The sequence below is a fragment of the Schistocerca nitens genome, chromosome 3, assembly GCF_023898315.1.
Source record: "Schistocerca nitens isolate TAMUIC-IGC-003100 chromosome 3, iqSchNite1.1, whole genome shotgun sequence".
In the NCBI taxonomy this organism is placed as follows: Eukaryota; Metazoa; Arthropoda; class Insecta; order Orthoptera; family Acrididae; genus Schistocerca; species Schistocerca nitens.
The window spans coordinates 478379077-479419459 of record NC_064616.1 but is presented as its reverse complement, the minus strand read 5'-3'; the positions used below and the strand labels follow the sequence as shown (position 1 = coordinate 479419459).

At 43.0% G+C, this 1040383-nt stretch overlaps 4 protein-coding genes, 2 non-coding genes and 2 pseudogenes across 16 annotated transcripts in view; 5 read left to right on the top strand and 3 right to left on the bottom strand.

Moving 5' to 3' along the window:
• The window catches only part of LOC126248409 (uncharacterized), a 410584-nt gene extending 410050 nt beyond the window's left edge, over positions 1-534 (top strand). Inside the window, exon 23 of the mRNA XM_049949365.1 lies at positions 1-534. This exon is cut by the window's left edge and continues 412 nt beyond it. The gene's annotated coding sequence lies outside the window, so the exon portion shown is untranslated.
• Positions 535-70420: 69886 nt separating this feature from the next.
• Positions 70421-226987, top strand: LOC126248408 (autophagy protein 5). 3 transcript variants are annotated; one of them, XM_049949361.1, is made up of 7 exons: positions 70421-70853; positions 95912-95997; positions 164834-164950; positions 165042-165166; positions 166404-166601; positions 222072-222120; positions 226757-226987. In XM_049949361.1, exons 1-7 carry the CDS (start codon positions 70698-70700, stop codon positions 226875-226877), a joined length of 852 nt encoding a protein of 283 aa, XP_049805318.1. In that variant the 5' UTR covers positions 70421-70697; the 3' UTR covers positions 226878-226987. The 3 variants fall into 3 exon arrangements, with proteins under 3 accessions (XP_049805318.1, XP_049805320.1, XP_049805319.1); XM_049949363.1 differs by lacking the exon at positions 226757-226987 and having other exon boundaries at positions 70424-70853; positions 222072-222637; XM_049949362.1 differs by lacking the exons at positions 222072-222120; positions 226757-226987 and adding an exon at positions 200792-202511 and having other exon boundaries at positions 70428-70853.
• Trnas-uga (transfer RNA serine (anticodon UGA)) lies at positions 215183-215257 on the top strand. Its single transcript has one exon. It is a non-coding gene; the product is annotated as a tRNA-Ser (tRNA).
• LOC126248405 (uncharacterized) lies at positions 225907-673529 on the bottom strand. Of its 9 annotated transcripts, XR_007545479.1 has the most exons (7): positions 475120-475445; positions 474687-474908; positions 309199-309291; positions 240505-240633; positions 231323-231430; positions 227178-227340; positions 225907-226326 (listed from the first exon to the last, which is right to left on the bottom strand). XR_007545479.1 is itself a non-coding variant. In XM_049949358.1 (6 exons), exons 1-2 carry the CDS (start codon positions 578369-578371, stop codon positions 309270-309272), a joined length of 1245 nt encoding a protein of 414 aa, XP_049805315.1. In that variant the 5' UTR covers positions 578372-578703; the 3' UTR covers positions 225907-226326; positions 227178-227340; positions 231323-231430; positions 240505-240633; positions 309199-309269. The 9 variants fall into 9 exon arrangements, 2 of the variants coding, with proteins under 2 accessions (XP_049805315.1, XP_049805316.1); XR_007545482.1 differs by lacking the exons at positions 474687-474908; positions 475120-475445 and adding an exon at positions 673467-673529; XR_007545480.1 differs by lacking the exon at positions 240505-240633 and having other exon boundaries at positions 475120-475441.
• On the bottom strand, positions 241429-241546 carry LOC126250564 (5S ribosomal RNA; annotated as a pseudogene).
• LOC126248407 (uncharacterized) lies at positions 468212-472462 on the top strand. Its single transcript, XM_049949360.1, has 2 exons — positions 468212-468585; positions 470042-472462. Exons 1-2 carry the CDS (start codon positions 468433-468435, stop codon positions 471116-471118), a joined length of 1230 nt encoding a protein of 409 aa, XP_049805317.1. The 5' UTR covers positions 468212-468432; the 3' UTR covers positions 471119-472462.
• Trnaa-cgc (transfer RNA alanine (anticodon CGC)) lies at positions 516824-516896 on the top strand. Its single transcript has one exon. It is a non-coding gene; the product is annotated as a tRNA-Ala (tRNA).
• An 11164-nt stretch (positions 673530-684693) lies between the features above and the next one.
• LOC126250220 (5S ribosomal RNA) lies at positions 684694-684811 on the bottom strand (annotated as a pseudogene).
• Positions 684812-1040383: the final 355572 nt, after the last annotated feature.

Genomic DNA, 1040383 nt, shown 5'->3' with positions numbered 1-1040383 from the left:
CTGAAATGAATGGAGTAGTAGTAATAAAGTGAAAGACCTATCTATTCAGTGGTTGATCTTAGCGCAATAAAATATAAAGCTAATGCTGCAGTGCAAGAATTCGTTTTATATTTTTTTTTGGAGCGATGAATATTTAAAAATGTGATAATTGTACATTTTTGTTTTTGTAAATGAACAGTGGGTGCTCAGCAATGAACATTTGCTGAAATGAAACTGTGATCAAAACTGCCAATCCTGTTTCTGTTTCTTCCACCCCTCCCCTATTTTGACAGTAACTTACCTTTTCTGAAATTTCTTTCTTGAGCAACAAAATGATACTAAGATTTTGAAATAATTTATTTTTACTAATGTAACAGACATTTTTACATTGTGTATGAGGAGAAAGAGAGAAAATGAATATGAAAATCTGTGTGCAAATGGCACTGCTCAGTGTTTGTGTGTGCCAGCATTCCCTAATTTAAACTGTGCTGGTTTGTGTATATTGTGTATAATAATTGTAAATTATACAGAAAAGCAGTTTAGTAATTTTTGAAACTGATTCTTGGTTTTTTATTAATTTGATACCTCTATTTCAAACTATAAATAGTCAGAATTGCTCCACACAGAAGCGTATTGTGTAAGGATTGCAATTTAGTGTAGCATTTTTCTCTGTTGTCGACTTTGTCTATCAAAAAATTTAATAAATTTCCGCAAAACTAATATTTTGTTCTAATGTTAACATTTTAGGGCTGCCTTGTACTCAGTATATTTGCAGGTAGCTGCTAGATGTGTTTGAAACTCAACATCATTAAAGGAAAACAATATCAGGAGGTGAACATTCACACATCTCAGCAAAACAAATTGCACATAATTATAATGTCACTTAAGTATAGGGATGGATCAGTAATCAAAAAAGGAAGTGTTAAGTGCCAGATAGCCACGTAGAAGGGACAACTGCAAAAAGTATCTCAGCTCTTGAACATAGTCCTTGAGAGAGAGAGAGAGAGAGAGAGAGAGAGTAATTTAAAAGTATGTTCATGTGTGTTTTGCTGTTAGAACTTAGTATAGCAAATGTTGTGCTTTCATTTACTGATACAGAGTGGTGAGAAAAAGTCTGAAAAGCTTGTAATGGAGACCCACACATCTCTGTACACTACTACATCATAGCACAAGCAAGTGCTCGGACTTGCTTGCACAAAAACCTGATTGGCTAACTTTATTGCTAAAGAATTGAGAAATGGCACAATGTATCAAATTTTTCTCTTAACAATTCTTTGTCAGCAAAATCTCTCCTGCAATGCCCTTAAAAGTTTTTCAGACTCTTTCTGACTACCCTGTAGATCACAGCTCTAATGTCAATTTAATATACCACTTCATGTACTGGAAGAGTGAAAAGAATGGGAGTGGAGCTGCTTCTTTTACTTTTGCAAAACCTTTATTATTTGTAATGAAAAACTGAAATTGTTTATACAAGTGAATATAACATAGTAAGCAAAAAGGTGACAAAACATCAGTATTACCCCTTTCTAAATTTGTCATGTATTCTCGATTGTATAAAGTAATAACTTCACAATATTATTAGTATTCTGATATGTGTGAATACCTATAATATGATAAATATATTATCTCTTGAATGATTATGATTCCTCCACTCTGTGTAAGTAGAGAAAATGTTATTTTGCACTAGCTTCATAATCTAAGCAGCAGAATTTGATGTTTGCATGTGAAGTCACAATGATACAGCTGTTGATAAATTGTAGTATTGTATCTTGAACAGGATGTACCATGCCACTGGTGCACCCCTCACAGTCTTTTAAGATAAATATTAAAAAAAAAAAACTTCGGAACAAAGAGGGGTGGTCTGTGATCAGGAAGTGGCATGCAATACCAGAAGGCATAACTGAGGTAAGACTCTCAGTCATTAGGTAGTGAAGTTTGTGAATTACTCAAGAGAATGACAGTTGATGAGATAGTAGCCATTGATATTGAGCGCCATAAACAGTTTCACCATTTCTTGAGTTGTATGGGAGATAATGAGAATGATATAAGGGGGGATGAAAGGTGCAGTAATGTGCAGTAGTTATATGCAAACTGTCCCAGGAGTCATGCTGAAGCATTTTGATAGAATTAAAATTTGAATGAAATAACTTTGTGCTTAACAGACGACAATGATTGGGGGCTGTGTTGCCAGTTCTGTGAAGTACGCCACAAGCTAATGTGACAGACAGGTGCATATGGATTAAAAATTAAATAAAACTGTTTCTTGTGCCTTCGTCCTCTCCCCTCCCCCTTGGTAGTTGGTAGTGAAGAGGCTAGTAGTGGAGGTGGCAGTAGGGGTTGCAGTCAAAACAGCAGCAATGCAGACATAAGTATTGTAATTACGCATTTAATAGCAAATAACTGTTATAAGAAGAGTTGCTGTCTCTCACAGCAAATGTTACAAAGCAACAAATCCCCTTATATATTTTTTGTTCAGTGTGAAGACAACAGAATTTTTAGCACAACAGGCTATAACCCCTAACAAATGCATGCTAGTTGTGTTGTGAATCACCCTTCATTGTTGTTTTCCTGTTCAGTAGAGCTGCTGTCAGAATTTAACAACATAATATGTCACTCAGTGCTCTTTGTGCTACTTGTTTATGTTTCCACATTTCCATTACTACTTTGTTTTTGTGTTCACAACATTGTACCTGCCTTGGAAAAGAAGCTTGGTTTAATAAGTCTCTTTCCAACTGTTCTACTTCTTCTAGAAACATTTTTTTTTAATTTATTTTTACTCTTTGCTGCACAGCTTTGAGCTCGTATAAGCTTTATTCAATTATAATGACAATGATGAAGTGTCACTCTCAAACCACTATTCTTATGTTTCTTTTAACCTGTTGATCTACAACAAAGGGGGACAACCGGTGGCCCACGGGCTGGTGTGGTATATCAGAAAAGGGGTGCCATTCATATCAGTGCATTACCCCATAAACATTAACATCATAGGCACTATGGTTCTGAATTTGTGCACTAGGAGCACTGCTGTTGTGTCATGTGATAAAGCCAGCCCATGAGCTTAAAGAAGTATGTGAATCAGGCCCACTGGTCCCCAAAGGTTTCCCATGCCTGATCTACAACATAAATATTCTGTGTGGTTTAGTCCATGCCACAAAATCCAGTAATTTGCTGTTTACGCAGTTCACTTGTAGAGGAATGTTTTTCATTTCAACTGATCAATAATGAAGTCTATTTTGGAGGTAATTCTATATAATTCATCAACAATTATTGAATCATATGAGATCATTGTCCTTTACAGTTATGAAAGGTTGGTTAGTTTAAGTTTTCAACTGCTTGTCTTCAGACCCCCACTTATGTTTCTATTCACTTCGTCTTGGTAGTTGGTGGTTTCCTTCATATGAACTATAACTAAAATAAAATAACTTCGTGGCTGACAGATAGCAGTGGCAGAGGAAGTGTTGCCTGTTGGCAGCCAGCAACACTTGATAAGAACTGCGTTTACTCACCAAATGGGCAACAATGTGCAATGTGTCAGTTGAGAGAGAACAATGATTGGCTGGCTCCTTCCAGTTGACTTGCTGAAAAGTCAATCACAAAGTCATATTATCTGATGTATTCACACAATTAGACTATAATCTAAAACACTATTGCCATTGCCCAATATGAGACTGAATGCCATCAAGGTGGCGTTATGGGCACATGACAGGCTAAGGAAGAGGTATAAGCAGAGCAGAGATAAATGGTGAATCATTCTAGTGACAATACATGCCTCAAATGGGGAAATTCACAAGTTTGAAGAGGGGCAGATTGTAAATGACCCAGTACCTGGGAACGAGCATCTCGGAAATGGTGAAGCTGGTCAGTTGTTTGCATTCTACTGTCATATCTGTGGAAAGTGATTGAAGGATAGCAAAACCACTAGTAGGTAGTAAGGCACTGAACATTGATGCCTTGTCACAGAACATGAACATTCGAGACTTGTCCAGTTACAGCAGGACACGCGCAGCCAGTGGTAGATTTGATGACAGGGTACGATACTAGCTGCAGACATGTGTTTGAGAGAAAAGCATTCAGCTCACATTGTTGAACATAAGGCTCTGTAACAGATGACCCCTAATGGTTCTATATTGACTCAGCAACATAATTAGCTACAATTGCAGTGTGAGTGTGGTATCATTCAGATTGAACTATGGATAAGTAGAAACATGTTACCTGGTCAGATGAATCACATTACTTGTTGCACCAGGCCAACTGTTGTGTCCAGATAAGTCATCATACATCCAAACAAGTGCAAGAAACACGCACTGTGCTACAGATACAGGATGGGGGGGGGGGGGGGGGGCGGTCATTATTATGCTGTGAAGGAAATTTACCAGGACTTCCAAGGTACTTGTGGTTGTAATCGAAGGCACCATGATAGCTGTGAAATATGTAAACATTTTGCATATCACTCGCATCCCTTCATTCTCGATGTCTTCCCCAACAACGATGATGATGGAGTCTTCTAGCTGGATAAATGTCGATGTCGTGAGGCCATAATTTTGCTACAGTGGTGTGAGGAGTAGGGTAGTGAACTGATGTTGATGTGCTGGACACCAAATTCACCTGTGGTTTGTGTGCCAGCTTCGCGCACAAAACAAATAGCCCATAATTTCCAGGAATTGTGCGACTTGTGCATAGACATCTGGTACCCCATGCCTCCCAGAGTCACTGATGTACTGCATTCCAAAATTAGACTAACATGCTAGTAAGCTGGAGGCCATAATGCATCAGCTCATCAACTTACCTATCAGTGTCACTAACATACCTGCATAAAGAACAACCTATTCCAGTAGGCAATGTGTTTCTTTCTTCTTCTTCTTCTTCTTCTTCTTCTTCTTCTTTTTTTTTTTTTTTTTTTTTTTGAGGAAAAGAGTGAAAATGTATTTGGTGAACCCTCTTGTCTCAGCAAATTACAGATTGGTTCTATTGTAACTAAGAAGGAAAATTGCACACAGTCCCAGACATTACTTTCTTGTGAACAACTTCATGATTTACCTGTCACCATCACACCCTGTACAAACCTCAACATAGTACAGGGATTAATTTTTCACTGATCCCTAATGTGCATTTTCGTTGTGTATGTCGAGGTCTGCCTGACAACAAGGTAGATGCTGACACATTCACCCTCATTTTAAAGGAAGATTCACTTCCAGAAAAGGTCAAAATCATGTGTTACCAGTCAGTGATATAGCATTACCTGTAGAAACATTTACTGGTTGAACAGAGTTTACAAGGGTATAACTGTCTTCAGAGATCAGTGCTGTGCTGGTAATGGTAGCAGGGCAAGCTCAAAGACACCCCATCATATGCTCAGGTGGAGACTGCTGACTGTGGTCCAGGATGCCAGTTGTCGTGAAGACTAGATAGAGCCCAGTCACCCACCAGGGATCACTCAAGACTGCAGCAGATGCTCGTGAGTCGGCCAGGGGACAGTGTGGATGTCCTCGCCTGGTTAGCTCAAAGATGGCACCTCGCACAACATCTGCAATGACCAAGTAGTTGAGGAGGGCTGGCTGCTCACCAGTCTCCTCATATGTGCTGACTCAGTAGGCAGCAGTGGCAGACCATGGCTGTGGTATGCATCAGGAAGGCTGCCTCTCAGTGTTGAAGTCAGCAAGCAAGTAGCAGGCTGACCATCATCGATCAGTGTTTTGTGGTTTCGCTGAAACTCAATAAACCGTCATACTCTGTGGTTTTAGTGGCACGTACAGAATGGTAGCTCAACAGAATGTGTTTTCAGGTTCAAAAAGTCTGTGTATTTAATGGGTCGAGCCTGCATCTTATAACATAGTGGCTCTGGTTGTAGGAGCGCGTTTGTCCCCGTTTATCGGATCTATCAGCAGTCCTTGCATTGCTGTGGTAATTTCAGTAATGACTCTGGGTCACTGAGCCTGTTTGGTTTTGTAACGAGGCTTAGGCATTGAAATTAGATGGCGTTAACTCGGAGTGCTTTAAGTCTGCCCTGTTCTGAAGTCAGTTCCACCTACATCTACATCTACATAGATACTCTGCAAGGTACCATACAGTGCGTGATGGAGGGTATGCTACGCCACTACTAGTCATTTTCTTTCCTGTTCCACTCACAAACAGACCGAGGAAAAAACAAGTGTCTATATCCTATCTTTGTGGTCCTTACACGCAATGTATGTTGATGGCAGTAGAATCATTCGGCACTCAGCTTCAAATGCCAGTTCTCTAAACTTTCTCAATACTATTCTTCGAAAAATGTTGCCCTCCTTCCACGGATTCCCAGTTGAGTTATCAAAGAATCTCAGTAACATGTACATGTTGTTCGAACCTACTGGTAACAAACCTAGCAGCACGCGTTTGAATTGCTTCAATATCCTCCTTCAATCTGACCTGATATGGACCCCAAAACTCAAGCAGTATTTAGGACTAGGTCACAGCAGTGTCATATGCAACCTCCTATACAGATGAACCACATTTTCCCAAAATTCTCCCAATAAACTGAAGTCAACCATTCACCTTCCTATCGCAGACCTCACATGCTCATTCCATGTCCTATTGCTTTGCAATGTTACATCCAGATATTTAAATGAAATGACTGTGTCAAACAGTACATTACTAATGCTGTATCTGAACATTACAGGTTTGTTTTTCCTATTCATCCGCATTAACTTAATTTTTCCCACATTTAGAGCTAGCTACCCTTCATCACACCAACTAGAAGTTTTTTCAAAGTCATCTTGTATCTTCCTACAGTCACTCAACCTCGACACCTTATCATACACCACAGCATCATTAGAAAACAACCACAGATTGCTGCACACCCTGTGCACAAAATCATTTATGTAAATAGAGAACAACAGCAGTCCCATCACACTTCTGGGGCACTCCTGACGATACCCTTGTCTCTGATGAACGCTCGCCATCAAGGACAACATTCTGCATTCTATTGCTTAAGAAGTCCTTGAGCCACTCATATATTTGTGAACTTATTCCATATGCTCATACCTTCGGACAGCCTGCAGTGGGTCACCATGTCAAATGCTTTCCGGAAATCTAGAAATATGGAATGTGCCTGTTGTCATTGATTCATAGTTCGCAATATATCGTGCGAGAAAAGGGAAAGCTGAGTTTCACACAATTGATGCTTTCTAAAACCGTTTTGATTCATGGACTTAAGCTTCTTTGTCCCAAGGAAGTTTATTGTATTCCATTTTAGAATATCTTCAAGAATTTGTCAGCAAAGCAATGTTAAGGATGTTGGTCTGCAATTTTGCGAGTCTGTTCTTTTATCCTGGTTATATAGAGGGGCCTCTTGCACTTTTTTTTTAAGTCACTTGGACTTTGCATTAGGCAAAAGATTCATGATAAATGCAAGCTAAATAAGGGGCCAATGCCATAGAGTACTCTTTGTAAAACCGTTGGGACTCCTTCCGGACATGGTGACTAATTTGCTTTCAAATCTTTCAGTTGTTTCTCTACACCAGAGATGCGTATTACCATGTCTTCCATACAGAAGTCTGTCTCATGGTCAGATGACAGTATTTGTACGATTCTCCTGAATGAATGATCTCTTGAATGTGAAATGTTGTAAGCAGTGGGGGATGCTCCAACCCCAACTGCCCCAACGCCAATCACCCCATGCCCACACCGAAAGTAGTTTTAAATGTTATATTTGAGAATGAAAACCACTTTCATGGAGAAAGCAGATAACTAGTTCAACTTCCATTGAGTCTTCCACCAATATTAGAGGCATAGAATCTGGAAGACAGTGCTTAGTATGTGGAGCTAGGAGGGGGGGGGGGGGGCATTCCATGAGGATGCGAGCTACAGTCTGTGAAGCTCCAAAACCACCATGTGGGAGTATCTTCAATGCTGAATGGATGTAGTAGCCTGCACGGTAGTCCCCTTGATGGCGTGGAGTTTATTAGAGGGACAGTAGCCCACCAAATGTTTCATTTCTGAGTGACCAGAGGTCTTATATGCACCACAAATCAACACCTGGGACCATCAAAGCAATGTTAAGTGAGTGATAGTTTCTCTAGCCCAACAGATGCCCATTTCATTCTTTTGGTTACTGACATGACTTGGGACCAACAGTTGAATGGGCAGTACGACTAAGATCAAAGGGAAAGTCATGGATAGCAGGAACCACAGAGTGACAACAGTAATGTCTGTCAGTAGCCCGGAGACTGCTTATCAAGTCACTACAAATTAAAACTCAATCAAGGGAGACCAGAGGGCAGTGGCAGATTTGCTGACAGATCTGCCATCTATTTTAAGTGATGGTCAAATAAATGTGGTGAAAGTTTTAAGGTTTTGTGATACATCCAATTTGTTTGCTAAAATTTTAGGGGGATGTTCTTAATGTGTTAATATGGTGACTGGTTTACCAATTTTTTTTGTAAGTGGTCTGCTAGTCACATTTCTCTCTCTAGATCTTTTGCAGTACATGACATAGTGATTGTATGGGTTAACACGAATGAGGTGGAAGTGAGTGAGTGTCATTTCGTAGGTTTACTCCTCACAATGTTATAACCTTTTTAGCTATTTTATCCACATTTGTTTCTTTTCATATGTGTAAGGTTGGAGATGTAACAGCAAATCCCAACCTATCCATGGTCATAGAGTCATCAGTGCAGATGACAATAGTACCCTGATACTACAGAACAACTAAGAGGAAATTATGCTGAAAGCTCATGGCAGTGACAAACTGTAGATCTGTGAATCAGATTGGTCCTATTTTGTGGTCAGAGCTATAACCAATGAGGATTGTGAGGGAAAACACATGGAGCACATTCTAAGGAGCCTAGGCAAGGATATCATGGCAGAGAGCCTCAAGGTGCATTCCAACTGTTAAGCCCACCCAAGGGTAGGTGTCAGAGGATCAATACCCTCGTATGGAAAAAGAATTCAGTAAGTTGCATGATTAGGAAATTGTCAGATGGTGACTGCATAAGTGAGCACAAGTTTGTGCCATCAGAATTGAAGAGGGAAGATCCCACTTCGACAAGGAGTCTGTCTGCGTCCTGTCCTATGTCACCTGCCTCAGTCACTTCTCATGTTCTCTGTTCTAAATGCTTTTAAATGTCATTAGTCCTTTTTTCTGTCACACCTTCTTCTTCTTCTTTTTTTTTTTTTTTTTTAAGGGTAGCACTTGAAGGTAAGACCTTAAGGATACCGTACCCTCGATGCTAGCTGATGTCGTATGAACAGTTGAACAGGTTTTTGTGCTTCCCCTGAGATAGTGTGTGGTGTTCGCATCTTTAAAGCTCTTGACTATAACGGATTGTGGATGGGTAGACTGTTGGAGGGCACCGTTCACATGCAGGGCCCTGGGGAACACTCACCTGGTCCCATTCACATACTGACATGATAATTAATTATTATTGGTCCAACTGGTGTCTGTTGTTTTTAGCCTGATCACTTTTATCATTATGAATCTCCCAGTTAAAAGGCATTCTTTACTTCTTAACTGTCTTCATAATTAATTAGGGTAGTGGGACGTCAGATGCAGATGGGTCTTATCCCACCACAGATGAGCCCTGGCAACCCTTCATCTGCTCTGATCTATGTGCCAGCTGAACCCATATATTTTTTACTTCTCCTTGAATTAATTCTCAGCTCTGGCATCAATATCACTTTCAGTGCCTCAATTTTACCACACTTACATACTTTAACAATTTGGTCAAATTTCTGGCAGACGTCATTAACTCCAGATGATCTATCTCGTGGGCAAAGGACTGTTGATCTCGCTGTTTAGTTCCTTAACTCAAACCGACCGACCAATGACCAGTCAATCCAGTAGGCAGTGAGATGATGTCAGCTACGAGCCTGTCTCCAAACCACACTCTTCTCCATCTCCCTCATCCTTCTGTCCAGTCCGTATGAAGTTTTATTTTATATATTGGTTTCTTTACATGAGTATTGTTCTATAGAAAAGAAAGTAGTGTAGGTGTTTCTGTATCTAAGTCATAGTTAGTTAAAATTTGTACGTATTAACCTATGGCATACTATTGTTTTCCAACAATCTTGTTTTGGTATCTCCAACAAGTTACAAAATATTATGGGTATTATAAATTAAGTGACTTGTGCTTTACATAAATAGACCACTGGATCTGTAATAATGTGTCTCTGATTGACTCCAAAAGAAACTGAAAAAGCAATTGTTAATTCATTGTAAACATGTATTATGACTTTCATCATTGTAAACAGTTTATCAAGTCACACAACACAAAACACATACATGAATTTTGTATGGCACAGAATGGTCAGTTTCAGTGCTGCATTTCTGCCATTATATACAATATTTTTACTCCACATTAGAGTGTGGTATGTCTCTTATTTCCGCTCTAAAAACAATTTTGATATGTAAGCAACATGCAACATAAAGCTCGCCAGAGTTCCCCGCAATCTTTTCCTTTCTTCCTGCAAACTCTCCAAATTAACAGTGGTTTCTGATTTTTTTCAGATGCAGAAAGGAAATTTCCACAAAGTAATTAGTCAGTAATGTATATTACCAGCCTTTCTTTGAATATTTCTTTTAGATAGATGCAGTATACACAAAGGCCTCGGTATGTGGCTCACCCCTATCTGTCCCATGCAGCCAGTCACATGTGTAAGATTCTGCATGTATCTACAAACCAGGCAACACAGTGAGTATATGGCAACTGAGAAAGAACTACAGCTGGCTGTGTGCTGGCCCTCTATATACTCATTGAAACATCAGCCATAATGTCATTATCAGGGTATACCTTCACTACCAACCAGGTTCCAAACCTACAGAGTTGAAGAGGAGCACAAAATTCAGTTTCCCCAAGTTTTAAGCTCTCAGCTAATATATTTGTTCGTAATTTTTAACCATTTTTTTTCTAATTGTTAATTTTTCAAGGAGCAGAATGGTGAAATTTCTGGTCCTCATTTTCCAGCAGAGTTCTGCTACCAACTCTGGTGGCAGTTGACAGCAATTCTCTCAACATTTTTAAATGTTTCAAACTTAATTAGCTGACTTTGAATTTTTTGATGTCAGTTGTATTTGATACAGATCGACCACCCAAAAGTGACGTGAAAATTTATGCCAGACCAGAACTCCAACTCGGGTGTCCTGCTTATCGTGCAATATTGTGAGCATTACGTGATGGATTTAGTGGACTATGATACAAGGATGCAGACAGTGTGACATGTGGAAGTTTGAGTCGGTGTGGAGAGCATGCATGGCTAGCTGAAGTGGTTGAAGTGACCATTCAGGATAAGTGAGAAACCCAGGTTCGAGTCCCAGTCTGGCACAGATTTTCATATGTCGCTATTGGGTCGTAAATGTACAGAGTCCGTGTGAAGTGCCGGAAACTTCCCCCCCCCCCCCCCCCGATGATAGGGGATGTGACCTTAACAGAAATAAACTGCCAGTTGCCATTGAGCATTTGTTCAGGTGAGGTCGTGTTTTTAGTGGAACCCTGTCAAGTGACTCACTGCAAGCATGAAATGCAGTGAACAACTGAAGAATGGTACACCATCAAATCGAGTACAGAGTCATTGGCCATGATTTTCCAAGTGTTCGAGGAGGAAAGCAGGTTGAACTCCATGCTGGATGGCTGTTGACATCAATCCCCGAGTACAATGTGCAACATGTGCGTAAAGTGCCAAATTCAGACCAACAGCTACGTGTATGTGTGGTCACAGATGCAATTGGCATTAATACTAAGGTGACAGTGCACACCATTGTCACTGAAGATTTGGTGATGTGGAAGATCTGCACTAAACTCATATCGACGGTCTTGATGGATTAGCAAAAGCAGAGGTGAGTGTCTGCTTGCAAAGATCTTCTGGAACACATTGAAGAAGACACAAACTTTTTGGACAATGTAAACACATAAGACAAAGCTTGGATATTCAAATATGACCCAGAAACAAAGCACCAAAGTTCCGAGTGGCACACTGCAGCATAACCTCATTTGGAAAAGGCTTGAATGAGCAAATACAGAGTAAAAGCCATGCTAATTGTTTTCTTTGGCACCAAGGGGACGGTCCACCACAAATTTGTGCTGACAGTGAATGGTGCTTTTCACGTAGAAGTGCTAAAAAGACTGAAGAGAAGGGTCAACCGGGTGAGACCAGCCATCACTGGAAATTGGAAATAGCTCCACAACAATGACCCAGCCATACCTGCTTAAGGTCACTGACTACCTGATGACAAATGGCATTGCGACAATTCCCCAACCCCCTTACTGTACCCGCAGGGTACCAGCAGACTTTTTCCTATTCCCAAAAGTGAATTCCTTCCACAAAGGACACCATCATGGAACCCTAAGTGCTGTGAAAGAAGCTTGCACATCTACACTTAAGGTCATTCCGGACTCCACATGCCAGCCAGGCTTTGAGTAGTGGAAAAGCTGCTGGCAAAAGTGTATTGACACTCAAGGGCTGCACTTGAAAGAATTTTGATGTCAGTTGTATTTGATACAGATCGACCACCCAAAAGTTTTCTGGATACATTTTATACAAACCCTGTATACCTAATACAGCTGAGGTCAACAAATTCACAGTCAGTGAATTAATTTTGAAGTATTGTGTACAGCTGTGGATTGTCAACAGTGTCTGTTCTTTCTAACAGGCAGGAAAAAAAAATTAAATTTTTACCAACTGGTCATAAGGAACTGGGCAATTCAGTTTAGGCCATTTTTACAGACCTTGTTTTTTGCACCTTTGTTGTTGATGTGTGGTTTAGAAATTCCCTGCCCATCATACATGAAATATTAAATGCAGTCCCTCAAGAGGAAATTATTCTAGTGATGCGAGTGTTTAGGACTCCCCAGTCTCTGTCTTTACACTGTTAAGCTTCCACTTACCAAGTGCCAACTTGTTATGGTGTGATAAATGTACAGTACATTTTGCATAACACACTGGTGTCCTCCCTTTCATGGAACAACATTTTCAATAAACATATGTCAGCATTGAGATTAATACAAGAAACAGTCTTTTAAAAGCAAATGTGGCGAATTTGTCACAAATATCTGTTTTCAAGCTTCCAGGAAACAACTATGTGCACAACAGAAGTATTCATCAGTTAAATACTTTGTATTATTGAAACTGAGATTGCTGTTTGTATTGATTGACATGTCAAATAACTGTCTCACCACTCATTTTCAAAACAGTCTCAGTTAAAATAGCACAACAGTATTCACAACAGTGACAGCACAGCTCAGCAACAATGCAGTCAATACCAGTGAATAGTATGCTGTACAAGTGGCAACGAACATCTCCAAACCACTGCGGTGTGAAGCCTCCTGACTGCTACTGAGTACTGGAGTACACGCACCATGTTATAGTTATCAATTAGTTACGTGTTTGTAAAAAATGAGTGCAGCTAGACACAGCAAAACATACCATTTCCATGGTGAGTGGAAAGAACAGTTTGTTATTACAGTGCATAAAGGTGTTCAATATGTAATGCTACTTTAGCCATACTGTGAACCATGTATACTTTGACTGCTGTGGTTACTTTGGCCTATCATGTTCCAAAAGTTTTACAGCTCACTGCCGGCTCTCAGGTGGGGGTTTAGTATATACTGCTTGGTAGTAAAGTTCCGTCTATATGTGCTAAATGGCACCATGTAGTGTCAAGTTTTCTTGTGCAACAGTTGGTCAACCTGTTGTGACTTATAATTGTATACAAAAAAGTGTGTTAGAATCTGGTTGCACAAAATCCATCAATGTCATTTTACTGCAAATTGATCTGTATTTTCATCTATATCGTGTTTGTTACGTGATTCTCTCAAAACAGACCACCGATTTGGGTCTGAGATGGACGAAATTGGAGGTATTATCCTCAGCTAAATTAGGAGCTGTATGTGTTTTATTTCATCCCAATACCTTTCATTATTTTCATAATTTTGATATTGGGTCATACTGTTTAATTTATGTACCATACTAAATTTTTTTTGTTTATGGGTTTTAATAAAGCACTTAAGAAAACTTTAGATCATTGTATTTATTTCTGGGTGGCCAAAGTTTCATTGTGTTTTTGAAATATTCACCACAAATGGAATGCTAGCTGATAGTTGTAGTGGAAGTTTAGGCTGGTCACTGTATCACCAAATCCCTGTTAATTTATTCCATAACTTGCTCTGCATTTTGGAAAGTGTATTGTGCTAACTAGTGCTTTCCGGCACCTAAAGAGTCTTTATTTTCCACATTTAAAAACATGTCAGAGATAATATCAGCCATCAGAGACATGACTCTGTGAAGACTGACTGAAAACAGAAATGTGGAATTAATGGTGGCAAATACAAAAAGTCAACAGTTTTTCAATCCTGCTTGTGTTTCTCTTTGGTGTTAGATGAATCGGTAGATTAAATTAATTCACATTCATTTATGATTTTTGCAAGATTGATATTTTTGGATTTCAGTGTAAAAGATGACTTGCTTACAATTTTGACATTGAAAGACACTACATGAATATGATCTGCCATTTCAGAAACTTGCATCCATTTCCACAGATGGTGCACCTTGCATGCTAGGCAAACACAAACAATTTGTTGCCTTGTGTCAAATGATGACCCTTCTGCGCCTTTGTTTATGATCAATTGTATCGTGCATCAGGAAGCACTTTGTGGACATATTTTGAAAATAGCACATATTAGGAGTACTGTCACAAAAATTGTGAATTCAGTTCGCTCACTATCAACAGAGAAGATAGTTAAAGAGACTATTGAAAATTAAGGGAACTGGTATGGTAAAGAATGAGGACATTCTCTGCAGAATCGGTGAGGAAAGGAATGTATGAGAAACACTGACAAGAAGAAGGGATAGGGTGTTAGGACATCTGGTAAGACATCAGGGAATATCTTCCGTGGTACCAGAGGGAACTGTGGAAGGTAGAAACTGTAGAGGAAGATAGAAATTGGAATACATCCAGCAAATAATTGAGGACATAGGTTGCAAGTGCTACTCGGAGATGACATGGTTGGCATTGGAGAGGAATTCATGATGGGCTGCAGTAAACCAATGAGAAAACTGATGATATTATGTAATGCATAAGGTACTTAAACCTTTGACTACCTATCAAAAACATTTATGTATGGTTTGTTTAATTACTATTTTAGTCAGAAGTTTCAATATTAAAAGAATGTTTTCCACCATTTTGTTTTCAAACGGGGTTGGAGGATAAGCATGTAGGCAGCCCACTTAGCAAATATGGTAATTGAGTTACTTATCTGCAGGTGCAAACTTATTTGATGTGACTATACAGATATGAGGGTTGACAATGAAATTTGACAACAGCACAACCTACAGATGTAATCTGTAATGATAAGGATTCTGCTAATCATTAGTAGGCCTCCATTTACCTGTGGGACATTGATACACAGCTAAAAGATGCAGCAGTTCTACGATAACATACTGTGTGACATACACGTCCCAATGGTAGTCAAAGGGTTAAGTTAAAACAATTGATGTAATACATAATAATTTACAAGTAAATATTTATATTCTACAATAAGTTTAATTAAGTTAATAAATTAATACATAATTACATTGTCATAATTAATCTAGTTGATTATTTTTTAAATAATTATGTGACAGTATTATTCTCTATCAATGATAGAACCCTGTAATTCATTTGATAAATGTATGGATTAAAATAATCCACTAATATTAACTAAATAAAATTTATAATAATAAATTAATATTAATACATTAAAGATGTATTTATGTTAACCAAAAGAAAAGACAAAATTGTGTAGTTTAAAGAAAATTATACTCCAACAGATTCTGTATAAACGTCAAGTAGGAAAAAAGCCTATAATATTTGGTTGATATATGCTGCTGAGTAGACAATGGTGAATGGTGAATGCCATCAGGTGAATAAGCTCAATTTTAACATCTGAGAACAATTGAGATGTTATACTGGTTGATTTTCCATGTGGATGAGATTTGTCTTTCGTGACAAAGTCTAAATCACACCTGTATTGGAGGTAATATTGTCTTCCTGGAGCTGGTCTCTGTGTCTGCACAAAGCCAGACTTTTCATGACAGGCATTTTATGCAGCAAATGACAGTTTTTAAGGTGTAGTGCCAATTGTCCCTTGTGTCCTCGATCTCTTTGTGAAATTATACGTCAATCAGCCCTTTATTCTCAATGAGAGTTATCTCAAAATGTTTCCATTATGTGAATCACTTGCTACGATTTTTGCATTTTCCTGGTAGCTCATTTGTTTGTGTGCTTTAGATTGCACTATCTGACAAGGGATACAATTTGATGAACTAAAGGCAATGTACACAAACCTGTGTCACTTCTTCATGACTACCATTGTCCATTTACCAACATTTGCTCATTGTTAGATTATTTGTTGGTGCAATGGTCCTTCACAATTTTGAAAGCAGCCTACTTTCATCTGTGATTCACTGCTTCATTCTTTGGTTCGTCAGAAAAAACTATTCTTCGGGTCACTTTGTTTATCCTCAAGAGTCCAAAATAATGCTGTGGAACCACATCTACATCTATTCTTCTCAACCTACCTAATGGTATGTGCCAGTCTGGTACCACTATGTGATCCCCCCTTTCCTTGTTTCATTCTTGGATGATGTTAGGGAAGAAGTATTGTCAGTACATCTCTGTATTAGCTCTAATTTCTCGATTTGCTCATAGTGATCATTTTTCGAGATGTATGTAGGGGGAAGTAATATGTTGTCAGGCTCTTCGTGAAACGTACCCCTCTCGATGGTGTACGACGACTCTCTTGTAGCGTCTGTCACTAGAGTTAGTTGAGCATATCCGTAATTCTGTCGTGCCAACTAAACTATACCATGACGAAATTTATCCTTACACACTCGTGCTGTCTAAACAATCCTGTGACGAACTCACCACTCTTTGTTGAATATTGTTTACATCTTCTACCATTTCAGCCTTGCAAGGGTCCCAAGTTGATGAGCAATACTCAAGCATTGGTTGAATAAGAGTTCCAAAAACCATTTCTTTCGTGGATGAATTACATTTCCTTAAGATTCTTCCTATGGATCTTAGTCTGGCATCTGCTTCCCTGTATGATGCAAACAGTAACAGTGCTGTCACACTTGGGGTACCCCCGAAATTACCTTTACATCTCTCGATTTTCTTATGTTGAGAGTGACGTTTTGAATCCAGTTACAAATCTGGCCCCATACTCGGTAAGTTCGTACTTCTTCCACAAAATAACTGTGCGCAATCACATCAGATGGCACCCTGAAGACAGGGAACATGTCGTCAACATAAGAGCCAATTTCTACAGCACTCTGGATATCGTGGACAAATAGAGTGGACTGAGTGTCACAGGATCTCTCTTTCTGGAACCCATCTTGATTTATACAAAGAGGTTTATATTTATATGCATATTTCCTACAACCCATCTTGAAAACGGGAATGACCTGCATTTTTTTTTCCATCCTATAGTTACCCTTCCTTGCTCCAGCGACCTACAATGAACTGCTGTTCGAAGGGCAACAAGTCTTTTTCTGTAATCTCTGTACAATCTTACAGATATAGTATCTGATCCAGATGACTTTCCACTACTAGGCGATTATAATTGCTTTTCTATTCCACAGTCACGTGTCTCGATATCTGCAGTTTCAGCATTCGTGCAATGATTGAGAGGAGGGACCATATATGATCTTCGGTGAAACAGTTTCAGAAGACCACATTTAGTACTTCGCCCTTATCTGTCGTCTTCCGTTTCAATGCCAGTGTAACTGAGTGATTGAATAGATGATTTACAAAGGAGGCCTATATTTAATATGCATATTTCCTACTAACCATCTTGAAAACGGGAATGACCTGCATTTTTTTCAGACCCTAGTTACCCTTTGAATTTTACTTTCCAAGTTCAAGATTCTTTCATTGCTCTCCGTACGTTCATTTTCACGTCGTTCAGCATTTGAATGTCATCTATGTTGTAACATCTCTTAAATATCTTTGCTTGTGTAGCACGTTACTAACACAGCCACAGTTCAACAACAGTCGCGACAGTTCGCCTCGAATCTGTTGTGGTCAGTAAGTAATCTGTTGGGTTCGGTGCGATCGTGAAAGAGAAAGTGAATAGTAGTTATTTATTTTGGTTTGTACAAAGGTTTTCGACAAATAGTACCATCTGAAACGCAAACAACAACAACAATAAGATACCACATCTGGCTTTACGTTACAAGGACCATGAGAGGTATACACCGTCATGTTACTAAAGTGTATCGTCAGGATTCGCTTGCAAATTACGTGTGTATTAATGATTAATGTTTCCTTTTAGGAGCAGAAAATGACTAGTGAATAGCAGACAAGAAGGTCTTATGAAAAAGGATCCTGTTTACCTTTATTATAATGTTATGTTCGCTACACTTCGAACAAAACCAGTTCACTAATGCAGACAGTAATAAACTCGTGTGGAATGTAGTACTCAGTTTGACATCTTTAATAAGCTACCTCAACTGACGATGAAGAGGAAACTACCACAAAGGTTCGGCAACCCATCTAAAGCTAAAACACTTCTGTGGCGCAGAAGCAGCCGGTTCAATTCTCCATATATCAGTTGCAGTTTTATCTGAATCAACAGAGACCTGCTTTGACGATGAAGGGGTGAGACTGAGTGCAGTTATTCGTGTCTTGCAAAAGTGTATGTCAGAATGTGCAGATTGCTAGACTTCGTGCAAAACTATTACGGGACAAGGAAACTGCCTATTATTTTAAGTACCGACAACAGAAACTGTATCAGAAGGATCAAGTGAAGGAGAACAAACAAATTTTGAAGACTATAGGCCGATTTTTTTAATGCTCTTGACTTGTTAAACCAGATTAGCATGCCACTGAAGGAGAAACGTCCTGCAAGATGGAAAGACGAAAATAAGCTGTTCGCTCCTAATTTATTATATTACAGCACTCAGACATACAGGTTTTGTCAAAATGTTTTATGTTTCTGTCATTGCGTACATTACAGAAGCATGTGGTAGGCATACAAATAATATGTGTGGTAAGTGACAACATATTTCACCTTTTAAAGCACAAGGTACAGCACTTCTCCGATACTGATAACCTAAAGAATATGTCATTGGATAAAAAACAACCACTAATGGCACATTTAACATACGACAGCACTTCTGACGTTATTGGCTTTGAGGAGATGCACAGCATATTTCTCCCATGATATCAACGTGGTAAGCTGCAGTTGTATCCAACGTTACAAGTGTTTGTTCACGAATGTGTTGTAGCTTGCCATTGGATTCATGATTTTTATCCCTACTTGTGCTTATTTTAGAATCATTTTTAGGAACATCTATGTCTTCTGATATTACACAAAGCTTGGAGGCAAAACAGTAATTAAAATATTTCGTAAATTACGTAGGAAAGGGATGTGAAACAAACATTATGTTGAAGACGCATTTGACGTTCCCCTTTCTCGCCACTTGGAGCCAATTATCAAGCGGGAACAACATTTACAGCAGTGAGTGTCGCGACTGTTATGTTAGACTGTGAACACAGCTATTAAACAACACTGTGTCTTTTCCATCCCTTAAAACTTTGCTTAAAACATATTTGTCTAAGGTGTACCGAATGATGCGTTTGAATTTTACCCATTTATGTTCCATTTTTCGTCCACAGCACTGCATATTTGCTGTTCAATAGTCATATACGAAGGGGCTGCCACAGGAGAGGCTTTCGTGGTGGGCTGCATCAAACCAGTCAGAAGATAGATGACAAAAAAAAAAAAAAACTCATATACTCTGCAATCGGATTCCTGCCACTCTAGCTAAGCAAAAATATTTTCCTTCCTTTCTTAACAGCCCTTGCAATACCTGTAGTCATGGTAACTGATTCAAATAAATGACATCTGTTTGTTGCTAGGAGGTCTACGATGTTACCGTCACGAGTTGGTTCTCTATCTACTCAAAGTAGTTTTCGGACAAGACATTCAGAGTAACGTTATACAAATTCTCTTTCTGGCACCAGGTTTGACCACATGACCCTTTCATTCTATAGCTGACAAATTGCAGTTTCCCCCTGTTACAGTAGAATGATCAGGAACTTAACGAAATTGTAATAAACTGCATCGTTTGGGTTGTGAGGTAGTCATGTCCAGTAGACCCCGATCTAATATGCATCGGGCCAGTTGTGCAATCTCTGGTTAGTAGCCGATTAAGCTCTATTCTCAGAATAGCTCGAGAAACATGTTGTGCGAACCCATAATACCGCCTAACTGGAGAATAAAATCGGGTTAACTTAACCGGCGATTTCTAGCTGGTTAGCATGCTTAACTGGGGAATAAGTTTTCAAAATGGCAGGAACAGTGGCAGATGCTGACAGCGATGATGAGATTTTAGCTGACTTGTTCATGACAATGAGGGAAGAGAAGAAAGTGAAATGACGCTGATTCCGAATTTATATCCAGATTTCACTTATCAAAGGAAGTTGTACTTTCTTTTCGATTTTGTACATGAGAAAGTGGAGCATGAGACGGACAGGTGAGACTATTTTTCTGTTTTCTTAAATAATACTGTTTGTTTGCAGTAATATACATTTCATTTCAGTACTTCGTGAATTCCGTCGTGTTATTTATGTAAATCAGGCACATCAAAATGATGATTCTTGCAAAAAGAGTCTCGTTTCTCTGGCGTGTGTTACAATTGCTGCAGTAGTGGAAATGGCTGTTTCGTTTTATTTAGCAGGCAGTGCCATAATAGACTTAACCAGATCGAAAAACTACACCAGTTACGTGTACTGTTAGACGAAACATCGATTTTTCGTGTTGCAAAACGTTTTGGTAAAACAGTAGTTCCCAATTTCGCTCAGCCACTTAACATCAATAGCAGAAAATGTCATTCCATTGGTGAAAATATGAGGATCATAGCCCCACTTAAGGCGAATTGACACTGGCCGTCATATCACCTCACGTCTCGTCCGTCGAAGCATTCTGAAATGTATTTCAAATGGCGACATCCAGACTGGCTGTTCCATCATGGCATCGTCGAGGTTTCTCTGGAATAAAGTTCTGGCATCTGACGTCATCCGTTCGTTGCTGCTCACGCGACCTACAAGCTCATGTCCTCCAGATAGATGGCCATGCGCTGATGTTTATATTTTATTTCATCGTGGTTTTCGTGGGTGATATCAGTTGTTTCCTATAAGTCGTTTCATTTCGTTATTTCTTTTGTTAAAATTTGTAATAAATGATGACAGATTAATTGAAGCAATGAGACAGCAATCTGAACTGTACGACATAAGCATACTAAATTACTTGTCATCTACAACATTTATAAAGTGGATTTTTATAGATACTGGTACCGCATTTAATATTTTACAATGAAACAGATAGCAATATGGCTGCAATCTGAAATGAAATAAAGTACTGTGGGTAGTCAGATTGATTCATTGGTGAATTTATTTGCATGTTGTCAGGCATTTGTATGCTACACAAAGAAACCTTTAGAAAATGCAAGTTGTTTGTGTCAAGCCTATTTATTGTTAAGTGGCTCTCTGACTTGTTTGTGAAACAGTTTTGTAAGCATCAATGGTCATATCTATGGGGTTTCACTGGCTAACCCCAGTACAAATGAGGCACTTTAACTATTGAAAGCCAAATACACCATGTAAAGAAAACGTATATATCTTGAAGGGAGGGGTATTGAGGCAGACATGACTGTTGCACAAAAATTTGGGCTGGACTAGCAACTAAAGTTAGCTTCAAAACAAAGCACATTTTCACGGGATGTGATGGCAGCTCGTCATACTGCGTTCCTTTTAGTAATTCTGTGTGCAGTTTCATGTAACAAATGAAAAAAAACTTATACTTCGACTCTCCGAAATATAAAATGCAGATTGCACTTTCTCACGATCTCTGTGTAGTGTGTGAAATTCCACTTCGGTACCACGTAATGACATTTTTTCGAACCCACGAACTTTCTTTGTGTTGTTTTGCACTCCTGCCTCCCTTCTCTAATACACAAGCTATTCCTGCAAGCTGCAAACCATTTGAGTCCAGTAAATTTCATTTTCATACAAATGTGGGCTCCAGCATCCATGTACACTCCTGGAAATTGAAATAAGAACACCGTGAATTCATTGTCCCAGGAAGGGGAAACTTTATTGACACATTCCTGGGGTCAGATACATCACATGATCACACTGACAGAACCACAGGCACATAGACACAGGCAACAGAGCATGCACAATGTCGGCACTAGTACAGTGTATATCCACCTTTCGCAGCAATGCAGGCTGCTATTCTCCCATGGAGACGATCGTAGAGATGCTGGATGTAGTCCTGTGGAACGGCTTGCCATGCCATTTCCACCTGGCGCCTCAGTTGGACCAGCGTTCGTGCTGGACGTGCAGACCGCGTGAGACGACGCTTCATCCAGTCCCAAACATGCTCAATGGGGGACAGATCCGGAGATCTTGCTGGCCAGGGTAGTTGACTTACACCTTCTAGAGCACGTTGGGTGGCACGGGATACATGCGGACGTGCATTGTCCTGTTGGAACAGCAAGTTCCCTTGCCAGTCTAGGAATGGTAGAACAATGGGTTCGATGACGGTTTGGATGTACCGTGCACTATTCAGTGTCCCCTCGACGATCACCAGTGGTGTACGGCCAGTGTAGGAGATCGCTCCCCACACCATGATGCCGGGTGTTGGCCCTGTGTGCCTCGGTCGTATGCAGTCCTGATTGTGGCGCTCACCTGCACGGCGCCAAACACGCATACGACCATCATTGGCACCAAGGCAGAAGCGACTCTCATCGCTGAAGACGACACGTCTCCATTCGTCCCTCCATTCACGCCTGTCGCGACACCACTGGAGGCGGGCTGCACGATGTTGGGGCGTGAGCGGAAGACGGCCTAACGGTGTGCGGGACCGTAGCCCAGCTTCATGGAGACGGTTGCGAATGGTCCTCGCCGATACCCCAGGAGCAACAGTGTCCCTAATTTGCTGGGAAGTGGCGGTGCGTTCCCCTACGGCACTGCGTAGGATCCTACGGTCTTGGCGTGCATCCGTGCGTCGCTGCGGTCCGGTCCCAGGTCGACGGGCACGTGCACCTTCCGCCGACCACTGGCGACAACATCGATGTACTGTGGAGACCTCACGCCCCAAGTGTTGAGCAATTCGGCGGTACGTCCACCCGGCCTCCCGCATGCCCACTATACGCCCTCGCTCAAAGTCCGTCAACTGCACATACGGTTCACGTCCACGCTGTCGCGGCATGCTACCAGTGTTAAATACTGCGATGGAGCTCCGTATGCCACGGCAAACTGGCTGACACTGACGGCGGCGGTGCACAAATGCTGCGCAGCTAGCGCCATTCGACGGCCAACACCGCGGTTCCTGGTGTGTCCGCTGTGCCGTGCGTGTGATCATTGCTTGTACAGCCCTCTCGCAGTGTCCGGAGCAAGTATGGTGGGTCTGACACACCGGTGTCAATGTGTTCTTTTTTTCATTTCCAGGAATGTAGTGGCAGTTCCCCAAAAATTTAGGGTAAGATACGATAACAACAGCCTCCAGTTTAATATGTGCTCACTTATTGTTAATGTTGGCATTTTATTCTTCATCCATACCTCAATATAATTAATAATTACATCATAGAAACAGGATTAATGTATGTCCAAGAATAAAAAAGTGGATGAACAAATGTTGTTGTTGTTGTTGTTGTGGTCTTCAGTCCTGTGACTGGTTTGATGCAGCTCTCCATGCTACTCTATCCTGTGCAACCTTCTTCATCTCCCAGTACTTGCTGCAACCTACGTCCTTCTGAATTTGCTAAGTGTATTCATCTCTTGGTCTCCCTCTACGATTTTTACCCTCCACACTGCTCTCCAATGCTAAATTTGTGATCCCTTGATGCCTCAGAACATGTCCTATCAACCGGTCCCTTCTTCTTGTCAAGTTGTGCCACAAACTCCTCCCCAATTCTATTCAATACCTCCTCATTAGTTATGTGATCTACCCATCTAATCTTCAGCATTCTTCTGTAGCACCACATTTCGAAAGCTTCTATTCTCTTCTTGTCTAAACTATTTATCGTCCATGTTTCACTTCCATACGTGGCTACACTCCATACAAATACTTTCAGAACCGACTTCATGACACTTAAATCTATACTCGATGTTAACAAATTTCTCTTCTTCAGAAACGCTTTTCTTGCCATTGCCAGTCTACCTTTTATATCCTCTCTACTTCGACCATCATCAGTTATTTTGCTCCCCAAATAGCAAAACTCCTCTACTACTTTAAGTGTCTCATTTCCTAATCTAATTCCCTCAGCATCACCTGACTTAATTCCATTATCCTCGTTTTGCTTTTGTTGATGTTCATCTTATATCCTCCTTTCAAGACACTGTCCATTCCGTTCAACTGCTCTTCCAAATCCTTTGCTGTCTCTGACAGAATTACAATGTCATCGGCGAACCTCAATGTTTTTATTTCTTCTCCATGGACTTTAATACCTACACCAAATTTTTCTTTTGTTTCCTTCACTGCTTGCTCAATATACACATTGAATAACATCAGGGAGAGGCTTTCTGTACAAATTGTAAATAGCCTTTCGCTCCCTGCATTTTACCCCTGCCACCTTTAGAATTTGAAAGAGATTATTCCAGTCAACATTGTCAAAAGCTTTCTCTAAGTCTACAAATGCTAGAAACGAAGGTTTGCCTTTCCTTGTTCTTTCTTCTAAGATAAGTCATAAGGTCAGTATTGCCTCACGTGTTCCAATATTTCTACGGAATCCAAACTGATCTTCCCCAAGGTTGGCTTCTACTAGTTTTTCCATTCGTGTGTAAAGAATTCGCGTTAGTATTTTGCAGCTGTGGCTTATTAAACTGATAGTTCGGTAATTTTCACATCTGTCAACACCTGCTTTCTTTCGGATTGGAATTATTATATTCTTCTTGAAGTCTGAGGGTATTTCGCCTGTCTCATACATCGTGCTCACCAGATGGTAGAGTTTTGTCATGACTGGCTCTCCCAAGGCCGTCAGTAGTTCTAATGGAATGTTGTCTACTCCCGGGGCCTTGTTTCGACTCAGCTCTGTCAAACTCTTCACGCAGTATCGTATCTCCCATTTCATCTTCATCTACATCCTCTTCCATTTCCATAATATTGTCCTCAAGTACATCGCCTTTGTATAGACCCTCTATATACTCCTTCCACCTTTCTGCTTTCCCTTCTTTGCTTAGAACTGGGTTTCCATCTGCGCTCTTGATATTCATACAAGTGGTTCTCTTTTCTCCAAAGGTCTCTTTAATTTTCCTGTAGGCAGTATCTATCTTACCCCTAGTGAGATAAGCCTCTACATCCTTACATTTGTCCTCTAGCCATCCCTGCTTAGCCATTTTGCACTTCCTGTCGATCTCATTTTTGAGACGTTTGTATTCCTTTTTGCATGCTTCATTTACTGCATTTCTATATTTTCTCCTTTCATCAATTAAATTCAATATTTCTTCTGTTACCCAAGGATTTCTACTAGCCCTCGTCTTTTTATCTACTTGATCCTCTGCTGCCTTCACTACTTCATCCCTCAGAGCTACCCATTCTTCTTCTACTGTATTTCTTTCCCCCATTTGTGACAATTGTTCCCTTATGCTCTCCCTGAAACTCTGTACAACCTCTGGTTCTTTCAATTTATCAGGGTCCCATTTCCTTAAACTCTCACCTTTTTGCAGTTTCTTTAGTTTTAATCTACAGCTCATAACCAATAGATTGTGGTCAGAGTCCACATCTGCCCCTGGAAATGTCTTACAATTTAAAACCTGGTTCCTAAATCTGTCTTACCGTTATATAATCTATCTGATACCTTTTAGTATCTCCAGGGTTCTTCCATGTATACAACCTTCTTTTATGATTCTTGAACCAAGTGTTAGCTATGTGCTCTGTGCAAAATTCTACCAGATGGCTTCCTCTTTCATTTCTCTCCACCAATCCATATTCACCAACTACGTTTCCTTCTCTCCCTTTTCCTACTCTCGAATTCCAGTCACCCATGACTATTAAATTTTCGTCTCCCTTCACTACCTGAATAATTTCTTTTATCTCATCATATGTTTCATCAATTTCTTCATCATCTGCAGAGCTAGTTGGCATATAAACTTGTACTATTGTAGTAGGTGTGGGCTTCGTGACTATCTTGGCCACAATAATGCGTTCACTACGCTGTTGGTAGTAGCTTACCCGCACTCCTATTTTTTTATTCATTATTAAACCTACTCCTGCATTACCCCTATTTGATTTTGTATTTATAACCCTGTATTCACCGGACCAAAAGTCTTGGTCCTCCTGCCACCGAACTTCACTAATTCCCACTATATCTAACTTTAACCTATCCATTTCCCTTTTTAAGTTTTCTAACCTACCTGCCTGATTAAGGGATCTGACGTTCCACGCTCCGATCCGCAGAACGCCAGTTTTCTTTCTCCTGATAATGACGTCCTCTTGAGTAGTCCCCGCCCGGAGATTCAAATGGGGGACTATTTTACCTCCGGAATATTTTACCCAAGAGGACGCCATCATCATTTAACCATACAGTAAAGCTGCATGCCCTCGGGAAAAATTAAGGCTGTAGTTTCCCCTTGCTTTCAGCCGTTCGCAGTACCAGCACTTCAAGGCCGTTTTGGTTCATGTTACAAGCCAGATCAGTCAATCATCCAGACTGTTGCCCCTGCAACTACTGAAAAGGCTGCTGCCCCTCTTCAGGAACCACACGTTTGTCTGGCCTCTTAACAGATACCCCTCCGTTGTGGTTGCACCTACGGTACGGCCACCTGTGTCGCTGAGGCACGCAAGCCTCCCCACCAACGGCAAGGTCCATGGTTCATGGGGGGGGGGGGGGGGGATGAACAAATAGTGTTCAATAATTCAGCAAGGATATTTTCTGTAGAACACCCATCGCTGCTGTAATGAATTATTCATTATAAGACACAAATACACTACAAACTAGTCAGTACATCTATCAGATTTTTCATTCAAATTAATTTCCATCATGTTGTCTGTGTTGTAACAGTATTTCACAAACCAGACCGGATTTCACAGTTCCTTCTATATTATATTTGTTTGGTTTGTGGGGCGCTCAACTGTGTGGTTATCAGCGCTTCTTCTATATTATGCTCCTACTTACAATTCGCCATTTACCATGTAGCTACATTTTATGGAATACTATCGTGGGTAGTAATGTTGCATCTGAATCGAACTGACTGTGGCGTCCTTCCGCTGACAACTTCATCAACCCGTGTATTTCATTGTATACAATTTCCAACTTACATTCCATGTATGAGGCGCCACCAATATGTAGCCTCTGCTTACTTTCCTGGGCATAATATTTACGTGTTTGCTTCTTAAAAAAGATCGTACGTGTGTTGTAGGCTGCTCTGTTGCTCCACGTGATGTCGTTTGTGAGTGGAAACTGACACTTTTTTTTTTTTTCATTCTTACTCGGAAGTCTAGAAAAGCCTCTTACTGGTCAAATAACAAATACCTGATCCTTTAACTAATTTCATGACTTATCATTATATTGTTATACATATAAATATCCTACCAATTTAGTTAGATGTTTTGCACTAATATTTTCTTTGAATGAGACTGCAGCAGTTTTCGTGTTTTCTGCTACACTCTTTGTTGTGGCGTAACCACAAGCACTGGAACGAAGATGCGGAATGCCTGACCAGAGAAGGCGGTGAGGAAACGTCGACCAATGGTGCACGGAATTTGACCGAACCGTGCCAGGAGCGCCCCCTGCAAGAAGTGAATATAAGCGCCGCTCCTGCCAGCCTCGGCGCTCAGACCGGCTCAGTGTACTGACAGTAGAGGAATGTATTTTACAAGAACAACTAGTTGTGATCCGTATCAGTTACTAGTCTGGACTTTGTATATTGCGAAGACTATTACTGTTTGCATGTTACTTGCAACAAAGATGTAACTCCGAAGTTAAGTGTTGTCAACTGATTTATAGAAATAAAACTACTAATGTTATTTGTCTGAATTGTTGTATAGCATTCCGGAGAACACAGCATCCTTTAGGCACCCTATAAGCGACGAGTGGGCTAGATCCAAGGCTCTTGAACGCGTAATACGTTTGTTTGCGTGGACGTCTTCCTCAGCAACTGTTAAAATATGTTAACATTGGTTATCCGACTTGAGCTGACTACAGTTTAATTAAAAAGAATTACACCAGTCGCGTTTCGCTTTTAGTTATAAAGCCTCTTCCATGCTGTTGGTGTTTCTTTGCATATTCTGCTCCACACCTCCTTGCTAGTAGCAGTTGACGTTGAAAGACTTCGATTCACATTTGCACTTGGCAGTTTTTGCCATTCTGCAGTATTGCTCGCGCTGCATTATTTACAGTTCAGTTTTATAAACTGTTTCGCATTCCGCACAGCAACAGAAACACTAAAACCACGGAAGATGTTTTATAAATAAAAGCGAAATACGTATGGCGTAATTATTTACAGTCAGCTCAAGCTGGATAATCAATATTAACACTCTTGAACTCATTTGCAATATCCAGTAGCCTCGAAGTATCCTCAAGCAAACAGTTTTGCGGCATGGAATGCTTATCACTCATTTTTCACATGCTATTTCTGCAGACAACTACTACGTAAGTACGAAATGACGTACGAGCAAATACCCAAAGTGATTTTATTTTCAGTCATTTCCTACAAAACTGGACATGAATGCTATTCCAGGAATAACTAACCACAGAATACAAGGGCGTCGTACAACGCGCATTTCATCTTAATCTGCAATCTAAGTTAGTCTATTCCGCAGGTAGCTATCTCTGGATTTATCCCTGGATTGTGCAAACGACTCTTTTTTTTTAAATTATTGCAAGTAATATGCTTAAGACAGATTTTTTCGTTGCTACAGTCATCTATCTCCATGAAGTATTCAATGAGTCTCTGTTTCATTTGCAGTTCAATTGTGGTTGTGCCCGTAATGCAAACTACCACTTTGGTTCTTTGATTGGGATATTGGTATCTGCTGCAGTTTATACTTTACCTATACCAGTTTATACTTTACTGATACTGGTTTATGCACAGGACATTTGGTCTATGTCTGTTGTCAGTTAATGTATCGTCATGCGTGAGTTTAGCATTTCTCATGACTTCACTAATTCTGTTCTGTGTGTGCTTGTATGCGATACGATTTTCAGGTTTAGGTTGTAGTTTGCATGCCCAGTGTCCGCACCTCAGTTGCAAGATAAGATAAATTAATGCATTTGAGGTCCCAGTATGTTGTCAGTTGTGGTTTCTTTTCTGGGACATTCTAGTGAATACATCATGAAAATTATGTCATGTCCGACAAGCCAGGCGTAGATATTTTACAGGCACGAATTACAATGTAAGGGAGTTTCGCTCTGAATATATCTATGAGACTGTGACAACTGGTCATGTGATGGGTAGGCACGAGTTGAAGTAGAGTACCATTTGAAGAAGAAAGCACGCAATTAAATTTCACACTATAGGGACTACTGGGTAGAAAATTTATGTTAGGATCTCCAGCTATAAGTACATGCTTCTATGTTGATTCAAGACTTGAGAGAGCAGTTTTAAAGCAGACAAAACCGCCCACTTCAGGAGGATTGTAGAGGATGCAAATTAGTCGCTTTCTGTTAAGGGATTTGAACTCTGTGAACATATATTCCACTTGTTTATCTTCATTATTGTTGGATGTGTGTAGCACAGTGGGTGATAAATCAGCGCATATATGTGCCCCTCCTCCATCCCCTCGTCTGTTACACCCGTCTTGTCTTAGAAATACGTAGCATCTAGATTTACCGAACTTGTGGAAATACTTGGTTTGAGCCAGGTCTCCAACTGAAGTAGGCCTATTACGTGGACGTACATGTCCTGAAATACAGGGTGTTACAAAAAGGTACGGCCAAACTTTCAGGAAACATTCCTCACACACAAATAAAGGAAAGATGTTATGTGGACATGTGTCCGGAAACGCTTAATTTCCATGTTAGAGCGCATTTTAGTTTCGTCAGTATGTACTGTACTTCCTCGATTCACCGCCAGTTGGCCCAAGTGAAGGAAGGTAATGATGACTTCGGTGCTTGTGTTGACATGCGACTCATTGCTCTACAGTACTAGCATCAAGCACATCAGTACGTAGCATCAACAGATTAGTGTTCATCACGAACGTGGTTTTGCAGTCAGTGCAATGTTTACAAATGCGGAGTTTGCAGATGCCCATTTGATGTATGGATTAGCACGGGGCAATAGCCGTGGCGCGGTACGTTTGTATCGAGACAGATTTCCAGAACAAAGGTTTCCCGACAGGAAGACGTTCGAAGCAATTGATCGGCGTCTTAGGGAGCACGGAACATTCCAGCCTATGACTTGCGACTGGGGAAGACCTAGAACGACGAGGACACCTGCAATGGACGAGGCAATTCTTCGTGCAGTTGACGATAACCCTAATGTCAGCGTCAGAGAAGTTGCTGCTGTACAAGGTAACGTCGACCACGTCACTGTATGGAGAGTGCTACGGGAGAACCAGTTGTTTCCGTACCATGTACAGCGTGTGCAGGCACTATCAGCAGCTGATTGGCCTCCACGGGTACACTTCTGCGAATGGTTCATCCAACAATGTGTCGATCCTCATTTCAGTGCAAATCTCCTCTTTACGGATAAGGCTTCATTCAACGTGATCAAATTGTAAATTATCACAATCAACATGTGTGGGCTGACGAGCATCCGTACGCAATTGTGCAATCACGTCATCAACACAGATTTTCTGTGAACGTTTGGGCAGGCATTGTTGGTGATGTCTTGATTGGGCCCCATGTTCTTCCACCTACGCTCAATGGAGGACGTTATAATGATTTCATACGGGATACTGTACCTGTGCTGCTAGAACATGTGCCTTTACAAGTACGACACAACATGTGGTTCATGCATGATGAAGGTCCTGCACATATCAGTCGAAGTGTTCGTACGCTTCTCAACAACAGATTCGGTGACCGATGGATTGGTAGAGGCGGACCAATTCCATGGCCTCCACGCTCTCCTGACCTCAACCCTCTTGACTTTCATTTATGGGGGCATTTGAAAGCTCTTGTCTACGCAACCCCGGTACCAAATGTAGAGACTCTTCGTGCTCGTATTGTGGACGGCTGTGATACAATACGCCATTCTCGAGGGCTGCATCAGCGCATCAGGGATTCCATGCGACGGAGGGTGGATGCATGTATCCTCGCTAACGGAGGACGTTTTGAACATTTCCTGTAACAAAGTGTTTGAAGTCACGCTGCTACGTTCTGTTGCTGTATGTTTCCATTCCATGATTAATGTGATTTGAAGAGAAGTAATAAAATGAGCTCTAACATGGAAATTGTTTCCAGACACATGTCCACATAACATATTTTCTTTCTTTGTGTGTGAGGAATGTTTCCTGAAAGTTTGGCCGTACCTTTTTGTAACACCCTGTATATTACAGAACTTGTCTAGATGAGCAGACAGAGATTGGACATTTGCATGTGCAGTGTGGAGCGTGGTGTGTTCGGGTGTAGGATGTTCAAGGATACTTCCGATTGTGGGCCAGTGCTGGTGAGGGAACAATACATAAAGGCCAGTTCCACACATTGGGGCCAACGTGTGTGCCAATAATGTTCGTCAAACGTGTGGATCGATGAAATAGCATTGGAACCAGCAGTGGTGCCGATGTTGATTCGACTCAGTTGCTTGTCGGTATTTCAACCAAACATCAAAGGACATTGGGCCAGTATCGATACGCTGACCACACAGTGGCACCAGCGTTGTTTGTTTTCTGTCTTTGTCGTCTGAGTTTGGGTGTTCGCTCGTTCTTCGTTGGTAACTGAGTTTATTTGCTCGCTTGTTCTTTGTCATATTTCTTTCATTTTTTTTTTTCGAAATGGCTCAAATTCAACAGAGGAGCAGTTCTCAGGTACTTGAGTTTCTGAAACTGAATCAACAGATGCATTTGTGGAATGCAGCTTCAAGAAACCATTCAAATCGAAATACCAATGCTGATGCATGGCAACACATTTTAAAAAAATCGACATGAATTGCTCCATTACGACTTGGAAAGGAAAAAGAATGCTTAATGTTTGGTTTATCGTCGCTACCAAAACGAGACGAAACAATCACAGAGTGACATAGCACAGTGGTTAACACACTGGACTCACATTCGTGAGGACGACGGTTCGATTCCACATCCAGCCATCCAGGATTAGGTATTCGATGACTTCCCTAAATTGCTTCAAGTAAATGCCAGGACAGTTCCTTTGAAAAGGGCATGGTTGATTTCCTTCCCAATTCTTCCGTAATCTGAGCTTCTGCTCCATCTCTAATGACCTCACTATGGACGGGACGGTAAACTATAATCTCCCTCCCCCCTCCCGCCACAAAACATTCTGACAGTTCAGTGACAGTGGCAGATGAAGTGTATAAAAGCACATTGTTTACTTACGAATTAATGAACAGTTTCCTTGGACACGTTTGTAGCAAGAATGGAACTAACACAATAAATACAGAGGTAAGTGAATTGAATCGAAGCTACTTTATATTCTTCTTTATTATCATGTAAGCTCTTATACATACTTTCATATTTAAGATTGGACTGAATAAAAGTTACCTACAATTCTTCAAGTATTTCTCTCGCATTTTGTGTTGCGACCTTGGTGTATTAGTAAGAGTAGCGAAGTTCGATTTTCCTGTAAGATACTTTGTATTGTACTTTCCAGGCATGTACATACTATGTGAAGTTCTGCTCCCTTTTAGAAAAGTTGTGCAATACTTCACATGTGAGTGTTACAAGTGGTGCCAACAATAATGGTGTTTGGAACATTCTAGAGACAGTAGTCATTGCACTAAATGTACATTCAAGTACAATGATGGCAAGTGATAACTGCAAACTGAATATTCTCTGTTGATTATCAGTGGATGGTACTTATGGATAGGGCTTCATAATTCTGTCCGATAATGCAAAGCCAGCACCTGCCAGAAAAACATAAAGAACTGGCAGATACCACTGTCCAGAAGTTTGCAGTGGATCAGGCTTTCACGGATAACTCCATCACTCATCCAGCCATGGGTACCAATATCCGCAAATAGAAAGTTTTAGTCAACGAGAGCTAGAGCTTGTAGCATTATGCTGAACCTACTTTTATAATTAAAAAACTGTGATCCATTATCGATAGGAGCCTGTATTTTGACACGTTTTCCATCCAAAGCCTCCAGACAATGTTGGAATTGCCAAGTGTTTTCAAACCTTTGTGCTACAAGAAGCCATTCTACACTACCTGCAGGTAACTGAAACAGAAAAAAACAGAAACAAGTTGTTACTTTCATTAAAACAGTATAAAATGACTGTGGTACGCATTAATTATATGGTACAGTTTCCATTAACTGACATCGCATGTTTCTTTCAGACTTTTTCAATAAAAATGAGAGTGAAAACGTAGATGCTAAATCTGTGGGACATGAGTTTACAGACATGCCTATCACATACAAACTTGCAGACTGCCAGAACCAGAAAACAGAAAGAGACAAATGGATCAGGCAATATCTATTTTAAAAACATTATCGGAAATGGAGGAAGTAGAGCCCGATTCTGTAGAATTGTATTGCCAACTGTTGGCAAAAAAATAAATAAAACTAAAAGTTGATGAAGGAAAATAGAGAGCAAATAATGCACACTGTAGACAGTTTTTTGTACGAAAAACGGCGAAAAAACAATATGTAACACTCCATCCAAGTTCAGCTGTCAACCAGTATTTACAATACATGCAACAGCCACAAAGCAAATGACACAACAAGAAACAGGTTATGCCTGTGCTGACAGTCTTAATATAAAGGGCGTTTTTAATGTCTGAAGATAGTGGCTAAGTCTTATTTTGTATTCTTAAATTTTATTTTGTAATAAATGTCCTTAAACTCTGTGATGGAATTTTATGGTATTAGAAATATTGGATTTGTAAACTTCATACACTATCAATGACATCACCTGAGTTGATATCTAAACAAGAAACGTAGGCTTTTCAAATTTAATGGTGCTTTTTACTACTGAATGTAATTTTGAAAGGAGACATTACCTTAACAAAGTCATTCAAAGTCTCACATATTGCTTTGCAGACTTCAGGGACTGTCAGTGACATCCCTTGAGAGGACATTTAAAAAGGAAGTTCGTTTGTATGATGAATCCTAATGATGTGGAATGAGTCATATTACATTCACATCACAAATTAATCTGCAAACATGGCTACATGCGGAACATTTAAAAGTTTTTTAAATATACGGATGTGAGTTAGTAGCTCCTACCCACCACTTTTACTCATCATACAGAAATTCTTCTATGGAACAGAAGGAACAATCAATGAGAAACTTTTTCACTTTTTTCCAAATTTTACTTTGCTGTGTGTCAGACATTTTATATCACTTGGTAAGTAATCAAAAATTTCTGTGCAGAATTGTGGACCCCTTTTTGTGCTAAAGACAACCTTAATATGGAGCAGTGAACGTCATTTTTCCTTCTGGTATTGTAATTATGTACATCATTGTTCCTTTTTAACTTCAGTGAATTATTTACAACAAACTTCATGAGGGAATAAATACACTGTGAAGTAGTAATCAGAATGCCCAGCTCCTTAAATACATTTCTACTGAATGATTATGAGTGAACACCACATATTATTCTTACAGCACATTTTTGCAGCATAAAGACTTTCTTTCTTAAAGATGAGTTACCCTAGAACATTATACTGTATGACATTGTTAAATGAAAATACTTTCTGATTTAATAAAATTCTTCTGGGTTTGAGGCCGCATTGTCAACCATAAAATTCCGACCTTTCGGCGACTGTTGCAAGGGGCCTTCCTCAGGGTCAGCAATACACCCTGAGGAAGGAAACTTGCAACAGTCACCGAAACGTCGGAATTTTATAGTTGACAGTGCGGCCTCAAACCAGAAGAATTTTATTGACTGTGACAACAGCCTACGTTTACATATACTTACTGATTTGTCTCTCTCCAACATTTGTAATGATTTGAAGTGGAAATGTAGCTGAGTAAGTTGTTTTAGGAGTTCCAAAATGTGCTTTTTCCAGTTTAAAATTTCATCAATATGGACGGACACCTAAGAATTTTGAAGTTTCCACCCTATTTATTATTTCCTTGCCAAGTATTACACTTATTATTGGTGTAGTACCTCTAGATATGCAGAATTGAATATGTAGTTTTTTTTAAAACTGAGGTCATTTGAAAAAAAAACACTCAATGATACTTTTAAGAATTTTGTTTACCATTTCTTCTGTTTCTGTATGTATTCTTGGATTGATTATAATACTTCCATCATCTACAAACTAACTATTCTGTTTGTTGTATATTAAACAGAAGATCGTTTACATAAATATGAGGAGCAGTATTGGAATTAAGAATGAGCCTTGGGGAACCACATATATGTGACTGCTTCCCTGTCACTATTACACCTCTAGACTATTTTGGTTGAACTGCTAGGCACAACTTTCTGCATTCTTTAAGTTAAAGATGACATTAGCCATTGTTTGGCTAAATCCTATAAAAGTTTAATTTATCTTGGAGAATACTGTGTGTGATTCACACAGACAAATACTTTATCATATCTTACAGGAAATACCGACTGGTGCAATTTTGTTATTTAAAGATTGTAAAATCTGGTGAATGTAAATGGCATTCTAAATAGAGCAACCCTTCTGTGATTTGCTGAGCTTATTATTGTTGCTAAGGTGAGATGCTATTCTGGAATGCACCAAATCCACAAAAAGTTTCGAAAATGTCAGCAGTGAAACATTTTGGTAGTTATTAACATCTCCCATATCAACTTTCCGAAAGAGGAGTTTGAAACTAGCATATTTTAGTCTGTCTGAAAAAATGCCTAATGTCAGTGATGCATTACATACTTGACATAAGACTGGGCTTATTATATTGGAAAAAATCTTCGGTAGTCTAATGGAAATACCATCCCAACCGCATGAGCTTTTATTTTTTTAGAGAATGCATAATTTTCTTAATTTCAGAGGAAGAAGTTGGTGATGCATTCATATGAATGAATTTTATTGATTTTGGCAGGCAATTCATCACTTATCCCAAGTGCAGCCCGAGGAAGTGGGCGGAGAGGGGAGGGGAGGGGAGGGGAGAGGAGTGCATGCCACATGTTCTCTACCGCCACAGTAGCCGCTTCCTTGTGTAGTGCACACCTGACCTACTGAGGGGAGCCCAATAATTATCCACACAGTAGTGGGGGTCGAGAAATGAGCATCCAGTATCATTGCGGAATTTTCAGTGCATTGAGTCAAACCTTCCACTCTGCTTCAAATGAGAGGACTGGAATCAGCTCTGGGAACTATCTATATGTTGTCAGCTTAACCTGCTGCCTCCATGCAATGCTAGCTGCTGTTAGATTACCCAACCGCTGCAAGGAACAAAGAATGGCCTCATAATCCATGTGGCAGTTGTCATTCGTACTGACGTGAGCCACAGTTTGCAGCTGACTGCACCCAGTGCTTTTGATGGCCACTGACTGAGCCTCCTTTATGTCTTGGATGAGCCCTCCGAGGAGGCATACTGAGTGCACACCAGCATTCTTTCCTGATTTGTTTGCTATTCACCTGAGGGGCTCCACTACCCTTCTAATGTCGGAGCTCTCAATGACTCTACACGTGTTCAGACTGGGCAGAAAATCAGCCACTAGCCCAACAAGAGAGGCATCCCATGCTGGCTTAGATGTTTTAGCATTTCTGGGAAGCACCTCGTACCTGCTGCTAAGAAAAAAATGGTTCAAATGGCTCTGAGCACTATGGGACTCAACTGCTGTGGTCATCAGTCCCCTAGAACTTAGAACTACTTAAACCTAACTAACCTAAGGACATCACACACATCCATGCCCGAGGCAGGATTCGAACCTGCGACCGTAGCAGTCGCACGGTTCCGGACTGCGCGCCTAGAACCGCGAGACCACCGCGGCCGGCCCTGCTGCTAAGATGTGAAGAGCGAGCTATGTGCCCAGTTTCCAATCTTGCCCTCCACCCAGAAATATGCAAACCCACCAATCTTCTCCACTCTCCCTTAAGTGAAGACAGATTGGTCATATGATGTGTTCTGGAAGATGCAGTGGCATCAAGGTTACCAGGGCTTTCCAGAAGCACCAAAGGAATTGCGGGCTTTGTCACTGGTGCTTGGCTCTTGATGCAGCTTTGAGCAATAGCCAACAGAGCATCCTATTATTTCCGGATTGCGGCCAATTCTCTTTCTGTCTGCACACAACAAGCATAGTTCTAACCATAACGTAATATGTAAAAAACAGTATAAAATCTAAAAAAAATACAAACGAAGCAATCAGGACTAATTGAGAAAGAACAAAGAGACCTCAGAAAAACCTAAAATTTCCCAACTGTGGCGCTACTAAAGTTGGATTGCACACAGAATATAAACAAGAAGAGCCGGCCGCTGGTGGCCGAGCGGTTCTGGCGCTACAGTCTGGAACCGCGCGACCGCTACGGTCACAGGTTCGAATCCTGCCTCGGGCATGGATGTGTGTGTTGTCCTTAGGTTAGTTAGGTTTAAGTAGTTCTAAGTTCTAGGGGACTTATGACCTCAGCAGTTGAGTCCCATAGTGCTCAGAGCCATTTGAACCATAAACAAGAAGAATAAATAAGCACTAAAATCTGCTCTGCAAAGTTTTTACTACACACTAAGGTAGCAATATCTAGAAGCACTTACAACAAAAGTAAGTTAACAATACTTAAAGCAGATATATGAACAGTTACTTTTCAGTGAAAAATCAGCTCACACAAAAGTTAATGCACGAAAGAAATACCAGATTCTCAGATAACGTAAATAAGCACTAATCAGTCCAGATAAGCACACACATAATATTCCCTTTCATGACAGATGATCGACTGTGAGAAAATCACTGAACGAAATGCTGTGTACAAACACAAAACTGCTGCTGCTGGCCGGTGCTGCCTGCTGGGTAATTGGATTTGGGAAGGGAATCGGTAGATGTGATCTGAACATACAGACAAACAAACGATTGCAATTTCAGAAAAATTGGATGATATGTTCAAGAGAAAGAGTTTCACAAATTAAACAAGCCAATAACACGATGATCCATCTTTGGTTCTTATGTTAGCAGTTATTCAGGTTGGCACTGATTGATACTGCTGTTGGCTGTCCTAGTGAGGGATGTTGTACCAAATTCTGTCCAACTGATGCTTTAGAGTGTCTAAATCCCGAGCTGGATGGAGGGCCAAGTCCATAATGCTCCAAACGTTCTCAGTTAAAAGTGAGACTCATCACTGAAGGGAATTCTACTCCAGGCAATGAGATTTCAGGTCCCCAGTGAATGGTGATAACGTGTCTCAAGACATCCCAGACAGCGGTGGCATACCAACCTCATTGTCACTCGCCATAAGGCCCAACAACCAGGAGTGATGGTGTGGGGTACCATTTCTTTTCATAATTGGATCCCTGTGGTTGTCATCAGCAGCACTCTTACAGCACAGCCTTACATTGGCAATATTCTATTCCCCCTTTTGTTGTCCTTCATGGCAAGCCATCCTGGGCTTACATTTCACCAAGATCACGTGCTGTTCATTTTTGGAACATAACCTACAACCAGCCTGAAGGCAGGAGTGATGACACTTTCAGCAACACCTGACCATCATTTTGCAGGACAATGCTCAAGCACATACAGTGCAAGCTGTTACTGATTTGTTTGACTGTTGGGGCTACTAAGTGCTATACCACCTACTGCACTCCCCTGACTTAAGCCCTCGTAAATTCAACTCGACTTCTAAACTGAAGGAAACACTTCACGGTATTCACTTCAGAACTGCTACAAATTCGTCGGGCAATAGACCGCGCCGCTCGAACTGTCAAAACAACTGGCACTGCTAAGAGTACCCTCCGACCTCCACATGGCTGGCAACGTGTTATATACAATGCTGGTGACTACTTTGAAGGTCAGTAAAACTTTGAAACACGTATCTACACTCCTGGAAATGGAAAAAAGAACACATTGACACCGGTGTGTCAGACCCACCATACTTGCTCCGGACACTGCGAGAGGGCTGTACAAGCAATGATCACACGCACGGCACAGCGGACACACCAGGAACCGCGGTGTTGGCCGTCGAATGGCGCTAGCTGCGCAGCATTTGTGCACCGCCGCCGTCAGTGTCAGCCAGTTTGCCGTGGCATACGGAGCTCCATCGCAGTCTTTAACACTGGTAGCATGCCGCGACAGCGTGGACGTGAACCGTATGTGCAGTTGACGGACTTTGAGCGAGGGCGTATAGTGGGCATGCGGGAGGCCGGGTGGACGTACCGCCGAATTGCTCAACACTTGGGGCGTGAGGTCTCCACAGTACATCGATGTTGTCGCCAGTGGTCGGCGGAAGGTGCACGTGCCCGTCGACCTGGGACCGGACCGCAGCGACGCACGGATGCACGCCAAGACCGTAGGATCCTACGCAGTGCCGTAGGGGAACGCACCGCCACTTCCCAGCAAATTAGGGACACTGTTGCTCCTGGGGTATCGGCGAGGACCATTCGCAACCGTCTCCATGAAGCTGGGCTACGGTCCCGCACACCGTTAGGCCGTCTTCCGCTCACGCCCCAACATCGTGCAGCCCGCCTCCAGTGGTGTCGCGACAGGCGTGAATGGAGGGACGAATGGAGACGTGTCGTCTTCAGCGATGAGAGTCGCTTCTGCCTTGGTGCCAATGATGGTCGTATGCGTGTTTGGCGCCGTGCAGGTGAGCGCCACAATCAGGACTGCATACGACCGAGGCACACAGGGCCAACACCCGGCATCATGGTGTGGGGAGCGATCTCCTACACTGGCCGTACACCACTGGTGATCGTCGAGGGGACACTGAATAGTGCACGGTACATCCAAACCGTCATCGAACCCATCGTTCTACCATTCCTAGACCGGCAAGGGAACTTGCTGTTCCAACAGGACAATGCACGTCCGCATGTATCCCGTGCCACCCAACGTGCTCTAGAAGGTGTAAGTCAACTACCCTGGCCAGCAAGATCTCCGGATCTGTCCCCCATTGAGCATGTTTGGGACTGGATGAAGCGTCGTCTCACGCGGTCTGCACGTCCAGCACGAACGCTGGTCCAACTGAGGCGCCAGGTGGAAATGGCATGGCAAGCCGTTCCACAGGACTACATCCAGCATCTCTACGATCGTCTCCATGGGAGAATAGCAGCCTGCATTGCTGCGAAAGGTGGATATACACTGTACTAGTGCCGACATTGTGCATGCTCTGTTGCCTGTGTCTATGTGCCTGTGGTTCTGTCAGTGTGATCATGTGATGTATCTGACCCCAGGAATGTGTCAATAAAGTTTCCCCTTCCTGGGACAATGAATTCACGGTGTTCTTATTTCAATTTCCAGGAGTGTATTTTGTACGAGCTCTAAATAAATAGTTGTCACTATTAAAGTTCCAACCCCCATATACAGAGATAAAGTAATGAAATAGATCCCTTTTTTTCCGATCGTGAGAGGAATACCATCACGAAATCAATGCCAACATAACTCACTGAACGTAATCTTCCAATCGTGTCTTTGCACTGACTGCAAGACAAATCTTCCAGGAGCTGCACCAGCCAGGCCACTGCACGCCTCCGCACAAGCCACCTTGTGAGCCAAAGGTACACCAATGAGTTTGAGAGAAACGCATATGGAATTTAGTGCATACAAGAAACAGTTATTCAGGAAATAACTAAAACTAAACTAACTCCGTCTACAGGCCGCAAGCGACCCATCGGGACCATCCGACCGCCGTATCATCCTCAGGTGAGGATGCGGATAGGAGGGGCATGGGGTCAGCACACCGCTCTCCCGGTCGTTATGACGGTTTTCTTTGACCGGAGCCGCTACTATTCGGTCGAGTAGCTCCTCAATTGGCATCACGAGGCTGAGTGCACCCCGAAAAATGGCAACAGCACGTGGCGGCGGGATGGTGACCCATCCAAGCGCCGGCCACGCCCGACAGCGCTTAACTTCGGTGATCTCACGGGAACCGGTGTATCCACTGTGGCAAGGCCGTTGCCACAGTTATTCAGGAAATACTGTAAAAAATGAATCAGTTCAATTGTTGACGTATTGCAGCCTATATATCATTGCTGGCATGTTGATTATATATATAAAATAGCAAATCTGTGTTGTTTTTATTATTTAACCACCCTGTCATAACATAATTTAAGGTGTAGCCATTTTAGTTCAGTCGGTAAGATGATTGCGCTATAGTGGCTCCATATATTATTATTATTACAAACATTTATTTTTCTATAAAAGCCCATTGCACACCAAAACCTGATGTAATCAGTATCATGGGCAAGTGGGTGAAGTGTCAGGACTTTGTTGTAAGTGGCTGGCCCTGTGATGGTGCAGAAGGAGACCGGAACAAGAAGAGGCAAAGGAATGGGGTACTCCTACCCGATAACATAAAAGTGATAACTGTAGGTCCATTCAACTGTGCCAAGACATATGCCCTCATTTCATTACAAACGCACTCGGGTGGATCTCCGTTTAGAGTATGTTTGTGCATTTTCAAAAACGCTGTTTCAGCCCAAATACCAGCTACTGCAAAAGATACTGCAAGGTGCTGATGATGTACCATACATGACTTTCAGTCAAAGCAGTCAAATTCTTCCACCAGAAAAAGAAAAGCCAAACATAGTCTTCATATTTGACAATGTTGCTTTTGAAACTGACGTGGAAAACTGGAAATTTGTGGGAAGGACTATGGGACCAAACTGCTGAGGTCATCAGTCCTAGGCTTACACACTACTTAATCTAACTTTAACTTACGCTAAGGACAACGCGCACACACCCATACCCGAGGGAGGACTCGAACCTCCGACGGGGGAGGAGGGGGGGGGAGGGGGGAGAGCCGCGCGAACCGTCAAGGCGCCTAAGACCGCACGGCTAACCCGCGCGGCAAACTGACGTGAGTGACTCCATTTTCAGCTAGGTGGTCTCCCAGGTGGAATGAAGACTCGTAACAAAATAAACCCTGCACGTATGTGCGACATTACTAACCACGGGAATATCCGAATATGGTATGTAATTTAGATTAGGACCACGTCGATGATTGACTACATCTGCCAGACATGTAACTATCGTAGTAGTACAGCGTGGCATCACTAGAGGATTCACAAATAGATGCCGAAATAATCATATACGACACTGCCACATGTAAAAGAGACACAGATATGGTCAGAGTGCAGCAGAAAAAATGAACTCTTCCAACATTCGAAGTCATAGACTCACACAGGTCACGATACTATAAAAGGCGGCCTTAGGGATCGGGCACCATATACCGATAAGCGTATCCTCCAAAGACCAGTTACCAAGACGATTAAAAAACGTGAACAACACAAGCACAATGATTGCTGGAAAAGAGAGTTACACGTCGGAAGTTCGATGCGGCTTTTTGCGGATGATGCTGTAGTATACAGAGAAGTTGCATCAGTAGAAAATTGCAGCGAAATGCAGGAAGATCTGCAGCGGATAGGCACTTGGTGCAGGGAGTGGCAACTGACCCTCAACATAGACAAATGTAATGTATTGCGAATACATAGGAAGAAGGATCCTTTATTGTATAATTATATGATAGCGGAACAAACACTGGTAGCAGTTACTTCTGTAAAATATCTGGGAGTATGCATACGGAACGATTTGAAGTGGAATGATCACATAAAATTAATTGTTGGTAAGGCGGGTGCCAGTTTGAGATTCATCGGGAGAGTCCTTAGAAAATGTAGTCCATCAACAAAGGAGGTGGCTTACAAAACACTCGTTCGACCTATACTTGAGTACTGCTCATCAGTGTGGGATCCGTACCAGGTTGGGTTGACAGAGGAGATAGTGAAGATCCAAAGAAGATCGGCGCGTTTCGTCACAGGGTTATTTGGTAACCGTGATAGCGTTACGGAGATGTTTAGCAAACTCAAGTTGTAGACTCTGCAAGAGAGGCGCTCTGCATCGCGGTGTAGCTTGCTCGCCAGGTTTCGAGAGGGTGCGTTTCTGGATGAGGTGTGTAATAAATTGCTTCTCCCTACTTATACCTCTCGAGGAGATCACGAATGTAAAATTACAGAGATTCGAGCGCGCACGGAGGCTTTCCGGCAGTCGTTCTTCCCGCGAACAATAGGCGACTGGAACAGGAAAGGGAGGTAATGACAGTGGCACGTAAAGTGCCCTCCGCCACACACCGTTGGGTGGCTTGCGGAGTATAAATGTAGATGTAGATACCTGATAAGAGTGCAATCACACCAAGGAATTGTGAGCACCATCATCGCCAGTGCGAACCTGCAGGCAGCCCTGGGAATACGGCGGCATTCAACACCTCTCTCGCTCCTCCCGAATTCAGATACTGGTTGATGGAAAGCGTGGAAGCAGTCCGCACAAAGCTGATAAATGGAGGGGAATCACCAACCTGTGCCCGACTAGGAGTAATGGACCAGAATTATTTTCCAACAGCTTCTGTCTGTTAACTAGCGCCACCTTGGTCACAATGCAGCAGTTGAGCCGAGGATCACCCACGCGCTGTCGCTAATCTCCAGAGACCTGCTTGGTAAAGCTACCAGCGTATCGCTTGTCGAACGCGAAGTAGACAGCAGAGACTGTCAGAATAATAATGTTGTAAAATTAAATTAATATTACACGTCTGTGCGCTGCTGTATATAATCTTATTAACAAAAAAGCATCGTTTAATAGCAAAAACAACCCGTACTTGTACTGGTTACAATAATATCAGCAGATGTTGGACGTTAATATTCTACCACGAATACGTCTCTCACATATCATTAGAGCTCCGAAAAGACAATGTTGTCCATGATGACGCATAAATTGGGTAATTTCAGAGCCTAATACTTCTGAGAGGAGTGGTAGCAGAGTCTACCTGCACAGTGATATTTTACTAAATCGAATGAGCTAGGAAAAAACCTTCTGAGACAAATATGCCATGATGGGTAACTGTGACAATGCGTTCTGACAACGTATGTAGTATTAAATTACGATCGATGTATCACAAGCCAGTCTCACACACTGTTTCCTACAAAGAAGAAGAAAAGGGTTCTGATGAGCGAATGTGTTTTATAAGGTTGCTGCTGACCAGCGTTATAGCAGTAACTCTTGTAGCTGTAACGCACTCCTTACTAAGCGGATGACTTCTCCTATTTCTAATATTTCTTCATAATTATACGTATGTAAGCACTGGATTGTCAGTAAAAAATAGACTTCTATGGAAGTAGCTCTCGCGATAATTGTAGCCTGTAGCCATTAGTCGAACCTGGTAAGAGTCTCAGACTATTGATGAAATTTCGTATTTTGTTGTAACACACCACGATAATCCTAAATATGTTATCTAAGTGATAAATTATTGATTCAGAGACCAGTCGTAGCTACCACCATACTGACATTGTCACTGTGTAGTGAAACCGTGACGTGTGGAAAGACGGCGCTTCTATCAGCCACAGCTGCAAGAGCATAAGAGAGCTCGTTTCACAATCTTGATTCTGTAGGATGTAATGTGCCAGACTAAATTACTTCCAGTCATCCGGCAGAGTAGCTCCGAATTCCGCTGTTAGTTCAGGTGCCAATATAGCCGTTTTGTGTGACTGATTTCCACATTAAAACTATAGGCATACAGCATTTTTTTATAAACCATTATAGGTCCTGATTGTCATGTTTTAAGTAGAGTATCAAGGTGTTGCATCCTATCACTATGGAATAAGCCATTAAAAATACAGTCTTCCACAACATGTACACATCCAGCTAAAGACGCTGTCTGCAAGTAGTTACTGCACACTGACATCGAACATAGGGGGTATCACATTATTGTGACTGGATCACGTGTTAACCACTCTTTGGAAATGAATGGAAGTGCGGAGGCATGTTGCCTGAGGTCTTACAACCGTGCAAAGAAAGCGGCACATCATATGTGGGTCAGCGTGCCTATAGCACCAAACGGAGCTGGCTCCACAACGCGAGGCAGTTGAAGGAATGGGAAAAGACAGTGTGTGTCGAACAGTGGGCCAACAGTCTTGTCACAGAGGTAACGCCGGTCCCTGTCAGATCACAGAAATTAAGCACTATCGGGCTTGGTTAGCACTAGGTTGGGTGACCGGCCAGTCTGCCGAGCTCTGTTGGCAAGCGGGGTGTACTCAGCCCTTGTGGGTCAAGCTGAGGAGCTACTTGATTGAGAAGTAGCAGCTCCGGTCTCATAAACTGACATACGCCTGTGAGCTGAGGGTGACATGGTGGCTTGTTGGTATCGTTGGGCCTTCATGGCCTGTTCAGGCAGAGTTTAGTTTAGTTTTAGTAAAACAGAGGATACAACTGGCTGGCCTCCAAGGGCTCCAGTCTTACGTTCCACAGTCGTAGGGCGACTATGTAGTGGGGTTGGTCTCAGGCATTGTTTGAAATGGTGTCGAGAGTATAGGGACAGCACCAGTGGGGAGAGTGGTTGCTGCATGCTCTTCTCAAATGAGAGTGGATCCAGCATGATTAGTGATTCTGGATGTATTATCATACAGCGAGATGTTGGAACACTTAATGCACCCAGCAATATTATCGAACATGATCGTTGATCATTTTGGTGGTCCATGTGTTACGCTGTGGTGATCCTTAACATTGCATAGTTGTCCTGACAGCCAAATCTTTGAGCACGGTACATTCACCAATTAACAATGAAAAAAAAAATTGAAATTTGTGGTAAGGTCTTATGGGACCCAACTGCTGAGGTCATCGGTCCCTAAGCTTACACACTACTTAATCTAACTTAAACTAACTTACGCTGAGGACAACTCACACACCCATGCCCAAGGGAGGGCTCGAACCTCCGACGGAGTGAGCCGCACGGACCATGACAAGGCGCCCCTGACCGTGTGGCTACCCCGCGCGGCTGAACATTGTTATGACATAGTACCCCTTTGAAATGCATGTCTTTTTCAGAGGTGCTTTCAGGCCCGACTTAAGTTTTATGGATTACAATGCGCAACTGCGCCGAACAGCAGAGGTGGAGGAGCTCTTGGAACGAGATATTTGGGGAAATGACTGGACTGCCCACTTGCCCAACTTAAATCCCATCGAGCATGTATATTATGTGTTGGGATGACACACAGCAGCACTTCCACGTGCACCAGCAACCATCCATGAGTTGTCAACTGTGCCGTTAGAGGAATGGAATGCCTTACCACAAACCGAGTGGGATAGCGCAATGGTTAGTATAATAGACTCGCATTCGGGAGGACAACAGTTCAAACCCATGTCTGGTCATCCTGATTTAGGGTTTCCGTGATTTTCCTAAATCACTTACGCAAATGGCACAGCCGTTTTCCTTCTCCATCCTTCCATTATCCGAGCTTGTGCTCCATCTCTAGTGACCTCATTGTCGTCAGAGCGTTAAACACTAATCTCCCTCCTCCTCCTCCGCTTTACCACAATAATTTCTTGCCAAACTTGTGGCCAGCACATTGCAGAGCATGTATCGCCCTGTCGGTCTGCAAAAGTGTCCATAAAAATGTAGGGCAGACACTGGATTGCATCATAGCATGGCAACATAACCACCAACAGGAAATGCTTTTTACTAACGCTGTTTATTCTCTGTAGTAGTAAAAAACTACTGAGTAGCTATCGTTATCGACGACACTTCCATTCACATGATCTTCTAACTGTGATAGAACTAACACTATATCTTGTGCGCCATGACTTGGATACTCCAGAGTCATGAGGTGGGGGCCAGCAACTACGATCTACATGAACATTGCTACTCAGCGCACCGAAAACGCATATTTGGTGGGGTATTTTAATTAAAGTATCAGCCCAGATGTCTATAAAAATGAGGGATACAGTTCCCAAGACCGACAACAATATGTAAGAACATGATAATGCTACCCACCTATCGTTATAAAATATGGATGGCTTTGATATCATTTTAAGTAGAACTAAGACTTGTGTTTTGATAAAATCATACGCATAATCCTATGCGCCAGCTTAGTATTAGTAAACAGCTCAGAATACGCTTTATTTTGTAAGAGCACACATCAGCAGCACGATACTGAGTAATCGATATCCACTTTAAATAATTAAAAATTATAGAGAGATAGACAAACACAGTTAGTAGATAAATTGTATAAAACATCTGGGTAAAGGCATAAAATCCTTTCAGTCATACCTTCTAAATGCAGTTGTAATTACTCTTTTATACGCATACTACAGGGCCATCGGGAATGATGGATGCGATTTTATTTTTTATATGCAAAACGGCATATTATTGGATGAAATTCACTTTGAAGACACCCAGGCACCTTATAGCAAGAGAGTAGTTGTTTATTTAAATTATAATACCATATGACGGTAAAACACATAACAGCAAATTGCTACAGAAGACTTCAGGCAGGCAAGCACTGTCTTGTCGACAGTGTTAATTCAGATGTGTGATTGACATGACCTACTCCACAGGTCGTAGTCGCGGGTAGGCGTCCAATCGCGACTGACAACATCTCAGGGCCCTCTTAACTCTCCAGCGATCGTCGCTTCTTCTCCAAAACACTATATTGTATATGCGTCGAAAGCAGTAACGCCGCACAAATGATATCACCGGAGAGAATAGTTCGAAACATGTTATATGTACGAAAAATCGGATTTTTTTCTAAGTACTCAAAATCCATACTGCATGACATCTACGACGAGCTTGCGGTGTCAACCTTTAGCACAGATGTCAGTCAATTAGGTGGCATATTGCTCAGTGATACTAACAGATCACTCATCCTCATAGCTTACTACGAAAGCATCCAAGAGCTCTCCCCCAGACGATTTGACCTGGAGTTTATGTCACGTTCCAATTACATTCTAAGTATAAATGAAGATATCCTGTGTGACTATATCGTAATTGTTATCGAATTTTTTGACATTTCCAACATTTTCGATATTTATCGATTTTTTCCATATGTAAGCATATAAGTATAAATACGCTCTTATCGCCTAAACGACCAGACGGGGCTTGCTTATTTTTTTTTTTTTTTTTTTGTGCCGTCATACATTGATACGAAGTCCCAACCCAGCCAGGGTATATATTTGTTCCTCCAAATGACAATACTAAGTTCCAAATCCAACGCTAAAACACACACATGTACATGGATTGCTTTTGGAGATAGTGTCTCGACGTCATTTAAGGATTGTTTGAAGATATCTGTTATAGTGAATCAGTAATAAACTTCATGTCATTTGGGCTGTGATGCCATCATTTCCAGTAGTTGCTGATCTAATACCCATTATGGCTTATTTGACAGTAATGCAAGTAATATGCTGTAATTAGAATTTTATGTGGCTGCAGTCAACTATCCCCATAAGGTAATCAATAAATCTCTCTTTCGTTTTCGGTTTGGTTGTGGTTGTAAGTAATGTAAAGTATCTGATCAGTTATTCGGCTGAGACACGTGATCAGCTGCAACTTTTACTTTACCTGTCTGAAGATCACATAGGTTTTTCCATAGGACATCTCGTCTATGTTTGTTGTCATTTAATATACTAGCATGTCTGAGTTTAGCATTTCTCATGGCTTCACTGACTGTTCCGCTTCTGTTTGCAAGTAATACGATTTTCAGGTTAGGTCATAGTTTGTATGCTCGATGTAGGTTGGTTGTTGATTTGGGCGGAGGGGACCAAACAGTGAGCCCATCAGTCCCATTGGATTAGGGAAGGATGGAGAAGGAAGTCGGCCGTGAGCCTTCAAAGAAAGTATCCCAGCATTTGCCTGAAGCGATTTACAGAAATCATGGAAAACCTAAATCAGGAGGGCTGGACATGTGTTTGAACAGTCGTCCTCCCGACTGCGAGTTCAGCAAGCTGACAACTCCATACGCCTGATGTGCACTGTATCTGAGTTTCATGAGCTGTTTCAGTTCTTCAGTTAACCTAGGTACAGTTTTCCTCCTCAGTTTTGCGGTCTTTAGAGGAGCATATTTGTCATAAGGTTGAGTAAATTTGTTAGTGAATCCTTCAAGATTTTTTTTATGTCCGAGAAGAGAACAGGAGCCGTCCCCCCAGCTATTTCTTGTGCCTTAGTTGTAAGGTCAGATAAATTAATGCATTTCAAGTCTTGGTGTGTTGTCAGTTGTGGTTTCTTTCTGGGAGATTGCAATGAGTACATTATGAAAATCATGTCATGTGCTGGCATTCCAGGTGCATATATTTGAGAGGTACGAATAACTCTGCTTGGGGATTTCGTTCCGAATATATGTATGAGAGTGGGACTATTGGTCATGTGATAGGTGGGGACGAGTTGAAGTAGCATCACATCTGAAGAACAAAGCATCCACTTAAATTTCATATTAGTAGGACTACTGTATAAAAAAATTATTTTAGTTTCTCCAGCTATAATTACATGCTCATACACTCCTGGAAATGGAAAAAAGAACACATTGACACCGGTGTGTCAGACCCACCATACTTGCTCCGGACACTGCGAGAGGGCTGTACAAGAAATGATCACACGCACGGCACAGCGGACACACCAGGAACCGCGGTGTTGGCCGTCGAATGGCGCTAGCTGCGCAGCATTTGTGCACCGCCGCCGTCAGTGTCAGCCAGTTTGCCGTGGCATACGGAGCTCCATCGCAGTCTTTAACACTGGTAGCATGCCGCGACAGCGTGGACGTGAACCGTATGTGCAGTTGACGGACTTTGAGCGAGGGCGTATAGTGGGCATGCGGGAGGCCGGGTGGACGTACCGCCGAATTGCTCAACACGTGGGGCGTGAGGTCTCCACAGTACATCGATGTTGTCGCCAGTGGTCGGCGGAAGGTGCACGTGCCCGTCGACCTGGGACCGGACCGCAGCGACGCACGGATGCACGCCAAGACCGTAGGATCCTACGCAGTGCCGTAGGGGACCGCACCGCCACTTCCCAGCAAATTAGGGACACTGTTGCTCCTGGGGTATCGGCGAGGACCATTCGCAACCGTCTCCATGAAGCTGGGCTACGGTCCCGCACACCGTTAGGCCGTCTTCCGCTCACGCCCCAACATCGTGCAGCCCGCCTCCAGTGGTGTCGCGACAGGCGTGAATGGAGGGACGAATGGAGACGTGTCGTCTTCAGCGATGAGAGTCGCTTCTGCCTTGGTGCCAATGATGGTCGTATGCGTGTTTGGCGCCGTGCAGGTGAGCGCCACAATCAGGACTGCATACGACCGAGGCACACAGGGCCAACACCCGGCATCATGGTGTGGGGAGCGATCTCCTACACTGGCCGTACACCACTGGTGATCGTCGAGGGGACACTGAATAGTGCACGGTACATCCAAACCGTCATCGAACCCATCGTTCTACCATTCCTAGACCGGCAAGGGAACTTGCTGTTCCAACAGGACAATGCACGTCCGCATGTATCCCGTGCCACCCAACGTGCTCTAGAAGGTGTAAGTCAACTACCCTGGCCAGCAAGATCTCCAGATCTGTCCCCCATTGAGCATGTTTGGGACTGGATGAAGCGTCGTCTCACGCGGTCTGCACGTCCAGCACGAACGCTGGTCCAACTGAGGCGCCAGGTGGAAATGGCATGGCAAGCCGTTCCACAGGACTACATCCAGCATCTCTACGATCGTCTCCATGGGAGAATAGCAGCCTGCATTGCTGCGAAAGGTGGATATACACTGTACTAGTGCCGACATTGTGTATGCTCTGTTGCCTGTGTCTATGTGCCTGTGGTTCTGTCAGTGTGATCATGTGATGTATCTGACCCCAGGAATGTGTCAATAAAGTTTCCCCTTCCTGGGACAATGAATTCACGGTGTTCTTATTTCAATTTCCAGGAGTGTATATTGATTCAAGACTTGAGAGACCAGCTCCAAAGCAGGCAAGCCCACCTGCTTTAGATGGTTTGCAGAGGACACATATTAGTCACTTTCTGTTAAAGGATTTGAACTCTGTTAACATATATTCTACTTGTTCATTGTTGGATGTGTGTTGCACAGTAGGTGATAAATCAGAGCATATGTACCCCCTCATTCCAGTCCCCTGTCTGTTATAATCCACACAGAATGCTGTGGGTAGTAGATGCGTAGATGGCAGGACATGTGTGGGTAGAGTGATAGTGGCAGGGGTTATGGGCAGGCATTGTAGGGGAAATGTCGAGCGCTGGAGGGGAAGTGCTATTCTAAACTGAAGGCTACACTCACATTGTAAATATTAAGTGGAGCCCCTTCATGCGCACACTTGCACGGTGACCATTCAAAAAGATCTACTGTCACATCTGCTTTGGTTAGTATCTAAAAAGAATTCAGCCAAAAATACAGCGATTTATTTTCGCCTGGCTTGTTAACCATTTATATCTTTCAGAGAAGCGTCATGAGTGGTGAATTTTGAGTAAAACTTACATATTTCTCTAGCTTTCATGTTAAAATTTGCTTCTTTAGCCAAAACACAGCAGAGTTTAGACAGTTCGCCTCATTAACATTTTGTGCAGACACAATTGCGAGAGAATTCTGAAACAATGGTTTATTAAGTTTGTTAAGTAAGGCGCTGAGGAAAAGTAAGGTCAGCAGGTTACGAAAAAGAAAATCCTTGGTACAAAAAAAAAAAAGAGTAATATATTCACTTATGTTGTTTCAAAACCCATAGCATTTCACCAGCTATCTATCGCCCTTATAAATTACATTCTTTCATCGAAAAGGTCTGTTTTTCGTGGAATGACATGATAGATAACGAAGTTTTACATAACAACTGTATAGCAATATACTCTTCTCTTTCTGTGCTATCATTTACAAAAATCTAATTTCGATATCCAAAACCGTTTATGAAATATGAAGAATGTTATGGATCTTTCACGTTGGCTTTATCGCTAGTGTGGTGCTATCGGGAATGAGTGTGCTATGTCAGATCAATTTTCTCTAGACTGGTGACAGATAGGTACCTCTACCCAAGTGCCACGAAAAATTCAGTATGTTACCTAAATTTCATACGCAACAACATACACTGAAGGGCCAAAGAAACAGATGTAGGCAAGCGTATTCAAATACAGAGATATGCAAACAGGCAGAATACGGCGCTGCGGTAGGAAACACCTATATAAGACAAGTGTCTGCAGCACTTGTCAGATCGGTTACTGCTGCTACATTGACTTCTTATCAAGATGTAAGCGAGTTTGGACGTGGCGCTATAGTCTGCCCGCGAGCAATGGGACAAGCATCGCCGAGGTAGCGATGAAGTGGGGATTTTTCCGTGCGACCGTTTCACGAGTGTACCGCGAATATCAGGAATCCGGTAAAACATCAAGTCTCCGACATCGGTGCGGCCGGAAAAAGATCCTGCAAGAATGGGACCGACGACGACTGAAAAGAATCGTTCAACATGACAGAAGTGCAACCCTTCCGCAAATTACCGCAGATTTCAATGCTGGTCCATCAACAAGTGTCTTGTGCGAACCATTGAACGAAACATCATCCATATGGACTTTCGGAGCCGAAGACCCACTCGTGTACCCTTGATGACTGCATGGCACAAAGCTTTATGCCTCGCCTGGGCCCGTCAACACTGATATTGGATTGTTGATGAGTGGAAACATGTTGCCTGGTCGGACGAGTCTCGTTTCAAATTGTATTGAGTGAATGGACGTGTACGAGTACGAAGACAACCTCATGAATCCATGGACCCTGCATATCAGCAGAGGACTCTTCAAGTTGATGGAGGCTCTGTAATGGTGTGGGGTGTGGAGTGTTCTGGGGCCCCTGATGAAGTGTACAAAAGTACATGGACGGTTTTCTTGGGCAAGTTTAAAGCAAGGATGATACACAATAAATAAAGAGATAGGTGAATTGAAACAAAGCTGTTTTATATTCTTTTTTATTATCATGTAAGTTCTTGTATATGTTGCCATATTTAACATCAGGATTTTGTGTTGGCCACCTAGGTGTATTAGTGGTAGTATTGAAGTTTGATTTTCCTATAGGATATGTTGTATTCCACTTTAAGGCATGTATAAAGTTTGTGAAATTCTGCTTTTCTTTAAAAAGTTGTGCAATATTGCATCAGTGAATGTTGCAAGTGTTGCTTTTTGTGGTACAAACAACAATGGTTTTTGAAACACTCTAAAAACAGGAATCCTTATATTAAATGTACATTCAATTACAACTCTAGCTGACTGAATATTCAGCCGGCCGGAGTGGCCGAGCGGTTCTAGGCGCTACAGTCTGGAACCGCGCGATCGCTACCGTCGCAGGTTCGAATCCTGCCTCGGGAGTGGATGTGTGTGATGCCCCTAGGTTAGTTAGGTTTAAGTAGTTCTAAGTTATAGGGGACTGATGACCTCAGAAGTTAAGTTCCATAGTGCTCAGAGCCATTTGAACCATTTGACTGAATATTCCTTGTTCACTATCGGTGGATAGTATTCCTGGATGGGCTTCATAATTCTTCTGATAATGCAAAGGCAGCCTCTGCAAGAAAACATAAAGAACTGGCAGATACGAGTGTCCTGAAGTTTGCAGTAACTCAAGCTGTCACAGAAAACTCCTCCATCACTCATCTGGCGATAGGTACCAATATCTACAACAGCTATACCTAGTAGTATTATACTGAAACAACTTTTATAATTAAAATACTCTGCTCCACTATTGATAGGAGCCTCTATTTTAACATGTTTGCCATCTAAAGCCCCTAAACAATGTGGGAATCGACAAGCATTTTCAAATCTTTGTGCTACAAGAAGCCATTCTTCACTATTTTCAGGCAACTGAAACAAAAGGCGAGGAACTTTCAACATTCTTTTGATTGGATATGACATTATCCATTGGTCTGCTATGCCATAAGTCCCATAAAACTTCAAGTAATTAGGAGAATAGTATGATTCACACAGATAGGTTGCAGAAAACACCAGCTGGCGCTGTTTTATTATTTAATGATAGTAAAATCTGGGGAGTGAACATGTAAATGGCTTTCTCAGTAGAGCAACCCTTCTGAAACCCGACCTGTGATTTTTTGAGGATATTATTGTTGCTAAAGTGAGATAAATCACCTTCTCAAAAATTTTGGAAAATGATGCCAGCAATGAAACGGGTCGGTAGTTATTGACATCTCACTTACCACCTTTCTTAGAGTGGTTTAACAATGGCATATTTCAGTCTCTTTGGAAAAATGGATTGAGTTAGTGATGCATTACATATTTCAGATAAGACAGGGCTTATTACATGGGAAAAATCTTTAGTGCTCTATTGGAAACACCATTATGGGAAACGGGAATACGAATAACTGTATACGCAACAAACTGTTCCCATAAATGTCTATACATACATCTATTTCAGCACAAAGAAATATACATGCGTACACTGTACAAGGTACAAAGGCTGACTGGAACATTAACATGGTGGCTTGTCAGAGCAGTTACAGTTCAAAGATCATGCTTTACGCGGTCGATGATGTGACCTATCGACGCCACACAGCTCTGCCCCCCCCCCCCCCCCCCCCCCGCAGTACGGAGTACGGCCTGTGAGGCCTGAGGGGAGGTCGTGTGGGCGTCGGCGTCGGAGTGAGTAGTGAGAGGTGGCAGGCGCATGACTGGAACCTCCATCTCAGTCAGGGCGGTGTGCGAAGGCACAATGACGGACTGCAGGTCCACATGGTAATCAGACAGCCAGCAGGGGCGAACGATGCGTCGGCAGACCCGGGAGTACAGCTGTGGGGAGGGGTGCGGCATGGGAGTGTGCCTGCCCCTAATGAAGATCGAGCTGTCCAAGGAGATGAATGCACTGACTCTTGATGGATCGCACTCTCGGGGAGGGGACAGACTATGCACTATCTTGATATCTAGTTCCTCGTTGAATGTCGAGTCTGCAGTGTCTGTAAGGTGCACGAGCACACAGTCATCGAAAGCGACAATCGACACATCGTCGACGCAGTTAGTTGGTACATTGCAGCGCAGGTTGAAAGTTGGGGAGCAAGTCTCTCCAGTAGATGAAACGTCATCAAAACCTGCACATGGGGTTGATGACGACATGCTTGAGAAACCCGCGAACTGTGGTGACAAATCATCAGAAGGAGAAGATCCTACCATGGGATCAGCTAATTCATCATCGGGCTCAGCAATAGGAAATTGTCCGGGTGGTCCGACTGGGATGGCAGAGGGGCGTCGGAGTCCACAAAAGTAGGCTTGAGCCTGTGTAGCGAAATAGTCTGCGGGCGATCTTTAACCAAAATGTCAAACGTCGTCTCGCCCCTTCGGAGTACTTCAAAGGGGCCGAGGTATGGGGATTGCAGGGGTAGTCTAACGGAATCGTCCCTGAGCATAACGTGAGAGCGTGTGTTGAGTGTGGTTGACACATAAGTATCCGGTGGGGAATGACTGACAGACGGGTGTAGCCGTGCATTTCTAAAGTGGGTGCGCATTCTAATAATAAAGTCTGGGGGGTTAATCCTTGTGTGCTTGAGGCAGGATAAGTTCCCCAGGTAGAACCGGCTTGTCGCCGAAAACGAATTCGGAGATGGTTCCCTGCAAGTCGGGTTTAAGGGTCAAACGGAGACCGAGTAACACATAAGAAAGTGCCTCAGACCAGAGGCAGTCATGGCACCTGAGTGCTGTTTAAGGGTGCGGTGCCATCATTCGACTAAACCGTTGCTTTGTGGGTGGTAGACTGTTGTATGAATCTTTTTTATACTGCAAAGGTTACATAGAATCGTGAAAAGTGCAGACTCGAACTGTCGACCCTGGTCGGTGGTGATGGTGGACGGGCAAATGAACCTAGCAATTCATGATGAGATGAATCAAAATGGTTCAAATGGCTCTGAGCACTATGGAACTTAAGTTCTGAGGTCATCAGTCCCCTAGAACTTAGAACTACTTAAACCTAACTAACCTAAGGACATCACACACATCCATGCCCGAGGCAGGATTCGAACCTGCGACCGTAGCGGTCGCTCGGTTCCGGACTGAAGCGCCTAGAACCGCTCGGCCACCCCACCTGGCTGAGATGAATCCTTTGGCCACGGTTTCTGCTGTGATGTTGGGTAAAGGAACAGCTTCCACCCAACGACACATGCGGTCGATTGTGGACAGGATATATCTGTGGCCCTGTGATGATGGCAGAGGGCCGATAAGGTCGATATGTACATGAAGAAAACGTCATTGTGGAATGTCAAACTTGCCAAGGTGGGAGAGGTGTGGCATCCGATTTTGTTGCGTTGGCAGGAAATGCAGCTGCGTGCCCAGGTTTCACAGTCCTGCTTAACATTTTTCCAAACAAAACGCTCAGTGATGAGGCATGTGGTGGTGTGGACGCCAGGGTGGGCAAGGTTATGCAAGACGTCGAAGGCTTGTCGGCGCAACGTGGGAGGGAGTAACGACCGCAGAGTGCCGGTAGAAGAGACGCATCACACCTCGTCCGAAACGCCGGGGAACTTGGCTTTGGTAAACACAAGCGATGTCTGACGATCCGTGAGAAGAGCTTGAGGTTCCTCGTCAGAGGCCTGGAGAGCGGCGAGGTCTCCACGCCTCTGACGAGGAATCTCAAGCTCTCCTCACGGATCGTCAGACATCGCTTGTGTTTACCTAAGCCAAGTTCCCCGGCGTTTCGGACGAGGTGTGATACGTGAGACAGTATTGATCTGCGAAAAGAAATCTGCGGGAATGTTTTCTGTGCCTTTCATGTAGCGTACGTCCGTAGTAAATTGAGAAACCAGGTCGAAGTGCAGAAACGCCGAGGGGGTGGGTCCTTGGGAGGGTTGCAAAAGGCGTCCGCCAGTGGTTTGTGGTCGGTAAAGATGAAGAAAGAACGGCTCTCGATGTCAGGGTGTTTCAAGGCTTCAAAGACCCCCAGAAGTTCTCTATCAAAAGTGGAATATTTCTTCTGTGCTGTAGACAGTTTTTTAGAGAAGAAATGAAAGGGTGAAACCGTGTCGCCTTTGCGTTGCTGTAATACTGCCCTGACCGCGATGTCGCTGGCGTTTGTATTGACGAACAACTCGGCAGACGGAGCGGGGTGGGCGAGTACGATGGCGTGAGCTAACGGTGTCTTTAGAGCCCTGAAGGCCTCTAGCATAGGTTCAGTCCAACGGACTGGCTTAAGTCCCGAAATCTGTTTGCCGGACAGCAAGTCCGTCAGAGGAGCCTGCACGGCGGTGGCAGATGGTAGATGTCGGCGGTAGTAATTTATAGTGCCCAGGAAACGTGTTCGGATGAGGGCTGAGTTGGCATCCCTTCGCTCACAGCTGCAAGCGGCGCTGACTTCGGTCGCGCAGCTTGAGGCTGTTGCCAATGGGCACCACTGTGGGGAGCCGGACTTGGGTATCACGGGGATATCAACCTCGTCCCGTCTGTCCCCAGATCGGTCTACCGCTGTGGTTGCCCCGGTTGCTGTCCGCAGTGGGGCTGAGCCCTCGCCTGTGGTTGATTTGGAGGTCGTTCCAAGGCGTGGCAGGCAGCGAAAGACGTCCCCGGAGGCTGATCAGAAAGCCTCCCCAGTGCGTCTGACAAACAGGTTTCAGGCACTGTCTCTGGCTGAGCCAGATGCAGCTGCCTGCCCTGTTTCAGAGGATGATTCTCAGTCTTCAAGGTCCGGGGAATCACAGAGGGTGGGCTTATTGGTAGTTGGGAGCTCCAATGTTAGGCGCGTAATGGGGCCCCTTAGGGATATGGCGGCTAAGGAGGGGAAGAAATCCAGTGTACACTCCGTGTGCATTCCGGGTGGAGTCATTCCTGATGTGGAAAGGGTCCTTCCGGATGCCATGAAGAGCACAGGGTGCAGCCAGCTGCAGGTGGTGGCACATGTCGGCACTAATGGCGTGTGTCGCTTTGGATCTGAGGAAATTCTCTCTGGATTCCAGCGGCTATCTGATTTGGTGAAGGCTGCCGGTCTTGCTTACGAGATGAAGGCAGAGCTCACCATCTGCAGCATCGTTGATAGAACCGACTGCGAACCTTTGGTGCAGAGCCGGGTGGAGGGTCTGAATCAGAGGCTCAGACGGTTTTGCGACCGTGTTGGCTGCAGATTCCTTGACTTGTGCCATAGGGTGGTGGGGTTTCGGGTTCCGCTGAATACGTCAGGAGTTCACTACACTCAGCTAGCGGCTACACGGGTAGCGGAGGCTGTGTGGCGTGGACTGGGCGGTTTTTTAGATTAGAAGTCCTCGGGAGAGTACGGGGTGGGCTGCAATCTCAAAGAGTGCATGGCAAATACAGGACGTGCTTGGATCAAGGAACAGTCGGAATTGTAGTTGTAAATTGTTGTAGTTGTGCTGGGAAAGTCCCTGAGCTTCAAGCGCTAATAGAAAGCACAGAAGCTGAAATCGTTATAGGTACAGAAAGCTGGCTAAAGCCTGAAATAAGTTCTGCAGAAATTTTTACGTAGTCTCAGACGGCGTTCAGGAAAGATAGATTAGGCAGAATTGGTGGTGGAGCGTTTGTGTCTGTCAGTAGTGGTTTATCTTGTAGTGAAGTTGAAGTAGATACTCCGTGCGAATTGGTATGGGTGGAGGTTATACTTAACAGCCGAACTAAGTTAATAATTGGCTCCTTCTACCGACCCCCAGACTCCGATGATATAGTTGCTGAACAGTTCAGAGAAAATTTGAGTCTCGTAACAAATAAATACCCCACTCATACGGTTATAGTTAGTGGGGACTTCAACCTTCCCTCGATATGTTGGCAAAAATACTTGTTCAAAACCGGTGGTAGGCAGAAAACATCTTCCGAGATTATCCTAAATGCTTTCTCCGGAAATTATTTCGAGCAGTTAGTCCACGAACCCACGCGAATTGTAAATGGTTGAGAAAACACACTTGACCTCTTAGCCACAAACAATCCAGAGCTGATAGAGAGCATCATGACTGATACAGGGATTAGTGATCACAAGGTCGTTGTAGCTAGGCTCAATACCGTTTCTTCCAAATCCACCAGAAACAAACGCAAAATAATTTTATTTAAAAAAGCGGATAAAGTGTCACTAGAAGCCTTCCTAAGAGACAATCTCCATTCCTTCCGAACTGACTATGTAAATGTAGACGAGATGTGGCTCAAATTCAAAGATATAGTAGCAACAGCAGTTGAGAGATTCATACCTCATAAATTGGTAAGAGATGGAATTGATCCCCCGTGGTACACAAAACAGGTCCGAACTCTGTTGCAGAGGCAACGGAAAAAGCATGCGAAGTTCAGAAGAACGCGAAATCCCGAAGATTGGCTAAAATTTACAGACGCGCGAAATTTGGCACGGACTTCAATGCGAGATGCCTTTAATAGGTTCCACAACGAAACATTGTCTCGAAATTTGGTAGAAAATCCGAAGAAATTCTGGTGGTATGTAAAGTACACAAGCGGCAAGACGCAGTCAATACCTTCGCTGCGCAGTGCCGATGGTACGGTTACCGACAACTGTGCCGCTAAAGCGGAGTTTATTGAACGCAGTTTTCCGAAATTCCTTCACCAGGGAAGATGAATGGAATATTCCAGAATCTGAAACACGAACAGCTGCTAGCATGAGTTTCTTAGAAGTAGATACCTTTGGGGTTGCGAAGCAACTCAAATCGCTTGATACGGGCAAGTCTTCAGGTCCAGATTGTATACCGATTAGGTTCCTTTCAGATTACGCTGATACAATAGCTCCCTACTTAGCACTCATATACAACCACTAGCTCACTGATAGATCTGTACCTACAGATTGGAAAATTGCGCAGGTCGCACCAGTGTTTAAGAAGAGTAGTAGGAGTAATCCATCTAACTACAGTCCTATATCATTGACGTCGGTTTGCAGTAGGGTTTTGGAGCATATACTGTATTCAAACATTATGAATCACCTCGAAGGGAACGATCTATTGATACGTAATCAGCATGGTTTCAGAAAACATCATTCTTGTGCAACGCAGCTAGTTCTTTACTCGCACGAAGTAATGGCCGCTATCGACAGGGGATCTCAAGTTGATTCCGTATTTCTAGATTTCCGGAAAGCTTTTGACACCGTTCCTCACAAGCGACTTCTAATCAAGCTGCGGGCCTATGGGGTATCGTCTCAGTTGTGCGACGGGATTCGTGATTTCCTGTCTGGAAGGTCGCAGTTCGTAGTAATAGACGGCAAATCATCGAGAAAAACTGAAGTGATATCAGGTGTTCCCCAGGGAAGCGTCCTGAGACCTCTGCTGTTCCTGATCTATATAAATGACCTGGGTGACAATCTGAGCAGTTCTCTTAGGTTGTTCGCTGATGATGCTGTAATTTACCGTCTAGTAAGGTCATCCGAAGACCAGTATCAGTTGCAAAGCGATTTAGAAAAGATTGCTGTTTGGTGTGGCAGGTGGCAGTTGATGCTAAATAACGAAAAGTGTGAGGTGATCCACATGAGTTCCAAAAGAAATCCGTTGGAATTCGATTACTCGATAAATAGTACAATTCTCAAGGCTGTCAATTCAACTAAGTACCTGGGTGTTAAAATTGCGAACAGTTGGAAAGACCACATAGATAATATTGTGGGGAAGGCGAGCCAAAGGTTGCGTTTCATTGGCAGGACACTTAGAAGATGCAACAAGTCCACTAAAGAGACAGCTTACACTACACTCGTTGGTCCTCTGCTGCGCGGTGTGGGATCCTTACCAGGTGGGACTGACGGAGGACATCGAAAGGTTGCAAAAAAGGGCAGCTCGTTTTGTATTATCACGTAGTAGGGGAGAGAGTGTGGCAGATATGATACGCGAATTGGGATGGAAGTCATTACAGCAAAGACGTTTTTCGCCGCGGCGAGATCTACAGTATTTACGAAATTTCAGTCACCAATTTTCTCTTCCGAATGCGAAAATATTTTGTTGAGCCCAACCTACATAGGTAGGAATGATCATCAAAATAAAATAAGAGAAATCACAGCTCGAACAGAAAGGTTTAGGCGTTCGTTTATCCCGCGCGCTGTTCGGGAGTGGAATGGTAGAGAGATAGTATGATTGTGGTTCGACGAACCCTCTGCCAAGCACTTAAATGTGAATTGCAGAGTAGTCATGTAGATGTAGATGAAACGTCGGACTTCACGTAGCTGGGGGTGGTGATGTCATGATAGCCTGCATGCAGGATTTGGGAGGCTGTATTCCGTCTGCGGAGACGGTGTAACCCAAAAATGTCACAGAAGTCTGGCACAATTGGAATTTATCTTTGTTGACCTCAACACCATTGGAGTTCAAGGTCTGGAGGACCTGGGATAAGTGATCTTTGTGGTACTCGGTCGACTTGCTGAAAATGAGTATGTCATCCAGGTACGCAAAGCAGAACTCGAACTGTCATAAGAGTTTAAACCGAATGGCATAAAACTGTATTGGAACAAACCGAGCAGCGTGATGATAGCAATCTTTGGAATGTCTTCCGGCGCTACAGGAATCTGGTGATAGGCACATTTACAGTCAATCACACTGAAGATTGTGGCACCCGATAACATATGGGTGAAATCGTTGATGTTCAGCACTGGGTAATTGTCTGTGACGGTACGAGCGTTTAAGCGTCTGTAATCACCACACATTCGAAAAGAACCGTCATGTTTGGTGATGAGGTGAATCGGTGAAGACCAATTGCTGTCCGATGGCTGTAGAATGCCTGCCTCCAGAAGTTCGTTAATTTGCTGCCGGGCCTCGCAATTTAATGGGGTTGAGGCGTCTAACCTTGTGCCTAATAGGAGGGCCAGGAGTGGTACTTATCTTGTGTGTCATTTCGTCAGTGATGGAAGAGACTGAGAACTGCACACGAGGCTCAGTAATATCCTGACGTGAAGTTTTGGGACGAGAGGGCCGCGATGACGCATAGCCGTTAGTGCGAGTCGGAAATGGCAACACGAAAGTCACATGCCTATTACGTGAGTGCGGCGTGCGCTTGTTTGGAGATGTTGGCTGCGCACGCGGCATGGAGCAAATCGGGGCGTGCAGCGACTGTCTGTTGTTAGCTTTGCCTTGAGTAACCGGTGTGGGCGAGAGAGGCGCTGGCGTCGCATGGGGAACGGCGATGGCCGCTGAATCACGTGGTTGGCGCGCAAGAGAGGGGAATGTTTACCAACATGTGGGGCGGCTGCCTGCGCAGTGGGTGTGTTCGCATTGTGCACACGACTGTCATTAGAAGCACTGTCTGAACACATGGCGGATTCAGAGATCACTGAACGTGAATTGTCACATGCAATGAATGTTTTTGAACTAACCTGATGAGTGTTCGTGCTAGTGTCTGCTGATGAAGGTCGATCAGGTGAAGGAACTGTGGATCACAGTTGCAACAGCGAGGTTCAAAAAAATGTTCAAATGTGTGTGAAATCTTATGAGACTTAACTGTTAAGGTCATCAGTCCCTAAGCTTACACACTATTTAGTCTAAATTATCCTAAGGACAAACACACACACTCATGCCCGAGGGAGGACTCGAACCTCCGCCAGGACCAGCCCCACAGACAGTGAGGTACGAGCCGCGGTGAGCTCGTCGAAAGTGTGTGCGATGCTTTGTTTCAACTCGTCGTTTTGCCGATGTAGTTGCGCTGCTGCATCATACTCTGACAGTAGATTAGTGATGCAGGTAACAATTTTGCCCGTGAGGGTGGAGCACTCGCGAACCAAATCACATGTCGCGACGGAAACAGAATGACGAGCATAAGTGCCTGCACACGGTATCTGAGTGTCAGAAGGGTGGTGTAGCACTGAACATTGGACTATATTCAGGGAGAGTTTGTAATGGGACAATAAATCCATACCGAGAAATGGTTCGTCAACGTCGGCGATGTAAAAAGTCCATAGGAAACGTAGAGAAGGAGAAAGATGCACCATAACACTAACAGAGCCGATAGTTTGTAATGTTGATTCGTTGACAGCGCGTAGAAGCGACTTCGTCGGTGAAAAAACGGGAGGAGCCAACGATGTAGATATGATGCACACGTCAGCGCCTGTGTCGACTAAGAATACAAGCCCCAACGAAATGTCGGTCACGTATAATCGACTAATCGCCCAAGAGGACGAGTGGACGGAGGCCAATGTTTGAGGATGCCTATGAAGTTCCCCACAGTACTCGGCGTCTTTTAGATCCTGCGTTTGGCGTTTGGGTTCTGGGAAGGTAATCTGCACTTCTTGGCCTCATACCTGAAAATCTTGTGGTACCAACAGTATGGATGAGCCGGATGTGGCGGTGGCAGTGATTGTGACAGTGGAGGAGGTTTGTCCCCGCTGATCTGTTCCGGAATGTAAACCGGGACGTAAGGTGTGTATACGAATCTTGAGTACTCGGAAAGAGGAGAGAGCGAACGAGTACTGCCCGGTGGTGTAGGTGGCATGGAGGCGGAACTAGCCCTGCCTCTGCCCGCAGACGGCCGGTAAACAGGCGGCGTAGTGTCAACCAGCTGGTTGTTATTGTTGCAGTAGTGCATACAGCTGATCTGCAATGCGTAGGCGAGAGCCGATAGACTCGAAGGAGTGCGGAAGCAGGTGTATCTGCAGGTTGGTAGGTAACTTGGCAGACCATACTGCTGACAGGGTAACGTCTGGCATTGTGTGTTCACTCACAAGTAGTTGATGGCAGCACCAGAGTTGTGACGGAGTGCGGTCCTCCAGGTGTTCCTCGTACAGGATCTTGATTATTAATTCCTGTGGCGAGTAGGCGAGTCGGTCCAATATTGTCTTCTTGGCGAACTAGTATTTTGGTGGCGGCAATGGCGAACGGAGGAGGTCACAAATTAAATCTGAGTGGTCACAGAGGTGCGTGATGAGACATAGAAATTTGGAGTTGTCATTGGTCACCTCATGTAACTCAAAAAGGTGCTCCACAAGTGCGAACCATGAAACGGGGTTGTCCTCTTATAAAGGAGGTGGCTTCACGGCTGGCGGAGGGGGGTGAGGGTGAGGGTGGCTTCGGCGTATCTTGGAAGGTCTGCTGTCACGTGGTAGGATAGGCTGCCCTGTAACCCGCCACTACTGTCGTGGGTGTGTTACTAGCAAACACATCCTGAAACAATGGCCGGTTGCAATGTCCCTGAAGAGTCACGGTAGCACGACATGGCAGGCATGGTCGATATCGTGGGAACGATTGGATGAGCGGCGCGTGAGATAAGCCTGTAAGCTGGACCGGAGGTTAAAGGCACAGTACTTAAATTGTCCACCTTGGAAATGACAGGGAACGCTGGCGCGGCAGGTGCAGATGGTACTGCGGAAGGAGGGAGCGCTGTATGGTCGGAATCGAGGCCCCCCGTGAGTGAGGAGGGGAAGGGGGGGCGGTTTTGGTACTTAGTGTGGCAACAGCGAGAGTTTTCTGTGCACATCGGAAACGCACCCCATGTGGTAGGACCATAAATCACTGGTGAAACCTGTCATTGTCATGGTACAATGTTCCTGGATGGTGAAACACCGTCATGTGTTCTCGAACCAACGTTGCCGAGAAACTGGGCGACAGATCTGGTGGTTGAGCCTGGCGAATCTGATATATAAAAATGTCCATTATTAAGTTGTGAGGAAGGCAAAACTGGCGTAGCTTGATAGCAAATGGTTCAAATGCCTCTGAGCACTATGCGGCTTAATGTCTGAGGTCATCAGTCGCCTATAACTTAGAACTAATTAAACCTAACTAACCTAAGGACATCACACTCATCTATGCCCGAGGCAGGATTCGAACCTGCGACCGTAGCGGTCGCTCGGTTCCAGACTGTAGCGCCTAGAACCGCACGGCTACTCCGGCTGGCGCTTGATAGCAGCTGACCGCGCGTGCGTTTTGTACGAATGGCGGCGTTGTACATGGCACTACTGTAACCGATGTTGCGGCTCATAGAGGATCAAAGCACATTTGCGAATTGGGTCCCTTTGAACATTACACGAGTGATCGATCGTTACACGATTCTAGAAAGCGTACACTTCACCTTTCACATGGTGGTGAGCACAGTCCGGCGACATGAAACCTGAGTCCATTGTTTGAGGTAACGCCTTAACACTCGGCCGTTGTAGAGCTGCAATGTTTGACTTTAACTTCGTTGGAGATCGCGAATCACTGTCCGTTAGCGGCGAAACAACTGTTGGCAGGGGATTGGAGTGGCCTGGTAGTAGTACCTGATCCTCCAAATCCTCGTATAAAACGTTGGGTGAGGCAGCCATGGCGTCGAACGTAAAACCTGTTAATTCCACACAGCTATTATGCAACAAACTGTTCACATAAATGTCTATAGATACATATATTTCAGCACAAAGAAAGATAGACGTGTACACTGTACAAGGTATAAAGGCTGACTGGAACATTAACATGGCGGCTAGTCAGAGCAGTTAGAGTTAAAAGATCATGCTTTACGTGGTCGATGTGACCAATCGACGCCACACCATCAGAACCAAATGAGCTCTTATTTTTGAGAGAATGTATGATTTTCTTAATTTAAGAAGGAGAAGTTGTTGATACGTTTATATAATTAAATTTTATGAGAGTAACTTTTGCAAAATACTACTGTGATTTTTCTCTTGAACTGCTTGTCCCTAAGCTTCCTACTATATTTAAGAAATGACTATTAAATATATTTATACCTATGACTCATCATTTACAGCCCTCCCATTTAGTTCAGTAGTGATACTACCCTGTTCTGTTGTTGGTTGTCCTGTTTCTCGTTTCACTAGATACCATATAGCCTTAAGTCTGTTGCTGGAATTACTGATTTCTGACATGCTTGTTGCCTGATGTTTTAATAACTTTCCTGGTAATCTTGAGTGGCTTTTGTGCTGTGCAACTGTTGCAGGATCCCTCCCTACTCGTTCTTGCCAAAAAATACATTTCCCTTTTCCTTTCACAGTATACTGTAATCCCTCTAGTGATACATGGTTTGCTTCATAGCTGTTTAGTGTCTGTTCTGATAAGCTTATGTGGAAGCTCTTTTTCCTGTTAGCATATGTTTCATCATAAATTTCATTCTGGGTCACCTACTGTAAACTGTTCTTAAAAACATCTGTAGTGGAGTCATTAATTATTCTAACTGATTTCCACTGAGTAGTATCCATACTGTAAGACACGGAGTTATTTATCCTTCTTCTTAGGCTTTTCAAACCGAATCGTATTTTTGGTTCCTGAACGTTGTTTTAATAGTGGACACCGCCGTAGCATAGTCATTCAACGCCTCATGTACTGTTCTGTAAACTTCGTGCACTATTAGTGACATCAAAGGAAAGGCAGACTTCTCAAACTTAGTGGCGTTTTCGGTTATTAAATGTAGTTTTAAAAGTGGACATTACCTCAAAATAATCGTTCAAGGCCGCACTTAACTACTTTGCAAACTTCAGACGCTATCACTGTTATCACTTGAGTGGATCTTTGACAAAAGAGATGTAGGCTTTTGAACTGTCTCCCTTAGCACGAAATGGAAGCGTCACTGCCGAGTGAACTTAAGGCAGGTATAGCTTCCCTCCAAAACTTATCTTTCTTTTCCTGGAGTTCACTCATTTGAAGGAGCAGCTCAAAATCAGTTGTTGACATATGAGAAAAGTTATCAAATCGTTCTGAGGGTTCATACATGAACTGGTCTAATAATAATTGGCGTCTGTCATACCTGCAAGAATAAGTATAAATAAAATCAGGTTGGAGAAATTTTAATACGGTAACTGATAATTTATAGCATTTTTAAAACTTACTGATTTCGAAATGTATGAAGTGATTTAGCCCACCATCTTCTTTTACGTGTTTTCCTTTCTTTGTTTTGCAATGACAAAATATAATTATTCACCCCCAAAACCGCAAATGCACCTTCAACAGTCTGTGTGTTAGCCATGTTTAAGGTGGCTCTAAACAAATTCAACTGAATGTTGGCTCCAAGGTGTGATCACTGTCGCATAAATATTGGCCTGCGTTAGCGCCAACATTGGAACCAACGTGTGGACGAAAGGTAAGAAATACACAAGGGTGGAGCAGCGCAAGTTCCAGGAAGTGAAAGCACTGGTAGCTTCAGGAAGTAGGGTGGTTTTGTGGCCAAGTCCAGTAGGATCTGCAACAGCCATCGAATAGCTGAGTGGTGACAGGGAAAGAATCTCGCTAAGCGGAGCTAGAATAATCTGTGCACAACAGTATTGAAAACAAGATATGTGAAATAAAAACAGTGTGCACAATTAATGGCACTAATGATGAGTACTGTTATAACAATAATGTGATAATAAATTGTTAAGTAAAAATGGAAGTAATATTAAGCTAGTAAAGTAACTGACAAAGTAAATTAGAAACAATGGAAAAGCAAGATTTAATGATGAATCGAAACACAACAATTAATACTTTAGTTAACTTATGGCTAACTATAGTCTACAATAAAAATATAAACACACAAAATGGAAGTGGCAAGCCTTAATATGTTCTTAACTCCTAAACCACAGGCTTCCCAATTCATTTGCATTGCAAACTGATCTTTTTCCATTTTCGGTCTTCACAATTATGCTGCCATCATTTGCCCATTCCTTTTGGAGCCCAAATCTCGAAAGCGCGTTATTCCAAATGTTAAATCTTTCAGAGGTGAGATCCTCTCGTATTGTCAGCGTTTCTTCCTAGCTCTGAAGATTTCAGACTTTTCCTGTACGACACTAACTTCATTATTATCGGTCTAGGTTTCGTATATCCTGAAGTCCTACGTCCCGCTCTGTGAGTTCTGTCACCGTGATTCAGTATCACCTGCAGGCCTAGCTTCTCGTGGGCGAGATCCATACTTAATTCGTCTGTGTTCTCATCTACGGTTCCCTGGAATACCTAACAGCCTGCGATAATTGCGTCTCTGATACTGATCAAGCTCGTCATACTTCTCGACCGGTTTCTGTCCGAGTAATTGCGCTCTTTCTTCAGTTTCTTTTAATGATTTTTTTCAGAGCATGAACGTATTCGTCTCCTGTTGAATACAGCCCTGTATTGTTCGAATTCAGCATTGGTAATGTGCTGCTTGATATAGTCACTTCGATTAAACATCTAGGCGTAACGTTGCACAGCGATTTGAAATGAAACGAGCACGTAAGAGTGTTAGAAGGGAAGAAGAATGTTTGACTTCGATTTATTGGGAGAATTTTAGGAAAGTGTGGCTCATCTATGAAGGAGACTGCTTATAGAACACAAGCGCAACCCATTCTTGACTACTGCTCTTTGGGATCCCCACAAAATCAGAATAAGGAAAGACATCGAAACAATTCAGATGCGAGTCGCTATGTGTGTTACCGATATGTTCGATCAGTACTCGAGTATTACGGAGATACTTCGTGAACTCAAATGGGAATATCTGGAGGGAAGATGATGTTCTTTTCGCGATACACTGTTGAGAAAATTTACAGAACCGGCATCTGAAGCTGACTGCAGAAAGATTCTGCTACCGTCAACGTAGGCCTGAGTAGGGACTACTAAGATAAGAGAAATTAGGGCACGTACGGAGGCATTTAGATAGTTATATTTTCCTCCATTATTTGCGGCGTACCAGGAAAGGAATTGACTAATAGTGCTGCAAGATTCCCTCCGCCCTGCATCATACAGGGGCTTGCGGAATATGTATGTAGATGAAATAACGTGAAAAACAACTGTTTTTGTCTCAATCAATAGAGGTGACTTTTTGCTGTTAAAACAAAATTGTAGAAGAACATGCATGGCGCATCGTGCCTCTACGGTATGTTGACTGCTGATGTTAACAGATGTCCCCCCTCCGCCTACTGCTCCGCCCAGTAGCACAAAGCAAATCAATATGTTTCCCATAAATGATTCTTTCCATACAGTTTCTTTGACGGTTTGTGTGAATGCCGCCAATCGGTCGAAATGTTTTCGCGTTTCGTTCCATTCCGTGACGTTCAGTGTTAATCGAGTTTTGCATGTTTAGTCGGTGCTACATGAAATAAATTACGATTATATGTAGAGCATTAAAGAATGGACAGGAGTTTTAATTTTTAATGCAACTTAAGTCTCTAATATTTCTCTTCTTCTCTAAGGCCGGTATTACACTATCAAATTTCTTTGTCAAAGATTTGATCAAAGATGTGATCCAATATTCCGTCCAATATATTTGACAAAGATCTTTGACGTAGCGCTACAAGGGGTATTACACTGTCATCAAATTTTTCGTCAAAGTTCAAGATGGCTGACAACAACTTGTTATTAACCGCAGCAGTTCTACGTACTCCAATTGCATTGTGTGCACATGCGGAAAAGAAGTGGGGGAAAAAATGGAACCATACATACGAAGTTGACAGTCTTAAAAGTCCTGGGATTACAACTTGATAATAAATTCAGTTGGGAGGAGCACACCACAGAACTGCAGAAAGGCCTTAACAAATCTGTATTTGCAATTCGAGTGTTAGCAGACATAGGCAACATAAAAATGAAAAAGCTTGCATACTTTCATTCCATAATGTCACATGGGATAATATTTTGGGGTAAATCTTGAAGTCAAACAAAAGTTTTCAAGGTCCAAAAGCGTGTAATACGTATTATTTGTGGAGTAAATTCACGGACCTCCTGCAGAAACCTCTTCAAAGAACTGGGTATACTAACTACTGCCTCTCAGTATATTTACTTCTTAATAAAATTTGTCGTAAATAATATATCTCTTTTTCCAACAAACAACTCAGTTCATACATACAATACCAGGAACAAAAATGATCTGCACAAGGACTTAAAAGCACTTACTTTAGTTCAAAAAGGGGTCCACTACTCAGGAACACTCATCTTCAATAATTTGCCAGGAAACATAAAAAAATTTAGTTAGAAATAAAGATCAGTTTATCAGTTTAAAAGGAGCCTGAAAGACTTACTACTGGCCAACTCCTTCTACTCCATTGGCGAAATTTTTAATAGAAACAAATGATGTATTTATTCATACTATTAGTATTTTTATTTCAGCTTAAAAAAAATCGACATGTTCCACATTCACGAGGATCTCCTCAGCACGGATCTATGGAACGAAAAACTAATCTAATCTGGGTGAAGCCGTGGGTTTTACGACGACACTATAAAAGCATTCAACAAAACTTGTTACGTGAGCTTACAGTGGAAGACGTCAAGTCGTACATCAATTACTTAAGAATGGATGAGCATACATTTCTGTATGTGCTCAATGAAGTGTATCCTCATATCACAAAGCACAATTTTCACTTAAGAACTGCTACATCTTCAGAAGACAGGCTCACTATAACACTCCGATTCCTTGCTAAAGGAGAGGGTTATGTTAGGTTAGGTTAGGTTAGGTTAGGTCTCCAATCTTCTTAATCTATTTTTGTATTCAGGGTGCCTCATGTTGTAAAGCGCCTCGTAAGCTTCAGACATCTCTATTAATTCTGTAGTTGTCGGCACACACCAATTGTATTTACCGGCAATGGCTATAAAAACACTACAGACGACAGAACGCTGCAGCGATGCTAGCGCTCCGCGTGGTAACATATCGCATTGCAGTGAACAGAAGACAAGCGATTTCTTTGATCAAATATACGGCCTCGGCCTAGATTTGATCAAATATTGGACGACATTTGTCAAAGATCCCTATTACACCATCAAATATCTTTGACAAAGATATTGGACAAAGATATTGGACAAAGAAATTTGATAGTGTAATACCGGCCTAAGCCACTGAAAACATTGTGTGGTTTGATTCCATGAGCTCGTATAAACAGTCGTTCAAAGATCTTCATTTCGGAAGCTGACGGCTGCGATATTGCATCTCTATGTTTATGTTACAGCTAGTCTGTTGTGCGTTACGGTTATGTTTAGTTGTAGATTAGTTAGTTGTGTGTAACATTACTGTTGCAAATGGCGAATGATAGAGAAATACTGAGAGAGATTTGGAATGGGCGGATACCGACGTGTTTTCATTTAAATTCAGAAGAAGTGCATGACGTTCAGGTTCCTGATCCAGTGTACCTGATGATACCCAGGTTAAGCTATTTCCCATTAGTGACAGACAAGGTGAGTTTCGACATACATTCTGAAAAAACATAAAAACTCCTGAAACTGATTTGATTCTCGTTTTCTTATGTAAGATTTTATTTAAAGTACTGATCATGTACAGTTCAATTTTGTTGGAAGTTTTATATTCATACTATGTAGCATTCATTTTCACACTATAGTGTCAGGAGATGGTTTTCTGCCCAAACTTTTGTGTGAATATTTTTAACATTATCTGGATCGTACCAGAAGACAAAATGATTTGCAATGTAGCACTGTCAGTACATCTCATATAGTACGATAGAGCTAGAGGGAGAGAGAGAGGACTGACTGATATATCGTTCTCTGGCCACAGGAAATAGTTACCATCCACCTGTGTTATGGAGATAAAAATAAAATTTAGTTTTCAGGGCAGTTCAGTAGAGCGCCTTGTCTCTATAGTCATGAACGTGGCGTGAGTATACGTCTCAAACGTTTATTTCAAGCTTAAATTGTTTGCATATTGCCACTATTGCGGCAAAAAGGATTGTCAGCTAGGGAAAGTGCCTGTGGAATGGGCATATAACACAGCGATAACATTCGAACTTTCAGCTAATAAAACAAGGTACAAAACATTGAAAATGTGCCCTTTCTGTGGTTATTAACACTTAATCCTGTCACCTGTTGCTTGCTGCTTACAAAATATTATATGAAGCTAACTTGAGAAGAATGTAATTTGTGCAGCTGTCCAATACCTCTTATTGATATCAAGATAAATGTTGTTCATAGGTTTGTGTTGCAATATGATGATGTACAAGCATAATCAACAAAATGGAATGACCTAAGGTATATGCTGTCGTGATGTGTACATGCAGGGACAATTAAGCTTGCTGTGTTTAGTTTAGTAAACCCTCCTCACACACTGGATGATCTCAGGATGGCCGACATACCAAGGAAGACCCAAATGTTTTAAAATGCATGGGGGATGGGGTGGTGGGAAGGAGAGGAACACAATATTATTACTCACCAGCATATAATGAGTTCACAGGTATGCAAAACAGACAACTTTCAAATAGGCTGCTTTTAGTGTGGTTATTGTTTGCTTTATTTAACAGTAAAGTTCCTTTTAATTTCTCAAGATTTATTATTTCATCCCTTACTCCAAATGTGTCTAAATTTGCATGTTTGTAGATGTGGAGGTTGTGCAAAACAATTTTTGAGCAGTTGATTTCATCCTGTAATGTAATGATTAGTGTGTAACATCACACATGTCCAGAAAGGACAAAACACTGAAAATACTTCCCTTGCATCTGTATTGGTTTTTTGGGTGTAGTTGGTGCTGTCTAAGACCGATCTGTCCCATAGTCTCAGAGGTCTCATTTAAGTTGAAAGCTAACAGTTGGGACATCAGTTGGTGAAGCCAATGAATGTGAATATGACATCTTAGATGTGGTTACATACTGATCTGTAGTATGCCTGAGGACTAAGTTAGTGGAAGGTGGCAATTTGGTTGTGAGGTGCTGAAGTGGTATTGAACACTTCGGCTAATCTGCTCAGTTTGCCGTAATAGATGACATGAATTGGAGGGAGTGAAGCAGATGTTCATGGGCTAAAGACCAAGATGTTAGTCAAACCAGTAGTCCTGTAACACTTCCTGTTCATCATTTGCTCTGATGATCTCATAGGTTTCCTTAGTTAATGGTCCTGTGAAGCTAAAGTTATAATGTGCACAGTAGATGTTGGATGGAGCAATGTTGCTTGTGTGCGCTATGTAAATACTTTATGTGCAATGACTCTAGACTAGTTGTGAAGGATAGACGAGTTAATACTGACTGCCAGCTTTATGAGTAATGTAATGATTTTGGCAACACTTATTTTGTGCCTGGCCCCAAGCATTTGTATTTTTTATTTTGCTCTGTGTATACATCTCATCCTTTGTCTCCTCATGATTCTTTCACAGTTTTGTGTGTCCGTAGTAATCTTTGGCTGTCATTTTTCATTCCAAGCTTTCCTTGGATTATTTTTATGGCCAACCCTACACTCTTGGACTGCTTTTACAGGCCCTCTAGCTCTGAATTGTGAAGAATTCTCCAATCCTTGAAATTAGCTTTCATAGTCCATGGATTTTTCTAAGAACCTTCCTCACAAAAAAGAGAAGGTGCTTCAGTTTTTGCACTGTTATGCTCAGTCTGAAATTTGTAAAGAAAAACAAAGAATGTTAATACCTTGTGAGCTCCTTTGATGCAGTCAGTGTTTTCAGTGGTGTTTTGAGAGTATAGAAGTGTCTATTACCCAACTGTAGTATGACTTTTATATCTTTCACATGGTTTACTTTATGTGGTTCTGTAATATTTGAATTCCTTGACCCACATATATTTGTTAACATCCACTTGTAACCTTGTGTTCTCTACTTTTGGCTTTCTGTCGCAATGTGGAAGGCATTTATTTTCAGCCCAGATTTCATTGCTGCTGTTTGTACAGTTTCCATAATATTTTCCAGTACTTTTGTGTGTGTGATACAAACATAATATTGTCTGCAAAAAATTTATGTGGAGGGTTTTTCCTTCAAATTGACGCCAATATAGTTTTGCTTGTAATTTCTCATGTGATTTTTCTCAAGTGCTAGATGAAAACAGACTGCTGCTAGCCCTGTGTCCTGTCTCAAGCTTTTTACAACTTTAAAGTTAGTGGTAACTTTATAAATGTTTGTTTCCTCCTTAGTATTTGATCACCTCCCCCATTCTAATAAAAAAAGTGCTTGAGTTTAACAGGAATGATTAATGTTGTCCTGTGGGTACTAAAGTATAATAAATCTTCTTGAAGTCCACAAAACTATATTGTTTGTCAGTTGTTTTAGTGTATTATTTCCCCAGTGCTTTTTCAGGACAAAGGTGATGTCTGTTGTGAACTTAGATTACTGGAATCCCCCTTGCTATTCACCTAATGTCTGTTGCAGAAGGTTTTATACAAGCTGATAGGTATACACAAAATACTTTGTCTATAGCTTTTGTTTAATAGTGTTAAACCTCCACAGTTATTCACTACCATCTTGTCCTTCTTTGTAGGTAAAGCAATGGCAAAAGTGACTTTCCATTCTTCTGACAGTGTCTGCTCTTTCGACATCTGGTCTAAAAGTCTGTGGGTCTTTGAGACAGGTATTTTCCCTCAATCTTAAGCAGATTGGCTAATATTCCTTCTTCCTCATCACTTATTTTTCCTTAACAGTGTTATTGCTTTTCTCATTTAGATAAGACTGAAAATGGGACAATCAGGATCAACACTTGTGAGCTCATGAAAGATTGTAAGGTTTTTCATTATATTTGGACCATCTTATTGCTATCTCTGATTTGCTAGTCAGCATTGTTCTATTTGTGTATAGCAGAAATTGATTTTACTTGGTCTGTCTTCAAACAATCCAGTTTCTGTTTGCAGAACGTAATTGCTGTTTCTGTGAAAGTCTTCTAGTAACTCTTTACCAAAGCTATAATATACCTTTTTCATACTCTTATTGAGAATCCAACAGTTTCAAGTAAGGAACTTTAGACATATTTGAAAATTCATGCAGATATCTTTGAATAAAGGTGTTACTGTTTTTCAGATACTTCATTTTTATTACTGTAGTAGGGAAGTTGTGATAGAATGTAAATACTTTTGGAGTAAAGGAGACCACTCAGGGAATGTAAATACTTTTGGAGTAAAGGAGACCACTCAGGGAAAGGCCCAATATGAGAGTCCTGGTACTTGCCCCCACAGTATTTCTTTTCGTACAGTAAGTAATATTTGTATCAAGTTCGGTTGAAATCAGTGTAGTGCTTTAGAAGGTGCTTTTTACCCCTGGATTTGCCTGCACATGCACATGTCACACACATTTGTATCTGGTGAATTTTGGCTTGCGGTTTCATTTTCCTGCAGTTCAATATTTAAGACAACACATCTCCTGAACTGTGTGTCTTACAATGATATATAATTTTACATATACATCCAGTGGTATATGTGGGGACTGCCTTGAAATGGGTTGCGAATTGAGTTATTGCTGAAGAAGTAATAAATTAAAAAGTCGTGAGTAATGTAGCAGTTTTACCACATGAACAATGGAAATGTTGTAAATGACAAACTTTTTCCCCCTTCATCAAATTACTGGGGACGTGATCGAGTATAGGATGAATGTAGTCTGGCTGTTTGTGCTTTGTGAGCTACACTCCTTTTTCATCCCTACTACTTTGAGAAGTAGATGGTTCTTACCCCCACAGTAATTCATTCCAGACAGTAAGTCATATTTGTACCAAGTGTGGGTGGAACTGATCCAGTATTTTAGGAGGAGATGTGGAACACACATTAATAAATACATCCGCTTTTATAATATGTATGGATTCACATTTATTTTTCCCCAGAATGGTTTTGTTGCAGATGAATCACAATGTGTTATTTCTTTGTAGTGCAGATGTGGGGAATTGGAAAAATCCATCTAGCCTCCTCATCTCCTCGGAGAATGTTATTAACAAAAGCTCTCGTGTTTCAATGATAGTATGGCTGTATTGATGGAGACAAATTTTGTCTTCTGGATGAATGTCACAGATCCCTAATAAAATTAAGGTTACTGCAACAGTGGTTGTGCTCATGTTGTTCTTTAGTCTTCATTCTGAATATTAGTTTTAAGTAATATTTATTTTTTGTTCTCTAGTTTCTTGCCTTATTCCTTTTAATTCATTGTACTTTGTTCTAGATCTTCATTGTGATTTGTGGCTACTGTCTGTAATAGACCACCATCTCAAAGTGTACAGCCTACACATCAGTTGTACAGTGTGTTAATGGCAAGTGCTCCATTTTCTGGAGGACCTGTGTATGTTTTGTCTCTTTGCCTATCCACAGTATCTTTAAACATTTAATGATGGTGCATTGTAAAAAGTGTCATTCCCTTTTGTCTGTCTCCCCCCCCCCCCCCTCCTAGCTTCAGACGTCCATGTTTAACATTTGTAAAAGGGGGAAAAAAATCTCTTTTCTCATATTGATCTTGTTTGAGGTGAAGAGGAATGTCTTGGTCTTCAAGAGCTTTTAGGACTTGTCTGTTGTTACCATGCTTCAGAGAGGGGCAAAATGTCTACATAGGCCAGATGATGATGGTCTGAAACTATATCAACTCTTTTACCATGTCTGTTCTGTTTGTGAAACATTTTTTACATCTAGTGTGTCATGCATGGAATTGGCCCATTATTTATTATGTATTTTTGGGTGTGTTTGATCTCTCAGCAGAGCACTGCACATCATTGTGTGACCACCATCATAGTTTTTCCATTGCCTGCCCCAAATGGTGACATGTGTTTCAGATTTTAATTAATTAATTAATTTACTTGAACATATGTGGGGCTGTGTCGAACCCTTATTGCTGTCACTGAACTGCATTTACATTGTTAAATTTGCAGCACTACTGCAAAATAGTTCTTATTCTGGAAACTTATTTTGTATGTTTCCAGATGGCAATAACAACTTTGCAGTTGTTGACATAGTTATAGACAGCACACTTAGTTTGGATTTAAAAAATGATGATGGGTGAGTGCAGTTTAATGGCACTATAGCTCAGTATTCCCCATCAGATTGTTATGTTTTGCAGCTTTATGTTTTTCTTTTGCTGTATTGTTTTTATTGTCAGTGTGTTTTCGACACTTTTCTATGGGAGTTAATATTACAAACAGTTCCCAAAGAAATGTATGTCGATGTTCTAATGTATAACAACTCACTATGGCTACATTGGCAGAAGTTCAGTGCATTTATAGTTGGTGATGATCATCACGGCTATCCATTTGGTGCATTCCATTCAAATGTGAGTTCAAACATCATCTCCTCAGGGATTACAGAAGCATTCGATTCCACCCATCTGCTTTGACCCATGACGTCATCAATGTGGCATTTATGACCATTCTCCAATATGACTCCTATGACGCACTAGATAAACACGACGGCAAACACGAAAATAAATATAAATACGACAGTAACATCTACCTCCAAAAATATAATCAAAGTAACGGGACAACTGATGGAAATTGGAGTTTTAGGGTGGGGTCAAGCTAAATATTAACATAAAAAATTCATATCAGGATCTCAAACAATGTCAAAAAAACGAAAAAAACACAAAATTACCACATTCTGCTGCACCTACAAAAAATCCACAGGAATCTGATACTTCCCTTGACCTATATAGCTCAACCGAAACTATTGATACTGCAGAACCAACACATAAAGCAATAAAAACTGGAATCGGGCACTTGCCTTAACCTATATAGGTCAACCACAGCTGACGATACCAGAACACAGCTACAACAAAAATTGGAATTGAACATTTCCTTTGATCTATATAGGTCAACCGCAGCTGAAGATACCAGAATACACACACATAGCTACAATGACAAAAACTGGAATTGAACATTTCTTTTGACTTATATAGGTCAACCACAGCTGACGATACCAAAACACACGCACCTACAACGACACAAATTTGAATTGAACATTTGCCTTGACCTATATAGGTCAACCACAGTTGATGATACCAAACTGCGATAAATAAAACCAAACCCACAACACTTCAAAAACACACAAAACATCACAACTTGTGAACAATAGACCCAAAAAAGTTACTAGGTACTAGCAATAAATTACAGTGCTACACACTACGTTGGCCAGCCCAATCTCTCTCTCTCTCTCTCTCTCTCTCTCTCTCTCTCTCTCTCTCTCTCTCTCTCACACACACACACACACACACACACACACACACACAAGAAAAAACTCCCAAACCACTCACAACCTACCAACACCAACCCCCTCTCCACTTCACCCCCACCCCAAAAAATCAAAACACCGCCAACAAATAAAAAACACAAAACAAATGAAAGGCAGTCACCCATTACAACTCAAAAACAGCTGCAACAGAAAAGGCCCTCTCCAACATAATCATAAAACAACCCCCCCCCCAACCCACCCACCTAAACCCACAACGCCCCTCCTTCCCCGCTCCGCCCTCCCCCCACGTAGCAAACCCACTCAACAAACCACCCTCGGCCTGTACATCTTACTCGCTGCCCTCAGAAAAACACGAAAAATGCAATAATTCCCAGGGACGCTCTTCCGCCAACAATGCTCATGTAAGTGAGATTGCAGGTTAGAAGAGCGCCTCTTCCCCCTCTCTATGAATGATTTAACTCTCCCCCCCCCCCCCAAACCCCTGTATTGTCTTAGTACATGCCCCAGTTTCATAATTTTTAAACTCTAAAGTACGGCTTACAACAACGTAACCCATCTTCCCCAAACCCTTGTATGACGAAAAAGAATCTGCAACTACAGTAGTCCCTTCCTCAATATACTCTTCAATCAACCCCACCAATTCCCTCGTAGTATACCCCTCCAAAACACTGAAAACACAATCAGCATACCCACCTCCCAAAGTATCAGGCCCACCACACCCATAAACCAACCGAAGACTTAGTGCTCCCATACTTCCTCTTCCAAAACTGTGACTGGTCTATCTCAACCACCACCCCCAACCCACCCAACTTACCGCTGTACTTCACATACTCAGAACACACCTCCTTACAAAACGAAAACCAATCTAACGCCGTCCTCTCACTCACTCCAGCCGTATGTGCACAAAAACTAATAGAGGATCTATCACAAAAATAGTAAGTAATCAGAACACTCTCTGTCGTGGTGAACCTAGATTTCTCGAACCAGGAACTGTGTCTAATGGAACACCAAAGGTAGTCCTTCAGTCACCGCCACATGTATCCGTCCCTGCTCTGAGATGTCGGAACTCTTGCCAACCTCATATTCTCTTGGCAGACCCTATACCTCACAACTTCTGCTATTAAACCAAACATCTGCAGGAACTAAATCATGGACATCATGTTCTCCCCCATCTCTGCCCGCAACATCGCACTATTGAACTTGATTGTCATATCTATACCTAACAAGAAAAGCGACACAGTAAATTGAATGTCTTACCACACCACAAACAGCAAACCAATAACACCTATCGAAAACACAAGCACATAAACAAAAAAAATTAATTGATATCACTGAAAACAATTTCAATCCTTAAGCTGTGGACACTGCCAACAACTCCGCTCTACCAACACCAAAGCTCAAATGAACCCAATACACCACATAACACTCGGGGAAAAAAAAAAAAAAAAAAAAAAAAAAAACCACACACACACACACACACACACACACACACACACACACACACACCTACAACAACAACACCACCACCACAACAGCCCCCCCCCCCCTCCCGCCCCCCAGGAGGTCCACAACTCTTTTGTGGATACGTGCGTAGCAACTCTTTTCCTTACCTCTTCTCTTTACCATTTTCTCCGCTGCGGCGTTTGAGACCTCTCTTCTTTCCTTTCCTTTTCTTTGTTCCTCCCTTTCTCTTTTTTTCCTCCCTGTGTGTGTCTGAAGGCATTCCCACGTGTAGCCGTTGATAGGGTAACGCGTAATTCCCCACCCCGGGTATACAGGTAGGACACGTACGTACCCCCTGGTAACGGCCAGGCCCAGGGAGGGGTGATAACCCGAGCTGATACCTTCCGAAAGCGCCGATTGGTCCTTCCGTCCATTTCTCGGGAGGTGTGACGTGACGTGTGAACAATCACCTAAGGCGTGAGTGCCCTCAGAGAGGGCCCCAGCAAGGAAGGAGTGCGCCATCAGAGATGCCGGTAATCATGGGGAATACTTCCGCAATGGTTTCCTCATCGTCTACTATGTCTGCTCACAAGCGAAAGTTAAATGAGTCTCAGCCACGAACAGTTCTTCCATCGTTGACACAGTTCCTTGTTGTTTCTCGGTTGGACGAAGGTCAAGACTTCTCCACAGTCAACCCTTTCATTATTCAGAAAGGTGTCGACACCATTGCAGGTCCTGTAAAGTCTTGTTCCCGATTACGAAATGGCACCTTGTTGTTAGAAACAGTCAGTGCCCTCCAGGCACAAAAATTGCTGCATACTGCACTGCTACACACTTTCCCTGTCCGGGTGGAAGCGCACTGCACTTTAAATTCATCATGTGGGGTCGTTTATACATGCTCCCTCGACGGATTGTCCGACGAGGAAATTCAAACCTACCTGTCTGACCAGGGCGTAACGGCTGTTCATCGAGTCATGAAAAGGGTTGACAAGACCATCATTCCAACCCGTGTTGTCTTCTTGACATTTGACAGAGTTCAACTTCCATCGAACATAAAAGCGGGCTATGAGATAATTTCCGTTCGCCCTTACATCCCAAACCCTATGCGTTGCTATCGGTGTCAGCAGTTGAATCATACCAGCCAGTCATGTTCCAATCCAGCCAAATGCGTTACGTGTGGCAAGCATGCCCATGAGGGTGCTTGTCCACCTCCATCCCCTCATTGCATCAACTGTATGGGTGACCACGCTGCTTCCTCTAGAGATTGCCCCATTTTTAAAGACGAATGGCTCATTCAGGAAATCAGAGTGAAGGAAAAGGTGTCGACCTTAGCTGCTCGAAATTTATTCGCCAGTCAAAAGCCCACTGTGCCTCAAGCAGGTAAATACGGCACTGTCCTTGCCTCTCCTCGGCCAACAAAAGAGGCAGCCACGCATACTTGTGATCTCACCTTTAGTGCCACAATTGTCAGATCGGCCAGCGCAAAGATCGCCTGTTCAACCTCCCCACTCTCACCTGCTCACTCTATGGCTCACCCTTCATCGGGTTCTGCTAAATCCCGAGCCCCAAAATCAGACACCCAGACTTCCGTAAAAGAGCCTACTCGTGAAGATTTTTTATGTACCCCGACTTCACAACCATCGATTCCTCCTTCATCTCAATGTCATGTTTCCAAGAAGGCTAATAAGAAACCCAGTTCCTCTCCTTCTCCGCCACGGCGTGTCTCATCTACAGCGCCACCTGGAGGTAACCACCCTCAGCCGTCTTCTGTGTCGCCGAGGTGCACTGCTGGTGGCCGATAAACCAGCTGATCGCCGGTGGCAGGAGCTGCTTCCGAACAACCTATGGATCAGGATCTTCTGCCTTCGGCTGAATGCCGTTCCACGCTGTTTGTCGCTGGCTCTGAGCAGTCGTTGAGGGCAACCTTGGACGCATTCTTCCCTCTTCTATCCACCCTATGTCCATTATCCATTGGAATATCCACGGAATTTGAGCCAATCGGGGTGAATTGTCAATCCTCTTATGATCCTACTCGCCGGTCATCTTCTGTCTTCAGGAAACAAAGCTGCGTTCCCACGACGGCTTCGTTTTCCCCCATTTTCAGTTAGTCCGATTTGATCTCCCCTCTGTTGAAGGCATTCCAGCACATGAAGGACTCATGATTCTTCTCCATGATACTCTCCATTATCATCCAATCCCCTTAAACAGTCCTTCCAAGCTGTCGCTGTCTGTCTTTCCCTTTCTGGATACACCTTATCTGTTTGTACTGTATACATTCCATTGTCCACATCACTGGCAAGAGCTGATCTCCTTCATCTTCTTGGTCAGCTTCCGGCCCCCTATTTGCTCGTTGGGGACTTCAATGCCCACCACCCGCTTTGGGGATCTCCGCGTCCTTGTCAGCGCGGTTCACTATTGATAGACGTCTTCCACCAAGTGGATCTTGTTTGCCTCAACACTGGGGACCCTACATTTTTGTCTGCCTCCACGACGAATTTCTCTCATTTGGACCTTTCGGTTGGTACTGTTCCGCTAGCTTGGCGCTTCGAATGGTTCGCTCTTACTGATACACACTCGAGTGACCACTTTCCATGTGTCCTTAGATTGCAGCCACAACTGCCATATATGCGCCCGAGACGCTGGAAGTTTGCCCAAGCCGATTGGACACTCTTTTCGTCTCTAGCGACATTCGATGACAGTCACTTTCCTAGCGTCAACGATGAGGTCACTCATATTACAGAAGTTATTCTTACAGCTGCGGAACATTCAATACCTCACACCTCCGATTTGCCCTGGCGCCCCCCAGTTCCTTGGTGGAACGAGGCATGCCGTGACGCAATACGTGAGCGGCGGCATGCTCTTCGCGTTTTCTGGCACCATCCTACTTTGGCCAACTGTATCCAATTTAAGCAGTTCAGTGTGCGATGCCGTTGTGTCATCTGTGATAGCAAGACGGCAAGCTAGGACTTCTTTACTAGCTCATTTAACACCTGCACTCCCTCCTCTGAAATTTGGAGTCAGATTCGATGGTTATCTGGCGCACCTAGTTTCTCCCCGGTCTCTGGGCTCACTGTCGCGTATGATAAATTAGTGGACCCCGTTGCAATTTCTAACTCATTGGGTCAACACTTTGCTGGGATTTCGAGCTCTTCAAATTACCCGACAGCTTTTCTCCTGAAGAAACGTGCAGCGGAAGTGCAACCTCTTGCTTTCTCCTCTCAAAATCGCAAAAGCTATATTACTGTTTTCTCCATGCGGGAACTCCAACATGCACTCTCTTCTTCTCGCTCTTCCGCCCCAGGACCGGATGGTATCCACATCCAAATGTTGCTGTATTTATCATACCATAGTCTGAGTTACCTCCTTCGCCTTTATAATCGAATTTGGACCGACAGTACTTTTCCCAGAAGATGGCGGGAAGCTATTATCATTCCTGTTCTGAAACCTGGAAAGGATAAACATCTCCCCTCTAGCTATCACCCCATTTCTCTCACAAGTAGTGTCTGTAAGGTTTTGGAGCGTATGGTGAATTACCGTTTAGCTTGGTGGCTGGAATCCCGCAGTCTTTTAACACCTGCCCAATGCGGTTTCCGATAGCATCATTCTACAGTTGACCATCTTGTTGCTCTCTCCACTTATATCATGAACCATTTTCTCAGGAAACGCCAAACAGTAGCAATATTTTTTGATCTGGCAAGAGCATACGATACCTGTTGGAGGACAGGCATCCTCCGCACACTGTTTTCTTGGGGCTTTCGAGGTCGGCTGCCCCTTTTTCTTCGTGAACTTATGGCAGAGCGCACATTTAAAGTGCGGGTGAACACTACTTTCTCCCGTACTTTCTCCAAAGAAAACGGGGTACCCCAGGGCTCCGTGCTCCGTGTTGTACTGTTTGCCATTGCCATAAATCCAATTTTGGATTGTCTCCTTCCTGATGTCTCGGGCTCCCTCTTTGTGGGCGATTTTGCGATCTACTACAGCTCTCAACGGACCAGCCTTCTTGAACGACGTCTTCAAGGAGGTCTCGATCACCTCCACTCTTGGAGCATTGAAACCGGCATCCACTTTTCTCCCAGTAAGACTGTTTGTGATAATTTTTGGCCTCGTACGGAGTTTCTTCTGCCTTCCTTACATCTAGGCCCTGTAAACCTTCTGTTCACAGACGTCGGTAAATTCTTGGGTCTTATGTTTGATAGAAAACTGTGCTGGCCCTCCCACGTTTCCTATCTTTCGGCTCGCTGTCTGCGATCCCTCAACACCCTCCATGTCCTGAATGGTACCTCCTGGGGAGTGGACCGAGTGGTCCTTCTCCGCCTCTATCAGGCCTTAGTGCGCTCGAAATTGGACTATTGAAGCATAGTTTACTCCTCTGCTCGGCCGTCTATTCTTCAGCGTCTCGACTCTGTCCACCACCGTGGATTACGTTTAGTGTCTGGAGCTTTTTACGCCAGCCCTGTGGAAAGCCTTTATGCTGAGACTGCTGAACCTCTGCTGTCCAATCAGCGAGCAGTCCTTCTGAGTCGTTATGCTAGCCATCTGTCTTCCATACCTACTAATCGGGCCCATGACATTTTTTTCGACGGCTCCTTGGATTTAGGGTATGCAGGCCGCCCTTCCTCCCTACTACCACCGGGAGTCCGCTTCCGTCAACTGCTACGTTCTCTTTCCTTCCACTTTCGTAAGACTTTCTTGACAACTTGGGGTACAGCACCGTCTTGGCTCCGGCCCGGGACCTGCCTGCTTCGTGACCTTTGTCAGTTTCCCAAGGATGGTACCCCTTATCTTGTTTATTGTCGGGCATTTGCTGGTATATGCGCACAAATGAAGGATGCCACATTTATTTACACTGATGGCTGAAAAACATAGTTTGGTGTTGGGAGTGCCTATATTGTTGGCGACACCCCAAATCGATTTCAGCTTCCCGGCCAGTGTTTGGTTTTTACTGCGGAACTTTACACTGTTCTCCAGGCTGTCGAATACATCCACCGCCATCAGCGGGTACAGTATGTTATCTGCACAGATTCGCTCAGCTCTCTCCTGTCTCCAAGCTCTCTACCCTGTCCACCCTTTGGTCCACCGGATTCAGGACTGCCTCCACTTGCTTCACTTGGGGGGTGTCTCTGTGATGTTCCTCTGGATCCCAGGACATGTTGGTATCTGTGTAAATGAGGCGGCCGATATAGTGGCCAAGGCTGCAGTCTCTCTTCTTCAGCCTGCTATTCGCATGATTCCTTTCGCCGATCTACGGAGTGTTTTATGTTGTCGTGTTGCTCTTTTACGGCACGCATGTTGGTCGTCGCTTCCCAACAATAAATTGCAGGACGTGAAAGCTCTTCGCTGTGCTTGGACCTCTTCCTCCCGAACTCGTCGTCGGGAGGAGGTAATATTAACTAGACTCCGGATAGGGCACTGTCTTTTTAGCCATCGACATCTTTTAAGTGACGATCCTCCCCCACTCTGTCCCCACTGCTCTCAACTGTGGACGGTGAGACACCTTTTACTTGAGTGCCCCTATTTTACTCCATTACCCGCCCGTCTACAGCTGTCGCCTGATATAACTTCCATTTTAGCAGATGACACACGCTCAGCCAATCGCGTTCTTGAATTAATTAGTGCCTGTGAGATGACGTCAGTCATTTGAAGCTCTTTTTGGGGGACAAACAACCCCACTTCTGTAGTGGTTTTTTAAGCTTTTCTTCTGTTTTTAGTTTCCCCACTTTTCTGAGTTTCGCTTCCATTGCTGCTGGTTTCCAGTTTTGGTTTTCTTTACCTTTTCCTAAGGCACAGACCGGGCGCTAATGACCGTATCAGTTTTGCGCCCTAAAACCATAACAAAAAAAAATAAAAAATAAAAAAACCAGAGGGCACCATCAAACACAACAAGATGACATATACAAACACAACCAACTCATAAACTAAACTCCTTGCCATAATGACATCACACACCCTTACATCACGGGTCGGATCAGACGTTTCCATTGACCCCAACATATCACGAACAAGTGGGTTTGTAGAATGAAGCCTTTTTCACAGACTTACTATCTTCCTGCTGTCTTTATTTATATTGAGTTTCTTTCATTCCTGTCTGATATTTTGCAGCCATTCTGATCAAGAATTTCATTACAACTCTTCTGATAGCTCTTCTGTTCTCCCTGTTTAGAGGCCAATTCTTACAACCATACAATAGAATAGGACATTAAGCGTTGTGTTTATGGGCAATGCACAAGTCAGAATTTAAGTAATTTCTCATTTCTTCATATTGATCGTGGGTTATCAAAAATCCCAAATAATTAAATGCGCTAACCTGTTCAGGAAAGACTGAAGATTGCAGTTTGATTGTGAGTTGTTGAAGCCAACAATAACGGTCAGTTTTTTAACACTTTGTGCATTGTGTGATGGTGTTTGTGTTACTCCTCAAAATCACTACTTTCTCAGTATGGACCAGTATTTACAATTTTTTATATGATTACAGGAATTAAAAACATAAACATTCCTGCCATAAAAACTCATAATTTTGCAGGATTCCTGAACTTTCATAATTAAAATATGTGTGATTGCATGAGATCAGGCACCATACTTATTGATAGCATTGTTAGTCAAAACTGACACTGTATTGTATGTTTCATTACTTCCCTCTTGAATGTGATAGCAGTTAAATTCCAAAATTTGAAAAGGTACATGAACTGTGTGAGGGGAATGGGAATCCACATGTATCACAAAAAAACATTGATTATTCCGTTTTAGTTGCTGTTATAGTTGCCATATCTGTCACAAGATGATTTACTGTGAGTACCAGCATTTTCAATGGGAGCACAGTATTTGGTGCAGGCACACAAGATTGAAGGACATTATAAGAAAAAAGAATTTGCAATTTTTATTGAATTAATGAATTTGCCCATATTAATAAAAAAATATCTGGTTTGCTTTGCCTACATACATGATTTTTCTCCAGCTTTTGAAACTCAGCAGGTTAACTTACTTCCATCTGCTAGCACTATTTACCACTGGTCAATAATGGGTCTTGAGGTGGTGAGGACAAGGTGGCAGGAACTCATATTGTGGCAGCTACAAAGGACCTGTCCACACCAGACTTTTTCACTGTAGTGTCCAGAATAGAAATTTTGTACAGAATCTTCCCATCAGAAACGCCAGAGAAAATTTCCTGGGCAATGTCTAATCACACACACACACACACACACACACACACACACACCTTTTGCACTATTAGTGTTGTAATATCTTTAATGATTTTATCTTAAAGGTGGAATCTGTGCTGTGGTGACAGTTTTCATTATGCTTTTGCTGCAGAAATTCTAAGATGCCGCAAAAGCATAATGAGAACTGTGTTAAATTATTTATTGCGTTTGTCTGTATTTTCTCTTGCAAATGAAGGGTTTCTCTGAAAATAATGTTACTTACCCTGTAGCACCCTGTGTTTTAAGGTTCGTGGTACAATAAGTACTTAGTATTTCTCTCACAATTGGAACAAAAACCTCATTACTTCATTATCTAAGTGAATCAGCTGTTCTGCTATCTTAGCTTCCCATGACAACATGTGAAAGGCAATACCAAGATACACTTGGAAGTTGGAACATGGACAACCCCCCCTTGTAAAGTTTTACATACTGTCACAACCACACTTACAATGTTAATCAAAATACATAAGGGTCATTCCATGTCAAGGGGGCCAGGGGTCCCCCATTCGACCATCTCCAAATCTAATGAAATTTTGTTTGAAGGTTCTGTATTGCCTTCGATGGTTATATACCAAATTTCAGTTCAGTATCTTCAGTAGTTGAATTTTTAGGGGCTTTTGAAGAGAGGCTACTCACCTTTGCATCATGTACAAAGTGCAAATGTGCCAAGTCTGTTAGGTTTTTTTAAAAGTTCTAGCAAACATTGGTCATTTGCTTTAATATACATAGACAACTTTTTATGCTGAATTACACCGTGGCAAAAATTAGGAATTTAGCCACACCTAAATATAGATACAGCTCTCTAAAGTGGCTAAAAAATTCATCGCGCTGTTCTGAGAACCAAAGTTTGACCAACCAATACTACTTTTCATATGAAACCATCACACCAAAACTTCAGGGGGTTATTCCTACCTATGATGTCTTTATATGGATCAAATTTAATTAACATTAGATGCCTAGATGAAAAGATATGCATCTGCACACCTAGATGAAAAGATATGCATCTGCACAGTTGACCAAAATTTTCTATGAACAAATTTTAGGGTATTTTTGGGGAGTAATATCTCAACTGTGTCATGTTCAATCCTGTTTTTGTAGCCATAGCTGGAAAGAGCACACTTAAAGCTTTCAAAGTTGTGTTGTTTAATTTCTGAATCTTGCATTTTGATGTGCAAGAATATGTTTCAAAAGTTATTACTTTAGCACTTAGAGAAGATTGAAAAATGAAATATGCTCCACATTAAGTTCCATAATTAAATTGTATGATCAGTTTCAAACCTTAATTTAACACATGCCATAAACACAACTGTAATACACAACACAGCAAATTTCCAAAACAAAAATGCCAGAAAGTCAGTTTCATTTTTGGTTAACAGTTCTAAAGGACATATTGTGGATAACTATTGTCTTCCTGATTATTACGTTGATGGTGCTTCTGAAGTCATGAAAATATGTTGCTCAGGAATTTAGCAGGTGGCCAATGGAAGGAATGAGCAGAACCATGTGAGTGCATAAAACTGCTGAGGACATTTCGTTGTTCATGTGTAACTTCACACACATTTCCAACCCACCAAAAATTGTCATACACACATGCAATATACTGTCCTGATTGTAAACATGCAATTGAGATTGTTGGAATTTCTTTATCTGTGTTGAAGGCATTAACTGGGAATGCTGTAACATCATTGGAAACTCTCATTTACTGTGAGCTGATTACAACTAATTGGCTTAAACTGATGATTTTCTCTTCATCTAGAAATTGTGTCCCCTGGCAAACCTTGTTTCTTGATCAGGTTGAATTTTTTCCGTTTCTTCTTTTGGTACATAAAAAACTTTATGCCTGGAATGCTAGAATCACAGAATTTGAACAAATCATATGGGGTCAATAGTTGGTTATCTAAGGGTCTATGCAGACTAACGTGGGCAGTTAGTGTTCTTGCTGTTCCCCCAAAACCATCACAGAGCAATTTATTGTGGCTTTTTCCAAAAAAATTCCATTTGCCAAGTGATGCCAAAATCCTTTTTGTGCAGACATAAATTGATGAAATTTTTGAGATTCTTAAATTGAGCAGCTGAACTATCACTAAAGCAATAAATGCTCATAATGTTTTCAGTCTTTGTCTTTAAATATGCTATTAACTTTGTTTGAAAGGCATTGATAGCAATGGTATCATGATGGAGATAGTTGTTGATAATACAAATGCTAACACTGACATTCTTTGCCACTAAAATAGACAACAAATAGATGTAATGTGGCATGATAATTCACCCAATGAAATTCTTGCACAGCACCTTGAACAACAAAGGAATAATTCTATAATTCTCAGCAGAATCCTTCAGTATAACTAATTCATTTTCTGCAAGATTTCCTTTGAGCTGTTTAAGGTATGAACTTAAGTGTTGTGACACAATGTGATGGCTTCTTACAATGGTAATTTTCAGAATCAGTGCCTCCATGACATCTTCAGTAGTTCTGACATGTCTCCAATTTGTGGCTATCAGTATGGATCAACTGCTTTTATTTCATTGTTTCTTCAGGGTCATAGTCAAGAGAAGCCTCTAGTTGCATTTTTCGTGGGCATTCCTCACAACGTTTCAGCATACAGTCTTTTGATTCCAAACCGTATACAGGTTTTTCATCAAATCCTTGTAATCATCTTGGATTGATATTGCTGAAGCCAACATTAATTTGACATTTTGATGAGTTGCACACATGTATACTGAATGTGATCCACAAGTACCAACTGTAGTACACCATTTTGGCCTAAGCTCAAACAACTTTGAGAAGCTCAGTTGATTTCCATATTACTTGCAATAAGCAATGAACATTTCTTTCAGATTAAAGAGAAGCAGACATTTCTGCTTGTGAATCTTTCCCTATTTATTCTTACTGCAACACAATCCTTTTTGCCCGGGCATAAATGAGAAAAATCTTCAAAAAAAGGGAGGACATTTTGTTTTACTTCATCATTGAGCTTTTTCTCTTTTCAGTTTTCAAGATTTTGCCAAAATCCCATCTTCCATCTTTAGTGTCATAGTCTTCTTCACCAATTTAGTTTAAACAGCAAATTCTTTAGCCATATTTTCAATAGTCTAGCTATTTAGGGCCAGGGCCAAAATTTGAACTTTACTGCAGTTGCTTGAAATTTGAAACTTAATATTAAGTTCTTCAATTAAGAGGTCCATATCTTTACATTTTTGGCACTCTTCCATTTGTATTTGAGCAATATCTACTTGGCTCACACCAGCTGCCATGGCAATTACCTTAGTAATGCTGTCTTGGGCTTTCAGAACTTTGTGCTTTTGTATCCCATTGAATCACTTTTGCTGATCAATTGACACTTCAATGGTGACTCTTCAAGTTATGATAATGAAGTATTAGCAGTAAAGCTAGCATCAACAACATCTGTCTTCAGTGGATGGTGATTCTTATTTATCCTGGTCGGGTGATTCCTTTTGGGCCACTTCGTATCTAATAGCATCAACAACATCTGTCTTCAGTGGATGGTGATTCTTATTTATCCTGGTCGGGTGATTCCTTTTGGGCCACTTCGTATCTACATTTGGTACAAATTTTCTGACCAGGTTTAAAAACTTCATTAGTGAGTAACTTCTACCTATCAGACATTGCAATGGGTACAGGTATTAAAGCCTTCTTGGTTATGTGTTTTCCCGTACCAAATGAGTTGCAGCTAGTCCTCTGCAGTAATTGAAATTTTGTCAGCAAAAAGGCATTATGGTATGAACAAATTTGAGCATCTTCAATAAAATCAACTCAGACCTACATTGTAGATGCTCCTTGTCCATTGGTGACATTTCATTGACTGGTTGTAGTTTACTTTTTAACATAATAGAATGGTGATTGCTTATGACAGTCAGCTCCATCTGATCCACTAAAGTAGCAGGGTGTAAGGGTCTCTTGGTTCATTTTAGACAATAGTTTATTAACCTATAACAAGCAATTTTGAAAGCTCATGATTATTCTGGTTTGAAGCACAATGTAGGATGCTGTACACACGGTAAAATCTCACAGTTTTTGTAAATTACTTGTGACTGATTCAGTCTTGTTTGTGTATAGAATATACAAATTAGGCTATCAAAACATATTGTTTTAGTGTTTACCTTCAGCTACAACAATGATTACTGATTATTCAAACACTCAGAACTCGACACTAAGATTGTACAATGTCAACACCAAAGATAACACTGCACAGAAGACTGCCACTGGGAAAACTGCCAATAATGAAAGCAACAGGTGATTCGGCACTGTATCACTGCTGTGATGATAGAACCTTAAAAAACTATTGCTGCTTTATAATGCCTGTGGAAACTGAGTCACAATGCAGATATGCGCCACCATGCATTGTAGAGTTAAAACGTTCTGACGTAACATAGTGCTCCATTACCATCTTCTAGATTTTATAGTCTTAAGAGCATTTTCTGAGGTTTTATTATATTTGTATTCTATACAATAAGTAATATAAACACTTCTTATTAGCACAGTTACATTCCCTAAACCATAGGCAAATCTTATCCTATTAAAGGACACTACAATCATGCGTATTTTGATTTACAAGTTCAAATTGTATTAACTTTTGTATCCATTGATAATCCATATTCTTTACTTTTGATAGGCATTTTTATTCATCAAAATGCAAGATCCAGAAATTAAACAATATACCTCTGAAAGCTTAAAGCGTGCTCTTTCCAGCTGTGGCTAGAAAAAGAGGATTGAACATGACACAGTTGAGATATTGTCCCCCCCAAAAATACCCTAAAATTTGTTCATAGAAAATGTTGGCCCACCGCGCAGATGCATATCTTTTCATCTAGGCATCCAATGTTAATTAAATTTGATCCATTTATAGGCATCATAGGTAGGAATGCCCCCCCCCCCCCTCCAAAGTGTTTTGGTGTGATTGAATCATATGAAAAATAGTACTGGTTGGTCAAACCTTGGCTCTCAGAATAGCGTGATGAATTGTTTAGCCACTTTAGAGAGCTGTATCTATATTTAGGTGTGGCTAAATCCCTAATTTTATCCATGGTGTGTTTCAGCATAAAAAGTTGTCTACGTATATTAAAGCAAATTACCAAATATTTGCTAGAATTTTTAAAAAAGCCTAGCAGACTTGACACATTTACACTTTGTACATGATGTGAAGGTGAATAGCCTCTTTTTAAAAGCCCCTAAAAATTCACACACTGAAGATACTGAACTGGAATTTGATATATAACCATCAAAGACAATATGGAGCCTTCATATAAAATTTTATTAGCTTTGGAGAGGGTCAAGTGGGGACACTTTTTAATATTGGTCCCTTTGATGTGAAATGTCCGATAATTGACATTATAGGCTTGATGGAGTTGAAATTTTCTCTTGAAATGAACATCTGCAATGAGTTCTTTCCTTAAAATATCTCCTTTTATGTCTTGCTGATCTGCTGTCAGTTTGTGACAGGCAGTTACCAGTGACCTTCTGCATTTATTTTTAAGAGGCATCAGGATCTAGTGGTTTTCACTTTCCATATAGTAACTGAGTACTTTTAAAAAAAAAATTACCCTTTGTTACAGCAAGATTGTCTTTTTTGTTGACTGGTAAGATGGAAGTAAATGCCATTAGGTCCTATTTCCGGTGAAGTGATATGACATGACACTCCTCATCATGGCTAGGGGTATGAATCCCCAAAGGTGACCAGTATAAGCATGGACTGAAAAAAGGCCAGTGTAAGCCATCTCCTCCTTCATGACACTGTGAGGAAGTTATGGCAATATCTTGTTCTGTTGTTGAGAAACTGAAAGTTGGGTGAATCTCACTGACGATCAATGGCAGGAGAATGCTGAAGGCAAATACAAACTGCCACATTAAAGGTCCTTAAGGATATCTCAAACTCTGTGACCAGAATGGAAAAGGAGAAGGGAATAAATCACACCACTGATAATTGGAATCGGAGCCCATGACTCAGCAGGGGAAGACACTACTGCAAGGCCACACAAGTCATCAGTCAGTAAAATCTTCACAATACTAAATGTAATAAAAAAATTGAAAATCGCGGCATTCAGTGTGAAACTCTGTTCAGAAGTTGTAAAAGTGAATAATTAGAAGAAATCATGAAACATACTGAACTAGATGTGCTTAGGTGTATTGGAAACTGGGTGGTAATGTGTGGTCTCTAGTGGTGGAGCAAATGTTCTCAGGGGTAAAAATGGAAGAACAAATGTGATTAATATCTACCATATTAATGATTGACTACTGATGGTAAAGCCAAAGGCTTCTTCCATGGATAACAAGTTTACTTCCCAATGGCAGAACAATTTCTACGAGTAACAAAGAAAAATGATGTTATAATAATGGGAGACTTTAATTCCTTTGTGGGCAGCCACAACAATTCAAAAAGGGTTGGCAAATATGTTTTGGAAAAAGTGAATAGCAGAGGTGAAAGACTATTAGAATTCTGTTAATACTATGAAATGGCCCAAACAAACACATGGTTCAGAATTTGAAACAGAAAAAGCACCTAGAAAGCGCTAGGAGATAATGCTAGATACAAAATAGACTCTATTCTAGTCGAACAAAGATAAGAAACCAAATAAAATCCAATCATTGTCACCATGCTTTTGACTTAGATAGTGATCACATAATAGTTACAGTAAAGTGCAGTATTATGTTTAAAAAACCATCAAAGTACAAATTAGATTAAGTCAAATATATAATTGCGAAGTATTAAGACACCACTGAGAAATTTCAAGTGGAGACAGACTAGATAAATTAGGAAATTCTAAGCTGTGAGGAAATAAGGAAAGAGCATCACAAGAGTGCAGGATATACTAAGTAATGAAAAACAGAAGACAAGGAAACCGTGGGTGATACAAGAAATACTGAATTACAGAAAAGAATGAAAAAGCTTAAAAAATTAATGAAACAGAAAAATCAAAAACTAAATAACTCTATTCATCATACAAAAAGATAAATGGGTGAGACAAATAACTAAGAAGATACAAGACCTAATGAAAGCTGTAGCAAAATAGTGGATAAAGGTTGCATGCTATTTGAAATAACAGATAGGTGGAAAGAGTGCATCAGAGAACTATGTGTCAGAGATTAAATAATCACAATGGATGAAGTGGAAATGAAGTCACAGGCTCACCAGTTACTGGATCATAACAATGTTTTAAACAACTTGAAAAACGTCAAAGTGCCTGCAACAGGTAATATCCTTGCTGGGTTGTTAAAGAATGCTGGAGATAGGTAAAAGAACAGTTGTTCAAATTGTGTGTGTGTGTGGGGGGGGGGGGCGCACTTGCGCATTTTTCGTGAGGCTGGAACACTGCCAGTGCAATTAATGCAATTAATAAGTGAAACAACTATTATACTTCAGAAAGGAAATGCCAGTGACTGTTCAAGTTACAGGACCATGGCATATGTAAGCCATACTAAAGAATTCTACTAAGTATTGTTAAAGAGAGCTTAAAAGCTAATAGTAACCAACATTCAAGAGAAGACCAATTTTAATTTAAGAGAAGAGCTGTGGAAGCTCTAGTGGTACTACAGATGATTTTAAAAACAATAGTTGAGATGAAAAGGAAAATGTGTGCTATGTTTGTTGAGCTAGATAAGCTTTTTGATAGGATGGACAGAAAACTGAATAAAACTGGAATAGACCAAAGAGATGAAAGATTCATTCAATATATACAAAAATTGGACTAGAGAAATAGGTATCAGTTGCTTTAAGAAAGTGTCGTCAATAAGATGATCTGTGAGGCAAGGCTATCCTTCGTCTCCATCTTTATTAATTTAATTTATTTATAGAAAGTGAAATACATAAAATGAAAAGGGGCATCAAAGGGATAAAAATGAGATTTAAGCACATAACAATGCATTTGATTTGCTGCTGATGTACCTAGTAGTAACAGTGGGATCCTGAAAATCATGAGCTGTATGTTAAATATTCTTCTGGTACCTTAAACACCCACAAATTGAAAATAAATACAAAACTTCTAAAATGATGATATATAAACCAAACAGGGAAGGAAATACACCACTAATGCAAGTAAATGAATTTTGCTATTTCAGAAGTACAGTAACAGATGACAATAGTAGTACAGTGGATTAAAAGTGATAGAATGTGGACGTGGAGAAGAGCCAAAAAAACATCCTTTACTGAAAGAAAATCCAATGAACAAATATTAAAAGAAATTAAAGGGAAAATGAGAATCATTAACATTATATAGAGAAGAAAAACTAAATCAGGCATTTGATTTGACATAAGTTTCATAAAAAACATTAGAAAGAGAAATCCTGGTGATAAACATCTGTATTATAAAGAGGTATCACCTGAATGGACTGCAGTAACTGCAACTGAATAGTGAGAGGTGAAGGAGGACGACTGTATCAACAAGGCATTGCTTTTAGTGTCCTTTGATACTTGAATAAGTCATCTGTTGTTATGTTTAGTGCTGGTTCGCTACTCTTCTTCACCTGAACAGGACTCGGAAGGTCCAACAGTACCGACTGATCACTGTGTCATCCTCAGCCAGTAGGTGTCATTGGATTCAGATATGGAGGGGCATGTGGTCAGCACACTGCTCTCCTGGCTGCTGTCAGTTTTTGTGACCAGAGCTGCTATTTTACAGTCAAATAGCTCTAGCTCCTCAATTGGCCTCACAAGAGCTGAGTCCATCCTGCTTGACAACAGCGCTCGACAGATCTGGGAGGTCACCCATTGAAGTGCTAGCCAAGCCCAAGAGTGCTCACCTTTGGTGATCTGACTGCAACCAATGTTACCACTGTGGCAAGGTTGTTGGCTTGATTCACTACTCACTATTAGAGATAGAGTAGCCTATGGTGCGACATTCACATAAGTAAAGCATAAATTAACAACATTAAGACCAAAATTTGTGGTACACTGATCAACAGTATCTAAAAGTGAAGAGTAGAAAATACCATCTTGTTTCTGTTACCAAGTTTTCACTAATGCTGTTCTGGTTTTGGTAAATGATTTTGAAATATTGGGCTACTTTGTGTGGTATACCAAACACATCCTAGTTTCTGTGTCATTGAATCAGATATACAATGTGATAAAATCATCGTAGACTGTATCCACCTAAAGATAAATTAAAAATCTGGATACTGGGCATTGAATTCTCTGTAAGTGGTCCACAATTCTGTTACTGGGAATGGAAATGAGGGACTTGCCTTAAAATAAACCAGGATAAGCACTATCAGTGATTTTTTAAAAAATTTACCTGTTTTATTGGTGTTCTGTGAATTATTGATTTGTCTGTGACTAAGTAGCTTTGGCTCACGTGGTCTCATGGGAAGTGAGTAAAAAAGTCCATAATTTTAATTAAATAATTGTGTGGAAAGGAAGTGGGAAGTGAAATTTTGTTGTGCATTATTGTACCCACATGCCGTATGAAGAATTTCAAAATAATTTACATTACGTCAATCTACATTTTCTATCAGTTAAAGGTCATTACTTCTGATTTCCCAATTTATAAATAAAAAAGTGCATACTTACCAATTCATAACAGCTGATGTAACTAAAGCAGGGATCTCAAAAATCAAAAGAATACATGATGCCCTGTTGTTTTCTAAACTGCCATAATGATATATATGCTGTAGAAAGAGGGTGGTGGGCCTCAATAAGTTGATCTCTCTTATGCCTTCATTTTTGACCTCGGTGTATTGAAATTGACATTACATCTTGTTTGCATTAACTGTTACAGATACGTAAACATTTCATTCGTCATATACATCCAGATAAACAGAATGCAGAAATGTGGCTGGACTACAATGGTCAAGCTCTGAAATGGTATGAACTATTTGCTATTATCTGGTTGTTTTCTGCATGTAGCTGTGATTAGTTTTTAAGATTTGGTATGTAATTATTTCTTTCATGTAAGTAAAACATTGTAAATCAATCAAATTTCAATGTGGGTCTATTACTCATATACTTGAGACATTATTGAGTAATGGTACCACTGCTATGCAATGCCATTTAATGAAAGTGCATGCATGATCTCTTGGGTACCGTGGGGTGGATTTCTATGCAAAGCTGAATATTTATGTCCTCATTTACTTGAAAAATAAATATATTTTGAAGATTTTACCTCAAGAAAGACAAAATTTCTTGTTATCTATTTCCCATTTGTTTTTAGTGATCAGTTCATTGACTTTCTCTTTATTTTGCTGTAAAACATAACTGAGTATAGTCAGTAGGTTAGCCAAACTTTTTCTCTAAGAACATATAGCTGAACCCCTCAGAGATTACTCAAATCTTCTGTGAGTACATGCATGGGAAGCATAGGGCTCCAGCCATTGTAATACTTTTTCCTTTCCTGTGTTGCAGTCTTACTCCTGATTGTATATTTTCTCAGGCGTGGTCTGTAGAACAGATTCCCTGTTGACAATCTGACTTGTTTGTAGGATGTAGAAAATGGTTTTCTTACTTTATTTATTTTACAACTCTTCTCTTAGTTGGCTACATCTGGATTTTACCTCCAGTTTCTCAAAATTTTTGTCAACAGCAGTGGGAGGAAGGTCATCTGATACACAACTTTATAGCCAGCCCAATGGGAGGGTTTTCCAGGTACCTGTGTGGTAGTAGACTCCCAACTATGCTGAGAATGCACTATTGATGCCTGATCAGTTACCTCTCTGCATGTCCCAAGGAGCAGGTACCTGTCCATCTGGGGTGCTCAAGGACTGTTGCCAGTAGCTTTCAGGCCAGGTGGTCATTGCTCCGGCTCGGTAATGTCCATGGGGAGAGCCTTCAACTGAAATAGGCAGCATCGCAGATATCACACAGAGTGAAAAGAACAAAGTTATCAGCTGTTGACTGTGAGGCTCGAGCAGCCTCTTCAGATAGACCTGAGTTCTTTAGTGCAGATCATTACAATCCTAAGAACTTTCACTCTTTGGCCATGCCATGAGGGGAAAGAAAAACCGAGGAAACTGCAGTACTTACTCCTGTCAGTTCCTGATTTGTGCTCAGACTGATGGAGAGCCTTTTCTGTCTACTACGACAATGTTCTTTGATGAGAATATTGAAAATGTATTTGGAGAACTCTATTTTCTCAGTCAATTATGAATAGGCACTGTCTTAATTAAAACATCAAATCCTGTTCAGTCCTGAGCGTTCCTCTCTTAAAAAAAAAATCTACTTGTTACTGTAAATCCCATACAAACATAGACATTACACAGTGTTTCATTTTTCACTAAGACTCAATGCTACAGATGGACAAGGAATTCCGCGGAAACTTGGAGAAGCGAGGGGCGCACTTCATACACTGAGGCTCGCCAAACAACAAGGCTGATACCAAAGCATTAATCATCACTTTTGAAGGGTATTCGCTTCCTGAAAAAGGCAGAATCATGTGGTCTACCATTGTATGTGAAGTCGTATTGTCGGTGTGTGAAGAATGTCAGAGATGTATTTGCAATAATTGGTGCCACTGGAACTGCTGTCATCTTTTCTATGGGCTCCCTCCACTCTCCACAGGCACTCTGGTGGACCAAAGACCTTGCAACAGCTATTCATGACTGTCTCAAGTCAACGTCCTTTGCATACTGCTCTCATTTCTTTTAAGTGACTCCCTATCTGACTAAACACAGTAAGAAGGAATGCAAGAGGTACTTAAGTCTCCTTCTGGGAAATGTTTGCCTGTGTATCCCAAGTGTGTGCCAATCTCCTTACTCTGCTTGGCTGCCAAAGATTAACAACTGTTTCGTTAGTAATATTTCTACTGATGTATTGGTTCGTACTGAGCACTTCCTCAGCATCGTCTTTTTACCCATCTATCTTAAAAACGCATAAAAGTATAAAAGACAAGTCGAAGACATTCTTCTATTCTTTACTACCCCTGCCCCCTCTCCCAGTAACCCTGAATTTGTGTAATGAACTTTTCATTGAGTAGGGTTTGCTTCAGCCTCTTGACTCATCACCCAATATGGCACCAGGCCCTGATTGATTCATGATCTGATGATCCATCATCTGAATGCAACTCACAGAATCAATCTACTCAGGAGGATGTTCAACATTATTTCACAATGGAGATGTAGTTTCATCATTTCGACCATTAAATCAGCGTCTGTCAACAACTGCTGACTGATTAGTCTCACCAACATGCTCTACAAACCTCTTGAAAGGATGGTAGCCAAAAATTATACTGGAGTCTTTCGTCACCCTACTAGGATTCTTTCTGGAAGGGACAATCCACAACCAACCATATGTTTACTCTGACAGTGTCATTGTAGTACTTTTTTGTGTATTTAAGACATACAACACTGACTGCTGCAACACAGTTACCCTCCCTGAGTGGGGTTTTAGATGCACTCCACTGATTTTTATTGGTCAGTTTTTATTCCTCTGATAATTTCAGGTTAGAGTTGATATTTTGCTCAGCTACCCACAGGTCCAAGAGTGTCGCATCCCTCGAGGCTCTGTGCTGAGTGTTGCACTCTTCCATATCACCATCAATGGGCTAATTAACTCTGTCAAACTAGTGGTTACTCCTGTGCTGTATGTTGACAACTTTTACATTTGGTATAGCTCCTAATTTGTAGCCTCAGCTCAACCCCAGCTCCAGGGAGGCCTCTCAAGCACTTCTACTTGGACATACTACCATGACTTCCAATTTTCTCCCATGAAAATGGAGGCCATGCATTTCTGCTGTCATACAATAGTTCAGAACTCTGGGTACTCAGCAATAGGACAATGCAATGCAGTCCCAATTTTTAGGACTAGATACATGGGAGAACTTAATCTCATGTTCTTCCTCTCCCACACAGGTTGGGGTGTGGAACACATTACTTCACTTCATATTTACTACACTATGATCTTGTCTCAGCTGAACTATAGTTGCCAGATTTATGGATCAGCAGCATCGTTGTATCGCCCCTCTTCAGTTTCAACAGTACCAACTCTTTCTAACTTAGGCAATCATCATACAACAATTTCATAATTGTGCAACTTATCAAATTTGTGATGGGTTTCTGAGTTGGAATACACCTTGAGACCCTCTGCCGTAATGTCTGGTACTACCCTTAGTGTGCTCCCCATGTATTATTGTGCACCTTTTCTTAGTTAGTACCCAGACCACAGATTAGGAGTTATCTGTTATTTCAAGAACCTAAAGTTTGTCAACCCGTGATGTTTCGGCATCTTTTCCTGTTCGTTCTTCATGAGTATGAGAGTGCTACCGTCATGTACACAGACACCTATAAAACCATAGATAGCATGAGTTTGCTTTTATGTTTTCTGCTAGTTAGGATCAACATTCATTGCAAGGAACACTTTTTTTTTTTTTGAGCTAATAGCCAGTAACAGAGCCCTACACATTATTGACCAGACCTCCCGTGACCATGTTGTAATGTGTAGTGACACAGTGAGCAGTCTCTAGGCTATTCATCGATGTTTTTCTTGTCACCCTGTGATGGCTGCTATTTATAACCTTTTCTCTGACCTTAGTCATACTCCCTGCTCGTTTGTCTTTCTCTGGGTCCTAAGTCATAAGTACCTGTGGGAACAAACGGGCTGACTGTCTAGTGAAGCAGTTACTAGCCTAAAATTAACTTCGACGATCCTGTGCATAGATTTGCAGGTGCTGGTAAGACCTTGACGCACTCTGAGATGGAACATGATGGGCTTCTGTTCCTTCTAGTAAACTCTGCACTATCAAGGAAACCACAGCATTATGGCATTCCTTCTTCCATTCTTCCCAGAAGGAATCCACTGCCCTGAATTGTCTCTGCATCAGCCATTCCATATTAACCCATAGTTTTATTTTATATAAGCAGCCACTGTACGTTGTGGTTGACACATCCTGCATCTGCTGTTGGCAGATGGTGTATGGACAGTTGAATTTGTCTTTTGTTTCCTCAGAGTCGGTGATCTTTCTCAGACCTAATGTTTTAAACTGCATTTGGGATGGTTAGGTTAGGGGTGTCTCCTGTTGCATAGTAGGTCCGAGGACCTATCATCTATATCTCCTCCATCAGCCACCATGTCCATCCCTTTTTTTACTCTGTTTTTAGTTCTTTTAGATGTGGTTAGCCCTTTTCTCTGTTGCACCATATTTTATGTATTTGTAAGAGGGGCCCCTTCATACAGCACTCAGATGATAGCAAGACATTAAGCATTCCTTATCTTTGATACTGGTCAATCATGACAGGACAGTTGAACAGATTTTATGCTTGCTCTGGAGAGAGTTTTATTCCCATCTTTTTACACTTTGTATCAGATGGGGTGGGATGGTTGTGGGAGGCGCACTGCCCGTCACGTCCTGAGTTGTGAGGAACATTGGACAGCACACACCTGCCAGACTAGTGGGGAAGGTGTCTCTTGCCTCAGATGAGCTGTGGGGGTACCTGGTCTGTTTTATGCCTTGCAAGCCGACCTGAGCTATATTATTTTATCTCAGAAGCAATTATTTCCCATCTCTGGCCTATATATTCCTTTTAATGCCTTGATTTTACTACTCTTACTTACTATCATAATTCAGTCAGATTTCTGGCTGATGGAGCTAACTCCGAATGGACTGTCCAATGAATGAAGGGACTGTTTAGTCCCATAACCCTTTAACCAACCAACCAACCATACTGCTTAACATCACATTTCATGATTCATTTTGTATTGTATTGTTCAGTACATACAGAATTTTTATACAGTTCATCAGCTGCAACACACTCTTTCCCAAGGTTTGTTCTATCACACAGTATCTGGTGTTTTTCTGGATTTGGTAATTTTATTTTAATGTTGTGGCTGGATGCCCTTCATGTTGCCACGGTTATTGGTTAATTTAAGTGTTGGAAGCTGTGTGGGCTGTCCGTCTCTGAATAGTGTGAACTTTTTTTCTGTACGTTTAGAGTAGCCAGTATTTTAAATCAGTGGTCATTAGACGACTATGTGGATTGGTTCTGAATTTGGTTGACCTTTTTTTTGTGCAAACCAGTATGCTTCATGTTTAATTATATGAGCATCTGTGTTTATCAGCTGCAAATAATTAGAATAATTTTTTTTTTTACTTTGCTGTACTTTCTATGGAACAAAAACATGTCAAAAATGGATCTACTAATTTTTTAGTGATTTTTGTGACAGGTTTAGACATATGTTTTCATCTCATAGTAAGTATAGCAAAGCAAAAAAGAAGTTCCTCTAGTTGCAGATAAAATAACTGTTTACACTCATTATTTGACTGCTCAAGACAGACAGTAACACTAACAACAAAAATACTGTTAAGGCTTTTGTTGAACTAATTTTATAAAGCTGTTGACTGTTATCTCAACCTTACATTTAGATACAATGTGAGTTATGTTTTACTATTAAATGAAGAGAAACTCACTGGTGATTGTGTAACAGCACTGGAACATTTAGGTTTAACATCTCATCACAATGAGGCCATCAGAGGCAAATAGTTTACAATAATAAATTTGGTTTTATTTGTGGGCACCAATATTGCACTGCTTTGATTTCATTGCCTTTATCTTTCTAATTTTCTGCAGCTGCTAATGCCCTATGTTAAGCATAAAACATTAAGAATTTGTGGAAACATTTTCCCTGCTCTAAATAAAATTCGGGGATATATTATAATGTGCTTATAGGACTTCACTCATAGCTTTACAGTTTTCTTTAATGTGAAAGCCAATCAGTAAATGGAATCCTTTTCATGTTTATCTCATGTTTCAATTTGGACGTACTTCAGCTTCCTATTCAACTTTGTGATAATGTTGCCTAATTGCACCAAACAACCATGCATAACAATTAATGCCATCTAGATCACTTGATGTTCTTTTTATTATACAGTTTCCTTGAAATATAATAAATAATAAAAACTTGGTTCAAGTGCAGTTCTTCTGTTGCATTCTGCTGTTAGCGGTTCATCATCATTGGCCATAGTCAATCGGATGGTAGTATATGGTAGCCATTGAGAACCACACAGTCTTGTAATCTTGGTTGTCCTGTTTTTCTTTTTCTTTTTTTTCTGAATACGTCACTATTTCTTAGGTTTTGGTTAGGTTGGTACCTAATAGCAAAGCTTAAATGACTACAAATGAAACAAAATACTAGCTAACTTCATTTATGAATCCTAGGAAATTACGAACAGGCAGTGTGATTGGCTGTCCACTTTAGACTCTCAATTCTTCCTGTTCAGTTCCTATCGTTCATCATGCAAAGTGCACTTTTATCGAACATCATTAACCTCTTCAGTCCCAGTGATAAAATAAATAAAGAAAAATGTTTTCATCATTTGTTTTATTGTTGTTACACAGAGATACATTTTTTAAATTTTCATTTTTTGTATTTTCTAAAATATTTAAGGTACACATGTGTACTTCAGGTCTCAATCAGCAGAAGAAAAAAATTTTGTAACACATTTTAAGATTTTGGTTCATTTAATTTTAAAAAGCAGTTATTTTTAAGTACACATAAATATAAATTACACTTCTTGCAAATCGTCTTGTTCATAGTGACATTTAGATGCATTCTGTGGCTCTACATATTAGGGAAGATTTGCAACCTGGTCATATCGACAAAGGTGTCTTGGCTGGGGGACAATGATTCTTCTCTTGGGTGTATTGATCAGCTTCATAACTGTCAGTGCTCTCCCACTCGTTCTCATATTTCTCTGGAGAACTGAGAGAAATTTTTCACATGAGAGAACTTTTATTAGCTCATTGCCCAAATTCAATCTGAAATTTAATACAGACACATAGTTAAATTTTGGTACTCCTTCTTTTGCACAAGACTTTTTGTACACAATCAAATGATTAACAATAGTGAAATCAGGAAAATGAATAAACAGTATAACTGGTCACATTTTTGTCCTGGTGTTTACACTTACAACACAGGAGGAATAAGACATATCTTTTCATTTAAGGGCACACACCTTTTTGTCTTGCCTTACGTATTTGTCCTAATCCCCTCTATTCAAATCACCATCAACTCTTTCAATTCTGAAACCACCTCAGAAATTCTGTTTTTCATGACAGTTTCTGTTGGAGACATATTGTTATCTAACAGCTCAGTTGACTTAATGCCTGTAAAAAATCTGTCACTGTGTATTACACGCTGTCCATTTTTTGGGAACTGTCACAGTCGAAAGTGTAATTAAACCTGCTCATAAATCTATTTCTTTTAATTAGATTCAGGCAATGTTCCTTTCTGAATATAAATAGTGAAGTCAAGAACTAGACCACATGTGGAACCTGAAATAAAGTTCTTTAACCCAAGTGGATTAGGCTTATGTGGAACATGTGTTCTCATGCCACATGTTCCAGAGAAAGGGACCACCTGAGCATCATAAATTAAGAAATGTTTTAGATTGTGGCTACGTGATTCACTTTTTCTTCAAAGAATTAATTATAGGCCTTACTACCCAGAGTTTATTAGTCCTGTTGTGGTCATCTACATTATTTACAAAATTTAAATTCTTTCATATACCTATCCTGTGTCATAATATTAGTGATAAGAGGCATATCAGGTGACGTACTCCTGTACATTCTGGCTCGTGATAACATGAGTGTGCCCATAAGGATCCCAAGGCCAATAAAGGAAAGAGTTCCATTAATGTTTGTGTTCAGATTTGCAGAATTCTTTTGCACATGATAGATATTTGTTTGTTCTGCAGCAATGTTCCAAAAATCGAAGGAAATTGACGGAGATCTGAAATGTGAAATAATTTGGGTGAAGGTAACGGTTAAAGCAGGCTCAAACATGGTAATTGGATGTGTCTATAGGCCCCCTGCCTCAGCAGCTGTTGTGGCAGAACATCTGAAGTAAAATTTGGAAAATATTTCTAGTAGATTTCCGGACCATGTTATAGTTTTGGATGGAGATCTTAATTTACCAGGTATAGACTGGGAGACTCAAATGTTCATAATGGATGGCAGGGACAAAGAATCCAGTGAAATTTTTTTAAGTACATTATCTGAAAACTATCTTGAGCAGTTAAACAGAGAACTGGCTCGTGGAGATAACATATTAGACCTTCTGGTGACAGACCCGAACTATTTGAAACAGTTAATGCAGAACAGGTAATCAGCACTCATAAAGCGGTTACAGCATCGGTGATTTCATCCGTAAATAGAAATATTAAAAAAGGTAGGAAGATTTTTCTGTTTAGCAAAAGTGACAAAAAGCAGATTTCAGAGAACTTGACAGCTCAACACAAAAGTTTTATCTCAAGTGCAGATAGTGATGAGGATCAGTGGACAAAGTTCAAAACCATCGTACAATATGCGTTAGATGAGTATGTGCCAAGGAAGATCATAACAGATGGAAAAGAGCCACTGTAGTACAACAACTGAGTTACAAAACTGCTACGGAAGCAAAGGGAACTTCACAGCAAACATAAACATAGCCAAAGCCTTGCAGACAAAAAAATTACACGAAGTGAAATGTGTGAGGAGGGCTATGCGAGAGGCATTCAACGAATTCGAAAGCAAAGTTCTATGTACTGACTTGGCAGAAATTCCTAAGAAATTTTGGTCTTATGTCAAAGCGGTAGGTGGATCAAAACAAAATGTCCAGACACTCTGTGACCAAAATGGTACTGAAACAGAGGATGAAAGACTAAAGGCCGAAATACTAAATGTCTTTTTTCAAAGCTGTTTCACAGACGAAGACTGCACTGTAGTTCCTTCTCTAGATTGTCGCACAGATGACAAAATGGTAGATATCGAAATAGATTACAAAGGGATAGAAAAACAATTAAAATCACTGAAAAGAGGAAAGGCCGCTGGACCTGATGGGATACCAGTTAGATTTTACACAGAGTATGCGAAAGAATTTGCCTCCTTCTTGCAGCGGTGTACCGTAGGTCTCTAGAAGAGCATAGTGTTCCAAAAGATTGGAAAAGGGCAGAGGCATTCCCGTTTTCAAGAAGGGATGCCGAACAGATGTGCAGAACTATAGATCTATATCTCTAATGTCGATCAGTTGTAGAATTTTGGAACATGTATTATGTTAGAGTATAATGACTTTTCTGGAGACTAGAAATCTACTGTGTTGGAATCAGTATGGGTTTTGAAAAAGAAGATTTTGTGAAACCCAGCTCGCGTTATTCGTCCACGAGACTCAGAGGGCCATAGACACGGTTTCCCAGGTAGATGCCATGTTTCTTGACTTCCGCAAGGTGTTTGATGCAGTTCCCCACAGTCACTTAATGAACAAAGTAAGAGCATATGGACTATCAGACGAATTGTGTGATTGGATTGAAGAGTTCCTAGATAATAGAACGCAGCATCTCATTCTCAATGGAGAGAAGTCTTCCGAAGTAAGAGTGATTCCAGGTGTGCCGCAGGGGAGTGTCGTAGGACTGTTGCTATTCACAATATGTATATAAATGGCCTTGTGGATAACATCGGAAGTTCACTGAGGCTTTTTGCGGATGATGCTGTAGTATATCGAGAGGTTGTAACAATGGAAAATTGTAATCAAATGCAGGAGGATCTGCAATGAATTGACACATGGTGCAGGGAATGGCAATTGAAACTCAATGTAGACAAGTGTAATGTGCTGTGACTACATAGAAAGAAAGATCCTTTATCATTTAGCTACAATATAGCAGGTCAGCAACTGGAAGCAGTTAATTCCATAAATTATCTGGGAGTACACATTAGGAGTGATTTAAAATGGAATGACCATATGAAATTAATCATCGGTAAAGCAGATGCCAGACTGAGATGCATTGGAAGCATCCTAAGGAAATGCAGTCCGAAAACAAAGGAAGTAGGTTACAGTTCACTTGTTCACCCATTGCTTGAATGCTGCTCGCCAGTGTGGGATCCGTACCAGATAGGGTTGATAGAAGAGAGAGAGAAGATCCAACAGAGAGCAGCATGCTTCATTACAGGGTCATTTAGTAATTGCGAAAGGGTTACGGAAATGATAGATAAACGCCAATGGAAGACTCTGCAAGAGAGATGCTCAGTAGCTTGGTATGGGCTTTTGTTGAAGTTTCGAGAACATACCTTCACCGAGGAGTCAAGCAGTATATTGCTTCCTCCTACATATATCTTGTGAACAGACCATGAGGATAAAATCAGAGAGATTAGAGCCCACACAGAGGCATACCGATAGAGGTACTGAGGGTACCCTCCGCCACACACCGTCAGGTGGCTTGCAGAGAATGGATGTAGATGTAGATCCTTATAATATTCAAAGAATACCATGAATACACTGTGGGTCAGTTCTTCATAACTGTCTTTTCCTGGTTGCTGGTTTGCCATTTTTGATTGAGTCCACTTTAACTTATAGCCATGTACTTTGTTCTTCAATGTGTTAGATTTTGTGTCTTCAACTTTGATTTCTGTAGGCTTCAATAGCCACTGCAGATTTGACAATGTCTCCTCATTTGAGTTTTTTCAAAACTCGTTGTCTGAGGCTAAACTGAAATTGCTCTCCTCCAGTGTGTGAAGTATTTCTTCATCTCCGATAACTGAAAATAACAACATAAATTAATTCTCGATTTTATAATAATCTGTTTCCTAACAATTAAGTTAAATATGGCTAAACATTAGATAATGGGGAGAATTTTCCTCATGCAATGCCATAACAACTAAAACTTGAAATGAAAAACTATTTGCACTGACTATGAAATACAGGTTGTGACCTGAAGTACTTGTATATTTACTTAGAATTTCATCATCTGCTGTGCTCAAAATAAGAAATAATTGTAAAAACATATATCAATCAAATATGACTTTTTCATGTGTTAAAAGCAACAGATAAAGCAAATCTAAGGTGTACAAAAATGTATTATTTCAAACTACCTTCATAGCATGCACTGTGGGCAGCCACTCTGCTGAGCAATATTTTCAAAATAACATAAGTGGCACTAAGATTGGAGGGTGGTGAGGTCTAGTGGCAAAAAGTAAGACTATGCAACCTACACAAATGTGTAATATAGGTCCCATATTGGTAAAAACAGTTCATTAATTTTGCAAAGTGAAGACTTGAAGTCCACACATCTGTACCCATGGCTTGAAGAGCCTGAACAATATTGTCTTTATAGTCTCTTTTATTAATATAGTTCATAATGATCTCAGACTCATACCAGGATATTTTTTCCTTTATTGACAACTATGCCTGAGTGTTCACAATTATTTACTTTTTATACTCCTTCTTTTTCCCATTCAAATTTTGGCATGCTTAATTTTTGATAGTATCAAAGATGCCTCCAAAACAACTTTTCTAATGTCCTATGAGGCATTGTTTGCCTTTTGCTTCTTTGTAAGCATGTGTTGTTGATGTGCCTTATTCATCAGGCTGGCAGTTGTGTGTACTAGAAAACATACTCTTCTATATGTAGACATTGGTAGATCAGAAATAGAAATAACTGCATCCTCATTGTTTCTGTAAACTAACATTTTTAAGCACTGTTAAACTAATTTTGGCATGCTACTGTACAGATTTCAATGTGTTTGCATGATATGTTGTCTCTGATAAATTGAACTGATTTCTTCTCTACAGAAGCATCTCTTAACTTTATGATTGTGTCATACATTCATGTGATTGTTTTTCTTATATTATTTATAATTTTCTAACTGCCTGTAATTTGTATTGTGTTGTAACTTAGAATTTGAAACTTCCTGGCAGATGAAAACCGTGTGCTGGATTGAGACTCTAACTTGGGACGTTTGCCTTTCACAGGCAAGTTCTCTGCCAGCTGAACTACCCAATCTTGAGTAGCTCAAATGGTAGTGGACTTGCCCATGAAAGGCATTGGTCATCAGTTAGTCTCCATCCAGCACACAGTTTTAATCTGAAGGAAGTTTCATATCAGCCCACACTATGCTGCAGAGTGTAAATTTCATTCAAGTTAGAATTTGTTTTTAAAATTTATACATTGAATAGAAACACTTTGTGTTAGAAATACTGTGCGTCTGTTAACTATGCTATGTGATCAAAAGTATCCAGACATCACCCAAGCAGTGTGGCATAGATGCGATGCATCACTTTTCATGTGGAATGTATGGACAGCATCCAAATAAGGAACAAAACAGTAAATGAAAATTCTGTGCACCTCATGGAACATTAGAGTGCTCGCATGAGGGGGTAACAAATAAAGAGAGCTGAAATCTCGCAGAATACAACCATGTCAATTATGCTGATACCTTAAAAACTGTGCATAGCCAAAGAAGAATATCCTATTTCCTAATCTGGATATTGAACAATGTAAGGAACCAGATGAAGCGTGATCAGACATTCCCTATGGGGTGATTAAAGTGCTCGATTGATAGTTATTGCCTGTCCTGGGAAAGAGAGCAGGAAGAATCCTTATCCAGTTTTTTTGCATATTCTGTAGATAGACCTTGTTATTCACATGCTGTAAAATAGGAGCTTAGAAGGTGATCATGGCCAAATTTTAACATAACATAGTCTGCCAACATGTGGTGCTGCTTCATAAAATTTTGTGGACTGTAAGCGAATAAGTGTTTCATAATATTTTAATCACATTGTAATTATTGTAGCAGATATCTGCAGATGCAGACACAGATACTCACATTACTGCATGTTCTACATGCAAAGTAATTATGGCTACAATTATTCACAGTTGTGTATTCCTCTTTCTATCTGATTCAAACAGGGACACATCTCAATAGTCCTCCTTTTCATATATTCATCTGTTGGAAGTATGTCCCTTAGATAAGCTCGCTGGCGATTGATATTATCATTCATGGAGAAACTGTACATCTGAAAAAACACGTGTTGTTGCATCCCCTTGTCTTTGTACTCTCATGCAACATGGTGTCTTCCCACACTAATGCCGATGACACCAACACCACCCGACTGGCCTCTCTGCACAGTGGTCCAATGGTTTTACCAGTTGTCACTTCCTCTTGAAGTGAGTATCATTTTGCAAAGTGGAATGGAATTCATTTGTGAGAGCACATTGATTCATGGTCCAGTCTCAATTTTGACAAGTTTGTAGTAAGTTAATGCATCTGTGCACTGCCATAAGCAGAAGACACACTAGAATGAAATTTTCACTCTACAGCAGAGTGTGCGCCGATATGAAACTTCCTGGCAGATTAAAACTGTGTGCCGGACCGAGACTTGAACTCGGGACCTTTGCCTTTTGCGGGCAAGTGCTTTACTGGCAGAATTAAAGCTGTGAGGATGGGGTGTGAGTCGTGCTTGGGTAGCTCAGCTGGTAGAGCACTTGCCCGTGAAAGGCAAAGGTCCCGAGTTCGAGTCTCGGTCCGGCTCACAGTTTTAATCTGCCAGGAAGTTTCAGAAGACACACTGTTGGACATCTCGTATACATACTAACTGCTCTGTGTTCTGTGACTTGAGCCAGCTGTGTGTTACACCAACAGTTTTCAGCAAACATCAGTAGGTTTTGTCAACAAGTTTTCTTCTTTAGGGCAAGCAGCACAATATATGTTAGATAATGACATGATTATTAGAAAGATGCACCAGCGAAGCTGCTCACAATAGTGAATATTTGTTAATGGGAGACTATTTTGGCATTTATCACCATTGTCAGTTACCTGTGAATACAGTTTTGGTGAGAATGTGTATAAATGTGAACGTCATTCACATTAAAGTGACTGTATTGTATTCACATCTAGAATGATGTGACTTCCATATTATGTCATTAGTGAACTGTCTTATAACTTCTGTGTTTTAATTATATGGCAGCTGACATAAATATATCGAAAAAAATATATTGATTATGGTTTGACAGTAGTGTGACATGTCTACTGTTATGACATTATATTTTTATCTTTGGTTGTTGCATTTGTTATTTCCAATTTATCAATTTCGACATAAATACTACCTCAAATACTTTATTGAACTTTCATAACACGAAAATGGCTAAAGGAGATGCAATGACAAAAGATAATGGTGACAAAATTTAGTTAATACAGTGATATCATTGTTCGTCTATGTAATCTCTGTAAACATATAATGGCATAAGAGTAGAACTGCCAAACCATAATTAACATATTATTTTCGATATATTTACATCAGTTACCATCTAAGCAAAACACTGACAGTTGTAAGACAGTTCCCTAATGACGTAATATGGAAGTCACATCAATCTAGTCATGAATACAGTTGATCATGATGTTGTCTTCAGTCCTGAGACTGGTTTGATGCAGCTCTCCATGCTACTCTATCCTGTGCAAGCTTCATCATCTCCCAGTACCTACTGCAGCCTACATCCTTCTGAATCTGCTTAGTGTATTCATCTCTTGGTCTCCCTCTACGATTTTTACCCTCCACGCTGCCCTCCAATACTAAATTGGTGATCCTTTGATGCCTCAGAAGATGTCCTACCAACTGATCCCTTCTTCTTGTCAAGTTGTGCCACAAACTCCTCTTCTCCCCAATTCTATTCAATACCTCCTCATTAGTTACGTGATCTACCCATCTAATTTTCAGCATTCTTCTGTAGCACCACATTTCGAAAGCTTCTATTCTCTTCTTGTCCAAACTATTTATCGACCATGTTTCACTTCCATACATGGCTACACTCCATACAAATACTTTCAGAAACGACTTCCTGACACTTAAATCTATACTCGACGTTAACAAATTTCTCTTCTTCAGAAACGCTTTCCTTGCCATTGCCAGTCTACATTTTATATCTTCTCTACTTCAACCATCATCAGTTATTTTGCTCCCCAAATAGCAAAACTCCTTTACTACTTTAAGTGTCTCATTTCCTAATCTAATTCCCTCAGCGTCACCAGACTTAATTCGACTACATTCCATTATCCTCGTTTTGCTTTTGTTGATGTTCATCTTATATCCTCCTTTCAAGACACTGACCATTCCGTTCAACAGATCTTCCAAGTCCTTTGCTGTCTCTGACAGAATTACAATGTCATCGGCGAACCTCAACGTTTTTATTTCTTCTCCATGGACTTTAATACCTACACCAAATTTTTCTTTTGTTTCCTTTACTGCTTGCTCAATATACAGAGAGAATAACATCGGGGAGAGGCTACAACCCTGTCTCACTCCCTTCCCAACCGCTGCTTCCCTTTCATGCCCCTCGACTCTTATAGCTGCCATCTGGTTTCTGTACAAATTGTAAATAGCTTTTCGCTCCCTGTATTTTACCCCTGCCACCTTCAGAATTTGAAAGAGATTATTCCAGTCAACATTGTCAAATGCTTTCTCTAAGTCTACAAATGCCAGAAATGTAGGTTTGCCTTTCCTTAATGTAGCTTCTAAGATAAGTCGTAGGGTCAGTATTGCCTCACCTGTTCCAACATTTCTGTGGAGGCCAAACTGATCTTCGCCGAGGTCGGCTTCTACCAGTTTTTCCATTTGTCTGTAAAGAATTCGCGTTAGTATTTTGCAGCTGTGGCTTATTAAACTGATAGTTAGGTAATTTTCACATTTGTCAACACCTGCTTTCTTTGGGATTGGAATTATTATATTCTTCTTGAAGTCTGAGGGTATTTCGCCTATCTCATACATCTTGCTCACCAGATGGTAGAGTTTTGTCAGGACTGGCTCTCCCAAGGCCGTCAGTAGTTCTAATGGAATGTTGTCTACTCCCGGGGCCTTGTTTCGACTCAGGTCTTTCAGTGCTCTGTCAAACTCTTCACGCAGTATCGTATCTCCCATTTCATTTTCATCTACATCCTCTTCCATTTCCATAATATTGTCCTCAAGTACATCGCCTTTGTATAGACCCTCTATATACTCCTTCCACCTTTCTGCTTTCCCTTCTTTGCTTAGAACTGGGTTTCCATCTGCGCTCTTGATATTCATACGCAAGTGGTTCTCTTTTCTCCAAAGGTCTCTTTAATTTTCCTGTAGGCAGTATCTATCTTACCCCTAGTGAGATAAGCCTCTACATCCTTACATTTGTCCTCTAGCCAACCCTGCTTAGCCATTTTGCACTTTCTGTCGATCTCATTTTTGAGACGTTTGTATTCCTTTTTGCCTGCTTCATTTACTGCATTTTTATATTTCTCCTTTCATCAATTAAATTCAATATTTCTTCTGTTACCCAAGGATTTCTACTAGCCCTAGTCTTTTTACCTACTTGATCCTCTGCTGCCTTCACTACTTCATCCCTCAGAGCTACCCATTCTTCTTCTACTGTATTTCTTTCCCCCATTCCTGTCAATTGTTCCCTTATGCTCTCCCTGAAACTCTCTACAACCTCTGGTTCTTTCAGTTTATCCAGGTCCCATCTCCTTAAATTCCCACCTTTTTGCAATTTCTTCAGTTTTAATCTACAGTTCATAACCAATAGATTGTGGTCAGAGTCCACATCTGCCCCTGGGAATGTCCTACAACTTAAAACCTGGTTCCTAAATCTCTGTCTTACCATTATATAATCTATCTGATACCTTCTAGTATCTCCAGGGTTCTTCCATGTATACAACCTTCTTTTATGATTCTTGAACCAAGTGTTAGCTATGATTAAGTTATGCTCTGTGCAAAATTCTATGAGACGGCTTCCTCTTTCATTTCTCTCCACCAATCCATATTCACCAACTACGTTTCCTTCTCTCCCTTTCCTACTGACGAATTCCAGTCACCCATGACTATTAAATTTTCGTCTCCCTTCACTACCTGAATAATTTCTTTTATCTCATCATATGTTTCATCAATTTCTTCATCATCTGCAGAGCTAGTTGGCATATAAACTTGTACTACTGTAGTAGGCGTGGGCTTCGTGTCTATCTTGGCCACAATAATGCGTTCACTATGCTGTTGGTAGTAGCTTACCCTCTCTCCTATTTTTTTATTCATTATTAAACCTACTCCTGCATTACCCCTATTTGATTTTGTATTTATAATCCTGTATTCACCTGACCAAATGTCTTGTTCCTCCTGCCACAGAATTTCACCAATTCCCACTATATCTAACTTCAGCCTATCCTTTTCCCTTTTTAAATTTTCTAACCTACCTGCCCGATTAAGGGATCTGACATTCCACGCTCCGATCCGTAGAACGCCAGTTTTCTTTCTCCTGATAACGACGTGCTCTTGAGTAGTCCCCGCCCAGAGATCCGAATGGGGGACTATTTTACCTCCGGAATATTTTACCCAAGAGGACGCCATCATCATTTAACCATACAGTAGAGCTGCATGCCCTCGGGAAAAATTACGGCAGTAGTTTCCCCTTGCTTTTAGCCGTTCGCGGTATCAGCACAGCAAGGCCGTTTTGGTTAGTGTTGCAAGGCCAGATCAGTCAATCATCCAGACTGTTGCCCCTGCAACTACTGAAAAGGCTGCTGCCCCTCTTCAGGAACCACACATTTGTCTGGCCTCTCAACAGATATCCCTCCGTTGTGGTTGCACCTTCGGTACGGCCATCTGTATCGCCGAGGCACTCAAGCCTCCCCACCAACGGCAAGGTCCATGGTTCATGGGGGTATGATGAATACAGTATAGTTGCTATAATATAAGTGATATTCACATTTATACACATTCTCACCAAAACTGTATTCACAGGTTCTTGACAATGGCAATAAATGCCGAAACAGTCTGCTTTTAATAAAAGATGAATTTTCATAAACAGTTATTCTGGTGCATCTCTCTAATAATCACTGGGTTTCTTCATGAAGTTAAGATGTCTTCTTACACGATATGAAAAATATACATGGACAAGGATCTGGTGATGTTGCAGCTTAAAATTCTACATTCCACTACATAATGAAGTGTGAAATAGTGTGTCTGTTTTGTCAGATTTTTGCCTTGTGGAGAGGAACATGGCCAATGAAATGCAGCATCGGTTTTACGTCACAAGCAGAACATATGAGCTGCCATATTATATGGAGTTAAGCTCCGTATTGGGTGTTATAGAGTAGTAGGTAGTATGCGTGTAATCTGTTTCAAAGCATCAGCACATTGAGGATCACCTGAAAATGCGTTGTTTTAGGTAAGATGTGTTAAAATAAAATGATGGTAGACTACATGTCAGTAGTTCAGGCTTTCCATATTTGCTGTTTTTAGTGTTGTAACTTGTGTGCTGTCAAAGTGTGCCAATTCAGTCCTATGACACAATGATGATATATCAAAAGCATATAATTTTGGATATGATTTGTCATTGTTTAATATGAAATTATATCTGTAGATGCAGCCATTACACTGTGTACGCCATATGACTGAGGCAATGCAGCCATGCCAAAACTGTAGTGTAGTTTTTAGCATCGTGATCTTCAAGAGGTTCGCGTCTAGCTGCTTCAAACGTTTTTGTCACCTTTTACTTTCTAAAAGATTCTAGCTAGGCCTTTGTTACTAATTTAGTAGACATATTATCTGTAGTAGTCAATGTTCTTTATTATAAATAATGCATTTGTTGCAATTATAGTTGCATAGCCCAGTGACTGGAATGTTTTCTCAGTGGCCAGAAATCTAAACGTGACTGCCAGCTTGTGTCAGAAAGTAAACACAAATTATACACAGGAAGTTTTTGATAATCTGCAAGTTTGTGTGAAGTATCTATACCTATCTCTTGGTTTTATATACAACCTCATGCTTGTAATTAAAAACCTTTTTCAGTGATGGTGAGCAGCTTTGGAAAATCTCCTCTTTCATTGGAATGAAACTACAAAATTAATACCAGTCTTGAAACATATGTGAAGTACATTATTTCAGAGTGATGATAGTCAGTACAACATTGAGAATATTGATATTATACATGCGGTAACTGACATTAGACACTTTAGATATATCACTGGCCAACAAAAAACAATTTTTGAATGTTTCCCACACTTCATGAGTCAACAAAAGCAAAACGAGGATAATGGAATGTAGTCAAATTAAATCGGGTGATGCTGAGGGAATTAGATTAGGAAATGAGACACTTAAAGTAGTAAAGGAGTTTTGCTATTTAGGGAGTAAAATAACTGATGATGGTCGAAGTAGAAAGGATGTAAAATGTAGACTGGCAATGGCAAGGAAATAGTTTCTGAAGGAGAGAAATTTGTTAACATCGAGTGTAGATTTAAGTGTCAGGAAGTCGTTTCTGAAAGTATTTGTATGGAGTGTAGCCATGTATGGAAGTGAAACATGGACGATAACTAGTATGGACAAGAAGAGAATAGAAGCTTTCGAAATGTGGTGCTACAGAAGAATGCTGAAGATAAGGTGGGTAGATCACGTAACTAATGTGGAGGTATTGAATAGGATTGGGGAGAAGAGAAGTTTGTGGCACAACTTGACTAGAAGAAGGGATCGGTTGGTAGGACATGTTTTGAGGCATGAAGGGATCACAAATTTAGCATTGGAGGGCAGCGTGGAGGGTAAAAATCGTAGAGGGAGACCAAGAGATGAATACACTAAGCAGATTCAGAAGGATGTAGGTTGCAGTAGGTACTGGGAGATGAAGAAGCTTGCACAGGACAGAGTAGCATGGAGAGCTGCATCAAACCAGTCTCAGGACTGAAGACCACAACAACAACAACAACAACAACAACAACAACAAGAGTCAATTCTTAGCAATTTCTGTGATACACATTAGATGGAAGTATTTTGTATTAATTGATTAAGAGAAAGAGACACATTTTAATTACATATGCTAACAACATTGAAAGTTTATTTGAATTTTTTAAATGGTAGCTACATTTTAAAAGTTCTAAATTGCTGGAAGAAATCCTTGTAGATGGTTGGGTCTGAAGAGAATCGTGGTGGCTGCATGAGATCATTGGCTTTTAGCTTTCCTCTTGTAATGGAGTTCAGGGGCATCCCTACACAAAGACCAACAGTAATCCGCAAACATTTCTTCATTCCAAGGGCCCTGATATCTTTGTTCCATAACAGAAATGTCCTGATGGAATCTTTCTCCATGCTCATCACTGTCAACAACTGAGTGTAGTTATCATCTCTTTTGTTGCCTAAAAATCCATGAACAGCTCCGTTGAAAGCTTTCCAAGCGTCCTTCTTTTTCCCCCCCTCCAAAACTTCGTCAAATGCTGGATACTTTACAAGTTCTGGAATTTGTGATCCGATAAGAAACCTTCCTTAACTTCTGCATCATTCAATTTTGGAAATTTCTCTCTTACGTACTTGAAGGCCCATCCTTCTTGGTTCATACCTTAGACAGAATTTTGCATGAAACCCAGCTTGATATGCAGGGGTGGAAGAACAAGGTGTTTTGGGTCCACGAGATGCTCGACAACAACGTTTTTCTCACTGGGTTAAAATTTCTTTCAGGCCAGTCTGTTTTAATATAATGGGGTTTCCTATCCGTGCTGTCCCACATACATAAGAAGCAGCAATGTTTTGTCTACCGCAGTTTCAGTCGTAAGAGTGTGACAATGACTTTTAGAATACCCTAGATTGCCCATTTGTGTTCGTGATATGTGACTGAGTCCAAGAGGGCTGTCATTTGTGTATGTCACCTTTATGTGAACTGCATGACCAACAGGAATGAAAGGAAGATAGTTGCTGTTGTGAAGTAATACAGCTTTCAAATTAAGCTTGTAAGAGTGTATGAATAGCCTCCATTCAGTTAGATCATGGTTCAAATTCAAAGATTTCATTAAGCTATTAATATCACAACAAACAACAAGATTGTTTTTCTTCTCCAAAAAGGAAAGCAGTTCCATGTGATGTTTTCTGTACTCTGAGACAGTCACATCACTTTAGAGAAGATTCCATTGCTGTAGGTGAGACCCAAGAATTTCTGCCTTCTCCTTTGACAGGTCAAGATCTCTAATGAGATCACTCAATTGCACTTGACTCAGTCTGTGCGGTTTATCATCTTTTCCCTCAAAATCAGGGTCACGGGATGTGGAAAGCTTGTTTGGTTATTATTATTATTATTATTATTATTATTATTATTCCACTTTGTCTTCATTTTCTACTTAAAACACACAATTTTCAGGTGGAGTAGGAACTGATAAACTATCTGAATGCAGAATGGGTCGATTAGCAAATCGAAGATTAGGGTACTACACTGTTCTTCTTTTCTTCATAGACAATCCTGCCTATATGTATGGAGTCGAGCAGAAATAGCAGTCATCTGTATGATTTGTAGGCTCCTGCAAGCCATAGGCACAGCAAAAGTCGTAGACCATTTCTTATTTTTCAGCCATTCTCGCAGTGTAACTGAACAAGTGTTGCAGCATATATGTGGAGCCCAAGACATATCCTGGTGCCCTACTTTCATATCAAAATAATACTGATAGGCAGCCTTTACAAGAGGCATCAGTTTGCATTTCTGCGAGGAAAAAGTTAATTCACCACAAATATAATAAAAATTATTCACCTTGTTTACACATTTTTGTGGCATTTTTACAAATTTTGCGCTACAAAAGCACTCTCAAACCAGAAATTCTTCTTTAATTACTGCAGAAACTATATGAAACTCAGTCACAGCAACAATATTTATTTTTATGACTTACAAACAGCTTAAGAGCATTTGTATTTTTTTTTTATTGGACAGTTGTGCCAACTCCGAAAACAAAATTTCCCCCAAATTTAAAATGTTGACTATAAAAATGAAATGTCACTGTCTCCAAAGCAAGAGCTAACTTGTCATTTTTATGGTGATTTTTTAATTCAGCAGATGGAAATACATGAGAATTAACTATTTTTGAGCCTAAAACATTTTCATTGTTAGCCAGTGTATTCAATTTAAAACTGATAGAGATTTAATTGAGTTGATGAATAACTTCTACTAGTACATGTCTCAGATCTTTGTACAGTATTGTTTAGTATTCCTCAACCAGCAATTTGCTGTTCAAGACATTGGTGAGCCAAGAATCTTCTTGGCAATTTTCTCCGCTCTTCTTCAACAATCATTAACAGAATTAACACAGACATTTTACTCACATCCATTCTTGCAAAGAAAGTTTGTTCATTTATGTGGACAGTTGCAGACTAGAAGTGCTGCTGAGAGCACTGTTATTGCATATCACCATGAGGAGCACATTCTGTGGGATGTAGCAAGTAATTTCAGAGCATCCGGCAACCATGATGGACACCTCACCTGGCATACTTTGCAATACGTCCCATGTCATGACAGCTTTAGGTCAGATATAAGTCCTCTTGTGGAGTGATTACTCTTGTTTGTCTGTTGTACTGGTATGTGATGAAGATTTTTTTTTTTTTTTTTGTTTTTCAATATTGGCACCAAAGCCTCAAGATGACACTTAGTGACACATCACATTCAGTGTTGATAAGACTGTTGTGGTTTGTGTGTGATCTGCTTGAAGCTGTGGGAGCATTTGCCAGCAGACACAACTGGGACATTATGGCTCAGATGCAGTGCTTTTTGTTGTTCTTGAATTGTAAACCTGTTCGGAAAAGATGTGCTACTTTCCTCTAGAGACAAAGAAATTCTGGTTTGTGGATTGATTTTACGTCATTTACAGTAACTGCACACCTTCCTTTCTTCATTTAATTGCCCTACCCCCCCCCCTCCCCCTCCTACCTCTCCCCCCTGTCCTCTACCCACCATTTATGCTTAACTTTTGGGCACTAGTGTGTTGTTGATATCTCGGTGACATGATCTGAACTTCTAAAGGAACAGAGGCTGCTGCATAATAGGTGTTTAGCAAAGCATAGGACTATAATAGAGATGCTGAATGAAACGCATTTGGCGGTCAAGATGGCACTGCGTGAAGTCTTCAGTGTCTACCATACCTGAATATTGCCAATGATCTTTCGTAAATCCCAAAGAAATTTTCATTATATATAAAAGCTGTTAGTGGCACCAACGTTAGTGTCCAGTCCCCAGCAAAAGAGACAGGAACAGAAATTGAGGGTAGGGAAGCAAAAGCTGGAATGCTTAGCTCTGTTTTGAAATGTTTGTTTACGAAGGAAAATCCAGGAGTATTGCCCCAATTTAACCCATAAACCACTGAAAAGATGAGTGAGGTTGAGAGGTGTTGAGAAACAGCTCAAATTGTTAAAACTAAACAAAGCTCCATGACCTGATGGAATCCCTATCAGATTCCATCCTGAACTTGCAGCTGAGTTAGCCCGTCTTCTAAATATAATCTATCATAGATCCTGTGAACAAAACACTGTGCCCAGTAGTTGGTAGGAAGCACAGGTAAAATCCGTCTACAAGAAGATTAGTAGAAATGATCCACAAAACTGTCATCCAATATCCTTGGCATTGATTTGTTGTAGAATCTTACAACATATTCTGATTTCAAACATAATAAGGAATCTTGAAAAGAATGACCTCCTCCATGCCATCCAGCACAGATTCCAAAAACATTGATCATGTGAAACCCAACTCGCACTTTTCTCACAGGAAATACTGAAAACTTCGGATCAAGGCAGTCAGTAGATGCAGTATTTCTTGATGTCCAAAAAGCATTTGACTTGGTACTACACCTACAATTATTGTCAAAAGTATGCTCGTATGGTGTGTCAAGTGAAATTTGTGACTGGACTGAGAATTACTTGGTAGGGAGCACACAGCATGTTATCTGGGAAGGAGAGTCATCGGCAGGTGCAGAAGTATCTTTGGGTGTGCTTCAGGGAAGTGTATTGGGACCATTGCTGTTCATGTTGTATATTAATGACTTTGCAGACAATAGTAACCTCAGGGTTTTTCCAGGCAATGCAGTTATCTGTAATGAAGTATTGTCTGAAAGAAGCTTCATAAATATTCAATTAGATCTTGATAAGGTTTCAAATGGCTCTGAGCACTATGGGACTTAACATCTGAGGTCATCAGTACCCTAGAACTTAGAACTACTTAAACCTAACTAACCTAAGGACATCACACACATCCATGCCCGAGGCAAGATTCGAACCTGCGCTGTTCCAGACTGAAGCGCCTAGAAACGCTCGGCCATAACCGGCCAGCGATAAGGTTTCAAAGTGGTACAAAGATTGCAACTTGCTTTAAATGTTCAGAAATGTAAAATTGTGCACTTCACAAAATGAAAAAAATGTAGTAGCCTATGACTATAATATCACTGAGTCACAGTTGGAATCAGCCAAGAAATACCTGGGCGTAACACTTAGTAGGCATATGAAATGGAATGATCAGATAGACTCGGTTGTGGGTAAAGCAGGTGGTGGACTTCAGTTAGTTGGTAGAATACTGAGGAAATGCAATCAATCTACAAAGGAGATTGCTTACAAATCACTTGAGTGACCCATTCTAGGATATTGCTAAAGTGTGTGGGAACCGTACCAAATAGGACTAAGAGGGATATTGAATGTATACAGGGAAGGGCAGCATGAATTACGGGTTTGTTTGACCCATGGGAGAGTGTTACAGATATGCTGAAGAAACTGAACTGGCAGGCTCTTGAAGATAGACATAAACTATCTTCCAAGAAAATCTACTAACAAAATTTCAAGAACTGGCTTTAAATGTTGACTCCAGGAACATACTATGACGCCCTCCGTATCCCTTACAGAGGGATGGTGAGGACAAGATATGAATAATTACAGCATGCACAGAGGCATTCAGTCATTCATTCTTCCTGCACTCTGTACGTAAATAGAATGGGAAGAAACCCTAATAACTGGTACAACGGGACATACCCTGTGCCATGTGCTTTGCGAAGTATGGATATAGTTGTAGATGTAGAATGAAGAATGGAGATGTAAATTTGTGGCTGTTATAGTGACTGACATTGATTGCCTCTATGGAGGAATTTGGAAGTGGAGTAATTACAGTGTGGTCTTGTTTCTTATCTGAAGGGCTTAGGAATTTTGTTGTCCTACATTGAGTATCAGTGAAGAGATTTACTTGAACATTTTTTGTACTTAATTGCTCTTTGCCGGTGAAAAAGTTGGAGCAATATGGCAGGGCACCCATACAAATTGGGTAGATGGGAGGTGAGGGGTACACTAGTGGGATATTTTTCAATGCAGGCTTCACACCATTTCAGAGCCACCCACCACACGTTGATACTTTCCCTTGTTGCAGCTCTCCAAGAAGAATTGTCTGCCATTCCCCAGGAAATGTTCCATCACCTTATTAAATTAATGACGTCAGGAGTGGAAGCTGTTTTAAAGGAAAGGTAGGGCCAAACACAGTATAGACACTGCCACCCGAGATGGACTTGTGCCCAGACAGTTGAACTGGTTCTCAGATACCATTAGTCTCCTGTTCTGTGAGACCACATTTTCTATTTTATAGGTATCACTATGTTGAATAATGGTTGCTCTTTAATACCTTGACTACACCGGAGCAGGGATGAGAAGGCTGTGGTGGGGCAACTCCCATTGCATCCAGGGTCCCGGGGACACCCACCTGCTGCTTTACCTATTTCTCTCATCTACTTTTTATTATTGACACTCCAACTGATGTCCATTACGTGTTTGCCTTCTCACTTCTACTGTTCTCAATCTGCCATCTTGGACATTGTTTGCTGTGTAACTATCTTCACCCTTCATCGGGTTGGTGGGGGTCGGATGCAGGGTGGGGCTTTTCTCAGCATTTCCCCATTTCTGTTCCATTTGAAAATGGTGTGCAAGAAGAAGACTACAAGTAGGCCTCTACATAAGCTTGAAATTGGTTGATTTTTTCCATCATGATCATTTTGTAAGGAGGAAGTGATATATTTCCTGACTTCTTATAACATACACTCTAGGAATTTTAACAGGATGTCTCTCCATTATAATGCTCACCACCTCTCCTGTACCACCCACAGCTGTAGTTTGCTCGGCCTCTGTGGCATTCTGTCACGTTTACAAAATAGTCATGACTAAAAATGTGTCTTTGTATCTTTTTTATAACCTGTATTAATACTACTCAGTATTGATCCCAGGCTGATGAACAATACTCGTAAATTGCTCAAATGAAGATTCTAGTTGGTTTCATTGAGGATGAATTATATTTCCTTATCATTCATCCAGTGAATAATAGTCCAGAATCTGCTTTTCACACAACTAACTATGTAATCATTTCATTTTGCGTCACTCCAGACAGTTACTCGGTAACGGCCCTACAATACGCATTCAGATATCACCAAAATTACCATTATTTTGAAGCTTTCATCCCAGCAAGAATAATGTGTAGATTTTTGTCCATTAGAATGTCCTAAAGCCAATCACAATACCTGTCTGACATTCTGTAGGCTCATAGTGACTAAGCAGAACTATGTCAAACACATCCCAGAAGGTGAGGAATATGACCTCACACTGGTCACCATCCTCTGTTGTTTTCTGCAACTTGAGAAAGAACAGGGAGCACTTTGTTCCATAAGATTAATGTTAGTGGATTCTGTGTTTATATCTGTAGAGGAGATTGTCATTCACCATAGAAGTTCATGATCATGAGCATAAAATGCATTCCATAATTCTGTAGCAACAATATAGGCCTATAATTATATGTATCTATCTGACAACCATGTGTTTGCAATTGTGAATAACCTATTTATTTTTCCTATTGCTTGAAGTACCGAGTGTATCAAAAAGAATCATCTGATTTGGCACATCTATATATCTGAAACTAATAAACATACATAATGAATTTTGTTTTTTGATGAACAGGAAACTCAAAAAGTTCTTTTTCCATGCTTTTTCATAGGTTTTCAATATGCCTCCCTTTAGATGCATAGCATATATCAATGTGGTATTCAGATTTTTCCCACACTGCAGTGATCATGTCTTGAGTTACAGCTTCCACAGCAAAGTCATAGTTCATTCATTGTTGTTGGTAACAGAGGCACATAAACAGTCTTTCATAAATCTCCACAAGAAATAATCACATACAGTCAGGTCCAGTGACCTTGGAGACCAGTAATGTAAGGCTGAATCATTTGGACCATTGCAACCGATCCATTGTTCAGTAATCCTTTGATTTACAAATTCCTGGAGTTCCAGATGCCTGGGTGACGGTGCCCCATACTGTTGGTAAATTAATCACTCTGCAACTGTCTGAAAAGAGAGTTCTCAAACATGTCGAGATTGTGTTTCCTCTAATAGCATTCTCGGCAAAGAAAAATGGACCATCCACCATTTCCTGTGAAACTGCATAAAATACATTAAATTTTTGGAGAGTCCCTCTCAGGCTATCATCTAATGCCCTGTGCTGTAGGAGGATCCACACCATACCTAGTACGAAAGTCACACTGAACAGTTATTAATGACACACATCGTGCAAAATGTAGAACACAAAACACTTTCTGTTGTCCTGACCTCATTCTTACTAGAACTGAAGTGGGCGCCACTACTGCTACCCAGCGGGAACCATATAAAGCTTGAGAGTTTGCTCTTTCCAACAGTATGTTGTTATGCACATATCTCAAATAACATAATAGTTACAAGTTTTTTAAAAATTGGATGATTTTTTTATACACTCTATACTTTGGTCCTCCAGCAACACATGATAAACTGCTCCTACAAGGGAAGAAAATTCTTTCCTATAATCTATAGTTAATTTAGTCAGTTATTCAATCATACTTGTACCCCTTCTGGTCCTGTAACATTTCCTCTCTTCAGGTATTGTAGTTGATTTTCTGTTCCATATATCAGTTACTGTCGTTCCAGCTTTTGCTGGATGATTGAAAGGAGGGACTGAATTTCAGAATATAAAATTCAGCATTTCAGCCTTATTCATGTACTGTTCTGTTTTGGTGCCAGTATGAACTCTCAATGACTGTACAGATGACTGATCTGTTTACTGACTTTATGCAAGGCTAAAGCTTGTAGAGATATTTTAGCAGGTTGATAGCCAAGATTTTGCTTTATAGTTCATCAAATGCACTGATATTGCTCTCCTGTGTTTGGTTTTGCCTCTTTCAGCATATATTTATAAACACAATTTTGAACTCATTAAAATCTTTTATGAAGCACTCTTTTCTTTTGTAGCAGTTTTCTAATACATTTACTTGCTAACCCTTCTGGGTACACACATTTGTCATACCCTGGCTCTAAACTAGGCAGGTCACTGCCACGAAACTATGTAGAAAGTGGAAACCAAGCACAATGCCGATAGCAGAAAAAGCAGTAGAAAGTGAATGTTACAACAACAAGTAACATGAGCCCAAATTAGTACTGGTGAATGAAAGCTGGAACTGTCAGCACACAACTCCTTGGCAACACCCTCGTCTTCAACATTGTACCAAGTCTGGTGGCACAGTGGTTAGCGCATTGAACTCACATTCAGGAGAACAGTGGTTCAAAGCCACATCTGACCATCCTGATTTAGGTTTTTCATGATTTCTCTAAATCCCTTCAAGCAAATGCCGGGATGGTTCCTATGTAAGGGCACGGCTGACTTCCTTCCGCATCGTTCCGTAATCTGATGTGACCGATGATCTCTCTGTTTGGTTCCTTCTCCCAAATCAACCAAAACCTCAACATTGTGCAGTGTGCCTCGTGTAGTAGTTTGAGGATGAGGCCTGAGTGTAGTCGCCATCACCACGTGGCACATGGACACTCATGTGTTCATCTGGAGGACACCTGATGATCTTTGAATCTGTGATACGTAGAGAAATAGTCCTATAGTTCCAGTTCTGTAGCTTTTGGCAGGTACTCGAACCAACTGAGATGTGCATAATGTGCTACATCGCTGAGTGTCTGGTGGTGATATGAATGAGTGTTTGGTGAGCATGGGGCTCAAGCCCTTGCAGTTTTACTTCATTTCCTGTGTCGCAGGCTTTTCTCTTTCTATTCTTCCTAGAATAATTCTTTCTTTCTTTTCTTGTCCACTGACTTCTTGCATTCTTTATCCAGTGCTGCATTTGAAGTCTTCCTTTCAGCTCCTCTTTTTCTTCCTGTGTGTTCCCGAAGGCTGGCTGGCATATTTGACATCTAAAGTGTGACTCGGTAATGCTAATTCCCAGAACATGGGTCAACAGGTAGGGCTCGCATGTACCTGCTGATAAAGGCCAGTCCCAGGTAGGGGTGACTGTGCTGGTGTCTTCTCAGTGGTCAGTTGGTCCCTGTGTGTGGAGTTTGAAATGTGTGAATGATAACCCAAGACAGGTTAGTACCCTTTCATGGGGAAGCCTGAGCAGGAATGATTATGCCATTGGAGACATGACAGTCAAATCACAATGTGCACACCAAACCAATCCTTTCAACCTCCATCTCACAAAGAGAACTGGGAAGAAACCAAAGGACTAATGAACTTTCCAGCTGCACGTCACTACTTGGTAGTTGTGACACACAGAAGAGGATTAGAGTTTTGTTAATGTAAACCCATTCATCACTCACCAAGAAGTAGACACAATTGCAAACCCATGCTCTAACTTATATGACGGAAACCTTCTATCAAGACCAAGTGAGGTGGCACAGTGGTTAGCACACTGGACTTACATTTGGGAGGACAACTGTTCAAACCCAAGTCTGGCCATCCTGAGTTAGGTTTTTTTTTATGATTTCTTTAAATCGTTTCAGGCAGATGCTGGGATGGTTCCTTTGAAAGGGTATGGCAGACTTACTTCCCCGATGTGATGGGACTGATGACCTCACTGTTTGGTCCCCTTCTCCGAAATCAGTCAATTGGCCAACCAGCCTGCTGACCACAACAGATAGGGCATACCAGACACAAAAAGTGTTGAAAGCTACACACCTCCATGGATACGTCTTTCGTGTAGGCCCCCTGCGGGTCTGAGGGTTAAAATAGGCCCGAGGTATTCCTGCCTGTCGTAAGAGGCAACTAAAAGGAGTCTCCCACATTTCAGCCTTTATGTGAGGGTCCTCTGTAAGGTTTGACCTCCATTTTTCAAAATTTTCCTGAAGAGCGAGCCAGTTGGGGAAGAGCGCCTTACATGGTGCATTGTGTCCGTCATGCGCTGAGACCTATCGCATCCTTCATTGATGTGGATCTGCACTTTTGTTCATTCTCCAACTGTTGGGTGAGGTCACTCTCCTTGTTGCATATTTTTCCATCAGCTGTGCAGTATCATTTTCTACGCTGACTTTTTTGCTTGGTTCCACCTGATATCCAGTACGGTAGCCAGTCCATTGTAGTGTGACCGCCATGTACCCTGTTGGTTGTAGCCCCCTGACAACACAGGGATCGCTCTGGTGATGCCTGTGCTGTTAACTCCCCACATATGCCAAGGAGTAGATTTCCGTCACCCTGGGGCATCGGGACTCCCAGCAGTGGCCATCCTGCCAGGTGGCCCGTGCGAGGCCCCTGGTCAGAGTGGGTGGCATCAGGGCAGATGACGTGATGAAGTGTAGTACATCATCTCTTGCTGGTGGTCAAACACCAGCAGCGTGTAATTGTTCATAGGCTCAATTCAACGCACAGAAGTATGACCCCAAGTCGTTCCCTCCCTGTCCACACCATGGGAGGAAAATCAGGCTAAGGATGGCAGTGGCTCTTATTCGACCCGTTACCTTGTATGTTCGAGGGCTGATGGGGAATCAGTCACGACGATGGAGCCTCTGTTTTTTGTTGAGCATTTAGAGGAAAAGTTTGCAGAGGTGGAGGGCTTCTCCAAAATGAGATCTGGATCAGTCTTGATCAAAACAACATCCTCGCCCAGTCACGGGCGTTACTCGCATTTGACAACCTGGGGGATGTTCCTGTAACCATCACGCCCCATAAGAGCTTAAATATGGTCCTCAGTATCATATTTCACAGGGACCTTCTTTTGAAGTCTGTCTGTGAGCTTTGTGCCAAGTTAGAACGGCGAGGTGTAAATTTTGTTTGGCGTGTCCACCGGGGTCCGAGGGATAATCAGGTTGCCACCAGTGCCTTCATATTGGCCTTCGAGGGTGATACATTACCCCAGAAGGCCAAGGTGATGGTCTACCACTGCGATGTAAGGCCCTATATCCCTCCCCCAAAAATGCTGGAAGTTCTACCATATGTCTTCCCTCTGTACTTCCAGCATCACATGTCGAGATAGCAGACGCCCATCGCATACTCGATGTGCCCCGCCTCCCATCTGTGTCAACTGCAGAGAGCACCATTTGCCTTGTTCACCTGACTGCAGGGTTCTCCAGAAAGAAAGGAAAATCATGGAGTACAATACCCTGGACCGACTGACCTACACTGAGGCTAAGAGGAAATTCGAACGCCTACATCCTGTACGTATGACATCGTCTTACACCAGTGGTACAACAGTTCTAGCCCCATCAGCTCTGCCAACCCCAGTCACCTCTCAGAGCCAGAAGACTACACCTGCCCCTTGATGGTGAGGGGTCACTTCCCTCCCTGTTGCTCCTGCACCACCTACTTCGGCAGGAACACCTCCCCCTCCTCCCCCCCCCCCAACCATCGGGGATATCAGTCCCCGCTTCTGTGCTGGAGAAGCATAATCTTCTTCAGCTCCTCTCACTTGGAAGGGGTCCTTTGGGTCACTACCTTCCCAGGTTTCTGCTAGTAGGAAAGATTACACCCGCCACTGGCTGAAGAGCCCAAAAGCAGCTGGTCGTAGGGCTTCACGCTCATCCTCAGCCCCGGAGACTGAATCAGTGAAGTCCTTCGAGCCAGGAAAACCCAACGAGCAGCGAGAGAAATCCAAAAAGAAGATCCCCAAGACCAAGGGAATTGCGATGGCTCCCACACCACCACCACTACCTACGGGCTCTGTGTCTGCAGATGAGGTGGAGATCCTGGCGTCCGCTGAGGACCTAGATCTCACCGGACCCTCAGGCGCAATGGATATAGACTGCTCAGGTAATAAGTCAGTGGCAGCAGATGACGCTGAGCCATAAACTGCTTCATTGAATGTTCCATGTCATCCCTGTCTCACGATCACATCAGGGATGGGAACATCGATGTGATGGTTGAGCAGGTGACTACAGCACTCCTTTCTGCAGCAGAAAACATGATACCTCGCTCTTTCGGGTGCCCTGGCAAATGGCAGTCCCTTGGTGGTCGCCGGAAGTCGCTGAAGCAATTAAGGAGCGTCAGCGAGCTCTACAGTGGCGTAAGCGGCACACTTCCATGGAGCACCTCATAGCCTTTAAATGGCTCCGTGCTCGCATTCGCCAACTTATCAGAGGATGGAAGCAGGAGCGTTGGGAGAGATACATGTTGACCATTGGGTGCCATAAGTCACCTTCCCTAGTCTGTGCGGAGATTGAATGAGTTTTTGGGTACCAGACCCCAACACGTGTTCCCAGTGTTGACATAAATGGCATGTTATCCATTGACTGACACAGTAGCGATTGCCAGGCACTTTGCTGAGTCTCTGTGTCTGAGAACTACCTCCCAGCCTTTCGCACTCTCAAACGGCAGCTGGAATGGAAAGTCCTCTGGTTCACTACACGCCACAGTGAATCCTATAACACCCCATTTACAGAGTGAGAGCTCCTCAGTGCCATTGCATAATGCTCCGACACTGCTCCTGGGCCAGATCGCATCCACAGTCAGATGATTAAACATCTCTCATCTGACTACAAGTGACGTCACCTCGTCATTTTCAACCAGATCTGGTGTGATGGCGTCTTTCCATCGCAATGGCAGTAGAGCACCATCATTCCAGTGTTAAAACCCAGTAAAAATCCACTTGACGTGGATAGCTATTGGCCCACCAGCCTCACCAATGTTCTCTGTAAGCTGCTGGAACGTTTGGTGTGTTGGCGGTTAGGTTGGGTCCTGGAGTCACGTGGCCTACTGGCTGCATGTCAGGGTAGATTCCACCAGGGTCGCTCTACCACTGATAATCTTTTGTCCCTCGAGTCTGCCATCCGATCAGCCTTTTCCAGATGCCAACACCTGGTTGCCATCTTTTTTGATACACAAAAAGCGTATGACACAACCTGGTGACATCATATCCTTGACACATTATACGAGAGGGATCTTCGAGGCCCGCTCCCGATTTTTACCAAAAATTCCCTGTTGCTTCGTACTTTCCGTGTCCAAATTGCTGCCTTCCATAGTTCCCCCCCCCCCCAAATCCAGGAGAATGGGGTCCTGCAGGGCTCTGTATTGAGTGTATCTCTATTTTTAGTGGCCATTAATGGTCTAGCAGCTGCTGTAGGGCAGTCTGTCTCAATTTATCTGTATGCAGACGACGTCTGCATTTCGTACTGCTCCACCAGTACTGGTGTTCCTGAGCGACACCCACAGGGAGTCATCCACAAGGCACATCATGGGTTGTAGCCCATGGTTTCCAGTTTTTGGCTGCAAAGTCATGTGTTATGCGCTTCTTCTGGCGTCATACCATTCATCCAGAACCAGAACTTTACCTTAATGACGATCCACTCACTATAGTGGAGACATATCAATTCTTAGGACTGGCTTTCGACACCCAATTGACTTGGCTTCCTCACCTTCGTCAGCTTAAGCGGAAGTGCTGGCAGCACCTCAACACCCTCCACTACCTGAGCAACACCAACTGGGGTGCAGATGGCTCTTTGCTGCTGCAGATTTACAGAGCCCATGTTCAATCCCGCCTTGACTATGGAAGTCTGGTTTATGGTTCGAAGGCACCCTCAGTGTTGTGTTTACTCGACCCAGTGCACCACTGTGGCGTCGCCTAGCGACAGGAGCTTTTAGGACGAGTCCGGTGGCCAGTGTCTTGGTGGAGGCCGGAGTCCCTCAATCACAGGTTAGGCGTGCACAACTGCTGGCCAGTTACATTGCATGCGTTCATAGTTCTCCGGTGCATCCGAATTACCGTCTCCTTTTCCCACCTACGGCGGTTCATCTCTCACATCGGCAGCCCAGGTCAGGGCTTCCAACTGCAGTTTGTGTCAGATTCATTCTTTCCGAACTGGAGTCCTTGCCTTTACCACCTATACTTGAGATCCATTCACATATGCCTCCAAGATGTACATCTAGGCCGCAGCTTCACCTGGACCTTTCACATGGCTCTAAGGACTCACTTAACCCCGCGGCTCTCCGCTGCCACTTCCTCTCAATTCTTGATATGTACCAAGGCGATGAAGTAGTTTACACTGACGGTTCGATGGTTGATAATCACATCGGCTTTGCATATGTCCATGGAGGACATATTGAACAGCATTCCTTGCCTGATGGCTGCAGTGGTTTCACTGCCGAGCTGTTGGCTATATCTTGTGCTCTTGAGCACATCTATTCGTGCCTTGGGGAGTTGTTTCTTCTGTGTGCTGACTGCTTGAGCAGCCTACAAGCTATTGACCAGTGCTGCCCTCATCATCCTTTGGTGGCAACCATCCAGGAGTCCATCTACACCCTGGAACGGTCCGGTTGTTCAGTGGTGTTTGTCTGGACCCCAGGTCACTTCGGAATCCCAGGCAGCGAACTTGCCGACAGGCTGGCCAGACACGCTACGCAGAAACCACTTGTGGAGATCAGCTTCTGTGCAACTGACCTGCGTTCAGTAGTACGCCGCAAGGTTTTGCGGCTTTGGGAGACACAATGGCATAACCTCAGTATGCACAACCAACTGTGTGCCATTAAGGAAACTACGAATGTGTGGAAGACCTCCATGTGGGCCTCTCGCAGGGACTCTGTGGTTCTCTGTCGGCTCCGCTTTGGCCACGCTTGGGTGGCACACGGCTACCTGGTGCGTCGTGATGACCCATCTCAGTATCAGTGTGGCACCCGGCTGACAGTGGCCCATATCTTGATGAGCTGTCCTCCTTTGGCTGCCCTGTGACGGACTCTTCAGTTACCGGACTCGTTGCCATTAATTTTAGCTGATAGCACCTTGTAAGCTAATTTAGTTTTACGTTTTATATGTGATGGTGGGTTTTATCATTCTATATATGTCTTCCCGCATGTCCTTTGTCCCTTTGTGTTCTCCAGTCTAGCGCTTTTAGGCTGGATGTTTTAATGTGTCGCAGAGTGGCTGGCTTTTCCTTTTTATTCTCATGGTCAGCCAGCCACGGTCATCTGCTCTCTTGTTTTTATCCATTCTACTATTTTCTTGCCTCTCTGTGTGGTTTTCTTTTCCTGTTTTGTACATAATAGTGTTGGTTGTCCTTCTGTCGTTCTTCCATTCACCTGTTATTGTGCCCCCCTGCGGGTCCGGGGTAAGAATAGGCCCGAGGTATTCCTGCCTGTCGTAAGAGGCGACTAAAAGGAGTTTCAACCGTTTCGGCCTTCCATGTGATGGCCCCCCTTGGGGTTTGACCTCCATTTTTCAAAATTCTACAGAAGTATGAGCCTTTTGGGGAAGGACACCTTACGTGGTGTACCACTGGTCCTAAGTGCACTAAGACCTTGGCACTCAGCATTGTACCGGCGTTGAAACCATACCCATTATTCCTCAAATTGGGCCTAAACGCCTGATGGGTTGTACAAGTTACGCCCATAGTGCATCCCCATCTGCACCTACGATCATGATGGACTTTCCATGGCACCAGAAATCCAGCACGGTAGCCAGCCCGTTGTGGTGGGGTCGTCATGTACCCTCTAGGTTGTAGCCCCCTGACAACACAGGGATCGTACTGCCGATACCTGAGCTGCACCCTCCCCACGTCGGCCAAGGAGTAGATGCCCGTCTCCTTGGGGCATCAGGACTCCCGGCAACAGTCATCCTGCCAGGTGGCCCTTGCTGAAGCTGGGTGGCGCCCGTGGGGAGAGCCCCTGGTCGGAGTGGGTGGTATCGGGGCGGACGTTTCGCAGATGAAACGTCAACACGTATCAGGTTGCTCTGCGGCCGAGTCCTTCAAAAGAAAAGGTACCGTTTCTAGTTCTGGTTCCCCTGCCCTTTCCCCCTTGGCCACTCCCTGGGAGGAGGGACAGGCCCGCCGGCTTGGGGCGAAGTACTTCCCCCGCTATTTGGTCTGTTCTCGAACCGATGGGGGGACGTTCGCCACCTCCAAGCCCATGTTCTTTGTTCAGCACATTGAGGACATCTTCGGGGAAATCGAGGCTCTCAGCAAGATGCGTTCAGGGTCCGTTCTTATCAAGACCACCTCCGCCACACAGTCGGCGGCGCTCCAGGCGTGCGACCGCCTAGGGGACATCCCAGTGTCCATTGTCCCGCATCTGGCACTAAATAGGACGCAGGGGGTTATTTTTCATCGTGACCTCCTGCTACAATCTGATGAGGAGCTCAGGGCCAACCTGGAGCGCCGAGGCGTGCATTTCGTCCGGCGAGTCCAGCGCGGCCCCAAAGACCGTCACATCGACACCGGAGCCTTTATCCTCGCCTTCGAGGGGGACGTTCTCCCGGAGAAGGTAAAGGTGATGTGCTACCGGTGCGACGTGCGACCCTACGTCCCGCCTCCTATGCGCTGTTTTCGGTGTTTGCGCTTTGGGCACATGTCGTCACGGTGTGAGGCTGAGCCCCTTTGTGGCGATTGTGGACGTCCTCTTCGTGAGGAACATACATGCACCCCACCACCTCGGTGCATTAATTGTCCTGGCATCCACTCGCCTAGATCCTCAGACTGCCCCGCATATCAGAAGGAGAAGAAGATACAAGAACTCAAAACTTTGGATCGGCTCTCTTATTCTGAGGCCAGGAAGAAGTATGACCGCCGCCATCCCGTGCCGTTGACCACTTCGTTTGCCTCAGTTGTGTCCACTCCTTCCGCGGTATCCTCACCCCTATCCTGTCCCCCCTCCGCCTCCTCCGCCCATCAGGGGGCTCTGCCTCCGCCTCCCAAATCCCTCCCTTCCAAATCCTCCTCCCCCGTGGCCCCCGCCCCCTCTGCCCAGGGGCCACCCTTCCTCCTCCTCCTCTCCCCCCGCCACCTGAGAAGCGATCCTCTTCTCAGGCATCCATCGGGGAAATGTTCCGGACCCCAGCTTCCGAGGTCCGGCGTTCCAAAACGGACCCCGCGCGTGAGGACCTTCTTCGGGTCCAGCCCACCATCCCTGTGCCTCCTCGGCCTTCCAAAAAGGCCTCCAAGAAGAGCTCTCTATCCCCCTCTCCGCCCCGGTGCATTTCGTCTGACGCTCCATCCGTGAGTTGCTGCTCCCGGCCGTCCTCAGTTTTGCCGGGACGCTCTGCTGCCAGGCGCTCAGCTGGCCTCTCGTCGGCAAATGATGCTGCCCCTCCTACACAACCAGGGACAGCGGCCGCAGTTGGCGACAACTCGATGGAACCGGATCCGCCTCCCGCCGGTTGTAGCGTTGTCCCCTCGCAACCTGGCCCTCCGGGGCCGTCGAGGTGACCAGCTCTTCCCCCGTCTCGTTCCCCCAACTTTTTGACTAGCGATGGCCTTGTTACATTGGAACATAAGAGGTATTCGATCTAATCGGGAGGAATTACAACTGCTCCTCCGCCTGCACTGTCCGCTCGTCCTTGGTCTCCAGGAAACCACGTTGCGCCCGACTGACCGTATTGCCTTTACCGACTATACCTCGGAGCGATATGACCTCACCCCTGTGGACGGTATCCCAGCTCATGGTGGGGTCATGTTGCTCGTTCGGGACGATGTCTATTACCATCCCATACCATTGACCACCCCACTCCAAGCAATAGCTGTCCGTATTACTCTTTCTGCTTTTACTTTTTCAGTTTGTACCATCTACACTCCATCGTCATCTGCTGTTAGTCGGGCTGACATGATGCACCTGATCGTTCTGCTTCCCCCGCCGTTTTTATTGTTTGGCGACTTCAATGCCCATCATCCCCTTTGGGGCTCTCCTGCATCCTGTCAAAGAGGCTCACTCTTGGCGGATGTCTTCAACCATCTCAATCTTGTCTGCCTCAATACCGGCGCCCCGACTTTCCACTCGGACTCTACTCATACCTACTCGCACTTGGACCTCTCGATCTGTTCTACCACTCTTGCCCGTCGGTTCGAGTGGTATGTCCTTTCTGACACCTATTCGAGCGACCACTTCCCCTGTGTCGTTCGTCTCCTGCACCACTCCCCATCCCCACGTCCTTCGCGCTGGAACATACCGAAAGCTGACTGGGGACTTTACTCCTCCCTGGCGACCTTTCCGGACCACGATTTTCTCAGTTGTGACAGTCAGGTCGAATACCTCATGGCTGTTATCATCAATGCTGCCGAACGTTCCATTCCTTGTACTACCTCTTCTTCACGTCGCATTTCCGTCCCCTGGTGGAACGAGGCTTGTAGGGACGCTATCCGTGCTCAACGACGTGCTTTACGCAACTTTCGCCGCCATCCTACGTTGGCGAATTGTATTGAATACAAACGACTCCGAGCGCAATGCCGTAGAGTCATCAAAGACAGCAAAAAAGCTTGTTGGGCCTTTTTCACCAGCTCCTTTAACAGTTTTACTCCCTCTTCCGTCGTTTGGAGTGGCCTGCGCCGGCTGTCGGGCATTAAGGCCCAATCCTCGGTACCTGGCCTGACCTCAGGTCATGAGGTCCTTGTTGATACTGTGGCTGTCTCCAACGCCTTTGGCCGCTTTTTCGCGGAGGTTTCAAGCTCCGCCCATTACCACCCTGCCTTCCTTCCCAGGAAAGAGGCAGAAGAGGCTCGGCGACCTTCCTTCCGCTCGCTGAATCTGGAAACTTATAATGCCCCCTTTACTATGCGGGAACTCGAACGTGCGCTTGCACTGTCCCGGTCCTCTGCTCCGGGACCAGATGCCATTCACGTTCAGATGCTGGCACACCTTTCTCCGGCGGGCAAAAGCTTCCTTCTTCGTACCTACAATCGTGTCTGGACCGAAGGTCAGGTCCCCATGCGTTGGCGTGACGCCGTCGTTGTTCCTATACCCAAACCCGGGAAGGATAGACACCTTCCTTCTAGTTACCGCCCCATTTCTCTTACAAGCTGTGTCTGTAAGGTGATGGAGCGCATGGTTAATGCTCGGTTAGTCTGGATTCTTGAATCTCGACGGCTACTTACTAATGTCCAATGCGGCTTTCGTTGCCGCCGCTCCGCTGTTGACCACCTTGTGACGTTGTCGACATTCATCATGAACAACTTTTTGCGAAGGCGCCAAACGGTAGCAGTGTTCTTCGACTTGGAGAAGGCTTATGATACCTGTTGGAGAGGAGGTATCCTCCGCACTATGCACAGGTGGGGCCTACGCGGTCGCCTGCCCCTTTTTATTGATTCCTTTTTAACGGATCGAAAGTTTAGGGTACGTGTGGGTTCCGTATTGTCTGACGTCTTCCTCCAGGAGAACGGAGTGCCTCAGGGCTCCGTCTTGAGCGTAGCCCTTTTTGCCATCGCGATCAATCCAATTATGGATTGTATTCCACCTAATGTCTCAGGCTCTCTCTTTGTCGATGACTTCGCGATCTACTGCAGTGCCCAGAGAACATGCCTCCTGGAGCGCTGCCTTCAGCGTTGTCTAGACAGCCTCTACTCATGGAGCGTGGCAAATGGCTTCCGATTCTCTGAAGAGAAGACGGTTTGTATCAACTTTTGGCGATATAAAGCGTTCCTTCCGCCATCCTTACATCTCGGTACCGTTGTTCTCCCATTCGTGGAAACAACTAAGTTTCTAGGGCTCACGTTGGACAGGAAACTGTGTTGGTCTCCACACGTCTCTTATTTGGCGGCCCGTTGTACACGTTCCCTTAATGTCCTCAGAGTTCTTAGCGGTTCATCTTGGGGAGCGGATCGCACTGTCCTGCTTCGCTTGTATCGGTCCATTGTCCGATCGAAGCTGGATTATGGGAGCTTCGTGTACTCCTCCGCTCGGCCATCCCTGTTACGCCGGCTCAACTCCATCCACCATCGGGGGATACGTCTTGCGACCGGAGCCTTCTACACTAGTCCTGTCTAGAGTCTTTATGCTGCAGTTGCCGAATTACCATTGACCTACCAGTGCGACGTACTGCTGTGTCGGTATGCCTGCCGGCTGTTGTCTATGCCCGGCCACCCCTCTTACCAGTCCTTCTTCGCCGATTCTCTCGACCGTCAGTACGGGCTGTATGTGTCTGCCCTGCTGCCCCCCGGAGTCCACTTCTGTCGCCTGCTTCGACAATTGGATTTTACCCTCCCTACCACCTTCAGAGAGGGTGAGAGCCCGACACCACCTTGGCTCCAGGCTCCGGTTCATATTTATCTCGACCTCAGCTCACTCCCGAAGGAGGGTACTCCGGCTGCAGTGTATTGCTCACAGTTTGTCGACCTTCGTGCTAGACTTGCCGGTCACACCTTTATTTACACCGATGGCTCCAAAACTGACGATGGTGTCGGCTGTGCCTTTGTCGTCGGGGCCGCCACCTTTAAATACCGGCTCCTCGACCAATGTTCGAGCTTTACGGCCGAGCTTTTTGCTCTCCATCAGGCCGTTCAGTATGCCCGCCGCCACCGCCATTCATCGTATGTACTCTGCTCTGACTCACTCAGTGCTCTTCAGAGCCTTGGAGCTCCCTATCCAGTCCATCCCTTGATTCACCGGATACAGCAGTCCCTCCATTCTTTCGCTGATAATGGTTCTCCTGTCAGCTTTCTGTGGGTTCCCGGACATGTAGGAGTGCCTGGGAATGAGGCTGCGGATGCTGCAGCCAAGGCTGCAGTCCTCCTGCCTCGGCCAGCCTCCCATTGTGTCCCGTCATCTGACGTTCGTGGGGATGTATGTAAGAGGCTTGTGTCGTTGTGGTGGGATGCTTGGTCATCCCTCCAAGGAAACAAGCTCCGGGCAGTAAAACCGCTCCCAACTGCTTGGACAACCTCCTCCCGACCATCTCGGCGAGAGGAGGTCCTTCTGACCAGGTTGCGGATTGGGCATTGCCGGTTTAGCCACCGCTACCTGCTCTCCGGTGACCCAGCCCCGCAGTGCCCTTGTGGTCAGGCATTAACAGTGCGCCATGTTTTATTGTCGTGTCCCCGTTTTAGTCAATTTCGTGTTGTCCTGTCCCTGCCATCTACTTTACCGGATATTTTAGCTGATGACGCTCGAGCAGCTGCTCGTGTTCTGCGTTTTATAACTTTGACTGGCTTGTCCAAAGACATCTAACCTTTTTACTTATTTTATCTGCATCTTTGTCAGGTCTTTCTGGTGTCCCCCCCTCCCCTTGAGTTTTACTAGATTCCATGTGCTCTAACAACAGTGACTGGGCACTAATGACCTCAGTAGTTGAGCACCCTTAAACCCCACCAAAAAAAAAAAAAAAAAAGTTATTGTGCTGTTCGTCTCCTTTCTTTTCTTCTTTCCCTTGTGTAATTATTTCACTGGGAACAAGGGACCAATGACCTTGCAGTTTGGTCCCCCCCCCCCCCCCCCCCTCGTTTAAACCAACCAGCCAACCAACCATCTTTCGTGTAGAGGCCCATTGAACTCCAAATTGCTCATGGGGAGTTGTTACAACCTGGCTGCTTGATGGTATGGGTGAGGGACAAATACAAGGTTACCAAGTTACAAAGAAGATAGACATTGAATTAGTGTCTGCCTGTACGTATTCCTTATATTTAATTGAAGATCGAGACAGACTACAAGGCAATCAATGTAAATCCTGTATATCAAACACAATATGTTGCTACCAGTGTCAACATTTCAGTCATATTCTATGTCTTGTAAAAATTTAGCAAAATGTGCAGATTGTAGCAGAGATGTACATGAGAGAGATTGCACACACCCTTTCTCCCCATTGCATAAACTGCAGGGGAGACTACGTTGCTTCATCCTGTGAATGCTCTCTATACCTCACTGAGTAGGCTGTACAGGAGATTGAGGTGAGGGAAAATGTTTCACTTACGGTTGCTCAGAAAAAATTTGCTACCTGAAAGCCTTTTATAACACCATCTGGCAGCTAGAGCACTATCGTGGCTACACCATGACCAAAACTGGATACGGCCATGCAAACCTATGACTTACATTTCGGCTCAGCTCCACAATTGTGAAATCCCCAAGCACAGAAGTAGTATCCTCATCGACCACTACTTTTCCTGCACAACATATTATCAAACATTAACCCTCAAAAGAAGTGTCTTGTGACTCCACAAAAGGTGGGAAATTTAAGAGGGAATACTCCAAGAAAATTTCCTGCTTACCTCTAGTCAGTGAAAATTCAGATCCTTGTCTGACAAATACAAAAGAACTAAGAAGACAAAGATAAACATTCTTCCCCTTCCCCAGCTCGGAGATCCTCCTTGAAGGCAAAACTGTGAAAAAACATTACTTGGCCAACCTGCACTTCACCAGCATGAATCATCAGTCGACCGTCTACTTTTGAGATAACTTATCGACACAGGGAGGAAACCCGTACTGCTGAAGAAATAATGGAGCAGGATCTTCCTGCTTCTGAACATTGTAGTCCAGTGCATACAAAACCAGGCACTCCAAAGCTGCCAGGGTGATGGCTACTAACACAACTGCCATCTCTAATCCTTAGTTGTAGCTATCCTTCAATGGAATAGGCGCAACATTAGATGGAATAGGGCAGAACTGCAGCTGCTACTGTGTTCACTATCCCCAGCAGTTACATACCAGCAAGAAATGAAAATACAGCCTCAAGACAATTTTGATATTTCACTCTTCACCCCAGTACATAACGACCTTCCTCCTGAGGCTGTAGCTCGAGCTGAGGGGTGTTATGACGCTCACCTGAAACAGTGTATCATTCCACTAAACACCCTGTTGCAAGCTGTTGCTGTTTGTATTTCCCTTTGTGAAATTACATTTTCTGTTTGCAACATTTACATATCCATGTCACTTGTTCTTGCCAGGGCAGACATACTACAGTTTATCACCCAGCTCCCAACACCTGTCTTGCTGCGTGGTGACTGCAGTGCTCACCATTCCATTTGAGGACTCTCCCAGAGTCAGTGCAAGGGATGCACTCCAAGCAGATATTATGCACCAGCTGAATATTGTTGCTATCAATGCAGGTGAACCTATATTTCTTACAGATTCAACACATTTATCATCACACCTGGATCTCTCATTTTGTAGCACTCAGCTTACTCACTGTCTAGAGTAGTCCATCTTCTCGGGCACACTCGAGCAACCATTTACCGTGTGTAATTCCCTTGCTGAACTGCTAACAGTCCAGGAATAAGACAACTTGACAGCTTTCTAAAGCATAGTGCAAGCTTTACGCCTTAGGTGTGCCAAACCTTGACAAACAAAATTCGGCAGCAATGATGACTAGGCAGAGTACCCTGTAAACATCTGCATCTACATTTATACTCTGCAAGCCACCCAACGGTGTGTGGCGTAGGGCACTTTACGTGCCACTGTCATTACCTCCCTTTCCTGTTCCAGTCGCGTATGGTTCGCGGGAAGAACGACTGCCGGAAAGCCTCCATGCGCGCTCGAATCTCTGTAATTTTACATTCGTGATCTTCTCGGGAGGTATAAGTAGGGGGAAGCTTGTAACAAGCTGGGTGTCGTACTGGTGACTGTCACTACCAATGATTGTCTAAATATGGTTCAGGGCATCATTTTCCACCGAGACCTGCTCTTGCAATCCGATGATGAGCTATGCGCCAACGTCGAGCAATGGGCTATACACGATGGACAAAGTGCATGTAGGTGCCAAATGACAACAGCGCGCTAACAGTGCCTTTATCTTGGCTTTTGAGGATGATTCATTGCCTGAAAAGGTCAAGGGGATGGTGATGTGAAACTGTATGTCCCCCCCCCCCTCCCCCTCTCTTGTGCAATGCTTAAAGTGTTTGAAATTTTGACATATGTCTTAGCATTGCAATGTTAGCGCAACCTGTAGACATTGTGGATGAGCACTGCATGTGAATGCTCCTTGTGCACCTCCACCCATCTGTGTCAATTGTGGAAAGTGCCATTCTCCCTGCGCGCCAGATTGCACTATTTTCCAGAGATAGATGGAAATACAAGAATATAAGATTCTGGACAAACTAGCTTACCAAGAGGCCAAGAAGTAGTATAAGCAGTTGCATCCAGCACGTAAAACTGTCATATGATACATCTACTATGATGCCACCCACATTGGTAACAGTATTCCCACCCATTACATCTCCTACAGTGGGCCCTCAGGGCCACTCGGCCATGCCCCCCCCCCCCCCCCACCCTGATGGTTGGGGGCTCTGCTCTTGCTGCTTCCCCCCTCAGGGGCTCAGCATTCATTTGCTGAGTACGGGCTTGATGGCCCTGGGGTTCCTGAGTTGAGTACTGGTAAGCGCTGCCAACCCTCTGTCACTGTAAGCTCTGGGCATGCTGCTTCAGTGACCACCATGTAGCGCAGTGGTGGAATGTTGTGTGTTTTTGAGAATGGGGTCTTGGCTTCACCACCTGGACCATGAGGAAGGTACACACCTCTTTAAAAAAAAATCCCTTAACCTCAAGGTATGCTACATGCTGATGAGGTGAATGGCTGTTGAGGTAAAACAGTCTCTAGCAGGCCCCTCACCCAGTTGTATAAGGCTTGCTCAGGCATGCAGGGCTTTGCCTGAGTTAACAATTGTTTTCCTAGTGTCTTGTGGATCCCTATGGAATGGCCTCATCAAACTACTACTCTTGATGGGATGGATTTACCATCAGTTAGTACCTACACCTACTCATCAAAGAGCTCGGTTGGTTAGCCCTCCTGAAAAGAAGTCTCAGAATCATAGTAACAGGGCATTAGTGTGCCACAACACTTTCATTGTAATCAAGTGAACAGGGAGAACCTTTGAGAAGGTCTCCCCTTTCTATATTCCCAAGGCATTGGAAGGTATTGCTAGGTCTCTAAAAAGTGTCAAACGACTTAGTAATGAAACAGCTGTAGTTGAAACTGCTAATTCAAACCAAATATCTAAGCTTCTGGGATGTAAGACCTTAGATGACTACCCAGTTGAGGCTGAGTTGCATAACACCCTTAACTTTAGTAAGGGTGTGGTTAACTGCTCCGATATAATGGAGGTGGACAGTGCGGAGTTACATGAAGAATGGAAAAATATGGGTGTCATGGAAGTGCAGAACTATATGAGGAGAGTCAATGGCAAATTGGAAAAATCTGCAACATTTATTTGTACTCCAGAATTACCTGAACATTTCCTTGTGAGCTATATCTGTTTTAAGGTTCGCCCATTTGTTCCTAACCCAATGTGATGCTAAAAATGTCAAATATTGGGCCATATCACTATGGGATGTAATGGGAGGGCTACGTGTGGCAATTTTGGAGACTCAGCTCACGAATCGGGCAATCCTTGTACACTTCCTCTGAAATGTGTAAACTGCTCCTGGGATCACCCAATGTGGAGCAAAAAAGTGTCAGGTTTACAACAATGAAAGGAAACTTCAGGAGTTGAATGTCAAGAGACACATACCCTATGGTTTAAGCTAAAAAATATTGCACAGCTATGGAACTTCTGGTTCTTGCTACTTCTTTTGCATCAGCCCTTAAGATGCCAATCACTAAGTGCAAAGCCTCCGCACAAACTTGGACCACAGATTCAAGTACGAGCTCGTGCACTTGGTGGTGTACCTGTGAGGGAAACGCTCCACTTGAAACAGCAGTCATTTGGAAGCCGTCAGCAATGGGCTTACTACCTAAGCCACATACCACTACCCACTATCAGAAGCCAGCTAAGCCATCTCCACAACCCAAGTAACCACCTCCTCCCAAAAGTAAAGAAAAGTTAAACCTTCAGATTGGCGAGCTCTCTCACTCTCTGATGGGTACTCTGCTCTTGAGGATATGGATTTCCAGTCGGAGGAACTGGAGAGCTGGGAACTGGCTAATGTTCCCCCCGACTTCCCTGGTAAATCTCCACCTTTGAGGGGGAGAAAGACAAGAATAACCTTCTCCAAACAATGGCTTCCACTGGGACTTCGGTATTGCAGTGGAATATAAATGGATATCACTCACATTTGGAAGAATTACAGCTCCTGGTTTAGGAGAAACCGTTCTGCATGTGGTTACAAGAAACCCATCTTAAAGTCACCGACACACCTGCAATATGGAGTTACCACCCATACAGGAAGGACGATACTGCTGGAGACAGGGCTAAATTTGGAGTGGCTGTTTTTGTTGGTGACAGATGCCACTCCTCTCCTGTTCCTCTTACCACGACCATGCAAGCAATTCCCATGAAAGTTATAGTACCTTTTAATATCACCGTGTGTTCTTTTTACCTTCCACCAAACGATGCTTTGGATGCAGATGCACTGGCAGAACTCTTCCTGGCATTCCCATGCCCATTCCTCCTTGTGACCGACTTCAATGCGCACAATGTGCTGTGGGGACTCGGCTACCACTTGCTCCAGAGGTCAGATGATTTGCATAGCTACAGGGGTTTTATCAGTCATTGACCATTGTTTTTGTTCCCCAGCTGTTGCAGACTCATTTCAGTGGGAAGTGGCTACAGATTTACATTCTAGTGACCACCTCCCGACTGGGACGGTGGCTGACAGGAGACCACGCAGATGGATGATGCGAAGGGCAAATTGGTTGCAGTACAGTTGACATGCTGTTTTTGAACAAAAGGATTGTGCACAGGAGATGGTGGCCCAGATCACTTGTGAGATCAAACAGGTTGCTTGCTGGAATGATGACTGTTGATTGGCAATTGGGGCCAGATGAACAGCTCTGTGGAACTTCAAACACTGTCCAACTATAGAAAACCTTCATGCCTTCAGATCTGGGAGAGCACATGCTAGGTAAGTGATAAAAGATTGGAAGAGGGCTTCCTGGAAGGAATTCACAACTTCCATTAATTGGTCCATTTCTACTGTGCAAGTTTGGGACTCAATATGACAGATTTGCGGCAAGGGCAGTACACATCCCATTGTGGCCTTGTCAAGTAATGTGGTCTTGGTGGACATGCCAGAAGACATGGCTCAGGTTTTAGCTGAACACTTCTTTACTGTCACAACCTCATCCAGACAAGCTCCTGCTTTTAAGGTGTTCTGTAGGACTGCGGAGATGAGGAAGCTCAATTTCTTCTCACATAATGAGGAAGTCCACAACATTCCATTCTCCATGTGGGAACTGGAATCAGTTTTGTCTGCAGCCAGACATTGCTCCAGGACCTGATGATGTCCATTATGCCATTCTTTGTCATCTGTGCCCTGAAGTGAAAGGACAGCTCCTCTCTTGTATCAATCAGATCTGGTTTGATAGACAGTACTCCACGACTTGGAAATAGGAAATATTAATTCCATTCTGGAAACAAGGCAAGGACCATAGCGCCCCTAACAGTTACCTGAGTGTAGCTCTTACCAGTTGTATGAGTTAGACTCTTGAATGTATGGTCAACCTCCGCCTCGTCTGGCTGCTCAAATCCCGAGGTCACCTGAGACGCTTCCAGTGCAGTTTCAGGCGCTACTGTTCCACCCTTGACAACATTATTCTACTGGAGACGGCGGTACAGGAGTCCTTCTTCTACCAAAACAGTTTCATTTGTGTGTTTTCTGACCTCAAGAAAGCATGTGACACTACTTGGAGGTACAACAATCTTCGCCAACTTCATGACTGGGGATTACGTGGACACCTCCCACTTCTTATCCAATCCTTTCTCAAGGACTGGCATTTTCGACATCACGTTGGAGATGCCTTGTCTGACTGCTGTGTTCAAGAAAATTGGGTCCACCAAGGCAGTGTCCTCAGTGTCACATTGTTTGCCATTGTTATAAATGACATATCCTCCGCACTCAGGAGCCCTGTCAAATGCTCTTTATTTGAGGATGACTTTGCAGTCTTCTGCTGTTCCTCTGATCTTACGACGACGACAACGAGGCAGCTACAGCTGACCATTAGAAGGCTGGAAACATGGGCCAGGACAACTGGTTTTCAGTTCTCACCAGAGAAACCTACATGTGCAGTTTTAACTGTGCTCATTGAAGTTATAAGCAACCAGTGCTCACAATAAACTCTGTCCGAACAGGCCTTGGAAGGCCCAGTGGTATCAACTGGCTGCCATGTCATCCTTAGCGCACAGGTGTCACTGGATGTGGAAATGGAGGGGCATGCAGTCAGCACACCGCTCTCCTAGCCGTATGTCAGTTTGAGACCAGAGCCACTGCTTCTCAGTCAAGTGGCTCCTCAGTTTGCCTCACAAGGGCTGAGTGCAGCCCACTTGCCAGCAGCACTCAGCACACCGGATGGTCACCTATCAAAGTGCTAGCCCAGCCCGACAGCGCTTAACTTCAGTGATCTGACAGGAACAGGTGTTACCACTGCGGCGAGGCCATTGGCAGTGCTCACAATGGGGGACAATATTTTACGTTTTCAAGAAACTGCGCTTTTTGGGTTTAATATTTGATTTGATTTGAATTTAACTTGGCTCTTACACCTGAAAGACCTACAAACAAACGACTTCCAGTCATTGAATATTTTGAAATGCCTTAGCGGAAAAACATGGGGAGCTGACAGGTCCTGCCTCCTGCAGTTTTGTAGGGCACTCGTTCAATCATGTTCAGATTATAGCAGCATTGTCTACAGATCAGCCCATATTTCCTACCTCAAGATGTTAGATGCTGTCTATCATGAGGACATTCGGATATTGACTCGAGCCTTTCGGACTAGCTCAGTTGTGAGTGTGTGTGCAGAGGCTGGTGAACCACCACTCTGGATTCGGTGATGTATCCTTTTGGCTCAACAAGCACTGAAAATCTCTGTGTCACTTCAGTCATTAGCATTCAGTGCAGTGGTCCAACCCTCCTTTGAATGGCTGTTCAGGGCTCAGCCCCATGCGACCAAGCCATTTGGGACACATGCTACAGACTGTCTCAAGGATCTGGATCTATCAGACATTAAAATACACAGCGAGGGATGAAACACATTGCTGCCTTGGCATCTTCAGAGGCCCAAAGTGATTTTTAAGCTTGACACAATCCAAGAAAACTTTTTCTCGAGATTATGTTTTTACAACTTTGTTTTCATCCATATTAAGTAGGTACCACAGTTTTATCATTGTTTATACAGATGGATCCCAGCAAGTGAATATCCTCAGTTGTTCTGCTGTTTTCCCTAATAGGGTTTTTAAAGTGCATCTTTCGGAGCAATTTACGAATTATGATGTGGAATTATTTGGCATTCTGATGGCACTGGAGATGATTCACAGATGTCACCATACAAGGTTTCTTGTCTGTTCCGACTCACTTAGTGCACTGCATGCACTTCACCAAAGTTATCCTGATTAAGCTCATCAATGATGCCTTACAGTGGCTCCAACACTGTGGCAAGGTGGTGATCTTTTGCTGGGTACCTGGGCGCACATTGGGATACAGGGAAACAACATGGCCGACAAAGCCGCCGGAAGCATGTTGAGATGGTGCTGTCCATCAATGTCCCATCCTGTTGCACGCCATCATCTCATTTTCTGACAGATGCATCATGTGTCAGTGGGAGACTGAATGGTTGCAGGTGACAGAAAACAAACTATGGTCACTCAAATTGACCACACAGGTATGGAAGATTTAATGTCAGCCTCACCACTGGAAGGATGTTTTGCTCACCAAACTGCGCATAGGACGTAATCCTTTAACACGTGGCTTCCTCCTCTGGCCGGAGGATCCACCACTCTTCGGAGGGGTTGGCAGAACGCACTGTTGCCACCTCTGCACAGACCAGACTTGGTGGTTCAACCCAGTCCTCACCCTACCAGCTATTTTCCTCTTCCCTCTTGCAAGGTCTGTTAGACTTGCTTATCTTTTGTCTCCCTGTGCTCCCCTTGCCCTGTCCATGTTGATAGACTAAATCAATTTGAGTGAAGTACCTCTGCTTTCAAGAGCTTCCAGATGCTCCCTAGGAGGGACACCTTGCATGCCTTTCTTGCTGTGTCTCCCTTTCTTCTTTTTATGTTTTACCTCCCTTTCACTGACCTTCCGTACGCCTTGGGTTTCTCTTGCCACAGGTCTTGCGCAGTAGACTCTCTCTGATCTGCAGTCATGTAGACCTGTCTAGTAGATTGGTCCCTTTAATCAACCAACCAACTGATCTTATAGCACAAGGAATTCTCCCACTGCCCTTACTTTTCAGTCACACTGCTCTTTTGTTTGTCATAACCATGAAATTCTTGGGGTTAACACTCAATAGAAAAGTATGTTCGTCCTCCCATGTATCTTCTTGGTAAACTAATTGTGTCCATTCTTTGTATGTCCTGTGTTCTAAGTAGCACCTCAGACTGGACAGTCCTTCATTTGTATCAATCCTTAGTCCAATCGAAATTGGACTGCAGATGCAGTGTATACTCATTTGCTCAATTGTCCATTTTCATCACCTTAACATGATTCAATACTGCAGAATCCGTTTGGCTACTGCTGTGTTCTCCATCAGTCCATTTATGAGCCTCTATGCAGAAACTGCTGAATTATCCTGTCATTCTGGTGTGATGTCCTCTGCAAATATGCTTGTTGATTGTGAGACAAGCTCTGCCTTTTGTTGCCTCCCAGAGTTTGCTTTCAAATGCTATTATGAAAACTTCATCTCATGTGACCTGCTATGTTCCCAAGGAGTAACGGTTTACCACCACCCCCCCCCCCACCCCTCTTCGCTCCATGCAGAGCTCTGTGCACATCTTCAACTTACTTTGCTTCCAAAGAACACTACTGTAGCTTCGGTCATTTGCTCAAAATTTCTGGAGCTTTGTATGCAGTTTAGGGAGAGCACATATGCTTGTACCAATGGTTCCAAGGATCACATTGTTGTCAACAAAGAGGTTTTTAGGTATCACCATTTAGACGAGAGCCCAATTTTTACTGCAGAGCTGTTTGACACCCGCATCTCGTGGTCGTGTGGTAGCGTTCTCGCTTCCCACGCCCGGGTTCCCGGGTTCGATTCCCGGCGGGGTCAGGGATTTTCTCTGCCTCGTGATGGCTGGGTGTTGTGTGCTGTCCTTAGGTTAGTTAGGTTTAAGTAGTTCTAAGTTCTAGGGGACTTATGACCACAGCAGTTGAGTCCCATAGTGCTCAGAGCCATTTGAACCATTTTTTGAGCTGTTTGACCTTTATCAGGCCACATTCTAAATTCAATGAAATCTGTCGTATGCTCTGATTCTCGGAGAAGTCTCTTGATCTTGTGTGTGACGTACACTTACTACGCCTTGTTAAAATGCATCCAAGAATGTCTTTACTGTTTCATTGATGCTGACATCAGAGTGTGATTTGTGTGGGTCCTTGGACATCGGAGTATGTTGGGGAATGAGGCTACTGCCAGGACTGCAACTCTGTTATCCAGACCTTAAAGAGGTTCTGGCCCCTGGACAATCTCATCATTGATATATGTAGGAATGCTCTATCACTGTGGTACAAATACTGATTGTATCTCTGTGGGAACAAGCACAGTGATGTTAAAGCCCTCTGTTTGACTTGGGTGACTTCCTCTCATCCATCTCATCACAAGGAGATGATTTAAGTAGTTAACGTGTAGGCATCAGCTAAATCTGTCTTAGCAGATAAATTGCCTTATTAACCTGGCCACTAACTCCTCTGGGTGTGTAATCAGATGGCCGGCCGGTGTGGCCGAGCGGTTCTAGGCGCTTCAGTCTGGAACCGCGCGACTGCTACGGTCGCAGGTTCGAATCCTGCCTCGGGCATGGATGTGTGTGATGTCCTTAGGTTAGTTAGGTTTAAGTAGTTCTAAGTTCTAGGGGACTGATGACCTCAGATGTTAAGTCCCATGGTGCTCAAAGCCATTTTTGTGTAATCAGATGAATGTGAGAATAGGTGAATGATATAAATTGCCACAAATCCAAATAGTGCCTTAATCTTTGCAGTTATAACCATGGGTGTCTCCCAGTGACTAGATGCTATTGGTGTTAAAAATCTGATGCTTGTAAAAGATTGCATTCCACCTTAACTACTTGCTTCATAGGAAAAGGCATAGACGTAGGCCAGAAAAAAGTGAATAGTAACATTAGGTTTTAATGATCTGTCCTTCAGAATGTGAGTAGACCCTGTATCGTAGCCAAATTGTTCATTGATAACCCTGCTGTTGAGGGCCCATAAGCTCCTCAGAATTGTTAAACAGGATACTATTAGAGATAACGCTAACTGAATCTTGTATTAGAAAGCCACAATCAGTAAAGACGTCCAGACAGAAAATGTAGGTTGCTGCTGGTGAAAGCACAGCAAAAAAAAAAAAAAAAAAAAAAAAGGGTCATGAACGTACATACTCGTTGGTAGCTAAAATTGATAGCTACTAGGTCTTTTAAAGCGATAGGCTGATTACTGTGGGTTACCACACAAAATTTGTTGCCTTCAAAGATGAAGAGCTGATTTGCCTATATGCGTCAGTGTTAATTAGCTTCCATATCCACTTGAAAATATGCTTCCACAGTCTTTGACTAGTGGGGTGGACTTCTGGTGTCAAGTAATGGTACCAGCCTGAAGCTGTTCATTGTAGTATCGTACTATGGGAGAGGCCATGGGTAACTCCAACAGACGGGGGCCATGTGTTCACACTTGAGGCACTCAAAATATGGAATGTTGCACAGTGAAAAATTGTCCCTGCTGTGAACACAGAAACACTAAGTAAAGGATTTATTTGTGTCTGCTACAACCACCACCACCACCACCACCACCACCACAATGACCACGACCACAACCACAACCAGAATTTCTATCTAGAAATGTTGCCTCTTGGCTTGAGCCAACATTGAGGGGGCATGTTCAACTTCATACCTAATCAACTTACTTGCACGTTTGTTCAGAATTTGCAGATGATGTCATTGTTTTACCATAATTTGATTTTTGGGAACTGTGTTATCTAGGATGGGCTTTTTTCACACCTAAGTCAACGTAGAGTGCAGTGTTGCATGTTCAGATGACTGAGCTATGTGAAAAATCTCACATGAAATAAGATCAGACTTTGTAAGAGTGCTAGCTCTAACTTCCTGGTCAGTTGCTGTATGCACAACCACTTCTTGAATTTAAGTTGTGGCAAAATATGTGTTACTCTATGAGCACTAAAAATTGCAAGGTTTTTATGTGACTGTTTGAGGGCTAAAGGCACACACACCACACAGTTCTTGAGGATGCTCGTAACTGTCACCATCTCATAAATGCTGACAAACTGCTCACATTGGTAAACATGAATACCCATTGCAAAATGCATTGACAGCTGGGCTGCTGACCAACTACACATGGTAAAGCGAGAGTGGAAAAGCTGTTTAACGAGCTGAGTATCAGAGAAGGCGTCAGTCTTTCTCAGCTCAGACTGGTGAGTTTCGATAGTCCGTAATTGTGTGGGCCAGAGCACCAGACTCAGTGATGGTCTGTTGGCATAGTTTGCATGTTAATGTAATGTGTATGTGGAAATAACTTGCTTGATGTTCACTTATCTGCTCCTTACAGTTCCAGTGCATATCTCTGTCTAATAACTAGCATGTAGTCTCCTTAGCTGAGGATAACACATTGTAACTGGTTTACTTTCTTCTGACACTGGCTGAAACTTAGTTGAGCAGCCAGTACTTGTTTTAAGTCACAAAATTGCAGACAAGACCTTGAACAACAAACTTCTGTGTCATACAAATGGTCCTAATTTGTGAACCATCTTGTAAATGTGACCAAAGATAAATATCAAAAACATTACTAGAGTTGTCAAACAACTGACACTATTAAAATTTTTCTTCAAATCATAAGTGTTGGTATTGACAACACTGCCATAGATACCAGAATGATTGGAGTTCAGGCAGCAAGTACATATAACAGCACAATTCGCAATACCTGAATAAGACAACTGGGTCAGTTGTTGAAAATATTGTACATAAAATGGGAACAACAGCTCAGCTGTGTATCCAAAAGTAGAGCATCAAGCATAATTCATGCAGTTAATGGATATACGAGGGCTATCCACAAAGTACATTACGTTTTGGAATTAAAAATAAATAAAGTATTGAAAATTTTTTTTATTATGTACAGATGAAAGCCACACTTAAATACTACTTTTCTACATAGTTGCCATTTAAATTAAGGCACTTATCATAGCGATGGACGAGCTTGGAAATTCCTTCATCGTAAAATTCGGCCGCCTGCACCTTCAACCACGTGGTTACCTCTTCTTGAAGCTGTGTCATCAAAACGCTGCATAGCCAACCGCTTCTTCATTGCTGGGAGTAAATGGAAGTCGTTCGGTGCCAAGTCGGGACTGTACGGCAGATGAGGAAACAACTCCCACTTAAAAGATTCGAGAACTTCACGAGTGGCATTTGCCGTGTGGGCGCGGGAGTTGTCGTGAATCAGCAAGATCTTTGAGCCCAACTTTCCCCTGCGCTTGTTTTGTATTGCTCTTTTGAGGTTATGCAGAGTTTGGCAATACCTTTGAGAGTATATTGTAGTGCCTCTTTCCAGGAAATCCACAAAAATCACACCTTTTCTGTCCCAAAAGACAGTCGCCATCACCTTCCTTGCCGACATTGTCTGCATGCATTTCTTGGGTTTTTTGGGGGAATTTGTGTGCCCCCACTGCATTGACTGCAATTTTGTCTCGCAGTTCACATGCTTAACCCATGTTTCGTCACCAGTAACGATGCAATCGAGTAATGAGTCGCCATCTTTCTCATAAGCGTCCAAAAACGTTAATGCTGCAGCCATTTGCTGATTTTTGTGAATCTCTGTCAAGATTTTTGGTATCCATCTTGCACAAAACTTGTGGTAACCAAGCTTTTCGGTAATGATTTTGTGCAACAAACTTCGTGAAATTTGTGGAAAACTCATAGAGAGTTCCATTATTGTGAAATTATGGTTTTCACGGACCGCGGCATCGACTTTTTCGACAAGTTCGCCAGTCACTATGCTGGGTCTTCCACTTCGCTCTTCGTCATGAACGTTAGTTCGGCCATTTTTAAATTTTATGACCCATTGACGCACTCCACCTTCAGTGATTGTTGTCCCCATACACTTCACAAAGCTGCCGATAGATTTCTATCGGTGTACATTTTTTTGCAGTCAGAAACCTTATTACAGCACGCACTTCACACTTCGCGGCATTTTCAGTTAACGCTGACATTTAAAACTGTCACAGTAACTCAACGGAGTACAGCACGAACCTCTCACTAGCACGGCAGGATGCCGACTGAGCAGTGGAATGCCATGACACCAAGTTGGCCGCACTAGCCCCGCCCCTAACGGACACAAACGAAAACGTAATGTACTTTGTGGATAGCCCTCGTAACTTGCCCAGTCAGTGGGAATTGCTCGCACTGTGATACTCTAAATGGTTCAGTCATTAAACACATCATTTGGGTATCTGGAGTTTCTGCCTGTGTATTCTGCAGTCTTGGATCTGTTGTTCTACATATCCCAGCAAGCAATCTCATTTGGGATAGAAGTGGTGCATTGTATTGTGTATCAGACAGAAACACGTACCAGTTCCACATTTGGCCCTACCTACCAGCAACCATGTCATCCTCTGCCAATGGTTTCATTTGGATACAATACACTGAAGTGACAAAAGTCATGGGATAGCAATATGCATACATACAAATGGTACTAGTATTACATTCCCAAGGTATAAAGGCGCAGTACATTGGTAGCGCTGTCATTTGTGCTCAAGTGATTCATGTGAAAATGTCTCCAACATGTTTATGGCCACATGACAGGAATTAACAGACTTTGAATGCAGATTGGTAGTTGTAGCTAGATGCATGGGACATGCCGTTTTGGAAATTGATAGGCAGTTCAATATTCCGAGATCTACAGTGTCAAGAATGTACCAGGAATACCGTGTTTCAGGCATTACCTCTCACCACAGACAACACTGTGGTTGACGACCTTCAATTAATGATCAAGAGTGGCGGTGTTTGCATAGAGTTTTCAGTGGTAACAGACAAGCGGCAGAGTGTGAAATAACTGCAGAAATCAATGTGGGACACCTAACAAACGTATCTGTTAGGACAGTGCGGTGAAATGTGTTGTTAATCAGCTATGGCAGCAGAAGACCATCACAAGTGCCTTTGCTAACAGCACGATCTCATCCGTTGCACCTCTCCTGGGCACGTGACTATGTCAGTTAGACCTGAGGTGACTGGAAATCTGTGGCCTAGTCACATGAGTCCCAATAAATCTGTGGCCTAGTCAGATGAGTCACAATTTCGATTGGTAAGAGCTGATGGTAGGGTTAGTGTGGTGCAGACCCTACAAAGCCATAAACCTAACTTGTCAGCAAGGCACTGTGCAAGCTGGTGGTGGCTCGATAATGCTGTGGCTGTGGTTACATGGAATGGACTGGGTCCTCTTGACCAGCTGAACTGATCAGTGACTGGAAATGGTAACTTTCGGTACTTGGACATCATTTGCCATTCATGGACTTACTGTTCCCAGACAACAGTGTAATTTGTATGGATAACAGTGTGCCATGTCATCAGGCTAAAATTGTACGCAATTGGTTTGAACAACATTATAGACAATTCGAGTGAATGATTTGGCTATCCATCAAACATTTATGGAACATAATCAGGAGGTCAGTTTGTGCACAAAATCCTGCACCGGCATGGACAGCTATAGACACAACATGGCTCAATATTTCTGTGGGGGACTTCGAACAACTTACTGAGTTCGTGCCTTGTCGAGTTGCTGCATTGCATTGGGCTAAGGAGGTTCAACACAATATTAGGAGGTATCTCATGAATTTTATCACCTCAGTGTATAGTGGGTATGAGATCAGCACCACATTTGGCAGCCATAGTCAGTGTCCCTGACCTTGGAACTGCTATGTCTCACTCAGTTAACTCCTCACATAAGGCTGAGTGCACATAAGGCTGAGTGCACCCCTTTTAAGTCCAACCACCAAGGAAAAGTCTCTGGCAATAATGTAAATAAAACCTGGGTTGTCTGTGTGGCAGTGAGACATGCCGACCCCTCTGCTGTGGAGGCAAAGTGGTGTGAGAGTGTTGACACGAAGTTGTAGCAACTTTTCACTCTTCCCAAGTACATGCAAAATTTGCATTTTCGGTTAAATTTTTTTTCTCAGTTGTGTGTGCCTTTCGACAACTCAATGCTTCTGCTGTTCATTCAGTAGTCTACCGTACTCCTAAATTATTTACATTTCATATTGTAATATTAGGCTCACTTTATCTTGAATGAATATCAACATTTTAGTGTTGTACTTTGATGACCATTCTGGGATGGGTGTTAAATTAGTGGCTTAATAATTTATGCAGATTTTGTTGCCAATTTTCATTTACCAAATTGATTCACAATAGTTGATGGAGAGTTCAACATGATGCTGAAAGACACTGGAGGTGATGATGTGTACTACTGCTTCATGTGTACTACCGCTTCAAATTTCTCACCCATTCACAGTGTGTTTTTGCTACACAGGCTGTCAAAACATGTACACAAAGTCAGAAAAAGCTAGTAAATCAGAAATCTTTCCTCCAATCTGTAAATATGATGGGACGTTCAAAAGGAAGTGCACATTGTTGTGGCAGGCCAAGTAACTTTTATCGAATGCTACATTACACTTCAAAGTGACACCAAAACTATCAACATTGTCACGAAGTCACTGTAAACAGTCGTCGGAATATTCTACCAATCATTCTGTTCGACGACAACAGAAACCTGCTCCTTGGTCACAGAGCCATTTTAGAACCACTGTGTGAACATCCTCATTATTGAAAAGTCTGTGGTCGATGTAGATTGCCTTCCTTCCTGGTCAGCAACTCTTGGCTGTGTGGCCTTGGTCAAATTGTTGGTATCATTTCACTTCAGCTGGATGCAACATTGCATTTGTCCCTTATACTGCTTGAATTTCATGATGAATCTGTGTGCAGTTACCCACAAAAATCATACTGTTCTCCATACTTCAACTTTGGAGTAAATTTCCAGTTGCCGCGCCATTTTGCTCCCACTCTGTGATGTAACTGTTCACTTTAATGCAACAGAACTCTCTCTGTAGTCAACCCAAACTCTCTTCTGACAGGAGGTGTATAAAGGTTACCTTCTGTGTTTTTCTTGAATAATTCAAAAACTGCAGCTTCAAGGAAAAATGTTTCCTGATACAGAATTAAACTCCATTACATTTCTTACAAAAAAGGTACTATTCGTTTTTCTGTGGGATGGATAGTTTCTGCTTTGCAGGAGATTGAAAAATAACATGATTAGTGTTTTACTGGTATAAAATTTATGGTCAATTGTAAATATTAAATGTGTGTACCACATCTAAATGCAGTAAGGTATAAATTGTGTTATGTCGGTGGAGGGAGGTGCATGAGGGAAGGCAGGTGACCAGGCTGTGATCAAGGTTTGCAAGTTGAAGAGTGAGCAGGCGAGTCCCCAGTCCACCCCACCACATCAAAAGAAGCAACTACAGCATGTTTTATAAACGGATACAAGCTCTTCTGTTTCTTGCCTTATAAATAACTGGTGACCCAATGCACAGAAATATCTGGGATTTTTTATTTTCCACAAAGTGCATTAACTGGAATAGAGGTATGAGTTACTGATAATACTAATGCATATGGACAGATTCTATGGAAATCTCTGCACACTGTTCTACACTGCTAGAGGGAAATTGATTCTTAGCCATCCTGTAGAGTGGGTGTGGTCTTCTTCTGGGAAAGGTGACTTCCCCCACCACAATGACAGCTTGCATTTCAGTTTACAGAGAGACAGAACCTTCCCAGCATTTCCTGTCCAGTTCTCATATGTAGGTATAAGAAACTTCACTGAGCTGGTGATTATATACTAGTCATTTTGAGTTCATTAACTGAATACTTAATTTCTGCGGTTAAGTGAGTTTTTGTGTAAAATAAGTTTCTATAAACAGTGGCTGAGAAGTAATTATTTAGTAAGTGTATTGATGTGAGTAACCTATGTAGTGCTGGTGGGGAGGGGATTGGATTGGTAAGTGTGGTGTTGTAGTCAGTTAATAGTGGATTAATGAATGATAAGAAAGTTTCTTCACTTCTCTCACCAGTAACTGTTACTGGGAGATTGCATAAATCTCTTCCATTCAGGGATTGCTGGCACTTGGAGAGCGGGCTGCATTGAGTGGAGCCAGTTACCACACATCCCCACCACATCTAGTAAGGTGAATGTGAATATGACTAATGGAATGGGACTGATCATGTTCAGTCTAGAATACTAATCTGGTGTAATGCATTACTGACCTATGTTGAAATATCTGAAGTTCTGTAACACATAAGTGCCCTACTTGTGTTGCAGAGGGAGCCAATTCAAGCCTGTTGGCCTCTTCATATGTTGTGAGAGCTGAGGCTAGGGTGATGCATTTGGTACACCTCATGCTGAGAAAAGTATTGCAGCCAGTAATAGTGGCACAGTGAAACTGACTTTGTCCAAAACATATTGACAGGCTCTTCAACATAGAGTTGACAGCTACAGCTGATGAGCCTTATTATATAATAGCTCACTTAACAACTTCAAATAACTATGTGTAGACTAGTGTGCTGAGATTTATGTAGATTCTGTCGATATACATTTCTTGCATTAGTATTATTAGTTACTCACATCTGCATTCCACATAATGTTAGCACACATTGTGGAAAATAAACACCCCTGGTCGCGTCTGTAAATTGTATCGCCAGTGATTTGTAAGATAAGATGCCAAAGGGTCAGTATAACTTCGTGAAATACCGCGTAGCTGCTTCTTGTGATGTAGGAGCATAGAGAGAATGGGGAATAACCTGCTCCCTCTTCAGTTTGCAGACTTATGAAGGAGGGAAATGCATGACCACTATATCATGACCTGCCTTCCCTCACATGACCACCCAACACCTCATCCCGCCCCCTGCGGGTCCAGGGTAAGAATAGGCCCGAGGTATTCCTTCCTATCGTAAGAGGCGACTAAAAGGAGTTTCAACCATTTCGGCCTTCCATGTGATGGTCCCCCTTGGGGTTTGACCTCCATTTTTCAAAATTCTACAGAAGTACGAGCCTTTTGGGGAAGGATGCCTTACGTGGTGTATCACTGGTCCTCCGTGCACTAAGTCCTTGGCACTCAGCATTGTAACGGCGTTGTAACCATACCCACTATTCCTCAAATTGGGCCTAAACGCCTGATGGGTTGTACAAGTTACGCCCATAGTGCGTCCCCATCTGCACCTACGATCATGATGGACTTTCCGTGGCACCCGAAATCCAGCACGGTAGCCAGCCCGTTGTGGTGGGGTCGTCATGTACCCTCTAGGTTGTAGCCCCCTGACAACTCGGGGATTGTACTGCCAATACCTGAGCTGCACCCTCCCCACGTCGGCCAAGGAGTAGATGCCCGTCTCCTTGGGGCATCAGGACTCCCGGCAACGGTCATCCTGCCAGGTGGCCCTTGCTGAGGCTGGGTGGCGCCCGTGGGGAGAGCCCCTGGTCGGAGTGGGTGGTATCGGGGCGGACGTTTCGCAGATCAAACGTCAACATGTATCAGGTCGCTCTGCGGCCGAGTCTTTTAAAAAGAAAGGTACTGTCTCTGGTTCTGGTTCTCCTGCCCTTTCCTCCTTGGCCACTCCCTGGGAGGAAGGACAGGCCCGCCGGCTTGGGGCGAAGTACTTCCCCCGCTATTTGGTCTGTTCTCGGACCGATGGGGGGACGTTCGCCACCTCCAAGCCCATGTTCTTTGTTCAGCACATCGAGGACATCTTCGGGGAAATCGAGGCTCTCAGCAAGATGCGTTCGGGGTCCGTTCTTATAAAGACCACCTCCGCCACACAGTCGGCGGCGCTCCAGGCGTGCGACCGACTAGGGGACATCCCAATGTCCATTGTCCCGCATCTGGCACTGAATAGGACGCAGGGGGTTATTTTTCATCGTGACCTCCTGCTGCAATCTGATGAGGAGCTCAGGGCCAACCTGGAGCGCCGAGGCGTGCATTTCGTCCGGCGAGTCCAGCGCGGCCCCAAAGACCGTCGCATCGACACCGGGGCCTTTATCCTCGCCTTCGAGTGGGACGTTCTCCTGGAGAAGGTAAAGGTGATGTGCTACCGGTGTGGCGTGCGACCTTACGTCCCGCCTCCTATGCGCTGCTTTTGGTGTTTACGCTTTGGGCACATGTCGTCACGGTGTGAGGTTGAGCCCCTTTGTGGCGATTGTGAACGTCCTCTTCGTGAGGAACATACATGCACCCCACCACCTCAGTGCGTTAATTGTCCTGGCAGCCACTCGCCTAGATCTTTAGACTGCCCCGCGTATCAGAAGGAGAAGAAGATTCGAGAACTCAAAACTTTGGATCGTCTCTCTTATTCTGAAGCCAGGAAGAAGTATGACCGCCTCCATCCCATGACGTTGACAACTTCGTTTGCCTCAGTCGTGTCCACTCCTTCCACAGTATCCTCACCCCTATCCTGTCCCCCTCCACCTCCTCCCCCCATCCAGGGTCTATGCCTCCGCCTCCCAAATCCCTCCCTTCCAAATCCTCCTCCCCCGCAGCCCCCGCCCCCTCTGCCCCAGGGGCCACCCTTCCTCCTCCCCCCCCTTCCCCCCCCCACCCCCCCCGCCGCCTGAGAAGCGATCCTATTCTCAGGCGTCCATCGGGGAAGCATTCCGGACCCCGGTTTCCGAGGTCCGGCGTTCCAAAACGGACCCACTCCAAGCAATAGCTGTCCGTATTACTCTTTCTGCCTTTACTTTTTCAGTTTGTACCGTCTACACTCCATCGTCATCCGCAGTTAGTCGGGCTGACATGATGCACCTGATTGTTCAGCTTCCTCTGCCGTTTTTATTGTTTGGCGACTTCAATGCCCATCATCCCCTTTGGGGCTCTCCTGCATCCTGTCAAAGAGGCTCCCTCTTGGTGGATGTCTTCAACCATCTCAATCTTGTCTGCCCCAATACTGGTGCCCCGACTTTCCTTTCGGATTCTACTCATACCTACTCCCACTTGGACTTTCGATCTGTTCTACCACTCTTGCCCGTCGGTTCGAGTGGTATGTCCTTTCTGACACCTATTCGAGCGACCACTTCCCCTGTGTCGTTCGTCTCCTGCACCACACCCCATCCCCACGTCCTTCGAGCTGGAACATACCGAAAGCTGACTGGGGACTTTACTCCTCCCTGGCGACCTTTCCGGACCACGATTTTCACAGTTGTGACAGTCAGGTCGAATACCTCACGGCTGTTATCATCAATGCTGCCGAACGTTGCATTCCTTGTACTCTCTCTTCTTCACGTCACGTTTCCGTCACCTGGTGGAATGAGGCTTGTAGAGACGTTATCTGTGCTCGACGACGTGCTTTACGCACCTTTCGCCGCCCTCCTACGTTGGCAAATTGTATTGGATACAAACGACTCCGAGCGTAATGCCGTAGAGTCATCAAAGACAGCGAAAAGCTTGTTGGGCCTCTTTCACCAGCTCCTTTAACAGTTTTACTCGCTCTTCTGTCGTTTGGGGTGGCCTGCACCGGCTGTCAGGCATTAAGGCCCACTCGTCGGTACCTGGCCTGACCTCAGGTAATGAGGTCCCCGTTGATCCTGTGGCTGTCTCCAACGCCTTCGGCCGCTTTTTCGCGGAGGTTTCAAGCTCCGCCCATTACCACCCTGCCTTCCTTCCCAGGAAAGAGGCAGAAGAGGCTCGGCGACCTTCCTTCCACTCGCTGAATCTGGAAACTTATAATGCCCCCTTTACTATGCGGGAACTCGAACGTGCGCTTGCACTGTCCCGGTCCTCTGCTCCGGGGCCAGATGCCATTCACGTTCAGATGCTGGCACACCTTTCTCCGGCGGGCAAAAGCTTCCTTCTTCGTACCTACAGTCGCGTCTGGACCGAAGGTCAGGTCCCCATGCGTTGGCGTGATGCCGTCGTTGTTCCTATACCCAAACCTGGGAAGGATAGACACTTTCCTTCTAGTTACCGCCCCATTTCTCTTACAAGCTGTGTCTGTAAGGTGATGGAGCGCATGGTTAACGCTCAGTTAGTCTGGATTCTTGAATGTCGACGGCTACTTCCCAATGTTCAATGCGGCTTTCGTCGCCGCCGCTCCGCTGTTGACCACCTTGTGACCTTGTCGACATTCATCATGAACAACTTTTTGCGAAAGCGCCAAACGGTAGCCGTGTTCTTCGATTTGGAGAAGGCTTATGATACCTGTTGGAGAGGAGGTATCCTCTGCACTATGCACAGGTGGGGTCAACGCGGTCGCCTGCCCCTTTTTATTGATTCCTTTTTAACGGATCGAAAGTTTAGGGTACGTGTGGGTTCCATATTGTCCGATGTCTTCCTCCAGGAGAACGGAGTGCCTCAGGGCTCCGTCTTGAGCGTAGCCCTTTTTGCCATCGCGATCAATCCAATTATGGATTGCATTCCACCTAATGTCTCAGGCTCTCTCTTTGTCGATGACTTCGCGATCTACTGCAGTGCCCAGAGAACATGCCTCCTGGAGCGCTGCCTTCAGCGTTGTCTAGACAGCCTCTACTCATGGAGCGTGGCAAATGGCTTCCTGTTCTCTGAAGAGAAGACGGTTTGTATCAACTTTTGGCGATATAAAGCGTTCCTTCCGCCATCCTTACATCTCGGTACCGTTGTTCTCCCATTCGTGGAAACAACTAAGTTTCTAGGGCTCACATTGGACAGGAAACTTTGTTGGTCTCCGCACGTCTCTTATTTGGCGGCCCGTTGTACACGTTCCCTTAATGTCCTCAGAGTTCTTAGTGGTTCATCTTGGGGAGCGGATCGCACTGTCCTGTTTCGCTTGTATCGGTCCATAGTCCGATCGAAGCTGGATTATGGGAGCTTCGTGTACTCCTCTGCTCGGCCATCACTCTTACACCGTCTCAACTCCATCCACCATCGGGGGTTACGTCTTGCGACCGGAGCCTTCTACACTAGTCCCGTCGAGAGTCTTTATGCTGAAGCTGCCGAATTACAATTGACCTACCGGCACGACGTACTGCTGTGTCGGTATGCCTGCCGGCTGTTGTCAATGCCCGACCACCCCTCTTATCAGTCCTTCTTCGCCGATTCTCTCGACCGTCAGTACGGGTTGTATGTGTCTGCCCTGCTGCACCCTGGAGTCCGCTTCCGTCGCCTGCTTCGACAATTGGATTTTGCCCTCCCTACCACCTTCAGAGAGGGTGAGAGCCCGACACCACCTTGGCTCCAGGCTCCGGTTCATATTTATCTCAACCTCAGCTCGCTCCCGAAGGAGGGTACTCCGGCTGCAGTGTAGCTCACGGTTTGTCGAACTTCGTGCGCGACTTGCCAGTCACACCTTTATTTACACCGATGGCTCCAAAACTGACGATGGTGTTGGCTGTGCCTTTGTCATCGGGTTCGTCACCTTTAAATACCGGCTCCTCGACCAATGTTCCAGCTTTACGGCCGAGCTTTTTGCTCTCCATCAGGCCGTTCAGTATGCCCGCCGCCACCGCCATTCATCGTATGTACTCTGCTCTGATTCACTCAGTGCTCTTCAGAGCCTTGGAGCTCCCTATCCGGTCCATCCCTTGGTGCAACGGATCCAGCAGTCCCTCCATTCTTTCGCTGATGATGGCTCTCCTGTCAGCTTTCTGTGGGTTCCCGGACATGTAGGAGTGCCTGGGAATGAGGCTGCTGATGCTGCAGCCAAGGCTGCAGTCCTCCTGCCTCGGCCAGCCTCCCATTGTGTCCCGTAATCTGACGTTAGTGGGGTTGTTTGTAAGAGGCTTGTGTCGTCGTGGTGGGATACTTGGTCATCCCTCCAAGGAAACAAGCTCCGGGCAGTAAAACCGCTCCCAACTGCTTGGACAACCTCCTCCCGACCATCTCGGCGAGAGGAGGTCCTTCTGACCAGGTTGCGGATTGGGCATTGCCGGTTTAGCCACCGCTACCTGCTCTCCGGTGACCCAGCCCCGCAGTGCCCTTGTGGTCAGGCATTAACAGTGCGCCATGTTTTATTGTCGTGTCCCCGCTTTAGTCAATTTAGTGTTGTCCTGTCCCTGCCATCTACTTTACCGGATATTTTAGCTGATGACGCTCGAGCAGCTGCTCGTGTTCTTCGTTTTATAACTTTTACTGGCTTGTCCAAAGACATCTAACTCTTTTACTTATTTTATCTGCATCTTTGTAAGGACTTTCTGGTGTCCTCCCCCCCCCCCCCCACCCACCCTTTGAGTTTTATTAGATTCTATGTGCTCTAACAACTCATACCACTGTACAAACATTTGTGATCACATGATTATTTGCTAATTTTCATTTGTTGACTGGACTATATTGCACAATAGTCATAGCATAGAACTTGGGACTAACTGTTTTAAGTTCCTCCAAAGAATACATCTGCCTGCCAGGTAATAGAGCATATTAGAAAACAGGTGGATAGAGTGACCAAAATTCTGCGAAGAAGACATTTGCATTTTTATATTGTCACAATATTTTCTCCAAAACATTTTCCTAGCTGTCGAATATGGTGGCATGCGTTCAGCAGGTGGTGGTGGTGGTGGTGGTGGTGGTGGTGGTGGTGGTGGTGGTGGTGGTATGGTCTTCAGTCCAGAGACTGGTTTGATGCAGCTCTCCAAGCTACTCTATCCTGTGCAAGCTTCTTCATCTCCCAAGTACCTACTGCAACCTACATTCTTCTGAATCTGCTTAGTGTATTCATCTCTTGGTCTCCCTCTATTATATTTACCCTCCATGCTGCCCTCCAATACTAAATTGGTGATCCCTTGATGCCTCAGAACATGTCCTACCAACCAGTAAAGTTGTGCAACAAATTTCTCTTCTCCCCAATTCTATTCACTACCTCCTCATTAGTTATGTGATCTACCCATCTAATCTTCAGCATTCTTCTGTAGCACCACATTTTGAAAGTGTCTATTCTCTTCTTTTCTAAACTATTTAGCATCCATGTTTCACTTTCATACTTGGCTACACTCCATACAAATACTTTCAGGAAAGGCTTCCTGACACTTAAATGTATACTTGATGTTAACAAATTTCTCTTCTTCAGAAACACTTCCCTTACGATTGCTAGTCTATATTTTATATCCTCCCTACTTCAAACATCATCAGTAATTTTGCTCCCCAAATAGCAAAACTCATCTAATATTGTGAGCATCTCATTTCCTAATGTAATTCTCTCAGCATCGCCCGATTTAATTCGACTACATTTCATTATCCTTGTATTGCTTTCGTTGATGTTCATCATATATCCTCCTTTCAAGACACTGTCCATTCCGTTCAACTGCTCTTCCAGGTCCTTTGCTGTCCCTAACAGAATTACAATGTTATCGGTAAACCTCAAAGTTCTTATTTCTTCTCCATGGATATTAATTCCTACTCCAAATTTTTCTTTTGTTTCCTTTACTGCTCACTCAATATATAGATTTGATAACATCGGGAATAGGCTACAACCCTGTCTCACTCCCTTCCCAACCACTGCTTCCCTTTCATGTCCCTCGACTCTTATAACTGCCATCTGGTTTCTGTACAAATTGTAAACAGCCTTTCACTCCCTGTGTTTGGCCCCTTCCACCTTCAGAATTTGAAAGAGACAGTTCCAGTCAACATTCTCAATGGCTACAAATGATAGAAAAGTAAGTTTAAGTTTGCCTTTCCTTAATCTATCTTCTAAGATAAGTTGTAGGGTCAGTATTGCCTCACATGTTCCAAAATTTCTACAGAATGCAAACTAATCTTCCCCGAGGTCAGCGTCTACCAGTTTTTCCACTCGTCTGTAAAGAATTTTTGTTAGTATTTTGCATCTGTGACTTATTAAGCTGATAGTTCGGTAATTTTCACACGTGTCAACACCTGCTTTATTTGGGATTGGAATTATTATATTCTTCTTGAAGTAGGGCACTTTGCCTGTCTTGTACATCTTGCTCACCAGATGGTAGAGTTTTGTCAGGGCTGGCTCTCCCAAGGCTGTCACTAGTGGTAATGGAATGTTGTCAACTCCCAGGGCCTTGTTTTGACTCAGGTCTGTCAGTGCTCTGTCAAAGTCTTCACACAGTATCATATCTCCCATTTCATCTTCATCTACGACCTCTTCCATTTCAGTAATATTGTCCCCCAGTACATCACCATTGTATAGACCCTCTGTATACTCCTTCCGCCTTTCTGCTTTCCCACCTTTGCTTAGAACTGGTTTTCCATCTGAGCTCTTGATATTCACGCAAATGGTTCTCTTTTCTCCAAAGGTCTCTTTAATTTTCCTGTAGGCAGTATCTATCTTACCCCTAGTGATATATGCCTCTACATCCTTACATTTGTCCTCTACCCACTCCTGCTTAGCCATTTTGCACTTTCTGTCGATCTCATTTTTGAGACGTTTGTATTCCTTTTTGCCTGTTTCATTTACTGCATTTTTATATTGTCTCCTTTCATCAATTAAATTCAATATCTCTTCTGTTATCCAAGAATTTCTACAGGCCATTGTATTTTTACCTATTTGATCCTCTGCTGCCTTCACTATTTCATCTCTCAAAGCTACCCAGTCTTCTTCTATTTTATTTCTTTCCCCTGTTCTTGTCAATTGTTCCCTAATGCTCTATCTGAAATTGTCTACAACCTCTGGTTCTTTCAGTTTATCCAGGTCCCATCTCCTTAAATTCCCACCTTTTTGCAATTTCTTCGGTTTTAATCTACAGTTCATAACCAATAGACTGTGGTCAGAGCCCACATCTCCCACTGGAAATGTCTTAAAATTTAAAATCTGGTTCCTAAATCTCTGTCTTACCATTATATAATCTATCTGTAACCATCCAGTGTCTCCAGGTCTCTTCCATGTATACAACCTTCTTTCATGATTCTTGAACCAAGTGTTAGCTATGATTAAGTTATGCTCCATATTTACCTACTACTTTTCCTTCTCTTCCTTTTCCTACTGTTGAATTCCAGTCACCCATGACTATTAAATTTTCATCTCCCTTCACTATCTGAGTAATTTCTTTTATATCATCACACATTCATCAATCTCTTCGTCATCTGCGTAGCTAGTTGGCATATAAACTTGTACTACTGTGGTAGGCGTGGGCTTCGTGTCTATCTTTGCTGCAATAATGCGTTCACTATGCTGTTTGTAGTAGCGTACCTGCGCTCCTTTTTTTATTCATTACTAAACCTACTCCTGCAGTGCCACTATTTGATTTTGTATTTATAATCCTTTATTCAACTGACCAGAAGTTGTGTTCCTCCTGCCACCGAACTTCACTTATTCCCACTATATCTAACTTTAACCTATCCATTTCCCTTTTTAAATTTTCTAACCTGCCTGCCCGATTAAGCGATCTGACATTCCACGCTCCGATACGTAGAACACCAGTTTTCTTTCTCCTGATAGCAACGTCCTCCTGAGTAGTCTCCGCCCGGAAATCCGAATGGGGGACAATTTTACCTCCGGAATATTTTACCCAAGAGGACGCCATCATCATTTAACCATACAGTAAAGCTGCATGCCCTCAGGAAAAATTATGGCTGTAGTTTCCCCTTGCTTTCAGCCATTTGCCGTACCAGCACAGCAAGGCCCCACACGTTAGTCTGGCCTCTCAACAGACAGCCCTCCATTGTGGTTGCACCTACGGTATGGCTCTGTATCGCTGAGGCATACAAGCCTCCCCACCAACGGCAAGGTCCATGGTCCACGGTTCATCACTTACGTCAACATTAAAACAACTTATTCTGAAGATAAACGTTATCACTCAGACATTAAGTTCTGAAAGCTAAACACCTACTCTTGTACATGCAGCTGTAGGTTTTCATCCCAAATAAACATGAAGGTATGTCAAGAATAATGAGTAGTTCAGTTATTTCCCAGTAGGCAGATAAGGCAAAGGATATTACATCAAATAACAATGTGCCCCTTCATTCTCCAAAAGCAAATAATGTGATTTAGAGCAGTGACAGGAGTGTTAGAAATAAGAATCTAGCAATCTGTGCAGTTCTACTGTAAAAATAAATATGAAGTGTAAACTAGATTGAATCACAAAAATCCATGTCAGTATTTTTAGGCCAGACAGATACACAATGGCAACGACAAGTTGAGGAGCTTTGTATCTCAGACTGTACAGCCTAAGACGTAAAATTTATGTTGGTTTGGAGTTTTAAAACTTATGAATGATGATTTGCTAGTTTTCTCTTCTACAGTTTCTAAATACGAGTTTGCCATTGTAAGTTGAATATTGATTACATTTGTTTCTATTTTCTGTAATATCACTTGCAAGTCAAAAAGGATTTTAATAGCAGCTTATTGCAAAGCAGCATGCTTTTCTGCCATTTCCCCCTGCTGATAATTTTTTTCTTTCCAGGCATTATCCAATTGGTGTCCTTTATGACTTGTACGCATCTGAAAGTAACTTGCCTTGGAATATAACTGTACATTTTGAAAAATTTCCTGAAACAGAATTACTTCACTGCCCTGGTAGGTAAGTCCATGTTATTGTTTAGTTACATAAATAATTAGTGTCATATTTAACATTAAACTAGTCAAACTATGAACAATATGTTGTCTTTTAGAGAAGCTGTGGAATCACACTTCATGGCCTGTGTGAAAGAGGCGGATGTTCTAAAACACAGAAGTCAAGTTGTATCAAACATGCAAAAGAAGGACCATATGCAGTTGTGGCTTGGACTGCAGAATGGTGAGTGATACATATATCTCATTACAATAATGAAATTTCTCTCGAGAAATTGAAATAATGACGTTTATTTGCTTTGTTGTGTATGTAACGTTGACATCAATCTACAGATGAAGTACTTCAAGATAAGTAATTTAAAATAGAGCTGTTCTCATGCTGTTTTATGTGGAGTATAATCTCCTGTTTCGTTAGTGAAGTACTTATTTATTTATTTATTTATTTATTTAATTTTAGAGGTGCTAAGTGTGCTTTACTACAAATGTCTTCTCCAACATTCTTCATCATATTTCACTTTTGTATCAGCCTTCATTTATTTTTGTTGAAGTGCATCATTGAAACACTTTTTGGTCATGCTCTCCTAGAACAAAAGGGTAATAAAACAGAAACAGTGTTCATGCTTGGAAAGACTTACCCCATGATCTCGGGGTTTATGTTAGACCTTCAGCCATCATCTGCCTATTTGCTATCACTGTTTTAGGAGAAGTAGATATTTACTAGTTCTGGGAGTCCCTAGATTTCGTTGTGGCTGTTGAACAAGAGAAAGGTATGAATATTCTCTTTTAGCATGAGAATTGACAACTTCCATGAATATTGGGATGGGTAAGCACGAGGTGGCTGGGAGCAAAGTGGCATTGAGTTGTGAACTGCAGGACAGTGTTTATCTGTGGTCATACTAATTTTATTTGTTCCTTGAAATCAAGGACCATTCTTCGGCATATGTGGTCACAACAACTAGCTGTACTCGAGGGATATGGGAACAGCTTTCTATCTGTAGTATCATTTCTGGTGTGTCCTGGGGATATCTGGTCTGGAGCTGAGTGAAGAGCCTAAACCAACAGCTTCGTTGGTTCTGTAACATTGTTGCTTATAAATTTCTCAACTTACACTGTACTGTGGAGGCTTTTAAGGCTACCCTGGGTTTTTTAACTCCAGAATGCACTTAGTTATTTTTAATGATGGCTGAAATTCCTAAAATCACAAGTGAGAGCTAAGCTTAAAATATTGAATATATAATTGATGTGGAAATTTGGGACATAAAAGCATGTCATAGATGAATTTCTGTGAAGCATATTATTAACAGATGTTGAAGATCAATCATAGTTTAGTAGTGGCTAATAGTAAGTGTAGGTTTTTTGGTTGTTAAAGGAATTAATACTTTACTTCCCTTTATTAGTTCCTCTTGTAATGTCAGAATTATCTTTGAAATGAGTATCTATGTATGTATTTTTGTTATTTTCAGATAAGTTTGATCCATTTTGGGCAACCAATAGAAAACTCATGGAAGTTACTGGTGATGAGACATTTAAGTATATACCATTCCGCTGTTATAATAGTGAGGAGCCATTCCTTCAGAAACTGGTGAAACCTGTGACAGAAGAGGGGCAGCGCAAAACCCTTCAGCATTTGCTACAAGAAGTCTACCCAAATTTACCCAATGGTATGGGCATTCACTCTATGTAAACTAGAATTTTAATGTGATTATTCAGTTTCTCCTGGCGTATTTGTGATCAAACAGTCCACGGGTATACCACCAGTTCATAGTGTGAAACGAGGGCAATACTTCATAGTGCTTATTCCCAAGCCATACTGAGATTGTAGCCATAGTTTCGATTGATAAGATGGTCCCTGGTGCGAATTTCAATGGCCTCTCCAACGATGCTGTCCCAGTATTTCAAAGTCGATGCTAAAGTCCTGGTATATTTGTATTCTATCACATGACTCTCAGATATATTGTGCTCTGTGACCACCGACTTATGATACATTAGTCAAGTGTGCTGCTGGTGTTCTCAGCATTGATCTTCAATTGTGGGCCTGTTTTCCTATATACGTCTTGCCACATTGGCACGCAGTCTGATATAGAGCAGCCTCCTGCAACCTAGGTCATCTTCGATACTTGCCAATAATGCCCATGTTTTATTGGGCATGCAAAAGAATGTTTTTACTCAGTGTTTTCTCAGTATGTGTGCAATTTGTCTTGATAATGTGCCAGTATGTGATATAATAGACAGTGGCTACCTCTTCCTCCATGGCTTCTCCACAGGTTGGATGAAAGTTGGGTGGGCATGCCTAGGAGCTCAGCTCATAAGAGCACCTGACATTTGCGGCATGTCAAATTGCTAAAATACTGTGTCTGTACGACCCTATGAAATAGTAGAACTTTAATATTGGCGTGTTCTGTTTTCTTGGATTTTTTATAGTTAAGTGCTTGGTGATGTCTTTATATTTAAATGTAGCATGCAGTTTTGGGTCTCTTATAATGTGTTATTAAAGTGTGACTTGTTAAATGTACATACAGTAATCAGTGTTGAGTGTTGTTGTTGTTTCTGAATTTGTACAATAGAAAAAAAAAAGTTTTTGAAATTAATTGTGACACCAGTGATGTGCGTTTCCTAAACCACCACCTCTCAACTTAGACTGCAATAATTCTGAGGGTACCTTAACAGTCCCCATGATCTTATTTCATTATAGTGTTTAAAATCAGTTTGGTATAAAAGTTGCTTAGTACATTTTTTGCAGTTGATTGACTCATAACTTAAGCATACCTGTGGCTCTTTGACTAGATCATCCTCTATCTGGTAAACTTTGTGGGGACTGTTTGTAACTAAATTAACTGTTTCTGAAGAAGAAAGTGAAATATTGTAGAAGAAAATTTTATGGGAACGTGCAAAAACATGGAAAATAGGGTAAAATTCGATCTGCTGGTATATGGACAGACATCGTGAATTAGAAGATTCTTGAAAATTGCTATAACTCTGTACTCAATACTTAGATACCTGCCATGGCAACAGGCCACTGGCATGCTACATTTTGAATATTCTGCCACTGGCTTCTGCAGAGGTCGGCCACCACAGGCCACACGGGGTGGGCGAAATGACTTGTGCACACGACACGGCATCCACTGTGCTCGCTGCCAGAGCCCCACTCTTCATAAGTGCAGTGCTGCAGATGCTTGCACTCATAATTTAACAACATACTTAAGTTAATGTAACAACTTTTTTATTTTTTTGTGTGTTTTTATTTATTTATTTATTTATTTTTATTTTTTTAAAATATATATATATATATATATATATATATATATATATATATATATATATATATATATATATATTCTTAATTTATATCTAAAAATTCCTCTATGGAGGAGAAGGAGTTGTCATTCAGAAATTCTTTTAATTTCTTCTTAAATACTTGTTGGTTATCTGTCAGACTTTTGTTACTATTTGGTAAGTGACCAAAGACTTTAGTGCCAGTATAATTCACCCCTTTTTGTGCCAAAGTTAGATTTAATCTTGAATAGTGAAGATTATCCTTTCTCCTAATATTGTAGTTATGCACACTGCTATTACTTTTGAATTGTGTTTGGTTGTTAATAACAAATTTCATAAGAGAGTATATATACTGAGAAGCTACTGTGAATATCCCTAGATCCTTAAATAAATGTCTGCAGGATGATCTTGGGTGGACTCCAGCTATTATTCTGATTACACGCTTTTGTGCCATAAATACTTTATTCCTCAGTGATGAATTACCCCAAAATATGATGCCATATGAAAGCAATGAGTGAAAATAGGCGTAGTAAGGTAATTTACTAAGATGTTTATCACCAAAATTTGCAATGACCCTTATTGCATAAGTAGCTGAACTCAAACGTTTCAGCAGATCGTCAGTGTGTTTCTTCCAATTTAATCTCTCATCAATGGACACACCTAAAAATTTGGAATATTCTACCTTAGCTATATGCTTCTGATTAAGGTCTATATTTATTAATGGCGTCATACCATTCACTGTACGGAACTGTATGTACTGTGTCTTATGAAAATTCAGTGAGAGTCCATTTACAAGGAACCACTTAGTAATTTTCTGAAAGACAGTATTGACAATTTCATCAGTTAATTCTTGTTTGTCAGGTGTGATTACTATACTTGTATCATCAGCAAAGAGAACTAACTTTGCCTCTTCATGAATATAGAATGGCAAGTCATTAATATATATTAAGAACAACAAAGGACCCAAGACTGACCCTTGTGGAACCCCATTCTTGATAGTTCCCCAGTTTGAGGAATGTGCTGATCTTTGCATGTTGTGAGAACTACATATTTCAACTTTCTGCACTCTTCCAGTTAGGTACGAATTAAACCATTTGTGCACTATCCCACTCATGCCACAATATTTGAGCTTGTCTAGCAGAATTTCATGATTTACACAATCAAAAGCCTTTGAGAGATCACAAAAAATCCCAATGGGTGGTGTTCGGTTATTCAGATCATTCAAAATTTGATTGGTGAAAGCATATATGGCATTTTCTGTTGAAAAACCTTTCTGGAAACCAAACTGACATTTTGTTAGTACTTCATTTTTACAGATATGTGAAGCTACTCTTGAATACATTGCTTTCTGAATAATTTTGGATAAAGCTGTTAGAAGGGAGTTTGGACAGTAATTGTTGACATCAGATCTCTCCCCCTTTTTATGCAAAGGTATAACAATAGCATATTTCAGTCTATCAGGGAAAATGCCCTGTTCCAGAGAGCTATTACACAGGTGGCTGAGAATCTTACTTATCTGTTGAGAACAAGCTTTTAGTATTTTGCTGGAAATGCCATCAATTCCATGTGAGTTTTTGCTTTTAAGCAAGTTTATTATTTTCCTAATTTCAGAGGGAGACCGCCATTTTCACAGTTCCACCTCGCCCTACATGTGTCAAAGAACTCAGTGTTTTTAGGTAACATTGCTTAACTGTCACAAATTTATTTCAGGTACGGCCACGTTCGCTCATCCCCTCCACGAGTTATTCCACAAGAACATTCCTTTTCAATGGACTCCAGCCTGCAAGCCCACGTTCACATTTTTTAAATCTAAATTACATTCTGCTTCGTGTTAGGCTACTTTCCACGTTGGCCACCACCTTGTTCTGTCTATGGACAGCTCTCAGTATGGACTTGGGGAAATTCATGCACATCGATATGAGGATGGTTCTGAAAGCCCATAGCTTATGCACCAAAAGTGCTCAACTCAGCGCAGCAGCTCGAGTTGCAAGTTGAAAAGGAAGTTTCATATGTTCTTGTATGAGTCTGAGTTCCACCGCCGCTGACCACAAGCCCTTGGTTTCATTGTTTAATACTTCTGCTTCATTGCTCAACAAAAATAGCATTGCCTCAAGTGTTGGGCATCGTTTCTGTCATGCTACAACTGTGAAATACATTTTAAGCCTACATCGCAACATACCAACATCAATGTGCTGTCCCAGCTTCTTCCCATCACTGCCAGTCCAGTTTTACATGCTTTTGATCGTCTGTACAACTGTTTTTCCCATCATCTCCAGCTTCTGGTATTAGGTGGTGTCTTAGTTACGGACGAGCTGTCACGTAGGTATGTGATCCTGGCCACCCACAGTGGAACGACTTCAGCTCCTACAACAGGGACTTTGGGGGGAAGGGGGGGGTAGTATTTTACGTACCAAGTTATTGGCCTGTCAGGACATGTTTTGGCCCAGTATCAACGGTGACAATGTACATCTCCTCACGGCCTGCTCTCAGTGTGCTACCCAACAAGCGGTGCTCTCTCCGTGGACAACACCACAGTGTCAACGGGAATGCATCCGTGTTGATTTCGTTGGATCCATCCTAAATTATTCTTCCAGGTTCCTGATAGTCAATGCTTTCTCCAAATTTCCATATGTTATCCGCTGTCCTTCGACATCGGCCATGGCTATGATTCAGGCGCTCTCCAACATTTTTTTCTATTGAAGGATTGCGTTATAAGCATGTGACGGAGAACAATCCACAGTTTGTGTCCCAGGTCTAATACTATTTTCGCACTCATTAAAGCATTTGCCACGTGACTGCTTGTCCTTTTCATCTTGAATCTAATGGCAAGGCAGAAAATCTTGTTCGTATGTTGAAGTTTCAGATGAAATAGTATATCACAAACCACTCCATAGATGACACCTGAATTCATTCAGGTTTACGCTGGTGTGGAAGGATCGGAAGCTAACAAAGATGCTCCATGGTAGCCAGCCAAGCACCCTTCCTGTATCTGCTCATGCCGCCCCACCAACATCTATCAGCGTGACCATCGTCGCTGTTCACTACTGACTCTGCGATAAGATCTCAGAGGTTTGGTTGCTGACTGAAGTGGAGTCCAGCCACAATCCACAGCTGCCGAGGCTGCCACCTCTGTATGGTACACACCATGACCAGCTGTGTCCTCACTGCCACTACCACCTCATCCCTCAGCACCTGTCCCATCTTTGCGGGGCATCGTTGCTGCAGGGGCAGACCTGCCCTCCTTGTGGGTGTTGCCACCTCCTGCTTTTCATCCGGGTCCAGTTGTCTGGCACCTGCTGCTGGGCCCTCCCATGGTGCTTTGTCACCTACGATTCCTTCGCTGGCTGTAATGGCGCCTTCAGGCTCTTCAGCACCGGTGCCCCCGTTTGAGCCTCCCAGGACGCTCACCACTCTTCGGTGAGTTCATGCTTGGCCCCAGCCTTCGCAACACCTTTTTCCTTTCCATGCTGCATGCCTCTCCTCCTCCTATTCTTTTCCCCCTATCCCTTGGGGGAACATGTCTTGGATAGTTTCGGAAATGTGCATTGCAGTTTTGATAGCCCAGCATCAGAACAGTCGTCCCTCATCTGTTTTTCTTTCTATCTTTGTTCTCCATCTCCTCTCCTTCCTCTGATTCAATGTTTGAGGTTTCTCTTTGTTCCTTCTTCCTCCCTTTGTGCTCGTGAAGGCTGGCCCATGTGTTTGATGCCTAACCAGTGACTACGTAATGCATAATTCCCAGCCCCGGGTCAACAGGTGTAGTTCACATGTACCCCCTGGTACAGGCCAGGCCAAGGGAGGCATGATTGCCTTACCTGTTACCTTCCCACTTGCCAGTTGGTCCCTCTGTTAAGAGTTCGTGGGATCTGCCTGAGGTGTGAACAGTAACCTAAGGTGGGTGAGGCCCCCTCTAATGGGAGCCCCCAGTTGGAAGGAGCACACCATTGGAGACCTTGGAAATCATATTTTTTTTTTTTTTTTTTTTTTTTTTTTTTTTTTTTTTTCCCCCACAGTGAGCCAATCACCATCTCGGACTATATCCACTAAATGTAAGAGGAATGGGGCTAAAGATTTCATGACTCCCCCATCTGCACCTTGGTTCCTCATGGTGTCATTTTCTGAAGGAGGTCAGTCATTTGCTACAGTTAATGAGTTTATAATTTAGAAAGGTGTTATTGCAGTTGCTGGCCTTGTGAAATCCTGCTCTCATTTGTGTAATGACATATAGCTTTTGGATACCAATTGTGATTCTTAAGCTCAGCAACTGCTTGCAGCTTCACTCCTTGACAGCTATCCTGTTCGTGTTGGGACCCATCAAACACTGAATTCTTCATGTGGTGTTATTTACACTTGGGTGCTTGATGGTCTCACTGAGGGAGAAATCCAAATTTACCTCTCTGATCAGAGCACCACTGTGGTCCTTTGGGTAATGAAAAAGGTTGATGGAACCTAAGTGCTACACACTCTTTTTCCCATGTTTGATGGAATAGTGCTTCCATCGAAAATCAGAGCAGGTAGTGAAGTCATCATGGTCTGACCATACATTCCAAACTAAATGTGTTGCTACCAGTGTCTATGTTACAACCACACTCGCATGTCCTGTCAAAACACGGCCAAATATGTTACTTGTGGAAGGGATGCTCATGAGGGCGATTGCTCGCTTTCTTTTCCGCGCTATTTCAGTTGTAATGGCGACAGAGCCACCTCATCCCCTGTATATTCCGTGTGTCTCATTGAGGGGGCCATCCAGGAGATCCAGGTGATGGAAAAATCACCTTACCCTGTCACTCGCAAGTTGTTGGCTAGTTGAAAGCCCTGCATTTTACTATCTGGCACCTACAGTACTGTTCTTGCTATGCCTTCCTCCACGAAGGGTATGGCCACGTAGACTTGTGACCTCTATTTCAGCACTGCTGTTGTAAAATTGCTCAGTATCATGGTAGCACCCCATCTCCTTCTCCTACACTGCCCAAGAAGCCACCAAATCTTTGCCCCAGGCAGCGAAATCATCTGCTACACAACCAGCAGGACAGAAAGGATAAAAAGAATACTTCCGTGAAGACTTTTTATGTCCCTCCAACCAACAATAGTGTGAATCTTCATCTGCCAACTATAGAGGCCCTAAGAAATCGAATAAAGGCAAAGTGTCTTCTCTTTCCCTGACGTGGAGATCCTCTTCAACTGTTTCGCCGCGTGATACCCTCACCTGGCTGACCTCCATTTTTCCAGTGCATATCACCTACTGTTTTTCTGCCCTGGAATCCACAGGTCAATCCAGGGCCAGTGCCACTGTAGATCTCGAGGAACAGGATCCTCCAGCCTCTGTGCCATGCAGCAGTGAGTTTTTGGAGGCTGGTACTAGACAGCTGCTGATGTGACTACCATACATTTGTTCCCCCCCCCCCCTCCTCCTCATTCCCTATTATGACTCTTCTCTGCTGGAATATTCATGGCATTAGATCCAACAAGGAAGAATTGAGACTGCTTTTGGAAGCACCATGTGAGGTTGTTATCTGCTTCCAGGAAACAAAATTGCGTGCTCATGACTGCTTTGACCTCCCACGTATCCTTCCAGACTGCCTAGACTTTCCCTCTGAAGATGGCATTCCATCGTGTTGGGGAGTTTTGCTGCTCATTTGGGATGATATCTATAGCCGAACGATCTCACTGAACACCTGGCCGTAAGCTATTGCAGTCCGCATTTTCCTTCCTCTCTCCACCTTTCCTGCCCTCAGGGGCTCAGCATTTTTTTGCTGAATACGGGCTTGGTGATCCCGGGGTTCCTGAACTGGGGAATGGTAAACGCTGCCAATTTCCTGTTACCATAAGCTCTAGGCATGCTTCAATGACCACTGTGTGGTGCGGAGTGGAGCATTGTGTGTCGCAGTGAATGGGGATCTTGTCTTGACTGCCCAGATTGCGAGGATGGTAAACACCTCTATAAGAAACTCCTGAATCCACAGGAATGGGAATTACAGGGGATAGTGGACATAGAGCAAAGGATGCGTAGAAATGATGGAGAAATTGAGAAGACCGGCACTTTCATAGTGACCTTTAGTTCTCCAGCGTTGCCTGATCACATCATGGTAGGTTTCTCTGACTTGGGGTTAGGCCTTATGTACCTAACTCTAAGCAGTGCTACAAATGCCATTGTTTTGGTCACACAATGCTGAGTTGCGGGGGTGAAGCGACCTACGGGAAATGGGGAAAGGCAGCCCACGAAGCTGGGATAGACTGTCCATCTTCAGCAGTCTGCGTTAACTGATCTGGGAGCCCCCAGTCTGGAGCTGCGACTGCCCTGTTTTTGCAGACGAGAGAAAAATTCAGGACTCCCCAAAAACATACATTTTTCGTATTAGGTGCATTGTGGTGCCGCCTACTGCCAAGCACTCCAAATCAGTGACCTCAGTAGTCATTGGACATCATTAGAGAGCAGAATGGGGTGCTCCGCAGAACTTACGGACTGTAGGTGATTGGGTGTCACTTGTGCCATACATTTGTACGCGAGATTTTCACACTCCTAAACATCCCTAGATCTACTGTTTCTAATGTGATAGTGAAGTGGAAACGTGAGGAACACGTACAGCACAAAAGTGTACAGGCCAACCTCATTTGTTGATTGACAGAGACCGCCGACAGTTGAAGAGTGTCGTACTGTGTAATAGGCAGATATCTATCCAGACCATCACACAGGAATTCCAAACTGCATAAGGATACACTGCAAGTACTATGACAGTTAGGTAGGAGGTGAGAAAACTTGGATTTCATGGTCGAGTGGCTGCTCACAAGCCACACATCACGCAGGTAAATGCCAAATGACGTCTTGCTTGGTGTAAGGAGCGTAAACATTGGAAGATCGAACAGTGGAAAAGCATTGTGTGAAATGACACATCACAGAATACAATGTGGCAGGGTGTGGGTATGGCGAATGCCCGTTGAACGTCATCTGCTAGTGTGTGTAGTGCCAACAGTAAAAAATTCGGAGGCAGTGGTGTTATGGTTTGTTTATGTTTTTCATGGAGGGGACTTGCACCCCTCGCTGTTTGCTGTAGTGCAATTACAGCACAGGCATACATTGATGTTTTAAGCACCTTCTTGCTCCCCACTGTTGAAGAGCAATTCAGGGATGGCGATTGCATCTTTCAACACGATCAAGTCTCTTTTCGTAACGCACTGCCTGTGGTGGAGTGGTTACATGACAATAACATCCCTGTAATGGACTGGCCTGCATGGAGTCCTGACCAGAATCCTACAGAACACCTTTGGGATGTTTTGGAACGTCGACTTTGTGCCAGGCCTCACCGACCGACATCAATACCTCTCCTCAATGCAGCACTCCGTGAAGAATGGGCTGCCATTCCCCAACAAACCTTCCAGCACCTGATGCCTGCTTGAGTAGGCTAAGGGTGGGCCAACACCATATTGAATTCCAGCATTACCAATAGAGGGCACCACAAACTTGAAAGCCATTTTCAGCCAAGTGTACAGATACTTTTGATCACACAGTGTAAAAACCACCAAGCAGATCCCCTATGCTGAAACCAAAAAGGAATGTAAGGCGACGAACCCTTCTGTCTTCACCACTTCTTATGCTTCCATGTCGCAGAAACCTTTTCCTAAGGCAACGCCTTGATGCAGATGTCATCCGGTTACAACTATCCATCATCAGCACCTGTACTTGCATGTGTACATGCCAAGGCAACACAAGTAAGGATAAAGCAATACAAGCAGCCACCACAGAAAAGACCAGCAACAGTTCTGTAGTGAGAGTCAAGAAGGCACATAACAAGCAGAGTGCCTCTAAATGCCCTCTTTCTCCCTCATGTCGAAGGGACAGGGTGCAGGAAAAGATGCACGGCAAAAGCTGTCTCGAGCGCCGTCAGACGTCATTCTTTCAGGTCTGACTGATGAGGAGGACATCATGGAGTTAGATGCCTTGGATCCAGGTGACTCCTCCACTCTCCCTCGTTCTACAAGTGCTTCACCTCCACGGCCCAAAGATAGGGTTAAATTAAAACTGCGACGACGAAGTGGCTCCCATCCTACAGTGGAACTTGAAGGGGTTCAGGACGCATATGGAGGAACTCTGTCTCTTATCTCAGGTTAGACCACAGTGTCTGTCTCTCCAGGAGACTCATTTCCATCAGTCGTACATCCCTGAGCTACGAGGCTATGTAATTCACAAAAAGGATGACCTGAGTGGAGAGAGAGCTAGAGGAGGCGTAGGTATTTTCATCATTACCAACAACCACTCCTCGCCTGTCTCTCTCTTATGACGTCTTTACAAGCAATTGCTATATCAATGCAGATGCATCATCCGTTGACAATATGTTCCCTTTCCTTCCCCCACATGATGCACTTGATAAAGAGGCCGTAACGACCTGATTACACAGCTCCCTTACCCCTTCATCCTCTATAGTGATTTTAATGCACACAATGTACTTTGGGGCTCTGCAACTACCTGCCCTGGGTGTAGAGGAATTGAGGCACTTCTTGTGTCATGCACATACTTGCTAAATGCGGGACAGAGCACTCACTTCTGCACAGCAACTGGATTGTTCTCTGCCATTGATCTCTCACTTTGCTCTCCAGCTCTTGCTCACACTGCTCAATGGGAAGTGGTCGATGACTTGCACAGAAGTGATGTCTTCCCAATCCGGATTCACCTGCCAGATGGGGTGGAACCCAAAAGGAAACCACCACAACGGGTGCTCAGTAGAGCCGACTGGACACTTCATAGCCAGTTGGCTCAGTTCGAACATTGTGCCGGGAACGGCACTCTCCAAACCAATCTGTGAGACATTGCCCAGACTATGGCAATATATTTTTCCACCGTTACTGCAACAGCTAGTCAGGAACCACATTTCCAGCGCCGTAGAGTGGTTGCTGAGAGGTGTATTTTGGGCTTCAGGTCCACCTCTGATGAAGAAACAACTGCCCATTTTTTCCATGTGGGAACTGGATTCTGCATTGTCTGTTGCTCGTGACACATCCCCTGGTCATGACAGGATCCATTACAGTATGCTGTGGCACCTCACAAGGCGAAGCAAAGATATCCTCCTCGCACTTCTTAAGGGGCTCCGGAAAGGCTCAAAATCATGAAAAGTTCAATTTTTACTTTTTTGCGTTTTCTGAATCTGCAGACTATTACCTTTTAATAGATATATAATTTATTCAATTCCGAAGACTACAACTATTTTTAAATTTTTTTTGAAATGTGTTCTACATGGGCGTGACCCACTGTGGCGCTGTTAAACTGCTGTCAAATGGTGTTATTATTAACGTCCTTGTTCATCAGGTACATTTTAGTGATGTGAGAAAGTATGTGTTGTGGCTAACCTGTGATGGTTCAATATATATCGCTGGTGTGATTGTCGATTGTTTCATGTTTATTTACTCTGTCGTTATCTCGAAAATATTCGTAATTAATTCTGTTTCTTGAGTCTCTGTTTTGTTGAAGTATAATAATGAGTAAAAGTAAAGTTATTAGAAATCCTCTGAAGGCTTTTAAGAAAAGGAGAAATATTGGAAAGCCAAAGGTATGTGTTATTACTGTAAACAATAAAGACGATAACCAAGTGAGTGAACCTAACCTCTCAAGTACACCTGCCCATAGCAGTCAAAGTGGGAAAGAAAATACTTCACAGAAGAAGCTTGGTTCAATGAGTGAAAACTATGAATGTTTTATGGGCGAATCGGATGTGAATGAAATATTTGATATGTCGGTTCTCAAAGGAATTTTTTCAAACTGTGTAAGATGTATTCATTGTAGTGAAGTTGGTCTGGAACTCTCCATAATAAAGCACGTAGGACTTGCTAGTGAAATACATCTGAAATGTGATAAGTGTTCATACATGACCACCTTTTGGAACAGTGTTGCAGTAACTGCAACTGAAGAAAATGGTAGCAAAATCTACGAACACAACAACGAGCGATGCTTGCTTTAGACAAGGAACGCCTTCGGGCTGCAGACAGGGCTGTAAAGAGTCTAGAAATACAAGCAAGAGTAAACAGGAGGAGGAACAAAAGGAAGCTGGAGGAGGAGTTTGCAGAGGATGAAGATAATCCATCCTATGGACCTGGAATGCACTAAAAAGTTAATCCAATCTTTGTCGCTCGATTCCCAAAACTTTTATTTTCTCATACTAATTACATGTTTTCTAAGGATCTTCCAAACATATTTGTTTCAAACTTTCAGTAAATGTTACACAGTACCTTCTGCATAATTTAACACAGCCTTTTTCCAAAAAACTGTATATTTTTCAATATATAAATAAAAAATTGCAAGAAAATGTTGTGAATTTTCATTACAATTGAAAAAAAATAATCTTTAATAACTGAACTAAAATTTTGTAAAATCCCTGTGTTAAGTTGTAGCCCATATTCCAATAAATAATCTGTAAAAAGTTCAACTTCCTACCTCAAATACTTTGTGAGGAAAGATGTAATTTATAAGTGTTATTTTAACATTGCAAGTATAGGGCGTTCCGGAGCCCCTTAATGCCATTTGGGTGTCAGGTCACTTTCCTGGCTCGTGGCATGAGACTATTTTAATTCCTCTTTTAAAACATGGGAAAGACCATACATGCCCAAGTAATTACCATAGTGCTGCCCTCACTGGCTGCATGAGGAAGACCTTGGAGAGGATAGTCAACTGCTGTCCTGTCTGGCTTTTAGAATCCAGGCAACTCTTTAGACACGTTCAGTGTGGGTTCAGGAGGTATAGTTCCATCTTTGATAACCTTGCCTCCTGGAGGCAGCTATACAACAGGCTTTGCTACACCAGCGTCACCTTCTAGGTACATTTTTTGACATCGAGAAGGCGTACAATACTACTTGGAGTCTCTTATCCTGGAGCAGCTTCATGAATGGGGTTTTCGTGGTAGTCATCCCATTTTTATTCAGTCCTTCCTCTCGCCATGATATTTTAGGTACCATGTCTGTGACGTCCTGTCTGATTGCTTTGAGCAGGAGAACGGTGTCCTTCAAGGTAGCATTTTAAGTCTGACTGTCTTTGCCCTAGCTGTTAATAGCGTTACGTCCATAGTGAAAAGTCCTGTCCAGTGTTCTTTGTTTTTGGATGACTTCTCTGTGTTTTGCTCTTCTTAAAGCTTCGCAACAACAACACGTCAGTTGGAATTAACTCTTCAACATTTGGATGAGTGGGTGCAGAAGAGTGGTTTTAAAATTTTCCACCAAGAAGTCTGTGTGTATTGTTTTTAACCGTTCTCTTTCCATTTTAAACTTTCTGGAGTTACTTTTAAAGACACAGTGAGGTTTCTGGGCATCATATTTGACTCTAAGCTTACATGGTTACCACATCTTAAGGACCTGAGAAAAATGGTCTCTTAAGGATTTGAGTATTTTAAAATTTCTTAGTCACAGTACATGGGGAGCAGATAGGATTTGGCTGCTGCGATTTTACAGGGCATTTGTGTGATCTCGGTTCGATTATGGGTGCATGGTGTATGGGTCTGAGAGACAATTTTATTTAAAGATGTTGGACATGGTGCACCATGAAGGAATTCGGTTTGCCACTGGAGCATTCAGAACAAGTCCCATACCAAGCCTCTGTGCAGAAGCTGGTGAAATGCCATTTCAAGTCGGGCAACGGCTACTTACGGTGTGCCAGGCTTATAGAACACTGTCCACACCATACAACCCACCTACCATACCTTTGCTCAGCCTCCACTGGAAAGGCTTTTTCATAACCGGCACCAGGCAACTAGACCCTACAGGATTTGTGCAAGATTGCCATCTAGAGATGGGAGTGGCCATTAGACTTGACGAATTTTAAGAAAGATCATACGTCAGGTTTTACATTTCAATCACTGTTTTTTAACATTTTAGATATGCATCACAATTTCATGGTAGTGTATACAGATGGCTCCAAACAAGAGAATTCCCTTGGCTGCTCTGTCGTGTTCTCCGACCATTTCACCAGTATTTGCATTCATGACAAGAATACCATTTTCTCAGCAGAGCTCCACGCAATCCTGAAAGCACTACAGCAGATGCATCATATTCAGAGCAAATGGTTGGCCTTAGCACCTTACAATCATTACAGAACTTGCACTTGTTTTGTTTTTTTTTTTTTTTTTAAAAAAAAAAACACGTAAAACTTCATTCAATTCAAAGGTATATAGTAGATACAAGTTAAGTTTTAAAATTCATTACATTTTGTTTACAGTTTTCCATTTTCATAGTTATTGTTTTTATTGCATCACTGTGTTGAGTTCGTTTATTTCATTTCTAAAACCTTTTCCGTTTGTATTTAATTTTTTTTTTCAAATTTGAGTCTTTCTGTGTCATGATAATGGACTTGACCATTTTTAATTATAAGTTTTTGGTAGCGATTAATGTGGACAATATTTTTCTAATGTATTAGAAAACACAAAGACAGAGAATTGGCAATTGATTATTTGCTTATTATTGATTTGGTGTAAGAAGGGTGATCTTGCTTTTGCTTTCACTTTAACTATTCCCAGCGAGGGCATTGGTGTATCACTAAACACAAACACTGCACTCGACACTGAAAGAGAACTTCACAGAAGCACTTCAACAGTTTTTCTGGGATGGCTGGTAAGTGTGGCGCGCGCTGCAGTGGTGGGCTGGACCGGCGGTGGGTGTTGCCGTGGGCCGCTGCCCTCCCTCAGCTGGGCTCCGTCCGTGGCGGTCAGCCTGGCGGTGACGGCAAGCGGGCTGGCACGGCTCTCTTGAAGGCTGCTTCTTTGGCAATTCTGAGGAAGTTCGAGAATTCTGTTTTGTATCCTTTGGATCTCCTGGCTTTATTGTTTCCCTCCCATAAGTACGAGAGGTATTCCATGATATCTTCTTGGTTTTGTTCTATTACTGCATACACTGTTTGACCTAAAATCCAAGTGATGGTTTGTTTCTTTGGTCTGGGGAATGGTTTTATGTCCGGGATGGTTTATCCTTTCAGGTGTACTTCTGTTTATCAGTGCCAGCGTAGTTTTGCATATCTCCCATATTTATTTCATTTCTCCGCATTAGAAACGATGTTGCAAGGTATCATTTTCATGACAGGTCTGACATTTTCCTGATGGTCTGAGGTGAATTGCTGGTAACCTTTCATTTGTGGGTACAGTGTTGTTTATTGCTTTGTACCACGTCGCTTTGACGTTTGTATTGAGTGTGCTTTTGTGCAGGTTGAGCCACACTTGTCTCCAATTGTGCGCGAGTTTCTTTGATTAAATCTTGTTCTGTTTCGCTTCTTCTCTCTGTTACACGTAGAGCTTTTTGGTCGTCCTTGTTCTTGTGTCTAGTACATAACCTTTTTGGATGGAGTATTCTCTGAGGTATTTTAATTTGTAGGGTACTGCTGATACGTTTACCCAGCTGAGGAGTTGGTCCAACTGATGTGTGACCAACTGTACTTGCTCCAACGACAGGGTAAGCAGGTTTTATTCTGCTGGGGGCCAGGTCATGCAGGGTCATTGGGAAATGAACAGGCCAATCGGGCTGCCAAGGAGGCCTGCAGAGGACAGGATGTGGCACAGTGTCCTATTCCCTTGCAGGCTGTCATTTCTGAACTACGCAGGGAGTGCATGCAGTTGTGGGATGAGGAATGGCTGGCAGTGATGGCCAATAAGCTGCACTTGGTGAAGTCAACAACCCAGCCATGGTGTTGCTTGTGCCAGTTGCTCAGGCAGGATGAAGTGATCCTCACGCGTCTTACAATTGGGCACTGCCCTCTCACACACGGCTTTTTACTACAGCGAGAGGATCCCCCGTTTTGTGATGCTTGTGGCGTGTACATCTCTATCCGCCATATTATAACAGAGAGCATTTTATATTGTGATGTAAGGGCAGAAGCAAATATTGGTGGGGATCTGCCCTCTAGCCGTGCAGAGTGGCCATGCGGTCTGAGGCACCAGGCCACGGATTGCGTGGACCCTCCCGCTGGAAGTTCGAGCCCTCCCTCGGGCATGGGTGTATGTGTTTTTCTTGGTATAAGTTAGTTTAAGGGGGGACGTTGATGAAAAACACACACTATTTCAAAAATGCACCAAATCCACAGTTTCGAAGATATGGCAATGAAATTTTGTACTGCGCTTTACACGAAAGTAACACATTTACATATAAAATCCTTTGATTATATATATTCAACTTTTTTTTAATGAAACTTGAAGTTTCTCAGAAAGTATTAAAGAGATTTCTACAAAAATTTCTGTTTTATCTGTTTATATGTTGTAAGCTTCTCTCATGAGGTTTTTGGAATAGGTCAAATAGGAGAATTTTCATAATTTTTTAATTATAATTCCACAAGTACAATTTTAAATTCATGCAAAATTCCAAGCATTTCGCCCCATATCTCAGTTTGCAATTAGAATTTCAAAATTTGCTCTTGAGACAAATTTATTAGGTTTACTTAAATATGTGTACAAAATTTCATAATTCTAGAAAATTCTAGACTTCATAGAATCTGAGGAAAAGGTACATAAACTTTAAAAAACAAACTTTTCAGGAAACCAATTTAAAGTTTAACCTTACTGTTTTCCTTGTGTCACTTCTCTAGAAGGCACCACATTTGTACTCTGGGTCGTCTTTCCCTTCAAGGCTTCTCTTCTGGTTTCTTGTTGTCTGTCTTCTTTCCTTTACCAGGTCTTCAACTTACTTTTCAGCTGCAGAGACGCACTGTAAATCTATTTTTCTTCGGATGTTTTGAGTAAAATTTCCTATCTTGAAGCTCATTCTTTCTAATACCTTCATCCTCCCAACTTTCCCATCATTAAATACAATAACTGCATCATAAGTTGCAATTCTGACAACTGTAGCAGATGCAAATGTGTTTTTAGGGCATCGTTTCCATATGAGTGAATTTAGAGACTCAATTGGATTTTTGGTTTTGCCATGAACACACTTTTTGAGAAGTGCAGGATCAGCCAGAAACCTGTAAGTGGGCTTAACAAGATCCAGGATACAATTTGGAAGCCTCTTCTTGTGAATGTAGGGGTTGTTATTGAAAGCAATTAAAGTGCTGCTTCAAAACGTGGGCGTGGCAGGGAGGTCGCATCACACTTTCAGTTAATTTTCAGGCACTTCGGATGCGATTTCAACATTGAAACTTTGGGAACTTATTATCCATGAGTTGTACTAACAAATAAAAAATAAATTGAAACATGACATTTTTGGTCAGTTTCATTGTGTGTAAGTCTAGGGACCGATAACTTTAGCAGTTTGGTTCCTTAGGAATTCACACACATTTGAACATTTTTGTTCTGCCCTCTGTTTTAGCTGATGATGAGACTAGTGTGACTAAGGTTTTAAAGTTTTGTGGTGTGTCTGGACTCTGGTCTAAACTTTTAGGCTGGAGGTTTTAGTGAGTTGTGGAGTGGCTGGCTTCTCCTTTTTTTTTTTTTATTCTTGTGGTTAGCCAGCCATGTCCATCTGCTATATTGTTTTAGCTCCTTTTACCACTTTCTTCCTGTGTCATTAATGTTTTTCTACTATCGCAGTACTTCGTTCTGTGGTTCTGTGTGGGTATGCACATAGTTTTCCAGCTTTTGTTACCCGTGTTTTACATGCTGTGTTGTCTTCCTGTTTAGTGTATTTTACTGACACTCATCTCAAACTGTCGTTGTGTGGGTGCTGAAGACCTTGCTGTTGTGCACCCATACAAACATGTCCATGTCCACCTTTTTTGTTTGTAATGTCTGTATCCCTCCGTCATTTGCTGTCACCAGGGCAGACTTCCTCCAGCTTATTGGTCAACTCCCTCACCCCTTTTTGCTGCTTGGTGACTTTAACGTGCACAATTTATTTGAGGCTCTTCAAGAATTTGTCAGAGAGGTGCCCTCTTAACTGACCTCAGTCAACTCAACCTCATCTGCCTTAATACTGGAATGCCCAATTTTCTTTCAGACTCCATGCACACCTATTCCTGTTAGGAGCTCTTGTTCTGCACTGCCCAACTTGCCTGTCATCTTGAATGGCCCATTCACTCAGGCACTTACAAGGTCGACTGGAGGCTTGACGCCTCCCTGGCAATATTTGATGAACAACATTTCCCCAGTTGTGATGACCAGGTAGAGAATGTGACAAATGTTATCCTTGCTGATCCAGAACATTGCATACCTTGCACTTTATCATTACTGTGCCATGTCACAGTCCCCTGGTTGACTGAGGAATGCTGTGATGTGTTTCGCTTGCATAGGCATGCTCTCCCCGTTTTTAACCATCATCCTACGATGGCGAACTGCGTTTGTTATAAACAGTTGCATGTACAGTGTCGTTGCATTCTTTGGGATAGCAAAAAAGCCAACTGGATTTCATTTACTAGTTCTTTTGACAGTTTCATTCCCTCTTCCGTCGTGTGGGGCAATTAACGTCAGCTCTCTGGGACCAAGGTCCATTTCCCGATTTCTGGCCTGACCATAGCAGATGTGGACCCTATTGCTATTTCCAAACCTTAGGCCACTATTTTGTGGGGATGTTGAGATCCACCCACTGTCACCCCTCCTTCCTCCATCAGAACCAAGTTGAGGAAGCTCATGTGCTAAACTTGTCCTCTCAGAACCATGAATGCTACAGCTGCTTTTACTGTGAAGGAGCTAGACAATGCTCTCACTTAATCACAATATTTCGCCTCAGGGCTGGACGATGCTCACATTCAGATGTTGCAGCGCATCTCTCTTGTGGGCAAGCATTTTCTCCTTGATACATATAATTGCACTTGGACAGGTAGCACATTTCCCAGTTGCTGGTGTGAAGCCACCGTCACACCCATACCTAAGGCTGGTAAGGACAAATGCCTTCCTTCTAGGTACTGTCCCATTTCTCTCACTGGCTGGGTTTGCTGAAATACTGCAATCTACTAACCACGGCACAATGTAGATTTTGAACGTGCCATTGTGTAGTTGACCGTGAATGATTTTCTGCAAAAACACCAGACTGCAGCTCTGTTTTTTAATTTGGAAAAAGCGTACGACACCTGCTTGAGGATTGATACCCTCCGTACTCTACACACATGGGACTTCCGAGGCCACCCGTCCCAGTCCCTTCAGGAGTTTTTAAAAGACAAAAGTTTTCAAGGAACATGTGGGTTCAGACTTTATCAACATTTAACCATAGCCATTAACCCTGCTATGGCCTGTCTCCTGCCAGGTATATCTGGCTCCCTTTTTGTTGAGGAATTTGTGGTGTATCACAGTTTTCCACAGATTTCTCTCCTTGAACGGTGTCTTCAGAAATCGTGGAACATTGACTGTGGCTTCCACTTCTCCTCTGACAATACTGTTCGTATGAATTTCTAGCAGTGCAATGGGTTTCTTTCACCGTCCTTACTTCTTGGGCCCATTGCTCACGCATTTACTGAAACCACAAAGTTCCTGGGACTCATGCTTGATAGGAAACTTTGTTGCTTGTAATGCGTGTCTCATGTGGCCGCCCGCTGTATGTGGTCCTTCAGTGTCTTGCGTCTCTCAAGCAGTACTTCCTAGGGAGCGGATCAGACCACCCACCTCCAATGGTGCCAATGCCCTCTTTTTTGATGATTCCCTTGACCACCAGTATGGGACTTGCCCTTCTTCTCTCTTACCTCCTGGAGTTCACTTTCTGCTACTGCTCCGGTACTTGTCTTCATGTTACCTAACATGTTATCAATGAATGTTAATCCTTCATCACCTTGTCTTCATGTGGCGGCCTGTGTTCATCTTGAACTTAATTCGTTTCCCAAGGAAACTATTCCAGATTTGATCTATCGCTGTTAGTTTCTCGACCTTCCCATACAACTTAGCAATAGCACCTTCATGTACACTGGTGGTTCCAAGACTGACCGTGGTATTGGGTGTGCCATCGTCACTTGCACCGAGCATTTCTGGTATCGACTTCCAGAACACTGCTAAATATTTACTGCAGAACTCTTCATCCTGTATCAGGCCACCCAGTACACCCGGCGACACAGGCTTTTTAATTGTTATTTGCTCTGGTTCTCTCAGTGCCCTTTGGAGCCTTTGTGTGCTGTACAAAGTTCATCCCTTTGTGAAACAAGTTCAAGAAAGCTTCCACTTGCTCGCAGTTGAGGGAGTCACTGTGATGTTCATGTAGATACCTGGTCACGTCAGTTTGATGGGAAATGAGGCTGTTGATGCTACTGCCAAGGCTGCAATTCTCGTGACTCGGTCCGTTTGTTCTTCCATTCCCTCTGATGATCTTTGTTGCCATCTGTCAGCAGGTGGTGTCACTTTGGCATCACCACTGGTCCTCCCTTCATGGGAACAAACTCTGGGGAATTAAAACTCTCCCAACAGCTTGGCCAACCTCCTCTCAGCCCTCTCATCACAAAGAGATCATTTTACCTAAATTGTGTATTGGGCACCGTCTTTTTAGCCATTGCCATTTGTTAAGTGGTGGTCCCAAGCTACTTTGTGCTCATTGTTGTCAACCCTTGATGGTTCAACATTTCCTTACTGAATGCCCTTTTTTTAAATTGCTTATGTTCTATTGTATGTTTGCCACCTGAGTAATCAACCATTTTAATGAATGACATGCGGGCTGTCAACCATGTTTTACGTTTTATCTCTCATAACAATATGGCAGAGAACATTTAATTTAATCTTATCTTTGGCTCAGGACATCCGCTCTCTCTACACCATATTTTGTGGACCTTTCTCCAAAAGGAAGACCTTGTCTTTAGTTCTCTTTCCTTCCATCAATTGGGCTTAACGTGTAGGCAATTTGAACTTCTTTTCCTTATTAGTGTTATAAGATTATGACATGGGCACCCTAAAACAAAACAAAACCTCCATTTGAGCGGGTGACACGTTCACTGCTGGCGCAGTTCCACTATGCTGAGGAACAGGGCGCAGTTCCTCTATGCTGAGGAACAGGGAACTGGATGTCAACATGCCAACATTGCCCTTGCCACCGGGCTTCTCTTACGGTTCTTCATGGGGGAGTGACTGCTGAGCGTGTCCACGGCCACACCACTTCCGCCCATACTCACCGGTTCTGGCCTCGTATCTCCTTCCTCCTGCTACAGAAAATGTGCTCGTTTAAACAGTTGCCCTGACTCCAGCATTGGCAGAGCTCTCATTCTGCAAGGGAAGGGGGGGGGGGGCACACTATAACCCTGTACTTGGCTACACACTGTGGTGCAAGACCACTGGCATGCTACGTTTCAAATATTCTGACAATGGCCTCATGACTTGCGCACACGGTATGGCTTCTGCCATGCTATCTACCAATTGTGATACACTTGTTGTCAGCAACTGCTTGTATCAGTGCCTGAATTGTTTCTGTGTTTGTGTGTATCATCAACTGTTGTTTGCTTATATGTGGAAGAAGATTAAACTTGGGTTCAGTGAGCTGTGCTTTTGTTTGTCACAAAAGTTATCTGAGAAACAAAATTCTGCAGAAATATCTGTGCATTGTATGCAGCGGTATAGGAATCGTAAGTATTGACTGGCAAAGTACTAGACACAGGTTCAGTTCCCGCCTCCTGCAGTTGTGCCCTTTCACTGGATTGGAATTAACCTGTTGGTGAGTTTTTCCATGTTGACTGCCTCATACACTTACTGTCAAATGGTTACACGGCCTGTATTGACTGCTGAAGCTCCAGAAACCACCAGGTTTCTTGTGGGAGAGAGAATTTTGAAACATGGGACACCATTTGTAATGCTTTCTGATCATGGAACTGTGCTTTGGTCAAGACTGATGTCAGAATTGAGTCATTTCAGTGTAGTTTTGTAACATTTATCATCAGTGGTGATCGGGGACAAAATCTGGTCAAAATTGTAACTTGTAGAATGATTGTATTGGCAAGGATAGGTGGGAATTAGTGAAGTTCGGTGGCAGGAGGAGCAAGACTTTTGGTCAGGCGAATACAGGATCATAAATACAAAATCAAATAGGGGTAATGCAGGAGTAGGTTTAATAATGAATAAAAAAATAGGAGTGCGGGTTAGCTACTACAAACAGCATAGTGAACGCATTATTGTGGCCAAGATAGACACAAAGCCCATGCCTACTACAGTAGTCCAAGTTTATATGCCAACTAGCTCTGCAGATGATGAAGAAATAGATGAAATGTATGACGAGATAAAAGAAATTATTCAGGTAGTGAAGGGAGACGAAAATTTAATAGTCATGGGTGACTGGAATTCGTCAGTAGAAAAAGGGAGAGAAGGAAACATAGTAGGTGAATATGGATTGGGGGGAAGAAATGAAAGAGGAAGCCGCCTGGTAGAATTTTGCACAGAGCATGACTTAATCATAGCTAACACTTGGTTCAAGAATCATAAAAGAAGGTTGTATACCTGGAAGAATCTTGCAGATACTAAAAGGTATCAGATAGATCATATAATGGTAAGACAGAGATTTAGGAACCAGGTTTTAAATTGTAAGACATTTCCAGGGGCAGATGTGGATTCTGACGACAATCTATTGGTTATGAACTGCAGATTGAAACTGAAGAAACTGCAAAAAGGTGGGAATTTAAGGAGATGGGACCTGGATAAACTGAAAGAACCAGAGGTTGTAGAGAGTTTCAGGGAGAGCATAAGGGAACAATTGACAGGAATGGGGGAAAGAAATACAGTAGAAGAAGAATGGGTAGCTCTGAGAGATGAAGTAGTGAAGGCAGCAGACGATCAAGTAGGTAAAAAGACTAGGGCTAGTATAAATCCTTGGGTAACAGAAGAAATGTTGAATTTAATTGATGAAAGGAGAAATATAAAAATGCAGTAAATGAAGCAGGCAAAAAGGAATACAAACGTCTCAAAAATGAGATCGACAGGAAGTGCAAAATGGCTAAGCAGGGATGGCTAGAGGACAAATGTAAGGATGTAGAGGGTTGTCTCACTATGGGTAAGATAGATACTGTCTACAGGAAAATTAAAGAGACCTTTGGAGAGAAGAGAACCACTTGTATGAATATCAAGAACTCAGATGGCAACCCAGTTCTAAGCAAAGAAGGGAAGGCAGAAAGGTGGAAGGAGTATATAGAGGGTTTATACAAGGGCGATGTGCTTGAGGACAATATTATGGAAATGGAAGAGGATGTAGATGAAGACGAAATGGGAGATATCATACTGTTTGAAGAGTTTGACAGAGCACTGAAAGACCTGAGTCGAAACAAGGCCCCGGGAGTAGACAACATTCCATTAGAACTACTGACGGCCTTGGGAGAGCCAGTCCTGACAAAACTCTACCATCTGGTGAGCAAGATGTATGAGACAGGCGAAATACCCTCAGACTTCAAGAAGAATATAATAATTCCAATCCCAAAGAAAGCAGGTATTGACAGACGTGAAAATTACCGAACTATCCGTTTAATAAGTCACAGCTGCAAAATACTAACATGAATTCTTTACAGACGAATGGAAAAACTGGTAAAAGCGGACCTCGGGGAAGATCAGTTTGGATTCCGTAGAAATGTTGGAACACGTGAGGCAATACTAACCTTACGACTTATCTTAGAAGAAAGATTAAGAAAAGGCAAACCTACATTTCTAGCATTTGTAGACTTAGAGAAAGCTTTTGACAATGTTAACTGGAATACTCTCTTTCAAATTCTGAAGGTGGCAGGGGTAAAATACAGGGAGCGAAAGGCTATTTACAATTTGTACAGAAACCAGATGGCAGTTATAAGAGTCGAGGGGCATGAAAGGGAAGCAGTGGTTGGGAAAGGAGTGAGACAGGGTTGTAGCCTCTCCCCGATGCTATTCAATCTGTATATTGAGCAAGCAGTAAAGGAAACTAAAGAAAAATTTAGAGTAGGAATCAAAATCTAGGGAGAAGAAATAAAAACTTTGAGGTTCGCCGACGGCATTGCAATTCTGTCAGAGACAGCAAAGGACTTGGAAGAGCAGTTGAACGGAAAGGACAGTGTCTTGAAAGGAGGATATAAGATGAACATCAACAAAAGCAAAACGAGGATAATGGTATTAAGTCAGGTGATGCTGAGGGAATTAGATTAGGAAATGAGACACTTAAAGTAGTAAAGGAGTTTTGCTATTTAGGGAGTAAAATAACTGATGATGGTCGAAGTAGAGAGGATATAAAATGTAGACTGGCAATGGCAAGGAAATCGTTTCTGAAGAAGAGAAATTTGTTAACGTCGAGTATAGATTTAAGTGTCAGGAAGTCGTTTCTGAAAGTATTTGTATGGAGTGTAGCCATGTATGGAAGTGAAACTGGACGATAACTAGTTTGGACAAGAAGAGAATAGAAGCTTTCGAAATGTGGTGCTACAGAAGAATGCTGAAGATAAGGTGGGTAGATCACGTAACTAATGAGGAGGTATTGAATAGGATTGGGGAGAAGAGAAGTTTGTAGCACAACTTGACTAGAAGAAGGGATCAGTTGGTAGGACATGTTTTGAGGCATCAAGGGATCACAAATTTAGCATTGGAGGGCAGCGTGGAGGATAAAAATCGTAGAGGGAGACCAAGAGATGAACACACTAAGCAGATTCAGAAGGATGTAGGTTGCAGTAGGTACTGGGAGGTGAAGAAGCTTGCACAGGATAGAGCAGCATGGAGAGCTGCATCAAACCAGTCTCAGGACTGAAGACCACAACAACAACAACAACAACGTGTTATCACCAACACAGTTTTCAAGCAAGTCTCAAAACAAAACCGGCATTGCGAATTGAGCATTGCCATCTTTTTCAAAGTAGGTGGTCATGGTTAAAAAAAAAACTGTAGTCTGTACCATGTAGACTGACTGACCTTGTTAAATTTTTATAATATAGGCAATCCAACTCCACTTGCTATAAACATATGCAGTGCGTTAAGTGCCACTATGGATGTACATGTGTGGGAAAGCTTGGAAGAGAATGAATGTGGCCAGATTGCATACATCATACATTAAATGTAATCACATTTGTGAATGTGGACTTCCATCAGCTATATAATGAAATGACAAGAATGAACATGTGTGCTGGAACTGGACTTGAACCAGGATTTCCCATTTTTTGCCAGCGTTCACCTCACCATCAGGCTATCTGAGCATGATTCACAGCCAGACCCAGACTTCAATTTGTCAGCCATGTGTCTACAACCTGCACTCATACAGTCAAATGTGTATTCCCACACAGGATAAACATTTTTATTGAAAGTTGCTTGCCTGCATGTCTGAAGGAACATTGTGTGGTATTTCTGAATAACACAGGCACTGCAATATCGTATTTATTCACCGACACCCGGCAAGCGACTTTCAGTTAAAATGTCTCCATTGTGCAGGTGTAGACATAAGAACGTACACGTGCAGGCTGTAGACAAATGGTTAATGAAATGTGGAAGTTTGGGTCTGGCTGTGAGCCACGATTGGATAGCCTTCAGGTAAGGTGACTACTTCCAATAAACGAGAAATCCTGGTTTGAGTCTAGATCTGCCACAAATTTTCATCGGCATCATTCCATTATACAGATGTGAATAGCACAGCACAGGCACTGCAATATCGTATGCATTCACCATTGTCATATGGATCCAGCATTTGGTGTAATGATAGTGGGTGCCATTGGGTACATAATATGGTTTCCCATGGTTTGTATAGATGGTAATTTTCACAGCAGCCATTACATTTTGAATGTATCTAGGCCTGTGGCTGTAATGTCTCTTCAAGGTCTCTGTGATGTTATCTTTCTACAAGATAGTGCGAGACCAAATGTTGCCTATTCTCTCTCGCCCTACTTAATGTACAGAGGTTGTCAGGAGTGTTCCCTAGTCAGCATGTTATCCATACATGTCACCCACAGAAAATATCTGGTCACGGACTGCAGACACACACACACACACACACACACACACACACACACACACACACACACTGACACATACCAATCATTGGTGAACTCTGGATAGAGTTGAAGCAGCATGGAATGGCATAACTGTATCTCTTGATGTTCACCACTAATGTTGTAATTGGATACTATATTACTCTTCCTCTTTGTTAGAGGCATTATTTTGCGTTTTTTCCACATTTAAAGAGAGCTGCCTTTCATTACACTGAGTGGAAATTTTGTCCAAGTCTTTATAGAATTCCTTACGATCGTCCAAAAATGATACTTTCTTGTACACAGCAGTATTGTTAATGTATGATCTTGTAGCGTGTCTGAATCTACGTGGTAAATTGTTTATGTATACTAAAATTAATAGGGACTCTATTGCATGTCCTTGTAAATAACTGCAGGAGGGGACTGATGACCACAGCAGGTTAAATCCCGTAGTGCTCAGAGCCATTTGAGCCAACTACAGGCATGTTCATAGACTCTACGTACCTAGATTTCTTAAAGGCATTAGGTATTTATCACATTGCCATTTGGCAACAAGAACAGGATAATACAAACATTTTCCCAATTATCTGATTGACTCAAAAAATTGTCTGATGGTACTGATATGGAAGCCCAATCTTTAGTTCAAACAAGAGTAACATCAGGTATACTTCTAGGACCTGTAATGGGAGCACAAATGTTCTCTGTGTACATAGAGTAGTCAGCAGTGCTGGTTTTCTCTGATCATGTCTGTAGGGTAGTAACGTTGCTGGATGATGTAAGGAAATGCAGAAAGACTTGAACAGTATTTGTCTGTGATGTTATGCTTAAATGCACATAAAAACAAGATAAACACCCGAAACATGAAATAGCTCTGTAGTATCGTATTACTACTTGCAGCTTCACTCATCCACAGCTATTCTGTTCATGTTGAGGCCCACCAAATGCCGAATTCTTCCCATTGTATTATTTACACTAGGCTGCTCGATGGTCTGACCAAGGCCTAAATCGAAATGTACCTCTCTGATCAGGGTGTCATTGCAGTCCATTGGGTAATGAAAAATGAAGATGCATCCTTAGTAGTACCCACGCGCACTCTTTTTCTCACTTTTGATAAAGCAGTCTATGAAATTATCACAGTCCGACAGTACATTCCAAACCCATTGTGCTGCTACCAGTGTCATCGTTACCACCACACTTGAATGTTCTGTCAACACCCGGCCAAGTGTGTAACCTGTTGTAGGGATGCTCACGAGTGTGATTGTCTGCCTTCTTCTCCCCGCTGTATCAGTAGCGATGGTGACCGTGCAACCCCCTCCCGAGATTGTCCCGTGTATCTCAATGAGCGTGCTGTCCAGGAGATACGGGTGAAGGAAACTGTGCCTTAGCCGGTTGCTCGCACGTTGTTGGCTAGTCGGAAACCGTGCGTTCTACCATCCAGAACTTACAGTACTGTTCTTGCTACAACTTGCTCCGTGAAGGACACGATCACACAGTCGTGCGACCTCAAATGTAGCAGTGCAGTTGTAACATCGCCCATTGTCACAGTAGCATCCCCGTCTCCTCCTCCAGCTGTCCAACAAGCCACCAAACTTCTGCCCCATGGAGCAAAGTCACCTGCTACAGGACTGGCAGGCGGGAAACGGCAGAAGAAATGCTCCCGTGAAGACTTTTTATGTCCCTCCAGCCAACAAATATCTGAGTCTTCCTCTGCCAACCAGAAAGGCTTCAAGAAATCAAACAAAGGCAAACAGTCTTCTCCTTCGCTGGCTTGGAGATCCTCTTTGACGGTGTCGCCACGTAATATCCTCACCCAGATGACCTCATTGCTGCTATTGTGCACTGCCACGAGTTTTTCTGCCCTATACTCCACACACTGACAAAGGGAGAATGCTGATGCCTCTGTAGACCTTGTAGAGCAGGATCCTCCAGCCTCTGTGCCCTGTACCTGTGAGTCTTTGAAGGCTGGCACTTGGCAGCTGCTGAGATGGCAGCCCTTCATTTGTACCTTACTCCCCTTTCCTCCTCATGACTCTCCTCCAATTGCAGCCTTAGAGCCAACAAGAGAACTTAGGCTGCTCTTGGAATCACAATGTCCACTTGTTCTCTGCCTCCAGGAAACAAAATTGTGTCCTCGTGACCACTTTGAGCTCTCGCATTTCTTTGTGATCCACTTTGACCTTTCCACCAAGGATGGCATTCCATCTCATAGGGGAGTCGTGCTGCTCATCCGGGATGACGTTCATAGTCAAACCGTCTCCCTGACTACCTGCCTTCAAGATGTTGCAGTCTGCATTTTCCTTCCTCACTTCCTTTGTACTGTTTACATCCCCCCGTCATTCGATTTCACCAGGGCAGATTTCCTCCAGCTTATTGGGCAACTCCCTCACCCTTTTGTGCTGTATGGTGATTTTAATGCGCACTATCCCATTTGGTGCTCTCCCAGGACCTTTCGGAGGAGTGCCCTCATGGCTGACCTTTTCAATCAACTTAACCACATCTGCGTTAACACAGGAGCAGCGACGTTCCTTTTAGACTCCGTGCACACCTATTCCCATTTGGACCTCTCCTTCTGCACTGCCCAGATTTCCCATTGTCTCTAGTGGTCCATTCCCTCTGACATGTACTCGAGCGACTATTTCCCATGTGCTATCCGTTTGCTGAGTCCTGCCCCACGTACATGCACTCCCAAATGGCAGCTTTCCAAGGCTGACTGGAGGCTTTACCCTCCCTGGCGACCTTTGATGAACATTATTTCCCCAGTTGTGATGACCAGGTAGAGACAAATGTTATCCTTACTGCCGCAGAACGTTTCATTCCTCAGACTTTCTCTTTACTGCTCCGTGTCCCAGTCCCTCGGTAGACTGAGGCTTGCCACAACGCAATTTGTGCGTGGAGACGTGCTGTCCGCATTTTAAACCATCGTCCTACGATGGCAAGCTGCATTTGTTAAAAACAGTTGCGTGCACAGTGTCGTCGCGTTCTTGCAGATAGCAGAAAAGCTAGCTGGATTTCATTTACTAGGTCTTCTATCAATTCCAGTCCCTCTTCCATCGTGTGGACCAACCTCCGATGACACTCTGGGACCGAGGTCCATCCCCCACTTTCCAGCCTGACCATAGCAGATGATATCGTGGACCCTATTGCTATCTCCAACACTATCTGCAAGAATGTGACGACACTGTGCACGCCACTGTTTCACAGAGATTTCAAGCTCCACCCACTATCACCCTGCCTTCCTCCATCTGAAACGAGTGGAGGAGTCTTGACAATATCCTTCGCTTCTCAGAATCCTGATCCTCTGCCACAGGTCCAGACGATGTTCACATTCAGATGTTGCAGAACATTTCTCTTGCGGGCAAGCACTTTCTCCTTCATATGTACAATTGCATCTGGGCAGATGGCACATTTCCCAGATGCTGGCATGAAACCAGTGTAATACACATACCTAAATCTGTTAAGGATAAACACCTTCCTTCTAGTTATTGCCCCATTTCTCTCACCAGCTACTATTGCAAGGTGATGGAATGTATGGTTCATGCCCGGCTGGTATAGTGGTTCGAGTCTCGCAATTTACTAACCACTGCACAATGTGGATTTCGAACACACAGCACCGTTCTGCAGTTGACCATCTCGTCACTTTGTCCACCCACTTTATGAATGGTTTTCTGTGGAAGTACCAGACTGTGGCCATGTTTTTCGATTTGGAGAAAGCCTATGATACCTGTTGGGGGACTGGTATCCTCCATTCTCAATACACCAGGGCTTCCATGGCTGCATGCCCCGTTACCTTCAGGAATTTTTAAAACACCAAGTTTTCAATGTACGTGTGGGTTCTGCCTTGTTGGACATCTTTACCCAGGAAAATGGTGTGCCTGAGCGTTGTCCTCTTTGCTATCGCAGCTAACCCAATAATGGCCTGCCCACACCTGACGCACAGCTATTTATTGCACCACGAGGACCCACCTTTATGTCGCTGCGGGTCAGCTTTGACTGTGGTCCGCATCTTGATGGACTGCCCACTTTTAACTCCACTCAGGCAGACGTTTGAGCTGCCTGATACGCTTCCTGCACTTTTATCAGATGACACTGCATTGGCAGATGTAGTTTTGAGTTTTATTCATGCAGGGGGTTTTTATCACTTGATCTGAGTGTTTGTCCTTTTTTTGTGTTGAGTCTGGCCTTTGGCCTACGATTTTAGACTGGAGTTTTCAGTGCGTTTGTTGGTGGTATTCTTTTCCTTTGTTTTGTTTCTATGGTCGGCCAACCACTGTCACACTTGTTGTGATTTTAATTCCTTTTGTCTGGTCTCCGTCTGTGTCTTTCTTGCTCTGTGTCGTCTCTTGTCATCTCCATTGTTTGTTTTTATTCCTTGTGGGTGTTTCAAGTTCATGGAAAAAGGATCCAATGGCCCTAGTAATCTGGTCCCTTCAATCCCACAAACCAACCAACCAACCAATAATGGCCTGTCTCCCGCCATGCATCTCCTACTCCCTTTTCAGTGATATGATTTTGCTATCTATTGCAGTTTTCCACCGACTTGTCTCCTTAAGTGTTGTCTTCAGTATTGTCTCGATCATCTTTACTCATGGGGCATTGACAATGGCTTTCTCTTTTCCACTGACAAAACCGTTTGTATGAGTGTCTGACGGCACAATTGGTTTCTTCCACTGTCTTTACATCTTGGACAGTTGTCTTCTGTTCATTGAAACTACAAAATTCCTGGGGCTCATGCTCAACAGGAAACTTTCTTGGTCCCCCCACATGGCCAGCTGCTGTATGCAGTCCCTCAATGCCCTGTGTGTCCTCAGTGGTACTTTCTGGGGCACAGATTGGACCACCCCCCGCCATTTGTACTGGTCCCTTGTCTGTTCAAAACTAGACTACGGGTATTTAGTTTATGCACATGCACGTCCGTCCCTCTTATGGCATCTCAATACTATCCACCATCGTGGTATGTGTTTGGCCACTGGCACCTTTTACACTAGCCCGGTTTAGAGTCTGTATGCAGAAGGTACCGAACTACCACTGTCATACTGTCGTGATTTTCTCCTCGGCAGATACACATGCTATTTGTCTGCCTGGCCACCCATCCTGTGCCTCCTTCTTTGATGACTCCTTTGATCAGCAGTAAGGGGCGTGTCCCTCTTCTCTGTTGCCTTGTGGAGTTTACTTTTGGCTGTTGCTCCAGCGGCTCAACTTCACACCACCTGCCACTTTCCCAATGGGTGTGTACCCTTCACCACCTTGGCTTCGTGCGGCGGCCCGTGTTCATCTTGGCTTTCATTCCGTTCCTAAGGACACTACTCCAGTCTCGCTCTATCGTCTTAAGTTTCACGATGTTCACATGGAACTTCGCGATGGTACCTTTGTGTACACTGATGGCTCTCTGACTGATTGTGGTGTTGGGTGTGCCTTCGTTGTTAGCACAGACGTTTTTTGGTGTCGGCTTCTGGAACACTGCTCAGTATTAAGCAGAGCTTTTCACCCTGTATTAGGCCAGGCAGTACATCCGGCGACACAGGCTTTTCAATTGTGTCATCTGCTCCGACTCTTTATCAGTGCCCTTCAGGTCACCTGTGTGCTGTAAACCATCTATCCTTCGGTGCAACAGGTCCAGGACAGCTGTCACTTACTCACTCTTGATGGAGTCAATGTGATGTTTATCTGGGTCCCTGGTCACATCAGTCTTACGGGAAACAAGGCCGCTGATGCTGTTGCCGAGGCTGCAGTCCTCGTGCCTCGGCCCATTAGTTCTTCCATTCCATTCCCTTTGATTATCTCTGTGTTCCCATCTGTCCACAGGTGGTGTCACTTTGGCATCACCACTGGTTCTCCCTTCATGGGAACAAGCTCTAGCGAATTAAACCTCTCCCAGTGGCTTGGACAACCTCCTCCTGGCCCTCTCACTGCAGTGAGATCATTTTAGCAAGGTTGCGTATTGGACACTGTCTTCTTAGCAATCACCATTTGTTGAGTGGTGCTCCCCCACCACTTTTTGCTCAGTGCCCTCAATCTTTGATGGTTACGAAATGAGACACACAAAGTAGTAGATGAGTTTTGCTCTTTGGGGAGCAAAATAACTGATGATGGTCGAAGTAGAGAGGATATGAAATATAGACTGGCAATTGCAAGGAGAGCATTTCTGAAGAAGAGATATTTGTTAACATCGAGTATAGATTTAAGTGTCAAGAAGTCTTTCCTGAAAGTATTTGTATGGAGTGTAGCCATGCATGGAAGTGAAACATGTATGATAAGTAGTTCAGACAAGAAGAGAATAGAAGCTTTCGAAATGTGGTGCTACAGAAGAATGCTGAAGATTCAGCGGGTAGATCATATAACTAATGAGGAGGTACTGAATAGAATTAGGGAGAAGAGAAATTTGTGGCACAAATTGACTAGAAGAAGTGATCGGTTGGTAGGACATGTTCTGAGGCATATTCTCGAATATATTCTCAGTTTGAATCTAATGAATTTCCGTGAGACAGAGAAGTTGCTGTCCATGCATCAGCATGGCTTTAGTAACCATCGCTCCTGGGAAACACAACTCGCTCCTTTTTTCTCATGATATCTTGTGAACCACGGATGAAGGGTATCAGACAGATGCCATATTCCTTGACTTCCGGAAAGCGTTTGACTCGGTGCCCCACTGCAGTTTCCTAACTAAGGTACAAGTATATGGGATTGGTTCCCAAGTATGTGAGTGGCTCGAAGACTTCTTAAGTAATAGAACCCAGTACGTTGTCCTCAATGGTGGTGTTAATCGGAGGTGAGGGTATCATCTGGAGTGCCCCAGGGAAGTGTGGTAGGTCCGCTGTTGTTTTCTATCTACATAAATGATCTTTGGGGTAGGGTGGATAGCAATGTGCGGCTTTGGGATAGGGTGGATAGCAATGTGCGGCTGTTTGCTGATACAAGATGACTTGGACAGGATTTGTGATTGGTGTAAAGAATGGCAGTTAACTCCAAATATAGATAAATGTAAATTAATGCAGATGAATAGGAAAAAGAATCCTGTAATGTTTGAATACTCCATTAGTAGTGTAGCACTTGACACAGTCACGTCGATTAAATATTTGGGTGTAACAGTGCAGAGCGAAATGAAGTGGGACAAGCATGTGGATAGTCGTCTTCGGTTCATTGGTAGAATTTTGGGAAGATGTGGTTCATCTGTAAAGGAGATCGCTTATAAAACATTAATACGACCTATTCTTGAGTACTGCTTGAGCGTTTGGGGTCCCTATCAGGTCGGATTGAGGGAGGACATAGAAGCAATTCAGAGGCGGGCTGCTAGATTTGTTACTGGTAGGTTTGATCATCATGCGAGTGTTACGGAAATGCTCCAGGAACTCGGGTGAGAGTCTCTAGAGGAAAGGAGGCGTTCTTTTCGTGAATCGCTACTCAGGAAATTTAGAGAACCAGCATTTGAGGCCGACTGCAGTACAATTTACTACCGCAAACTTACATTTCGCATAAAGACCACAAAGATAAGAGAGATTAGGGCTCATACAGAGGCATATAGGCAGTAATTTTTCCCTCGTTCTGTTTGGGAGTGGAACAGGGAGAGAAGATGCTAGCTAGTTTTGGTATGAGGTACCCTCTGCCACACACCGTATGGTGAATTGCGGAGTATGTATGTAGATGTACTCAGAGATGAAGAAGCTTGCACAAGATAAGAGTAGCATGGAGAGCTGCATCAAACCAGTCTCTGGACTGAAGACAACAACAACAGCAGCAACAACAACTCTCTCATTTATGTTTGCCTTTTGATTTATTGGCTGTTTTAGTGAACAACATGCAGACTGTTGACCACGTTTCACGTTTTGTCGGTCGTAGCAATATGGCAAAGGACACTTAATCTTAAGTTCAGGACCTCTATTTCTCATGGTGTATTTTATGGACCTTTCTCCAAGTCCCTGGTTTTAGTTGTCTTTCCTTCTGTCAGTTGGGCTTAACGTGTAATCCTTTTAACACCTTTTTTCTCTTTGTGTCCTACGTCTCTGACATGGGCATTTATGACCCTAGTTGTTGTTGCACCCTAAAACAAAACAAAACTGTATCATATTACTGGATTAGTTGTAAACTTCTAAACTGCCAAAGGTTAAAGGAATGTGTAATGAAACTATAACACCATAGTGGGGAAGGCAAATGGAAGACATTTGCTTAGGTGCACTATACGTTTTTATAGGAATGATGCATAAGACTCTAATGTAAGCATTTGTAAAGTATTTCTCAAGCTTTTAGCGTCCATATTACGTTGAAGTGAAGGAAGGCATTTAAAGAATTGTGAGAATTGTTACAGATCAGAATAGATAATACAGAAGTGTAAACGATTCTCAGTGAACATAAAGAGGAATCCCTGAAAGAAATGTTTTCTGAAAGAAGTTTGTCGGGAAAATTTAGAGGAGTGATGTTAGAGGTTGATTGCACTACCATTTTGCTAAATTTGTGAAAATCTCGAGTAGGGACCACGAGAATGAAATAAGAGAGGTAAATCACCGAATAGCAGAAATGGTGTCATCGACAGGCACACAAAGAAAGAGAATGGATGAAAACTTCGTTAGCTTATGGAGGAAATCAGTTAATGCTCAACATTGAAAACCTAGGAAATGGCTTTCTAAGTGTATAATTGTGATCAGCTTAGATATTTTAATTCTGTTTACTTTGCACAATTGTTCTAAACAAATTTTAATAATATTTAAATGTATTGAAAAATGAGGACATATGATAATAGTGACAGTATTTAATGTTTATGATAAGATTAGTAATTTTTTTTTTTAAAGCAGGTGTATGGTTTTAGATTAAGTCATTGGCATAAAAAAGCTTGTCTTTATTTTCCAGTACGAGTGGTAACCCACGGAATTGAACCTCCACTAGACACTCCTCTGCAGTGGATGAGTGAACATCTCAGTTACCCAGACAACTTCCTGCATTTGTGTGTTCACACATAACATTTAAGCATATAGCTTTATTTTCTTATTAATTTATGGACTTTATAAATTTCATGTTATTTTCTCTGTGAGACTAGTTGTTTTTGTTTTGCTGTTTATTTTATGTATTATTTTATATTTTTATATTTAAGATACCTGCCTAGTCCACTATCATGTATACATTTTGTGGTGCAATGGAGCAGTTTTCTGTTCTCTTGTCCATGTTGTGCAAAATTGTATTAGCTCATAATGTCTTAGGTTTGGTTATAATTATAGAGTACACAGGTGGGAATTCTTAACATGTACATTTTGAGTGTAATTGTATTAAATGTATTGGAATGAAAGTATGCTCTTTGAAATGCTTTACTAGATTATATTGCTTTGTAACTGGGTGTGTAAAATTGTGTTATGAATCTCATTTAAAATTCTTCATTTTTATTGTCCATGATATAAGTGAGGCACATATTCTGGATTGTTGAGTAAACTTGTGTACATTTTTGTGCACATTTGTATATTGTCACTTAGTCTTAACAGATAACCTTATACAGTGGATCAAAATACCTGTTTAGAATTTCTTATTTTAGAAAACTAGAATATATATGGTTGCTTGTGCATAGCAGTATTTTCAGTAATGATAGACTGTGGAAATTTGTAATTCATCCAGAATTTGATTAACAGTTACATTCTATAAAGTGAGTTATTTGAGATATAGTTTGCAGTCGTAATGTGCTTCTCTTCACATTGCTGCTTTTCTACTCAAAACAAAGAAAAAAACTTGTCTGATATTCTCTGTAGAAGTTTATGAAGACACCTGCTCCAAATCAGGAATACCAAGTTGCTATTGGTTTTCTTAACATCAATATCCACCCAGTAATTCATGCATTTTTTATATCCCAGTTGTACTATGCTCTTACGTACCGTGTTTTATGTATACGAGTTTATTTCTGTGATAAGTACATTTTAAAGTTAGCATTATTGCAAACAGTAAACAGAGTGACACAGCAGTTTATAATTTGTGTGTGTGTGTGTGTGTGTGCGTGAGTGTGTGTGCGTGCGTGCGTGCGTGCGTGTGCGCGCACGCGCACGCGTGTGCGTGCTTGTAAAAAGTTGCAGAAATTTGAACTTAATGCACTCCTCAGTATTGTTACAAATGGAGTGCTGTGACACACAGTGTGGATAAATAATCTCTCAATTGAGTCCCAAGTTGCTTCAAGAAAAAGGAACAATTTGCCACTGTCATTGAAAGATATTTCAGCAGAAGATGCATAAAATACTGTTTTGTAAGGCCTGAAGGTGAACCTCGCATTATTTCCAAGTTTCAGAGTTATTTGCTTAGGATTTTAGTCTAGACTGCTGTCAGAGATGCTTAAAACATTTATCATGCAAAAGGCTGTGTATGCTAAAACATAAGAAGCCACAATTAAATGTTGATCAGCAATATCATTTGGTATTAGAAATGCACATTGTCATTTGGCCATCACTTATTCATTATTTGAGGTGGAATTTATAAGGAAAAAGCTGTACGTTTTTGTCAGGGTTGGTGTTTCTTGAATGAATTTTTTACCGTGCAGAGAGAGAGTGTGTGTGTGTGTGTGTGTGTGTGTGTGTGTGTGTGTGTGTGTGTGTGTGCGCCAGCAATAATGTGTTGTAATCTTTGCAAACTCATGTACAATTGATGTAGTTCACCAAATTACAAAGAATAATGAAACAATAGCCTGGCACAGTGAGTCTTGACACCAGTTATGCCGAAAAAGAAAGACATCTCTGAAGACAGCCTTTGTGTCACTCTACATACCAAACTGCTTTAGACCTTATTTTTAACAGCATTGTGATTCATATTTCATCTGTGTTTAACAATCTGAAATTTGAGTATGATGATAATCATACCCCAAACTGTTTTACTGAACATTGTTTGCAAGAAATACTGCGAGTAAGTTATCTTTTTTATATGCTTCAGAGGATAGTTAACTGTATTCTTCCAGACAAGAACTTGCTGATGAATTTCTCCAGTAATCAAACTCTACACTGCAAAAATTGTGCTCAGCATTTTCCTACTTAGATTTCTTTTGTGTCAGATTGTTTGAGTACTTTTAACTCTTCATTGTGCTTATTGCATTCGGTGGAAGCCTTATAACATATTGTGCTGTAATTACAGTAGTGCTTAGGACATGGCAATTCTGCTGATATTGCACACATGGAAGGGGGGGGAGGGAGAGAGAGAGAACTGTGAACTTTACTGGTGTATTGTCATCTTCAATGACACTTTCCTGGGTATGTGTCTGTGTAGTCATGTTTTATAGATCATATGATGATGTTACCATTGTTGGGTTTCTAAGAGACAAACTTGTTTTACAACTCTTCTTGCAAAGCTTCAGTACATTTACTATTTGTTTCTATAGCAATGAGCATACTCAAATATGTTGTTATTATTTGGTGACAATCATAAAGCAAATTACTCTATGATGATATACCACAATGTTATTTTTACGAAAACACACTGGTTTCAATGGGTATCACATGTCAGGTTTTTCTTAAATATGGTCCAACATTAAAATAAAATGTGCTGATAATGCTGCAGTAAAAGTAGAAAACTCATTTGTTACATATATCAGTTTTTTTTAAAATTACTTTCGTTTGAATACATTGATGTTCAAGCTAGAATTTTTTTAATTGATAAAAGTATAAAAAGTTTAAATTATGGCTTATATTTTTAATAGTATAAATATCAGTATTTCTTTGTGTTGTTGATATATTGGAAATTAAAAAGTAGGAGCAACTGACATTATAGTCCCCATTGTGAGTCTCTCCAGAAAGCTTGTATAATAATTTGAACATTCTGTAATTTTGATTGGAATTATTAAATGCTCTCAGTTGACTGTTGAATAAATGTTCATATGTGGCCAATAATTTTGAGATGTTGGAGAGTATCTTACAGGGGCTGTAAAAAAATTTAAAAATATGATAACTTGCCTCTGTCCTATGTCATTTATAAAGGCACTTAAATGTTCAGGAATGTAATGTTGCCACACTATATTAGTGTAGCCATTATACATCACAGCTTTATTATACATGGTCACCATTGATTTGTTAGGATTTTTTGCTTTGTCTGACAAAGTAGAGTACAATTTTCTTCCAGTTCTGTACTTAAGTGAATGGTAAAGCTCTAAGGCTTAGGAAGCAGGCTCTCATTTCTGTGACTGTAAGAAGAGATTTAGATTTTACATATTGTTCTCGAATCAGTGTTGTTACCGTGTGTACTGAATGAGCCAAACAGTCTGGAGTATCTAACATCTTGATAGATTTGGTAGTAAGTGTTTTAAGTTTCCAGTGCAATGTGGAAACATAATTAACTGAAATGAGCTGACAAGAAAACAAGGTGGTCAGAGTGACCTCTTCTGGCACCCTTACATTTAGTGCATCATTGTACATTAGTCATGTGGTACATACATTTTCTTGTATTAACTGCCTGAAGGGCTAAGATGTCTTCCTGAAAATGCCTTTAGTTAAATTGCATGAGTAACTCTAGGTTTTGTAATATATTTCATGAGAATGCTGGTTGATTGCAGTTTCATCTCTGAGTATTTGTTGCCAGTAATTTCAGCAGTCGAGCCGTTTTAAAACTACACATGTATGTTATGAAATAATTAGTTTTGTACATTGGTCTGCATACTTAGTTACATGACTTTACCTTTATGTCCTGTGCCAGATAACATGGAGTTTGCAGCCCCGTAAAGATGTTTTATTTTGAAGTAGACTAACTGCCACTGAAATAACTACATGACAAAATAGGCTAAGTGTCTCGTGCATTGTTAAATGAAGAATGTGCCTTAAAACTCCGTAGTCTGCTGTGTCATTTCTTCCCTTCTGTGCTAGGATGTAGATAGAGGAAGAAATATAAGGAAATGTCTTTAAATTAGTAATTGTTTCTCAGTGCAGAAATGTCAAATAGTTTAATTATGCATGTCATTTATATTAGATTAAAAATACAACAGTTTTGGCCTCAGGATAATCAATAGATGTCTCCCATGTATGGATTATTATTTATGCTTTCATATGTTGTTATAAAAATTCTGTAAAGCAGCAGAAGTCATATTATTGCTTCTTTTAACTATGTTTATTGCACAGAATGAAAGGAATACATTCAAGTACAGATGTAAATACTGTGTGCCAATAAAGTAAATTTGTTTCATTTTAGTGTAGAGTATTTGGGCCTATTCGTATTTTACATTTAACTTGGTATCCTAAATGATTCCACAGTTATTAAGCAAAATATCATTCCTAAGCTGAAGTTCAATTTCACTGTTGTGATTTATGTGATCTCATATTTGAAAAAGAGAAACCGTCTAAAGATGTCCAGTGTAGCTGTATTTTCAAGGAACTTTGTGTTAATATCTGTAGTAATTTATTTTAAAAAGTCTTAAGTATTTCATTCTGTACTGTGAATCTGATTCCATGAGGTACTTAATGTTGTACGTAGTATTCATGTGCTTCATTAGTCACAGTGATGGAAAATGTATTTCACATTTTAGTAAGTACTTATTATACATTGTGTCAACACTACCAACTGTGAATATTTGTTTTCAATGGTATCTGAAGTTGTGGGCTACATTTGGGCTTCTGTTGTATGTTTTGTTGTATTTTCAGTGTGACAAATAAATGTGTTTCAAAATAAATTTTTGTGTCTGTAATTTTGCAATAGTAAGTCTATGATTAGAGGTTTTTGTATCTACTGTTACATTGCTACATGGAACAGTAGTTAAATTTAAGGGCATTACACACTGGTGTTGTGAAGGTTTCATATTCCTTTCTTTCCAGCAGATGTTGGTAGTTATGTCTCCTTGTACAAAATATTGATGTTATCAGATCAAAAATAAAGAATTAGCTTTGATTTATCAAAAGTGTGTGGGGATCCCAAGAAACACTGGATTACTCAGAATGGAATGCATTTCTGGAACTTTGACAACTCAGTTCAGAACACACTAAATGAGCCATGATTACTTTGTGGCAAACTGATACAATTTCAGAAGGGCCGTACTGCAGCTTCACTACAGTCACTAGAAAACACAAGTTCGTAGACACTTGTTGACACTTCTGATAGTGTTGGCATTTAGGCACAGTTTACGGGAGACGTAAGTCTCTTCACTCCCTGATGGCTGACACGGGCTATGTCATGGCGAGAAGGCAGCGTGACGACATTACTCCAATAGGAACTTCATGGAAGTGGGCAGGATCTGACCTCAAACAGAACTGCCCTCCTGGCCTCTGGCAATGCTATTCCAGGGCGGAGGTGCCTCGGAACTACGGTAGACCCGGCTTCTTCCTAGCCTCTCATTGGCATCTCATGATACCAGTTTACTGTACAGTATCTCTGTGGTGGTCATTACTTCTTGCGCTGCTCTCGATATTCGACCACACAGCATCAGTAATACGTGTAGAAAAGTTTTGAATGATTCTTATTGACCCTATTGCTTCATAGTGAATTCATAACTTTCTTAGTCAATTGCAGACAAATTAAACTACTCCTGTTAACTATCACATAAGCAGGAAAATTGCACACAATGTTTTTAAATGTTCTCACTATGTACTTATATAATGACACAAGATTGTAAAGGAAACACCTGGAATCAATTTTTAACTGACATTTGATACTTCATTTATAAAGCAACAACAATAAAATCCTTCACAAGACAGTTTTTAGGTAAACAACAGGTACAGTATTTTGGGATGAATACCAAGAGCATGAGTTCTCTTTTGTGCAATACAGCTTCAGAAAAAAGTCATTGTCCAACCAAATTTTAAAACAACACAAAGGAACTTACGGAGTAATTTTTGGATAAGAAGCATGTAATATGGTGTGAAATCTTTTTACTTTTGGTGAAATTGATGAAATATCCACTGTGTTAAATGTACATAAAAATTAAAACTGGCCAAAATTCCAGCCCAGAAGTCACTTTTGCAAGCAGTGCTTTTCCAGTTGACTAACCTGGAGACATACAGGCAATCCAACTCTCTCTCTCTCTCTCTCTCTCTCTCTCTCTCTCTCTCTCCCCCGGCCGGGGTGGCCGAGCGGCTCTAGGCGCTGCAGTCTGGAACCGCGCGACCGCTATGGTCGCAGGTATGAATCCTGCCTCGGGCATGGGTGTGTGTGACGTCCTTAGGTTAGTTAGGTTTAAGTAGTTCCAAGTTCTAGGGGACTGATGACCTAAGCAGTTAAGTCCCATAGTGCTCAGAGCCATTTGAACCATTTTCTCTCTCTCTCTCTCTCTCTCTCTCTCTCTCTCTCTCTCTCTCTCTCTCTGCAAACAGGTATCAGAAGATCCAAGAGCTCCGACTGACTGCCATGTCATCCTGAGCTGGTAGGCATCACTGGATGCGGATATGGAAGGGGGCGTATGGTCAGCACACAGCTTCCCTGGCTGTCATCAGTTTTTGTGACCAGAGTTGCTGTTTCTTAATTGATCAAACGGTTCCTCAATTTGCCTCACAAGGGCCGAGTGCATCCCACTTGCCAACAATAAACAATGCTCGGCAGACCCGGTGGTCACCTATCCAAGTGCTAGCCAAGCCCGACAGTGCTTAATTTCAGTGAACTGATCGAAACCAATGTTACCACTGCTGCAAGGTCATTGGCATCCCACAGCTTTAACCTGTTATTAACTTTTCTCTTCCATTCAAACCACACACACAGCACAGTGATTAGATGCTGAATCCTTATTTGGGAGTGCCAGAATTAAAATTTGGCCATTTTTCTGTGATTCCCTTAAATTGCTTGAAGAAAATGCTGGGATCGTTCTTCTGAAAAGGACACACTCAGTTTCCTTCCCCAACAACAGCTTATGCTCTATCTCTATGAAGCTTTTCATCCACAATATAAATTCCTAATCATCCCTTCCCTTCCTTTCGCCCTAGCAATAGGGCTAGTCAGCAGTTTTGGGTAACTTGGAAGTAAGAGTTCCAAATTGTTGTTCACTCACTGTAGTTGTCACTGTCTGACAATCAGTCCAGCTGGAGCAAACAGAAGGGGCAGTCATTTGAGTGGAGTATAGCTAGTTAGTGGATCTGGTTAATCAGAGCTTCTGACAAGTTCACTACCTCAGCTTTCTACTGTGCTATCACAGGAAATTATGAGAATCTGGGTGAGTTGGTCTTTTGACAAAAGTCAGCACACTGATGTTGACACTGTGTGTCGTGCTATCAGTGCACCAGACAAAAAATTAGGCACCCTCAAGAAGCATCACACTAATGCTGTATGACACTGTGTCTAGCCTCAATAATGGCGAGGAAGTGAGCCCAAAACTATCTTCTGCCATATCTATCCAGATGAAGCCACTCATTGATGATTAGATCCCATTGTTGTGATCTTCAGTCCAAAGACTGGTCTAGTGCAAGTCTCGGATGTTAGCCTGTCTTAGTGTGTCGCTCCGCCTCTGCGTAACTACTGTAACCTATATCCAATTGAACCTGCTTACCACATCCGAGCCATGGCCTTCCACTTTTTTTCCCCATTTCAGTTCAGTACGTCATTAATATTTGATCTACCCATCTAATATTCAACATTCTCCTGTAGCGCTATATTTCAAAAGCTCACATTCTATTCTTGTTTGAACTGTTTATCTTCTACAGTTCATTTCTGCACAAGGCTAAATTCTAGACAAATGTCTTCAGAAAACAGATCCTAACATTTAAAGTCATATTTAATGTTAACAAATTCCTCTCTGTCAGAAATGCTTTTCTTCATATTACCAGTCTACAGTTTAGACCTCCTCTACTTTGACCTACATCAGCTACTTTGCTGCCCAAAAAGCAAAAATTGTATACTACTTTTAGTGCACCCAGGGGGATCACAACTCACTTTGTTAGGCAAGATGGGGTTCAAACTATAGTAGTAATTCTTCCTTTTTACTCTCTGAATCTGTCTTCTCGCAGACCTGCTCCCTAGGATAGTTCACTGCTGACCACCTAGCTTGCTCATACGACATCGGTTATGGCTTTTCCCACTTTGAAAAGTGTCATGATTACCACAGAGTTGCTGATAAAATCTTTATTTACACAACCAGTTTCGGTCAACTAACCATCAGGTCTTTAAAAGCATTTACAGTATCATATTAGCAAACATAAAATCATTGAAGTCAGACAATAAACCATGAATTAGTCAACCATTGTCACATCATAATGCAAATTACATCACCAATAAATAAACTGTGTTATGTAGTGCACTATCAACAAACAGTGTTCACTTCCACACACCAGTCATACTGGCGTACCACATTATCGTGAGGTCCACTTCCGACCACCAGCATAACACGGTCAGTCACTTCTGATGCCAGTTGTAAAGGTCAACCTCTCAGGTCAGGCGGTCAGTGGGCATCAAAGATGGACAGCTGAGGCAGTGATGTTACAAGTGTTGGAGACGGAGCTCCAAGGGCCGGTGAGTGTTACAGTTTTATGCCAGAAGTTGTCAGTGAAACGGCAGTATCTGTAATAACATTTTGTTACCGTGATTGTTGCAATGAATATTGTCTTCCCCGGCACTCGGCAAATGGGCCAAGCTGCTTGCTCAAGTGTCGGCGAGGAATGCTAGATGCAGCACCCTGAGGGCTCAATGTAATTTTGCGGCGGGTCTGACACACTGCGTGGGTGTGGGTTGTGGTAGTGATGCCACGCGAGGTGGCGTGCGGACGCAACTCTGTGGACATGATGGCTTCAGCACTCTCAAAGAGGGACATATGCTTGAATCTGCATCCTCAGTGTCTTCCAGCATCCAGGTCTCCCCCAGCACATACAGGCTACAGCCAAGAAGGCGATACGTCTACAGCCTGGGAGGCAGCAGTCGGGCACCCATCCAGCTAGTAGATGATGGCGGCTTGCAGTAAATCAGTTTGGCCCTTTACCAGGGGAAGGCCCAGTTGGTTTGTATCTTCTATCAGTCACGGTTGCGACACATCAGAAGTGATGGCATGGAATGATTAAGTTCACCCACAGCCAATAGACTGCAGTCTCATAGTTGAAGTCTTCAAACAGACGGCAAGCAGCACATCACAGTTTGCCTGCAGAATTAACCTGTAACAAGTAAGACGGTTATTCCGTCGGGATCAGTGAAGCAGATGGAATGATCAGACGTTGAGGACAAGATGTCCAAAACAGGGGTATTTAAAGCCAGACATCATGTCATTATAGCAGGTTAGGTGGCCAATAGCCCTCACTTAACCAGAGGTGTCAGTGGTCCTGTCGACACCATGGTGTCTCATCCACTAGAACACTTGGAGCAGAGCTCGGATGTTGCCTGTTGTTATTCCATGTTGTAGAGTTTGCAGAACAATGTTGTGGGTCTGTCATACTGCACCATTTGCTCTCCTTACTGTAGCTCTGCTCACTGAGTTATGAGTGTTACCTAACTTTTGCAGTACTGATACTCTTTGCATGCTTTTGATTTTGATTGTGGCACACTGTCCGAGTCGGACTTGGGTCTCTTACTGTCTGTGTTGAGCAATAGTTTCAACAATTTATCGGTGCACCAGGACAGGGTTGCCGGGCAACAGTCCTCCTTTCTTCAAGAAATTCTCCCTAAATTTTGAGTTAGTGTCACACTAGAACAACTCCGTATACGTAGGTTATATTTACAAAGTATTATATTTAGCAATTATTGTTTAACAATTCACAAGAGTGGGTTTTACTGCTCATTACCACTTTGTTCCTTAAAATCTACACTCATGCTCATTAATTAAGGATAATGTTGATACATGGTGAAACAACGCTGAGCACATCTGGGATGCTCTCGGTCGACGAATCGCTGCGCGTCTTTAAACCCCTAGGACACTTCAGGAGCTTCGACAGGCACTGGTGCAAGACTGTGAGGCTATACCCCAGCAGCTGCTCAACCACCTGATCCAGAGTATGCCAACCGATTGTGCGTCCTGTGTATGTGTGCATGGTGATCTTATCACCAATACCGTGGACTTACAGACCTGTGTCATGTGTGTTCCCTATGTGCCTATGCTATTGTCGCCAGTTTTGTGTAGTGCCACGTTGTGTGGCACCACATTCTGCAATTATCCTTAATTTATGAGCATGAGTGTAGTTCTGATCTCAAATTATTAAAATATGATGATAAGTATTACAGCAAGTAAATCTAGTTTTTATTGTTTACATATGGTGTCGAGCCATTCCACAGGTATCTGATGCAATGGTAGGTCTGACGTACTGACAGCTTTACACCTTGAGCATAGGTAGAGCTTACAAGTTGCTATGAGAAATGTGGTTATGCTAGTAGTTCAAACACTTACAGTAATGACATTTCTGTGATACTGTTCTCAAAAATTTTGAATATGCCTGAACATTTGTTCCATAATAAATTGTCCTTTTTCAGCACTAGTGTTAACAACTTAATCATGATCATACCAGTAATGGCTGCAGGCAAATGATAGTTTCACTTGCTATATCACAAATCGTGCCATTGATCAAGATGCCACTGTTCCATAGTTTCATTCTTTCCCTGCCACTAGGTTTTCCATCCTCAAAACAGTTGATTATTATAGTTTCTGGTGAACAGACTGAGTAAATCATGTGGATTTTTCTGAAAATGTGATTCAGGTTTCAACACTTCTCTGTGACACTGCATGGTATCATGTTCGCCACTGAACAGTTGTACCTCACAGAATGTGTATCCATTTGTACAAATAGTACTACACCCTGTTGTACATTCCTGCAGATCCTTTATTTATAAAATAGTGCTAAATTCCTTTGTGTCACCTTGATTACATTCTGAAGATCTGGCAGAAAATCTCTCCGTGGTTTATATAACCCTTCCAAAATTTTTTGCGGCGGCATCAATGCCAAAATTAATTGCTCACATGCTGCATGATGTATGGCTTCTTGCACTTGTGTAACTTGAAGTCTTGCATCAGTAACACTGTTGGCCAGCACCCCTAACATTATAGCAATGGTCGTCTTCTCACCTAAGGTACTCATTCATTGCCTTGGATTGCGCACACATTCCCTGAGTTCTTTAGCTACCTCCTGTATCACTCTAATACTGCTCAGTAAATTATGTTCCAGGTTCATTAGTTGAATGAATTACCACTCTACTGTGGTTTGTGCACATTCTATGGTACCTTGCACCTGCTTATCGCTGTATTAAATTCTTGCACATCTACTTCATTTGCTGTCCCAAATAATGTCTCACCTGTGTTGATCCATCCCCTCTTTCTACTTATAGCTGCTTGCGGCACTACATCCAACACTTACATTATCTTCCCTTAACATGTCATATGAAGGTTGCAGCTCCTGGTATTAGTCTTTAATCGCCGATACAATGGCTTCTTTCTGTGCCCCCTCGTGTAATTCCATGAATATCTCTTGTAGCCTGCAAATCTCACTTCTAACTTTCCATACTTCAAAATGTAGCCTCAGTGATGACTAGTCAGTAATACATCTGGCTGTGTTCAGAAAACAACACTCCAGAGTTCAGTGGTTGGTTCAGGATTGCACTTCCTGCTTCCCACTTCACCATAAATATAGTTATTCTTTGGTGTGTCCTTACTGTTATGCCACGTAGGGGAAAGGAATGCATGTCAATTCCCCTACCTTCTTCAAAAGTATGCCCACCTGATAATAATAATAATAATAATAATAATAATAATAATAATAATAATAATAATAATAATTATTATTATTATTATTATGAATGACTTATGTTAATATCTGATTAAACTCTAACATACTCTACCAATATAATATCTAAAAAAAAGTGGAAAAGTACATTGTAAACTAGTACCTCGATCTAATTTTTTTGCAGTTCCCTGTGCATGGCAAGAATATTTGGTAGCACATTCTTCTTAAGGAGACTTGCACATGAATAACTGTCAAAACATCAATTTTTTTCATTTTTCTCTTAAAAAATTCTTTGTAATTTACTGACTGAGGAAAAGTTTACCTCAGGAAAATGGACTACAGAAAGTACCAAAACTAGAGGAATTCGAAAGTGGCTGCACGCACCACGACGTCTCTATGGCACACAGTCAGCCCTGTTAAAAATAAAGTTTTGCTCACATTTATTTCATTTTTATGACTTTTTAGTCCCTTAAGTTGGTTAAACTGCAAAAGCTTTACAGTTGCTTAGCTTTTGTTTATACAGATAGTTTAGTCATTGTTTAGTGTTGTTTTGGTGTGAATATTTTGTTTGTAGTGAAGTAATTGTGTGTGCGAGTTTCTTATTTCACGTGAAAGCAATGGAAAGAATTAAGAAGATCAGTTTAAACAATGCAAATTTTATGGAAATCGGTTCACCAAATGGATTAACTCTGATAATACTGAAATACAATGTGATGCAAAGCTTGAATCAGCTTCAATTACTGCAAGTGCTTCGAAGCTAAAACTGAAATATTTGGACAATGGGCTTGACAGTATTACTGCTAATAATATAGACACTAACTATTGATTCAGGTTGTGTTATTGTTGAACTCTATGCTTTAGCTGAACCAATAAATAAAGCTTTGTAGTGTAAGGAATGTGGCAACAGTGGTGTGAAGGTAGTTGAGGAGACACATGCTAGAAGAGGTTGTGCAACAAAATTAAGAATTGTTTGTAATTTTTGTGATTTAAGTGAATGTGGTTGTATTTGTGGCATAACTAAACAGAGAGTGCATAACACAAATATTAAACGTGCTTATGCTGTGAGGTGTATAGGCAAAGGGTACCGAAGTGCACAAATTTTCTGTGCACTTATGGACTTACCTCCCCCTACAAGGTTTACCTCCCCCTACAAGGTTTGACAGGTACAATGAAATTATTCTACAGACTTTAGAAGAAGTAGCAAATGATAGTATGAAAAACGCTATTCAGGGAAGTTTAGACAGGAATGACAGCAATAAATGTATGTCTGCAGTCGTAGATGCATCCTTGCAACGAAGAGGCTATAGTTCCCTAAATGGTGTAGTGACAGCTACCTCCTCAGACAATGGTAAAGTCATTGATGTGGAATGTATTACAAAGTACTGTCATGGCTGTACTAGTGGAACTGAAAATCATGAATTTTTGATTAATTTTAGAGGTTATAGTAGAGGGATGGAATCAGAACATGTTGTGAAGATATTTCACAGGTCAGTGGGGAAATATGATGTGATGTATACATCATACCTAGGAGATGTAGACTCAGAAGGGTACCAAAAAGCATGTGAATACAAAACTTATGCGGACACAAAAATTGAAAAAATGGAATTTGCTGAACATGTTCAGAAAAGGTTAGGTACAAGATTGAAGAACATGAAGAGGAACTTGAAGGGAAAGAAATTAGCTGATGGTAAGTGCATTAGTGGACATGGTCGGCTTACAGACGAAGAAATAGGCAGGTTGCACTATTATTATGGACAAGCGATAAGACAAAATAAAAATGACCTTGAGGGAATGAAAAATGCAGTTTGGACAACCCATTTGATGTACTCTGCCCACCTGGCAGTGATTCATGGTGTGGCTACCAGAGGGCTGTTACTCAAGCTGAGACCAACAACCATAAACACTCTTTGCTATTTGCTACAATGGAAGTTATAAAACCTATACATAAGGATCTTAGTGACACAAGATTATTAGAGAAATGTTTACATGGTAGGACTCAAAATCCAAATGAAAGTTTCAACAATTGTATATGGGAACAGTACCATAAACTGTTATAGTACGACTAAATGCTTTGAAAATAGGTGTGCTTGATGCTCTTTTATGTTTCAATTATGGTGCAGTGTCAAGGCTTAATGTTATGGAACTGATGGGAGTGCCTAGTGGACTAAATATGTATAGAGCTCTAATGGCCATTGACACTCTTTGAAGCAGAAAAATCAGTCCAAAATGAGATTTTCACTCTGCAACGGAGTGTGCGCTGATATGAAACTTCCTGGCAGATTAAAACTGTGTGCCGGGCCGTGACTCAAACTCGGAGCCTTTGCCTTTCACGGGCAAGTGCTCTACCAACTGAGCTACCCAAGTAAAGCTGTGAGGACGGGGCGTGAGTCGTGCGTGGGTAGCTCAGTTGGTAGAGCAATTGCCCGCGAAAGGCAAAGGTCCCGAGTTCGAGTCTCGGTCCGGCACACAGTTTTAATCTGCCAGGAAGTTTCATATCAGCGCACACTCCGCTGCAGAGTGAAAATCTCATTCTGGAAACATCCCTCAGGCTAAGGCTAAGCCATGTCTCCGCAATATTCTTTCTTTCAGGAGTGCTAGTTCTGCAAGGTACACAGGAGAGCCTCTGTAAAGTTTGGAAGGTAGGAGACGAGGTACTGGCAGAAGTAAAGCTGTGAGGACGGGGCATGAGTCGTGCTTGGGTAGCTCAGTTGGTAGAGCACTTGCCCGTGAAAGGCAAAGGTCCCGAGTTCGAGTCTCGGCCCGGCACACAGTTTTAATCTGCCGGGAAGTTTCAGAAAAATCAGTGTTGGAAGCCACAAAAGAAGCAAAAATAAGAAGAAGAGTGAGAAAGAGAAGGGAGGAAGAGCAACACAGGAAACAAGATGAACGTGCACCTGAGATGTATTAGTGCCATGCAAGTTTAATAGAAGAAGCAAGTTTTAACTTTAACTTAAATTTTAGTATTAGTTGAAAACAGTCGTGGTTGCAGTTTTAGTTTTCTTATTTATCAACTACATGTTTCACCTTATTTAGGCATTTTCAGCCTGATCTACATAGAAGACAGAGAACAAATACATCTATTTAAGGATCGCAATCATGATCGCGTTTTTAGTGGCAACGTATATCTAGTTTACAATCTCTCATTCTTACCGGCAGCTGCGTGACAGTGCCATCTAATGAGGTGATTCTATATTAGGCATCAGTACTAGCATACGATGCTGTGGTGCGTTATGCTAACTACTTAAGCCCCATCTTATTCTATTATTTGCTCCTGTGAACATGTACGCATTATGTAGGTCTTGGAGTCACTCACGTCCATCATATCATAAGGCTTCGGCAATATGATTGCATTCTGAATGTTCGATCATTGGTCAATTCTCTTATCCATTTTTATTATTTTATATTTCTAGTATTTACTGAGGTTAACAAAGGCGATGTTGGCCTGATGTACTCGACGATGCCCTTTAGCAACACTGTCTAAAGGATCGTCCTAAGAAATACCAAATTAAGGTATTTGCTCTTTTGGTATTTCATCTGTTTATACATGCTTTTAGGTTATCCAAGAATGCGCAACGTGATCGCGATCCTTAAATAGATGTATTTGTTCTCTTTTTTGTATGCAGATCAGCCTGAAGATGCCGAAATAAGGTGCAACGCACAATTGATAAATAAATAAACTAAAACTGCAACCAAGATTGTTTTCAACTAATACTAATAAACAATTGTTAGCTGATTCATGCCACAGATGGATTGGGGGAATTTTTAACTCGAATTTCCCGAAAGTTAAATTATTTCATGTTCTGGTACATTTTGGGTAAAAACTATTGAAGATAGAGAGCTGAAATTTTGTATACTGTCTTAAAACATTCTTAACTAAAAAGTATACTAGTCTTGTGACTTAACTTTGAAAATAAAATGCTTCTTTGAAGAAAAACCCTGAATTCATTTCTATAATTTTTGATAATCTTACTTAAAATTTTTTGTACCACAATTTATGAATGGTTCAAATGGTCCTGAGCACTATGGGACTTAACATCTGAGATCATCAGTCCCCTAGAACGTAGAATTACTTAAACCTAACTAACCTAAGGACATCACACACATCCATACCCGAGGCAGGATTCGAACCTGTGACCGTAGCGGTCGCGCGGTTCCAGACTGAAGCGCCTAGAATCACTCGGCCACTGCGGCCAGCACAGTTTATGACAGCAGCATCTTTTCAAGAGTCTGCTTTAAATAACTTACAGGAAAAAAAATAGACCTTCCACTTTGTTTGTATTTTGAATAACTATGATGTACATAAATAATTAGCATGATTTATTTCACTTGCAACAAAAAAATACAATTAAAAATAAGTGTGAGAGCTAAAGCTGTTGTTCATACACAAAAATGTTCCCAAAAGATGTCTTAAAAGTTGGTAAGCATTATATGGGCTTACAAATCTTATACTTTGAGTTACACTGTTTAGAAAACTGACAATTTTTTCAAGGTCTCCCCTGGTATTCACAGACCAGTCCCTATAACATTCCTTGGTTTGTTGCTTTGTTGTGGTACTGTTTCCAGAATTTGTGGTAAGGCATATATCACACCATCAAATCGCTTTACTCTGCTAATATGTACAATAGAAGTTTTGGTAGGTAATTGGATCTTTGCACTGACTGGGGAGGTCATCTTTATAGCCTTTATATTTCGTTAAAAATTTCGTGGTTTGCCCTTTTGACATATATGGGTTGGTAACCAATATGGAAACTGACTCGCTCACTGTCCCACACATTCTTGCCTTACCAGTACTTTTGTATTGATTCATCAAACTGTTTTCTATACCTTGTGTATTCTTTCTGCATATTTCTTCTCTGACCCAACATCAGATCTTAACTTTGGTTTCAGTACATTAAATGCAAAGGCATTTTTCATCCATAGACCACCTTGTAGAACAAGAGAGCATTACTAGTATAGAATTGTATGCACTGATGGCATAACTAAGGTATGTGTTCCAGTGGTGTTGGCTGTTGGCACAGTAACTCACCATCTTCAATATTGTCCAGTGAATTCATTCCATAGATCCATCTGCTTGCAAACTGAATGGGCTTGTCCGTAACTTGTGAACACAAAGTACATGACAAAGGTTTTTCACCAAATCAGATAAGCGGTTATTAATCAGTTATTAAGGTTCCCAGCACACCAAATTCAAGAATACAATTATTCACCAATTCCATGGCAACTCAGTGATTGTTAATATGTATTTATTACCAGCTGGAGTCCTGTTCAACAGACCTAAATTATCAAAACCTATTATTTGAAAAGGTTTGGACATCTCTGATCACATTTGAAGAGGAATCTTTTTATGGCTGAGATCTTCCCGCTGTGCACATGGTATGCAGTTCCTCACATATTGGTGCACATCATGTTTCATTGTACACACCAAAACTTTTTGTCTACTGTTCTATCAGTCACTTTTCAGCACCCTGAGCTGACAAAATGCTGTCATGTGCCTGTTGTAACACTTCATTCCTTAGTGACAAAGGAACAACTATGAACAGTCCACATTTTCTAGATCTGCAAAGTAAGGCTACATGTGTTGTGAACTGTGCCTGCGACCTAAATTCCTGACAGTTCATGTCAGCTGCCTGTTCTCTCTGCTGGTCACACTTTTCCCAAGTATTTGCAATATTGCTACCTTGCAGTTTCTGCATTTGTTCCTCTTCTACAAGATTTGTGAACAACTATATAGTCAAACTCACTCAACTTTAGGGCCCACTAGATTAATTTGCTGGAGGGATCCTTTGAGCCTAATAGCCATTTAAACGAAGCATGATCAGTTATTACCCTAAATTTCTGCCTGTATAGGTAACATCTAAAGTACATTATCCTCTAATCACCACTAACATTTCCTTCTATGTAGCAGAGTAATTGTGTTCCAGTCTGTCCAACTGCCGAGAAGCGTATGCCACAGGATACTGTATTCCATCAATATCCTGACTCAGAACATAACTGATAGCTGTATTGCCTGCACCATAGGAAAGGATAAATTCCTTATCAAAATTGGGAAACACCAGTAGTGGGTGTAAAGTCTTTAATAAATTTTCAGTAATACTTTCATTTCAAAGCCCCAGAAAAGATTGTAACTGTTTGGTTGTTTATGGAGTTGCAAATTCAGAAACTGTTTATACTAAATTGGAATCAGTTTATACACTCTCCTCACTAACTTTGATTGTGTCTGGCAAGGTTATATTTGTCAATAATTAGTGTAAGATGCATTGGTCTTAGTCAATCAAATACTTCCTTTTATCATTTCACATGTTCACCTATATCTTCCAAACAAACTGTAATATCATCGAGATACACCATGCACTACCTAGGTTTCAATCATTTCAAAACTCCATCTAGTACTCTTTGAAATGTAGCTGGCACATTTTAAGCCTGAATGTTATCCGGTGAAATTGAAAATGCTCCTTCTGAACTGAAGACACGCTGTTGTAGGTCTATCTACCAGTGCTACTTTCATCTGGTGGTACCCACTACACAAATCTATTGTAGAGAAGTACTTGCCTAAATTGTCAAGTGTGTCTGTAAAATTCAGTATTGGATAGGAGGTAGCGGAAGTTCATGTGTTAAAATACCTATAGCCAGAATAAAAGCGATATTTCTTGGTGCCATCCACCAGTTTCTTTGGGGCTATGGACCATCACTGGTTTCTATATCATCTCCTGCCAGCTGTTGGTCAATAAATTCTTCCACGAGCGGTTGTAAACACTTCAGTATATGATATGGCCTCTTATAAACTGGAGCATTACTCCCTGTCACTATGCAATGGGTAATATGAGTCATGGATAATGAACCTTGTGCATTAAATAAATCCTTAAACTGTAACAGTAGTGTTTCCACAACTTGCCAGTCACTGCCTTGCAGACGGCTCACTTTACTTTGTAATGCAGAATCACTGATGATATGCTTATGGTTTTTGTCAGTATATGACCCAGCTGTACCTGCTTCCTCCAAAATATCCAATGTGGTGATTACTGAGCCCTATGGTAGACTCACATTGTCCATACCAAAATTGCCTCATTTGTCGCAGCACCTCCACATGCTCAGAACAGGTCTTAGCCTCAACACTAAATATGAGCCTTGTTGTCCCCAATGAATCTACATCATTTTTATCCACTCCATGTAATCTATAACTACACTATGTGATCAAAAGTATCTGGAAACCACCAAAAACATATGTTTTTCGTATTATGTGCATTGTGCTGTCACCTACCGCCAGGTACTTCATATCAGTGACCTCAGTAGTCATGACATCGTGAGAGAGCAGAATGGGGCGCTCTGCGTAACTCGCGGACTTCGAACGTGGTCAGATGATTGGGTATCACTTGTGTCATATGTCTTTACGCGAGATTTCCACACTCCTAAACATCCCTAGGTCTATTGTTTCTGATGTGATAGTGAAGTGGAAACATGAGGGGACACTTACAGCACAAAAGCATACAGGCCGACCTCATCTGTTGACTGATAGAGACCGCTGACAGTTGAAGAGGGTCATAATGTGTAATAGGCAGACACCTATCCAGACCATCACACAGGAATTCCAAAGTGTATCGGGACCCACTGCAAGTACTATGACAGTTAGGTGGGAGGTGAGAAAACTTGGATTTTATGGTCGAGCTGCTGCTCACAAGCCACGCATCATGCTGGTAAATGACAAACGATGCCTCACTTGGTGTAAGGAGCGTAAACATTGGACAATTGAACAGTGGAAAAACTTTGTGTGGAGTGACGAATCACGGTACACAATGTGGCAATCCGATGGCAGCGTGTGGGTACGGCAAATGTTCGGTGAACATCACCTGCCAGCGTGTGTAGTGTCAACAGTAAAACTCTGAGGCGGTGATGTTATGGCGTGGTCGTGTTATTCATGGAGGGAGCTTGCACCCCTTGTTGTTTTGCGTGGCATTATCACAGCACAAGCATAAATTGAGGTTTTATGTATCTTCTTGCTTCCCACTGTTGAAGAGCAATTCGGGGATGGTGATTGCATCTTTCAACATGGTCAAGCACCTGTTCATAATGCACAGCCTGTGGCAGAGTGGTTACATGACAGTCATGACAATAACATCCCTGTAATGGACTGGCCTGCTCAGAGTCCTGACCTAAATCCTATAGAACACCTTTGGGAAGTTTTGGAATGCCGACTTCGTGCCAGGCCTTTCGACGATCATCGATACCTGCCATGAACTTGTAAGACATTTTCAGCCAGGTGTCCAATTCTTTTGATCACATAGTGTATGTACTCCGAATTAGACCCTTGAGCCAGTTCATACAACAAATGCTGCTTTTGATACAGTTGAGGCAACATTGGTCACTTACACTAACACAGTCTATTGTTATTTATTTGTAAATTCATTGTTTTTGAACAATAGTGACATCAAACTGTACTGTTTCTCTATACAATATGCATCCCAGTACCCATTTCAATCAAGGTGCTTGTCACTTGGGTTTCTTTCACATTTCAGTCACTGAGCTATTCATTCATCCACCACTGATCATGTACACAATGTGGGTTTTACAAGTAACTCGATAGGTAAAAAAAAACGTAGTCATCAAGTGGTTTGTGTCTGTTGGTAATGTTGCATCTTTCAGTAACAAGGAGGAAGTTACTGCCTAGTGCATTTTTATGATAGAAGTGAATGGGAAGAATCATTCATTAATATCTTTGTCACTGTTAATGAACTGGACCACTCTATTGGTCTCAATTCTTTTCTCATTATTTCAGTATTCTTTTCATTGAGGACTCTGTATGTAGTTAACATCTTGGAAGTATCAATAGGCCATTTTCCAGTGTTTAGCCATATGCTGTCATGGTCAGATATTCCTAATTTGGAGTCACATTCCACTTGATTTCTGCATGCATTGCTAATTAAATTGTCAAGCCTTGTTTCCAAATTCATTGATCATAACATATATAGTAAACAAATCAATTTTTTTTTCTCTTTACCCTTGTATCTAGGTTAACATCTCCTGTGATTAAAATATTTTAATGCTGATATTTAGCAGTCTTTAAAATTAAAGCAGAGAGGTTTTCTGTGAATGTTCTTTCATCAGAAGCCGGCATTCAGTAAACAGATTCAATAATAAGTTTTTGAGTGTGTACTGCCACAGCATATGCTTCAAAAACACCTTCTACAGAGAGTTTGGTGAGATTGATAGTTGCATATTCCAAATTCATATTCTTATTGATATAGATTGGCAATATTTGGTCTACAGTAACTGGTTGCCAGAAAGTAACCAAATATCACAAATAGGTTTATTTATGTAGTTTTAATCCAGTGTTCATTCACACAGAGAATGCTGCAATTAATTTGATCTAGTCAGTAATGGAGTTCAGTAACTTTACTTACATTTATGTGTAACAAAATCTACTCATTTTTGTCACAGGGAGGTACAGTGATTATATTGAGCCCAATTTGTTTGTTTATTTTTAGTGTGTCTTTTGTGCTATGCTCTGATGCTCTTTGTTTTGACCTAGATCACTATATCTCAAGAATGTCTTTCACACTATACAAGACAAATTCTTATTTTTGCAGGTGGTTGGAAGCTGGGCTTGATTCCATTCTTGTTTGGAGCCACTTCCAGGTAGGGCTGTGAATCTGACTGAGATAGAATTAGACACAGCATTTCTTCAGTTCTCACCAAAGTTATGGTCTTTGCTGTATCAACCAGAATACTGCCAAAATGTGATATCACCAGTAGAGTGAAACAAGGCATAAGGTGACTTCTATCTGAAACAGCTGAAGAAATCTGTCAAACTGTGTGCCACATTCTTACAACCATTTGAGCTTTCATGTCTAACATCTCAGCATCTGAGAAGAAAGTCCCCAAGAAATTACATCATGGTGACATAGTCAGTCTTACTGCTCACAAAGAGAATGCCACTGTGCGCCAAATAACTGACTTTGTCTTCATACATACTTTGCGAGCTGCCATACGGTGCATGGCAGAGGATACCTTGTACTACTGCTAGTAATTTCCTTTCCTGTTTCACTCACAAATAGAGCAAGGGAGCAACGTCTGTCTATATGCCTCCATATTACATAAGATTAGATTAGGGATTAGATTCAGTTTTTTTCCATAGACTCAAAAATTAGATGCTTCTTGCAGTGTGGAAATGTCAGAAAGTGTAACATAAAAAATATAAAAGATTTGAATATAATACTCACTTCCCTGATCATTTCTCAGAAGATTCACAAGATATGTGAATACATTACAGTAAGTTTGAACTGATATTGTTTACAGAATTAACAAACTGTCATATTGAAACATAGTTATGCACTTGTAATAAATGTACTGTACAAAAAATAACTGATCTTGATTGTTGTGACCAATGCTGTCAAAACTGAAATCTAATAGATATATTTACCTAACCTGATCTAACAGTCCATGTTAAGATATTCATATATAGATTTGAGGAATTGCCTACCAAAAAGTCTTTCAAATTGTGTTTAAACTGTGCCCCATCTGAAACCAAGTTTTTAGCAGTTTCTGGCGACATATTGAAAATGTTCTTGAATATTGGACTCCTTTTTGGACCAAGGTAAATTGTTCTTATTCCTAGTGTTGATAGCATGTATTTAGCTGTTGGCTGGATACAGAGACATAATTTGCAACAAATTTCATTAAGGAATAATTACAGTGAGAAGTAGCAGTTAGAATGTCCAGTTCCCTGAACAGGTTCTACATGGTGTTCTTGAATTTGCACCACAAATGAGTCTTATTACACACTTTTGCAAAAGTAAGCAAAGTATGCAAGTTTTTTTTATATTTATGAGCCCTAACTTCTCTTATCTCATATTCACAGTCCTTACTTGAAATGTATGTTGGCAGCAGACCTAAATGATCCAACTTACAAGAAAATTGACAAGGAGCCAACATTTGGCATCACATAGAAGACAACTATATTGCTGGACATTTCTGTGTTACCTTAAAAGATCATGAAGCATTTGCAATGATAGGAACCAATGCCACCTCATCTGCAGTGTCTACCAAAGGTAGACATGAGTGACTGCAATTACCACATTAAAAATTCAGCACAGTTTGTGGCCATCCTAAGGACACTAAAATTGGATTCAGGTAATATATTTGTGAGTTTTAATGCTTCACTGTTCACATGAGTTCCTCTGAAAGAATTGCTCCTCATAGTGAAGCAAAATTTTGAACATCATGTGTTAATGAGTTTGTTGCTACAATACAATGCAATCTATGGAAAAACTTCAGGATGAGAATGTTATTATTTCAAAAGTAGAGAAGGTCTGGATAGCTCCGTTGGAAAGACTACTGTCCCCAAAGAGCAAGGTTCTCAGTTTGTATCTTGGGCTAGCACATAGTTTTAATGTGTCAGAGACTTTCGTAACAGTGCACTTCCTACTGCAGAGAGAAAGATTCATTTCAGAAAACACATTGGTTGATGCAGGAAAAATGAAACTGAGGTAGAAAAATCCCACTGTGCCCACCCTCTGATGCCAACCAAAAACCCACAAGCCATACACCTCGAGACAGGCAAACTTCAGAAATGTCCCACCTACAAGCTTACAAGAAATACACTGTAGTGCCAAAACATTACCACAATGAGAATGCCACTTAGTGGTGTTGGGGGCATGTCAAGTGATTAGGAAAGTGTATAAGTGAAGCAGATATGAATGGGGAATCATTCTAGCAATGACATGGGCTGAAAAGGGGGCAATCCATTGACATAAGTGACTTTGACAAGGGGCAGGTTGCTAGAGAACGGTGTCTGGGAATGAGAATCTGGGGAAACAGTGAAGCTGGTCTGCTGTTCACATGCTACTCTTGTGAGTATCTATGGAAAGTGGACAAAGGGTGGTAAAACCACCATGAGTAAATAACAAGATGTTAGATGTCCACACCTCATCAATTAATATGGTCATCAGAGGCTTATCATGTCTGTAAAGTAGGATAGGCAGCACTCTGTGACAGATATGAAGTCAGAATATAACACTGGTCCAGGCTCAAGCGTTTCAGAGCACATTGTTGACCATGGGACTCCACAGCAGAACACCCCTATGTGTTACCACATTGACCAAATAAGATTGTCAATTGTGACTATAGTGGGAACAGGATCATAGAAATTGGACTGTGGGTCAGTGGAAATGTGTCACCTGGTCAGATAAGTCATGTTATATTTTCATTTTAAAAACTACGACCAGTTTCAGCTCCAAGGCCATTATCCAGTGGTATATGTGAGGCATCCTGAGAGAACACAGGTCAAATGGCAGTATCTCAGGGCACGTGACATATGCTATTGGATAACAACCTCAGGGGGCAAAACTGGTCGTGGTTTTTAAAATAAAGAGAAAAGTGTGACTGATACTGGAATTTTATTCAAAACCAATAATACAGCTGCAGAACCTGCATCAAGGTGCTCCACATGCCCAACAGGAAATAACTCGTATTTCTTGTTAGAACAGGTCAATGGTTGTGTCCAGATAGGCCATAATACAGGCAAATATCTAGTCAAAACGTTCACCATGCCACAGACATAGGCCAGTGAGAACAGTATTATGCTATGGGAGACATTCTCTGGAGCTTCCATAGGTCCTGTGTTAGTAATCAAAGGCACTGAGACAGGTGTGGATTAGGTGAAAATTACTGTCGACCACCTGCACCCCTTCATGCTTTATGTCTTCCGCGATGTAGATAGCATCTTCCAGCAGGATAACTGTCTGTGATACAAGGCCAGAATCATGCTACAGTGGTTTGAGGTGCATGCTAGTGAACTCACATTGATGTCTTGGCCACTGGACTCACCTCATCCAAACCCGATGGAACATATCTGGTATGCTAATGAGTGATAACCTCAGCCTAAAATCAAAAGTACGAACGAAGCCCTTAAGAAAAAAATAAAGGAGGAAATGAGTGGCCACTGGACTCACCTGATCCAAACCCGATGGAACATATCTGGTATGCTAATGAGTGATAACCTCAGCCTAAAATCAAAAGTAAAGTACGAACGAAGCCCTTAAGAAAAAAATAAAAATGTAATTAAAAATGAGATAACAATGTTAACATGACAGACTAAACATGCTAATAAGATTATAAAGGAAGTGAAAGTTTAACAACGGTTGTGATTTAGTTATAAATTAGCAGAAATTCAGACACAAGACACAACTGAAGATTAATCTCTGTTTACAAGCCTTTATTAGGTATGTATAATAATTACTGCTGTCACTTACACTTACAAAGAAAACCTATAATTACAAATAAATTACATCAGACACATAAACTGGATTGCTGATTGAAGTAAAACAGGTGAAGAAATAGAAGTAAACTCACTGCAGTGAAATTAATGCTATCCTTACTGGCACAAATTTGAAATAGTCATGACATATCAATAAAAGAGATGCATCTTGCAGCACTTTTCTTTAATGTGATGTATAACTTTACATGCAACAAAAAGTTACAGTTCAGTGCCCCACTGAAATTAAGGACAAGGATGCAGGAGGAAACGAGTAGGTAATGGTCTTGCAGAGGGAATCTTACTGAAATTTGCTTGGATCGCAATACAGAAACCACAGAAATACTAGATCCAGAGGGCTACATGGAGATTTGTAATTGCACTCCTACTTTGTGATGGCACCACCTTATTTGGTTAATTCTGTACCAAATAATGACCATGTGTTCACAAAAATGTTTGTTTGTTTGTTTGTTGAAATGTAAGTCCATTTTGCAATACTGTAGCTTTATTTTCATGTTATACTCCATGTTTTGTTATTGTAAGGTGTTTATTGTAGACTTTCTCTCTTCACTGATGGTTTTTTTTGGTACCTGAAACATACAATTCTACAGTTTTACTATGCTAATATATTTAGTACCTCCTTATTATATACATTACATCATCAATGCTTACTCTTAGATACCATAAAATTCAATAATAAAACAATCTTAATTTGCTTTTGAGTGTCAACTAGAAGATGGAGCTATGGGTGATGAAAAGGTAATAATAGAATGAAGAAAACAGTTACCAAATTTTCATGCTCTGTTAGTTCTTGTTTGGCATGCTGTCTAGGAATGTTCATGCTCTCTATCACTCATAATTTTAGCTGCAGTGCTTTTCATCAGTGTATTCTCTGTTTTCAATCAGTAATCAATAATTTATTTGTCTGGGGATCATTTTACAGTGATATAGGATCCACCAGCTTAATACAAGAAAAACATAAGTTATATATACAAACATAAGAATAAACGCGTGTTTAAGGTGGAGAAGACAGCAGAGGTGGTTGGCCGTTGCCTTGTTGAGGAAACCATTCTGGCTTTACCCTGAAATGATTCCAGGAAACCTTGGAAAATATAAATGTAAATGCCCAGACACAGTGTGAATCTCCATCCTCATGAATCCGAGACCTGTGTCTTAGCAAATGCACTACATCATTTGCTTATACCTAACACATAGTTGTCTCAGGTTTGTATGTACTTGGAACAAGTTAACTTAATAACATATAAAATAGTCATGCATTGTTCATTTAATGTAATGAGATAAACATAATTATACACTGTTCATTTAGCTTCTACAAACTTTTCAAAAAAAAACAAAAAAAAAACTGCAAACTTACAGAACAGAGACCACAGTTTTTAAAAATCCAATAATATCATATAATCTGAAATGAGTAATGACTTACTATTTTTATTTCATAGAAGTGCACACATCTGTGTTTTATGATCAGCACTGAAAGGCTGTTTGACAATAACAGCATGGTTTCCATAATTACTGTGTTCAGCTGTCCGTCGGCTTGTACCAAAAGACAAAAAGTTGTTCTCCTGCTGGGAAAGTTTCTGCTGTTCCTAAGAAAATTAAACTTCCTTTATTAATTTAATTGTAGTACATTTGTTTCTATTATTCAGTAGACAAAGAACTTAGTCATAAACTAATACAGTAGTTATTCTTTGTGTGAGTTACAGAAAAAGAGAAAACGGGCAGCAATGAAAGACGAAACAAGTAAACAAAGACAGATGGCAAAATAAGGAGAAACACTGAAAGTGTGTTTTACCAACAAGTATACAGTTGATAAATGTAAAATCCACAAATTTCTGGCATTCAAAGTTTCAGAGAATTAATTAAGAGTTCTTATTTACACCATTAGTTACTCCAAAAGTTAACACGATGTATCAGGGTGCCTGGGAACATTGTTTTCCTCTTTTTTACATTTACTATGTGTAAAAGTATTGGGAAATGCTGAATAATTCAATTGATTTTGCCTTGTAAAATAGGCAAACAGCAAAATAAAATGGCATGCCTTAAAAAGTGAGAATCTCAGGGTACAATGTGGGTAAATGTGAGGTTGTGCACATTTGTGCTGTTGTGAACAATTTTCTGATCTGTAAAACACGAGCAGTTGTAAACTGGTTATTTCTAAATGGTATTAACAAAGTTCTCCTTCTAGCCTATAGAGGAGGCATCCATCTTATGTTCATTTGTGTTGTGAGGAAATTTTAAATATATTGATAAATAAACTTCTCACAGGAAGTTATGCTGTATACTGAAAGTAAAAGGAAACCTGTAAACCTGCATTCTGAGAGCAGTTCAGTAAACAAGACACCAGGGCTTTTGTATACTCTTCAGTTAGGCTCTCTCCACTGACTAGTAAAAGACGATCCAAGAATGTTACAATGCATGATGTGGTGCAACACAATATTTAATAACTTTTGTTCTTTGGGGCATGCATTGCGAACTATGTCTTTTAATGACATGATTATTATGAATATCAGCCAGCTACACTGCTCTTTAAATTTTATTTTATAAATTACTCACAATGAGGCCATTTCAGCGTGTTGCCATTATCAGGTGCTCTTACACGTAATATCATTGCTGCCATGTCCTGTCTTTTTTAAGAATTATTAGTTTCTCTTCAGACGTACACTGAAGATACATATCTGATTTTAGTTGGTTTTAATGTACACTATTTTTCTTGACACTTTGAATGTATTTTGCTACTGCTTATTATACCATTTTGATGTACCTATTGTGTTACGAAGTGCTATTGGGTAGATTGATTGTAGATTGTATTTTATTGGTCCTGTTGTCTACATAGCAGCTTATGCATAAGACATTGGTGAAACATAATAATGCCTTAACTGAGAGTAAACCTGTAAAACATGGTTATGCCAAAGCGTCTAACTTCAGAGACTGATGTAGGTACAAGTACTTTGTACTACGTGATCTGAAGATGGCAATTGTTGAAACTAGTTATCATTGTACCAATATTTGCCATCTTGCCTAATAAAGTGTTCCCATAAGAAGACTACTGCATTGACAATATTGAATGTTACCCAGCAGCTGATTTTGATTCTGCAGAAGTGCAAATATTTGCATTTTTTAACAGACTCCCTTTATTTTGGTTATTGCATTCATTTTTACTTCATGATAATTTTTTTTTTTATGACACTTCAAACATATCATTCTCTGTACCCCTTGAATGTAGCTCACAGATATTTGCAGATATGCAGTTTTTGTTCAACTTCTTTTTGAACAGTTTTTGTAAGTACGTGTTTCCTTATGATAGTGCATTTGTTGAAGAGACAAAAAATAAGTTAACTTGGATTGTAACAGTAGATACGTTTATCACAGATAACTTTCAATTTCAGTGCTACATTACAATAACCACCACATATGCTACACCACCCCTTCTTATTACTCTTCCCATCATTGTCATATGGTCAATGGTTTTGTTTTGTGAATTAGTATTCACCATTTGGTTCAGTCCAATGCATTTTCTAGACGTAGGTCTTCAATACATATATCTTCATTAATTATATCTGTCCACTATTTCTTTGGTGTTCATTGTGGTATTCTTCAATCCACATGGTGCTGTTTTGCAGACTTTATCACATGCTCTGTGCTGCTATCAGTACATCGCATCTTCTCATTTCATCTGACATAAGTATTACCATTAACCATGTGTCATATTACACACAGATGAGCTGGGACACATGACCGTCACCTCTGGAGTTTAAAGGCTAGAAGAGACACTTCCTGGAGTAGTGAGTTGCTTTACAAGTTGGTAGAGGCTGATGGTGTGGTGTGATTGTGTTGGAAAGAACAGAAAGAGATGGATCCCATGTTCATCAAAGTACGTTTATAATTAAATGGGTAATGTTGATGTAGTTTGAAATGGGACTCCATCAATATTTACAGTCGCCCTTCACAGCATCTTCGAGCACACTGGGCGGTCAATGTATCTACTGTGTCTGTTTGTTACCTGTTAAGCCAATATGTTCCTCAGTTTATCTACTAATCATGCATATTAAGTTAGCCTTTCTGTGGCAGATGCTAAGCTGCAGATGCTTGCAATTGGATTATGGCACATTGGTTGCAATGACAAGCCCTGCCTCCTTCTCTCAGGGCAGCTAACTTATAGCTTCTGAAATAAATGAATTTGTATTGCTATGACACACAAAATTGTTATGTTGCGAACATTGGCAACAAGAGTAAATATTCCATAGTAACCCAAAGTCAGCCAAGTTTCAACAATCAGAAAAGAGCTACATTAAAGTATCTGATTATTACTCAACAAACATGATTAACGTACTGATAGATTATGCAATACTATCGATATGCCATCCTACATCTGGTGAGCCTGTTGTTAGAGGGAAACAACACAGCTTCTCCATTTGGCAGGTCATATGAGCCCATAAGCCAGCCAATTTAGGGCCAAGTGGCCACTGGTCTAGTCTCACTTCTGTCTGCAAATGAATGTGTTCATCTCCACCACCAGCTAAAGTACTGACAATGCCTCTGCATTTCACTGATTATTCTTTGGGTTGTGCATGTTACATCTGGACCGGCTTGAGATCTGAGTACACAGACATCAGACTACTGCTGTTACATTCTTCTTTGATGGACTGTGATACCATTTGGCTAAGTGATTAATTTTCACGTCGCCTGTGAGTGGTTTCCACCGCCAAAATTCAAGTGTGTTATTGTTGATTGTTTTTATTTGTAGTCTCGAAAATTCACAGCATTAGTAACACTTATGAATGATACATCATATTTTTGTTTGAGTGTAATAAACAAGTGTTAATAAATGACTTTTGAGATCTAAATGGGGGACTACAAAAATAAGATGTCACAGCAAGTAATCTAAGTGTGTCCTACAAAAATTAATACCAGTGTACCATGATTTGATAATGAGAGGTACTTCCTTAAAATCATGTTCAATACCTGTCTGATCTGCTGACTTTGATGCATTCCCTGATACTTCATTGAATTTGTTTGTCTTTGCATCTGGATATGCTTGGCTGTGCATTGGGGAACAAATGAAGATGGCTATTTATACTGCCAAAACATGGATTCTTGGTTTTCCCTTATTTCCTTCCAAGCTCTTAGTTTCAAATAGGAAATGAGCTGCAAAATGCTGTTTATCACATGATTATGCAATGTCTGTTAGAATTTTTTTAATTATTTTTTTGTATCTCTCAAAGTTTTCAATGAAAACTTGATACACTCTCATGAAACAACATACTGATACTGAGAGCAGATCTGTGGCTGTCATTACATCAACACAATGTAATGGGGGCTGACAATTTACCTTGTTGGTAGCAAGGCAAGATGTTTACAAAAAATGCTGCTACTATCACACAGGAACTGGTAACTCAAGACAGTTCTACAGATGCTAGATGCTGCAGTATAATCGGAAAAATAGAGGACAAAGTTGGTGCATTAATGACTAGTAAAAACAAAATTCACAAATGAAGTGTTTATGCTAAACTGTTTACCTGCTTTGTATAAAGATATGTGGGACAAGTTTGCTGATTCAGGAATGCTTACCATGAAAATAACAAGAGATGTATCTTTGTATCGCTTCCTTATTTCATCTGCTGCATCTTCTTGTCTGCAAGGACCATTCTGGCGCTGCATCGAATTTCAGACGTTTAGCTGAAAAGGCATACCCAGTGATTTTCTTCTACAGGAAACCAAGGTTGTATACATACAAAAATCTTTACTTTACCTCTGTTACTAGCTTAATTAACAATCATAAATAATAATAAGAATAATATTATTTACTTCAGACTGGGGTATTCCTGAAGCAGAAACAATTACAACAATTCCACTGGCAAAATAATAAGTTATGCTACTGGGAATAACAATAGCAGCTAAAATGTAAAAATAATACTAAAATAATAACAATATTAATAATAATAATAGTGATTGTGTATAATTTTAATGTAAACATGAGGAAAGCTAATGAAGGGAGAAAATGGAGTTAAAAACGTTTTGTATGAAATGCATTACAGTTATACCATTTCAGGTATGGAGGTGTATCTTGTTCTGCAGTACCATCACAGACATGAGGGTGCTTCGTAGAACACTTAAACTGAAAGAAACGAAGAAGGATGGGGGTTAATATCTTGATGATGAGGTCACTGGGGGCAAAGCACCAGCTTGGATTGGAAAAGGAAATCACAGATTTTGTTTTCAAAGAAAATTTCCTGTTATTTGTCTTAAGAGCTTTAGGTAGACTGTGGAAAGCTAACTTTTCAGACATGGACACACCATTGATGAGTATGTAAATGATTAAAATTGCAATTCTCTGTGACAGGTAGAACAGCCACCAGAGTGCATTAGTGGTGTTCATATTTATTGATGTTGCCAGAGTGTATATGACGGGTTTTAACAGTAACAGATGTTGAGTAATCTCTATGAATGACATGGAGATGTTGTATATCCGTGTGTGACAGTGTTACTAACATCTGACAAAGTTTTGACAGAGGCCTCACTATGGGAATCCATTTGGCCAGCTGATCGAATCATGAAATACCCAGATTCGTGGGACATTCAGATGTGATAGCTGTGCAGTGTTGAAATGCATGGGAACGTGAGTGCAGGCATACTTATCTGGCTGCCACAGGAGGATCACCATATTGTGATCCAAGCACACTGTAACTCCTTCACACCTGCTGCCTCTATAGCCATCCATAATCGCAAAAACGTTGCCAGTGCAGGATTTTGTGCACGAACTGACTTCTTGATTATGTCCCGTAAGTGTTTGATGGGATTCATGTCTGGGCGGCCAAATCATTCTCTCGAATTGTCCCCGAATGTTCTTCAAACCAGTAGCATAAAATTGAAGCCAGGTGACTCGGCACATCGGCACTCGTAAAAATTCCATCGTTGTCTGAGAACATGAAGTCCATGAATGGCTGCCAATGTCTCCAAGTAACCGAACATAACCAGTTCCAGTCAATGAACGGTTCAGTTGGACCAGAAAGCGCAGTCCATTCCACGTACATGTAGTCCACACCATTAAGGAGCCAGCCTCGTTGACAACTTGAATTCGTGGTTTGTGGGGTCTGCACCACACTCAAACCCTGCTATTAGCGTCTTACCAACTGAAATCTGGACTCATCTGACCAGGCCACCATTTTCTAGTCGTCTAGGATCCAACCGATATGGTCACGAGCTCAGGAGAGGCGCTGTAGGTGATGTCGTGCTGTTAGCAAAGGCACTCGCATCGCGTGTTTGCTGCCGCATTCCATTAACGCCAAATTTCGGCTCTCTGTCCTAACGGATGCGTTCATCCTACGTCCCACATTGACTTCTCCGGTTATTTCACGCACTGATAACTCTACCCAGATGCTGCTGCTCTCGGTCGTTAAGTGAAGGCCGTCGGCCACTGCGTTGTCTGTGATCTACATCTACATCTACATCTATACTCCGCGAGCCACCTTACGGTGTGTGGCGGAGGGTACTTATTGTACCACTATCTGATCCCCCCTTCCCTGTTCCATTCACGAATTGTGCGTGGGAAGAACGACTGCTTGTAAGTCTCCGTATTTGCTCTAATTTCTCGGATCTTTTCGTTGTGATCATTACGCGAGATATATGTGGGCGGTAGTAATATGTTGCCCATCTCTTCCCGGAATGTGCTCTCTCGTAATTTCGATAATAAACCTCTCCGTATTGCGTAACGCCTTTCTTGAAGTGTCCGCCACTGGAGCTTGTTCAGCATCTCCGTAACGCTCTCGCGCTGACTAAATGTCCCCATGACGAATCGCGCTGCTTTTCGCTGGATCATGTCTATCTCTTCTATTAATCCAACCTGGTAAGGGTCCCATACTGATGAGCAATACTCAAGAATCGGACGAACAAGCGTTTTGTAAGCTACTTCTTTCGTCGATGAGTCACATTTTCTTAGAATTCTTCCTATGAATCTCAACCTGGCGCCTGCTTTTCCCACTATTTGTTTTATGTGATCATTCCACTTCAGATCGCTCCGGATAGTAACTCCTAAGTATTTTACGGTCGTTACCGCTTCCAATGATTTACCACCTATGGCATAATCGTACTGGAATGGATTTCTGCCCCTATGTATGCGCATTATATTACATTTATCTACGTTTAGGGAAAGCTGCCAGCTGTCGCACCATTCATTAATCCTCTGCAGGTCTTCCTGGAGTACGTACGAGTCTTCTGATGTTGCTACTTTCTTGTAGACAACCGTGTCATCTGCAAATAGCCTCACGGAGCTACCGATGTTGTCAACTAAGTCATTTATGTATATTGTAAACAATAAAGGTCCTATCACGCTTCCTTGCGGTACTCCCGAAATTACCTCTACATCTGCAGATTTTGAACCGTTAAGAATGACATGTTGTGTTCTTTCTTCTAGGAAATCCTGAATCCAATCACAAACCTGGTCCGATATTCCGTAAGCTCGTATTTTTTTCACTAAACGTAAGTGCGGAACCGTATCAAATGCCTTCCTGAAGTCCAGGAATACGGCATCAATCTGCTCGCCAGTGTCTACGGCACTGTGAATTTCTTGGACAAATAGGGCGAGCTGAGTTTCACATGATCTCTGTTTGCGGAATCCATGTTGGTTATGATGAAGGAGATTTGTATTATCTAAGAACGTCATAATACGAGAACATAAAACATGTTCCATTATTCTACAACAGATTGACGTAAGCGAAATAGGCCTATAATTATTCGCATCTGATTTATGACCCTTCTTGAAAATGGGAACGACCTGCGCTTTCTTCCAGTCGCTAGGTACTTTACGTTCTTCCAGAGATCTACGATAAATTGCTGATAGAAAGGGGGCAAGTTCTTTAGCATAATCACTGTAGAATCTTACGGGTATCTCGTCTGGTCCGGATGCTTTTCCGCTACTAAGTGATAGCAGTTGTTTTTCAATTCCGATATCGTTTATTTCAATATTTTCCATTTTGGCGTCCGTGCGACGGCTGAAGTCAGGGACCGTGTTACGATTTTCCGCAGTGAAACAGTTTCGGAACACTGAATTCAGTATTTCTGCCTTTCTTCGGTCGTCCTCTGTTTCGGTGCCATCGTGGTCAACGAGTGACTGAATAGGGGATTTAGATCCGCTTACCGATTTTACATATGACCAAAACTTTTTAGGGTTCTTGTTTAGATTGTTTGCCAATGTTTTATGTTCGAATTCGTTGAATGCTTCTCTCATTGCTCTCTTTACGCTCTTTTTCGCTTCGTTCAGCTTTTCCTTATCAGCTATGATTCGACCACTCTTAAACCTATGATGAAGCTTTCTTTGTTTCCGTAGTACCTTTCGTACATGATTGTTATACCACGGTGAATCTTTCCCCTCGCTTTGGACCTTAGTCGGTACGAACTTATCTACGGCGTACTGGACGATGTTTCTGAATTTTTTCCATTTTTGTTCCACATCCTCTTCCTCAGAAATGAACGTTTGATGGTGGTCACTCAGATATTCTGCGATTTGTGCCCTATCACTCTTGTTAAGCAAATATATTTTCCTTCCTTTCTTGGCATTTCTTATTACACTTGTAGTCATTGATGCAACCACTGACTTATGATCACTGATACCCTCTTCTACATTCACGGAGTCGAAAAGTTCCGGTCTATTTGTTGCTATGAGGTCTAAAACGTTAGCTTCACGAGTTGGTTCTCTATCTGCTCGAAGTAATTCTCGGACAAGGCAGTCAGGATAATGTCACAAGAGTCTCTGTCCCTGGCTCCAGTTCTGATGATGAGAGGTAATACCTGAAATTTGGCATTCTCGGCACATCCTTGACACTGTGGATCTCGGAATATTGAATTCCCTAATGATTTCCGAAATGGAATGTCCCATGCGTCTAGCTCCAGCTACTATTCCTCATGTTAATTCCCGTCGTGCGGCCATAATCACGGCGGAAACATTTTCACACGAATCACCTGGTTACAAATGACAGTTCTGCCATTGCACTGCACTTTTATACCTTGTGTACGCGATACTATCGCCATCTGTATATGTGCATATCGCTATCCAAGCTTTTGTCAGCTGAGTCTAAGCAGAGCAGAGACGAATGGACCGCAAGTAGGGAAATCCGGTGACACAAGCGACTTTGATTAAGGACAGGTGTCTATGGCCTGGCGTCTGGGAACGAGCATCTCGGAAACGGGGAGGCTGGTCGGCTGTCTGAGGACGGTGAAATCGCAGAACAAGGAAGATTAGGATTTAACATCCCGTCGACATCGGGGTCATTAGAGACTGATGTAAAACCACGAGTTGGTGCGATAGGGTGTTGGACGTCCAGGCCTCATCACAGATCGTGGAGGTCGGAGACTTACCTCCTTCCTAACCAGGTTAGGTAGTGATCCGTGGCAGATATAACGACAGAGAACAATGCTACTGAATGCAAAAACGTTTTGGAGCACGAAGTTCCACACATATTTTTAAACATCAAATTCCGTTGTAGATGTCCCCATTGTGTCTCTACGTTGACTCAGTGACACAAGAGGGCACGGGACGATCGGGAAAGGACTGTGAATCAATGGAAGCGTGTCATCTGGTTGGATGAATCAAGTTTCTTGTTACATCGTGTAGATAGTCGTGCCCTGATACACCAACACCCAGGCGAACGCCTGCTGGAAACTTGCATCGCGCCACGAATTCAGGCCAGTGGGGGCAATATTAAGCTGAGGAAGACATACACCTGGACTTCCATATGACCTGTGGCAGTAATCGGTGAACATTACTGCGGACCATCTGCATCCCTTCGTGCTTTCTCTCTTCCCCAGCGGTGATAGCATCTACCAGCAGGCTAACTGACCCTGTCACAAGGCCAGAATCATGCCGCTGTGATCTGAGGAGCATTGTAGTGAACTCACACACAGGTAACCTTCTGTGACCTATGTAACGCCTTCGACTGTGTTCACCACCATGTTTTGCTCTCCAAACTAGAATACTATGGAGTTTGTGGCAAAAGTCTAAGACTAATGAAATCATACCTCGATGACAGAAAGCAGGTGGTGAGTTCAGGAGGTCACTTATCAAACACACTCGATGTTCAACATGGGGTGCCACAAGCATCAAAGTTAGGACCTCTTCCATACCTGATACAAATAAATAACTTACGGGATAATATAGATGTAAGCCGGCCGCGGTGGTCTCGCGGTTCTAGGCGCGCAGTCCGGAGCCGTGCGACTGCTACGGTCGCAGGTTCGAATCCTGCCTCGGGCATGGATGTGTGTGATGTCCTTAGGTTAGTTAGGTTTAAGTAGTTCTAAGTTCTAGGGGACTGATGACCACAGCAGTTGAGTCCCATAGTACTCAGAGCCAATATAGATGTAAATACATATATGTAGCCGGCCGGTGTGGTCGTGCGGTTCTAAGCGCTTCAATTTGGAACCGCGTGACCACTACGGTCGCAGGTTCGAATCCTGCCTCGGGCATGGATGTGTGTGATGTCCTTAGGTTAGTTAGGTTTAAGTAGTTCTAAGTTCTAGGGGACTGATGACCTCAGAAGTTAAGTCCCATAGTGCTCAGAGCCATTTGAACCATTTGAACCAATACATATATCTACGCAGATGATACTATTTATCTATGTATTTGAAGTCGTTTTCAAAAGAACGAGTTTTGTGGGAGAAAGTGCAGCTTCCTGGTTTAATGCCCATGGTTAACTATTAAACGTAAATAAGTTACAGAATATGATATTCAGTCTATCAAAGAGTGCAAAAATAGAAAAATGCAACAATTTTAGGCATAACATTTGTCAACAAACTAACATTGAACATGTAAAAGTTAGGTTATCGAGAGTAATATACTTGCTGAAGAGACAGATGGCGTGTGTCACCTTTGACTATGTAAGGATAGCGTATTTTGCCTTTTTTAATCACTTTAAAATACGGATTAATACTCAGAGAAAATAGCAAAAACATAAATGAAATTATGTAATTCAGGATAAGACAATTAAAATAATGGCAAAATAAAACATCCAGTCAGTATGTAAACAGCATGTTCAAACGCCTCGGGCATGGATGTGTATGATGTCCTTAGGTTAGTTAGGTTTAAGTAGTTCTAAGTGTAGGAGACTGATGACCTCAGATGTCAAGTCCCATAGTGCTTAGAGCCATTTGAACCATTTTTTTCGTTGCAACTTTTAGCGCCTCTAAAAGATTTTTTCTGTTATGCCAGAGTTTCAGAGCGTGCCCCACCCGTTGCTCGTAGGACACCGAGTTCTGTCCATTCACGGGTCAATATTGCAGCAGTAGCAGTTCTGATTGCCCCATTGATTCGCGCACGAAGGGCAGCAACGTCACTGCTGGTGTGCTCACGCGATCCTCGACGTAAACTCGCAAAACGAAATCTAACGGCGTGACATCGGGAGAACGCGGGTGCTATGGGATGCGACCGTCACGACACGCCCGCTTTATGGACAGTTTATCTCGCTTCCTGAAATTCACGATATGCAGGACGAATTGTCTTCTAGGGGCTGCGCTGAAATGCAGCTTGCATTCTGCCAGTAGGTACTGGAAACATAGAGTGACGTTTACTTCGAGGAAGGTGTCTGGCATTGCCGTATCTGTAAAGTTTTTGAACCACCACATGGTGCTTGCTTTCTTCCAGTGATGCTCTCCCATACTGGCGTCAATAAATCCACAGTCCCATTGTCACAGATTTGTATCCTGCATACCAGATGACACGTTTCGCCTTCTTCAGAACTGTCGCCATGTTGATGCACTCTAAGTCTAATCTGCAAAACAGGACAAAGAAAAAATACTTTGGCAGTTGCTAAACGGTTTACTACAAACCGCGATTCTCTATCTCAAATAGTTTCCAACTAGAACAGACAGCAAGAAGTCATTCCCCACAGTGCTGAGAATGGCTATGATGTGGGGTAGGAGTGGGGTATGGTTAAATGGGGAGTGCCCCTGGGATCAGTTCTGGGGCCATTCCTGTTCCTTATTTCTGTAAATGGTATGCCTTCTAGTATTATAGATGATTCTAAAATATTTCTGTTTGCTGATGACACTAACTTGGTACTAAAGGATGTTGTGTGCAACGTTGTCACTGTTTCAAATAGTGCGGTCCAAGACATAAGTTCGTGGCTTATAGAAAATAAATTAACGCTAAATCATAGTAAGACTCAGGTTTTACATTTTCTAAAAATGGTTCAAATGGCTCTGAGCACTATGGGACTCAACATCTTAGGTCATAAGTCCCCTAGAACTTAGAACTACTTAAACCTAACTAACCTAAGGACATCACACACACCCATGCCCGAGGCAGGATTCGAACCTGCGACCGTAGCAGTCCCGCGGTTCCGGACTGCAGCGCCAGAACCGCTAGACCACCGCGGCCGGCTACATTTTCTAACACACAATTAAACAAACCCTGACGTTTTAGTTACACAAAATGAGCATATGATTAGTGAGACTGAACAGTTCAAATTATGGTGATCAGATAGATACCAAACTGTCGTGGAAAGCCCATGTTCAGGATCTTGTTCAAAGACTTATTGCTGCCATTTGTACTATAAGAACAATATCCGAAGTAAATGACAGTTCGACATGAAAAGTAGTTTATTTTGCTTATTTTCATTCGCTTAGGACGTATGGTGTTGTATTTTGAGGTAACTCTTTCCATTCTCAAAGGGTATTTTTGGCTCAAAAACGGTCGGTTCGGGCAATAAGTGGTGTAAGTTCGCGAACCTCTTGTCGATCCTTGTTCATTAGTACGGATATTCTGACACTGGTCTCTCTTCTTTATATATATTATTTAATGTCGTTATACGTTTCTTTTTATTTAGTGTCGTTTACTGTTAACGATATCAGCTTATTCTCAAGAATTAGCAGCTTTCATTCAGTTAATACTAGGTAGAGATCCAATCTGCATTTGGATAGCACCTCCTTGACTCTTGTACGGAAAGGCGTGCAGTATTCTGCTGCATCCATTTTCATTAAGCTACCACAAGAATACAAAAATATTAGCAGTAATCGACGCGCTTTCAAATCACAACTGAAGAGTCTCCTCATGAATCACTCCTATTCTGTTGAGGAGTCCACTGAAACATTCAGCTGATTGCCATGTTATATTACTGACTGCGTTTATATAAACTTATAGCTTGTCGTCTTTTTAGGTTTCATAAACATTTTATTTTATTTGTTATTACTTTTCTGTTCTAATTTGGTGTACTGACTCCTTCTATGACCATAGAGATTTGTTCCTCAATTTGGTCTACGGAACTAGACGTGTAAAATAAAAAAATTCCGAGCCATGATTTTTTTGAAATGATAGGGGTTTATGGGCACCCTGCTGGGAGACTTGAAAAGATTCGTGCCAGATGTTCTGTTAGTAACTCCAGATATTACTCTCACTGCTCATTTTTTAACTTTGAAAACGTTTTCAATTTCTGCAGTATTTCCCCAGACTATTATACAATAGAGAATCCGTACTGGAAGAAGACTGTGTGGCTGTTATGTTGCCACAAATATAGGACTATATAATGTAGCGTAACGTGAATCAAATGTGAGAGAGTTGGGCGCATACAGAGCCATATAGATAGTAATTTCTCCCTCGCTGAATATGCGAATGCAATAGGAAATAACGTAAATAATATTGATAAGATATACCCTGCGCCACGTACTGTACAGTGGTTTGCGTAGTATATAATTTTATAGATGCAGACGTGGAAGAAATGAGACTGTTACTAAAAGTAAAAACAGTAGTTAAACAAGTTTACCTGTACCTTTTAGAAACATTCCTTCGCATTCTTGAAGGATTTTAGGTCTTTTTTGTAGCCACCCTTGCTCCTGATCTTCATTACGCTAGAAAACGGTACACTTTTTTCTGGGTCATAAAATGCTGCTGGCACGTCCTGCTGAAACGTAAGAGTGAGAAATGGGAGTAAAATAATCGACAACATATGCATTTATATCTACCGGATGATACTTGTTACCGTTTAAAAACTACCGAAAAGACGTAGGTGACGCTGAGACAAGTAAAATAATATAAGACACATGGGGTCGCAAATATCGGGAAATTTGAACAAATGGCTCTGAGCACTATGGGACTTAACATCTGAGGTCATCAGTCCCCTAGAACTTAGAACGACTTAAGCCGAACTAACCTAAGGACATCACACATCCATGCCCGAGGCAGGATTCGAACCTGCCACCGTAGCGGTCGCGCGGTTCCAGACTGAAGAGCCTAGAACCGCTCGGCCACATCGGCTGGTCCCCCCAAAAATGGATGAGAAATATTGAACATGTGACGCCACCAGATGACGTACATCTCCGTACGTGCAGCGGTTGGGCTTGGGCGTGAAAGGGTGATTTAGTGATGCAATACTTGCATTCGGTCAGATGGTGCATATCTCGAAAACCTTTTGTAAAAGTGGTCCGTTGTAAACGTATAAGTTACGAAAGTATTTTCTTCGCTATAACCAAGTAAAACTAAACTTAACTCCGCCCGAACAGGCCACGATGGCCCAACGGTACCGTGCGGCCGCCGTGTCATCCTCAGCCCACAGGCGTCACTGGGTGCAGATATGGAGGGGCATGTGGTCAGCACACCACTCTCCCGGTCGTATGTCAGTTTCCGAGACCGGAGCCGCTACTTCTCAATCAAGTAGCTCCTCGGTTTGCTTCACAAGGGCTGAGTGCATCCCGCTTGCCAACAGCACTCGGCAGACCGGATGGCCACCCATCCAAGTGCTAGACCAGCCCGACAGCGCTTAACTTCGGTGTTATGACGGGAACCGATGTTACCACTGCGGTAAGACTGTTGGCTATAACCAGGTAAAAGCTGTTCTAGATTTTGAGTTTCTTTCCTTTTGCCCCTTCTTTTTTCGTTTACAGACATTATAAAGAAAACGTAGGTCATTTGCTGTCAACGACGCAATTCGGAAGCTTACTTATACTAATTATTTACATGTGACGCAATACAGTAAGTTTTTGCTTTACTGTGCTTTACAATAAGCCAGCGGATTTCACGATACCAACAAAATAATGAATCTTACCTTCATGTATGCATATAACTGTCTAAAGGAATGAAAAAAATACTGCCTGCCAGAAGTAAGACTCGAATCCTCAGCTCCACGCGCGTAGGCTCGGAGCCACACTGAGATGTGTACTTGAATTGGGCTGGGATGAGCAGGTGCGACAGACCGAAAGGCTCAACTGCCGTATGTGCGGCGATGTACGTCATCTGGTAACGTCGCATGCTCCACATCTGTCAGCCACTTTTGGGTCATTTCCCGACACTTGCGACCCCATGTGTCTTATATTAAATTACTTGTCTCAGCGTCATCTAAGTCGCTTCCGAGGTTGTTAAACGTTAGTAAGAATCACCCTGTATGCTCCACTAGCGAACTTTTAGCGTGTGGGGCGGATACATTGGTTACAACTGTCACTACCTCCTTTCTAATCCATTCAACGAAGATGAAAACAAGTTGAATAAGGGAAAAAATATTGCAGTCGTAAATTTTACACTACTAGGAGGGAGTGCCATGAACAACATACAGGTAGGATGTGAGACTGGTGGTGGGGACACGTTCAAAGATAACTTTTTTATGTTTTTATTGAATAATTCGTAATCCAAGGCTTCTAGGGAAAAATGTTTCCCAGTAGAGAATTAAACTACATTAAATTTCCTGCAAGACAGGTACCGTTAATTTTTGCTCTAGGACTTACAGTTATTGTGTTGCTCGAGATGGAAAAATAGCAAATTACACTACTGGCCATTAAAATTGCTACACCACGAAGATGACGTGCTACAGACGCGAAATTTAACCGATAGGAAGAAGATGCTGTGAAATGTAAATGATTAGCTTTTCAGAGTGTTCACACAAGGTTGGCGCCGGTGACGACACCTACAACGTGCTGACACGAGGAAAGTTTCCAACCGATTTCTCATACACAAACAGCAGTTGACCGCCGTTGCCTGGTGAAACGTTGTGATGCCTCGTGTAAGGAGGAGAAATGCATACCATCACGTTCCCGACTTTGATAAAGGTCGGATTTTAGCCTATCGCGATTGTGGTTTATCGTATCGCGACAATGCTGCTCGCGTTGGTCGAGATTCAATGACTGTTAGCAGAATATGGAATCGGTGGGTTCAGGAGGGTAATACGGAACGCCGTGCTGGATCCCAACGGCCTCGTATCACTAGCAGTCGAGATGACAGGCATCTTATCCGCATGGCTGTAACGGATCGTGCAGCCACGTCTCGATCCCTGAGTCAACAGATGGGGACGTTTGCAAGACAATAACCATCTGCGCGATCAGTTCGACGACGTTTGCAGCAGCATGGACTATCAGCTCGGTGGCCATGGCTGCGGTTACCCTTGACGCTGCATCACAGACAGGAGCGCCTGCGATGGTGTACTCAACGACGAACCTGGGTGCAAGAATGGCAAAACGTCATTTTTTCGGATGAATCCATGTTCTGTTTACAGCATCATGATAGTCGCATCCGTGTTTGACGACATCGCGGTGAACGCACATTGGAAGCGTGTATTCGTCATCGCCATAGTGGCGTATCACCCGGCGTGATGGTATGGGGTGCCATTGGTTACACGTCTCGGTCACGTCTTGTTCGCATTGACGGGACTTTGAACAGTGGACGTTACATTTCAGATGTGTTACGACCCGTGGCTCTACCCTTCATTCGATCCCTGCGGAACCCTACATTTCAGAAGGATAATGCACGACCGCATGTTGCAGGTCCTGTATGGGCCTTTCTGGATACAGAAAATCGACTGCTGCCCTGGCCAGCACATTCTCCAGATCTCTCACCAATTGAAATCGTCTGGTCAATGGTGGCCGAGCAACTGGCTCGTCACAATACGCCAGTCACTACTCTTGATGAACTGTGGTATCGTGTTGAAGGTGCATGGGCAGCTGTACCTGTACACGCCATCCAAGCTCTGTTTGACTGAATACCCAGGCGTATGAAGGCCGTTATTACGGCCAGAGGTGGTTGTTCTGGGTACTGATTTCTCAGGATCTATGCACCCAAATTGCGTGAAAATGTAATCACATGTCAATTCTAGTATAATATATTTGTCCAATGAATACCTGTTTATCATCTGCATTTCTTGTTGGTGTAGCAATTTTAATGGCCAGTAGTGTATTAAAAATAGTGTTTCAACGATATAAAATTAATGTATATTGTTACATGAAGTGGGTTAGGAACAAATATTCAATGGGTGTACCACAGCCAAGTGCAGTAGAAATATACGAGGGACAAATTGTGTTCTGATGTGCAACAGGCTGAGGGGGGGGGGGGGGGGCACGACAGGGGGAGAGGTGGTGGTGAAGGGTTATTGCAGGGGGGAGGCAGGTCGTTGGATTTGGGTCCTGCACTTCCTTCCCTTGTGGCTCTGCAAACCAAAGAGCGAGAGGACGAATCCCTACTATTTCTACCTCACTACGTCACAAAACGCATCTACAGGGTCTTCCACAAAGCTGCACCAACCCTTCCATAGTGCACCTTACAAATCACTTGCAAAGCCGTGTGCAGATGGGAGTTTTCCACAGGGTGTGTCAACACTACACGGGATACAGGTACGTGTAACAAATAATACTAAGGCAATAAACACATGTGGCCAGACTCTACGTAAACCTGTGCACAACGTTCTACTGTGCGAGGGTAAATTTATTATTAGTTATTCTATACGGAACCTTCACTGAGCTCAGGTTTATTCAGGTTGTCCCAGCGGGAAGGGTAAATATTCACGAATATGACAGGAACGTTCATTTGAAGCAAAAAGCCTCAGATGGGCATATTCCCTATTCCGAGTGGTTTCCAAGCTACCAATTGTTTTTGGCCTAATGGTGCATATATATGTCTTACCCACCCAGCCAAACACAGTTAACTGATGCTTCTCTCTAATAACTCTGAAGCCCTCGCACTAAATCATTCGCAACATACCATGGACAGCTGCTTGTTCAGTGGGCCAATTGAATGGCGGAAAGACATCCAGACCAAAGAGGCTGAAAGGAATGGGGTAGGTGTGGCTAGAATCATCAAACAGGCTCGATGGGTAAGACATGTATGTATGCATCACTGTCTCAAAAACAAATGTACTTTCAATGCGTTCTATGTCGCAAAACCACTCAGAATAGGGTATCTGTCGATCTGACTTTTTCGCTTCAAGTAACTCCTCAATTGGTTTCGCAGGGGCTGAGAGCACCTAGCTTGCTACCAGCACTCGGCAGACCCGGATTGTGACTCATCTAGGTGCTAGCAAAGCCCGACAGCGCTTATTTGGTGATCTAACGGGAACAGGTGTTACTCCTGTGGCAAGGCTGTTGGCCACTCCCTCCTCCTACTGCACAACAATTTACGACCACAGGAACTTTTTCCCCTAATATCCTTCGTTACTGGACTATTTCTATCTCACCCGCAAATGGTACACGAGAATAACAACTGCTGGAAGCCCTCAATTGATCTAAAATCTTTCTGATTTTACGTTTCTGCTCTTTTCGCGAAATATATGTAGGAGGAAACAATATGATGGTTAACTGCTTTAGAAATGAATGCCCTCTGAATTTTAATAGTTAATCACTCCATGATGCACAATGTCTCTCCCGTAGCATCTGTCGCTGGAGAGAAATGAGTGTATCAGTGACGCCTGCAACAGGCCGATGTCAACGATGTCAGTCTACTATTCTGTTCTTCCTATCTGTTACCCTTCTTGTAAACAGGAGTGGACCGTGCTCTTCTCCAGTGATATGGAACTATTCATTGGGCAAGTCGGTCTCGATAAATGTGAGTTAAAACATCCCCCAGGAATACCTTCAGCAAGACACTGCACCACCCCATCGCTCCCAGTTAGTAGTAGTACACTACTGGCCATTAAAATTGCTACACCAAGAGGAAATGCAGATGATAAACGGGTATTCATTGGACAAATATATTATACTAGAACTGACATGTGATTATATTTTCACGCAGTTTGGTTGTATAGATCCTGAGAAATCAGTACCCAGAACAACCACCTCGGGCCGTAATAACGGCCTTCATACGCATGGGGATTCAGTCAAACAGAGCTTGGATGGCGGGTACAGGTACAGCTGCCCATGCAGTTTCAACACGATACCACAGTTCATCAAGAGTAGTGACTGGCGTATTGAGACGAGCCAGCTGCTCGGCCACCATTGACCAGACGATTTCAATTGGTGAGAGATCTGGAGAATGTGCTATCCAGGGCAGCAGTCGAACACTATCTGTATCCAGAAAGTCCCGTACAGGACCTGCAACATGCGGTCGTGCATTATCCTTCTGAAATGTAGGGTTTCGCAGGGATCGAATGAATGGTAGAGCCACGAGTCGTAACACATCTAAAATGTAAAGTCCACTGTTCAAAGTGCCGTCAATACGAACAAGAGGAGACCGAGACGTGTAACCAATGGCACCCCATACCATCACGCCGGGTGATTCGCCAGTATGGCGATGAAGAATACACGCTTCCAATGTGCGTTCACCAAGATGTCGCCAAACACGGATGCAACCATCATGATGCTGTAAAGAGAAACTGGATTCATCAGAAAAAATGACGTTTTGCCATTCGTGCACCCAGGTTCTACGTTGAGTACACCATCGCAGGCGCTCCTGTCTGTGATGCAGCGTCAAGGGTAACCACAGCCATGGTCTCCGAGCTGATAGTCCATGCTGCTGCAAACGTCGTCGAACTGTTCGTGCAGATGGTTGTTGTCTTGCAAACGTCCCCATCTGTTGAGTCAGGGATCGAGACGTGGCTGCACGATCTGTTACAGCCATGGGGATAAGATGCCTGTCATCTCGGCTGCTAGTGATACAAGGCCGTTGGGATACAGCACGGCGTTCCGTATTACCCTCCTGAACACACCGATTCCATATTCTGCTAATAGTCATTGGATCTCGACCAACGCTAGCAGCAATGTCGCGATACGATAAATCGCAATCGCGATAGGCTACAATCCGAACTTTATCAAAGTCGGAAATGTGATGGTACGCATTTCTCCTCCTTACCACGAGGCATCACAACAACGTTTCACCAGGCAACGCCGGTCAACTGCTGTTTGTGTATGAGAAATCGGTTGGAAACTTTCCTCGTGTCAGCACGTTGCAGGTGTCGCCGCCTGCGCCAACCTTGTGTGAGCACTCTGAAAAGCTAATCATTTACGTATCACAGCATCTTGTGCCTGTCGGTTAAATTTCGCGTCTGTAGCACGTCATCTTCGTGGTGTAGCAATTTTAATGGCCAGTAATGTAGTAGTAGTTTTATTCATCCGTATACGTCCGCTTCACGGACATTCGAGATGTCTCAGTATTACAATTTAAGAACAACAAAAATAAAGTAATTCACATACATAGACATTTACATACTTACAGGTCTAGTACGACAAGGATGGGGCAGATAGTCGGCTGGAGTCTTACAATAGAAACTATCACGGCATTTACCTCTAGTAATTTAGGGAAACCATGCAAAACTTAAATATGTGTGACTGGATGAAGATTGGATCTTGCACCCTCCCATGTACAAGGACGCTTTGTTTAAAACAGTGCTGCCTCATTCGGTTTATCCCTAGGGTACAATACAGTTTAAGAAACAAGTCACGTCAGAACGATGTATCACTCTACGACATGAGAGTCCGTGTGTGACCTGTCATGTTACCAGACCCCAATCATTTTGAGGTCATCTGGGACGCCGAGGAACGATGTATGTGTTCACCTTGGAAAAAGGCACGCCTGGTTTATAAAATGCTCACATGGAAGAACAATCGTTTTTCTAGTATAATTCTCTATCTGTTTGATACTTCACATGAGCCACTTATCATATGAAAATTATGAGTTGCACCCAAGACGGTTGGCTCGAAAATGACCGCCATGTTTGTAACAGAGCATCACAGGCTTTCCCCCCTCTCCCATCTCATACTACACTGCCGGAAAAAAATTAGTACACGATTTTAAAGGTTTGCAGTTCACTCAAGATTTGTTGTTGCAGTAGTGGATATGGAGTACATGAAATGATTACATTCACAAATCAAAAACACAAGCCATTCTGAGATTCTAGATATCGACCCATGCTGAAACACTCATATTAGAAGGCGGTATAGCCTCCACAGGCGGCAATGTAGGCGCTGACTGTCATTCAGATGGCGAATACTGTCCTCGGATAAGTTATGCCGCCCTGCTCGACACGTTCATGTAGTTCTGTAAGAGTTGTTGGTTGACGAGTCACAGGAGTCACTTCTCGTCCCATCACATCCCACACGTGCTCGCTTGGAGACAAGTCCAGAGATTCTGCTGTCCAGGTAAGTTGCTGCACGTCTTGTAGAGCACGTTGAGTTTCATGGGCAGTGTGAGGGCGAGCATCATCTAGTTGGACCAACAGGATCTTCCTGTCTCAAGAATGGCAAAAGAGAATGGGTCTAACAACATTCTTCCCTCCAGAAACACCAAAGGTATGGGGCCAGTGTGTTCTGGACGAATGGGCTCTACGAGACAGCGCTCACCAGGTCTATGTCGAACGTGCAAACGACCATCACTTGCGTGCAGGCAGAATCTGCCTTCATCGCTGAAGACCGTGGCGCGCCATACCATCTTCCAAATGATCGTCTGACGGCACCACTCGAGACGTGCGTTTCGATGCTATGTCTTGACTGGAAGGTGGGCTACAGGTGTGCGTGCTCGTAGTCTCACTCCTAATAACCAGTTCGCAACAGTTCGTGTCGACACATCTGGTCTCACAAGCCCTCTTATCTGTACTGTGATAGCTGTACGATCTGCCACTGCTGCCCTTACAATACGACGATCCTGGCGGACCACTGTGGTGCGTGGACGTCCGGAACCTCGTCTACGTGTCTGAGAATGTTCACGTGATCACTGATACCAGCATCATTGCCCAACTGACGCAGCACGTCCAACTTGTGTGGCAATTCTCCGAAAGGACCAACCTGCCGCTCGGAAGACCGTAATCTGATCCCTGTGAAACTCGCTCATCTGGCTGTAGGAAGCACGAATGCGTCTCTGTGGCATGGTTGCCTGCTTGCACCACACTAGCCTTCTGGCTGTCAGCATTCCCTTTATAAGGGTAAACACAAATGGCGCTCTGGTCGCTATGCCACTACGCTATATGGTGGCGGACGACGCTGAAACCATTATCAGTTCAAGTGGCTCTAAGCACTGTGGGACTTAACATCTGAGGTCATCAGTCCCCTAGAACGTAGAACTACTTAAACCTAACTAATCTAAACAACACACGCATCCCTGCCCGAGGCAGGATTCGAACCAGCGACCGTAGCAGCAGCGCGGTTCCGGACAGAGGCGCCTAGAACCGCTCGCTCACAGCGGCCGGCATTATCAGTACATCAACTATCCCCCTGCTGGCATATGCCGTCATCGAATCAAAATCGACGTTGTCTTTACAGGTATACTTGTTTTTTTTTTCCTCCAGTGTACAAGGGTCAGTAAAATAGAAACGAGACAGATGGAAAAATGTAAATAAACTATTCATTATTTCAAAGGTAATCGCTATAACTGTTAATACATTTATCCCACTATAACACTAGACCAAGGTCCGCCCCTGGTAGGTGAGTGGTCAGCGCGACGGAATGTCATACCTAACGGCCCGGGTTCGATTACCGGCTGGGTGTGAGCTTTTCTCCACTCGGGGACTGGGTGTTGTGTTGTCCTTATCATCATCGTTTCATCCCCATCGACACGCAAGTCGCCGAAGTGGCGTCAACTCGAAAGACTTGCACCAGGCGAACGGTCTACCCGACGGGAGGCCCTAGCCACACGGCATTTCCAGTTTTACTACACCAGGGTTTCCCAAACTGTGTCCCGCGGAACACTGGTGCATCGTGGGAAGTCAATAAGTGCTCCGCGAAAAACTATTACTAATATGGTGGTTTTATTTTTCGACATTTTGACGGAACTAGCTATGTTTTTAATTTTGTTATGATTTCTGAATTATTATTCATGATTTAAAATTAATCACTGAATAAAAGAAGTTTTCTAATTTTTTAAAAAATTTACTGTCCTTCAAAATAAACGAAGTGTTCCGCCAAATCAGTAGGATTCTCAGAGAGCTCCGTCAGAGGAAGAGTTTGGGAACTTCTGGACTAGAAGGTCAATTTCTTCACGGAATAATGTTTGCAGTTGCTTACGGAAACACAGTTGTAACTATGTGTGCACCTATTAGTTCGAAGCAAATCGACGGCCACGAATGTCTTTCTTCAGGGCTCTAAAAATGTGGATATTGAATGTGGACAGATTGTTTCGACTAGTCTGCAGAAGTTTCTCTGGGAAACCCTTACACATCCTTCATACAGTCCCCATATCGCCCCATTCGATTCCATATTTTTAAGCCCCGAAGAAAGTCATTCGCGGCCGTCGATCTGCTTTGAACGAAGAGGTGCACGCCTGAGTACAATCGTGGTTATGTGGGCAACCACAAACATTTTTTCATGAAGGCATTGAACATGTTGTCTGACAGTGGCATAAATCTATTAAGAATTATGGAAATTACTTTTGAAATAATCTGTCTCGTTTTCATTTGACTGCCCCCTATACTTGACTTTAAATTTCTATTCATCACCAATTTCCTTTTACAAGGCTGGACCATCCCGCAGAGCTTTCAGTTCACCCAGTGTCTTCATGTATTATATCAGAAAGTGAGAAATTAAAAATGAATTATTATTTTCAGGGTGCTAATAGAAAAAAATCTATTTTAAAGAAACATTAACTTCGAATATAAGTTAAGTGTTGGGAAGCCTTTTCTGAAATTATTTGTCTGAGGTTGTAGTCTTATGGAGAAATGAAACGTGGACTTTAAGCAGTTCACACAAGAAAAAAACAAAAGCGTTTGAAATATGGGTCTACAGAAGAATTTTGAAAATTTGATGGATAGACTGCGAAAATAATCAAGAGGTAATGAATCGAATTGGGTAGAAAAGTTAAGGGGTCGGTCGATAGGACAAATCCTGAGGCATCAAGGAATCATCACTTTGGTAATGGAGTGGAGTGGGTGGCATATCGGATTTGACTACAGTAACTAGGTCGAAATGAATGTAGTCTGCAGTAATTATGCAGACATTGAGGCGATTCCACAGGAAACACTAGCATACAGAGATGCATCAAAGTAATCTTTGGACTGACGGCTACCACAACAACTTGTTACTTAATAAATAAAATGTCATCCATAGTCACATCTAGCTTTTTATTTCGCTTTGAATTTTCAAGAAATTCAACAAATTTCTTATGTGTTTGGAAAGGAGTTGTTTAACAGATTTATTTATTCGTGTTCGAACTACATCATAAAATATACAGGATGATTCTTATTAACGTTTTAAAAACCCGGAAGTGGCGTAGATGACGCTGACACTATATTCCAAAAGTGGATGTCAAATGTTGAACATGTGACGTCACCAGCTGACGTACCTCGCCACACGTGCGGCGATTGGGCTTGTCCGTAAGGAACAGTGCTACGCATTTCTCTGCTAGGCTACTCTCTTTTCGAACACCTTTTGTAAATCTGATCTGTTTGTTGTAAACGTAGAAGTTACAAAATTACTGCCCTAGCTGAAACCAAGCGAAAGCTGATCTAATTTTGTGTTTCTTTCCTTTTGTCGTTTCTGTTTTGTTTACAGACTTTATCAGTAAAGAACACGTAAGTCATTCACTGTAAGCGATGCAATTCGGAAGTTTATACTTGTTTACTTGTGACTCAGGTTTTCGATGTACAGTACTTTGCAGTTAACCAGCGGAAACCGCGAGACCGGTAAATACAATAATACATTTTACTTCAATGTAAACACATAACTGTCTAACGCAGAGCAAAAAGAGACGCAAGACTCGAATCCTGAACCCCACTCGCTACAGTCCCGCACGTAGGCCTGGAGCCACACCGACGTGAACACTTATGACTTGGGTTTGATGATTAGGTGGGACAGGACGGTAGCCTCCACCGCTGCATGTGCGACAAGGTACGTCATTTGGTGACGTCACACGTTTAACAGTTGTCAGCCACTTCTGGGGTATTTCCCGACGTTTGCAGCCCCATGTGTCTTATATGAAATTACTTATCTCAGCGACATCCACGCCGCTTCGGGGATTTTTAAACATTAATAAGTATGACAAACTGCCTATTGGCTTCTGTCTCGGGTTCTTCGTCCAACGTTCATCTAATGATTTTTCTGACGTTTCGCCAGCACGAGTGGCTGGCATTGTCAAAGCTTCACCCTCCAATGGAGGTGATTCATGTGAAGAGGATTCCAATGTGTTTATGGCCGCATAAAGCGAACTAACAGAGTTAGAATGGGGAATGGCAGTTGTAGCTAGACTCATGTGGCTAGACTTCATACCAGCAATCGTTATGCAATCCAATATTCCAGATCCACAGTGTCAAGAATGTACCGAGAACACCACATTTCGAACATTATCTCCCACTACAGACAATGCAGTGGCCGACGACTTTCACTTAACGACCGAGAGTAGCGGAGGGTGAAGCTTTGACAATGCCAGCCACTCGTGCTGGCGAAACGTCAGAAAAATCATTAGATGAACGTCGGCCGAAGAACCCGAGACAGAAGCCAATAGGCAGTTTGTCAACAAGTGGCCACGAAAGCCTTAACAATTTTGTATTAATAAGTACCATCTTAACATATAAAAATCATATCGAGAAGCCAAAAGCTAACATACAATCACGTAATGGCATACTGAACGAATTGACAACTGCAAAACGGTGCGTCAACAAGAACGTACTCTGTTCCACGGCACTCACCACCTGCTTTTCAGTTGCTAAGTATGGATGTACGGTTTGGGAAAGATCTCGTTAAGCTGGAAAAATATACGCGACCCTAAACGATACCTGCAGGAAGATAACTGGCTGCCTCAGACTTACCAGAGAGTACCATTTATATTCATTATCGGATATTGCTCCAGCAGATGTCAGAAGATCATTCCTGAGCTTGAAGGAAAGGAACAAACAGATAAATGACTAGCGCCAACAGCTACACAAAAAACTGAACAACTGAAAATAATACAAGTACATAGTTTATACGCTGAGGTGATCAAAGTTATGGAATACCTACTAATATCGTGTCGGACTTCCTTTTACCTGGCGTAGTGTAGCAATTCGACGTGGCATGGACTAAAAAGGCGTTGGAAGCCCCCTGGAGAAATATTGAGCCGTGCTACCTCTGTAGCGATCCATAATTGCGAAAGTATTGCCGGTGCAGGGCTTTGTGCACGAATTGTTCTCTTGATTATGCCCCATAAATATGCGATCGGATTCATGTCTGGGTGGCCAAATCATTCCCTATAATTTTCCAGAATGTTCTTCAAACCAATCGCGAACAAATGTGTCCCAGAGACACGACGTCGTTGTTGAGGAGCATGAAGTACGTGAATGGCTGCAAAAGAGCTCGAAGTAGGCGAACATTACCATTTTGAGTCAATGATCGGTTCAGCAGAACCAGAGGACCCAGCCCATTCCACGCAGCCCACACCGTTATGTGGTCTCCACCAGCTCGCACAGTGTCCTGTTGACAACTTGGGTCCATGCCTTCGTGGGGTCTGCGCCAAACTTGAGCTCTACCATCTACTCTTACCAACCGAAGGTGGGACTCATTTGACCTGGCCACGGTTTTCCTGTCGTCTTCAGTCCAACCGATATGGTCATGAGCCAAGGAGACGCGCTGCAGGCGATGTCGTATTATTAGCAAAGGCACTCGCGTCGGTCGTCTGCTGCCATAATCGATTAAAGCAAAATTTCACCGCACTGTCCTAATGGATACGTTCGTCGTATGTCCCACATTGATTTCTGCGGTTATTTCACGCAGTGTTGCTTGTCTGTTAGCACTGATAACTCTACGCAAACGCCGCTGCTCTCGGTCGTTAAGTGAAAGTCGTCGGCCACTGCATTGTCTGTAGTGGGAGATAATGCTCGAAATGTGGTGTTCTCGGTACATTATTGACACTGTGGATCTGGAATATTGGATTGCATAACGATTGCTGCTAGCCACATGAGTCTAGCTACAACTGCCATTCCCCATTCAAACTCTGTTAGTTCGCTTTATGCGGCCATAAACACATTGGAATCCTCTTCACATGAATCACCAGAGTACAAATCACAGCACCGGCAATACACTGCCCATTTATAGCTTGTGTACGCGATACTACTAACATCTCGAAATGTGCATATCGCTTTCCCATGACTTGTCATCTCAGTGTGTAGAACCATACTAGTGAAACACAGAAATACACAATCATAAATATAAGCTGTATCATATTTCGCTCATCCAGAATTCGGTGTAAGCTGCAGCTGTCTCGGTACAATTCAGGAGGTCCTCTTGAGTACACTCTCTCGGTGTATCTACTAACGGTCATTTTGGAAGGTGTGCCATTGTTTGTATTTCACGACACTCACACTTTTCAGTGTCTGTGTAGCCCCAACTTTTCATAAGTTGTTTTCATCGCCCTGTACCAGTACGAAGTCAGTTCCATCACGTTTTCCGGTCTCGCCAGTCTAGGTAGGAACCTTGGGTAGAGCTTGCTTTGTGATAAGGGCTTCTAGATAGTCTCCTCCCATAGTGATATTATGGAAGTTTCAGTTGATTGTACTAAATATACGTAACTTCGTCTACGAGTATATTTAAGCCTTTTAGCATGGGCTAATGGTTGTGTAGCTGTTGGCACTAGTCATTTATCTGTTTGTGCCTTACCTTCAAGATCAGGAATGATCTTCTGACATCTGCTGGAGCAATATCGGATAATAAATATAAATGGTACTCTCTGGTAAATCTGAGGCAGCCATTTATCTTCCTGCGGGAATCGTTAACGATCGCGTATATTTTTCCAGCGTAATGAAATCTTTCCCAAACTGGACATCCATACTTAGCAACTTAAAAGCATGTAGTGAGTGCTGTGGAACGGAGTCCCCGTTTTGCAGATGTCAGTTCGTTCAGTATGCCATTACGTGTTTGTATTTTAGCTTTTGGTTTCTCGATATGATTTTTATATGTTAATATTCTGTCGAGAGTGATGACCAGATAGGATGCATAGGGACAGTTGTAGAATGTAGATGTAAAATTGGTATTATGTCTAGTACAGAATTTTAACAGAAGTCAAACTGTTGTTATAAACGGTCTTTAGTTGAAATAAGGTATAATTTGAAGTCACCAATAAGAAAAGAGCTTCTGCATTGTCTATTTATCTTAGATATTCATTAACTCGAAAACCAAACAATTTCTTATCGTACTGAGATTTAAGCATTTTCTTGAAGTTCTATATATACATCCACATGACTGCCCTGCAATTCTCACTTAAGTGTTGATCGAAACACTGAAAACGCCTGTACAAGAACTGTCATTCTTCTCTAGTTCTTCAACAGGCAAGCTAGATATAAGAATCCTTAAATTCATGGCTTGAAAGGTAGCCCCCTAGTAGATGAAGAGGCCAATGTGTTCCTTCGGTCGAAACTGTGGTCACACGTCCCAGGTGCGCCTTGGCGAGTGTGTGCGTGCGGGGTGCTTGTGTGTGGGTTCCGCAGAAGTAGACTGAACAGGGGAACTGGAGGTGACAGTGTGGTCGGCTTTCCGTGGGCCAGCTGTCTTGTGAGTGGCGGTGATCCTTGGTTATTCGGCGCCGGCAGTGGCGCCACGCGGACGCTGCCAAGTCGCCGCTGGACGGCCGCCAACAACACAAAATACCCCAGCGAGCACACGGCAACACTCTCTCCATTTAGGCTGTCGCAACTCATTACTGTCGCCAGCATGTGTCCTCACTTGCGCAAGATAAATTTTGCATCTACAATAAATTGAGCGACGACGGAGAAAATTGGTAGGAGGTGTCTACATCTGCACCTACATACGTATTCCGCGAGCCACCTACGGTGAGTGGTGGAGGGTACCCTATACCATTACTAGTCACTTCCTGTCCCGTTCCACCTGCAAAAAGAGTGAGAGAAAATCGACTGTCTCTGTGTCTCCGTATGATCCCTAATATCACGTATCTTCGTGGTCCTTGCGCGAAATGTATGTTGGCGGCACCAGAATCGTTCTGCAGTCAGCTCCAAACGCTGGTATTCTAAAGTAATACTTGTGTGTTGTTCGAGCAACCCGCCCTTGATTTTCTTCGATATCTTCCAATAGTCCGGCCTGGTACGGATCCCAGACACTCGAGCAGTACTCAAGAATAGGTCGCAATAGTGTCCTATACGTCGTCTCCTTTACAGATGAACCACTCTTTTCCAAAATCCTCCCAATAAACCGGAGTCGACCATTCGCCTTCCCTACCACAATCCTCACATGCTCGTTCCATTTCATATCGCTTTGTAAAGTTACGACGAGATATTTAACCGATGCGTCTGGGTCAAGCAGGACACTGCTAACGCTGGAAATAAATTTCATTTATAAAACCAACTAAAAATTTTGTCTAAGTCATCTTGTGTTCTGCTACAGTCACTTAACTTCGACATCTCGAGATCGCTGACCACCCTGTCCGCCAGATCATTTATGTATACAGAAAATAATAGCTGTTCTACCACATTTCCGTGGGGCACTCCTGGCGGTACCCTTGTCTCTTGAACACTTGTCGTCGAGGGCTACATACTGAGTTCCACTACTTAAAAGGTCTTCTAGCTCAAATGGTTCAAATGGCTCTGAGCACTATAGGACTTAACTTCTGAGGTCATCAGTCCCCTAGAACTTAGAACTAGTTAAACCTAACTAACCTAAGGACATCACACACATCCATGCCCGAGGCAGGAACGAACCTGCGACCGTAGCGGTCGCGCGGTTCCAGACTGTAGCGCCTAGAACCGCTCTGCCACTCCGGCAAGCAGTTTTCTAGCCACTCACATATCTGGACACCTATTCCATATGCTCGTACCTTTGCTAACAGACTGTAGTGGGGCACATGTCAAATGCTTTTCGGATATCCAGGGGTTGGTTGGGTTGTTTGGGGGAAGAGACCAAACTGCGAGGTCATCGGTCACATCGGATTAGGGAAGGACGGTGAAGGAAGTCGGCCGTGCCCTTTCAAAGGAACCATCCCGGCCCTTTCAAAGGGACCATCCCGGCATTTGCCTGGAGCGATTTAGGGAAATCACGGAAAACCTAAATCAGGACGGCCGGGCGCGGGATTGAACCGTCGTTCTCCCGAATGCAAGTCCAGTGTGCTAACCACTGCGCCACCTCGCTCGGTAGGATACCTAGGAATATCGAGTCTGCCTGCTCTCCTTCATCCATATTTCGCAGGATATCATGTGAGGAAATGGAAAGCTGAGTTTCACACGAGCGATGCTTCCTAAACCCGTGCTGATTCGTGGACATAAGCTTCTCGTTCTCAAGAAAATTTATTATATTTGAGCTGAGAATATGTTTAAGAATTCTGCAGCAAACTAGTATTAGGGATACTGGTCTGTAAATGTGCAACTCAGTTTTCTTATCCTTCTTATATGCAGGAGTCACTACGCCTTTTTCCAGTCGCTTGCGGCTTTGCACTAGGCGAGAGATTCGCGACGAATACAAGCAAGTAAGGCGCCAATACCGTATAGTATCCTTGTTAAATCGAACTGGGAGTCCATCCGGACCTGGCGACTTATTCGTTTTCAACACTTTCAGTTGTTTCTCTACACCAGGGATGCTTATTACTATGCCGTCCGCACGGGAGTCTGTTCGATGGTCAAATGAAGGCACGTTGTACGAATCTCCTTGTTGAACGATTTCTTAAACGCGAAATTTAAAACTTCGGCGATCATTTTTCTATCTTCAACTGCCACGCCAGAGTGCTCAACGAGTGACTGGATGGAAGCCTTAGGCCCGCTTAGCGATTTTACTTAGAACCAGAATTTTCTCGGGTTCTGGGCCAGATCTTTTGCTAAGATATGACGGTGGTAGTAGTTGTATGCTTCGCGCATAGATCTTTTCATAGATACACGAACCTCTAACAACTTTTGTCTGTCGCTATTTGTTGCCTTAAACTGTTGCTGTAGACTGTTTAGGTTAGAAGGCTCGCAGGAGGACGTGGCAAATCAAACTCCAGTCGTGTCAGGATGGTCGTCCACACAGCACGTAGGTGACTTAATATACTGTAGCACGCAAGGACACACTCGCAGTTTTTGACAAATGGGAGAGTGAATGAGGCCATAGGCTACCTTTCACATTGTACACACTGAGACCATTCTCACTAAATACACTGTTGTTGTTGTTGTTGTGGTCTACAGTCCTGAGACTGGTTTGATGCAGCTTTCCATGCTACTCTATCCTGTGCAAGCTTCTTCATCTCCCAGTACCTACTGCAACCTACATCCTTCTGAATCTGCTTAGTGTATTCATCTCTTGGTCTCCCTCTACGATTTTTACCCTCCACGCTGCCCTCCAATACTAAATCAGTGATCCCTTGATGCCTCAGAACATGTCCTACCAACCGATCCCTTCTTCTAGACAAGTTGTACCACAAACTTCTCTTCTCCCCAGTGCTATTCAATACCTCCTGATTAGTTATATGATCTACCCATCTAATCTTCAGCATTCTTCTGTAGCACCACATTTCGAAAGCTTCTATTCTCTTCTTGTCCAAATTAGTTATCGTCCATGTTTCACTTCCATACATGGATACACTCCATACAAATACTTTCAGAAACGACTTCCTGACACTTAAATCTATACTCGATGTTAACAAATTTCTCTTCTTCAGAAACGCTTTCCTTTCCATTGCCAGTCTACATTTTATATCCTCTCTACTTCGACCATCATCAGTTATTTTGCTCCCCAAACAGCAAAACTCCTTTACTACTTTAAGTGTCTCATTTCCTATTCTGCCCGCATCTCGTGGTCGTGCGGTAGCGTTCTAGCTTCCCACGCCCGGGTTCCCGGGTTCGATTCCCGGCGGGGTCAGGGATTTTCTCTGCCTCGTGATGGCTGGGTGTTGTGTGATGTCCTTAGGTTAGTTAGGTTTAAGTAGTTCTAAGTTCTAGGGGACTGATGACCATAGATGTTAAGTCCCGTAGTGCTCAGAGCCATTTTTTCCTATTCTAATACCCTCAGCATCACCCGACTTAATTCAACTACATTCCATTATCCTCGTTTTGCTTTTGTTGATGTTCGTCTTATATCCTCCTTTCAAGACACTATCCGTTCCGTTCAACTGCTCTTTTAAATGCTTTGCTGTCTCTGACAGAATTACAATGTCATCGGCGAACCTCAAAGTTTTTATTTCTTCTCCATGGATTTTAATACCTACTCCGAATTTTTCTTTTGTTTCCTTCACTGCTTGCTCAATATACAGATTGAATAACATCGGGGAGAGGCTACAGCCCTGTCTCACTCCCTTCCTAACCACTGCTTCCCTTTCATGTCCCTCGACTCTTATAACTGCCATCTGGTTTCTGTACAAATTGTAAATAGCCTTTCGCTCCCTGCATTTTACCCCTGCCACCTTCAGAATTTGAAAGAGATTATTCCAGTCAACATTGTCAAAGGCTTTCTCTAAGTCTAAAAATGCTAGAAACGTAGGTTTGCCTTTCCTTAATCTAGTTTCTAAGATAAGTCGTAGGGTCAGTATTGCCTCACGTGTTCCAGTATTTCTACGGAATCCAAACTGATTTTCCCCGCGGTCGGCTTCTACCAGTTTTTCCATTCGTCTGGAAAGAATTCGCGTTAGTATTTTGCATCCGTGACTTATTAAACTGATATTTCGGTAATTTTCACATCTGTTAGCACCTGCTTTCTTTGGGATTGGAATTATTATATTCTTCTTGAAGTCGGAGGGTATTTCGCCTGTCTCATACATCTTGCTCACCACATGGTAGAGTTTTGTTAGGCCTGGCTCTCCCAAGGCTGTCTGTAGTTCTAATGGAATGTTGTCTACTCCCGGGGCCTTGTTTTGACTTACGTAATTTTCATAATTGAGCTAAAATGGCTCTGAGCACTATGGGACTCAACTGCTGAGGTCATTAGTCCCCTAGAACTTAGAACTAGTTAAACCTAACTAACCTAAGGACATCACAAACATCCATGCCCGAGGCAGGATTCGAACCTGCGACCGTAGCGGTCTTGCGGTTCCAGACTGCAGCGCCTTTAACCGCACGGCCACTTCGGCCGGCATAATTGAGCTAAAACTACAACCAAATGTAAGAGTACTGAAACATCGTGTTACACTGCGGGCATATCAGGCGCAGCTTGTAGTTCAAAGGTCTGAGGCAAAGCTGCCCGAAAAAAAAAAATATTTTTGAGTGGTGTATTACAGAATTTAAATTATCAGGACTCATTTAGATTATTTTCTACACGGGATTTAAATAATAGGAGTCACTGTATTTATAACTGTTGATACCGAGTGATGTTTTTGAAACAGGTAGTATCTAGCCTGGCTCTAGCCTGAAATGCGGGTTAGGTCCATGTAGCAGATTTTTTTGCGAGGCGAAGGGGGAGAAGTAGCTTTCACGGAGAACTGCTCTTATGGGTTTCTAGAAGGCTTAGCAAATTCAGTCTAAGGGATTCGTACCAACCTCGATTCGATTTTCATGTTCCATTGCTTAGAATGAAGGGAAATCCTTAGAGTGGTTGAACCTTCACTCTCAAATCCTTTTCACTTTATCTCTCTGTTATGCTTCAATGCGTCATTAATTGATATTTAATATTAATGTTTTGGCAGTTTTAAAGATACTCGTTTGTTTCTAACATTGACAGTTCTGTACTCATCACCCAGCGAGAGTTCCACGAACGAATAAATGAAATAAGAGAGGAAAACATGTGTCAAAAATGGTTCGAATGGCTCTGAGCACTATGGGACTTAACATCTGAGGTCATCAGTCCCCTAAAACTTAGAACTACTTAAACCTAACTAACCGAAGGACATCACACACATCCATGCCCGAGGCAGGATTCGAACCTGCGACCGTAGCGGTCGCGCGTTTCCAGACTGAAGCGCCTAGAACCGCTCGGACACTCCGGCCGGCAAAACATGTGTCGTTACTTTCAATTGCTAAGAAATTCCTTGATTGATAACAGCGTTTGCTTGATGAAGTGCGTTATTATCAAGTTTCTTTTTGTTTCTTGAGGTGCGTTTTGACTGTTCTCACAACGAATGAGTTACAACTGACAAAAAGACGTATTTTGAGAAAATTCCAGGGAACAATAAAATCTCTACAACTCTCTATCGTCAAATGTCGATTAACGACGTGTCAGCGGTCAAAACTTCAGGAGATCCTAACATAAATAATAATATTGTTAAATGTTGCATGTTTTCAGCGTGGCGGTATGACGTTTAGTTACAGAACTGAAGGAAGTAAGTTTCTATCCTTTTTATTCCTTCTTCGCGTTAACAACAGATTCTGGAATCAGCAATGACATTTGTATTCTCCTTTGTCACAAATATTTGGCCAATTTATCCCAGTATGCTGTGAATTACTTGGGTGTGGTTAGGCAGAAGAACTGAGAAGAGCATGGTAACCAACATTGAGGTTTCAGCTCCAAAGTCATAGCTAAATTCTACAGCAGAAAACAGCGACATGTGGTCCTCACTCTGTGGTACTACTTTTTATTTTAATATATTTTTTTGTGAAATTGTTTTCTGTTTATTTTTTTAATATTGCAGCACACTGGAAACTGCGTCGCCACAGCCGCCGCATTAGAATCGCATCGTAATGCCCTCCAAGCCCCGAACCATTTGAGTGATGGTAAATTCTTTGAGAAGGCAACAGTGGGCTGGAATTTAAATGTTTGCCAGGCGACTCGGTGACACGTAGCGCCGCGAGTTGTCGTTGTTGCCCTCGAGAAAAGCAGTTGTACAAAGGAACTCAGCCCAAACCGAGCGAGGTGGCGCAGTGGTTAGACACTGGACTCGCATTCGGGAGGACGACGGTTCAATCCCGCGTCCGGCCATCCTGATTTAGGTTTTCCGTGATTTCCCTAAATCGCTCCAGGCAAATGCCGGGATGGTTCCTTTGAAAGGGCACGGCCGACTTCCTTCCCCATCCTCCCCTACTCCGATGAGACCGATGACCTCGCTGTCTGGTCTCCTTCCCCAAAACCAACCAACCAACGAACTCAGCCCATGTCAGCGACTTTTCCACGCCGGGCAGTCGGAGAGGCGTTAAAGACAGATATCGCTGTCGAGCGTAGAATTTATGACTGCTAACTCGAGAATTACATTCTGAAAGTAGAAGGGAGAAATGCAGGCGGTGAAAGGTTATCTACAACTCGTACAGAGACAGGAATGTAGTTAACAAGAGTCGACTGACATGAAAGAGACGCAGTAGTTGACAAGGGAACTAAATAGCGTTGTAGCCCATCCCCGACGTTTTTCAATCCGTACATAGACCCAGCTGTGAAGGAAACCAAAGAGAAGTTTGGAAAAGGAATTAAACTTCGGAAAGCCGGCCGGAGTGGCCGTGCGGTTCTAGGCGCTACAGTCTGGAACTACGAGGCAGCTACGCTCGCAGGTTCGAATCCTGCCTCGGGCATGGATGTGTCTGATGTCCTTAGGTTCGTTAGGTTTAAGTAGTTCTAACAAGGGAACCTCCCCATCGCAGCCCCCTCAGATTTAGCTATAAGTTGCACAGTGGATAGGCCTTGAAAAACTGAACACAGACCAATCAAGAAAACAGGAAGAAGTTGTGTGGAACTACGAAAAGTAACAAAATATACAAACGGATTAGTCCATGCACAAGATATACAACATTAAGGAGTACGTAAGCGCAGGAGACCCGTTGCTGCGTGGTTAGCGTGAGCAGCTGTGAAACCAAAGGTCCATGGTTCAAGCCTGCCCTCTAGTGAAAAATTTTAATTTTTTATTTTCAGACAATTATTATCTGTCTGTCCGGTATGTTTTCATCACTTTTTTGGGAGTGATTATCACATCCACAAGAAATCCTAAATCGGAGAAGGTAGAAGAATCTTTTTACCCATTCGACAACATATTCCTGTCATGTGACGCACATGCCGTCACCAGTGTCGTATAGAATATATCAGACGTGTTTTCCTGTGGAGGAATCGGTTTTGCGGTGCGGTCGCAAAACAGTCACTAAACTTATTACAGTGAACAGAGACGTCAATGAACGAACGGACAGATCATAACTTTGCGAAAATAAATAAAGTAAAGTTATCGCTTGAGGAAAGACTTGAACCAAGAACCTCTTGTTCCGCAGCTGCTCACGCTAACCACGGGACCATCGCGTTCCTGGGCTCTGACTATCCTTAATGTTGCCTATCTTGCGCATGGGCTACTTAGTTTGTATATTTTGCTTATTTTTTTTTCATAGTTCCACACAACTTCTTCCAGTTTTCTCGATTGATCTGTGTTCTGTTTTTCAAGGCCTATCCACTATGCCAACTTATAACTAAATCTGAGGGGGGTGCGATGGGGAGGTTCCCTTGTAAGTACTCGGGGACTGATGACCTCAGAAGTTGAGTCCCATAGTGCTCAGAGCCAAACTTCGGAAAGGATAAACAAAAGCTCTAAGGTTTGCCAATGACATCGTAATTCTGTCAGAGATGGCAAAGAACTTGGAACAGCAGTTGAGCTGACTGGATACTATCTTGACAGGAAATTATAAAATGAACTTCAACAAACGTAAAACAAGAGCATTGGAATAAAGTCGAATTAAATCAGGCGATGCTCAGAGAATCAGATAAGGGAATGAGCGATTAAAGTGCAGACTGGCAATATCAAGTAAAAACATTTCTGAAAATGAGAAATTTGTTAATATCAAATATAAATTTAAGTGTTGGCTACTATTTTCTGAAGACATTTTCCTGGAGTGCAGCCTTGTGCACAAGTAATACGTGGAAGATAAACAGTTCAGACAAGAAGTGGTGGTACAGCGAAACCTTGAAGATTAAATAGGTAGATCGAATAACTAAGGGGAGGTACCGAATCGAATAAGGCAAAAATCTATGGCACAACTTAACTGAAAGAAGAGATCGGTTGATAGGACGCAACCTGAGGCATTTAGGAACTGTCAATTTGGTAATGGAGGGAAGTGTTTGGGGTAAAAATTGTAGAGGGAGACAAGGCTTGAATACAGTAAGCAACGTCAGATCGATGTAGTTTGAGATACAGAAGCTTGCATCAGATCAGTCTTTGGACTGAAGACCATAACAACAACAACTACTTTTAAAAATTTTTGAAAGCATTCTTGACTGGTGCATAGCGATCGGTATAAAATGCTAAAAGTCAATAACAACAGTCTCGATCGCGTTTTCAGATTTTTTTGTTTGTTAGCATCCGGTTTCGGCCCTTTCCTCAGATCACCACCATTATGGCTGCTGGTGGCGGCAGACGGAACGAGATTCGTAGAAGTACAGCTATCACTGCTCAACCGTACTTCTACGGACCTCACTCCGTCTGCCGGCCGAAGTGGCCGTGCGGTTAAAGGCGCTGCAGTCTGGAACCGCAAGACCGCTACGGTCGCAGGTTCGAATCCTGCCTCGGGCACGGATGTTTGTGATGTCCTTAGGTTAGTTAGGTTTAACTAGTTATAAGTTCTAGGGGACTAATTACCTCAGCAGTTGAGTCCCATAGTGCTCAGAGCCATTTGAACCTCACTCCGTCTGCCGCCGCCAGCAACCATAATGGCGGTGTTAAGCCTGAAGCTGGTATGAGGAAAGGGCCGAGACCGGCTGCTAACAAATAAAAAATCTGAAAACGCGACCGAAACTGTTTCTTTTATTTTTAACATCGGCTGTGTTTCTCTCCGGACTCTTCGAATGTTTCAACAGAGAAAATGGTAAAAACCGTATGGAATTTACTTAAATTTATCCATGTGATAGGGAAGCGGATGATATCAGATACTGTCGTACGAATTATATAAACACACTTTTTTGCTTCACTCACGTTTTAATATCGATATTTAGTTTGCCGCTACTCGTTTCGGCAGTACTGCGCCATTCTCTGACGGCAATCTAGAACGTGAACAATATTTTGTCCCATTACAGTTGCCATAAGTGTGATGTTTTTGTTGCTGATGGGTGTGGTTCAAATGGTTCAACTGGCTCTGAGCACTATGGGACTTAACTTCTGAGGTCATCAGTTCCCTAGAACTTAGAACTACTTAAACCTAACTAACCTAAGGACATCACACACATCCATGCCCGAGGCAGGACTCGAACCTGCGACCATAGCTGATGGGTGTGCCAGTGAGGTTAGGTAGCCAAGGTCTGTTAGATTTGCCCAGAATGTACCAAGTTAGAAGAGAATATTTTGTGCCTTTATATGTCTTAATTTAAGTAAAATAAACCTTAAATTACGTCTGGGAGAAATATATATTCCAAACTGTGGCACATGATGCACTAAAGAAAATAAAAATATCGCTTGGACTCACACAGAACCTCCTTTAAACTGCAGTGGTTGGAACTTTCAAACATGATCACACTGTTAAGATACTGCACTTGAACTCGTCTATTACTATACTTGAGTGACATTATGAGACATGTTAATAGAGGAAATAACTACCACATACCACACTCTTTTCAACATCAATACCCCCTGTTTCATAGTTGTAAGTTGGTGGCTCATCACACGATCCTCCTAACAGTATGTTTTGAATTTTGCCGGCCTTTGCACTAGTTTTCCCTGCAATGTTTTCTCTTCGACTTTGGCTGGATGATCATCTTTTCCGAGTTATCTTCCTGTCGTTGAACTATGTGACCAAAGAACTAAACGATTCGCTGGATACAAATACTGGCCTACCTAATCTCTATCCTGAGTTCTTGAAGGACTGAGTTGTTAGTTTGTTTGTTCATCCATGATATTCTCAGTAACCTCCTGAATGTCCACATCTCAGAAGTATCAGTTCTTTTGGAGTCTCCTTCAGTTATCGTCCAAATTCCAGTCCCATAAAGGAAAACTGGAATGTAGTCTGAATGTAGACGTGGTTTAAAAGGACTTGAAATAGCTTTCTCCAGTCTGATAACTGCTTTACTAACAGAGTAGAGTTTAATGATTATAAAAAATGCGCCTCGATTGCAAACCGGGTGTTTACCTAGGTTTCGGCGCGGATAAACACGCCTTCTTCGGAACACTCTAAAACTACAAACTGCCTAAAGAGGCATGGTCTAACATTAATACAGAACGCCCTAACGGGCAAAAGACTCGCATAAAATGCAAAATAAGCGGTACGTGTGCACCATGTCAATAGCTGTACTTAGCTCAAACGTCGTACATAACCGATAGCAATATTCAAAATGACCTCTGTCGGTGATTAGATATTAAGGGCGATGAAGGCGATGTTGCACGCCCTTTCACGCAATTCCATTAAGCCTGTCATACTAATTTGTCCCTTTTCTGGTCAATAGCGCTTAGAATTTAATATAGTAACTTTACACGCTTATCTAAGCGTATTCATCAAATACTATCACCGACCCCAAGTAATTGAAAAATGGGTTATTCTTCCCCCATATTTTTATCCTGCTTCTAGCGGATGGTATTTTGTCTGTCCTGCGTGCATTCGTTTTGACCATCCGTGGAATTTGCTATCCCACTTATATAGTTTCTATAGTTCTATAAAATTATCCTCGAGCTAGGACATTATACATACACACGCATTAACTTCCTGCGCCTTTGACCCGGCCATAGGATCACTTTCGTAACACACTTTATGCCAATCACATGGAAGAAGACGATTTCTCAATTTGCGCATGCGCGTTCCTTTCTGACATTCTCACTGCCTAGCTGCCGGCGCCACCTCAGTGTACTTGAGAGCCCGTGGCTCACCGAACCTTGGCTGGGGTGAGGAAGCACGCTTCTGACGTTTGAGCTAAGTACAGCTATTGACATGGTACACACGTCCCCTTTATTTTACATTTTATGTGAGTCTTTTGCCCTTTTGGGCGTTCTTTAGGCAGCTGGTAGTTTTAGTGTGTTCGAAGAAGGCGTGGCTATCCGCGCCGAAACCTAGGCCAACATCCGGTTTCTATTTTCAATCGAGGCGGATTCTTTATAATCATTAAATTATTCAAGATTGCTGACGCGCTGCAATGTTAAAAGTTCTCTACAGTAGAGTTTTCTGATAAGGGCAATAAGGTGACCAGAAACTCTCATTTCCGCTAGCACGCTCCACATTTCTTTCCACTGAATGTAGTCGAAAGCTTTGCTATAGTTCCAGAATCAACGATCTGAAGGGGGATTGAATTCTCTACACTTTTAATTAGCTGTCTGACATTGAGAATGTGTTCTCGTCTTTATTATGCACAAACCCAGGTTGCTCTGATGGTATTTCTTTGTATAAGTGGGTTCTCAGTCGTTCATGGATTACATTTAGAAAAATCTTGTTGGTATATGAAATCAATCAATTAGTTCTGTAACTATCACAATGCTGTGCGTTTCCTTTCTCATGAAAAGGAATCATTACCAACATAATCCAGTTTTCTATCCATGTTTCGTTATTCCATATGCTGTTACAAATTTTATGGCTGATTTCCAAACCAAGCTCTCGAGATGCTTTGATCACTTCGGCAGTAATAACGTCAGGTTCAACTGCTTTGTTATTTTTCAGTTTAGCTGTAGGTTGGCGGACTACTACTTTTAAGATGTTTGGTTCCTTTCCAAGTGGAATGTTAGCACGATCCAGTTTTCCATCGTTATCCATTTACATCTTGTTGCAACATATTCTCCGCTTATCATCATCTAGTTCTGTATTGGTTAGAGGTGTGCCATCTTCGCATTCTATAACCTTTGTCCACATGCATATACAGATAAATGTTTTTTCAATAAAGCTAAGGGAATTACAAAATGTTTATGTTAATGAAACAGGCAATCTATTGGGAAGAACTTTTTTGAAAAAATCGTATTATTGCTTTCTAAATTGTCATGTATTAACTTGTTTCGCTATTTTTTACCATTTATGAAGCTTTCAAGCGCTTCATACAAATCTGTTTGTAATCTCTTGTCCGTTTGTTAAAGTATATGTAGATCATACTATCTTGGAGAGGTTTCCCAGCGTTACTGACGGCACTGGGTATTGCAACTGTTTGTGTGATTTGCATTCATACGATCACTGCAGCGTTTGTGGAGATTTTTGCCAGGTTGCCGTATACATCGTGAGGAAGCTAGGAGAGGCCAACAAAAATGTATTCACGAGTAAACGTACGCAATTAATTTTTAGCGTTTAGAGCTGCCGATTACTACACCGACATCGTTTTTTTTTATCGAAGTAAATACTTTTTTCTATTGCACTGGAAAGAGCCTTCGAAGAGGACTTCAGCGACATAACGTATGCGAAACTCGATCAAATAGTAACAAGATAACAGGAGAAGAGGTCCGACAAACCTCTGCTCTTGTGTACCAAATGTGAACAGGCACAGAACTCATGTACGGTCGTATGTTTATTGTGCCACGTTATACGGCATTCCATGTCTTCGGAGGTCGTCGGTGTTTCTTTGTAGACTTCTTGTTTTAATTTTCCCCATGGATAAAAAAATCCGAATGTGTTAAGTCTGGTGAGCGTGCGGGACATTTTAGGATTCCCGAACAACCGATCCAATGATCTACAGACGTTCTGTTAAGAAGATATGGACCTGTTTATACAGAATGGATGGGATATCCGTGATGTTGCTACTAAATGGATTGCTTTATGTCCTGTGGGATGTCTTTCAATAACTGTTAGAAACTGTGCACGGGGTATTTGTTTTAACCTGGGACAACTAAAAATCTCGAAAACGACGCATCGTACAAAAACAAAAAAATGTTTTAGGAGAAGAGCTAAAATTAGTAATGGGGAGAAATGTCTGTGCTACAACCGACCACCTCCGAAGCACTCCTCCTGCGTGGGCGGATCAACATTGTATTTTCAAGTGGGAACCGCCCCTCCTCCCCCCTCCAAATTTTATTGCATATTCGGTGTATGGGCAAATAGGGGCCAGCGGGACACATGCAGCCCGCTAATGGTTTTTGTGCGGCACACCAAGCCGGTCAGAAAAATCCGCATTGTACCGAGATTTCCTTCCCTTACGCGAGCGATTTCCACGAGGACGGCCACGTCTACACGCATGCGCAGTGTAGATAGTATTCACGTAAACTAAGTTGACAAACGGCGCGGTGACTTATGGGAGCCCTGAGCGTCAACTTGATTTTTGCGTATAGTATGACACGTAGCGCTGTTCCGATTGATCTGGTTTATTTCCCTTTTGACTGTGCAACAGTAAACACATAAATAACCAGCTTTAGTGGAACCATGAACACTCCGAAAAAACGCAAAATCACTGATGCATGTCGTGTTTGATGAAGAATGGACAAAAACATATTTCTTTTTTGAAACTGGGAGTAAAGCAGTATGTTTATTGTGTCATGAAATGATAGTCATGTTTAAGGAGTACAATCTGAAACGTTACGAAACAAAACAGAGAATTTGGCCTCAAACTTTCCACGGAAGAACGCAAAATAAAAGGTGCAGAGGGTGTGAAAGGGCTGAAGAAGCAACAAAATTTATTTACAAAGCAATCAACACTTCAGAATAGCACTACAGAAGCAAGTTTCAGGATAGCTTATAACGCTGCTGAACGCAACAGTTCATTATCTGATGGCGAGTTTATTAAGCAGAGTACGGTACAGAGTGCAAGTATTTTGTGTCCTGATGTTGGAAGCAAATCTGAAAGCATTTCATTGTCAAAAGAAGGACCATAATGTAGCGCATTCATTTAATTAGTGGGGAACTCACAGAACAGCTGAAGACTACGAGAAAAGATTTTGTTTGGGTTTTCTTGGCAATGGACGAGACCACACATAACGAAGACGCTGCAAAATTACTGAGAATTAATGAAAATTTCGTCGTCACACAACTAAAGATAATCACTGGTCAGGACTTTCTTAAGTGTGCTGTGAATTGTGTGGAGAAAAGTAGGTTACCCTGAAAAAAATTTTAAGCGTTACAGTAGTGGGGGCAGAGCTTTCTTTGGGAAAAATGCAAGTATGGTGAAGCTTTTAAAAAACAAGTTACGAGCACAAGACACAGACATGATATCTTGTCCTTTCATTGCATTTTGCATCAGGAGAGCCTTCGTAAAGCTGTACTGGATTTAAAGTATGTGATAGATCCTACTGTTGATGTTGTGAACACAGACAGCATGGGCACTCTACCATCGACAGTTCAAATCAGTTCTTGAATATGTGGGGCCAGAGTATGAAAACGTAATTAACCACAACAGTTTAAGGTGATTGAGCCTGAGCGAAGTGTTGAAAAAGAGTCTGGGCATTGCAGAATAAAAGTCTCTTACTCCTGGACACAAAGGAAATATTTCATGATTTTGTTACAAAAATAGGATTGAGGAGTGGAGATATGAGATGATGATTGCAGCTGATGTATCTGAGAAATAAAATTAACTGAATGTGACATTGCAGGGAAAGGGGTTATTTGTACATGAAATGAAGATACATGTAAAATCATTCAAGGCAGAAGTAGGTCTATACAAACAAGCAATCTCACTCCAGATTTAAAATAAATAAAACTACCAAAGTGTGACAGGATCCATTTGCCTGATTAAACTGGTTCTAATATTAAATGTGATTGCAGATGTCGATGATATGAAATCAGCAAAATAAGTAGATCGACTAAAACTATGACTATTTTATTTATACTGATTGATTTTTATGGTACAATTTATAACTCTTCTGAAATGCAAAGTTAACGAATGACTACAATCATTTTAAAAACAACTGCCCATCCCTCGCATATTCGGATTCTACGGCAAAAAAGTACGTACAGTTTACTCAAACCATTATTTTCCTTTCGTGTAGATGTCGCTGTAATCGACAAACAAGTGTGCTTGTCTTTGCAATTAAAATCCGACGCATCTGATTCTACATTTCATTTACGATATAAATGTAAACTTTTGTGTTCTAACGGTTGATATTTACGTTCGAAATTTAGATTTGCAAATTTGATTGTACAGTGCGACATGGTTGGCTGTTTTAATATCTAGTTAGAAACTACATTTAGCGGGATCCGGGAACAGCGACGTGGATTAATAATTTTCTGTTCCCAGCGGGATGCTTCATATTGATGAGTCCCCTTCCCTCTCACCATAGGGGTGCCTCATTCCAATGCCTCTCATCATAATTGTAATTCACAATGCTTTTAAGTTGTGTACATGGATTTCACGCACGAATTAATGAATGTATCGAAATGGAAGGTCGTCACATTCAGTATTCATTGTGAATTACAATAATGGTGAGAGAGGACGGCATTCAGCGATATCAAGTATCCCGATGGGAACCGAAAACTATTACATACATCTCGCTGTTCCTGGATCACGCTAAACGTAGTTTCTAATCAGACATTGAAACAGCTAACCACATCGTATTGCACAATCAAATTTGCAAGAGTAAAGTAAATTTTGAGCATAAACATCAACCGTTAGAACACAAAAGTTTACATTTACATCGTAAATGAAATGTAGAATCAAATATGCCGGTTCTTAATTATAAAGACAGCCACATTTGTTACTTGTCTATTACAGCGCCGTCTACCGCGAAGTGGAAACAACGGTTTGATTAAACCGCACGTAGTTTTTGGCGAAGAATCCAAATATACAATAAAAAAAGGGGAGTTTCCACTTTAATATGCAAAGTTGACTCCGCCCACGCAGGAGGGGTGGTTAGGAGATGGCCAGTCGCAGCACAGAAAGATGTCTCCTTTTCTAATATCAACTTCTCACCTAGAACATTTGTTTTCGTACGATGTGTCTTTCCCACGTGGACACTCAAGCTGCCTTGTAGTGGCATTGAAGCCTGTGTTACCACTTCTTCTTAACGTGTGACGAGGGCCTCCCGTCGGGTAGACCGCTCGCCTGGTGCAAGTCTTGCGATTTGACGCCACTTCGGCGACTTGCGCGTCGATGGGGATGAGATGATGATTAGGATAACACAACACCCAGTCCCTGAGCGGAGAAAATCTCCGACCCAGCCGGGAATCGAACCCGGGCCCTTAGGATTGACAGTCCGTCGCGCTGACCACTCAGCTACCGGGGGCTGACCACTTTTGAAATGTTAATTGCATTTCTCTCATCCGTTTCTATGCTTTTTCGTTAGCGTGTTTCGTTCCTCACACTTCCAGTTACTTTAAATTTTTGTGTAACATTTGCAAAGACAGATTGTAAAGGCTTTGCACAATCAGGAAACTCTTACATTTCAGCATTCAGTCAATGTCTGCAAAAATTGCCGTAAACGAAACCCATAATCACTTATTCGACTGTCGTATACATTATGGCAGTCTGAATATCTTGACGAGCAAGTTTGTTTAGCGCTACAACAGCAATGCACGGGCTATGAAAAACGAGTGATGGTAGGACAATGAAACTCTTTGGAAGCGTTTGTAAGGGCACGAGACAGAGAAATAACGAATAAACCAATGAAAGAAACACATTTTAATTTCTATATGAGAGGGTAACCTTTGTTAATTGCGTACCGTGTTTACGTTTCAGGTTGCAAATCCTCAGTGTGACGACCATCTGTATCCAGGACACCCTGGAACCGAACTACAGATACCATTTCACAATTGTTCACAACAATTTTCGCACATTGGACCATGGAAGCATTCTCAGCCATGGGAACAGTAACTTTTTAAACAAGAAGAAGGTGTAATTAGATGAATGACGAACACTAACTTCACTTAACGAAGGTTTATTCAGCACTTGCACATACAAGAGCGCGGAGCGAACTGCCTCCGGCCAGGACATATGCAGTACATATACAGCTACAGAACATGATTCTTGACATTTGTGGATACTTCTAGAATGTACTCGAACAGAATATAGAAATTAAAATTGTTCAGTCTAGGTGAGTGTTGAACTCGCGACCCTCCATGCAACACTTCAGTATCATAATTACTTCACCACGGTACGACACACCTTCTTCCGCCACAGCTTCTCGGTGTTACATCGTCCCAGTCCGGGAACGAGTCATCGGTCCTGCATACTCCGACTCCCGATGACTGATGCTCGCCCTGGCGGTGATCTTCTTAGAACTTCTTTTGCCGCTACGCTCTTCGTCACCTTTCAACTTGTTGCCTGTCGCTGGAGCTTCGAATTTACCTTAGCTGGCAGGATCCTTGTAGGGCTTCATTCGAAGGACGTGGACCGTATCTCTGATCTTTCGTCGTCTTGCGCCTGAGGAACTTCTCAGAGAGACCAACCTTCCGAACAGAAGGTTCCTGTAATCAACACAAAAACGCCAACTGCCATCCTTCTTCCCGACGAGAACCACTGGTGATGACCATGGGCTCTGCGAAGGCTGAATGATGTCATTCTTCATCATTTTCTCTACCTCGTCGCGAATTATTCGACGTTCCGCTGCTGACACACGGTATGCTCTCTGGCTTATTGGTTGATGGTCTCCAGTGCTAATCCGGTGCTTCGCCGTCGATTAGGTAATCACTGGAAGCAACATAAGTAAGGAGAGGAAGCTGAACAACGGATTGCCTCAAGGATCAGTTCTCTCATCCTTACTGTTCAACCTATATCTATCTGATCTACCTGACACTTCGTCCAGAAAATACTGCTATGCCGATGACCTGGCTCTAGCCGTCAAACACCAGGAAATGAAGACAACAGAAGAGATTTTAGCCAATGACCTATCTGCATTAGACAATTACTTCAAAATTTGGAGACTCCAACCCAGTGTGAGTAAAACAGAAGTGTGTTGCCTCCATCTAAATAACCAGTTGGCGAACGTAAAACTGGAGGTAAGTTTCAGAGGCAGAATTCTTCGTCACAACTGGAACCCAAAATATCTTGGTGTCATCCTGGATCGTACACTATGCTTCAAACAACACCTTCTTAACTTAGCTCAAAAGCTGAGGACTCGAAACAACATCCTCCATAAGCTATGCGGAACTACCTGGGGATCTTCAGCAACCACCCTGCGAACTTCAGCTCTGGGCTTGGTATACTCAAGTGCTGAGTATTGTGCACCTGTTTGGATGAATAGTCATCATACAAGGCTTGTTGATACCCAGCTGAATACGACAATGCGCATAATATCTAACACAATCAGATCTACTCCAGTTTATTGGCTTCCACTGTTAACCGGTATAATGCCGCCTGATCTACGCAGATGTACTGCCCTTATGAAAGAATTCCACAAGATCTCCAGGAATTCTAACCTACCCGTGCATAGCGACCTGCCACTTTTAAATCGCAAGACTGAAATCACGTCATCCAACTCTGTGCGATGCTGCTGACATGGTTGCTAAAAATTTCAAACCTCTTGAAGAATGGAAAGGTCGGTGGGAAGCAGTGACAGATGTGCACCTGCATAACATCTTCTCAGGTGCTAAACTTCCAAGTGGATTCGACTTACCACGCAAGACGTGGTCTACTCTCAACAGAATCCGTACCAGCCATGGGCGATGCAGGGATGCTCTCTTTAAGTGGAAGAAGCTGCCTGATCCAGCTTGTGACTGCGGGGCTCCATATCAAACTGTTCACCACATTGTCAGTGAATGCAGGATTCGAGCCTATCACGGCGCCAAAGAGGACTTCCTGCTAGCAACTCCAGATGCAGTGCGCTGGATTGAAGGACTGGATATTCAGTTGTAAAGACAAACTTAAGTTTCTTGTGTGTCAATATGTACATATGTATATGTAATTTCATGATATGTCGGTATTAGCCATACGCTAAATAATAAAATAAATGTGTAATTTACTCTTCACCTGTGGATTGAAGCATTCAGAGAACTCTGGAAGAATGGCAAGTAGCTTCTTCTGTTGTTCCTTAGTTAGATCTGGTGATAGTCGAGCTATAAGGTCTTGTAGTGGTAGCGCCAATTTCGCTCACAGACTCGGCATGAGAGGTTTCTATGACGCTCAGCTGTTTGGCATTTAACGGCTCAGCTTTTGCTACGCACATGCGTCTTGGAAGAATCTGCGGTTCTCGGCGACAGTTAACTATCCACAATCCGTCCTTAGAGACGACAGAGGCTGGGATGACCAAATTATTCTTCAGTGGTATGCTTCTTTTACATTCCACGATAAGATCCATGGGTTGATTCATGGCATGGCACATGACAGTTACTTTCCTAGCGCTGACTGCAGGAATGATCACTTCATCCAGCACACATAGTCTCCACACACTCGGATGCGCATCGTCCTCTCCACAGTATCTCATCTCGTCTAACATAATCTTCGAGCGACCACAATCTATAATTGCCTGAGAAGCTTTCAAAAAGTCCCATCCGAGTATGACGTCATGACTACACTCTTGTAAGACTATGAATTCTAAGGGTTGTGTATGGCCACTTACACCCACACGAATGACATATCTTCCTGTAGGTTTTACATATTTCCCATTGGCCACCTTCAGCAGAGATGTTTTGTTGTCGACGAATACGGTTTTCTGCAACTCGCGACGGTACTTCTCCGAAATGACTGAATATGATGCTCCAGAATCCACAAGAGCTTGGGCTGGTCGACCATCCACGAGGATATCGAAGTAGTATCCTATCATTTTTGTAGTGATCGACAGCGGAGAATTTTTCTCTTCGGCGGCCTCACCTCCAATGAAGGTCGCACCCTTTAGTTTTCCAGGTTGCGGCGGCTAGGTGATCGGCTGGAGCTTCTAAACGGCGATGGAGACCTTGATCGGCGTGTTGGGGAGAGCCCTCTCCAGCGGCTAGCTTGCGGCAATGGTGACCTACGTCGTCCTGCACCCACATCTTCTTGTTCATCTTCGTCGTTCAGGAATTGGCGTCGGCTAAGATCGGTCTGCTGTCTTCTGGCGCGGGCGTCATCAAATTTCCGCCGCCTTTCTGGACAATAGCGCACCACATGTCCCGGTCATCCGCAGTGGAAACATACTGGTTGATTATCCTGGGTCATCTAGACGTCAGTCTTCCTTGATGCCCAAATAGGTTCCTCATGCGGCATTGTAGGGACGTAACTTTGCCTGGGTCTCGACTTTTTCACCGTTTGAAAGGAAAATGAAGGACGAGAGATTGGGTTCAATGTCTGTTCTACTTCCTCCCTTATGAGCTCTTGAAGCGTTTCGGTTTTTTGCTCGCCGTGCAATCCAAGTGCCTTCTGAACTTCCTCTCTCACTATCTGACGAAGAACACTTGTGAAATCAGTTCCTTCCTCCATCACAGACATCGATACGACGTTTGGAAGCCATTCAAACTTTTTGCGTGTAATTCTTTTTTGATGCATTGTCTCGATATACTGTCACCATTTTATGAAGTCGTCTGCTGTCGAAACCTCCTTCAGGAGTAGGGCTTGATACATGTCCTTAGCAACACCCTTCACGAGATGTGCAACCTTATCTTCCTCCTTCATTCTAGGATCCACTATTTTCCACAGCTCCAAGACGTCTTGAATGTAGGATGCTATAGTTTCTCCTGGATGCTGTGCCCTGCACTTTAATTTATCTTCAGCCTTGTACTTCTGTCGTTGTGTGTCGCCGAAATACTTGCGCAGTTCCGCCTGGAATACTTCCCAACTTGTGAACTTCTGCTCGTTGTTCTCATACCAATGCTTGGTAGTGCCCTCCACGCAGAAAAATACGTTAGTCAAACACACAGTGTCATCCCGTTTGTTAAATTTGGCTATTCGCTCATATACCATATACTTGTTTGGATCTTGGCCATCGTCACCAGGGACCCCGGAAGGATGTCTCATGTGGTGGCACACAGTTGCTGTCATCGTAACGTCCTCTTCTTCTTCTGTCTCCGATAGATTGCGATCTGTTGAATATGGTTCGAACTCGGGTTTCTCGCCACGTAAACGGCGGCTCCGTCGTGACCTGATGGGAGTCACTGTCTTGTCGATAATGTGCGCTATCACAAGTTCAAATACCCAGTGCCTCCACCAGAATACTGTCACGTAGAAGAAGGTGTAATTAGATGAATGACGAACACTAACTTCATTTAACAAAGGTTTATTCAGCACTTGCACATACGAGAGCGCGGAGCAAACTGCCCCCGGCCAGAACACATACGGTATATATGCAGCTACAGAACATTCCAGTACAATGATTCTTGACATTTGTGGATACTTCTAGAATGTACTCAAACCGAATATAAAAATTAAAATTTCACATCTCAGGTGAGTATTGAACTCACACCCCTCCATGCAATAGTCTACTATCATAACCACTACACCAGAGTGACTGTACTACTGCATTTATTCTTTGACAATATTCTCACTTGAAAGGAATGAAACAGAACAACGATAAGGGTATAAAAGTAGTTCGATTTGCGTTATCACACAGATAGAACACCAGGAGAGGCTGGTCACCTGAAGTGACCACCTAAAAGCACATAGTTTAACCATAAATAAATCAAAAGTGGTTGCCATGACAATTAGCAGCCAGAAGAAAAAAGAAAGATCACGCTTGAAGATACACAGCTGGAAACAGCAGACCAGTAAAAATATCTTGGATGCACCGTTTCAAGCTATAACAGGGTAGAGCAACAGATCGATAAACAAGCTCAAAAACCAGATCAGTTCTATCACCTATTCTGAAATGAACAAGTCCCCTTAACATCTAAATAGGCTCTCCCTCAGCCATACGTTATCGCCATAATAACAATGGCTGAGAAATCTGCACAGTGAGCAGTCAGTACGCAGACTGCCATGCGGAGGATCTGAGAAGAAAAGATCATGGTAGTTGTTGCGGGCAATAGAACAAAAGTGCTTTTGATTTGTTACTGACTAGAAAGAACAATTCTTTTTAAGTTTTAGCTGCTATACTGCAACGGTATCGAGAGGAGAGGGTGAAATAGTAGGGGCGGTGATAGTTTTCCCCTCTCTACTATCGTCCTCTGAAAACAGCGCAGTGGTCACAGTACTTTAGATGGGTCTTTGTTTGCTGTTAGAGTAATCAGATTATCTTTGTGATGAGGAAGTGTGTTGATTTCACCCTGGACGATGAGGCAGGCAGTAATTCAAAAATGGTTCAAATGGCTCTGAGCAATATGGGACTTAACATCTGAGGTAATCAGTCTCCTGGAACTTAGAACTACTTAAACCTAACTAACCTAAGGACATCACACACATCCATGCCCGAGGCAGGATTCGAATCTGCGACCGTAGCAGGCAGTAATTGTGAAACTGTTAGTAGAGTACTTTGGTATTGCAGAATATGTACGTATAGGAGAGAAACGTGTTGTTTATGTCACAAAAAGTAAAAGTTGACAGAAGAGGATGCCGTAATAGCAGAGGTTTCTACACTTTTAATAGATGAAGAGGCATCAAGTCAAGAGTCATCATATGAAGAGGCATCAGATGAAGAAAATGACAGTGCCATGACAGTGAGCAATGAAACAATGTCATCAGCGGCGGATTTCCAGGGAAGCAGCGGTTCATCTAATCAGCCATCACCTCCAAGAAAACAAATGAAGTTTCCAGAAGGATATCTGGCTGATGTGTACAAGACAAGGACAAAACAACCATGGGAAAAAGATGGAAATGTTGATCCTCCCTGTCTGCGTCGTCCTCGATTATCATTTGATATGACACCGCGCCTGAAAATTACAACAGTGTTGGTACAGAAAAGGAAAATAAATATCAAGAATGTGTTGCAAAATTTTGAAAACAGGCTAAAACAACGCCATTCGTCGAACCCAAAAATTCTGCAGGATATGATAAATCGTGAATTACATGATAATTTTACTGGAAAGAGACAGGAAAACGCAATAATACGTGACCACACATAGAGACTTTGGGCACTGAAAACAAAGAGGAGAATTTACCCTCACAATTCACTGCACTTCGGAGCTTCAAGCTCGTGGGTAAAGAAATTTAAAAGTAAGAATAAGATTGTCTGTCGGAAAATAACCCAAATATTAGCAAGTGGTTGCTTGAAGGGACTGCTGATATTCAACAGAAAGGTCATAAAATCGTCATCAGAACAAGATTTGATGAAGAGTTACGATCAATACAAGTCTCGCAGTAAAGGGAAGCAATCATGTCTTTGGTGCGGTTGGATCCTTATCGGCAAACACACGCTCTTGTATGATAATGCCTGGGATCTTGATGGATGATACCCTGCTGTCCCATTTGTAGGTCCTTGTATCGGAGCCCACCGGGCATTTTCCTGCAAATATGAATATAAATTTACCGAACATCAAGGCGTTTGCTAACAAATTTACTGATATAACGAAGAGGGATTTAAAAATCTTCCCAAAACAAGTAATATGGCCAGTTACATAAGAAAAAACTAAAGCTCTTCTTTTTGTGGACTCGTAGACAGCCAACAGAGATGTGTAATCTGCTGACGCTTCCTTCTTCGATCCATACAAAAATTTTGTGAAATTTATCACAGATACAATTATGGTAACTTGTACAGAGACATTAACATGTGGCGTAATGGCCACTTCTTACGCCTTCAATCGTTTGTGTATTTTCAGTTCTCGACTCTGGTGTCTACAATAGCCAAGTGGATGAGTCCCCTGTCCTGATTGGTAATAATTTGTTACATCAGATGTACTTTGCTGTTTAGGTTTTGTAAACAGTTATTTTACCGTGTGATGGTCTCACAGGTCTACATTTACCTAATTTTCACCTGTGGCTATGGAGCCTATGGGTCGTAGAGATAGTATTTCATTATGCCTCATGGCCTTTCAAAACAATATTCAGTCGTTCTTTTAAATGGCTGATGCTCGCAGAAAGTGATGAACAGGCCGATCTTTTATACCGTGTACCAACTCTAGGGATTGATCGATGGGAGGATACGGAACAAAAAAGGTCTAATGAACTTATGTCTGGAAATACATGGTTTCCATGTTAGAGACCATTTATTCAGTCATACTTTGCTACAGAGTCTGCGGTGTAATAAGCGCTGTACCATGCAGCCACAGTTGCAGTATGCATGGTTTCCTCCTAGAAGGTGGTACTGTTCCTCATACGTCATGCCCTAGCGCTCTCTCCTGCCATAGTAATTGACAATGTCGTGTCCGATTCACTTCTCTTGCTGACTCGCCTTGTAGTGGGTGTGATACAGCGTTGTACACAGTGGTTCCGCATTCCAGTCGAGAGCTTGCCGATATGGTGTTTATTTACGGAAAGGCAAATGGTGACGGGCGGCGGGCAGCAAGGCTGTATCAGGAGACCTACCCCGCCAACAACAACCACAGTATTCAGTGTTTGCAGCTGGGTTTCGCCGTTTGTCTGAGACAGGAAGCAGGATATCACGAAGGACCTACCAGAAATGTTCGGAGACCAGACTTCCAGTAAAATGTGATTAACACTGTAGAAGGCGACCGCCGTGTCAGTACTTGGCAGTTGGCCCGCCAGTACAGGGTAAGCCAGACGACGATATGGAACATTCTCCATGACAATTGTTACTACCCTTATTACTTACAGCTGTGCAGGGCTTACTAGCGACAGACTTTCCACATGGGTAGCAGTTTTGTCACTGTTTTCTTCACCTGGCAACCACGATTCAGGGATCTGTGTCATCCATCCCATTCACAGATGAGGCCACCTTTACGCGGAGTGGTATCTTCAACTTTCGTAGCAGTCATCTGTGGGATAGTATGCAGAACCCACATAGTGTGGTGACAGCGAATCATCAGCATTGGTACAGCCGGAGTGTGTGGACCGAGATAACTGGCGATCGTATTTTGGGGCCAGTCTTCCTTCCACGTCGCCTAACAGGCCGGATCCATCGGCGTTCTTTGCTGGCGCCTTTGCGTGCCCTGCTGGAGAAGTACCACTGATGATTCGAAGGGCTATGTGGCTCCTACATAATGGTGCTCCAGCCCACTTCGCCATTAAAGTCCGGACGCCTCTCAATCGTGTCTTCCCTGGTCGATGGATCGGACGAGGTGGTCCTATTGGATGCCTTGCTCGTTCACCAGATCTCAACCCGTGCGATTTCTGGTTATGGAGCCATCTCAAAAGTATCGTGTATGCAGCGCCCATTCCAGATGTGGAGACACTGGAGCAGAGTATTCATTCTGCCTTGGATACTGTTCGGATGCAGCGTGGCCGATGTGAACGTGTGAGACAGGAAATGCTACGGTGCGTACATGCATGCGTTGAGGCACATGGAAACCATTTTCACCACACACTGTAACCGTGGCTGCATGGTACAGCGTGTATAAGACCGCAGTCTCTGTAACAATGTATACTGAATAAATGGTCTCTAGCATGGAAACCATGCATTTCCGGACATAAGTTCATTAGATCTTTTCTGTTCAGTATCCTCTAATCGATCAATCCCTAGAGTTGGTACAGGGTGCAAAAAATCACCCTGTATATACTTCCACTCAAACGGTTTAAATTTAGATTTAAATAAACAATATATAATAACACTAACCCATGTAAAATAAAAACTACCATCGCTAAATACTGGGATTAAGACTGAGAATCATTGAAAATTCACGCATAATCACATTTACTCACAAGAACTCTAATCCTGATTTTAGAACCGGTAGATGTCCCATTGCCCGCCCCCACCCTCTCCAGGGAACCGTGTCCCTTATGCTGGGGTGTTTTGCAGGCTTCATCTGATACAGATAGCCGCGTCGTAGGTGCAACCACAACAGAGGGGTATCTGTTGAGAGACCACACAAACGGGTAGTTCTTGAAGAGGGTCAGCAGCCTTTTCAGTAGTTGCTGACGTAAGTCTGGATGGTTGACTGATCTGGCCTTGTAACATCAGCAAACGTCAACATGGTTTTGCTTTGCTGGTACTGCAAACTGCTGAAAGTAAGGTGAAACTACAGCCGCCATTTTTCCCGGGGGCATGCAGATCTACTGTTTGGTTAAATGATAATGGTATCCTCTTAGGTAAAATATTCTGGAGGGGAAAGTAGTCCCCTGTTCGGATCATCGGACGGGGACTACTCAGGGGATGACGTCATTAGAAGACACAAAACTGGCTTTCCACGAGTCGGAGCGTCGAATGTTAGACTCCTTAATCGGGCAGAAAGGTTAGGAAATTTAAAAAGGGAAATGAATAGTTTGAAGTTAGATATGTGAGAATTAGCGAAGCTCGCTGGCAGGAGGAACAGGACCTCTGGTCAGGTGTGTACAGGGTTATAAATACAAAATCAAGTAGGGATAATACAGATGTAGGTATAATAATGAATAAGAAAATAGGAATGCGATAAGTTACTATGAACAACCGAGAGAGATATGAACCCAACACCCACCGCAGTAGTACAAGTCTATATGCTAACCAGCACCGCAGATGATGAAGAGACTCAGTCAATGTTTGATGAGACAAAACAAGTTACTCAAGTAGTTAAGGCACAAGGCCCGACCCGGCGAGTGCAGCAACTCGACGTAACATGGACTCAGCGAGTCGATGAAAGTCCCATGCAAAAATACTGAGCCTTGCTGCCTCTACGGCCACCCATAATTGCAAAAATGTTGCCAGTGCAGGATTTTGAGCACGAACTGAACTCTCGATTTTGCCCCATAAATATTCGATGGGTGGCCAAATCATTCGTTCAAATTGTCCAGAATGTTCTCCTAACCAATCGCGAACAATTGTGGCCTGGTGACATGTCACCCATAAAAATTCCATCGTTATTTCGAAACATGAAGTCCATGAATGGCTGCAAATGGTGGCCAAGTAGCCCAACAGAACGACTTCCAGTCAATGATCGGTTCACTTGGACTAGAGGGCTCAGTCCATTCCATGTAAACACAGCCCACACCATTATGGAGGCACCACCAGCTTACACAGTGCCTTGTTGACAACTTGGGTCCATGGTGCGTGGGGGCTGCACCACACTCGAACCCTACCATCAGTTCTTACCAACTGAAATCGGGTTCAAATGGCTCTGATCACTATGGTACTTAACATCTGAGGTCATCAGTCCCCTAGAACTTAGAACTACTTAAACCTAACTAACCTAAGGACATCACACACATCCATGCCCGAGGCAGGATTCGAACCTGCGACCGTAGCGGTCGCGCGGTTCCAGACTGAAGGGCCTAGAACCGCTCGGCCACTACGGCCGGCCTGAAATCGGGACCTATATGACCAGGGCACGGTTTTCCAGTCATCTAGCGTCCAACCGACATGATTACGGGCCAACGTTCGGGGTACATGAAAGGAACCTCCACGAAGATTGCAATAAGAAAAGACCAAGAAATGAGTAGCAATCGTGTGTACCCTGGGCAACGTCAGAAGAAGCGTGCTGACGGCAAATCCTTTCACAGCCGGTCTCCATTCAAATGGGAAATGACAAGCTATCACAGCTTCTATTTTTTGGAAATGCTTACTGGACTGGCAGTACCTGGACCGTGCACTGAAGAAAATAAAAACCATTTCTGCAGTCAGATGCTATTTATGTACAATTGAAAAATCAGTTAATCCATGTTGAACCGTCCTGTAAACAAACGTATGCTGCGTCATTGTTCATTGGCTACAATGCTCAAGCATCTGGCGTTGTAAGACCACTGAAAGCAGCTCTTATTTATGCCTCAGTATTTTGTTGTTATTCCAGCGCGAATGATTTTTTACCGTCTTGTCTTTAGACTTCAACACAGCTGGTAAACCTGATTCCAAAAATAGAATCAATGTCTTTGTCTCGTGCAACGTAAGGAAATGAAAAGTACAATTATAAGAAAAAAACTATTCCTGGAAAAGGATATTTTCTCATTTCTTAATTATAGTCCTTCTGCTTTTATTTCTAAATAATAATGTATGCACTATTAATAATTTATGAGGCTCAAATAAAATATGTTCTTTTATACAAACTTCTAAAACCTCCCCATCATCCACGTACCGCTTCCAGGGGGTGCATCCTTCATTGGACCAAACAGATGGAAGTTGGAAGGTTCGGGCTGTAGGGTGGATGAGGAGCAACAGTCCAATGAAGTTTTTTGAGTTCCTCTCACGTGCGCAGACTTGGGTGGGGTCATGTATTGTTGTGGAGGACGAGAAGTCTGTTTGCATTTTTGTGGCGACGAACAGGCTGAAGTCGTTTCTTCAATTTTCTAAGGGTAGCACAAAACACTTCAGAGTTGACTGTGGCACCTTGGGGGAGGGCATCAAACAGAATAACCCTAACAGATGACTATCGCTATGACTTCACCCGCTGAAGGTGTGGCTTTGAACTTTTTCTTTAGAAAAGAGACGGTGTGGCGCAACTCTAGGGATTGCCGTGTTTATCCGGTTCGAAGTGATGAATCCATGTATTATCGCTTGTGACAATGTTCGACAGAAAATGTTAACGATCAGCCCCGGAACACGCAAGCAGTTCCGCGTAGATGGTCCTTCGCTGCTCTTTATAGTCTTACGTTACGCGCCGAGAAACCCAGCGGACTCATACCTTTGAGTACCCCAATTGCTGGACGAGTGTGACCAATACCAACAGAGACGTCCGGTTTTGCAGTGGGTATTTGATTGTGATGCGTCGATCACCTCGAATGAGAGTGTCTGCACGTTCCAACACTGCAAGAGTCACAGTTGTGTGCGGCCGGCCGACACGCGGGAGATCGGACAGGTCTGCGCGACCTTGTTGCTATGATGACAGACGCCTCGCCAACGACTCACCGTACTTTTGTTCACTGTCAGGTTTCCGTAGACATTCTGCAAGCGCCTATAAATATCTGCGATGCTCTGGTTTACCGCCAAAAGAAACTGCTTGCAACGCATCTCCGTTACAGACGCCATTTTGAAGGTTACGTATAGCGCCGCCACCTATCGGAACTTGATGAAACTATAGGTACTGATGCAGGAATATTCTACGATGTCCCACAACAGACTCTGCATTTTTCAACCGAAATGGGCCGAGAAAAAAATTGTGTTGCATTACTCATTGAACGCACCTCGTAGTTCCATAAGTGCAGACAGAGTTCGGCTACCCGTCCCTCCAGAAATTGCACCGGAAAGCGTAGCCTGCTACTGGACAGGGAGCAGATTTTCTATAGTCGGGAATTTCGTGCCGCTTCAGTGAATGACTGACTTCCTGCGGCTGACCGTGAAGCATGGATGGAGCTGCCTGCCTTCCGTTTCTGTCGTAAGTTATTGATATATTTGCACATAAACAACATCAGAAATTTTCGTGTTTGTGAGTGATTCAGTGGGGTTAGAAATACAAAGAACGAGAAGAGAGACTCAAATCTATTGCTATTTTTCAACATAATATCCAAATTCGTAATAGTGAATTCCGTAAAAAAAAACATTTAAAGCTCTAAGGCGTTATTTTCGTGTACATAACGTGGTAACTAATGTCGTGTTGTTGTTGTAGTCTTCAGTCCGAATACTGCTGTGGTGCAGCTCTTCACGCTAGTCTATCATGTGCAAGCCTCTTCATCTCTGCATGTCTACTGCAACCTACATTCATTTGAACCCTCTTACTTATCCGAACACTGACCTCCGTCTACAGTTTTCACCACTGGCACTTCACTCCATTACCAAACTGACGAGTCCTTCGTGCCGCAGGACGTGTCCTGCCAACAGACCCTTCGTTTTAGTCAACTTGTACTATAAATTTCTGTTCTCCCTAATCCGGCTCGGTACTTCCCTTATTCATTATTTGATCTACCCATCTAATCTTCAGCATTCTCCTGTAGCAGTACATCTCAAAAGCTTCTATTCTATTTTTGTCTGAACTGTTTACAGTCCAACATTCATCTCCGTACAAGGCTACATTCCAGAAAAATCCCTTCAAAAAATAATTCCTAACACTTAAGTTTATATTCGATAATGACACATTTCTTTTTTTTTCAGAAATTGTTTTCTTGTGATTGCCTGTTTGAATTTTCTATCCTCTGTACTTCGGCTATCTGTTATTTTGCGCTCAAGTAGCAAAACTCATCTATTACTTCTAGTGTCTCATTTCCTAAGTCCCCCAGCATCACCTTATATAATTCGACTACATTCCACGACATGGCGGTCAAAAGCCAGGTAGCTATTACTGCCACTGACAGAATCGATAATCGATATCCTGAAGCCAGCTATATGTCTGCATATTGGAGTAATACTGTGAATGTTTATGTGCAGTTGCAAACCGAATTCTGCAATGAATTTGAGAAATTGCTCCAGGAACCTGTTTAGTTCTCAGTGCTTGTGATGTAGTGGTGCAATTCTGCAATATAACGTAATGCTTCTACCTGTCAATATGTGGAAATGAAGCTCCCAATCAATAAATCGTTGGTAAAACCTCTGGAATGCTGAGAGATGGTTCAAATGGCTCTGAGCACTATGGGACTTAACATCTGTGGTCATCAGTCCCCTAGAACTTAGAACTACTTAAACCTAACTAACCTAAGGACATCACACAACACCCAGCCATCACGAGGCAGAGAAAACCCCTGACCCCGCCGGGAATAGTACCCGGGAACCCGGGCGTGGGAAGCGAGAACGCTACCGCACGACCACGAGATGCGGGCAATGCTGAGAGAATGTGAAACAATTAGTGCAACATAATAATATAACAAAACAGTCCATTCCGCCGCAGTTCCTCACACCTTTTCCTTTCCAGTGCGACCGCAGCTTGCATGAGGTCGAAGAACGACATATTGTATTTCAGATACAAGTTTTTTGCTGCACTATTTATTTATTTACTCGTAGTGATACAAGTTACATAACGAGATCGTTACGGCGTTTTGCCGTTATCAAGTGTACCTGTGAAGATGGTGTAACAGGTATAACCACGAGTAAATAAATAAATAGTGCAGTAAAAAACCTTGTGCTTAAAATACATACACTTTGCTTTCTCAGAAGAAGCAAGTGAGACAAGATTATGGCTCAAAATGGCTCTGTGCACTATGCGACTTAATTTCTAAGGTCATCAGTCCCCTAGAACTTAGAACTACTTAAACCTCACTAACCTAAGGACATCACACACATCGATGCCCGAGGCAGGATTCGAACCTGGGACCGTAGCAGTCACGCGGTTCCAGACTGTAGCGCCTAGACAAGATTATGTATCCATAGTTTTCAATTTACTGAATCATTAATTTTATATTATATCGTTAACTTATGTTTTCAAATGCATGTAATAAAAAAAGTTTGACACCGAGCAGAGCATACTGGAAAACGTATTATTATTATTATTTTTTAAAAGATAAAATGCTCCTGTTAGCAGACAAGATAGTTTAGAAGAAGAAAATTTATTTCATTTCGTTTTTAAGGACTACAATGACCTACAAAGTGAATTGCAAATGAACTTTTCGATCCCTGTTCAGACGGAGTAAGAAAAGTTGCCAGGTATGAAAACAAGATGCGATCCGGCGGATGTAACAAGAAAACTTATTAGAATTAAATGCGTAATGAACGAAATAAACCATAGAGAACTAGACTGGTTTGTCCATTGAGATCATCGGAAAAAACTACAGGGGGAAGATCCGTCGTGGTGTTAGTAACTACGGACGCCGCTAGCCTGAGATTTGACGAGCTGTAACATAAACAACGCGAGCCGTTGGTAGCTGTGGTGCTCACCCTGGTGAAGCAGGAGCAGCCAGCATCCCACGTGCGTACCGCTGCCGGCTTGCGAGCCACTGGCCAGCAGCGCATTGGCAGCTGGGAGTCCCCACCTCCACACGGAAGGGGCGGAGCCGCCCTCTCTGCATACTTCTCGACACGTTTCATAACCGCACTGTGCTGCAGCGATTTTCTCATTAGGAACGAAGCGAGAACTCTGCCCACGGAAAGACCACGTCAGCAGTTCCCAAAGTGTTTCCACGACGGCTCCAAAGCGTGACTCATCTTTACGTGGCTAGCACAACTTTTAATATTCTCACCAGTGACAACTCGTCTCTTTTTGAGCTCACGGACAACCCTAGCAGATGCCTGAGGAGTGAATTTTATTTGCGTTTCTGGCGCTACGGCCAGTCAGCTAGGGCACTGGCCGTCTTTCTCACCTCATGACGCACGTTGGCTCCTGGCCATCCAGCCTCTCTCAAAATTTCGTCACCCGCATTCTTCTCAATATCCACAGCACCACTCAGTCGGTTCCGAGACAAACACAGTACAATCTTAGCGTGCTTTTCAGTATCACCATTATCATCAGCAGGAGCAGCCATTTGACTACTGCTACATAAGGACCTCCTGTTCATATTTTCATGCATTACATCCACATATACAGCATGCTTGAGAAGGAATACCAAATATTTCTACACATGTTAGTGTAGAAAAAATGGTTCAAATGGCTCTGAGCACTATGGGACTCAACTGCTGTGGTCATAAGTCCCCTACAACTTAGAACTACTTAAACCTAACTAACCTAAGGACAACACACACATCCATGCCCGAGGCAGGATTCGAACCTGCGACCGTAGCGGTCGCGCGGTTCCAGACTGTAGCGCCAAGTCCTGAGTATGCCGATATGGTTCTTGTACACGGATTCTTTATTGGAAAAGCTGCTGCTCCTTGTACAGAATATGGCAGACGATTTCTTAACCTCAAAGTAACAGTCAAGCTTATTTTCACTAAACTGAGTGAAACTAGTGCAGTGCCCACCTGTCAAATTTCATCTGACCGTGCAAATGAATAGACTGTGGATGAAGTAGGAGACATTATTCCTTTGATAAGACATAGTTCTGTAAGAGGCGCACGTAGAATTTCTGCATGTGCCGGTGTTCGACACAAAAATATAGCGGACATTACACATGCGTTAAAAAACGTCAAAATAACCTCAGAAGAGCTACACGTGACGCTGTAAAGAGAATTCGAAAGTGTGTTGAAGTCGGAGGTGGACTTTATGAAAATCAACTTTGAACTTAATCATTTGCCTTTGATTAGCATCTTTTGTGAGTATTTCTTTGGGTTACAGTATAACACGTACACTATCCTATCAAAACTACACTGCTGGCCACCGAAAATGCAACACCAAGAAAGACAAGAGGTAGCACAACAAGATTTATTTTGTAGATAACATGTTGACCAAGTATCAAACGATTACGTTTACAGACGTCTGTGACATGTGGTTCCTGCCAGAATCAGTAGCCAGAGTAGCCGCCATTGTTGGAGATCACCGCTGCCACACGTCTCGGCATTGAGTGAAAGAGACGTTGGATGTGTTCCTGGGGTACAGCAGCCCAAGCAGCTTCCACACGTTGCCAAAGATCATCTGGTGTGGCAGCTGGGGATGTAATCTGGGTCACTCGTTGAGCAACCATGGACCACATGTTTTCTATCGGCGAAAGATCCGGAGTGCGAGCCGGCCAGGGAAGCAATTCAATCTGGTTATTGACGAAGAACCTTTGGACAATGCGTGCCACGTGTGGTCGCGCATTATCCTGTTGAAATATGGCTGTGGCCGAGCCCTGAAGGTAAGAAAGGACAACTGGCTCCAGCACCTCGGATATGTAGCGCCGGCTATTTAAAGTACCGGCAATGCGTACTAGAGGCGTGCGAGAGTAATATCCAATGACGCCCCATACCATAATACCCGGTGCAAGACCAGTGTGGCGGTGCATAATGCAGCTGTCCAGCATCCTCTCTCCACGGTGTCTCCACACTCGAATCCGACCATCGTGGTGCTGCAGACAGAAGCGTGCCTCGTCAGTAAAGACAACGTCATTCCATTCTGCCGTCCACATCCGTCTGTCATCACACCATTGGCGACGGAGACGTCTGTGGTTCTGCGTCATTGGTAGACGAAGCAATGGACGTCTTGCGGACAGACCACTCTGCTGTAAACGGCGTCGAATGGTACGCGCAGACACTGGATGATGCGTTACAGGCGCAATGTGCTGTGCTATGGTTCGGGATGTCACTGAGCGATCCGTCACTGCCATGCGCACAATTTGCCTATCAGCACGTGCAGTGGTGCACCGAGGTGAATGCGATCGACCACGTCGGTCCGTCGTATCCTCCTGCATCCAACGGTCACATATCCGCATTACAGTTGTTTGGTTTCGTCCAACACGACTAGCGATTTCTCTGTATGATAATCCACAATCTCGGTAAGCCACTATCCTTCCTCTTTCGAACTCGGATACTTGATCAAAAGATGTTCGCTGTTGTCTACGAGGCATAACTGATCGTCTTGTGAAACAACCACAAGGTAAACACACGTGCCGAGCGTACACTCGTCGAAATCGCCAAGCCTTAAATGGCGCTATGAGGTGGCGCCACAGGCGCGCGTGATGTGCGTCTGCGCTGAAATTCTAATCAGTTGCATATCTCATCGCTGCAAACCCATGGTGTAAATTTCACTTGATTCGGATGCTTCCTTCAGGGTGTTGCATTTGCGGTGGCCAGCAGTGTATATAACACCCCTGCATAATTGACCACTGTATGTCACGAAAGGTGGGCCGACCAGTATAAAAGGAGGCGGGGAGTATTGGGTTGTCAGCAGAGAAGCAGAAACAGAAGGAGAGTTTAGTGACTTCGAACGTGCACTAGCCATTATACGTCGCCTGAATAACAAATCCATCAAGGACATATTTCAAAAGTTCTCAAGTTGCCCATGTCGAATGTTGGTGGCGTGATTGTGAAGTGTAAACGAGAAGAAACAACCAGACCTAAACCACCACCTGGAAGACCTCGTGTATTGAGGAGCAGCACCGTCGGGCATTGCGGAAGGTGGTTGTAAAAATAAATAGGACATAAAGTAAGTGGGAGGAATGATTAGTGAGTTCGAAAGTGCCACCAGCAGCCCAGTTTGAAAGAGTGCAGTGATGGTGAGAAGCGCATCGTCCAAATTTGGGGGAGAATAGGTGTGATATCGCAGGGCGATTTAATTGAAGAGTGCCGTGGAACGTTTGCCAAGAGTGTCATACTCAGCTATTTTTCTTCCGAAATGCAGGAAAGAGGATCGGGCAAGTCACTCAGCCGCGTACTCCAAGTATATCACACACGGTATAAATTTTAAGTTGACAAACCAGAATAACTCGAAAAATAAGCTGCACACGAAAAAATTGAAAGTTGATTATTTTCGAAGGGGACATCTCCTGGTGCTAAAATTAGCTCGCCACTTAGGGGTGGGGCGGGAGGCAACTTTAAAATTTCAAATTGGAACCCCCATTTTTTATTGCAGAATCAGATTCTACATAAAAAAACTACGTATGTCTTGTCTTGAAAATTTGTTTTGATTCTTGATAGTTGGCGCTGTAAGTCAAGAAAACCCACGTTCTCATTTTTGCGTGGAAAATGGTTACGGATAAATAAGAAATACTTATTTACTACGTAAATGAGTTCACTCGTTAGTAAGTAGGATGTTTGGTTAGTTAGTTATCAAGTCAGATGATGTGTTTGATAATTAAAAGATGTGTGGTCTGATGACCACGAAACAAACAAAACTTATCCGAATATGCGGAAAAAATTAATATTTGGGTCAACATTTGTAAAACCAATTCCTCTCTCTCAAACCCCACCCTATGGGGAGAGACCGAGAGTAAATAAGTATTTTTTATTTATCCGTAAGCATTTTCCACGGAAAAATTATAACATGGATTTTCTTGAATTACATCGCCAACTACCAATAATCAGAAGAAATGTTCAAGACAAAATATATGTAGCTTTTTTATGTAGAGTCTGATTCTGCAATAAAAATTGGGGATTCTCATTTGAAATTTTAAAGTTGCCTCCCGCCCTACCCCGAGGGGGCTGGGGTGGCGGGCTAATTTTAGCACCAGCAGATGTCCCCCTCGAAAATAATCAACTTTGGATTCTACACATTTTTTCGTAGGATGCTTATTTTTCGAGTTATTCTGATTTGTCAACTTAAAATTTACATCTTATATATACATATATACTTTCAGAAAAAGTCGCAACACCAAATAATAATTTAGAGTAATGACATTTTGGGGATACATTTACCTAGGTAACACATTTAAATCATTGACATTGCAATATCACAGGTTAATGTAAGCGAGGGATCAGCCATTACAAATGCGAAATGTTGGTAAATAAATAAGCGATGTAGCCGCCATAATGTTGAATGCAAGCATGCAAACGTGCATGCATTGTTTTGTAAAGGTGCCGGATTCCGATTTGTGGGGTGGAGTTCCATGCCTGTTGCACTTGGTCGATCTATACCGGGACAGTTAATACTGGTTGTGGATGACACTGGAGTTGTCCGATGATGTCCCATACGCCCTCGATTGGAAACAGATCTGGTGATCGTGGAGGCCAAGGCACGACACTCTGTAGAGGATGTTGGGTTACAACAGACGTACGTGGGAGAGCGTTTTCCTGTTGGATGCTGTTGGAATGCTGTTCACGAATGGCAGTACAACAAGTCGAATCACCAGATTGACGTACGCACCCCAGACCATAACTTCAGGTATAGGTCCAGTGTGTCTGTCACGGAGACAGGCTGGTTGCAGGCCCTCAACTGGCCTCCTCCTAACCAACGCACGGCCATCACCGGCGCTGAGGCAGAACAGCTTTCATCAGGAAACACAACATACCTCCATCCTGGCCTCCAATGATCCCTCTCTTGACACCACTGAAGACGGAAATGGAGGTGGTTTGGGGTCCGTGGAATGCACGTTACGGATCGTCTGCTCGCAGCTGTCCTTGAAGTAATCGATTTGTAACAGTCCGTTGTGTCGCTGCGGTGCGAACTGTTGCTCATGCTGCTGCTGCAGGTGCTTGCGATGCACCGGAGACGTAAGCCGAACACGATGGCCTCCATCTTGGTAGTGCCAAGTGACCATCTGGAGACCGGTCTTCTTGCAACCGTACATTCTGGTGATCACCGCTGCCGGCAGGCACGTACAGTGACTACCAAGTCTTTCTGAGATATCGCAGAAAAACGCCCGGCTCCTCGTAGCCCTATTGCACGACCTCGTTCAAAATCAGTGAGGTGTTGATAACGGCGTCTTTGTCGCCTTAAACTAACATCAGCTCAACACGTCCAATCTGAAAGGCAACTAAAGCTCACTATCGTTACGGTGTGTATTTAAAGCAAACTCGATTTGCGTCTTCATAGTGGCGCTACTAGCGCCTCTTATGCGACTGGCACGAAATCTGAATAGACATCATCTTTCGGATATAAAAACATGCCTACCAACTTTTCTTGGAGTTGCGATTATTTCTCCGTCACGTTTCATTAGACTTTTTCTAAAGCACACAGTCGTATCGTCTGTATAATTTTGGCAGCGTATACCGTTTACACCCTATATATACATAGTACACGACCTTGCTGTGTATTACCGACATCGACGTTGCGGTCAGAGAAGGGAACGGACGAACCGGAGTCATGTAAACATCGGACGTGTACAACGACACGGCGCGCCGGCTAGCTACTACCGAAAGAAGCAATGTAAACAGTTACTGGGTTTTCAAGAACATGTAATTCGTTTTACGGAAACAATGAATTAAGTACAACCAGACGTTTTCTCTTTTACAACATTACCAGAACGAAGGTCGTGATAGAAAAGAAAAGTTAACATAAAATACAATGTGTTTCCGTTAGTACAAACTCAACCAAATAACACGTAATTTGTTGTGCGTTAATTACGATCAACATTTTCCGCTTTATACAATACCTAACGAGAATTAAATTCAAATTATTTACCGTAACGAAAATGAAAGCCACATTACTTTGTTTCGTGTTACGCCAATACTGCAATAAGTGTTCAAAATGCCCACCATTCTATTCGACACATGATTCATTACCGCGAACCCAGTTTCTTCGCACTTGTTCACACGCACGCACATTTGCATTCATGGCCTTGACAACATCAAACATCCTCCATCCTCTGCTTAAGTTCCTCCACGTTATTTACTTGCCGATCATAAATACGTTCCTTCATATTGCCCTAAAAGGAAAAATCCAGTGGATTTAAATGAGGGCTGAGTGCTGGCCATCTACGTGGACCACGTGTTATCCATCGTCCTGGAAATCGTCTATTCAAACATCTTCGTGCTCTGTGACCAATGTGGGGTGCAGCACCACTGTGAAGGAACCACATGTTATGACGTACGGCTAACAGAATATTTTGTACAAGTTGGTAGCAATATTTCCCCTAGAAATGTTCGGTAATTGTTAGCAGTCAATCGTGCAGGTAAAACGTAAGGACTAATACTGTAATCATCGATTATACCCGCCCATACATTTACGGAAAAACGGCGCTGAAAATGTGTTGCTACTACGTGTTGCGGATTCTGGACACTCCACGTGTGCATCTTATGCAAATTGGTTATACCGTCGCGAGTGAAACACGCTTCATCTGTGACGAGTGTTTTGTTTACAAAATCATGCTGCGCACTTTGTAACAAAAACCACTTCGAGAGTTCTCGTCGCGGAGAAAAATATGCTCTTCCAATGCTTGTACACGTTGAACGTGGGAAGGCTGCAGACACTCCTCTTTCAAGGTGCGATGAAAGACAGTATGCGATTTACCCACTTGGCGGGCGATGCTTCTAGTACTATAAGCACGATCTTCGTGGATGCGGTCCATCCTCAGCCTCCAAAGTACGTTCTTCGCGTTGTGAGCCTCTGCCTTCCGAGCGGGGTAGTAAAGAGCCAGTATATTTCAATCTATACAAATTAAATACGTACTCGTAAGATGTAGTCTGTCATGATTTACTTAATAATAAAACGAAACCACATCATAACAGACATAAGTTTCGCATACAGAATTAAAGATAACTACTGTGTATTTTGTTACAAATGAGTCGCAAAATAATCGAGCAAAAGTAGAGAATTATGATGAAACAAACCATTGGTGAACACCAACAGATGTCGATCGTTCGGGAAGTCTTCGTTGTGGGAAGTGCTCTTGATAAACTCGTACAGCTGCCTCGCAACTCCTTTTGCCTTGCTGTAAGTTAAATGAATGCCTTTCTTTGAACTTTTTCGATGTACTCCGTCAGTCCTATCTGGTAAGGATCCCACACCGCGCAGCAGTATTCTAAAAGACGGACAAGCGTAGTGTAGGCAGTCCCCATAGTAGGTCTGTTACATTTTCTAAGTGTCCTGCCAATAAAACGCAGTGTTTGGTCTGACGTCTCGTCAGCAACGCGTCCTGTCCTGGAATATAAAATCACAATGGCGGCAGGTAGTGGCAGGCGTTCTCCAAGGCTCAGTATTAGGTCCTATACTCTTCTCTCTGTATGTCAATGATGTCATCGGTGCTGACCTACTGCAAATATCACATGTATACTGATGACCTTCAGTTGTATCTAAGTGCAAAACCAACCAATCTTAAGAAAGCTACTGAAAATTTCAATGCTGACCTCGAATCACTATCAAAATGGGCACAGAACATAGGACTAAAACTCAACCCATCTAAAACCCAAGTGGTACCTGTTGGTCACTCTAAGCTCATTAGCCCAAAACGTAAGGAATCCGTACCATCTCTAATCCTAAATGGAACAAATATCAACTTCTCTCCCTCAGCAAAGAGTTTGGGAGTAATAATAGATGAAAATCTAAATTGGACAGAGCACGTAATTGCAGTGTGCAAAAAAGCATCAGCAGCCCTTCATGCCCTACAAAAATATAAAAAACTCTTCCCTTTCGATCTGAAAAAGAAATTAGTACAAACGCTTGTACTCCCATCATTGACGACAGCGATATTATCCTACAAGGTCTCTCTCAGGAAAATTCGCGAAGTCTGGAACTGTTCATGAATGCCTGCGTCCAGTATCTCTGTGACGTTCGACTTTTTGATCACATTTCACCAGCTTATGCACAATTGTCCTGGCTGCGTGCAGACAAACGCAGAGATTTCCATACACTCTGTCTTCTCTACTGTCTTATAAATGTACACTGTCCCTCATTCGCTCCTCGTCCTAAACGCTCATGTCTGAACATGACAGAAACACACGTTGCCATCATAATAAAATCCTCTCTGTTCCACTACATCTGTCACCTTCTCGAAATCCTTTACAGTAGCAGGAACCCGCCTCTGGAATAACCTCCCCCATTATATTAGAGAACTTAAAAACATGTCTGGCTTCAAAAAACAGTTAATGACGTATCTTCTTAAGCAACAGCAATGCCTTCCTTTGTACATGAATGCACTTCACCCCATTACTTCCTTCTTTCCCACTTGATCTTCCTCAGTTTCGTGTTTTCTTAACTGATGTGGCCTCCTTATATCTCCCTTCCCCAAAACTCGCTATACCAGTAAACATGTACTTTATACACCAACATATTAATGTACATCTGCACAAATCTTCATTACTATCGCCAATTTTTCTCATGTTTACCATTACTATTTCATTTTTCTTTACTTTTACTGTAATTATTATTATTATTATTTTCATGTATAGCAGCTGTTGTAAAAATACTGCCAGTATTTACTTTATTAGGTCTTAGTCATTACTCTTTATTCATATTGTCACTAGATTAATCTATTTTTCTTATTTCAAACTACTGTCACGATGTAACTATGATGTGCAAAATGCTGCATGTGTGGAACACTGGTCCGATGTAATAGAGAGCCTGATGGCCCTGTTCTGATCAGGTTAAATAAATAAATAACTCACGAAGGCTTCAGTCAGGGGAGTGCAGTAGGTAGTATAGCACTTAGCAGCCCCATCAGTCAAACAAATCAGTAAATGTACGTGCTTGAGCATTGTCCTGCAAAATGATGGTCAGGTCCTACAGAAAGTGTCATCACTTCTGTCTCTAAGCTGGTCGTAGGTTGTATTCCAAAAATGATTCTTTCGTTTAACTGTCATTTGAGACCACAATACACACTTTTTTTTCTCCTGCGCGTGCAAGAGCACCAAGGTAATATTTGCGTTATCACCAACAAAAGCAGTACATTGAGAATTTGTGTAGTTATTCTTTCTCATAGTATCTATAATATAGTTGACAATACTTTCTGAAGCTTCGTTTGGACAACTTTGCAAGGGAAAAACCTTTGTTTGAATAGCACTGTTTTCGTAATCAAAATACTGAATCACAATTGGGAACGTTCTCAATGCCCCATGATTACTTGCATTTGTCCCCAGGCCAAAATATGGAACTTTGTCATTCAAAGTTTTGATAAAAAGATCTACAGTGTGAGGTGAAATGACATTATTTATAACAGCTTCTGTTTTCGTTCTACCACAAGGTAAATTTTGGTCAACTTCAGGTTTTGAAAACAGTTTTTTATTTAATTTGCTTGTACAATCCACCGATTTGTACGACTGACGGTGGAAAACCGTGTGATATGCCAGTGTGGCTTCTACATCTACATGCATAATCTGCAAGCCACCTGACGGTGTGTGGCCTTCACTACCTCTATCAGTTCTCCCTTCTATTCCAGTCTCGTATTCTTCGTGGAAAGAAGGATCATCGGTATGCCTCTGTGTGGGCTCTAATCTCTCTGATTTTATCCTCATGGTCTCTTCGCGAGATATACGTAGGAGGGAGCAATATACTGCTTGACTCCTCGGTGAAGATATGTTCTCGAAACTTCAACAAAAGCCCGTACCGAGCTACTGAGCGTCTCTCCTGCAGTCTTCCACTGGAGTTTATCTATCATCTCCGTAACGCTTTCGCGATTGCTAAATGATCCTGTAACGAAGCGCGCTGCTCTCCGTTGGATCTTCTCTATCTCGTCTATCAACCCTATCTGGTACGGATCCCACACTGCTGAGCAGTATTCAAGCAGTGGGCTTCTGTGACTTAAGTGTTTGTAACTACAGGCGTATGCTTTTTACTCACAAAATGGAGCACTTAGACAGATGTGGAGCTGGTCCGTACCTTCCTTTTATGTTTATCTGTGCTAAGACGCCTTTGCAAGTCCATAGCACCCTTACATCAAATATTAACTTAACTATCACACACTGCACATTTAGCTTCACTTTCATTTAGTCCAAATACAAAACATTGGTATTTTACTTAATCGAGATATCGTATACGTCGACTGTGAAAATAACTAGTCAGTGCTAGACGAACTAAAATATCTCGAATCGAGACAATTTATGTCGCCTATGAATGCAACGTTTCTCCGACAATTACACCATTGGTAGCGACCCTCGTGAAAGAATATATAGCCAAGTGAGTGCAGCTTATAATTCAGTCCAGTTACAAATGGTTCAAAAGGCTCTGAGCATTATGGGACTTAACTTCTGAGGTCATCAGTCCCTTAGAACTTAGAACTACTTAAACATAACTAACCTAAGGACATCACACACATCCATGCCCGAGGCAGGATTCGAATCTGCGACCGTAGCGGTCGCACGGTTCCAGACTGTAGCGCCTAGAAACGCTCGGACACACCGCCCGGCAGTCCAATTACACTACACTGAAATTCGTCACATCATAAACTGCAACTTTATAACCAAAAAGCTGGAAGTTCTCTAAAAAACAAATGTTCCGGACGGGCATTATGAAAAATCATCGAAAAGCCAGACGCGTTCGGAAAAAAGCCGGACGGTTAGTAATCATTACGTGTGGTTGTCTTTGAAGTATTTCATTCGCTCCGTGGACTCGAGCAATAAGGCGATCCACTGACATTACAGGTGTGCCATATACCGTGGCCGTGGAACTGGTCCTATCCTATCAATGCATCGATTGGGATATGCCACGCTGAGATGATTCCAAACATCGACATCAAAGTGTGCTGGAGCTCTGTCGTGTTGCAGCCATATGTCCATCCAAACATTTAGTGGCATTACATCCAATAGGGTAGACAAAACATCTCTAATAAATGAGAGGTAGATCTTCCCTGTTGGTATATTTGGTAGTAGCTATGGATCAATGATACGGTCACCAATTATCCAGGCCCAGATGTTACTACCGAGCCTACGTTGATGATTTTGAATCATCGACGCATTCCGATTTTCGTAGTCCAAACATGCATGTTGTGGAAGTTTAATATGACGTCTCTAGTAAACGTCCATTCGTCCGCGAATAGCACCAAGGTCGGGAATAGTGGCTGGAGTATGCATTACTGTAAATACCACTGCACATGATGATCGGATGGCATTGTTGGCCAGGAGGCCCCTGTCGGGGGGAGTTCGGCCGCCGTATTGCAAGTCATTTTTAGTTGACGCCACTTCGGCGACTTGCGAGTCAGTGATGATGAAAATGATGATTGACACACAACATCCAGTCCCCTGCTGGGAATCGAACCCGGGCCCCGTGCGTAGTAGGAGGTAACGCTACCGCTACGCTACGGAGGCGGACACCAATGCACAAACTGTACCCGACGTGGAAAGCCCTGCTCCCATAACGCCTGCACTTTCTGCTGATGATATGGTTGGAGCGGGTGTTCATGGGCAACACGCCAACCCCGTTACGTTTCGCCACCTACCAGAGGAGAAACAGTAGACGGGAATAGTATTCGCAGGTACCAAGCACCAAGTGCTCTTACTTTATTGTACAATGTACACACCTCAGGCATAAAATACCTACGTGCAACTTTCCGGCTTCTCTGAGGCATCTCTCGATGAGTGTTACGTCTGTTTGGGAAACGTTCGGCATAAAAGCTTGCAGCAGCTCTCCCACTGTAATCTGTTGCGCCGTATGTAAGCACAAAGTCAGTCATTTCTGCAGCCGTGTACTGGTACACGTCGCATTGCTGTCAGCAACGTCACTACACTGACAGACCACTCAAGGTCCACAGTAGGATGCGCACGAGGGCCGTGTGGAGAAATGTGGCGCATGCGCAGGAATCTCATTAGGCTCAGGTCGTCAATCTGCAGTACACACATAGCTAAAGGATTGCGTATCTTCCGTATTCAGACACCAAACAGTCACAACCGTTCGTTCTCAGGCTTCAACGCTCTCCAGCGCCAATACTTACGAAACATCTAATATCTGTGGCATTATAAATTCAAAGGCACCTCATGCCTCCTAAAGCCCCAGGCCCTATCAAAATTCATGCGGAAGAACCCAAATTATTCCTAGAAATAGATGATGATAGCAAGCTAGATGGTGGTGACCATAAGCACACTGTGCAGGAAGAAGTCAAGCGTAAAGCAGTTGGAACCCTCTACTTTTCTACATTTGTCGGTTAATGCCCCAAACACGTAGATTTGTCACTTTTCTCCAAGAGTGGGAAGCAAAACCTACATCAGGCTCAGAAAAAAATCCCACCTACTTTCCGCCCAACTGTCGAAACATGACATTGCAAAGTATTTTTGCTGCAGATGCCTCAACTCTTTAACCAAGAGCAAGTGTCTAGAAGGGCATCTGATTGATTGCTCTAGCCATAAACCAATGCCTGCGCAAATGTCTACCGAGGATAAAAAAATTTTAGAGCTAAGAATGCCCATCAACAGGAGTGCTGTCCCTTCATAATATAGGACTGAGTTTGTGACCAACTCACAGGAGAATGATGCCTTGTATGAGCATGCAGCATGTCATATTTGTGGACTGCCACTGGACAGAAAAGCAGAAACTCCACCTATAGACTACTGTCATCTAACAGGAAAGTTCTGCGGTGGAGCCCACAATGCCTGCAACTTGAAATTCCAACTGCCACGATACGTACCCATCTTCTTCCACAATTTGACAGAATTCGATGCTCACTTTCTTTTTAGGCACTTGAGTGATTTCAGTTTGAAGGACAATAAGGAGCCGGCCAGAGTGGCCGTGCGGCTCTAGACGCTACAGTCTGGAACCGCGTGACCGCTACGGTCGCATGTTCGAATCCTGCCTCGGGCATGGATGTGTGTGTTGTCCTTAGGTTAGTTAGGTTTAACTAGTTCTAAGTTCTAGGGGACTGATGACCTCAGAAGTCCCATAGTGCTCAGAGCCATTTGAACTTTTTTTTTTTTTTTGACAAGGTCAGAGTGATTCCTGACACTGATGATAAGTATACTGTATTTTCTAAGAGGATCACGCCAATACTAATGCTCTCCTTCCTGTCTTTGCTATGTTTCATGCATGTGCCCCTTCAGAAACTTGCTGAGATGATATATCAGGATTATATGCATATCACCTGCACTGCATGTCCCGATGATGCAAAGTTTCAGCTTGTGATGAAGAATGGGGTCTTTCCTTACAAATACCGGGATTCGGAGGATACTCCACAAAACTACACTCCTGGAAATGGAAAAAAGAACACATTGACACCGGTGTATCAGACCCACCATACTTGCTCCGGACACTGCGAGAGGGCTGTACAAGCAATGATCACACGCACGGCACAGCGGACACACCAGGAACCGCGGTGTTGGCCGTCGAATGGCGCTAGCTGCGCAGCATTTGTGCACCGCCGCCGTCAGTGTCAGCCAGTTTGCCGTGGCATACGGAGCTCCATCGCAGTCTTTAACACTGGTAGCATGCCGCGACAGCGTGGACGTGAACCGTATGTGCAGTTGACGGACTTTGAGCGAGGGCGTATAGTGGGCATGCGGGAGGCCGGGTGGACGTACCGCCGAATTGCTCAACACGTGGGGCGTGAGGTCTCCACAGTACATCGATGTTGTCGCCAGTGGTCGGCGGAAGGTGCACGTGCCCGTCGACCTGGGACCGGACCGCAGCGACGCACGGATGCACGCCAAGACCGTAGGAACCTACGCAGTGCCGTAGGGGACCGCACCGCCACTTCCCAGCAAATTAGGGACACTGTTGCTCCTGGGGTATCGGCGAGGACCATTCGCAACCGTCTCCATGAAGCTGGGCTACGGTTCCGCACACCGTTAGGCCGTCTTCCGCTCACGCCCCAACATCGTGCAGCCCGCCTCCAGTGGTGTCGCGACAGGCGTGAATGGAGGGACGAATGGAGACGTGTCGTCTTCAGCGATGAGAGTCGCTTCTGCCTTGGTGCCAATGATGGTCGTATGCGTGTTTGGCGCCGTGCAGGTGAGCGCCACAATCAGGACTGCATACGACCGAGGCACACAGGGCCAACACCCGGCATCATGGTGTGGGGAGCGATCTCCTACACTGGCCGTACACCGCTGGTGATCGTCGAGGGGACACTGAATAGTGCACGGTACATCCAAACCGTCATCGAACCCATCGTTCTACCATTCCTAGACCGGCAAGGGAACTTGCTGTTCCAACAGGACAATGCACGTCCGCATGTATCCCGTGCCACCCAACGTGCTCTAGAAGGTGTAAGTCAACTACCCTGGCCAGCAAGATCTCCGGATCTGTCCCCCATTGAGCATGTTTGGGACTGGATGAAGCGTCGTCTCACGCGGTCTGCACGTCCAGCACGAACGCTGGTCCAGCTGAGGCGCCAGGTGGAAATGGCATGGCAAGCCGTTCCACAGGACTACATCCAGCATCTCTACGATCGTCTCCATGGGAGAATAGCAGCCTGCATTGCTGCGAAAGGTGGATATACACTGTACTGGTGCAGACATTGTGCATGCTCTGTTGCCTGTGTCTATGTGCCTGTGGTTCTGTCAGTGTGATCATGTGATGTATCTGACCCCAGGAATGTGTCAATAAAGTTTCCCCTTCCTGGGACAATGAACGTACGGTGTTCTTATTTCAATTTTCAGGAGTGTACATTGCCCAACATAATTGCATTCTCTAGCAAAGTGACGGGCACTGCCATAACTGACGCAGAGTATGAGTACACGGTGATTATTTGGCAGAGTTCGATATCCATGATTTAGGGAAAAATGCAAAATTGTACATGAACATTAACGTACGCCTATTCGTAGATGTCTTTGAGGAGTTCTGTACCGAATGCGTGGACACGTACTTTCTGAATCCTGCTTTCTATCACACTGCTCCAGGGCCTTCATGGGACACGATGTCAAGGAAGACGCAAGTCGACATCGAACTACTCCCTGATGTCGATATATTGCTCTTCTTCGAACGCAGAATTCGCATGGGACTTTGCTAGTGTGTACACAGATATGCCAAGGCAAATGACCTATGAATGAGGTACAAGGACCGCAGAGCATCTCACAGCTTCAGTTAACATCCTTTACTTGGATGCAAAGAACCTCTACAGGCAAGCCATGCAGCAATCTCTCCCAATTGGAGAGTTTCAATGGATAACCAGATGGGAAATGGATGCTGAGGATTGTGGTGACGGACATGTCCTTGAGGCCGACGTAGAATATCCCATCAATTTGCATGATGCACTCAGTGACTTGCCGCTGTGTCCGGAGCGCCTACTCCCGTGCAAAGGTTACGTACCAAACTGATGACAAAGGTGGGAAACATGGAGAGAGATATTCTACACTACAGAAACCTCAAGCACTGTCTCGGGTGGGTGACGAAACTTTCTAGAATCACCCGCGGAATCTCCTTCAACCAGTCATGCTAGTTGAAGGCGTACATTGATTTAAACACCGAAATGATTGCATCCATGACGTATGTTTTCGAAAAATATTTTTATAAATTAATGAAAAATTCACGGGAAAACAATTGAAAATATTAAGGAATACCATAAAATACATGTAGTTTACTGTTGGGATTGACGTTATGGTGCAAGAGATTTCATCACCCGGCCAAATTTCAAGTGGGTCATCATCTTCAGTCGGGGACTAGTCGCTGCGGAGATGGCTAAGATGCAGCGCAGTTCATGAAACTTATCTACAGGGTATCCATAATTAAAGTTCCAGTTTCAAAACGCAGTAGAAAGAGAACCAATGCTCAGAATGACGTCAAATTGGAATAGCTTATTATTGACACAGGGAGAACCGTCACGGAACAAAAAAATTAACGAAAATTTTACTAAAAGAGGACGCTATAAGCGTCTTTAAATGGTGTCCGCTACAAATGACAGATGACTCAGAATACGATGGCTGTCGTTTGAGTTGCACATTACACCGTCCGTACTGTTCAATGTGCGTGACTGCACAAGTTCAGCAATCAACAATTGTGGCCCTGTTGGTTTGATAAGCCCACTCAGCACGGCAAGGTCGTACCACATCGGATGGAAAAAATCAGTGACCAGAGGCCAAAAACCGCTTAGAAAGCAGAATGACCTCAGCTTTTAATTGTTCTGGGGTCAATAACTGCATGAAAAGCAAAATGATATTGGTTTTTATTGTTCTGGGACCAAAAACCGCATAAAAGGCAAAATGACACCGGTTTCTAATTGCCGTGAAAATGGCGCAAGGTATATTCAGTATGCTGTCCACCGTTTTCTGCTGCAAGTTGAAATCGAGAAAAAGCATGTTCCACAACAGATTGTCTCGGGGGCCACTTTCAGAATGTTTTGCGCAATGCATACCTTCGATTCAGCTACTTTCATAATTGGAGCACTAAACACAACATCTTTCAGATAACCCAACAGCAGAAGTCACACGCATTAAGATCAGGTAATCTGGACGGCCAGAATGCACGGAAATGACAGCTGATAATTCAAGCATTTCCGAAATGTCTCTGCATCAGCCGCTTCACTGGCTGTGCAATGTCCGGAGGAGCTTCATCTTGCATAAAAACGATCCTACCCACACATCCACTGGTTGGAATGACGTTGGTGGGCAAAAGACCCATAGCATTTACCATTGACGGTACAGGTAACATGACCTGCATGACCGAGCGAGGTGGCGCAGTGGTTAGCACACTGGATTCGCATTCGGGAAGACGACGGTTCAAACTCGCGTCCGGCCATCCTCAGTTAGGTTTTCAGTAATTTCCCTACATCGCTTCAGGCAAATGTCGGGATGGATCCTTTGAAAGGGCGCAGCCGACTTCCTTCCCCATCCTTCCCTAATCCCATGGGACCGACGACCTCGCTGTTCGGTCCCTTCCCCGAAATCAGCCAACCAGCCAAACAATGACCCACAGGACTCATCTGCTTGAGAAAATATGGCCCTACAATAACAATGCCATCAAACCATACCACATCTTTGCAGAGTGGTGGTGGTGATGATGATGATGATGATGATGATGATGATGATTGGTTTGTGGGGCGCTCAGCTCTGCGGTGATCAGCGCCTGTACACAGTCCTAAGTTTTACACAGTCCAATTTTGTTACACAATCAAATCTAGCCACTGTCACGAATGATGATGAAATGGTGAGGACAACACAAACACCCAGTCCCCGGGAAGAGAAAATCCCCGGCCCGGAATCGAACCCGGGACCCCACGATCCAGTGGCAGCAACGCTAGCCTCTAGACCACGAGCTGCGGACTTTTGCAGAGTGAAGTGGCACCCGTTGATGAACGTGCGGATTTTCCGTTGCCCATATTCTGAAATTCTGCGTACTGACATGTACTTGGAGATGGAAATGGGCTTCGTCTGTCAACAGAATGTTCTATGGTCGTCAACTGTCGACTTCCGTGCGAGCAAGACATTCGAGAGCGAGCGTTTGTCTTGCCGCAGGAGTGCAGGAAGCAACTCCTCAACATGGCTGATTTTGTATGGATAGCAATGCACAATTTTCGAAGGATTTTATGCACCGTGCTCGCAGAGATGTCCACGTTCAGGCAATTCCTCATGCTCTGCATGTTTGCACACCCCACCTCCAATGCTGTGGTCACATCTTCGACAGGCGTCGAATCAACTCCGTTCCTCCCTCTACCACAGTGCACCTCAAAAGAACCTGCCTTTTCGAAATTTGTAATCATTTTCTCCGGACGATTAGCAGATATTGGACCAATGTCTTTTTCCATACCGTTGAATGTCCGAAACTTCTGCAGACCTACTGGCACACAACAACCTTTCTTATAAAAGAGCTTTTCCTGCAGTGTGCGGTCCTTAATGGAGACAGTCACGTCGGGCGTCTCGGGAGCAGGCTGAGCAACAGTCAAGTACTGCGCATCTGTTGATGTGCACATTCTGATGCTTACAGTGCCATCTATTGATCAAATTTTCGTTCACGTTTTGCATGTTCCATGACGTTTCCACCTGCGTCAATCATACGCTGTTCAAATTTGACGTCATTTTGAGGAGTGGTTCTCTTTCTACAGCGGTTTGAAACTCTAACTTTAATTATGGACACCTCGTATATCGGTATGTGTCTTCTGGACCTCTCCAAACTGCTCATGTACTGCTACCACTATCAGTTTGTGAAGTCAAACTTCGCTGTTCCCAAATTACTTTATATGGATACATAGAGTTTCATCTACTGGATATGTCGTCGAAAATCCTTATGGAATAATACCTAAAAACAAGATGGCTGTTGGCCTGATGAAAGACGAGACGAATACGTCACAGACTGTGGAGGTTGTGGGGCTCACGTCAAAAATGTGCACTTACCACAAAAATGCAGGTGCCACTCAAAGACAGGCTAACAGAGTACATCATGCGGTCTGAAAGACTCTCACGGTAGAGGATTACAAGATGTGATTGTTAGAGAGCGTTGGTGCTGCTCTGCATATGGTGCACCAAGTACACTGCTGGCCATTAAAATTGCTACACCACGAAGATGACGTGCTACAGACGCGAAATTTAACAGACAGGAAGAAGATGCTGTGATATACAAGCATTCACACAAGGTTGACGCCGGTGGCGACACCTACAACGTGCTGACATGAGGAAAGTTTCCAACCGATTTCTCATACACAAACAGCAGTTGACCGCCGTTGCCTGGTGAAACGTTGTTGTGATGCCTCATGTAAGGAGGAGAAATGCGTACCGTCAAGTTTCCGACTTTGATAAAGGTCGGATTGTAGCCTATCGCGATTGCGGTTTATCGTATCGCGACACTGTTGCTCGCGTTGGTCGAGATCCAATGACTGTTAGCAGAATATGGAACGGGTGGGTTCAGGAGGGTAATACGGAACGCCGTGCTGGATCCCAACGACCTCGTATCACTAGCAGTCGAGATGACAGGCATCTTATCCGCATGGCTGTAACGGATCGTGCAGCCACGTCTCGATCCCTGAGTCAACAGATGGGGACGTTTTCAAGACAACAACCATCTGCACGAACAGTTTGACGACGTTTGCAGCAGCATGGACTATCAGCTCGGAGAGCATGGCTGCGGTTACCCTTGACGCTGCATCACAGACAGGAGCGCCTGAGATGGTGTACTCAACGACGAAGCTGGGTGCACGAATGGCAAAACGTCAGTTTTTCGGATGAATCCAGGTTCTGTTTACAGCATCATGATGGTCACATCCGTGTTTGGCGACATCGCGGTGAACGGACATTGGAATCGTGTATTCGTCATGGCCATACTGGCGTATCACCCGGCGTGATGGTAGGGGGTGCTATTGGTTACACGTGTCGGTCACCTCTTGTTCGCACTGACGGCACTTTGAACAGTGGACGTTACATTTCAGATGTGTTACGACCCGTGGCTCTACCCTTCATTCGATCCCTGCGAAAACCTACATTTCAGCAGGATAATGAACGACCGCATGTTGCAGGTCGTGTACGGGCCTTTCTGGATACAGAAAATGTTCGACTTTTGCCATGGCCAGCACATTCTCCAGACCTCTCACCCATTGAAAACGTCTGGTCAATGGTGGCCGAGCAACTGGCTCGTCACAATACGCCAGTCACTACTCTTGATGAACAGTGGTATCGTGTTGAAGCTGCATGTGCAGCTGTACCTGTACAGGCCATCCTAGCTCTGTTTGACTGAATGCCCAGGCGTATGAAGGCCGTTATTACGGCCAGAGGTGGTTGTTCTGGGTACTGATTTCTCAGGATCTATACCCCCAAATTGCCTGATAATGTAATCACATGTCAGTTATAGGACAATATATTTGTCCAATGAATACCCGTTTATGATCTGCATTTCTTCTTGGTGTAGCAATTTTAATAACCAGTAGTGTAGTCTTTCCAGCGCAAGGCCTTAAGGGCACGTACAGTGCTGATGCTGAAAGTCAGGCTGCCATGTCATGACAACGAATGGTTCATCTGCGAAGACGTGATCAGGACTCTCCCGTACTCACACTATACAGTTGAGAGTGATTGAGTGTGTGGTTGAGTATTTATTTGTAAATAGTGGATGTGTGTATGAGCATGCATGAATGACTGCTCACTAAATGTGTGTGCAAATTATGTGCACACCCGTGTGTAATATATATAACATAATTTGCACACACATTTAGTGAGCAGTCATTCATGCATGCTCATACACACATCCACCATTTACAAATAAATACTCAACCACACACTCAATCACTCTCAACTGTATAGTGTGAGTACGGGAGAGTCCTGATCACGTCTTCGCAGATGAACCATTCGTTGTCATGACATGGCAGCCTGACTTTCAGCATCAGCACTGTACGTGCCCTTAAGGCCTTGCACTGGAAAGACTACACTACTGGTTATTAAAATTGCGATATATATATATATATATATATATATATGTGTGTGTGTGTGTGTGTGTGTCTGTGTGTTTTTTTAACAAGTGTATATGAGTGATTTTTCTTCACCTGCTGTTGCTAGTCTCCGTTTCTCATATATTGTATATATAAAAATGATTAAAAATATAAAATACTGTATATAGAATGAAAAAACAATGAAGCAAAGATTAAATACGAAATGTAGTATTTTAATTAGTAATAACCAATCTTGGCTTGAGCTGGCTGTACCCCCAGAGTGTGGGTAGGCATGGAGGGGGAGAGGATGGGGGATGACCTTGAATATACCTTGCTCAACTGCCTCAGCTGATAGATGATATCCCTTCTCAAGGTCAAGTGTAACCTGGCACTCGGCCTTGTCAGGTGATGGAGGGGAATGGGGCTGTAACATAATACCCCCTCTCAAAGACAAGTGTAACTTGATGCGAGAAATCTTTATCTTATCTGTCAAGGTCATTTTTATCTAGTATGCCTAAGGTCAAATGTAACCTGACACTGGAAATTCTTATCTTATCAGTGACCTTGAGATAAGATCGTTATCTGTACTGTATGACTACTATCCTATTACCAGAAGTGTTCCTTTAAACCGTGTTATCCATCCCTTTAAAACCCGGTATCTTGAGTTAAATGCCCCTTTAAATCGAGAATTGTCATTGCACAATGACGAATGTGTATCTCTGTAATCGGTAAAAATAGGAGACACATTACATGCAATGTTTTATTCGAATTAGTGAATACTACCAACTCCTAAAATATTGGCAGGTACTCCTGAAACACCCTGTACACACTGGAAGTCAGTGTTCAGAGCATGCCAGAGGGTACTTCATACCAATATTACTGATGTGCTGACCTATTTCACTCACGTATTGTGCGAATGAAAAATGACTGTCTGTATGCCTATGCATGAACTCTAATCTCTGCTCTCTTCTTCTCACGATCCCCTGTCGAGATATAGGATGGTGGTAGCAGAAATGTTGCACAGGTTTTTTGGAATAACAGTTCGTTAAATTTTCGCAATACTGTTTCGCGAGAACAACGTCGCCTTTCTCCCAAAGCCATCTGGAGTGGCCGTGCGGTTCTAGGCGCTACAGACTGGAACCGAGCGACCGTTACGGTCGCAGGTTCGAATCCTGCCTCGGGCACGGATGTGTGTGATGTCCTTAGGTTAGTTAGGTTTAATTAGTTCTAAGTTCTAGGGGACTGATGACCTCAGAAGTTAAGTCGCATAGTGCTCAGAGCCATTTGAACCATTTTCTCCCAAAGATTCCCTTGGTAAGTGAGTCATCCATCGATGCTTGACAGATCGCTCCAGAAATAAACAACTAATTTAATTTAGACTGTAGAGGCTTCTGGCCGCGGTCGCCCGTGAAATTTCACGTGACGCCACGGCATCTTTGCGGACGAAGGAATATTTCATGGTGTGGCTTAAAAACAGTGGAGTATGGTGTATAGAAAACTAGCGACTGTGGCATAGCTCTGAAACCAATAGCGGATGCAAGCAGAACTAATGTGAACAGTACCTGGGAAAACTTCACTGCCGCCCTGCCGACACATCAACGGGGTGAGTCGTCTTTTGATACATTCACCGTAATTAACTGAGTCGGGCCAGCCACCTGAAACATAAGAAACATTGTCCGTCGTAGTCATACAAAATAATCGCTATTCAATATGTGGAAGACTTCCTGAGCTAAGGGTGAGCTTTGCAACAGCGCCTTGTATAATACTAGGTGGCTAGTGCTGGTATTGCCAACCGTCCTATTTTTGTCCTTCCCTGAAATGCCAGTTGTCTTTTACATATTTATCTGGTGTCCTGTAACCCTGGATGAGAACGTCTCTTTAACTGGTTTACACTGGAGCAAACACCAGCATACGAGAATAAGTGGTGTGAGAAATCTCTCCGCGTAGCCTGTTGACAAACACTTCGGTTCGCGTTCGATCATGTTCCACCGATTGTCAGGGTTTTGCACGCTCTCCGCTTCCGCATTCGTCTCAGAGTGGGTGGGAGCGAGCAGTCGCTTTTCGCTGTCAGTTGCTTGTGTGTGCGACAGAATGGTATGGCAAGGAGGTTATGTATTGACAGAAAAATAACGGAGACAAGGAATTCAAATAATGCTCCTGATTCTTGATCGTCACTTAGCAAAACAAAAATATGCATCTATTTTATAACATTTGGCATTGTAATCTGAACAGTCGGTAGCACTACTTCACATCCATTTCACTTTCCTGCTCTGCCTCCACGCAGACTGCGCTGCATTTTTATTTATTTTGTTCGTTCTAAAGTATTTGATGGACCTGACTACAGTTTTTACTGTTTCAGCTTGGTACTTTTTTGTTAAACATTATACATATACTTTTTGTGTTTACTGCATTCCATTTTATTACGTGCTATTAATGAGATGGCACAAAACACATTCATTAAAAATAAATGCGGTGCATTATCACCAAGTTTGCTAATATTGGTGAAAGCTGACTCTAAAGAAGAAGATATAATTGTTACTTCCGAAATAACTCAAATGTACTACGTAATTAAACACAGTCACTTTTATAGCTCACTTTACTGCAGTTCTAAATTGAACTGAACAAATTGGCAAGATTCTAAAGTAACTGCAAAACTATGTTATGGTAGAACGAAACTTGAAACACTGTTCTGGACATCTAGGGTAAAACAACACGGGGAGTAGTCTTGAATTTGTTGGGAATGCAGGAGAATCCCAACAACTAGTAATAAAATGATATTTATTAAATATGAAGAAATACTCAGTTTAAATCATGCTTCTTCTTGTAAAATTTCCAGCACAATTAGATGTTGAAATTATTACAAGTCCTCTAAAACATGAAATTCTCCTCACTGTGTCTCTGAGTGATGCCTACGCAAAGTCCACAGCTGGCCTACGATGCCTTCGGAGCCTAAGCCTCTGAGACGACGGAAGAACACTGCAGCTTGTAGACTTGGCGCTAACTGGAGGCTCTACACGTCTCCGCGCACTGAAGAGAACTGTCCGCCGTAGCTCCGGTATTTAACGAGGCATCGACTGATCGCTATCCACACACGTGATGCCCATCGGTTGGCAGCATAGACCATAGATAATATAGACTGCGTATGACGTCATTACACTTGAACCAAAATCTAAGTCACGTGGTTCGGGGCAGGAAACTGGGTTACTGGTGTTACGCGCTGTATGGACTGGAGTTGACATTGGCAACTTTGCTCATTTATAGCTGAAATCAAGAATTGATTTTAACAATAAAACACCTTGACTCATTGCTATTACACGTGTAGTAGTACAGTTGACCTAATTTCTTCGAAACTTTTAATATTAATGGGATGGTTAACGTTATTACATGGCTTCAGGTGAAACATACTGTCTGTTCTGTTTACAAGCAATAAAATTACAGTTCTTCAGTGAATACCTGTTTTTGTTCAGTGCGACTCTTTTGTTCGACGCTTCCACAGGAGTAAAAGACAAAAATCATTATTGCAGGCAGCATTAGTTTTCTTACGGTTCCTCGTAAGACGCGTGAAATAAGAAATGAAATCCGTTTTTACCTCTAATGTCCACTTTTTACGCAAAATAAGCGTTTATATTTTATGACTTTTGCCACATAAAGTAAATTCGATTTGTAAAGCAAGTAAAATATTGCGAGTTTACATTAAAAGAATCCCCTGACGAAACTTCACTGGTTTCCTCAAAGAGAACTGGTTTTACAGGTGTAATTAACAGTCCATATTCATCTTTAGTTGTATATAACGCTGTCAGAAGCAGATTTCTACGACGACTGATTTTCGTACTGACATATAAACACGGTCGACACCAGCTGGAAATTTTTTTCTGTGTCGTAAGAAGTCATGGAGGACCTGTATAGCAATACAGCGGCCTGCAGCTGCTTTCAAGAGATTTTTGGCACACGTTCAGACTGGTACAGCTACCATTACTAATTCTTCTGTCACTGTAATAAATAACTGCTATGATTATAACCCATGTGATCAAGAGTATCCGGACACATGGCTGAAAATTACTTACAAGTTTGTGGCGTCCTCCATCGGTAATGCTGGAATTCAGTATGGTGTTGGCCCACCCTTAGCCTTGATGACAGCTTCCACTCTCGCAGGCACACGTTCAATCAGGTGCTGCAAGGTTTCATGAGGAATGGCAGCCCATTCCTCACGGAGTGCTGCACTGAGGAGAGGTATCGATGTCGATCGGTGAGGTCTGGCACGAAGTCGGCGTTCCAAAACATCCCAAAGGTGTTCTCTAGGATTCCGGTCAGGACTCTGTGCAGACCAGTCCATTACAGGGATGTTATTGTCGTGTAACCACTCCGCCACAGGCCGTGCATTATGAACAGGTGCTCGATCGTGTTGAAAGATGCAATCGCCATTCCGGAATTGCACTTCAACAGTGGGAAGCAATAAGGTGCTTAAAACATCAATGTAGGCCTGTGCTGTGGTAGTGCCACGCAAAACAACAAGGGGTGTAGGCCCCCTCCATGAAAAACACGACCAAACCATAACACCACAGCCTCCGAATTTTACTGTTGGCACTACACACACTGGCAGACGACGTTCACCGGGCATTTGCCATACCCACACCCTGCCATCGGATCGCCACATTGTGTACAGTGATTTGTCACTCCACACAACGTTTTCCACTGTTCAATCGTCCAATGTTTACGCTCCTTACACCAAGCGAGGCGTCGTGATGTGTGGCTTATGAACAGCCGCTCGACCATGAAATCGAAGTTTTCTCAAAAATAGTTCAAATGGCTCGGAGCACTATAGGACTTAACTTCTGAGGTCATCAGTCCCCTAGAACTTAGAACTACTTAAACCTAACTAACCTAAGGACATCACACACATCCATGCCAGAGGCAGGATACGAACCTGCTACCTTAGCGGTCGCGCGGTTCCAGGCTGAAGCGCCTAGAAACGCTCGGCCACTCAGGCCGGCCAAGTTTTCTCACCTCCCGCCTAACTGCCATAGTACTTGCAGTGAATCCTGATGGAATTTGGAATTCGTGTGTGATGGTCTGGATAGATGTCTGCCTATTACACATTACGACCCTCTTCAACTGTCGGCGGTCTGTCAGTCAATAGAGGAGGTCGGCCTGTACGCTTTTGTGCTGTACGTGTCCCTTCACGTTTCCACTTCACTATCACATCGGAAACAGTGGACCTAGGGACGTTTAGGAGAGTGGAAATGTCGCGTACAGACGTATGACACAAGTGACACCCAATCACCTGACCACGTTCGAAGTCCGTGAGTTGCGCGGAGCGCCCCATTCTGCACTCTCACGATGTCTAATGACTACTGAGGTCGCTGATATGGAGTACCTGGCAGTAGCTGTTGGCACAATGCACCTAATATGAAAACGTATGTTTTTGGGGGTGTCTGGATACTTTTGATCACAATGTGTATTTTGGATTATTTTATTTTGTTTCGCAGGCGGTGGAGCAAGAAGTTGCCAGCGGCTGCAGTTCTACATCTATGTCTACATCCACATCTACATCATACTCCGCAAGCCACCTGATGGTGTGTGGCGAAGGGTACTTTCGGTACCACTATCTGATCCCTTCAACCCTGTTCCACTCGTGAATAGTGCGTGGGAAGAATGATTGACGGTAAGCCTCTGTATTGGCTCTAATTTCTCGAATTTTCTCCTCGTGGTCAACACGCGAGATGTATGTGGGGCGAAGTAATATGTTGTCCTACTCCTCCTGAAAAGTGCTGTCCCGAAATTTCAATAGTAAGTCTCTCCCTGATGCACAACAACTCCTCTCTTGTAACGTCTGCCAGTGGAGTTTGTTTAGAATCTCTGTAACGCTCTCTCGCCAGCTAAACGATCCCGTGACGAAACGCACCGCTCTTCGTTGGATCTCCTCTCTGTCCTACCTGATAGGGGTCCCAGATAGACGAACAATACTCAAGAATCGGGCGAACAAGCGACTTATAAGCCACTTCTTTCGTGGATGAGTTACATTTCCTTAAAATTCTTCTGATGAATCTGAGTCTGGTGTCTGCTTTTCCCACTATCTGTGCTATGTGGTCATTCCACTTAAGGTCGCTTTGGATAATTACTCCTAGATACTTTGCGGTAGATAATGTTTCCAGCGGTTTGTCATTAACAGTGTAGCTGTACTGTAGTGGATATCTTTTCCTATGTAAGCGCAATATGTTACATTTATTTACGTCAGGATCAACTGCCAGAGCCTGCACCATTCATCAATTCTCTGCAGGTCGTTCTGTAAATCTCCAGGCGTTGCTACTTTGGTATAGACAACTGCATCATCTGCGAATAGCCTTAAAGAGCATCCGATGCTTTCTACTAGATCATTTATATATATTGTAAACAGCAAAGGGCCTGCCACACTCCCCTGTGGTACTTCGGATATTACCTTTACCTCTGTCGATTTAGTTCCGTTAAGAGCGACGTGTTGAGTTCTATCTGCAAGAAAGTCTTGAATCCAATCGCAGGTCTGCTCCTATACTCCGTAAGCTCGTATTTTTTTCATTAAAAGGCAATTCGGTGGGGTGTCAAATGCCTTGCTGAAGTCAAGAGACACGGCATCAACCTGAGCGCCGTTGTCCACTGCTGTGTCGATCTCACGGAGGAACACAGCGAGCTGAGCTTCGCAGGGTCTCTATTTGCGGAATCCATGTTGATTTTTATAGAGGAGATATTCATTTTCCAAAAACGTCATAATTCTTGAGCATAAAACATGTTCCATAATTTAACAACAGATTTACGTCAACTATGTAGGTATATATTAGCGTGGATCTGTCTTGCGGCCTTTGTTAAACACGGGAATGACCTGCGCTGTTTTCCAGTCGTTAGGTGCCTTTCATCGCTCAAACGATCTACGATAAATTACTAATAGAAGGGGAGCACTTCTTTCGCACAAGCTTTATAGAATCTTATAGGTATCTAGTCTGGTCCTTACGCCTTTTCACTACTAAGCGATTGTAGCTGCTTTTCAATTCCGCGATCGGTTATCTCAATATCTACCACTCCGACGTTCGTACGACGATTGAAAGGAGAGATAATGTTACGATCTTCCGCGGTGAAATAACTTCAGAAGACCGAATTCAGTATTTCGGCCTTCTCTCTGTTATCTTCCGCTTCGGTGCCAGTGTGGTTTCTGAGAGAATGGATAGATGAATTTGACTCACTTACTGATTTTTACATACGATCAAAATCTCTTGGGGCATTTTACTCAGGTCGGTTGATCGGCTGACAACGTCTTACTTTCAGAATCACTAAACACTTCTGTCTTGCTCTCGTTACGCTCATTTTCGCTTCGTTCAGCTTTTGTTTGTCAGCTAGGTTTTTACTTCTCTTGAATCTGAGATATGGTGCTCTCTGTTTACGTAGCGCTTTTCAAACACGGCTATTAAACCGTGGTGGATCTTTTCCATGCCTTAAAACCTTACTCGGAACCTACTTGTCTACGACATATTGAACGATGCCTTTTCTATTTGTTCTCCACATCTTCATCCTCATCACCAAATATTTGTCCGCCCCCGGTAGCTGAGTGGTCAGCGCGACAGAATGTCAATCTTAAGGGCGCGGGTTCGATTCCCGGCTGGGTCGGAGATTTTCTCCGTTCAGGGACTGGGTGTTGTGTTGCCCTAACCATCATCATTTCATCCCCATCGACGCGCAAGTCGCCGAAGTGGCGTCAAATCGAAAGACTTGCACCCCGCGAACGGTCTACCTGACGGGAGGCACTAGTCACACGACGTTAACATTTTGCCAAATATTTGATGCTGACTGCTGAGATATTCTGAAATTTGTATCCTGTCACCCTTGCTGAGCAAATGCACGCATCAAAAAATGTTTTGCATCACCTCGGTTCAGAGAGTTCCGGAACTTGCACAGAAAACTGAAATAGAGATCAACATAAACGTCATTTTCGCCATTTTTATTGTTATGAAAACCACACATTGCACCACCATACAGCGAGACCTTCAGAGGTGATGGTCCAGATTGTTGTACACACCGGTACCTCTAATACCCAGTAGCACGTCCTATTACATTGATGCATGCCTGTATTCGTCGTGGCATACTATCCACAAGTTCATCAAGGCACTGTTGGGCCAGGTTGTCCCACTCCTCAATGGCGATTCGGCGTAGATCCCTCAGAGTGGTTGGTCGGTCACGTCGTCCATAAACAACCCTTTTCAATCTATCCCAGGCATGTTCGATAGGGTTCATGTCTGGAGAACATGCTGACCGCTCCAGTCGAGCGATGTCACTATTCTGAAGGAAGCCTTGCACAGGATGTGCACGATGGGGGCGCGAATTGTCGTCCATGAAGACGAATGCCTCGCCAATATGCTGCCGATATGGTTGCACTATCAGTTGGAGGATGGCATTCACGCATCGTACAGCTGTTACGGCGCCTTCCATGACAACCAGCGGCGTACGTCGGTCCCATATAATGCCACCCTAAAGCAGCAGAGGAAAACTCCATCTTGCTGCACTCGTTGGACAGAGTGTCTAAGGCCTTCAGCCTGACCGGGTCGCCTTCAAACACGTCTTCGTCGATTGTCTGGTTAAAGGTATATGCGACACTCATCGACGAAGAGAACCTGATGTCAATCCAGAGCGGCCTGAGCGAGGCATGTCATCGACAGTTCTTGTCTCTCTGTATCTCCTCCATGTCCGAACAACACTTTGGTTCACTCCGAGCCGCCTGGACACTTCCCTTGTTGAGAGCCCTTCCTGGTACAAAGTAATAATGTGGACGCGATCGAACCGCGGTATTGACCGTCTAGGTATGGGTGAACTACAGACAACGCGAGCCGTGTACCTCATTCCTGGTGGAGTGACAGGAACTGATGGGCTGCGGATCCCGTCCGTCTAATAGGCGCTGCTCATGCTTGTTTGTTTACATCTTTGGGAGGGTTTAGTGACATCTCTGAACAGTCAAAGGGCCAGTGTCTATGATGCAGCATCCACATTCAGCGTCCATCTTCAGAAGTTCTGGGAACCGGGGTGATGCAAAACTTTTTTTGATGTGTGTGTATCTTCATACATTTCTTAACATTCCTTGTAGGACCCGTTGTCATAGATGCTGTCATAGCCTTATGATCACTGATACCTTCCTCTACGTTAACTGATTCGATAAGTTCAGACCTGTTTGTTCCCAGGAGGTCTAAGACGTTACCCTCACTAGTTGGTTTTCTAACTATCCGCTCAAGGTAATTTTCGGACAAGACATCCAGTACAATGCCAGACGAATCATTCTCCATGGCACCAGTTTTGATGGCATAACACTCCCAATCTATACCTGGCAATTCGATAATGCGTTAACGCCACCGGATATTTTTCCCCATCAAGTCAGCAGCAATATGGATGCTAAATATGCTGAAAGTGGGAAGTTCTGTCTACGCGTATTTGTTGTTCAAAATGGTTCAAATGGCTCTGAGCACTATGGGACTTAACATCTGTGGTCATCAGTCCCCTAGAACTTAGAACTGCTTAAACCTAACTAACCTAAGGACATCACACACATGCATGCCCGAGGCAGGATTCGAACCTGCGACCGTAGCGGCCGCGCGGCTCCGGACTGAGCGCCTAGAACCGCTAGACCACCGCGGCCGGCGTATTTGTTGTAACAATGTAAAAGAATGAAAGACATAATTTGTATTGAAAAGTTTTCAGCTGATCTTGTAATCGAGAAAGATCAAGACTTGTGTTGCCGAGCCGGCCGCGGTGGTCTAGCGGTTCTAGGCGCTCAGTCCGGAACCGCGTGACTGCTACGGTCGCAGGTTCGAATCCTGCCTCGGGCATGGATGTGTGTGATGTCCTTAGGTCAGTTAGGTTTAATTAGTTCTAAGTTCTAGGCGACTGATGACCTCAGAAGTGAAGTCGCATAGTGCTCAGAGCCATTTGAACCAAGACTTGTGTTGTGGACTTGTTATTGTGTTACACGACTCCGTACGTATTGTGCGGAAATGAAAACTTGGGTGAAGTCGTTGAAGTTAATTGGAAGGTATTAGTCTGCTGAATTTTTGTGAATATCTTGTAAATAGGCTTTTGCGGAGAATTGGTACTGAAAAAAGTATCTCCACTTTTACAAAAGTTCATAATTAAATAATGGCACCATCAGTCCTGGTTGTCGGGCGGTATGGCGGAAGATATTTAGGTTGGCATCCCACCGCTGTCCGGGGCGTTTCCAGACACGTCTTCGTCCTGGAACCTCGTTAGCTGGAGTATAATTGTTTCAATGATGAATCCCGCTTCCAATCTACTTTTTCCTTCTCATAATTAACAAATTTAATGACTTTAAAAGCAAGGCGTCGCTGCTGCAGGAGTCATTTCTTTGCTGGGTCCACTGCTCGTTTTGCCGAATAAAAATCAAAAACCACATGAAGTGACGCATCGCATTTGTCAACAGTAGAGCTGGTCAGCGGATTCTGTTAACTTGAGACCAAGTTCGAGTTACCGACTATACCGTGTTCAATATTACTTCAGAACTGACAGCTGCGAAGGGAGTCGTGTGGTATAAACACCATTGTCTTTCTCGCGTCGTTCATTATGTTTTATATATAGAAGGTGTTTCAGAGTCTTTGCATCAGAAGTCTAGGGGTGCTAGATCGTGTCATGGGGAACAACATTTGTTAGACACAAAATGCTTACTGACGCTTCCCGATGACACGAGGCATCCTTTTGTGTTGGTCATGCCTCTGAGAGGCAGTAGGGCATAGGCACTCTGCTGTGTAAGTATGAGTTTTGTGTTGCCTATAATACAGTTATCTGCTTCATATTGCCCGCATCTCGTGGTCGTGCGGTAGCGTTCTCGCTTCCCACGCCCGGGTTCCCGGGTTCGATTCCCGGCGGGGTCAGGGATTTTCTCTGCCTCGTAATGGCTGGGTGTTGTGTGCTGTCCTTTGGTTAGTTAGGTTTAAGTAGTTCTAAGTTCTAGGGGACTGATGACCATGGATGTTAGGTCCCATAGCGCTCAGAGCCATTTTTTTGCTCCATATTAATGGTGGTAGGCCCAGTAAAACTGTAGTACAGATTCGCTTCTAAATATCTTTCTACGCTTAGTGGCACTCATTGTTAAGGTTTTTTTGTTGAAAATTATTCTGTCATTTTACTGGGGTAGGCAGTATGCAGCACACCTGGTCAGCAACAGAAGTTGTTCCGCATGACGTGTTCTGTCACACCTAGACCTGTGATATAAAGACTTTCGAACACCCTTTATATCACATGACCCACTTTTTATTTGAAAATTACGAGGTTGTATTCAAAATGGCCACCATGTTGGTAACATAATCACATACGTTTTACCCCTTTACTATCTCATACCAAACGATTATAAATTACTTGCATACATTTAAAATGGCCACCATGTTGGTGACAAACCACATAGGTTTTACGCCTTTGTTATCTCATACTAAACTACTTTACCTGTTTTTTTTTAAGTGTATATCCAACCCTAACGACCTCCCTACAGTTTTTCTCCCATAGTACTCAGGTGGCCAGTTTGTTTACAAAAGAGAACTCACTGCCCAGAATCTCAAATTGGTATGCGGAACACTGGTCGGTCATGAAGGTGTTTTGTAACCGTCCCTCCTACCTCCGGCGCACCTAGTGAGCAAGTCTGGGACACTATCAAGGTAAATGTGTTCGCCTTGAACGCAACCCTATAAATCTGTATAAGTTACAGGTCGCAGCTGAACGGTCATGGAGCAGGATGGATCACCAAAACTCTGACTGTCTCGTGAGAGAGAGTGCTACACGCTACTAACTAGCTGTCTCAAATCTAACTGCGTATGATAGTATACTCAGTGGAGTAACCTAGCTAACTGCCAACCGGGGTAAAAATCGAATTCGCGAACCCCTCTCTCCCTCCACTGCTGATATTTCACCATTTTTATTTAGCCCCTATCGCTGCTTAGCCCGTTTCTTCTTTCATCGATATCAGTCTAACTTTACAATAAAGTTGAAGGTAGACATTTTAAAACGTTCCGTCTGGTCCTTGCCTCTGAGAACTGTAGCGTCCGTCGAAGACACACTCGAGGTCGCTGCCGCAGCCAGTATCGACACAGTCGTGTCTATTCACGGATCACGAGACAAATGACGTGGCGTACTGCTGTGCAGACTTTCTCGGAACCGTTTATTGGCGGACCCGGACTACTTCCCTGAACTGCCACACACGTACTATTCGTTTCAATAAGGGTCGCCAGCTATGCTTTGACACGCAAAACAGGGTTAAAATTTTCACTACTCCGACACCACAACGCCCTGTAGCAATCCAGCTGCTTTCAGAAGACTCAAAGATCTGACCACTGGATAGGAAAATGAGCACCGCAAATAGTAACTACGCGGTTTCGAACCGCTGTTTAGCATCTCCTCCATAAACAAAACAGGATAACATCTTAAAGTTAAAAACGGACACACGTAAAAACACCACAAGTTTCCATCGGACCAAATGGAATTTACTGTTTTCTATAAGATCTCCTCAAGTTCGTATTGTTGTTATGAAACGCTACCGCCAGCTAACTGATGTCTCCAAGTTATAAGAGGAGACCTCTGTCCACTTAGCGAGTGTTAAGTGCAAGTCGAACCCCTCCTCACACAGACTGGCCCATTACCTCCAGTCTGCAGAATAGTCCTCGTCCCTCAAAAACTGGAAAACCGGTTACGGCGATCACAATAGGAACCAGAACTAGCCAATGGTGCGGACAGGAAATATGCTATTATCTGAATATTTATTTTCTGTACTATAAAATTCAGAGCGTGGAAAATATACAGTTCAACTGATATTCTTGCAACAGTAACGCGATTTCTTTTCATTGTTTCAATGCTGATCGTGCAAAGCGGTAAAAAAGGACGCAAAATATATTCTTTAAACTCTCGTTGCGTTGGCTCACCTGTCATAACGAGAGTAGCTCCAACTAGTAGTAGAAAATAAGACACAAGCAGGGAGAGGTAGGTCATAGGGAACAGTACAGTAAGAACCTTGTCACGATTTCTTTTATACGTTACAGCCCACTTCCGATTTTAGTGCCTTCCAATTACATCAATTCTCCTGCTTCTTCTTCTTCTTCTTCTACTACTACTACTACTAATACTACTACTACCACCACCACCACCACCACCACCACCACAACTTCTTCTTGTCCTTCTCCCCTCTACTCCGCTATCACACTCCCCCTTTCCTTTTGCTCGTCTTCTTTTTGTCCGTCGCAAAATCGCGCTCCACAGAAACGGCGTCTGTTTTAGGCGCCCCGGCTGCAACACGCTATTTACATCAATATGTGTCCGCCCCCGGCAGCTGAGTGGTCTCATCCAGGTATGAAAAAAAGGACAAAAAATGCCGGCACGGTAGCTCAGCGTGTTCGGTCAGAGGGTTTAGTTACCCTCTGTAATAAAAAAAACTGAGCAAACGGATCAACGTACAACCTGAACGAGTGACATCGGACGTCCGCCACGAACAGTTTCAACGAACAATATAGAACAAAAATGAGATTAAAAAAAAGTGGTCAGCGCGACAGAATGTCAATCCTAAGGGCTCGGGTTCGATTCCCGGCTGGGTCGGAGATTTTCTCCGCTCAGGGATTGGGTGTTGTGTTGTCCTAATCATCATCATTTCAACCCCATCGACGCGCAAGTCGCCGAAGTGGCGTCAAATCGAAAGACTTGCACCCGGCGAACGGTCTACCCGACGGGAGGCCCTAGTCACACGGCATTTACAGTTACGTCAGTTTGTATACTATGACGCACTATTACTCAGCTCCTCATTCATCTAATTTCATCAACGTTTGCTCTTCGCATAACTGCTTGTGTTGGAAACAAACAAATCATATCTTCACATATATTGCCTATTTCCACTAACTAATGTATTACGGTATAATTTCCGGGGTAAACACCACGCAGAAGGGAAGTGTTAAGTGCATAAAAGCGAGAAGAGAGAATACTCTTTGGCGTCCATCTACTGTAGTCTTGCAGACTCGTCTTCAAGGAGTGAGACATTTTAACCGCTCCTTCCAAATATATACACTTGTCGACGAAATTCTTCATAAACAATATACCACAAGTTGAGGAGAGTAGCTCCAACTAGTCCCCAATTACAACACTAGAAGCTGTCAATGGATCAGATAGGAGTTCAACATGCACCAGTAACATAAAATTCCTGTCAAGTAGCAGAGAAAATTTTATATCTAGCCTACAATTGTTTCTTCTACACAGCTTACTTTATTCCATACACGAATTTTGAATTGAAACTAGTAGTATGTGTAGCTAAAACAAAAAGAAAGATACATGTGTTACAAGCTACATGAATATAAGGAGCCATCAAAAAGTTTCCGTTTGAAAGCGTTGCTGCAGCGTATATGCAATGTAGCGCGACTTCGATGCGGGTATATAAGCACTGGCAACTGGCAAGGGGTTCATGTGGCATTCGTTTCTTTCCGACGTGCGTGGGGTAATAGCGGAAACGAGAACAATGGCGACGTTATTACTAAATGCATCCTGACAGGACCGAAGTTCTGTTACTTTTTTCTTGGCTACCGAAGGACAAACGCCAGTTGACTCCGCCGGACAATGGAGAATGCGTATGGGGCAGAATGTCTGCTGAAAACCACAACTGTGAAATGGTGCGCCAAGTTCCACGCTGGACATGACCTGACCCAAGACGCCGGTCGATCTGGAGGCCAGCCTCATCCAAGTGGGAGACACTCGTGCTTCCACCCTATAGTCCTGATCTTCCGCCAAGTGCTAATCACGCCTTCATTCCCTTAACAAATGCCCTGAATGATAGACGATTCCTGTCGGACGAAAATGTACAGCAGGCACTAAATTCTTCAAGCAGCAGGACACGGTGTTTTATCAAACGCGAATGGTGAACCTGGTTCGTCGATGGGATTGTTCCCTCAATGCTCACCGCGATCTTGCCTGATTGGCATATCGATTCTAGACTGTATAATCTTCTAACGAAAACTTTTTGATTGCCCCTTATAGTATTAAAGACTAATAGGCAGGCGGAACAAAAAATGAGTCACTCTCAGAAGGCACATACTAACACCGTATACCGTCACGTCTAGCCCCGACAAGGGCCTCATTTAAACAAATAACAGAGTTCACGAGTTGCTTCAGTTATTTCATATCCTGCTAAATTAAGGCTTCCCAACTGCAGCAGTGTTCACTTCTAAATTGCACCGACTGTTCCATTTTCTGTGGGGTTAAGACAGATTGATCTGGCGACACAGTCGAGATGCAATTGGTAGCCTGAGTGTTCGTCAAACGAGGAATGTATGGGTGCAGCCGTATGAACACAGCTATTCCCATCTTGGACGAATGAAGTGTCCACAGCATACTCATTAACGACATAGAGAAGAACGCGCAACACTTGGCCTTCGAGAGTGCTTAAATAAAAACCGCGCTTCTTGCTCACGGTAACTTGAACGAATGAGCTGAAGCCATGGTACAAAAAATACCACCAAACATCACAGAATATCCTCTGACCCGAACTACACCCCGCATTGAGCAGTTCTAGGCGCTTCAGTCCGGAACCGTGCGACCGCTACGGTCGCAGGTTCGAATCCTGCCTCGGGCATGGATGTGTGTGATGTTCTAGGGGACTGATGGCCTCGGATGTTGAAGTCAATGTCCATTGTATGCATGTTGTTGTTGTTGTGGTTGTGGTCTTCAGTCCTGAGACTGGTTTGATGCAGCTCTCCATGCTACTCTATCCTGTGCAAGCTTCTTCATCTCCCAGTACCTACTGCAAGCTATATCCTTCTGAATCTGTTTAGTGTATTCATCTCTTGGTCTCCCTCTACGATTTTTTCCCTCCACGCTGTCCTCCAATACTAAATTGGTGATCCCTTGATGCCTCAGAACATGTCCTACCAACCCATCCCTTCTTCTAGTCAAGTTGTGCACAAACTCCTCCCCAATTCTATTCAATACCTCCTCATTAGTTATGTGATCTACCCATCTAATCTTCAGCATTCTTCTGTAGAAACATATTTCGAAAGCTTCTATTCTCTTCATGTCCAAACTATTTATCGTCCTTGTTTCACTTCCATATATGGCTACACTCCATACAAATACTTCCAGAAACGACTTCCTGACACTTAAACCTATACTCGATGTTAACAAATTTCTCTTCTTCAGAAACGCTTTCCTTGCCATTGCCAGTCTACATTTTATATCCTCTCTGCTTCGACCATCATCAGTTATTTTGCACCCCAACTATCAAAACTCCTTTACTACTTTAAATGTCTCATTTCCTAATCTAATTCCCTCAGCATCACCCGACATAATTCGACTGCCTTCCACTATCCTCGTATTGCTTTTGTTGATGTTCATCTTGTATCCTCCTTTCAAGACACTGTCCATTCCGTTTAACTGCTCTTTTAAGTGCTTTGCTGTCTCTGACAGAATTACAATGTCATCGGCGAGCCTCAAAGTTTTTGTTTCTTCTCCATGGATTTTAATACATTCTCCGAATTTTTCTTTTGTTTACTTTACTGCTTCCTCAATATACAGATTGAATAACATCGGGGAGAGGCTACAACCCTGTCTTACTCCCTTCCCAACCACTGCTTCCCTTTCATGTCCCTCGACTCTTATAACTGCCATTTGCTTTCTGTACAAATTGTAAATAGCCTTTCGCTCCCTGCATTTTACCCCTGCCACCTTTAGAATTTGAAAGAGAGTATTCCAGTCAACATTGTCAAAAGCTTTCTCTAAGTCTACAAATGCTAGAAACGAAGGTTTGCCTTTCCTTAATCTTTCTTCTAAGATAAGTCGTAGGGTGAGTATTGCCTCACGTGTTCCAATATTTCTACGGAATACATACTGATCCTCCCCGAGGTCGGCTTCTACCAGTTTTTCCATTCGTCTGTAAAGAACTCGCGTTAGTATTTTGCAGCCGTGGCTTATTAAACTGATAGTTCGGTAATTTTCACATCTGTCAACACCTGCTTTCTTTGGGATTGGAATTATTATATTCTTCTTGAAGTCTGTATGCATATCCCTTCGCAATGTTCGCTTGAAAACTGGTTGAGAGGGGCCTGCGTTCACCGACAATAGTAATTCCTATTAGGCTAGAAACTTAATGGCACTGACAAGATGTGACACTTATCTCCAGCTCCTGTCGGTAAGGACATTCTTGCGATCACTGTTCTTACATTCTGTTATATGGTTGCGCGTGGTACACCATTTCTTGTAGACACGTAGGACACTCCACGTCGATACCCCAACAGTGCAGGCGAATTCACTGACGGTATTGTGAGAGCTGCAGCGCTCCAGAGAGACCTGTCTGATCTTTTAAGGGGGTGACTAACATATTGTCTAGTGAACTTCCGTTCATTTTAAATTTGAGCCAGTCGTAAGGTAACCAAATCTTCGGAAACCTTCGATATCACCTCACATTTTACTAACGGACAAAGAACTAAATTTATTGACAGGTAAATGAATTCATATGTCCAAACTGGACTCAGTTTGAGTTCTATGTAGTAGCTTCATAAGAAAAAGCGCCAATAAGAAAAGGAAATCGTGTGGAACAATGTTGTACACATCGGTAGGTCGTATGAAGCCATGTGGTGCCGATCTGTGAAAAGATTCGCATGTGACGCCAGGATGCAAAATCGCCGAAGAGAGGACGCTAAACCAGCGTCAGTAGCGCCCGCACAGAATAGAGAGACTTAGGACGTCGGGGTGTTGGATATACGAGTGATGCCGGCGGAAGATATGGGAGTACTGTACATATATTGAGATTATTAACAAGTGTAGACAGAATACTGAGGGTAGCAGATAGGTGTGACTATTGTATAAGAAAGTTATTGAATAAGTTTTATTTTAACAAAGCGGTAGACATACTAAAATAAATTAAGTGCATCCGCAGTTGCGAATATGGACAATAACCATGGCGCTGCCATAGGTCAAACTGATATCAACTGCGTTTTTTTAAATAGAAATACCCATTGTTTATTACATATTCGTGTAGTAATTAAAGAAATATGAATGTTTTAGTTGGGCCAGTTTTTTCTCTTTGTGATAGATGGCGCTGTAATAGTCACAAACGTATAAGTACGTGGTATCACGTAACATTCCGCCAGTGCGGACGGTATTTGCTTCGTGATACATTACCCGTGTTAAAATAGACCGTTTACCAATTGCGGAAAAGGTCGATATCGTTTTGATGTATGGCTATTGTCATCAAAATGCCCAACGGGCGTGTGCTATGTATGCTGCTCGGTATCCTGGACGACATCATCCAAGTGTCCGGACCGTTCGCCGGATAGTTACGTTATTTAAGGAAACAGTTGTTCAACCATATGTGAAACGTCAACCACGACTTGCAACAAACGATGTTGCCCAAGTAGGTGTTTTAGCTGCTGTCGCGGCTAATCCGCACATCAGTAGCAGACAAATTGCGCGAGAGTCGGGAATCTCAAAAACGTCGGTGCTGAGAATGCTAAATCACCATCGATTGCACCCGTACCGTATTTCTATGCACCAGGAATTGCATGGCGACGACTTTGAACGTCGTGTACAGTTCTGTCACTGTGCACAAGAGAATTTACGGGACGATGACAGATTTTTTGCACGCGTTCCATTTAGCGACAAAGCGTCATTCACCAACTGCGGTAACGTAAACTGGCATACTATGCACTATTGGGCAACGGAAAATCCACGATGGTTGCGACAAGTGGAACATCAGCGACCATGGCGGGTTAATGTATGGTGCGGCATTACGGGAGGAAGGAGAATTGGCCCCCATTTTATCGATGACAATCTAAATGGTGCAAAGTATGCTGATTTCCTACGTAATGTTCTACCGTTGTTACTACAAGATGTTTCACTGCATGACAGAATGGCGATGTACTTCCAACATGATGGATGTCCGCACATAACTCGCGTGCGGTTGAAGCGGTACTGAATAGCATATTTCATGACAGGTGGATTGGTCGTCGAAGCACCACACCATGGCCCGCACGTTCACCGGATCTGACGTCCCCGGATTTCTTTCTGTGGGGAATGTTGAAGGATATTTGCTATCGTGATCCACCGACAACGTCTGACAACATGCGTCAGCTCATTGTCAATGCATGTGCGAACATTACGGAAGCCGAATTACTCACTGTTGAACCGGCCGCGGTGACCGAGCGGTTCTAGGCGCTACAGTCTGGAACCGCGCGACCGCTACGGTCGCAGGTTTGAATCCTGCCTCAGGCGTGTTTGTGTGTGATGTCCTTAGGTTAGTCAGGTTTATGTAGTTCTAAGTTCTAGGGGACTGATGACCTCAGATGTTGAGTCCCATAGTGCTCAGAGCCATTTGAACCATTTGAACTCACTGTTGAAAGGAATGTCGTTACACGTTTTGCCAAATGCATTGAGGTTGACGGAAATCATTTTCAGCATTTATTGCATTAATGTGGTATTTACAGGTAATCACGCTGTAATAGCATACGTTCTCAGAAATGATAAGTTCACAAAAGGTACATGTATCACATTTGAACAACCGAAATAAAATGTTCAAACGTACCTACGTTCTGTATTTTAATTTAAAAAACGTATCTGTTACCAACTGTTCGTCTAAAATTGTGAACCATATGTTTCAAGCTAGACAAGTTTCGTTCTATGTAGTTTTTCCGTCTGACGCTTATTTCGTGAGATATTTGGCCCGGTCACGGTCAATGGACGACCCTGTATATTCCCGTACAGGTGAGTCATTTAGTAAAAGTCGGTAGCCCGGTGTCGGCGGATAAACGCGACATTGTAGTGCCTGTTATTCTGAATTACGGTGCAAAGTTCCTCAGAGGAACAGGCACTGTGGCGACTACAGCCGTTACGAACTACATTAAATGAATTCGCATTTACGAATATGGACAACCATCAGCTGTAGAATGGAATGACGACAATGAAAACTTGCGCAGGACCGGGACTCAAACTCGGATTTCCCGCTTATCACGAGCGGTCGCCTTATCATTTGGCTAGCCATGCACGACTCATGACCAGACACAAACTTCCATATGTCGTCAAACATGCGTGTATAGCCTGTTGTCGTACATCCATTATGTATATTCCTGTACAGGCGAGATATTTTACTTGATAGTCACTGGTCCGGTGTCGGCGGATAAATACAGTATTGCAATGCCTGTGTTATTTCACAATACGATGCAATGTTCGCATGTCCGAACGAACTTTGCATCGCAATTCAGAATAACACAGCCACTGCAATATCGTATACACTGAAATAATGTTGTACAATCAATAGTATGGTTCTGTGATAACAGTCCGGCCTCTCCCGCCGTAGGTTCGAGTTCTCCGTCGGGCATGGGTGTGTGTGTTGTTCGTAGCATAAGGTAATTTAAGTAGTCTGTAAGTCTAGGGACCGACTACATTAGCAGTTTGGTCCCTTAGGAATTCACACACATTTGAACATTTGATAACAGTCGGTGCCAAAACAATATTGAAAATAATTAGTGATAACTCAAAAGAAATAACTGTATGTGTGTTATTTACTTTAATCACGTACATATTAACCAGTGCCAAAAAAAGATCGACGCCCTCAATTTGAGCTAACCATAATCTTTAAGGTAATAGAGAGCAAATTACTCATATATGCATGTGCAGCAGAACACTGTTACAAGATAAAGACTCGAGAATTTCGGTAATTAAAAGTGAAATTTGTGATCTGCAGATTCTCTCATTAGCTGGAATTCCAGTATCAGGTACGTTATTCTTGACTTCCCATGTCAGGATTTTAACAGACATAAACAGCATAAGCAGTTTATAACGAAATGCCACGTTATACAGCGTATTACTTTGTAACCTGCAGATGGCCAGCATCTAACCATTGTATTGTATGTTAACCGGGGACCTAGAAACGACGGAGAGGCTCCGTCCCCGCCGCAGCCGCAGTGGTCCACAACCCCACGACGACTACCGCAGTCCACTTCACCCCTTCGCCGCCCCACACCGAACCCAGGGTTATTGTGTGGTTTGGCCCCCCGGTGGACCCCCCCCCCCCCCCCTCCCAGGGAACGTCTCACACCAGACGAGTGTAACCCCTATGTTTGCGTGGTAGAGTAATGGTGGTGTACGCGTACACGGAGAACTTGTTTGCGCAGCAATCGCCGACATAGAGTAACTGAGGCAGAATAAGGGGAACCAGCCCACATTCGCCGAGGCAGATGGAAAACCACATAAAAGCCATCCACAGACTGGCAGATTCACCGGACCTCGCCGGCCGCTGGTGGCCGAGCGGTTCTGGCGCTACAGTCTGGAACCGCGCGACCGCTACGGTCGCAGGTTCGAATCCTGCCTCGGGCATGGATGTGTGTGTTGTCCTTAGGTTAGTTAGGTTTAAGTAGTTCTAAGTTCTAGGGGACTTATGACCTCAGCAGTTGAGTCCCATAGTGCTCAGAGCCATTTTCACCGGACCTCGACACAAGTCCGCCGGGCGGATTCGTGCCGGGGACCGGGCGCTCCTTCCCGCCCGGAAAGCATAGACCGCACGGCCAACCGGGCGGGCATCTAACCATACTCACAAACAAATCATGTACACGGGTCTCGAAAAACTGACTTGTTACACATTATTTCTATAATAATTGTCCGAATGATCTACAGAACATGTAACTCTTTCACTCACATGAATTCGATATTATAGGCACCATTCTATGCAGCTTGGTTCGCTACTCCTCAAGAAGTCTACTGACAGTTTTTGAAGAAGAGTTAAAAGAAGGGTCCTCTGGGTACTGGTTAGCTCAACACTGCCCAGTGACAGCACAGTTTGTATTAGTAACAACACTGCAGTACAGTATCTTCCTCATCTGCTGCCTGAAACAGTCTCATCATGGAGGACTGGTTTCAGGAAATTTGAAACGTGACATATGTGATGGCCGTGTTTAAACCATATCCTGAAATTTCCCTACAGGTGATGGAAATGAATCGCGAATGCGTGGAACAGTACATCACTTCAATAACTGTTGCATGCTTGTTTCGTTCCTTTCCAAAATGTCTCTTTATAAAGATGGCTTTTATTATGTGAGGTCACTGAAGTGTGTTGTCAGCCATGTGACTTAACTTAAGTGGTTTTGCCTGAATTTTTGACCACTAACGACGTGCACTTCATGGTAATTCGGTACGATTTACTCCATCTTATTTTTATTTTTCATAGCCATTCTATGCATTTTTATGTCTCTTTAGGACTAAATTTTCGCTTTCGTACCCTCTTTATCTTTCCATTTTTAGAAGGGTACAGTACCGCCCGACATTGAAAATAGGTACAACATACTTCATTATTCTTGTCAGAACAACACATTTTTTGTAAAAATAACTCAATTTCAATTAATACAGCGAAGCCGGATACCAGTGTGGGAAAGAATGACAATTTATTTATTTAATTGATCACATGTGCACTCCCACAAAATAAATCCCTACATCCAGTTTGGTGAGATCTGTGAAATGAATGAATGTATGGTCGTCTGCTAACCGCAGATAGTGAATTTGAATATATGACCATCTTTGAGACGGTACTTGGGTCACCTTTGGTGGGACCAAAGATATGAAATTTACCTGAGCTTTGCGCACCTGAAATGTGGCTGACCAATACAGTAGCAAGGTGCTCCCCCACTTCGGTAGAGGTGAGAGAGGACCTGAAGAACGGCCATGTTTCGGCACTCTGCCGCTGGATCTAGTGTTGGTAAGACCTGTCTTAGGCGTGCTCCGTAAGGACAAAAGAGTGGACACATGGTATGCATGTGAAATACTTAAGAGTAGTTTAGAATAATAATTTCTCTATTTCAGGTACTTTTGTGGGGAGAATTAAATGTCAGGCAGGTAATATTAATGGGATCGTAGTAATCTTCGGAAGTGACCAACGGTCACAATGAAACCACGTGTAGCAATAAGTTGAAATACTTCCGAGTGCTTAAGTTAAGCTGAATGACTAGCGTGTGTACTATAAGTTGGAAATATTTAAGAAATGGCGTGTGCAGGACTTGAAATTAGAGACGAGTACTTCCACGTGGTGAGTACTGTGTGAGTCTCAATCTGTGTATGAGACAAAGGATAAAGAGAAGTACTCGTCCATGGTATCAGTTGAGGACTCGCGTGTGTGATGAATATGTTCTTAATATTACTTTGCGTGTTATGTTTCCGTGTGCGCTTGATTCAAACTATAATACTCTGAGAGAGAAGCAAGGTGAGTCAGCCGTCTATCCAACAACGCCACTTGGCTTGCATTGCACAGGAAGACGTGCATATATCGTCCAGAGTTCGTAGTAGGAAAGAAAAGTTACGAAGTGGGGCAGTGTCGTGTGGAACTGGGATGGATACTAATTGAAGTGGGAAAGCTGAAAGTGATGGGATTATAATGTTGAGACTATTCCTATGTTGTATTCCATGTTGCAGTGTGGTGTATGTCATGTAATTTAAGTATGTGTGGTTTGCATGGGAGAGTAGCAAGGTAGTTTCAGAGGTAGTGGGTTATGCATGTTCCTTTTGTACCGCTCGGTCTGGAGGAAAGTTTCGTGATGATGGTTGTGAGAGTTGAAGTGTGAGATATAGCAAAAGATCCACCATCCTATCCAGAAAGTGCACTGTAGCATTAAATAATTACGAGACCATAAGATAGAGAATCACCAATGTAAAGCCATGCCCACTGGGCGGAATTTCTCATGTGTTATTGTTGTAGGTTATAGAATTTGTGTGTTTAGGTTATAGAATTTATCGGAATAAATAAGATAGAGAGAAGAAAAAGATTGGTGGCCTTTTCCTTCGAATTGTATGTTGTCATGATATCCAGAATTTATAATGTGTGCGCTATTCATATTCAGTGCGATGGCCACGTGTTGATAAAAGCCGTTAAATAAAAAAAGAAAATGTGGTATTGCCAGTGCGTAGTTAACAGTCAGAGTGGTGTAAATTACTAATAGTCAGATGTGCGTTTCCGTTGCGTAATATTCATACAGGAGAATAATTTGTAACTTAATTGTGAGTACTAGAGTTCATGTTATTCGACAAATAAGAATGAATCCACTCGCTTGGCAGACCACTCATCTTGCAGGCCTGACTGCTTGATGCCACAGTATGAGCAAGGTATGTGGGTGCCTCTCAACCGATGTATCTGATAATCTACAGTTAGTGGAACCGAACCTGATTTAGGTCTTCTTTGGTTCTCACAAACATAGTTCTTGCTAATATCAGGACGCTACCTTCAACATAGGCTATCAGTCATCGGAACCACTAACAGTAAAGCATCTACGAGTATGCGTCTGGAGCGGCCGAAAGTAGAGGATCCGCATAAAACTAGATGTTGGAAAAAGAGATGATAGGCTCAGATTCATAGGAAGAATTCTGAGAGAAAAAGCAGCTTACAAAACCATCGTTCGGCCGATTCTTAAGTACCATTTTGAAATTAAAAAAAGACGTGCTAAGATATCTCAATAATTTTATTTTTACATGAAAGCCTGTACCTTAATCTACGCACTGACGCCATTACAGTCTGATTATTTCCTGTTTACGTTGTGTACTGAGTGTTTAAGATGCCTCCGATAATAGTGAGTCCCGCCGACTGTGAAGTACGAGCTGTTATAAGATATCTTAGTGCTAAAGGCCTAAAAGCGGTCGATATTAATCGTGAGATCTGTGCAGTTTACTGAGAAAACATTATGAATGACGGAATGGTAAGAAAGTGGATGAGAGCATTTAAAGATGGCCGCACAAATGTGCATGAATAATAACGGAGTGGGCGTCCTTCGGTCGTTAATGAAAGTTTGGTCCAGGAAGTGGACAATAAGGTGAGAGAAAACAGGCGCTTTACGATTTCCTCCTTGCAGGATGACTTTCCTAATGTTTCTCGTAGTGTTTTGTATGGCATTGTGACCGAGCACTTGAATTACCGAAAATTGTGCGCACGTTGGGTACCGAAAATGTTGACGGATGTGCACAAAACCAAACGTTTAGATAGTGCATTGACTTTCCCTGAACGGTACCACAACGACGGTGATGATTTCTTAAGCCAAATTGTTATGGACGATGAAGCGTGGGTGGCCTACGTCACAGCAGAATCAGAGCAACAGTCCATGGAATGGCGGCATTCAGATTGACCCAGAAAAGTGAAGTTTAAGCAAACAATTTCTGCCCGGAAAATCATGTGCACAGTTTTTTGGGACAGAAAAGGAGTATTGCTTGTGGAATTTCTGCCTCGTAATAAGACAATCAATGCAGCGGCTTACTGTAAGACATTGCACAATCTGCACCGTTCAATGCAGAACAAAAGACGTGAGAAGTTGAGCAAGGGCATCGTTTTGCTGCAAGACAATGCCCGTCCGCATGTGGCGAATCAGACCAAAAATCTCATCTCATCTTTTCGATGGGAAACTGTAGATCATCCTCCGTACAGCCACGATCTTGCGCCCAGTGACTACCATCTGTTCCTGCACTTGAAGAAACACCTGGGCGGTCGGCGTCTTCAAGACGATGACGAAGTCAAAACAGTGGTGATGCAGTGGTTAACAAGTCAGGCGGCCGACTTCTATGAGGAGGGTATTCAAAAACTGGTACAACGTTATGCCAAGTGCCTCAATATTGACGGAAATTATGTAGAAAAGTAGATTAAGGTACAGGCTTTCATGTAAAAATAAAGTTATTGAGATATCTTAGCACGTCTTTTTTTAAATTTCAAAACGGCACTTACTTAAAAACCACGCCTCGTATATCTTGTGAGTCTTGGAACACTTTCCACATGCGACTGAGAGAAGAAGGGATATGAAAGATCCTAAATAGAGAGTTGTATGTTGTTAAGGCTTCATTTATTAAGCGCAAGTGCGTCACGAGAATGCTTCCAGTGGCAGACGCTACAAGAGATGCGTTGTTTCTGTTAAAATTCCGAGAACGTACATTGCAAGAGGAGTCAGGCAACATATTACTTCCTCCCCACAAACACCTTGCGAAACGAGTATGACGACAAAATCATAGACATAGTAGATTGTACAGAGGATTGCCGACAGCCTTTCTTACCGCACAGAGCAGAAAAGAAAGGGAGGGATGACGGAGATAGCAGAAGTATCCTCTGCCACAGAGGATGTATCTCGTTCTGTCCAAAAAGCCGGTCGCGGTGGCCGAGCGGTTCTAGGCGCTTCAGTCCGGAACCGCTCGACTGCTACGGTCGCAGGTTCGAATCCTGCCTCGGGCATGGATGTGTGTGATGTTCTTAGGTTAGTTAGGTTTAAGTAGTTCTAAGTTCTAGGGGACTGACCTCAGATGTTAAGTCCCATAGTGCTCAGAGCCATTTTGTCCAAAACGCTTCGGGACTGGAATAATAAAAAACAGAAAAGTTAAGAGGGTGGTATTAAGGCTTCATGTGTTCTACACAGTATATCCCCCACTTGAATTCAATACACAAAACGCTCATGCAACCATGCGAAACGGTCAGAAGAGTCCTTCTTTTGGATATTGCTTAACTCGCGCGTAACATTGGTTTGAAGTGTTAGCGTTTCATGTGAATTTCTGCACTTTATCGTTTTTTGGTAGATTCGTATTGATAGCGCCAAGACTTGTCACCGCGATTATTTTTTTCGAGAAAGAACTGCCCTCGTTTTTCGTTTCAATTAAGTCGCTGCAGGCGTCCACGAGTACACATTTGTGTTCGGGAGTCAAAGTGCGCCGTACCAACTTTGCACACACTTCTCTATTCTTGTAAATATTCTGGAGAATGTCTTTTTGCTATAGTGCTATAGAGATGTCGCTCCATAGCGATTTGTGGCACAACAACGTTGAGACACTACGGCCGCCGGCCGAAGTGGCCGCGCGGTTCTGGCGCTGCAGTCTGGAACCGCGAGACCGCTACGGTCGCAGGTTCGAATCCTGCCTCGGGCATGGATGTGTGTGATGTCCTTAGGTTAGTTAGGTTTAACTAGTTCTTAGTTCTAGGGGACTAATGACCTCAGCAGTTGAGTCCCATAGTGCTCAGAGCCATTTGAACCATTTGAACACTACGGCCGCGCGTCCACTGCGTAACACTGGCTACTGACAACGAACTGGTCGAATGCATATCTGTTGTTTACATGTTAGTTCCAGCTGCCAGCGTAGTTTCTGCGCTGACGTAATTTATACGCCAGGAAGAAAAAGTCTCGGAACTTGTTCGACAGAGGGTGTATGTACATATGTATTGCTAGCACTGACGATTCGCCACCAGATATTACTAAATACAGCCAGCTTCTCCCACTTTGATGACTTGACTACTGACAAATCGTTAAACTGCATAAAAATCTGAAAAGGACTATTTTCAAAGATGTGTAACTGCGTGAATTTCGCGACTGGTATGTCGCTCGTTAGTCGAAAAAAATGCGTGTGAAATCTTATGAGACTTAACTGCTAAGGTCATCAGTCCCTAAGCTTACACACTGCTTAACCTAAATTATCCTAAGGACAAGCACACTCATGCCCGTGGGAGGACTCGAACCTCCGTCGGGACCAGCTGCACGTTAGAGTCGACTTGTGTAAAAAAAATTATAAATTTGTGGTAAGATCGTATGGGACCAAACTGCTTACGTCATTGTTCCCTAAGCTTACACACTACTTACTCTAACTTAAACTAACTTACGCTATGGACAACACACACACACCCATGCCAGAGGGAGGACTCGACTTGTGTGACCGGGGATTTATACCAATGTGCGTGTGAAATCTTATGAGACTTAACTGCTAAGCTTACACACTTCTTAATGTAACTATCTGTAAATCATACATACAGGATTACCGTTTCCATAGGTGGAATATGTACTTTCTCCGTCTGTATTTGTACTGAGTACCGTCGTACGGCACAAAACATACGTGAGTAGTTTAGCGCGTATGTTCCCCTTTAGCTGGCAGCGACATATTAAGTAGCGGGAGAGCGACAAAAGCACGCCATAACAGGGAATGCGATATGAGAGCTTTTCTGGAATCTCATTCAGAACTCGATTTGCACCCTGTTATCTGATCATCACAAACGGAAGTTGTCAGTCACAGGCTACTAAATATTTACACCCGGAACTCTGAAAATCCAGAAGCAGTTCCCGAATGCAGAGGGGAACACATCATCTGATCAATATGTATTTAGCGCGTTAATGAATTCGCCACAGGGGAACAAAAATATTTTCGTGGGCGAAGAGACACTGGAGGTTGAAGTACGAAAGATGGCAGACGGAGGCAATGATTCACTGACAACACTGAACACAAAAGATTCGTTATAACATTGTCAGTTTTATTTTAAAATTTATTTATTAGAGCCTTGTAACCAAAACGCAAGGTTCCATGTTCAGGTCTCAGTAAGAGTACAGTTTTCACCATCCATTATAAACGGAGACAAGAAACCAATGGTTCATAATGCCCATTCGGGTTTTTTATTTATGTTAACAACTTACAGCAACAACTACAGTTAGTAGCAAATGTTTAAAGTGATTACCGACAAGTTGACTAGTGATTATCTATGAATATTATCACAAACGATTCACCACCATCTCCTGTAATTATACTGAGTGGACAATATTTTTTTGTCATGAACCGTGACCAGCTGACTGTGACATGAACGATTAGCTACTCCATAAGTTTCTCTACACGGCGATAAATTTCTTCCAGTAAGGATGTCGCCCGCAGAGAAAGTTTTTTCTCTAGGTGCTTCGGCTTTTGCCCTTACATCTTGCACTATCATTTACGCTCTTGGCCATTAAAACTGTAACTCCAGGAACGATAACAAATGAGAAATTTTAGTTACTGTGCGCGTCCAGTACACCCAGGGAAAACAGAATATCAAATTTGTAGGTGATGTAGTGATCTGGGATGCCCAGAATGAATTTACACTCTGCAGTAAGTGTGCGCTGCTATAGAACTTCCTGAGATAGTAAAACTGTGTGGCGGACCGGGACCCGAACTTGGGATCTTTACCTTTCGCGAGAAACTGCTCCACCGACTTAGCCGGCCGCTGTGGCCGAGCGGTTCTAGGCGCTTCAGTCCGGAACCGCGCTGCTGCTGCGGTCGCAGGTTCGAATCCTGCCTCGGGCATTGATGTGTGTGATGTCCTTAGGTTAGTTAGGTTAAAGTAGTTCTAAGTCTAGGGGACTGATAACCTCAGATGTTAAGTCACTTAGTGCTTAGAGCCATTTGAATTTGAACCACCAGCTTAGCTATCCGAACATGAGTCGGGACCCCTCCTCGAACTTTCACTTCCGCCAGTGCCTTATCCCATACTTTCCCAGTTTGTTAGTTAGTTACATGACATAGAACTAGTCAGTTCATGGGGTATGTATTCATAATTAGTGTTAGCATTAATGAACACATTATCTTTTAGTCCTACTCATGCATCTACTCTTAAAAACAAATTATTTTCTCTCTTTTTTCCCGGTTACCAATGGTTAAGTGAGAAGTTACCCACTAGAAATGATTATTTAAGTTAGATTTAAAACTCGCTTTGTTACCTGTCAGACACATTATGTTACTTGGCAAATAATAAAAATCTTTGCTGCTACATACTGACCTCCTCACTCAGCCACTGGCTGCTTTAATAATGAATAATAAAGGCCAATTTTCCCTCTAGTGTTGTACGTGTGGACATCACTATTCTTCTCAGATTGTTATGGATTATTTACGACGAATTTCATTAGTGAATGCATGTACTGCGACAGCGCAGTTAAGATGCTTTGCTCCTTGGAGAGGTACGTACATGACGTCCGTGGGTGAACACTAGGTATTAGTATTACTGCTCGCTCTTGTGCAATCAATTCTTTGTTTGTAAGTGATGAGTTACCCAGAAAATTAATCCGTAAGATTTTATTGAGTGGAAATATGCAAAATATGTCAGTAGTTTGATTCGAGTGTTTCCAAGATTAGCAGTTATGCGAAGAATAAAAGTAGCTGAATTTAACTGTTTGAGAAGCTCTGTAATATGCTTCTTCCAGTTCAAGTTTTCATCGATTATGTACTCCCGCGGTCTAACGCACGGCTTTCCGGGCGGTTAGGAGCGCCTGGTCCCCGGCACGAATCCGCCCGGCGGATTTGTGTCGAGCCGGCCGCGGTGGTCTCGCGGTTCTAGGCGCGCAGTCCGGAACCGTGCGACTGCTACGGTCGCAGGTTCGAATCCTGCCTCGGGCATGGATGTGTGTGATGTCCTTAGGTTAGTTAGGTTTAAGTAGTTCTAAGTTCTAGGGGACTGATGACCACAGCAGTTGAGTCCCATAGTGCTCAGAGCCATTTGAACCATTTGATTTGTGTCGAGGTCCGGTGAACCGGCCAGTCTGTGGATGGTTTTTAGGCGGTTTTCCATCTGCCTCGGCGAATGCGGGCTGGTTCCCCTTATTGCGCCTCAGTTACACTATGTCGGCGATTGCTGCGCTAGCAAGCTCTCCAGTGTACGCGTACACCACCATTACTCTACCACGCAAACATGGGGATTACATTCGTCTGGTGTGAGACGTTCCCTGGGGGGGTCCACCGGGGGCCGAACCGGACAATAACCCTGGGTTCGGTGTGGGGCGGCGGAGGGGTGAAGTGGATTGCGGTAGTCGTCGTGGAGTTGCGGACCATTGCGGCTGCGGCAGGGATGGAGCCTCTCCGTCGTTTCTAGGTCCCCGGTTAACATACATACATACATACATGTACTCCCAAAAATTTGGAGCAGTCTATCCTATTTACTGACTGCTCTTCAAGTGCTATATAATTTGTTGGTAAGACACCGTATGTCGCACAGAAATGAATATATTGTGGATTTCTTTTTTTTTGGAAAATATCATTTACCATCTTTTCTGTTGGTTTCTCTCTATTGAGGTTTATTATAACGCAAGTATTGTCTGCAGAAAGTACCAGTTCCGCTTGTTGAATGTTTAGTGTAAGGTAGAGTCCCGATCCGCTACACAGTTTTCATCAGCCAGAAAGTTCCATATCAACGCTCACTCCACTGCAGAAAGAAAATACGTTCGAGAAAAAGTCCCCAAGGCTGTGGCTAAGCGATGTCTACACAACATCCTTTCTTTCAGGAGTGTTAGTCCAGCAAGGTATACAGTGCAACGTCTATGAAGGTTGGAAGGTAGGAGATGAGGCATTGACGGAAGTTAAGCTGTTAAGGCGGGTCGGGATTTACGTATGGATAGCTCAGTCGGTAGAGCACTTGCCCACTAAAGGCTAAGATCGCAAGTTCGAGTCTCAGTCTGGCACACAGTTTTAGCCTGCCAGGAAATATCATGTCTGGGGTGACTTAACCTCTACAGTGTGCGGAAGACTCGTTGTTCTGAAGATCACGATGCGTTAGACTCTTCGCCCTGGGCGTGGTTGCAGGTCTGTGGATAGGAATTGGGTGGTTGTCTTCTGATAATTCAAGAGGATGACAATATTATATATTCAGAGGTTTACAGCGATGTGTTGTAGCAAACTGTGGTCACGGTCAACATTGGCCCTGGTGGGTCCAGTAGAGTATGCCTGCACAAGGCAGCTAGGCAGACTCAGGTGTGAACAACGGTCCCACATGTAAGAGACCTGCAGTTGATGGAAATCAGCCAGCAGGTGGCCGTCTGTCTACAGAGCACCAGTTCAACTCCCAGCGGCATCCGACCACGAGCACACACAGCTGAGTGAAGTCAGTATCTATTTGAGGCAGCTAGATAACCCACTTCAGGACGGTGACTTCCTCTCGTAGCTGGGTGCAGGTTAAAATGGACAGTATTTATGGCAGTTTGACGCATCATCATTTTGACAGACTCGCACCCCTTGCCGCGTAGGACATCTAGGAGCCTGATGTCGGGCTAGGCTGTGTGGTTATCCCGGTCGGGGTTACTCCAGCATATCTTTGTACTTCTGCTGTGTCAGCGGTGGTCGTCCCTGCCAGTGGCGGTTAGACCTAGAAGTGTGGTGGCTTTGTGTGCACATGGCCTGGACGGCGACTCTTGCTGTGTCAACTTTGCTCATTCTTCTCAAAGAATGCCTCGATGGCATCCGTCTGCCCTGCTTCCCTGACGCTTCTTGCGGCAAGTCATTATTACATCTCCTGTTACCTCAGCCACATCAAGCAAAAGGGAGCTGTGGCGCAACAGTGATAAGAGCGTACAAGGGGTGCGAAATTTAGTATTCAGTGCTAGCACCTCTGGTATAAACAATGGATCTATCCCGACTGAGCCGGCCGGGGTGGCCGAGCGGTTCTAGGCGCTACAGTCTGGAGCCGCGCGATCGCTACGGTCGCAGGTTCGAATCCTGCCTCGGGCATGGGTGTGTGTGATGTCCTTAGGTTAGTTAGGTTTAAGTAGTTATGAGTTCTAGGGGACTGATGACCTCAGAAGTCAAGTCCCATAGTGCTCAGAGACATTTGAACCATAACCCGACTGTGCATAGAGTCGAACTGAGCTTGAATGACTACGTAATTCCATACTGTTTCAGTACCATGTTGTAATTCATAATCTGGAATGGCTGACAAGTGGTGGCGCGCTAGTTCCCCGCAATGTAGAAATTTCTGGCCAGGGCTGGACAACACGAGCAACATACAACCTTGCAGTATCTTGCTGGAAGATAACATGCCGTGGACACAGCAAAGAATTGGAGCATGCCAAGACTGCAACGGTTGCTGTCCAGTTTACCACCCACGCATACCAGACGTAATTATGTGCCAATAAGACAACTGCAGATGCATTCTGACAACGTTCGGACTTCTTGGAGCCTCCACAGACGGACACGTCGATTGTGATGCTGTACGCAGAACGGACTCGTCTGAAAGGACGAAGTGGCGCTACTGTGTCCAGCGCGGTCGTACATGGCCACGTTGGCGAGCCTCTCCCCACTGCCGCATAAACATAACCCACAAAAACGGTCGTTATGCCGACAATACGTTGTGCTTCAGACGCCATCGCACTGTCCGTGTGGGTATCTACCTTGCAGCAAACATATCCATTTCCTGACTGAAAGTTCCAAATGTGGCTGTATGATCCTGAATGTCAAAATGTTAAAATGTGTGTGAATTCCTAAGGGACCAAACTGCTTAGGTCATCAGTTCCTACACTTACACACTACTTACACTAACTTACACTAAGAACAACTTACACACCCATTCCCAAGGGAGGACTCGAACCTCCGGCGGGAGGGGCCGCGCAGTGCGTGACATGACGCCTCAAACTGCGCGGCCACTCCGCGCGTCCTGCATGTCGAACGAATAATATGCCTGTTATCTCTTTCGTTAGTCGCGTGGAATCATTGAAATCCTTCTTGACGCTCATTACGGACTGCCTGAACCGATCGATATTTGTCTGTCATGGGATCCCGATCGACGCAAGGAGGAATAACACGGAACGATAAACCATATTCTCGATAGGCCACGATCCTGCCTCTCTCCAGTTCCAACACGTGCTGGTAGACATTCCTCAATCTTACATGAGGCATAACACAAACAGACAATATTCAAATGCGATTTCTGAATGAGAAACCCGCTGCATGCTCGCTCTGAAACTACGGAATGTAGACGATTGTACTCCTGCGTCCTTTATGTGTTTGCACTGAAATTACAAATGGTTCAAATGGCTCTGAGCACTATGAGACTTAACTTCTGAGGTCATCAGTCTCCTAGAACTTAGAACTACTTAAACCTAACTAACCTAAGGACATCACACACATCCATGCCCGAGGCAGGATTCGAACCTGCGACCGTTGCGGTCGCGTGGTTCCAGACTGTAGCGCCTAGAACCGCTCGGCCTGAAATTACAAACCATTTGCATGTTCAAGCAACTACTGCAATTCATACCAGTTTGGCGTTGTTGCATGCCGCCTTCATAATGTTGCCATTTTAATAGCCAGCGGTATGTTACGTGCATGTTTGCAGTTCCTGCGCGATTCGTGCTCCATCTTCGTTAAATAATCATCATCAAGTTTTATTTATCGTTGTGGCACCATCATCATCGACGCGGCGTGAAATTGTCTCATATAAAAAATTCGCATGTTTTACACTCTAGGCCTTGAACCAGTCGAAATCATCGTTTCCAACGATTCATTCCAGATACCGGAACACGTCGTTACGATGCTCTACCGCCTGTATTATATTGATACCTAAGCTTTGGGACGAATGCATTAAAGCATAAGCCAAGGGAATAGAAGCCAACGAGAGCTGGCCACGGGGAGCAGATTTCGCTCAAGGCAAAGTACACGACGAAGAAATACGGAGAAGTACCCAAGGAACCTTGAGGAGAGCAAAGAGAATGTACATCAAATAAACGATACAGGAGGCTCAACAAAATTATTTGGGGAAAGGGAGGCAAAATATGTACCGTAAATTTAACTTCTCTAAGAAGGGATACCAGACTAGCCAAAACTGCGGCAAGGACAATTATGGGACCATACTCACCAGTGAGGCTAACATTGCTGAGAGATGGAAACATTACTTTAGAGAGCTCCTCAACTGTGATGAACCTAAAGATCTGTTTGAATTACAATCTCATGACATCGTAATAACAGAAAGAAAACTTTTTACGCTAATATCACTAAAAAAGCATTTTACTTATGACATGATTCGGCAGAGCTATGCTGGTATCGCCTGATCTTATGCTTTAAAATATATATCATGACATTGTAGATCTATATTATCGATCACTTACAATGGAGGAAATAAAGATTCAGATAATGAAGCTGAAGAACATCAAACGTCCAGGAGAAGATGGAATCCAGGCAGAAGTCATTCAAGCTAGAGGAGAGAGACTCCACAAAGAAATTCACCAATTAATTAAGCGTATCCCGATTTTGGAGGATATATCAGATGGATTGAAGACAGTGGTCACCTGATTGAATGAAATCTACAATAGACCAAACATGGTAGGCTCGACAGGAAGCAAGCAGCTAGTAAGGACAGGAAATATCTCTCGAATGAATAAACAACGATGGCCTCTGAAATCTGTGGATTTTACTGTCTGTGCAAGAAGACCACTAGGAAGACCAAAGAAAAGGTGGAGAGACTGAATCCACGAGGACTTGCTGCAGATCGGCATAGAAGGTGATTATCAACAGAAGGCACGAAACAGAATCCAGTGTAAGAGGAGCCTTGTAGCTATGTGCGATTTTCTGATCCTGAACACGTGAAGTAAGTAAAGCAAGCTTTAGGACACTTTGTAACTTTCTGGACCCGGATAGTCCGTGCAAAGCAGCATGTTTCTCTGAACGATGCGTCTCGAGGCTAATAGCGCCCTAGCATCAATATCTACATCTGACATCCGTATTCTGAAAACCACTATGAAGTGCATAGCGGATTGTACATTCCATTGCACAATGTATTGGGGTTTCTATCCGTTCCATTCGAACATGATGCGCGGAAAAAGTGATTGCTTCGTTGCCTCTGCAGTGATACGTAGGGCATTTCTGGAGATGGTTGGCGTCTATCTTCAATCATCTATACGAGAAGGTTATTCAGCATTTTCGTCACACTCTACCTCGGCTCAAACAAAATTGTGGCCAGTGATGTTGTCTTTCTTTGTACTCGTTAAATATCTCTGTTAGTCTTACATGGTATGAGTTGATTACGCTGGAGAAATATTCAGCGATGGGTCGCACAAATGGATTTATAGCACTTTCGTTTGTAGACTGCATAAATTTTATCAGTATCCTATCAATGAACTGCTTTACCCACAACTGACCTCATGCGATAATTCCATTTCACATCCCCACAAACTGTTACAGCCATACACTGAGGTGACAAAACTCATAGGATTGCGATATGCACATAAACAGATGGCGGTAGTATCGCTTAAACAAAGTATGAAAGGACAGTGCATTGGCGGACCTGTCATATGCGCTCATGTGATTCATGCGAAAAGATTTACAACAAATTATCACAGCACGACGGGAATTTGCGAACTTTTAACGTGGAATGGTAGTTGGAGCTAGACACATGGGACATTCCATTTCGGAAATCGTTAGGCAATTCAATATTCTGAGATCCACAGAATCAAGACTGTGCTGAGAATACCAAATTTCAGGCATTGTCTCTCACCACAGATAACGCAATGGCCGACGGTCTTCACTTAACGACCGAGAGCAGCGGCTTTTGCGTGGAGTCGTCAGTGCTAGCAGACAAGCAACACATCGCAGACATCAATGTGGGACGTACGACGAACGTATCTGTTAAGACAGTGCTGCGAAATTTGGCATTAATGGACTATGACAATTGACGACCGACGCAAGTGCCTTTGCTAACAGCACGACACCGCCTGCAGCGCTTCTGTCGGGCTCCTAATCATATCGGTTGGACCCTAGAGTACTGTAAAACAGTGGCCTAGTCAGATGAGTTCCGATCTCAGTTGGTAAGAACTGATGTTAGGTTTTGAATGTGGCGCAGACCCCACGAAGCCACAGACCCAAGTTCTCAACAAGGCACTGTGCAAGCTGATTGTGTTTCCATAACAGTTTGGGGTGCGTTCCCATGCAATGGACTGCATCGTCTGGTCCAACTGAGTGGCTTATTGACTGGAAATGGTTATGTTCGGCTCGTTGGAGACCATTTACAGCCATTCATGCACTTCATCTTCCAAAACAAAGATGGCATTTTTACGGATGACAATGCGCCATAACACCAGGCCACAATTGTTCGCGGTAGGTTTGTAGACCATTCTGGACAATTCGAGCAAATGATTTGGCCAGCCAGATCGCCCGATATGAATCCCATCAAACATTCTTGACACATAATTGGGAGGTCAGTTTGTGCACAAAATCCTGCATCGGCAACAGTTCCACAATTTGGACGGCTATAGTGGCAGCATGGCTCAGTATTTCTGTAGGGGACTTCCGACGACTTGTTGAGTCCACGCGTTGTCGAGCTGCTGCGCTACACCGGACAAAAGGAGGTCCGACACGATATTATGAGCTATACTATGAATTTTGCCAACTCAGTTTATGTGGGTTCAAAATGGTTCAAATGGCCCTGAGCACTATGGGACTTAACTGCTAAGGTCATCAGTCCCCTAGAACTTAGAACTACTTAAACCTAACTAACCTAAGGACATCACACACATCCATGCCCAAGGCAGGATTCGAACCTGCGACCGTAGCGGTCGCGCGGTTCCAGACTGAAGCGCCTAGAACCGCTCGGCCACTCCGGCCGGCAGTTTATGTGGGTACACTGAAATGATAAATTATTTGCGTGTTTGAACATTAGTATAATTAATGTTAGTTTGACGTTTGTTGCACGTATGTATGTATGATATTCTGACTTACGGCAGGACTTGTCATGCGTTAAGCCTCTTCCACTTTTGTCTGTCAATGGCCAGTGTTTTCATTTCTGAATATTTGCCTCGTTTGATATTGTCCAGCATTTGATACCTTCTTTTTCCTCTTTCCCTCCACCATTCCTTCTATTCCTTCCTTCAATAAACAGTCCCTCCTCAAACAATGTCCAATCCAGTTCCGTTTTCTCTTTCTGATGAGTTTCAGCATGTTTCTTTCTTCTCCAACTCTTCTTAATACTTCTTCATTCCCTACTCGGCCTTCCCATTTCACTTTTTCCATCCTTCTCCATATCCACATCTCTAGTGCCTCCAATCTTATTTCATCTTCCTTCCTCAATGTCCGGGTCTCAACACCATATAGTGCAACGCTCCAGACGTAACATTTGGCAAGTCTTTTCTCAGATGCATGCCGCCTTCATAACGCTGAAATTTTAATGGCTAACGGTATGTTACATATATTCCTGTACTATTCATGCTCCACCTTTGATAACTTGTTATAAACAGTAAGAAAGAGCAGATTCCATCTTGGACGTATCACAGACGACTAAACATTGTTTATCAGTGTGGCACCGCCAACACCGACGCGACGTGCAGATGTCTGATACCAACATTTCGCGTGTTTTACACGCATTGCTCACGCTAGACCTGTTCCGCCTGAAATAGTCATTACCAAAGATTAGTTCCTGATGTCGGAAAATTTCGCTACGATCCTTTCCCGCGTTTATTATATTTACCCCTAAGTTATTGGACATTTTGAAAATTTCTGCACCTGAATTTCGTGCAACGCAGCTTGTTTCTCTGAACGAAACGGCACGAGGCTAACAGTGCTCTCCTATAAATATCTGTATCTAACATCCATACTTTGAAAACCACTGTGAAGTGTATGGCAGGTGGTACATCCCATTGTACAATGTACTACAGAGTTTCTACTCGTCCCATTCGCATATGACTGTGACTGCATAATCTCCTCTAGAGAGAGACAGCGTATGTGCAGGTTAACGTCAGTGAGGAATACGTGAGGCAGATACGGAAATCTTACAACTTTCTGGGCAGTACGTTGGGCACTTTCTGTAGCATATGGTTCATATGGCTCTGAGCACTATGGGACTCAACATCTATGGTTATCAGTCCCCTAGAACTTAGAATTACTTAATAAGGACATCACACAACACCCACCCATCACGAGGCAGCACTTTCTGTAGCCTTAATGTGTTATCACCAGACGTTGACTTCTTCTATACAAAATGCAACGTAACTTGAAAATGAAGAAAGCTATCCTCAAATGAAAGACGTCTTTGCTTTTCTCGTGTAATTCTCTATCTGTTTGATAAGTCACGGCACCCTATTTCCATTTAAAAATTACAAGTAGCGTGCAAGATGGTGGCTGCCAGAATGGCCTGAATGTTTTCTGCCTCTCCATCTGACACTACCTCTTGATTTCTGTTTCTGTTTATTTGCCTGTTTTTGTTCTAGAAGGGTGGCTCCACGTCTGTGGATCACCTGCAGACTGTCGACTCCGGTAGCAGCCGATGACAGGATACGTGTTAAGACATCAGGGAATAGCTTCCATGGTACTAAAGGATGTAGTTGAGGGCAAAAACTGAATGCAAAGACATAGGTGACGATATATATCGTTTTTATTGACAGTAGCCGGCCGGTGTGGCCGTGCGGTTCTAGGCGCTTCAGTCTGGAACCGCGTGACCGCTACGGTCGCAGGTTCGAATCCTGCCTCGGGCATGGATGTGTGTGATGTCCTTAGGTTAGTTAGGTTTAAGTAGTTCTAAGTTCTAGGGGACTGATGACCACAGATGTTAAGTCCCAGAGTGCTCAGAGCCATTTGCCATTCTTGACAGTTGTCAGTTTTCGCTCCAGCGATGCTTTAACTTCACAGAGGAAATTATCTTGCGGAAGTTCAGAGATATTGTTTTGAGTTTCAGAAATTGAAAATTTCTAGATATGCGAATCTTAACGTTATCTATTACTTTATTTTATGTAAATTTCGATTTCTTATAAGATGTTCATAGGATAACCTTAAGGTATTTTATGACCATCTATATAGCTACTCCGCCTGGCAGACGGTTCAGCAAACCCCTTCACAACAGTTCTCTGTAATTCCACTCCCGAACAGCGCGCAGAAAAAAATGAACACCTATATCGTTCCGTACGTGCTCTGATTTCCCTTATCTTATTATGATGATCATTTCTCCCTGTGTAGGTCGGAGTCAACAAAATATTTTCGCATTCGGAGGAGAATGATGGTGATTGAAATTTCGTGAGAAGATCCCGCCACAACGAGCAACGCCTTTGTTTTAATGATGTCCACCCCAAATCCTGTATCATATCCATGACACCCTCTCCCCTATTTCTCGATAATACAATACATGCTGTACTTCTTTGAACTTTCTCGATGTACTCCGTTAATCCTTTCTGGTAAGGATACCACACTGCGCAGCAGTACTCCGAAAGGGGACGGACAAGCGTAGTGTAGGCAGTGTTCTGCCAATAAAACGCAGTCTTTGGTTAGCGTTCCCCACAACGTTTTCTATGCGTTCCTTCCAATTTAAGTTGTTCGTAATTGTAATTCCTAGGTATTTAGTTGTATTTACGGCCTTTAGATTTGACTGATTCATCGTGTAATCGAAGTTTAACGGATTCCTTTTAAGACTGATGTGTATGACCTCACACTTTATTATTATTTACGGTCAATTGCTAATATTCGCACCGTACAGATATCTTTTATAATTCGTTTAGCAATTTTTTTGATCTTCTGAAGACTTTACTTGACGATAAACGACAGCGTCATCTGGAAACAACATAAGACGGCTGCTCAAATTGTCTCCTAAATCGTTTATATAGATAAGTAACAGCAGAGGGCCTATAACACTAACATGGGGAGCACCATAAGTAACTTCTGTTTTATTCGATGACTTTCCGTCAGTTACGAAGAAGACCTCTCTGACAGGAAATAACGATTCCAGTCGAATAACTGAGACGATGTTTCATAAGCACGCAATGTGATTACAAGCGGCTTGTGAGATACGGTGTTAAAACTCTTCTGGGAACCTATAAATACGGAATAGATTTGAAATCCCTTGTCGATAGCATTCAACACTTCGTGTGAGTAAAGACGTAGATGCGTTTCACAAGAACGATGTTTTCTAAATCCGTATTGACTATGTGCCAATAGGTCGTTCCCTTCGAGGTATTTCATAATGTTCGAACATAATATATGTTCCAAAATCCTGCTGCACATTGACGTTGATGATGCGGGCCTGTAATTTAGTGGATTACTCCTATTGCCTTTCTTGAATATTGGTGTGACCTGTGCAACTTCCCCAGTCTTTGAGTATGCATCTTTCGTCGAGCGAGTGATTGTATATGATTGTTGAGTATGGAGCTATTGCGTCAGCATACTCTAAAAGGAACCTAATTGGTGTACAGTCTGGACCAGAAGACTTGCTTTTATTAAGTGTTTTAAGTTTTTTCACTACTCCGAGGATATCTACTTCTAAGTTACTTATTTTGGTAGAATTTGCAAAGCATTTTCGATTTGTTCTACCTTGTGTTTTGGCTTCTCAAGTGTAAGTAAAAAACTTGATTGGTTACTTTCACAGTGCCTTGTATTTTCTTTAAATCTGATTCCAAAGTTTCTTCTTGGTTGTCTGATATATAATTCAGCGCAGTTGCCGCAAGAAATTTTTACAAAATTACATCTGAAAAGCCAAAATCAGAAGGCAGAACAAATCAAAAATGCTTTGCAGATTCTACATGAAATACGTAAAGGTCATGCCATGAACGCCTTAGAAGAAAAGGAAATTTACACACATAAGAAAAATGTCCGAACAACTTCCATAATGAACAGACATATGTGAAACATAAAAATTGCTTAGAAAATTTTATTGAAAAAACAGAAAAAGGATAAAAATGACACGACGCATAAAAAACAATAGATAACCTTAAGATTCGCATATCTACAAATTTACACTCTCTGAAACTCGGACAACATCCCTGAACTTCCGCAATACAATTTCCTCTGTAAACGTAAAGCCTCGATTCAGCGAAAACCGTCAAATAACTGTCAAGAAGTAAGATATGAAATCGCCAAGAGTCTAAAACGTAAGAAACTACGTGACTCATAATAATGACATTTTACTAGACAGAAAGCTCATTCCATGTACATCATTCCACCTAGACGTAAGTACAATATAATTTGATATTAAATAGAAAGTACGTAGCCGTAAGTATATTACAACAATTATTACATCTTAATAGAAACACTTGAAAATGGCAGTCTCGCCGATACGAGCCTATTGTGAACCAATGTAATCAACATGAGTCATATAAAACAATCTGTAGGTAACACTGTACTTGTTGAAAGAAAATTTCACATCGTGTTGACCTTACGTACGCTGCGGGCCTATTATAGAAGAAGTTATTAAATTGTTAGATGTTGTCGCCGTTGTGGTCGTTAAATTAACTGCATGATACATATACTTCTCAAATTTTCGAACGAATGCTTTCAATTGCTGTATTTTTCTGAACTGCAACGTCCTGGACATAATGCTGAAGCTAAGTTCTAAACATTGGCGTAATTAAATGACTACTATTATGTTACAATATTTTATATACTTTATCGGTATTATTATTAGAATCTATAAGTTAGGAATTCTTCAGTCCAGGTGGCATGGCTATACAATATCATGTAGAACTGATGAAAAGATGTCCATGTTGGTTTTTTCGTAGGCTGTTAAGAGTCGATTCACTGGTTAATTTGAAGCTTGGTTTGCGGGGTTCGGATGCCGGCGGCGGGTTACAGTAACCCAAAAAACCCAGAAAAGTAGCTTCTAAAATAAATTTCGTTCAACTTTGAAAATAGATTGCATGTAAATAATGTAATAAATCCAATAACATGCTCATACGTGCAGGTTTATAAGCAAGCAGTGTTATATATTGCACCAAAGTTAAATAAAATTTATTTTCTGTTTCTCGAATTTAAATAGCAATTTGATCGTTAGTTTTGTAGATAACCAAGAGGGTCCAGAATGAGATTTTCACTCTGCAGCGGAGTATGCGATGATATGAAACGTCGTGGCAGATTAAAACTGTGTGCCGGACCGAGACTCGAACTCGCGGGTCGTGAGTCGTGCTTGGGTCGCTCGGATGGTAGAGCACTTGCCCGGGAAAGGCAAAGATCCCGAGTTCGAGTCTCTGTCCGGCACACAGCTTTAATCTGCCAGGCAGTTTCAACGAAGGGGGTTTTCTCAGTCAGCCTCGTTTTTCTCTGCATCAGATTTTTAATGTTAACATTAATGATATATGAATAGAAATATATTCAGTAAACTCTTTTTGCCTCATTTCCCAACTCTAAATGAATAAAAATATATTAGGAAATCTTTTAGCCTAATTTCGCAACACGTCGGATACGCTCGATTTGGTCACGTGAAGTCATTTCAGAATGTTAAACTAAAAAGGAATAGCATCCCTATTCATACTGATAGTATAAAACGATCTACGTTGCATATTCTAATGTGAGTACTGGCCTTTTAGGTATAAAATACTCTGTCTTTCAGAACATATATACGAGTAGAATGATTCACTGTCAATCCTTTTGAGAAAGCATAAAACAGATTTATATCCTCTCAAATTACATTTTCAAACTCACCGAATGATTTATATAAAAATGGCAGTTTTAAAATATTGCCTCTCCTTGGATAGATCTCTGCGGTCGCCCATGTGTCAAGCAAATAATCGAGGACATTAGGTCTAACTACAGCTGAAGAGGCTGGCACAGCAGAGGAAGTCGTGGCGGGCTGCGTCATAACAGTTTGAAGAATGATTTACAAAAAACAAATGAAAACGAAACCAAGTACTGAATGAACATTGAGTATGACTTACGATGTGCACTGGCCGCCACGGAATCAAATATAATGCAAAAATTGAAAAACCCAGAAGAGGAAGAGGAAACGAATTAAAACTTCGCGGGTTGAGATGATATACAATGTTATTTCGGTGATTACAAACTCGAGCCGAATTTACAGATTACTTGGCAGTATGAGTCGACTTATCAGTACGGCGTTGCACCCCGTCTGGCCTGGATGCATGAACTGATTTGCTTGGGAAGGGCGTTGTAAAACCTTTGTAGACTCTCCTGAGGCAAGCTGGCCGACAACTGTTGTAACTGGTCCTTGGTATGGATACTACCACTGGGACACAGTTGATGACCGCGCTTGTCTAATACATGTTCTATCGGAGACAGATTTGGGGAGCTTACTGACAATAAAAGTACCTTAACATCACTCAGGCAGTTCACAGAGACAGGCGCCACAGGTGGAACAGCATTGAAAAATGGCACTGCGATGCTGTCGCATGAGAGGTAACAACGAGGACGCAGTATGTCCGTGACGCACCGTCACCACTAGCCATGACCTATAGTAGTATCCGACGGCTCCCCACACCATCTACATCTACGTGATTACTCTGCTATTCACAATAAAGTACCTGACAGAGGGTTCAATGAAGCACCTTCAAGCTGTCTCTCTACCGTTCCACTCTCGAACGGCGCGCGGGAAAAACGAGCACTTCAGTTTTTCTGTGCGAGGCCTGATTTCTCTTATTTTATCATGATGATCATTTCTCCCTATGTAGGTGGGTGGCAACAGAATGTTTTCGCAATCGGAGGAGAAAACTGGTGATTGAAATTTCATGAGAAGATCCCGTCGCACCGAAAAACGCCTATGTTTTAATGATTCCCACTCCAATGTCTGTGACACTATCTCCCCTATTTCGCGATAGTACAAAACGAGCTGCCCTTCTTTGTACTTCTTTGATGTCATCCGTCAGTCCCACCTGATGCGGATCCCAAACCGCACACCAATACTCCAGAATAGGGCGGACAAGCGTGGTGTAAACAGTCTCTTCAGTAGACCTGTTGGACCTTCTAAGTGTTCTGCCAATGAATCGCAGTCTTTGGTTTACTCTACCCACAATATTAAATATGTGATCGTTCCAATTGAGGTTATTTGTAATTGTAATTCTTAAGTATTTAGCTGAATTTACAGCCTTCAGATTCGTGTGACTTGTCGCGTAATCGAAATTTAGCTGATTTCTTTCAGTACTCATATGAATAAGTTCACACTTTTCTTTATTCAGGGCCAATTGCCACTTTTCGCACCATACAGATATCTAAATCATTTTGCAAGTCGTTTTGATCATCTGATGACTTTAAAAGACGGTAAATGACAGCATCATCTGCAAACAATCTAAGACGGCTACTCTGATTGTCTCCTATATCGTTAATATAGATCAAGAACAATAGAGGTCCTATAACACTTCCTTGGGAAACGCCGGATATTACTTCTGTTTTACTCGATGACCTTCCGCCTATTACTACGAACTGTGACCTTTCTGACAGGAAATCACGAATCCAGTAGCACAACTGAGGCGATACTCTGTAGGCACGCTGTTTGGTTAGAACACGCATGTGAGGAACGGTGTCGAAAGCGTTCTGGAAATTTAAAAATATGGACTCAATTTGACATCCTCTGTCGATAGTACTTATTATCTCACGAGTATAAAGAGCTAGTTGTGTTTTACAAGAACGATATTTTCTGAATCCGTGCTAACTATGTGTCAAAAAAACGTTTTCTTCGAGGTACTTCATAATGTCCGAATACAGTATATGTTCCAAAATCCTACTGCAAATCGACGTTAGTGACATAGGCCTGTAATTCGGCGAATTACTCCTACTTCCCTTTTTGGGTATTGGTGTGACTTGAGCAATTTTCCAGTCTTTAGGTACGGATCTTTCTGTGAGTGAGTGGTTGTATATAATTGCTAAATATGGAGATATTTTATCAGCACACTCTGAGAGGAACCTGACTGGTATACAATCTGGACCGGAGGCCCTGCCTTTATTAAGTGATTTAAGCTGCTTTGTTACACCGAGGATATGTACTTCTATGTTTCTCATCTTGGCAGTTGTTCTTGATTGGAATTCGGTGAAAGAGTTTCGGAAAACCGTGTTTAATAACTCTCCTTTAGTGGCACTGTCATCAGTGACTTCACCGTTGTTATCGCGCAGTGAAGGTATTGATTGCGTCTTGCCACTGGTGTGCTTTATGTATGACCAGAATCTCCTTGGGTTTTCTGCCAGACGCTAGGAGTACAATAACACTTCTGTGCCTCTCAAAAACATTGAAACAATGGGACATCTCCCCAGGTTGGCCGTAATCACCGACAGTGACCATCCAGGGTAGTGCAGAAGTGCGATTCGTCGCTAAAAACAATGCGACCACATTCGTGAGCTGTTCATGCTTTCCGGTAACGACACCACTCCAAACTCAGCCGCTGTGTTGTAAAGCCAACGCCAGTCTACGAATGGACGGTAATTCCCTAGTCCAGACGTTGCTAGTCAGTTACCAATGGTGTGGGAGGCATGATTGTTGGAGGGAGTCCATTAATTGTTCTCTGATGCCAAGAGCATATGTGAAGTGGTTACGACGAGCCTGGGGCACAATACGACGATCGTCCCTTGCGGTGATCAGACTTGATCGACTGGAACCTTGACGTCTAGTATACCTGCCCACACGTTCCTATGCTGTCTAACATCGGACAGCTTTCACATTCGAATGCCCCACGAATATGTATATTGCACAAGTTGACCAGCCGGCCAAACGAGACCCACAACGAGTCTCCTTTCCAACTCTGTCACGTGCTGATGATGCTGTCTCACACGAGCACGCACTGTCTAAGTGTCTTTCACAGTGACCACTCAGCATCTGACGCTGTTCCTGTTGCTTATATACCTTGCCAGCCCTGATAGCAGCACTAGACACGAACAACGCTAACGCACTGTGGTGCCCTTCCTATCTGCCCCAGATAATTGCATCTCAAATTATTTCATATCCTCCGATGGTGCCTGCGTGTGCGAAGTTATTTTGACAGCCGACCATGTCTTCTGTATGTGTCACTTGTTTCAGGCAGTGTATAAAAAATGATAGTTAAAATTAAGCAGAACCCTCACTGACACCCGAGTTCCTCGTCCTACATTAAAAAAGACGCCTACATCTATACTCCGTAAGCCATCTCTTGGTGTGTATGAGAATGTTAACAGCAAATCACACCATAATGCAGAACGCTCTCCCGCAACATCTGCCCTTGGAGATGGATGTGCATCTCTGCGACGCTTTGGTGCTTACTAAATGGACCTAAGGCAAAATGCACTGTTCTTCGTTGAATCTTCTCTATTTCCTCTGGTTAATCCTATTGGACGCAGATCCGAATATTCGAATGTTCTTCGTGGATAGGCTACGTTTCTTCAGAATTCTTCCAACGAATCTCAGTCTGGCTTTTGAGTTACCTGCGATTAGATTTATGTTGTCATTCCACTTTAAATAGTTTGAGTATCCCTACTCCCAGATGTTTAATGGATGTGACTACTTCCAGTGATGTTTTATAAATCGCGTGATCGTACAGTAATGGGTCTTTCTGTTTATTCATAGGTAATACATGGCATTTTTACGCTGCATTCCTCACCAAATGTTGATCCTGTCGAGGTATTCCTGCATTTCGCCACTATTTTCTAGCGTTGCAACATCTCTGTTTACATCATCATTCGCGAAGAGTCTCATGGAATTTCCGACGTTATGCACTACGCTGTTTATATACGAGTGCGTGCTGGAAAATAATGCCTCATAATTTTTATATGTAAACTCTTAAAGCTTTTTAGCTGAAACAAACGTTATTAACGTTCTAAATCTTTATTCCTCACATCTACGTGTTTATACTAAAGAGCCAAAGAAACTGACACACCCGCCTAATATCGTGTACGGGCCCCGCGAGCACGCAGAAGTGCCGCAACACGACGTGGCATTGACTCGACTGATCTCTGAAGTAGTGCTGGATGGAACTGATACCATGAAACCTGCAGAGCTGTCCATAAATCTGTAAGAGTACGAGCGGCTGGAGATCTCTTCTGAACAGCACGTTGCAAGGCGTTTCAGATATGCTCAATAACGTTCATATCTGGGGAGTTTGGTGGCTAGCGGAAGTGTTTACACTCAGATGAGTGTTCCTGGAGCCACACTGTAGCAATTTTGGACGTGTGGGGTGTCACATTGTCCTGCTGGAATCGCCCAAGTCCGTCGGAATGCACAATGGACATGAATGGGTTCAGGTGATCAGACAGCATGCGTATGTACGTGTCGCCCGTCAGAGTCGTATCTAGACGTATCAGGGTTCCCATATCACTCCAACCGCACGCCCAACACCGTTACAGAGCTTAGAGCAGCTGACATGCAGAGTCCATGGATTCATGAGGTTGTCTCTACACTCGCACACGTCCATCCGCTCGATATAATTGGAGACGAGACTCGTCTGACCAGGCAACATGTTTCCAGTCATTAACCGTCCAATGTCGGCGTTGACGGGCCCAGGCGAGGAGTGGAGTCATCAAGGGTACACGGGAGGGCCTTCGGTTACGAAAGCCGATATGGGTGGTGTTTCATTGAATGGTTCGCACGCTGACACTTGTCGATGTACCAGCATTGAAATCTGCAGCAATTTGCGGAATGGTTCCACTTCTGTCACGTTGAACGATTCTCTTCAGTCGTCGTAGGTCCCGTTCTTGAAGGATCTTATTCCAGCCGGAGCGATGTCGGAGATCTGATGTTTTACCGGATTCCTGATATTCACGGTACACTCGTGAAATGGTCTTACGGGAAAATCCCCGCTTCATCGCTACCTCGGAAATGCTGTGTCCTAATTGGCTAGGCGCAAATTGAGACGCGTATAGCGCGTGTGGCGCGACGCAGCGCAGCGCGCGTTTTTGTAACATCACAGGTTCAAATGGGACCGCGCAAATTGCGACGCGACTTGACGGGGACGCGACACGCGCCTGCACCAGGTCGCGCGGCGTTGTGGTTGAGGCACAGTTTCTCGCGCGGCGTTGTGATTGAGGCACAGTTTCTCGCGCCGCGCGTCGCGCGTGCCCCGCTAGCACCGTGGGAAATTTGAGGAGGGGAGCGGAAAAGTAGCCCGGCCATATGCTCACATCGGAACGGCGCATATCAGCAGTGGTAGTATTGCCAATACGATAAATTTTGCCTTACTGTGTACTAAATTTCATTGCCTTTGGGTAGTGTTTCGTTTTTCGTCATTTAAACGCTCCAGCTTTCTTCGTTAATACATTATACTTTTCTGTTATTTATATCTGTATAGTTTCGGTTTGTTTTTCTTCTGTCAAGAAAAATACATACTACAGTAACTGATGAGCCATTGGCCCTTGGAATTGTATGATATGCCTCCGCGATGTTTTCAGATCGCAAGAAGGGACAGAGGGTAGTGAATAAGCAAGCAAGGAATATTATAAAATCATGTGATGAAGAATCAAGGCAGGAAAATAAAACAAGGTTATATTCTCGCTGCCTAGTACGCTAGCGTATCTGTACGATCTGTTACAAAAATTTACAAAGGGATAATCTCTACAGGTGTGATCCCTTTGTGCTTGTGGTAAAAAGCGTCCAAGATCTGAAGTATAGAAGTTTCACTGTGATTACTCTGATATGGATGTAATAATGTAATACAACACACTGTACTACATGCATGTGAAAATCACATTTCCACCGCAAGCTAGAAACAGTCGAAAAGCAGTCACAAATAACAATGTTTTAATTGGTTCGCCGTGATGAGAAAAAGCATTTCAATTGTTGCATGCACATTATCAGCATTAATAAATTAATTATACAACAGGCTACACAAATGAAGAAAATGGTCGGTATTATTACGAAATTAGGAATATCCTAAAAGAGTGTTACGATTAGATATATTTAATTTGTTGAAATGTACTGCTGACAAAGGCAGATCTACTTTCATGACAATGTTTTTCGAACTCCAACTCACAAGGCACACATGGCTAGCTTGTGCATTCCTGTCGCGCGCATTATCCCCCGTTGCTGACAGCACACTGACCATTGTGTTGTGCGACAGATCAATTGTTTATTTCTCTCAATAACAACTATTTTATTCGCGATCACGCATTGTCAGTTTGGCAAGCCGTAGGTGAGTAACAAGTATCTGGCATGAGCCTATCATTCCGCCTGAAGGAACGCTCGTCATTATTTAATACTGCTCAGATCAAGAGAAGGAATAAAATCCTTTTGTAAGTTTCCATTCCAGTCGCTCAGTGTTAAAAATACGATGGGTTACGGGGATTCCTCCAAAATCCCAATGGAATTGCCAATCTACTTTTGTGTCAGTTGTTAACCATTTCTCATTCGAAGAAGCATCACTGTTTGTGAGAAACGGCCACATTTCTCTTGGTGACTGGTTTAATTGTACTTCCTTTGTCACAGTGTAATTTGCTAAACTCATCTCACAGCAGCTATTGAGACAGAATTCCGAAACAGAGTGCCTCATTAAACAAGTAATTGGCAATCACAGAGCTCAATAGTTTACGAAAAACCTGATAGTGTCGGCTTGCAGTAACATAAGAGAAGAAATTTTATGTTTATTTTCATACTAAGAAGCTCTTGTTTAGCTAGCTGTCGATAACTCTTAAAAACTTAGTCACTGGAGTGAAATAAATAAAAAGGGAAGTATAGGTATTGATATATCGCCATAGATAAGAAAGTTCCGTGTGTTTAAGAATTGGCAAAAAAAACTCCTCCTTGTGTGCTATCATTCGCCAAACTTTCGTTTCGATGTCTCGAGCGGTTTAGGAGATATGAGAGATGTTGCGAGTATTTCATTCTCGCCAGCGTGAGATCGGAAGTGAGCGCGCTACATGGGATCCATTTTCTCGAGATCGGAGGCAGATAGAGACCTCCTCCCAAGTCTAAACAAAAATTCAGCATGTTAGCTAAATTTCATACGCTGCAACATATGCTGTAATACGCACAAAACGCAAAATCAGAGCGCCCCCTAATTTTCGTTGCAAACTTTTTGAGTTTTGCATAGTGTCTTACTAAAATGTGCACAGCACAATAAGAATGGTAATTAGCGAGGTGACGGGCACTTCGTCACGAAGCTGACGTATAAACACTACAAGTAAGGCAAAAATCATATATTTTCAGTGAATAGTTTCTGTAAATTCGTTTGAGAAAGGTAACAGGTTGCGCACACTTCGGTTCTGTCAGCGCAGAGCGTCGCCAGTCGGCGTGTGCGAAGTATGGTGTACGCGTCGCAATATGCGCTGCACCCGCGCGACTCATTCGCCACGTGCGTGTCGCGCTGTAGTCTCATGTCACGTCACACGTACTATACGCGTCTCAATTTGCGCCTAGCCTATCGCTCGTGCGCCGACTATAACACCTCTTTCAAACTCACTTAAATCTTAATAATCTGCCATTGTAGCAGCAGTAACCGATCTAACAACTGCGCCAGACACTTGCTGTCTTATATAGGCGTTGGCGACCACAGCGCCGTATTCTGCCTGTTTGTGTATCTCAGTATTTGAATGCGCATGCCCATACCAGTTTCTTTAGCGCTTCAGTGTATTACTCAACATAGTCACCCCGGTGACGAACACATATCTCCTACCGAAATACCTGTTTGTTGATATTTTCACTGTAGAATGATTGGCTTTCCTAACGCTGCCACAACCTCGCCTCTCCTTGCATCACATCATCATCATCATCATCATCATCATCATCATCAAAGTGAAGTCCTCGAAGGTGTTCTTTTTAAGTTTTGGGAACAGATGAAAACCGGATGAAGCCAAGACGGGACTGTATGGAGGATGGTGAATGACAGTGGACGCTAGGCGTCTTGTTGCAGATGTCGTAACGCTCGTGTGTCATCTGGCATTGTCATGCTGATGGAGAGGGTGCTCCACGTGTGGACGAACTCATCGAATCCGAATCTCGATTACGGCACGCTGTTTCTCACGCACCGACATAGTTACGTTACACACCGCCATGTTACATGCTTCTATCGGTGCCCTTGAGCGACAGAGCGCTGCAGAATGTGGACATGAAGAATAAATATGTACAATGTTAATAACTTTCGTTCCTTTTAAAAAGCTTAAAGAGTTTTCACATAAAAAATTCGGAGGCATTGTTTTTCAGTACGTCCTCGTATATTGTGAAAATTATTCGTCCTATAACACTCCATTCGTGTACTCCCGAAATTACATTTGCGTCTGACGATTTCTTTCTGCTGAGAATAACATGCTGTATTCCGTTCTCCACGACGTCTTCAAAACAACCACACAGCTGGTCTGATATTCCATACGTTATTCATTAGGTGACAATGCGTAACAGTATCGAACGCTTTCTGGAAGTCAAGGAACACGGCATGAAAAATCTACGAGCCCGCGTGAGATTTGTTTGACTGACATTAACTAAGTATTATTCTTCATTCACGATTTTTTTTAAAATCTTAAATTGAGCTAGGTTCTAATTTTTTGGGCTATTCGCCGATATCTGCTCTCGTTCAGGCATAATAGCCTGATACAGGTTGGAAGAGTGTCTCTACTCGCTAAGGGCAACACGTTTGTGACGCGGCTGCAGGTGGTATCTCGCCGCCGCCTCCATCACAAGACTTCGCTGCCTCGCAGGCGTCTTCTCGCCACTCCCTCTGCTGTCAGCAACACAAGCGGCGTGCCTATGCACTTCCTTTGAAGGGATTTATTTACTCGGAAATTCCCCATTTGGAGTAAGTGTGCTCTCATTCTGAACTTAGCTCGTCCGTCAACATCGGCATAAATACTGCGCCTCACAGAGCCCATGGACGCAGTAGGGAGTAGGATGCCGTTACTTATTTACACTTGCGAGACGTTTGTAGAACATTCGTGCAGAAAACACTGAAAATCGAATTATCCTCCACGAATTTCATGTCTTACGTTATGCTGTATATGTTTTGGTGTGATGTGGTGATGATTATGATGGTAGAATGAAGACACAAAGGAATTCAAGGCATTAGCTGCTTGTGGGCATTGATTTATATCAATGGGGCAAGTTGTAAATTTGTGCCGGACCTGCGTCTCCTGTTTACAAGGCAGACACTCTGACTAATACGCCATCTGGACACAGTGGTCACCGCAAATGCAGGGACTACCATAGAACGTCTCCCGTCGGACCCAAATGCTCAACCTATACCACACACTGCTGATACAGTGCCCCCGCTCATTAGCCTCATTACTCGTGGCATTTCGCCGATTCCCCTAAGAATTCGAGCTCGCGGTTGTGGTGACAATTGTGTCCGGATGGCGTAGTGGTCAGTGCATCTGCCTTGTAAGTAGGGGACTCCGGTTCAGAATCCCGGTCCGGCACAGATTTTCAAGCCGACCGCTGTAGCCGAGCGGTTCTAGGCGCTTCAGTCCGGAACCGCGCTGCTACTACGGTCGCAGGTTCGAATCCTGCCTCGGGCATGGATGTGCGTGCTGTCCTTAGGTTAGTTGGGTGTAAGTAGTTCTAAGTCTAGGGGACTGATGACCTCAGATGTTAAGTCCCATACTCCTTAGAGCCATTTTGTGAACAGATTTTCAACTTTCCTCACTAATATAAATCAATGTCCACCGGCAGCTAATATTTTCAATTCCTTTGTGTCTTGATTCATAGTGGCTGCATAATCGAAATGGTGTCTGTTCTTTAGGACATATCTGAAAGAACATCAACCACATATGGATGATATAATTGTTTGGGACACGACATCTAGGTCTTTAGCGCCCATCCAGAAATCTGACGAGGCGAATATGGTTAAATTGAGTAAGAGTTAAAAATTCTACTAGAATAAAAAAATATTTTTTTGTTAAGTTCCTTCTGTGACACTAGCACACCGGATAAAAAATTAGTCACCCTCGGAGGCCAGACTGTAATATCGTATAACACCGTCTCTGGTCGAGGAATGCGCCACATCCAGCTGAAGCTACTGATTGACGCTTACATCCCGCACAGTAAGCAACCTGCGAGTATGCCGATTGTTTAGTTCCACCACCTGCTGCTCCATATAGTCGCATATGTTTTCCGTGGGATTAAAATTGGGTGATCGAGGCGCACGTTGTGACAGGATGACTGAGTGATTGCCAGACCAGGGACGTACGCGTACAGCTCTGTGGTGAGCATGTTTCTCATCTTGGAAGACGGTAGTTTCCACATCTTACTCATCATGATTGTGTAGAACGAAATGCAATATCTTATTTCACGTTCACGGTAATCTGAATGAGCGGGCATCGACGAGTTAAAATTTCACACCGTGACTAACACACGATTTACAGCGCTCATTGTGGCAACCGACGTAAGCCCAGCTGACATCTCCACTATGATTGGAACATTAAGAAAAGCCCAACGATTTAAAATCGGGCTCGTCAATACTCGGTTATGATTAAGTATGTCGACAGTGATGGATACTGATAATTTCTATTTTTTTATGCAGTAAAACTATTATTATAATCTTATGGTGGAATTTCATTCTCTTGGTGCCTAGTACAACTGTTTAAGATGTCAAAGTTACTGTTTTGCATGTTCTAAACAACTGAAGGCACAATGCGACAGAGTTCAAGCAATGAATGTTCTACTGAAGAAGCGTATAAATCAATTTAATGTGCAATACAAAATAACAGTTGTGCAGTTAGAAACTTCAGTTGATGGTTTGGAAAAAAAGATATGTAATACAGTTTCTGGTATGTTAAATACTGAAAACGTAGCTGTTTTGTTGAAGGGGCTGTTGGAACTTCAAGCAAGTGGTAAAGTATCGTAATATTCTCAGCAAATAAGGAAACAGGCTCTAACTACATTTTTGTTCTGCTATGGCATAGCGTACAGCCACTTACGAAAATTTGTGAATTATCTCACTCAACAACACTTCTCTGCGTTTTCTGAGATAAAATAAACTCAGCCTGAGCTATTTTAAGTAGGTTAAAGGTAATTTCAAGGGCTTGTGACAAAACAGACTACGGCCTCGAATACAGGAGAAATTTTCTTCAAATTGACGGCGTATAGTCACTCTATGGAATTCAAACTTGTTAGTGGGCACAAATCATGATACGAGAAACACCGCCAAACATCACTGAACCACTTCAGGACTGAACTACAAGCTTCAAATACTGCAGGTACACGCCTCATTGGACCATCGGTGAACCATGACTTATTAGAATGATTTTTCGGTAATATTCGAAATCATCAGCACCTACCTTTTTTGGAATTAAAATAATTACATCCTTCTGGTGGACTGCAGGTATCTTGCCTGTCTCGTGTATCTCGGATACCAGGTAGAATAGTTTTGTCGTGGTATGCTGTCCCAGTGAAATTCTGACGGATGTCGTCTATGGCAGGGGTCTAGTTTCGACGAAGGTCATTCAGTGCTCTGTCACATTCTTCTCGCAGTGCTATATGTACCACGTCCTCTTCATCCACTTCCACTTCGATTTCCATAATAATGCTTAACACTGGCTCCCCATCTGAGCTCTAGATATTCATCAAGTCGCTTCTCTTTACTCCAAACGTTTCTTTGATTTTCCTGTAGCCAGGTCGGCCGCTGTGGCCGAGCGGTTCTAGGCGCTTCAGTCCGGAGCCGCGCTGCTGCTACGGTCGCAGGTTCGAATCCTGCCTCGGATGTGTGTGATGTCCTTAGGTTAGTTAGGTTTAAGTAGTTCTAAGTCTAGGGGACTGATGACCTCAAATGTCCCATAGTGCTTAGAGCCATTAGAACCATTTGAACCTGTACCCAGCATCTATCTTTCCCATTACCAATAATACACTCCTGGAAATTGAAATAAGAACACCGTGAATTCATTCCAGGAAGGGGAAACTTTATTGACACATTCCTGGGGTCAGATACATCACATGATCACACTGACAGAACCACAGGCACATAGACACAGGCAACAGAGCATGCACAATGTCGGCACTAGTACAGTGTATATCCACGTTTCGCAGCAATGCAGGCTGCTATTCTCCCATGGAGACGATCGTAGAGATGCTGGATGTAGTCCTGTGAAACGGCTTGCCATGCCATTTCCACCTGGCGCCTCAGTTGGACCAGCGTTGGTGCTGGACGTGCAGACCGCGTGAGACGACGCTTCATCCAGTCCCAAACATGCTCAATGGGGGACAGATCCGGAGATCTTGCTGGCCAGGGTAGTTGACTTACACCTTCTAGAGCACGTTGGGTGGCACGGGATACATGCGGACGTGCATTGTCCTGTTGGAACAGCACGTTCCCTTGCCGGTCTAGGAATGGTAGAACGATGGGTTCGATGACGGTTTGGATGTACCGTGCACTATTCAGTGTCCCCTCGACGATCACCAGTGGTGTACGGCCAGTGTAGGAGATCGCTCCCCACACCATGGCCGGCCGCTGGTGGCCGAGCGGTTCTGGCGCCACAGTCTGGAACCGCGCGACCGCTACGGTCGCAGGTTCTAATCCTGCCTCGGGCATGGATGTTTGTGTTGTCCTTAGGTTAGTTAGGTGTAAGTAGTTCTAAGTTCTAGGGGACTTATGACCTCAGCAGTTGAGTCCCATAGTGCTCAGAACCATTTGAACCACACCATGATGCCGGGTGTTGGCCCTGTGTGCCTCGGTCGTATGCAGTCCTTATTGTGGCGCTCACCTGCACGGCGCCAAACACGCATACGACCATCATTGGCACCAAGGCAGAAGCGACTCTCATCGCTGACGACGACACGTCTCCATTCGTCCCTCCATTCACGCCTGTCGCGACACCACTGAAGGCGGGCTGCACGATGTTGGGGCGTGAGCGGGAGACGGCCTAACGGTGTGCGGGACCGTAGCCCAGCTTCATGGAGACGGTTGCGAATGGTCCTCGCCGATACCCCAGGAGCAACAGTGTCCCTAATTTGCTGGGAAGTGGCGGTGCGGTCCCCTACGGCACTCCGTAGGATCCTACGGTCTTGGCGTGCATCCGTGCGTCGCTGCGGTCCGGTCCCAGGTCGACGGGCACGTGCACCTTCCGCCGACCACTGGCGACAACATCGATGTACTGTGGAGACCTCACGCCCCACGTGTTGAGCAATTCGGCGGTACGTCCACCCGGCCTCCCGCATGCCCACTATACGCCCTCGCTCAAAGTCTGTCAACTGCACATACGGTTCACGTCCACGCTGTCGCGGCATGCTACCAGTGTTAAAGACTGCGATGGAGCTCCGTATGCCACGGCAAACTGGCTGACACTGACGGCGGCGGTGCACAAATGCTGCGCAGCTAGCGCCATTCGACGGCCAACACCGCGGTTCCTGGTGTGTCCGCTGTGCCGTGCGTGTGATCATTGCTTGTACAGCCCTCTCGCAGTGTCCGGAGCAAGTATGGTGGGTCCGACACACCGGTGTCAATGTGTTCTTTTTTCCATTTCCAGGAGTGTAATAATAATAATAATAATAATAATAATAATAATAATAATAATAATACTGAAAACAGAATTGACAGCAAGAAACAAGACAAAAGCTATAAATACTTATGCCATACCAATATTGACCTACTCATTTGGAGTAGTGAAATGGAGTAACACAGACCTAGAAGCACTCAATACACTTACACGATCACAATGCCACAAATGTAGAATACATCACATACATTCAGCAACAGAAAGATTCACATTAAGCAGAAAGGAAGGAGGAAGGGGATTTATCGACATAAAAAACCTACATTATGGACAGGTAGACAATTTAAGAAAATTCTTTCTAGAACGAGCAGAAACTAGCAAAATACACAAGGCAATCACTCATATAAATACATCGGCTACACCACTGCAATTTCATAACCACTTCTACAACCCTTTAGATCACATAACATCAACAGATACGAAGAAAGTAAATTGGAAAAAGAAAACACTTCATGGCAAGCACCCGTATCATCTAACACAGCCACACATCGATCAAGACGCATCCAACACATGGCTAAGAAAAGGCAATATATACAGTGAGACAGAAGGATTCATGATTGCAATACAGGATCAAACAATAAACACCAGGTATTACAGCAAGCATATTATTAAAGATCCTAATACCACAACAGATAAATGCAGACTTTGTAAACAACAAATAGAAACAGTAGATCACATCACAAGCGTATGTACAATACTAGCAAATACAGAATACCCCAGAAGACATGACAATGTCGCAAAAATAATACATCAACAGCTTGCCTTACAACATAAACTTTTAAAACAACAAGTTCCTACATACAAGTATGCACCACAAAATGTACTGAAGAATGATGAATACAAATTATACTGGAACAGAACCATTATAACAGATAAAACAACGCCACATAACAAACCTGACATCATACTCACCAATAAAAAAAGAAATTAACACAACTAATCGAAATATCCATACCCAATACAACAAATATACAAAAGAAAACAGGAGAAAAAATTGAAAAATACATCCAACTGGCTGAGGAAGTCAAAGACATGTGGCATCAGGATAAAGTTGAGATCATACCAATTATACTATCAACTACAGGAGTAATACCACACAATATCCACCAGTACATCAATGCAATACAGCTACATCCAAACATATATATACAACTACAGAAATCCGTAATTATTGATACATGTTCAATTACCCGAAAGTTCCTAAATGCAATATAACACATACCGTACAGTTAATAGGAAGTGACGCTTGATCAAGGTCCGCGTCACTTTCCATTCTTAACCAGACTTAACGTCTGAGAAAGTAAAGAAATAATAATAATAATAATAATAATAATAATAATAATAATCCCCGTGGTGGCCCGGGAAAAGAATAGGCCTCCGGTATGTTCTGCCAGTCGTAAAAGGCGACGAAAAGAACAAACCACTAATAGGGCTAACCCCCCTTTTAGTGTGATGAGTTGGTTCAGGACAGAACTAAAGAAGCCTCGGACAAGCGCCGTCATGGTCGGGGACGACGCTTGAACCCTATGCCCGCCCACAATGGTAACGACACTGCTAGCCAACTGGAAAATGATTTAAATCCAAATAGAGGTGTTTTGCAGGATATGCTTCCTACAACCACCCTAGAAGGAAAACAAAGGCAGAGATGGTCAGATGAAGTTAATCGACACCTCATGTTCTGTTATTACCAAGCAACAAACCTAGGAACCAACACAACTGGATACAGATCACAAGTATACACAACATTTATTACCAGATACCCAGAATTAAAATTTTTAACAGAACAACGACTAGCTGATCAGATCCGTGTAATAATCAAAAATAACAGGATACCCCAGTCAGAATTAGAAAACATCAAACAACAAGTACAACAAATACTGGAACAAAATAATGTGCAAACAGAACAAGAAGAAAATAGAGTAATGGACTCAAACATCCCAGAGCAAACAAACAAAGAACAACACGCATCAATTAAACAATCAGAGGAAAACGAAATCTTGCGACAGCCACCAGAACAAGCACAAATAGAACACGAAGTGACACACATGTTAGATATAGAAGAAAAATTTCAGCTGACATATATAGAATACAAAGACACAAATACAGACATTAGACCATTCTTGCATAGACTGCCAAGTAACCCACAAGTCGAAACAACAATAAAAACTATCAACACAATCATACACAACAAAATAAATGAATATACAACTATGGAAGAGTTACAACTACTGGTTTATATAGGAACACTCACTACACTAAATATACACACTAGGCAGAGATCAGAACCAACCAACACACAGAAGAAACCCACAAAACCAGCATGGCAACACAGGCTACAGATCAGAATAGAAAAACTGAGAAAGGACATCGGACAGCTAACACAATTTATAAGAAATGAAATGTCAGAAAAAAAACGAAAAAGGTTAGGTAAAATCTCACAACAAGAAGCGATAGAGCAATCAGATGAGAAGAAGCAGAAATTACAAGCATTGGCCAAACGACTTAGGAGATACAAAAAAAGTGAAAATAGAAGGAAACAAAACCAAACATTCAAGGCAAACAAAAAGAAATTTTACCAGACAATAGATAACACACACATTAAAATAGACAATCCACCAAACATAACAGACATGGAACACTTCTGGAGCAACATATGGTCAAACCCGGTACAACATAACAGGCATGCACGGTGGATACAAGCAGAAACAGACACATACAAGATGATACCACAAATGCCTGAAGTGATAATTTTGCAACATGAAGTCACCCAAGCTATTAATTCTACTCACAATTGGAAAGCCCCTGGAAAAGATAAAATAGCAAATTTCTGGCTAAAGAAGTTCACCTCAACACATTCACATCTAACTAAATTATTTAACAGTTACATTGCAGACCCAAACACATTCCCTGATACACTTACGCATGGAATAACTTCTCTGAAACCTAAAGATCAAGCAGACACAGCAAACCCAGCTAAATATCGCCCCATAACATGCCTACCAACAATATACAAAATATTAACTTCAGTCATTACACAGAAATTAATGACACATACAACACAGAACAAAATTATAAATGAAGAACAAAAAGGCTGTTGCAAAGGAGCACGAGGATGTAAAGAGCAACTGATAATAGATGCAGAGGTGACATATCAAGCTAAAACTAAACAAAGGTCGCTACACTACGCATACATTGATTACCAAAAAGCTTTTGATAGTGTACCCCACTCATGGCTACTACAAATATTGGAAATATACAAAGTAGATCCTAAATTGATACAGTTCCTAAACATAGAAATGAAAAATTGGAAAACCACACTTAATATCCAAACAAATTCAAATAATATCACATCACAGCCAATACAGATTAAGTGTGGAATATACCAAGGAGACTCATTAAGTCCTTTCTGGTTCTGCCTTGCTCTGAACCCACCATCCAGCATGCCAAATAATACAAATTATGGATACAATATTACTAGAACATACCCACACAAAATCACACATTTGCTATACATGGATGATCTAAAACTACTGGCAGCAACAAATCAACAACTCAACCAATTACTAAAGATAACAGAAGTATTCAGCAATGATATAAACATGGCTTTTGGAACAGACAAATGTAAGAAAAATAGCATAGTCAAGGGAAAACACACTAAACAAGAAGATTACATATTGGATAACCACAGCGACTGCATAGAAGTGATGGAAAAAACAGATGCCTATAAATATCTAGGATACAGACAAAAAATAGGAATAGATAATACAAATATTAAAGAAGAACTAAAAGAAAAATATAGACAAAGACTAACAAAAATACTGGAAACAGAATTGACAGCAAGAAACAAGACAAAAGCTATAAATACCTATGCTATACCAATATTGACCTACTCATTTGGAGTAGTGAAATGGAGTAACACAGACCTAGAAGCACTCAATACACTTACACGATCACAATGCCACAAATATAGAATACAACACATACATTCAGCAACAGAAAGATTCACATTAAGCAGAAAGGAAGGAGGAAGGGGATTTATCGACATAAAAAACCTACATTATGGACAGGTAGACAATTTAAGAAAATTCTTTCTAGAACGAGCAGAAACTAGCAAAATACACAAAGCAATCACTCATATAAATACATCGACTACACCACTGTTATTTCATAACCACTTCTACAACCCTTTAGATCACATAACATCAACAGATACGAAGAAAGTAAATTGGAAAAAGAAAACACTACATGGCAAGCACCCGTATCATCTAACACAGCCACACATCGATCAAGACGCATCCAACACATGGCTAAGAAAAGACAACATATACAGTGAGACGGAAGGATTCATGATTACAATACGGGATCAAACAATAAACACCAGATATTACAGCAAGCATATTATTAAAGATCCCAATACCACAACAGATAAATGCAGACTTTGCAAACAACAAATAGAAACAGTAGATCACATCACAAGCGGATGTACAATACTAGCAAATACAGAATACCCCAGAAGACATGACAATGTACCAAAAATAATACATCAACAGCTTGCCTTACAACATGAACTTATAAAACAACACGTTCCCACATACAAGTATGCACCACAAAATGTACTGGAGAATGATGAATACAAATTATACTGGAACAGAACCATTATAACAGATAAAACAACGCCACATAACAAACCTGACATCATACTCACCAATAAAAAAAGAAATTAACACAACTAATCGAAATATCCATACCCAATACAACAAATATACAAAGGAAAACAGGAGAAAAAATTGAAAAATATATCCAACTGGCTGAGGAAGTCAAGGACATGTGGTATCAGGATAAAGTTGAGATTATACCAATTATACTATCAACTACAGGAGTCATACCACACAATATCCACCAGTACATCAACACAATACAGCTACATCCAAACTTACATATACAACTACAGAAATCCGTAATTATTGATACATGTTCAATTACCCGAAAGTTCCTAAATGCAATATAACATATACCGTACAGTTAAAAGGAAGTCACGCTTGATCAAGGTCCGCGTCACTTTCCATTTTTGACCACACATAACGTCTGAGAAAAGAAAGAAATAATAATAATAATAATAATACTTGTAGTAATATTGCTATTATTGTTGATCTAGTTGCTACTAGTTGTTAGTACTGTTATTCCATATGTACGTACAAATCTTGTTTGAAGTCATCTTGTCACTTCTATTATGAGAGTTATTATTATTATACGTAATACACTACCTGACAAATATATTGAAGCACCCAAAATGGCAGGAGGAAACGAAATGAAACTTCACGGGTTGAGATTGTAAAAAAACAACTCCACCCCAACAGACCATGAAGTCCCAACAGAACCGACCGACCTCCAGTCGTCCTCAACCCACAGGAGTTACTGGATGCAGATATGGAGGGGGTATGTCGTCAGCACACCGCTCCTCCGGCCGTACGTCAGTTTACGAGAGCGTATGTGACGTTATTTCAGTGATTACAAAACCAGGTCAAATTTACAAAGAACTTGGCAGTATGAGCCCACTTATCAGCATGGCTTTGCACCACCTCTGGCCTGGATGTGGTTGGGAAGGGTGTCAAAGCCGTTGTATCCTCTCCTGACGCAAGCTGGTCCGCGACTGTTGTCACTGGTCCTCGATATCCAGCATACTGGCACTGGCACTTAGTTGACGTCCGAGCAGGTCCCATACAGGGTGTTACAAAAACGTACGGCCAAACTTTCAGGAAACATTCCTCACACACAAATAAAGAAAAGATGTTATATGGACATGTGTCCGGAAACGCTTACTTTCCATGTTAGAGCTCATTTTAGTTTCGTCAGTATGTTGTACCACGTTGGAATGAAGCCTCATCCGTAAAGAGAACATTTGCACTGAAATGAGGATTGACACATTGTTGGATGAACCATTCGCAGAAGTGTACCCGTGGAGGTCAATCAGCTGCTGATAGTGCCTGCACATGCTGTACATGGTACGAAACAACTGGTTCTCCCGTAGCACTCTCCATACAGTGACGTGGTCAACGTTACCTTGTACAGCAGCAACTTCTCTGACGCTGACATTAGGGTTATCGTCAGCTGCACGAAGAATTGCCTCGTCCATTGCAGATGTCCTCGTCGTTCTAGGTCTTCCCCAGTCTCGAGTCATAGGCTGGAATGTTCCGTGCTCCCTAAGACGCCGATCAATTGCTTCGAACGTCTTATAGTCGGGAAACCTTCGTTCTGGAAATCTGTCTCGATACAAACGTACCGCGCCACGGCTATTGCCCCGTGCTAATCCATACATCAAATGGGCATCTGCCAACTCCGCATTTGATGAGGCTTCATTCCAACGTGATACAACATACTGACGAAACTAAAATGAGCTCTAACATGGAAATTAAGCGTGTCCACATAACATCTTTTCTTGATCTGTGTGTGAGGAATGTTTCCTGAAAGTCTGGCCGTACCTTTTTGTAACACCCTGTATATGCTAGGCCTGTATCGGGAACAGATCTGGCGTTCTTACTGGCCCTGGTAGTACCTCATCATCACGCAGGCAATTACTAGAGACACGTGCCATGTAGGGACGAGCATTGTCCTGCTGAAAAATGGCATCCAGTATTGTCGCATAAGGACACACGAGGACGTGCGTGACATACTGTTGTACCATCAGAGTTCCCTCAGTCACCTGTGACCAGAAGTCAGACCCGACGGCTTCTCACATCGTAGCGCCATGAGAACAGTGACAGAATGGGAGCTCTTCCCACGTCGCCGCCCTACTCGTCAACGATGGTCATCCGGGATAGCGCAAAAGCGCGAGTCTCGCTGAACACAGTGCGACGCCATTCATCAGCAATCCATGATTCCTGGTCGTGGTACCATTCTCCGTTTGTGTTGTGATGTTAACGAGAGTCTACGCCTGAGACGGTAATTCCTTGGTCCGGTTGCTACTACTATTCTACCAGTGGTGCGGCATGCCACAGAATGTTGCAAGGACTCCATTACTTGTTCTCAGGTGTGAAGCACAGATGTGAACAGGTTATCACAGAATCTCTTCCCTAGCCGACCGGTTGCTACTACTATTCTACCAGTGGTGCGGCATGCCACAGAATGTTGCAAGGACTCCATTACTTGTTCTCAGGTGTGAAGCACAGATGTGAACAGGTTATCACAGAATCTCTTCCCTAGCCGGCCGAAGTGGCCGTGCGGTTAAAGACGCTGCAGTCCGGAACCGCAAGACCGCTACGCTCGCAGGTTCGAATCCTGCCTCGGGCATGGATGTTTGTGATGTCCTTAGGTTAGTTAGGTTTAACTAGTTCTAAGTTCTAGGGGACTAATGACCTCAGCAGTAGAGTCCCATAGTGCTCAGAGCCATTTGAACCATTTGAGCCAATCTCTTCCCTAACGTTCCCGTGTCGTCTAAAATCGAGACATTCACATACGAATGCCTCAAAAATCTTGATACTGTACGATCGACCAACCGGCCAAATCCAGGCCCACAACGAGCTCCCTCTCAAACTCTGTCACATACTGATAACGCTGTCTCACACGAGTAGGTGGCATCTCTGTGTCCTTCAAAGTGATCACTCAACATCTGACGTTGTTCACGCCCCTTATACGCTGATAAGCCAGAACATTATGACTACTGCCATCGCAACGTTGCGTGCGTTGTGGGCACGGGACGCGGTAACTAAAGTATGGGTCGGCTGTGGTGGCCGAGCGGCTCTAGGCGCTTCAGTCTGGAACCGCGTGACCGCTACGGTCGCAGGTTCGAATCTTACCTCGAGCATGGATGTATGTGATGTCCTTAGGTTAGTTAGGTTTAAGTAGTTCTAAGTTCTAGGGGACTGATGACCTCAGATGTTAAGTCCCATAGTGCTCAGAGCAGACACGGACGGGGTGTATCGTAGAGAAAATATGGGCTGAAAATGGGAAAAATCCATTGAGATAAGGGACATTGACAAAGTTATTAGGCAGAGCCTGTGAATAAGTATCTCGTAAACGGCGAAGCTGGTCGATTGTTCACGTACTACCGTCGTGAGCATCTACGAACAGAGGTAGAGGGACAGTGAAACTACCACTAGGCGCTAAAAGGTTGGACGTCCACGACTTTTCACAGAGCGTGATGTTCGGGGGCTTGTCTGCTCTGTAAAGTAGGAGAGATGGCGATTTGTGGCATCTCTGCCGAAAGAGCACAATGATGGTGCACGTACAAGTGTTCTAGAGCACACCATTTACCGTACATTATGGAACATGGAGCTCCACAAGCAGACCATCCCTGAGTTTTCACATATTTCATTATTTTCAAAAATGGTTCAAATGGCTCTGAGCACTATGGGACTTAACTTCTAATGTCATCAGTCCCCTAGAACTTAGAACTACTTAAACCTAACTAACCTAAGGACATCACACACATCCATGCCCGAGGCAGGATTCGAACCTGCGACCGTAGCGGTCGCGCGGTTCCAGACTGTAGCGCCTTTAACCGCTTGGCCACCCCGGCCGGCTTTCATTATTTTCATCATGGCAGCGACAACAGCAACCGTTACGAAATTGTCTCGAATGAAAAACAGCCCACAGTTGCACTAAATTATGTTCATTTTAAACGTTGACCATGATTTCTGCTATAATAATATAGCCTTCTTTATAAGTCCTAAAATTTTTGAAGTTTATGTGTAGATTGTATCACTGGTCTAGATGTTATTTTGACCATTTTTAGGACTTCTGAAGAAGGCTATATTATTATTACAGCAGAAACCATGGTCAATGTTTAATATAAACATAATTTAGTGCAACTGTGGGCTGTTTTTCATTCGAGACATGTTCACATATTGACCAACGACATCAACAATTACGACTGCAGTGGGCATGGGACCATAGGGATTCGACCATCGATCAATGGAAACATGTCAGCTGTTTGGGTGGAATACATTTATGCTACACTAGGTTGATGGTCGTCTACACAAATGCCATCATCGAGATGAACGGCGGCTCGAAACGTGCAGTGGGCCAAGGACGAAGGCTGGTGGCAGCAGTATTATGCTATGGCAGGCATTTTCCTGCACTTGTTGACAGCTGCGAACCACCTGCATCCCTTCATGCTTGATGTCTTCCCCGACGGCGATGTCATCTATCAACAATATAACTGTCCGTGCCTCGGAGCCAGAGCCGTGCTGCAGTGGTTTGAGGAACATTATACTGAACTCACGTTGATGTCTCAAATTCGCCTGACGTATATCCTCTGGACTCAATCCGAGTCGCTATCGGGCGCCATCACCGCGTACACAAATCAGCGGTCTGCTATTTACGCGAATTACATGACCTGTGCGCAGACATCTAATGCCACATACCTCCACAAACCCAACAACAAACTGTAGGATCCTTGATACGCAGAATCAGTGATGCTTTTCGTTCCAGAGACAGGCAAACAAGCTATTAAGCAGGTGGTAATAATGTTTTGGCTCATCATTGCAAACCCTACCAGGAATGGTAGGAAAGCCAAACACGATCAGTAACGCACTCTGGTGGGCGTTCTACCCGTTACAGAGAAATACAACACGAATCATTTACGTCTATGGCGATTTTCGGTGCTTGGCGTAAAGGGTAATCCATCTGTCTGCAAATCAAGAGGTTGCACGTTCGCCTCGTGGAACCCTCATATATTTTTAAGGTTTTAGACTAAATACGAAAATAACCTTAGCAAGAATTGATTGTAGCAGTTGTTTCGATTGTGGGATGTGTTATACATAGAGCTTCACATTAGTCTTAGACTGAGAAATGGACAATGGTGGATATGTGCATGTACTTTGCGAACAAACAACTCACTTTTTTGGAAAGCATTGCTGGTAGTGAAGAAATCACCATACGCCCCCAGAACAATTGCGTGCGATACGATGAGGTTATATGGAGAGAGATAAAGCGTGTACAATGAAACCACATTTTATGCATCTTCTCATTCTCTGCAAGATTGAAGAACAACTATTCAGGAGTTTTTATAGATGTGTTTGTACAGTATGGTACTATACACCATTTGTAACCCATTTACCCAACCGTAAATTCCAAAACGAGACAGCACTGTGAATTAGCATTATGACAGCAGCAGCAGCAGCAGCCAAAAAAATGGTTCAAATCGCTCTGAGCACTATGGGACTTAACATCTTAGGTCATCAGTCCCCTAGAACTTAGAACTAATTAAACCTAACTAACCTAAGGACATCACACACATCCATGCCCGAGGCAGGATTCGAACCTGCGACCGCAGCAGTCGCGCGGTTCCGGACTGAGCGCCTAGAACCGCGAGACCACCGTGCCCGGCAGCAGCAGCCAAGTAGCCAGTGACATCACAGCATCACATGACTCGACTGGAGCGTTTTAGCGGGCTTTCAAATTATTTGAATTTCATTTCCGTTTTTATAGAAGAATACTGAAACTCAAGAGGAAAAAAATGCATGTTAGGAACATAAAATGACATAATTAATCATTTAACACAATTTCCAGAAAATTCAGTCAAATACCCTATTGCCCTGTGAGAGAGGTCACAGTTCGTAGTAATCGACGCAAAGTCATTGAGTAAAACAGAAGTGATATCTGGCTTTCACCAACGTAGTTCGCAGGCCCTCTGCTCTTCCTAATCTACATAAATGGTTTGTGAGGCAATCTACGCAGCCCTCTTAGATTCTGTTTTGCCGAAAACTGACATTCTGAGGCCGTGGCTGTGTATAAAATATAGGCTGATTCTTTCAAAGAAGAAGAAGAAGAAGAAGAGAGTAACTAGCCACCACTGATAACGCTATTTATTTTCATAAATAGCATCGTAACTGGTTACGAACCGACAGTCATCTTCAGACGGCTATTCAATTCAAAATACGTATTTGTTAAAGTTTACATAAGTTTTTGGCTCCTTATTCTACCTTATGGTAAGAGGTCCTTAGGGTGGTGGTGCTCTACGTTAAAAAACGGTGTTAGAAAGGACCTATTTAAACGTAACTTTCCTTCGTAACGATCGAACACAATGTACAAAATACTCACGTAAGTAAAACATAAGTAGAAGTATCCGGTCTTAAATATTTCTTTACACTGAGTTACACCGTTATGAAGGATAATTACGTTTAAATAGGTCCTTTCTAACACCGTTTTCTTACCGTAGGTCACCACCAGCTGGCCTTCATCTGCTGGTCCTGGTCCTCCATATCCCGGGTACGGGCACTGCGGCAGCATGGACGTCTGATCCGATCCCACACATCTTCTATTGGGGACATATCTGGGGGATCTTGCTGGTCAAGAGACCTTCTCAACGTCACATAGACAGTTCACAGAGACATGTTCCACGTGTGGACGAACATTACCATTTTCTGAGAGATTGCACATGAGGACACAGGATGTCCGTGATATGCTGCTCTGCTGTCCGAAGTCCCTCAGTCACTACCAGCCTTGACCTGAATTGATACCCGACGGTTCCCCACACCATGGCACCTGGAGTGCACTTAACACCGCTGTGTTTCACCATAACATTGCAAGAACGAGACCTCTTCCCAGCCACTAAACCCCTCGACGATGATCATCCGTGATAGTGCCGAACCGCAATTCATCGCTGAACACAACATGACGTTATTCATCAGCAGTCCATGCTTCCTGTTCATGGCACCATTCCAAACTCAGCCGTTTGTGGTGTGATGCCGGGCGCTGAGGCCGAGCGGTTCTAGGCACATCAGTCCGGAACCGCGCTGCTGCTACGGTCGCAGGTTCGAATCCTGCCTCGGGCATGGATGTGTGTGATGTCCTTAGGTTAGTTAGGTTTAAGTAGTTCTAAGTCCAGGGGACTGATAACCTAAGATGTTAAGTCCCATAGTGCTCAGAGCCATATGAACATTTTGTTTGGAGATAGTGAGTGGAGCTGTGGGCGCCAGTAAATGGAGTGTCAAGTTGAGAAATCGGAACATTTATGACATATTCTTCTGTTGCGAAAGTAGCCAGAAACATTTGAGCCGTGCATGGGGATAATGCCATTGTACAGAGCAGGGAAAGATAATGGTTCGTTTTGACATTAGTGACTCCCCACGTTTAGGAAAACCTTGGGGGTGTGACGTAGATAGTTAAAAGTCATTATCCACCATGATCCAAGTAATTGTACTCTAGAACTGGCAAATGTGTTGAGCTGTGATCATTCTACCACAGTGCGACATTTGCATGCAATGGGGAAGGTTCAACAATCATGTGTATGGGTCTCGCATGCTCTAAGCCAAAATCTCGAAAATCAGCGGGCGGTCAGATGTGCATCTCTGCTTGGCTCCTTAAAAACACCGACCACTCCCATCCTGTATCGTTATTGGTGACGAGAAATGGTGTCTTTATGCTAACACTAGAAGAAGAAAGCACTGGTTGAGCCCAAACAAAGCAGCAACTCCTAGCGAAAAGACCTGCGCTGATCCACGAAACATAATGTTATGCATCTGTTGGAAAAGCGACAGTTTAGTGTACTACGAATTGCTTCCCCGAGATGTAACCATCACTGCTAACATTTATTGTCAAGAAGTCACTCATTCCAAGAACAACGACAAGGAAGATTGCGTGAAGTGATGCTATCCACGATAACGCCCACCCCCATTTTACTACACTGACAAAAAGCACTGCAGAGGAACTGGGTTGGGAAGCCATTCCGCACCCACCTTATTCACCTGATCTTGCGCCCTCAGATTTTCACCTTTTCCGCTCTCCATCGAACAACCTTCAAGGAACTTCCTTTCCGGACGAAAATACGCTCCGAACATGGCTCGAAGAGTTGTTCGCCTCAAAACCACGTGACTTCTACAGTCACGGAATCGAAAAGTTACCTCAGCGTTACCAGACGGTTGCAAATAGTGAAGGACAATATATCACTAATGACTAAAGTCTCTGTTACGCGTATTTCTTGCGTTTATTAAACTTGTCGAAAAACGCTACAAATTTAGGCACCAACGCATTGCTTTCTTAGTCGCTTGATTGCAACAGACCCGATATTGTGACAAGACTGACATCCACAGATGAGTGATCTGCTCTTAACGTGGTGGTTTGTGAAGTTGTTGTTATGGCGTCGATTGATTTATATTGTAGTGTGGCTTCTGAGTCAAATTTAGTTTCATGTAATTTTAAGTTATGCTCATGGTCAACTAGTTGTACAAATCAGTGCAGCCGAATGATATTCGCAGTCCCTCACAAACTGACGATTCAATTCCCATGAAAATCGTATTTATAGAATGTTGACTAAACCAGACTGAAAGGAGTATGAAAAGGCTAAAATATACAAAAACAAAAGTCGATAGCCAAAATAAAAATCAAATACGCTGTAGAGCCAAAGAAACTGGTATCCCTGCCTAATATCGAGTAGGGCCCACGCGAGCACGCAGAAGTGCCGCAACACGACGTGGCATGGACTCGACTAATGTCTGTAGTAGTTCTGGAGGGAACTGACACCATGAACCCTGCAGGACTGCCCATAAATCCGTAGAGTACGAGGGGGTGGAGATCTCTTCTGAACAGTACGTTGCAAGGCATCCCAGGTATGCTCAATAATGTTCATGTCTAGGGAGTTTGGTAGCCAGCGGAAGTGATTAAACTCGGACGAGTGTTCCTGGAGCCACTCTGTAGCAATTCTGCACGTGTGGGGTGTCGTATTGTCCTCCCTGAATTGCCCAAGTCCGTCGGAATGCACAATGGCCATGAATGGATGTAGGTGATCAGACAGGATGCTTACGTACGTGTCACCCGTCAGAGTCGTATCGAGACGTATCAGGGGTCCCATATCACTCCAACTGCACATACCCTATACCATTACAGAGCCTCCACCAGCCTGAACAGTCCCCTGATAACATACAAGGTCCCTGGAATCATTGGGTTGTCTCCATGTCCGTAAACGTCCATCCGCTCGCTACAGTTTGAAACAAGACTCGTCAGACCAGGCAACATGTTTCCAATCATTAACAGTACGATGTCAGTGTTGACGGGCCTAAGCAAGGCGTAAATCATCGTGTCGTGCAGTCATCAAGGGTACACGAGTGGGCCTTCGGTTACGAAAGCCGATGTGGATGATGTTTCGTTGAATGGTTCGCACGCTGACACTTGTCGATGGACCAGCATTGAAGTCTGCCGCAATTTCCGGAAGGGTTCCACGTCTGTCACGTTGAACGATTCTCTTCAGTCGTCGTTGGTCCCGTTCTTGTAGGATCTTTTTATGGCCGCAGTGATATCGGAGATTTGATGTTTTACCGGATTCCTGATAGTCACGGTACACTCGTAAATGGTCATACGGGAAAATCCCCTCTTCATCGCTACCTCGGAGATGCTGTGTCCTATCGCTCGTGCGCCGACTATAACACCACTTTCCACTCACTTCAATCTTGATAACCTGCCATTGTAGCAGCAGTAACCTATCTAACAACTGCGCCAGTTACTTGTTGTCTTATATAGGCGTTGCCGACCGCAGCGCCGTATTCTGTCTGTTTGCATCTCTCTGTATTTGAATATCCATACCTATACCAGTTTCTTTGGCGCTTCAGTGTAGAATATAATTGAAATGTATATCAACTGATTCCTTGTCATCAGAGGATTGTAAAACTGAAATTGAGCTTTATCTATGCGAAGAGTTACGAAAGTTACCACTTCATCTTTATGATGTTTTAATAATTATTAAAACATCGTCTGTTAAGTAAAACTCGTATTTATTAGAATCGACTTGTTTTGACGTGCTCATTTTCCTCAAAAGGCGTTTATATATAAAAAAAGTTCCTGGTAGACGGTTCATAGAAGCACTTTCACACAATTTGTGTGCCGATTCAGTCTCGAACAACGCTTGGAAAAAACGAACACTTACATACGTTCGTGCGAGTTCTGATTTCTCGTATTTTATTACGATGATCATTGTCCCTGTGTGGGTGGGCATTTTAAAAAATACTTTCGCCATCGGAGGGAAGTTGGAGATTGAAAATTCTTGAAAAGATCACGCCACATCGAAAAACATCTTTGTTTTAATGATTGCCACCCCAGTTCGCGTATCATATCCGTGACATTATCTCCCCTATTTCGCGACAGTATATAACAGGCTACCCTTCTCTGAACGTTTTCGATGTCCTCCGTCAATGTTGTCTGGCAAGGACCGCATATCACACAGCAATCTCCATTTGCTACACCATAGCAAAATATCATATCCGCCAATTCACTTGTCGAGTATTAGGCTTCCGTTGCTAACAGGTGGTGGAAGAGAGAACATGTAAATTTACTACACCATTTGTACATACAGACAGAGCAATAACAGTAAACACTTACGTATACCCGTGTTTGAAAGAAGGTAAAACACCATGACATTTACCCAGGGTTGACAGTACTATACAATAAGGGACACAGAAACGACGAAAACTAACATAGCCTTCAACACGACTCGAACAACACAACTGACTGAAGACCACCTAATGATAGGTAGAGTTCTTGGAGTAAGACGACATAGTACCCTGGCGACTCATTCGACGGAGCGCCAATGTAACGACTGTGCTAATATCCACAACCAAGCCTCGCGCAGCCCTCCCTATAAACATGCGCTTATCTCGGAAAGTATGCATTTCCGGACCCATGTTTGTTGGACTCATTTTTCTATTTTCGATGAGTACTACCACCTCTCAAAGTATTCGACACATTTTTGAACGCCCTGTATAAAATACCTGGTAGGTAATGTCGGTAGCTCCATGAGCTGTTCACGGATGATGCCACAAAGATAGAAAATTTTAGGAAAATGCAAGACGATCTCCAGAGGATCGATGCTTGTTGCAAGAGATTGGCTCTTCATCCTCGACACAAACAAATGTAACGTATTGCGCATAAACGAGAGGAAAGACTTGTCATTACAAGCAGCCTGATTTATTAAATAGGTAGGAGTATGGTGTATGGAGCAATTTAAAATGGAACTACCACAGGAAACTAATTGTACACCGCCGGAAAAAAATCGCAACAGCATGAAGAAACTATCGAAAGTTGGTAGGCGTGTTTCTACATCTGAAAAACGATGTCTATGCAAATTTCGCATAAGAGATCCGTCGCACCCGCCAGTGTAGCCGAGCGCGCTAACGCGCTACTTCCTGGACTCGGGTAAGCGCGCCGGCCCCGGATCGAATCCGCCCGGCGGATTAACGACGAGGGCGGTTTTCCACATCCCACTAGGTGAATACCAGGCTGGTCCCCACGTTCCACCTCAGTTACACGCGTCGCAGACACTTGAAACACGTCCGCACTATTTCACGATTTACACTAGACGCAGACAGTTGGGGTGCACTGATTCCATCCTGGGAGGTATGGGGTGGTGGCAGGAAGGGCATCCGGCCACCCCTAACACTAACATTGCCAAATCCGTAGTAACCACGCCGACCGTGCGATCGCTGCGGGACTATGGCGAAACTGAAAGAAAGAAAGCCTAAGAGATCCGCTAGCAGCGCCTCTGTGAGGATGCAAATCAGGGTTGCTTTAAATACACACTATAACGGTCATGAGGGATAGTTACCTTTGAGATTGGATGTGGTGAGTTGTGATGCTACCGACACATCAGAGTTTGAACCAGGTCGTGTAATAGGGTTTCTGGGATATTGCAGAAAGACATGTCAGGAATGTAGCCGCTGTACATTATGGCTGGCAGCGGCGATCACAGTATGTACGGTTTCAAGAAGACCGGACTCCAGACTGCTACACGGCACTACCGCGAGCGGAACATCATCGTGGTCAGCGTATGGCTCTGGCGCATCATACTACATTTGCAGCAGCAGTTGGCACCATAGTGAGACAACGAACTGTTACGAATTGGTTACTTCAAAGACAGCTCAGAGCCAGAGACCCCATGGCATGCATTCCTCTGACCCCAAAAAATGGTTCAAATGGCTTTGAGCACTATGGGACTTAACATTTGAGGTCATCAGTCCCCTAGAACTTAGAACTACTTAAACCTAACTAACCTAAGGACATCACACACATCCATGCTCGAGGTAGGATTCCAACCTGCGACTGTAGCAGTTGCGCGGTTCCGGGCTGAAACGCCTAGAACCGCTCGGCCACCGCGGCCGGCGGTGCATACCAAGGTCGTGCAGGGATATGTGGTTGTATAGACCCCACACCACCGCCATTGTGACTTTATTGGTGTCAAACGAGAGCTCATTGGGGAGCAGGGTGGAGGTCTGTTCTGTTTTATGATGAAAGCTAGTTCTGTCTCAGTGCCAGTGTCGGCTGTGTGTTGATTAGGATGAGGCCAGTTGAGGGTATACAACCAACCCATCTGCGTCCTAGCACACTGGAAATTCACCTGGGCTTACGCTGTGGTGTGCGATTCCCACGGACCCTGACTGCAAATCTGTGAGTCAATCTGATGATTTTACCTATGCGCTGCCATTCATGAACAGCATTTCAGGGGGTGTTTTTCAAGAGGATAAGGCTTGCCCACATGGCGCTGTTGTAACAAAACATGCTCTACAGAACGTCGTCATTTTGTCTTGGCCTGCTCGATCACCAGTTTTATCTTCAATCGAGCACGTATGGTACGTCATCGGACGACAACTCCAACATCACCCGCAAACAGCATTATCTGGCCCTGTACTGATCGACCAAATGCAACAGGCATGGGACTCTATCTGACAAACTGTCATCTGGCACCTTTACAACACAATGCATGCACGTCTGCATTCTAGCATTCAACATTCTATTGGTTACACCAGTTATTATGTACCAACAATTCACACTTGGAACGGCTCACCTCGCGCTTACATTAACCTGTAATCTTGCGATGTTAATCACTTAAATATGTACCATAGACAAATATATTGGCGAAATTTCATTACTCTACATTAATTTTTCTTGGTATTGCGATTTTACACTACTGGTCATTAAAATTGCTACACCACGAAGATGACGTTCTACAGACGCGAAATTTAAACGACAGGAAGGAAGAAGATGCTGTGATATGCAAATGATTAGCTTTTCAGAGCGTTCACACAAGGTTGGCGCCGGTGGCGACACCTACAACATGCTGCCTGGTGAAACGTCGTTGTGATGCCTCGTGTAAGGAGGAGAAATGCGTACCATCACGTTTCCGACTTTGATAAAGGTCGGATTGTAGCCTACCGCAATTGCGGTGTATCGTATCGCGACGTTGTTGCTCGCGTTGGTCGAGATCCAATGACTGTTAGCAGAATATGGAATCAGCGGGTTCAGCAGGGTAATACGGAACACCGTGCTGGATCCCAACGGCCTCGTATCAATAGCAGTCGAGATGACAGGCATCTTATCCGCATGGCTGTAACGGATCGTGCAGCCACGTCTCGATCCCTGAGTCAACAGATGGGGACGTTTGCAAGGCAACCATCTGCACGAACAGTTCGACGATGTTTGCAGCAGCAGGGACTATCAACTCGGAGACCATGGCTGCGGTTAACCCTGACGCTGCATCACAGACAGGAGCCCTGCGATGGTGTACTCAACGACGAACCTGGGTGCACGAATGGCAAAACGTCATTTTTTCGGATGAATCCAGGTTCTGTTTGTAGCATCGTGATGGTCGCACCGGTGTTTGGCGACATCGCGGTGAACGCACATTGGAAGCGTGTATTCGTCATCGCCATACTGGCGTATCACCCGGCGTCATGGTATGGGGTGCCATTGGTTGCACGTTTCGGTCATCTCTTATTCGCATTGACGGCACTTTGAACAGTGGACGTTATATTTCATATGTGTTACGACCCGTGGCTCTACCCTTCATTCGATCCCTGCGAAGCCCTACATTTCAGCAGGATAATGCAGGACCGCATGTTGCAGGTCCTGTACAGGCCTTTCTGGATACAAAAAATGTTCGACTGCTGCCCTGGCCAGCACATTCTCCAGATCTCTCACCAATTGAAAACGTCACAATACGCCAGTCACTACTCTGGATGAACTGTGGTATCGTGTTGAAGCTGCATGGGCAGCTGTACCTGTACACGCCAGCCAAGCTTTGTTTGACTCAATGCCCAGACGTATCAAGGCCGTTATTACGGCCAGAGGTGGTTGTTCTGGGTACTGATTATTCAGGATCTATGCACCCAAATTGCATGAAAATGTCATCAGATGTCAGTTATAGTATAATATATTGGCCCAATGAATACCCGTTTATCATCTGCATTTCTTCTTGGTGCAGCAATTTTAATGGCCAGTAGTGTATTTTTTCGCCATTGTATAAGGAGCGATCAAAAGTTTCCGTTTGAGGGCGTTACTGCAACGTATACGCAACCCAGAGCGACTACGATGCAGGTATATAAGCAATAAGATGTGGGCGAGGGATTAGAATAGGCTTCGGATGAAAACGTTTTGATCACATCTTACAAGAAAGGCAATATCGAACTGAGTGAGGCTGACTCGATGCGTACTCCACCCACGCAGGAAGTAGTTTACAAAATCCTCGTTCGACCGGTACTTGACCATTGCCCCCCCCCCCCTCCCTCTCCAGTCTACATTTGTTACTAGTCGGGACTCACACAAGAGATAGAGATCCGAAGAGGAGCAGTACGTTTCGCCCCACGCACATTTGCTGGTGCGAAAGCGTGTTGCAAAACCTTATTTAACTCTAGTGACAGACACCACAAGCGAGGAGCTGTGCATGAATTGGTTTCCTGTTAAATGCCAGAGAGCGTGCGGTCCTAGAAGAGTCACCTCCTACGGATGTATGAAGGTAAAATTAGAGAAATCCAAATTCATACGGAAGTTTATCAAGAACCATTTTCCAGGCATCATTCGCGATCGAAGCTGGGAAGAGGGAGCAATAATGATACACGAAGTATGCACTCAAAAGCGCACAGTTTGGGCAAGATCCTCTGTTTTCGAGGATTCTAATGTTGGCAGAGTAATGCTTTACTAGCAGTTGCTCGTTTCTGAAGAAACTTGCGCCACTAGCATATATCGTTTATGATATTTCGCCACTGTGTCACCGAATCACAACTGTCTCGCACCATTCATATTTCATGACAGATTACATGAATACGGTAGCAGATTTAGACATTCGAACGGATACACCACACATGGAACCTACAGTATTATGGGTCCTGCAAAGATTAAAGCACTTTTTAAATGGTTGGAAACGTGCGCACCGTCTCTGCACAGAGAGATTCCGTACTGCAGATAGCGTTGAAAGCGCATATTACGACAAACAGACATATCACAGTGCCCAATTCCAGCTCCCTCCGAAAACATCTTCATTCACACGGGAGCTCACCACAATACTATAGGGCCTTAAATATGCTGACGGCTTAGATAAAATACAATCAGCAACTTAGCACCCGCTGCGTCGCTCGCGTAGTCTTTATGTTCTGGTCAATTTTTTTTTTTCTTTAATCAAATTTTTATGTTTTTCACAAACTGCAACACCTTCTAAACTTTTCACGCCAATTAAAGCGATAGTAGCATAGTCTTTTCGAATGTACTGACGAAAAAGCGATTCTGGTAGCTGGAGTCCAAAGTTATTCTTAATCCTGCCTTTTTGTTCTTGTGGTGATATTTCCGTAGGAACTTTTATTCCCTAACACAAATTTCTTTATGTCGAACAGAGAAATGAAATACAGACTTTCATAGATTTGGCTTTAAGTTTTTTTTAATGTAACTAGATATTGTCTTGAAAATTTTCATCCCCTATTTCACCCCCTAAGGGACTGACTGTCCAAAAATAGGTATTTTTTAATTCCTAACAGAGGAGCCAAATACAAATTTGTATAAATTTAGCTTTGAAAATGTTTTCATAATGAAATAATTTCATACAACTTTTCATCCAGTACAACACTCCCTTAGAGGGCAGAATTTCCAAATACAGGGTGTTTCAAAAATGACCGGTATATTTGAATCGGCAATAAAAACTAAACGAGCAGCGATAGAAATACACCGTTTGTTGGAATATGCTTGGGACAACAGTACATTTTCAGGCAGACAAACTTTCGAAATTACAGTAGTTACAATTTTCAACAACAGATGGCGCTGCGGTCTGGGAAACTCTATAGTACGATATTTTCCACATATCCACCATGCGTAGCAATAATATGGCGTAGTCTCTGAATGAAATTACCCGAAACCTTTGACAACGTGTCTGGCGGAATGGCTTCACATGCAGATGAGATGTACTGCTTCAGCTGTTCAATTGTTTCTGGATTCTGGCGGTACACCTGGTCTTTCAAGTGTCCCCACAGAAAGAAGTCACAGGGGTTCATGTCTGGCGAATAGGGAGGCCAATCCACGCCGCCTCCTGTATGTTTCGGATAGCCCAAAGCAATCACACGATCATCGAAATATTCATTCAGGAAATGAAAGACGTCGGCCGTGCGATGTGGCCGGGCACCATCTTGCATAAACCATTAGGTGTTCGCAGTGTCGTCTAAGGCAGTTTGTACCGCCACAAATTCACGAAGAATGTCCAGATAGCGTGATGCAGTAATCGTTTCGGATCTGAAAAATGGACCAATGATTCCTTTGGAAGAAATGGCGGCCCAGACCAGTACTTTTTGAGGATGCAGGGACGATGGGACTGCAACATGGGGCTTTTCGGTTCCCCATATGCGCCAGTTCTGTTTATTGACGAAGCCGTCCAGGTAAAAATAAGCTTCGTCAGTAAACCAAATGCTGCCCACATGCATATCGCCGTCATCAATCCTGTGCACTATATCGTTAGCGAATGTCTCTCGTGCAGCAATGGTAGCGGCGCTGAGGGGTTGCCGCGTTTGAATTTTGTATGGATAGAGGCGCACCCACAGACTGCGTTGTCTTCTATATCTTTCACATCACTTGCAGCGCCATCTGTTGTTGAAAATTGTAACTACTGTAATTTCGAAAGTTTGTCCGCCTGAAAATGTACTGTTGTCCCAAGCATATTGCAACAAACGGTGTATTTCTATCGCTGCTCGTTTAGTTTTTATTGCCGTTTCAAATATACCGGTCATTTTTGAAACACCCTGTAGATTCAAACATGTATTTTTTTTTATTTCTAACCGAGAAGTCACGTTTCAGTTTTCATAGATGTAGGTTTAAAAATGCTTTAGTATTTCTTTAACAGTGAATTATTTCCAAATAACTTTCACCCACTATTTTACCCCTGAATGGTTGAATTTCCAGAAATGCTGAAAAACGCATTTTTTTTTTTATTTGTGACTGAGAAACCGAGTACCAATTTCCGTTGTTCTATCTTCAAAACTATCTTAACAGAGACATATTTTCAAAAAGCCTTTCATTCCCTATTTCATACCCTTTAGGAGTACAATTTCGAACAATCCCTTCTTAAACGATACCTACAGTATAAGATCCACACCCTTTCCAAATTTCAAATTTTCATCCTTAGTGGTTTCGGCTGGTTGAGTCAGTAAATCAGTGTGGCCCTGTTTCACTCTGTTAGTGGTTGAGTTTCCACAAACAGTGAAATACGTGTTTCTTTCATTTCTAACCGAGTAGCCAAATACCGATTTTCATAGGTTTAACTTTAAAAATGCATTCACAATGAAACATTTTCATAAAACATTTCACCCCGTACTTCATTTCATTAGGGGCTGAATTTCCAAAAATAGTGACATGCATACTTTTTAAAATTTCTAATGAAGAAGTCAAGTACAATTTTTCATATATGTGACTTCAAAAATGCTTGCACAATGAAATATTTCCACAAATAATTTCATCCCCTATATCAGCCTCATAGGGTTTGAATGTCCAAAAACAATGACACATGTATTTTTTATTTCTAATCGAAAAGCCAAATGCAAATTTTCAAAGATTTATCTTGCAAAATGCGTTCATAATTAAATACTTCGGAGTCAAATTTCCAAAAGTACTGTAACCCGTATTTTTTTACTTGTAACGGGTAAGTCAAACACCAGTTTTCATAGACGTAGCTTTAAAAATACTTTAATAGTTCTTTAATAATGATTTATTTTCAAAAGAGCTTTGGTCCATAGGGGTTAAATTTCCAAAAATGCTGAACCAGTATTTCTTTATTTCTGACCGAGAAATAAACACCAATTTTCGTAGGTCTGACTTCAAAACTGCCTTAATAGTGACGTTTTTCAAAAAAACATTTCATCCCCTATTTCACCCACTTGGGGTAGAATTTCGAAAAATCTCTTCTCAGACGACGCTTATGGTATAAGATCAACATCCTACCCAGATTTCAGTTTCTGTTCTTAGAGGTGGGGACTGGACGATGATGAGTCAGTCGGGACATTGCCTTTTACATCTGACAAGACTCGCGATCAGCGTTGACGCTCTTACGGAATCAAACGGTTCAAATGGCTCTGAGCACTATGGGACTCAACTGCTGAGGTCATTAGTCCCCTAGAACTTAGAACTAGTTAAACCTAGCTAACCTAAGGACATCACAAACATCCATGCCCGAGGCAGGATTCGAACCTGCGACCGTAGCGGTCTTGCGGTTCCAGACTGCAGCGCCTTTAACCGCACGGCCACTTCGGCCGGCTCTTACGGAATCATGTCGTCAGTAATACAGACAATTACTTGGTGTACTAGGTCGTAGACTGAATTACAGCACTTCACGGTCGTAACAAGAGAATCACCATGCTGTGGGTAAACGGGCACCATGTGGTCAGGGCAACGAAATTGTCGAGGGTCTCGCTGTAAGTGCCGTCCACAATTGTGTACGCACATATTCCTTACACAAGCCTATTGGGAGACGTGCGGCAGCACGTAAGAACCTCGTGGATAAGTGACGCCTATGGAACCAACAAAGTGAAGGCATTATGCAGCTATACAACCACATATCCCTGCACGAGCTTGGTATGCACCGCCGGCCGGTGTGGCCGTGCCGTTCTAGGCGCTTCAGTCTGGAACCGCGTGACCGCTACGGTCGCAGGTTCGAATCCTGCCTCGGGCATGGATGTGTGTGATATCCTTAGGTTAGTTAGGTTTAAGTAGTTCTAAGTTCTAGGGGACTGATGTTAAGTCCCACAGTGCTCAGAGCCATATGAACCATTTTTTTGGTATGCACCACAAGAAGTTAGTGGTTACCATGCTCCGCCTCTGCTTTAACCATGGAGAGCTTCGAATGCGAACTGATTCGTTCCTGTGTGATTGCGGCGCGGGAGAGGACGTAGTTCACATTATTTTCGGCTGCTCAATGCGATACTATGCGACAGTCGAATTGCTGCAGTGCTTAGTCCTTAGTGGACAACAGCTTCCTACCAGTGTGAAGTCATTACTCACTGTGCATGATTTTTCATTGTGTAGATATATCCATCACTTTTTGGCAGCTGAATGCATCATGATTTAACTATTCTGTGTAAGACAATGTAAACATTCTATGTGATTCTTGACTGTATGTGTGTGTATGTGGGATGGATACGACTGGATGTACCTTTTAAATTGTAACATGTTTAAACTTTAACATATAATGTATTGGAGGTTAGCAGAGTGGATAATATCCGAAGGCCACAATTAAAAAAAAAAAAAAAAAAAAAAAGTGTCTTCCGTCACACTCTATAAGATGAGTTGTAGATTATAGATAAAGGTGTAGTTGAGGCCTATCGATCAGCTGCGTTAAGGGTACGTAGTTTCACGCCGACGTGTGTTTCACTTCTTTTGTTTCCCCTGAAGCGGAAGGGGGGGGGGGAGGGGGGAAGACGGCTAACTGGTTCAGTTTTGATATTTAGTGACAAATGACTTGTTTACGAACAGTTACCACTTGTCTATATCCTTTACATTTTCTGGCTTTCTTTGAACTGTTCGTCTGTATGTGTGTGGCGGGGCAGGAAGTGAGTTCTGCTTGCCGAGAGTGTAATTTCTTTGTACAAGGGTGTGGGGGAGGGGCGGCGGAAGGAGACAGCTGCCCTCCCCTCTTCTCGCAGGTTACGCCCACGAGTGTGGGTATTGTGCGCAGTAGGCAGTCATGCGCAACAGGTTTCCCTTCACACCGGATGACTTCACAGACTCCAGCTGGTGCTGACACCTAGCGTTCACGTCAAGAACAACTAGCACATTCTGATTTTCACGCCAGTTCTACCGCTGTCGTGTGGCTTGTCAAGTGAATCACATTTTTTTATTTGGTTTGGGTACTTCGAAACATACTGCCAGCAGCTCGGTACAATTATAAAATCATGCATATAGAAAAATCTCATTGTAAGTAGTTAGAATTACTGAGGAGCATACATCTGGAGATTTGAGTGTTTTTGCATCCACAGATAGTAAACCAAATTTCACATATATACGTAACATATTTTATAAAATCAACAACTGCTTTGTATGTTTGAGTATCTTCAGGAGGCTTGTTAAAAGGGGTAACTTCAGTTTTACAAGGCTTTGTAGCAAGCTGATTTGCTGTGCTTCGAAGAAACTGCAGGAGAACGGCAAGTATCTTTTTACCGATAGCCGCACATACCTATCCGATGAAAGTGGGAAGGTGTTGAACCATAGTTGTTACGCATTCATATCAAGGTAGTTATCAGTTTCCTGCTCCCGCCGAAATCATGGGAACCTTCTAATAAAATGCGCCAATCCTCTGGCCATTCTTTCTCAGACAGTTTTCGTAACCATGATTTTAGACCAGAGAATTGTAGACTGACGTTCATTGGGCGGACAGAAAGAGTCATCGATAATCGCACTTCGCATGCAGTTTCGGTACACATTGTCAAGTAGGAAGCTCTCTATTGCTTCTACCCTCAACCCACTGTGCATCATTACGATGCATTATAATAAAGGTCTTCTTTTTCAATATCTGATAATCCGAACAAATTAAGAAAAAGGACGAGGCTTAGAATAAAATACGTATAACATATACCAGGGGTTTTGATACCACAGCAGAAACTGAGGCAGCACGTGGGCAGAAAGACCGGATGCAGGAAACGGTTCAGTGCATCCAGATAGCTATTTCCCATTTCGAAGGGGCCCAACAGTTCTCTTTCTCAGTTTCTTATTGTAATTTCGTGCACATAGAAAATAAGAAGATAAGCTGAAAATACTGCGTCTACGAATGCAAATATTGCTTTTTTAACGAACTCCATACTGTTGTCTTTATTGTATTAGCCTATTCAGTGTACCTCAGTACCTATGTAAAAATGTAAGGGTAAAATTGAAGCAAATGTCAGGTAACTGTGCGCAGTAATATAATGGACACACATAGGGTTGCCAGGTGTCCAGCTTTAGCCGGACATGTCCGGCTTTTGACAGTTTTATCCGGCCAAATATACAGGGTGAGTCACCTAACGTTACCGCTGGATATATTTCGTAAACCACATCAAATACTGACGAACCGATTCCACAGACTGAACGTGAGGAGAGGGGCTAGTGTAATTGTATAATACAAACCATACAAAAATGCACGGAAATATGTTTTTTAACACAAACATACTTTTTTTTAATGGAACCACGTTAGTTTTGTTAGCACATCTGAACATATAAACAAATACGTAATCAGTGCCGTTTGTTGCATTGTAAAATGTTAATTACATCCGGAGATATTGTAACCTAAAGCTGACGCTTGAAACCTCCGACGTTCTGTTGCGTGTTGTAACAAACACGGGCCACGGTCGGCGAGCAGCATCTGCAGGGACATGTTTACGATGACGACCGTGTTTACGAGTGTGGCTGTAGTGCACTGTTGTGGTTTGGTCTAGCTGTCGCAGTGTCCGCATGTAGCGCTTGCTGCTATTGTTATTCTGCATTCGTCTCCGCACGCAGCCCAACTGTTCAAAATGGTTCAAATGGCTCTGAGCACTATGGGACTTAACATCTATGGTCATCAGTCCCCTAGAACTTAGAACTACTTAAACCTAACTAACCTAAGGACATCACACAACACCTAGTCATCACGAGGCAGAGAAAATCCCTGACCCCGCCGGGAATCGAACCCGGGAACCCGGGCGTGGGAAGCGAGAACGCTACCGCACGACCACGAGATGCGGACAGACCAACTGTAATACACCGTGTTACCACACGTCTGTGATAGTGTAGTGTTGTAGGAACTGTGACCATGGTGTATTCGAACTCTGAAAAGGCGGAGATGATACTCATCTATGGCGAGTGTCGACGAAATGCAGCTGAAGCCTGCAGGGTGTATGCAGAACGGTACCCGGACAGAGAGCATCCAACGTGCCGCACATTGTAAAACATCTACCGCCAACTGTATGCAACAGGTATGGTCGTAGCACGCAAACGGGTCCGTAACAGGCCCGTCACAGGAGAAGTGGGTGCAGTTGGTGTGTTAGCTGCTGTTGCCATGAACCCACACGTGAGTACACGGGACATTGCGAGAGCCGTTGGACTGAGTCAAATTAGTTTCATGCGTATACTGCATCGTCACCGCTTTCACCCGTTTCATGTGTCGCTACATCAGCAATTACATGGTGATGACTTTAATCATCGAGTGCAATTCTGTCAATGGGCATTAACAGAGAATGCGTTGCAGTTCTACCTGTTTACCGATGAAGCGGGTTTCACAAACCACGGGGCAGTGAATCTACGGAACATGCATTACTGGTCCGTGGACAATCCTCGCTGGCTCAGACAGGTAGAGCGACAGCGACCGTGGACTGTAAATGTATGGTGTGGAATCATTGGCGACCACCGCATTGGTCCTCACTTCATTGCAGGTGCCCAAACAGCTGCAACATACATCGCGTTTCTACAGAATGATCTGCCAACGTTGCTCGAAAATGTCCCACTGGAAACGGGTCGACATATGTGGTATCAGGATGATGGTGCACCTGCACATTCCGCAATTAACACTAGGCTGACCCTTGACAGGATGTTCGACGGGCGTTTCATAGGACGTGGAGGACGCATAAATTGGCCAGCCCGTTCTCCTGATCTTACACCTCTGGACTTCTTTCTGTGGGGTACGTTAAAGGAGAATGTGTACCGTGATGTGCTTACAACCCCAGAGGATATGAAACAACGTATTGTGGCAGCCTGCGGCGACATTACACCAGATGTACTGCGGCATGTACGACATTGATAACGCCAGAGATTGCAATTGTGTGCAGCAAATGATGGCCACCACATTGACCATCTATTGGCCTGACATGTCTGGACACACTCTATTCCACTCCGTAATTGAAAACGGAAACCACGTGTGTACGTGTACCTCACCCCTCATGGTAATGTACATGTGCGTCAGTGAAAAAGACCAATAAAAAGGTGTTAGCGTGTGGACGTAATGTGCTGTTCCAGTCTGTTCTGTACCTAAGGTCCATCACCGTTCCCTTTGGATACCTACGTAATTCGGTGCTCTCCGATACACACGATCGAACAGCGGAGGAGTGGTACTCAAGCATCAACTTAAGGTTACAATATCTCCGGATGTAATTAACATTTTACAATGCAACAAACGGCACTGATTACATATTTGTTTATATGTTCAGATATGCCAACAAAAATAACGGGGTTCCATTTAAAAAAACGTAGGTTTGTGTTAAAAAACATACTTCCGTGCATTTTTTTATGGTTTGTATTAACCAATTACACTAGCCCCACTCCTCACGTTCGGTCTGTGGAATCGATTCGTCAGTATTTGATGCGGTTTACGAAATATATGCAGCGGTAATGTTAGGTGACTCACCCTGTATATAAGCCCAGCCTGTCCAGCTTTTGCTAGGCATTTAGCGATCTAGTAGAGCAAGCGCAACTAAGACTCTTTGTAAGCTAATGACGTAAGCACGAGGGAAAAAAGTAAGGAAAGATAAGAAGATATACCATAAAGATACATAGATACACTAATTTAGGAGACGGAGAACGTAATTGCTATCAGAACTGCCAAATTGTAAGGCTGTTTACTGATTACTTATTTAGTTTAAGTACTTTTAAATCTGATCTCACAAAAATCTCGGACTCTAGATACAGTGCCGAGCCGAGTCTGGCTTTTCTATTTTCGAACGTGGCAATCCTAGTAGAAGTAGTATTAAAGGCAAACACAAGCCTCATCCATAACATTCATTTCCGTTCTCCAACGCTAAGAAAGTATGCAAAGAAAAACTAAAATATTTCGTATTCCTAGGATAATTTAAAGGATGTATTGGCTGGTATCAGATTTGATAAAGTCAAAGAATTTGTGAAGTGCTTTTAATACACAGATGAGCCAAAATATTATGACCACCTGCTTAATAGCTTGTTGTTCGTCTTTAGAACGAAATACATCACCGATTCTGCGTGTCAGGGACGCGCAGGTTGTTGGTAGATTTTTGGAGGTATGTAGCATTAGATGTCTACGCATGGGTCATGTCAGTAAGCAGCCTTATAATTTGGCAGTTATAATAGCAATTACGTTCTCAGTCTCCTGAATTAGTGATCTATGTATCTTTATGGTATATCCTCTTATCTTTCCTTACTTTTTTCCCCTCGCGCTTAAGTAATTCGCGTAAATAACGAGCTGCTGATTTGAGTATGCGATGATGACACCCAGATGGGTTTCATAGGACTTACAGCAGGCGAATTTGGGCGGCGAGACGTCAACGTAGTTCACCATAAAGCTTCTCAAACCACTGTAGCACGGTTCTGGCTCCGAGACACAGACAGCTATATGCTGAAAGATGACATCGCCGTCGGGGAAGGATTCAAGCATGAAGGGATGCACGTGGTTCGCAACTGGCAGCGTGTTTTCGATTACTACCACAGGTCTCATACAACTGTAGGAAAATGTCTCCCGTGGCATAATACCGGTCCTACCAGCCTTCGTCCGTGGCGCGCTGCAGGTCTCGAGCCGCCATTCACCTCGATTACAGCGTTTGTGGAGACGAGTACACTATCAGAATATGATTCACCGAACAGCAGACACGTTTACATTGATCGATGGTCGAATCCCGATGGTCTCGTGCCCACTGCAATAGCAACTGACGATGTCGTTGAGTCAACATTTGAATACGTAGTGGCGGTCTGCCGCAGAGCTCCATGTTCAACATGTAAGATGAACGTGGTACCCTGAAACACTTGTGCGTGTACCAGCACTGAGCTCTTTCGGCAGAAGATGCCACAGATCACCGTCTATACTACACTGCTGGCCATTAAAATTGCTACACCACGAATATGACGTGCTACAGACGCGAAATTTAACCGACCGGAAGAAGATGCTGTGATATTCAAATGATTAGCTTTTCAGAGCATTCACACAAGGTTGGCGCCGGTGGCAACACGTACAACGTGCTGCCATGAGGAAAGTTTCCAACCGATTTCTCATATACAAACAGCAGTTGACCGGCGTTGCCTGCTGAAACGTTGTTGTGATGCTACGTGTAAGGAGGAGAAATGCGTACCATCACCTTTGCGACTTTGATAAAGGTCGGATTGTAGCCTATCGCGATTGCGGTTTATCGCATCGCGACATTGTTGCACGCGTTGGTCGAGATCCAATGACTGTTAGCAGAATATGGAATCGGTGAGTTCAGGAGGGTAATACGGAACACCGTGCTGGATCCCAATGGCCTCGTGTCACTAGCAGTTGAGATGACAGGCATTTTATCCGCGTGGCTGCTACGGATCGTGCAGCCACGTCTCGATCCCTGAGTCAACAGATGGGGACGTTTGCAAGATGATAACCACCTGCACGTAGAGTTCGACGACGTTTGCAGCAGCAGGGACTATCAACTCGGAGACCATGGCTGCGGTTACCTTTGACGCTGCATCACAGACAGGAGCCCTGCGATGGTGTACTCAACGACGAACCTGGGTGCACGAATGGCAAAACGTCATTTTTTCGGATGAATCCAGGTTATGTTTACAACACTATGATGGTCGCGTCCGTGTTTGGTGACATCGCGGTGAACGCACGTTGGAAGCGTGTATTCGTCATCGTCATACTGGCGTATCACCCGGCGTGATGGTATGGGGTGCCATTGGTTACACGTCTCGGTCACGTCTTGTTCGCATTGACGGCACTTTGAACAGTGGACGTTACATTTCAGATGTGTTACGACCCGTGGCTCTACCCTCCATTCGATCCCTGCGAAACCCTACATTTCAGCAGGACAATGCACAACCGCATGTTGCAGGTCCTGTACGGGCCTTTCTGGATACATGAAAATGTTCGACTGCTGCCCTGGCCAGCACATTCTCCAGATCACTCACCAACTGAAAACATCTGGTCAATGGTGGCCGAGCAACTGGCTCGTCACAATACGCCAGTCACTACTCTTGATGAACTGTGGTATCGTGTTGAAGCTGCATGGACAACTGTACATGTACACGCCATCCAAGCTCCGTTTGACTCAATCCCCTGGCGTATCAAGGCCGTTATTATGGTCAGAGGTGGTTGTTCTGAGTACTGATTTCTCAGGATCTATGCATCCAAATTGCGTGAAAATGTAATCACATGTCAGTTCTAGTATAATATATTTGTCCACTGAATACCCGTTTATCATCCGCATTTCTTCTTGGTGTAGCAATTTTAATGTTCCGGTAGTGTACTTAACAGAGCAGACAAGCCTCCGAATCCCACGTTCTGTGAAGAGTCGTGGACATCCAACCATTTAGCGCTTTGTGGTAGTTCCACTGTCCTTCTACATCTTTCCGTGGATGTTCACGACAGTAGCACGTGGACATTCGACAAGATTCGCTGTTTTCGAGATACTCGCTCACAGGCTCTGCGTAATAATAGTCTGTCCTTTGTCAAAGTCTCTTATCTCAATGGGTTTCTGCATCTGCGGTCCATATGTTCGCTGAACCTGTGCGTGTCTGGTCCGCATGCATACTTTCGTTACCGCGTCAGGTGCCCGCAACGCCACCAGGCGGCATCCAACGTCGTGATGGGCAGTGGTCAAAATGTTTTCGCTTATCAATGTGTAAGTGACTGTATCTTGCGGAGAAAGCCTTTGCAAAATCGTGATATAGCCACTTCTCGTCTTGTCAAGAAACCAACATGCCCAGCACTAGCAGAAGCTGAATTAAAAGGCTATGTCATGACACCATTAATCATATATATGGCTGAACTCCAAAACAACCGATACGCTTAGCTTTCATACGTGCACAACAGAATAAAGTTGAACGTTCAGTCAATAACGAAAAATCCTTAATTCGTAAGCACTGAGTGTAGGGATTACTGAAGGAACATCTCGATATTACTGAAAGTTAATGAGAAGGGACAAGATTAAATAGTATTTCAGTATTTAATGAACAAGGTACAATTTATTTTCCAATATTGAGAAAGTCATGAACATGTTCCAATTTGCACACAGTCGAATGTCATTGACATCATCAGCCCCATGAAAGTCCAGAAGACCTACCCACAAATGTATGAGCGTAGAGAGTATTAATCTTGGCTGCTGTTTCAGCACAAAAGGTCATCACTGTGTCATAATTATCTGAGTGTTTAACTAAAAGCACACCGAAGACTTACAGGGGCTAGTGCCGGACAAAACCAGGAAATCAGTGGTGCAGATACTTTTTGACACCTGGGCCATTTTATTTGTGTGGAGAGCGGTCAGTACTCAGTGATATACAATGTCTTCCTGTTGACGTTTATTGCTCAATTCTTATTGGTTGTGTTTCGATTTGTTGTTAAGTCTCCGACTGCGACGGTGCTGTGAGATAAAACATTTACAGCTGTCACTTAAATCATCTTTTCCGTACTTAACCGTAGTCATGTACGCCGGACGACATCTTCTGCGCCGCATTCTATGCGAAAAAGTGGAAAGGCCGCGCGGAATTAGCCGATCGGTCTGTGGCGCTGCAGTCACGGACTGTGCGGCTGGTCCCGGCGGAGTTCGAGTCCTCTCTCTGGAATGGGTGTGTGTGTGTGTGTGTTTGTCCTTAGGATAATTTAGGTTAAGTAGTGTGTAAGCTTAGGGACTGATGACCTTAGTTATTAAGTCCCATAAGATTTCACACACATTTTTTCAAAGCTGGTTGTTCCAGTGACTTTGTGACACTGGATGACTCGCAACGACGACAAGAGATGCAGATAAATCTTGCATACTACTCACGCCGGATATAGCAAAACGACTGTTGCAACGAGTAGAAGATGATGCCGAAAGAAGTGTGCGAATAAATGCGGTTGCTGAAGGTATAGACCACACCGTGGAGTGGTCAGTTCTACACGAGCGGCGTGTTCAGGCTCTCAGACCGAGAGAAAAAAATGGCTCTGAGCACTATGGGACTTACCATCTGAGGTCATCAGTCCCCTAGAACTTAGAACTACTTAAACCTAACTAACCTAAGGACATCACATATATCCATGCCCGACGCAGGATTCGAACCTGCGACCGTAGCGGTCGCGCGGTTCCAGACTGTAGCGCCTAGAACCGCTCGGCCACCCCGGCCGGCTCAGCCCGAGAGACTACGATGCCAGGTTACACTTCTGGCAACAGGTTCTAAGAGGGAGCGCTGAAGAACCGCATCTAAGAGCTTGTATTTTATTTACGGATGAGACGGGATTCTCACAGAGAGGAATAATAAATTACCACAGTAACGAGCAGATGCAAATTTTCGATTGAATCAGAAGAAAGTCTTTAATATCGAAGTGGAGTTAGGATCTGTGGATGACAGACTCATGAAGTTTGACATACAAATTAACAGGTGCTGTTTATCACGAGTTTCTGAGGGAGAAATTAGCCTCACTGTTGCATAAAGTTATCCTTGCAGAAAATCAGTAGATGTGTTCTATGTACGACGAGACACCATCCCACTACCTCGTGTAGGCAGTATTTAACAAAAACGACAAATGAGCGATGAATTGGTCGAGGAGGTCCAGTAGCATGGCGTCCCCGTACACCTGAACGTAATCGTGATATTTAAAGATATTATTGCACTCCACAGCCATTTATAAGGGGGCACACGTTACAGGGACGGATGTCTCATGCATATGAACAAATCCGAGTCCAGCCAGGTGTGTTAGCAAGAGTTCTTGATAGTCTGAGAAGCAGGGCTGAAGGACGAGTGGTAACAAAATAAACACCTCCTGTAAGGTGGCTCTGAGCACTATGGGACTTAACATCTATGGTCATCAGTCCCCTAGAACTTAGAACTACTTAAAGCTAACTAACCTAAGGACATCACACACATCCATGCCCGAGGCAGGATTCGAACCTGCGACCGTAGCAGTCCCGCGGTTCCGGACTGAGCGCCTAGAACCGCTAGACCACCGCGGCCGGCTCCTCCTGTAAGGTCAACAGGTAGGTAGGTATCATAGGACAGAATGTCCCATATCTAAACAAGTATTGTTTGTGGACATATATAATTTTTTTCTAGTTAGGATTAATACAATGGCAATAGCAATAGCAAAGAAGCGTTTCTGAAAAAGACAAATTTCTTAATAAATGAAGTGTTAGGCAGTCTTTTATGGAAGTATTTGTGTGGAGTATAGTTCTAAACGAAAGTGAAATGTGGACGATAAGCAGGACATATAAGAATAAAGGGTAGCAGCTTCAGGAATGTGGCGCCACAGCAGAATGCTGAAGGTTAGATGGGTTTTCGAATAACTAGTGAAGAAATACTGGATAGAATTGGAGAAAAATGTATGTCACTATAAACGAAGGGATCGGTTGATAGGGAACATCCGCAAGGATCAAGGAATGGTCATTTTGGTAATGGAGACTAGTGGAAAGGGTAAAAATTGTAGAGTCAGACCAGGGTCAGAGTATAGTAAGCAGGTTTACATAGCTATAGGTTGCCGTAGTCATGCACACATGAAGATCAGCGTGGAGGGCTGAACCAAACCAGTCTTCGGACCGAAGAAAACATGGTACACAATCCTTTAAAAATCCTGTATTTATTAAAATAATATTTCGGTACTATGGAGTCACACCTAGAAACACCAGAGTGTTGTTTTAGAGCTGTAATTTTCAATTCTCCACCAGAGCTATGCAGTTAGTAAAGTTGGCCATAGGCGCTGAGATACCGTACCCCACGAGGGTTATTCAGAAAGTAAAGTTCGATCGCTGGTGAAATGGAAACCACAGTGAAAATCGAAAATGTTTTATTTGCAACAATTAGCTACACCTTCCAGCTACTTCTCTACGGAGTCGCTGCTCCGACTGAGACATTTGTCGTAGCATTTTACCAACTTTTCAATATGCTTATCATAGAAGGCAGCCGCCTGTGCTTTCTGCCAATTCTCTACGCTGATCTGCAACTTGTTGGCTGTGCCAGAATACTGTGTTCACAGCCAGCTGTTCATGTGAGCAGAGATGAAAATCAGAGGGAGCTAAGTTGCTGCTGTGTAGTGGGTGGTCAAACACTACCCATTTAAAACGCTGCCCGTGCGGTGCGTGGCCGAGAATTGTCACGAAGAAGGAAATGCATGGCGGTGACTTTGTGTGGTCTGCGTGAAATCAGGTGAAATCTCTCTCGGGCGCTCGTGCTTGGCGGTATACATTATTTGCCAGGCATGTTTACGTGCTCACTGTGCGCTCAGAACTCAAAAGAGCCACGTGACGCGATCGACGGACATGCTACAGACACTGTCCAACATCTATGCAAAGCTTCATCGTATTTTCACTGTGGTTTCCATTTCGCGATCTATCGGACCGTACTTTCCGAATAACGCTCGTATATTGTTCTCGAATTTCATCCGCAACAGTCTGTTACAGCAGTTCAGTGGCATTTCGGAACGTCATTACACAAAGATTTAACAAGCAACAAATCTGTTCGGCTATGGTATACGCAGATAACTGCCAGAAAGATGCCTTTGTGCCAAGATAACGTCAAGGGGTTGTGAACGACTTTGCTACGTAGCGCGTAGAAATGGACTGAAGGTCGATTCACGCGGGACGTCAACGAAACGGAGCAGCACTGTCGAACAACAGTATATTCACAATACAGTGCGCGTCGCTCAGCCCACTACTGAAATGAGAAAGAACCATTATGAGGGACCACTCTCTTACAAAAAGCCGGAACATAGTATAATCTTTAAGGAGTAGCAATGGTAGCAAGCAATAGATGCAGGTAAACGGCTAGACCTACTCATCCTAAATTTCTGTAAGTCTTTCAGCACTGTACCATATGCATATATATCAAGCGTTCTATGTGCTATTTTTTCACAAAACGCCTTTTCAGTGGTGTGTTCTCGCTACTATGTTGCATGTCCATAGAGTTGTTCCAAATGCCAAATCGCCGAGAAAAATGTTTCAAGCATTCATGGCTACATTGCGTCAAGTAGTGCTTCCCTCTGGAATTCAAACTGGCGTGCTTCGAAATTTCTATTCCGCAAGATTGAGACAAGATTGTAGAGTCAGCTAAAGCTATGAACCCATTCCATGTAATTCAACTGATTTTAAAGACGCTGCTGAAACATCGTTGTTAATGGAGTTGTGAAGCACCTCCAAATGCAATATGGTGAAAGTGTTTCATACTTACTCATTTCAAATAGCTATTAAAAGTTTTTGCTCTGCAACAGAAGAATGGAATAAAATGTCAGTTTATTCAAAATAGGAGAGATTATGGCTGCTGCACGCCATGCCATACTTCATCTGAAAGACTAGCCATGATCATCATTTGCAAAACAAAAAGACCTGTTGATGAAGATGCCATTGCTTCCTCAACAGCGCCGGCCAAGGTGGCCGATCGGTTCTAGGCGCTACAGTCTGGAACCGCGCGACCGCTACGGTCGCAGGTTCGAATCCTGCCTCGGGCACGGATGTGTGTGATGTCCTCAGGTTAGTCAGGTTTAAGTAGTTCTAAGTTCTAGGGGAGTGATGACCTCAGAAGTTGTCCCATAGTGCTCAGAGCCATTTTCCTCAACAGCACAATGAGTTCTAGAGTAAACATGGCAACGTCTGAAACCAAGAACGAAGTTGTGTGAGAAACTGAAGTCAATACAGAGAGATTTTTTTCCTTGAGTGTAATTTTGCTCTTTTCTTCTAAAAATTTAAAAGATATTAGAAACCATTTTCATTGATTCCAGTTGTGCCGGTTAAAGCATTATCGCTGTATTTCTGTAATTATAGTGTGCCAGTATTAATGGCATTAGGAAAAAAAATTTCTTTTTAACACTTAGCGACAGTCTCCCTAGTATGACACCAAGAAAATTCTTAATAAAACATTTATTTTCTGATTTGCCTGATTAATTTTTGCAGTGATGGGGTGAGAAGCATAATTCTGTTGTATCAAAATACCTTCTCAATTTGTTGGATACAAATAAGTCATGTGCAAAAGGAGATACATAGGTTTTTTACTCTCTTGACAAATGTGAGATTTGGCACTTGGAACATTTGAACTTTCCACTCTTTATATATCTGAGATCGTCGGGTATTATCCACCCAGTCAGACTCCAGTCCATGATGTGTACAAATTAGAAGGCATATCCAATGACACACACACACACACACACACACACACACACACACACACACGAACGCGCATAGAGTATTTACATTAGTTTATGCATAACAGTTAAATTAACCCCCAAAAATTGATATATACATGGTATCACTCGTAAGAGTCATGAGGCCCATTTTCTCTGGTGCTTCTGGAGATACTTGCAATTTAGTTTTTGCAATGTGTAGTAGAGTGAGCCCAAAAAAATTCTGCTACTCACGTCTCTTATGCGATACCCCGCGTCTATGAAAGCGATGGTTTGTTTCCCGTTACTAACAATATTATTTGCTTAAGTGAAACTTCACGAGTCCATTCGATAGAGCGGCCCCAAACTACCCTAGTGCGATATTTGTTTTATCAGTAGTATTTATTTATTTAATCGTATGGATACGGCCCCCCGCCGGGCAGACCGTTCGCCGGGTGCCGGTCTTTCAATTTGACGCCACTTCGGCGACCTGAAGTCGATGAGGATGACAAGATGATGTTGATGATGATGATGATGATGATGACAGCACAACACCTAGTCCCTGGGCGGAGAAAATTCTCCGACCCAGCCAGGAATCGAAACCGGGCTCAGAGGATTGACAATCCGTCACGCTGACCATTCAGCTACCGGGGGTGGACGTCAGTAGTTATTAACAGGGACAGTAAAAAACGAAGAATGACCAATAAGCCTGCAGTGACAGCACAGCCCTGGCCTGCACTGCCTGATGCTGCAGTGTTGCTCAGTTGTTGCTGAAGTACTGTTTATTCTTCGTGTTTTACTGTACGTGTTAATACATACTGATAAAACGAATATCGCACTAGACTAATTTTGGATCGCTCTGTCGAATGAGAATGTAAAATTCCGCTTTAAAAAGCAACGGGGAAAAAAACCGACGCTTTCCGTCGACATTGGGCTTCGTTTGAAAGATGAGATGAGCAGCATTTATTTTGGTTGACTCTAACTACACGCAGCAAAAACGAAATTTAAAACAATTCCCACACATCAGAGACAATGCGTCTGGCGACTCCTAGGAGGAACACCTTGTATACGTGTATACAGTGACTCCTGCGAGTAGTGTCTTCACATTGGTTGGTCGAGTACTAATCAAGACACGATCACAATATCTTCGCAAGTGTGGACTGGTTTGAGAATCATTTGGCTAATAAAATCCGGTAAGTTAGGCTGGACGCCGAATGTTCCACAGGGATGGAAGTAACATCGCTTGTGCCCAAGGCAGCGTAACAGAACCTCCAATGTCTTCAGAATCTGTAAACTAATTGTCAGATACAATCAGCAGCACTGCGAGAATAATTTTTTTTTTCGTTTTGCGACAAATCGCAATCATATTTTCAGATTGGAGGCTTCAATATTTATTTTCAGATCTGAAGATGGCCGTTGGAGACGGTCGGAACGGGTAATCAGTAAAGATAATTGTGGCTGTGGTGGAAAATAAAAAAAACAAATTCACTGTTTTAGTAATCGTGGTCGCCTTCAGACGATATAGATAAATTGTGTCGTACTTTGCGAACTATAAGACTGTTCGTCGAATCTGCAGTTGTGAACATGACAGTAACGTTCGATGGACGATCTCAAGGAATTGCGGAAAGACTTGGACAAAATTTCTACTTGATGTAATGAATGGCGGCTCTGTTTCAATGTGGATAAGAGTAAGATATCGAATACAGCAAAGAGAAGGAACCCGATGATATCTGATTACAAGATCAATAGTGAACATCGTGAGCATGTCACATAGTGTAAGTATTTAGGTTTAATACTAACAGTGCGGCTGGTCCCGGCGGAGGTTCGAGTCCTCCCTCGGGCATGGGTGTGTGTGTTTGTCCTTAGTATAATTTAGGTTAAGTAGTGTGTAAGCTTAGGGACTGATGACCTTAGCAGTTAAGTCCCATAAGAATTGCCGGCCGAAGTGGCCGTGCGGTTAAAGGCGCTGCAGTCTGGAACCGCAAGACCGCTACGGTCGCAGGTTCGAATCCTGCCTCGGGCATGGATGTTTGTGATGTCCTTAGGTTAGTTAGGTTTAACTAGTTCTAAGTTCTAGGGGACTAATGACCTCAGCAGTTGAGTCCCATAGTGCTCAGAGCCATTTGAACCATTTGAACCCATAAGAATTCACACACATTTGAACATTTTTAATACTAACACGGAAAACACCTAATAGCAACCCCCTCAGATTTAGTGGTAAGATGGCTCAGTGGAGCCGGCCGCGGTGGTCTCGCGGTTCTAGGCGCGCAGTCCGGAACCGTGCGACTGCTACGGTCGCAGGTTCGAATCCTGCCTCGGGCATGGATGTGTGTGATGTCCTTAGGTTAGTTAGGTTTAAGTAGTTCTAAGTTCTAGGGGACTAATGACCACAGCAGTTGAGTCCCATAGTGCTCAGAGCCATTTGAACCATTTTTGGCTCAGTGGACAGCCCGTCAAAAACTGAACACAGATCAAGCATGAAAACAGGAAGAAGGTGTATTGAACTGTGAAAAAGAAGCAAAATAAAAAGAGTGAATGGTCGAAGGACTAGAAGTGCAATATAGAGCAACCTACAGCAGCAATGGCGTGGTGGTTAAGTGGTCACGGTGTTGGATTGCTATGCGGGCGAGCAGTGTTTAACTCTTTTTTGTGCCCTTTTTGTCACAATATTATGAACTATCCGTCCGGTCACTGAAGTGTTTGTTCTCTTACTGTAGTCTCCGCAGTTGTCATACTATACACTGGCTACAGAATACAAGTCATGTGGTAAGAATGTTACCGCCGCAAGTAAACGCGATGAATAGTGACAGCAGGCGAGATAACACACAGACGTCTCACAGGAATGAAAACAACAAATATACGGGTGTGAACTATGTTACAAAAAAGTGATTCAAGAGTCAAAACTTACAAAACGGAACGCAACTTCAAAAACGTTAAAAACATATGTTTTTATAGAGCACAGAGAAACTGTTTGGTTGCGAAATTTTTACGTTCATTTGTTGCAGCTTATGTGACAAACTATTATGTTTTCGTCATTTCCCTGAGAGTGATCACGTACACATTCATACGAACACCTACATAGGATAGGACGCATATCCCACTCACTTACCAGGCGTGCAAATTTGGTGCGTCGGCAAAAGATTCCTATCATATGACACACGTACTGTCACTAATGCCGTGTATCAATGTATTAGACGTGTTTTCAGGTGGAGGATTCGGTTGACTTGTCGTCTTCTTATCAAACGTTTGTGGTTACCATTCGAAAGCGAGTTCCTTTCGGCTGCTGATAGAGCAGTTGTGCAGAATCAACTGTCATTACAGGTCCCTTTCTTACGCCTTGCTGTTGCAAACGGACGTTGGCTCTGAGCACTATGCGACTTAACTTCTCAGGTCATCAGTCGCCTAGAACTTAGAACTAATTAAACCTAACTAACCTAAGGACATCACACACATCCATGCCCGAGGCAGGATTCGAACCTGCGACCGTAGCGGTCGCTCGGTTCCAGACTGCAGCGCCTAGAACCGCACGGCCACAAGCGGACGTTACACCAGGACAGAGACATAAATCTGAATACAGCAAAAAAAGAGAGAGAGAGAGAGAGAGAGAGAGAGTAAGAAGAAGAAGGTAGCAGGAAGTAGGTTTGAATTGAACACGGCTCGCCCGCAGGGCAGTCCAGCACAGTGACTATTTACTTGTCACGCCCTTGCTACGAGAGGTTCTTGCACTTCTTGTCCTTCAACCGTTCACTGTTTCTATTTTGCTTTTTTTTTCTCTCTTCACGGTTCAGTACACCTTATTGCTATTATCATGCTTGATCTGTGTTCAGTTTTTGACTGGCTATCCACTGAGCCATCTTACTACTAAACCTGAATGGGATGCTATGGGGAGTTTTCCTTGTAAGAAGCAGTATCTTCCACCTCCGTAGCTGAATAGAGCGCTACTGATTGCCAAGTGGTCGGGACCCTGGTTCGATTCCCGGTACTGCCAGGAATTTTCCCTTGGTGAGAGGACTGGTCCGTGGTGTACTCAGCCTCGTGGGACCAACTAAGGAGGCACTCGACCACTTAATGGGAGTTCCAAGGTCAAGAAACCCAACAACGAACGGTTGAGCGGTGTGCCAATCACATGGTCCTCTATACCTCAGCAGATGATGCCTCTATCAGAGGATGATGATACGGTGGTCCGATCGTCCTGTCGAGGGCTGGAGAACGCAGAACTAGGAAGAGGTATGAAATGGAACCATCACGTAAACTCAGCATTAGGAAAGGAGAGCATAATATATACACTACTGGCCATTAAAATTGCTACACCAAGAAGAAATGAGGATGATAAACGGGTAATAATTGGACAAATGTATTATACTAGAACTGACATGTAATTACTCTTTCACGCAATCAGTACCCAGAACAACCACCTCTGGCCGTAATAACGGCCTTTATACGCCTGGGCATTGAGTCACACAGAGCTTCGATGGCGTGTACGGGTACAGCTGCCGATGCAGCTTCAAAACGATACCACAGTTCATCTAGAGTAGTGACAGGCGTATTGTGACGAGCCAGTTGCTCGGCCACCATTGACCAGACGTTTTCAATTGATGAGAGATCTGGAGAACGTGCTGCCCAGGGCAGCAGTCGAACATTTTCTGTGTCCAGAAAGTCCGTTACAGGACCTGCAACATGCGGTCGTGCAGTATCCTGCTGAAATGTAGGGTTTCGCAGGGATCGAATGGAGGGTAGAGCCACGGGTTATAACACATCTGAAATGTAACGTCCACTGTTCAAAGTCCCGTCAATGCGAACAAGAGGTGACCGAGACGTGTAACCAATGGCACCCCATACCATGACGCCGGGTGATACGCCTTGTTTAGACAAGTATGTTTCTCTCTCTCGTTAAGCGAATGGAATAAGAAAAAAAATTGGTAGTTATGCTTCACCGTATTGATAAGTAAAATTCCGTCTCATGCAACGAGTATTTTATTTGTGTCTGCCAAACATGTTTCGCCTATTCAAGCTAGGCATCATCTGTGGTATTCACGTTTATGTCCGTTACGTACATCAACGTCCTTCTGTGTGTACAAGATGCACGTAGTACAGGTTTGCAATTGGTAGGTCGCATTTAAAAATTTCGCTGGACTTAACCGAGTCTGTCGCATACTGCACAGGCTCTTGCTCACATGATGAGTCAGCCCTGCAGTATGTGATCAAGACCACGTGCAGAGTGTTATGCGCAGTGAAATGTTTAAATGTGACTTACCAACTGGAAACTTGTACTACGTGCATCTAGCACATACAGAAGCACGTGGATACATGAAAAGGACATAACAATGAATACTACTGACGAGGTGTAGGATGAATAGGCGAAACATGTTTAGTAGACACAAATAAAAGATTCAGTTGCAAAAGACGGAATTTTGTCTTATCTATATGATGAAGGATAATTGCAGCATCAACAGAGGGAAAATGGCTGCTAATACTAACAATAAAACTGATAGTGCTAGTACGATGTACCTTCCACCATGCACTGTACAGTGGCTTGAGAAGTTATTTATTTCAAGATTCTGCTACCAGTCACTTTTTATTTTATGCTTAATTTAACATAATGCAACGCGTTTAGAACATGTTCTGTTCATCTTCAGGTGTTTATACATACATATAGAGAAATGTTACTTAAAAATAAAGTCTTAAACTAGATTAATCTAGAACTATTAGTACATTGTTTTTTACTCTAGCTGCTGGTGTGGCATTTGGGGAGAAGGAGGGGGGGGGGGCAGGGTGTGGCTAGAAATCGAAATCAGTGATGTCTCCTGCTGGTTTTCTTCCTTGTGGGTGACTATGCCTGTATAGGATGCAGATACGTTTGCATCAGTTATGTGTTACGAAAATAGTGTGAAAAGCTTTTATATGACAGTTGATCACTTACAATTTCATCATCTTGCTGCTCACTTGCATCACTGGTGTAATGGCGGATCTGTTGATTGACATTACACTATCGCACATTGTATTTAGTCACTGATTGCCAACGTAATTCACTGCACAAACTGCTTCGATGTTATACACACAACACAAGATGGCGGACTGTAGCATTTGAGTCTGTATCGATTATCGAGGTTTTGTATCGATATTCTTGGTACTGACAAATTTGTAGTCAATTATTTACATTGACATATCTTGAATGTGTTGAGGAGTATTTATGTAGACGAACGTAGTAACAATGAAAGCCTAAATCATAATCAATGTCCTAACAAAGGTAGTATGGTAAATTCTACGCTTTGCTGAGAAACGAAAAGAATGGAGGAAGTATCCAACAAATATTTTAAACTTTAACATCTACTTACTCGAAAAACTCTTTACTTACAAACGTAATAAAAGAAGATTTTCAAAGCAGTGGATAAAGAGCGAGGCATTTAAAATAGTTTTTGGAAATATATGGAAAACTACAAATCGTTAAAAAAAAGGCTGTAATTGAAATCTTCGTCTCGAAGGGGGACATCTGAAGGTCGGGAGCAGGAGGTGAGTCAACTCTGAAATCTTAAATAGGAACCCCTACTTTTTATTGTGGATTCGAATTCTCCGAGAAAAAATGCATAACTTTTCTATTTAACAGTTTTTCGTTGCATGATAAAATTAGATGGCGCTGTAATCGGCAAAAATCAAAAAGGGTTTAAAATCGTTAAAAAATAATAGTTCCTCGAGAAATACACGTCAGACAAGGATCGCAGGAGGACAGAAAAGCAGATAGTCTAAAATATTTAATGAGAAACCGATTTTTGTAGCACAAAAAATTTATTCTAGAGAACATAACAAATCTCTTTGTCCACATTATTGATGTAATATCTTTCACAGATATCGCAGAGATGAAAAGCACTTGGAACAATTTGTTGGTTTGTTTATCAATGAATTAAAAACTACTTTTAGCGTTACCTAGGAACTGTGAAGGAAACTCCACCAATAATGTGGACGAAGTAATGTGTTATGTTCTTGTTTGCTATGAAAACCAGTTTCTCATTACAGATTTTCAGTAACTGCCTTTCTAACCTCCTGAAATCCTAATCTCATGCGAATTTCTTGAGATATTATCAGTTTTCAACTGTTATTAACCTATTTCGATTTTTGTCGATTACAGTGCCATCTACTACGCAACGAAAAACATGTTAAATACAGAAGTTGTGTATTTTTTCCGGAGAATCCGAATCCGAAATAAAAATTGGAGGTGCCGATTTAAGATTTCACAGATGACTCCACTTCTGCCTGTTCGGTATGGAGCAGAGACATCGACATCGAGACGAATAACTTTTATAACAACTTTTTTTAAATTCGGTTTTTGTGTTACAGATATGGACAAAAACGGCTTTAAATGTCTCGTGTCGTATGATCTTTTTATTTTTCTTGTTGTCAAATAATAACAAAAAATGTATTTCTCTCCTTCAGTGGAAGATACGGTTACACTGCAGAAGGACGTTTCGTTTATGAAAAAACTTTCTGTCTATTTATGATGTTATTTTCACACAGTGTATGCTGAGTTGTAAAATCTAAATAATTATTTGCTGTCAGGTAGTGGGTCTCCTGTGAAATAACGCAAGGAGGAAAAACATCAAGCTATCATTCAGGCTCCTCAACACGTCACTAAAAGTAAGCAAGCAATAAAAAATAATTAAGAAGAGACATAAGCACCGAGTCGGCTACCACAACCCGAGCAGCCCGACAAGAATAGATGGACTTCCGCCGCTAGCAGACAGCGTCAACATCGTAACAGTCTTCGAGAGAATCTATGACGGTGACGTTCGACCCCGTTCCATTCCGTGTCGTCGCGTTCCGTTGACAGCTTGTCTCAGCGCTGGCGCTCAAAATACGATGTGGAATGTTTCGACGTTCCCTTCGGTCCAATGAGAATCGACTGTAACAGAGCAAGCCGAGACCTCAACATTCCACAACCGACGGCTAGTTAGATCTTACAGAAGTAATAAGAAACCTTAGCGCCAGCAGTAATACAATCTCTGGCGACAAAGTGGGCCGCTTTGGGTTTTCTGCGCGATTGCAACAGCATGCGTAAAGTACTTTTTTTTTTTTTAGAAACTTGTTTTTCAGTGTAGTGCCACTAACTAACGTCGGACGGCAGGCAGTCGATTGTTCACTCAAAACAGCGTACTGTCTGAAGTTTTGATTCCGATAATTGCTGCTTTATTACAAAATACTCAGTTTCGGAATTACCGCCCAGACAGTTGTGCCCTAATGATCTTGGACGCTCACCATCGAGAACTCGTAAGAAAAAAATCACGCGATCCTATGTGTTACTGCAGAGTTGTGTATTATAATCTCAAGATTCACAGATACATTGAAAAAGTGAAACTTTTTCTATCATTTGTTATATTTTTTACGATTTCTTACTGGTTTCACGTGGCACACAGATACAGTGCAAGATATTGTGGTCTTCTTGGATGTCTTGGAGGCCACTGCAGACCCACGTACACTGGGCACTGAGGTCGCTTGGATAAAAGGGCATCATGGCATTCTCCATGAAGAATCTGCTGACCGCTGCGTTAAAAACAGCATTGCAGAAGGACAGCTCCGCCCATCATCAGTCACTTATACGAACTTTAACTCCAAGGTCAAGAAAACTGCTTATCACGACTGGAATTGTGAATGGCACATATCCCAGCAGTGTCAAGGGCGGCCACTTGGCGGACATACAACCGAACGTCTCTTCTCGGCCATGGTTCACCTCGATAAACCTTAGTAGACGACATATTATGTCTCCCATCCGCATGAGCCGGGGACATAGGTTTTCACCTGCCCACCTATACCGGTTGAAAATCAACGCTTCTTGACACTGCGATCTGGACACAACGGCGGCGGCGAACCTTTACCTCGTCATTTTGGCGTATACCAAGAACTCGGCCGCACAGGCGGTTTTGTATGCCAAAAAACTGGTTGAGAGCGGCTACCTCCTCCCTGTAATTGTAACTGTTTTACTTCACCGGTTCGATATGTATGGGTATTGTTTGCTTGCGAACTATTTAAAAGACGCCGGTATCCAGCTTTGATCTATATATGTTGTGTGCATGTTTTCCTCCCGTGAAACAAGCTCGTTTCGAAAACTGGGACGTCTGTTTATGTTTTTACTTTGTATTAAGAAATTATCCTTGTAAACGACGCGCCGTTTACCAGCTTCCAATTACAAGTTGCTGTGAATGTCAGACTCCCATCGAACCGATTCGAAACCTGGGTGGTAATGTTCTGTTGTGAAAATTGCACTAATATTATCTTAGCACTGTTAGAACTACTGCTGGCTGTATGGTTCAAACGGTTCAAATGGCTCTGAGCACTATGGGACTTAACTTCTGAGGTCATCAGTCCCCTAGAACTTAGAACTACTTAAACCTAACTAACCTAACGACATCACACACATCCAGGATTCGAACCTGCGACCGTAGCGGTCGCAAGGTTCCAGACTGTAACGCCTAGAACCGCTCAACCACCCCGGCCGGCGGCTGTATGGTGTTCGTCTTTTAGCAGTCAGACTCTACATTAAGAATTTGTGTCCGTAAATCGAATTCTTTTTAATCTTCTACTGTGGAAATTTCACTTGTGTTAACATAGCAGCCGGCCGGGGTGGCCGAGCGGTTCTAGGCACTGCAGTCTGGAACCGCGCAACCGCTACGGTCACAGGTTCGAATCCTGCCTCGGGCATGGATGTGTGTGATGTCCTTAGGTTAGTTAGGTTTAAGTAGTTCTAAGTTCTAGTGGACTGATGACCTCAGACGTTCAGTCCCATAGTGCTCAGAGCCATTTTTTTTTTTTTGTGTTAACATACCGCTTTTGTAACTACTGTTGGCTGTACGGCCTTTGTTGCATAAAGCCAAAAATAAACAAAAAAAGGCTGTGCTCTTCAGTCCGAAGACTGATTTGAAGCAGCTTTCCAAGCTAGCCTATTCTGTGCAAGCCTTTTCTTCTCTGCGTAACTATTGAAACCTACATCCATTTGAAAGTACTTTCTGTATTCAAGTCTTGGTTTCCCTCTACAGTTTATACCCCTCCCACTTCCTTCCACTACCAAACTGACGATTCCTTGACGCCTCACAATGTGTCATATCAACGGGTCCCTTCATTTAGTCAAATTGTGCCACAAATTTCTTATTTACCCAGCTCGATTCAAAGCCTCCTAATTAGTTATTCGATCCATCCATCTGACATTCAGCGTTGTCCTTCAGCACCACGTTTCAAAACCACCTATTCCCATTTTATCTGGGCTGTTTAGCGTCCACATGTCACTTCCGTAAAAAGCTACACTCGAGATAATTACCTCCAGAAAAGAATTTCTAACACTTAAATTTATATTCGATGTCTATAAATTTCTCTCTTCAGAAATGTTTTTGTTGATATTGGCAGTAAATAATTTGTATCCTCTTCACTTCGACCAATATGTGGCACTCACCAACTACTTTCAGTGTCTTATTTTCCAATCTAATTCTATTACTTTCACCCGATTTAATTCGACTACATTCCATTTCCATCGTTTTACTTTCGTTGATAATCATCTTACAACCTCTTATAACCCTCCATGAACCATGTACCTTGCCGCTGGTGGGGAAGCTTGCGTGCCTCAGCGATACAGGTAGTCGTACCGTAAGGCGCAACCACAACGGAGGGGTATCTGTTGAGAGGCTAGACAAACATGTGGTTCCTGAAGAGGGGCAGCAGCCTTTTCAGTAGTTGCAGGGGCAACAGTCTGGATGACTGACTGATCTGGCCTTGTAACATCAACCAAAACGGCCTTGCTGCGCTAGTACTGCGAACGGCTGAAACTAAGGGGAAACTACAGCCGTAAGTTTTCCCGAGGGCATGCAGCTTTACTGCATGTTTCAATGATGATAGCGTCCTCTTGGGTAAAATATTCCGGAGGTAAAATAGTCCCCCCTACGGATCTCCGGGCGGGGACTACTCAGGAGGGTGTCTTTAACAGGAGAAAGAAAACTGGCGTTCTACGAATCGGCGCGTGGAATGTCAAATCCCTTAATCGGCCAGGTAGTGAAGTTCGCTGGCAGGAAGAACAAGACTTCTGATCAGGTAAATATAGGGTTATAAATACAGAATCGAATAGGGGTAATGCAGGAGTAGGGTTAATAATGAATAAAAAACAGGAATGCGGATAAACTACTATTAACAGGATAGTGAACGAATTATTGTACCCAAGATAGACACGAAGCCCACACCCACCACAATAGTACAAGTTTACATGCCAACTAGCTCCGCAGATGAGAAGGAGATTCAGAAAATGTATCATGAGATAAAAGAAATTATTCAGTTAGTTAAGGGAGACGAAAATTTAATATCACAGCGGACTGGAATTTGTAAGTAGGAAAAGGAAGAGAAGGAAAAGTAGTAGGTAAATATGAACTGGAGGAAAGAAATGAAAGAGGAAACCGCCTGGTAGAATTTTGCACAGAGTATAATTTAGCCATAGCAACCACGTGCTTTAAAAACCATGAAAGAAGGTTGTATACGTGGAAGAGACCTGGAGACATCGCTAGACTTCAGACTGATTATATAATGCAAAGGCAGAGATTTCGGAAACAAGTATTAAATTGTAAGACATTTCCAGGGGCAGATGTGCATTCTGATCACAATTCATTGATTATGAACTGCTGATTAAAACTGAAGAAACTGCTAAAAGGTAGTAATTTTAGGAGATGGGACCTGGATAAACTGAAAGAACCAGAGGTTGTAGAGAGTTTCAGAGAGAGCGTTAGGGAACGATTGACTTGGGTAACAGAAGAGATATTGACTTTAACTGATGAAAGAAGAAAATATAAAAATGCAGTAAATGAAGCAGGCGAAAAGGAATGCAAACGTCTCAAAAATGAGATCGACAGGAGGTGCAAGATGGCTAAGCAGGGATGGCTAGAGGACAAATGCAAGGATGTTGTGGCATATATCACTAGGAGTAAGACAGATACTGCCTACAGGAAAATTAAAGAGACTTTTGGAGAAAAGAGAACCACCTGTATGAATATCAAGAGCTCTGATTCAAAACCAGTCCTAAGCAAAGAGGGGAAAGTAGAAAGGTGGAGGGAGTATATAGCAGGTCCATACAATGGCGATGTACGTGAGGGAAACATTATGGAAATTGAAGAGGTCGTAGATGAAGATGAAATGGGAGATATGATACTGCGTGAAGAATTTGACAGAGCACTGAAAGACCTAAGTCGAAACAAGGCCTCGGGAGTAGACAACATTCCATTAGAAATACTGGTAGCCTCGGGAGAGCCACTCATAACGAAACTCTACCATCTAGTGAGCAATATGTATGAGATAGGCGAAATACCCTACTTCAAGAAGAATATAATAATTCCAATCCCAAAGCAGCCAGGTGCTGACAGGAGTGAAAGTTACCGAACTATCAGTTTAATACGTCACGGCTGCAAAATACTAACACAAATTCTTTACAGACAAAAGGAAAAAAAACTGATAGAAGCCGACCTCGAGGAAGATCAGTTTGGATTCCGTAGAAATGTTGGAACATGGGAGGAAATACTGACCCTACGGCTTAACTTGTAAAATAGATTAAGGAAAGGTAAACCTACGTTTCTAGCATTTGTAGACTTAGAGAAAGCTTTTGACAATATTGACTGGAATACTCTCTTTCAAATTCAGAAGGTGGCAGGGGTCAAATACAGGGAGCGAAAGGCTATTTACAATTTGTACAGAAAGCAGATGGTAGTTATAAGAGTCGAGGGGCATGAAAGGGAAGCAGTGGTTGGGAAGGGAGTGAGACAGGGTTGTAGCCTCTCCCCGATGCTATTCAATCTGTATATTGAGCAAGCAGTAAAGGAAACTAAAGAAAAGTTTGGAGTAGGAATCAAAATCTAGGGAGAAGAAATAAAAACTTTGAGGTTCGCCGACGGCATTGCAATTCTGTCAGAGACAGCAAAGGTCTTGATAGAGCAGTTGAACGGAATGGACAGCGTCTTGGAAAGAGGATGTAAAATGAACATCAACAAAAGCAAAACGAGAACCATAGAATGTAGTCGAATTAAATCAATTTATGCTGAGGGAATTAGATTAGGAATTGAGACAGTTAAATTAGTAGGTGAGTTTTGCTATTTGGGAAGAAAAATAAATGATGATAATCTCAGTAGGGAAGATACAGAATGTAGACGCAATGGCAAGAAAAGCGTTTTTGGAGAAGAGAAATTTCTTCACATGGAGTATAGATTTAAGTGACAGGAAGTTGTTTGTGAAAGTATTTGTATGGAGTGTAGACATGAATGGAAGTGAAACATGGACGATAAATAGTTTAGACAAGAAGAAAATAGAAGCTTTCGAAATGTGGTGCTACAGAAGAATGCTGAAGATTCGATGGGTAGATCATGTAACTAAAGAGGGGGTAGAGAGTAGAATTGGGGAGACAAGGAATTTGTGGCACAACTAGACTAGAAGAAGGGATCGGCTGATAGGACACGTTCTGAGGCATCAAGGGATCACCAATTTAGTACTGGAGGCAAGCGTGGAGGGTAAAGAGATGAATATACTAAGCAGACTCAGAAGGATGTAGGATGCAGTAGATACTCGGAGATGAAGAATCTTACACAGGATAGAGCAGCATGGAGAGCTGCATCAAACCAGTCTCTGGACTGAATACCACAACAACAACAAACTATCCATTCCGTTCAGCTGCTCTTCCAATTTCGTTGTCGTTACTGACAGAGTTTCAAACTCATAGACAAACCGCATGGTTTTCATTTCTTCCTCTGAACATGAATTCCCTTTCCAGATTTCTTCTTTCTTTCCTTTATTGCTTGCTCACGGTATGGATTTAATAGCCTCGAGGAGATACTGGAACCCTCTCCCTTCTCAACCACTGCTTCCCTTTCATGATCTTCGACTCTTATAATTGCAGTCTCGTTTCTGTAAAAGCTATAGATGACTTTTCCCTCTCTGTATTATACCCCTGCTAGTTTCAGAATTCAAAAGAGAACCGCGCGGAGTGGCCGCGCGGTTAGAGGCGCCAAGTCACGGATTGCGAACCCTCGGGCATGAGTGTGAGTTTGTTCTTAGCATGAGTTAGTTTAAGTAGTGTGTAAGTCTAGGGACCGATGACCTCAGCAGTTTGGTCCCTTAGGAATTCACACACATTTGAACATTTGAAAAGAGAGTATACCAGTAACCCTGTCAGTAACTTCCAATAAATCTACAAATGATATAAACGCATTTGAGCTATTTTCAATCATCTCTAAGATAAGTCGTAGTGTCATTTTTGTCTCGCGTGTTTCAACATTTCCCCGGACCGCCAACTGATCTTTCCCGATGTCGCCTTCTATCTGGTTTTTTTTCCATTCTTTTGTAAATAAGTCGTTTCACTGTCAACCATGGCTTATTGTACTGTTGGTGCGGTAATATTTATACTTATCAGCACCTGCCTTCTATGGGATATTAAGGGTATATCACCTGTCTCATACAATGTTCAGCCAGAACATTATGACCCCCTACGTATTACCAATAATACGATACCAATCGCCGTTATTTAGGTTTTATTTTTAGGCTACCAGTTTCGACAATACATTACTTCATCCTCAGGCCTGCTTAAATCGAGTAACCTTGATGTTACAAAATACAGCAGCACGTTTAACTGGTCTTGTAGAGATTATTTTGCTTAAAACGAGTAACCTTCATGTTACAAAATATAGCAGCACTGTCAGCTGTCCAAGGAGCACGTATGCCCGTAATAATCTTCACGAGACTAGTTAAAATTGCTGCTATATTTTGTAACACTAAGGTTACTCGTTTTACGCAGAATAATCTTCACGAGATCAGTTGAAAGTGCTGCTATATTTTGTAACACGGAGGTTACTCGATTTAATCAGACCTGAGGATGACATAATGTATTGTCGAAACTGGTAGCCTAAAAATAAAACTTAAATAACGGCGATTGGTATTGTATTATTGGAAATTGACCAGCCGTAGACCCACACTACAGAGGACGGAGTTACATTCACCTACCTAATAGCCGGTATGGCCATCTTCGTCCCGCATAACACCGGCGATGCGTCGTGTCATGGAAGCAATGAGGCGTTGGTAGGTCGCTGGAGGAAGATGGCACCACATCTGTGCACGCAAGTCAACTAATTCCCGTAAATTCCGGGGAGGGGTGTGATGACCTCCGACGCGACGTTCAAACACATCAAAAATGTGTTCGATCGGGTTCAAATCTGGCGAGCTGGAGGACCATCACACCAATTGTAACTCGCCACTATGTTCCTCGAACCACTCCATCACACTCCTGGCCTTGTGACAAAGCGCATTATCTTGCTGAAAAATGCCACTGCCGTCGGGAAATATGATCGTCATGAAGCGGTGCATGTGGTCTGCAACCGATGTTGGTCGTCATGGTGCCTTACACGAGCTCCACTGGACCCATAGATGCCCACGTGGATGTACCCCAGAGCACGATGTAGCCGCCGCCAGCTTGTCTCCGTCCCGCAGTACAGATGTCAAGAGCTGTTCCCCTGGAAGACGTAGGATCCGCGCCCTCCCATCGGCACGATGAAGAAAGTATCGGGATTCATAAGATCATGCAACGCTCTACCGCTGCGCCAACGTCCACTGCCGATGTTCACGTGACTGTTTCAGTCGTAGTTCCCGATGTCGTGCTGTTAACATTTACACATGTATGGGTCGTCGGCTGCGGAGGCCAATCGTTAGGAGTGTTTGGTGCACTGTGCGTTCAGACACACTTTTACTCTGCCCAGCCTTAAAGTGTGATGTTAGTTCCGCCATAGTTCACCGCCTGTCCTGTTCACCAGTCTGCCCAGCCTGCGACGTCTGGCATCTGTAACGAGGAGTGTCCTCCCAACCCTGCTACGTCTGGACGTGGTTTCATCTTGGTTTCACCACCTGTTGAAGACACTCACCACAGCACTCCTCGAACACCCGACAGGTCTTACAGTTTCCGAAATGCTCGTGCCGCGTCTCCGCGCAATCACAATCTGCTCCCGGTCAAACTCAGACAGATCGTGCGCATTCCCCGAGCGCACTGATACTACACGCACCATGCGTGTGTCTGACCAGTAGTCATTCCTCGCCAGGTGACGCTGCTATCGCCTGGACGGGTTTATATCGATAGCAGGTCGGTGGTCATAATGTCTGGCTGATCAGTGTATATCTTGCATACAAGGTGAAATAGCTCCGTCATGGCTGGCTCTCCCAATGAACTCAGTAATTGTGAGGGAATGTCGATTTCTCCAGGAGGCTTGTTTTGACTTTGTTCTTGCAGAACTCAGTCAAATTCTTCCCTTAGAATCATGTCTCCCGTCTCATCTTCATTTACTTCGTCTTCTTTTTCTATAACATTGTCTTCAAGTTTCTTTCTGTTGTATATACACTCCACTTATTCCTTCCAAATTTCAGCCTTTCCGTGATTGCTTAGTCTAGGCTTGTCGTCTGAGCTCTAAATATTTGTACAGATGTTTGCTCAAATATCTCTTCAACTTTCCTAGCCGCATCTATCTTCCCCACAGTCATACTTGCTTCTACAGTCTTGCATTTCGCGTCTAGCCATTCATGCTATGCCAGTTTGCACTTCCCGCCAGTTACGTTCTTAACCGTCTTTATTTTCTTTAGCCTGCTTCATTTGGTGCGTTTCGTCAGTTATACTCAGTATCTCGTGCCTTATACAAGGGTTTCTACTGATTCTTGTCTTTTTGATTATTTGCTCCTCTGCTGCCTTCACTATTTCATCTCCCAAAACTACCCATTCTTCTTCTGTTGTGCTCCTTACCCCCGTTTTAGTCAATCATAGCCTAATGCTCCTTATGAAACTGTCAACAACCTTTGCTTCGTTCAATTTATTCAGGTTGCATCTCCTTAACTTCCTACATTTCTGTAATTTCTACAGTTTTAATCTGCAGTTCATAACGAATAAACTGCAGTTGGAGTGCACATAGTGTATCTGGGATGCCTTGCAACGTGCTGTTCGGTAGAGGTCTCCACCCCTCGTACTCTTACAGAGTTTTGGACAGCCCTGCAGGATTTGCCTCCAGCACTACTTCAGACTTTAGTCGAGTCCATGCCACGTCGTGTTGCAGCACTTCTGCGTGCTCGCGGGGGCCCTACACGATATAATGGAGGTTATGTGGGTACGAAGGTTAAAGATGTAGAATTTTAAGTTTTTTTTTAAGAAAGGTTTATAGGTTTTCCCGTAAGTAATTTGGAGGCATTACTTTTCAGCACGCCCTCCTATATTGGATTACGGCCATGGCTTTGTTTAGAAGCACGTAATAAACATTTTCATCATTATCGTCGTCATCACTCTGAATCACTGATTAAGCTTGCGGGCCTGTTCCTTTCCAACTGTCCACCTCTTCCTTCGCCTTGCTAAACGAGAAGATATATGCACAGGGGACAAAAAATTAGACACTACCGACAGACACTTCCCTAATACCGTACAACATAGTTTCTTGCCTTGGTAATGGCTTTAAGTCGGCGGGAAAGGGAGTCGACAAGTTTCTTCAGGTATGCATACCCACCTGAAGATAACATTAAGCTATCATATTGTGATATGATGGTTGATCTGTTTCACTCGCTGTTTCAAACAGTTCCAGAGATTTTTTGTTCGACCGAGATCGGGTGATTGATAGGGTCAATCGACGTGCGACACGGTGTTCTTCGAACCACGAGGGGTATGTGTGAATCCCTGTAAATACGGCTATTGCTATGTTCGAAGACTCATCAGAATACTTATCGTGAAGACGTACACTTCTCACCGAAAATGTAAAAAATTAACTTCCTGGTTGGTGTTCAAGGTGACCTGAGTGAGTGGTACCAAAAACACCCACAAAACATAACTCTTCACACATTGCAGCTAAAACGGCTCATTGAGCAACCAGTGCACTCGATGCTTTGCATCGTATGAAAAGACGTAAAATCGCGATTCATCGGACCACAAACGCCTCCAATCAGTTACTGTCCATTTTCTGTGGTGTTCGGCCCAGTTATTATGTGCACTTCAACTTGCCAAGTGAGCAATGGCCTCTTGCGATGGACCTCACTCCACATTTCCATTGCACACATTTCCCCTCGCAATAATCGCTCGGAAAATGGTTGCGATGACGCTTGGCTCCAGTCCTTGTTGGTTTCACGACCACTGTTCTTACATCATGTTACGTGCCTGTGAGTGGCACACCAGACCCTGTTAACACGCTGGAGGCTATGCATTGATACACCAACGAAACGGTCATCTTCGGCGTTATCATATGGACGTCCAAACACTATAGCTCCTCTCTACCTTTCTGTCGCGTCTCCACGTCGACCTACAGTAAAGCGCCAAAGAAACTGGTATAGGTACACGTATTCAAATTCAGAGATATGTAAACTGGCAGAATACGGCGCTGCGGTCAGCAACGCCTAATATAAGACAAGTGTCTGGTGCAGTTGTTAGATCGGTTACTGCTGCTACAATGGCAGGTTATCAAGATTTAAGTGAGTTTGAACGTGGTGTTATACACGGCGCACGACCGATGGGACACAGCATCTCCGAGGAAGCGATGAAGTGTGGATTTTCTCGTACGACCATTTCACGAGTATACCGTGAATATCAGGAACCCGGTAAAATATCAGATCTCTGACATCGCTGCGGCCGGAAAAAGATCCAGCAAGACTAGGAACAACGACGACTAAAGACAATCGTTCAACGTGACGGAAGGGCAACCCTTCCGCAAATTGCTACAGATCTCAATGCTGGCCATCAACAAGTGTCAACGTGCGAACCATTCAACGAAACACCATCGATAGAGGTTTCGGAGCCGAACGCCCACTCGTGTGCCCTTGATGGCTTTATAAACCCCCACAAGAAATAATCACATACAGTTAGATTCGGTGACCGTGGAGGCCAATAATGTAAGGCTCAATCATTTGGTCCAGTGCGACCGACCCATCGTTCAGTAATCCTTTGATTTAAAAATTCCCGCACTTTCAGATGCCAGGTGTCGCGGTGCCCCATCCTTTTGGTAAATGATGTCGTTCGAATTAGTCTCTAACTGTGGGAAAAGGAAGTTCAAAATGGCTCTGAGCACTATGGGACTCAACTGCTGAGGTCATTAGTCCCCTAGAACTTAGAACTAGTTAAACCTAACTAACCTAAGGACATCACAAACATCCATGCCCGAGGCAGGATTCGAACCTGCGACCGTAGCGGCCTTGCGGTTCCAGACTGCAGCGCCTTTAACCGCACGGCCACTTCGGCCGGCGAAAAGGAAGTTCTTAAGCATATCGAGATATATGCTTCCTGTAACAGTGTTCTCGGCAAAGAAAAATGGCCCATACATCTTTTCCCGTGAAACTGAACAAACCACACAAAATTTTGGAGAACCCCTCTCATGTTGTACAACTTCATGTGGCTATTCCGTACCCACACGGTTCACCTTTCCATTTAAATGGAATGTTGCCTCATCACTAAACACTAAGCGTGGAAGAAAACTGTCATCCTCCATCTTGCCAAGAACGAAATTACAGAATTCGATGCGTTGTTGTTTGTCACGTTCACGAAGATCTTGCAGTGGCTGAATTTTGTATGGTTTCATGTGTAAACGTCGACGCAATACACGCCAGACGGACATCGGGGCCATGTTGAGCTGTCGAGCTGCACGGCGAACGGATTTCTGAGGACTTCTTGTGAAAGAAACTATGGCGGATGCGTTCGACTTCTGTGTCAGACACTCGGGGACGGCCCGGCGATTTGCCTTTCCACAAACAACCTGTTTCTCGGAATTGTTCATGCTATTGTCTAATGCTCTGTGGTGTAGGAGGATCCAAACCATACCTAGTACGAAAGTCACACTGAACAGTTATTACTGACCCGCGCCGCCCAAAACGTAGACCACAAAACGCTTTCTTTTGTCCCGACACCGTTTTTACTAGAAATGAAGTGGGCACAGACTGCTGCTATCTAGCGGGAACCATGTAAAACTCCAGAGTTTGCAGAATGAGATTTCCACTCTGCAGCGGAGTGTGCGCTGATATGAAACTTCCTGGCAGATTAAAACTGTGTGCCGGACCGAGACTCGAACTCGGGACCTTTGCCTTTCGCGGGCAAGTGCTCTACCAACTGAGCTACCCAAGCACGACTCGCGCCCCGACCTCAAAGCTTCACTTCTGCCAATATCTCGTCTCCGACCTTCCAAACTTTACAGAAGCTCTCCTGCGAACCCTGCAGAACTAGCACTCTTGAAAGAAAGGATATTGCGGAGACATGGCTTAGCCACAGCCTGGGGGATGTTTCCAGAATGAGATTTTCACTCTGCAGCGGAGTGTGCGCTGATATGAAACTTCCTCGCAGATTAAAACTGAGTTCGAGTCTCGGTCGGGCACACAGTTTTAATCTGCCAGGAAGTTTCATATCAGCGCACACTCCGCTGCAGAGTGAAAATCTCTTTCTGGAAACATCCCCCAGGCTGTGGCTAAGCCATGTCTCCGCAATATCCTTTCTTTCAGAAGTGCTAGTTCTGCAGGGTTCGCAGGAGAGCTTCTGTAAAGTTTGGAAGGTAGGAGACGAGATATTGGCAGAAGTGAAGTTGTGAGGACGGGGCGTGAGTCGTGCTTGGGTAGCTCCGTTGGTAGAGCACTTGCCCGCGAAAGGCAAAGGTCCCGAGTTTGAGTCTCGGTCCGGCACACAGTTTTAATCTGCCAGGAAGTTTCACTGCAGAGTTTGCTCATTCCAACAGTGCGTCGTTCACGCACATACCTCAAACAACATAATAGTTATGATTTTTTAACATTGGATGATCCTTTTTGATACACGCTGTATTATACGATAATGTTTCTTTATAAAGCAATCAAGTGTCTAAATTATATTTTTTTGAATAGAGCAGGAAATTGTTACGAATAATTTGAGACATACAGTATGCTAATAAGCATATCATATCATGTGCAGCCCTCCCGGTTGGCCGTGCAGTCTAACGCACGGATTTCCGTGCGGGAAGGAGCGCCTGGTCCGCTGCACGAATCCGCCCGGCGGATTTGTGTCGAGGTCCGGTGAGCCGGCCAGTCTGTGGATGGTTTTAGGCGGTTTTCCATCTGCCTCGGCGAATGGGGGCTGGTTCCTCTTATTCCGCCTCAGTTACACTATGTCGGCGATTGCTGCGCAAACAAGTTCTCCGCGTACGCGTACACCACCATTACTCTACCACGCAAGCATAGGGGTTACACTCGTCTGGTGTGAGACGTTCCCTGGGGGGTCCACCGGGGGCCGAACCGCACAATTATCCTGGGTTCGGTGTGGGGCGGCGGAGGGGTGAAGTGGCCTGCGGTAGTCGTCGTGGGGTTGCGGAACACTGCGGCTGCGGCGGGGACGGAGCCTCTCCGTCGTTTCTAGGTTCCCGGTTACCATAACACAACACATCATGTGCGGAACATGCAAGAATAAAATACCAGTTTTTAACTCCCGCTATAGGTTTGAGTGTCCTCCTCCATAGCTGGACGGTGAGCGTGTCTGACTGCCATGCAGAGGATCAGAGTTCAATTCTCGGGATTTTTCGTTAGAGGAAGGACTGAAACGGGGTGCCCTCAGCTTCGCGAGGGCTGTTGAGGAGCTATTTCAATGAGAAAAAGCGGCTCCTTGGTCTGGAGAACGGTGTGGTGACCCGATGACCCTTTATACTGCATTCAAATGACGCCTTATAGTGGAGCAGGACACGACGGTTGATCTCTGGAACCCACGGGGGAATTACATTTCCTAATACTGCATTGAATTATTTCATTTTATTTTCTTTCGTCTGTTCATGTAAAAGACAGTAATATAATCTTTTGTTTCTTCAATAAATCCTAGAATCTGTTTATTAATGCACTGCATTATTCAAACGATACGCTTTAATTAGCGTGTTAGCGTGTCGCTTGAATAATGTAGTACAGCCGCAAATATGTTATGCTCTTTGAAACATTCACCAATGCAGAAGAAGAACATTTCATGGCTAAATGAAGGTAACCATAAATAATTATTTACTTCGTTTATTTCGCCTGAGATGTTCTCCGCGAAAAATTAGCTAAGTCGTTCATTCGAGGTCGGGGTAGCGCGATATCCCACCAAATGGTAAATGCCAAGTGTAACGCAGTCAGCTCTCCACTGCAACGTACAGGGATTCCGGGAACTTTGTAAATATGCAAGCAGTTCGCGGAAGTGGGCGCTGAGGCAGGCGCGAGAACGGCCGCACGCATTGAGGCTATGACGAAGCGTGCTGTGCACACGACGATCGCTGTGTGTAGGTCACTGACTCACAGTCACATTGACTGAGGAGTACTCGTTCACTCCATGGGAACCCGTGTCGCCTGAGCGGACAATCTGAAGCTCACATTGTTACTTGATAAAGTGGTATTTGTGAATTTGTGATAAAAAAAATTAACCGTTAAACTTCACGTTGACGACGAGGTGCAGCAGCCTGAGCACAAGAAAAGGATGAGAAAGGGAACTGGACGTGTACTTATCAAACGAGCTCATCCTAAGAACTGCCTTACGCGATTTACGGAAACTACCGAAAATCAATACCTAAAAGGTCGGTTAGCGATATGAATCCCAGTCTAATATATTCTCGTCAAAGCGTGTCTTTTATTAGATGCCGTTATCAGTCTTCCAAATTCCACTGAGTGGTAGGCAGTCTTGGGAAGGCACAGCATGTGATATCGAATGCCAGTTACTGTAGGCTATGCGGTGCATTTATCTTCATACAGTCCAGCCAGAAATCTGTTTTTAACACTTTGCCGTCCGGCGACACCACACTGGTGTCGTGTGCGAAGTAGCGGTCAACGGGCCGGCGACTCCACAGTGGTGTCGTGTGCATAGTATCGCGCAGTGGCCGGTGACAGCACTTTAGTATTTTTTTCATTCTGTTGGTGTTTTGTTTAGGTACACAATAAGCTACACACGTCAACAAGGTTTTTGTTTTTGTAAGTACTTGTGCACTTCCATAATGGCAAACGGATGAGACGATACGAGTATACAGGGTGTTACAAAAACGTACGGCCAAACTTTCAGGAAACATTCCTCACACACAAATAAAGAAAAGATGTTATGTGGACATGTGTCCGGAAACGCTTAATTTCCATGTTAGAGCTCATTTTAGTTTCGTCAGTATGTTGTATCACGTTGGAATGAAGCCTCATCCGTAAAGAGAACATTTGCACTGAAATGAGGATTGACACATTGTTGGATGAACCATTCGCAGAAGTGTACCCGTGGAGGTCAATCAGCTGCTGATAGTGCCTGCACACGCTGTACATGGTACGGAAACAACTGGTTCTCCCGTAGCACTCTCCATACAGTGACGTGGTCAACGTTACCTTGTACAGCAGCAACTTCTCTGACGCTGACATTAGGGTTATCGTCAGCTGCGCGAAGAATTGCCTCGTCCATTGCAGGTGTCCTCGTCGTTCTAGGTCTTCCCCAGTCGCGAGTCACAGGCTGGAATGTTGCGTGCTCCCTAAGACGCCGATCAATTGTTTCGAACGTCTTCCTGTCGGGACACCTTCGTTCTGGAAATCTGTCTCGGTACAAACGTACCGCGCCACGGCTATTGCCCCGTGCTAATCCATACATCAAATGGGCATCTGCCAACTCCGCATTTGATGAGGCTTCATTCCAACGTGATACAACATACTGACGAAACTAAAATGAGCTCTAACATGGAAATTAAGCGTTTCCGGACACATGTCCACATAACATCTTTTCTTGATCTGTTTGTGAGGAATGTTTCCTGAAAGTTTGGCCGTACCTTTTTGTAACACCCTGTATACGATGAATGCGCGGACGTCTTGTCTGACGTTCCGGTCGACTTGGCCGATTGGGAAGAAGACATTGGATATATATATATATATATATATATATATATATATATATATATATATATATATATATATATATATAGGAAAGAAAGTGAAGCAGAATCGTCGGAAGGTAGTGAAATACGTCCAAGAAGAATTCGGCGAACGCTACGGTTGCTAACTGATTCGGACGAATCAGACGAAGAAGACAGACTATGATTTACTGAGGACCAATAATAAATTTGAAGGATCTCCAGGTCCACACATATTTCCCAAAGATACACAGAGCGTCGTGGATATCGTAGAATTGTATATATGGATCGATCTATTTGAATATATTAGCAACGAAACCAACAAGTATTACAGTCAAAAATACAATAGAAGGAAACTGGATGAAAAAAATGCCAAATTTGTCGACGATACGGGATCCGAACTTAGAAAGTGGTTTGGGCTTGCTATTCTTATGGGAATTCTAAAAAAAGCAAGGATCGATGATTACTGGTCAACGAATCCGTTGATAGACACACCGGTATTTCGCAAAACGATGTCCCGCAACCGATTCAGACAAATATTATCATTTTTACATTTTTCCGACAACAGCAATAAACCGGATAATGCCGACTGGCGTTTCAAAGTGCAATTCGTAATTGATTATTTTTCCAAAAAGTTTAAAGAAACGCGTCCGGCCATCCCGATTTAGGTTTTCCGTGATTTCCCTAGATCACTCCAGGCAAATGCCGGGATGGTTCCTTTGAAAGGGCACGGCCGACTTCCTTCCCCATCCTTCCCTAATCTGAGCTTGTGCTCCGTCTCTAATGACCTCGTTGTCGACGGGACGTTAAACACTAATGTCCTCCTCCTCCAGTTTAAAGAAACGTTTAATCTAAGTCAAAACATCTCAGTTGATGAAGGAATGGTGCCGTGGCGTGGACAGTTAATTCATTCAGATGCTGTGTGATTCGAGTACGGGATACATTTCCTCATTCAAGATATATTCCGGCTCTGGACAACCTTTAGCAAAAACAGTGATGGAACTATTGACACATTCTTATGGAAAGTGGACTCACCTATACATGGATAATTATAACAGTGTATAACGTGCAGAGAAGTTACTTGAAAAGAAAATTTGAGTTTGTAGAACGATACGGCAAAATAGAGGATTTCCGGAAAAATTAAAGCGCACAAAAGTCAATGTGTTTGAAGCTTGTTGTCAACGGAAAGGTGACTAGCGGCCGGCGCCAAGCGAATAAATTTGTACGAGACGTGCGGACGGCAAAGTGATAATATCCATATTCACGGTTCAAAAGCTGTTCTCTTCTTGTCTGAAAGGACTACCGCCCTAGTTTCACTTCCATACAAGGCTGCACTCCAAACAAATACCTTCAGAAAATTCTTAACACTTAAATTTATATTCGATATTAACTAATAACTCTTTTTCAAAAATGCGTTTTATTTCCTATCGCTCGTATGTATTTTTATGCTCTTTATTTCGGCCATCAGCAGTTATTTTGCTGCCCAAGTAGCAAAACTCGTCTATTACTTTTAGTGCCTCAATTCCTAATCTAATTCCCTCAGCATCGCTCGATTGAATTCGACACTGCACTATCTTATTTTACTTTTGTAATGATTGAAGACCACCCTAGACACTGTTTGCCTCATAACTCCGAATTCCTGTGTAATCTCCAATACGCTATGATCCATGACTCTTGCCCTGGTCATCATCCCACGTTCCAGATCGTTTACGTCGTGACGGGCTGCCGTTTTCAGTGCACACCTGTCTGTAACAGACTGCTCAGATATCATGTCTACACCCGTCCCATTCGACGCATGTAGCCGCAACGTTCGGCCATTATACATGGCACATCTTCAAATGGAACATCCCTTTTCGAGACTTTTCGCCTCTCCTTTGATGTTGCAGCACAAGATTAGCTCGATAGTGAGCACAAATAGACAGACGGCTTGAATATGATACCTGGTGTACTTAATAGCACCAGGGAACGTACAACATGTTTCAGCAATCAGCGTGGAAGGAACAAATGATGCAAGACATAATAGTAACGGGAAATCTTGTAATTCAGACGTGAATGATGCTAGGGTTTATTAATTATACACAGGGTGGTCAGAAACTGTCTGACAAGATTGTAAGGGTGTTGCAGGTTAGGCTGTGCTAAGAAATAATTGTTGAGAAAAAAATTTCGATATGTTGCGTCGTTTGCAAGTTAATTAATATTAAAGTCAGCCAATGGAGCCGATGGGCCCGCAAATTGAAGCGGCCCACCAGAGACGGTGTCGCCAAACGTGTCCGTTTGGTTTCCTAAACCCGAGTCCGCAGTTCGTGGCCTAGTGGCTAGCGTTGCTGCCTCTGGATCCCGTGTTCGATTCCCGGCCGCGTTGGGGATTTTCTCTGCACGGGGACTGGCTGTTTGTGTTGTCCTCATCATTCCCTCACCATCATTCGTGAAAGTGGCTAGATTGGACTGTGTAAAGGTTGGGACCTTGTACGGACGCTGATGACCGCGCACTTGAGCGCCCCACACACCAAACATCATGATCCAAAAACCGAACAACTGAGCGATACAAAAACTGGACATAGGAGAGTATCGAGGATCGAATCCGAGCCAAAGGCTGAGCGGTCTCGTGTGCTGTTATCTACCCTATGAGAACAGTTGACACTGATTGTATCTGGCGGGCCTTTTGAGTTTGTGCGTGCAACGGCCTGATTGGCTAACTTCAATGCTGATTGATTAGGAAACGACGCGACGTATCGAATTTTTTATTAACAATTATTTCTCAGCACAGCCTACCCAGCAACACCCTTACAAGCTTTTCAGACGGTTTCTGACCACCCCATTTAACTTAAATTGATATGCGGTAGCAAAGGACTTGGGATTGCATGTTGACGAGAAACTAAATTTTTATAAAAACATTAAAACTCTCTGTTAAAGAGCTTTAAGTCTGATGAACAAAACTGCAGCGATTCACCAAAATTATTTTCATGTACCTCTAGAAATCATCATAATGTATTAGGAAGTTGTACTTGCTTCCACACTAGTTTGAGGTGTAAGTGTGTGGGCGCATAAGATAATGATCCGCGAAAGTTTGTAGTACTGTATCGATATGCGATAGGATGTTTCCCAGCGAGTGTAGCTCCCTCTGGCGTGGCCGGAGGGACGGAGCTGATGGCAGTATTCGAGTTTGGCGCAGACCAAACCAAACCATGGACTCAACTTGTCAAGGCACTGCGCAAGCTGGTGGTGATTTCATAATGGTGTGGGTTATGTTTACATGGAATGGATTGGGTCTTCTGGATGTCCGGCTTCTTTTGGACCATTTGCAGCCACTCATGGACGACATGTTGCCAAACAACTATGGAATTTTTATGGATGACAATGTGCCATGTTACTGGGCCACAGTTTTTCGCGATTGGTTTCAGCAACATTCTGGACAATTCGAGCAAATGATTTGACCACCATTCGAGCGTTTATGGGACATAATCTAGAGTTCAGTTCGTGCACAAAATCCTGCACTGGCAACACTTCGGCAATAATGGACGGCTATAGAGGCAACATGGCCCAGTATTTTTCCAGGGGAGTTTTTACAAATCGTGGAGCCCATGCCGCGTCGAGTTGCTGCAGTGCACCGGGCCAAAGGAGGTCCGATACGATACAAGGAGGTATTCCATGACTTCTGTACCTCAGTGAATATGAACATTATTGCGGACCATCTGCACCCAGCCATGCCTGATGTGTTCCCCGACAGCGATGGCATTTTCCAGCACTATAACTGTTCGTGTAACAAGGCCACAAACGTGCTACAGTGGTCTCAGGAGCGTGATACTGAACTTACATTGACGTTTAGGCCATCACATTCACATGATCTGAACCCGATGGAACACATCTGAAATGCTATCGCGCGCCAGCTTAACACCCACGAACCAGCAGCCTGGAATTTACGGGAATTGCGCAGATATTTGGTGCCACATACCTACAGAAACCTACTAATGTTTTGTCGAATCCTTGCCACGCAGAATCGCTGCTATATTGTGTTCCAAAGATGGCCAAACACGCTATTAACTTGTATTGGTTCATCAGCTTCGAACGCCGCGCAGAAGAACGGACATTTGAAAAACTGAGGACAACACGCGGGCATGTTCTCATTTTATACCACTTGAGCACGTTGTACTCTACTCTGAAGAAAGATGAGTGTTCGACGATTTTTAAACGGTAAGTTGTCGAACGACAGGGCCTTTCCATGCACGGTTGGCAACTGCAGGTGACTACAGCCGACCTGCGGGACGAAGCCCATCGCAGTACCCTGGTCGAGGATGATCTACAACATGCCACTTTGGTACCCTGTCACCGAACAATGGTGCCGGAAATTAGGTAAACTAAACGGACGACCATCCACGAAAATCCTCCACGCACAATAGCTGTCAAGTTGACGAGAAACCATATCTACGTCGTCATCGACGGCCAGTCTATCCAAGCAACAATCTGTCCTGCGTCGTCATTTTAAGTTGTATCAGATGCTTATCGCCACAGCTGAAGAATATAATGTTTGGATATTCCAAGGCCATTGTACTGAACGTTGCAAAGGGAAAAGGACACTTTCGCTACTCACCCAGAGGAATAAACGCCAACGTGTTATATTCATTAACGTCATCAGAAATACGGAAAACATTTGAAGAGTGGAAATGTCAACGATTTCAATTGTCAATTTTTTACAAAACGCGTTTCCATTGCTCTTGTGTTCTCGGTACTCTGTTGCTGTTCTCGGTATCCTGTATATGATCTGTGTGCCAAATCAGGGAGAAAATGTGCTTGACTTCATTGATAGACGGCGCTTGGCCTTTGTGCCAGGCAGTGTTGCCCTCTTGAGTTCCATGAAGCAAGGTCTCCTCCATGTAGTTTTTAATGATGTTTTCCCTAAGGGTGGGGTGGTTTAAAGAGATATCATACAAATTTTTGGTGAGTAGGTGCAGCTTTTTGAGCTGCGACGGGGATTTGACAACTGCAGAGGAACGAAGAAAGGTAAGCCAGACCTTTGTTCCGGAAGACTTACGCAAGACTGTTGAGTCAGCTAAAGCTACGAATCCATTCCATACAACTCCAATGCATAAAACTAGCTTCTTTGATTTTAAAGATGCTGCTGAATCATTTTTGACAATGAAGGCATGTAAGAAATCCAGAAATATTGTGTGATCAAAGTGTCTCATACTCGTCCATCTCAATTGGGTAATAAAAATTCTTACTCTGAAAAATGTCATTGTAGTCAAAACAGGAATTTTCGTGGCAGATCTATATCATGTCGTAATTAATCTGAAAGATCAGACATGTTTACAAGTTATAAAACAGAAAAAACTGTTGACAATGTAGCCATTTATCTCTCAACATCACTGAGTGCTCTACAGAAAACGTTGCAATGACTGACTCAATGGTTCAAATGGCTCTGAGCACTATGGGACTTTGCATCTGAGGTCATCAGTCCCCTAGAACTTAGAACTACTTAAACCTAACTAACGTAAGGACATCACACAGATCCATGCCTGAGGCAGGGTTCGAACCTGCGACCGTAACGGGCGCGCGGTTCCAGACTGAAGCGCCTAGAACTGCTCGGCCACAACTGCCGGCGACAGACTCAATGAATGGAACTGTGTGAGAAATGGGTGTCAAAACTGAGAGATTTTTCTTCTGTTTAGTTTTGTTATGCTCTTGTAAAAAATTTAGCAAGTATGAGAAAATGTGTTGTGTTGACGATAGTTTTACTGTTTAAAACATTACTACTGTTTTTGTGAACTTGTATTATTACAAATTGTGCTGCCGTAATCTGTTGTCAGCACATCGGTCGGCAAAGATGTAGCAAGGAGATCGACAGTAGGCGCTGGATCAGGCGCGCCTATCAGGAGGCGGCCAAAGACAGACTCGCAAGCAACACACCGCCAGCGCCTTCTCGACCACAAGTACACTCATGCCCATAAATAAAGGATAATTGCAGAATGTGGTGCCACACAACGTAGCACTTTACAAAACAGGCGCTAATAGCATAGGCACTTAGGGATCACACGCGTCACAGATCTGTAAATCCACAGTATTGGTGATAAGTTGCGAAAAACCGTCCCGAAACACATGTTCTACAAAACGCCACTGTTTCCAGCGCAGGTACCCTGACATCAATATGGGATATGATCACCATGCACATATACACAGGCCGCACAACGGGATGGCATACTCTGGATCAGGTGATCGAGCAGCTGCTGGGGTATAACCTCCCATTCTTGCACCAGTGTCTGTCGGAGCTCCTGAAGTGTCGTATAGATTTGAAGACGTGCAGCGATACGTCGACCGAGAGCATCACAGACGTGCTCGATGGGGTTTAGGTCTGGAGAACAGGCACGCCACTCCATTCGCCTGATACCTTCTGTTCCTAGGTACTCTTCCACGATGGCAGCTCGGTGGGCCCGTGCGTTATCATCCATCAGTACGAAGGTGGGACCCATTGCACCCCTGAAAATGCGGACATAATGGTGCAAAATGATGTCCCGATACACCTGACCTGTTACAGTTCCCCTGTCAGAGACATGCAGGAGTGTACATGCACCAATGATAATCCGACCCCACACCATCAAACCGCGACCCCCATTCAGGTCCCTTTCAAGCACATTAAGGGGTTGGTATCCGGTTCCTGGTTCACGCCAGATGAAAACCCGGAGAGAATCACTGTTCAGACTATACCTGGACTCGTCCGTGAACATAACCCTGGACCACTGGTCCAATAACCATGTACTGGGCTCTTGACACCAGGCTTTAAGGGGTCTCCTGTGACCAGAGGTCAGTGGAATGCACCTTGCAGGTCTCCGGGCGAATAAACCATGTCTGTTCAGTCGTCTGTAGACTGTGTCTGGAGACAACTGTTCCAGTGGCTGCGGTAAGGTCCAAATGGTTCAAATGGCTCTGAGCACTATGGGACTTAACAGTTATGGTCATCAGTCCCCTAGAACGTAGAACTACTTAAACGTAACTAACCTAAGGACGTCACACAGCACCCAGTCATCACGAGGCAGAGAACGGTAAGGTCCCGAGCGAGGCTATCTGCAGTACTCCGTGGCCCGTCTTCGGGCACAGATGGTGAGATATCTGTCTTCTTGTGGTGTTGTACACTGTGGACGTCTCGTACTTTAGCGCCTGGACCCGTTTCCTTTCTGCTGGAATCGTAGTCTTAATCTTGAGATCACACTTTCTACCCCTCATAACGTCATCAATATGTGTTCTTTGAGCCATTTTCAACACACAGTCACCATTAGCACATCTGAAAACGTCTGCACACTTACTCGCTGCACCGTACTCTGACATGCACCAACACACCTCTGCGTATGTGGACTGCTGCCAGTGCCACCGTGCGACGACCGCAGGTCAAATGCACCGCATGGTCATACCCCGAGGTGATTTAAACCCGCAAACTTCCCACCCAGAGCGTTGTTTCACCATGTATCAGCATTAACCTTAATTTATGAGCATGAGTGTATTTAGATCGCCGCCGCTGATCGGACGGTCTCAGTCTCAGTTACTAGCGCAGTAGCTCAGTCACTCAGTCTCAGTCACTGGCTCAGCCGCTAGTTCAGTCACTATCCTAGTTGTCGTCTGTCAGTTCACATCACCGGCTGCGGGAGTGTATAGCGACCGGAGTAGTGCTTATAGCGGAACTAGTACTTCACCAGCAGTGAGGCTAACGAGGACTATAACAGAAGAGCTTGTACCACAGCACATGGTCTCTCTTGAAGATAAGTGGCTTCCTGTTTATGTAAATAATTCATGTGTGTAGTTGTGTTGTAGAAAGAGGATACCAGCCATCAAACAACATCCCCTCCCTTGCTTCCCACGGTATAAGACTCAACACAAATAAAACGTCGTGCCTTCGTATTAATGGTCTTGAAACGAAAACTTTCTTATTGGCACTTAGAACCAGTCAGATACCTGACATGGCACTTCGAAAGTTCTTAATAAATTATTTATTTTCTAATTTGTCTCTATCTGCCGGCCGCGGTGGTCTCGCGGTTCTAGGCGCGCAGTCCGGAACCGTGGGACTGCTACGGTCGCAGGTTCGAATCCTGCCTCGGGCATGGATGTGTGTGATGTCCTTAGGTTAGTTAGGTTTAAGTAGTTCTAAGTTCTAGGGGACTGATAACCACAGCAGTTGAGTCCCATAGTGCTCAGAGCCATTTGAACCATTTTGTCTCTATCTTTTGCAGTAATGAGATGGGCGGCATAATTCTGTAATATTAGAACATTTTCTCAGCTTTTGGATACAAATATGTTATATACAGAAAGGTATACAACGTTTTTTGATTCTCCTGACAAATAACAGTTTTGGCACCTGGAACGTTTCTCATTTCCTCTCCTAATTTGTGTCGATTTTCTCAAAAACATTGTTCATTCCGACAGACTTGGACGATTCCAGAAGGATAATGCTACACCCCACACGTCCAGAATTGCTACAGAGTAGCTCCTGGAACACTCTTCTGTGTTAAAACACTTCCGCTGGCTACCAGACTCCCCAGACATGAACATTATTGAGTATATCTGTGATGTGTTGCAACGTGCTGTTCAGAAGATCTCTCCACCCCCTCGTACTCTTACGAATATATGATCAGCCCTAAAGGATTCATGGAATCAGTTCCCTCCAGCACTACTTGAGGCATTAGTCAAGTCCTAGCCACATCGTGTTCCGGCACTTCTGCGTGCTCGTGGGGACCCTACACGATATTAGGTGGGTGTACGTTTCTTTGGCTCTTCAGTGTACAAAGATTTAATTAAAATATTTAACAGACCTTTTTAACATACAAATTCTTGCTCATACAATCCAGTCTGGAAATTCCACGGCGCGAACTTCAGTATCGATAAACAGAACCGGAGCACCCAGAAATTTCGATAAACATGCCTCTGGCAACTCGGCGGGTTTTTAGCAATCCACTCCTGAGGTTCCTCGGCACTCCAAGCCAAGCACATGCCAACATGCCCCCTGCTTATCTCTCCCAGAGACAGACGGGAGGCGACGAAAGGCCTGCTCTCCGCTTAGTTGCTGCACTGATACTCCGCTCATCACGCTTTTAAGTGTCATACTGACCTTGCGAGCCCAGCAAGCAGCTCTTACCAACCAAACTCGGGACTCACCTGACCAGGCCACGGTTTTCCAGTGGTCTAGGTTGCAACCGATACAGATCGAGCCCAGCATTGGCGCTGCAGGCGATGTCGTGCTGTTAGCAAAGTCACTCTAGTCGGTCGTCTGTTGCCATAGCCCATTGACGCCAGATTTGGCCGTACTGTCCTAACGGATGCGGTCATCGTACGTCCCACATTGATTTCTGCGGTTATTTCACGCAGTGTTGCTCGTCTCTACGCAAACACCGCCGCTCTTGGCCGTTAAGTGAAGGCCGTCGGCCACTGCGTTGCCCGTGACGAGACGTAATGCCTGAAATTTGCTACTCTCAGCACACTCCTGACACTGTGGATCTCGGACTGTTCATTTCCCTAACGATTTCCGAAATGGAATATCCCATGCGTCTGGCTGCAACTACCATTCCGCGTTCATAGTGTGTTAATTCCCATTGTGCGGCCATAAAACGTCGGAAACCTTTTCAAACGATTCACAAATTACAGCTCCCCCAATGTACTGCCCTTTTGTATCTTGTGTACATGACACTGACGCCCTCTGTATACGTGAATATCGCTATCCCAAGACTTCTGTCACCTCAGTATAGTGTGCAGCTGTCGCAGTGCCTTTTGTTACTGCCACAGGTTTCATGGAAGCTCAAGTGAATGTCCCCCATAGAATACTGTCCCCACGACATGAGTGGTCGATGAGAGCGTGTCCGGACACATGATGCATCCGACCGGGCAACACGTTTCCATTGATCCATGGCGCAGTGTCGATGACGCCGTGGCCACTGCATCTGCAGCTACATCTACATCCATACTCCGCAAGCCACCTGACGGTGTGCGGCGGAGGGTACCTTGAGTACCTCTATCGGTTCTCCCTTCTATTCCAGTCTCGTATTGTTCGTGGAAAGAAAGATTGCCGGTACGCCTCTGTGTGGGCTCTAATCTCTCTGATTTTATCCTCATGGTCTCTTCGCGACTTATACGTAGGAGGGAGCAATATAACTGCTTGACTCCTCGGTTTAAGGTATGTTGTCGAAACTTCAACAAAAGCCCGTGCCGAGCTAGTGAGCGTCTCTCTTGCAGAGTTTTCCACTGGAGTTTATCTATCATCTCCGTAACGCTTTCGCGATTACTAAATGGTCCTGTAAAGAAGCGCACTGCTCTCCTTTGGATCTTCTCTATCTCTTCTATCAACCCTATCTGTTACGGATCCCACACCGGTGAGCAGTATTGAGGCAGTGAGCGAACAAGTGTACTGTAACCTACTTCCTTTGTTTTCGGACTGCATTCCCTTGGGATTCTTCCAATGAATCTCAGTCTGGCATCTGCTTTACCGACGACTAGTTTTATATGGTCATTCCATTTTAAATCACTCCTAATGCCTACTCCCAGATAATTTATGGAGTTAACAACTTCCAGTTGCTGACCTATATTGTAGCTAAATCATAAATGACCTTTCTTTCTATGTATTCGCAGCACATTACACTTGTCTATATTGAGATTCAATTTCCATTCACTGCACCATGCGTCAATTCGTCAATCCTCCGGCATTTCAGTACAATTTTCCATTGTTACATCCTCTCGATATACTACAGCATCATCCGCAAAAAGTCTCAGTGAACAGCCGATGTTATCCACAAGGTCATTTATATATTTGTGAATAGCAACAGTCCTACGACACTCCCCTGCGGCACACCTGAAATCACTCTTACTTCGGAAGACTTCTCTACATTGAGAGTGACGTGCTGCGTTCTGTTATCTAGGAACTCTTAAATCCAATCGCACAATTGGTCTGATAGTCCATATGCTCTTACTTTGCTCATTAAACGACTGTGGGGAACTGTATCGAACGCTTTGCGGAAGTTAAGAAACACGGCATCTACCTGGGAACCCGTGTCTATGGCCCTCTGAGTCTCGTGGACGAATAGCGCGAGCTGGGTTTCACACGATCGTCTTTTTCGAAACCGATGCTGATTCCTACAGAGTAGATTTCTAGTCTCCAGAAAAGTCATTATACTCGAACATATTACATGTTCCAAAATTCTACAACTGATCGACGTTAATGATATAGGTCTATAGTTCTGTACATCTGTTCGACGTCCCTTCTTGAAAACGGGGATGACCTGTGCCCTTTTCCAATCTTTTGGAACGCTACGCTCTTCTAGAGACCTACGGTACACTGCTGCAAGAAGGGGGGCAAGTTCCTTCGCGTATTCTGTGTAAAATCGAACTGGCATCCCATCAGGTCCAGCGGCCTTTCCTCTTTTGAGCGATTGTTTTTCTATCCCTCTGTCATCTATTTCGATATCTACCATTTTATCATCTGTGCGACAATCTAGAGAAGGAACTACAGTGCAGTCTTCCTCTGTGAAGCAGCTTTGGAAAAAGACATTTAGTATTTCGGCATCGCATCTGACTTCGTGGTTGGGTCAACATAGAAACCGGTAGGGGTCGTCCAATGCGGAGCCTGTATTCAAAAATGTTCGCTGAGCGTCGTACCCCGAGTCGCTTGTGTCTGAACCAGCATTGCACTTTCTCGTCAACTCTGCCACAGATCGCCACCCATCCGGCCTTACACAGTGGGTAAATCTCAGACTACACGTTCTGCGATCACGCGTAGACCTGAAACACTGTCGTCTATTCGTGGTTTCACCGTCCTTCACCACTTTCCGTAGATGCTCACGACAGCAACACGTGAACCACTGGACTGGTTTGCCGTTTCAAAGATGCTTGCGCGCAGGCATTTGGCCATAGCTATCTTCCCCTCTTCGAAGTCGCATATGTCAGTGGATTTCTCCATTTGCAGCCTCTGTCGTCGCTAGAATAATTCCCCACTCGTCTGTGGTCCTCTGTCGGCCGTTGTGGCCGAGCGGTTCTAGGCACTTCAGTCCGGAACCGCGCTGCTGCTACGGTCGCAGGTTCGAATCCTGCCTCGGGCATGGATGTGTGTTCTGTCCCTAGGTTAGGTAGGTTTAAGTAGTTCTAAGTCTAGGGGACTGATGACCTCAGATGTTAAGTCCCATAGTGCTCAGAGCGATTTGAACCATTTTGTTGTGGTCTGCTAATATACTAGGTCTACAGCTTTGCTTCCGCCGTTTTTTCTCGAAGTTCGGGGTTTTATTGTGAAAAACTTACAAAAAAATTATGATTCATAGTATTGCCCATCGCATTCTCCCATCTGTCGGATAGCATACGAATCCAGTGGCGGAAGAACTGGGCGTCTTTTGTGGGGATCGATCAATCGATTGAATTTTGCACTTGTTCATATAATCAGAAGTACTGGTCAGCCAGACTGTATGCCACTAATCGAAAAAGGTGGTAATCAGAGAGAGCAACGTATGGAGAATACGTTTCCATGTATATATTTACGGGTTTTGCGACATGGGGTCGAGCACTGACCTGCTACAAAATTACCTTTACGTGTCTATCGCTGTATTGTGGTCGTTTGTGTTTCAGTGTTGGGCTCTAACGCATCAATTGCTTTCGATAATGATGTCCTTTGACTGTCTTCATCTGTTTCAGTAGCTACGAAAACGTTCTGTCTTCCCACGCCATGCCGGTCTTCGGCATCAAAATTACGGTTCTTAAGGCGTTGAAAACATTCTTTGTACATTCTTCCACTAATAGTTCCCTCACCATTGGTATTACCCAGCATTTAAAGAGCCACAGCCACATATTTCTTCATGTTGACGTAGAAAACTAAAACTTCCCGCAAATGGCGAAAAATGGGTACCTAAGTTGACGTACTTAATCGAGAATAACCTCAAGATTCGATCACAAATCGACTAATATTTTTATGGCATTATGTTAACAGATGCCTAAGCATATTGTATTACACCTTTGACCAACCACTTGAACCCCACTTGTCGCTACTGCTGTCTATCGCAAAACGGCGGAAGCAAAGTTGTAGATCTAATAGTTTCTTTACCGCATCACGTACTCGCAACGCTACCAATTGGCATTTAATTGCGGGGCGGGCAGTGGTCATATTGTTTTGGCTCATCAGTGTATATAAAACATGTAAGAACAAGCTCCTATAAATGAAATAAATTCTCTAAATGCTCCATGTTTATCAAAATAAAACAACATTCATAAACCGACTAGTAGCAGAAATTCATTTTGTTTGTTAGAAATCACCTTATAACAGGGAATACTTCGAGGTCTTTCTTTCCTTGCCTTACTGAAGAAGATAACTGATTTCTTCGTCGTTACAAGCAGTAAATTGTTTAAATGGACTGGAAAGATAATTTTAGGCAGGTACGTCAAGGATGCAACGGATGGGTGATGTGGAGAAGGGAGTGGCCTTGTAGTGTTGCTGAAAGTTTATCACTTCTTTTGAACTGGTACAGGGACGTGGTGCTCAGGTATGAAATATTTAATTAGATAATTGTGCCCTAACGTTCAGAATGCAAGATTAATGAACAGATGTAGTATTAAATTTGTAAATGGGATGCGAAAAACTAGTTCACGCGACAAATTGATTGTTCTGGAACATGTTTAAGTGACTATTTGATGAGCCAAGGAGACACATTTGAATCATTATACAGTAAGTGATTAAGAGAAATGTGAAATTGAAAAAATAAAAAATTGCTGTGAAAAGACGTTTTAAATACGTTTATTTATGCCGTTTAGTAGTAATAAACATGCATTATCAGAATATGTAAAGTAAATTTATTTCTTGAAGGTGACATCTTGCAGGTGAGCTCTGGTTTTGCACATACATTCCTGCAGTTTCTTGGATAATCTGTGCACGGTTCGAAGTATCTCGACAACTGCTTCTCGGAGCTTACTTTTCAATTCTTCTGTTGTTGTGGCAGGTCACTACGATGCACCAGGCTTTTAAAATGACTCCACAAGAAGAAATCGCACGCTGATGCTCCCATAGTGCTCAGAGCCATTTGAACCATCTAGCCATTCGTAAACAACGTATTTAACCAAGCCAATTTTTATGGCAGTTTTATGATTTTACTGCCACGAAAGAAAACGTTTGCTTGTCATATGAATACACGCCACGAAAATTTCGAAGGCTGTTCAGAGATATTTTACGAGTTTTTTGGTACAAGGGAACCGTGATCTCCGGTGGGCCGTTACAGAGGAATTGTGTTTCCTTTGATTTATTTCTCCCAAATCCGAACTAAAATAATCTGGGTGAAGGTAAACATCAAAGGTGGGTCAAACATATTAACTGGATGCTTTTATAGACTTCCTGACTCAGGAGACTATGTGACAGAGCGCTACAGAAAAAAACCTTACAGAATATTGTAAGTAAGTTCCCTGATAATACTGCTGTAATAGGGGAGACTTCAGTTTTTCAAGTATAGAATGAGAGAATTCTGCGACAAAATTTTTATAAACATCGGCGGTTGCAGGTGTTAGAAAGAATTTTAAGAAAGGTGGAAAAATATTTTTGCTTGGCTAGAGTGGTAGGAAACAAAATGTAGACTATCCGAGTATACAACATCAGATATCCAACTCTGAAGACGAAGACGTTGGGAAAAAATGTATAAAACTCACAGGCATTCTACAATTAGTATTAGCCAGTATGCGCTGAGCGGAGTTTAGAGAGATTGGAAAGACTCACACCGGTTCATAGGCGTATTACAGAGTTTCTAAGAAAGAAAAGAGATCTTCCTCATATACTTGGAGAAAGCTAAGCCATTTTACTAAGGTGAGCAATGCGAGAAGTGTTCAATGAATTCGAAAGTAAAATTTGGCCAAGTGATCTAACTAATATTCCTAAGTACTTTCGTTCTTACGTAAAGCCAGGAAGCGGATCGAAATTGTCTATTCAGTCCCTCTGACAATATGGGCACCGAAACGGAAGATGAAAGAAGAAGGCCGAAAAACTGACTTCAGTATTTCAAAAGTGTTTCACTGCTTATAAAACGGTTCCTCGTTTGGATCATCGCATGAATGACGAAATGGCTTATTTCGAAATAAGCGATCACGGAATAGAAAAATCAACTAAAATAGGTCAATAGCGGAAGGCATCTGGATCGGATGAGACACCTGTGAGATTCTACAGAAATTATATGAAAAAACTTGCTTCATCTCTAGCAGCAGTTTATCGTAAACGATGGAGTAAGCAAGGACACAAAGCGATTGGGTAAAAGAGCGAAAAAGCGAAGATCATTTTCGTTTTAAGGAAGGGTCGTCCGACAGAAGCACGTAATTATAGCCAGTATTGCTGAAGTTAATTTGTAGTGAAATCATGGAACATTTTCTCTGCTCACGTATCGTAATGTTTTTGGAGAACGAAAATCTCCTCTATAAAAATCAAAATTGATTCCGTAAAACAATCGTACGAAACTCTACTCGCTTTGTTTCGTCCACGAAATCGACAGCGCCGTAGACAAAGGCTACCATATTCCTTGACGTGTGGAAGGAATTCGACACTGCTTCGCACTGCTGTTAAGTGAACCAAACACAGGCATACCGAGTATCGGATCAGATTTGTGAATGGATTCAGGTCTTTCTAACAGAAAAAGCTCAATATGTTGTCCTTAACGGGATGAAATTAACAGATGTAAAGGTAATTTCAGGATTACTTCAAAGAAGTGCAATAGGGCCGTTACTGTTTGCAGTATATATGTCATCTCAACAATTAATTGTTCGAAGCAAGCTACTTGTTGGTATTAGTTTATTTTACCAGAATAATACCAACAAGCAGCTTACGTCAAACAATCCATTATCAATATGACACACTTACAATGTCTGTGAGCTGCAGAGCACCAAAAGTACAAGACAGTGTTTACAATCTATATAAATGGTGTATTACGGTGGTAAAACAGGCCCCCATTCGGATCTCCAGACGGGGAGCACTCAGGAGGACGACGCCCTCAGGAAAAACAAAACTGACATTCTATAGGTCGGATCGTAGACTGTTAGATCCCTTAACCGGGCAGACAGGTCAAAAAGTTTAAAAAGGCAAATGGACAGGTTGAAGTTATGTGCTGGGAATTAGTGAAGTTCAGTGGCAGGAGGAAGAGGATTTTGGTCTGAGGACAGGGCTATAAATACAAAATCTATTAGTAGTAATGCAGGAGTGTGTCTTACAATGAATAAGAAAATAGGAATGCGGGTTAGCTACTATGAACGCATTATCGTAGCCAAGAGAGCCAAGAAGTAAACACCCAGCGCGGTAGTACAAGTTTACATGTGAACTAGATCCGCAGATAACGAAGAGAGTGAAAGAATGTATTATCAGATGAAATAGATTATTCATATAGTTAAGGAAGAGGAAAATTTAATTGTGGTGGGAGACTGGAATTTGATAGTAGTAACAGGAGAAGGAAGGAAAAAATAGTAGGAGGATATGGCCTGGGGAAAAAGAATGAAGATAATTTAATCATTGGTTTAGTTTAAGAATAGTAAAAAAAGACTTTATGCGTGGAAGATACCTGGAGACATCGGAAGGTTTCATCTCCATACATATTACATATACAAATGGATATACGAGGTATGTTCGAAAAATTCCGGAACTTTGTCCTCAGAATTTTTTTGCGCTTACCTTGTACTATTTTGCATGGTCTCCTTGGAAATACACTCCTCCACAATCGATACACCGGTCCCAACGCCGTTTCCACTTCCGGAAGAAGTCTTGGTAAGCCTTTTGCTGGATCGCGAGAGGCGCCATCTGCAAATTTTCTTTTACCTCGTCTGTCGTTGCAAATCTTCGTCCTTTCAATGAGGTTTTCAACTTTGAAAATAAAAAAAACGTACGCAGGGGCCAGGTCTCGATAGTACGGAGGATGGGGCAGCACAGTGGTTTCGTTTCTTGTGCAGTAATCACACACCAACAAGGACGAAGGTGCGGGTGCGTTATCGTGATGCAGGAGCCACGAGTTGTCACGCCACATTTCACGCCGTTTCCTTCCCACATATTCTCACAGGCGTCGTAACACGTCCCGATACTGCGATCGATTAATGTTTGTCCCTGTGGGAGGAATTCATGATGAACAATCAGCATGGCTTTGACATTTGACCTGACCTGATGAGCTTTTTTTTTGGTCTTGGAGAACCTTTCCTGGCCCATTGTGAATACTGAATCTTGGTCTGAACATCATAAGCGTAGACCCACGTCTCATAACCATTTACGATTCTCTTAAGGAACCTCTCGTTCTCAGTCTTTCTGGTCTCATAAGCCATGAGGCGAACTTGGCGGCAACACGATGCATTCCAAGATGCTGTGTCAGGATGTCGTGACATGATCCAACTGATACTTCTGCAATCTCTCGGTAAGTCAGTCTTGGATTGGCACGCACAGTTTCTTTGACGTTCCTGACACGAGCGTCGTCGGTAGAAGTCGCAGGGCGTCATGAACGAGGGTCATCTTTAACTTCCATCTGGCCATTTTTAAACCGTGAGAACCATTCGTAACACTCAGTACGGCTTAAGCACTCATCGCCGTAAGGTTCCTGCATCATATGGTGTGTTTTGGTAAAGGTTTCCTTGACTTTCACGCAAAATTTAATGCAGACGCGTTGATCCTGTAACTCTGCCATGCCGAAATTCGCAAACTGTGCGCCACAACTCTCCACTGAATGCAGCAGTGACTACTAACTAAGAGATATACAATAACGAAACTTCCGGTAGTAACACATTAAACACAGACGTGTGTAGGGATGGCAACTGCATTTCGCTCGAACACACCATAGGCGAGAAATTACGAATGTTCCAGAATTTTTTGAACAGATCTCGTATACAGGGTGGTCCATTGATCGTGATCGGGCCAAATATCTCACGGAAAAAGCGTCAAACGAAAAAACTACAAAGAACGAAACTAGTCTAGCTTGAACGGGGAAACCAGATGGCGTTATGGTTGGCCCGCTAGATGGCGCTGCCATAGGTCAAACGGATATCAACTGCGTTTTTTTAAAAAATTGGAACCCCCATTTTTAATTACATATTCGTGTAGTACGTAAAGAAATATGAATGTTTTAGTTGGATCAGTTTTTTCGCTTCGTGATAGATGGCGCTGTAATAGTTGCAAACGTATAAGTACGTGGTATCAGGTAAAATTCCGCCAGTGCGGACGGTATTTACTTCGTAATACATTACCCATGTTAAAATAGACCGTTTACCAACTGCAGGAAAGGTCTATATCGTGTTGATGTATGGCTATTGTGAGCAAAATGCCCAACGGCCGTGTGCTATGTATGCTGCTTGGTATTCTGGACGACATCATCCAAGTGTCCGGACCGTTCGCCGGATAGTTACGTTATTTAAGGAAACAGGAAGTGTTCACCCACGTGTGAAACGTCAACCACGACCTGCAACAAATGACGATGTCCAAGTAGGTGTTTTAGCTGCTGTCGCGGCTAATTCGCACATACGTAGCAGACAAATTGCGCGAGAATCGGGAATCTCAAAAACGTTGTACGTCCGAATGGGACGGAAATCGATAGATTTGATGTACGTGCAAGGACAAACAAAATATTACAACTTTAGAAAAAATGGATCATTTATTCAAGAGAAAGAGCTTCTCAGATTGAGCAAGACAATAACGCACTGTCCACCTCTGGCCCTGATGCAAGCAGTTATTCGGCTTGGCACTAATTGACAGAGTTGCTGGATGTCCTGAGGGATATTGCATCAAAGTTTGTCCAACTGGTGTGTTAGATCTTCAAATCCAGAGCCGGTTGGAGGGTCTTGGCTATAATGCTGCAAAAGTTCTCAAATGGGAAGAGATCCGACGACCTTGCTGGCCTAGGTAGGGTTTGGCATGCACGAATACAAGCAGCAGAAACTATCGCCGCATGCGGGCAGGCATTATCTTGTTGAACTGTAAGCCCAAGGTGGCTTGCCATTAAGGGCCACAAAACAGGCCGTAGAATATCCTCAACGTACCGCTGTGCTGTAAGGGTGCCGCGGATTACAACCAAAGGGCTCCTGCTATGAAATGAGTTGGCAGACCAGACCACACTGCTGGTTGTCGGGCCGTAAGGCTGTCCTGGGCGGCTCCAAATATGTCTTCACTGGTCATCAGGGCTCAGTTCGAAGCGGGACTCATCGCTTAAGGCAATTCTACTTCAGTCAATGAGATTCCAGACCGAATGTGCCCGACACTGCTGCAAACAGGTTTGTTGGTGTACGGAGGTCAATTGTAGTCGGCACAAGGGCCGCCGTGAGCTCTGCATCCTTTCTGTGAGCCGCCCATTAATGGCTCTTGTGCTCATTGAAGCACCCGTTGACCAGTTGGACATAGGATCAACGATAACGATGAATCAGGTGCTCTGAGTGCCTCTTGACGATTACTCGGTCTCACGTTCTGCCGTCTCTCTAGGTCGACCGCTTTCTTCTTGACCCTTTGTTCGACCACGTTCACTCATTCCTGCCTGCCAACATCGTCGAATAGTGGCATCGCTCCTATTCAAATATCGAGCGATTCACCGATCGCTCCAAACGGCTTCTTTGAGTCCAACTACACGTCCTCTCTCAAATGCTGACATCTGCGACTATTCTTCACGCGCCTGTCTGCGAGTCGTAGTTACTGTCCAACTAGGTACACGAAATGAGAACTTTACGCCCTTGTGTCGACATTTCCCCTGTTTGCTATCCTTGCCAGCTGTGCGGTGAAATTGCACTACAGCGTCGCACTCTGATCAATCGGCCGCCAAAGTTTACAGTTCTGCAGTTTTCATCCATACCTGTATGAATTTCAGTTCGCGCCCAATTTGTATAACTCCTGTGTGGTGCGTCTTTATTTTGTCTTAGAGTGTATGTATGTATGTTCCACGTTTTCCCCAAAACCGCAGGACCGATTGTGGTGTCACCGCCAGACACCACACTTGCTAGGTGGTAGCTTAAATCGGCCGCCGTCCATTAGTACATGTCGGACCCGCGTGTCGCCACTGTCAGGATCGCAGATCGAGCGCCACCACACGGCAGGACTCGAGAGACTGACTAGCACTCGCCCAGTTGTACGGACGACATTGCTAGCGACTACACGTACGAAGCCTTTATCTCATTTGCCGAGAGACAGTTAGAATAGCCTTCAGCTAAGTCCATGGCTACGACCTAGCAAGGCGCCATTAACCATATCTGGAGAGAGTCTCGCTTGTATTATCAAGAGAAATGTACCACAAAGAATTAAAGTTAAGTATACGAGAAGCTCCGTTCTTTTCTTTATAGCTTTCATCACGTATCCTGTTTCAGACTTAACGCAAGACGGCGTGAGTTGACGCGTGCCCTTTCGGCTACTTCAGTGTGGCGTAGCTAGCTTGTTACGCCACTACACCGATTTCAACCAAACTTCGTACACATATCACTTACTGTCTGGAAAGAACCTCTGTGTGGGTAAGAACCGCCTACAAATGAAAGGGAAAAAGAGTGTATCCCATGACTCGCGAATGCCCAGATTTTATTCATCAGTTATTTGAGAATTCTTTTTGATTTATTGGCGTTCGGAACATGCCCATACAGCCATCTGAACACAGGAAATGTTACAATCAAAGTTGACTATCACGAGTAAACAACACAAAAATTGAACACAGAATACACAGTGGTAGTATACTATAAAAATTCTACTGCTAACACAATGAGAAATGGTAAATAGCCGTTTCTACACATTCGCGATATTTCCAGCTCAGCCCCTATTAATGACTATATATATCTAAATTAACAACAAAATGTTCTTTGTATGGCCTGTACGAACTGTTTCAAAAGCTGCGGATCGATAATTTAATATTTTTGCAGGTCTGTAAGACCATCTAGATTCTAGACAGAACAGGTAAACAGTTTACAAGAATCAGAGTCGTGTATTACAGCAACTTGTATAGTTACATCAGTATTCAAACATATACATATAGGAGGTACGTAGTGACATACATTTGGAGACTGAGCATTCCATGTTCTGCAGTGTAGGACGTGGTGATACAGTGAGTTAATTGAGCTTTTGGAGCCGGCCGCTGTGACCGAGCGGTCCTAGGCGCCTCAGTCCGCAACCGCGCTGCTGCTACGGTCGCAGGTTCGAATCCTGCCTCGGGCATGGATGTGTGTGATGTCCTTAGGTTAGTTAGGTTTAAGTAGTTCTAAGTCTAGAGGACTGATGACCTCAGATGTTTAGTCCCATAGTACTTAGAGCCATTTGAACCATTTTTTTTTCTTCCTCTGTATTCTAAGTACCAAGAGCAGTAGATTATCTCGATGTTGGCAACTCGTACAGTAGCTTACACGTTGCTATATCGCTGGATGCTAGCAACGTTTGGTGGCTGCTTGGAAACTGATGACCAAGAGTCCGAAGATTACTTGAAAGGACGTTCATGTGATACGTGTTCCGAGGAAATCAGAGAAATACGTGGTTTGGATCATCTTCCTCTACACAAATACATCGAGTGATGGTCTTTATGTTGAGCCCATGAAGATGTTTGTTGCAATTCTGCCTATTAAATTTCAGCCCTTCTATAACTGTCTCTTGGAATCGTGGGATGAACTAGTGCGTATTCACTATCTTTGATTTTGGATGTCCTCAACCATTCCTCTTGCCAGTCCGAGGACGACAGCTTTGTGAGCGTAGGTATCGTATCTGTGAGAAGGAGTTTATCATAACTAATAGCTCCACACAGAGATGCCTGATTTGTAGGGCATCTACACTCCTGGAAATTGAAATAAGAACACCGTGAATTCATTGTCCCAGGAAGGGGAAACTTTATTGACACATTCCTGGGGTCAGATACATCACATGATCACACTGACAGAACCACAGGCACATAGACACAGGCAACAGAGCATGCACAATGTCGGCACTAGTACAGTGTATATCCACCTTTCGCAGCAATGCAGGCTGCTATTCTCCCATGGAGACGATCGTAGAGATGCTGGATGTAGTCCTGTGGAACGGCTTGCCATGCCATCTCCACCTGGCGCCTCAGTTGGACCAGCGTTCGTGCTGGACGTGCAGACCGCGTGAGACGACGCTTCATCCAGTCCCAAACATGCTCAATGGGGGACAGATCCGGAGATCTTGCTGGCCAGGGTAGTTGACTTACACCTTCTAGAGCACGTTGGGTGGCACGGGATACATGCGGACGTGCATTGTCCTGTTGGAACAGCAAGTTCCCTTGCCGGTCTAGGAATGGTAGAACGATGGGTTCGATGACGGTTTGGATGTACCGTGCACTATTCAGTGTCCCCTCGACGATCACCAGTGGTGTACGGCCAGTGTAGGAGATCGCTCCCCACACCATGATGCCGGGTGTTGGCCCTGTGTGCCTCGGTCGTATGCAGTCCTGATTGTGGCGCTCACCTGCACGGCGCCAAACACGCATACGACCATCATTGGCACCAAGGCAGAAGCGACTCTCATCGCTGAAGACGACACGTCTCCATTCGTCCCTCCATTCACGCCTGTCGCGACACCACTGGAGGCGGGCTGCACGATGTTGGGGCGTGAGCGGAAGACGGCCTAACGGTGTGCGGGACCGTAGCCCAGCTTCATGGAGACGGTTGCGAATGGTCCTCGCCGATACCCCAGGAGCAACAGTGTCCCTAATTTGCTGGGAAGTGGCGGTGCGGTCCCCTACGGCACTGCGTAGGATCCTACGGTCTTGGCGTGCATCCGTGCGTCGCTGCGGTCCGGTCCCAGGTCGACGGGCACGTGCACCTTCCGCCGACCACTGGCGACAACATCGATGTACTGTGGAGACCTCACGCCCCACGTGTTGAGCAATTCGGCGGTACGTCCACCCGGCCTCCCGCATGCCCACTATACGCCCTCGCTCAAAGTCCGTCAACTGCACATACGGTTCACGTCCACGCTGACGCGGCATGCTACCAGTGTTAAAGACTGCGATGGAGCTCCGTATGCCACGGCAAACTGGCGGACAGTGACGACGGCGGTGCACAAATGCTGCGCAGCTAGCGCCATTCGACGGCCAACACCGCGGTTCCTGGTGTGTCCGCTGTGCCGTGCGTGTGATCATTGCTTGTACAGCCCTCTCGCAGTGTCCGGAGCAAGTATGGTGGGTCTGACACACCGGTGTCAATGTGTTCTTTTTTCCATTTCCAGGAGGGTATCTGTTCATTTCCAGGTGTTTCGAAGTGGCATTTCATCCATACCATCACGGCGTTGCAACAGTTCCTCTGCATACTGAACAAAACGTCGAAAGTTGATGCAACTATTAGGTTGGTGAAACCGTTATTATGGTTTTCGGCAATACCTGAGATGATGACTATTGTGTCTTCCCTGGTCGTCTGTGCGAATAGTATCGTTCCCAAAATGGCAATCAACTCGGCTGTCATAATAATGGAATGTGGATCCAGCTTGTATAGGGCTTGTTGTTTACTTCGGGGTACCCGATAAGCACTACCAGCGTTCCTCTAGACTTGGATTCATCTGTATACACTACGCAATTACCCACCATGATAGAAAGGCAGGAATTCCATTGCCCCTGCGTTAGTTAGGTCCTAGGTTTGACACGTAAACTAATCCTGGCAATTATTTGAGAATGACACCACAGAGTGACTTGCAACAAACTTTACACATAATTTCAAACAATAACGAAACTTTTTATCGCTGGCAACCCCTGCACAATGATGAAAGGAAAAATATTTTCGCTTGCTACATTTTCGCTGTTCATGCAGTAAAACTGCCGCCTTAGCCAGACCGTTTTAATGTGTTACTTCTTTGCTATTAATTGTTTTCACGACACATTTTTGAGACAGTATGCACATACACCGCTGAATCATCATCATCATCATTTAAGACTGATTATGCTTTTCAGCGTTCAGTCTGGAGCATAGTCCCCCTTATAAAATTCCTCCATGATCCCCTATTCAGTGCTAAGATTGATGCCTTTTCTGATGTTAAGCCTGTTACTTCAGAATCATTCTTAACCGAATCCAGGTACCTTCTCCTTGGTCTACCCCGACTCCTCCTACCCTCTACTGCTGAACCCATGGGTCTCTTGGGTAACCTTGCTTCTCCCATGCGTGTAACACGACCCCACCATCTAAGCCTGTTCGCCCTGACTACTACATCTGTAGAGTTCATTCCCAGATTTTCTTTGATTTCCTCATTGTGGACACCCTCCTGCCATTGTTCCCATCTACTAGTACCTGCAATCATCCTACCTACTTTCATATCCTTAACCTCAATCTTATTGATAAGGTAACCTGTATCCATCCAGCTTTCGCTCCCATACAACAAAGTTGGTCGAAAGATTGAACGGTGCACAGATAACTTAGTCTTGGTACTGACTTCCTTCTTGGCGAAGAGAATAAAAATGGTTCAAATGGCTCTGAGCACTATGGGACTCAACTGCTGAGGTCATTAGTCCCCTAGAACTTAGAACTAGTTAAACCTAACTAACCTAAGGACATCACAAACATCCATGCCCGAGGCAGGATTCGAACCTGCGACCGTAGCGGTCTTGCGGTTCCAGACTGCAGCGCCTTTAACCGCACGGCCACTTCGGCCGGCCCGAAGAGAATAGATCGTAGCTGAATGTACTAGCAAAATTACACCATTGTAGGACACACAGTTCAGGAGATATGACGTTATAAACACTGAGATGCGGTGAAAAACTACAGCATCATGCAGACGATTCTGCTGTCTCTAGGGGAACTTAAACACCAAAATAATGGAACGCAATGCAGGACGGCCTATGCAGGTACTGGCACATAAATAAATGTACCATATTGTGCATAAATAAACGAAGATCTGCATTAACGAATGATTACACTGTTGGTGGAACATTACTGGAAACAGTAACAACCGTATAATGCCTAACAGTGAACGTCCAGTAATTGCAGGAAAAGCAGATTCCAGGCTGAGTTTAACTGGGTGAATCTAAAGGAAATTTAACTCAGCCACAAAAGAAGTGAGGTGTAAAACACTTGTTCCACCGATTCCTGTTTATCGTTCATCAATCTGGGACTTCTACTAAGTAGAATTAATAAAAAAAGTTAGATAAGGTCAAACGAAGAGTGCGTGTTTCGTCACGGTATTGTTCAGTCGGAGATGCTCCATAAGCTCCAGGGACAGACGCTACAAGGGTGGCTCTGCGCATCACAGAGATATTTACTGTCGAAATTCCGAGAGGATACGTTCCCGGAAGAGTAAGGCAATATAATATTTCCTCCAACATACATGTTACAAAATGACCACAACGAGAAAATCAGATAAGTTAGAGCTCGTACAGAGTTATAGTGACAATCATTCTGTCCACGTGCCATTACTGAACGGGACAGGGAAGCGGCGAAAAGTTATTGGTACCAGAAGTATTCTCTTCCACACACAGTAATGTGACTTGCACAGTATATATGTAGATCGGTACTATTACCCAGTAGTATCATTACGAGAGATAGAGAAGATCTAATGAAGCGTGGGGCGTTTCATCACGGGATCGTTTAGTTGGAATTCTGGCTGTAGCTGTCAGTCTCCTGAACCAATTCCACTGCGTTTTATTAATTTCAATTCGATTGATTCCATTTACATCATCTCACTGAATTTAATTCATGTATTATTGTAGGGTAAGCCACAGTCTCTCTACAAACACGTTCCCCTGTGGTGCTATTCGTACATACCCCGCGCAGAGAACCTCTGGTGGTCGCGTTCGGGGATAATAACTGTAAACATCACAGAGAATGCAATTCTGAGTCAGTCTTGGAGGTGTGCTCAGATTGCCTCATGGTTAAGGTGCTGAAAATAGTAAATGTGGATTCGAGTCCCAGTCTATGACAAAAATTTGTTAACCACAACAAATTTTGAGTCGAGTGCTAGGGATGTCTTCTACAGGTAGGAGGGTATATTGTGTGCCTCTCATATTTTATACGAGCATCTTCCTGGTAACTCTGCCGTAGTTTAATATCTACAAACTATTTACCCGCTTTCCCATTATTACGAAAAATACCGCGAATTTGTGCATTCCAGCATACATATTGAGATCTGCTTATACACTCATGCTCATAAATTAAGGGTAATTGCAGAATGTGGTGCCATACAACGTGGCACTACACAAAACTGGCGGTAATAGCATAGGCACATAGGGAACACACACGACACAGATCTGTAAGTCCACGGTATTGGTGATAAGTTGAGAAAACCGACCAGAAAAACATGTGCTACAAAATGCCACTGTTTCCTGCACATTTACCACGACATAAATATGGGATATGATCACCATGCACACGTACACAGGCCGCACAATGGGTTGGCATACTCTGGATCAGGTGGTCGAGCAGCTGCTAGGGTATAGACTCCCATTCCTACACCAGCGCCTGTCGGAGCTCCTGAAGTGTCCTAGGGGTTTGAAGACGTGCAGCGATACGTCGACCGAGAGCATCCCAGAGGTGCTCGATGGGGTTTAGGTCTGGAGAACAGGCAGGCCACTCCATTCACCTGATATCTTCTGTTTCAAGGTACTCCTCCACGATGGCAGCTCGGTAGGGCCGTGCGTTATCATTAATCAGGAGGAAGGGCACCACAGAAAAGGCGGACAGACTGGTGTAAAATGACTTCCCGATACACCTGACTTGTTACAGTTCCTCTGTCAAAGACATGCAGCGGCGTATGTGCACCAATCATAATCCCACCCCACACCATCAAAACACGACCTCCATACAGGTCCCTTTCAAGGACATTAGGGGGTTGGTATCTGGTTCCTGGTTCACGCCAGATGAAAATCCTGCGAGCATCACTGTTCAGACTATAATTGGACTCGTCTGAGAACATAACCTGGGACCACTGTTCTAATGACCATGTACTGTGTTCTTGACACCAGGCTTTATGGGCTCTCTTGTGACCAAGGGTCAGTGGAATGCACCTTGCTAGGCTCCGGGCGAATAAACCATGTCTGTTCAGTCGTCTGTAGACTGTGTGTCTGGAGACAACTGTTCCAGTGGCTGCAGTAAGGTCCCGAGCGAGGCTACCTGCAGTACTCCGTGGCCGTCTGTGGGCACTGATGGTGAGATCTCGGTCTTCTTGTGGTGTTGTACACTGTGGACGTCCCGCCTGGACACGCTTCCTGTCTGCTGGAATCGTTGCCATAATCTTGAGATCACACTTTGTGGCACACGGAGGTCCCGTGCTACAACCTGCTGTGTTTGACCAGCCTCCAGTCGCCCTAGTATTCTACCCCTCATAACGTCATCAATATGTGTTCTTTGATCCACTTTCAATATACAGTCACCATAAGCACGTCTGAAAACGTCTGCACACTTACTCGCTGCACCGTACTCTGACATGCACCAACACACCTCTGCGTATGTGGACTGCTGCCAGCGTCACCGTGCGACGACCGCAGGTCAAATGCACCGCATGGTCATACCCCGAGGTGATTTAAACCCGCAAACTTCCCACCCAGAGCGTTGTTTCACCATGTATCAGCATTATCCTTAATTTATGAGCATGAGTGTAGTACGTTTGATATGGCATTATTACGATCCCCCACCAATAAACTATACTACCAGATCCACAGCTCCTGTGGATATACTTATCATGTGGTAGTTGGTTGTCCATGGTTACAGGTACACAGCTGAATTATACATCGCCTAACAAAAAAAGATAAACATTAAAAGGAGTGGAGGGAATGAAATGAAACTTCACGTGTTGAGAGGGTAGCCAATGTTATTTCACTGATCACAAAACAGAGATAAATTCACAAAGACCCGGACGGTATGAGCCCGCTCATCAGGACAACGTTACATCGTCTCTGGCCTGGATGAATGCACTGTTGGTCAAATGGTGTCAAAAGTGGTTGTATCCTCTCTTGAGCTAGATGGCTCGCAACTGTTTAAGTGGTCCTTGATATCCTGGATACTGTCACTGGGACAGAACCAACGTCCGAGTTGGTCGCACACATATCCTATAGGGGACAAATCTGGGGATTTTGCTGGCCACGGATATACCCCAACAACACGAACACAGTTTAGAGAGTCGCATGCAATGTGCGAGCGACCATTGTCTTGTTGAACAATGGCACCACGATACTGTCGCACGAGAGGTAATACATGAGAATGCAGGGTGTCCGCGACATACTGCTGCGTGGCCACCTCAATCAATAGCAGGCGTTGGCCTGCAGTCATACCCAGTGGCTCCTCACACCATTGGTAGCACCGCTCTGCCTCTCCACAACGTCGGAAGAGTGGAACCTCTTCCCATAATCGCCGACGATGGTCATCCGGGGCAGTGACATCAAGAGTCCATGCTTCCCGGTAACGACACCACTCCAAATGAAGCAGTTTTATTGTGGTGTTAACGCCAACTTACGCATGGGACAGTAATCCCCCAGTCCGGCGGCTACTAGCCTCCGAACAATGATTCGGAATGACACAGAATGTCGCAGGAATCCACTACTCGTTCTCGGAACGCAGGCGCGGTCGTGAAGAGCATACGATGTGCTTCGCACACGATACGGCGATCCTCCCTTTGGAGGTCAACGTGGTGGACCGGAACCTCGACGACGAGTATGCCTGCCCTCTGCTTTCCATGCTGCCGAACATAGGGCCACTGTCACATACGAGTGCCCCACATACCTGGATACTGCATAATTCGACCAGCCGGCCAAATGGAGACACACAATGAGGCTACTTTCAGAACCTAACAGGTTCTGGTAAGGCTCGTTTCACACTGGGACACTGGTGAGGGTCACCAGCGACGATCGCCGACAGAGATACATTCGTTTGATCTGAATCATTCACACCGGGACACTACACCGCCTCACCGAACTACTGTGACCCAGCAGTTACTCACCCTCGCCACATGCGACGGACAACATCACTGTGTTCACAGCAGTGACCGCCGGACACGCATTAGTTTGAATTGGAGTGTTCGCACTGGGCACAGATCACAGACACAGCGCTGCAGATTTGCCAACAGACGGCAGTCATTTTTGAGACAGTGACGCGAAACATTCGTTGTACATTATACTGTAAACATTCTAGCCACGAGTTTAGATTTGATTAACACGGAAGGCTTTATAAGTGAAGTAGAAAGTCGTCTTGCTATTTGGAATGTCAAAAGCGATGACTATAGCAACAAAGTGGTGAAAACGAATGCTTGGCAAGAAATTATAACGAAGTTTGTGCCTGATTTCAATGAGAAGAGCATGGATGAATAAAACAAAATTGGCAAGTTGTACGTTGTTTTTCAAATTTAATACCTTATTTTTCGAACATAAAAGAGTAGCGAAATTTAGATGCTACGCCTGTAAAGGCTAGGGGATAGTAACCTTCAAGCACATTTGCATCCCTCACCCCTTTTCTTTTGCATTTATTAAGTCTATCTTTACGCAGTCTTAATGCGATAAGAAGGAACAAAATGGGCTAGCATGGAAATCATGAACTCACCCCTACAGGGCGAATGAAGAAAAATCTAAAAAACTACTTATATTTCAAAATTTTCATAACAAAATTAAGTGTGCGTCTTATCGTCGTCTTAAAGCGGCTCCGCCTTGTGGTCCGAAAAATACAGTTAAAATATTATTGTCCTTCCTGTGATTTCTTCTTTCACTTCTCCTAGCAGTTCATCAAATGAAGTTTTCGACATTTGAAAATACTGAAAAAACTTCTTCTCATCTTGTCTCAGATCGACATAAAGAGTATAAAACAATATTTTCTCCAGCCGACCTCGTAGCAGTGGATGTAAGTGTAATGAACGTTTTCTCTTCATTCTCCTCCTCCTCTTTCTTAGAAGTACTAACAAAAGTTCCTCCTCGCTCGAGTCACCAGTGTCCCAGTTGAAACAATTACCGGTGACCGTCACCAGTTTCCCAGTTGAAACAGGCCTAAGGTGCCTCAGACGAATACGAGCCGCGCGGAGTGGCAGCGCGGTTACAGGCGCCATGTCACTGACTACGCGGCCGCTCGCGTCGGAGGTTCGAGTCCTCCCTCGGGCATGGGTGTGTGTGTTGTTCTTAGCATAAGTTAGTTTAAGTTAGTGTAAGTAGTGTGTAAGTCTAGGGACCTCAGCAGTTTGGTCCTTTAGAGTTTAGAAATTCACACACAGACGAATACCCGGCATTTTCGTTTCAAATGGCTCTGAGCACTATGGGATTTAACATCTATGGTCATCAGTCCCCTAGAACGTAGAACTACTTAAACTTAACTAACCTAAGAACATCACACAACACCCAGTCATCACGAGGCAGAGAAAATCCCTGACCCCGCCGGGAATCGAACCCGGGAACCCGGGCGCGGGAAGCGAGAACGCTACCGTACGACCACGAGCTGCGGACGCATTTTCGTTTCCTTCACAGTGTTCGCACAACATCTGACATTGATCACGCCCTACCAGACCTTGTAACAACGCTAAACATACATGACACTAATGCACTGTGGTGACCGTTCTACCTGATACAGACTGTTCGAACCCTAATCACTAACTGTATGTCCTTCTTTTTAGAAATGGTTGCGGGACTTGGCTGCTCGATACAGGATGTCAAGTTGAACACCTTTCAGCCGTCTAGTTTGCAACCTTATTTTATTTGGTAACCAGTTTCAGCGCTTTACTACGCCATCTTCAGTCCCCCGACCGACGTGTAGGAAGATTCTACCTCAGTTGTGATCAAAACAGGGACCAGCAGTACCGGTATTAGTAGATTTTTGCTATAGCGGCGATAACTTCAACCATCATATGTCGTGGTTGAAGTGATCGCTATAGCAAAAATCTACTAATACCAGCATTGCTGGCACCTGCTTTGATCACAACCGAGGTAGAATCTTCCTACACGTCGGTCGGGGGACTGAAGATAGCGTAGTAAAGCGCTGAAACTGGTTACCAAATAAAATAAGGTTGCAAACTAGACGGCTGAAAGATGTTCAATTTGACATCCTAATCAGTTACATACCCACCAAGAGTGCGTACATGTAGGAAGTTAAACTGGGATTCGACCATGTCTTCTACATGCTGCATTTTTTTTTTTTTTTTTGTCAGGCAATGTATATTTGATGTAATCCTTTCTTTGTCAGGCAGTGTATATTTGATGTAATCCTAACTTCATAAATAACGAAAAAAGTTCGATTAGGATTTATTACTGTGCAGTACAAAAGCAATAGCACAAGAATGATGCACTAACTGTCTCGCTGCCTCAATGTCGCCATCTTCAACCTAGTTTCAGTTTAATTTAGTTTTAGTTAAGTCATGTTCTGTAGATCATTTTCCCGATTATTTTATCGATATGATCTGGAACAAGTCAGATTACAAGATATACATACACTCATGAATAGTGCTAATATTAATATTACTGAAATTTTTAGTTCTACTCATGTAACTACATTTAGAGGTACAATTTTTTTTTACCATTTCTAAAACAGAAACTCGTCCATGGAGTACAAGGAGTTCTCCAAAAGAAATAATTTTAAGCTAGATTTAAAACTTCATAAATAACGAAAAAAGTTCGATTAGGATTTATTACTGTTCAGTACAAAAGCAATAGCACAAGAATGATGCACTAACTGTCTCGCTGCCTCAATGTCGCCATCTTCAACCTAGTTTCAGTTTAATTTAGTTTTAGTTAAGTCATGTTCTGTAGATCATTTTCCCGATTATTTTATCGATATGATCTGGAACAAGTCAGATTACAAGATATACATACACTCATGAATAGTGCTAAGATTAATATTACTGAAATTTTTAGTTCTACACATGTAACTACATTTAGAGGTACAATTTTTTTTTTACCATTTCTAAAACAGAAACTCGTCCATGGAGTACAAGGAGTTCTCCAAAAGAAATAATTTTAAGCTAGATTCAAAACTTGATCTGCTACGTGCCAGACACTTTTACGTTGTTGGGCAAATGATCCAAGATATTTGTTGCTGAATAATGTACTCCTTTTTGAGCAACTGACAGCTTCAATAACGAATAGGGAAAGTCATTTTTCCCTCTAGTGTTGTACGTATGAACATCACTGTTCTTCGGGAATTGAGATGGATTATTTGTAACGAGTTTCATTAGCGAATATATGTACTTTGATGGTGCAGTTAAAATACCTAACTCTTTGAAAAGGTGCCTACATGACGTCCTCGGGTGAACACCTCTAATTATTCTCACTGCTCTTTTCTGTGCAATCAATACCTTATGTCTAAGTGGTGAGTTACCCTAGAAAACTATTCCATAAGACATTATTGAGTGGAAATATGCAAAGTACGTTATTAGGCTGATCTGTTTATTACCAAAAATAATACAGCGCCGTTTTAAAAACCGTCACATCCGTAGTTGTGGAAGCGTCTACTAGCTGCACTTGTCCATACCGTGCGAAAACTGTCACCACAACTGCCCAAGTGCGCAACGTCAACTAATGTTGCTGCTTTAATTCTAGTGCCAAGTGACGTCATTCTCATGACGTCAAATAAGCCCCACGTTAGAACTACAACGTGAGTTATGAGTCAAATTTGGTTTCATGTAAATTTAAGTTACTTTGATAGCTCATTAGACAGATGAGCGAGTGCATCCCACTGACACTGGAAGTCCTGTACAAATTGTCGGTTCTTATCGCGCGTAAATCTTGTTTATGAAACATTGATTGAACCAGGTTGAAACGAGGGTGAAAAGGCTAAAACCATACAAAAACAGAAAGATGCCAAAATAAAAACCGAACAGAATGCTATCGTGCCACACATCAAACGACTCCGTTCGGCCAGAGAATTTGATTTTGTCTAGGCAAACTGTTATAAAACATATAGATGTATCTTTACCAATGTTTTACTTAATTCACAGTAGCTAAACATCGTTTATTAAGAGAAACCAGCAATCGGAATTCAGGTATTTTGTCCTCCTGCTTCGATGATAATAATGATTTCGTGTGGCTCACTGGTTGGGTGCAAGTCCTTCAATCGGACACCACTTCAGCGACTTGCGTGTCCCTAATCTAACCCAATTATCCACACGCAGAAAGGGGACCTACAGCAGAACGTGGAATCCGAACTACGTGTCGCTCCTGGTGCCTCCTGACATCGTTTAGAAGTGAAGGGTAGGTGGAAGACCGGCTGAAAATTCCAATAGAATTCGATCCAGCGGCGTCTCGGTTTCCTGGCACGCACTCCCCGACTAGACCACCACGCCCGACTCGTGCTTCGATTAAAATAAGTAAACTGCTACAAAAGACTTTTCTAAAAAACTGTCAACATTAAGATGACCGGTGTCTTCATCCACACTTTGCAGAATTAGTGTTATGGAACGCTACATCCAACCGCCACCCTTCCCCCCAGGCCCCTCCCTCCCCCCTTCCCTCACCATAATACCTATTACGTCAGTGCGAAGTAGAAGATGTTGTAATTTCTACTACAACAGTAAAGCTGCGATTAATTTCTAAAAGACACACAGTATACGATAACTTGGACGACAGGAAAAGTAAGTATACAATGAAAAATTATTCTATGTTCTTGCCCATGAGTACAACTTATAAAGCGATCAAGGAACTTACGACGTACTACGGCTTGGCAATCCGACGGCATTCCAATTGGGGAAACAGATGAAGAAGGCAATTTGGGAAACGTATTTCCACAAGTGTTCGACGGATGACCACCCACAACACCAAAATTGTCTGGCTGGGGAAACTAGTTGGTGCGAGTGGCGCATTGCAGAGGCTATCGGACAGCTGGACGAATATCAACACGACCAGCCGCTCTCCAAAGAAGTTCAAAAAGTGATTCATTCGATCTACGAGGCCCTATCGAAGGACGAGTTATTGTACCAGTGCTTGGGAGGAAACACACAAAATTAAAATGAAAGTTTGAAAGCATGTGTTTGGAAGTTAGCCCCCAAGCATTTGCATTCTGGCGCGAATTCTGTGGAGATTGCGACTTTCCTGGCAGTGAGCAGCTTCAACAAAGGCTATTCAGCAATTCTGAAGACCATGACAACGATGGACGTCACCGTGGGACTCTATTCGACGCAGTTCGCCAAGCATTCGGACGACCACCGGATTCAAGCGGCCGAAAACAGCTTGTCACCGCCCGTACGAGCGGCTCTGGAGCAGCGCAGGATGGCCCAGATCGATCAGAACGCCCTCTATGACGAAGAGAAAGGACAAGTTTATGGACCCGGAATAGCAGATTGAACGTAAGTTGCATAATATTGCATTTATATGTAGTCAAAACTTCAAACGCGTTTTCTCGAAATGATTTTTTTTTTTTAATCGCGCGGTGTGGTAACTTCAAATCTACTGATTCTTTGTTTCAGACGAAGCTAACTAAATTGTCTAGGAGTTGTACCACTTTTATTCCGATCCATCAACTATAAATAGTTTTACTTGGCCGACGAGTTCGAAACATCGATGAAAAAAAAACCTATTTTGTTTCAAATGGGCTGTCTAGGCGCTGCAGTCAAGGACGGTGCGGCTGGTCCCGGCGGAGGTTCGAGTCCTCCCTCGGGCATGGGTGTGTGTGTTTGTCCTTAGGATAATTTAGGTTAAGTAGTGTGTAAGCTTAGGGACTGATGACCTTAGCAGTTAAGTCACATAAGATTTCACACACATCTGAACAGCTGTTTCAAATGGCCACCATTTTGTTTCCTATGCGCGTGGAGGTCTACATCGAAATTTTGTTTCGTTCCGATAGCACTCCCGCCTTTGCTCTTCGAAATTTCCGGTCGAAAAAATTCCAGTTTGTAGAGAAAATATGAATAAACATTTTGACCAAATTTGACATTGATACCTATAACACATCGTGAGAAAAAAATTGTCAAAGAACATGCTTTTTTCGGGCCAAAGATAGTAAACCTCCTCTTAACGCCAAATTCCGCCGCACTGTCCTAACGGATATGTTCGTCGTACGTACCACATTTATTTCTCCGGTTATTTTACATAGTGTTGGTTGTCTGTTACCGCTGACAACTCTACTCAAATGCCACTGCTCTCGGTCCTCAAGCGAAGGTCGTCGGCCACTGTGTTGTCTGTGGTGAGAGGTAATGCCTGAAATTTGGTGTTCTCGCCACACTCTTGACACTGTGGTTCTCTGAATATTGAACTCTGTAACGATTTCCGAAATGGAATGTCCCATGCGTCTAGCTCCAACTACCATTCCACATTCAAACTCTATTAATACCCGTCGTGTGGCTATAATGACATCAGAAACCTTTTCGCATGAATCACCTGAGTACAAATGACGGCTTCGCCAATGCACCGCACTTTTACACCTTGTGCAAGCGATACTACAGCCATTTGTATACGTGCATATCGCTATCCCTCAACTTCTGCATCTCTGTGTAAAAGATCGATTTGAAAGGGGCAGATAATTCCGAGCAGTTTTATGTAGTGGCCGAAAGTATCTGTTTCGTTACATCGTAACCCGCTTTTATTACGTAGAATTTAAGGTATGATGAACGAAACAGGTTTCATTTGAAGAAATCGATTTGGAATAGATCGATTGGTCGCAACTGATGGATGTATTACGTGAGCGACGGGCTTAATAGCGTGTCACTATATCGTGGAGTATCGCTGATGTGGACATCATAAAGCAGAGTAGGAGAGCAGCGAGCACTCATTTAACTAGATTGCTGAATTGTGTGTAGCCTGTCCTCCCCCTCTCTGCTCTCACTGATATACATATTAGAATCAATATTATCCAAACCTACGGCACAGCATGAAACGGAAAGAGCACAATGGAAGAACTTGCTGGCCGAAGTGAAGGTGAAGGTAGATGTGAATGGGTTCCAGTGGGCACAAAAACTGCAAGCAGTGGCTTCCGTAAAGCAAACACGCAGGAGGACTGACTATACGTGTCTGAAGAACTGCACGGCTGCTCAGGGGGAAATAAAAACTCCGTGGTTTGTGACTGTAAATGCGGATGCGGTTAGATAAATCCGAATGAGTCACCCAGGGAGGCCATTCTCGGCAACAAGCTCGCGAGAGTACATCACGAACGTTGTAATCCTGAGTGGCTCATTCGGGGAGAGACTTGACTAGGCGTCTGTCTTGTGAGTGGAGAAAGTCTGAAACTGCTGCTTGAGGTAGTAACATTCACAGGGCGGTATCATAAAGTAGAGAACACAGCAAAATACGCCTTCATTTATGACACAACACCAGGTTCTAAGGCGTAGCAGTTGTAGCAGTTTCTGTTATTTAACAAAGGAACCTTCCTTGTCGCGACACATTACTGCACCTATACAGGTATACAAATCTTTAGAGCGTTTAGGGGAGACCAAAATTCACAGGTACACTGTTTCGCCGCTAGGGGCCATTGAAGAGTTTGACGTTGGAACACCCTTAGGCCAACGCTGACACTGGTTTTGACTGCTTCGTTTCCAACACGTAGACACTGGAATCTGATATGCAATACCATTACGTCTTACTGCTAAGAAGGGTAAGTTTTCCTTACTGACATCAGCGTCCACGTCCCTGGATGAACAGTTACATTATTATTGTTAGTACTGACGCTTACAGGTTCTTGATGGCGACTATACGATTTGATGCCAGCATGACGGGGCCCTAACACACTTCTTCGTTGACGTAAGAAATCATGTAGACAATGTTTTCCCGATTGTTGGGTTGGGAGAGATGGACCGTTACCTTGGCCACCAAGTTCTCCCGATCTCAAACTTACGGACTTCTTTTTGAGAGGGAAGTTGAAGCGTTTTATGTACGGTTGCCGTTTGCCTGAAGCTGCAGCCGTTATTTGTGAAACACCTGGGTGTTTGAGCGTGTTAGACGCAGATGTCAGCTATGCTTCAATGTAAGCAGACGACATTTTCAGCAAAATCTGCGGTCCCGGGTTCGATTCCCGGCCGGGTTGGAGATTTTCTCTGCCCGGGGACTGGATGTTTGTGTTTCCCCATCATTTCATTATCATTCGTTAAAATGGTTAGACTGGAATGTGTAAAGATTGGGACTTTGTATGTGCGCAATTGAGCGCCCCACAAAAAATAAAAAAACAAATAAATAAATAAAAATAAAATCATATGCAAAGCAAATTTCGTCATACGGCAGTTTGAACACTGTCTCTGAACATGTAAACTAAACTCCATGTTCAGGCCCTGAAGCCCGTGAGATGTCGACCAGCCACCGTGTCAGTCTTCGCCATGTGGCCTCATACGGACGTGATTTTATTTATTTATTTAGCGTATGCCATCTACAGAGTAAAATTGCACACATACTATTAATTAATGTAATAAAAGAATTACAAATATATTATTAAATGATTGATTGCAAACAACAATATGCGAAAGATTAGGGAGACAGCCACTGCAACTATTACAAGTCCACATCTAAGCAGGTCACTCACTGAACAGCACGTGGAGTAGCATTCATGATATCGCTCCATTTGCCTTCTAACCTCCTCGCAGGACATTCGAAGATCAGGTGAGGGATTGTTTGTTCTTCTGCACCACAGTCGCATCGTGGGTCATCAGTGAGTATCCATTTGTCGAGAATGGCCTTACACCTGCCGTGGTTAGTCCTCACACGATTAAGTCTGCACCAAGTTCTTCTGGGCATTTGCATACCTTCCACCGGCCGGCCGGTGTGGCCGTGCGGTTCTAGGCGCTTCAGTCTGGAACCGCGTGACCGCTACGGTGCCAGGTTCGAATCCTGCCTCGGGCTTGGATGTGTGTGCTGTTCTTAGGTTAGTTAGGTTTAAGTAGTTCTAAGTTTTAGGGGACTGATGACCACAGATGTTAAGTCCCATAGTGCTCAGAGCCATTTTCCACCGGTATCGAAGGATCAAAATCAGCGATGAGAGGATGGTGATGATTCAGCGACCAGTACTGCCTCCAATCCCTTGCTATGTCTTACCTTTCTGGGAATTTGAGGACTTCGTCTCCCCATATAGTTTTCCTGGATTTTAAGCGGGTAGTTGGTAGATGGTCCAATATTTTTCGCATAGGTATATCTTCAGAGACAGAGGGGTCATTAATTTTCTTCCATTCTCGAATAGCTGCTTGTTGCCTTCTGAGGGAGGGGAGAGCTATATTGCAAAGGGCATGAAGCCAGGGAAGTGGAGTTGATTGCAGAGCTCCTGAGACAATCCTCATGGTGGTATTAAGCTTGACATCTATTTTCTTCGTGTGTGTGCTCTTGTATCAGACTGGGGCGCAGTATTCTGCCACCGAGTAAACAAGAGATTGTGCTGCGGTGCGTAGGGTGTTAGCTTGAGCTCCCCAGAAGGTTCCAGTCAGCTTTCTTAATATGTTATTTCGATTTTTTATCTTTTGACTGGTTATTTCTAGGTGTTTTTTATAGGTTAGTGACCGGTCAAGAGTGATTCCTAGATATTGTGGATGGCTGTTGTGCATCAATCGCTCATTGCAGAATGTTACTTGTAACTCTCGTCTTGCCTCATCATTGTTCAGGTGGAATACGCTTACCTCAGTTTTATCTGGATTTGAGCAGAGCCTCCATTTCGTATAATACTGGTTAAGAAGCTGAAGGTCCGTTGACAGAGTAGCTTCCCCCTCTTCGAATGTCTTGCTGTGAATGGATATTGCAATGTCATCTGCATAGCAGAATTTTTGCGATTTAGTTGCTGGCATGTCACCCATGTATAGGTTGAAGAGAAGGGGAACCAACACTGATCCCTGTGGGAGTCCATTGTTTATTGAGTAGGATTTACTCGTAGATTGACCTACGTTCACTCTGAAGTAGCGATTTTTCAACGTGTTTTCCAGAAGCTTAGTTGTCTTGCGGCAAGGGATCGCTTTTTTCAGCTTCAGTATGAGTCCGTCGAGCCAGATGGTATCATAGGCGGCCGAGAGGTCCACAAAAGCCACGCAGGTTTTTTGGGCCCCTTGAAAGCCTGACTCAGTGTATGAGATTAAGGCAACGACTTGTTCACAGCAGCTCCGTTTGTTCCTAAATTCTGCCTGGTCTGCGGGAATTAGTCTATCTATGGAGTCATATATTCTGTTGTACAACAGTCTTTCTAATAGCTTGTAGCAAATGCTCAATAGGGCTATTAGCCAATAGCTAGCTGGGTCATCCTGTGGCTTTCCTGGTTTTAAGATTGCGAGGATTTTGGCTATCTTGAACTGATAGGGGACCCGGCTGGTGTCCATGTTGTCACAGTAGAATTGTCTAAGTCATGCACGGGCGGAGGGGATCAGGTGTCTGATGAATTCAGGGAATATTCCCTCTAGACCGGCGGCTTTCCTCAGTTTAGGAGATTTTATCACGTTATTCATTTCCAGATCTGTGAACGGAATAGAGAAAACCGAATATTCTAGGAGTTGGCTGTCGATAGTTTTAATCTCTGCTTTAATCTCTTTCTCGAAGATATCATCTACTATCGTTTTATCTGTAGTGCTACTTGTGAAGGAGATATTTTAGGGTTGTTATTAATTAGGGGTGTTGGTGTTCCCAACTGGCGTAAGAGAGACCATGCCATCCTGCTAGATCGGATGAAGTCCAGGTTTTTTGTTGTATGTTCCCATCTTTCCCTTTTGCCTTCATTTATGGCGTTTAGTATTTGCTTTTCTATGTCAGTATCTTCTTTGGAACTCGTTATAAAGCATTTCAGCTTCACAATTCTAACAAGGGATGTATTCTTTCCTATAGCCACGAGGGATGTTACGTTTTGCTACTGCAGTAAGGACACTCACAAACCGTGTATAGTTCTCTGCAGAGGGTGAGACCCACCGCAGGTGTGAATCCACTTCCTTGGCATAAGTTGTTCAGTCTGCTTTTCTGAAATTCCATCTTGGTTTCTGTGTGGATCTAATTAGGGGGAGTTGCACTCCAAGGCTCAGTAATACTGGGCGGTGTTGTGTGCGGGAGAAACCAGGTAATACCCTTTTAGTATGTAGTAGAGGATTCATCATTTGATCAGTTGGCTAATGGTTTAAATGGCTCTGAGCACTATGGGACTTAACTTCTAAGGTCATCAGTCCCCTAGAACTTAGAACTACTTAAACTTAACTAACCTAAGGACTTCACACACATCCATGTCCGAAGCAGGATTCGAACCTGCGACCGTAGCGGTCGCGCGGTTCCAGACTGTAGCGCCTAGAACCGCTCGGCCACACCGGCCGGCTTTGATCAATTGTTATGAGGCATAGATCTGGGTTAGTTTCACTTTGCGGACGGGTAGATCGGAATGTTTTCAGGTCTTTAGCATCATAGGCAAGGTGGAGCCGTAGGTATTCAATCCACTCGGATAGGATCTCTCCATTTTCGTTGTTTGTTGAGTGATCCCAGTTCGTATGGTGGGAATTAAAATCGCCGACATAGATTCCAGGATGCCCAATAGTTGGTAGGGGAGGGTTGGACCATGTAACATTATGAGGTTTGTAGACTGTGGTTTTATTCCAGAGACTTCGATTACCATGGATTCCACACCTTCCCGCACCGCGCATTCGACCACTTTGTAGTTTTGGATGTCATTCCGTACATATAACATAGATCCGTAAACGTCAGATGGAAGATTTCCTACAACTTTGTAGCCATATTTTCTCGCTCTAGTTGTGAGTTGAGGTTCATCTGCGCTGTGTGTGCTATACGGACGTGATATGGAGTGGCCAGGGGCCAGCCAGCACACCGCTCTGCGTGCCGTTGTCAACTTCCAGGCCATGCAGCCACCAAGTCTCTTTCGCGTATAAGGGGCAGTCAAAAGAGACAAATGGAAGAGAAGTAAGTCAGCTGCTTATTACTTCAAAAGTAATCGCCATAAGTGTTAATACACTCCTGGAAATGGAAAAAAGAACACATTGACACCGGTGTGTCAGACCCACCATACTTGCTCCGGACACTGCGAGAGGGCTGTACAAGCAATGATCACACGCACGGCACAGCGGACACACCAGGAACCGCGGTGTTGGCCGTCGAATGGCGCTAGCTGCGCAGCATTTGTGCACCGCCGCCGTCAGTGTCAGCCAGTTTGCCGTGGCATACGGAGCTCCATCGCAGTCTTTAACACTGGTAGCATGCCGCGACAGCGTGGACGTGAACCGTATGTGCAGTTGACGGACTTTGAGCGAGGGCGTATAGTGCGCATGCGGGAGGCCGGGTGGACGTACCGCCGAATTGCTCAACACGTGGGGCGTGAGGTCTCCACAGTACATCGATGTTGTCGCCAGTGGTCGGCGGAAGGTGCACGTGCCCGTCGACCTGGGACCGGACCGCAGCGACGCACGGATGCACGCCAAGACCGTAGGATCCTACGCAGTGCCGTAGGGGACCGCACCGCCACTTCCCAGCAAATTAGGGACACTGTTGCTCCTGGGGTATCGGCGAGGACCATTCGCAACCGTCTCCATGAAGCTGGGCTACGGTCCCGCACACCGTTAGGCCGTCTTCCGCTCACGCCCCAACATCGTGCAGCCCGCCTCCAGTGGTGTCGCGACAGGCGTGAATGGAGGGACGAATGGAGACGTGTCGTCTTCAGCGATGAGAGTCGCTTCTGCCTTGGTGCCAATGATGGTCGTATGCGTGTTTGGCGCCGTGCAGGTGAGCGCCACAATCAGGACTGCATACGACCGAGGCACACAGGGCCAACACCCGGCATCATGGTGTGGGGAGCGATCTCCTACACTGGCCGTACACCACTGGTGATCGTCGAGGGGACACTGAATAGTGCACGGTACATCCAAACCGTCATCGAACCCATCGTTCTACCATTCCTAGACCGGCAAGGGAACTTGCTGTTCCGACAGGACAATGCACGTCCGCATGTATCCCGTGCCACCCAACGTGCTCTAGAAGGTGTAAGTCAACTACCCTGGCCAGCAAGATCTCCGGATCTGTCCCCCATTGAGCACGTTTGGGACTGGATGAAGCGTCGTCTCACGCGGTCTGCACGTCCAGCACGAACGCTGGTCCAACTGAGGCGCCAGGTGGAAATGGCATGGCAAGCCGTTCCACAGGACTACATCCAGCATCTCTACGATCGTCTCCATGGGAGAATAGCAGCCTGCATTGCTGCGAAAGGTGGATATACACTGTACTAGTGCCGACATTGTGCATGCTCTGTTGCCTGTGTCTATGTGCCTGTGGTTCTGTCAGTGTGATCATGTGATGTATCTGACCCCAGGAATGTGTCAATAAAGTTTCCCCTTCCTGGGACAATGAACTCACGGTGTTCTTATTTCAATTTCCAGGAGTGTACGTTTATCCCACTGTGAGACAAGACGGCCAGTGCCTTCACGTAAAAATGTTTGTGGTTGCCTAGTCTATCAACGCCACCACTTGCAAAGTAGGTTAGAAATCAGATTAATAATGTTACTCACGCAGCTTATGTTCGCTGTATCGGGCAACAAGAAAGTTATTGACTGTGGATGGTATCGTCAGAATGGAAATAATGAAGTCACTGTAAAAAACTCATTAATTTTGGCACTTGTCTTGAATGAATTCCCACGTAGATATCGTCGAACTTGTTATGGCTCATCTTGTTAATTCTAGGGTGATTCCACTTTGACTGCTAGAAGGTCCAGATCTGTATTTTAGCAATATTTGAAGACCTAACAAATGGGTTTTTCAGGAAATTCTTAATGATCAAACAATCCCAGATCAGAACAATTGTATGGTAGAAATAATTTTTGACTTGTAGTTCACGATCCACATTTTTATTAAACTTCTTGTAAATTCACATATACTACTTCTTAATTGTCACATCATTAAGAAAACAGTTTTGTATCAATCTTCATATATTTAATTTCCACTTTAACCAAACACAAGACTTGACTGTTCTTTTACAAAGTGAAATAACAACTTAACTTCTGCAAAGTGAAACAACGGTTACAAGTAAGTCAAAGATTATGACAGTTTCACAGAAATGAATACACACAAGAACCATATCACTGTAATATATCGATACATCGGAGTACCTATACATTAACGAAACCAAATGTGAATATTGTCACAAAAATATGTCTGTTACTTCGCTGAAAAGTAGTACGATATTACTGGTATCGAGAACTGGGGTTGGAGTGCCGTAATGGTCCAGCACCCCCTGTAAAAGAAAGCCTGTCTACGTAGTGCGTGACGTCACAAGATGGCTACACACATAGTCCCTTCTTCAACAGTTTCACGGAACAGTGCTTGTGAATAGTCGTTCGGCGAGTTACGCGTCAGTTTAGTATTATAGTGAATGGTGTTCCTGCGTTAGTGTACGTGATTTGGTTGTTTAGTTTCTGTGCACTAAACTGGTGATCTGTTTTTCTTTGCTGTGAAAATTTCGTTGCCTGCAAAATGCCGTATCGTTGTTGTGTGCCGAATTGTAGAGGAAATTACGACGGTGGACCAAAAGTAACCGTGTTTAAATTTCCGGAGGATGAAGCAACGAGGAAGAAATGGTTGTCACGTATTCGCAGACATAACTTCACTCCTTCTTCAAGTTCAAGAGTAAGTATTGTTTTGTTTATTTCTTAAAAGAGGTTAAGTGTGCTAACACAGAATAGGCACTTATGCAGTAAGGAAGGTCAGCGACATTTTGACTAATAGATCTTAACTGAATAAGTGCCGAACTAAATAGCGTTTCGTTTTCTTGCCCTGGCAATTCTACAGTTTAGCTGGTATAGGTTATATGAATTCTGTAAGTTCAACCAGCATAGCCTAAGCACAGTCATACTTACGTAGTTAAATATCTCAGTATATCTTTATACTTACTGTTTATGCTGCCTGTTGTTAGGAATAAAAGTCGGTTTATAATTAAGTACGTGCACTTAAGATACAGACGACTTTCGATGTATTCTGCTTCTGTATTTAGTGTTTCTTTTTGCTGTAAAAGTCTTTAGGAAGTTGCCTGTTCAAAAACAAGTAATGTGGTTTACCCAGAAATTGAAAATGAAGTAAAAACAGTGTCTCAGTCGCTTGTTTTTAATAAATTATTGGTGGGAATTTGAAGTCATTGCAAGGAATGTTACTATTAGGGAATATAGTAGGCTTTAGACTTAACAGTGAACCATAGACAGGAAAAATGAATGGGTACATGAATGGATTAACAGGCCATCACAAAATGCAAAGGGAGAAACTGTGAAAACATAAAAAATACTTGTGGATTTTACAAATTCTTACTTTCTGGGTCTGGAATTTCAGATACATGCCAGTGACCTACACAGCTGTCTTATAGATACACAGCTTCAGTACTTGAAAGCAATTGTGTGCTCATGTTTAGCCTAATAGGTAGCACATAAGTGGCAATGTATTAGTTCATCATACTGTCAGTTTTTATGTAAGTTATGAACTGATATCAAAAGCAAAACAGTGTCTATCTGATAAAAAGCACTACCTTTAAGTATTTCATAGTTCTAAAGGTTACACAGTGTGACAATTACTTTGTATTATTCTGTTACTGTGTCACAGTTGCTTCTATGGATTACACCTGTGTGAGTTTGGTGTCATCATGCTTTCTTGTGTCCGAGGTGTGTGTGTGGGGTGGGGGGTGGGGGGGAATAGAGCAAGACATTAAGCAAAAGTCCCACCCCTCTTGTGAATATATGAGCTTCAAGGCTAAATTATAAAAAAAATTGTCACTGTTATTGAATCATGCTACAAACATTAGTCAATGTTTGTAATTTTTGATGGGGAAAGTACTTTCTTCATTTCACCATCTCTTTAAGAGCTTGTTGCCATGACATGTAACTGCATGTGTTTTGATATTGAAGTGTTATTGTTTTATAGAGTTACTATGCCATGGCCACATTTATCACTTGAGTATTCTGCATTTTAGTTGGGAGTCTATTTGTATTTTAGAACTAGAAACTAACTTTATATTCATAAATTGTTTTCACACTATTAATATTGTCATCACATTCAGTTGTAAGCACAGTTTTCATTTTTTATTCATTTTTAATTACAGGTATGTCATGTTCACTTCCACAAGGATGATGTTATTTGGGAAACACAAATTGTGGATGAAAGGACTGGTCAGTTATTAAGAGCCCCCCTTCTCAAACCACGTTTGAGACCACATGCAGTTCCATCACTACTCCCAAACTGTCCTTCCTACCTTTCAAAGGAAGAAAGTAGACGTGAAGGGCCAGAGGAGAAAAAGCAAAGGCTTGAAAATGAGCAGTTAGCTGCAGCGTTACAATATAGTTTAGCATCACAGAAGGACTATGAAAACACTTTCAGCTTCAGTTCTTTAGAAGAGTTGATGTTGCGTACGAAGGAAGTGGATTTGCCCAACGAGTGGAGTGTGATCGAAAAACACAGTGATTTTGTTTGTTTTTTAAAGATAATAAGAAATCCAGCACCATTAATCACACATTCTGTCGTTATAGATAGTAATTTAAATGTTTCATTGTTTAAGAAAGATGTACAAATTAAGACATTAGGAAAAAGATCTTTTCCTGTAATTGTAACCAATATCCATGAAATTGTCAGTGTACTGCAGGAGTTTTCAGACACAGATTGTGGGCACTCAGAAACTTCTATAGATAGTATTGTAGAGATAGTGAAAGACAGTCTAGGAGTGCTGAAAGACAGTTTACAGGAGAGTGAAAAGGAGATGGTAGACTTTATATATGAACAAGTTAGTCTCATAAATGTAAAGAAATTTAATCATAGGTTTAGTTCTACATTTATGATACTGTGTTGTTTGCTATTTTCCATTTCATCTCATGCTTACAATTTTTTACGTAGCAGCTCATTAATGAAAATGCCACATCCAAGCACTCTGCGTAGGGTCTGCAGCAAATTTAATGTGAATCCATCTCACGAAAGGCTTGGGGGAAGTAATTTCCTGTCCTATGCAAGACAGAAATTTCAATACTTGAACAGCAATGATGTCAATGTTGTTTTGAGTGTAGATGAAATTCATCTAAATTCTTATTTGGAATATAAAGGAGGTAGTGTTTTGGGCATGTCATATAACTCGGAATGTGCTGCAAACATGGCACATGCCTTTGACAAAGACAAGACAATGCCATTTTGATCACCTTCCTTTATTATTTTGAGAAAAACTTACACAAACTGTGCTATAGCAGACTCCACTTTTTTTGCAAACAAGGTTAGTTTGTTTTGGTGATAAATGGAAGACAAGAGCAAAATTGCTCTATAGTTCTCTACATTCTCTGCAATACTTTTCTTTGTATACTGAAGTTATTACTTTAGCTTGTGATACATGTGAGAAATCTGCCAATTTGTAATGATTCATTAATTGTTACTGTTGAAAAAGCTACTATAGTATTTATGCATTCTTTAGGTAGACAAACTTCGATTTCACGTAGTGTTCGTGGTGTTCCTCTGTCTTCTACTACTGTCACTGTTATGAGTGCAGATGTGCATGCTGTGACAATTGCCCCTCTTTTTCTGAGTTTACTACTTTCTCTGCAGCTGTTATAACTGTTGTTCTCTCAACATTTTCTTATGTAGATCATGTTTGCATATATTTTACTACCAATACAAATGGAGAAGCTGGTGGGGGAGGGCTTTGCAGTACTTTCATGGCCTTTGTGTATAATGATTGGCAGGTCTCCTCATCTAATAGTAATGTAATTCTGGAACAGCTCTCACTTCTGTTACAAGCACTATTGAGTGCCACTAATCCTCAGGTTGACTAATTACTGAGCTCTTTAAATAGATGCTTGCTCTGTGCCATAAAGTGCCTTCTTGTTAGCTCATCTTTGCTGAGGAGAAAAAATCTGAGGTGGACTCTCAGGTATGCCCTTCTGTTGGCTTTTTGAATATATTTGTTTATAAAAGAATATTAAAAAAGCTTAAGCCTGTCACAATTGCTTTTCACTCACCTAATCTAATTAATGTTAGCAGATCATATTCCAACACCACTTGACACATTTTTGCCACATAACATACACTTACAGTTGGTAATTACTTGCAATTTACAGGGTGACCTAATATAATGTCTATATGCATTGCCATTTTTCTACTACAGTGCTTTCATATGCATTCTTCCTACACAAAACTTTATGGTGCAGTGTTTTATTTGCATTCTTTTAGTGTCCCACTTAAAGACCTTCCATTACTACCCTGGAGATTATAAAATAGCAATTTAATAATTAATGTTGTTCAAAATTTATCATTATTATTCCTAAAATTATGAAACTTAAGTCTCAAGAATGTGGTTATTGTTAATGTTTGGCCTTGGTGTCCATAAGTCTTAATTATTTTGTCCCTACATAGTATTCATGCTGTACATCTATAATTTTCTATTGTGAACCACTATAATCTAAAATTTTTCTCATTCCATGTGTTAGTGATTGACAAGAGTGTATGGAAGATGAACAAAAGAAATAAATAAATTCATTCATACACAGAATTTTTTTACTTAATTTGCATTCATTCATATCAGCATGGTCAGTAGATGAAACTTTTTTTCCACTTCTAAACAATTACCAGTATATATATTTTGGAATGATGATCTGTTAAAGTATTGCAACTAAATAGAGCTGAACCACCACCCCCACCCCTTCCCCCAAACTTACGGAAGGATGAAGTATCTAAGCCACTGGTGAGTGCAGCCCAAATGTGATGCCAAATGAAGGTAAGTGTTCATTTTTCACAATTATTTCATCACAGGTCACATCACGTCATAAAACTTCTCAACAGATGAAATGAAAGTTTACTTCGTAGTTGAAATTTATTTATGTGCAATTCATGCAAACAGTTTGTTTCAAAGTATATACTTCTTAGTACAGAAACATTCTTTCTTCAAAGGTATTCAGTTTAGAGCAGCGAAATTCTAACCTGGTAATCTGTATTTTGAGACCTCATGTAATTTCAATACATAATGGAAATTTAGTTAACTTACTGAGAAAAGAGAATTCATTGAAATTTGTATTGGCATACCAAAACTTTATGGCAATACCATTACATACTCATCTCAGGTCAGTGAGATTTTCTTAATGGAAAGAAAGTTTCTTAGGGAAAGGTGCACAAACTGAGAAGAGATATCATATCATTCATTAGAACTGCATTTTACTTAAAAAATATTAACAGGAGAAATTTCTTTAAATTTAAAAAAAAGCATGAATACGAGGTTGCTGAAATGGTGGACTAAAACATATGTAGAACATGTCTTTCAGGGCAGTGTTAGTTTTTGAAACGACTCATACTATTGCTTATTACCAGTGCCTCTCTCTAGGGGGTGTTATAATTCGAACACTATTTGCCCAATTTTCGTGTTTCCTTTTTTAATTCACACGTATATCATCCAACCAGGTTTTAAAATAGATTTTGCTACATAAGGAATAAGCAGCGGCAATAACAGTGTCCTTAAAATGTTAGCTGCCAGTGTGCTACTTTGCAAATTGCTGTCCACACTATTAGACCTGCGTCAAAGTGATGCAATATTTAACTTAAAAAACATAACAAAAACCCTAATAGAAAGTCCGCGAGAGCATACGAGAATCTTTCGCGGGTGGCTTTCAATCAAAATTTTTGTCATTAAAAATCGTCTTACACAGGAGCTGCAAAACGGAAGAATGGTGAATGGTGGCCAGCCATAAAAGATAAATGTATACCGTTGCAGACGTTTATATTGGCCTTTTCGAGATTTACAATTTATACTACAGCACTTACAGTTTAGGAATGGTATTGGAAAAGAGCACACTGGTGGCAAACACTTGCACTTTGTGTAGCTGACGATCTTTGAACGGCTAACCAAACTGCCATCAAACAAGTCGTGACAATCCCCATTAAAGCAACTTTAAAATAAACTACAATGAAATGGGTCCATTCATTTGGGAGTTTTGATGCCTCAGATAATGAAAGTTATTACAGCCACTTTTTACGTCGGGGCTAAATGGTATGCAGAAATAAGTTACAGACAAAAGAACTGGGTCATTTGAGAAAGGAAATCTTGTAATTCATGAGAGAGGTATGTCAGATTTCTTTACGAATTTTCCTCGTGCGGTTTCCGTAACAGTCTTATTGCTGTGGCCAAACGGACTGCGAGCACCGGCACCAGACTACGTGCGTGACGTCACTGAGCGGGCGCGCAGGCTTTCCTCTATAGGGGGTGCTGAATGGTCACGTAAATAAAGAACCATTACACTAGGGAAGCACGACTGTACCCAGGCGTGTTCCTCTTCGTCCGAAGCGAATCGAGGGCTACGAATGTCTTTCTACAGGGCTGCAAAAATATGTAAATCGCATGGGGAGAGACGGGGATTATGTGAAAGATGTATAAGGGCTTCCCAGCGAAACTTCTGAAGTGTACTGGAAACGGTCTCGGCAACTTGTGGGCGGGTATTATCCGTCAGTCAACATTTCTGAGTGGTTGGAGTTACACTGCAGAAGTTTTACTTGAAGCCCTTAGACATCCCATATACAGTCACCATGTTGTTTCCATATTTTTGGAGCCCTGAAGAAAGACATTCGTGGCCGTCGGTTTACGAAGAGGTGCAGGTCTGGGTACAATCACGGTCTGCAGGCAACTGTAAACGTTTTTCCATGAAGGCACTGACCGTCTAATCTCACAGTGGGATAAATGGTTTAACAGTTATGGAGATTAGTTTTGAAATAATAAACAGTCTACTTACTGTTTTCCATTGTATCATTTTCATTTGACAGAGATTCTCAGCTGACATTACGAGGCTGAGTACATTCCGTTCCAGTACTCCCGCCACGATGAATCCCTGGCGGTACCGCAGCTACAGCCCGCATGAGATTCAGACGCGCTGACCACTCGCCTACGGTGCGGGCGTCTCTGAACGTCTTTAGCGTCGAAACCTTCAGGTAGCTCTAGCGGTGAAACGGTGTACCTGTGCAACATAACAAGTGTTTCTCTCCATCTGCTCAAAACATTTTAAAGGCTTGTACACGTAGCTTTTTTACACACTGTACATACTAACTCAGCAAGCTGCTCTCGACAGTAAGTTGCACACCGTGGAACATGTCGGATAAACTGCGAGAGTAAATCGTAACAGTGTGTACTAGGTGGTTAACTGATTGCTGGACGAAAGGTTTGCTTACCTCGTGTCTTCAAAAGATGTGTCGACGTCCCACTGGAATTCGTCTCTGAAGATCGCAGCTGTTTTGAACAGTGAAAATCAGTATGTTCGTCGGGTTTGCTGCTATTGTCACTAAAAGAATATTCACGTTCTTTTGATTTAAGAGAACAGATCCTCCTTATTCACTTGTCATTGGTGTTTTTAAATAACGAAAACGCTAACATCTGTGGGGAGGTTATAAGTACCCTCCACCACAGACCGTGAGATGGTATGTGTAGGTGCAGATGAGCTGCGTCCGCCCCGTGGCGCGAGTGATGGGCGGCGCGCCGCGGCGTCCAGAAATACACCTCCGGGCTGAGGCGCGCCCGCCAGCCACCTACATCCCACAAAGACAAGCAGCGGCGCGTGCCGACACACAGCTAACAGCGCCCACGCTGGCCCGCAGGGCGACACACGGAAGCTCACACCCAACACCGACGATCGCATTTCCTTGCTGATTTTACTTGTACGCGCATTACACAGCGGTGACCGAACACATGGCATAGCGATAAGCGCCTATACGGATGGCGCTGGTGTCCCGTACACAAGGTACACTACTGGCCATTAAAATTGCTACACCAAGAAGAAATGCAGATGATAAAAGGGTATTCATTGGACAAATATATTATACTAGAACTGACATGTGATTACATTTTCACCCAATTTGGGTGCATAGATCGTGAGAAATCAGTACCCAGAACAACCACATCTGGCCGTAATAACGACATTGATACGCCTGGGCATTGAGTCAAACAGAGCTTGGATGGCGTGTACAGGTACAGCTGCCTATACAGCTTCAACACGATACCACAGTTCATCAAGAGTAGTGACTGGCGTATTGTGACGAGCCAGTTGCTCGGCCACCATTGACCAGACGTTTTCAATTGGTGAGAGATCTGCAGAATGTGCTGGCCAGGGCAGCAGTCAAACATTTTCTGTGTCCAGAAAGGCCCGTACCGGCCCTGCAACATGCAGTCGTGCATTATCCTGCTGTAATGTAGGGTTTCGCAGGGATCGAATGAAGGGTAGAGCCACGGGGCGTAACACATCTTAAATGTAACGTCCATTGTTCAAAGTGCCATCAGTGCGAACAAGAGGTGACCGAGACGTGTTACCAATGGCACCACGTACCATCACGCCGGGTGATACGCCAGTATGGCGATGACGAATACACGCTTCCAATGTGCGTTCACCGCAATGTCGCCAAACACGGATGCGACCATCATGACGCTGTAAACATAACCTGGATTCATCCGAAAAAATTACGTTTTGCCATTCGTGCATCCAGGTTCGTCGTCGAGTACGCCATCGCAGGCGCTCCTGTCTGTGATGCAGCGTCAAGGGTAACCGCAGCCATGGTCTCCGAGCTGATAGTCCATGCTGCTGCAAACGTCGTCGAACTGTTCGTGCAGATGGTTGTTGTCTTGCAAACGTCCCCATCTGTTGACTCAGGTATCGAGACGTGGCTGCACGATCCGTTATAGCCATGCGGATAAAATGCCTGTCATCTCGACTGCTAGTGATACGAGGCCGTTGGGATCCAGCACGGCGTTCGGTATTACCCTCCTGAACCACCGACTTCATATTCTGCTAACAGTCATTGGATCTCGACGAACGCGAGCAGCTGTGTCGCGATACGATAAACCGCAATCGCGATAGGCTACAATCCGACCTTTATCAAAGTCGGAAACGTGGTGGTACGCATTTCTCCTCCTTACACGAGGCATCACAACAATGTTTCACCAGGCAACGCCGGTCACCTGCTGTTTGTATATGAGAAATCGGTTGGAAACTTTCCTCATGTCAGCACGTTGTAGGTGTTGCCACCGGCGCCAAACTTGTGTGAATGCTCTGAAAATCTAATCATTTGCGTATCTCAGCATCTTCTTCCCGTCGGTTAAATTTCGCGTCTGTAGCACGTCATCTTCGAGGTGTAGCAATTTCAATGGCCAGTAGTGTATAAAAGTGCAGTGCATTGCCAGAGCTGTCGTTTGTACTCGTGTGAAAAGGTTTCCGACGTGATTGTAGCCGCACGACGGGAATTAATAGATTTTGAACACTGAAAGGTAGGTGGAGCTAGACGCATGGGACATTACATTTCGGATACCTTAGGGAGTTAGTATTATGAGATCCATAGTGTCAAGAGTGTGCCGAGAATATCAAATTTCAGGCATTGCCCCTCACCACGGACAATGCAGTGGCCGACGGCCTTCAGTTAACGAGCCGGCCAGAGTGGCCGAGCGGTCTTAGGGGCGTCAGTCTGGCACCGCGCGACCGCTACGGTCGCAGGTTCGAATTCTACCTCGGGCATCGATGAGTGTGATGTCCTTAGGTTAGTTAGGTTTAAGTAATCCTAAGTGCTAGGGGACTGATGACCTCAGATGTTAAGTCCCATAGTGCTCAGAGCCATTTGAACCTTCACTTAACGACCGAGAGCGTCGGTGTTTGCCTATAGTTGTCAGTGCGTGAAATAACGGCAGAAACCATTGTGAGACGTACGTCGAACGTATCCGTTGGACAGTGCTGCGAAATTTGGCGTTAATGGGCTATGGCAATAATAGACCGACATGAGTGCCTTTGCTAACAACACGACATCGCCTTCACAAAAAAAAATGTTCAAATGTGTGTGAAATCTTATGGGACTCAACTGCTAAGGTCATCAGTCCCTAAGCTTACACACTACTTAACCTAAATTATCCTAAGGACAAACACACACACCCATGCCCCAGGGAGGACTCGAGCCTCCGCCGGGACCAGCCGCACAGTCCATGACTGCAGCGCCTTAGACCGCTCGGCTAATGACGTGCACATCGCCTGTAGAGCCTGTCGTGAACTCACTACCATATCGGTTGCATCCTGAACGGTTGGAAAACCGTGGTCTGTTGAGATGAGTCTCGACTTCAGTTGGTAACAGCTGATGGTAATGTTCAAGTGTGGTGCAGACCCCACGAATCCATGGACCCAGGTTGTCAACAAGGTTCAAAAAATGGCTCTGAGCACTATGGGACTTAACATCTGTGGTCATCAGTCCTCTAAAACTTAGAACTACTTAAACCTAACTAACCTAAGGACATCACACACATCCATGCCCGAGGCAGGATTCGAACCTGCGGATCCAGATTGAAGCGCCTAGAACCGCACGGCCACATCGGCCGGCCGTCAACAAGGCATTGTGCAAGCTGGGAGAGGCTCCATAACGGGGTGGGCTGTGTTTGCATGGAATGGACTAGGTCCTCTGGTCCTACAGAACCGACCACTGTCTGGAAGTGATTTTGTTGGACTACCTGAAGACCATTGGCAGCCATTCATGGGCTTCATATTGCGAAATAACTATAGAATTTTTATGGCTGACAACAGTTGTTCGCGAGTTGTTTCAAGAACATTCTGGAAAATTCGAGCAAATGATTTGGCCACCAATCGAACATATATGGGAGAGGAAAGTTCGTGCACAAAATCCTGCACCGGTAACACTGTCGCAACTATAGATAGCTATAGAGACTAATGCTTATTATTTCTGCAGGGCCTTCCAAAAGCGTTGTTGAGTCCATGCCACATCGAACTGCTGCATTACGCCGGGCAAAAGGAGGTCCGACGCGATATTAGAAGGTATCTCATGACTTCTGTTAGCCCTGTGTCGGCCGTGATCTAAGCCATGTGTCACCGCCTGACGCCTCCTCTTCTAATGCTGGAGACATCGTCAGACGCTATAAAGCCTTCGTCAGTTGCTATTCGAATATCTGCTCCTCCAACATTTTGTCAATCCCTCCAAATCCTTGAACTCCACTTCCCCTTGCAGTCCGACTTCTGAGATCATCAGTCCCCTAGAACGTAGAACTACTTAAACCTAACTAACCTAAGTACAGCACACACATTCATGCCCGAGGCAGGATTCGAACCTGCGACCGTAGCGGTACCGCGGTTACACCTTCACAAAGAAACTGGCCCTCACATCCAACCCCCGTATCAGGTTACCTCCCTTCCTTCCTACGCTCGGCCCGCATCCTAGCTATCCGTATGAAAAGGTTTTTCAGAAACCGCTGCCAGTCACAACATTTGTTGACTTACTTAAATTATTTAATGAAGCAACATGTTTCGAGGTATAAACGTCACCTTCGGGCTTCAATGGGAATATAAAGACATTTAACGATAGTACACATCGACATTAAAGTTGCTCTTCACCGTTCTGACATGTGCTGTGGTGATCTTTGTTCTGCTGTAGAGCTGATCATGATGTTGTACCCTGCCAGTCACAACATTTGTTGACTTACTTAAATTATTTAATGAAGCAACATGTTTCGAGGTATAAACGTCACCTTCGGGCTTCAATGGGAATATAAAGACATTTAACGATAGTACACATCGACATTAAAGTTGCTCTTCACCGTTCTGACATGTGCTGTGGTGATCTTTGTTCTGCTGTAGACTTGATCATGATGTTGTACCCTGCCAGTCACAACATTTGTTGACTTACTTAAATTATTTAATGAAGCAACATGTTTCGAGGTATAAACGTCACCTTCGGGCTTCAATGGGAATATAAAGACATTTAACGATAGTACACATCGACATTAAAGTTGCTCTTCACCGTTCTGACATGTGCTTTGTTGCTCTTTGTTCTGCTGTAGAGTTGATCATGATGTTGTACCCTAAGTGCCAATTGCAAGTTTGTGAACACCAAGGAGCCGTAGCAATGAATGTAATGAACACAACACACGAAATCATCCATTGGAAGGAACGTAAAGAAAATGTTGTGTGGAAGGCTAACCAAAGACTGCGTTTTATTAGTAGGACACTTAGAAAACGTAACAGATCTACTAAAGAGACTGCCTACACTCCGCTTGCCCGTCCTCTTTTAGAATACTGCTGCCCAGTTTGGGATCCTTATCAGATAGGATTGACGGAGTACATCGAAATGTTCAAAGAAGAGCAAAATAGAGGAGAGAGAGTCACTGTATGATACAGGATTTGGGATGGACATCATTAAAACAAAGGCGTCTTTCGTCGCGTAGGAATCTTCTCACGAAATTCAAATCACCAACTTTCTCCTCCGAATGCGAAAATATTTTGTTGATGCCGACCTACATACGGAGAAACGATCACCATGATAAAATAAGGGAAATCAGAGCTCGCAGCCGGCTGGAGTGGCCGAGCGGTTCTAGACGCTACAGTCTGGAACCGCACGACCGCTGCGGTCGCAGGTTCGAATCCTGCCTCGGGCATGGATGTGTGTGATGTCCTTAGGTCAGTTAGGTTTAAGTAGTTCTAAATTCTAGGGGACTGATGACCTCAGAAGTTAAGTCCCATAGTGCTCAGAGCCATTTGAACCATTTTTTCAGACCTCGCACGGAAAAATATAGGTGTTCGTTCTTTCCGCGTGCTATACGAGATTGTAATAATGGAGAGTTGTGAAGGTGGTTCGATGAACCCTCTGCCAGGCACTTAAATGTGATTTGCAGAGTATCCATGTAGACGTAGATATAGATGTAGATTTCATATGAACAACGACGACCATATCACATGGCAAGACTGTAAAGAACAACATTAATACTATATGTGCTTTTGTTACTCCCATATTTTAACTATCGTCACAACCCAACTCGCTTGAACTACTTATCTCCATAAAACTTTAACTGCAGCTTAAGAACATTCCACCTTCCCTCTTTTCATAACTGCTACTAAATGTAGCTACCTCCCATCAAGCGGTAGTGAAGTGAAGTATAATGCAGAGTAATGTTTAACTCATGATCACTGTTTTACAGGACAGATATTATTTTCGTATGCATTTCAAACATCGTAAATGAATAATTCTTCACCACATATCTATTCACAATATAAATCAAAGTTCTTCTCCACGTTTTTTTTGTGTCTGTATGTGAAGGCTAATCTTAGGAACTACAATATGGGTTTTGGTACGGTTTTCGCTGATAGGTAGAATGATTCATGAGGCAGGTTTATCATAACAGTCGTTCGGCCGTAGATTTTTAACGCTATCCGTGCGAACCCGGGGCGGTTCGCTAGTTTCGTATATTTCAAAAATATATGAACGTAGATCAACCTTTTAAAATTTTTATTTCAATCTTTGTATATTTTAAACTCCTTTGGCTGAAGAGTGGAGCATTGTTCCACAGCTGACCTACTAACAGCGTCTCTGGGACGAAGGAATGGAATAACAATAAACGAAAAACGGAAGCTATTCAAAGACAAACAAGCTCAGAGAGCCGAACAGATTGCACATATGGATCTTGTACTGCAGAAGAGTTGGTGTCGTTTCCTTTCTTCAACACTATAGCTCAGAACTAGTCTTCTTTGTATTCTATTTCTATTCTGCTGAAGTTCTTTTTATGTTTTTGAATTTCTATGGATTCTCTGTAAATCCTAGCCTAGTAACAATTGCACCATGGCAGGACTAAAGAAATGGGAATCAAATCTGTCGAGTTCCTGGTGCCAGCGTTTAATCTGCTGCTACCGATTTATCCACCGTTTCCGAGTTGACGATTTGTTTTCTGTTCTTTAAGCCTTGGGCTGATGCTTGTTATAGTAGTTTCTGTGTACACTTGACCTCATGTACAACGGATTTTATATACTACTGCCCTGACAAGCGGTACGCATGGGTCCTTCATAGTATCCAAGTATTCACGCACAATTTCTTGTGGGTTTCAACACTTTTTCAGTACTGTTTCTTCTTAGCACTCTGCTGATATAAGCTGTGATTGTTTTTACGAATGAAAGGAAATCATTCCCTTTAGCTGGTTCTTACTCTCCGGAAACTTCAAATATTTTAGGATACAGTGCCCTATTTCTCTCTTTGTCAAAGTAGCTATTTTTTCTTGAAGTAAAACATAAATGACATAGCTCATCCTCTAAGCCTCTGTCTGGCTTGTATGTTAATTTGGCCCCCTCAATAATTACCTCAGTTATTCATCTTAACTTCTTGGGATGGGGACTGAATTTTGTCAATGTATCTGTCCGTGTTATTACATACTGGCATATGCACATAACATCGCAATCTTGGGATAGAATGAACGAAAAGTTAATTCACTTACGACAATGTTCTATGACAGCTTACGTGTAACAAGAATAGAAATTAACAAAAGAAAAACTAAAAACTCGCCGGCCAGAGTGGCCGAGCAGTTCTAGGCGCTATAGTCTGGAATCGCACGACCGCTACGGTCGCAGGTTCGAATCCTGCCTCGGACATGGGTGTGTGTGATGTCCTTAGGTTAATTAGGTTTAAGTAGTTCTAAGTTCTAGGGGACTGATGACCACAGATGTTAAGTCCCATAGTGCTCAGAGCGATTTGAACCATTTGAACTAAAAACTCCATTCTATCACGGCAAACTAAGGCAGACCATACTTTTAAAATTGGTGCAAAGAAAATCGAAACAGTAACCCAGTTCGCTTGCCTTGGAACTTTGTTAACTACAGAAGAAACAAATAGTAGAATTCAAAAAGTTAATAGCTGTTTTTTCGCATTACTGGATGCATAAAAACCAAACTTATTTCAAGAAATTCAAAGATTCGTGTACACAAACATCTAATCATATATGTTCTGACATACGCTTGTGAGACATTGACGTTAACAGAATCAGAACAAGTAAAATCAAAAACATTTGAAAGGAACATTATGAAAAAGATATTTGGTGGGGTCCAAGATAACCTCTTCACTCCTCAGACAAAAAATGAAAAAAAATCGCAAGAAATTTTTCTGTTCATATTTTCCAGCAAACTAATTAAAAGATATGATACAAATGCAAATGATATATGTTTTGATGGTAGGAGCTGAAACGTTTGTGGGACAAAAGTTGCATGGGACAACGGGGGCCATAATACGTCGTTGGTTTTTTGTTGCTAGGTGGAGTCGCGTCAGAGATATGAAGGTCAACATTGATTTTTAAATGGGATGCTATAGTTGGGTACTTATTTTTTGATAGCGGCTATCGAGACGAATCCAATGACGTGTAACAGTAAGGTCTTTGAAGGTGAACGAAGGTCACAAAGGTGGCATGAACGTCCATTTACAGAAGGTGTTCGAAGTGATGACCATTGGTATCAATGCAGTGCTGCAATCTTCTTATCATGGATTGGTGGTATTCCTTATCACATCGGCACTTACAGAAGCACATGCTCTGACAATTCTCTCTCGCATATCGTCAGGTGTAGTTCGAACGTCTTTATACACAATGTCTTTTACGAATCCCCACAACAAACGATCCAGAGGCGTTAAGTCTTGCGAACGAGCCGGCCACGACACATCTCCTCCGCGTCCAATCCAACGATTTGGGAGTTGTCTCTGCACCTCATCTCTAGCCATTAGTGAAAAATGTGCCGGACACCCATCGTGTTGATACAACATTCTGTTCCTTGTTCCTAAAGGTATTTCTTCCAATAATAAACCTAATGTTTCTTGCAGAAATGTGGTGTACTTCCTACCATAACGATTTCCTCCGATGAAATACGGGCCTATAATTCTGTCCTCCAGAATCCCACACCATACATTCACCGACCTCGGTTTTTGGTGTGCGACTTACGGCAGCCAACATGGATTTTCAGTTGCCCAATAATGCATGTTATGCAAATTAACATTTCCATGGCTCGTGAATGTAACCTCGTCAGTAAATAAAATCAATTAATAAATGTGTCATCCGTCTGAATCTAAAGTTGATCTCATCGGCAGAATTCAGTGCGACGCTTACAATCCGTACCAATCAATTCTTGGCGGAGACTGATATGGTAAGGATGATATTTATGGCTATGCAGAACACGAACAACACTACTCTGGCTCATACCAGATTCCCTTGCGATTTGACGCGAACTAACACAAGGATCTCGAACCACAGTGGCAGGAGTACCAATTTCCGTTTCCTCGTTAGTAACTTTCCTTTGCCAGATATGTTTCCAAGGCGTTAAATATCCAGTTGTTCTCAATTTATCATACACACATTAAAATGAACGACGTGTAGGGTGAGTACGTTGAGGATATCTTTCAGCGCATAAGTCTCTAGCTCTCACTGAATTTCGTTGGTATTCTCTGTAAATGAGAAGCATATCGACGTTTTCTTCGAAGGAATACATCATTCACTTTCGCTTGATTCGACGATACTAGTCTTACCGTTCCTATTAGTGATGTATTGCGAAACCGTCGAATGGCGTTTACGTGTCAATGGCACCTTAAATGGATACGCCGTATTCGGCGAATATTTACTATTTGCACGATATACGAGAGAGAATTGTCAGAGCATGTGTTTTGATAAGTGCCGAAGTGATAAGGAATACCACTCAACACATGATAAGAAGATTGTAGCACTGCATTGATAACATTGGTCATCACTTCGAACACCATCTGTAAATGTAAGTTCATACCAACTTTTTGACCTTCGTTGACCTTCAAAGACCTTACTGTTACACATCATTGGACCCGTCTCGATAGCCGCTATCAGAAAATAAGTACGCAACTATAGCATGCCATTTAAAAAGACAAAGTTGACCTTCATATCTCTGGCGCGATCCCACCTTGCAACAAAAAACCAACGTTATATTATGGCCCCCGTTTTCCCATGCAACTTTTGTCCCACAAACGTTTTAGCTACTATCACACTTTCGGAGTTATTCTTGGTGGCAACAATTAGTGACTCATCCTACATATATGATTCTCAACGTAAATATTTTTTAAATACATGAGTTCCAATACAGACTTTTGTTGATGTTCTAAGACAACCTCATAAATGCAAGAAACTAATAATCATATAACAATTTCTGCAAGTAATAATGTGCTTCTGCCAGTAAATATGATAAGCTTCAAAATAATTATTTTTCACAGCACATAAACACATTCCACATTTGATGCACGTCTCTTGTCATCGAACTGCAACCATGTTTCCTGCACTTTGAGGTATTCCTTGCCTCAACACATTTTGATAGTTGCCCAACACTGTACAATCTAACTTTTGAAACTGCTTAAACACAGATCACATTTTCCACGCCATCTACACCACAGCTGTCAGCGTTATTCACTGTGGAACTACAGCCTCTTCTCCCAGCAAGTGGCACGACACCTTAACCTTCTCATTGTTCTCCAGTTAGTTTCATCAAGCTCAGCGAGACAGTCTTCAGTCTAAAACGAAAATTCGTCGTCTTTCCAGTCAAATAATTCCGCATTGTCGGTGTTAAGAAGAGCTTCTAATTGCTTGTTAGTGAATATTTCATGCATTGCTATAGTTTTGTAGAAACAGCTGTCAGTATTCCATTATCAAAGACTAAATTTAAATTATCATATATGCATTATGACCAGAGGTCCACGTACGAGGGCTTTCATAAAATGTGTTATTCCATAGTAACGAAGAAAAATTATGCAAAACTTAACTAATTTGTAAATTTGTGGGAAGATCCTATGGGACCAAACTGCTGAGGTCATCCGTCCCTAGACTTACACATTACTTAATCTAACTTCAACTAACTTACGCTAAGGACAACACGGACACCAATGCCCGAGAGAGGACTCGAACATCCGACGGGGGAAGCCGCGCGAACCGTGGCAAGGCGCCCTAGACCGCAAGGCTACCCCGAGCGACCTGAACTAATTCCCAACATCTAGAATAATTACCGAACGTTAGGTAAAAAACATAGACTCTTAGTACAATATTTAGGCATAATAATTATTTACATACCTTTCGGGTTTGTTGAAGTAACAATTTTCTGCGTATGACCAGCAGTAAACTAACATAATCGTTCCTTATAAGGTGCTGCGCCATGGTTTTAAAACTAAGAACTAGACTATCCACATTCGCAGACCATTGGTCTATATGCGGAAAAATGAGCCTATTTGCGGAGAAAAAAATAGTGCACGAAGGTCCACATGTGGGGACCGAGAGAACGAAGAGAATAACACAGTGGAGTAGACAATATTAACCCTAGATTACTAAACCCTCCCAAAATTAGGATTGCATTTGATATCAATTAGAGGTTCCTGCCAATCTGGTATTGTCAGCACAGGATGTAAACCAGTACGTTTTATGCTCATTTCGCTACGGTCGCAGGTTCGAATCCTGCCTCGGGCATGGATGTGTGTGATGTCCTTAGGTTAGTTAGGTTTAATTAGTTCTAAGTTCTAGGCGACTGATGACCTCAGAAGTTAAGTCGCATAGTGCTCAGAGCCATTTGAACCATTTTATACTCATTTTCTATGTGACATACCACTGGAGACCTTATAATTATAATTAACTATTGCATAAATCGTAAATTGTGACTACTTTAAAAAATATATAGAGTAGTCATGTTTACGATGGTTTAGTAACAATGGATGATTTACCATCTTCAGTGTTCTACTGTTAACAGTCAAAGAATATTATGATCTGACCAGAACCAGATATTGTACACGAAATTAAAGCTAGGAGACTTCGCTGGATTGGACATGCATTTCAAACTCCAGAGGAAGGTAAATCTATCAAGTATGTCAAGAACGTAATAAAGGAAGAAGACCCCTTGTAAGATCAAGAATACGCTACTTCGGCAGCATCAAAGAATATGATAATCTGTCCGTGTAAGTGGGTTTTCAGTAAATTTTGTGAGCTAAAGTTCCGTCAGTATTTCTATGTATCTGCACATCCGAAAACTAAATCTGACATTGTTTCTCTCTTTTTCCACTCCGAATTTCATATGAGAATTAATTTAACATCATTTAGAAAGTTCAGAAATTCCGATAACCATCAATATACCAAAACCAACAAGTGGCTTTCTTCTCGGTAGTTCAAGCCGTGTTTCTTCAAATTTTTCCTTACAGAAATTCGCCACAACTATCGCCTGGATTCGAAAATGCTACTTTGGGATCAGGTGCCACTGTGATGTAGCAACTTAATCGACGGACGATTAGGTCGAAGGACTGGATTCATGTTATTAGGAAACCGTGGGACCCTCTTTCATCTTCAGTAAAAAAAAGAAAGGAAAAAAAGTCAAGTCTCGATTGCTAACTATTACAAAGCAGTCACAGTGATGAATCACTGACATCATTTGCCACAGGGTAGCAATCCGCTCCAACGAATTTTAATATGCCTTTTAATAATTTCGCAGAATTTAAATGGTTCAGAATTACTATTTCTTTTATTTTCAAAATTACGTTTGACTATCCAGGTGAATCCGAACTCCATCTACAAAATTTAGGAGTTTAAAATATGTTCTGAGTATTTTAGTATAAGGTGCCCCTGAACTACGGTGGCCCTTTACAGAATAAAAATTTAATTATGAGTTATTCAGTTTGATACCCGAATTACCTTTGTTTCTACGTAAATAGCTTCACAACAGTAAAATATTGTGAGAGATGCAATCACCAAAACGTACAAGTCAGAACGCAGGGTAAAATTTTCGTACAATGCAAAAGTACTGTGATGTGGCAGCCGACGCTGTGGGAACAGGTCAGCATAGTGGCGTTGTGCCTGTCTTTCACTGCATTCAGTGAACCCATACACAACGTGCATATCGGCCTACCGATCTTAAGTAAACCTGTCCATACTGCTGTGTGTCACGGTTAGCGTGCAACTAAAACTGCGCAAAAATAAACTCGACACACAACAGCCCAGTACTGTATGCATCTACATCATACTCCGCAAGCCACCTAATGGTGTGTGGCGGAGGGTACATTTTGTACCACTAACTGAGCTCTCCAACTCTGTCACACTTGCTAACAGCGCGTGGGAAGAATGTTTGTCGGTAAGCCTCTGTATTGGCTCTAATTTCTGGAATTTTCTCCTCGTGGTCATTACGCGAGACGTATGTGTGGTGAAGTGATGTGTTGCCCGACTCCTCCTGAAAAGTGATCTCTCGAAATTTCAGTAGTAAATATCTCCATGATGCACAACGCCTCTCTTGTAAGGTCTGCCAGTGGAGTTTGTTGAGCACGTAACGCTCTCGCGCCGGCTAAAGGATCCCGTGACGAAATGCACCGCTCTTCCTTGGATCCTCTCTACCACTTCTACCAGTCCTACCTGGTGGCGATCCCAGACAGATGAACAATACTGAAGAATCGGTCGAATAAGCGCCTTATAAGCCACTTTCTTCGTGGATGAGTTACATTTCCTTAAGACTCTTCCTGTGAATCTGAGTATGGCATCTGTTTTTGCCACTATTTGTTTAATGTTGTCATTCCACTTAAGATCGCTCTGGAAAGTTACTCCTAGATATTTTGCAGTAGAAACTATTTCCAGAGGATTGCCATCAACAGTGTAGATGCACAGTAGCGGATTTCTTTTCTTATGTAAGCGCAATATGTTGCATTTATTTACATTCAAGGTCAACTGCCAGATCCTGCACCATCACCAATTCTCTGGAGGTCATTTGGCGTTGCTACTTTGTTATAGACAACCGCATCATCTGCGAACAGCCTTAACCAGCATCCGACGCTTTCTGCTAGATCATTTATATATACTGTAAACAGTAACTGTCCTATCATACTTCCCTGGGGTACTCCGGATATTACCTATACATCTGTCGATTTTGTACCGTTAAGGGCGAAGTGTTGAATTCTGTCTGCAAGGAAGTCTTGAATCCAGCCGCAGATCTGCTCCGATACTCGATAAGCTTGTATTTTTGCCACCAAATTGCAGTGCGGGACGTGCCTGAAGTCAAGGAACACGGCATCAATCTGAGCGCCGTTGTCTACGGCGCTCTGGATCTCATGGAGAAACAGAGCGAGCTGAGTTTCGCAGGGTCCCTGTTTGCGGAATCCATGTTGATTTTTATAGAGGAGATTTTCATTGTCCAAGAATCTCATAAATATTGAGCATAAAACGTGTTGCACAATTCAACAGGACATTTACGTCAACGACATAGGTCTATAATTGAATGCACCTGTCCAACGGCCCTTCTTAGAAACGGGAATGAGCTGCGCTTTCTTCCAGTCGCTAGGTACCTTTCGTTGCTCAAGCAGTCTACGATAAATTACTGCTAGAAGGGGAGCAAATTCTTTGGTTCAAATGGTGCAAATGGCTCTGAGCACTATGGGACTTAACTTCTGAGGTCATCAGTCCCCTAGAACTTAGAACTACTTAAACCTAACTAACCTAAGGACATCACACACATCCATGCCCGAGGCAGGATTCGGACCTGCGACCGTAGTGGTCGCGCGTTTCCAGACTGTAGCGCCTAGAACCGCTCGGCCAGCACGGCCGGCGATTGGCCGTGTTATGATCTTCCGCGGTGAACAATTTCGGAAGACCGGATTCAGTATTTCGGCCTTCTCTCTGTTATCTTCCGTTTTGGTGCCAGTATGGGCACTGAGCGAATGAGCAGACGATTTTGACCCACTTACCGATTTCACATACTACCAAAACCTCTTGGAGTTTTACTCAGATCGGTTGACGAAGTTTTAGTATCAAAGTCATTGAACGTTTCTTTCAATGCTCTCTTTACGCTTATTTTCGCTTCGTTCAGCATTTGTTTGTCAGCTTGAGGGCGAAGAGTAAAGTGGGCATTGCAACTGTCAGCAGCAGATACTGTCAGTGAATGGAACAACTTTGATGAATTCTTCTCGGGTTATCAGCCGAGTGGTGGCGTCGTCATGTCGCAACGTTTCAATGAGTTTCGTACCCTAGAATACTTCTGACTGCTCGGTATATCTGAATCACTCTCACTTCCAAATACACAACCTCTCTTACCACAACAACCATTTGCATGAGGATTACCATGTACACAATACAAGATGTCAGACGTATAAGCCAATGGAAAGCCATCTTGTGGCAAATTTGCAGATACTATATTGCGAACTTCTGCACGATCAATTAAATCACTAAGCTTCTCCATTATAATAGTAAACTTTAACAATTATTTTTATTCTTTTTGATAAGTCCTTCCTCAAAGAATGATTGAGTAATTATTCTTACAACGAAACTCCAAAGCAAAATTACCTTTCCTGTCTGACCAAACAGCACCTTTACGAAACTGCTTCAAGTCTATTTCACCTTGCATCAACTTATTAATTTGTACTTATATCACAGAGGCAAATACTTCCTCTCTCTCAAATGGTAATATCTAAAATGACACCTCTCGTGATTTTGCAAATGATCTAAATAATTAGTAAATTCCCAATACAAGTCTATTAACAGCTGTCTGTTAGGTTCGAATGTCCACAAAAGTTCCAAAACAAGTTCTCCAGCAGATGTAGATATTCTGTTACCATAAAAAAGCAAGAACACTTGAATAACGGCGACCCAGCCGTTACCGTGTAAATTCGTATCCTTGTTAGCGAGAGTGAAGTTCAAAACTCCACCGCAAAACACCGATGGACCATGCATAATGACCTGGGCGCCTACGAAATTCTTGGTAGTAATATAAATGTTGTCTGTTGTGTCAATTATATGATGGGTACGAAACTCATTGAAACGTTGCGACAAGACGACGCCACCACTCGGCTGATAACCCGAGAAGAATTCATCAGTGGAATACGCCGAGAAAGACTGCAATCGCATGGAACAACTTTGTTTCCGAACAAGACACGCAGAGCATACAGTCGAGATTTGTGCTGTTGTGCAGGTGTTTCACTGCAATACAGATACTCTGCAACGAGCCACCGGGTACTACAGGTCCCTATTACCACAATGCTGTCCTTGTTAAGGCGTCGATACTCCATTTTTTAAATTTTGACTCTTTGTTTCAGTTTTTCTAATAGGATCACAACAGAAGAGTTTAACTGCGTGGAATGCGCTGTTTTCTCCCCATCCCTTTGTTTTCCCTCCAAGCACTACGCTTCCGATACCATATTTTAAGGCCACGCAAACAAACTTCACTTTCAGTTTAAAGATTGTGTAACCAAGTGTAACTCTTGACGTGATATTTTTATGAATCTGTCAATGCTAATATTGTGCTGAAACCGATGGAGTGACTATTTTATAATACTCAGTAATCCAGAATTAATAAACAATTTTACACGGCAGAGTATCGCACTATTTACCTCTAACAACACCTTTACAGCACATGTTATATTATTGATGCGTAAAGAGCGCTGTATTTCGTATGACCGTCGACTCTGTCTCATTTCATGCACTCTGTCGGAGAAATAAATAAATAAATCATGCCATTCACTTGTCGCTGTCGGAGTATCCGTTATGTCTCAGGAACAGCCACTAAGCAGTGATTTCTAAACTGTTGAGCATGACTACACAAGGAAAGGTTAATATTATTGATTTAGCTTTATTCTCTTTGGAATCAGTCCTAAAGAGCTGTTAACGGTTCACTGACTCCAATTACACTGAAGAAAATGAAGAAATCGTTATGTCACTTTCTGAAAATAGTGTTTCCTAAGCTGTTCAAATCTGATATGTTGAGACTCTGAGACAACATTTTATATATGGGCAACTGACAGTTGTTTCCATTGTACTCGTTTATTCGTAGTTTCAACAAAATTCTGTAGTTCTCAGCATCAATGTGTCTAATTTAATACTTGCGACATTTCTTGGTTTTCCTACAATTAGGATGTTTTGGGAATAAGGAGACGACCTTTTTTGGATTTTACCATCTTCGAATCATATATTGAGTGCAAAAATGCTGCACACAGAGCCAAATGGCAAATTAAATAAACAGTGCAATTTCTATAGTGGTCTTCAGGTCGGCGAGCTCTTAATTCCTTCCTCTTAATAAGAGGTGGCCACTCATGACCCGCTCCCCCATTATACAAGAAAGCGACCTAGTACTTCTTTGACGAGGTAACTGAAGAGATTTTGAGCCCTGAAAATAGCCTCTTTTTGAGTCTCATTACTACTGTAGTGGATAGGGAGATAAACTAGTTACTTCTACTTAGTAGGATGATACGTAGACTTAATAAATAATCCGTGTCGCTGTTGTTGGAAAAAAGCTTCTGAGAGCCATAATATAATTACAAGATTATAAAGGCTCTGTTCAGAAGAGTGAATAATCTGGGTTACGCGAAAAACTTTTGATGCGAGTAAAACCATATAGTCTATGCTTCTTCTCCATAACAGTTGCTAATTAGTGTTCAGATAAAGGCGGTGCCAGACATGTGTCATCTGAATTGATAGAGTGCCGATGTTGGGCTCTGCCGTTTCTCGCACTGTGTCGGTCTTTGGTAGCACATCAAAGTGGATGAATATTCGTCTTTACGTGCCTATAAAAGCCGTCCTCACATCGGCTTCGCTCTTAGGCGTTATTAGGCGAGGCAGCTTTTCATCAAATTAATTATTCGTTTCTGTATTCTCGCTCGTGAGAGCGTAATTCTAAAATGTGTCTTCGTCATTTGTACTGCAACGGTTTTTATTTTATGTTATTAGTAATTTCACTGACTTTTGAAAATATCATTTATCACTTCTGATTTGAATGATTCATTTTTATCACCCATATGTTTCTCCATATATACTGCGGAAGCCACTGTGCGGTGCGTGGCGGACTGTTTTCCCTGTCCAATTGCTCAGATAAAGATCGTGAAAAAAGTGCTGTCTCTGTCCCTTCGTGCGATTACTTAATCTAAATAATTTCCAAAAAATCTAAAAAAGAATTTATTGTGACCAAACTATTTTCTGAAGTAGAAAAGGAAAGAATTTAGGTGCACCTTGTAATGACATTTATTACTAACGTAGTTAAAATCTTCATCACACAGGGTGCCTCATTTATCTGCATGACTACAGATAACATTTTGTCTAGAAGCAAAATAAAATACGAATCAAGCAAATGTTCTTTAACTACCAGAGATATATTTACCAGGATAACTGTCTTTCTTTTAACTTTGTTCATTACGAACATAAGAATAGCAGGATGTCTGTTTTGAACTGAACCTTGTATTTTTTTTTTATTCGGTAATCCACTTCCTCTCTTCAAGATCGGTTCAGAAACGTATCACATTTTACCATTCACGTAAACATGACGTTATTGAAAACGCAACATAAAACTGATTTTGACTCTACTGTGAACACAGTGACGCAGCCCGAGGTAGTGTAACTCAACGACTTGCTGAAGTTGACAGCAGACAATTAGAAACACGTCGAAAAGATACAATGGTCATTCAACCAACCGTCTGCAGTTGAAGGTTTATGTGAGAACAATGTTCACTGTCGAAAAGAAAGTGGAAATAGCACTGGCCTACTGAGAACATTCTGGTCTCCCGACGGGCCAACCACGACCAACCGAAATCCGTATGGAGAATATAAGTTTCTTTTTACGTTTATATGTGTTTACTGAAAATGCCAATGTTGACAGAAAATCTCTCCGCATGTAAATACTTGCAGTAATTTATTCTCTTTGAGCAAACGACATGAAAGCGGAATAAATTCTTGGGCAGATTAATGAAATTTCCGGTGAATGCACTACGGGCGGTGGAATGCTAAGAAATGAATTAGTGCGTTTAAGTTGATCGTGTTCGAACATTATGATTTACCTCGAAGAAAACGATCTATTGACACATAGACAACACGTATGCAAGAAATATCGTTTTTTGAAACACAGCTCGCACTTAATTCACACGAAGTAATGAGTATTATCGACAAGGGGCGTGAAATTTATTCCATATATTTCGGTTCCCAGGAGGCTTTTCATGCCGTTCTTCACAAGTGACTTCTAATCAATCGGGCAGGTAGGTTAAAAAATTTAAAAAGGAAAATGGATGGGATAAAGATAGATATAGCGCGAATTAGTGAAGTTCGGTGGCAGGAGGAACACGACTTCTGATCACATAAATACAAAATCGAATAAGGGTAATGCAGAAGTAGGTTTAATAATGATTAAACAAAATAGGAATGTGGATAAGCTACTACGAACAGCATTGTGAATGCATCAATGTAGCCAAGATAGACACAAAGCCCACACCCACCACAGTAGTACAAGTTTATGTGCCAAGTAGCTCCGCATATGAGGAGGAGACTGAAGAAATGCGTGATGAGATAAAACAAATTATTCATATAGTTAAGGTAGCCGAAGATTTATTAGTCATGGGATAATGGGATTCGACTGTAGGAAAAGGAAGAGAAGGAAAGGTAGTAGGTGAATATGAACTGGGGGAAAGGAATGAAAGAGGAAGCCATCTGGTAGAAATTTGTACAGAGCGTAATTTAATGAAAGCTAACACTTGGCTTAAGAATCATGAGAGAAGATTGTATACATGGAAGAGCCCTGGAGGCACCGGAAGGTTTCAGATTGATTATACAATGGCAAGACAGAGATTTAGGAACCAGATTTTAAATTGTAAGACATTTCCAGGGGCACGCGTGGACTCTGACCACAATTTATTAGTTATGAACTTCAGATTAAAACTTAATGAACTGCAAAAAGGCAGGAATTTAAAGAGTTGGGACCTGGATAAACTGAAAGGGCCAGAGGTTGCACAGGATTTCAGAGGGAGTATTAGGGAACGACTGACAACAGCAAGGGAAAGGAGTACAGTAGAAGAAGAATGGGTAGCTTTGAGAGATGAAATAGTGAAGGATGCAGAGGATGAAGTAGGTAAAAACACGAGGGCTAGTAGAAATCCTTGGGTGACAAAAGAAATACGTATTTTAATCGATGAAAGGTGCAAATATGGAAATGCAATAAATGAAGCAGGCGAAAGGGAATACAAACGTCAAAAAAATGAGATCGGCAGGAATTGCAAAATGGCTAAGCACGAATGGCTAGAGGATAAATGAAAGGATGTAGAAGCATATGTCACTGGGGGTAAGATAGGTATTCCCTACAGGAAAATTAAAGAGACCTTTGGAGAAAAGAGAACCGCCTCTATGAATATCAAGAGCTCAGATTCAAAACCAGTCCTAAGCAAAGAAGAGAAAATAGAAAGATGGAAAGAGTATACACAGGGCCTGTGCAAGGAAGATGTATTTGAGAGCAATATTACGGAAATGGAAGAGGACGCAGAGGAAGGTGAGAAGGGAAATATGATACTGCGAGAAGAATTTGACAAAGTACTGAATGACTTAAGTCGAAACAAGGCCCCAGGAGCAGAAAACATTCCAAGAGAACTTCTGATAGCCTTGGGAGAGCCAGCTATGACAAAACTCTACTATTTGGTGAGCAAGATGTATGAGACAGGCGAAATACCCTCAGAATTCAAGACGAGTACAATAATTCCAACCCCAAAGAAAGCAGGTGTCGACAGGTGAGAAAATTATCGAACTATCAGTTTAATAAGTCACGGCTGCAGAATACTAACACGAATCCTTTACAGAAGAATGGATAACCTGGTAGAAGCACCCACCACATGGTCCATCAGTATCTGTTCGATGTAATAACTGGCGCTAAGGCGACCACGGACAACGATAAGATCCATGTGGCTGTCACAGCATCACAGAACCTCGGAAGTCTGTCGATTTCCGGGAAAACATTTGGCAGGTATCACTCACCACGTGTCTCCGCACACGAACACGGCAATCTCTTTGTATCAGCGGATGTCTGTATTCATCTGGGAATAACACGTTCCGCCAGTGACGAAGTTGCCATTTGATATGGGAACGGCAGAACCGAAGGCGAGCTGCCATATGTCGTGTCAAGCGGGGTACTCGAACAGGACGTCTGCGTCGTAAGGTCCTTTCTCGTAACATGATCTTTACAGTCTGATCGGACACAACGTGTAGCGTGTCCACAACCTATGGATAACACAAGGAGAGACATTGGCATCTGTAGCAGCACGATCGAAAGTCCATCCTTTTTTGATCAAACAGATGTCGCTCGCAGATGCTTGGTTGAATACAACGTCCACAAATAACAACAGCCATCTGTGTAACTCAACAGAAAGCATTGGCGCACCGGGACTCATTTCCTTCTGAGGGGTCACCTGACACTGTAATGCATTCACCTGACACTGTAATACATAACACAGTCATCAGATGACGAATGATTTATATTGTTGCCAACATTGAAAGAGAAAATCTCAAGCCATGCAATAAGACCGCAGGTACCGACTGTATGAGAACAGATTTAACGTACGTAACGTTGATACACGTGTACCCCTAATTCCTTCGAGCAGTGGACATTGCGTCAAATTGAATCTGTTCTAGTTTAGTGGCGAAGCGCAAACGTGGCCGACTGCCCAAAGCTCAAAAGCGATCAGCTCAGTCGTATCTTTCTATCCCCCAGAATCCACCTTAAATCTGTACGTCCTTGTTTCGGCGTGTTGCACATGTGGTCCGGATGGAGCTAGCCCTACGAACACCTAGAAAGTGCAGCACACTGCTTCTTTTCTTTCAGCTTATCGTTCCACAGAAGGACGCTCAACTGACTAGATTACAAGTTTAGTGGAAAGTTGTCTTCTTGTTCCACAAGGGTGTTATAACATTTCACATGCCGTCAGGTACGGAAAAACTAGAGTAGAAATGTTAACCAGTATTCGTTTTTTGCTAAATAACGGCGAGGTAATTAATTTGTAATTCATGGTGTTATTCTTAGCTGTTTCTGATCAGACTTGATGATTAACTACCTCTTTAGTAGTTAAGACAATGTATTCCGTTGCGTCCAGTTGTGTAATGTATAATACCATGAGCCTTAAAAACAAGAAAGCTTAATACTTCAATTAACTTTCTAAGGGAGAAAATATATAACGATAACAGCCCTGCAAGAAACAAGATTTACTGATGAACATCATTTCGATTGAGAATGATTCAGCATATTTAAGGGAAATCCAGGAAAAAGAGTTACGAAATATGTACTCAGTTTGGAACTGGTTTCATTGATAACAAAAACATATTAAACTCAATAACAGCATGTCAACCAACTAATAAGACTTTCCACGCTAACATTTAAATCATCAAACAAACTTTACACTGTTTTAAATACGCATGCACCAACAAATGAGAACAGAACAAAAAAGAGCAAACACAACATGTTTCGGAGAATGTGTCAGACACCCTAGATCATATTCCATCGAAAAATACAGTAATACTACTTGGAGATTGTAGAGCACAAATTCGCATACAACGTCATCAGAGATCCATTGTAGGAAAATTCCCTGCACGTAAAAAAACTAATGCAAACAAACAAACACTCTTAAGTCTGTGCAGACAGTATAACGTTGTAACAAAAATCTACATTCTTAAAAAAACTTCATCGAAAACAAACTGCGTGGTTATCGCCAAATCTGATTTGTGGTAAAAGACAACTCGATCGCGTTGTTATAAATAGACACTCTGCAGTAGAGTTACTCAATGTAAAAGTTGCCAAGAGTGCCGCTTTAGATTCAGACCACCTACCTATCTTTAAATTCATTTTAGACCAATATTTCGAACAAAGGACCTATACCAACCCACAAAGTTTGACATGCATAAGTAATCTACAGAAAATGATTTCTAAATGCTTTAGTAAAAAGATACCTAAATGTTGGGAACAAATTCAAAACGACTTTTAGCCGGCCGAAGTGGCCGTGCGGTTCTAGGTGCTGCAGTCTGGAACCGCGAGACCGCTACGGTCGCAGATTCGAATCCTGCCTCGGGCATGGATGTGTGTGATGTTCTTAGGTTAGTTAGGTTTACTAGTTCTAAGTTCTAGGGGACTAATGACCTCAGAAGTTGAGTCCCATAGTGCTCAGAGCCATTTGAACCAAAACGACTTTTTCAGACTGCAGAAAGTAACTACTACCCTTGAAAATAAATGAAAGCATGCTTATCTGAATGACGATTGTGATAAATTAATATAAAGAGACAACGAGCTCGGAATATCTGGAACGCAAATAAAATCTATAAGAACAGGGAAAATTTTATGGGAGCCAGTAAACTTGTACCAAAAAGTCTCAAAAGGCCAGAATGTAACATGTAAAAGATCAACTAACGTTAAATGAGTCATATTTTAAGCAGACCAACAATAAGGAATTTCATAAAACCTTCAAAAATAATTTAAAGAAGTACACACTACTAAGTTTTCAGTTTAAAGATCACAAAACACGTAAGATGACGTACAACAACACTGAGAACTGTAAAATACTTAGAGACTACTTCAAGGAACTACACAACTTCGATCCATGCAAAGAAGAATTTAATTTTGATAACATAATCGATATGCAGCCAGACTCCAAATCACCACCAGCAGAGGAAATCAGAGAGATCATAAGACAACTTAAAACTAACAAAGCACGAGAAGAAGACAATACATTGTCAGATTATGAAAACACTCTAGTGACAACATTATTCCATGTCCAACCATTACTAGAATTTGGACAAGAAACAGCTTACAGTCATAATGGACATCGACATTAATAGAGCCACGACATAAAACAGGAAATAAAACATATCATAACAATTATAAAAAAAAGCTCCCTCTTGCCACTGCCCACACCACTTTTGAAGAGAGCTGAAGGAGTACTCCATCCACAATTAGCAGAGGATAAGCAGGATTTAGGAAGGAAATGTCTTGTGCAGAGCAAATACTGAACCTTAAGAACATAAGAGAAATGAGGAAAATCATAAACTTGAAATATGTGATAAATTTTGTAGATTTTTAAAAAGATCTGTGATGCAACTGGTAGGAATGTACTAATCAACATATTGAAGGAATTTGGACTCGATAATAAAACAACATAAATAATGAAAGGAATTTTAACAAACATAACGTAAACATAACGTCCAGAGTAGAATTTATGTGGGAGCTGTCAAAGCCTTTTGAAATACAGTCAGGAGTATGACAAGGAGATGGTTTGTCACCTCTACTTTTCAACAGCGCATTAGAGAAGGTGGTGAAAGAATGGAGATATCCACAATACTAAGGAAGAACCCCAAGTAAAATCACCGTATATTGTCTAGATTTTGCACACGACTCAGTGGATAGTCCCAAAGAACAAATTACAAAACTGCAGAAAGAACCAGACAAAATAAGCCTAAAAGTATAGTTTTAAAAATCGCAGGTCATGGTAAATATCAGTGATGCCCTCCAAAATCTTAAAAAAGGAGGTGATCGTAGGGTATTGATGGCCAGGAGTTCCCACCTGGGGAAGTTCAGCCAGTCTTTTCGGTTGACACCACATTTGGCATCTTGCGTGTCGATAACGATGAAATGATGATGAAAACAACACACCAGCCAGTCCTCGAGTGGAGAAAATCCCCGAGCGACCAGGAATCGAGAAGGGCCCGCTGCATGATAGTCAGAGGCGCTGACCACTTTTTTTTCCAAAGGAACCTTCCCAACGCCCAAAAGAAGGGGCGGACGCAAAGTGGGCAGGGGCTGCAACCTGTGGTCTGGTTACCATGTCCCGTGCCCTCTTCCAGGAACCAAAGAAAGTGCAGGGACCGTAGAGCAGAGGTACAAATAGTACTTTATTTATATACCACCGAGCGTAGGAAACCAACATCACACCAAGAAGGGAGCGGCACGTCGCCATACTTGGTGGGACTATCGATGTATAGTCTTTCAGAGAAGAACATTCAAATGACCAGAGAATAACCGGTAGTAAGAGGGGAAATGGCGTGGATTAACTACTCATTGCAATAACACCACAACTCCAAGGTGGGTTAAGAAAGACACTACAAAGAATGGTTCAAATGGCTCTGAGCACTATGGGACTTAACATCTGAGATCATCAGTCCCCTATAACTTAGAACTACTTAAACCTAACTAACCTAAGGACATCACACAGATCCATGCCCGAGGCAGGATTCGAACCGGAGACCGAAACGGTCGTGCGGTTCGAGACTGAAGCGCCTGGAATCGCTCGCCCACACCGGCCGGCCCACTACAATGAAAATTGAAGAAAAATTGTCTGTATTTATCACTGCAGACAAATGTGTCATCGTCTGAACTTTGTATCCGCACAGTGAGTGTACTAATGTGCTCAAACTTAGCTTATCACTTAGCGCGCAAATGGACAAAACATCTGAACTGTCTTCTCAAACCCAGTGTGTCAAACAGACATTCTAAATAAATATGAACCTGGCCCTGTAAGGCAGCTAATATTAGGTGTGGATCGCAACAAAAATCATTAGAAATGCTGCTATCACATAACTAGAATGCATGAATTCATAAAAGTGAAAGTTTGGGATCTATTCTAGAAAGACAAAACAGCTATTCCTTTTTTATTCTACATATAATTTATCAACTGTGCTTTCAGGGGTCAAGTGATACACAACAATCATGTTAAATTACTTTTGACACTCAGTAACAACATATTTAACCCTTGGACATATTGAATTGACGATTATTAAAATCGTTATCTCTACACATAAAAATTTTTATCACAAGGAAGAATGATTAAAAATCTTCATCAACTCATTTACATCTACATTGTCATGGCTGGTCAGTGTGCTGAATTGGTGGAGAATAAATTTACTTTTTGTATCAATAAAAACACACATGCACTCAATGTGAGGGTGGGTTAGTATCCTAGCTTTTAATATTCAATGGTCAAAGCGTACACAAGTTGGAGTGGCAAAATCTAGACTCAACATTTAATGAGGCCTAATGCACGATGGTACTTTACCAAGCAGCACCTGCTTGTCTCCATGCTGGATCTGAAACGGTAATTCCCTACTCTGTCCTTGACTGAATTCACTCAGTCTCAACTTTCCTGCATTCCGTAGAATGTTCATTTTTCCCTAGTCGAAATAATGGCTATTGCACACTCGCTAAAGGTTGGAGCGACGTGCACAATTCATTTGCCTGCAAAAATTCCCTCAGGAATTTTTAACTTACACTTTGCTATCTGTCGCCACGATACGTGAAGCGTATCGTTCTCACCTCACAGAAAGGAAATCTCTTAATACCCTGGCTTATTTCCACACACTTGTGCAGTCTGCCGTGAGACGAGAGAGAGATCTCCATTTTAGGTCTCAAAATGGTTTTGTATAATGGGGATCTCCTCACCATGTCGCATCTGTGTTGCCCAGTGTGGCTTTAATGAATCACCATCTCGCTAATGGTGAATTTTATTTTTCTTGCTGGGTCGCAGCCTAGCCCTGTTAATGCCTTGTAGCCACTTGCCCTCTGTCCTGGCCGTATTTACGTAAAGGGAATAATGTATTGTTCTGGCCGTATCCTTTTCTTTGCTGAAGCTCACCGATCTCTTGTTAAATGGGGTTTTCCGATGCCATTAACCACCTGCTCGGATCGTCTCCAAAATGTGTTTTCTTTAACTTGTTTATTCACTCCCCTGTCCATGTATTGGTAGATACTGTTTCGTTAGTTTTTGGTACATGAGATTAACTGCAATTGCCTTTTGCTGATATAATATAGTTATTATTTTCTGAGGATCACATACCGTATCATACTGTTGTTATGGATCAAGCTCACATAAGGTCCGTAAAATCCGGATGCCTTACAACTGCACAATGTCGTTCATTACGCACATGCCAAAAATAGAGGACATTTTTCTAGTAGTCAACAAAACAAGTAATGACCTGTGTGTCCACAAATCCACTTCACAGAGTTCGTCCTCGTTTGTGGGAGGTATCCAGAGTCCAGAAAGAGGAGCAGGTGAGGAGGTATTTCATGAGGAGACGTACAGGTATTAAGGCCAGAATTTGTCGCACCAGCAACCGAACACCTAAAGCTAATCCATACACCTGGAGAAGCGCGTCCATGTCCAGAACATCTCAGGCGACACAAAATGCAGTGTCTGGAAGCCGAATCCCATGAAGGCGTGACTGGCACACTTTCTCCAATTGACCATAAGGTACCCTACAGACTCGACATCAGTGGCAAGAAAAGGAGCGTGCACCGATCACCAGACGGCACACCAGTCCACCTGGGGATGCTTCCCCTCAACCACACTCGGTGACCAGAAAGCCGTATGTTGCCTTTGTGAGCATCAAGTGCGTTGGTAATATCGCAGTACGGACATAGCTAAGTTCGAGGAAAAAATGGTGAAAATAAAAGAAGGGCGGCAGGACTTCCGAAAGCTAGGTAGGGGCTGAGAGAGAGCGTGGCGCAAGGGCCTCCAGCAACAGGTTGGTAAAGCACCATTTGAGCGCTGACAAAAGTGGTATAACTCTGTCAGGAGCAGGATACTGGCCTAAACTGCTCATGCACCGCAGGAGGGAGAAGGTCTCGTACCGTATCTTGAACAGCAAGATGTGACAAACGTATGAACCCAATGCCGCTAATATGCGGTGGGCCACGGACAGCAGAATGGGTCGTGTCTGTGCCATGTGGGGATACGTGACGCCAAATACACATTTACAGATTGTGTCAGTTGCAGAAGATTGAGGGCTCGTAAACGATTATCCAGGAACTCAGTGCGTAGTTGGGACAGTAGACGCCAGCAGATGAGGGCAATCTTGCACCGCAGATCACTTGCGAAATCGAGTACTAAGCATCAGATAGCAGCAGCTATACGCACTGGAGCAGCACAGTCCACAGGAAGCCCCGAACCTATAGCTATATCGCTCGATTTGCTGACGTTACGATAGCTGTGCACCACTACAAAGGACGAGGACGAGATCGTTCTCATAAGCAGTGCAGCTGAATACACTGCCAACAATAGACATCACAGACAGGTGTTGACGGGGGGCACAGAGCAATGGGCCCATGGCAAAAGCAGACAACAGTGCAGTGTGTAGGCAGCCTTGACACACCAAATAACTGAACAAGATGGAAGGAGTGAAACTGCTATTGTAGATAAACGGGATGTCGTTCCTCGAAGGAGACGCATTACGACTTCGACGGGAGTATCAGGGTAGCCCATATTGCAGAGCACCCCTTCCAGGTAGTTGTGATGGACCTGATCGAAAGCCTGGCTGATGTCAAGTGCGACCAAAAGTCCAGGCACATGACGAGCGTGAGCAAGACCGATTATGTATCGATAGCGACAGAGGGCAGTATGGATGTTACTGGCATCTCCCAAAGCGGTCTGGTCAGGTGAAGCTACGTACTGAGCTGTCCGTTTAAGCCGTGCAGCCAACAGCCAGCAACGTCAAGAGACAGTAATCACATATCCGGCATATACAGCGAGGCTTGTGGATGGGAATGAGTAGGCCATCGAGGAATCCGTCTGGGATCTCCACGATAGGCAACATAAGGTCCCGACAAATTTCCGTCCACACCGGCGCCAGCAGGGGACGAATTGTCCAATATAACTCTGATGGGAGGCCGTTAGACCCAGGTGAGTTTTCCGTATAACCCGACTGGATAGCACCATGGACTTAGTTCTCAGTGACGCTGGCAGCAAATTCAGCGTTGCATCCCAAGGAATCTCGCCATAGGAGAGTCGGGAGACCGCCGCGATGCTAGCAGGGTGGTGACCTTGTTCAGAGCACAGCTTAACATAATGTGCATGGAGGGTAGACCCTGTATCACGTTGGGTATCTAAGCACACCCATCATCAATCGTAAGAACATTATCAAATTCCTCCAACGGTCGCGCAGTTCTGCTATGACAAGGTACTCAGACGGACGCGCCTGCACTCACCCGTCGTGTGCGCACGCCCTGATCATAGCGCCTACAAGGTGACGGCGAGAGAGGGCAGTGGGCTGTGCCTTGGCACGACTCGCCAACGCCTGACGCCTTGACGAATAAGGCATCATAGTACATTCCTGTGGAATGGTGAAGTAGAAGTTCTCAGTTCATCGCTGCCACGTTGCGACCTCCCTTCTGTAACCAGTAAAGGCCTTGCAGAGGGCAGGCTTTGGGAGAGGACCTGTCACGACAAGGCAGACTGATATGCATCACAGCGTCAGCGTCAAGCTAGCCACGTGGTCTCGATGAGCTGCTGGCATTCGGGTGAAGTAAGATCGTGTTCAGTTTCCATGGTCCCTAGCCGCGTCACACATTTTGACCAAGGAGATTGACGACACAGATCTATGCATCACGATCAGAGAACGCAAGGGACCAGACTTCAGCAGCCTGCACCCCACAAACAATACTGCGGAAGATATAAACACGATCGAGGTGACTGGAAGGATGGTTAGTGAAATGCATGAAACCCGACGATCACCATGAACATGCTCCCAAGAGTCCACACGGCTGTGGTAGTAGACATTTGCCGCTAGCGCCACGCACGGAGAGTACCGCGGCAGTTGGTCTTCGGGCGCCTGAGCGGAGTAGACGTCGTCTCCTGTGATTAAGGCATTCTACCGGCCCGAGGTATTGAATAGAATTGAGGAGAAGAGGAGTTTGTGGCACAACTTGACTAGAAGAAGGGACCGGTTGGTAGGACATGTTCTGAGGCATCAAGGGATCACAAATTTAGCTTTGGAGGGCAACGTGGAGGGTAAAAATCGTAGAGGGAGACCAAGAGGTGAATACACTAAGCAGATTCAGAAGGATGTAGGTTGCAGTAAGTACTGGGAGATGAAGAAGCTTGCACAGGATAGAGTAGCATGGAGAGCTGCAGCAAACCAGTCTCAGGACTGAAGACCACATCAACAACAACCGGCCCAGCAGCAGACGTGTGACCGCCTCGGAGAAGAAACTAGAGCGATCGCGGCGGCGACCCGAAGCAGGTGGTGCGTAGAAGTTGATGATCCTGACGCCTCTAAACGTGAGAGCCATACCTCTAGTATCAGAGAGACAGGCAACTGTATCAGCGAGGATATCGTCATATAAGTGGATCGCCACTGCACTACCAGTAGGGAAAGCATGGGAGACATGTGCCGTATAGCCATGGGGAGCACAAAAGGTTGCAACGCGTACATTCTGGAGGAGGGCAACATCAACGTCCGCGCATACAGTGTTTCATGGAGTAATGCCAGTCTACGGCGCACATCAATGGTATTGACGTTGATCCTGACTATGCGATAACCTTGAAAAGCTGCTATCGCCAGGATGGCGGGTGATGCGAATACAGAGGAAGCACAGAGAGCTCCCCGTTTAAACTCCGTGGAAGGTCACATCATTGTCACGGGGAGGGAGCCGACCCTACCAAGCGAATTTCATGGCTCTGCACACCTCCAGAATACCCATCCTCAGTATCGACGTCTTCCGCCCAGGAGACAGACGTCTCATCGGGCCAATTCAGTGGAATACCATCAGAGGTGTGCCCACAGGTAGCAACGGATAGAGAAATGGGGGCAACCGTATCAGAAGCAGGCGGGGGAAAGTCGGTGTCCATAGATGGATGTTGACTGGAGACAGTAGCGGGCCGGCCGATGTGGCCGAGCGGTTCTAGGGGCTTCAGTCTGGAACCGCGCGACAACTACGGTCGCAGGTTCGAATCCTGCCTCGGGCATGGATGTGTGTGATGTCCTTAGGTTAGTTAGGTTTACTAGTTCTAAGTTCTAGGGGACTGATGACCTCAGATGTTAAGTCCCATAGTGGTCAGAGCCATTTGAACAGTAGCAGGGAGAGACGTGTCGTCCGGTGGCAGGGTGTCGGACGACAGCGCATGATCAGTAAGAGACTCGCCACACTGTGCACACATCCGACGGAGGCAACCATCAGAAAGGGTATGGCGCTGTCTCTTCAGTTTCCTGGACGACCGCTACTTCCTAATGTCTAGTTAGGTGTCGGATGGCGGACGGCTGCCCTCCGGCATGCTGCCAGACCGTAGAAAAGCGGAGGTCGGTACAGCTCGATGATCAACAACCGTGGGGTCGGGACAGACCGCTTGCGTCAGCTGACGGCCATCATCCGTTGGTACTGCCTCCCGGGACAGTGTAGGAGAGAGAGGCAAACGTCCATCGCGTCATCGAGAGGAGTCGACGCAGGTGCCACTGATTCGGAGTGGAAGCAGCAGGCAGCCCCGCCGCGGACACGTGAGATACATGTAACACAGTGGGCGCCGCAGGGAGAGCGACGGCTCCGGTTTGCGTCTGAACCAGAGTACGACGAAGACATTCAGAACGGACATGGCGTTCCTGGCCACAACGTGAACAAGTACGCAGCTCACCATCGTACATGACGACAGCCCTGCTGCCGGCAATAACCAAGTGAGAAGCACCTGTTTCCGCAGTTCAATTTTTATCTGACACACACCACTGAGGGCACGGAAGGTTTCGAACGTCTTACATGTTTCACCAACGTGACTGGCGACTTTGCTGTATGATTTAAAGGCGGCTACAAGAACGTCCGATGGCACCTCAAAAGGGACTTGGAAAACCCTCACCGTTCGGAAGCCAAAACCGGCGTTTTCAACCACGGCAGCCCTTGACAACTGTCACAGTATCGGAACTTGAAATCGATGTCATGGCGCCGCACAACGTCGGCGCACAGATCTTCATTTGCCAGCTTTATGTACACATTGGTACCACGGATCGAAAAATGAATTCCGAGAACGTTATGTGGCGGGAGACGCATATCGTCTCCTATAAATCGTGCTACTTCATACAGTTTTTGTTGTTCATGATCAAAATGAATGGTTAATTTAATTGTGGCTTTTCGATATGAAAGCGCGAAGGTGATCGACAAAGCCGACCGGAGTGGCTGAGCGGTTCTAGGCGCTACAGTCTGGAACCGCATGACCGCTGCGGTCGCAGGTTCGAATCCTGCCTCGGGCATGGATGTGTGTGATGTCCTTAGGTTAGTTTGGTTTAAGTAGTTCTAAGTTCTAGGGGACTGATGACCTCAGAAGTTAAGTCCCATAGTCCTCAGAGCCATTTGAACCAATTTTTTGATCGACCAATCCGGACACGAAGACAAGCCGCTACGCGGAAGTAAATGAACGCGCGCACTCTCGCAAGCAGCACAAGCGAGAGGCAAACAAGATGTGCCCGCCTCACCACTGCCGAAGGCAGACTGCCCCAGGTAAGGGGGCCGACGACTAGAAGAATGGATAACGAGCGCGAGCATTCCAAAAGGAAAGATAGCAGTAGAAAACAGAGTACGTAAAATGGAAGCAGCATTCGATATGAAAATGATATATACATATGTATAACAAAAAGTCTTTGTCCTCGAACGCAAAACTAATACACTGTCAGTGGTGAGGCATCAAACAGCGTATGCAGCAGAAACACTTAAACTAACAAAATTTGGCGATCTTGAAAAACTGGAAAAAATCGAAAGAAGAATTGTAAGGAAAATACTGTGACCTAAAAGTAATAGTAATGCTGAATACAAATAACATCAGACAGATAGCTCTATCTGAAAATGGAAAAGCTAAGTGACGGCCCGCAGCTCGTGGTCGTGCGGTAGCGTTCTCGCTTCCCGCGCCCGGGTTCCCGGGTTCCCGGGTTCGATTCCCGGCGGGGTCAGGGATTTTCTATGCCTCGTGATGGCTGGGTGTTGTGTGATGTCCTTTGGTTAGTTAGGTTTAAGTAGTTCTAAGTTCTAGGGGACTGTTGACCATAGATGTTAAGTCCCATAGTGCTCAGAGCCATTTGAGCTAAGTGACGTTATAAGGAAAAGAAGATTACAGTTTTATGGACACCTACACAGAATGGGTAATTACAGACTAACCAAGCAGCTACTCAACTTACTAAACAGCCACAAATACGATATGGTTCACTGAAATTGACGAAGATAACAAAAGCACTGAAATTAAAATGGAAATATTAGACATGTCCTTATTAGAGAAGCAACATGAAAGGCAGTGATTCAGTAGAGAAAAAGGTCTGCATGTGGAACGAGATGGACCCACGAAAAAAACGAAGGACACTCGCGAAGGAAGTCTGGCAACAAACAAAAATTAAACGCAAAGAAGGAAACCCAAAGCTGATTTTTCGTACTCTGCAAAAAGATTATTTGAAAAACAAATTAAATAAGGTTTGATGTTGAATTATTTCTTCTGTAGAAAGGGTTATGTATTCCTTTTGGTTTAAGAGTTGCATGCATGGTATTAATAGTCAGTCGTTACAACACACCTAACATTCGATACCAGTTACGTTTTTCACATAGAACATCAACTTCGGAAGGGTCGCAACACAATAGAATATTTGTAGTTCTGACTTTAGATGTTAACATACCAAAATGCTCATTCTGCTGACTTTCTTCTCCTTGAGAATATGCTGTTAAATATTCTTTGCTAGTTTTTCAACTGACTCCTGAGAATGGTTTCATTACATTTATGAAAAGGTGGAACCTCTTATCTAACGCGAGATAGAAAGGAACTTATACCTTTCACCAGATAGTAGACTGGATTCTAGTAAATTAAAATGGTTCAAATGGCTCTGAGCACTATGCGACTTAACTTCTGAGCTCATCAGTCGCCTAGAACTTAGAACTAATTAAACCTAACTAACCTAAGGACATCACACACATCCATGCCCAAGGCAGGATTCGAACGTGCGACCGTAGCGGTCGCTCGGCTCCAGACTGTAGCGCCTAGAACCGCACGGCCACTCCGGCCGGCAGTAAATTAAAGTGTTATAGTTACAGAGCATGTCCAAAATTACGGTCCTCAAATGCCATTCTACCGATAATGCGACGATAATCGCCTATGTCCACTATTACAAATAAAACATCAGCGACTACAAGTCACAGCCACGCATCTCAAAAATTCCTTTGGGGGTTCGGTACTTGAAACTCAAGTAACTCTGGTTCTCAAGAAGTAATGAGTGCTATCGACAGAGGATGGAAAAGTGATTCCATATTTTTCGATTTCCAGAAAGCTTTTGACAAGGTTTCTTACAAGCGACTTCTAATCAAATTGCATGCCTATCGAGTATCGTCTCAGTTGTGTGACTGGATGCGCGATTTCCTGACAGAAAGTTCACAGTACGTAGTAACCGATGGGAAATCATTGAATAAAACCTAAGTGATATTCGGCGTCCCCAAGGAAGTGTTATAGGCCCTCTGCTGTTCCTGATCTACATAACGATTTGGGAGACAATCTGAGCCGCCCTCTTAGATTGTTTTCAGATGATACTGCAATTTACTGCCTTGTGAAGTCATTAGATTATCAAAACAAATTGCAGAACGATTTAAACAAGATATCTGTATGATGTAAAAAGTGGCAGTTGACTCTAAATCCACATGAGTACTAAAGAAATCCGCTAAATTTCGGTTACCGGCTAAAACACACAAATCTAAAGACTGTAAATTCAACTAAATGCTTAGGCATTACGCTTACGAATAACATCAGTTGGAACGACCACATACATAATGTTGTGGCGAAAGCTAACCAAAGACTACTTATTGGCAGAACACTTCTCGAGTATTGCTGCGCGTTGTGAGATTCCCGTCAGATAGGATTAATGATGATATTGAAAAAGTTCAAAGAAGGGCAGCTCGTTTTGTATTATTGCCAAATAGGAGAGAGAGCGCCAAGGACATAATAAGCGAATTCGGATGGTAATCATTAAACCAAAGGCGATTTTCGTTGCGGAAAGATCTTCTCATGAAATTTCAATCACCAACTTCGTCCTCAAAGTGAGAAAATATTTTGTCGGCGCCCACCTACATAAGGAGGAATGATCATCATAATAAATTGAGACAAATCAGAGCTCGTGCGGAAAGGTTTATGTGTCCGTTTTCCCCGCGCGCTGTTCGAGAATGGAACGGTAGAGAAATAGCTTGAAGCCAGTTCGATGAACCCTCTGCCAAGCACTTAATTGCAAATTAATCATGTACATGTAGGGCAGATATATAATTGGGTGGTGCCGTTATTGTTATGTGCGTAACGTCCGAAATACCGACACAGTTGGGCAGGTTCCACAGTGCATGGAATAGGTTAGTTATTTTCATTCACCTGGCATTTTCTTTTGCAATACAAAAAAATAGCCACAATGTACACTCAGTTTTATTTTGCAACCGATACTGACTGTCAGATAATAGCAGCATCAGATCTTTAAAAATATTCTGAATGCTGTACTTCAGCTGGCTTAACACATTATATTATTATTATTTACCATTAGAACAGTATCTGAAATAAGTGACATTTCAACACGAAAAGTAGTATACTTCGCGTATTTTCATACGCTTATGTCATATGGTATTATTTTTGGGGTAATTCTTCTGATTCAAAAAGGGTATTTTTGGCTCAAAAACGGGCTGTTCGAGCTATGTATGGTGTAAGTTCGAAAACCTCTTGTCGACCCCTATTCAATAGTGTGGGAATTTTGACATTGCCCTCACAGTATGTATTTTCTTTAATGTCGTTTGTTGTTAGCAATATTAGCTTATTCCCAAGAGTTAGCAGCTTTCACTCAGTTAATACTAGGCAGAAATCAAATCTGCATGTGGAATGCACTTCCTTGACTCTTGTGCAGAAAGGAGTGCAGTATTCTGCTGCATCTATTTTCAATAAGCTACCACAAGAACTCAAAAACCTTAGCAGTAGCCCAAACACTTTTAAGTCTAAACTGAAGAGTTTCCTCATGGCTCACTCCTTCTATTCTGTCGAGGAGCTCCTGGAAGAGCTAAAAAATTAAGCAAATTCCAGTGTTACATTCTTGATTTTCTTTATTTAAACTAACGACTTGTCGCCTGAATATGTTTCTTATATTTCATTTCATTCTGTTTCTACAATCGTGTTATAATTTCATGTATTGACTCGTTCCATGACCATGGAGACTTCTCCTAAATGTGGTCCCACGGAACAATAAATAAATAAATAAATAAATAAATAAATAAATCAACATTTTTGCAGTATTCTGGAAACGTTCGGAATACGTGTTCAGTTCTTTCACCAAATCGAAAAATGTCACATATCTTCTGCTTTCTCAAACCTAATATACGTAAGCAATATCTTCTTCACTGCTGAACATTTATGAGTTGAAGAAGATACAGTGCGACATTCTCTTGCTCGAATGGAGACGATGTGTCTGAATTGCGCTGCCCGCGCCCCGTCGCAGCCAGACGTCCGTGCCACACCGTATCTGTGTGCACTGCTCCTCGGAGTCCAAGCCATGACTCATCGCCGCGGATATGGGTGGAAAAGTGGTTTACACGATACTCGGTAGATGTCTCCACCTCAACTACTCACGAGTGCGTAGCGTTACAAGCAGAGCTGCAGTCTTTCACGTAAGCCACGGCAGTACGCTAGTTTGCGAAACTGGAACGTAAGCGAAGTAGATACTACGGCTGTTCAGAAAGTAAAGTCCGATCGATCACGAAAACAACAGTAAAAATCCGATGAAGCTCTGAACAGATGTGTTGGACGGGATCTCTAGACTGTCCGTCGATCCCGTCACGTCGCTGTTTTGAGTTTTGAGCGCACATTGAATAGGTGAAGATGCCTAGAAAGTAGTGCCTCCCGGCGAGTATGCGTGCCTGTGAGAGATTTCGCCTGATTTCATGCAGACCACACAACCTAACAGTCATGCATTTCCTTCTTCATGACAATTGTCGGCTGCATACTAGGGGGAGCAATGAGCACGCTCCTGCAGTCTTGTCGATGGGAAGTGTTTGATCACCTACCATACAGCCCGGACTGGGCTCCCCCTGATTTTCATCTCTACTCACATGAACCGCTGGGTATGAAGACAATATTTTGGCACAGACAGCAAGCTGCAGATCACTATGGAGAATAGGCAGAAATCACAGACGGCTGCCTTGTATGATGAGGGTATCAGCAAGTTGGTACAATGCTACGACAAACGTCTCAGCCAGAACTTCGCCTATGTAGAGAAGTAGCTGGAAGGTGTAGCTAACTGTTGCAAATAAAACATTTTCAACTTTCAGTCTGATTTCTATTTCTGAGTAGCCATCGTATACCAAAATTCGAATCTAGAACAGGTGCTAACATAAGTAATTTTTGAGTAGGTACTCTCGGTGTGGCGAAGCAACTTAAGTCACTTAATAATGGAAAGTCTTTTGGTCCATACTGTATTACATTCATTTAGAGTTTGGTGACTAAACAACTCCACTTTTAGCAAACACTTACAATCGCTCGCTCGTCGGTAGAACCATACCTAGAGACTGGAAGGTTAGATACGTCAGTCCAACTCACAAAAAAAGACATACAAGTAATCTGCTTTATTATAGAGTCATATCATTGACAAAGATTTGTAGTAGGGCGTTGCAACATGTATTGTGTTCCGACGTTATGAAATATCTTAAAGAAAACCATCTATTGGTACATAAATAGCACTTATTCAAAAAATACCGTTCTTGAGAGGCAACTGGCTACTTATTCGAACGTAGTAATGAGGGCTTGCGGACGAAGATCTGAAGTTGATTCCATATTTCAGTTTTTCCGGAAGGCTTCTAACACCGTTGTTCACAAGCGGCTTCTGATACAATTGAAGGGTGGGGGGGAGGTGGCGGGGGCTATGGGCTGCTGCCTCAACTACACGATTGGATTCATGATTCCCTGTCAGAAAGGCCACAGCTTACAGTAACTGACGAGAAGTCGTCTAGTAAAACAGAAGTGATGTCCGAGGTTCCCCAAGGAAGCGTAATAGGCCCTCTGCTGTTCTTAATCTACACAACGATGTAGGAGATAATCAGAGCAGCCTTCGTCTGCAGATGATACTGCCGTTTCCCGTATAGCAAAGTCATCGGAAGCTTAAAAAGAATTATAAATTGATTTTGACAACATATACGAGAGTAATTCCTCTGAATTTTTTGTTCTCTTCTCAATATCGGTTGGGGTATTACATATCATGCACATTTCTCGGTTGACTTTCCCGCTTGGCTGGTGCTAGGTGCAAACTTCGAAGGCTTCACATTGTAGTGTGTAACATGGTGGTTTCTAACTCAAATATGTCGATGCGTGAAAAACAGTTTGCTGTAATCGAGGCCTAACCGCAGAAAACGTGCCTCCAACTCACACAGAGGAGATTGAACTTCTGTCAACAATTTCTTTCGAGGTTTTGAGCTTGATGGTGATGACTTCCCGAACAACGCCGTGACAGGCGATGAAAGCTAGCTTCACCGAGAACAAGAGAGCATCAATGGACTTCCGCCACAAAGGATCACCGACGTCAAAAAAGTTCGGGACCGTGCCGTCAGCAGGCAAAGTCATGTTCACAGTGTTCTGTGATGTTCACGATGTCGTGCATTTGGAATTCACGCCTGAAGGCACCACCATACATTCTGGAAGCTTCTGCGAGACTCTCAGAAAACTGAAAGCACGAATTCGAAGAGTTCGACCACACATGGAGCACCCTCTCCTTCAGCACCAAAATGCGATCACACACGAGCGCTGCGACATTTTCATCTGTTTCCAAAACTTAAAGCACACCTTCGAAAATTTCACTTTGATTGTGATGAAACGGTGCAAGCAGAAGTGAGGTTGTGTCTCCGTCAACAAAATGAAACATTCTGTAGTGACGGTATCAACAAACTGGTCTCTCGTTGGCAGAAATGCGTTCATCGCCAGGATTTGTTGAGAAATAAAATATGTAGAAATGAAATAGTTTGTTTAAGTAAAAAGGTTTTAAGGGTAGTCATATACAAACTTCCACAGGCATTACTTTTCAGCTCGTCCTCATATGTATGGAGTAAAGAGGCAATTCACTACGAACAAACAGAGTGTGAGGAGCTCATCATGGGTCCTAAAGACAGTCCATCAAATTTCCGTTACACCATAAATCACACAAATTTAAATGTTGTCGATACAACTAAATATCTAAAAAGATTACAGTTACGAACAAATTCATTTGGAACCATCACATGGAAAATGTTCTGGGGTGGCGAATCCAAGGGCGTGTTTTATTGACAGAACAGGTAGAAGATGCAACAAATCTGCTACAGAGGCTGCCTACACTACTCTTGACCATCCTCTTCTGAAGGACTGCAAGGCGTTATGAGATCCGCGTCAGACATTACGACGGAAACCTCAAAAATGTTCAAAAAAGGGCAGCTCGTTTTGTATTATCGCAAAATAGGGGAGAGAGCGTCGCGGATATGATAGGCGAATTGGAGCGGCAATTATTCAAACGGAGGTGTATTTCGTTGTGACGATATCTTTTCATGAAATTTCAATCAGCACAGGGTGAAACGACCGTCGTAATAAAATAAGAAAAATCAAAAATCGAACTGAAAGATTTAGATGTTTATTTTATGCACGTACTGTTCAGGAGAGAAGTGGTAGAGAAATAATGTGGAAGTGGTTGTATGAGCCCTCGGTCAAATATATAAGTGTGAAATGCCAAGTAATGATGCATGTAGAAGTCAGACTTCGGCTGATTCCACTCTCCAGCTAAGCAAACATTAGCTTGTAATATCGGCCTTCTTGAGTATTATGACCATATACGCCTACATATACATTGGCGGAGACTACTTCGTACTAATAGTGTCTAATGTCTTTCGTACTATGTTCGCTTACTGAGCGAGGGAATAATAACAGGAATATAGGTTTATGTTACAGCCCCTTACTTATCGTTCCCGTAGGAAACGCGAAGACAACATTAGAATATGGTAATTACACCATGCACAAGGCACTTAAGCAGTCGTTCTTCCCGTGCGCCATACGCAGTTGGTACAGGAAGAAGTCCTAATAAGTGGTGCAGGAGGAAGTATACTCTACCGTGCAGTTCACAGTTGTTTGCAGAGTACAGGTGTAGTCTGGAACCGCGCGACCGCTACGGTCGCAGGTTCGAATCCTGCCTCGGGCATGGATGTGTGTGATGTCCTTAGGTTAGTTAGGTTTAAGTAGTTCTAAGTTCTAGGGGACTGATGACCTTAGAAGTCCCATAGTGCTCAGAGTCAGCCCAGTACAGGTGTATATGTATCTGTACAATCCGGTTCTGCATAATGTTATTCTCGTGGTACCTTCACAAGATACAGGATGTCCACAATTGAAGTTGCAGTTTTAGAGTCCTGTAGAAAGAGAACCACTACCCCGAATGACGTTAAATTTGAACAACACGTTATCGACGCAGGGTGAAACGTCATGGGAAAAAAATTAACGAAGATTGTGCGAACAGATGGCGCTGTAAGCGTCTTAACTTAAATGGGATCGGCTCCAAAGGACAGATGAAACGTAAGATTTTGAGTTGTACATCAACCAACCGCACTGCTCAAAGTGCATTACTGCACTAGTTGGCAGTTAACAGTTGTGGCTCTGGAAGGTAAAGTTAACTATCACGGCCAGGTCGTACTACATCGGATGTGAAAAATCGGTTTTTAACTGTCCTGAGGCAAAAAACCACACAAAAAGCAAAACGACATCGGTTTTTCATTGTACTGGGACCCAAGACAGAATAAAATGCAAAATGACATAGTTTTCTGTTTGTTGTGAGACTGGCACGACACAAGTTCAATATGCCGTCCACCGTTTTCCGCCACAAGCTGATATCGGGAAACAGCATGTTCCATAACAGATCGGAGCGTCTTGGAGGTCAAGCTCAGAATGCGTCACGCAGTGCGTGTCTTCAATTGAGCTACGTTCGTAATTGAAGCAATGAACACAACGTATTTCAGATAACCGCTCGACCAGAAGTCACAAGGATTAAGATCAGGTTATCTCGATGGCCAGACTGTAGAGAAATGACGGCTGGTAATTTGTTAATTCCAGAATTGCTGAAATGTCTCTGCTGCAGCCGCTTCAATGATTGAGCAACTATTTATTTTACATATCTCTATGTAAAATAAATAGTTTATATCATGATGTGTTCAATAATTTTGTAACAGGTGCGTAATGTATTCCGCCAGCCTACATCTGTAATACGATAACAAGACGTGCAGAAGACATGTAAACATCTGACACCACATAGATCGACAAATCGATAGTCAAATCGAAACCAGTTGTATTTCGACGTCATCTTGTCCACTGCACTGCAGAACTGTTTGTGATCGTGAATAAAACGTCCTCGGTTTTCAAGCCGCGTCAGTTCGAATAAAATCCTCGAGCTTTCGATCGTCGCCATCGTCGTCAGGGGCTGCTACGGTTTCTCGCTTTGTGATCGTGTTCCCAAGTTACTGCTATGTTAGTGACAACTTGTGAACAGTGACCAAGAGAGACACGGAAACAGAAACACTGCAATGCATCACAACGAGACTGCCACGCCAGAAGAACAAAGTGAGTGACCATTACAAAACATTTTCGTGCAAACATCAGTCCAGCTTCCAAAGTGACATCGCCTCTTACTAAGTTTGCTCTTCTTCCACAGGATGACCATAGCATTTACGAAAAGACTATATAACGTCAGTATTACCTTATTGTAAAGTTGTTTTTGTAATGCCTTTTAGCCTGAAGATGAGATATGACCCTCGAAACATGTCGCTAAACAAATAAGTAACACAATAGTTGACAAAGTTTGTGACTGGTATCGGTAATTTTTTTAAAAAAACCTCTGCATATTTCTTGAGACAGTCACGGTCGAAAAATAGTCAAAATAGCTTCAAAATCTTTCTTTTGCTTTACCTTTCTGCACTTCCTTCAACTTACTTGTGTTTCTTCTACTATGTGGTTGTGGTCTGAGTTTATGTCTGCTCCTGGGTAAGCTCTGGCATTTTTCAAACAGTTCCTAAATATTTTCGTACCATTATATATTCCAACTGATACCTTTCTCTATTCAAATTTGAGATTCATGTATAACGTCTCCTTTTGTGAGTTTTGTCTGCAGAGGCTAGTTAGACCTTCCCCTATCCCTAGCCCAAATTTTTCCCGCTATATCTTCGTCTCTTCCTTCGTGCACCACTGCATTCCAGTATTCTATAATGGTAATGCAGGCATTTCTAAATCTTTCTCGGTAAGTGCTTGAATCTCCTTATTATGTTCTTCCACTTTCTCATCGTTATGCTGTCTGGTCGGCATGTATACCTGTATTAATACCACATCTTTCCAACTACCTGCAGTCGTATCATCATTAATCTTCCATCAATATACTGCACGGTTATATTCCAGTTTCTGTCCTAACAGTATTCCTACTCCGCTTTCACCATTCTTGATTTCACCTCAGTAGAAAAGCTTATAATCTCCACTTTCTACCTCTTCGTTCTCTCCCTATGTTTCTTCACACATGCCAGGCGTATCTAACATGTTCCTTTTCATATCGTGCTTTGCATTCTCTAGTTTTCCTGGTTGCAGACCGAGCGAGGTGGTGCAGTGGTTAGCACACTGGACTCGCATTCGGGAGGACGACGGTTCAATCCCGTCTCCGGCCATCCTGATTTAGGTTTTCCGTGATTTCCCTAAATCGTTTCAGGCAAATGCCGGGATGGTTCCTTTGAAAGGGCACGGCCGATTTCCTTCCCAATCCTTCCCTAACCCGAGCTTGCGCTCCGTCTCTAATGACCTCGTTGTCGACGGGACGTTAAACACTAACCACCACCACCACCTGGTTGCAGCAGTGTGCGAACATTCCATGTTCCAATCCTTATCTTTCCTTTCTTCATTCTCTCCTTCTTCCTTTCACATATGTTTCCTCTCAATGTGTTCCCCTCCCGGAGATCTCATTATAATAAATCCTAAATACTTACACAATACGATGCACTCCAGATGTTCACCACTAACCTTGTAATCGAATACTGTTAAGTTCTTTCTCTTTGTCATGGACATTATTGTACATTCATCCACACTCAAAGAGAGCCACCATTCATAACGCCACGTTTATATTTTTTCCAATCGAAGCCGAGTGCAATCATTTTTTCACAATTAAAAACGCAACGCACAAACAGCCACAGTAGAATTGGCAGTTTATGCGGGCTCAATAGGCAATTAGTCGCTTTTTTAAGTTAAGACGATTTATTGTGCCATTAACGAATATTTACGAACATAGATAGCGAACGGAAGTGAAAATTGCAAGTTTTAGTTGTGTTTACGCGTTGACAATGTACACGTAATGTTGATCAAAAAATGGTTACAGCTAAACAAATAGAGTGAAATATTTATTACGTAAATGTAAGAGTGAATAAATTACTGACGCATGTAATAGACGTAGATGAACATGCAGAGCTGTAGGTGTGTACACAGATTGAGCTTTTGTTTGTGGAAACATTGCAATATAAATTATTAAGGACAAAACAGTTACAAGTACACAAACAGGGTGAAATGGTTGTTACATGATTAAAACATTGAAAGAGTCACAAAAAGTAAATTGCAAACACAAACAAACAAGGAATGCTTTGACATGAGATGCATTAAATTTCAAAATGGAAAATTTACAAGCATAGACAAAAGAAACAAGTGAACATTGCGAGCTACAAATGCGTCCATACGTTGGTAATATGCATATAGGCCCAACATGCATTAGAACAAAAAACCTGATAGCTACACTAACAGTGCGAAGTATTTTGTCCATAAATAAAAGACAAACTAGAAGATATAAAGTTCAAACGATTTACTGGCAGATACCGCATGTTTGGGTAGAGTGATAGTGTGGGGACAGAGCCGGCCGCTGGTGGCCGAGCGGTTCTGGCGCTACAGTCTGGAACCGCGCGACCGCAACGGTCGCAGGTTCGAATCCTGCCTCGGGCATGGATGTGTGTGTTGTCCTTAGGTTAGTTAGGTTTAAGTAGTTCTAAGTTCTAGGGGACTTATGACCTCAGCAGTTGAGTCCCATAGTGCTCAGAGCCGTTTGAACCTTTTTTTTTTTTTTTTTTTTTTGTGGGGACAGAGATGGCATCCGGATAGGAATAATTAAGTTTAAAGCACGATGACTACTGCCCCTCATATGTTGGCCCCGAAAGTATGGGAACAAAAGTGGAAAGCAGAGAGAGACTGCGATGTAATCATTCTCCGACATAAACTGTTCATTCATCTTGATCAGAATCCCGATTTAAAATCGAATAGAATTGTTTGAGATACTTAGGAAACCGTCGTTAGCACCAGATCGCAATGCCTCGTATTGATTGTTGCTGCCATTGCAGCTTTACGTGAATACGTTTCTCCCTCTCCCAGGAAACTTCCCTTCCACAGTCGTTATTCCGCCTGAGTGAGTGGAAGATGCAATACCGGCAGAATGGATCCCTCTAACAAACCAATAAACAAGAAAGGTACGTGAGCCAATGCAGTTGTAATTTTAAGACTACTTTTGTAGCGTGTACTGACACGAAGATGTTAAGTCACTCTCAGTTCTTTCTGCTGCTCGGCCCTTAGTGAGAGATAATTACTACAAACAAATTTAAAGTTTTTCCACAACCAAGTGGACTGTCACCGAAGTTCTACACAGGAGCGATCAATGTTGAGCTGTATAACCACAGGACACACACTTCCAAACACGGATTACCGAGTATATGTTTACTGGAGGATCTAGATCAAATCTGAGTACCGCTACACTTTTAAATCGGTGTGCCAACCGCGCTTTGTCCCGGCAGACACGATTAAAATTGTCACCACTTTAAACTCAGTGATACATGCTGTGTCAATCTAATTGCATTCAGATTACGAGAGGTGGCAGTTGGACTGCAAAACATACTCCGTAATACATCGTCTCCAACTGGTTCACTGCAACTTCCGTGGAAATCTGCACAACGGTCAAACGCAGGGAAGCAGTTCAAAGCTACCTCGGTCAACACTCGCGTTAGAAACAAAACACTTCCAATGTTAGTTTATCCATGTTGGACCTTATGAACTCCGGAGCCATAAATGATCGTTGATGAATAACGCAACCAGTCACAAACGCTTTTAAAATGTTTTATTTCAATGCCATAACAGCTTTCGGGATACCATGCCCATCTTCAGACGGCTAACGTTTCCAACTACAGAGATATTTTACTTACGAGCATGTACTCTACTCCTGCAATATGTTCAAGCGGATGGCGATTGGTTTCGTTGTGGTCCTTGTGGTTATCCAGGACGATGTATACGCTGCTGCACTACGAATAGCACAAATATTGTAAATATACATGTTGTAAATATACACTCGTTGTGTATAGCATGTTTGTGACGCTCAAACTGACGTTAAGAATATTACGAAGTGTGCCGCAGTGGTTAGCAGTGCGACAGCATATGCATCACCCTGGATAACCATAAGGCCCACAACAAAACAAATCGCCATCCACTTGAATATATGGCAGGAGCAGACGACATACTGCTGATCAAAGCATCAATGTGACTGGAAATGTTAGCGATCTGAAGATGAGCATGGTAGCCGGAAACCGGTTATGGCATCGAAATAAAACATTTTAGAGGACTTGTGGTTGGTTCAATTATTTACCAACAAAACCCAGTTTCCATAGAAACAAACGCGATGTACTGTGTTCAGTTAGACGTCACCAACTCTGTCTCTTTCTTCTGCAGCTAACTGATGGCTGTACATTCCGGTATGAGGCCTGTTCTTGTGCTGCAATTATTCGCAGCAAACACTATTCAAACAGGTGAAGTTTTTCTCTTTAATGGTCGCCGAGGAAACTGTATTCGCACACTTACAAAGAATATATGACTACGAAAAGATTTTGGCTTTGAAGGTCCACTGGGAAAAATCGAATATACAGGGCACGATGTTTCAATTTTGTATACGTATTCATGAAAAGAGAAACTGGAAGAAATACTTTATTTAGCTACACAAATAGCTAAGTTCAGTAACTTTTGCTTTACACATAATTGTTGGTTTTGATGACAAACAAATCAAGCTTTTAATATTTTTGCATATTTCCTAACGTTAATGTTTTACGACATAAATTTCTGGTGTAACCCATCTCTTAGAGAAGAAATAGTTTTTGCACAGTGTGAATAATACGAGGGTCAGTCAAAAAGTAATGCCTCCTATTTTTTTTTCTACGTTTAATTGTCAGGAAATTTAAATGCAATTACATAGGTTGAAAACCACAACATTGAGGATCATTTTGTCATTTTTCAATGTAATCTCCGCCCATCTCTACAGTTTTGGTCCATCTTTGAACAAAGGCATGTATGCCAGCACGGTAAAAATCACAGCTCTGCTTCCTAAGCCATTGACGCACGGATGTTTTGACGGCCTCCTCATCTTCAAAATGAATCCCACGATGAGCTTCTTTTAGTGGCCCGAACAGATGGAAGTCTGATGGTGCCAGGTCAGGGCTGTATGGGGGATGAGGCAAAACTTCCCATCCAATTTTGACAATCTCGTCAGAGGTGTGACGACTGGTGTGTGGTCTTGCATTGTCATGCAAAAGAAGAACATCTGCCATTGATTTTGTTGGGCGAACTCGCTGAAGACGTGCTTTAAGTTTTTTGAGGGTTGTGACGTATTGAACAGAATTTATTGTGCATCCCTGCTCCAAAAAATCAACCAGAATCACACCCTCTGTATCCCAGAAAACTGTTGCCATAACTTTCCCTGCCGATCGCACAGTTTTGAATTTTTTCTTCCTCGGCGAGCTTGTGTGACGCCACTCCATTGACTGCCTCTTTGATTCGGGTTCAAAAAAATGCACCCATGTTTCGTCCCCGGTCACAATTTTTTTCAGAAACTCATCTCCCTCCAAACGGAAGCGCTGCAAGTGTTGGGAGGCTATTGTTTTCCTTGCCTCTTTATTCTGATCGGTTAACATTCTTGGAACCCACCGTGCACAAACTTTTGAGTACCCCAATTGTTTAATAATCGTGATCACACTGCCTTTACTAAGAGAAATAATGCGACACACTTCATCTGCAGTCACCCGACGGTCACCACGAATGATGTCATCAACTTGCTGAATGTTGTGTGGAGTCACTGCACTCACCGGCCTGCCGCTCCGCTTTTCGTCAGTCAATGGTGTTTGCCCTTCAGCTTCCTTACAACGACGAACCCATCGTCTAACAGTGCTGACATCCACTGTCACAACACCATACACCTTCTTCAGTCTTTCATGAATGCGTATGGGCGTTTCACCTTCTGCATTCAAGAATTCAATCACACAACGCTGTCTCAAACGAACATCGATGTCGGCCATCTTACAAACTTCTGCTGTGCTGCCACCTGTTGACACAGAAAGTTACTACTGCAGTGGATTGCAGAAGAAGGTTTGAGGAATGGCGCCAAATTCAAATTTTTCACTTAACTTAATTTCTTTAAGTAGAAAAAAAATGGGAGGCATTACTTTTTGACCGACCCTCGTATGTTGCTCACCTATGCTGATTTGGAGGCACCTCTTCAAGGAATTGAGACTTCTTATTGCGCCTTCTCAGTATGTATATTTGCTAAAGAAATTCTCAATAAGGAATTTATCACAATTTGAAGTGTAGTAATGTCCACAGTTACAACACTGGAAGAAAAAATTATCTTCATCGCTCATCACTTAGACTGTCAGTATCTGATAATGTACTCAATGTTATTGCTGTTGTCTTCAGTCCAGAGACTGGGTTGATGCAGCCCTCCATGCTACTCTATCCTGTATAAGCTACTTCATCTCCAATTAACTACTGGACCCTACATCATTCTGAATCTGCTCAGTGTATTCGTCTCTTGGTCTTCCTCTACGATTTTTACCCTCCACGCTGCCCCCCCCCCCCCCCCCCAATACTAAATTGGTGGTCCCTTGATGTCTAAGAACATGTCCCACCAACCGATCCCTTCTTCTAGACAAGTTGTGCCACAAATTCCTCTTATCCCCAATTCAATTCAAGACCTCCTCATTAGTTATGTGATCTACCCATCTAATCTTCAGCATTCTTCTGTAGTACCACATTTCGAAAGCTTCTCTTGTCCACCCTATTTATCGTCCATGTTTCACTTCCATACATGGCTACACTCCATACAAATACTTTCAGAAACGACTTCCTGACACTTAAATCTATACTCGATGTTATCAAATTTCTCGTCTTCAGAAACGCTTTTCTTGCCATTGCCAGTCTACATTTTATATCCTCTCTACTTCGACCATCATCAGCTATTTCGCTCCCCAAATTGCAAAACTCGTCTACTACTTTAAATGTCTCATTTCCTAGTCTAATTACCGCAGCAACACCTGATTTAATTCGACTACATTCCATTATTCTCGTTTTGCTTTTGTTGATGTTCATCTTATATCCTCCTTTTAAGATACCGCCCATTCCGTTCAACTGCTCTTCCAGGTCCTTTGCTGTCTCTAATAGAATTACAATGTCTTCAGCAAACTTCAAAGTTTTTGTTTCTTCTCCATGGATTTTAATTCCCACTCCAAATTTTTCTTTTGTTTCCTTCACTGCTTGCTCAGTATATAGATTGAATAGCATCGGGGTAGGCTACAACCCTGTCTCACTCCCTTCCCAAACACTGCTTCCCTTTCATGCCACTGTACAAACTGTTTCTGTACAAATTGTAAATAGCTTTTCGCTCCCTAAATTTGACTGTATGGTTAAATGATGATGGCGCCCACTTCCATAAAATATTCCGGAGGTAAAATAGTCCCCCATTCGGATCTCCGCGCGGGGACTATTCAGGAGGACGTCGTTATCAGGCGAAAGAAAACTGGCGTTCTACGGATCGGAGCGTGGAATGTCTGATCCCTTAATCGGGCAGGTAGGTTAGAAAATATAAAAAGGGCAATGGATAGGTTAAAGTTAGATATAGTGGGAATTAGTGAAGTTCGGTGGCAGGAGGAACAACACGTTTGGTCAGGTGAATACAGGGTTATAAATACAAAATCAAATAGGGGTAATGCAGGAGTAGGTTTAATAATGAATAAAAAATAGGAGTGCGGGTAAGCTACTACAAACAGCATAGTGAACGCATTATTGTGGCCAAGATAGACACGAAGCCCACGCCTACGACAGTAGTACAAGTCTATATGCCAACTAGCTCTGCAGATGACGAAGAAATTGAATAAATGTATGATGAGATAAAAGAAATTATTCAGATAGTGAAGGGAGACAAAAATTTAATAATCATGGGTGACTGGAATTCGGTAGAAGGAAAAGGAAGAGAAGGAAACGTAGTAGGTGAATATGGATTGGGTGTACGAAATGAAAGAGGAAGCTGCCTGGTGGAATTTTGCACAGAGCATAACTTAGTCATAGTTAACAATTGGTTCAAGAATCATAAAAGAAGGTTGTATACATCCAAGAAGCCTGGAGAAAATGGCTCTGAGCACTATGGGACTTAACATCTATGGTCATCAGTCCCCTAGAACTTAGAACTACTTAAACCTAACTAACCTAAGGACGTCACACAACACCCAGTCATCACGAGGCACAGAAAATCCCTGACCCCGCCGGGAATCGAACCCGGGAACCCGGGCGCGGGAAGCGAGAACGCTACCGCACGACCACGAGCTGCGGACAAGCCTGGAGATACTAGAGGGTTTCAGATAGATTATATAATGGTAAGACAGATATTTAGGAATAAGGTTTTAAATTATAAGTCATTCGCAGGGGCAGATGTGGACTCTGACCACAATCTATTGGTTATGAACTGTAGATTAAAACTGAAGAAACTGCAAAAAGGTGGGAATTTACGGAGATGGGACCTGGATAAAACGACTAAACCAGTGATCGTACAGAGTTTCAGGGAGAGCATAAGGGAACAATTGACAAGAATGGGGGAAAGAAATACAGTAGAAGAAGAATGGGTAGCTTTGAGGGATGAAGTAGTCAAGGCAGCAGAGGATCAAGTAGGTAAAAGACGAGGGCTAGTAGAAATCCTTGGGTGACAGAAGAAATATTGAATTTAATTGATGAAAGGAGAAAATATAAAAATGCAGTAGATGAAGCAGGCAAAAAGGAATACATACGTCCCAAAAATGAGATCGACAGGAAGTGTAAAATGTCTAAGCAGGGATGGCTAGAGGACAAATGTAAGGACGTAGAAGCTTATCTCACTAGGGAGTCCTTTGGAGAAAAGAGAACCACCTGTATGAATATCAAGAGCGCAGATGGAAACCCAGTTCTAAGGAAAGAAGGGAAAGCAGAAAGATGGAAGGAGTATATAGAGGGTCTATACAAGGACGACGTACTTGAGGGCGATATTATGGAAATGGAAGAGGATGTAGATGAAGATGAAATGGGAGATATGATACTGCGTGAATAATTTGACAGAGCACTGAAAGACCTAAGTCGAAACAAGGCCCGGGAGTAGACAACATTCCATTAGAACTACTGACAGGCTTGGGAGAGCCAGTCCTGACAAAACTCTACCATCTTGTGAGCAAGATGTATGAGACAGGCGAAATACCCTCAGACTTCAAGAAGAACATAATAATTCCAATACCAAAGAAAGCAGGTGTTGACAGATGTGAAAATTACCGAACTATCAGTTTAATAAGTCACGGCTGCAAAATACTAACGCGAATTCCTTACATGCGAATGTAAAAACTGGTAGAAGCCGACCTCGGTGAAGATCAGTTTGGATTCCGTAGAAATATTGTACTCGTGAGGCAGTACTGACCATACGACTTATCTCAGAAGCGAGATTAAGAAAAGCCAAACCTACGTTTCTAGCATTTGTAGACTTAGAGAAAGCTTTTGACAACGTTAACTGGAATACCCTCTTTCAAATTCTGAAGGTGGCAGGGTAAAATACAAGGAGCGAAAGGCTATTTACAATTTGTACAGAAACCAGATGGCAGTTATAAGCGTCGAGAGGCATGAAAGGGAAGCAGTGGTTGGGAAGGGAGTGAGACACGGTTGTAGCCTCTCCCCGATGTTATTCAATCGGTATATTGAGCAAACAATAAAGGAAACAAAAGAAAAATTCGGAGTAAGTATTAAAATCCATGGAGAAGAAATAAAAACTTTAAGGTTCGCCGATGATATTGTAATTCTGTCAGAGACAGCAAAGGACTTGCAAGAGCAGTTGAACGGAATGGACAGTGTCTTGAAAGGAGGATATAAGATGAACATCAACAAAAGCAAAATGACGATAATGGAATGTAGTCGAATTAAGTCGGGTGATGCTCAGGGAATTAGATTAGGAAATGAGACACTTGAAGTAGTAAAGGAGTTTTGCTATTTGGGAAGCAAAATAACTGATGATGGTGGAAGTAGAGAGGATATAAAATGTAGACTGGCAATGGCAAGGAAAGCGTTTCTGAAGAAGAGAAATTTGTTAACATCGAGTATAGATTTAAGTGTCAGGAAGTCGTTTCTCAAAGTATTTATATGGAGTATAGCCATGTATGGAAGTGAAACATGGACGATAAGTAGTTTGGACAAGAAGAAAAATAGAAGCTTTCGAAATGTGGTGCTACAGAAGAATGCTGAAGATTAGATGGGTAGATCACATAACTAATGAGGAGGTATTGAATAGAGTTGGGGAGAAGAAGAGTTTGTGGCACAACTTGACTAGAAGAAGGGATCGGTTGGTAGGACATAATCTGAGTCATCAAGGGATCACCAATTTAGTATTGGAGGGCAGCGTGGAGGTTAAAAATCGTAGAGGGAGACCAAGAGATGAATACTAAGGAGATACAAAAGGATGTAGGCTGCAGTACGTACTGGGAGATGAAGCAGCTTGCACAGGATAGAGTACCATGGAGAGCTGCATCAAACCAGTCTCAGGACTCAAGACCACAACAGCAACAACATTTGACGCCTACTACCTTCACACTTTGAAAGTGAGTATTCCGAACAACATTGTCAAAACCTTACTCTAAGTCTACAAATGCTAGAAACGTAGGTTTGCATTTCCTTAATCTAAATTCTAAGATGAGTCCTAGGGTCAGTATTGACTCGCGTCTTCCAACATTTCTACGAAATCTAAACTGACCTTGCAGCAGTGACGTATTAAACTGATAGTTCGGTAATTTTCACAGATTTCAACAACTGCTCTCCCTGGGATTGGAATTATTATATTCTTCTTGAAGTCTGAGGGTATTTCGCCTGTCTCATACATCTTACTCACCAGATGGTAGAGTTTTGTCAGGGCTGGCTCTAACAAGGCTATCATTAGTTCTAATGGAATGTTGCCTTGTTTCGCCCTAAGTCTTTCAGTGCTCTGTCAAATTCTTCACACAGTATCGTATCCCACATTTCATTTTCATCTGCATCCTATTCCTTTTCCATAACATTGCCCTCAAGCCCTTGTATAGGCCCTCTAATACTTTTTCCACCTTTCCGCTTTCCCTTCTTTGCTTTGAACTTGTTTTCCATCTGAGCTCTTAATATTCATACAAGTGATTTCCTTTTCTCCAAAGGTCTCTTTAATTTTCCTGTAAACAGTATCTATCTTACCCCTAGTGATATGCGCCTCTACACCGTTACATTTGTCCTCTAGCCATCCCTGCTTATCCATTTTGCACTTCCTCTCGATCTTATTTCTGAGACATTTGTATTCCTTTTTGCCTGCTTCATTTACTGCATTTTTATATTTTGTCGTTTCATCAGCTAAATTAAATATCTTTTATGTTACCCAAGGATTTCTACTAGCCCTCGTCTCTTTACCTACTTGATCCTCTGCTGCCTTCATTATTTCATCTCTCAAAGCTACCAAGTCTTCTTCTACTGTATTTCTTTCTCCAGTTATTGTCAGTCGTTCCCTCTCTCTGAAACTTTCTACAACCCCTGGTTTTTTCAGTTTATCAAGGGCCCATCTTCTTAAATTCCAATATGCAGCCACAAAAATCGTTGCTCACCTGCCCAGTAATATATATACACTACTGGCCATTAAAATTGCTACACCACGAAGATGACGTGCTACAGACGCGAAATTTAACCGACAGGATGAAGATGCTGTGATATGCAAATGACTTAGCTTTTCAGAGCATTCACGCAAGGTTGGCGCCGGTGGCGACACCTACAACGTGCTGACATGAGGAAAGTTTCCAACCGATTCCTCATACACAAACAGCAGTTGACCGGAATTGCCTGGTGAAACGTTGTTGTGATGCCTCGTGTAAGGAGGAGAAATGCGTACCATCACGTTTCCGACTTTGATAAAGGTCGGTTTGTAGCCTATCGCGATTGCGGTTTATCGTATCGCGACATTACTGCTCACGTTGGTCGAGATCCAATGACTGTTAGCAGAATATGGAATCGGTGGGTTCAGGAGGGTAATACGGAACGCCGTGCTAAATCCCAACGGCCTCGTATCACTAGCAACCGAGATGACAGGCATCTTATCCACATGGCTGTAACGGGTCGTGCAGCCATGTCTCGATCCCTGAGTCAACAGATGGGGACGTTTGCAAGACAACAGCCATCTGCACGAACAGTTCGACGACTTTTGCAGCAGCATGGACTATCAGCTCGGACACCATGGCTGCGGTTACCCTTGACGCTGCATCACAGACAGGAGCGCCTGCGATGGTGTACTGAACGACGAACCTGGGTGCACGAATTGCAAAACGTCATTTTTTCGGATGAATACAGGTTCTGTTTACAGCATCATGATGGTCGCATCCGTGTTTGGCGACATCGCGGTGAACACACATTGGAAACGTGTATTCGTCATCGCGATACTGGCGTATCACCCGGCGTGATGGTATGGGGTGCCATTGGTTACACGTCTCGGTTACCTCTTGTTCGCATTGACGACACTTTGAACAGTGGACGTTCCATGTCATATGTTTTACGACCCGTGGCTCTACCCTTCATTCGATCCTTGCGAAACCCTACATTTCAGCAGGATAAAGCACGGCCGCATGTTGCAGGTCCTGTACGAGCCTTTCTGGGTTCATAAATTGTTCGACTGCTGCCCTGGCCAGCACATTCTCCAGATCTCTCACCAATTGAAAACGTCTGGTCAATGGTGGCCGAGCAACTGGCTCGTCACAGTACGCCAGGCGTATGAAGGCCGTTATTACGGCCAGAGGTGGATGTTCTGGGTACTGATTTCTCAGGATCTATGCACCGAAATTGCGTGAAAATGTAATCACATGTCAGTTCTAGTATAATATATTTGTCCAATGAATACCCGTTTATCATCTGTATTTCGTCTTGGTTTAGCAATTTTAATGGCCAGTAGTGTAAAATATCTGACAAGTAAAAACGCTAATTTTGAATCTAGACTGATATCTTCTTTTCTTATAATTCTCTGGTATAGACAAATTTACTGAAAAAAACTAGTTCCATTTGTAGTACCGAAGGCAACGATAAATTTGAGTATGTTACCCTCGTGACGCGTGAAATGTGAAAGAATAATAAATCCGAATTATTACTTTAAGTCACTGTTCTGTTTTGTGGTGACTCGTTCTACATCTGAATAGAAACCATGTCAGTCATACACGAACATGTAACTAACTGACAGTTGTCCGAAAGGGTTTTTCACAAGAAAACGTGAGGAGATGTTATGATTTAGCGTGGTTGGAGGCAGTCTGTGTGTGTGTGTGTGTGTGTGTGTGTGTGTGAGAGAGAGAGAGAGAGAGAGAGAGGGGGGGGGGGGTGAGTTAGCGTATGATAGGCAGGGTGTGAAAGACAGTATGTGTTAAGCTTTTGGTATTACATGCAAGTAGTATTTAACGCTTCAGCTGACAGGCTTTGACAATGCAAGCTGTCGGTTAGCTACTGGACACCAAAACCGGCCAAATCGCCGCAGTAAGTAAAGAAATTCGTTTCACTACACAACTTGCCATATAAATGACACATAAGACGACACACTATACTGTTACCTATTTTATTGTCAAAGAGAATCAACCTGCAGTACTCAGCTTCACTCTACAAACACGAATATGTAACTTGTGAATGCCTTAACTGCAGGCTGAAGACACCTGAAAGCTAGTTAACGGAAATAAGTGAAAGGTCGCATTTTTTTGTGTTCCTACTCACTATTAAAAATATGCAGGATGAACCAGGACTCCATCGACAAATTTTCGAAGAAAAGAAGAAAAAAGTCTAGTAAACATGAGGTCTAAAATACATACCTTAAGAGATAAGATCATTTGTTCGTCTTTGATACTGTTAAACACATCTCTTCCTCTGTAATCTGTTTGCTTTCCATATTTTAGTAGGAAATAGTATGGACCAAACAAGAAAACAGTGTCCAGTAAACATGGGCTCTAAAATGTGCATCTTCAGTAGTATGAGCACTAGTTCAGTAGAGGAGATGTGTTTCACAGTAGTGAAAACGAAGTAGTGCCCATAGCTCTCAATGTATGCACTTTTTACTGCACATTTTTCTCATGCTATCACTTCTCAAAATATGGAAAGCAGAGAGCTTTCATTAATGGAGCGTATGTCTCAGTAGCTAAGATAAACAAGTGCTCGTAGTTCTTAAGATATACATTTTAGAGCCCATGTGTGCTAGATACTTTTTCCTGTTTTGCTTCATAATACCACATCTGAAAGTTTGCCGGTGGCGTTCTGGTACACGCCGTATATCACTGCACGCTGAAATATCAAGTCTGTGTGTTTGTCAGTACGATGAATCGTTTGCGAATGGTGCCAAAGGCCTTAGTGCCCGGAAACGTATTCTACTCAAAGCCCACAGTGGACAAAGCGCCCCACTTGGGGTGTAACAAAAGCGACGCCCTGGCGCCGTAAGTCTGGGCAGCCCAACTTGGGGAAAATCCGTACAGAAAATCTTTGCCTCCCTCCCGTGGGGTGGGAAACCCAGGCTCTCTTACAAGCCGGGCGGCGCTCGCTTGGGGGCCGACCATGCGACCGACACAGGTAGTTTTCCCGAAAGGTCTTGCCATTGCTGTAAGGCAAGGCTTCCGGTCCAGACTGTAAATCAGTCAGGCAGTTATTTACATCCTCTGCATGTTGTTGTGGTCTTCAGTGCGAAGAGCTAGAGTTGACCACTGTACACAAACAACCAATTATAAAAATGAATGTACACAGTTTTCTCTCTTCGTACCAGTTGCTGTCTTGGAATTTACAGGGAAATGTCCTCTTGATAGTATTTGCAACGTGGACATATGTTTTTGGTTGTCGTGCAAGGATCGTGACACTTGTGGGTAGGGAAATTCCCTGTCCGACGACTGCCTTCTAGAGTTTTGCCGACTGAGTGGCGTGGCAGAAACAGCTGAGTGATTTAGGTCTGCCAGTTATGAGGATTCATATTCGTTACACGAGGAGGTTAAAACTTTGCATTCGCGTTCCTGTTTGTGATGTCGCATGTCGTCGTGTGTGTCTTAACGTTGAATATCATCTTTCTTTAGGAATGAATGGTTGATTCCTTGTGAAGTGCTGTCCCCTCGTCATCTGAGCGGTTTCCCAGAATCGGTACCATTCATCAAATGCCCCTTTCGTACAATGGCTGCAAAGTCCGCATAAACCAGACGTACACATTAAGCTATTCCTTCCGTAATATTAATCCTTGAAGCCATATTGACTGTTAATCGACCGTAACTGTTTCAAAAATATGAAAGGGATTTTCAGAGATCGCTACGAGTCACAAAACTTTTTGAGTTACTAAATTATTTAATAAAGCGTCATACTTCGAGGTAGGCTATAAACCACATCTTCAGGATAGAATTGCAGTAAAAAACTTTTAACGAAAGTACACATAGATATTAAAGATTTTTTGTGCAGTTTTGGCACGTGCTATGTTAGTCCTGCTGAGAAAGAAAGGGAATCTAATATGAGGCAATATTCAGTTCGTTGTTTGGTCTGCTGTTCACATAACGAAATTTACATGATCAATCGCATCGTTCATATGAAATGGCTATCTTCTTGTGGTGTGTTCAGATGTCTCTATAACAATGAAGAAGAAGGTAGCCATTTGACATGAGCAATGTGAGCGATTATTTAAAATCCTTTATGTGAATGGTAGACCAAAAAAGAAGTGGATATTCACACTTTAGGTTTTCCTTTTCTATCTCCGCAGAATGACCATAACAAATGTCAAAACTGTAACGAAAACTTCAGTACTTACGTACACTTTTGTTAAACGTTGCCGGCCGAGGTGGCCGAGCGGTTCTAGGCGCTACAATCTGGAGCCGCACGACAGCTACGGTCGCAGGTTCGAATCCTGCCTCTGGCATGGATGTGTGTGATGCCCTTAGGTTAGTTAGGTTTAAATAGTTCTAAGTTCTAGCGGACTGATGACCTCAGAATTTAAGTCCCATACTGCTCACAGCCATTTGAACCATTTTGTTAAACGTTTCCCGGCGGGGTTAGGGATTTTCTCTGCCTCGTGATGACTGGGTGTTGTGTGCTGTCCTTAGCTCAGTTAGGTTTAAGTAGTTCTAAGTTCTAGGGGACTGCTAACCATAGATGTTAAATCCCATAATGCTCAGAGCCATTTTTTGTTAAACGTTTTTGTATTGCTATTGCAGCCAGAAGATGAGATTTATACCTCGAAACACGTTACTTCATTAAATAATGTAGTAAATCAACAATTTTTTGTAGCTGGTAGTGGTCTCTGAAAAACAATTTCGTATATTACTATTTGCTGATTGATCAACTATTTTGTTGTCCATGGTTTCGGATTCCCCCTCCACCCAGAGAAGTTGCACTTTTTCTCTTGCTCGATACACTGATAGATAAGATCCTGTACTTCGAAGAGACGGTAGTCAGTTTTCAAGTTTCAGGCCTGTTGTTCTAACTTTTCGAGGGCCCAACGCGAATCTTTACTGCCAGAATATCATTGATATTAAGCAATGCGTATCTACTCTTATTGCTAGAACCTCGGCGAAAAAGCTGGTCGTTTCAGCAGAAAGCTTGTAAATAGCCCCCGTTCCCATAGTAGGATACAAGTATGCACATCCTGTTCCTGCAATCTATTTAGAATCTTCAATCTATATCGGTATCGTTCCCGAGAACTCTGTAAAATGTATTGATTGATATTTACGAGTAGTTCAAATGGTTCAAATGGCTCCGGGCACTATGGGACTTAACATCTGCGGTCATCAGCCCCCTAGAACTTAGAACTACTTAAACCTAACTAACCTAAGGACATCACACACATCCATGCCCGAGGCAGGATTCGAACCTGCGACCGTAGCGGTCCCACGGTTCCAGACTGAAGCGCCTAGATCCGCACGGCCACGCCGGCCGGCTTTACGAGTAGTTCCTCGCTGGTGTGTCGTGCACACACATACCATAAAATCGGCTGCTCCATGCTACTCGGTAACTCCTGCCTGTGTTCAACACTCTCCACACCAAAATGCAGGACACTGCTGAGTTGTGGTTTTCAGCCCGAGGACTGGTTTGATGCAGCTCTCCCCGCTAGTCTGTACTGTTTAAGCCTCTTCATCTCCGCGTAACTACTGCCACCTAAATCCACATGAACGTGTTTACGATAATCAAGCCTTGGTCTGACTCTAGGATTTCTCCCTTCCCTTCCCCCCACACACGTCGTACTATAAAGCCCTCCCTTTTCAATTCCATTCACTAACTGTTTATTGGGTATCCGATCTACCCATATGATCTTCAATATTTTTCTATGACGCCACATTTCAAGAGACTCTGTTCCTTTCGGGATTGCTGCTGAATAAGAATAAATAGCGCCGTTACCGATGCCAAGCGGAGTGCACTCAGCCGTTGTGAGGAAAATTGAGGAGTTACTTGATTGAGAAATGGCGGCATCGGTCACGAAAACTGACAACGCCTGGGAGAGCTGTGTGCTGACCACATGCCCGCCCATATCCGCATCCAGTAATGCCTGAGTCTGAGGTCGGTACCGTTGGGCCTTCAGGGCCTGTTAGAACGGTTTTTGTCTGTTTTTGTTTTAAAAAGATTCACTTAATTTCACAACACCGTATCTTCTACATGAATATAGATACAATGAAGAGCCAAAGAAACTGGTACAACTGCATAATATCGTGTAGGGCCCCTGCGAGTACGCAGATGTGCCGCAACACGACGTGGCATGGACTCGACTAATGTCTGAAGTAGTGCTGGAGGGAACTGACACCATGAATATTGCAGGGCTGTCCAAAAATCCGTAAGAGTACGAGGGGGTGGAGATCTCTTCTGAAGAGCACGTTACAAGGCATCCCAGACATGCTCAATAATGTTCATGTCTGTGGAATTTGGTGGCCAGAGGAAGTGTTTAAACTCAGAAGAGTGTTCATGGAGCCACTCTGTAGCAATTCTGGACGTGTGCGGTGTCGCATTGTCCTTCTGGAATTCTCAAGTGCGTCGGAATGCACAATGGACATGAATGGATGCACGTGATCAGACGGGATGTTTACTTACGTGTTACTTGTCAGAGTCGTATCCAAACGTATCAGGGGTCCCATATCACTCCAACTGCACACGCCCCACACTATTACAGGGGTTCCATCAGCTTGAACCGTCCCTTGCTGACATGCAGGGTCCATGGATTCAATGTGGTTGTCTCCATATCCGTACACGTCCATCTGCTCAGTGCGATTTGGAACGAGACTCGTCCGACCAGGCAACATGATTCCAGTCGTTAACAGACCAATGGCCGGCCGCTGTGGCTGAGCGGTTCTAGGCGCTTCAGTCCGCTCGCAGGTTCGAATCCTACCTTGGGCAAGGATGTGTGTGATGTCCTTAGGTTAGTTAGGTTTAAGTAGTTCTAAGTCTAGGGGACTGATGAGCTCAGATGTTAAGTCCCATAGTGCTTGGAGCCATTTGAATTTGAACTGTCCAATGTCTGTGTTGATGGGCCCAGGCGAGGCATAAAGCTTTGTGTTGTGCAGTCATCAAGGGTATACGACTGGACCTTCGGTTCTGAAAGCCCATACCGATGATGTTTCGTTGAATGTCGTTGAATGGATCCCACGCTGGCACTTGTTGATAGCCCAGCATTGAAATCTGCAGCAATTTGCGGAAGGGTTGCTCTTCTGTCACGTTGAACGATTGGTCCCGTTCTTGCAGGATCTTTTTCCGGCCGCAGCGATGTCGGAGATTTGATGTTTTTCTGGTTTCCTGATATTCACGGTACACTCGTACCGGTCGTACGTGAAATCCCCACTTCATCGCTATCTCGGAGATACTGTGTTCCATCGCTCGTGTGCCGAATATAACACCACGTTCAAACTCACTTACGTCTTGATAACTTGCCACTGTAGCAGCAGTAACCGATCTAAAAAATGCGCCAGACAGTTATTGTCTTATAGAGGCGTTGCCGACAGCAGCGCCGTACTCTACCTGTTCATATATCTCTGTATTTGAATACGCATGCCTGTGCCAATTTCTTTGTCGCTTCAGTGTAGATACTTGGGGTGAATTTTAACTCGCGTGTCATAATTAAATTTTACCTTCGTGCCAGTTGCAAGTTTCTGGTTCGAGTGTTTGCCGGTAGGGGTCTAGTTCACTCACTCGTTTCATCTGGCTTCATTTTCCAACGGGACGGAGCTCCATTGCACGGGTACCTCCATGTAAGGACATTCTAACAGTAGGCTGCTTTAACGATAGATCGACCGAAATCTGCGTACAATCTCGCCAACAAGGTATCCTGATGTCACGGAGAATGGTACTTATTTGTATTTGAGATAGATTCCGTCTATATACCTTCCCGTTCTGTCTAAAATAACTGCTAGAATCTTTTGTTGTGAGTTAAGGCGACATTGCTGAAAGGAATTCTAAGTTTTATGTTTGCAGGTTTATTACGTAGGTGAAAGCATGAAACTTTTGTCTTATTTGAACTGGGTTGGAGCCTCCATTTGCGAGAGTAGTTATCCACCGCAAAAAATCATTTATTAGAACATCCTCCCTTTTTTTTAATCTCCTTGTACCTTATAGCTATTGTCCAATCATCAGCTTATCCAAATTTTAGGGGTGTTGTTGCTACTATATCTGCAGTATACATACTAAAGAGGAAAGGAGCCCTGAGGAAGACCTTTATACCATTTCGTTTGCTTGCTCCATGTATTCACAATAAACACTTGGAGTGCTGTATTCCGAAGAAAATTGCATATTAATCCTTGTGTCCCTTTAGTGCCATATGCCACTACTAAATCTAATAATACCACAGATGATTTCAGTTGCTTTTGAAATCCACCTTCAAAACAAGTAGTTGAAGAGAGAACGTGATACGAACAGCTTTTGTTTGATCAGAAGGCAGCTTGCTCAGGTGGAACTGATTTCAATATTTTATGACTAATCTTGCAGCGGGTGATTCTTTCAAACAGTATGTAGATTATAAAGAGTAGGAGAACTGGCCGACAGCTTTGAGGTCTATTACGTTCTCTCGCAGATTTTAATACGGCTACAATTTTTTACTTTTTCATTTGACGTGGTATATTGGAAACTCTGAGTGAGTGCCGCCACCTCCTGGAGTTTTGATAAATGGATGTGTTAACATTTAGCGTATTAGAAGTGAATTATTAAAATTATTTCAAATATTGTATATTCTCAAGTTTAATATATACTTTATATAACGACGCAACTTGGCATGACGGCTCCTTTTTGGCGGTATTTCTTACTTTAAGAACTTTCGAATGCGGTAAAATAAAAATAGTATTACCTTCAGTATCCCGGCTGATACAAGAGTTTCGAATATTAACTATCAACAAATTACGAGTACGTCCACGTACTATCATCCCCCGAAAACGCTTCGCAGGTATCTTGAATCCTTCAGGAAATAAAAAAAAATCTTACGTGGCTTATCTTGTATTAGGTCTGTTTTGCATTTCCTTGTGAAAAGCGTTTATAAATTGTACCCTCATTTTGTTTCTTGTTACTGCAGACAGATTCATTTGGTTGATAATGTGAAAAGTTTATTCGTTTGTCTGTTTCGTAGTACTGCAACATAATTATCTTCTACGATAGACAGTTATAAATGGTACGCCGTATGTCACCAATATTAGAGAGCTTTTAAACATGATTTGTTTATTTGATACACGTATGAGGGCATTGGACAGATAGCTGCCCACAGGGACGTAGCCACAGGGGGCTCCAGGGGGCCCGGAAGCCCCCCACCCCCACGCTGTCTCCTAAACGAAATTACATACGCCCTAGCTGCCATGTAGTGAAACTGAGAGATATAAGGAGCGATCAGAAAGTTTCTGCATCGTATTTGCACCTTAGCACGACTCCGATGCGCATATATAAGTGCCGATATTTAGGCAATAGATTAGTGTGTGTCATTCGTATCTTTCCGACGTGCGTGCAGTAAACGCAGAAACTTGAAATTATGGCAACGTTATTATCAAATGCGTCCAAACTGGACCAAACATGCTGTTATTCTTTACTTGGCTACCGAAGGACAAACACCGGTAGACATCCATCGGAAAAACAAGAACGGGTATAGAGCATCATGTCTGTCGGAAACCACCGTTTTGGAATGGTAAGACAAGAGCTGCCGCTGCTTCATGATAACGCGCGTCCCCATATCGCGAATGTCGTAACGCAGAAGTTACGCCAACTTAAGTGCGAGACACTCGAGTACCAGCCATATAGTCCTGATCTCTCCCCAGGCGATTACCACGCTTTCGATCCCTTAAGAAAGTCCTTGAAGGGTCGACAATGTCTTTCGGACGAGAATGTTCAGCAGGCAGTTGCGGACGTCTTCATACAGTAGGACACGTTGCTCTATCTTCGACATGGTGCGTCAACGGGATGATTACCTCAGTGCCCATGGCGATTTTGCCTGGGTGACATGCCGATTCTGGACTACACGACCTTTAAACGGAAAATTTTTGATCGCCCCTTTTATTTCGACTTTCAGTCATTCGACGAAAATCAGATACGCACTACCAGTAGTCAACAATTCCATCGGCCGGCCGCGGTGGTCTCGCGGTTCTAGGCGCGCAGTCCGGAACCGTGGGACTGCTACGGTCGCAGGTTCGAATCCTGCCTCGGGCATGGATGTGTGTGATGTCCTTAGGTTAGTTAGGTTTAAGTAGTTCTAAGTTCTAGGGGACTGATGACCACAGCAGTTGAGTCCCATAGTGCTCAGAGCCATTTGAACCATTTGAACAATTCCATCGATAGATTTAAATTATCGATATATCGATAACAGTATCGGCTTTCGTCTATCCCTACTTTAGCCAAGAAGAACTACTGTGCTTTGTTGGCCTTACTTTAGTTCAGTTGTTGTTTTGTTAATCAGGTCAGTTCCTAGCTGCAGTTGAATTTAATGTAATCGTTGCTGTTTATTGTTTTTGTGCTGCATACTGTTCTGATAGTTTCTAATTATGGATGAGTTTGTAACAAGAAAGAAGTGTAAAACCGATTTTTATTCGTCCGCGAGCGGTATAATAAGTTAAATATATGTAGGCACTACGATAATAACCTAATTACCTATCTACAGTAGTTTAATGTTAACACTGAAGTCGTTATTTCAAGACAGATAGAACATAGGGTTGCAATACTTCAGTATTTCACAAGGCATCGAAGCGATAGACGTAAGTACAAGTATCATTAAAGTAAAATCAATGCATAAAAATAGTTTGACATCTCTGTCTCGCCCAAAACTCGTATTGATCAACAGAAATGTCACCCAAACGGCAATGGTTTCATTTTTTAAAAAATTTGCTCAAAATTCTATCGTTACTAGCCCAGTTGCCAAATATCGTCCTGTCTGGTCACCCTGACGGTACTCACTTATGAAAGTCGGTGCCAGTAGGCCTATGGAACGATGGAGAGGGGTTTGTGGATGCGATGACAACACACTCTATAGTTAGTTCGTTTTTACAGCGGACTGCTTGAATTCGTCGGAGCCGACTGCGCCCTGCATGAGGAAATATGCACAATTAAAGGAAAAACATGCAACATCGGAATTGCATCCTTTGCTGTGATGCATTTTATTTTATTTGGAAAGAATGTACAACAACCAATGTTTCTAAATTCTTCACCGACCGGGGTAGCTCTTTGCCTCGAGGCGCTGAGCTAGCAATCCCTGGATCGAGTGGCGAAGTGATATGAATCCACCCACGGCAACCTTGAAAATGGTTTTCTGTGGTGTCCCATTTTCAATTTAGACAAATGTCAGGGTGGTCCCTTACTATAGGTCACAGCCAATTCCTTCCGAATTCCTTTCATTCCTGGCAGATTTCAATTACATTAACAATGCAACCCCTCTTCTTAAACAAAAAGAGCTGCGTCGAAGACAAGCCAAACATTTCTTCGGAGACTTCCGTCAATAAAAGCTATATTTACATTGGAAGGTGGCTAGCGATCGTAATTTATTACTGTGTATATGTATACATGGGTACCCGTGGTCTAGGGGTAGTGTCTTTGATTCATAATCAAAACGTCTTCAGTCCCGGGGTGGATCCCCGCCACTGCCTAAATTTTCATGAATAATCAGCATTGGGGCCGAAGACTTCCGGCATAAGAAGTCAGCCTCATTCTGCCAACGGCCTTGTCAAAGAGGGCGGAGGAGCGGATAGAGGTTCAGGGCACTCTCTTGTCCTAGGGGTGGGAAATTGCCCCTAAAGGCGGAAGAATCAGCAATGATCAACGACATGAGGATGCAGAAGGCAATGGAAACCACTGCATTAAAGACACGTAACGTGTATCCACAGGACATGTGGCCTGTAATTGAAGAAGTGTCATGATGATCTCTCCATTGGCAAAAGATTCCGGAATAGTCCCCCATTCGGATCTCCGGGAGGGGACTGCCAAGGGGGAGGTTACCATGAAAAAAAAAGATTGAATAATCAACGAAATGATAACGTTCTACGGGTCGGGGCGTGGAATGTCAGAAGCTTCAAGATGGTAGGGAAATTAGAAAATCGGAAAAGGGAAATGCAAAGGCTCAATCTAGATATAGTAGGGGTCAGTGAAGTGAAGTGGAAAGAAGACAAGGATTTCTGGTCAGATGAGTATCGGGCAATATCAACAGCAGCAGAAAATGGTATAACAGGCGTAGGATTCGTTATGAATAGGAAGGTAGGGCAGAGGGTGTGTTACTGTGAACAGTTCAGTGACCGGGTTGTTCTAATCAGAATCGACAGCAGACCAACACCGACAACGATAGTTCAGGTATACATGCCGACGTCGCAAGCTGAGGATGAACAGATAGAGAAAGTGTATGAGGATATTGAAAGGGTAATGCAGTATGTAAAGGGGGACGAAAATCTAATAGTCATGGGCGACTGGAATGCAGTTGTAGGGGAAGGAGTAGAAGAAAAGGTTACAGGAGAATATGGGCTTGGGACAAGGAATGAAAGAGGAGAAAGACTAATTGAGTTCTGTAACAAGTTTCAGCTAGTAATAGCGAATACCCTGTTCAAGAATCACAAGAGGAGGAGGTGTACTTGGAAAAGGCCGGGAGATACGGGAAGATTTCAATTAGATTACATCATGGTCAGACAGAGATTCCGAAATCAGATACTGGATTGTAAGGCGTACCCAGGAGCAGATATAGACTCAGATCACAATATAGTAGTGATGAAGAGCAGGCTGAAGTTCAAGACATTAGTCAGGAAGAATCAATACGCAAAGAAGTGGGATACGGAAGTACTAAGGAATGACGAGATACGTTTGAAGTTCTCTAACGCTATAGATACAGCAATAAGGAATAGCGCAGTAGGCAGTACAGTTGAAGAGGAATGGACATCTCTAAAAATGGCCATCACAGAAGTTGGGAAGGAAAACATAGGTACAAAGAAGGTAGCTGCGAAGAACATGGGTAACAGAAGAAATACTTCAGTTGATTGTTGAAAGGAGGAAGTACAAACATGTTCCGGGAAAATCAGGAATACAGAAAGACAAGTCGCTGAGGAATGAAATGAATAGGAAGTGCGGGGAAGCTAAGACGAAATGGCTGCAGCAAAAATGTGAAGACATCGAAAAAGATATGATTGTCGGAAGGACAAACTCAGCATACAGGAAAGTCAAAACAACCTTAGGTGACATTAAAAGCAACGGTGGTAACATTAAGAGTGCAACGGGAATTCCACTGTTAAATGCAGAGGAGAGAGCAGATAGGTGGAAAGAATACATTGAAAGCCTCTATGAGGGTGAAGATTTGTCTGATGTGATAGAAGAAGAAACAGGAGTCGATTTAGAAGAGATAGGGGATCCAGTATTAGAATCGGAATTTAAAAGAGCTTTGGAGGACTTACGGTCAAAAAATGGTTCAAATGGCTCTGAGCACTATGGGACTCAACTGCTGTGGTCATAAGTCCCCTAGAACTTAGAACTACTTAAACCTAACTAACCTAAGGACAGCACACAACACCCAGCCATCACGAGGCAGAGAAAATCCCTGACCCCGCCGGGAATCGAACCCGGGAACCCGGGCGTGGGAAGCGAGAACGCTACCGCACGACCACGAGATGCGGGGACTTACGGTCAAATAAGGCAGAAGGGATACATAACATTCCATCAGAATTTCTAAAATCATTGGGGGAAGTGGCAACAAAACGACTATTCACGTTGGTGTGTAGAATATATGAGTCTGGCGACATACCATCTGACTTTCGGAAAAGCATCATCCACACAATTCCGAAGACGGCAAGAGCTGACAAGTGCGAGAATTATCGCACAATCAGCTTAACAGCTCATGCATCGAAGCTGCTTACAAGAATAATATACAGAAGAATAGAAAAGAAAATGGAGAATGCGCTAGGTGACGATCAGTTTGGCTTTAGGAAAAGTAAAGGGACGAGAGAGGCAATTCTGACGTTACGGCTAATAATGGAAGCAAGGCTAAAGAAAAATCAAGACACGTTCATAGGATTTGTCGACCTGGAAAAAGCGTTCGACAATATAAAATGGTGCAAGCTGTTCGAGATTCTGAAAAAAGTAGGGGTAAGCTATAGGGAGAGACGGGTCATATACAATATGTACAACAACCAAGAGGGAATAATAAGAGTGGACGATCAAGAACGAAGTACTCGTATTAAGAAGGGTGTAAGACAAGGCTGTAGCCTTTCGCCCCTACTCTTCAATCTGTACATCGAGGAAGCAATGATGGAAATAAAAGAAAGGTTCAGGAGTGGAATTAAAATACAAGGTGAAAGGATATCAATGATACAATTCGCTGATGACATTGCTATCCTGAGTGAAAGTGAAGAAGAATTAAATGATCTGCTGAATGGAATGAACAGTCTAATGAGTACACAGTATGGTTTGAGAGTAAATCGGAGAAAGACGAAGGTCATGAGAAGTAGTAGAAATGAGAACAGCGAGAAACTTAACATCAGGATTGATCGTCACGAAGTCAATGAAGTTAAGGAATTCTTCTACCTAGGCAGTAAAATAACCAATGACGGACGGAGCAAGGAGGACATCAAAAGCAGACTCGCTATGGCAAAAAAGGCATTTCTGGCCAAGAGAAGTCTACTAATATCAAATACCGGCCTTAATTTGAGGAAGAAATTTCTGAGGCTGTACGTCTGGAGTAGAGCATTGTATGGTAGTGAAACTTGGACTGTGGGAAAACCGGAACAGAAGAGAATCGGAGCATTTGAGATGTGGTGCTATAGACGAATGTTGAAAATTAGGTGGACTAATAAGGTAACGAATGAGGAGGTTCTACGCAGAATCGGAGAGGAAAGGAATATGTGGAAAACACTGATAACGAGAAGGGACAGGATGATAGGACGTCGGCTAAGACATGAGGGAATGACTTCCATGGTACTAGAGGGAGCTGTAGAGGGCAAAAACTGTAGAGGAAGACAGAGATTGGAATACGTCAAGCAAATAATTGAGGACGTAGGTTGCAAGTGCTACTCTGAGATGAAGAGGTTAGCACAGGAAAGGAATTCGTGGAGGGCCGCATCAAACCAGTCAGTAGACTTATGACAAAAAAAAAAAAAAAAAAAAAAAAAAAAAAGTATACAAAGGTGGCTCATTTGGGGAATGGCGATATAACATGTCTTCTTGTTTTGCTATAAGAAAGATGTTCTACTATTATCTGTAATACCCTTGGAATAGTGAGTGCAACCGTCACAGCTCTAATGTATTTAAAAACAAACGTCGTACAAACGACAATGTATTTTTACGTCGTAGAAGAGTTTGTTAGCATCAAAGACTGTATAACCATATTATCACGGATAAATATAATCTCATTTATGATGTCACATACATTAGAATTCTGGTCGAAATTAATGCGTGAATCAATGTTAAGATCCAAAAACTGTAGCCTATAGGGTTTGTGTACTCCGTTTTGTTTTATAAATAAATTTGGTTTCTACAATTTCGACCTGTATTGAAATAATAATTTCAAAAAAATCTGGATCACTTAAGGGAACCGGAGAATTTTAATGAGAAGCAAGATACTTTAATAAAATTTTAGAGTGAACTGAGGAACTTTGGATGCTTCAATGTGCTGAAGAAATTTTGACTTGGTTTGAGGTAAGTTGCAAATTTAGATGCAAGACTGCAGTAGGAGAAAGATAGTTATTGTCAACAGCTGAAGATATAAATTGAGTTTTTTGGTTGGGGGGGGGGGCATTGGAGTACAGTACTCTGGCTACCTTAGGTGCATTGTTATGGCGATGTAATCGCTAGTCTACCTGCCTCACAAGAAAGAGACCGAGGTTCAAGTCCTGGCCAGAGTGCAAATTTTAATTCATTTCTGCAGCTTCCACCACTGTCGTAGATAAAGGTGAAACTCAAGTATCTCGAGGAAAATTTAATTTTATCTTAGTTTTGCAATACATTGCATCTGCGATTGCATATTTAAATCTTCCAAAGGGCCAGTTATATCCACTTGCTTATATTCCCTCTGAAGTACATCGAAAGAGTGTGTATGGAAAAAGAATCCTTTGTAGAGTAATAGAAAAAGGCGAACAAGCAAGGAAATTACTTTTCATAATCAGCATGTTTGAAAATGTTTTATACTGTTGCTGCATAAGAACCACTGAGCTGGTACATAGCATCGCATACGGGCAAAATAAGTAGCTGGAAAACTAAGTGGAGTCAACAGAGGTCGTGAATAATGCCCACAGAATACGCTGAGGCAACATCCACAGTCAACTTACTTTTTTTTTTTTTCTAAATGAAGAGACCATTAACAGTCACTGTAACTGAGTCAGTTATTGTATTGTATTTGAGCCGGACTGATTTATTACTTTAATTCTGAAAGTTAGGTGTACAGTGATATGAGGTGAGCATATATTGAGGTTATGGATGCAGCAACTGTTATTTCCCTAAGAGTTTTGGATTTTATGAGGTACGTGTGAATTTATGAAATATGCGTTAACTGATGAGAAAAAGGTGTTTTCAGAACGTAAATTGACTTTTCAGTTAGGTAAGGTTTTAAAATAGTGAGCTATAAACGACGCTTACGAGGGAGTACAGTTTTTTATTCCTTGGAATTTTAACTTTTAGTTCAGCTGTTTGGACTCCGTGCAACTGTCGGATGTTATTAGCACACAGTCAGATGAACATTTTGTGCTGGTAGAAATAGTTTTTCGAGAGGACTTTTAAACAGGCTCATTAACAGCGATAAATCACCTAACCTGAATGATACAGAGAGAAGTAAATGTCATTCATAGAATTAACGCTTGGTATAAAGGTAGGCTTACCGTATTCTTTTGGGTCCAACCCAGGACATATTTATGAAATTAGTGAAAACATATTACAGAAACATTAACTCTATTTATTAAGCTGTATTTTTCATTAGACAGTACTTATTCGTGTCTAGCAGTGTAGTATGAAAAAAAATGACCCCTTTATGAGCACACTCCAGATCACTTTTAATCCCATCTTTGGCTTTAAAAGAACTCTTGTTTGGTGAAGCAGTAAATCCGTTTAGCTATTTCCACATGGTATTTAATATTACCTTTTCCTTTATGTGCAACAGAAATTTACCCAGTACATAGTGTGCAATAAACACGTTCATTGTTACTGCCATTAAGCAATTTCAAAAATTTCTATTCCTGCTGCAGGTTAACATGAAACAGATGCTTTCTTTTGTCCATTATTGATGTAGGAAGCAAAAAACAGATAGAGATAAAATGATCAAAAACGTGTAGATGACTTGCTTCACACGGGAAACAACATAGACACGTTGCTCCTGCTCTGTTGCCAAATGACTGAGTGAAGAGTTGTGGCGGAACTGTCAGCTAAGCCTCCCCATCGACGTCAGTGTTCAGTCCAAGGTCGGATGAGACAGGCAAAGCTGTAAGAGTGTGATATAAAACGCTTTGTCGAACATATGGGTCTAAGATTAAAAAAATCCTCACCAGTAATACAATTCTCAAATGACAGTAATTCTTGCAGCCCTGGGAATTACCCAGGACAACAGTACAAAAACCAGGACTGTCCGGGCATGTGTGTATAAAAATCCTACGTTAAGATCACAAATTTTCTTTATTGATTACCAGTTTCGGGTCGTTGACGAACCATCAAATGGCTCTGAGCACTATGGGACTTAACATCTATGGTCATCAGTCCCCTAGAACTTAGAACTACTTAAACCTAACTAACCTAAGGACTTCACACAACACCCAGCCATCACGAGGCAGAGGAAATCCCTGACCCCGCCGGGAATGGAACCCGGGAACCCGGGCGTGGGAAGCGAGAACGCTACCGCACGACCACGAGATGTGGGCTGACGAACCATCCTCAGATCTAAAATTCAGAAAATTGCATATGAAAGGCTATATCTATTTCATTGAGATAGACTTAGGGAGTCGAGACACTTTAGCACAGTACAGGCAACAACGAGTATCTGTGAATAGTTAAAATGATCACCGGCCCAGGACTCGAAGCCAGATATTTCCAGTCGAGGGCAGTGTGCTGCGATCGGAATTCCTTTCTCTGACGATTCTCGTGCATATCGTATTACCTCTTCTTAGAAAACCACATAGTTTTCTATCTGACGCCTCAGATAGCAAGCATTGTTGTCTATGAAGCTGCTAACACACAGTGGGGAGAATAGTGGCCCCATCACCCTGCCCCATTCGACTGCTGCAGCCGGTGTGGATTCGGCAAGGAAGAGCTGCCTGCGCTAGCAGCTCTCGCTACCTGCGCTTCAATGCAGTCTCCTCGTCCTAGGGGTTGCGGGAGGGGGAACGGAGGGCGCCAATCTCGGCTGCCTTTTCTCCCCTGCTTAGCATTCCAGGAGAGTGGCCGTCCCTTCATCCTACGAGATCTCACGGACCTCCTGTGCGAACTGATATGTTGACATGCGAATTCCGTTAGCATTCACGATCCAGCGTCAGCGACCTGCCACTTCCTGTCTTTACTACACAATAATTCCAACGACTTATCTTTGACGATAGGTTGAAGAAAGGTAGACCTACGGTTATATAATTTGTATATTCAAGGGAGCATCTGAAAACGTTGACGAGAACATTCTCTTTGAAATTCTGAAGGAGGCAGAGAGAAATAATGCGGAGCGAAATGCTATCTACAACCTATACAAGATCTAGATGGCAATTATAAGGGTCGAATGACATGACAGGGAAACAGCGGGTGAAAAAGGAGTGAGACACAATCTGTCCATTGGCAAATGATGAAGGAAAGCAAGGTGAAATTTGAAAGGCAATAAAGTTCATGGAGAAGAAGTTTAAGCTTTGAGGTTAGCCGACGAAACTGCAGTACTGTCAGAGACGGCAAGGAAGGAATAGAGCCTTGAGAAGAAATTATAAGATGAACAGCAACAGGTGTAAATCATTGTTAATGAAATGTAGTCGAATTAAATCAGGTGGGGCAGATTTTTTTTTTTTGGGGGGGGGGGGGGCGGCTGGAAGGGGAGGCAGAGTTCGGTTTACGACACAGATTTTCTTTGTTAACCCTGAGTCATCATTTGTACCATATATCCGTTAAATCTGAGACGTCTTTTCCGTGCAATGAAAAAAGTTGGTCCCTCAGGAAGAACAATTCGTCTGAGCTTTTGCGCATCCAGATGCCTTCTTGAACCTAGTCCCCTAGAACTTAGAACTACTTAAACCTAACTAACCTAAGGACATCACGCACATCCATTCCCGAGGCAGGATTCGAACCTGCGACCGTAGCGGTCGCGCGGTTCCAGACTGCAGCTCCTAGAACCGCTCGGCCACTCCGGCCGGCTCTTGAACCTGTCCTCAACATTACTGTTACCATTTTCTCGATGACACACATTATGATTTCTCAGTTGTGCGGTTTGTTCCTGGGAGAGTGACTGTCTAGTAGTGGTGAAGTTTGGCTCTGGTGGAAAGGAATTCCTTCTAGACATTCCAGCTGATTGTGTAGGCTTTCGATAATTTTGCTGCACGTGTTGTGTTGGTCACTCTGTCATTCCCAGTGTTTCCTACACTCTCACCCGAGTACTTGTTGTTCGATAGGGTACTTTTATTTGGTGGTTTTAAAAGCTTGTTAGGCTGTGGTGTTAGGTGAAGTGAGATCACATTCTGGCTGTGGTGTTAGTCCTCCTAATTATTGATAAGTCATCAACAAGGGCCAAGTGTAAGATATTTATTCGTTTATTTTTTGTTCCAATATTTATTCCAGGTATCCCTTTCTACCACGTTTTTATGATCTTATTTAGTAGCAGATCGAAAATTAATGCAGATCACCGTGCGTTATCTTCGTTTTTATTTCAAAAACTTAGCAGATTTCGCGCCCTTGAGTTTTCGTTTGTCAGTGCCAGTTGGATTAAGTTAGTAGTTTTATTATCCATACCATATTGACATGACACACTAAATCGGGTGCTGTTCTTAATCGAACACAGACTTTCTAAACATCCATGCCAGTTTGTTTTCTGTTCTATGTTTGGATCTCTGTTTGATTCCGAAGAGTAAAAATATGTGACAAAGGCTAAATTAGTTGACATTTCACGCAATAAGATGAAGCTCTTCGTCTTATTTTGTGTAACCATTCTACAGATAGGTTTGACTTAGTATACTCAATCACACATCTACATATATAACCCGCAGGCCATCTTGTGGTGTGTGGCGGAGGGTACTTTGTGTACCACAGTAACATCCCCCCTTTTCTATTCCAATCGCGAATGGTTCGCGGAAAGAACGGTTGTCGGTAAATTTCCTTGTGAGCTGAAATCTCTATAATTTTACTCTCACGGTCATCTCGCGAGGTATATGTAGGAATACACCGATTAATTGTTCTATGATCATACGCTCTTGTAGTTTTAACGATAAACTCCAACACAAAGATGCACAAAACGTCTTCAACTGGAGTTGGATGATGATTTCCGTGATGCTTTCGGGCTTACTAAAAAAAACTTGGTGAGGAAACACACTGCTCTTCTGAGGATCTTCACTATTTCGTCTATCAGCCCAACCTGGTATGAATCCCAGACTGATGAGCAATATCCAAGTATAGGTTGAACACAGGTTTCAAACTACCTCCTTCCTGGGAAGACTTCACTTTCTGAGGATTCCTTCAATAAATCTGAGCCCAGAATCAATCTTTCCTGCGATTAGTTTTTGAGGTTCAAATGGCTCGGAGCACTATGGGACTCAGCTGCTGTGGTCATCAGTCCCCTAGAACTTAGAACTACTTAAACCTTACTAACCTAAGGACATCACACACACCCATGCTCGAGGCAGGATTCGAACCTGCGACCGTAGCAGTAGCGCGGCTCCGGACTGGAGCGCCTAGAACCGCACGGCCACCACGGCCGGCTTAGTTTTTGAGGCCATTCCACTTTAAGCCGCTCTGTTCGCATACTTCTAGGTATTTTATGGAAGTAACGGCTTCCATTGATTGCTCTGCAATCGTGTAATCATACTTTAACGGGTCTTTTTGCCTGTTTACGTGCTATACGCTACATTCGTTTATGTCCAGCGTCAACAGCCAATCCATGAATGTGACCACGTCCAGTGATTGATCAACGATCATATCATCATAGTACCCTTATTACTCTGCTGGACAACATTAGATTATTTACGTTTCACTAACATCTTCCTCGAATTTACGTGTCAATATCTGCATTAAACTGGACTTCATGTGGACTGTGGTGTGCATAGAGCATGAAATTTCTCCGTGGTGAGAACTTCATAATTTGATATCTTACAATGTTTAATTAATCTTCTACGCATCCTCGCCTCTATAGCTGACGCTGCAGACTCAGTGGAGTTACTCTTACCAGATGGATGTAATGATGTTTATACGATGAACGATATATGTGTAAGATTTAAGTGTTTGAGTGTGCGATGGCTGACGTGTCTCCCTCTGAGAGGATCCTCAACACAAAACGAAATAGTTCAAATCAAATACTTACCAGTCGATGTCGTATCATCAACTATGTGAGAGAGGTACGACATGCACAAAAGCGGCATGATAGCCGGGCTTCCAGCTGCCGTGGTGGGTGCTCGCAGAGACGAAGTTGGACTGGTAGCACTATCTCAATGACACAGTCGTAACAGTGCCGCACTCAAGCCTGTAGTTTCAAAATAATGGCTCACTGTTTTACGAAGGTAAATAGACATCATTTTCTGTTATAGCGAACAAATAAAAAGGTAATTAACTTTATGGAGACGTTATTTCGTTTACGTCCAGCGTGAGCTCTGAACTCTTTGCTACATTATTCTTCCTGGTGGGATGTTTACCGTGCCACTGAAATTAACCCGCAGTAGTGGAAATAACAATACGTTTCGGCCACATTAAACTTACACAACAGCGAATGAAAGACGTGCGTAAAATTACACTAGCCTGCAGATAACTAGTGGAAAACACTACTCTCAAATAATACCAGTAATACCGATCAGTTTTTGATGTCACGGGATTTTGTGTATACGTAAAATTTGTAATTATCACACTGCGGTTGAAATTTAACCATTGGGCTTTGCGCAACACCTACACCGGATGAGTAGCAGCCTATCAGCTATAACACAACTATCATACTGGGGTTTTGAGCTCAGTTCCTGTCCTTGTAGAAAAATAATGACTTAAGGATGGGTCTGCCTTTCTGCAAGTACACAAATTATTGTTTTGTTTTATCACCCAAACATGTTACACCATAGTTGTGGCTTCCTCAGTGGGTTTTTAAAATTATTTTCCATATATTTTACACTTTGTGTGCCCTGTGGCTGTCAAACAAAATCACCTACACGTCTAAATTAGTACACTGTGTCGTCATAATAGTATTTTGCTAGTCCTTGGCTGCGACAAGTTTCTTTTTTGTATCAAATTTGTTTTTGTGTTGTTGAGTTGAAATTTTCTCCTGCTCGTTACTAAATACTGCGTCCTGTTATGTTGCAGGGGCTTGGAAACCCGTTTCACTGCACAAATACCTCTTACAAACGAGCAGGAGGAAACGTTCATCTCAACAACACAAGAACATGTTTGCCAAATAAAAACAAACTTGTCACAGCTAAGGACTAACAAAATGTCACTATGATGACATGGTGTACTAATTTATACCTGTGGCTGATTTTGGCTGGCAGCCACAGGAGACACACAATGTAAAACAAAAGGAAAATACTAAAAAAATCCCACTGAGGATGCCACAGATTTCGTGAAACATATTTGGGTGATAAAACAAAACAATAATTTGTGTACTTGCAAAAAAGTGGACCAGTCCTTAATTCATTATTAATTGTAACAGGGGTTGGTCGTGGTTTCAGAGGGGAGAGCATTGTACCTTGTTCTATCTTTGGATGGTAACACTCAGTTTTTATGTGCCGCAATCTTTTTTCTGAAATTACAAAAATACTCTGTAAAAGTAAAGTTTTTTCCAAAACTGAAAAAAGCTCTTCCGAAGAAGAACATGCTCATGTACCTAGGAACAAACAGTCTATTGAAATTTAAAAGTGTTGCAATCCAGAAAGATTTGTCACTACTGTATTTAATACTCTATCTGTTACGTTATTACACTATACACCAACAATCAGTAAGTGAAATCAAATCACGTAGGAGTATTATCAAAAGCAATTTACAGTTAAACACGTTTAGAAATAAAAGCTACCGAAAACTAACAAAAATTAGAAACTATTTCGTAGTCTGAGAGGGGAAGGCGATTGAAACTACGCAGGGAGTGCGTGGAGATGTAGGGAAAGTAGAAGTTGTGCAAGAGACACAGAGGAAAGAAGTTCTATGCTCTGTGGGTAAAAGCGCGGCAGCGAGCCGGGATTCTCAAGAACGAATCAGACGCTTTTAAAATGTGACTATAATATTTTTGCACAAGTTCTGTAGCATTACGATAAAGAGAGAGATTAGAGCTTAATGAGCCAACGGTGACGTTATCATGTGAGGCGTGGTACATGCTTGGAGCATCGAAGGAAATCAGCTTTTTGCTTTTCAGTGGCATCATGCCGATATGAGTCTTAACGCGACTGCGAGAAACTACGGAAAACCTAACGGGTGATCAAAAAGTCAGTATAAATTTGAAAACTTAATAAACCACTGAATAATGTAGACAGAGAGGTAAAAATTGACACACATGCTTGGAATGACATGGGATTTTATTAGAACAAAACAAAAAAAAAACCAGCCCATATTGCTAGACACGTGAAAGATCTCTTGCGCGTGTCGTTTGGTGATGATCGTGTGCTCAGCCGCCACTTTCGTCATGCTTGGCCTCCCAGGTCCCCAGACCTCAGTCCGTGCGATTATTGGCTTTGGGGTTACCTGAAGTCGCAAGTGTATCGTGATCGACCGACATCTCTAGGGATGCTGAAAGACAACATCTGACGCCAATGCCTCACCATAACTCCGGACATGCTTTACAGTGCTATTCACAACATTTTTCAACTACAGCTATTTTTGAGGAATGATGGTGGACATATTGAGTATTTCCTGTAAAGAACATCATTTTTGCTTTGTCTTACTTTGTTATGCTAATTATTGCTATTCTGATCAGATGAAGTGCCATCTGTCAGTCATTTTTTTAACTTTTGTATTTTTTTGGTTCTAATAGAACCCCATGTGTTTCCAAGCATGTGTGTCAATTTGTACCTCTCTATCTACATTATTCCGTGATTTCTTCAGTTTTCAAATTTATACTGACTTGTTGGTCACCCGGTATATCTGGATGGCCGAGCTGTGATTTGAACCACCGTATTCCCGAAAGCGAGCCCCGTCACCTCGCTCGGTTGTCCGACATTGTTGACTCAAACTCAAAGGAAATCTACTGAAATAAATTCCCTGCACAATATCTTTACGTATGAACTGCAGAAGGTAAGTTATACATGTCGTCCCATTGCGCAACAAGAGTAGCGCATTGTCAGAGAAGAGTACGTGTTCTGCTGTACCAGTAGCCACAGTTCGCTGCAGTACGGTTAACAAATGCATAATAGTCCACGAGTGAAATGGCGCGGCAACAGAAGAAATACGACAAAGGTAAGGTTCGCGGGACAGTACTCAAATACAAATGGCTCCAAGCGCTATGGGACTTAAAATCTGAGGTCATCAGCCCCCTAGACTTAGAACTACTTAAACCTAACTAACCTAAGGACGTCACACACATCCATGCCCGAGGCAGGATACGAACCTGCGACCGTAGCAGCAGCCCGGTTCCGGACTGAACCGCTTAGAACCGCTCGACCACAGCGGCCGGCGCGGGACAGTACTATTCTTATGGGCAAAACATTTAAATTTCGCGCAGATTCACCTTGAAATTCTGGCATTACATGGCCGAAATTTTACGTAGCGTGCAGCCATAGTGAAACGGTGCCAACAATTTGATCAAGTCAGCACAGATACGGATGATGCTGATCGTGAAGTCCAGAACTTGCACCATGAGATTTTCATCTTTTCGGCAAGTTGAAAGAAAACCAGAAGGGACAGACAGATACTAGCGATACGGACATTCACACAGCGGTTCTCGAATGGCTCCTTAACCGAGAAGCGGATTTCTATCGTCGAAGAATTGAACGACTGGTAGAACGTGCCGACTGCTGTATACAGAGACTTGGTAATTATGTCGAAAAATTGTGTCATGTATCTGTGTCGCTTTGAAGTGTAGTGCTGCAACAAATAAATGTTACTTGGCCCTCTACAATAATGTATAGCTTACCTTTTGTAGTTCCCTTGTATCTCTTAGCTACTTACTTGTCAGTTAACTGGAGTCACGCGCTGCGATGAGATGGGACATCCAGGTGCAGTTAGGACTACCGTCCCAGTGTTGCCGAATTCTGTGCAATATTCTACGAAAACTTCTCGTATATATTTCAAAAACACGGGCCTCATTACGGAGATTGGCGTATCAATCACCTGGCAGCGTTTACACATCTGTGAAGATAAGATGATTACAGATCCTGAATCACCGTCAAATGAGTAGTTGTCGTTGCAGTCTTCAGTACGAATAGTCGTTGATCCATTTCTCAACGCTAGTCTATCTTCTGCAGGTCGCTTCATCTCTGCATAGCTACTACAAGTTCCATCCATTTGAATCTGCTTACTTTATTCGAGTCGATCTCGCACAACAATTTTTACCCTGTACACTTTCCTCCATTACCAAACTGACGATTCTTTGATGCCTTATGATTTGTCATATCAACCTATCCCTTCTTTTAGTCAAGGTATAACTCAAATTTATTATTCCCCCATTCGATTCTGTACCTTCTAACTAGTTATTCGATCTACCCCTGTAGTCTCTAGTATTCTTCTGTAGCACCATATTTCGAAAGCTTCTATTCTTTTCGTACCTGAACTGTTTATAGTTCGCGTTACTATCGGCACAGTTACCATTACTTTTCACAATTTATGTAAACGACATATCCGCTGTTCGCGGATGATACTGCTACATACAGAGAAAAAAAAAGGCAGGAAATTATACCGAAATGCAGGAAACGTGCAGAGAGCGTCTCTTGGCGCAGGGATTGACAGCTAACCGTCAACACAGCTTGATGTAACATGTTATGGATACATAGGCTGAAAGATCCATCATTGTGTCATTACACAGTTGCAGAACAACCACGGGAAGCAGTCACATCCATTAAATATCTGGGAGTTCGAGTAAGGAGCGATTTAAAATGGCACACCCACGTAAAACTATGAGAGGCGTTCAATAAGTAAAGCAACACGTGTTCATCTGAAATCTGGTGGATTTTATTCAGGATTCCAACACACCATATTATTCCCCACTCTTTTGGATACAAAACCTTGTTTTTCAACATAAACTCTGTTCAACACGACGGCCTTACTGAGAGGGCCTGTATGTCCACATGGTACCGCTCTACCGGTCGACGTCGAAGTCAACGGCTTGTTGCATTATCCACCTACTGCTTCACACGGAGTGCATCCTTCATTGGGCCAAACAGTTGCTCTTTATTGTCTTCTGTTACGGGGCGAGGAATCCGGGGGGGGGGGGGGGCACACACCTTTGAGTACCCCAAATGGTGGAAAAGTGTGTCAGCACTACCAACAGTGACGTTTAGCTGTGCCGTGATGCGTTCGATTCTGATCCGTCGATCATCTCGACTGAGAGTGTCCGCACGTTCCGACATTACGGAAGTCACAGCTGTGAGAAGCCGGCCGGCACGCGGAGATCGGGCAGGTTTGCACGACCTTGTTTACTATGATGACAGACGCCTCGTTAAACGACCCACAGTGCTACTGTTCACTCCTGGGTCTCTATAGACATTCTGCAAGCGCCTATGAATATCTGCGAGGCTCTGGTTTCCCGCCAAGAGAAACTCAATGACAGCTCTCTGTTTGTGACCCACCTCCAGTACAGACACCACTTTGAAGGCTACGTATAGCGCTGCCACCCGTTGAAACTTCATGAAACTACAGGTGCTGAAGCGGAAACATTTCAAGATTGACATTTTCACTCTGCAGCGGAGTGTGCGCTGATATGAAACTTCCTGGCACATTAAAACTGTGTGCCGCACCGAGACTCGAACTCAGGACCTTTGCCTTTCACGGGAAACTGCTCTACCACCTGAGCTACCCAAGCACGACTCACGCCCCGTCCTCACAGCTTTACTTCTGCCAGTATCTCGTCTCCTACCTTCCAAACTTCTTTAGGCCACAAAACCTTCGTTCGACCGATACTGGAATATTAAACTACTGGCCATTAAAATTGCTACACCAAGAAGAAATGCAGATGATAAATAGGTATTCATTGGACAAATATATTATACTGGAACTGACATGTATGTACATTTTCAAGCAATTTGTGTGCATAGATCCTGAGAAATCAGTACCCAGAACAATCACATCTGGCCGCAATAACGGCCTTGATACGCCTGGGCATTGAATCAAACAGAGCTTGGATGACCTGTACACGTACAGCTGCCCTTGCAGCTTCAACACGATACCACAATTCATCAAGAGTAGTGACTGGCGTATTGTGACGAGCCAGTTACTCGGCCACCATTGACCAGGCGTTTTCAATTGGTGAGAGATCTGGAGAATGTGCTGGCCAGGGCAGCAGTCGAACATTTTCTGTATCCAGAAAGGCCCGTACAGGAACTGCAACATGCGGTCTTGCATTATCCTGATGAAATGTAGGGATTCGCAGGAATCGAATGAAGGGTGGAGCCACGGGTCGTAACACATCTGAAATGTAACGTCCACTGTTCAAATTGCCGTCAATGCGAACAAGACGTGACCGAGCCGTGTAACCAATGGCACTCCATACCATCACGCCGGGTGATACGCCAGTATGGCGATGACGAATACACGCTTCCAATGTGCATTCACCGCGATGTCGCCAAACACGGATGCGACCATCATGATGGTGTAAACAGAACCTGATTCATCCGAAAAAAAAATGACATTTTGCAATTCGTGCACCCAGGTTCGTCGTCGAGTACACCATCGCAGGCGCTCCTGTCTGTGATGCAGCGTCAAGGGTAACCTCAGCCATGGTCTCCGAGCTGATAGTCCATGCTGCTGCAAACGTCGTCGAACTGTTCGTGCAAATGGTTGTGTCTTGCAAACGTCCCCATCTGCTGACTTAGGGATCGAGACGTGGCTGCACGATCCGTTACAGCCATGCGGATAAGATGCCTGTCATCTCGACTGCTAGTGATACGAGGCCGTTGGGCTCCAGCACGGCGTTTTGTATTACCCTACTGAACCCACCAATTCCATATTCTGCTAGTCATTGGATCTCGACCAACGCGAGCAGCAATATCGCGACACGATAAACCGCAATCGCGATAGGTTACAATCCGACCTTTATCAAAATCGGAAACGTGATGGTACGCATTTCTCCTCCTTACACGAGGCATCACAACAACGTTTCACCAGGCAACGCCGGTCAACTGTTGTTTGTGTATGAGAAATCGGTAGGAAACTTTCCTCATGTCAGCACGTTGTAGGTGTCGCCATCGGCGCCAACCTTGTGTTGAAAGGGTACAGTACCGCCCGACATTGAAAATAGGTACAACATACTTCATTATTCTTGTCAGAACATCACATTTTTTTTGTAAAAAATAACTCAATTTCAATTAATACAGCGCCGGATACCAGTGTGGGAAAGAATGACAATTTATTTTTTAATTTATCACATGTGCACTCCCACAAAATAAATCCCTACATCCAGTTTGGTGAGATCTGTGAAATGAATGAATGTATGGTCGTCTGCTAACCGCAGATAGTGAATGTGAATATATGATCATCTTTGAGACGATCCTTTGGCCACCTTTGGTGGGACCAAAGAGATGAAATTTACCTGAGCTTTGAGCGCCTGAAATGTGGCTGACCAATACGGTAGCAAGGTGCTCCCCCACTTCGACAGAGGTGCGATAGGACCTGGAGAACGGCCATGTTTCAGCACTCTGCCACTGGATCTTGTGCTGTTAAGACCTGTTTTAGTTGTGCTCCATAATGACAAAAGAGTGGAGACATTTTATGCATGTGGAATACTTAAGAGTAGTTTGAAATAATAATTTCTCTATTTCAGGAACTTTTGTGGGGAGAATTAAATGTCAGGCAGGTAATATTAATGGGATTGTAGTAATCTTCAGAAGTGACCAACGGTCACAATGAAACCACGTGTAGCAATAAGTTGAAATACTTCCGTGTGCTTAAGTTAAGCTGAATTACTAGCGTGTGTACAATAAGTTGAAATATTTAAGAAATGGCGTGTGCAGGACTTGAAATTAGAGACGAGTACTTCCACGTGGTGAGTATTGTGTGAGTCTCAATCTGTGTATGAGACAAAGGATAAAGAGAAGTACTCGTCCATGGTATCAGCTGAGGACTCGCGTGTGTGATGAATATGTTCTTAATATTACTTTGCGTGATATGATTCCGTGTGACGCTAGATTCAAACTCTGAGAGAGAAGCAAGGTGAGTCGGCCGTCTATCCAGCAACGCCACTTGGCTTGCATTCCACAGGAAGACGTGCAAATATCTCCAGAGTTCATAGTAGGAAAGTAGAATTACAAAGTGGGGCAGCGTCGTGTGAAACTGGGATAAATATTAATTGAAGTGGGAAAGCTGAAAGTGATAATGTTGTAACCATTCTCTGTGTAGTATTTCATATTGTAGTGTGGTGTATGTCATGTAATTTGGGTATGTGTGGTTTGCATGGGAGAGTAGCAAGGTAGTTTCAAAAGATTAGTGGGTTATGCTTGTTCCTTCTGTACTGCTCGGTCTGGAGGATAGTTTCGTGATGATGATTGTGAGAGTCGAAGTGTGAGAAATAATAAAAGATCCACCATCCTATCCATAAAGTGCACTGTAGCGTTAAATAATTACGAGACCATAATATAGAGATTCACCAATGTAAAGCCATGCCCACTGGGTGGAATTTCTCATGTGTTATTGTTGTAGGTTATAGAATTTGTGTGTTTAGGTTAGAGAATTTATCGGAATAAATAAGATAGTGAAAAGAAAAAGATTGGTGGACTTTTCCTTCGAATTGTATGTTGTCATAATTCCCGAATTTATAATGTGTGCGCCATTCATATTCAGTGCGGTGGCCACGTGCTGACAAAAGCCGTTAAATAAAAAAATTAAAAAAAATAAAAAGAAAATGTGGTATTGCCAGTGCGTAGTGAACAGTCAGAGTTCTGTAAATCACTGATAGTCAGATATGCGTTTCCGTTGCGTATTATTCATACAGGAGGATAATTTGTAACTTAATTGTGAGTACGAGAGTTCATGTTACTCGATAAATAAGAATGAATCCACTCGCTTGATAAGAATGAATCCACTCGCTTGGCAGACCACTCATCTTGCAGGCCTGACTGCTTGATGCCACAGTATGAGCAAGGCATGTGGGTGCCTCTCAGTGTGAATGCTCTGAAAAGCTAATCATTTGCCTATCACAGCATCTTCTTCCTGTCGGTTAAATTTCGCGTCTGTAGCACGTCATCTCCGTGGTGCTGCAATTTTAATGGCCTGTAGTGTAGTCGTCAGTCTTGGATCTGTACCGGTTGGGCTTGATAGAGGGTATAGAGAAGATTCAAAGAAGATCTGCGTGTTTCATCACAGGTTCATTTAGTGAGTGCGAAAGGTTCACGGATTCACGGGCATGCTCGTTCAACTCAAATGGCAGATTCTATCAGAGAGGCGTTGTGTACCCCGGTGTGGCTTACCGTTAAAATTCTGAAAGCGTACGTTCCTAGATGAGTCAACCGATATATTGCTTCCTCCTCGACATATCTCGCGAAAACACAATAAAGGTAAATTTAGAAAGGAGGCTTATGAATAATCATTCTTCCCGCCAACCATTCGTCACTGCAACAGGAAAGGAGGAAATAACAGGTGCATAAAGTACCCTCCGTTATGCACCAAACAGTGTGTTCAAAAGCGTATACGTTAATGTTACATATTTTAAACAAATTACGAAAAATCATTTATTTATTTACACAAGCTAAGACAGCAATAAGTAAGAAGAAACTACTAACATCGAAAAATATTACTTCAATGATTAGTTAATGCTTTTTTGGAGAAAAGTCCTAAGAATTTTATGGACAAAGATAGTGACCAGTGTAGAAAACTTCAACAACATAGGAAAGGAAATGTTATTGGAATCTATCAGGGACTGCTGGGACTGATGAGTTGGACGCATATACAGACACTGCCGCGTCATTGTGAAACGAAGAAGACCAAGACTTCAGTAAATCAGGCAGATAAAACAAAATCTGAAATTGTGAACGTGCTCTGAACTGAAGGGCTTGCCGAATATGGGCAACAATGAAGAACGAGAATTGTTGCAGACCAATATATGGATTGAGAACAAAATATGCAAAACGCAGCAGTAATAATATTATTGGCACATGTAGTGGGGGTTTAACTTGAGGGCAAGCAGTTAGGGTAGCATGCAGTTTAAGTTAGTTGGTAAGCGCTGTTGTAGTAATTAGGGAATCAGCCGCGAAATGTTATTCTCTGAAAATTGTTACTAAATAAAAATGTAGAATAATACTTACAAAAAAACAGTGAAAAGCTACAGTCCGCTGCAGTTTCTAGGCAGCAGACCTATTCGTATACGAGAAGTTTCAGCTTGAGAAAAAATGACGAAAATGAAAATTATTGGTAAGTAAGGCAGATTGTGCAGTCGAAATTTTAGTATGAAACAAACTGTCGTCTTTGTGACTCGTCGAACGCGTGCAATCATTTGTAAAGAAACCTGTTGCATGCAAAAACGAGTGGTCACATACATGTGGGACAGGATCCTCAGGTATCCCACAGGGAAGGCTGTTACATCAGAATGTAGACAAGTGAACATCTAAGAAGGCTTATATAAAAGACTACGTTGTTCGCTCCTTGGTTAATTATCACTCACTCGACTCTAGTGTGTGCGAAGTATGTAAAATTACATCGTATGCGTGATTTCCCTTGCAACTATAGATTCGCCGACAACTAGCGACATCAACAAGAAAGCCTAACAGAAATATTTTTGAGAAACTTTTAAATATTAAGAAAACACTGAGGTATTACAGCACAGTTAACCCATTTCTGCCTAGCGTAACACGTATGTCACGGAACAGTCTGTCATTATTTTCTCTCGTTGGCAACTATGCCTGCGTTTGGAGTGGCTATTGTTGTATGGCTTTCAGATAAGGAGGCTTTGTTGTTCAGGTTTCAGTCAGTTGCAAGCATTAAGTGGTCAGTGACTGGTGCTTCAAGTACGGAACACTTTTCTGAGTGAGATTATGTCTTGGAATAAGAAACAAGTATCATTTTTTATCGCAATTTATAATACAATTTGTTTAAATTATGGTTGATTATAATGTTAAAAGTACTGAAATTTATGTTAATGGTTATCTACAAAATAAAATTCTTATTTTTCTGGCTCCAAATACAGTTTTAATTTTGTGTTGCATATATGTCATGCTAGGCAAAACAGTGAAAATAACGATTCGTTCTCTTTAGAGGTCTACCTCTCCATGAGATCCTGGCTATTCTTGAAGGGGAGGAAGAAGATGCAACAGATATATTGAACCTCCTGAAGCTAATGTGGATTCGGATGAAGATTCTGGGGAAGAAGATGGGGGAGGAAACGTCAATAATCTTGGACCAAGGCAATTCCAGGCTGGTGCAGAAGTGGTTTTAGCAAGTAAAAACAGGATAGGTAGTGAACCCTAGATTAATTTCTCTACTGATGATAAACCAGATGAACAGGAAAAGTCACAGATCTTAAAAACTGTAATCAGAGATTGGAAAAAAGACGATCTGCGTAGTGTTAGTTCTGTATTTCCTGAGAGTGATTATAGTAAATATAGAAACTTGCCTCGAGTTCAGTGCTTCGGATTATTTTGGAACGACGAAGTAATTGAGTTTCTTCTCACTGAATCGACGAAGTATGCCTTGTTCAAGAACTGCTCAGATCCAAAAATAACATATGAAGAGATAAAAGGTTTTCTAGGAATTCTAATTCTTTCTGGCTTTAATCCTTTACCTAGCAGAAGATATTACTGGGATTCTGGATTGGACATGAGAAATGAAATGGTCCACAGCACGATGAGAAGGGACAGGTTTTAAACAATTATGAGATTCGTTCACTCGTGTGACAACACAAAAATAGATGCTAATAATAGAATGTGGAAACTTCTTCCATTAATAAATATGCTAAGAAAAAATTTGCTCTCCACTTTCAGCCTGAGACGGATTTGTCTTATGATGAGAGCATGATAAAGTATTTTGGCAGACATGGATGTAAACAGTTTCTGAAAGGTAAGCTCATTAGATTTGGGTACAAAGCATGGTGTCTATACACAACCCTGGGTTATCTAGTGGACTTTCAAATATGCCAAGGAGCTGATCCTCAGAGGAATGAAAAATATGAGAAAGCATTTGGAAAATGTGCTACTCCTTTGATTCAAATGATCGATTTTCTTCCTGAAAAGAACAAACATCTTCCCTACAGGTTATATTTTGACAAACATTGTTGATTTACCTGAAGCAACGAGGTTTTGGTTGCAACTGGGACTATTAGTGAAAATCGTTTGCCTAAAGAGTGTCATCTCATACCTTCTAACACTATGTCCAAAAGGAATAAGAGAGGAGATTTTGATTACAACAGCAGCAAGGAAAGTGGAATAATCGTTGCCAGATGGCTAGATAATTCTACAGTAACAATTGCTTCCACAAGCCGTGGTATCAGTCCAGTTAGCACCGTTGCCCGATCTCTAGACAAGAGAAGAAAAGAATACTTGTACCTCGACCTAATGTAATTGGAGAATACAACAAAAATATGGGAGGAACTGACCGAATGGATGAAAATGTAGCGTTATATAGAGTGAGTGTCAGAGGAAAGAAATAGTGGTGGCCAATTTTTACATGGCTTCTAGGTATCTCTATACATAATGGGTGGCTTCTTCATAGAAAAATGTGCCTCAGTGCACTTCCGGCGGTACATTGTGAAATGTTACCTGACTTCCAATGCTGCAGTACCAAGAGGTCCTGGACGCCCTGCAGGTAATTCAAAGCAAGGCAGAGTGCTGCATGATATTAGATATGATGAAACAAATCATCTGGTAGCCATAGTGCCACAGAAAAAAAGATGCTGTGCGGCGGAAAACTGCAAAGGAACCCCAAGAACAATATGCTGCAAATGTGATGTTGGTTTGTGCATAGAATGTTTTGTGCCATATCACAGAAAGTGAGTACTGTCGCCTGAACTTGATGTAAATCACGTACAGTGTATTATTTTACTTGCTGTCATATATTCTGCCTAAAATGTATGTTCTCCCTAGCGTGCCATATATGTTACGCCCATTTTTGTTTCAATTATTGATTATTTTTTGTTTTGATTGTTGTATTGCTTTTCTTTGATGACAATAAACACATAAATATCTAATTTGTAGAAATCAGAAGAAAAAAATAATTCAGGCTGAAATGGGTTAAGACAAATCAAAAGTTTCGAAATTCCGCAATTCGCGTGGGATCATGGATCACTCCCCGGCTATCTTCACACGATCGAGATAATCCTTATTGTGAATGCGAGGAGTTCCGATGGGAGGTATCAATCACATTTTTTTCAAATGTAAACTGTAGTACACCATCAAACCAATTTGACATAACACTCAGAACTCATCAACCATTACTAAACAACAGAGCAGCATTCCTTCATCAAAGTAGTATATTAATTTTAAAACTAGTTATTAAATTTTTAAATAAATAAAACCTTAACATATCGCACACCGGCAAGAAAAGTTATAAAAGTAAGAAACGACAATGTTTAGCTAATGTCACTGAAAGATACGTGTGTAGTGTTCCAAGGTGCACGAAAAATCTGATTCCTCTATCTCGCAAGTTGTGTCAGTTTTGTTGTAGGCTACTTGACGATTCATCACTGCAGAAACGGTTTCCCTTCAACGTTGCTACCGGGAGGTGTGCATAGGCCATTCAAGTAGAATGGTGCATTCTGAGTCGTGACACAATTCATGCATAACGTAAGTCGAATATAATTTTTAATATAATCGATTTTTACAATGGCGGTGTTTCTACAGTGTCTGTATCTTACATTACAATGCCCTTAAGAAATGCACACATATCTTATAGAAGGAACGCTGTTTTGACGATTACAGCTGTTGTAAATATTATAAAATTTCGTGCGTTGCAGTGAACAAGAAAAAATGGAAATTTCTGCTATAAGGAAAGTTCATATTGAATCCCTTTTCGCAGGGGAACGTATTTCTACATTTTATATGATTCTATGCTTTCGTAAACTGGGCCCCTTAAATTTTTCCTAATTGATATTCCTCACTTAATTTACTGGACTCAGCATACAAGGTGTATGCTAATACTATAAATAAAAGACTTAAAAACATAGCAGAAGCAGTAATGCATGAGGAACAAATGGGTTTTAGGAAAGGACGCTCCACAATAGATGTAGTGTTTATTCTACAGCAAATAATAGAAAAACGGAGATAATATAATAAAGAAACACACATTTCTTTTATTGACTTTAGAAATGCTTTTGACAATGTCAATAGACAGAAACTTTGGGAAACGACGACGAATCGCGGATATCCAAAGCATTTAGTAAATGCGATAAAAGTTTATATCAAGTCAAAAATACCTCTCTTGATCTCAATGGTAAAACAACTAACGAGATATCAACTAACAAAGGGGTACGACAAGGCTGCTGCATCTCTCCAACTTTGCTCAACATCTACATTAATGAAATAATACATATATGGAAATCAGAATTTCAGAAAGGCATCTACCTGCACAGGAAAATTCTTTTAAATAATTTACTATATGCTGATGATGCAGTGATCCTAGCAGACAAGGAAGATGACTTTCAGAAAGGAATCTACTTGCTAAAACTAATAAGTACAAAATTGAACATACAAATTTCAAAAGAAAAAACTAAGACAATGGCCTTCATGGGGAAAGAACCAATCAGAACCAAAATAGTGATAGATCAGAAGATTTTAGAGCAAGTAAACCATTTCACTTACTCCGGATGTGAAACGAAATATGGCTACAGCGGAGATACTGACATCAAGCTTCAGAACCAAAATAGTGATAGATCAGAAGATTTTAGAGCAAGTAAACCATTTCACTTACTTCGGATGTGAAACGAAATATGGCTACAGCGGAGATACTGACATCAAGCTTAGTAAATTCAGACAGGTACACGGAACAATTAACAGAAACCTAAAAAACAAAACCAGAAACGACACTCCAACTAAATTTTACAAAACTGTTGCAGTTCCCACACTGCTCTATGGAAGTGAGACCTGGGTGATTACCCAGAAGCAAGAAAGTCGAATTCTGGCACAAGAAATGAAATTCCTTAGGGGCGTTAAAGGTTGCACAAGAGAAGACAGGCTAAGAATCAGGATGTTAGAGAAGAACTGCAAATCTTTAGCCTCAATGATGAAATTCGAGATTACAGAGGAAAATGGAACGAACACCTACAAAGAATGGAGAGAGAGAGAGTTTCCTTAAAGGCAAGAAATTATAAGTGCCATGGGAGAAGAGACAGAGGAAGACCGCACCAGAGATGGGTACCTTAACAGATAATTCCGGTCTAATACCAGAAGAAAACATGAAGATGATATTTCTCACTAGACTGTGTTAATTTTCACAAAGAACTATTTTGAATTTTGTACTTGTCTAATGAGAATTTTTATCTTTTTCCATTTTTTTAACTTAAGTACTAATTTTGCCTGATGGAGGTTCAAACGGCATACCATATTACAGTACACACACACACACACACACAAACACACACACACACACACACACACACACACGGGGTGAAAAAGTGGCAAAAGTATTACACGAGGGGACATAACAAAAATAAAAAAGTTTTTAGAAAAACAATAAAAGTGACACAGCTCAAACAACTAATTAATAATTACCTGGTAACACCTCACAATCGACAAAAACAGAACTACATGTCCACATTACTGTTCTATGGTGTATAATGGAATTTACTGCCAAAATTACAGACTTGATACTTAAAGGAACATTTTACTATTTCAGTATAAATTGCATAGAATTCTTCAAAATGATTTTTCTCAAGTATTGCTTTTTTGAGCTGTGTCACTGTTCTTGCTGGGGTGCTATATGAAATCCCACAAAATTCCTGGAACACATGCAAAAAAAATAATGAGAGAACATGACAAAATGCAGGTCAGATATCAGGATGAATGACTGATATTTGTAGAACATTCGTAAAACGTGTTCTATAAAGATTATAACGTATGGCATTTTGTATCTATTTGTAATTTTTTTCCCTCATTTATTCAGACCTGCATGGAAATAGTCCTTCAACAAGTTATCTGAAGATTCTCTGATCACGTTCTTGCTGAACCTGTGTTAGTGGCATGTCCAGAGAGTCTTAACTGTAAACGGAACTTTAAAACATTGTGCACATTGTTAACATAAGCAATAAATTTCATCTGATAACCCAGTGTTCTTGCCAAAGAATCACAGTACTTGATAAGTTATTTATGATATAAGTTGGAATCTATATCGACTTCTATTTAAAAGACTATTGTCACGGTTGCTTGAGAAATATTGTATGGTAATAATTTAACACATCAAAAACAAAATTCTGAAAACTTGATTTGAGCATAATTCAAAGTTTCTCTGATATATTTCATTTCTTACTTTTAAAGAAATCATTTCACAAAATACCTTTTTTTTTAAAAAAAAAAATTTCATTTGCATCTAAGTATCACACCAATGTAACTTCTCATCCGCAAAATAGCTAGGCCTTGAAGAGACGAAATTTGTGAGAGTTAATTTATATAAAAACGGTTCAAATGGCTCTGAGCACTATGGGACTTAACATCTTAGGTCATCAGTCCCCTAGAACTTAGAACTACTTAAACCTAACTAACCTAAGGACATCACACACATCCATGCCCGAGGCAGGATTCGAACCTGCGACCGTAGCACTCCCACGGTTCCGGACTGCAGCGCCTAGAACCGCACGACCACCGCGGCCGGCTTAATTTATATAACTAGCAGCAGCTGTACGTGAAATATTCCAATTTACTCTCAAATCACTAATTAAGTTTTTATCACTTCAGGTAATTTTTTTTTTCAAATCTAGACTTCACGCTGGACAATATGATGCATCACATTTGTCAGTTTCCAACTCCTTGTTCGGTGTCAGTTTCCAACTCCTTGTTCGGCTACGAAAATTCTGACAAAAAATTTCCCGCAAATCGCTAATTAAACTTTCCTTAATTGCCATGATTACTTTCAAGTATTTAAGCTACTTCTCGCAAAACTAGACCGCGCGCTGGTTAATTTGGTAAACCGTTTGTCCATTTCCAACTCTTCCTTTCGCTATGAAAATTCGGACAAAAATTCATTGTGTAATTTCGGTCAGACATTTGGCCAACAATCAAGCAGATCAGGAAGAGACTGGAATAGAACACAAAACTATGACTATGATGAAAATCAAATGGAATTGGACGCTACGTGAATTCAGGCGGGTGGACGGTAAATGGACAAAAAAGTTCTTTGCTGGATTGAAAGAGACATGGAAAGACCTAGAGGACGACGAAATTTAGAGTGCGTAGATGAGAGAAGCAACGTATGTGCGTTGTAAAAGACAATAAATATTTTTCTGTGCAAGAGGTATATATTTAGTGTAACGTGGAAGTCCAAGCTAGACATGATATTTTCAACTTTTTTCCTCGTGATGACTGGGTGTTGTGTGATGTCCTTAGGTTAGTTAGGTTTAAGTAGTTCTAAGTTCTAGGGGACTGATGACCATAGATGTTAAGTCCCATAGTGCTCAGAGCCATTTGAGCCATTCAACCTTTTTTTCTGTAGTTACTAGCGTACGAAACTGCTTTCCACATTTTTTATACTTCCAGTACTTGCCACACAGAAGCGTTTTGTGACAACTGAGTTTTCTGACCTTACATTGTCTTCCATTTCGAAAAGTACCATACGACAATCGTTACATTAAGAAATGTTTAATATGTTATCTCAGGCAAAGCTGTTTCTCTTCCATCGTTGAAATTAATTTGTGCAAGCAGTATAACAGGAAATATACTGTAAGAAAATGAAATGGTTTGAAGCTTCAACATAATATACAACGATCAGTAGTATCAGAGCGTGTGTTTCAATAAAATGCACTGTTTCAGTATGTGCCGGTCTGTTTGTTCACGAACCAAAGGGTTGTTATTTCAACCAGTGTCTACCTTCAATGCCTGTTGACTACTTCATGCTGAAAGAAGTAGAAAATGTTAACAGATTATAACACTTCACGAGAGAATGTAGGAAAATTACAAAAATCTAATAGTGCTAAGGATGAAAGTAGGAGATACTGTACCAAACCTGGAACTGAAAGATACGTTGTATTTAATATCCCAGAAAGCCCAAGCAAGCAAAGTTACCAGTTATTACAAGAATACAGGATTCACAGTTAATAAAGCAAACGTGATTCGTACATGTATTAGTTGCATGCAAAGCACCAAGGGACACATTCTAATAAATTTGTGGTAAGTACCTATGGGACCAAAGTGCTGAGGTCATTGGACCTAGGCTTACACACTACTCAATCAATTTCAACTAACTTACGCTATGGACAACACATACAGCCATACCCGAGGTAGGACTAGAACTTTCGACGGGGGGAGACGAGCGAACCGTGGCAAGTCGCCTTGGACCTCGTGTATCATATTCCAGATATAGCGCATCAAGACCCTTTCTAGAGTATCAACACAATATTTTGCTAAATGTCTCATAGATTATGCGAACGATTCTCTATCGAAAGGTTTGGGATTAGTGTTAACATTAATGAACACATTATTTTTTTAGTCCTGCTCACGCTAACTACACTCAGAAAAGAAACGCTGTTTATCACATACATAGATTGAGCTATAGGTCTGGGAATAGTGCTTCTATGAAATTACTCACCTCGCTGTAGTAACATATTCTTCGCCAATAAGGACACACAGAACGCTTTTACCTCGTAAAAGCTCATACACAGGTATTTCAGAATTTCATATACTAACATTTGTATCATGATTTGTATCGATATCATCAATAACAACCAGACAAAAATTGTGGTTTATTGACAATACGGAAAAGATTTTCCATTGCATTTTAAACAAAATCCGCTAAAAATTACTACAAGCCTATTCTCCCACGACACTGACCCAAAACAAAAAAATAATTTTACCTGTAATGATGGCCACAATGTGATTACTGCCAAGTAAATCAAATACCTCCACGGACTATAACACGATGCCCACTTAAAACTTTTGTAAGACGAGAAGTAGGCTAAGTAAGGTAACAATAACTCTTCAGTTAAAAACAGAAAGCAAGATTAAAAGAGCTACGACGTCGTATGCAGTTCCATGACACACAAAAATAGCTTGTTATCCATATCGTGGATGAGGGTTCATGAAATGTGTTGAACATGCAACCGTGAGTCGTATATCACTCATGGATATTACTTTCTTCCTCGTCATAGTTTCGAACACTTCCACGGTCAGCTTTTTTTACGTGATATGGTGCTGTTCTTCCTCTGGTCCTCTTGTACGTTTCATAAGCCTTAAGAATTCATTTCAGTCTGGCATGTTCCACGGCACTCGAGTATGCTGCCTTTGTCTTTCCCTAGAGTTTAACAGTTATCATAATTTAAAGTAAAATGAAAACTTATTTTTGGAAACTGATGCATAACTATGACTGGAAGTTCTCGCATTCACTGATATTTACTCTGCAATACAAATTCATTCCCCCCTCCACACACACACACACACACACACACACACACACACACACACACTTAAAATTGTAGTACAGTGCTGTATGCCTGGCAAAAATAATTTTTTAAGTTACTGTGTCGTTTTTCCAGCATTATTCAAATCAAAAGCAGTTTGTTTTTTAATATACGCGACGTACTCTACATGACATGACAATTAATAGAGTGAACAACCACAACAGAAAACTCCCTGCACTGCAAGAAAACTCTCACATACAAAGAGCCCCTGCATCGGAAAAGAAAGCAATTAATGACCAAATCAATATAAGCAATAACTCATTGATCATGTTAGTCACTAAAACAATAACAAACAGAAATCTGAAACATAATCAAAGCAAATAATCAATGAATCTTCCTCCCCCTTCCTTCTCGTTCTCTCTCTCTCTCTCTCTCACTCACACACACACACACACACACACACACACAAATATTCACTCAAAAAGAAAAAAAAGCTCTCACAAAGAACGACACATTTACACATAACAAAATACAAACAAATACAAAAAAAAACAAATGAAAACTATGAAACTACACATACAGCACATACAAAAGACGAAAGGTAAACACACAGCAACAACTGACAATACTGCAGACTGTAAACACAACACATGTTGATCACAAAACGATAATTGCGAGTGATGTGTTGTAATAAATGTGGATGAAAAAAAAAACGGAAATTGGGCAGCTAGAGCATGGGAACCGAATGAACACACCTCTAGGACCAGACTATGGACTAACAACACAGGATATCGTAACACCAAACGCCAGTTTTACCTCACGTTATTGTGCTACAGAATTTGTATATAATCTGAAAAACGAGAGAAAAACATGACACAATGTAACATAGAAACATATTGTAACTACTACATAATATATTTATTATCCTTATAAAAAAAGTATATTACAGGCCACTGAACATGTTTCATAAATAAAAGAAACGAAACACGTGTGCTAAAGGACATAAATCCTATTCTTTTTGTTGCACAGACGGGACATTCCTCCATGAATTGTGAAGCAGCTAAGGAACGACAGAAAACGGAAAAAATGACGAAAACTGAATTATACCTCCATGTGAAATTACAAAGACATTTTATCTATTTGAAGAACAATAATACAATGCGTAGGTTCGTTTTCGGTATTCTAACATACCGAAAGATTTAAACGCAGTCCCAGAAAGACAAACTTATACTATCAAACAAGCAACTGACAAAATATTTCTCATGAGTTTCTTGTATTGATATAGTACTATACACAGCACCGAAGTATCTTTGACAGAACGAAAGCTGTGTTCCAGTAACTACACGACCATTTGATAACTGCGTAATATGTTGGCGCACGAGTGCCTCAGTTTCGTTGAAGTTTTCTGGATGTAATGCAAGCGTATACACTATTTTATAGTTGCTTTTATGTTTCAGTTACTGGATTTCCACTGTTGATTACAGCTAAATTCCAAGAGAAGAGAAACATCAAACTTAAAACAAAAATCTCCCATCGTCTGTGCAGTTTTAATGGAGTGCGGCAGAGGAATGTGCAAAACTAATTTATGACACGATGCGAAGGTACGAAATGGCAGCTTTGTTAAGTGATAAAAGCTGCCTTTCTTATCACGAAAGAGTTTACAGTTTGCGCTTCTTTTCAAGACTGATTGGTTTACGGGTTACATGTAAGAAGACAGGCTCCAAGTATATTTTAGATTTGTCGTTTCACGTTTGTACGAGGTATGGGGGAGAGTGTTGTTTCTGGTGGATAAATCAAGTGATCGATTTTTAGAACCACCTGAAGATCCCGTCACTAACAGTTTCAGGCATTTTCTACTGTTTCTGTTGTGGGACATGAGGTTGCGTTTCCTGCAGATTTTGTAAATAGCACGAGTTCTACATAGTTAAGTATTAACTTTTCAGTTTCAGAATTTTATAGTGAACAAAATTCTGTACATTTTAAAAACTAGTTACATATTTGCAAATGAACTGTGTTTCTTTAATGACTTAAAAATTTTCATTGTCTCGAAAATGTATATTTGTGTTAGTTGGCAACAGCTTCTATTTCAGCTTTTAACTTGTAAATGGTTTTTGATAACATTTCTTTTTAATCTGATTTCACTTACAATTGCTGTGTAGCAGAGTAATAATATAACACAAAGATTATGAAATAGGATTCTGGCAATATTTTCGCGGTTGCAGCAGTTTTCAATTTGAATAGAATATTTGTTCCTAAGTTCATGACCACGTTGTACCTTGGAAGAGATTTTCATGTTCAGCAAAACCTTATTTTTCCCGAGTAATTTTCTTAAGTTCATAAAACGACTGCAGCACACACAAAATGAACTCTGTATGTTCAAAACGGAGCAAGAAAATAAATCAAAGCCCTATTGCAGGGCCAGCTACAGGCGAAAGCCCGAGAAGAGTTTCGAAGTACTACACTCTCCCCTAATTAACAGGATAACTGACCCAATATTAAAGAATGTTCGGTTATTTATGCTACTTTGTCTAAAAATTGCTGCCCATTATAAGTCAGTCCTATTTAAATTAGTTCGCCTTCAACAGCGTGCGGATTGGACTGCTCCTGAGAGCGACAGTTAAAATTAAGAATAGATTTCTGACATAGTTAGAGAATAGGAACAGAGACTTTAAAGCCATTTTCTATTCCCGTAGAGAGTGGACTGCTATAGTGGCAGCCCGGTGCACAGTACGTGTCGTGATAACATCGCAACTTTAGACCTTAAAACGTCGGATGCCAATAAAATCACACAATAGAGTTGGGGGACTAATTTTTTGTGGGAAATTTATTTCTCTTTAGCCCTAACGCGGTCTCTTATGACTCTTCTGTCTGGCCACAGGGCTGTTTCCTTTAATGCGTGGCGTAGCTGATGCGTGAGGTAGACGGGGGAAGGGCGGAGAGGGGCAGGAAGGTGCCGCATTTAACCACAGTGGCGCCATGCTTACGCAGCCTCTGAGAAACGGCGCCTGCGTCATCTTAAATAGAAGCGATACTTCAGAGCGGACGTTTTCTCTACGGTATAAGCCACAACGTCAGATTGTTTATGACATCGCTAAGACCACATCTGCAGCTACACCTATGTGCCGCACGTTACTACAACACGGAATCCTTCTCACTGCACTAGTATTACAAAGAAATTTCGCTTTTTAAATGTTCACTACGTATCACTACGTCGCTCTTGGTCTTAGCGTAATTTTTGTATCTCGAAACCCATACGAGTGTTAGATGCTTTTTTTATCTCTCTGATTCCTCGACAGCTACAGAGGCTGAATTTTTTTCAGTGCCTAGACCGGAGCCGTCGACATGAGTAAATTACACATTTTATCCGACTTCGGAAGGTATCCTATAGTTTTTTATAGAAATTCTTGACGGCTACTGACGGCATCTTTATTAAGACTGAAGAAGTAGAATTATCGGGGTAAAACAATTTCGGCCGCCGGAGCCCACGCGCATAAACTCTGAATTTTCGCAAACCATTCCAGAGTTTACAGGAAATGAGTCGAGTTTACGTCTCTTTCGCTTCTAGGGGCAACACAAACCTACGCCAGAGCAAGACTTAACCACCGCGGGAACTCAGTTACGTCAATGAACGCTAGTTCATCCACGTTTCAGTGAAAAGTGGTATTCAGAACTTTGAAAATAACTTCCTTCTAAGGTACTCCGAGCCTCTCTACAAGTATCTGTCGGTTCAGATCATACAATTTCGACAGAATAGTAATTACTCCTGGTAATTCACGACCAAAATGGAACTGAACAGGTGTTTCGTCATCATTTAATTCATTCTTAACTCGGGTAAAGAGGACGAGATGGATATTATTCGCCTATGCTTGCCAAATCAAGCGTGACTACTACGCTACAAACGCTGTTTCATACACTCCATCAACATGATTAAAAATATCTTACTCAGTTAACGAATAAAAGTTCAAATAAAACAGTTCCACGACGCGTTTCGTCGGAGAAAATAAGTGACTGACACAGATGGATTGTTTTAGTTTAAATTTTATTGTCAAAACAGTCGCAGTTTCCTTAAAAACAGTCCAACATGGACGACGTAGGGCCAGTTACCGTTCTGTTGCCACAAGAAAATCTACGTTTAAGCTCATTTTATAACGTAGTAAGAGAATACTTACGTATATCAACGCCAGCTTTCGGATGATGTGGACAAATGCGGCTGGTAGTTTTTGTCGTATCTTCTGCTGAAATTTGCTGCTTATGATAAGTTGAACTTTTTAAATGTATTTTAAAGTTGAATTTACAGCAAAAGAGACTTGGCATGAATATGTTAAGGGACTCTTCTGGCCACGTGTTGAAGTTCTATTCTGTGCACGTCTGAATGAATAAGTGAAATCATGCACTATACAAATCAACAGGTCGCACCATGAACTGAATCGGGCTCTCTTTATAATTCGACTTGTTGACGTAATTTATATTACACATAAAACACATTCTTAGAACCGTTATATAAAAAGTAACTCCACATCATATTCATCTAATACTTTGTCTCTGCAACTCTGCGTCTGTGTTCTACGAACTTGGATGGCAATTATTTGAAGGGTTCTTACTTTATATGCACGCTTAAACATGGCTCAAAAATATTTCTACTAAGAATTCATACAGATTTAGGCAGCAAAATGAGAGGTTGTGATTAAAAAATTCTGCGGGTGACTGTGAAAAATGTATTTATAAATTATTTTTACTTAGTCTTTGTCAGCAAACATTTTATTTCCTCAAAATTTCCGCGTGGCCCACTTGGGGCAGAGAAACAGAGAGGAGATAGTTTCTCATTTGATTCCGTGATTACTGGACGTGCATAACAAAGCAGTAATAACAATTGAAGGGTCCTATTTCTTTCAATGCTGTTGCCATGGAGTTTAACACTGACCACTCTCTTTGACAAATAGTTCTCATGAGAGCCATAAACCAAAATAAGTTACCATTAGTTCCCCTCCCTACAAACTCGTTAGTCTCCAAAAGTCTCAGGAGAGCGACTGTCCCACATGGTTAGTTTGTTATTTGAGCCTGTGATTTGTAACTGGTGCGGCAGAACATAAGGACCAAACAATGTTCACCTACTTGAAAGGGGAAATGTTCTGAAATAAAAGATACGTCATTTCCCAGTATAATAAAGGAAATCGAACTCCACAGCGCGGTCACTTCCGCGATCGTTGCTTTATCTCGGTTACGACCGGCAAACGGGTAAGTTTTGGATTAACACAGTCCGCACAAACGTCGTAGACACTGAAATGAATTCTTACAATTTAGTCAGGAAAGACCTATGACACCAAGTACATGGAATCACTATTCTTCAGTTATGAGTGGAGACACACACACACGCACACACAAAGGCGTGTGCGCATACACACAAACGAAGCTCACACATCATGGATATCAGCAACATAATTTTGGCTCATCAGAAACTAATAGTAAAATGTTATTACACCCTCAGTGGCAGTATTAAACAGATAGCTAAAAATCACGTGTTAAAAGCAAGCCCCTATCATAATAATCTCACGCTTGATTCATTGTGCAAGCCCCTTAAAACCGAAATATTACTTTCACCCACAAATATTTCACCTGCACCAAAATACGTGTACAGCCGAAAAAAATTGCAGTACTGTAAGATGTGTTATCGTTAAACATCTATCAGCGAATACTGTGATACAGGTGAAACATTTGAGTCATGTTATTTTCTGTAGGACATCTTGGCACGAAAAAATATTTAACAATGCAATCAATGTTGTCTCTCATAAAAGTACTACAACATCTGCAAATGAACTTACACTTACGTATCGGTGATAACAGCAGTCAAGGATATGATTTAAATTATTCATCAGCTTAGTTGCTAGCTGCTAATTCACAATAATTTATTTTTCCATACACTCACGGCTACATGAAAGATGTCAAAAGATGCTTAACTGTAACAATACAACTATCTGCAGCTGCGTCGTTTAAGACCACCTACGAAAAGATGCAGTTATGAACTGAAAGATGTTTAAAAATACTGCTCTGATATAAATCATGTTCTTTAAGCAGTCGTTAACAGTGAGTGGCGTTATTACATGTAGAACATTTTAAAAACTTCTGATCACTTCAATCTCGTGGTTCCTGTATATTTTGCTCACACTTGCAGTGCACATAATAAACCATATATCAGTCACATGGAGAAGGTTAGAAGGTTTCGCAAAGATTCCGGAACTGAATCTTAACTTTCAAATTCCCAGTAGGCAGAAATGAAAAAAAAGTCAGATGTATCCGTGAGAACGACATGAGCATTGATATTAATGTAGTCCAGTTAGTCGAAATAAAAGCTTTTCAGATTGAAGGCACTACAATATAGTTTACGTACGTTTCGAAGTAATCTGATCTGAAAGAGTCAGGATGCATACTGAAGATAGAAACAAGGTAGGATATCAAGGTATGTTGCAAAAACTTTGAACGCAAATTTATGAAATAAGTCTCATATTTACTTAATATATGTTTATGCTACATTATAGAAAACATTATAAAAATAAACAAACATATAAATATGCCACATAGAGCTACTCTGTTAAACATTTTCTTTGAAACTGGAATACTTTACAAGTAGTAAACATTTTTTACAACACGTTAAAATAATTTTTCCAAACTTCAACGTTTAATTTTATTCAAAATAAGGAACAACAAATAAATGTCAAGCCACGAAAAATATTGTCTACATCCCACATAACGCAGAGTTGCCCATAATTTAACAGTGAACAACAGTGTCATAGGCAATTAAGTTTTGGAAAAGTAAGGCATATGAACTGTATATAACCTGCAAGCAGTTCATTGGTTTAGCGAAATACAAGCTAGAGAAAAGTAACAATGACGACTATTGCTCATGTCATAAAGGCACTTTAAAGAAGTATTCTGCCACTTGCGTATATTTTGTTAATGCTTTCTGTTGTCAATTTCTGTTGCAGCGTCTACACTATAATGCAAACATTCAGGAACAAACTGTGGAGCTCTGACACATCACGAAAGTTGTTTATTAAGCTTTTTTAATTCAGTTGAAACTGTCTGCTCTCTTAAGCAATACTACTATTTCACTCCAATTATTTAGAAATACATCGGTTTTTTTAACCAGTAACATGGTAAATATCTTTCAGAATTTAATTACTAGTACTGGACTTTTAGGAACAGGTGCAGTAAAAATTGTTGAATATGAATGTAGCTGATAAAGGATTCACTCGCTTAAATAGTGTTAGTGGTCCTAACAACCCGTGTTGCACATTTCATAGAACATTTAACTTTAAATCGGATTTATGTCAAAGACAGATACATCCAGCTGTAAAGGCACAGAGAAAAACAGTAACAAGCGAAAAATGTAATGAGTTCCAGAGTATAATGACCGATTTCAACAAAATGTAGTCAACAAAACAGATAACGCTCTCAAGTGCAACATACGCCCTTAACGGACGCAATTTACGTTAAAATCTCAGTACAGACTCCAAAAACGTCTAATGATTACTTGACAAATTGTTATTTGTATTTATAAACTATATGGAGTTTGGTCATAGAACTATCACATCCAGTCACCTTGAGGAAGACATCAGTACGCATGCTAACAGCAAAATAAGGCACAAGAGAGTATTGGCACATGTTTAATTTCACTGTGCAATGAAACAATATGCAGTGAAATTTTTCATTGTATCCACTGTACAACAGTAATTATTTACAGCAGATATACACAAGCACTTATTTACAAGTCTAAACTATTTACAGATATTCACAGATCACTTTAACTACAGGATATATATATACAAATTTAAAATGTGATACTACCGAGTTTTTAAAAATCGCACAAAAACTGTGTTGTTTTATGTATATCAGGAAGTCAACAAATAGACCTCATTTGTAAACAGCTTACTATAAAAATTTCGGTTTGTGAACTGCGCAAGTCACGTCGAAAAAGGGCGTCATAGTTAAATATGTGAGTAATAAATTTCTTCTATTAAGTACCTATCAACACGAAAAGGCCATCCATAAGCGTTTGTTAATTTGTAACGGTATATTAGGAATCTGGTATCAACAATTGAAACATTTATGCTAATGTTCTAAGTCGAAAAATAACTTCATCTAAAAATACACATTTGATTACCCTTGAAGGAATAAAGATCATTCCTATTCTACTTGATCTTCCAACGGATTACATAGAGGACTAGACATTTTAATAATCTTAGTAACAATGCAGTATAAATAGATTTGTAGCGTTCATAAAGAAACAAGAAATATAAACCTATGGCACACTTCTTAATTTTAAGATACTGAAAGGCACACCTGCTTTCTATGGGCTTTGTAGTAAGCATACCGTAATGTAACAACACGAACTACCACAACGTTTACCATATTTTTGGCATATCTGTGGCTTGTACAGTAACTTAATTCAAAATAAAATGCTAAAGTCTACAACAGTACAAGTAAAATATGAACTAGTTCATGTGGTCCATAGACTACAGTTTCTTTTAAAAAGCACTACGAGCGAAAATAAAGGAACAAATCTCAGCCTATCAGGTAAACAGTAGGCCTAATTCAGTCTGTTCACAGAACAGAATAACCTTATATTCCGTGACCGATTATGTCATTTGAAACAGCCTCGAACGTTTCTGTGTATCAAATATATTGTCTTGTGTTTGGGATTATTTCATCAAACACTTTTCACCCATAATTCCAACGGTCAAACACCAGTTACACTCAGACATTTACCAGAACATTAGTGGTTGAGTACATCGACTGGTTTCTGTTCAGTCCACAAAAACTGAAATATTTTATTACTTACTTTTGAATTTAAGCAGTACTTCAGGAACTAAACACATAAAGAGAGAAGAAACAAGTAAACTGTCAAGGTAATCCCATTATTTTATTGACGGTAACATTCCCGAATTAGGTACGATTTCGTACCAGAACATCTATCGCATTCCAAAATAGCACATCTACAGTATATCTAAGGATCACAATATACTATTATACTACACTATAAGTACTGTACTCGAATAATATCTCATAGATTCCCACAGGTACGTCAGATATGGACCCCAAGTATTACAGTCAGTACGTTTGTAAAATAGGTGGTACTGTAAGAAGAGAGAAAACCGAAACTTCCCACGCAAAACTTCTGTTACAATGAAGTCAGCTACTACCGCTGCAGTATTTGCCTACAACATTGTGAATGGAACAGTGATGTCGATGTGCATGCCAAATACTGGGAGTAGCAGTGACGCTAAGTGAACTGGTGTACTTACGTGAGTGATATTACGGAGGCAACCACTACAAAATGTTCTCTAAGGCTAGTCTGTAAGTAACAGGGCAGCTTACGAGAATGGCGACGGAAGAAGAATTGTTTCACCTGAATAAGTGAATGTTGTGAGGCGGCGGATGTGGCGGAGGCGGTGATCTGAAATCCAGGGGGTAGAGGTGATCGGGGTGCGTGACGAAGCCGTGGTAGACGGCCAGCATGCGCGCCGAGTAGCAGCAGCAGCCCCCGTGCGCGTGGGTGACGGGTGCGGGGGCGGCCACGTACGGCGGCACGGGCGGGTAGAGCGCCGGCACCGAGCACACCACGGCGCGCTCCGCGGGCTCCGGCTTCGACTCCCGGCGTTCCACCTTGAGGCAGAGCGCCGTCTCCTGCACGTCGGCGCTCGGCACGCGCGGGAAGGCGCAGTTGTCCCCGATGACGCACACGTCGGCTCGGACCTCGTGCGCCGGCCTCAGGGGCTCCGGCTCCTCCACACGGGCCTTCTTCGCGCAGACCAGACTGTCGCAGGGATCGCAGTCCACCTTCCTCTTCCTGAGGTCCCAGCAGTGCTGACTCCCGGCTGTCGACTCCGGCTCGTCGTTTTCGAGCCAGCGGCCGAGGCGCTGCCGGTACATGCCGCCACGGAAGGCGGCCTCGCCTCGCAGTTCCACCTCCTGGCCCAGCCACTTTTGCACTTGCCTGCGGTTGATGCCGAACTTGCGCGCCGTCGCGCGCTGGTTGCCGTGGCACGCGCGGTCCGCGTGGAAGGCGTCCAGCACCTCGAGCTTGAACTGCAGCGAGAAGGAGCGCCGCTTGCTCAGCGCCGCGCTCGTGAAGTCGAGCGCCTGGTCCGGCTCCTGCACCGACATGATGTCGATGTCGTCGTCGCCGTCGTCGCTGTCGGCGTCGTCGTCGTCGTCCTCGTCGTCGCCGTCCACGTCCACGTCGACGTCGATCTCGGGCTCGCCGTCCGAGCGCTCTGGCGGCGGCCGGGCCAACTGAGCGTCGTCGTCGCGCTGTCTCGCAGGGCTCAGGTTCAAGGCCGCGTCCGGCGCGGGGCCCAGGGACGTGCGCAGGGACGCCTCGGCCTGCAGCCACTTCTGGATCTGGCGCCGGTGGATCCCGTACTTCCTGGCCGTCGCCCTCTGGTTGCCCCTGCAGTCCGCGTCCTGCCTGTACGAGTCCAACACCTGCAGCTTGAACTGCGGCGCGAAAATTCTCCGCGAGCCCGTGACCCGACCGTCGCGCGGGGGTGTCTTCCCGGCCGCTTTCTTCTCGTGCAAGTCCTTCACCTTCGGCTGCTCCGCCGATTCTCGGCCGAGCCCTTGGGCCATGCTGTCAGAGCAGTGCTTCGCCGCGGGATCATACAGAACAGCCGGCCGCCGCGATTTCGACACTCGACTAAGGCGCAGCTCCCCTCCTCATTCTTGGCAGAGATAGTCCCCCTCCTCTCTGCGAGCGGGAAACTCGAGATAATCCGGCGCCATGTTGCGCTAGCGGGAAACTCCGGAGAAATGTCGCCGCCCACTGACCGCGCACGTGCCCGCTCGCGGAAGAAAACTGGGAAAGAAACTCCGCACTCGCTAGTCTGGCGTGCACACACACACACACACACGCGCGCGCGGACGCTAACTGGTTCCCTGCACGCTGCGCTTCGATCCTTCCGCCTCGGCTACCTAGGCTACACTGAAGGATTTTTCACGGCAATCCGAACTATGAGTGACGTGTTTCAGAGGGCGGCAGCGGGGTGGGGTGGGGGGGGGGAGGCGCTCGGTGGAGGGGGAGAAACGAGTTTTAGACGCCGCGTTGTCGCTTTAACCGAAAGAATGCGCGGCCGGAAAAGGCGCGTCGGGCGCGGATGTGAGGACGCGGCGGGCCGGGCAGAGGCGCGGTGTGAAATGCGCGCCGGAGCAGGCAGCGGCGAGTAATGGCCGGCGAGCGGGCGAGCGGCGACACAGAGTCTGGCGCGGCGCGCCGGCGTGGCAACAGCGCTCGCGGCCGCGGCCGCCGCCGGCCCAGACAGGGTGACGCCAGGCTTTCAACAGGCGGCACGCAGCCTACCTCGCCCACTCCGCCGCTCCGGCCGGCCGGCCGCGCCGCGCACCGCCGCTCCGCCGCCACCGAAATAATTCGGGTCGCTGACCCGTATTCACGTGTACGTGACACACTCCGCTCTGCCAATGCTCGAGATCGCTCCCGACTTCCGCACTCTGGCGCCGGCGCTTCTGGCCGGTCTCAGTCTCGAGCGTGCGACTCGCCGCAACTCGACAAATTGCCCTCACAGCCGGTACCCCAACTCTCCGTAACACCTCAGTAAGCCACACCGTCGCATTGTTAACCGTTCTCTAGTGTGGTGGCTTAACGTTCCTAATTTGCAGAGGCTGGTCCCTCAGACGAACACAATAAACAAATCAATAAATCTGAACAATCAAGTTTGCCAAGATCGCTAGCACAGTTTTTATTTTTTTTATTTTTTTTTAGTTACTATGAGCGGTTTCGACAGATATTCGCTGTCATCGTCAGATCTTGTAACATTATTAGTTGTACATGCTTATTACAATACTGAAAGTCACATAGGTCACTATTACACTATCAAATTTCTTTGTCCAATATCTTTGTCAAATATCTTTATCAAAAGAATTTGATGGTGTAATAGGGAACTGTCGTCAAATATTTGATCAAATCTAGGGCCTCGCTGTAGATTTGATCAAACAAGTCGCTTGTCTTCTGTTCACTGCAATGTGACATGTTACCACGTGGAGCGCTAGCATCGCTGCAGCGTTCTGTAATCTGTAGTGTTTTTATAAACGTTGCTGGTAAATACAATTGGTGTTACCGACAACTACAAAATTAAGAGAGATGTATGAAGCTGATGAGGCGCCTTACAACAAGTGTTACAGTGAGCCTGTCTTCTGCAGATATAGCAATTCTTAAGTGAATATTGTGCTTTGTGATTTGAGGATACACTTCACTGAGCACATACATAAATGTATGCTCATCCATTCTTAAGTAATCGATATACGACCTGACGTCCTCCACTTTAAGCTCACGTAACAAGTTTTGTTGAATGCTTTTATCGTGTCGTCGTAAAACCCACTGCTTCATCCAGGTACGTTTCCTTCTTTTTTCTCCGCTTCTCTTCCGCATGTGCACACAGTGCAACTGTGGTATATGCAACTGCTGCGGTTAATAACAAGTTGTTGTTGTCAGCCATCTTGAACTTGACTTTTTAGCGCCACGTCAAAGATCTTTGTCAAATACATTTGACGAATATTTGATCACATCTTTGATCAAATCTTTGATAAAGAAATTTGATAGTGTATTACCGACCATAGTGATGTAGTGTCAAGTTGCGGTTGTGGTGACAAATGAGCGGTGTATAATGGGAAATCAGCACAACATGTTGAATGTTTTAATAGTGTGTCTTTTATTTGTGACGTGCTAATGTTCAATGCCACGTTTTATTGACGCAACATCACTATGTGACTTTGAGTAATGTAACAACCGTGTACAACTAGTAATGTTATAAAATCCCATGACGACAGCGTAGATCTGTCGAAACCGCTCATTCTAATAAAAATAATTGCTAGCGATCTTGGCAACCTCGAGTCTTCATGAATAATATAACTTTCAGATCGCCACCAACGATGTAGTGTCAGTCTTCATTAGTATTTCAAATACAAACAAGAATAGAACTGTCCTTCACTCATTTCCCTTTATCTTAGGGACCGTTTATAAGTAAATGTGGCAGTAAACATTAAGCAAATAGTTTTGAACTCTCTGATCAAATAGATATATACTAGATTAGAACCAATAAACTAAGGACATTCGAGCAATACTTTAAACATGTGCACACAATATACGTCAGAATATGTAATAAATTAAAGAAATTTTGAAGAAAACAAAAAAATTACTCATAGAGAAACCAATCACTTCACACACTGTACTTACAGTCCTTGCACAAAACTTCATTAAGTTCAAGACATATGTTTTTTTTAGTGGTATTTCGTGTTCCTGTTTTGTATTTATGTACATATATGGCATTCACATTCCTTCCGAGTCCGTTATTAATGTGTCCTTTAAAAAATGGAGGCTTAAATCAAACATACCTGAGCAATCCATAACCAGTCCATTAGCCTTACGACCATATAAGAGTACAAAGAGGCTCATCAAACTGCAAAGATACTAAGTTAAACATGCCTTTTAACTAACAGCCAAGGATGTTTTAGCACTACAGACTTAGTGTGGTGAGTTTTGGGCAGCGAACAATGCCGATTCCTCATACAAAAGCCGCTACCAAACAAACGAAATCGTGGCTCGTAGGGCAACGTGAATGAGGAAGGTACACGGCACATTAGCTCGCACATTCTATTAGTAGAAAAAATAATCAACAATGTTGTAGGATTCGGTCTGTGAGGTCGCGCCACTCTATTGGAGGGTTAAGCCAGAATATTAATTCATTTTTACCACGTAAATGAAGATGAGATGAGATATGATACTTTGAGAAGAATTTAACAGAGCACGGAAAGACGTAAGTCGAAATAAGACTTCTGGAGTAGACGACATTCCCTCAGAATTACTGAGATCCTTCGGTAAGCCAGCCAAGACAAAACTGTTCGACGTCGTGTGCGAGATATGTGGGACAAGTGAAATACTCTCAGACTTCAAGAAAACTGTAATAATTCCAATTCCGAAAGAGGCAGGTGCTGGCAGATGTGAATATTAGAGAACTATCAATTTAAATAAGTCCAAGTTGCAAAATATTGATACGCATTATTTAGAGAGCAATAAAAAAATTGGTAGAGACCGACCCCGGGGAGGACAGTTTGACTTCCGGGGAAACGCAGTCACGCGAGACGGTACTGACACTTTAACATTAATCTTGGGAAATAGTTTCAGATACATTTAATTCGAGTAGATTACATCATCCTACTTTCATTTTCGTATGTCTTACTACTTCTCATAACCTTGTTCATCTAATAACTCTTTTCAAGACACTATCCATTCCGTCTGTATCCTCTTCCATATCCTTTACCGTCACTGACAGAACTGCAGTTTCATAAAAAAAAACCGAACTTTTAATTTCTTTTCCCTAAATATTAATTCCCATTCCGAAACAGCAATCTGGTTTCTGTGGAAATTGTAACTAATCTTTCGCTCCCTGTATTTTATGCCTGCTACCTTTAGAATTTCAAAGAATGTATTCCAATCAACACTGTCAAAAAGTTACTCTAAATGTACAAATTCTGTAAACGTCTCTCTTCAGGCTACCTTCTAGGATAGGTCGTAGGATCATTATAGCTTCGTACGTTCCTAAAACTCATCTACTCCGAGGTCTGCTTCTACAAGTTTTTCTATTCTTCTGGAAAGTTATGTCAGTAATTTGTAATTACGACTTGTTAAACATATACACTCCTGGAAATTGAAATAAGAACACCGTGAATTCATTGTCCCAGGAAGGGGAAACTTTATTGACACATTCCTGGGGTCAGATACATCACATGATCACACTGACAGAACCACAGGCACATAGACACAGGCAACAGAGCATGCACAATGTCGGCACTAGTACAGTGTATATCCACCTTTCGCAGTAATGCAGGCTGCTATTCTCCCATGGAGACGATCGTAGAGATGCTGGATGTAGTCCTGTGGAACGGCTTGCCATACCATTTCCACCTGGCGCCTCAGTTGGACCAGCGTTCGTGCTGGACGTGCAGACCGCGTGAGACGACGCTTCATCCAGTCCCAAACATGCTCAATGGGGGACAGATCCGGAGACCTTCTAGAGCACGTTGGGTGGCACGGGATACATGCGGACGTGCATTGTCCTGTTGGAACAGCAAGTTCCCTTGCCGGTCTAGGAATGGTAGAACGATGGGTTCGATGACGGTTTGGATGTACCGTGCACTATTCAGTGTCCCCTCGACGATCACCAGTGATGTACGGCCAGTGTAGGAGATCGCTCCCCACACCATGATGCCGGGTGTTGGCCCTGTGTGCCTCGGTCGTATGCAGTCCTGATTGTGGCGCTCACCTGCACGGCGCCAAACACGCATACGACCATCATTGGCACCAAGGCAGAAGCGACTCTCATCGCTGAAGACGACACGTCTCCATTCGTCCCTCCATTCACGCCTGTCGCGACACCACTGGAGGCGGGCTGCACGATGTTGGGGCGTGAGCGGAAGACGGCCTAACGGTGTGCGGGACCGTAGCCCAGCTTCATGGAGACGGTTGCGAATGGTCCTCGCCGATACCCCAGGAGCAACAGTGTCCCTAATTTGCTGGGAAGTGGCGGTGCGGTCCCCTACGGCACTGCGTAGGATCCTACGGTCTTGGCGTGCATCCGTGCGTCGCTTCGGTCCGGTCCCAGGTCGACGGGCACGTGCACCTTCCGCCGACCACTGGCGACAACATCGATGTACTGTGGAGACCTCACGCCCCACGTGTTGAGCAATTCGGCGGTACGTCCACCCGGCCTCCCGCATGCCCACTATACGCCCTCGCTCAAAGTCCGTCAACTGCACATACGGTTCACGTCCACGCTGTCGCGGCATGCTACCAGTGTTAAAGACTGCGATGGAGCTCCGTATGCCACGGCAAACTGGCTGACACTGACGGCGGCGGTGCACAAATGCTGCGCAGCTAGCGCCATTCGACGGCCAACACCGCGGTTCCTGGTGTGTCCGCTGTGCCGTGCGTGTGATCATTGCTTGTACAGCCCACTCGCAGTGTCCGGAGCAAGTATGGTGGGTCTGACACACCGGTGTCAATGTGTTCTTTTTTCCATTTCCAGGAGTGTAGTTCAGTCATGGCCTACCTGACCATTAAAATTGCTACACCAAGAAGAAATGCAGATGATAAACGGGTATTCATTGGACAATTATATAATACTAGAACTGACATGTGATTACATTTTCATGCAATTTGGGTGCATAGATCCTGAGGAATCAGTACCCAGAACAACCATCTATGGCCGTAATAACGGCCCTGATACGCCTGGGCATTGAGTCAAACAGAGCTTGGATGGCGTGTACATGTACAGCTGCCAATGCAGCTTCAACACGATACCACACTTCATCAAGAGTAGTGACTGGCGTATTGTGACGAGCCAGTTGCTCGGCCACCATTGACCAGACGTTTTAAATTGGTGAGAGATCTGGAGAATGTGCTGGCCAGAGCAGCAGTCGAACATTTTCTGCATCCAGAAAGGCCTGTACAGGAACTGCAACATGCGGTCGTGCATTATCCTGCTGAAATGTAGGGTTTCGCAGGGATCGAATGAAGGGTAGAGCCACGGGTCGTAACACATCTGAAATGTAACGTCCACTATTCAAAGTGCAGTCAGTGCGAACAAGAGGTGACCTAAACGTGTAACCAATAGCACCCCATACCATCACGACGGGTGATACGCCAGTATGGCGATGACGAATACACGCTTCCAATGTGCGTCCACCGCGATGTCGCCAAACACGGATGCGACCATCGAGATGGTGTAAACAGAACCTGTATTCATCCGAAAAAATGAGGTTTTGCCATTCGTGCACCCAGGTTCGTCCTTGAGTACACCATCACAGGCGCTCCTGCCTGTGATGTAACGTCAAGGGTAACCACAGCCATGGTCTCCGAGCTGATAGTCCACGCTGCTGCAAACGTCGTCGTACTGTTCGTGCAGATGGTTGTTGTCTTGCAAACGTCCCCGTCTGCTGACTCAGGGATCGAGACGTGGCTGCACGATCCGTTACAGCCATGCGGATAAGATGCCTGTCATGTCGACTGCTAGTGATACGAGGCCGTTGGGATCCAGCACGGCGTTCCGTATTACCCTCCTGATCCTACCGATTCCATATTCTGCTAACAGCACCAATGTCGCGATACGATAAACCACAATCGCGATAGGCTACAATCCGACCTTCATCAAAGTCGGAAACGTGATGGTACGCATTTCTCCTCCTTACACGAGGCATCACAACAATGTTTCACCAGGGAACGCCGGTCAACTGCTGTTTGTGTATGAGAAATCGGTAGGAAACTTTCCTCATGTCAGCACGTTGTAGGTGTCGCCACCGGCGCCAACCTTGTGTGAATGCTCTGAAAAGCTAATCATTTGCATATCACAGCATCTTCTTCCTGTCGGTTAAATTTCGCGTCTGTAGCACGTCATCTTCGTGGTGTAGCGGTAGTGTACATTCTTCTTGAAGTCTAAGGGTATTTCTCCTGTCAGATATTCTGTATTTTACTCACCAGGTGGAATAGCTTTGTCGTGGCATCTTCTCAAAATCTCGATAATTCTAAAGGATTGTTTTATTTCGATTAGGTCATACAGTGCTGCGTTAAATTCTTCTCGTATCTCCCATCTCATCATCAGTTACTTCCTCTTCCCTTTCTATAATATTGTCATTAAGTTCATTTCCATTGCGTAGCCCTTCTATATATTCCTTCCACCTCTCAACTTTCCCTTCTTTTCTTATTAGTGTCTTGCCATCTGAGCTCTTGAATGTGAATTGTTAAAAAGATGTGACAGGTGATTACATTTAGATACAAAACAGTGACACAACTGGTTCGTGCCGATTCCCCAAGGAGTTACAGTCAGTGCGCAGATTAAGTTGGAGGAGCTACAGTAAAGAAAGGAGCACGTTATCGTGTGACGTGTGCGCCGTAATCTGTGAAGCACAGCTGATAGCGAGGCGCCGGGTCAACAGCAAAGGAGACGCCGCAGCTGCGCCGCGCTACAAGCATTCTGGAGGGTCCGGTCTATGTCCTGCTGCATTTGCAAATGAACCGCAAAAAGTTTAAAGAGCCGACGACTTTTTTAGCTGATAGAGACGTAGGAAACGCTCGATTTAAGCCAGAATAGGTAGTACAGTTTTAAGACTCGGGGAACACGGAAGGGAAGCAAGAGCAGGTACGGGCGTGAAACAGGGCTGTAGTCTATCCCTAATGTTATTCCGTATATACGTTGAGCATCATGTGAAGGAATTCAAAGAGAAATTGGGAAAAGGAAGTAAAGTTCAGGGAGAAGAAACAAGAACTTCGAGGTTTGCCCAGGACATTGTAATTCTGTCACATAAGACATATCGCTTGGAAGAGGTGTCTTGAACACAGGTTATGAAAAGAAAATCATCGAAAGTAAAACCAAAGTGATGTGGACAAATTAAATATACATTTTGTCAACTTAATTCTGCGGCCTGTTTTCGGCAGTCGCATTTATGGTTCAAATGGCATTGAGCACTATGGGACTTAACATCTGAGGTCATCAGTCCCCTAGACTTAGAACTAATTAAACCTAACTAACCTAAGGACATCACACATATCCGTGCCCGAGGCAGGATTCGAACCTGCGACCGTCACAGCAGCGCGGTTTCGGACTGAAGGGCCTAGAACCGCTCGGCCATCTCGGCCGGCTAGTGCATTTTGCGAATGTAATAAAAGTGTTATTAAGACCAAACGCGATTCACTTTATTGTAAAGCATCTTCAGTGGTCAGATTTTTTTTGTTTATTACGTCACTCTTAAAGTTCTTCTACACGTATGTGTTAGATTTCTGTTACCAGCACTTTCAGCAACACAAAATATATATTTGTTTTAATCTTGTGTAGAACACGAAATGACGAGATGACAATGGACGCACACAACATGGAAACGTAAATATATATCGTGTCAGTAGAAGTGTTATGTACAAAAATCAAACACATATGTGTAGAAGAACCTTAAGAGTGACGTAAGGGAAAAACGGCCACTAAAAACGCATTCAAATAAAGAGAAACGTGTTTCGTATTAATAACACTTTTACTACATTTGCTCTTCCTAAACTACTAGACCGATTTCAATAAAACGTGGTACACATGTCCCTTACCGTCAGGTAACAGTCGCTGTGGGAGCAGGAACCACATACCTATTATTGTAAAGGAGATATGACATCATGAACACTTAGATATGTGAAAAAATTCCGCAAACTGCTTGAAGTTTTAATATATACACTACTGGCCATTAAAATTGCTACACCACGAAGAGGACGTGTTACAGACGCGAAATTTAACCGACAGGAAGAAGATGCTGTGATATGCAAATGATTAGCTTTTCAGAGCATTCACACAAGGTTGGCGCCGGTGGCGACACCTACAATGTGCTGACATGAGGAAAGTTTCCAACCGATTTCTAATACACAAACAGCAGTTAACCGGCGTTGCCTGGTGAAACGTTGTTGTGATGCCTCACGTAAGGAGGAGAAATGCTTACCATCACGTTTCCGACTTTGATAAAGGTCGGATTGTAGCCTATCGCGATTGCGGTTTATCGTTTCGCGACATTGCTGCTCGCGTTGGTCGAGATCCAATGACTGTTAGCAGAATATGGAATCGGTGTGTTCAGGAGGGTAATACGGAACGCCGTGCTGGATCCCAACGGCCTCGTATCACTAGCAGTCGACATGACAGGCATCTTATCCGCACGGCTGTAACAGATCGTGCAGCCGCGTCTCGATCCGTAAGTCAACAGATGGGGACGTTTGCAAGACAACAACCATCTGCACCAACAGTTCGACGACGTTTGCAGCAGTGTGTACTAGCAGCTCGGAGACCATGGCTGCGGTTACCCTTGACGCTGCATCACAGACAGGAGCGCCTGAGATGGTGTACTGCCGATCGTGGTGGCCGTGCGGTTCTAGGCGCTTTAGTCTGGAACCGCGCGATCGCTACGGTCGCAGGTTCGAATCCTGCCTCGGGCATGGGTGTGTGTGATGTCCTTAGGTTAGTTAGGTTTAAGTAGTTCTAAGTTCTAGGGGACTGATGACCTCAGAAGTTAAGTCCCATAGTGCTCAGAGCCATTTGAACCATTTTTGAACTACTCTTGATGAACTGTGGTATCGTGTTGAAGCTGCATGGGTAGCTGTACCTGTACACACCATCCAAGCTCTGTTCGACTCAATTCCCAGGCGTATCAAGGCTTTTTTAACGGCCAGAGGTGGTTGTTCAGGGTACTGATTTCTCAGGATCTATGCACCCAAATTGCATAAAAATGTTATCACATGTCAGTTGTAGTATAATATATTTGTCCAATAAATACCCGTTTATCATCTGCATTTCCTCTTGGTGTAGCAATTTTAATGGCCAATAGTGTATGTTCTCTACTCCTCAAGACACTCCTACAGTCGAGTCAACTTAAGGAAATCCCTGATATCTGGAAGTTTTCAGCTGAAAAGCGCGAACGGCTGTAGGCGAAAACAAGCCTTCTACAAAGCTGTGATGAGGCGTTGCCATAGAGACGTTTACATAATCGTGTTGCAGACACGCGCAGGAGCTGTTCCCAGTGCACAAGAACTGTCTGGGATACCGTACTTATACATCTGTAAATCACGCGTATTTCTTTGTACGACTGTTTCATAATTTCACAGGTGTTTTCGCGAATACATAGAAATGAAATTTTTTCCATACTTCACTGCAAACGTGGTTAATTTTTTGTTTTCGTTTGTAATTTAAAATTAGCGAAATGAGTACCTAGAAAATGCCGGATTTGTCAGCTAAATAACCCATATAACTCGAATTGAATCTGTCTCAACTATAGAATTACGGTAGAGGATACTGAGGGAAGAAGATTAGGAAATGAAACGCTGAAAGCAGTAGCCGAGTTTTGTTATTTGGGCAGCAAAGTAACTGATGGTAACCGAAGGGAAGACTCCAAATTTGTTAACATCAAATGTAAATTTATGTGTTCTGAAGTATTTTCTAAAGGTATTTGTCTGGAGTGTAGCCTCATACGGAAGTGAACGAGGACAATGAACAGTTCAGACAAGAAGAGAGTAAAGTTTTTGATATGTGGTGGTACAGAAGAATGCTGAAGACTGGATGGGTAAATAGAACAACTAACGACAAAGTATTGAACCGATATCGGAGAAAGAATTTACAGCACAGCCTAACTAAAAGAACAGAACCGTTGATAGAACACATTCTGATCAGTTTGTTATTGGAGGGAAATGGTGGGTAAAAATGGAAGAAGGAGGCCTTGGGTTGACTGCAGCAAATAGATTCAAATGGATAGAGAGATGACGAAGTCTGTAGACTAGCGTGGAGAACTGCACCAAGCCTGAGCTGTGGTTGAAGACCGTGCGAACAACAACAGCAAAACCTGAGGATAAGAACTTGCCTCTTTGGATGAACCAGAGTTTAGTATTATGCACAACAGCAACAGGGAAGGAAATTGGCCGTGTTATTGGTTAAGAAATAATTTCCAAAATTTGAAACAAGTCATCTAGAGACAACATGGAAGATCTAACTGAGAACAATCGGACAGGGATATGAACCTGCCCCCTCCCCCACCCCCTCATCCAGAATACGAATCCAGCGTGTCGTATGAAACACAGCTTGATTTACTTATTCACGATATCTTGCAAACAGCAGATGCACATCTACGAATAGATTCCGCGTTCCTAGTCTTCTGAAAGCAGTTCTACAATGTACCACATCGTCAACTAATTACCAAGATACGACTGTGCGGAATGACTGCGCCGATATGTGATTGTCTCGATGAATTTTTAAATAATAGAATGATGTACCCTAACAATGGACAACGAATGTACAATAGAAACGAAAGTAACATCGGATGTGCCCCAAGGAGGTGCTAATGGCCTCAGTAAACAAAAGCAATTTATAAAACAGGGTTAGTAGGACTATCGGATTGTTCGCTGCCTACGATGTTGTCTCAAAGATAGTATCATTGAACAATCGTAATGGAATGCACAAAGACTTCGACAAAACTTCCATTGGGTGTTATGAATGTCACGACTCTTTAAATGTGGATAATTGTGCATAGAGCCTATAACAAAGAGAAAGAACTGACAGTATCCGATTTGATCCATTATAAATGGTTCTGAAAGCCTGCGACTGTGAAAACAATAGGTTTGTTTATTAATCACTCATCTGCTACGAGTCACGATTTTCTTTATTTTATTTTTCGCAAGACGCGTTTCGGGAAATGAATCCCATTTACAAGTGCGTTTTTTGTGTTTGTTATGTCATTCCTATGTGATGCCGATGTGTGAGATTCTGCTTCATGTTGTTGACTTTACTGCAATATATATGAAAAAACGCGATATTTAGTTGGAGGTCGATCTTTTTGTGAAGTTAGTGGCGAAATTTAGAAGAGTTTGCACTTACAGTTTCCTTATGGTCCATTTGTGCAGAGTCTCACACACACTAAACATCACATAGAACTTGTTCTACACTTTTGAACATCGAAAACATTTTTCATAAACAAAACATTGACACAGATGTTCTTACAAGTAGTCAACAGAGATGACATTATAGGTCGTCCACAGAGTATGATACGTTTTTGTACAGAGGTTATTTACCTTTACAATTTGGATCATAATTTAGTTATGTCTATTTTACAATTGTGCTTATTTCTATGTGTTACTATTTTATTCAAGTATACTATCGAAACATCTGAAGAAATTCATTGATTCATTTTCAAGTTTTTCATTTAATATTTTATCTTAATAGTTTCTGGAATGTGAATGTATCTCCAGTTCTTCTAGTAAATCCATTTTATGTCCTTTATTTAGTCGGTGGAGTACTTTGACATTTGACATGAACGTATAAACCATGAATGTTGTACAAGTGAGTAATGGCACATGCTACTGTATAATATGGATAAACTGGTGAATGTGATAAACAAACCGAAAAAAAGGGAGGGGGTGGAGAAGGCCGGGGAGAAAGAAGTCTATGGAATGTGGGTGTGGAACAATTATAACAGGCTTATTATGTAAAGATGGGGGCAATTATAACTACCTGCCGCTACTTTTGTAAGCGTGATTAATAAAACTGTGTTCAGTTATTAAGGGCCAGGTCATGATTCTTTGATTTGCGTCTATTATTGGTCAGAATTTCGAGTAATATTAGTTTTCTGCCTTTAGTTACTCTGCGGAGAACGTTACATTTCATATCATAGGAATGTCATTCCCTCATTAAGAGCAATGTGGAATCTTTCTTTTTCAGTCTCCAACTCCTACATCCTGGCGAATACAGCCTGTTGAAAACAGCGCGGTCTAATTCGCCTTAGCCACACTGTACGATACAGTTTTTCAAAGAAGTTGTCTAATGTTGTAGAATGCTAGTGCTACGATGTCCATCCGTTTCTTACAAGCAGTCACTGTACACGCTACACACATTATACAAACACTCTTTCATACTGTAGCTCTACACGTACTATCAGCCGGCATCACGTCGTAGTGACGGTGGTTTCCATTTTGTGTAACGCAGCTTCCCCTTTGCTGTCCTGAAAAACTGAGTCGGCACCCCTCGGTAACAAGTGAGACGTTGAGCTTAGAAAGTGGTTGATGTGTTAGCATCATGCATTGCAGAGCTTTGGGAGTAAGGTTTTCCAGACAAGAAATACAAGAACATTACAGCGTGAAAGTGTGTGAAGCAGTCCGTCACGGTATGGAATGTATTGCATAACGGGTACTTTTTAGTTGCCTTTCTAAATATATAGAGTTTCCTAATATGTTTAATCTCAGTGGAAAAATTATTGTGCAACATTATTCCTTCTGCATCTACATCTACATGACTACTCTGCAGAATTACTCGACTATTGCAGTATGGAATAGCACGAGTGAAAAGTGAACACCTAAATCTTTTCGTCCGGGCTCAGATTTCTTTTTTGTTTCTTTTTAATCATGATGATCGTTCATAGCTATTTAGGTGGTAGTCAACAAAATATTTTAGCATTCGGAGGAGACGGTGACTGAAATTTCGCCGCGACGGAAAACGCCTTTAGTTTAATAATTGCAGCCCCAACTGGCTTATCATATCCGTGGCACCCCCTCCTCTATTTCACGACAGTAAAAAACGAGTCACCCCTTATTGAACTTTTTCAGTGTCCTCTGTCAGTTATATCTGGTACCGCGACACCGACCAATAATAGTCCAGAAACCCGTTTCGGCAGCTGTCAACAACGGAATATGTCAGTATTGTCCTGTTTCTGCAAGAAGTGGGTATCCAGTCATCAGTCAGACACAAAGGATACAGCGTGAGACGTAGTGATGTAGACTAAGATGACAAAAGTCATGGGATAGTGATACGCACATACAAAGATGACGATAGAACCGCGTACACAAGCTATAAAAGGGCAGTGTATGGGCAGAACTGTCATTTGTACTCAAATGATCCATGTCAAAAGGTTAACAACGTGATTATGGCCGCACGACGGGAATTAACAGACTCTAAATGTACAATAGTACTTGGAGCTAGACGCATAGGACACTCCTTGTCGGGAATCATTAGGAAAAAAAAAACTCCGTCTTCAAGCCGCAAGTGGCCCACCGGGACCATCCGACCGGCGTATCATCGTCAGTTGAGGATGCGGATAGGAGGGGTGTGTGGTCAGCACAACGCTCTCCCGGTCGTGATGATGGTTTTCTTTGACCGGAACCGCTACTATTCGGTCGAGTAGCTCCTCAATTGGCATCACGAGGCTGAGTGCACCCCGCAAAATGGCAACAGCGCATGGCGGCTGGATGGTCACCCATCCAAGTGCTGACCACGACCGACAGCGCTTAACTTCGGTCATCTCACGAGATCCGGTGTATCCACTGCGGCAAGGCCGTTGCCTGGGAATCATTATGGAATTCAATATTCCGAGATCCATAGTGTCAACAGTGTGCCGATAATACTATATTTCAGGCATTACCTCTTACCATGAACAACGCAGTGGCCGAGGGCCTTCACTTAACGACCGAGAGCACCGGCGTTTGTGTAGAGTTGTCAGTGCTAGCACATAAGCAACAATGTGTGGAAGAACCGCAGAAATCATGTGGGACGTACGACGAACTTATCCGTTAGGACAGTGCAGCGAAATTTGGCGTTAATGGGTTATGGCATCACATGACCGACTTGAGTGCCTCTGTTAACAGCACGACATGGCATGCAGCACCTCTTCTGGGCTCGTGACACTGTCGGTTGTTGGACCCTAGACGACTGGAAAACAGTGGCCTGGTCAGATGAGTCTCCATTTCAATTAGTACGAGCCGATGGTAGGATTCGAGCGTAGTGCAGGCCCCAAGAAACCACTGACTCAAGTTGTCCACAAGGCATTGTGCAGGCTGGTGGTGGCTACATAATGGTGTGGATTGTGTTTACTTGGAATGGACTGGGTCCCCTGGATGTTCGGCTTCTTGAAGACCATTTGCAGTCATTCATGAGCGTTATGTTCCCAAACAACGATGGAATTTTTATGGATGACAATGAGCTATGCCACAGGGGCAGAATTCTCTGTGACTTATTTCAAGAACATTCTGGACAACTCGAACGAATGATTTGGCCACCCGGATCGCTCGGCATGAACCACGTCTAATATTTATGGGACGTAATCTAGAGGTCTGGTTGTGCATAAACTTCTGCACCGGCAACGCTTTCTGAACTGACTGCTATAGAGGCAGAATGGCTCAATATTTGTGCAGAGGACTTCAAACGACTTGTTGAGTCCATATCACGTCGAGCTGCCGGGCAAAAAGCCACCCGACATAATATTTGGAGGTATCCTATGACTTTTTCACCTCATTGTATGGACTGTGTCGAGTGTAGGAATGTACGAGGTGCATTCCTGTTCTAAGGCCTCCGATTTTTTTTCTCCAGACTGGAAAGAGAAACATGCGCATTGTTTTAAAATGAGGCCGCGTTCATTGTCAATACGTCCCAGAGATGGCAGCACCGTACGGCAGATGGAATTTTACCGCCAGTGGCGAGAATGAGAACTGTTGTAAATACTTAAAATGGCGACGTTTTCCTTACTTGAACAGCGTGCAATCATTCGTTTTCTGAATTTGCGTGGTGTGAAACCAATTGAAATTCATCGACAGTTGAAAGAGACATGTGGTGATGGAGTTATGGATGTGTCGAAAGTGCGTACATGGGTGCGACAGTTTAATGAAGGCAGAACATCGTGTGACAACAAACCGAAACAACCTCGGGCTCGCACAAGCCGGTCTGACGACATGATCGAGAAAGTGGAGAGAATTGTTTTGGGGGATCGCCGAATGACTGTTGAACACATCGCCTCCAGAGTTGGCATTTCTGTGGGTTCTGTGCACACAATCCTGCATGACGACCTGAAAATGCGAAAAGTGTCATCCAGGTGGGTGCCACGAATGCTTACGGACGACCACATGGCTGCCCGTGTGGCATGTTGCCAAGCAATGTTGACGCGCAACGACAGCATGAATGGGACTTTCTTTTCGTCGGTTGTGACAATGGATGAGACATGGATGCCATTTTTCAATCCAGAAACAAAGCGCCAGTCAGCTCAATGGAAGCACACAGATTCACCACCACCAAAAAAATTTCGGGTAACCGCCAGTGCTGAAAAAATGATGGTGTCCATGTTCTGGGACAGCGAGGGCGTAATCCTTACCCATTGCGTTCTAAAGGGCACTACGGTAACAGGTGCATCCTACGAAAATGTTTTGAAGAACAAATTCCTTCCTGCACTGCAACAAAAACGTCCGGGAAGGGCTGCGCGTGTGCTGTTTCAGCAAGACAAAGCACCCGCACATCGAGCTAACGTTACGCAACAGTTTCTTCGTGATAACAACTTTGAAGTGATTCCTCATGCTCCCTACTCACCTGACCTGGCTCCTAGTGACTTTTGGCTTTTTCCAACAATGAAAGACACTCTCCGTGGCCGCACATTCACCAGCTGTGCTGCTATTGCCTCAGCGATTTTCCAGTGGTCAAAATAGACTCCTAAAGAAGCCTTCGCCGCTGCCATGGAATCATGGCGTCAGCGTTGTGAAAAATGTGTACGTCTGCAGGGCGATTACGTCGAGAAGTAACGCCAGTTTCATCGATTTCGGGTGAGTAGTTAATTAGAAAAAAAATCGGAGGCCTTAGAACTTGAATGCACCTCGTACAAAGTGCACCACGAAGTTTAATTGGTGTTAAAGTAATTTATAATGCCTATGTTGCACATGTGATATTGTATACCAAATCTATAATTAGGCACTTCTCTGGTTAAATGGTTAACGCTAAAGGTCAGCAAATTAAAAATAAGAATACTCCAGAAGAGAACAGACAATCTTTGTATAGGCAGTCTCTGTAGTAGATTTGTTACAACTTATACGTGTCTCGTCAATAAAACGCAGTCTTTGGTTCGCCTTCCCCACAACATTTTCTCTGTGATGGTTCCACTAGATCGATAATCTTTAAACTTATATGATTTATCGATTAACCAAAATTTAACGAAATTTTTGTAGTATCACGTAGAAAACATTATTTTGAGTTTTATGTTTATTCTTGCTTGGTATTCGTAAGTTCAGTCTGTATCATGTTCCATGGGCATGGAGAAAAATGTTTGTGGAGTAATTACGAGGGCTATTTTTGATGTGCGTTACGGACTGGGAAATGAAGTACTCAGAGAATGTAGTTTTTGTTTCCGCCATCTGCAATGAGCACAATTTCTGTTCAGGCAGCAAGAACAAGAGTGGTCCAAATGTTGAACCCTGTGGAACGTTGGTATAGGTAACGGTGGAGGATGCCCACACCCATCACTTTTCCGCAGATTATACCACGATTTTTCAGAAAAACGGGAAACTATACATAAAAGCAGCAGCGCAACTACGCTGGTCCCTCGGAACCCGCGCAATTCCACCAGCGAAAGACGATGTTTGTGAAACGCCGAGGCGCACTCTTACGTAAGGACAAGGCTGGGCGGCTCCCCCACGCCAACAACTAATAATACGCCGCATTCCATGATTTACCGCTCAGCCCACGACAGCCAGTTCTGCTCGGAGCAGCAAACCGCCTGACCAAGCCTCCTTTCCGTACGAGTGTTTGAACTGCTCGCCGTGCGCGCTAATCTGAGTTTGGCACGCTGTGGCGGCGCTCGGTGTTCCGAGACCGGAGTGCTCACCGCTGCCAGGTTGCAAAGGTGGGACTAAATCAGTGTGACGCCGATCACAGGTCGAGCGCATTTGTGGGAGCGGCTTGTTTGAAGTGCCGAAAAATTCATTTTCCTTCTAAAAAAATGACAGTCCTCAACACACAATTTGATCCGTGACTCTGTGGTTAAGTGCTACACTGCGAATCCGAAAGTCTCAATTTTTATCCATGATCAGTCCTAAAAAGTTTATCTGACATTTTCACTTCTTTTACCTCTGGCAATGCAATAATGCGAAAAGTGCTGAGATGCAACGTGGTTCGGAATTCACGCTAAACAGTATAGTAGTTCCCTTTGTAACTGTCTGGATAAGTCAGTTCAAAGGTCGGAGGAAGGCAAGGGCATACGAACTCCAGTAGGACTACGTCTAGAAAATCACAGTAGTGTTCAAACTAAACTTCTGGTTCATTATAGCTTTACCATTTTTATCTCGTAAGTGTGAGGTGTACTACATTATCTGCTCAATACCAAGATAGGATCATACGATTGTAGAACTCAGTTTTAATCGCGCATTCTGGTACTTATGCAGAGATAAAGAGTCTAGCACAGAAGAGATTTAGCCGGCCGGAGTGGCCGAGCGGTTCTAGGCGCTACAGTCTGGAACCACGCGACCGCCCGGTCGCAGGTTCGAATCCTGCCTCGGGCATGGATGAGTTTGATGTCCTTAGGTTAGTTTGGTTTAAGTAGTTCTAAGTTCTAGGGGACTGATGACCTCAGAAATACCTGTTGATCATCTGCATTTCTTCTTGGTGTAGCAATTTTAATGGCCAGTAGTGTATTTGAACACCGTCGCGTAGGCTGTACGCCGGACGCGAGTGTGCGACCTGAGTTCATTCGCACTTGGGACTCAGCGGAAAAGGAAGAGATGCCGCCACCGCTTCCTCCGCTAACGTCCTGTGCTGCGTAATGAAACCGCATGCGAGCCGAGATAAGCGGACGGCTCGTTTCAAGTCCGCCGGCGGCGCCACGCGGTCTGGCGGCACGAAACAGCCTTCTGCCTCGCCTCGCAGCGCCCGTTCCTTAAACCCTGTCCGTAACTCTCCCCCGCGGAAAGAAAATGTCTAATTGGCCTCTACGTAAGTCACGGAAGCTTTGACTAATGGATCCCACACGGTGTACCGGAGGGGCAAGGAAAGTGTAATGAGACCTCTAATGTTCTCATTACGCATAAAACTTTTATTAGACAGCGTCAGAAGCTCTATTTTACGACTACGTCTACATCTATACTACGGGAGCGAACGTATGGCGTATGGCAGAGGGTGCTTTGTGTATCAATGTGATTTACGCCCTTCCTGTTCCAGTCAAGTGTGGTCCGCCGGAAGAAATGTTGGTAAATTTCCATGTGAGTTCAAATCTCTCTAATATCACCTTCAGTCTTTTCGCGATAGACACTGATCACTCACAACACTATGACCACCTACTATAGATATGAACCCGTCCAGCGTCACCTGACGAGAAATAACTGCTTGTCAGACACACGAACGGTGCATATAATATCGGTGAGCGTGTAACACCGAAAATGCAGGATGCATGGCACCCGCTACCGATATATTTTTTTCTGAATTGTATGTCAATATTTGTAATTTAAATGCTTTCTTTTAATAAGTAAGGACATTGCTTCACTGTATGTGTAAATTTAGGTAGAATTCCGTTGACGTTTCAGTGTATTTATCTGTTTTTAAAATAACTGAAAATCCACGATCGCTTCAATATCGTTTACTAGATGACCGGTTTCGGCACTTGAAGGTGCCATCATCGGATCTGTGAAGCTATAATAGAACATGTTTGAGGAAGGGCTTACATGAGTTAACCATATACATTACAATTATTACCGAACCAAATACCTGAAACGTGGATTAACATTTATAAAACCATATGGACATCATGGCACATGAGGCAGACCATCTGATAAAAAGCATTGTCACAACCAATGAAATGAAATGAAATGGCGTGGGACGAGGGCCTCCCGTCGGGTAGACCGTTCGCGTGGTGCAAGTCTTTCGATTTGACGCCACTTCGGCGACTTGCGCGTCGATGGGGATGAAATGATGATGATTAGTTCGACCACATTTTGGGGGCGGCGTTGCAGCATGTCATGATATAGGCGTCGAGTTGTGGCCATTTGTGATGTCGTGAGCGCGACACTGCAATAACTTTGTTCTAAATAGAAACGTCCTATATAAAAGAGGGGCGCTGGGATGTCCTGTAGTGGCACCGGCGCTCTTAGTGAAGCAGGTCGTAGCGCCGTCAGAAGCAGACTCGTGAGGCTCGTAGGACAACGGGGCAGCAGACATAAGTGTGAGCTAACATAGAGGGCAATGGCCCTATCATGGACGTTAACTAGGCCGAGACCACCTTTTTCCTTGGGGAGGGTAAGAGATACGTATCTGATCTTCAGTAACATACCAGCGGTGACGAAGTATCCCAGCGCTGCCATAATGCTACGAGCCAAGGGCTTCGGAATGGGTAGCGTTTGGGCGACATGCGGTATGCGGGACGCAAGGTATACATTGGCATAATACGCCCGCTGAACGATGTTGAGGGATCGCAAGCGCTGATTTGCAATTCCGGCCCTAATTTGGTTAAGAAGGCGTCGATAATTGAGCGTCGTCGCGCGTCGCATGTCCTTCATGAAATCTAAGCCCAAGCAGCGTACAGTATCACTGAAGCGTAAGGGGGCAATGTGTTCCTGCGATAGCCCAATCCCGATGCGCAAGGCTACGGACTTGTCAACGTTGATTTGGCTACCAGAAGCTGTACCGTAGGTTGCAATCCAGTCCAAAGCCGCGGCCATGTCGTCAGCTCCACGTATGACGATCATCAAATCATCCGCATATGCGGTGCAACGATAGATGGAGCCGCCGAACTGTATCCCAGTGAGCCTGTCTGGGAGACCACACAACAAAGGTTCAAAGGCCAATGCAAATAACAATGTTGATAATGGAATTTCCTATCGTACTGATGGGCGGATCGGCATGGGTGCCGTCAGTCTTCCATTAACAAGAATTCGAGAAGTTGCACCATGTAGTAGGCGTGTCAACACTGTGATAAAGGGGTCCTGGTATTCCATGCGCCGTAGAACAGCCGTGAGGAAAGTGTGGCCCACACGGTCAAAAGCCTGGCTAAAGTCGATAGACGCGAGGGCTGCCGGCAAACGTCTCACCCGTGCAAGGGAGATGAGATCTCTGTAACGACATAACGCAGTTCTGATGTTGTTGGGTCCTCCCAAGGACGTCTGATCGCCGGACAAGACGTGCAATGGTGTGCCGCGAATACGTTCTGATAGCAGCCTCGAAAAGATCTTGAAGTCGCTGTTCAATAACGTTAAGGGACGATAATCGCAGACATGATTCCGTCCCTTCGGCTTATGGATGGGGACAATCAGACCTTCCTAGAATGGTGCAGGCAATGTTATACCCGGGGACATCAATTCCTGGCAAATTTCAATCAAACACGGTAGCAACAGTTGTTTAAAGGCTCGATAGAACTCTAATGGTAATCCATCGATTCCTGGTGATTTATGGGGAGCACCTTTACCAATGGCGTCGAGCACTTCCTCTTCTTTCACTTCTCCCAGTAAAGTCGGGACCATGTCTGGTGGAACTGTACCGTGGACATGTGCTGAAACGGTGTCTACCGTCGCCATATCAGGGAGCACTGCTGAATAAAGTTGAGCGTAATGCCCATAGAAGGCTTCTGCTATATCTGCTTGTTCTACCATGTGTCGACCGTCGTCCGTTATCATGTCGGTTACCAGTGCCCTACGGCGCCTCCTGCGTTCTAGGAGCACGTGGTGCATAGATGGCCTTTCTGATTGTATCATGTCTGGAGCACGCGACCGTATAACAGCGCCTTGTAAATGATGGCGTGCTAAGGAGACGAGCTGCGCTTTCGCGCGATTGACTATGATCTGCCTGTCAGGTGAGGGCTCCATAGCAAGACATTCCCGTAGGACGGTGTAATAAAAGTTTTCCGTGCTCCTCCTCCATGCCGCTGCTTCCCGGCCGTAAGCCATGAAGGTGCGCCTAAGAGCAGGCTTCGTACATTCAATCCACCAACTGAGGGTCGATCGGTAACGACCACGACGCTGTAAGGACGCGTTCCACGACTCTTCGACAGCACCTTTACATGCCGGCTCGTCCAGATGGGCGACGTTCAGTTTCCAGGGGGGCCTACTGCGTCACACACGTGCAGGTTGGAGGGCAATGGTGGAAATATAGGCTGTGTGGTCGGTGAATGCAGTGGGCCAGAGCTCTGCTCCTCTCGTCGCCGTCGAAAGGGTGCTTGTGACGTAAATCCTGTCTAACCGACTTGATGAATGGCTTGTATAATGGGTGTAACCAGGAGCTGGGTCATGGATGTGGCGCCACGTGTCAATCAGGTGGAGGTCACGCACTAGCATTTCCAATTCCGCACACGGGACGTGATGTGGCTGCTGATCAGACGGAGATAATATACAGTTAAAATCTCCTCCGATCACCATATCGTCTATGCGGCCCATAAATAGACGCGTAATATCTTCCGAAAAAAAGCGGGCCCGATCTCTCCGTCTCCCTGATCCTGAAGGGGCATATACATTGATGAGTCGTACACCGTTGACAGTTACTGCCATGGCTCTTGCACTCGGTAAGTACAGTACGTCCGTAGCCGCCAAACCGTCCCGTAGCAGATCAGTCACACCACAATCGGTAGAAGAGGCTTGGGAGATGTGGGCGGTATATCCGTAGAAGTCAGGGAAACTAGCTACACATACTTCCTGTAAGAGGGCCACGTCGATGTCCGTCGCATCAAGCATGCGTTGTAGCATTGTCAGTTTGTGTGGTGCCCTTATCGCGTTGATATTGATTGTGGCAAGGCGAAAGGTGTGCTGCCTAGCCTCTTCACCTAGGGTAGACGCCATGGCAATCAAAGCTAACCGCAAGAGATGCCGGACCCACCAAACCCGTTACAAATTATGAGTCTTTCACGCTAGGAGTGGCATTCCCAATGCCGCCCCCTCCCCTGTCACCCGTGCCCTCTTCAGGAAGTTCCTCAACATCGTCCGACCACAGTGGGTGCAACACGATGCTGTGTAGCTGATCGGCACCTAAATCTCTCTCACGTACGTCGTCTTTGGTAGAGGTAGACGGAGCGCCATCCATCGACGCGACCTGCCGCGTTTGTGGTGCAAGAAGTAACTGGGCACTCGTAGTATGGGCAAGTGAACCGTCGACACCACTTAGATCCTCAGCAGGCGCAGCATCCATGCCGTCTGATGAGATGTCACCTTCTTCACCGGCCGTGTGTAGGAGGCAATCGTCAGAAGGGTTCCGCCGACGTCGCTTGCGTCGTCGAGGCGAACGTTGCTTTCGAACGTGGACATCCGTATCCGAATGTGGGAGGCAATCCAGCGTCGAATCACCTTCCGCTAGGAAAGCCGCGGTCGGGACAATGTTCGCGTCCACGTCCATCGCGTTCTGAATGTTATGTTGCGTCTGGAGTCCGTGGGACTGCTGCTGCTGTTGTTGCTGTGGAGGGGGCGATATATGGGTTGGCACCGAGGGTCCTTCCTCTTCCTCCCTTGGTAGTTCTGACGTCGATGGATGTGTCTGATCGCCCTTTTCGTCCTCAACTATGGTGCGCATCGTCGTCTGAGCGTACGTGAGGGGCAGGATTGTCGTCCCCGTCGTGGAAACGGAGTCTCCCACTGGTATCTGCGGAATTTCTACGTTGTAAGCAGCTCGATCGAACATGGCCTTCCTGCCCACATCCGGAACAGGTACGCGGTTGACCGTCGTACATGATGATTGCACGACAGCCGCCGATGTTCAAATAGGACGGCACATGTTTCTTGAGCTCAAGTTTAATTTGGCGCACACCATTGTAGACCTTATAAGTCGAGAAAGTTTGCCACTTTTCTGCAACGTAGCTGATAACATTGCCATATGGTCCGAAGGCGTCCTTGACAACTTCCTCTGGGACCTCGAAGGGGAGCTCAAAAACTCTTACAGTCCTTAGGCCTATGCCTGCATGATCCACCGTCACTGCACCGATATGCCCGTCAGAATGTTTGAATCTGAGAGAGTTCGAGTATTTAGAAACCACTGTCGCACAGACCTCTGCAGTGGTCATTTTAACATAAACCACGCTCGCCGTTATAGAAAAATGTATTCCGACGACAGTCGCCGGATCTAAACGTAGATCGTCGTGTATGAACTGTTCTACTTCATAGGCTCGAGGACGCGCGTGATCTGGTTGGAAAGTAATTTTGATCGTATCGTGGCGCCATGTGTGTGCCATAGTCGCACTGAACTTGGAACAAATACAGCTCGCGCCGCGAGAAGGTAAACACAAGCAAGCGCTCACGGTCGCGCACGGCGGGGCGCAGCGGACGTCCTCGCCCCACCGCAGCCGAAAGCAGACTGAACCACTCAGCTACCGGGGGCGGACGTCACAACCAATAAATATGCATATCCTGACGTCCTTATATGAATAAAGGTAAATTATAATATGTAGTTTTGTAAGACGTTAATGGATAATGTCTGTGCCTTAGATGCTTTTACTTTGAAATTGACGTACTTTATAGTGATTATAGTATGTACAGGAAATGTATGCGCAAATGTGGGCTTTGCATGTGTATGTGACAAGCAGTTATAGTAAAGTTGTGTTTTAGTAGTAATGAGTGCTTATACCGTGGGACTGTGTGTGCGCTGCTTGGACAGCGCTATCTCGTGGGCGGTTGTGAACCGCTAGAGTCACAGCAGGTAAGCCAGCACGGTATAGGGTATTGATGATGCCGACCGGTGTTAGGCGAGCAGTGGTAGATTCATCTGGTGACTTCAGTTTTGTATTTTATGGAAAGAACGACCATGAGAGCAGTTTTTTATTATTTTTTATTGGTTGTGACAATGATATTTATCAGATGGTCTGCCTCATGTGCATGATGTCCATATGGTTTTATAAATGTTAATCCACGTTACAGGTATGTGGTTGTGTAATAATTGTTATGTATATAGTTAACTCATGTAAGCCCTCCCACAAACCTGTTATGTTATACCTTCACAGATCCGATGATGGCACCTTCAGAGCGCTGAAACCGGTCATCTAGTAAACGATATTGAAGCGATTGTGGCTTTTCAATTATTTTAAAAACTGAGTGATTGCCCCACGACACACCATGTGTTCACTGCAAGAAAGTATTTATCTGTGTCTTACTGTGAAACTTATAAGCTTTGGGAAAAAGCCAAAGGAATTGTTATTTGCATCCACTAGCAACGATAATAGAAGTGTTTGTACGTTGAAAATCTTTGGGTAGGGAGTTGTTACGCGGAGCGCGCAGAGAGAGAGGGAGACGGGTTTCAGCGCTTGTAGTGTGCGGAAGTGTGGTGTTATCGGCTGCATCATGTACGCTCGCCGGCCAGATGTCTAGTAGCAGGAGTAGGGACAGTGGACGGGTGGAAGAGGCTATATTAATTACTATTGCCCGTTCCTGTAATTAGCCGTGGCTCCACAAGATGCTACTCTCTTCAACAACAGCAGCAGTTCCAGCAACACAGTTTCGTCATCGGCTCCGAGTTTCGTCGTATGCACAGCGCTGAAGTAAGACTATTCACTGGTAGAAAGTACACTCCTGGAAATGGAAAAAAGAACACATTGACACCGGTGTGTCAGACCCACCATACTTGCTCCGGACACTGCGAGAGGGCTGTACAAGCAATGATCACACGCACGGCACAGCGGACACACCAGGAACCGCGGTGTTGGCCGTCGAATGGCGCTAGCTGCGCAGTGTCAGCCAGTTTGCCGTGGCATACGGAGCTCCATCGCAGTCTTTAACACTGGTAGCATGCCGCGACAGCGTGGACGTGAACCGTATGTGCAGTTGACGGACTTTGAGCGAGGGCGTATAGTGGGCATGCGGGAGGCCGGGTGGACGTACCGCCGAATTGCTCAACACGTGGGGCGTGAGGTCTCCACAGTACATCGATGTTGTCGCCAGTGGTCGGCGGAAGGTGCACGTGCCCGTCGACCTGGGACCGGACCGCAGCGACGCACGGATGCACGCCAAGACCGTAGGATCCTACGCAGTGCCGTAGGGGACCGCACCGCCACTTCCCAGCAAATTAGGGACACTGTTGCTCCTGGGGTATCGGCGAGGACCATTCGCAACCGTCTCCATGAAGCTGGGCTACGGTCCCCCACACCGTTAGGCCGTCTTCCGCTCACGCCCCAACATCGTGCAGCCCGCCTCCAGTGGTGTCGCGACAGGCGTGAATGGAGGGACGAATGGAGACGTGTCGTCTTCAGCGATGAGAGTCGCTTCTGCCTTGGTGCCAATGATGGTCGTATGCGTGTTTGGCGCCGTGCAGGTGAGCGCCACATTCAGGACTGCATACGACCGAGGCACACAGGGCCAACACCCGGCATCATGGTGTGGGGAGCGATCTCCTACACTGGCCGTACACCACTGGTGATCGTCGAGGGGACACTGAATAGTGCACGGTACATCCAAACCGTCATCGAACCCATCGTTCTACCATTCCTAGACCGGCAAGGGAACTTGCTGTTCCAACAGGACAATGCACGTCCGCATGTATCCCGTGCCACCCAACGTGCTCTAGAAGGTGTAAGTCAACTACCCTGGCCAGCAAGATCTCCGGATCTGTCCCCCATTGAGCATGTTTGGGACTGGATGAAGCGTCGTCTCACGCGGTCTGCACGTCCAGCACGAACGCTGGTCCAACTGAGGCGCCAGGTGGAAATGGCATGGCAAGCCGTTCCACAGGACTACATCCAGCATCTCTACGATCGTCTCCATGGGAGAATAGCAGCCTGCATTGCTGCGAAAGGTGGATATACACTGTACTAGTGCCGACATTGTGCATGCTCTGTTGCCTGTGTCTATGTGCCTGTGGTTCTGTCAGTGTGATCATGTGATGTATCTGACCCCAGGAATGTGTCAATAAAGTTTCCCCTTCCTGGGACAATGAATTCACGGTGTTCTTATTTCAATTTCCAGGAGTATATTAACAGCTAACCCAGCAGCACAACTGAATGTAATTTTATTGATGAAATTTATTTAAATAATAATCAGTTAAACTCAGGGCGATTGTGTCCTTATTGCCTCCAGACATTGTTACCAAGCAGGATCCTTGTTCCTTTTTTTTCTTATATGCTGAGTGTCATAAGAAACAAATTGAGTAGTTACAGCCAGTTTATTAATGAATAATTTCACTTTTAAGAATTTTAGCCACAGTCTACTTTCAGTTAACTGTTGTACAACAGAGGTTTCAGTATATGACTAAAGTAAAGCAATTTCAATTTTCAAGTTTGAGAATCAATCACTGGAAAAAAATCCAAATCTAAAGAAATGCACAAATTAAGAGCGAGGATGTTTTATTTATTTTACATATAGCTTGGAACACATGGCTGTTTGGTTTGGTACGTACTCTAGTGCTTAACTCTGTTCAAGGCAGTAAAGAAGGCTCAGTTGTTCAGAAAATAATATTAAATCCAATTTGCAAAATAAGTAACGGCAAAGTAAAAAAGTGCTTGCTTTTTTTTCTAAATTTCTTTGATGAAATTATGTTGAGGTCACTGAAAGTCATTGTTGACGTAACGGAGTTCAATACTAACATACAGTTTAATTGCATATTTTCAAATCATTACTCGATTGTCCTTTTCAAAATTTAATGCCAAACATGATGTAAGAGTGACTTCTCAGTTTTCTTTATCATTACATACTCACTTAAAATTAGTATCTAAAAACGTGACAACCTTCAGTTGCCACGCCAGTGTTTAATAATAAATGTTTTTCTTTCCCATCATCTTGTACAGGATTTTGGATGTAAATTGCCCTAGTGGGCTAGCGACCGTTAATTATTTCCATTTCATTCATTAGTGTAACTTTTGGATTCATGATCAGTGGTACCCCTTTTCTTTCCGGTGTTGATCGTGAGTGAACGCACAAAATAACTTTCATTTTTCCAAATTATAGCCCTGTTCGGTTTAATTACTTTTAGTTTTAGTAGATTTTTCTTTCAGAAGGGTTGGTTGTACACTTTCCTCTTACTTGTCGGTATTACTTCTTCGGGAAAGATAGCCTTATCCAATTTGTAAAAATCCATTAGGCATACACGCGATCCACAGTCAAATTTTATATCGCAAGCAGAATAGGCCGATTAGTAAGTGGGGGTTAGAAGCGTGCTGTCCGTGTGTAGAATGGGGAAAGCGCGGAACCTGAGTGAGTTTCACCGAAGGCAGGTTGAGATGGCCCGGAAGCTCGGCACGAGCATTTCGGAAACTGCACGACTTGTCGGATGTTCGAGGAGTGCTGTGGTCAGTGTCTTCTACACGTGGCGAAACCAACGTGAAGTCACGACCAGACGTCGTGGGGTTGGGCGGCCACCCCTCATTACAGATGTCGGACGTCGTAGGTTGGGCAGACTCGTAAAACAGGACTGGCGGCGAACTGGGGCGGTATTGCCATCAGATTGTAATGCTGGGCAGAGTACAAGTGTGTCTGAATACACAGTGCACCGAATACTCCTAAAGATGGGCCTCCGCAGCCGATGACTCATGCATGTGCCAATGTTAACACCACGACGTCGGTAACTACGACTGAAATGGGCATGTGACATCGGCACTGGATGCTGATGCAGTGGCAGAACGTTGCACGGTCTGAGTAATCCCGATACCTTGTTCATCTTGCAGATCGGAGGGCGTAAATCCGTCGTCTTCCAGGGGAACAGTTGTGTGACACTGTGGGACGGAGACAAGCTGGCGGCTGTCCCATTAGGCTCTGGGGGACATTCACGTGGGCATCCATGGTCCAGTGGAGTTCGTACCAGGCACCATAACGGCCAAGGGGTATCGCACACTGGTTCCAGACCACGTACATTCCTTTATATTGATCATGTTTACCGACAGCAGTGACATTTTTCAACAAGATAATGCGACATGTCACAAGGCCAGTAGTGTGATGGAGTGGTTTGAGGGACGAAGTGGCGAGTTCTAATTAATGTTCTGGCCCATCAACTCGCCAGATCTGAACCCGATCGAACACATTTGGGATGTGATTGACCGTGGCGTCAGAGCTCAGCGCCTTCCTCCCCGGAATTTACGGGAATTAGTTGACTTGCGCGTGCAGATGTGGTGTCATCTCCTTCCAGCGATCTAGAAAGGCCTCATTGCTTCCATGCCACGACGCGACGCCGCTGTTATCTGTGCCAAAGGTTGATAGACCGGCTACTAGGTGGGTGGTCGTAATGATCTGGCTGATCTTTGTATACGTAGGAGGAAGTAATATGTCAGTTGAATCTGCTACGAAAATACGCTCTCGGAATTTTAACAGTAAACCACACTGTCTCTTTAACGTCTCCCACAGGAGTGAATATTTCGCGCTTATTCGATGAACCTGACACGTTTTTCGATCTTCTCTCTTTCATCTATCAATACTTTCTAGTACGGATCCCAGACTGAAGAGCAATATTCAAGTATTGGTCGAACTAGGGTTTTGTAAGCTAACTCCATCGAGAATGCATTACACTTCTTTAAGATTCTTTCAATGAATCACAGAGTGCCTTAGTGCGATCTGTTTTATGTGTTCGTTCCACTTTAAATCGCTTCGGACGTATACTCCCAATTATTTATGTAAAGGGTGTGACCGTTTCCAGTGACTCCTCTGCTATCGCGTAATCACACAGTAATGGGCCTCTCTGCCTACTTATGCGCAATACGTTACATTTTTTTTTTTTTTACCTTGGGTGTAAGCTGCCAATCCCAACACCAAGAGTCGATCCTCTGCAAGTTTTCCTGTATTTCCCTACAGTTTTCTAGTGTTCTGACTTCTCTGTATTGAATAGCATATTCGAAAAGCCTCATGGAACTTCCGACGTTACACAGTAGGTCATTTATATACAGTGTGTCTCTCCTAAAAGACGTCACGTGCATTCTCTCTGGTGTTCGAGTAGATAGTTGCAGTTTAGTTTTCGCGAAGTGTAGTTGGATTCATCCCAAACATATACTACTCGTCACGTCTTGCATGTGACGCCCAGCATCGACGCAACACGTCGGTTTGTTTCCCATTGCTAAGAAGACGACTTTTTCGTATCTTTGCAGTGTATATTTCGATGATGCTATTTTTCATATGAAGAGCGAAACCGGTCAATAAACAAATACAAAGAGCGATTTTGAAACGTCCCGTTGGAAAAATTATACAGGACTGTGCTTAAACTGACACACAATATTTTTAGCGCAACGCAATCTGACTTTCAAAAATTCCTACAAAAGAATGGCCCTGACTAACATTAACCTATACGTTTCGCAAATCACTTACCTCACCAAAAATCTTGGTTACTCGAACTACTGCAATACAGCGAGCGCCACTACTGCCAGCTAAATAAAAGATTCAAACTACGGAAGGCACTAACTACTGATAGGCATAGTTAGCAAATGAAAGATTTTAATAGAGAACAAACAATGTATTTACCTTAATAGTGTTGAAAAATCATAATATACATAACAGATCATTATATATCTTACAAATTTCCAAACTCCGCCATCTCTCTCCCCACATCCACCACTGCTGGCGGCTCACCTCCAACTGCGCAACGCTACGCGCTGTTCACAGCCAGCTGCCTAACACTACAATGGCGAGTATTACAACAATGCAAAGCAGCCACAGACTGCACACAGCACAGCCAGTGATTTTCATACAGAGGTGGCGTTACCCATAAAAAAACCTAAACAGCCTACTTACAATTTGTCGATGTTTTCAAAAGCTTAATTTTAACAGTCACTACCCCTGACGGCAATGCCTGTTCTTGGTAAACCTGTTAAAACACCAAAGAAACTGAGGCTGGCGACCCATAGGTGAGAAACACGGTATATCGTGAACAGTAATAGCCCTATAACGCTCAATTGGGGTATGACGGAAGATATTTTAACGTCTGAAAATATCTCTCTGTTCAGAATCACATGCTGTAATCTGTTTGCTAGAATTCATCAATCCAATCAGATAGCTGGACTGACTTTCTGTACGTTCGTTTTTTGCTCGTTAGGCGAAGGTGCAGAACTGTATCGAACGCCTTCTGGAAGTCAAGGACGACGGTATCTGTTGCCTTCTGGGGTTCGTGCACGAACAGAGAGAGTTGGGCTTCACACGATCATTCTATGCGAAACACACGTTGATTCTTACAACGGAGATTTTTGGTCTCCAAAAACGTCATAGCATGCGAGTATTAAACGTTTTCGTCCGCAGCTCGTGGTCGTGCGGTAGCGTTCTCGCTTCCCGCGCCCGGGTTCCCGGGTTCGATTCCCGGCCGGGTCAGGGATTTTCTCTGCCTCGTGATGACTGGGTGTTGTGTGATGTCCTTAGGTTAGTTAGGTTTAAGTAGTTCTAAGTTCTAGGGGACTGATGACCATAGCTGTTAAGTCCCATAGTGATCAGAGCCATTAAACATTTTCCAAAATTACTACAACACAGTGATGTCAGTGGTATAGGCGTATAGTTTCTTGTGCCTGTCCGACGGCGCTTCTTGACAACGAGGATGACCTGCGTGTTTTTGTCATCACAGGGAACGCTCCGCTCTTCCAGTGACCTACGGTACACTGCTGCCAGAAGAACATTACGTTGGAAGATACGAGTAACAAGTGCCAACTAAAACAGTGGCGAGTGAATGCGTAGCAGCGTGAGTGGGAAGCCATTGTTACACGCCGTAGAGTTTACTCCTTTTTCCGTGAGAACCGGGAGCAGAACCCAATCAAATCATGGTACACTTTTTGACCGCACACAGCCGTTCCCCAATGTACAGTCAAGAACCAAAGAAACTAGTACATCTGCCTAATATCGTGTAGGGGCCCATCGAGCACGCAGAAGAGCCGCAACATGCCGTGGCGTGGACTCGACTAATGTCTGAAGTATGCTGGGGACAACTGACACCATGAATCCTCAGGGATGTCCATAAACCCGTAAGAGTACGAGGGGGGTGGAGATATCTTCCAGGCATCCCAGATATGCTCAATAATGTTCATGTCTGGGGAGTTGGTTGCCAGCAGAAGTGCTTAAACTCAGAAGAGTGTTCCTGGAGCCACTCTGTAGCAATTCTGGACGGGTGGGATGACGCATTGTACTGCTGGAATTGTCCAAGTCCGTCGTAATGCACAATGGATATGAATGGATGCAGGTGATCAGACAGGATGCTTATGTACGTGTCACCTATCGCAGTCGTATCTAGACATATCAGTGGTCTCACATCACTCCAACTAAACACACACACACCCTCCATTACAGAGCTTCCACCAGCTTGAGCAGTCCCCTGCTGACATGCAGGGTCCATTGATTCATGGGGTTGCCTCCACACCCGTACCCGTCCATCGGCTCCATACAATTTGAAACGAGTCTCTTCCGACTAGGCAGCATGTTTCCAGTCATCAACAGTCCAATGTCGGTGTTGACGGGCCCACTCAAGGTGTAAGGCTTTGTGTCGTGCAGTCATCAAGGGTACACGAGTGGGCCTTCAGCTCCAAAAGCCCATATCGATGATGTTTCGTTGAAAGGTTCGGACGCTGACACTTGTTGATGGCCTAGCATTGAAATCTGCAGCAATTTGCGGAAGGGTTGCACTTCTGTCACGCTGAACGATTCTCTTCAGCCGTCGTTGGTTCCGTTCTTGCAGGATCTTTTTCCGGTCGCAGCGATGTCGGAGATTTGTTTCTTTTTTCCGGTTCCCTGATATTCACGGCACACTCGTGAAATGGTAGTACGAGAAATTCCCCACTTTATCGCTACCACGGAGATGTTGTGTCCCGTCGCTCGTGCACCGACTATAACACCACGTTCAAACTCACTTAAATCTTGATAACCTGTTATTGTAGCAGCAGTAACCGATGTAACATCTGCTTCAGACACTTCTTGTCTTATATAGGCCTTGTCAACCGCAGCGCCGTATTCTGCCTGCTTACATGTCTCTGTATTTGAATATGCGTGCCTATACCAGTTTCTTTGGCGCTTCAGTGTATTTTCATTGAGTCAGGGAAAAGAGAATTACTGCGGAGAATCAGGCACCCCTGAGTACATACTCCTACAGTGTACAGTACACATGCTGACGTGGCAAATATGAATGCCCCGCCCGGTGTTAACACAGCCGCTTCCGGGACGGAGAGGTACGCCGGCCCCTACGGATTAACGACGAGCTGTGGGTGTGATGGCCAGCCTGTATGTGGTTTCCATGCTGTTTCCCACATGCAACTATGTGAATACTGGACTGGTTCCCATGTTCCGCCTCAAATACACGCTACGCAGACGTTTAGAACACTTTCTCACACATGTGCACAGAATTTACACTGCACGCAGACAGATTGGGTGCACTGCTTCTGTCCGGGGGGGTGAGTAGAAGACTGATGTCCTCAGCTGTTTGGTCTCCTTAAACACTTACTCAGCATCAGCAAACATGCATGACGACATCTTTAAAAGATCCAGACAAATGGCACGATCGGAAATTACATCACGTACACCATATGACAAATACATACCGTACAGACCAACTAGACCGGCAATCATCCGAAATTAACCTGACCGACGGAAAGTATACGACACAGAACATAAAGAAACATAGGCGCTGACAATGACAATTCATAATTATTAAGCCGCACAATGGAAGAAAAATGGAGCAGACATCACATTAACAACTGGCATATTAGCAGTTAACTGCCTGCAAACAGAAGACATCAAGAAGTAACATCTGCACCTACAACTAACCATAAGCGTGCCTAAACAGACCCATTAAACCGGTAACAGCTGTGGTGTAGAAGCAGCAGTACCAGATCTGAAACAGGTACAAATGAAACACACCAATCACGGAGACGGAAAAAATACAAGGTCTCTGATTGCCTTATAACGAAGTAGGAATTACAAAGGAATAGGGCGCTGATGACCTCGATGTTGAGCGCCCATAAACCCCAACACACACACACACACAAAGGAATAGAATAGCAGACAGGCTTAATTCAACGATTCCATTCGGAGGTTCGTCTCTACCATAAGTCAATCACTAGTATCAGAAATCAGTGTGTCACGCAGAGATAGAGACGCGTGTGTTCAACCCAGGCTTTTGTATATGGAATGACACTGGTGAGATGATCTTATACATCCTGTTCAACCTTCTTTCTTTTTTTTTCCTCTCCAGACGCATAATCTTCAGTTAAATTCCTCCAGTTTCTCAGTCTAACGTGATTTCAAAGGTTCTATTTATTTGTCAGGCTATAATTAACAATAACACGTTATATCCTTTTATGCAACTTGTTGCTGAAATGTAATGCAAAACGCCTCTTTTAATTAGCTAGGTGATGCATCATCAGTAAAGACAAATGTAAGTGTAAATATTCGATTACGAAGGTGTTGTCTACTGAAAGATATCGTTATTGGCTAATCGTAAGGAAATGCGGAAAGACGTGGACAAATTCTCCACTTGTTGTTTTGAATGATAGCTCTCTTTAAATGTGGGTAAATCCAAAAAAAATCCACATAGCGAAGAGTGGTGATTAAGTGGAGTACTTTACATCGTTTAAATATTTAAAGATAATACTACAAAGGGATGAATATTATCATTGGGTCTCCAATTTTTCTACTCTTTCACACGGTTATGGCTCAAATGGCTCTGAGCACTATGCGACTTAACTTCTGAGGTCATCAGTCGCCTAGAACTTAGAACTAATTAAACCTAACTAACCTAAGGACATCACACACATCCATGCCCGAGGCAGGATTCGAACCTGCGACCGTAGCGGTCGCTCGGCTCCAGACTGTAGCGCCTAGAACCGCACGGCCACTCCGGCCGGCCACACGGTTATTGCACATGCTTAGATGTAATAAATGCCGCTCTAGTACGACACGCTTTTCAAGCATTTTCGAGAAATCGAGGCTCAAAATTTTGAGACTAATGAATACCATACGAGAGCGTCAGTCGTCGAGCAGCTAGTGTTAGCGATTATGCCTCGCTTCGAATGTACCATAATGTCTGCCACTGAAAATTCTTGGCAGATCAGAATATTGTGCCTTTCGAGACTTGAGCATGGGACGTTTGCCTTTTGTGGCGAAGTGCTCTACCGGCTAAGTTATCCAAGCACGGCTCGTGTGTCGTGTTCAAGATGAGGCGGGTCATCAGTCGTATCTGGATAGGTCAATCGGTAGATCACTTGCCCGTGAAAGGTACAGGCCCGAGTTTCGCGTCCCAGTCCAGCACACTGTTTTCGTCTGCTTGGAAGTTCCAAATCAGCGCACACTCTGCTGCCGAGTGAAAATTCATTCTGAAGAAACATGATCTGTTGTAGTGGTACAAACATTTGATGGAGAGCTAGAAAAATAAATGAAGAGTCTGTAATGCAGTATGGACAGACCTTTCGTCTGTTTCCTGCGGGACTGCACAAACACTGCAGCTTGATGGATGAAATTTCGTTTGGTATTCAGCAGAAAGATGAAACTTTGCAAACGTCGGTATTTCTTCCGTCGATATATCGATAATTTTCTTCGATATGTCGGCAGCCAGTAATGATACCTTTTTAAATATCGACATATCAGATTCCCGATATTTTTAAAAATATCAGAAATCCTACTCAAAAGCCTGCAGTTGCGTTACAATCGCCTGCCTGATAGCGAGGCGGCGGTTGCTTCCCGGGCCCCATGCCCCATGTAGTCATCAACGAAGGAAAATTAGTGGAACAAATTCGTGTAGTCACAAATTTTTGTTCGGTGGTAGCAGGAAATGTCATGAATAATATACTAAAATTCCTTACCAATGAGGTTTGAGGATGGGGGTGGCGGGGCGTTTAAAGATCACTTTTTTTGTTTTTCTCGAATAACTTCTAGCAAAAATGTTTCCCGTTACAGAATTGAACTACATTAAATTTCCCACAAGAAAGTTCCTATTCGCTTTTTTTTTCTAAGACTAATAATTTACGCGTTGCAAGGGATGGAAAAATCACAGATTATTAAAAATTGTATTTTAATGGAACCTGTTCCCCTACCGGGCGCGTCCCCAGGTGGCGGATAGGGGAAAGCTCTACAGATATGTAGGGTAGGTGGGAAATAAAATACCACCCGTGGACCAACACAGGACCAGAAATCCAAAGGCGACTGTCTCACATTGGGCGGTCTTTGGTCAGCGTCTGTTCCCCAGGTTAGGGGCGGCTGGGAAAAACCTCCAGGGCTAACAACCGTGGTTGTAAATTTGTGGCTCGAAGAGTCACCCCTTACATAATACTATCAATCATGGAAGAGTGTAATGTGAAACAAATTACCCCAGGTGGACAATCCACCGCACCAAGGTGCGCAAGCAGACTATCGGATTCTGGGGAGTCTGCAACATTGCACAGAGATGAATCGGGACATGATAAGACATCAAGCAAATTGAAATGTAAAAAAACAAGTTACATAGCTACTTTCAATGTAAACTCTCTTTTAAAAACAGGAAAATTAAAACATCTTACAGATACCCTCAAACATCATAGAATACTCATAACATCACTACAAGAAACTCGATACATAGATGAAAACAATTTTGATTCCGGAGGTTTCAGAATATACAAAGGAAAGGTAGGCAAAAGAATAATGAAAAACACACCCCACCTCGGAACGGGCTTTATAATAGATAAAAGTATTTTAGACTCCATTATCAGCTTTCAATCACAATCGGAAAGACTCTCCACACTCACTTTTAAATCTGCTAATAGAGTATACACAATTGTGAATGCACATGCCCCCATAAATGAAGACAGTAGGAAAAATAAGGAAAAGGTGGAACGTTTTTGGGAACAACTAGATGACGCGGTGCAAAAGATCCCAGACAAACACAACATCATACTTACGGGGGACTTCAATGCTCAAGTAGGAAAAGAGAAGAAATACAAAAATATTGTTGGAAACTACCCAGCGCACAATAGAACTAACCAAAATGGAGTCAGATTAGTAGAACTCTGCCAAGCGCATGGCTTGATCCTGAAATCCACAGCCTTTAAGAGACTACCCAGAAAACAGAAGACATGGACCTCACCAAACCCACACTTGGGTGAATTTCAACTTGATCATGTGGCGATAAAATGGAAACACCATACAGAAATACAAAATGTCAAAGTACTCAGAGGAGCAAACTTGGATTCTGATCACTATCTTTCTAAAATAAAACTCAAAATTATCCCCAAAAGGAAAGATAGAAACAGTAAACCCAAAAGCAGAAGATACGATCCAGAAAAGATAATGAATTCGAAGGAGTTTCCCCTCGCGACTCAAGATATAAGGAACCAAAATTGGGATCAAATGAAGGAAAGCCTACTAACCAAAGCTGAACAAATAGCACCTATAACCAAAATCAAAAAACACGCATGGTGGACAGAGGAATGTGACAAACTTATTGAGCAAAGAAAGAAAGCATGGCAACAGATGCAATCTCAGAAAAATGAATATAATAGGCAAAATTTCCTGAGTGTAAGAAAACTAGTGAGTAAAAACCTCAAAAGAATTAAAAAAGCACAAGAAGATCAACTCCTTTTGCAGATTAACGAAGACTTCAACAAAAACAAGACTAGGAGCTTTTACAGAACTTTTAAACAAAAAATAACCAAGTACAGCCCACCGACACTCCAATTACAAGATAAAAATGGTAATATTGCACACAACAACAGGGATAATTGCAAAATTTTGAGGGAATATTTCAGAAACCTTCTCAACTGTAAAGAACCAATTGAAAAAATGGATTTCAGCAACTCAACTTCAACAAGTCCTAACTCAGAACCACCCACCGTCGAGGAACTACAATCAATCATTTTGAATCTCAAAAACTATAAGGCTTCGGGAGAGAACCAAATTACAGCTGAACTGTGGAAAAATGTCAATAGAAATGCCATAGAATCTCTCCAAAACATATTTGAAGAAATATGGAAAACAGAAAGAATTCCGGATGAATGGAAGATGGCCCTCATTCACCCAATTCATAAGAGGGGATCCAGAACAGACCCCAACAATTACAGAGGGATTTCGCTCCTTGACGTAACATACAAAATACTGTCTAAAGTCCTTTTGAACAGAGCAGAACCCCAGCTAGATTGTCAACTTGGAGAATACCAGGCAGGCTTCAGAAAGGGAAGATCCTGCCCAGAACAAATTCTAAACCTCAAAAATCTTATGGCCTACCAAAAATCGAGAGCAAAAGCGTATGTCATCACATTCATTGACTTTCAAAAGGCGTACGACTCCATAGACAGGGAATCTCTAAGCTCCATATTAAAAGAATTGAACCTAGACAATAAAACTACAAACATAATTAGAGAAACCATCACCAACACATACTCCAAAATTAAATTTATGGGAGAACTCTCAGACCTATTTGAGATAAAAACTGGAGTACGACAAGGTGATGGACTCTCTCCATTGTTATTTAACTGTGCCCTAGAAAAAATAGTAAGAGAATGGAACAAGAAAATCAATAGTGGAATCCGACTAGGAACAAAAAACAAAGGCATCAAGGTTAATTGCCTAGCATTTGCAGATGATATGGCCCTACTAGCTGAAACATGGGAAGAAGCCAAAGAACAGATCCTCGAATTACAGAAACAAGCAGAGAAAATAGGCCTTAAAATTTCTTTTGAAAAAACCAAAATAATCACAAATATAAAAAAGCCAATGAAATATCTTAAAGTAAGAGACCAAAAAATCGAAATTGTTAAAGAATTCAAATATCTTGGTGAATGGATTAGCTGGAACGCCCTTGAGAAAAAAGCAATAGAATTAAGAAGAAACAAAGTTGAACTAGCCTTTCAGCTTACTAAAAATACTTATAATAAAAAGTCCCTCTCATGGAATTCAAAAATAAAACATTACAACACTGTCATTAAACCAGAAGCACTATATGCAGCTGAGACATTATCTATCACTAACCATGGCCCAATTGAAAGGCTAGAGATCAAAGAAAGAAAAATATTGAGAAAAATTTTAGGCCCCAAATTTCATAACGACAAACTAATCCATACCAAAAATGAAACAATCTACAAAACCACAGAAAAACTTTCGGATACAATGAGGAAAAGAAGAATTGAGTTTTATGATCACATTCTCAGAATGAACCCAAATAGACTTACAAAAAGAATGTTTGACTACTTCAGGAATAAAAAATCCAAACCAAATTGGTTTATCCAAACAGAGAAAGACTTAAGAGAACTACACATCACAGAAAAAATGCTCACAGACAGGACCGCAAAAATGATAAGCAAAGACAGAAAAGAGGGATTCCAGCTCCAGAATAGAAAGAAAAGAACGATTGTCATCTCTGATGAGGAAAGAAAAGCAAGATCAGAAAGAATGAAGCAGTACTGGGCGAAAAGAAAGGCACAGAACACACAGAAGTGATTGATTCAACGTACCCCAAAGTTGGGTGAAACGAAGAAGAAGAAGAAGAAAATTAATGTTTATTTTTAAATGAAGTGGATTAAAAAATATTAAACGTGTGTACCACATCTAACTGCAGCATACCTTTTTAAGGGATAAACTGCGTTCTGGCGTTTTAAGAGGGTGGGAAAGGTGAAGGGTGAAGTTTAGAAGCGGGAGGAAAGGTAGGTTGCCGAATTGTGGTCATGTACTTCCCTCCTTCATAGTTATGCAAACTGAAGATCTAGCAGGGAATTCCCCTAATGCCTGTACTGCACCACATCACGAGAAGCAGCTACAAGGTATTTCACAAAGTTATACCTGCCCTCCCGCCGCACGGTCTAGCCGCGTGGTTTATGGGCACCTTGCCACGGTTCTCGCGGCTCCCCGCGTCGGAGGTTCGAGTCCTCCCTCGGGCATGGGTGTGTCTGTTGTCCTTAGCGTAAGTTAGTTTAAGTTGGATTAAGTAGTGTGTAAGCCTAGGGACCGATGACCTCAGCAGTTTGGTCTCATAGGAACTTACCAACACCACCTACCCTTCCGCAGGTTGCCTTATGAATTATTGACGACGTAGCGTGCAGACGTGCCCGGGGGTGTTTATTTCCCACAAAGTGCGTAAACACAACACGGAATACAGATATGAGTTACTAGGCAGCAGCGCAATAAACGCATATGGACAGATTCTGCACACTGTTCTCCACTGCTAGAGGCAAACTGATTCTTAGTTGCCATGTACAGCAGCATTCTTCCGGGAAAGGCAATTGCCCCCACTACAAGCACGCCTCACTTTTCAGTTTACAGACAGTTTATATCTCTCCAGCCACTTCCTGTCCAGCTTTCTATGTGGGATCACAAAATAACTTCATTCAGCTGGTATTTATATAGTAAGTTATTTTTAGTTTATTACGTGGCTATTTATTTGCAGTTGTTAAGTGAGCTGTTATGTAATAGATCTTGGCAGTTGTAGCTGACAACTGTGTAGCACGTTGAAGAGCCTGTCCCATGAGTAACATGCTGGCAATACGTTTTCGTCAGTGTTGATTTCATTGTCCTCACCGTCAGTGAAAGGAATAGTTTTCGCAGCATGAGGGGTGTCAAATGCATCACCTCACCCTCTGCTTCTCCATGAGCTGAAGAGGCCCAGAGGCTCAAATTGGCTCCCTCTGTAACAGAAGTAGGTCACTTCGGTGTTATGGAGCTAAAGATGTTTCAATCGATCCACTAGAGCAGATTAATGTCCATCAGACATATTGGCACCCACCCTGCAAGACATGCTATGGATGTGTAGCAGCCGGCCGCTGTGACCGAGCGGTTCTAGGAGCTTCAGACTGGAACCGCGCGACCGCTACGGTCGCAGGTTCGAATCGTGCCTCGGGCATGGATGTGTGTGATGTCTTTAGGTTAGTTAGATTTAAGTAGTTCTAAGTTCTGGGGACTGATGATCTCAGATGTTAAGTCTCATAGTGCTCAGAGCCATTTGAATTTGGTGTGTAGCAAGTGGCTCCACTCAGTGCACCCCACTGTACAAATGCCGGCACTTCCTGTTTAGAAGAGACATATGCAGTCTACCAGGAACACTGTTAAAGTTGAGAAAAGTGCAGTAACTTTCTGGTCATTCACTAATTTACCAACAAGTGAGTACAAAATGATTACATCGCTTTATAAAACGCCGTCAGCGACAGCCAGCAGCAAGATACTACATTTAACAATCCGTTCCCTTTCCTAAGAACACTACATAGGTCACTGACAACATCACACATACAAATAAAGAGCTTCTCAGCCATTGTTTATACGAACATATTTTACATAGAAGCTCACTTGACAACTGCAAATAAGTACTCATGCAATAAACTAAATATAGCTCTACTGTATAAACGGGAACTCAATAAAGTTATTTTGTCCACTCGCTTGAGGGAACTGGACAGCAAATTCCGGGGAGGTATAGGCTGTCTGTGAACTGAAAAGCGAACAGCTGCGGTCAGGGAAGAGTTTTTCGCGGAGGAACCCGACGGCTGCTGAACGGGATAACTAAGAATCCCTGTTCCTCTAGCACTGTACAACAGTGTGCAGAGACTTTGGATCTGTCCATGTCCGTTTCTCGCGTTACTGTCACTAGCAACTCATATCGGTATTCCGTGTAGTGTTTACACACTTTGTGGAAAATAAACCTCCCCGTGGCATGTCTGTACGCTGTGTCGCCAATGATTCATCAGGCCAACTGTGAAAGGGTCGGTATAACTTTGTGGAACACCTCGTAATTGCTTTTTGTGATGTAGTTTCTCTTCAGTATGCAAACCTATGAAGGAGGATAGTTCATGACCACAATTCGGTGACCTTCCTTCCCTCACATTTCTAACCTTCACCCCTTCTCTTTTCCCAGCAGTTACGCCACCAGAACGCAATTTATCAGTTAATAGGGTTCTGCTGCAGTTAGATGTGGTATACACATTTAGTATCTGGTCTTAACCCACTTCATTTGACAGTAAACATTAAATTTATACCACTATATACTATTTGAACAACCCGTGATTTTTCCATCCCTTGCAACATGGAAACTATTAATCCAATAGAAAAACTGAATAAGACCTATTTTGTAAGAAATTCTGTTTAGATTAATTTTGTGCTGGAAAACATTTTTCCTAGAGGTCACGATTTTCAGTAAATTCAAGAAAACTCCTCCCCACGCTCAAACCCATCTGGTCAGGATTTTTAGTACGTTGTTCACGATACTTCCTCCTACCACTGTACTAAAATTTGTGACTACACGAATTGATTCCCCCCGTCGTTTCTTTGTCTTTATTGACTGGGCTGATCGGGCAGCGTTGGAGCAGCGTCGGCTAGTGCGACTAATATTCCAGTGCCGCTCCAGCGTTCGGAATCATTACCAAATACGTACGTCACGAAGACAGGAAACGGATTCAGAGTCACGGTGCTAGCATTGTACCAGGGCGGTAAAGAGAATAGAAAAGTTCAACACATATGCTTTAGGAACTTAAATGCTGATTTTTAGCACAGTGGCGACATGGTTCTCGCAAAACCATCTTGGGTAAGTTTAGAGAACCGGTATTCAGTTCTATTCAGTACCCCTTATTAGTTACGCCATCTACCTATCTAATCTTCAACATTCTTCTATGGCACCACATTTGCAGCATTTTTATTCTTTTCTTGTCTAAACTATCGGCCATGTTTCACTTCCATACATGGCTACCTACAAATACCTTCAGAAAAGACTTCCTAAAGCTTAAATCTATGCTCGTCATCAACAATTTTCACTTCCGCAGAAACGCTTTTCTTGCCAATGCCATTATACATTTTATATTCTTTCTACTTCAGCTCTTATTTTAATTCCCAAATAGCAAACCTCTTACACTACTTTAAGTGTCTCGTTTCCTAATCTAATTCTCTCGGAATCACCAAATTTAATTCGACCACATTCCGTAGCCCCCCCCCCCCCTTTTTTTTTTTTTTTTTTGCTAATATTCATTTGACATCTTTCAAGACACTGTCCATTCCGTTCAGCTGCTCTTCCATGTCCTTTACTTTCTCTGGCAAAATTACAATGTCATCGGCAAATCTCAAGGTTATTATTTCTTCTTCTTGAGCTGTAATTCCATCTCCAACTCACTACCCTTCGCAGCCACTGCCTTCCTTTCATGCCCCTCGACTATTATAACGGCTGTCCGGTTTCTGTACAAATTGTAAATAGCCTTTTGCTCCCTGTATTTTACCCCTGCTGTCATTAGTATTTCAAAGACAGTATTCCAGTCAACAGTGTCGAAAGGTCTGTATATAAGGAACAATGGGCCGGCCGCTGTGACCGAGCGATTCTAGGCAGCCGGCCGCGGTGGCGGTGCGGTTCTAGGCGCTCCAGTCCGGAGCCGCGCTGCTGCTACGGTCGCAGGTTCGAATCCTGCCTCGGGCGGGGGTGTGTGTGATGTCCTTAGGTTAGTTAGGTTTAAGTAGTTCTAAGTTCTAGGGGACTGATGACCACAGCAGTTGAGTCCCATAGTGCTCAGAGCCATTTGAACCATTTTTTTGATTCTAGGCACTTCAGTCCGGAACCGCGCTGCTGCTACGGTCGCAGGTTCGAATCCTGCCTCGGGCTTGGATGTTTGTGATGTCGTTAGGTTAGTTAGGTTTAAGTAGTTCTAAGTGTAGGGGACTGATGACAATTTGTTAAGTCCCATAGTGCTCAGAGCTAAGGAAGGGTGACGCAGCGGATTTCTCATTCAGAAATGGCACTTGGAAGTTCGTTGTTTGAAAGAGAATCTTGTAGCTCGTGGTTTAAGGTGTACCAATACGTGTAGGAATTCAGCATCGATAAGATCGTGATATATAGATATTGTGTGGTTCCTCGTTCCCCAAAACTGCTCTTCGCGTTATTCGAAATCACATGGCTGTCATGCGAATATGAAATCGGCAGGTTCAGGGTGCTCAGCGCCATGCAGAATCTCAACGAGCCGACGCGACTAGTGCCCCAGAGGACATGTTCGCTGGACCGTGCAAGTTCGTACAATATCACGTACGTAGAGCCAGGGAATGGCATTGTTTAAGGCGAGACAAATATCCGCAACAACAGTGCGACGAAATGTGGAGCACGACGGGCCACTTGATAACCGAAGCAGAATTCCTCTACATGTAGCGGAGTTTTTTGACCTTCGCGGCGTAGCGGCGGAATTCTGAAATTGTTAAAATGTAGCATAATTTAACTTCCTTTGGCTGACTGAAAAGCCCCATAATTTTCCATTTCCCAAGTAATTTACAGACTAATACTGCATATTATGTCCAGTTTAATTTGCACGCTTTCATATGCTTTCCTGTATGAATGATCTGATGACATCTGAGACGATAACATATGACGCATCAGATACACTGAAGGATGCCGCCGACAGTTATCAGTCGACAGTAATAACTGGAACCATAAATTAAAACGCCAATTGACACACGAGAGCCGGTAGGGGTGGCCGAGCGGTTCTAGACGCTAAAGTCTGGAACCGCGCGACCGCTACGGTTGCAGGTTCGAATCCTGCCTCGGGCATGGATGTGTGTGATGTCCTTAGGTTAGTTAGGTTTAAGTAGTTCTAAGTTCTAGGCGACTGATGACCTCAGAAGTTAAGTCCCATAGTGCTCAGAGCCATTTTTGCTGAGTCCCATAGTGCTCAGAACCACGTGAACCATTTTTTGACACACGAGACGACAACAATATATGAAAGAGCTTGCAGAGAAGTATGAAAGGAATGTCGATGAAAACGACGCCATCATAGAGTTAAAGAAACTAAGGGTGTATTTTCCTAATACATAAAACGAGACGTTAGGCTCAAAGAACAATATTAGTAATGATGCATGGGGATGCAGATGTCGAACGGGCTTTGTATATGATGTCAGACATTAACACTAAAAACATACACTACTGGCCATTAAAATTGCTTCATCACGAAGGTGACGTGCTACAGACGTGAAATTTAACCGACAGGAAGAAGATGCTGTTATATGCAAATGATTAGCTTTTCACAGCATTCACACAAGGTTGGCGCCGGTGGCGACACCAACAACATGCTGACATGAGGAAAGTTTCCAACCGATTTCTCATACACAGACAGCAGTTGACCGGCGTTGCCTGGTGAAACGCTGTGTGATGCCTCGTGTGAGGAGGAGAAATGCGTACCATCACGCGTTTCCGACTTTGATAAAAGTCGGATTGTAGCCTATCGCAATTGCGGTTTATCGTATCGCGACATTGCTGCTCGCGTTGGTCGAGATCCAATGACTCTTAGCATAATATGGAATCGGTGGGTTCGGGTGGGTAATACGGTACGCCGTGTTGGATCCTAACGACTTCGTAACACTAGCAGTCGAGATGACAAGGCGTCTTATCCGCATGGCTGTAATGGATCGTGCAGCCACGTCTCGATCCCTGAGTCAACGCATGGGGACGTTTGCAAGACAACAACCATCTGCATGAACAGTTCGACGACGTTTGCAGCAGCATTGACTATCAGCTCGGAGACCATGGCTGCGTTTAATCTTGACGCTGCATCACAGACAGGAGCGCCTGCGATGGTGTACTCAACGACGAACCTGGGTGCACGAATGGCAAAACGTCATTTTTACGGATGAATCCCGGTTTCGTTTACAGCATCATGATGGACGCATCCGTGTTAGGCGACATCGCGGTGAACGCACATTGGAAGCGTATATTCGTCATCGCCATACTGGCGTATCACCCGGCGTGATGGTATGGGGTGCCATTGGTTACAAGTCTCGGTTACCTCTTGTTCGCATTGACGGCACTTTGAACAGTGGACGTTACATTTCAGATGTGTTACGACCCGTGGCTCCACCCTTCATTCGATCCCTGCAAAACCCTACATTTCAGCAGGATAATGCATGACCGCATGTGGCAGGTCCTGTACGGACCTTTCTGGATACAGAAAATGTTCGACTGCTGCCCTGGCCAGCACATTCTCCAGATCTCTCACCAATTGAAAACGTCTGGTCAATGGTGGCCGAGCAACTGGCTCTTTACAATACGCCAGTCACTACTCTTGATGAACTGTGGTATCGTGTTGAAGCTGCATGGGCAGCTGTACCTGTACACGCCATCCAAGCTCTGTTTGACTCAATGCCCAGGCGTATCAAGGCTGTTTTTACGGCCAGAGGTGGTTATTCTGGGTACTGATTTCTCAGGATATGCACCCAAATTGCGTGAAAATGTAATCACATGTCAGTTCTAGTATAATATATTTGTCCAATGAATACCAGTTTATCATCTGTAATTCTTCTTGGTGTAGCAATTTTAATGGCCAGTAGTGTAATACGCTAAATCCAGAACCGCTAAGTGACTTGTTAGGAGTATGACTAGACTTCCAATTCGAATCGCTCAGTTGTATAACTCAATGTTCAGTACAATCATCGAATACAAGTAATAATAATAACAATAATAATAATAATAAACATTGAACTTAATTAAATGTAATTCATGATAACTAAGGATAGTAAAATATTATACTGAATGAAGTATATACCATATATATCAATATACAGAGAGCAGATTTACCAGAATTCTAGCAGTCAATTTTATCAGATTCTCTTTCCTCTGAGAAGTTAGACGGTTTAAAATATATACGAAAACAGTTTGTTAAGAAGATAAAAACCTCTCCTTGTTATCCTAGAATACCCTATAAATGTACTGAACTACCACAAGGTGACCAAAATATTGATATATTTACAGATTCATGTATTCAAATGCCAGTTTAAGAAACAGTGAAACATTTCACACATGAAGCTAACACACCCTAGTGAATGAACTCCTTGTACTTTTTCAAGTTCAAATCCCATATGAAGAGAAACGTACCTATTGCACTAAACTACAATTATTAAACAAACAGCGACCTTGTGACTGATCCACGATCTTAAAAGTTTGTCATTGTCATCCTTGGTGTTGCCTAGCTAGATGTGTGTGATGTCCTTAGGTTAGTTAGATTTAAATAGTTCTAAGTTCTAGGTGACTGATGACCTCAGATGTTAAGTCCCATAGTGCTCAGAGCCATTTGAACCAATTTTGAAATAATGACGTCGATTCAGTGAGCATCCAGATGTCAAATACTTATAGAAAATTGCAGAGTAAACCAAACGAGTATCGTGGTTTGAGAAAATACGTAAAACACAAGTTTTATTATTCTGTATAGCCTTCGTCACCCGAAACCAAAGCGAGAATACTGGACGGTGGACGTCGGAAGTGAATGTTTTTCAAAAGAGGATGGAGTACTGGAGAGCAGCCCAGAGAGTGTATAGCTGACCGCTCTGCCCTTTCTCGTGCTAGAGGTACGCATCCTTCTTCCCCTAACTCGAAATTACTTAGAAATCGGGCGAGCTGACGACCTGTGACGAATTGTTTATTATTTAACACATCGGCTGCTGACCCCCGTTGGGCCCCGCAACCCCTGAAAAGTGTAAATGATCGCTGTTTCCGGCTTTGGTCAAATGAAGTCTACGGCATTAGCCTCATTTCCAGTCTAAATGTCTGATCCTGGCAGAAGTGTTCTCTTGTTGTGAAATAAACGTAATATACCAACCTAACTCGCCGAGCTTCGTAAAGAGGCTCTTGCTTCCTCTCAGCACCATGAAGTGACGTAATGTTTTCGGCACAGTGACAACGAGATCCTGATGAAGACAACAAAACTGCATAGCGCAGTGCACACGACTGCACGTGCCGTTCTGTGAAAACCAACAATGCTCCAGGAAGCTCTCCTTTTAGCTATAGTTGATTACGTTAAAAAGACTGCGACGGGGACTTTGATTCCACTACAGCTGGGATACACCTCGTAGACAATTTGACAACAATGCTTGCAAGAAGGCAGTGAAGAAAGTAAGCACGACACACAAGAGCGGCGTTTGTCCTCTTTCGTTTGATCCGCTATAAAGCAGTGTGCTCATTATTATGGAACTGAGAACAACTCAGAAACGAATAAAGCCCGCACTCCATATTCGAGTGTCAGGTGTTACTCTTTCTAAGGAGAAGGCGGTAATTGCGGAATCACCGGAAATCACTTCTAGAAGTGTGTGAGAATTCTGTACCCCAGATTCCTATGATCATAGGGGCCCAACAGCTGGCGTGAAGTTACGGGATGCCATTAGGTACGCGACACGAGCACTTCTGGCTCGCATAGCCAGTAATATGGACAGCAGGCCGTACTTATAACTTGTTGTCGTCGGTGTCTGTGCCCTATTTCTAGGTTTCCGTGATGTTATCATTTAACAAGACAGCGCAAGACATGCTGCCCTGACCTACCTCCACACAGGCGTCCGACCGTTACCCTGTCCAGTACATTCTCCAGATCTCTCACCCATTAAAAATACCTGTCCGTGGCTCGCCGTGACATTGGTACGCCACCACTCGCTAGCCACTACCATTAATGAACTGTCACAAGGCTAAAACAGTATGGCCGCCCGTTGTGGCCGAGCGGTTCCAGGCGCTTCAGTCTGGAACAGCGCGACCGCTACGGTCGCAGGTTCCAATCCTGCCTCGGGCATGCATGTGTGTGGTGTCCTTCGGTTAGTTACGTTTAGGTAGTTCTAAGTCTAGGGGACTGATGACTTCAGATGTTAAGTCCCGTAGTGCTTAGAGCCATTTGAACCATAAAACAGTATGGAACGACAGAGCCCTGTCTGTCGTCCAAGCTCAGTTCGACCGTTGTTGCTACTTCACGTCGCAGACGGGTTTACTAAATTTAGTACTTTGGGTACCCCCTCCCCCGATCATCTATAAATTTAATTATGTTTTCTTCCTGTTACACTACACACGCAAAATAAATAAAATTTCGCTATTTTCTATCTTTTCCTTTGATTTTAATGGTGAGCAGTTATTTGAGGTGAAAATGTTAAACGCCTCACTCAACGTGCATACATTCTGTTTACTATAAAAAAAAGTGTTAACACCTCTGGTACGCAGCGTCCACTACAGTGAACAGTTGTTAATGGTCGCTTCTTTGACGCTTTCACTCGGTCCCGAGGCTGCAAATGCAAACAGTCCACTGCAGCGGGCACTCCCCGTGTTGTTACGCTCTGCATGAGTTTGTAGACTCATGACTGACTGAAAACACGGCAGAATTAACCATTAAAAGCTGTCCACTGCAGTGGAAATGTTGCATCAAAGTGTTACAGTAATATGGCGTATACCTCAAAGTACAGTGTACTCCGTTTAACTGTGCGATGTAGCCGCGTGGAGTGGCCGCTCGAAGCGCTAATTGAGACGCGTATAGCACTACACTGCAGCGCTGCGCGCACGTGCCGCACATGTCGGGCGGGTGCGGCGCATATTGAGAGCGTACACATATTTTGCACGCGCAGGTTGGCGACGCTCTGCGCTGACAGAAACGAAGCGTGCGAACACTGTAATCTTTCTCAAACGATTTTACAGAAACTATTCATTAAAAGTATTTCATTTTTACCTTGCTTGCTAATGGTTGTACTTGTGGTATACACATTTTAGTAAGACGCTACTCAAAATTCGTAAAGTTTACAATGGAAAATAGGGGTCGCTATGATTTTGCGTTTAGTGCGTATTACACCATATGTTGCTGCGTATGAAATTTAGCTAACATGTTGATTTTTTCTTTAGACTTGGGAGGAAGTCTATCTTCCTCCGATCTCGGGAAAATGGCGCGCCTATGTGGCGCGCTCACTCCCGATCTGACGCCTGCGAGAATGAAATATTCACATACCTCAAATCTCTTAAACCGCTCGAGACATCGAAACGAGAGTTTGGCGTATGATAGCACACAAGTAGTAGAGTATTTTGCCAATTCGTGAACACATGGAACTTTCTTATCTATGGCGATATACCAGTAGTTATGCTTCCCTTTATATATTTTTTTCACTCCAGTCACTAATTTTTAAAAAGTTATCGACAGCTAGTGAAACAAGAGTGTCCTAGTATCAAAATAAACACGAATCCATCGTATTTTTAACACTGAACGACTGGAAGAAACTTAACACAGGATTTTATTCCTTCTCCTGATCTGAGCAGTATTAAAATAATGATGAGCGTTCCTTCAGGCGGAATGATAAGCACATGCCAGATGCTGGTTACTCACTTACGGCTTGCCAAACTGACAATATGTGATCGCGAATAAAATAGCTTTTACTGAGAAAAATAAACAATTGATATGTCGCACAACACAATGGTCAGTGCATTGTCAACAGCTGAGCATAATGTGCGCGAAAGGAATGCGGAAGCTATCCATGTGTGCCTTGTGAGCGGGAGTTCGAAAAACATAGTCACGAAAGTAGATCTGCCTTTGTCAGCAATACATTTCAACAAATTAAATATATCTAATCACAACACTCTTTCAGGATACTCCTACTTTCGTAATAATAGCGACCATTTTTTTCATTTGTGTAGCCTGTTGCATAATTAGTTTATTAATGCTGATAAAGTGTATGCAACAATTTAAATGCTTTTTCTCAACGCGGCGAGCCAATTAAACCATTGTTACTTGTGACTACTTTTCGACCGTTTCTAGCTTGTAGTGGAAATGTGATGTCAACATGTACATAGTATAATGTCTCTTATTATATCCATATCCAAGTAACGATGGTGAAACTTATGTACTTCATCGCTTGGACGTTTTTTACCAGATGCACGCCGGCTGCTGTGGCCGCGAGATTCTAGGCGCTTCAGTCCGGAACCGCGCTGCTGCTAAGGTCGCAGGTTCTAATCCTGCCTCGGGCATGGATGTATAATAAAATTCAGTATACAGTAAGGCCGTATTTTTCGGATGGGCATACAAAAATGCGCGCTGCGCTGCGTCGCGCCACACGCGTCTCAGTTTGCCCCAAGAGGCGCAATGTCACGGATTGCGCCGCCCCTCCCCCCTCTTCCTCGGGCATGAGTGTGTGTGTTGTTCTTAGCATAAGTTAGTTTAAGTAGTGTGTAAGTCTAGGGACCGATGACCTCAGCACTTTGGTCCTTTAGGAATTCACACACATTTGAAAGTTTTTGTGGAATGTATAAATCTTTATTCGGTAATATTTCACTACTTCGGTACTTCCCTATCGCGTATAAAGCCGTCTCTGAACTTTTTCGCACGCCTCTTCGATGGAAATGGAAATGAACGTTTGGCGTCATTGGCCGGGAGGCCCCTCTCGGGGCAGGTCCAGCCGCCTTGGTGCAGGTCTTAGTACACCAGACGCCACATTTGGGCGACCTGCGCGCCGGATGGGGATGAGATGATGATGAAGACAACACAACACCCAGTCCCTGAGCGGGGAAAATTCCCCGACCCAGCCGGAAATCGAACCCGGGCCCGTCGGACGCAATCCGTCACGCTGACCACTCGGCTGGCTATCGGGGCGGACACGCCTCTTCGATGATCTAGCGTAACTGTTGTTACAAAGTTGTAAGTATTGCCTTCTCTTAAGGGGCTCCGGAACGCCCTATACTTGCAATGTTAAAATAACGCTTATAAATTACATCTTTCCTCACAAAGTATTTGAGGTAGGAAGTTGAACTTTTTACAGATTATTTATTGGAATATGGGCTACAACTTAACACAGAGATTTTACAAAATTTTAGTTCAGTTATTAAAGATGACTTTTTTCAAATGGTTCAAATGGCTCTCAGCACTATGGGACTCAACATCTTAGGTCATAAGTCCCCTAGAACTTAGAACTACTTAAACCTAACTAACCTAAGGACATCACACACACCCATGCCCGAGGCAGGATTCGAACCTGCGACCGTAGCAGTCCCGCGGTTCCGGACTGCAGCGCCAGAACCGCTAGACCACCGCGGCCGGCTGACTTTTTTCAATTGTAATGAAAATTCACAACATTTTTTTGCAATTTTATATTTATATATTCAAAAATATACAGTTTTTTGGAAAAAGGCTGTGTTAAATTATGCAGAAGGTACTGTGTAACATTTACTGAAAGTTTGAAACAAATATGTTTGGAAGATCCTTAGAAAACATGTAATTAGTATGAGAAAATAAGAGTTTTGGGAATCGAGCGACAAAGATTGGATTAACTGTTTAGTGCATTCCAGGTCCATACGATGGATTATCTTCATCCTCTGCAAACTCCTCCTCCAGCTTCCTCTTGTTCCTCCTCCTGTTTACTCTTGCTTGTATTTCTAGACTCTTTACAGCCCTGTCTGCAGCCCGAAGGCGTTCCTTGTCTAAAGCAAGCATCGCTCGTACCATGTTAGAACCTATCTTCATTCCCATATTTCTAAATACCTTTGGCTTTCCAACATTTCTCCTTTTCTTAAAAGCCTTCAGAGGATTTCTAATAACTTATCTTTTACTCATTATTATACTTCAACAAAACAGAGACTCAAGAAACAAAATTAATTACGAATATTTTCGAGATAACGACAGAGTAAATAAACATGAAACAATCGACAATCACACCAGCGATATATATTGAACCATCACAGGTTAGCCACAACACATACTTTATCTCACATCACTAAAATGTACCTGATGAACACGGACGTTAATAATAACAACATTTGACGGCAGTTTAACAGCGCCACAGTGGGTCACGCCCACGTAGAACACATTTTAAAAAAAAATTAAAAATAGTTGTAGTCTTCGGAATTGAATAAATTATATATCTATTAAAAGGTAATAGTCTGCAGATTCAGAAAACGCAAAAAAGTAAAAATTGAACTTTTCATGATTTTGAGCCTTTCCGGAGCCCCTTAAATGGTTTTTGTAGGATTCGCTATGCGACTTCTGATAGAAGGTTAGTGGACGCTCCACGTACATCTCCTTTCATTAAATACCCTCGTGTCCATAAAGAACGTTGCCTCCGAGTTCTTTTGTTTTCCCAACTTTGACATAAATGTAAATTGTAAGTGGTTAACATGATCTGTACTTGGAAACCGTACCAAATGAGCGTGGCTCGCGAAGTTAGAGATTTTTGCTCTGTTCTCGGCTAAACTCACGGCTTCATATTGCCACGAAAGCTTAGAGCTATCCTTAACATTGGTGACGCGTGAAAACTATACGTATAGTCATTGAGTTTCCTTGTAAGAGCTCAGTCACGTGTCAGGCATAGCCCTTCCTTCCTTGTATTGAGTCATCTTCACCCATACCTACATCTATACTCTGTAAACAACTGAGAAGTGCATGACAGATGTTACGTCCCATGCAGCAGTGAGTATGGTTTACACCTGTTCCATTCTCATACGGAGCGCGGGAAGAATAATCGTCGAAATGCCACAGTGAGTGCTGTAATTAATCTCATCTTGTTCTCACGACCCCTTCGAGAGCGACATGTGGGGGATTGTATTATATTCCTGGAATCAAAATTTAAAGCCAGTTCTTGAAACTTAATAAGTAGGCTTTATCGGAATAGTATGCATAGATAACAAACCTGTGACCATTCGTGCTGCCTTTCTCTGTATACTTCCAAAATCCCCTGTTAGCCCTATTTTTTACGGAACCCACACACTTGAGCGATTTTCTAGGATGGGTTGTACGAGTGATTTGCAAGCAATCTCCTTCGTAGACTGATTGCATTCCCCCAGTATTGTATCAATAAACTGAAATTTACTATCTCCTTTACCCATGACTGAGCCTATGTGATCATTCCATTCCATATCCCTCCAAAGTGTTACACCCAGGTACTTGTGTGAGTTGACTGATTCCAGTTGTGATTCGCTGATAATGTACGCTTTTTCGTTTTGTGATGTGGACAGTTTTACATTTCTGAACATTTAAAATAGGTCGCCAATCTTTGCATCAGTTTGAAATCTTATCAACAGCTGACTGAATATTTATGCAGCTTCTTTCAGACTGTATTTCATTACAGACAACTGCATCATCAGCAAAAGCCTGAGGTTGCAATTAATATTGTCCGCAAGGTCATTAATATACATCATGAACAGCTAGGGTCCCAGTACACTTTCCTGTGGACACTGATCCTCCATCCAAGATAACTTGTAGCGTCCTCCAGACAAAAAAATCCTCAATCTAGTCGTAAATTTTACTCAATACACATACACTTGTACTTTTGGTAATAAACGTAGATGTGGTACTGAGACAAATGCTTTTCAGAAATCGAAAAGTATTGCATCTACCTGACTGCCTTGATCAAAATCCTTCAGTAAGTCATGTGAGAAAAGTGCGAGTTAGGTTTCACGTGCTCCATTTTTTCGAAATCCTCTCTGGTCAGCATGGAGGAGGTCATTCTGTTCGAGATACCTCATTATATTTGAGCTCAGAATACCTTCTAAGACCCTATAGGAAATTTATTTCAAGGATACTGGACGGTAGTTTTGTGGATCACTTCCACTATTGTTCTGGTAAATGGGCAAGATCTGTCCTTTCTTCCAACTACGGGGCACTGTTTTTTATTCGAGGGATCTATGAGTCAAACGTGTGTTGCTACGGCCACAACTTGAAATCCTGTTTCCTTCTCCGTGCCCCAGCACTTTCTGCAGTTCGCCGGCGCGTGACTAGCTGTAGGCGTTGCTCTGTGTTAACTGTACCGAACAGTACGGCTCAGTAATTGAGATCAACGAGTCTCTTCTAGAATCCGCGCATCGTGCAGTCCAGCAATTCCGGTGGTCCATAGGTGCGGAACTTCCGAAACACCAAAAACAGGTAGCTACACAGAAATTTAAAGTCTGGTACTAAGAGACGGAAGGGGGAGTGGGGCTGTGTGCTTCCATTACCAACATGGTAGTCATTTTGGAAGCCGCCATCTTTGTTGTTATTTGTAATTTTCAAATGAAACATAGATCATGCAACGTATCAAACAGAGAACTGCACGAGCAAAAACACGGCTTCATTCATTTGAACATAGCTTCAGTCTCGAGTAACGTCGTGTTTTGTACAAAGCAACGAAAATTTTGGTGATAACACATAAAGGCTGCATAATAGGCTCGACATGTTATCCAGCACCTTCTGAATATCTCGTTACCCGATTCATCCATTCCTCACTGGCTTCGACGAACACATGAGCGGGAATGCGAGCAGAAATATTAACAGTCCACTCCCTGAGCTGTAGGAAGTGTGGAAGGTTCGTGATCTTCCTCGCATGCACAACTGCTTTCATATGTTTTCCACAGATAGAAATCTAAGGGACTTAAATTGGTGGCCACTCCACCGGACCTCGATCTATTCCGGCTACACCTCAAGCTGCAGCCACTCGTTAATGACTATGTCCCACAGGGCTACCAAATTGCGGGGATGTTGAGCGCTACGCGTCACCCACTGTCCCAAATAGTCCCCAGCACATTTAGTTTAGCTAATTTATATGAACAAAGTTGGCAACACTGCCTGCCGTCTAACAATCCTCTCACACATCGGTGATTTCATCTACGTAGATAGAACTGTCCACAGTACATCATGAAGTTGTACAAAAGGGCAACGCTTGGTGAGAAAGTTGAAAAAATCATCCTGGTTCGTGTTCATGGTATCCTGAAGGAGTAGACGGAATTCATATTACGAAAAACAACCCCAAAACATTACAGAACCACCTTGAGCCTAAACTACACTCTCCACATAGTGCAGGTTAGACTCACCATTTAGTTTTCAGTTCACTCGACGTCCTGTATCATTTGAAGAAAGGGAAAATGTCGCTCGTCGGATCAATCTACACGCCTTTATTCAGCTACTGTTAGTTTCTTTAACTTTTAATTGTTAACATGTGATCCGTCACATCCCCAGCACATTTAGTTTAGCTAATTTATATGAACAAAGTTGGCAACACTGCCTGCCGTCTAACAATCCTCTCACACATCGGTTTACTTCCGATCACCAGTTTTTCATTCATGTGTTGCGCATTGTTGTTAGCGTTTGACAGTTCTTTAGTGGCTGGGGATTTCCCAGACTCTCCACGTTAACACTTTCTTACAAGACAGTGCCGGACAAGTAGGTATAAATTCGCGTACTCATGCTTCCCTGCCAGTTTGAAGCTTTTGAATCTGGAATGCTCATTAATTGATTTTATTTTTGTAACAGATGATGGAAGAAGACGCTTCCAGTTGCTTCATTGAGAAGGTTTCAGATGAAGATGCCTCTCTAGATGGACTGTCTTCTGATTCCTTGTCAGGCTACTACATCGAGTCTCGGCGTAATACCACATGTGAGCAATTTGGTGATTCAGATGCTGAAGATTCAGACCTGTCTAATTTTTTAATAGGTAACGACCACATTACAAAATGGAGGAAGGCTCCTGGCAATCAGAGTGTCACAACTAAAAGGGAAAAGTATCATAACCCATATTCCTGGAGTAAAGGGATCGGCACGCTAATAGATACCACACTTATTAGTGCTATTACAGTCAGTACAAACATAAAAATTGATAAAGACAAGGAAAAGAATAAGAGTGACGGGACTGAATATTTGCCTGATGATACTGAAGTAAAAGCCGTCATTGGACTTCTAATTTTAGCAGGAACCATTCGTTCAGGTCACCGAAACTTGCCCGACGTGTGGAATATAGAGAGAATGGAAATTCAAGTTTTTCCAACAACAATCACTTTGAATCGTTTCCAATTTCTTCTGTGGTACATAAACATTCGAACACAACCTAAACAACAAGACAAACTGGCACCGGTTCGGTTTATATTTGAACATTTCATATGAAACTGCAGAACCAGTTACGTACCTTCTCAATATTTGACAGTAAATGAGCAGCTTGTTTCATTCAGAGATCGCTGTAGCTATCGACAGTATTTGCCAAGCAAAGTGGCCACGTATTGCCTCAAAATCTTCTCTCTAGCAGATGCAAAAACTTGGTACAATATTTCCATGGAGATTTACGTTGAAAATCAACATTATGTCCCATACAAGTTGTCCACCTCAGCAGCTGATGTGGTTAGGAGGCTGGTAGAACCGGTGATTGGCACAGGTAGGAACACAACTGGAGATAACTGGTTTTCTAGTATTCCTACTGTCCAAAGATCTCTTCTGGTTAAGGTAGTTTTTAGGATGGTAGATGTTAAAGGCATGATGAGCAACGGCCAGCGTCTTGAGGGCCATTCCAAGACCCGGGCCGCCGCCCACAACCAGGTGACGGGCAATATTAGACCTATAACTTCTCTATTCAGTTCTCTTCCTTCCTTCTTTCTAAATATTTAATTTCGTTTTCTTTATTAATATCTTACTTGATTTTGTATTAGTTATAAGTTTTTCTAATGCTGCACAAAAAAAAGATATCAAATGGATCTAACCAGAGCCCGCCTCCACGTGGCGGGACACTGGCAACGGTGTGAGTGGGGACGGAAGCCGGTGTGGTGTTACTTTCAGTCACTGCGGACCCTGGACCGAGTCACAGCGGCTAAGTGGCAAAATGCGACCCACCATAAGAAATTAGACGGTGGGTCATAAAATATAAGCAGCCAGTGAAAAAAAAAAAAGTGTCCAAAGATTGTTGGAGGAAAACCTCACTTACGTCGGCCAAAGATAAGGACAATAATGGATAGCTTACCCAGAGAAATTCGCCAAAAGGCAGCAAAACAACAAAAATGAGTGGATCAGCATCTGCTGTCAATGGCAAACCAGCAACAGAAGAAGTGCCATGTGCGAAAAGGAGGTGTATCATCTGCCCTAGAAATAAGACCGTAAAAACTCGATTTACTTGTCATCAGTGTGGAAAACATATATGCGTGAAACATTTGCTTACAGTCTGTGATCGATGATAATTGTAACGAGTCATCAGAAAAAAACTGTTGAATCACGGAATGTTCAGTTTTTATTGTGTTAACATAACGGTAGGTATTACCTGTTTTCTAATGTAAGAAAATTCATTATTTCTTGAAATAAAAATAATTCATTCAATTCCATAATTTATATGGTTGCCTCTACATTATCTTGTATTAAATAACCTAGTTGTTAATATTACACGTATGTAGCAGTATTAACACATCATAGGGATCCACTGGACCACGTTACCACTTATGTAACATAATGCTACGTTAAGAAAGGAAGGTTAATGTTTGGCCCACTGAAGGTGTGAAACTATGTGCCACTGTGAGCAATGGCCGTTTGCGAGGGACTCCTTAATGCCATTCTGTCACGTCTCCACGGTGACCCATCTTCTTACGATGATTCCATGTAAGCGACTGGCATATAAACACGACTTAACTGCCACGACTTATGCGAACGGTACCAGGTTGAGTTCAAGTTCATAGAAAATTTCATGTTTTATCTCGGCAAAGCCTTTCAACATTAAATTAATTTCTTTGTAAGACCAAAGGCCTTGCCGACTTTGATCTCTTTATCAGCGGAAGACACTTCCTCTCGAAAAAGGAAATGTTAGGATGAGGTAGAGGAGTCCTCTGTTTATAGGAATGGGGGCGTGGAGGGGGGGGGGCGGATTGTTTGGGGAGACGAATCGAAAGCGATCTGCTTAAAGGAACTGCCCTAAGCTTCGTTTGTAGAGACCTAAGAGAACTGCTGACTATCAGAATTTGTATTGTCTGCCGCTGCACCGCGTCGCCCCATTTTACTTGAGCCGCTAGCCCAGTTATCTCGGCCCACGCCTGCTGTTTGTGTGTCGTTGCGCCGTCCCTGTCCTTATCTGTGTTTCAGATGCTGTTGGGGAGATAGCGGGCGCCTTGCACAACACTTCATTTACCCGTCTTCCAGACACGCTCAAAGGCTTTTGTCACGGTTACGCATATGTATCTGTAGAGGATGCGGCACCTGGCACGATGCATTCATTTTGACTAGTGTGTAAAACCACCTAAAACTTGTACTTTTTAGGCCTACTTCAGTTCATCATTTTCCCGCGATACTAATTCTAAACGAGTCATGGCGCTTTCCTCGCAGAATACTTAGCCTGACTTTTCCAAATCGATACCCGTGGCTGTAGTCATTGGGCGCATTATTCAAATTTGACTTACGTATTTTGATTAAAGTTTTTTGTTGTTTCAAGCGACTTTAGTTCTACAGTGTTAAATTAATAATACACATGTTTTTCGATTACTCTGCAGATAAAACTGAAGTTGCTGGTATTAAGAATACACACCTCTTTACAGGTGACTCCTGGTACTGAAGGCACCGAGACGACAGCTCTGTGGTAGGATTTGCATTTTGTTGTAAGTACTGCTTGTATTTTGCATACCGCAGAGTAGACGTAATGCGGTAAAAGCAGTTATGGGAGATCTTAATTTTGTTCTCATATCAAGCTCGTAGAAGTTATGAAAAGCTGCAGTAAGTACAGACTGAAGTTGTTGTTGTTGTGGTCTTCAGCCCAGAGACTGGTTTGATGCAGCTCTCCATGCTACTCTATCCTGTACAAGCGTCTTCATTTCAAAGTAACTACTGCACCCTACGTCCATCTGAATCTGCTTAGTGTATCCATCTCTTGGTCTCCCTCTACGATTTTTACCCTCCACGCTGCTCTGCAATGCTATATTGCTGGTTCGCTTGATGCCTTAGAACATGTCCTACTAACCAATCCCTTCTTCTAGACAAGTTGTGCCACAAATTCCTCTACTCCCCAATTCTTTTCAGTACCTCCACACTCATTAGTTACATGATCTACCCATCTAACCTTCAACATTCTTCTGTAGCACCACATTTCGAAAGCTTCTATTCTCTTCTTGTCTAAACTATTTGTCGTCCACGTTTCACATCCATACATAGCTACACTCCATACAAATACTTTGAGAAAAGACTTCCTGACACTTAAATCTATACTCGATGTTAGCAAATTTCTCTTCATCAGAAACGCTTTTCTTGCCACTGCCAGTCTACATTTTATATCCTCCCTACTTCGAAAATCATCAGTTATTTTGCTCAACAAGTAGCAAAACTCATCTACTATTTTAACTGTCTCATTTCCTAATCTCATTCCCTCAGCATCACCTGATTTAGTTTGACAACATTCTATTATCCTCATTTTGCTTTTGTTGATGTTCATCTTATATCCTCCTTTCAAGACACTGTCCATTCCGTTCAACTGCTCTTCCAGATCATTTGCTGTCTCTAACAGAATTACAATGTCATCGGCAAACCTCAAAGTTAATATTTCTTCTCCATGGATTTTAAATCCTACCGCCCATTTTTCTTTTGTTTCTTTTACTGCTGGCTCAATATATTGATTGATGAAAACTGGGATAAGCTGCAACCCTGTCTCATTCCCTTCTCAACCACTGCTTCCCTTTCATGCCCCTCGACTCTTATAATTGCCATCTGGTTTCTGTTCAAATTGTAAATAGCCTTTCGCCCCCTGTGTTTAACCCCTACCACCTACAGAATTTGAAAGAGAGTATTCCAGTCAACATTCTCAAAAGATTTTTCTAAATCTACAAATGCTAGAAACGTAGTTTTGCCTTTATTTTATCTATCTTCTAAGATACGTCGTAGGGTCAGTATTGCTTCACGTGTTCCAACATTTCTACGGAATCCAGACTGATCTTCTCGAAGGTCGGTTTCTACCAGTTTTTCCATTCGTCTGTAAAGAATTCGTGTTAGTATTCTGCTGCTGTGACTTATTGCACTGGTAGTCCGGTAATTTTCACGTCTATCAACACCTGCTTCCTTTGGGATTGGAATTATTATATTCTTCTTGAAGTCTGAGGGTATTTTGCCTTTCTCATACATCTTGCTCACCAGATGGTAGAGTTTTGTCAGGACTGGCTCTCCCAAGGCTTTCAGTAGTGTCTAATGGAATGTTGTCTACTCCCGGGGTCTTGTTTCGACTTAGATCTTTCAGTGCTCTGTCAAATTCTTCAAGCAGTATCATATCTCCTATTTCATCTTCACCTACGCCCTCCTCCATTTACATAATATTGTCCTCAAGTACATTGCCCTTGTATAGATCGTCCATATACTCCTTCCACCTTGCTGCTTTCCCTTCTTTGCTTAGAACTGGTTTTCCATTTGAGCTCTTCATATTTATACAAGTGGTTCTCTTTTCTCCAAAGGTCTCTTTAATTTTCCTGCACCCCTAGTTATATATGCCTCTACATCCTTACATTTTCCCTCTAGCAATTCCTGCTTAGCCATTTTGCACTTCCTGTCGATCTAATTTCTGAGACGTTTGATTTCCTTTTGCCTGCTTCATTTACTGCATTTTTATATTTTCTCCTTTCATCAATTAAATTCAATATCTCCTCTGTTACACAAAGATTTCTACTAGCCCTCGTCTTTTTACCGACTTGTACCTCCGCTGGCCTCAGTATCTCATCTCTCAGATCTACCCATTTTTCTTCTACTGTATTTCTTTCCCCTGTTCTTGTCAATCGTTTCCTAATGCTCTCTCTGAAACTCCCTAAAACCTCTGGTCCTTCCAGTTTATCCAGGTCCATCTCCTTAAATTCCCATCTTCTAACTGATTCTTCACTTTGCTTCTGGGCAAATTTCGTGACTGTATGTGTACGGCTGGAGTATATGGCGTTACAAGCGCAGAAAACTACGATGGTTGGTAACGAGTGATGAAATTGGGTGGCTGGTGTCAAATATGTGAGAAATTTAGCTTGGGATAGGAGAAGGGGGGAGGGTGGACAGATATATGGCGTTCGAGGAAGCTGGTAGTAGTTACAGACTTCTGGTGAAGAGGAAATTCAGGCGACACTGGCATAAAAGACGATAGTTCGGATTAAAGTTTTCAAAGGGCTGAGTATGATGGGAGGATGCAATCCTGATGTTTGTCTGTTTAGTAGTTAGAGCCTGCTATGAGGTTTTTATTCTATAGTCAGTACGTGGGGTTTTCCGTGTTAGTTTACAGTTTAGGGGTGGTGTTAGTGAACTGCACAGGATGATCATACATAGTGACGGTGGAAGCTGCAAACTGTTCTTTCTGTAGTTATTTTCTTGGTCTTGGAAGGATTGACCTTAGTGATGTCCTTGGAAGTATTTGCAGCTACGTTTTCCCTTTCCAGTTTTTTATCTCTTTATTGTGCCACTGAAATACCTAGTAGTTCCCACAAACCTCTCATGCACAGTTTTTAGTGAGATTAATTTCTGTTTCCTCGTTTGCATCTTCCCACGCAAATTTCATTTTATTGCATATAATCACATGGGGCTGATTATGAAGAACTTTCGCTGCACCGATGTTGCGTGAGCACTGCTGTGCTATGCTGTGTAGTAAAGAGATAGCAACGAGAACGTCCCAAGTGGGCGAGTCAGCAGGCGACAGTGAATAGAGCGGGCGTTCCTTTGAAAGAAAGGGATGGAATCGTCAAGTGCCTTAAACTAGAATGCGTATTTGGGTATAGGCTACGTTATTCTGTTCGACCTCAGCCACATCCGCTTTACAGCCATAATTTCCCACTTAATACTTCTGCATTCATATAAGTAATGGCATGTTTCCGTAAATTTCGAGCTGAATCCATTAGGGCAGTGGTCAAGAAATGCAAGCTGTATCATGTGTCGGTGAATTGTGTAAAATGTAGCAAAACGCACGTTAGGGCAGATGGGGAGCACTTCGAAGAAGGTGTTACAAACACTGAAACGTCCCCTTTGTATAATTTTACATGACTGTGCTTAACCTGACGCACAATATTTTTTTAGCGCAACGCAATCTGACTTTCAACACACAATATTTTGTTAGCGCAACGCAATCTGACTTTCAAAATTCTCTACAAGAGAATGGCCCTGACTAACATTAAACTATCTCTTTCACAAATCACTTACCTCACAAAAATCTTCGCTGCTCAAGCTACTGCAATACAGCGAGCGCCACTACTGCCAGCTAAATAAAAGATTCGAACTATGGAAGGCACTAACTACTCATAGGGATAGTTAGCAAATAAAAGATATTAATAGAGAACCAACAATGTATTTACCTTGATATCATGACAAATTACAAAACTCCGCCATCTCTCTCCCCACATCCACCACTGCTGGCGGCTCACCTCCAACTGCCCAGCGCTACGCGCTGTTCACAGCCAGCTGCCTAACACTACAATGGTTGAGTATTACAACAATGCAAAGCAGCCACAGACTGCACACGGCACAGCCGGTGATTTTCATACTGAGGTGGCGTTATCAATAAAAAAACCTAAACAGCCTACTTACATAGCCCCCATGCTCCCCACAAAAAATTTTACAAATTGGGTTGGGCAGTGCCCAATACAGATTTGAAAAAATTTTTCATAATTACAATAACTAAGAAATCAAATGCACACACTTATTGATACAATGTTGGTCAAAAGCTAAAATTTTCTCACAGTCCATAAAGACAGTCCTGATCATTCATCACATTGCAGTGTTTTTCTCAAAGTCTGAGCAGTAAAAGAAAATGCACATAGACGTAGTGGATTTCCATGCAGTCTTGAAGAAGTATCGTTGTCCTTCCAACGGAAAGACAGTGCTGACTCTTGACATGCTGACACGTAATGGGCCACAACAGAGCAAACCCACAGCGTAGTCTATCGAAGTTTTGAAGAATATCGTTTGGTAGGTCATCACAGAGCAGACCCACTGCAGTCCTGGTAGAGATTACGGTATTGGCGGGCCACCAGAGGTGCAGACCCACTGCAGTCCTTGTAGAAATAATGGTATTGATGGATCATCAAAGATGTAGACCCACTGTAGTCCTTGTAGAAATAATGGTATTGGTGGGCCACCAGAGGTGCAGACCCACTGTAGTCCTTGTAGAAATGACGGTACTGGTGGGCCACCAGATGTGCAGACCCACTGTAGTCCTTGTAGAGATGGCCAGCAACCACCTGTTGTGACTGTGCAGGTGCACAATCACCATCGAAGAGTCTTGCGGATAATGTAGCAAGTCCATAACCACCACTTGTGCACTCACAAAGTTTTTGGAATTGTCCTCAGAACCAGCAATGCTGTTATCCAGTCCCTTGCTGAATCATTAAATCACATGCAAACACTATCACTCCCTACTTCTCACATATTGTCCATATACTATGACCAACAGAAACGTGTGCAGTGAAATGTAACTTACAAGTTACTTAATTTGATGACCTGGTGTCAATTACAATTTTATAACATAAGAATACAATTACAAGGGTACAGAAAACATCATTAAAAACATAATAGTAGAGATAACATTCGTAGTAATAGGGGCTTTACAAAAGAATAGAAATAAACATATACATCAGTGTTACAAAAATAATGACATAAGTACTTACATAAAGATCAGAATAACTTTTGAAACATCACCTCCACATATGAGCAACAAAACAGAATTTACCAAGTAAATAACATAGTATTAGAAAAATTCTACAACATAGCTCTAATCAGCTAAACACATAAAGACAGGAAAAACACAAATACACAAGGGTACACAAACACATAGAGGGCTGACACAAAAGGAATGGATAGGGTTCGTTTTCAGTGTAACTTTTGGTACTGCAGTATTGTGCGAACAAAACCTTTTTTGTTCTTGGAGATCTCCCTGTGTTCATCATTATTCCCAAAAAGTCCTATCTGTACCTCTTTTCTGTATTCCAACCATAAGTCTTTCAAAATAAATATGGCTCATTGTACAATACTCATTTAGGCCCAAATCTTTTTTTTATATACCTTGTCAATGCATTGCTTCCAATTCATCATAGTTAGTTTCTTATATAGTCTACCCCCTCTTAAGCTAACTTAAATCTACTGAGCTCAGATATATATACCAAGGGACGAGGCAATGCAGCATCACATAAAACAATCAACATCAATGACAAAAATTTCAAACTGGCAAAGCAAGCTACAGTAAATCTAAATTACCAAGCAATTCAACATTACAACTAATATGAGGCAATGCGCAGCAAACAATAAAATAATCATTAGTAAAACTGGCTTAACAGCGTAATACAAAGTCAAATTCAGTAACATTATGCCTGGCAAACAGCAGAAGCAAAAGCAATAAATTATATCTAAACATGACAACGCTCAAGCAGAAAAATATTACAGTAAAGACAACAATGCAGATAAGGGAAATGTATAATCACATCTTAATGTCTAAGTAATTAAAGTGGTGCACCACAAAAAGTTATTCTACCAAAAAAAATTACCCAGTAGTTGAAAAGAAAATTCCGTATGCAATTCCTGTGAAGTGAAATATTTTTTTTTATGCTCCTTCGTTTTTTTTTATTTACTCGATCTGTAGACAGAAAATATTTACATTAATACATCTATAAAATTTTATTTTTACCAATGCTGCAGTGCAGCTAGAAACTAGATATTAAACAAAATGGGCAAAGCAAGGCGTGAAACGTCATTCACTAGCCATATGGCATTTCTCTCAATTAGCACGACAATAGCCGTGAAATGTTTCTCATCGTTTTCAAGTTCGACCCTGTCGTTTTTGCGATGCTCTCTACAAAGGAAGGGTAATGGCCTCCCTTTTTTTTTTTTTTTTTACCTGTGCCGCTGAAAAAGGGGCTCGCAATAATGGCCCTTTTTTTTTTTGTTTTGGGCGTCTGACACAGCTGTGTGCCCGCGACGCATTACGTGCAGGTGGTCACTTAACTTTCGTACGGAAATATTTACGACAGCAGTTTTCACTACAATGGCAGTCTTATATTACAAAAATTCACAGGGTGAGAATTTGCGTTACCAATCTGTAGAAACAAAATCTTATTGATATAGCAGTGTCCAAAAAAATTTTCGTCGGCATTGTGATACATTCACGCATTTACACACATTTCATAACTCTTAAAGTACGATCTTGGTTTCCAACAACCTTTTCCACAAATCAGAGTGCCCTAATCACTATTCATTATTCCTTACCTTATTACACATATATAAATTCGTCGACGCTTCTTCAATACTTCATCATTAGATACATAGCATAATCAAATTCTTCATATAACATTAGCTTATTAATCATAAACATACCTCAACAGCATAATACACATCGTCGTCGTAAAAATAACATCATAATACCTCAGTCAACTCTCAAAATCGTCGTAGCTTCCTCCAACAGTTTCAAAACCTAAAAAAATTCTCTGCTCATGTCAAAAGTGTCATCTACCTCAAACGTACCTTAAAAATCATGATCTCATACCAAATACATCATTCAACGCTCTCATAGTATCACAATGGTTCTGAAAAAGTATGAACAGTTGACAAAGTACAGACAAAATACAATTTCGTAAGTGTGAAGTTATCCAACGGTGTAATTACGTAAACATCTGTCACTAATGTTGTAAAATAAATGTTTGTCTCTCTCAGGTAAATAATCAGATAGCTGTGTAATTATGTGTTAGAGAAATATGGTACCGATGTGTAAAGTTGTATAAGCAAATACCATATTAGCTAGGGCTCCTTGTGCTTGCCAAACACATGATACACAAAGTAAGCGTGTACCCCCCTGAGGATTAATGTAATTATACCCTCAGGTGTTACAGATTACAGCAATGGAGTGAAATATATCTCAGAAAACTTTCTTTGTAATTCAAAAATCTTTAAAAATAAATGTTTTAAGTACAAAATTAATCACTCAAATACGTGTCCTGTAGCGCTAAACTGTGCGTCATGTTGTAAGATAATCTCTGTGGAAGTCTCGTAGTTATCGTCCTCCGAAAGCTAAGTTCTGCAGAAGTCAATGTACTTACCTGATGATACACAAAAGTGAAATGCTTTGCGTATAGATATCTTAGTTATGCTTATTGTTGTGATGAAGAAAGTACTGTGCTGTAATGTATTGTTGTGCCACGAAAAAGGCTGCCTCATTATTGCTATACCACAAAAGTTACTACTAAAACATGTTTTTCTTTCCAGAAGAATTCAGAAAAACTGTGCAGATATAAAACAGATACACCGCAAAAGCAACATTGTAAACTGTCACTCATTAGTAGCGTCGTGATAACATCGTGTAGCTGTCACATAAACTAACCTCTGTGTCATCTGGTATCTCACAGAAAGCACTTTAATTTCAGAATGTATTTTCAAATAAACCAAAATGTTGCATTAAAATCTCAAGTTAAAAAAGCACATTATCTCTCAATAAACGGTTTTACGTGTGAAATGTGGTGTAAACCTTTGCTCTTCCTAGTATGCAGAGTTTCAACTTTAACGCAATTGTCAAGTAGTATACGTCGGTAAAGAATACTGGAATTTTTTTTTTTTCAAGGTTAGCGCTATGTTATTTTTCTCGGAGCCAGCCGGCGCAGGTGTCTGCCTGCGGTGCGGGTCATTGTCTGTCTCTCCACTGGCGCGCGTCGCTAATGGGATTCGGAGACCGAACCTCCACAAATTCGCCTTGCCGAGAGGGCCCAGCTCTGTTAGAATCCCGCCAGTTCTGATGCAATTCAGGTCTGTCGTTATGTCGGTAGTTTACATAGTTTCTTGTTTGTCGGTCATGTGGTGGAGAATCTCTCCCGGAATCGCAACTGCGCGCCGAACCGTCGCGTCTGAAGTCATTCTGCCACCCTTGATAATAATAATTGTTTTGGTTCCCATATTGTCTGTTTCTATGATTGTCTCTGTCATAGTCATTACTACGGAAATGCGATCTTTCTCTGTAACTATTATTCTGCCAACGGTTGTCATAAGGGTGGTGTCTGTTTTGGTCACGATTTGTGTTGTGAGAGTAGCCTTGTCGTGTCCATTTATTATTTCTTTCATCGCGTAATTGCGACGGATGTAATCTGTAATTGTTGTGCTCCTGCGTTCCGCGATTGTCAGTGTCAATTTCCAGTTCTTGCAACAGTCCCTGAAAAGCTTCAATGTCGTCTTTGCAACGTCCTGCCAAAATAATATGTCTTAAATGTTCAGGTAATTTGATTAAGCAAATGCGGATGAGTTCTGAGGGGCTGTATGGGTTTGACAGGTACTGATTTTTGTGCAACATGTCTTCAAAATATTTCACAAGACTGGAGAATTCAGATTGTTCGAAATGTTTCATCATTATGATGCCATGTTTTACTCGGTCTTGTGTGGCTTGAGACCAGTATGCGGAGAGGAAGGCATGGTAAAATTCTCCTTCACTGTGGCAATCGTGAATGACCGATCGCATTCTTACAGCTGGTTCATTCTCTAAGTAGCCACACATAAATTCTAATCTGTGTTCTAACGACCAGTTGGGAGGAAAACAATGAGAGAATTGATGGAGCCATGCTTGTGGATGAATGTCGTTGGCAGAATTCTTAAATGTTTTAAATTTACGTGTAGTAATGAACAGCTTATAGTCAAAATCATCGTGTCGGCGAGTAGCATACCGGTCATTGTTACGTCGTGTCGGCGGTTCCATCTCAAAATTCGGTGTGCCTTGCCAATTTCTTTCATAATTTCCGAAGTGTCTTGTGTTATTATTTTGTGGTTGTTCCGTATTTCTATGTCCCTCTTCCTGTGTTGGGGCGCGAGTGTCCTCTGAAATACGTAATTCTTGTATTACCTGTGTCAGCTGATCTTGTACTTCGCGGATTTCTCTTTGGTGTTGCGTATTAATTTGATTTTGATTTTGTTTGAATTTTCTAATTTGTTCATACTCTTCTGTGTCAGTGAAGGCTACAGGTGTTGTGTCATTCAGATCATCATCTACACTCGTAGATAAGTTAGTGAACTGATCTGAAAGTTCGGCTACTTTATCCGATAATGTACTTATTTCCTCAGTGTGTTTTTCTGCTGTGTCTTTTAAGTTTTCCTGGGTTTTTGCAAGTTGCGTAACCGAATCGGTAGATGCAACTGAGTCAAATTTAGCTTGCAAGGTCTCATGATTTTCATGAACAGTAGTTTGCAGTTCTTTTATGGCTGCTTCGTGATTCTGTAGTGCATTTTCATGCCGCGAAAAAATAGGTTGGAAATGTTCACAAATTTGTGTTTTTACGTCATTACAGACTTTTTGACATTTCGATTCAATGTGATGTAACTCATTAGTTAAATCCTCACGTGTTTGTTCAAGTGTGGTATCTAACTTTTTAAGATTTTGTTCCACTGTGTCTAACTTTTGAAGATTTTGTTCCATTGTGTCTAACTTTTGAAGATTTTGTCCCATTTGTTTCATTTCTCTCTGATTTTGTTCCATTTGTTGCATTAATTGCAATAATAATGTATTAGTGTCTGGAATCTGTTTCTCTATGCTTTTTGGCAGTGCATTTTCACCGGCAACATTCACATTTTGACAAGCAGAAAATGTGTCTTGACTTATTTGAGAAAACGGTGAGGATCCAAAACCTGAATCTACAGTATTTGTGAGATCGTCTCGTGTCATTTCGGATTCCTGAGCCGAGCTATTGCCGACCGATCGATCGATAATGCTTCCCTGTTCTCTAATTGTTTCGCTGTCTACACCATTGTTTGCAACCCGCTCCATCTCCCTATGCGCAATTACCAAATTACTACTTTTAACATTAGTTAATTCATTACTCTGCGGCGCTAACATACTGCTTTCGTCTTCGCTGTCGTTTCTCAATTTACTTTGGAGCCTAGTGTTACGCTTTTCACACGCCATTATTGTCACAGTATTTCACACGACAACACAGAAAAAACACAATTTGAAGAGCAAAAATAAGAGAACACATTAACATAACACTGAAAATAATATCTAGTTAATTGCAGCTGCGAAATACTTGGTGCAAATCTACATGCATGCCACAACTATTTTACTATACAACACTGAAAAACTACAACTACAATGGAGATTCTCTCTACAATTACGCGCTAGCAATAAACAAAATCTACACTAATTATACAAACTACAAGAAAAAATCAGAAGATTCCAGTGAGGTATCCTAGGCTAAGGGTCGACATATGAAACGTCCCCTTTGTATAATTTTACATGACTGTGCTTAACCTGACGCACAATATTTTTTTAGCGCAACGCAATCTGACTTTCAACACACAATATTTTGTTAGCGCAACGCAATCTGACTTTCAAAATTCTCTACAAGAGAATGGCCCTGACTAACATTAAACTATCTCTTTCACAAATCACTTACCTCACAAAAATCTTCGCTGCTCAAGCTACTGCAATACAGCGAGCGCCACTACTGCCAGCTAAATAAAAGATTCGAACTATGGAAGGCACTAACTACTCATAGGGATAGTTAGCAAATAAAAGATATTAATAGAGAACCAACAATGTATTTACCTTGATATCATGACAAATTACAAAACTCCGCCATCTCTCTCCCCACATCCACCACTGCTGGCGGCTCACCTCCAACTGCCCAGCGCTACGCGCTGTTCACAGCCAGCTGCCTAACACTACAATGGTTGAGTATTACAACAATGCAAAGCAGCCACAGACTGCACACGGCACAGCCGGTGATTTTCATACTGAGGTGGCGTTATCAATAAAAAAACCTAAACAGCCTACTTACAACACTGAAACAGCGAACTAAATGAGTGTGCTGACAGAGACCAATCTCAGTATTTCACGATGGGCCTTCATACTTGGTGAACCAGGTGTCATGACTCATTTCTGAAAATTCGAGCCACCTGAAATATAACCACGCCCCAATTCAACACGGGTATAGTTTGTTTCACGCACTGTACCTCTGTGAGCCTATCCACATGCTCACATTGTCGCAATTGTTAAATCTTTGACGTTGCACTTTGAAAGTTATAGTGGGTGGCAGTATTTCGCACTTGGCGGCCAACCTGGACCAGCTGGAAGGTGCGGCAATCGACCCGAAAGATAATTAACACTTCTCTGTGTCGATTACTCGCTGATCGATACTGTCGGCAGTCCAAGGCCGTATGACGCATACACGAAAGCAGCCCAACGTCCACTCTGCGAGGATCTGCGCCTTAGCCTTCCAATGAGGTTTGTGGTGGTGGTGGTGGTGGTTAGTGTTTAACGTCCCGTCGACAACGAGGTCATTAGAGACGGAGCGCAAGCTCGGGTGAGGGAAGGATGGGGAAGGAAATCGGCCGTGCCCTTTCAAAGGAACCATCCCGGCATTTGCCTGAAGCGATTTAGGGAAATCACGGAAAACCTAAATCAGGATGGCCGGAGACGGGATTGAACCGTCGTCCTCCCGAATGCGAGTCCAGTGTGCTAACCACTGCGCCACCTCGCTCGGTGAGGTTTGTCCATGAGCAACTTGTGGATTACTTCTTTTAGTCACCTCCAGAATCATAAAAGAACTGTTATGGATATAAGGACCGGAAGCATACAGGGAATGCTGCCGTTCATCGCCAAATGAAAACCTATCACTACACGGGCTTCAAAATGTGTAAGTCTTCTTAAACCCAAGAATTGAATTTTCAGTTTTACGTATTTTAATGGCATGGCAGTACTTTTTTCTAATACAGCAATTATTAAGGTTCTAAAATGAGCTTCATTTCTTCTGACAGCGGTAAATGATGAAAATAGTATTGCCAATTACGTTTATGCAACAACTGCTGCTAAGGTATTTTCACCGAAACAAATGTAAATGGAGTAACAAACCGAATAAATCATAATTACATTATTACCCTGTAACCAAATGACTCAGCCGGCCGAAGTGGCCGTGCGTTTCTAGGCGCTACAGTCTGGAACCGCGTGACCGCTACGGTCGCAGGTTCGAATCCTGCGTCGGGCATGGATGTGTGTGATGTCCTTAGGTTAGTTAGGTTTAAGTAGTTCTAAGCTCTAGGGGACTGATGACCTCAGCTGTTAAGTCCCATAGTGCTCAGAGCCATTTGAACCAAATGACTCAGAAAATATCCCCGAACAACGTCCGAAATTATTCCGCGTAGTTGTGGTTCACACAGTATACACCCACAAAGTCGGGACTACACATACGTTAATCTCTACCGAGACACGTCTTCAAGGATGAGCTAGCTGCTTGGTAACTCTTCATAAGCACTGCCCAGGAATATTGAATAAGAGTCTTTATGAGAAAGTTTTACAAGATTACTGTTATTATGAAACGAAGATCTGGTTCCTTCTCTGTGTCTAGGATACAGCACCGAAGAACAAAAGATATGGTAATCAGACTTATTTGCCACTAATGTTTGGGACGTGGTCCATTCGGCTCTGATGTTCATGCATTCAAGAAAATGAGTCACTGTATGAATTTCTTCTGAGTAGATACCGAGAAAAGATTTCGTAACAACAATGACAAAGGCAACAAGACACTTTTAAGCATGAAACACTACCCTGACAAGCAAAAACGAAACGAGACTTGTAGTAAGCAGCTGCTGGTTGTTGTTCATTAGTGCGTGACCAGCTTCAGACTTTGAACCATGTCCTTGTTCGTAATGAAGTATTATTTTAAATGAAACAATAAGTTCACTGTTACCAGTCACCGTTTTATTTATTTCCACGACGCGTTTCGAAGGTTTAAACCTCCATCATCGGGTGGATTTACATTAGTAAGTATTACATTTGTGTGTGTGTTGTGTTACGATTTTTGGAGGAACTTGTGGCACTGCCTAGTAGAGAAACGATACACTATTTCAGAATATGGTTTAGGATAACTTTTGACGAAAAATTAAACTGATATCTAATGGTAAATATTAAATAAGTAAACTACAGTACCTTCAGTGATCACAGGTTCCTTTTGCTGTCGTAACACATCACATGTATACTGCCACATTTGTAAACAAATATGGCGTCTGGAATCAGCTGGGTGCAAAGTTCGTATAACAGAAGTGAAGACATACTCGCAAAGTGCAAAGAATATACATCATAACAATATTATTACAGAATAATTGCTTTAAGCATTTGGCGGTGTTTGTTTTGAGGGGTCAAATATATGTGTGTGTACTTCAGGTCGTATATAAATCCAATTCTGACAAGTTAGAACAGCAAACATTCGTACTCGTTTATACAATCAGGTGAAATGTTAAAGTGGGTTAAACTTCATTCTTATTGATAACAATTAGGTGAAATGTTACAGACTATAATTACAATGATCATATTGGCTACAACAGTAAAATCATATATACATTACATTCTTTGATTGGGGTTAATAGACAGATGTGAAGTGAGGGGCTAGAGGCAGAAGGAGAGGTAGAGAGAGAAAAAGTGTGTGTGTGTGTGTGTGTGTGTGTGTGAGTGAAAGGGAGAGGGAGAGGGGGGGGGGAGAGGGAGAGAGAGAGAGAGGGGGGGGGAAAGAGAGAGAGAGACAGAGAGAGAGGAAAAAGTGATTATTGAGAGGAAACATTTACATGGCAAGGAGTCTTAAGATTGCATGTTGCATATAGTAGCTGCCTAAAGGTTGGAGTAATACATTGGTTAATGCTATGAAATATGCAGATAGATATACATTTGTGCCAGTAGTTGATGTACATACAGTTTTAAGCTGACAAGGGGTACAAGCTGTTGGTGTGATGAATTATCTGTGAATGAGGTCAATCTCGTGTACTCTTGGCAGCTGTCAATATTTATGGTAAATATTAGGTGTGTGTGTGTGTGTGTAAGTGTGTGTGTGTGTGTGTGTGTGTGTGTGTGTGTGCGTGTGTGTGTGTGTGCATTTTATGAGTGTAGGCAGTCGCTGAAAATGGAGATGATACTATTGTAAATATTGTCATTTTTGTCATTTAAGATAGATTCTGGTTGTTTCATTTGATGTTTGTATATTTGGAGTGTTTCAAGGATGTCTAGTTTTCTGCCTTTTGGTTGGATGTGTAGGATGCTAATACTTGTGTTGTTAACATGGTGTTTTGTTTCATGCAAGTGTGTAGCTATTGCTGATGTGTGATATTTTTTGTTTTTTAGTGCTGCCATGTGTTCCTTGAACCTAATCTCAAATGATCTGCCTGTCTGGCCTCTGTAGAAGCAGTCACAGTCCAAACATGCAACATGCAATCTTAAGACTCCTTGCCATGTAAATGTTTCCTCTCAATAATCACTTTTTCCTCTCTCTCTGTCTCTCTCTCTCTCTCTCTTTCCCCCCCCCCCTCTCTCTCTCTCCCTCTCCCCCCCCCTCTCCCTCTCCCTTTCACTCACACACACACACACACACACACACACACACACACACTTTTTCTCTCTCTACCTCTCCTTCTGCCTCTAGCCCCTCACTTCACATCTGTCTATTAACCCCAATCAAAGAATGTAATGTATGTATGATTTTACTGTTGTAGCCAATATGATCATTGTAATTATAGTCTGTAACATTTCACCTAATTGTTATCAATAAGAATGAAGTTTAACCCACTTTAACATTTCACCTGATTGTATAAACGAGTACGAATGTTTGCTGTTCTAACTTGTCAGAATTGGATTTATATACGACCTGAAGTACACACACATATATTTGACCCCTTAAAACAAACACCGCCAAATGCTTAAAGCAATTATTCTGTAATAATATTGTTATGATGTATATTCTTTGCACTTTGCGAGTATGTCTTCACTTCTGTTATACGAACTTTGCACCCAGCTGATTCCAGACGCCATATTTGTTTACAAATGTGGCAGTATACATGTGATGTGTTACGACAGCAAAAGGAACCTGTGATCACTGAAGGTACTGTAGTTTACTTATTTAATATTTACCATTAGATATCAGTTTAATTTTTCGTCAAAAGTTATCCTAAACCATATTCTGAAATAGTGTCTCGTTTCTCTACTAGGCAGTGCCACAAGTTCCTCCAAAAATCGTAACACAACACACACACAAATGTAATACTTACTAATGTAAATCCACCCGATGATGGAGGTTTAAACCTTCGAAACGCGTCGTGGAAATAAATAAAACGGTGACTGGTAACAGTGAACTTATTGTTTCATTTAATGTCAGTAACAGTCACGGTAAAGCCTAACCTAAAAATGTTCGCATTTGAAGTATTATTTACTATTATTGGGTGTTGTGAGTTGTAATGGTCTACAGTTCGAAGACTGGTTTGATGCAGCTCTCCATGTTAGTCTGTCCTGTGCAGGCCTCTTCATCTCTGCATAAATAGTGCAACCTATATCCACGTGAACATGCTTATTGAATTAGAGACTTGGCGTCGCCCTGCAATTTGTTCCCCCACACTTCCATCACAAAACTGACGATTCCTTGCTGCCTCGGGATGTACCCCATCAACTGATTCCTTCTTTTAGACAAATTGTGCCATAAATTTCTTTTTCCCCAATTATTTTCAGAAACATCAGCATTCCTTTATACGTAGCACTCTCCTTGTCTGATTTGTATTGTCTACATTTCACTTCCGTACAAAACTACACTCCAGAAAAATACTGTCAGAAAATGCTTCCAAACATTGAAATTTATTTTCAGTGTTAACAAATTGCTCATTTTCAGAAATGTTTTTCTTGCTACTGCTAGTCTACTTTTTATATCCTCATTAGTTACGGCAGCGTCAGTCATGTAGCTGCCCAAAAGCAAAACGCGTCAACTATTTTTAGTTTCTCATTTCCTAATCTAATTCGCCTGATTTAATTACGTTGCATCCCATCAAAACAAACAAATACCGTCGGAAGAGGCCGCGGAGGACCAACGGTACCGACCGGCCGCCGTGTCATCCTCAGCCCGCAGGCGTCATCGGCTGCGGATACGGGGGAGCATGTGGTCAGCACACCACCCTCCTGGCCGTTGTCAGGTTTCGTGACCGGATCTGCTACTCCTCAGTCAAGTAGTCCTCGACTGGCCACACAAGACAAGGGCTGATCGCACCCCGCTTACCAGCAGCACTCGGCAGACCCGAACGGTGGGTGACCCATCCAAGTGCCGATAGCGCGTAACTTTGGTGAGCTGACGGGAACCGTTGCTTACAGACCACAAAATATGTTTTAATTTTATTGATGTTAATATTTTAACTTTTTCTGAGACACTATTATTCTGTTAAACAGATCTTCCAAGTCCTTTGCTTTTTCTTCCAGAATTACAATGACGTCAGGAAACCTCAATTTTTACTTCTTCTCCCCAACCTCCAATTTCCTTTACAAATTTATCCTTGGATTACTTACGGCCTGCTCAATGTACACATCGAATTACCTTAGCGACAGCCTAGAAAACTGTCTCACTCCTTTCTGAAGTACTGTTTGCCTTTTACACCCATCGACTCTTAAAACTGCACAAGTTCAGATAACCTATCGCTACTTGTATGTTATCCTTGCTAACATCAGAATTACAAGATGTGTAATCCAGTCAAAACTGCGAAAAGGTTTCTCTGAATCAATAATTGCCAGAAATGCAGATCTATCTTCTAAAATAGATTGTAGGGTCAGTGTTTCCTTGCATGTAACTGCATTCCTCCGGAACCCAAACTGAGCTCCCCTGAGTTCGACTTCTACCAGTTTTTTTCCATTCTTCTGTAAATATTGGTGTAAGTATTTTGCCACTATGACGTATGAAACTCATGGTTCGGTAATATTGACACCTGCTTAACGTAACACATACACTGGAACCAGTGAATAGGATAAAATATTCCAATTTTATGGGTGTACATCTTCATAAAAATTTGAACTAAACGGAACATAAGAACTACAAATTGTTTGCTTTGATATTAATAAGGTGAACTACCTAAAACTTGCACCGCAAATATTGCGGAATTGGAAAGTGCTTTTGAGTGCGGTTTCAACAGAACGGATTGGTAGTCAGGGTGTAACCTCCCCCTCACTTATCGACCTTAATGACAGTGAAAAATTAAACCGCGTGCACCTAATGGAAATTTGGGAAAATCAATCGTCACCGAAGTTAATTTGTCGGTAAAGAGGGAGGAAAGGGTTACATCTAAATGAAAGGAAAAATGCAAATGAAATTGATGGAAATTAATTTTGAGAAAAGGGTAAAATTAATAAAGAAAGTAAATGTGCGGTCGTTGCTTGAACAATTAACTGGCGTTAATTAGATATTTCAGATTTGGGGAAAATTACGGTCGCCAGTCCTATGGACAACTACTATAATAACAGAAAATGAAATATTAATGCACATACAATTAGCACTAAAACGTGGCAACTGAAGGTTGACGTGTGTTATGTGATAACTGAATGTTTGTCAGAAGTAATAAATTTCGCTACACTCTGACTTAATTTAGCAAAATAATTAATAAAACCAGAAAATTGAAAGTTAATTTAGTGACTGAAATTAATAGTGAACTTTGTTTCTGAAGCACTACGAAATTCAATAAAATACGGTTACTCTTGGGCTACCTCAACAATCATTTCAAAAGCTACTTGAATCTACGCAATTTAGAAATAATAGATTTAACTTTGAACTTGAATTAAATGATTCTGAACAATTATCAATAGTAAAATTTAGTACGTACCAAGCTGAGCAGCAGTAAGCCAAAATACGCACTCTTAATTTGTGCTTGTGTAATCTAAATATTGTAGCCAGCTATGAATACTGTAACTGAACTTTGAAATTAAAGCAGTGAAATGGAATGATATTATTTTAATGCTGGCGTTTGAATTTCAACGACACTCGGGTTCATTCCGGAAAAGGAAGGGACCCTGCTTGGTAATGCAATTGGGACAATGAGCAACAGAGGTTCGTGCTACATTGCTGTAATTTTGTGAGACAAATTGAACAGTTTGAAAAGCTGAGGTCTGCCATACAGTTCTAAAGCTTTATGTGCTTCCAGTCTTCCTTGTTGGTTAATGGAAGGTTCGAAGTCGTCGATCGGGGAGGTGGCGACAGTCACTCATTGTCGGCCGTCGCTGTTGCAGAAGCTGGAGGTTGGCGCGCCTTCTTCTCGACACCGTCACCAGGCGAAACGGGCTCTTGATGTGCGCCAGCTAATGCTTCCCGCCCGAGACACCGTGTCAGAAACTATCATAGCAAGTCGAACGCAATTACATGCTGCCAAACCCCGAAAGCGCCGCAACTCGCGGGAGCTTCACACAACACACCTGCTCCACCGCCCTACTCCAGCCAGACTCCCTCTGCCCGCGCTCCATGCGGCAGAGTTAACACTACCAAAGATGCTATCGATGTAATCGTTCGATAGCATAATTTTCCCTAGGCCAGACCCAGCGTAAAAATACACTCCCGGAAATTGAAATAAGAACACCGTGAATTCATTGTCCCAGGAAGGGGAAACTTTATTGACACATTCCTGGGGTCAGATATATCACATGATCACACTGACAGAACCACAGGCACATAGACACAGGCAACAGAGCATGCACAATGTCGGCACTAGTACAGTGTATATCCACCTTTCGCAGCAATGCAGGCTGCTATTCTCCCATGGAGACGATCGTAGAGATGCTGGATGTAGTCCTGTGGAACGGCTTGCCATGCCATTTCCACCTGGCGCCTCAGTTGGACCAGCGTTCGTGCTGGACGTGCAGACCGCGTGAGACGACGCTTCATCCAGTCCCAAACATGCTCAATGGGGGACAGATCCGGAGATCTTGCTGGCCAGGGTAGTTGACTTACACCTTCTAGAGCACGTTGGGTGGCACGGGATACATGCGGACATGCATTGTCCTGTTGGAACAGCAAGTTCCCTTGCCGGTCTAGGAATGGTAGAACGATGGGTTCGATGACGGTTTGGATGTACCGTGCACTATTCAGTGTCCCCTCGACGATCACCAGTGGTGTACGGCCAGTGTAGGAGGTCGCTCCCCACACCATGATGCCGGGTGTTGGCCCTGTGTGCCTCGGTCGTATGCAGTCCTGATTGTGGCGCTCACCTGCACGGCGCCAAACACGCATACGACCATCATTGGCACCAAGGCAGAAGCGACTCTCATCGCTGAAGACGACACGTCTCCATTCGTCCCTCCATTCATGCCTGTCGCGACACCACTGGAGGCGGGCTGCACGATGTTGGGGCGTGAGCGGAAGACGGCCTAACGGTGTGCGGGACCGGAGCCCAGCTTCATGGAGACGGTTGCGAATGGTCCTCGCCGATACCCCAGGGGCAACAGTGTCCATAATTTGCTGGGAAGTGGCGGTGCGGTCCCCTACGGCACTGCGTAGGATCCTACGGTCTTGGCGTGCATCCGTGCGTCGCTGCGGTCCGGTCCCAGGTCGATGGGCACGTGCACCTTCCGCCGACCACTGGCGACAACATCGATGTACTGTGGAGACCTCACGCCCCACGTGTTGAGCAATTCGGCGGTACGTCCACCCGGCCTCCCGCATGCCCACTATACGCCCTCGCTCAAAGTCCGTCAACTGCACATACGGTTCACGTCCACGCTGTCGCGGCATGCTACCAGTGTTAAAGACTGCGATGGAGCTCCGTATGCCACGGCAAACTGGCTGACACTGACGGCGGCGGTGCACAAATGCTGCGCAGCTAGCGCCATTCGACGGCCAACACCGCGGTTCCTGGTGTGTCCGCTGTGCCGTGCGTGTGATCATTGCTTGTACAGCCCTCTCGCAGTGTCCGGAGCAAGTATGGTGGGTCTGACACACCGGTGTCAATGTGTTCTTTTTTCCATTTCCAGAAGTGTACAAATAATATTTACAAAACAAACAAATTACACATCGACATAAACCTCCGACGTTCAGTTGCGTGTTGTAACAAACACGGGCCACGGTCGGCGAGCAGCATCTGCAGGGACATGTTTACGATGACGACCGTGTTTACGAGTGTGGCTGTAGTGCACTGTTGTGGTTTGGTCTAGCTGTCGCAGTTTCCGCATGTAGCGCTTGCTGCTATTGTTATTCTGCATTCGTCTCCGCACGCAGACCAACTGCAGTACACCGTGTTACCAGACGTCTGTGATAGTGTAGTGTTGTAGGAACTGTGACCATGGTGTATTCGAACTCTGAAAAGGCGGAGATGATACTCATCTATGGCGAGTGTCGACGAAATGCAGCTGAAGCCTGCAGGGTGTATGCAGAACGGTACCCGGACAGAGAGCATCCAACGTGCCGCACATTGCAAAACATCTACCGCCAACTGTATGCAACAGGTATGGTCGTAGCACGCAAACGGGTCCGTAACAGGCCCGTCACAGGAGAAGTGGGTGCAGTTGGTGTGTTAGCTGCTGTTGCCATGAACCCACACATGAGTACACGGGACATTGCGAGAGCCGGTGGACTGAGTCAAAGTAGTGTCATGCGCATACTGCATCGTCACCGCTTTTACCCGTTTCATGTGTCGCTACATCAGCAATTACATGGTGATGACTTTAATCATCGAGTGCAATTCTGTCAATGGGCATTAACAGAGAATGCGTTGCAGTTCTACCTGTTTACCGATGAAGCGGGTTTCACAAACCACGGGGCAGTGAATCTACGGAACATGCATTACTGGTCCGTGGACAATCCTCGCTGGCTCAGACAGGTACAGCGACAGCGACCGTGGACTGTAAATGTATAGTGCGGAATCATTGGCGACCACCTCATTGGTCCTCACTTCATTGCAGGGGCCCAAACAGCTGCAACATACATCGCGTTTCTACAGAATGATCTGCCAACGTTGCTCGAAAATGTCCCCACTGGAAACGCGTCGACGTATGTGGTATCAGCATGATGGTGCACCTGCACATTCCGCAATTAACACTAGGCTGACCCTTGACAGGATGTTCGACGGGCGTTTCATAGGACGTGGAGGACGCATAAATTGGCCAGCCCGTTCTCCTGATCTTACACCTCTGGACTTCTTTCTGTGGGGTACGTTAAAGGAGAATGCGTACCGTGATGTGCCTACAACCCCAGAGGATATGAAACAACGTAATGTAGCAGCCTGCGGCGACATTACACCAGATCTACTGCGGCGTGTACGACATTCATTACGCCAGAGATTGCAATTGTGTGCAGCAAATGATGGCCACCACATTGTACATCTGTTGGCCTGACATGTCGGGACACACTCTATTCAACTCCGTAATTGAAAACGGAAACCACGTGTGTACGTGTACCTCACCCCTCATGGTAATGTACATGTGCGTCAGTGAAAAAGACCAATAAAAAGGTGTTAGCATGTGGACGTAATGTGCTGTTACAGTCTCTTCTGTACCTAAAGACCATCACCGTTCCCTTTGGATACCTACGTAATTCGGTGCTCTCCGATACACACGATCGAACAGCGGAGGAGTGGTACTCAAGCGTCAACTTTAGGTTACAATAACTCCGGATGTAATTAACATTTTACAATGCAACAAACGGCACTGATTACTTATTTGTTTATATGTTCAGATGTGCTAACAAAACTAACGTGGTTCCATTTAAAAAACGTAGGTTTGTGTTAAAAAACATACTTCCGTGCGTTTTTGTATGGTTTGTATTAAACAATTACACTAGCCCCTCTCCTCACGTTCGGTCTGCGGAATCGGTTCGTCAGTATTTGATGTGGTTTACGAAATATATCCAGCGGTAACGTTAGGTGACTCACCCTGTATATACAAATTGTAAAACAATTACAATATATAAAGACACAGAAATGTCATATCTTCAGGTAACAAAATAAGGAAAAAATTTATAGTACAATAAATGGAAATAGGAGGATATGCATTTCCGGCGTTACAAGGGGCTCGTAATGTTAACCAATCAACAGATTGTAATAATACTCAGAAAGTGCATTTTCTGTGTATACACACACTTTCTTAAATGGAAAAATGCCTATTGACATTAACAAACTAAAAGTAGAGTAAATTAGAATATCAGCGGTGTTTATTGTAGGATTCTAGTGCTAGTCGTTTACGAGATATTGTATTTTGAAAAGTTCTCACACCAACACGTGTACAAAATGTAAGTCGGGACGCACTCAGGGAACACACAAATTCAAATGGCCCCACGCACTATGTGCCTTAACATCTGAGGTCATCAGTCCCCTAGAATTGGAACTACTTAAACCTAACTAACCTAAGGACATCAAACACATCCATGCCCGAGGCAGAATTCGAATGTGCGACCGCAGCAGCCGCGTGGTTCCGGACTGAAGCGCCTAGAACCGCTCGGCCACAAAAGCCGGCAGGGAAAACACAAGCACACTGTAAACAAAGATGACAACATCGTACCTAGCAACTACGCAGGTTGACTGGCGCAAACAAGAGTCGGTGTGGAAACTTTTCAAAGTCCTGCTTTCTCGTAAGTGACTCGCACTAGAGTCCTGTAACAAACACCATTTACATTCCAATTTGCCCTACCTTCAGTTTGTTAATGTTAATAGGCATTATTCCATTTAAAAAAGTGTGTTTTTGCGCAAAAATACACTTTCTATCATTACAGTTTGTCTACCAGCTAACAGTACGAGCCCCTGACTACCGATTCATTTTGTGAAAACCGTACATCAGTAGCACTTTCCACTTACGCAATATTTGCTGTGCAAGGTTTTGGTGATAAGTACTGAACTGCTGCCTCACATTCCCCTCTCGCAGTTGCATACAACAGAACTGACACTGGTAGTGAATCATCGACTGCGGGAAAATCGGAACAGAAGAGAATCGAAGCGTCTGAAAAATGATTCAAATGGCTCTGAGCACTATGGGAGTTACATCTGAGGTCATCAGTCCCCTAGACTTAGAACTACTTAAACCTAACTAACCTAAGGACATCACACACATCCATGCCCGAGGCAGGATTCGAACCTGCGACCGTAGCAGTCGAGCGGTTCAGGACTGAAGCCCCTAGAACTGCTCGGCCACCGCGGCCGGCTCGAAGCGTTTGATATGTTGTTCTACAGAAGAATGTTGAAGATTAGTTGCACTGATAAGGTAAGGAATGAGGAGGTTCTCCGCAGAATGAGCGAAGGAAGGAACATACGGAAACACTGACAAGAAGAACGGACAAGATGATGGGATATATGTTATGACATCAGCGAATAATTTCCATGGTAAAAGAAAGAGCTGCAGAGGGTAAAAAATGTAGGGGAAGACAACGATTGGAATACATCCAGCAAATAATTGAGCTAGTTATGTGCAAAAGCGACTCTGAAATGACCGTATCATATCAGTCGAGAGACTGACGACGCAAAAAGAAACACGCTTCAGTAAGAGTCGGTCGCCAGTCTCGTCATAAACAGCACACACACGGCATTATTCATCTATAATGGTCGCCCTGGCGACGAGTTAAGAAACAGCCAGCAATTAAAGTCTTATTTTGATTCCTACATGTTGTGGGACTGCTTCATACAGTCTGAAAAATGACTTCGATATAAAACAGAGAGTTAATTTGCAAATGAGAATTATAAAAACTGGATCGCTGTAGAAATCGGCCGTATGTGCAGTCTGCGCGAAACATCGGTATCTTATCGCTGCGAGGTGAAATATTTCGTTCTCTTCATAAGAACGGTTAGGCAGAGTTCTTTTTATGATTACGACATCGCACGGAGCCTTTTGCCTAGATGGCGGGCCGCCTTATCTGGCGTTATCTGGCGCGTCTCACGTATCTGTCCGCAGGAGGCGACCAGACGCCGAACGTCCTTCACGGAATACCGCTGCTGTTGTTCTTCTAGCATTTTGTAACAGCTCATCTGTTTAAAGGAGAAATTAAACCTGTTATCTGCTGCAGTCGCTCACATTTTCTTCCGCAACGCGTTTCGAGAACTTCAGTAATCTTCAGGTAGATCAATGGTTTACCTGAGTGTTTCTTTTCCTGAATGCCGCCAGGTGACTTCTTTACGCTTCATTTCTCTAGAAATTACTTATTGTGTGATACCTGATATCGTAATGTAGTACTCAATCATACATTACAAAGGATAACAACCTTAGTCCACCATAAAGGACACTAAATGTCCTTATGTATCACTGAATATCGCACATAAACATAAAACAAAAAACAGTTCAGAGACCGGACACGTACAGAGACATAGTGTCTTGCAAGTCGAAAATCATTACCAGCTTACACTGCAAATCAAAGACCCTCACAACATACACACATCAAAAAAAGTTTTGCATCACCCAGGTTCCCAGAACTCCTGAAGATAGACTTTGACTGTGGATACTGTATCAGAGACACAGTCCCTTTGACTGAGATGTCACTAAACCCGGCCAAAGATGCAAACAACCATGCATGAGAGCGCCTATTAGACGGGGTGGGGGGGGGGGGGGGTCCGACAGCCGATCAGTTCCAGTCATTTCACCAGGAAAGAGGTACACGGCACGTGTTGTCTGTAGTTCAACCATGTCTAGATGGTCAATATCGCGGTTCGATCGCGTCCGCATTGTTACTTTGTACCAGGAAGGGCTCTCAACAAGGGAAGTGTCCAGGCGTCTCGGAGTGAACCAAAACGATGTTGTTCGGACATGGAGGAGGTACAGAGAGACAGGAACTGTCGATAACATGCCTCGCTCAGGCCGCCCAAGGACTAGTACAGCAGTGGATGACCGCCACCTACGGCCTATGGCTCTGAGGAACTCTGACAGCAACGCCATCATGTTGAATAATGCTTTTCGTGCAGCCACAGGACGTCGTGTTACGACTCAAACTGTGCGCAATAGGCACGTCCATGTCGAGGTCCATCTTTGCAACCACGACACTATGCAGCACGGTACATATGGGCCCAACATGCTGAATGGACCGCTCAGGATTGGCATCACGTTCTCTTCACCAATGAGTGTCGCATATGCCTTCAACCACACAATCGTCAGAGACGTGTTTGGAGGCAGCCCGAACGCCTTAGATACACTATCCAGCGAGTGCAGCAAGGTGGACGTTCTCTGCTGTTTTGGGGTGGCATTATATGGGGCCGACGTACGCCGCTGGTTGTCATGGAAAGCGCCGTAACGGCTCTACGATACGTGAATGCCATTCTCCGATTGATAGTGCAACCATATCGGCAGCATATTGGCGAGGCATTCGTTTTCATGGACGACAATTCGCGCCCCCATCGTGCACATCTTGTGAATGACTTCAGGATAACGACATCGCTCGACTTGAGTGGCCACCATGTTCTCCAGACGTGAACGCTATCGAACATGCCTGGGATAGATTGAAAAGGGCTGTTTATGGACGACGTGACCCACCAACCACTCTGATGGATCTACGCCGAATCGCGTTTGAGGAGTAGGACAGTCTGGACCAACAATGCCTTGATGAACTTGTGGATAGTATGCCACGACGAATACAGGCATGCCTCAATGCAAGAGGACTTGCTACTGGGTATTAAATGTACCAGTGTGTACAGCAATCTGGACCACCACCTCTGGAGGTCTCGCTGTATGGTGGTACAACATGCAATGTGTGGTTTTCATGAGGAATAAAAAGGGCGGAAATGATGTTTGTGTTGATCTCTGGTTCAAATGGCTCTGAGCACTATGGGACTCAACATCTGAGGTCATCAGTCCCCTAGAACTTAGAACTACTTAAACCTAACTAACCTAAGGACATCACAGATATCCATGCCCGAAGCAGGATTCGAACCTGCGACCGTAGCGGTTGCGCGATTCCAGACTGAAGTGCCTAGAACCGCTCGGCCACACCGGCCGGCTGTTGATCTCTATTCCAATTCTCTGTACAGGTTCCGAACTCTCGGAACCGAGGTGATGGAAAATTGTTTTTGATGTATATGTAAGCGCCTGCAAACACACAGAGCTCTCAGGGGTATGAGCCAACACCAGTTCGGCTTCAGATCTGGCAGATCAATAGATGATGCCATCAACCAGGCCCTGCACATAGTTAACACCACAAAACAGAAATACGCCATGGCAATAATGATTGACATTGCAGGAGCATTTGATGATCTTTGGTGGCCAGCACTGTTTCAGAGGCTTAAGACATTTGGAGGTACCGCAATCACTGTACAACAGTTTTCTAGACTACTGTAAAGACCGAGTAGTCGAATGGCAGATGGACAGTCCGGAAAGTAATTAAAAGAATTACCATAGGCTGTCCTCAAGGGTCGATCTGCGGCCCCATCTTCTGGGACATAACAATCGAACCCCTCCTACAGCTTCTGGATGGGGATGACAGGTCAGACGGAATTGTCGCCTACGCAGATGACCTATTAGTTGTAGTCACTGCAAACAACAGAGCCAAGTTAGAAGAGAAAGCCAGTGGATTACTACAAACAATTACTCAGTGGTGTCACAACAACAAACTCAGGATAGCCGAATACAAAACAACATACACTTTACTGAAAGGATCACTCCAAAGGAATCCTTCGGTTAAAATTGGGGACATAAACATCAAACGAGCACGCATTACGCGCTATCTTGGGGTACACATAGATGAAAAATTGAATTTCCACGAACACATAAGGCTAACAACAGACAAAGCAGAAAAAAATATTCCACAAACTTGTGAGGCTAATTTCAAAACAGTACGGACTACCTCTACCAGTCATACGTACATACCACTGTGTGCTCTTCGAATCAGTGGTAACCGAGCGAGGTGGCGCAGTGGTTAGCACACTGGACTCGCATTCGGGAGGACGACGGTTCAATCCCGTCTCCGGCCATCCTGATTTAGGTTTTCCGTGATTTCCCTAAATCGCTTCAGGCAAATGCCGAGATGGTTGCTTTGAAAGGGCACGGCCGATTTCCTTCCCCATCCTTCCCTCACCCGAGCTTTCGCTCCGTCTCTAATGACCTCGTTGTCGACGGGACGTTAAACACTAATCTCCTCATCCTCCTCCTCGAATCAGTACTCAGCTTTGCAGCTAGCACGTGGGCACATAGACTGAACGTGGTCACCAACAAAGCATCCGTCAGACGAGGGCAGAGAAGTGTCCTACTTAGGCTATCTGGAGCCTTCGGTACCACCTCAGCGGATGCACTGTGTGTGGTGCTCGGAATATGCCCCATAGATATCACGATCAAATACAGAGCTGCAAGGTCCTGGTTAAAGGTGGGGAGACTAGATAAGGTACACACAATAACCGGTGTGCCCATAGAGACGATACGTCACCTTAAAAGTTGGCGTTTGGATACATGGCAAGGTGAGTGGGATGTAAGTGATAAGGGACGTAGACTGCACGACTTCCTCCCTGACGTAAGGGAGCGGTTGAGAATGAGACATATCGATCCCAGCCGCGGTATGGTACATTTCTTAACGGGGCACGTACCTTATCCCACGCACTTAAACCGCGTGACTCTGAGGCAGACACCTACATGCACATGCGGGGAAGAAGGTTCCCCAGAACACACTGTCTTTTTCTGCGGGCAGTACGCGAACAATAGACATACACTACACTTAAATTACACAGATACAGACATAGATATATGCACAGCAATAAGAGACGAAGAACAATGGGCACAATTAAACGCACTGACAAACAGTATTTCAAAAACAACACATGAAGAGTATATGCGGACACGACATCACAGACATGCCTATGTGCAGCGTAACAGAAATCTCCAGAGGATGGACAGCGATACCCACAGTGACAGGGAAAAAAAAGTGACAATGAGGAGGAACAGGGTGAGGAAGCTGAGATGTGACAGTAAATAAGCAAATTGCTGGCAATCTAGCCAAGAAAAAACCAAATGCTGTACATGGATGCGCACCTAAAGTAGTTAATACATAGGATTAGTAACAAATAGGATAAGAAACATTATTTCACTACTAATAACCATTTGTGTGTGTGTATGTGTGTGTGTGTGTGTGACTGGCGGTAAACGGCTCGATGAAACCATTCCGAGGTATTCACCAGTCACACTCGGTGAAGGTACTAACAAATCTCTCATCTATCCTATCTTCTTTTTATATTCTTCTTAAAAAACAACAAGATTTTATTTATATTTCAACCTTAAATTATTGTTATTTTGAAAAGTATCATTCTTTGTAAATGTTGTAGATAAAACAAAAGGAAAGAAAATTGTAAAAAGATGAAAAACGAAAATTGTAAGATGTACGACCTGTTTTAAACATCAGGTAACAGGTCTATAATTTGGCAATAAATAAATAATAAAAAAAATAAAAAATAAAAAATGTATGTATATTTATGCGTTTACATCTTTAGGACTTTCTCACAAAAAGTACCCTTTTTAAAAACGAAATGAGTGCTTAGATTTGAGCATATTTCTATGATAATCAATCGATCTAATGTATTAAATATCAAGTTCTGGTTTTATTATATTCTGTCACTAAAGAGGAGATGGCAGTATCTTCTAGTATGACAGAAAACTTCTAAAAAGTTCACTGTCAGTGTCTCAGTTTTGTCATGGAATACATTATGTCCACATTTCCTGTTGTGAATGAAAATTTACAACTTTTCTAAGTGACTTTTTTGTGGCCTCTGTTTAGTTTATGAAATATTATCCTACATGTTGCAAAAGCATGATATTTGTCGACAAATTTATTTGGAGTGTTTAGTGTAACTGCATTCATATGTTCCACAAATTCAGTCCGGAAACTGCGTCCAGCATGACTAACATACTGTGTGGGACATTCGTTGCATTTTATTTTCAAGAAGCCCGTTAACTACGTGGTCATTAGAGATGGGGCATAAGCTCTAGATGTACAAATATGGGAAAGGAAATTGGCGGTGTTCTTTTCAAAGGAGAGTTACGTCTTAAACCGTATTGGGAATAGTGTGCGGCGGCGAGGCATTCGAACATATTCTGGCTACTGTAATTATTGTACGACGATGCCATAACATGATCCCACCCATGGTAATAGCACGTAATCGTGGGAGGGGGAAAGAGTGGGCGGGGCTTCAGGTTATCCTTCGATCATTTTGATTAGCTCTAGTTTCCTCAAAACATATGAACGGAATGCCGGGATGGTTCACGCAAGAAGACCAGGGTCGTTTCTCTCCTGCCCTTGGCAGGAGTTAGAAATCCGTTTCCCTCTTTTTCTCTCAAAAGTAGCCAGAAGAAGGTTAGGTAGGTTCATTGTTACATTTTTTGTTTTCATAATCAGTACTACAGGGTGTTCAAAATATGACGCGATTTTGTTAGGTACTACCTTTGTTTATCTGGGGAGGAAACAGATTACACATCACAGCAGAGGTTTTTCATTATCACCCAGTGCATTAGACGTGCCGTTTATGCCGAGACTCAGAACAGATTCACATATAGGTAACAGTATGGTAAGGATGCATCAAACAAATCCACCACCAAGCGACCGTACAACATGTTGCAGAAGTCAAGAAATGTTGCAGATACACCCAGAAGTGGTCGAATGAAAGTGCTAACACCATAAAAATTGACTGATATGTACGTTCCATATACCGGGTGATCAAAAAGTCAGTATAAATTTGAAAACTGAATAAATCACGGAGTAATGTAGATAGAGAGGTACAAATCGACACACATGCTTGGAATGACATGGGGTTTTATTAGAACCAAAAAAATACCAAAGCTCAAAAAATGTCCGACAGATGGCGCTTCATCTGATCAGAATAGCAATAATTAGCATAACAAACTAAGACAAACAAAGATGATGTTCTTTACAGGAAATGCTCAATATTTCCACCATCATTCCTCAACAATAGCTGTAGTCGAGGAATAATGTTGTGAACAGCACTGTAAAGCATGTCCGGAGTTATGGTGAGGCATTGGCGTCGGATGTTGTCATTCAGTATCCCGGGAGATGTCGGTCGATCACGATACACTTGCGACTTCAGGTACCCCAAAGCCAATAATCGCACAGACTGAGGTCTGGGGACCTGCGAGGCCAAGCATGACGAAAGTGGCGGCTGAGCACACGATCATCACCAAACGACGCGCGCAAGAGATCTTTCACGCGTCTAGCAATATGGGGTGGTTCTAATAAAACCCCGTGTCATTCCAAGCATGTGTGTCAATTCTTAGCTATCTATCTACATTATACCGTGGTTTATTCAGTTTTCAAATTTATACTGACTTTTTGATCACCAGGTACTTTGAGTCCCACGAAGTCTGTAGTCATCGATGTAACCAGTCTGGTGTCTGCGATGGTCATAACCAGAAGATATTGCACAAGTGCTTCCAAGTTAAGTTCGTATATAATTCACGCTGTTCACGAGTTAATACACTACTGGACCTAAAAATTGCTACACCAAGAAGAAATGCAGATGATAAACGGGTATTCATTAGACAAATATATTATACTAGAACTGATATGTGATTACATTTTCACGCAAGTTCGGTGCATACATCCTGAGAAATCAGTACCCAGAAACACCACCTCTGGCCGTAATAACGGCCTTCATACGCCTGGGCATTGTCCAACAGAGCTTGGATGGCATGTACAGGTACAGCTGCCCATGCAGCTTCAACACCATACCACAGTTCATCAAGAGTAGTGACTGGCGTATTGTGACGAGCCAGTTGCTCGGCCACCATTGACCAGACGTTTTCAGTTGGTGAGAGATCTGGACAGTGTGCTTGTCAGTGCAGCCGTCGAACATTTTCTGTATCCAGAAAGGCCCGTACAGGACCCGCAACATGCGGTCGTGCATTATCCTGCTGAAATGTAGGAGAGCCACAGGTCGTAACACATCTGAAATGTAACGTCCACTGTTCAAAGTGCCGTCAATGCGAACAAGAGGTGACCGAAGCGTGTAACCAATGGCACCCCATACCATCCCGCCGGGTGATACGCCAGTATGGCGATGACAAACACACGTTTCCAATGTGCTTTCACCGCGATGTCGCCAAACACGGATGCGACCATAATGACGATGTAAACAGAACCTGGATTTATCCGAAAAAATGACGTTTTGCTATTCGTGCACCCAGGTTCGTCGTTGAGTACACCATCGCAGGCGCTCCTGTCTGTGATGCAGCGTCAAGGGTAACCGCAGCCACAGTCTCCGAGCTGATAGTCCCTGCTGCTGCAAACGTCGTTGAATTGTTCGTGCAGATGCTTGTTGTCTTGCAAACGTCCCCATCTGTTGACTCAGGGATCGAGACGTGGCTGCACGATCCGTTACAGCCATGCGGATAAGATGCCTGTCATCTCGACTGCTAGTGAGACGAGGCCGTTGGGATGCAATACGGCGTTCCGTATTACCCTCCTGAACCCACCGATTCCATATTCTGCTAAGAGTCATTGGATCTCGACCAACGCGAGCAGCATTGTCGCGATACGATAAACCGCAATCGCGATAGGCTACAATCTGACCTTTATCAAAGTCGGAAACGTGATGGTACACATTTCTCCTCCTTACACGAAGCATCACAACAACGTTTCACCAGGCAACGCTATACGTAGCCTTCAAAATCGCGTCTGTAACGACGGTGTGTTCCAAGCAGAGATCTATCATTGAGTTACGCGCTTGCAGAATGTCTACGGAGACCTGGCAGTTAACAAAAGCACGGTGAGTCGTTAGGCGAGTCGTCTGTCATCATCACAATAAGGTCGCGCAGACCTGTCCGATATCCCGCGTGTCGGCCGGCCTGACACAATGTGTGAACGTGCGGACACTCTCATTCGAGGTGATGGACGGATCAGAATCGAACACCCCGCAGCACAACTGGATGTCTCTGTTGGAGTGCTGACACACTCGTCCACCAGTTGGCGTGCTCAAAGGTGTGTGCCCGCTGGGTTCGTCGCCGCCTAACAGAAGACCATGAAGAGCAATGAAGGACCATCTGTGCAGAATTGCTTGCGTGTTACGATGCTGATCGTGACAATGTTTTGTCGAACAATCGCAGGTGCAGAAACATAAGTACGTCACTTCGAACGGAAACCAAACCGCAATCCATTGAGTGGCGCCACACTGCCTCTCCTCCGAAGAAAACGTTCAAAGCGCACCCTCAGTCGGTAACGTAATGACGACGCCCTTCTGGGACTCTGAAGTGGTTATTCTGTTTGATGCCCTCCCTCAGGGTACAACGATCAACTCTGAGGTTTCTTGTGCTACCGTCAGGATATTGAAGAAACGGCTTCAGCGTGTTCGTCACGACAAAAATGCAAACGAACTGCTCCTTCTTAATGACAACGCACGGCCTCACACAAGTCTGCGCACCCGAAAGGAGATTGCAAAACTTCATTGGACTGTTGTTCCTCATCCACCCTACAGCCCGAATCTCGCATCTTCCGACTTCCATCTGCTTGAACCAATGAAGGATGCACTCCCTGGGAAACAGTACGTGAATGATGGGGAGGTTATTGATGCAGCAAGACGCTCGCTCTGATGTCGACCATTAGAGTGGTACAGGCTCTCCCTGTAAGGTGGCGTACAGCCGTCGCATTGAATGAAGATTGTGTTCAAAAATTGGTGATTGTAGCCAAAAGAGTGGAGACTAATATAATGTATTGGAATATTGAATAAAACCAACCTGCTTCCAGAAAAAAATGTATTGTGTTAGTTACTGAATGCCCCTCGTATAACGCTGGAAGTGAAAGGTGTCTTCGTTTGGTTTTGGTGCGACGAGGGAGGGTTCCACATCATATTGAATATACTTATTTGGATATGGTTTCTGTTCTTTCGGACATGACCTTCTTCTTCTGTGAGGATGTACACGTATTCCCCGAACTCTTACGGGACTTGGTAAGAATGTCTTCCACGAGTAATGAGTGTGTTGGGGTGGGACACTACGAATGTAGTGTGTGGACATACAAGGTGAGAATGTGGGTCTCGGGGGAGGCGTGAGCGAGATAAACCATGCAGGCGCGCTATCCTCTGTACCCTCGGTGGCTCAGATGGATAGAGCGTCTGCCATATTTTCACCTGTCCCCGTTGATATATATCGACGCCCGTTAGCAGCTGTACGTATTAATATCATTCTAATTTCATGTTGAATATGTGACTGCACAAAATTGTTGCAAGAGGGCTGTGGAAATTCCTCATCAACTACATGGGTCTCCTCTGCACACTCATGAAGTTTGTGTTTACTGTGCAGTGGCACGTGGGCTATCTTCATCGCATTCTGACATGGCACAAGGTGAGTATTACATATAGATGATGCAACTATTTGTAAACAGAGTACATTTTACTTGTAAACACTATACCTAAACTACACATGCTCTCAGCTGGACAATACTACAACTCGCACAGCCAATAACACCGTGACTTTCTTGGACCAGTGTTTTCATCGTCGAGTGAGATCGAAGTGGTTGTGGAAAAATTAGTATACTGATTTATCTCTGTCTATCATTTTGTTGTGGAGATAAATGCTTTCAAACTAACCGTAATATTGTTCCCCAATTACAGAAAGAAACTGGACAATGTTGTCGCTGCAGTTCCCTGTTTAAGACCATGGAACGTCGTACTCAGTCAAGTGAGTCATAAAATGAAGGCCACTTCCAACTACTTTTGTAACTTTCCCAAAAGTTTTCGTTGCTTTCTTTTTACGGCCATGTACATAACAATTGTGCTTCAGGCTTGCTCAGTGTTAAAGCGCCGAACTAAGGTTCAAATGGCTCTGAGCACTATGGGACTCAACTGCTGTGGTCATCAGTCCCCTAGAACTTAGAACTACTTAAACCTAACTAACCTAAGGACATCACACACATCCATGCCCGAGGCAGGATTCGAACCTGCGACCGTAGCAGTCGCACGGTTCCGGACTGCGCGCCTAGAACCGCGAGACCACCGCGGCCGGCGCCGAACTAAGGACCCAAAGATATGTAGCCATGTGGGGATCGCCTCCGCTTACCAAGCAGTAAATGTTATTTGCCGTAAAACAAGTTAATACGACCTACAGCCTGCAGGGTGAAAAAAAAGACGACGCAAAAAGTTTGTATCGGCTCACTGTTGTTTAAATCAATATTTACACTGCTGCATCCTTAAAATAGGAGTAATACAGTTAATTACAATTAATTTTCTTTAAACTTAGGGACTTGAAAAAGTAAGTTACACATGTCGTCCCACGCTAAGAGCGTTGCGCAACAAGAGTGTCGCAGTATAAGGATTGACTACATGTTCCAGGATTCCCACAGACACATTTCTGCCGCCATACAATAACAGAATGTTCACGGGGTGCGAGTGAAATAACGCAGCACCCCAAAGTTGAAGTCCGAGGAACAGAATGATTCTTAAGGACAAATCTTCTAAATTGTTCACAGATTCACGGTGAAACTCTGGCGGTATATGGACCACATGAAATGTCGCCGTATGTCCATCTTTTCAGAGATAGTTGCAGCACCTCGGCTGTTCAGTGCAGAGTGTCAAATCAAACACCTTCCAGCCATCTAAATTTCCAAACTGTTATTTTATTGGACCCAGTTCCGGCGATATATTACGCCATCTTCACGTCCCCAGACCGACGTGTAGGAGAATTAAAACCAATTCAAACATCATCTGCCGACAGTCAGTAGACGATGTTTGAAGTGGTTTTAATCCTCCTACACATCGGTCAGGAGGCCCGAAGATGGCGTAATATATCGCCGAAACTGGTAGCCCAATAAAATAACGGTGTGGAAATTTAGTCGGCTGAAAGTGTTTGTTTTGACATTCTGAAATGAAATGTCGTGTCCACCCGTACTGAATTAGTGCCAACAATTTGACGAAGACCACACAAACATAAATGATGCCGATTGGAAAGGAAGACTGTCGACATCGACCACAGATGACAATATCAAAAATGGTTCAAATGGCTCTGAGCACTATGGGACTCAACTGCTGTGGTCATAAGTCCCCTAGAACTTAGAACTACTGAAACCTAACTAACCTAAGGACAGCACACAACACCCAGCCATCACGAGGCAGAGAAAATCCCTGACCCCGCCGGAAATCGAACCCGGGAACCCGGGCGTGGGAAGCGAGAACGCTACCGCACGACCACGAGATGCGGGCGATGACAATATCCACGCAATATTTTCGGTAAGCCGAAAAGAACATATAAAGAGAAGGAGATATTCCAACGATGAAGACGTTCATACAGCGATGCTCAAATTTCTCCTTGACCAAGGAGGTGATTTCTATCACCGAGGAACTGGACGGTTGATAGGACGTTCCTACCGTCGTTTGCAGAGACTTGTAGCCTATATTGAAAAATAGTGTCATGTATCTGCGTCACTGTGATGTGTAGTGCTGCATTCAATAAAAGGTACTTGACCTGCCATAATAACGTGTCACTTACTTTTTAAAGCCCCCTCGTATTTTCAAGTACAATGAAAAAGGAGGAAACAAAGAGAAGAAGTTCATCTATCAAATTTTTTTCTATTATGTCGTCTTCGAAGTTCATTAAAAAGCAGATACAGTTAATGTGTTAAGATTCCTTACTTTCAGTTTAAAATCAGAATGCAGTTACTTAAGTTTTGCATTACAAAAATGACAACGGCCCAAGAAAGCAAAAAAATTGGCGAGGGAAACCAAGTGAGAAAACTTTCGAGATCGATCACTGCGCAGTCCTAGGATTTTTATCTGTCATCATCACTTATTATCTGCCCACGGTAGCTGAATGGTAGCCGGGATGGTAGTTCAGCGTGTTCGGTCAGAGGGTTAGCTGCCCTCTGTAATAAAAAAGAAAACTAAGTGAATGGCTCAACGATGAACTTGAACAAGCATCATGGGACGTCCGTCCCGAACAAATACAACGAACAATTTGCCGGCACGGTAGCTCAGCGTGTTCGGTCAGGGGGTTAGCTGCCCTCTGTAATAAAAAAAAAATTGAGTTAATCGATCAACAACGAACTTAAACGAATGTCTTATGACGTCCGTCCCGAGCAGATGCAACGAACAAAGGCGAACAAAATGAGATAAAAAAAATCATCATCACTTCATTCCAATCGACGCGCAAGTCGCCGAAGTGGCGTCAGATCGAAAGACTTGCACCCGGCGAACTTTCTACCCGACGGGAGGCCCTAGTCACACGACATTTATATTTTACCATCACTTATTCACCGCTGGTAGTTTTTGTTACTGTGAAAAATGCCGAGTTGCAAAGTGGTTCGGAATTCACGTCAAACTGTAGAACTCGCTATAACTGGCTGGCTAAGTCAGTTCAAAGCTCAGAGGAAGCTAATGGCATACCAGCTCCAATAGTACCACGCTTAGTAAACCACAGTGCTGCTCGTACTAACCTTCAGGTGGAGGGCTGCTTTACTTTTTGTACAACACGATGTAGTACCATACTACACTTGTAACGCATTGTGCAAAGCTCACCGCTAGTAGTAATTACTCAAGATTTTACCTTTTTGAAGATTCACCGGTGGCATGCATTGCAGATGGGAGTGAATGTCTGCCGGTCACTTTCCAGTGGTTGTAAGTGTTGTACTCCTGGAACAGACGATGTAAAAGTAAGAAAGGCGCATCTTTGCGACAGGAAGGCCTCGCCATGTTTACCCACAACAACAGAGAAACTATAGTGCGGTCATTTTAACGTGGCAGTCGAAAGCTAACGTATACAAAAGGGAACTTGGCCCACCCAATGACTGCGTGCATGAGGAGGGGGATGAGGAATGAAGGGGCAGGAGAGGTGCGGAAAAACATACCCTTCGTCCCTCTCGCAGGGCAGGCGATCTATACCCGTGATCTGTGCTTCTGCGAACGCAGAACTGTCATCTCGTTATCGCCTTTCCCTCTTGGTATTATGAGCGTCGTGCTCCAACACCGTAATGGACTAAGATTATTCTCTTCACTCATTTCAGAGTAAGAAAGCAAAACAACGAGCTATGTACGACCCAGACCAAAGCTGACTACTCAAAGCATTTGGTAACGGCAACCGCGCGATAGCTCGCTTATGTGCCATAACAAGACGGTTCATACCCAACCATACCGTTAATTTAGGCAACCGTAGTTCTAAAAGTCCCTCCAGCTAAAACTGCTGCGTTAAAATGTCTGCACAATAAGGATTTGAGACAGGGCTTTGTGGATCGTAGCTCGCAGTACGTACTTAGTGAGCTGCTGCAGCGTGGCGCGCCGCGCGCTTACTAGCTACAAACACTCGCCTCCAGGGAAACGCGCCGACACTTCATCGATCCCGAAAATCGACGCCGGCTCTCCTCTCCTACCACAACGCGGAGCGACGCATCCGAATACTGACCTCCATATCTTTTGTGCACTACCACTGCTGTTTTTGATGTTGTTGTCGTCGTCGACTTCAGTCCGGAGACTGGTTTGCTGCAGTTCTCCACACGGTCTATTCTGTGCAATGTTTTCGTCTCTGTAAGACTACTGCTAGCAACATACGTTTGAATCTGCTTATTGTACTCGCGTTTGGTCTCATTCAACAATTTTACCCTCCATTTCACTGCAGTACCGTACTGACGATTCCCCAATCCCTCAGGATAGGTCCTATCAACCGATCCCTTCCTGTAGATAAGTTGTGTCAAAAAATTCATTTTCCCTCATTTCAATTCAACAACTCCAATATACCAATTATATCATCAGTATTTTTTGTAGCGCCACATTTAAAAAGCTTCTCTTCATTTTGGGAAGAGGAGGTGTCACTCCAACTACCGTTACCCAAGATGGCGGCGATTACGTCATCCAAGATGGCGGCCTCGACGTCATCTGATGACGTCATCCAAGATGGCCGATTTTAGTGGGAAGTTCGAATGTTGGCGGGAAGATAGGTCAATTGGGCTACCTCCACTAACCTAACCTTTCTCCCCTTCCCTCCCCCAGAAAATAGCCAGAACTTCAAATTCCACCAGGACAATGCAACACACCACAACTATCTCCACTAGCCTAAGAAAATGGCGGGAAAATGGAAACTTGGGCTACCTCCACTAACCTAAGTTATCTGACTAACACTTCGCCGGCCGCAGTGGTCTAGTGGTTCTAGGCGCGCAGTCCGGAACCGCGGGACTGCTACGGTCGCATGTTCGAATCCTGCCTCGGGCATGGATGTGTGTGATGTCCTTAGGTTAGTTAGGTTTAAGTAGTTCTACGTTCTAGGGGACTGATGACCATAGAAGTTAAGTCCCATAGTGCTCAGAGCCATTTGAACTAACACTTCTTACTAGGGATTAGTGGGAAAAGGACTCAGCCTGTGCTGGACATAAGCCTTTAATTTGAATTCAGTCTTTATTGAAACAATTTGAGGCACTACCACTATCCAGTGTGTTTACCACAAGGTCCGGAGTCCATCTGACCTAGTACACAGTACTGCCACCAGAGGACGCTGTTGTCTGTTCAGTGACATAATCCAAGATGGCGGTCTGCAGTGGGGGAAAAAGACGGGAAACAGTGTGTCCACCGTAAGGTCTGGAGTCCAACTGACCTAGTACACAGTAGTGCCACCAGAGGGCGCTGTCGTCCCTCCCATGATGTCATTCTAGTTGGTGGTCTGGGGGGGAAATATGTCGGATAAATGGCTCAGCCTGTGCGGGGCTGCTGGAGAGAGGAAGAAGTGTACTCTATTATTTTCGAGCAATTTATTTAGGGACAGATTTCACATAGTTTATTTATTACACTGATACAAAATACACGCTATGATATGCTTGGGGTCATGCCATACAGCCTACAGACCTGCAAACTACTGGTAAATTACCGAAATAATGCATATGTAACGCTCTGCCAAAATGCTCACAATGCTTAAACAGCTGGAAATAATGTAGTCCACAAACACTCATTGCACGACAAAAAGCTTTCAAACTATAATCAGCCACAACTGTCAAAGACTCCAATGTGCGCATGCACTTTGCAGTGCCAGCCGGATGCAAGCCAGCACCGGAACGCTAGCAATTTGTTCTCGTGCTGCTGTCAATGGCACATGAAAGTCACGTCTAAAGTTAGTTCTTTTGAGTGTTATACTGATGTCAAATCTCTATGTAAATAAGTGCTGAGTCACACTCTGGATCATGCACACGTGTTCACCATTGCTGGCTCTCTACCTGCTGTCCAGTGATACACTGATGTGCAGACCAACAAACTACTCGTAAATCACTGAAATAATGCATAATAACGTCCCGCCAACACGCTCACAACGCTTAAACAGCCGGAAATAATGTAGTCCACAGACACTCATTGCACGTAAAAAGGCTTTGGAACGATTGTCAACATATTAAACATTCCAAGGGTGCGCACCCAGTGTGGCTAACACATCGCTGCGAAATGCTCGTCCTGCTGTCAATATACGTCTCAGAAACGTTAAGCATTCTCATCACTAAAAGTCTTCATCATGTGTGTGCATGCTCGCGAAAACACTTTTAATCATAAAAGCATTCTTGTTGTTGGGAAAGAGAGGACTGTCTAAGTGCAGATGGGGGGAAATCAGAACAATTATGCAAACAGAATTTGAAGCACTGCCTCATAGAAGAGAAATATGGCGCGAATATTCTGTATCCTACAGCTACAGGTCTGGAGACGCAAATCGCTAGCGTTCCGGCACTGGCTTGCGTCTGGCTGGCACTGCAAAGTCCGTGTGCATGTTGGAGTCTCTGATAGTTGCGGCTGATTATAGTTCGAAAGCATTTTGTCGTGCAATGAGTGTTCGTGGACTACATTATTTCCGGCTGTTTATAAGCATTGTGAGCATGTTGGCAGAACATTATATATGCATTATTTCGGTAATTTACGAGTAGTTGGCAGGTCTGTAGGTTGCGTGGCGTGACCCCAAGTATGTCAGAGTGTGTATTTTGTATCAGTGTAATAAATAAAATATGTGAAATCCATCCCGAAATAAATTGCTCGACAATAAATACACCTCTTCCTCTCTCCAGCAGCCCAGCACAGGCTGAGTCATTTTCCCGTCATTTTCCCCCCAGACCAGCATCTATGAATGACGTCATGGGAGGGACAACAGTGCCCTCTGGTGGCAGTACTGTGTACTAGGTCAGTTGGACTCCGGACCTTGTGGCGAACACACTGGGTGATGGTAGTGCCTCAAATTGTTAAAATAAAGACTGAATGCAAAATAAAGACTTATCTCCAGCACAGTCTGAGTCCTTTCCCCACCAATAATGGTTCAAATGGCTCTGAGCACTATGGGACTTAACATCTGAGGTCATCAGTCCCCTAGAACTTAGAACTACTTAAATCTAACTAACCTAAGGACATCACACACATCCATGCCCGAGGCAGGATTCGAACCTACGACCGTAGCGGTCGCGCGGTTCCAAACTGAAGCGCCTAGAACCGCTCGGCCACAACGGCCGGCTCCCCACCAATACCTAGGAAGAAGTGGCGGTTGGAAGACTTAGGTTAGTGGAGGTAGCCCAATTTCCCTTTTTTCCCGCCTTTTTCTTACGTTAGTGGAGATAGCTGTGGTGTGTTGCATTGTCCTGATGGAAGTGGAGGTAGCCCACTTGACCTACCTTCCCGCCAAAATTCGAACTTCCCACCAAAAGCCGCCATCTTGCATGACGTCATCAGATGACGTCACTGCCGCCATCTTGGATGACGTCATCGCCGTCATCTTGGATAATGGTACTTGGGGTGACACCCTCCTAGTCCCCAATACTCTGTTCTTCTCTAAAATGTTTCACTTCGGTACAAGACCTCACTACTGGTAAATAACTCCAGAAATACTTCCCAACATTTAAATTTATAATGAATGTAAAATGAACCCCAAGACAGCTGTAATTCGTGATTTCCTTATTGTCACAACCGGTTTCCCTGAATTAAAACAGCATACTCAGATGAAAACAGAGTCACAATAGCGCACCAAGCCGCCCCCAACGTTCGTAGTCAAAAATCAAACGCCTGTAGAGGGAAAGTCGTCAAAATAAATAAAACAGGCACATCGGGGCGAATAGTGCGGTGACGTACCTGTGGTGGTTGAAAGGGCAAAGTACGGGAGGCGGTCAGGTGTGTACAGCTGTCTTGCGGTCCATTTGACTTTCATTCATTATGAAGTTTAACGACTGTGGCTGCACGCATTGCAAAGTTCTGTTTAAATCTGTATTCGATGTTAATAAACATCTGCTTTTCAGAACTGGTTTTCTTGATGCTTCCAGTATGCATTATACATTGGTAAGCCAAAACTTGAAGACCACTTCACACAGAGACGTTGGATGCCGCCTGGTAGAGTTGCGGGCACGTGACGTGGTAACAAAAGTATGGAAGCGGAGCAGACGCGGAGGGGGGATCACCCTAGCGAAGATATGGGATGTAAAGCCATTAAGAATAGCGACTTTGACGAAGGGCAGATTATTATTACACAGAGCCTGTGAACGAGTATCTCGTAAATGGCGAAGGCGGTAGAATGTTCATGCGCTAATGTCATGAGCATCTACGTAAAGAGGTAGTACAGTGAAGCTACCACTAGGCGCTAAGGGGTTGGACGTCTACGACTCTTCACAGAAGGTGGGGTTTGGAGGCTTGTCTGCTCTGTAAAATAGGATAGATGGTGATCTGTGACATCTCTGCCGAAAAAACACAATGCTGGTGCACGCACAAGTGCTTCGGAGTACACCGTTCATCGCACATTCTTCAACATAGAACTCCTACATCTACATCTACATATGTACTCCGCTAGCCACCAAGCTGTGCGTGGTGGAGGGTACAATTCGCGCCAAAGCCATATTCCCCCCCCCCCCCCCCCCCACTGTTCCACTCGCGGATCGCGCGAGGGAAAAACGACTGTCTGAACGCCTCAGTACGCGCTCTTATTTCCCTTATCTTTGAATGGTGATTATTGCGCGATTTGAAAGTTGGTGCTCTACATCCTCTACATCCTCGGTGAAGATCGGATTCTGTTTAGCGCGCCGTCTATCTGCAAGTGTGTCCCACTTCAAACTTTCTATGAGATTTGTAACGCTCTCACGATGGCTAAACGTACCAGTCACGAATCTTGCCGCTCTTCTTTGGACCTTCTCAATCTCTTGAATCAGACCCAACTGGTAAGGGTCCCATACAGACGAACAATACTCCAAGACTGGACGAACTAACGTATTGTACGCTATTTCCTTTGTTGAAGGACTGTATTGCTTCAGGATTCTACCAATAAACCGCAATCTAGAGTTCGCCTTACCCGTCACTTGTGTAATCTGATCATTCCATTTGAGATCATTTCGAAATAGCCACACACAGATACTTGACGGACGTTACCGCTTCCAAAGACTGGGCATTTATTTTGAACTCTTACATTAATGGGGATTTTCGCCTTGTTATACGCAGTAGGTTACACTTACTAATATTGAGAGATAACTGCCAGTCATTACACCACGCATCTATTTTCTACAAATCCTCATTGATTTGTTCACAACTTTCGTGTGATACTACTTTCCTGTAGACTACAGCATCATCGGTGAACAGTCTAAGGCCGCTTTCAATACCATCAACCAGATCGTTCATGTAAATTTGTAAAGAGGAGAGGACCTATTACGCTACCCTGGGGCACACCTGAAGTTACCCTTGTTTCTGTTGAAGCCACCTCGTTCAGGACGACATACTGCTCCCTGTCTGTTACAAAACTTTCTATCCAACCGTATATGTCATCGGACAGACCGTAAGCGCAGCAGAGCACCCCTACGTGTTCACATGTTGCCCAAAAGACACCGTCCATTACGATTGCAGCGATCACAGGACTATCGGGATTCGACTTTTGATCAATGGAAACGTGACGTCCCTTCGAGTGAATCACACTTTTGCTACGCTAGTTCGACGGTCGTCTTCACAAACGCCGTCATCGAGACGAACGGCGGCTCGAAACGTGCAGCGCGCCACAGATGCAGGCAGGTGGGAGCGGTATTATGCTATGGGAGACATTCTCCGCTTGCGTGGCACCAGTACTAGTAACCGAAGATACTAACACCTGCGAATCACTGGCATCCCTTCATGCTTCACATCTTCCCCGCCGGCGATGTCATCTTTTAGCAGTATAATTGTCCGTGTTTCGGAGCCAGAAGGGTGCTACAAAGGCCCCCATAGTGAACTCACGTTGATGTCACGGCGACCAAATTCGCCTGATATAAATACTTTGCAACCAATCTGGGTCGCTATCGGGCGCCATGACGGCATACGCAGATCAGCGGCCCGTTCTTTACGTGAATTACGTGACCTGTGCGTTGATGTGATGCCACATACCTCCACAAATCTGCGAACAAACAGTCGGATCCCTGATACGCAGACTCAGTGATGTGTTTCGTTCCAAAGAGGGACAAGCAAGCTGTTAATTAGGTGTTCATAATGTTTTGGGTCGTCAGTGTATATCCTCGGTCATCATAAGCCACTTTGCTGCCCAAATAGCAAAACTCAACTACTACTTGCACTATCTTATTTCCTAATCTAGTTCCATCAGCATCGTCTGATTCGATACGACTACATTGCTTTCAGCTTGTTTTACTTTTGTTTATGTAAATCTTATAATCTCTTTCAAGACACTGTTCATTTCACTCAACTATTCTTCGAAGTCCGTTGCAGTCTCTGACAGAATTACTATAACATCAACGAACCTCAAAGCTTTTGTTTCTTCTCCATGAACTTGTAGACGTTTCGAAAAAACTTTTTATTTACTCCCCAATCGACTTTATACTTTTTAGTCCATCATCAGGTGACGGCTGGTCATGGCATATGAGGCCGAAAACCATTTAGTGGTATTTCTATTTTTTTCTATCGCCATGTTCTGCCAAGCACCGCGGGGAATTCAGGAAACGTTAAATTGATATTATCATTGATCTAACTGTTCATTTGCCTTTGAAGAATACCCATTTCGCTTACTTACGGAAATTTATAATCATATATTATTATTATACATACACATTACCACACGTCGTTATTACAAAATACACTCATGTTCGTAAATTAAGGATAATGCTGATACATGGTGAAACAACGCTCTGGTGGCCGGTTTGCGGGCTTAAATTTGATCCGGGGTGTCGCACGGTGGCGCTGGCAGCAGTCCACATACGCAGACGTGTGTTGGTGCATGTCAGAGTACGGTGCAGCGAGTAAGTGTGCACACGTTTTCAGACATGCTAATGGTGACTGTGTGTTGAAAATGGCTCAAAGAACACATATTGATGACGTCTTGAGGGGTAGAATACTACGGCGACTGGAGGCTGGTCAAACACAGCAGGTCGTAGCACGGGCCCTCCGTGTGCCACAAAGTGTGATCTCAAGATTATGGCAACGATTCCAGCAGATAGGAAACGTGTCCAGGCGCTACAGTACGGGACGACCACAGTGTACAACAGCACAAGAAGACCGATATCTCACCATCAGCGCCCGCAGACGGCCACGGAGTACTGCAGGTAGCCTTGCTCGGGACCTTACCGCAGCCACTGGAACAGTTGTCTCCAGACACTCAGTCTACAGACAACTAAACAGACATGGTTTATTCGCCCGGAGACCTGCAAGGTGCATTCCATTGACCCATGGTCACGGGAGAGACCGTAAAGCATGGCGTCAAGAACACAGTACATGGTCATTGGAAAAATGGCCCCAGGTTATGTTCACAGACGAGTCCAGGTATAGTCCGAACAGTGATTGTCGCCGGGGTTTCATCTGGCGTGAACCAGGAACCAGATACCAACCCCTTAATGCCCTTGAAAAGGAGCTGTATGGAGGTCGTGGTTTTATGGTGTGGGGTGGGTTTATGATTGGCGCACATATACCCCTGCATGTCTTTGACAGAGGAACTGTAACAGGTTACGTGTATCTGGATGTCATTTTGCACCAGCATGTCCGCCTTTTCAGGGGTGCAGTGGGTCCCACCTTCCTCCTGATGGATGATAACACACGGCCCCACCGAGCTGCTATCATGGAGGAGTACCTTGAAACAGAAGATATCAGGCGAATGGAGTGGCCTGCCTGTTCTCCAGAGCTAAACTCCATCGAGCACGTCTGGGATGCTCTCGGTCGACATATCGCTGCACGTCTTCAAACCCCTACGACACTTCAGGAACTCCGACAGGCACTGGTGCAAGAATGGGAGGCTATACCCCAGCAGCTGCTTGACCACCTGATCCAGAGTATGACAACCCGTTGTGGGGCCTGTGTACGTGTGCATGGTGATCATATCCCATATTGATGTCGGGGTACATGCGCAGGAACCAGTGGCGTTTTGTAGCACATGTGTTTCGGGACAGTTTTTTCATCTTATCACCAATACCGTGGACTTACAGATCTGTGTCGTGTGTGTTCCCTATGTGCCTATGCTATTAGCGCGTGTTTTGTGTACTGCCACGTTGTGTGGCACCACATTTTGCAATTATCCTTAATTTATGAGCATGAGTGTAGTAACAATGAATAAATGTTTACCACAGAAGTTCTGTGATGTTATGTCACCACGTGAGATAACAAACAGATACTACAGTGAAATACCTATCAGCAAGGAGTAATAAAGTCTGCATACGTAGACGTAGTAAGATCGCTGCGAGTAGGAAAATAAGGAGTCACGAATATCTTCTCTTATACCCGCCCGCAAATCTTGACTAACTCCATCTTTTAAGATCTCTCCACTTCTGAATCTGTGATTGCATTGAATCAACACTTTGATGTGTGAGCGGCGTTTCACTAGTAATTGCACACAAAGACCGCAACGATAAATGTTCGAGATAAGATGGTATCAGTCACATTGTAATGTGCGTTTGCATAACGTTCTGGGTGCGGTGATTTAGGCTGATCTGACCGTAAAGGAACCGACAGAAAAAACTCTTTCTGGTGAACTTTTCGTCTACGGATGATGGATACACTTTTCGAAAGTGTGCACTTTTCAGAACATAAAATGAATACATTAAGCGTGTTTTGATGTTGTATCTTTGTACGCTTCCTGCATTTAGCAAAATCACTAGAACTGCGCTTGATGCCAATCCCTGTAATACATAGTTCTATTTCAGCGCGTGTGCATTGCATGGTACCTCATTTTGTGAGATACTGATCCCTAGCAGGCACGAGTAATTGGTCGACACTCCGTACAGCACGTGAGGTGTCAGCAGCAGAATGAGGACGCGCGTATCCTCTTGGAAAACACCCTCTTGAATAATGCAAATGAATAGCAGCATATCCGGGTCGATCACCAAGCTGACGTACAAATCTGCAGACAAGTTTCTTAAGATAAAGACCGGAGTGTCCCTGCTGTCGCAAGAAGTTGATCTCAGACAGCAACAACTGACGCAGGTCCAGTGTGTCCACGCCATAGATAGCTCGCTTCCAAGCTCCCATTTGGCATCCTTCTGACAAACATAGGCCCGTCACTGGAACGGACGCAGAAACAGTTCTCCACTCCGCTCTCCAATGAGTTCGTCCGCCCCAATAGCTGTATGGTCAACGTGGCGGATTACTGTCCTACGGGCCCGGCTTCCTTTCCCGGCTGGGTCGGGGATTTTCTCCGCCCAGGGACTGGGTGTTGTGTTGTATTAATCACATTTCATCTCCATCTGGCGCGCAAGTCGCCCGATGTGGCGTCGAATGTAATAAGTGTTGTGTCTAGACAAGACAGTCGAGACACAAGGCGAGGAAGCCGAAAGGGCACGCGTCAACTCACGCAGGCTTGTTTAGGTCTGAAACAGGATTCGTAATGAATGCTATAAAGAAAAGTACGTAGCTGCTAGAATACTTAACTTTATTCCATCATTTGTATACAGCATTCGTGATGATACAAGTGAGACTCTATCTTGAAATGGTTAATGGCGCCTTGCTAGGTCGTAGCCTTTGACTTAGCTGAAGGCTATTCTAACTATCTGCTCTGCAAATGAGCGAGGCTTCGTCAGTGTGCATCGCTAGCTACGTCGTCCGTACAACTGGGGCGAGTGCTCGTACGTCTCTCGAGACCTGCCGTGTGGTGGCGCTCGGTCTGCGATCACTGACAGTGGCGACACGCGGGTCCGACATGTACTAATGGACCGCGGCCGATTTAAAGCTACCACCTAGCAAGTGTGGTGTCTGGCGGTGACACCACAATAAGACCTGCACCAAGGCAGACGGACCTGCCCCGTAGGGGGCCTCCCGGCCAATGACGCGGAACGCTCATTTCTATTTTCCAATGAGTTCTAGCTTGACACCACTTAGGTCGCAGATGGCAATTCGAAGTTAGTGGCATGAATACTGCAGGCAGTCATCTGTACACTACTTGGGATGTAGAACTCGTGTCTCTGAGCACGTAACTTCCGCGTGTGTGAGGATTCCTAACGTCTGCATTATCCAAAACTTTTCTCTTGACTGTACTTGATTAAAGATTATTTACTTGAAGGACAATGTAATGGTCCCACCTCCGCTGTTGTTTACACGAATTTACTGTATTTAGTTTCGCACGATTGACCCATTTCGGTCTTACATGACATTCCCAAGTGCTATAGGACCCAACGTGCCGTAATAAGAAAAACTCCTCCCGCACAGGCCACGAAGGCCTAGAGGTATCGACTGGCCGCCGTGTCATCCTCAGCCCACAGGCGTCACTGGATGTGGAAATGGAGGGGCATGTGGTCAGCACACCACTCTCCCGGTCGTACGTCAGTTTCCGAGACCGGAACCGCTACTTCTCATTCAAGTAGCTCCTCAGTTTGCCTCACAAGGGCTGAGAGCACCCCGCGTGCCAACAGCGCTCGGCAGACCGGATGGTCACCCGTCCAAGTGCTAGCCCAGCCCGACAGCGCTTAACTTCGGTGATCTGACGGGAACCGGCGTTACCACTGCGGCCAGGCCGTTGGCAACGTGCCGTAATGTATCCGACTATTCAGCAGCGAGCGCACTAGTTACGAAAACCTGCAAACATACGTGGAAGAGTCAAATGGAAAATAGTATGTTTTCACGATAAATGATGACAGCCAAAACAGTTGCAGGATAAAGATTTATTAAAAATTCTTGACCAAGGTTTCGGTATATGTAAATATACCTTCATCAGAAGTAAAATATCCTGTGTCCTTTCTTGAGGAAAGCGCCATGCTAGCAAGAGATGGTTTCGTTTTACTTTAACATTTTGGCTGTTTTCGCTAGTATGCATTTTACCGTTTACGTTACGCGAGTTTCTAGCGCATAACACTAGTGCCCGCTCTTGTTAGATGTGTTTCATAGCGCAAGCTTCATCTGCTTAAGACTAGGACACCTGACATTTTACTTCTGATGAAGGTATATTTATATATACCGAAACCTTGGTCAAGATTTTTTAATAAATCTTTATCCTGCAACTGTTTTGGCTGTCATCATTTATCGTGAAGAATTTCAACAGCTGCTGTTTCAGCCATGTTTAAAATCTTGAAATAGTATGTTTGCTGAATACAGTAACTGTCTTCGTTGTAGGTGCTGTCGCGTTCGTAGACATTGTATGTACTCACCTTCGTTATTAAAAAGCAAAATAACTCGTTAGGAAATCTTAGGAACTATTTTTAGTAAGCATTTATCTGAAGTGCAGCCTTGTGCGGAAGTCCAGACAAGCAGAGAATATAAACTTCTCAGACACGGTGCTGCAGAAGAATGCCGAAGATTAGATGGGTGTATTGAATAATTAATGAGGAACTAGTGATTCTAACTGGGGAACAAGAAATTTTGGCACAGCGTAACTAAAAGATGAGATCGATTGGTGGGACACATCCTGAGGCATCAAAGAATCTTCAGTTTGGATGAGGAGAGGCTTGTCTAGTAAGGAGCACTATCAAACCAGTCTTCGTTCATCTAAAATGCGAAAGGAAGCAATGGTAAGAAATACGAAAGGGTCGGTATCGTCTGCCTTGTAAACGGTGCAGGGGTCTGCTAATAAGGCAATTACCTTATCCTGTATTTGTGTGGCGAACCGCTCTGTACCAGGCCCTTGGAGTTATCTCTGTACTTAATGAGGTCCTACCGTTTCCTGCCACCTGAAAAGAATACCGAACCAGCTGGGCACATTCCACAGATCTCTGCTGTGATATTCGAGGGAGAATCCTCAGCGTGCTAGGTTTTCATCACGTTGGTGCAGTTCACTTAATTTTTTTATCACACATGTGTGAGTGCGGGAGGGGGAAGGAGGGAGCGAGAATGTGGATTTTGCGCAATCATTCGAAAAGAAGTTTGAGGAGCTGATGATGAGTTTATCTATAGAAGGCATGGCAACTGATTCATTCATGCTTTGTACACTTTTTGGTAATATACCGTGATGAACCAAAACATTATGACCAGCGCCCACCTACAGTCTGAATGCCCCTTGGTGAGCCGTCAGGGGTACATCAATCAGCATGATTGCCTTCGTTGTAACTTTGTTTTATACAAAGATATGAACAGCAGTATGACTTTTTTTAAATGGCACCCTGTATTTTTGTTCGGTAATTCATGTCCTCTTCTAAAAACCTATTCAAAAATGTATCGCAGTGTACCATTCACTGAAACACGACGTTATTAATTACATAACACAACTTTGATTTTGAGCCCGGGATCACAAACTCGTCCACTTGCTGGAGTTGTCAGAAAACAAATGAAAACCAAGTAAAAGCATAACACAAAATTGACTTTGTCCCTCCTGTACCATTGCCCAGGAGTAGAACATTCAAAGGTGCTCAAAGTGGTGACCCTGGACACCGATACACTGGTGCACTCGTTGGATGAAAGATTTATATACTGCTTCCAGTGTTGCCTGCTGAGGAGAATTACAAGCAAGTACAATAGATTCCTGCACGTCCTCTGGAGTTGTTGTAATATCGCGATAGACAACGTCTTTTATGCATCTCCAAAGAAAAAAGTCCAGAGGATTTAAATCAGGAGATCTAGCGGGCCAAGTAACTGTTCCTCCTTGACCAATCCATCCGGCAGGATACCTTCGGTTCAGAACACGCCGTCCACGCAAGGCATTATGTGCAGGACATTCATCGTGTTGATACCACATTCATCCAGAAGAGGAAGAATTCGTCTGAGGCATACGCTGAGCCGTTTAGACTACCATTGATGAAATAAGGGCCAATAATTGTAGTACCAAGCATCCCACACCAGACGTTAACTCTCCATTGACGCTGATGTTCCACCTGTCTAAGCCATCGTGGATTGTCACTGGACCAATAATGCATGTTCCTTGTATTTACCTGTCCTATGTTTGAGAAGGCACATTCATCAGTAAATGTTTGAGAAGGAACAGTCATCGGTAAATAGAACATTGGAGAAGAAGTTCGGGTTGGCGAGGATTTGCTGCTGTGCCCACTGACAGAAATGTACACTATTCTGGAAATCATTCCCACGCAATTCTTGATGTAGGTGTGTACATGGTAAGGACGGAACCAGTGACGTGAAAGAATACGATGTACACTGGTTTTAGGAATGCGAATCTCGTGTTGAAGCTGTCGTGTGCTCACATGTGGATTCATAGCAACGGAAGCGAGAACAGTAACATCAGCAGCTTTGTCTGTGCGAGTGCTACGACGATTGTGTTTCCGCGGGTAGAAACTTCCCGTCGCAACAAGACGAGAAAACATCTGTCGGAAAGGTGGGTTCTTGTCAGGATATCGCTCTCTGTACAGTTTCGCTGCCTGCGTATCATTTCGCCTACCTTCAACAACAACAACAACAATAAAAGAAACGTTATGTCGATGCAGTTTGTAGGAAAGACAGACGTTTAGCCGGCCGCGGTGGTCTCGCGGTTCTAGGCGCTCAGTCCGGAACCGCGCGACTGGTACGGTCGCAGGTTCGAATCCTGCCTCGGGCATGGATGTGTGTGATGTCCTTAGGTTAGTTAGGTTTAAGTAGTTCTAAGTTGTAGGGGACTGATGACCACAGATGTTAAGTCTCATAGTGCCCAGAGCCATTTGAACCATTTTTCAGACAGCCGTTACTGTATGCCTACTCTATACAACAGTATTTAAAAGAACTAAACTGCTGTACTAAATGTACCCGTGCGTAAGAAAACAGTTTGCAATTACTGTTCTGCTAATTTACATTCCCCATAGATGAGTAGCATTTCTACCTCTTCGTTGGTGTACATTCTACTCACAGAACTTTTCAACTGGCGATGATTGGCGGAATGACTGGTGTGTATTCTACTTATGTTTACATTTGTCCTCTGTCAAAGTCAGCACGTGGATGTGTTCCATTGCCCCGAGTACCTGCACTAAGCGCTGGAACCGTCAACATCATTGTTGTGTTACGTAATTAATAACGTTGTGTTTCAGTGAATGGTACACTGTGATACATTTTTCAATAGGTCTTTCGGAGAGGAAATGAATTACCGAAAAAAAATACAGGGTGCCATTGAAAAAGTTCATACAGCTGTTCATATCTTTGAAAAAAGAAAAAAAAGCTACAACGAAGGCAATCATTATGACTGATGTCCCCTTGACAGCTAAAGAACATTTGCTTGAAACATTTTATAATTTGTATCTGGACAAGCAGTTATTTAGGGTGGTCAAGATAAATGGGACACCCTGTATAAGTGGAGTAGAGATGAATGGTGAATCACTGTAACGACGATACGGGTCGCAAGTAGGGAAATCCACTGACATAAGCGAATTTGACAAGGGCAGGTTGTATGGCCCGGCGCAGTTCACGAGTATCTCGGAAAACGACGAAGCTGGTCGGGTGTTCGCGTACAACCGTCGCGACCATCCATGGACAGTGGTTGAAGGACGGCGAAACGACAAGTAGGCGGCAACGTGTTGGACACCCATGCCTCTTCATAGAACGTGGAGATGGGAGGCTGTAAAGTAGGATAAGCAGCGATCGGTGGCAGACCTGACGACAGAGCACGGTGCTGGTGGAGGCAGCTGTTACGAACGTACCGTTCAACATATGTTGCTGAACGTAGGGCTTCGGAGCAGATGACCACTACGTGTTTCCATTTGGACCAAACGACACCGTCAATTACAGTTGCAGTGTTAACGGAAGCATCGAGATTGGACCGTGGATCGTTGGAAACGTGCGGCCTGTTCGGATCAATCACGTTTCTTGTTACACCAGGTCAATACTTGTGTCCGGATATGCCGCCATCCCGGCGAACGGCTGCGATAAACACGCACCGCGTCACGGACGCCGGCCGGTGGGGGCACTATTAATCCTTAAACAGAAACATAGGTCGATATATATAATTAGAAACATCCGGTCTCAGAGGCCTGATTTTACCTCCATCATACTTTTTCACAGATTTATCATTTTTTAAAATTTGTTTAGGTGTGTAGGATGATATTTTTCTTCTTTTTGTATCACACATCAAATCGAGCGTTATTTAACTTTTAGTTATTCAAAATCAATTTGGGATTTCATAAACAATTACAATACTAGTCTTCAGTGACACTGAAGGACAATATTTGTGTAATAACCAACAAAATTATCTAGAACGCCAACTATTTTCCGTGTGTATAGTCAGGAACTATCTCTTGTTCACCTTCCAACATATTGTCACAATCGTCATCATCATCACCACTAACCTCACTTACTTTCCACCTATTACCATTATTTTTTCTTCCCTTATCATCTTCTCTTGCGTCGGTAATTATAAAGTCAGAATCCGAATCTGAGTTATCATTTTCCACCTCGAATTCGTCACGACTCTCCTCCAACCTCTCTGAAAATTTCTTCTCAAAATTGGCATCACTGTACCGCACTTTCTCATTCATTAGGCCTCCTGAAGCATTATCCATCATGGCATCTTCTGAAACATAAAAAAACACATCACGAATCAAAAGCTGTAACGGAGAAAATAAATTACATGTAATGCAAAACATCCGGTTAACAGACCGACCCATTTTATACGTAAGTAATGGCCGCTATCGACAGGGGATCTCAAGTTGATTCCGTATTTCTAGATTTCCGGAAAGCTTTTGACACCGTTCCTCACAAGCGACTTCTAATGAAGCTGCGGGCCTATGGGGTATCGTCTCAGTTGTGCGACTGGATTCGTGATTTCCTGTCAGGAAGGTCGCAGTTCGTAGTAATAGACGGCAAATCATCGAGTAAAACTGAAGTGATATCAGGTGTTCCCCAGGGAAGCGTCCTGGGACCTCTGCTGTTCCTGATCTATATAAATGACCTGGGTGACAATCTGAGCAGCTCTCTTAGGTTGTTCGCAGATGATGCTGTAATTTACCGTCTAGTAAGGTCATCCGAAGACCAGTATCAGTTGCAAAGCGATTTAGAAAAGATTGCTGTATGGTGTAGCAGGTGGCAGTTGACGGTAAATAACGAAAAGTGTGAGGTGATCCACATGAGTTCCAAAAGAAATCCGTTGGAATTCGATTACTCGATAAATAGTACAATTCTCAAGGCTGTCAATTCAACTAAGTACCTGGGTGTTAAAATTACGAACAACTTCAGTTGGAAAGACCACATAGATAATATTGTGGGGAAGACGAGCCAAAGGTTGCGTTTCATTGGCAGGACACTTAGAAGATGCAACAAGTCCACTAAAGAGACAGCTTACACTACACTCGTTCGTCCTCTGTTAGAATATTGTTGCGCGGTGTGGGATCCTTACCAGGTGGGATTGACGGAGGACATCGAAAGGGTGCAAAAAAGGGCAGCTCGTTTTGTATTATCACGTAATAGGGGAGAGAGTGTGGCAGATATGATACGCGAATTGGGATGGAAGGCATTACAGCAAAGACTTTTTCGTCGCGGCGAGATCTATTTACGAAATTTCAGTCACCAACTTTCTCTTCCGAATGCGAAAATATTTTGTTGAGCCCAACCTACATAGGTAGGAAATTATCATCAAAATAAAATAAGAGAAATCAGAGCTCGAACAGAAAGGTTTAGGTGTTCGTTTTTCCCGCGCGCTGTTCGGGAGTGGAATGGTAGAGAGATAGTATGATTGTGGTTCGATGAGCCCTCTGCCAAGCACTTACTTAAATGTGAATTGCAGAGTAGACATGTAGATGTAGATGTAGAATACGAAACATCGGGTCGAGTAGATCTGTACGATTTGTGACATTAATACATAACTAACAATGAAAGTCATAGCCGGCCGGGATGGCCGAGCGGTTCTAGGCGCTACAGTCTGGAACCGTGCGACCGCTACGGTCGCAGGTTCGAATCCTGCCTCGGGCATGGATGCGTGTGATGTCCTTAGGTTAGTTAGGTTTAAGTAGTTCTAAGTTCTAGGGGACTGATGACCTCAGATGTTAAGTCCCACAGTGCTCAGAGCCATTTGAAGCATTGAAAGCCATAAACGGAACTGAAATCTCCTTCTACGTAAATCATTTGCCAATATAAGGTACTGTGGAGGGGATAGCGGCAAATACAACAATGTTACCACACAACACATTAAAAAAAATAGAGACCAAGCGGTCTCTCAGACCGATGTTTAAGTTTAGAGGTTAAGCTGTGGGGGCATACACCTTGGTTTCCACAGGAGCTGTCGCAGTAAAGAATGCCCCATGACCGCTGTGGACAACGCGAACATTATTGCAGAGTATCTGCATCGCTACATGGTTGATGCGCCCACCGAGACAGTGGCATCTTCCAGCATGATAACTGTCCGAGTCACAAGACCATAATCGTGCTTTGAGGAGCACGGTAGCCAACACACGTTCATGTCTTGGCTACCGGATTCGTCTGATCTGAACCTAATGCAACGTATCTCGGACGCTATCGGGCGCCATGTCCGCGGTCACAAACCAACGCTTCATAATTTACGGGAACTGCATGACGAGTGCGTTTATACCTGCTGTCACATATCTCCGGAAATCTACCAAGGACTTACCGAATCTACGCCACACAGAACTGCTGTTGTAATGCGTTCCAAAGGTGGACCAACACGTCAGTAAACAGATGGTCATAAATTTCGACTCATCACTGTGTTTTGAGTGGGGCTGTATTATTTATTTGAAGACTGCTACTTGGATATTTCGCAGAGTTATTTATGGTATTCCTTTTGCATTGTATTGTAGGCGTAATTCTGTATCGAAGTTCTGATTTTGGATTATGAGTGGTTGTTTTTCTGAGTGGTCAGTATGTCCTTCCATTTCGTCAGTCATGACCCGAGATAATTTGTACTGTATCGGTCATCTTGTTAGTTCTGGCCACTGTCGATGTGTGAAACCAGGTCGCAGCAGGATTCTATCTGTGAGGCCTATAATCTCGCGCCGTGTTGTGTAATGTTCCCTCTTAGCATTAGGGGCTCAGGCACTGCACGTCTCCGACTGCACTTTTTGCATCGTAAGTTCAACAATAATAAAAACAAACGGCCGCTCAGCACGATCGGGAAAAATGTTGGACGCAGTGCACCTACACCGCACGTTGGAACACCATATTGTGCATCAGTTATTTCGTTGTTCCTCCAGCATCAGGGCCACGATGAGACACCCTAAAGGATTGAAAGTTCGCTGTCTTGGCCTATCGCCAAGTTCCATGTTGCATGTTGAACTTATGTAGTTCTTCTTTCAAGTCTCATCGAGCAGTAGTTTTTCCTGCCGTGCAGATGTGAACTTGTCTTCGGTATATGATGTGAAAATTTGCGAAGTTGCTTCGTGTTTTGTAGTGAACCATAGGCGCGGGATATCCTTAAAAAGCAGCGAGAGAAAGATCGTGTTTAATGTCTTAGAGAAGTTTTGAGAAACCGACACGGCAAATTTCAGAAATAACATCTGAGTTGATCAGAGTTTCTGTGTCGAGTGTGTTAGATGCCATTTAACTGTAAATATAGCCTTCTTTCTGTGGTTATACCGTGAAATCTGGACAGTACGCTTTGATATTACACATATGTCAAGCAGATAAAGTATCCTATGTTTGCGACCGCTGTTTCCGTAGCTCGTAGCTCCTTAGGTTAGTTAGGTTTAATTAGTTCTAAGTTATAGGCGACTGATGACCTCAGACGTTAAGTCGCATAGTGCTCAGAGCCATTTTTGAACCAGATGGTAGAGTTTTGTCAGGGCTGGCTCTCCCAAGGCTATCAGTAGTTCTAATGGAATGTTATCTACACCCAGGGCCTTGTTTCGACTTAGGTCTTTCAGTGCTCTGTCAAATTCTTCACGCAGTATCATATCTCGCATTTAATCTTCATCTACGTCCTCTTTCCATCTGAGCTGGTTTTCCATCTGAGCTCTTGATATTCATACAAGTGGTTCTCTTTTCTCCAAAGGTCTTTTTAATTTCCCTAAAGTCAGCATCTATCGAACCTCTAGTGATATATGCTTCATCATCCTTACATTTGTCCTCCAGGCATTCCTGGTTAGACATATTGCAATTCCCGTCGATCTCTCTTTTTAGACGTTCGTATTTCCTACATTTTTGTATTTTCTCCTTTCATCTATTAAATTCAATGTCTGTTGTGTTACCCAAGGATTTCTACTAGCCCTCGTCTTTTTGCCTATGATCCTCTGCTGCCTTCACTATTTCATCTCTCCTCAAAGGTACCCATTCTTCTTCTACTATATTCCTTTCCCCTGTTCTTGTCAAGCGTTCCCTAATGCTCCCTCTGAAACTCTCTACAACCTATGGTTCTTTCATGTTATCCAGGTCTCGTCTCCTTATATTCCTGCATTTTGCAGGTTCTTCAGTTTTATTCTGCAATTCATAACCAATAAATTGAGGTCAAAGTCCATATCTGCCCCTGGAAATGTCTTACGATTTAATACCTGGTTCCGAAATCTGTGTCTTAGCATTATATAATCAATCTGAAGTCTGCCGGTGTCTCCAGGTCTCTTCCACGTATACAACTTTCTTTCATGATTTTTAATCCAAGTGGTTGCTATGGCTAAATTATGCTCTGTGCAAAATTCTACCAGGAGGCTTCCTCTTTCATTCCTTTCCCCCAGTCCATATTTACCTACTACTTTTCCTTGTCTTCCTTTTCCCACTAATTACAGTCCCCAGTGATATTAAATTCGTGAATTAGTGAAGTTCTCATCTGCGGAGCTAGTTGGCATGTAAACTTGTACTACTGTGGTGGGTGTGGGCTTCGTGTCTACCTTGGCTACAATAATGCGTTCACTATGCTGTTAATAGTAGCTTATCCGCATTCCTGTTTTTTATTCATTATTAAACCTACTCCTGCATTACCCCTATTCGATTCTGTATTTATAACCCTGTATTCACCAGACAAGAAGTCATGTTCCTCCTGCCACCGAACTTCACTAGTTCCCACTGTATCTAACTTTAACCTATCCATTTCCTTTTTTTAAATTTTCTAACCTACCTGCCCGATTAAGGGATCTGACATTCCACGCTCCGATCCATAGAACGCCTGTTTTGTTACTCCTGATAACGACGTGCACCTGAGTAGTCCCCGCCTGGAGATCCGAATGGTGGGTGGCTACTTTACCTTCGTAATATTTTACCCGAGAGGATGCCGTCATCATTAAACCATGCAGTAGATTTGCATGTCCCCGGTAAAAATTACGACTGTAGATTTTCCCTTCCTTTCAGCTGTTTACAGTACGAGCACAGCAAGGCCGTTTTGGTTGGTGTTACAAGGCGAGATCAGTCAATAATCCAGACTGTTGCCCTTCAACTACTTAAGAGGCTGCTGCCCCTTTTTAAGAATCATATGTTTGCCTGACCTCTCAACAGATCCCTTCCATTGTGGTTGGACCTACGGCACAACTATAAGTGTGGCTCAGGCATGCAAGCCTCCCCACCAACGGTGAGGTCCGTTGTTCATGGGGGGACATACAGTATAATAGTATGTCAGTATATTTATTCTTATTTAAATGAATCCATTCCGGCGCCCTTTCTTTCCATTTTCAGGTATGAATATTAAGAAGCGTAGGCAGTAGGAAGCAAACCCTTGTCTCTTACCTTGGCTTATTAAAATCTTACCCTGTATAGTCCGTTATACAATTATCATTTTGGAAACTGATAGTATTCGGACCCAGATGAAGTCAAAAAGTAATTCATGACTGTGTCCTCCACATTATTTGTTGAAATTTTGCGACGTATCTGTCCAGCTGCTTGCACTTGTTGATGCCTAGTTATCGATAACATATCTCAGTTAAAATAATTGACGGTCAGTTGCATAGTCGACTCCCTTAAGCATACAATTAAGCAAAACAACACAGGCTTTTCCATAATCTATAGAAAATGGGTAAATCCCGTGTATTCTCCTTCCTTTCAAACGATGTTAAGTTAAAAACTCATGCACGCATTTTGACACGTTTCATTTCGCTGCGGCTGTGCTAAGAGACGGGTGAGGAATGAATAAAGGAGCTAACTTGCTGCTGACAGCAGCAGCTGCAAAAACGTGAAATCCCCGCAGCGGCAGTCAGTGTAAGCGGTGACGTTTAGACAGCTGCCTAACAAGAGTTGCACGTGGCTTGCACCCAGGCTTGAAACTTCAGGTGTTACACGCAGAGTCTAATGGGGCAGCGCGCAACTGACTGACGACGTAACCGCGTCTGCTGGCATTGCACATCGCTGACAGATAAATGTGGCATGATACACTGCGCTGTATAATGACAATTTACGAGAATTTCTTCTTTTGTTCTGTGATTGTCTCTGTAGCCAGAACATAAAGAGTGAGAAATAATTGCAAGTGAAATATCAGACACGTGCAGTAATCGAAATTAATTTAACCCTAGAAATAGACACCAGGGTTACTCTGAACCTGGAGTTTTTTGCTTGTTTCTGTGCATGCGCAGCTGCAAATACACAGCTCGCTGGCACCAATGTAAATTCAGTAATGAGTGAGACCTAGCAAGGACGGACGTTCAAAGTTGCGAGGCACTTTTGTTTAATTAACGTGACAGAAAAAGTTTTGAAGGGTCACTGTGCCCCTGGAGTATACATTGTCTAACGGTTACTTCGTTGAGTGCGAAGTACAAAAAAATGGTTCAAATGGCTCTGAGCACTATGGGACTCAACTGCTGTGGTCATTAGTCCCCTAGAACTTAGAACTACTTAAACCTAACTAACCTAAGGACATCACACACATCCATGCCCGAGGCAGGATTCGAACCTGCGACCGTAGCAACGAAGTACATTTATCTGCAAATGGCACGTAGGTATGACATCCTATGAACGAAAGATGCTATATGGGAAGCATTATTAGAAGAATCCATTCGTGAAAGTGACGTAGCTGACTTCCGTGCTGAATCTAATTCTGCAGTTGATGCTCCTGCAGCAGTTATGGACAATGGCGAAACTCATCAGACGGCCGAATCTTCAGACATGATGGAGAAAATACAGTCATCCACGGTAAGATTAGTCACTGTTGGAACACAGCTTTCCCTAACAGAGGTGGCCTGCCAGTTGCCAATAACAGTGTAGTCCATATTCCAAGAATTTCGAAATTACGAATGAATAGATTTATGAAGAATTAAGAACACCTTAGAATATTTGTATAATATGTGCATTTCATTAAATGAATAGCATCTTCATCCAATTAAACTGCGAATAAATTCTTTACATCCGGGTCACTTCTAAGTTTCATCATTGAAAAGCTTCCATGACAGTTTTGGATGCATTAACACCAATATTGATTGAAAAAGTACATGACAGAGGCGAAATAAAATGCGTATAATATATAAGAGTTCAACTTCATTATAAAATATTCTATATTCAGGCAGTTTCTCAAGAAAATAATTGACGGTCACTGTGGCCATGGTGTACAGATCGAGTGACAATTTTGGAGATGTACGCTACTAGTGTTAAGAAATTTGTGTAAAAGAAAGATTATATGGAAGTAAACAGAAATATGCAATGTGGCTTCCTATGAACCAACACCAGGAACTTGGGCACTAACATACCGAAACAACATTCTACGTACCTCCTTTCTCTAGCTAATCTATAATTAAATATGCACCTTTCATCAGTTAATTGTCTGTGTGGAGCTTAGCTCGTTATGTGTTTTGTGAGAATAAACGTTTTTTCGCCTCAAAGTAACAAGGGAAGTTGCAGTCTTCTTGCGGCAAAGACGTAGGATCCAGAAGCGGCAGCTCGCCACTGAATAACAGTTTACCGAAAGAATTTTTATCAGCATGGACGCACCAGTTGTTCAGATGTGTGCTGTATTCAATTTAAAAACACAACTTGTTTCGAGAAGACAGGGTTCCATCACAAATACAGCATGGCATAATATTTTTAAGAACTTGATAATGGGGTCATGTCTTCCCAAGAGAGGTTGTGTTTTTGAATTAAATAGAGAACACATCTAGACAATCGGTGGGTCTTATTTTCCACCGAGCAAGGTGGCGCAGTGGTTAGACACTGGACTCGCATTCGGGAGAACGACGGTTCAATCCCGCGTCCGGCCATCCCGATTTAGGTTTTCCGTGATTTTCCTAAATCTCTCCAGGCAAATGCCGGGATGGTTCCTTTCAAAGGGCACGGCCGACTTCCTTCCCCGTCCTTCCCTAATCCGATGAGACCGATGACATCGCTGTCTGGTCTCCTTCCACAAATAAACCAACCAACCAAAACCAAAATCTTATTTTCCGAACTGATACCGTAACACTGATGAACTGTGGCTTCACAACAGATTTCATTTAATACTTTTGCATCACTCTTGCAGCTATACACCCCTTTTAAGTAAAGGGGTGTATCCAACAACATATTTTCGACATTTGTTGAGAAATGTTTAATAAGTTGACTAGAAACAATCGCAAAATGCTTTTTAGACACGTATGTGCCGAGTAAAACTGTGAGGGACGGGAAAAACCCACCGTGGTTCAACAACAAAGTTAGGAAACTACTGCGAAAGCAAAGAGAGCTTCACTGCAAATTTAAACGCAGACAAAACCTCTCAGACAAACAGAAGCTAAACGATGTCATAGTTAGCGTAAGGAGGGCTATGCGTGAAGCGTTCAGTGAATTCGAAAGTAAAATTCTATCTACCGACTTGACAGAAAATCCTAGGAAGTTCTGGTCTTACGTTAAATCAGTAAGTGGATCGAAACACCATATCCAGACACTCTGGGACGATAATGGCATTGAAACAGAGGATGACACGCGTAAAGCTGAAATACTAAACCCCTTTTTCCAAAGCTGTTTCACAGAGAAAGATCGCCCTGCAGTTCCTTCTCTAAATCCTCACACGAACGAAAAAATGGCTGACATCGAAATAAGTGTCCAAGGAATAGAAAAGCAACTAAAATGACTCAACAGAGGAAAGTCCACTGGACCTGACGGGATACCAGTTCGATTCTACACACAGTACGCGAAAGACGTTGCAGCCCTTCCAACAGCCGTGTACCGCAAGTCTCTAGAGGAACGGAAGGTTCCAAATGGTTGGAAAAGAGCACAGGTAGTTCCAGTTTTCAAGAAGGGTCGTCGAGCAGATGCGCAAAACTATAGGCCTATATCTCTGACATCGATCTGTTGTAGAATTTTAGAACATGTTTTTGCTTGCGTATCATGTCATTTCTGGAAAGCCAAAATCTACTCTGTAGGAATCAACATGGATACCGGAAACAGCGATCGTATGAGGCCCAACTCGCTTTATTTGTTCACGAGACCCAGAAAATATTAGATACAGGCTCCCAGGTAGATGCCGTTTTCCTTTACTTCCGGAAGGCGTTCGATACAGTTCTGCACTGTCGCCTGATAAACAAAGTAAGAGCCTACGGAATATCAGACCAGCTGTGTGGCTGGATTGAAGAGTTTTTAGCAAACAGAACACAGCATGTTGTTATCAATGGAGAGACGTCAAAAGACGTTAAAGTAACCTCTGGCGTGCCACAGGGGAGTGTTATGGGACCATTGCTTTTCACAATATATATAAATGACCTAGAAGATAGTGTCGGAAGTTCCATGCGGCTTTTCGCGGATGATGCTGTAGTATACAGAGAAGTTGCAGCATTAGAAAATTGCAGCGAAATGCAGGAAGATCTGCAGCGGATAGTCACTTGGTGCAGGGAGTGGCAACTGACCCTTAACAAAGACAGATGTAATGTATTGCGAATACACAGAAAGAAGGATCTTTATTGTATGATTGTATGATAACGGAACAAACACTGGTAGCAGTTACTTCTGTAAAATATCTGGGAGTATTCGTACGGAACGATTTGAAGTGGAATGATTATATAAAATTAATTGTTGGTAAGGTGGGTGCCAGGTTGAGACTCATTGGGAGAGTCCTTAGAAAATTTAGTCCATCAGCAAAGGAGGTGGCTTACAAAACACTCGTTCGCCCTATACTTGAGTATTGCTCATCAGTGTGGGATCCATAACAGGTCGAGTTGACAGAGGAGACAGACAGAGAAGATCCAAAGAAGAGCGGCGCGTTTCGTCACAGGGTTATTTGATAAGCGTGATAGCGTTACGGAGATGTTTAGCAAACTCAAGTGGCAGACTCTGCAAGAGAGGCGCTCTGCATCGCGGTGTAGCTTGCTGTCCAGTTTTCGAGAGGGTGCGTTTCTGGATGAGGTATCGAATATATTGCTTCCCATTACTTATACCTCCCGAGGAGATCACGAATGTAAAATCAGAGAGATTCGAGCGCGCACGGAGGCCTTCCGGCAGTCGTTCTTCCAACGAAACGTGCGCGACTGGAACAGGAAAGGGAGGTAATGACAGTGGCACGTAAAGTGCCCTCCGCCACGCACCATTGGGTGGCTTGCGGAGTATAAATGTAGATGTAGAACCAGAAATGCCTAATCACTGGAAGAAGACGTGGTGCTACGAATGCTGATCACGCGGTGTCGATACGCGAATGCACGGGTCTAGCCAACACCCCTTGATCTAGCACGCAACACGGCTGTAGGAGGAGTGTGATATACACAATCACAAGCAGCCGATTGGTTGGTGAGGGGCTCCAATATCTGAAAGCCGGGAATACTGTATCGCTACAAAAATACCTGCCAACATTCAGAAGAGTTATAGCGCTGATAAACTCTAGAAATACCTTGGTATTCCCGAAAGTAAAAAATCGCTTCTAACTCAACGATTTTTACACTGGAAAAAAAAATCAACTGAGAAATTAATTACAGCCTTGCTGTTTAATTGGACACTTTAATTTAATTTGTCATACGTAAAATTCATGTACAGTGTTTTTCAAAAATTTGATTATAAGAAAGAATAAAAATAAAATACTTGTTCTCGTTACTTGCTGCAAGCTAAGAAGTCAGGAACTGTTGGAACCTTCCCTATACTACTCCGTAACAAATTTGTGAGCACAAGAAAAATCAAGTCTACAGATTTTCGTATGTCGTTTTTCTGTCGCTTACTTGTATGTTTCTTCAGTATATACATATCAGTTTGTATACACTGAGGTGACTTAGTCATGGGGGAGCGATATGCACAATTACAGATGACGGTAGTGTCGTGTGCACAAACAATAAAACGGTAGTGCATTGGCGGAGCAGTTATTTGTACTCAGGCGATTCACTAGCTCTTTATTCACATGAAGTGTTCAGCGCTATTGACAAGGGATTTCAGATAGATTCCGTATTTCTGGATTTGCGGAAGGCTTTTGACACTGTACCACACAAGCGGCTCGTAGTGAATTTGCGTGCTTATGGAATATCGTCTCAGTTATGTGACTGGATTTGTGATTTCCTGTCAGAGAAGTCACAGTTCGTAGTAATTGACGGAAAGTCATCGGGTAAAACAGAAGTGATTTCAGGCGTTCCCCAAGGTAGTGTTATAGGCCCTTTGCTGTTCCTTATCTATATAAAAGATTTGGGAGACAATCTGAGCAGCCGTCTTAGGTTCTTTGTAGACTAATAAAGTCATCAGAAGATCAAAACAAACTGCAAAACGATTTAGAAGAAATATCGGAATGGTGCGAAAAGTGGCAGTTGACCCTAAATAACGAAAAGTGTGAGGTCATGCACATGAGTGCTAAAAGGAACTCGTTAAACTTCGTTTACACGATAAATCAGTCTAATTTTAAAGCCGTAAATTCAACTAAATACCTAGGAATTACAATTACGAACAATTTAAATTGGAAGGAACACATAGAAAATGTTGTGGTGAAGGCTAACCAAAGACTGCGTTTTATTGGCAGGACACATAGAAAATGTAACACACATACTAAGGAGACTGCCTACACTACGCTTGTCCGTCCTCTTTTAGAATACTGCTGTGCGGTGTGGGATCCTTACCAGACAGGACTGACGTTGTACATCGAAAAAGTTCAAAGAAAGGCAGCACGTTTTGTATTATCACGAAATATGGGAGAGAGTGTCACAGAAATGATACAGTATTTGGGATGGACATCATTAAAAGAAAGGCGTTTTTCGTTGCGACGGAATCTTCTCACGAGAGTCCAATCACCAACTTTCTCCTCCGAACGCGAAAATATTTTGTTGACACCGGCCTACATAGGGAGGAACAATCACCATGATAAAATAAGGGAAATCGGAGCTCGTACGGAAAGATGCAGTTGTATATTCTTTCCGCGCGCTATACGAGATTGGAATAACAGAGAATTGTGAAGGTGGTTCGATGAACCCTCTGCCAGGCACTTACATGCGATTAGCAGAGTATCCATGTAGATAGATGCAGATGTGAAATGGCTTCCGACGTGATTACGACTGCACCACGGAAATTAACAGACTTTGAACACTGAAAGGTAGTTGGAGCTAGACGCATGGGACGTTCAATTCGGTAATCGTGGAATTTAATGTTTCGAAATACACAGTGTCAAGAATGTGCTGTGAACATCAAATTTCAGACATTATTTGTAACCTCGGACAACGCAGCGGTCAACGGTCTTCAGTTAACGACGGAGAGCAGCGGTGTTCGTGTAGAGTTGGCTCAAAAGGCTCTGAACACTATGGGACTTAGAATTACTTAAACCTAACTAACCTAAGGACACCACACACATACATGCCAAGGCAGGATCGAAACTGCGACCGTAGCGGTCGCGCGGTTCCAGACTGAAGCGCCTAGAACCGCTCGGCCACACCGGCAGGCTGTGTAGAGTTGTTAGTGCTAAAAGACAAGGAGCACTGCGTGAAATAACCGCAGAAATCAGTGTGGGAGGTACGGCGAACTAACCCATTAGGACTAAAAAACTAAACTCCGCCCGAACAGGTCTCGGAAGACCCTCAGTGTGGTGAAATTCCGCGTTAATGGACTATGGCAGGAGACGACCGACGCGTGTGGCTTTGCTAACAGCACATCGTCTGCAGTGCGTCTCCAGGGGCCGTTATAATATGGTAATATGGATCGGACTCTGAACGATTGGAAAACCGTGGCCTGGTGAGACGAGTTCAGTTGTTAAGAGCTGATAGTAAGGTTCGAGTGTGGCGCAGACCCTACGAACTCATGGGCTCAAGCTGTCAGCAAGGCTCTGACCAAGCTGGTGGTGGCCCCATAATGGGCTGTGTTGACGTGCAATGGGCTGGGTTCCGTGGCGCAGACCCTACGAACTCATGGGCTCAAGCTGTCAGCAAGGCACTGACCAAGCTGGTGGTGGCCCCATAATGGGCTGTGTTGACGTGCAATGGGCTGGGTTCCGTGGTCCAACTGAACCGATCACTGATTGGAAATGGTTATGCTCGGCTTCTTGGCGACATCTGCTGCCATTCAAGGACTTCATGTTAGCGCACCGGGTCACAGTTGTTCGTGATTAGTTTCAAGAACATTTTGGACAATACGAGCGAATGATTTGACCACCCAGATCGCTCGACATGAATCCAATCGAACGTAACTGAGAGGTCAGTTCTTGCACAAAATCCAGTGTCCTCCTCTGACATTACCGCCGTATATCTGTGTGCAGAACTGGTAGCAAAACCACCCTAAACAAACTGACAGCTACATGTACGCACAGTCTCATGGAATTTCGCAAAGGTAAAGGCAGTTATTCACACAAGGATGACATGGATGCGAGGGCATTCATGCACAAATCCCTTTCGCCTTCACACAAGCATGAGTTTGTGCTTGGAAAACCTGGTGCTCCGACAACGACGATTGGCTCGTTATCGGCGGCTTTGCCATTGTGATACGAAAGTACAGCGCATAAAATAAACAAAACGAAAGAAGAAACTTGTTGTGTAGTGCAAAATCTGGTTATGCAACGAAAAACGTATTGTTACATTAACATACTCTGAGCATACACGGAGGAGACAGAGGTACTCAAAGTACCCTCCGCCACACACCGTCAGGTGGCTTGCGGAGTATGGATGTAGATGTAGACAGAATATGCGCAGCAACGTCACATTTTTAAAGTAATCGCGCAGGTACTATTCGCAAATGTCTACCGTGCTGTCTACGACGCGGTGTCAGCAGCGGATGTTCTAGCGGTCAGCGTCGCTGTCTCTAGATAGCTGGGGTCCGGGTTCGATTCCCAGTGGTGTAGGAGATTTTATTCCCTCGGGACTGGGTGTCCGTGTTGTCCTAATCATTCCATCTCATCTTCAGCAGACTCGCAAGTCGTCAACGTGGCATCAAACAGAAAGATTTGTACTAGGCGGCCGAAAAACACCACACGCGACTCCCTTCTAATAATGCCATTCGGTCGTTCATTCATTCATTACGACGTGCTAGGTAAAGGCAGTTATTCACACAAGGATGACAAGGATGCGAGGGCATTCATGCACAAATCCCTTTCGCCTTCACACAAGCATCAGTTTGTGCTTGGAAAACGTGGTGCTCCGACAACGACGATTGGCTCGTTATCGGCGGCTTTGCCATTGTGATACGAAAGTACAGCGCATAAATAAACAAAACTAAAGAAGAAACTTGTTGTGTAGTGCAAAATCTGGTTATGCAACGAAAAACGTATTGTTACATTAACATACTCTGAGCTGAAGATACACTGTAGGAAAAATAATGAGTACACCTGGAAAGACGTCGTCGATTTCGATCCGACGATGGCATTTGCCACCTGGGGGATAGTAGATGTACTGATGATGGTTTCAACGTCGTCCGCCGACAGATAGCGTAGTAGAATAGCTACCAGTGCGCCACCTGTGTTCAATAGAGAATGCTCGAAGCCAGAAGGCTCAGTGTGGTGCAAATGCGCTGGAGGCATCAGTTGTGGCGTATCAGTGATCACGTGAACATTCTCACACCTGTGGACGACGTTCTGCACGTCGCCGCAGCGCAGACGTCCGCCAAGGTCGTCGTATTTTAAGGGCAGCAGTGGCAGCTCGTACAGCTACCACAGCGCAGATAAGAGGGCTTTAGAAGCCACACTTGTCAACAGTATCTGTTGCGAACCGGTTATTAGCAGCGTGCCTACGGGCACGCACTCCTATAGGCCGTCTTCCACTCACGCCACAGCATCGACGTCCACGACTCGACTGGCGCCGTCAGATGGTCACTTGGAAGATGGAATGGCGTGCTGTGGTCTTCGGCGATTAAAGCAGGTTCTACCTGCACACAATTATGAAAGACAGATTAATGAATTACCTGAATAAATACAATCTTCTAAGCGAATCACAGTTTGGGTTCCGATGCGGCAAAAATACGGAGTCAACCATAGTAGAATCCACAAAAGTTGTACTTGATGCTCTTGATAAAGATGAGTGTGTCACAGGCATTTTTTGGATCTTTCTAAGGTGTTTGATACAGTCAACCACGAGATTCTATTAAATAAATTAGAAGCATTAGGAATAAGAGGGGTAGCTAATGATTGGTTTCGATCATACCTAACAGATAGGATACAAAGAGTAGAGATAACTCATACTTCAAATATATCTAAACATTTAGTAAAACACTTATCAGAACCAAAATACATTAACATAGGGGTTCCGCAAGGTAGCATATTAGGACCGATACTGTTCCTGATCTACATCAATGACTTTCCCAGTAAGGTTACTCATGATGAGAAAATCCTCTTCGCTGATGACAGCAATATTATAGTCACTGAGAAAACAAGAGAACTCCTTACCGAGAAAGCAAGGACTTTTATGATTGGTCAATAAGTAATAAAGTGACATTGAACATAAAGAAAACTAATGCCATGAATTTCAGTTTGAAGAGGAAAAATGACAATGTTAAATTAAATGTAGATGGCAACTCTATAGACTGTGTAACAAATGCAATTTATTTATTTATTTATTTATTTATTGTTCCGTGGGACCAAATTAAGGAGAAGTCTCCACGGTCATGGAACGAGTCAATACATGAAATTATAACACGATATTAGAAACAGATAAAATGAAATATAAAAAAACATATTCAGGTGACAAGTCGAAAGTTTAAATAAAGAAAATCAACAATGTAACACTGGAATTTGCTTAATTTTTTTAGCTCTTCCAGGAGCTCCTCGACAGAATAGAAGGAGTGAGCCATGAGGAAACTTTCCAGTTTAGACTTAAAAGAGTTTGGGCTACTGCTAAGATTTTTGAGTTCTTGTGGTAGCTTATTGAAAATGGATGCAGCAGAATACTGCACTCCTTTCTGCACAAGAGTCAAGGAAGTGCATTCCACATGCAGATTGGATTTCAGCCTAGTATTAACTGAGTGAAAGCTGCTAACTCTTGGGACTACGCTAATATTGCTAACAACAAACGACATTAAAGAAAATATATACTGTGAGGGCAGTGTCAGAATTCCCAGATTATTGAATAGGGGTCGACAAGAGGTTCTCGAACTTACACCACATATAGCTCGAACAGCCCGTTTTTGAGCCAAAAATACCCTTTCTGAATCAGAAGAATTACCCCAAAAAATAATACCATACGACATAAGCGTATGAAAATATGCGAAGTAGACTACTTTTCGTGTTGAAGTGTCACTTCTAGGAATGAATATTGATTCTCAGTTGAAGTGGTGTGAACACGAAAAGGTACTTGCAAACAGAATGTCATCAGCATGTTATGCCCTTATAATCCTATCATCAGTGTGTAACATGCAGTGTCTTTTACTTAGTCTACATATTATTCATATGTACACTCAATTCTTAGCTATGGCATCCTTTTTTGGGGAGCAAATGCACAAAATATGCACACAATTTTCAAACTCCAGAAAAGAGCCATAAGAATAATAACCAAAAATACTAGTCGAGCTCATTGTAAAGACCTGTTCAGAACAGTGGGGATTTTAACTGCACCATGTGAATACATTTACCAGTCAGTTGTACACATCAAAAATAACGTTGGTAATTACTGCACAAACAGCTCTGTCCGTGACCATGCAATAAGAGATAGACTCAACTTAAATTTACTAAGAAAAAATAAACATAAAACTCATATCAGCATTTTCTAACAAGGAATAAAATTCTACAATAAATTACCAAAAGAGATTAAAGAAATTGCAAAAACACACTTATTTAAAAACCTAGCTAAAAAGTACCTGTTATGCAATACATTTTATACATTGAAGTATTACATAGCTAAAACAGTGTAGGGGTTAGATAAAAATTATTATACAAATAAATAATAATAATAGTGATTATAAAATATCCAACATTCCACATAACGTCCTCACTTTATGATTGTTTCCTTCTTTTTTTCCTTTCTAGAAATACTTACCCCCAAGCTACGCATAGCACAATACTAACTCCTCTTCCTGTCTCTGAGCTTAGCATCTCACTCATTATGGAGGAATGCTTACTCAGCTTTTCAGGATAGCAAATGGGAAGTTGCGGTACAGAAAATGGCACAGAGATCACCAGTGTGTGTGTGTGTGTGTGTGTGTGTGTGTGTGTGTGTGTGTGTGTGTGTGTGGTGAGTGAAGTATTATGAAACAATGTGTGTATAGTGTGTGCAGTCACTAATAGTGAGATATCAGTGGACAATGTGGCATTACATTATTTAATAAGTTATTTGTAAAAAAAGTATTGTATACCAGGAGTAAACCTAATGATTGTCTCTAACAAGAAGTCTGTAAATATACAATACTGCCCATTAAAATTGCTACAACAAGAAGAAATGTAGATGATAAACGGGTATTCATTGGACAAATATATTATACTGGAACTGACATGTCATTACATTTTCACGCAATTTGGGTGCATAGATCCTGAGAAATCAGTACCCAGAACAACCACCTCTGGCCGTAATAACGGCCATGATACGCCTGGGCAATGAGTCAAACAGAGCTTTGGATGGCGTGTACAGGTACAGCTGCCCATGCAGCTTCAACACGATACCACAGTTCATCAAGAGTAGTGACTGGCGTATTGTAAAGAGCCAGTTGCTCGGCCACCATTGACCAGACGTTTTCAGTTGGTGAGAGATCTGGAGAATGTGCTGGCCAGGGCAGCAGTCGAACATTTTCTGTATCCAGAAAGGCCCGTACAGGACCTGCCACATGCGGTCGTGCATTATCCTGCTGAAATGTAGGGTTTCGCAGGGATCGAATCAAGGATAGAGCCACAGGTCGTAACACATCTGAAATGTAACGTCCACTGTTCAAAGCGCCGTCAATGCGAACAAGAGGTGACCGAGACGTGTAACCAATGGCACATCATACCATCCATCATAACGGTTGTTACGCCAGTATGGCGATGACGAATACACGATTCCAATGTGCGTTCACCGCGATGTCGCCAAACACGGATGCGACGATCACCATGCTGTAAACAGAACCTGGATTCATCCGAAAAAATGACGTTTTGCCATTTCTGCACCCAGGTTCGTCGTTGAGTACACCATCGCAGGCGCTCCTGTCTGTGATGCAGCGTCAAGGGTAACCGCAGCCATGGTCTCCGAGCTGATAGTCCATGCTGCTGCAAATGTCGTTGAACTGTTCGTGCAGATGGTTTTTGTCTTGCGAACGTCCCCATCTGTTGACTCAGGAATCGAGACGTGGCTGCACGATCCGTTACAGCCATGCGGATAAGATGCGTGTCATCTCGACTGCTACTGTCATCTCGACTGCTAGTGATACGAGGCCGTTGGGATCCAGCACGGCGTTCCGTATTACCCTCCTGAAGCCACCGATTCCATATTCTGCTAACAGTCATTGGATCTCGACCAACGCGAGCAGCAATGTCGCGATACGATAAACCGCAATCGCGATAGGCTACAATCCGACCTTTATCAAAGTCGGAAACGTGATGGTACGCATTTCTCCTCCTCGCATGAGGCATCACAACAACGTTTCACCAGGCAACGGCGGTCAACTGCTGTTTGTGTATGAGAAATCGGTTGGAAACTTTCCTCATGTCAACACGTTGTAGGTGTCGCCACCGGCGCCAACCTTGTGTGAATGCTCTGAAAAGCTAATCATTTGCATATCACAGCATGTTCTTCCTGTCGGTTAAATTTCGCGTCTGTAGCACGTCATCTTCGTGGTGTAGCAATTTTAATGGCCAGTAGTGTATGTGTATACGAATTAGCTTATTTTAAATTGATCTAAATTTGTGAATACTGTGACATGTCCTAAATCCTTGTAAAAAGAGATCTACGGATGAATAAAGCTACTACTACTACTACTATTACTACAAGCGATGGTCGTTTGTGCGTACGACGTGGACCCCGGTGTGCGCTGTCCCGTACAGTGCATTCGTTCAAGACACACTCGCCCCGTGCCAGGCCTTATGCTCTGGGGCGCCATAAACTACAACTCTCGTTCATCTTTGCTGTTTCTGGAGGGGACGCTAACAAGCAACAAGCCCTCGCTGCGTACAGAGTGTTGTTACAGCCGTTCTTTTGCCATTCTTGCAACAGGAAGGTGCTGTGTTGTTCGAGCAGGTGATGCTCGCCCACACACTGGCCGTGAAACTAAACCTGTTCTGCAAGACCTGCAGCAACTTCCCTGGCCAGCACGATCTCCGGACTTGTCTCCAATCGACTCGTCAACCAGCCACTCTTACAGAGTTACGTGAACAGATCGAGCAGGCGAGGCGTAACGTATCCCAGGACAGGGTTCTTCGCCATCTGTAAGATCGACCGGATGCCAGTCGGCGCTTGCATTCGCCTGTGAAGGCTACAACACGTACTAACATGGATGTTTCAGCATGGGTCGATACCTGTTACCTCAGAACCGCCTGTGCTATTGATCTGTAAGTATAATTATTTCATATACTGTATATACACTGCTCTGTATATTGTGCAAGCAGTAAAGGAAACAAAATAAAAATTCGGAGTTGGAATTAATATCTATGGAGAAGAAATAAAAACTTTGAGGTTCGACGATAACATTGTAATTCTGTCAGAGACAGCAAAGGTTCAAATGGTTCAAATGGCTCTGAGCAGTATGGGACTCTGTTCGTGTTTCAGCTGGAAACATGGGGTGAACAGAGTCTGGTTTAGCGTGGACCAGCAGCCATTTGTGTAGCCTTTCGAACATATGTCATACTGTAGCTATGTTCAGTATATTAAGCAAGATTTCAACGACGAACCGGAGCTGGCATCCAGGCAAATTGTGCGAATCAATTAATTCCTTTTGCAAAAGATTTTAACTGGGCTGAAATTAATGTTCAGCTAACGGCACTGTTTGTAAGTGCAACGTACAAGAACAGTGATCGTCGTTCGGATTTTACGTGCAAAAACAAGTTTTTCTGGGAGGTTTTTGAAGTGCACTACTTCTATACGTTAAACATGTGCGAATTGTTTCAAACTTTGCACGCAGGTAGATAAATGGATAACGTCAAAACGAAATTTTTATTCAATTATCTTTATATGTCGTCGACGGTTCAAAGTCGAGTTAAATTTAGCACGTAAAATTCGTTCTTACGTGAACTGAAAAGAGTTACTTTACGCACGCCATTTCTCTGTTTCAAACTTGTGCGAATCGGTTCATATTTTGTAAGAAGTTGTTTTGCGAAGAAGCTTTATCCGTTGCCACCATACAAGCAAAATAGTTCGTAAGACAATAAAAAAAGCTATACCCGATCAGTCGTCGCCCGAGTCAATAAAAATCTACATCGGTTGCCAAGCTATGGTGGTCTTATGTCAACATTATGGTAGAGTAAAAGTTGGAATCCGGAATGAAAAATGCTCCTATCGTAGCACAAAAGAGGCGAATAAGTCCTAGGCACAATTAAGGATGTAAAACTAACTTTTTGACTTGTCTGGCAGCTTCAAAGGCATTTAAATCAAAACATCTTGACATATTCGCGCTTTCTTACGAGTTAACCTACTTTCCCAGCGCAGTAAGCCCTCTTGGACCCACACCCTCTTACATCTGTGGTGAGGTGTGTAAGAACGAATAGACACATATTGTATGCGCTTCTAGAGAGTGGTTCTAATGGCTCCATGCACTATGGGACTTAACATCTGAGGTCATAAATCCACTACCCTTAGAACTACTTAAACCTAACTAACCTAAAGACATCACACACAGCCGTGTCCGAGGCAGGATTCGAATCTGCGACAGTAGTAGCAGCGCGGTTACGGACTGAAGCGCCTAGAACCGTTCGGCCTTGCAGCCGGCCTAGAGTGGAGGTGCATCTATAACAACAGGAAATATCGCAAAGTTGGGATGCATGAATACTAAACTTTAATGGCAGGTTGTGTCATTGCATGACATGACAAATGCCATGTTGTATGACATGATGCCATGTGTCATGTTGTACGACATGACATCATGTATCACGTTATTTTACTTGACACGATGCATTGTATTACGTTACATGGGTACTAATACTAAAAAGCAGAAAAGCACGAATATGTCAAGATATTTTGATGCTGCCAGATAAGGCGAAAAGCTAGTTCTCTTCATTTACACCACTAACTCTGCCCAGGACATATTCGCCTTTTTTGTGCTACGATATGAGCATTTTTCATTCTGGTAATGAACACAGCTAAAATCTTCATTAGACTTTCGAATTTTACAGATGGTTCTGTTCTGCCAATAAGACTGCGCGACTATGCCTACAACAACAAACGTCATCAATTACATATAAAAAGTAAATCAATGACTAAACGTTAAAAAATAGGTTATGAACAGACATTTCCTTTTAGCTGATTAATACTTGTATTTCCCTGCTTAGATTGACAATATTCACTGTCTTATTCTTCTCCGATTCTGGACATAGTACCACACGACAGCGCAACAGAAGCAGCTACGCAAATTACTAGCTCCGAAACGGTTTGTATTCCATAAAACTAGTCAACGGCGAATACTTTTCACGGAGCGACTTGACGAAGGTCAATGTACGCAAATCTGGTTCAAGGTGCGAGTAATCCTCGACACCGCAATTCGGCAATTGGCTGAACACTTGCTCGGTGCTCGGCGACTGCCGTGTGTCTGGCGCCGCCTTCATCTAGTGGGTGTAGCGGAAGTCCCAAATTCCGCCTACGTAAGGGATTTGTGACCGGTGACGCGTCATTTAAGCCAGGAAGTGTTGAGTGTGGTAAGTGACAGGAGCAGATGGCAGATGAGTACGAGCTGCGGGCGCATCTCGGGAGGCGCCTACACCTCCCTTCCCCCTCCCCCCTTTCCGTGCTACAGCAGGAGCATAAACTTCCTGCACAAGTGGCGCCGCCAGCACACGTGTGCCGCACAGCCGGCTTTCCTCGAACCGCTACCGCTCGGTCATGGGAGGGGGTTGGGGGAGAGGGAATGCGGCTGGTGGTGGGGAAAGAGCAGCCACTGCAGGTCGTCCGTTCGGTGCGGGCCCTCCCGGAATAAAATAGCGTCAAAGCGGGCGCAAAATGCTGCGCTCCTTAAGGAGCCTTTGATGTGCGGCCGACAGAGGGCTCTGCGCGCGACCAATTGCACCATCGCGTGAGCTTCTGAAATACCCTGGCCTCGCCTTGCTGGCCAGCTTCAACAGTCCTTGACTTTTTATCCTGCGCAACAGCCACCGTATACACATTCCCCTTACCTGTCCTCATTGCACCAGCCTCTGCCTCTTTAAGGTCTCGACATCGCTAAGAGACTTCTGAGCAAGACTTAGTCTTATTCCATAAAGGAGAAAACGTGAACAGTGCACTTCAACCTCACTCGTGTCACGAGTTGGGATTTCTCGAAAGATCACGACCACTGGAAAAATGCCTGGGAGGACTATATGGTTTCCTTGGCCTCAATGACATCAGGCCGTGACATCGATGACGTAATTATTCCATTCAAAGTAATACAAACGATCTCAGTGTCGGGCCCCTTTGCTGAAGTTCGCGATTCAGATCTCTCTCTCTCTATCTATCTATCTATCTATCTATCTCTCTCCCCTACTCACCGACCTCGCCCCCCCTCAACCCCCCCCCCCACACACACACACGCAAAATAAATTACGATAAGGTCAAGTATACAAAATATCTGCTTCTTTATCTCTGTCTCGTCACACACACCTTAAAATATGATTGCCACTGTTCCTTACTATACACATGAAATCAAAATTTAAGATCAGCGACACACTGGACAAACACACAAAGTTCAACGAGTGAGAATCGGCACTAGCGTAATATGTTTTTGATGAGCGTGGGGCAAAAGCAGACCCGCCAGTTGATGCCAGAAGAATAAATCGTTTACTCATTTTTAGAATTGTCGTGTGTGTGTTGTTAATCCTTTGCCCCTAAGTGTCCAATAACGAACATCATAAAACTTTCATAGATTGATATCACATGACAACGGAAAAATAAGAATAAGAACAATCGTAAATTCATGTTGTTTGGTGCACTATGGGACTCAACTGCTGTGGTCATTAGTCCCCTAGAACTTAGAACTACGTAAACCTAACTAACCTAAGGACATCACACACATCCATGCCCGAGGTAGGATTCGAACCTGCGACCGTAGCAGTCGCACGATTCCGGACTGCGCGCCTAGAACCGCGAGACCACCGCGGCCGGCTTTGGTGGGGTAATATACAATTAACAAGAAGCGAGAGCTGGCGAAACTTGATTGTAAACAAAACAAATGAATATGTAGTTTCTAAATGGACTAAAACGTAACACTGAACCGGCAAAACAAGCAAATAACGGTTTCTACGAATAGATGCCACGAACCGCTCCAAGGATGCACAATCGGAAAATCTACACTACTTGCCATTAAAATTGCTACACCAAGGAGAAATGCAGATGATAAACTGGTATTCAGTGGACAAATATATTATACTAGAACTGACATGTGATTACATTTTCACGCAATTTGGGTGCATAGATCCTGAGAAATCAGGACCCAGAACAACCACCTCTGGCCCTAATAACGGCCTTGATACAATGGTTCAAATGGCTCTGAGCACTATGGGACTTAACATCTGTGGTCATCAGTCCCCTAGAACTTAGAACTACTTAAACCTAACTAACATACGGACATCACACACTTCCATGCCCGAGGCAGGATTCGAACTTGCGACCGGAGCGTCACGCGGTTCCAGACTGAAGCGCCTAGACCGCACTAACACACCGGCCGGCGGCCTTGATACGCCTGGGCATTGAGTCAAACAGATCTTGCATGGCGTGTACCACAGTTCATCAAGAGTAGTGACTGGCGTATTGTGACGAGCCAGTTGCTCGGCCACCATAGACCAGACGTTTTCAATTGGTGAGAGATCTGGAGAATGTGCTGGCCAGGGCAGCAGTCGAAGATCTTCCGTATCCAGAAAGACCTGTACAGGACCTGCAAAGTTCGGTCGTGCATTATCCTACTGAAATGTAGGGTTTCGCAGAAATAGAATCAAGGATAGAGCCACGGGTCGTAACAACGCTGAAATGTAACGTCCACTGTTCAGAGTGCCGTCAATGCGAACAAGAGGTGACCGAGACGTGTAACCAATGGCACCCCATACCATCACGCCCGGTGATACGCCAGTATGGCGATGACGAATACACGCTCGTTACTCATTCACCGCGATGTCGCCAAACACTGGTTTAATGCGACCTGCCACGAAATCTTCTCCCGTGCCGACCTTTTCATTTCATAGTAGCAATTGCAACCTATGTCTTCAATTATTTGCTGCATGTATTCCATCCTCTGTCTTCCGCTACAGATTTACCCTCTACAGCTCCCTCTAGAACCACGGAAGATAATCCCTGGTGTCTTAACATATGTCCTATCATCCTGTCCCTTCTCCTTGCCCATGTTTTCCCTATACTCCATTCCTTGAGATTCTTATCAGTCTACCTAATGCTCTACATTCTTCTGTAGTACTGTATCCCAAATGCTTCGATTCTCTCTGTTCTGGTTTTCCCAAAGTCCACGTTTTATTACCATACAATGCTGTGCTCCAGACGGACATTCTCAGAAATTGTTGTTGTTGTTGTGGTCAGTCCTGAGACTCGTTTGATGCAGCTCTCCATGCTACTCTATCCTGTGCAAGCTTCTTCATCACCCAGTACCTACTGCAGCCTACATCCTTCTGAATCTGCTTAGTGTATTCATCTCTTGGCCTCCCTCTACGATTTTTACCCTCCACGCTGCCCTCCAATACTAAATTTGTGATCCCTTGGTGCCTCAGAACATGTCCTACCAACCGATCCCTTCTTCTAGTCAAGTTGTGCCACAAGCTCCTCTTCTTCCCAATCCTATTCAATACCTCCTCATTAGTTATGTGATCTACCCATCTAATCTTCAGCACTCTTCTGTAGCACCGCATTTCGAAAGTTTCTATTCTCTTCTTGCCCACTCTATTTATCGTCCATGTTTCACTTCCATACATTGCTACACTCCATACAAATACTTTCAGAAACGACTTCCTGACACTTAAATCTATACTCGATGTCAACAAATTCCTCTTCTTCAGAAACGCTTTCCTTGCCATTGCCAGTCTACATTTTATATCTTCTCCACTTCGACCATCATCAGTTATTTTGCTCCCCAAATAGCAAAACTCTTTTACTACTTTAAGTGTCTCATTTCCTAATCTAATTCCCTCAGCATCACCTGAGTTCATTCGACTACATTCCATTATCCTCGTTTTGCTTTTGTTGATGTTCATCTTATATCCTCCTTTCAAGACACTGTCTATACCATTTAACTGCTCTTCCAAGTCCTTTGCTGTCTCTGACAGAATTACAATGTCATCGGCGAACCTCAAAGTTTTTATTTATTTTCCATGGATTTTAATACATTCTCCGAATTTTTCTTTTGTTTCCTTTACTGCTTGCTCAGTATACAGATTGAATAACATCGGGGATAGGCTACAACGCTGTCTCACTCCCTTCCCAACCACTGCTTCCCTTTCATGCCCCTCGACTCTTATAACTGCCATCTGGTTTCTGTACAAATTGTAAATAGCCTTTCGCTCCCTATATTTTACCCCTGTCACCTTTAGAATTTGAGAGAGACTATTCCAGTCAACATTGTCAAATGCTTTCTCTAAGTCTACAAATGCTAGAAACGTAGGTTTGCCTTTCCTTAACCTTTCTTCTAAGGTAAGTCGTAATGTTAGTATTGCCTCGTGTGTTCCAATATTTCTACGGAATCCAAACTGATCTTCCCCGAGGTCCGCTTCTACCATTTTTTCCATTCGTCTGTAAAGAATTAGCATTAGTGTTTTGCAGCTGTGACTTATTAAACTGATAGTTCGCTAATTTTCACATCTGTCAACGCCTGTTTTTTTTTGGGATTGGAATTATTATATTCTTCTTGAAGTCTGAGGGTATTTCGCTTGTCACATACATTTTGCTCACCAGATGGTAGAGTTTTGTCAGGACTGGCTCTCTCAAGGCTGTCAGTAGTTCTAATGGAATGATGTCTACTCCGGGGGCCTTGTTTCGACTCAGGTCTTTCAGTGCTCTGTCAAACTCTTCACGCAGTATCGTATCCCCCTTTTCATCTTCATCTACATCCTCTTCCATTTCCATTTTATTGTCCTCAAGTACATCGCCCTTGTATAGACCCTGTAAATACTCCTTCCACCTTTCTGTTTTCCCTTCTTTGCTTAGAATTGGGTTTCCATCTGAGCTCTTGATACTCATACAAGTGGTTCTCTTTTCTCCAAAGGTCTCTTTAATTTTCCTGTTGGCAATACCTGTCTTACCCCTCGTGAGATAAGCCGCTACATCCTTACATTTGTCCTCTAGCCATCCCTGCTTAGCCATTTTCCACTTCCTGTCGATCTCAATTTTTGAGACGTTTGTATTCCTTTTGCCTGCTTCATTTATTGTTTTTTTTATTTTCTCCTTTTATCAATTAAATTCAATATTTCTTCTGTCACCCAAGGATTTCTACTAGCCCTCGTCTTTTTACCTACTTGCTCCTCTGCTGCCTTCACTACTTTATCCCTCAAATCTACCCATTCTTCTTCTACTGTATTTCTTTCCCCCATACCTGTCAATTCTTCCATTATACTCTCCCTGAAACTCTGTACAACCTCTGGTTTAGTCAGTTTATCCAGGTCCCATCTCCTTAAATTCCCACCTTTTTGCAGTTTCTTCAATTTTAATCTACAGTTCATAACCAATAGATTGTGGTCAGAGTCCACATCTGCCCCTGGAAATGTCTTACAATTTAAAACCTGGTTCCTAAATCTCTGTCTTACCATTATATAATCTATCTGATACCTTTTAGTATCTCCAGGATTCTTCCAGGTATACAACCTTCTTTTATGATTCTTGAACCAAGTGTTAGCTATGATTAAGTTATGCTCTGTGCAAAATTCTACCAGGCGGCTTCCTCTTTCATTTCTTCCCACCAATCTATATTCAGCTACTACGTTTCCTTCTCTTCCTACTATCGAATTCCAGTCACCCATGACTATTAAATTTTCGTCTCCCTTCACTATCTGAATAATTTCTTTTATCTCCTCATACATTTCTTCAATTTCTTCGTCATCTGCAGAGCTAGTTGGCATATAAACTTGTAGTACTGTAGTAAGCGTGGGCTTTGTGTCTATCTTGGCCACAATAATGCGTTCACTATGCTGTTTGTAGTAGCTTACCCGCACTCCTATTTTTTTATTCATTATTAAACCTACTCCTGCATTACCCCTATTTGATTTTGTATTTATAACCCTGTATTCACCTGACCGAACGTGTTGTTCCTCCTGCCACCGAACTTCACTAATTCCCACTATATCTAACTTTAACCTATTCATTTCCTTTTTTAAATTTTCTAACCTACCTGCCCGATTAAGGGATCTGACATTCCACGCTTCGATCCGTAGAACGCCACTAGGAACGCTCCGTCCATCATGGGTTATTTTGCTGCCTAAGTAGCAGAATTCCTTAACTTCGTCTACATCGTCATCCCCAATTCTGATATTTTCTCGTAGTTCTCGTTTCTGACACTTTTCATTACTTTCGTCTTTCTTCGATTTACTCTCAGTCCATGTTCTGTATTCATTAGACTGTTAATTCCATTCAACGGATCCTGTAATTCTTCTTCGCTTTCATCTTTCAGAGAATTTGATCATTGATATTCTTTCACCTTTAATTTCAGTCCCGCTCTTGAACCTTTCTTTTGTATCAAAGAAATCGAGAACTGCACCAAAATACAATGTTGTCACTCATTTCAGCGTCTCCACGTTCTCGCTGATATCTCTCCGAGCATCTCAACAACGATTATCTGCAATTCTTCATTAGACTTTTACCTACGTTGAGCCACATGGGACGGCATTATTCCCCATATTCTGGCGTGGTAAGGTCGGGCAGGTACTGTGACGATATCACGTCTCGTGTCATGTCATGAGATGTCTTCCATTCCAACTCTAGCACATAATGGAGAGATACGCCGTCAGGAAATTATGCCAACAATGCAAAGCAGGTTTCAACTCGCTGCTGCGTGCCAGTGTCAGTCAGTCAGAATCTTTTTGTTTTCAAATAGTTATTAATGTGGCAATGTATTGTTCACCGTGGTACTTGAAATTCAGCTGCACTTTCGGGAACGAGGCTTCATTAGAGACTGCTCAGTTACTGAGCGACAGTGGGACAAGTGAGCTGTACACAGGTAGCATAAGTAATAGTTTCAACCTCTTACTTGCTTAGGAAGCGACCACTTTTCGTCACCTCAGTATACTCAAACAAGAAAGGGGCAAATATCAAAATAGGACTGAGGCAAAAAGCATAAAAAATCATAACTTGTTAAGAACTCACAACTTAAAAAAAAAAAACCAAATGATGGCATTTTCTGTGTATTGGAAAACAGCTTTTTCAAAGAGCATCCTACAAAGGTGAAATACATTTTAAGTCATAATACATTGTGTTTCATGTACGATGCAAGCTCGATGACCGGCATCGCGCGGAACCATTGTCAGGGAGACTGGCTCTAAGCATCATAAACAGCTCGGGCCGTTCCTCGTACTGTGGGATGTCACGCGACTGGTTTAGCCAATTTAGATGAGTTAGGAGCTGCCTTGATTAGAATCGCTGGAAAATAGTTGGGCCTTTTACTACTGGTGTGTTAACAACGTACGCCACATATTTGAGATGCTTTAGACTTTTTTATGTCAAACACGAACAATATTAGAAATGAGACATAACGTGTCAAGTATAGTAAAACTTTAATGACTAGCCCATTTTTGACACGAAACAATTACCAGGCTATGTAAACAGGCTAGCGCTAAGCAAAGAAGGGCAAGTTGAAGCACGGAAGGAGGATCTATACAGTGGAAAGAAACTTAAGGACAAAAGAGAAGATGAAGTAGGCGAAGATGAAATAAGAGATATGATACTATGAGAAAAAATTGACAGAGCACTGAATGACTTAAATCTAAACAAGAAACCTGGCGTAGACGACACACACTTAAAATTATTTTGATCCTCGGGAAAACGTACAATGACAAAAATGTTCCACTTCGTGAATAAGATACATGAGACAGGCGAAATACCCTCAAATTTCAAACACAATGTAATAATTACTATTCCAAAAAAGACAGGCCTAATAGAACTACCAGTCTACATCTACATCTACATCCATACTCCGCAAGCCACCTGACGGTGTGTGGCGGAGGGTACTTAAAGTACCTCTATCGGTTCTCCCTTCTATTCCAGTCTCGTATTGTTCATGGAAAGATAGATTGTCGGCATGCCTCTCTGTGGGCTCTAATCCCTCTGATTTTATCCTCATGGTCTCTTCGCGAGATATACGTAGGAGGGAGCAATATACTGCTTGACTCCATGGTGAAGGTATGTTCAGAAATGGAATGTAAATGCAGATGATAGCGAACCCTGCAGGTTGCGCTGTTGTGAGTGACCACGAACGGCACCTGCGCAGTGCCCTCAACACGTTGCAGCGTCACTCGTGGTCAGAATAGCGTTCCGCGTGATTGTGAGTTGATTATGTCGGAGCTAAGTGAATTTGAACGTGGGAAAACTGATGACGCTCGTGTGTTGGGTGCTTCGGTAAACAACGTAGCCAGACTTGTGTTTTAAGAAGCAACGTAATGAAGATTTATACCGTATGCAGCAAAATAGAAAAATCACAACGCGGAGGAAAGTGTACGTAGAGTGACCGTGAAGGACCGTCACTGAAGAGGACTGTGATGGTAAATAAGAGGACGACAGCTGCAAAAGCCACTGCAGAACTGAATACTGCACTCGCGAACTCCGTCAGTGCGAAAACAACACGATGGAAGCTGCATAATCAGGGAATTGCAAGGCAAGCTGTAATTCCAAAACCACTCACGAGTGATGCAAATGCCGGTAACAGGAAAACGTGGTGCCGAAGCCATAAAACTGTACTATTGAGCAATGGAAGAACGTCATTTGGTCAGGTGATTCTTGTTTTACGAGGGTAATCCCAAAAGTAAGGCCCCGAGACCGCTACGGTCACAGGTTCGAATCCTGCCTCGGGCATGGATGTGTGTGATGTCCTTAGATTAGTTAGGTTTAAGTAGTTCTAAGTTCTAGGGGACTGATGACCTCAGATGTCAAGTCCCATAGTGCTCAGAGCCATTTGAACTATTCTGAACCAAAAGTAAGGTATCTATTTTTTATACGTACATAGACCTGCTGATTTCTACAATGGTTTACATCAGTTTACAACTTGGATATTCAGCTATTTTCGACATAATCACCATTTCTGTCGATGCATTTTTGTAGACACTGTGGCAGTTTTTGTATGCCCATGTCATGCCAGCTCGCCGCCATGCTGTTTAGAAAGTTATGAAACTCTTCTTTCACCTCGTCGTCGGAGCTGAATCGCTGGGACCACAGTTAACGCTGGTACTGTGAGACTCTGAAAAAACTCAAACGGGGCATTCAGAACCAGAGAAGAGGAATGTTGAGCAAGGACGTATACATTCTCCACGACAACGCTCGCCCACACATCTCTCGGCAAAACGTTGCTCTCCTGCAACAGTTTCTGTGGAACGTAATCACCCACCCACCCTATAGGCCTGACTTGGCTCCCAGTGACTATCACCTGTTCCCTAGGTTAAAAGAACATTTGGCCGGAAAGCGTTCAGCTCCGCCGACGAGGTCCCAGTGACTATCACCTGTTCCCTAGGTTAAAAGAACATTTGGCCGGAAAGCGTTCAGCTCCGCCGACGAGGTCAAAGAATAGGTTCATAACTTTCCGAACAGCATGGCTGCGAGCTGGTATGACATGGGCATACAAAAACTGCCACAGCGTCAACAAAAATGCATCGACAGAAAAGGTGATTATGTCGAAAAATAGCTAAATGTTCAAGCTGTAAACTGATGTAAACCATTGTAGAAATAAACAGGTCTATGTACTTATAAAAAAATAGGAGACCTTACTTATGGGATCACCCTCGTACAGTGCTTCGAATTTCGGCCGAGTTTACATCCCAAGTTCCGGAGTGGGAAGGAGCGCCTGGTCCCCGGCACGAATCCGCCCGGCGAACTTGTGTCGAGGTCCGGTGAGCCGGCCAGTCTGTGGATGGTTTTTAGGCGGTTTTCCATCTGCCACGGAAAATGCGGGCTGGTTCCCCTTATTCCGCCTCAGCTACACTATGTCGGCGATAGCTGCGCAAACAAGTACTCCACGTACGCGTAGACCACCATTACTCTACCACTCAAACATAGGGGTTACACTCGTCTGGTGTGAGACGTTCCCTGGGGGGTTCACCGGGGGCCGAACCGCACAGTAACCCTGGGTTCGATGTGGGGCGGCGGAAGGATGAAGTGGACTGCGATAGCCGTCGTGGGGTTGTGGACCACTGCGGCTGCGGCGGGGACGGAGCCTCTCCGTCGTTTCTGGGCCCCCGGTTAACATACAATACAATACATCCTAAGTGAAACATGGCGGGTGTCTGGTATCATATCGTGGTATTCCATGGGTGCAATTGTTACTTTGCAAGGTCACATTGTTGCCAAGGGTTGGCTGATCAGGTGCATCCCAACGGTGATGCTATATTCCAAGACGACAGAATCACTGTTCACACAGCTCGCATCGTCAAGAAATGGCTTTGTGAGCACGAGAATGAATTTTCTCATCATCCCTGGCCACTACAGTCACCAGATCTCAATATTATAGTGCCTTTGTAGCCTACTTTGGAGAGATGTGTGTGTGATCGCTGTACACCATTACTCGAACATACCACTGTTTTGTATGAATAATGGTACAATATTCCCTCGAAAACCGTACACGACATATATTAAACCACTTCGACACGACTGGGAGGTGTTTTTAATGCCAATGGTTTTGTTCAAAATGGTTCAAATGGCTCTGAGCACTATGGGACTCAACTGCTGAGGTCATTAGTCCCCTAGAACTTAGAACTAGTTAAACCTAACTAACCTAAGGACATCACAAACATCCATGCCCGAGGCAGGATTCGAACCTGCGACCATAGCGGTCTTGCGGTTCCAGACTGCAGCGCCTTAAACCGCACGGCCACTTCGGCCGGCAATGGTTTTGTATTACGCGTGGTAATGTGCTATGTTTTTGGTGTTTCCATATTTTGTGCTATCCTTGTATGTTTCGAGCAACTGTTCACCTTTATGACGTAATATACGGACACGACTATTGGCATGGTCTAATAAGAAACTTGATGAATATGACCATGTGACATGTTTTCACTGACACACGTTCCGGACCATGTGAAATTTTTCACTGACACAGGATCCAATCTCCATACACTTTCCATAAATGCTTGCGGGAGTAGCACGGAAACAGACGACCAGCTTCGCGATTTGCGACTTTCTCGTCCCCAGACGCTGGAGGATAGCAATCTGCGCTATGGCAAAGTCGCTTGTGTCAGTGGATTTCCATATCGTCACTAGAATGACTCTCCATTTGTCTCGCTCCTCTTACATGCACTACTGGCCATTAAATTGTTACACCAAGAAAAAATGCAGATGATAAACGGTTATTCATTGGACAAATACATTATACTAGAACTGACATGTGATTACATTTTCACCCAATTTGGGTGCACAGATCCTGAGAAATCAATACCCAGATCAACCACATCTGGCCGTAATAACGGCCTTGATACGCCTGGGCATTGAGTCAAACACAGCTTGGATGGCGTGTACACGTACAGCTGCCGATGCAACTTCAACACGATACCACAGTTCATCAAGAGAAGTGACTGGCGTATTGTGACGAGCCAGTTGCTCGGCCACCATTGACCAGACGTTTTCAATTGGTGAGAGATCTGGAGAATGTGCTGGCCAGGGCAGTAGTCGAACATGTTCTGTATCCAGAAAGGCCCGTACAGGACCTGCAACATGCGGTCGTGCATTATCCTGCTGAAATGTAGGGTTTCGCAGGGATCGAATGAAGGGTAGAGCCACGGGTCGTAACACATCTGAAATGTAACGTCCACTGTTAAAAGTGCCGTCAATGCGAACAAGAGGTGACCGAGACGTGTAACCAATGGCACGCTATACCATGACGCCGGGTGATACGCCAGTATGGCTATGACGAATACACGCTTCCAGAGTGCGTTCACTGCGATGTCGCCAAACACGGATGCGACCATCATGATGCTGTAAACAGAACCTGGATTCATCCGAAAAAATGACGTTTTGCCATTCGTGCACCCAGGTTCGTCGTCGAGTACACCATCGCAGGCGCTCCTTTCTGTGATGCAGCGTCAAGAGTAACCACAGCCATGGTCTCCGAGCTGATAGTCTATGCTGCTGCAAACGTCGTCGAACTGTTCGTGCAGATGGTTGTTGTCTTGCAAACGTCCCCGTCTGTTGATTCAGTGCCGGCCGGGGTGGCCAAGCGGTTAAAGGCGCTACAGTCTGGAACCGCGCGACCGCTGCGGTCGCAGGTTCGAATCCTGCCTCGGGCATCAGTGTGTGTGATGTCCTTAGGTTAGTTAGGTTTAAGTAGTTCTAAGTTCTAGGGGCTGATGACCGTAGATGTTAAGTCCCATAGTGCTCAGAGCCATTTGAACCATTTTTGTTGATTCAGTGATCGACACATGGCTGCACGATCCGTTACAGCCATGCGGATAAGAGGCCTGTCATCTCGACTGCTAGTGATACGATGCCTTTGGAATCAAGCACGGCGTTCCGTATTACACTCCTCAACCCACCGATTCCATATTCTGCTAACAGTCATTGGATCTCGACCAACGTGAGCAGCAATGTCGCGATACGTTAAACCCCAATCGCGATAAGCTACAGTCCGACCTTTATCAAAGTCGGAAACGTGATGGTACGCATTTCTCCTCCTTACACGAGGCATCACAACAACGTTTCGCCAGGCAACGCCGGTCAACTGCCGTTTGTGTGTGAGAAATCGGTTGGAAACTTTCCTCGTGTCAGCACGTTGTAGGTGTCGCCACCGGCGCCAACCTTGTGTGAGTGCTCTGTAAAGCTAACCATTTGCATATCACAGCATGTTCTTCCTGTCGCTTGAATTTCGCGTCTGTAGCACGTCATCTTCGTGGTGTAGCAATTTTAATGGCCAGTAGTGTACTTTCCTCACTGCGACACGTGCCAATAGCGCCACCAGGCGACACCCAATCTCGCGATGGGCAGCTGTTATCAAGCTTGGTCTCATCAGTGCATACGTCAAAGCTCTAGCTTCCATTTCATTTAATCAGAACAGCGAGAAATTCAGTACTGAGAAATGAATCAGTGAAGCAGATTTAATAAAATAGAATCACCCTGTCAATAAAAAATAAAAAAAAAATATACAGAAAAGCTAACTTTTCACGTGATCTACATTGTCACCTCCGACTTGACTACAGCCCGCAGTACATTCGCAGAAACGCGCATAACCGTCAAAAAGAGTCCTTCTTTGGGATGTTGTTCAAATCGCGCATGACAATGGCTTGAATGTCAGTTATGTAGTCAAGATGTTAGTGGGCATACTAGATAGAGGGGGCGTCAGATCAAGATCACTAACAAGATGAGAGGGTTCTCAGGCTACACTCCCTGTATCAGTTTACACCCTTGGGCGACCTATATTCAATGTCAGCCCTCTCTCCCCCACTTCCCTCCCCCTGGGAAACCACTGGCGGTTGATAAAGATCATCCCCGCACCCTCTCCTCCCATCCTCTTTCTCTGGACCTACGTATTTCAAGCAACCCCTCACAAATTTCATCTTTCTCTCGAGTGGGTGCGTTCACTCCGGAGCTGTGCACCATAGGGACAGTTTCACGTTGTGGATATTTGTTAATAACAAATTAATGCTATTATAGTTACATTAAATCACTTCATAAAGTTGTTAGTAAATAACAAATTAAATTAAATTAAATGTCATGTGAGTTTCACCATTCGAGAGGTATTAGCAGAGACTACGCCCAGGCTGATATGAAAGCACTATCACTTTCCGTATTTTCCACAATTTTACGTATTATTTTTTTACCAATTTACGTATACTTTTTTACCAATTTTCGTATTTTTAAAGTTTAAATATTTCATCCAAGTATGCGAGTTCCACCCCACTGCTCTCAGCGCCACATCAACGTCGTGTTATGTCGCGTCCCGTCGTGTCGCTTCGACGTCATGATACTCTCAGCCAGTGAAAATGCAGCATGTGTCCAAAAGTATCTGTATTATTTATCCTCGCCAAGATACCACTTCATTACTAATGTGAGTGCGGCGCCATAGTGTCTGTGTTAGAAACGAACACATTCCTGTATTGGTAGACATAATGACGCCCACAAAATTAATGACAGGATACTAGATTCCATAAGCTTTGCAGGTATACCGATTTCCAATCAAAGATATTGTACATTTAAAAAATACCGCACTTCAGTAGATAAACCATTGCTAACCCACCACTACACGACTAGAGTGTGTGATATCACCGTTTATGTGTTAAAACTAGCATGTTGTAGGAAATAATACCGTCACACTAAATTTATGACGTCATAGCAAAATTGTGAGGTGAAAAGTAAGTCTCCTGCAGGACAGAGCACACCTCAAACGCTGGCGTGTGGAATTCAGCGGCAACTAGGAACACAGGGTGCTAGCAATGGCCGGGAAATTTATTTATTCGTAGGAAGTAGTAGAATTTTTTTTGGTAACATTAGCACTGCATATAAGTGTGTTGAGATACCTTGAATACTTTCCTAGAAAGCTATAAGTTTGTACCTAGCAAGAGTACTATTAGAATTACAGGACCATATGCCCCCAGAGTGACTGACGGATCTGTGCTAAAAGTTGAGAGAGCTCGCACACCCCTAGGAAAAAAAAATATATGGAAGTTGTTATTTATACAGAGGGAAAGAGGGCTATACATCTGCTAAGCTAGTAAGAAGTGTCTTACAGCTTTTCCGCAAGCAACAAAAGATTCACTACTGTGAAGTGCAGCCATCAACTTTATAAACTATTCAGGTTGTTCATAACTTTTTATTTCCGTATTCGCTTTATTCTTCTTCTTAGTTGTAAACTGTCGCAGCTGTGTTGGGAAAGTACCAGAGCCCCAAGCGCTAATGGAAAGCACTGATGCTCATAGGCACTGAAAGCTGGCTAAAGCCGGAAATAAGCTCAGCCGAAATTTTTGCGAAGAACCTAACGGTGTTCCGAAAGGACTGGCTAGACACGGTTGGCGGTGGCATGGCTAAAATGGCTCTGAGCACTATGGGACTTAGCATCTGAGGTCATCAGTCCCCTAGAACTTAGAACTACTTAAACCTAACTAACCTAAGGACATCACACACATCCATGGTTCAGGACTGAAGCGCCTAGAACCGCTCGGCCACAGCGGCGGCATGTTTGTTGCTGTTAGAAGTAGTACATCTTGTCGCGAAATTGAAGTAGATAGTTCCTGTGAGTTAGTATGTGCAGAGGTCATTGTTGGCAACCGGAATAAAATAATAATTGGATCCTTTTACCGACCTCCCAATTCAGATCATACAGTTGCTGAAAGGTTCGAAGAAAACTTGAGTTTAATTTCAAACACGTACCCGACTCATACGATTCTAGTTCGTGGTGACTTTAATTTACCCTCGATATTTTGGCGAAAATACATGTTTAATTCCGGAAGTATGCATAAAAAATCATCCGAAATTGTGCTAAACGCATTATCTGAAAATTATTTCCAGCAGTTAGTTCATGAGCCCACGCGAATAGTAAACGGTTGTGAAAACAGACTTGACCTCTTAGCAACAAATAATCCTGAGTTAATAACGAGCATCAAAACGGATACAGGGATTACTGTGCAAAGAATTGTCTTAGCGAGACTGAATATTGTAATCCACAAATCCTCCAAAAATAAACGAAAAATTTACCTATTAAAAAAAACAGATAAAAATTCGCTTGACTGCTTCCTGAGAGACAATCTCCACTCCTTCTAAGTTAATAATATAAGCGTAGACCAGATGTGGCTTCAATTCAAAGAAACAGTATCGGCAGCAATTGAGAGATTAATACCAAATAAATTAACAAACGACGGAGCTGATCGTGCTTGGTAGACAAAACGGGTCAGAACACCGTTGCAGAAACAACGAAAGAAACATGCCAGATTTTAACAGACGCAAAATCCCCATGATTGGCGATCTTTTACAGAAGCTCGAAATTTAGCGCGGACTTCAATGCGAGATGCTTGTAACAGTTTCCACAACGAAACTTTGTCTCGAAACCTGGCAGAAAATCCTAAGAGATTCTGGTATTATGTGAAGTACGTTAGCAGCAAGAAACAGTCAATGACTTCTCTGTGCAATAGTGCAGACAGTGCTGCCAAAGCGTAGTTAATAAACACAGCCTTCCGAAATGCCTTCACAAAAGAAGACGAAGTAAATATTCCAGAATTCTAATCAAGAACAGGTGCCAACATGAGTAACGTAGAAGTAAATATCCTTGGAGTAGTGAAGCAACCGGCCGGAGTGGTCGAGCGGTTCTAGGCGCTACAGTCTGCAACCGCGCGACCGCTACAGTCGCAGGTTCGAATCCTGCCTCGGGCATGGAAGTGTGTGATGTTCTTAGGTTAGTTAGGTTTAAGTAGTTCTAAGTTCTAGGGGACTGATGACATCAGATGTTAAGTCCCATAGTGCTCAGAGCCATTTGAAGTAGTGAAGCAACTTAAATCACCTAATAAAGGAAAGTCTTCTGGTCCAGACTGTACACCAGTTTGTTTCCTTTCAGAGTATGCTGATGCATTAGCTCTATACTTAACAATCATATACAACTGTTCGCTCGACGAAAGATCCGTACCCAAAAACTGGAAAGTTGCACAGGTCACACAAATATTCAAGAAAGGTAGTAGGAGTAGTCCACTAAACTACAGGCACATATCATTAACGTCGATATGCAGCATGATTCTGGAACATATATTATGTTCGATCATTATGAATTACCTCGAAGGGAACGGTCTATTGACACACAGTCAACATGGGCTTAGAAAAAATGGTTCTTGTGAAACGCAACTAGCTCTTTATTCGCATGAAGTGTTGAGTGCTATTGACAAGGGATTTCAGTTCGATCCCGTATTTCTGGATTTTCGGAAGGCCTTTGACACTGTACCACACAAGCGGCTTGTAGCGAAATTGCGTGCTTATGGAATATCGTCTCAGTTATGTGTCTGATTTTTGTGACTTCCCGTCAGAGAGGTCACAGTTCGTAGTAATTGACGGAAAGTCATCGAGTAAAAGAGAAGCGATTTCTGGCGTTCCCCAAGGTAGTGTTATAGGTCCTTTGCTGTTCCTTAGCTATATAAACGATTTGGGAGACAATCTGAGCAGCCGTCTTAGGTTCTTTGTAGACTAATACAGTCATCAGAAGATCAAAACAAATTGCAAAACGGTTTAGAAAAGATACGTGAATGGTGAGAAAACTGGCAGTTGATCGTAAATAACGAGAAGTGTGAGATAATGCACATGAGTGCTAAAAGAAATTCGTAAACTTGGGTTACACGACAAATCAGTCAAATCTAAAGGTCGTAAATTAAACTGAATGCCTAGGAATTACAAATACGAACAACTTAAATAGGAAGGAACACACAGAAAATGTTGTGGAGAAGGCTAACCAAAGACTGCGTTTTATTGGCAGGACACGTCCAGAGAAAGCGTTCCAGAAACGTTCAAATGGTTCAAATGGCTCTAAGCACATTGGGACTTAACATCTGAGGTCATGAGTCCCCTAGAACTTAGAACTACTTAAACCTAACTAACCTAAGGACATCACACACATCCATTCCCGAGGCAGGATTCGAACCTGCGACAGTAGCAGTGGTGTGGTTCCGGACTGAAGCGCCTAGAACCGCTCGGCCACCACGGCCGAATTTTGAGGTCATGACAAATCTCATTATTATATCTGCACGGTGAGATTGCATACAGGCTCATCTGAAACAAAGCAATTCTATGGGCTCGCGCTACCCTGAAATGTTACTGGTTATTTTTGTTTCGTGCCGAGCTGTCCGTAACAGTAAGTGGATACGTGGCCTTTCTGACCGTTGTGTTTCCGACCCGTTTTGGATATGCCAGAGATAGCGCGCGACTTCCTTCCAAGCAGTTTCACATCGTTGATTTTCCGACGAGAGCCTCCCCCACTGGTGATTTACGCCAGTCCTTCAGCAACAGCGGAAGTGTTATTACCGTCAGTTAGGCAGTGCCCTCGCCGACAGCCCCCGTTTCTGTACAGCTTCGTAGGACTAACCTACACTGCGAATAACGGTAATAACTACAACGACGAAATGGAAAAAAATGGTTCAAATGGCTCTGAGCACTATGGGACTTAACATCTATGGTCATCAGTCCCCTAGAAATTAGAACTACTTAAACCTAACTAACCTAAGGACATCATACAACACCCAGCCATCACGAGGCAGAGAAAATCCCTGACCCCGCCGGGAATCGAACCCGGGAACCCTGGCGTGGGAAGCGAGAACTCTACCGCACGACCACGAGATGCGGGCCGACTAAAAGGGAAGCCATGTCTTCTCAAGTATGATCATCCTTACTGGGTCCACAGAAAATGTGATAATTATATGAATGGTTGTGCGTGAATTCCAAACGGAGCAAGAGTCGAAGCTGTTTAAAAATTGCAAACGGTGGGATCATGACTGAACAGCAACGTTCTAGCCCACCTGCCGAAGCAGAGACGCAGATTAAGAAACAAATGCGTAACTTCAGGAAAAGAGTTCACGAAGAAAAACAGTGCTTGTTTTCCAAATTTTTAGACAGGTATTTCAGGATTTGAAATTATGAGAACTCTAGGACTGCATTGTGTTAAGCAATAAGGGAAGATACTGGGACAACCCAGAATCCTGGTACTTTTGTAGAGATTCAACTGAGCAACGTCGTTTTGAAATTAAGATAACAATAGTGAAGAAGCGGAAAACATCCCGTGTGGAAATGGATCTATTCTTGTGGACGGGCCATTTGACAGTTGTTCGAAACAGTTCAAACAACTGTACACCATACACGTTGACATCGGAGGCACAGAAGAAGAGAAGAAGTTATTTCCAGTTTTAATTGCTTTACTCCGAGACGAAAATCAAAATACAAACGAAAGATTATTTTTCTGATTTGAAAATTAAGATGCCTATGTGCTCACAGAAAACTGCAGTTCTAGAGTTTGAAATGGTCACAGTCAAACCGATGAATACAGTGTTCCCCGAAACATAGTTTTTCGGTCGCTGTTTCCATTTCAACCAATGTATGTGGAAGAAAATACAAGAACTGGGATTAACGGAACAGTACCGCTGATGTGCAGTAAACTGATATTTAACTGTAACAAATCTTACCAAGAGTGACGCTTGTGATAACTTTTCAGCCCGCCAATGCCTTGAAAGGGCATACTGTCGTTACATGTAGGTTGTAATACTTAAATAACGAAATAAGATGAAATCCAGTCTCCAAAGTAGCAAGCGAGGGACGTCATGTGACCCGACCCGAATGCCGTGAAATACTGCTGGTTATTCTTGGCTCAAAAATGGTTCAAATGGCTCTGAGCACTATGGGACTCAACTTCTGAGGTCGTTAGTCCCCTAGAACTTAGAACTACTTAAACCTAACTAACCTAAGGACATCACACACATCCATGCCCGAGGCAGGATTCGAACCTGCGACCGTAGCGGTCACGCGGTTCCAGAATGAAGCGCCTAGAACCGCAGGGCCACACCGGCCGGCGGTTATTCTTGTTTCGGGTTGAGCTGTCCTTTTAACGATAAGTCACTTATCCGAGATCGCCACCACGCTTATGGGCTGCTACGGGGGGAGAAGAGATTTAAGCGTAACGATTCCCTCCTCTTTCACGCGGGCCAAGCAACCCATTGCAATCAACATTGCATTCATTGTGCCACCTACAACGCCACTGCGTATTGTGTTGTTTAGTTGGTAAGGTCGGCAACGAGCGGATACATTTCGGACCGGTTGCAAGTCATCCGTTCTCCTCTGATTCCTTCGCTCCGACGAAAGCGCCACGTTAAATCGTGCGTATAATACACGGGTTCAGAGAACTACAAATAGGGAATTCCTTGTCAGCTATAGGCCTGGCAAACGAACGTTGTAAAGCTCGTATCGGGATGTCCACATCGCAGGCAGACCTCTTTGTCTCCGCTACAGGGGTTCAGCCAATTGGGGTTACAAAACTTGTCCAGAGAGGGTGGTAGGCGCACTGCGGTAACGAGAGGTGATGTCACGGAAATTTGAGCAGCGCGTCCCTAGGTTGATGGAAAGCGACGTTGCTGATTAATGTTTCGCTGCAGGTGGCTACTGGCTGGCTAGCAGTGCCCTTGACTCAAGGACGTTCGCTGCTCCGCGCCGGAGCTCCATCCCACCAGCACAGCAGCCGGCACCCATACAAGTAGCTCCATCCTACCAGCACAGCAGTCGGCACCCATACAAGTAGCTTCGCTCGCACTGAACACAGCTTCAAGCATACAGAGAATGTAAAAAGTATTCAGACTCTAGACGCTTTCTCTTTAGATATTCTCCAGTGTACAAAGCACTGAGCTGACTAAAATGTACGATACAAGCTTTAGATGACAAAGTCATTACATTTCGCGTGCAACAGAGACAAATCTAAAAATGAAACATTAGTGAAGTCCATAAAAATGTATCTGGAACAGATAGAATAAAAATACTGTATCGCGAAAAAGAAAATTACAGCTTTCTGGCACAGTTGTTAAAACAGAAGAAGAAGAAGAATCTGAAATCATGATAACTAGTCGCAGACCGCAAACGAAAGTCATTGAAAAACAAGAAAGAAAAACTCTTAGAAAAATCTTACGACGAAGATACGAAAATGGATTTCTGATGAAACAGGAATCACAGGAGATCTATCGAGTTAAAGAACAGTTACGGGTATGATCAGGAAACGGCGATTTGACGCCATCAGCCCGTTATCCCCTGGGACAGAATGTGTGTACGGCAACTGTCTGCGTGTAGTGTTATTTGTGTGAAAGTGACTGAAAGATTTTTAAGTGTTTGTGAATTGTGTAACAGAAGCGGGATTTGGGTCCGGGGCCGTCGCACCTCCCCGTGTCGGAAGCGGAGCATTAACACGGACGGCTATCATCCGGGCGGGTAAAAAATACAACTGGCTAACAGAAGTTCATGAGGACATAAAATAAATTAGCCTTCATGAAGAAATAATTGAAGATAAAATGAACTTTAGAACCCTAATTCAGAAACTAAAATTTGCTACGCAGTGTATCCCACAACACTTGGGATGGACATAAGAACAAAAGGGACACACAGTGAACCAATGGAACAATACTGGGGGAGAAAAGACGAAAAATAATGCTAAATGTTCTCGTTACATAGGCACAACGAATCAAGAAATAAATTAAACAGCCTAAAATTTTTACTCAACAAGTATTCCGACATTTAACAAGAAATATTTTAAAACAAGTACGAAAAAAGCTAAATAAAATGAAATCAAATGGACTGCAGTAGGTACTAAAGCGAAGGAGAGACACATTCATTGTACCGCTAAAGCTTATCTGTTGGTCGGTGTCTGAGGAGAGTGCTAAAGAAATACGGCGATGAAAACACAATAGAACATGCAGAATGTCTTCGAGGGATTTGAGTAGATGTAATGAAATCTGGTAGCTGAAAACAAAACGAAAATAAAGAAAACAATCATGACGTTTGTCAGTTACAATGTCAAGTGCTACTGTACTTAAAAACATAGAGAAAATTATGCGAACATTCCAAGATTTCTTCGGGCGTCAGTATATTTTGAGAGATGGATCAGGAACACACACTGTCAATAATGAAAATAATAACATTTGGGGCGTAATGTCAAATGTATTGGGCAATGTCATTCGACGTATGAAAAAAAGGAAGGGGCTGGAGACGATACTAATGGTTAAAGCTCGAGAAAAAGTTATACAAAATTATTTACAGAATATTTGTGGATGAATACGGGATCAATGGTGTAATTATTGCTCTTCACTAGAAACGAGAGAGACAAAAAAAGACCTTTAGCCCTGTCAGTTTTCTCTCTGTAAAATATTTCACTAAAATTATAACCAACCAGAAAAAATCCAATGAGTTAAATAAGAGCTCTTCTGGTTGTGATGGTGTTTCCAAAAGACTACTAAAGATTTATTCCCATATAGTAAGTCCGGTACTGTCCGAAATATGTAATACATCATTAACTCAAGGCATTTTTCCAGAGAGACTAAAATATGCCGTTGTTAAACCCATCTTTACGAAAGGTGATAAGAGAGACGTCAGTAACTACCGACCTATTTCACTGCTGACATCATTTTCCAAAATTTTTGAGAAGGAAATGTATTCTAGAATAGTATCTCACCTTTGCAACAATAACATCCTCAGCAAATCACAGTTTAGGTTTCAGAAGGGTTGCTCTACTGAGAATGCCATTTACATATTCACACACCAGATATTACAAGCATTAAATAGCAAAATAGCACCGGTAGGTATTTTCTATAACTTGTCCAAGGTATTTGATTGTGTGGATCATAGTATACTCCTAGATAAATTCAAGTTTTACGGGATTGCCTGTGTAGCCAACCAATGGATCATGTCATATCTAACCAAAAGAATGCAGAAAGTTGTACTAGTAGTAATTCAACCAACAAAATCCAGGGACATAATTCTGACTGGAGAGAAATCATGTATGGCGTTCCCAAAGGCTCAATCTTAGGTCGACTACTGTTTCTGATATATGTAAATGATCTATCGTCTAGTGTGCAACAAGTAGAAATAGTCCTTTTTGCAGATGACACCAGTATTGTAATCACTCCCAGTATACATACAGAACGGAAGAAATGGTGAACAAAGTTCTCAGAAATACCATTGACTGGTTTTCTGCGAATGGTCTCACCCTGAATTTCACAAAGACTCATCATATTCAGTTGTGTACCTCTAGGGGTACGGCAACAGTGATAAGTGCAACACATGGTGATGAAATACTACACAGGCTGGAAACTTCAAAATTCTTAGATGTCCATACTGATGAGAATTTAAATTGGAAAAAACACATTTTGGAACTCCTAAAACAATTTAGTTCAGCCACATTTGCACTTAGAATCATAGCAAATTTTGGGGAGAGAGAAATCAGTAAGCTGACATATGTTGCTTATTTTCATTCAGTAATGTCGTATGGAATAATGTTCTGGGATAACTCATCTTTAAGAAAGGAAGTCTTCATTGCCCAAAAACGTCCTATAAGAATAATATGTGACGCTCCCCCGCGATCATCTAGTAGACATCTGTTTAAGGAGTTGGGCATTCTGACTATTGCTTCACAGTACATTTATTCCCTCATGAAGTTTGTTGTAAATAATCCACTACAGTTCAAAAGGAAATATGAGGTACATAATTACAATACTAGAAGAAAAAATGACATTCATTACTCAACATTAAGGTTGTCTTCAGCACAGAAAGGGGTACACAACGCTGTAGCAAAAATTTTTGACCACTTACCCAGTGATGTAAAGTGTCTAACAGACATCATGGTCTGCCATTTTGCTACACACAGTACAATTCAACCACAGAATCAAAGAACAGTTTACAAACTTGGCCGTTTCGGAAATGCTTTCACACTTGGCACATTGACATCCATGTCTCCATTAATGTGACAGGTCCGCGTAGAAAGAGAAAATGATTATGATGATCTACCTCTACATCTACATGGATACTCTGCAAATCACGTTTAAGTGCCTGGCACCTTCACAATTCTCTATTATTCCAATCTCGTTGGAATTTCGTGAGAAGATTCCATCGCCACGAAAAACGCCTTTCCTTAAGTGATGTCCAGCCCAAATCCTGTATCATTTTAGTGACACTGTCTCCCATATTTCGCGATAATACAAAACGTGCTGCCCTTCTTTGAAATTTTTCGATGTACTCCGTCAGTCGTATCTGGTAAGGATCCCACACCGCGCAGCAGTATTCTAAAAGAGGACGGACAAGCGTAGTGTAGGCGGTCTCCTCAGAGCCATTTGAACCATTTTTGCAAGCAACGTATTCCAGTGTGGCGTCTTCTAAGCTCTGCTTGCGGCGTAGAAAATGGTCTTGCGTTTCTTTGGCCACGTTCCTCCCCACGAAGCAAAAATCTGATGTGTCTGATTCCGCCTTTCAAGCTTGGCAATGGTTTGGTACGTGAAATTCTACGTCGTGACGTCACAAAATTCGACCAGCTCCCCGTCCACGGGCACTTTCCAGTTCAGTGTAAGGACGGTTTTAAGGTATTTTATGCAGCGTGTTGTATTAATGACTGGAACTGTTTTGGTTTTAAGGAACCTCCGCATCTCAGCAAGCCCATTGAGAGAGAATGGTCCGGTTCATTGAGACGTGCGGCTTGTAGCCTTGCATCCCGAGCAATTAGCCCGCTGATAACACCAGCTAATGGGAGGCATCCGACGCGAGCTGCGTGGTAGAAGCGAGCACGCACGCGCTGCTCATTACCATCGTCTTGTTTTTTCTTTCTTTCCTCGCGCGTCGCAGTGTTGCCGGTTGTGCTTCAATTAGGCATATTTACATACTGTTATAGGGAGCTGTCTTCCTTCGTTAATTACGCTTCGATTAAAACAACTTTGTGATTGACGTTTCAGCGGGTAGAGTGGTAGGGAGCAGTCGCCAGCCAATCACAGTTCTTCCTCGAGCACTAAGAGCTCACCGTGTTGCCTGCTACGTAGTTTCATGCTGTCAATCACAAAGTTACGTTACTCGATTTATAATGCCGTAATATTTACACAGATGAAGCATACTAACTTAGCATAACACAATGTCAATCTCGTTTTGTGTATATTTCGCCATGAAACACATTACAAAGAAGAGCTAATATTAATTTATCTCTTCATTTTTTCAAAAGACTGTGAGTAAGGGAACTGACAGTTAAGGGACTAGACAACGGTAAGCATAACAGAGCCTAAAAGAATGCCATTATTTGAGAACGAATGTCAGAACTCTGTAAATAAACTACAGGATTATTTTTATTATCCTACCGTCTTAAGATGTTTGCGTCACTCTGTCCGTTATTAACGCATCATCCTTAAATGGTTCAAATGGCTCTGAGCACTAGGCGACTTAACTGATGAGGTCATCAGTCCCCTAGAACTTAGAACTACTTAAACCAAACTAATCTAAGGACATCACACACATCCATGCCCGAGGCAGGATTCGAACCTGCGACCGTAGCGGTCACGTGGTTCCAGACAGTAGCGCCTAGAACCGCACGGCCACTCCGGCCGGCCATCATCCTTATACGGTATGCAACTTTTGTTCTTCGTTTGTGCTGATGTCGAAATTTCAGGTCCCTGCTGTCATTAACTAAGAACGAGGTGGCAACGTGAATCAAGAGACCCATGTGCATCCGTAAAATAAAACACCCTACACCGAAATGAAAATAATGTACTTTCAAGATGAGCGCGAGCACACACACACACACACACATACGAAGAAAATGAGCGCATGAGCAAAGTAAAAATTCTCCCTTTGTTAGTTCTTAAGAGTTTAGCTGAAAAAGAGAGACTGAGAGATTATGGCTGATCACTAGACAAAAAAAGGATGAGCTAACCATTCTGCTACACACTCGAACGTACAACGTAGCACATTAGGTTGGAGACTAGACAACGCATAACGCTCTTGTAACACTGTCTTGTAACACTCGTCTCAAAATTAGGTAAGACATTTAACGCTCGTCTCAAAATTAAGTAAGACAATGGGCAGGTCCCCACTTAACGATAACCACTACCCTCTGGTCCGAATATAAAATTTACAAGCTCTTAATATTTCAAGGATGGGGAAGGAAAAGGGCAGTGTCCTTTGAAAAGAGCCATTTGCCTGGAGCGATTTAGGGGAATCACGTAAAACCTAAATCTGGATGGCCGGTCTCGGGTTTGAACCGTCGTCCTCCGGAATGCGTGGCCCTTATACTAAAACCACTGTGCCACCTCGCTCTGTCACAGACTGAAGGATCTTCCCGCCGGAGTAGAAAGCCATACGTTAATGAAAGTGTTGTATTCGGCGGCAAGTCAGGGTGATTTCATCCGTCGGAGAGACAAAAGTGTTATCTCGTCTACTCGTGCAGTATTTCCGTGTCAGGTCTGTAGTAGTTCAGTGTCCTAGAATCCTATAATATCATATTCGAAGTAAATATGAAAGAAAAAGCTGAAAGCTACTGCAACCTTTCCTCTATTGAGGCAAGTATGCCAGTACTTTCTTGTACGCGGATTGCGTGACAGCTACTTGGGCATATTTCACTTGCAGCTACAGACGTTTACAGCTGTTGTGGATGTCTCCCTGACTATAGGATAGGTGAATCATTCTTTCCGCGTTCCAGGAAGCTCGGCGCTATCTTTCTGCATATCCTGCTCAAGGATCGAAGATAGCGGCGTTATAACACAAATGTGCTATACGACCAGAGATTCTTAACAAAATAGGGGATACGGCCATACCATCATACGACAAATTAATGATTACGTCGTGGACAAAAATGTAGGAACTCCTGAAGGCTGCTCAACGTGTTTTATAGTGTTACTCGCTAAAAAAAAAACCTGTTTCAATTAACAGATGCTGGAGGCACGTAACGGACTCTTCATTGTTTTTCCATCGTAATCTACAGTAAGTCAACAACATTAAAATCCGACGATTATGAAGGCCAAGGAGGACGTATTCTTCCATCCTCACTGTAAAATGAGCTCCTCGTCCACGCCTTTAAGACCGAAGTGGTGTCAACCGGCCGTCGTCTCATCCTCTGCAATGTGGGGTGATGCGGATGCGGTACGGAGGAGCATGTGGTCAGCACACCGCTCTATCGATTTTGCCAACTTCCCAGACCTTGAGCTGCGACTTCTCATTCAAGAAGCTCCTCGATTGGCGTCAGGAGAGCGAGTGCACCCACTACCAGCCCTTCCACCAAGGAAAAATATGCTTGGCAGTACCGGAAATCGAGCCATATATGCATGGGAGCCATATATGCTGGCTACTTAGTTACGGAGGTGGACCCTCGTTGTCATTATCCAAGCAATTTCAAAAATATTCAGCTGAGTCAGAGTGTGTATTGCCGTCTTGGAAGAGGCAATAGCGTATTGGATTCAAAGCCAGCGTCATGAATGAATTCATTTACCATCTTTTCAGTGGTTCTCGACAATTCACGGAAATTAAGAGTGTAACAGTACAAATTATTACATAAGTTTATATTAATAACCTGGCACGCAAAACTAACAGTAGCGTAGTCTATTGGCGGATGATGCGGTTATCTGTAATAGAAGTACTGTCTGGAAAAAAAAAACTGCACAAATATTCAGTCATATCTTGTTAAGATTTCAAAGTCATTTAAAGATTTGGGACTTGCATTAAATGTTCAGAAATGTAAAACAGAGCTCTTCACAAAACTCAAAACCGCAATATCCTATGACTGAAATATCAGTGAGTCACGACCGGAATCAGGCAACTCATACAAATACCTGGGCGAAGCAATTTGTAAGATTATGAAATGAAACCATCACATAGGCCCAGGGGTAGGTAAAGCAGGTGACAGACTTTAGTTGATTGGTATGGCACTTGGAGTAGGGCTACCAGGTTCAAAACTAGGAAAGTCGGACTCGGCGCCATATTTAGCTGAAAATTTTGACCTAAAAACTGGACTAAACTAAACTCCGCCCGAACAGACCATGAATGCTCAACGTTAACGACCGGCCGCCGTGTCATCCTAAGCCCACAGGCGTCACTGTATGGGGATATGAAGGGGCATGTGGTCAGCACACCGCTCTCCCGGCCTTATGCAGTCGGAGCCGCTACTTGTCAGTCGAGTAGCTCCTCAGTTTGCCTCACAAAGGCTGAGTGCACCCCGCTTGCCAACAGCGCTCGGCAAATCGGATGGTCACACACCCAACTGTAGTCCAGCCCGACAGCGCTTAACTTCGGTGATCGGACGGGAATCGGTGTTACCACTGCAGCAAGGCCGTTGGCCTAAAAGCTGGACTACCTGCTTTAAATAGGAATAGAGTCCTCTGGGTGTTTTCAATCGTTCATTAATAATTACTTACAGTCAGTTTTTTGCAGTCTCAACATTAAACATTTTTAAAATAAAAAAAACCTATAACCAACCTTATGACTTGGCAATTATGATAGCAACTAAGTGCTCAGCCTTCGTAATTGCTCAGTCGTCTTCCTAAGATAATCTGAGTTTTTGATTAAACAAAATATGGAATTAACTGTTCTTCTGGGAAGGAGAAAGGAAAGATACGCAACAACTTCGGCCATCAGAATTATAAGGAAATAAGAATAATCTGTAGTTAAAGTACTGATATTTGTCATTTGAAATCATTCCGTGGAAATATTGACAGGATAATTTTAAATTTCACAGCAACAACATCATCTACACTCCTGGAAATGGAAAAAAGAACACATTGACACCGGTGTGTCAGACCCACCATACTTGCTCCGGACACTGCGAGAGGGCTGTACAAGCAATGATCACACGCACGGCACAGCGGACACACCAGGACACCAGGAACCGCGGTGTTGGCCGTCGAATGGCGCTAGCTGCGCAGCATTTGTGCACCGCCGCCGTCAGTGTCAGCCAGTTTGCCGTGGCATACGGAGCTCCATCGCAGTCTTTAACACTGGTAGCATGCCGCGACAGCGTGGACGTGAACCGTATGTGCAGTTGACGGACTTTGAGCGAGGGCGTATAGTGGGCATGCGGGAGGCCGGGTGGACGTACCGCCGAATTGCTCAACACGTGGGGCGTGAGGTCTCCACAGTACATCGATGTTGTCGCCAGTGGTCGGCGGAAGGTGCACGTGCCCGTCGACCTGGGACCGGACCGCAGCGACGCACGGATGCACGCCAAGACCGTAGGATCCTACGCAGTGCCGTAGGGGACCGCACCGCCACTTCCCAGCAAATTAGGGACACTGTTGCTCCTGGGGTATCGCCGAGGACCATTCGCAACCGTCTCCATGAAGCTGGGCTACGGTCCCGCACACCGTTAGGCCGTCTTCCGCTCACGCCCCAACATCGTGCAGCCCGCCTCCAGTGGTGTCGCGACAGGCGTGAATGGAGGGACGAATGGAGACGTGTCGTCTTCAGCGATGAGAGTCGCTTCTGCCTTGGTGCCAATGATGGTCGTATGCGTGTTTGGCGCCGTGCAGGTGAGCGCCACAATCAGGACTGCATACGACCGAGGCACACAGGGCCAACACCCGGCATCATGGTGTGGGGAGCGATCTCCTACACTGGCCGTACACCACTGGTGATCGTCGAGGGGACACTGAATAGTGCACGGTACATCCAAACCGTCATCGAACCCATCGTTCTACCATTCCTAGACCGGCAAGGGAACTTGCTGTTCCAACAGGACAATGCGCGTCCGCATGTATCCCGTGCCACCCAACGTGCTCTAGAAGGTGTAAGTCAACTACCCTGGCCAGCAAGATCTCCGGATGTGTCCCCCATTGAGCATGTTTGGGACTGGATGAAGCGTCGTCTCACGCGGTCTGCACGTCCAGCACGAACGCTGGTCCAACTGAGGCGCCAGGTGGAAATGGCATGGCAAGCCGTTCCACAGGACTACATCCAGCATCTCTACGATCGTCTCCATGGGAGAATAGCAGCCTGCATTGCTGCGAAAGGTGGATATACACTGTACTAGTGCCGACATTGTGCATGCTCTGTTGCCTGTGTCTATGTGCCTGTGGTTCTGTCAGTGTGATCATGTGATGTATCTGACCCCAGGAATGTGTCAATAAAGTTTCCCCTTCCTGGGACAATGAATTCACGGTGTTCTTATTTCAATTTCCAGGAGTGTATGTGACTGTGTCGCTTTGCAATTCATTATGTTTCTTTGTCCACTGGGCGTTTATGAAAGAGAACATCCTTTTCGACTTTGGCATTACGGCCTGGAATTTCAGATTACAAGTAATGCTTTCCTATTTTTTATTCTATTCTCGAAATCGGTCGACGTATTACATGTCGTGCGCATTACTCGGTCGACTTTACCGCATCACTGACACAAGCTGCAACCCTCTGTCACTAAAGGGCTCCGAATTGTAGGGTGTAACACCGCGGTGTGTAACGTAGCGCCGGCCGCGGTGGCCGTGCGGTTCTGGCGCTGCAGTCCGAAACTGCGGGACTGCTACGGTCGCAGGTTCGAATCCTGCTTCGGGCATGGGTGTTTGTGATGTCCTTAGGTTAGTTATGTTTAAGTAGTTCTAAGTTCTAGGGGACTTATGACCTAAGATGTTGAGTCCCATAGTGCTCAGAGCCATTTGAACCATTTGTAACGTAACTATGTCGGTGCGTGAGCAACAGCAGCAAACTTGGGCCACACATGGAGCAGCCTCTCAGTGTAATATTTCTGGCTTAGTCAGCCATCATAGTAGGCTCCAAGAAGCTGTTTCCAGAGTAGTGGAGTTGCAAGAAGTATATAGATGACGAAATGTGGTCTGATGTACCTGTGACAGATGTTACATTCGTTATCATTTCCGTGAGAAAGACCGCCTGCATAATGCTACTGCTCTGTGATTGGCTGCAGTGTTCGGAGCAAGGGCGCCAAAACGTTAAAGTATAGTTATTATTATTAGTTAAATTACTCATTGGAATGACTTCACTTTTTAATATAAATATCTCTCAACAGTTGACTATCAATCAGTCATTTTAGAATTATTAAAAACAATTTAAATAAAAAACAAAAGACTGACGAAATTGCAGACGAAGCACTTCGGAATCGTTCGGGTCACGCCTTTTTTGGTATGGCGCGCGAAGTGTTTCGGGCTGTTCTTCACTCTGGATTAGGCAGTCGACAAGAACAGACATGTTGTCTGTCGTAGGATGTGTTTCCAGTTTTTATTTAAGTTCCTGTTCGTCACTCTGGATTAGGCAGTCGAGATGTAAAGTCATGTTGTCTGTGGCAGGATGTGTTTGCCAGTATTCAGTATTAAAAGATTCACTCCTGTAGTCATGAGGCACAGATACGTGCCACAAATAGTGTAAAGATACATTTTCGTAAACATTGTGTTTGATCATGTACTTTGCTGTATCAGGAGGTGTTGTATTAAGATCATGTAGTCTTCTTCTGTGGCTATATTAAAATACGCGAGTGGCATCCCAAAGAAGTGATACATTATTTCAGAACAGAACCTCGCTAAACGTCAGTTTCAGCCTCAAGATACAGAACCTACGACCTGCGTGCTGTTTTCTGCGCTGGGGACATCAACTTGAAGACAGCAGGTTAGTGAACTATAACAGAACCTTCGTATTCCACACAGTGCAGTGGAAACAACTAGGCGCCTCACGTGTACTGCATGCACAGAACAAATGTGCTCAGTGACACGTCATCTGCAGTAATGCAGAGGAGGTAAAGGAGGATGATCGTTATTAACACCAACAATCGATTCATTCTTCCTTTCTTGCCGTGTCAGTCAGCACGAGCGCTGCGAAATCTGCAATAATCCGACGCCTTGGATTAACTGTGATCGATCATCCACGAGACAGTTCCGACTGGGCCCCATCCGATTTTCATCTGTTGCCGGCACTTACAGAACACCTTCGAGGACCTTGATAGTGATGAAGCGATGCAAGCAGAGGTGAGGTTGTGTCTCCGTCAACAAAGTCAGACGTTCTACAGCGACGGTATCAACTACCTGATCTCTCGTTGCAAATATGATCGCCACCAGGATGACTATGTTCAGAAATAAATATGTATACCTGAGAAATAAAGATGCAGAATGGTAATAAAGTCTGTTTTATTTTAAAAGATCTAAGAGTTTCCACATAACAAATTCAGAGGCATTACTTTTTAAGCACATCCTCGTAATACTCTGACAGTTTGAATAATTTCGAATAAAACGGTTCATTATGCACTTGGGTGTCTCAACACGGGTAGGAGCGAAGCGCGAGTGTTTTGGACGGAGCGGGCTGGCGCCGGCTGATAGGGACAGTCTACTTTCCCCACTCGCTCTACGCGAAGCATGGTTGTGACACAGTGTGTGAGACTGTTACTCTCGTTCGGCCTACGAAGGAAAATATAGCACGCAGACAAAAGAATAGCATCGGTTGGCATGACTACATATCCTTACGGTACATCTCTTTCCCAGCGCTTACGTCATTAGCTTGGAACGGGCCTCTGTTGTCCGTTCTCTGCTTCATCACTAAAACGCCTAACGAAAGCCGGACAGACATGACTGATATATACAGTGAAGAGCCAAAGAAACTGGTACATCTACTTAATATCGTGTAGGGCCCCGCGAGCACAGCAAGTGCCGCAAGACGACGTGGCATGGACTCGACTAATGTCTGAAGTAGTGCTGGAGGGAACTGACACTGTGAATCCTGCAGGGCTGTCCATAAATCCGTAAAAGTACGAGGTGGTGAAGGTCTCTTCTGAACAACGCGTTGCAGATAAGCTCAATAATGTTCGTGTCTGAGGAGTTTAGTGGCCAGCGGAGGTGCGTAAACTCAGAGGAATGTTCCTGGAGCCACACTGTAGCAATTCTGGACGCCTGGGGGGTCGCATTGTCCTGCTGGAATTGCCGAAGTCCGTCGGAGTGGACAATGGACATGAATAGATGCAGGTGATCAGACAGGATGCTTCCGTACGTTTCATCTGTCAGAGTCGGATCAGGAAGTATCAGGGGTCCCATATTACTCCAAATACACGCGCCCCACACCATTACAGAGCCTTCACCAGCTTGAACAGTCCCTTGCTGACATACAGGGTCCATGGATTCCTGAGATTGTCTTCATACCCATAAACGTCCTTCCGCTCGATACAATTTGAAACGAGATTCGTCCGACCAAGCAACATGTTTCCAGTCATCAACAGTCGAATGTCGGTGTTGACAGGCCCAGGCAAGGCGTAAAGTTTTGTGTCGTGCAGTCATCAAGGGTACACGAGTGGGCCTTCGTCTCCGAAATCCCATATCGATGACATTACGTTGAATGGTTCGCACGCTGACACTTCTTGATGGCCCAGCATTGAAATCTGCAGAAATTTGCGAAAGGTTTGCACTTCAGTCACGTTGAAGGCTTCTCTTCAGTCGTCGTTGGTCCCGTTCTTGCAAGATCTTTTTCCAGCCGCTTTTCCAGCCGCAGCGATGTCGGAGATTTGATGTTTTACTGGATTCCTGATATTCACGGTACACTCGTGAAATGGTAAACGGGAAAATCCCCACTTCATCGCTAACTCGGAGGAAATGCTGTTTAGTCTTCATGGACGACAATTCGCGCCCCCACATCTTGTGAATGACTTCCTTCGGGATAACGACATCGCTCGTCTAGAGTGGCCAGCATGTGCTCCAGACATGAACCCTATCGAACATAGCTGGGACAGATTGCTGTTTATGGACGACGTGATCCACCAACCACTCTGAGGGATCTACGCCGATTCGCCGTTGAGGAGTGGGACAATCTGGACCAACAGTGTTTTGATGAACTTGTGGATAGTATGACACGACGAATATAGTCATTCATCAATGGAAGAGGACGTGCTACTGGTTATAGAGGTACCGGTGTGTACAGCAATCTGGACCACCACCTCTAAAAGTCTCGCTGTATTGTGGTACATGTGTGGTTTTCATGAGCAATGAAAAGGGCGGAAATGATATTTATATCAACCTCTATTCCAATTTTCTGTACAGTTTCCGAAACTCTAGGAACCGAGATAATGCAAAACCTTTTTTTGATGTGTGTATTTAAGCGATTAACATTGCAAGCTAACAGGTTAATGTACGTGCGAGATAAGCCATTGCAAATGTGTTGGTACATCAATATCCGGTGTAACAGTCAGAATGTTGAATGCAAGTATGGAAAGGTACATGCATTGTGTTGTACAGGTGTCGGATGTCAGTTCGTGGGATGGAGTTCCATAACTGTTGCACTTGGTCGGTGAGTACAGGGACTGTAAATGCTGTCCGAGGATGACACTCGAGTTGTCGTCCGATGGTGTCTAACATGTGCTCAACTGAACAATGATCTGGTGATCGAGCAGGCCAAGGCAAATGCAACATGTCGATACACTGTAGAGCATGTTGGGTTACAAATGCGGTACGTGAGAGAGCGTTATACTGTAGGAAAACTTCCCCAGAATGCTGTTCATGAATGGCAACACAACACGTCGAATCACCAGACTGACGTACTAATTTACAGTCGGGGTTGCGTCGGATAACCACAAGAGTGTTTCTACTGTCATACGAAATCGCACCCCAGACCTTAACTCCAGGTGTATGTCCAGTGTGTCTAGCATGCACACAGGTTGGTTGCAGGCCGTCAGCTGGCCTCTTTCTAACCAACACACGGCCATCACTGGTACCGAGGCAGAAACATCTTTCATCAGAAAACACAACTGACCTCTACGCTGCCCTCCAATGAACTATCGCTTGGCACCATTAAAGTCACAAACGGCGATGGTTCTGGTCAATGGACTGCACGGTACAGGGCGTCTGGCTCGGAGCTGTACTTGAAGTAACAGATTTGTAACACTTCGTTATGTTACTGTGGTGCAAACTGTAGCTCAGGTTGCTGCTGCAGATCCAGTACGACGTACCAGACCCATACGCCGAACACGATGATTTTCCCTCTCGGCACTGCCACGTGGCTGTCCGAAGCCCGGTCTTCTTGCGACCGTATATTCAGGTGACCACCGCTGCCAGCAATCATGTACAGTGGCTACATTCCTGCTAAGTCCTTCTGCACTATCAAAGAAGAAATATCCAGCTTCTCGTAACCCTATTACACGACCTTGTTCAAACCAAGAGAGGTGTCGATAAGGCACTCTTCACTAACATCAACTCACCACGTCCAATCTCAAAGGTAACTAACGCTCACGACCGTTACAGCGCCTATTTAAAACAAACCTGATTTGGATCGTCATAGTGGCACTACTGGCGCCACTCTTACGTAACTGGTGTGGAATCTGAATAGACATCATCTTTCAGATGTAGAGACACGCTTACCAACTTTTGTTTAAGGAGCACAACTCCTTTTTGGGTGTTGCGACTTTTTCCGTCAGTATTTGTATTCCAAATAGAATGAAATGATGGTATCCCAATAGGAAATTTTTGACGTAAATAACTTACTGCAGCAAGTTCTCAATGCTTTTAGATGACGAACTGATAAAGAAAAAGAGCTGTAGCGTAAAATACGGAAAACCACAATATTTGTTATCAATTTACATATAAACAGTTTTTGGCTGTTTTCAAATTTGTTATTACATTTTCAAGAAAGTTAAATTTCTGTATGGACAGACAGTAGAAAAACACTTTGTGTTATTTAATATAACGAAAATAAAAAGCTACTAATGATGTGGGTAAAAACAAGAAAAAATTGTGTTTGCTCAAGGCGGAACATATCCAAAAACAAGTTTATTGCCGGACGCGGTGGCCTAGCGATTCTAGGCGCTCAGTCCGGAACCGCGCGACTGGTACGGTCGCAAGTTCGTATCCTGCCTCGGGCATGGATTTGTGTGATGTCCTTAGGTTAGTTAGGTTTAAGTGGTTCTAAGTTCTAGGGGACTGATGACCACAGATGTTTAGTCCCATAGTGCTCAGAGCCATTTGAACCATTTGAAAAAATTTATTTGTAAGCAAAAAATTGGAAATCGGTGGTAATGACTATGGGACCAAACTGCTGAGGTCATCGGTCCCTAGGCTTACAAACTAATCAAACTAACTTACTTTAAGGACAACACACACACACTCATGCGCGAGGGAGGACTCGAACCTCCGTCGGGGGGGGGGGGGGGGGGGGGGGGGAGCCGCGCCTTAGTAAGCAAACACGGACATAAGTGTGAGCTTTATTCTCAAGATGGATTACCCTCTGCTACGCACTCCATACCAATTCTTTACTATGTAACAATCACCTTCTTTAAGTCTACTAACTATATCTTATACACGCCATTGGCAGACTAGGAATTTGATACGAAAACCGAAACAGAGTACCCACTTGAAATTCTTCACATACTCTAGTACACTGAAAACACACTGCCACTAGGACCTTCATGAGTCGCTTTAGACTCCGATGAATAAACGATCCTTCTACCAGTTTACTATAATTATAAAATTCTTAAACTAACAGATTTACACTAATTTACAGTAACAGAGGAACAGGAAGACAAGATGAAACAACGTTCACACGGTAGCATACAGTCAGTCGTTTTTCCCTCGTTTCATTGGAGAATGGAGCAGGAAATAGAATGACTAGCTGTAATACAAGCTACCGTCCACCATACACCGTATGGTGGCTTCCGGAGTAGAGAGGGATGGGCAAAAATATGAAAACACCAAAAACACAACACATTACCGTGCCCAATACGGTGTAGAGGAACCATTGTCATTCAAAGCAGCTTCCAATCGTGTCGGAATGGATTAATACAGGTCCTGCATGGTTTTTAAGGGAATCTTGTACAATTCTTCCTGTAAAATAGTGACACGTTTAGGCAAAGATGACGCAGGCGGGTAGCGATCGCGCATCCTTCTCTCAAAAGGAGACCACAGAGGCTCAATGATATTGAGGCCTGGTAGTGTAGTGGCCAGGTGAAATATGACATCCGTGCGGTTAAAGGCGCTGCAGTCTGGAACTGCAAGACCGCTACGGTCGCAGGTTCGAATCCTGCCTCGGGCATGGATGTTTGTGATGTCCTTATGTTAGTTAGGTTTAACTAGTTCTAAGTTCTAGGGGACTAATGACCTCAGCAGTTGAGTCCCGTAGTGCTCAGAGCCATTTGAACCATTTTTTTTTAAATATGACAGTTCGTCCTAGTGCTCACAAAACCGGTCCTGGACGATGGAGCTGTCTTGTCGTCTTGGAACACAGCATTACTATTGGTGAATATACAGTGTACTGTGGGATGGACATGATCAGCGAAAATGGTAACATATTGCTTGCCAATAATGCGACGCTGCAGAGTAACCATGAGGCCCACGGGATACAAAGACATGGCTGCCTAAATCAATACCAAAACCCCGCCGTGTTTAGTTTTTGGTGCATAAACTCGGTCAGAAGTTGGATACTGTTTGAAACTACAATCATCCGACCAAATTACATTCTTCCATTGGTCCATAGCCCAGGTTATATCGCTTCGGCACCACGCTTTCCTGGTACGAGCAATTGCATCATTGATGAGTGGTTTTGGATATCCAGCTTGCCTTTCAGTTCACAAAAAAAATGGTTCAAATGGCTCTGAGCACTATGGGACTTAACATCTGAGGTCATCAGTCCACTAGAACTTAGAACTACTTAAACCTAACTAACCTAAGGACATCACACACATCCATACCCGAGGCAGGATTCGAACCTGCGACCGTAGCGATCTCGCAGTTCCAGACTGAAGCGCCTAGAACCGGACGGCCACTGTGGCCGGCCTTTCAGTGCCCAGCTTATGGTGTTCTTTTCATGTTTTTTTGTGTTGGCAGGGTTTGCGAGTGTGACATTCAGTCTTGCAGTGACTTTTACAGATCGCGTTTTCGTATTTTTCGTCAGAATTGTCTTCAAATGGCTCTGAGCACTATGGGATGTAACATCTGAGGTCATCAGACCCCTAGACTTAGAACTACTTAAACCTAACTAACCTAAGGACATCAAAGACATCCATGCCCAAGGCAGGATTCGAACCTGCGGCCGTAGCGGTCGCGCGTTTGCAGACTGAAGCGCCTAGAACCGGACGGCCACTGCGACCGGCAGAATTGTCTTCAATGATCGTCCGTAACCATCACTCAACACGCACTTTAGTCCGCGTTGTGACATAGCGGCTGATGTTGCTCCGCTTTTCCTGTGCACGGTATAAATCTTCGATTGGTGCCTATTGAAATACAAGCACTCCGGCTTCCTTGCTTACAGAAGCTCCCACCACACGAGGACCAGCAACCTGTCTACGTTCGAATTCACTTCGCTCAAACATAAGGAATTGACAACTACACAAAACAGCTTTCTGACCACTACCGACTCTTGCAAGGTATTGAGGATATTGCACAGGCGCCGTTCTTGTTCAAATACAACGGCGCAACCTGTAGGCTTCCCAGCATCTCTTTTATCGTCAAGCATGCGTTTATCGCTGTTTTCCCATATTTTTGTACACCTCCGTACGTATGTAGTGTAGATGAAGATGTACAACAGTCAGTACTTGCCTTGATTAAATGATAATAGCCTCTTCGCTTATACACATTCGAAAATAGAAATTATTTAGATCAGTCTAAGAATCAGTATATCTGAATGAAGCCAGAGAAACGATGGAAGCCATTTTGCTTGCAATAAGTATATTGGATCTCGCGCAATATTCATTAACTCCAGTTCTTATTAGTTATTGGTCTTTGTAGCTGTGAGGTATTCCCGATAAATCAGGATGTTTCACCCCAGGCGAAGGTCTTAATGATGCTATTGGGATTTCTGTATTTCTGTATTTGACCAGTAAAATGTGATGAAGACAGCGGTCACGTTGCGTGAATGTAGTCACCCTACTTCACACGGCACTTTCCTTTGACATCACACGGCTTGAAAATACGTAGGAAGAGGTTCTAGGGGAAAAAAAGAAAAACGCAGGAACTCACTCTCAGCAAAGAGAAATCGCCAGACGTAAAAGTAAGTTTGTGAGTACTTCAAGGGAGTACTACCGGAACATTACTTTCCACAATATACAGGGTGAATCCCCTAAAACTTGCACCGCAGATATTGTGGAAATGGAAAGTACCACAGATGTGCCGTTTTCACAGATCTGATTGTTAGTCAGGGGCCCGTATTGTTAGCCAATAAACAGATAGTAATAATACTTAGAAAGAGTATTTTTGTGCAAACAAACACTCTTTTAAATGGAACAACGTCTGTTGACATTAACAAACCGAAAGCAAAGCCAACTAGAACGTCAGTGGTGTTTGTTTCAGGAGATTAGTGCGAGTCGTTTACGTGATATCGTATTCTGAAAGTTTCCACATCGACTCTTGTTTGTGCCATTCAACCTGCGTAGTTGCTAGGTACAATGTTCTTATGTTTGCTTACAGTGTGCTTGTGTGTTTCTTGAGTTCATCCCGACTTGCTAGTCAGTTAGTGTGTGACAGTCCAAGTCGTAGATCGTGAGTGGAGATAGGATATACCAATGCAGAAAAGCCAACAAGCTCATGTTGTATGGAGAATGTATGAAGAATGCAGTTCGTTCTTGTACGGTGTATGTGGCATGATGTCCCAACAGACGTCAACCATCTAGACAATTATTTAGCATCCTCTTCAACTAGTTACGTGAAAGTGGTAGTGTAACACCTAGACAACATTACAGAAGGAAACAAGTGACGATAGAAGAGGGGGAAATACATGATCTTGCTGCTGTTGCAGTTGATCCGCACGATAGCTGCCGCGTAATCGCACGAGGAAATGGCGTGAGTCAAACAAGTGCCCTTCGCATTCTCCATCGACATAGGTTCCATTCTTATCACATCTCTCTCCATGAAGGACGCAAAATTCCCAAGACTGAATAAGTTTCACGGAAGCTCGAAATTTAGTGCGGACGTCAATGCGAGATGCTTTTAATAGTTTCCACAATGAAATATTGTCTCAAAATATGGTAGAAAACCCAAAGAGATTTTGGTTGTATGTAAAGTACATCAGTGGCAGAAAACAGTCAATACCGTCACTGCGCGATAGCGATGGAAATGTTAGCGATGATGGTGCCACTAAAGTGGAGTTACTAAATACAGTTTTCCGTAATTCCTTCACGAAAGAAGACGAAGTAAATATTCCAGAATTCCAAACCAGAACAGCTGTTAGCATGAGCAACTCAAATCACTTAAGAAGGGCAAGTCTTCCGGTCCAGATGGCATGCCAATCAGGTTCCCTTCAGAGTATGCGGACACAATAGCGCCTTTCTTAGCAATCATATACAACCGCTCACTTGACGAAAGGTCTGTTCCTAAAGACTGGAAAGTAGCACAGGTCACACCAATATTCAAGATAGGAAATAGGAGTAACCCATTGAATTAGAGACCCATATCACACAATCTCAATTTGAAGTAGGATTTTGGAGCATATACTGTACTCGAACATTATGAATCACCTTGAAGAAAATGACTTATTCATGCATAACCAACACGGATTCAGAAAATATCGTTCTTGTGCAACACAGCTAGCTCTTAATTCCCATAAAGTAATGAATGCTGTCGACAAGGGATATCAGATCGATTCCATATTTCTGGTTTTCCAAAAGGCTTTTGATACCGTTGGTCACAAGCGACTATTAATCAAATTCCGTGCATATCGAATATCGTCTCAGTTGTGTGACTGGATTCGTGATTTCCTCTCAGAAACGTCACAGTTCATAGGGTAAATCATCGAGCAGAACAGAAGTTATATCTGGCGTTCCGCAAGGTACTGTCATAGGCCCTCTGCTGCTCCTGATTTATATAAATGATCTAGGTGATAATCTCAGCAGCCCCCTTAGATTGTTTGCAGATGACGCTGTAATTTCCCGTTTAGTAAAATCATCAGACGACCAATTCCAATTACAAAATGAACTTGAGAGAATTTCTGTATGGTGCAAAAAGTGGCAATTAGCACTAAACAAAGATAAGTGCGCGGTCATCCACATGGGTACTAAAAGGAATCCGATAAATTTTGAGTATACGATAAATCGCACAAATCTAAGGGCTGTCAATTCGACTAAATACCTAGGAATTACAATTACGAGCAACTTAAATTGGAAAGACCACATAGATAATATTGTGGGGAAGGCGAAACAAAGACTGCACTTTGTTGGCAGAGATATATGGAAAGGAATTTAAAGTTCAGGAAGAAGTTTTAGCGATGAGATAGTAAGTATGTCAGAAACTGCAAAGGACTAGGAAGATCAGGTGAGAGGAACCCACTAAAGAGAAAGCCTACATTACACTTGTCCGTCCTCTGCTGGAATATTGCTGCGCGGTATGGAATCCTTACCAGGTGACCTCGAAAAAGTGCGAAGAAGGGCAGCTCGTTTTGTGTTATCGCGCAATAGGGGTTAGAGTGTCACTGATATGATACGCGAGTTGGGGTGGCAATCACTGAAACAAAGGCGGTTTTCTTTGAGGGAGATCTATTTACGAAATTTCAATCACCAACTTTCTCTTCCAAATGCGTAAATAGTTTGTCGACACCCACCTACGTAGGGAGAAATGTTCATCATAATAAAATAAGAGAGCTCGAACGGAAAGATTATGTGTTCCTTTTTTCCACGCGCCATTCGGGAATGGAATGGTAGAGAAGTAGTATGAAAATGGTTCGATGAACCCTCTGCTAGGCACTTAAGTGTGAATTACAGAGTAACCATGTAGATGTACACGTAGAAGAGTTGCGAAGAAACGATTATGAGAACCGTGTTAACTTCTGTACATGGGCCCCAGATGTATAACTTATCTTGTGTACTGGTGAAGTTGCATTTACCTATCATGTGCAGATAAACCTCTGAAACATGCACTATTGGTCTGTTCGCAATCCCCTCTGGCTTCGTCAAGTGGTACGTCAGCGCCCGTGGAGTGAAAACGTGTGGCGTGGGATGGTGAAACATCAGCTCACATGCCGTTTTTTATAGACGGAACACACCCAAGTATCGCAGCCTTCTAACAGACCTTCTTCCACGCATGCTAGAAGACGCTCCTCTGCAGACTAGTAGGAACCTGTGGTACCAAAATGACGGCTGTCTAGCCAATAGTGCACCAAGTACTGCAGGATGTCTTAAGAATTGTTTTCAAATCGTTGGACTGGATGCAGAGGACCTGTACGTTGCCTGGCCCGTTCCCCGGATTTGAGGGTAGCAGACTTTTGTCTGTGAGGGAAACTGAAATACGCTGTCTGCAAGGAAATAAAACTACATCCGATGATGTGCAACGGCATATTACTGCAGCCTGATCCGACATCTCCGCTGAAATGCTAGCAAGCGTGCAGCAGTTGTTCCATATCCGACTGGAAACGTGTACTGCCGCTGCCGGTGATCATTTTGAACGCAACCCCTGTTGGTCATTTGTCTCGATACTGGTCAGAATCCTAAACGATTCGCAGTATACTTCAACAACAAACATCACTGGCATTCTAATTTCCCTACTTTTAATTTGTTAATGTCAATAGGCATTATTCCATTTACAAAAGAGCATGTTCGCACAAAAATACACTCTCAAGGTATTACTATAATCTGTTTATTGGGTAACAATACGGGTCCCTAATTACCAATTCATTCTGGGGAAACCACACATCAATAGCACTTTCTATTTCCGTAATACTTACGGTAAAAGTTTTAGGTGATTGACCCGGTATATAAATGACCTAGCGTACTGGATGACGTCGGAAGCTCCACGAGGCTTTGATGATGGCGTTGTACACAAAGGAGTTGCAACCCAAGAAAGTTGTAGCTCAATGCAGAAAGGCCTTCAGAGGATCGACGCTTGATGCAAGCAAGCTCACCATCAACATAAACAAATGTAACATACGGTACTTTGCATAAATAGGCAGACAGACCCTTTATTGTATGATTATACGATAGCAGAACCACCAATGGAAACAGTCACGTCCATAACGTATCTAGGACTACACGTACGGAGCGATTTAAAGTGGAACGACCACATAGAACTTTGATCCACCATCATGCACTCACAACTACACAGAACGCTGTTCTCACCACGGCTGACGCTTGCAACGTATTGAGGAGATCGCACAGGCTTTGCACAGGCATAGGGATGTTAACTTGAGGTTGATTTTCTCTTTTGTTCTTAATATACACTCCTGGAAATGGAAAAAAGAACACATTGACACCGGTGTGTCAGACCCACCATACTTGCTCCGGACACTGCGAGAGGGCTGTACAAGCAATGATCACACGCACGGCACAGCGGACACACCAGGAACCGCGGTGTTGGCCGTCGAATGGCGCTAGCTGCGCAGCATTTGTGCACCGCCGCCGTCAGTGTCAGCCAGTTTGCCGTGGCATACGGAGCTCCATCGCAGTCTTTAACACTGGTAGCATGCCGCGACAGCGTGGACGTGAACCGTATGTACAGTTGACGGACTTTGAGCGAGGGCGTATAGTGGGCATGCGGGAGGTCGGGTGGACGTACCGCCGAATTGCTCAACACATGGGGCGTGAGGTCTCCACAGTACATCGATGTTGTCGCCAGTGGTCGGCGGAAGGTGCACGTGCCCATCGACCTGGGACCGGACCGCAGCGACGCACGGATGCACGCCAAGAGCGTAGGATCCTACGCAGTGCCGTAGGGGACCGCACCGCCACTTCCCAGCAAATTAGGGACACTGTTGCTCCTGGGGTATCGGCGAGGACCATTCGCAACCGTCTCCATGAAGCTGGGCTACGGTCCCGCACACCGTTAGGCCGTCTTCCGCTCACGCCCCAACATCGTGCAGCCCGCCTCCAGTGGTGTCGCGACAGGCGTGAATGGAGGGACGAATGGAGACGTGTCGTCTTCAGCGATGAGAGTCGCTTCTGCCTTGGTGCCAATGATGGTCGTATGCGTGTTTGGCGCCGTGCAGGTGAGCGCCACAATCAGGACTGCATACGACCGAGGCACACAGGGCCAACACCCGGCATCATGGTGTGGGGAGCGATCTCCTACACTGGCCGTACACCACTGGTGATCGTCGAGGGGACACTGAATAGTGCACGGTACATCCAAACCGTCATCGAACCCATCGTTCTACCATTCCTAGACCGGCAAGGGAACTTGCTGTTCCAACAGGACAATGCACGTCCGCATGTATCCCGTGCCACCCAACGTGCTTTAGAATGTGTAAGTCAACTACCCTGGCCAGCAAGATCTCCGGATCTGTCCCCCATTGAGCATGTTTGGGACTGGATGAAGCGTCGTCTCACGCGGTCTGCACGTCCAGCACGAACGCTGGTCCAACTGAGGCGCCAGGTGGAAATGGCATGGCAAGCCGTTCCACAGGACTACATCCAGCATCTCTACGATCGTCTCCATGGGAGAATAGCAGCCTGCATTGCTGCGAAAGGTGGATATACACTGTACTAGTGCCGACATTGTGCATGCTCTGTTGCCTGTGTCTATGTGCCTGTGGTTCTGTCAGTGTGATCATGTGATGTATCTGACCCCAGGAATGTGTCAATAAAGTTTCCCCTTCCTGGGACAATGAATTCACGGTGTTCTTCTTTCAATTTCCAGGAGTGTAGAATGACTCACACAATGTTCAAAAAATGGCTCTGAGCACTATGGGACTTAACTTCTAAGGTCATCAGTCCCCTAGAACTTAGAACTACTTAAATCTAACAAACCTAAGGACATCAAACACATCCATGCCCGAGGCAGGATTCGAACCTGCGACCGTAGCGGTCGCGCGGATCCAGACTGCAGCGCCTAGAACCGCTCGGCCACTCCGGTCGGCTCACACAATGTTGAATGAAATTATAAGTAGGACGCAGCTACGCTACATTTAGATAATCTGCATTGATATTCAACCGTGTAACTAGTAATTTTCAAGTTCGAATCAGACTTCGTAATTACGGTACTTCAAGAAAATTGACAGCCACAAAATCATTCTGGCTCATTTCCTTTGTAATGCAAGCTGTACCGTACTCAAATAAGCTTCAGCTACTACATACGTCCTGTCGCAGTTAAGCATGACATCCATTACTCTCCTTTGTTCCTAGTTAATGGAAAAGTACGGTCCCAAGGTGGAAACCTATGACCCCAAACAATATAGTGATCTAAAATATCCTGATGTATACAGATTGAATAACATCGGGGATAGGCTACAACCCTGTCTCACTCCCTTCCCAACCACTGCTTCCCTTTCATGGCCCTCGACTCTTATAACTGCCATCTGGTTTCTATACAAATTGTAAATAGCCTTTCGCTCCCTGTATTTTACCCTTGCCACCTTTAGAATTTGAAAGAGAGTATTCCAGTCAACATTGTCAAAAGCTTTCTCTAAGTCTACAAATGCTAGAAATGTAGGTTTCCCTTTCCTTAATCTTTCTTCTAAGATAAGTCGTAAGGTCAGTATTGCCTCACGTGTTCCAACATTTCTACGGAATCCAAACTGAACTTCCCCGAGGTCGGCTTCTACCAGTTTTTCCATTCGTCTGTAAAGAATTCACGTTAGTATTTTGCAGCTATGACTTATTAAACTGATAGTTCGGTAATCTGTATATTGAGCAAGCAGTAAAGGAAACAAAAGAAAAATTCGGAGTAAGTATTAAAATCCATGGAGAAGAAATAAAAACTTTGAGGTTCGCCGATGACATTGTAATTCTGTCAGAGACAGCAAAGGATTTGGAAGAGCAGTTGAACGGAATGGACAGTGTCTTGAAAGGAGGATATAAGATGAACATCAACAAAAGCAAAACGAGGATTGGAATGTCGTCGAATTAAGTCGGGTGATGCTGAGGGAATTAGATTAGGAAATGAGACACTTAAAGTAGTAAAGGAGTTTTGCTATTTGGGGAGCAAAATAACTGATGATGGTCGAAGTGGAGAGGATATAAAATGTAGACTGGCAATGGCAAGCAAAGCGTTTCTGAAGAAGAGAAATTTGTTCAAATCAAGTATAGATTTAAGTGTCAGGAAGTCGTTTCTGAAAGTATTTGTATGGAGTGTAGCCACGTATGGAAGTGAAACATGGACAATAAATAGTTTGGACAAGAAGAGAATAGAAGCTTTCGAAATGTGGTGCTACAGAAGAATGTTGAAGATTAGGTGGGTAGATCACGTAACTAATGAGGAGGTATTGAATAGGATTGGGGAGAAGAGAAGTTTGTGGCACAACTTGACTAGAAGAAGGGATCGGTTGGTAGGACTTGTCCTGAGGTATCAAGGGATCACAAATTTAGCATTGGAGGGCAGCGTGGAGGGTAAAAATCGTAGAGGGAGACCAAGAGATGAATACACCAAGCAGATTCAGAAGGATGTAGGTTGCAGTAGGTACTGGGAGATGAAGAAGCTTGCACAGGATAGAGTAGCATGGAGAGCTGCATCAAACCAGTCTCAGGACTGAAGACCACAACAACAACAACAACAAAATATCCTGTCAAAACAAGGTAGTTGCACAAAAGTATCATTCTAAGTTGTTTTTTCGCCTAAACCAACGGCCAGACGGAGCAAATTATTGTAGTGCACAGTTTTTACGTTATAATATAGAAAGTTCTTATACGTACTACATTTGATGTAGATTTTTGAGGCACGTCTTTACCAGCTGTAGAAATATAATATTTTCTACTGTTTGTTACTACGGTAGCACGTCTCATGTGATGTACCGTTTTATTCCAGTGAAAACTCAACTTTGCCAAAAATGTGATATACAGCCTTATTTGAGGGAGGTTTTCAGAGTCTAAAAGGGTCGATTGCTAGACGATGAGAGGAAGAAGATTATCGTCTCGTGGAAATAGCGCTACAAAAATGGAAAATTAGGAATATAAAAAAAAATGCGCAGGTTAGACAGCTGTCACGGTCACTGCACCCGACAATAAATGCACCGTGCCAATACTGTCTGTCACTTTGCCTTGACTTACATAACTCTTTGCCTTGTAGAGTACTGGGAGATGTTTCTAGTCGCAGCAGAGATCCGCGCGCAGATTGTCTTGCAGCAGTCGACAGCTGGTAGCTTGTAGGCGGGACAGGGCCGCGTGGCGGTTACGTGTCTAATGGGCCAACGCCCACTGATTCAGGGCCTCGCCAGTTGGCTAAACTTAGCGCCACCTCATTACACTACTACATGACACCCAACACCGTGCCCTTCTCGCACTAAAATCTCATACGCTGCTACTGGTCCGCAGTCTTAATGGACGGAAATTAATTCCAACGAAGCCAAAGATGCAAATGAATTAAATAAACACACTGATGTCGACAGCCCAGGGTTTTCGACGTACTCAGGAATTTGGTTCAAATGCTCTGAGCACTATGGGACTCATCTACATCTACATCTACATTTATACTCCGCAAGCCACCCAACGGTGTGTGGCGGAGGGCACTTTACGTGCCACTGTCATTACCTCCCTTTCCTGTTCCAGTCGCGTATGGTTCGCGGGAAGAACGACTGTCTGAAAGCCTCCGTGCGCGCTCTAATCTCTCTAATTTTACATTCGTGATCTCCTCGGGAGGTATAAGTAGGGGGAATCAATATATTCGATACCTCATCCAGAAACGCACCCTCTCGAAATCTGGCGAGCAAGCTACACCGCGATGCACAGCGCCTCTCTTGCAGAGTCTGCCACTTGAGTGTATTAAACATCTCCGAAACGCTATCACGGTTACCAAATAACCCTGTGACGAAACGCGCCGCTCTTCTTTGGATATTCTCTATCTCCTCCGTTAACCCGATCTGGTACGGATCCCACACTGATGAGCAATACTCAAGTATAGGTCGAACGAGTGTTTTGTAAGCCACCTCCTTTGTTGATGGACTACATTTTCTAAGCACTCTCCCAATGAATCTCAACCTGGTACCCGCCTTACCAACAATTAATTTTATGTGATCATTCCACTTCAAATCGTTCCGCACGCATACTCCCAGATATTTTACAGAAGTAACTGCTACCAGTGTTTGTTCCGCTATCATATAATCATACAATAAAGGATCCTTCTTTCTATGTATTCGCAACAAATTACATCTATCTATGTTAAGGAACAGTTGCCACTCCCTGCACCAAGTGCCTATCCGCTGCAGATCTTCCTGCATTTCGCTACAATTTTCTAACGCTGCAACTTCTCTGTATACTACAGCATCATCCGCGAAAAGCCGCGTGGAACTTCCGACACTATCTACTAGGTCATTTATATATATTGTGAAAAGCAATGGTCCCATAACACTCCCCTGTGGCACGCCGGAGGTTACTTTAACGTCTGTAGACGTCTCTCCATTGATAACAACATGCTGTGTTCTGTTTCCTAAAAACTCTTCAATCCAGCCACACAGCTGGTCTGATATTCCGTAGGCTCTTACTTTGTTTATCAGGCGACAGTGCGGAACTGTATCGAATGCCTTCCGGAAGTCAAGAAAAATAGCATCTACCTGGGAGCCGGTATCTAATATTTTCTGGGTCTCGTGAACAAATAAAGCGAGTTGGGTCTCACACGATCGCTGTTTCCGGAATCCATGTTGATTCCTACAGAGTAGATTCTGGGTTTCCAAAAACGACATGATACTCGAACAAAAAACATGTTCTAAAATTCTACAACAGATCGACGTCAGAGATATAGGTCTATAGTTTTGCGCATCTGCTCGACAACCCTTCTTGAAGACTGGGACTACCTCAACTTCTGAGGTCATTAGTCCCCTAGAGTGCTAAAAGAAATTCGTAAACTTAGGTTACACGACAAATCAGTCAAATCTAAAGGTCGTAAATTATACTGAATACCTAGGAATTACAAATACGAACAACTTAAATAGGAAGGAACACACAGAAAATGTTGTGGAGAAGGCTAACCAAAGACTGCGTTTTATTGGCAGGACACGTCCAGAGAAAGCGTTCCAGAAACGTTCAAATGGTTCAAATGGCTCTAAGCACATTGGGACTTAACATCTGAGGTCATGAGTCCCCTAGAACTTAGAACTAGTTAAACCTAACTAACCTAAGGACATCACACACATCCATGTCCGAGGCAGAATTCGAACCTGCGACCGTAGCGGTCTCGCGGTTCCAGACTGCAGCGCCTAGAACCGCACGGCCACTGCGGCCGGCCAGGAATTTGGATTCGTAGTGTAACGGTAAAGAACCAGACTACATGTATAAAGGGCTCGGGTTCAAATCCCTGTCAGTACTCGGATCTTTAGCTGTCGCTTTTCCCTTCTCCCCATCTTGCAGTCTTCGCTAATGTGAAAAATGCGGAGTTGCACTGCAGTTCGGGATCCACGTTAAAATATAAGTCCTCTAATAAACGGCTGGGCAGTAGGTCAGGTGCAAGGTCGCAAGAGGGCAACACTGTACGATCCCTAATAGGACCACGCCAAATAAATTAGCGCTCTGACGTTCAAACCATCCTTCGGGTTGATAACAAACTTACCTTTTTTATCTTATACTAGAAAGTACTTTGTGAAGAAACAGCTTCACCCTCATAATTAATTAGTGCAGTTCCTCACCGATCATTATGGTCTTAAAAATTCTTCTTCCTTCAAGGACTCCTGATGGTGTCTCTGCAGATATTCCGTTTCTTCTGTTGCCTTTTCCTTAGAAGTCCTGCCTCACCTGTTAGGATCAGTACATATTCTTTTTCTTCTGCTACGTTATAAATAAAACAGTTTCTGCGTCGCTCAGTTGTTTATTTTGCCACTACGCGTTTCGATGGTTCACAGCATTATCTTCAGGTGTACAATTTTTTATTTATATGGCTGGTGTGGGTGAAGAGTACAGACGTCTTTTCACAGTCGCAGACCTTTTACAACTCTACCGTCTCTCTAAGTACAATTAACTGTCAGACACTTGTGTTTTTTGACCCCTAAAGTACCTTTTCTAAATCAACAATCTTTATCATTAGTTAGAGACGTAAAATAACCTTCGCTGTCCTTGGTCTGCGACAGTGAAGAGACGTCTGTACTCTTCATGAAGACTAGCCATGTAAATAAACAATTCTCCACGTGAAGGTGATGGTGTGAACCATCGAAACGTATAGTGGCAAAATAAACAAGTGACTGACGCAGAAACTGTTTTATTTGTGTTGATCAACAGTCGCTGCCCTCATAATGCCGTCTCTTATGGACGAAATATTCTTCTGCTGCGTTCCGACTCAGCAGTCCTACCTAACCCAATGAAATCAAAACATATTCCGTTTCCTCTGCCTGCAGCATTCTTTCTTTAGCAGTCCTGACTAACACCCAGCTTCAGTACGGTTAGTAAATAAGAACTTTTGGCAGCCAAGATAACGTACTTTAATATCTTTTATTTTATTTCCTCAATGACCGGTTTCGACAGTCTACCTGTCATCTTCGAATTGGACAGCCAGGCTCTGCCTGAACCTGTCATTCTGGAAATAAAATAAAAAGATACTACAACACATGATCTTGGCTGCCACATACTGATAATTACCAAACATCAGATCGCTCCCAACTAAGACAATATATGTTGCATTGGCCTTTTCCACGTTCTTCTCTATGAAGTCCTATTATAATTTTCACTTCTAAAGTGTCCCTAGAAAGCCATGTTTCTCTATCACCTTATCAAAGTGTCTTACATGACTACCAGCTCTCAGAAAATTAAGAATTCATTCTCTACACTGTTGGATACACAGGCAGATTCAAATTTCAGTTCTGCGCTTCCTGTTAAGAGCTTTCCTACTGGATGTATCAGTATTCAACTTAATTAAGTTAGAGGTATGTAATGCAAAAACTGCCCAAGGTGGCACAGAGTTCAAATTCCCGACCCTGTATGATTTAGGTTTTCCGTGATTTCCATATATCGTTTAAGACAAATGCCGGGACGGCCCCTTCAAAACGAACATGGCCGAGTACCCTCCCCATTTTGACCTATCGAAGCTTGTGACCCGTATCTAACTACACCATCTGTAAGGTGACTATAATTTCGCACCTTACAAGCACTCATCAACATACTTTGCCATGATTTACAACCGGAATTACGTATCATTTGATAGGTTGTACATCGTATATATGAATATTTAAAGAAGACTGACACTGTCACATACACCTTGTAAATAGTTGTTAAAGCTTATTGCATGAAAGGTGATGGAGTGTCTTCATTATCAAAACGGCATAATGAATGAGTGCCTCTACTGGCAGAGGTTTGAACGCCAGCAGAAATGAAACGGTAGGCGTAGCTCAAGCCCTGGGTGGAAAAGCCCGCACAGGTGTGTTGGTCCTACTTAACAGAGGAAGCAGCCCTATACGGACGGTCGGGGCACCTGAGCGCTAAAGCACAATAGAGTGGCGGCTGGCCGATATTGTAGCTAGGCCGGAACGATAACCGGAAACTCTGAAAATCTTGGACGCAGCATAGTGGAACAAAGAAGCGTTACTTCAGAAATCACGCAGGCTGGGTTATTTCCGAGGATTTTTACTCTGAGAAGCGTGCCATTGTATGAATTCATAATTAACGGGTATAGGTATTCCCTCGCAAACTTTTCGTGCTGGACGACAAAAGACTAAAATATGGTTGGTCGGCGTTCGGAAGAATCAGTACAGAGGGAGAATATTCCGTGGTTTCGGGAATGTGATTCGCCTTCTGCGGTTACGAGGCAGGGGAGCCGAGCTTTGCTGGGAGACCAGCAGCGGAGAGAAAGAGGCCTTCCGTTTTGTGCGCCCGTGTCTGACGGTCGCTCAGTATCAGCTTTGTTGCTACAGACGGACTTGCTGTCTTTGCTCTCAGGAGATTTTATAGTTAGAAAGGTCAGGCACTGTACTGTTGCGAACTTATAGGATTCTGGACTTCGCCTTCGGGTAGGGAGTCGTCGTTGTGTACGCAGCGTTCAGTGATTGAGAGCACTTCTTCTGCCTATAATCACGTTGAGACGTTATCTGAACTCCATCCTTGTGGCCGGTAGTTCACGTTTCTCCTCTGTAGAACACCAAGAGGAGAAGACAGTAGCCGGCCGGAGTGGCCGTGCGGTTCTGGGCGCTACAGTCTGGAACCGAGCGACCGCTACGGTCGCAGGTTCGAATCATGCCTCGGGCATGGATGTGTGTGATGTCCTTAGGTTAGTTAGGTTTAATTAGTTCTAAGTTCTAGGCGACTGATGACCTCAGAAGTTAAGTCGCATAGTGCTCAGAGCCATTTGAGAAGACAGTATTACATAATACTAGTCAGAGGACCGTTTTCTGCCGTCCTAGTGGGAGTTCTTCCGTCTTGCCAGACGTGTACGAGAACCATCACTTCGACGCACCGAACGCAATACATACGGTGATATTGCTAATTGCTTCGGCTTATTAGGGCTATAAAGTTAAACATCTGTCATCACGTAAATTTTATTTCCACTGAGGTTGGACACCACTACAGATCATCTTTGAAAGCAGTGTCTTCTAGTGTTTGGTACGTAGATGATGTCAGTCATCTCGCGTTACTTACCTTAGATCACGGAGCCATAAAAAGGGGCTGATTTGGGCAGCTGATCAGTCATATTAGTTATGAAATTCATTTGTATCTCTTTATGTCCATATTGATATATAAACATTTGTAATATATAAAGGGGTTTTAATCTACAATAAATGTATAGGAAGAAAGAGCATTTATCATTTTGTAGTTACTAGTTCCCTTAACCATTCATTTATATTTATGTTGTAATTTATATGTTAAAGAGCAAGAAGGAGGAGATAATATCACCATTAAGAGATCCTAAGATCTGCTTCAAGGGGTAGTCAGACAGGGCCAAATGTTCATTTTCGCGTTTAGTATCTTCCGTTGCGCACATTCATTTTACACCCGCCTGGAGTAGCATCTTGGACGTCGTCAACGGGACGCTGAACTCTGATTTTCCTGTAATGGTAAGCTATAGTTCCTTCCTTCACTAGGTGAGTGAAGTGGCTCTCACGTTTGTGGAAGATACACACAAAGATAAATCATCTAGTTATTGGCCACCTGAGTTTAGACAGACACAAAGAGCTTTCGTTTTTTCTGGTGAATGGAGCTAGCTTAACGACATAGGTCAAAAAATGGTTCAAATGGCTGTACGCACTATGGGACTTCACATCTGAGGTCATCAGTCCCCTAGACTTATAACTACTTAAACCTAACTAACCTAAGGACGTCACACACATCCATGCCCGAGGAAGGATTCGAACCTGCGACCGTAGCAGCCGCGTGGTTCCGGACTGAAGCGCCTAGAACCGCTCGACCACAGCGGCCAGCTAACATATGTCAATTGTAGTATTTTGGAATATGTTTCTTGAACGCATATTATGACTTTTCTGCAGGCCCAAAATCTCACGTGTAGCAGCCAACATCGGTACCGAAAACAACGATCTTGTGAAACCCAGCTCGCTTTGTTTCGCCCACGAGACGCAGAAAGCAGTAGATACAGCCGCCCAGGTAGATGCCGTGTTCCTTGATTTTCGGGTCACATTCGATACAGTTCCGCACTGCAGCCTAATGCACAAAACACGAGCGGACGGAGTATCAGACCAGCTGTGTGCCTCGACTGAAGAGTTCCTAGTAGGCAAAACACAGCATGTGATTCTGAACGTAGAGGTGTCTTCAGACGTAAAAGTTACGTCGGGAGAGTGTTACAGGACATGTCTAAAAGACCTAGTAGAGCGTACCAGAAGTTCCATGAGGCTTTTCGCGGATGATGCTGTTGTTTACAGATAAGTCGTGTCGGTGGAAAATAGCAGCGAAATGCGGAAGACGTGCAGAGGGTCGACGATTGGTTCGGGGAGAGGCAGTTGAACATTCAGCGTAAAAAAACGTAACGTATTGCGAATACATAGACAGAAAGACCCTTTATTGAATGACTATACAGTTGTAGACCAATCACTGGAAACAGATACTTCCACAATACACCTAGGTGTATGTGTTCGTAGCGATTTGAAATGGAACGACCACATAAATTGCCGGCCGGAGTGGCTGAGCGGTTCTAGGCGCTACAGTCTGGAACCGCGCGACCGCAACGGTCGCAGGTTCGAATCCTGCCTCGGGCGTGGGTGTGTGATGTCCTTAGGTTAGTTAGGCTTAAGTAGTTCTCAGTCCTAGGGGACCGATGACCTGAGAAGTTAAGTCCCATAGTGCTCAGAGCCATTTGATCCATTTGCACCACATAAAATAATAGCGAGTAACTGAGATGGCAGACTGAGATTCATTGGAAGAGTCCTCAGGAAATGTAGTCCATCAACGAAGGAAGTCACTTACAAAACACTCCTTCGACCAGTGCTTGAATACTGCTCGTCGGTATAGGATCCGTACCAGATACGACAGATAGACGAAATAGAGAAGATACAAAGAAGAGCAGCACGGTTCTTACACGTTCATTTAGTAAGCACGAAAGCGTCGCAGAGATGATCAACCAACTCCAGTAGCAGACACTGCAAGAGAGGCATTCTGCATCACGGTGTGGTTTACTGTTAAAGTTTCGAAGGCTTACGTTCCTAGAAGAGTCAAAAAAATATGCTGCTTTCTCCTACGTACGAGTGGCGTTTGAAAAGTACGTGCAAAGTCCGAGAGTTGGCACCAACCGCACGTATCGAGGTCATGTTTATTTAGTAGCACCTTTGGAAAGAACGCACACCAAGTTTCAGCCATATTGGTTTATTTCTTTGTGTTTGGCATTCGTGTGAATCAAGGAAGGCGAGTGATTGTCAAAAAATGGACGAAAAAGAATTTCGTGTGGTGATAAAAATTATTTCATGAAAGGCAAAATGCCTCAGGAGACTAAACAGAAGCTTGATAAACATTACGGTGACTCTGCACCTTCTATTAGAACAGTTTATAAGTGATTTCAAAATTTTTCGGATTGGTCAAATGGGCACAAGTGATGCTGAACGTTCTGGACGCCCTGTGGAGCCTGCGACTCCAGAAATCATTGATAAAAACCATGATATGGTGATGGATGACAGAAGAGTTAAGGTGCGTGTGATTGCTAGTGCTGTGGACATCTCGAATGAATGGGTACATAATATTTTGCATAAACATTTGGACATGAGCAAGCTATCCGCAAGATGGGTTCCGCGATTGCTCACACTTGACCAAAAACGGAATCGTGTGAAGTGTTGCAAGGATGGTTTGCAACTTTTCAGGAAGAATCCGCAGGAGTTTAAGTACCGTTTCGTCACTGTGGATACATTACTATACTCCTGAGACCAAACAACAATCTAAACAATGGGTTACCAAGGGAGAATCTCCACCAAAAAAGGCGAAGACCATTATTCCTTCGGCCGGAAAGGTTATGGGGACTGTTTTTTTTTTGGATTGGGAAGGGCTAATCCTCATCGACTATCTGGAAAAAGGTAAAACTAAGAGAGGTGCACATTATTCATCGTTATTGGAACGTTTGAAAACCGAGCTGCAAGGAAAACGCAGGCGATTGGACCGCAAAAAAGTCCTTTTCCATTAGGACAATGCACCAGCATATAGTTCAGCAGTTGTGGTCGCAAGCCAGACTTGGCTCCCTCGGACTACTATTTGTTCCCCAATTTGAAGAAATGACTGGCGAGGCAAAGATTTTATTCAAACGAGGAGGTGATTGCAGCAACTAATAACTATTTTGCAGACTTGGACAATTCCTATTATTCGGAAAGGATCAACAAATTAGAACAGCGTTGGACGAAGTGCATAAGTCTAAAAGGAGACTATGTCGAAAAATAAAAAAGGGTTAACTCCAAACACATACGTAGTTTTTATTTTTGCACGGACTTTTCAAACGCCCCTCGTATATCTCGCGAAGAGACCAGGAAGACAAAATTAGAGATATTCGAACCCAAACGGAGGCTTACAGGCAATCGTTCTTCCCGCGAACTATTCGCGACTGCAGAAGGAAAGTGGGGAAGTGACTGTATAACACAAAGTACCCTCTGCCATATTCTCAAAGCGGCTTGTGGAGAGTAGATGTAGATGTAGCACATGCACAGATTACGGAAGTATGGAGAAGGAAATCGGCAGTGCCTTTTTTGCAGGAAGAATCCCTTAAGTGATCTGGGGAAATCACGGAAAACCTAAAACCCATAGAGAGAGGGGAATTCGAACAGTCGTCCTCCCGAATGCGAGCCCCGCGTGCTGACCACTGCGACACCTCGCTTGGTTACAGCTGAAGAGATAACCAGGAGAAAAAGACTAGAAGATAAGCATTGACGTTCGTGCTCTTGCAATTGTATCGCTTTCTCGTGAAGCGGAGGACGCACTTTCAAGTCCTGGCCCAGCTTGGGAGTTTGTGCGTATCGTTCGTAGACATGGGATTTGGAAATGAGCGTATCGTTAGTAAAGAACAAAGTACCATCAACCGCGACAATTTTACATCTACACCGCATTCACGCTGTTGAATCACAGCTTTGTGGACGTGGAATCACGGAGGATTCAGGCTGCTTGTTCTCGGATGCGTCAGTCGAACGCAACAATGCGCAGCATTCACCCGGCGTCTGGTGACGTTAAAATATTGTCTTTCGAACATCCGTACTCACGATCCAAGCGACAGGAGACTACACGGTATGACAAGGAATTCTTATTCACCCTGCGTGCAGGAAAATTAAATATGTAACGTAGATGTGTGATATCAAATAGTTACTGTTAAACTGAGATGGAATAACTCGTGAATTTGAATTTGTCTGTTCAGACGAGTTAATTTAGTTAATTGTAACTAACCCTTCTAGGACTTATGCATTACGTACACTGAAGCGCCATAGAAACTGGTATAGGCGTGCGTATTGAAATACAGAGATATGTAAACAGGCAGAATACGGCGCTGCGGTCGGCAGCGTCTATATAAGATTATAAGACAACAAGTGTCTCGCGCAGTTGGTAGATCAGTTACTGCTGCTGCAATGGCAAGTTATCAAGATTTACGTGAGTTTGGACGTGGTGTTATAGTCCGCGCACGAACTATGGGACACAGCATCTCTGAGGTAGCGATGAAGTGCGAATTTTTCCGTACGGCCATTTCATGAGTGTACTGTGAATATCAGGAATCCAGTAAAACATCAAATCTCCAACATCGTTGAGGCCGGAAAAAGATCCTGCAAGAACGGGACCAACTACAACTGAAGAGAATCGTTCAACGTGAAAGATGGTTGGTTGGTTTTGGGGAAGGAGACCAGACAGCGTGGTCATCGGTCTCATCGGATTAGGGAAGGATGGGGAAGGAAGTCGGCCGTGCCCTTTCAGAGGAACCATCCCGGCATTTGCCTGGAGTGATTTAGGGAAATCACGGAAAACCTAAATCAGGATGGCCGGACGCGGGATTGAACCGTCGTCCTCCCGAATGCGAGTCCAGTGTCTTACCACTGCGCCACCTCGCTCGGTCCAACGTGAAAGAAGTGCAACCCTTCAAAAATTGCTGCAGATTTCAAAGCTGGGCCACCAACAAGTGTCAGCGTGCGAACCATTCCATGAAACTTCATCGATATGGGCTTTCGGAGCCGAAGTCCCACTCGTGTACACTTGATGACTGCACGACACAAAGCTTTACTCCTCGCCTGGGCCCATCAACACTGATATTGGACTGTTGATGACTGGAAAATGTTGCCTGGTCGAACGAGTCACGTTTCAAATTGTATCGAGCAGATGGTCGTGTACGAGTATGGAGACAAACTCATGAATCCATGGACCATGCATGTCAGCAGGGGACTGTTCAAGTTGGTGGATGTGTGCAGTTGGAGTCACATGGAACCCCTGATACGTCTAGATACACCTCTGAAAGGTGACACGTGCGCAATCATCCTGTCTGATCACCTGCATCCATTCATTTCTTGATGTTGTTGTCCCACAGTCCATAATGGACCAACAAAGATTGCATCCATTCATGTCCATTGTGCATTCCGACGGACTTGGGCAATTCCAGCAGGACAATGCAACACCCCACACGTCCTGAATTGCTACACAGTTGCTCCAGGAACACTCTTCTGAGTTTAAACACTTTCGCTGGCCACGAAACTCCTGAGATACGAACATTATTGAACATATCAGGGGTGCCTTGCAACTTGCTTTTCAGAAGAGATCTCCACCTACTCGTATTCTTATGGATTTATGGAGAGCCTTGCAGGATTTATGGTGTCAGCTCCCTCCAGCACTACTTCAGACATTAATAGAGACCATGTCACGGCGTATTGCGGCACCTCTGCCTGCTCGCGGGGCCCTACACCGTATTAGGCAGGTGTACCGGTTTCTTTGGCTCTTCAGTGTATATTGGTAGTACTTCTATCAGTAATGTAAATCTATTAATTACCTAGTTATGTAGTGATTACCTTACATTACGGTTTTATCTCTGTCTTGTTTTAATTGACCTAACGCAATACAACACACTGTCTTATTCTGAACCTTTGTTCTAAATACTTATATATCTCCATACTGTTTACAAGTAAATTCTTCAGTTGTGTTTACAAGTACTTCAGTTAAAGTGCTGTATCCGACTGACCTAAACCAGCTAAAAAATGTCCAAAAAATAGGAAGAAGTAAGTATGGTTCAAATGGCTCTGAGCACTATGGGACTCAACTGCTGAGGTCATTAGTCCCCTAGAACTTAGAACTACTTAAACCTAACTAACCTAAGGACATCACAAACATCCATGCCCGAGGCAGGATTCGAACCTGCGACCGTAGCGGTCTTGCGGTTCCAGACTGCAGCGCCTTTAACCGCACGGCCACTTCGGCCGGCAAGAAGTAAGTACTATAGCTTAAAAATTGTACGTAAATAGCTGTATGGGTAGAGATGTAAAAGCTGGCAAATAAAAAGAAACATGTTTTGCAGGCGATTGCCAACGGCTGTGACATATTTTACGAAGTACATGACATTAGCTGTCTGTATTTATTTTATTATTGCAACCGGTTTCGGTTAGTAATCATGTTGGCACTATGCAGAAAATAGCATAAAACAAACCGTAATTTATAGAGTACATTCAGCTGAAACGTGAAGTTGAATAAACTAATATTTACAAAGAAATAATAATTAGCCGCTCCTCGTGTCCATCTTAGACATGACAAGGTTCAAAAATGGCTCTGAGCACCATGGGACTTAACTTCTGAGGTCATCAGTCCCCTAGAACTTAGAACTACTCAAACCTAACTAACCTAAGGACATCACACACCCACGCCCGATGCAGGATTCGAACCTGCGACCGTTGAGGTCGCGCGGTTCCAGACTGTAGCGCCTAGAACCGCTCGGCCACTCTCGCCGGCAGACATGACAAGGCTATTCGATCTCATTAGAAATGCTGAACACGGAAGTGCCTGTATTATTACGTCTTCTAAATTATGACGTGAGTGGAAAGTGTTCTACCTTATTACAGATCGTCTGGTACAAAGGAGGGATATCCAATAGGTAATTCAATGGTATTACTTAAGATGTGAAATGATCCTCAGATAAATCGTAAACAAGTCAAAAATTAGGAATCCAGAGATGAATGTTAGGAAAGAGAATGCATGGTAATAGAGATAACTTAGTGCAGCGTCATACAGTCAGTGTTAAAACTTATTTGAATAAGTGAACATAAGTTACTTGTCATCTAGATTTATAATCAGTAGAGACGTTTTTATTTGCGCTCTGACAAGATCCCCAACTAATCAATAGACCCCCCCCTCCTCCCACTGTCTACCTCACACTCAGAAGACATTTCAAATGGTCGTTTTGCCCATTTTCAGTACTATCAAATTTTTACAGCCATTTATCGGTGTTTCTGCTTTCGTCTTGGAGGAGATGACTTGTTTTTAGTAGCGTTCAAAAGCGGCTCGCCACGCTCATTGATTCACATCAGAGAAAAACTACTTGATTTGCTTAGTAAAGGATATAACTGTCTTTCAGAATCAATTATAGATGTAAATATTGTATAGCATTGGGGTTTAATAATATATTGTAACTTAGCAATGTTGTTCCAGGACGTTTTTAATAGGACAACTTTGCCAACGTAGAATATCGTAATTTTCTCAATTTTATTCATACTTGTTTTCAGATTACGCGTTTAACGTGTTGTGAACATGCCAGCACGCATTAGCATCAAGCTGGGAGTCCACAGGTATCAACATTATGACGATGTTAATGTGCAGCGGATACTAAGAAAATGAGCAGTGGAAAAGCAACTGAAAGGCATAACATTTCACTTATAACCACCTGAAAATGAAGTGAAATGCTTGCATTCAAAGATACCAGGGTTCTAGACTGCACTGATTAGTGCTAAGGAAGAAGAATGGCTCAAAAAAGTTCTTGATTCCATGGAGACGAAAAGTTCGTGGTTTCATGTATCCGAACAACTTACAAGAGGGAAAAATTTTTACTTCTCAGACGTGCATGATGAAGATGTACTCAATATGGAAGACATTATGTATATAAATGATTTTCCGGAAAATATCTGGTAAACAGCTAATTTTTTTATGGAAATTTCAGAATTTTCTTTCAAGCCCGAAGTATGTGAAATGAAAGCTCGCTGTTTTAATGTTCTGAATATTTATAAGCGCTAAAAAAGAATGCTGAAGATTAGATGGGTAGATCATGTAACCAATTAGGCGGTACTGAATAGAACTGGGGAGAAAAACAGTTTGTGTTATAACTTGACTAACAGACGGGATCGGTTGAGTGGACACATACTGAGATATCGAGGGATCAGCAATTTAGTACTGCAGAAAAGTGTGGGGTTAAAAATTGTAGAGGAAGAAGAAGAGATGAATACACTATGATATACAGTAGGTTGCATTAGTTATTCGGACACGCCCGGGTTCCCGGGTTCGATTCCCGGCGGGGTCAGGGATTTTCTCTGCCTCGTGATGGCTGGGTGTTGTGTGATGTCCTTAGGTTAGTTAGGTTTAAGTAGTTCTAAGTTCTAGGGGACTGATGACCATAGATGTTAAGTCCCATAGTGCTCAGAGCCATTTGAACCATTTTTGAAGTTATTCGGAGATGAAGAGGCTTACGCTTGTTAAAATAGCGTGGAGAGCTGCATCAAACCAGTCTTCGGACTGAAAACCACAACGACAAGGAACAACAAAGTGTATATGTTTCCAACAAAGAGTTTTCATAGTGTAAGTAAAATTTTCTCTGCATTTTTTGTGATTTCTGCTTGTTTGAACTCAGCTGGCAAAGTTGTCCTGTTCTGAAGTAACTTTGCCATCACTGTTCGCGATTTTTCTCTGCTTGAGCCAGTGTTGATGGAAAACTATTTACCGTATGGAAAACCAATTTCATACGAATGATATTCAGGCTGTGCGCTGCAGGATTTGCGTTGTTAGTAGTGTTAGTGTCATGACTTGCCGTTAGGCGGCAGTACTGGTGGGGCGAAGTTACAGAGCCTGTGTAGGGAGTGTGGCCATAGGTGAAGTTGCCCGTGATTGGTTGATTAGCTTTGGCGTCATTTTTCTGCCAAACGTCTCTCGCGCTACCTATGTTCGCCGTGCCTTTGAGCTGAATTGAATTTCAGAGGACTTTTGGAAATGATTAAAAGGTATTTGAATTATTGAGAGACTTGTTATGCGTTGTGCATGCATTTTCGATTTAGTTGTATATCGTTTTTAGTACGTAATTAGCGTTTGGGATCTTAAATACGAGTTGAAATAATGAGGCGTTTTGTGATGAAGTCGGTGGGCCTACATGTTTGAAGTAAACACGTTAGTAATTGTACAATATTGTTTTTGACATCTGTAATTCGTTCTGCAGACGTTCGTAAACGATGCCAGGAACGAGTGAGTAACTCTTGTAATAAAGTCCAGGTACAACTTTCTTAATGGTACATAATATCCGAAATATTTATTTAGTTACGCCTATAAAAATATTTGGTTCTTCACTTTGCTGAGAGAACTCTGATTTTAAGGTGACAGTATGTTTAAATATTTTTAGTCATGCAAAACAGGTAGGCCTATTACAATTTCCTGCATTTTTAAGCTCTTATTTCTTTAACAGTTCGTGCATCACAAGCTTTTCTGAAGCCAATATCTGACAGTCCTTACAAGAAACGGAAAGTTCCTGTAATGTGCCATGCTCATTCGACTTTATAGCGTCAAACTTTATTTCGTTCCGAATCAGAACACAAGGCATTATTTTGGTTTCAGTATTATTGCCTGACTGTTGACGCAGGCAAGTTGTAAGCACGTTTTCCCCAGTTGTCGTGGTTGCTGGAACATTATTCGTAGTAAATAATTGTAGGTACTCTTGAAGACAGTTTTTAATAGGCAAACTTACTGTAGGGTAGAAGGGATACGGTAGTTTACTTGTTATATTTGGTCGTCATTACAGTAGCCTACATTTAACATTACCTGATTTTTGTAATCTTTTTCGTTTGTTATCTACGAGTAGTATTCAGAAAGTCGTAAGCAGTTGTTTACTTGTGACATGCAAAAAGTTTGATGACGTGACAAGAAGTAGTAATACGTCTCACACTTTTTTCATGTCACAAGTAAACAACTGCTTACGACTTTCATTCATCTGACGTAATACAGGTACGTTAAATCTTTAGCGTTATGCACTTCCGATACAAAACAAATGCTATTCACTATATATTTTTTATTTACGTTACTTTCATTGCAATATGTCTAGTAAACGAACTTTAAAGGAGATAAATGCAAGTAACGAATAATTTTTACAGCCACTGTATCAAATTTTCCTGTGCTGTACGTAGTAGGCTACTATGAGTATATTGTAGCTGTAAAGAAAGGCATTTAACGAATGATTTCGCTATATTGTCTTGTGATTTTGATTCCGTGAGTGTGTACTCCACTACTGGCCATTCAAAAGTCCCGCCCGCAGTTTGGCAGAAAAATGGCCGCCGTATCGTCCGGTTGGCCACTCTCTCCCTATACAGGCTTTCTAGGCGAAGTAGGGCTGAAACACAAGCATCAGTGGGTATTACAGTTGCCTAGAGACAACATGGGTCTGCACAAGGTGAGCGGGGCTTTACTCATAAAGCTGTTTTATCAAAACAACAGCAATAGTGCTGCTGCCCTTCGCGAGTATCGACGCATTTCTAATGAGGACATTCGTTAATAGATTTGGAGAGAACCAAATCGTTCCGAACTGCGTCGCCACCAGAATGGAACCAGTGTAATTTCTGGCCGTGGGGTTACCTGAAGGACAGAGTTTATCAACGGGACACCAACACCCGTTCGAGGTTGAAGATGAGAATACCGAGGGAGGTAGCCAACATCTCACATCAGATATTTCGCGCAGCAGTTGAGCAATCACTAGTGCGATTCCAGACTGTCGTGGATGCAGGTGGTCGTCACATTCTGCAACGATTGTAACTTGGATCGTAAACATGGTACGCAATTAACAAGTGTTAGCCTCTCTTGTGGAAATTAAAATGTACTTCTTTCAACGGTTTAATCGTTATTTCACTTCCGCATGTCCTTATGAATGTTTCTGCAGTTTTATTGTCCTACGATCATTCGTTTTTCATGGGGGTTGGGTCGGGTTGTTTGGGGGAAGAGACCAAACAGCGAGGTCATCGGTCTCATCGGATTAGGGAAGGACGAGGAAGGAAGTCGACCGTGCCCTTTCAAAGGAACCATCCCGGCATTTGCCTGGAGCGATTTAGGGAAATCACGGAAAACCTAAATCAGGATGGCCGGACGCGGGATTGAACCGTCGTCCTCCCGAATGCGAGTCCAGCGTGCTAACCACTGCCCCACCTCTCTCGGTTTTTCATGAGGTTCCTCTCAAGTAGCGAAAGTTTAATTATAACCACCCGGTATAAATGTTTTCTTGATTTGTTATGCTTCCAAAACTTAATACACTAGAGATCAAGACTATTGGTTTACGATGATATTTGAAGCATTTTCGCACATACAAGTCAGAACATCAGTTCAAAGAATGGAGAAAATGGCGATGTTATACGTATTGACGACAAGAGTAAGGGTATCCCATTTATCTTGACCACACCAAATAACTTTTTGTGCAGAAATGCACTCCGTCTTCAAGCCACAATTGGACCATCGGGACCATCCGTTCGCCGTATCATCCTCAGATGAGGATGCGGATGGAAGGGGCGTGTGGTCAGCACGCCGCTCTCCCGGTCGTTATGGTGGTTTTCTGTGACCGGAGCCGCTACTGTTCGGTCAAGCAGCTCCTCAATTGGCATCACGAGGCTGAGTGCACCCCGGAAAACGGCAATAACGCATGGCGGCCCGGATGGTCACCAATCCCAAGTGCCAGCCACACCCGACAGCGCTTAGCTCCGGTGATCCGACGGGAACCGGTGCATCCATTGCGGCAAGGGCGTTGCCATTTTTGTGCAGAAGCAAAATAAAAAATACCAAGAAAATGTTGTTTAGTTACTAGGGGGACATTAAGCAGCATGACTTGTTCGTTACGAAGATATGGACAGCAGTACGTCCTTTTTATATGTCACCCTACATTTTCTAAGTGGTACGGCACTTCCTCTTCTCATGACCTGTGTAAAAACGTAACATAGTTTACAGTTCACGTAAACATGACGTCATTAAAAATGTAACGCAAAACTGACTTTGACTCCTCTGTACGCAGTGCACGTATCTGGGCTAACCTAACTCGTCCACTTACTGAAGACGGTTGTAAACAAAGGGAAACAGCAGGAAAATGTACGCCGAGCATTCAGTTAACGGTGTTGAATTGAAGGTTTGTGTGACTACAATGTACTCGCACAAACCTTCAACTGAAAACAGTTGACTGAATAACCGTGTGGATTTTCCTTGTGTCCTGTCTAAAGCGAGATGGATATATTCAAGGAGTAATAGATTTCAACACTGATAACAGTGAATACGCCTATATGCTATACGGCTTCAGAAACATACGATTAATTTTGAAACACAAAAAGTTCTAATAGTTACGTAACAATATCACATTACGCAGTAGCTAGGGGTAAAAAGTTATCGTGTTTAACCTGCTCACGGAACCATCAAGCCGACAGCTAATTGTGCTCCGTGAACGAGTCTGGCAGTGGTTCACCGTTGGCTTGGCGTTGCGGAATGGGCGCGGGCAGTCGCCAGGTCACGCGCACGTGGCGCCACCGGTGACGTCATGGCAGCGCCGCTGCGCTACCAGCGAAGCCTGCTGTCGGCAGGTCGGGGTTGGCGAGTAACACAGAGCGGAGGCACATGACGTCACCGTTGGCACACAGTCGAATGCGCCAACTGCGCTGCTGGAATGCGCACTCATCAGCCCATGCCTATAAGGTTGGCTTTTGATGTAAGTGCCTCCCTAAATGCACACAGACACTGGTCAAAGCAAGAAAGTTAAATGTGAGTCTTATCACGGAGAAGACAGGGAGGGAAGTAGCTCAGAGGTCAGTACTTATATTGGAGAGAAGCATATTACAAATCACCGCCGGCTCATAGTGAGTCAGTTTGACGTGCTTTCCCCAAATCGCCTCAGACAAATGTCGATATAGCTCCTTCAACGAGGCCACAGCGAAATTCTTCCCCCACCATTGACCATTCAAATGCCCTATCGCTAATGACCGTGATGACAACGATATTTTTTGAAAACTTATTTTATTAACCTTGAGAGTGTAGCCAGCCATGTACAAGCTGCTCTTTGACAGATTTATTAAGTAACAACATTTCTTAATTTATTATTAATACTTGCATCCCTCAGCATTTTAAATGGTACCATCTTAACCGCTCACATCATATAATATGTGTACTTACCTAAAGCAGGAGAGCTTCTGTAAAGTTTGGAAGGTAGGAGACGAGATACTGGCGGAAGTAAAGCTGTGAGACCGGGCGTGAGTCGTGCTTCGGTAGCTCAGTTGGTAGAGCACTTGCCCGCGAAAGGCAAAGGTCCAGAGTTCGAGTCTCGGTCGGGCACACAGTTTTAATCTGCCAGGAAGTTTCAGGAATAATTTTGCTTTAAGCATGTTTCAGTTGCCATCCTTATACCTTCTGTCTCAACTGGATTTTTTGTGGCTTTATGTAACAAATCTGTTAAAATTTCCATTGCCTCTGCAACAGGAATATTGGAAAACCAGCTGCTAACATCAAATGGCAGTAGTTTTGCTCTAGATGGAATGGGTACATCTTTTATTAGTTTTTTTATTTTTTACTAATGAATTAGATGTTACAAATTTTAGCTGAAATTTAGTTTTTGTTTTAATTTGTGAATCTAACTCATTTGCTAATTTACCGACAAGGTGCTGAAACTGAAGGCATTACAGGTATTACTGGAACACCTTTTTTGTAAAGCTTAGGTAACCCATATAATCTGGGTGCTATTGGATTCATGTTCGTGAGGTATCTGGAATCACTATCAGTAAATACGTATTTGCAGGTTTTAATAAGGTTCTTCACTTCCACAGAATATTTCGTTGTGGGATCGTTAGGTAACTCAGAGAACTCTACAACGTTGAGGAATTAAACGCTATTTCAATTTATTCTATCTTATTAAGTACCATTAAACTGTTCCTCTTGTCACCCTTGGTGGCAATCACATCTTGAGAATACAGTTTTTTCATAATGTGAACGACATTCAATGCTCCCTAAAGCTAACTTCGGATATATCTGTATCTACAGTTTTTAGTTCATGAACTACCAGATGTTTCGTAGACACATTATCTCTAGCTGTTTCTCGGAAATATTGGATTTCGGAGCATATTTAATTTCCTTATTTAAAATTTCGAATTATTCAGAAGATATATTTGATAGGTTGATGACACGTTCTGCAAACTGTTGACGTTTAGTTGTTGCTGGGGTTCGTTTCAGCTGAGATAACTGTTCGATTTTAGTTTTCTGGCGGAGATGCATCAGGTTTTTTCTGACAAGCGAATCTTCTCTGACTGCTTTATCAAATGCGTCGAATTCACAAGGGTGTAGGAGTGACGTAATTGCCATGTGAACAACCTTAAAGTTTAGACGCACAGTATCACGCACTACATACCGCTTTTTCATTTCTTCATTCACCCAAGCCCTCTCGGCAACACGGACAGCTTTGTTGTCTGCTTGCATGGTACTTCTTGACTTTAGCATCATGTATTTCGGTGTTATGTTTAGTTTTAAGCATTCACAATTGAACCGGGTATGTCATGCGACTTTAGACTTTTGTTTCGCTAACTCGTTCTACATGACAGATAACTGAGTTACGTTAGCACATTTGATAATATTTACGGCATATTCCATCGGTTCTTGGAGGAATCGAGACATATTAATAATGAGAATACTCTGTATTAATGTTCCAAAATTATTTATTTAGCAGTTCGTTATAAACCGGCTTTCGGCTTCTTAGGCCGTCGTCAGATAACTTAATATTAAACATGCATCGCCAGACAATTAAATACGTTTTTGCAATATCGGAATTCACGCCACAGTAAAATCAAATTTACAGCGGAGTTGGGAGGAGGCTCTATCAACTTTTTAGACCTCACCATTGACATCAGTATGCAGCAGCATTTATTTAAGAAATACAGGAAAGTAACTTCAACAGGCACAGTAATACCAGCATGTTCCCAGAATATTATAAAACACAAACATGCAGGCTTCCACTACATGGTACACTGCCTACTACCTAAACACAAACCAAAACAGATTTTGAAAATGGACTGAAAATAATTAAAGAAATAGCACACAGCAATGGTTATAGCCCTATGTTAATCGATAACGTATTCAGAAAACAGAAGAGACAGAGGATAACAGCACTCCTTTCTCCACCTCAGAGAGCAAATAACCAAACTGATAACAAATGGGCCCCCATGGTATATGTGGTAGGACTTCACAGGTTCTTGCAAGGAAACTAATATCCAAGAAATATACTCCACCTTTTTACACTAGGGATACTGTTGCTAACCTTCTGTTCAACGGTAAAGATGAAATTCCACCTTTAGAACTGAGTAGGATTTATAGAATTTCTTACAATCTGTGTGGCAGATTTATGTAGGTTAGACAGATAGGGCTATAAATGCTAGACTGATTGGGCATGAAAGGATTTGGAGACTGAAAAAGAAAGATTCCACCTTTGCTGAACATGCTCTAAATGAATGTCATTCATATGATGTGAAAGGTGATATTCTCCATAAAGGAACTATAAGACAGAAAACTAGCATTACTTGAAATTATGGCTATTAATAAACACCAATCAATGAATGCTGACTTGGTCCTTAATGAGTTCCATTACTCACCTTTATTAAAGTAGTAGCAGCCAGTTATTATTTCTCTCACTGTTAGATAGTAAGTTTGCCATAACTGTTCTACACCCACATTCCATAGACGTCTTTCTCGCCCCTCCCCCCCCCTCCCCCACCATTTTTGGTCTATTCGTCACATTCAATAGTTTGTCCATATGGCATAGTAGCCTGTGACATAACTTACTTGCACAATATTTTTGGCTTGTGTATTCATATAGTTTTAACATTTGAATAGGCTGTAATATAAGATTTATTTATTCATAGTCACCTTGTGTTTTGTATTGATGTTCTCATAACATGTCACCTGTCTTTGTACAATGATCTTTGTACAGCTATGAATTTTCACTGAAGTTGTGTGGACTATCCGTTTAGTATTAAGTTTTCTGACTGACTGACTGACTAAGAAGCCGAAAGTCGGTTCACAACGAACTATCAAATAAATAACTGTGGGACATTAATACTGAGTATTTAAGTTATTACTTAACAAACAATATTGTTCGGAGGAAAAGGTCTTGTGTGTGAACTATGTAAAGCAGTACCCCACAAGAAAGTTTCACACCTATTAAGCAGAAAGTAATACAAACTAACACACAGGACTGTTTTTGCTCCACATCTCTATACAGTGTGTTCCAGGAGGAACAGTAAATATTTTAGGAGGGGCTATGTAGATTAATTCAAATCATGCATTCCATATAACATGTTTCCATTGCACCTGTCAGAATGTAATCCAAACAAATACCACATAACTTTCAAATGCCCTTTCGAATTCTCTTGACAGCACCGTGTGTAGCTCTCCCGAAGTCGTCTTGGCGTTCTTTTTATGAGGGCAACACTGTTCATAAACCGATCAGTTCGACTCATGTGTTTATATCCCTGTAAGGCGATGCGGTAAAACGACATGCCCAGTGAACCGATTGTCTAACACACCACGCAAGGTTTACGGAGAAGTGTTTCTGAAAACGTGTGTTCACAAAGGTGTGTAGAATTTTGTCAGACCGCTGATGTGAGTTAACAATGTAAGGCGTCTAGATTACACGGACCTTACATGAGGTTGATCCATAATGACAGGACGATACAGTATGAGAAACTCAGAAAATAATAATTATGTTATATCAACAAATGGCAATTGCAGTTAATCTCATTTACCGAAAACTGACAAAATATCTACCAATATACGGATTGGCATGAAGTTTTAAACGCATGTTAGAGAGGAACCGAGCCGGTGGTTAATGATATCGTAAAACTCCCATTTAGCAAGAGAACGGCGAGCTTCAGCGCAGAAAGGGATAAAGCCAGAACAATACATTATTCCTTTTAATGTAAGTAAGGCCGGGACTGAGGGTAAGTGGCTGTATGTTATTAACAGCTGCAGAAACGACAGCAGTTGCAAGATGCATAGCGACTATCGAAAACGACGTTGGAGTTTTACTGTAGCAGATAGGTTCAAGAAATATGAGATATGAGAGTGCCAGAAATATGATTCACTAGTGGCTGTAATAATTAAAGGACTTCTCCATAGGATCCAACACATGTATGTGCTTGAATGGGGCCGGCCGGAGTGACCGTGCGGTTCTAGGGGCTACTGTCTGGAACCGTGAGACCGCCACGGTCGCAGGTTCGAATCCTGCCTTGGGCATGGATGTGTGTGATGTCCTTAGGTTAGTTAGGTTTAAGTAGTTCTAAGTTCTACGGGACTGATGACCTCAGCAGCTGAGTCCCATAGTGCTCAGAGCCATTTGAACCATTTTTCTTGAATGGGGAGACTTAATTCCAAATCCCAGACAGCATTTCTAGCGGATAGCGTAGCACTAGAAATCTGAAAAGCGTGACTGGAATTCGTCAGTAGGAAAAGGGAGAGAATAAAACATAGTAGGTGAATATGGATTGGGGGGAAGAAATGGAAGAGGAAGCCGCCTTGTAGAATTTTGCACAGAGCATAACATAATCATAGCTACCACTTGGTTCAAGAATCATAAAAGAAGGTTGTACACCTGGAAGAATCCTGGAGATACTAAAAGGTATCAGATAGATTATATAATGGTAAGACAGAGATTTAGGAACCAGGTTTTAAATTGTAAGACATTTCCAGGGGTAGATGTGGATTCTGACCACAATCTATTGGTTATGAACTGCAGATTGAAACTGAAGAAACTGCAAAAAGGTGGGAATTTAAGGAGATGGGACCTGGATAAACTGAAAGAACCAGAGGTTGTAGAGAGTTTCAGGGAGAGCATAAGGGAACAATTGACAGGAAAGAAGAAGAATGGGTAGCTCTGACGGATGAAGTAGTGAAGGCAGCAGACGATCAAGTAGGTAAAAAGGCGAGGGCTAATAGAAATCCTTGGGTAACAGAAGAAATATTGAATTTAATTGATGAAAGGAGAAAATATAAAAATGCAGTGAATGAAGCAGGCAAAAAGGAATACAAACGTCTCAAAAATGAGATCGACAGGAAGTGTAAAATGGCTAAGCAGGGATGGCTAGAGGACAAATGTAAGGATATAGAGGCTTGTCTCACTAGGGATATGATAGATACTGCCTACAGGAAAATTAAAGAGACCTTTGGAGAGAAGAGAGCCACTTGTATGAATATCAAGAGCTCAGATGGAAACCCAGTTCTAAGCAAAGAAGGGAAGGCAGAAAGGTGGAAGGAGTATATAGAGGGTTTATACAAGGGCGATGTACTTGAGGACAATATTATGGAAATGGAAGAGGATGTAGACGAAGACGAAATGGAAGATAAGATACTGCGTGAAGAGTTTGACAGAGCACTGAAAGACCTGAGTCGAAACAAGGCCCCGGGAGTAGACAACATTCCATTAGAACTACTGATGGCCTTGGGAGAGCCAGTCATGACAAAACTCTACCATCTGCTGAGCAAGATGTATGAGACAGGCGAAATACCCTCAGACTTCAAGAAGAATATAATAATTCCAATCTCAAAGAAAGCAGGTGTTGACAGATGTGAAAATTACCGAACTATCAGTTTAATAAGTCACAGCTGCAAAATACTAACGCGAATTCTTTACAGACGAATGGAAAAACTGGTAGAAGCGGACCTCGGGGAAGATCAGTTTGGATTCCGTAGAAATGTTGGAACACGTGAGGCAATACTAACCTTACGACTTATCTTAGAAGAAAGATTAAGAAAAGGCAAACCTACGTTTCTAGCATTTGTAGACTTAGAGAAAGCTTTTGACAATGTTGACTGGAATACTCTCTTTCAAATTCTGAAGGTGGCAGGGGTAAAATACAGGGAGCGAAAGGCTATTTACAATTTGTACAGAAACCAGATGGCAGTTATAATAGTCGAGGGGCATGAAAGGGAAGCAGTGGTTGGGAAAGGAGTGAGACAGGGTTGTAGCCTCTCCCCGATGTTATTCAATCTGTATATTGAGCAAGCAGTAAAGGAAACAAAAGAAAAATTCGGAGTAGGTATTAAAATTCATGGAGAAGAAGTAAAAACTTTGAGGTTTGCCGATGACATTGTAATTCTGTCAGAGACAGCAAAGGACTTGGAAGAGCAGTTGAACGGAATGGACAGTGTCTTGAAAGGAGGATATAAGATGAACATCAACAAAAGCAAAACGAGGATAATGGAATTTAGTCAAATTAAATCGGGTGATGCTGAGGGAATTAGATTAGGAAATGAGACACTTAAAGTAGTAAAGGAGTTTTGCTATTTAGGGAGTAAAATAACTGATGATGGTCGAAGTAGAGAGGATATAAAATGTAGACTGGCAATGGCAAGGAAATCGTTTCTGAAGAAGAGAAATTTGTTAACATCGGGTATAGATGTAAGTGTCAGGAAGTCGTTTCTGAAAGTATTTGTATGGAGTGTAGCCATGTATGGAAGTGAAACATGGACGATAACTAGTTTGGACAAGAAGAGAATAGAAGCTTTCGAAATGTGGTGCTACAGAAGAATGCTGAAGGTAAGGTGGGTAGATCACGTAACTAATGAGGAGGTATTGAATAGGATTGGGGAGAAGAGAAGTTTGTGGCACAACTTGACTAGAAGAAGGGATCGGTTGGTAGGACATGTTTTGAGACATCAAGGGATCACAAATTTAGCATTGGAGGGCAGTGTGGAGGGTAAAAATCGTAGAGGGAGACCAAGAGATGAATACACTAAGCAGATTCAGAAGGATGTAGGCTGCAGTAGGTACTGGGAGATGAAGAAGATTGCACAGGTTAGAGTAGCATGGAGAGCTGCATCAAACCAGTCTCAGGACTGAAGACCACAACAACAACAACAACAGTGTACATTTCTTAAGACCTCAATCAGCACGCCATCTACTGTTTGTGATCCTTCTCAATCAACCATCGCCTATAAACCAGTCGATATATCACCGAGTCTCTCACATGACATCAAGAATGTGTTACAAATACTGGAGAAATGTGTAGCGACGGCGGCATGAGGAAGTTGCAATTACCAGTTCCATACCACATTCCTTAGCCGAATCACTTTCCAAATTCGGTAATTTTATTACGAGGTTGCGCCATCAGTGATGTAAAAACACTTCATTCAGAGGTAATGCCATACCTCAATTTATAAAACCAATATAGATTTTAACATTGATACTTGTATGCATCTGTAGAACAAAGGCCACTCGTGATGGTAATACGGTTGTGTTTTTTAACATCTGACGGTTTGTAAGACGATTACGCCTCTTTTTCTAAGACACAGTGGTACTACTCACAAGAAAAACATGTCCACCCATCGTTGATTTTCTGTCAGTATTATTTCTTATCACCAGCAATCAGTTATTGACGAAGTATTATACTTAGTAGCAGGGGATGCGTGATAGGTTCGCCATGAGCATCAGGCTTATAAAGTATGTGTTGGTGTTCTGACATGTGTAAAGGAAATTACTGTCGAAAACTGTGATAGCAAAGGGAAGAGTATGTGAAGTCATAAGAATGGTGCAGATATTTCTATTTCCAGAGCCACAGCCGTCGTTAGGATGTATTTCCGATACTTGGCTCATTGTCGAATGTTGTTGAACTAAGACCACAGTCATAACATTTAATTGTACGTACAGCAATCAAATATATATGTGACCGATTTCTTAGGATGATGATTGCGTCCTTGACGTGCAGTGGTGGTAGCCTGTGGCAGGAATGTAGTGGGCTTAACTGTGTAATCATCAGGACGGCTGAATATTGAACGAATACTTACAAGGGAACCTATCCATCGCACCCCCCTCAGATTTAGTTATAAGTTGGCACAGTGGATACGTCTTGAAAAATTGAACACTGATCAATCGAGAAAACAGGAAGAAGTTGTGTGGAACTATGAAAAAAATAAGCAAAATATACAAACTGAGTAGTCCATGCGCAAGATAGGCAACATCAAGGGCAGTGTGAGCTCAGGAGCGCCATGGTCCCGTGGTTAGCGTGAGCAGCTGCAGAGCGAGAGGTCCTTGGTTCGAGTCTTCCCTCGAGTGAAAACTTTACTTTCTTTATTCTCGCAAAGTTATGATCTGTCCGTTCGTTCATTGACGTCACTGTTCACTGTAATAAGTTTAGTGTCTGTGTTTTGCGACCGCACCGCAAAACGGTGCGCTTAGTAGACGAAAGGACGTGCCTCTCCAATGGGAACCGAAAACATTTGATCGCAAGGTCATAGGTTAACCGATTCCTCCACAGGAAAACACGTCTGATATATTCTATACGACACTGGTGACGGCATGTGCGTCACATGACAGGAATATGTTGTCGACCCACCTAACTTGTACACTTGGCGAATGGCAAAAAGGTTCTTCTACCTTGCCCTATTTAGGTTTTCTTGTGGATGTGACATTCACTCCCAAAAAAGTGATGAAATCATAACTGTTTGTCACATAAACTGCAACAAATGAATGCAACAGTTTCACAGCCGCACAGTTTTCCCTGTGCTCTGTCAAAACATATGTTTTTAACGTTTTCAAATTTTTCCGTGTGTAGACCGTCAAATTCTGCATATGTCCAAGCAAATCTGAACATTTCCTGGAATTTTGGAGAGCGAAGCTGATTATGTGTCAGTGCCTGAATTTTGATAATTGACACACGATCACGTAAACAACACTGCTCTGTGTACCTGTGTAGCTTCGCAAAATCATAGAATCTTTTCACAACCGAAAACCAAACACATCTAACGGTTGCACAAGAGATGTACAACCTGGAGGAATGGTAATCACATCTACTCCCACACTAAAATTGTACAGTGCCTGAGCCTTCTGTCCGGTATAGCTGTCAAGGAGTAAGGCAAAATCTTTGTCCGCGTAAGGAGCTATCACACGTTCATTAAAGGCTTTCACTAGTCTTTTCTCCTTTTTTCCTGACGCACTGCAATTCACAATGACATTCGGCGTTTGCGCAAGTACCCTATTCATCTGTTGCTGAACTTGCGGTCCAAAATACACCATTTTTTTCCTGCAAACATAAATAAAATGTAGGTAAAAGAAATCCTGCTTTGTTCAGAGCATATTGTATGGTATAACTATGTGAAGTGGCATGCAGCTGGTCTACAGTACATTCCGTGTCGCCTTCTCCAGCTAACGATAACGTGCGGGTCGATTTCATTTCATAGTTAAAACCGGACTGATCTGTGTTGATAATATATGCGTCTTCATACTGTTGGAATCTGACGTTAGTTTCTGTAACAAACGTCTTGGAACACTCTTAAGGTTCTTCCAGTTTATTCGCGTAGTTCTTGCTTACATATTTCGTAATCTTCCTGCTCGTAAGTTTGTATTTTCTTTTGAACGTGACAAGCCAATGAGATGAAGCCTTGAAGTCCAGGCCGATTTGTTTAGCGTAATGCAATCCCCAAATCTGTAGGTCTGTATCATGCACTGCACTTAATTCATTTCTGGCTTTAATAAATTGTCGGTATACATCGTTTCCTAGTTCACTGAACTTCTGTCTTCGGGTTCCACCTCGTTCCACGACTTCTTTGCAATATTTAATTGTGCTTTTTTCCTCCATCCCTTTAAATTTCTTAAATTTATTTGTTACTTCACTCCATAATCTATATTTGCGTCTTTTAATTGGTTTGGACAGTAACCTGTATTGGAGCATTTCCTTCGTGTAACCCAAAGAAATATCATCAGACTGAAGTCGCAGTACTTCCTCTTCGTGTTCTTCGTACGGATCGTCAACAATCTCATCATCTGGTACATACAGCCCCGCAGCAATCAGCAAGGTATCGTCATCACCACACGTACTGTTTATCAACAAATGTAGGAAATAATCATACAAATGTTCGACAATCGTTCGATCCCTTAAGGAACTTTCCGATCCCTTACAGTTCGGAAAATATTCATTGACCTTGTTATTGAAGTCGCGAGCTATATTTGCTGCATTCATATTGCCCACGGAATACATCTCACGTATTTAATGCACTCTCCTGTCCAAAGTAGGGAACAGTCAACTGCCACCAGCCAGGGAGCCTCGTTAGCAGGAATACTCCCCTTTCCGTGCGCTGTAGTCGACTGACGTCGTGTGTTTCAATGTTTTTTAGGTGTAGCGTCCCCATACTACGGGGCAGTTACCTCGCATCGGACGGACGGACGGACGGACGGACAGATAATAATTGTCTGAAAATAAAAAAAATTAAACTTTTCACTCGAGGAAAGACTTGAACCAAGGACCGCTCGTTCCGTAGCTGCTCAGACTATCCACGGGACCACGGCGCTCCTGAGCTCACGCTCTCCTTGATGGGGGGGGGGGGGGGGGGGGGTGCGATGGGGAGGTTCCCTTGTTAGCATGTGGACAACCTTCGTGAGAGTTATATGGAAATGTTTGTGCTGGGCCATTATTCCCTCCAATGTAAATTGTTCCGTTGACTGCTTGTTCACATTTCAAGTCTTTATTTAGTTGAGAGAACGTCAATTGTGGTGTGTGCATCTAGTAGGTGGAAGACACGTTTGCTGGTTCTCTAGGTATGAGAAACACCTTATTTGATTTTGTAAATTATAGGGGTGATTTGGAATCTGTTACATCACCAACATCGGTATTCATGAGTGGAAATATGAGTTTCCTCTATTTTCTTTTTCGAGTTTCCACGTAAAGGTTTTTACAGAAGGGATAAGCTTCTCAGTCGAATGGAAAAATTAAATGAAACTGGGCCTTGTCCATTTTTGTGGAAAGAGGACATTTATTATCATTGCGAATGTTTTTTCTCCCTTTTGTTAATAGGTGCCTTATTATAGGAGTCGAGTTGATGTCAGCGGCACTATACTTTTAGACGTCAAGATGCAGTGAGAAAGCCGCCCGTGTATCTCCTAGTTAACTATACCTGCTTTTGTATTGGCAAAGGGTGATCGTATCAAGGCGGGCGGCAGACGGCACGTGTCGCGAGGCTTCTGGTGAAGTAGGTCCCTCGGACCTTCTATCTTGTAGGTGAATTATCGGTAGTTTGTAATTGTACATTGAGGAGACTGCAAGTTCACCTCAAGTATTTTAGGACGACGATTTTCCCCAGTAAATGTGTTGTATTATGACCCATTCAATACCCGATGGGCGGCCGTAGTCACACGACTTTTTTTTTTTTTTACGAGTAATGGCCCCCCCATGAACCATGGACCTTGCCGTCGGTGGGGAGGCTTGCGTGCCTCAGCGATACAGATGGCCGTACCGTAGGTGCAACCACAACGGAGGGGTATCTGTTGAGAGGCCAGACAAATGATTGATTGATCTGGCCTTGTAACATTAACCAAAACGGCCTTGCTGTGCTGGTACTGCGAACGGCTGAAAGCAAGGGGAAACTACAGCCGTAATTTTTCCCGAGGACATGCAGCTTTACTGTATGATTAAATGATGATGGTGTCCTCTTGGGTAAAATATTCCGGAGGTAAAATAGTCCCCCATTCGGATCTCCGGGCGGGAAATGTGGTGTCACTGCCAGACACCACACTTGCTAGGTGGTAGCTTAAATCGGCCGCGGTCCATTAGTACATGTCGGACCCGCGTGTCGCCACTGTGTGATCGCAGACCGAGCGCCACCACACGGCAGGTCTCGAGAGACGTACGAGAACTCGCCCCAGTTGTACGACGACGTTGCTAGCGACTATACGGACTAAGCCTTTGCTCTCATTTGCCGAGAGACAGTTAGAATAGCCTTCAGCTAAGTTAATGGCTACGACTTAGCAAGGCGCCATTAGCCTTAGATAGCTTGTATCTAAAGAGTCTCACTTGTATCGCCACAATCTCCAGAAGTCTCATCAAGAACGATGTATACCAAGGCTGTATTAAGTATTAGAGGAGCTGCATACTTTTCTTACTAGAATTCACTACTTATCCTGTTCCAGAATTCACGCCCGTCTGCGTTAGATAGCGTGCATTTCGGCCTCCTCTATCTACAAGGTGTTGGCACATTCACCAACACATCAGGAACTACTCAAGGGGACGTCATTATCAGGAGAAAGAAAACTGGCGTTCTACGGATCGGAGCGTGGAATGTCAGACCCCTTAATCGGGCAGGTAGGTTAGAAAATTTAAAAAGGGAAATGGATAGGTTAAAGTTAGATATAGTGGGAATTAGTGAGGTTCGGTGGCAGGAGGAACAAGACTTTTGGTCAGGTGAATACAGGGTTATAAATACAAAATCAAATAGGGGTAATGAGGAGTAGGTTTCATAATGAATAAAAAAATAGGAGTGCGAGTTACCTACTACAAGCAGCATAGTGAACGCATTATTGTGGCCAAGATAGACACAAAGCCCATGCCTACTACAGTAGTAAAAGTTTATATGCCAACTAGCTCTGCAGATGATGAAGAAATTGAAGAAATGTATGACGAAATAAAAGAAATTATTCAGGTGGTGAAGGGAGACGAAAATTTAATAGTCATGGGTGACTGGAATTCGTCAGTAGGAAAAGGGAGAGAATAAAACATAGTAGGTGAATATGGATTGGGGGGAAGAAATGGAAGAGGAAGCCGCCTTGTAGAATTTTGCACAGAGCATAACATAATCATAGCTACCACTTGGTTCAAGAATCATAAAAGAAGGTTGTACACCTGGAAGAATCCTGGAGATACTAAAAGGTATCAGATAGATTATATAATGGTAAGACAGAGATTTAGGAACCAGGTTTTAAATTGTAAGACATTTCCAGGGGTAGATGTGGATTCTGACCACAATCTATTGGTTATGAACTGCAGATTGAAACTGAAGAAACTGCAAAAAGGTGGGAATTTAAGGAGATGGGACCTGGATAAACTGAAAGAACCAGAGGTTGTAGAGAGTTTCAGGGAGAGCATAAGGGAACAATTGACAGGAAAGAAGAAGAATGGGTAGCTCTGAGGGATGAAGTAGTGAAGGTAGCAGACGATCAAGTAGGTAAAAAGGCGAGGGCTAATAGAAATCCTTGGGTAACAGAAGAAATATTGAATTTAATTGATGAAAGGAGAAAATATAAAAATGCAGTGAATGAAGCAGGCAATACAGGGAGCGAAAGGCTATTTACAATTTGTACAGAAACCAGATGGCAGTTATAATAGTCGAGGGGCATGAAAGGGAAGCAGTTGTTGGGAAAGGAGTGAGACAGGGTTGTAGCCTCTCCCCGATGTTATTCAATCTGTATATTGAGCAAGCAGTAAAGGAAACAAAAGAAAAATTCGGAGTAGGTATTAAAATTCATGGAGAAGAAGTAAAAACTTTGAGGTTTGCCGATGACATTGTAATTCTGTCAGAGACAGCAAAGGACTTGGAAGAGCAGTTGAACGGAATGGACAGTGTCTTGAAAGGAGGATATAAGATGAACATCAACAAAAGCAAAACGAGGATAATGGAATGTAGTCAGATTAAATCGGGTGATGCTGAGGGAATTAGATTAGGAAATGAGACACTTAAAGTAGTAAAGGAGTTTTGCTATTTAGGGAGTAAAATAACTGATGATGGTCGAAGTAGAGAGGATATAAAATGTAGACTGGCAATGGCAAGGAAATCGTTTCTGACGAAGAGAAATTTGTTAACATCGGGTATAGATGTAAGTGTCAGGAAGTCGTTTCTGAAAGTATTTGTATGGAGTGTAGCCATGTATGGAAGTGAAACATGGACGATAACTAGTTTGGACAAGAAGAGAATAGAAGCTTTCGAAATGTGGTGCTACAGAAGAATGCTGAAGATAAGGTGGGTAGATCACGTAACTAATGAGGAGGTATTGAACAGGATTGGGGAGAAGAGAAGTTTGTGGCACAACTTGACTAGAAGAAGGGATCGGTTGGTAGGACATGTTTTGAGGCATCAAGGGATCACAAATTTAGCATTGGAGGGCAGTGTGGAGGGTACAAATCGTAGAGATAGACCAAGAGATGAATACACTAAGCAGATTCAGAAGGATGTAGGCTGCAGTAGGTACTGGGAGATGAAGATGATTGCACAGGTTAGAGTAGCATGGAGGGCTGCATCAAACCAGTCTCAGGACTGAAGACCACAACAACAACACGAGTAATGGTTTTTTTCACGACAATTTCGAGGTGTGACGTATTTTCGATCAGCAGTGATAGTGTGTATTGGTTTCGGTTAGCTGGGCTGTAGAGTGATTTTAGTAGGCATATGTAGTGAACTCTGACATCAAACAGTGATAGACACTGTATGCTTGCAGGTAATATACTTTTTAAACTCCGCTCTATCAAACACCAGCATCAAGTCAGTTGAACGTATTGCACACCAAGGAGAATGAAGATTATACCTTACACCCCACCCTTCTCCCCCCTAGCTTATAGGCGTAGGGTGGAGTTTGAGTGTTTCTGTCCTTGTTTCGAGTGATATTGCGAAATTTTTTCCCAGCAGGATAACACCAGTTGTATGGTATTGTCGGTTTTTTCGGAGTCTTGCTGTCCTTGTGCAGCGCTATGCATACAGTTGTGTAATTAGGACAAATATTTGTGATTAATTATGTAATTAGGATCGATATTTGAGTCAGTTTCCCGACCAAAATAAATAAAGTACACTAAGCTAACCTTCCTCTCCCGCATCTGGACAGTTTGCATGTGTCAGAGGGTGCACTTAAGTGGCCGAGCGGTTAAAGGCGCTACAGTCTGGAACCGCACGACCGCTACGGTCGCAGATTCGAATCCTGCCTCGGGCATGGATGTGTGTGATGTCCTTAGGTTAGTTAGGTTTAAGTAGTTCTAAGTTCTAGGGGACTTATGACCACAGCAGTTGAGTCCCATAGTGCTCAGAGCCATTTGAACCATTTTTTTGCACTTAAGTTTTCAATCCAGTAGAATCAGGGTTCGAGTCGCTGATATGTTGCGTTTTTTTTTAGGTGCACTGAGTGTTTGTGCACTGCATTATTTTCGGGTGTTTAAGCATGGTGAACATGGTTGCATGCATATCTCGATGATCTAAGAGTGGTTTGCACATCTGTATGCTGTGCACTGGATTATTTCGGTAATTTATGAGTTGTCATTGTCTCTGTACATCAGTGTACTGCATTATTTACGGATGGTTAAAAAATGATTCAAATGGCTCTGAGCACTATGGGACTTAACATCTATGGTCATCAGTCCTCTAGAACTGCCGAAGGCAGGTTTCGAACCAGCGACCGTAGCGGTCATGCGGATTTACGGGTAGTTTCCAGGTCTGTAAACTGTGTATTGTGATCTCAAGCATGTCATGGTGAGTGTTTTGTATCAACGTAATAAATAAACTGTGTGAAATCTGCCCCTAAATAAATTGTTCCAAAAATAAATAAAGTACACTCCTTCCTCTCTCCAGCAGCCCAGAACAGGCTGGTTCCTTTTCCCGCAAATTTCCCCCTCCAGAACGCCGGTGGAATGAGGAGGCTGGGGTACACATGCAGCTGACAAAAACACGTAATGTCATCATGTTGCTGTGCTCCTATGGACTTAACTACATGATCACGTGACATATCGCAGCGCCCTCTAGCGGCGAACTCGCGAACTAGGTCAGTTCTTTGGTCTGGTGGATCGCAGGCAGTTGTCTCTTGTGTGGTGGGAGCTTATACGTAGGATTTATAAATGACAGACGGTTCCAGCAGAGGCAGATGTTTCCAACCATTGTGTAATGCATCTTTAATGCAAAGCGTTTATTTGCAGGACCTTATTCTTCCTCTTCATATGTTCATTCACTAATGCTCGCTTCCATTCTTCATGCAGTGAGCTGTGGGTGCATTCCTCGGCTGAATGAGTGCATGTAATACTGCTATTAAAACTCGCCCTGTCTGGCATCAGCATTTCCTCATGCTCCTTCCACACCGACAGCTGAACGAGCACTGATATCGCAGCCTCTTGTGGTGGTAAAACCAAACTAAGCCAATAAGGCTTGTAACGTTGTTGCTTTAATTTGCTATGAAAGCGGTACTGATAGCCAATAAAAGCGGGTTAAAAGCTGTGAGCTGTCTGGCGAAGTTAACTTTGCATTCCTGAGCAACTTTTTCACCAGGTATCCAGTCTAGCTTACCAAATCCCCAACCAGACTAACATTAATTATAATCTTTTAATAGTCATACGACAACCGGTGATATGTATATAAAAAAGAGAATTTAAATAAAAAGAAATAAATCAGTTTATATTTGGAAATTTATTTTAACATTGATCATTGAAATTTCAGCATATTAAACTCGATTCATAACTAAGCTGGTGCCTTATTTAGGATTGTGAAAATGTGAGATTGTAATCTTATGGAACACATCAAATATGGAGCCAGGATTGGGAGACTGCATACAACACTGCATTCATAAAATAACACACGAAGAACGTTGAAACATATGCAAGAGGAAATTAACCACAACCAACCGATTCAATTTTCACCCAAAGAAGTTACGTTCGTAGCGCAATCCTGTCCGTCATGTAATTACCACACACTGGTATACTAAATTCATACTAACTCTCTGTGAAATCTTCCCGAAAAGAATAGCTGAGGGCTACTTTTATGATTACACCACATGCTTCACGTGGTCAACTTGGTTTACACAAAGAGTGTAACTCCACAATAATTTTGATAATTAAAATAAATTAGATCGAAAAGCAATTTACAAAAGAAAAACCTCGAACTGGTTACTATCGTCTTACTATTAACCTGATGGGTCAAACAATTGTATAAGCACGTGGTACTGGTCTCACAAAGTACACCCCACGTGGGTTGAACATAAAGAAAAGTTGCTATATTGAAAAATATTGTCAAGACGGGACGTTATAATCTCACGCACATTCGCATTTAAGATTGATGAACTTAGTTAGAGTTACTGACCAACACGTGGTTCCACTTTACTCACAAAGTAGCGACAAAGCAACTACCGGAATATATTCTGAACTTCACACTCGAATTACACTGCGTTGCAATTTAAGATAACATTAGATATTTTAGAGCTAAACCTGAAATAAAGGTGATTAAATTTTCAGTTAGGCTGATCTTAAGAAATCCATTGTCCTACGGACTTAGCACACACGCGCTTAGCCGGAGATCTTACCACTTCAGACGCTCGCCGCGGACAGACTGACCTGCGCTCCTACCGAGCGTGCTTCCCAAATACAAACGGAAGCGACCAGAGAGGCAGCTTCCTATACCAACATGACAAGGGACAGACAGGACCATACTAAGCATAGAAACCTCTCTGCTTTTAGAAAGCGTAGCTACCTGTTGCGACGTTGGTCCTACTGTTCTCTAGCAGACAGGCTTGTCTGCTACCCTCAAGCATGCAACTAGAAACACATTTGCTGATTCATCCTCTCACACAGAAGGGAAGGGGGATGACAGTATCTTATCATATACAGTATATAAAAGAAAGCGGATGTAGGTTCCGTATGAGACTGTGTGACATGAATTACATATAAACTGTGTTTTAAAGTGTAGTAGTGTGACAGATCGTTCTTGTTTATGTGTAAAAGTAACACGTTCCACTACTCAGTCTCCTCCCAGATAGTCAGAAACGCCACAGTAAATTTAGAAGAGGAATTTATGCCGTAAATGACAACAGATTTAAGAAATTAACATAAAAGGAATCCAACAGAGACCTTTCAGGCTATAGGTAAGTAGTAAATCGAAATATATTTCAACAAATTTAACTAAATATACAAAAAATTAAACAAATTATATTCGAATAGAATGACATCATGAGCCGCTTCCCTCAGCAGCAGGAGTAAGCTCTTAGAGCAAAATTCCCGCAAAAATTCTGAATTCCCGCCATACTAAGTCCCCTCAGCTGCAGGAGTAAGTCCTTAGAGGAAAATTCCCTCAATAATTGCAATCCCCGCCCATTTTCCAAGAGAATGTCGCACCATCATGCAAAAAAAGGGGGTTTGTAACTCGAGAAGCAAATAATTCAATTTCCAGCCAAAATTCAAACTTCACTCCAGTGGGTCGTGGCAGGGGGGTGTGGCACTTTCCCGCAAAAAGCCGCCATCTTGGATAACGTTACTCGCGTCATTAGCAGACGTCACTTGTCGCCACTGCCGCCATCTTGAATGATATTAGTGGGGCGACTCTCTCCTTGTTCCACTACTACTACCATGCTTGTGTGGACAACAGGGGAACTACACTGAAGCGCCAAAGAAACTGGTATGGCAATGTGTATTCAAATACAGACCAATGTAAACAGGCGGAATACGGCGCTGCGGCCGGCAACGCCTATATAAGACAACAAATGTCTGGCGCAGTTGTTAGATCGGTTACTGCTACTGCAAAAGCAGGCTATCAAGATTCAAGTAGGTTCGAACGTGGTGTTACAGTCGGCGCACGAACGATGCGACACATATTCTGGGAGGTAGCGCTGAAGTGGGGATTGTCACGTATGACCGTTTAACCAGTATACCGCGAATATCAGGAATCCGGTAAAACATTAAATCTCCGACATTGCTGCTTCCGGAAAAGGATCCTTTAAGAACGGGACCAACGACGACTGAAGAAAATCGTTCAGCGTGACAGATTTCCATGGTGGGCCATCAACAAATGTCAGCATGGGAATCATTCGACGAAACAGCATCGATATGGGCTCTCGGAACCGAATGCCCACTCGTGTACCCTTGATGACTGCACGAATTAAAGGTTTACGCCTCGCCTGGGCCCGCCACCACCGACATTGGAGTGTTGATGACTGGAAACATGTTGTCTGGTCGGACGAGTCTTGTTTCAAATTGTATCGAGCGGATGGACGTGTACGGGTATGGAGAAAACTTCATGAATCCATGGACCATGCATGTCAGCAGGCGACCGTCAAGCTGATGGAGGCTTTGTAATAGTGTGGGGCGTATGCATTTGGAGTGATATGGGAACCCTGATGCGTCTAGATACGACTCTCACAGTTGACACGTACGTAAACATCCTGTCTGATCACCTGCATGCATTCATGTCCATTGTGCATTCCGACGGACTTGGGAATTGCAGCAGGAATTGCTAGAGAGTAGCTCCAGGAACACTCCTCTGAGTTTAAACTCTTCCGCCGGCTACCAAACGCCCCAGACGTGAACATTATTGAGGATATCTGGGGTACCTTGCAACGTGCTGTTCGGAAGAGACTTCCACCCCTCGTACTCTTACGGATTTACGGACAGCCCTGCAGGATTCAAAGTGTCAGCTCCCTCCTGCACTACTTCAGACATTAGTCGAGTCCATGCCACGTCGTGTTGCGCCACTTCTGCGTGCTCGCGGGGGCCCTACACGATATTAGGCAGGTGTACCAGTTTCTTTGGCTCATCAGTGTAATTCCAGTTTCAGATGCAATGGGGGAAAGCTACACAGAGCGAAATTACAAGTCGTTAACTGGCCACGGGAGTAGTAGAGATTTGTTGCAAGGGGCGGCACAGACCAGAGTTAGTAAGTTTAGCAGTAGCATGGAAGTGGCACGCAGCTCGTAGCGTGCTCGAGCCCTGCGTGGCCCCAACGGTGACGTCCGTCGATACCATATTCTCGCAACGCGACGGAATTAATATCGATGGCGGACTCGTGCGTGTCTGACTCGAAGGCAATGTAGGTCAAAGCATGTTATCTAGCATGATGGCAGACAGCTGCCCTATGTTCACGTTAACAAAGTTGGAATTAAGCTGACCTTACACGCGTCGTTCGAAGCGCGACCGACGTGGTATCTGTCGTGGTTGCTGCACGCTCTGAAACGACCTGCTACATCTCACGGAACGTGCTTCTCATCGTGAATTGCGACCTTAGCGCTCTTCAGCGCCAGTTCCAGGATGCACCAGTTTCTTTACGAAAATGAACACGCGTAAAATAGCTGCGTTAACTTTGTTAATGACTGTTGAAGAAGAGCGGAGTAAATAGTGAAGAAGATTTTGGACTCATCGATGGCTTGACCGGCACACTGCTTGTAGAGAACCACAGCATATGCTGTACAACGAACTGAGATGCATAGTAGTGGGAGTTATTCGTTAACTCAATTGAATCTTCGTCCCATTTTCAGTTTTAAATTTAATATAGTTGAAATATAGTGTCTAAGATCACTATGCGCATGCATAATATCCATATTCTCGACGTTGCATTGACTACCACATCTGAAGTAACGTACTTCATTACATAGATTCCAAGATCGAGACTCGTTTCGTAATTTCACTTCAATGGAAGAGGAGATTTATTGGAAGCTGCTCGCCATCATTCAAAAAGATATTTACCGGCGAGAGACAAACCTCGAGCCAGTCCATAAAGCCAAGAGATATATTTTATAGAATGTTTCATAGTAACAAAAACTACTAGTGTCTGATTTGTGCTTACTTTCTGGAATAGACGGGCAGCCACGTTGTGATTTCTGGCTAGTAGGAAAATGTTCCAGTCGCTGGCCGTTGCGTCAAGTGGTACAGCAAATACATTATTTATAATAAATAACATCTTGCAGCAAATACATAATTTATAATAAATAACTTAGACTTTCGAGGTAATACTAGTAATAAATTAATAAGAAAGACCCAGAATCTTTTAGAAAACAAAAGGCGGAAAAAATCTGGATGGAGGTGAACGCAAATCAGCTACGAGTACCGTTCACTTCACAACTCACAGCGCCATCGGCCACACTACAGCTTCGGCAGGACATCTAGGCCTCGGTACGTGGTATACACCCTGTGAAGACTATATCTACAAATGTCATTATTTGATTTTTAATGTGCAAACCGTACCAAAAACACGCGCTTTTGGTAGATCATTATATAGCCGTAGCATTGAAACGTTATGCATCCATAGCACACAAGTTATAACACTAAAAACATAAACTAGAGGAAGACTTAACCTACCGAAAAAACCTCCCATATAGGGCGTTTAAAGCCATATGATATGGAGGCAACCACATTCTGCTTGTGAAGTTAAAACGATATCGCACCTCACTGACCACCTTCCTCTCCACAAACGAAAAATCCTGAGTGGATTGCGGAAATCTCATTTTAAGTGGACTTGACTGCACACTGCCCACAGTAAGACACTGAAATGTGAGAAATAACTTATTTCTGATCTGATGGCTAAGCATCTAAAAAGAAAATCGTTGTGGAGGGGAAAAATTCTGACAAACGCAAACCAGTACCCTAAGCTCACTGGTGTTAAAGAAAACGCGAGATTTGAAGGATTCATCAACGCCTTGAAGGAATTACAAGGATAGTTTTCTAAACGTTTTGAGGACACTGCCAATCTTACAGCTATTTTTGAGAGCTTTTGCCGCTTCATTTGAAAGCGCCATGTGCATGTACAGACATAACTGGTTGATCTGCAGTATAATTCCCATTTCAAATGCAAATCCTTGTATGTTAGAACTGTGCAGGACGTCTACATTGTTTTCCTCAGGTGTAGTTCCCCGTCTCCATAATGAGGTTGCAAAGCTGATACTCCGCGCAGAGTGGCCGCGGGGTTAGAGGCGCCCTGGCATGCATTGCGCGGCCCGTCCCGCCGGGGGTTCGAGTCCTCCCTCGGGCATGGGCGTGTATGTTGTTCTTCCCTTAAGTTAGTTTAAGTAGTGTGTAAGTCAAGGGAACGATGACCTCAGCAGTTTGGTCCCATAGAAATTCGCACACATTTCATTTCAAAACTGTTACAATATTTCGATCCGCAAGTTTTTGTGAAAGAAGTTTTTTCGATTGTGAAATAAAGTAAGTCAAGATTATGTGACAACCTGAGTGCGAAAACCTGTGAAACTGCCTGCGTCTGACCGTCTGCCATCAGTTTCCACCAGATAAAAATTACGTCTTCAGTGCGCCAAAAATAATTAATAATTCTGAAAGTTTGTTTTGCTTGCGATTCATGTTGTTGGGAAATGTGCAACATAAAGCCAAGTCGTATCCTGAGCGATAGCATTGTCATTTAAATGTGGCACGTTCTCAGTATCCCCGTCTTCCCCCTCCTCAAGCTAGGCAGTTTAGTCACCGTGCCGTAGCGGTGGGGGAAATCTTCAGGCAGGCTGAGAGCTATCGGACTCCTGCCACGGCACCGCTCGCGAGCCGAATTCTTGGCCACCCCTACTAATGGAACCAATACACCCATGAAAAGAAAAGAAAGCGATACGTCACAACCCTGTAATTTTAAATAGTGAATCTATACTTCCACGAAACACTACATGCCTCTTAACAAAATATATAAAGTAAACTACACTGAAGCATCAAATAAACTGGTACAGGCATGCATATTCAAACACAGAGATATGTAAACAGGCAGATTTCGGCGCTGCGGTCGGCAACGCCTATATAAGACAACAAGTGTCTGGCGTAGTTGTTAATCGGTTACTGCTGCTACAATGGCAGATTATCAAGATTTAAGTGAGTTTGAACGTGGTGACGTAGTCGGCACACGAGCGATGGGACACAGCATCTTCGAGGAAGCTATGCAGTGGGGATATTCCCGTACGACAGTTTTACGAGAGTACTGTGAATATCAGTATTCCGGTAAAACATCAAATCTCCGATATAGCTGCGGCCGGAAAATGATCCTTTAAGAACGGGACCAACGACGACTGAAGAGAATCGTTCAACGTGACACAAGTGCAACTCTTCCGTAACTTGCTGCAGATTTCAGTGCTGGGCCATCAACAAGTGTCGGCGTAAGATCCCTTCAACGAAACATCACCCATATGGGCTTTCGGGGCCAAAAGCACACTCGGATACCCCGTGAAAACTGCACAACACAACGCTTTACGCCTTGCCCAGGCCCGTCAACAACGACATTGGACTGTTGACGACTGGAAACGTGTTACCTGGTCGGACGAATCTCGTTTCAAATTACTTCGAGCGGATGGAGACAACCTCACGAATCCATGGACCCTGCATGTCAGCAGGGACTTGTAACGACTCTGACAGTTGACACGTACGTAAGTGTCCTGCCTAATCACCTGCAACCGTTCATGTCCATTGTGCATTCCGACGGACTTGGGCAATTCCAGCAGGACAATGCGACGCCCCACACGTCCAGAATTGCTACAGAGTGGCTCCAGGAACACTTTACTGAGTGTAAACAATTCCGCTGGACACCAAACTCCTCAGACATGAACATTATTGAGCATATCAGGGATGCCTTGCAACGTACTGTTCAGAAGAGATCTCCTACGGATTTATGGACAGCCCTGCAGGATTCGTGGTGTCAGTTCCCTCCAGCATTACGTCAGACACTAGTCGTGTGACGGCGTAAAGTCAAGCGCCGGCACGGCAGTCGGGAACGATAGAGCAGAGATGGCTGTGAGAAGGTGTCAGCCAATTGCACGCTGGCCGACCCTTCTCCAGGGCGACAACGCGACAGTAATGGCCTCTATGCGAAGAGAACAGCCGCGAGGTTTGGCCGCGTGGTTGGAGGCGGCTTGCCAAGGTTTGCGTGGTTCCCCGCTGGAGGTTCGAGTCCTCCCTCGGGCATGGCTTTGTGTGTTGTCCTCAGGGTAAGTTAGTTAAGTTAGATTAAGTCGTGTGTAAGCCTAGGGACCGATGACCTCGGCAGTTTGGTCCCATAGGAACTTACCACAAATTTGCAAATTTCCGAAGAGAACGTAAGCGTCGGGGCGAGTGGCCGCGGCCCACTTCCAAATGGTTCAAATGGCTCTGAGCACTATGGGACTCAACTGCTGAGGTCATTAGTCCCCTAGAACTTAGAACTAGTTAAACCTAACTAACCTAAGGACAGCACAAACATCCATGCCCGAGGCAGGATTCGAACCTGCGTCCGTAGCGGTCTTGCGGTTCCAGACTGCAGCGCCTTTAACCGCACGGCCACTTCGGCCGGCGCCCACTTCCAGACCAGCGACTTAGGAATTGTATATAACGGAAGAGATCTCTTATTTGCATGTCGCCCCTTGCTAGCGACACTTCTTTGTTATTGTCGAAGTTAAGTATTGTCATTGTTCATTTCGTAATCAAAGTCATTAGTACGATTTGCTTGAAAGTTCTCTAGCGATAAGAGAAGGCAGGCTTTCTAGACACCACATATTTGAAGTCACGGCAGGATTCAAGTCGAGTCCATGGCACGTCGTGTTACGGCACTTTTGCGTGCTCGCGGGGGCCTTACACGATATTAGGCAGGTGTACCAGTTTCAAATGGTTCAAATGGCTCTGAGCACTATGGGACTTAACATCTGTCATCAGTCTCTTAGACTTAGAACTACTTAAATGTAACTAAGCTAAGGACTACAAATACATACATGCCCGGGGCAGGATTCGAACCTGCGACATAGCAGCAGCGCGGTTCCGGACTGAAGCGCCTAGAACCGCTCGGCCACACGACCGGCTGTACTAGTTTCTTTGGCTCTTTAGTGAATTATTTATAGACAACCGATGTTGCCTAATGTAGGGTGGGCAAAATAAGACTTCTCCAGAAATAATTATAAGACACCGTAATCGACCCTTGTTAATGAACAGCAGTACTGCCCATCAAAGAAAATGATGGAAACTGTGATTTCGATGTGCCAGTTGCTTGATGTCACACGTCTTCACATGTGCAACTCCCACTTGCAGTGTTATTATATTTTTTACTACTTGAGGTGAGGCCTGGTTCAGCCTACCAGTGTATGTTGTTGTTGTTGTTGTGGTCTTCAGTCCTGAGACTGGTTTGATGCAGCTCTCCATGCTACTCTATCCTGTGCAAGCTTCTTCATCTCCCAGTACCTACTGCAACCTACATCCTTCTGAATCTGCTTAGTGTATTCATCTCTTGGTCTCCCCCTACGATTTTTACCCTCCACGCTGCCCTCCAATACTAAATTGGTGATCCCTTGATGCCTCAGAACATGTCCTACCAACCGATCCCTTCTTCTGGCCAAGTTGTGCCACAAACTCCTCTTCTCCTCAATCCTATTCAGTACCTCCTCATTAGTTATGTGATCTACCCATCTAATCTTCAGCATTCTTCTGTAGCACCACATTTCGAAAGCTTCTATTCTCTTCTTGTCCAAACTATTTACTATCCATGTTTCACTTCCATACATGGCTACACTCCATACAAATACTTTCAGAAATGACTTCCTGACACTTAAATCTATACTCGATGTTAACAGATTTCTCTTCTTCAGAAACGCTTTCCTTGCCATTGACAGTCTACATTTTATATCCTCTCTACTTCGACCATCATCAGTTATTTTGCTCCCCAAATAGCAAAACTCCTTTACTACTTTAAGTGTCTCATTTACTAATCTAATACCCTCAACATCACCGACTTAATTCGACTACATTCCATTATCCTCGTTTTGCTTTTGTTGATGTTCATCTTATATCCTCCCTTCAAGACACCATCCATTCCGTTCAACTGCTCTTCCAAGTCCTCTGCTGTCTCTGATAGAATTACAATGTCATCGGCGAACCTGAAAGTTTTTATTTCTTCTCCATGGATTTTGATACCTACTCCGAATTTTTCTTTTGTTTCCTTTACGGCTTGCTCAATATACAGATTGAATAACATCGGGGAGAGGCTACAACCCTGTCTCACTCCCTTCCCAACCACTGCTTCCCTTTGATGCTCCTCGACTCTTATAACTGCCATCTGGTTTATGTACAAATTGTAAATAGCCTTTCGCTCCCTGTATTTTACCCCTGCCACCTTTAGAATTTGAAAGAGAGTATTCCAGTCAACATTGTCAAAAGCTTTCTCTAAGTCTACAAATGCTAGAAACGTAGGTTTGCCTTTCCTTAATCTTTCTTCTAATATAAGTCGTAAGGTCAGTATTGCCTCACGTATTCCAGTATTTCTACGGAATCCAAACTGATCTTCCCCGTGGTCGGCTTCTACTAGTTTTTCCATTCGTCTGTAAAGAATTCGTGTTAGTATTTTGCAGCTGTGGCTTGTTAAACTGATTGTTCGGTAATTCTCACATTTGTCAACACCTGCTTTCTTTGGGATTGGAATTATTATATTCTTCTTGAAGTCTGAGGGTATTTCGCCTGTTTCATACATCTTGCTCACCAGATGGTAGAGTTTTGTCAGGACTGGCTCTCCCAAGTCCGTCAGTAGTTCCAATGGAATGTTGTCTACTCCGGGAGCCTTGTTTCGACTCAGGTCTTTCAGTGCTCTGTTAAACTCTTCGCGCAGTATCGTATTTCCCATTTCATCTTCATCTACATCCTCTTCCATTTCCATAATATTGTCCTCAAGTACATCGCCCTTGTATAGACCCTCTATATACTCCTTCCACCTTTCTGCTTTCCCTTCTTTGCTTAGAATTGGGTTTCCATCAAAGCTCTTGATATTCATGCAAGTGGTTCTCCTTTCTCCAAATGTCTCTTTAATTTTCCTATAGGCAGTATCTATCTTACCCCTAGTGAGATAAGCTTCTACATCCTTACATTTGTCCTCTAGCCATCCCTGCTTAGCCATTTTGCACTTCCTGTCGATCTCATTTTTGAGACGCTTCATTTTTGCCTGCTTCATTTACTGCATTTTTATATTTTCTGCTTTCATCAATTAAATTCAATATTTCTTCAGTTACCCAAGGATTTCTACTAGCCCTCGTCTTTTTACCTACTTGGTCCTCCGCTGCCTTCACTACTTCATCCCTCAAAGCTACCCATTCTTCTTCTACTGTATTTCTTTCCCCCATTCCTGTCAATTGTTCCCTTATGCTCTCCCTGAAACTCTGTATAACCTCTGGTTCTTTCAGTTTATCCAGGTCACATCTCCTTACATTCCCACCTTTTTGCAGTTTCTTCAGTTTTAATCTACAGGTCATAACCAATAGATTGTGGTCAGAGTCCACATCTGCCCCTGGAAATGTCTTACAATTTAAAACCTGGTTCCTAAATCTCTGTCTTACCATTATATAATCTATCTGATACCTTTTAGTATCTCCAGGATTCTTCCATGTATACAACCTTCTTTTATGATTCTTGAACCAAGTGTTAGCTATGATTAAGTTATGCTCTGTGCAAAATTCTACAAGGCGGCTTCCTCTTCCATTTCTTCCCCCCAATCCACATTCACCTACTATGTTTCCTTCTCTCCCTTTTCCTACTGACGAATTCGAGTCACCCATGACTATTAAATTTTCGTCTCCCTTCACTACTTGAATAATTTCTTTTATCTCGTCATACATTTCATCAATTTCTTCATCATCTGCAGAGCTAGTTGGCATATAAACTTGTACTACTGTAGTAGGCATGGGCTTTGTGTCTATCTTGGCCACAATAATGCGTTCACTATGCTGTTTGTAGTAGCTAACCCGCACTCCTATTTTTTTATTCATTATTAAACCTACTCCTGCATTACCCCTATTTGATTTTGTATTTATAACCCTGTAATCACCTGACCAAAAGTCTTTTTCCTCCTGCCACCGAACTTCACTAATTCCCACTATATCTAACTTTAACCTATCCATTTCCATTTTTAAATTTTCTAACCTACCTGCCCGATTAAGGGATATGACATTCCACGCTCCGATCCGTAGAATGCCAGTTTTCTTTCTCCTGATAACGACGTCCTCTTGAGTAGTCCCCGCCCGGAGATCCGAATGGGGGACTATTATACCTCCGGAATATTTTACCCAAGAGGACGCCATCATCATTTAATCATACAGTAAAGCTGCATGTCCTCGGGAAAAATTACGGCTGTAGTTTCCCCTTGCTTCCAGCCGTTCGCAGTACCAGCACAGCAAGGCCGTTTTGGTTAGTGTTACAAGGCCAGATGAGTCAATCATCCAGACTGTTGCCCCTGCAACTACTGAAAAGGCCGCTGCCCCTCTTCAGGAACCACATGTTTGTCTGGCCTCTCAACAGATACCCAAGAGGACGCCACCTACGGTACGGCCATCTGTATCGCCGAGGCACGCAAGCCTCCCCACCAACGGCAAGGTTCATGGTTGATGGGGGGGACCAGTGTATGACAACACCATAAAATCACCATCAGTACTTTGAAGAGCCTTTGCACGAACTGGAAATTAGTGTTTGCATTGTAACACTACTCTTTCACCAAACTGTTAATGATCCAGTATGTTCGGAAACTATTGAATCCGTATGTGGATCAGCTCACAGAATATGAACGACTGTATGAATATTTTCAGCAAGACAGAGTAACAGCACACACTGCAATGACAAGCTGTCACGAGTGCACGAGGCTTTCGGTGATGAGCGGAGGATCAGCAGAAGCAGTGGTACCGTCTCCTGGCCACCTCGAACGCCTGGTCTTTCCCCTGCGATTTTACCTGTGGGGCAAACTGAAGGGCCAGTTATACTGAAATAATCCTCACACATTGGAATGGCTACACGAGAACGCTGAAAATGCTTTTTCCGCTGTTGCTCAGGCAGAGCTACTATACGTATCCCACTATTTCATAAATCGACCACAGCGCTGCATCGCCGTCAGCGGTGGCCGTTTGCAGCATCTTGTGGGATGGCCATTAACCCTTTCCACTCCAGTGTCGAGTGCCACTCGACATCCGCTCCGATGTCGAACCTCATTCGACACGACTTTTCGAAGCTCTCAAACGTATTTTGAGTCTACTAGGCATTATTGCTGCAGTGTGCAGCCGTCTATGAGAACTAGTGTTAACTCGGTGTCGAACAGTAGCAGCTGTGTTAAGTCAAAGAATGTAATTATTACGTTCAAGTCCACGCGCTCGAAATGGCTAGTTCTTCACGTACAGTCCTTTCTGAGGAAGAGATTTTAGATCTTTTAGAGCAATCTCTAAGTGGAAACGAGAGTGAAAATGATTTTGATTATGATAGTGATTCATGTCAAAACAATTCGAGTGACAATGACGAAGAAAACAGTGACAATGTGCATGTTTCTAGTGATTCAGCAGAGGATTCGTGGCGAATGTGGAGCGACACTGACACTGACTTTACAGATTTTCCTTTTGACGAATCAAAGTGTGGTTTTATCACAGAAAGTAGTTCTATTCCATCATCGCCTGTCGTATTCTTTCATTTAATTTTTACAGATAACCTATTTCAACAAATAGCAGATGAAACTAATAGGTATGCTACACCAAAAGTACGTCAAGTGACACCACTTCCACAACATTCTGCAGGGTGGGACTGGAGAAATGTTACCATGGAAGAAATGAAACGCTTCCATGGTGTGCAACTGAATGTGGCATTACAAAAGTGTAAGAACTTGCAGGACTTTTTTTCAAGAGAATGGTTACAATCATCCAACTTCTTTCCAGACTGTTTTAGTCGCCGACGATTTATGCAAATTTTCTGGCACTTCATGTTTCTAATACGACGAGTGCTACACATGTCAACAGTCAGGTTCAGTCACGTCTCAGTAAAGTGACAAATGTACTGAATTACTTGTCTGGCAGGTTTCTCGAAATTTATCGACCATATCAGTATTTAGCTGCTAATGTATCTACAGTATCGTTCAAGGGTCGTGTATTATTCAAAATGTACAATCCTCAAAAACCAACAAAATGGGCACTCGGAGTTTATGTAATTTCGGATTCATCAAATGGTTATATCTGCAGTTTGATAACCTATTTTGGAGCCGTAACAACTGAGTCATTGATTTGTCCACCTTGAATTTTTCTGAGAGAATAGTTCTTCAGCTGCTAGCTAATATCAGAAATGCTACAGGGCAATCATGTATCATTTGTACACTGACCGTTTTTATACAAGTGTTGCATTAGCTGATGAGCTGTTGAAACAGAACATGCATCTCACAGGAACGATTCAGGCCAATCGCAAAAACCTTCCAGCTGCAATCGAGAAAGGAGCTCTGCGTCTAAGGAATCACGAAATAAAATGCCTCCGCAACAACAAAATGATGGTTCTGGCATGGCAAAATAAACGAACTGTTCTCATGCTTTCTACAAAAGCCAATAACTCAGTGTCACTTATAGAAAGGAGAAACAGAAAGGAAAGGGAAGAAATAAAGAAACCGAATGTGATTATACTTCAAAGATGGGTGGAGTTGATCGATCTGACCATTTTATTTCCAGTTACGGTTTTCTAATGAAAAGTCTCAAATGGTGGCGAAAACTATACTTCTGGCTGTTGGAGGTAGGACTTGTAAACAGCTATTTAGTATACAAGAATTACTGTGAGAAAAACAACTTGACAATACCGTCTCACAAAGCATTCCGTAAAAGTGTTATAAGAGGATTAGTTGCCGAAGAAAGAACTCGAGGACAGAAACGAGGACGTCGTTCAACTTCTGATGACGAGGAACGCTCGAATGGAAAGTTGCACATTATCAACAAGCTTCCTGGGAACAAGCATAAGGATTGTGCAGTGTGCTCAGACAGAACAAAGAAAGGTGGCAGGCGTGAAACTGTGTATTACTGCGAAACATGCTCACGAAACCCAGCTCTCCACCCTGAAGAGTGTTTCAAAAAATACCGCACAATGGAAAGTTTTGTACTGTAAAAGCATACGTAAATATATGAATGAAAGCACTCATTTTGTTTTAATGTATACCCCAGTTGTTGCCAGCGGCCACATTGTTTCCACAAAGAGATCCGCGCAAATCTCTGCGGTGCACTGCCACCCAGGCGGCGGCGATTTAAATAAGAGCGCGCGGAGCCGCCCTGTGTCTGCCTTCCGGAGTGCAAAGGGTTCAGACGTGTCAATGCTGCGTCAGTCTTACTGTTAATATTTTTCAGGCCAGTTTCTTTTTGTCCACCCTGTATAAACATGTGAAACATGTTTCGTTAAAAACAAAATAGATATTTAACTGTTAAACACCATTATTATTTACATGTCGATCCTATATACATGATGAACATAATTTTCGAAGTACCAACTGAGGAAGAATGGCTGCGAATGTTAACAGTAGAAAAGATACTGAACTGAGCAAGAAGTTTTATTTTGGTTTGGTTGCAAATTTATACAAGCAGGCACTCCGTCTTCAGGCTACAAGTGGCCCATCGGGGCCATCCAACCGCCGTGTCATTCTCAGCTGAGGATGCGGATAGGAGGGGCGTGTGGTCAGCGCACCTGGTCGTTATGATGGTTTTCTTTGACCGGAGCCGCTACTATTCTGTCGTGTAGCTCCTAATTTGGCATGACGAGGCTGAGTGCACCCCGAAATATGGCAACAGCACATGGCGGCCCATCCAAATCCTGGTCACGCTCAACATTGCTTAACTTCAGTGATCTGACGGGAACCGATGTATCCACTGCAGCAAGGCCGTTGCCGCAAATTTATTCAGAAACACTGATTTCGATTGAGCAGGCAATAATCCCTATATTCTTGAAATATCGTTACTCGTCAAATGTAGTATAAGATTATACTTTCATATTAACATCCTCAGTCCTTATGAAGCCTACATGCTACACCAAACTCATTTTTTTTTTCCTAGTTCAGGCAGTTAACTAAACTTTGCTGCGCCTGGTTGTAGTGTCTACTTTATATCATGTAACTGTTTTCGTTTCCGCAAGCTCCAAACAGCTTTCAGTATTTATTTGAAGAAAGCTTATATCGCAGTGTCAGCATGTCTTCCAGAAATAAAGACAATTCCTGCTTCTTTTTAGTAATTTGAACTAGAATGTGTTTAGAATATGCTGTAATATGCTAATATAATCCACTCTATCAAATATGTGTGTTTATGTCCTCATAATAATACGGTGATACGTTTTTTCGATATAGTACTTTGTCTACATTCGGCAACAACGTACACTTTCACATTCACAGGAGCTCATGCAAGAGGAATGAGAGAGTGAATAAAAAGAAAAGTAATGATAACAAATACGATGTAATACTGGAACTTAAATTGTGGCAACTATTTATTACAACCGATACAAAAGAGTTACATGTTTGCACCTGTTACTGTCCTTCAGAGTAGTCACCAGCGTTGTGTAGAACCCGTTGCTAGCGATGTGGAAGGCATAGTATACCGTTAGCAGAGCCTGTTCTGTTGATCAGGCAATTATATTCTGAAATTTTTTTTACGTTATTGATAAAGATCTACAATCCATTACACGGGAAAATTGAATGTATTACTAATCTGGGTCAACTGGTGCTGACGAATCACAAAAGAAAAGATTGAAACAAAGTCATATTAACATCTCAGACGAGAGACTTAATTACGCGCATACCAATAAAAATAATAAAATTTACCTTACAATAGATGATTGACTTTCATTATATTAACAATTATTCATTTGTTCATCATCATCTCATTCCTTGGTATCATTTAGCTCTGTGGCTGATCACAATTATTATTCAGTTCCATATGATAAAATTTTACAATTTGTTCTGCACTGTGACTTTAACAACTACTAACTATAAACTGCGCTGTACCAGCGACAGACTACAACTACACTGTAGCAGCGAGCGACTGCAACTGCGGGATAGACTGCTCTGACCTACGACTCTATTACAGCTCTCTTTTAACAGGGGAAAAGATATTTTATGTCTCAGGCAGCGCCTGTGAAGTGTCTTTCTAGCAAGTGAGCTCCAGCAGTGTGGTGAACCCCTTACATTAGTACTTCATTTTTACAAATGTGTGACGTTACTCTTGAATACATTACTTTTTCAAGAATTTTGGATAAAGCTGTCAGAAGTGAGATTGGGCGGTAGTTGTTAGCATCAGACCTATCCCCTTTTTTATGCAATGGTTTAACTGTAGAGTATTTCAGTATATCTGGAAAAATGCCCTGTTTCAGTGAGCTATTACATATGTGGTTAAGAATCCCACTTATTTGTTGGGAACAAGCTTTTAGTAATCTGTTGGGAATGCCATCAATTCCATTTTCCTAATTTCAAGGAGAGGTTGCTGGAATTTCAATTTTATCAAACTGCATACGTACTAACTCTTCCATGTACTGTCTTGCATTTTCTAATGAATAGCTGGGTCTTATTTTCTGTACAACGCTTAAAAATAATTGTTAAAAATGTTTGCTACCTCTGACCTCTTGTTAACAAACGTTTCTTTGAGTTCGTAGAAATACAGTCTTCCCGTGATCTCGGTTGCCATGTTTGCCTTTTAACAATATTCCACATTGTTTTAATTTTATTATCAGATGTGCTAATCTCAGACATAATTGACATACTTCTGGACTTTTAAACAACTTTTCTAAATGCAGTGCAGTAGTTTTTATAATGTTTCGCTGTTTCGGGATAATTACTCCTCCTAGCTATAAGATACATTTCCCTTTCCTGTTTACAACATATTTTATCCCTTTAGTAAGCCATGGCTTTTTACATGTTTTCTTACAATTATATTGCACTATTTTCTTATGGTAACTGCTTTGAAATATACTCACAAAGGTATCATGAAATAGGTTAAATTTTAAATTAGCATCATGTTCCCTGTACACCTCATCCCAGTCTAACTGTTGCAAGCTTTCCCTAAAATTTTGAATTGTTAAATCGTTAATTGAATGCACTATTTCGGAGAACTGTTTTGCTTTACTACATGGAGCTATATCGTATACTGTAACTAGCTGTGCATCGTGGTCAGACAGATCACCCTTAACAGGAAAAGTTTTTATTTAATTAAATTTATCTTGGTCTATGAAAACATTATCTATCAGTATGCTGCTTTCCTGTATCAACCGAGTAGGAAAGTCATTAACTGATGTCAAATTGAAAGAACCGAGTAATACTTCAAGGTCAAGCTTTCTATCGGACTCTTTCAGAAAATCTACATTGAAATCCCCACAAACAATAATTTGCTTTCCTCTGTTTGACAGATAGCACAACAAAGAATCCAAGTTTTTCAAAAATAGTTGACAATTTCCCAATGGGGACTTATACATGGCTACAATTATAAAAGTGCCATTATTTAGTTTAAGCTCACATTCACATGCTTCTATATTTGCTCTATGCAAAATTTTTTAGTTTCAAAATTTTTCAGACTATGACAGATTTTAACATATATGGCAATTCCTCTCTCCATAATGTCTCTACTTACATATGCTGGAAGTTTATACCCACCTACATTTACCATTTCCATACTTGTGATTATATGATGTTCAGACAGTCTTAGTACATCTATTCCACCCTTAGTTTCTAAATCTTCTGGACAAACAAGAAGCTCATCTACTTTGTTTTTTAATCCCCTGATATTCCGATGCAATATACCAGCATTATTTTTCACTGTGCTTTTATGTGAATCTTGTGACATAGTAACATTATTTTTCACTGTACTGTTATGAGAATCTTGTGATATTTTAACATCTCTAGTATCTGCCTGCCTGAACTTCTCATTAAGCTTAATTCCAATCAATGTTGGATGATTGGACACTGATCTTAGCCTAAAAAAGTACTCCCATGAATTTCAGTGGCCACCCCCCCCCCCCCTTAAAGATTTTTCTATCATCCCAGCCAGTTTACCCTTCCCTTTCCAGAACAGCTAACTTATGAAATCACCAACGACAAGGATGTTCCATGTCTTGCTCTACCCGATATGATGAATAAAACCCAGAAAAGCAGTTCAGAGGTGGATTGCCTTGAAGTAAGAGTTTTACATTCGTGCAGAGCGTTAAATGCAAAACAGGTATCTGTATCATGCAAATAAAACTTTTTGCAATTCCATAACAAATCACAGAATTCTGAAAAGTTTTGTGATTGTATTCTCAGACATTATAAGAAAATAAAGTTTTGTTGTACTTACATAAATATATTTATGTATTTCAGCTGTCAGTTTACAAATGAAATCCATGAAAGCAATTCCTGAAACCATGTTATTACTGGGATAAAACACGTCTTTGAGTCATGATGTAGCATATATATTACACGTCCTAACGTTTTGTTGAATCACAGCAATATTTTTAAATTTAGTGCATTAGCTTTGTTTTGTCCCTGAAAAGCGACCTGATCACCGGTATGAACTTTTCATTCACGACATCCATTCTCAGGACTGAGGAGGTCAAAACGCAAAAACGAGTTCCTGAGCAATCGAAACCAGTCGTCCTGTGTTAATTGCGATCAAGACAAAATAAAATTTATATTAAGAAGTTATTCATTTATTCCAGTTAATTGAAGATAAATACATTAGACTGAATGAGATGAATAAATGATGATATGTTTACTAAATTACCAAAATCTAATTGCTTTACTTTACCCGCATATTTTGCCTAGCTGGCTAATTTGTAAAATGCTGTACCCACATTATCTTTTAGTGGCAGGGGCTCTTGCACACAATGAAGGGCCGGTGACAAAACATTTATTAATTCTGTGCACAGAAATATGTATGTGTCTTTTCATTCCAACTCTCCAAAACAAAGAAGTTCAATACTTTTCCGTCACTGATCACATCGTAGTTCTTTCCAAAATGCGCGTGTGCTTTGCGAGTATTATAAATTGTCTCGCAGGCATGGCGTGGATACGATTTTTACATATCTATTCTTAGGCAGCCTCATCTTCCTTACCTATTCACTGACCTATGTTAAGCCTAGTTTACACGACGACACTAGGTTGCAGGCAACTGCACGACGACACTAGGCTGCAGGCAACTGCTGTACCGGCCACTGCGCATGCGCGCCTTGCGTTTGCGCAACTCGTCGGTGAAAATAATCGGTTTCCATGTGTTCCAACTTTGGCGACACTAGTTGCATGAGTTCTGAGGTTATGCGTGTTCGTAGAATGTAGGCAAACTGAAATATGAAGTGGGGAACGGAGAATAATGTTCGCTTTTTGTATACATATGCTTTGCATAGGTGTTTGTGGGTTTTCAGTGATGCTGATTACAAAAATAAGCAACATATTGCTGCTCCTGAGACCGTCATGTGCGATCAGAACATAGATAGTTTGACAATATTTGAGCTACAGGGCAAAATTTATTGAATTACGAGCACATATACAAATGAATTAAGAAAAATACAAGCAAATGTAATTCTAGGTGTAGAAATGCTCTTGTCTACGAGACTAAAATCCCATTGTTCGAGTTGGCCCACACTTTTTTTTAAGGAATATTGTTGACAGAAGGGAAGGCTACGCAAATGAAGAAGCTACATTCTTTATTCAATATTCATATATTTAAAACGTCGCAGCAGTGCTCCCCATTCACATATGTTTGAATTTTGAAACATTGCCATCTTCAAGAGAGTAGTTTGCAAACCATTCTCTTCTTAAATGCGGTCTGCTTCGAATATTTGCTGCTGTTAATGTTAATAACATCACAACTCGTGCGACGTGTAGCTGCCAAAACTTTCATTTCAGACACGTCTCAAGACCCCACAAAACGACGAAACTGAAGTATATACTGGTTTCGCCGTGTCTACTGTCAAATATGAAACCATTTGCGTTCAACTCATTCCACGAAACGAGTGGCGCAACCCAATGTCGTCGTGTAAACTAGGCTTAAGGAAGTCACACACTCTCTTCAAAATTTACAAGGCACATGTAACATCGCTTCACAGCGCTGAGTAAATTGAAGTATCTGATAGACATACACTATTCGCCTAAAACAACTGATGCTCGGAAAATCGTTATTTGACCGGGATAGCAAAATTAATTCAGGCACAACACGTAAATACGACAGCGAAAATCTGTTTCCGAATTTCGTCTTTCGCAAGTCGTATTGCTTGTAAACCTGGTGAATGATGGTAAACCAGAAAGCATCGAGTCCACTCAACACCGCAGGCTACCGCTACCTAGTGTTATTCTTCGCACAACTCGTCCGAAAGCCAAATGCTTTCGTTCGAGAACATCGAACGATACTGTCCAACAGGTACCAGTGAACACAATAACCTGGCAGCGTAACAGACGGAGGTTACTACTCCGTAAGGTATATAGATCGGTGGCCACGATACGCGGTGAGATTGGAGGCGGCAGCGGGCCATGAAAGGCGAGCCTGTTTGGGCGGTATCTGGCGCTGGCCGCGGAGCGCTGACCTCGCGACTGGCCGTTTTTTTCGCCCCTCCCGTGACGTCACGTGGTGCAGCGCGCCCGCTTCTGGGAAGCGCGGCCAGCTGCGCAGCTCGGCCGCGCCTGCACTCGCCTTCCGGTCCAACGGGTCACCTGCACGCCTCGGTCCTCGTGGCTGGGGCGCGTCGCACATTAGCATCACAATCTACGACAGCTCCGACTGCTAACCGAGATATGACCGTACTGCTATCTTCACAAGTGTGCGACTGGTTAATAGAACCCTCATTTTATTGTGTCGGTTTACAGAAATATTTTAACGTTGACTGGGATACATTCTTTGAAATTCTGAAGGTCGCAGGGGCAAAAGACAGAGAGCGAAAGGTGATCTATAACTTTTACAGAAACCAAACTGCAGTTATAAAAGTAGATAGACGTGAAAAGGAAGCAATAGTTCTGTGGGCGGAGTTGCTGCTAGCCCCGAAGCTGTTAAATCTATAAATCGTGCAAGATGTAAAAAAAATCAGTGATAAATTTGGGGAAAGAATGAAAGATTTTTCTACTTTTGTTTACTGGCTTTTTGTTGTCCACCCATACAGCCATCTACATACAATTTTTAAACTCTAGAACTTAATTATTATAGTTTTTCAGCTTGTTTTAACTGTTTTAAGCGGATTCGATACAACATTTTTGCAAAGTACATGGAGAGATACGACTAGTTAGAAACGAAGGATCCGAATTAAACATTATATGGTATTGCGATAGGTTAGTTAAACGTCAGAACTTCTTAGCCGCCGGCCGGAATGGCCGAGCGGTTCTAGGCGCTACAGTCTGGAACCGCGCGACCGCTACGGTCGCAGGTTCAAATCCTGCCTCGGGCATGGATGTGTGTGATGTCCTTAGGTTAGTTAGGTTTAAGTAGTTCTAAGTTCTAGGGGACTGATGACCTCAGAAGTTAAGTCCCATAGTGCTCAGAGCCATTTGAACTCCGTAGCCTTGGGGTTAGCATAGCTGGTTCTCGATCATGGAGTCGCAGGTCCGATTTCGGGTCGGGCTGGAGGATCTTTTTCGGGTCGGGACTATGTGTTTGTTGACCTCAACACTAACAAACCTAAGGACATCACAAACATCCATGCCCGAGGCAGGATTCGAACCTGTGACCGTAGCGGTCGCGCGGTTCCAGACTGTAGCGCCTAGAACCGCTCGGCCACAAGGGCCGGCTGTGTCTCATCATCATTATGTAATCCTCATGGACGCGTGAGTCGTCGGAGTGGCGCCAAAAAAAAGAAAAAGTACATAAATAAATAAAAATAAAGAACGAAAGGAAACCACCAGGCGACCGAATTCCCCAGAAGGGGATTCACGCCCAAAAATGTCACACGCACATTCCATTTCAGGGAAAATTCATATATAAGTTTCTTTGATCTAAATTTCGCAATGACTCATCTGACTGCATATATCTATATTATACACTGAAGAGCCAAAGAAACTGTTGCACCTGTCTAATACTGTGTAGGGCACCGCGAGCATCCAGAAGTGCCACAATACTACGCGGCATGGGACTCGATTAATGTCTGAAGTAGTGCTGAAGGGAATTGACACAAGAATCCTGCAGAGCTGTCCATAAATCCGTAAGAGTATGAGGAGGTGGAAGTCTCTTCTGAACAGTACGTTGCAAGGCGTCTCAGATACGCTCAATAATGTTCGTATCTGTGGAGTTTGGTGGCCAGAGGAAGTGTTTAAACTCGGAAGAGTGTTCCTGGGGTCACTCTGTAGCAATTCTGGACGTGTGGGGTTTCGCACTGTCCTGCTGGAATAGTCCAAGTCCTTCAGAATGCACAATGGACATAAATGGATGCAGGTGATCAGACAGGATGCTGAGGTACGAATCACCTGTCACAGTCTTATCTAGACGTATCAGGGGTCCCATATCACTCCAACGCCCCACACCATTACAGAGCCTCAACCAGCTTGAACAGTCCCCTGCTGGCATGCAAGCTCCATGGATTCATGAGCTTGTCTCCATACCCTTACACGTCCATCCGCTCGATACAATTTGAAATGAGACTCGCCCGACCAGGCAACATGTTTCCAGTCATCAACAGTCCAATATCGGTGTTGAGGGGCCAAGGCGAGGAATGAAGTTTTGTGTTGTGCAGTCATCAAGTGTACACGAGTGGGCCCTCGGCTCCGAAAGCCCACATCGATGATGTTTCGTTGAATGGTTCGCACTCTTGACACTTGTTGATGGCCCAGCACTGAAATCGGCAGCAATTTGCGGAAGGGTTGCATGCCTGTCACGTTAAACGAGTCTCTTTAGTCGTCGTTGGTTCCGTTCTTGCAGGATCGTTTTCCGGCCGCAGCGATGTCGGAGATCTGATGTTTTACTGGATTCCTGATATTCACGGTACACTCGTGAAATGGTTGCACGGGAAAATCCTCACTTCATCGCTACTTCGGTATGCTGCATCCCATCGCTCGTGCTCCGATGTAACACCACTTTCAAACTCTCTTAAATCTTGATAACGTGCCATTGTAGCAGCAGTAGCCGATCTAACAACTGCGCCAGACACTTATTGTCTTATATGGGTCCACAGCTTCGTATTCTGCCTGTTTACATATCTCTGTATTTAAATACGCATGCGTATACCAGTTTCTTGTGCGCTTCAGTGTATATTTAATTTTCCTGTACACAGGAGAACGAATTCCTTGCAGTCTCTTGTCGCGAGGAGTGTCGGCACAGGTGTTGGAAAAGGACATTTTAACGCGACGAGGCGTTGAGTCCGTGTTGTGGATTGTTGTCTTCGATTGTTGCATCCAGAGAACAAGTGGTTCAGATCTTGCGTGATTGCACATTTGCAAAGCAGCAACTCAACAAGCATGAATGCGGTGTATTCCCTGTCGCGAGTATGCATGATTAAAATTCAATCGTGCTATGCTGGATACAAACTGTCTACCAAAATAGCTCCTCATGTACCAAGATTTGCTTTGTTACTGGTGATTTAGTGACATAATGATTTCGAGGATTGGGGTCATTACTTACTCATTCATTTCTTGCTAGTGGTCTATATTTTAGCAGAAAGTCGTTTACCGGTTCCTTAGGATGTTTTCTTCGCCAACATATACTAAAGGTAATTAAAGTACGGGGAGAGGAAATTAAGATTATGATGTTTGCCGACGGCAGTGTAATTCTGTCAGTGAGAGCACACAACTTAGAAGAGCAGTTGAGTGGCATGGGTACTGTCTTGAAAACAGGTCATAAGATGAACAGCAACAAAAATAACACAAGTGTGTAGTCGAATGAAATCAAGCGATGCTGAGGGAGTTACTCTAGGAAATGTGACAGTTAAGTAATCGCTAAGTTTTGCTATTTGGGCAGAAAAGTAATTGACGATGGCCGAAGTAGAGAGAATATAATATGCAGACTGGCAACACCACCGCAAGTATTTCTGAAAAAGAGAAATTTGTTCACATCGAAAATAACTTAAAACGTTAGGAACCCTTTTCTGAAAATATTTGTCTGGAGTGTAACCGTGTACGGGACTGAACAGGCCAGACAATACAGAAGAATGCTGATGATCAAATGCATAGCTGGAATAACCAATGTGGATGTGCTAAATCGAACTATGAAAAGAAGGAATTTACAGCACAACTTGATTAAAAGATGAAACCGCTTGATAGGACACATCCTGAGACATCAGGTAATTGTCGGCTTACTAATGGGGGATGTGTGTGTGTGTGTGTGTGTGTGTGTGTTTGTAGAGGGGGAGGGGCAAAACTTGTTGTTGTTGTTGTGGTCTTCAGTCCTGAGACTGGTTTGATGCAGCTCTCCATGCTACTCTATCCTGTGCAATCTTCTTCATCTCCCAGTACCTACTGTAGCCTACATCCTTCTGAATCTGCTTAGTGTATTCATCTCTTGGTCTCCCTCTATGATTTTTACCCTCCACGCTGCCCTCCAATACTAAATTGGTGGTCCCTCGATGTCTCAGAACATGTCCTACCAACCGGTACCTTCTACTAGTCAAGTTGTGCCACAAGCTCCTCTTCTCCCCAATCCTATTCAATACCTCCTCATTAGTTATGTGATCTACCCATCTAATCTTCAGCATTCTTCTGTAGCACTACATTTCGAAAGCTTCTATTCTCTTCTTGTCTAAACTATTTATCGTCCACGTTTCACTTCCATACATTGCTACACTCCATACAAATACTTTCAGAAACGACTTCCTGACACTTAAATCTACACTCGATGTTAACAAATTTTTCTTCTTCAGAAACGATTTCCTTGCCATTGCCAGTCTACATTTTATATCCTCTCTACTTCGACCATCATCAGTTATTTTGCTCCCCAAATAGCAAAACTCCTTCACTACTTTAAGTGTCTCATTTCCTAATCTAATTCCCTCAGCATCACCCGACTTAATTCGACTACATTCCATTATCCTCGTTTTGCTTTTGTTGATGTTCATCTCATACCCTCCTTTCAAGACACTGCCCATTCCGTTCAACCGCTCTTCCAAGTCCTTTGCTGTCTCTGACAGAATTACAATGTCATCGGCGAACCTCAAAGTTTTTACTTCTTCTCCATGGATTTTAATACCTACTCCGAAATTTTCTTTTGTTTCCTTTATTGCTTGCTCAATATACAGATTGAATAACATCGGGGAGAGGCTACAACCCTATCTCACTCCTTTCCCAACCACTGCTTCCTTTTCATGTCCCTCGACTCTTATAACTGCCATCTGCTTTCTGCACCAACTGTAAATAGCCTTTCGCTCCCTGAATATCACCCCAGCCACCTTCAGAATTTGAAAGAGAGTATTCCAATCAACATTGTCAAAATCTTTCTCTAAGTCTACAAATGCCAGAAACGTAGGTTTGCCTTTCCTTAATCTTTCTTCTAAGATAAGTCGTAAGGTCAGTATTGCCTCACGTGTTCCAACATTTCTACGGAATCCAAACTGATCTTCCCCGAGGTCAGCTTCTACCAGTTTTTCCATTCGTCTGTAAAGAATTCGCGTTAGTATTTTGCAGCTGTGACTTATTAAACTGATACTTCGGCAATTTTCACATCTGTCAACACCTGCCTTCTTTGGGATTGGAATTATTATATTCTTCTTGAAGTCTGTGGGTATTTCGCCTGTCTCATACCTCACCAGATGGTAGAGTTTTGTCATGACTGGCTCTCCCAAGGCCATCAGTAGTTCTAATGGAATTTTGTCTACTCCCGGGGCCTTGTTTCGACTCAGGTCTTTCAGTGCTCTGTCAAACTCTTCACGCAGTATCATATCTCCCATTTCATCTTCATCTACATCCTCTTCCATTTCCATAATATTGTCCTCAAGTACATCGCCCTTGTATAGACTCTCTATATACTCCTTCCACCTTTCTGCTTTCCCTTCTTTGCTTAGAACTGGGTTTCCATCAAAGCTCTTGATATTCATGCAAGTGGTTCTCCTTTCTCCAAAGGTCTCTTTAATTTTCCTGTACGCAGTATCTATTTTACCCCTAGTTAGATAAGCCTCTACATCCTTAAATTTGTCCTCTAGCCATCCCTGTTTAGCCATTTTGCACTCCCTGTCGATATCATTTCTGAGACGTTTGTATTCCTTTTTGCCTGCTTCATTTACTGCATTTTCATATTTTCTCCTTTGATCAATTAAATTCAATATTACTTCTGTTACCCAAGGATTTCTACTAGCCCTCGTCTTTTTACCTATTTGATCCTCTGCTGCCTTCTCTATTTCATCCCTCAAAGTTACCCATTCTCCTTCTACTGTATTTCTTTCCCCCATTCCTGTCAATTGTTCCCTTATGCTCTCCCTGAAGCTCTGTACAACCTGTGGTTCGTTCAGTTTATCCAGGTTCCATCTACTTAAATTCCCACCTTTTTGCAGTTTCTTCAGTTTTAATCTACAGTTCATAACCAATAGATTGTGGTCAGAGTCCACATCCGCCCCTGGAAACGTCTTACAATTTAAAACCTGGCTCCCAAATCTCCGTCTTACCATTATATAATCTATCTGATACCTTTTAGTATCTCCAGGGTTCTTCCATGTATACAACCTTCTTTTATGATTCTTGAACCAAGTGTTAGCTATGATTAAGCTATGCTCTGCGCAGAATTCAACCAGGCGGCTTCCTCTTTCATTTCCTAGCCCCAATCCATATTCACCTACTATCTTTCCTTCTCTCCCTTTTTCTACGCTTGAATTCCAGTCACCCATGACTATTAAATTTTCGTCTCCCTTCACTACCTGAATAATTTCTTTTATCTCATCATACATTTCATCGCCGGCCGGAGTGGCCGTGCGGTTCTGGGCGCTACAGTCTAGAGCCGAGCGACCGCTACGGTCGCGGGTTCGAATCCAGCCTCGGGCATGGATATGTGTGATGTCCTTAGGTTAGTTAGGTTTAATTATTTATATGTTCTAGGCGACTGATGACCTCCGAAGTTAAGTCGCATAGTGCTCAGAGCCATTTGAACCACTTGAACATTTCATCAATTTCTTCGTCATCTGCAGTGCTAGTTGGCATATAAACTTGTACTACTGTAGTAGGCGTGGGCTTCGTGTCTATCTTGGCCACAATAATGCGTTCACTATGCTATTTGTAGCAGCTTACCCGTACTCCTATTTTTCTATTCATTATTAAACCTACTCCTGCATTACCCCTATTTGATTTTGTATTTATAACCCTGTATTCACGTGACGAGAAGTCTTGTTCCTCCTGTCACCGAACTTCATTAATTCCCACTATATCTAACTTTAACCTATCCATTTCCCTTTTTAAATTTTCTAACCTACCTGCCCGATTAAGGGATCTGACATTCCACGCTCCGATCAGTAGAACGCCAGTTTTCTTTCTCCTGATAACAACGTCCTCCTGAGTAGTCCCCGCCCGGAGATCCGAATGGGGGACTATTTTACCTCCGGAATATTTTACCCAAGAGGACGCCTTCATCATTTAATCATACAGTAAAGCTGCATGCCCTCGGGAAAAATTACGGCTGTAGTTTCCCCTTGTTTCAGCCGTTCGCAGTACCAGAACAGCAAGTCCATTTTGGTTAGTGTTACAAGGCCAGATCAGTCAATCATCCAGACTGTTGCCCCTGCAACTACTGAAAAGGCTGCTGCCCGTCTTCAGGAACCACATGTTTGTCTGGCCTCTCAACAGATATCCCTCCGTTGTGGTTGCACCTACGTTACGGCTATCTGTATCTTTGAGGCACGCAAGCCTCCCCACCAACGCCAAGGTCCATGTTCATGGGGGGGGGGGGGGGCAAAACTTGTTATGGGAGATCAATATTTGTACGTGGGTTGCAGTAGTTACGTAGAGATGCAGAAGTTGACACAGGAGAGACTAGCGTGGAGAGCTTCTTGCAAGTAGTGTCGGATTGAAAACGACAACAACAACAACAACAACAACAACATGGATAACGGACTGTGAATGATGCACAGAAACGAAAGAAACACAGGTCGTGTCCCAAGGTAGTGTAATAAGACGTTTAATGTTGTCAATATACATACTTGATTTATCAAACAGTTTCCACAACACTATAATATTGTTCACTAACATGACAGTTATGTAGAAGTATGTACCGTCGTTGGACGCTCGTAAGGTATTGCAGAAAACCTCTACACTTACTTCATTTCGTTAAATGGTAGCTCTGTTTAAATCCGGATAAGAACAAAGCAATACTTATAACAAAGAGAGAAAACCCAATAGTATACGCATGCAGGATCAGTGGTGAACTTCTTGAGCACGTCATAACGGTGAACTATTTATGTATAATACTAAGAAGCGGTAGGAAATCGCATGAACACATATAATCAGTATTAGAGAACACGAATTGAAGCCGGCCGCGGTGGTCTCGCGGTTCTAGGCGCGCAGTCCGGAACCGTGAGGCTGCTACGGTCGCAGGTTCGAATCCTGCCTCGGGCATGGATGTGTGTGATGTCCTTAGGTTAGTTAGGTTTAAGTAGTTCTAAGTTCTAGGGGACTAATGACCTAAGAAGTTGAGTCCCATAGTGCTCAGAGCCATTTGAACCATTTGAACCACGAATTGAATACTTAGGATTGCTGTAAGGGTTCTGGGAAAATGTAAAAGAAGCCACTTACAAGACGCTAGTACAATCAATTCTAGAATACTAATAAACCCTCGATAAAATAGAACTCCTGTGTATAAAATAGCTTCAGATCTCTGCTTACTGTACAGATGAGTTAATGTGTTATATATTTGACGTTAAGCATGCAAGAGAGAGAAAGTTTAGAAAATATTTGCAATTGTGCTTGTACGAGTAGTATGTTGGACGCCACTAACTGCTCTCATTTTCAATACTGGCTGTATGTAGTCTCGGTAGTTTGCGCTCCATCTTAAGCAAAAGCAAATTTCTAACACCTGTCAATGTTTATGATATCATATCCTCTTATCTATGTGTCACACGATGATATAATTTTGCGGATACATTCAGTGATTCACGTAGATACTGTCTGCAAAGTGTGTTGTGAATAGAATATATTAAAAATTGGTGTTGACGTTTTGCTGGGTGCCATTTTAAGCGAATGTTAGTTTTTCTCCCATATAACTGTCTATGTTGTCATACCTCCTGAACTATTTGTCGTAGAATGATACAATTTTGCAAGTAAATTCAGTGGCAGATATGAATACTGTCTGCAGACTGTGTTGCAAATATAGTAGCTAGTAAAGAAGTACGGGGGTCGTTCAGGAAGTAAGGCAACCCATTTTTTTCTGAAAGCAAGTTTTTTTTCTCAGGATTCCAATACACCGCGTTATTCCCCACTCTTTTGGCTCCAAAACACTGTTTTTCAACAGAATATGCGTTCTATGCGAAGGCCTTACGCCACCTTACTGGGAGGGCCTGTGCCCAGTTGGCACCACTTTAACGATCGACGTCGGAGCCAACGAGTGTGTCAGCACTACCAACAACCAACACAGATGTCCAGTTGAGCAGCCGGCCGCGGTGGTCTCGCGGTTCTAGGCGCGCAGTCTGGAACCGTGCGACTGCTACGGTCGCAGGTTCGAATCCTGCCTCGGGCATGGATGTGTGTGATGTCCTTAGGTTAGTTAGGTTTAAGTAGTTCTAAGTTCTAGGGGACTTATGACCACAGCAGTTGAGTCCCATAGTGCTCAGAGCCATTTGAACCAGTTGAGCAGCGAGCTGTTTGTTTGATTGTGACCCGGCGATCACCTCGAATGAGAGTGACCACACGTTCCAACATTGTAGGTGTCACAGCTGATTGCCGGCAGCGGGAGATCGGACAAGTTCTCGCGACCTTGTTCAGTACTAGGTTCCCGGAAACATTCTGCAAGCTCCTATGAATATCCATGATGCTTTGGTTTTCCGTCAAAAGAAACTCATAACCGCTCTCTGTTTGGAACGTATCTACGTTACAGACGCCATTTTGAAAACTACGTAAAGCAGAGCCACCAACTGAAACTTTATGAAACTGTAGGAGCTGAAGCGGGAGTATTCCACGATGTAACACAACAAATTCCGCATTTTTCAACCGAAACTGGGTGATAAGAAATGTCTTGCATTATTTATTGAACGCCCCTCGTGTAAAGTCAGAATGTCATGTATAATGTTGAAGTTTTGCTGCACGAACAACAAAAATATAGTGAGTGACAAACTTTTTTCCTTTTATCATTGTGTGTGTGTGTGTGTGTGTGTGGAGGGAGGTGTAGGAGGGGGGGGAGGGGGAAGGAGGAGCTGTCAGCTAGGACTTTCGTAAAGGTTTGAAATAATGTGTCAACTTAGTTGTAAATCGCTAAGTACTCTCATTCTCAGATTCCGAATTAACAGAGTCCGGGTATTTGCGCGCCGTCGCTTACGCTGCCTAAAGACAATCAGACAGGCTCTAACTTTAACACTTTGCCGTCCACACGTCCCGTGAAAATTTATTCGCTTGGCGTCGGCAGCGCTAATTCGAATTACTTGGCTTGTCGCTGGCCGCTTGTCACCTTTCCGTTGATGACAAGGTTCAAACACATTGACTTTTGCACGCTTTAATTTTTCCGGAAATCCTCTATTTTGCCGTATCGTTCCACAAACTCGAATTTTCTTTTCAATTAACTTCTCCGCCATTTCTACACTGTTAAGCTACGTTGTGCAAGACGCGACAGTTGGCTGCGACTACGACGCTGCCCCCTCCTCTTTTCCCGCCCTGGCAGAAGGCGACAAGGCCGCAACACGACAGGAGTCGTCGCTGTTTCCCAAGCTCTGGTCGGCGGCAGCGGATTCAAATAAATAAGAATTCCGATTTTCTTGCTGTAAAAAATACTGTATGTTAATGGAACAAAGTTACATCGGCTCCCAGAGTTAGTTCTTCGATACAGATTCTCCCTTTACTTTAAAAAAAATTGAAAAGTATCTCTTCCGGTTTTGCGTGTTTTTTTCGCTGTGTATTACTTCTCTATCGATTGTGAGGAAAGTAAAAGGCACAAAAAATTGATGTTTGCGTATCTTACAGTTTCACATCACAGCTTGATAATGAGATGTCTATTTTTCCGATATTCGTCACAGTTATTCCGGTACTTAATTTACAAGTAACCTACTGCATAAAATTTGAATTGTGTACAGTGAAAAATGTGATCGCTGGCTACTTTACGTATGGTTCACGTTAGGCCATACATCGTTGCCGATGAAACGAAGCTAACATATCGAAATTATTTTTAAAGTTGAGATCAGAATGATATCGATCTCCTTTTCCGAGATTTGGGCTCATATATCTCCGGGAGGGTCGCGACTAGCCGCCAGTTCTTTCGACGCGCAACGTGAATCGTGTGGTCATCACACGATAGAGAATGCATTTGTTTTGTTTCGCTAACACATTTGGACCTAATGAAACCATTTTATGTCATATATTTCTCCGGTATGAGTTACTAATATTTCTCCATATGCTCTTGACAATTTCATTTAAAATGCCACGAAATGTAGGTTTCTTAAAAGTAAAGACATGCTGCCTTCAATATATTTTCTTCTCATTCTTGGGAAGATGATAAATTACTCACCTCTAGTATTTTCTTCTGAACCTGGACGAGGATACCCAAGTAGAAGTAGACGTCCTAACAAAACCAACAAATGTCAAAAATTTACGTTTTTCAACAGAGCGAAATTGATTACAGAAAGCTGTAAAACAATCTGCTGGTGGTTTTTCACAACTGGAAGGTATCATCAAGACACCAATCTACCGTTTACTTTCAAAGTGAAGGTATTGTAAAATGTAACTTTCTCGTTGTACTTTAGATTGTTCATTTTATAATGTACTTGCCGTTTTCAATTTTTATCGTCACAAAAAAGAGTAATGCGAAAATTGGCCTGCAAGTTCATTTTCATAATTCTAATTCTACATCTGCATGGATTATACTGATTTTCATAACAGGACTGAAAAATTTACATTAATGGGAAAATAAGGCAAGGATGTTGCGAGACCAGCTCACAGATCATCACATCCTGTGAGTGGCTCATTTCAGTTTTCCTTGACTGACTCGACATCTTTCTGGCAGCCGTACGTCTTTGTGTCGTCCGACTTCCGTCGCAACACTGCTCACTGGTGCAGTGCTGCGGCAGCTGCCGCAACAGTCGCGCGTCTGGTAACACGGTGTACTACAGTTGGTCTGCGTGCGGAGACGAATGCAGAATAACAATAGCAGCAAGCGCTACATGCGGACACTGCGACAGCTAGACCAAGCCACAACAGTGCACTACAGCCACACTCGTAAACACGGTCGTCATCGTAAACATGTCCCTGCAGATGCTGCTCGCCGACCGTGTCCCGTGTTTGTTACAACACGCAACTGAACGTCGGAGGTTTCAAGCGTCAACTTTAGGTTACAATATCTCCGGATGTAATTAACATTTTACAATGCAACAAACGGCACTGATTACGTATTTGTTTATATGTTCAGATGTGCTAACAAAACTAACGGAGTTCCATTTTAAAAAAAACTTGGTTTGTGTTAAAAAACATACTTCCGTGCATTTTTTTATGGTTTGTATTAACCAATTACACTAGCCCCTCTCCTCACGTTCGGTCTGTGGAATCGATTCTTCAGTAATTGATGTGGTTTACGAAATATATCCAGCGGTAATGTTAGGTGACACCCTGTATAATTCTACCATATCCACGACGCTCTGTGTACCTTTGAGAAATATGTGTGGACCCAGAGATCCTTCAAATTTATTATTGGTCCTGAGTAAATCATAGTCTGTCTTCTTCGTCTGATTCATCCGAATCAGTTCACAACTGTAGCGTTCGCCGGATTCTTCTTGGATTTATTTCACTATCTTCCGACGATCCTGCTTCACTTCCATTTTTTTGATATCCAATGTCTTCTTCCTAATTGGCCAAGTCGTTCGGAACGTCAGACAAGACGTCCGCGCATTCATCGTAAATAATCGTATCGTCTCTTTCGTCTGCCATGATGAAAGTGCTCAAGTATTTATAGAAGCAAAACACTTGTTGACGTGTGTAACTTATTGTTAACTAAACAAAACACCAACAGAATGAAAAAGATACTAAAATGCTGTCACTGGCCATTGCGCGATACTATGCTCAAGACACCACTGTGGTGTCGCCGGACGTAAAAGTGTTAATACTTGTATTACTGCGTTAAAGTTTTAACATAAGAAAATGAGCACTCTTCGTACGCCGCGATCGCAGGGCAGACACTTTTTATTGCTCCAAGATGACCGGTTTCATCAGTCTTATGCACCGGTCATCTGATCTTAAAAAATGGCTCAAATGGCTCTGAGCACTATGGGACTCAACTGCTGAGGTCATAAGTCCCCTAGAACTTAGAACTACTTAAACCTAACTAACCTAAGGACAACACACACATCCATGCCCGAGGCAGGATTCGAACCTGCGACCGTAGCGGTCGCGCGGTTCCAGACTGTAGCGCCAGAACCGCTCGGCCACCAGCGGCCGGCCCCATCTGATCTTAATGGAACTTGTTATACGTGAAGTCAAAAGCATGTAATGTCACGTGGCAATTTTATAACAAGTTCCGTCAGATCAGATGGTGGCAGCATAACACTGTTGAAACCGATCATATCGGAGCCTGCGATCGCGGCGTATGAAGTGTGTTTATTTTCAACCATAACGATCGCCCCACAGCACAGAATGGGTACATTGCATTTCAACATGAGATTATACCTCTTAATGAGCAGATTATGACAGCATTTCAAATTCGGCCAATAATTACGCGAAATACTGAAAATCCAATTTTTGCTGTACCTGGATGCCGTTAGATAGGCAATCTGCAACTGGTAGTGGGTTCCGGAATAATCGTTTCGTAATATGGGTTGTTGCAGCGTTTAGCGAGAGCCAATAGGATTGTTTCGTTTCGGAAGAGCCTGTGTGCGGTCTGGCGTAGACATTTTTTACTTTTGTGTTCTGTGGGCATTGTGGCAGACATTACGAAAGCAGAGTGTTTACATGTGAATCATTGTGGGAACGATTTGTCAGCAAATAATTCACAGAGTAGTGTATTTTTTTACTTCAGTTATTTTTGTGAAACACGAGTGCTCGTGTTTCTAGCTTCTGCTTCTGGATCATTTACGTAACGTAAAAATTCACCAAAACCTTTTTTTGGAATTTGCAGCATACAGTGTACTGAATGGTTGTCTTGCCGAATAGTGTTGCTTGCTACAATTATGTGTATATTTTGTACTTAAATGATCATTTCGCGAGACGTAAATTGCAAAGTATGGAAATTATGATACAGTTCACAGTCGGACACCGTAACTTCAATCTCCATTTTATACTCACTGTGTGGTGTAATCTTTGTCCTGACCGCTGAATTTACGACGCTATTCTTAACGATTCGATCGCGGATAAATATTTGTGACAAGGAAAGAAAATAAACGTTACGCTATGTTCTTAGGTTCCTTCCTTACCTCACTCTCATAAATCGCGACATACTCAGAATAAACAGCAAAGTATTTCTGACAAGCAGGAGTAGAAATGTGATTAATCTAAGCCGTCCTCTTAGGTTTCTGCCTCTCGACACTCTCGAAAATTGCGACGTATTCGGAATAAACAGCAAAGTATTCGTAACAGGTTCAAATGGTTCAAATGGTTCAAATGGTTCTGAGCACTATGGGACTTAACATCTGTGGTCATCAGTCCCCAAGAACGTAGAACTAATTAAACCTAACTAACCTTGCCGTTGGTGGGGAGGCTTGCGTGCCTCAGCGATACAGATGGCCGTACCGTAGGTGCAACCACAACGGAGGGATATCTGTTGAGAGGCCAGACAAACATGTGGTTCCTGAAGAGGGGCAGCAGCCTTTTCAGTAGTTGCAGGGGCAACAGTCTGGATGATTGACTGATCTGGCCTTGTAACATTAACCAAAATGGCCTTGCTGTGATGGTACTGCGAACGGCTGAAAGCAAGGGGAAACTACAGCCGTAATTTTTCCCGAGGACATGCAGCTTTACTGTATGATTAAATGATGATGGCGTCCTCTTGGGTAAAATATTCCGGAGGTATAATAGTCCCCCATTCGGATCTCCGGGCGGGGACTACTCAAGAGGACGTCGTTATCAGGAGAAAGAAAACTGGCATTCTACGGATCGGAGCGTGGAATGTCATATCCCTTAATCGGGCAGGTAGGTTAGAAAATTTAAAAAGGGAAATGGATAGGTTAAATTTAGATATAATGGGAATTAGTGAAGTTCGGTGGCAGGAGGAACAAGACTTTTGGTCAGGTGATTACAGGGTTATAAATACAAAATCAAATAGGGGTAATGCAGGAGTAGGTTTAATAATGAATAAAAAAATAGGAGTGCGGGTTAGCTACTACAAACAGCATAGTGAACGCATTATTGTGGTCAAGATAGACACAAAGCCCATGCCTACTACAGTAGTACAAGTTTATATGCCAACTAGCTCTGCAGATGATGAAGAAATTGATGAAATGTATGACGAGATAAAAGAAATTATTCAGGTAGTGAAGGGAGACGAAAATTTAATAGTCATGGGTGACTGGAATTCGTCAGTAGGAAAAGGGAGAGAAGGAAACATAGTAGGTGAATGTGGATTGGGGGGAAGAAATGGAAGAGGAAGCCGCCTTGTAGAATTTTGCACAGAGCATAACTTAATCATAGCTAACACTTGGTTCAAGAATCATAAAAGAAGGTTGTATACCTGGAAGAATCCTGGAGATACTAAAAGGTATCAGATAGATTAAATAATGGTAAGACAGAGATTTAAGAACCAGGTTTTAAATTGTAAGACATTTCCAGGGGCAGATGTGGATTCTGACCACAATCTATTGGTTATGAACTGTAGATTGAAACTGAAGAAACTGCAAAAAGGTGGGAATTTAAGGAGATGGGACCTGGATAAACTGAAAGAACCAGAGGTTGTAGAGAGTTTCAGGGAGAGCATAAGGGAACAATTGACAGGAATGGGGGAAAGAAATACAGTAGATGAAGAATGGGTAGCTCTGAGGGATGAAGTAGTGAAGGCAGCAGAGGATCAAGTAGGAAAAAAGACGAGGGCTAATAGAAATCCTTGGGTAACAGAAGAAATATTGAATTTAATTGATAAAGGAGAAAATATAAAAATGAAGTAAATGAAGCAGGCAAAAAGGAATACAAACGTCTCAAAAATGAGATCGACAGGAAGTGCAAAATGGCTAAGCAGGGATGGCGAGAGGACAAATGTAAGGATGTAGAGGCTTGTCTCACTAGGGGTAAGATAGATACTGCCTACAGGAAAATTAAAGAGACCTTTGGAGAGAAGAGAACCACTTGTATGAATATCAAGAGCTCAAATGGCAACCCAGTTCTAAGCAAAGAAGGGAAGGCAGAAAGGTGGAAGGAGTATATAGAGAGTCTATACAAGGGCGATGTACTTGAGGACAATATTATGGAAATGGAAGAGGATGTAGATGAAGATGAAATGGGAGATATGATACTGCGTGAAGAGTTTGACAGAGCACTGAAAGACCTGAGTCGAAACAAGGCCCCGGGAGTAGACAAAATTCCATTAGAACTACTGATGGCCTTGGGAGAGCCAGTCATGACAAAACTCTACCATCTGGTGAGGTATGAGACAGGCGAAATACCCACAGACTTCAAGAAGAATATAATAATTCCAATCCCAAAGAAGGCAGGTGTTGACAGATGTGAAAATTGCCGAAGTATCAGTTTAATAAGTCACAGCTGCAAAATACTAACGCGAATTCTTTACAGACGAATGGAAAAACTGGTAGAAGCGGACCTCGGGGAAGATCAGTTTGGATTCCGTAGAAATGTTGGAACCCGTGAGGCAATACTAACCTTACGACTTATCTTAGAAGAAAGATTAAGAAAAGGCAAACCTACGTTTCTAGCATTTGTAGACTTAGAGAAAGCTTTTGACAACGTTAACTGGAACACTCTCTTTCAAATTCTGAAGGTGGCAGGGGTAAAATACAGGGAGCGAAAGGCTATTTACAATTCGTACAGAAACCAGATGGCAGTTATAAGAGTCAAGGGGCATGAAAGGGAAGCAGTGGTTGGGAAGGGAGTGAGACAGGGTTGTAGCCTCTCCCCGATGTTATTCAATCTGTATATTGAGCAAGCAGTAAAGGAAACAAAAGAAAAATTCGGAGTAGGTATTAAAATTCATGGAGGAGAAGTAAAAACTTTGAGGTTCGCCGATGACATTGTAATTCTGTCAGAGACAGCAAAGGACTTGGAAGAGCAGTTGAACGGAGTGGACAGTGTCTTGAAAGGAGGATATAAGATGAACATCAACAAAAGCAAAACGAGGATAATGGAATGTAGTCAAATTAAATCGGGTGATGGTGAGGGGATTAGATTAGGAAATGAGACACTTAAAGTAGTAAAGGAGTTTTGCTATTTAGGGAGCAAAATAACTGAGGATCGTCGTGGTAGAGAGGATATAAAATGTAGACTGGCAATGGCAAGGAAATCGTTTCTGAAGAAGAGAAATTTGTTAACATCGAGTATAGATTTAAGTGTCAGGAAGTCGTTTCTGAAAGTATTTGTATGGAGTGTAGCCATGTATGGAAGTGAAACATGGACGATAACCAGTTTGGACAAGAAGAGAATAGAAGCTTTCGAAATGTGGTGCTACAGAAGAATGCTGAAGATAAGGTGGGTAGATCACATAACAAATGAGGAGGTATTGAATAGGATTGGGGAGAAGAGAAGTTAGTGGCACAACTTGACTAGAAGAAGGAATCGGTTGGTAGGACACGTTTTGAGGCATCAGGGGATCACAAATGTAGCATTTGAGGGCAGCGTGGAGGGTAAAAATCGTAGAGGGAGACCAAGAGATCAATACACTAAGGAGATTCAGAAGGATGTAGGTTGCAGTAGGTACTGGGAGATGAAGAAGCTTGCACAGGATAGAGTAGCATGGAGAGCTGCATCAAACCAGTCTCAGGACTGAAGACCACAACAACAACAACAACAACCTAAGGACATCACGCACATCCATGCCCGAGGCAGGATTCGAACCTGCGACCGTAGCAGTCGCGCGGTTCCGGACTGCGCGCCTAGAACCGCTAGACCACCGCGGCCGGCATTCGTAACGGGCTAGAATACAAATATCATTGCTGGTCGTTCCGGTTGCAGGAGTCGCATCTTCCGTTTTTTAATCAGACTGAAGTCACATCATCGAAGAAACTCTTACCCAAGAGAGTACGCTCTTATATGCAAAAAACATGTAAATAACTTCGAATGTTGTAGAACACATTTCTGTTACATGAATAAGAAAGAACCGGAATCTGTTGCAAACGCGAAAATGGATAAGAACTACTACCACGTAACAGGATGTGCACCAACTTCCTCTTACACCTTAACCAAATAGCTCTAACCACAAGACTAGGCCGTTCAGGAAGAACTCTGTGCATTAGTTTTCTTAGGATCTCCTGAACGCTTTTTACCGCTGATGTGTCGTTAAGTGACATTTAATTGTAACGAATCGCACCAAGAGTGTCGTTTGTGATAATCTACAATGCGCCATTGCCTCGAAACGACATTCTGTCTTAACACGCAAGATATAACACAGAAACAACAAAATACGATGAAATCCAATACGTCTCCAAAGTAGCATTCGAGGAACGTCACGTAACACGACCCGACTGCAGTGAAACGCTATTGGTTACTATTGTTCGTGTCGAGGTGTCCCTGGCATTAAGTCAGTGTTTGAAGTCCTCATACTTGGCCGGCCGGGGTGGCGAGCGGTTTTAGGCTCTACAGTCTGGAACCGCGCGATCGCTACGGTCGCAGGTTCGAATCCTGCCTCGGGCATGGATGTGTGTGATGTCCTTAGGTTAGTTAGGTTTAAGTAGTTCTAAGTTCTAGGGGACTGATGACCACAGTAGTTAAGTCACATAGCGCTCAGAGCCATTTGAACCAGTTTGAACCTCATTAATTATCCATGACAATAAACACCGAATGACCGAGCGAGGTGGCGAACTGGTTAGCACACTGGACTCGCATTCGTGAGGACAATGGTTCAAACCCGCGTCCGGCCACCCTCATTTAGGTTTCCCGTGATTTCCCTAAATCGCTTCAGGTTAATTCCGGGATGGTTCCTGTGAAAGGGCTGAAAGGGCACGGTCGAGTTCCTTCCCTATCTTTCCCTAATCCAATGGGACTGATGACCTCGCTGTTTGGTCCCCTCCTCCGAATCAACCAACCAACCAACCACTGAACGAATCCAGAAACCCTCTGCTGGGATCGTAACTCGTCGGTGTAGTCCATACGAAAGTATAGTAGAAATGCTCGGGAACTTAAATGCAAATCTTCTGAAGAAAGACGATGTGTTTCCCGCGAAAATTCAGAGAACCTGTATTGGCAGAAACTGTGCGACGGTTCTTCTTTCAACATCGTGTACCTCGCGCAGGAAACATCGGAATAAGATAAGCTACATTAGGGATTGTCTAGAGAAAGTCCTTTTCCCTCGCTGAATATGCGAATAGAATAACGCAGAATAGTGATAATATAGGCACGGTATACTCTCCACCATGCAATTAACAGTAGATTGTGAAGGATATGTGTAGATGTAGCGTGTAAGTTAGCCACCGACGCCATCTTGAGTTGGTCGTTGTCGTTAATGATAAAATGGATTGTGCTGAATGTGGAGCTTTTAATCTTATCCACATATTCCACCCGTTTCTCGAGAATCCGATACATCTTGATTCTCCTGGTTCATCCCCAATGGCGATCTGGACATCGCGTACGCTACTACGTTGTCTTTACCAGGTCTGTAATGTATCTCATAATGGTATTCCTGAAGAGCTATAGTCCAACGAGTGAGTCTGCCATGTGTTAATCTGCAGCTTTTCATAAAAGATAAAGCCTTGTGGTCTGTGTATACTTTTACTTTTCTACCCATTAAATAGTATCTAAACTTTTTGAAGGCCCATACTATGGCCAATGCCTCCTTTTCAGTAACGGTATAGTTACGCTCGCAATTTGTCAACAACCTACTCGCGAATCCGATAGTTCGATGTTGTACCCCCTTCTCCGTCTCTATCATTTGGAATAGGTGGGCACCAGTTCCAGAGTCCGAACATCTGTTGACAGACAAAATTCTGTGTCCAGTTTAGGGTGGTAGAGTATTCCCCCTCTACATAGAGCTTCTTTTATGTCATCGAAATCTTTCTGACACTGCTCTGTCCACACCTAAGGTACAATTCTTTCCGGTTAAATTATGTAGTGATTTTGCATTTAATACCTGTTTATCCACGAATTTTCGGTAAAAATTACACAAACCGAGAAACGACTATATTTGTTTCTTATTTCTTGGCTGTGGGAATTCTTTGATAGACTCCAATTTCTTAGGATTCGGCTTAATACCCTCTGCTGATATAATATGCCCTAAAGATTATATTTCGCTCTTTCCGAATTCGGACTTAGTTAAATTTACGGTAACATTGCCCCCTTGAATCGCTTTCAACACGTCTTCCAGAATCATATTGTGCTCTTGCCAATCACTGGCAGCAATCAGGATGTCGTCCACATAAACGGTGATTCTATACAATAATTCTTCTCCTAGTATGTTATCCAACACCATTATGAACGTTGCTACCGATATATTCGATCCGAATGGTATAACTTTGATATGATAACACCTGCCTCTATATACAAAAGCTGTGTACTGTTTACATTTCTCAGGCAATTTTATTTGCCAGTACCGGGCAGTCATATCGAGGCTACATAATTTACTGGCCCCTTCGAACTTTTGCAACAATTCTTCAAGACATTCTGGCCTATCATTCTGAGGCTCTATTATCTTATTCAATATCCTAGCATCCAAGGCTACTCTCACTGAACCATCTTTCTTTGTCACATATACTAACGGATTGCAATATTGACTCGTCGATCTTTCGATAATTTGCAATTTTAGCTATAACTCTTTTTCTATTGCCTCCCTTCTTGCCAAAGGTATCACATGGGGTCTCAGTTTGAATGGTTGGTGCGGTACGAGTTTAAACTCATAAGGTTCTCCTTTCATTAACCCAGGTCTATTTGAAAATACTTTCTGATACTTTACCAGTAACTCTCCTAGTTCGTTTTTTGCACCTTGGTCCATATCATCGATATTATTTAATTTACCTTTGATATCTTCTACTGACCATTCTGCCTCAACTAGCTCTCGTCTCTCTTTCATACAGTCACTCCCCTTCGAATCTGCTTCCCATTGGAAACACGCATAATCTTCAGGTAGAATTTTCCCTGCGCCTTCTCTTTAGCTTGAATGGCCCTGCCAAACTTAAACTCGTTTCTAGTACCATTTACCGTCATGATCACACTACCCCTTTCTAAATCTACAACAGCTGCATGGTCTACCAATAAATTCATCCCTAATATAAGCCCTACGCAAAGGTCAGGTACCACTATAGCATTAACTTCCAATACAATTCCTTGAAATCTCACTTCCAATAACACTTGGTGTTTTATTACCTTACTTTTTCCTTCTACTGCACCCACGAGTCTAACTCCTTGTAACGGTAACATAGGTACCTCTTCCTGGTCTCTTATTTGGTCATAAAGCCTCTCTGCTATGGCGTACAACTCACTACCTGTATCAATGACTGCTACTGCTTCGATACCATTAATATCTGTTATCGGTTGATACTCTTCCTTACTCACCATTTCATCTTTCCCTAAAAGAGTTTCTATGATATCGCGCCAATCCTCTTTTATTACCCTTTCGATCTGTATTGGTCCACTGTTCATTTGAGTTCGTGCTCGGACCCCACACGAACTCCCCTCTAGTTTTCCTGCTCGGTAATTTCTCTTTCGGGACCTCTTTCGGTCCCGCCACCCTCATATCTCTCTCCCTGTTCTTCGTACCGTCTATTACCGTGGCCGTTCGAACCACCTCGGTTCCAGGCTCCTCTACCACGTCTGTTATGCCCGTTATCACGCCTCCCGTTATCCCTCATGTTATTGTGATTCCTGTTACGCTCTCTCCAGTTCTCATTTTCCCTTGACCTCCAATTTACACCTCTCCAGCCGTTACTGGATGTTTCCTCCCCTGATAAAGCATCTAATCGATCAAGTGCTTGTAATATGTCTTCAGTTTTCTGTTTAGGTATGCCTATCAGCTTTTCTTGCACAGATATCGGCAGTTTCACCAACATTACTGCAGTAAGATCCTCCTGACTCAGTGGATTATCTAAATACAAATTTTTTTCACAGAAACTCTGGAAATAATCTTTGTAACTATCGTACCTACTCCCAAGAAAATTTCTCCCTTGAAAGATACTATTACGTACATTACCTTGTGTACTATTAGACTCATACACTCCTGGAAATTGAAATAAGAACACCGTGAATTCATTGTCCCAGGAAGGGGAAACTTTATTGACACATTCCTGGGGTCAGATACATCACATGATCACACTGACAGAACCACAGGCACATAGTCACAGGCAACAGAGCATGCACAATGTCGGCACTAGTACAGTGTATATCCACCTTTCGCAGCAATGCAGGCTGCTATTCTCCCATGGAGACGATCGTAGAGATGCTGGATGTAGTCCTGTGGAACGGCTTGCCATGCCATTTCCACCTGGCGCCTCAGTTGGACCAGCGTTCGTGCTGGACGTGCAGACCGCGTGAGACGACGCTTCATCCAGTCCCAACATGCTCAATGGGGGACAGATCCGGAGATCTTGCTGGCCAGGGTAGTTGACTTACACCTTCTAGAGCACGTTGGGTGGCACGGGATACATGCGGACGTGCATTGTCCTGTTGGAACAGCAAGTTCCCTTGCCGGTCTAGGAATGGTAGAACGATGGGTTCGATGACGGTTTGGATGTACCGTGCACTATTCAGTGTCCCCTCGACGATCACCAGTGGTGTACGGCCAGTGTAGGAGATCGCTCCCCACACCATGATGCCGGGTGTTGGCCCTGTGTGCCTCGGTCGTATGCAGTCCTGATTGTGGCGCTCACCTGCACGGCGCCAAACACGCATACGACCATCATTGGCACCAAGGCAGAAGCGACTCTCATCGCTGAAGACGACACGCCTCCATTCGTCCCTCCATTCACGCCTGTCGCGACACCACTGGAGGCGGGCTGCACGATGTTGGGGCGTGAGCGGAAGACGGCCTAACGGTGTGCGGGACCGTAGCCCAGCTTCATGGAGACGGTTGCGAATGGTCCTCGCCGATACCCCAGGAGCAACAGTGTCCCTAATTTGCTGGGAAGTGGCGGTGCGGTCCCCTACGGCACTGCGTAGGATCCTACGGTCTTGGCGTGCATCCGTGCGTCGCTGTGGTCCGGTCCCAGGTCGACGGGCACGTGCACCTTCCGCCGACCACTGGCGACAACATCGATGTACTGTGGAGACCTCACGCCCCACGTGTTGAGCAATTCGGCGGTACGTCCACCCGGCCTCCCGCATGCCCACTATACGCCCTCGCTCAAAGTCCGTCAACTGCACATACGGTTCACGTCCACGCTGTCGCGGCATGCTACCAGTGTTAAAGACTGCGATGGAGCTCCGTATGCCACGGCAAACTGGCTGACACTGACGGCGGCGGTGCACAAATGCTGCGCAGCTAGCGCCATTCGACGGCCAACACCGCGGTTCCTGGTGTGTCCGCTGTGCCGTGCGTGTGATCATTGCTTGTACAGCCCTCTCGCAGTGTCCGGAGCAAGTATGGTGGGTCTGACACACCGGTGTCAATGTGTTCTTTTTTCCATTTCCAGGAGTGTATTTGTCCAAAAATTTCTTAACAAATTCGTCATAAGTTTTGCATGCTTCTCCTGCTCTCATTCCCCACCACAGAGCGTCCCCCTCCATCTACATCTACCTTTATACTCCGCAAGCCACCCAACGGTGTGTGGCGGAGGGCACTTTACGTGCCACTGTCATTACCTCCCTTTCCTGTTCCAGTCGCGTATGGTTCGCGGGAAGAACGACTGTCTGAAAGCCTCCGTGCGCCCTCTAATCTCTCTAATTTTACATTCGTGATCTCCTCGGGAGGTATAAATAGGGGGAAGCAATATATTCGATACCTCATCCAGAAACGCACCCTCTCGAAACCTGGCGAGCAAGCTACACCGCGATGCAGAGCGCCTCTCTTGTAGAGTCTGCCACTTGAGTTTATTAAACATCTCCGTAACGCTATCACGGTTACCAAATAACCCTGTGACGAAACGCGCCGCTCTTCTTTGGCTCTTCTCTACCTCCTCCGTCAATCCGATCTGGTACGGATCCCACACTGATGAGCAATACTCAAGTATAGGTCGAACGAGTGTTTTGTAAGCCACCTCCTTTGTTGATGGACTACATTTTCTAAGCACTCTCCCAATGAATATCAACCTGGTACCCGCCTTACCAACAATTAATTTTATATGATCATTCCACTTCAGATCGTTCCGCACGCATACTCCCAGATATTTTACAGAAGTAACTGCTACCAGTGTTTGTTCCGCTATCATATAATCATACAATAAAGGATCCTTCTTTCTGTGTATTCGCAATACATTACATTTGTCTATGTTAAGGGTCAGTTGCCACTGCCTGCACCAAGTGCCTATCCGCTGCAGATCTTCCTGCATTTCGCTACAATTTTCTAACGCTGCAACTTCTCTGTATACTACAGCATCATCCGCGAAAAGCCGCATGGAACTTCCGACACTATCTACTAGGTCATTTATATATATTGTGAAAAGCAATGGTCCCATAACACTCCCCTGTGGCACGCCGGAGGTTACTTTAACGTCTGTAGACGTCTCTCCATTGATAACAACATGCTGTGTTCTGTTTGCTAAAAACTCTTCAATCCAGCCACACAGCTGGTCTGATATTCCGTAGGCTCTTACTTTATCAGGCGACGGTGCGGAACTGTATCGAACGCCTTCCGGAAGTCAAGAAAAATAGCATCTACCTGGAAGCCTGTATCTAATATTTTCTGGGTCTCATGAACAAATAAAGCGCGTTGGGTCTCACACGATCGCTGTTTCCGGAATCCATGTTGATTCCTACATAGTAGATTCTGGGTTTCCAAAAACGATATGATACTCGAGCAAAAAACATGTTCTAAAATTCTACAACAGATTGATGTCAGAGATATAGGTCTATAGTTTTGCGCATCTCCATTCTGCTAGTGACACAACCTATTTTTCTTCTGTCGTCCCAATTTTCTGGCAAAACCCCTTTAAATTGCTCTATAAATGCTTTGGGATGTAACTTCCCTCTCGCATCGAAATTATGGAAAGTACACGCCCTGAGATAGTGATCCTCATTATTAATTTTTCCTCTATTATTACCTGTTTCCATTAGATTTTTAAATTTAGCATCTACCTTCTTTTCTACCTTTTCAGCAGATATCAGTGCCTCTGTTTGTAAAATCACTGACTTCTTGCTGAATACTAGCTACCCTGTCAGATATCTCGTTAGTATTATTCTCTACCAAATCCGACAATTCTGACTTTACTTCCTCCACTCTCTCGTTTACTTTGGATATTTCCCCTTTTTGCTTTTTAACCTCCTTAGTAACATTCTTATCGAAAGTTGTGATACTTTAAGTTCACTGATATCTCTACTGTGATGCACTATTGCAGTCTCACTTGTGGTTATCCTCTTTGACAAATCACTTGCTACCGTTTTCTGCTCTTTTACTATTGTTGATATCCTTCCATCTATTTGGGTGAATTTACTGTCAGCTTTTTTGATATACTCATCTAGCCTATTGGTATTTTTCTTAATTTCCCCAGATTTCTTCCCTGGTTTTCTGGTTAGCTTCCTCTATTTTCTTACTAAACGCCTTGTTACTATTCATTATAGCTATCAACATTTCCCTGATGCCCATTTCTTCACCTCTACTCTGTATAGCCTCCGGTACTGTGTTTGCACCCTCTCTAACAACGTTTCCAGTGGGAGACAAAGCCCCTGTTTCTGCCGTTTCTAAAGCTTCTACTATCTTTCCCTGCTCATCATTCCCTACTACATCAACCATTTCACTTTCCAGTCGATCTTTAGACCTAGCAAGTGTTAATAAGTCATCACTACTCTCCACTAAATTTGCGTTGGCTTGGGCCATATTTTGCTCTATATTTTCCGTTAAGTCATTCATTTTAACGTTTTTCCCATTTCTCAACAACATACCCTTCTGCACCCGAATCACGAATCTATCACCCCTAGAATGTTTAAAGTTCGACTTACGTTAGGTAAATTTCGTTGTTCTCCAGCCGTGGCATTAATTTGAGGCTGGCTCGACCGCTACGCCCGAGCGTCGAACTCCGAACTGCGGCGAGCGCGCCTCCGGCGCACCCTGTTAAGGCTAGGCGCAAATTGAGAAGCGTATAGCACGTGTGACATGACACGACACTACAGCGCGACACGCACGCGCCGCACGAGTCGCGCGGATGCAGCGCATATTGCGACGCGTACACCAACTTCGCACGCGCCGACTGGCGAAGCTCTGCGCTGACTGAACCGATGCGCGCGCAACCTCTTATCTTTCTCAAACGATTTTACAGAAACTATTCTCTAAAAATACATGATTTTTGCCTTACTTGTAGCGTTATATGTCAGCTTCATGACGAAGTGCCCATCATCTCGCTAATGACCATTCTTATTGTGACGTACGCATTTTAGTAAAACACTACGCAAAACTCAAAAAATTTGCAACGAAAATCAGGGGTCGCTATGATTTTGCGTTTGGTGCGTATTACACCATATGTTGCTGCGTATGAAATTTAGCTAACATGCTGAATTTTTGTTTAGACTTGGGAGGAGGTCTCTGCCTCCGATCTCGAGAAAATGGATCCCATGTAGGGCGCTCACTTCCGATCTCACGCCCGCGAGAATGAAATACTCGCATCTCTCGTATCTCCTAAACCGCTCGAGACATCGAAACGAAAATTTGGCGAATGATAGCACACAAGGAGGAGAGTGTTTTGCCAATTATTAAACACACGGAACTTATCTATGGCGATATATCACTACTTATACTTCTTTTTTTTATTTATTTCACCCCAGTGACTGTAATTTTTTAAGAGTTATCGACAGCTAGCGAAACAAGAGCTTCCTAGTATGAAAATAAACATGAAATTTCTTCTTTTATCTTACTGCAAACCGATACTATGAGGTTTTTCGTAAGCTATTGAGCTCTGTGATTGCTAATAACTTGTTTGAGGCCCTCCGTTTCGGAATTCTGTCTCAATAGCTGCTGTTAGATGAGTTTGGCAAATTACACTGTGACAAAGGAAGTACAATTAAACCAGTCACCAAGAGAAATGTGACCTTTACTCATAAATGGTGATGCTTCTTCGAATGGAAAAAGGTTAACAACTCACACAAAAACAGATTGGCAATTCTGTTGGAATTTTGGTGGAATCCCCGTCACCTATCGTATTTTTAACACTGAGCGACTGGAATGGAAACATACCAAATGATTTTATTCCTTCTCTTGATCTGAGCAGTATTAACATGATGACGAGCGTTCCTTCAGGCGGAATGATAGGCACATGCCAGATACTGTTCACTCACCTAGGGCTTGCCAAACTGACAATGCGTGATCGCAAATAAAATAGTTGTTATTGAGAAAAATAAACAATTGATCTGTCGCACAACACAATGGCCAGTGTATCGTCAACAGCGTAGGATAATGCGCGCTACAGGAATGCACAAGCTAGCCATGTGTGCCTTGTGAGATGGAGTTCGAAAAACATTGTCATGAAAGTAGATCTGCCTTTGTCAGCAGCACATTTCAACAAATTAAATATATCTAATCATAACTCTCTTTTAGGATATTCCTACTTTCGTAATAATACCGACCATTTTCTTAATTTGTGTAGCCTGTTGTTGTATAATTAGTTTATTAATGCTGATAATGTCCATGCAACAATTGAAATGCTTTTTCTCATCACGGCGAACCAATTAAAACATTGTTATTTGTGACTGCTTTTCGACTGTTTCTAGCTTGAAGTGGAAATATGTTGTTCACATGCATGTAGTACAGTGTGTTGTATTACATTATTACATCCATATCAGAGTAATCACAGTGAAACTTCTATACTTCAGATCTTGGACGCTTTTTACCACAAGCACAAAGGGATCACACCTGTAGAGATTATCCCTTTGTAAATTTTTGTAACAGATCGTACAGATACGCTAGCTTACTAGGCAGCGAGAATATAACCTTGTTTTATTTTCCTGCCTTGATTCTTCATCACATGATTTTATAATATTCCTTGCTTCCTTATTCACTACCCTCTGTCCCTTCTTGCGATCTGAAAACATCGCGGAGGCATATGGTGCAATTCCAGCGGCCAATGGCTCATCAGTTACTAAAGTATACATTTTCCTTGAAAGAAGAAAACCAAAACAAAACTATGCAGATATAAACAACAGAAAAGTATATCGTGCTAACTAAGAAAGCTGGAGCGTTTAAATGGCGAAAAACGAAACGCTACCCAAAGGCAATAAAATTCAGTACACGGTAAGGCAAAATTTATCGTATTGGCTATACTACCAATGCTGATATGCGCCGTTCCGATGTGAGCATATGGCCGGGCTACTTTTGCGCTCCCCGCCTCAAATTTCCAACGGTGCTAGCGAGGCACGCGCGACGCGAGAAACTGTGCCTCAACCACAACGCCGCGCGACCTGGCGCAGGCGCTTGTCGCGTCCCAGTCGCGTCGCGTCGCAATTCGCGCGGTCCCATTTGAACCTGTGATGTTACAAAAACGCGCGCTGCGCTGCGTCGCGTCACACGCGCTATACGCGTCTCAAATTGCGCCTAGCCTTAAAATGTTCGTAATCCTTAGACGGGATATTTCCACAACACGACTTTATTGCGTTTCGCGACACCAATTACGCACTCCGCGACGCGTACCGTTCACTTTTAATGTTGCTACCCTCTACCCGTTGTAAGTTCACTATTCACTTCCTGCTTCCGTTTCAGTCACTTGAAAACACTATTACTTGCTGTTCGTTACACTTTTTACAAGTCGGCACTCTCGAATACAAATTTGGTGTCTTCAGTAATAATGTCTTGATAGTATTCGTCCGCCCACGCAGTTTTATCCGACGTCATGGACGCCAAGTCCAAACTTGACATCTGTCTTCTTAATGCTCTTCCTCTCACACAGCTTTATTCCACCGAAATGGATGCCAATTGCAAGATTTGGCAACTGTCTTCTTAATGCTCTTCCTCCCACGCAGTTTTATTCCGTCTCAAGGGATGCCAAATGCGGGATCCCCTCGCTTCTAAACTAATACTGTTATTACTCAGCTTAGCCGCGAGTCCGTAGAGGGTGGTATATGTGACGTACAGTACAACTGGTCAGCATTTCCACCCGGAATTTGCGAGTGTATGTCGGACCTTCCTTGATCCGCCTACGTGGGTCGTGTCGTCGGATTTCCTCCTACCTGTGCGCGGTGCAGCTCTCGTAGATGTCGTCCCGTGCAGGTTCTTCATTGGCTCATTGGATGTCTGTCGGTGGAAGCAAATTATCTGAAATTGCTGTCGATCAACTTTGGGGTACCTATTTACTCTAAATTAACATTCCGAATGCCGTAATATAACTTTTATTCCTATTAGATCAATAATGAAACACTCGTGTCACAAACTACTCGTAACCGAGAGCGTGGCTACCATCGAACAAGACAGGAAGAGCTCTTAACGCCGACTGCCAACTTTGGCGCGCAGTCCGTATCTCTTAGGCCGGTATTACACTATCAAATTTCTTTGTCCAATATCTTTGTCAAAGATATTTGATAGTGTAATAAGGACTTTGTCAAATGTCGTCCAATATTTGATCAAATCTAGGGCCTCACTGTATATTTGATCAAAGAAACCGCTTGTCTTCTGTTCACTGCAATGTGACATGTTACCACATGGAGCGCTAGCATCGCTGCAGCGTTCTGTCGTCTGTAGTGTTTTTATAACCATTGCCGGTAAATACAATTGGTGTGTGCCGACAACTACAAAATTAATAAAGATGTCTGAAGCTGATGAGACGCTTTACAAAGTGAGGCACCCTGAATACAGAAATAGATTAAGAAGATTGGAGACCTAACCTGACCTAACCTAACATAACATAACCCTCTCCTGTAGCAAGGAATCGGAGTGTTACAGTGAGCCTGTATTCTGAAGATGTAGCAGTTCTTAAGTGAATATTGTGCTTTGTGATATGAGGATACACTTCATTGAGCACATACAGAAATGTATGCTCATCCATTCTTAAGTAATTGATGTACGACTTGACGTCTTCCACTGTAAGCTCACGTAACAAGTTTTGTTGAATGCTTTTATCGTGTCGTCGTAAAACCCACGGCTTCACCCAGATTAGATTAGTTTTTTGTTCCATAGATCCGTGCTGAGGAGATCCTCGTGGATGTGGAACATGTCGATTTTTTTAAGCTGAAATAACAATACTAATAGTATGAATAAATACAATACACCATTTGTTTCTATTAAAAATTTCGCCAATGGAGTAGAAGGAGTTGGCCAGTAGTAAGTTTTTCAGGCTCCTTTTAAACTGATCTTTATTTCTAACTACATTTTTTATGTTTCCTGGCAAATTATTAAAGATGAGTGTTCCTGAGTAGTGGACCCCATTTTGAACTATAGTAAGTACTTTTAAGTCCTTGTGCAGATCATTTTTGTTCCTGGTATTGTATGTATGAACTGAGTTGTTTGTTGGAAAAAGAGATATATTATTTACGACAAATTTCATTAAGAAGTAAATATACTGAGAGGCAGTAGTTAGTATATCCAGTTCTTTGAATAGGTTTCTGTAGGACGTCCGTGAATTTACGCCACAAATAATACGTATTACACGCTTTTGGACTCTGAAAACTTTTGTTTGACTTCAAGATTTACCCCAAAATATTATCCCATATGACATTATGGAATGAAAGTAGGCAAAGTATGCAAGCTTTTTCATTTTTATGTTGCCTATGTCTGCTAACACTCGAATTGCAAATACAGATTTGTTAAGGCCTTTCTGCAGTTCTGTGGTGTGCTCCTACCAACTGAATTTATTATCAAGTTGTAATCCCAGGACTTTTAAGACTGTCAACCTCGTATGTATGGTTCCAGTTTTCCCCCACTTCTTTTCCGCATGTGCACACAATGCAATTGGGGTACGTACAACTGCTGCGGTTAATAACAAGTTGTTGTCAGCCATCTTGAACTTTGACGAAAAATTTGATGACAGTGTAATACCCCTTCTAGCGCTACGTCAAAGATCTTTGTCAAATATATTGGACGGAATATTGGATCACATATTTGATCAAATCTTTGACAAAGAAATTTGATAGTGTAATACCGGCCTTACTAGTTTCGTCATCGTTCGTGGATTTCCGATCAAGTTCGTACTTACTAAGATATGCATTTGTTAATGAACGGGTGTGAATTTTAACGAGGCAAAATTATGATAAATAGTTTTAAACATCCAGAGGCTCCTCCTAGTATTCATGCTGTCATAAATGACTTTAATTATTAATTATAAATAAACAAAATCGGTGACTTTGGCGCCAAGATGGTGGTACATGTATATTTCCCAGGCTGACGCTTGTTGCTACGGTCCAGGAGCCCCACCCCACTACGCGCGACATATGGTCGCTTCGTCACCTAACCAGCCAGCGTGGGAAATGCTCTCCGACTCATGGCCGCCTACGGACTACAGCACTTCCTAACTATCGTCAATACATCAATAAGAAACAATAATATATTAAAACTGGTAAAAATGTCTTCCTCACGTAAGAGGCACCTTACAAGCTGTAAAGTCCCGAGTGTGGTGAAGACCGCGAACGCACAGGAATAGGGGGGTGGTACCATCTGTTAACATAGAAACGTAACCATTTTTAGCAGCGCTCACTCGTGCTATGAGTATCCTCCTTCAAGATAGATCAAACACGTGAGACTTTTACTATGTCTGGGCAACGAAAAAAAAAAACCTACACTGAGCAAAAATTAGAACTTCGATAGGTGGAAAATGTTTTAAATGAAAGTTGTTTCAACAGTGAAAAAATCAGCTCTATTGTAAAGAAAAATAGCTTCGATGTAGAAAGAAAACAAGATACAAAGTATAAAGCGAAAAGGTGCTCAATATTGCATCCTAAATGTTTTTTATGTGTTTGCATGTATACGTTTTTCTTGAACATGCAAAAGCTTAAGCTCTGAAATGTTTGGATGACGCAATTTCTGTTCTTTCGGTCCTGAGCAGTATGGAGAATTTACAATCAGGTAATATATATTTGATCGGGATAGGAAAATAGGTTCAGAGTTAACATGTAAATTCCACAGCGAAAATCGGTTTCCGCAATTCCATTTTTGTCTCCCACTAGTTGCGCTGCATGTGAACGTAGTGAACGACGGGTTGCTTTTGAGGAGAAATGTTTTAGCTGCGGATGCTTCCACAACTGGCATTTGTTTCTCTAAAATATCTTACCACTGTTTTCCGATCTTCAGCTCTAAGACTGGATTAAGCAGATTTCTGCGATGGTGGATCCTATGCAAGCCTCTCTTCATCTTCATAGCCACTGCAACCGACATCTGCTCGAGATACATACTCTGTACTCCCTCTACAATTTTTATCTCTGCCCCCCCCCCCTCCCCACGCTGCCACACTTTCTGTCATTACAGAAATGACTATTCGTTGCTGTCTCAGAACGTGTCCTATCAGCTGTTCCCTTTTTTCAAACAAGTTACTTTTTTCCACGGTTCGATTCAATATCTCTTGATTATTCAGTCTATCCAAGTATTTTTTAAGATTCCCGTGTAGCAATACAGTTCAAAAACGTTTTTTCTGGACTGTTTATCATCCACTTTTGACTTGTCTACAACGGTACATTCCTGACATACTTTCATAAAAGTCTTCCTAACACTTAAAATTTATATTCAGTGTTAGCAAATTTGTCTTTTTCAGAAATACTCTTCTTGCTATTGCCAATCTGAGTTTAATATGGTCCCTACTCGGCCACCATCTATTATTTCGCTGCCCAAATAGCAAAATTTATCTACTGTTTTTAGTGCATTATTTCGTAAACTAATTCTCTCAGCATCGCCTGATTTAATTCGACCAAATTCTATTACCCTTGTTTTACTTTTGTTAATGATCATTTTATTATAACCCCTCACCATTATCGTCTTACTGCGAATTATCGGAATACCATTGTGACGTTGGATATTTGATTTACATGGATGCTATCATGAATACGAAATTGTTGAAGAAATGTGTCACACAATGAGAAAATTCACACAGTTTCTGCACAAGTATTGTCGACATATACACAAAGCTTATAAATATGTGACTGTATTTTGTCGACTGAAGATCGGTGAAAACTCGAAACACTTCGTGGCATATGTTAAGTGATGTAAGGAATTTGGTGGATAATAAAATTAACTTCAAACACAAACTGAATTTATATCTGCTTTACAATTCTCTCTCCTACACAGAAGAATTTCCGAATGGGTAGGAACGTGATTTTGTGTGTGTGTGTGAGTAAGACAGAGAGAGAGAGACTGAACATTGTTAAGCATAAATCAGTCATGCTGAGAAGATGTACTGTAATTGTAAAACCGATTCGTTCCATGTTGCAATGGTCAGTATAGTAGGTTCGCATCGGGAGGACGGCGGTTCAGGCCCACATCCGGCCGTTCTCGTTTAGGTTTTCCGTGATTTCCCTAAATCCCTCCAGGCAAATGCTAGGATGGTTGCTTTGGAAAGGCCCAGCCGATTTCCTTCCCCATCCTTGAAACAGTCCTAGCTTGTGCTCCGTCTCCAATGTCCTCGCTGTCGGTGGGACGTTAAACCCTAACCTTCCTTTCCTTTTCGGTTCGTACCACAGCGAGCGCTCACAATTATGATCCGCGGAACGTGCAACTAGCAGACTGACTAAGTAACTAGAGGAGGCTGCTACTTGCTGTATTCCTTCAAGTATGTGCTCGTATTATTTATCCAACCGTGTAGTGTTGCTAGAGGAACGAATCCAAAGTCTTAAAGACCTGAAAATTCAGCGCCCCCTTCACGGGACGGTCCGAATGAACTACGAGAGTGGTCTCACACAGATGTAACGTATCTGTGGGACTGTAGTGGCGTTCCGCAACACGAGACCCAAAAGCGCTGAAGGTCGAACTGGCAGGCACTGAACGACCTTGCGGACAGTCTTTGTGATCCATGCCGCAGCTGACCACATTCCACTCTGAGGGCATGCCACTGCATGACGCCATCAAATAAACAGAGATGATGTGATCAACATATGTTGTCTACCATTTCAAAAAGCGCTAATGGAAATATCTGAATGACAAAGATATTCTACTGGCATCATTATGATCTTTCTGACTCTACGATTTTGGTTATACGAGAGGCCAAAGAAAGGTAAAAGTACGTTGTAAATTAGAGGTCAGAGAATGCTTTTGAAAATATTGACTGGACTACACTTTTCGAAATCCCGTAGGTAGCAGAAATAAAATATAAGGAGCGAAGGGTTAACTCGTACAGAAACCAGACTTCGGTTCTAAGATTCGGAGGACGTGAAATAGAAATAGTTTAGAAGGGAGTGAGAAGAAGATGTAGCCCATCCCAGATTTTATTCAGTCTGTACGTTGAGCTGGCTTTGAGGAAAAACAAGGTGGAGTTTCTAAAGGGAATTCAAGTTCACGGAGAAGAACGAAAACATCTAAGGCAGGAGTGGCAACGTCTGTCCAAAGCGGTCCGCATTGTAAAAAGACGAGTATCTTGTCTGTCGCACTTGTTTCCAATCTAATACACATAAAAGTGTTGAAAAAATAGTTGACGACATCGTAATTCTGTATGAGAAGGCAAAGGAAGGGCAGGCGAACGGAATGGATAGATTCCTCAAAGATCAATTGTTTTGATAGTTCGATAATATTCGCAGTTGTCAACACCTGCCTTCTTTTGAAGTGAAACTATTGGCTCTGAGCACTATGGGACTCAACTGCTGTGGTCATAAGTCCCCTAGAACTTAGAACTACTTAAACCTAACTAACCTAAGGACAGCCCACAACACCCAGCCATCACGAGGCAGAGAAAATCCCTGACCCCGCCGGGAATCGAACCCGGGAACCCGGGCGTGGGAAGCGAGAACGCTACCGCACGACCACGAGATGCGGGCTGAAACTATTACACTCTTCTAGAAGTCTGAGGGTACTACATCTGTCTTACATATCTTGTACACCGGGTGGAATAGTTTTCTCTATGGTCGAAGTAAATTAGGCGATTCTGATGGAATTAGAATAGAGAAGGACACACTAAAAGTAGGAGATACGTTTCGTTATTAGGGCAGCAAAACAGCTTTCGGTAGCCGAAGTATAGAGAGTACAAAATGTACACTGGCAATAGCAAGATAATCCTTTCTGAAAAGGAGAGTTTTTTTAATATGAGTAAATTTAAATGTTCTAATTTTTTTCTGACGGTATTTGTCTGAAGTGTAGACTTCTACGAAAGCGAAACGTAGACGATAAACAGTTCAGAAAAGAAGAGAAGTTTTTGATATGTGGTGATACAGAAGAATTTGAAGTTAACATGGGTAAATGGGATAACCAACGAGGAAGTATTAAATCGATTTCGAGAAAAATTTATGGCACAGCCTCACTGTAAGAACGGAAGACTTGACGGGACTTATCTTGATGCATGAAGGTTGGTTGGTTTGGGGAAGGAGACCAGACAGCGTGGTCATCGGTCTCATCGGATTAGGGAAGGATTGGGAAGGAAGGCGGCCGTGCCCTTTCAGAGGAACCATCCCGGCATTTGCCTCGAGTGATTTAGGGAAATCACGGAAAACCTAAATCAGGATGGCCGGACGCGGGATTGAACCGTCGTCCTCCCGAATGCGAGTCCAGTGTCTAACCACTGCGCCACCCCGCTCGGTTTGATGCATGAAGGGCCGGCCCCTGTGGCCGAGCGGTTCTAGGCGCTTCAGTCTGGAACCGCGCGACCGCTACGGTCGCAGGTTCGAATCCTGCCTCGGCCATTGATGTGTGTGATGTCCTTAGGTTAGTTAGGTTTAAGTAGTTCTAAGTTCTAGGGGACTGATGACCTCAGATGTTGTCCCATAGTGCTCAGAGCCATTGGATGCATGAAGGAATCATCAGGTTGTTAAAGGAGGGAAGTATAGGGGAAAAAATTGTAGAGCACGTTCAAAAGGATGTAGGTTACAGTAGTTATTACGGAGACCAAAGGGGCTAGTACATGATAGACTAGTATGGAAAGATGCATCAAGTTAGTCTTCGGAATAGTGGCCACAACTAAAACATCTAAGGCAGGAGTGGCAACGTTTGTCCAAAGCGGTCCGCATTGTAAAAAGACGAGTATCTTGTCTGTCGCACTTGTTTCCAATCTAATACACATAAAAGTGTTGAAAAAATAGTTGACATTCAACGCCGGTTTTGTATCACTGGTAAGATTGTTAGAAATATGCTTAAAGTGATCATGTATAGCCTCACCGGACAAAATATTAGTCTCCCCCTTAAAAGAGGCCGTTGGTCGTTTTGGAGTGCGGTGGAACTGGTACCAGCTTGCCTCTGTGACTCTCCACCGCTGACGTGTCACGGCAGTGAAAGGGTGTGTATGTACCAGTCTGTTGTACGGAATCAACGCTATACGATGGGTCGACGTGGAGACTTTACAGAATGGCGGAGAGGAGTTGTCGTGTTGCCTGATTTGTAGATGTTTCACAGCTGACTTCCAATGGTGTAACCTTGCAGCCATTTAAGAACAATCGTCGTAAAAAGATAGACCAGAGACGGCTGTAAAGGCATGTCAATGGCAACTTTCCGAGCGAACGCTGCGAAAAGAAGTACATGCAGTCTAAATCTACATCATACTCCGCAAGTCACCTAATGGTATGCAGCGGTGGGTGCTTCCAATCACGAATGGCGCGTGGGTAGCGTGACTGTCTGTATCCTCTGTATTAGCTTCTCGTATTTTCTCATTGTGGTCTTTCGCGAGATGTATGTGCGAGGAAGTGATGTGTTGTCCTACTCTTCCCGGAAAGTGCTCTCTCAAAGTTTCAATAGTAAACCTCTCCGTGATGCACAACGCCTCTCTTGTAACATCTGCCAGTGGTTTTTTTTGAGCATCTCTGTAACGCTCTCGCGCAGACTAAACGATCCCGTGACGACAAGCACCGCTCTTCGTTGGATTTTCTCTATCTTTTCTGTCAGTCCTATTTGGTAAGCATTCCATGTTGACGACAGTACTCAAGAATCGGTCGAACGAGCGCCTTATAAGCTACTTCCTTCGTGGATCAGTTACATTTTCTTAAGGTTCTTCCAATAAGCCTCAGTCTTGCATCTGTTTTTCCTACTATTTGTTTCATGTGGTCATTCCACGTAAGTTTGGTCTGGGTGGTTATTCTCTAGATATTTTACCATAGATACAGTTTCTAGCAGTTTATCATCAGTATTGTAGCTTATATTTTAACTAAAGTTCAGTCTTGATCACAACACTTATGTCTCAATAACATAGGTGACCGGCTTCGGTTATATTTATATAACCATCTTCAGACCCATGGCTTCCTTGGAGGATGGTAGGCGGAGCTCTCCTCAGCTTCGTAGCAGCTGTTAAAATATAATAATCTACTGATCACTGTATTCCAAAAATGTCCACCAGTATTGTAGCTGTACGTTGGTGGATTTCTTTCACTACGTATGCGCAATATGTAACGTTTATTTACGTTCAGGGTCAGCTGCCACAGTCTACAGCGTTCATCAGTCCTCTGTAGCTGATTTTGCAAATTGATACTGTCTTCCGGCGTTGCCACTTCGTTACAAGCAACCGCATCATCTGCGAACAGTCCTAAAGAGCATCCGACTCCTTTTTCTAGATCATTTATATACGTTGTAAAGAGTAACGGTCCTATCACACTTCCCTAGGATTCTATCACACTTTCAGAAATGACCTTTACATGGTTGATTTTGTTCCCGTAAGAGCGATGTGTTGAGTTCTGTCTGCAAGGAAGTCTTGAATCCAGTCGCAAAGGTGGACCGACACTCGATAATCTCGTATCTTTTCACTAAACGGCAGTGCGGGACGTGTCAAATGCCATCGTGAAGTCAAGAACACAGCATCAACGTGAGGGCGTTGTCTACAGCGCTATGGATCTCATAGTGGAACAGAGCGAGCTGAGTTTCGCAAGATCTCCGTTTGCACAATCCATGTTGATTTTTACAAGGGAGAGTTTCGTTCTCCAAAAACGTCATAATCCTTGAGTATAAAACATGTTCCATAATTCTACAACAGATTGCCGTCGAGATATCGGTCTATAATTGGGATGAACTTCTTGATAACGGGAATGACCTGCGCCCTTTTCCAGTCGCTAGGTACCTTTTGTTGTTCCAGCGATATACGATAAACTGCTGCTAGAACGGAAACAAGTTCTTCCGCATAATCGTTGTAGAATCTTATCGGTATCACATTTGGTCCTGATGTCTTTCCACTACAAAGCGATTGTAGTTGCTTTTCTATTCGACGATTGCTTATCTCAGTACATGCCATTTCGACGTTCAGTGACATTTGGAGTCGAGTACTTCGCAAATGGCCAGTGCTCACTGCGTCACATAAAGCTGCACGTCTTGAATGGGCCACACAACACAGAAACTGAACAGCAGTCGACTGGGAGCTTGTTGTGTGGTCTGACAAGTGCCAATTGCGTCCCTTTTCAAATGGCACAAAGCTTCGAGGGCACCGATGGCCCAGTGGTGCGATAAACCCGCAGTGTACGCTAATGGAAATGAGCGTTTGGCGTCATTGGCTGGGAGGCCCCTTACGTGGCAGGTCCAGCCGCCTTGGTGCAGGTCTTATTACATCCGACGCCACATTGGGCGACCTGCGCGCCGGATGGGGATGAAATGATGATGAAGACAACACAACACCTAGTCCCTGAGCGGAGAAAATCCCCGACCCAGCCGAGAATCGAACCCGGGCCCGTAGGACGGCAAGCAGTGTACGGTGGGTGTAGTTCAGCACTTGGGGCGACTCATTCAGGTTAGCATGAACAGGAACTAGCATGTTTATTGTAACGGGGCTACGGCCAATGGCGGGGACACAACTGCTGTCTACCGGCGCCCATAGAGATGTGCATCACTGATGGTTACAATGTCTGTGTTTATGCACTGTTCAAAAATGGTTCAAATGGCTCTGAGCACTATGGGACTTAACTGCTGAGGTCATCAGTACCCTAGAACTTAGAACTACTTAAACCTAACTAACCTAGGGACATCACAAACATCCATGCCCGGGCAGGATTCGAACCTGCGACCGTAGCGGTCCCGCGGTTCCAGACTGAAGCGCCTAGAACCGCTCGGCCACATTGGCCGGCGTTTATGCACTGTCTGTAACTTCACAATACAAGGCACAGCCGCTGACGACTACAGCTCTGAAAACATTACGAAATAGATTCGCATAATGCGATTAGACACTTACGTCAGCTGTTTGCAACACATAAAAATTCGTGCCGCACCGGCATTCGAACCCGGATTTCCCACTTACCGCGAGCAGTCGCCTTACCAACAGTAGCTATCCGACCACCGATCCAGGACCCATCAAAACTTCCATATGACACGTAGTCACAGCCCTTATGCTCGCATAGTTCGTGATTCCCGCATGCATGCGTGTCAGAAGGACACTGTGTTGTGAATATCCATACCCCGTGTAAGTAGGCTGTTCAGGTTTTTATGTTCGTAACGTCACGTAGCGCTCTGTATGAAAATCACGGACTGTGCTGAGTGCAGTCTGTGGCTGGTTTGCATTGTTGGAATTTGCTATTGTAGTGTTGGGCAGTTGGCTGTTAACAGCGTGTAGCGTTGCGCAGTTGGAGGTGAGCCGCCAGCAGTGGTGGATGTGGGGAGTGAGATGAGGGAGTTTGGAGAGCGGATGATCTGGACGTGTGTCCGTCAGAGACGGTAAATTTGTAACACTGGATGTCATGAACTGATATATATATATATATATATATATATATATATATATATATATATATATATAAATAATGACTTTTGAACACTGTTAAGGTAAATACATTGTTTGTTCTCTATCAAAATCTTTCATTTGCTAACTATGCCTATCAGTAGTTTTAATCTTTTATTTAGCTGGCAGTAGTTCAAATGGTTCAAATGGCTCTGAGCACTATGGGACTCAACTGCTGTGGTCATCAGTCCCCTAGAACTTAGAACTACTTAAACCTAACTAACCTAAGGACATCACACACATCCATGCCCGAGGCAGGATTCGAATCTGCGACCGTAGCAGTCGCAAGGCTCCGGACTGCGCGCCTAGAACCGCGAGCTGGCAGTAGTGGCGCTCGCTGTATTGCAGTAGTTCGAGTAAAGAAAATTTTTGTGAGGTAAGTGATTTGTGAAAGGTATAGGTTAATGTTAGTCAGGGCCAGTCTTTTGTAGGGATTATTGAAAGTCAGACTGCGTTGCGCTAAAAATATTGTGTGTCAGTTTAGTGTTGATCAGAAAAGGTAAAGAGCGAAATGTCTCAGTACGTTCAGTTCTGTTCAGCTTTTTGAAAATCAAATAATGTAAGAGGTTTATCAGCACAGTAATTCATTAATTTTTCTAAAGGGACGTTTCATAACCGTACAAACACAGACACTGTAACCGTCAATTATGTAACCCTGCCTCGACACACTAAAATGACGATATATGTCCCCCTGTGTGAGAATCACGAATTGTGCGAGCATAAGGATTGCGACTACCTGAAATATGGAGCTTAGTATCGGAGGAATTCTCGGATAGCCGAAATGGTTAAGGCGGCCCGTAGTAATAAGTGGGAAATCCGGGTTCGAGTTCCGGTCCGGCTCAGATTTTCATGTGTCGCAAACAAAAAATGGTTCAAATGGCTCTAAGCACTATGGGACTTAACATCTGAGGTCATCAGTCCCCTAGACTTACAACGACGTCAACCTAACTAACCTAAGAACATCAAACACACATCTGCGACCGTAGCAGCAACGTGGTTCCGGACTGAAGCGCCTAGAACCGCTCGGCCATAGCGGCTAGCTGTCGCAAACAGCTGACATCAATGCATAGTCGCAGTATGCGAATCTATTTCGTAGACATGTGGCCGTGCCTTGCCATTGCATAGGCTGGCCGTCGTACGGCAGAATTTCCGTGTGCGCCTGCAGTGTCCTAAGTGTGGCGTCGCGATTCAGTTTGGAACTATTCTGAAATGGCAACGACATGAGCTGCTGCAACTCCTGCTGTTGCCATTAATATCAAATCAGTCATGGCGACTGAGCGTCAAAGTGCAGAACAGAAAAATCTCTTCAGGAAAGACATCCCTTTCGCATGGAGCATTCATGAGCACAGTTCTTAACAGGTTAGCAAAACGGTGTTTATATGTAATGGCTATATCAGTAATGCCGTTTAATATCGAAAATAAGGAGTATACGTCTTGACAATAAAGAATACATATGGCACAAGATTGAATCGTTACCGTAATTTTTTCGTTTTCCATCGTTTCTTGGTTGCTTCAATATTCATGGAGGTGTGTTCTATCTACAGGGTGTTTCAAAAATGACCGGTATATTTGAAACGGCAATAAAAACTAAACGAGCAGCGATAGAAATACACCGTTTGTTGCAATATGCTTGGGACAACAGTACATTTTAAGGCGGACAAACTTTCGAAATTACAGTAGTTACAATTTTCAACAACAGATGGCGCTGCAAGTGATGTGAAAGATATAGAAGACAACGCAGTCTGTGGGTGCGCCATTCTGTACGTCGTCTTTCTGCTGTAAGCGTGTGCTGTTCACAACGTGCAAGTGTGCTGTAGACAACATAGTTTATTCCTTAGAACAGGGGATTTTTCTGGTGTTGGAATTCCACCGCCTAGAACACAGTGTTGTTGCAACAAGACGAAGTTTTCAACGGAGGTTTAATGTAACCAAAGGACCGAAAAGCGATACAATGAAGGATCTGTTTGAAAAATTTCAACGGACTGGGAACGTGACGGATGAACTTGCTGGAAAGGTAGGGCGACCGCGTACGGCAACCACAGAGGGCAACGCGCAGCTAGTGCAGCAGGTGATCCAACAGCGGCCTCGGGTTTCCGTTCGCCGTGTTGCAGCTGCGGTCCAAATGACGCCAACGTCTACGTATCGTCCCATGCGCCAGAGTTTACACCTCTATCCATACAAAATTCAAACGCGGCAACCCCTCAGCGCCGGTACCATTGCTGCACGAGAGACATTCGCTAACGATATAGTGCACAGGATTGATGACGGCGATATGCATGTGGGCAGCATTTGGTTTACTGACGAAGCTTATTTTTACCTGGACGGCTTCGTCAATAAACAGAACTGGCGCATATGGGTAACCGAAAAGCCCCATGTTGCAGTCCCATCGTCCCTGCATCCTCAAAAAGTACTGGTCTGGGCCGCCATTTCTTCCAAAGGAATCATTGGCCCTTTTTTCAGATCCGAAACGATTACTGCATCACGCTATCTGGACATTTTTCGTGAATTTGTGGCGGTACAAACTGCCTTAGACGACACTGCGAACACCTCGTGGTTTATGCAAGATGGTGCCCGGCCACATCGCACGGCCGACGTCTTTAATTTCCTGAATGAATATTTCGATGATCGTGTGATTGCTTTGGGCTATCCGAAACATACAGGAGGTGGCGTGGATTGGCCTCCCTATTCGCCAGACATGAACCCCTGTGACTTCTTTCTGTGGGGACACTTGAAAGACCAGGTGTACCGCCAGAATCCAGAAACAATTGAACAGCTGAAGCAGTACATCTCATCTGCATGTGAAGCCATTCCGCCAGACACGTTGTCAAAGGTTTCGGGTAATTTCATTCAGAGACTACGCCATATTATTGCTACGCATGGTGGATATGTGGAAAATATCGTACTATAGAGTTTCCCAGACCGCAGCGCCATTTGTTGTTGAAAATTGTAACTACTGTAATTTCGAAAGTTTGTCTGCCTGAAAATGTACTGTTGTCCCAAGCATATTGCAACAAACGGTGTATTTCTATCGCTGCTCGTTTAGTTTTTATTGTCGTTTCAAATATACCGGTCATTTTTGAAACACCCTGTATGTAACTAAATGGAAGGCAGTTTGCTTTTTGCCATGCGCGTTTAGCTTCTTTTATTTGTGAAGCATCTTCATTGGCCTGCAATACACATTTCTTTTAATACATATAATAAATGTATTATGTAGTATTTATAATATGTTACTATGCTACATTTTGTCATATTTTTCTCTTGTTTTTCAGATTAGAAAAAAATGTTGTAGCACAAATATCGTGATGTTAAATTATCATTTGGTGTGTTACTTGGGATTTCCAGCGTTGTTGGTCCATATGTATGGTCCTAGAGCTGTGTTCATTCGGTCTTCATGCTCCAGATGGTCGATTTCCCGCGTTTTTCCACGCACATTTATTATAACACATCACTTGCACTTTTCATTTTGTGATCTACATCTGCGTGTTTACAGAGTGTAATGTTGCCAATTGTCGCTGATGTGTTTGTCTTTCATCTTTTGTTTGTATTGTGTGTGTGGTTTGGTAATTGTCATTTGTCTCTCTCTCTCTCTCTCTCTCTCTCTCTCTCTCTCTCTCTGTGTGTGTGTGTGTGTGTGTGTGTGTGTGTGTGTGTGTGTATTTTGTTATGTGTCCTTCCTTATGAGAACGGTTACTTTTTTTTTAATAAGTGGATATATGTGTGTGTGTGTGTGTGTGTGTGTGAGAGAGAGAGAGAGAGAGAGAGAGAGAGAGAGAGAGAACGAGAAAGAAGGGGGGAAAGAAGATTCATTAATTATATACTCTGGTTATGTTCCCGATTTCTGTTAAGTAATGTTGTTGTGGCTAACATGATCAGGAACTTATTGCTTACATTGATTTGGTCATTAATTACTTTCTCTTTCATTGAAAGCGCTCTTTGCAGGCAATGAATAAGAAAGTAATTAATGACCAAATTAATATAAGCAATAACTCCCTGATCATATTAGCCAGAACAATAATAAGTAACAGAAATCGGAAATATAATCCGAGTATATAATTAATGAATCTTTCTCCTCCCTTCTTTCTCGTTCTTTCTCTGTCTGTCTCTCTCTATTCCTCTCTCTCTCTCACTCATACACACACACACACACACACGCACACACACACACACACACCAATATCCACTTACAATAAAAAAAGAAAACCATTCTCATAAAGACCGACACATAACAAAATACACACACTCACTCAAACACACACATATAGAAAAAATGAAAAACATGAAACCACACACACAACACAAACTAAAGACGGAAGATAAACACACAGCAGCAAGTGGCAACACTACACCTGTAAGTAGGCTGTTTAGGTTTTTATGTTGGTAGCGCTCTATATGAAAATCACTGACTGTGCTGTGTGAAGGCTGTGGTTGGTTTGCATTGTAGGAGTATATGCTATTGCAGTGTTGGGCAGTTGGCTGTTAACAGCGCGTAGCGTTGCGCCGTTGGAGGTGAGCCGCCAGCAGTGGTGGATGTGGGGAGAGAGATGGCAGAGTTTTGAGAGCGGACGATCTGTACGTGTGTCCATCAGAGACAGTAAATTTTTAAGACTGGATGCCATGAACTGCTATATATATTATGCCTTTTGAACACTATTAAGGTAAATACATTGTTTGTTCTCTATCAAAATCTTTCAAAAAAATGGTTCAAATGGCTCTGAGCACTATAGGACTTAACTGCTGCGGTCATCAGTCCCATAGAACTTACAACTACTCAAACCTAACCAACCTAAGGATATCACACACATCCATGCCCGAGACAGGATTCGAACCTGCGACCGTAGCGGCCGCGCGGTTCCAGACTGTAGCGCCTAGAAACGCTCGGCAACTCCGGCCGGCAAACTCTTTCATTTGCTAACTATGCCTATCAGTAGTTAGTGCCTTCAGTAGTTTGAATCTTTTATTTAGCTGGCAGTAGTGGCGCTCTCTGTATTGCAGTAGTTCGAGTAACGAAGATTTTTGTGAGGTAAGTGATTTGTGAAAGGTATAGGTTAATGTTAGTCAGGGCCATTCTTTTGTAGGGATTATTGAAAGTCAGATTGCGTTGCGCTAAAAAATATTGTGTGTCAGTTTAGTGTTGATCAGAATAGGTAAAGAGCGAAATGTCTGAGTACGTTTAGTTCTGCTCAGCTGTTTGAAAATCAAATAATGTAAGAGGTTTATCGGCACAGTAATTCATTAATTTTTCTAAGGGGACGTTTCACACCCTGTGAACACACGCATATAGATCACAAAATGAAAAGTGCAAGTGATGTGTTATAATAAACGTGGGTGAACAATGGCGGGAAATCGGCCAGATAGAGCATGAATACCGAAAAAACACATCTCCAGGACCACACATATGGACTAACAACACTGGAACGACGATTTAACATCACGATATTTGTGCTACAAAAGTTGTTTCTAATCTGAAAAACAAGAGGGAAACGTTACAACATGTAACATAGTAACATATTGTAAGTACTATATAATACACATTTATTACATGTATTAAAAGAAACGTGTATTACAGGCCACTGAAGACGCTTCACAAACAAAAGAAGCGAAACAAACTGCCTTTTATTTAGTTGCATAGACAGAACGCATCTCCATGAAATCGTTACTTTTACAGCTATAGTGTTAAATTGATATTCTTGAGAGAAACAGCCATGAGAAAACTATTCCATCCATGTGCAAGATATATGAGACAGGTGTAATACCCTCTGACTTCTAGAAACACGTAATAATTCCACTTCGAAGAAATGCAAGTGCTGACAGCTGGGAATATTATCGAACTATCAAAATACAAAGTCATGACTGCAAAATACTGACAAGAGTTACTTACATAAGAATTGGAAAACTGGCAGAAGCAGACCTTCGGGAATATCAGTTTGGATTTCTGAGAAATGTAGTAGCACTTGAGGCAATACTGACCCCACGTCTTATCTCAGAGGATAGGTAGGAGGAAAGTAAACACTCTTTTATAACATCTCAAGTTTTAGAGAAAGCTTTTGAGAAATTTTGATGGTCTACACAATTTAAAGATAGAAGGGATAAAACACAGGGAGCAAAATGTTATTCGCAAATTGTAGAGAAGCCAGACAGTAATTATAAGAGTTGAAGGACATGAAAAGGAAGCAGTTGTTGAGAAGATAGTGAGACAGGGTTGTAGACTGTCCCCATTGTCTTTCAATCTGTACCTTGGGCAAGTTGTAAAGCAAACCAATGACAAATTGGGAAGGAGAATGATAGTTTAGAGAGAAGAAATGAAAACGTCACTGTAATTCTCTCAGAGACGAAAAGGACTTAGTGGACCAGTTGAACGTAATGGATAGTGTCTTGAAATGAGATTACAAGATGATCATCATCAAAGGCAAAAGAAGGTAAATGGAGTGTAGTCGAAGCAATGCTGAGAGAATTAGATTAGGAAACAAGGCACTAAAAGTAGCAGATGGGTTTCACCATTTGGGCAGCAGAATAACCGACGATGGCAGAAGTAGAGAAGATATAAAGTTCAAACCGGTGGTAACAAGAAAATTATTTTTAAAAAGGAGAAATCTATTAACAATGACTGTACATTTCAATGTTAGAAATTCTTTTCTAAAGGTTATTTATTGTCCGGAGTGTAGTCTTGTGCAGAAATAAAAACTAAACGGTAAACACTTCAGCCAGAAAGAAAACAGAAGATTTTGAAATGTGGCGCTACCGATGAATGCTGAAGACTGGATGTGTAGGTCGAGTAACCAATGAAGAAATAATGAGCCGAATTGTGGGGAAAGAGTTTGTGACACAACCTGACTGAAGGAGGGGATATTCTGATAAAACTCACGCAAATGCAGAGAGGAATCTTCAATTTGGCAATAATGAGAAGTGTGGGGTCTAAAAATTGTAGACAGAGACAAAGGCTGGATATAATAAGCATGTTCCAGTGTGCGATTTGCAGGGGGGGGGGGGCGGGGAAGGGGGGGATTTCCCCCCCTCTGCATCAGACCATCCCCTCCTCTGGTTTTAGTTTATGCATCCCAACCTGGCATGTTTAGTTCCCACGCACTGTAGTAAAACTTTACATATAATTTAAATTTGTGGAACCGAACACTGAAAGTTTTTAATAAGTCTTAATATTAATACTATTAATATGTTTCAGTTTTCTATCATCAGAATAAGTACAGCTTTTCACAAATGTGCCGCTACTTTTTGAATTCCCCTTGTATACCTGTATGTAGATGCTTTTGTTAATAAGCTTTATCTATAATGTACTTTTAAAGATATAACAAGGGATGGCTTTTCTGATAGTGCATACGCGTAAATAGTGAGTTTCGGCATAAACATCTACTTATAAATAGCTGTTTAACCATGCGTAACGCCACAGTCCAAGCTAGTAACATATATAATTGTACTAACCCCCTAAGACATCCCCCCCACAAATCGCACCCTGGCATGTTCAAATGGACGTAGCCTGCAGCAGTTATGCAGAAATGAAGAGATGTGTACAGGAAAGAGTAGTGTTGAGAGCTGCATCGAAGCAGTCTTCCTACTGAAGACCAGAGCAACGCCAGAGTAGAATGAGCAGCAGCGCGCGGCAGTTTGACGGAAGCTCACGCGTCGGCCGTGGAGTCAACGACTCCTGCGGAACTTGGGAGCGACCTTGTCGCCGTGCGTCACCGCGGAGGCCCAAACGCGGTGTCCTGTGGCCCGGTCAGTTGCTCCCTCACGCAACCGCTCAAGTGGCTCGCTTCATTTGACACATGTCATTTGGCATCATGAGTTCGGCTACGTAACTACACTCCTGGAAATGGAAAAAAGAACACATTGACACCGGTGTGTCAGACCCACCATACTTGCTCCGGACACTGCGAGAGGGCTGTACAAGCAATGATCACACGCACGGCACAGCGGACACACCAGGAACCGCGGTGTTGGCCGTCGAATGGCGCTAGCTGCGCAGCATTTGTGCACCGCCACCGTCAGTGTCAGCCAGTTTCCCGTGGCATACGGAGCTCCATCGCAGTCTTTAACAATGGTAGCATGCCGCGACAGCGTGGACGTGAACCGTATGTGCAGTTGACGGACTTTGAGCGAGGGCGTATAGTGGGCATGCGGGAGGCCGGGTGGACGTACCGCCGAATTGCTCAACACGTGGGGCGTGAGGTCTCCACAGTACATCGATGTTGTCGCCAGTGGTCGGCGGAAGGTGCACGTGCCCGTCGACCTGGGACCGGACCGCAGCGACGCACGGATGCACGCCAAGACCGTAGGATCCTACGCAGTGCCGTAGGGGACCGCACCGCCACTTCCCAGCAAATTAGGGACACTGTTGCTCCTGGGGTATCGGCGAGGACCATTCGCAACGGTCTCCATGAAGCTGGGCTACGGTCCCGCACACCGTTAGGCCGTCTTCCGCTCACGCCCCAACATCGTGCAGCCCGCCTCCAGTGGTGTCGCAACAGGCGTGAATGGAGGGACGAATGGAGACGTGTCGTCTTCAGCGATGAGAGTCGGTTCTGCCTTGGTGCCAATGATGGTCGTATGCGTGTTTGGAGCCGTGCAGGTGAGCGCCACAATCAGGACTGCATACGACCGAGGCACCCAGGGCCAACACCCGACATCATGGTGTGGGGAGCGATCTCCTACACTGGCCGTACACCACTGGTGATCGTCGAGGGGACACTGAATAGTGCACGGTACATCCAAACCGTCATCGAACCCATCGTTCTACCATTCCTAGACCGGCAAGGGAACTTGCTGTTCCAACAGGACAATGCACGTCCGCATGTAGCCCGTGCCACCCAACGTGCTCTAGAAGGTGTAAGTCAACTACCCTGGCCAGCAAGATCTCCGGATCTGTCCCCCATTGAGCATGTTTGGGACTGGATGAAGCGTCGTCTCACGCGGTCTGCACGTCCAGCACGAACGCTGGTCCAACTGAGGCGCCAGGTGGAAATGGCATGGCAAGCCGTTCCACAGGACTACATCCAACATCTCTACGATCGTTTCCATGGGAGAATAGCAGCCTGCATTGCTGCGAAAGGTGGATATACACTGTACTAGTGCCGACATTGTGCATGCTCTGTTGCCTGTGTCTATGTGCCTGTGGTTCTGTCAGTGTGATCATGTGATGTATCTGACCCCAGGAATGTGTCAATAAAGTTTCCCCTTCCTGGGACAATGAATTCACGGTGTTCTTATTTCAATTTCCAGGAGTGTATATTGTTCAGTCAGGTACAATGTAGGTAGGGAGATGTTGTGGGAAGTACTAGAAAGTTGAAGGATTCCACACCACTCACTACGAGTACTCGAACAAATGTATCTAGTCTCCAAAGCGGCCTATACCGGTAAAGAGAATGTAAAAGTAACAACAAATTTAGGCTTATGACGTGGTTGTCGTTTGCCTCCGATTCTTCTCAATATCGATGTTGATGATACGTTGAGACAATGACTCAAAGATGTAGGGTTTTACAGCCATACATTTAACCAACGCAGTTATGTAATGAAAACAGACGTCGCTGATGACCAACTTCTTATAGCTGAAAGAGAGAACACTTTTGAAAAAGTCATTTATAAATTAGATATTGCTGCTAAGACCTTCAACTTAACAATTTCAACCTGAAAACCATAAGTCCAGGCTTTCAAAGGTCAAGATCCAGACCTAAGAAAAATTGTGGTAAACGTACAGAGTGAATGAATTCTGCTTCACCTCAAAAACGAAAAAGACATACCGAAGATAATCGAAAGATTTGGTTATATTAATGGGACCATAGGAAGAACACTAAATAAAAAGGCGAGGAAAAAACGATAATACAATTTTATAAAACAATGCAGTGCAATGGAATGGCTGTGAGACTAGGGATGTTAACAGCTGGAAATGAACTAACAATACAAGCTGCGGAAATGACATTATTAAGAAGAGCAGCTGTCTATAGACTATACGATATGATGTGGAACACCACAATCAGTCAGTAACTAGGACTTCAAAGTACAAAAAGACAGATCAAGGAGTATAAAAATAAATGGCAAGATCGTAGCACAAAAATGAATGAAAACGTAACGACCAAAATAATTATAAATTATCAGCCACTAGGGAACAGATGAATAGTTATACCAAGAAAGAGGTGGAGTTATCAAATGGAGACCAACTACGGACAGTGGAGACATTGAACAGGACGACGTAACAGGCAAATGCATAACACTTGGACAAACAAGAAGAACGATGTACTAATTTGAGCTCTTAATTTGTATGACCATGAGGTCTACAGCTGCTGTATAATTTGTTATTTTGACCAATATTTTTTCTTGGACACAAGACATTCGAAACTGTAAGTTGCAGTACAACGTAGGCTTTCACGGCCTGCAGTTACATTATCGGTGAGTATATCGTGTAGGCATTAGGCGTGATCCCAGGCATGTGTCCTTAACATTCGTCTCCTAATGCTGGAGACATCCACAGAGGTATAAAGTCTTCGTTAGTTGCCATTCGAAATCAAACAAGCTCAGCAATTCGAGCAGTTCATACGTAACTTCACGACAGGAAATCTAGAGAAACCTCACTTGTAAGGACAGAGACCTACACTAAAATTCCAATCACTATCCCAAGCAGAAAAAAGAAGTAGTTAAGACATTAGTGGGCTGGGCTAAAAGAATGTACGAGCCACAGTACTCGGAGGAAGAGCTCCATTATTTATAGATTACGAGGGGCGTAGGAAAAGTCCGTGTAAAAATAAAAACTACTTACGTGTTTGGGGTAAACCTTTTTTTTTTCGACATAGTCTCCTTTTCGACTTATACACTACGTCCAACGCTGTTCTAATTTGTGAATCCCTACCGAATAATAGGAATTGTCCAAGTCTGCAAAATAGCTATTATTTGCTGCAATCACATCCTCGTTTGAATAAAATGTTTGTCCCACCAGCCATTTCTTCAAATTGGGGAACAAATAGTAGCCCGAGGGCGCCAAGTCTGGAGAAGGGGGGGGGGGGATGTGAAACGAGTTGGAATTCTATTTCCATTAATTTTGCGACCAAAACTGCTGAGGTGTGTGCTGGTGCATTGTCGTGATGGAAAAGGACTTTTTTGCGGTCCAATCGCCGGCGTTTTTCTTGCAGCTCGGTTTTGAAACGGTCCAATAACGATGAATAATATGCACCTGTAATAGTTTTACCCCTTTCCAGATAGTCGATGAGGATTATCCCTTGCAAATCCCAAGAGACAGTAGCCATAAGTTTTCTGGCAGAAGGGATGGTCTTCGCCTTTTTTGGTGCAGATTCTCCCTTGGTAACCCATTGTTTAGATTGTTGTTTGGTCTCAGGAGTATAGTAATGTATCCATGTTTCATCCACAGTGACGAAAAGACGCTTAAAGACCTGCGGATTCCTCCTGAACAGCTGCAAGCAATCCTTGCAACACTTCACACGATCCCGTTTTTGGTCAAGCGTGAGCAATCGCGGAACCCATCTTGCGGATAGCTTTCTCATGTCCAAATATTTATGCAAAATATTATCTACCCGTTCATTCGAGATGCCCACAGCACTAGCAATCCCACACGTCTTAACTCTTCTGTCATCAATCACCATATCATGGATTTTATCAATGATTTCTGGAGTCATATCCTCCACAGGGGGTCTAGAACGTTCAGTATCACTTGTGCCCATATGGCCACTCCGAAAATTTTGAAACCACTTATAAACTGTTCTAATCGAAGGTGCAGAGTCACTGTAATGTTTATCAATCTTCTGTTTAGTCTCTTGAGGCGTTTTGCCTTTCATAATCACCACACGAAATTCTTTTTCGTCCATTTTTTGACAATCACTCGACTTCGTTGATTCAGACGAATGCCAAACACAAATAAATAGACCAATAAGGCTGAAACTTGGTGTGCGTCCTTTCCAAAGATGCTACTAACTAAACATGACCTCGATATGCGCCGGTGGTACTATCTCTCGGACTCTGCACGGACTTTTCAAACGCCCTTCGTACATTCATAAGGAGCGTCTGCTCTGACAAAAACATAAATAGAGCTTTACATCCTAATATACTCTAAGAATAAAAAAAATGTTGCACCATGAAGGAGTTACCCGAATGCGATGGAAAACGGTAGACGTGATGCACATGCAGAAACATACAAATAATTACAATTTCAGAAAAGTGGGATGATTTTTTTCAAAAGAAAGTGCTTCAAAAATTAAGCAAGTCACTAGTGACGCGTTGGTCCACCTCTGGCCCTTATGGAAGCAGTTATTCGGCTTGGCATTGATTGATAGATTTGTTGGGGTTTCTCGTGAGGGATATCGTGTCAAATTCTGTCCAATTGGTGCCTTCCATCATCAAAACCCTGAGCTAGTTGGAGGTCCCTGATCATAATGCTCCATAATGCTCTCAACTGGGGTAAGATGTGGCGACCTTCCTAGCCAATCTAAAAACGAACACAAGACAGGCATTATCTTGCTGAAATGTAAGTCCAGGATGGCTTGCCATAAAGGGCAATAAAACGTGGTGTAGAATATTGTCGACGTGTCGCTGTGCTGTAAGGGGCTGCTATGAAATGAAATGGCACCCCAGACCACCACTCCTGGTTTCGAGACGTGTGGCGCGTGACAGTCGGGTTGGTATCGCGCCGCTCTCTATGGCGTCTTTCGGCCTGGAATCCCATTGGCTGGAGTAGAATTGACTTCAGTGATGAGTCCAGCTTCTAAATGAGCCCCGATGACCAGCGACGACGTGTCTGGAAACGCCCCGGGCAGCAGTGGGATAGGAACCTTACTGTCGTCCGCCATACGGCCCAACAACCAGGAGACATGGTCTGGGGTGCCATTTCATTTCATAGCAGGTCCCTTTTGATTGTCATTCGCGGCATCCCTGCACCATAGCGGTATATCGACAATATTCTACGCCCCATTTTGTTGCCTGTCACGGCAAGCCATCCTGGGCTTACATTTCAGCGAGATAATGACTACCTGTACAGGGCGAGAGTTTCTACTGCTTGCCAAACCATACCTTGGCCAGCTAGGTCGCCAGATCTCAATTGAGAACGTTTGGAGCATTATGGACAGGGCACTCTAATCAGCTCAGGGTTTTGACGATCTAACGCGCAAATTGAACAGAAAATGGCACGATATCCCTTAGGAGAACGTCCAACAACTGTATCAATCAATGCTAAGCGGAGTAACCGCTTCAATAAGGGCCAGAGGTGGACCAACGCGTTATTGACTTTCTCAGTTTGTGAAGCATTTTCTCTTCACAAAATCATCCATCTTTTCTCAAATTGTAATCATTTGTTTGTCTGTACATGTACATCACATCTATCGATTTCCGGCCCATTCAGATAATTCTTTCGTATTGCGAACAACTGGAGCCATTTTGTCATTTGGAGTGCTCAGGACACATCTTCTGTACAACTACTTAGGATAAATATTTAAATATTCGTTTTCGCAAACACTAAAAATGCGTAGTTACTCTACCACACACGTTCCATCGTATTCGTTTAAAATATCAGTGGTCTGGAATCAAACACATTTACGATTTTGCTGGATCTATATCTAAAAACAGTTCGTTTTTTTTTAAGCTATTGGAAGGTGATTTTGACTGACTGCATTTTCGTTAGATTTTTGCTTGTATTCGGAAGTTCAGAATGCATGTGCATTTTTCAAGCAAAGTATTCTTGAGGGTGGAACTGGTGTTTTCTGTCAAGCGAAGAATACATACGAAAATTCATTGTGTGTGGAAAAAAAAAAAAATAAATAAATAGATAGCTTGCAAAACGAAATGCTTATAGATCTAAATCCACAATCAAAATTTGTAAAGATGTTTGATTCCAGACCACTGATGAAATTTTGAATGAATAATACGAAATGCATGTGGTTTTTAAATACTTTAAGTACTAATATGATTGACTGAATCAGTATATTCTTGCTATAGTGTTCAGCGTTGCCACGCTGGTCTAGATGGTGTTATCAACTAAGTCGAAAATCTATGCAGTCGGTACAATTACTCACATGTATAAGTCGGGTTCCGGTAAATATTTTGTGTACTAGAGAGATCATGATTTCAGATGAATTCGCTTCAGAAATCTAGATCCCAACCATTTGCTTAAAATTTAAACGTGATCTTTGTGTTAACTGTATGGAAACTCGTGCGTGTATTACGGTATATTACGTATTTTCAAATGCTGCGTGCAATGAATAATGCATTTCGCACTATAGCACCATTTAAGATAAAAAGGGTAACGCTCTCATCAATCTGAACGTTGATTTGAACAGCACAGTTCTAAACTAGCTGTGGTCCTATTCGAGGTGGTATACCGTTACCTTCCTCCGACCTTTGAGTTGAACTACCCAGTTAGTTATAGGGGGAGCTAGAGTTTAACATCGACTTGAAATTGCATTTTTCACATTAACAATTGTTGTCGGAGATGAAAGATGTGATAAGTGACATATAGAAATCCCAGCACTGACCAAGGATCGAGGCTGAGACCTCTCGATCCATAGCCTGGCATTTTATTGCATTTTAAACTAAAAAACATTAATTTTGCCGAAATACAATGAACTGCGGCATTAACTTTTACCAACACATCATTCAAATTATTTACATAAAGGAAGGAATTAATTAACTACAAAAAATAAACAAGAAAAAGACAATACAATCCAGTGCATATTTTGTGCCGATCAGGGCATAATTTTTTAAAGAACTCCATTGATTTTATTTAATTACATTACGAAGCAGACCAATTACATGAAAAAGGAGAAGAAAAAGAGTATAGCAAATTGAAAAGGGCTCTGAAATTACAAAAGAAGAATTGTGAAAAGCATTAAATCATCTGCAAGAAAAGAAGGCTAGGAGTGTTGTTAACATTTGAGGTATCATGTTTAAAACATTAGAGCGAGAAATAAAGAAACAAAGAAAAGTATCATGACAATAATTCGAAAGAAGAGTAAAACATCTACATATGAAGCTAACAGGACTCTGAGCATTCTAGCTCACACACCGAAAATTTTAACAAGAATAATACACAGGTGCACTAAAAACGAAATTGCATTCAATTTAGCTGAAGAATTATTTGGCTTCCGAGAAGGCTGAGGCATAATAGACGCTACCCTTGCCCTCACAGTGTTACTGTAGAAAACGCTTGGGTCAACAGAAAAAGTTTCATAGCTTTCTTGGCCCTTGGGCAGCATTCGTCACTGCCAACTGAAATAAACTAATAGAAGTTCAAAAATGATTAAACTGTGTTGTAGTGGCAGAAAACTCATTAACGAACTGTAATGAGAAGAATCAGTGATTGTAAAGACAAGGCATCCACCGAAGGAAGCTAAAATATTGAAGGCACTAGACAAGAATGCAGTCTGCCTCCAACCGTATTCGACATCTACATAAAACATGCAATAAACGACCGCAAAGGATATTATACAGGTATCAGAATAAATACATATGCTTAGGTTTGCGGTTGAGATAGATGTGATAGCTTGAAGTCAAATAATTCTCCAAAGAATCTTAGAAGTTGTGGATACAGTACTAAGAGCCGAGAGCAAAATAGAAATTAACTGAAAAAGACAGAAATGCTCATGTGCTCCAGTGAACTATATGAATAAACATAAAAATTAGAGAAAATAAAATAAAATAAACAATATCATTGCTAAGCATTTTATCTGTGTTATGTTCATATATTGTTTGAACTGCACTTAGGCGTAAATTAGATCTATTAAACAGCAGATCTTCAACAATTTCCACTGAATGTATGTTTTTTCCTAAAATAATAATTTAAAGAACTCCCCTTGCCAACGTTTTAATTGATTTCCTTTAAAACTTGCTCAAAGTACAGATTGAATATAATGGGGGACAGGCTAGAATCTTGTGTTATTCCTTTCTCAAATTCTGCTTCCCTTTCATGTCCTTCGACTCTTATAATTGCAGCCTGAGCATGTGATATTTATGGATCTGTTTGAAAATAGATGTGAATGAGAATGTGCTTTTGAATTTCCAAACGGATGGCTGTGTTAAAATACTGCGACGTTTCGACGAGTGTCATACTCGTTATCCTCAGGAGTAGACAGAGGAGCAGAGCCACCCTTCCTGTCGCGACTGCCGGGTCTTCACAGATGTTCACCTTATCCCCTCTAATCAGGTGGTTATCCATTACGTTCAGCTGCTCTTCCAAGTCCTTTGCCGTCCTTAACAAAATAACAATACCATCAACTAACATCAACGTTTTTATTCCATCTCCCTGGACTTTAATGCCCTTGCCAACGTTTTAATCGATTTCCTTTAGAACTTGCTCAAAGTACAGATTGAATATCATCGGGGATAGGCTAGATTCTTGTGTTATTCCTTTCTCAAATTCTGCTTCCCTTTCATGTCCTTCGACTCTTATAATTGCAGCCTGATTTCTGTACAAGCTATGAATAACATTCGGCACCCTATATTCTATCCCTACTACCTTCAGAATTTAAAAGAGTATATTGTATTCAGCATTGTCTAAAGCTTTATTTAATGATATTCTTCGTTAATACATCAGTGGGACCGTTAACTCTAAGTATCCAGTAATGTTACTGCGAAGACTTTCACATCCAGTGTTTACTTGTCGTAAAGCTTGCGGAATAAGAGGCCATAATGATCCTGTTATTTATTATTTACTCTATACTACATCTTTTGTGTCTTATTTTTAGAGCGGTGGTCACAATACTCTCATCGCCTATTCATTCTTACAGCATTAGTTCAGTAACATGATATATTTAATTTAATTTTACCCATGTATTGCAGTAGCGGACTTGACTCTACTGAATACACTGATAGTATATTAAGCAATTCCTAGGATAATTAATATTTGTGCTTTATTTACTACATTAAGCATTTCAGGTGCTGTAGGCTTGTATTTAGGTAGTAACATTAATTTTCTTGCTCTTGAACGAGATGATGCTTCATCACAGTGCGTTCCTCTTATTAGAAGATTACGTGTTAAATTTGGGAATCGCTAAAAATGAAAAGGAATGAAATTGAAAAAAAAAACATGCGAAACATAACAGAAAAGCCGAGTACATCTCCGGACATTGTATTGTAGTTTATTGCTGATAATTACGTAGCACTATTCAACATCACTTCACTTAAGGTGCACATATTTATCTATAGAAGTAAACAGTTCACAGATACGACTTAATCAGCATTAACCACCGGTGTACCCACGTTTTTAGTGTAAAAGATACACAGTGTTGATATTTGTGTGGTACTTGCATCGTTAGGAGCCATGAAATTAAGAATAAGTGATTACATCGTTATCAGATATTAAATGATGGATAAGCCTTTAACATTACTGAAATAATTGTGCCTAGTGACCACACTAAAGAAAAACATAACGTCCAGGAATGTTTTACTCAGCTTATTAGGTAAATTTTACATTTGTGATTATGTAGGCTTTCCCGGCGTAATAAGTCTTGATAGTCTCTTCGGGTTTGATGCTGGATCCTAAAATCAACATGACTCGATATTTCAGCGATCCAACTGGTCGCCATCTTCAGGAAATGCTACTTCTGCTCAGGAGTCCCGCTGAGAACAGCGAACCCGAAGAGACTTTCAAATTTTACATTTCTTCTCAGAATCTTTGAAGGTGCTGGGATTTCGTTTGTTGTCTCGAGTTGGATGATTAGCTTTTTGGGATTTTTAATTATTTTTTTCCCCTCAACATGGAATGGAGTCGCTTATAGTATACAATGTACACTCAGGTGAGAGAGGTCATGGGGTAGCGATATGTACATATACAGGTGGCGGTAGTATCGCCCACACAAAGTATAACAGGATAGTGCATTGGAGGAGCTATCATTTGTACTCAGGTGACTCATGTGAAAAGGTTTCCAACGTGATTACGACCGCACGACGGGAACTGACAGATTCTGAACGCAGAATGGTAGTTGGAACTAGACGCATGGGACGTTCCATTTCGGAAATCGTTAGCAAATACAATATTCCGAGATCCACAGTGGCAAGACTGTGTCGCAAATACACTACTGGGCATTAAAATTGCTACACCAAGAAGAAATGCAGGTGATAAACGGGTATTCATTGGACAAATATATTATACTAGAACTGACATGTGATTACATTTTCACGCAATTTGGGTGCATAGATCCTGAGGAATCAGTACCCAGACTAACCACCTCTGGCCGTAATAACGGCCTTAATACGCCTGGGCATTGAGTCAAACAGAGCTTGGCTGGCGTGTACAGGTACAGCTGCACATGCAGCTTCAACACGATACCACAGTTCATCAAGAGTAGTGACTGGCGTATTGTGACGAGCCAGTTGCTCGGCCACCATTGACCAGACGTTTTCAATTGGTGAGAGATCTGGAGAATGTGCTGGTGCTGGCCAGGGCAGCAGTCGAACATTTTCTGTATCCAGAAAGGCCTGTACAGGACCTGCAACATGCGGTCGTGAATTATCCTGCTGAAATGAAGGGTTTAGCAGGGATCGAATGAAGGGTAGACCCACGGGTCGTAACACCTCTGAAATGTAATGTCAACTGTTCAAAGTGCCGTCAATGTGAATAAGAGGTGACCGAGACGTGTAACCAATGGCACCCCATACCATCACGCCGGATCATACACCAGTATGGCGATGACGAATACACGCTTCCAATGTGCGTTCACCGCGATGTCGCCAAACACGGATGCGACCATCGTGATGCTGTAAATAGAACCTGCATTCGCCCGAAAAAATGTTTTGCCATTCGTGCACCCAGGTTCGTTGTTGAGTACACCATCGCAGGCGCTCCTGTCTGTGATGCAGCGTCAAAGCTAACCGCAGCCATGGTCTCCGAGTTGATAGTCCATGCTGCTGTAAAGGTCGTCGAACTGTTCGTGCAGATGGTTGTTGTCTTGCAAACGTCCCCATGTGTTGACTCAGGGATCGAGACGTGGCTGCACGATCCGTTACAGCCATGCGGATAAGATGCCTTGTTATCTCGACTGCTAGTGTTACGAAGTCGTTAGGATCCAACACGGCGTTCCGTATTACCCACCTGAACCCAGCGATTCCATATTCTGCTAACAGTCATTGGATCTCGACCAACGCGATTAGCAATGACGCGATACGATAAACCGCAATCGCGATAGGCTACAATCCGTCCTTTATCAAAGTCGGAAACGTGATGGTACGCATTTCTCCTCCTTACACGAGGCATCACAACAACGTTTCACCAGGCAACGCCGGTCAACTGATGTTTGTGTATGAGAAATCGGTTGGAAACTTACCTCATGTCAGCACGTTGTAGGTGTCGTCACCGGCGCCAACGTTGTGTGAATGCTCTGAAAAGCTAATCATTTCCATATCACAGCATCTTCTTCCTGTCGGTTAACTTTCCTGTCTGTAGCACGTCATCTTCGTGGTGTAGCAATTTTAATGGCTAGTAGTGTATCAAATTTCAGGCATTACCGCTCATTAAGGCCGAGAGCAGCGGCGTTCGCATAGGGTTATCAGTGTTAACCGACAAGCAACAGTGTATGAAATAGCCGCAGGAATCAATGTGGGACGTTCGCTGAACGTCTCCATTAGGACAGCACGGCGAAATTCGGCGTTAATGGGCTATGGCAGCAAACGACCGACGTGAAAGCCTTTGCTAACAGCACGACATCGCCTGCAGCGCCTCTCCTGGGCTCGTGACCCTGTCGGTTGGACACCAGACGACTAGAAAATCGTGGCCTGCTCAGATGAGTCCCAATTTCAGTTGTTAAGAGCTGATGGTAGGATTCGAGTGTGACGCAGAATCCCGGAAGTCATGGACCCAGGTTGTCAACAAGGCACTGTGCAAGCTGGCGATTGCTTCATATTGGTGTGGGCTGTGTTTACATGGAATAGACTCAGTCGCCTCGTCCAACTGAACCGATGATGGACTGGAAATGTTACGTTCGGCTACTCGGAAATCTCTTGCCATTCATGCGTTTCACGTTCCCAAACAACGCTGCCATGTCGCTGGGCCACAACTGCTTGCGATTGGTTCGAAGAACATTCTGGACGATTCAAGCTGATGATTTGGCCACCCAGATCGCCCGACATGAATCCCATCGAACATTTATAGGACATAACCGAGAGGTCAGTTCGTGCACAAAATCGTGCAGTGGCAACACTTTCCCGCAATTATGTACAGGTATGTTGGCAGCGTGGCTTAGTATTTCTGCAGGGGACTTCCAACGACCTGTTGAGTTCACGCCACGTCGACTTGTTGCACTACGCTGAGAAAAGGGAGGTCCGACACGGCATTAGGAGGCATCCTATGGCTTTTGTCATCTCAGTGTATACTTGCGCTAAGACAAGAGTAATGGAATGTAGTCGTATTAAATCATGGTGAGACCATTAGATGAGAAAATGAGATACTGAATGTAACAGATCTTTTTCCTTTCTCGGTGCCGGCCGCGGTGGTCTCGCGGTTCTACGCGCGCAGTCCGGAACCGTGCGACTGCTACGGTCGCAAGTTCGAATCCTGCCTCGGGCATGGATGTGTGTGCTGTCCTTAGGTTAGTTAGGTTTAAGTAGTTCTAAGTTCTAGGGGACTGATGACCACAGCAGTTGAGTCCCATAGTGCTCAGAGCCATTTTTTTCCTTTCTTGGTAGTAAAATCAGTGAGTATGGCTGAAGTAGACAACAGATAAAACGCATCCATCTGGATGAAATATTTTGCGTCTAATATACATTTAAGTGTTAGAGAAACCTTTCTGAACGTATTTTTTCAGTGTGTAACTTTGCACGAATGTCAAACGTGGATGATAATTGTACAAACAGAAAAGGAGTACATGTTTTAGAAATGTGATATAAGAAAATAATTCTGAAGATTAGATGGGTAGATCGAATAACTAACGAGAAGGTCCTTAATCGCACTGGAAGGGAGAAAAATTTATGGCACAGCTCGAGTGAAAAAAAGAATTGCTTGTAAGGACATATCATGAAGCATTGAAGAATAATTTGTTACTGGAGTGATGTCTGGGGTGAAAAAATCGCAGAGGGGGACCACGGCTAGTCTAAAGTAAGTCGATTCAAATGCATGTAGGGTGCTGTAATTATGCAGAGATAGACTAGGGTTGCTACAGATTAGGGGCTTCGGACTGAAGGCTACATAAACAAGAACATTAACAGTACACTTGCAATGTATTATGTGATGTAGGTATGCGGTAGCGACAAACACTTTCCCTATTGAGTGGGAAATAAATAGAGCTCTTCACAAGTACATGATATATTTCAGTATGAGTCACGCCACTAGAAGTCGATAATGCAGATCCTCAAACTTAATATATCGAAGACGTGACAGTTAATATCCAAGTCAAAGCTGACGACTCGATGTTGCTGCCGTAGGTGATAGGCTGTCAGAGATGAACCCACCATCACAGTCTAACATATACAGTCGCGACACTCACTGCTGTGAAAATTGTTCCGCCTGACAGTTAGAACGGCGCTAGCGCCCTAGCGGCGAGAAAGCCAGCCGTATGATTAGTGTTTGTTTTTAATTAATTTTCTACTTAATTGACGAAATAATTATTATCTTTTTGCGTGTCAAGCATTAGTAAAACATCAAGAGACAGAAATGATGGTGAAATAAAGCTAAAACAGTCGAATCTTAATCATTCAGTGTCAGAAACTACAGATTATGCATGAAGCAATACTTTCGAATATGTGTACGCCTAAAGCCTACTCCACTGAAATCAAGAAATATTTACACATATTTCACGTATGAGAAGCATATATTTCTGTTTTTGTCTGTTCTTATTATGATGGACACTCTCCTTGACAGGCAACAGTATTGTACGTAGTGTTATGATTCTCACATTATTACGCTTCAGTCGACTTTTTAATACACGAATAGTTTTGTAATTGTAATTACTTTTGATTTAAAAGTGAAAGTATTCGCGATTCTTGCTGTTTCTGGCTCATATGTAGCAACAATTCTAGAACTGTTTTCTTTCCTGTGGGGAAACAGTTTTATTGCTTTTGGCGTATTATTATCACGTCTGCGTGGTTTTCCCTTCAGCCGTAGTTGTGGTAGTTTATTTGGTACTTTAAACAATATAGATATTGCATTCCATTCAAGTTTTCTACATTCGACATTCACTGATTTAAGTGGGAGTGTAGTTAAGAAAACTTAAATGTTGAGCACAAATACGACGCCTCTCTGTAAGAGGTCAGGTCTTCTGCTGTTTGCCAGCTTTTTTTTCTTCTTAAAAGAAAACACCATTCTTCAGCAAAAATGTGTAGGTTACAAGAGAATCGTAAATAAATTGTCCTGTAATGTACCGTTACATATCTCGCAGGGTCCTTAATAAACTAAAGAAAGTCAAATGTGGCATCGGTTTTTAGCTGCTGCGGCTTTTTATGACACTGTGGTGTCACCGCTAGACACCACACTTGCTAGGTGGTAGCTTAAATCGGCCGCGGTCCATTAGTACACTCTTTGACATAAAACTTGACCGGCGGCCGGCCGCTTCAGAGGCTAAGTCCGCGCCGATCGCGACATGGGACAAAAAAACTGGCCAACTCGCTAATTCTCTAAGTCCGGTTATCTGCACAATCTGGCAACACTGTAGACTGCGGCACTTCCTGGAGGAAAACTTGTCCCATGATAGAGAATCTCTAGGTTGATTACGCCTGTGGTCTAGCGGTAGCGTGCGTTGTTTCTGTTCATAATGTCAGAGGATCGAGAGCAGCTGGCATAAAATATTTTTATAGCCTCTTCTGTCTGAATGCTGAAGACGTGAATGTAATGGTAGCGCAGATTCAATCTATTTCGCTTTGTGACACACCGATATCAAAATTTTATCCAGTAACGATTTTGCGGCAGATTTCCTGCAGACTGTCCTCCTCTGGACGCCGTATGCGGCAAAGCTCCGGGATCCATTTGCTGGCTACTGGCAGCGGCCGTGGCGACAGCAGCGGCGCTGCACTCCCCCGTTCTTTATCGAAAGCGCCTGCTACCGCTCATCGCTTTTGATGATTTAAAACGCTTTATTATTAAATGTTGCTCCACAGAAAATTTCTACAATTTCCATTCACGCTCAAAAGCAACGGAGACAGACGCCCTGATTAGTAGGCGGGTATTATATTACATTAATCGGCAAGAGCTGAGTATGGCCCGAAATTAATTTTATAGACTGGGACGAAATTAAACCACCTCACTACATTCGATGAATTTATAAATGCTTCATACCTCGTTTCTTTTCCTTTCAAACTCAATTATTTGTGCAACTTTTGGTCAATGTTTGGATGTTTTCGTCAAGCCAGAGTGAGCGTCTGTGGTGTAAAGTGTATTACAGTTCTTGTTTCATTCCTTATGGTAAGTCTATGCGATAAACTGTGTGACTACCTTGCAATGCATGGTCTGTAGCAGTGCAGGAACATTGCACATTTGGAGTTCCATGTATGGGTTCATGAAGTATTTATTGTTGATCGGAAGTGATAGTTAAGGTCATCAGATTTAAACCAGAAAAATTTGTCGTTTTGAAGGTTTCAGAGAACGGAAAGGAATTGCTAACGCCGGTGTTAGAAAACGTCTACAGTTAAATGCTATTGCAAAAATTTAGAAGAAGGGAACTATATTAATGAACATGTGCACTTCATAAACAACCTTCTGACATGTTAGACCTATATGACGAACAAAGCTCAAATTTATATCGTTGACAGTCGGTTTGAATCTTTTCAGGGTCTATTTTACAGTGAAGCACCTTGGAATTTGCAAAGCAGAAATCCATGATATTAACTTAATTTACTAAGTCGAAATCGGACGAAGATTGATGTTTAAAGGCATTCTTCAGATTTCGCATAAGAAATTTTTACTAGCAGTTGGCAACTCCATTAATTAAAATGGAAAATAAAAGGTTGTAGTCAGCGGCTTCTACCGTGATTCGAACTGCTATGTCTTATAGTACAAGCACTGCAACGCACAAGGGAACCTCTGAGCTAACGACACACTGGCGGCCAGAGGCGGAATATAGTCACTGCGATGTTGCCTGAGCCTCAAAACGCAACCTTAAACACACGAACAGAGGAGGTGGAGATTACTGTTTTAACGTCCCGTCGACAACGATGTCATTAGAGACGGAGCACAAGCTCGGATTAGGGAAGGATGGGAAAGGAAATCGGCCGTGCCCTTCTTAAGGAACCATCCCGCCATTTGCCTGAAGCGATTTAGGGAAATCATTGAAAACCTAAATCAGGATGGCCGGGCGCGGGATTGCACCGTCGTCCTCCCGAATGCACACACAAACAGGTGTTACTTATGTGAAGAACGCCGTTCTTGGAGTCCAGAAATTAAATATACTTTCTAATTGTGTCATCTTGCAGTGGATTATATCGTACGAGTCTTCGATGTGGAAAACGAATGTCAAGTGAATTTAGCGAGGTAACGCCGACCTACACCCGGAAGTAAATGCACTATCAGAGTGTTGACAAATACTTGCTACGACGCTGCCATTTCTAGGCTCTCTGACGAGGCAGCTCTTCAGCGAAATGCTTGCCGTGATTCTCCGATACGGTTCTTCAGAGTGCAGACGCGCGCGCACGTTTGGTTTTTATGCGGAGTTCTCCCCTGATGGTTTCTGACGTCGCCTTGTGGGCTATGTATACATATGAGACATTCAATTATCATTAATCCAGAATCATACAAGTTTCAGCTTCCGGCGTGGAAGAAGGCTGTTGACGCAGACATTATATCATTTCAACGTAGGGAAAGCAAAACGGATCATTCAATGTTTCTCATTCAACATAAAGCATGTGAGATAATTTTCCGTAACGTTCATAATCATCTAAAAATACAAACGAAGTAAAAATACACCGGAAGCTTATTCGAATTGAATATAACGCTTTGCACCTCGATGTCGAATTTGTCCACTTGCAATCTTTTGCAGCATACACATAGAATGTCATGATTACCACGAGAATGAAGAAATATGTTGGTAAGGATGGAAGCAAGAAGAGACGCAGTCAACAAATATTCTATTCCTCATGGCATTCATTTCATTTGACACGTAAGAAGAGGTAAAGCGGGAATTTACTTTCGTTAACACGAAAGATATGCCGCACATATTGATAACGAGGAAGTCTGCGTCTTCATACGTTTCCTCCTTGAAATCTGTATGCTCTATTATATACTAAGTAGCCCGATCATTGTTTCAGTAATGTTACCCTCTTGTTCGACTCCGTAACGATGAACAGATTACAAATGCATGTCTCCCTTCCTGGGTTGTTTTTTGTGTTTTATTGCTTGGAATTCCTGAAGCAGACCACTGTGCCTTCCCCCCTCGTGGGTTAGGTCTCAAAACTAAACCGCTTTGTATCCAATGGCATAATTTATTCAGACAGCATCAGCATAAGACTATCAAACAAAGCCTTCCATTTACAGTTGCAGCACTCTAACCAGCACTGACCAAAGTGTAATCCACGGTCATGGTCCTAAATTACCAGCTGTCTGCTACTGTGGCAAAGTCCGTACTACACTTTCGATTCCGCAGCACCATTTTATCTGGTAACACTGTGTAGTTGCACAGTTGTGCTACCAAGTCTGTCCTCACACTGTCAACTTTATGTATCTCACTTCTCCTGTAGCGTAGATCACGAGGAGCCGAAGTAAATGAGTGTATTCTGCATGACGTAACATTCAGTATTCCCTTCTTTCATAGCCACTCTTCATGTGCATCGATACCAAATAGGAATGCGAAAACTCTTGCGAGTGAGAGAATGACAATAACAATCGTAACAAGAACAAGCAAATAATGAATGATGTTTATTCCAACGCAGAACGAGAATGGCTTTGAATATAAAAATCTGTATCTATATCTATATCCATATCTATTGATCTTTGAGTTGACACAATGCAAATATATTCTTAGCATTTAGTTACTGAATTTAGTTATGGATGTTTGCAGAGAAAAGGAAAAGTCGGTACTTCTCGCTAGTGTAACATAATGTGAACCAGCAACTACCCTTTCCTTAGAACACGACTCAAGCAGGTCCTCAAGTAGGTAGCAAGGCACTGCTGCATTCTGTTCCCTGACATTGCTCTGATGACGGTTAATGCAGATAGTTCCGATTATGAAATACAAAACGTATTACAGGTTAGCTCCTAGGATAGTAACATTACATTTGCGTTGTAGACGGCACATGAACGTGACGACTATCCATATTACTCATCAATATAAAAAGACAATATTTTGGGAATTTAGCAGGATTACTCAAAATGAATTCTGAAATTGGGTGACTGACTGCACAGGTGCTAAACGTCGTCAAGAGTATACGATGTCCTAATCGCATTAGGAATATGAAGATCGTCTTCGACAGCTCGCAACTTTCACATTGCTATCTCCACCCTACTCCAGACAGCCCTCGGTGGAGTTGCACTACGTTGCCGATGTTATGGAAGGCCTTCAAACCGACAACAGACCACATATTGAAAAATACAAGCGAATTCCCTTGCAGCGTAAGCTTATTGTAACTAATCTAAAAATTATTGGAGAGGAACATTATCCTATTCAAAAAAAGTAAAATGTTACACACTGTTGACGTCAAACGGACATTATCTATGTCCTGTCTTGTGTCCTACTCATCTATAATATCAAGTGTACTATGAAAATGATTATATATAATGGATGATAGGGTAATGCATTGATACCAGATGGTGGGGGCCGGCCGGTGTGGCCGTGCGGTTCTAGGCGCTTCAGTCTGGAACCGCGTGACCGCTACGGTCGCAGGTTCGAATCCTGCCTCGGGCATGGATGTGAGTGATGTCCTTAGGTTAGTTAGGTTTAAGTAGCTCTAAGTTCTAGGGGACTGATGACCTTAGAAGTTAAGTCCCATAGTGCTCAGAGCCATTTGAACCATTTGAACTATTTAGTCCCATAGTGCTCAGAGCCATTTGAACCATTTGAACTATTTAACACAAAATGACATTAAAAATTAAAGTTATTCACGAGCAGCTAGTTGAGAATATGTATGAACATTAAATGACACGACGAACTGAAATAATATGACGAAGAGTTCAGCGCTTACTGGGAATAGAGCCCCACACATATCGTTGTTGACTACACACAAAGAGACGTCAGCTACCGAATTTTTATCCACCAGCTGCTCAGAATTGCATCTTGAACTTACAGTCATCTCGCAAATAGTTCTGTGTCTCACTGGGAGTTAAAAACGTCAGATATCGTTAGTGTTGACAACGAGTGAAAATACATTGAAAATCAAAATTATTATCCACCAGCAGATAGGTGTTCTCATGATAGAGCTTGATAATACATAGTTAAATCTTTAGTGCCGGGCCAGGATTCGATCCCATTCACGCGTAATATGTGAAGGTGTTGAGGAATCTGCAGTTTTGAACAAACAACAAATTGTAGCCGAGCTGTATTGCTACGAAGGGATCAAATTCCGCGTTAAGGGCGGTCTGAGTTGCATTCCCAGTTTAGAACCAATTTTATCGACATACAGAAGCTCAAATAAAAGATGGAATAAGTGTCCTGTGACCATACATAGCGTTTGTGTCGTCACTTGAAATAAATAGCTAGTATAAGAAAGGTTACTGGTGATAGAGTTTCTACATGTCGCCACTCCAGACTTTATTGTGGTTCAACCTACCGTCTACTTGGTAAAGAAGGAATATCATCTTGAATGTGAATTTTCAGACCACGCAGCCATTATATCTCCTTCACTTGGTGTAGCCAGGAGAGAATGGAATCTGTCTCTCCCTATCTAAAATCATTGACGGAAGTGGGAATCGAACCCAGACCATAGGTATAACAACCTACCATTCGTCCAACAGACCACGAAATCCTCTTCTCTGCGAGTCATTTTTCTATCGTAACGCAGTTGCGCCACACTGGATGAGAATTCTGACACACAGGCTCCCTGTAGTAATTTGCAGCATGTTCAGTAAATTCATTTACTTGGTTGACCGAATCACCATGAACCAGCTGCCTCGGCTACCCAGTGCATACATTCGACTATTTTGTAATCACAGAAATAAAATCACGTAACTGCCACCTACACACAACTGCCAACAGTGTAGGATGCAGAAGTTTAAATAGGAAGTGTTCCTTTCCACTTGAGCTATTCTATTGCGCTATCTGTTACTAGAAAACGTCGTTCAGTCCAAAAGAAAAGCTGTAACTGTTTGTCTCTCAGAAGTCAAGACCTGGCCATATGCATAATCTCACAGTGCTGTGGAATCCAAAAGTTCTGGAGGAATAGTTGCCGAGCTCTGGAGCTGCTGTAGCTACGTGTCAGCTTGTAGCATAGATAAGATGTCGCGAGTTCGAATACATTCAGTGCTACATTTTTTAAAACGCAATTCTGCTCTCTGCTGAAGGTATCAATCTAATGGAACTTTGAACATAATTCCCTTCACTTCTCAACCCAAAGTAGTCGCATGTGGAAAAAGGGCTAACTACTGTGACATTTTGTTCTATTCAGGTTTAATAGACAGCAGGCAGCAGATGCATCTCGAAGATGTGCAGGGAGAGCGCATCGTGCCATAATATGTCAGAAAAGTATTTGCTACATTAGCCGTCGTGTGGTAGTGATATTTTATTCTTCTTCAAACCTTGTTTGACAGCTTTAACTCAGAACAAGTTTTCTACATGCATGTAATCAATAAACCGCATGTGCATTGTCAGACTGTCATAGGTAACATCAGAGAATTCGCATATGTCGTTGATGATTAATTTCTCTCTCATGTTTACTATTGTTTTAACAACACTAAAGGAAACCTTACGAAAATTGTGCACTGTATTATAAGAAATGAAATAAAACTAACCGTGATAACCTTACGACTAAAGTATCTGTACACAAGCATGCCTCTATCGACACGAATTAGTAAAATACTACTCACTTAGATTTTGATTGGGTCTGTGTTTAATTGGTATGCTGTGTCATACTCAAGAGGTATGCAAATGTGGCATTTCATAAATATAGTTACGTAGTCCTAGAAACCCAAAATTCGCTTGGCAGCAGCGGAAAGAGGCCTTACCTGTTGTGCAGCATTTTAAGTTTTTCAACATTGCACTATGAGCTGAAAGCATTTTCTTGCGATTTCATTATTGATGTTTGATCTGACTGCTTGTAGCTCTTTCACAGAAGGGATAAAAACGTTACAGTCAGTGAGACTGGAACTGCGAACCGTAACAGACGCTTTTTCACAGGGGAGCAAGTTACCACAGAGCTGGCGAGGAGGTATGGGACTTAGCTTCCTATTACGACGGCAATAGTAACTAGAACTCGTAAACCGCTATTTGAAGGTCGAGATTAGTTGCGGTTTCCACCTGCAACGACTTTCCTGGGCTGAAAACCGTAAATTTTCAATCTTTTGTTACCCTTCAAGCGATAATAACTCAGATTATTCAACGGAAATGACAGGTAAAATCAAGTGAACTTTGAGGCTTAATTCCGTGCACACCAGGAAGTAACTCGTCGATCACAGAGTTGCCAAACATACGTTGCCTTGTTGCCAAATCTCAGTTACAGTACCAGCAGGAAGAAGACGAACCGATGTGATCCTACAGCGGTCTGGGAAGTGACCATAGCTGGTGTCTCCAAGTCGCGGCTGCTACGGCCTGGAATACGTAATGCGTCTGATTCGCTTTCTGTAACTAGGTTTAGGGACTGGAGCGTAGTTACTAATAATACTCAGAACGGACTGAAAACTGAGCATCATAAATCAGTAACTCTCATTGTTATTTTTATATTTCTTTCGTAAGTGTACTCAAAACTAAGAAAGTCATTCACAGGCGTTTTCGTGCCTCGCCGATAGTCGAGCACAACATACAAATAAAAATAAAAAAGAATGTGTGTGTGTGTGTGTGTGTGTGTGTGTGTGTGTGTGTGTGTGTGTGTGTGTTTGTGAGAGAGAGAGAGAGAGAGAGAGAGAGAGAGAGAGAGATAAATAAAAAGCAATGAGAGAGAGTGTAAAAAATTGTTGTAAAGAAATTGAATCATGGTATTTAAAGAAATCTTTCATTAAAATGACACGTTCCACATCATTACGAAATGTCGTATTCATGATCTATGGCACAAGAGTTAATCTAATGTAATCTAATCTAATCTAATCACATCATATTGATGATTAGCCATGAAGAGTCATGAATTACCGAAATTTTGGCCAATACCAGTAACCAAATCTAAACTTGAAAATAAAAGACGACAATTTTTGTAATAAACCGTGACTCCTATCAAGACCCTTTCGTCCCTGTTATCTAACCACGAAAGATGTCTGATATACCTCCATTCTGAAGTAACAAAGTGTGCATGCATTTAAAGATGAAGTGCATGATGTGAAGTTCTGTGATGGAGACATGAACCCAACACGTAATCCGATTGTTAACTAAGAAAAATCAAATGTTACGTATCGGTTTTTCTTACGAGCCGCTAGGTGTCTGAATCTAAAATAAGGATACACACTTTTGTGCCTAAGCGACAATCGAACTGCACACCTACCGTGCATCCAGGAATATAGCTTAAGTATCAGTTGCTTACTCATGAACAGTAAGATGTGTGCGTGTTTGACCAGAAATAACGGCACCTGTTGCGATTGTTGGAAACACATGAACAGACATTGAAATTGCGCGTTAATTTTCACTAGCAGGTGGGTGTGCACTTGATAAAGCTAGAAATGAGATTATGAATATTTTTGTACTGGATCAGGTTTCAGACCCACATACTTACCTTTGGAGGAGACCTAGAGAAGATTGCAGTCTTGGGAAAAGGAACGAAATGACTGAACTATACTGTTCCGAGAGATTCAGATCCTCGAAAGAGGAGATACGAATTCGAATCACAGTCCAGCACCAAATTTTTAAACGTCTCTAGTTCAATCAAGTACAAGTAAAATAAGAGCCCTGTCCCTTTAAATGGCTATCGGTTCATCAAATAAAATAAAATTTCCTAATGTAAGTAAGCTTACTGGCGACTGTATTTCTGTTTACCATGACTTCCGCTGTGTCATTTCCCAACGTAAACCGGCTCTGCCCAGTTGGTAATGAAGGAACGTGATGTTTAATGCGGATTCTGGATTATAACGTCTTTCTCTTGAGGTTACCAGAGGTAAAATAAATCTGTTTGTGCCTCTTAAAAGTAAATGCCTGAACCCACGCATTGCACCTGTGATAGCTCGTTCCACCATACCATTGTGGCCACATTACCCACCCCCAAGAGTGTGCTGTAACGGATGATGTGCTTAGCTTACAAAATTAGTCACAGTGGAAAAAATGCGAGTCTATTAAATGGTCAAGTAGAAGCAAGCTTGTGACGCAGAGATTATGCTGTTCTCATGTCAGCAGGATGTAAAGACTCTTCTAGGCATAATAGGCTGGATGTGAAGCCATTTTGATTTTTCACAAATTCAGCAAATTTCTTAGTTCGAGAAAATCCACTGTGAAGTGTGAAGTTGCCGGATAATTCGATTATTACTGTTATTATTACTATCATTTTATTCATACCGCTGCTGGAACACGACCGTAGTGTTCAGGTAAAACGCGAGACCAGCTAATATGACGTCTGGTGACCGAAAGCACATATCGACAAAATTTTTATCGCCCCTTTCCTCTCGGTGCTGAAGCTATGAGTGTAATTCAAGCGAATCTACAATATCATATTAGCTGGTCTCGCGTTTTACCTCAAGACTACGGTCGTAGTCAAGAGTAATGTACGAAGACTGGAGTCAAGACTTCCTCTGGGAAGTGCCGCAGTCTACATGTTGCTAGATCGAGCATATTGCCAGACATAGAATTCTGAGAGGAGCACGACTGTATTGTCCACCTTACGTGAACGACTCGGCGGTCAATTTTTTGGTCTGAGACTGTATCTACAACACATATTGCACGCTGAAGACCCAGAAGAATTTAAAAAAAAAAGTAGTTTATGAGAGCAACGTTAACCATAGCGTTCGAAGTATTCATAGTATTGTATACGTGTGTGTAAACGCCTTCCAATGACCACTCAAGAAAGATAAGGATACACAGTCTAGCTCCAATATTATAAATACGCCTCAGTTTGTGGATGAACTCAGACTTAGGTTGATAATAATTGTGAAAATTTATAAGCACTGTACCCATTGGTGTTAAACTCGTTTTCAACCAATGATTCCCACAGCTACAGGGATACTACTTGTGATACCTCTTACACAAAATACTTCAGCAGTGTTATCAGACGAAAAGATCAACCTGACACAAACTGTGGGAAGTTTGTTTTACAACCTTCGTACCTGGATATTCAGCTTTTTCCTATTTGAGATATCTGTGAACGTTGCTGCTTAAGACGATTTAAGCAGAAACTAAATTCCCTCAGCTTCGACAATGTTTAAAGAAATCGTCTTATTGGCACTAAATCGTGGTTTGTGAATTGTTTACCGGCCGTACTCTGCCGTATTTTGCCGGTTGGAAGGCAAAAGCTTACTGACAAATTTCACACAGAATTACTGTTACAGTGTACTTATGGAGACAAATGAGTGAATTGCGTATTTTCCGGTGAGAAAGAGCACCGTCAAACAGTCTTCGCTACATTAGGTTATTTAAATTGGTGTCACTCTGAGCTAGAATGTATGGTCAGCGACTAAGTGTAAGGTCAACGTTTCGGATGCGAGTTTTGCGACTGTGAAATACTTTCCTACATTATAGAAGCGAATATTAAATTTGAACTAATATTGCGAAAATTTTGTACTTCGACAGCTTAGAATGAAAATACTTCTGTTTATTTCAAAGGGAAACAATAGATTTTCGAAAACACTGTCTGTCATACACAACTTGAAACAGGTCATGTCGACCAAATCATGTGGAAGAACTAACAGCAACGTTAATCGGAAGGCAGTAAGATCTCTTGCCTTTTGGTTTGTCAGTACTCGATAGCCATTTCTAGGCGAAAGTAAATGAAGAAAGGCAGTGCGTTTTTGTTACCAAGTAACGTCTTCGTCAATTACTTTAGTTTTAAAGTAATCTACGAGTAATTGCTGGTGTTTGATTTTAACATGAAAAGGATTCCGTAGACAGGGAAAGAACCAGTTCTTGGGAAACTACATCTATAGTGACCAAAAGGCATTAAATGATGTTCAAGCACTTGTGTTATAGCAGCGGTATGAATAGAATGATATTAATAATAACAGTAATAATCGAATTATCCGGCAACTTCACACTTCACAGTGGATTTTCTCGAACTAAGAAATTTGCTGAATTTGTGAAAAATCAAAATGGCTTCACATCCAGCCTATTATGCCTAGAAGAGTCTTTACATCCTGCTGACATGAGAATAGCATAATCTCTGCGTCACAAGCTTGCTTCTACTTGACCATTTAATAGACTCGCATTTTTTCCACCGTGACTAATTTTGTAAGCTAAGCACATCATCCGTTACAGCACACTCTTGGGGGTGGGTAATGTGGCCACAATGGTATGGTGGAACGAGCTATCACAGGTGCAATGCGTGGGTTCAGGCATTTACTTTTAAGAGGCACAAACAGATTTATTTTACCTCTGGTAACCTCAAGAGAAAGACGTTATAATCCAGAATCCGCATTAAACATCACGTTCCTTCATTACCAACTGGGCAGAGCCGGTTTACGTTGGGAAATGACACAGCGGAAGTCATGGTAAACAGAAATACAGTCGCCAGTAAGCTTACTTACATTAGGAAATTTTATTTTATTTGATGAACCGATAGCCATTTAAAGAGATAGGGCTCTTATTTTACTTGTACTTGATTGAACTAGAGATGTTTAAAAATTTGGTGCTGGACTGTGATTCGAATTCGTATCTCCTCTTTCGAGGATCTGAATCTCTCGGAACAGTATAGTTCAGTCATTTCGTTCCTTTTCCCAAGACTGCAATCTTCTCTAGGTCTCCTCCAAAGGTAAGTATGTGGGTCTGAAACCTGATCCAGTACAAAAATATTCATAATCTCATTTCTAGCTTTATCAAGTGCACACCCACCTGCTAGTGAAAATTAACGCGCAATTTCAATGTCTGTTCATGTGTTTCCAACAATCGCAACAGGTGCCGTTATTTCTGGTCAAACACGCACACATCTTACTGTTCATGAGTAAGCAACTGATACTTAAGCTATATTCCTGGATGCACGGTAGGTGTGCAGTTCGATTGTCGCTTAGGCACAAAAGTGTGTATCCTTATTTTAGATTCAGACACCTAGCGGCTCGTAAGAAAAACCGATACGTAACATTTGATTTTTCTTAGTTAACAATCGGATTACGTGTTGGGTTCATATCTCCATCACAGAACTTCACATCATGCACTTCATCTTTAAATGCATGCACACTTTGTTACTTCAGAATGGAGGTATATCAGACATCTTTCGTGGTTAGATAACAGGGACGAAAGGGTCTTGATAGGAGTCACGGTTTATTACAAAAATTGTCGTCTTTTATTTTCAAGTTTAGATTTGGTTACTGGTATTGGCCAAAATTTCGGTAATTCATGACTCTTCATGGCTAATCATCAATATGATGTGATTAGATTAGATTAGATTACATTAGATTAACTCTTGTGCCATAGATCATGAATACGACATTTCGTAATGATGTGGAACGTGTCATTTTAATGAAAGATTTCTTTAAATACCATGATTCAATTTCTTTACAACAATTTTTTACACTCTCTCTCATTGCTTTTTATTTATCTCTCTCTCTCTCTCTCTCTCTCTCTCTCTCTCTCTCTCTCTCTCTCTCACACAAACACACACACACACACACACACACACATTCTTTTTTATTTTTATTTGTATGTTGTGCTCGACTATCGGCGAGGCACGAAAACGCCTGTGAATGACTTTCTTAGTTTTGAGTACACTTACGAAAGAAATATAAAAATAACAATGAGAGTTACTGATTTATGATGCTCAGTTTTCAGTCCGTTCTGAGTATTATTAGTAACTACGCTCCAGTCCCTAAACCTAGTTACAGAAAGCGAATCAGACGCATTACGTATTCCAGGCCGTAGCAGCCGCGACTTGGAGACACCAGCTATGGTCACTTCCCAGACCGCTGTAGGATCACATCGGTTCGTCTTCTTCCTGCTGGTACTGTAACTGAGATTTGGCAACAAGGCAACGTATGTTTGGCAACTCTGTGATCGACGAGTTACTTCCTGGTGTGCACGGAATTAAGCCTCAAAGTTCACTTGATTTTACCTGTCATTTCCGTTGAATAATCTGAGTTATTATCGCTTGAAGGGTAACAAAAGATTGAAAATTTACGGTTTTCAGCCCAGGAAAGTCGTTGCAGGTGGAAACCGCAACTAATCTCGACCTTCAAATAGCGGTTTACGAGTTCTAGTTACTATTGCTCTCGTAATAGGAAGCTAAGTCCCATACCTCCTCGCCAGCTCTGTGGTAACGTGCTGCCCTGTGAAAAAGCGTCTGTTACGGTTCGCAGTTCCAGTCTCACTGACTGTAACGTTTTTATCCCTTCTGTGAAAGAGCTACAAGCAGTCAGATCAAACATCAATAAGGAAATCGCAAGAAAATGCTTTCAGCTCATAGTGCAATGTTGATAAACTTACAATGCTGCACAACAGGTAAGGCCTCTTTCCGCTGCTGCCAAGCGAATTTTGGGTTTCTAGGACTACGTAACTATATTTATGAAATGCCACATTTGCATACCTCTTGAGTATGACACAGCATACCAATTAAACACAGACCCAATCAAAATCTAAGTGAGTAGTATTTTACTAATTCGTGTCGATAGAGGCATGCTTGTGTACAGATACTTTAGTCGTAAGGTTATCACGGTTAGTTTTATTTCATTTCTTATAATACAGTGCACAATTTTCGTAAGGTTTCCTTTAGTGTTGTTAAAACAATAGTAAACATGAGAGAGAAATTAATCATCAACGACATATGCGAATTCTCTGATGTTACCTATGACAGTCTGACAATGCACATGCGGTTTATTGATTACATGCATGTAGAAAACTTGTTCTGAGTTAAAGCTGTCAAACAAGGTTTGAAGAAGAATAAAATATCACTACCACACGACGGCTAATGTAGCAAATACTTTTCTGACATATTATGGCACGATGCGCTCTCCCTGCACATCTTCGAGATGCATCTGCTGCCTGCTGTCTATTAAACCTGAATAGAACAAAATGTCACAGTAGTTAGCCCTTTTTCCACATGCGACTACTTTGGGTTGAGAAGTGAAGGGAATTATGTTCAAAGTTCCATTAGATTGATACCTTCAGCAGAGAGCAGAATTGCGTTTTAAAAAATGTAGCACTGAATGTATTCGAACTCGCGACATCTTATCTATGCTACAAGCTGACACGTAGCTACAGCAGCTCCAGAGCTCGGCAACTATTCCTCCAGAACTTTTGGATTCCACAGCACTGTGAGATTATGCATATGGCCAGGTCTTGACTTCTGAGAGACAAACAGTTACAGCTTTTCTTTTGGACTGAACGACGTTTTCTAGTAACAGATAGCGCAATAGAATAGCTCAAGTGGAAAGGAACACTTCCTATTTAAACTTCTGCATCCTACACTGTTGGCAGTTGTGTGTAGGTGGCAGTTACGTGATTTTATTTCTGTGATTACAAAATAGTCGAATGTATGCACTGGGTAGCCGAGGCAGCTGGTTCATGGTGATTCGGTCAACCAAGTAAATGAATTTACTGAACATGCTGCAAATTACTACAGGGAGCCTGTGTGTCAGAATTCTCATCCAGTGTGGCGCAACTGCGTTACGATAGAAAAATGACTCGCAGAGAAGAGGATTTCGTGGTCTGTTGGACGAATGGTAGGTTGTTATACCTATGGTCTGGGTTCGATTCCCACTTCCGTCAATGATTTTAGATAGGGAGAGACAGATTCCATTCTCTCCTGGCTACACCAAGTGAAGGAGATATAATGGCTGCGTGGTCTGAAAATTCACATTCAAGATGATATTCCTTCTTTACCAAGTAGACGGTAGGTTGAACCACAATAAAGTCTGGAGTGGCGACATGTAGAAACTCTATCACCAGTAACCTTTCTTATACTAGCTATTTATTTCAAGTGACGACACAAACGCTATGTATGGTCACAGGACACTTATTCCATCTTTTATTTGAGCTTCTGTATGTCGATAAAATTGGTTCTAAACTGGGAATGCAACTCAGACCGCCCTTAACGCGGAATTTGATCCCTTCGTAGCAATACAGCTCGGCTACAATTTGTTGTTTGTTCAAAACTGCAGATTCCTCAACACCTTCACATATTACGCGTGAATGGGATCGAATCCTGGCCCGGCACTAAAGATTTAACTATGTATTATCAAGCTCTATCATGAGAACACCTATCTGCTGGTGGATAATAATTTTGATTTTCAATGTATTTTCACTCGTTGTCAACACTAACGATATCTGACGTTTTTAACTCCCAGTGAGACACAGAACTATTTGCGAGATGACTGTAAGTTCAAGATGCAATTCTGAGCAGCTGGTGGATAAAAATTCGGTAGCTGACGTCTCTTTGTGTGTAGTCAACAACGATATGTGTGGGGCTCTATTCCCAGTAAGCGCTGAACTCTTCGTCATATTATTTCAGTTCGTCGTGTCATTTAATGTTCATACATATTCTCAACTAGCTGCTCGTGAATAACTTTAATTTTTAATGTCATTTTGTGTTAAATAGTTCAAATGGTTCAAATGGCTCTGAGCACTATGGGACTAAATAGTTCAAATGGTTCAAATGGCTCTGAGCACTATGGGACTTAACTTCTAAGGTCATCAGTCCCCTAGAACTTAGAGCTACTTAAACCTAACTAACCTAAGGACATCACTCACATCCATGCCCGAGGCAGGATTCGAACCTGCGACCGTAGCGGTCACGCGGTTCCAGACTGAAGCGCCTAGAACCGCACGGCCACACCGGCCGGCCCCCACCATCTGGTATCAATGCATTACCCTATCATCCATTATATATAATCATTTTCATAGTACACTTGATATTATAGATGAGTAGGACACAAGACAGGACATAGATAATGTCCGTTTGACGTCAACAGTGTGTAACATTTTACTTCTTTTGAATAGGATAATGTTCCTCTCCAATAATTTTTAGATTAGTTACAATAAGCTTACGCTGCAAGGGAATTCGCTTGTATTTTTCAATATGTGGTCTGTTGTCGGTTTGAAGGCCTTCCATAACATCGGCAACGTAGTGCAACTCCACCGAGGGCTGTCTGGAGTAGGGTGGAGATAGCAATGTGAAAGTTGCGAGCTGTCGAAGACGATCTTCATATTCCTAATGCGATTAGGACATCGTATACTCTTGACGACGTTTAGCACCTGTGCAGTCAGTCACCCAATTTCAGAATTCATTTTGAGTAATCCTGCTAAATTCCCAAAATATTGTCTTTTTATATTGATGAGTAATATGGATAGTCGTCACGTTCATGTGCCGTCTACAACGCAAATGTAATGTTACTATCCTAGGAACTAACCTGTAATACGTTTTGTATTTCATAATCGGAACTATCTGCATTAACCGTCATCAGAGCAATGTCAGGGAACAGAATGCAGCAGTGCCTTGCTACCTACTTGAGGACCTGCTTGAGTCGTGTTCTAAGGAAAGGGTAGTTGCTGGTTCACATTATGTTACACTAGCGAGAAGTACCGACTTTTCCTTTTCTCTGCAAACATCCATAACTAAATTCAGTAACTAAATGCTAAGAATATATTTGCATTGTGCCAACTCAAAGATCAATAGATATGGATATAGATATAGATACAGATTTTTATATTCAAAGCCATTCTCGTTCTGCGTTGGAATAAACATCATTCATTATTTGCTTGTTCTTGTTACGATTGTTATTGTCATTCTCTCACTCGCAAGAGTTTTCGCATTCCTATTTGGTATCGATGCACATGAAGAGTGGCTATGAAAGAAGGGAATACTGAATGTTACGTCATGCAGAATACACTCATTTACTTCGGCTCCTCGTGATCTACGCTACAGGAGAAGTGAGATACATAACGTTGACAGTGTGAGGACAGACCTGGTAGCACAACTGTGCAACTACACAGTGTTACCAGATAAAATGGTGCTGCGGAATCGAAAGTGTAGTACGGACTTTGCCACAGTAGCAGACAGCTGGTAATTTAGGACCATGACCGTGGATTACACTTTGGTCAGTGCTGGTTAGAGTGCTGCAACTGTAAATGGAAGGCTTTGTTTGATAGTCTTATGCTGATGCTGTCTGAATAAATTATGCCATTGGATACAAAGCGGTTTAGTTTTGAGACCTAACCCACGAGGGGGGAAGGCACAGTGGTCTGCTTCAGGAATTCCAAGCAATAAAACACAAAAAACAACCCAGGAAGGGAGACATGCATTTGTAATCTGTTCATCGTTACGGGGTCGAACAAGAGGGTAACATTACTGAAACAATGATCGGGCTACTTAGTATATAATAGAGCATACAGATTTCAAGGAGGAAACGTATGAAGACGCAGACTTCCTCGTTATCAATATGTGCGGCATATCTTTCGTGTTAACGAAAGTAAATTCCCGCTTTACCTCTTCTTACGTGTCAAATGAAATGAATGCCATGAGGAATAGAATATTTGTTGACTGCGTCTCTTCTTGCTTCCATCCTTACCAACATATTTCTTCATTCTCGTGGTAATCATGACATTCTATGTGTATGCTGCAAAAGATTGCAAGTGGACAAATTCGACATCGAGGTGCAAAGCGTTATATTCAATTCGAATAAGCTTCCGGTGTATTTTTACTTCGTTTGTATTTTTAGATGATTATGAACGTTACGGAAAATTATCTCACATGCTTTATGTTGAATGAGAAACATTGAATGATCCGTTTTGCTTTCCCTACGTTGAAATGATATAATGTCGGCGTCAACAGCCTTCTTCCACGCCGGAAGCTGAAACTTGTATGATTCTGGATTAATGATAATTGAATGTCTCATATGTATACATAGCCCACAAGGCGACGTCAGAAACCATCAGGGGAGAACGCCGCATAAAAACCAAACGTGCGCGCGCGTCTGCACTCTGAAGAACCGTATCGGAGAATCACGGCAAGCATTTCGCTGAAGAGCTGCCTCGTCAGAGAGCCTAGAAATGGCAGCGTCGTAGCAAGTATTTGTCAACACTCTGATAGTGCATTTACTTCCGGGTGTAGGTCGGCGTTACCTCTCTAAATTCACTTGACATTCGTTTTCCACATCGAAGACTCGTACGATATAATCCACTGCAAGATGACACAATTAGAAAGTATATTTAATTTCTGGACTCCAAGAACGGCGTTCTTCACATAAGTAACACCTGTTTGTGTGTGCATTCGGGAGGACGACGGTGCAATCCCGCGCCCGGCCATCCTGATTTAGGTTTTCAATGATTTCCCTAAATCGCTTCAGGCAAATGGCGGGATGGTTCCTTAAGAAGGGCACGGCCGATTTCCTTTCCCATCCTTCCCTAATCCGAGCTTGTGCTCCGTCTCTAATGACATCGTTGTCGACGGGACGTTAAAACAGTAATCTCCACCTCCTCTGTTCGTGTGTTTAAGGTTGCGTTTTGAGGCTCAGGCAACATCGCAGTGACTATATTCCGCCTCTGGCCGCCAGTGTGTCGTTAGCTCAGAGGTTCCCTTGTGCGTTGCAGTGCTTGTACTATAAGACATAGCAGTTCGAATCACGGTAGAAGCCGCTGACTACAACCTTTTATTTTCCATTTTAATTAATGGAGTTGCCAACTGCTAGTAAAAATTTCTTATGCGAAATCTGAAGAATGCCTTTAAACATCAATCTTCGTCCGATTTCGACTTAGTAAATTAAGTTAATATCATGGATTTCTGCTTTGCAAATTCCAAGGTGCTTCACTGTAAAATAGACCCTGAAAAGATTCAAACCGACTGTCAACGATATAAATTTGAGCTTTGTTCGTCATATAGGTCTAACATGTCAGAAGGTTGTTTATGAAGTGCACATGTTCATTAATATAGTTCCCTTCTTCTAAATTTTTGCAATAGCATTTAACTGTAGACGTTTTCTAACACCGGCGTTAGCAATTCCTTTCCGTTCTCTGAAACCTTCAAAACGACAAATTTTTCTGGTTTAAATCTGATGACCTTAACTATCACTTCCGATCAACAATAAATACTTCATGAACCCATACATGGAACTCCAAATGTGCAATGTTCCTGCACTGCTACAGACCATGCATTGCAAGGTAGTCACACAGTTTATCGCATAGACTTACCATAAGGAATGAAACAAGAACTGTAATACACTTTACACCACAGACGCTCACTCTGGCTTGACGAAAACATCCAAACATTGACCAAAAGTTGCACAAATAATTGAGTTTGAAAGGAAAAGAAACGAGGTATGAAGCATTTATAAATTCATCGAATGTAGTGAGGTGGTTTAATTTCGTCCCAGTCTATAAAATTAATTTCGGGCCATACTCAGCTCTTGCCGATTAATGTAATATAATACCCGCCTACTAATCAGGGCGTCTGTCTCCGTTGCTTTTGAGCGTGAATGGAAATTGTAGAAATTTTCTGTGGAGCAACATTTAATAATAAAGCGTTTTAAATCATCAAAAGCGATGAGCGGTAGCAGGCGCTTTCGATAAAGAACGGGGGAGTGCAGCGCCGCTGCTGTCGCCACGGCCGCTGCCAGTAGCCAGCAAATGGATCCCGGAGCTTTGCCGCATACGGCGTCCAGAGGAGGACAGTCTGCAGGAAATCTGCCGCAAAATCGTTACTGGATAAAATTTTGATATCGGTGTGTCACAAAGCGAAATAGATTGAATCTGCGCTACCATTACATTCACGTCTTCAGCATTCAGACAGAAGAGGCTATAAAAATATTTTATGCCAGCTGCTCTCGATCCTCTGACATTATGAACAGAAACAACGCACGCTACCGCTAGACCACAGGCGTAATTAGCCTAGAGATTCTCTATCATGGGACAAGTTTTCCTCCAGGAAGTGCCGCAGTCTACAGTGTTGCCAGATTGTGCAGATAACCGGACTTAGAGAATTAGCGAGTTGGCCAGTTTTTTTGTCCCATGTCGCGATCGGCGCGGACTTAGCCTCTGAAGCGGCCGGCCGCCGGTCAAGTTTTATGTCAGAGTGTACATGTCGGACCCGCGTGTCGCCACTGTCAGGATCGCAGACCGAGCGCCACCACAAGGCAGGTCTCGAGAGACTGACTAGCACTCGCCCCAGTTGTACGACGACTTTGCTAGCGACTACACTGACGAAGCCTTTCTCTCATTTGCCGAGAGACAGTTAGAATAGCCTTCAGCTAAGTCCATGGCTACGACCTAGCAAGGCGCCATTAGTTACTTCATGAATCTAAAGAGTCTCACTTGTATCATCAAGAATGCTGTATACCAAAGGACGATATAAAAGTTAAGTGTTCTAGTAGCTACGTTCTTTTCTTTATCCCATTCATCACGTATCCTGTTCCAGACTTCGCGCCAGTCGGCGTGTGTGTACGTGTGCCCTTTCGGCTACCCGTCTCTGTGGACTGGCTGCCTTGTCAGTCCACTACAGACACAACATACGTTTCCCTGTTATAAAAAAACTGTGTAACAAATCAGTGTAAGCAACACGATTCGCATTCATCCCATATCCTATTCAGCAGTGTGGCTTTCTGTCCGCTTGGAGCTCTGCTGTAGCAGTTTATAACGAAACTGAGCAGGAGTCTCGTGACTGCGCCAGCAATAAACGTCGCAGTGAAGACTAGGACGCTTCGGGTCGGCTTCACAGTGCACAGATACTTTGTGGGAATATGCCCAGAGCTGACAAAGTCGTCACGCGGCGGTAACAAGTCGGACTCACTGTGGGACGGCGCTGCTGCTTGAGTTAAATAAAGCTGCTGTCAGGTCTAGGGACCGGTACACAGCAACTTCTGTAGAATACCTCACTTATCCTGCTGTCCTCCTAAGAACTGACCCCTCGTGAGTTCCGGCTGTTAGGACGCACGCCTGGGCAGGTACTTAGTAGGAACTTGATTTATACCACGAGACCCACAAGGTAATACGTACCGGCGCCCTGGTTCATGCCGTGTTCTTTCACTTCCGGAAGGTCTTCGATACAGTCCCACATTTTCGTCACATGAGCAAGATACAACAGTGAGGAATATCAGACCTACTTTGTGATAGGATAGAAGAGCTTCTAGCAAATAGTAAAGAGCATGATGTTCTTAACGGGGAGAAACTGTCAGAGGTTAAAGTCAACGCGGGCTTTCCCCAGCAAGTGTTTTAATAGGTCTACAACTTTTCTTATGCTGTCTTTTCTCGAAGTTCGAGGTTTTATTGTGAAAAACTTACAAAAATATATGATTCAGTGTATTGGCTATCAGTGGCCACTACTTTCTCATCAGTTTAACCTGAAATTTTGTTCCGAATATTGCCTGTAATAAACGTAGAAATCGAACAAAGACTGAAAAAATTTGACTCCCTCGGTTTCAAGATACATAGAATCAAAATATTAAAATAAATATGCAAATAAAAGTAAACTTAGTCTGTCCACCGTTCGCGGCTTTTCTCTAAAGTGATAAGTGGCTGAATACTATTAAAAATCACTAGTACTGATTCAAAGTTTTTGAAATTCTGCCCAAAAATCATTTTCTAATCAAGGATCGTACCACTATTTGTGAATTACGAATAGTCAGAGTTAAAGGACGAAAACTGTGGTTGAAGAACTATGTTTTTCATTGTAAATCGTCCGTTTTCAAAAGCTACAAGCAGATAAAGGCATATTATGTAGAGACAGGTAACAGATCAGCTACTTTCTACTTTTATTGTAAACGATGAACGAATCGTCAAGTTTTTTTTTTCTTTATATGATGTCGCAAGTTTCTTGTGGCTCATTCCGTTCTTAATCTTTTAAAGCAAATAGGGCACTGTGCTTCATTGATACTGCACTATGTGAAATACTTTCAAATTAGGGATAATACGAGAAACTGCCATATGGACCAGATGAGGCAAGTCTCACACACACAGCATATACACTGAATAGCCAAAGAAACTGGTATAGGCATGAGTAATCAAATACAGAGATATGTAAACGTATAAGACAACAAGTGTCTGGCGCAGTTGTTAGGTCGGTTACTGCTGCTACAATGGCAGGTTATCAAGATTTCAGTGAGTCTGAACGTGATGTTATAGTCGGCGCACGACCGATGGAACACAGCATCTTCGAGGTAGCGATGAAGTGGGGATTTTCCCGTACGACCATTTCACGAGTGTACCGTGAATATCAGGAATCCGGCAAAACATCAGACCTCTGACATCGCTGCGGCCGGACAAAGATCCTACAAGAACGGGAAGAGAATCATTCAACGTGACAGAAGTGCAACCCTTTCGCAAACTGCTGCAGATATTAATGCTGGGCCACCAAGAAGTGTCAGTGAGCGAACCATTCAACGAAACATCGTCGATATGCGGTTTCGGAGCCTATGGCCCACTCGTGTACTGTTGATGACTGCACGACACAAAGGTTTACGTCTCGCCTGGGCCCGCCAACACCGACATTGGACTCTTGATGACTGGAAACATGTTGCTGGTCGTATGAGTCTCATTTCAAATTGTATCGAGCGGGTGGACGTGAACGGGTATGGAGACATCCTCATGAATCCATGGATCATGCATGTCAGCAGGGGACTGTTCAAGCTGGTGGAGGCTCTGTAATGGTGTTGGGCGTGTGCAGTTGGAGTGATATGGGACCCCTGATACGTCTAGATACGATTCTGACAGATGACACGTACGTAAGCATCCTGTCTGATCACCTGCATCCATTCATGTCCATTATGCATTCCGACAGACTTGGGCAATTGCAGCAGGACAATGCGACACCCCACAAGTCCAGAATTGCTACAGGGTGGCTCCAGGAACACTCTTCTGAGTTTAAACGCTTTCGCTGGTCACCAAACTCCCTAGACATGAACATTATTGAGCATATCTGGGATGCCTTGCAACCTGCTGTTCAGAAGAGATTTCCACCCCCTCGTACTCTTACGGATTTATGGACAGCCCTGCAGGATTCATGGTGTCAGTTCTCTCCAGCACTACTTCAGACATTAGTCGAGTCCACGCCACGTCGTGCTGCGCCACTTCTGCGTGCTCGCGGGGGCCCTACACGATATTAGGCAGGTATACCAGTTTCTTTGCGTCTTCAGCACAATGTGTGCGACCAGCTCGGGCGTTGACTCCGTCCCAGTGCCAGTACGCAGCATATCGACGATCATTTACTCGGTTGTGGCTTGACTCAGGAGAGGATACATCTTATGGCCCCCTCCCAACCGAATCAGTACACTGATCCAGACGAGAGGTGGTGGAACGTCATACTGATAAGATGGGCTCATACTGCCTAGTTCTTTGTAAATCTGACTCGATTTTGTGACCTCTGAACTAACATCAAATACTTCCTGAAGTTTCATTTTCTCCTCCTGTGCTGGGTGCTCGATTTGTACTGTGAGCAGTGTGCGATTTGTAGGGGGGGGATGGGGGGGGGGGGAGGATTTCCCCCCTCTGCATCAGACCACCCCTCGTCTGGTTTTAGTTTATGCATCCCAACCTGGGATGTTTATTTCCCACGCACTGGAGTAAAACTTTACATATAATTTAAATTTGTGAAGACAAACACTGAAAGTTATAATTAATACCATTAATATGTTTGATTATTAATTTTGAAAACGTGTTATGTAGTAGTTAAGCATTTCAAAACATTTAGAACTAAATGACAAGACGACGTACGCCACATTTCTGTAGCATCGCACAATGTTGCAAGACGTCGCCCCAGCGTGAACGAGGCTTTAGAGCCAGATCTGTATTGTATGGTGGATGTGATGTGTTGCGTACGAAACTAAAACCTGCAATCAGATCCAAACGTCGTGGAAAAGTGTGAAGACGTGTTATCCTGCAGCAAGATAACGCTCTCCCACATTCTGCCAAACGGACAGCGGACGCAATAAAGGAGTTGAGATTCGAGGAGCTGGAACATCCACCATACAGTCCAGACCTGGCTCCAAGCGATTTTCACTTGTTTGGACCCTTAACAAAAGCACTACACGGAAGAAGATTTGAAAGTGATGAAGACGTCATTGCTGCGGTGCAAAATTGGTTACAGATGCAACCGATAAAGGTATTTTCTGATGAAATTAAAAAAAAAAAACTCGTAAAACTTCGGGAAAACTGCATTGAAGTCCAGAGAGGTTACGTAGAAAATCAACGCATGTTTCAGTTTTCTATCATCAGAATAAGTACAGCTTTTCGCAAATGTACTTTTTGAATTCCCCTCGTATACCTGCATGTAAATGATTTTGTAAATAAGCTTTACCTATAATGTACTTTTACAGATATAACAAGGGATGGCTTCTCTGATAGTGCATACGCGTGAATAGTGAGTTTCGGCATTAACATCTATTTATAAATAACTGTTTAACCATGGGAACGCCACGGTCCAAGCTAGTGGCTCTGAGCACTATGGGACTTAACATCTTAGGTCATCAGTCCCCTAGAACTTAGAACTAGTTAAACCTAACTAACCTAAGGACATCACACACATCCATGCCCGAGGCAGGATTCGAACCTGCGACCGTAGTAGTCGCGCGGTTCCGGACTGCGCGCCTAGAACCGCGAGACCACCGCGGCCGGCGGTCCAAGCTAGTAACTTATATAATTATTCTAACACCATAAGACATCCCCCCCCCCCCACTGGTAAAAGCACAAATCGCACACTGACTGTGAGGCAGTGGGTATCGGAAGCAGTAACGATCGTGTCACGCTTCTCTGGGGTAGTTGTCTTCGCGTGTCAAGTTAGTACCGTTAAGCGCGACGTGTGGTGTGTGTGTGTCTGTGGCAGCGTATTGACGCGGGCGGAGGAGCGCGTAGTGCGCGGCGCGGCGTGGGCCGGCCTTCCCCCGCCGGCGGCTTCCGGCGCGGCCTGACTAATGACGTCCGCCGCGCGCCGGGAGGGCCGGAAGCGGCGCGGCCTCTCCGGGCCACTAAAAGCCTCTCGCAGGTGGACCAGCCTCCGCTCCTCCCACGCTGCACCACCAACAGGTGCCCAAACACACACACTCGTCTCTGTCTCGACCGGCGACACTACTAACCCTGCTCTTCTGGTCGGGTCTGTATGACCCGAAAGCGGCAATTAGGGTGTAAGTAGGCTGTTTAGGTTTTTATTTTGGTAACGCCACGTAGCGCTCTATATGACAATCACTGACTGTGCTGTCTGCAGTCTGTGTCTGGTTTGCATTGTTGAAAACTTCTCTATTGTAGTGGGCAGTTAGATGTGAACAGCGCGTAGCGTTGCGCAGTTGGAGGTGAGCCGCCAGCAGTGGTGTATGTGAGGAGAGAGATGGCAGAATTTTAAAAGCGGACGATCTGGACGTGTGTCCGCCAGAAACAGTAAATTTGTAATACTGGATATCATGAAGTGATATATATATATATATATATATATATATATATATATATATATATATATATATAATGACTTTTGAACACCTTTAAGGTAAATACATTGTTTATTCCCTATCAAAATCTTCCATTTGATAACTATGCCTATCAGTAGTTAGTGACTTCAGTAGTTAGAATCTTTTATTTAGCTGGCAGTATTGGTGCTCGCTGTATTGCAGTTGTTAGAGTAACGAAGATTTTTGTGAGGTAAGTGAGTCATGAAAGGTATAGGTTACTGTTAGCCAGGGCCATTCTTTTGTAGGGATTATTGAAAGTCAGATTGCGTTGTGCTAAAAATATTGCGTGTCAGTTTATTGATGATCTGAATAAGTAAAGAGAGAAATGTCTGAGTACGTTCAGTTTTGCTCATCTGTTTGCAAATCAAATAACGTAAAGGGTTTACCAGCACAGTAATTCATTAATTTTTCTAAGGGGATGTTTCAAGGGATCTGAGGGTGATAACTGAATCTTTATGGCGATCTCTCGTAATCTGATACGAATAGGCTATACAGGGTGAACCGAAATCGCGCATACGGAATCAGAGTGCGATCCCCATCACAATGACGATACAAAAATGTCAGTAACAGATTTTCGGCAAGTGCTTATTTGCGGTAGAAAATCGGCATCTAAGGAAGTCAGTTTGGAAACACTCTAATAACAGGGCGACAATTACTGAACTGTTTGAAATAAAATCGTCATAACTTCTGAACGGTTTGCGTTATGATGTTCAAAGTGCACGGTTGGCCTCGGGGCTTGATGGGAATTGTTGTTGTCGACCCACTTTCAAAATGGTTCGATTGGCTCTGAGCACTGTGGGACTTAACATCTGAGGTCATCAGTCCCCTAGAACTTAGAACTACTTAAACCTAACTAACCTAAGGACATCACACACATTCATGCCCGAGGCAGGATTCGAACCTGCAACTGTAGCAGTCGCGCGGTTCCGGACTGAAGCGCCTAGAACCACTCGGCCGCCGCGGCTGGCGACCCACTTTGATTTGGATGAGTTCGACAATAAGCAAAACTGGCACATTTGAAGGACTGAGAATCCTCATTTCGGGCGACTGTGTGGTGTGCAATGTCCAGTCACGGAATAATCGGTGCGATATTCCTTGATGGCACGATGACTACTGGAACGGAAGGTGAAGGTTTTGGAAAATGATTTCATCCCCATTATCCAAAGTGACCTTGATTTCGACACGCTCTAGTTCATGCATGACGGAGCTCGAGCTCGACTCCACCGAAGCAGGAGAGTGGTGTCCTGGAGGAGTAGTTTGGGGATCTCATTCTGCCTCTTGGGTACCCAGACAATACTGGCATGGGCCTCGATTGGCCGCCATATTATTCGGATCTGAACACATGCGACTTCTTTTTGTGGGGCTACATTAAAGACAAGGTGTACAACAATAACCCCAAAACCATTGCTGAGCTGAAAACAGCCATTCAGGAGGTCATCGACAGCATCGATGTTCCGACACTTCAGCGGATCATGCAGAATCTCGCTATTCGTCTGCGCCACATCGTCGCCAGTGACGGCAGGCATATCCAACATGTCATGACCAAAATACGTATATCTGTAGTGAAGTTTACGTGTTTAATAAAGTGTCTGCACGCCATAATTTGTAACTAATTTACGTTTTTTTATGTAGTTCAATAATTGTCACCCTGCACATGCACGAGGACTATCGTCATTCAATAATATTCGGCTTTGCTGCCAAACTGGTGCAGTGGGTAAAGTTTTACATTTGAATACTCGAGCTGGAGAGTACGATTTCGCTTTTTAAAAAAATTACATTTTCTACTTTTGATCAGCCCAATAATACTGTTTCTTAAACGATAGACATCCTACAACTACAGTTTTTTAAAGCTGAGGACAACAATTATTGGTGAGACATGCCATAAGTATTCATAAAGAGTAATACGCAGTTAAAAATAATTACCCGTCATCAAAATTAATTACCTGTCATCAGCTAGAAATAACTACAAATCTTATCTATGCTGTGATATCAAATATACAGACTACTTTCAGTAAGAATGGCAGCTGAAAGACATAATTAGGCTTTATACCACGATGCTAATCAAAATAGTAACAGAGTTCGCAGGAGAGCTTCTGTAAACTTTGGAAGGTAGGAGACGAGGTACTGGCAGACATAAGGCTGTGAGGACGGGGCGTGAGTCGTGCTTGAGTAGCTCAGTTGGTAGAGCACTTGCCCGCTAAAGGCAAAGGTCCCGAGTTCGAGTCTCGGTCCGGCACCCAGTTTTAATCTGCCAGGAAGTTTCAGAGTTCGATAATTATATGTGCAGCACGTTGTTATTTCTGTTAGTGACGTCATAAGGAAATGTAATGATATACATGATATTTGGTACTAATCGACCGAATTAATGGTAGAAATGCTTAGCACAGTCTGCATTCGAATGCAGTTGATGAAGTAGTGTGACACAGTATAGGTTTACTTAGACGATATTGCTTGCGGGGTTGCATGGGAACTACACAGGAAAAAACAAACAGAGATGAGCGAAGAAGGAGAGGGGGTGAATTTGGGTTTTATTTATTAGTTTGGGATAGCTGAATATAAGGGTTATAGAGGTGACAATGGGCTGGAAGGCATGGAGGGCTGCAGAGCATGGAAGACAAAAGAGAGACATTTGAAAGCAAAATATGTCTTTAAAAGGGAAACAATAAAAACGTTCATACTCTCCTTTCTGTGTTACTATTCAGTAATTGCTCGTATTTTATATAAGACTTGCTGTAATTGGTGGATAACGATTAAGAAGCTGATTATCATATCATGCAGTCTGAAAAATAAACAAAAATTACATGTAGATCAGGGATCGAACTCTCGAACTCGAATATTCTGACGCAAAACCATACTCACTGCGCTAACTATAGAGCACAACTACAAACTGTTGAATGAAAATGCTTGTCGTAGGTGAGAGCCGGGCAAAGTGGCCAGACTAAGGAATTCCTGTTTTTTAAGCTGATTAGCAGTTGGTGGAAATGCATAGAAATCAATTTTTATACTCTACGACTATTGAAGAATAAAATATAGTGTTTTACTCAGTTTGGGATCAAATTAAGTACTTCGAACAATTCTGTTTTCACAAGGCGGTGAAACGACCACTTTGCCCGACATGAGCTGGAGAAGTGGCTACTTAGCCTTAAACTCAAAAACAAGGGAGAAAAAGAACAGTTTCAAGAAACAACTAAATATATTTTATAGTGAAACATCATTCGAATTACATTTTTCACAAATAAAAATAGAAACTGTTCCTCAGCTCCGGTACTAAGTTCGTGAGCCCAGAGACAGCACAGCTGGTGCATAATCCACTGCTCTTCTGGCCTTGAATTTAAAAATTTTTCTTCTTACTACATTCGCTCTGTGTCTTCATTGTTGTTGTTAAAAAGAGTTCTTCTAGGATTGGGTTTTCTGCTCTTCGCAGTTTTCTGTTTACTACATGTCTTCTGTTGGCTAGGTTTTCGTTTTTTCTTCTTTTACTTTTGCTTCTTTGTTTTCCTCTTCTAGGTCACTGTTATAACAATTTCTTCCCGCCACGGCTGTTACGTCTTCCTCCACACAAAGTGACCAGAAGCCACCACTGAGATGGGCACTTTGCCAGCATTAACGGCTTTACACAAATGACGTATATATCCTCCAAAAGCATGACCGAAATTCCAATAACTAACGTAGTATTATGGAGCCAAGATATGACATTTACAACACAATTTCATTGAAAAGGCGTTAAGTCTCATTCCCTCTCCACAACAAACACACAAACTGGCCATTTACCTTACATAAAATAACTGAACTCCACAAAAATTATTGTAACACGGAGGAACGGCACAGCAGACGGGTTGTACTTGATGGGGAGACTGGGCCCAGCCATGCTGCCTCTACAGCCGCCCATAACTGCAAAAGAATTGCCGGTGCCGGATGTTGTGCGCGAACTGACCTCTCGATTGTGTCCCATAAATGTTCGTCGGGTTTCACTTCCGGCGATCTGGGTGGCCAAACCATTCGCTAGAGTTGTGCACAATGTTCTTCAAACCAATCGCAATAATTGTTGCCCAGTGACATGACATTGTTGTTTGGGAACATGAAGTCCGTGAATGGCTGCAGATGGTCTCCAAGTAGCCGAACATAACTGTTTCCAGTCAATGATCGGTTCAGTAGGACTATAGGATCCAGTCCATTCCAAGTAAATACAGCCACAACATTATGGAGCCACTACCAGCTTGCACAGTGCCTTGTTGACAACTTGGGTCCACGGCTTCGTGGGGTTTGGGCCACACTCGACCCCTACCATCAGCTTTTACCAACTAAAGTAGGAACTCATCTGACCATGCCACGGTTTTCCAGCAATCTAGTGTCCAACCGATATCGTCACAAGCCCAGGAGAGGCGCTGCAGCCGATGTGGTGCTGTTAGCAAAGGCACTCGAGTCAGTTGTCTGCCGCCATAGCCCATTAACACGAAATTTCGGAGCACTGTCCAAACGGATATGTTCACCGCACGTCACACATTGATTTCTGCGGTTATTTCACGCTGTGTTGCTTGTCTGTTAGCACTGACAACTCACGCAAACGCCGCTGCTCTCGATCGGTAAGTGGAGGCCGACAGCCACTGTTTTGTCTGTGGTGAGACGTAATGTCTGAAACTTGGTATTCTCGGCACACTCTTGGCAATGTGGATGTTGGAATATTGATTGCCCTAACGATTTCCGACATGGAATGTCCCATGAGTGTAGCTCCAACTACTACTCAGCATTCAAAGTCTGTTAATTCCTGTCGTGCGGACATAATGACGTCAGAATCCTTTTTACATGAATTACCCAAGTACAAATGACAGCTCTGCCCTCTTATACCTTGTGTACGTCGTACTACCGCCATCTGTATATGTGCATATCGCTTTCCCATGACTCTTGTCACCTTAATGTAGAGCGCCGAGGACCCCAACGGCCACTTTGTCCTGCTCTCCCGCACGTGTGATTACAGTGTTGCCAAACTGCTTTCCTTCTACGTGCCTTTTCTACAGACAATGCGCACGGAACGAAATTTTGCTAGGTATGTTTTTGTTCTTCTAGTATTCTAGGAATCACACTGTGGCATCCGAGTGTGCCAATTTGAGTTCACCCTGTGTAGAAAAGAAAGTAGTACAAACTAATGTTCCAGCTCGAAATTCACCTCGGATCCTGTAGTCATTCTGGACATACCTGTCATGCGATGGTTTCTTCAAGCGAGGGAAGAGAAGGAAATCATTGGGCGCCATGTCACGAGAACACGGGGAGCGAGGAGGGGGGCAAAATTTAATAGCAGAAATGAGCAGCATGTTTGATTGTGTCGTGTGCAGAGTAAGCTGGGACGATACCATGGAGCAAGAACACCCCACTGTACAGCTTCCCGTTACGCTTCGCCTTGACGGCCTCACGTAACTTCGTCATGAATTTCAGTACGAGGGCACGCTGAGAAATAATGCCTCCGATTTTTTTAATGTGAAAGATCTTAAACCATATGAATGCGTGCTGCCTGTCCTTTGGGACGTGTCTGAAAGAACAAATGGTTCAAATGACTCTGAGCACTATGGGACATAACATCTGAGGTGATCAGTTCCCTAGAACTTAGAAACAAATGGTTCAAATTGCTCTGAGCACTTAACATCTGAGGTCATCAGTCCCCTATAACTTGGAAGTACTTAAACCTAACTAACCTAAGGACATTACATACATCCATTCCCGAGGCAGGATTCGAACCTGCGACCGTAGCGGTCGCGAGGTTCCACACTAAAGCGCCTGGAACCACTCGGTCACAGCGGCCGGCTCTGAAAGAACAGAGACCATGCAGTGATGTACCGGGTGATCAAAAAGTCAGAATAAATTTGAAAACTGAATAAATCACGGAATAATGTAGATAGAGAGTGTAAGGGGTCCGCAGGCCCTTACTACTAAGTTTTGCATCAGCACAGGTCGACAGGGCAACTATCGATTAGTGTGTTGGGTCGCGAGAGCGAGAGTCAGTCGGTTGAGTTCAGAGTGTGTTGTGAGTTCCCGCGAGGCGGGCAGAGAGCTGTGCAGAAGCCAGCAGTTGTTGATACAAATTACCGACAAAGGGAGTGGCCATCGCCGCGGTTTAACCCCTTTGTGTTAGTATAATACGGAAAAGTGAAATAGTATAATTATTAGAGTGTTTCAGTGATATTTGTGTGCCGTTATTGAGATTCCGCGTCTACCGCGCCGGCATTATTTGGATTGCAGTGTTGGATTACAGTGATTGTATTTTGCGTGTGACGATTATGAATAACGAAGAAACCTGTGCTGAGATTAGCCGTTATTAACAGTGTATGACGAAGGCAGTGGCTGTCTCCTTGTCTTTGTGTTTTTGACAAGAATATAGGTCTTGATTAGTGAAGCTGCGTTTGTTGTTCTTCTTGCCAACAGACAGTTCATTATTACAGCATTTGAGAAGGACAGAATGGAATGTAACAACTCCGAAGCAGTCCAATCCGATTGCCAGCCCCATTAGGTACACGGTCACATTAATTAATTATTTATTTGGGCTGCTATTCAGATCCGCGAACGAGCGGATACACCAAATTATAAGGGAGTGTTACAAGAGGTACAAATTGGCACACATGCTTGGAATGACATGGGGTTTTATTAGAACCAAAAATTACAAACGTTCAAAAAAGGTCCGACAGATGGCGCTTCATCTGATCAGAATAGCAATAATTAGCATATCAAAGTAAGACAAAGCAAAGATGATGTTCTTTACAGGAAATGCTCAATATGTCCACCATCATTCCTCAACAATAGCTGTAGTCGAGGAATAATGTTGTGAACAGCACAGTAAAGCATGTCCGGAGGCACTGGCGTCTGATGTTGTCTTTCAGGATCCCTAGAGATGTCGGTCGATCACGATACACTTGCGACTTCAGGTAACCCCAAAAACCAATAATCGCACGGCCTGAGGTCTGGGGACGTGGGAGGCCAAGCATGTCGAAAGTGGTGGCTGAGCACACGATCATCACCAAACTACGCGCGCGAGAGATCTTTCAGGCGTCTAGAAATATGGGGTGTTTTTTTAGTTCTAATAAAACCCCATATCATTCCAAGCGTGTGTGTCAGTTTTTACCTTTCTATCTACATTATTCCGTGGTTTATTAAGTTTTCAAATTTATACTGACTTTTTGATCACACCTCGATAGGATATGAGTCTATCAGTGCAGAGGCACAGTTACTTTCTCCCTGTAGCAGGAACCGAAAATTAGCGAGCACGGAGCATAATGATAATGAGCGTATGGCATCGGTGGCCGGGAGACCCCTCGCGGGGCGGGTCGGCGGCCGCTCCACAAGTTCTTTAATGCCACTACGGCGACTTGCGGGTGAATGAGGATGAAAAGATGATGAAAGACACACAACACCCAGTCATCTCGAGGCAGAGAAAATCCCTGACCCCTTGCGCGGGAAGCGAGAACGCCACCGCGAGACCAGGAGCCGCGGACAGCACGGGGGAGATGGACGGTGTATGAGGATAAGTGGTGGCGCTAGGCAGGCATGTGAGTCGCCCGAGGAGCGTGCAGATCTAGTCCGTGAATTTTCGTTTAACACTGTGCCCGGGTGGCGCTGTGGTTAATTCAACTGCCTAATAAGCAGGAGATCCCAGGTTTGAGTCCCAATCTGGTACACATTTTCACTCGTCGCCGCTGATTCCGCAGAAAGTCCCGATGCAGCTGATATCATCAGCTCCTTCCCTTTCATTGCTTTGCTCCTGCCTCCACCTTAAATTTGCATAAAAATTCTTAACGCTTTTTAAATAAAACGAACGATGTTAACATTCTACATCTTTATTCTTCACGTCTGCGTATTTCAAGTCGTCTGGAACAAGGGAGCTCACAAGGGAACCTCCCCATCGCACCCCCCTCAGATTTAGTTATAAGTTGGCACAGTGGATAGGCCTTGATAAACTGAACACAGATAAATTGAGAAAACAGGAAGAAGTTGCGTGGAACTGTGAAAAAATAATGGGCCACATAGGCAACATCATGGACAATGTGAGCTCAGGAGCGCCGTGGTCTCGTGGTAGCGTGAGCACCTGTAGAACGAAAGGTCCTTGGTTCAAGTCTTCCCTCCAGTGAGAATTTTACTTTCTTTATTTTTACATCGTTATTATCTGTCCGTTCGTTCATTGACGTCTCTGTTCACTGTAATAAGTTTAGTGTCTGTGTCTTGCGACCGCATCGCAAAACCGTGCGATTAGTAGACGAAAGCCGGCCGAAGTGGCCGTGCGGTTAAAGGCGCTGCAGTCTGGAACCGCAAGACCGCTACGGTCGCAGGTTCGAATCCTGCCTCGGGCATGGATGTTTGTGATGTCCTTAGGTTAGTTAGGTTTAACTAGTTCTAAGTTCTAGGGGACTAATGACCTCGGCAGTTGAGTCCCATAGTGCTCAGAGCCATTTGAACCATTTTAGTAGACGAAAGGACGTGCCTTTCCAATGGGAACCGAAAACATTTGATCGCAAGGTCATAGGTCAACCGATTCCTCCACAGGAAAACACATCTGATATATTCTATACGACACTGGTAACGGCATGTGCGTCACATGACAGGAATATGTTGTCGACCCACCTAACTTGTACACTTGGCGAATGGGTAAAAAGATTCTTCTACCTTGCCCGATTTAGGTTTTCTTGTGGATGTGATAATCACTCCCAAAAAAGTGATGAAAACACAATAGTTTGTCACATAAACTGAAAATAAAAAAATTAAACTTTTCACTCGATGGAGGATTTGAACCAAGAACCTCGCGTTCCGCAGCTGCTCACGTTACCACGAGACCACGGCGCTCCTGTGTTCTTAGAGTCCTTGATGTCGCCTATCTTTCCATGAACTACTCAGTTTGTATATTTTGCTTATTTTTTCACAGTTCCACACAACTTCTTCCTATTTTCTCAATTGATCTGTGTTCAGTTTTTCAAGGCCTATCCACTGTGCCAACTTATAACTAAATCTGAGGGGGGTGCGATGGGGAGGTTCCCTTGTCAGAATTGCAGCGTGTCTCGCGAAGAGACCATGTAGATAAAATCAGAGAGATTAGAGCCCACATACAGGCATACCGACAATCTTTCTTTCCACGAACAATACGAGACTGGAATAGAAGGGAGAACCGATAGAGGTACTCAAAGTACCCTCCGCCACACACCGTCGGGTGGCTTGCGGAGTATGGATGTAGATGTAGATGTGTAACGTAACTATATCGGTGAGAGAGAAACAGCGCGCCGTAATCGAGTTTCGAATTCGAAGAGTTCGTCCACACGCTCCTCTAGCATGACAATGCCAGACCACACACGAGCGCTGCGACACCTGCAACAAGCCGACGCCTTGGGTTCACTGTCACAAATCATCCTCCATACAATCAGACTTTTATCTGTTTCCAAAACTTAACGAACGCCATCGAGGATTTCAATTTGATACTGATGAAGGAATATAAGCAGAGGTGAGGTTGTGGCTCCTCCAAACAAGTCAAACCGTCTGCAGTAACGGTATCAACAAACTTGTCTCTCGTTGGGACAACTGTGTTCGTCACCTGGGTGATTATGTTGAGAAATAAATAGGCAGACATGAAGAATAAAGATATGGAATGATAACAACGTTTGTTTTGTTTAACAAGTTTTAAGAGTTGTTACATATAAAATTCGGAGGCATTATTTTTCAGCACGCCGTCGTAGTACGCTACTGTGGTTGTTTGCCCGTTACGAGCATAATCTGTTCGCACTACTCCATGACAGACCCAAAAACCACTCAGAATCAGGTTCCTCGACAATGTCTGGGTCTTCGCCTCTTTGGGCGGTGGTGCATCCACATTTTTCCTTCCACTGCTTGTCTCGGAGTCATAACGCTGCAACCAGCACTAGTCCACGGTGAGTGGACGGCTAAAGGACTCATCTGGACTGGCTCGATACAGCTGCAACGTTTGCGCTGCTGCCTCAATTCGGAGGGCTTCTGCAATGTGTGTGAGAAGTCGAGAAACCCAGCAAATGGTGACCATCGTCGTGTTCAATATGTCGTGGAAACAGACCCATGTTTGATTTTCACCTTTTCCATTATCGCTTCTATTGCAATACGCCCGTCTTTGAGCAGCGGGGCCTCCACTACTGTTCCGATTGCCAGCTATTTGCGGACAGACGGTCTGTCACTTTGTTCTTCGTCATTGAGACTTGTTTAACCTAACTGGAGGCGTCTGCTCCAACTAACCAGTGTGTCGTACAATGGTTCGTTGTTGTTGTACACTCACATCAACGCATCATGGGTTGTTCCAGCGTGTTTGCTCTTTACATGCAGAAAACAAATCGCCGCACGATACTCTCTATCAACGGGCTGCACCATTTTGTCTCGGGTCCTTTAGCGGCGTGCTGCGTCACTGTTGCATGTGAATTTCATTATGTACAGGACTACAGGCATGTAACTGTAAACAAACAAAAAATTAATTACGTAGCTTTATTTTTTCGAGGAGATAGTTAAAACCTTATGACTACCTCTCGTCATGTAATAAAATGGTTCAAATAGCTCTGAGCACTATGGGACTTAACATCTACGGTCATCAGTCCCCTAGAACTTAGAACTACTTAAACCTAACTAACCTAAGGACATCACACAACACCCAGTCATCACGAGGCAGAGAAAACCCCTGACCCCGCCGGGAATCGAACCCGGCATCAACAAAATACTTTAGCATTCGGAGGGGAAAGTTAGTGCTTGAAATTTCGTGAGAAGATTCGGCCGCCACGAAAAACGCCTTTGTTTTAATGATGTCCACCCCAAATCCTGTATCATTTCAATAACACTCTCTCCCATATTTCGCGATAATACAAAACGTGCTGCCCTTCTTTGAACTTTCTCGATGTACTCCGTAAGTCCTATCTGGTAAGATCCCACATCGCGCAGCAGTATTCTAAAAGAGGACGTACAAGGGTGATGTAGGCAGTCTCTTTAGTAGTCTGTTACATTTTCAAAGTGTCCTACCAATAAAACGCAGTTTTTGGTTTGCCCTCCCCACATTATTTTCTGTGTGTTCTTCCCAATTTAAGTTGGTTGTCATTGTCATTCATAGATATTTAGTTGAATTTACGACCTTTTCGATGTGACTGATTTATCGTGTAATCGAAGTTTAATGGTTCAAATGGCTCTGAGCACTATGGGACTTAACTTCTAAGGTCATCAGTCCACTAGAACTTAGAACTACTTACACCTAACCAACCTAAGGACATCACACACATCCATGCCCGAGGCAGGATTCGAACCTGCGACCGTAGCAGTCGCGCGGTTCCAGACTGAAGTGCGTAGAACCGCTTGGCCACCACGGCCGGCAATCGAAGTTTAATGGATTCCTTTTAGCGCTCATGTGGATGACCGCACACTTGTTGTTATTTAGGGTCAATGGCCAGTTTTTGCACCATACAGACATCTTTTCTAAATCATTTTGCAATTTGTTTTGATCTTATGATTACTAGTCGATAAGCGACAGTATCACCTGTAAACAACCTAAGACGGTTGCTAAGATTGTCTCCCAATCCGTTTATATACATAAGGAACAGCAAAGGGCCTATATCACTACGCTGGGGAACGCCAGATACCACTTCTGTTTTACGGGATGACTTTCCTTCAATTAATATGAACTGTGACCTCTCCGACAGGAAATCACGAAGCCAGCCACATAACTGAGACGATATTCCATAAGGACTCGATTTCACTACAAGCCACTTGTGTGGTACAGTGTCAAAAGCCTTATGGAAATCATGAAATACAGAATCAATTTGAAATCCCTTGTCAATAGCACTCAACACTTCGTGTGAGTAAAGAGCTAGTTGTGTTTCACAAGAACGATGTTTTCTAAATCTGTGTTGACGGTTTGTCAATAGACCTTTCTCTTCGAGGTAATGCATAATGTTCGAATACAGTATCCAAAATCCTGCTGCATATCTACGTTAACGATAAGGGCCTGTAATTTAGTGAATTCTCCTCCTACCTTTCTTGAATATTGGTGTGACCTGTGCAACTTTCCAGTCTTTGGGTACGTATCTTTCTTCGACCGAGCGGTTGTATATGATTGTTAAGTATGGAGCTATCGTATCAGCATACTCTGAATGAAAGGAACCTATCTGATATACAGTCTCGACCGGAAGACTTGTTTTTCTTAAGTGATTTAAGTTACTTCACTACTTCGAGGATATCTATTTCTACGTTACTCGTGTTCTTGATTCGAATTCTGGAATATTTACTTCGTCTTCTTTGGTGAAGGAATTTCGGAAGGCTGTGTTTAGTTACTCTGCTTTGGCAGCACTGTCGTCGATAGGATATCCATTGCTATCGCGCAGAGAAGGCATGACTGTGTCTTGCCGCTAGCATACTTCACTTACGACCACAATCTCTTTCGATTTTCTGCCAGGTTTCGAGACAAAGTTTTGGTGTGGGAACTATTATAAGCATCTCGCACTGAAGTCCGCGCTAAATTTCGAGCTTCTGTAAAAGATCGCCAATTTTAGAGATATTGCGTCCGTTTAAAGTGGCATATTTTTTTCGTTGTTTCTGCAATAGTGTTCTGATTCGTTTTGTTTATCATGGAGGATCAGATCCGCCGTTTGTTAATTAGTTTGGTGTACATTGCTCACTTGCTGCCGGCACTATTTTTTTGAATTCAAGCCACATCTGGTCTGTACCTAAATTGTTAATTTGGAAGGAGTCGAGACTGTCTCTCAGGAAGTGAATTATTATCTGCTTGTTTGAGTAGTTATATGTTTCTTTCATTTAGGGAGGATTTGGGGTTTACAATATTCAATCTTGGTACGATAACCATGTGTCCACTAATTCCTGTATCCGATTTGATGTTTGTTATTAGCTCAGGATTATTTGTTGCTAAGAGGTCAAGTGTGTTTTCACAACCGTTTACTATTCGCGCGGCCACAAGAACTAACTGCTCGAAATAATTTTCAGACAATCTACATACACCAAAAAAAGTTTTGCATCAACTCTGTTCCGAGAGTTCCGGAACCTGTACAGAAAATTGGAATGGAGATCAACATAAACATCATTTCCGCCCTTTTTATTGCTCATGATGACCACACATTGCATGTTGTACCACCATACAGCCAGACTTTCATAGTTGGTGGTCCAGAGTGCTGTACACTCCGGTCCCTATAATACGCACTAGTACGTTCTCTTGCATTGATGCATGCCTGTATTCGTCGTGTCGTACTATCCACAAGTTCATCAAGGCACTGTTGGTCCAGATTGTCCCACTCCTCAACAGTGATTCGGTCTAGATCCCTGAGTGGTTGGTGGGTCACGTTGTCCATAAACAGCCCTTTTCAGTCTATCCCAGGCATGTTCGATAAGGTCCATGTCTGGAGTACATGCTGGCCACTCTAGTCGAGCGATGCCGTTATCCTGAAGGAAGTCATTCACAAGATGTGCACGGTGGGAGCGCGAATTGTCGTCCATGAAGACGAATGCGTCGCCAATATGCTGCCGATATGGTTGCACTATCGATCGGAGGATGGCATTCACGTATCGTACAGCCGTTACGGCGCCTTCCATGACGACCAGCGGCGTACGTCGGCCCCATATATTGCCACCCCAAAACCGCAGGGAACCTCCGCCTTTCTGCATTCGATGGACAGTGTGTCTAAGGCTTTCAGCCTGACCGGGTTGCCTCCAGACTCGTCTCTGACGGTGAAGAGAACGTGATGCCAATCCTGAGCGGTCCATTCAGCATGTTGTTGGGCCCATGTGTAACATGTCTGCATGGTGTCGTGGTTGCAAAGATGGACCTCACCATGGACGTCGGGAGTGACGTTGCGCGTCATGCAGCATATTGCGCACTGTTTGAGTCGTAACACGACGTCCTGTGGCTGCATTAAAAGCATTATTCAACATGATGGCGTTGCTGTCAGGGTTCTTCTGAGCCATTGCCCGTAGGTAGCGGTCATCCACTGCAGTAGTAGCCCTGGCTCTCTGTATCTCCTCCATGTCCAAACATCGCTTTGGTTCACTCGAGACGTCTGGAAACTTCGCTTGTTAAGAGCCCTTCGTGGTAAAAAATAACAATGCGGACGCGATCGAACCGCGCTATTGACTGTCAATCATGGTTGAACTACAGACAACACGAACTGTGTACCTCTTTCCTGGTGGAATGACAGTCAGCGTCTATCTTCAGGAGTTCTGGGAACTGGGGTGATGCAAAACTTTTTTTTTTTGTGTGTATTTAGCACAATTTCGGATGCGTACTTCCGGAATAATACAGAGCAATGTTATGAAAATTGGAGCAAACTAAAATAGAATGACTCTAAACTCTGTGGGACTCTCATTTAATTGGAAGACTGCAGAAAGCAAAAATTCTTAAGACATCCTGGGCAGCTCACAAAAGCAAGATAAATAAGACAAATATTTATAATATCGATGACAGAGCATTCACTCTGCTAGACCAGACGAGTTAAATGCGAGCTGTTCAGAAAACAGATTCCGTTACTGCCTGAGTGAAACTTACATTCTTCTAGTACAGCAAGGCGTCGCCCGTCAGCACCAGATTGGAAAGCGAATCCTCTCAATTCTAATCTCAGTCCAGATCTCCCACAGTTTACAAAATTCATTGGGTGGAAGAGTGAATGCTGCTACTAGTCTGATGAACGAATATGTTCGCTTTCCTAACTAAAAACAGGGGAGAGTTGCAGAAACTTCCCATTCAAACAACTGTTGGCTTCTGTCTCGGGTTTTTCGGCCGACGTTGGATTGTTGATTTTTCTGATGTTTCAGCAGCACGAGTGCCTGGCATTGTCAAAGCTGCAAACGTCAATTTTAGGTGGTGGAGTGGAGTTCGCGGCCGCAGATTATATGTACCTGCCGCACCAACGTTCGAGGGCTCTTCCGTGATCATTTCCGGTGCGGTTCTCCTCTTGCTATCCTCAACGGTCGATCGCTGCAGCACGGGAAACCATGTTCCGTTCACCTTCAGGCTTTCTTCTTTCTTGTCGAAGCTATTCTCAGGTTTATTTCCATACGTTCTCTGAACGAGCGGATGTGATAGCACTTCTCTACCGCCGGAACTTCAGTGTCGACGAGTTTTACTATATGGTCGGCCTCACACGACGCGTGCTCTGCCACAGCCAATTTCTGCACCTGCTTCAACCTGTAATGCAGCTTGTGCTCTGTGATCCTGGTATTAACTGATCATCCAGTCATTCCAACATAAACAGTTCAGCATGAGCATGGCATGCGGTATATTCTCGACATTGCAAGTGGTTCCCTTTTCAGCCGGCCGCGGTGGCCGAGCGGTTCTAGGCGCTTCAGTCCAGAACCGCGCGACTGCTACGGTCGCAGGTTCGAATCCTACCTCGGGCAGGGATGTGTGTGATGTCCTTAGGTTTGTTAGGTTTAAGTTGTTCTAAGTTCTAGGGGACTGATGGCCTCATATGTTAAGTCCCATAGTGCTCAGAGCCATTTGAACCATTTGGGTACCTTTTATCCTTTGTCGATCTGAGACAATCTTTGATCTTCTTTGTCGGTTTATAAATAGTCTTTACGGCGTGTTTTTGCACAATATACGGCCGATTCTCTCCGTCACTCTTGGGATGTACAGCAGAAACGACGTACCCGATATTTCTTTGTTCGATACGTCACTTCGCCGAGTGTTTGCTTCTGTTAAACTTCTTATATAACTGGTGAAGTACCCATTGCTTTCCAGTTGTTGCATCTCGCATCTGAGGAGCTGCAGCTTACATATTCGTCTTGTTCGCGTTACGAGGGTGTTAATCATGCCTCTTTTCTGGCTCGGTTGGTGGTTTGACAGTTTGTGTAGGTATTAGTCCGTGTGTGTCGGTTTTCTATACACGCTGCGTCCCAGATATTCACAATGCTTTGTGACCAGCACAATTAGAAACGGTAGCTGTTTGTCCGTTTCTATTTCCTTGGAAAATTTCATGTTGGCGTGGAGGCTGTTCAAGTGTCCCATGAAGTCACTGAGGTGTTCCTCATCTTGGCTGCACACAACGAAGGTATCATTGACATATCTGTACGACGCCTTACGTATTCAAGGTGCCAAGTCCAGTGTCTGTGTTTCGAAATGTTCCATGAAAAAGTTGGCCACCACTGGACTAAGAGGACTACCCTTTGAGACGCCTTCCAGCAGTTCGTAGAAGTTGTCATTCCACGTGAAATAGCTCGTGGTGAGACATGCATGAAGGAATGAAGGAGCTTGGTGATGTCTTGCGGGAAAATGGAACCGATGTGCTCCAGAAAGTCACTCAGTGGCACTTTAGTAAACAAAGAAACAACATCAAAGCTGACCAAGATGTCGTTTGGTCCAAGTTTTAGTTTCTTCAGCTTCTCAATGAAATATCCAGCGTCCTTTATGTATGTATCGGTCTTCCTCACGTGCGGCTGGAGCAGAGAGTCCAAGTGTTTTGCAGTTCATACGTCGGTAACCCAGGAGCGCTAAAAGTCTGTCTTAATGAAACATTGTTCTTATGGACCTTTTGTAACCCATATAGCGCAGATGGAAGGGCTTCTGTAGATCACTTTGTATATCCGCCGAGAGAGAAGACGCCTTGACTAACCGATTCGTATTCTGTGTGATCCGATGCGTCGGATCTGCGATTGGTTTTCGGTACGTTGTCTGATCTAATAGGTCCCGGATCTTCTGCTCATAATCTTCGGACCTCATTACGACCGTTGCCTTTCCCTTATCTTCTGGCAGTACCAGCATACTCTTGTATATTTCAGACGAGTTTAATAATTCTTGACTGCGCATGTAAATGCACGCAAGTTCTCGGTAGGACACGACAAAATGAAGACCTTTAATGGGTACCTTTTCAATTAAGTATTGATTTCGCATGGGCCCTGCACGAAGCCGAGTGTTTGCGAAGTGTGGCGGACAAGCTGACTTGGGGCCAACGAGATATATGGGCCATACAACGAACTTGTGACGTCACACTAGTCAGCTTGTCCGCCACACTTCATGAATGCTCGGCTTCGTGCAGGGTCCATGGGAAATAAACAAGCCATTATGCCATTTACATCGAGTATCGATCTTAAATTTCGTTGTAGTACTGTTAAGCAGTGAGACTTCATAATAGCAGATTCCAGTAAAAGATACAATTATCGTTAGTACGTACACGCCCAGTTGCGAGTTAATAGGTTCAGAAACACATTTTGCCTGCTGTGCCTAGGGTTGCCATAATCTCGGAATTCAAAACCAGGACAAAACTTAGTCACCGTAGCCGATCGAAGGAAATAAGAGGAATAAGGAGTCCTCATGCCCATAAGCTAAGGGAAATGTGCATTTAATTAATGACCCAGAGTTTAGGAAGAACTGCTTCATTAAGAAAGCATTTATTACAAAAAATAAGAATATGCGTTACATTATTCAGTACACGAAGTTCTATTGTCATCATTTGAGCTTTTCTTATACCAATCGTATTTCTCAGAACCTTGAATAGATGAAAGGAACTTAATCTAGTTCTCAATCAGTTTATGAAATTCACTGCAACTTACATTTTTCATATTGTACTGTATTTGCATCATTGCTTTAACTGATTTTACTGTTAACCTATTCCTTTCTTCTGTCCACTGTGAATTCATGAGGGAAAAGACTCTCTCTACATTGGCGTTATGACTGGGAATGGAGAAATAAAATTCCACAATTTTCAGCAACTCTGAATACTGCTCACTAGAAATACAATTATGAATGAAGAACACCCATTTCTTATGTGACATCATATTCTCAAAACTTTCATCTTTGACCTCCCCCAAAACCCACTTTAATTTCAGTACTTGGTCAAAGAGAAGGGACTCATTCAATTTACAGCTTGTGTTTTCATGCATCCACTTGAATGTCTTTTCAACATTTTCCCATGAAGGTACAGTCTTTAGCAAAATCCAGTCAAAATGTTTAATATCAGACAAGGGCTTACTCCATTTTATCAAGTAATCAATAACAGTTTGATAGAAAAGAGATACTTCCCCTAGAAATGTAGACTGCTGAGCGAGAGAGTTCAGGGGCCCTATTCTGTATCTTTCCGTCATTCAGCCGATTGGTTCGGTATTCGAGCGCATCGAACGGTTGTTTTTGAAGGAGAGCCCCAACATTATTTTTTAACCATTTCGGAAGCGATGACGAACGGTCCTAGTGAACCGTAACGCTGTTGTCACTTCTCGTCACGCCAACCGATCAAAAGCAATCTGCCTCAGATCCGCGCATGCGCACTGCAGCGCCACAGCAGCTAGCAGCCGACACAGGCACGCTAATCTTCACAGTACCGAAAAGTGTGGTTAGAGTACGTAATACTGTTCAGATTTCGCTGACCACGTGCTTCCATGAATGCATGATAATCATAGAATATTGACTGTGTTATAGAAACTGTCATAAATATCACATTATGTCATTTTATTCTCATTCACATGGACGTCTTGTTTTGGATTTTACGTTTCGGAATATGAGTTAGGAATGGAGTGTAGTACCACATTGTACAAATACATGTATAGAAACACCCGAAAAATTCGTCATTTTTTCTGTTTTCCATCGTTCCTTAGTTGCTTCAAAATTCATGGACAAACGACTCTGAAACTATCTGAAGGCAGTTTGCTTATTGCCATAAGCATTTCGCTTCTTTTATTCGTAAAGATCCTAAACAAATAAAAGAAGTGAAACGCGTATGGCAATAAACAAATTGCCTTCAATTAGTTGCATAGACAGAACACATCTCCACGAATCCGAAAAATTGTTTAAGAGATTGTCAAAGAATAAAAACATGCATAGCATGTGGTTGTAACCCGCTGCTAGGGATCCAGATTATGAAGTAGCCTACTTCCCTATATGATGCTTCACCGATTTGGTTCATAAAAACAAAATTTTAAAAAACGCCTTTTCGAGAGCGTGTGGCGAGTGCAGCTATAGAAGTTCGTTATAGCTTTTAACATGCATCTGCTGGATCAAAATATTTCATACATGGTGGTATAGTCTAAAAATATTGTGGTGGGAATCTTTCATCTCTGTTACTGCTGTTAAGGATTCGATCGCACATAAATACTTGTGACAAGCTAGAGTATAAAGACGATTGCTGCTAGTTTGATTCGCAGTAATTTAAATTAAGCTCTTAGATTCTTGTCTGACTACACACACACTCGGAAATCGCTACGTATTCAGAAAGAAATGGTGAATTATTTGTGACAAGGAAGAGTATAAATGTCACTGTCAGTTGTTTCATGCACAGCAATTTCATCTTTCATTTCTTAAACATATCTAAGTCACGAAATCGAAGATACTCATTACTGAGAAAGCGAATTCTTACGTGTAAATAATAACGAATATATCAGAAAAATGCTTAACTTTGACGATTAACGAAGGCTCAGAATGTGTTACAAAAACGAAAAGAGGAAAGAAAATATTTTTGTACCCAGCAGTATGCAAACCTATGATCCTGAATACACCAATTTTTTTTTTTTTTTTTTTTTGTGTTGATCTCATTTTGTTCTGTATTGTTCGTTGAATCTGTTCAGAGTGGACGGCCGATGACACCCAATTCGGTTTTCGACTGATCTATTTACTCAGTTTTTGTTGCAGTGGGTACCCAACCCTCTGACCAAACATGCTGCCTTACACGCTGGTCTACTACAACTCGCTTGCCCACAGCATTTTATTACACGTAATTCCAGTCAAGAGAGACATAGGATGACAGTTGCGGAATGATGCGGGCATAAGTTGTAAATGCATAAAATTTTGGAAGGTTTCCTCTATCAGGCTTGACAAAATTCCTTGGCGGAGTTACTTAAAAGTTTTAAACGTGTTTCGATAGTTAATAAGAAAACCATTTGTGGAAAAAGTATGCGAAGTCACTCGTAATTTCAGCTAACACTCATATGATATATTAAGCAGAGCCGACATTTTGAAATTTAATGATTTTTTAAAACTCTTAATTACTTAAAAATAATGGGTATTTTGTGAGAATATTGACAAACTATTTTTTATGTTATAATCATTCACAATAACAATACAAACCATATTTCTAACAAAGGAAGTTAGTCTCTTATGAATTTCCTTTCCACCCAGACGTGTCCCGGTGATTCTTCAGTAACATAATCACTAAATCCGACGCTAAAACCGCTCAATATGTTTAAAACAACAAATTCTAGGTGTAAATAAATTACACCAAACCGAACGAGAGCGCCAGACCGAAATCCAAAAACTCTCCGTACAGTTGTCGAAAAGTCGGCAGGAAGACCGATCGGTAACAGGCCTCAGAAGCTCACAGAATAGCACCTTCGGATAAAGAACCGAAAATGACGTCACTAACCTACTGCACCGATCGGTATGAACGATACAGAATAGCACCCCAGGCCTACCTTCGTGACGTACGCGCCGCGGCCTGTCTTTCTCGTGGGCCTCGTTCGCTGCAGGGCCCGTGTATCTCGTTGGTCCCCGTGCTTCTACAGACTATTTCACAAAGTTGTACCGGCCCTGCCACGGCGCGAGCTTAAAATCTGTGGCAAGGAAACGTATAGATACGTCTGGGCAGCATTTATTTTTAGATTAATTCGTCAACACCATACAGAACAGAGAAGACGATTGCCTTCATCTGAAGCACAACATTATAGAGCAAATTATATTAACGTCTGAACGGATGTTAGAATTCATATATCTACTTCTTATATAGAATCGAATGCCTGTTCATCTGAATGCATATTTGTCTACTCTCTCCTCCTAAAACTATGGATATATTCGGAAAGAATTTTGAACACCATATACTGCAACTATCCTGTAGAATTTAAGGCTTACTCTCAGTTTGTGTTGCTAATAAGAGGTAGAGGTTTTCTTTGAACAGCTGTACTGAGACGCAACATTTCTTGCTACATGAGGGGCAATTAAAAAGTATCGAGGAATATGTAATTTCGTGTGTTGTATTAGTCTGACTCACACAACTTTTTTGTCATTGTGTTGGTAAACATGTCTGAGAAGTATCTGTATAATGTTAGGCATATGGAACATTAAGTTTATTGTCAGCTGTCGAAATGTTACAGGTGGTTTGGTACTACAAGCTATTCTTCATTTTGTATAAAAATGAATTAGGGCATTTGTATTAAATTTTATATGCATGGAATAAAGTGCATCGAAGTTTCAGAAATGTTAAATATTGCTTTTGGTGAAAATGCAATGAATAAAACAAGGACTTATAAGTGTTAAAAGTGTTTCGAAGAATGCCGTGAGGCCGCTAAAGACGATGCGTGCCCAGTACGCCCCAGCACATCACGCGATGAAATCGTGGAAAAAGTGAAACAAATGACTTCGCCAGATCACAGTCAGAGAGGACGGTGATGATGTTGACACATCAGTTGGCTCATTTCATGAAATTGTTTGCTGTCTTTTGAGCAAATTTGTTCCGAGATCGCCGAATTTTGGACAAAAAAGCGGCGAATGCAGGTTGCTCAGGAGCCGCTAGATGAAGTCAACAGCGATACGGAGGTATTGAAACGGGTCGTAATAAGTGACGAAACACGAGTTGACGGATATGACGCCTCAGTGGAAGCAACCTGGATACCCAAGATCGCAAGAAGCTCGACAAGTGCGGTCATATGTAAAGGTTATACGGCAATGTTCACAGTGTTCTTCGATTTTAACATTACAGCGTGCCATGAGTTTTTGCTACAAGGAGAAACGAACAGTGAGGAGTATTACTCAGAATTTCAATGTCGTTCGCGTGAAGCTGGTTTTTATACCACGATAATGCACCTGCTAACATTTCGTTGCGTATTCGTGAATTTATGCCCAAAAACAATATTATGATGATGGCCTAGCGTCCAAATGCGCTCCATGTAACTGTTTTTGCTCCCAGAAATAAAGGAGACTACAAAGGGCAATCTTTTACAGGCACAGACGAGATTGAAAACGCGTCGCTGAGAGGACTAAAATCTGTCCCGAAGATAGAGTTCCAGAAAAGTTCCCGGTTTTGGAAAAAGCGTTGGCATGAGGGTGTAACATATAAAGGGAAGTATTTCGAAGAGAACAGGATTGATGTAGACATATAAATCAAGCCAGCATTAGATCCAGTATTCACCACAACAATCCTGTTGCTTCGGCTAACATTGTCCATGATGCCGTCAATGCCAGGAACCAGCCAACGTTTCCTATACTTAATGTTGCACACCCATGTTTTGTGATATAAAAGGACTTTTCGCCTTCATCTCTAAATTTTCTTGCTTATATCAAGTATTTGTATTCTTCAGTCAATTTCATAAGTTTTTTCTTGTAACAGTTCTTCTTTTGGTGATGATATACCTTCTATATTCATCGATATGATGGTCAACCGTGGTCCTGAAAAGGACCAAGATGTTGTTTCTGGTGTGAAAGGATCAGCCGCCATGCTTTGAAAGAGTGGAAAGAAACCTGACAACAGCACTTAGAACACTGTCAAGCTGCTACAATCGGAACCAACTCAGACGAAACCCTTCGAAGACACAAGTGTGTGCCTTTCATTTAAGGAACAGGGAAGCTAATCGTGAGCTACATATTGCATGGTCAGGCATCCAACTCCAGCATCATCACGCACCTAAATACTTGGGAGTCACTCTCGATAGAACTCTATCATTCAAAACTCACTGCAAGAACAACAAAATGAAAATCTCCGCTCGAAACAACCTAATTCGCAAACTAGCGGGGACACAGTGGGGATCACATCCACAAACTGTTCGCTGTTCTGCAATGGCACTGTGCTTTTCTACTGCTGAATATGCTTCTCCAGTCTGGTACAGGTCATCTCATGCCAGACAAGTAGACATTGCTCTCAACGAAACCTGCAGGTTGATCACAGGCTGCTTAAAACCTACCCCAACTGATAAGCTCTACTGCCTGGCTGGAATAGCGCCACCATGGATACGCAGAACAGTGGCTGCCAACAAGGAGAGACTGAAAGTGGAACAGGACAGTGCCCATCCACTGCACGGACATAATCCACCACAGCAACGGCTGAGATCGCGAAAGAGCTTCCTGAGAACATCCGAGAAGCTCACCATTTCACCAGAGAATGCAAGACTGGAGTTATGGAAGAAGTCGACGCCTCACCTGCAGACGCCAGAAGCTGAAGAACTACCACCTGGACACGACGAGAGCTGGCTGGTGTGGAAATCTTTAAACAGATTACGATCAGGAGTTGGACGATCCAGAGACAACCTGAAGAGATGAGGCTTCATAACAGAAGATACGTCCTGTGATTGTGGACAAGAACAAACCGCAAGCCACATGCTCCAGTGCCTTTTGTGCCCTACATCCTGCACGAAGATTGATCTCCTGCAAGCCACTCCAAGCGCCTTTTGGAGGTTGCAAAGTACTGGGCGCGCACACACACACACACACACACACACACACACACACACACACATATAAAAGGATGTGTATGGCTACTGTAAATTTGTATGTTTCTGATTCGAGAATAATAATAATAATCAGTTTTCTCTACCAGAATCTTTCTTTTATTTACAGATCTCTTCCAGAGAATTTCCATTTCACACAGTGTCTTGTGAGAAACAATTTTCTGCCAAGAGAAATAAACTTTTCTGTGTTTTATTGGAATAAGTAATTTGCTTAACGTCGTCACTAATTTTTTGCTTAATGTAAAAGTCCTCTATCGTTTGTCGATTTCCAGGTTTTTTTATAGATGTCTGTAACGATGGGTTTGCTCCCAGAATTCTTAGCGCTCTTTCTTGTCGATTCGAGTAAACCAACTGTTTCACGCATACATCCTGTGTAGCAAGACTGACTTTTGTATAAACTGCAGCGCTTTTTGTGGAACTGGCAACATTAGCCAGCAGTTCTTTTCGTTTCAACTCGTTGAATACAAGCTGTAATTACGTTGAGGCGATTGAATGCTCTTTACTCAGAAAATACCTCTTCTTTGTGTTGTGCACATTTTCTTGCGATGTAGTTTGCTGATCCATCACTTTTGAATAAATATGTGTATCACAGAATACACAAACTGGATTGACTGATGCTAATAACCAAAATCGCACGAACAGAATCAACGTAAATCATCGCAAACTGCACAACACAGTCGAACGGGAAACGGGCATCTGATTTTGGGTGTGCCTGTAGAACAGTTGCAGGATCCTTACTGGAAAGGCCACTTTCCCCACCAAGGGCGCTGCTTGCTCATGGGTTTGCCATTTGTCACATGAAGAGGGCCAGACAGACCCGTAAGGCCAAGAGAAGGCTTTTCACTGTGTCTCAATAGTGGGGAACGAGTTACTCCTGGGTGGCAGTCAGTTTTCGTGGAAACGGTTCCGTTTCCCGAAATGCTTATTGTTGACAGTTCCTGGCGCTAATCCCGTTGCCACAGGCAGGGTGCGGCCCATCACTACACCTTTCCCCCGGGGTGCTTGAGGGTGAAATGTGTCCTTTTGTCTGCAGGTCAACGAGAAGGGCACCTACTGGCGCTTCCCTGGTGTGAGAAAGTTCGTTGCTTTCCTCCAGAACTAAGGGCTGTCCAATGTAAAGTAACGCCCCGCTAACAGGCACGGTGCAGTTGGCACTGACCAATGGAGACACTGCTCGAAACCTGTCTCGTGAACCACAATAATGCTTTTCATAAGATTTGAGTGGGAGGTTACTATTACTTTCCCCTATTTTTACGTAGAAAAAGAAACTTATTCGTTAGTTACATATACAGCAGCGTTTAATTTCCCCTCCAAGTGGAACTTGGAAATTGTGGGGGTTCTGCAGAGAACTTTTAATTTAAGATAATATTCGTTTCCTGGGTTTCATCTGGTACTGACGGGCGACCACTTGTTTTACTTGAAGAAAGTAAGTTTCACACAGGCAGTAGCACAACCCGCCTTCTGAGCAGCTTGCATTTATCACATTTGGTTATGCTCAGTCAGCTATATTAAATTTATGATTCATTTATCTCGCTTTTACGAGCTGCACAGGTAATGAAGTCTTCTGAATTTTGCTTCCTGCAGTCTTCCAATAAAACGGGAGTCCCACGAAGTTTAGAGCTATTTCCGTTTAGTTCGCAACAATATTCAGGAGCCTGATGTTTGTAGTTCAATGTCAGTTGCTCACTTGATTATATTAAATAAAAATTTCTGTATTCTCCATCTGAATTAGACATTTTTGAGTTCCCTTACATCCTTTAACTTCCCTGTGATTATATGACACTCACATAATAAATAGAACTAGCTGCATTTCAAGAATATTTCCATTGTGTGCAGGGGCCGAGCAATATATTTAAAGATATAAGAAATGCAGATGTGGTAAGGAGTGTCAAAAAGTCTAAGGTGTTTATAGCAGGAGTGGCCGGTGCACAAGCTATTGAACCTTATTTCGACCTCTTCCAGGTCTCATAACTGTGTCACTATTCATGTTAACTGTGTTATGCATCTCATGTAGAAACATTCTGCATACTTTCTATTTAACTTCTGCAAGCACTAAATCAGCTAATTACATATCCTTATTATTACAACGGGCATATAATTTACACAGTATCTCCGTGAAGCATTCCCATGGGTCAAACAAATGTGTGAGAACTGGTGTATATGTTGTTGTTGTTGTGGTCTTCAGTCCTGAGACTGGTTTGATGCAGCTGTCCATGCTACTCTATCCTGTGCAAGCTTCTTCATCACCCAGTACCTACTGCAGTCTACATCCTTCTGAATCTGCTTAGTGTATTCATCTCTTGGTCTCCCTCTACGATTTTTACCCTCCACGCTGCCCTCCAATGCTAAATTTGTGATCCCTTGATGCCTCAAAACATGTCCTACCAACCGGTCCCTTCTTTTTGTCAAGTTGTGCCACAAACTCCTCTTCTCCCCAATTCTATTCAATACCTCCTCATTAGTTATGTGATCTACCCATCTAATATTCAGCATTCTTCTGTAGCACCACATTTCGAAAGCTTCTATTCTCTTCTTGTCCAAACTATTTATCGTCCATGTTTCACTTCCATACATGGCTACACTCCATACAAATACTTTCAGAAACGACTTCCTGACACTTAAATCTATACCCGATGTTAACAAATTTCTCTTCTTCAGAAACGATTCCCTTGCCATTGCCAGTCTACATTTTATATCCTCTCTACTTCGACCATCATCAGTTATTTTACTCCCTAAATAGCAAAACTCCTTTACTACTTTAAGTGTCTCATTTACTAATCTAATTCCCTCAGCATCACCTGATTTAATTTGACTACATTCCATTATCCTCATTTTGCTTTTGTTGATGTTCATCTTATATCCTCCTTTCAAGACACTGTCCATTCCGTTCAACTGCTCTTCCAAGTCCTTTGCTGTCTCTGACAGAATTACAATGTCATCGGCGAACCTCAAAGTTTTTACTTCTTCTCCATGAATTTTAATACCTACTCCGAATTTTTCTTTTGTTTCCTTTACTGCTTGCACAATATACAGATTGAATAACATCGGGGATAGGCTACAACCCTGTCTCACTCCATTCCCAACCACTGCTTCCCTTTCATGCCCCTCGACTCTTATAACTGCCATCTGGTTTCTATACAAATTGTAAATAGCCTTACGCTCCCTGTATTTTACCCCTGCCACCTTCAGAATTTGAAAGAGAGTATTCCAGTTAACGTTGTCAAAAGCTTTCTCTAAGTCTACAAATGCTAGAAACGTAGGTTTGCCTTTTCTTAATCTTTCTTCTAAAATAAGTCGTAAGGTTAGTATTGCCTCACGTGTTCCAACATTTCTACGGAATCCAAACTGATCTTCCCCGAGGTCCGCTTCTACCAGTTTTTCCATTAGTTTGTAAAGAATTCGCGTTAGTATTTTGCAGCTGTGACTTATTAAACTGATAGTTCGGTAATTTTCACATCTGTCAACACCTGCTTTCTTTGGGATTGGAATTATTATATTCTTCTTGAAGTCTGAGGGTATTTCGCCTGTCTCATACATCTTGCTCACCAGATGGTAGAGTTTTGTCAGGACTGGCTCTCCCAAGGCCGTCAGTAGTTCTAATGGAATGTTGTCTACTCCCGGGGCCTTGTTTCGACTCAGGTCTTTCAGTGCTCTGTCAAACTCTTCACGCAGTATCGTATCCCCCTTTTCATCTTCATCTACATCCTCTTCCATTTCCATTTTATTGTCCTCAAGTACATCGCCCTTGTATAGACCCTGTAAATACTCCTTCCACCTTTCTGTTTTCCCTTCTTTGCTTAGAATTGGGGTTCCATCTGAGCTCTTGATATTCATACAAGTGGTTCTCTTTTCTCCAAAGGTCTCTTTAATTTTCGTGTAGGCAGTACCTGTCTTACCCCTCGTGAGATAAGCCTCTACATCCTTACATTTGTCCTCTAGCCATCCCTGCTTAGCCATTTTGCACTTCCTGTCAATCTCATTTTTGAGACGTTTGTATTCCTTTTTGCCTGCTTCATTTACTGCATTTTTATATTTTCTCCTTTCGTCAATTAAATTCAATATTTCTTCTGTTACCCAAGGATTTCTATCAGCCCTCGTCTTCTTACCTACTTGATCGTCTGCTGCCTTCACTACTTCATCCCTCAGAGCTACCCATTCTTCTTCTACTGTATTTCTTTCCCTCATTCCTGTCAGTTGTTCCCTTATGCTCTCCCTGAAACTCTCTACAACCTCTGGTTCTTTCAGTTTATCGAGGTCCCATCTCCTTAAATTAGCACCTTTTTGTGCTACAGTTCATAACCAATAGATTGTGATCTGAGTCCACACCTGCCCCTGGAAATGTCTTACAATTTAAAACCTGATTCCCAAATCTCTGTCTTACCATTATATAATCTATCTGATACCTTTTAGTATCTCCAGGATTCTTCCATGTATACAACCTTCTTTTATGATTCTTGAACCAAGTATTAGCTATGATTAAGTTATGCTCTGTGCAAAATTCTACCAGACGGCTTCCTCTTTCATTTCTTCCCCCCAATCCATATTCACCTACTATGCTTCGTTCTCTCCCTTTTCCTACTGACGAATTCCAGTCACCCATGACTATTAAATTTTCGTCTCCCTTCACTACCTGCATAATTTCTTTTATCTCATCATACATTTCATCAATTTCTTCATCATCTGCAGAGCTGGTTGGCATATAAACTTGTACTACTGTAGTAGGCGTGGGCTTCGTGTCTATCTTGGCCACAATAATGCGTTCACTATGCTATTTGTTGTAGCTTACCCGCACTCCTATTTTTTTTATTCATTATTAAACCTACTCCTGCATTACCCCTATTTGATTTTGTATTTATAACCCTGTATTCACCTGACCAAAAGTCTTGTTCCTCCTGCCACCGAACTTCACTAATTCCCACTATATCTAAATTTAACCTATCCATTTCTCTTTTTAAATTTTCTAACCTACCTGCCCGATTAAGGGATCTGACATTCCACGCTCCGATCCGTAGAACGCCAGTTTTCTTTCTCCTGATAACGACGTCCTCTTGAGTAGTCCCCGCCCGGAGATCCGAATGGGGGAATATTTTACCTCCGGAATATTTTACCCAAGAGAACGCCTTCATCATTTAATCATACAGTAAAGCTGCATGCCCACGGGAAAAATTACGGCTGTAGTTTCCCCTTGGTTTCAGCCGTTCGCAGTACCAGCACAGCAAGGCCGTTTTGGTTAATGTTACAAGGCCAGATCAGTCAATCATCCAGACTGTTGCCCCTGCAACTACTGAAAAGGCTGCTGCCCCTCTTCAGGAACCACACGTTTGTCTGGACTCTCAACAGATACCCCTCCGTTGTGGTTGCACCTACGGTACGGCCATCTGTATCGCTGAGGCACGCAAGCCTCCCCACCAACGGCAAGGTCCATAGTTCATGGGGAGGCTGGTGTATATATGTTTGTATATATGTTTAAGTAACTGTGTGGTTCTAGGCGCTTCAGTCCCGATCCGCGCTGCTGCTATGGTCGCAGGTTCTATACCTGCCTCGGGCATGGATGTGTGTGATGTCCTTAGGTTAGTTAGGTTTAAGTAGTTCTAAGTCTAGGGGACTCATAACCTCCGATGTTAAGTCCCATAGTGCTTAGAGCCATTTGAACCATTTTAAATAATAGTGTTTATTTTGTTTCCTTGTAAGTGAGGTGAAGTGATGTCAGCTGCCACTTTTGTAAGAGTATACAAGAGACACACCACACTGAAGTCAGTTTAGTATATGTTGACAGTACGTAGTGTCATCAAGGCGTGGAAGCCTAATTGACTGAAATATGTTCTGTCAAAATTAGGACAGCTGGAGTGGGAACAGTGTCTCACTGAAATGTTTAAGTTACTTACAGAAGGTATTAAACAGCTCTCACACACTGCAGATGGAGGCAGAAGAAGGGGAAGGGAGGAAGAAGAAGAACGTACTATTGCCAATTTCATCAACCATCACAGTGCTAGCAAATTAGATGTGGCATACGGGTTCAGCCGGGATTAACCGTATATGTAGAAAAAGCGTCCTACGTGCTTAATGAAGCACACAATGCTCACTGGAGAAAAGGGATTAGAGGTAGTACCCAGGTTAATGGAACTAAGATTCCTAAAAACTTTCAACCCCAAAAACTATTTGCTGAAAGAGATATGATCGTATGCTGTAATATTACATATGACTAACGCACATAGGCGAGACAACACCCCAAATGGACGATTAAAAATTACAATCAGCAGAAAACACATCAACATTATTTAACCAATGTTAACTGGTGTACATTGCGAAAGTGAAGGCATTGGCATTCTGCACAAAAAAAAAAAAAAAAAAAAAAAAAAAAAAAAAAAAACTGAACACACTACCTCTGGAGTATATTTACTGTGATTAACCTAATGAAATCATAGAACGATTACTGTGACACACAGCACCAGCCGCCGCAGGGAATACAAATCACATGAGTGAAATAATATCAATCATGCTAGAGATCTGATAAAGATGCATTACTGAATCATAATAGATATCGAGACAGTGTCTGTGTACTCCATAGGACTGTGCACAAAACATTTCTTCACAGACGTGCCATAATATGTTGTTTGGATGATTTATGGAAGCCAATCTCTCACATACAAGGCCTGTTCAAAAAATTCCAAAACACTCGTAATTTCGCGCCAGTAGTGTGTTGGGGCAAAAAGCGATTGGCATTCCTGCACACGCGTGTGTTTAATGTGCAACTACCGGCAGTTTGATTGTTGTATGTCTCTTAGTTCTTGTTTAGTGCTGTATTGAGTAGAAAGTTGTGTCGCACAGTTTGCAGATTTCAAGATTGCAGAGTTAGAGGAGCAATGCGTCTGCATTAAATTTTGGGGTAAAACTCAAGAAAACCTATACAGAGACACACCAAATGATGCAGTTGATGAGTGCTTAAGCCATACTCAGTGTTATGAATGATTTACACGGTTTAAAAAATGGCCAGACGGAAGTTAAAGATGGCCCTCATTCAGGACGCCCTTTGAGTCTACCGACGACCCTCATGTCAGGAACGTCAACGAATGTGTGCATGCCAATTGAAGACTGACTGTCCGAGAGATTGCAGAAGACTGTAGCATTTCAGTCGGTTCATGTCAATAAATCCTGACACAGCATCTTCGAATGCATTGTGTTGCCGCCAAGTTTGTCCCAAGTGTCAAGAGTCAAGGCGTGAAAGACCTTCGCCTAGCAGTCTGTGAAGAACTTTTGGGTCACGCAAATGAGAACGAGATGTTCCTTAGGAAAATTAAAACTGATGATAAGACATGGGTCTACAGGTATGATGCTGAGACCAAGGTTCACTCTTCATAATGGTTCGGGAAAGGTTCTCCAAGACCAAAAAACGCTCGTCAGGTCAAATGTCAAACCCATGCTGATAGTTTTCTTTGACTTTGAAGTGTTAGTTCATCATGAACTCGTGCCACAGAGATAAACTGTTAATCAATGGTACTACTGGGACGTGTTGCGACGCCTGTAAGAAATGTGAGAAGGAAACGGCCTAAAATGTGGCGAGACAATTCATAGCTCTTGCATCATGATAACACAACCGCACATTCATCCCTGCTCGTGCGTGGCTTTTGCACAAAAAACGAAATCACTGTGCTGCCTCTTCCTCCGTACTCTCCCAACCTGGGCCCTGCGGACGTTTTGAAACGTTCCCTTTGAACAATTATACACGATTGTGCTTAAACTGACACACAATATTTTTAGCGCAACGCAATCTGACTTTCAAAAATCCCTACAAAAGAATGGCCCTGACTAACATTAACCTATACCTATCACAAATCACTTACCTCACAAAAATCTTCGTTACTCGAACTACTGCAATACAGCGAGCGCCACTACTGCCAGCTAAATAAAAGATTCAAACTACTGAAGGCACTAACTACTGATAGGCATCGTTAGCAAATGAAAGATTTTGATAGAGAACAAACAATGTATTTACCTTAATAGTCATAATATATATAGCACTTTATGATATCCAGTATTACAAATTTCAAAACTCCGCCATCTCTCTCCCCACATCCACCACTGCTGGCGGCTCACCTCCAACTGCGCAACGCTACGCGCTGTTCACATCCAGCTGCCGCTGCCCAACACTACAACGGCAGACAACAATGCAAACCAGCCACAGACCGCACACAGCACAGCCAGTGACTTTCATACAGAGCGCTACATGGCGTTACCAATAAGAAAACCTAAACAGCCTACTTACAGTTTTTGCTATTTCCAAAGCCGAAAACCCCGATAAAGGGAGAAGATTTGCAACAATAGACGAGATAAAAGAAAATTCGCAGACGACGCTTTGCGCGATCCAACGAAAGGTATACCAAGACTGCTTCCGGAAATGGAAACAAAATTGTGAACAGTATATCAATTGTGGCGGAGAATATTTCGAAGGAGACCATTCACAGTAAGTAAAAGGTAGGCGCTGAAAAATTTTGTTGACAAAGTTCCGGAATTTTTTGAACAGACATCGTATGAGAGAAATTTTACAATCGAATAAAGGTGTCAAATATATTTCAATGATCACAGATACTTATTCGAAATTCGCCTGGGGCCTTCCTTTGAGGGTAAAGAGTGGAAAGGAAGAAGTACGACAGGTGTTTGAACATTTGCTCCTGCGTGGGATGAATCGGTGTCCTGACAACCTACAAACAAACCATGGAGGCAAAATGTGCTTGAGGTATTGCAAATCAGTAATGGAACGATATGGAATAAACCACTAGACGTTATCCCCCATGAAAGCGAGTGTTGTGGACCGTCTGAACAGAGTGATAAAATAAACTGTGTGGATGCAATTTAATCTTCATAATTGACACGGAAGGCTAGACATTCTCTGATAAACTATTGGGAGTATACCTACATCTTGAAGGTAGCGAAGATGATGGAACTGTCCATAGCTTCTACACACAGGAATTACAGAAAAGTTCCTAAATGAACATTTTTCTTTACGGCGTGTAAGAAGACGTCGAGGGAACAAGGCTTTAGCGAAATCATCACAAAACAGTTGAGTGAATGCACCTGATTTGGTATATGACATGGTGTGCAAGCCACAGACAGTGCAGTAGCATAACGTGAGTACTAGGAAGTGGATCAGAGATGGTGGCAGTATTCTCAGTAAGTTACCAAAAGTACTACATATCCCTGGATACAACTGTTGTGAACATGGAACGAAGCTGAGAGAGGTAAAAAGGGGATTAATAAATTAGATGAGGCCTGCAAGTAGCATGATTCAGCATATAGTGCAAATCAAGGTTTGGCAGAATACAACACTGCAGATCGCATTTTAGCTGATAAAGCCAAGAAAATTCGTAGAAAAAGGGACATTAGGAAAGAACAATGTATTGCAGCATTCACAGCTGATAAAGCACTGTATGCCATACCTAAACTGGGTGTTGGAATTAATTTCAAAAAAATATAGATGCACCTCATTCTACACTAAAGAAATAGAACAAACAGCCTATAGGATGTTTAAAAAATTGCTTCCAATCAGCGGCTGCAGCAGAAAAAACCACCTTGTATCAGAAAGGAGTAAGGAAACTGTGCGTTAAACTGCCTAGGGTTCTGTGAATACCTAGGACATCTGGTGTAATTATCATGTTCTAATTCCAGGACTTGCAGAACTCTCAGAAATTGGTTCATTTGAAGGAGGAGTGGCTGCCACAGGCCAAACGGTAAAGAATGCACAGAATGCAGAGGAGCAACTACTGGAAGCTAAAAGGTGCAATAGGATGTGGAGGCCATCACTATCAGTAATGGACTATATTCAAAACCATACAAGCAAGGACATGGACTGTTTATTAAAAAAAAAGTTGCCTAACTATACTTTTTTACATACAGAACTGCTTAAATTTGTCAAGAAACTTAAAATCCCAAGCTTTTGTGGAGTGTTTAGGTGGAATACGTTGCCAAAGACGATGTGGAAGTAAAAAGAATGTGGGATCATACATTTAGACGTTGGGGGAAGTTCTGAAATGCACTGGGTTGCTTATGTTTCAAAAACTGGATTAATGTGTTCTACTATGACTTGTACAGAGATTTACACCCGTTCGAAGAACTGTGCCATTTATTTGTCAACAACTGCGTGTTCCACAATTTTCGACGCTACCAAGACGTCGATTCATATCCCTCACGATTGCAATACTCCATTCTCCTTGCTTCAATCTATGAGAGCTACACCAAATGCACTTGAAGTGTCCAAGTTTTGGTCTTTTGTGTAAAATTATGTCAACACTTATATATATATGCTTCAAGTGAATTTGGTGTAGCTCTCATAGATTGAAGCAAGGGGAATGGAGTATTGCACTGATCGATCTGGAAACAGCCAACATCATTCCTAACATCACTAAACTGTACAACAAACTGCATCTAGGAAATGGCGAAGCCGGCCGGGGTGGCCGAGCGGTTCTAGGCGCTACAGCCTGGAACCGCGCGACCGCTACGGTCGCAGGTTCGAATCCTGCCTCGGGCACGGATGTGTGTCATGTCCTTACGTTAAAGTAGTTCTAAGCTCTACGGGACTGATGACCTCAGAAGTTAAGTCCCATGGTGCTCAGAGACATATATAAAATGGCGAAGTTATGGAAATACCCCCTGTCTCATACGATATTGACGATTTAAATGCAGTTATAAAACAATGTGGAAAAGGGTTTGACTTATGTGCAAACGTTAATACGTTTAAAACAGAGATGAAAACGACAAAAAAGACAATAGACTTTAGCCAGAAATGTTAAATACTATCAATTGAGGAGCCAAGTTTTGGAGAATTATACCGAAAAAATTTACGAGTTGGGGCAAGTAATGATTATTTTGCACGATCCGTGTGGTGTGTAACATTATAAAACATTCATATCTCAATGATCGATTAATAAATACACTCTATAAATTCTTCCCTACACTTGAATCAGGATACGCAATCGTTGAGTTTAACATCCCGTGGTCCACCGTTCGAAAACTGCTGCGAACAATCTCTAGTAAGATTCCACGCTGTCGTGGATGCAGATGATCGTCACGTTTGTAACCCGAAAATTAAACATGGTACCCAATTAACAGATGTTACCCTCTCTTGTGGAAATTAAAATTTCTTTCAATTGTTTATTCGTTATTTCTCTCCGCATGTTCTTACAAATGTTTCCTCAAATTTTCATTGCCCTTCGAACACTCGTTTTCCATGGGGGCCCTCTCAAGTGGCGACAGTTTAATTGCAACCACCCTGTATTAATCTCACTTCAATGCCCGATTATTTAAACGAGTAACAAGTTTATGTCTCATCTCCGACAGCGCTAGTAATGTGTGCGTGAATAGCACAGAAAGACGCCTGCGTGTTGCACCGGGGTGTCCTGTTGCCAGGCCATACTCCAGCACTGGTCCGAACCGGTCCACACGAGAGGCACAGCTGTTCCAGCAAGCCTGCCGCTACACGGTTGTTCTGTTGGGCGTGCGTCCACGTGCACAAGCAAATTTCTGGGTTACACCCCCCAGATAAGACTGGACAAAACAATTCTGCTGTAATCATCTTGGGGGTTGAAGCTCTTTTCTTCCGTGTTTGCTTAAACAATATGTATGTTTTTCGATAGGGTCTGCCTCTCTCCCTTTCTCTCCTCTCCTCTCTCTCTCTCTCTCTCTCTCTCCCTCCCTTTTCACCCCCCCCCCCCACACACACACAAAATAAAAATAAAATAAATCCCTAAACCTACTGTCACCCGCATTCTCTCTCTCTCTCTCTCTCTCTCTCTCTCTCTCTCTCTCTCTCTCTCTCTCCACCTCCCACTCTTTTCACACACACACACACACACACACACACACACACGAAGGAAAAAAGAATCACTAACACCTCTGAAAGATTCAAAACAACCTTCAGGAACACCTTCAACTGTTCCACTGTCAGCCATCTTGTTTTTACAGCTTCAATTGTTACAGTGCCCGCCATGTTTGTTTTTACAGCTGGTAAAGCAGTGAAACCGTTACAGTGACAGTGACAACTCAATATACAGTGTTCGACAGTGATGAAGATGATTAAAAGGAAAATGTAAGTGAAACATTATGTCAATAGACATACACATAGAATTAAATAATTTTATACATAGAAATAACAAGTTTTCAGATCGTAATTTTGGCTTAAACAACTTGTCTACTTTAAAGTATAAGTGGTTGCAGATGACAAATTGTGCAAAAAAAAAAAAAAAACGGTCACTGTAGAAACACAACACTTCAGAAAAACCACACCATGTGGTAAAAAGGTATGAATTCGTAATTTGTGTGTTTTTTTTTCAAATATCTGTAATTAAGATTTAAAAACTAATAGCTACATGCATACAAACAGCAAAGAACATTCTTTATCTTTAACAGATGGAAAATAAAAGCCCACTGAAGATGCTGCAACTGCATGTGAAACATGTTTGGGTTAAAAAAAAAAAAACAGAAAATGTGTTTTGCTAAAGGCGGACCTCATCCAAAAACATACAAATTCTGCTGTAATTTGATTGAGAACGGCATTGTAGAGGATAGGTGGTGAAACGTGTGCAGTGACTTCAAAAAAACATTCGTCCGGCCATGGCGCATAGAATATAAGCAACACAATCACAAAAATGTAGCTAAGAAACGAACAATAACTACTTCCTTAAGCCCGTTAATAACTACATTTAGAAACAAAACGCTATTTCGGTTCATGTGTTCCCCAATTTGAGAACAAATCCACCTTATTTATAACCGTACCCCATTTAATGTCAAACAAGTACTGGTCTAGTAAACACGATCCCAGCTGTGGTGCCGTACTGACACACGCCACTCTTCCTCTCCTTATGGCAGTTGCCTTTCATCCACTGTAGTTGATAGTTCTCCGTTTTTAAAGCCGTTGAGAGGTATTTAAATAATACAGATTGAAAATGTCGCGAAACTACAAAAGAATTCTGCGCCAAGCTGCTTTGGAAAGGAAAATCTTTACAAGTGATCGGAGAAACCATAGACATACTTATCAAACAGTGAAGACTATTATATACAGCTTTAATCAGACCAAAATGTACGAAAATGAATCACGAAGCGGTCGTTCTGCAGCTCCATCCCAGATGGAAAAACGACGGCTACTTAGAGAAGTCAAGAAAAATCCAAAACTTGCTACTGCAGTTCAAATGCATACAGGAAAGAATGTTTCAGCACAGACTGCAAGAAATGTACTGTATGAAGCTGGGTATGGAGGTCGAACATCAATAAAATCAATAGAAGAAGCGGGTTGCATTTGGAAGAGAACATAAATCCGATGTGTTTGATTTCTGCAACAAGGTTGTATTTACTGACGAGAGTCGATTTGAGCTGTTTAAGTCAAACGGGCCAGTAACACTGTGGAAAGAAGAAAACTGAAGAAAGAAATGTAACAGCCTCGGTTAATCATGGAGGAAGTTCAGTACTTGCCTCGGGCAGCATGACTGCAAGTGGTGTGGGTGATTTGTGTTTTCTTGATGGAATTTGGACCACAATATTTACATAACACTCTAAAAATACGTATACCAAGAAGTGTGAATAATATGGATCTTTCTGGAGATTATATTGTCAAGCAAGAGAATAATCCAAAAACTACACACTAGATGCAAGGCTGTGGCTGTTGTACACTGAAAAGCCAAAGAAATTGGTACACCTGCCAAATATCGTGTAGGCCCCCGAGAGCTCGCAGAACTGCCGCAACACGACGTAGCATAGACTCGACTAATTTCTGAAGTACTGCTGGAGGGAACTGACACTATGCATCCTGCAGAGTTGTCCATACATTCGTAAGAGTACGAGGGGGTGGAGATCTCTTCTGAACAGCATGTTGCAAGGCATCCCAGATACGCTCAAAAACGTTCATGTCTGAAGGGTTTGGTGGCCAGAGGAAGTGTTTAAATACAGAAGAGTGTTCTTGGAGTCACTTTGTAGCAATTCTGGACGTTGGGGTGTCGCATTGTCGCTTTGTCCTGCTGCAGTTGACCAAGTCCGTCGGAATGCACAAGGGATATGAATGGATGCAGGTGATCAGACAGGATGCTTACGTACGTGTCAACTGTCAGAGTCGTATCTAGACGTATCAGGTGTCCCTTGTCACTCCATCTGCACACGTACCACACCATTACAGAGCCTCCACTAGCTCGAACAGCTCCCTGTTGACATGCGGGGTCCATGGATTCATGAGGTTGTCTCCATACCCGTTCACGTCCATCCACTCGATACAATTTGAAACGAGACTCGTCCGACTAGGCAACATTTTATCAGTCATCAACAATCCCATGTCGGTGTCGACGGGCTCAGGCAAGGCGTAAAGCTTTGTGCCGGGCAGTCATCAAGTGTACACGAGTAGGCCTTCGGCTCCGAAAGACCCTATCGATGATGTTTCTTTGAATGGTTCGCACACTGACGCTTGTTGATGGCCCAGCATTGAGATCTGCGGCAATCTGCGGAAGGGTTGCATCTCTGTCACGATGAACGATTCTCTTCAGTCGTCATTGGTCCCGTTCTTGCAGGATCTTCTTCCGACCGCAGTGGTGTCGGAGATTTGATGTTTTATCGGATTCCGGATATTCACGGTACACTCGTGAAATGGTCGTACGGGAAAATCCCCATTTCATTGCTAACTCGGAGATGCAGTGTCCCATCGTTTGTGCATCGACTATAACACCACCTTCAAACTCACCTAAATATTGATAACCTTCCATAGTAGCAGCAGTGACCGACGTAACAACTGTGCCACACACTTGTTGTCTTATATAAGCGTTGCCGACAGCAGCGCCGTATCCTGGCTGTTTACATATCTCTGATTTGAATACGAATGCCTCTACCAGTTTCTTTGGCGCTTCGGTGTATAACACTCCCTGCTGGATGTTGACACCATCCGGACTTCACTCAAATAGAGAATTTATGGAATTTACTTGTTATATTTATGAGGATTCAGTAGATATCCAATAGAAATGATGTAAAGAACGCTCTGCTAGAGGAATGACGTAAAATTACAGTAGAAGCAATATAGCCTCTGGTGAAATCCATGCAACGGATGCAAGAGAGGAAAGGGGGGTCTACCAAGTGCTGACCATAACATTCAACAAAGTGTCGTTTTCAGTTCTGCAGATAAATACTTATTTTGTATCCTAAATTGCCTGTCTTTACTTTTGAATGTTCAATTCTATTTATGTAAATTGAAATCCATGTTTCTTTATTGTATGCTCCTTATCACTAACTAATTAACAAGTTCATGTTCATGTTATACCTCATTCCGACAATTTTCCACTGTCTACACATCCTTAAACGTAAAACCATGGTCTCTCTTAACAATTTTTAGCTCACGCTCTTTGCTCCATTACCAAACTGATGACTCCTTGAAGACTCAGCATGTGTTCTATCTGATCCTTTTATTTTCAGTCAAATCGTGCCGTGAATTCTTTTTTTTTTTCCTAATTCATGTCAGTTGATCTTTATTATTTATCCGGTGTCTCTGTCTAACCTTGAGCATTCTTCTTTAGCACGGAATTCCAAATTACTTATTCTCTTCTTGTTTGAACTGTTTATCGTCCAAGCTCCACTTCCGTACAATGCTACAGTCCAGACCAGCAACACGTCAGGAAAGACTTCGTAATTCTTAAATTTATGTTCGATTTTTAAAAATGTCTCTTTTTTCAGAATCGTCTTTCTTGCTGCGTCTCGTAGTGGGCCGTGGTCATAAAGTTCTGGCTTATCTAGCTGCCATTCATCATACCAAACACAAATTCTTTCAGACACATCCTAAATCTCCCTTACAGTTGAAAGGTTTCTGCAGTGAGAATGTGGCTCAGTAACAGTGCGTAATAAAATAATATTCTTATCGATTTTCATAACTACATACCATTTCGAGTATCTGTTTAGCATCGTGAACAGAGAGAGGCCTCTCCATTCATCGTAAAGAGTTTTTAATTTTTCGCGTGCATTCTGTGTTTGTCAAATATGTCACGTTAACTATGCGTCATGAAGGCGAGAGATGGCTGAAGTGAGCAAAATCTGTGACTCCAGGGGAAGTGGTTTATCTTGGTCTTCACATATAATGGGATTTTAACAAAAGACAGTGAACAATTGAGTCCTCAACTCACACGCCTTGGACGGCCAGACTGCCGCTGTTCTGCTGTAACCGGGTGATATTTGCTATGATAAAGGCAAGCGCGGATTCGGAGCTCCAATCTGGGGAGGGTTGCTCGCAATTTGTTACTCTCTCTCTCTCTCTCTCTCTCTCTCTTCGCAGGATGTAACTTCCTATCCCCCCCCTCCACCTTTAATACTAATAACAATAAAATATATAAAATGTTGTAACATAATAATAATAAATTGCTAAATCCCAGTTAAATATATAAAATATTTCAATATAATAATAATTTTGTTTACGTCGGTCAATAGTATAAGTCCAAGAAATTGCAGTCCAGAAAAATATAGCGCTTTAAAAGCATATATTCGAAAATTTGAGCAGTACCTCTGTTACGCAGTTAATTTAAGAACTGCAATAGAAATGAACTCTCAAACTTTGATCACGCCATAATTTTCACAAAAAAACATCTAATTGTGCAGTCACAATTATTATTATTTTACGAAACCCTACGAGTGTGAACAATTATCTGCTAATCATGACTATACGACCATGTAAACGGAGATTGTTTTTTTTTTTTTTCTCTGAATCGCTTCCACCTAGGCTCGAGCAATAAAGCTTTTTTTAGGTCATTTCCTCTTCTGTATTGTTTATTCAACTTCCTATGGGTGGACGGTTTTAGCTGTGGACTCGCGAACAGTGTTGATTCGTTGTTCGCAGCGTGCGCATGTGCATCTACAGCCGGTTTGAATGTCAGTGGCCAGGCAGTAAGCCCATCACCGTTGACAGGCACTCACGCAAACAACTGTGTTGGAAGCAACTTCTAAACTCAAGTATTCCTTGCCATTTTCGAGACACTTAGTTTTCACGTTATTTTATTCTCCGAACTATTCCTGAAAAATTTGGAAACTGATACATGTAAAAATTAGAATTTTTTGAGGGGGGGGGGGGGGGGGAGCGGGGTCGAGAGGGAGTTCAAGAACCCAGTGACACACCTCCCCATTTGGATTCGCACCTGATTCTATGCTCAGTTGGCGCGAGAGCGGGGAATTCAATTTTCACTACTTTTGCCTTTAGAGGTCTTCTATCAGACAAATTATTTGCTTCACATTTTGTTAAGAGATTAATGAAATTAACTTCTTTAGTGGTGCTTCTTCTGCTCGCACGTAGATCGCAACTGACCAGTTATCATGTTGTCTTTCTTATTACTACATACAGGGTGGCCCGGACGAGTGGATAAGAATGCGCGTAAATTTGTTGCAGCACTAACGGTGGAGGAAAAGGCCTACAGTTGCTTCCAACAGGATGGAGCAACTGCCCATACAACCAGCCGAAACTTGGAGCACATTTACACAATCTTCACGCCGTTAGCAGTGGTCAGTCTGGTCACGGCCCTAGGTGGCCACCCACATCACCTGATCTGTCAGTGTGCGATTACTTTGTGTGGGGAGCCCTTAAGTATCGCAACACTCACAATCTTCGAGAACTGCAGCAGAACATTTCGGATGAGATCGCAGCAATTCCAGCAGTCCAGCTTCTACGTGCCTTCAACAACTTGCTGACCAGGTCCCAAAAGTGCCAACTCGTGAATAGGGGGCACCTTCAACATATAGTCAGGTTAGTACTGTATTTACTTTCCCCTGCTGTGTTTCTTTGTACCGTGGAACTATGTTCTCCGGGTCACTTTTATTTACCTCTCGCTGTATTATAAATTAAAGTCATCCACCGCATTTTTCAACCTGTATTAGAAGGCTAATCTCAGGAATTACTTTACCGATTTTGATACGGTTTTCACTAATACTTATACTGATTCTCGAAGATGGTCTGTGTATATAATCTAGTGACGCTACGCCAGACAAGTTTTCCGTCCGTATGTACTTAGTGTTACATGTGTGAAGCCGTGGAGGGTCGCTAGTTCATCATACAATGAAGCGCCAAAGAAACTGGTATAGGCATACGTATTCAAGTACAGAGATACGCCAACTGCAGAATACGACGTTGCGGTCGGCAACGCCTATGTAAGACAAGTGTCTGGCGCAGTTGTTAGATCGGTTACTGCTGCTGCAATGGCAGGTTATCAAGAGTTAAGTGAGTTTGAACGTGGTGTTACAGTCGGTGCACGACCGATGGGACACAGCATCTCCGAGGGGGGATGAAGTGGGGATTTTCCCGTGCGACCATTTCACGAGTGTCCCGTGTATATCAGGAACCCGGTAAAACAGCAACTCTCCGACACCGTTGCGGCTGGAAAAAGAATCTACAAGAACAGGATCAACGACGACTTAAGAGAATCGTTCAACGTGACAAATTGCTGCAGATTTCAATGCTGGGCCATCAGTAAGTGACAGCGTGCTAACCATTCAACGAAACGTCATCGATGTGGCCTTTCGGGGCCGAAGGCCCACTCATGTACCATTGATGACTGCAAAACACAAAGCTTTATGCCTCGCCTAGACCCTTCAACACAGACATTGGAATGCTGAAGACTGCAAACATGTTGCCTGGTCGGACGAGTCTCGTTTCAAATTGTATCGAGCCGATGGACGTGTACGGGTATGGAGACAACCTCATGAATCCATGGACCATGCATGTCAACAGGGAACTGTTCAGGCTGGTGGAAACTCTGTAATGGTGTGGGGCATGTGCAGTTGGAATGATACGCGACCCCTGATACGTCTAGATACGACTTTGACAAGTGGCACGTACTTAAGTATCCTGTCTGATCACCTGCACATCCATTCATGTCCATTGTACATTCCGATGGACATGGGCAATTGCAACAGAACAATGCGATACCCCTCAAGCCCAAACCTGCTACTGAGTGGCTCCAAGAACACTCTTCTGAGTTTAAATACTTCCGCTGGCCACCAAACTCCCCAGTCATGAACATTATTGAGCATATCTGGGACACCTTGCAACGTGCTGTTGAGAAGAGTTCTCCAGCCCCTCGTACTCTTACGGATTTATGGACAGCCCTGCAGTATTCATGGTGTCAGTTCCGTCCAGAACTACTTCAGACATTAGTCGAGTCCATGCCACGTTGTGTTGTGGCACTTCTGCGTGCTCGCTGGGGCCCTGCACGATATTCGGCAAGTGTACCAGCTTATTTGGCTCTTCAGTGTCTAAATGCTTTTCCTTACAATATTTTAACATAGATAATTCTCTGTGAACTGGTGTGTCAAGCAGACAACTGGAGCTCCTTGCCTTGTTTTCTTGTGTGAATCGAGATGTCGTCACTACGACCGCCTCACACCTCGTAAGTGATGAGGTATTTGTTGTGATGATGTATTTAGTATACTCGCAACATCTTGCAGATAATTTATCTTCGAAATTTGTGATTCTTCGTCCATGTGCGTGCCAGTCTTACTATGTTGTGATTAAAGAGGCTGGGCAAGCTCTGTTTTTACGAAAAACGGGTGCCTTCACTACTGCACAGGATTTTCTAATTTCTTGACTCAGTTTCTATATCATTTCAGCTGATTAACGGGTCCGAAGAAGAAACCTTTGTGTCACTTATGTGCATGGGAAACTTTAGGGCGTTTATAAACTTCTGTAATTGTGACATTAACTACTTGTTTCGTCATTTATGTTGTTTCTACTGTTGTTCATACAATAACTGAATGTATATTTGCAGAACGAAGTTTCGTTCTGCTGCGGAGAGCGCTGATAAGGAACTTCCTGGCAGATTAAAACCGTGGGCAGGACCAGGACTCGAATCTACAGATCATCCCCCAGGCTGTGGCTATGCCACGTCTCCGCAGTATCTTTTCTTCCAGGAGAAAGTTTACGCCAGATAACTTCTGTTAAGTTTGGAAGGTAGGTGATGAGGTACTGGTGGAAGTTGTGATGACAGCACCGTGAGTAGTGCTTGAGTAGCTGAGTTGTTAGGGCCCTTGCCCGCCGAAGGCAAAGGCCCCAGGGTCCAGTCCTGGTCCCGAACACAGCTTTAATCTGCCAGCAAATTCGAATAAACGTTGTTCTGTAAATTGAAGTAGATTTCGTGGATTTTGTTTCAAGCATTAAATTTCCTTTCTCCGAATGCTTTTGTCCCGACGTGCACTATAAGCAATGTGTGTGTTGAATGCGTGCACTTATCTAAATGTAATTTGAATCTGAATCTAGAGCGTGAGAACAGTACGATCGTATTTTCACTTCCTTTTATCTAGCTAATCTCTACTGAGATGCATATATCTTGATCTTGTTCATCACATGCCTCGTTGTCCGCAGATTGATCCTTTGTGTTGAAATGGACATTTTGTTTCAAAATTAAGTCACCATTTTGGTAGGAAAACCAGAAATTTTATTGGGATTCTCGCGTAAATAGTTCATACAGATAATCACCAGACTGAGCGATACAAAACCTTAGAATCCACGTGGTCTGGACCAAGCTAGTCCATTTCACGATCACTTGTTACAAGATGTGCTATTTCCTTTCACCTTTCCGGTGTGAAGCAGCCTACGAACAACATTACACGTAGATGACAAATTTTCCGCTTATACCCCACAATGCTGTTGGGGTCTTTCAAACGTGATATACAGAATACTAGAAAATATAGACGGTTTGTTTCCATGCAGTCAGAATCGTGTGGTTTTGGTTAACGAATAGTAAAGGAATTCCTTTGCGAGTCATTGTCTTGTGTTTGTATGTTTTGATTGGGTTTTACTGATTAATCTTTGGCGTATGAAATTGTTTTCCGTTGCGCCTAAACATTTCAGTGTTAGATGCGATATTCAACCTCATTCCCAACCGGTATGCAATCTTAGTCCCATGTAACATGAAATCTAAGTCAGATGTAATACAAAATATCTGATGTGCTTGAGTATGAGAAGTCAGTCTCTCCCCCGTACACGACTGCGCCATTAGCAAAACAGTTTCACACGATCAGACAGATCTTTATCTGCATGGAGAAGAGAGCGCTTGTATCCTAAGGAACTCCTGGTGTTACCTTTATCTCTAATAAACACGCAACGTCAAGAATAGCCTGCCGGGTTTTATCACGAAAAAATCTTCTAGCCAGTCACATATTTGAGAATCCATTCCGTATCCTCGGACGTTTGCTAGCTGTCTTCAGGATGGTATTGTGATGAACTCTTTCCGGAAATGTAATACTATAGAATCTGCCTGTTGGCCACGATCCATGCTTCGCAGGATACCCTGCGTCAAAAGCATGAGCTGTGTTTCGCAAAAGCGATGGTCACTAAATTAATGTTGATTTATGGTCAGAAGATTTTATCTCTGTAGGATATCCATGCACCACATCGACATTGAGGGTACTGACCTATAATGTTACGCATCTGTTGTTTTGCCCCTCTTATGTATGGTACTAGCCCGTGCTTTTCCCAATCGTGTAGAACAGTTCGCTGCGCGAGATGTTTAGAAAAAAAAATGCGGGCTAATGAAGGCGCTAATAGCACAGCGCACTTTCTATGAAACCGTACTGGATGCATTCTTCTTCGTATTTCGAATTCAAACCGTAATTGGTCGGGAGCAGTTCTCGTTCTCTATTTTTGCATATCTTCTGCAAATCCTCTTGAACCTTAGAATATGTTGTTAATTTCAGATCTTGTTTTATATGCCTGATGTACTGAAGCCATGGCGTCTTTCGTGCATTCAAAAAATGTTAAAATGTGTGTGAAATCTTATGGGACTTAACTGCTAAGGTCAACAGTCCCTAAGCTTACACACTACTTAACCCAAATTATCCTAAGGACAAACACACACGCCCATGCCCGAGGGAGGACTCGAACCTCTGCCGGGACCAGCCGTACAGTTTATGACTGCAGCGCCTCAGGCCGCTCGGCTAATCCCGCGCGGCTATCGTGCATTCTTCCCAAGCATTTCTCTCCTATTGAATCCACAATTAACTGGCAATGTCTGTATAGGGGTCCAACTCGTCGGTTCCTTTGTTCCTTGATAGGCCCCCTATCTCCTACTTTGATGATGACTTCTTCGTTGATCGTTCTGTCTCTCCATAAATCTTAATGATTCTTCTCGACCATCATGTCTCAAAAGCTTGTAGTCTTTTCAGTTCTGGCTCCCCTCTGAGCCATTTAGGCTACCGCCCCATACAAAGATTTTACATACCGTTTTCTCTTGTTGACACGATTACTTTTCGATGTTAGTTGCTTCTTCTTCATGTTGAATGCTATTTTACCTTGTGCAGTTCTGCATATAATTTCCTGGTATGATCTACCAGCCTCTGTTATTCTACCAACTAGGTTCTTTAAGCTGGTGACTTGCTTTAGATATTCTTCATCAACACGTAGGTACTCTAAGTGATCAAAAGTATCCAGAAACCCCCCAAAACATACGTTTTCCATATTAGGTGCATTGTACTGCCACCTACTACCAGGTACTCCATATCAGCGACCTCAGTTGTCATTGGATATCATGAGAGAGCAGAATGGGGCGCTCCGCGGAACTCACGGACTTCGATCATGGTCAGGTGATTGGTTGTCACTTGTGTCATACGTCTGTAGGTGAGATTTCCGCACTCCTAAACACCCCTAGGTCTACTGTTTCCTATGTGATAGTGAAGTGGAAACGTGAAGGGACACGTACAGCGCAAAAGCGTACGGGCCGACCTCGTCTGTTGACTGACAGAGACCGCCGACATTTAAAGAGTGTCGTAATGTTTAATACGCAGATATCTATCCAGACCATCACACAGGAATTCCAAACTGAATCAGGATCCACTGCAAGTACTATGACAATTAGGCGGCAGATGAGAAAACTTGGATTTTATGGTCTAGCGGCTACTCATAAGCCACACATCACGCCGGTAAATGCCAAACGACGCCTCGCTTGCTATAAGGGGCGTAAACATTGGACGATTTAAAAGGGGAAAAGCGTTGTGTGGAGTGACGAATCACGGTACACAAAGTGGCAATCCGATGGCAAGGTGTGGGTATGGCGAATGCCCGGTAAACATCAGCCAGCGTGTGTAGTGCCAACAGTAAAATTCGGAGGCGGAGGTGTTTGGTGTGGTCGTGTTCTTCATGGAGGGGACTTGCATCCCTTGCTGTTTTTCGTGGCGCTATCACAGCACATGCCTACATTGATGTTTCAAGCACCTTCTCGCTTTCCACTGTAGAAGAGCAACTCGGGGATGGCGACTGCATCTTTCAACACGATCGAGCACCTGTTAATAATGCACTGCCTGTGGCGTAGTAGTTACACGACAATAACATCCCTGTAATGGACTGGCCTGCACTGAGTCCTGACCTGAATCCTACAGTACACATTTGGGATGTTTTGGAACGCAGACTTCGTGCCAGGCCTCACTGACCGACATCGATACCTCTTCTCAGTGCAGCAGTCCGTGAAGAATGGGCTGCCATTCCCCAAAAAACCTTCCAGCACCTGATTGAACGTATGCCCGCGAGTGTGGAAGCTGTTATCAAGGCTAAGGCTGGGCCAACACTATATTGAATTCCAGCATTACCGATGGAGGGCGCCACAAACTTGTAAGTCATTTTGAGCCAGGTGACCGGATACTTTTGATCACAAAGTGTATGCTGCTATTGAAACTTTACTACATACAAGGGATTCAGTTTATGGACGCATTAGAGTGGTTATTTTTAACATTGTTAAAGAGTACTGGTAGGCTTGCCGACATCGTTTTTATAGCCTGCGGTCCAGTTGAGCACGCAACTCGGACAGCTATGAGAAAGGAGCCTGCCGTGACCTTAATTATAGAGTCGTTTCCGGTACTCGCTCGTATCGGCTTACGAAAAATCCATAAAAATGTAAACTAGGCCAGCAGTTTGCCAACGAAAATGTTGTCCTGAATACCACTACAGCAGCGTGCTCTGGCTGTATCTGAGGCAGCGTCTCCACACTTTAATTCTATCCTCTTACACGGCCACATTATATTGTATATATATCGCCATGATTTCGGTTTACTGCAATGTTCCTAAACAAATTTCAAGAGGATTACGGGATGATGCCTTTGTTAAGGCCGTGGCCGACATTCTTCCTCATCATTGTCTATCTGAGCTTGAGATACGTGTCCTGGAGATCTGCTTCTAACACTTGTGTTTAGGTTTTGTCTTGTCGCAGGGACCATAAGGAGCTCAGAAGTGATGCAACCTTACAGATGAATGTTTAATTTTTGTTGTAGATCTGACTTTGTTCATTTCAGAAGAAGTGTATGACACATTACAGCAGAGGGTATTCATTGCCACGTAGTACATTATATATATCGGTTATGCCAGAAAAGTATGCACAAAACGTGTCCGTCATTAAGAGGCTGTACATAAGTTCAAAAAATGGTTCAAATGGCTCTGAGCACTATGGGACTCAACTTCTGAGGTCATTAGTCCCCTAGAACTTAGAACTAGTTAAACCTAACTAACCTAAGGACATCACAAACATCCATGCCCGAGGCAGGATTCGAACCTGCGACCGTAGCGGTCTTGCGGTTCCAGACTGCAGCGCCTTTAACCGCACGGCCACTTCGGCCGGCTGTACACAAGTTGCAGAAGATAGGAAATGTGGCAGATGGAGCCGAAAGTGGACCACCGAACGTGCTAACACCATAAAAGTATCGGTGTGCAAGCTGCAAAATCTTTGAATTTTCCCAAGTCTCTTCGGCGCCTATCTAGTATATATGGTCTCTCCCTTGGTAGCGCTCACACGACATTGCACAAGTCACCGAAAATATACTGTAGTGCAGAATTCGTGCTGTTCAAGAGTTGTCATCTGAAGACAATGGAAGAGCGGCAGACTGATAACCGAAAGGTCCTGGGTTCAATTCCCGGCCAATGACTGAGTTTGTGACTATTAAAATATGTGATGTAAATGACCGTATCTTTTGATTGCATTGACTTAGAAGCTTCGATTTTTTACTTCTCCAAGAGACCGTAGACCTTAATATGTGACATAATTTTCAACTTGATGTGTCCTCAAATTTCCGAGAAGAAAAGGTATTGAACAGTAGGGCAGACAGACAGACAGAAAGAGAGAGACGGCCAACAAAGTGACCTTATGAGGGTTCCGTTTTTACCGATTGATACGGAACCCTAAAAAGGAAAAGCATTGCGCCTGCTCGGATTGCTTCTACCAGCCAGTCACAGTACAACACAAATAGAGGCCACGAAAAAATCACTGTCGTAATATCTGATAGGTGGGTCAGAACTGGTGCTCGTTTGTTGAAGGAAATTCTAACAATCCAGTACTTGAAACTTCCTGGCAGATGCCATTCTGGAATCCAGTACTTGCTTTTCTATCATGCCTTTAACAACAACCAGAGTTGCGGATCTTGAAGTCTAAAGAAGCAAACCTAACGCGCAGGTTAGCTGGATATATTTTTATGAGATAGTCTTCAAAACGTGAAGAGTTCTTCATATAGGTAGGCAATAGCGAGAACAGCTTCCCTGAAAAAGATGAAGATGGTAATATAGAATATAAATTTAAGTGTTAAGAAGTCTTTCCTGAAAATACTAGCTCGGAGTTTAGCTTTATACGGAAGCGACACGTGAACAATAAAGAGCTTAGGCAAAAATTTGAGTACAAGCTTTTGAAATAGTGTGCTACAGAAGAATGTTGGAGACCAGATAGATAAACAGAGTTTCTCCTGAAACGCTCCTGGGTCTAATGGTCGAGAAAAGAACTTTATGGCACGACTTGATTAAAAGAAGGGATAGTATGGTAGGTTCAAAATGGTTCAAATGGCTCTGAGCACTATGGGACTTAACATCCGTGGTCATCAGTCCCCTAGAACTCAGAACTACTTAAACCTAACTAACCTAAGGACATCACACACATCCATGCCCGAGGCAGGATTCGAACCTGCGACCGTAGCAGTCACGCGGTTCCGGACTGAGCGCCTAGATATGGTAGGAAACATCCTGAAGGTTTAACTTAGTAATGGAGGAATGTGCGGAAGTTAAATATTGCAGAGGGAGAGGAAGACATGCCTATAGTAAGCACGATCAAGGGGATGCAGATTGTAATAGTAATCCAGAGGCGAAGAGGCTTCCACCAGATACACGAGTATGGAGAGATGAATGAAACCAGTCTTCGGACTAAAAGTGGGAGGGAAAGGCATGATTACAGTAAGCACGATCACGAGGAGGCAGGCTGTAATAGTTATCCAAAAACGAAGAGGCTTACACAGGATTCACGAGCATGTTCAGCTGAATCAAACCAGTCATCGGACTGAGAGTGGCAATAACAGACCTTAGTACACAATGTAAGGTGTACTGTACAATAAGAAATACATAACAACTTTTAACTGATTAATGTACTATGATTTCGAAGAATAAAGATTTATTCAGCGTTAGCAGTACTGTCACGTCGCCCCGTGATCGAAGTTATCTTGCTCCAGTACCGCAGCAGGATGCCTCTGGATTTTGTTTGAAAACTAGAAAAACAATTACGAATATATCAAAATAAATTATACAATCGGATACAATGCGATAAAATATCATTCTGTTAACACATTCCACGAAATAATAACTAATATCAAAAGCGAATTTATTAAAAATAGTAAAGCATTAACGTCGTCAAATTGTCACGATTTCCTCTGCCTGTTTTCCATCGTGCCTTTAATAACAGCCAGAGTTTTTAATATTGAAGTCTACCTCTAATACATAACAAGTAAATGTAACGCATAGGTCGACTGATTATCCTTATTAGCCAGTATGCAACGGGTATCTCTTCATCTCTGCAAACTGCCGCAGCCTATATTCATTTGAACCCGCTTAATGTATTCAACTCATTGTCTCCTTCTACAATTTTTACTTCCATACTTCACACCACTATCAAAATCACAGTACATTGATGCATTAGGATGCGTCCTATTAACAGATTCCTTCTTTTATTTCCACCATAAATCTACCCATCCAATGTTCAACATTCTTCTGTAGCACCACATTGCAAAAGCTCTCTTCCTCTTCTCGCCTCTCTTTTAGTTTCTCTTTTACTAATCTAATTGCATCACTTGCTTTAACTCGATTACACTGAATTCCGCCTGTTTTACCTCTGTTGATGCCCATCTTATAACATCTCTCCAAGACGCCATCCATTCCGCTCAACCGTTCTTCCAAACCCTTTGACGTCGCTGACAGAATTAGAACGTCATTGGCTAACCTTAATGTTTTTATTTCTTCTCCGTGAACTTTAATCCACTTTCTTCACTTCTTCTTGGTTCACGATTCATAGCTGTACCTATAGCAGGGGTCCAACTACTATTAGCACTTGATTTGAGCTTCAGTACGCTATCGCAGCCGCGCCCACTATCACGATTGCAGGAAATCCCATCCTTGACGCGGTGGCTGACGCAGAGACAGCTTCTTGGAAAACTGCGGACGTGGTATGGCACTCCTGTCTTCCCATCCGCTTCTAATCAGCCGGTGCTTGTGTGTTCCTGCCATACTGAAGACTGATTTTGGCAGGTGACAACATTTTCCTAAGAAACGACAGCTAGTATTCGGCACAGAATATTCACGTAGATCATTCTTAAGGGAGGTTTGTCTCTGTGTACAAGTTTAATTTCTGCCATATTGTTCGGGGATGATCTTTTGCATTTTCATCAACGTTACCAAAGAAATTCAAATGGCTCTGAGCACTATGGGACTTAACTTCTGAGGTCATCAGTGTCCTAGAACATAGAACTACTTAAACCTAACGATATCACAAACACCCATGCCCGAGGCAAAATTTGAACCTGCGACTGTAGAGCCTAGAACCGCTCGGCCACTCCGGCCGGCCAACGTTACCAGATGACGCAATATTTTCACTGTTCGCTCTGTACACCCACAAGATTCAGAGCGCCGTAGACAAAGGAGGTCAGTTTTATGCCGTGTTCCTTGACTTCCGTAAGGCTTTCGATACACTTCCGCAAGGTCGTTTAATGAACAAAATACGTCACCGAGAGTCGGACCAGATTTCTGAGTGCATTGAGGACTTCCTTATGGACAGAACTCGCCACGTCATTCTTAACGGAACAAAATGCTGTGCAAAAATGTAATGACCTGAAAAGAAACTTTTACAAACACTTGTACTTCCAATTATTGATTGGTGCACCGTCGTCCTCAGGAAGGCTCACGACGCCTGGAACTGGTTATGGATATCTGTGTTCGGTACATCTGTGATATTCGACTCTTTGATCGTATTTCTACATCTACACCTACACGCATACTCCGTAAGACATCGTATGGTACATGGCGGAGGGTGCCCTGTCCCACTACTAGAGCGAGGGAAAGACGACTGTTTATGTGCCTCGGTACGAGTCCTAATCTCTCTCATCTCATCTTCGTGATCCTTACGCGAAATGTGCGTTGACTACAATCTCAGCACTGCTTCTCGAAAAGAACGCCGCCTTCCCTCCAGTGATTCCCATTCGATTTCCGAAGTATCTGCGTAATACTTGCGTGTTGTTCGAACCTACCGGTAACAAATCTAACAGACCGCCTCTCACCTGCTTTGCTTCGATGCCTTCCTTTAATCTGACTTGATGCGGATCCCAAACACTCGAACAGCACTCAACACTGGGTCGCATTAGTGTCATACATGCGATCCTCTTTACAGACAAACCACACTTCCGTAAATTCTCAGCCGGCCGCTGTGGTCGAGCGGTTCTAGGCGCTTCAGTCCGGAACCACGCGGCTGCAACGGTCGCAGGTTCGAATCCTGCCTCAGGCATGGATGTGTGTGATGTCCTTGGGTTAGTTACGTTTAAGTAGTTCTAAGTGTATGGGACTAATGTCCTCCCATGTTAAGTCCCATAGTGCTTAGAATTATTTGAACCATGTGAATCTTAAATTATTCCAGTAAACCGAAATCGACCATCCGCCTTCCCCACTAAAATCCTTACATGCTGACTCCATTTCATGTTGCTTAGCTGCGTTACGTCTAGATATTTAATCGACGTTACTGTGTCGAGGATGGCCACTACTAATACTGTATTCGAATATTTTGGGCTTTTTTTCCCAATTCATCTACATTGAGTTACATTTTCCCACATTTAAAGCTACCTGCCATTCATCACACGAACTAGAAATTGTGTCTGAATCATCTTGTATTCTCCTACAGTCCCTCAACGACGACACCTTCCCACACACCACAGTATCATCAGCAAACAGCTGCAGACTGCTGGTTATCCTTTCCACCAGATCATTGTATATAGAAAATAAATGTGGTCCTATCCCATCGTTCAACCACTTTCTCGTAGTCCTTCTCAGCAGCAGGAAACTGACTCTGGAATAACCTCTCGCAGTATATTAGAGAACTGAATAACATCTGCAGCTTCAGAAGGCAGTTAATCACATATCTAATCAAGCAACAATAATGATCACCTTTGTCCCCGTACACACTCGTTACCCCTGTAGATCCTTCTTTCCACCCATATCGTCCTGATTTCCTGGTATTCACTGATACAGTCTCCTTAAATTTCCTCTCCGTGGAACTCGCTCTATCAGAAAACATCTACGTGTCCTGTACACCTATAAATTCTTTTTATATCTGCCACTACCATTATCGTTATTATTGTCATTATTATTATTATTATTATTATTATTAGTGGCAGCAGTAGCAGTAGCAGAAGGTCTGTCAGTATTAATTTTATTAGTTCATAATCAGTATTATTTACTACCATTGTCTCTATAGACACTCAAATCATTTTCATACTATTCGGCGTATTAAAATTGTCATTTCTTAGGTAGCTATGATGTACAAAAAAAGTACTATATATGAGAAACCGTGGTCCGATGTAAGAGAGGGCCTGATTGCCCGAACAGACCAACTTAAATGAATAAATAAAAAAAACTGACAGTTGTAAATGTAAATAGTATCCTTACTACTTACAATTTATCTTAATGATCTAGTGGGTAACACTGTACGCCCCTTGATGCTCTTCACGGACGATGATGTCGATAGGCTGGTTGCAACGCGTGAAAACCGTAGTGAAAAACTGGAAGGCGTGCAGAGACGATTTGTGCAAGGACTGGCAGTCGAGCGTGATATCTGTCAGCAAACTGTTAAATATAGACATAAAAGTTTTCCGAGTATCGTACTGGAGGAACCAACGTTTCGGCCACAGTTACAGTGGCCTTCTTCCGGCCCTACTGATATATATATTTTTTTTACCTTATGACGCGGTACGATACTCAGAAAACTTTAATGCCAACTGACTCCGGCCGCAGAAGCCTACGCAAATATACAAATCTGTTACAGAGTTTTGCGCTACAATATAAAACTCCGCTCTGAGCCGTAGTGATAAAGTCTATATGGGCTAGTACTGCATTTCCCTCTTATTAATACCCAGAATTACCTCAGGGAGTATGTGTACTGGCATATAATGTAAGAATGCCAAGACCCCTAAAGAGAATTCTGCAAGCATGAGTGAAATGGCATCGGACACTTATTCTGGAGGTGGGTAGTTCAAACCCCCATCCTGCTATCGACTGAATGCCAGGATGATATCTTTAAAAAGTTATCGGCTGATTTCTGTGGTGTCGTCCGAAGAACGAGGCCCCATGTCAAAGATGGTACATCACGACGGAACGACAAGCGAGGGCAGTCGCTACCAGACGCAGCAACAAATGGGAGATGGCGCAGACGCGCCTTCAAGAGGTTCCAGACGCCAACGTCGCCGGAACATTACTTACGTGAGAGTGCAGTGCCACTCAGCCCTGTCTGCAGTCATCGTCCTAGTCAGATCCTGCAGCGCGAGTAGTATTAAAAGTCATAACTGTATCGAAATTTACAGTAGACATGGAATACACTACTGGCCATTAAAATTGATACACCACGAAGATGACGAGCTACAGACGCGAAATTTAACCAACAGGAAGAAGATCTGTGATATGCAAATGATTAGCTTTTCACAGCATTCACACAAGGTTGGCGCCGGTGGCGACACCTACAACGTGCTGACATGAGGAAAGTTTCCAACCGATTTCTCATACACAAGCAGCAGTTGACCGGCGTTGTCTGGTGAAACGTTGTGTGATGCCTCGTGTAAGGAGGAGAAATGCGTACTATCACGCGTTTCCGACTTTGATAAAAGTCGGATTGTAGCCTATCGCAATTGCGGTTTATCGTATCGCGACATTGCTGCTCGCGTTGGTCGAGATCCAACGACTCTTAGCAGAATATGGAATCGGTGGGTTCAGGTGGGTAATACGGAACGCAGTGTTGGATCCTAACGACTTCGTAACACTAGCAGTCGAGATGACTAGGCATCTTATCCGCATGGCTGTAACGGATCGTGCAGCCACGTCTCGATCCCTGAGTCAGCACATGGGGACGTTTGCAAGACAACAACCATCTGCACGAACAGTTCGACGACGTTTGCAGCAGCATTGACTATCAGCTCGGAGACCATGGCTGCGTTTAATCTTCACGCTGCATCACAGACAGGAGCGCCTGCGATGGTGTACTCAACGACGAACCTGGGTGCACGAATGGCAAAACGTCATTTTTTCGGATGAATCCAGGTTCTGTTTACAGCATCATCATGGACGCATCCGTGTTTGGCGACATCGCGGTGAACGCATATTGGAAGCGTGTATTCGTCATCGCCATACTGGCGTATCCCACGGCGTGATGGTACGGGATGCCGTTGGTTACACGTCTCGGTCACCTCTTGTTCGCATTGACGACACTCTGAACAGTGGACGTTACATTTCAGATGTGTTACGACCCGTGGCTCTACCCTTCATTCGATCCCTGTGAAACCCTACATTTCAGCGGGATAATGCACGACCGCATGTTGCAGGTCCTGTACGGTCCTTTCTGCATACAGAAAATGTTCGACTGCTGCCCTGGCCAGCACATTCTCCAGATCTCTCACCAATTGAAAATGTCTGGTCAATGGTGGCCGAGAAACTGGCTCGTCACAATACACCAGTCACTGCTCTTGATGAACTGTGGTATCGTGCTGAAGCTGTCATGGGCAGCTGTACCTCTATACGCCATCCAAGCTCTGTTTGACTCAATGCCCAGACGTATCAAGGCCTTTATTACGACCAGAGGTGGTTGTTCTGGGCACTGATTTCTCAGGCTCTATGCACCCAAATTGCGTGAAAATGTAATCACATGTCAGTTCTAGTATAATATATTTGTCCAATGAATACCCGTTCATCATCTGCATTTCTTCCTGGCGTCGCAATTTTAATGGCCAGTAGTGTATTTCCAAGTTAAGTATTTCAGAGTTTTCAAGTTTTAATAACGTGATCTAATACGAGGAGCGTTCAATAAGTAATGCAAGCAGGTTGGTTTTATTCAGGATTCCAATACACCACATTATTCTTCACGCTTTTTCACTACAAAAACCTATTTTCAGCATAATCCTCGTTCAAAGCGACGGCCTTACTGAGCCCACCTTACTGGGTGGGTGTCTATGCCTGGACGGTACCACTTTACTGGTCGACGTCGGAGCGAATGTCTTGCTGCATCCGTAACCTGCCCCATCGTCCACGTACTGTGTCTTGCGGAGTACATCCTTCGTTGAAACAAACAGATGGATGTCGGAATGTGCGAGATCCTGATTGTAGGGCGGACGTGGGAGTCGAGTGCCCACACTTGTATGAAACCTTGCGTTGTCATAGAGAAGGAGAATTTCGTTTGCATTTTTGTGGCGGCTAACACACTGAAGTAGTTTCTTCAGTTTTCTGAGGGTAACACAATACACTTCAGAGTTGATTATTGCACCATGAGGGAAGACATAAAAAAGAATAACCCCTGATTGTAGGGCGGACGTGGGAGTCGAGTGCCCACACTTGTATGAAGCCTTGCGTTGTCATAGGAGAATTTCGTTTGCATTTTTGTGGCGGCTAACACGCTGAAGTAGTTTCTTCAGTTTTCTGAGGGTAACACAATACACTTCAGAGTTGATTATTGCACCATGAGGGAAGACATAAAAAAGAATAACCCCTTCACAGTCCCAGAATACCGCCTGAGAGTGCGGCTTTGAACTTGTTCTTCGGAGGAAAGGTGGTGTGGCGCCGCTCCATGGGTTGAAATTTTGTCATTTTTTTTCCGCTTCGAAGCGATGAAGCCAAGTTTCATCGCCTGTGACGATGTTCGACAAAAACGTGTCGCAATCAACTTTGTAACACGCAAGAAATTCCGCAGAGATGGTCCTTCGTTGCTCTTTATGGTCTTCTGTCAGGCGGCGAGGAACCTTTGAGTACCCCAACAGGTGGACGAGTGTGTCGGCACTACCAACAGAGACGTCCAGTTGTACAGTGAGGCCTTTTACTGTGATCTGTCGTTCACTTCGAATGAGAGTGTCCGCACGTTCCAACATTGCAGGAGTCACAATTGTGTGCGTCCGGTACTCGGGAGACTGGACAGGTTTGTGCGACCTCGTTGTGATGATGACAGATGCCTCGCCCAAAGACTGACCGTGCTTTTGTTCACTGGCAGGTCTACAAGCGGCTACGAGAATCTGCGATGCTCTGGTTTTCCGCCAAAAGAAACTCAATAACAGCTTTCTGCTTGGAACACATCTCCGACACAGAAGCCATTTTGAAGGCTACGTACAGCACCTCCATCTATCACAACTTCATGAAACTATAGGACCTAAAGCGGGAATATTCCACGATGTCCCACAACAAATTTATCACTTTCTTTCAAAAGAAACTGGCCGAGAAAAAGAAGTGTTGCATTACTTATTGAACGACCTTTTTATTTTGTGTGTGTTGTAGTATCTGCTCGACCTCCTCCAGAAGTAAATCTAGGCTACAAAGCCGAAGCGAATGCCTCAAGTGTACTTTTCCTCTAATGACATAGTTATCTAAGGGACATTAAACCCTAATCTCCTTGCCTTAAATCCCTCAAGATGCTATGTTATAGACTTTACGAAAAGTTCTTACATCATGACTGTCTAAAATTAATACTTTGTAAGTGGCGTGAATAAAAGGACGCTATGTGCAAGAAGCATGAAGCGCCCTTTGAATGTATCCTGATAGCTAAAAGAGCCACGCGCACTTTGAATAAGAAAATGCTACTTGACACTGAAATCAATATAAAAGATAGGGTCGCCACCAACTCTAGCCACACGACAAAAAAAGGTAGCACTGAGTCGGAAAATTACTTAATTTATTAATAATAAAAACTCACAAAAGAACATTCATTGTAAAGTCATTGATAAAGAATGGGATGAAGTTATTAATATGATCCAGGCATTCTTCCCGTGAATCAAATATTGAGTAAAGTAAATAGGACGTGAACACCATGCGTAAGTGCAGCCTGCAGCAAGATTCGTGAAAACACAATCTCTTCCAGAGCATTTGCTTCAGATAAAAAAAGGGACACTAATCACTACACCTGTGCACATGGAAACGCTATCGGTGGGCCAACAAGGAAAACTACAAGGTAAATGGCGAAGGTAACGGCGACGTAACATCGGTACACAAGATAAGATTGAAGGCAAAATTATTTATTCCTTAAAACATTGATGTAGTGCATCTATAGCCTGCTGTTGCATGCTAACTATGTACAATTGCTTGTGAAATACGACACGTTTCATAACAGACTCGCGGGCCCACTCGGTCCGCGGAGACAATTTCTATGGACTGTGGCCAAATTTTAATCACATGAGACAAAGAAAATTCACAAATACACAAAAATTACCAAGATCCGGAAAAGATTAGAAGCATACACACACAATTGTAGGCACATAAACATTCACACTGAACCGAGGGCAATTCAACATATGCAACTCCTTTGTGCTGCGTTCCTCTCACGGATCAAAGTCAAGACTGCATTGGAAATCAAACTGAAATTCTACAAAAGCCTTGCATTCCCTGCTGCAACCCAGCAAGTAAATCTTTATAAGACGAAATTCGAGATCAAAAGCTAAAAGCTCCCCTCTCTATGCGACAACGCGCCACGCGGTCAGTCCAACTCACCCTTCTTCGACTGGAGCACAGCTGTGTACGCTTCCCGTACCGGCGGCAGACTGCCTCCCGCTTCTCCAGCCTCTTCCACGCTCCGCGTGGACCGGAAAACCCCAGGATGCCATTTCCGCCACCAACCTAACGCAGGTGGATTTCTCCCAAGTAGCGGAAACCTCTTTGCCGACTTGACCACTACGAGAGTTGGCAATGAAAGGTGGCTACAGGACCCTTTCAACTTTTATAAACTCTACATTGCGCAAGAAGATATTGCCATAAGACAGTATCGCGTGAAAGTATGCAGATAACGCTAACAGCGCTATCCACCTGCCAATACAGTGGGAGTGATTTGCAGCTCCAAAACTACTAGAACTGAGTTGTTTGGTTAACTTATCCACTTGCTGATTCACCGCAGTTTGATGCCTCGGAATTTTACATACGGAGTTTCATTTAGTGTATGACCATTTGTCTACTACAGAAGTTTTAAGTAATTTTTATTTCCTTGGGATTTTGTAAGATTAAGGTTGAGCTGGTTGGCCTGAATCCACTGTAAGCCTGTTCCACTACTCTCCTGGCTGAGCTTGGTATGAATGTGGTTGGGCCCGTTATTTCCTTGAGACTGCTGTCCATTATACACTCCTGGAAATTGAAATAAGAACACCGTGAATTCATTGTCCCAGGAAGGGGAAACTTTACTGACACATTCCTGGGGTCAGATACATCACATGATCACACTGACAGAACCACAGGCACATAGACACAGGCAACAGAGCATGCACAATGTCGGCACTAGTACAGTGTATATCCACCTTTCGCAGCAATGCAGGCTGCTATTATCCCATGGAGACGATCGTAGAGATGCTGGATGTAGTCCTGTGGAACGGCTTGCCATGCCATTTCCACCTGGCGCCTCAGTTGGACCAGCGTTCGTGCTGGACGTGCAGACCGCGTGAGACGACGCTTCATCCAGTCCCAAACATGCTCAATGGGGGACAGATCCGGAGATCTTGCTGGCCAGGGTAGTTGACTTACACCTTCTAGAGCACGTTGGGTGGCACGGGATAATTGCGGACGTGCATTGTCCTGTTGGAACAGCAAGTTCCCTTGCCGGTCTAGGAATGGTAGAACGATGGGTTCGATGACGGTTTGGATGTACCGTGCACTATTCAGTGTCCCCTCGACGAATACCAGTGGTGTAGGGCCAGTGTAGGAGATCGCTCCCCACACCATGATGCCGGGTGTTGGCCCTGTGTGCCTCGGTCGTATGCAGTCCTGATTGTGGCGCTCACCTGCACGGCGCCAAACACGCATACGACCATCATTGGCACCAAGGCAGAAGCGACTCTCATCGCTGAAGACGACACGTCTCCATTCGTCCCTCCATTCACGCCTGTCGCGACACCACTGGAGGCGGGCTGCACGATGTTGGGGCGTGAGCGGAAGACGGCCTAACGGTGTGCGGGACCGTAGCCCAGCTTCATGGAGACGGTTGCGAATGGTCCTCGCCGATAACCCAGGAGCAACAGTGTCTCTAATTTGCTGGGAAGTGGCGGTGCGGTCCCCTACGGCACTGCGTAGGATCCTACGGTCTTGGCGTGCATCCGTGCGTCGCTGCGGTCCGGTCCCAGGTCGACGGGCACGTGCACCTTCCGCCGACCACTGGCGACAACATCGATGTACTGTGGAGACCTCACGCCCCACGTGTTGAGCAATTCGGCGGTACGTCCACCCGGCCTCCCGCATGCCCACTATACGCCCTCGCTCAAAGTCCGTCAACTGCACATACGGTTCACGTCCACGCTGTCGCGGCATGCTACCAGTGTTAAAGACTGCGATGGAGCTCCGTATGCCACGGCAAACTGGCTGACACTGACGGCGGCGGTGCACAAATGCTGCGCAGCTAGCGCCATTCGACGGCCAACACCGCGGTTCCTGGTGTGTCCGCAATGCCGTGCGTGTGATCATTGCTTGTACAGCCCTCTCGCAGTGTCCGGAGCAAGTATGGTGGGTCTGACACACCGGTGTCAATGTGTTCTTTTTTCCATTTCCAGGAGTGTATTTCTGTTTACTTTGTTTTCAGTAACTGGTCTTTGACGCCAAGTACTTCTGGGAGTCTTTCTTGGTCCGTCCGTCCCCCACCCCCTTTCCGCCTCCACGTTGCACAGCAGTGAAAACGATTCCACCACTGAGACAAAACTATCAGTGCTGCTATCGTCATTGTTATTGCTTTTCGTTTCTTGGTATTACTTCTTCGTGTTCGGAGAGCAAAGTTTTTCATCCTAAAACTGGACTACGTCCAATGCTTTCCGTGCTTCCACACCCATAGTTTATTGGGGGTACATTTACTAGAGCAGGACAGGGCAAGCAATGTTCCTGCGGTATCGGCCGTTATCCGAGCGGCCGCAATTTCAAATAAGCACGCCGCCAGTTATGCTGCCGCGTTTCGTACAGACGCCACTGCCCCACGAGGCAACACCGACTCAAAGGAAGGCCTCGGCACTTGTTGGTGACGTCACGTCAGCTAGGCACGGCGAACGCCAGGTCTGTTGCAGGCAGAAACGCCTGGGCGTGCTTTATCACTATAAATCGCTTATTTTTGGACAAAATGTTTGGTATTGTTTTGGATTCTGCAGTTTTATTTAGATGAAAGATTTTCTTACTATCGTAAAGCTACAAATGAAGATCATAATTCTGTATTACTGAATCCTGTCGAAACAAACATAGATCAATATGAGAAGATGCTTTGCCCCATTGCAAGCTTCTGAAATTTTACATTCAAGTAACTATATTTACTTGATCCATTTTGTTATCGAAACTTACCCCATCCCCCTTACAATGGACTCGTTTCTTTTATTTATTTATTTATTTATTTTAGTTTGACATCGTCACTGGAAATGTGAACTAATTTACATGTGTAAATGTCCAACTGTTGCCAGTCATTATATTACAGTCGTTTTCAACGAAAGGAATTCTAAACAGGAAACAAAATAGCTTCATACATCGAAAATACTGCTGAGCTTAGACTTTTATAAACATGCACATTAGAAAAGATAAATATTCCCCTCTTGCAACTGAAAGGAGAAACTTTATAAGATAAAGAAATTTTATTTGATAAAACAAGTATCTCTCTTTTGCCTCTTCTTCTATCCCCCACCTCCTCCCCCAACGTGTACAATCGCAAGATATTTCATTAACATTCGGTGCTCCTCACCCCATAGTCAACCAAGATACCTAAAGAAGAGCACCAATATGTTCACAGTTTCTTGTGAAACCAACCCAGTACAAACGTAACTTCCTCAGAATTACAAATAAGGTAAAGAAGCACGAATTCTGTTGCTGCTGGACCATGAAGTTGTTTTTGTGTGTCAATCCTTAAAACAGGTGGAAATTTAAGTTCAGGAGTACACTATTTGTTAAGAAGTGTAATGAATTGCACAATTAACTGATTGCAGAAATCTCTCTAACAATGTGTATTGGTCAACTACCGCCAATAGTTTCACATTTTCCTGTGTCAGAGAGGGAGACACCATCATTATGAGTATGCCTGCAACAGACCTGGCGTTCGCCGTGCCTAGCTGACGTGACGTCACGAACAAGCGCCGAGGCCTTCCTTTGAGACGGTGTTGCACGAGGGCGCTGCCACGAACGATTACGCCGCTGCCAATAAGATGCTAGCGTCCCCTCACCGGAGCTACAGCGGCGGTTGAACTTAAATCGAACATTCCTGTATTGATCCTATTTTGTGTGTTTGCCGGTTGAATAACGTTTACAGACTTTCATAGTGGCCAGCGCTCGCCATCTTCTGAATTGACACTTTATTGAAGAGTAACAGATTCACGAATCATTGTGTCTGTATATGTTTCAAAATTCAAAGCTACTGTTAGCAACTGATGCTGTAAGCACCGCAACAAAGTTATGTATTATTTTTACTATTAGATATTAGATGTAGAACAAATTAATATTTGAATTCTGTGTTCATGAACGGCATCTGTTCCTCGCTCCTGTACCTACTAAAAAACTTCACATAAGAGTTCTATATCCTGATATTCGCCACAGTCACAATATTTATCTAGACGATCTCACTTGTGCAGGTTTTGCTTCACTGGTGCTACGCCCTTTCTGATAGGGTTCAGCCTCGTTCAAGTCTTTCATCTCAACCTCTTGCCGCTGGATATCACCCTTAGGGGAGGGTAGGCGTTGGGAGGCTTGGTAAGTTCTTTGTTCAGGAATCTCTTGCGGGATTTGTCTTCCAGGCCCACAATAAGCGCCAAATAAGGCGTGAAGTCTTCCGAAGGAATGCTTGAGCTTCTTAGTGTGTTCGTGAGCAGCTATTCGTGAATTGGGGGTGTGTAAATCCGCCCGCTTTTGTCAGATACAAAGGATGGACAAATATACGGAAATGACAAAAACACAACACATTATCATGACTAATACAGTCTACGAAAACCGTTAGCGTTCGAAACAGCTTCCCATGCCTCTCTGAGTAGATAAATAAATGACCTGTACAGATTTCGAGGGAATATCATTTCACTTTTCCTGCAAAATAGCGGCAAGTTATCGATGATGGAGATGGATAGCAATCACGCACTCTTTTCCCCAAAGTAAACCCCAAAGGCTCCGTTACATTGAGGTCTGGTGACTGTGGTGCCAGGCAGAGATGAGATACTTCATCCTTATGCTCACAAAATCGTCCTGAATGACCTGGGTTGTGTGGACGAGAGCTCTATACAATGGGACGGACCTAATCAGCCAAAATGGTCACATCGTCCTAGGCGGTGATGTGATCTTACAGAGTAACAATTGTGTCCTTGGAGTACCACGATATGGCTGCCCAAATCATCACCATACCGTCGCCATATTTTACTCTGTGTATGTAAATTCGTCCAGAAGTTGGAAACACTATGAAACAAGATTCATCCGACAAAATGATAACCTTATATTGCTCCATAGTCCAGGTCTTATATAAATGACCTAGTAGATAGTGTCGAAAGTTCCATGCGGCTTTTCGCGGATGATGCTGTAGTATACAGAGAAGTTGCAGCATTAGAAAATTGCAGCGAAATGCAGGAAAATCTGCAGCGGATAGGCAGGGAGTGGCAACTGACCCTTAACATAGACAAATGTAATGTACTGTGAATACATAGAAAGAAGGACCCTTTACTGTATGATTATATGATATTATATATCTGGGAGTATGCGTACGGAAGAATTTGAAGTGGAATGATCATATAAAATTAATTGTTGGTAAGGCGGGTGCCAGGTTGAGATTCATTGGGAGAGTCCTTAGAAAATGTAGTCCATCAACAAAGGAGGTGGCTTACAAAACACTCGTTCGACCTATACTTGAGTATTGCTCAACAGTGTGGGATCCGTACCAGATCGGGTTGACGGAGGAGATAGAGAAGATCCAAAGAAGAGCGGCGCGTTTCGTCACAGGGTTATTTGGTAACCGTGATAGCGTTACGGAGATGTTTAGCAAACTCAAGTTGTAGACTCTGCAAGAGAGGCGACCTGCATCGCGGTGTAGCTTGCTGTCGAGGTTTCGAGAGGGTGCGTTTCTGGATGAGGTGTGTAATATATTGCTTCTCCCTACTTATACCTCTCGAGGAGATCACGAATGTAAAATTAGTGAAATTGGAGCGCGCACGGAGGCTTTCCGGCACTCGTTCTTCCCGCGAACCATACGCGACTGGAACAGGAAAGGGAGGTAATGACAGTGGCACGTAAAGTGCCCTCCGCCACACCGCTGAGTGGCTTGCGGAGTATAAATGTAGATGTAGATGTAGATGTAGATGTCTTATGGCTGCGGCTCCACGTGTCCCTATTACGGGCATTTGCACCACTGATCAGCGGTTTTGGAATTCCGCCTCTCCCTGCACTTGCCTGCTTATGTAGCTCCCTTCGTCTTGTTGTGGTGCTTACAGGATTCGCGAGTGATGATGATAATGAGGTTTGGTTTATGGGGCACTCAACTGCGCAGTTATCAGCACCCGTACAAAATCCCAATTTTTACACAGTCTAAAAATGGCTGTAAGCACTATGGGACTTAACATCTGAGGCCATCAGTCCCCTAGAACTTAGAACTACTTAAACCTAACTAACCTAAGGACATCACACACATCCATGCCCGAGGCAGGATTCGAACCTGCGACCGTAGCAGCCGCGTGACTCCGGACTGAAGCGTCTAGAACCGCTTGACTTACACAGTGTAATTTTTGTACACAGTCTACTCTAGCCACTATCACGAAAGATGATGATGATGGTTATGAAATGATTAGGACAACACAAACACCCAGTTGCCGGGCAGAGAAAATCCCCAACCCGGCCGGGAATCGAACCTGGGACCCCGTGATCCAGAGGCAGCAACGGTAGCCAGTTCGCGAGTGAGAAACTCAGTTCTGCAGTGACTTTTGCGTCGGTCGTTCTCTTATTTTTCGTCACAATCCTCTTCAATGAGGTCCGTCACAGTCACTCAACATACACTTTCTCCCGCGTTGTGAATTAGTGGATGATGTTTCACCGCTTTGGCTGTATGCGGTACAAATCTACTTTATATTGCATCTTAAAACACCAAACACTTCGGTTACTTTAGCTACAGAAGCAATCACCGTACGAGCACCATCAATTTGCCCACATTGGAATTCGCTTAGTTCCGACGCAATGAGCTCACAGCTTCAGAAAGCACTGTTTTGACCACAAGTGACACTTCCGACATATTGAGAACATTTCATAGGTGTCGTTCATGGCCAAATACAACTGCGCAGTCCTCAGCCTTGGCTAGCATCTGCATTTATGTTCAAGCGTTTATTTCTCGCGGTCTTTCCTTATTTTTTCCACCCCCTGTAATTTATCGAGCGGCGTGGATTCCACGCGACCGGTTATTAATCGGCATGTGTGAGGTGTTCATATATCTGCAACCGAAACAAGCGGTCACTGTAACAATTTGGTTTATTGCTGTGGAACATCAACACGTGAATTACCCACAGTGATATGTATGTGAACAGAGGACAAAGGACTGTAATTATAAAATCTAAACTTGGCACAGGTGGACGAACTCAATAAGAGCATAATCATGAGAGTAAACTGCGGATGCAACCAATGGCTGCAAGAACAGTTAGGTGTTTAAAGAAAGAACACGGGAAAATCAGTATGAACACCAATATAGCTGTTGAAGTGCACGATGGAAGTAACTGGCTAGCTGAAAACGTTAAAACTGTGCAATTAAGTGCTGTTTAAAGTTAACTAGCAGTGTTTCCCCCTCGATTCGATAATTACATCGCCAGCTCATTATTAGCGCTCCCGTACCATGTAACTGTGGAAGACGGCGGCGGTAACACCTGTACTCGACCTCTGTACTGAGTTATAGTATGAAGACATCCTTCTGTATGACACCTTGGCAGCAAGTTTTTACTCATCGATCTCCCAGGAGTAAGTGGTTTTTATTCATCAATCGCTCAGCAATATGTGTCCTCTCACTTCACACTCTAAAACCTCGCTGTTTCTGCTAGTGTATGAGTACCGCCAGCCAATTACAGCAGACTTTGCGAGATCTGACCAATAATAAATTTGTAAATAAGTTAAACAATCTCCTGCTCTCGCTGATTTTGTCATGGTTAACGAATGATGTAGAGTGGAAGGCAGAAAATCTCTCCCATTCTGTGGCAAGCTTCCAGAGCAGGCCTCTGAACAGAAATCTTTGTTCCTAGAATGAGATTTTCACTCTGCAGCGGAGTGTGCGCTGATATGAAACTTCCTGGCAGATTAAAACTGTGTGCCGGACCGAGACTCGAACTCGGGGCCTTTCGCGGGCAAGTGCTCTACCAACTAACTTGTGAGCTAACCGTAGTGTCCATTGCAAGCATTTCGTAGCATGACTGATGAAAATCGGTGGGTATCATGCTCCTCCTATTCTGCTGGCTACGCTTGGCTTCACATCTTATCTTTGCAAATTATTCCTTCAGATTAGTCGTACAACGGAGTTTTACAGCAGGTAGCGTGGACCCTGCTGGGCTGAGGTGGGACGAAGCGAATTCTGCATTGTCTACCTGCTGTGGAGGACAGCTTTCAGCACCAGACCTTTTTAAGACTCTGTGGTCCTTTCATGTAATGTTCCATATTTTGCAAACCAACTAGAAAGAGCTCTCCGAAGCTGCAGAAAATAACACGTCCGTCGCTGTAATAAAAGGAAAGTAGGAGAAGATGTAATTACTTGAGCAGTCAGTGGTAGTATTGAATAGTGTCTGCAGTTGTGATGCAGCATTAAGGGATCAACGACATTGATGAGGCTGTGCATATAAGATTATACAAAATATGTTGCGTAACAGTTTGGGGATAAGCTGCAATGTAACACATGTTTCATTGAAGTTTAAGTTAACCTTTATGGCATGTACAGATCTGAGAGAATCAGAGTGCCTGGGCAATGGTTCTCAGCACCTAGCGCTAGCTCCTCATTTGCTGATAGCCAATTCTCTCAGCATGTTATTTCTTGCTGCGCAAATTCAAGATGGGTCTTCTCGCTGTGAAGTTTGTACATCAGTGAGCACCAGTACGACATCGACGTATGTCGGTTTATCTGTGTGCTCCAAGGTGATGCCATTCCATGTTGCTTTCATCATTCAGTTTTCTTGTTTTGGGCGAAGAGGGGAGGCGCTGACTTTTGTATTTGAGTGATTTTGTTTAAGGGAATGTTCCAGTTAGTATTCTTATATGTTACTTTGACCACGTTCCACGTTGTGTTCCAACTTCTCAAAACTCTTCTTTGAGCTGTGATGGTCAAATCATCTGCTTTTAGGAAGTAGGTGATGTAATAGGTAATGGTCTGGCATTGATTTACAGGGAGAATTGAAGGGGGCAGGGCACTACCATGGGCGAAGTCGTTTTTCAGAAGTACAAGTTCCATTTTTAGTTGCATAAAAGTGCTCTTATGGAATTTGCTTCCTATTTTACATTAGTGGATCATTTTAGTGATAGGTCTGTCAGAGAGAACATGTAAGTAATGTAGCATAAAAGAAAGGAATGGAACTGTACTATATGTATGGAATAGTTTTTTTCTTTTTCAAGACCGACGTCTTGATTGCTCACAACTTCAAAAAATCACCGACACTTTAAAGTGTGAGAGCGAAGACGGACGGTCCTGTGTTATTTTAATCAGTAACTTTAACGTTGGTTTAATACAGCCCTAGATTCGTGCGACTTGGATCCTGAGGACTTTAGCATTAACCCTTGTCTATAGCGTGGCTTAATATTGTTCATCAACGTGGATGAGGAGTGCACGCGTAGTGAAAGTGGACGTCCAACTGAAGGAGACAGTGCGCATAATATCTGGAACTCTCATGGCCACCACATGAGCCTGGATCCCCATTCTAACAAACGCAGTACCTCCTGAAACTAAGCGATCACAGTTAGTCACAAGAATACACAGAAAAATCCTAAGCAATCCAGAATTCCGAATACACCAAGACCTGGCACCTACAAAAAGAATTTTTTTTAGGTCAAATTTATGGAAAATCGGCGAAGAACTGCAAGGCTTCGACTCAAAGACAGCTTGGAAAGAACTAAAGACTGTGAGTAAACATAGGAATCAAAAGCCGGCCGAAGTGGCCGTGCGGTTCTAGGCGCTGCAGTCTGGAACCGCGAGACCGCTACGGTTGCAGATTCGAATCCTGCCTCGGGCATGGATGTGTGTGATGTCCTTAGGTTAGTTAGGTTTAAGTAGTTCTAAGTTCTAGGGGAATAATGACCTCAGAAGTTGAGTCCCATAGTGCTCAGAGCCATTTGAACCATTTGAAGAACCAAAATTTGGTGGATGTCCTTGCAACGGGACATCCTCTTCTTGCACTACTTTTCCTCAACAGTAGCTGTCGATACCAGTACTATTTTTCGAATTTTGGACAGGTCAATAGTATCTCAATTGCTTTTCTGAAAACTTTCATATATTTTTATACACAGTGTGTTACATTTCAAGCTAAAATTTATAAAAATGAATTACTTTATAAAATGTTTCAGTCTCTATGTTATAATCGATAAGTTCTAGTTCTGAATGTACAGTTAAAATTTTTTTTAGAAACATTTGAAATTACGAACTATTGGCACACTTACAATTTATACTATTAATTACGCAATACTGTACTGGTTACTATGATTATTTCTGGACTCATTTATGAAATAATAATCGAAAATAATAATGTATCAGAAACAAGTAGAAATTCATTTGTTAAGAGAAAGTGTAAATCCTTTGGAATATGGTTATTTCCGCAGAGTGTGGGGTTCATAAGCATGCCTCGAAAAAATGGTTCAGATGGCTCTGAGCGCTATGGGACTTAACTTCTGAGGTCATCAGTTCCCTAGAACTTAAACTACTTAAACCTAACTAACCTAAGGACATCACACACATCCATGCCCGAGGCAGGATTCGAACCTGCGACCGTAGCGGTCACGCGGTTCCAGACTGTAAAGCATGCCTCGGATGCGATCGGTCGTATGTTTGTATTTTGTGCGATCAATGTAATTTCAGCTTTGTCAATGTGAAAAAAAAGGTTATATGATATACTAAAATGTGAAAAAAGTATTTACGTAAAAACAAAAATTCTACAACAACAATTTTCAAATTTATTTAGATCAATACAACCGCGAGGACCTAAAATGTGACATTTTCAGCTTTAAGAATCAGACCCATAGGCAAGAAGAACTGGAGCCAACTCTACATTGACAAGCTAAGTGAAACTAGAAAGTTTACTGTAATCTTTGCTCCTCTCAAATCTTCATAAAAGACTAATGTGGACAACATATGGAATTAGGAAGGAGGGGTTGATTACAACCTCTACAAAAAGATCGTAGGATTCAGCCTGCTGAAAAAATTGTGGACAACTTTCAATCGTGTCGGAACTAATGTCAGTAGATGTAAGAAATTGACGAAAAAAGGGGCTATCTGACAGTCCACAATGTCAATGCGCAGAAATTCAGTTAGTAGACCATTTACTTGCATGTGAAGTTCATGGATATTTAAAAACTGGTAGCCTGTAAAATAAAAATATGAAGGGCTAGTTTTTATGTGTAGTGGTATGAGCTGGACTTAAATGAACAAACATTTTTTAGTCCTGCTCATACCACTACACATATTTTATTGGAAGTTTTGTTTTTCTGTTTTTTTTGTTTTTATTTTATTTTATTTTTATACAAATGGATAAGGGAAAGACGTTCCTCTTCGGCTATATAAACAGAATAATAGGAAGTCGTCCCGTTAACACTAATCACGTATACATATCCTGTAAAGTGACTAGTTCCACATCATTTCGATAAAAGAACAGTTAAAATGTTCTCCGGAACATGTAACTAATTAGCAAACTCAACTGAGTGTGAACTGAAGCACTCACACAGTCTCTGTGACTCAGCTCTAGAGTGGGTAAAGAATATCTGTTATTCAGCACAGAATTATAATACCGTGTGTAAAGAATGTAATTCAGCCTTGTGGGGACCAAACTGCTGAGGTTATCGGTCCCTAGGCTTACACTCTACTTAATCTAACTTATGCTAACGAGGGAGGATTCGAACCTTCGAAGGGGGCACACGCGCGAACTGTTATAAGGCGCCTTAAATCGCACGGCTACCCCGCGCAGCTGTAATTCAGAACAGATGTATAAAAATGGTTCAAATGGCTCTGAGCACTATGGGACTCAACTGCTGAGGTCATTAGTCCCCTAGAACTTAGAACTAGTTAAACCTAACTAACCTAAGGACATCACAAACATCCATGCCCGAGGCAGACAGAGGTATAAGAATATTGTAGTTACTACATTGCGCTAAGCATTGTGTGTGATGATCACTTTTATAAATGTCGAACTAGTAAATAAAGAAATAACTTCCGTTACAACGTAACTGCTTCATCCCACATGGTCGACGTTGTGCCCTGTTCACTCATATCCAAGTTACCTCGCGATTCTTTTCTTTCACCATCCCTCCAGCTACAGTTTTTCATGTGGTCGTATAAGCTCAACCATTCAATCTTTTCGATTCATTGTGTTATTTTTTTTAATTTTTTTTTCTCATTCACTCGTTTCAAGACGTCTTCATTTCTCACTCCATTAATTCGTCTGATTTTCAGCAGTTACCTATAACACAATATTTCAGATATTCAAACTGTTTCATTTTTATCTTCCCTGTTGTAAATATTTTGCATTCACACTGAAAATTTCTGCAATCATAACTTTTCTTGCATCTTTTTCTCATCTCAAAGTTAACATTTTTGTATGTTGGTACTTATTTCGTTTTACACAAAGCTCTTTCGTCTTGTGCAATCCTTGCTACCACTTCTTTGTCTATGCTATTTCCGAGATATTAAAATAAAATTCGCCAACTCTTGAAGGGTATTTTGTATGAGCTTAACATTTAGCATGACGCGCACATCTTTTCTTCTTTTATATGCGCATTATAGCCATTACCCAGCTCACAATCCGCTCCATTGAACACGAGATGCAGTTCCGGAGCCGGCCGCGGCGGCCGTGCGGTTCTAGGCGCTGCAGTCCGGAACCGCGGGACTGCTACGGTCGCAGATTCGAATCCTGCCTCGGGCATGGATGTGTGTGATGTCCTTAGGTTAGTTAGGTTTAAGTAGTTCTAAGTTCTAGGGGACTGATGGCCTCAGATGTTAAGTCCCATAGTGCTTACAGCCATTTTTAGACTGTGTAAAAATTGGGATTTTGTACGGGTGCTGCTTTTTGCAGTTCCGGTTAGGTGCCGTGAAAAACAACGTACTGTTCGAGAGAGTCCTTTACCTCTCTCGTTGTCTCTTCAGTATAAACATTAAATATCAGTGGTGATAATGAACAACCCTGACTTACACCTTTCCTAATACTATAATTTTGTACTATTCTGTCATTGCAGATTATTCCAATCTTCTTCGCACAAACATTATGGATTAGCCTTCTATCTCTGTTGCTGGCACCTTCTAAGAATTAATAAGCATAAAAAAACATGTTATTCGATTCTATATCCTTAAAAGCTGCCTCCAAATCTAAGAAAGCATATGTATGACTTCTAGATTCTCCTAAAACCGACATGTGTTACCAAATTCAAAACTGAAATTGCTTCTAGAGTATCCCTGCAACTCCTATCTCAAGCTAGTCACCAACTAGTCTGCTTTCACTTTTCCCTTCCATTCTTTCCTAAAGTACTTTTGTGATTATTATTTTATGTAGGTGGTGTTCGATATCTTACAGGAATTTTTGGAACTGCCATACTAGGCGGATCCTTGGATGGACGCTGAATAAAGGTAATCATTGTACATTTATATTTATTAGAATTTTACATTAAATTTCGTACTGGGCATTATGGTCTAGTGGTAAAGCGCGTGTCTGGAAACCAAAAGCTCGGAGCATCGAATCCCAGTCTAACCATAGAATATTTCAGTCCACCTTTAAATTTCCTTTCACCTCTCAATGACGTAAAAATTCTCCAGCGGTATGTGGTTTGCATCAAACGTTAAGCTGTAGGTCCCCTTTTCTCAGTAGGGTAGATGGGGTAGGTTAGGGATACGGAAGTCTACATCTACATCTACATCTACATAAATACTCCACAATCCACCATTCGGTGCGTGGCGGAGGGTACCTCGTACCAGAACTAGCATCTTCTCTACCTGTTCCACTCCCAAACAGAACGAGGGAAAAATGGCTCTGAGCACTATGGGACTCAACTGCCGAGGTCATAAATCCCCTAGAACTTAGAACTACTTAAACCTAACTAACCTAAGGACAACACACACATCCATGCCCGAGGCAGGATTCGAACCTGCGACCGTAGCGGTCCCGCGGTTCCAGACTGTAGCGCCAGAACCGCTCGGCCACCAGCGGCCGGCGAACGAGGGAAAAAATGACTGCCTATATGCCTCTGTACGAGCCCTAATCTCTCTTATCTTATCTTTGTAGTCTTTCCGCGAAATATAAGTTGGCGGCAGTAAAATTGTACTGCAGTCAGCCTCAAATGCTGGTTCTCTAAATTTCCTCAGTAGCGATTCACGAAAAGAACGCCTCCTTTCCTCCAGAGACTCCCACACGAGTTCCTGAAGCATTTCCGTAACACTCGCGTGATGATCAAACCTACCAGTAACAAATCTAGCAGCCCGCCTCTGAATTGCTTCTATGTCCTCCCTCAATTCGACCTGATAGGGATCCCAAACGCTCGAGCAGTACTCAAGAATAGATCGTATTAGTGTTTTATAAGTGGTCCCCTTTACAGATGAACCACATCTTCCCATAATTCTACCAATGAACCGAAGACGACTATCCGCCTTCCCCACAACTGCCATTACATACTTGTCCCACTTCATATCGCTCTGCAATGTTACGCCCAAATACTTAATCGACGTGACTGTGTCAAGCGCTACACTACTAATGGAGTATTCAAACATAACGGGATTCTTTTTCCTATTCATCTGCATTAATTTACATTTATCTATATTTAGAGTTAGGTGCCATTCTTTACACCAATCACAAATCCTGTTCAAGTCATCTTGTATCCTCCTACAGTCACTCAAGGACGACGCCTTACCGTAGACCACAGCATCATCAGCAAACAGCCGCATATTGCTATCCACCCTATCCAAAAGTCCTACCTAGGCAAATATTTTTTATTGTTTTATTTTTTACTGCAATTTCAATTGATCTGAAGGACACCAGAGTGTAAGAAGTTCTGGGAGACGAAGTAAGGTAAGTACTACATTTGATGAGCAACTATTTGTCAAGACGACGACAAGCAGAAAGGAAGAAAGGGAAGTAGACGCAGTGTGAAAAGGGTGCAGGATTCCCTGCACGGCAATTGTTAGGGGAGATATTCGGAGCGTGGAACAGTAGGAAGGATCGGTAAATACGCTTAGGCCGTTGTTAGCAGTGAAAGCGGTTGCGGGTTAATGGGCTGCGGCGCCGGCGCCGGAAAATCCAGCCTCCTGTCTGCGCAAACGCTGGAAAGTCCCCGTTTGTTGGACACCGCGCTGCCGATCAACAGCCTAGCGTGGCTCCGGCACACACTCATTACACAGGCCTACGGATTTTCAAGGGCTGAATGTTATCGTGAATACAATACCTACATCAGACAAAACACTTCTAGCAGGCGTTATTCTTATACCGTCCAACAGCGCCTGTGACCTTGATAACTGCCTCAATTGTGCGAGAAGTAGAGTCCATAAGTTTCTTCAGATGCGCCATATCCAGCCGAAGCCAGTCAGCGATGATTAGATATCCTATAGCTACAAATATGAGGGGTTGTTGATCGCTGCGTTTCACCCGCTATTACTAATAGTACCATACAATTTCTATGTAATTGACAGTGGCTGATTCAGTGGACCAGTCGAGGTGCTATGTGTTTCCTGAGTGTTCGTCAAACAAGAAACGAATGCGTGCAGCACTGTTTATACGGCTGTTTTCATCTTGGAAGACGGGAACTAGTTATTTACATGTTTCATAGCTCATTTGAACGATTTTTTTTTCATGGAGGTGTGTTCTGTCTTTGCAACTAAATGAAAGGCAGTTTTTTTTTTGCCATAAGCGTTTTGCTTCCTTTATTTATGAAGCATCTTCAATGGCGGGTAATACATAAATGCTTTATGTAATAGTTGCAAGTATGATACTATTATACGTTTTCTCATGTTGTTATCTTGTTTTTTTAAAGATGAAAACAACGTTAGCAGCACAAGTTTCGTGAGTTTAAATTATCGTTTGATGTTACTTACGATTTCCGATGTTCCTAGTCTATGTATGTGGTCCTGGATACGTGTTTACTCAGACCCCATACTCCAGATGGCCGATTTCCGGCGTATTCTCACCCACATTTATTACAACCATTCACTTCCACTTCTGATTATGTGTTGGACGGTGGTGAAAGTGCGTGTGTTTACAGCGTGTAGCGTTACCTATCGCTGAAGATGCTTCATAAATAAAAGGATCGAAACGCGTATGCCAAGAAACAAACGGCGTTTCATATAGTGAGTTCTTCGCGAATTATGAAGTAGCTAAGGAACTACAGGAAAGGGAAAAAATGACGATTTTTTATCGAAATTATGTGGAATGAGCTAGTTTACAGGATATGTATACATAATTAATTTTAAGATGATTAAAAAAATGGTTCAAATGGCTCTGAGCACTATGGGACTTAACATCTATGGTCATCAGTCCCCTAGAACTTAGAACTACTTAAACCTAACTAACCTAAGGACATCACACAACACCCAGCCATCACGAGGCAGAGAAAATCCCTGACCCCGCCGGGAATCGAACCCGGGCGTGGGAAGCGAGAACGCTACCGCACGACCACGAGATGCGGGCTTAAGATGATTAGTTTTAACATTAACGAACATATTATTTTTCTGTCCTAATCACGCAGCTACACTATAAAATTGGGGTTTCTCTCTCTTTATTTTATTTAATTTAATTTTCTTAGCAAGCTACGAGTTTTTAAATGAAAATTCGTTTTTTGTTATTGGGGAAATGACCAAAAATTTTTGGAGTTGCATTTTGAACTCCTTTCTGAGCCACTGACACCTTTGATAATGGGTAATGCAGGTCACTTTTGCTTCTAGTACTATAGATACGGACATCACTATTCATATATTGTGACGGTACTGTTAATATGCCTAACTCCTTGAAGAGGTATCTGCTTGATGGCTGCAGGTGAGAACCACATATTATTCTCACTACTTTTCTTTTTGCAATCAATACTTTCATTCAAAGTGCTAAGTTACTCCAGAAAATTCCATGAGACGTTATTGAGTGGAAATACATAAAATATATTAGGAGGTTGATTCGTTTGTTCTCAAGACTAGTGGTTATATGAAGAGAAAAGTAGCTGAAGTTTATTGTTCTAGAAGCTCTGTAATATGTTTCTTCCATTTCAAAATTTCATCAGGAAGTACATCCAAATATTTAGAACATCCAACCTTGTTTACTAACTCCTGTTCATGTGCCATGTGACTCTCTTTGTTGCAAAGAATTGAATATTGTGTGTTTTCACAAAATTTAGGGAGGGTCCATTTTGAGAAACACAAACATTTTTTGCGAAACACCGTTTTTATTGTGTTGATTTCTCTTTGATGGGATTTAAAATAACGCTACTATCATCTGTGAAAAGTATGAATTCTGCGTGACGAGTATTAATTGGAAGGTAATTCACATATTCGTATACACGGAACAGGAGGGAACCAAAATTGAGCCCTGTGGGACTTCCTTCGTGAGTTCTCCACAGCCACTAAAATATTATCTCCTTCGAATATTGTTTGAATCATTTAGTACGTTTGCAATCTATAAGTTATGTAGGTTCAAATCAGTTATTTTTAAAGTCAACTGTTCGATAAAACGTAAATTTTTCTGAGCAAGTAACATGATCTACGCCATAAACGCCTTGGAAAGATCGCAAAAAATACCATCTGGCGATATTTTATTATTTATGGCTACTAATATGTGGTGAGTGAATGTATAAATATCAATCTCAGTCGAGCACGAACAGTGCCCACAATACGCTCACCACGAAGATGTAGAAGAACGAACAGCACTTTGAAATCGAGAGTGTTGAAATAAACATCTTAGTTCATAATGACGGTATCCTGAATGACTAGGCACAAGGCATGGTACGATAAACGCCCCCAAACACCACAGTACCATCCCAGCCTGAATCATATCCTCCACACCCTGCGAGTTACATGCCTTATTGCTCCGTCAGCGCGCTCGACACCTTGCACCATTTGGAAAAAAAAAGAAAAAAAAAGCAAATTATGGCCACGCAAGATTACACAACATGCCTCTCTCTGCTATTGCCCAGTTTCTGTTTTATGTGACGCTGTGAGCAATGCGCTTTTGCGTGACATGCGACTTAAAATGTCCAGTGGATACAGTTCCCTTCGCATTGTTCGCTTGGAAACTGTTAAGATGGAATTGCATTCACTGTCACCTTCCTGTCAGATTTGAAACAAGGCTTGGCAATCGTCTGTGATTCTTGTCGATTAAAATGTTTTTACGAACATGTTCTTATGCCGCCTTACATGGCTACGTCTAGTACACCATTCCTTGTAGACACGGTGAACATTCCGCTTAGACACACCGACAAATCGGACACTTCATTTACGGTGTGATCATGAGCACGTCGACACACGATATCTCCTTTGTACCATTCTGTCACCTCTTCACGTCAACCCACCTTAATGCGATCGTTCCATATACACCACCGCCAGCTGGGGTGGCGAGCGGTTCAAGGCGCTACAGTCTGGAACCGCGCGACCGCTGCGGTCGCAGGTTCAAATCCTGCCTCGGGCATGGATTTGTGTGATGTCCTTAGGTTAGTTGGGTTTAAGTAGTTCTAAGTTCCAGGGGACTGATGACCTCAGAAGTTAAGTCCCATAGTGCTCAGAGCCATTTGAACCATATACACCACCGGCTCACACATACCACTTCGCTCCACTGCCATGACATACGTCAGCTGTGTAGGGACACATAACCGCCTGGGATTAGTTCTAAATCACCTACAGAGCTCCACAGCAATCTGTGTGTTTTTCTAAGTGGGTTACTGATATTTTATCCGGAGAGCTTATGATTTACTTAAATGGCTCTCATTTATCTGGTAGCTTCAATGAGGTGACATAAGGCACGGGATAGCGATTTGGACATATACAGATGACGGTAATATTGCGTACATAAGGTATAAAAGGGTAGTGCTTTGGAGGAACTGTCCATTTAGAAAATCGTTACGGAATTCAATATTCCACGACCCACAGTGTCAGGAGTGTGCGTAGACTACAAAATTTCAGGCATTACCTCTCACCACGGACAACTCAGTGGCCGACGGCCTTCATTTGACGATCGAGAGTAGCGACGTTTGCGTAGAAAAAATGATAATGAAATCAAGACCCTAAGCTGTCGACAGGCGTTGATATACATAAACGGCGACAGTTGAAAATGTGTGCCCCGACCGGGACTCGAACCCGGGATCTCCTGCTTACATGGCAGACGCTCTATCTACCTTCTTTTTTTTTAAGGTCTCATTTTGTTCGTTTTCCTTCGTTGTATCTGCTCTGGGCGGACGTCGAAAGACACCCGTTTCAGTTCGTTGTTGATCCATTAACTCAGTTTTTTATTACAGAGGGCAGCCAGCCCTCTGACCGAACACGCTGAGCTACCGTGCCAGCTCTACCTGAGCTACCGAGGACACAGAGGATAGAGCGACTGCAGGGATTTACCCCTTGCACGCTCCCCGTGAGACCCACATTCCCAACTTAACGTCCACACACTTCATTCCTAGTGCCCCAGCGCATTACACTCATTACTCGCGGCAGACAATCTTACGCGTCCCGTAAGAGTTCGGGCAGGCGGATGCATACACCAAAGAAGAAGAAGGTCGTGTCCGAAAGAACAGCTACCATCTTCATATTTGCGTAGAGATGTCAGTGCTAACAGTCAAACAACACATACTCCCAATGAAACTCACTCTCACACAGTTCCCGAATTTCAGAAATCTATTGAACGAAGTGTTGCTACAATTCCTCAACAAACGTTACAGCAAGTGTTCAGTTATATGAATCTCATGAAATGGAGGCCACTTTCAACAGCTTTGTGAGCTGGTCTTCTCCCCATGATGTTATGTTACTTCTTGAACGACGTGTAGTTTTCACGTTAAAGGGATGGGACGCCTTCCTGCAGAGCACTTCACGCACGGGCGCGTATGTGTTTGTTTCACACTCTACACAGACTTCGGCATGAGTCAAAGCGATCGTTTCCGTCGCTAGTGTGAGAAGCGAGGGAGCGGGAGAAAGCTGTGCCCGCGGAGGTAGAAACACGCAGTCCCATTTGTCCGCCATTCTCGAACATTTCGTGGCTGCGTCTTTCGGTTACTCGCCACTAGAGAGAACACGAACTGTTGCCATATAGCCGGCCGCTGTGGCCGAGCGGTTCTAGGCGCTTCAGTCCGGAACCGTGCTGCTGCTATGGTCGCAGGTTCGAATCCTGCCTCGGGCATGGATGTGCGTGTTGTCCTTAGGTTAGTTAGGTCTAAGTGGTTCTAAGTCTAGGGGACTGATGACCTCAGATGTTGTCCCATAGTGCTTAGAACCATTTGAACAATTTTTTGAACTGTTGCCATACACTATCTGATTAGAAGTATCCGGACACTTATTAGTGATCAATAATATGGGGCTTTTCTGCTGCATAGGGCACTTTCAGTGAGTTGCCTGAATTACTGTGGACAAATGACAGCCCAATCGTAGTACATTCTCAATCAGGGGAGAGGTATAGCCATTGCTGGAAGCGATCTGTTTGATGGTCTGTAGTTCTATTTTAAAGGCTGAAGGTAGTGATGGTAGAGAAAACAAGGAGGGGAGTATTGTGTTGTCGCTAGAGAAGTAGTAACAGCAGACTGATTAGGTCAGGAGTCTCAGTGAATTCGAACATGGATTGAGTAAAAAACAGTCAGGATTATTTGAACCCTTCTCAAACTGCCAATGTCGACTGTTGCTGTTGTGACTGTGATACAGAAACGCGAAGAAACCACCAAAGCTAAATCAGCTAATAGGCAGTGATGTTGGACGCTCGGGTCTGGAGCGAAGTCGACATTCTAACTCGTCCCAAAGATTTTCCGTTGGGTTCAGATCGGGACTCCATACAGGCCAGTCAATTTCAGGAATGTTATTGTCCACACACCATTTGCCACACAGACGATGGTTTATGAAAGGGTATATTGTCATTCTAATGCAATCACCGCTCCGACCTATCCTTCTACTGTACGCAGTACACAATGCTGTAAAATTTGTTCATATCTTTCCGTATTTTACAGTTTTTTTAAGCGCAGTAAGGGGACCACACCCTAACCACGAAAATAACTCCCATGCCGCTACAACAGTCCCTCTGCACTTCACTGTTGACGCTACAGATGATGGCAGGCAAGGTACACAGACTAGAAAGGTAGGCCATTCCGGCGAGTGCGCTCTGATTGGTCAGCGATGCGTTACGTCACTTGGCAGTCAGCGCTGGCGCAGTTGAGTTCTCGCTAATGGAAATCACACAGAGTAAAACAAATTTTCACGTCTCCTTTCACTCGACTTTGAGCATCCTATTGTTGATGTTCAAGATGATTCGAAAGAATTAATGTTTGAAATATTCGAAAGGAAATGTTAAGAGGGAAAAGCACTGATGACAACACTTGTTATTATCCAAAACTAGCTGTAAATGATCCTCACTAAAATCTTCGGCTTAAGAGCTCGACTAAGCTGAATATTTTACAAATTTACGTGCTACTTTAGTTCAAACATATTTAGAGATTATTATGATAGCGATGATAAAACTTAAGCCGTTCGCTGTGGCCGAGCGGTTCTAGACGCTTCAGTCCGGAACCGCGCTGCTGCTATGGTCGCAGGTTCGAATCCTTCCTCGGGCATGGATGTGTGTGATGTCCTTAGGTTAGTTAGGTTTACGTAGTTCTAAGTCTAGGGAACTGATGACCTTAGATGTTAAGTCCCATAGTGCTTAGAGCCATTTGATTTGATGGAAGTTAGCTGATGCTGACACGGAAAATTTAACTCGAAGTTGCTAAGTTGAGGCAGTTCAGAGAAGATTTCTTTTCGCGAATGCCCCCTTCATTGCATCCTATTTGGCTCTTTTAGTCAAAAACCTAATGCAGATGAAAGTTTTCTTTCTTACATACAAATCAATGATGTTCTTGATTGTACTAGTGCCGCTAATGATTTCATCACACGTTTGCAACGTGAAATACTTGTTCCATGAAAAGACGCAAAAACAATTTCTAAATCTGATTTGTAATAAACAACTCAGGTGATGCAGAATCAAGCCCACCTTTCGAAAGTAGAATTATCCATTCTTGTTTAGATGTTAATTTTGCAACGACATGGCGCTTTTCTGTTGTAATTCCTAATGAACTGTCGATGTTTTGCACCTGAATGTGACGCATCTTGCCAAGTATTTTAAGGCATTGTGAATAACGTCTTGACTGGAGCCCACTGAATCACTAAGGCTGCCATCTCCAACGAAATCTGAATCGTGATGTGAGGTGGCAGCTACTTTGTTGCACAGCTCACTAGAAAAAAGAATAATCCAATTTACCCACTGTTTCTTCTGCAGAATTTCAATATATATCCTCTTCAATGGTATATCTGTAACACTGCACAGTCAGTATTAGTAGGCGAATTCCGTTTTTAACCTCGAAGGGCGTGGGATTATTATAAATTGCACCAAGAAAAGAAATTTTTCGAGACAATCTTCATTCAATCTGGTAATCAGGACATAGGTTGGCCCGGCATTTTTCATATCAGTGAAAAGTCCAAAAAGTGAATTTACTCATGCAACAAATCCTTTTTGAAACGGGATCAGACTGTTTCTTTTCCCTACTCGCATATTCGAGCAAATTTCCAAAAACTTGTTTAGCAAAATTTCTTGGCTTCTGAGTCTGAAACGATAACCACTTCTAAAAGATGCTTCCTGATCTTCGGTGAACGTCGGCTCATCGGAAACATCGTTTATGAATTCGATGAAAGTTCCTTCGCTATCTTTATGGAGAACATATCTCATAGTTTGGGTGGTTCGGCGTGAAAATAGCTGTGCAGCCATTCTAACGTTCTGACACGCACGTCCACTACCCACATCCATGTGAACTTCCGATATGTGACAAGTGATCGAAATATCACGTGCCTGATGCTGCAGAAGATCTTCCGTTAGAGTCTTTGTAAATACGGCGCCGGCAGACAAGGTGATTCCGGATCAGAAAAGTGATTTCTTAATAATTTTAGCAAAAGCAGTAGGTCATAAAAAACATATTTTCCTTGTATTATCCACAGCGTTCGAAACATATGTCTAAGATATGTATACACCAAACTGTCTCCGCACTTTCGAATTTTTCGCTTCCACATCAGATCGCTACAGCACGAATCCTAACTGCTTCAAGTTCTGTAGTGATTCTCTACAACCAATTGGTTTCATTGTCACATCACAATCATTACAGGGCCTATATTAGCTGCTTCCACTTTGAAAATAAATTTCTTATGATGGCTACTTGAACGTTCTTGTATGGTCCAAGTATGCGGTAAGTTTATGCTGCTACCTCGCTGCTCGCCTGCATGGTAGGAAGATGATGAATCAAGCCCACAGGGTCTTACCGGCCCGTTTAACACGCACCATCGCAACTCGCCGCGCTGCTCGCTAAAAAGATCTTCGGCCGGCGATGATACCAAGCTGGTTTGTGTTTCGCGCTGCCACCATCGCCATATATGTCCTGAACCTGGGCTGTGGTTGGCTGTTTCAAAGTCATTCTAGCCATGCAGTGTTTGACTGCTGCTCGCTGCGTGCTGTTTCTCGGGGCTATATGTCAAAGTATTGTTTGTTGCGAACTGTGACGACGAACAGCTATGAGTCACGATTTTAAACTGATACTTATTGCAACGGTTTTTGAACGAAAAGCCATCTGGGACTGGAGGCATGCGGAATATCACAACTGCTTCGTACTGAACAAATTGTGGAAAGAAGTTGCAATAAACAGTGGAATACTTAAGAAGAACTTTAATTTGTTTATTTCATCAGACTATATTTCATCAGACAACATTGTCTTCATTAAAGTAACGCTGAAACAAATTCAATATTTCTATAGCTTCAGTAGGAGCTGTGTTGTTCCTTCTCGCTGTGTGAACTCCAGGAAGTATGTCTATGTACTCCGTAATGGTCTGTGTATTTTCTTTGTCTATAACGATAATGTGTAAAATGCAAACAGCTTTTACAATCAATTCCACTGACTCGGCTTTCGTTTCAATGGGTTTGTTCAGTATTCACCACTTTGATGCTGCAGTTCCAAAAGCACATTCAACAGTTTTTCGGGCTCGTGAATGGGCTTTGTTGAACTTTTCTTTCGAGTGGTCCAGACTTTTCCTGGCGTAAGGGTTCATAAGGTGTCTGAGCAGAGGCTGTGCTTCATCTTGCATAACGACATAGGGTCCTTTGATGACAGTACTTCGGAGGAAGTCATCCTCGGGAATGTGAAGCGCACCTTTTACTGTTTTATCGTACAGAACAGACGCCCTGAAAGTTATTTACAGTCTGCATCACACACAGCCTGCAGAACTATTGAAAAGTAGCTGTTGTAATTAAGGAACATGGGACCGCACCATTTAGAGCTTAGAATTCTGATGTTCTTCCCATCGATGAAACCTGTGCAATTGGGAACCCCCACTTCTAGAAAATATCGGCAATTTCTTTGAATTCTTCCTCCGATGGTGGCATCATGTGCAATAGTTTGCCAGACACTGGTAAAACGTTTTTTTAAATTTTATCCATATTTTGCAGCTGCAAACTTGACTGTGTTTAATACACTGAAAGTATGAATTTAAAAACGCCTTCGGTCGCAAATTCTCGTGTTTTATTAAACACACGATGCTTTTCGGACCCTGTGGGTCCATCATCAGGTCTAAGTTGTCTTAAACCATAATTTATTTACTCTTGTGTGAGGTGAAATGCATGTTCCTGTCATGAAAATGTTGGATGTTTGGTTATGAATTCCGTATGTCAAATACGGAAAATATGTACGAAGCAGTGGAAAGAATGAAGTCTACACTTACCAAATTTTAACTTATTAACAAAATGTTAAAGGAAAAGATATTTTCACTTTTATTAGATGGAAAGAAATAAATAAAAGCTAATATACAGGGTTAACCCGGACTCGACCGACAATGATTGATTTGATATAAGGGATCAGTGGTCCCCGCTGGCTCGTTACACGCTAATAACGTAATTATGGTTTATTCGGTTTGTTACCCCACTTAGCTCTGATTCTGCGAAAATAAATTTAGAACTGTGAAAATGCCTGTAGTGTGTGTAGTACCCACGTTGCCACTGTAGAGTCTTGTACCGCAGGAAGCAAGGGAGAGGATGTTGTTATAGGTGGCCGGTATCCTCTTTCAAAAATGGTTCAAATGGCTCTGAGCACTATGGGACTTAACATCGGAGGTCATCAGTCCCCTAGAACTTAGAACTACTTAAACCTAACCAACCTAAGGACATCACACACATCCATGCCCGATGCAGGATTCGAACCTGCGACCGTAGCAGTCGCGCGGTTCCTGACTGAAGGGCCTAGAACCGCTCGTCCACCGCGGCCGGCGGTATCCTCTTTCTAGACACAAATGCACACGTGGATTAACACAGTTCTTTATTTACATGAACAGCAAGCTCATCCGTAATAGACCTCTTGCAGACAATATCGGTAATTTTGCTGTTACAAACTCTAGTGTCACTGCTGGTACCACTCCGCGAGGAAACTGCGAGACGCCAAATTGCAGTGTGAGTTAGTAGGGCCCTCCGGTCAGCGGTGGCGGCCTAAATACTTGCCGTCGAGAGGGCGTTGGCGGCATGTTGCTTGCGAGTCTATCTCTGGCCTCCTCATGATACACGCGCTTGATCGAGTGCCTACTGTCGATCTTCGTGCTGCAACTTTGCCAACCGGTGTGCTGGTGACAGCTTACGCCAGCACAGTATGCAATTACAAAAGCGTATAACACAAACCACAGAGTAATACAAAAATGCTCACTATTTGAGGGAACAGCTCAGTATAGCAGTATTGACCCGTTGTCCAGTTGCGGTGTGAACTTATCTATACTCTTGGGTATCACTGTAATCATAAGCCCATCAGACAAAAAAATTAGTCACCCCTAGTGAAATCATTACAAGCATCATTTGACACCGTGTAATAGCGCCCCTGGATTTCATAACCACCTGGATTCGGTTAGGCAGTGAAATGCTCAAATGGTTCAAATGGCTCTGAGCACTATGGGACTCAACTTCTGAGGTCATTAGTCCCCTAGAACTTAGAACTAGTTAAACCTAACTAACCTAAGGACATCACAAACATCCATGCCCGAGGCAGGATTCGAACCTGCGACCGTAGCGGTCTTGCGGTTCCAGACTGCAGCGCCTTTAACCGCACGGCCACTTCGGCCGGCGTTAGGCAGTGAGTCGACAAGGTTGTGCAGGTACATCACATACAGCCTCTCGCTGAGGATTTCATCGCACAATTCCACCAAATTGCGGGTATGCTGATATCGGGGCTTTACCTGCAGTTCGAAAGTGTCCCACGTATTTTCTATGGAATTCGAGTCAGGTAATTTTGCAGACTAATCGAAATGTAATAGGGTGATGGAGTGTTCAGAAAACCATTCACACGGCCTTCAGCTCCATGAACGTTGGTGTTGTCGTCTGTATGTGCTGTGTGAGCAATGACCTCTTGCGAAGTGACCGATTCCAGAAGTTTATTGCAGCCAGTTCCCGTCGCAGTGTTCTCTCGCTAACAGGTTGGGATAGGTCGCCATTCACTGCCTGCAGCAATTCCTGTCGAATTTGGAAGCGATTTTGATTCACAAGCCGTGAAACGTCTCCAGTCCGTCTCAGTCACGATCTTTTGCCGGCCACAATTCTGACGTCGTGTTCCGTAGCCACGTGTGCTACACCACTCCTTGTAGATAATTTTAACAGTCCGCGCGAAACACCAACAAATACAACAAGTTCACATACACGGGCACGGCCAAACCATTTTTTGCCACTCTGTCACTTCCCTACATTTATCTACGTTTACATACAATGTCCGCTTGAATCATAAATATTTCCCTCATCATTACTTCATTACTAGAGGTCCTAAATGACAGGACTGATCGTTCGCCATGTCTCGCCCAACTCTGAAGATTCGACCGTGTTTACCTTGTTGGTGGTTAAACTATTTACGCAAAATTTTACGATATTTCCAATAAAATGTTTGATAATGCATGTAAGAAGTGTACCGAACAGTAATTAACCCGTATAGGGATATTTAGAATGCCCTTTTCATATAATAGAAACATTGCAATGTAATATTGCACCCCTATAGAAATGTAGGCTCGGAACTCGCGTGGTAATTTGTAAATATTAAGTGCAATGAGTTTCGAACTCGGTACTAATGCCTTCAAATATGGCTGTTATGAAATAACAACCTGTGCCTATTTATTAGTTCATGCCCATATACAGGCACTTGCAAAAGTAGTGTTTACTTGATAATCATAAGGAATGCGGAATTTTTACTGAACAAAGGGAGGGAAAAGAAGAGTTTCATGTTATAGCGAAACGAATTTCTCGCTTGTTGAGTTGCCGCCAAAACTTTATCCTCTGAGGATACGTTGCGTGTTCAGGTTCCCTCACAATGGCTAACCAGCTACCAAAATATCTTAATTATCACTCGTCCTACCGGACCTATGTGAGAAGTGGGGTTAAGTATTATTAAGATTGAGCATGTATGTTTATGATATCGACATATAAATACATCACAATAAATATTCCTCTCCACTTTACCAATTGTGAAAACATCTCAGGAATCGGAAAATTTTGAGACGGACTTCTTTAGTATAGTTTTCGACTGGGGGAAGAGATCAGATTGTATACAGTTGGTTTCATGTTTATAACTACTCTTATTAACATGTACTTACAGTAGGAACGCGAGATGGGACGTCGATAAACTGAGAGAACTAGAGGGGGTAGAGTGTTTCAGAGGAAGCATTATGGAAAGATTGACAGCAGCAGGGGAAAGGAATACAGTAGAGGAAGAATGGGTAGCTTTGAGAGATGAAATAGTGAAGGCAGCAAAGGATCGAGTAAGTAAATAGACGAGAGCTGTACAGCCGAAATACCAGAAGAAGAAATATTGCTGTCCCGAATGCATGGCCGAAAGGTTATGGAATGACACGCTGCGTGTTTGAATGTGCCTTCATTTAAGAGGACAATAATAGCCTGTGACATTTACGTATTAACATTTTTCAAAGCTGTCGCCAAGAAGAAGGTGAGTCTGCTCAATACTCACTAACTGTACATGTTCTCAACCAGTATAAAGTATTGTCATAGGGGTTAGTGCCAGCAGGGAAGAAAATGGGTATAAAATGTAGAACCTTAGTGTCATACGACTTCTACAGCCTTCTCGCAAACAACTGCCCACTTCTTACCAAGCTAGGTAATAGCTAAAAAGTTAATGCATGAACCTTTCAACAACATAGTATCATCCATTATTGTGTGTAAGGGTGACAGTATTATTTACACAGAAAATATACTTACGACAACATTCTCAACACATTTTGAAATTGAATACAATTTTTTCTAGTTTCGTTTACTTATCTAAATTAAAATTATAATCTAAAAAGAACATCGCTTGCATTTTTATGGCTATCATAAAGGAATATTTGTAGGATAATGTTACGTCCATGATGATCAGATGCAGTTGCGAACTATTACGAAAATCTGGATATATAGTATGACAGCTACTAGTCGCATAACCAGTTCTAATTTGCATCTCCTTGTACCATTATCAGTAAAAAATTGCCATTGGTGATATTCACATCGTTACAAACCTGGGAAACAGTAGGGAAAATACTTTAGCTAGAGTTTACATTTAGTTAACCTATAACTGTAACGTACGAAAAAATTGGTAGGACAGACACTCGTTGGAGAACTTCAATAGGAGGAATTTTGTTTATCTACTTAAGAAACACAGAGGCAGCGCACTCATGTGTGAATTCTGTCACATTAGCACACATATTCGAAATACATATTATCACAATACAAGGCAGTTTGTGTCGCTACTTAACGTCCAAACACTCGCACACACCTTAGAAGTATCACAGGTACTGTGGTTGGCGCCCATGAATGGTTTCACAACTACTGAGTGTTAAGAGACAGGTGGTTTCAAAGAGATCAGTACGAAATGTAGTATCAAATGGATTTACAATTTCAAGTTACATGTCTATTAAGATTTGGATTTCTGAATTACCGAGGATAAAATCCATGGATCGAAATGTTATGTACAGAAACAAGACTGCAGTTATAAGCGTCGAAGGACACGAAAGGAGGACACTGGTTGAGAAAGGGGCTGAGGCATGTATACAGCATCTCTTTCATGTTAAGTAAGGAGAAATTTGGAAAAGGAAATAAAAACTTTGTCACTGTAATTCTGTCGGACGAAATGGCTAATGCCTTCAGAGTAGGTTATAAGATGAAAATACAAAAGCAGAACACCAACAATAGTCAATAATTGCATTAAATCCAGAGATGCTGGAGGAATTGCAATAGGAAGTGAAACGCGAGAAGCAATACACGAGTTCTGCTGGTTGATTAGCAAAATAACTAAGAAGAACAGAAGTAAAGAAGATATAAAGAGTAACGTGGCAACAGCAGGAAAAGATTTTCTGAAACAGAAATGTTGAACATAACTATGTTAGAAGCTGTTTATTGGTATTTGTGGGCAGTGTGTCATTATATGAAGGGAAGCGTGGGCGGTGACCAATGCGGATAAGAAGAGATTAGAAACTTCTGGAATGTGGCACTACAGAGGAATGCTGATGGTTACTTTTGTAGATCAGGTAACTAATTTAAAGATACTGCGTCGCGCTGGAGAAAAAACAACACAATATGCTGCTGAAACTGTTGTAATGTTGAAAACAGCTTACCAAGATGACGCTATAGGAAAAACTCAAGTGTACGAGTAGTTTGCTCGATTTAAAAATTGGCGACACCGCAATTGATGGCAAACCTCGTTCTTAACATTCATCGACTACCCGAATCGGCGAAAATATTGAAAAAATTCTAGAGCTTGTGCTCACAGACCGTCGACAGACAATTGATCAACGGTCAGAGATTGTACGACAATGTTCGTCAAAAAAGACCTGATTTGTGGTAGACAGGAGACTCCACCACGACAATGCACCTGCACACTCAGCCATCTCTGTTAAACAGTTTTTGGCTAGAAATGGCATGGATCCGCTGCCCCGCGCACCATCCTCGTCGGTCCTGGCTGTGTGCGACTTTTCATTATTTCCACGCACGAAACGGGGCATGGAGGGACACCGACTTGACAGCATTGGAGAAGTCAAGAAAAAAACGAGGGGGGAGCTGTCAACCATTTCTAAAGATGATTACAAAAAATGTTACGAACGGTGGAAACACCGGCGGGGGAAATGTATTTGTATTTTGAAGGTGACGAGGCTGTTTTGTAAACAATTTTAAAATATGTTGTTTTTAAAAAGTAATTCCGGTTTGTTTTGGATATCCCCTCGTATTTGAAAAAAAAATTTAAAAACTGTGGAATACATGTGGAGTGAATATTGATTTTTATCCTAAATAAGTGAATATTGATTTTTATCCTAAATACTGAATTACATGTGATTTTTATTATAGGTACACTGTACTTCCACACTATTCAAAACAAAGGCAAAACAAATTTTATTCTTTTAATTATTAACTCGTTCAAACAGTAAACCAGGAATATTTACCAATTTGTTGTTTTGTGTACTTTAAAAAAAGGCGTTTTAGAAGACAGTTTTTTTCTTCCAATAGCTTACGATAATATGACATGGTCTGGCCAAAAATATTTAACTCATTGTTAAATAACATGGTTCACTGTGTAGGTAGGCACTATATTCATGCAAAATTTTGTTTTTATAGTTGTAATGTTGGAGGAGATAATGAACTTAAGTATGTGAAAATATTGATTATGGGTGATTGAAACTAAAGATTTGCATGTCATTTTCTTCTCAATGTCAAAACATTCCAGCTCCATAATATTGTTGATATTGAGTGTCCTTTTCATGTTCTTTAGTTTTCTTTCTTTTCTTTGTTATTCTGGCCTCCTTCGTCATACTTTCAGCAACTTTTTCACCTTCAGCCACATGTTGCGTGTCCACATGCAGCAGTCCACTTTTCGTGTTGCCCCAGTTTTGCTGCTTAAACTGCGCGTGGTTTTTAATCTGCTTGTTTCTCCATCATTAAAACATATTAAGACACCAATCACACCAGTCTGAAAAAGCTGACATGCCAACAAAAACAGTTTTTGGAAAGGATTCCCAAACGCGACTATTGAAGCTTTCGTTCGGATTCTGTGTTTTTATGTATAAATATTTTTCGAGGAGATAAGAATCTGAAAGATCTCTATAATTATATTGGCTTTCGCTGTACCATAATAGTTTCTGGCATCGAGTGTTTTCATCCCTTTGGTTCCCACGTACTATACTTCCAGTATTCACCTTTTGGACTGAGGCCATGCTGTGGATGCTCATCAGTGGACATTCTGCGAAACAGAATTGCCCAAAGCGCTTTTATCGTTTCACTGACATGTTCGCTGTTCCTTCCAATGGCTAGACCATAATATTCTGTGAGGTTTTATGTTTCTGATTTGGTGAGTCTGCCTTGTCCACCAGCCACTTTACCATCATAGAGTTTTTTTTTCCTGTCATGTCCTTGCGGAGTTTCGTAAGACTTGCCGCCATTCCCTTTTGCACATGTTTTATACATTCCATTTTTTTTTTAAATTTCAGTTTACCAGCCACAACACTATTCAAGCATTTAGAGTCACCATACCAAAGTAGTGAGTGTATTGCACACCACATCTAGCAACAAACTTACTTAATAAAGAGACTGCCCCCTTGCTTTCTATACCACCACTGAAACCTTGAAAGTTTTTGTCACATTTGTGTTCATTTACCTTACTGTCACGACCTTGGCAGTGATTGGCAGACATTCATTATACAGCAACTCATCTGTATCTACAGAGATAAGTGTGACAACTCCATTCAGCAATGTACACCGTCTCTTTTTGCCAGGAACCGTCCAGTGCAGAAACAATATGAGTAGACCAACAAATATCTACAGTAAAACGTCCCGGCCGATAAAAACTGTGTGCCGGACAGAGACACGAACTCGTGACTTCGCGGGCAACCGCTCTACCATCTGAGCTACCCAAGCACGATTCACGTCCCGCCATCACAGCTTCAATTCTGCCAGTACCTCGTCTCGTAACTCCCTTCGTCTCCTACCTTCCTTTCATTCTGGAAATATATACAGTCATTTCACTGCCCTCTGAGGCATTCACGTGCAGTGTTTGATTTAGAAATCCATTTAAACACGAAAATGATGAGGTGCCATACGTTAAGTATATATTTTTAGAATCAGGAAGAACCATGAAATTTTATTAAATAAAAGATTCCATTTTCGGGCCCTCATTACATCCAAATTCCCTTAAGTAAAAAAGGGATAGGTTCCCAGGACAACAAGAAATAGTTAATTTGGTAATCGAGAGAAGGTGGGGGATAATAATTGTTGAAGGAGACAAATGTTTGAACACAGTATGTTCAAATGGATATAGACTGAACCATCTGTGAAAGATGAGTAGATTTACACTGGAAATACTTGGATGGAGAGCTCCATAAAACCAGGCTTTGGACTGAATACTATAAAAAGAGGTATAATTGCTATTGTTGTAGTCTTCAGTTTGAAGACTGGTTTGATGTAGCTCTCCATGCTACTCTATCCTTTGCGAGGCTCTTCATGTCCAAATAACTATTGCAACCTACATCTTTCTGAATCTGCTACTGTATTCATCTCTTGATCTACCTCTACGATTTTTACCCCCCCCCCCCCCCCCACTATTCTCTCCAGCACTACACTGGTGTTCCCTTGGTGTCTCAGAATGTGTCCTATCAACCGATTCCCTCTTTCGGTCAAGTTGTGCCACACGTTTCTTGCCTCCCCAGTTCTATTCAGTACTTCCTCATTAGCTACGTCATCGACCGATCTACAGTCAAATTAATCATAAAAAACATAAACAATCAAGAAATATTAACAACAGTATTATATAAATACTTTAAAATCACTAAATCGAACTTTAGAGTTCATGATCAGTTTTTACTACCCTATAGCTGCAGATCAGTAATCTCGATTTTCTCGATTTCACGCTCAGAATCTTGACTGAAGTCTTATTTCACTAACTGTTCCTTACATTTCCCGACGATGTAGTGTTGATCATAATTTAAATATAGGGTTTAACTTCTTTCGACTCCGAGGTTGTAAAGATAGACGTAAGAGAGCGGTCATGACCTATCCAATCAAACTACCGTGGCATTCACCAAAGCTTAGTTCTGGATAGTTGGATGACGACGATGACTGCAACAGTACTGATTATGATGACGATTACTGTGATGGTTACGGTGATGATGACACATTCTTTTTGGTGGACCGCTGCCTTGCCTTTAGTGCCTGCAATAAAACATATTATGCGGTCGTGTGGCTAAAAGTGATAAAAGGATAAAAATTTAACACAAATTTAAGTTGAAATTTGGCTACGTTACCTTTGTACGACAACAAACATTCATCAACATCCATCATGCTACCAGCACTACGTCAGACTTCGGCAGAAGAAATTTTTATTGAAGCAAAGATCCACTGACAGGATCGATACCTCTGAAGCAGGAAACTCTTTGGGCAGAAGACACACTTGAGTTACTTTGTTTTCTTAAATTTGCCAGGGAATGTTGTGAAAATTTTCGGTTTCTCAGAAACGCAGGTATAAATCTTTGTAATAGACAGTGTCCGTCCAGACGCACGCGTTGCAAGCTGTTGGTAATGTCCATTAGTCTTATACATGTCTCACAACAAGCCTTTGATCTGTCCTATTATTTCACTTATCAGCAAAAATTAAAGCCACATTCTAGGCATATGTGTGTGTGTGTGTGTGTGTGTTTGTGTGTGAGATTTCTAAGAAACTGTTACACGTTGTAATTTATGGAGTAAAACATCAAAAAGTCATTTATGTACCTGAGTGTACAATGTAAATAAATCAGTCTGTTACAAAAATATTATGAGTGACGATGCAGAGGGTGTGTATTCTACATTGAGTCGAAAATAAAGAAAGATGTGGTTCCAGTCACAGAATTTCAGTCAGTTGGTTTTCACGAATCTTGACGTGCATAACGACTAATCGTTAATTCGACACGTGTTCTCGCCCACATGGTCGTTATTATTGTGTACGACTTCGTACTCAATGGTAAGGAGAGGTGGACTACAGAGTGGTGCCATAGGAAAGCTGGGCGGGAGCAGAAATGATTAGCAAACAAGTTAACACAACTAACAGAAGACTTACTTAAGTTGTGTTTATTCAACTGTATGAACACCCATTACAAATAATACAGAAAGAAATAGAGTCGAGCTCATACAACAGCGACAAGGATGAGGCTCTCTGAACTAAAGCACAACTAGGCAGCATCTACATAGCTTAATGTAGCAAAGAGGCTCCAAGTGTGAGTGGGCCGTGTGGCTGCCAGTGGCCGTCCTTTATCGTGTCGGTAGAGGGCGCTCGTGGTACAGAGCCACTGGAAACGTGACTCAGTGGGTGGGCATGCGCCATTGGCTCCGTCGGATCCCGCATCACCGTTATCGGCATCTGACAGAAACCTGCAATTAAAGTGCCAATTTTGAGGCGCCCTTGGTGTAGTATGGATATGTGATACCACACTTACTGCTTCCAGGTTTCTTTATATTTTCTTATGCTCTTCCTCAATTTTTTCAATAATTCTTTATAATTATAATTATTGGCCATGTATATGCTTGAATTGTGACTGGAACCACATTTTTCTTTATTTTGGACTCAATATAGAATACACACCCTCTTCATAGTCACTCATAACATTTTTGTAACAGACTGAGTGATTTACATTGCACACTGGGGTACATAAATGACTTTTTTGATGTTTTACTCCATAAATTACAAAGTTTAACAGTTTCTTAGAAACTATATATTCTCTCTCTCTCTCTCTCTCTCTCTCTCTCTCTCTCTCTCTCTCTCTCTCCGACACACACACACACACACACACACACACACACACACACACACACACGAAAATACAAAACTCAAGCTTACTGTTGAGAGGCATCACCGTGGGGCTGCCCTGACTCCTCTCAGTTTTACTTCATTTCTTCATGTTGATATACTAATCGGAAACTAATTGGATCGTGATTGTGATTTTTAACTGTTTTACAGGGATCAGTGAGTGGTAATGTGATCTACCCATAGTTTCTGTTCATAACTTTCTTCCAGTTTCTTTAGATTCAAATATTTTTAGTGCATTATTATAGCTATGCCAACTGCAAGCAAGTTTAGTGGTTCCGTGTGAGCTTCAGGATCACGAGAATGGGGGAAGTTGGTCATGTTTTACCTCGCAAATGTCCAAAAGGGGAGAGTCCTGGAACAGCAGGGGTTTGTTGGTCTTGAATCAAAACCAACAGCCACGAGCTGCTTCAGCGAGTGCCAGGATGGCACTACAGCACCCTGGCTGCCGGGCTGTCTCGAGGAATCGAAAAATGGACAATACTTGTGTTTTAGGTGGGCCGTATAATGTTTCCCAGAGGATGCCCTCTGCCCGTAGAAAACATGAAAGCAGATTTTTGCTAAAAGAGCACATTCCTGCAATGCTGGCTGATTTTTTTTTAATACCAAGATAGCATCTTTCTATGTTGTGTGAGAAGCAGACGCCCCATTGAGGTATACTTTCTTTTCAGTTTTGTGGGGGCGGAAAATGCTGGTCAGGCACCGATCCTGGGAAAATATTTGGGCACGCGTTTCTCTGTGCGTGGGAACACTGCCCATTGATTCATTCCGAAAATTTTGGTAGATGGGAGATGTAACTTTTATATTAAACTTTCAATTGGACAGATGTTTTGAGCTAGCGCTCCGACTGGAGAAGAAAAATACACAAAATTATAATACCGAACTCGGAAACAGAGAAGCACCTTGCAGCTGCAGTTTATGCAGTACAATTGGTAAGTTGTATCTGCGGCGCTGAGTTTCGAGACCGTAGTGAAGTTTTGGCACACTCGTACCATGGGTTGTGTTTGTAACTGTCACTCCATACATGTTAATATTTGTGTGGTTCACCAGTAATTTATTGGGCAAAGTGTGATGTCTGGGACCATGTCAGATTCATGGAACCACTCATGCAACCATCTTCTAATGATAAAATCTGTGGTTACCTTTCAAGTCCAGTATGGTATTTTCCTTTTGCTCACCCATTAACAGGGTGGTCTTGTCACCCTAATATTGTCCTAATTAACTGTATCAATATGTGTATCTCGTATGATCTCATTATTCCATCAGACTTCGTTGTATCAAATTACTGTACCACACTGATCCCGTGTGAACAAGGAAAATAAAAGTTTTAATTCCACTAGACCTTCAATTTAATTTAAGTATTGGAAATTCTATCCCATTCATGTTAGATACTGTAAATTTAGTGTTATCGACGCCATAATCCGATTACTTGGACCTTTTTTGATATCTTTTAGACAGATAAATTTCACAAAAATAATTGGCGTTTCTGTTGTGTAACAATTTTAATAACACGCTGCGTACACAGGAGCAGTCTGTCTCACGTAGGTCCAGGCGGACCAGACACTTTTATCGAACTTTGGTTTGGAGCTCAGTTGGTATCTTGCACTGTCAGTTCTAAAACATTCGATGATAAGCAGAAATCTAGTGGAAAGATCTAAAACAGTACAACGTGGCTGACGTATCACTGGAATAAAAGGTATTAGCCGGCCATTCTGCTATAGAGTAAAACACCGAGCCTAAAGATTATACTGGAGTCCAGATATCACATAAAATTTTCGTTGTCAGTTAAAATAAAGGGCGGGTCACTACTTAAATTTGCTATTGCCCTCCCATGAGAGTAAGCAATTCAGTCCATTAACATGTTGCGTGCTGTGATTTGTACACCAAAAACATCACGAACTGGGGGGAGGCTCTCCTGCTGAAGTATGAAGATATGTATTAATGGACAGAATCTTGTAAAGACGTGGGAGACTTCATCTTCTCCTGGTGTGCGATGTGAGGTATGTCATAGCCAGCTAGTTGGCTTCACTGGCCGCAGCTTATTGTCTCCCACTGCCAACGACTCCTCCGTGTATGATCTGACTCTACAGCGAGATGATAGTCAGCAGGGGAATACCACATTGTGTCCCATGTAGGTCTCTGTGGCTGTTTGTTCTGCGTGCTCGATTCCTCCCATGTGCTCTGCTACCCAACAAGGCAATGCGTATTTCTCCTACTGTTGAAGGTGGAGAAGTGGAATATTTCGGTCTTCCCCAAAGCCTGTTATGTGCCACTTTTTTAAAATAAATTAGTTTTTGCATTACAATTCATGTATGTAACATTGCCAATGCATCAAGGCATGACTATAATGTCACAGCGGTTAGTTTAGCTCATACATAAATCACAACATCGAAGCTTTGCTACATTGCTCACCTGTCTATCCAGAAGTTCAAATGGTTCAAATGGCTCTGAGCACTATGGGACTTAACTTCTAAGGTCATCAGTCCCCTAGAACTTAGAACTACTTAAACCTAACTAACCTAAGGACATCACACACAGCCATGCCCGAGGCAGGATTCGAACCTGCGACCGTAGCGTATCCAGAAGTATGTGAAGTACCAATCGCTGATTTGAATGAAAACAAGATGATGATCTTCCTTTATAGAATGAGATTTTCACTCTGCAGCGGAGTGTGCGCTGATATGAAACTTCCTGGCAGATTAAAACTGTGTGCCCGACCGAGACTCGAACTCGGGACCTTTGCCTTTCGCGGGCAAGTGCTCTACCATGTGAGCTACCGAAGCACGACTCACGCCCGGTACTCACAGCTTTACTTCTGCCAGTATCTCGTCTCCTACCTTCCAAACTTTACAGAAGCTTCTGTCCCGGTACTCACAGCTTTACTTCTGCCAGTATCTCGCCTCCTACCTTCCAAACTTTACAGAAGCTTCTGTAAAGTTTGGAAGGTAGGAGACGAGATGCTGGCAGAAGTAAAGCTGTGAGTACCGGGCATGAGTCGTGCTTCGGTAGCTCACATGGTAGAGCACTTGCCCGCGAAAGGCAAAGGTCCCGAGTTCGAGTCTCGGTCGGGCACACAGTTTTAATCTGCCAGGAAGTTTCATCTTCCTTTATGTTTATCTTCTGTCACTTGGAGTCTCTGACATCACTGAACAAAACTTCTTAGTATTTGGCCATAGCTACTTGATGTGCGATAGGGACTTCGAGAAGAGGAAGAGACTGTGCAAGACATTTGTACCTGAAGACCTGGTTGATGAAGTAAGATCTGCTACGTATGCTAACAAATTTGAAGTCGCTGACTTCATCAATGCACAAAATTACTATACCGAACTCGGAAACAGAGAAACACCTTGCAGCTGCAGTTTCTGCAACACAATTGATAAGGTGTATATGCGGCGCAGAGTTTCGAGACCGTAGTGAAGTTTTGGCACACTCGGACAATGGATTGTTTTCATTCTGTAACTGTCACTCCATACACGTTAATATTTGTGTGGCTCACCAGTAATTTATTCGACTATGTGTGGAGTCTGCTGCCTATTCTTGGGTAAAAACAAAAAAGTTACAGATTTCAAAGACAGGATGGTACACTTCTCAGCAAGGAACCCCGGAGTCATAGAAGTGAAATATTCCTTCAGCGCATTGGAAACTCGGAAAAATTCTAATATTCTAAAAATGGAGTGGTGGTTTTTGACATGAGAAACGTAATATTCAATGGAATTGTAGAGCAAATAGTACTTAGCAAAGAAAAAAAAAAGAAGACTTGTTACAATGATAGCATATTTGGATGAAAAACACAGACCATTTTACGAAAGCTTGTGTAAAACTATTGTGGACTGATTTGTACTTAGAGTTTTTTTCAGATAGTGTACTGGTACTAAGACTAAAATTACCTTTGCCACTTGGCTGATTTTCGAGTAAAATGGAATAGACACTTAGCTATGTTTAGGATTTCTGACTTTAACAATTCACACTACTTATGTGACGTATAGTATCATTAATTAAATACAACAATCTAACTGCAATAGTCCTTCTACTTAGTGTAAATTATAGTTCATATAAAAATTTAAAATTACAACTCCTGTGATAATTTTTTTAAATATAACTCCCAAACAACTTTTTGGTACTTAGCAGACTTTTGGACTACTCTCTTCAGTTGCTGTTGATTCCTTGGGGGAGGGTAGTGGGGGGTGGGGGTGGACCTTGAATATAACTATCACAAATGTATGAGACCAGAAGTCCTTATCAGTGACCTTGAGAAAATATAGTTATCATGTCCTGTACTGACTCTGGTAACCAACTCTTCCTTATTATAGTTCTTTTCTTTCATAATATCATTAATTATCTGTCCTTTAATCCAGTTAAATGCATTTTTCTTAGTGTTAGGTACGATATTTCGCCTGGGTTTTGAAAAGCCGATGGTGTTATAGCGTTTGGAAAAATTTATGTGTGGTAATGTTCCAAATGTCTTCTGTATTTTTTACACACGGGTCTCGGATCCTCATTATCTTCTAAGTTACAGGAGGGACGTCTTGGTGAATCTCTAATGTTATTTTGTGGAACACATAATTTCTATGTATTTTTCTGTTGACTGCTCTGTACCATACCGATCTTTCTGTCAATGATAGGTCTCGATTACGGATATTTGCTGAGATTGCTGACATATGTTACGTCGGCATTTCAGTCCAAAATCATTCCTGTTCTTACTTTCCGTAAATCTTTTGTACGCTTCTATGGCATTGCTCATTTTCTCTTCTGGGATTTGGAATTGAATTTAGCTGCATTTGATCAGAAAGTTTTTCAGATGACAGAGATCGTTTGGTATGTGATGGATATTTATAGAGAGTTAAACCTGCCTTAGACTATTTCATTTAACAAATGTGCCGTTAGACTGTTTGGTGTAATTTTACATTGTCTATACATGCTGCACACACACACACACACACACACACACACACACACACACACACACACACACACAGAGTACTGCGCTTATTACTAACGTAAGTAACGGTTTTAGTCTCCTTTGGCAGTGGCGAGCGTTAGTGCATGACATTTGATTGTGAATATGTGGACCCGTTTCACCTAGTATCCTATCGCAGACGTGATTCTTTTCGCTACTGTTGCGGTTACTGACAGAAATTGTGCCATGTAATTAATTTTGCGTAATATATAGGTGCTGGTGAGTCTTGCTTTCTGGACTATGTTGTTGTATAGATGCCCGTACGTTTGTTAGTAGTTCTTTGTAGTGTGCGACGATCCTGTACTTATTATAAGAGACTTTTCAGATTTATTTCAGCTCCAGACGCATGTTGATATTTGTTTATGGTCTGAAGCACCTAATGTACTTCCTTTTCAATTTTTACCAAACATCCTATGTCGTCTGCGTATGCATTGCGTACAGATTTTCTGTCAGGGTGGCGAGTAAGGTTCCGGTCGCAATAGCGAAGAGTGTCGTTGACATCGGCAACCCTAACTGAGCAGCTTGATTATTTTTAGTTAGCTGCTCATAAATCATACTTTCTGTTACACTATTAGTCAATATACTTGTATTAAGTCGGGAAATGAGGTGGAAAGTCCATAACCTGCATCATATTTTATATGTACTGCTCTTACAAAGCCTAAAGAAGCAATTGCACAGTGAATTTTACAGGTTTCGGCAGTTGGTATTATTTATCTACACTCGCTGATGTTTTGCCGACATTTGTTCTGTATGGTGCTGTTTATGTGTCCGCTAACTTCTTAGTGCTTGTACGAGGATCTGCGCCATTATTTTACAATCGCTGTTCAGTAGGGTAACTGGTCTTATATTTCCAGTTGTTTTACTTCCTGGGCTTTTGGGAACGAACATCATTATACCTTCAAAAGATTTCTATGGTTTATTACTATTCAGTACTATTAGATCGCTGGATATTCATAAAAGTTTGCTTCTTATTTGTAATAAGAAAATATGGCAGTATTCTGCAGAGATTCCATCTGGTCCACTTTTGAAGCTTTGCTCTCGATCACTCCTACCACTTCTTGTATTTGTTCTTGTTCTTTCTTCTGTCGTTAAACACTCTGTTTGCTCTACACCGAGTCTTCTTTGTAGGTTTCTTGTTATTTATTACTGCACTTTTTCGTCAATAGGCTGACTGCTCATTACACAAGTGAAATAATTGTATATTCGTTACTACTTAATTCCTTATTACCGACGTCCCATTGTCCATTTTCAGCTCTGTTAAAATAGTTTTGTTTCTTCTTTTTACTCTCATGTATCATGTGATGCATTAATGTTACTTCTTCTTAGATCACATTCTGCTTTGTTACTTTATGTCCTTTTAGTTGTTTTCTCTTTAGTACAATTAATATGGTTTTAATTCTTTTAGTTTTCGTGTTGTTTTCCATTACTTTTACTTCTGGACGATATAATTCCCGCTATTTGTTTATCAGGTTCCGTGGGACCATGCAAGCCAAAGTAGCTTGGTCATGGAAATAGTCCATACATAGTCAACAGAATACTGATTAGAACATTTATAAACAAAGACCTAGAGAATAAATAAAACAGGAAGAAACAAAGTATACAAATAAATAAACCATTACAAAGAAAAGTTCTCACCAACTACGAGGAGCTCCCGCACAGAACACAAGAAATGTATCCTAAAGAAACCTTTCACTTTGGATTTGAATACTTGCGGTGTATCATTCAGTTTTTTCAGTTCTCCTTGATGCCTACTGAAAATGAAACCAGCTTAAGAGTGTACACTTTTCTCTGCAAAGCTTAAGGAAGTGTTATCCAAGTGCATATGGTTTTTCCGTCTAGTATTCATTCAATGAATGCTGTAATTTGTTCTGAATGAGTCAATATTGACAACAACAAGTCGTATCATGAAATATAGGTACAGGGATGGAAGGGTTAGAATTCCGTGACACCTGAAGAACACCTTACATGATGTTCGCTAGCTGACACGACAAATCAATGTGACCGTCTGTTTCTGGGCTAAGAATGCATGGAGTTACTCCAGCATACGACATAATAGATTACAAGTAAGCGAAGTAAACAAGCCCTCGTGATTCAGTGACAGAGACAGTGGAGATTATTCTCATACTGCAGGTGGCAGTTTCTATATAATATCACCGAATGCTATATTTCCAAGCACGCTTCCCTAAGAATTTAAAACGTCCAACTTCACTGGTTGACTGACTATCTTCGAAAATAAAATTTCGCTGTTACAAGAGTTCCGTTTCAGAAACTGCATGCACTGCTTTTCATTACAGTTGAGCGTTACTCTGTTCTCTGAAAAATCACAAGCAATTCAACTAAAATTCAGTTGATACATTGTACCAAAAGCCCTTTTCTCACGCGTAGGTCATAAGTTCATGACAAGACAAATTAGGGTTCGTACGGAGGCATGCAGACAGTCGCTTTTCCCCTTGATTTATTTGCGAGTGGAACAGGAAACTAAATGCCTAGTACTGGTACACAGTACACTCCGCCATGAGCCTTACGGTGGCTTTCGGAGTATGTATGTAGACCAGGGATCCCCAAACTACACTCCTGGAAATGGAAAAAAGAACACATTGACACCGGTGTGTCAGACCCACCATACTTGCTCCGGACACTGCGAGAGGGCTGTACAAGCAATGATCACACGCACGGCATTGCGGACACACCAGGAACCGCGGTGTTGGCCGTCGAATGGCGCTAGCTGCGCAGCATTTGTGCACCGCCGCCGTCAGTGTCAGCCAGTTTGCCGTGGCATACGGAGCTCCATCGCAGTCTTTAACACTGGTAGCATGCCGCGACAGCGTGGACGTGAACCGTATGTGCAGTTGACGGACTTTGAGCGAGGGCGTATAGTGGGCATGCGGGAGGCCGGGTGGACGTACCGCCGAATTGCTCAACACGTGGGGCGTGAGGTCTCCACAGTACATCGATGTTGTCGCCAGTGGTCGGCGGAAGGTGCACGTGCCCGTCGACCTGGGACCGGACCGCAGCGACGCACGGATGCACGCCAAGACCGTAGGATCCTACGCAGTGCCGTAGGGGACCGCACCGCCACTTCGCAGCAAATTAGGGACACTGTTGCTCCTGGGGTATCGGCGAGGACCATTCGCAACCGTCTCCATGAAGCTGGGCTACGGTCCCCCACACCGTTAGGCCGTCTTCCGCTCACGCCCCAACATCGTGCAGCCCGCCTCCAGTGGTGTCGCGATAGGCGTGAATGGAGGGACGAATGGAGACGTGTCGTCTTCAGCGATGAGATTCGCTTCTGCCTTGGTGCCAATGATGGTCGTATGCGTGTTTGGCGCCGTGCAGGTGAGCGCCACAATCAGGACTGCATACGACCGAGGCACACAGGGCCAACACCCGGCATCATGGTGTGGGGAGCGATCTCCTACACTGGCCGTACACCACTGGTGATCGTCGAGGGGACGCTGAATAGTGCACGGTACATCCAAACCGTCATCGAACCCATCGTTCTACCATTCCTAGACCGGCAAGGGAACTTGCTGTTCCAACAGGACAATGCACGTCCGCATGTATCCCGTGCCACCCAACGTGCTCTAGAAGGTGTAAGTCAACTACCCTGGCCAGCAAGATCTCCGGATCTGTCCCCCATTGAGCATGTTTGGGACTGGATGAAGCGTCGTCTCACGCGGTCTGCACGTCCAGCACGAACGCTGGTCCAACTGAGGCGCCAGGTGGAAATGGCATGGCAAGCCGTTCCACAGGACTACATCCAGCATCTCTACGATCGTCTCCATGGGAGAATAGCAGCCTGCATTGCTGCGAAAGGTGGATATACACTGTACTAGTGCCGACATTGTGCATGCTCTGTTGCCTGTGTCTATGTGCCTGTGGTTCTGTCAGTGTGATCATGTGATGTATCTGACCCCAGGAATGTGTCAATAAAGTTTCCCCTTCCTGGGACAATGAATTCACGGTGTTCTTATTTCAATTTCCAGGAGTGTATTTTGGACAAGTGACCCCTTTTCCAAAATGAACTGTTACCTCAGACTCCCATGGCCAAATTACCTACTTTTAAGATAAACCCACTTATTCACAATGGTCAGCTAACTTAAAACAGCTGCTACAGAGTGTTATTTTTCATTCTGACTTACGTCAATAGAAGAAAGACGTACGCTCGAACTCATTATCTTGCACAAACTTGTCCACACAGAGTTGCCGAGTTTTTCATCTTGTACGAACTTGAGACTTTACATTACTACAACAATGCTATTTCCTACAAAAATATTAATTATTCTTAGTACACGTAACACAACATAAACAATACAGTACCTACCTATCTTGAAAGTTTTAAATAAGAATTTGTGTTAATTTAATAGGGGTCGATTTTTAAACCTCGTCGACCCCCAAAATCAGTTTTCGTTTATGTCAACCCCTAGGAAACCGATATCCAACCCAAGGGGTCGATATCGACCACTTTGGGAATCCTTGATGTAGACGAAGCCACCTCATTGTTGATGAGTTATTTGTCGTAAATTTACAAGGAGTAGGAATGAAAACGCCTCCAGTCACACTTTTTCGTGTTCTATTGAATTACACAATGCATTTCGGACTCTGGGTCCTTAATACATTATATTACTTCTGCTCTTGACTAAAGCGCTGCGATATGTATGATCCTGTTGTGAGAAGGTTCTAACAGACAGAGAGTAATAGGTTTTGTAATACATGAATCAAATGACGGAAAATATGAAGAGAAACAGTGGAAAACTAACCGACAAATAACAGCAGACTATTTGTAACGTTTTAATACCACCACACGTCATTCTGCAATAACACATCACGTCGGTTAAGTGCACACTTGTTTGCACATTTCAGAACACTTTATGGATTCAGTTTAACATAAGATCACCAAAGATGCAGTTTATTATACAGCATCAGATATCAGAGATTAGAATGAACTGACGTATGTTTAAATTAATCCAAAATAAGACTTTGTGATTGTATAGAGGTATATTTCCAGTTGTTCTAACGCATCTAGGGTTGTGCCATTGGCTTCATTGTGTGGTAGTACCAGTCTGGATTCTGTCCCGTTGATAATATGTTTAGTTTTCAGTATATGCTGTGCAGTGACTGATTTTTCAATGTCGTTAAGTCTGAAAGCGTTCACGTGCTCTTGGAAATGGGTTTTGAAATTTCTGCCTGTTTACCCTACATATCAGGCAGGACAACTTGGAATGATACTTTAATACTTTATACACTCCACTGTTGCTGAATTTTTGGATATCTGTTTTTGTTTTGTGTACTAGTATGAGTCTAAACTTGTTGTTAGTGGAGAAAGCAATTTTTACATTGGGTTTTTGAGTAGCTTATCACTTTTTTGTGAAATAGGGCTGAGGTATGGGATACTGGCAAATAATTTCTCTTCCCTTTTAGTGCAGGCATTTGTTGTCTTATTTTTACGTATTTGTGTATCTAAATTATCAATTGTTTTGGCTATGTAGCCACTGTTTATGTCAGCCGTTTTTATTGTGGCAAATTCTGTATTAAGGCTGTTTTATTCTAAATTAAGTGTACTCTGTGTTGCATGAGCCTAAACTCTACATGTTTGTGTGTGGTGGGATGGCATGATGATTTATCTAATGTTATTTATATGTACGTGTGTTTTTGTGTACGCTGAACTTATGTTTTTGTTGGTGGTTGGTGAAGTCAGGAAGTCTATGCTTTTTTGGCCTTTTAGGTTAAGCTTTACAGTGACTGTTATTAATATCGAATGATACAACACCTTTACTGTTGCCAGTCACTGTTTATTTATATCCACAACGCGTTTCGAAGGTTTAAACCCCCATCATCAGACGGATTTACATGTGGTAATATGACATATGTGTGTTGTCTTACGATTTTGGGACAACTTGTGGCACTCTCTAGTGTAGAAACAAAATACTATTTAAGAACATGGTTTTGGGGAAGTTTTTGACTAAAAACTAAACGTATATCTAAAGGTGGAATAAAGCAAGTAAAACAGAATACCTCCAGTAGTCACAGGCTCCTTTCTCTCTCGTAATACATCACATGTAAGCTGTCATGTTTTGTAAACAAAGGTGGTGTCTGGAGACTACTAGGTACAAAGAACATGGGCAAAACAGAAACATTATTTCGACGTACAAAGGATATATAGCAAAAAAACATTATTATTTCGGAATAGGTTTTAAAGGATTGTGGAGATCTTTGTTGGAGTTGTTGAAAACATGTATTGGTATAAATATTTCAAGTGGTATACAAATCCTTTTCTGTCAAGTTTATATAGCTTAAATTTAATACTTGCCTATATACTGCCGCCCGCGGTGGCTGAGCGGTTCTAGGCGCTTCAGTCCGGAAGGGCGCGAGTGCTACGGTCGAAGGTTCGAAGCCTGCCTCAGGCATCGATGTGTGTGATGTCCTTAAGTTAGTTAGGTTTACGTAGTTCTACGTTCTAGGGGACTGATGACTTCAGATGTTAAGTTCCATACTGCTCAGAGCCATTTGAATCATTTTATATACTCAGGTGACATGTTGCAATTCGGTTTTATAGATAGGTATCAAAGAATGAAGGGAGAGAGAAAGGTTGAGAGAGAGGGAGAGAGAGAGAGAGAGAGAATGAGAGTGAGGGAGAGAGAGAGAGAGAGAGAGAGAGAGAGAGACAGAGAGAAATTCAGAGACAGTGGGGGAAATGAATGACTAGAGGAGAGCAAACTTTTCCAGAGCAGGGGTTCTTAAGGTCATATCTGTTACATGTAATAACAGTTGTATCTGTTACATGTAATAACGGTTGTATCTGTTTCATGTAATAACGGTTGTATCTGTTTCATGTAATAGCTAAGTAAAGAGTGGAGTAATACATTGCTTAATATGTTACAAATATGCAGACGGATATACAATTTATGCTATTAGTTGGTGTGCATACAGTTTCAAGGTGACAGTGGGTACAAACTGTTGGTGTAACGATATATTTGTAAATGAGGCCATTCCATTGTTCATTTGAGGAATCTCATGGTAACACAACTAATTCTTTATATATATATATATATATATATATATATATATATATATATATATATATATATGTGTGTGTGTGTATGCATTGAAAACTTAACAGAGATGATACTATCGTAAATGTTGTCATTTAAGATGTATTCAGGTTGTTTTCTTTAGTGTTTGTGTATTAGTAGTGTTTCAAGGATGTATAATTTGTTGTCTTTAGGTTGGACATGTTGGATGCAGATACTTGTGTTGTTGACATAGTGTTTTGTTTCATGAAGGTGGGTGGCTATTGCTGATGTATGGTATATTTTTTTGTTTTTCAATGCTGCCATGTGTTCTTTGAATCTAATCTCAAATGTTCTGCCTGTCTGGCCTTTGTTGGAACAGTCACAGTGCAAACATTTAGTTCCGTACATACTCGTATGATAGTGCGGATTTCGTGTCTTGCTGTTGTGAGATAACTTCTGCCCATATGGAATCAGCTTCATTATATGGGTGTGTACAGAACACTATGTTTTCACTGTGACTGTTTCTATACAGGCCAGACAGGTAGGTCATTTGGGATTAGATTCAAAGAATACATGGCAGCACTGGAAAAAAAACAGCAATAACCACCCACATGCATGAAACAAAACACCGTGAAAACAACACAAGCATCAGCATCCTACACATTCAACCTAAAGGCAAAAAACGAGACATCCTTGAAACACTCCAAATATACAAACACTAAAGACAACAGCCAGATAACATCTTAAATGATAAAAATGACAACATTTACAATCTCTGTTTTCAACAACAGTCTACGTTATTAAATTTGCAGTGCACACACATACACACACACACTCATCTTCATATTTACCGGAAATAATTAGTTATGCTACTATGAGATTCCCCAAATTATTAATGGAATGGCCTCATTTACAAATACACCATCACACACATTGTACACACTGTCAGCTTGAAACCATATGTGTACGAAATAATAACATAAATTGTATCCCCATCTGCATATTGTTAAAGCTTTAACCATTGTATTACACTGGCCTATACTTAGTTATTACATGTAACAAATATAATATTAAGAACCCCTGCTTTGGAAAAGTTTGCTCTCATCCAGTCACTCCTTTCACTCCCTGTCTCTCTCTCTCTCTCTCTCTCTCTCTCTCTCGCTCAAAATCGTTATTTGTGTATAATTTTACCACTGTTGGCAACATGACTGTTGTACTTAAAGTTTGCAACATGTGACCTGAGAATTAATTTTAAGCTATATAAACTTGACAGAGAAGGATTTTTATACCACTTGAAACATTTATACCAACACATACTTTCAGTAAACTTTTCGAGCCTACTGTTTTCTTTAAAAAAAGTTTTTCCCAAAGACTGAAAAATATTTCTACCAGGGTACCTGATATACTGCTGCTCATTGCAAGAGCATCTTTCTTTTGGAAAACTTGCCCATTAAAAGTAAAGTAATAAAATGACAATACTAATTACAACGTGTTATTGACTTCTGATATTTCTCAAATTGACGAGTTTTTATGTTTTACTAAATTTTTCAAAATTATCTCAATTGTTTCCTCAAAAAAATGGTTCAAGTGGCTCTGAGCACTATGGGACATAACATCTATGGTCATCAGTCCCCTAGAACTTACAACTACTTAAACCTAACTAACCTAAGGACATCACACAACACCCAGTCATCACGAGGCAGAGAAAATCCCTGACCCCGCCGGGAATCGAACCCGGGAACCCGGGCGCGGGAAGCGAGAACGCTACCGCACGACCACGAGCTGCGGACTATTGTTTCCTGAATTGGCACATTTGCAGATAGGTTAGTTACATCGAGAAAAGCTTGCTAGTCCATAACATAAAAACAGATACCCAAAATTCCACAACAGTGGGGTACAAAGTAACATGTCCCAGTTGTCCTGTTTATTATGTATGGAAAACAGGCAGAAATTTAAAAACCCATTTCCAAGAGCATGTGAATGCTATCAGACTTTACCACTTTGAAAAACCAATCATTGCACAGTATACATGCTGGAAACTAAACGTATTATCAACAGTATAGAAAACATTTCGGTACTACTCTACAATGAAGTCAATGGGAAGACCGTAGATCTGTTAGAACAACTGGAGATTTACCTCCATAAAATCACAAAGCGTGTATCCACGTTAAACGAATAGACAGATTTCGCAAGCTGTAGATATTATAATCATTTTATGGACTTAATTTAAAGTTTTTGTCATACTTGTGTCAATTTATTAAAAACTCGGAGATCTGATGCTATATAATAAACTTCGTCTTTCGTCATATTAGATTAAACTGAATCTGTAAAGCGTTCTGAAATGTAAAAACAAGTGTGCATTTAGAGTGGCGTGATTTGTGATTACAGAATGGATGAATCAGCGTCTGCTGGCATTAAAAATGTTCTGCCTGGATCATTCGCTAAGTTTTTCACTGTTTCTCTTCCCTTTTTTTTGTATTTTGGTTCGCGAATTACAAAACCTAACATCAAATTTTCTCACAAAGAACATACATTTCGCATCACCTTACTCAAGAGGAGAAGTAAATAATGTATTAAACGTTTTGCACCTGATGATGGACGCACAACGTCCGCAATGCATCGTGTGACTCAATAAAACACAAAAAAAGTGAGTGAAGGCGTTTATATACGTACTGCCTATGTATTACATACAGCTACGTCCACAATCACGTAATATGGATGAAACCAGACAGCTGTAAACCAGTTTTCACATTCTGACCGCGTCTTAGGGAAGGCTTCGAAGCATTCAGCGTCTTGCAGGTGTGCAACATTGAATTTCCAAATTCCTTCTGCACGGTACGTCTCCTGTTGTCCCATATTTATTGTTGTCATATATGAGGTGTGATTCGAAAAGATTATTGGCCTGGTTCACGTTGTAGGGCATGAATTGTTAGTCTGTTTTAGACGTAAATCCTGCCTAGCCTACTGACTGAGTTGTATGTAAATCCATGTAACGTGCCATGTTTCAGTTTACGCGGATCATTAAAATGTTATCCCTAAATTACATCTTCTAATTTCATTCATTTAGTGAAATTTGATGGTTGCTCTCTTGGTCATAAGATACAACTCAAAACTCCTGCAAGCAGTATATGTTGCTGGTGTTTTCCATAAATGGGAATTATTTGTATTCTAAAGAATTTTGATTTTTTATGCTTGTCGTTACTCTCAGAATGTTCGTTAATGTTAGTAATCGTCATGCCTTTGTTTTTTGTGAGTATTCTGATTGTTTTAGGAGTATCCTGTCTTTGGTGAGGTTTGCAGTTCCCATAACCGCTCTACTTCCAGTATTTACAGTGACATTATATCCTTTTACTTGTTGTAGTCGTACGTTGTCACTTCTTGTTGTAAGATAATATCTATTGCAACAGCATATAAAAAGTCTTTTAGGTTGTTTACCTGGAGTGATGAACGTATTTTCTTAATGTTGATTGTTACTGTTTTATCGAATTCAAAGAAATTTAATTTTCATCATACTAGAACCTGTTCACACTTTCGCCTCTTCTTAACATCCCTATATGAGAGTCTGTATGTGTTCTGCTCCTCTCGTATTGCTGTGATGTTACTGTTGCTACAGTTACTTCAGGGACTCAAGTCATTTATGTGTCTTAGTCCGTACTCCACTCACTCCCTTAACAAAGTTTGCTTGGTTATTCCCAGTATTTCGTCACGCATACGAAAACAGTCTCCTCTGTAAGCTGTGCGGCATTCTGCCGGAAGATTCTCTGTTGCTTGTCATCGGGTTGAGCACAATTTCCACAACTTGGTTAACATTAGATGTATTAATATCCGTTTCAGAATTCCTAGAACTTCACGCCTTTCGTTTGCTTTTGATTCCATTCGACTTCACACGCAAAAGTTCCGCTGTCGGTACTACACTTTGCTTTGGCTGCCTTTCTCTTTTTATTTCTTCTTAGCGAATCGTTGTCTGTTATGGTGTTTGAGCTTGTTGTTGTGGGGTCCAGTCCTTTGTCTGGTCCTGTTCCTCGTCCGGCACAACTTCATGCTCATTTTTGTTTCCTGAGTCTTGTTGAACACACGTGGCGGAAGATATGGTACTGTATTTTTTTTCTATTCATTATTGCTCATGCTGAGTTTCCTGTGTTGGTTAGCAGATTCCCATATTTATATCCCTATTCCAGCACCAATCTTTGTGAACCGTTTCTGGCGGTTTGTTCCCAAATTTCTGTTCGTTGGCTGCTGCCACATAGATTAAGGTTAATACTGACCTCGTCGGAGTTTGTGCTCCTTCTCCGGTTGGAATCTGTGCCATACACCTTCGTGTGCTTTGTGCTCGTTCGTGAGCATTTGGGACACATATAGCGAAAGTTCACTGCTGCCCGTCGTGTACAGGGTGTTTCACAATTCATATTACAGGCTTGGAGGGGTTGGTTGGTTGGTTCGTTGATTTGGAGGAGGGGACCAAGCAGCGAGGTCATCGGTCCCATCGGATTGGGGAAGGACGGGGAAGGACGGGGAAGGACGTCGGACGTGCCCTTTCACAGGAACCATTCCGGCATTTGCCTGAAGCGCTTTAGGGAAATCACGGAAAACCTAAATCAGGATGGCCAGACACGGGGTTGAGCATTTATCCTCCCGAATGCGAGTCCAGTGCGCTAACAACTGCGCCACCTCACTCGGTACTAGGGGTTGTAAAGGGGATTTAGTAGACAAAGTTTTGATGACGAAACCATGACCGGAAGTGTACCGCTTGGATGTAAAATAAGTTCGAAGACTAGATCACTTTCAAATCTCCCTCTTTACGGTACGCACGCGGCGTGTGATGTAAAATCGTAACTGAAAACATAATGGAAACAGGATTAGACATATAGTGAACTCACAGTAGTTACGTGTTTAAATCACAGTTTTCGATCAAATATCTACAACTAGTGACGGAAGACTAATGATGCTCCACAGTGATAAGGGCAAACAATATGAAAAGTGTGAAGAACAAAGTTCGGAACATGAAAACGTGCTTATGTTTCGTAAGTGAAGTTATAGAGCAACCTCCAGCATCCGACCAGATGAGAGAAAACGCAGATGCCAACCAAAAACGTGAAGAACTATCCCACTGAAGATGCCTTGAAGTAAAAGGCGAAATGCGTCTGGGAGAAATAAAATACATTGCAGCAAGAAAAGGCGGTTTTTATTTACAAAATCAAAAAACGTATTTCTGTGTTCGCTGCGGATGATGGCCACGGAAACAAACTTGTCTTTCTTAAGGTGTTTAACGATTCTAAAGGAGGTGCCACAAATGCTACTGGCATATTTTGCATGTAACTAATGCACAGAGTGCAGTTCGAATGCGTTGCATTGAAAAATAGGATTCTCTATGTATTTGCGTTTGGTGAATATTAGACCATACATTACTGCGAAAGAGATTTAGCTAACATGTTTAATTTTTCTTTAGAGTCGGGAGGAGGTCTTTGTCACCGATCTCGAGAAAATTGATGTTGTTTACAGCACTCATTCGCGATCGCGCGCGCCAACCATAAAGCTAGAAATACTCATAACAACACTCATATCTCAGACCACGGTTTGAGATGTCGAAACGAGATTTTGACAAATGACAGCTCTTATCTGCAAGCGCCGGGGCATACCGCGTCGGCGACGTTGGCTCACGCGTAATGTGGAGCCCCGGACGATCTCGTGCCATCGCTGCCACAGAGATACGTCACGTGCTTTTTGTGTACATAAGAATTTTGTTATTATTATAAATAATAATTTCATTATATTCACTGGTTTTTAAACGCCATCACTGATGGCTACCACGCGCGGTTTGAGGCGTCTTGTCACAATCCACGCGGCTCCCTCCGTCGGAGATTCTAGTCCTCCCTCGGGCACGGGCGTGTGTGTTGCCCTTAGTGTAAGTTAGATTAAGTAGTGTGTAAGCTTGGGGACCGATGACCTTAGCAGTTTGGACCCGTAAGATTTTACCACAAATTTAAATTTAAACGCCATCACTATTTTCACTAATTTTTACTGAAAATTTTCTCCGTATAATATTGATATAGTGTCTGAACTGCTTGTAAACATAAATTAGAGAAATTAAACAGCAGAATTACAACAATTGCCACAGAATATTTCTTTTCTTCTAAAATAAGAATATTACGTGTATTACAAGAAAGTGAACATATGATATTTATATTCATGTTGTGAAAGATTATTAAAGGAGGATATAAGATGAACATCAGCAAAAGCAAAACGAGGATAATGGAATGTAGTCGAATTAAATCAGGTGGTGAAGAGTTAATTAGATTAGGAAAAGTAGTAAATGAGTTTTGCTATTTGGGAAGCAAAGTAAATGATGATGGTCGAAGTAGGGAGGATATAAAATGTAGACTGGCAATGCAAGAAAAGCGTTTCTGAAGAAGAGCAACTTGTTAACATCGAGTACAGATTTAAGTGTCAGGAAGTCCTTTCTGAAAGTATTTGTATGGAGTATAGTCATGTATGGAAGTGAAACATGGACGATAAACAGTGTAGACAAGAAGAAAGTAGAAGCTTTTGAAATGTGGTGCTACAAAAGAATGCTGAAGATTAGATGGTTAGATCACGTAACTGATGAGGAGGTACTGAACAGAATTGTGAAGAAGAGAAATTTGTGGTACAACCTGCCCAAAAGAAGGGATCGGTTGGTAGGATACATTCTGAAGCATCAAGGGATCACCAGTTTAGTACTGAAGGGAAAAGTGGGGGGGGGGGGGGGGGGTAAAAGTCGTAGAGGTGCATACAGTAAGCAGGCAGTTCGACATGGATGTAGGTTGCAATAGTTACTCGGAGATGAAGAGGCTTGAACAGTATAGAATAGCGCGGAGAGTTGCATCAAATCAGTCTTTGGACTGAAGACCACAACAACAACATATCAAAGATATACTCATCGTTTTAGTTGAAGGCGATTTGTCCAATCTTTTTTAATTTAACTGGATACATAATAAAATTAGACGTGGCAAGCGTATCATTGTCTTCACTTTCACAGAAAAAATCCGAAGCTACTTCAAATAACACCTTGGCTCTACAGTACACTCATATGTAGTCTCAAAACAGTCTATATTTTAAATATATTTTATTTGTAGCTTCAAATGATTTTCGCAATCGTTTTGTTCCATCAGGTGATTGCGTTACTATCTTGAATGCATATTCTTCATCCTGATTTTCAGTTCTTAACCTGCCTCGAGAATCACACATGGTGCAGGTGCGGTCCATATCTGGCTTCCAGATGAAGTTTGAGACTCGAGTTTTGCAATGACAAAATGTCCTTAAATTCCAGTCAATAAGTTCCCTTCAGTTTAGCGAGAAAGAAAATTATTGGCGAATTAGGCTTGTGTTTAGCGTCAGGGAAAAATTCGAGTGACGATAGAGAGTTTTTTTCCTCATTCACTTCCAAAAGGTATTTGTTTTCATGGGTAATATGTGCCGTATTCACTTCAGAATTATAGGTTTCGTACAAAGCTGATGAGATCAGTTATAATTAATATTTCTGAGCAAGAGATGGGAGGTTTCGGCAATAACGTCTAGCCAAATATCTCTTACATTTGTGAGTACAGTCTTCGTCTGGACATTTCTTCAACTTGTGACCACTTTGATTGCTACTGGTTGCTTAGCAGCACGTTGGATTAGTTGTTGGTAGATTATTTCTGAGCGCTGCCTCAATGTGTCCTCTTGTGTCTAGATTGTTTCTATGTAGTAAATGTAGACATCTGTAAGCTATTCATTCTGGATCCATATAAATCGGTGGCCATGAATCTCAGTGTCGAAACAATTACATCTTCTATGGTGCTCGTGGGCATCGTGCTTGTTTGTTTTTTTTTTTTTTTTTTTCTTTTTGTCTTACGAGGAAACCTTTCATGCAGTGGGATCGAACACCAGACCGAACCACCGAGCTGCAGTAGGAGGATGGGCGTCCGGAGAAATTGATCCGAGAGCGGGCTAGAGTCCAAAAGTTCCATGTTTGATACATTTGATTACTTGAGTTTAACGTGTCGTGCCCCAAGAAATAAATTTAACAGGAGGTACAGAAAGCTTGTTGTATCTTAAACAAAATGATAGTTATCCAGTCAATATTCTCTGACGGTATATTACTGGTATACCTTAAAGGTAAGCATATTTCACTATACACGTTGCCTTCCTTGTTTTTCTGCCTCTTTTTTCTGCAGTTGCACATTCACAAGTTGTATAGGTTAATTGCTGTCTTTTGTAGCTCCAATAAAAGCCTTATTAAGACCAGACGCGTTTCGTTTTTTCTAAAGCATCTTCAGTGGTCTCTGTAACAATATGGTTTTTCTCTTACAATTTTATTTATTATGATCATGAACAGTTCATATGCCTCATTAATGCTATAAACAGTTTTTGTTCTCATCGTTACTCACGGTTGTTTTGTTGTAGTTCACTGCATATTTCTTCGTCTTTCACGTCTGTGTTGAGTCACTGCACACAGCACTTTCACTGCACTAAACACTGTTCATATCACAAAAAACAAAATTGTAAGAGAAAAAAATAATATTGATGGTATTGAGACAGCAACCAGCCACAAATTTACTTTCAGTTCCTTTATTCAAAGGGTGCCGTTACCGGTTTCGAATCGTTATGATTCATCTTCAGACGGTTTCCATGCTTTCCTTACAACATGTGGCGTGTTTTTTTTACAGATTAAGTATCCTAAAATATAAATAATACATAATTATAACCACGCCACACATATGGTTACGTTACAGATTTTCATTGGATGTGACTTACGTGAAACGTTGGTTTGGAGTGTTGTTTTCATAACATTCGTGCAACACATGTGAATACATTCCCACTGCATTCTTATCGTTGCACATGTAAATTTTTCTCACTGAACACTTTAGATTTGTCACAGAAAATATTTCTACCACTCACCATACGTTTTGATACATACAAAGTGCTTACAAACGTATTAGTGTCAAAGATGCTGTGATATATCACAACATTTGAAGATGTACCATGTCTGGAAAAAGATCATATATTCACTTACGCAGCTGTAACGCCTTTTACACTAGTACAGAGAGTCATTGATTTTGTGAGTTTTAGAGCGAATACTGTTACATTAATTATAAAGTTGTTCCTTTTTTTTAGTACTGTATAGGTAAAACAGTACATTATTTATTTACATTTAGCATCATGAGAATTATAGTAACATATAAATTTGCTTCTTGATCTGCAGATAGGCGTAGGAATATTATTTGCTTTGAAGGGCGGAAAATAATTTTTTGAAACATTTCAGGAAAGGTGTGTTGGCTAGCTCGGTTTGTTCATTAAGGATATAGTCTGGGGTGTTGTTTTTGTGTGTGTGAATTTCTATTTCTTCTAATATATTCATAGCGGCTCCTTTTTCTGCAAGATGTAAAAATTTTAAGTTGTTCTTATTGTTTCTCACTAAATGGTTTTCTTCAGCAATATGGGCTGCAAATGCAGATTTGTTCGAGTTGCCAAGCATTAAAGCATCAATGTGTACTTTGTGTCTAATTTCCAAACTATTCGCTCTAAAACTCACAAAATCGATGTCTCTCTGTACTAGTGTAAAAGGGGTTTCAGTTGCATAAGTGAATATATGATCTTTTTCCAAACATGGGACATCTTCAAATGTTACGATATATCAAGAAAACTTCGAAAACAACCGTCAAATTTGTCGGGAGAACCAACACTTAACAGCCAAGGACTTAACCAAAATGGCCTTACTTTCCGTGGTTTGCCAAGTTATTGTGCAGACATGGTAAATGGAGTAACTCAGTGGCTCGATGTCACTTAGTTCGAGAACCATATAGTTTAATATTCGTATAGTTTAAGAAGGTCAAAGCGCCTTTTCCATCTTTGATATTTCACCACTTTTTCCTCTCGTCGAGCGCAGAAACTTGCATTTCTTTCTATATTTGGGCCCGCAGACGAAGTGTACGGAAGGTGAATACACCTACAGTACAGCATGACTATGTTCTTTATACTCTACTTCTTCTTCTTCGCGGATGGATCACTTAGGACCACGCGTAATCAACATTTGTAGGCCTTCCTTTTCGCCCAGTATTCCTTCATAAGTAACGAATGGGCTAGCTTTCGTTGCGTAGACCACGTATGTCGGTTAGTTTTTCGCTCTTCTTCCTCAAAACCCCGTGTGTTGGTGATTTTTCTGATTTCATTTCTGTCATGTAGATTTCAAATGGTTCAAATGGGTCTGAGCACTATGGGACTCAACTGCTGTGGTCATCAGTCCCCTAGAACTTAGAACTACTTAAACCTAACTAACCTAAGGACATCACACACACCCATGCCCGAGGCAGGATTCGAACCTGCGACCGCAGCAGCAGCGCGGCTCCGGACTGGAGCGCCTAGAACCGCACGGCCACCGCGGCCGGCTCATGTAGATTTGGTGACCCTAATTCTCTCAGGTCTTTTTCCATCTGTTTGTACCAGTTCGGTCTTGTGCGTTAACCTGTTTGAGTCCATTGTTTCTAAATGCCTCATGAATTGAATTTTTCTCGTGCGCGTTGTGTCTGTTATTTTGGAGATATTTTTATATATTTATGCATTGGGTTTTGGATAATGCACACCATCTTTAGTTCTTGACTCTTGATCTGACAGATTTCTTTTCATTACAATTTTCTGCAGTCCATTCACCTAAATTTTTAAATTCTTTTACTCGAGAGATGTAGTTATTACTAACTTTGAGATCCTAAGGTGCATCTTTGATGTCAGTCATAAATTTTGTTTTTTCAAATGAAATTTGTAATCCTATTTTTGCTGCCTGCTCTTGTAATAATTCTAGCTGTTTCTGTGCATCGTTAATGTCTTGGGCTATCAGTGCCATGTCGTTAGCAAATGCTAAACAGTCTAATTCTATGCTCTTACGTTTTGGTCTCTGTGTGCTGGTGCACCAGCTTTTCTCCATTCTCGAACAACTTTTTCAAGAGCACAATTGAATAGCACTGGGGCAGTCCATCCCCTTGTCGTAGTCCTGTGTCTATTTCAAATTCTGTGCTCAATTCTCCCATACATTTTACTTGGATTCGGTTTCCGCGAGTGTTTCTTTTATGATGTTTGTTGTCTTTTGATTTATTCCAAATTCTGTTAACACTTCAAAAAGGGATTCTCGGTCTATAATGTTATATGTTTTTTTTTTTTTAAGTCGACAAACTTGATGACATAACTTTTGTTTGAAGTACTATGCAACTATACTATACTCTACTACAATAGCTATACCGAGTAAAACTGAATGAAGTCTCAGCAAGCCTCAACGGTTCAAATGAGAACTGACCGTTGAGATTAAGATGTACGCAAACAGAGACTATTCTTGTGGGAATTGGTGGCAGGTGTCGGGCAGGTATAATGCAGCGCGTTTTTTCTGTTCTAGGCCCTTGCGTGCGGTTGAGTAGAACCAGAGACAATCACTTCTAGAAGTACGTGACAGTTCTGCAATGAATTAAAATTCTAGCACAGATTCCAGGAGGGGAGAAGTGCCTACGACTGGAAGTGATAAGGCCGGGGTAATAACTCGGCGGGGGCGGGCCGGCATCCGCGGGCAGGGACGTGGCTCGCATTCCTGAGAGCCGAGCTCTGCTCGTTTTTGCCGGAGCGGGAGGAAGGGGGCAGGGTGTTTCTTTGTGTTTTCTTTTTGTGGCTCGCCTGACCCGCGCACACGGCCCGACTGCGGCCGCGGCTTTAATTCCGGACGTGACAAGCGGGGCTTTCTTCCTCTGGGCCCTTCCCACTCCCCTCCGCTCGTAAAGTTGCGCGTATCTACCTGCTGCAGCGCTGCCACAGTCCCATTTCCGAAACCGGGCGCGGATGCGAGGTTCAGTTCTGGGCGTGGGAGGTCGCAGTCCGCTACTGCCCCTCCTCACTCTCCCTTCCCTCGCCACAGTTGTGATTGTCGTCACCCCCTAGGGCCGCACATTGCTATCACCTTAGTAGTAATAATAAAACTATAGGAGTTCTCTCTATTCCCAGGCGCCTAGAGCCGAGAGACCGCTACGGTCGCAGGTTCGAATCCTGCCTCGGGCATGGATGTGTGTGATGTCCTTAGGTTAGTTAGGTTTAAGTAGTTCTAAGTTTTAGGGGACTGATGACCTAAGAAGTTAAGTCCCATAGTGCTCAGAGCCATTTGAACCAACCAGGCGCCTACAAAATTCTATCAGCTTCTCTCTTGAGTAGAACACAACATCAATTACAACTCAAAGTAGCAGAATATCAAGCAGGAATGAGACAGCGCAGATCATGTCCGAAGCAAAACGCATACTCAAAATGCGGGCTCTCAGACAAAAATCTGTAGTATGCAAAAAAAAAAAAAAAAAAAAAATCGTATGGCTCTGGCTCTGAGCACTATGGGACTTAACTTCTAAGGTCATCAGTCCCCTAGAACTTAGAACTACTTAAACCTAACTAACCTAAGGACATCACACACATCCATGCCCGAGGCAGGATTCAAACCTGCGACCTTAGCGGTCGCGCGGTTCCAGACTGCAGCGCCTAGAATCGCTCTTCCACCCGGCCGGCTGTAGTATGCACATTTGTGGATTTCAAAAAAGAATACGATTCAATAGACAGGCTCTCACTATTCCAAATTTTAGAAGAGAGGGGATTAGTTCCCAAAACACGAGAAATCATAAAACAAACACAAAGCGCTTTAGAAAAGATTGCTGTATGGTGTGGCAGGTGGCAGTTGACGCTAAATAACGAAAAGTGTGAGGTGATCCACATGAGTTCCAAAAGAAATCTGTTGGAATTCGATTACTCGATAAATAGTACAATTCTCACCACGAACCTACTACGGTGTCGTAGCAGGCGGAGAGGTGATACTCCGACGTGGCGCGTCCCAGGTGGCGGATAGGGGGGTCCTCACCGGCTTGCCGGCGGACTTGAGCGAAATAAAATAGCTCTCGCGGACCAAACACACAACATCAAGAAATCCATTAGTGTCTGTTCTGGTATCCAGCGACTAGTGGTCTGCGTCTGTTTACCTAGTTGGTGCGGCAGTGAAATATGGCTTGATCTCAACAATCAAGTCTGCAATTACCGTGATCTTGTTAAAGGTCACCACAACCAACTTCAACTTGAAGTAATCATGATGGAACAAATGGAAAGAAATCCGCTACCCCAGGCCCCAGTCAACGGACTGGACTTTCCTGATCATCGGATTCTGGGGGACCAGGAACATCATGAGGAGAAGAGTCGGAGCTTCTCAAAACCTCTTCGCAAGCACTACCTTGGCACTCTCAATGCAAACACTCTGTTCAAACTTGGAAAACTAAAACAACTGACAGACATGCTAGATAAATTTCACATCAAAATTCTTGCCATTCAAGAGACGCGCTTCGTAGATGAAAACCATTTCGACACAGAACATTACAGGATTTACAAAGGTAAACCTGCGGTCAGAAGAGGAACACCATTATTGTTTGGTACAGGGTTTGCAGTACACAAATCAGTCATGGATAACATCATAGACTTCAATTCAATATCAGAACGTATCTCGACACTGTCCTTCAAATCAGGTAATAAAGCATACACAATTATCAACGCACATGCACCTACAAATGACCATAACAGAAAGAAGCCACAAGAAATTGAAGACTTCTGGGAAGACATGGAGGAAGTAACTAACAACGTACCAGAAAGACATGTGAAAATTTTAATGGGTGATTTCAATGCGCAGCTTGGTAAGGAGAGAAAATTCAGAGAAATAACAGGCCCATACTCAGCACATATTCGCACGAACAGAAATGGGGAACACCTCATAAAATATTGTCAAAACTTTAACCTCAAAATCATGTCAACACAATTTCAAAAACCAAGACGAAAACTTACAACATGGAAAGCACCCAACACAGTGTGGGGAGAATTTCAGATTGATCATGTGGCCATATCCAAGAAAAATTCGCGGGAAATTCTAAATGTCAGAACACGTAAAGGAGTCTTCGAGTCTGATCATTATTTGCTACAAGTTAAGATTAGGCCAATCCCAAGACTGAAACAGACAGCGCAAAACAAAATAGTCAAACCTGATCCGGAATACTTGAAGATAAACAGGGATAAAATCGTTGAAGAAATTAATAGGCATTCAATAGACACATGGACAGATCTGACGAAGGCAGTTCAGAAGACTATGTGCTGGGGACAACCACCTAGAAAACGCAAACATAGGTGGTGGAACGCAAATTGTGATGAAGCCATTGAGAGAAGAAAGCAAGCATGGGACAAGTTCAGTAGCTACAGAAATTCAGAAACATGGAAAGAATTTCACGAAGTTCAGAAACTAGCATCGAAGGAAATCAGAAGGGAAAAACGAGCATATGACAATAACAGACTAAAAGAAATTGAGGAAGATTTCAAAAGAAATAACACAAGAAATTTTTACAGAACTTTCAAAGAAAATATTAAGGGCTATCAACCCCCTAGCCTCTGCTTCCGAAGAACAGATGGATCCCTGGAAACAAACACAAAAGAAAACTGTAAAATTCTCAAACATTACTTTGATAAACTTCTTAATTGCAAAAAACCTACAGGAAAATTAACATTCCAAAAGACCACATCTTATGCCGATTCTGATCCACCCACAATAGAAGAGATAGAGGAAATCATAAAACAAATGAAAAATAACAGAACTGCCGGAGAAGATGGTATTATCGCCGAGATCTGGAAACTCCAAGATGAAAACATCACCAAAAAAATCCATAAGATTATCTCCGAAATTTGGATCACAGAGAAAGTGCCAGAGGAATGGAAATGTGCATTGATCCACCCGTTACATAAAAAGGGTGATAAGTCAGATCCAAACAATTACAGAGGCATTTCGCTAGTACCAGTTACATACAAAATTTTCTCTAAGGTGCTATTAAACAGACTAGAACCACAAGCAGATCTGCAAATTGGGGAATACCAGGCGGGCTTCAGAAAAGGGAGATCATGCATCGAACAGATCTGGAACTTGAGAACACTTTTGAAAGTCAGACAGGCAAGAAACACTGTAGTTACCTTTGTGGACTTTAAAAAAGCATATGATTACATAGACAGACAGACACTCTTTGACGTACTGGAGGAATATGGTATCGACAGAAAAACCAGGACACTTATACAACAGACGCTTACAGACACTACCTCCAAGATTAAGTTCATGGGAGAAATTTCGGAACCCTTCCACATACACACAGGTGTCCGACAAGGAGACGGGCTCTCACCAATCCTGTTCAACATGGTGTTAGACAAAATTATCAAGCAGTGGGAGGAACAAGTTAAAGGAATACAGCTGGGAAGAACACGTGAAACCAAAACAATCATAAAATGTCTGGCATTTGCAGATGATATAGCCATACTCAGCAATAATACACAGGAGGCAAAGGAAGCACTGGAATGCTTGCATGAAATAGCTGCCAAAACAGGTCTGCAGGTATCTTACGAGAAGACACAATATATGGAACGACAGACCAACAATGTACACACCATGCATACTGTATATGGATCCGTAGAAAGAGTCGAAAAATTTAGGTATTTAGGAGAGTACATACAAATGGGAGGATCAAACAAGGCGGCTAACATGGAACGAACGAAGAAACTCCAGAAGGCATACAAACTCACATGGTCACATTATAATAAGAAAAGCATATCGAGGCAGGCCAAACTTAGGCACTACAAAACAGTTGTATTACCAGAAGCATTGTACGCGTCAGAAACAACCACAATTGGAGCATCAGGCATCATAGACACAGAAAAAATAGAACGCAAAATTCTGAGAAAAATATTTGGACCAATTCACAGAGATGGCATATGGATGAAGCGACCTACCAAAGAGCTGTACCAGCACACTGACAGACTAACAGACGCGATCAGAAAACGCAGATTAACTTTCTATGGGCACATACAGAGAATGGACAACAACCGACTTACAAAGAAAATTTTTGATGTAGCAAACAGCTCAAGCAAGAAAACAAATTGGTATCATGAAATAGACGAAGACTTAAGGCAGATAGGGATCAACAGGCAAATGATAGGAGACAGGAAATACTTCAGAAACAAAGTTAGGAGTGCAAAATTTATTGTAAAGGAGAGAAAGAAGACAGTAACATTATGGACAGAGCAAAGGAAACAGGAGCACAGCCAAAGGATGAAGAGATTTTGGGAAGAGAAGAGGAAGAGAGGAAAGAAGTGAAAATTGTGTCATCATGTGATTTTCGAGTTCAAACACTGTCCATAAGGGCAACAATGAAATGAATGAATGAAGTACAATTCTCAAGGCTGTCAATTCAACTAAGTACCTGGGTGTTAAAAGTACGAACAACTTCAGTTGGAAATACCACATAGATAATATTGTGGGGAAGGCGAGCCAAAGGTTGCGTTTCATTGGCAGGACACTTAGAAGATGCAAGAAGTCCACTAAGGAGACAGTTTACACTACACTCGTTCGTCCTCTGTTAGAATATTGCTGCGCGGTGTGGGATCCTTACCAGGTGGGATTGACGGAGGACATCGAAAGAGTGCAAAAAAGGGCAGCTCGTTTTATATTATCACGTAATAGGGGAGAGAGTGTGGCAGATACGATACGCGAGTTGGGATAGAAGTCATTAAAGCAAAGACGTTTTTCGTCGCGGCGAGATCTATTTACGAAATTTCAGTCACCAACTTTCTCTTCCGAATGCGAAAATATTTTGTTGAGCCCAACCTACATAGGTAGGAATGATCATCAAAATAAAATAAGAGAAATCAGAGCTCGAACAGAAACGTTTAGGTGTTCGTTTTTCCCGCGCGCTGTTCGGGAGTGGAATGGTAGAGAGATAGTATGATTGTGGTTCGATGAACCCTCTGCCAAGCACTTAAATATGAATTGCGGAGTAGTCATGTAGATGTAGATGTAGAATTAACACGAAATCTAAAGAAAAATTTATAGGGGAGATCTCAGAAACCTTCGACGTTCAAACAGGTGTGAGACAAAGTGATGGACTCTCTCCTATTCTGTTCGACGTAGTTCTAGACTAAGTTAAGGAAGAATGGGAGAAAGAAATCAAGAAATGTTGGGTTAGGAAGCCAATCCGACTGGGCGTTGTCAAAAACAACCTCTACGTACCGTATGTTGCATTTGCGAACAACCTGGCAATACTATCAGAGGATGAGCAGACTGCAGGCAAACAGCTGGAAATACTCAAACAATGTGCAGAAAAAAGTTGGTTAACAAATTTCATTTGAGAAAAATGAACGCTTTTGTTCAAAAACGGAAAACACAAGCTTGAAAACAAAATACGTTAAAATTAATAGGGTCCCATACTTTAAATACCTTGGAGAATTCATCGAACCGACAGGTACTGAAAAAAATCTCACAGCAACATCGCCTCCAAAAAATTAAAAAAGGGATTAGGCTTAACACAAAACCTCTACAACATAAAATTAATGTCAAGAGGGACAAAAATTCGACACTGCAATACTGTCATAAAACCAGCCTCTACGCAAATGAAACACTAACCCTTAACAGAAAACAACAACTTGAAGACATGAAAAAAGAGGACAGAAAGACCATCCCGAAAACTCTTGGAGTAAGACATACCCAAGACGGTTGTTACAGGCTACCACCAATTAAAACAACAGGAAAGTTTTCCAACATCGAAATTGATTTGTTTTAATTTTATCCATATTTTGCATCTTCAAACGTGAATGTACTCAATACACTCGAGGTCTTCTTCTGTAGTGGTCAATCCAAGGATTGGTTTGCAACAGCTAAAATGGCAGCTTGTCTCCATTCTGTGCGTCTTTCAGCTTTTCTCTTCATTTCTTTATAGGTGTTACATCCCACATCTTTCACGATTTGATCCATGTACCTCAGTCGTGGTCTTCCTCTTGGTCTTTTTCCCTCGACATATCCCTCTATGATTGTGTTCAGGAGTCCTTTATGTCTTAATAGATGGCCTGTAAATTGCACTCTTCTTTTAACAATGAAACTCCTGAAGCTTCTCTTCTCACCTGCTCTTTCCAGAACCACTTCGTTTGTGACCTTGTCGATCCATTTTATTTTGAGCATGCGTCTATAGCACCACATTTCAAAAGAATTTAGCTTCTGGTCTTCCTCTGTCCCGAGAGTTCATGTTTCACACCCATAGCATGCCACACTCCACACATATGATTTCAAAAATCTTTTCCTGATTTCAAGGCTGATGCTCTTAGATGTTAATATGTTTTTCTTCTTGTTAAAAGCAGCCTTTGCTTGAGCTATTCTACTTCTCATTTCTGCCTTGCTCCTTCCATCCCTGGTAATATTACTGCCCAGATAAGTAAATTTATCAACTTGTTCAAGCAGTTCATTGCCTACATGAACTTGGACTTTCACTTGATCTTCTTTGTCGCATGCCATTTTTGCTTTATTAATTCTCATATTATATTCTTCACCCATAACTTTATCCATTCTATTCATTAGGACTACAAGATCTTCTTCACTTTCAGCCAGGACAGCGATATCATTGGCGTATCTTATCATATCTATTCGTTGGCCACGAATTACTACACCTGTCTGTGAATTTTCCCTTAATTTTTTCAGCGCCTCTTCAATGTATACGTTAAAGATAACAGGGGATAGTGCGCAACCTTGTCGGACACCTTTCCGTATCTGCACCTCTTCTTGTTTTGTCCGTCCACGGATAACTGCTGTCTCGTTTTTGTACAGGCTCCATATAATTTTTCTATCTTTATGGTCTATTCCTACTTTTTTGAGTACCTCAAACATCTTATCCCATTTAACATTATCAAAGGCTTTCTCTACATCTACGAAAGCTATGTATGTTTTCAGGTTCTTATCTAGTCGTTTCTCTATTATTAGTTTAAGAGCAAATATTGCTTCTCTGGTTCCTCTATCTTTCCGGAATACAAACTGGTCTTCGGAGAGTGTAGCTTCGACTTTTTGTTCTATGCGTTTTAGGATAATTGAGGTTAATATTTTAGAGGCGTGAGTAACTAGGCTGAGCGTCCTATAATTTTCACATCTTGCAGCATTTGCCTTCTTTGGAATGGGGATCATAATGTTTTTCTCAAAGTCTGTAGGAATTTTACCCTGCTCGTACATGTTGAAAACAAGATTATACAACTCCTGATTCAGTTTTGCTCCTCCAAACTTCAAAAGTTCGGCTGGGATATTGTCTATACCAGGTGATTTGTTGTTTTTCAATTTTTTCAGAGCTAGTTCAAACTCTTCCTTTAATATAGGTTCACCTATGTTGTGTGCATCTACTTCTGTTTCTTCTTCCATGATGTTTTCAGACAGGACTGGTCCGCTGTACAGTTTTCCTATATATTGTTTCCATTTTCTTGCAACTTCATCATCGTCATCCAACATATTGCCATTGTCATCCATCACAGCCCTACACTTGTTTCTTCTGTCTCCAAAGCAATGTCTCACACATTTATAGGCCTTGTCGATATTTCCCTTGCTCATGTTGTCCTCAACTGAAATACAGAGATCATCAAGGTATTTTTCTCTTGCTTGTTTTGCCTCTCTGTTGACTCTGTTTTTCAGACTCTTGTATTTCTCTTGGTCTTCCTTCTTCACAGAATTTTTTAATTTCCTTCTTTCTTTCATCATATTTAGTAGGTCATTAGTGATCCATTCCTTCCTTTTCTCTGTCCTTTCTTTTCCTATTACTTCTTCTGCTGCTTCTAAAATACTAGTTTTTATTTTTTCCCAGCTGCTTTGGATGTCATTGCAGCCCTGAGTATTTGTTTTCTTGTCTGTTTCTAGTTGATAGTGCTTCAGTGTATTTTCGTTTTTCAGGTTTGTGAAATCCCATTTACATGTACTTCTTTTTTTAATGTTCTTGAATTTTAGTTCAGTCGTCATCATAACGAGTATGTGCTCACTTTCCACATCACAGCCTTGGCTTTTAAATCTTTGCTTCACTAATATGAAGTCAATTTCATATCTGTTAATGTCACCAGGCATTTTTCAAGTATATCTTCTTCTTGGATGATGATTAAAGAAGGTATTTGTAATGCAAAGTTTATTTCTTTCGTAGAACTCTACAAGTTTATCCCCTCTTTCATTTCTTAATCCTAATCCAAATTTCCCTGCCACATCCTCTTCTTTACCTTCCCCAACAACGGCATTCATATCTCCCATGATGACAAGGTTTTCAGCTCCTTTGATTCTGCCAATTACTTCTTCAAGGTGGTCGTACATCACGTCGATTTCATCATCCTCGTGCCTCGTAGTTGGCATGTATACTTGGATTATGATTGTGTCTCTTGGTTTAGTTTTGTATCGGACATAAATTATCCTCTCACTATGTTGAACAAATCCTTTTACTCTTAACCCCATCTCTTTATTGAGGATAATTCCAACTCCTGCAATCCCGGGATTGTCTTGTGCTGTTCCAGTGTGTATGATTCTGTAATCCCCTGACCAAAAGTCGCCAGCGTTTGGCCATCTCATTTCTGAGACTCCCAGTACATCAATATCCATTCGTTTCATTTCCATTTTCAAGTTTTCCAGTTTACCACATTTAAGAAGTGAGTTGACGTTCCATGTTGCTATCCTTCTTACATTAATGCTTTTGGATTTTGGTATCTCTTTAGCTGTCCCCGCCCGGAGATCCGAATGGGGGTCTATTTTACTTCCGGAGAACATACTCGAGGTATGGACTAAAAAAGGCCTTCATTCACAATTTTCCGTGTTTTATTCAGTACACGATGCATTAGGACCCTGTGGGTCCATCTTCAGGTGTAATTCGTCTTAATACATGCTTTATTTGTTCTCTTGAATGAGATTAAATGCATATTCCTGTCACGAAAAGGTTTGATTTTAGGTTACGAATTTCGTATGTCAGACGCGGAAAATATGTGCGAAATAGTGGAAAAGTTGAATAGTGTAAACTTACCAAATAATCCAAGAAAAGGATGGCATTCACGTATAGTACAGCCGTTACGGGGCCTTCCATGACCACCAGCCGGTCGGTGTGGCCGAGCAGTTCTAGGCGCTACAGTCTGGAACCGAGTGACCACTACGGTCACAGGTTCGAATCCTGCCTCGAGCATGGATGTGTGTGATGTCCTTAGGTTAGTTAGGTTTAAATAGTTCTAAGTTCTAGAGGACTGATGACCTCAGAAGTTAAGTCCCATAGTGCTCAGAGCCATTTGAACCATGACTACCAGCGGCGTACGTCGGCCCCACATAATCCCACTCCAAATAGCAATGAACCTCCACTTTGCTGCACTCGCTGGGCAGGGTGTCTAAGGCGTTCAGCCTAACCGGGTTGCCTCCTGGTTGAAGGCATATGCGACACTCATCGGTAAAGGGAACGTGATCCCACTCCTGAGCGGTCCATTCAACATGTTGGGCCCATCTGTACCGCGCTGCATGTTGTCGTGGTTGCAAAATGGTTCAAATGGCTCTGAGCACTATGCGACTTAACTTCTGCGGTCATGAGTCGCCTAGAACTTAGAACTAATTAAACCTAACTAACCTAAGGACATCACACACATCCATGCCCGAGGCAGGATTCGAACCTGCGACCGTAGCGGCCGCGCGGTTCCAGACTGTAGCGCCTTTAACCGCTTAGCCACCACGGCCGGCTCGTGGTTGCAAACACGGACCACGCCATTGACGTCGGGAGTGAATGTTCAAATGTGTGTGGATTGCTAAGGGACCAAACTTCTTAGGTCATCGGTCCCTAGACTTATACACTACTTTAACTTATGCTAAGAACAACACACACATCCATGCCCGAGGGAGGACTCGAACCTCCGATGCGTCAAACCATGCGGCCACTCCGCACGTCTCGGGAATAAAGTTGCGCATCATGCAGCCTAGTGCGCATAGTTTGAGACGTAACACGACGTCCTGTGGCTGCACGAAAAGCATTATTCAACATGGTGGCGTTGCTGTCAGGGTTCCTCCGAGCCATAATTCGTAGGTAGCTGTCATCCACTGCAGTAGTAGCCCTTAGGCGGCCTGAGCGAGGTATGTCATCGACAGTTCCTGTCTCTCTGTACCTCCTCCATGTCCGAACAACATCGCTTTGGTTCACTCCGAGACGCCTGGACACTTCCCTTGTTGAGAGCCCTTCCTGGCACAAAGCAACAATGCGGACGCGATCGAAACGCGGTACTGACCGTCTAGGCATGGTTGAACTACAGGCAACACGAGACGTGTACCTCTTTCCTGGTGGAATGACTGGAACTGATCGGCTGTCGGACCCCCTCCGTCTAATAGGCGCTGCTCATGCATGGTTGTTTTCATCTTTGGGAGGGTTTAGTGACATCTCTGAACAGTCAAAAGGACTGTGTCTGTGATACAGTATCCACAGTCAACGTCTATCTGCGGGAGTTCTGTGGACCAGGGTGATGCAAAACTTTTTTTGGTGTGTGTGTGAAGCTATGACTGTGCTCGAATGTATGATATACGAAGACTCTCCTTCAGCTGCAGTAAACCTCTGCTCCTGACCACAAAGATTTTTCAAGTTTGAAGAATGATGTTAATATTGCACTGGACGCTGCTGCAGAGACTGCTATTTTATGTTTGTCACTTTATAAACGGATCTGTATATCTCCACGTTCACTGTGCTTCACTGTGACTCATTCAGGTACTAGAAGCACACTAGTTGCATCACAATTTTCCCTTTGAGTCCGAAGAACTAACGTCACTGATGAATGGGAATTCAACGCTGAAGGATCACTTGCTGTTTTTTGAACTCATTCTTGTTGAGAAGCATGGCTATAGATGAAGAAAAACAACTAAACATAACTAATGGAATATAGCGTAAAACTACTTAGTACACAATACAATGTGATATACACTGACGAGCCAATGAAACTAGTACGTCTGCCTAATATTGTGTAGGGCCCTCGCGAGCACGTGCCGCGAGCAAGTGCCCCAATACGACGAGGCATGGACAGGACTAATGTCTGAAGTATTGCTGGAGGGAATTGATACCATGAATCCTGCAGGACTGTACATAAATCCACAAGAGTACGAGGGGGTGGAAATATCTTCTGAACAGAACGTTGCAAGGCATCCAAATGTTTCAAATGGCTCTTGAGCACTATGGGACTTAACTGCTGAGGTCATCAGTCCCCTAGAACTTAGAACTACTTAAACCTAACTAACCTGACATCACACACATCCATGCCCGAGGCAGGATTCGAACCTGCGATCGTAGCAGCAGAGCGTTTCCGGCATGAAGCGCCTAGAACCGCTCGGTCACATTGGCCGGCTGCAAGGCATCCAAGATATGCTCAATAAAGTTCATGTCCGGGAAGTTTGGTGGCCAGCGGAAGTGCTTAATCTCAGAAGAATGTTCCTGGAGCCACTCTGTAGCAATTCTGGACGTGAGGGGTGTCGCATTGTCCTGCTGGAATTGCCCAAGTCCATCGGAATGCACAATAGACATGAATGGATGCAGGTGATCAGACAGGATGTTTACTCACGTATCACTCAAACTGCACACGCCCCACAGCATTACAGAGCCTCCACTAGCTTGAACAGTCGCCTACTGACATGTATGGTCCATGAATTAATGAGGTTGTCTCCATATCCGTACACGTCCATCTGCTCGATACAATTTGAAACGAGACTCATCCGCCCGCATCTCGTGGTCGTGCGGTAGCGTTCTCGCTTCCCACGCACGGGTTCCCGGGTTCGATTCCCGGCGGGGTCAGGGATTTTCTCTGCCTCGTGATGGCTGGGTGTTGTGTGATGTCCTTAGGTTAGTTAGGTTTAAGTAGTTCTAAATTCTAGGGGACTGATGACCATAGATGTTAAGTCCCATAGTGCTCAGAGCCATTTGAACCATTTGATTTTTTGAGACTCATCCGACCAAGCAACATGTTTCCAGTCATCAGCAGTCCAATGTCGGTGTTGACGGGCCCAGGCGAGGCGTAAAGTTACGTGTCGTGCAGTCATCAAGAGTTCACGACTGGACCTTCGGATCCGATAGCCCATATAGATGATGTTTCGTTGAATGTTGCGCACGCTGTCACTTACTGATGGCCCAGCATTGGAATCTGTAGCAATTTGCACTTCTGTCACGTTGAACGATTCTCTTCAGTCGTCGTTGGTCCCGTTCTTGCGGATTTTTTTCCGGCTGCAGCGATGTTGGAGATTTGATGTTTTACCGGATTCCTGATACTCACAGCACCGTCGTGAAATAGTCGTAAGGGAAAATCCCACCTTTATCGCTATCTCGGAGATGCTGTGTCCCATCGCTCGTGCGCCGTCTATAACACCACGTTCTTGATAATCTACCATTGTAGCAGCAGTAACTGATCTAACAACTGCGTCAGATACTTGTTGTCTTCTATAGGCATTGCCGACCGCAGCACTGTATTCTGCCTGTTGTATATCTCTGTATTTGAATACGTATGTCTCTACCAGCCGGCCAGTGTGGCCGAGCGGCTCTAGCACTTCAGTCTGGAACCGCGTACCGCTGCGGTCGCAGGATGGAATCCTGCCTCGGGCATGGATGTGTGTGATGTCATTAGGTTAGTTAGGTTAAAGTAGTTGTAAGTTCTAGGGGACTGACGACCTCAGATGTTGAGTCCCATAGTGCTCAGAGCCATTTGAACCATTTTTTGCTACCAGTTTCTTTGGCGCTTCAGTGTAATTGCACGCATACTACTGACACATGGTGGCAGAAACGAACTTTGTGCCTTGTGCACAACAAAGTAAGTGGGAACACCAAGTGCAGCAGACCAGTACTAAAAGACGAAAATGTGTATGACAATCCGTCTTACAAAATGTAATATAGTACCAATCTTAAGGAACTGCATTTTGATTAAAATCACTTGTTATTTGAGACTTCCCGGGTTGGAACTAACAAGCAAACCTACCCAAAGGATACACTTCGATTTTGATCGGCCTTGAATATTTTTTAGTGTAGAGCAAAATAAGATACACTTAATTTTCTTATACGTGTCCATACGGTCGTTTAAGGGCTATAACACTCCCTTGAAAAAAAAAATAGTATAATATTTCTGCATGAATACCATTGAGACGGTAATAAATATAAAAAAGCTTCAAATAAAAATCTGTGGTTTTTAATGCACGTTACATCGACACACTCACATTTGTCAAAAAAGTCATTTTTTTTCGAATTCTTTCCCCGCTCTCACCATCATTCAGTGTTGCATTTCAAAATTAGACTAACAGCAAAACGTATAGCATCGTTAATACCAAATGCAATCATATATGATGAAATGGTATTCCAAAGGCGCACTATAAATATCGCTATACGAGCGCCTACGCGGTCTTACTGCGCTGCAGCGTCATACATTCATCCATCGGTCGTCAAAATTTTCAGTTTTGCATTTACGTGTCTGAATATCAGTTTGTGACCAACTTGCAGACATCTTCGTGGCAAGTGTATTTAAAAAAAAAAAAAAAATTCTAGAGTGTATTAAAAATCAGCTTTTCAAGGGGGTTTTTCACGTATAAAAAAATATGTCTCTTATTTTGGTCTGCGCTACAATATATTCAAAGCCAATCAAAATCTATGTGTGTATCTTGGGTAGGTTTACTTGTAAGTCCCGCCAACCAGAGCTCTCGAACTTCGTGCGTGCATTGTCCGCCGCTGTGAATAGTGCACTGCACGACAATGCGCCAGTCCACTTGCGGTGTTCCAGATGTCTTGTGTGCACTCGTAATCATTATGTCGCACTACCGGCATCCCATGGAAGCGTCGCTGGCTTCAGTAGGCATATACGCGTTCTGTCAGTGTTGGCGGACGGGCTACAGTTGCCCGAGCCTTAACCCATAGTCCTCGCAGCAATTGGAGATCTGCGATAATTACAACCGCAGCGGCAGGAGAAGCTGTAGCAGTTTGGAGGCATGTCAGATGGTGACGACGCAACAGCCTGAACAACCAACGTCCACTCACTACGCTCAGAATGAGACGGCTGATGTTTACCGTTATGTTGTGCAATCACCAGGGGACTTTCCTCACCGTATAGCGCATGCACACAGCACATTACCGTATCCCTTGCCCCTCTCGTAGTGGTCTCTCATGGCGGGAGAGTGGTAAAAGACAGCTTGACGCAGGTGCTTCACCCATCACCCACGGCTAGTCACGTAACGGCATTTTGTAAACGCGTCTACGACAATGTCTCAGTGGTGCCGCAGTATGACAGCTACGGCTTTCAGACAACCCCACCTTGTCGTCTAGGTGGCGTTATTTCTGCAGGATTGCGGCAGCCGTTTTGCAGTTCGCGGTAGAAATCTGGTAGGGGTCTTCTCTCGCCCCTTGCATCACATGCGCACCTTACAGCCGATGGGTTCAAATGGTTCAAATGGCTCTGAGCACTATGGGACTCAACTGCTGAGGTCATTAGTCCCCTAGAACTTAGAACTAGTTAAACCTAACTAACCTAAGGACATCACAAACATCCATGCCCGAGGCAGGATTCGAACCTGCGACCGTAGCGGTCCTGCGGTTCCAGACTGCAGCGCCTTTAACCGCACGGCCACTTCGGCCGGCACAGCCGATGGGGGAAGGCTGTAGCGGAAGGTGGCAAACGTCAAATAATCAGAGTGTAACAGTACTATCGCTGGAACAAAATAACCTTGACACTGTCGAACTGAATTGGCCGCGGGGGAAGGGGTAGGGGGCGGTGGTGGGGGGAAGGGGCCGCAGTGGTGCCAACGAACGGATAGCAAACCTGACAAGACTCTACACGTCACATAGCCGAGCACGTGGCTCTCGAGAGAAAGAATCGTGATTGCAATATAGCAGCTGGCTGGCCCCTAGCACTCGACTCGCTGAAATGTCAATTGCGAAGGTGTCATATATATCAATGAAAACTATCTTTTAAATAACCCTAAAAAGACGTGTAAAGAAAGTAAATTTTTCAAATCATTTCTTCGAGATTATATATTTTAAAACCATTACGCTGTAGAGCGAAATGTTTTTAGCGCTAACAGTCCACCTCACGTGAAAACTGGAGGTGGGGAATAATACAACAATAAAGAAAACAGAATCACCTCTACTCAATATACACTACTGGTCATTAAAATTGCTACACCACGAAGATGACGTGCTACAGACGCGAAATTTAACCGACAGGAAGAAGATGCTGTGATATGCAAATGATTAGCTTTTCAGAGCATTCTCACAACGTTGACGCCGGCAGCGACAACTGCAACGTGCTGACGTGAGGAAAGTTTCCAACCGATTTCTCATACACAAACATCAGTTGACCGGCGTTGCCTGGTGAAACGTTGTTGTAATGCCTCGTGTAAGGAGGACAAAGACGTACAATCACGTTTCCGACTTTGATAAAGGTCGGATTGTAGCCTATCGCGATTGCGGCTTATCGTATCGCGACATTGCTGCTCGCGTTGGTCGAGATCCAATGAATGTTAGCAGAATATAGAATCGGTGGGTTCAGGAGGGTAATACGGAACGCCGTGCTGGATCCCAACGGCCTCGTATCACTAGCAGTCGAGATGACAGGCATCTTATCCGCATGGCTGTAACGGATCGTGCAACCACGTCTCGATCACTGAGTCAACAGATGGGGACGTTTGCAAGACAACAACCATCTGCACGAACAGTTCGACGACGTTTGCAGCAGCATGGACTATCAGCTCGGAGACCGTGGCTGTGGTTACACTTGACGCTGCAACACAGGAGCGCCTGCGATGGTGTACTCAACGACGAACCTGGGTGCACGAATGGCAAAACGTAATTTTTTCGGATGAATCCAGGTTATGTTTACAGCATCATGATGGTCGCATCCGTGTTTGGTGACATCGCGGTGAACGCACATCGGAAGCATGTATTCATCTTCGTCATACTGGCGTATCACTCGGTGTGATGGTATGGGGTGCCATTGGTTACACGTCTCGGTCACCTCTTGTTCGCATTGACGGCACTTTGAACAGTGGACGTTACATTTCAGATGTGTTACGACCCGTGGCTCTACCCTTCATTCGATCCCTGCGAAACCCTACATTTCAGCAGGATAATGCACGACCGCATGTTGCAGGTCCTGTACGGGCCTTTCTGGATACAGAACATGTTCGACTGCTGCCCTGGCCAGCACATTCTCCAGATCTCTCACCGATTGAAAACGTCTCGTCAATGGTGGCCGAGCAACTGGCTCGTCACAATACGCCAGTCACTACCCTTGATGAAACGTGGTATCGTGTTGAAGCTGCATCGGCAGCTGTACCTGTACACGCCATCCGAGCTCTGTTTGACTCAATGCCCAGGCGTATCAAGGCCGTTCGTTATTACGGCCAGAGGAGGTTGTTCTGGGTACTGATTTCTCATGATCTATGAATCCAAATTGCGTGAAAATGTAATCACATATCAGGTCTAGTATAATATATTTGTCCAATGAATACCCGTTTATCACCTGCATTTCTTCTTGGTGTAGCAATTTTAATGGCCATTAGTGTATGTTTTAGCAGGCAGCGAACTGCGTCTGTGACAAAAATAGCTACCACAGTGCATGTGCAAAAGGTCTTTGTAAATTATAAGGGAATATACATTCACTGAAAACATTTCGAGGATATTGAGTGGAGAACCGGCCAGTTCGTAATTCTTCCATTATTGCCTAGTAGCTTAGCCATACATGCTTGTCCGTTCGCTTTTAAAAACCGGCGTTCTTCTCTTAAGATACAACGGCGTCTGACAGCGAATTGCTCATAAACAACTGCCTACCCTTTTGGATAGGACAGGTCGCGTGAATGTTACAAGGAGCATTCCCGGAAGCGCCTGGTAAGTGCTACCCGACCACACACACCTCGAGTGTCAAGATACATTCGCGCGAAGAGACTTCCAACGATTCGGTGGGACACGCAATATCGAGCATTTAAAAGGTGGTAATTCCTACCAGTTGCTAGCAAATTGTGTTCTGTTCACTTGTAGCATTCAACTCTGAAGTATGAAATTTTTGAGGCTTTTGTGGGCGCATGTTAATTTTTGAGGCTTTTGTGGGCGCATGTTAACGTATTGCCTGTTGGCTCTTGTGCCGGGACATTTGGCCGGCGTTTGGTTAACGATTTTTCTGACGTTTTGTCAGCACTAGTGGTTGGATTGTCAACGATTCGCCTTCCACCGCTGGTGGCACCGCCAGAAATAGGGGGAATGTCAGTCACTCACACTATCGAAACAACAGAAAAATCATTAACCAAGTTACGGCGTAAAGTCAGCGCAGGCACGACAGTCGGGAACGACAGGGAAGAGAAGGCTGTGAAAAGAAGTCAGCAAATCGCACGCTGGCCAGATCTCACTCCAGGACGACAACGCGACAGCAGCGGCCCCTACGTGAAGAGGACATAAGCGCCGCGCCCGAATGGTTACGGCCACTTCGATAGCAGCGTCAACCTTAGCCACTTCGTTAGGGATCTCTATGTAGAGATTTGTGTTTGCCTATTCTGAAGAGGATTGATTACTTTGTTGTCGCCCCTTGCTTGTGACGTCCCGACGGACGTTCGAGTCCTCGCTCGGGCATGGGTGTGTGTGTTTGTCCTTAGGGCAATTTAGCTTAAGTAGTTTGTAAGCTTATGGACTGATGACCTTAGCAGTTAAGTCCCATAAGATTTCACACACATTTTTTTTTTTTTTTTGCTTGCGACACATCCATCAAAGTTAAGTATTAATATTCTTTTTTTGTAATAAAACTCATTAATACGAATTGTTTGATTGTTTAGATAGTGAACCGAGTATTCAGGCTTCCTAGACACAAGAAACCGGCCGTAGATCCCGGGACGAGTTTCGCTTCTTTAAATTTTTTCCATGTTCTGCGTTAATCCTGTCTCGTAAGCGTACCACACTCCATAAAAGAAAGGAAGGGCGTAGCGTAGGCGTCCTCTTTAGTAGATCCGTTGCAGCTTTTAAGTGTTCTGGCTATAAAACGTAGTCTTTGCTTCGCTTTGCCCACAAAATTTTCTGTGTGATGGTTCCAGTTTAAGATCCTTGCAACCGAAATACCTACGTATTTAGCTGAATCTTCAGCCTTTAAATCTGTGTTGTTTAGCGTGTAACCGAAAGATTGCGAATTTTTTAGTATTCATGTGAAAGACTTCACACTTTTTACTGTTTAGAGTCAATTGCCACTTTTCGCACCATGGAACTGTTTTGTCTAAGTCACTTTGCACTCCCTTTGACCTTCTTATGACTTTACTAGAAGGTAAGCGATAACATCATTGTAAAAAATCAAAGAGGTCCGCTCAGATTGTCTCCTAAACCGTTTGTACTGTATGATTCCATGACGATGTTACAAAATTTCAGGGATAAAGGAGAAGAGTAAATGTATCAATTAGGCGGAATACATGCACCGGTACTGTTGTTGCTAAGACTGTAGGGCAGACAACTTTCAGACGTGATAGTATGGACCGAAACAAGAAATAAATGTCTAATAAACATGGACTCTAAATTACGTAACTTAAGAGCTATAAGCACTTGTTTATCTTCGATATTGTGAAAAAAAAATGGTTCAAATGGCTCTGAGCACTATGGGACTTAACATCTGTGGTCATCAGTCCCCTAGAACTTAGAACTACTTAAACCTAACTAACCTAAGGACATCACACACATCCATGCCCGAGGCATGATTCGAACCTGCGACCGTAGCAGTCGCGCGGTTCCGGACTGAGCGCCTAGAACCGCTAGGCCACCGCGGCCGGCGATATTGTGAAACACATCTCTTCTACTGAACATGTGCCCATGGTGTTAAGGCTTGCATTATATAGCCCCACCGTTGAAAGTTGCCTACCCTACAATCTTAGCGACTACAGCACCGGTGGGCGTACCCTTCTCCATTATCCCTGAACGTCTGTATCACCGCGGAATCAACGAGTATGGATTAAGAACAGCAGGAGCCTGTAACACCTGAAGAACCCCAGGTATCACAGCGGTTTCACTTGATCACGTCCTGTCTGTTGCTACGAACTTTAACCTTTCTGAGAGGAAATCACTAATCCAATCGCACAACGGAGACGATGTTTCACAGACCCACACCGGTATCAAAAAGAACGAGCTTCTCGTCCAGAGTTTGGACGCACAACGTTTGTCGACCGACCGCCGTGTCATCCTCTGCCTTGCGGCGTCATGCGGACGCTGTATGGATGGTCATATGGTAACTACACCGCTCTCCCGGCCGTCTTTCTCACTTTCCAGACCGTGGGGCCGCTACTGTTCATTCAATAGCTCCTCAGTTTGCTTTGCGAGGCTGAGAGCACCCCGTACCAATCCTCCCACCATACAAAAACCCTTGGCAGTACCGGGAATCGAGCACGGGACCTCCACATGTCAGCAGTCCACGACCACTACTCAGTTACGGAGGCGGACAACGGTGTAAAAAGCATTCTGTAAATGTAAAAATATGGAATCATCCCTTGTCGATAGCACGCAATGCCTCGTGTGAATAAAGAGCCAGTCGTGCTTCACAAGAACGATATTTTTTGAATCCATGCTTATTGTGTGTTGACAGATCGTTTCCTTCGAGGCATTTCTTTATTTTAGAACACAATATACTTTTCACATTAAAACTCGCATTTCATTGACATGAGTCGAACCGGTCAAACATAGTGATTGTTAACTCTCGTTTTAAGACATATTAGAAGTTTAGTTTTGAGAACCTTGTTTTGCTTGACCAAATGCGCACCAGGCCGTACTTTACACATGTTTTACCTGCCCAGCCTACCACTGTTTCAGCTGCCCTAAATGCAGATACTCATCCACTGCTTCTACGACTTCACTGTTATTTTGCCCTGCTCGTATTACTTATTTATTTATTTCGTTAGTGGACCACACTAAGTTTTCAACCATTATGACAGTTGCTCTGCTTCTTCTTTTCTTTTTTTCCTTTTAAGGCAGATCTTTTTCACCTTTTGAATTGAGTTTAGCATTGCGTAGCATGGAAAAACTTGAACTCTATGTAATATGAATCATAAGTGAAACCACTGGCGCAAATCGGAGTGAAGACGTATGGAAACTTCGAACGAAGTCTTTTAGAACGTGGAGACAACTTCGCAAACAATGACGTTTCTGTGACACCTCTACAACGTGAATGCAAATACACGAAGCAATTAGATGTTTAACTAGCTCCGAAAGACGACCGCTAATACGTGGGTTAAATAAGTGATGAGAGTTATAGATAACAGTCACAAATAACTCACCTGCCACGAGATGACTGGGTGTTTGTGTTGTTCTCATCATTTCATCATCATTCATGAAAGTGAGGAGATTGGACTGAGCAAATGTTGGGAATTTGTACGGGCGCTGATAACCGCGCAGCTGAGAGCCCCACAAACCAAACATCATCTTCATCATCACAAATAACGTATCTTTTAGTCTGCAGCAATAGTGCCCTGTTTTGAAACTTGAAGACAGGCTAAATTTGTAAATTTGTATTCCAGGCCATGACTCGAACCCTAAACCTTGGCTTTCGTGGGCAGTGCCATTTGGCAAGCAGGAGAAAGATACTGACAGAAATGGGGCTCTGAGGACGGGTCACGAGCAGTGCTTGGTTAGCTGAGCTGGTAAAAGCATTGTCTACGAAGGTCTAATTTCCGGATTCAAGTATGGCTCCGACACAAATTTGAATACACACATCAAAAAAAGTTTTGCATCAGCCCGGTTCCGAGAATTCCTGAAGACAGACGTTGACTGTGGATATCGTACCAAGGACACAGTCCCTTTGACTGTTCAGACATGTCACTAAACCCTCCCAAAGATGTAAACAACCATGCATATGAAAAAAAGTTTACTATTGGCAGCACTATTCAATCGGCACGTGGTTTTTCACTACTGCAGAAAATCGTTAAATGCTACTTTTCCTCTGTCAGTGCCTTATGTTTAATCTAAAAATACCTGTCTCAATTTAACTTAGCAGTAATATACGCTCCCCTCCTTCTTCTGAAGTGACACATTGTTGTGCTTTTGCAGCGTCTTTGCCGCTCATGTACCTTGTGACGAATCTGTATTTTTCCCAATCTGATATGAGTGACTCAGAAGACATGGTGAGACGACTTATTCTGTGTTGTTTCCCATCGTTCTTTAATAGTAATGGAGACCGCAGCGAATGTATGTGTAAACATGCGGAGCAACATAAAATTATTTCGTTCAAGAAAGACGGTAAATGCAAATGCTCCTAGAGGTCATTTCATGTAATTTGCATTATAACACGAACTTAGTGCGCAGACATCATTGCCACATTCTGATATTATAAATGTTTTCTTTCCTAAGGCAACTCTTCTTTAATCAACGTCCACTTGTTTTGATAACAGCGTGTAAGGCGTCTGAACATGAATGTGTCAGTCCGAAACCGGTAACTGTGCTTGTTTAATAAAATGAATGAAAACCGAATTGTGGCTGGTTGCTGTGACTACTATCAACTTTTGCACGACACAACAGACACAGTTGTCTAATAATGTCGTTATTTGACAGCAAAAAACAAGACATTTAGATGTTTCTGTAGTAAACGTTTTATTGTTCAGATGGGAACACGGACAACAGTAAATTTGCGTGTTGGGCTTTATTTATGCTGATAATAGTACAGAACTGGTCTACAGTACCATTCTCTTAAGCATCTAATGCAGAAATGGACAACGAATGTCGATTTTATAAGCCTGACAGTGTGATCGCGCGACAGCTCAGTGTCACTGCGTTCATTTAACGTGCACTGACAATCGTACCAACTGCTGCTCTTTGGCTCTACAAAAGTCCGTTAGCAGGCACTGCTAATTGGCACTCGTTTTACTTTCCTCCTCAGTTTCGAGAACGAAGTGAACGGCATTGACGAAAATGCTCGTCTCTTCCTGCAAGCGAGGAATTCCGCGTACGACCTTTCGGGGCTAGTCGGCAGGAACAGCTGCGAGAGGAATGTCGCAGAGCCGGTTGCAAAACCGTCCACCGCGTGCCGTGACAGGCACCGCACTCTGGAGCCATAGGCTGCACTATGCGGCCAAGTATCCTGCTGCCATCGCTGCTCCTTTCAGGAACGCAAAAGAAGAACACCGGAAAAATACGAGGGGCGTTCAGTAAATGATGCAGCAATTTTTTTTTCTGAAAGCAGGCTGTTTTTATTCAGGATTCGCATACACCATATTATTCCCCACTCTTTTGGCTACAAAACCCTACTTTTCAACATTATCTCCATTTAGTGTGACGACCGTACGCTACCTTACTGGGAGGACCTCTACGTCCGCATGGTACCACTCTACTGGTCGATGTCGAAGACAATAATAATCTCTCAATCATCCGCGTATTGCTTCACGCGAAGTGATTCCTTCGATTTCCTACAGATGGTCCTTCGTTGCTCTTTATGGACTTCTGTTAGGTGGACGAGTGTATCAGCATTATCAACAGAGACGTCCAGGTGAGCAGCGAGGTATTTGACTGTGATCCGTCGATCACCTCGAGTGAGTGTCCGCACGTTCCAAAACTGCAGGAGTTACAGCTGTGTGCGGCCGGCCAGCACGCGGGAGATCGGAAAGGCTTGCGCAACAATTTTGCGATGACAGACACCTCGCCCAACGACTCACTGTGCTTTTGTTCACTTCCAGGCTTCTGTAGACATTCTGCAAGCCCCTATGAACATCTGCGATGTTCTAATTTTCCGCCAAAAGAAACTCAGTTACAGCTCTCCGCTTGGAACACACATCCGTTACAGACGCCATTTTGAGGGCTACGTACACTATGCGATCAAAAGTATCCAGAAACCCCCAAAAACATACGTTTTTCATATTAGGTGCATTGTGCTGCCACCTACTGCCAGGTACTCCAAATCAGCGACCTCACTAATCATTAGACATCGTGAGAGAGCAGAATGGGGCGCTCAGAGGAACTCACGGACCTCGAATGTGGTCAGGTCACTTGTGTCACTTGTGTGACTTGTGTCACTTGTGTTATACGTCTGTACGCGAGATTTCCACACTCCTAAACATCCCCAGGTCCACTTTTTCCGATGTCATAGTGAAGTGGAAACGTGAAGGCACACATACAGCACAAAAGCGTACAGGCCGACTTCGTCTGCTGACTGACAGCCGACAGTTGAAGAGGTTCGTAATGTGTAATAGGCAGACATCTATCCAGATCATCACAGAGGAATTGGAAACTGCATCAGGATCCACTGTAAGTACTAAGACAAGTAGCTGGGTGGTGAGAAAACTTGGATTTCATGGTCGAGCGGCTCCTCATAAGCCACACATCACGCCGGTAAATGCCAAACGACACCTCGCTTGGTGTAAGGAGCGTAAACATTAGACAATTGAACAGTGGAAAAACGTTGTGTGGAGTGACAAATCACGGTACACCATGTGGCAATCCGATGGCAGGGTGTGGGTATGACGAATGTCCGGTGAACGTCACAAGTTTCTTCAGGCATGGCATATCCAGAGGAAGCCACTCATTAATGATTAGATTACATAGAGCAACCAGTGCGTGTAGATATTGACTGCCACGCTTCACCTACTGTTCAAAATCATGTCAGAGATTTTCTTTCGAATTAGTAAAAAAAAAAAAAAAAGTAGACGTCGTGTGACTCGCACCTCCCGTCGGGCAGACCGTTCGCCGGGTGCAATTCTTTCGACTTGACGCCATTTCGGCGACCTACGTATATCTCGCGAAGAGACCATAAGGATAAAATCAGAGAGACTAGAGCCCAAACAGAGGCATACCGACAATCTTTCTTTCCACGAACAACACGAGACTGGAATAGAAGGGAGAGCCGATAGAGGTACTCGAAGTACCCTCCGCCACACACCGTCAGGTGGCTTGCGGAGTATGGATGTAGATGTAGCTGTAGAATGGGGATGAAATGATGATGATTGGGACAACACAACACCCAGTCCCTAAGCGGAGAAAATCTCCGACCAAGACGGGAATCGAACCCGGTCCCTTAGGATTGACATTCTGTTGCGCTGACCAGTCAGCTACATGGCGCGGACTTCAGGATTAGTAATTTCATGGGACAGCCGAAGTACGGTAGGGCGCCTGAGTGTTTGTCAAACTAGGATCGTATGCGTGCCCGTGTGACCGTAGCTATCGTCGTCTTGGATGACGGCAATGCCCACGGTACTCATCTCGAAGATGTAGAAGAAAGGGCACTTGTGAGCCTAGAATGTCGAAGCAAACATTCTGGTTCATGTTCATGGTTACATGAATGAGTGGGCACAAGTCTTGGTGCATAAAACACCCCAAAGAACTGCGTGCTTAAAATTAAAGTGTAGCTACTCAGGGGCACACAGCGTGGGCTGTAATTTTCGTATGGCACCAAAACTTGGTAGATATGCTAAGGCGCTAATGCGGAATCTATTTACGTTGGAAAAAAATTAGTTCCAGTATTGGCCACCAGGTGCAAATCTGGCGCTGGCAATGCAAGAA

Coding starts and splice junctions, on each gene's coding strand:
- LOC126248408 (XM_049949361.1), top strand. CDS start 70,698: ATGGCGAATGATAGAGAAATACTGAGAGAGATTTGGAATGGGCGGATA. Junction 70,854..95,911: donor TCCCATTAGTGACAGACAAG/GTGAGTTTCGAC, acceptor TAACTGTTACAG/ATACGTAAACATTTCATTCG. Junction 164,951..165,041: donor TTACTTCACTGCCCTGGTAG/GTAAGTCCATGT, acceptor GTTGTCTTTTAG/AGAAGCTGTGGAATCACACT.
- LOC126248407 (XM_049949360.1), top strand. CDS start 468,433: ATGCCGTATCGTTGTTGTGTGCCGAATTGTAGAGGAAATTACGACGGT. Junction 468,586..470,041: donor CTCCTTCTTCAAGTTCAAGA/GTAAGTATTGTT, acceptor TTTTAATTACAG/GTATGTCATGTTCACTTCCA.
- LOC126248405 (XM_049949358.1), bottom strand. CDS start 578,371: ATGGCCCAAGGGCTCGGCCGAGAATCGGCGGAGCAGCCGAAGGTGAAG. Junction 309,292..577,148: donor CACAACATTCACTTATTCAG/GTGAAACAATTC, acceptor CTTATGTTTCAG/GTGGCTGGCCCGACTCAGTT.